Below are 1,153,433 nucleotides of genomic sequence, written 5' to 3'. Positions count from 1 at the left end.
CCCAAAACTCTAATATAATAACAGCCCCAACACTTTAATATAATAATAGCCCCAACACTCTAATATAATAACAGCCCCAACACTTTAATATAATAATAGCCCCAACACTCTAATATAATAACAGCCCCAACACTTTAATATAATAATAGCCCCAACACTTTAATATAATATTAGTCGCAACACTCTAATATAATAACAGCCCCAACACTCTAATATAATAATAGCCCCAACACTCTAATATAATAACAGCCCCAACACTTTAATATAATAATAGCCACAACACTTTAATATAATAATAGCCCCAACACTCTAATATAATAACAGCCCCAACACTCTAATATAATAATAGCCCCAACACTCTAATATAATAACAGCCCCAACACTTTAATATAATAATAGCCCCAACACTTTAATATAATAATAGCCCCAACACACTAATATAATAACAGCCCCAACACTCTAATATAATAATAGCCACAACACTTTAATATAATAATAGCCCCAACTCTCTAATATAATAATAGCCCCAACACTTTAATATAATAATAGCCCCAATACTTCAATATAATAACAGCCACAACACTTTAATATAATAATAGTCCCAACACTCTAATATAATAACATCCCCAACACTCTAATATAATATCAGCCCCAACACTTTAATATAATAATAGCCCCAACACTTTAATATAATAATAGCCCCAACACTCTAATATAATAATAGCCCCAACACTTTAATATAATAATAGCCCCAACACTTTAATATAATAACAGCCCCAACACTTTAATATAATAATAGCCCCAACACTTTAATATAATATTAGCCGCAACACTCTAATATAATAAGAGCCCCAACACTTTAATATAATAATAGCCCCAACACTTTAATATAATATTAGTCCCAACACTCTAATATAATAACAGCCCCAACACTCTAATATACTAATAGCCCCAACAATTTAATAGAATAATAGCCCCAACACTCTAATATAATAACAGCCCCAACACTTTAATATAATAATAGCCCCAACACTCTAATATAATAATAACCCCAACACTCTAATATAATAATAGCCCCAAAACTCTAATATAATAACAGCCCCAACACTTTAATATAATAATAGCCCCAACACTTTAATATAATAACAGCCCCAACACATTAATATAATAATAGCACCAACACTTTAATATAATAATAGACCCAACACTTTAATATAATAATAGCCCCAACATTCTAATATAAAAACAGCCCCAACACTTTAATATAATAATAGCCCCAACACTCTAATATAATAATAGCCACAACACTCTAATATAATAATAGCCCCAACACTCTAATATAATAATAACCCCAACACTCTAATATAATAATAGTCCCAACACTTTAATATAATAATAGCCCCAACACTCTAATATAATAATAGCCCCAACACTCTAATATAATAATAGCCCCAACACTCTAATATAATAATAACCCCAACACTCTAATATAATAATAGTCCCAACACTTTAATATAATAATAGCCCCAACACTCTAATATAATAACAACCCCAACACTTTAATATAATAATAGCCCCAACATTTAATATAATATAGCCCCAACACTTTAATATAATAATAGCCCCAACACTTTAATATAATAACAGCCCCAACACTTTAATATAATAGCCCCAACACTTTAATATAATAACAGCCCCAATACTCTAATATAATAATAGCCCCAACACTCTACTATAATAATAGCCCCAACACTTTAATATAATAACAGCCCCAACACTTTAATATAATAATAGCCACAACACTTTAATATAATTATAGCCCCAACACTCTAATATAATAACAGCCCCAACACTCTAATATAATAATAGCCCCGACACTCTAATATAATAACAGCCCCAACACTTTAATATAATAATAGCCACAACACTTTAATATAATAATAGCCCCAACACTCTAATATAATAACAGCCCCAACACTCTAATATAATAATAGCCACAACACTGTAATATAATAATAGCCCCAACACTCTAATATAATAACAGCCCCAACACTCTAATATAATAATAGCCCCAACACTCTAATATAATATTAGCCGCAACACTCTAATATAATAACAGCCCCAACACTTTAATATAATAATAGCCCCAACACTCTAATATAATAATAGCCCCAACACTTTAATAGAATAATAGCCCCAACACTTTAATATAATAATAGCCCCAACACTCTAAATTAATAATAGCCCCAACACTTTAATATAATAATATCCCCAATACTTCAATATAATAACAGCCACAACATTTTAATATAATAATAGCCCCAACACTTTAATATAATAATAGCCCCAACACTCTAATATAATAACAGCCCCAACACTTTACTATAATAATAGCCCCAACACTTTAATATAATAATAGCACCAACACTCTAATATAATAACAGCCCCAACACTTTAATATAATAATAGCCCCAACACTCTAATATAATAATAGCCCCAACACTTTAATATAATAATAGCCCCAACACTTTAATATAATAATAGCCCCAACACTCTAATATAATAATAGCCCCAACACTTTAATATAATAACAGCCCCAACACTCTAATATAATAATAGCCCCAACACTTTAATATAATAATAGCCCCAACACTTTAATATAATAACAGCCCCAACATTTTAATAGAATAATAGCCCCAACACTCTAATATAATAACAGCCCCAACACTTTAATATAATAATAGCCCCAACACTTTAATATAATAATAGCCCCAACACTCTAATATAATAATAGCACCAACACTCTAATATAATAACAGCCCCAACACTCTAATATAATAACTGCCCCAACACTCTAATATAATAACAGCCCCAACACTCTAATATAATAACTGCCCCAACACTCTAATATAATAACAGCCCCAACTCTTTAATAGAATAATAGCCCCAACACTTTAATATAATAACAGCCCCAACACTTTAATATAATAATAGCCCCAACACTCTAATATAATAACAGCCCCAACACTCTAATATAATAACTGCCCCAACACTCTAATATAATAACAGCCCCAACTCTTTAATAGAATAATAGCCCCAACACTCTAATATAATAATAGCCCCAACACTTTAATATAATAATAGCCCCAACACTTTAATATAATAACAGCCCCAACATTTTAATAGAATAATAGCCCCAACACTCTAATATAATAACAGCCCCAACACTTTAATATAATAATAGCCCCAACACTTTAATATAATAATAGCCCCAACACTCTAATATAATAATAGCCCCAACACTCTAATATAATAACAGCCCCAACACTCTAATATAATAACTGCCCCAACACTCTAATATAATAACAGCCCCAACTCTTTAATAGAATAATAGCCCCAACACTCTAATATAATAATAGCCCCAACACTTTAATATAATAATAGCCCCAACACTTTAATATAATAACAGCCCCAACATTTTAATAGAATAATAGCCCCAACACTCTAATATAATAACAGCCCCAACACTTTAATATAATAATAGCCCCAACACTTTAATATAATAATAGCCCCAACACTCTAATATAATAATAGCACCAACACTCTAATATAATAACAGCCCCAACACTCTAATATAATAACAGCCCCAACACTCTAATATAATAACTGCCCCAACACTCTAATATAATAACAGCCCCAACTCTTTAATAGAATAATAGCCCCAACACTTTAATATAATAACAGCCCCAACACTTTAATATAATAATAGCCCCAACACTCTAATATAATAACAGCCCCAACACTCTAATATAATAATAGCCCCAACACTTTAATATAATAATAGCCCCAACACTTTAATATAATAATAGCCCCAACACTCTAATATAATAATAGCCCCAACACTTTAATATAATAACAGCCCCAACACTCTAATATAATAATAGCCCCAACACTTTAATATAATAATAGCCCCAACACTCTAATATAATAACAGCCCCAACACTTTAATATAATAACAGCCCCAACACTTTAATATAATAATAGCCACAACACTTTAATATAATAATAGCCCCAACACTCTAATATAATAATAACCCCAACACTCTAATATAATAATAGACCCAACACTTTAATATAATAATAGCCATAACACTTTAATATAATAACAGCCCCAACACTTTAATATAATAATAGCCCCAACACTCTAATATAATAATAACCCCAACACTCTAATATAATAATAACCCCAAAACTCTAATATAATAATAGCCCCAACACTCTAATATAATAACAGCCCCAACACTCTAATATAATAATAACCCCAACACTCTAATATAATAACAGCCCCAACACTTTAATATAATAATAGCCCCAACACTCTAATATAATAACAGCCCCAACACTTTAATATAATAATAGCCCCAACACTTTAATATAATAACAGCCCCAACACTTTAATATAATAATAGCCACAACACTTTAATATAATAATAGCCCCAACACTCTAATATAATAATAACCCCAACACTCTAATATAATAATAGACCCAACACTTTAATATAATAATAGCCATAACACTTTAATATAATAACAGCCCCAACACTTTAATATAATAATAGCCCCAACACTCTAATATAATAATAACCCCAACACTCTAATATAATAATAACCCCAAAACTCTAATATAATAATAGCCCCAACACTCTAATATAATAATAACCCCAACACTCTAATATAATAATAGACCCAACACTTTAATATAATAATAGCCATAACACTTTAATATGATAACAGCCCCAACACTTTAATATAATAATAGCCCCAACACTCTAATATAATAATAACCCCAACACTCTAATATAATAATAACCCCAAAACTCTAATATAATAATAGCCCCAACACTCTAATATAATAACAGCCCCAACACTCTAATATAATAATAACCCCAACACTCTAATATAATAACAGCCCCAACACTTTAATATAATAATAGCCACAACACTTTAATATAATAACAGCCCCATCACTCTAATATAATAATAGCCCCAACACTCTAATATAATAATAGCCCCAACACTTTAATATAATAATAGCCCCAACACTCTAATATAATAATAGCCCCAACACTTTAATAGAATAATAGCCCCAACACTTTAATATAATAATAGCCCCAACACTCTAAATTAATAATAGCCCCAACACTTTAATATAATAATATCCCCAATACTTCAATATAATAACAGCCACAACATTTTAATATAATAATAGCCCCAACACTTTACTATAATAATAGCCCCAACACTTTAATATAATAATAGCACCAACACTCTAATATAATAACAGCCCCAACACTTTAATATAATAATAGCCCCAACACTCTAATATAATAATAGCCCCAACACTTTAATATAATAATAGCCCCAACACTTTAATATAATAACAGCCCCAACATTTTAATAGAATAATAGCCCCAACACTCTAATATAATAACAGCCCCAACACTTTAATATAATAATAGCCCCAACACTTTAATATAATAATAGCCCCAACACTCTAATATAATAATAGCACCAACACTCTAATATAATAACAGCCCCAACACTCTAATATAATAACTGCCCCAACACTCTAATATAATAACAGCCCCAACACTCTAATATAATAACTGCCCCAACACTCTAATATAATAACAGCCCCAACTCTTTAATAGAATAATAGCCCCAACACTTTAATATAATAACAGCCCCAACACTTTAATATAATAATAGCCCCAACACTCTAATATAATAACAGCCCCAACACTCTAATATAATAACTGCCCCAACACTCTAATATAATAACAGCCCCAACTCTTTAATAGAATAATAGCCCCAACACTCTAATATAATAATAGCCCCAACACTTTAATATAATAATAGCCCCAACACTTTAATATAATAACAGCCCCAACATTTTAATAGAATAATAGCCCCAACACTCTAATATAATAACAGCCCCAACACTTTAATATAATAATAGCCCCAACACTTTAATATAATAATAGCCCCAACACTCTAATATAATAATAGCACCAACACTCTAATATAATAACAGCCCCAACACTCTAATATAATAACTGCCCCAACACTCTAATATAATAACAGCCCCAACACTCTAATATAATAACTGCCCCAACACTCTAATATAATAACAGCCCCAACTCTTTAATAGAATAATAGCCCCAATACTTTAATATAATAACAGCCCCATCACTCTAATATAATAATAGCCCCAACACTCTAATATAATAATAGCCCCAACACTTTAATATAATAATAGCCCCAACACTCTAATATAATAATAGCCCCAACACTTTAATAGAATAATAGCCCCAACACTTTAATATAATAATAGCCCCAACACTCTAAATTAATAATAGCCCCAACACTTTAATATAATAATATCCCCAATACTTCAATATAATAACAGCCACAACATTTTAATATAATAATAGCCCCAACACTTTAATATAATAATAGCCCCAACACTCTAATATAATAACAGCCCCAACACTTTACTATAATAATAGCCCCAACACTTTAATATAATAATAGCACCAACACTCTAATATAATAACAGCCCCAACACTTTAATATAATAATAGCCCCAACACTCTAATATAATAATAGCCCCAACACTTTAATATAATAATAGCCCCAACACTTTAATATAATAACAGCCCCAACATTTTAATAGAATAATAGCCCCAACACTCTAATATAATAACAGCCCCAACACTTTAATATAATAATAGCCCCAACACTTTAATATAATAATAGCCCCAACACTCTAATATAATAATAGCACCAACACTCTAATATAATAACAGCCCCAACACTCTAATATAATAACTGCCCCAACACTCTAATATAATAACAGCCCCAACACTCTAATATAATAACTGCCCCAACACTCTAATATAATAACAGCCCCAACTCTTTAATATAATAATAGCCCCAACACTCTAATATAATAACAGCCCCAACACTCTAATATAATAACTGCCCCAACACTCTAATATAATAACAGCCCCAACTCTTTAATAGAATAATAGCCCCAACACTCTAATATAATAATAGCACCAACACTCTAATATAATAACAGCCCCAACACTCTAATATAATAACTGCCCCAACACTCTAATATAATAACAGCCCCAACACTCTAATATAATATCTGCCCCAACACTCTAATATAATAACAGCCCCAACACTCTAATATAATAACTGCCCCAACACTTTAATATAATAACAGCCCCAACACTTTAATATAATAATAGCCCCAACACTCTAATATAATAACAGCCCCAACACTCTAATATAATAACTGCCCCAACACTCTAATATAATAACAGCCCCAACTCTTTAATAGAATAATAGCCCCAACACTCTAATATAATAATAGCCCCAACACTTTAATATAATAATAGCCCCAACACTTTAATATAATAACAACCCCAACATTTTAATAGAATAATAGCCCCAACACTCTAATATAATAACAGCCCCAACACTTTAATATAATAATAGCCCCAACACTTTAATATAATAATAGCCCCAACACTCTAATATAATAATAGCACCAACACTCTAATATAATAACAGCCCCAACACTCTAATATAATAACTGCCCCAACACTCTAATATAATAACAGCCCCAACACTCTAATATAATAACTGCCCCAACACTCTAATATAATAACAGCCCCAACTCTTTAATAGAATAATAGCCCCAACACTTTAATATAATAACAGCCCCAACACTTTAATATAATAATAGCCCCAACACTCTAATATAATAACAGCCCCAACACTCTAATATAATAACTGCCCCAACACTCTAATATAATAACAGCCCCAACTCTTTAATAGAATAATAGCCCCAACACTTTAATATAATAACAGCCCCAACACTTTAATATAATAATAGCCCCAACACTCTAATATAATAACAGCCCCAACACTCTAATATAATAATAGCCCCAACACTTTAATATAATAATAGCCCCAACACTTTAATATAATAATAGCCCCAACACTCTAATATAATAATAGCCCCAACACTTTAATATAATAACAGCCCCAACACTCTAATATAATAATAGCCCCAACACTTTAATATAATAATAGCCCCAACACTCTAATATAATAATAGCCCCAACACTTTAATATAATAATAGCCCCAAAACTTCAATATAATAACAGCCACAACACTTTAATATAATAATAGCCCCAACACTCTAATATAATAACAGCCCCAACACTTTAATATAATAATAGCCCCAACACTCTAATATAATAATAGCCCCAATACTTTAATATAATAATAGCCCCAACACTTTAATATAATAATAGCCCCAACACTCTAATATAATAATAGCCCCAACACTTTAATATAATAATAGCCCCAATACTTCAATATAATAACAGCCACAACATTTTAATATAATAATAGCCCCAACACTCTAATATAATAACAGCCCCAACACTTTAATATAATAATAGCCCCAACACTCTAATATAATAATAGCCCCAATACTTTAATATAATAATAGCCCCAACAATTTAATATAATAATAGCCCCAACACTCTAATATAATAATAGCCCCAACACTTTAATATAATAATAGCCCCAATACTTCAATATAATAACAGCCACAACATTTTAATATAATAATAGCCCCAACACTCTAATATAATAACAGCCCCAAAACTTTAATATAATAATAGCCCCAACACTCTAATATAATAATAGCCCCAACACTTTAATATAATAATAGCCCCAACACTCTAATATAATAATAGCCCCAACACTCTAATATAATAATAGCCCCAACACTTTAATATAATAATAGCCCCAACACTCTAATATAATAATAGCCCCAACACTTTAATAGAATAATAGCCCCAACACTTTAATATAATAATAGCCCCAACACTCTAAATTAATAATAGCCCCAACACTTTAATATAATAATATCCCCAATACTTCAATATAATAACAGCCACAACATTTTAATATAATAATAGCCCCAACACTTTAATATAATAATAGCCCCAACACTTTAATATAATAACAGCCCCAACATTTTAATAGAATAATAGCCCCAACACTCTAATATAATAACAGCCCCAACACTTTAATATAATAATAGCCCCAACACTTTAATATAATAATAGCCCCAACACTCTAATATAATAATAGCACCAACACTCTAATATAATAACAGCCCCAACACTCTAATATAATAACTGCCCCAACACTCTAATATAATAACAGCCCCAACACTCTAATATAATAACTGCCCCAACACTCTAATATAATAACAGCCCCAACTCTTTAATAGAATAATAGCCCCAATACTTTAATATAATAACAGCCCCATCACTCTAATATAATAATAGCCCCAACACTCTAATATAATAATAGCCCCAACACTTTAATATAATAATAGCCCCAACACTCTAATATAATAATAGCCCCAACACTTTAATAGAATAATAGCCCCAACACTTTAATATAATAACAGCCCCAACACTTTAATATAATAATAGCCCCAACACTCTAATATAATAACAGCCCCAACACTCTAATATAATAACTGCCCCAACACTCTAATATAATAACAGCCCCAACTCTTTAATAGAATAATAGCCCCAACACTCTAATATAATAATAGCCCCAACACTTTAATATAATAATAGCCCCAACACTTTAATATAATAACAGCCCCAACATTTTAATAGAATAATAGCCCCAACACTCTAATATAATAACAGCCCCAACTCTTTAATAGAATAATAGCCCCAACACTCTAATATAATAATAGCCCCAACACTTTAATATAATAATAGCCCCAACACTTTAATATAATAACAGCCCCAACATTTTAATAGAATAATAGCCCCAACACTCTAATATAATAACAGCCCCAACACTTTAATATAATAATAGCCCCAACACTTTAATATAATAATAGCCCCAACACTCTAATATAATAATAGCACCAACACTCTAATATAATAACAGCCCCAACACTCTAATATAATAACTGCCCCAACACTCTAATATAATAACAGCCCCAACACTCTAATATAATAACTGCCCCAACACTCTAATATAATAACAGCCCCAACTCTTTAATAGAATAATAGCCCCAACACTTTAATATAATAACAGCCCCAACACTTTAATATAATAATAGCCCCAACACTCTAATATAATAACAGCCCCAACACTCTAATATAATAACTGCCCCAACACTCTAATATAATAACAGCCCCAACTCTTTAATAGAATAATAGCCCCAACACTTTAATATAATAACAGCCCCAACACTTTAATATAATAATAGCCCCAACACTCTAATATAATAACAGCCCCAACACTCTAATATAATAATAGCCCCAACACTTTAATATAATAATAGCCCCAACACTTTAATATAATAATAGCCCCAACACTCTAATATAATAATAGCCCCAACACTTTAATATAATAACAGCCCCAACACTCTAATATAATAATAGCCCCAACACTTTAATATAATAATAGCCCCAACACTCTAATATAATAATAGCCCCAACACTTTAATATAATAATAGCCCCAAAACTTCAATATAATAACAGCCACAACACTTTAATATAATAATAGCCCCAACACTCTAATATAATAACAGCCCCAACACTTTAATATAATAATAGCCCCAACACTCTAATATAATAATAGCCCCAATACTTTAATATAATAATAGCCCCAACACTTTAATATAATAATAGCCCCAACACTCTAATATAATAATAGCCCCAACACTTTAATATAATAACAGCCCCAACACTTTAATATAATAATAGCCCCAACACTCTAATATAATAACAGCCCCAACACTCTAATATAATAATAGCCCCAACACTTTAATATAATAATAGCCCCAACACTCTAATATAATAATAGCCCCAACACTTTAATATAATAACAGCCCCAACACTCTAATATAATAATAGCCCCAACACTTTAATATAATAATAGCCCCAACACTCTAATATAATAATAGCCCCAACACTTTAATATAATAATAGCCCCAAAACTTCAATATAATAACAGCCACAACACTTTAATATAATAATAGCCCCAACACTCTAATATAATAACAGCCCCAACACTTTAATATAATAATAGCCCCAACACTCTAATATAATAATAGCCCCAATACTTTAATATAATAATAGCCCCAACACTTTAATATAATAATAGCCCCAACACTCTAATATAATAATAGCCCCAACACTTTAATATAATAATAGCCCCAACACTTTAATATAATAACAGCCCCAACATTTTAATAGAATAATAGCCCCAACACTCTAATATAATAACAGCCCCAACACTTTAATATAATAATAGCCCCAACACTTTAATATAATAATAGCCCCAACACTCTAATATAATAATAGCACCAACACTCTAATATAATAACAGCCCCAACACTCTAATATAATAACTGCCCCAACACTCTAATATAATAACAGCCCCAACACTCTAATATAATAACTGCCCCAACACTCTAATATAATAACAGCCCCAACTCTTTAACAGAATAATAGCCCCAACACTTTAATATAATAACAGCCCCAACACTTTAATATAATAATAGCCCCAACACTCTAATATAATAACAGCCCCAACACTCTAATATAATAACTGCCCCAACACTCTAATATAATAACAGCCCCAACTCTTTAATAGAATAATAGCCCCAACACTTTAATATAATAACAGCCCCAACACTTTAATATAATAATAGCCCCAACACTCTAATATAATAACAGCCCCAACACTCTAATATAATAATAGCCCCAACACTTTAATATAATAATAGCCCCAACACTTTAATATAATAATAGCCCCAACACTCTAATATAATAATAGCCCCAACACTTTAATATAATAACAGCCCCAACACTCTAATATAATAATAGCCCCAACACTTTAATATAATAATAGCCCCAACACTCTAATATAATAATAGCCCCAACACTTTAATATAATAATAGCCCCAAAACTTCAATATAATAACAGCCACAACACTTTAATATAATAATAGCCCCAACACTCTAATATAATAACAGCCCCAACACTTTAATATAATAATAGCCCCAACACTCTAATATAATAATAGCCCCAATACTTTAATATAATAATAGCCCCAACACTTTAATATAATAATAGCCCCAACACTCTAATATAATAATAGCCCCAACACTTTAATATAATAATAGCCCCAATACTTCAATATAATAACAGCCACAACATTTTAATATAATAATAGCCCCAACACTCTAATATAATAACAGCCCCAAAACTTTAATATAATAATAGCCCCAACACTCTAATATAATAATAGCCCCAACACTTTAATATAATAATAGCCCCAACACTCTAATATAATAATAGCCCCAACACTCTAATATAATAATAGCCCCAACACTTTAATATAATAATAGCCCCAACACTCTAATATAATAATAGCCCCAACACTTTAATAGAATAATAGCCCCAACACTTTAATATAATAATAGCCCCAACACTCTAAATTAATAATAGCCCCAACACTTTAATATAATAATATCCCCAATACTTCAATATAATAACAGCCACAACATTTTAATATAATAATAGCCCCAACACTTTAATATAATAATAGCCCCAACACTCTAATATAATAACAGCCCCAACACTTTACTATAATAATAGCCCCAACACTTTAATATAATAATAGCACCAACACTTTAATATAATAACAGCCCCAACACTTTAATATAATAATAGCCCCAACACTCTAATATAATAATAGCCCCAACACTTTAATATAATAATAGCCCCAACACTTTAATATAATAACAGCCCCAACATTTTAATAGAATAATAGCCCCAACACTCTAATATAATAACAGCCCCAACACTTTAATATAATAATAGCCCCAACACTTTAATAGAATAATAGCCCCAACACTCTAATATAATAATAGCCCCAACACTCTAATATAATAACAGCCCCAACACTTTAATATAATAATAGCCCCAACACTCTAATATAATAATAACCCCAACACTCTAATATAATAACAGCCCCAACACTTTAATATAATAATAGCCCCAACACTTTAATATAATAATAGCCCCAACACTCTAATATAATAATAGCACCAACACTCTAATATAATAACAGCCCCAACACTCTAATATAATAACTGCCCCAACACTCTAATATAATAACAGCCCCAACACTCTAATATAATAACTGCCCCAACACTCTAATATAATAACAGCCCCAACTCTTTAATAGAATAATAGCCCCAACACTTTAATATAATAACAGCCCCAACACTTTAATATAATAATAGCCCCAACACTCTAATATAATAACAGCCCCAACACTCTAATATAATAACTGCCCCAACACTCTAATATAATAACAGCCCCAACTCTTTAATAGAATAATAGCCCCAACACTCTAATATAATAATAGCCCCAACACTTTAATATAATAATAGCCCCAACACTTTAATATAATAACAGCCCCAACATTTTAATAGAATAATAGCCCCAACACTCTAATATAATAACAGCCCCAACACTTTAATATAATAATAGCCCCAACACTTTAATATAATAACAGCCCCAACACTTTAATATAATAATAGCCCCAACACTCTAATATAATAACAGCCCCAACACTTTAATATAATAACTGCCCCAACACTCTAATATAATAACAGCCCCAACACTCTAATATAATAACTGCCCCAACACTCTAATATAATAACAGCCCCAACTCTTTAATATAATAATAGACCCAACACTTTAATATAATAATAGCCATAACACTTTAATATAATAACAGCCCCAACACTTTAATATAATAATAGCCCCAACACTCTAATATAATAACAGCCCCAACACTCTAATATAATAATAGCCCCAACACTTTAATATAATAATAGCCCCAACACTCTAATATAATAACAGCCCCAACACTTTAATATAATAATAGCCCCAACACTTTAATATAATAATATCCCCAACATTCTAATATAATAATAGCCCCAACACTTTAATAGAATAATATCCCCAACATTCTAATATAATAATAGCCCCAACACTTTAATAGAATAATAGCCCCAACATTCTAATATAATAACAGCCCCAACACATTAATATAATAATAGCCCCAACTCTTTAATATAATAATAGCCCCAACACTCTAATATAATAATAACCCCAACACTCTAATATAATAATAGCCGCAACACTTTAATATAATAATAGCCCCAACACTCTAATATAATAATAGCCTCAACACTTTAATAGAATAATAGCCCCAACATTCTAATATAATAACAGCCCCAACACATTAATATAATAATAGCCCCAACTCTTTAATATAATAACAGCCCCAACACTCTAATATAATAATAGCCCCAACACTTTAATATAATAATAGCCCCAACACTCTAATATAATAATAGCCCCAACACTTTAATATAATAATAGCCCCAAAACTTCAATATAATAACAGCCACAACACTTTAATATAATAATAGCCCCAACACTCTAATATAATAACAGCCCCAACACTTTAATATAATAATAGCCCCAACACTCTAATATAATAATAGCCCCAATACTTTAATATAATAATAGCCCCAACACTTTAATATAATAATAGCCCCAACACTCTAATATAATAATAGCCCCAACACTTTAATATAATAACAGCCCCAACACTTTAATATAATAATAGCCCCAACACTCTAATATAATAACAGCCCCAACACTCTAATATAATAATAGCCCCAACACTTTAATATAATAATAGCCCCAACACTTTAATATAATAATAGCCCCAACACTCTAATATAATAATAGCCCCAACACTTTAATATAATAACAGCCCCAACACTCTAATATAACAATAGCCACAACACTTTAATATAATAATAGCCCCAACACTCTAATATAATAATAGCCCCAACACTTTAATATAATAATAGCCCCAAAACTTCAATATAATAACAGCCACAACACTTTAATATAATAATAGCCCCAACACTCTAATATAATAACAGCCCCAACACTTTAATATAATAATAGCCCCAACACTCTAATATAATAATAGCCCCAATACTTTAATATAATAATAGCCCCAACACTTTAATATAATAATAGCCCCAACACTCTAATATAATAATAGCCCCAACACTTTAATATAATAATAGCCCCAACACTTTAATATAATAACAGCCCCAACATTTTAATAGAATAATAGCCCCAACACTCTAATATAATAACAGCCCCAACACTTTAATATAATAATAGCCCCAACACTTTAATATAATAATAGCCCCAACACTCTAATATAATAATAGCACCAACACTCTAATATAATAACAGCCCCAACACTCTAATATAATAACTGCCCCAACACTCTAATATAATAACAGCCCCAACACTCTAATATAATAACTGCCCCAACACTCTAATATAATAACAGCCCCAACTCTTTAACAGAATAATAGCCCCAACACTTTAATATAATAACAGCCCCAACACTTTAATATAATAATAGCCCCAACACTCTAATATAATAACAGCCCCAACACTCTAATATAATAACTGCCCCAACACTCTAATATAATAACAGCCCCAACTCTTTAATAGAATAATAGCCCCAACACTTTAATATAATAACAGCCCCAACACTTTAATATAATAATAGCCCCAACACTCTAATATAATAACAGCCCCAACACTCTAATATAATAATAGCCCCAACACTTTAATATAATAATAGCCCCAACACTTTAATATAATAATAGCCCCAACACTCTAATATAATAATAGCCCCAACACTTTAATATAATAACAGCCCCAACACTCTAATATAATAATAGCCCCAACACTTTAATATAATAATAGCCCCAACACTCTAATATAATAATAGCCCCAACACTTTAATATAATAATAGCCCCAAAACTTCAATATAATAACAGCCACAACACTTTAATATAATAATAGCCCCAACACTCTAATATAATAACAGCCCCAACACTTTAATATAATAATAGCCCCAACACTCTAATATAATAATAGCCCCAATACTTTAATATAATAATAGCCCCAACACTTTAATATAATAATAGCCCCAACACTCTAATATAATAATAGCCCCAACACTTTAATATAATAATAGCCCCAATACTTCAATATAATAACAGCCACAACATTTTAATATAATAATAGCCCCAACACTCTAATATAATAACAGCCCCAAAACTTTAATATAATAATAGCCCCAACACTCTAATATAATAATAGCCCCAACACTTTAATATAATAATAGCCCCAACACTCTAATATAATAATAGCCCCAACACTCTAATATAATAATAGCCCCAACACTTTAATATAATAATAGCCCCAACACTCTAATATAATAATAGCCCCAACACTTTAATAGAATAATAGCCCCAACACTTTAATATAATAATAGCCCCAACACTCTAAATTAATAATAGCCCCAACACTTTAATATAATAATATCCCCAATACTTCAATATAATAACAGCCACAACATTTTAATATAATAATAGCCCCAACACTTTAATATAATAATAGCCCCAACACTCTAATATAATAACAGCCCCAACACTTTACTATAATAATAGCCCCAACACTTTAATATAATAATAGCACCAACACTTTAATATAATAACAGCCCCAACACTTTAATATAATAATAGCCCCAACACTCTAATATAATAATAGCCCCAACACTTTAATATAATAATAGCCCCAACACTTTAATATAATAACAGCCCCAACATTTTAATAGAATAATAGCCCCAACACTCTAATATAATAACAGCCCCAACACTTTAATATAATAATAGCCCCAACACTTTAATAGAATAATAGCCCCAACACTCTAATATAATAATAGCCCCAACACTCTAATATAATAACAGCCCCAACACTTTAATATAATAATAGCCCCAACACTCTAATATAATAATAACCCCAACACTCTAATATAATAACAGCCCCAACACTTTAATATAATAATAGCCCCAACACTTTAATATAATAATAGCCCCAACACTCTAATATAATAATAGCACCAACACTCTAATATAATAACAGCCCCAACACTCTAATATAATAACTGCCCCAACACTCTAATATAATAACAGCCCCAACACTCTAATATAATAACTGCCCCAACACTCTAATATAATAACAGCCCCAACTCTTTAATAGAATAATAGCCCCAACACTTTAATATAATAATAGCCCCAACACTTTAATATAATAATATCCCCAACATTCTAATATAATAATAGCCCCAACACTTTAATAGAATAATATCCCCAACATTCTAATATAATAATAGCCCCAACACTTTAATAGAATAATAGCCCCAACATTCTAATATAATAACAGCCCCAACACATTAATATAATAATAGCCCCAACTCTTTAATATAATAATAGCCCCAACACTCTAATATAATAATAACCCCAACACTCTAATATAATAATAGCCGCAACACTTTAATATAATAATAGCCCCAACACTCTAATATAATAATAGCCTCAACACTTTAATAGAATAATAGCCCCAACATTCTAATATAATAACAGCCCCAACACATTAATATAATAATAGCCCCAACTCTTTAATATAATAACAGCCCCAACACTCTAATATAATAATAGCCCCAACACTTTAATATAATAATAGCCCCAACACTCTAATATAATAATAGCCCCAACACTTTAATATAATAATAGCCCCAAAACTTCAATATAATAACAGCCACAACACTTTAATATAATAATAGCCCCAACACTCTAATATAATAACAGCCCCAACACTTTAATATAATAATAGCCCCAACACTCTAATATAATAATAGCCCCAATACTTTAATATAATAATAGCCCCAACACTTTAATATAATAATAGCCCCAACACTCTAATATAATAATAGCCCCAACACTTTAATATAATAACAGCCCCAACACTTTAATATAATAATAGCCCCAACACTCTAATATAATAACAGCCCCAACACTCTAATATAATAATAGCCCCAACACTTTAATATAATAATAGCCCCAACACTTTAATATAATAATAGCACCAACACTCTAATATAATAATAGCCCCAACACTTTAATATAATAACAGCCCCAACACTCTAATATAATAATAGCCCCAACACTTTAATATAATAATAGCCCCAACACTCTAATATAATAATAGCCCCAACACTTTAATATAATAATAGCCCCAAAACTTCAATATAATAACAGCCACAACACTTTAATATAATAATAGCCCCAACACTCTAATATAATAACAGCCCCAACACTTTAATATAATAATAGCCCCAACACTCTAATATAATAATAGCCCCAATACTTTAATATAATAATAGCCCCAACACTTTAATATAATAATAGCCCCAACACTCTAATATAATAATAGCCCCAACACTTTAATATAATAATAGCCCCAACACTTTAATATAATAACAGCCCCAACATTTTAATAGAATAATAGCCCCAACACTCTAATATAATAACAGCCCCAACACTTTAATATAATAATAGCCCCAACACTTTAATATAATAATAGCCCCAACACTCTAATATAATAATAGCACCAACACTCTAATATAATAACAGCCCCAACACTCTAATATAATAACTGCCCCAACACTCTAATATAATAACAGCCCCAACACTCTAATATAATAACTGCCCCAACACTCTAATATAATAACAGCCCCAACTCTTTAACAGAATAATAGCCCCAACACTTTAATATAATAACAGCCCCAACACTTTAATATAATAATAGCCCCAACACTCTAATATAATAACAGCCCCAACACTCTAATATAATAACTGCCCCAACACTCTAATATAATAACAGCCCCAACTCTTTAATAGAATAATAGCCCCAACACTTTAATATAATAACAGCCCCAACACTTTAATATAATAATAGCCCCAACACTCTAATATAATAACAGCCCCAACACTCTAATATAATAATAGCCCCAAAACTTTAATATAATAATAGCCCCAACACTTTAATATAATAATAGCCCCAACACTCTAATATAATAATAGCCCCAACACTTTAATATAATAACAGCCCCAACACTCTAATATAATAATAGCCCCAACACTTTAATATAATAATAGCCCCAACACTCTAATATAATAATAGCCCCAACACTTTAATATAATAATAGCCCCAAAACTTCAATATAATAACAGCCACAACACTTTAATATAATAATAGCCCCAACACTCTAATATAATAACAGCCCCAACACTTTAATATAATAATAGCCCCAACACTCTAATATAATAATAGCCCCAATACTTTAATATAATAATAGCCCCAACACTTTAATATAATAATAGCCCCAACACTCTAATATAATAATAGCCCCAACACTTTAATATAATAATAGCCCCAATACTTCAATATAATAACAGCCACAACATTTTAATATAATAATAGCCCCAACACTCTAATATAATAACAGCCCCAAAACTTTAATATAATAATAGCCCCAACACTCTAATATAATAATAGCCCCAACACTTTAATATAATAATAGCCCCAACACTCTAATATAATAATAGCCCCAACACTCTAATATAATAATAGCCCCAACACTTTAATATAATAATAGCCCCAACACTCTAATATAATAATAGCCCCAACACTTTAATAGAATAATAGCCCCAACACTTTAATATAATAATAGCCCCAACACTCTAAATTAATAATAGCCCCAACACTTTAATATAATAATATCCCCAATACTTCAATATAATAACAGCCACAACATTTTAATATAATAATAGCCCCAACACTTTAATATAATAATAGCCCCAACACTCTAATATAATAACAGCCCCAACACTTTACTATAATAATAGCCCCAACACTTTAATATAATAATAGCACCAACACTTTAATATAATAACAGCCCCAACACTTTAATATAATAATAGCCCCAACACTCTAATATAATAATAGCCCCAACACTTTAATATAATAATAGCCCCAACACTTTAATATAATAACAGCCCCAACATTTTAATAGAATAATAGCCCCAACACTCTAATATAATAACAGCCCCAACACTTTAATATAATAATAGCCCCAACACTTTAATAGAATAATAGCCCCAACACTCTAATATAATAATAGCCCCAACACTCTAATATAATAACAGCCCCAACACTTTAATATAATAATAGCCCCAACACTCTAATATAATAATAACCCCAACACTCTAATATAATAACAGCCCCAACACTTTAATATAATAATAGCCCCAACACTTTAATATAATAATAGCCCCAACACTCTAATATAATAATAGCACCAACACTCTAATATAATAACAGCCCCAACACTCTAATATAATAACTGCCCCAACACTCTAATATAATAACAGCCCCAACACTCTAATATAATAACTGCCCCAACACTCTAATATAATAACAGCCCCAACTCTTTAATAGAATAATAGCCCCAACACTTTAATATAATAACAGCCCCAACACTTTAATATAATAATAGCCCCAACACTCTAATATAATAACAGCCCCAACACTCTAATATAATAACTGCCCCAACACTCTAATATAATAACAGCCCCAACTCTTTAATAGAATAATAGCCCCAACACTCTAATATAATAATAGCCCCAACACTTTAATATAATAATAGCCCCAACACTTTAATATAATAACAGCCCCAACATTTTAATAGAATAATAGCCCCAACACTCTAATATAATAACAGCCCCAACACTTTAATATAATAATAGCCCCAACACTTTAATATAATAACAGCCCCAACACTTTAATATAATAATAGCCCCAACACTCTAATATAATAACAGCCCCAACACTTTAATATAATAACTGCCCCAACACTCTAATATAATAACAGCCCCAACACTCTAATATAATAACTGCCCCAACACTCTAATATAATAACAGCCCCAACTCTTTAATATAATAATAGACCCAACACTTTAATATAATAATAGCCATAACACTTTAATATAATAACAGCCCCAACACTTTAATATAATAATAGCCCCAACACTCTAATATAATAACAGCCCCAACACTCTAATATAATAATAGCCCCAACACTTTAATATAATAATAGCCCCAACACTCTAATATAATAACAGCCCCAACACTTTAATATAATAATAGCCCCAACACTTTAATATAATAATATCCCCAACATTCTAATATAATAATAGCCCCAACACTTTAATAGAATAATATCCCCAACATTCTAATATAATAATAGCCCCAACACTTTAATAGAATAATAGCCCCAACATTCTAATATAATAACAGCCCCAACACATTAATATAATAATAGCCCCAACTCTTTAATATAATAATAGCCCCAACACTCTAATATAATAATAACCCCAACACTCTAATATAATAATAGCCGCAACACTTTAATATAATAATAGCCCCAACACTCTAATATAATAATAGCCTCAACACTTTAATAGAATAATAGCCCCAACATTCTAATATAATAACAGCCCCAACACATTAATATAATAATAGCCCCAACTCTTTAATATAATAATAGCCCCAACACTCTAATATAATAATAACCCCAACACTCTAATATAATAATAGCCGCAACACTTTAATATAATAATAGCCCCAACACTCTAATATAATAATAACCCCAACACTCTAATATAATAATAACCCCAAAACTCTAATATAATAATAGCCCCAACACTCTAATATAATAACAGCCCCAACACTCTAATATAATAATAACCCCAGCACTCTAATATAATAACAGCCCCAACACTTTAATATAATAATAGCCCCAACACTTTAATATAATAACAGCCCCATCACTCTAATATAATAATAGCCCCAACACTCTAATATAATAATAGCCCCAACACTTTAATATAATAATAGCCCCAACACTCTAATATAATAATAGCCCCAACACTTTAATAGAATAATAGCCCCAACACTTTAATATAATAATAGCCCCAACACTCTAAATTAATAATAGCCCCAACACTTTAATATAATAATATCCCCAATACTTCAATATAATAACAGCCACAACATTTTAATATAATAATAGCCCCAACACTTTAATATAATAATAGCCCCAACACTCTAATATAATAACAGCCCCAACACTTTACTATAATAATAGCCCCAACACTTTAATATAATAATAGCACCAACACTCTAATATAATAACAGCCCCAACACTTTAATATAATAATAGCCCCAACACTCTAATATAATAATAGCCCCAACACTTTAATATAATAATAGCCCCAACACTTTAATATAATAACAGCCCCAACATTTTAATAGAATAATAGCCCCAACACTCTAATATAATAACAGCCCCAACACTTTAATATAATAATAGCCCCAACACTTTAATATAATAATAGCCCCAACACTCTAATATAATAATAGCACCAACACTCTAATATAATAACAGCCCCAACACTCTAATATAATAACTGCCCCAACACTCTAATATAATAACAGCCCCAACACTCTAATATAATAACTGCCCCAACACTCTAATATAATAACAGCCCCAACTCTTTAATAGAATAATAGCCCCAACACTTTAATATAATAACAGCCCCAACATTCTAATATAATAATAGCCCCAACACTTTAATAGAATAATATCCCCAACATTCTAATATAATAATAGCCCCAACACTTTAATAGAATAATAGCCCCAACATTCTAATATAATAACAGCCCCAACACATTAATATAATAATAGCCCCAACTCTTTAATATAATAATAGCCCCAACACTCTAATATAATAATAACCCCAACACTCTAATATAATAATAGCCGCAACACTTTAATATAATAATAGCCCCAACACTCTAATATAATAATAGCCCCAACACTTTAATAGAATAATAGCCCCAACATTCTAATATAATAACAGCCCCAACACATTAATATAATAATAGCCCCAACTCTTTAATATAATAATAGCCCCAACACTCTAATATAATAATAACCCCAACACTCTAATATAATAATAGCCGCAACACTTTAATATAATAATAGCCCCAACACTCTAATATAATAATAACCCCAACACTCTAATATAATAATAACCCCAAAACTCTAATATAATAATAGCCCCAACACTCTAATATAATAACAGCCCCAACACTCTAATATAATAATAACCCCAGCACTCTAATATAATAACAGCCCCAACACTTTAATATAATAATAGCCCCAACACTTTAATATAATAACAGCCCCATCACTCTAATATAATAATAGCCCCAACACTCTAATATAATAATAGCCCCAACACTTTAATATAATAATAGCCCCAACACTCTAATATAATAATAGCCCCAACACTTTAATAGAATAATAGCCCCAACACTTTAATATAATAATAGCCCCAACACTCTAAATTAATAATAGCCCCAACACTTTAATATAATAATATCCCCAATACTTCAATATAATAACAGCCACAACATTTTAATATAATAATAGCCCCAACACTTTAATATAATAATAGCCCCAACACTCTAATATAATAACAGCCCCAACACTTTACTATAATAATAGCCCCAACACTTTAATATAATAATAGCACCAACACTCTAATATAATAACAGCCCCAACACTTTAATATAATAATAGCCCCAACACTCTAATATAATAATAGCCCCAACACTTTAATATAATAATAGCCCCAACACTTTAATATAATAACAGCCCCAACATTTTAATAGAATAATAGCCCCAACACTCTAATATAATAACAGCCCCAACACTTTAATATAATAATAGCCCCAACACTTTAATATAATAATAGCCCCAACACTCTAATATAATAACAGCCCCAACACTTTAATATAATAATAGCCCCAACACTTTAATATAATAATATCCCCAACATTCTAATATAATAATAGCCCCAACACTTTAATAGAATAATATCCCCAACATTCTAATATAATAATAGCCCCAACACTTTAATAGAATAATAGCCCCAACATTCTAATATAATAACAGCCCCAACACATTAATATAATAATAGCCCCAACTCTTTAATATAATAATAGCCCCAACACTCTAATATAATAATAACCCCAACACTCTAATATAATAATAGCCGCAACACTTTAATATAATAATAGCCCCAACACTCTAATATAATAATAGCCCCAACACTTTAATATAATAACAGCCACAACACTTTAATAGAATAATAGCCCCAACACTCTAATATAATAACAGCCCCAACACTTTAATATAATAATATCCCCAACACTCTAATATAATAATAGCCCCAACACTTTAATATAGTAATAGCCCCAACACTCTAATCTAATAATAGCCCCAACTCTTTAATAGAATAATAGCCCCAACACTCTAATATAATAACAGCCCCAACACTTTAATATAATAATAGCCCCAACACTCTAATATAATAACAGCCCCAACACTTTAATATAATAATAGCCCCAACACTCTAATATAATAACAGCCCCAACACTTTAATATAATAATAGCCCCAACACTTTAATATAATAATAGCCCCAACACTCTAATATAATAATAGCCCCAACACTTTAATATAATAATAGCCCCGACACTCTAATATAATAATAGCCCCAACACTTTAATAGAATAATAGCCCCAACATTCTAATATAATAACAGCCCCAACACATTAATATAATAATAGCCCCAACTCTTTAATATAATAATAGCCCCAACACTCTAATATAATAATAACCCCAACACTCTAATATAATAATAGCCGCAACACTTTAATATAATAATAGCCCCAACACTCTAATATAATAATAGCCCCAACACTTTAATATAATAACAGCCACAACACTTTAATAGAATAATAGCCCCAACACTCTAATATAATAACAGCCCCAACACTTTAATATAATAATATCCCCAACACTCTAATATAATAATAGCCCCAACACTTTAATATAGTAATAGCCCCAACACTCTAATCTAATAATAGCCCCAACTCTTTAATAGAATAATAGCCCCAACACTCTAATATAATAACAGCCCCAACACTTTAATATAATAATAGCCCCAACACTCTAATATAATAACAGCCCCAACACTTTAATATAATAATAGCCCCAACACTCTAATATAATAACAGCCCCAACACTTTAATATAATAATAGCCCCAACACTTTAATATAATAATAGCCCCAACACTCTAATATAATAATAGCCCCAACACTTTAATATAATAATAGCCCCGACACTCTAATATAATATTAGCCCCAACACTTTAATATAATAATAGCCCCAACACTCTAATATAATAATAGCCCCAACACTTTAATATAATAATAGCCCCAACACTCTAATATAATAATAACCCCAACACTCTAATATAATAATAACCCCAAAACTCTAATATAATAATAGCCCCAACACTCTAATATAATAACAGCCCCAACACTCTAATATAATAATAACCCCAGCACTCTAATATAATAACAGCCCCAACACTTTAATATAATAATAGCCCCAACACTTTAATATAATAACAGCCCCATCACTCTAATATAATAATAGCCCCAACACTCTAATATAATAATAGCCCCAACACTTTAATATAATAATAGCCCCAACACTCTAATATAATAATAGCCCCAACACTTTAATAGAATAATAGCCCCAACACTTTAATATAATAATAGCCCCAACACTCTAAATTAATAATAGCCCCAACACTTTAATATAATAATATCCCCAATACTTCAATATAATAACAGCCACAACATTTTAATATAATAATAGCCCCAACACTTTAATATAATAATAGCCCCAACACTCTAATATAATAACAGCCCCAACACTTTACTATAATAATAGCCCCAACACTTTAATATAATAATAGCACCAACACTCTAATATAATAACAGCCCCAACACTTTAATATAATAATAGCCCCAACACTCTAATATAATAATAGCCCCAACACTTTAATATAATAATAGCCCCAACACTTTAATATAATAACAGCCCCAACATTTTAATAGAATAATAGCCCCAACACTCTAATATAATAACAGCCCCAACACTTTAATATAATAATAGCCCCAACACTTTAATAGAATAATATCCCCAACATTCTAATATAATAATAGCCCCAACACTTTAATAGAATAATAGCCCCAACATTCTAATATAATAACAGCCCCAACACATTAATATAATAATAGCCCCAACTCTTTAATATAATAATAGCCCCAACACTCTAATATAATAATAACCCCAACACTCTAATATAATAATAGCCGCAACACTTTAATATAATAATAGCCCCAACACTCTAATATAATAATAGCCCCAACACTTTAATATAATAACAGCCACAACACTTTAATAGAATAATAGCCCCAACACTCTAATATAATAACAGCCCCAACACTTTAATATAATAATATCCCCAACACTCTAATATAATAATAGCCCCAACACTTTAATATAGTAATAGCCCCAACACTCTAATCTAATAATAGCCCCAACTCTTTAATAGAATAATAGCCCCAACACTCTAATATAATAACAGCCCCAACACTTTAATATAATAATAGCCCCAACACTCTAATATAATAACAGCCCCAACACTTTAATATAATAATAGCCCCAACACTCTAATATAATAACAGCCCCAACACTTTAATATAATAATAGCCCCAACACTTTAATATAATAATAGCCCCAACACTCTAATATAATAATAGCCCCAACACTTTAATATAATAATAGCCCCGACACTCTAATATAATATTAGCCCCAACACTTTAATATAATAATAGCCCCAACACTCTAATATAATAATAGCCCCAACACTTTAATAGAATAATAGCCCCAACACACTAATATAATAACAGCCCCAACACTTTAATATAATAATAGCCCCAACACTTTAATATAATAATAGCCCCAACACTCTAATATAATAACAGCCCCAACACTTTAATATAATAATAGCCCCAACACTTTAATATAATAATAGCCCCAACACTCTAATATAATAATAGCCCCAACACTTTAATATAATAACAGCCCCAACACTCTAATATAATAATAGCCCCAACACTTTAATATAATAATAGCCCCAACACTCTAATATAATAATAGCCCCAACACTTTAATATAATAATAGCCCCAAAACTTCAATATAATAACAGCCACAACACTTTAATATAATAATAGCCCCAACACTCTAATATAATAACAGCCCCAACACTTTAATATAATAATAGCCCCAACACTCTAATATAATAATAGCCCCAATACTTTAATATAATAATAGCCCCAACACTTTAATATAATAATAGCCCCAACACTCTAATATAATAATAGCCCCAACACTCTAATATAATAATAGCCCCAATACTTCAATATAATAACAGCCACAACATTTTAATATAATAATAGCCCCAACACTCTAATATAATAACAGCCCCAAAACTTTAATATAATAATAGCCCCAACACTCTAATATAATAATAGCCCCAACACTTTAATATAATAATAGCCCCAACACTCTAATATAATAATAGCCCCAACACTTTAATATAATAATAGCCCCAACACTCTAATATAATAATAGCCCCAACACTTTAAAATAATAATAACCCCAACACTTTAATATAATAACAGCCCCAACACTTTAATAGAATAATAGCCCCAACACTCTAATATAATAACAGCCCCAACACTTTAATATAATAACAGCCCCAACACTTTAATAGAATAATAGCCCCAACACTCTAATATAATAACAGCCCCAACACTTTAATATAATAATAGCCCCAACACTCTAATATAATAACAGCCCCAACACTCTAATATAATAACTGCCCCAACACTCTAATATAATAACAGCCCCAACTCTTTAATAGAATAATAGCCCCAACACTTTAATATAATAACAGCCCCAACACTTTAATATAATAATAGCCCCAACACTCTAATATAATAACAGCCCCAACACTCTAATATAATAACAGCCCCAACACTTTAATATAATAATAGCCCCAACACTCTAATATAATAACAGCCCCAACACTCTAATATAATAATAGCCCCAACACTCTAATATAATAATAGCCCCAACACTCTAATATAATAACTGCCCCAACACTTTAATATAATAATAGCCACAACACTTTAATATAATAATATCCCCAACATTCTAATATAATAACAGCCCCAACACTTTAATATAATAATAGCCCCAACACTCTAATATAATAACAGCCCCAACACTTTAATATAATAATAGCCCCAACACTTTAATATAATAACAGCCCCAACACTTTAATATAATAATAGCCACAACACTTTAATATAATAATAGCCCCAACACTCTAATATAATAATAACCCCAACACTCTAATATAATAATAGACCCAACACTTTAATATAATAATAGCCATAACACTTTAATATAATAACAGCCCCAACACTTTAATATAATAATAGCCCCAACACTCTAATATAATAATAACCCCAACACTCTAATATAATAATAACCCCAAAACTCTAATATAATAATAGCCCCAACACTCTAATATAATAACAGCCCCAACACTCTAATATAATAATAACCCCAACACTCTAATATAATAACAGCCCCAACACTTTAATATAATAATAGCCACAACACTTTAATATAATAACAGCCCCATCACTCTAATATAATAATAGCCCCAACACTCTAATATAATAATAGCCCCAACACTTTAATATAATAATAGCCCCAACACTCTAATATAATAATAGCCTCAACACTTTAATAGAATAATAGCCCCAACACTTTAATATAATAATAGCCCCAACACTCTAAATTAATAATAGCCCCAACACTTTAATATAATAATATCCCCAATACTTCAATATAATAACAGCCACAACATTTTAATATAATAATAGCCCCAACACTTTAATATAATAATAGCCCCAACACTCTAATATAATAACAGCCCCAACACTCTAATATAATAATAGCCCCAACACTTTAATATAATAATAGCACCAACACTCTAATATAATAACAGCCCCAACACTTTAATATAATAATAGCCCCAACACTCTAATATAATAATAGCCCCAACACTTTAATATAATAATAGCCCCAACACTTTAATATAATAACAGCCCCAACATTTTAATAGAATAATAGCCCCAACACTCTAATATAATAACAGCCCCAACACTTTAATATAATAATAGCCCCAACACTTTAATATAATAATAGCCCCAACACTCTAATATAATAATAGCACCAACACTCTAATATAATAACAGCCCCAACACTCTAATATAATAACTGCCCCAACACTCTAATATAATAACAGCCCCAACACTCTAATATAATAACTGCCCCAACACTCTAATATAATAACAGCCCCAACTCTTTAATAGAATAATAGCCCCAACACTTTAATATAATAACAGCCCCAACACTTTAATATAATAATAGCCCCAACACTCTAATATAATAACAGCCCCAACACTCTAATATAATAACTGCCCCAACACTCTAATATAATAACAGCCCCAACTCTTTAATAGAATAATAGCCCCAACACTTTAATATAATAACAGCCCCAACACTTTAATATAATAATAGCCCCAACACTCTAATATAATAACAGCCCCAACACTCTAATATAATAATAGCCCCAACACTTTAATATAATAATAGCCCCAACACTTTAATATAATAATAGCCCCAACACTCTAATATAATAATAGCCCCAACACTTTAATATAATAACAGCCCCAACACTCTAATATAATAATAGCCCCAACACTTTAATATAATAATAGCCCCAACACTCTAATATAATAATAGCCCCAACACTTTAATATAATAATAGCCCCAAAACTTCAATATAATAACAGCCACAACACTTTAATATAATAATAGCTCCAACACTCTAATATAATAACAGCCCCAACACTTTAATATAATAATAGCCCCAACACTCTAATATAATAATAGCCCCAATACTTTAATATAATAATAGCCCCAACACTTTAATATAATAATAGCCCCAACACTCTAATATAATAATAGCCCCAACACTTTAATATAATAATAGCCCCAATACTTCAATATAATAACAGCCACAACATTTTAATATAATAATAGCCCCAACACTCTAATATAATAACAGCCCCAAAACTTTAATATAATAATAGCCCCAACACTCTAATATAATAATAGCCCCAACACTTTAATATAATAATAGCCCCAACACTCTAATATAATAATAGCCCCAACACTTTAATATAATAATAGCCCCAACACTCTAATATAATAATAGCCCCAACACTTTAATATAATAATAGCCCCAACACTCTAATATAATAATAGCCCCAACACTTTAATATAATAATAGCCCCAATACTTCAATATAATAACAGCCACAACATTTTAATATAATAATAGCCCCAACACTCTAATATAATAACAGCCCCAAAACTTTAATATAATAATAGCACCAACACTCTAATATAATAACAGCCCCAACACTTTAATATAATAATAGCCCCAACACTCTAATATAATAATAGCCCCAACACTTTAATATAATAATAGCCCCAACACTTTAATATAATAACAGCCCCAACATTTTAATAGAATAATAGCCCCAACACTCTAATATAATAACAGCCCCAACACTTTAATATAATAATAGCCCCAACACTTTAATATAATAATAGCCCCAACACTCTAATATAATAATAGCACCAACACTCTAATATAATAACAGCCCCAACACTTTAATATAATAATAGCCCCAACACTTTAATATAATAATAGCCCCAACACTCTAATATAATAACAGCCCCAACACTCTAATATAATAATAACCCCAACACTTTAATATAATAACAGCCCCAACACTTTAATAGAATAATAGCCCCAACACTCTAATATAATAACAGCCCCAACACTTTAATATAATAATAGCCCCAACACTCTAATATAATAACAGCCCCAACACTCTAATATAATAACTGCCCCAACACTCTAATATAATAACAGCCCCAACTCTTTAATAGAATAATAGCCCCAACACTTTAATATAATAACAGCCCCAACACTTTAATATAATAATAGCCCCAACACTCTAATATAATAACAGCCCCAACACTCTAATATAATAATAGCCCCAACACTTTAATATAATAATAGCCCCAACACTCTAATATAATAACAGCCCCAACACTCTAATATAATAATAGCCCCAACACTCTAATATAATAATAGCCCCAACACTCTAATATAATAACTGCCCCAACACTTTAATATAATAATAGCCACAACACTTTAATATAATAATATCCCCAACATTCTAATATAATAATAGCCCCAACACTTTAATAGAATAATAGCCCCAACACTCTAATATAATAACAGCCCCAACACATTAATATAATAATAGCCCCAACACTTTAATATAATAATAGCCCCAACACTCTAATATAATAATAACCCCAACACTCTAATATAATAATAGCCGCAACACTTTAATATAATAATAGCCCCAACACTTTAATATAATAACAGCCCCAACACTTTAATATAATAATAGCCCCAACACTCTAATATAATAATAGCCCCAAAACTTTAATATAATAACAGCCACAACACTTTAATAGAATAATAGCCCCAACACTCTAATATAATAACAGCCCCAACACTTTAATATAATAATAGCCCCAACACTCTAATATAATAATAGCCCCAACACTTTAATATAATAATAGCCCCAACACTCTAGTCGAATAATAGCCCCAACTCTTTAATAGAATAATAGCCCCAACACTCTAATATAATAACAGCCCCAACACTTTAATATAATAATAGCCCCAACACCCTAATATAATAATAGCCCCAACACTTTAATATAATAACATCCCCAACATTTTAATATAATAATAGCCCCAACACTTTAATATAATAACAGCCCCAACACTTTAATATAATAATAGCCCCAACACTTTAATAGAATAATAGCCCCAACACTCTAATGTAATAATAGCCCCAACACTCTAATATAATAATAGCCCCAACACTTTAATATAATAACAGCCCCAACACTTTAATATAATAATAGCCCCAACACTTTAATATAATAATAGCCCCAACACTCTAATATAATAATAACCCCAACACTTTAATATAATAACAGCCCCAACACTTTAATATAATAATAGCCCCAACACTCTAATATAATAACAGCCCCAACACTTTAATATAATAATAGCCCCAACACTCTAATATAATAATAGCCCCAACACTTTAATAAAATAATAGCCCCAACACTTTAATATAATAATAGCCCCAACACTTTAATAGAATAATAGCCCCAACACTCTAATATAATAACAGCCCCAACACTTTAATATAATAATAGCCCCAACACTTTAATATAATAATAGCCCCAACACTCTAATATAATAATAACCCCAACACTCTAATATAATAATAGCCCCAACACTTTAATATAATAATAGCCACAACACTTTAATATAATAACAGCCCCAACACTTTAATATAATAATAGCCCCAACACTCTAATATAATAATAACCCCTACACTCTAATATAATAATAGCCGCAACACTTTAATATAATAATAGCCCCAACACTCTAATATAATAATAGCCCCAACACTTTAATATAATAACAGCCACAACACTTTAATAGAATAATAGCCCCAACACTCTAATATAATAACAGCCCCAACACTTTAATATAATAATATCCCCAACACTCTAATATAATAATAGCCCCAACACTCTAATATAATAATAGCCCCAACACTCTAATCTAATAATAGCCCCAACTCTTTAATAGAATAATAGCCCCAACACTCTAATATAATAACAGCCCCAACACTTTAATATAATAATAGCCCCAACACTCTAATATAATAACAGCCCCAACACTTTAATATAATAATAGCCCCAACACTCTAATATAATAACAGCCCCAACACTTTAATATAATAATAGCCCCAACACTTTAATATAATAATCGCCCCAACACTCTAATATAATAATAGCCCCAACACTTTAATATAATAATAGCCCCGACACTCTAATATAATAATATCCCCAACACTTTAATATAATAATAGCCCCAACACTCTAATATAATAATAGCACCAACACTTTAATAGAATAATAGCCCCAACACTCTAATATAATAACAGCCCCAACACTTTAATATAATAATAGCCCCAACACTTTAATATAATAATAGCCCCAACACTCTAATATAATAACAGCCCCAACACTTTAATATAATAATAGCCCCAACACTTTAATATAATAATAGCCCCAACACTCTAATATAATAATAGCCCCAACACTTTAATATAATAACAGCCCCAACACTCTAATATAATAATAGCCCCAACACTTTAATATAATAATAGCCCCAACACTCTAATATAATAATAGCCCCAACACTTTAATATAATAATAGCCCCAAAACTTCAATATAATAACAGCCACAACACTTTAATATAATAATAGCCCCAACACTCTAATATAATAACAGCCCCAACACTTTAATATAATAATAGCCCCAACACTCTAATATAATAATAGCCCCAATACTTTAATATAATAATAGCCCCAACACTTTAATATAATAATAGCCCCAACACTCTAATATAATAATAGCCCCAACACTTTAATATAATAATAGCCCCAATACTTCAATATAATAACAGCCACAACATTTTAATATAATAATAGCCCCAACACTCTAATATAATAACAGCCCGAAAACTTTAATATAATAATAGCCCCAACACTCTAATATAATAATAGCCCCAACACTTTAATATAATAATAGCCCCAACACTCTAATATAATAATAGCCCCAACACTTTAATATAATAATAGCCCCAACACTCTAATATAATAATAGCCCCAACACTTTAATATAATAATAGCCCCAACACTCTAATATAATAATAGCCCCAACACTTTAATATAATAATAGCCCCAATACTTCAATATAATAACAGCCACAACATTTTAATATAATAATAGCCCCAACACTCTAATATAATAACAGCCCCAAAACTTTAATATAATAATAGCCCCAACACTCTAATATAATAACAGCCCCAACACTTTAATATAATAATAGCCCCAACACTTTAATATAATAATAGCCCCAACACTCTAATATAATAATAGCCCCAACCCTTTAATATAATAATAGCCCCAACACTCTAATATAATAATAGCCCCAACACTTTAATATAATAATAGCCCCAAAACTCTAATATAATAATAGCCCCAACACTTTAATAGAATAATAGCCACAACACTCTAATATAATAACAGCCCCAACACTTTAATATAATAATAGCCCCAACACTTTAATATAATAATAGCCCCAACACTCTAATATAATAACAGCCCCAACACTTTAATATAATAATAGCCCCAACACTTTAATATAATAATAGCACCAACACTCTAATATAATAACAGCCCCAACACTTTAATATAATAATAGCCCCAACACTCTAATATAATAATAGCCCCAACACTTTAATATAATAATAGCCCCAACACTTTAATATAATAACAGCCCCAACATTTTAATAGAATAATTGCCCCAACACTCTAATGTAATAACAGCCCCAACACTTTAATATAATAATAGCCCCAACACTTTAATATAATAATAGCCCCAACACTCTAATATAATAATAGCACCAACACTCTAATATAATAACAGCCCCAACACTCTAATATAATAATAACCCCAACACTTTAATATAATAACAGCCCCAACACTTTAATATAATAATAGCCCCAACACTCTAATATAATAACAGCCCCAACACTCTAATATAATAATAGCCCCAACACTCTAATATAATAATAGCCCCAACACTCTAATATAATAACTGCCCCAACACTTTAATATAATAATAGCCACAACACTTTAATATAATAATATCCCCAACATTCTAATATAATAATAGCCCCAACACTTTAATAGAATAATAGCCCCAACACTCTAATATAATAACAGCCCCAACACATTAATATAATAATAGCCCCAACACTTTAATATAATAATAGCCCCAACACTCTAATATAATAATAACCCCAACATTCTAATATAATAATAGCCGCAACACTTTAATATAATAATAGCCCCAACACTTTAATATAATAACAGCCCCAACACTTTAATATAATAATAGCCCCAACACTCTAATATAATAATAGCCCCAAAACTTTAATATAATAACAGCCACAACACTTTAATAGAATAATAGCCCCAACACTCTAATATAATAACAGCCCCAACACTTTAATATAATAATAGCCCCAACACTCTAATATAATAATAGCCCCAACACTTTAATATAATAATAGCCCCAACACTCTAATCGAATAATAGCCCCAACTCTTTAATAGAATAATAGCCCCAACACTCTAATATAATAACAGCCCCAACACTTTAATATAATAATAGCCCCAACACCCTAATATAATAATAGCCCCAACACTTTAATATAATAACATCCCCAACACTTTAATATAATAATAGCCCCAACACTCTAATATAATAACAGCCCCAACACTTTAATATAATAATAGCCCCAACACTTTAATATAATAATAGCCCCAACACTCTAATATAATAATAGCCCCAACACTTTAATATAATAATAGCCCCAACACTCTAATATAATAATAGCCCCAACACTTTAATATAATAATAGCCCCAAAACTCTAATATAATAATAGCCCCAACACTTTAATAGAATAATAGCCACAACACTCTAATATAATAACAGCCCCAACACTTTAATATAATAATAGCCCCAACACTTTAATATAATAATAGCCCCAACACTCTAATATAATAACAGCCCCAACACTTTAATATAATAATAGCCCCAACACTTTAATATAATAATAGCACCAACACTCTAATATAATAACAGCCCCAACACTTTAATATAATAATAGCCCCAACACTCTAATATAATAATAGCCCCAACACTTTAATATAATAATAGCCCCAACACTTTAATATAATAACAGCCCCAACATTTTAATAGAATAATAGCCCCAACACTCTAATATAATAACAGCCCCAACACTTTAATATAATAATAGCCCCAACACTTTAATATAATAATAGCCCCAACACTCTAATATAATAATAGCACCAACACTCTAATATAATAACAGCCCCAACACTCTAATATAATAATAACCCCAACACTTTAATATAATAACAGCCCCAACACTTTAATAGAATAATAGCCCCAACACTCTAATATAATAACAGCCCCAACACTTTAATATAATAATAGCCCCAACACTCTAATATAATAACAGCCCCAACACTCTAATATAATAACTGCCCCAACACTCTAATATAATAACAGCCCCAACTCTTTAATAGAATAATAGCCCCAACACTTTAATATAATAACAGCCCCAACACTTTAATATAATAATAGCCCCAACACTCTAATATAATAACAGCCCCAACACTCTAATATAATAATAGCCCCAACACTTTAATATAATAATAGCCCCAACACTCTAATATAATAACAGCCCCAACACTCTAATATAATAATAGCCCCAACACTCTAATATAATAATAGCCCCAACACTCTAATATAATAACTGCCCCAACACTTTAATATAATAATAGCCACAACACTTTAATATAATAATATCCCCAACATTCTAATATAATAATAGCCCCAACACTTTAATAGAATAATAGCCCCAACACTCTAATATAATAACAGCCCCAACACATTAATATAATAATAGCCCCAACACTTTAATATAATAATAGCCCCAACACTCTAATATAATAATAACCCCAACACTCTAATATAATAATAGCCGCAACACTTTAATATAATAATAGCCCCAACACTTTAATATAATAACAGCCCCAACACTTTAATATAATAATAGCCCCAACACTCTAATATAATAATAGCCCCAAAACTTTAATATAATAACAGCCACAACACTTTAATAGAATAATAGCCCCAACACTCTAATATAATAACAGCCCCAACACTTTAATATAATAATAGCCCCAACACTCTAATATAATAATAGCCCCAATACTTTAATATAATAATAGCCCCAACACTTTAATATAATAATAGCCCCAACACTCTAATATAATAATAGCCCCAACACTTTAATATAATAATAGCCCCAATACTTCAATATAATAACAGCCACAACATTTTAATATAATAATAGCCCCAACACTCTAATATAATAACAGCCCGAAAACTTTAATATAATAATAGCCCCAACACTCTAATATAATAATAGCCCCAACACTTTAATATAATAATAGCCCCAACACTCTAATATAATAATAGCCCCAACACTTTAATATAATAATAGCCCCAACACTCTAATATAATAATAGCCCCAACACTTTAATATAATAATAGCCCCAACACTCTAATATAATAATAGCCCCAACACTTTAATATAATAATAGCCCCAATACTTCAATATAATAACAGCCACAACATTTTAATATAATAATAGCCCCAACACTCTAATATAATAACAGCCCCAAAACTTTAATATAATAATAGCCCCAACACTCTAATATAATAACAGCCCCAACACTTTAATATAATAATAGCCCCAACACTTTAATATAATAATAGCCCCAACACTCTAATATAATAATAGCCCCAACCCTTTAATATAATAATAGCCCCAACACTCTAATATAATAATAGCCCCAACACTTTAATATAATAATAGCCCCAAAACTCTAATATAATAATAGCCCCAACACTTTAATAGAATAATAGCCACAACACTCTAATATAATAACAGCCCCAACACTTTAATATAATAATAGCCCCAACACTTTAATATAATAATAGCCCCAACACTCTAATATAATAACAGCCCCAACACTTTAATATAATAATAGCCCCAACACTTTAATATAATAATAGCACCAACACTCTAATATAATAACAGCCCCAACACTTTAATATAATAATAGCCCCAACACTCTAATATAATAATAGCCCCAACACTTTAATATAATAATAGCCCCAACACTTTAATATAATAACAGCCCCAACATTTTAATAGAATAATTGCCCCAACACTCTAATGTAATAACAGCCCCAACACTTTAATATAATAATAGCCCCAACACTTTAATATAATAATAGCCCCAACACTCTAATATAATAATAGCACCAACACTCTAATATAATAACAGCCCCAACACTCTAATATAATAATAACCCCAACACTTTAATATAATAACAGCCCCAACACTTTAATATAATAATAGCCCCAACACTCTAATATAATAACAGCCCCAACACTCTAATATAATAATAGCCCCAACACTCTAATATAATAATAGCCCCAACACTCTAATATAATAACTGCCCCAACACTTTAATATAATAATAGCCACAACACTTTAATATAATAATATCCCCAACATTCTAATATAATAATAGCCCCAACACTTTAATAGAATAATAGCCCCAACACTCTAATATAATAACAGCCCCAACACATTAATATAATAATAGCCCCAACACTTTAATATAATAATAGCCCCAACACTCTAATATAATAATAACCCCAACATTCTAATATAATAATAGCCGCAACACTTTAATATAATAATAGCCCCAACACTTTAATATAATAACAGCCCCAACACTTTAATATAATAATAGCCCCAACACTCTAATATAATAATAGCCCCAAAACTTTAATATAATAACAGCCACAACACTTTAATAGAATAATAGCCCCAACACTCTAATATAATAACAGCCCCAACACTTTAATATAATAATAGCCCCAACACTCTAATATAATAATAGCCCCAACACTTTAATATAATAATAGCCCCAACACTCTAATCGAATAATAGCCCCAACTCTTTAATAGAATAATAGCCCCAACACTCTAATATAATAACAGCCCCAACACTTTAATATAATAATAGCCCCAACACCCTAATATAATAATAGCCCCAACACTTTAATATAATAACATCCCCAACACTTTAATATAATAATAGCCCCAACACTCTAATATAATAACAGCCCCAACACTTTAATATAATAATAGCCCCAACACTTTAATATAATAATAGCCCCAACACTCTAATATAATAATAGCCCCAACACTTTAATATAATAATAGCCCCAACACTCTAATATAATAATAGCCCCAACACTTTAATATAATAATAGCCCCAAAACTCTAATATAATAATAGCCCCAACACTTTAATAGAATAATAGCCACAACACTCTAATATAATAACAGCCCCAACACTTTAATATAATAATAGCCCCAACACTTTAATATAATAATAGCCCCAACACTCTAATATAATAACAGCCCCAACACTTTAATATAATAATAGCCCCAACACTTTAATATAATAATAGCACCAACACTCTAATATAATAACAGCCCCAACACTTTAATATAATAATAGCCCCAACACTCTAATATAATAATAGCCCCAACACTTTAATATAATAATAGCCCCAACACTTTAATATAATAACAGCCCCAACATTTTAATAGAATAATAGCCCCAACACTCTAATATAATAACAGCCCCAACACTTTAATATAATAATAGCCCCAACACTTTAATATAATAATAGCCCCAACACTCTAATATAATAATAGCACCAACACTCTAATATAATAACAGCCCCAACACTCTAATATAATAATAACCCCAACACTTTAATATAATAACAGCCCCAACACTTTAATAGAATAATAGCCCCAACACTCTAATATAATAACAGCCCCAACACTTTAATATAATAATAGCCCCAACACTCTAATATAATAACAGCCCCAACACTCTAATATAATAACTGCCCCAACACTCTAATATAATAACAGCCCCAACTCTTTAATAGAATAATAGCCCCAACACTTTAATATAATAACAGCCCCAACACTTTAATATAATAATAGCCCCAACACTCTAATATAATAACAGCCCCAACACTCTAATATAATAATAGCCCCAACACTTTAATATAATAATAGCCCCAACACTCTAATATAATAACAGCCCCAACACTCTAATATAATAATAGCCCCAACACTCTAATATAATAATAGCCCCAACACTCTAATATAATAACTGCCCCAACACTTTAATATAATAATAGCCACAACACTTTAATATAATAATATCCCCAACATTCTAATATAATAATAGCCCCAACACTTTAATAGAATAATAGCCCCAACACTCTAATATAATAACAGCCCCAACACATTAATATAATAATAGCCCCAACACTTTAATATAATAATAGCCCCAACACTCTAATATAATAATAACCCCAACACTCTAATATAATAATAGCCGCAACACTTTAATATAATAATAGCCCCAACACTTTAATATAATAACAGCCCCAACACTTTAATATAATAATAGCCCCAACACTCTAATATAATAATAGCCCCAAAACTTTAATATAATAACAGCCACAACACTTTAATAGAATAATAGCCCCAACACTCTAATATAATAACAGCCCCAACACTTTAATATAATAATAGCCCCAGCACTCTAATATAATAATAGCCCCAACACTTTAATATAATAATAGCCCCAACACTCTAATCGAATAATAGCCCCAACTCTTTAATAGAATAATAGCCCCAACACTCTAATATAATAACAGCCCCAACACTTTAATATAATAATAGCCCCAACACCCTAATATAATAATAGCCCCAACACTTTAATATAATAACATCCCCAACACTTTAATATAATAATAGCCCCAACACTATAATATAATAACAGCCCCAACACTTTAATATAATAATAGCCCCAACACTTTAATAGAATAATAGCCCCAACACTCTAATGTAATAATAGCCCCAACACTCTAATATAATAATAGCCCCAACACTTTAATATAATAATAGCCCCAACACTTTAATATAATAATAGCCCCAACACTCTAATATAATAATAACCCCAACACTTTAATATAATAACAGCCCCAACACTTTAATATAATAATAGCCCCAACACTCTAATATAATAACAGCCCCAACACTTTAATATAATAATAGCCCCAACACTCTAATATAATAATAGCCCCAACACTTTAATAAAATAATAGCCCCAACACTTTAATATAATAATAGCCCCAACACTTTAATAGAATAATAGCCCCAACACTCTAATATAATAACAGCCCCAACACTTTAATATAATAATAGCCCCAACACTTTAATATAATAATAGCCCCAACACTCTAATATAATAATAACCCCAACACTCTAATATAATAATAGCCCCAACACTTTAATATAATAATAGCCACAACACTTTAATATAATAACAGCCCCAACACTTTAATATAATAATAGCCCCAACACTCTAATATAATAATAACCCCTACACTCTAATATAATAATAGCCGCAACACTTTAAGATAATAATAGCCCCAACACTCTAATATAATAATAGCCCCAACACTTTAATATAATAACAGCCACAACACTTTAATAGAATAATAGCCCCAACACTCTAATATAATAACAGCCCCAACACTTTAATATAATAATATCCCCAACACTCTAATATAATAATAGCCCCAACACTTTAATATAATAATAGCCCCAACACTCTAATCTAATAATAGCCCCAACTCTTTAATAGAATAATAGCCCCAACACTCTAATATAATAACAGCCCCAACACTTTAATATAATAATAGCCCCAACACTCTAATATAATAACAGCCCCAACACTTTAATATAATAATAGCCCCAACACTCTAATATAATAACAGCCCCAACACTTTAATATAATAATAGCCCCAACACTTTAATATAATAATCGCCCCAACACTCTAATATAATAATAGCCCCAACACTTTAATATAATAATAGCCCCGACACTCTAATATAATAATAGCCCCAACACTTTAATATAATAATAGCCCCAACACTCTAATATAATAATAGCACCAACACTTTAATAGAATAATAGCCCCAACACTCTAATATAATAACAGCCCCAACACTTTAATATAATAATAGCCCCAACACTTTAATATAATAATAGCCCCAACACTCTAATATAATAACAGCCCCAACACTTTAATATAATAATAGCCCCAACACTTTAATATAATAATAGCCCCAACACTCTAATATAATAATAGCCCCAACACTTTAATATAATAACAGCCCCAACACTCTAATATAATAATAGCCCCAACACTTTAATATAATAATAGCCCCAACACTCTAATATAATAATAGCCCCAACACTTTAATATAATAATAGCCCCAAAACTTCAATATAATAACAGCCACAACACTTTAATATAATAATAGCCCCAACACTCTAATATAATAACAGCCCCAACACTTTAATATAATAATAGCCCCAACACTCTAATATAATAATAGCCCCAATACTTTAATATAATAATAGCCCCAACACTTTAATATAATAATAGCCCCAACACTCTAATATAATAATAGCCCCAACACTTTAATATAATAATAGCCCCAATACTTCAATATAATAACAGCCACAACATTTTAATATAATAATAGCCCCAACACTCTAATATAATAACAGCCCCAAAACTTTAATATAATAATAGCCCCAACACTCTAATATAATAATAGCCCCAACACTTTAATATAATAATAGCCCCAACACTCTAATATAATAATAGCCCCAACACTTTAATATAATAATAGCCCCAACACACTAATATAATAATAGCCCCAACACTTTAATATAATAATAGCCCCAACACTCTAATATAATAATAGCCCCAACACTTTAATATAATAATAGCCCCAATACTTCAATATAATAACAGCCACAACATTTTAATATAATAATAGCCCCAACACTCTAATATAATAACAGCCCCAACACTTTAATATAATAATAGCCCCAACACTCTAATATAATAACAGCCCCAACACTTTAATATAATAATAGCCCCAACACTTTAATATAATAATAGCCCCAACACTCTAATATAATAATAGCCCCAACACTTTAATATAATAATAGCCCCAACACTCTAATATAATAATAGCCCCAACACTTTAATATAATAATAGCCCCAAAACTCTAATATAATAATAGCCCCAACACTTTAATAGAATAATAGCCACAACACTCTAATATAATAACAGCCCCAACACTTTAATATAATAATAGCCCCAACACTTTAATATAATAATAGCCCCAACACTCTAATATAATAACAGCCCCAACACTTTAATATAATAATAGCCCCAACACTTTAATATAATAATAGCACCAACACTCTAATATAATAACAGCCCCAACACTTTAATATAATAATAGCCCCAACACTCTAATATAATAATAGCCCCAACACTTTAATATAATAATAGCCCCAACACTTTAATATAATAACAGCCCCAACATTTTAATAGAATAATAGCCCCAACACTCTAATATAATAACAGCCCCAACACTTTAATATAATAATAGCCCCAACACTTTAATATAATAATAGCCCCAACACTCTAATATAATAATAGCACCAACACTCTAATATAATAACAGCCCCAACACTTTAATATAATAATAGCCCCAACACTTTAATATAATAATAGCCCCAACACTCTAATATAATAACAGCCCCAACACTCTAATATAATAATAACCCCAACACTTTAATATAATAACAGCCCCAACACTTTAATAGAATAATAGCCCCAACACTCTAATATAATAACAGCCCCAACACTTTAATATAATAATAGCCCCAACACTCTAATATAATAACAGCCCCAACACTCTAATATAATAACTGCCCCAACACTCTAATATAATAACAGCCCCAACTCTTTAATAGAATAATAGCCCCAACACTTTAATATAATAACAGCCCCAACACTTTAATATAATAATAGCCCCAACACTCTAATATAATAACAGCCCCAACACTCTAATATAATAATAGCCCCAACACTTTAATATAATAATAGCCCCAACACTCTAATATAATAACAGCCCCAACACTCTAATATAATAATAGCCCCAACACTCTAATATAATAATAGCCCCAACACGCTAATATAATAATAACCCCAACACTCTAATATAATAATAGCCGCAACACTTTAATATAATAATAGCCCCAACACTTTAATATAATAACAGCCCCAACACTTTAATATAATAATAGCCCCAACACTCTAATCTAATAATAGCCCCAACTCTTTAATAGAATAATAGCCCCAACACTCTAAAATAATAACAGCCCCAACACTTTAATATAATAATAGCCCCAACACTCTAATATAATAATAGCCCCAACACTTTAATATAATAACATCCCCAACACTTTAATATAATAATAGCCCCAACACTTTAATATAATAACAGCCCCAACACTTTAATATAATAATAGCCACAACACTTTAATAGAATAATAGCCCCAACACTCTAATGTAATAATAGCCCCAACACTCTAATATAATAATAGCCCCAACACTTTAATATAATAACAGCCCCAACACTTTAATATAATAATAGCCCCAACACTTTAATATAATAATAGCCCCAACACTCTAATATAATAATAACCCCAACACTTTAATATAATAACAGCCCCAACACTTTAATATAATAATAGCCCCAACACTCTAATATAATAACAGCCCCAACACTTTAATATAATAATAGCCCCAACACTCTAATATAATAATAGCCCCAACACTTTAATAAAATAATAGCCCCAACACTTTAATATAATAATAGCCCCAACACTTTAATAGAATAATAGCCCCAACACTCTAATATAATAACAGCCCCAACACTTTAATATAATAATAGCCCCAACACTTTAATATAATAATAGCCCCAACACTCTAATATAATAATAACCCCAACACTCTAATATAATAATAGCCCCAACACTTTAATATAATAATAGCCACAACACTTTAATATAATAACAGCCCCAACACTTTAATATAATAATAGCCCCAACACTCTAATATAATAATAACCCCTACACTCTAATATAATAGCCCCAACACTCTAATATAATAATAGCCCCAACACTTTAATATAATAATAGCCCCAACACTCTAATATAATAATAGCCCCAACACTTTAATATAATAATAGCCCCAACACTCTAATATAATAATAGCCCCAACACTTTAATATAATAACAGCCCCAACACTCTAATATAATAACAGCCCCAACACTTTAATATAATAATAGCCCCAACACTCTAATATAATAACAGCCCCAACACTTTAATATAATAATAGCCACAACACTTTAATATAATAATAACCCCAACACTCTAATATAATAATAACCCCAAAACTCTAATATAATAATAGCCCCAACACTCTAATATAATAACAACCCCAACACTCTAATATAATAATAACCCCAACACTCTAATATAATAACAGCCCCAACACTTTAATATAATAATAGCCCCAACACTTTAATATAATAACAGCCCCATCACTCTAATATAATAATAGCCCCAACACTCTAATATAATAATAGCCCCAACACTTTAATATAATAATAGCCCCAACACTCTAATAGAATAATAGCCCCAACACTTTAATAGAATAATAGCCCCAACACTTTAATATAATAATAGCCCAAACACTCTAATATAATAATAGCCCCAACACTTTAATATAATAATAGCCCCAACACTCTAATATAATAACAGCCCCAACACTTTAATAGAATAATAGCCCCAACACTCTAATATAATAACAGCCCCAACACTTTAATATAATAATAGCCGCAACACTCTAATATAATAATAGCCCCAACACTTTAATATAATAATAGCCCCAACACTCTAATCTAATAATAGCCCCAACTCTTTAATAGAATAATAGCCCCAACACTCTAATATAATAACAGCCCCAACACTTTAATATAATAATAGCCCCAACACTTTAATATAATAATAGCCCCAAGACTCTAATATAATAATAGCCCCATCACTTTAATATAATAACATCACCAACACTCTAATATAATAATAGCCCCAACACTTTAATATAATAACAGCCCCAACACTTTAATATAATAATAGCCCCAACACTCTAATATAATAACAGCCCCAACACTTTAATATAATAATAGCCCCAACACTCTAATATAATAATAGCCCCAACACTTTAATATAATAATAGCCCCAACACTCTAATATAATAACAACCCCAACACTTTAATATAATAATAGCCCCAACACTCTAATATAATAACAGCCCCAACACTTTAATATAATAATAGCCCCAACACTCTAATATAATAATAGCCCCAACACATTAATATTATAATAGACCCAACACTTTAATATTATAATAGCCCCAACACTTTAATATAATAACAGCCCCAGCATTTTAATATAATAATAGCCCCAACACTTTAACATAATAATAGCCCCAACACTCTAATATAATAATAGCCCCAACACTTTAATATAATAACAGCCCCAACACTTTAATATAATAATAGCCCCAACACTTTAATATAATAACAGCCCCAACACTTTAATATTATAATAGACCCAACACTTTAATAGAATAATAGCCCCAACACTCTAATATAATAACAGCCCCAACACTTTAATATAATAATAGCCCCAACACTTTAATATAATAATAGCACCAACACTCTAATATAATAACAGCCCCAACACTTTAATATAATAATAGCCCCAACACTCTAATATAATAATAGCCCCAACACTTTAATATAATAATAGCCCCAACACTTTAATATAATAACAGCCCCAACATTTTAATAGAATAATAGCCCCAACACTCTAATATAATAACAGCCCCAACACTTTAATATAATAATAGCCCCAACACTCTAATATAATAATAGCACCAACACTCTAATATAATAACAGCCCCAACACTTTAATATAATAATAGCCCCAACACTTTAATATAATAATAGCCCCAACACTCTAATATAATAACAGCCCCAACACTCTAATATAATAATAACCCCAACACTTTAATATAATAACAGCCCCAACACTTTAATAGAATAATAGCCCCAACACTCTAATATAATAACAGCCCCAACACTTTAATATAATAATAGCCCCAACACTCTAATATAATAACAGCCCCAACACTCTAATATAATAACTGCCCCAACACTCTAATATAATAACAGCCCCAACTCTTTAATAGAATAATAGCCCCAACACTTTAATATAATAACAGCCCCAACACTTTAATATAATAATAGCCCCAACACTCTAATATAATAACAGCCCCAACACTCTAATATAATAATAGCCCCAACACTTTAATATAATAATAGCCCCAACACTCTAATATAATAACAGCCCCAACACTCTAATATAATAATAGCCCCAACACTCTAATATAATAATAGCCCCAACACTCTAATATAATAACTGCCCCAACACTTTAATATAATAATAGCCACAACACTTTAATATAATAATATCCCCAACATTCTAATATAATAATAGCCCCAACACTTTAATAGAATAATAGCCCCAACACTCTAATATAATAACAGCCCCAACACATTAATATAATAATAGCCCCAACACTTTAATATAATAATAGCCCCAACACTCTAATATAATAATAACCCCAACACTCTAATATAATAATAGCCGCAACACTTTAATATAATAATAGCCCCAACACTTTAATATAATAACAGCCCCAACACTTTAATATAATAATAGCCCCAACACTCTAATATAATAATAGCCCCAAAACTTTAATATAATAACAGCCACAATACTTTAATAGAATAATAGCCCCAACACTCTAATATAATAACAGCCCCAACACTTTAATATAATAATAGCCCCAACACTCTAATATAATAATAGCCCCAACACTTTAATATAATAATAGCCCCAACACTCTAATCTAATAATAGCCCCAACTCTTTAATAGAATAATAGCCCCAACACTCTAATATAATAACAGCCCCAACACTTTAATATAATAATAGCCCCAACACTCTAATATAATAATAGCCCCAATACTTTAATATAATAACATCCCCAACACTTTAATATAATAATAGCCCCAACACTTTAATATAATAACAGCCCCAACACTTTAATATAATAATAGCCCCAACACTTTAATAGAATAATAGCCCCAACACTCTAATGTAATAATAGCCCCAACACTCTAATATAATAATAGCCCCAACACTTTAATATAATAATAGCCCCAACACTCTAATAAAATAATAACCCCAACACTTTAATATAATAACAGCCCCAACACTTTAATATAATAATAGCCCCAACACTCTAATATAATAACAGCCCCAACACTTTAATATAATAATAGCCCCAACACTCTAATATAATAATAGCCCCAACACTTTAATAAAATAATAGCCCCAACACTTTAATATAATAATAGCCCCAACACTTTAATAGAATAATAGCCCCAACACTCTAATATAATAACAGCCCCAACACTTTAATATAATAATAGCCCCAACACTTTAATATAATAATAGCCCCAACACTCTAATATAATAATAACCCCAACACTCTAATATAATAATAGCCCCAACACTTTAATATAATAATAGCCACAACACTTTAATATAATAATAGCCCCAACACTTTAATAGAATAATAGCCCCAACACTCTAATATAATAACAGCCCCAACACTTTAATATAATAATAGCCCCAACACTTTAATATAATAATAGCCCCAACACTCTAATATAATAATAACCCCAACACTCTAATATAATAATAGCCCCAACACTTTAATATAATAATAGCCACAACACTTTAATATAATAACAACCCCAACACTTTAATATAATAATAGCCCCAACACTCTAATATAATAATAGCCCCAAAACTTTAATATAATAACAGCCACAACACTTTAATAGAATAATAGCCCCAACACTCTAATATAATAACAGCCCCAACACTTTAATATAATAATAGCCCCAACACTCTAATATAATAATAGCCCCAACACTTTAATATAATAATAGCCCCAACACTCTAATCTAATAATAGCCCCAACTCTTTAATAGAATAATAGCCCCAACACTCTAATATAATAACAGCCCCAACACTTTAATATAATAATAGCCCCAACACTCTAATATAATAATAGCCCCAACACTTTAATATAATAACATCCCCAACACTTTAATATAATAATAGCCCCAACACTTTAATATAATAACAGCCCCAACACTTTAATATAATAATAGCCCCAACACTTTAATAGAATAATAGCCCCAACACTCTAATGTAATAATAGCCCCAACACTCTAATATAATAATAGCCCCAACACTTTAATATAATAACAGCCCCAACACTTTAATATAATAATAGCCCCAACACTTTAATATAATAATAGCCCCTACACTCTAATATAATAATAACCCCAACACTTTAATATAATAACAGCCCCAACACTTTAATATAATAATAGCCCCAACACTCTAATATAATAACAGCCCCAACACTTTAATATAATAATAGCCCCAACACTCTAATATAATAATAGCCCCAACACTTTAATAAAATAATAGCCCCAACACTTTAATATAATAATAGCCCCAACACTTTAATAGAATAATAGCCCCAACACTCTAATATAATAACAGCCCCAACACTTTAATATAATAATAGCCCCAACACTTTAATATAATAATAGCCCCAACACTCTAATATAATAATAACCCCAACACTCTAATATAATAATAGCCCCAACACTTTAATATAATAATAGCCACAACACTTTAATATAATAACAGCCCCAACACTTTAATATAATAATAGCCCCAACACTCTAATATAATAATAACCCTTACACTCTAATATAATAGCCCCAACACTCTAATATAATAATAGCCCCAACACTTTAATATAATAATAGCCCCAACACTCTAATATAATAATAGCCCCAACACTTTAATATAATAATAGCCCCAACACTCTAATATAATAATAGCCCCAACACTTTAATATAATAACAGCCCCAACACTCTAATATAATAACAGCCCCAACACTTTAATATAATAATAGCCCCAACACTCTAATATAATAACAGCCCCAACACTTTAATATAATAATAGCCACAACACTTTAATATAATAATAACCCCAACACTCTAATATAATAATAACCCCAAAACTCTAATATAATAATAGCCCCAACACTCTAATATAATAACAACCCCAACACTCTAATATAATAATAACCCCAACACTCTAATATAATAACAGCCCCAACACTTTAATATAATAATAGCCCCAACACTTTAATATAATAACAGCCCCATCACTCTAATATAATAATAGCCCCAACACTCTAATATAATAATAGCCCCAACACTTTAATATAATAATAGCCCCAACACTCTAATAGAATAATAGCCCCAACACTTTAATAGAATAATAGCCCCAACACTTTAATATAATAGCCCAAACACTCTAATATAATAATAGCCCCAACACTTTAATATAATAATAGCCCCAACACTCTAATATAATAACAGCCCCAACACTTTAATAGAATAATAGCCCCAACACTCTAATATAATAACAGCCCCAACACTTTAATATAATAATAGCCGCAACACTCTAATATAATAATAGCCCCAACACTTTAATATAATAATAGCCCCAACACTCTAATCTAATAATAGCCCCAACTCTTTAATAGAATAATAGCCCCAACACTCTAATATAATAACAGCCCCAACACTTTAATATAATAATAGCCCCAACACTTTAATATAATAATAGCCCCAAGACTCTAATATAATAATAGCCCCATCACTTTAATATAATAACATCACCAACACTCTAATATAATAATAGCCCCAACACTTTAATATAATAACAGCCCCAACACTTTAATATAATAATAGCCCCAACACTCTAATATAATAACAGCCCCAACACTTTAATATAATAATAGCCCCAACACTCTAATATAATAATAGCCCCAACACTTTAATATAATAATAGCCCCAACACTCTAATATAATAACAGCCCCAACACTTTAATATAATAATAGCCCCAACACTCTAATATAATAACAGCCCCAACACTTTAATATAATAATAGCCCCAACACTCTAATATAATAATAGCCCCAACACATTAATATTATAATAGACCCAACACTTTAATATTATAATAGCCCCAACACTTTAATATAATAACAGCCCCAGCATTTTAATATAATAATAGCCCCAACACTTTAACATAATAATAGCCCCAACACTCTAATATAATAATAGCCCCAACACTTTAATATAATAACAGCCCCAACACTTTAATATAATAATAGCCCCAACACTTTAATATAATAACAGCCCCAACACTTTAATATTATAATAGACCCAACACTTTAATAGAATAATAGCCCCAACACTCTAATATAATAACAGCCCCAACACTTTAATATAATAATAGCCCCAACACTTTAATATAATAATAGCGCCAACACTCTAATATAATAACAGCCCCAACACTTTAATATAATAATAGCCCCAACACTTTAATATAATAATAGCACCAACACTCTAATATAATAACAGCCCCAACACTTTAATATAATAATAGCCCCAACACTCTAATATAATAATAGCCCCAACACTTTAATATAATAATAGCCCCAACACTTTAATATAATAACAGCCCCAACATTTTAATAGAATAATAGCCCCAACACTCTAATATAATAACAGCCCCAACACTTTAATATAATAATAGCCCCAACACTTTAATATAATAATAGCCCCAACACTCTAATATAATAATAGCACCAACACTCTAATATAATAACAGCCCCAACACTTTAATATAATAATAGCCCCAACACTTTAATATAATAATAGCCCCAACACTCTAATATAATAACAGCCCCAACACTCTAATATAATAATAACCCCAACACTTTAATATAATAACAGCCCCAACACTTTAATAGAATAATAGCCCCAACACTCTAATATAATAACAGCCCCAACACTTTAATATAATAATAGCCCCAACACTCTAATATAATAACAGCCCCAACACTCTAATATAATAACTGCCCCAACACTCTAATATAATAACAGCCCCAACTCTTTAATAGAATAATAGCCCCAACACTTTAATATAATAACAGCCCCAACACTTTAATATAATAATAGCCCCAACACTCTAATATAATAACATCCCCAACTCTCTAATATAATAATAGCCCCAACACTTTAATATAATAATAGCCCCAACACTCTAATATAATAACAGCCCCAACACTCTAATATAATAATAGCCCCAACACTCTAATATAATAATAGCCCCAACACTCTAATATAATAACTGCCCCAACACTTTAATATAATAATAGCCACAACACTTTAATATAATAATATCCCCAACATTCTAATATAATAATAGCCCCAACACTTTAATAGAATAATAGCCCCAACACTCTAATATAATAACAGCCCCAACACATTAATATAATAATAGCCCCAACACTTTAATATAATAATAGCCCCAACACTCTAATATAATAATAACCCCAACACTCTAATATAATAATAGCCGCAACACTTTAATATAATAATAGCCCCAACACTTTAATATAATAACAGCCCCAACACTTTAATATAATAATAGCCCCAACACTCTAATATAATAATAGCCCCAAAACTTTAATATAATAACAGCCACAATACTTTAATAGAATAATAGCCCCAACACTCTAATATAATAACAGCCCCAACACTTTAATATAATAATAGCCCCAACACTCTAATATAATAATAGCCCCAACACTTTAATATAATAATAGCCCCAACACTCTAATCTAATAATAGCCCCAACTCTTTAATAGAATAATAGCCCCAACACTCTAATATAATAACAGCCCCAACACTTTAATATAATAATAGCCCCAACACTCTAATATAATAATAGCCCCAACACTTTAATAAAATAATAGCCCCAACACTTTAATATAATAATAGCCCCAACACTTTAATAGAATAATAGCCCCAACACTCTAATATAATAACAGCCCCAACACTTTAATATAATAATAGCCCCAACACTTTAATATAATAATAGCCCCAACACTCTAATATAATAATAACCCCAACACTCTAATATAATAATAGCCCCAACACTTTAATATAATAATAGCCACAACACTTTAATATAATAACAGCCCCAACACTTTAATATAATAATAGCCCCAACACTCTAATATAATAATAACCCTTACACTCTAATATAATAGCCCCAACACTCTAATATAATAATAGCCCCAACACTTTAATATAATAATAGCCCCAACACTCTAATATAATAATAGCCCCAACACTTTAATATAATAATAGCCCCAACACTCTAATATAATAATAGCCCCAACACTTTAATATAATAACAGCCCCAACACTCTAATATAATAACAGCCCCAACACTTTAATATAATAATAGCCCCAACACTCTAATATAATAACAGCCCCAACACTTTAATATAATAATAGCCACAACACTTTAATATAATAATAACCCCAACACTCTAATATAATAATAACCCCAAAACTCTAATATAATAATAGCCCCAACACTCTAATATAATAACAGCCCCAACACTCTAATATAATAATAACCCCAACACTCTAATATAATAACAGCCCCAACACTTTAATATAATAATAGCCCCAACACTTTAATATAATAACAGCCCCATCACTCTAATATAATAATAGCCCCAACACTCTAATATAATAATAGCCCCAACACTTTAATATAATAATAGCCCCAACATTCTAATAGAATAATAGCCCCAACACTTTAATAGAATAATAGCCCCAACACTTTAATATAATAATAGCCCAAACACTCTAATATAATAATAGCCCCAACACTTTAATATAATAATAGCCCCAACACTCTAATATAATAACAGCCCCAACACTTTAATAGAATAATAGCCCCAACACTCTAATATAATAACAGCCCCAACACTTTAATATAATAATAGCCGCAACACTCTAATCTAATAATAGCCCCAACTCTTTAATAGAATAATAGCCCCAACACTCTAATATAATAACAGCCCCAACACTTTAATATAATAATAGCCCCAACACTTTAATATAATAATAGCCCCAAGACTCTAATATAATAATAGCCCCAACACTTTAATATAATAACATCACCAACACTCTAATATAATAATAGCCCCAACACTTTAATATAATAACAGCCCCAACACTTTAATATAATAATAGCCCCAACACTCTAATATAATAGCAGCCCCAACACTTTAATATAATAATAGCCCCAACACTCTAATATAATAATAGCCCCAACACTTTAATATAATAATAGCCCCAACACTCTAATATAATAACAGCCCCAACACTTTAATATAATAATAGCCCCAACACTCTAATATAATAACAGCCCCAACACTTTAATATAATAATAGCCCCAACACTCTAATATAATAATAGCCCCAACACATTAATATTATAATAGACCCAACACTTTAATATTATAATAGCCCCAACACTTTAATATAATAACAGCCCCAGCATTTTAATATAATAATAGCCCCAACACTTTAATATAATAATAGCCCCAACACTCTAATATAATAATAGCCCCAACACTTTAATATAATAACAGCCCCAACACTTTAATATAATAATAGCCCCAACAATTTAATATAATAACAGCCCCAACACTTTAATATTATAATAGACCCAACACTTTAATAGAATAATAGCCCCAACACTCTAATATAATAACAGCCCCAACACTTTAATATAATAATAGCCCCAACACTCTAATATAATAATAGCCCCAACACTTTAATATAATAACAGCCCCAACACTCTAATCTAATAATAGCCCCAACTCTTTAATAGAATAATAGCCCCAACACTCTAATATAATAACAGCCCCAACACTTTAATATAATAATAGCACCAACACTCTAATATAATAATAGCCCCAACACTTTAATATAATAACATCCCCAACACTTTAATATAATAATAGCCCCAACATTTTAATATAATAACAGCCCCAACACTTTAATATAATAATAGCCCCAACACTTTAATAGAATAATAGCCCCAACACTCTAATGTAATAATAGCCCCAACACTCTAATATAATAATAGCCCCAACACTTTAATATAATAACAGCCCCAACACTTTAATATAATAATAGCCCCAACACTTTAATATAATAATAGCCCCAACACTCTAATATAATAATAACCCCAACACTTTAATATAATAACAGCACCAACACTTTAATATAATAATAGCCCCAACACTCTAATATAATAACAGCCCCAACACTTTAATATAATAATAGCCCCAACACTCTAATATAATAATAGCCCCAACACTTTAATATAATAATAGCCCCAACACTTTAATATAATAATAGCCCCAACACTTTAATAGAATAATAGCCCCAACACTCTAATATAATAACAGCCCCAACACTTTAATATAATAATAGCCCCAACACTTTAATATAATAATAGCCCCAACACTCTAATATAATAACAGCCCCAACACTCTAATATAATAATAACCCCAACACTTTAATATAATAACAGCCCCAACACTTTAATAGAATAATAGCCCCAACACTCTAATATAATAACAGCCCCAACACTTTAATATAATAATAGCCCCAACACTCTAATATAATAACAGCCCCAACACTCTAATATAATAACTGCCCCAACACTCTAATATAATAACAGCCCCAACTCTTTAATAGAATAATAGCCCCAACACTTTAATATAATAACAGCCCCAACACTTTAATATAATAATAGCCCCAACACTCTAATATAATAACAGCCCTAACAATCTAATATAATAATAGCCCCAACACTTTAATATAATAATAGCCCCAACACTCTAATATAATAACAGCCCCAACACTCTAATATAATAATAGCCCCAACACTCTAATATAATAATAGCCCCAACACTCTAATATAATAACTGCCCCAACACTTTAATATAATAATAGCCCCAACACTTTAATATAATAATATCCCCAACATTCTAATATAATAATAGCCCCAACACTTTAATAGAATAATAGCCCCAACACTCTAATATAATAACAGCCCCAACACATTAATATAATAATAGCCCCAACACTTTAATATAATAATAGCCCCAACACTCTAATATAATAATAACCCCAACACTCTAATATAATAATACCCCCAACACTTTAATATAATAACAGCCCCAACACTTTAATATAATAATAGCCCCAACACTCTAATATAATAACAGCCCCAACACTTTAATATAATAATAGCCCGAACACTCTAATATAATAATAGCCCCAACACTTTAATATAATAATAGCCCCAACACTCTAATATAATAACAGCCCCAATACTTTAATATAATAATAGCCCCAACACTCTAATATAATAACAGCCCCAACACTTTAATATAATAATAGCCCCAACACTCTAATATAATAATAGCCCCAACACATTAATATTATAATAGACCCAACACTTTAATATTATAATAGCCCCAACACTTTAATATAATAACAGCCCCAGCATTTTAATATAATAATAGCCCCAACACTTTAATATAATAATAGCCCCAACACTCTAATATAATAATAGCCCCAACACTTTAATATAATAACAGCCCCAACACTTTAATATAATAATAGCCCCAACACTTTAATATAATAACAGCCCCAACACTTTAATATTATAATAGACCCAACACTTTAATAGAATAATAGCCCCAACACTCTAATATAATAAGAGCCCCAACACTTTAATATAATAATAGCCCCAACACTCTAATATAATAATAGCCCCAACACTTTAATATAATAACAGCCCCAACACTCTAATCTAATAATAGCCCCAACTCTTTAATAGAATAATAGCCCCAACACTCTAATATAATAACAGCCCCAACACTTTAATATAATAATAGCACCAACACTCTAATATAATAATAGCCCCAACACTTTAATATAATAACATCCCCAACACTTTAATATAATAATAGCCCCAACATTTTAATATAATAACAGCCCCAACACTTTAATATAATAATAGCCCCAACACTTTAATAGAATAATAGCCCCAACACTCTAATGTAATAATAGCCCCAACACTCTAATATAATAATAGCCCCAACACTTTAATATAATAACAGCCCCAACACTTTAATATAATAATAGCCCCAACACTTTAATATAATAATAGCCCCAACACTCTAATATAATAATAACCCCAACACTTTAATATAATAACAGCACCAACACTTTAATATAATAATAGCCCCAACACTCTAATATAATAACAGCCCCAACACTTTAATATAATAATAGCCCCAACACTCTAATATAATAATAGCCCCAACACTTTAATATAATAATAGCCCCAACACTTTAATATAATAATAGCCCCAACACTTTAATAGAATAATAGCCCCAACACTCTAATATAATAACAGCCCCAACACTTTAATATAATAATAGCCCCAACACTTTAATATAATAATAGCCCCAACACTCTAATATAATAACAGCCCCAACACTCTAATATAATAATAACCCCAACACTTTAATATAATAACAGCCCCAACACTTTAATAGAATAATAGCCCCAACACTCTAATATAATAACAGCCCCAACACTTTAATATAATAATAGCCCCAACACTCTAATATAATAACAGCCCCAACACTCTAATATAATAACTGCCCCAACACTCTAATATAATAACAGCCCCAACTCTTTAATAGAATAATAGCCCCAACACTTTAATATAATAACAGCCCCAACACTTTAATATAATAATAGCCCCAACACTCTAATATAATAACAGCCCTAACAATCTAATATAATAATAGCCCCAACACTTTAATATAATAATAGCCCCAACACTCTAATATAATAACAGCCCCAACACTCTAATATAATAATAGCCCCAACACTCTAATATAATAATAGCCCCAACACTCTAATATAATAACTGCCCCAACACTTTAATATAATAATAGCCCCAACACTTTAATATAATAATATCCCCAACATTCTAATATAATAATAGCCCCAACACTTTAATAGAATAATAGCCCCAACACTCTAATATAATAACAGCCCCAACACATTAATATAATAATAGCCCCAACACTTTAATATAATAATAGCCCCAACACTCTAATATAATAATAACCCCAACACTCTAATATAATAATAGCCCCAACACTTTAATATAATAACAGCCCCAACACTTTAATATAATAATAGCCCCAACACTCTAATATAATAACAGCCCCAACACTTTAATATAATAATAGGCCCAACACTCTAATATAATAATAGCCCCAACACTTTAATATAATAATAGCCCCAACACTCTAATATAATAACAGCCCCAATACTTTAATATAATAATAGCCCCAAAACTATAATATAATAACAGCCCCAACACTTTAATATAATAATAGCCCCAACACTCTAATATAATAATAGCCCCAACACATTAATATTATAATAGACCCAACACTTTAATATTATAATAGCCCCAACACTTTAATATAATAACAGCCCCAGCATTTTAATATAATAATAGCCCCAACACTTTAATATAATAATAGCCCCAACACTCTAATATAATAATAGCCACAACACTTTAATATAATAACAGCCCCAACACTTTAATATAATAATAGCCCCAACACTTTAATATAATAACAGCCCCAACACTTTAATATTATAATAGACCCAACACTTTAATAGAATAATAGCCCCAACACTTTAATATAATAATAGCCCCAACACTCTAATATAATAATAGCCCCAACACTTTAATATAATAACAGCCCCAACACTCTAATCTAATAATAGCCCCAACTCTTTAATAGAATAATAGCCCCAACACTCTAATATAATAACAGCCCCAACACTCTAATATAATAACAGCCCCAACACTTTAATATAATAATAGCCCCAACACTCTAATATAATAATAGCCCCAACACTTTAATATAATAACGTCCCCAACACTTTAATATAATAATAGCCCCAACACTTTAATATAATAACAGCCCCAACACTTTAATATAATAATAGCCCCAACACTTTAATAGAATAATAGCCCCAACACTCTAATGTAATAATAGCCCCAACACTCTAATATAATAATAGCCCCAACACTTTAATATAATAACAGCCCCAACACTTTAATATAATAATAGCCCCAACACTTTAATATAATAATAGCCCCAACACTCTAATATAATAATAACCCCAACACTTTAATATAATAACAGCCCCAACACTTTAATATAATAATAGCCCCAACACTCTAATATAATAATAGCCCCAACACTTCAATATAATAATAGCCCCAACACTTTAATAGAATAATAGCCCCAACACTCTAATATAATAACAGCCCCAACACTTTAATATAATAATAGCCCCAACACTTTAATATAATAATAGCCCCAACACTCTAATATAATAACAGCCCCAACACTCTAATATAATAATAACCCCAACACTTTAATATAATAACAGCCCCAACACTTTAATAGAATAATAGCCCCAACACTCTAATATAATAACAGCCCCAACACTTTAATATAATAATAGCCCCAACACTCTAATATAATAACAGCCCCAACTCTTTAATAGAATAATAGCCCCAACACTTTAATATAATAACAGCCCCAACACTTTAATATAATAATTGCCCCAACACTCTAATATAATAACAGCCCCAACACTCTAATTTAATAATAGCCCCAACACTTTAATATAATAATAGCCCCAACACTCTAATATAATAACAGCCCCAACACTCTAATATAATAATAGCCCCAACACTCTAATATAATAATAGCCTCAACACTCTAATATAATAACTGCCCCAACACTTTAATATAATAATAGCCCCAACACTCTAATATAATAATAACCCCAACACTCTAATATAATAATAGCCGCAACACTTTAATATAATAATAGCCCCAACACTTTAATATAATAACAGCCCCAACACTTTAATATAATAATAGCCCCAACACTCTAATATAATAATAGCCCCAACACTTTAATATAATAACAGCCACAACACTTTAATAGAATTATAGCCCCAACACTCTAATATAATAACAGCCCCAACACTTTAATATAATAATAGCCCCAACACTCTAATATAATAATAGCCCCAACACTTTAATATAATAATAGCCCCAACACTCTAATCTAATAATAGCCCCAACTCTTTAATAGAATAATAGCCCCAACACTCTAATATAATAACAGCCCCAACACTTTAATATAATAATAGCCCCAACACTCTAATATAATAATAGCCCCAACACTTTAATATAATAACATCCCCAACACTTTAATATAATAATAGCCCCAACACTTTAATATAATAACAGCCCCAACACTTTAATATAATAATAGCCCCAACACTTTAATAGAATAATAGCCCCAACACTCTAATGTAATAATAGCCCCAACACTCTAATATAATAATAGCCCCAACACTTTAATATAATAACAGCCCCAACACTTTAATATAATAATAGCCCCAACACTTTAATATAATAATAGCCCCAACACTCTAATATAATAATAACCCCAACACTCTAATATAATAACAGCCCCAACACTTTAATATAATAATAGCCCCAACACTTTAATATAATAATAGCCCCAACACTCTAATATAATAATAACCCCAACACTCTAATATAATAATAGCCCCAACACTTTAATATAATAATAGCCACAACACTTTAATATAATAACAGCCCCAACACTTTAATATAATAATAGCCCCAACACTCAAAAAATAATAACCCCTACACTCTAATATAATAGCCCCAACACTCTAATATAATAATAGCCCCAACACTTTAATATAATAATACCCCAACACTCTAATATAATAATAGCCCCAACACTTTAATATAATAATAGCCCCAACACTCTAATATAATAATAGCCCCAACACATTAATATAATAACAGCCCCAACACTCTAATATAATAACAGCCCCAACACTTTAATATAATAATAGCCCCAACACTCTAATATAATAACAGCCCCAACACTTTAATATAATAATAGCCACAACACTTTAATATAATAATAACCCCAACACTCTAATATAATAATAACCCCAAAACTCTAATATAATAATAGCCCCAACACTCTAATATAATAACAGCCCCAACACTCTAATATAATAATAACCCCAACACTCTAATATAATAACAGCCCCAACACTTTAATATAATAATAGCCCCAACACTTTAATATAATAACAGCCCCATCACTCTAATATAATAATAGCCCCAACACTCTAATATAATAATAGCCCCAACACTTTAATATAATAATAGCCCCAACACTCTAATAGAATAATAGCCCCAACACTTTAATAGAATAATAGCCCCAACACTTTAATATAATAATAGCCCAAACACTCTAATATAATAATAGCCCCAACACTTTAATATAATAATAGCCCCAACACTCTAATATAATAACAGCCCCAACACTTTAATAGAATAATAGCCCCAACACTCTAATATAATAACAGCCCCAACACTTTAATATAATAATAGCCCCAACACTCTAATATAATAATAGCCCCAACACTTTAATATAATAATAGCCCCAACACTCTAATCTAATAATAGCCCCAACTCTTTAATAGAATAATAGCCCCAACACTCTAATATAATAACAGCCCCAACACATTAATATAATAATAGCCCCAACACTTTAATATAATAATAGCCCCAACACTCTAATATAATAATAGCCCCAACACTTTAATATAATAACATCACCAACACTCTAATATAATAATAGCCCCAACACTTTAATATAATAACAGCCCCAACACTTTAATATAATAATAGCCCCAACACTTTAATATAATAACAGCCCCAACACTTTAATATAATAATAGCCCCAACACTTTAATATAATAACAGCCTCAACACTTTAATATTATAATAGACCCAACACTTTAATAGAATAATAGCCCCAACACTCTAATATAATAACAGCCCCAACACTTTAATATAATAATAGCCCCAACACTCTAATATATTAATCGCCCCAACACTTTAATATAATAACAGCCCCAACACTCTAATATAATAATAGCCCCAACACTTTAATATAATAATAGCCCCAACACTCTAATATAATAATAGCCCCAACACTTTAATATAATAATAGCCCCAACACTCTAATATAATAATAGCCCCAACACTCTAATATAATAATAGCCCCAACACTTTAATATAATAACAGCCCCAACACTTTAATATAATAATAGCCCCAACACTCTAATATAATAATAGCCCCAACACTTTAATATAATAACAGCCCCAACACTTTAATAGAATAATAGCCCAACACTCTAATATAATAACAGCCCCAACATTTTAATATAATAATAGCCCCAACACTCTAATATAATAATAGCCCCAACACTTTAATATAATAATAGCCCCAACACTCTAATCTAATAATAGCCCCAACTCTTTAATAGAATAATAGCCACAACACTCTAATATAATAACAGCCCCAACACTTTAATATAATAATAGCCCCAACACTCTAATATAATAATAGCCCCAACACTTTAATATAATAACATCCCCAACACTTTAATATAATAACAGCCCCAACACTTTAATATAATAATAGCCCCAACACTCTAATATAATAATAACCCCTACACTCTAATATAATAGCCCCAACACTCTAATATAATAATAGCCCCAACACTTTAATATAATAATAGCCCCAACACTCTAATATAATAATAGCCCCAACACTTTAATATAATAATAGCCCCAACACTCTAATATAATAATAGCCCCAACACTTTAATAGAATAATAGCCCCAACACTTTAATATAATAATAGCCCAAACACTCTAATATAATAATAGCCCCAACACTTTAATATAATAATAGCCCCAACACTCTAATATAATAACAGCCCCAACACTTTAATAGAATAATAGCCCCAACACTCTAATATAATAACAGCCCCAACACTTTAATATAATAATAGCCCCAACACTCTAATATAATAATAGCCCCAACACTTTAATATAATAATAGCCCCAACACTCTAATCTAATAATAGCCCCAACTCTTTAATAGAATAATAGCCCCAACACTCTAATATAATAACAGCCCCAACACTTTAATATAATAATAGCCCCAACACTTTAATATAATAATAGCCCCAACACTCTAATATAATAATAGCCCCAACACTTTAATATAATAACATCACCAACACTCTAATATAATAATAGCCCCAACACTTTAATATAATAACAGCCCCAACACTCTAATATAATAATAGCCCCAACACTTTAATATAATAACAGCCCCAACACTCTAATATAATAATAGCCCCAACACTTTAATATAATTATAGCCCCAACACTCTAATATAATAATAGCCCCAACACTTTAATATAATAATAGCCCCAACACTCTAATATAATAATAGCCCCAATACTTCAATATAATAAAAACAACAACACTTTAATATAATAATAGCCCCAACACTCTAATATAATAACAGCCCCAACACTTTAATATAATAATAGCCCCAACACTCAAATGTAATAACAGCCCCAACACTTTAATATAATAATAGCCCCAACACTCTAATATAATAATAACCCCAACACTCTAATATAATAATAGCCGCTACACTTTAATATAATAATAGCCCCAACACTTTAATATAATAACAGCCCCAACACTTTAATATAATAATAGCCCCAACACTCTAATATAATAATAGCCCCAACACTTTAATATAATAACAGCCCCAACACTTTAATAGAATAATAGCCCAACACTCTAATATAATAACAGCCCCAACACTTTAATATAATAATAGCCCCAACACTCTAATATAATAATAGCCCCAACACTTTAATATAATAATAGCCCCAACACTCTAATCTAATAATAGCCCCAACTCTTTAATAGAATAATAGCCACAACACTCTAATATAATAACAGCCCCAACACTTTAATATAATAATAGCCCCAACACTCTAATATAATAATAGCCCCAACACTTTAATATAATAACATCCCCAACACTTTAATATAATAACAGCCCCAACACTTTAATATAATAATAGCCCCAACACTCTAATATAATAATAACCCCTACACTCTAATATAATAGCCCCAACACTCTAATATAATAATAGCCCCAACACTTTAATATAATAATAGCCCCAACACTCTAATATAATAATAGCCCCAACACTTTAATATAATAATAGCCCCAACACTCTAATATAATAATAGCCCCAACACTTTAATATAATAACAGCCCCAGCACTCTAATATAATGACAGCCCCAACACTTTAATATAATAATAGCCCCAACACTCTAATATAATAACAGCCCCAACACTTTAATATAATAATAGCCACAACACTTTAATATAATAATAACCATCATACTATAATATAATAATAACCACAAAACTCTAATATAATAATAGCCCCAACACTCTAATATAATAACAGCCCCAACACTCTAATATAATAATAACCCCAACACTCTAATATAATAACAGCCCCAACACTTTAATATAACAGTAGCCCCAACACTTTAATATAATAGCAGCCCCATCACTCTAATATAATAATAGCCCCAACACTCTAATATAATAATAGCCCCAACACTTTAATATAATAATAGCCCCAACACTCTAATATAATAATAGCCCCAACACTTTAATAGAATAATAGCCCCAACACTTTAATATAATAATAGCCCCAACACTCTAATATAATAATAGCCCCAACACTTTAATATAATTATAGCCCCAACACTCTAATATAATAACAGCCCCAACACTTTAATAGAATAATATCCCCAACACTCTAATATAATAACAGCCCCAACACTTTAATATAATAATAGACCCAACACTCTAATATAATAATAGCCCCAACACTTTAATATAATAATAGCCCCAACACTTTAATAGAATAATAGCCCCAACACTCTAATATAATAATAGTCCCAACACTCTAATATAATAACAGCCCCAACACTTTAATATAATAATAGCCCCAACACTCTAATATAATAATAACCCCAACACTCTAATATAATAATAGCCGCAACACTTTAATATAATAATAGCCCCAACACTTTAATATAATAACAGCCCCAACACTTTAATATAATGATAGCCCCAACACTCTAATATAATAATAGCCCCAACACTTTAATATAATAACAGCCCCAACACTTTAATAGAATAATAGCCCAACACTCTAATATAATAACAGCCCCAACACTTTAATATAATAATATCCCCAACACTCTAATATAATAATAGCCCCAACACTTTAATATAATAATAGCCCCAACACTCTAATCTAATAATAGCCCCAACTCTTTAATAGAATAATAGCCACAACACTCTAATATAATAACAGCCCCAACACTTTAATATAATAATAGCCCCAACACTCTAATATAATAATAGCCCCAACACTTTAATATAATAACATCCCCAACACTTTAATATAATAACAGCCCCAACACTTTAATATAATAATAGCCCCAACACTCTAATATAATAATAACCCCTACACTCTAATATAATAGCCCCAACACTCTAATATAATAATAGCCCCAACACTTTAATATAATAATAGCCCCAACACTCTAATATAATAATAGCCCCAACACTTTAATATAATAATAGCCCCAACACTCTAATATAATAATAGCCCCAACACTTTAATATAATAACAGCCCCAACAATCTAATATAATGACAGCCCCAACACTTTAATATAATAATAGCCCCAACACTCTAATATAATAACAGCCCCAACACTTTAATATAATAATAGCCACAACACTTTAATATAATAATAACCCCAATACTCTAATATAATAATAACCCCAAAACTCTAATATAATAACAGCCCCAACACTCTAATATAATAATAACCCCAACACTCTAATATAATAACAGCCCCAACACTTTAATATAATAGTAGCCCCAACACTTTAATATAATAGCAGCCCCATCACTCTAATATAATAATAGCCCCAACACTCTAATATAATAATAGCCCCAACACTTTAATATAATAATAACCCCAACACTCTAATATAATAATAGCCCCAACACTTTAATAGAATAATTGCCCCAACACATTAATATAATAATAGCCCCAACACTCTAATATAATAATAGCCACAACACTTTAATAGAATAATATCCCCAACACTCTAATATAATAACAGCCCCAACACTTTAATATAATAATAGCCCCAACACTCTAATATAAAAATAGCCCCAACACTTTAATATAATAATAGCCCCAACACTCTAATCTAATAATAGCCCCAACTCTTTAATAGAATAATAGCCCCAACACTCTAATATAATAACAGCCCCAACACTTCAATATAATAATAGCCCCAACACTTTAATATAATAATAGCCCCAACACTCTAATATAATAACAGCCCCAACACTTTAATATAATAATAGCCCCAACACTCTAATATAATAATAGCCCCAACACATTAATATAATAATAGCCCCAACACTTTAATATAATAATAGCCCCAACACTCTAATCTAATAATAGCCCCAACTCTTTAATAGAATAATAGCCACAACACTCTAATATAATAACAGCCCCAACACTTTAATATAATAATAGCCCCAACACTCTAATATAATAATAGCCCCAACACTTTAATATAATAACATCCCCAACACTTTAATATAATAACAGCCCCAACACTTTAATATAATAATAGCCCCAACACTCTAATATAATAATAACCCCTACACTCTAATATAATAGCCCCAACACTCTAATATAATAATAGCCCCAACACTTTAATATAATAATAGCCCCAACACTCTAATATAATAATAGCCCCAACACTTTAATATAATAATAGCCCCAACACTCTAATATAATAATAGCCCCAACACTTTAATATAATAACAGCCCCAACAATCTAATATAATGACAGCCCCAACACTTTAATATAATAATAGCCCCAACACTCTAATATAATAACAGCCCCAACACTTTAATATAATAATAGCCACAACACTTTAATATAATAATAACCCCAATACTCTAATATAATAATAACCCCAAAACTCTAATATAATAACAGCCCCAACACTCTAATATAATAATAACCCCAACACTCTAATATAATAACAGCCCCAACACTTTAATATAATAGTAGCCCCAACACTTTAATATAATAGCAGCCCCATCACTCTAATATAATAATAGCCCCAACACTCTAATATAATAATAGCCCCAACACTTTAATATAATAATAGCCCCAACACTCTAATATAATAATAGCCCCAACACTTTAATAGAATAATTGCCCCAACACATTAATATAATAATAGCCCCAACACTCTAATATAATAATAGCCACAACACTTTAATAGAATAATATCCCCAACACTCTAATATAATAACAGCCCCAACACTTTAATATAATAATAGCCCCAACACTCTAATATAATAATAGCCCCAACACTTTAATATAATAATAGCCCCAACACTCTAATCTAATAATAGCCCCAACTCTTTAATAGAATAATAGCCCCAACACTCTAATATAATAACAGCCCCAACACTTCAATATAATAATAGCCCCAACACTTTAATATAATAATAGCCCCAACACTCTAATATAATAACAGCCCCAACACTTTAATATAATAATAGCCCCAACACTCTAATATAATAATAGCCCCAACACTTTAATATAATAATAGCCCCAACACTTTAATATAATAATAGCCCCAACACTTTAATAGAATAATAGCCCCAACACTCTAATATAATAACAGCCCCAATACTTTAATATAATAATAGCCCCAACACTTTAATATAATAATAGCCCCAACACTCTAATATAATAACAGCCCCAACACTCTAATATAATAATAACCCCAACACTTTAATATAATAACAGCCCCAACACTTTAATAGAATAATAGCCCCAACACTCTAATATAATAACAGCCCCAACACTTTAATATAATAATAGCCCCAACACTCTAATATAATAACAGCCCCAACACTCTAATATAATAACTGCCCCAACACTCTAATATAATAACAGCCCCAACTCTTTAATAGAATAATAGCCCCAACACTTTAATATAATAACAGCCCCAACACTTTAATATAATAATAGCACCAACACTCTAATATAATAACAGCCCTAACAATCTAATATAATAATAGCCCCAACACTTTAATATAATAATAGCCCCAACACTCTAATATAATAACAGCCCCAACACTCTAATATAATAATAGCCCCAACACTCTAATATAATAATAGCCCCAACACTCTAATATAATAACTGCCCCAACACTTTAATATAATAATAGCCCCAACACTTTAATATAATAATATCCCCAACATTCTAATATAATAATAGCCCCAACACTTTAATAGAATAATAGCCCAAACACTCTAATATAATAACAGCCCCAACACATTAATATAATAATAGCCCCAACACTTTAATATAATAATAGCCCCAACACTCTAATATAATAATAACCCCAACACTCTAATATAATAATAGCCCCAACACTTTAATATAATAACAGCCCCAACACTTTAATATAATAATAGCCCCAACACTCTAATATAATAACAGCCCCAACACTTTAATATAATAATAGCCCCAACACTCTAATATAATAATAGCCCCAACACTTTAATATAATAATAGCCCCAACACTCTAATATAATAACAGCCCCAATACTTTAATATAATAATAGCCCCAACACTCTAATATAATAACAGCCCCAACACTTTAATATAATAATAGCCCCAACACTCTAATATAATAATAGCCCCAACACATTAATATTATAATAGACCCAACACTTTAATATTATAATAGCCCCAACACTTTAATATAATAACAGCCCCAGCATTTTAATATAATAATAGCCCCAACACTTTAATATAATAATAGCCCCAACACTCTAATATCATAATAGCCCCAACACTTTAATATAATAACAGCCCCAACACTTTAATATAATAATAGCCCCAACACTTTAATATAATAACAGCCCCAACACTTTAATATTATAATAGACCCAACACTTTAATAGAATAATAGGCCCAACACTTTAATATAATAATAGCCCCAACACTCTAATATAATAATAGCCCCAACACTTTAATATAATAACAGCCCCAACACTCTAATCTAATAATAGCCCCAACTCTTTAATAGAATAATAGCCCCAACACTCTAATATAATAACAGCCCCAACACTTTAATATAATAATAGCCCCAACACTCTAATATAATAATAGCCCCAACACTTTAATATAATAACGTCCCCAACACTTTAATATAATAATAGCCCCAACACTGTAATATAATAACAGCCCCAACACTTTAATATAATAATAGCCCCAACACTTTAATAGAATAATAGCCCCAACACTCTAATGTAATAATAGCCCCAACACTCTAATATAATAATAGCCCCAACACTTTAATATAATAACAGCCCCAACACTTTAATATAATAATAGCCCCAACACTTTAATATAATAATAGCCCCAACACTCTAATATAATAATAACCCCAACACTTTAATATAATAACAGCCCCAACACTTTAATATAATAATAGCCCCAACACTCTAATATAATAACAGCCCCAACACTTTAATATAATAATAGCCCCAACACTCTAATATAATAATAGCCCCAACACTTTAATATAATAATAGCCCCAACACTTCAATATAATAATAGCCCCAACACTTTAATAGAATAATAGCCCCAACACTCTAATATAATAACAGCCCCAACACTTTAATATAATAATAGCCCCAACACTTTAATATAATAATAGCCCCAACACTCTAATATAATAACAGCCCCAACACTCTAATATAATAATAACCCCAACACTTTAATATAATAACAGCCCCAACACTTTAATAGAATAATAGCCCCAACACTCTAATATAATAACAGTCCCAACACTTTAATATAATAATAGCCCCAACACTCTAATATAATAACAGCCCCAACTCTTTAATAGAATAATAGCCCCAACACTTTAATATAATAACAGCCCCAACACTTTAATATAATAATAGCCCCAACACTCTAATATAATAACAGCCCCAACACTCTAATATAATAATAGCCCCAACACTTTAATATAATAATAGCCCCAACACTCTAATATAATAACAGCCCCAACACTCTAATATAATAATAGCCCCAACACTCTAATATAATAATAGCCCCAACACTCTAATATAATAACTGCCCCAACACTTTAATATAATAATAGCCCCAACACTTTAATATAATAATATCCCCAACATTCTAATATAATAATAGCCCCAACACTTTAATAGAATAATAGCCCCAACACTCTAATATAATAACAGCCCCAACACATTAATATAATAATAGCCCCAACACTTTAATATAATAATAGCCCCAACACTCTAATATAATAATAACCCCAACACTCTAATATAATAATAGCCGCAACACTTTAATATAATAATAGCCCCAACACTTTAATATAATAACAGCCCCAACACTTTAATATAATAATAGCCCCAACACTCTAATATAATAATAGCCCCAACACTTTAATATAATAACAGCCACAACACTTTAATAGAATAATAGCCCCAACACTCTAATATAATAACGGCCCCAACACTTTAATATAATAATAGCCCCAACACTCTAATATAATAATAGCCCCAACACTTTAATATAATAATAGCCCCAACACTCTAATCTAATAATAGCCCCAACTCTTTAATAGAATAATAGCCCCAACACTCTAATATAATAACAGCCCCAACACTTTAATATAATAATAGCCCCAACACTCTAATATAATAATAGCCCCAACACTTTAATATAATAACATCCCCAACACTTTAATATAATAATAGCCCCAACACTTTAATATAATAACAGCCCCAACACTTTAATATAATAATAGCCCCAACACTTTAATAGAATAATAGCCCCAACACTCTAATGTAATAATAGCCCCAACACTCTAATATAATAATAGCCCCAACACTTTAATATAATAACAGCCCCAACACTTTAATATAATAATAGCCCCAACACTTTAATATAATAATAGCCCCAACACTCTAATATAATAATAACCCCAACACTTTAATATAATAACAGCCCCAACACTTTAATATAATAATAGCCCCAACACTCTAATATAATAACAGCCCCTACACTTTAATATAATAATAGCCCCAACACTCTAATATAATAATAGCCCCAACACTTTAATATAATAATAGCCCCAACACTTTAATATAATAATAGCCCCAACACTTTAATAGAATAATAGCCCCAACACTCTAATATAATAACAGCCCCAACACTTTAATATAATAATAGCCCCAACACTTTAATATAATAATAGCCCCAACACTCTAATATAATAATAACCCCAACACTCTAATATAATAATAGCCCCAACACTTTAATATAATAATAGCCACAACACTTTAATATAATAACAGCCCCAACACTTTAATATAATAATAGCCCCAACACTCAAAAAATAATAACCCCTACACTCTAATATAATAGCCCCAACACTCTAATATAATAATAGCCCCAACACTTTAATATAATAATACCCCAACACTCTAATATAATAATAGCCCCAACACTTTAATATAATAATAGCCCCAACACTCTAATATAATAATAGCCCCAACACATTAATATAATAACAGCCCCAACACTCTAATATAATAACAGCCCCAACACTTTAATATAATAATAGCCCCAACACTCTAATATAATAACAGCCCCAACACTTTAATATAATAATAGCCACAACACTTTAATATAATAATAACCCCAACACTCTAATATAATAATAACCCCAAAACTCTAATATAATAATAGCCCCAACACTCTAATATAATAACAGCCCCAACACTCTAATATAATAATAACCCCAACACTCTAATATAATAACAGCCCCAACACTTTAATATAATAATAGCCCCAACACTTTAATATAATAACAGCCCCATCACTCTAATATAATAATAGCCCCAACACTCTAATATAATAATAGCCCCAACACTTTAATATAATAATAGCCCCAACACTCTAATAGAATAATAGCCCCAACACTTTAATAGAATAATAGCCCCAACACTTTAATATAATAATAGCCCAAACACTCTAATATAATAATAGCCCCAACACTTTAATATAATAATTGCCCCAACACTCTAATATAATAACAGCCCCAACACTTTAATAGAATAATAGCCCCAACACTCTAATATAATAACAGCCCCAACACTTTAATATAATAATAGCCCCAACACTCTAATATAATAATAGCCCCAACACTTTAATATAATAATAGCCCCAACACTCTAATCTAATAATAGCCCCAACTCTTTAATAGAATAATAGCCCCAACACTCTAATATAATAACAGCCCCAACACATTAATATAATAATAGCCCCAACACTTTAATATAATAATAGCCCCAACACTCTAATATAATAATAGCCCCAACACTTTAATATAATAACATCACCAACACTCTAATATAATAATAGCCCCAACACTTTAATATAATAACAGCCCCAACACTTTAATATAATAATAGCCCCAACACTTTAATATAATAACAGCCCCAACACTTTAATATAATAATAGCCCCAACACTTTAATATAATAACAGCCTCAACACTTTAATATTATAATAGACCCAACACTTTAATAGAATAATAGCCCCAACACTCTAATATAATAACAGCCCCAACACTTTAATATAATAATAGCCCCAACACTCTAATATATTAATCGCCCCAACACTTTAATATAATAACAGCCCCAACACTCTAATATAATAATAGCCCCAACACTTTAATATAATAATAGCCCCAACACTCTAATATAATAATAGCCCCAACACTTTAATATAATAATAGCCCCAACACTCTAATATAATAATAGCCCCAATACTTCAATATAATAACAGCCACAACACTTTAATATAATAATAGCCCCAACACTCTAATATAATAACAGCCCCAACACTTTAATATAATAATAGCCCCAACACTCAAATATAATAACAGCCCCAACACTTTAATATAATAATAGCCCCAACACTCTAATATAATAATAACCCCAACACTCTAATATAATAATAGCAGCAACACTTTAATATAATAATAGCCCCAACACTTTAATATAATAACAGCCCCAACACTTTAATATAATAATAGCCCCAACACTCTAATATAATAATAGCCCCAACACTTTAATATAATAACAGCCCCAACACTTTAATAGAATAATAGCCCAACACTCTAATATAATATCAACCCCAACACTTTAATATAATAATAGCCCCAACACTCTAATATAATAATAGCCCCAACACTTTAATATAATAATAGCCCCAACACTCTAATCTAATAATAGCCCCAACTCTTTAATAGAATAATAGCCACAACACTCTAATATAATAACAGCCCCAACACTTTAATATAATAATAGCCCCAACACTCTAATATAATAATAGCCCCAACACTTTAATATAATAACATCCCCAACACTTTAATATAATAACAGCCCCAACACTTTAATATAATAATAGCCCCAACACTCTAATATAATAATAACCCCTACACTCTAATATAATAGCCCCAACACTCTAATATAATAATAGCCCCAACACTTTAATATAATAATAGCCCCAACACTCTAATATAATAATAGCCCCAACACTTTAATATAATAATAGCCCCAACACTCTAATATAATAATAGCCCCAACACTTTAATAGAATAATAGCCCCAACACTTTAATATAATAATAGCCCAAACACTCTAATATAATAATAGCCCCAACACTTTAATATAATAATAGCCCCAACACTCTAATATAATAACAGCCCCAACACTTTAATAGAATAATAGCCCCAACACTCTAATATAATAACAGCCCCAACACTTTAATATAATAATAGCCCCAACACTCTAATATAATAATAGCCCCAACACTTTAATATAATAATAGCCCCAACACTCTAATCTAATAATAGCCCCAACTCTTTAATAGAATAATAGCCCCAACACTCTAATATAATAACAGCCCCAGCACTTTAATATAATAATAGCCCCAACACTTTAATATAATAATAGCCCCAACACTCTAATATAATAATAGCCCCAACACTTTAATATAATAACATCACCAACACACTAATATAATAATAGCCCCAACACTTTAATATAATAACAGCCCCAACACTCTAATATAATAATAGCCCCAACACTTTAATATAATAACAGCCCCAACACTCTAATATAATAATAGCCCCAACACTTTAATATAATAATAGCCCCAACACTCTAATATAATAATAGCCCCAACACTTTAATATAATAATAGCCCCAACACTCTAATATAATAATAGCCCCAATACTTCAATATAATAACAGCCACAACACTTTAATATAATAATAGCCCCAACACTCTAATATAATAACAGCCCCAACACTTTAATATAATAATAGCTCCAACACTCAAATGTAATAACAGCCCCAACACTTTAATATAATAATAGCCCCAACACTCTAATATAATAATAACCCCAACACTCTAATATAATAATAGCCGCTACACTTTAATATAATAATAGCCCCAACACTTTAATATAATAACAGCCCCAACACTTTAATATAATAATAGCCCCAACACTCTAATATAATAATAGCCCCAACACTTTAATATAATAACAGCCCCAACACTTTAATAGAATAATAGCCCAACACTCTAATATAATAACAGCCCCAACACTTTAATATAATAATAGCCCCAACACTCTAATATAATAATAGCCCCAACACTTTAATATAATAATAGCCCCAACACTCTAATCTAATAATAGCCCCAACTCTTTAATAGAATAATAGCCACAACACTCTAATATAATAACAGCCCCAACACTTTAATATAATAATAGCCCCAACACTCTAATATAATAATAGCCCCAACACTTTAATATAATAACATCCCCAACACTTTAATATAATAACAGCCCCAACACTTTAATATAATAATAGCCCCAACACTCTAATATAATAATAACCCCTACACTCTAATATAATAGCCCCAACACTCTAATATAATAATAGCCCCAACACTTTAATATAATAATAGCCCCAACACTCTAATATAATAATAGCCCCAACACTTTAATATAATAATAGCCCCAACACTCTAATATAATAATAGCCCCAACACTTTAATATAATAACAGCCCCAACACTCTAATATAATGACAGCCCCAACACTTTAATATAATAATAGCCCCAACACTCTAATATAATAACAGCCCCAACACTTTAATATAATAATAGCCACAACACTTTAATATAATAATAACCCCAATACTCTAATATAATAATAACCACAAAACTCTAATATAATAATAGCCCCAACACTCTAATATAATAACAGCCCCAACACTCTAATATAATAATAACCCCAACACTCTAATATAATAACAGCCCCAACACTTTAATATAACAGTAGCCCCAACACTTTAATATAATAGCAGCCACATCACTCTAATATAATAATAGCCCCAACACTCTAATATAATAATAGCCCCAACACTTTAATATAATAATAGCCCCAACACTCTAATATAATAATAGCCCCAACACTTTAATAGAATAATAGCCCCAACACTTTAATATAATAATAGCCCCAACACTCTAATATAATAATAGCCCCAACACTTTAATATAATTATAGCCCCAACACTCTAATATAATAACAGCCCCAACACTTTAATAGAATAATATCCCCAACACTCTAATATAATAACAGCCCCAACACTTTAATATAATAATAGACCCAACACTCTAATATAATAATAGCCCCAACACTTTAATATAATAATAGCCCCAACACTTTAATAGAATAATAGCCCCAACACTCTAATATAATAATAGCCCCAACACTCTAATATAATAACAGCCCCAACACTTTAATATAATAATAGCCCCAACACTCTAATATAATAATAACCCCAACACTCTAATATAATAATAGCCGCAACACTTTAATATAATAATAGCCCCAACACTTTAATATAATAACAGCCCCAACACTTTAATATAATGATAGCCCCAACACTCTAATATAATAATAGCCCCAACACTTTAATATAATAACAGCCCCAACACTTTAATAGAATAATAGCCCAACACTCTAATATAATAACAGCCCCAACACTTTAATATAATAATATCCCCAACACTCTAATATAATAATAGCCCCAACACTTTAATATAATAATAGCCCCAACACTCTAATCTAATAATAGCCCCAACTCTTTAATAGAATAATAGCCACAACACTCTAATATAATAACACCCCAACACTTTAATATAATAATAGCCCCAACACTCTAATATAATAATAGCCCCAACACTTTAATATAATAACATCCCCAACACTTTAATATAATAACAGCCCCAACACTTTAATATAATAATAGCCCCAACACTCTAATATAATAATAACCCCTACACTCTAATATAATAGCCCCAACACTCTAATATAATAATAGCCCCAACACTTTAATATAATAATAGCCCCAACACTCTAATATAATAATAGCCCCAACACTTTAATATAATAATAGCCCCAACACTCTAATATAATAATAGCCCCAACACTTTAATATAATAACAGACCCAACAATCTAATATAATGACAGCCCCAAAACTTTAATATAATAATAGCCCCAACACTCTAATATAATAACAGCCCCAACACTTTAATATAATAATAGCCACAACACTTTAATATAATAATAACCCCAATACTCTAATATAATAATAACCCCAAAACTCTAATATAATAACAGCCCCAACACTCTAATATAATAATAACCCCAACACTCTAATATAATAACAGCCCCAACACTTTAATATAATAGTAGCCCCAACACTTTAATATAATAGCAGCCCCATCACTCTAATATAATAATAGCCCCAACACTCTAATATAATAATAGCCCCAACACTTTAATATAATAATAGCCCCAACACTCTAATATAATAATAGCCCCAACACTTTAATATAATAATAGCCCCAACACTTTAATATAATAATAGCCCCAACACTTTAATATAATAACAGCCCCAACACTTTAATATAATAATAGCCCCAACACTCTAATATAATAATAGCCCCAACACTTTAATATAATAACAGCCCCAACACTTTAATAGAATAATAGCCCAACACTCTAATATAATAACAACCCCAACACTTTAATATAATAATAGCCCCAACACTCTAATATAATAATAGCCCCAACACTTTAATATAATAATAGCCCCAACACTCTAATCTAATAATAGCCCCAACTCTTTAATAGAATAATAGCCACAACACTCTAATATAATAACAGCCCCAACACTTTAATATAATAATAGCCCCAACACTCTAATATAATAATAGCCCCAACACTTTAATATAATAACATCCCCAACACTTTAATATAATAACAGCCCCAACATTTTAATATAATAATAGCCCCAACACTCTAATATAATAATAACCCCTACACTCTAATATAATAGCCCCAACACTCTAATATAATAATAGCCCCAACACTTTAATATAATAATAGCCCCAACACTCTAATATAATAATAGCCCCAACACTTTAATATAATAATAGCCCCAACACTCTAATATAATAATAGCCCCAACACTTTAATAGAATAATAGCCCCAACACTTTAATATAATAATAGCCCAAACACTCTAATATAATAATAGCCCCAACACTTTAATATAATAATAGCCCCAACACTCTAATATAATAACAGCCCCAACACTTTAATAGAATAATAGCCCCAACACTCTAATATAATAACAGCCCCAACACTTTAATATAATAATAGCCCCAACACTCTAATATAATAATAGCCCCAACACTTTAATATAATAATAGCCCCAACACTCTAATCTAATAATAGCCCCAACTCTTTAATAGAATAATAGCCCCAACACTCTAATATAATAACAGCCCCAACACTTTAATATAATAATAGCCCCAACACTTTAATATAATAATAGCCCCAACACTCTAATATAATAATAGCCCCAACACTTTAATATAATAACATCACCAACACTCTAATATAATAATAGCACCAACACTTTAATATAATAACAGCCCCAACACTCTAATATAATAATAGCCCCAACACTTTAATATAATAACAGCCCCAACACTCTAATATAATAATAGCCCCAACACTTTAATATAATAATAGCCCCAACACTCTAATATAATAATAGCCCCAACACTTTAATATAATAATAGCCCCAACACTCTAATATAATAATAGCCCCAATACTTCAATATAATAACAGCCACAACACTTTAATATAATAATAGCCCCAACACTCTAATATAATAACAGCCCCAACACTTTAATATAATAATAGCCCCAACACTCAAATGTAATAACAGCCCCAACACTTTAATATAATAATAGCCCCAACACTCTAATATAATAATAACCCCAACACTCTAATATAATAATAGCCGCTACACTTTAATATAATAATAGCCCCAACACTTTAATATAATAACAGCCCCAACACTTTAATATAATAATAGCCCCAACACTCTAATATAATAATAGCCCCAACACATTAATATAATAACAGCCCCAACACTTTAATAGAATAATAGCCCAACACTCTAATATAATAACAGCCCCAACACTTTAATATAATAATAGCCCCAACACTCTAATATAATAATAGCCCCAACACTTTAATATAATAATAGCCCCAACACTCTAATCTAATAATAGCCCCAACTCTTTAATAGAATAATAGCCACAACACTCTAATATAATAACAGCCCCAACACTTTAATATAATAATAGCCCCAACACTCTAATATAATAATAGCCCCAACACTTTAATATAATAACATCCCCAACACTTTAATATAATAACAGCCCCAACACTTTAATATAATAATAGCCCCAACACTCTAATATAATAATAACCCCTACACTCTAATATAATAGCCCCAACACTCTAATATAATAATAGCCCCAACACTTTAATATAATAATAGCCCCAACACTCTAATATAATAATAGCCCCAACACTTTAATATAATAATAGCCCCAACACTCTAATATAATAATAGCCCCAACACTTTAATATAATAACAGCCCCAACACTCTAATATAATGACAGCCCCAACACTTTAATATAATAATAGCCCCAACACTCTAATATAATAACAGCCCCAACACTTTAATATAATAATAGCCACAACACTTTAATATAATAATAACCCCAATACTCTAATATAATAATAACCACAAAACTCTAATATAATAATAGCCCCAACACTCTAATATAATAACAGCCCCAACACTCTAATATAATAATAACCCCAACACTCTAATATAATAACAGCCCCAACACTTTAATATAACAGTAGCCCCAACACTTTAATATAATAGCAGCCCCATCACTCTAATATAATAATAGCCCCAACACTCTAATATAATAATAGCCCCAACACTTTAATATAATAATAGCCCCAACACTCTAATATAATAATAGCCCCAACACTTTAATAGAATAATAGCCCCAACACTTTAATATAATAATAGCCCCAACACTCTAATATAATAATAGCCCCAACACTTTAATATAATTATAGCCCCAACACTCTAATATAATAACAGCCCCAACACTTTAATAGAATAATATCCCCAACACTCTAATATAATAACAGCCCCAACACTTTAATATAATAATAGACCCAACACTCTAATATAATAATAGCCCCAACACTTTAATATAATAATAGCCCCAACACTTTAATAGAATAATAGCCCCAACACTCTAATATAATAATAGCCCCAACACTCTAATATAATAACAGCCCCAACACTTTAATATAATAATAGCCCCAACACTCTAATATAATAATAACCCCAACACTCTAATATAATAATAGCCGCAACACTTTAATATAATAATAGCCCCAACACTTTAATATAATAACAGCCCCAACACTTTAATATAATGATAGCCCCAACACTCTAATATAATAATAGCCCCAACACTTTAATATAATAACAGCCCCAACACTTTAATAGAATAATAGCCCAACACTCTAATATAATAACAGCCCCAACACTTTAATATAATAATATCCCCAACACTCTAATATAATAATAGCCCCAACACTTTAATATAATAATAGCCCCAACACTCTAATCTAATAATAGCCCCAACTCTTTAATAGAATAATAGCCACAACACTCTAATATAATAACAGCCCCAACACTTTAATATAATAATAGCCCCAACACTCTAATATAATAATAGCCCCAACACTTTAATATAATAACATCCCCAACACTTTAATATAATAACAGCCCCAACACTTTAATATAATAATAGCCCCAACACTCTAATATAATAATAACCCCTACACTCTAATATAATAGCCCCAACACTCTAATATAATAATAGCCCCAACACTTTAATATAATAATAGCCCCAACACTCTAATATAATAATAGCCCCAACACTTTAATATAATAATAGCCCCAACACTCTAATATAATAATAGCCCCAACACTTTAATATAATAACAGCCCCAACAATCTAATATAATGACAGCCCCAAAACTTTAATATAATAATAGCCCCAACACTCTAATATAATAACAGCCCCAACACTTTAATATAATAATAGCCACAACACTTTAATATAATAATAACCCCAATACTCTAATATAATAATAACCCCAAAACTCTAATATAATAACAGCCCCAACACTCTAATATAATAATAACCCCAACACTCTAATATAATAACAGCCCCAACACTTTAATATAATAGTAGCCCCAACACTTTAATATAATAGCAGCCCCATCACTCTAATATAATAATAGCCCCAACACTCTAATATAATAATAGCCCCAACACTTTAATATAATAATAGCCCCAACACTCTAATATAATAATAGCCCCAACACTTTAATAGAATAATTGCCCCAACACATTAATATAATAATAGCCCCAACACTCTAATATAATAATAGCCACAACACTTTAATAGAATAATATCCCCAACACTCTAATATAATAACAGCCCCAACACTTTAATATAATAATAGCCCCAACACTCTAATATAATAATAGCCCCAACACTTTAATATAATAATAGCCCCAACACTCTAATCTAATAATAGCCCCAACTCTTTAATAGAATAATAGCCCCAACACTCTAATATAATAACAGCCCCAACACTTCAATAGAATAATATCCCCAACACTCTAATATAATAACAGCCCCAACACTTTAATATAATAATAGACCCAACACTCTAATATAATAATAGCCCCAACACTTTAATATAATAATAGCCCCAACACTTTAATAGAATAATAGCCCCAACACTCTAATATAATAATAGCCCCAACACTCTAATATAATAACAGCCCCAACACTTTAATATAATAATAGCCCCAACACTCTAATATAATAATAACCCCAACACTCTAATATAATAATAGCCGCAACACTTTAATATAATAATAGCCCCAACACTTTAATATAATAACAGCCCCAACACTTTAATATAATGATAGCCCCAACACTCTAATATAATAATAGCCCCAACACTTTAATATAATAACAGCCCCAACACTTTAATAGAATAATAGCCCAACACTCTAATATAATAACAGCCCCAACACTTTAATATAATAATAGCCCCAACACTCTAATATATTAATCGCCCCAACACTTTAATATAATAACAGCCCCAACACTCTAATATAATAATAGCCCCAACACTTTAATATAATAATAGCCCCAACACTCTAATATAATAATAGCCCCAACACTTTAATATAATAATAGCCCCAACACTCTAATATAATAATAGCCCCAATACTTCAATATAATAACAGCCACAACACTTTAATATAATAATAGCCCCAACACTCTAATATAATAACAGCCCCAACACTTTAATATAATAATAGCCCCAACACTCAAATATAATAACAGCCCCAACACTTTAATATAATAATAGCCCCAACACTCTAATATAATAATAACCCCAACACTCTAATATAATAATAGCCGCAACACTTTAATATAATAATAGCCCCAACACTTTAATATAATAACAGCCCCAACACTTTAATATAATAATAGCCCCAACACTCTAATATAATAATAGCCCCAACACTTTAATATAATAACAGCCCCAACACTTTAATAGAATAATAGCCCAACACTCTAATATAATATCAACCCCAACACTTTAATATAATAATAGCCCCAACACTCTAATATAATAATAGCCCCAACACTTTAATATAATAATAGCCCCAACACTCTAATCTAATAATAGCCCCAACTCTTTAATAGAATAATAGCCACAACACTCTAATATAATAACAGCCCCAACACTTTAATATAATAATAGCCCCAACACTCTAATATAATAATAGCCCCAACACTTTAATATAATAACATCCCCAACACTTTAATATAATAACAGCCCCAACACTTTAATATAATAATAGCCCCAACACTCTAATATAATAATAACCCCTACACTCTAATATAATAGCCCCAACACTCTAATATAATAATAGCCCCAACACTTTAATATAATAATAGCCCCAACACTCTAATATAATAATAGCCCCAACACTTTAATATAATAATAGCCCCAACACTCTAATATAATAATAGCCCCAACACTTTAATAGAATAATAGCCCCAACACTTTAATATAATAATAGCCCAAACACTCTAATATAATAATAGCCCCAACACTTTAATATAATAATAGCCCCAACACTCTAATATAATAACAGCCCCAACACTTTAATAGAATAATAGCCCCAACACTCTAATATAATAACAGCCCCAACACTTTAATATAATAATAGCCCCAACACTCTAATATAATAATAGCCCCAACACTTTAATATAATAATAGCCCCAACACTCTAATCTAATAATAGCCCCAACTCTTTAATAGAATAATAGCCCCAACACTCTAATATAATAACAGCCCCAACACTTTAATATAATAATAGCCCCAACACTTTAATATAATAATAGCCCCAACACTCTAATATAATAATAGCCCCAACACTTTAATATAATAACATCACCAACACTCTAATATAATAATAGCCCCAACACTTTAATATAATAACAGCCCCAACACTCTAATATAATAATAGCCCCAACACTTTAATATAATAACAGCCCCAACACTCTAATATAATAATAGCCCCAACACTTTAATATAATAATAGCCCCAACACTCTAATATAATAATAGCCCCAACACTTTAATATAATAATAGCCCCAACACTCTAATATAATAATAGCCCCAATACTTCAATATAATAACAGCCACAACACTTTAATATAATAATAGCCCCAACACTCTAATATAATAACAGCCCCAACACTTTAATATAATAATAGCCCCAACACTCAAATGTAATAACAGCCCCAACACTTTAATATAATAATAGCCCCAACACTCTAATATAATAATAACCCCAACACTCTAATATAATAATAGCCGCTACACTTTAATATAATAATAGCCCCAACACTTTAATATAATAACAGCCCCAACACTTTAATATAATAATAGCCCCAACACTCTAATATAATAATAGCCCCAACACTTTAATATAATAACAGCCCCAACACTTTAATAGAATAATAGCCCAACACTCTAATATAATAACAGCCCCAACACTTTAATATAATAATAGCCCCAACACTCTAATATAATAATAGCCCCAACACTTTAATATAATAATAGCCCCAACACTCTAATCTAATAATAGCCCCAACTCTTTAATAGAATAATAGCCACAACACTCTAATATAATAACAGCCCCAACACTTTAATATAATAATAGCCCCAACACTCTAATATAATAATAGCCCCAACACTTTAATATAATAACATCCCCAACACTTTAATATAATAACAGCCCCAACACTTTAATATAATAATAGCCCCAACACTCTAATATAATAATAACCCCTACACTCTAATATAATAGCCCCAACACTCTAATATAATAATAGCCCCAACACTTTAATATAATAATAGCCCCAACACTCTAATATAATAATAGCCCCAACACTTTAATATAATAATAGCCCCAACACTCTAATATAATAATAGCCCCAACACTTTAATATAATAACAGCCCCAACACTCTAATATAATGACAGCCCCAACACTTTAATATAATAATAGCCACAACACTTTAATATAATAATAACCCCAATACTCTAATATAATAATAACCACAAAACTCTAATATAATAATAGCCCCAACACTCTAATATAATAACAGCCCCAACACTCTAATATAATAATAACCCCAACACTCTAATATAATAACAGCCCCAACACTTTAATATAACAGTAGCCCCAACACTTTAATATAATAGCAGCCCCATCACTCTAATATAATAATAGCCCCAACACTCTAATATAATAATAGCCCCAACACTTTAATATAATAATAGCCCCAACACTCTAATATAATAATAGCCCCAACACTTTAATAGAATAATAGCCCCAACACTTTAATATAATAATAGCCCCAACACTCTAATATAATAATAGCCCCAACACTTTAATATAATTATAGCCCCAACACTCTAATATAATAACAGCCCCAACACTTTAATAGAATAATATCCCCAACACTCTAATATAATAACAGCCCCAACACTTTAATATAATAATAGACCCAACACTCTAATATAATAATAGCCCCAACACTTTAATATAATAATAGCCCCAACACTTTAATAGAATAATAGCCCCAACACTCTAATATAATAATAGCCCCAACACTCTAATATAATAACAGCCCCAACACTTTAATATAATAATAGCCCCAACACTCTAATATAATAATAACCCCAACACTCTAATATAATAATAGCCGCAACACTTTAATATAATAATAGCCCCAACACTTTAATATAATAACAGCCCCAACACTTTAATATAATGATAGCCCCAACACTCTAATATAATAATAGCCCCAACACTTTAATATAATAACAGCCCCAACACTTTAATAGAATAATAGCCCAACACTCTAATATAATAACAGCCCCAACACTTTAATATAATAATATCCCCAACACTCTAATATAATAATAGCCCCAACACTTTAATATAAAAATAGCCCCAACACTCTAATCTAATAATAGCCCCAACTCTTTAATAGAATAATAGCCACAACACTCTAATATAATAACACCCCAACACTTTAATATAATAATAGCCCCAACACTCTAATATAATAATAGCCCCAACACTTTAATATAATAACATCCCCAACACTTTAATATAATAACAGCCCCAACACTTTAATATAATAATAGCCCCAACACTCTAATATAATAATAACCCCTACACTCTAATATAATAGCCCCAACACTCTAATATAATAATAGCCCCAACACTTTAATATAATAATAGCCCCAACACTCTAATATAATAATAGCCCCAACACTTTAATATAATAATAGCCCCAACACTCTAATATAATAATAGCCCCAACACTTTAATATAATAACAGACCCAACAATCTAATATAATGACAGCCCCAAAACTTTAATATAATAATAGCCCCAACACTCTAATATAATAACAGCCCCAACACTTTAATATAATAATAGCCACAACACTTTAATATAATAATAACCCCAATACTCTAATATAATAATAACCCCAAAACTCTAATATAATAACAGCCCCAACACTCTAATATAATAATAACCCCAACACTCTAATATAATAACAGCCCCAACACTTTAATATAATAACAGCCCCAACACTTTAATATAATAATAGCCACAACACTTTAATATAATAATAACCCCAATACTCTAATATAATAATAACCCCAAAACTCTAATATAATAACAGCCCCAACACTCTAATATAATAATAACCCCAACACTCTAATATAATAACAGCCCCAACACTTTAATATAATAGTAGCCCCAACACTTTAATATAATAGCAGCCCCATCACTCTAATATAATAATAGCCCCAACACTCTAATATAATAATAGCCCCAACACTTTAATATAATAATAGCCCCAACACTCTAATATAATAATAGCCCCAACACTTTAATATAATAATAGCCCCAACACTTTAATATAATAATAGCCCCAACACTTTAATATAATAACAACCCCAACACTTTAATATAATAATAGCCCCAACACTCTAATATAATAATAGCCCCAACACTTTAATATAATAATAGCCCCAACACTCTAATCTAATAATAGCCCCAACTCTTTAATAGAATAATAGCCACAACACTCTAATATAATAACAGCCCCAACACTTTAATATAATAATAGCCCCAACACTCTAATATAATAATAGCCCCAACACTTTAATATAATAACATCCCCAACACTTTAATATAATAACAGCCCCAACATTTTAATATAATAATAGCCCCAACACTCTAATATAATAATAACCCCTACACTCTAATATAATAGCCCCAACACTCTAATATAATAATAGCCCCAACACTTTAATATAATAATAGCCCCAACACTCTAATATAATAATAGCCCCAACACTTTAATATAATAATAGCCCCAACACTCTAATATAATAATAGCCCCAACACTTTAATAGAATAATAGCCCCAACACTTTAATATAATAATAGCCCAAACACTCTAATATAATAATAGCCCCAACACTTTAATATAATAATAGCCCCAACACTCTAATATAATAACAGCCCCAACACTTTAATAGAATAATAGCCCCAACACTCTAATATAATAACAGCCCCAACACTTTAATATAATAATAGCCCCAACACTCTAATATAATAATAGCCCCAACACTTTAATATAATAATAGCCCCAACACTCTAATCTAATAATAGCCCCAACTCTTTAATAGAATAATAGCCCCAACACTCTAATATAATAACAGCCCCAACACTTTAATATAATAATAGCCCCAACACTTTAATATAATAATAGCCCCAACACTCTAATATAATAATAGCCCCAACACTTTAATATAATAACATCACCAACACTCTAATATAATAATAGCACCAACACTTTAATATAATAACAGCCCCAACACTCTAATATAATAATAGCCCCAACACTTTAATATAATAACAGCCCCAACACTCTAATATAATAATAGCCCCAACACTTTAATATAATAATAGCCCCAACACTCTAATGTAATAATAGCCCCAACACTTTAATATAATAATAGCCCCAACACTCTAATATATTAATAGCCCCAATACTTCAATATAATAACAGCCACAACACTTTAATATAATAATAGCCCCAACACTCTAATATAATAACAGCCCCAACACTTTAATATAATAATAGCCCCAACACTCAAATGTAATAACAGCCCCAACACTTTAATATAATAATAGCCCCAACACTCTAATATAATAATAACCCCAACACTCTAATATAATAATAGCCGCTACACTTTAATATAATAATAGCCCCAACACTTTAATATAATAACAGCCCCAACACTTTAATATAATAATAGCCCCAACACTCTAATATAATAATAGCCCCAACACATTAATATAATAACAGCCCCAACACTTTAATAGAATAATAGCCCAACACTCTAATATAATAACAGCCCCAACACTTTAATATAATAATAGCCCCAACACTCTAATATAATAATAGCCCCAACACTTTAATATAATAATAGCCCCAACACTCTAATCTAATAATAGCCCCAACTCTTTAATAGAATAATAGCCACAACACTCTAATATAATAACAGCCCCAACACTTTAATATAATAATAGCCCCAACACTCTAATATAATAATAGCCCCAACACTTTAATATAATAACATCCCCAACACTTTAATATAATAACAGCCCCAACACTTTAATATAATAATAGCCCCAACACTCTAATATAATAATAACCCCTACACTCTAATATAATAGCCCCAACACTCTAATATAATAATAGCCCCAACACTTTAATATAATAATAGCCCCAACACTCTAATATAATAATAGCCCCAACACTTTAATATAATAATAGCCCCAACACTCTAATATAATAATAGCCCCAACACTTTAATATAATAACAGCCCCAACACTCTAATATAATGACAGCCCCAACACTTTAATATAATAATAGCCCCAACACTCTAATATAATAACAGCCCCAACACTTTAATATAATAATAGCCACAACACTTTAATATAATAATAACCCCAATACTCTAATATAATAATAACCACAAAACTCTAATATAATAATAGCCCCAACACTCTAATATAATAACAGCCCCAACACTCTAATATAATAATAACCCCAACACTCTAATATAATAACAGCCCCAACACTTTAATATAACAGTAGCCCCAACACTTTAATATAATAGCAGCCCCATCACTCTAATATAATAATAGCCCCAACACTCTAATATAATAATAGCCCCAACACTTTAATATAATAATAGCCCCAACACTCTAATATAATAATAGCCCCAACACTTTAATAGAATAATAGCCCCAACACTTTAATATAATAATAGCCCCAACACTCTAATATAATAATAGCCCCAACACTTTAATATAATTATAGCCCCAACACTCTAATATAATAACAGCCCCAACACTTTAATAGAATAATATCCCCAACACTCTAATATAATAACAGCCCCAACACTTTAATATAATAATAGACCCAACACTCTAATATAATAATAGCCCCAACACTTTAATATAATAATAGCCCCAACACTTTAATAGAATAATAGCCCCAACACTCTAATATAATAATAGCCCCAACACTCTAATATAATAACAGCCCCAACACTTTAATATAATAATAGCCCCAACACTCTAATATAATAATAACCCCAACACTCTAATATAATAATAGCCGCAACACTTTAATATAATAATAGCCCCAACACTTTAATATAATAACAGCCCCAACACTTTAATATAATGATAGCCCCAACACTCTAATATAATAATAGCCCCAACACTTTAATATAATAACAGCCCCAACACTTTAATAGAATAATAGCCCAACACTCTAATATAATAACAGCCCCAACACTTTAATATAATAATATCCCCAACACTCTAATATAATAATAGCCCCAACACTTTAATATAATAATAGCCCCAACACTCTAATCTAATAATAGCCCCAACTCTTTAATAGAATAATAGCCACAACACTCTAATATAATAACAGCCCCAACACTTTAATATAATAATAGCCCCAACACTCTAATATAATAATAGCCCCAACACTTTAATATAATAACATCCCCAACACTTTAATATAATAACAGCCCCAACACTTTAATATAATAATAGCCCCAACACTCTAATATAATAATAACCCCTACACTCTAATATAATAGCCCCAACACTCTAATATAATAATAGCCCCAACACTTTAATATAATAATAGCCCCAACACTCTAATCTAATAATAGCCCCAACTCTTTAATAGAATAATAGCCACAACACTCTAATATAATAACAGCCCCAACACTTTAATATAATAATAGCCCCAACACTCTAATATAATAATAGCCCCAACACTTTAATATAATAACATCCCCAACACTTTAATATAATAACAGCCCCAACACTTTAATATAATAATAGCCCCAACACTCTAATATAATAATAACCCCTACACTCTAATATAATAGCCCCAACACTCTAATATAATAATAGCCCCAACACATTAATATAATAATAGCCCCAACACTCTAATATAATAATAGCCCCAACACTTTAATATAATAATAGCCCCAACACTCTAATATAATAATAGCCCCAACACTTTAATATAATAACAGCCCCAACACTCTAATATAATGACAGCCCCAACACTTTAATATAATAATAGCCCCAACACTCTAATATAATAACAGCCCCAACACTTTAATATAATAATAGCCACAACACTTTAATATAATAATAACCCCAATACTCTAATATAATAATAACCACAAAACTCTAATATAATAATAGCCCCAACACTCTAATATAATAACAGCCCCAACACTCTAATATAATAATAACCCCAACACTCTAATATAATAACAGCCCCAACACTTTAATATAACAGTAGCCCCAACACTTTAATATAATAGCAGCCCCATCACTCTAATATAATAATAGCCCCAACACTCTAATATAATAATAGCCCCAACACTTTAATATAATAATAGCCCCAACACTCTAATATAATAATAGCCCCAACACTTTAATAGAATAATAGCCCCAACACTTTAATATAATAATAGCCCCAACACTCTAATATAATAATAGCCCCAACACTTTAATATAATTATAGCCCCAACACTCTAATATAATAACAGCCCCAACACTTTAATAGAATAATATCCCCAACACTCTAATATAATAACAGCCCCAACACTTTAATATAATAATAGACCCAACACTCTAATATAATAATAGCCCCAACACTTTAATATAATAATAGCCCCAACACTTTAATAGAATAATAGCCCCAACACTCTAATATAATAATAGCCCCAACACTCTAATATAATAACAGCCCCAACACTTTAATATAATAATAGCCCCAACACTCTAATATAATAATAACCCCAACACTCTAATATAATAATAGCCGCAACACTTTAATATAATAATAGCCCCAACACTTTAATATAATAACAGCCCCAACACTTTAATATAATGATAGCCCCAACACTCTAATATAATAATAGCCCCAACACTTTAATATAATAACAGCCCCAACACTTTAATAGAATAATAGCCCAACACTCTAATATAATAACAGCCCCAACACTTTAATATAATAATATCCCCAACACTCTAATATAATAATAGCCCCAACACTTTAATATAATAATAGCCCCAACACTCTAATCTAATAATAGCCCCAACTCTTTAATAGAATAATAGCCACAACACTCTAATATAATAACAGCCCCAACACTTTAATATAATAATAGCCCCAACACTCTAATATAATAATAGCCCCAACACTTTAATATAATAACATCCCCAACACTTTAATATAATAACAGCCCCAACACTTTAATATAATAATAGCCCCAACACTCTAATATAATAATATCCCCTACACTCTAATATAATAGCCCCAACACTCTAATATAATAATAGCCCCAACACTTTAATATAATAATAGCCCCAACACTCTAATATAATAATAGCCCCAACACTTTAATATAATAATAGCCCCAACACTCTAATATAATAATAGCCCCAACACTTTAATATAATAACAGCCCCAACAATCTAATATAATGACAGCCCCAAAACTTTAATATAATAATAGCCCCAACACTCTAATATAATAACAGCCCCAACACTTTAATATAATAATAGCCACAACACTTTAATATAATAATAACCCCAATACTCTAATATAATAATAACCCCAAAACTCTAATATAATAACAGCCCCAACACTCTAATATAATAATAACCCCAACACTCTAATATAATAACAGCCCCAACACTTTAATATAATAGTAGCCCCAACACTTTAATATAATAGCAGCCCCATCACTCTAATATAATAATAGCCCCAACACTCTAATATAATAATAGCCCCAACACTTTAATATAATAATAGCCCCAACACTCTAATATAATAATAGCCCCAACACTTTAATAGAATAATTGCCCCAACACATTAATATAATAATAGCCCCAACACTCTAATATAATAATAGCCACAACACTTTAATAGAATAATATCCCCAACACTCTAATATAATAACAGCCCCAACACTTTAATATAATAATAGCCCCAACACTCTAATATAATAATAGCCCCAACACTTTAATATAATAATAGCCCCAACACTCTAATCTAATAATAGCCCCAACTCTTTAATAGAATAATAGCCCCAACACTCTAATATAATAACAGCCCCAACACTTTAATATAATAATAGCCCCAACACTCTAATATAATAATAACCCCAACACTTTAATATAATAATAGCCCCAACACTTTAATAGAATAATAGCCCCAACACTCTAATATAATAATAGCCCCAACACTTTAATATAATAATAGCCCCAACACTTTAATAGAATAATAGCCCCAACACTCTAATATAATAATAGCCCCAACACTCTAATATAATAACAGCCCCAACACTTTAATATAATAATAGCCCCAACACTCTAATATAATAATAACCCCAACACTCTAATATAATAATAGCCGCAACACTTTAATATAATAATAGCCCCAACACTTTAATATAATAACAGCCCCAACACTTTAATATAATGATAGCCCCAACACTCTAATATAATAATAGCCCCAACACTTTAATATAATAACAGCCCCAACACTTTAATAGAATAATAGCCCAACACTCTAATATAATAACAGCCCCAACACTTTAATATAATAATATCCCCAACACTCTAATATAATAATAGCCCCAACACTTTAATATAATAATAGCCCCAACACTCTAATATAATAATAGCCCCAACACTTTAATATAATAACATCCCCAACACTTTAATATAATAACAGCCCCAACACTTTAATATAATAATAGCCCCAACACTCTAATATAATAATAACCCCTACACTCTAATATAATAGCCCCAACACTCTAATATAATAATAGCCCCAACACTTTAATATAATAATAGCCCCAACACTCTAATATAATAATAGCCCCAACACTTTAATATAATAATAGCCCCAACACTCTAATATAATAATAGCCCCAACACTTTAATATAATAACAGCCCCAACAATCTAATATAATGACAGCCCCAAAACTTTAATATAATAATAGCCCCAACACTCTAATATAATAACAGCCCCAACACTTTAATATAATAATAGCCACAACACTTTAATATAATAATAACCCCAATACTCTAATATAATAATAACCCCAAAACTCTAATATAATAACAGCCCCAACACTCTAATATAATAATAACCCCAACACTCTAATATAATAACAGCCCCAACACTTTAATATAATAGTAGCCCCAACACTTTAATATAATAGCAGCCCCATCACTCTAATATAATAATAGCCCCAACACTCTAATATAATAATAGCCCCAACACTTTAATATAATAATAGCCCCAACACTCTAATATAATAATAGCCCCAACACTTTAATAGAATAATTGCCCCAACACATTAATATAATAATAGCCCCAACACTCTAATATAATAATAGCCACAACACTTTAATAGAATAATATCCCCAACACTCTAATATAATAACAGCCCCAACACTTTAATATAATAATAGCCCCAACACTCTAATATAATAATAGCCCCAACACTTTAATATAATAATAGCCCCAACACTCTAATCTAATAATAGCCCCAACTCTTTAATAGAATAATAGCCCCAACACTCTAATATAATAACAGCCCCAACACTTCAATATAATAATAGCCCCAACACGTTAATATAATAATAGCCCCAACACTCTAATATAATAATAGCCCCAACACTTTAATATAATAACATCCCCAACACTTTAATATAATAATAGCCCCAACACTTTAATATAATAACAGCCCCAACACTTTAATATAATAATAGCCCCAACACTTTAATAGAATAATAGCCCCAACACTCTAATATAAAAATAGCCCCAACACTCTAATATAATAATAGCCCCAACACTTTAATATAATAACAGCCCCAACACTTTAATATAATAATAGCCCCAACACTCTAATATAATAACAGCCCCAACACTTTAATATAATAATAGCCCCAACACTCTAATCTAATAATAGCCACAACTCTTTAATAGAATAATAGCCCCAACACTCTAATATAATAACAGCCCCAACACTTTAATATAATAATAGCCCCAACACTCTAATATAATAATAGCCCCAACACTTTAATATAATAACATCCCCAACACTTTAATATAATAATAGCCCCAACACTTTAATATAATAACAGCCCCAACACTTTAATATAATAACAGCCCCAACACTTTAATATAATAATAGCCCCAACACTTTAATAGAATAATAGCCCCAACACTCTAATGTAATAATAGCCCCAACACTCTAATATAATAATAGCCCCAACACTTTAATATAATAACAGCCCCAACACTTTAATATAATAATAGCCCCAACACTTTAATATAATAATAGCCCCAACACTCTAATATAATAATAACCCCAACACTTTAATATAATAATAGCCCCAACACTTTAATATAATAACAGCCCCAACACTTTAATATAATAATAGCCCCAACACTCTAATATAATAACAGCCCCAACACTTTAATATTATAATAGCCCCAACACTCTAATATAATAATAGCCCCAACACTTTAATATAATAATAGCCCCAACACTCTAATCTAATAATAGCCACAACTCTTTAATAGAATAATAGCCCCAACACTCTAATATAATAACAGCCCCAACACTTTAATATAATAATAGCCCCAACACTCTAATATAATAATAGCCCCAACACTTTAATATAATAACATCCCCAACACTTTAATATAATAATAGCCCCAACACTTTAATATAATAACAGCCCCAACACTTTAATATAATAATAGCCCCAACACTTTAATAGAATAATAGCCCCAACACTCTAATGTAATAATAGCCCCAACACTCTAATATAATAATAGCCCCAACACTTTAATATAATAACAGCCCCAACACTTTAATATAATAATAGCCCCAACACTTTAATATAATAATAGCCCCAACACTCTAATATAATAATAACCCCAACACTTTAATATAATAATAGCCCCAACACTTTAATATAATAACAGCCCCAACACTTTAATATAATAATAGCCCCAACACTCTAATATAATAACAGCCCCAACACTTTAATATAATAATAGCCCCAACACTCTAATATAATAATAGCCCCAACACTTTAATATAATAATAGCCCCAACACTTTAATATAATAACAGCCCCAACACTTTAATATAATAATAGCCACAACACTTTAATATAATAATAGCCCCAACACTCTAATATAATAATAACCCCAACACTCTAATATAATAATAGCCCCAACACTTTAATATAATAACAGCCCCAACACTTTAATATAATAATAGCCCCAACACTTTAATATAATAATAGCCCCAACACTCTAATATAATAATAGCCCCAACACTTTAATATAATAATAGCCCCAACACTTTAATATAATAACAGCCCCAACACTTTAATATAATAATAGCCACAACACTTTAATATAATAACAGCCCCAACACTCTAATATAATAATAACCCCAACACTCTAATATAATAATAGCCCCAACACTTTAATATAATAACAGCCCCAACACTTTAATATAATAATAGCCCCAACACTTTAATATAATAATAGCCCCAACACTCTAATATAATAATAGCCCCAACACTTTAATATAATAACATCACCAACACTCTAATATAATAATAGCCCCAACACTTTAATATAATAACAGCCCCAACACTCTAATATAATAATAGCCCCAACACTTTAATATAATAACAGCCCCAACACTCTAATATAATAATAGCCCCAACACTTTAATATAATAATAGCCCCAACACTCTAATATAATAATAGCCCCAACACTTTAATATAATAATAGCCCCAACACTCTAATATAATAATAGCCCCAATACTTCAATATAATAACAGCCACAACACTTTAATATAATAATAGCCCCAACACTCTAATATAATAACAGCCCCAACACTTTAATATAATAATAGCCCCAACACTCAAATGTAATAACAGCCCCAACACTTTAATATAATAATAGCCCCAACACTCTAATATAATAATAACCCCAACACTCTAATATAATAATAGCCGCTACACTTTAATATAATAATAGCCCCAACACTTTAATATAATAACAGCCCCAACACTTTAATATAATAATAGCCCCAACACTCTAATATAATAATAGCCCCAACACTTTAATATAATAACAGCCCCAACACTTTAATAGAATAATAGCCCAACACTCTAATATAATAACAGCCCCAACACTTTAATATAATAATAGCCCCAACACTCTAATATAATAATAGCCCCAACACTTTAATATAATAATAGCCCCAACACTCTAATCTAATAATAGCCCCAACTCTTTAATAGAATAATAGCCACAACACTCTAATATAATAACAGCCCCAACACTTTAATATAATAATAGCCCCAACACTCTAATATAATAATAGCCCCAACACTTTAATATAATAACATCCCCAACACTTTAATATAATAACAGCCCCAACACTTTAATATAATAATAGCCCCAACACTCTAATATAATAATAACCCCTACACTCTAATATAATAGCCCCAACACTCTAATATAATAATAGCCCCAACACTTTAATATAATAATAGCCCCAACACTCTAATATAATAATAGCCCCAACACTTTAATATAATAATAGCCCCAACACTCTAATATAATAATAGCCCCAACACTTTAATATAATAACAGCCCCAACACTCTAATATAATGACAGCCCCAACACTTTAATATAATAATAGCCCCAACACTCTAATATAATAACAGCCCCAACACTTTAATATAATAATAGCCACAACACTCTAATATAATAACAGCCCCAACACTCTAATATAATAATAACCCCAACACTCTAATATAATAACAGCCCCAACACTTTAATATAACAGTAGCCCCAACACTTTAATATAATAGCAGCCCCATCACTCTAATATAATAATAGCCCCAACACTCTAATATAATAATAGCCCCAACACTTTAATATAATAATAGCCCCAACACTCTAATATAATAATAGCCCCAACACTTTAATAGAATAATAGCCCCAACACTTTAATATAATAATAGCCCCAACACTCTAATATAATAATAGCCCCAACACTTTAATATAATTATAGCCCCAACACTCTAATATAATAACAGCCCCAACACTTTAATAGAATAATATCCCCAACACTCTAATATAATAACAGCCCCAACACTTTAATATAATAATAGACCCAACACTCTAATATAATAATAGCCCCAACACTTTAATATAATAATAGCCCCAACACTTTAATAGAATAATAGCCCCAACACTCTAATATAATAATAGCCCCAACACTCTAATATAATAACAGCCCCAACACTTTAATATAATAATAGCCCCAACACTCTAATATAATAATAACCCCAACACTCTAATATAATAATAGCCGCAACACTTTAATATAATAATAGCCCCAACACTTTAATATAATAACAGCCCCAACACTTTAATATAATGATAGCCCCAACACTCTAATATAATAATAGCCCCAACACTTTAATATAATAACAGCCCCAACACTTTAATAGAATAATAGCCCAACACTCTAATATAATAACAGCCCCAACACTTTAATATAATAATATCCCCAACACTCTAATATAATAATAGCCCCAACACTTTAATATAATAATAGCCCCAACACTCTAATCTAATAATAGCCCCAACTCTTTAATAGAATAATAGCCACAACACTCTAATATAATAACAGCCCCAACACTTTAATATAATAATAGCCCCAACACTCTAATATAATAATAGCCCCAACACTTTAATATAATAACATCCCCAACACTTTAATATAATAACAGCCCCAACACTTTAATATAATAATAGCCCCAACACTCTAATATAATAATAACCCCTACACTATAATATAATAGCCCCAACACTCTAATATAATAATAGCCCCAACACTTTAATATAATAATAGCCCCAACACTCTAATATAATAATAGCCCCAACACTTTAATATAATAATAGCCCCAACAATCTAATATAATGACAGCCCCAACACTTTAATATAATAATAGCCCCAACACTCTAATATAATAACAGCCCCAACACTTTAATATAATAATAGCCACAACACTTTAATATAATAATAACCCCAATACTCTAATATAATAATAACCCCAAAACTCTAATATAATAACAGCCCCAACACTCTAATATAATAATAACCCCAACACTCTAATATAATAACAGCCCCAACACTTTAATATAATAGTAGCCCCAACACTTTAATATAATAGCAGCCCCATCACTCTAATATAATAATAGCCCCAACACTCTAATATAATAATAGCCCCAACACTTTAATATAATAATAGCCCCAACACTCTAATATAATAATAGCCCCAACACTTTAATAGAATAATTGCCCCAACACATTAATATAATAATAGCCCCAACACTCTAATATAATAATAGCCACAACACTTTAATAGAATAATATCCCCAACACTCTAATATAATAACAGCCCCAACACTTTAATATAATAATAGCCCCAACACTCTAATATAATAATAGCCCCAACACTTTAATATAATAATAGCCCCAACACTCTAATCTAATAATAGCCCCAACTCTTTAATAGAATAATAGCCCCAACACTCTAATATAATAACAGCCCCAACACTTCAATATAATAATAGCCCCAACACGTTAATATAATAATAGCCCCAACACTCTAATATAATAATAGCCCCAACACTTTAATATAATAACATCCCCAACACTTTAATATAATAATAGCCCCAACACTTTAATATAATAACAGCCCCAACACTTTAATATAATAATAGCCCCAACACTTTAATAGAATAATAGCCCCAACACTCTAATATAATAATAGCCCCAACACTCTAATATAATAATAGCCCCAACACTTGAATATAATAACAGCCCCAACACTTTAATATAATAATAGCCCCAACACTCTAATATAATAACAGCCCCAACACTTTAATATAATAATAGCCCCAACACTCTAATCTAATAATAGCCACAACTCTTTAATAGAATAATAGCCCCAACACTCTAATATAATAACAGCCCCAACACTTTAATATAATAATAGCCCCAACACTCTAATATAATAATAGCCCCAACACTTTAATATAATAACATCCCCAACACTTTAATATAATAATAGCCCCAACACTTTAATATAATAACAGCCCCAACACTTTAAAATAATAATAGCCCCAACACTTTAATAGAATAATAGCCCCAACACTCTAATGTAATAATAGCCCCAACACTCTAATATAATAATAGCCCCAACACTTTAATATAATAACAGCCCCAACACTTTAATATAATAATAGCCCCAACACTTTAATATAATAATAACCCCAACACTCTAATATAATAATAACCCCAACACTTTAATATAATAATAGCCCCAACACTTTAATATAATAACAGCCCCAACACTTTAATATAATAATAGCCCCAACACTCTAATATAATAACAGCCCCAACAGTTTAATATAATAATAGCCCCAACACTCTAATATAATAATAGCCCCAACACTTTAATATAATAATAGCCCCAACACTTTAATATAATAACAGCCCCAACACTTTAATATAATAATAGCCACAACACTTTAATATAATAATAGCCCCAACACTCTAATATAATAATAACCCCAACACTCTAATATAATAATAGCCCCAACACTTTAATATAATAATAGCCACAACACTTTAATATAATAACAGCCCCAACACTTTAATATAATAATAGCCCCAACACTCTAATATAATAATAACCCCTACACTCTAATATAATAGCCCCAACACTCTAATATAATAATAGCCCCAACACTTTAATATAATAATAGCCCCAACACTCTAATATAATAATAGCCCCAACACTTTAATATAATAATAGCCCCAACACTCTAATATAATAATAGCCCCAACACTTTAATATAATAACAGCCCCAACACTCTAATATAATAACAGCCCCAACACTTTAATATAATAATAGCCCCAACACTCTAATATAATAACAGCCCCAACACTTTAATATAATAATAGCCACAACACTTTAATATAATAATAACCCCAACACTCTAATATAATAATAACCCCAAAACTCTAATATAATAATAGCCCCAACACTCTAATATAATAACAGCCCCAACACTCTAATATAATAATAACCCCAACACTCTAATATAATAACAGCCCCAACACTTTAATAGAATAATAGCCCAACACTCTAATATAATAACAGCCCCAACACTTTAATATAATAATAGCCCCAACACTCTAATATAATAATAGCCCCAACACTTTAATATAATAATAGCCCCAACACTCTAATCTAATAATAGCCCCAACTCTTTAATAGAATAATAGCCACAACACTCTAATATAATAACAGCCCCAACACTTTAATATAATAATAGCCCCAACACTCTAATATAATAATAGCCCCAACACTTTAATATAATAACATCCCCAACACTTTAATATAATAACAGCCCCAACACTTTAATATAATAATAGCCCCAACACTCTAATATAATAATAACCCCTACACTCTAATATTATAGCCCCAACACTCTAATATAATAATAGCCCCAACACTTTAATATAATAATAGCCCCAACACTCTAATATAATAATAGCCCCAACACTTTAATATAATAATAGCCCCAACACTCTAATATAATAATAGCCCCAACACTTTAATATAATAACAGCCCCAACACTCTAATATAATGACAGCCCCAACACTTTAATATAATAATAGCCCCAACACTCTAATATAATAACAGCCCCAACACTTTAATATAATAATAGCCACAACACTTTAATATAATAATAACCCCAATACTCTAATATAATAATAACCCCAAAACTCTAATATAATAATAGCCCCAACACTCTAATATAATAACAGCCCCAACACTCTAATATAATAATAACCCCAACACTCTAATATAATAACAGCCCCAACACTTTAATATAATAGTAGCCCCAACACTTTAATATAATAGCAGCCCCATCACTCTAATATAATAATAGCCCCAACACTCTAATATAATAATAGCCCCAACACTTTAATATAATAATAGCCCCAACATTCTAATATAATAATAGCCCCAACACTTTAATAGAATAATAGCCCCAACACTTTAATATAATAATAGCCCCAACACTCTAATATAATAATAGCCCCAACACTTTAATATAATTATAGCCCCAACACTCTAATATAATAACAGCCCCAACACTTTAATAGAATAATATCCCCAACACTCTAATATAATAACAGCCCCAACACTTTAATATAATAATAGCCCCAACACTCTAATCTAATAATAGCCACAACTCTTTAATAGAATAATAGCCCCAACACTCTAATATAATAACAGCCCCAACACTTTAATATAATAATAGCCCCAACACTCTAATATAATAATAGCCCCAACACTTTAATATAATAACATCCCCAACACTTTAATATAATAATAGCCCCAACACTTTAATATAATAACAGCCCCAACACTTTAATATAATAACAGCCCCAACACTTTAATATAATAATAGCCCCAACACTTTAATAGAATAATAGCCCCAACACTCTAATGTAATAATAGCCCCAACACTCTAATATAATAATAGCCCCAACACTTTAATATAATAACAGCCCCAACACTTTAATATAATAATAGCCCCAACACTTTAATATAATAATAGCCCCAACACTCTAATATAATAATAACCCCAACACTTTAATATAATAATAGCCCCAACACTTTAATATAATAACAGCCCCAACACTTTAATATAATAATAGCCCCAACACTCTAATATAATAACAGCCCCAACACTTTAATATTATAATAGCCCCAACACTCTAATATAATAATAGCCCCAACACTTTAATATAATAATAGCCCCAACACTCTAATCTAATAATAGCCACAACTCTTTAATAGAATAATAGCCCCAACACTCTAATATAATAACAGCCCCAACACTTTAATATAATAATAGCCCCAACACTCTAATATAATAATAGCCCCAACACTTTAATATAATAACATCCCCAACACTTTAATATAATAATAGCCCCAACACTTTAATATAATAACAGCCCCAACACTTTAATATAATAATAGCCCCAACACTTTAATAGAATAATAGCCCCAACACTCTAATGTAATAATAGCCCCAACACTCTAATATAATAATAGCCCCAACACTTTAATATAATAACAGCCCCAACACTTTAATATAATAATAGCCCCAACACTTTAATATAATAATAGCCCCAACACTCTAATATAATAATAACCCCAACACTTTAATATAATAATAGCCCCAACACTTTAATATAATAACAGCCCCAACACTTTAATATAATAATAGCCCCAACACTCTAATATAATAACAGCCCCAACACTTTAATATAATAATAGCCCCAACACTCTAATATAATAATAGCCCCAACACTTTAATATAATAATAGCCCCAACACTTTAATATAATAACAGCCCCAACACTTTAATATAATAATAGCCACAACACTTTAATATAATAATAGCCCCAACACTCTAATATAATAATAACCCCAACACTCTAATATAATAATAGCCCCAACACTTTAATATAATAACAGCCCCAACACTTTAATATAATAATAGCCCCAACACTTTAATATAATAATAGCCCCAACACTCTAATATAATAATAGCCCCAACACTTTAATATAATAATAGCCCCAACACTTTAATATAATAACAGCCCCAACACTTTAATATAATAATAGCCACAACACTTTAATATAATAACAGCCCCAACACTCTAATATAATAATAACCCCAACACTCTAATATAATAATAGCCCCAACACTTTAATATAATAACAGCCCCAACACTTTAATATAATAATAGCCCCAACACTTTAATATAATAATAGCCCCAACACTCTAATATAATAATAGCCCCAACACTTTAATATAATAACATCACCAACACTCTAATATAATAATAGCCCCAACACTTTAATATAATAACAGCCCCAACACTCTAATATAATAATAGCCCCAACACTTTAATATAATAACAGCCCCAACACTCTAATATAATAATAGCCCCAACACTTTAATATAATAATAGCCCCAACACTCTAATATAATAATAGCCCCAACACTTTAATATAATAATAGCCCCAACACTCTAATATAATAATAGCCCCAATACTTCAATATAATAACAGCCACAACACTTTAATATAATAATAGCCCCAACACTCTAATATAATAACAGCCCCAACACTTTAATATAATAATAGCCCCAACACTCAAATGTAATAACAGCCCCAACACTTTAATATAATAATAGCCCCAACACTCTAATATAATAATAACCCCAACACTCTAATATAATAATAGCCGCTACACTTTAATATAATAATAGCCCCAACACTTTAATATAATAACAGCCCCAACACTTTAATATAATAATAGCCCCAACACTCTAATATAATAATAGCCCCAACACTTTAATATAATAACAGCCCCAACACTTTAATAGAATAATAGCCCAACACTCTAATATAATAACAGCCCCAACACTTTAATATAATAATAGCCCCAACACTCTAATATAATAATAGCCCCAACACTTTAATATAATAATAGCCCCAACACTCTAATCTAATAATAGCCCCAACTCTTTAATAGAATAATAGCCACAACACTCTAATATAATAACAGCCCCAACACTTTAATATAATAATAGCCCCAACACTCTAATATAATAATAGCCCCAACACTTTAATATAATAACATCCCCAACACTTTAATATAATAACAGCCCCAACACTTTAATATAATAATAGCCCCAACACTCTAATATAATAATAACCCCTACACTCTAATATAATAGCCCCAACACTCTAATATAATAATAGCCCCAACACTTTAATATAATAATAGCCCCAACACTCTAATATAATAATAGCCCCAACACTTTAATATAATAATAGCCCCAACACTCTAATATAATAATAGCCCCAACACTTTAATATAATAACAGCCCCAACACTCTAATATAATGACAGCCCCAACACTTTAATATAATAATAGCCCCAACACTCTAATATAATAACAGCCCCAACACTTTAATATAATAATAGCCACAACACTCTAATATAATAACAGCCCCAACACTCTAATATAATAATAACCCCAACACTCTAATATAATAACAGCCCCAACACTTTAATATAACAGTAGCCCCAACACTTTAATATAATAGCAGCCCCATCACTCTAATATAATAATAGCCCCAACACTCTAATATAATAATAGCCCCAACACTTTAATATAATAATAGCCCCAACACTCTAATATAATAATAGCCCCAACACTTTAATAGAATAATAGCCCCAACACTTTAATATAATAATAGCCCCAACACTCTAATATAATAATAGCCCCAACACTTTAATATAATTATAGCCCCAACACTCTAATATAATAACAGCCCCAACACTTTAATAGAATAATATCCCCAACACTCTAATATAATAACAGCCCCAACACTTTAATATAATAATAGACCCAACACTCTAATATAATAATAGCCCCAACACTTTAATATAATAATAGCCCCAACACTTTAATAGAATAATAGCCCCAACACTCTAATATAATAATAGCCCCAACACTCTAATATAATAACAGCCCCAACACTTTAATATAATAATAGCCCCAACACTCTAATATAATAATAACCCCAACACTCTAATATAATAATAGCCGCAACACTTTAATATAATAATAGCCCCAACACTTTAATATAATAACAGCCCCAACACTTTAATATAATGATAGCCCCAACACTCTAATATAATAATAGCCCCAACACTTTAATATAATAACAGCCCCAACACTTTAATAGAATAATAGCCCAACACTCTAATATAATAACAGCCCCAACACTTTAATATAATAATATCCCCAACACTCTAATATAATAATAGCCCCAACACTTTAATATAATAATAGCCCCAACACTCTAATCTAATAATAGCCCCAACTCTTTAATAGAATAATAGCCACAACACTCTAATATAATAACAGCCCCAACACTTTAATATAATAATAGCCCCAACACTCTAATATAATAATAGCCCCAACACTTTAATATAATAACATCCCCAACACTTTAATATAATAACAGCCCCAACACTTTAATATAATAATAGCCCCAACACTCTAATATAATAATAACCCCTACACTATAATATAATAGCCCCAACACTCTAATATAATAATAGCCCCAACACTTTAATATAATAATAGCCCCAACACTCTAATATAATAATAGCCCCAACACTTTAATATAATAATAGCCCCAACAATCTAATATAATGACAGCCCCAACACTTTAATATAATAATAGCCCCAACACTCTAATATAATAACAGCCCCAACACTTTAATATAATAATAGCCACAACACTTTAATATAATAATAACCCCAATACTCTAATATAATAATAACCCCAAAACTCTAATATAATAACAGCCCCAACACTCTAATATAATAATAACCCCAACACTCTAATATAATAACAGCCCCAACACTTTAATATAATAGTAGCCCCAACACTTTAATATAATAGCAGCCCCATCACTCTAATATAATAATAGCCCCAACACTCTAATATAATAATAGCCCCAACACTTTAATATAATAATAGCCCCAACACTCTAATATAATAATAGCCCCAACACTTTAATAGAATAATTGCCCCAACACATTAATATAATAATAGCCCCAACACTCTAATATAATAATAGCCACAACACTTTAATAGAATAATATCCCCAACACTCTAATATAATAACAGCCCCAACACTTTAATATAATAATAGCCCCAACACTCTAATATAATAATAGCCCCAACACTTTAATATAATAATAGCCCCAACACTCTAATCTAATAATAGCCCCAACTCTTTAATAGAATAATAGCCCCAACACTCTAATATAATAACAGCCCCAACACTTCAATATAATAATAGCCCCAACACGTTAATATAATAATAGCCCCAACACTCTAATATAATAATAGCCCCAACACTTTAATATAATAACATCCCCAACACTTTAATATAATAATAGCCCCAACACTTTAATATAATAACAGCCCCAACACTTTAATATAATAATAGCCCCAACACTTTAATAGAATAATAGCCCCAACACTCTAATATAATAATAGCCCCAACACTCTAATATAATAATAGCCCCAACACTTTAATATAATAACAGCCCCAACACTTTAATATAATAATAGCCCCAACACTCTAATATAATAACAGCCCCAACACTTTAATATAATAATAGCCCCAACACTCTAATCTAATAATAGCCACAACTCTTTAATAGAATAATAGCCCCAACACTCTAATATAATAACAGCCCCAACACTTTAATATAATAATAGCCCCAACACTCTAATATAATAATAGCCCCAACACTTTAATATAATAACATCCCCAACACTTTAATATAATAATAGCCCCAACACTTTAATATAATAACAGCCCCAACACTTTAAAATAATAATAGCCCCAACACTTTAATAGAATAATAGCCCCAACACTCTAATGTAATAATAGCCCCAACACTCTAATATAATAATAGCCCCAACACTTTAATATAATAACAGCCCCAACACTTTAATATAATAATAGCCCCAACACTTTAATATAATAATAACCCCAACACTCTAATATAATAATAACCCCAACACTTTAATATAATAATAGCCCCAACACTTTAATATAATAACAGCCCCAACACTTTAATATAATAATAGCCCCAACACTCTAATATAATAACAGCCCCAACAGTTTAATATAATAATAGCCCCAACACTCTAATATAATAATAGCCCCAACACTTTAATATAATAATAGCCCCAACACTTTAATATAATAACAGCCCCAACACTTTAATATAATAATAGCCACAACACTTTAATATAATAATAGCCCCAACACTCTAATATAATAATAACCCCAACACTCTAATATAATAATAGCCCCAACACTTTAATATAATAATAGCCACAACACTTTAATATAATAACAGCCCCAACACTTTAATATAATAATAGCCCCAACACTCTAATATAATAATAACCCCTACACTCTAATATAATAGCCCCAACACTCTAATATAATAATAGCCCCAACACTTTAATATAATAATAGCCCCAACACTCTAATATAATAATAGCCCCAACACTTTAATATAATAATAGCCCCAACACTCTAATATAATAATAGCCCCAACACTTTAATATAATAACAGCCCCAACACTCTAATATAATAACAGCCCCAACACTTTAATATAATAATAGCCCCAACACTCTAATATAATAACAGCCCCAACACTTTAATATAATAATAGCCACAACACTTTAATATAATAATAACCCCAACACTCTAATATAATAATAACCCCAAAACTCTAATATAATAATAGCCCCAACACTCTAATATAATAACAGCCCCAACACTCTAATATAATAATAACCCCAACACTCTAATATAATAACAGCCCCAACACTTTAATAGAATAATAGCCCAACACTCTAATATAATAACAGCCCCAACACTTTAATATAATAATAGCCCCAACACTCTAATATAATAATAGCCCCAACACTTTAATATAATAATAGCCCCAACACTCTAATCTAATAATAGCCCCAACTCTTTAATAGAATAATAGCCACAACACTCTAATATAATAACAGCCCCAACACTTTAATATAATAATAGCCCCAACACTCTAATATAATAATAGCCCCAACACTTTAATATAATAACATCCCCAACACTTTAATATAATAACAGCCCCAACACTTTAATATAATAATAGCCCCAACACTCTAATATAATAATAACCCCTACACTCTAATATTATAGCCCCAACACTCTAATATAATAATAGCCCCAACACTTTAATATAATAATAGCCCCAACACTCTAATATAATAATAGCCCCAACACTTTAATATAATAATAGCCCCAACACTCTAATATAATAATAGCCCCAACACTTTAATATAATAACAGCCCCAACACTCTAATATAATGACAGCCCCAACACTTTAATATAATAATAGCCCCAACACTCTAATATAATAACAGCCCCAACACTTTAATATAATAATAGCCACAACACTTTAATATAATAATAACCCCAATACTCTAATATAATAATAACCCCAAAACTCTAATATAATAATTGCCCCAACACTCTAATATAATAACAGCCCCAACACTCTAATATAATAATAACCCCAACACTCTAATATAATAACAGCCCCAACACTTTAATATAATAGTAGCCCCAACACTTTAATATAATAGCAGCCCCATCACTCTAATATAATAATAGCCCCAACACTCTAATATAATAATAGCCCCAACACTTTAATATAATAATAGCCCCAACATTCTAATATAATAATAGCCCCAACACTTTAATAGAATAATAGCCCCAACACTTTAATATAATAATAGCCCCAACACTCTAATATAATAATAGCCCCAACACTTTAATATAATTATAGCCCCAACACTCTAATATAATAACAGCCCCAACACTTTAATAGAATAATATCCCCAACACTCTAATATAATAACAGCCCCAACACTTTAATATAATAATAGCCCCAACACTCTAATATAATAATAGCCCCAACACTTTAATATAATAATAGCCCCAACACTCTAATCTAATAATAGCCCCAACTCTTTAATAGAATAATAGCCCCAACACTCTAATATAATAACAGCCCCAACACTTCAATATAATAATAGCCCCAACACTTTAATATAATAATAGCCCCAACACTCTAATATAATAATAGCCCCAACACTTTAATATAATAACATCCCCAACACTTTAATATAATAATAGCCCCAACACTTTAATATAATAACAGCCCCAACACTTTAATATAATAATAGCCCCAACACTTTAATAGAATAATAGCCCCAACACTCTAATATAATAATAGCCCCAACACTCTAATATAATAACAGCCCCAACACTTTAATATAATAATAGCCACAACACTCTAATATAATAATGACCCCAACACTCTAATATAATAATAGCCGCAACACTTTAATATAATAATAGCCCCAACACTTTAATATAATAACAGCCCCAACACTTTAATATAATAATAGCCCCAACACTCTAATATAATAATAGCCCCAACACTTTAATATAATAACAGCCCCAACACTTTAATAGAATAATAGCCCAACACTCTAATATAATAACAGCCCCAACACTTTAATATAATAATAGCCCCAACACTCTAATATAATAATAGCCCCAACACTTTAATATAATAATAGCCCCAACACTCTAATCTAATAATAGCCCCAACTCATTAATAGAATAATAGCCACAACACTCTAATATAATAACAGCCCCAACACTTTAATATAATAATAGCCCCAACACTCTAATATAATAATAGCCCCAACACTTTAATATAATAACATCCCCAACACTTTAATATAATAACAGCCCCAACACTTTAATATAATAATATCCCCAACACTCTAATATAATAATAACCCCTACACTCTAATATAATAGCCCCAACACTCTAATATAATAATAGCCCCAACACTTTAATATAATAATAGCCCCAACACTCTAATATAATAATAGCCCCAACACTTTAATATAATAATAGCCCCAACACTCTAATATAATAATAGCCCCAACACTTTAATATAATAACAGCCCCAACACTCTAATATAATGACAGCCCCAACACTTTAATATAATAATAGCCCCAACACTCTAATATAATAACAGCCCCAACACTTTAATATAATAATAGCCCCAACACTTTAATAGAATAATAGCCCCAACACTCTAATGTAATAATAGCCCCAACACTCTAATATAATAATAGCCCCAACACTTTAATATAATAACAGCCCCAACACTTTAATATAATAATAGCCCCAACACTTTAATATAATAATAGCCCCAACACTCTAATATAATAATAACCCCAACACTTTAATATAATAATAGCCCCAACACTTTAATATAATAACAGCCCCAACACTTTAATATAATAATAGCCCCAACACTCTAATATAATAACAGCCCCAACACTTTAATATAATAATAGCCCCAACACTCTAATATAATAATAGCCCCAACACTTTAATATAATAATAGCCCCAACACTTTAATATAATAACAGCCCCAACACTTTAATATAATAATAGCCACAACACTTTAATATAATAATAGCCCCAACACTCTAATATAATAATAACCCCAACACTCTAATATAATAATAGCCCCAACACTTTAATATAATAATAGCCACAACACTTTAATATAATAACAGCCCCAACACTTTAATATAATAATAGCCCCAACACTCTAATATAATAATAACCCCTACACTCTAATATAATAGCCCCAACACTCTAATATAATAATAGCCCCAACACTTTAATATAATAATAGCCCCAACACTCTAATATAATAATAGCCCCAACACTTTAATATAATAATAGCCCCAACACTCTAATATAATAATAGCCCCAACACTTTAATATAATAACAGCCCCAACACTCTAATATAATAACCGCCCCAACACTTTAATATAATAATAGCCCCAACACTCTAATATAATAACAGCCCCAACACTTTAATATAATAATAGCCACAACACTTTAATATAATAATAACCCCAACACTCTAATATAATAATAACCCCAAAACTCTAATATAATAATAGCCCCAACACTCTAATATAATAACAGCCCCAACACTCTAATATAATAATAACCCCAACACTCTAATATAATAACAGCCCCAACACTTTAATATAATAATAGCCCCAACACTTTAATATAATAACAGCCCCAACACTTTAATAGAATAATAGCCCAACACTCTAATATAATAACAGCCCCAACACTTTAATATAATAATAGCCCCAACACTCTAATATAATAATAGCCCCAACACTTTAATATAATAATAGCCCCAACACTCTAATCTAATAATAGCCCCAACTCTTTAATAGAATAATAGCCACAACACTCTAATATAATAACAGCCCCAACACTTTAATATAATAATAGCCCCAACACTCTAATATAATAATAGCCCCAACACTTTAATATAATAACATCCCCAACACTTTAATATAATAACAGCCCCAACACTTTAATATAATAATAGCCCCAACACTCTAATATAATAATAACCCCTACACTCTAATATTATAGCCCCAACACTCTAATATAATAATAGCCCCAACACTTTAATATAATAATAGCCCCAACACTCTAATATAATAATAGCCCCAACACTTTAATATAATAATAACCCCAACACTCTAATATAATAATAGCCCCAACACTTTAATATAATAACAGCCCCAACACTCTAATATAATGACAGCCCCAACACTTTAATATAATAATAGCCCCAACACTCTAATATAATAACAGCCCCAACACTTTAATATAATAATAGCCACAACACTTTAATATAATAATAACCCCAATACTCTAATATAATAATAACCCCAAAACTCTAATATAATAATAGCCCCAACACTCTAATATAATAACAGCCCCAACACTCTAATATAATAATAACCCCAACACTCTAATATAATAACAGCCCCAACACTTTAATATAATAGTAGCCCCAACACTTTAATATAATAGCAGCCCCATCACTCTAATATAATAATAGCCCCAACACTCTAATATAATAATAGCCCCAACACTTTAATATAATAATAGCCCCAACACTCTAATATAATAATAGCCCCAACACTTTAATAGAATAATAGCCCCAACACTTTAATATAATAATAGCCCCAACACTCTAATATAATAATAGCCCCAACACTTTAATATAATTATAGCCCCAACACTCTAATATAATAACAGCCCCAACTCTTTAATAGAATAATATCCCCAACACTCTAATATAATAACAGCCCCAACACATTAATATAATAATAGCCCCAACACTCTAATATAATAATAGCCCCAACACTTTAATATAATAATAGCCCCAACACTCTAATCTAATAATAGCCCCAACTCTTTAATAGAATAGTAGCCCCAACACTCTAATATAATAACAGCCCCAACACTTCAATATAATAATAGCCCCAACACTTTAATATAATAATAGCCCCAACACTCTAATATAATAATAGCCCCAAAACTTTAATATAATAACATCCCCAACACTTTAATATAATAACAGCCCTAACACTTTAATATAATAATAGCCCCAACACTTTAATAGAATAATAGCCCCAACACTCTAATATAATAATAGCCCCAACACTCTAATATAATAACAGCCCCAACACTTTAATATAATAATAGCCCCAACACTCTAATATAATAATAACCCCAACACTCTAATATAATAATAGCCGCAACACTTTAATATAATAATAGCCCCAACACTTTAATATAATAACAGCCCCAACACTTTAATATAATAATAGCCCCAACACTCTAATATAATAATAGCCCCAACACTTTAATATAATAACAGCCCCAACACTTTAATAGAATAATAGCCCAACACTCTAATATAATAACAGCCCCAACACTTTAATATAATAATAGCCCCAACACTCTAATATAATAATAGCCCCAACACTTTAATATAATAATAGCCCCAACACTCTAATCTAATAATAGCCCCAACTCATTAATAGAATAATAGCCACAACACTCTAATATAATAACAGCCCCAACACTTTAATATAATAATAGCCCCAACACTCTAATATAATAATAGCCCCAACACTTTAAGATAATAACATCCCCAACACTTTAATATAATAACAGCCCCAACACTTTAATATAATAATATCCCCAACACTCTAATATAATAATAACCCCTACACTCTAATATAATAGCCCCAACACTCTAATATAATAATAGCCCCAACACTTTAATATAATAATAGCCCCAACACTCTAATATAATAATAGCCCCAACACTTTAATATAATAATAGCCCCAACACTCTAATATAATAATAGCCCCAACACTTTAATATAATAACAGCCCCAACACTCTAATATAATGACAGCCCCAACACTTTAATATAATAATAGCCCCAACACTCTAATATAATAACAGCCCCAACACTTTAATAGAATAATATCCCCAACACTCTAATATAATAACAGCCCCAACACTTTAATATAATAATAGCCCCAACACTCTAATATAATAATAGCCCCAACACTTTAATATAATAATAGCCCCAACACTCTAATCTAATAATAGCCCCAACTCTTTAATAGAATAATAGCCCCAACACTCTAATATAATAACAGCCCCAACACTTTAATATAATAATAGCCCCAACACTCTAATATAATTATAGCCCCAACACTTTAATATAATAATAGCCCCAACACTCTAATCTAATAATAGCCCCAACTCTTTAATAGAATAATAGCCCCAACACTCTAATATAATAACAGCTCCAACACTTCAATATAATAATAGCCCCAACACTTTAATATAATAATAGCCCCAACACTTTAATATAATAACATCCCCAACACTTTAATATAATAATAGCCCCAACAGTTTAATATAATAACAGCCCCAACACTATAATATAATAATAGCCCCAACACTTTAATAGAATAATAGCCCCAACACTCTAATGTAATAATAGCCCCAACACTCTAATATAATAATAGCCCCAACACTTTAATATAATAACAGCCCCAACACTTTAATATAATAGTAGCCCCAACACTTTAATATAATAGCAGCCCCATCACTCTAATATAATAATAGCCCCAACACTCTAATATAATAATAGCCCCAACACTTTAATATAATAATAGCCCCAACACTCTAATATAATAATAGCCCCAACACTTTAATAGAATAATATCCCCAACACTTTAATATAATAATAGCCCCAACACTCTAATATAATAATAGCCCCAACACTTTAATATAATAATAGCCCCAACACTCTAATATAATAACAGCCCCAACACTTTAATAGAATAATATCCCCAACACTCTAATATAATAACAGCCCCAACACTTTAATATAATAATAGCCCCAACACTTTAATATAATAATAGCCCCAACACTCTAATATAATAACAGCCCCAACACTTTAATATAATAATAGCCCCAACACTCTAATATAATAATAGCCCCAACACTTTAATATAATAATAGCCCCAACACTTTAATATAATAACAGCCCCAACACTTTAATATAATAATAGCCACAACACTTTAATATAATAATAGCCCCAACACTCTAATATAATAATAACCCCAAAACTCTAATATAATAATAGCCCCAACACTTTAATATAATAATAGCCACAACACTTTAATATAATAACAGCCCCAACACTTTAATATAATAATAGCCCCAACACTCTAATATAATAATAACCCCTACACTCTAATATAATAGCCCCAACACTCTAATATAATAATAGCCCCAACACTTTAATATAATAATAGCCCCAACACTCTAATATAATAATAGCCCCAACACTTTAATATAATAATAGCCCCAACACTCTAATATAATAATAGCCCCAACACTTTAATATAATAACAGCCCCAACACTCTAATATAATAACAGCCCCAACACTTTAATATAATAATAGCCCCAACACTCTAATATAATAACAGCCCCAACACTTTAATATAATAATAGCCACAACACTTTAATATAATAATAACCCCAACACTCTAATATAATAATAACCCCAAAACTCTAATATAATAATAGCCCCAACACTCTAATATAATAACAGCCCCAACACTCTAATATAATAATAACCCCAACACTCTAATATAATAACAGCCCCAACACTTTAATATAATAATAGCCCCAACACTTTAATATAATAACAGCCCCAACACTTTAATAGAATAATAGCCCAACACTCTAATATAATAACAGCCCCAACACTTTAATATAATAATAGCCCCAACACTCTACTATAATAATAGCCCCAACACTTTAATATAATAATAGCCCCAACACTCTAATCTAATAATAGACCCAACTCTTTAATAGAATAATAGCCACAACACTCTAATATAATAACAGCCCCAACACTTTAATATAATAATAGCCCCAACACTCTAATATAATAATAGCCCCAACACTTTAATATAATAACATCCCCAACACTTTAATATAATAACAGCCCCAACACTTTAATATAATAATAGCCCCAACACTCTAATATAATAATAACCCCTACACTCTAATATTATAGCCCCAACACTCTAATATAATAATAGCACCAACACTTTAATATAATAATAGCCCCAACACTCTAATATAATAATAGCCCCAACACTTTAATATAATAATAGCCCCAACACTCTAATATAATAATAGCCCCAACACTTTAATATAATAACAGCCCCAACACTCTAATATAATGACAGCCCCAACACTTTAATATAATAATAGCCCCAACACTCTAATATAATAACAGCCCCAACACTTTAATATAATAATAGCCACAACACTTTAATATAATAATAACCCCAATACTCTAATATAATAATAACCCCAAAACTCTAATATAATAATAGCCCCAACACTCTAATATAATAACAGCCCCAACACTCTAATATAATAATAACCCCAACACTCTAATATAATAACAGCCCCAACACTTTAATATAATAGTAGCCCTAACACTTTAATATAATAGCAGCCCCATCACTCTAATATAATGATAGCCCCAACACTCTAATATAATAATAGCCGCAACACTTTAATATAATAATAGCCCCAACACTTTAATATAATAACAGCCCCAACACTTTAATATAATAATAGCCCCAACACTCTAATATAATAATAGCCCCAACACTTTAATATAATAACAGCCCCAACACTTTAATAGAATAATAGCCCAACACTCTAATATAATAACAGCCCCAACACTTTAATATAATAATAGCCCCAACACTCTAATATAATAATAGCCCCAACACTTTAATATAATAATAGCCCCAACACTCTAATCTAATAATAGCCCCAACTCATTAATAGAATAATAGCCACAACACTCTAATATAATAACAGCCCCAACACTTTAATATAATAATAGCCCCAACACTCTAATATAATAATAGCCCCAACACTTTAAGATAATAACATCCCCAACACTTTAATATAATAACAGCCCCAACACTTTAATATAATAATATCCCCAACACTCTAATATAATAATAACCCCTACACTCTAATATAATAGCCCCAACACTCTAATATAATAATAGCCCCAACACTTTAATATAATAATAGCCCCAACACTCTAATATAATAATAGCCCCAACACTTTAATATAATAATAGCCCCAACACTCTAATATAATAATAGCCCCAACACTTTAATATAATAACAGCCCCAACACTCTAATATAATGACAGCCCCAACACTTTAATATAATAATAGCCCCAACACTCTAATATAATAACAGCCCCAACACTTTAATAGAATAATATCCCCAACACTCTAATATAATAACAGCCCCAACACTTTAATATAATAATAGCCCCAACACTCTAATATAATAATAGCCCCAACACTTTAATATAATAATAGCCCCAACACTCTAATCTAATAATAGCCCCAACTCTTTAATAGAATAATAGCCCCAACACTCTAATATAATAACAGCCCCAACACTTTAATATAATAATAGCCTCAACACTCTAATATAATTATAGCCCCAACACTTTAATATAATAATAGCCCCAACACTCTAATCTAATAATAGCCCCAACTCTTTAATAGAATAATAGCCCCAACACTCTAATATAATAACAGCTCCAACACTTCAATATAATAATAGCCCCAACACTTTAATATAATAATAGCCCCAACACTTTAATATAATAACATCCCCAACACTTTAATATAATAATAGCCCCAACAGTTTAATATAATAACAGCCCCAACACTCTAATATAATAATAGCCCCAACACTTTAATATAATAATAGCCCCAACACTCTAATATAATAACAGCCCCAACACTTTAATAGAATAATATCCCCAACACTCTAATATAATAACAGCCCCAACACTTTAATATAATAATAGCCCCAACACTTTAATATAATAATAGCCCCAACACTCTAATATAATAACAGCCCCAACACTTTAATATAATAATAGCCCCAACACTCTAATATAATAATAGCCCCAACACTTTAATATAATAATAGCCCCAACACTTTAATATAATAACAGCCCCAACACTTTAATATAATAATAGCCACAACACTTTAATATAATAATAGCCCCAACACTCTAATATAATAATAACCCCAAAACTCTAATATAATAATAGCCCCAACACTTTAATATAATAATAGCCACAACACTTTAATATAATAACAGCCCCAACACTTTAATATAATAATAGCCCCAACACTCTAATATAATAATAACCCCTACACTCTAATATAATAGCCCCAACACTCTAATATAATAATAGCCCCAACACTTTAATATAATAATAGCCCCAACACTCTAATATAATAATAGCCCCAACACTTTAATATAATAATAGCCCCAACACTCTAATATAATAATAGCCCCAACACTTTAATATAATAACAGCCCCAACACTCTAATATAATAACAGCCCCAACACTTTAATATAATAATAGCCCCAACACTCTAATATAATAACAGCCCCAACACTTTAATATAATAATAGCCACAACACTTTAATATAATAATAACCCCAACACTCTAATATAATAATAACCCCAAAACTCTAATATAATAATAGCCCCAACACTCTAATATAATAACAGCCCCAACACTCTAATATAATAATAACCCCAACACTCTAATATAATAACAGCCCCAACACTTTAATATAATAATAGCCCCAACACTTTAATATAATAACAGCCCCAACACTTTAATAGAATAATAGCCCAACACTCTAATATAATAACAGCCCCAACACTTTAATATAATAATAGCCCCAACACTCTACTATAATAATAGCCCCAACACTTTAATATAATAATAGCCCCAACACTCTAATCTAATAATAGACCCAACTCTTTAATAGAATAATAGCCACAACACTCTAATATAATAACAGCCCCAACACTTTAATATAATAATAGCCCCAACACTCTAATATAATAATAGCCCCAACACTTTAATATAATAACATCCCCAACACTTTAATATAATAACAGCCCCAACACTTTAATATAATAATAGCCCCAACACTCTAATATAATAATAACCCCTACACTCTAATATTATAGCCCCAACACTCTAATATAATAATAGCACCAACACTTTAATATAATAATAGCCCCAACACTCTAATATAATAATAGCCCCAACACTTTAATATAATAATAGCCCCAACACTCTAATATAATAATAGCCCCAACACTTTAATATAATAACAGCCCCAACACTCTAATATAATGACAGCCCCAACACTTTAATATAATAATAGCCCCAACACTCTAATATAATAACAGCCCCAACACTTTAATATAATAATAGCCACAACACTTTAATATAATAATAACCCCAATACTCTAATATAATAATAACCCCAAAACTCTAATATAATAATAGCCCCAACACTCTAATATAATAACAGCCCCAACACTCTAATATAATAATAACCCCAACACTCTAATATAATAACAGCCCCAACACTTTAATATAATAGTAGCCCTAACACTTTAATATAATAGCAGCCCCATCACTCTAATATAATGATAGCCCCAACACTCTAATATAATAATAGCCGCAACACTTTAATATAATAATAGCCCCAACACTTTAATATAATAACAGCCCCAACACTTTAATATAATAATAGCCCCAACACTCTAATATAATAATAGCCCCAACACTTTAATATAATAACAGCCCCAACACTTTAATAGAATAATAGCCCAACACTCTAATATAATAACAGCCCCAACACTTTAATATAATAATAGCCCCAACACTCTAATATAATAATAGCCCCAACACTTTAATATAATAATAGCCCCAACACTCTAATCTAATAATAGCCCCAACTCATTAATAGAATAATAGCCACAACACTCTAATATAATAACAGCCCCAACACTTTAATATAATAATAGCCCCAACACTCTAATATAATAATAGCCCCAACACTTTAAGATAATAACATCCCCAACACTTTAATATAATAACAGCCCCAACACTTTAATATAATAATATCCCCAACACTCTAATATAATAATAACCCCTACACTCTAATATAATAGCCCCAACACTCTAATATAATAATAGCCCCAACACTTTAATATAATAATAGCCCCAACACTCTAATATAATAATAGCCCCAACACTTTAATATAATAATAGCCCCAACACTCTAATATAATAATAGCCCCAACACTTTAATATAATAACAGCCCCAACACTCTAATATAATGACAGCCCCAACACTTTAATATAATAATAGCCCCAACACTCTAATATAATAACAGCCCCAACACTTTAATAGAATAATATCCCCAACACTCTAATATAATAACAGCCCCAACACTTTAATATAATAATAGCCCCAACACTCTAATATAATAATAGCCCCAACACTTTAATATAATAATAGCCCCAACACTCTAATCTAATAATAGCCCCAACTCTTTAATAGAATAATAGCCCCAACACTCTAATATAATAACAGCCCCAACACTTTAATATAATAATAGCCTCAACACTCTAATATAATTATAGCCCCAACACTTTAATATAATAATAGCCCCAACACTCTAATCTAATAATAGCCCCAACTCTTTAATAGAATAATAGCCCCAACACTCTAATATAATAACAGCTCCAACACTTCAATATAATAATAGCCCCAACACTTTAATATAATAATAGCCCCAACACTTTAATATAATAACATCCCCAACACTTTAATATAATAATAGCCCCAACAGTTTAATATAATAACAGCCCCAACACTATAATATAATAATAGCCCCAACACTTTAATAGAATAATAGCCCCAACACTCTAATGTAATAATAGCCCCAACACTCTAATATAATAATAGCCCCAACACTTTAATATAATAACAGCCCCAACACTTTAATATAATAGTAGCCCCAACACTTTAATATAATAGCAGCCCCATCACTCTAATATAATAATAGCCCCAACACTCTAATATAATAATAGCCCCAACACTTTAATATAATAATAGCCCCAACACTCTAATATAATAATAGCCCCAACACTTTAATAGAATAATATCCCCAACACTTTAATATAATAATAGCCCCAACACTCTAATATAATAATAGCCCCAACACTTTAATATAATAATAGCCCCAACACTCTAATATAATAACAGCCCCAACACTTTAATAGAATAATATCCCCAACACTCTAATATAATAACAGCCCCAACACTTTAATATAATAATAGCCCCAACACTTTAATATAATAATAGCCCCAACACTCTAATATAATAACAGCCCCAACACTTTAATATAATAATAGCCCCAACACTCTAATATAATAATAGCCCCAACACTTTAATATAATAATAGCCCCAACACTTTAATATAATAACAGCCCTAACACTTTAATATAATAATAGCCACAACACTTTAATATAATAATAGCCCCAACACTCTAATATAATAATAACCCCAAAACTCTAATATAATAATAGCCCCAACACTTTAATATAATAATAGCCACAACACTTTAATATAATAACAGCCCCAACACTTTAATATAATAATAGCCCCAACACTCTAATATAATAATAACCCCTACACTCTAATATAATAGCCCCAACACTCTAATATAATAATAGCCCCAACACTTTAATATAATAATAGCCCCAACACTCTAATATAATAATAGCCCCAACACTTTAATATAATAATAGCCCCAACACTCTAATATAATAATAGCCCCAACACTTTAATATAATAACAGCCCCAACACTCTAATATAATAACAGCCCCAACACTTTAATATAATAATAGCCCCAACACTCTAATATAATAACAGCCCCAACACTTTAATATAATAATAGCCACAACACTTTAATATAATAATAACCCCAACACTCTAATATAATAATAACCCCAAAACTCTAATATAATAATAGCCCCAACACTCTAATATAATAACAGCCCCAACACTCTAATATAATAATAACCCCAACACTCTAATATAATAACAGCCCCAACACTTTAATATAATAATAGCCCCAACACTTTAATATAATAACAGCCCCAACACTTTAATAGAATAATAGCCCAACACTCTAATATAATAACAGCCCCAACACTTTAATATAATAATAGCCCCAACACTCTAATATAATAATAGCCCCAACACTTTAATATAATAATAGCCCCAACACTCTAATCTAATAATAGACCCAACTCTTTAATAGAATAATAGCCACAACACTCTAATATAATAACAGCCCCAACACTTTAATATAATAATAGCCCCAACACTCTAATATAATAATAGCCCCAACACTTTAATATAATAACATCCCCAACACTTTAATATAATAACAGCCCCAACACTTTAATATAATAATAGCCCCAACACTCTAATATAATAATAACCCCTACACTCTAATATTATAGCCCCAACACTCTAATATAATAATAGCACCAACACTTTAATATAATAATAGCCCCAACACTCTAATATAATAATAGCCCCAACACTTTAATATAATAATAGCCCCAACACTCTAATATAATAATAGCCCCAACACTTTAATATAATAACAGCCCCAACACTCTAATATAATGACAGCCCCAACACTTTAATATAATAATAGCCCCAACACTCTAATATAATAACAGCCCCAACACTTTAATATAATAATAGCCACAACACTTTAATATAATAATAACCCCAATACTCTAATATAATAATAACCCCAAAACTCTAATATAATAATAGCCCCAACACTCTAATATAATAACAGCCCCAACACTCTAATATAATAATAACCCCAACACTCTAATATAATAACAGCCCCAACACTTTAATATAATAGTAGCCCTAACACTTTAATATAATAGCAGCCCCATCACTCTAATATAATAATAGCCCCAACACTCTAATATAATAATAGCCCCAACACTTTAATATAATAATAGCCCCAACACTCTAATATAATAATAGCCCCAACACTTTAATAGAATAATAGCCCCAACACTTTAATATAATAATAGCCCCAACACTCTAATATAATAATAGCCCCAACACTTTAATATAATTATAGCCCCAACACTCTAATATAATAACAGCCCCAACACTTTAATAGAATAATATCCCCAACACTCTAATATAATAACAGCCCCAACACTTTAATATAATAATAGCCCCAACACTCTAATATAATAATAGCCCCAACACTTTAATATAATAATAGCCCCAACACTCTAATCTAATAATAGCCCCAACTCTTTAATAGAATAATAGCCCCAACACTCTAATATAATAACAGCCCCAACACTTCAATATAATAATAGCCCCAACACTTTAATATAATAATAGCCCCAACACTCTAATATAATAATAGCCCCAACACTTTAATATAATAACATCCCCAACACTTTAATATAATAATAGCCCCAACACTTTAATATAATAACAGCCCCAACACTTTAATATAATAATAGCCCCAACACTTTAATAGAATAATAGCCCCAACACTCTAATATAATAATAGCCCCAACACTCTAATATAATAACAGCCCCAACACTTTAATATAATAATAGCCCCAACACTCTAATATAATAATAACCCCAACACTCTAATATAATAATAGCCGCAACACTTTAATATAATAATAGCCCCAACACTTTAATATAATAACAGCCCCAACACTTTAATATAATAATAGCCCCAACACTCTAATATAATAATAGCCCCAACACTTTAATATAATAACAGCCCCAACACTTTAATAGAATAATAGCCCAACACTCTAATATAATAACAGCCCCAACACTTTAATATAATAATAGCCCCAACACTCTAATATAATAATAGCCCCAACACTTTAAAATAATAATAGCCCCAACACTCTAATCTAATAATAGCCCCAACTCATTAATAGAATAATAGCCACAACACTCTAATATAATAACAGCCCCAACACTTTAATATAATAATAGCCCCAACACTCTAATATAATAATAGCCCCAACACTTTAATATAATAACATCCCCAACACTTTAATATAATAACAGCCCCAACACTTTAATATAATAATATCCCCAACACTCTAATATAATAATAACCCCTACACTCTAATATAATAGCCCCAACACTCTAATATAATAATAGCCCCAACACTTTAATATAATAATAGCCCCAACACTCTAATATAATAATAGCCCCAACACTTTAATATAATAATAGCCCCAACACTCTAATATAATAATAGCCCCAACACTTTAATATAATAACAGACCCAACACTCTAATATAATGACAGCCCCAACACTTTAATATAATAATAGCCCCAACACTCTAATATAATAACAGCCCCAACACTTTAATAGAATAATATCCCCAACACTCTAATATAATAACAGCCCCAACACTTTAATATAATAATAGCCCCAACACTCTAATATAATAATAGCCCCAACACTTTAATATAATAATAGCCCCAACACTCTAATCTAATAATAGCCCCAACTCTTTAATAGAATAATAGCCCCAACACTCTAATATAATAACAGCCCCAACACTTTAATATAATAATAGCCCCAACACTCTAATATAATTATAGCCCCAACACTTTAATATAATAATAGCCCCAACACTCTAATCTAATAATAGCCCCAACTCTTTAATAGAATAATAGCCCCAACACTCTAATATAATAACAGCTCCAACACTTCAATATAATAATAGCCCCAACACTTTAATATAATAATAGCCCCAACACTTTAATATAATAACATCCCCAACACTTTAATATAATAATAGCCCCAACAGTTTAATATAATAACAGCCCCAACACTATAATATAATAATAGCCCCAACACTTTAATAGAATAATAGCCCCAACACTCTAATGTAATAATAGCCCCAACACTCTAATATAATAATAGCCCCAACACATTAATATAATAACAGCCCCAACACTTTAATATAATAGTAGCCCCAACACTTTAATATAATAGCAGCCCCATCACTCTAATATAATAATAGCCCCAACACTCTAATATAATAATAGCCCCAACACTTTAATATAATAATAGCCCCAACACTCTAATATAATAATAGCCCCAACACTTTAATAGAATAATATCCCCAACACTTTAATATAATAATAGCCCCAACACTCTAATATAATAATAGCCCCAACACTTTAATATAATAATAGCCCCAACACTCTAATATAATAACAGCCCCAACACTTTAATAGAATAATATCCCCAACACTCTAATATAATAACAGCCCCAACACTTTAATATAATAATAGCCCCAACACTTTAATATAATAATAGCCCCAACACTCTAATATAATAATAGCCCCAACACTTTAATATAATAATAGCCCCAACACTCTAATATAATAATAGCCCCAACACTTTAATATAATAACAGCCCCAACACTCTAATATAATAACAGCCCCAACACTTTAATATAATAATAGCCCCAACACTCTAATATAATAACAGCCCCAACACTTTAATATAATAATAGCCACAACACTTTAATATAATAATAACCCCAACACTCTAATATAATAATAACCCCAAAACTCTAATATAATAATAGCCCCAACACTCTAATATAATAACAGCCCCAACACTCTAATATAATAATAACCCCAACACTCTAATATAATAACAGCCCCAACACTTTAATATAATAATAGCCCCAACACTTTAATATAATAACAGCCCCATCACTCTAATATAATAATAGCCCCAACACTCTAATATAACAATAGCCCCAACACTTTAATATAATAATAGCCCCAACACTCTAATATAATAATAGCCCCAACACTTTAATAGAATAATAGCCCCAACACTTTAATATAATAATTGCCCCAACACTCTAATATAATAATAGCCCCAACACTTTAATATAATAATAGCCCCAACACTCTAATATAATAACAGCCCCAACACTTTAATAGAATAATAGCCCCTACACTCTAATATAATAACAGCCCCAACACTTTAATATAATAACAGCCCCAACACTCTAATATAATAATAGCCCCAACACTTTAATATAATAATAGCCCCAACACTCTAATCTAATAATAGCCCCAACTCTTTAATAGAATAATAGCCCCAACACTCTAATATAATAACAGCCCCAACACTTCAATATAATAATAGCCCCAACACTTTAATATAATAATAGCCCCAACACTCTAATATAATAATAGCCCCAACACTTTAATATAATAACATCCCCAACACTTTAATATAATAATAGCCCCAACACTTTAATATAATAACAGCCCCAACACTTTAATATAATAATAGCCCCAACACTTTAATAGAATAATAGCCCCAACACTCTAATATAATAATAGCCCCAACACTCTAATATAATAATAGCCCCAACACTTTAATATAATAACAGCCCCAACACTTTAATATAATAATAGCCCCAACACTCTAATATAATAACAGCCCCAACACTTTAATATAATAATAGCCCCAACACTCTAATATAATAATAGCCCCAACACTTTAATATAATAATAGCCCCAACACTTTAATATAATAATAGCCCCAACACTCTAATATAATAACAGCCCCAACACTTTAATATAATAATAGCCCCAACACTTTAATATAATAAAAGCCCCAACACTCTAATATAATAATAGCCCCAACACTTTAATATAATAACAGCCCCAACACTTTAATATAATAATAGCCCCAACACTTTAATATAATAACAGCCCCAACACTTTAATATTATAATAGACCCAACACTTTAATAGAATAATAGCCCCAACACTCTAATATAATAACAGCCCCAACACTTTAATATAATAATAGCCCCAACACTTTAATATAATAATAGCCCCAAAACTCTAATATAATAACAGCCCCAACACTTTAATATAATAATAGCCCAACACTTTAATATAATAATAGCCCCAACACTCTAATATAATAATAGCCCCAACACATTAATATTATAATAGACCCAACACTTTAATATTATAATAGCCCCAACACTTTAATATAATAACAGCCCCAGCATTTTAATAGAATAATAGCCCCAACACTCTAACATAATAACAGCCCCAACACTTTACTATAATAATAGCCCCAACACTTTAATATAATAATAGCCCCAACACTCTAATATAATAATAGCACCAACACTCTAATATAATAACAGCCCCAACACTTTAATATAATAATAGCCCCAACACTTTAATATAATAATAGCACCAACACTCTAATATAATAATAGCCCCAACACTTTAATAGAATAATAGCCCCAACACTTTAATATAATAATAGCCCCAACACTCTAATATAATAATAGCCCCAACACTTTAATATAACAATAGCCCCAACACTCTAATATAATAACAGCCCCAACACTTTAATAGAATAATAGCCCCAACACTCTAATATAATAACAGCCCCAACACTTTAATATAATAATAGCCCCAACACTCTAATATAATTATAGCCCTAACACTTTAATATAATAATAGCCCCAACACTCTAATCTAATAATAGCCCCAACTCTTTAATAGAATAATAGCCCCAACACTCTAATATAATAACAGCTCCAACACTTCAATATAATAATAGCCCCAACACTTTAATATAATAATAGCCCCAACACTTTAATATAATAACATCCCCAACACTTTAATATAATAATAGCCCCAACACTTTAATATAATAACAGCCCCAACACTATAATATAATAATAGCCCCAACACTTTAATAGAATAATAGCCCCAACACTCTAATGTAATAATAGCCCCAACACTCTAATATAATAATAGCCCCAACACTTTAATATAATAACAGCCCCAACACTTTAATATAATAGTAGCCCCAACACTTCAATATAATAGCAGCCCCATCACTCTAATATAATAATAGCCCCAACACTCTAATATAATAATAGCCCCAACACTTTAATATAATAATAGCCCCAACACTCTAATATAATAATAGCCCCAACACTTTAATAGAATAATAGCCCCAACACTTTAATATAATAATAGCCCCAACACTCTAATATAATAATAGCCCCAACACTTTAATATAATAATAGCCCCAACACTCTAATATAATAACAGCCCCAACACTTTAATAGAATAATATCCCCAACACTCTAATATAATAACAGCCCCAACACTTTAATATAATAATAGCCCCAACACTTTAATATAATAATAGCCCCAACACTCTAATATAATAATAGCCCCAACACTTTAATATAATAATAGCCCCAACACTCTAATATAATAATAGCCCCAACACTTTAATATAATAACAGCCCCAACACTCTAATATAATAATAGCCCCAACACTCTAATATAATAATAGCCCCAACACTTTAATATAATAATAGCCCCAACACTCTAATATAATAATAGCCCCAACACTTTAATATAATAACAGCCCCAACACTCTAATATAATAACAGCCCCAACACTTTAATATAATAATAGCCCCAACACTCTAATATAATAACAGCCCCAACACTTTAATATAATAATAGCCACAACACTTTAATATAATAATAACCCCAACACTCTAATATAATAATAACCCCAAAACTCTAATATAATAATAGCCCCAACACTCTAATATAATAACAGCCCCAACACTCTAATATAATAATAACCCCAACACTCTAATATAATAACAGCCCCAACACTTTAATATAATAATAGCCCCAACACTTTAATATAATAACAGCCCCATCACTCTAATATAATAATAGCCCCAACACTCTAATATAACAATAGCCCCAACACTTTAATATAATAATAGCCCCAACACTCTAATATAATAATAGCCCCAACACTTTAATAGAATAATAGCCCCAACACTTTAATATAATAATTGCCCCAACACTCTAATATAATAATAGCCCCAACACTTTAATATAATAATAGCCCCAACACTCTAATATAATAACAGCCCCAACACTTTAATAGAATAATAGCCCCTACACTCTAATATAATAACAGCCCCAACACTTTAATATAATAACAGCCCCAACACTCTAATATAATAATAGCCCCAACACTTTAATATAATAATAGCCCCAACACTCTAATCTAATAATAGCCCCAACTCTTTAATAGAATAATAGCCCCAACACTCTAATATAATAACAGCCCGAACACTTCAATATAATAATAGCCCCAACACTTTAATATAATAATAGCCCCAACACTCTAATATAATAATAGCCCCAACACTTTAATATAATAACATCCCCAACACTTTAATATAATAATAGCCCCAACACTTTAATATAATAACAGCCCCAACACTTTAATATAATAATAGCCCCAACACTTTAATAGAATAATAGCCCCAACACTCTAATATAATAATAGCCCCAACACTCTAATATAATAATAGCCCCAACACTTTAATATAATAACAGCCCCAACACTTTAATATAATAATAGCCCCAACACTCTAATATAATAACAGCCCCAACACTTTAATATAATAATAGCCCCAACACTCTAATATAATAATAGCCCCAACACTTTAATATAATAATAGCCCCAACACTTTAATATAATAATAGCCCCAACACTCTAATATAATAACAGCCCCAACACTTTAATATAATAATAGCCCCAACACTTTAATATAATAAAAGCCCCAACACTCTAATATAATAATAGCCCCAACACTTTAATATAATAACAGCCCCAACACTTTAATATAATAATAGCCCCAACACTTTAATATAATAACAGCCCCAACACTTTAATATTATAATAGACCCAACACTTTAATAGAATAATAGCCCCAACACTCTAATATAATAACAGCCCCAACACTTTAATATAATAATAGCCCCAACACTTTAATATAATAATAGCCCCAAAACTCTAATATAATAACAGCCCCAACACTTTAATATAATAATAGCCCAACACTTTAATATAATAATAGCCCCAACACTCTAATATAATAATAGCCCCAACACATTAATATTATAATAGACCCAACACTTTAATATTATAATAGCCCCAACACTTTAATATAATAACAGCCCCAGCATTTTAATAGAATAATAGCCCCAACACTCTAATATAATAACAGCCCCAACACTTTACTATAATAATAGCCCCAACACTTTAATATAATAATAGCCCCAACACTCTAATATAATAATAGCACCAACACTCTAATATAATAACAGCCCCAACACTTTAATATAATAATAGCCCCAACACTTTAATATAATAATAGCACCAACACTCTAATATAATAATAGCCCCAACACTTTAATAGAATAATAGCCCCAACACTTTAATATAATAATAGCCCCAACACTCTAATATAATAATAGCCCCAACACTTTAATATAACAATAGCCCCAACACTCTAATATAATAACAGCCCCAACACTTTAATAGAATAATAGCCCCAACACTCTAATATAATAACAGCCCCAACACTTTAATATAATAATAGCCCCAACACTCTAATATAATTATAGCCCTAACACTTTAATATAATAATAGCCCCAACACTCTAATCTAATAATAGCCCCAACTCTTTAATAGAATAATAGCCCCAACACTCTAATATAATAACAGCTCCAACACTTCAATATAATAATAGCCCCAACACTTTAATATAATAATAGCCCCAACACTTTAATATAATAACATCCCCAACACTTTAATATAATAATAGCCCCAACACTTTAATATAATAACAGCCCCAACACTATAATATAATAATAGCCCCAACACTTTAATAGAATAATAGCCCCAACACTCTAATGTAATAATAGCCCCAACACTCTAATATAATAATAGCCCCAACACTTTAATATAATAACAGCCCCAACACTTTAATATAATAGTAGCCCCAACACTTCAATATAATAGCAGCCCCATCACTCTAATATAATAATAGCCCCAACACTCTAATATAATAATAGCCCCAACACTTTAATATAATAATAGCCCCAACACTCTAATATAATAATAGCCCCAACACTTTAATAGAATAATAGCCCCAACACTTTAATATAATAATAGCCCCAACACTCTAATATAATAATAGCCCCAACACTTTAATATAATAATAGCCCCAACACTCTAATATAATAACAGCCCCAACACTTTAATAGAATAATATCCCCAACACTCTAATATAATAACAGCCCCAACACTTTAATATAATAATAGCCCCAACACTTTAATATAATAATAGCCCCAACACTCTAATATAATAATAGCCCCAACACTTTAATATAATAATAGCCCCAACACTCTAATATAATAATAGCCCCAACACTTTAATATAATAACAGCCCCAACACTCTAATATAATAACAGCCCCAACACTTTAATATAATAATAGCCCCAACACTCTAATATAATAACAGCCCCAACACTTTAATATAATAATAGCCACAACACTTTAATATAATAATAACCCCAACACTCTAATATAATAATAACCCCAAAACTCTAATATAATAATAGCCCCAACACTCTAATATAATAACAGCCCCAACACTCTAATATAATAATAACCCCAACACTCTAATATAATAACAGCCCCAACACTTTAAAATAATAATAGCCCCAACACTTTAATATAATAACAGCCCCATCACTCTAATATAATAATAGCCCCAACACTCTAATATAATAATAGCCCCAACACTTTAATATAATAATAGCCCCAACACTCTAATATAATAATAGCCCCAACACTTTAATAGAATAATAGCCCCAACACTTTAATATAATAATAGCCCCAACACTCTAATATAATAATAGCCCCAACACTTTAATAGAATAATAGCCCCAACACTCTAATATAATAACAGCCCCAACACTTTAATATAATAACAGCCCCAACACTCTAATATAATAATAGCCCCAACACTTTAATATAATAATAGCCCCAACACTCTAATCTAATAATAGCCCCAACTCTTTAATAGAATAATAGCCCCAACACTCTAATATAATAACAGCCCCAACATTTCAATATAATAATAGCCCCAACACTTTAATATAATAATAGCCCCAACACTCTAATATAATAATAGCCCCAACACTTTAATATAATAACATCCCCAACACTTTAATATAATAATAGCCACAACACTTTAATATAATGACAGCCCCAACACTTTAATATAATAATAGCCCCAACACTTTAATAGAATAATAGCCCCAACACTCTAATATAATAATAGCCCCAACACTCTAATATAATAATAGCCCCAACACTTTAATATAATAACAGCCCCAACACTTTAATATAATAATAGCCCCAACACTCTAATATAATAACAGCCCCAACACTTTAATATAATAATAGCCCCAACACTCTAATATAATAATAGCCCCAACACTTTAATATAATAATAGCCCCAACACTTTAATATAATAATAGCCCCAACACTCTAATATAATAACAGCCCCAACACTTTAATATAATAATAGCCCCAACACTTTAATATAATAAAAGCCCCAACACTCTAATATAATAATAGCCCCAACACTTTAATATAATAACAGCCCCAACACTTTAATATAATAATAGCCCCAACACTTTAATATAATAACAGCCCCAACACTTTAATATTATAATAGACCCAACACTTTAATAGAATAATAGCCCCAACACTCTAATATAATAACAGCCCCAACACTTTAATATATTAATAGCCCCAACACTTTAATATAATAATAGCCCCAAAACTCTAATATAATAACAGCCCCAACACTTTAATATAATAATAGCCCAACACTTTAATATAATAATAGCCCCAACACTCTAATATAATAATAGCCCCAACACATTAATATTATAATAGACCCAACACTTTAATATTATAATAGCCCCAACACTTTAATATAATAACAGCCCCAGCATTTTAATAGAATAATAGCCCCAACACTCTAATATAATAACAGCCCCAACACTTTACTATAATAATAGCCCCAACACTTTAATATAATAATAGCCCCAACACTCTAATATAATAATAGCACCAACACTCTAATATAATAACAGCCCCAACACTTTAATATAATAATAGCCCCAACACTTTAATATAATAATAGCCCCAACACTCTAATATAATAACAGCCCCAACACTCTAATATAATAATAACCCCAACACTTTAATATAATAACAGCCCCAACACTTTAATAGAATAATAGCCTCAACACTCTAATATAATAACAGCCCCAACACTTTAATATAATAATAGCCCCAACACTCTAATATAATAACAGCCCCAACACTCTAATATAATAACTGCCCCAACACTCTAATATAATAACAGCCCCAACTCTTTAATAGAATAATAGCCCCAACACTTTAATATAATAACAGCCCCAACACTTTAATATAATAATAGCACCAACACTCTAATATAATAACAGCCCCAACACTTTAATAGAATAATAGCCCCAACACTCTAATATAATAACAGCCCCAATACTTTAATATAATAACAGCCCCAACACTCTAATATAATAATAGCCCCAACACTTTAATATAATAATAGCCCCAACACTCTAATCTAATAATATCCCCAACTCTTTAATAGAATAATAGCCCCAACACTCTAATATAATAACAGCCCCAACACTTCAATATAATAATAGCCCCAACACTTTAATATAATAATAGCCCCAACACTCTAATATAATAATAGCCCCAACACTTTAATATAATAACATCCCCAACACTTTAATATAATAATAGCCCCAACACTTTAATATAATAACAGCCCCAACACTTTAATATAATAATAGCCCCAACACTTTAATAGAATAATAGCCCCAACACTCTAATATAATAATAGCCCCAACACTCTAATATAATAATAGCCCCAACACTTTAATATAATAACAGCCCCAACACTTTAATATAATAATAGCCCCAACACTCTAATATAATAACAGCCCCAACACTTTAATATAATAATAGCCCCAACACTCTAATATAATAATAGCCCCAACACTTTAATATAATAATAGCCCCAACACTTTAATATAATAATAGCCCCAACACTCTAATATAATAACAGCCCCAACACTTTAATATAATAATAGCCCCAACACTTTAATATAATAATAGCCCCAACACTCTAATATAATAATAGCCCCAACACTTTAATATAATAACAGCCCCAACACTTTGATATAATAATAGCCCCAACACTTTAATATAATAACAGCCCCAACACTTTAATATTATAATAGACCCAACACTTTAATAGAATAATAGCCCCAACACTCTAATATAATAACAGCCCCAACACTTTAATATAATAATAGCCCCAACACTTTAATATAATAATAGCCCCAAAACTCTAATATAATAACAGCCCCAACACTTTAATATAATAATAGCCCAACACTTTAATATAATAATAGCCCCAACACTCTAATATAATAATAGCCCCAACACATTAATATTATAATAGACCCAACACTTTAATATTATAATAGCCCCAACACTTTAATATAATAACAGCCCCAGCATTTTAATAGAATAATAGCCCCAACACTCTAATATAATAACAGCCCCAACACTTTACTATAATAATAGCCCCAACACTTTAATATAATAACAGCCCCAACACTTTAATATAATAATAGCCCCAACACTCTAATATAATAATAGCCCCAACACTTTAATATAATAATAGCCCCAACACTCTAATCTAATAATAGCCCCAACTCTTTAATAGAATAATAGCCCCAACACTCTAATATAATAACAGCCCCAACACTTCAATATAATAATAGCCCCAACACTTTAATATAATAATAGCCCCAACACTCTAATATAATAATAGCCCCAACACTTTATTATAATAACATCCCCAACACTTTAATATAATAATAGCCCCAACACTTTAATATAATAACAGCCCCAACACTTTAATATAATAATAGCCCCAACACTTTAATAGAATAATAGCCCCAACACTCTAATATAATAATAGCCCCAACACTTTAATATAATAACAGCCCCAACACTCTAATATAATAATAGCCCCAACACTTTAATATAATAATAGCCCCAACACTCTAATATAATAACAGCCCCAACACTTTAATAGAATAATAGCCCCAACACTCTAATATAATAACAGCCCCAACACTTTAATATAATAACAGCCCCAACACTCTAATATAATAATAGCCCCAACACTTTAATATAATAATAGCCCCAACACTCTAATCTAATAATAGCCCCAACTCTTTAATAGAATAATAGCCCCAACACTCTAATATAATAACAGCCCCAACACTTCAATATAATAATAGCCCCAACACCTTAATATAATAATAGCCCCAACACTCTAATATAATAATAGCCCCAACACTTTAATATAATAACATCCCCAACACTTTAATATAATAATAACCCCAACACTTTAATATAATAACAGCCCCAACACTTTAATATAATAATAGCCCCAACACTTTAATAGAATAATAGCCCCAACACTCTAATATAATAATAGCCCCAACACTTTAATATAATAATAGCCCCAACACTTTAATATAATAACAGCCCCAACACTTTAATATAATAATAGCCCCAACACTTTAATAGAATAATAGCCCCAACACTCTAATATAATAATAGCCCCAACACTCTAATATAATAATAGCCCCAACACTTTAATATAATAACAGCCCCAACACTTTAATATAATAATAGCCCCAACACTCTAATATAATAACAGCCCCAACACTTTAATATAATAATAGCCCCAACACTCTAATATAATAATAGCCCCAACACTTTAATATAATAATAGCCCCAACACTTTAATATAATAATAGCCCCAACACTCTAATATAATAACAGCCCCAACACTTTAATATAATAATAGCCCCAACACTTTAATATAATAATAGCCCCAACACTCTAATATAATAATAGCCCCAACACTTTAATATAATAACAGCCCCAACACTTTGATATAATAATAGCCCCAACACTTTAATATAATAACAGCCCCAACACTTTAATATTATAATAGACCCAACACTTTAATAGAATAATAGCCCCAACACTCTAATATAATAACAGCCCCAACACTTTAATATAATAATAGCCCCAACACTTTAATATAATAATAGCCCCAAAACTCTAATATAATAACAGCCCCAACACTTTAATATAATAATAGCCCAACACTTTAATATAATAATAGCCCCAACACTCTAATATAATAATAGCCCCAACACATTAATATTATAATAGACCCAACACTTTAATATTATAATAGCCCCAACACTTTAATATAATAACAGCCCCAGCATTTTAATAGAATAATAGCCCCAACACTCTAAAATAATAACAGCCCCAACACTTTACTATAATAATAGCCCCAACACTTTAATATAATAACAGCCCCAACACTTTAATATAATAATAGCCCCAACACTCTAATATAATAATAGCCCCAACACTTTAATATAATAATAGCCCCAACACTCTAATCTAATAATAGCCCCAACTCTTTAATAGAATAATAGCCCCAACACTCTAATATAATAACAGCCCCAACACTTCAATATAATAATAGCCCCAACACTTTAATATAATAATAGCCCCAACACTCTAATATAATAATAGCCCCAACACTTTATTATAATAACATCCCCAACACTTTAATATAATAATAGCCCCAACACTTTAATATAATAACAGCCCCAACACTTTAATATAATAATAGCCCCAACACTTTAATAGAATAATAGCCCCAACACTCTAATATAATAATAGCCCCAACACTTTAATATAATAACAGCCCCAACACTCTAATATAATAATAGCCCCAACACTTTAATATAATAATAGCCCCAACACTCTAATATAATAACAGCCCCAACACTTTAATAGAATAATAGCCCCAACACTCTAATATAATAACAGCCCCAACACTTTAATATAATAACAGCCCCAACACTCTAATATAATAATAGCCCCAACACTTTAATATAATAATAGCCCCAACACTCTAATCTAATAATAGCCCCAACTCTTTAATAGAATAATAGCCCCAACACTCTAATATAATAACAGCCCCAACACTTCAATATAATAATAGCCCCAACACTTTAATATAATAATAGCCCCAACACTCTAATATAATAATAGCCCCAACACTTTAATATAATAACATCCCCAACACTTTAATATAATAATAACCCCAACACTTTAATATAATAACAGCCCCAACACTTTAATATAATAATAGCTCCAACAATTTAATAGAATAATAGCCCCAACACTCTAATATAATAATAGCCCCAACACTCTAATATAATAATAGCCCCAACACTTTAATATAATAACAGCCCCAACACTTTAATATAATAATAGCCCCAACACTCTAATATAATAACAGCCCCAACACTTTAATATAATAATAGCCCCAACACTCTAATATAATAATAGCCCCAACACTTTAATATAATAATAGCCCCAACACTCTAATATAATAACAGCCCCAACACTTTAATATAATAATAGCCCCAACACTTTAATATAATAAAAGCCCCAACACTCTAATATAATAATAGCCCCAACACTTTAATATAATAACAGCCCCAACACTTTAATATAATAATAGCCCCAACACTTTAATATAATAACAGCCCAAACACTTTAATATTATAATAGACCCAACACTTTAATAGAATAATAGCCCCCACACTCTAATATAATAACAGCCCCAACACTTTAATATAATAATAGCCCCAACACTTTAATATAATAATAGCCGCAAAACTCTAATATAATAACAGCCCCAACACTTTAATATAATAATAGCCCAACACTTTAATATAATAATAGCCCCAACACTCTAATATAATAATAGCCCCAACACATTAATATTATAATAGACCCAACACTTTAATATTATAATAGCCCCAACACTTTAATATAATAACAGCCCCAGCATTTTAATAGAATAATAGCCCCAACACTCTAATATAATAACAGCCCCAACACTTTACTATAATAATAGCCCCAACACTTTAATATAATAATAGCCCCAACACTCTAATATAATAACTGCCCCAACACTCTAATATAATAACAGCCCCAACTCTTTAATAGAATAGTAGCCCCAACACTTTAATATAATAATAGCCCCAACACTCTAATATAATAATAGCCCCAACACTTTAATAGAATAATAGCCCCAACACTTTAATATAATAATAGCCCCAACACTCTAATATAATAATAGCCCCAACAATTAATATAATAATAGACCCAACACTCTAATATAATAACAGCCCCAACACTTTAATAGAATAATAGCCCCAACACTCTAATATAATAACAGCCCCAACACTTTAATATAATAATAGCCCCAACACTCTAATATAATTATAGCCCCAACACTTTAATATAATAATAGCCCCAACACTCTAATCTAATAATAGCCCCAACTCTTTAATAGAATAATAGCCCCAACACTCTAATATAATAACAGCTCCAACACTTCAATATAATAATAGCCCCAACACTTTAATATAATAATAGCCCCAACACTTTAATATAATAACATCCCCAACACTTTAATATAATAATAGCCCCAACACTTTAATATAATAACAGCCCCAACACTATAATATAATAATAGCCCCAACACTTTAATAGAATAATAGCCCCAACACTCTAATGTAATAATAGCCCCAACACTCTAATATAATAATAGCCCCAACACTTTAATATAATAACAGCCCCAACACTTTAATATAATAGTAGCCCCAACACTTCAATATAATAGCAGCCCCATCACTCTAATATAATAATAGCCCCAACACTCTAATATAATAATAGCCCCAACACTTTAATATAATAATAGCCCCAACACTCTAATATAATAATAGCCCCAACACTTTAATAGAATAATAGCCCCAACACTTTAATATAATAATAGCCCCAACACTCTAATATAATAATAGCCCCAACACTTTAATATAATAATAGCCCCAACACTCTAATATAATAACAGCCCCAACACTTTAATAGAATAATATCCCCAACACTCTAATATAATAACAGCCCCAACACTTTAATATAATAATAGCCCCAACACTTTAATATAATAATAGCCCCAACACTCTAATATAATAATAGCCCCAACACTTTAATATAATAATAGCCCCAACACTCTAATATAATAATAGCCCCAACACTTTAATATAATAACAGCCCCAACACTCTAATATAATAACAGCCCCAACACTTTAATATAATAATAGCCCCAACACTCTAATATAATAACAGCCCCAACACTTTAATATAATAATAGCCACAACACTTTAATATAATAATAACCCCAACACTCTAATATAATAATAACCCCAAAACTCTAATATAATAATAGCCCCAACACTCTAATATAATAACAGCCCCAACACTCTAATATAATAATAGCCCCAACTCTTTAATAGAATAATAGCCCCAACACTCTAATATAATAACAGCCCCAACATTTCAATATAATAATAGCCCCAACACTTTAATATAATAATAGCCCCAACACTCTAATATAATAATAGCCCCAACACTTTAATATAATAACATCCCCAACACTTTAATATAATAATAGCCACAACACTTTAATATAATAACAGCCCCAACACTTTAATATAATAATAGCCCCAACACTTTAATATAATAACAGCCCCAACACTTTAATATAATAATAGCCCCAACACTCTAATATAATAACAGCCCCAACACTTTAATATAATAATAGCCCCAACACTCTAATATAATAATAGCCCCAACACTTTAATATAATAATAGCCCCAACACTTTAATATAATAATAGCCCCAACACTCTAATATAATAACAGCCCCAACACTTTAATATAATAATAGCCCCAACACTTTAATATAATAAAAGCCCCAACACTCTAATATAATAATAGCCCCAACACTTTAATATAATAACAGCCCCAACACTTTAATATAATAATAGCCCCAACACTTTAATATAATAACAGCCCCAACACTTTAATATTATAATAGACCCAACAATTTAATAGAATAATAGACCCAACACTCTAATATAATAACAGCCCCAACACTTTAATATATTAATAGCCCCAACACTTTAATATAATAATAGCCCCAAAACTCTAATATAATAACAGCCCCAACACTTTAATATAATAATAGCCCAACACTTTAATATAATAATAGCCCCAACACTCTAATATAATAATAGCCCCAACACATTAATATTATAATAGACCCAACACTTTAATATTATAATAGCCCCAACACTTTAATATAATAACAGCCCCAGCATTTTAATAGAATAATAGCCCCAACACTCTAATATAATAACAGCCCCAACACTTTACTATAATAATAGCCCCAACACTTTAATATAATAATAGCCCCAACACTCTAATATAATAATAGCACCAACACTCTAATATAATAACAGCCCCAACACTTTAATATAATAATAGCCCCAACACTCTAATATAATAACAGCCCCAACACTCTAATATAATAATAACCCCAACACTTTAATATAATAACAGCCCCAACACTTTAATAGAATAATAGCCTCAACACTCTAATATAATAACAGCCCCAACACTTTAATATAATAATAGCCCCAACACTCTAATATAATAACAGCCCCAACACTCTAATATAATAACTGCCCCAACACTCTAATATAATAACAGCCCCAACACTTCAATATAATAATAGCCCCAACACTTTAATATAATAATAGCCCCAACACTCTAATATAATAATAGCCCCAACACTTTAATATAATAACATCCCCAACACTTTAATATAATAATAGCCCCAACACTTTAATATAATAACAGCCCCAACACTTTAATATAATAATAGCCCCAACACTTTAATAGAATAATAGCCCCAACACTCTAATATAATAATAGCCCCAACACTCTAATATAATAATAGCCCCAACACTTTAATATAATAACAGCCCCAACACTTTAATATAATAATAGCCCCAACACTCTAATATAATAACAGCCCCAACACTTTAATATAATAATAGCCCCAACACTCTAATATAATAATAGCCCCAACACTTTAATATAATAATAGCCCCAACACTTTTATATAATAATAGCCCCAACACTCTAATATAATAACAGCCCCAACACTTTAATATAATAATAGCCCCAACACTTTAATATAATAATAGCCCCAACACTCTAATATAATAATAGCCCCAACACTTTAATATAATAACAGCCCCAACACTTTGATATAATAATAGCCCCAACACTTTAATATAATAACAGCCCCAACACTTTAATATTATAATAGACCCAACACTTTAATAGAATAATAGCCCCAACACTCTAATATAATAACAGCCCCAACACTTTAATATAATAATGGCCCCAACACTTTAATATAATAATAGCCCCAAAACTCTAATATAATAACAGCCCCAACACTTTAATATAATAATAGCCCAACACTTTAATATAATAATAGCCCCAACACTCTAATATAATAATAGCCCCAACACTTTAATATTATAATAGACCCAACACTTTAATATTATAATAGCCCCAACACTTTAATATAATAACAGCCCCAGCATTTTAATAGAATAATAGCCCCAACACTCTAATATAATAACAGCCCCAACACTTTACTATAATAATAGCCCCAACACTTTAATATAATAACAGCCCCAACACTTTAATATAATAATAGCCCCAACACTCTAATATAATAATAGCCCCAACACTTTAATATAATAATAGCCCCAACACTCTAATCTAATAATAGCCCCAACTCTTTAATAGAATAATAGCCCCAACACTCTAATATAATAACAGCCCCAACACTTCAATATAATAATAGCCCCAACACTTTAATATAATAATAGCCCCAACACTCTAATATAATAATAGCCCCAACACTTTATTATAATAACATCCCCAACACTTTAATATAATAATAGCCCCAACACTTTAATATAATAACAGCCCCAACACTTTAATATAATAATAGCCCCAACACTTTAATAGAATAATAGCCCCAACACTCTAATATAATAATAGCCCCAACACTCTAATATAATAATAGCCCCAACACTTTAATATAATAACAGCCCCAACACTTTAATATAATAATAGCCCCAACACTCTAATATAATAACAGCCCCAACACTTTAATATAATAATAGCCCCAACACTCTAATATAATAATAGCCACAACACTTTAATATAATAATAGCCCCAACACTTTAATATAATAATAGCCCCAACACTCTAATATAATAACAGCCCCAACACTTTAATATAATAATAGCCCCAACACTTTAATATAATAATAGCCCCAACACTCTAATATAATAATAGCCCCAACACTTTAATATAATAACAGCCCCAACACTTTAATATAATAATAGCCCCAACACTTTAATATAATAACAGCCCCAACACTTTAATATTATAATAGACCCAACACTTTAATAGAATAATAGCCCCAGCACTCTAATATAATAACAGCCCCAACACTTTAATATAATAAAAGCCCCAACACTTTAATATAATAATAGCCCCAAAACTCTAATATAATAACAGCCCCAACACTTTAATATAATAATAGCCCAACACTTTAATATAATAATAGCCCCAACACTCTAATATAATAATAGCCCCAACACTTTAATATAATAATAGCCCCAACACTCTAATATAATAATAGCCCCAACACTTTAATAGAATAATAGCCCCAACACTTTAATATAATAATAGCCCCAACACTCTAATATAATAATAGCCCCAACACTTTAATATAATAATAGCCCCAACACTCTAATATAATAACAGCCCCAACACTTTAATACAATAATATCCCCAACACTCTAATATAATAACAGCCCCAACACTTTAATATAATAATAGCCCCAACACTTTAATATAATAATAGCCCCAACACTCTAATATAATAATAGCCCCAACACTTTAATATAATAATAGCCCCAACACACTAATATAATAATAGCCCCAACACTTTAATATAATAACAGCCCCAACACTCTAATATAATAACAGCCCCAACACTTTAATATAATAATAGCCCCAACACTCTAATATAATAACAGCCCCAACACTTTAATATAATAATAGCCACAACACTTTAATATAATAATAACCCCAACACTCTAATATAATAATAACCCCAAAACTCTAATATAATAATAGCCCCAACACTCTAATATAATAACAGCCCCAACACTCTAATATAATAATAACCCCAACACTCTAATATAATAACAGCCCCAACACTTTAATATAATAATAGCCCCAACACTTTAATATAATAACAGCCCCATCACTCTAATATAATAAAAGCCCCAACACTCTAATATAATAATAGCCCCAACACTTTAATATAATAATAGCCCCAACACTCTAATATAATAATAGCCCCAACACTTTAATAGAATAATAGCCCCAACACTTTAATATAATAATAGCCCCAACACTCTAATATAATAATAGCCCCAACACTTTAATATAATAATAGCCCCAACACTCTAATATAATAACAGACCCAACACTTTAATAGAATAATAGCCCCAACACTCTAATGTAATAATAGCCCCAACACTCTAATATAATAATAGCCCCAACACTTTAATATAATAACAGCCCCAACACTTTAATATAATAATAGCCCCAACACTTTAATATAATAATAGCCCCAACACTCTAATATAATAATAACCCCAACACTTTAATATAATAATAGCCCCAACACTTTAATATAATAACAGCCCCAACACTTTAATATAATAATAGCCCCAACACTCTAATATAATAACAGCCCCAACACTTTAATATAATAATAGCCCCAACACTCTAATATAATAATAGCCCCAACACTTTAATATAATAATAGCCCCAACACTTTAATATAATAACAGCCCCAACACTTTAATATAATAATAGCCACAACACTTTAATAGAATAATAGCCCCAACACTCTAATGTAATAATAGCCCCAACACTCTAATATAATAATAGCCCCAACACTTTAATATAATAATAGCCCCAACACACTAATATAATAATAGCCCCAACACTTTAATATAATAACAGCCCCAACACTCTAATATAATAACAGCCCCAACACTTTAATATAATAATAGCCCCAACACTCTAATATAATAACAGCCCCAACACTTTAATATAATAATAGCCACAACACTTTAATATAATAATAACCCCAACACTCTAATATAATAATAACCCCAAAACTCTAATATAATAATAGCCCCAACACTCTAATATAATAACAGCCCCAACACTCTAATATAATAATAACCCCAACACTCTAATATAATAACAGCCCCAACACTTTAATATAATAATAGCCCCAACACTTTAATATAATAACAGCCCCATCACTCTAATATAATAAAAGCCCCAACACTCTAATATAATAATAGCCCCAACACTTTAATATAATAATAGCCCCAACACTCTAATATAATAATAGCCCCAACACTTTAATAGAATAATAGCCCCAACACTTTAATATAATAATAGCCCCAACACTCTAATATAATAATAGACCCAACACTTTAATATAATAATAGCCCCAACACTCTAATATAATAACAGACCCAACACTTTAATAGAATAATAGCCCCAACACTCTAATGTAATAATAGCCCCAACACTCTAATATAATAATAGCCCCAACACTTTAATATAATAACAGCCCCAACACTTTAATATAATAATAGCCCCAACACTTTAATATAATAATAGCCCCAACACTCTAATATAATAATAACCCCAACACTTTAATATAATAATAGCCCCAACACTTTAATATAATAACAGCACCAACACTTTAATATAATAATAGCCCCAACACTCTAATATAATAACAGCCCCAACACTTTAATATAATAATAGCCCCAACACTCTAATATAATAATAGCCCCAACACTGTAATATAATAATAGCCCCAACACTTTAATATAATAACAGCCCCAACACTTTAATATAATAATAGCCACAACACTTTAATATAATAATAGCCCCAACACTCTAATATAATAATAACCCCAACACTCTAATATAATAACAGCCCCAACACTTTAATATAATAATAGCCACAACACTTTAATATAATAATAACCCCAACACTCTAATATAATAATAACCCCAAAACTCTAATATAATAATAGCCCCAACACTCTAATATAATAACAGCCCCAACACTCTAATATAATAATAACCCCAACACTCTAATATAATAACAGCCCCAACACTTTAATATAATAATAGCCCCAACACTTTAATATAATAACAGCCCCATCACTCTAATATAATAATAGCCCCAACACTCTAATATAATAATAGCCCCAACACTTTAATATAATAATAGCCCCAACACTCTAATATAATAATAGCCCCAACACTTTAATATAATAATAGCCCCAACACTCTAATATAATAACAGCCCCAACACTTTAATAGAATAATAGCCCCAACACTCTAATATAATAACAGCCCCAACACTTTAATATAATAATAGCCCCAACACTCTAATATAATTATAGCCCCAACACTTTAATATAATAATAGCCCCAACACTCTAATCTAATAATAGCCCCAACTCTTTAATAGAATAATAGCCCCAACACTCTAATATAATAACAGCTCCAACACTTCAATATAATAATAGCCCCAACACTTTAATATAATAATAGCCCCAACACTTTAATATAATAACATCCCCAACACTTTAATATAATAATAGCCCCAACACTTTAATATAATAACAGCCCCAACACTATAATATAATAATAGCCCCAACACTTTAATAGAATAATAGCCCCAACACTCTAATGTAATAATAGCCCCAACACTCTAATATAATAATAGCCCCAACACTTTAATATAATAACAGCCCCAACACTTTAATATAATAGTAGCCCCAACACTTTAATATAATAGCAGCCCCATCACTCTAATATAATAATAGCCCCAACACTCTAATATAATAATAGCCCCAACACTTTAATATAATAATAGCCCCAACACTCTAATATAATAATAGCCCCAACACTTTAATAGAATAATAGCCCCAACACTTTAATATAATAATAGCCCCAACACTCTAATATAATAATAGCCCCAACACTTTAATATAATAATAGCCCCAACACTCTAATATAATAACAGCCCCAACACTTTAATAGAATAATATCCCCAACACTCTAATATAATAACAGCCCCAACACTTTAATATAATAATAGCCCCAACACTTTAATATAATAATAGCCCCAACACTCTAATATAATAATAGACCCAACACTTTAATATAATAATAGCCCCAACACTCTAATATAATAATAGCCCCAACACTTTAATATAATAACAGCCCCAACACTCTAATATAATAACAGCCCCAACACTTTAATATAATAATAGCCCCAACACTCTAATATAATAACAGCCCCAACACTTTAATATAATAATAGCCACAACACTTTAATATAATAATAACCCCAACACTCTAATATAATAATAACCCCAAAACTCTAATATAATAATAGCCCCAACACTCTAATATAATAACAGCCCCAACACTCTAATATAATAATAACCCCAACACTCTAATATAATAACAGCCCCAACACTTTAATATAATAATAGCCCCAACACTTTAATATAATAACAGCCCCATCACTCTAATATAATAATAGCCCCAACACTCTAATATAATAATAGCCCCAACACTTTAATATAATAATAGCCCCAACACTCTAATATAATAATAGCCCCAACACTTTAATAGAATAATAGCCCCAACACTTTAATATAATAATAGCCCCAACACTCTAATATAATAATAGCCCCAACACTTTAATATAATAATAGCCCCAACACTCTAATATAATAACAGCCCCAACACATTAATAGAATAATAGCCCCAACACCCTAATATAATAACAGCCCCAACACTTTAATAAAATAACAGCCCCAACACTCTAATATAATAATAGCCCCAACACTTTAATATAATAATAGCCCCAACACTCTAATCTAATAATAGCCCCAACTCTTTAATAGAATAATAGCCCCAACACTCTAATATAATAACAGCCCCAACACTTCAATATAATAATAGCCCCAACACTCTAATATAATAATAGCCCCAACACATTAATATTATAATAGACCCAACACTTTAATATTATAATAGCCCCAACACTTTAATATAATAACAGCCCCAGCATTTTAATAGAATAATAGCCCCAACACTCTAATATAATAACAGCCCCAACACTTTACTATAATAATAGCCCCAACACTTTAATATAATAACAGCCCCAACACTTTAATATAATAATAGCCCCAACACTCTAATATAATAATAGCCCCAACACTTTAATATAATAATAGCCCCAACACTCTAATCTAATAATAGCCCCAACTCTTTAACAGAATAATAGCCCCAACACTCTAATATAATAACAGCCCCAACACTTCAATATAATAATAGCCCCAACACTTTAATATAATAATAGCCCCAACACTCTAATATAATAATAGCCCCAACACTTTATTATAATAACATCCCCAACACTTTAATATAATAATAGCCCCAACACTTTAATATAATAACAGCCCCAACACTTTAATATAATAATAGCCCCAACACTTTAATAGAATAATAGCCCCAACACTCTAATATAATAATAGCCCCAACACTTTAATATAATAACATCCCCAACACTTTAATATAATAATAGCCCCAACACTTTAATATAATAACAGCCCCAACACTTTAATATAATAATAGCCCCAACACTTTAATAGAATAATAGCCCCAACACTCTAATATAATAATAGCCCCAACACTTTAATATAATAACATCCCCAACACTTTAATATAATAATAGCCCCAACACTTTAATATAATAACAGCCCCAACACTTTAATATAATAATAGCCCCAACACTTTAATAGAATAATAGCCCCAACACTTTAATATAATAATAGCCCCAACACTCTAATATAATAACAGCCCCAACACTTTAATATAATAATAGCCCCAACACTCTAATATAATAATAGCCACAACACTTTAATATAATAATAGCCCCAACACTTTAATATAATAATAGCCCCAACACTTTAATATAATAATAGCCCCAACACTCTAATCTAATAATAGCCCCAACTCTTTAACAGAATAATAGCCCCAACACTCTAATATAATAACAGCCCCAACACTTCAATATAATAATAGCCCCAACACTTTAATATAATAATAGCCCCAACACTCTAATATAATAATAGCCCCAACACTTTATTATAATAACATCCCCAACACTTTAATATAATAATAGCCCCAACACTTTAATATAATAACAGCCCCAACACTTTAATATAATAATAGCCCCAACACTTTAATAGAATAATAGCCCCAACACTCTAATATAATAATAGCCCCAACACTTTAATATAATAACATCCCCAACACTTTAATATAATAATAGCCCCAACACTTTAATATAATAACAGCCCCAACACTTTAATATAATAATAGCCCCAACACTTTAATAGAATAATAGCCCCAACACTCTAATATAATAATAGCCCCAACACTTTAATATAATAACATCCCCAACACTTTAATATAATAATAGCCCCAACACTTTAATATAATAACAGCCCCAACACTTTAATATAATAATAGCCCCAACACTTTAATAGAATAATAGCCCCAACACTTTAATATAATAATAGCCCCAACACTCTAATATAATAACAGCCCCAACACTTTAATATAATAATAGCCCCAACACTCTAATATAATAATAGCCACAACACTTTAATATAATAATAGCCCCAACACTTTAATATAATAATAGCCCCAACACTCTAATATAATAACAGCCCCAACACTTTAATATAATAATAGCCCCAACACTTTAATATAATAATAGCCCCAACACTCTAATATAATAATAGCCCCAACACTTTAATATAATAACAGCCCCAACACTTTAATATAATAATAGCCCCAACACTTTAATATAATAACAGCCCCAACACTTTAATATTATAATAGACCCAACACTTTAATAGAATAATAGCCCCAGCACTCTAATATAATAACAGCCCCAACACTTTAATATAATAATAGCCCCAACACTTTAATATAATAATAGCCCCAAAACTCTAATATAATAACAGCCCCAACACTTTAATATAATAATAGCCCAACACTTTAATATAATAATAGCCCCAACACTCTAATATAATAATAGCCCCAACACTTTAATAGAATAATAGCCCCAACACTTTAATATAATAATAGCCCCAACACTCTAATATAATAACATCCCCAGCATTTTAATGGAATAATAGCCCCAACACTCTAATATAATAACAGCCCCAACACTTTACTGTAATAATAGCCCCAACACTTTAATATAATAACAGCCCCAACACTTTAATATAATAATAGCCCCAACACTCTAATATAATAATAGCCCCAACACTTTAATATAATAATAGCCCCAACACTCTAATCTAATAATAGCCCCAACTCTTTAATAGAATAATAGCCCCAACACTCTAATATAATAACAGCTCCAACACTTCAATATAATAATAGCCCCAACACTTTAATATAATAATAGCCCCAACACTTTAATCTAATAACATCCCCAACACTTTAATATAATAATAGCCCCAACACTTTAATATAATAACAGCCCCAACACTATAATATAATAATAGCCCCAACACTTTAATAGAATAATAGCCCCAACACTCTAATGTAATAATAGCCCCAACACTCTAATATAATAATAGCCCCAACACTTTAATATAATAACAGCCCCAACACTTTAATATAATAGTAGCCCCAACACTTTAATATAATAGCAGCCCCATCACTCTAATATAATAATAGCCACAACACTCTAATATAATAATAGCCCCAACACTTTAATATAATAATAGCCCCAACACTCTAATATAATAATAGCCCCAACACTTTAATAGAATAATAGCCCCAACACTTTAATATAATAATAGCCCCAACACTCTAATATAATAACAGCCCCAACACTTTAATAGAATAATATCCCCAACACTCTAATATAATAACAGCCCCAACACTTTAATATAATAATAGCCCCAACACTTTAATATAATAATAGCCCCAACACTCTAATATAATAATAGCCCCAACACTTTAATATAATAATAGCCCCAACACACTAATATAATAATAGCCCCAACACTTTAATATAATAACAGCCCCAACACTCTAATATAATAACAGCCCCAACACTTTAATATAATAATAGCCCCAACACTCTAATATAATAATAGCCCCAACACTTTAATAGAATAATAGCCCCAACACTTTAATATAATAATAGCCCCAACACTCTAATATAATAACATCCCCAGCATTTTAATAGAATAATAGCCCCAACACTCTAATATAATAACAGCCCCAACACTTTACTATAATAATAGCCCCAACACTTTAATATAATAACAGCCCCAACACTTTAATATAATAATAGCCCCAACACTCTAATATAATAATAGCCCCAACACTTTAATATAATAATAGCCCCAACACTCTAATCTAATAATAGCCCCAACTCTTTAATAGAATAATAGCCCCAACACTCTAATATAATAACAGCTCCAACACTTCAATATAATAATAGCCCCAACACTTTAATATAATAATAGCCCCAACACTTTAATCTAATAACATCCCCAACACTTTAATATAATAATAGCCCCAACACTTTAATATAATAACAGCCCCAACACTATAATATAATAATAGCCCCAACACTTTAATAGAATAATAGCCCCAACACTCTAATGTAATAATAGCCCCAACACTCTAATATAATAATAGCCCCAACACTTTAATATAATAGCAGCCCCATCACTCTAATATAATAATAGCCACAACACTCTAATATAATAATAGCCCCAACACTTTAATATAATAATAGCCCCAACACTCTAATATAATAATAGCCCCAACACTTTAATAGAATAATAGCCCCAACACTTTAATATAATAATAGCCCCAACACTCTAATATAATAACAGCCCCAACACTTTAATAGAATAATATCCCCAACACTCTAATATAATAACAGCCCCAACACTTTAATATAATAATAGCCCCAACACTTTAATATAATAATAGCCCCAACACTCTAATATAATAATAGCCCCAACACTTTAATATAATAATAGCCCCAACACACTAATATAATAATAGCCCCAACACTTTAATATAATAACAGCCCCAACACTCTAATATAATAACAGCCCCAACACTTTAATATAATAATAGCCCCAACACTCTAATATAATAACAGCCCCAACACTTTAATATAATAATAGCCACAACACTTTAATATAATAATAACCCCAACACTCTAATATAATAATAACCCCAAAACTCTAATATAATAATAGCCCCAACACTCTAGTATAATAACAGCCCCAACACTCTAATATAATAATAACCCCAACACTCTAATATAATAACAGCCCCAACACTTTAATATAATAATAGCCCCAACACTTTAATATAATAACAGCCCCATCACTCTAATATAATAAAAGCCCCAACACTCTAATATAATAATAGCCCCAACACTTTAATATAATAATAGCCCCAACACTCTAATATAATAATAGCCCCAACACTTTAATAGAATAATAGCCCCAACACTTTAATATAATAATAGCCCCAACACTCTAATATAATAATAGACCCAACACTTTAATATAATAATAGCCCCAACACTCTAATATAATAACAGACCCAACACTTTAATAGAATAATAGCCCCAACACTCTAATGTAATAATAGCCCCAACACTCTAATATAATAATAGCCCCAACACTTTAATATAATAACAGCCCCAACACTTTAATATAATAATAGCCCCAACACTTTAATATAATAATAGCCCCAACACTCTAATATAATAATAACCCCAACACTTTAATATAATAATAGCCCCAACACTTTAATATAATAACAGCCCCAACACTTTAATATAATAATAGCCCCAACACTCTAATATAATAACAGCCCCAACACTTTAATATAATAATAGCCCCAACACTCTAATATAATAATAGCCCCAACACTTTAATATAATAATAGCCCCAACACTTTAATATAATAACAGCCCCAACACTTTAATATAATAATAGCCACAACACTTTAATATAATAATAGCCCCAACACTCTAATATAATAATAACCCCAACACTCTAATATAATAACAGCCCCAACACTTTAATATAATAATAGCCACAACACTTTAATATAATAATAACCCCAACACTCTAATATAATAATAACCCCAAAACTCTAATATAATAATAGCCCCAACACTCTAATATAATAACAGCCCCAACACTCTAATATAATAATAACCCCAACACTCTAATATAATAACAGCCCCAACACTTTAATATAATAATAGCCCCAACACTTTAATATAATAACAGCCCCATCACTCTAATATAATAATAGCCCCAACACTCTAATATAATAATAGCCCCAACACTTTAATATAATAATAGCCCCAACACTCTAATATAATAATAGCCCCAACACTTTAATAGAATAATAGCCCCAACACTTTAATATAATAATAGCCCCAACACTCTAATATAATAATAGCCCCAACACTTTAATGTAACAATAGCCCCAACACTCTAATATAATAACAGCCCCAACACTTTAATAGAATAATAGCCCCAACACTCTAATATAATAACAGCCCCAACACTTTAATATAATAATAGCCCCAACACTCTAATATAATTATAGCCCCAACACTTTAATATAATAATAGCCCCAACACTCTAAACTAATAATAGCCCCAACTCTTTAATAGAATAATAGCCCCAACACTCTAATATAATAACAGCTCCAACACTTCAATATAATAATAGCCCCAACACTTTAATATAATAATAGCCCCAACACTTTAATATAATAACATCCCCAACACTTTAATATAATAATAGCCCCAACACTTTAATATAATAACAGCCCCAACACTATAATATAATAATAGCCCCAACACTTTAATAGAATAATAGCCCCAACACTCTAATGTAATAATAGCCCCAACACTCTAATATAATAATAGCCCCAACACTTTAATATAATAGTAGCCCCAACACTTTAATATAATAGCAGCCCCATCACTCTAATATAATAATAGCCCCAACACTCTAATATAATAATAGCCCCAACACTTTAATATAATAATAGCCCCAACACTCTAATATAATAATAGCCCCAACACTTTAATAGAATAATAGCCCCAACACTTTAATATAATAATAGCCCCAACACTCTAATATAATAATAGCCCCAACACTTTAATATAATAATAGCCCCAACACTCTAATATAATAACAGCCCCAACACTTTAATATAATAGCAGCCCCATCACTCTAATATAATAATAGCCCCAACACTCTAATATAATAATAGCCCCAACACTTTAATATAATAATAGCCCCAACTCTCTAATATAATAATAGCCCCAACACTTTAATAGAATAATAGCCCCAACACTTTAATATAATAATAGCCCCAACACTCTAATATAATAATAGCCCCAACACTTTAATATAATAATAGCCCCAACACTCTAATATAATAACAGCCCCAACACTTTAATAGAATAATATCCCCAACACTCTAATATAATAACAGCCCCAACACTTTAATATAATAATAGCCCCAACACTTTAATATAATAATAGCCCCAACACTCTAATATAATAATAGACCCAACACTTTAATATAATAATAGCCCCAACACTCTAATATAATAATAGCCCCAACACTTTAATATAATAACAGCCCCAACACTCTAATATAATAACAGCCCCAACACTTTAATATAATAATAGCCCCAACACTCTAATATAATAACAGCCCCAACACTTTAATATAATAATAGCCACAACACTTTAATATAATAATAACCCAAACACTCTAATATAATAATAACCCCAAAACTCTAATATAATAATAGCCCCAACACTCTAATATAATAACAGCCCCAACACTCTAATATAATAATAACCCCAACACTCTAATATAATAACAGCCCCAACACTTTAATATAATAATAGCCCCAACACTTTAATATAATAACAGCCCCATCACTCTAATATAATACTAGCCCCAACACTCTAATATAATAATAGCCCCAACACTTTAATATAATAATAGCCCCAACACTCTAATATAATAATAGCCCCAACACTTTAATAGAATAATAGCCCCAACACTTTAATATAATAATAGCCCCAACACTCTAATATAATAATAGCCCCAACACTTTAATATAATAATAGCCCCAACACTCTAATATAATAACAGCCCCAACACTTTAATAGAATAATAGCCCCAACACCCTAATATAATAACAGCCCCAACACTTTAATAAAATAACAGCCCCAACACTCTAATATAATAATAGCCCCAACACTTTAATATAATAATAGCCCCAACACTCTAATCTAATAATAGCCCCAACTCTTTAATAGAATAATAGCCCCAACACTCTAATATAATAACAGCCCCAACACTTCAATATAATAATAGCCCCAACACTTTAATATAATAATAGCCCCAACACTCTAATATAATAATAGCCCCAACACTTTAATATAATAACATCCCCAACACTTTAATATAATAATAGCCCCAACACTTTAATATAATAACAGCCCCAACACTTTAATATAATAATAGCCCCAACACTTTAATAGAATAATAGCCCCAACACTCTAATATAATAATAGCCCCAACACTCTAATATAATAATAGCCCCAACACTTTAATATAATAACAGCCCCAACACTTTAATATAATAATAGCCCCAACACTCTAATATAATAATAGCCCCAACACTTTAATATAATAATAGCCCCAACACTCTAATATAATAACAGCCCCAACACTTTAATAGAATAATATCCCCAACACTCTAATATAATAACAGCCCCAACACTTTAATATAATAATAGCCCCAACACTTTAATATAATAATAGCCCCAACACTCTAATATAATAATAGCCCCAACACTTTAATATAATAATAGCCCCAACACACTAATATAATAATAGCCCCAACACTTTAATGTAATAACAGCCCCAACACTCTAATATAATAACAGCCCCAACACTTTAATATAATAATAGCCCCAACTCTCTAATATAATAACAGCCCCAACACTTTAATATAATAATAGCCACAACACTTTAATATAATAATAACCCCAACACTCTAATATAATAATAACCCCAAAACTCTAATATAATAATAGCCCCAACACTCTAATATAATAACAGCCCCAACACTCTAATATAATAATAACCCCAACACTCTAATATAATAACAGCCCCAACACTTTAATATAATAATAGCCCCAACACTTTAATATAATAACAGCCCCATCACTCTAATATAATAAAAGCCCCAACACTCTAATATAATAATAGCCCCAACACTTTAATATAATAATAGCCCCAACACTCTAATATAATAATAGCCCCAACACTTTAATAGAATAATAGCCCCAACACTTTAATATAATAATAGCCCCAACACTCTAATATAATAATAGCCCCAACACTTTAATATAATAATAGCCCCAACACTCTAATATAATAACAGCCCCAACACTTTAATAGAATAATAGCCCCAACACTCTAATGTAATAATAGCCCCAACACTCTAATATAATAATAGCCCCAACACTTTAATATAATAACAGCCCCAACACTTTAATATAATAATAGCCCCAACACTTTAATATAATAATAGCCCCAACACTCTAATATAATAATAACCCCAACACTTTAATATAATAATAGCCCCAACACTTTAATATAATAACAGCCCCAACACTTTAATATAATAATAGCCCCAACACTCTAATATAATAACAGCCCCAACACTTTAATATAATAATAGCCCCAACACTCTAATATAATAATAGCCCCAACACTTTAATATAATAATAGCCCCAACACTTTAATATAATAACAGCCCCAACACTTTAATATAATAATAGCCACAACACTTTAATATAATAATAGCCCCAACACTCTAATATAATAATAACCCCAACACTCTAATATAATAATAGCCCCAACACTTTAATATAATAATAGCCACAACACTTTAATATAATAACAGCCCCAACACTTTAATATAATAATAGCCCCAACACTCTAATATAATAATAACCCCTACACTCTAATATAATAGCCCCAACACTCTAATATAATAATAGCCCCAACACTTTAATATAATAATAGCCCCAACACTCTAATATAATAATAGCCCCAACACTTTAATATAATAATAGCCCCAACACTCTAATATAATAATAGCCCCAACACTTTAATATAATAACAGCCCCAACACTCTAATATAATAACAGCCCCAACACTTTAATATAATAATAGCCCCAACACTCTAATATAATAACAGCCCCAACACTTTAATATAATAATAGCCACAACACTTTAATATAATAATAACCCCAACACTCTAATATAATAATAACCCCAAAACTCTAATATAATAATAGCCCCAACACTCTAATATAATAACAGCCCCAACACTCTAATATAATAATAACCCCAACACTCTAATATAATAACAGCCCCAACACTTTAATATAATAATAGCCCCAACACTTTAATATAATAACAGCCCCATCACTCTAATATAATAATAGCCCCAACACTCTAATATAATAATAGCCCCAACACTTTAATATAATAATAGCCCCAACACTCTAATATAATAATAGCCCCAACACTTTAATAGAATAATAGCCCCAACACTTTAATATAATAATAGCCCCAACACTCTAATATAATAATAGCCCCAACACTTTAATATAACAATAGCCCCAACACTCTAATATAATAACAGCCCCAACACTTTAATAGAATAATAGCCCCAACACTCTAATATAATAACAGCCCCAACACTTTAATATAATAATAGCCCCAACACTCTAATATAATTATAGCCCCAACACTTTAATATAATAATAGCCCCAACACTCTAATCTAATAATAGCCCCAACTCTTTAATAGAATAATAGCCCCAACACTCTAATATAATAACAGCTCCAACACTTCAATATAATAATAGCCCCAACACTTTAATATAATAATAGCCCCAACACTTTAATATAATAACATCCCCAACACTTTAATATAATAATAGCCCCAACACTTTAATATAATAACAGCCCCAACTCTATAATATAATAATAGCGCCAACACTTTAATAGAATAATAGCCCCAACACTCTAATGTAATAATAGCCCCAACACTCTAATATAATAATAGCCCCAACACTTTAATATAATAACAGCCCCAACACTTTAATATAATAGTAGCCCCAACAATTTAATATAATAGCAGCCCCATCACTCTAATATAATAATAGCCCCAACACTCTAATATAATAATAGCCCCAACACTTTAATATAATAATAGCCCCAACACTCTAATATAATAATAGCCCCAACACTTTAATAGAATAATAGCCCCAACACTTTAATATAATAATAGCCCCAACACTCTAATATAATAATAGCCCCAACACTTTAATATAATAATAGCCCCAACACTCTAATATAATAACAGCCCCAACACTTTAATAGAATAATATCCCCAACACTCTAATATAATAACAGCCGCAACACTTTAATATAATAATAGCCCCAACACTTTAATATAATAATAGACCCAACACTCTAATATAATAATAGACCCAACACTTTAATATAATAATAGCCCCAACACTCTAATATAATAATAGCCCCAACACTTTAATATAATAACAGCCCCAACACTCTAATATAATAACAGCCCCAACACTTTAATATAATAATAGCCCCAACACTCTAATATAATAACAGCCCCAACACTTTAATATAATAATAGCCACAACACATTAATATAATAATAACCCCAACACTCTAATATAATAATAACCCCAAAACTCTAATATAATAATAGCCCCAAGACTCTAATATAATAACAGCCCCAACACTCTAATATAATAATAACCCCAACACTCTAATATAATAACAGCCCCAACACTTTAATATAATAATAGCCCCAACTCTTTAATATAATAACAGCCCCATCACTCTAATATAATAATAGCCCCAACACTCTAATATAATAATAGCCCCAACACTTTAATATAATAATAGCCCCAACACTCTAATATAATAATAGCCCCAACACTTTAATAGAATAATAGCCCCAACACTTTAATATAATAATAGCCCCAACACTCTAATATAATAATAGCCCCAACACTTTAATATAATAATAGCCCCAACACTCTAATATAATAACAGCCCCAACACTTTAATAGAATAATAGCCCCAACACCCTAATATAATAACAGCCCCAACACTTTAATAAAATAACAGCCCCAACACTCTAATATAATAATAGCCCCAACACTTTAATATAATAATAGCCCCAACACTCTAATCTAATAATAGCCCCAACTCTTTAATAGAATAATAGCCCCAACACTCTAATATAATAACAGCCCCAACACTTCAATATAATAATAGCCCCAACACTTTAATATAATAATAGCCCCAACACTCTAATATAATAATAGCCCCAACACTTTAATATAATAACATCCCCAACACTTTAATATAATAATAGCCCCAACACTTTAATATAATAACAGCCCCAACACTTTAATATAATAATAGCCCCAACACTTTAATAGAATAATAGCCCCAACACTCTAATATAATAATAGCCCCAACACTCTAATATAATAATAGCCCCAACACTTTAATATAATAACAGCCCCAACACTTTAATATAATAATAGCCCCAACACTCTAATATAATAACAGCCCCAACACTTTAATATAATAATAGCCCCAACACTCTAATATAATAATAGCCCCAACACTTTAATATAATAATAGCCCCAACACTTTAATATAATAATAGCCCCAACACTCTAATATAATAACAGCCCCAACACTTTAATATAATAATAGCCCCAACACTTTAATATAATAAAAGCCCCAACACTCTAATATAATAATAGCCCCAACACTTTAATATAATAACAGCCCCAACACTTTAATATAATAATAGCCCCAACACTTTAATATAATAACAGCCCCAAAACTTTAATATTATAATAGACCCAACACTTTAATAGAATAATAGCCCCAACACTCTAATATAATAACAGCCCCAACACTTTAATATAATAATAGCCCCAACACTTTAATATAATAATAGCCCCAAAACTCTAATATAATAACAGCCCCAACACTTTAATATAATAATAGCCCAACACTTTAATATAATAATAGCCCCAACACTCTAATATAATAATAGCCCCAACACATTAATATTATAATAGACCCAAAACTTTAATATTATAATAGCCCCAACACTTTAATATAATAACAGCCCCAGCATTTTAATAGAATAATAGCCCCAACACTCTAATATAATAACAGCCCCAACACTTTACTATAATAATAGCCCCAACACTTTAATATAATAATAGCCCCAACACTCTAATATAATAATAGCACCAACACTCTAATATAATAACAGCCCCAACACTTTAATATAATAATAGCCCCAACACTTTAATATAATAATAGCCCCAACACTCTAATATAATAACAGCCCCAACACTCTAATATAATAATAACCCCAACACTTTAATATAATAACAGCCCCAACACTTTAATAGAATAATAGCCTCAACACTCTAATATAATAACAGCCCCAACACTTTAATATAATAATAGCCCCAACACTCTAATATAATAACAGCCCCAACACTCTAATATAATAACTGCCCCAACACTCTAATATAATAACAGCCCCACTTTAATAGAATAATAGCCCCAACACTTTAATATAATAACAGCCCCAACACTTTAATATAATAATAGCCCCAACACTCTAATATAATAACAGCCCCAACACTTTAATAGAATAATAGCCCCAACACTCTAATATAATAACAGCCCCAACACTTTAATATAATAACAGCCCCAACACTCTAATATAATAATAGCCCCAACACTTTAATATAATAATAGCCCCAACACTCTAATCTAATAATAGCCCCAACTCTTTAATAGAATAATAGCCCCAACACTCTAATATAATAACAGCCCCAACACTTCAATATAATAATAGCCCCAACACTTTAATATAATAATAGTCCCAACACTCTAATATAATAATTGCCCCAACACTTTAATATAATAACATCCCCAACACTTTAATATAATAATAGCCCCAACACTTTAATATAATAACAGCCCCAACACTTTAATATAATAATAGCCCCAACACTTTAATAGAATAATAGCCCCAACACTCTAATATAATAATAGCCCCAACACTCTAATATAATAATAGCCCCAACACTTTAATATAATAACAGCCCCAACACTTTAATATAATAATAGCCCCAACACTCTAATATAATAACAGCCCCAACACTTTAATATAATAATAGCCCCAACACTCTAATATAATTATAGCCCCAACACTTTAATATAATAATAGCCCCAACACTCTAATCTAATAATAGCCCCAACTCTTTAATAGAATAATAGCCCCAACACTCTAATATAATAACAGCTCCAACACTTCAATATAATAATAGCCCCAACACTTTAATATAATAATAGCCCCAACACTTTAATATAATAACATCCCCAACACTTTAATATAATAATAGCCCCAACACTTTAATATAATAACAGCCCCAACACTATAATATAATAATAGCCCCAACACTTTAATAGAATAATAGCCCCAACACTCTAATGTAATAATAGCCCCAACACTCTAATATAATAATAGCCCCAACACTTTAATATAATAACAGCCCCAACACTTTAATATAATAATAGCCCCAACACTCTAATATAATAACAGCCCCAACACTTTAATATAATAATAGCCCCTACACTCTAATATAATTATAGCCCCAACACTTTAATATAATAATAGCCCCAACACTCTAATCTAATAATAGCCCCAACTCTTTAATAGAATAATAGCCCCAACACTCTAATATAATAACAGCTCCAACACTTCAATATAATAATAGCCCCAACACTTTAATATAATAATAGCCCCAACACTTTAATATAATAACATCCCCAACACTTTAATATAATAATAGCCCCAACACTTTAATATAATAACAGCCCCAACACTATAATATAATAATAGCCCCAACACTTTAATAGAATAATAGCCCCAACACTCTAATGTAATAATAGCCCCAACACTCTAATATAATAATAGCCCCAACACTTTAATATAATAACAACCCCAACACTTTAATATAATAGTAGCCCCAACACTTTAATATAATAGCAGCCCCATCACTCTAATATAATAATAGCCCCAACACTCTAATATAATAATAGCCCCAACACTTTAATATAATAATAGCCCCAACACTCTAATATAATAATAGCCCCAACACTTTAATAGAATAATAGCCCCAACACTTTAATATAATAATAGCCCCAACACTCTAATATAATAATAGCCCCAACACTTTAATATAATAATAGCCCCAACACTCTAATATAATAACAGCCCCAACACTTTAATAGAATAATATCCCCAACACTCTAATATAATAACAGCCCCAACACTTTAATATAATAATAGCCCCAACACTTTAATATAATAATAGCCCCAACACTCTAATATAATAATAGACCCAACACTTTAATATAATAATAGCCCCAACACTCTAATATAATAATAGCCCCAACACTTTAATATAATAACAGCCCCAACACTCTAATATAATAACAGCCCCAACACTTTAATATAATAATAGCCCCAACACTCTAATATAATAACAGCCCCAACACTTTAATATAATAATAGCCACAACACTTTAATATAATAATAACCCCAACACTCTAATATAATAATAACCCCAAAACTCTAATATAATAATAGCCCCAACACTCTAATATAATAACAGCCCCAACACTCTAATATAATAATAACCCCAACACTCTAATATAATAACAGCCCCAACACTTTAATATAATAATAGCCCCAACACTTTAATATAATAACAGCCCCATCACTCTAATATAATAATAGCCCCAAGACTCTAATATAATAATAGCCCCAACACTTTAATATAATAATAGCCCCAACACTCTAATATAATAATAGCCCCAACACTTTAATAGAATAATAGCCCCAACACTTTAATATAATAATAGCCCCAACACTCTAATATAATAATAGCCCCAACACTTTAATATAATAATAGCCCCAACACTCTAATATAATAACAGCCCCAACACTTTAATAGAATAATAGCCCCAACACCCTAATATAATAACAGCCCCAACACTTTAATAAAATAACAGCCCCAACACTCTAATATAATAATAGCCCCAACACTTTAATATAATAATAGCCCCAACACTCTAATCTAATAATAGCCCCAACTCTTTAATAGAATAATAGCCCCAACACTCTAATATAATAACAGCCCCAACACTTCAATATAATAATAGCCCCAACACTTTAATATAATAATAGCCCCAACACTCTAATATAATAATAGCCCCAACACTTTAATATAATAACATCCCCAACACTTTAATATAATAATAGCCCCAACACTTTAATATAATAACAGCCCCAACACTTTAATATAATAATAGCCCCAACACTTTAATAGAATAATAGCCCCAACACTCTAATATAATAATAGCCCCAACACTCTAATATAATAATAGCCCCAACACTTTAATATAATAACAGCCCCAACACTTTAATATAATAATAGCCCCAACACTCTAATATAATAACAGCCCCAACACTTTAATATAATAATAGCCCCAACACTCTAATATAATAATAGCCCCAACACTTTAATATAATAATAGCCCCAACACTTTAATATAATAATAGCCCCAACACTCTAATATAATAACAGCCCCAACACTTTAATATAATAATAGCCCCAACACTTTAATATAATAAAAGCCCCAACACTCTAATATAATAATAGCCCCAACACTTTAATATAATAACAGCCCCAACACTTTAATATAATAATAGCCCCAACACTTTAATATAATAACAGCCCCAACACTTTAATATTATAATAGACCCAACACTTTAATAGAATAATAGCCCCAACACTCTAATATAATAACAGCCCCAACACTTTAATATAATAATAGCCCCAACACTTTAATATAATAATAGCCCCAAAACTCTAATATAATAACAGCCCCAACACTTTAATATAATAATAGCCCAACACTTTAATATAATAATAGCCCCAACACTCTAATATAATAATAGCCCCAACACATTAATATTATAATAGACCCAAAACTTTAATATTATAATAGCCCCAACACTTTAATATAATAACAGCCCCAGCATTTTAATAGAATAATAGCCCCAACACTCTAATATAATAACAGCCCCAACACTTTACTATAATAATAGCCCCAACACTTTAATATAATAATAGCCCCAACACTCTAATATAATAATAGCACCAACACTCTAATATAATAACAGCCCCAACACTTTAATATAATAATAGCCCCAACACTTTAATATAATAATAGCCCCAACACTGTAATATAATAACAGCCCCAACACTCTAATATAATAATAACCCCAACACTTTAATATAATAACAGCCCCAACACTTTAATAGAATAATAGCCTCAACACTCTAATATAATAACAGCCCCAAAACTTTAATATAATAATAGCCCCAACACTCTAATATAATAACAGCCCCAACACTCTAATATAATAACTGCCCCAACACTCTAATATAATAACAGCCCCAACACTTTAATAGAATAATAGCCCCAACACTTTAATATAATAACAGCCCCAACACTTTAATATAATAATAGCCCCAACACTCTAATATAATAACAGCCCCAACACTTTAATAGAATAATAGCCCCAACACTCTAATATAATAACAGCCCCAACACTTTAATATAATAACAGCCCCAACACTCTAATATAATAATAGCCCCAACACTTTAATATAATAATAGCCCCAACACTCTAATCTAATAATAGCCCCAACTCTTTAATAGAATAATAGCCCCAACACTCTAATATAATAACAGCCCCAACACTTCAATATAATAATAGCCCCAACACTTTAATATAATAATAGCCCCAACACTCTAATATAATAATAGCCCCAACACTTTAATATAATAACATCCCCAACACTTTAATATAATAATAGCCCCAACACTTTAATATAATAACAGCCCCAACACTTTAATATAATAATAGCCCCAACACTTTAATAGAATAATAGCCCCAACACTCTAATATAATAATAGCCCCAACACTCTAATATAATAATAGCCCCAACACTTTAATATAATAACAGCCCCAACACTTTAATATAATAATAGCCCCAACACTCTAATATAATAACAGCCCCAACACTTTAATATAATAATAGACCCAACACTCTAATATAATAATAGCCCCAACACTTTAATATAATAATAGCCCCAACACTTTAATATAATAATAGCCCCAACACACTAATATAATAACAGCCCCAACACTTTAATATAATAATAGCCCCAACACTTTAATATAATAATAGCCCCAACACTCTAATATAATAATAGCCCCAACACTTTAATATAATTACAGCCCCAACACTTTAATATAATAATAGCCCCAACACTTTAATATAATAACAGCCCCAACACTTTAATATTATAATAGACCCAACACTTTAATAGAATAATAGCCCCAACACTCTAATATAATAACAGCCCCAACACTTTAATATAATAATAGCCCCAACACTCTAATATAATAACAGCCCCAAAACTCTAATATAATAACAGCCCCAACACTTTAATATAATAATAGCCCAACACTTTAATATAATAATAGCCCCAACACTCTAATATAATAATAGCCCCAACACATTAATATTATAATAGACCCAACACTTTAATATTATAATAGCCCCAACACTTTAATATAATAACAGCCCCAGCATTTTAATAGAATAATTGCCCCAACACTCTAATATAATAACAGCCCCAACACTTTACTATAATAATAGCCCCAACACTTTAATATAATAATAGCCCCAACACTCTAATATAATAATAGCACCAACACTCTAATATAATAACAGCCCCAACACTCTAATATAATAACAGACCCAACACTCTAATATAATAATAACCCCAACACTTTAATATAATAACAGCCCCAACACTTTAATAGAATAATAGCCTCAACACTCTAATATAATAACAGCCCCAACACTTTAATATAATAATAGCCCCAACACTCTAATATAATAACAGCCCCAACACTCTAATATAATAACTGCCCCAACACTCTAATATAATAACAGCCCCAACTCTTTAATAGAATAATAGCCCCAACACTTTAATATAATAACAGCCCCAACACTTTAATATAATAATAGCCCCAACACTCTAATATAATAACAGCCCCAACACACTAATATAATAATAGCCCCAACACTTTAATATAATAATAGCCCCAACACTCTAATATAATAACAGCCCCAACACTCTAATATAATAATAGCCCCAACACACTAATATAATAATAGCCCCAACACTCTAATATAATAACTGCCCCAACACTTTAATATAATAATAGCCCCAACACTTTAATATAATAATATCCCCAACATTCTAATATAATAATAGCCCCAACACTTTAATAGAATAATAGCCCCAACACTCTAATATAATAACAGCCCCAACACATTAATATAATAATAGCCCCAACACTTTAATATAATAATAGCCCCAACACTCTAATATAATAATAACCCCAACACTCTAATATAATAATAGCCGCAACACTTTAATATAATAATAGCCCCAACACTTTAATATAATAACAGCCCCAACACTTTAATATAATAATAGCCCCAACACTCTAATATAATAATAGCCCCAACACTTTAATATAATAACAGCCCCAACACTTTAATAGAATAATAGCCCCAACACTCTAATATAATAACAGCCCCAACACTTTAATATAATAATAGCCCCAACACTCTAATATAATAATAGCCCCAACACTTTAATATAATAATAGCCCCAACACTCTAATCTAATATTAGCCCCAACTCTTTAATAGAATAATAGCCCCAACACTCTAATATAATAACAGCCCCAACACTTTAATATAATAATAGCCCCAACACTTTAATATAATAATAGCCTCAACACTCTAATATAATAATAGCCCCAACACTTTAATATAATAACATCCCCAACACTTTAATATAATAATAGCCCCAACACTTTAATATAATAATAACCTCAACACTCTAATATAATAATACCCCCAACACTTTAATATAATAACATCCCCAACACTTTAATATAATAATAGCCCCAACACTTTAATATAATAACAGCCCCAACACTTTAATATAATAATAGCCCCAACACTTTAATAGAATAATAGCCCCAACACTCTAATATAATAATAGCCCCAACACTCTAATATAATAATAGCCCCAACACTTTAATATAATAATAGCCACAACACTTTAATATAATAACAGCCCCAACACTTTAATATAATAATAGCCCCAACACTCTAATATAATAACAGCCCCAACACTCTAATATAATAATAGCCCCAACACACTAATATAATAATAGCCCCAACACTCTAATATAATAACTGCCCCAACACTTTAATATAATAATAGCCCCAACACTTTAATATAATAATATCCCCAACATTCTAATATAATAATAGCCCCAACACTTTAATAGAATAATAGCCCCAACACTCTAATATAATAACAGCCCCAACACATTAATATAATAATAGCCCCAACACTTTAATATAATAATACCCCAACACTCTAATATAATAATAACCCCAACACTCTAATATAATAATAGCCGCAACACTTTAATATAATAATAGCCCCAACACTTTAATATAATAACAGCCCCAACACTTTAATATAATAATAGCCCCAACACTCTAATAAAATAATAGCCCCAACACTTTAATATAATAACAGCCCCAACACTTTAATATAATAATAGCCCCAACACTCTAATATAATAATAGCCCCAACACTTTAATATAATAATAGCCCCAACACTCTAATCTAATATTAGCCCCAACTCTTTAATAGAATAATAGCCCCAACACTCTAATATAATAACAGCCCCAACACTTTAATATAATAATAGCCCCAACACTTTAATATAATAATAGCCTCAACACTCTAATATAATAATAGCCCCAACACTTTAATATAATAACATCCCCAACACTTTAATATAATAATAGCCCCAACACTTTAATATAATAATAACCTCAACACTCTAATATAATAATACCCCCAACACTTTAATATAATAACATCCCCAACACTTTAATATAATAATAGCCCCAACACTTTAATATAATAACAGCCCCAACACTTTAATATAATAATAGCCCCAACACTTTAATAGAATAATAGCCCCAACACTCTAATATAATAATAGCCCCAACACTCTAATATAATAATAGCCCCAACACTTTAATATAATAATAGCCACAACACTTTAATATAATAACAGCCCCAACACTTTAATATAATAATAGCCCCAACACTCTAATATAATAATAACCCCTACACTCTAATATAATAGCCCCAACACTCTAATATAATAATAGCCCCAACACTTTAATATAATAATAGCCCCAACACTCTAATATAATAATAGCCCCAACACTTTAATATAATAACAGCCCCAACACTCTAATATAATAACAGCCCCAACACTTTAATATAATAATAGCCCCAACACTCTAATATAATAACAGCCCCAACACTTTAATATAATAATAGCCACAACACTTTAATATAATAATAACCCCAACACTCTAATATAATAATAAACCCAAAACTCTAATATAATAATAGCCCCAACATTCTAATATAATAACAGCCCCAACACTCTAATATAATAATAACCCCAACACTCTAATATAATAACAGCCCCAACACTTTAATATAATAATAGCCCCAACACTTTAATATAATAACAGCCCCATCACTCTAATATAATAATAGCCCCAACACTCTAATATAATAATAGCCCCAACACTTTAATATAATAATAGCCCCAACACTCTAATATAATAATAGCCCCAACACTTTAATAGAATAATAGCCCCAACACTTTAATATAATAATAGCCCCAACACTCTAATATAATAATAGCCCCAACACTTTAATATAATAATAGCCCCAACACTCTAATATAATAACAGCCCCAACACTTTAATAGAATAATAGCCCCAACACTCTAATATAATAACAGCCCCAACACTTTAATATAATAATAGCCCCAACACTCTAATATAATAATATCCCCAACACTTTAATATAATAATAGCCCCAACACTCTAATCTAATAATAGCCCCAACTCTTTAATAGAATAATAGCCCCAACACTCTAATATAATAACAGCCACAACACTTTAATATAATAATAGCCCCAACACTTTAATATAATAATAGCCCCAACACTCTAATATAATAATAGCCCCAACACTTTAATATAATAACATCCCAAACACTTTAATATAATAATAGCCCCAACACTTTAATATAATAACAGCCCCAACACTTTAATATAATAATAGCCCCAACACTTTAATAGAATAATAGCCCCAACACTCTAATATAATAATAGCCCCAACACTCTAATATAATAATAGCCCCAAAACTTTAATATAATAACAGCCCCAACACTTTAATATAATAATAGCCCCAACACTCTAATATAATAATAACCCCAACACTTTAATATAATAATAGCCCCAACACTTTAATATAATAACAGCCCCAACACTTTAATATAATAATAGCCCCAACACTTTAATATAATAATAGCCCCAACACTCTAATATAATAACAGCCCCAACACTCTAATATAATAATAGCCCCAACACTTTAATATAATAATAGCCCCAACACTCTAATATAATAACAGCCCCAACACTCTAATATAATAATAGCCCCAACACTCTAATATAATAATAGCCCCAAGACTCTAATATAATAACTGCCCCAACACTTTAATAGAATAATAGCCCCAACACTCTAATATAATAACAGCCCCAACACATTAATATAATAATAGCCCCAACACTTTAATATAATAATAGCCCCAACACTCTAATATATTAATAACCCCAACACTCTAATATAATAATAGCCGCAACACTTTAATATAATAATAGTCCCAACACTTTAATATAATAACAGCCCCAACACGTTAATATAATAATAGCCCCAACACTCTAATATAATAATAGCCCCAACACTTTAATATAATAACATCCCCAACACTTTAATATAATAATAGCCCCAACATTTTAATATAATATCAGCCCCAACACTTTAATATAATAATAGCCCCAACACTTTAATAGAATAATAGCCCCAACACTCTAATGTAATAATAGCCCCAACACTCTAATATAATAATAGCCCCAACACTTTAATATAATAACAGCCCCAACACTTTAATATAATAATAGCCCCAACACTTTAATATAATAATAGCCCCAACACTCTAATATAATAATAACCCCAACACTTTAATATAATAATAGCCCCAACACTTTAATATAATAACAGCCCCAACACTTTAATATAATAATAGCCCCAACACTCTAATATAATAACAGCCCCAACACTTTAATATAATAATAGCCCCAACACTCTAATATAATAATAGCCCCAACACTTTAATATAATAATAGCCCCAACACTTTAATATAATAACAGCCCCAACACTTTAATATAATAATAGCCACAACACTTTAATATAATAATAGCCCCAACACTCTAATATAATAATAACCCCAACACTCTAATATAATAATAGCCCCAACACTTTAATATAATAATAGCCACAACACTTTAATATAATAACAGCCCCAACACTTTAATATAATAATAGCCCCAACACTCTAATATAATAATAACCCCTACACTCTAATATAATAGCCCCAACACTCTAATATAATAATAGCCCCAACACTTTAATATAATAATAGCCCCAACACTCTAATATAATAATAGCCCCAACACTTTAATATAATAATAGCCCCAACACTCTAATATAATAATAGCCCCAATACTTTAATATAATAACAGCCCCAACACTCTAATATAATAACAGCCCCAACACTTTAATATAATAATAGCCCCAACACTCTAATATAATAACAGCCCCAACACTTTAATATAATAATAGCCACAACACTTTAATATAATAATAACCCCAACACTCTAATATAATAATAACCCCAAAACTCTAATATAATAATAGCCCCAACACTCTAATATAATAACAGCCCCAACACTCTAATATAATAATAACCCCAACACTCTAATATAATAACAGCCCCAACACTTTAATATAATAATAGCCCCAACACTTTAATATAATAACAGCCCCATCACTCTAATATAATAATAGCCCCAACACTCTAATATAATAATAGCCCCAACACTTTAATATAATAATAGCCCCAACACTCTAATATAATAATAGCCCCAACACTTTAATAGAATAATAGCCCCAACACTTTAATATAATAATAGCCCCAACACTCTAATATAATAATAGCCCCAACACTTTAATATAACAATAGCCCCAACACTCTAATATAATAACAGCCCCAACACTTTAATAGAATAATAGCCCCAACACTCTAATATAATAACAGCCCCAACACTTTAATATAATAATAGCCCCAACACTCTAATATAATAATAGCCCCAACACTTTAATATAATAATAGCCCCAACACTCTAATCTAATAATAGCCCCAACTCTTTAATAGAATAATAGCCCCAACACTCTAATATAATAACAGCTCCAACACTTCAATATAATAATAGCCCCAACACGTTAATATAATAATAGCCCCAACACTTTAATATAATAACATCCCCAACACTTTAATATAATAATAGCCCCAACACTTTAATATAATAACAGCCCCAACACTATAATATAATAATAGCCCCAACACTTTAATAGAATAATAGCCCCAACACTCTAATGTAATAATAGCCCCAACACTCTAATATAATAATAGCCCCAACACTTTAATATAATAACAGCCCCAACACTTTAATATAATAGTAGCCTCAACACTTTAATATAATAGCAGCCCCATCACTCTAATATAATAATAGCCCCAACACTCTAATATAATAATAGCCCCAACACTTTAATATAATAATAGCCGCAACACTCTAATATAATAATAGCCCCAACACTTTAATAGAATAATAGCCCCAACACTTTAATATAATAATAGCCCCAACACTCTAATATAATAATAGCCCCAACACTTTAATATAATAATAGCCCCAACACTCTAATATAATAACAGCCCCAACACTTTAATAGAATAATATCCCCAACACTCTAATATAATAACAGCCCCAACACTTTAATATAATAATAGCCCCAACACTTTAATATAATAAAAGCCCCAACACTCTAATATAATAATAGCCCCAACACTTTAATATAATAATAGCCCCAACACTCTAATATAATAATAGCCCCAACACTTTAATATCATAACAACCCCAACACTCTAATATAATAACAGCCCCAACACTTTAATATAATAATAGCCCCAACACTCTAATATAATAATAGCCCCAACACTTTAATAGAATAATAGCCCCAACACTTTAATATAATAATAGCCCCAACACTCTAATATAATAATAGCCCCAACACTTTAATATAATAATAGCCCCAACACTCTAATATAATAACAGCCCCAACACTTTAATAGAATAATATCCCCAACACTCTAATATAATAACAGCCCCAACACTTTAATATAATAACAGCCCCAACACTCTAATATAATAATAGCCCCAACACTCTAATATAATAATAGCCCCAACACTCTAATATAATAACTGCCCCAACACTTTAATAGAATAATAGCCCCAACACTCTAATATAATAACAGCCCCAACACATTAATATAATAATAGCCCCAACACTTTAATATAATAATAGCCCCAACACTCTAATATAATAATAACCCCAACACTCTAATATAATAATAGCCGCAACACCTTAATATAATAATAGTCCCAACACTTTAATATAATAACAGCCCCAACACTTTAATATAATAATAGCCCCAACACTCTAATATAATAATAGCCCCACACTTTAATATAATAACATCCCCAACACTTTAATATAATAATAGCCCCAACATTTTAATATAATAACAGCCCCAACACTTTAATATAATAATAGCCCCAACACTTTAATAGAATAATAGCCCCAACACTCTAATGTAATAATAGCCCCAACACTCTAATATAATAATAGCCCCAACACTTTAATATAATAACAGCCCCAACACTTTAATATAATAATAGCCCCAACACTTTAATATAATAATAGCCCCAACACTCTAATATAATAATAACCCCAACACTTTAATATAATAATAGCCCCAACACTTTAATATAATAACAGCCCCAACACTTTAATATAATAATAGCCCCAACACTCTAATATAATAACAGCCCCAACACTTTAATATAATAATAGCCCCAACACTCTAATATAATAATAGCCCCAACACTTTAATATAATAATAGCCCCAACACTTTAATATAATAACAGCCCCAACACTTTAATATAATAATAGCCACAACACTTTAATATAATAATAGCCCCAACACTTTAATATAATAATAGCCACAACACTTTAATATAATAACAGCCCAACACTTTAATATAATAATAGCCCCAACACTCTAATATAATAATAACCCCTACACTCTAATATAATAGCCCCAACACTCTAATATAATAATAGCCCCAACACTTTAATATAATAATAGCCCCAACACTCTAATATAATAATAGCCCCAACACTTTAATATAATAATAGCCCCAACACTCTAATATAATAATAGCCCCAATACTTTAATATAATAACAGCCCCAACACTCTAATATAATAACAGCCCCAACACTTTAATATAATAATAGCCCCAACACTCTAATATAATAACAGCCCCAACACTTTAATATAATAATAGCCACAACACTTTAATATAATAATAACCCCAACACTCTAATATAATAATAGCCCCAACACTCTAATATAATAACAGCCCCAACACTCTAATATAATAATAACCCCAACACTCTAATATAATAACAGCCCCAACACTTTAATATAATAATAGCCCCAACACTTTAATATAATAACAGCCCCATCACTCTAATATAATAATAGCCCCAACACTCTAATATAATAATAGCCCCAACACTCTAATATAATAATAGCCCCAACACTTTAATAGAATAATAGCCCCAACACTTTAATATAATAATAGCACCAACACTCTAATATAATAATAGCCCCAACACTTTAATATAACAATAGCCCCAACACTCTAATATAATAACAGCCCCAACACTTTAATAGAATAATAGCCCCAACACTCTAATATAATAACAGCCCCAACACTTTAATATAATAATAGCCCCAACACTCTAATATAATAATAGCCCCAACACTTTAATATAATAATAGCCCCAACACTCTAATCTAATAATAGCCCCAACATTACTCTAATGTAATAATAGCCCCAACACTCTAATATAATAATAGCCCCAACACTTTAATATAATAACAGCCCCAACACTTTAATATAATAGTAGCCCCAACACTTTAATATAATAGCAGCCCCATCACTCTAATATAATAATAGCCCCAACACTCTAATATAATAATAGCCCCAACACTTTAATATAATAATAGCCCCAACACTCTACTATAATAATAGCCCCAACACTTTAATAGAATAATAGCCCCAACACTTTAATATAATAATAGCCCCAACACTCTAATATAATAATAGCCCCAACACTTTAATATAATAATAGCCCCAACACTGTAATATAATAACAGCCCCAACACTTTAATAGAATAATATCCCCAACACTCTAATATAATAACAGCCCCAACAATTTAATATAATAATAGCCCCAACACTTTAATATAATAATAGCCCCAACACTCTAATATAATAATAGCCCCAACACTTTAATATAATAATAGCCCCAACACTCTAATATAATAATAGCCCCAACACTTTAATATCATAACAGCCCCAACACTCTAATATAATAACAGCCCCAACACTTTAATATAATAATAGCCCCAACACTCTAATATAATAACAGCCCCAACACTTTAATATAATAATAGCCACAACACTTTAATATAATAATAACCCCAACACTCTAATATAATAATAACCCCAAAACTCTAATATAATAATAGCCCCAACACTCTAATATAATAACAGCCCCAACACTCTAATATAATAATAACACCAACACTCTAATATAATAACAGCCCCAACACTTTAATATAATAATAGCCCCAACACTTTAATATAATAACAGCCCCATCACTCTAATATAATAATAGCCCCAACACTCTAATATAATAATAGCCCCAACACTTTAATATAATAATAGCCCCAACACTCTAATATAATAATAGCCCCAACACTTTAATAGAATAATAGCCCCAACACTTTAATATAATAATAGCCCCAACACTCTAATATAATAATAGCCCCAACACTTTAATATAATAATAGCCCCAACACTCTAATATAATAACAGCCCCAACACTTTAATAGAATAATAGCCCCAACACTCTAATGTAATAATAGCCCCAACACTCTAATATAATAATAGCCCCAACACTTTAATATAATAACAGCCCCAGCACTTTAATATAATAATAGCCCCAACACTTTAATATAATAATAGCCCCAACACTCTAATATAATAATAACCCCAACACTTTAATATAATAATAGCCCCAACACTTTAATATAATAACAGCCCCAACACTTTAATATAATAATAGCCCCAACACTCTAATATAATAACAGCCCCAACACTTTAATATAATAATAGCCACAACACTTTAATATAATAATAACCCCAACACTCTAATATAATAATAACCCCAAAACTCTAATATAATAATAGCCCCAACACTCTAATATAATAACAGCCCCAACACTCTAATATAATAATAACCCCAACACTCTAATATAATAACAGCCCCAACACTTTAATATAATAATAGCCCCAACACTTTAATATAATAATAGCCCCAACACTTTAATATAATAATAGCCCCAACACTCTAATATAATAATAGCCCCAACACTTTAATATAACAATAGCCCCAACACTCTAATATAATAACAGCCCCAACACTTTAATAGAATAATAGCCCCAACACTCTAATATAATAACAGCCCCAACACTTTAATATAATAATAGCCCCAACACTCTAATATAATAATAGCCCCAACACTTTAATATAATAATAGCCCCAACACTCTAATCTAATAATAGCCCCAACTCTTTAATAGAATAATAGCCCCAACACTCTAATATAATAACAGCTCCAACACTTCAATATAATAATAGCCCCAACACTTTAATATATAATAGCCCCAACACTTTAATATAATAACATCCCCAACACTTTAATATAATAATAGCCCCAACACTTTAATATAATAACAGCCCCAACACTATAATATAATAATAGCCCCAACACTTTAATAGAATAATAGCCCCAACACTCTAATGTAATAATAGCCCCAACACTCTAATATAATAATAGCCCCAACACTTTAATATAATAACAGCCCCAACACTTTAATATAATAGTAGCCCCAACACTTTAATATAATAGCAGCCCCATCACTCTAATATAATAATAGCCCCAACACTCTAATATAATAATAGCCCCAACACTGTAATATAATAATAGCCCCAACACTCTAATATAATAATAGCCCCAACACTTTAATAGAATAATAGCCCCAACACTTTAATATAATAATAGCCCCAACACTCTAATATAATAATAGCCCCAACACTTTAATATAATAATAGCCCCAACACTCTAATATAATAACAGCCCCAACACTTTAATAGAATAATATCCCCAACACTCTAATATAATAACAGCCCCAACACTTTAATATAATAATAGCCCCAACACTTTAATATAATAATAGCCCCAACACTCTAATATAATAATAGCCCCAACACTTTAATATAATAATAGCCCCAACACTCTAATATAATAATAGCCCCAACACTTTAATATAATAACAGCCCCAACACTCTAATATAATAACAGGCCCCAACACTTTAATATAATAACTGCCCCAACACTTTAATATAATAATAGCCACAACACTTTAATATAATAATAACCCCAACACTCTAATATAATAATAACCCCAAAACTCTAATATAATAATAGCCCCAACACTCTAATATAATAACAGCCCCAACACTCTAATATAATAATAACCCCAACACTCTAATATAATAACAGCCCCAGCACTTTAATATAATAATAGCCCCAACACTTTAATATAATAACAGCCCCATCACTCTAATATAATAATAGCCCCAACACTCTAATATAATAATAGCCCCAACACTTTAATATAATAATAGCCCCAACACTCTAATATAATAATAGCCCCAGCACTTTAATAGAATAATAGCCCCAACACTTTAATATAATAATAGCCCCAACACTCTAATATAATAATAGCCCCAACACTTTAATATAATAATAGCCCCAACACTCTAATATAATAACAGCCCCAACACTTTAATAGAATAATAGCCCCAACCCTCTAATGTAATAATAGCCCCAACACTCTAATATAATAATAGCCCCAACACTTTAATATAATAACAGCCCCAACACTTTAATATAATAATAGCCCCAACACTTTAATATAATAATAGCCCCAACACTCTAATATAATAATAACCCCAACACTTTAATATAATAATAGCCCCAACACTTTAATATAATAACAGCCCCAACACTTTAATATAATAATAGCCCCAACACTCTCATATAATAACAGCCCCAACACTCTAATATAATAATAACCCCAACACTCTAATATAATAACAGCCCCAACACTTTAATATAATAATAGCCCCAACACTTTAATATAATAACAGCCCCATCACTCTAATATAATAATAGCCCCAACACTCTAATATAATAATAGCCCCAACACTTTAATATAATAATAGCCCCAACACTCTAATATAATAATAGCCCCAACACTTTAATAGAATAATAGCCCCAACACTTTAATATAATAATAGCCCCAACACTCTAATATAATAATAGCCCCAACACTTTAATATAACAATAGCCCCAACACTCTAATATAATAACAGCCCCAACACTTTAATAGAATAATAGCCCCAACACTCTAATATAATAACAGCCCCAACACTTTAATATAATAATAGCCCCAACACTCTAATATAATAATAGCCCCAACACTTTAATATAATAATAGCCCCAACACTCTAATCTAATAATAGCCCCAACTCTTTAATAGAATAATAGCCCCAACACTCTAATATAATAACAGCTCCAACACTTCAATATAATAATAGCCCCAACACTTTAATATAATAATAGCCCCAACACTTTAATATAATAACATCCCCAACACTTTAATATAATAATAGCCCCAACACTTTAATATAATAACAGCCCCAACACTATAATATAATAATAGCCCCAACACTTTAATAGAATAAGAGCCCCAACACTCTAATGTAATAATAGCCCCAACACTCTAATATAATAATAGCCCCAACACTTTAATAGAATAATAGCCCCAACACTTTAATATAATAATAGCCCCAACACTCTAATATAATAATAGCCCCAACACTTTAATATAATAATAGCCCCAACACTCTAATATAATAACAGCCCCAACACTTTAATAGAATAATATCCCCAACACTCTAATATAATAACAGCCCCAACACTTTAATATAATAATAGCCCCAACACTTTAATATAATAATAGCCCCAACACTCTAATATAATAACAGCCCCAACACTCTAATATAATAATAGCCCCAACACTTTAATATAATAATAGCCCCAACACTCTAATATAATAATAGCCCCAACACTTTAATATAATAACAGCCCCAACACTCTAATATAATAACAGCCCCAACACTTTAATATAATAATAGCCCCAACACTCTAATATAATAACAGCCCCAACACTTTAATATAATAATAGCCACAACACTTTAATATAATAATAACCCCAACACTCTAATATAATAATAACCCCAAAACTCTAATATAATAATAGCCCCAACACTCTAATATAATAACAGCCCCAACACTCTAATATAATAATAACCCCAACACTCTAATATAATAACAGCCCCAACACTTTAATATAATAATAGCCCCAACACTTTAATATAATAACAGCCCCATCACTCTAATATAATAATAGCCCCAACACTCTAATATAATAATAGCCCCAACACTTTAATATAATAATAGCCCCAACACTCTAATATAATAATAGCCCCAACACTTTAATAGAATAATAGCCCCAACACTTTAATATAATAATAGCCCCAACACTCTAATATAATAATAGCCCCAACACTTTAATATAATAATAGCCCCAACACTCTAATATAATAACAGCCCCAACACTTTAATAGAATAATAGCCCCAACACTCTAATATAATAACAGCCCCAACACTTTAATATAATAACAGCCCCAACACTCTAATATAATAATAGCCCCAACACTTTAATATAATAATAGCCCCAACACTCTAATCTAATAATAGCCCCAACTCTTTAATAGAATAATAGCCCCAACACTCTAATATAATAACAGCACCAACACTTCAATATAATAATGGCCCCAACACTTTAATATAATAATAGCCCCAACACTCTAATATAATAATAGCCCCAACACTTTAATATAATAACATCCCCAACACTTTAATATAATAATAGCCCCAACACTTTAATATAATAACAGCCCCAACACTTTAATATAATAATAGCCCCAACACTTTAATAGAATAATAGCCCCAACACTCTAATATAATAATAGCCCCAACACTCTAATATAATAATAGCCCCAACACTTTAATATAATAACAGCCCCAACACTTTAATATAATAATAGCCCCAACACTCTAATATAATAACAGCCCCAACACTTCAATATAATAATAGCCCCAACACTCTAATATAATAATAGCCCCAACACTTTAATATAATAATAGCCCCAACACTTTAATATAATAATAGCCCCAACACTCTAATATAATAACAGCCCCAACACTTTAATATAATAATAGCCCCAACACTTTAATATAATAATAGCCCCAACACTCTAATATAATAATAGCCCCAACACTTTAATATAATAACAGCCTCAACACTTTAATATAATAATAGCCCCAACACTTTAATATAATAACAGCCCCAACACTTTAATATTATAATAGACCCAACACTTTAATAGAATAATAGCCCCAACACTCTAATATAATAACAGCCCCAACACTTTAATATAATAATAGCCCCAACACTTTAATATAATAATAGCCCCAAAACTCTAATATAATAACAGCCCCAACACTTTAATATAATAATAGCCCAACACTTTAATATAATAATAGCCCCAACACTCTAATATAATAACAGCCCCAACACTTTAATATAATAACAGCCCCAACACTCTAATATAATAATAGCCCCAACACTTTAATATAATAATAGCCCCAACACTCTAATCTAATAATAGCCCCAACTCTTTAATAGAATAATAGCCCCAACACTCTAATATAATAACAGCCCCAACACTTTAATATAATAATAGCCACAACACTTTAATATAATAATAACCCCAACACTCTAATATAATAATAACCCCAAAACTCTAATATAATAATAGCCCCAACACTCTAATATAATAACAGCCCCAACACTCTAATATAATAATAACCCCAACACTCTAATATAATAACAGCCCCAACATTTAATATAATAATAGCCCCAACACTTTAATATAATAACAGCCCCATCACTCTAATATAATAATAGCCCCAACACTCTAATATAATAATAGCCCCAACACTTTAATATAATAATAGCCCCAAAACTCTAATATAATAATTGCCCCAACACTTTAATAGAATAATAGCCCCAACACTTTAATATAATAATAGCCCCAACACTCTAATATAATAATAGCCCCAACACTTTAATATAACAATAGCCCCAACACTCTAATATAATAACAGCCCCAACACTTTAATAGAATAATAGCCCCAACACTCTAATATAATAACAGCCCCAACACTTTAATATAATAATAGCCCCAACACTCTAATATAATAATAGCCCCAACACTTTAATATAATAATAGCCCCAACACTCTAATCTAATAATAGCCCCAACTCTTTAATAGAATAATAGCCCCAACACTCTAATATAATAACAGCTCCAACACTTCAATATAATAATAGCCCCAACACGTTAATATAATAATAGCCCCAACACTTTAATATAATAACATCCCCAACACTTTAATATAATAATAGCCCCAACACTTTAATATAATAACAGCCCCAACACTATAATATAATAATAGCCCCAACACTTTAATAGAATAATAGCCCCAACACTCTAATGTAATAATAGCCCCAACACTCTAATATAATAATAGCCCCAACACTTTAATATAATAACAGCCCCAACACTTTAATATAATAGTAGCCTCAACACTTTAATATAATAGCAGCCCCATCACTCTAATATAATAATAGCCCCAACACTCTAATATAATAATAGCCCCAACACTTTAATATAATAATAGCCGCAACACTCTAATATAATAATAGCCCCAACACTTTAATAGAATAATAGCCCCAACACTTTAATATAATAATAGCCCCAACACTCTAATATAATAATAGCCCCAACACTTTAATATAATAATACCCCCAACACTCTAATATAATAACAGCCCCAACACTTTAATAGAATAATATCCCCAACACTCTAATATAATAACAGCCCCAACACTTTAATATAATAATAGCCCCAACACTTTAATATAATAAAAGCCCCAACACTCTAATATAATAATAGCCCCAACACTTTAATATAATAATAGCCCCAACACTCTAATATAATAATAGCCCCAACACTTTAATATCATAACAACCCCAACACTCTAATATAATAACAGCCCCAACACTTTAATATAATAATAGCCCCAACACTCTAATATAATAATAGCCCCAACACTTTAATAGAATAATAGCCCCAACACTTTAATATAATAACAGCCCCAACACTCTAATATAATAATAGCCCCAACACTCTAATATAATAATAGCCCCACACTATAATATAATAACTGCCCCAACACTTTAATAGAATAATAGCCCCAACACTCTAATATAATAACAGCCCCAACACATTAATATAATAATAGCCCCAACACTTTAATATAATAATAGCCCCAACACTCTAATATAATAATAACCCCAACACTCTAATATAATAATAGCCGCAACACCTTAATATAATAATAGTCCCAACACTTTAATATAATAACAGCCCCAACACTTTAATATAATAATAGCCCCAACACTCTAATATAATAATAGCCCCACACTTTAATATAATAACATCCCCAACACTTTAATATAATAATAGCCCCAACATTTTAATATAATAACAGCCCCAACACTTTAATATAATAATAGCCCCAACACTTTAATAGAATAATAGCCCCAACACTCTAATGTAATAATAGCCCCAACACTCTAATATAATAATAGCCCCAACACTTTAATATAATAACAGCCCCAACACTTTAATATAATAATAGCCCCAACACTTTAATATAATAATAGCCCCAACACTCTAATATAATAATAACCCCAACACTTTAATATAATAATAGCCCCAACACTTTAATATAATAACAGCCCCAACACTTTAATATAATAATAGCCCCAACACTCTAATATAATAACAGCCCCAACACTTTAATATAATAATAGCCCCAACACTCTAATATAATAATAGCCCCAACACTTTAATATAATAATAGCCCCAACACTTTAATATAATAACAGCCCCAACACTTTAATATAATAATAGCCACAACACTTTAATATAATAATAGCCCCAACACTCTAATATAATAATAACCCCAACACTCTAATATAATAATAGCCCCAACACTTTAATATAATAATAGCCACAACACTTTAATATAATAACAGCCCCAACACTTTAATATAATAATAGCCCCAACACTCTAATATAATAATAACCCCTACACTCTAATATAATAGCCCCAACACTCTAATATAATAATAGCCCCAACACTTTAATATAATAATAGCCCCAACACTCTAATATAATAATAGCCCCAACACTTTAATATAATAATAGCCCCAACACTCTAATATAATAATAGCCCCAATACTTTAATATAATAACAGCCCCAACACTCTAATATAATAACAGCCCCAACACTTTAATATAATAATAGCCCCAACACTCTAATATAATAACAGCCCCAACACTTTAATATAATAATAGCCACAACACTTTAATATAATAATAACCCCAACACTCTAATATAATAATAACCCCAAAACTCTAATATAATAATAGCCCCAACACTCTAATATAATAACAGCCCCAACACTCTAATATAATAATAACCCCAACACTTTAATATAATAACATCCCCAACACTTTAATATAATAATAGCCCCAACACTTTAATATAATAACAGCCCCAACACTATAATATAATAATAGCCCCAACACTTTAATAGAATAATAGCACCAACACTCTAATGTAATAATAGCCCCAACACTCTAATATAATAATAGCCCCAACACTTTAATATAATAACAGCCCCAACACTTTAATATAATAGTAGCCCCAACACTTTAATATAATAGCAGCCCCATCACTCTAATATAATAATAGCCCCAACACTCTAATATAATAATAGCCCCAACACTTTAATATAATAATAGCCCCAACACTCTACTATAATAATAGCCCCAACACTTTAATAGAATAATAGCCCCAACACTTTAATATAATAATAGCCCCAACACTCTAATATAATAATAGCCCCAACACTTTAATATAATAATAGCCCCAACACTGTAATATAATAACAGCCCCAACACTTTAATAGAATAATATCCCCAACACTCTAATATAATAACAGCCCCAACACTTTAATATAATAATAGCCCCAACACTTTAATATAATAATAGCCCCAACACTCTAATATAATAATAGCCCCAACACTTTAATATAATAATAGCCCCAACACTCTAATATAATAATAGCCCCAACACTTTAATATCATAACAGCCCCAACACTCTAATATAATAACAGCCCCAACACTTTAATATAATAATAGCCCCAACACTCTAATATAATAACAGCCCCAACACTTTAATATAATAATAGCCACAACACTTTAATATAATAATAACCCCAACACTCTAATATAATAATAACCCCAAAACTCTAATATAATAATAGCCCCAACACTCTAATATAATAACAGCCCCAACACTCTAATATAATAATAACACCAACACTCTAATATAATAACAGCCCCAACACTTTAATATAATAATAGCCCCAACACTTTAATATAATAACAGCCCCATCACTCTAATATAATAATAGCCCCAACACTCTAATATAATAATAGCCCCAACACTTTAATATAATAATAGCCCCAACACTCTAATATAATAATAGCCCCAACACTTTAATAGAATAATAGCCCCAACACTTTAATATAATAATAGCCCCAACACTCTAATATAATAATAGCCCCAACACTTTAATATAATAATAGCCCCAACACTCTAATATAATAACAGCCCCAACACTTTAATAGAATAATAGCCCCAACACTCTAATGTAATAATAGCCACAACACTCTAATATAATAATAGCCCCAACACTTTAATATAATAACAGCCCCAACACTTTAATATAATAATAGCCCCAACACTTTAATATAATAATAGCCCCAACACTCTAATATAATAATAACCCCAACACTTTAATATAATAATAGCCCCAACACTTTAATATAATAACAGCCCCAACACTTTAATATAATAATAGCCCCAACACTCTAATATAATAACAGCCCCAACACTTTAATATAATAATAGCCACAACACTTTAATATAATAATAACCCCAACACTCTAATATAATAATAACCCCAAAACTCTAATATAATAATAGCCCCAACACTCTAATATAATAACAGCCCCAACACTCTAATATAATAATAACCCCAACACTCTAATATAATAACAGCCCCATCACTCTAATATAATAATAGCCCCAACACTCTAATATAATAATAGCCCCAACACTTTAATATAATAATAGCCCCAACACTCTAATATAATAATAGCCCCAACACTTTAATAGAATAATAGCCCCAACACTTTAATATAATAATAGCCCCAACACTCTAATATAATAATAGCCCCAACACTTTAATATAACAATAGCCCCAACACTCTAATATAATAACAGCCCCAACACTTTAATAGAATAATAGCCCCAACACTCTAATATAATAACAGCCCCAACACTTTAATATAATAATAGCCCCAACACTCTAATATAATAATAGCCCCAACACTTTAATATAATAATAGCCCCAACACTCTAATCTAATAATAGCCCCAACTCTTTAATAGAATAATAGCCCCAACACTCTAATATAATAACAGCTCCAACACTTCAATATAATAATAGCCCCAACACTTTAATATAATAATAGCCCCAACACTTTAATATAATAACATCCCCAACACTTTAATATAATAATAGCCCCAACACTTTAATATAATAACAGCCCCAACACTATAATATAATAATAGCCCCAACACTTTAATAGAATAATAGCCCCAACACTCTAATGTAATAATAGCCCCAACACTCTAATATAATAATAGCCCCAACACTTTAATATAATAACAGCCCCAACACTTTAATATAATAGTAGCCCCAACACTTTAATATAATAGCAGCCCCATCACTCTAATATAATAATAGCCCCAACACTCTAATATAATAATAGCCCCAACACTGTAATATAATAATAGCCCCAACACTCTAATATAATAATAGCCCCAACACTTTAATAGAATAATAGCCCCAACACTTTAATATAATAATAGCCCCAACACTCTAATATAATAATAGCCCCAACACTTTAATATAATAATAGCCCCAACACTCTAATATAATAACAGCCCCAACACTTTAATAGAATAATATCCCCAACACTCTAATATAATAACAGCCCCAACACTTTAATATAATAATAGCCCCAACACTTTAATATAATAATAGCCCCAACACTCTAATATAATAATAGCCCCAACACTTTAATATAATAACAGCCCCAACACTCTAATATAATAACAGGCCCCAACACTTTAATATAATAACTGCCCCAACACTTTAATATAATAATAGCCACAACACTTTAATATAATAATAACCCCAACACTCTAATATAATAATAACCCCAAAACTCTAATATAATAATAGCCCCAACACTCTAATATAATAACAGCCCCAACACTCTAATATAATAATAACCCCAACACTCTAATATAATAACAGCCCCAGCACTTTAATATAATAATAGCCCCAACACTTTAATATAATAACAGCCCCATCACTCTAATATAATAATAGCCCCAACACTCTAATATAATAATAGCCCCAACACTTTAATATAATAATAGCCCCAACACTCTAATATAATAATAGCCCCAACACTTTAATAGAATAATAGCCCCAACACTTTAATATAATAATAGCCCCAACACTCTAATATAATAATAGCCCCAACACTTTAATATAATAATAGCCCCAACACTCTAATATAATAACAGCCCCAACACTTTAATAGAATAATAGCCCCAACCCTCTAATGTAATAATAGCCCCAACACTCTAATATAATAATAGCCCCAACACTTTAATATAATAACAGCCCCAACACTTTAATATAATAATAGCCCCAACACTTTAATATAATAATAGCCCCAACACTCTAATATAATAATAACCCCAACACTTTAATATAATAATAGCCCCAACACTTTAATATAATAACAGCCCCAACACTTTAATATAATAATAGCCCCAACACTCTCATATAATAACAGCCCCAACACTCTAATATAATAATAACCCCAACACTCTAATATAATAACAGCCCCAACACTTTAATATAATAATAGCCCCAACACTTTAATATAATAACAGCCCCATCACTCTAATATAATAATAGCCCCAACACTCTAATATAATAATAGCCCCAACACTTTAATATAATAATAGCCCCAACACTCTAATATAATAATAGCCCCAACACTTTAATAGAATAATAGCCCCAACACTTTAATATAATAATAGCCCCAACACTCTAATATAATAATAGCCCCAACACTTTAATATAACAATAGCCCCAACACTCTAATATAATAACAGCCCCAACACTTTAATAGAATAATAGCCCCAACACTCTAATATAATAACAGCCCCAACACTTTAATATAATAATAGCCCCAACACTCTAATATAATAATAGCCCCAACACTTTAATATAATAATAGCCCCAACACTCTAATCTAATAATAGCCCCAACTCTTTAATAGAATAATAGCCCCAACACTCTAATATAATAACAGCTCCAACACTTCAATATAATAATAGCCCCAACACTTTAATATAATAATAGCCCCAACACTTTAATATAATAACATCCCCAACACTTTAATATAATAATAGCCCCAACACTTTAATATAATAACAGCCCCAACACTATAATATAATAATAGCCCCAACACTTTAATAGAATAATAGCCCCAACACTCTAATGTAATAATAGCCCCAAAACTCTAATATAATAATAGCCCCAACACTTTAATAGAATAATAGCCCCAACACTTTAATATAATAATAGCCCCAACACTCTAATATAATAATAGCCCCAACACTTTAATATAATAATAGCCCCAACACTCTAATATAATAACAGCCCCAACACTTTAATAGAATAATATCCCCAACACTCTAATATAATAACAGCCCCAACACTTTAATATAATAATAGCCCCAACACTTTAATATAATAATAGCCCCAACACTCTAATATAATAACAGCCCCAACACTCTAATATAATAATAGCCCCAACACTTTAATATAATAATAGCCCCAACACTCTAATATAATAATAGCCCCAACACTTTAATATAATAACAGCCCCAACACTCTAATATAATAACAGCCCCAACACTTTAATATAATAATAGCCCCAACACTCTAATATAATAACAGCCCCAACACTTTAATATAATAATAGCCACAACACTTTAATATAATAATAACCCCAACACTCTAATATAATAATAACCCCAAAACTCTAATATAATAATAGCCCCAACACTCTAATATAATAACAGCCCCAACACTCTAATATAATAATAACCCCAACACTCTAATATAATAACAGCCCCAACACTTTAATATAATAATAGCCCCATCACTCTAATATAATAATAGCCCCAACACTCTAATATAATAATAGCCCCAACACTTTAATATAATAATAGCCCCAACACTCTAATATAATAATAGCCCCAACACTTTAATAGAATAATAGCCCCAACACTTTAATATAATAATAGCCCCAACACTCTAATATAATAATAGCCCCAACACTTTAATATAATAATAGCCCCAACACTCTAATATAATAACAGCCCCAACACTTTAATAGAATAATAGCCCCAACACTCTAATATAATAACAGCCCCAACACTTTAATATAATAACAGCCCCAACACTCTAATATAATAATAGCCCCAACACTTTAATATAATAATAGCCCCAACACTCTAATCTAATAATAGCCCCAACTCTTTAATAGAATAATAGCCCCAACACTCTAATATAATAACAGCACCAACACTTCAATATAATAATGGCCCCAACACTTTAATATAATAATAGCCCCAACACTCTAATATAATAATAGCCCCAACACTTTAATATAATAACATCCCCAACACTTTAATATAATAATAGCCCCAACACTTTAATATAATAACAGCCCCAACACTTTAATATAATAATAGCCCCAACACTTTAATAGAATAATAGCCCCAACACTCTAATATAATAATAGCCCCAACACTCTAATATAATAATAGCCCCAACACTTTAATATAATAACAGCCCCAACACGTTAATATAATAATAGCCCCAACACTCTAATATAATAACAGCCCCAACACTTCAATATAATAATAGCCCCAACACTCTAATATAATAATAGCCCCAACACTTTAATATAATAATAGCCCCAACACTTTAATATAATAATAGCCCCAACACTCTAATATAATAACAGCCCCAACACTTTAATATAATAATAGCCCCAACACTTTAATATAATAATAGCCCCAACACTCTAATATAATAATAGCCCCAACACTTTAATATAATAACAGCCTCAACACTTTAATATAATAATAGCCCCAACACTTTAATATAATAACAGCCCCAACACTTTAATATTATAATAGACCCAACACTTTAATAGAATAATAGCCCCAACACTCTAATATAATAACAGCCCCAACACTTTAATATAATAATAGCCCCAACACTTTAATATAATAATAGCCCCAAAACTCTAATATAATAACAGCCCCAACACTTTAATATAATAATAGCCCAACACTTTAATATAATAATAGCCCCAACACTCTAATATAATAACAGCCCCAACACTTTAATATAATAACAGCCCCAACACTCTAATATAATAATAGCCCCAACACTTTAATATAATAATAGCCCCAACACTCTAATCTAATAATAGCCCCAACTCTTTAATAGAATAATAGCCCCAACACTCTAATATAATAACAGCACCAACACTTCAATATAATAATGGCCCCAACACTTTAATATAATAATAGCCCCAACACTCTAATATAATAATAGCCCCAACACTTTAATATAATAACATCCCCAACACTTTAATATAATAATAGCCCCAACACTTTAATATAATAACAGCCCCAACACTTTAATATAATAATAGCCCCAACACTTTAATAGAATAATAGCCCCAACACTCTAATATAATAATAGCCCCAACACTCTAATATAATAATAGCCCCAACACTTTAATATAATAACAGCCCCAACACTTTAATATAATAATAGCCCCAACACTCTAATATAATAACAGCCCCAACACTTCAATATAATAATAGCCCCAACACTCTAATATAATAATAGCCCCAACACTTTAATATAATAATAGCCCCAACACTTTAATATAATAATAGCCCCAACACTCTAATATAATAACAGCCCCAACACTTTAATATAATAATAGCCCCAACACTTTAATATAATAATAGCCCCAACACTCTAATATAATAATAGCCCCAACACTTTAATATAATAACAGCCTCAACACTTTAATATAATAATAGCCCCAACACTTTAATATAATAACAGCCCCAACACTTTAATATTATAATAGACCCAACACTTTAATAGAATAATAGCCCCAACACTCTAATATAATAACAGCCCCAACACTTTAATATAATAATAGCCCCAACACTTTAATATAATAATAGCCCCAAAACTCTAATATAATAACAGCCCCAACACTTTAATATAATAATAGCCCAACACTTTAATATAATAATAGCCCCAACACTCTAATATAATAATAGCCCCAACACATTAATATTATAATAGACCCAACACTTTAATATTATAATAGCCCCAACACTTTAATATAATAACAGCCCCAGCATTTTAATAGAATAATAGCCCAAACACTCTAATATAATAACAGCCCCAACACTTTACTATAATAATAGCCCCAACACTTTAATATAATAATAGCCCCAACACTCTAATATAATAATAGCACCAACACTCTAATATAATAACAGCCCCAACACTTTAATATAATAATAGCCCCAACACTTTAATATAATAATAGCCCCAACACTCTAAAATAATAACAGCCCCAACACTCTAATATAATAATAACCCCAACACTTTAATATAATAACAGCCCCAACACTTTAATAGAATAATAGCCTCAACACTCTAATATAATAACAGCCCCAACACTTTAATATAATAATAGCCCCAACACTCTAATATAATAACAGCCCCAACACTCTAATATAATAACTGCCCCAACACTCTAATATAATAACAGCCCCAACACTCTAATATAATAATAGCCCCAACACTTTAATATAATAATAGCCCCAACACTCTAATATAATAACAGCCCCAACACTCTAATATAATAATAGCCCCAACACACTAATATAATAATAGCCCCAACACTCTAATATAATAACTGCCCCAACACTTTAATATAATAATAGCCCCAACACTTTAATATAATAATATCCCCAACATTCTAATATAATAATAGCCCCAACACTTTAATAGAATAATAGCCCCAACACTCTAATATAATAACAGCCCCAACACATTAATATAATAATAGCCCCAACACTTTAATATAATAATAGCCCCAACACTCTAATATAATAATAACCCCAACACTCTAATATAATAATAGCCGCAACACTTTAATATAATAATAGCCCCAACACTTTAATATAATAACAGCCCCAACACTTTAATATAATAATAGCCCCAACACTCTAATATAATAATAGCCCCAACACTTTAATATAATAACAGCCCCAACACTTTAATAGAATAATAGCCCCAACACTCTAATATAATAACAGCCCCAACACTTTAATATAATAATAGCCCCAACACTCTAATATAATAATAGCCCCAACACTTTAATATAATAATAGCCCCAACACTCTAATCTAATATTAGCCCCAACTCTTTAATAGAATAATAGCCCCAACACTCTAATATAATAACAGCCCCAACACTTTAATATAATAATAGCCCCAACACTTTAATATAATAATAGCCTCAACACTCTAATATAATAATAGCCCCAACACTTTAATATAATAACATCCCCAACACTTTAATATAATAATAGCCCCAACACTTTAATATAATAATAACCTCAACACTCTAATATAATAATAGCCCCAAAACTTTAATATAATAACATCCCCAACACTTTAATATAATAATAGCCCCAACACTTTAATATAATAACAGCCCCAACACTTTAATATAATAATAGCCCCAACACTTTAATAGAATAATAGCCCCAACACTCTAATATAATAATAGCCCCAACACTCTAATATAATAATAGCCCCAACACTTTAATATAATAATAGCCACAACACTTTAATATAATAACAGCCCCAACACTTTAATATGATAATAGCCCCAACACTCTAATATAATAATAACCCCTACACTCTAATATAATAGCCCCAACACTCTAATATAATAATAGCCCCAACACTTTAATATAATAATAGCCCCAACACTCTAATATAATAATAGCCCCAACACTTTAATATAATAACAGCCCCAACACTCTAATATAATAACAGCCCCAACACTTTAATATAATAATAGCCCCAACACTCTAATATAATAACAGCCCCAACACTTTAATATAATAATAGCCACAACACTTTAATATAATAATAACCCCAACACTCTAATATAATAATAACCCCAAAACTCTAATATAATAATAGCCCCAACACTCTAATATAATAACAGCCCCAACACTCTAATATAATAATAACCCCAACACTCTAATATAATAACAGCCCCAACACTTTAATATAATAATAGCCCCAACACTTTAATATAATAACAGCCCCATCACTCTAATATAATAATAGCCCCAACACTCTAATATAATAATAGCCCCAACACTTTAATATAATAATAGCCCCAACACTCTAATATAATAATAGCCCCAACACTTTAATATAATAATAGCCCCAACACTCTAATATAATAATAGCCCCAACAATTTAATATAATAATAGCCCCAACACTCTAATATAATAACAGCCCCAACACTTTAATAGAATAATAGCCCCAACACTCTAATATAATAACAGCCCCAACACTTTAATATAATAATAGCCCCAACACTCTAATATAATAATAGCCCCAACACTTTAATATAATAATAGCCCCAACACTCTAATCTAATAATAGCCCCAACTCTTTAATAGAATAATAGCCCCAACACTCTAATATAATAACAGCCACAACACTTTAATATAATAATAGCCCCAACACTTTAATATAATAATAGCCCCAACACTCTAATATAATAATAGCCCCAACACTTTAATATAATAACATCCCAAACACTTTAATATAATAATAGCCCCAACACTTTAATATAATAACAGCCCCAACACTTTAATATAATAATAGCCCCAACACTTTAATAGAATAATAGCCCCAACACTCTAATATAATAATAGCCCCAACACTCTAATATAATAATAGCCCCAACACTTTAATATAATAACAGCCCCAACACTTTAATATAATCATAGCCCCAACACTCTAATATAATAATAACCCCAACACTTTAATATAATAATAGCCCCAACACTTTAATATAATAACAGCCCCAACACTTTAATATAATAATAGCCCCAACACTCTAATATAATAACAGCCCCAACACTTTAATATAATAATAGCCCCAACACTCTAATATAATAATAGCCCCAACACTTTAATATAATAATAGCCCCAACACTTTAATATAATAATAGCCCCAACACTCTAATATAATAACAGCCCCAACACTTTAATATAATAATAGCCCCAACACTTTAATATAATAATAGCCCCAACACTCTAATATAATAACAGCCCCAACACTTTAATATAATAATAGCCCCAACACTCTAATATAATAATAACCCCTACACTCTAATATAATAATAGCCCCAACACTTTAATATAATAACAGCCCCAACACTCTAATATAATAACAGCCCCAACACTTTAATATAATAATAGCCCCAACACTCTAATATAATAACAGCCCCAACACTTTAATATAATAATAGCCACAACACTTTAATATAATAATAGCCCCAACACTCTAATATAATAACAGCCCCAACACTTTAATATAATAATAGCCCCAACACTCTAATATAATAATAACCCCTATACTCTAATATAATAATAGCCCCAACACTCTAATATAATAATAGCCCCAACACTCTAATATAATAATAACCCCAACACTTTAATATAATAATAGCCCCAACACTTTAATATAATAATAGCCCCAACACTCTAATATAATAATAGCCCCAACACTTTAATATAATAACAGCCCCAACACTCTACTATAAGAACAGCCCCAACACTTTAATATAATAATAGCCCCAACACTCTAATATAATAACAGCCCCAACACTTTAATATAATAATAGCCACAACACTTTAATATAATAATAACCCCAACACTCTAATATAATAATAACCCCAAAACTCTAATATAATAATAGCCCCAACACTCTAATATAATAACAGCCCCAACACTCTAATATAATAATAACCCCAACACTCTAATATAATAACAGCCCCAACACTTTAATATAATAATAGCCCCAACACTTTAATATAATAACAGCCCCAACACTCTAATATAATAATAGCCCCAACACTCTAATATAATAATAGCCCCAACACTTTAATATAATAATAGCCCCAACACTCTAATATAATAATAGCCCCAACACTTTAATAGAATAATAGCCCCAACACTTTAATATAATAATAGCCCCAACACTCTAATATAATAATAGCCCCAACACTTTAATATAATAATAGCCCCAACACTCTAATATAATAACAGCCCCAACACTTTAATATAATAATATCCCCAACACTTTAATATAATAACAGCCCCAACACTTTAATATAATAATAGCCCCAACACTCTAATATAATAATAACCCCAACACTCTAATATAATAGCCCCAACACTCTAATATAATAATAGCCCCAACCCTTTAATATAATAATAGCCCCAACACTCTAATATAATAATAGCCCCAACACTTTAATATGATAATAGCCCCAACACTCTAATATAATAAGAGCCCCAACACTCTAATATAATAACAGCCCCAACACTTTAATATAATAATAGCCCCAACACTCTAATATAATAACAGCCCCAACACTCCAATATTATAATAACCCCAACACTCTAATATAATAACAGCCCCAACACTTTAATAGAATAATAGCCCCAACACTTTAATATAATAACAGCCCCAACACTCTAATATAATAATAGCCCCAACACTCTAATATAATAATTGCCCCAACACTTTAATATAATAACAGCCCCAACACTTTAATATAATAATAGCCCCAACACTCTAATATAATAATAGCCCCAACACTTTAATATAATAACAGCCCCAACACTCTAATATAATAATAGCCCCAACACTTTAATATAATAATAGCCCCAACACTCTAATATAATAATAGCCCCAACACTTTAATATAATAATAGCCCCAACACTTTAATATAATAATAGCCCCAACACTCTAATATAATAATAACCCCAACACTCTAATATAATAATAGCCCCAACACTTTAATATAATAATAGCCCCAACACTTTAATATAATAATAGCCCCAGCACTCTAATATAATAATAACCCCAACACTCTAATATAATAATAGCCCCAACACTTTAATATAATAATAGCCCCAACACTCTAATATAATAATAACCCCAACACTCTAATATAATAATAGCCCCAACACTTTAATATAATAATAGCCCCAACACTTTAATAGAATAATAGCCCCAACACTTTAATATAATAATAGCCCCAACACTCTAATATAATAATAGCCCCAACACTTTAATATAATAATAGCCCCAACACTTTAATATAATAATAGCCCCAACACTCTAATATAATAATAGCCCCAACACTTTAATATAATAATAGCCCCAACACTTTAATATAATAATAGCCCCAACACTCTAATATAATAATAACCCCAACACTCTAATATAATAATAGCCCCAACACTTTAATATAATAATAGCCCCAACACTTTAATATAATAATAGCCCCAACACTCTAATATAATAATAACCCCAACACTCTAATATAATAATAGCCCCAACACTTTAATATAATAATAGCCCCAACACTTTAATAGAATAATAGCCCCAACACTTTAATATAATAATAGCCCCAGCACTCTAATATAATAATAACCCCAACACTCTAATATAATAATAGCCCCAACACTTTAATATAATAATAGCCCCAACACTCTAATATAATAATAACCCCAACACTCTAATATAATAATAGCCCCAACACTTTAATATAATAATAGCCCCAACACTTTAATAGAATAATAGCCCCAACACTCTAACATAATAATAGCCCCAACACTTTAATATAATAATAGCCCCAACACTTTAATATAATAATAGCCCCAACACTCTAATATAATAATAGCCCCAACACTTTAATATAATAATAGCCCCAACACTTTAATATAATAATAGCCCCAACACTCTAATATAATAATAACCCCAACACTCTAATATAATAATAGCCCCAACACTTTAATATAATAATAGCCCCAACACTTTAATATAATAATAGCCCCAACACTCTAATATAATAATAACCCCAACACTCTAATATAATAATAGCCCCAACACTTTAATATAATAATAGCCCAAACACTTTAATAGAATAATAGCCCCAACACTTTAATATAATAATAGCCCCAGCACTCTAATATAATAATAACCCCAACACTCTAATATAATAATAGCCCCAACACTTTAATATAATAATAGCCCCAACACTTTAATATAATAATAGCCCCAACACTCTAATATAATAATAGCCCCAACACTTTAATATAATAACATCCCCAACACTTTAATATAATAATAGCCCCAACACTTTAATATAATAACAGCCACAACACTTTAATATAATAATAGCCCCAACACTTTAATAGAATAATAGCCCCAACACTCTAATATAATAATAGCCCCAACACTCTAATATAATAATAGCCCCAACACTTTAATATAATAACAGCCCCAACACTTTAATATAATAATAGCCCCAACACTCTAATATAATAACAGCCCCAACACTTTAATATAATAATAGCCCCAACACTCTAATATAATAATAGCCCCAACACTTTAATATAATAATAGCCCCAACACTTTAATATAATAATAGCCCCAACACTCTAATATAATAACAGCCCCAACACTTTAATATAATAATAGCCCCAACACTTTAATATAATAATAGCCCCAACACTCTAATATAATAATAGCCCCAACACTTTAATATAATAACAGCCCCAACACTTTAATATAATAATAGCCCCAACACTTTAATATAATAATAGCCCCAACACTTTAATATAATAACAGCCCCAACACTTTAATATTATAATAGACCCAACACTTTAATAGAATAATAGCCCCAACACTCTAATATAATAACAGCCCCAACACTTTAATATAATAATAGCCCCAACACTTTAATATAATAATAGCCCCAAAACTCTAATATAATAACAGCCCCAACACTTTAATATAATAATAGCCCAACACTTTAATATAATAATAGCCCCAACACTCTAATATAATAATAGCCCCAACACATTAATATTATAATAGACCCAACACTTTAATATTATAATAGCCCCAACACTTTAATATAATAACAGCCCCAGCATTTTAATAGAATAATAGCCCCAACACTCTAATATAATAACAGCCCCAACACTTTACTATAATAATAGCCCCAACACTTTAATATAATAATAGCCCCAACACTCTAATATAATAATAGCACCAACACTCTAATATAATAACAGCCCCAACACTTTAATATAATAATAGCCCCAACACTTTAATATAATAATAGCCCCAACACTCTAATATAATAACAGCCCCAACACTCTAATATAATAATAACCCCAACACTTTAATATAATAACAGCCCCAACACTTTAATAGAATAATAGCCTCAACACTCTAATATAATAACAGCCCCAACACTTTAATATAATAATAGCCCCAACACTCTAATATAATAACAGCCCCAACACTCTAATATAATAACTGCCCCAACACTCTAATATAATAACAGCCCCAACTCTTTAATAGAATAATAGCCCCAACACTTTAATATAATAACAGCCCCAACACTTTAATATAATAATAGCCCCAACACTCTAATATAATAACAGCCCCAACACTCTAATATAATAATAACCCCAAAACTCTAATATAATAATAGCCACAACACTCTAATATAATAATAGCCCCAACACTCTAATAGAATAATAGCCCCAACACTCTAATATAATAACAGCCCCAACACTTTAATATAATAATAGCCCCAACACTTTAATATAATAATAGCCCCAAAACTCTAATATAATAACAGCCCCAACACTTTAATATAATAATAGCCCAACACTTTAATATAATAACAGCCCCAACACTTTAATATAATAATAGCCCAACACTTTAATATAATAATAGCCCCAACACTCTAATATAATAATAGCCCCAACACATTAATATTATAATAGACCCAACACTTTAATATTATAATAGCCCCAACACTTTAATATAATAACAGCCCCAGCATTTTAATAGAATAATAGCCCCAACACTCTAATATAATAACAGCCCCAACACTTTACTATAATAATAGCCCCAACACTTTAATATAATAATAGCCCCAACACTCTAATATAATAATAGCACCAACACTCTAATATAATAACAGCCCCAACACTTTAATATAATAATAGCCCCAACACTTTAATATAATAATAGCCCCAACACTCTAATATAATAACAGCCCCAACACTCTAATATAATAATAACCCCAACACTTTAATATAATAACAGCCCCAACACTTTAATAGAATAATAGCCTCAACACTCTAATATAATAACAGCCCCAACACTTTAATATAATAATAGCCCCAACACTCTAATATAATAACAGCCCCAACACTCTAATATAATAACTGCCCCAACACTCTAATATAATAACAGCCCCAACTCTTTAATAGAATAATAGCCCCAACACTTTAATATAATAACAGCCCCAACACTTTAATATAATAATAGCCCCAACACTCTAATATAATAACAGCCCCAACACTCTAATATAATAATAACCCCAAAACTCTAATATAATAATAGCCCCAACACTCTAATATAATAATAGCCCCAACACTCTAATATAATAATAACCCCTATACTCTAATATAATAATAGCCCCAACACTCTAATATAATAATAGCCCCAACACTCTAATATAATAATAGCCCCAACACTCTAATATAATAATAACCCCAACACTTTAATATAATAATAGCCCCAACACTTTAATATAATAATAGCCCCAACACTCTAATATAATAATAGCCCCAACACTTTAATATAATAACAGCCCCAACACTCTACTATAAGAACAGCCCCAACACTTTAATATAATAATAGCCACAACACTCTAATATAATAATAGCCCCAACACTCTAATATAATAACAGCCCCAACACTTTAATATAATAATAGCCCCAACACTTTAATATAATAATAGCCCCAACACTCTAATATAATAACAGCCCCAACACTTTAATATAATAATAGCCCCAACACTCTAATATAATAATAACCCCTACACTCTAATATAATAATAGCCCCAACACTTTAATATAATAACAGCCCCAACACTCTAATATAATAACAGCCCCAACACTTTAATATAATAATAGCCCCAACACTCTAATATAATAACAGCCCCAACACTTTAATATAATAATAGCCACAACACTTTAATATAATAATAGCCCCAACACTCTAATATAATAACAGCCCCAACACTTTAATATAATAATAGCCCCAACACTCTAATATAATAATAACCCCTATACTCTAATATAATAATAGCCCCAACACTCTAATATAATAATAGCCCCAACACTCTAATATAATAATAACCCCAACACTTTAATATAATAATAGCCCCAACACTTTAATATAATAATAGCCCCAACACTCTAATATAATAATAGCCCCAACACTTTAATATAATAACAGCCCCAACACTCTACTATAAGAACAGCCCCAACACTTTAATATAATAATAGCCCCAACACTCTAATATAATAACAGCCCCAACACTTTAATATAATAATAGCCACAACACTTTAATATAATAATAACCCCAACACTCTAATATAATAATAACCCCAAAACTCTAATATAATAATAGCCCCAACACTCTAATATAATAACAGCCCCAACACTCTAATATAATAATAACCCCAACACTCTAATATAATAACAGCCCCAACACTTTAATATAATAATAGCCCCAACACTTTAATATAATAACAGCCCCAACACTCTAATATAATAATAGCCCCAACACTCTAATATAATAATAGCCCCAACACTTTAATATAATAATAGCCCCAACACTCTAATATAATAATAGCCCCAACACTTTAATAGAATAATAGCCCCAACACTTTAATATAATAATAGCCCCAACACTCTAATATAATAATAGCCCCAACACTTTAATATAATAATAGCCCCAACACTCTAATATAATAACAGCCCCAACACTTTAATATAATAATATCCCCAACACTTTAATATAATAACAGCCCCAACACTTTAATATAATAATAGCCCCAACACTCTAATATAATAATAACCCCAACACTCTAATATAATAGCCCCAACACTCTAATATAATAATAGCCCCAACCCTTTAATATAATAATAGCCCCAACACTCTAATATAATAATAGCCCCAACACTTTAATATGATAATAGCCCCAACACTCTAATATAATAAGAGCCCCAACACTCTAATATAATAACAGCCCCAACACTTTAATATAATAATAGCCCCAACACTCTAATATAATAACAGCCCCAACACTCCAATATTATAATAACCCCAACACTCTAATATAATAACAGCCCCAACACTTTAATAGAATAATAGCCCCAACACTTTAATATAATAACAGCCCCAACACTCTAATATAATAATAGCCCCAACACTCTAATATAATAATTGCCCCAACACTTTAATATAATAACAGCCCCAACACTTTAATATAATAATAGCCCCAACACTCTAATATAATAATAGCCCCAACACTTTAATATAATAACAGCCCCAACACTCTAATATAATAATAGCCCCAACACTTTAATATAATAATAGCCCCAACACTCTAATATAATAATAGCCCCAACACTTTAATATAATAATAGCCCCAACACTTTAATATAATAATAGCCCCAACACTCTAATATAATAATAACCCCAACACTCTAATATAATAATAGCCCCAACACTTTAATATAATAATAGCCCCAACACTTTAATATAATAATAGCCCCAGCACTCTAATATAATAATAACCCCAACACTCTAATATAATAATAGCCCCAACACTTTAATATAATAATAGCCCCAACACTCTAATATAATAATAACCCCAACACTCTAATATAATAATAGCCCCAACACTTTAATATAATAATAGCCCCAACACTTTAATAGAATAATAGCCCCAACACTTTAATATAATAATAGCCCCAACACTCTAATATAATAATAGCCCCAACACTTTAATATAATAATAGCCCCAACACTTTAATATAATAATAGCCCCAACACTCTAATATAATAATAGCCCCAACACTTTAATATAATAATAGCCCCAACACTTTAATATAATAATAGCCCCAACACTCTAATATAATAATAACCCCAACACTCTAATATAATAATAGCCCCAACACTTTAATATAATAATAGCCCCAACACTCTAATATAATAATAACCCCAACACTCTAATATAATAATAGCCCCAACACTTTAATATAATAATAGCCCCAACACTTTAATAGAATAATAGCCCCAACACTTTAATATAATAATAGCCCCAGCACTCTAATATAATAATAACCCCAACACTCTAATATAATAATAGCCCCAACACTTTAATATAATAATAGCCCCAACACTCTAATATAATAATAACCCCAACACTCTAATATAATAATAGCCCCAACACTTTAATATAATAATAGCCCCAACACTTTAATAGAATAATAGCCCCAACACTCTAACATAATAATAGCCCCAACACTTTAATATAATAATAGCCCCAACACTTTAATATAATAATAGCCCCAACACTCTAATATAATAATAGCCCCAACACTTTAATATAATAATAGCCCCAACACTTTAATATAATAATAGCCCCAACACTCTAATATAATAATAACCCCAACACTCTAATATAATAATAGCCCCAACACTTTAATATAATAATAGCCCCAACACTTTAATATAATAATAGCCCCAACACTCTAATATAATAATAACCCCAACACTCTAATATAATAATAGCCCCAACACTTTAATATAATAATAGCCCAAACACTTTAATAGAATAATAGCCCCAACACTTTAATATAATAATAGCCCCAGCACTCTAATATAATAATAACCCCAACACTCTAATATAATAATAGCCCCAACACTTTAATATAATAATAGCCCCAACACTTTAATATAATAATAGCCCCAACACTCTAATATAATAATAGCCCCAACACTTTAATATAATAACATCCCCAACACTTTAATATAATAATAGCCCCAACACTTTAATATAATAACAGCCCCAACACTTTAATATAATAATAGCCCCAACACTTTAATAGAATAATAGCCCCAACACTCTAATATAATAATAGCCCCAACACTCTAATATAATAATAGCCCCAACACTTTAATATAATAACAGCCCCAACACTTTAATATAATAATAGCCCCAACACTCTAATATAATAACAGCCCCAACACTTTAATATAATAATAGCCCCAACACTCTAATATAATAATAGCCCCAACACTTTAATATAATAATAGCCCCAACACTTTAATATAATAATAGCCCCAACACTCTAATATAATAACAGCCCCAACACTTTAATATAATAATAGCCCCAACACTTTAATATAATAATAGCCCCAACACTCTAATATAATAATAGCCCCAACACTTTAATATAATAACAGCCCCAACACTTTAATATAATAATAGCCCCAACACTTTAATATAATAACAGCCCCAACACTTTAATATTATAATAGACCCAACACTTTAATAGAATAATAGCCCCAACACTCTAATATAATAACAGCCCCAACACTTTAATATAATAATAGCCCCAACACTTTAATATAATAATAGCCCCAAAACTCTAATATAATAACAGCCCCAACACTTTAATATAATAATAGCCCAACACTTTAATATAATAACAGCCCCAACACTTTAATATAATAATAGCCCAACACTTTAATATAATAATAGCCCCAACACTCTAATATAATAATAGCCCCAACACATTAATATTATAATAGACCCAACACTTTAATATTATAATAGCCCCAACACTTTAATATAATAACAGCCCCAGCATTTTAATAGAATAATAGCCCCAACACTCTAATATAATAACAGCCCCAACACTTTACTATAATAATAGCCCCAACACTTTAATATAAAAATAGCCCCAACACTCTAATATAATAATAGCACCAACACTCTAATATAATAACAGCCCCAACACTTTAATATAATAATAGCCCCAACACTTTAATATAATAATAGCCCCAACACTCTAATATAATAACAGCCCCAACACTCTAATATAATAATAACCCCAACACTTTAATATAATAACAGCCCCAACACTTTAATAGAATAATAGCCTCAACACTCTAATATAATAACAGCCCCAACACTTTAATATAATAATAGCCCCAACACTCTAATATAATAACAGCCCCAACACTCTAATATAATAACTGCCCCAACACTCTAATATAATAACAGCCCCAACTCTTTAATAGAATAATAGCCCCAACACTTTAATATAATAACAGCCCCAACACTTTAATATAATAATAGCCCCAACACTCTAATATAATAACAGCCCCAACACTCTAATATAATAATAACCCCAAAACTCTAATATAATAATAGCCCCAACACTCTAATATAATAATAGCCCCAACACTCTAATATAATAATAACCCCTATACTCTAATATAATAATAGCCCCAACACTCTAATATAATAATAGCCCCAACACTCTAATATAATAATAGCCCCAACACTCTAATATAATAATAACCCCAACACTTTAATATAATAATAGCCCCAACACTTTAATATAATAATAGCCCCAACACTCTAATATAATAATAGCCCCAACACTTTAATATAATAACAGCCCCAACACTCTACTATAAGAACAGCCCCAACACTTTAATATAATAATAGCCCCAACACTCTAATATAATAACAGCCCCAACACTTTAATATAATAATAGCCACAACACTTTAATATAATAACAGCCCCAACACTTTAATATAATAATAGCCCCAACACTCTAATATAATAATAACCCCAACACTCTAATATAATAGCCCCAACACTCTAATATAATAATAGCCCCAACCCTTTAATATAATAATAGCCCCAACACTCTAATATAATAATAGCCCCAACACTTTAATATAATAACAGCCCCAACACTCTACTATAAGAACAGCCCCAACACTTTAATATAATAATAGCCCCAACACTCTAATATAATAACAGCCCCAACACTTTAATATAATAATAGCCCCAACAATTTAATATAATAACAGCCCCAACACTTTAATATAATAATAGCCCCAACACTCTAATATAATAATAACCCCAACACTCTAATATAATAGCCCCAACACTCTAATATAATAATAGCCCCAACCCTTTAATATAATAATAGCCCCAACACTCTAATATAATAATAGCCCCAACACTTTAATATGATAATAGCCCCAACACTCTAATATAATAAGAGCCCCAACACTCTAATATAATAACAGCCCCAACACTTTAATATAATAATAGCCCCAACACTCTAATATAATAACAGCCCCAACACTCCAATATTATAATAACCCCAACACTCTAATATAATAACAGCCCCAACACTTTAATAGAATAATAGCCCCAACACTTTAATATAATAACAGCCCCAACACTCTAATATAATAATAGCCCCAACACTCTAATATAATAATTGCCCCAACACTTTAATATAATAACAGCCCCAACACTTTAATATAATAATAGCCCCAACACTCTAATATAATAATGGCCCCAACACTTTAATATAATAACAGCCCCAACACTCTAATATAATAATAGCCCCAACACTTTAATATAATAATAGCCCCAACACTCTAATATAATAATAGCCCCAACACTTTAATATAATAATAGCCCCAACACTTTAATATAATAATAGCCCCAACACTCTAATATAATAATAACCCCAACACTCTAATATAATAATAGCCCCAACACTTTAATATAATAATAGCCCCAACACTTTAATATAATAATAGCCCCAGCACTCTAATATAATAATAACCCCAACACTCTAATATAATAATAGCCCCAACACTTTAATATAATAATAGCCCCAACACTCTAATATAATAATAACCCCAACACTCTAATATAATAATAGCCCCAACACTTTAATATAATAATAGCCCCAACACTTTAATAGAATAATAGCCCCAACACTTTAATATAATAATAGCCCCAACACTCTAATATAATAATAGCCCCAACACTTTAATATAATAATAGCCCCAACACTTTAATATAATAATATCCCCAACACTCTAATATAATAATAGCCCCAACACTTTAATATAATAATAGCCCCAACACTTTAATATAATAATAGCCCCAACGCTCTAATATAATAATAACCCCAACACACTAATATAATAATAGCCCCAACACTTTAATATAATAATAGCCCCAACACTTTAATATAATAATAGCCCCAACACTCTAATATAATAATAACCCCAACACTCTAATATAATAATAGCCCCAACATTTTAATATAATAATAGCCCCAACACTTTAATAGAATAATAGCCCCAACACTTTAATATAATAATAGCCCCAGCACTCTAATATAATAATAACCCCAACACTCTAATATAATAATAGCCCCAACACTTTAATATAATAATAGCCCCAACACTCTAATATAATAATAACCCCAACACTCTAATATAATAATAGCCCCAACACTTTAATATAATAATAGCCCCAACACTTTAATAGAATAATAGCCCCAACACTCTAATATAATAATAGCCCCAACACTTTAATATAATAATAGCCCCAACACTCTAATATAAAAATAGCCCCAACACTCTAATATAATAATAGCACCAACACTCTAATATAATAACAGCCCCAACACTTTAATATAATAATAGCCCCAACACTTTAATATAATAATAGCCCCAACACTCTAATATAATAACAGCCCCAACACTCTAATATAATAATAACCCCAACACTTTAATATAATAACAGCCCCAACACTTTAATAGAATAATAGCCTCAACACTCTAATATAATAACAGCCCCAACACTTTAATATAATAATAGCCCCAACACTCTAATATAATAACAGCCCCAACACTCTAATATAATAACTGCCCCAACACTCTAATATAATAACAGCCCCAACTCTTTAATAGAATAATAGCCCCAACACTTTAATATAATAACAGCCCCAACACTTTAATATAATAATAGCCCCAACACTCTAATATAATAACAGCCCCAACACTCTAATATAATAATAACCCCAAAACTCTAATATAATAATAGCCCCAACACTCTAATATAATAATAGCCCCAACACTCTAATATAATAATAACCCCTATACTCTAATATAATAATAGCCCCAACACTCTAATATAATAATAGCCCCAACACTCTAATATAATAATAGCCCCAACACTCTAATATAATAATAACCCCAACACTTTAATATAATAATAGCCCCAACACTTTAATATAATAATAGCCCCAACACTCTAATATAATAATAGCCCCAACACTTTAATATAATAACAGCCCCAACACTCTACTATAAGAACAGCCCCAACACTTTAATATAATAATAGCCCCAACACTCTAATATAATAACAGCCCCAACACTTTAATATAATAATAGCCACAACACTTTAATATAATAACAGCCCCAACACTTTAATATAATAATAGCCCCAACACTCTAATATAATAATAACCCCAACACTCTAATATAATAGCCCCAACACTCTAATATAATAATAGCCCCAACCCTTTAATATAATAATAGCCCCAACACTCTAATATAATAATAGCCCCAACACTTTAATATAATAACAGCCCCAACACTCTACTATAAGAACAGCCCCAACACTTTAATATAATAATAGCCCCAACACTCTAATATAATAACAGCCCCAACACTTTAATATAATAACAGCCCCATCACTCTAATATAATAATAGCCCCAACACTCTAATATAATAATAGCCCCAACACTCTAATATAATAATAGCCCCAACACTTTAATAGAATAATAGCCCCAACACTTTAATATAATAATAGCACCAACACTCTAATATAATAATAGCCCCAACACTTTAATATAACAATAGCCCCAACACTCTAATATAATAACAGCCCCAACACTTTAATAGAATAATAGCCCCAACACTCTAATATAATAACAGCCCCAACACTTTAATATAATAATAGCCCCAACACTCTAATATAATAATAGCCCCAACACTTTAATATAATAATAGCCCCAACACTCTAATCTAATAATAGCCCCAACTCTTTAACAGAATAATAGCCCCAACACTCTAATATAATAACAGCTCCAACACTTCAATATAATAATAGCCCCAACACGTTAATATAATAATAGCCCCAACACTTTAATATAATAACATCCCCAACACTTTAATATAATAATAGCCCCAACACTTTAATATAATAACAGCCCCAACACTATAATATAATAATAGCCCCAACACTTTAATAGAATAATAGCACCAACACTCTAATGTAATAATAGCCCCAACACTCTAATATAATAATAGCCCCAACACTTTAATATAATAACAGCCCCAACACTTTAATATAATAGTAGCCCCAACACTTTAATATAATAGCAGCCCCATCACTCTAATATAATAATAGCCCCAACACTCTAATATAATAATAGCCCCAACACTTTAATATAATAATAGCCCCAACACTCTACTATAATAATAGCCCCAACACTTTAATAGAATAATAGCCCCAACACTTTAATATAATAATAGCCCCAACACTCTAATATAATAATAGCCCCAACACTTTAATATAATAATAGCCCCAACACTGTAATATAATAACAGCCCCAACACTTTAATAGAATAATATCCCCAACACTCTAATATAATAACAGCCCCAACACTTTAATATAATAATAGCCCCAACACTTTAATATAATAATAGCCCCAACACTCTAATATAATAATAGCCCCAACACTTTAATATAATAATAGCCCCAACACTCTAATATAATAATAGCCCCAACACTTTAATATCATAACAGCCCCAACACTCTAATATAATAACAGCCCCAACACTTTAATATAATAATAGCCCCAACACTCTAATATAATAACAGCCCCAACACTTTAATATAATAATAGCCACAACACTTTAATATAATAATAACCCCAACACTCTAATATAATAATAACCCCAAAACTCTAATATAATAATAGCCCCAACACTCTAATATAATAACAGCCCCAACACTCTAATATAATAATAACACCAACACTCTAATATAATAACAGCCCCAACACTTTAATATAATAATAGCCCCAACACTTTAATATAATAACAGCCCCATCACTCTAATATAATAATAGCCCCAACACTCTAATATAATAATAGCCCCAACACTTTAATATAATAATAGCCCCAACACTCTAATATAATAATAGCCCCAACACTTTAATAGAATAATAGCCCCAACACTTTAATATAATAATAGCCCCAACACTCTAATATAATAATAGCCCCAACACTTTAATATAATAATAGCCCCAACACTCTAATATAATAACAGCCCCAACACTTTAATAGAATAATAGCCCCAACACTCTAATGTAATAATAGCCACAACACTCTAATATAATAATAGCCCCAACACTTTAATATAATAACAGCCCCAACACTTTAATATAATAATAGCCCCAACACTTTAATATAATAATAGCCCCAACACTCTAATATAATAATAACCCCAACACTTTAATATAATAATAGCCCCAACACTTTAATATAATAACAGCCCCAACACTTTAATATAATAATAGCCCCAACACTCTAATATAATAACAGCCCCAACACTTTAATATAATAATAGCCACAACACTTTAATATAATAATAACCCCAACACTCTAATATAATAATAACCCCAAAACTCTAATATAATAATAGCCCCAACACTCTAATATAATAACAGCCCCAACACTCTAATATAATAATAACCCCAACACTCTAATATAATAACAGCCCCATCACTCTAATATAATAATAGCCCCAACACTCTAATATAATAATAGCCCCAACACTTTAATATAATAATAGCCCCAACACTCTAATATAATAATAGCCCCAACACTTTAATAGAATAATAGCCCCAACACTTTAATATAATAATAGCCCCAACACTCTAATATAATAATAGCCCCAACACTTTAATATAACAATAGCCCCAACACTCTAATATAATAACAGCCCCAACACTTTAATAGAATAATAGCCCCAACACTCTAATATAATAACAGCCCCAACACTTTAATATAATAATAGCCCCAACACTCTAATATAATAATAGCCCCAACACTTTAATATAATAATAGCCCCAACACTCTAATCTAATAATAGCCCCAACTCTTTAATAGAATAATAGCCCCAACACTCTAATATAATAACAGCTCCAACACTTCAATATAATAATAGCCCCAACACTTTAATATAATAATAGCCCCAACACTTTAATATAATAACATCCCCAACACTTTAATATAATAATAGCCCCAACACTTTAATATAATAACAGCCCCAACACTATAATATAATAATAGCCCCAACACTTTAATAGAATAATAGCCCCAACACTCTAATGTAATAATAGCCCCAACACTCTAATATAATAATAGCCCCAACACTTTAATATAATAACAGCCCCAACACTTTAATATAATAGTAGCCCCAACACTTTAATATAATAGCAGCCCCATCACTCTAATATAATAATAGCCCCAACACTCTAATATAATAATAGCCCCAACACTGTAATATAATAATAGCCCCAACACTCTAATATAATAATAGCCCCAACACTTTAATAGAATAATAGCCCCAACACTTTAATATAATAATAGCCCCAACACTCTAATATAATAATAGCCCCAACACTTTAATATAATAATAGCCCCAACACTCTAATATAATAACAGCCCCAACACTTTAATAGAATAATATCCCCAACACTCTAATATAATAACAGCCCCAACACTTTAATATAATAATAGCCCCAACACTTTAATATAATAATAGCCCCAACACTCTAATATAATAATAGCCCCAACACTTTAATATAATAACAGCCCCAACACTCTAATATAATAACAGGCCCCAACACTTTGATATAATAACTGCCCCAACACTTTAATATAATAATAGCCACAACACTTTAATATAATAATAACCCCAACACTCTAATATAATAATAACCCCAAAACTCTAATATAATAATAGCCCCAACACTCTAATATAATAACAGCCCCAACACTCTAATATAATAATAACCCCAACACTCTAATATAATAACAGCCCCAGCACTTTAATATAATAATAGCCCCAACACTTTAATATAATAACAGCCCCATCACTCTAATATAATAATAGCCCCAACACTCTAATATAATAATAGCCCCAACACTTTAATATAATAATAGCCCCAACACTCTAATATAATAATAGCCCCAACACTTTAATAGAATAATAGCCCCAACACTTTAATATAATAATAGCCCCAACACTCTAATATAATAATAGCCCCAACACTTTAATATAATAATAGCCCCAACACTCTAATATAATAACAGCCCCAACACTTTAATAGAATAATAGCCCCAACCCTCTAATGTAATAATAGCCCCAACACTCTAATATAATAATAGCCCCAACACTTTAATATAATAACAGCCCCAACACTTTAATATAATAATAGCCCCAACACTTTAATATAATAATAGCCCCAACACTCTAATATAATAATAACCCCAACACTTTAATATAATAATAGCCCCAACACTTTAATATAATAACAGCCCCAACACTTTAATATAATAATAGCCCCAACACTCTCATATAATAACAGCCCCAACACTCTAATATAATAATAACCCCAACACTCTAATATAATAACAGCCCCAACACTTTAATATAATAATAGCCCCAACACTTTAATATAATAACAGCCCCATCACTCTAATATAATAATAGCCCCAACACTCTAATATAATAATAGCCCCAACACTTTAATATAATAATAGCCCCAACACTCTAATATAATAATAGCCCCAACACTTTAATAGAATAATAGCCCCAACACTTTAATATAATAATAGCCCCAACACTCTAATATAATAATAGCCCCAACACTTTAATATAACAATAGCCCCAACACTCTAATATAATAACAGCCCCAACACTTTAATAGAATAATAGCCCCAACACTCTAATATAATAACAGCCCCAACACTTTAATATAATAATAGCCCCAACACTCTAATATAATAATAGCCCCAACACTTTAATATAATAATAGCCCCAACACTCTAATCTAATAATAGCCCCAACTCTTTAATAGAATAATAGCCCCAACACTCTAATATAATAACAGCTCCAACACTTCAATATAATAATAGCCCCAACACTTTAATATAATAATAGCCCCAACACTTTAATATAATAACATCCCCAACACTTTAATATAATAATAGCCCCAACACTTTAATATAATAACAGCCCCAACACTATAATATAATAATAGCCCCAACACTTTAATAGAATAATAGCCCCAACACTCTAATGTAATAATAGCCCCAAAACTCTAATATAATAATAGCCCCAACACTTTAATAGAATAATAGCCCCAACACTTTAATATAATAATAGCCCCAACACTCTAATATAATAATAGCCCCAACACTTTAATATAATAATAGCCCCAACACTCTAATATAATAACAGCCCCAACACTTTAATAGAATAATATCCCCAACACTCTAATATAATAACAGCCCCAACACTTTAATATAATAATAGCCCCAACACTTTAATATAATAATAGCCCCAACACTCTAATATAATAACAGCCCCAACACTCTAATATAATAATAGCCCCAACACTTTAATATAATAATAGCCCCAACACTCTAATATAATAATAGCCCCAACACTTTAATATAATAACAGCCCCAACACTCTAATATAATAACAGCCCCAACACTTTAATATAATAATAGCCCCAACACTCTAATATAATAACAGCCCCAACACTTTAATATAATAATAGCCACAACACTTTAATATAATAATAACCCCAACACTCTAATATAATAATAACCCCAAAACTCTAATATAATAATAGCCCCAACACTCTAATATAATAACAGCCCCAACACTCTAATATAATAATAACCCCAACACTCTAATATAATAACAGCCCCAACACTTTAATATAATAATAGCCCCATCACTCTAATATAATAATAGCCCCAACACTCTAATATAATAATAGCCCCAACACTTTAATATAATAATAGCCCCAACACTCTAATATAATAATAGCCCCAACACTTTAATAGAATAATAGCCCCAACACTTTAATATAATAATAGCCCCAACACTCTAATATAATAATAGCCCCAACACTTTAATATAATAATAGCCCCAACACTCTAATATAATAACAGCCCCAACACTTTAATAGAATAATAGCCCCAACACTCTAATATAATAACAGCCCCAACACTTTAATATAATAACAGCCCCAACACTCTAATATAATAATAGCCCCAACACTTTAATATAATAATAGCCCCAACACTCTAATCTAATAATAGCCCCAACTCTTTAATAGAATAATAGCCCCAACACTCTAATATAATAACAGCACCAACACTTCAATATAATAATGGCCCCAACACTTTAATATAATAATAGCCCCAACACTCTAATATAATAATAGCCCCAACACTTTAATATAATAACATCCCCAACACTTTAATATAATAATAGCCCCAACACTTTAATATAATAACAGCCCCAACACTTTAATATAATAATAGCCCCAACACTTTAATAGAATAATAGCCCCAACACTCTAATATAATAATAGCCCCAACACTCTAATATAATAATAGCCCCAACACTTTAATATAATAACAGCCCCAACACGTTAATATAATAATAGCCCCAACACTCTAATATAATAACAGCCCCAACACTTCAATATAATAATAGCCCCAACACTCTAATATAATAATAGCCCCAACACTTTAATATAATAATAGCCCCAACACTTTAATATAATAATAGCCCCAACACTCTAATATAATAACAGCCCCAACACTTTAATATAATAATAGCCCCAACACTTTAATATAATAATAGCCCCAACACTCTAATATAATAATAGCCCCAACACTTTAATATAATAACAGCCTCAACACTTTAATATAATAATAGCCCCAACACTTTAATATAATAACAGCCCCAACACTTTAATATTATAATAGACCCAACACTTTAATAGAATAATAGCCCCAACACTCTAATATAATAACAGCCCCAACACTTTAATATAATAATAGCCCCAACACTTTAATATAATAATAGCCCCAAAACTCTAATATAATAACAGCCCCAACACTTTAATATAATAATAGCCCAACACTTTAATATAATAATAGCCCCAACACTCTAATATAATAACAGCCCCAACACTTTAATATAATAACAGCCCCAACACTCTAATATAATAATAGCCCCAACACTTTAATATAATAATAGCCCCAACACTCTAATCTAATAATAGCCCCAACTCTTTAATAGAATAATAGCCCCAACACTCTAATATAATAACAGCACCAACACTTCAATATAATAATGGCCCCAACACTTTAATATAATAATAGCCCCAACACTCTAATATAATAATAGCCCCAACACTTTAATATAATAACATCCCCAACACTTTAATATAATAATAGCCCCAACACTTTAATATAATAACAGCCCCAACACTTTAATATAATAATAGCCCCAACACTTTAATAGAATAATAGCCCCAACACTCTAATATAATAATAGCCCCAACACTCTAATATAATAATAGCCCCAACACTTTAATATAATAACAGCCCCAACACTTTAATATAATAATAGCCCCAACACTCTAATATAATAACAGCCCCAACACTTCAATATAATAATAGCCCCAACACTCTAATATAATAATAGCCCCAACACTTTAATATAATAATAGCCCCAACACTTTAATATAATAATAGCCCCAACACTCTAATATAATAACAGCCCCAACACTTTAATATAATAATAGCCCCAACACTTTAATATAATAATAGCCCCAACACTCTAATATAATAATAGCCCCAACACTTTAATATAATAACAGCCTCAACACTTTAATATAATAATAGCCCCAACACTTTAATATAATAACAGCCCCAACACTTTAATATTATAATAGACCCAACACTTTAATAGAATAATAGCCCCAACACTCTAATATAATAACAGCCCCAACACTTTAATATAATAATAGCCCCAACACTTTAATATAATAATAGCCCCAAAACTCTAATATAATAACAGCCCCAACACTTTAATATAATAATAGCCCAACACTTTAATATAATAATAGCCCCAACACTCTAATATAATAATAGCCCCAACACATTAATATTATAATAGACCCAACACTTTAATATTATAATAGCCCCAACACTTTAATATAATAACAGCCCCAGCATTTTAATAGAATAATAGCCCAAACACTCTAATATAATAACAGCCCCAACACTTTACTATAATAATAGCCCCAACACTTTAATATAATAATAGCCCCAACACTCTAATATAATAATAGCACCAACACTCTAATATAATAACAGCCCCAACACTTTAATATAATAATAGCCCCAACACTTTAATATAATAATAGCCCCAACACTCTAAAATAATAACAGCCCCAACACTCTAATATAATAATAACCCCAACACTTTAATATAATAACAGCCCCAACACTTTAATAGAATAATAGCCTCAACACTCTAATATAATAACAGCCCCAACACTTTAATATAATAATAGCCCCAACACTCTAATATAATAACAGCCCCAACACTCTAATATAATAACTGCCCCAACACTCTAATATAATAACAGCCCCAACACTCTAATATAATAATAGCCCCAACACTTTAATATAATAATAGCCCCAACACTCTAATATAATAACAGCCCCAACACTCTAATATAATAATAGCCCCAACACACTAATATAATAATAGCCCCAACACTCTAATATAATAACTGCCCCAACACTTTAATATAATAATAGCCCCAACACTTTAATATAATAATATCCCCAACATTCTAATATAATAATAGCCCCAACACTTTAATAGAATAATAGCCCCAACACTCTAATATAATAACAGCCCCAACACATTAATATAATAATAGCCCCAACACTTTAATATAATAATAGCCCCAACACTCTAATATAATAATAACCCCAACACTCTAATATAATAATAGCCGCAACACTTTAATATAATAATAGCCCCAACACTTTAATATAATAACAGCCCCAACACTTTAATATAATAATAGCCCCAACACTCTAATATAATAATAGCCCCAACACTTTAATATAATAACAGCCCCAACACTTTAATAGAATAATAGCCCCAACACTCTAATATAATAACAGCCCCAACACTTTAATATAATAATAGCCCCAACACTCTAATATAATAATAGCCCCAACACTTTAATATAATAATAGCCCCAACACTCTAATCTAATATTAGCCCCAACTCTTTAATAGAATAATAGCCCCAACACTCTAATATAATAACAGCCCCAACACTTTAATATAATAATAGCCCCAACACTTTAATATAATAATAGCCTCAACACTCTAATATAATAATAGCCCCAACACTTTAATATAATAACATCCCCAACACTTTAATATAATAATAGCCCCAACACTTTAATATAATAATAACCTCAACACTCTAATATAATAATAGCCCCAAAACTTTAATATAATAACATCCCCAACACTTTAATATAATAATAGCCCCAACACTTTAATATAATAACAGCCCCAACACTTTAATATAATAATAGCCCCAACACTTTAATAGAATAATAGCCCCAACACTCTAATATAATAATAGCCCCAACACTCTAATATAATAATAGCCCCAACACTTTAATATAATAATAGCCACAACACTTTAATATAATAACAGCCCCAACACTTTAATATGATAATAGCCCCAACACTCTAATATAATAATAACCCCTACACTCTAATATAATAGCCCCAACACTCTAATATAATAATAGCCCCAACACTTTAATATAATAATAGCCCCAACACTCTAATATAATAATAGCCCCAACACTTTAATATAATAACAGCCCCAACACTCTAATATAATAACAGCCCCAACACTTTAATATAATAATAGCCCCAACACTCTAATATAATAACAGCCCCAACACTTTAATATAATAATAGCCACAACACTTTAATATAATAATAACCCCAACACTCTAATATAATAATAACCCCAAAACTCTAATATAATAATAGCCCCAACACTCTAATATAATAACAGCCCCAACACTCTAATATAATAATAACCCCAACACTCTAATATAATAACAGCCCCAACACTTTAATATAATAATAGCCCCAACACTTTAATATAATAACAGCCCCATCACTCTAATATAATAATAGCCCCAACACTCTAATATAATAATAGCCCCAACACTTTAATATAATAATAGCCCCAACACTCTAATATAATAATAGCCCCAACACTTTAATATAATAATAGCCCCAACACTCTAATATAATAATAGCCCCAACAATTTAATATAATAATAGCCCCAACACTCTAATATAATAACAGCCCCAACACTTTAATAGAATAATAGCCCCAACACTCTAATATAATAACAGCCCCAACACTTTAATATAATAATAGCCCCAACACTCTAATATAATAATAGCCCCAACACTTTAATATAATAATAGCCCCAACACTCTAATCTAATAATAGCCCCAACTCTTTAATAGAATAATAGCCCCAACACTCTAATATAATAACAGCCACAACACTTTAATATAATAATAGCCCCAACACTTTAATATAATAATAGCCCCAACACTCTAATATAATAATAGCCCCAACACTTTAATATAATAACATCCCAAACACTTTAATATAATAATAGCCCCAACACTTTAATATAATAACAGCCCCAACACTTTAATATAATAATAGCCCCAACACTTTAATAGAATAATAGCCCCAACACTCTAATATAATAATAGCCCCAACACTCTAATATAATAATAGCCCCAACACTTTAATATAATAACAGCCCCAACACTTTAATATAATCATAGCCCCAACACTCTAATATAATAATAACCCCAACACTTTAATATAATAATAGCCCCAACACTTTAATATAATAACAGCCCCAACACTTTAATATAATAATAGCCCCAACACTCTAATATAATAACAGCCCCAACACTTTAATATAATAATAGCCCCAACACTCTAATATAATAATAGCCCCAACACTTTAATATAATAATAGCCCCAACACTTTAATATAATAATAGCCCCAACACTCTAATATAATAACAGCCCCAACACTTTAATATAATAATAGCCCCAACACTTTAATATAATAATAGCCCCAACACTCTAATATAATAACAGCCCCAACACTTTAATATAATAATAGCCCCAACACTCTAATATAATAATAACCCCTACACTCTAATATAATAATAGCCCCAACACTTTAATATAATAACAGCCCCAACACTCTAATATAATAACAGCCCCAACACTTTAATATAATAATAGCCCCAACACTCTAATATAATAACAGCCCCAACACTTTAATATAATAATAGCCACAACACTTTAATATAATAATAGCCCCAACACTCTAATATAATAACAGCCCCAACACTTTAATATAATAATAGCCCCAACACTCTAATATAATAATAACCCCTATACTCTAATATAATAATAGCCCCAACACTCTAATATAATAATAGCCCCAACACTCTAATATAATAATAACCCCAACACTTTAATATAATAATAGCCCCAACACTTTAATATAATAATAGCCCCAACACTCTAATATAATAATAGCCCCAACACTTTAATATAATAACAGCCCCAACACTCTACTATAAGAACAGCCCCAACACTTTAATATAATAATAGCCCCAACACTCTAATATAATAACAGCCCCAACACTTTAATATAATAATAGCCACAACACTTTAATATAATAATAACCCCAACACTCTAATATAATAATAACCCCAAAACTCTAATATAATAATAGCCCCAACACTCTAATATAATAACAGCCCCAACACTCTAATATAATAATAACCCCAACACTCTAATATAATAACAGCCCCAACACTTTAATATAATAATAGCCCCAACACTTTAATATAATAACAGCCCCAACACTCTAATATAATAATAGCCCCAACACTCTAATATAATAATAGCCCCAACACTTTAATATAATAATAGCCCCAACACTCTAATATAATAATAGCCCCAACACTTTAATAGAATAATAGCCCCAACACTTTAATATAATAATAGCCCCAACACTCTAATATAATAATAGCCCCAACACTTTAATATAATAATAGCCCCAACACTCTAATATAATAACAGCCCCAACACTTTAATATAATAATATCCCCAACACTTTAATATAATAACAGCCCCAACACTTTAATATAATAATAGCCCCAACACTCTAATATAATAATAACCCCAACACTCTAATATAATAGCCCCAACACTCTAATATAATAATAGCCCCAACCCTTTAATATAATAATAGCCCCAACACTCTAATATAATAATAGCCCCAACACTTTAATATGATAATAGCCCCAACACTCTAATATAATAAGAGCCCCAACACTCTAATATAATAACAGCCCCAACACTTTAATATAATAATAGCCCCAACACTCTAATATAATAACAGCCCCAACACTCCAATATTATAATAACCCCAACACTCTAATATAATAACAGCCCCAACACTTTAATAGAATAATAGCCCCAACACTTTAATATAATAACAGCCCCAACACTCTAATATAATAATAGCCCCAACACTCTAATATAATAATTGCCCCAACACTTTAATATAATAACAGCCCCAACACTTTAATATAATAATAGCCCCAACACTCTAATATAATAATAGCCCCAACACTTTAATATAATAACAGCCCCAACACTCTAATATAATAATAGCCCCAACACTTTAATATAATAATAGCCCCAACACTCTAATATAATAATAGCCCCAACACTTTAATATAATAATAGCCCCAACACTTTAATATAATAATAGCCCCAACACTCTAATATAATAATAACCCCAACACTCTAATATAATAATAGCCCCAACACTTTAATATAATAATAGCCCCAACACTTTAATATAATAATAGCCCCAGCACTCTAATATAATAATAACCCCAACACTCTAATATAATAATAGCCCCAACACTTTAATATAATAATAGCCCCAACACTCTAATATAATAATAACCCCAACACTCTAATATAATAATAGCCCCAACACTTTAATATAATAATAGCCCCAACACTTTAATAGAATAATAGCCCCAACACTTTAATATAATAATAGCCCCAACACTCTAATATAATAATAGCCCCAACACTTTAATATAATAATAGCCCCAACACTTTAATATAATAATAGCCCCAACACTCTAATATAATAATAGCCCCAACACTTTAATATAATAATAGCCCCAACACTTTAATATAATAATAGCCCCAACACTCTAATATAATAATAACCCCAACACTCTAATATAATAATAGCCCCAACACTTTAATATAATAATAGCCCCAACACTTTAATATAATAATAGCCCCAACACTCTAATATAATAATAACCCCAACACTCTAATATAATAATAGCCCCAACACTTTAATATAATAATAGCCCCAACACTTTAATAGAATAATAGCCCCAACACTTTAATATAATAATAGCCCCAGCACTCTAATATAATAATAACCCCAACACTCTAATATAATAATAGCCCCAACACTTTAATATAATAATAGCCCCAACACTCTAATATAATAATAACCCCAACACTCTAATATAATAATAGCCCCAACACTTTAATATAATAATAGCCCCAACACTTTAATAGAATAATAGCCCCAACACTCTAACATAATAATAGCCCCAACACTTTAATATAATAATAGCCCCAACACTTTAATATAATAATAGCCCCAACACTCTAATATAATAATAGCCCCAACACTTTAATATAATAATAGCCCCAACACTTTAATATAATAATAGCCCCAACACTCTAATATAATAATAACCCCAACACTCTAATATAATAATAGCCCCAACACTTTAATATAATAATAGCCCCAACACTTTAATATAATAATAGCCCCAACACTCTAATATAATAATAACCCCAACACTCTAATATAATAATAGCCCCAACACTTTAATATAATAATAGCCCAAACACTTTAATAGAATAATAGCCCCAACACTTTAATATAATAATAGCCCCAGCACTCTAATATAATAATAACCCCAACACTCTAATATAATAATAGCCCCAACACTTTAATATAATAATAGCCCCAACACTTTAATATAATAATAGCCCCAACACTCTAATATAATAATAGCCCCAACACTTTAATATAATAACATCCCCAACACTTTAATATAATAATAGCCCCAACACTTTAATATAATAACAGCCCCAACACTTTAATATAATAATAGCCCCAACACTTTAATAGAATAATAGCCCCAACACTCTAATATAATAATAGCCCCAACACTCTAATATAATAATAGCCCCAACACTTTAATATAATAACAGCCCCAACACTTTAATATAATAATAGCCCCAACACTCTAATATAATAACAGCCCCAACACTTTAATATAATAATAGCCCCAACACTCTAATATAATAATAGCCCCAACACTTTAATATAATAATAGCCCCAACACTTTAATATAATAATAGCCCCAACACTCTAATATAATAACAGCCCCAACACTTTAATATAATAATAGCCCCAACACTTTAATATAATAATAGCCCCAACACTCTAATATAATAATAGCCCCAACACTTTAATATAATAACAGCCCCAACACTTTAATATAATAATAGCCCCAACACTTTAATATAATAATAGCCCCAACACTTTAATATAATAACAGCCCCAACACTTTAATATTATAATAGACCCAACACTTTAATAGAATAATAGCCCCAACACTCTAATATAATAACAGCCCCAACACTTTAATATAATAATAGCCCCAACACTTTAATATAATAATAGCCCCAAAACTCTAATATAATAACAGCCCCAACACTTTAATATAATAATAGCCCAACACTTTAATATAATAATAGCCCCAACACTCTAATATAATAATAGCCCCAACACATTAATATTATAATAGACCCAACACTTTAATATTATAATAGCCCCAACACTTTAATATAATAACAGCCCCAGCATTTTAATAGAATAATAGCCCCAACACTCTAATATAATAACAGCCCCAACACTTTACTATAATAATAGCCCCAACACTTTAATATAATAATAGCCCCAACACTCTAATATAATAATAGCACCAACACTCTAATATAATAACAGCCCCAACACTTTAATATAATAATAGCCCCAACACTTTAATATAATAATAGCCCCAACACTCTAATATAATAACAGCCCCAACACTCTAATATAATAATAACCCCAACACTTTAATATAATAACAGCCCCAACACTTTAATAGAATAATAGCCTCAACACTCTAATATAATAACAGCCCCAACACTTTAATATAATAATAGCCCCAACACTCTAATATAATAACAGCCCCAACACTCTAATATAATAACTGCCCCAACACTCTAATATAATAACAGCCCCAACTCTTTAATAGAATAATAGCCCCAACACTTTAATATAATAACAGCCCCAACACTTTAATATAATAATAGCCCCAACACTCTAATATAATAACAGCCCCAACACTCTAATATAATAATAACCCCAAAACTCTAATATAATAATAGCCACAACACTCTAATATAATAATAGCCCCAACACTCTAATAGAATAATAGCCCCAACACTCTAATATAATAACAGCCCCAACACTTTAATATAATAATAGCCCCAACACTTTAATATAATAATAGCCCCAAAACTCTAATATAATAACAGCCCCAACACTTTAATATAATAATAGCCCAACACTTTAATATAATAACAGCCCCAACACTTTAATATAATAATAGCCCAACACTTTAATATAATAATAGCCCCAACACTCTAATATAATAATAGCCCCAACACATTAATATTATAATAGACCCAACACTTTAATATTATAATAGCCCCAACACTTTAATATAATAACAGCCCCAGCATTTTAATAGAATAATAGCCCCAACACTCTAATATAATAACAGCCCCAACACTTTACTATAATAATAGCCCCAACACTTTAATATAATAATAGCCCCAACACTCTAATATAATAATAGCACCAACACTCTAATATAATAACAGCCCCAACACTTTAATATAATAATAGCCCCAACACTTTAATATAATAATAGCCCCAACACTCTAATATAATAACAGCCCCAACACTCTAATATAATAATAACCCCAACACTTTAATATAATAACAGCCCCAACACTTTAATAGAATAATAGCCTCAACACTCTAATATAATAACAGCCCCAACACTTTAATATAATAATAGCCCCAACACTCTAATATAATAACAGCCCCAACACTCTAATATAATAACTGCCCCAACACTCTAATATAATAACAGCCCCAACTCTTTAATAGAATAATAGCCCCAACACTTTAATATAATAACAGCCCCAACACTTTAATATAATAATAGCCCCAACACTCTAATATAATAACAGCCCCAACACTCTAATATAATAATAACCCCAAAACTCTAATATAATAATAGCCCCAACACTCTAATATAATAATAGCCCCAACACTCTAATATAATAATAACCCCTATACTCTAATATAATAATAGCCCCAACACTCTAATATAATAATAGCCCCAACACTCTAATATAATAATAGCCCCAACACTCTAATATAATAATAACCCCAACACTTTAATATAATAATAGCCCCAACACTTTAATATAATAATAGCCCCAACACTCTAATATAATAATAGCCCCAACACTTTAATATAATAACAGCCCCAACACTCTACTATAAGAACAGCCCCAACACTTTAATATAATAATAGCCACAACACTCTAATATAATAATAGCCCCAACACTCTAATATAATAACAGCCCCAACACTTTAATATAATAATAGCCCCAACACTTTAATATAATAATAGCCCCAACACTCTAATATAATAACAGCCCCAACACTTTAATATAATAATAGCCCCAACACTCTAATATAATAATAACCCCTACACTCTAATATAATAATAGCCCCAACACTTTAATATAATAACAGCCCCAACACTCTAATATAATAACAGCCCCAACACTTTAATATAATAATAGCCCCAACACTCTAATATAATAACAGCCCCAACACTTTAATATAATAATAGCCACAACACTTTAATATAATAATAGCCCCAACACTCTAATATAATAACAGCCCCAACACTTTAATATAATAATAGCCCCAACACTCTAATATAATAATAACCCCTATACTCTAATATAATAATAGCCCCAACACTCTAATATAATAATAGCCCCAACACTCTAATATAATAATAACCCCAACACTTTAATATAATAATAGCCCCAACACTTTAATATAATAATAGCCCCAACACTCTAATATAATAATAGCCCCAACACTTTAATATAATAACAGCCCCAACACTCTACTATAAGAACAGCCCCAACACTTTAATATAATAATAGCCCCAACACTCTAATATAATAACAGCCCCAACACTTTAATATAATAATAGCCACAACACTTTAATATAATAATAACCCCAACACTCTAATATAATAATAACCCCAAAACTCTAATATAATAATAGCCCCAACACTCTAATATAATAACAGCCCCAACACTCTAATATAATAATAACCCCAACACTCTAATATAATAACAGCCCCAACACTTTAATATAATAATAGCCCCAACACTTTAATATAATAACAGCCCCAACACTCTAATATAATAATAGCCCCAACACTCTAATATAATAATAGCCCCAACACTTTAATATAATAATAGCCCCAACACTCTAATATAATAATAGCCCCAACACTTTAATAGAATAATAGCCCCAACACTTTAATATAATAATAGCCCCAACACTCTAATATAATAATAGCCCCAACACTTTAATATAATAATAGCCCCAACACTCTAATATAATAACAGCCCCAACACTTTAATATAATAATATCCCCAACACTTTAATATAATAACAGCCCCAACACTTTAATATAATAATAGCCCCAACACTCTAATATAATAATAACCCCAACACTCTAATATAATAGCCCCAACACTCTAATATAATAATAGCCCCAACCCTTTAATATAATAATAGCCCCAACACTCTAATATAATAATAGCCCCAACACTTTAATATGATAATAGCCCCAACACTCTAATATAATAAGAGCCCCAACACTCTAATATAATAACAGCCCCAACACTTTAATATAATAATAGCCCCAACACTCTAATATAATAACAGCCCCAACACTCCAATATTATAATAACCCCAACACTCTAATATAATAACAGCCCCAACACTTTAATAGAATAATAGCCCCAACACTTTAATATAATAACAGCCCCAACACTCTAATATAATAATAGCCCCAACACTCTAATATAATAATTGCCCCAACACTTTAATATAATAACAGCCCCAACACTTTAATATAATAATAGCCCCAACACTCTAATATAATAATAGCCCCAACACTTTAATATAATAACAGCCCCAACACTCTAATATAATAATAGCCCCAACACTTTAATATAATAATAGCCCCAACACTCTAATATAATAATAGCCCCAACACTTTAATATAATAATAGCCCCAACACTTTAATATAATAATAGCCCCAACACTCTAATATAATAATAACCCCAACACTCTAATATAATAATAGCCCCAACACTTTAATATAATAATAGCCCCAACACTTTAATATAATAATAGCCCCAGCACTCTAATATAATAATAACCCCAACACTCTAATATAATAATAGCCCCAACACTTTAATATAATAATAGCCCCAACACTCTAATATAATAATAACCCCAACACTCTAATATAATAATAGCCCCAACACTTTAATATAATAATAGCCCCAACACTTTAATAGAATAATAGCCCCAACACTTTAATATAATAATAGCCCCAACACTCTAATATAATAATAGCCCCAACACTTTAATATAATAATAGCCCCAACACTTTAATATAATAATAGCCCCAACACTCTAATATAATAATAGCCCCAACACTTTAATATAATAATAGCCCCAACACTTTAATATAATAATAGCCCCAACACTCTAATATAATAATAACCCCAACACTCTAATATAATAATAGCCCCAACACTTTAATATAATAATAGCCCCAACACTCTAATATAATAATAACCCCAACACTCTAATATAATAATAGCCCCAACACTTTAATATAATAATAGCCCCAACACTTTAATAGAATAATAGCCCCAACACTTTAATATAATAATAGCCCCAGCACTCTAATATAATAATAACCCCAACACTCTAATATAATAATAGCCCCAACACTTTAATATAATAATAGCCCCAACACTCTAATATAATAATAACCCCAACACTCTAATATAATAATAGCCCCAACACTTTAATATAATAATAGCCCCAACACTTTAATAGAATAATAGCCCCAACACTCTAACATAATAATAGCCCCAACACTTTAATATAATAATAGCCCCAACACTTTAATATAATAATAGCCCCAACACTCTAATATAATAATAGCCCCAACACTTTAATATAATAATAGCCCCAACACTTTAATATAATAATAGCCCCAACACTCTAATATAATAATAACCCCAACACTCTAATATAATAATAGCCCCAACACTTTAATATAATAATAGCCCCAACACTTTAATATAATAATAGCCCCAACACTCTAATATAATAATAACCCCAACACTCTAATATAATAATAGCCCCAACACTTTAATATAATAATAGCCCAAACACTTTAATAGAATAATAGCCCCAACACTTTAATATAATAATAGCCCCAGCACTCTAATATAATAATAACCCCAACACTCTAATATAATAATAGCCCCAACACTTTAATATAATAATAGCCCCAACACTTTAATATAATAATAGCCCCAACACTCTAATATAATAATAGCCCCAACACTTTAATATAATAACATCCCCAACACTTTAATATAATAATAGCCCCAACACTTTAATATAATAACAGCCCCAACACTTTAATATAATAATAGCCCCAACACTTTAATAGAATAATAGCCCCAACACTCTAATATAATAATAGCCCCAACACTCTAATATAATAATAGCCCCAACACTTTAATATAATAACAGCCCCAACACTTTAATATAATAATAGCCCCAACACTCTAATATAATAACAGCCCCAACACTTTAATATAATAATAGCCCCAACACTCTAATATAATAATAGCCCCAACACTTTAATATAATAATAGCCCCAACACTTTAATATAATAATAGCCCCAACACTCTAATATAATAACAGCCCCAACACTTTAATATAATAATAGCCCCAACACTTTAATATAATAATAGCCCCAACACTCTAATATAATAATAGCCCCAACACTTTAATATAATAACAGCCCCAACACTTTAATATAATAATAGCCCCAACACTTTAATATAATAACAGCCCCAACACTTTAATATTATAATAGACCCAACACTTTAATAGAATAATAGCCCCAACACTCTAATATAATAACAGCCCCAACACTTTAATATAATAATAGCCCCAACACTTTAATATAATAATAGCCCCAAAACTCTAATATAATAACAGCCCCAACACTTTAATATAATAATAGCCCAACACTTTAATATAATAACAGCCCCAACACTTTAATATAATAATAGCCCAACACTTTAATATAATAATAGCCCCAACACTCTAATATAATAATAGCCCCAACACATTAATATTATAATAGACCCAACACTTTAATATTATAATAGCCCCAACACTTTAATATAATAACAGCCCCAGCATTTTAATAGAATAATAGCCCCAACACTCTAATATAATAACAGCCCCAACACTTTACTATAATAATAGCCCCAACACTTTAATATAAAAATAGCCCCAACACTCTAATATAATAATAGCACCAACACTCTAATATAATAACAGCCCCAACACTTTAATATAATAATAGCCCCAACACTTTAATATAATAATAGCCCCAACACTCTAATATAATAACAGCCCCAACACTCTAATATAATAATAACCCCAACACTTTAATATAATAACAGCCCCAACACTTTAATAGAATAATAGCCTCAACACTCTAATATAATAACAGCCCCAACACTTTAATATAATAATAGCCCCAACACTCTAATATAATAACAGCCCCAACACTCTAATATAATAACTGCCCCAACACTCTAATATAATAACAGCCCCAACTCTTTAATAGAATAATAGCCCCAACACTTTAATATAATAACAGCCCCAACACTTTAATATAATAATAGCCCCAACACTCTAATATAATAACAGCCCCAACACTCTAATATAATAATAACCCCAAAACTCTAATATAATAATAGCCCCAACACTCTAATATAATAATAGCCCCAACACTCTAATATAATAATAACCCCTATACTCTAATATAATAATAGCCCCAACACTCTAATATAATAATAGCCCCAACACTCTAATATAATAATAGCCCCAACACTCTAATATAATAATAACCCCAACACTTTAATATAATAATAGCCCCAACACTTTAATATAATAATAGCCCCAACACTCTAATATAATAATAGCCCCAACACTTTAATATAATAACAGCCCCAACACTCTACTATAAGAACAGCCCCAACACTTTAATATAATAATAGCCCCAACACTCTAATATAATAACAGCCCCAACACTTTAATATAATAATAGCCACAACACTTTAATATAATAACAGCCCCAACACTTTAATATAATAATAGCCCCAACACTCTAATATAATAATAACCCCAACACTCTAATATAATAGCCCCAACACTCTAATATAATAATAGCCCCAACCCTTTAATATAATAATAGCCCCAACACTCTAATATAATAATAGCCCCAACACTTTAATATAATAACAGCCCCAACACTCTACTATAAGAACAGCCCCAACACTTTAATATAATAATAGCCCCAACACTCTAATATAATAACAGCCCCAACACTTTAATATAATAATAGCCCCAACAATTTAATATAATAACAGCCCCAACACTTTAATATAATAATAGCCCCAACACTCTAATATAATAATAACCCCAACACTCTAATATAATAGCCCCAACACTCTAATATAATAATAGCCCCAACCCTTTAATATAATAATAGCCCCAACACTCTAATATAATAATAGCCCCAACACTTTAATATGATAATAGCCCCAACACTCTAATATAATAAGAGCCCCAACACTCTAATATAATAACAGCCCCAACACTTTAATATAATAATAGCCCCAACACTCTAATATAATAACAGCCCCAACACTCCAATATTATAATAACCCCAACACTCTAATATAATAACAGCCCCAACACTTTAATAGAATAATAGCCCCAACACTTTAATATAATAACAGCCCCAACACTCTAATATAATAATAGCCCCAACACTCTAATATAATAATTGCCCCAACACTTTAATATAATAACAGCCCCAACACTTTAATATAATAATAGCCCCAACACTCTAATATAATAATGGCCCCAACACTTTAATATAATAACAGCCCCAACACTCTAATATAATAATAGCCCCAACACTTTAATATAATAATAGCCCCAACACTCTAATATAATAATAGCCCCAACACTTTAATATAATAATAGCCCCAACACTTTAATATAATAATAGCCCCAACACTCTAATATAATAATAACCCCAACACTCTAATATAATAATAGCCCCAACACTTTAATATAATAATAGCCCCAACACTTTAATATAATAATAGCCCCAGCACTCTAATATAATAATAACCCCAACACTCTAATATAATAATAGCCCCAACACTTTAATATAATAATAGCCCCAACACTCTAATATAATAATAACCCCAACACTCTAATATAATAATAGCCCCAACACTTTAATATAATAATAGCCCCAACACTTTAATAGAATAATAGCCCCAACACTTTAATATAATAATAGCCCCAACACTCTAATATAATAATAGCCCCAACACTTTAATATAATAATAGCCCCAACACTTTAATATAATAATATCCCCAACACTCTAATATAATAATAGCCCCAACACTTTAATATAATAATAGCCCCAACACTTTAATATAATAATAGCCCCAACGCTCTAATATAATAATAACCCCAACACTCTAATATAATAATAGCCCCAACACTTTAATATAATAATAGCCCCAACACTTTAATATAATAATAGCCCCAACACTCTAATATAATAATAACCCCAACACTCTAATATAATAATAGCCCCAACATTTTAATATAATAATAGCCCCAACACTTTAATAGAATAATAGCCCCAACACTTTAATATAATAATAGCCCCAGCACTCTAATATAATAATAACCCCAACACTCTAATATAATAATAGCCCCAACACTTTAATATAATAATAGCCCCAACACTCTAATATAATAATAACCCCAACACTCTAATATAATAATAGCCCCAACACTTTAATATAATAATAGCCCCAACACTTTAATAGAATAATAGCCCCAACACTCTAATATAATAATAGCCCCAACACTTTAATATAATAATAGCCCCAACACTCTAATATAAAAATAGCCCCAACACTCTAATATAATAATAGCACCAACACTCTAATATAATAACAGCCCCAACACTTTAATATAATAATAGCCCCAACACTTTAATATAATAATAGCCCCAACACTCTAATATAATAACAGCCCCAACACTCTAATATAATAATAACCCCAACACTTTAATATAATAACAGCCCCAACACTTTAATAGAATAATAGCCTCAACACTCTAATATAATAACAGCCCCAACACTTTAATATAATAATAGCCCCAACACTCTAATATAATAACAGCCCCAACACTCTAATATAATAACTGCCCCAACACTCTAATATAATAACAGCCCCAACTCTTTAATAGAATAATAGCCCCAACACTTTAATATAATAACAGCCCCAACACTTTAATATAATAATAGCCCCAACACTCTAATATAATAACAGCCCCAACACTCTAATATAATAATAACCCCAAAACTCTAATATAATAATAGCCCCAACACTCTAATATAATAATAGCCCCAACACTCTAATATAATAATAACCCCTATACTCTAATATAATAATAGCCCCAACACTCTAATATAATAATAGCCCCAACACTCTAATATAATAATAGCCCCAACACTCTAATATAATAATAACCCCAACACTTTAATATAATAATAGCCCCAACACTTTAATATAATAATAGCCCCAACACTCTAATATAATAATAGCCCCAACACTTTAATATAATAACAGCCCCAACACTCTACTATAAGAACAGCCCCAACACTTTAATATAATAATAGCCCCAACACTCTAATATAATAACAGCCCCAACACTTTAATATAATAATAGCCACAACACTTTAATATAATAACAGCCCCAACACTTTAATATAATAATAGCCCCAACACTCTAATATAATAATAACCCCAACACTCTAATATAATAGCCCCAACACTCTAATATAATAATAGCCCCAACCCTTTAATATAATAATAGCCCCAACACTCTAATATAATAATAGCCCCAACACTTTAATATAATAACAGCCCCAACACTCTACTATAAGAACAGCCCCAACACTTTAATATAATAATAGCCCCAACACTCTAATATAATAACAGCCCCAACACTTTAATATAATAATAGCCCCAACACTTTAATATAATAACAGCCCCAACACTTTAATATAATAATAGCCCCAACACTCTAATATAATAATAACCCCAACACTCTAATATAATAGCCCCAACACTCTAATATAATAATAGCCCCAACCCTTTAATATAATAATAGCCCCAACACTCTAATATAATAATAGCCCCAACACTTTAATATGATAATAGCCCCAACACTCTAATATAATAAGAGCCCCAACACTCTAATATAATAACAGCCCCAACACTTTAATATAATAATAGCCCCAACACTCTAATATAATAACAGCCCCAACACTCCAATATTATAATAACCCCAACACTCTAATATAATAACAGCCCCAACACTTTAATAGAATAATAGCCCCAACACTTTAATATAATAACAGCCCCAACACTCTAATATAATAATAGCCCCAACACTCTAATATAATAATTGCCCCAACACTTTAATATAATAACAGCCCCAACACTTTAATATAATAATAGCCCCAACACTCTAATATAATAATGGCCCCAACACTTTAATATAATAACAGCCCCAACACTCTAATATAATAATAGCCCCAACACTTTAATATAATAATAGCCCCAACACTCTAATATAATAATAGCCCCAACACTTTAATATAATAATAGCCCCAACACTTTAATATAATAATAGCCCCAACACTCTAATATAATAATAACCCCAACACTCTAATATAATAATAGCCCCAACACTTTAATATAATAATAGCCCCAACACTTTAATATAATAATAGCCCCAGCACTCTAATATAATAATAACCCCAACACTCTAATATAATAATAGCCCCAACACTTTAATATAATAATAGCCCCAACACTCTAATATAATAATAACCCCAACACTCTAATATAATAATAGCCCCAACACTTTAATATAATAATAGCCCCAACACTTTAATAGAATAATAGCCCCAACACTTTAATATAATAATAGCCCCAACACTCTAATATAATAATAGCCCCAACACTTTAATATAATAATAGCCCCAACACTTTAATATAATAATATCCCCAACACTCTAATATAATAATAGCCCCAACACTTTAATATAATAATAGCCCCAACACTTTAATATAATAATAGCCCCAACGCTCTAATATAATAATAACCCCAACACTCTAATATAATAATAGCCCCAACACTTTAATATAATAATAGCCCCAACACTTTAATATAATAATAGCCCCAACACTCTAATATAATAATAACCCCAACACTCTAATATAATAATAGCCCCAACATTTTAATATAATAATAGCCCCAACACTTTAATAGAATAATAGCCCCAACACTTTAATATAATAATAGCCCCAGCACTCTAATATAATAATAACCCCAACACTCTAATATAATAATAGCCCCAACACTTTAATATAATAATAGCCCCAACACTCTAATATAATAATAACCCCAACACTCTAATATAATAATAGCCCCAACACTTTAATATAATAATAGCCCCAACACTTTAATAGAATAATAGCCCCAACACTCTAATATAATAATAGCCCCAACACTTTAATATAATAATAGCCCCAACACTCTAATATAATAATAGCCCCAACACTTTAATATAATAATAGCCCCAACACTTTAATATAATAATAGCCCCAACACTCTAATATAATAATAACCCCAACACTCTAATATAATAATAGCCCCAACACTTTAATATAATAATAGCCCCAACACTTTAATATAATAATAGCCCCAACACTCTAATATAATAATAACCCCAGCACTCTAATATAATAATAGCCCCAACACTTTAATATAATAATAGCCCCAACACTTTAATAGAATAATAGCCCCAACACTTTAATATAATAATAGCCCCAGCACTCTAATATAATAATAACCCCAACACTCTAATATAATAATAGCCCCAACACTTTAATATAATAATAGCCCCAACACTTTAATATAATAATAACCCCAACACTCTAATATAATAATAGCCCCAACACTCTAATATAATAACAGCCCCAACACTTTAATAGAATAATAGCCCCAACACTCTAATATAATAACAGCCCCAACACTTTAATAGAATAATAGCCCCAACACTCTAATATAATAATAGCCCCAACACTTTAATATAATAACAGCCCCAACACTTTAATATAATAATAGCCCCAACACTTTAATATAATAATAACCCCAACACTCTAATATAATAATAGCCCCAACACTCTAATATAATAACAGCCCCAACACTTTAATAGAATAATAGCCCCAACACTCTAATATAATAACAGCCCCAACACTTTAATAGAATAATAGCCCCAACACTCTAATATAATAATAGCCCCAACACTTTAATATAATAACAGCCCCAACACTTTAATATAATATCAGCCCCAACACTCTAATATAATAATAGCCCCAACACTTTAATATAATAATTGCCCCAACACTCTAATATAATAATAGCCCCAACACTTTAATATAATAATAGCCCCAACACTTTAATATAATAATAGCCCCAACACACAAATATAATAATTGCCCCAACACTTTAATAGAATAATAGCCCCAACACTTTAATATAATAATAGCCCCAACACTCTAATATAATAATAACCCCAACACTCTAATATAATAATAGCCCCAACACTCTAATATAATAATAGCCCCAACACTTTAATATAATAATAACCCCAACACTCTAATATAATAATAGCCCCAACACTCTAATATAATAACAGCCCCAACACTTTAATAGAATAATAGCCCCAACACTCTAATATAATAACAGCCCCAACACTCTAATATAATAATAACCCCAACACTCTAATATAATAACAGCCCCAACACTTTAATATAATAATAGCCCCAACACTTTAATATAATAACAGCCCCAACACTCTAATATAATAATAGCCCCAACACTCTAATATAATAATAGCCCCAACACTTTAATATAATAATAGCCCCAACACTCTAATATAATAATAGCCCCAACACTTTAATAGAATAATAGCCCCAACACTTTAATATAATAATAGCCCCAACACTCTAATATAATAATAGCCCCAACACTTTAATATAATAATAGCCCCAACACTCTAATATAATAACAGCCCCAACACTTTAATATAATAATAGCCCCAACACTTTAATATAATAACAGCCCCAACACTTTAATATAATAATAGCCCCAACACTCTAATATAATAATAACCCCACACTCTAATATAATAGCCCCAACACTCTAATATAATAATAGCCCCAACCCTTTAATATAATAATAGCCCCAACACTCTAATATAATAATAGCCCCAACACTTTAATATAATAATAGCCCCAACACTTTAATAGAATAATAGCCCCAACACTTTAATATAATAATAGCCCCAACACTTTAATATAATAATAGCCCCAACACTCTAATATAATAATAGCCCCAACACTTTAATATAATAATAACCCCAACACTTTAATATAATAATAGCCCCAACACTCTAATATAATAATAACCCCAACACTCTAATATAATAATAGCCCCAACACTTTAATATAATAACAGCCCCAACACTCTAATATAATAATAGCCCCAACACTCTAATATAATAATAACCCCAACACTCTAATATAATAATAGCCCCAACACTTTAATATAATAATAGCCCCAACACTTTAATAGAATAATAGCCCCAACACTCTAATATAATAATAGCCCCAACACTTTAATATAATAATAGCCCCAACACTTTAATATAATAATAGCCCCAACACTCTAATATAATAATAACCCCAACACTCTAATATAATAATAGCCCCAACACTTTAATATAATAATAGCCCCAACACTCTAATATAATAATAACCCCAACACTCTAATATAATAATAGCCCCAACACTTTAATATAATAATAGCCCCAACACTTTAATAGAATAATAGCCCCAACACTTTAATATAATAATAGCCCCAGCACTCTAATATAATAATAACCCCAACACTCTAATATAATAATAGCCCCAACACTTTAATATAATAATAGCCCCAACACTTTAATATAATAATAACCCCAACACTCTAATATAATAATAGCCCCAACACTCTAATATAATAACAGCCCCAACACTTTAATAGAATAATAGCCCCAACACTCTAATATAATAACAGCCCCAACACTTTAATAGAATAATAGCCCCAACACTCTAATATAATAATAGCCCCAACACTTTAATATAATAACAGCCCCAACACTTTAATATAATAATAGCCCCAACACTTTAATATAATAATAGCCCCAACACTTTAATAGAATAATAGCCCCAACACTCTAATATAATAATAGCCCCAACACTTTAATATAATAATAGCCCCAACACTCTAATATAATAATAACCCCAACACTCTAATATAATAATAGCCCCAACACTTTAATATAATAATAGCCCCAACACTCTAATATAATAATAACCCCAACACTCTAATATAATAATAGCCCCAACACTTTAATATAATAATAGCCCCAACACTTTAATAGAATAATAGCCCCAACACTTTAATATAATAATAGCCCCAGCACTCTAATATAATAATAACCCCAACACTCTAATATAATAATAGCCCCAACACTTTAATATAATAATAGCCCCAACACTTTAATATAATAATAACCCCAACACTCTAATATAATAATAGCCCCAACACTCTAATATAATAACAGCCCCAACACTTTAATAGAATAATAGCCCCAACACTCTAATATAATAACAGCCCCAACACTTTAATAGAATAATAGCCCCAACACTCTAATATAATAATAGCCCCAACACTTTAATATAATAACAGCCCCAACACTTTAATATAATAATAGCCCCAACACTTTAATATAATAATAACCCCAACACTCTAATATAATAATAGCCCCAACACTCTAATATAATAACAGCCCCAACACTTTCATAGAATAATAGCCCCAACACTCTAATATAATAACAGCCCCAACACTTTAATAGAATAATAGCCCCAACACTCTAATATAATAATAGCCCCAACACTTTAATATAATAACAGCCCCAACACTCTAATATAATAATAGCCCCAACACTTTAATATAATATCAGCCCCAACACTCTAATATAATAATAGCCCCAACACTTTAATATAATAATTGCCCCAACACTCTAATATAATAATAGCCCCAACACTTTAATATAATAATAGCCCCAACACTTTAATATAATAATAGCCCCAACACACAAATATAATAATTGCCCCAACACTTTAATAGAATAATAGCCCCAACACTTTAATATAATAATAGCCCCAACACTCTAATATAATAATAACCCCAACACTCTAATATAATAATAGCCCCAACACTCTAATATAATAATAGCCCCAACACTTTAATATAATAATAACCCCAACACTCTAATATAATAATAGCCCCAACACTCTAATATAATAACAGCCCCAACACTTTAATAGAATAATAGCCCCAACACTCTAATATAATAACAGCCCCAACACTTTAATAGAATAATAGCCCCAACACTCTAATATAATAATAGCCCCAACACTTTAATATAATAACAGCCCCAACATTTTAATATAATATTAGCCCCAACACTTTTATATAATAACAGCCCCAACACTTTAATATAATAACAGCCCCAACACTTTAATATAATAACAGCCCCAACAAAATAATTACAAGGAAAGCCCTGACGCAAGGATAGAACAGAGAGGAATCAAGGAGAGAGCAAAGCGGAAGCGGGAATAAGCGTAATGGACTGGGAACAGGACTAGGTGTGTCAAGGAAGCAAGGGAGGTGGGGAAGAAACAACACTGGACAAGACACAGGCCCTGGATGAGACTAGGATACAGGATCTGGGCTAGGACTAGACTAGGAAAGCGGGACCTGGACGATGAACTAGGAACTTGAAACCTGGACAAGGACTTGGTACTTGAACCTCGGACTCGAGAAAACAGTTCCCAACTCAGGGTAGTGACTGACTGCCGGTCCTACCCTGCGGAAGCGAGGAGAAGAAACACTGAGCCAGGGCTCCTCCTTGGACACAGGACGGAGTCAGGACTCTTTGTGACACAGGGTCAGGACCCTTCTAGGGCACAGAGCCGGGACTCCTTTTCGACACAGAACATGGAGATGGAGACCACACAACAATAGGCAGTTCTTTATCTGGACACAAGTTTGCTCCAAGCAGCGGTGAGCTCTTGACTCAGTCCGGAGGGTTAACTTTCACTCTGGCAAGGGAAGGTGGCTTGCTGACACTTGTTTCGGGAGGAGACTTGGCTGGCTCTGGCAAGATGACTTTGGCTCGCACTAGCTTCGGTGACTTCGTTAACACGCCATGATGCTCTCGAGCCAAACGGACTTATAAACTGCTGGTTCAATCGAGAGTGAATTGCCTTTAATCACCAAACCCGAGGGACACGGGAAAACAGGGAATCAAAGGGAAACAAGGAGTCAATGGTCCCGATTGTAACACAAACGAAGGAAATTTAAAGGGAACCCGATCCGGACCATGACAAAGGCGGGAATTGAATCCAAATCTCTTGTACTGTAAAGGGTTGTGCTAACCACCACACTATCATGTTACACAGTATTAGATTTACAGCATATATACATGAATGCTGAGGCCGAAAACTTCCACTTTAGTCTCATCTGACCACAAGACCTTCCACATCTTAACAGAATCTAATAAATGCGATTTTCGGTTACAAGGATATGATTTTTTTAGCTGTGTGTGTGGCGTAAATTCATTACTGTGCATCAGCCAGGTAATATGATCCCTACGATGGAGATATGATCCCTACGATCCATGCTGTGATTGTTATATGGTTATATGGTTATAGCATCATCTAGCACCATCCCTACTGTAAAGTATGGTGGAGGTAGGATCATGTTGTGGGGTGCTTTTCAGTAGCAGGGATGAGGAATCTGGTCAGGATTGATGGGAAGAGGAACGTTGCTAAATACAGATAAATATCTAGATAAGAACATGCTAGCCTCTGCCCGAAAGCTTAAACTGGAGAGACAGTTGATCTCTCCACAGGACCACACTACCACAACAGCATGCAGTGGCTTCAAATGAAGATAACTGCTGTCTTTGTGTAGCCCAGTCAGAGTCCAGAGTTGAACATCTCTGGCGAGACCTCAAGACTGCTGTCCACTGCCATTTCCCAACTAACCCAGAACAACTTGAGCAATTTTGCAAGAAGGAATGGACAAATCTTACCCCATCACCTTGTGCAAGGCTAATAGAGTCTTATCCAAAAAGACTATTGGCTGTAATAACTGTGAGAGGTGGTACTGAGCAAAGGGGATGAATTTAATTGCCTCCCCAATTTTATGTCACTGAAGGAACTGCTGACATTTCAGGTTTGGAAGTTTTAGTTTTTCATGCTTTACAATTTTCTGGTTTTGGGCTCTACTGTGAAAAAAGGAACATGTGATTCACAAATAAAAATTCTCTGTTAAATTGATCAAAATCCCAGGTTGTAATACTCGCCAATGTGATCAAAGGTTTGGGGCTGAACATTGTATACGGTAACATGCTGTGCCTTGATAAAAGGTTGGACAGACTATTCATTAAAAGTGTAGGGGATTGATTGAAACACAATTTAAGATATAGAGAGGATATTGAAAGCTTCCAGATAAGATGGCGCCGAACTGCAGTCTCTGACTACTGGAAGCTGGATGCCGTGCTGGTATTGGAGGATGGTGTATTTGCATGGTTGGGTAGGTCGGAGGAATGGGCCTTGTTTTGCTGTTGTCTGTCATGCCAAGCACTGCGAGCAGCAACATTGGGGTATGGTAATGTGTAGCAAGTCAGACTGCCCCAGCTCATCCATGGGTGTGTTAGTTGTTGACGCAGACGCAGTGTTTCAATGTACATGTATGTGATCAATAAATCTAAATCTACCTTTTGTGGGAGGATCGAGATGAGGCAGTCACCATTTGAAAACAATGGATTGCTTATTTAACACAGAATAGAGATGAAAGGTATTCTGTCACTGTTTTTCCCCACCTCTGAGATGAAAGTAGAGATTTTTAATGTTTTTTAAAAGACAGATTCTTTTTTAGCAACATGATGAAAAGATATGCCGATATACAGAATCATACAACCAACCTGACAATTAGACCATCCAAATTCTAAGTAAATGGGTGAGTAGGTCTCAGAGACTGAGTGGACTGCTTTCCATAATTATTTTACAAATATGTTCTCTGACTTGTTTAGTATCTCTGACTCAGACTCGAATTTTAACTAATCTACTACGCTGACTGGTGAACTTGACTGGATTGTGCTAGAAAATCATATATGTCAAACTCAAGGCCCGCGGGCCAAATCCGGCCCGCGGTGGAATTATCTTTGGCCCGCGAGATAATATCTAATTACTATTAAAGCTGGCCCCAGTAGTCGAAGCACCTATGGCGTATGATATGGCTCATGCTGAGTTTATTCAGGTACCAGGTTTTCAGGGTTTTTAGTGTTTATTCAGCAGTCTTCTTCATAAGAAATGGAATTTGTAAAGTGAAACACTTTGTAGTTATAGCAGAGACTGAGACACATGAGAGCAGGCTGAAAAAACGGAGGCAACGAAAGCTGCGTTCGCACGCGTCCGACTGATCCGGCCCGCATGAAGCTGCATTTTGCTCAATCCGGCCCGTGACCTAAAATGAGTTTGACACCCCTGTGCTAGATGGACTTATGACCAAAGATAGGCTTTTAAAAAATAACTCATGAGCCAATAACCAATTGTGGTTAAATGCTCAAAAGAGAAATCATCGATATGAAAAGCTTGGTACTGAAGTTTTAGGTATTGGTCTCAAAGTCAGAAAGTAACCTTCACTGTTTGAAACCATTGCCAGAGTCAGAGTCGAGATTATTGTCATATGCATCAGCACAATGAAAAACCTCACCTGCAACAGCATCACAGGTGAGCAGCATTCATGAGAATAGCAAATTAATCAGGTTTAATATCACTGATAAATTGTACAATTTTTTTTACAAGAAAAATTAAAAACAAAAGGTTTAGTACAAAGGGGTCGAAGTGGTCATCGTGTTTTTATACGAGGTTGTGATTAAGATTGTGCAGGCTTTTTTTCAAGAACTGAGTGACTGAAGGGAAATGATTGTTCTTGAACCTGGTGGTATGGGTTAGGGCAGGGGTGGGCAAGCTTAACGGGCCATAGTTTGCCCATGCCTGGGTTAGGGTTAGGACCTGATAGTAGCTGTGAAAAGATGGCACTGCCCAGCCAGATGGAGCCCGTGACATATGGGCTGACTCCATCGCTCATCGCAGCTCCTTACAGTTCTGTGCATTTGAATTGCTGCAGCAGACTGTGATGCAACAAGTCTAACAACACATTTGTAGAAGTTTGTTAGGAGTGTTCAGTGACGAGCTGAATCTCCTTAGCCTCCTAAAAGAGTAAAGATGCTAGCAGCCTTCCTTGCAGTTGCATCTAAGTGCTGGACCCAGCACAGGTCACTTGGTATGTTAAATCCAAGGAATTTAAAGCTGCTGTCTCTCTGACACCTCAAGAATGGTGCACACCGTGGTATATTTGCATTTCCCAAATACTGCATTTAAAAAGTCCCTGAACAAACCACCGATTTATTTCAAATACACAACAGCCTCAGAGAGGAATTAGTTTCAATTGTGCATGACAATTTGTTTTACTATGGGCAGCTGTCAGGTTTGCACAAAAAATAAGTTAACAAAGCTCAGGAACAGCCCCCAGCACATCTCGAATTATGTTGGTCATTGACTCAAATGCAGTAACGTATTTCACAAAGCAAATAGTTCAACATTTCCAATAACCCAAACAGATTCATGCACCCTCTAATCCAAGTTCATGCAATCAGTCTCCACTTTATTAAGTGCACCTGCTCTTATATATCGCAAATATGTAATCGGCCAATCATGTGGCAGCAACTCAATGCATAAAAGCATGTGATCTGAGTGACTTGGGCAGTGTTGAGATGGAGCTCATCTGCAGAAACAGCTTAAATTGCTCTCTTTAATGTTACTTTTTTTCTCTTTTCAAGGTGGTTGAGTTTCTACCAAGAATCTGATCTGCAACAGCACTCATAAGATGTTTGTTTTTTTTTACAGCAGATGACTGCTTGGAGCTTGCTAACCGGCCATTTTCCAGGCACACCTTAGAAGATGGTGCCTTCGGGGTGCGGACCTGCATGACTGATTCCAGGCTGGCGTTGCCAACTGCGGCATTGAAGGAGAAGGAACATTAAGATTTTAATGCGGCGGATCTCTGTAGTTAAGCGATATCATTCTCTCTCCTTCTCTCTCTCTCTCGACTGTGATGAGAGTTTGCTGCCAATTCCCAAGTTGGAGAATCTTGGTGAGGTCAGCTGAGAAGATCATTGGGGTCTCTCTTCCTGCCATCACAGACATTTACACTACACGCTGCATCCGCAAAGGAAACAGTATTATGAAGGACCCCACACACCCCTCATACAAACTCTTCTCCCTTCTGCCGTCTGGGAAAAGGCACCAAAGCATTCGGGTTCTCACAGCCAGACTATGTAACAGTTTCTTCCCCCAAGCTATCAGACTCCTCAATACCCGAAGCCTGGACTGACACCTTGTCCTATTGTCCTGTTTATTATTTATTGTAATGCCTGCACTTTGTGCACTTTATGCAGTCCAGTGTAGGTCTGTAGTCTAGTGTAGCTTTCTGTTTTTTTTATTACGTAGTTCAGTCTAGTTTTTTGTAAACCATGGTCCTGAAAAACATTGTCTCATTTTTACTATGCACTGTACCAACAGTTATGGTCGAAATGACAATAAAAGTTGACTTGACTTGACATGGCAGACTGTAGCACTGTAACAACGACTGTCAGTCTCCCCTTTCACTGTGAAATGGGTGATATCTTTCTGTCTCTTGTTAGTGAGAGAGCCTGTGACATGTCAAACTGTCTGGTAAACAACAGTTTTTCATGACTGCAGATCATAGGTACTTTGCTATTGCGTGGTGGGTGCGGACACATTTTTGCTGAAAATGGTGGGAGGGGCTTTGGGGCTCTGAAGTTTTTCTATCGTTCGTTGTTGGGCTTCTGTTTTTTGTGGATGTCTGAAGATTGAGTATTTCAGGTTGTATACTGTATACATTCTCTGATAATGGAACAATTTGACTGTGAAATTGTTGGTGCTAGATGAGAAAGTTTGAGTATCTCAAATGATCTGGCATTTTCACACACCATAGCTTCTGGAGTTTACAGAGAATGATGTGAATAATAAAAAAAAACACATCTGGGGTGGCAGTTCTGTGGGCAAAAACACTTTGTTAATGAGAGAGGTCAGAGGAGAATGGCCAGACTGGTTCATGCTGACAGCTTGAGTTACTTTGAGGAAATCAAATAATCACACTTTACAACGGTGGTGTGCAGAGAGCACCTCTGAATGCACAACACATCGAACATTGAAGTGAATGAACTACAACAGCACAAAACCAGGAACACATGCTCAGGGGCCACTTTACAGAAGTACCTACAAAAGTGGCCACCACTGAGTGTATAATAATGACTCTACAAACAACTGCATTCGAATCTAAGAAAAAAATCACAACCTGCAAATTTAGTACTTCGTTTATGCAGTGGCTTCCAGCCATTTATCATATAAATCAGGTTATCAAGTGTACCACCTTGATAAAAGCAGAACCCAGTGCATACAAGTTCAAGATACAATTAAAGGTTGAAGTATTTTAACCTAATGGAATTGCTCCTAAACTGTACAAGGGTAAACAAGTTAAGCATTCTTTTTGACATTTCTTATCCTTAGAATCATCAGGAATAAATTCTTCTCACTGTTGTACAATACTCCCTGTCCAGATTGTCCAGTGACAATTTGAGTGATATTAAAGGAGCTGGAAGTGGCAGTTCTAATTCATTTACAACAGTCAATAGCAAGGCTAGCCAGCATCTTTTTGACCATCCAATTCCCATTTCTAAGTACACTTCACTGGTTCTACAACAAAAAAAAAAGCAGTTGAGTGGGTCAAGCAGCATATATGAAGGCAATGGATGGGATGACCACTGTTTTGGGACAAGGACTGGAACAGAGGGAAGATAGCCAGTATAAAGGTGACGGGGAGAGGTGAAGCAGGAACTGGCAAGTGAGAGATGCAACCAGATGAGGAGGAGCTTGATGGACAGCTAGTGTCAGATGGAGGAAAGGAGTGGTGAAGAGAATGGGAGATAACATTCTGGTCAGACCAGGTAGAGGAGAATTCTTCCCTTGAAAAATGTTTAAAATAAGCTTTTAAAAAGTCTAATAAAGTCAAATAAAAAAACTGGCATCAGTAATTTGATGCAATCTCCCCAGCTTTCATTATGGGACTGGAACAGAATCCTACTACAGGTTCAGTACCCCTTATCCAAATGCTCGGGACCTGAAGTCTTTCAGATTTTGGATGATATAAATGCGATAGCTTAGGATCGCCATCAGTTCAATGTGGTAGATCTTTGCTTGTTTCACGATCAGCATATGTTCACCGCCATGCTGATGAATCCATTCTTTCAATACACACTTGTCACTTTATGTAGTGTTTCTTTTCATTAACTTCCATTCATTCAATATATGAGGTCACTTCTCAGAACTGTTGGTGATGCACAGAGACCCATGCATTGCCTGGGAGCCTTCCCAGCATCTTGTGCAATTTTCCACTTGTGACATCATGTCAGTGTTAAAAAAATTTGGATAAGGGGTACTCAATTCCGACATCTGTACTGCTAGTTCATCAATTTCCCTACAGATGTTAATTACTATTCATCTATACAGTCGACACTGTGAATTAGTACACTAAACTGAAGGTAGCAAACACTTCCACTGTCAAAAATAAGTAATACCACTCACATCTCCATCTTAAATCCTGCAAGTTGCTTCAAGTGGGAAGCCAAATCTGATAGACTGCTACATTCTACCCCGTTAAACAACTAATCTTAGCAAAATGAAAACAACGATCCTAGAAATTAGAATAAAGGCAACAGTGTTTACAAGGAAAACTAACTGTTAAGACTCCACAATACCACTCAACCAGGTTTCTTTTTGGAATCACCTATATTTGTTATTTCAATTCTTAAATCAAATCATTTAAAGTGGTGCCCACAATGCAAGTTGAGAAGTTTTCTGTCTTGGCCGGGCATGTTGCTTGTGGGTCGCAGGCATGACTCACAATGGAGTCTTTTTATTGACTCTTCAGTGTTAAGCCTGAAAGCTGTGCTGCTACACCACAACAATGTCCAGCCGTCCAACACCAAGCAGCTATGCAGTACAGATGAAAGATAACTACTGAAATTTGGACATATTGTTGAAACTCATGCAGTACAGCAACTACAACTGAAATGTGGTACAACTGTGGTAATCCGAAGGTAGCAGCTACTAGGAATGCAACTCAGATATACTAAGTACTGTTGTTTCTTTTGCAAATGGGACAGCTATGCTGAAGAATCTCGTTACATTAAAAAGTTTTGGTCACTTTGTAAGCTGTTCACTATAATTTCATATAGCCCAGTTTTATATGAAGAGGAGACATTAACCAATTATAGATCTAACAAAGATATTTTTGCCTGCTCTTCATACAGAACTGGGCTTTATGAAAAGCGATGAACAAAGGTGAACAATTTCAATATTTGAAACAGATGTTTCCCAGAGGAACAAATACCAAGATTAAGAAAGGCATCTTTTTGTTGGTCCACAAATCAAATAGGTCATCAATGAACGGTAATTCAAAGAACTTCTAGTGGGACTGGAGAAAATTCCATTGAAGGGATTAGACCACCAAACTACATGCAGCTGTTTAACATGTTTCGAGCATACAAAACCATTAAGTGCAAGTGTCATTAAGATACATTTCCTGCATTCCATTCTGGATGACTTCTGTGCAAATCTTGGCACTGTGATGAGCATGGTGAAAGGTTTCCCCAGGATATTGTGGTCATAGAGAAACAGTATCAAAGCAAATGGAATCCATCAATCATGGCTGATTATTGCTGGGACCCAAGTGAGAAGACTGACACTGAGTGCAAATGAAAATCATCAACAAAACATTTTTAGTTTAGTTGAACTTTTGCAAACTGTCTGCACTGTTATGCAACAAAACACATTCAATGGAAGTTAATTTCTTGCTTTTCCAATTTCCTACATGATACAAGTAGTCTGAAATTATATTTGTGTTCAGCATCAAGTGGTCTATTATAACTACAAAAAAAACTTTGCTGTCCGGAGCAACACTTGATCTTTCCCAGGTATAGAGTTCTGACTGATATTCATGTCCACGATGTCTAAAGCACCAGCTGGATCCGGACCCAACTATCCCTTGCACAAGGGTTAAATCACATCCTTCACATTACCCTGAAGTTGACTCTTGACAAATCAGGTGGTGAGAAAGAGCAGTCAAACCAAAAGCTCATCTCCCCAGGGCTATCACTCATCTCCCAAATCCTTTCTGATCCCTGATTTTCCCAGTTACAGTACCTTGGTCACAAAAATATTCTCAGCCTGCAAGCTATTTGGTGAAGGATATAGACAGGGTCAATGCATACAATCTTTAAGCAGGGATGGGGAATCAATGACTGGAGGATATAGGTTCTCAGCCCGAAACGTTGACTGTTCATTTCCATGGATGCTGACGGACCTGCTGAGTTCCTCCAGCGTGTTGCTTTGACCCCAGCATCTGGAGAGTACTTTGTGATTACGGTATAGGTTTAATGTGAGAATTTTATTACTAATCTTAAGAGCAATCTTTTCACCCAGTCTAGTCAGTATATGGAAAGAGCATGTACATAACTACTATTTAAAAGATAGTTGGACAAGTACAGAGGATAGTAATCTAAGATTATATAGATTAAAGTTCCTTAAGCACTAGCGTCTTTCTTTACTTTAAAAAACAAGTGGCATTCTCTTAATTTGTCGCAACAAATAAATCTGCAATTGACCTTGCAATTAAAACTAAGTAACTCAACAGCTCTAAAAATTTAAGGGAGACTTTAAACATTGGTAATAGTTCAGATCACATGTTCCAGCCTGGCAACTTTGTTAAAAAGCTCCTAAATTCTTTCCTGAAATCCAAATCCAAACCTCCTCCATGAAGAACAAGAATGAAGCTGATTGTGCTGAGGAATCAATGGCTTCTGCACCTGAAAGCCCTGGAACAATACCAAAGAACCATACAGAAGATTTTGAGGATCAGCAGGAAGGACAGACGCACTAACACCAACTTACTGGAGGAGGCCAACATGAACCATATCTCCACAAGATAGCAATACTAACTCCGATAGACAGGCCATGTCATTCAGATGCCCAACTCATCTCTCTCCCAAACAGGTCCCTTATTGCCAGTTGAAGGAAGGTCAGCAATCCGAATAGGCAAATGAAATGCTTTAAAGATAACGTCAAAATCAGCCTGAAGAAATTCAATGTTACATCTGAAAACTGAAAACATTGCACTCAACACGTGGAGGAAGCTGTTCAAGAGGGAGCTGTGCTACGAGAGTAACCTCTGCAGAGAACAAGCAGCAGCTACAAAAGGAGAGACTGTACAGCCAAAAGACCTGACCACTAACCACAATCACTCTGGCCACTCTGCACAAGAATATGGGGATTCAAGTTTGGCCTCTACAGCCACCAGAGGACCCCATTGTCCTTGAAAAGTCATACTAGATACTACTACCAACTATGATGAGTCAGTCAATTAAGAGCATGCTGCTCTCAGGTACAGTTAGCAATTCTGCTAACCAGTGAACTACACACAATAGACAAAAACATAACATGACCTTGATGATGTAACATTAAAAATATCCAAGGTTGCAAAATATGTACCACCCTGAACTTATTGTTTCCTCCCAGTATATAAGAGTCAATGTGTAGAAGAAATACAAAGCAACAACTGTTATTAAAACAGGAATTTTATTTTACTGTAGACACACTGAAAAGGAACAGTTTGTCTTAGGAAAATGGCTGCTATTCACAGCAACCTCTGAAAGCACTTGCAAAACATTATATCCAGCCTCCACCCGTGTGCTCCCTCCCACTCAAAGACTTTAAACATTTTAATGTACAAAACCATATTTACAAGGAAAGGTTACAGTCTATTCGATGTTGATAAAACTTCATCTGGGTGAGTAGCGAGAGTACTGGCATTACTACTATATCCCGGCATTGTATTGACTACCAGCACCAGTTATTTAACTTTAGAATGCATAACGTGTTCTGATGTCTTCCAGTTTTTTGGAGACCTCAGCTGGTGTTCTGTCCAACTCTTCTGCCACACTCTTTTGTTTAATCGGATCCATAGAGTTAAACTGCTCACAAAGATCACCATCGATTACATTCTGTAAACGCAAACAAAAGTACATTAATCAGGTCAGCTCAAGCAGAGGTATAGAACATAAAAATCTACACACATTACAGGCCCTTCAGCTCACAATGTTGTGCCGAGCATGTAACTTACTCTAGAAACTGCCTACAATTACCCTACTGCATAGCCCTCTTTTTTTTTTTAAGCTCCATGTACCTAATCTAAGAGTCTCTTAAAAGACCTTATTGTATCTGCTGAATAACCGAATAAAGCATGAAACAAGACAGAGGTTTAAGCCTCAAGTTTAAAGTAATGAATCATTTCAAGAGGACGAGAATATAAAAGCAAGGATGTATTGCTGAGGCTAATTTATTGGTGAGACTTGTAGTACTATGAGCAGTTTTGGGCCCCTAATCTAAGGAAGGACGTGTTGACATCAGAGAGGGTCCAGAGGCAGTTCACAAGTAATCCCAGGAATGAAAGGTTAATGTACGAGGAACATTTGATGGCTCTGGAATTTAGAAGAACTCGGGGTGGGGTGGGGGTTATCACATCGAAATCTCTTGAATATTGGGAGGTCTGGATAGAATGGATATGGAGAAAGATAGAGGAGGGGTCTAGGACCAGAGGGTACAGCCCCAGAATTGAGGATATCCATTTAGAACAGAGATAAAGAAAAATTTAGCCAGAGAGTGGTGGATCTGTGGAATTCTTTGCCACAGATGACTGCGTGGGCCATATCACTGGGTATATTTAAAGCAGAGGTTGTTAGGTTCTTGATTGGCAAGGCTGTCAAAGGTTGCTTAGAGAATGCAGGAAAATGGGGTTGAGAGGGATAATAAATTACACATGTGGAAAATAGCAAAGCTGACTTAATGCGCTGAATGGTGTTATCATGCTCCTTTGTCTTATGGACTCAGTAAAGATACACATGGACAACTGAGAATAAAGGTGAACCTCACCTTCCCTATTACTCTCCAGTGTTCTCATTTACAATTACTACTTCCAAGACAAATCCAGAATCTTTTGTGAAACCTAGTTAGCAACTGACTGACTAAGGCAGCTCTGGTTAACAGCAGGGAGTGTAAAGGGGAAGAACCATACCAGCATAGCCAACATTCTTTCAACATAAAAAAAATCAGTCGTTTTTGTAGCAATAAGCATTTTATATATATCTGCAGTACCTGTGCCAAAATATCTACCATAATTGATTTAATTTTTTAATCTGACAATTGTTTGCTTTTGAAAAGAATTTCTCCTTGACACTCAACAGCTGGTAGATGTCAACGATTATACAATACGCCCCCATGGGAAAAAGCCTGTACAAGGAAGCTATTTCTCTTTTTTTTAAAAAAAACCCAAGTATATTTCAAACTTTTTCTAAATGAATTTTCCATCTTTACTCTGACTGGATTAATTCTGTCTGCTTGTGAGCCAGACAGCATATATATGAGGAAACATTAACTGAGAATCCTGCCACCCAGATAGTCAAGGCACATTGATTAGACCGTCTGTGCTGTATATTCAGACTGAAGGGATGGTAGAGGTGTAATTGTGCCCTGCATACCACAGGCAGCATCTCCTGGCCGGGAATTAGGAACATTAATGCCGATGCTCTGTCCCAACGAGCACATGAGGACGGGACAAGGAGAGGGAGAGCATTCCTGCCCCGGGGGGGCGAAGGCCAACTGTCAGTTTGCCTTCACTGTGAAGGCAGAGGGAAAGGAGGGGCAGGATTGAGCAGAGAATCAATTGGAAACTTCAGATTACGCCATTCCCCAAGTTTACTGTAACCTGACTGCTCTGAAGACGTATCAGCTGCCAGATTTGAGTTCTGGGGAAGTGGCAGCTGCTCAGCAAGATAGCCCGGACATCGGTACCATCTGGTCAGCAATTGAAAAGGGAGCCGTGGCTCAGGCAGAGAAGACAAAACATGCGGTGGTGCCTCCATTACTGAGAGAATGGCCCCGGATGAAGTTGCGGAACCAAATCCTACACTGGGTCACATCACCCCTGGACCGACCTTGGCAGTGCCGGCTGGCTCTGCCCGAGAAGTATTGGAGGATTGCATTGAAGTCACTTCATGGTAATTCTGGACATTTTGGGGTTGAAAAGACCTATGCATTGTCCAGAGACCGGTTTTACTGACCCTGAAAGAAGTCGGAGACTGAAGAATACTGCAAGTTGTGCATTTGATACATACGGCAGAAGATGCTGCCTACGCCGGCAGCTCCCTTGTCCCGCTTGCAGAGTGCGGGGCCCCTGGACCTGGTGTGTATGGATTTCCTGTCAATAGAACCCGATGCAGGCAACATGCAAATGTCTCGCTCATCATGGACCACTGTGCCAGATATGCACAGGCTTTTCCTACCAGGGACCAGAGGGCATTCACGGTGGCCAAAGTGGGTATTTCAATTATGGCCTTCCCAAGCAGGTATACAGTGACCAGGGACGGGATTTTGCGAGCAGACTTATCCATAATTTACTGGGTACGCTTTGAGTCGAGAAGTCAAAGACCATGTTCTATCATCTACAGGGTGATCTCCAGCCTGTTTAATCCTGATCTCCAGCCGGTTTAAACCTGATCTCCAGCCTGTTTAAACCTGATCTCCAGCCTGTTTAATCCTGATCTCCAGCCGGTTTAAACCTGATCTCCAGCCGGTTTAAACCTGATCTCCAGCCTGTTTAAACCTGATCTCCAGCCTGTTTAAACCTGATCTCCAGCCTGTTTAAACCTGATCTCCAGCCTGTTTAAACCTGATCTCCAGCCTGTTTAATCCTGATCTCCAGCCTGTTTAATCCTGATCTCCAGCCTGTTTAATCCTGATCTCCAGCCTGTTTAATCCTGATCTCCAGCCTGTTTAATCCTGATCTCCAGCCTGTTTAAACCTGATCTCCAGCCTGTTTAATCCTGATCTCCAGCCTGTTTAAACCTGATCTCCAGCCTGTTTAAACCTGATCTCCAGCCTGTTTAATCCTGATCTCCAGCCTGTTTAAACCTGATCTCCAGCCTGTTTAAACCTGATCTCCAGCCTGTTTAAACCTGATCTCCAGCCTGTTTAAACCTGATCTCCAGCCTGTTTAAACCTGATCTCCAGCCTGTTTAAACCTGATCTCCAGCCTGTTTAAACCTGATCTCCAGCCTGTTTAAACCTGATCTCCAGCCTGTTTAAACCTGATCTCCAGCCTGTTTAAACCTGATCTCCAGCCTGTTTAAACCTGATCTCCAGCCTGTTTAAACCTGATCTCCAGCCGGTTTAATCCTGATCTCCAGCCGGTTTAATCCTGATCTCCAGCCGGTTTAAACCTGATCTCCAGCCGGTTTAAACCTGATCTCCAGCCGGTTTAAACCTGATCTCCAGCCGGTTTAATCCTGATCTCCAGCCTGTTTAATCCTGATCTCCAGCCTGTTTAATCCTGATCTCCAGCCTGTTTAATCCTGATCTCCAGCCTGTTTAATCCTGATCTCCAGCCTGTTTAATCCTGATCTCCAGCCTGTTTAATCCTGATCTCCAGCCTGTTTAATCCTGATCTCCAGCCTGTTTAATCCTGATCTCCAGCCTGTTTAATCCTGATCTCCAGCCTGTTTAAACCTGATCTCCAGCCTGTTTAAACCTGATCTCCAGCCTGTTTAAACCTGATCTCCAGCCTGTTTAAACCTGATCTCCAGCCTGTTTAAACCTGATCTCCAGCCTGTTTAATCCTGATCTCCAGCCTGTTTAATCCTGATCTCCAGCCTGTTTAAACCTGATCTCCAGCCTGTTTAATCCTGATCTCCAGCCTGTTTAATCCTGATCTCCAGCCTGTTTAATCCTGATCTCCAGCCTGTTTAATCCTGATCTCCAGCCTGTTTAATCCTGATCTCCAGCCTGTTTAATCCTGATCTCCAGCCTGTTTAAACCTGATCTCCAGCCTGTTTAATCAGACCTTGCTAGACATGCTCAGGACCCTGGAAATCAGCAAGATCAGGTGGAGTCAACATATTGGGCATCTGCTTCACAGTTACAACAGTACCCAAAATGAAGCTACCGGTTACTCGCCATACTGTTTGACGATGGGCACAAGGCGAGGTTGCCCATTGACCTTTGTTTTGGGGCTGACAAGGATGACTCACCACCAAAGACTTAACTGAAGTATATGTCTGATATGAGAAGAGAGCTGCAAGGGGCTTATGAATTATCTGGGGTCACGGCTGCCAAGCAGAATCAAGGAAATAAGAGATGGTATTCTCAAAAGGTGAGGTTCTCCCAACTCCTGTCAGGAGACCGAGTCCTCATATGGAATTTGTGGCTACCTGGGAAGCATAAGTTGGCTGACCACTGGGCTGCACGCCCGATATAGTGGAGAGTCAGATGCCAGTCCTACCAGTTTTCTGAGCAAAACCAGAGGATGGGAATGGGCCTGTCAAGATTCTCCATCAGAACCACCTACTGCCCCTGGGACAAGAGGTGCAGGTAGACCCAGAGCCTGTCTTGGAGCCTACACCTAGGTAAGAGGACTCTGTGGAAACACACGGAGACTGCAGGGCCCACAGCAGGAGAGATTAAGCTGGCCCCCACCCCTGAGAGGAATACTGATTCAGAGGATGAGGACCCGAATGTGCAGGTTATGCAGCCTTTTGCTAACTCCCCATTGATTGAGGTGGCTGTGGGACAGAGCGGTCCGAGTTACCATGGGCAAGAATGAGAGGCTGGTGGAAGGGCTTGCCAGGCAGACCAGAAGTGTACCCAGTAATGTCGGAGCCTGAAAAGTTAGGTGAGGGGGAACAGAGGTCTGAGAATTAGGAGACCACCAGATAGGCTGGCCAATGTAGCACCAGGGAACAGAATGTGACCCCTACCGTTTTGGGGAGCTATGTTGCTATCTTCTACACCTGGGTTGGACTTTGTATCTTACGATTTGGCGAATTATCTCAACATCATGAGGACATGACTATATTTGGTGGAGGGAGAGTATAATGTGCTGTTAAGGTTTCAATTCACTGCTAATGGAATGGCCTCTCTGTAATGTTTCATTGCTAATGTAATGGTTTCTCTGTAGCAGCAGTGTCTGGGTTGTGAGTAGAGATAACAGGGCTTTGGAATGTGTGTCATCCAACGAGAGGCACGTTGTTTCTTTTCTGTGGATCTGAGAGAGAGAAGGGACTCTTGGTCTTTTGTCAGTGAGAGATGAAAAGAGAAGACACGAATGGAGAGGGCTGATGACTGCTGGACTGAGTGGACCTGGAGCAAGGGCCGGTCACACTCGAAGGAGGTTGATGGGGAACAAATGGGCGGAACTGTGACCTCCAACATTGCGCATTAGACTGTTTCTTGAGAACGGGCCCCTTTCCTTTTTTCTTTACGAAACATATAGTCAAATTATGAATTATAAAGCTCAATTGTTTAATTGCATATTGTGCACTGTTTTGTTATTTTGTGGTACTGATTTGCAACATGGAAACACACAGCATCCATCCAAACAAGATTGCCCTCAAGGAGGATGCCTTTCCCTAGATTAAGCCGCTAGCCGAACCTGAGGGTTACAGTTATACAGATCATCCATACAGCACTGCACACGCCCTCACAGGCCCCACACCCCGGTAATGTATAGCATAAGAATTTGCCATTTGGCCCATCAACTCTGATCTGCTATTCCATCATGGCCAATTTGTTAGCACTCTCAACCCCATTGCTAACTAAGAACCTATCAATCTCAGCTTGAAGTATTCTCAATGATTTATCTCTGGCAATGAATTCTACAGACTCACCACCCTCTAAATTAAAAAAATTTCACCTCACCTCAGTTCTAACAAATTCTGAGGTCATGTTCATTTAAAGAAGGATCAAGCTAAGTGACAGATGAGAAACCCATAAAAACACAATGGTAAATTATTCTTGCTTTTCCTCTTTAACCAGCAAAATACTCCAGAGGCACAGTGCAATTTCTGCCACTGTCTGTAAGAGATTTGTACTTTCTCTGGGTTTCCTTCAGGCGCTTGGGTTTTCTCCCACAGTCACGTACCAGCTAGAAGGTTTATTGGTCACTGCAAACTGTCCCCCGATTAGGCTAGGGTTAAACCGAGGGTTACTGCGCGGTGTGGCTTAAAGGGCCGGAAGGGCCTGTTCTGCACTGTATCTCAGTAACTGAGTAAATAAAGCAGTGGTATCTGTCTCTTCAAACTTCTGCTCAAGGAAACTCCAGCTGTCAAAAATCACAACTCACTGATACAGGATGGTGGAACAAGAACACTTAAACTGCCAATCAAATCAGCCAATCCGTAGCAACTCGGTTCTATTTTCTTTTGTACTTGACTTGAGCTTGCAAAGGACTGCTCTAGAACTGTTGTTCCACGTGTTGATATCAAGTAATCAATGATTTGGAAAATATACAAATGAAAAGGAATATGCAAGCAAAGCCTTAATTACAACTACAGTGGCCAAGTATAGTGAAGAAGACTGTCAAAGTAGAACAAACTGGCAAAGTACAGAAATGGGGACAGCAACTGCAGATGATGCTTAATCCAGGCAAGTGTGAGATGTTGCACTTTGGGAGAACAAATGTAAGGGACGAGTATATAATTAACGGCAGGACGCTTCACAGCAATAATGTACAGGTGGATCTTGGGGTCCAAGTCCATAGCTTCCTGAAAGATCACAATAGAAAGAACGCAAGATAGATTGGTAAATAAGGCACATGGCATATTTGCCATATGGAATGTAGGAGTAAGAAACTGTATTGCAGTATAAAATTTTGTTTAGACCCCACCTTAATGAGTGCTGGAGAATGAGGGGAGCTCTTGTAACAGCACACAAAATTGAGGAACATAAGACAGTGTGAGAATATCAAGACTTTTTCCCTGACAGGTTGGGTGAGAATAGAACTAAAGGTTAAGGGCGAAAGGTAATAAATTTAATGAGAATCCAACGGGAAACTTCATCACTCAGAGGGTGGTGTGAAAACGGGGACCACCTTTGTTTGTTTACTAGTGATGGGAGACCAGCTGGTACGTAAAATTATGAGAGGCATAGATAGGGTAGGCAGGGAGAATCTTTATCCAAGGGGTAGAACTGTCATATACTAGAGGACATGCATTTAAGGTGAGAGGGGGTAATCTTCGAAGGGGATGTGCAGGGCAACCTTTTTTAGAAACACAGAAGTGGCTGCTAAGAGGAGCAGGGGAAGTTGATATAATGGGTGACACCCAAGACTCCTTTAGACAGACATAAACATATAGGGAATGGAGGGACACTGATCAGATTTAGTGTATATGACCTTACAGCACAGTGCAGGTCCTTTGGCCCACAATGTCATGCTGACCTTTCAACCTACACCACCTCCACACAGTCCACCACCATTACTTTATCATTTCTTGTCAGTCACCTTATATACAGACACTCTTGTGCCTAGCGCCACTTTATGGACATATGTAAATAAGCTACCTTATGTATTTATATTTATTGTGCTTTTTAAAATGTGTATCTTATTGTGTTTTTTGTGCTGCATCAGTTCCAGAGTAACGATATTTTGTTCTTCCTTACAGCCTGTTTTGATCTATGAAGCTCGAAGACCCACAGAATAAAAGAGTGATTTTTAAATATCATTAAAGTAAACAAGTTTTTGCAGTAAGTACAGCTAAAATTGGATCTACCTTCACAGGGAAGTAGTAGCAGCGGAAACTCAGATGGTCACGGCCACACAGGGGAGGGTGTTCTGATCTCATGTGCATCTCCAGATGCTGAAAGAAATCATGGTCCTGGGCAACAAATAGATCAAATTTTAGTTTAAAATGGATTGCTGAAGTTGAATGAATTCAAGATTTACACAAAGAATTACTCCTTAATGTCAATGTAACTATTTTTGCATCATTTTGGGGGAAATACACTATCCCAGGAAGGAATGGGAATGAACTAATTTGATCAATGTAAAGAACAATGTTATGGCCATTCTCAACAAATTTAGAGGCATTTACTTCAGCCACTTATACAAGAATGGAGCTCTCTCCATAAAATGCACCTCGAAGCACAATGACATCAAACCAACACATTTCAAAAATCAGATGCATCCAATGTCTTAAAAATATCAAAAGTGAGATAATGGCACATTTTAAGGAATAGTCTCAAAGTCTTTCAACTTGTGATTCAGCCATTTGGGTTTGAACCAAGGGTGCTGGCCTTGCCACAGCCATATTTGAATGTAATAATCAATGACTATGCACCTGTGAGATAGGCAGGGTAGAGATGCACAGTGCTCAGAGTTACTGCTCCAACTGCCAAGTAATCAAATGTTCTAACACAATGTCAGGTTAACAGTCCATTCCTGACATTGTTTATTTTATCTCACATTAAAAACATGCCACTTTCGGAAACATCTGCAACTTATCAACAGAAGTTTACATTTCCATCAAAAGAATTCAAAATAAAAATTGCATCACAACACCAATCAGGAGTTACAGCAACTAAGACTTGAAAGCTAACGTCTTGCAAGTTTACCTCATGTGATGTGAAAGGGACCAAGATCCCAATGCCCCCAGAGAGTGTTGTGTACACAAGAGATTCTGATCCACCAGGGATTAATGTTGTCTTCTGGAGGGAAAGCACCGATTCTCCCACATGATAATTAACAATGATCTCAGCCTGAATGAAGAACAGAATTAAGTTAGAGAACTACACCACGTTAGAGAAGGATAAAATGAATGAGTTAGCCAAACGTAGATCGAGAAGCACAATGCAGGCTAATTCAGAAACAGCTAGAAAACCCTTATGTGATCACATCATCATTCACTACTCTTAAAGGTTTCCCACAATGAAGTAAACTTAGCACATTATTTATGCATTAAACATTTACCTTAACACAAGAAAGCACACTGAACATTCGGTGGGTTCTGAAAGCTGCAATGTAATTTTCAAATTCCAAATGCAGCTCATTTCGGACTTGTCTAACCCCACATTGTCCCATCATCACATCCTCTATGTCAGATTCTAGCAATGTCTCCTTAACTGATGCCCCCCCCCCCCATGTCCCTTCTTTCTTTTTGTGGTTAGGTTTAAACTTGCTACATTCCCATCTTCAAGAATTTTCCACATTTAGACAAGGGTCTCACTGAACATCCATTTCCCTCCAGAGATGCTGCCTGACTGCTGAGCTCCTCCAGCAGGTTTTTAAATTTTCTGGGTATTCTAGATAATTCCCTTGCTGCAGAAAAGACCCCAGCCCCACTTCTGATCCACGTCACTGCATTGTACGATAACTGGACATGATTCTAGATGGGAATTGAGTTTGCATCTCATAACTTAGACAGTTGATTACTATCATTATGAAAATATAAGCATATTTATTGTCAATTATTTAGTGGCCAGAGTCAGGATTGCTAATGCCCATAACTATTATACCAATTCAAATTTTATTACACATGAATAATGCACTCGCAGATATACTAACAAATCACTACTAGAGTGACAACACATGCCAATGCTACACTTTAGGCCTGTGCCCAGAAATGACAACGGAATTGCATCAATAGCAGCAGCATACCTTTTGCGAAGCTCCATTGAGAAGACCTCTATCCCACAATGCCTTATTCCCCGTGGGATCCTCGTCAACATCATCACTTGTGTTTGGTGGCAATCTCACCTGCAATGGTCAAAGTTGTTTCTTAATAAAAATTACTTGTATTTCATGTTGTCTTCTTCCAGTGACGTACATAGCATGCTAAATAAATCATTTTAATGCACTGCAGAGGTGCTTAATCTAAGAAACACAGTAAATAAACTGCCAGTCAAGGAGAACATAATGTATGGCAGAAGTCCTGGCTAAAACATCAACTTCCTCCACTGATGTTGCTTGACTTGCTGAGTTCCTCCAGCATTTTTTGTGTGTTGCTCTGCACTTCCAGCATCTGCAGAATCTCTTGTAACAATGTACGACAGTATTATTTGGGACACTCAATTTGTTTTTGTATTTTTAAAACCACACAATTTGTACGAATGGGACTCTGATAGTTTACAACATAGCTTCAAATCACATAAACTGCATACATATAAAAGGACAGTGACTATGAAGCACAAACTCAGATAAATGACATCTGGCCAATTATCCGTTCGTGATTCTGTAGACTTCACAGGAATTTTGGGCTAAACTAATTGCAATTCCTACAATTGTCCTGTACGAGAGGAATTTTCAAATGTAAGTGTAGGATAGGCAGCTGTACTGCACAGATTGCAATCAGTAAGTAAATTCTGTAATCACAGCCAAGTAATTAGTGATTGAATACTTGACCTTATCAAGGGCAAAGAGGAAAAAAGGGAGATGGAAACCAGCCTGTGTACAGGGTGGATAGTTTATATTACACAATGGGGCCACAACATTCTGAAGCAATTACATCCTTCACTTTTTCCATAATGTGTGTAATAACAGATGAATGGATCTCTTATGGTTGAATAACCTCTGCAACTGCTTCCTATATCAATTCTACTTTGATCGCCGGATCGATCAGGGAACCAAAGGCATCGCCTTCAGATTCAGACACAACTAATCAGCTATTCAGGAGCTACCTAAAACACAGTGCCCCAAAGCTCAAGCTAAGAATCAAATCTCTGCCAACTACTCAGATCCACAGAGATTAAGAAAGTGTAAGATTTCACTTACCACGCTGATGTTGCCAAATTTATCTGCACCAGCCATGGTTTCGTAGTCTAAGAGACAAGCCGTGGTGATCCAGCGGGGTAACGTATCATCAGCAAAGATGATAAGCTGGTTCTCATTTCTTTTATAGCGGATCCAGAAGAAGCTTTCCTGAACATCTGAGACAATCACTCTATGCCCAATGGTGTGGATTGCCACAATGAAATTTGGAATGTGCTGAAATAAATGAAGTTACACATGATGCTTGATTCATAACAAGATTTTTTTTACTTCTGGTTTTCCAGCAATGTTGCCTTCTATACTTTCACCTGAATATGAGTTGCAATGTAATGGCCACAGTAATACCTCCAATGCAAAACAAACATTAGAAGAGGGGAAAAATATCAGCTCCTCTCCTTCCCTGCTGTTTTCCCCTTTCCCTTGTTTCATCAGTGGCAATGTAGCAAGTGTGAATTTTCAATCAGCTCCTCACCATCAGAATCAAAAATAATAGAAGCACCAATGGCAACTTTTTTCAGGAGCAGAGGTTTCACCGATTCTTGTTTGCTTCCCATCAATATCAATCCCATAAGATGCAGATTATTCCTCCACAAAATAATGTCCCATAAACAGGTGAATGAAAGAAGGGTGTCAATAATTGCTGGGTAATAAACTAGAAGGCATCAGTATAACTAATTTTGTGCATTCAGATTAAGAGCCAGTTGCAATGAAAATTACCAAACTGGGAAGTAGACATTTCTGGTTGGTTCACTGGAAAAAGAGTGACCTTGAGAAAATCAAGGAAATAAGGAGAAGTGCGAGAAAGCAGGGGTGAAGTTAAAAGAGCAGCCATGAGCTTTCTGAGCTGTACAGCCCATTCTTGATATTTTATTCTCTTCCACATATATCCAGTTTTAATACATCTTGAGAAGCTGTTAACAAGGTAATGGCTGTGTGAAATCTGTTCTTTTTCTTTAGGTACTTTGATATAGTTTATGGATATCATTTTCAGCAAAATAGGGAGTTTAACAAGTTTGCCTATGAATTAAACAATATCTTTTCATTTCACATACAGTTCTGTGCTAAACACTGCCAGCTTGAGTTGTCAGTGTACAGCTACAAGAATAAGCTTGTGAACCCTTTCCAAATACCTGATATTCTGCATTAATTACCCTTAAAATGTGGACTGATCTTCATCCAAGTCACAATAATAGACAAATACAATCTGCCTAAATTAGTAACACAAAAAATTGTACTTCACATCTTTATTAAACATATTGTTTAATCATTCACAGTCCAGGGTGGAAAAAGTATGTGAACCCTAGTATTTAATAAGTGGTCAAACGTCATTTAGCATCAATAACCTCTGTCAAACGCAGATCAGACTTGCACAATGGCAAAGAGGAAGCTTAGATAATTCCTCCATTTTCATTGCCACAGCATGAATCAGCTGAAGGTCTGGACATGACTCAGTTATTTAAAAGTACTACTTTTCTTCTTTTTAAACCATTCTGTTGATTAATTACTCTCCTCTTTCAAATCACTGTCTTGTTGCATCATCTAACTTATATTAAGCTTCAGGTGACAGACTGCTATGCTACCCTGACATTCTCCTGTAAAATGTCTTGATACAACTTTGAATTCATTGTTCCCTCAACAATTACAAGCTGTCCAAGCCCTGAGGCAGCAAAGCAGCCCCAACCATGATGCTCCTTCCATCATGCTTCACAATTGGGGTGAGGTTTTGGTGTTGGTGTGCAGTGCCCTTTTTCCTCCAAATGTAGCAAAGTGTACTTTTGCCAAAAAGTGTTGTGGGACATCCAGGTGGTCTTTTGCAAACTTGAGATGTGCAGCAATGCTTTTTTTGGAGAGCACTGATGTCCTTCCATGAACATCATTCTTGTTCAGTGTTATTCTTATAGTGGACACATGAAGAGACTTTAGCAAGCTCTGAAGATTTCTTTATGTCTTTTGCTCTTACCCTTGGGTTCTCTTTTTTCCTCCATTTGTTAGACAATTTTTCTTACTGTGGACTGATGAATATTCAGATCTTTGGAAATGGTTTTGTAGCCTTTTCCAGCCTCTTCCTCCAAGGTCCTCTGAAAGTTGTTTTGATTGAGGCATGGTGCACATAAAGAGATCTTTTTTGAGAAGAGCGGACTCTGTCAGTAACCTGACTTGGTGCCTTTTTTAAATTTAGGGCAGGGCACATCTACAACCCACACCTCCAATCTCAGCATTGATTGGAACATCCAACTCCAAATTGCTTTTGTAGAAGGAATTACCAGAGTTTCAGATACTTTTTGAACCTGGACTGTGATTGCTTAATAGGTGTACTCAGTATTGACGAGTACAATTGTTTGTGTGTTATTAGTTTAGGCAGATTGTGGTTGTCTATAATTGTGACTTAGATGATCAGACCACATTTTCTGAGTAATTAATGCACAAAATCAGGTAATTGCAAAGAGTTTAGATTTTTTCTTGCAACAGAACATTGTATTACAAACAATGATGCATTATAAATAATGACTCTGATAGGAAACTGTTTCAAGTGAATGTGCAGTGATCCCAATTCCATTAAAGTTCTAGACATTATTATAAAAAGTTGCTACAAGAGTTGGATGCCTTGTAAGTTACCTGCATTATCAGAGTCCATAGTTGTACTTTACCGTAAAAACTACTTGGATCAAACAATGTCCCATTTTTTGAGTGCAAACATGTCTCACTATCTTTAACACCATAACCCCCCCAATATGTTGTTGCTATTTACCCCCAGTAATTTGCCAGTGACTTTAATAATCTACTCAGCACTGCCACCAACATTGTCCAAGTCAGTCAGTACGCATGAAATCTAGGTTCTTTACCTTGCCAGAATACCTTACTTACTCGCATTCTATCACGATGTGGAAGTTGTGAAGTATTATTGCACTTGGCCTTGCATAATTGGATCACAATTCATGGCTATCAGCTCTAAACAGGTTAGCCACAGAAAACACCCAGAAACCTTTAATAGTTGTACCTTATTTTCACACTTTCTCAGCAGCTTCTTCTTCCCCAGATCATAGATGCGCAACAGCTTTCCCAAACCCACCAGAACACGGCCCTGGAAAGGGGCAATTGCCGTTGGAACGTCTTCAATAGATGTCTGATGCAGGAAGATCGAGGGTAAAGGGAAGAGAATCAGAATCAAGATAAAAATATAAGCATACGTGATTATATCAAGAACTATACAAACTATTACAGTTGTTTAATTGCAAACATCAAATTATATTATATTGGTTGGTACTAAAAGTTACAATTGAAATTCACAAACACCCTGCTTATGATCTTCATATCAAACTAGAATAATGGAAATTAGACTTGGATGCAGCGTAATGAACCAGGGGCCAATGCCAAGTTTTGTGTCACATACACTACTGGAACAGTTAAAGCAGTTCTGAGCACTCTTGAAATTGGGGACTTGTTTCCTAATATTTAACCAAGTGAGGCAGGATAACATCCAACCAAGAAGCCATGCAAGCATAATCAAGTTTGACTGCACAGAGATTCTAAGCCAGTGGAATTACTGGAGAAAAATACAAATAGAAGCAAGCTGGAAAAATTCCACAGAAATAGTTTCAACAGAAAGATCCTGTGTATTATAAGAGTTGGAAACCCGGGAGACATGAGAAAAAAATTAAAATAATCTGCAACGTCTCTTTTATATGCACTGCAGCCTCACCTTGTGCACAAACTCAAGTTTCTCACCACTGTTGATTAGTTTGTATGTGTAAATGAATCCACCTCCAATTGAACGAGGATTGAGGATCAGGTCCTTGCCGACCCCAACTAGAACATACCAATCATCGCCACCATTTGCAAACTTGCAAACAGCAACACTAGAAACACAGAACACTGGTGTTAATATAGGCCAACTCCTCAAAGAACATACCTGACCCTAATCTCAGCACATTCATGGAGAGGAATAAAAGACAATCTAAAATTACTCAAATATCAGTTTACACATTCACTCAGATTTTTGAGAATATGTCTTGCTATTAACGTTCCATGGGCCCTGCACTCTATGATTAATCTAAGGTAGAATCAAAGATATTCAATTTTATGAGATGCCCTTGTAGTAATAATGTGACATCCATTTTATCTTTTAAAAACCCACGTACTCAGAAAGTACCACAGAATTTTAACCAAAACAAGTGGCAATTTAGTAATGATTATATTAAAATAGCTATCTGTTTTGCAAACCTGAATGCTGCCTCATTCTGTTCCAGCTGGATCTGATCATACACATTGCCCTGAATAGGGTTCATTACTCGAACAACTGACGCCCACTGTCCACTGCCTGCCTTGGGGGATCCAAATATGGATTCAGGCAAATTCTCATTCAAGAAAGCAGCCGCCATCTCCGCTGCCAATTCCCGTTCATCTTCTCCAGCTGCTTCTACCATTTCCTTTATAACAGATGATATTTACATTATTTTATTATGACACATCAGGAAAAATAATCTATGTAACTACATTTTATGCTGTTAAACGCAATGAATCAATAACTCAAATATCTACACTGTTGAGAAAATACAACGTTAATTGGGTCATGTGTTATTTGGGACAACACAAAGAACAAAAACAAAATTGAGAAAATAGCCTAGATTCCCTTCATTTATTTGGGACAGGACATTGTTGGCATAAAGTTTCTAAGTAGCATTTGGATAGTGGCGAGACACTACACCATGCTTAGAGCAATCAGCTTTTAAATAGCATCAGCTGTGTGTTTGTGTTCATAAAGCAGTCAGTTTTGTCACTGATAGTTGGCGAGAAACAGGAACTGTTTTGCTCACCAGGGTTTCCAAGCATTCAAGCTTGGAGATGTCAAAAACAGATGGGAACAAAAATAAAACTATTTCACTGCTTTAACAAGTTAGGAATTATGAAAGTATCAACAATCACCTTCAATATTACAATGAAAATTGGAAGGATGCAATATCTATAAAACATCGCACGAAGGTAGTTCACTATCTGTACTAAATGTCTGCGTTGATTTTGAACATGGCAGATATATTCCTCTGTCGATAACTATTAGGAACTAATACAGTTTTATAGTACTGTAGAGGTTTTGGCAGTGTTCGCATTTATTCTGTATTTCATTTAAGAACATAAGTTGTTACTCAAACAGTACTTTGACCTTTCAATACCTCTCAATTAATTGGGACAGCCACTTAATTGGGCCAAAATTTACTGGTCCCAATTCACCGAAATCTATGGTCCACAGTGCAGAAGTCTAGGACCAGAAGGCACAATCTCAAAATACAAGAACGTCCCTTTAGAACAGAGATGAAGAGGATTTACTTTAGACATAGAGTGGCAAATCTGTGGAATTCACCACAGACTGTGGAGGCCAAGTCATTGGGTATATTAAAGCCAGAGGCTAATAGGTTCTGGTTATCGAGGTCTGTTTTGGACCTCTACACCACTGGATGCCCCCAGATTATGAATCTCTCCAAATCCATCACTGACCCCAACGGCTCTGGACAGCTCTGTACCGATGAAACTAATGTCGTCAACGACGATTCCAACAATCTGCAGCAGATTCAAAACCTGGACTCCACCGCTATCAATGCCCGTTCCAAGACCCCAGACACCTTCAAATTGCTAATTGCATGACTGCTAGCTTGAACTCCAGCCCAGACCTTAACCAACAGCAAGGCCAAGACTTTGCTTGATGCCACTGACACCCCAGTCTCTCCTTCCCCCACCACCAATTTGTAATCCCACATCTTTCTAGCCCCACCCCACAGACTTTGGGTCCACAAAGCCTTCCTCTTCCTCCCACCCCACCTTCCCTTAACACCGAACACCCCTCTTTCCTCAGACACGACCAGCCCTCTTCCTTCCACTCTGATCCCAGCTCTAATCCATGCCAGGTCCTCACAATTCACTCTGACCTTCCCCTCTGAGGCAGAACGTCTGTCCTCAGTATCGGCCTCACTCTTGTCCTCGAGCCCTGCCTCAACAATGACGTCAGTGGTTTTGTCAAAGAAGTAAACGTGGAGGGGGAGGTGACAAGGACTCTCCACCCCGGACTAATGACCCCTTCTCCTGTCTGGACACCCTACTCTGGTCTTCTGCCTGTTGTGGGTCTTATCATTGCCAACTGTCAACAATACATCCACTGTCTCAACTTTAACACTCCTCTCTCCAGTTCAAACCTCACTCACTCTGAACGTGCTGCTCTCCACACCATTCCCAACCTCACCACCAAACTCGAAGATAAGGGAGGTGCTATAGCAGACTGGTGGACTGACCTCTTCCTTGCTGAGGCCACCTCCTCATACCTACCCCTTGAACAAGACCCCATTAAGGAGCACCAAAGCATTGCCTCCCACACCATCACTAGCCTTGATTCTGGGGATCTCCCATTCACTGCTACCAACCGCATAGTTCCTTTACACCATTTCTCCTCTTCCTAGCTCCTCCAAGACCCATAAACCTGACTGTCCAAACAAATCACACAAAGTACACTGCAGATGCTGTGGTCAAATAAACACGTACAAACAAGCTGGATGAACTCAGCAGGTCGGGCAGCATTCTTTGAAAGGAGCAGTCAACGTTTCGGGCCGAGACCCTTTATCCTGATGAAGGGTCTTGGCCCGAAACATTGACTGCTCCTTTCAACGGATGCTGCCCAACCTGCTGAGTTCATCCAGCTTGTTTGTCCAAATAGATCCATTATTTTTGCATGCTCCTGCCCACTGAATTTGTGTCTGCACATTTCTACTGTTTTAGCCCCTGGTTCAATCCCATCCTACCTACATCCAGGACACGTCACACGCTCCTGATCTTTTCAATCATTTCAAGTTCTGTGGACCTGGTGGTCTCATTTTCACTGTGGGTTTCCAGTCCCTATACAACTCCATCCACCATCAGGAGGGCCTCAAAGCTCTCCACTTCTTTCTGGACAACAGACCCAACCAGTTCTCCTCCACCACTCCTCTCCTCTGTCTAGTGCAACTGGCCGTCACTCCTAATAATTTCTCCATCGGCTCCCCCCACTTCCTTCAAACCAAAGGTGTAGCCATGGGCAGTCACACGGGTCCCAGCTATGCCTGCCTTTTTGTCAGTTACATGGAACAGTCCACATTCCAAACCTACACCAGCATCGCTCCCCAAACTCTTTCTGCACCCATGCTGAGCTCGTCAACTCCAACTTCCACCCTGCCCTCAAATTACTTAGCCCATTTCCAACATCTCTTCCCCTTTCTCAATCTGTCTCCGTCCGATATCTTTTATGAACTCAATGACTCTCGTAGCTATCCATCTTCCTACCCTTCTCCACCTCCCCTCCTCTCAAGTTTCTCTGTCTCCACTGCATCTGCTCTCAGGAAGAGGCTTGTTATTCCACAAAAGATGCCCTCCTCCTTCAAAGAAAGGGGCTCCACCTTCCTCCATCTGTCCTCACCTGCATCTCTTCTATTTCACGCACATCTGCCCTCTCTCCATCCTCCCACCGCCACACCAGGGATATGATTATTCTTGTCCTCGCATACTAACCCACTAGCCTCCTTGTTCAACACATATTCTCCATAACTTCTGCCATCTCCAATGGGGGATCCCACTTCCAAGCACATCTTCCAGCACTCCTTTCCACTTTCCGCAAGGATTGTTCTCTATGCAACTTCCTTGTCCATGTGTCCCTCCTGGCCGATCTCCCTCCTTGTACTTATCCTTGCAAGCTGAACAAGTACTACACCTGCCCCTACACCAATTCCCTCACTACCATTCAGGGCCACAGTTCTTCCAGGTGAGGCAACACTTCATCTGTGAGTCTATTAGGATCATCTACTGTAACTGGTGCTGCCAGTGTGGCCTACTGTACATCGGTGAGTTCTGACATATATTGGGAGACACCTTCACCAAGCACCTTCCACCACAAAAAGTGTGACTTACAATGGCCACTCATTTCAACTCTACATCCCATTCCCATATGTTGGCCTTCTCTACTACCACGAGGAGGCCACACTCAGGTTGGAGGAGCAAAGCCTTCCTGGGCAGCCTCCAACCTGATGCTGTGAGCATCAATTTCTCTAATTTCTAGTAATTTATCTCCCTCACCATTCCTGCTTCCCTTTCTCACCTACGTCCTTACCTGCCCATCTCTTCCCTCTGGTGCTCCATCCCCTTCGCATTCTTCTATGGTCTTCTGCTCTCTCCTATCAGATTCCCTCTTCTCCAGCCCTTTATCCACCAATCAACTTCCCAGCTCTTTACTTCACTCTCCAGGTTTCACTTATCACCTTGTACTTCTTTCTCCCCTCTCACTTTCTTACTCTGACATCTCCCCTTCCTTTCCAGTCCTGATGAAGGGACTCGGCCTGAAACGTCAACTATGTACTCTTTTCCAAAGATGCTGCCTGATTTGCTAAGTTCCTCCAGTATTTTGTATGTGTTGCTGTGGATTTGCAGCATCTATTCAGATTTTCTTGTGTTTGTTGATAAGTCTTTGATCATTACCAATGACACACTTACGCGTGTCAAAAGTTACAAGGAGGAAGTAAAATAGGGTTTAAGAATAATAAAATCAGCTGTGATGGAATGACAGAACTGACGGATCAAATTGCCTAATTCTGTTCCAATGTCTTATGGTCTAAATATACAAAGAAACACCCTATCCAGTAATTTTTCCCATACCGTTGCATAGTAACTAGTATTTCTGTTATTTTTATTGGATTGAACACAAACTGCAGCAATGATGATCAAGTTACCTCAGCCATTTGCTGTTTGCGTTGGGCTTTGGTGGCCTCAGTGTAAGCATTGTGATCAGTCTCGATGACGATGATATTGTTGCTCTCAGGGTGAATGACAAACTTCCTCGGGGTATACTGCAGAGAAAAGGAAACCTGATTGAATACCGCCCCCAGCTTCTCCAGAGCCAAGATTCTGGAAAAAAGGAAATGGGGGAAAAAGATAAATAAATGGAAACCTTTCAGTTCACAATCCCCTATACCACACACTTGCATTAAAGCATTCTCTTACACCCCCCCCCCCAAGTTAAAATAAATTCAGTTCACAATCCTCTATCCCACACACTTGCATTAAAGCATTCTCTTACACTCCCCTAAGCAAAGTTAAAATAAATTATGGAGTCACAATGAAATAAAGGTGAGAGAAAAAACCTGCATTTGGTCTATTCTCCAGCTGAATGAATAAACATTCCCCAACTTTTCCATCTACAAAATCATTTCATTATTATAGGGAAGAGAAACATACAGTGTCTTGCAAAAGAATTCAACCCCCACAACTACTTTCACATTTTACAACCTAAGTCTCTAAATTTAAAATATATGGAAGTAGGATTTTTTCAGTTAATCAGAAGAAAATTTTCAAAACCTGTCCTCAATTTACTAAAAATTTTTAAAAGAGGCTGAAAAATTATTCATCCTCTTTTTATTACAATGTTAACTTTCTTCAGGTACAATTACCTTACCAACTCACCCAATTTGTTGACGTAGAAAATTAGAGGATCACCTGTCTTCAATGAATTCATAAGGATAAATCACCCCCTTTCTCTGGTTCTAAGGTTCAACAGTACAGTAGATTTTCAACAGACCAAACCAGAATGAAGACAAGAGCATTCAAGACAAGTCAGGGAAATGATAGAAGAGAAGCACAGAAGAAAAAATGTTGAATTTCCCCATGGGGATGAATAAAGTATCTATCTATCTATCTATCTATCAGGGAAAGGGTACAAGACCATCTCATAGGTACTGAACATACCCTGGAGCTCACTGCAGCCCACCATGAAAAGAGGAAAAAATATGAAATCACAGCCATACTGCCTAGGCTAGGCTGCCCCTCTAAACTTAGTCATTGGAGAACAATGGCACTTGATGGAGAGGCTTTTGCGAAGCCAACAGTCACCCTAAGTGAGCCACAGAAGACAGTGGCTGCAACTGGAGATGAAGTTCATGGCTCCACACAAACAAAAGGTATTTATGGAAGAGGGGCAAGCAAGAAGCCGTGGCTAAAAAAACCATTCTTATAACCATATAACAATTACAGCACGGAAACAGGCTGTCTCGGCCCTTCTAGTCCTTGCAGAACGCTTACTCTCACCTAGTCCCACTGGCCCGCACTCAGCCCATAACCTTCCATTCCTTTCCTGTCCATATACCTATCCAATTTTACTTTAAATGACAATACCGTACCTGCCTCTACCACTTCTACTGGAAGCTCATTCCACACAGCTACCACTCTCTGAGTAAAGAAGTTCCCCCTTGTGTTACCCTTAAACTTTTGTCCCCTAACTCTCAACTCATGTCCTCTTGTTTGAATCTCCCCTACTCTCAATGGAAAATGCCTATCCACATCAACTCTATCTACCCCCCTCATAATTTTAAATACCTCTATCAAGTCCCCCCTCAATCTTCTATACTCCAAAGAATAAAGGCCTAACTTGTTCAACCTTTCCCTGTAACTTAGGTGCTGAAACTCAGGTAACATTCTAGTAAATCTTCTCTGTACTCTCTCTTATTTTGTTGACATCTTTCCTATAATTCGGTGACCAGAACTGTATACAATACTCCAAATTCAGCCTTACCAATGCCTTGTACAATTTTAACATTACATCCCAACTCCTATACTCAATGTTCTGATTTATAAAGGCCAGCATACCAAAAGCTTTCTTCACCACCCTATCCACATGAGATTCCACCTTCAGGGAACTATGCACCATTATTCCTAGATCACTCTGTTCTACTGCATTCTTCAATGCCCTACCATTTACCATGTATGTCCTATTTGGATTATCCCTACCAAAATGTAGCACCTCACACTTATCAGCATTAAACTCCATCTGCCATCGTTCAGCCCACTCTTCTAACTGGCCTAAATCTCTCTGCAAGCTTTGAAAACCTACTTCATTATCCACAACGCCACCTACCTTAGTATCATCTGTATACTTACTAATCCAATTTACCACCCTATCATCCAGATCATTAAATGTATATGACAAACAACATCGGACCCAGTACAGATCCCTGAGGCGCACCACTAGTCACTGGCCTCCAACCTGACAAACAGTTATCCACCACTACTCTCTGGCATCTCCCATCCAGCCACTGTTGAATCTATTTTACTACTTCAATATTAATACCTAACGATTGAACCTTCCTAACCTTCCGTGCGGAACCTTGTCAAAGGCCTTACTGAAGTCCATATAGACAAGATCCACTGCTTTACCCTCAACTTCCCTCATAACCTCTTCAAAAAATTCAATAAGGTTTGTCAAACATGACCTTCCATGCACAAATCCATGCTGACTGTTCTTAAGACCCTGTCTATCCAGATAATTATATATACCATCTCCAAGAATATTTTCCATTAATTTACCCAGCACTGATGTCAACCTGACAGGCCTATAATTGCTAGATTTACTCCTAGAACCCTTTTTAAACAATGGAACCACATGAGCAATACGCCAATCCTCCGGCCCCATCCCCGTTTTTAATGACATTCTTGCCCTTAAAGACTTTGCAAAGCATCACTAAAGATATGAAGAAGGCTATGGGATAAGCCTAAGTGGAACTTTTTGGCCTTAACACAAAATGGTATGTGTGGCGTAAAACTAATACTGCGAAAGAGCCAGTTAACAACTTCTATACTGTAAAGTGTGGTGAAATAAACATCACGTCAGGGGAATGCTTTTCAGCAGCAGGGACCAGAAATCTGGTCAGGATTGATGAGAGATGAATGTTGCGAAATACAGCAAAATCGTGGATAAATACCTGCTGGCCAGCCTCTGCCAGAAGCCTTTAACTGGGGAGGAAATTCGTCTTTCAGCAGGACAACAACCAAAACCAGTCCTAACCCGCGAGCAACTTTGCAAGTAGGAATGGGCAAATCTTGTGCAAGGCTAATAGAGACTTATTCAAAAAGACTACTGACTGTAATAGGTGCGAGAGGTGATTAACTAGACAAAAAGAACTACAGTCTACAAATTAATGGATTCAAATGAATCAAGGACAGGGGAAGCAGAGAAAGCAATGGTTTTGTTGGTCCTCCATTCCATTGGCTCAAGGTAGGACAGGTGACCTTGAGCCAATGGGATGGAGATCCATCAGTTCAATTTATTAATAGGGAACACGATAAGAGTCAGGAGCTCCAAATATCTTAAAGCAATGACTGGACAAGAAGTTCACCATCAGGGATGTGAGGTGCCCCGCAGACATGGAGATTTGAAACGGGACAATGAGGAACATTTGGCCAGCAGTACAAACTCCTTTTTAAACTATTATATCTTCTTTTCTTGTTCTTTGACTGTTCATGGATTGTCAGGGAAACTTAGGTGTGATCAGAGATATTTGTGTAATTTCACGTTCTTCCTTTGAGACAATAAAGGTACTTATCAGTATTTACAGATTCTCTCTGTGCCTCCTTGATCATTATTACAAGGGATAATTCTTGTAACAAGACAACATCCACTGCCTTGCCTTTATCCAACTTCCCTCGTAACTTCCTTGAAAAACTCTACCATGCATGAAACTATGCTGACTATTCTTAATCAATGTCTATCCAAATACTCATATCCAGTCCTCTAGAATACCTTCCAATAACTTTCCAACTACTGAGCAAAAGGGGGATGAATGTGATAAATTCTGCAGATGCTAGAAATCCAAAGCAATACACCCAAAATGTTGGAGCAACTCAACAGGTCTGGTAGAATCTATGGAAATGAATAAACAGTCAAAGTTTTGCGCCAATATCCTTCTTCAGGACTGGAAAGAGGGGGAAGACAACAGAACAAAAAGGTGGAGAAAGGGCAAGAAGAATAGCTAAAAGGTGATAGGTGAAGCCAGGAGGGTAGGAAAAGTCAGGAGGGTAGGTAATGTAAAGGACAAGAAAGAAAATAGCTGGAAGGTGATAGGGAAAGCCAGGTAGGTAAGAAATGTTAAGGGCTGGAGAAGAATGAATCTAATATGAGTAGAGTGGACCACATGTGAAAGGAAAAGAGGAGTGGACCCAGGGGGAGTTGATAGATATGCAAGAAGAGATAAGGGGCCAGAATGGGGAATAGAAGAGGGAGAGGAAGATGAAGTGCTGACATTTCAGTTTTTGAATTTTTAGTTTGCATGCTTTACAATATTCCCTGCTTTTTTGGCTCTACTGTGAGGGGTGGGGTGGGGTTAAAAAAGAGAATGGGGTTACAAATAAAAATTCTCAGTTAAATTAATCAAAATCAAAGATTGTAATACTCATTTATGTGAACAAAGGATTGGGGGATGAATACTTTTACAAGGCACACAACCTCTAGATAAGGATATGCACAAAATATTTTAAATGATTTAAATGTACGAAGCAAATCCAGCTAATACTGCTGCATTTTAAATTTCAGAAAACCTTTCAGGTCCCTCATACTAGAGAAGGCAAAGCCAAACTGCATATATAGTTTCAAGAAGAGTTGTGACAAATGTAAATGTAAATTGGCAAGTTACTTTGCCAGGAGTTGCTAGCTAGTCATGGACAAAAAACAGACAATAAATTAAAGGAATAATGTAGCATTTATTAACTGAATAGTGAGCCAACTTTAAAATCAGAAACATTGCAGTAATCACAAGGTGTATCAGGTGAAACACAGACTAAATAGATCATCATTTTTTAAAGTTGACCACTTGGATTCTACACTCTATCTAGAATAAATCCATTTGCTACTGACATTAATTTTTTCAGTTGTTTAACTATACTCATCACATATGATATATTTAATCATTTTCAAACTGTATGATCATTCTTCCAATAATATCATAGCAATCTTTAATGAAAGTGAACTGCAGTAGCAGACTGGGAACAACAGCCCATAAACAGTTCTTAATTCAACTATTTACTAAACTCCTACCAATCTGCGTAAGGAGTAACAGCAATTTGCATTGCAATTTTGATCTCGGTAATCTTTCCCCATACTGATTTTCAACTTCTAAAGCATCTTAGTTGAATGAGGTGTGTTTCTCCCTCGACAGGTGCTCTCTGACCTGCTAGAATACTTCCAGCAATTTTGGTTTTTAATTCAGACTTTTAGCATGTGCCACGTTTTTCAATTAGCTGAAAACTCTTTGGTTTCTTGGTGAATCAGGATTATGCCTTAACCATGGTCATCAGCACAAAACCATGTATATCTTTAACTCTTGTAAGATCAATAGTTAGGCAAGCCATGGCAATATGACTCATGATTAACTGGACAGCCTTTTAGAAATAGGATTATCAGTCTATCAAACAATTCACTGAAAATCAAAACAGTAGATGCTCAAAATATGAAATAGAAACAAAATGATGTGGGCAATCATCAGGTCAGGGAGCATCTTTGGAAAGAAAAAGTTAACATTTCAGGTTGAACACCTTTCATCAGTGCTGGGAGAAGGATAAAACAAGGTAGTATGAAGCTGCGGGAGAATTGCATAGAACAAAGGGGAATATCTCTGATAGAACGAGACCATATCTACCTTGGAATAAACTGTAAATACAGACGTTAATGGGGACATCGAGGGAGGGGGAATAAGGTCTTTTTACCAAGTGCATTACTGCATGCACTAGGTGCTAATAAAGAGAAAAGCCCAGCCCACTGATACAGACAAAGTAAGTCACTGCAACATGCCCAGACAGGCCAAGAATCGTTCTTTTCACTTAAGTTGAGCTACTTAACTGCAGGAGGCCACAAAGAGTTCAGAGAAAGGGTAGTGTTACGAAATAAAGTTGTAGGCACCTGGAAGCTCAAAGTCACCACCAAAATAAACAAAGGTGCTCTAAAAATTACTTTGATGAGAAAGTGGAAGGATAGGTTAGTAAGTCTGCGGATAACACAAAGGTTGGTGGTGTTATGGATAGTAGAGTTGCCAAGACAGACTGTAGGCTGAGCTGGATTGAGAAGTGGCAAATAGAATTCAATCCATAAAGGTATTAAGTGATACACTTTGCAAGGTTGGCTTGAGGGCAGAGTAGAGTTAATGGCAGGATTCCTAGCAGTGTGGATCAACTTTTTGGGGTGTAATTCCATAAATCCCTCAAAGTTGCAAAGGTGGTTAAGAAGATGCATGTTGCGTTGGCCTTCATTAATCAAGGATTAAGTTCAAGAGCCATGAGGTAATATTGCAGCTCTAAGACTGGTTAGGCCACACTTGGAATATTGTGTTCAATTCTGGTCACCTTATTAAAGAAAGCACGTGGAAACTTTAGAGAAGGTGCAGAGGATAGTTATCAGAATGCTGCCTGGATTAGAGAACATGCCTTATGAGGAAATGTTGCGTGAGTAAAGGAGGATAAGAGGCAACTTGATACAGGTGTACAAGATTATGAGAGACATTGTAAATGCCTGCCATTCTATACCTAGACAGCATTTCAGGAAATCTGATCACTTGGCTATACTTATTCTACCTACAGACAGAGGGTAAAGAGCAAGGCTCCAGAGATCAGGACAAAAAGAAGTGGTTATACGAGGAAGAGGAGTGGCTACAGGATTGGTGAAATGGATCACATTCAGAACTGATACACCATGGTTGTCTCAGTATGATGAGTATGTCCCCACAATATTATTGTCTTCTCCAACCAGAAGCCATGGATGAACCACAAGGGCCAGCACAGTGGCATTCAGGTCTGGCGACCAAGTAAGATACAAGAGGTCCAGGTACAATCTCCAGAAAGCTGTTTCACGGGCAGAGTGGCAAAATTCAATCAAACCTGAATCATTGAAGGATGCTCCAACAGCTGCAGCAGGGCTTGAATGCTATCACCTACTACGAACAGAAACCAAGCAACATAGTTGTCAAGAAGGCTTCGCTTCCAGATAAGCTCAATGCCTTTCATGTTTGTTTTGATTGCCAAAACATGGGAGGAAACTTCATGAACTCCCAGAGCCCTGATGACACTGTGATTTCAGTCTTTAAGGCTTTCATGAAAGCATCCTTCATGAGCGTGAACCCATGGAAAGCATCCAGCCCTGACAGGGTACCTAGTTGAGTTTACTATTTATCTGCGCTGATCAACTGGCTGGCATGTTGACCTCTCTTTAACCTCTTGCTTCAGCAATCTGAGGTACCCACCTGCTTCAATCATGCCCAAGAACATGGTAAACTGCCTCAATGACTATCGTCCAGAAGCACTTGCATCACACTGACAAAGTGCTTTGAGAGGTTGATGATGAAACATACCAACTCCTAAGAAGCTAACTGGATGTACAGATGCCATCTCATTGACTCTTCACTCAGCTTACATCAGAACGCTCTTCATTGATTACAACTTGACCTTCAATATTATCATCCCCCTCAAAATTAATCAATGTGTTTCAAAAGCTTGGCCTCAATACCTCCTTGTGAAAATTATCGTCAATTTCCTCACTTGCAGACTCCAGTCAGTTCAGATTGACAACAACATCTCCTCCACAATCTCCATCAGCACAGGTGTACAAGGCTATGTGCTTAGCCCCCAACTGTATGTGCTTTATACTTATGACTGAGAGGCTAAGCACAGCTCCAATGCCATACTTAAATCTGCTGATGAAACCACTGATGTTGGATGAATCACCATGGCGTTGGAAGAAAGGAGATTGAAAATCTTGCTGAGTGATGCTAAAACAACAAACTCTCACACAATGTCAGCAAGACCAAGGAGCTGACTGCTGACTTCAAGAGGAAGAAACCAGAGGTCCATGAGCCAGTTCTCAATGGGGGATCAGAGGTGGTAAAGGTCGGCAACATTAAATTCCTTGGTGTTATCATTTTAGAGCATCTGTCCAGAGTCCAGCACATAGGTATCATTACAAAGAAAGCACCTCTACTTCTTCAGAAGTCTGTGAAGATTTGGCATATCATCCAAAACTCAATTTCTAGATATGTAGAGTATATTGACAGGTTGCATCATAAGATATAGGAGCAGAAGTAGGCCATTCAGCCCATCGAGCCTGCTCCACCATTCAATCATGGGCTGATCCAATTCTTCCAGTCATCCCCACTCCCCTGCTTTCACCCCATAGCCTTTGATGCCCTGGCTAATCAAGAACTACCTATCTCTGCCTTAAATACACACAATGACTTGGCCTCCTCAGCCACTCACGGCAACAAATTCTACAGATTTACCACCCCCTGACTGAAGTAATTTCTCCGCATCTCAGTTCTAAAAGGATGTCCTTCTATACTGAAGTCGTGCCCTCTTGTCCTAGAATCCCCTATTATGGCTGGATATGGAACCATCAATGCCCTCAAACAGAAAAGCTTATAAAAGTGGTGGTTACAGGAAAGGCCTCCCCACCATTGAGCACATCTGGAGAGTGCTTTTTCAGGAAAGCAGCGTCCAACATCAAGGACCTCAACCATCCAGGCCATGTTCTTTTCTCAATTCTCATCAGGAAAGTGGTATTGGAGCTTCAGGACTCTCACCACTTCCTTCAGGAAAAGTTATGAACATGAGTTGAGAGTTAAGGGGCAAAAGTTTAGGAGTAACACAAGGGGAACTTCTTTACTCAGAGAGTGGTGGCTGTGTGGAACGAGCTTCCAGTAGAAGTGGTAGAGGCAGGTTCAATTTTGACATTTGAAAAAAATTGGATAGGTATATGGACAGGAAAGGAATGGAGGGTTATGGGCTGATAGCAGGTCGGTGGGACTAGGTGAGAGTAAGCGTTCAGCACAGAATAGAAGGGCCAAGATGGCCTGTTTCTGTGCTATAGTTGTTATATGGTTATAAGTTATTACCCCCCCCCATAACCATCAGACTCTTGAACTAGAGGGGCTAACTTCACACACCCCACCACTGAACCACTCCCATTACCACACTTTCAAGGACACTTTATCTCAAGTTCTCAATATTGCTCATTTTTTAAAAATTATTTTTGTATTTGCAGTTTGTTGTCTTTTACACATTGATTGTTGAGCACAATCTTTGATTCTATTGTGTTTCTTTTATTTACAGTGAATGGCCAGAAGAAATTGAATCTCAGCATTATAAATAGTGACATATGTACTTTGATACTAAATTTACTTTAAATATATATAAAATACCTTCCACCACCCCCCCCCCCCCAAGGGTGTCAATGTTTAATACCTGACAACATACTTTTAAGATGTGTGGAGAAAAGTTTTGGGGAGATGTCAAGAGGTAGGTTTTTTTTGGAAAAAGAACAGAATGGTGAATGCCTGGAATACACACCTGGGGGCAGCAATAGAAGCTGATTAGAGACTTTTAAGATGAAGAAAATTAGTGGGTTATGAGCGTGTGGAAGGGAAAGATAGATTGCAGAAAGGGTTAAAACAGTATAACACCATAGGCTGAAAGGCCTGTACTGTGTTGTACTGTTCTATGTACTATGTTCAAAACAATCACATAATCTCAGAGTCTTCAACACCGAAGAGATCACATTGTGAACGTGACTCTGTGATAATGAACTTGATGGCAAAGCTGAAGCAGACCCTGTTGTCTTCCCCTTTCAGTCAGTAAAACCAGTACTAATTTCCTGATCAACTTTGGAGAAAGGGTTTCAATTCAGCATTACAATTCCCAGGCATATTGTGGGGTTCTGCATTCAAGTTTCACTAGATTCCCAAACCAAGTGTACTTCCAGAGATATTGTCTAGTAAATTTTTCCTGAAGATTTAGCATTTTTGGTCTCTTAAAACAGAAAATGCTCTCAGATTTTAGATTAATGGGAAGAAATAAAGTACTAATATTCTGCCCTCACTCAAGATTTCCCCCATTTTCTGAAGCTAGGAGATAGGTAAACGCCAGTATGTGCAGTTGTAGTTTGAAGGCAGTTCTATTAATCATCAGCACATTACAGAACACAAGGAGCTGAATAAAAAGACAGTACTTCTTGGTGTTCTCACAAAAGATTCAAATATTGATCAAAATTCCTTCGACTTTGAACAGCGCCTAAATTAAAGGTACAAACAAAATAAAAACAGCCAACTCGATGACTAAGGTTAATGGTTTAACAACACAATAAGTAATCAACAATAGCTGTGAACTGAGAATTAAACAGTGAGATCTAATAATTAGAAATAAAACAAAGTCTAGTAGAACAAAACAACTAACATTCACTCCTGAAGCCTTGTGTTATTCATCTAGCTTCTGCATGTCAAAACTTACCGCAGTGTGTTAGTGGAGATGGCTACAATGCCCTCAGGACACTGTTCAGAGGCAAAGCCAGATGCATATTCTAGAGTTTCATAGGACAGCGGTGTCAGGTGGAAACGAGACTGGTATGAGTAGCTCAGCCATGACCTACTGGACATGGCCAAAACCTGTATTGGAAAGAAATCAAGTAAAGCACAATCAACAGCAAAGAATAATCAAATTAGAAAGCATTGCCTGAGAACTGTAGCAAGCCAACTTTAAATCAGCAATAGTGAGTAATCATGATATCAGGTGAAACACGGACTGAAAGTATCATCATTTTAAAGTTGCTCAGATTTGTGGGTTGGAGGATAATGACTTCACTGGGCTTAAAGCAGCACCAAGATTATATAGCATCACAATAGCCTTCACACTTCTTCCAGTTAAGAGGACTCTAAAATCATGCAATAAAATGCTTCGGGTTTAAAGTGTGGTAAAACTATTAAGGTAAGTTATACAAAGGTATTTCCAAACGAGTATCCATGATATATAACACACTGATCCAAGGGTAATTTAGAGAATTATTTCTGCAGTCTGTATTTGTTAAGCAGCAAGAACCTCAAGACTGTGGTGAGAAACATGATAGGCTTCTTTAGTTATCAACTTCAGGACCAATTCCCTTTAATGCATGACAAGAAGGAAACTATGGGCAGTTAGCAATAGTTCAGAGAAAATATGTAAAAATTCTTATTACTTTTCTGCTTGTAGCAGAGTTCCAATGACATCCAACATTAGATTTTTGACCATTTAGAATAATCTTAAGTAATAAGATTTTGATTCACAGCAATGATGAACCAAGGCAATCTTAAAAATAAAGCAACATAATTTTTATGTCATTATCATCCAACCCTTAGATCATGAAAAGCAGAAATAATAATTGTGTACACTCACCGCTTCTTGACCTTGCATCCTGACCCTGAAAAGTTTAACAGGTCGTGAACCCAGGTATCTGGTTCTTGTGTCAGACAGGTCTCCAGTGACTGGGTCCAACACTGTCCTAAGTAATACACCGTTCTAAAAGAATCGCAGAAAAATATTAGAACATCAATAAACTCCAAATGTGAACAAGGTATACTAGACAATGCTACCCACAAATATTCCTTTGTTCTAGGCTGCAGTGTCCTGATGTGATAGAAGACATACCCTGATACAGGCCTGTTTTAATCTGTGCCACCACAATGTATCAAGGTTAAAACACAGGATATAAAAATGCTAGTGACTCAATTGAGAGTGAGCAAAAGGTGACCAAACAAGTGATCAGAATTAAGATGTGAGTTGTCATTCATATGAGAAGAGCGATAGCAAGTTTCACATTCTTACCACATTCTAAATAAGGGTATTTATCCTAAATGATGAGCTTGCTGGTGACCATATACCTTAGTCTTTCTTTCTGTATATTACACCAAGCTGAAACAACCAGATTATCTTTTCCAGTAAATCCTTTAACTGTTTTAAGAACTTTCAGAATAGGATTCCCTCCCCCCCCCCCCCCCCCCGAGAGAGCCCTAGCTTTTAACGGTTGTGAGGAACAACTTGGGCTTCTTTAGTTTTGAAACTGAGATCTTTATTCAATCCCTGCAGAGTTTAACTTGTCCTAGCTCGTTTACTCACCTGTAAACCAATATTTAGGTACAAGAAGCCAATGGAACCTTTCTCTCCCAGTTCATCTTGTTTCTCCGCACCCCCCATCTCAACTATGCAGAGAGATTCAGGCTGTGCAGGAAGAGCTTGCATACTGAGAGGCTGCAAACAATCCTAAAAATGACAAACAACAAGTCAGTGCAGTTTATTAACTCAGAAAGTTTGAGTGCTACAAAGCAATACATTCCAGAAAGTCTAGTTCAACCCGCTGTACAGTCAATACAAAAATATTTGAGGACAACTGAAAACATTGAAGCATTTCAAAAAAGAAATTTCACCTAAGGTGGACCATAGATACAATTAAATGATGTCATTACACTGAAAGTCAGAGGCAATGATGGGGGTGGCCAACAGATTCTTCACTTAGAATCAGATTAAAAGCTTTCAAGACATCACTTGGCATTTTACTTCTACAATGAGAAACAGCAAAGAGATTTTAAAGGTCGCAACAACAAAACAATAAAATTCAGGGATAGTAATGAAAATATGCCTCGTAAGTTATACAATTCCTTGGACAAGGGTGAAACAACCAGAAGTTCCATTTTCATATACCAAGGGCAACCAAAAGAGGTTGTGATGAATTTTCTCCTAATATATTAGAGCTATAACAGTTGAGAAATAGAGTACAACATGACCAGCAGGATAAAATGCTCATGGGAAAAAAATCTATACAAAAAGTGAGACCTAAACAAACAGGTCAAGATCTGAAAGATAGTGATTTCTTCCCACATGCTGTTGTTTTAATCAAAAATAACTTCTAGAGGAAAAACAAATCTTTCTAAACTAGTTTAATCTATATATTTATGTCATGCTGGCATCTTATGGAAGGAATGCACCAAAGTAACAGTAAACCCTTAACATCAGTAAGTTCCAACCCTTGAAATATTGCTTAACTAGCAGACTAAATCACCAGATACTTTTCTGGCCAACTGCCCCATCTATTGATGAGAAATCAAAACAGCAATCCCACTCCACAGGTAAAGAGACTTAGGTGTATAGAACATTGCCTACACCTAATACATTATGCTCAACAAATTTGTTAAGTTTCTTGAAAAACAAGACTTAGTAAATCCATTCATTTGATAGGACTTATTTTAAACAAGGAAATGGTTGGTATTAGAGACTACTACTTAGTACATCAAAATTAAAAGGTTAAATTCAAAGTACTAAAAGGAAATTGCATAAAACTTACCGAAGGGTCGAGAGAGATAATCCTGACTGTGTTATCCACGAGACCCACAGCCAGAAATCGGGAACGCTGCTCTCCTACAGGAACATTTGCTAAACTCATGCAGACGACATCAGTTGACATCTCTTTACGCTCTGTGTATTCATTCAGTTGTCCAGACTACAACCAAAAGTTTGCAAATACAACACATGAAGCATCTGATGAAATGGACTCTAATAACTTAATCAGAAGACCTATATAACAATAGCTACTGACAAAGAACTGCTTCAAATACAATTTCACCTAACATTTTAATACTGCCATTTAATACATTTTAATACATTTTTACCTGCCATTCCTTTCTCAAAACCCTGTATGCTTCTTCGACTTAACTGACTAGTGTAACACAATCTATGTTTTCTGTGCATCAATTTTGCAGATCATTTCCACTTTGGAAGTGAGAACAATATTCAAACACCAGAACTTTAATTGGAAACCAGATCTAAGTGCTGGACACTCCAAACCCGTCACCTCTGTTGGCTGTATGCATAGAGCAGTGATGCCCAGAAGCAAGTTATGTTAAGGAAGGGGAAACAAATTCTAGCCAGGTGCATGTATATTAGCTGTAAGTTAAAAGCACTGACCTATCAACTAATGCACTTCTACACTGTAGTTTACTCACCGGATCCATCTCAAAGTAAACCAGCTCCCCGCCAGTCAGTGCAATCACCACCTGTCTCTGATTCACTGCACATTTCACAATTGTCTTTTTACCAGGGGTCTTCCACTCATTGACTCTCTTATCGGCACGGATGTGACGGATCCCATCAGGGTACACCTTAAAACCCATCAGAAAGGGAGTTAATGTAGGCTATAGTACAAAGTACACTTTCAACTTCATCTTGTTTGTGTAAGGTTAAATGTAATGCAATCTTTCCATTCAGAATGATAATGCACAATATCACAATCATTAAAAAGGTTAAGATGATCCTCTCATTCCTTCTGCTTATTTCAGCTATCCAATCAAGGTGAGAAACTTGACAAGCTCAGTCTTGGTTATCACAAAATAACACTATGTTTAAGAACTAATTATTCTAATTCATCTTTATTTCGTGTTCCTCCTGCCCAGGTAGATAATGTTCCTTTTAAACTAGTCTCCACTTCAAAACTGTGGAAAAAATGACATATTTTCATCAATTATTACATCCCCAGCAAGCATTCAATTGCATTCCCAGGTGTATTCTTGTTAACACTAGGCCAATTGGCAAGAATTTTCCATCAGTAATAATCCTCTGAGAGCCTTCCATCATGTTGTCCCTCATTCTATTTATAAAAGATTAACAAGTTACCACATGACCAGCAAAACATTAGTGGGCTAGGTAGATTAATCAACAATTATTCCTCAATAATATTACACTAATTTCAGCCATTAAAATTATTTAATTGAACCTCATCCAATCAGTACCTTTTCATTACAATTACCTCTTAATAAGATAACCTCTCAATAAGATAAAGAGGCTCATTTTGCTACTAATATGAACAGAAGTAGGTCAGCTAATCAATTACTCAAATTTATCTCATTGGAATCACATGGCAGTAATTTAACTCCAACTTTTGTTCAGTAATCTTGACCAAATAAAAATTCATTAATCAATTTATGATTTTTTCCCAATATTTCCAGCTGTGGTAGCTCATGGGGAAGAGTTCCAGATTTCCATTACCATCTGTCTGAATATGTAACATCACCAACCCTCAATAGGCGAGCTGTAAAATAAATTATCACAGCTTAACCAACCCAGGTAACGCAATCATACTGAAATTTGACACTTAGGAGAAATAAAATCCTCATTTATTAAGACTGTTTTTGCAATTCAATTCTGGCCCAAAAATTCTGGTGAGTTTGTACCATGCCTGCATCCCATTGCCAATAAATCTTTCCCATGGTGAGACTTCAGAAATTAGTGTCAAGTTTTCAACGGGTCCAACAATAACTCAAATGTAACTTCCAATTTTTGTATTCCTAATTCTGGGATAAAAAACTTTTTTTTTGAAAGTAACAATTTAATTAAAATACAAATTAATTAAATCACACAAGTGAAATAATCACTTGGTCAATGGAAATCTCAGATGTTTTCCAAGATTCAGCATGTCACTGGGACACAAAACTTTTTTCCTCAAGGAGAAAAAGCCATGCACATAGAGATGCTGAATTTCTACTGAGCTGAAAAATTCTGAATGAGGTACTAATGGTCACTGGGCTAGATTTAGGAGGAATAATGTTAATTATGAGACTTCACCTGTAGCTCGTCTTACCACTTAAACAGATTAAACCACTTTTTTAAAAAAATAGGGAAAAGGCTCAAATTCAATGAACTAGATGCTGCATTTCCCCCCCCCAGATTGCATGAGTGAAGCAAGAAGGGTATGCAAAACAGAGTACTCCAACAATCAATGAAATTCTTGGTAACAGCCAGCATAAAACGTTATAGATTCAGCTGAGCCAATGTACAAATCAAATTTTTCCAGAATATGGGCATTGCTGACATATCATTTACTGCTTTTCCTCCTGAATTGCTGTAGTCCATGTGTTTAAAATACTAACACTAAAGGTTCTATGATTTTAAACCAGCAACATTGAAACTCAGCATGTGGTGTGACATGGAGATGATCATTCCCTTATTCTTGTTGCTCAAATTTATATTTGGGTGGTGCTGTTGAAGCTACAGCAGGAAACTGCGCATACTTTGTAGTGCTATATGGGACAGTCAAGTGTGCCATGATCTGTGAAGGTTTTTTTGTATGCAATAATCTGGCACAATATTTGAGTGAAAGAAACTGAAGAAGCCTGTTTAGAAAACAGCAACAGGCTGTAAAATATATCCAGACGTTTATGTCCTGGGCTAAATCCTATAGTCCTACCTGAACCAGTGCATCCTCACCAAGCAAGGAGCAGGAGAGTGTGGGGGTGGTACCCAGAAATCCAGAGTCTGTCACTTCCTCTACGGTCTCACCAATAGACAGTACCAGTGTGGCATTCACGAAAGACACAATGATGTATGCATCATATTCATCTAAACACACACAAAAAGGTGCAAAATACACTTGCAGGTTAACATTCAACACTTTTAATATGTAATACAATTTGCCAATAAGCGTTACCTTGCCTCTAATGGAAATCACTAAGCAGAAATTCCTTATTGCATCTTGTGGGTTTCATTTTTACTGCACAAATAAAGTCCCTCCCAATGTCAAAATGAAGCTGATATTACAATCACCATATGTTCTGCTGAATGCAGTCAGCTGTCCCTTGCAGATTTGGTCCTATTTGTTTTGTGTGCTAGGGGATGACTTGTACAGGACAAAGGGAAAAGGAACACTGTAAAAAAAAAGTGTACCAATTACTGCTACGAGGCTCTGCTTAGAAGTCATTTCTACCTTGTCCTTGACAAAGGCAATACTAGCTATAGGTTCAAGAATGAAATAAGAATAAAGTTCATCATGAAACTTCTAAATGCATAAACTATTTTGGCTGGAGACTGGAATATCTATTAGTAAAGTCAAAAAGGCTATTTACATGTTTTAAAATATTGAGTTTGGCAATCTCTTAGCCACTGTTAGTTAAGGTCTAGAAGGTCAAGCCCTAGAGCAGCTAACAGGTTGATAAACTGCCGGCTGGTAGCAAACCCTGCTTAGGAATTGGTACGATAAAGCTAAGTTCATAAAAACAGCATAATATTAAAATTTATTTGGTGAATGTCAACAATCTAATTTGATTCAAAGATCTATTAAAGATCTTGAAGTACAATAAATCTGATGATTTGGGTGTTCCTAAATTAATCTTGCATTAAGCTAAGTACTGCATCCTTGTCATTTCCAGCCAAATCTGCCAACAATGTACTTTACATTACCAGTATGAACAAAATATTGAATTTACCACCTTCAACTGTAGCTAGAATGAAAACCTGACATAGATATCACAATTATTGCATTAGCTTTTCATAAGATGTCCAAAACAAACAGTTCAGAACCCCCACAATAAAATACAATAAATGTTATTTAGGGATGTTAAGTATAACAGTTCCTACATCCAAATGAAGTTATTATGAAAATACAGTTACTATGAACTTCCAAACCTGAGTCGCGTTTGGAGGGGGAGTTTTGAGTTTCACATTAGGTTAAACTTTTGGTGTTTGAGGAGCTTGCAATCAAAAACTGTGAAGCACTACTTTTGCAGCGCAGTCACTTAGATGCACTTTCCTGCATAAATACCAATGAAGTACATCAGACCTAATGACAACACTGACAATAGTCTTGCTGATTCTCGTAATGGTTCTATTGTTGGGATGGGAAGGTTGGGAACGTTGCAGCTTTCCATTCATGTTTGTCCTAAACCGGAGGCCCTAGCAGCAGGTACGCACCTAGAATGAGTAGCACCTTCCCCGGCCACCTGTGGGAGAGAAACAGAGGCTTGGTATTGGTAGAGATCGAGCCACCATATACCAGCCAGGGTTAGTACTGCTCTTTCACACCCAAAAGAGACAACCAGGGTATAAACTATAAACAGCAAAACAATCACTTAAGCTAGGCAAATATGAACTCTTACCGACCAGACACTGCAGGCAAGATGTCAAATGTCAGTTGCCATTATAAATGAAACTATAAAATGGGAACTAACATAAATCCATCAGCCAGTTTACAAAACTTAATGGTTTTGCCCCAAATTAGAGGATGTTTTAAATGACAAAACAAGTTTATGTTCTTTAAAAATTTATATTAGAGCACTATTTTCCAAGAAGCTCATGTAAAAAGCATCATTCATTTGAAAATAATCAGAAAATAGCCATTTCCATTCCCAACAATTAAAGTGCTGCAGGAATGCCAAATGCTACTCATTCCCAACCAAAACCTAGAAGTAAATTTACTCAATTGACTGAAAGAAAAATGTTTATCCCATGTTTGCTAATGGTTTTGATTGATCTGATTATCATACAATTGCTTGCAAATATTTAAGGACAATCAAAATTTGCTGTACCCAGCCCAAGAGACCAATATTGCAGTTTTCAGTTTTGTACATCATTTACATTAAGACACAATGATAAAAATCACAGCAGGCCTTTCCAGATTAACCCCAATTTACATTCAATAACCTAACCCCAGATTAAGTCATAGTGGAGAAAATTACTGAGTGAAACACACTAGGCTAGGAAGTTCAAGTCCACTCATGATCGCTATTTAATGGAAAGAGAAAAAATACAAGAACACAGGCACACTTCCCTGTGCTGACAATGAAAGACTGCCAATACATTTCCAAATCAGATTAGCGTACAAGGAAAGCAAGTGGGTGATGAAATTCAGCTGGGTTTCTGCCCTTGATAGAAAAAAGGTCAGTTTCCGGGATGGGGCGGGGGGGGGGGGGGGGGGGAGGTTATGGGAGCAACTGCAGACTGTTTTAAAAGATTATATGCTTTATCTCCAGTAGTGGAGAAAATGAACATTTGGAGAGGTTGATGGTGTATCAACTATAATTAAACAGGCTACTTTGGCACAGATAATGTGGAGCTTCTTAGTATTCCTTTAAAGATTGTGGATTGGTTCACAGTGGACATGTTCCACTGGTAGACTGGAAAGGAGGTCAAGTAGGTCAATGCCTTTTGTTAGTTCACTCACCACCTGAAGTGGAACCAAACCGGCAGCCACATCCTTCAGGCCACAACAGTTAAATAAGTGGTGGTTTTACCACGCACCTCTTACGATAGACACTAAAGTCCTTCACCCAAAGTACATTCTGTGCCCTTCTTACTTTCACTGTTTCTTCAAAATGTTATTCAATATGGAACAGTAATGATTAATCAGCAGAGGGAAGATAGTAGCCATTATAGTCTTGGCCAAACTGAGTAGTCTGTCAGTCAATTCAGAGAAAAGCAAACTGCTAGGTGCTGAGTCACACAGGCCAGACCAGATAAGCCGATAGATTTCTTTCCCTGAAGACAATTCAGTAATTTCTGGTCATTATTATCAATGGCTTCTTAAAAATGTATATAAATTACATGGCTACTGTAAACAAATTTTTAACTCAAATCCTTTTATCTTACCACCCTGGTAACACAATTATGTGCACCACAATACCCAGGTTTGCAAATTACCGATAGATATAAATTAGTGTCAAATCAATGCAAGTCATTCTAAATAAGGACTAATCCAATGTACAAAGACCACATTTCAAACATTAGAAATGCAAAACAGATCAATCCTTTTGCTTTCAGTAACTTTAGTTTCAGAACCAGGTTGGCAAGAATAAGGATTTTGGGCTGACATGAAGCCATAACAAGCAGGTATGCCTATTGATGAAATGCCAGTTCCGGTTGCTGTGGAATTCCACTTTACAAAACAATACATGCCGCTTAATAGGAAATCAGAGGGTTTACCCAGTGGGTTAAGCAAGTCAAAATGAAAAAAAGATTACATTTACAACTCAATGTGGAAATATGTTGAGTCAGAACTCTTGCTTCCCTCAATGTATTTTGAATTGTTGTGACTCCAGTGTAATTGCTGGATACTGTCATACGAATAATACTGCATCCTATCCAAGACAAGGGTGTCTTACATTAGTCAGACCATACCTTCCACGTGTCTTCTTACAGTCCACACAGCATTAGGATTACCAGGCAGCTCAGAGACAGCCATTTCTGATACCTGTCAAAAAAAAAAATTGGCAAGTATATTAAACATTTACCTTCTACATTATCCACTTCAAAGGAATTTTTCCTTCACTGTAAATTCAATTCAGCTAGCAATGGAACTGGAGATTATGGACAATTGATATGGGCCAAATACAATGGTTTTGGTCTTCTCAATGTTAAACTGAAATGCTTAGAAAACTAGCAACTTGACAAATGAGTTGCGCAGAGCTATTCTGCTGAATCAGAGAAATAGAATTTTCCCCAAATACTTTTCGGAGAAGAGACATGATTCACATCATTTCAGCAGCAATGCAGGCAGTAACCCAGGCCCTTCCTCACCAAATGTACACACATAAAAAAGGCACAGGAGGTGTTGCCAGCCGAGTCAGAACGAGAGCCTTCACTAATACCTATCTGCCATCATACCTCAGACACAGTGGAAACAAAGCCTGCCGTGACCTCTAACTACAAATATCTAATGAGGCTGTCTAAAGTGGGAATCAGGACCAGCTACCGGATAATTCTATGAACTTTCAGATTACATTCAAATCCTGAAGTGACTAACAGTGAAGCTACTCCTGTCCTTCTATTATCTAAGTAAAAGTCTCGTACCTCAAGACCATGTCTCAAGACTCTCAACGATGACCTTGGCCCTCGCCCACAAGCAACATACAACTGAGGTGTATCTTCATTTGCCAAATCAGCAATCTATCAGTAAAATGAAAACAATGGTTAAACACTTAAGAGCAAACAATCATATGAATACATAAATAGCCAGAACAGATCAGTAAGTAAAACCTGATTTTTTTTTTTAGATTAATTTAGTTTACACTTTTTACAGCAATGACTAATTCTGCCACAGTCAATTCCAAAAGGTTCCTTGATCTTGGCAATCTAATAAACATGAAAAAGATGGAGGATGGAGCTACCTGCAAAGGGAAGGGTTTTGAATGCATTATATACCTGGCATGTCAAAATTGGTGACAGGCTGTCCAGTTCATCCACTAATACCAAGTTTTTGAGAGGTCGTGGTTGAAAGAAAAAGGTATCTCCTTCCTCTAAGGGCATGGCTGAAGAAAATTCTGGTTCATCATCATCATCTCCCAGATGTGCAATCTGATAAAGGTAACTGCAATATGAAAGTTGTGTCTTTATTTTTAAAAAGCACATTACATGAACTATATCTATCAGCACTCAATTGCCAAATCTGTGATCTGGCTGGTAATTTCATCCCTGCAAACCCACATATTACATATTACCCATTTCGAAACAAGTTTAAAAACTAAGGTAACAATTAGTGTTCTAAAAAGTAAAAACAATCTTTTTGAGCCAAGAGCAACTGAACAGTCTGTTCAAAAGATCACCCTATCCCCCCCTTTCCAAAGTACAATATATGATCAGCAGAGACCAATATCTTTAGAAGAAGAAAAGTATCGTAAGTGTGAGTACTGTGATTTCCAGTCAGCACAAAAGGAATAAAGATGCCTTTCCATACTTAGAAGTTGGACACTGCATCAAGAGAAATTTGAGACAGGAGAGTGCGAGATTCACCCTGAAACGCTGAGTCTCCAATATGCAACCTGACCTGCAGATTATCAGCAATTTCTATGTTTCAGATTTCCAGCATCCGTAGCTTTAAGACTACTGATGGGCAGGGTACCAAGACATGAGATTTATAGACAACATAAACATCAAGTAAGAGTAAAATGGAGCAGGTGTTGGGAGAATGTGGAGGAATAGGAATTATAGAAGTGCTGGCTGTTCAGAGCATTGCCCAAGAAGGAGAAACTGATTCAATAGCAGTTTTCAACAGAAAATCAGATATATACACACACACACACACAAAGGAGAAAAATTTCCAAGGCAGTGAAGCAATTGGAAGTTTCTTCAGAGATGATACAGGCATGTCAGGCCATACACCCATACATTAGACCAAGCTGGTCTACTCTACACATCGTAGCAAGTATACACAGGAAAATTCCTTTTTTCCCCAAATACCAAAGCTGATACCAAGCAACATCATAGAAATTGAGAGACCTAATTTCTCTGCTTATTACCTTTTAAATGTACCAACTGGTAATAATTCAGATAGCTGGTAACACAACCAGTTAGGTTAGTGAAATTAGGCAAAGCTCCATGACGTTCACTGAGAAGGCCACAAAAACTTAGAATCCTTCATTTATCACACTGAGGTTTGCCTTCAAAGGATGTCAAACAGTAAACCACTTAGGGGTATTTTTCAATTAGACATATTAACACTCACTCAACCCAGAACAGGAATATAGGAAAAGCTGTTCAAAATGTCCAGCATGAATAATAAAAATGAATACACACTGATTGCCAAACTCTGAGGCAACGAAGAGGAATCCAGTCTTCAGCACACACATAGCAGTGGATACAGGAACAGTGTCAAAATACTTCAGCCTGATTTCAGTCACCTGTAAACATACAATGAACATGGCTTCATGAATTTCACTGACAGCATGAGCAACAGGATGAAGGAAGTGAACAGTGAATGACTACGAAAGAGAAATAAAAAAAATACAAAGTTTAATAGATACCAGAAGTAAAACGGAATTCAGTAATTGCTTTTCACTAAGTCTGTTTCAGGAAAACGGACATTCCATGAGCATTCAAATTGTATCAGCATTGAGTTTTAGCGATTCTTGAGGATGTAAGGGATGCAAAAGTTAGATCTGCTTTTCCCCTTTATTTATGGAATATAGTTCTTCCTGCATTTAAAGCCCATCTTTAACTGCATTAAGTCATCAAGAATTCTGTAATTTTAACCTAACCACAATGAAGAAATGCCAATAAATTTAATTCAGGATGAGAAAATAAGCATTTGGCAGGAAACCAGAAACAAAACAACAAATTTAAGTGAATGCATCACATATTCAAAAAAAAACATGAGAACCCATATTCAGCAGCAAATGATGAATTGTACTTAAATCTTATGGTGTCTCAGCTTCCTCAGCTGTGGTTAAATCCCAAATTAAGACAGTACATACCCAGACTTAAATGGGACAACATAAGGAGGGGCAACAGGATAAGCCCTGCCCTTAAAACTGACAGGCAGTAAAACCACACCTTGAGCTTAACTAGGTGTTAAAAATATTGAATGTTTTTGATTATCAAAAATATTTTAACTCAAACCCACTAAAAAAGCTGTTTAATTTTTTTGATAAACCCAATCAATTAGAAACTAATTTAATATGGTACTCTTTAGAGCCATTCTCTTTCACTGAATTAGCAAGGATTTTACCTAATGTCCCCAAGTCAAACTCAAAGTGTGAAATCTTAAGAGTTTACTTACCATGTCTTCATCTGTTTCAAGTGTGATTTTGAAGATATCACCTTGTTCAGTTTGTGCCAGGAAGAAGAACATGGACTTTGTTTTGTGCGTTGCAGAACAAACAAAGATCATTCCTCTTTCGGGATCATCCAGGTCATTCTGGGAGAAAACAAGTCATATTTTAAATGTCACCTGTGGTACACTTATAGGAGTAATCAATCCTATGCAACTGCGGGTTCAACTTAACAGTATGATTTGCTCTTTTTTGTTATGGACTATGGTTTCTGTCAGTACTTAATAACCTGTTTAATTACATTAAGTTGTCTGAAGTTCTAGATTTTTAACTAAGATAAAACAAGAGCAATCTGCTAAAGTTGAGGTGGGGAACAACCTGGGAGGCACATTACAATGATAAACCCTGTGTTTAAGCTGTGCTTCTAGGTCATAGGCATCAGATATAGGATGCATTGTTGACGAAGTCTAAATTTCTGAAATGCATCCACACAGTGTTGATGATACAGTGGTAATGTTTAGAGCAAGACCCAGACTCAAATAGGTTATTTTGCCTTGGAGTGTCAGCACATCCTATGAATCTGTACTCAAACAAGCAAGTTGACAATAAAACATCATACCCTAAGTTTGTGCCTTATAGGATGCAAAAGACCAGTGATCACCGTCATCATCATGTGCCATGTCATATCATGTGGGCAATCGTGGTCTTTTGACCATAACTGTTCTTGGCAAATTTTTGTACAGAAGTGTTTTGTCATTGCATTCTTCTGTGCAGTGTGTTTACAAGATTGAGGATGCCAGCCATTATCAATACTCTTCAGATTGTCTGCCTGGCACCAGTGGTCACATAACCAGGACTTGTGATATACAACATCTGCTCATATTAACATTCACCACCCGCTCCCATGGCTTCATGTGACCCTAATCGGTGGGGCTATGCAGGTACTACACCTTGCCCAAGGGTGACCTGCAGGAAAGCAGAGGGAAGGAGTGCTTTACAGCTCCTTTGGTATACATATCTCCACCCTGCCACCAGAAAAAAAAACTAGTAAACGCCCTAAAAGATCCCCAGTGCATAGCCAGTCAATGCAAAATTCTGACACTATATATACATTATTAGCAAAAGGGGGGGGGGGGGGGGGGGAGAACAAGGAAGGCAAATGCAGAAATCCAGCTAACATCACTCCCCTACATTGAGAAGATGAAGCTAAAAAAGTCAAAATACAGAGGGGCATTATCTAGCAGGATACCAATAGAAGCTAAATGCGTTCAAACCCAACAAAAACAGGTCACGGGGCCTTCTCAAGCATTCAATGAAGTTATAGGTGATGGGATTATTAAATGTCCTAATTCTATTTCCTATGTGATTATGAGATTAATTCTCAGTTAATTGATGACCGAAGGTACAAATTATTTTTCATGCTTACTTTGACTACATGCATGCTCCACATTGAGCCACTCATTCTCTACCCAAAAGAATCTTTGATTAACACAAAACACATCCAAATCAAATAAACTGCAGAAAAGCTGAATAGCTAATGATGTTTATTACAGACATCAGTATAACTCAGCCAAATAGTTTGCAGAAACCAAGCCTCAGTTGAGGAGCACAATGTAGATAAAGTACAACACTGCTACGAATGCTGCCATGGAGGGGAGACAAAACACTTACCAAATGAAAACCAGAGACCTTCTATCTTTATGGCCAGCAATTTTCCTTACTTTAACATTACAAAACAGATTACCACTGCCACTGATTTCATATTTGGCTGTATATAAATATGCTGTTCAATCCTGCTACAAAATTAACAGCAGCTACAATTAAAGGGCTTTTGAGAAGTTGTGGAACACACCAAAAATGCCAATTACTTCTACAATATTAAACAATTTTCAACATTCAAATTACACACAAACCAAAATTCCTATCTTTGCTGCAAAAATTAAATGTGGGTGATCACAAAATGCAATAAATTTCTTACCCTCCTCCTGGGAATGGGGCATCGGATATCAGGCTGGTCTCCAAAGTTTTTATACGTAATGTAATTTTCAGAGCAGATTAGTACACCACTGGGCCCATCAGAGCCTCCTGGAACTGTAGGGAATAGAAGTTTAATTTTCAACATACTACAACTTTACACCATTTTTCAGTTTTAAGGTAACTGCAGCCTAAGTGAACAATGCAACAATCGGTAGAGCTGTTGCCCCAAAGCTCCAGCATCCCAGGTTCACTCATGTGTGGATTCTGCGCAGAGCAGTACTCTCCCATATAGTCAGCAGTAATACAGGATGCAATCCGGTCCTTCAGCCCAATTTGTTCATGTCAACCTTGTCTATCGTTAACAAGCTAGTCATACAGTATTTTTTCTCCATTTGAACTGTATCCCCTTAAACCCCTCTTATTCACATACTTATCCAAAGACATGAGCGATATCCTTATCAGCAACTATAAATGGCCTCTAGTGTATAGCAGTAGAATTCCGAACTGAGTTTAATGGAATGTGTGTGGGGGGGGAAATCAGATTGATGTAGGATTAAGAGTAAATGCGCACTTAATGGCTAGAGCAGACCCGGTCAGCCAAAGGACCCATTTCATTACTGTATTACTTTCTGACTCGGTGAAATACAAGTTCTGGTAATGCAAAATGTATTTTAGAATCAGAATCAGGTTTACTATCACCGACCTATTTGCTGTGAAATTTGTTTTGCAGTAGGTTGAATTTCAAGTGGAAACCATTTGTCACGGCTTTGTTCCTGCCAGAATCATTGCCCTCAACCTCAATGAATGAGAAAATTCCAAGGCAAGGACCTGCAATTTGTGTTAAGTCTCATTAGCCATCACCTATCCCACTCTTGGTAGGACTATATGTCCTCAGTCCTCTCATGCTACAGAACATATTTTCCCACACCATACTTAACCAGAACTATCCCAACTTTTACCCCAAATTGGAGTCACCCTTCTTCCAAAACTCCACTGCAGATTGTCTATGAGCAGCAGCCTCTCAGTTCAAGGCCATTTTTGTTGGTCAATACTGTGCTTTTGTAAGAACATCAATAACAAGTGTTCTCTAGACTAGTGATCGCCAACCAGTCGAACGTGATCGACCGGTCGATCTTTGAGACTTTCCCAGAAGATCCCAAAGAAAAACACAAATACTGTTGCAATGCGAGCATTATAAAAATAAGTAATACTAATTAGGATAATAGTAATATAGCAATTCTCCTGCTAAGGAAAGCTGTTTGTAAAGAGAGGTTGCTTCCAGTGTTGTGAGGTTTTAGTTCCGTTCTTTCTGCCCAGTGCACATGTGTGTATCGCCCCTCCGCCATGCACCACGGTTTCAGCATAGCTTGTGCTGCATCAAAGTGGCCAATTAGATTAGGTAAGAGTACAGACTGTCACAAACATCAATATGCACTTGCTGGTCATATCCTGCAAGGTAGCTAGCTAGTATGGTGGAGGCTCCACAAAAGGCGAAGACATACAAATTCCATCCGGAATGGGAAGAGGAATTTCTATTTACCTTGGTGAAAGACAATTGTGTATGTCTTAGACAATAGATGCAGGAGAAGGCCATTCGGACCTTCGAGCCAGCGCCACCATTCATTGTGATCATGGCTGATCATCCCTCAATCAGATCATCCTGTTCCTGCCTTCTCCCCATATCCCTTGACTCCGCTATTTTTAAGAGCTCTGTTGTGTTGTGCACTGACTAAAGAGGGAATCTGGAGCGGCACAACATCAACCACCAGAAATTTAAAGACACCTACCCCCCAAAGAGTGCAATCCGTGCCAGTAAGGTTGAGGAGCTGATATCAGAGTTGAAGGCCCAGGAATCGTTTTTCACAAAACATGCTGCTCAAAATAAGGCTGCTATTGAAGCATCATTTTGTGTAAGTCACCTTTTGGCTAAACACAAGAAGCCTTTTACAGATGGCGATTCAAGGAAGCAATGGCCAGTACCACACAGGCTGTTTTTAATGACTTTAAAAACAAAGACAACATCAAAACCGCAATACGTAATATACCGCCTGGCCCTGCAACAAGGACAAGGAGGGTAGAGTCACTGTCAGAGGATGGGGATCGACAAGTGTTAAAGGACTTGTCACTCTGAATATTTTTCACTACAGTTCAATGAGTCCCTGGATGTAATGCAAACAGCTCAGCTTGTCGTATTTGTCACAATGGCTTTCCAGGATTTTACAACAAAGGAGGACTTCCTCACTCTTTTGCACTTAAAGGAGAGAATGAGAGGTGAGGATATTTACAAGTTTAAAAAATGTCATTGAACATGACATCCCCATTCATAAACTTGTGGCAATTACTACTGATGGGGCCCCAGCAATGCGTAGTGTGTGCATTGGTTTTATAGCACTGTGCCTTAATGACCCTGATTTTTCCAACTTCCTGAATTATCACTGTGTGATTCATCAGCAGGCCTTGGCTGGGAAGGTCATGGATTTTTCTCATGTAATGACACTGGAGGTCAAACTGATAAACTTAATTCAAGTAAAAGCTCGTCAGCTCCGCTTATTCCAAGGCATTATTGGATGACTCGATGCCGCTTATGGAGACGTAATTCTTCATGCTGATGTTCAGTGGTTGAGTCGTGGCAAAGTGCTGCAACGATTAGTTGACTTGCTGCCTGAGAAAAAGACTTTTCTGTCGACAAGAAATGAGGAGCACGAGGAACTGTCAGATGATGCGTGGCTACTGCATTTAAGGTGTCTGATAGACCTAATGGCTAAATTAAACACACTTAACAATGAGCTCATGGGAAAAGACCAACACCTGCCCCACATGATAAGCACAGTAAATGCATTTAAGGCCAAGCTCAGTGTCTGGATTACAAATTTAAAGAATGGGAGGCTGACACACTTTCCCAAAGAAAAAAATGCTTTTCGCCCTGAGCAGTAGATCGACATTTTGGGGAGTTAAACGTCATGAAAGATATTGATGCATTTATTTCAAACCCATTTCTGCCCATTGATATAGAACAGATAGCAGCCAAATTTCAGCAAGTGACATCGAAATGGAAATAATTGATTTGCAAAATGACATTGAGCTTAAAGCATGATGAAAGGACAGTGACTTTTGGGGGCTTGTCAGCAGGGAGAAGTTTCCTCATCTCACCACATGTGCACTAAAAGTCAGAGCCTACTCCGGGTCAACTTATCTGTGTGAAATTGCATTTTCACAGATGAAAATTCTTAAATGTAAGTACAGGAGCTGTCTTACTGACAGACACCTCTCAGACTGGCTTCTGTAGTTACGAGCCAAATTTCAGGGAACTAGCAGAAAGTATTCAGCCCCAGTCATCACACTGAGTGCAGGAGTCAATTTTTATTCATTTATTTTTCGTGTTGAAATAAAATTAAATAATGAAACTTAGAATTAAAGGTATGAAGTATTGTAATATCCTTAAAGCAAGATAGCTATGGCCTGTTTGATATGCTAGTTGCAGTGTTTTCTTGATTGAATTAATTTGAGTTTGACAAAAGCATTTTATGTAATTCAAATACAATCAGCCCAGATAAAAGGCCTCAAGTTGGAAGTACAATCTGAGCTGTTTTTCTCTAAATGATTCAGTCAGTCGATCTTGCCTTTCACTAAGGCCGAGGTAGGGGACCTTGGGCTTAAAAAGGTTGGTGACCACTACTCTAGACAGTTACAAAGTAGGTTCAGATGCAAGCCACAGCTGCCATAATCCTGCAGAACATGCATCAACCAGACCTTATGTTGCCAGTCAGATCTTTACCATTAACTTTTATAATTTGCCTTCAAATTTAGTTAACCTTGGTAAAATTAACAAAGACTTTTCTCCCTACCCAGGAAAAGGAAAACCAATTTGAGATTGGTTTTATTTCATCCCAGACTTTCCACAATAAACCAATGACTTCAAGACCTAAAGATAATAGTCTGATACAAACTTACACCAAGAACTAAGATAATAAATTGTTTTTTTAAGTAATCCACCAGCTAAATTCCCATTACTCTAGTGAAGTATCCTTAATCTGAAATGATTATTCAGTTTCTCTTTTCAGATGCCTAGGGTATCCAACCATTCTCATTTTTATTTCAGATTTCCAGCATCTATTCTTTCTTTAAAAAAACACTTTCTTTCCCACTATGAATTCTTATTTCATCATATCAAGGTAAATTGGTGTGTTTCAGCATAGATGACAACATCTGACTCTGAACTTAAGCCAGCTTACCAAGATTCATTTAATCAATTTGCAGTCCACTTGGCCATACCTGTGATCAGGAAGTTGCCATGCTCTTCCAGGGGTTCACTGTATTTCCTCACAACATGGTTTAGGCCCAAGTCCAACTCATAGAATGTCAATGTCTGCTGAGTATTAGCAGCAGCTTCACCTGTAGGATCACTGTCTGCCTCCTACAACAGAGGAAAAGGACACAAACACAAAACTGACTGTTTAACTCACAAATGTTTTTTAAACTTTTCAACAAATGACGACTGAATTATTTTTCATGCATGGCCATTAACCTGAATATCAGGTCAGTATGGAATTTGAACATATTTCATTCCTTTATCCATTGGAAGCTGACCAAGTCACCAGGTTTTCTTAATGCTACACCATCTCACAACTGTCAATGAATAGCAATCAAGAATCCAAATACTCCCAAAGACTTGGCATCATGTTAAATCTATACAGCAAGTTCCTGAACATGCTTTAATGGAAGATCAACATTAACTATATTTTCTTCTGTAAGTGAGTATTTACACCATTATGTTTCTACAAGCACAATCATTTATCAACTGAACCATTATTGCATAATTCAGAGCCTCAGAAGCAGTTGACTTGAAGATAAAGTATCTGATTTTACAGGGATGCATGCAACTGATACTCTATAATGAAACTATAAAGCTGATAATTCATGCAAGGTTTATATTAAAATTTTAAAGCAAAATCTTCCTGTCTAAAAGTGACAAATTACATACTGAACCATGAGTACCAGATGTGATACTCAACTTGGCCCGTGCAGAAATAGCTGATCTCAGTTAGCCGGTGTCCAAGTCTTTCAATCACCAGCCGGTTACCAAAAAATTCACAGTAAAGAACAAATATGACTGTACTTGCCAACATAATCCCCAAAGCTCAAGTGCACATCAACCAGAGTCCAAACTACAAAAATCGTTCTTTAGAAAGAGTCCATACCTTGAAACTATTGCAGAAAGTGAGAAAACTTGAAAAATTATTTTCTCAAAACTGCAATAATTTGGCAATCAATGCCTCAGCAAACAAAAAAAATGTTTTAACACACATTAGTCATACAATCCTCTAAAGCTCAAATACCTCATAGTCCATCTCAAGGCAAGCAAACATAGGATTTTCAAAGCCAACATCGACACCAACAACATGATACACCAGAGTATTTGCTTTATGAGCCTCCAGCGGTGAAGAAATGGTGAGACGAGCAGCAGCATCTCTGTTCAGGATGTAGACCAGCTTTTGCTTCTCAATGGCACCTGGCAAGAAACCAAACCACTTATGTCATGGAACCAGAGGCACAATGTTAACATCTATTTTCTTTTAAAAATATGAATATACTGTAGATCTCTCAAAGCACTATAATAAACAAACAGCTGAATCAAAGCAAAGACATCCACTTTGTTCAGTATGTCACCTTATCAAGGGATAGACAATTACCTTCACCTATCAATCAGTTTCTGACACAAGGGAACATCAAGAGAAATTTTCCAGATTTTCTACTCCTGATTTCCACTCCCTTCCAGAAACTAGGCAAACTGATTTCAGGTGAGACTTCCAATATTCAGTCTCAGATTATTGCTCTCACATGATGTTTTCAAGAACAAGACAATAGTGAGGTAAGTAGGTGGTGCAGCAGATTAGTCAGAATCTAACTGGATGGCAGTCTCACAGTGAATAGCCTGGTTCTTACTTTCTCCTGCCACTTACCTATCATGACAGCACGACCTTTCGGGTCAACTGCCAAGTATTGGCCAGGAACAATGCGTCGGCATCCACTCTTTCCAAAGGTTTCCTGATGAACCTTGTCAAAGATATTCTTGGAAGGCTGGTATTCCAGGATAACAATTCTGCCAGAGTCACTGCCTACTACTATGTAATCTGTGGATAAAATAGAAGCAAGATTTATGATGAAAGCATAGAGGTAAAGACAAAACAATGCATTATCAACGTAGATACAAGCAAAACCCATATCACCAGAACACTTTAGCAATGGGAGTTAACTTCTTTATTGTGCTCTGGGAGTTTCTGTAGTGTTTGCTTGGAAAACATGGCAAATACTCTTACACATCAGGGCAACTTCCTTTCACCTGACAATTGTCAACTAAAATGGTGAAGCAAACTAGCAATATGGCAATGATCACAATGGTCAAGTGTGGACCCACAAATGAATTATGTTTGAGCTCCAGTTCTAAAAATCATCCTACCAGTTGCCAACTTTGATTGCTTTTATCTATAATTCAGATCTTGGGTGTGATGGATGACTGAGATAAAAAATATATGGGTACTCACTAACTGTATTCAGACCCCATTTGACTTCAGGCCACAGAAAGATAAAGACAGGCCTTCTTTTTCAAATGTACATTGAAACATAGAGCAAAATGCATCCTTTGTATTTGTAAGGATTGTGCTGGGCAACCTACAAGTGTTGCCATACTTCCTGCAACGAAACAGCATGACTATGGTGGAATTTTCACCATGTGGGATTGAGGAATGTGTCATAGGACAGAGGCCTCCACGTAGAAATTCACATTTCTCCAGCACTTCATCACAGATGAGACATGCTGGCTTATCAGTCAGGGCATTGCACTGTGTTAGAAGTCATAATACAGCTGTACAAGACGTCGGCAAAGCCACAGCTGGAGTATTACGTACAGTTTTGGTTACCCTGTTGCAGGAGACTAAATTAAGTTGGAAAGAGAGCAAGATTTACAAGCATGCTGCCACAACACGAGGGCCTGAAATCAAGAGTTTGGGCTAGCTAGAACGTCATTCCTTGGAACACAGGAAACCGAAACGTGATATATAAAATAATAACGAGGGCATAAAATCATGAGATGCAGTGTTTGTCTCAGTGAAAGGGAATCAAAAATTAGAGAGCATGCGTTGAAGAGAGGGATAAGATTTAAAAGGGATTTGACAGGAAACTTCTTCACACAGAGGATGGTGTGTCTTTGGAACAAGCTGCCAGAAGTGGTTGAGGCAGTTACAGTAACACTTAAAAGACATTGGTACAATTACATGGATAGGAAAGGTTTAAAGATATGAGCCGAATGAGTCTGGGTACCTTGGTTGGCATGGACGATTTGGGCTGATGGGCCTGCTTCCATGCTTCATTGCTCTAAATTAAAAAAAATTAATCTATATACTACTAAAACTCTCCTGCTGTTTGTGACCTCCAATTAGCGCAAATGGTGCATTACAGTGGCACTATTTTTGGCTAAATCGACCTAAAATGCACTAACTTACAGAATGAATCCAAAGTTCAGGGTTATATATTTTTGGCTAAATCGACCTAAAATGCACTAACTTACAGAATGAATCCAAAGTTCAGGGTTATATATTTGCATTAAAATTGCTCACTTGCCAAAATCAACAGCCCCGCTTTCACCTGAGAGCCGATGTCAGCCATGATGGAAACCGCGACACACCACCACGACGCACGTGCACGGCCAGCCTCAGCAGCGACACCAACCGGAGGAAAAGGGCAGGGCAGCTCTATTTCGAGCGGTCACATTCTGTTCATCACCATCAGAACGTGCAGGATTGGGACAGATCTAACTGCCACCCATCAAGAAGAGATAATTAAATCTTATGGTAATGACATACTTCGAGACACCCATCAAACCCTTTGCTGTAGTCAAAGGACAGCTGTGACTATATTACGCCCATTTAGGAGAGCGGCAATCATATCATCAAGAGTAATCAGCATCCTGGAGGCTTTGGTGTTATGCTTTATATTTTCTATCCAGCATTAGGGTAACAAAAAATATGGTCAGCCTAATTATGCCACGTGGAAAGAGAAAAGGGACATTTGGGTCAGTGGGACTAGGTGAGAGTAAGCATTCGACACGGACTAGAAGGGCCCAGATGGCCTGTTTCCATGCTGTAATTGTTATATGGTTATGTGGCTATTATGGTCAAGAGATGACACCAAACGTCGTCGGGAAGTGGCAAGGAGAGGGAGAGAACAAGAATCGGTTGAGTCCAGGGCCGCACGACTCCAAGATCAAAGAATCAGGACAGAAAATAAGCGACAGAGGAGAGGCATGCATGTCTCCAAAATGACAACTGGCGTAGGAGGAGGAGAGAGGAAGAGACAAAGAAGCTGAGAAATGCACGTCTCCAAGATCAGACACAAAGAACAAACAGCAGAAGAGATGAAGAGACGGTGGATGAAAGGACTGCACGTCTCCAGAATGACGACGAGAGGCAGGTGGCAGTTCAACCAGAAATTAAACAAGGAGCCTTGCTACACATTGTTCTTGGTTAATAAACTGAGGTTTTCTTCTTCAATTTCCAAAGTAAAGCGATACCAATAGCATTCAGGAAAATTTAATGTTCATTCTGGTCACATCAGACTGCACTACCCTTCTTTCAAAGGGTGCTCCAACAGGTCACCTCGTTGTCTACTATCAACTAATAACCATTACCCAGGTATGGTTGATTAGTTAGAGATCTGATTCTTGAATAAATCCTGTATTGGCAATTTAAACGCATTCATTACAGAGCAGAAGTTGAAAGTATCATTATGGCAGCTTAAGTATTTGAATTCAGTTTTGAGCAGTAAGTAAAAAATCAGTATAAGTGACACTTTTATTTGGTTTGTTTCTCAGGTAAGCAGGCAACAAGGCTGCTTTATACGTTACTGTAGCTTCAGATAAATTTAGTGGATTCTTGTCCTCTGTAATGTATTTGAAATGTGAATAAAACCTTTCAACCACCTTCCTAAAGGCAACAAGGGACAAACACATTCCAGGAAAGTACAAAAACAATGAATCTTTCCTTGCCTGCTTCATGAAACTAAATCATGATTTGAACTCCCTAACCTAAGATCAACAGAAAACTCCCAACTGAGCAGTTAATACAAAATCAAATTTCTTGGAAATTAACTATTTGAAAAATGCATTTCTTACATTGCTCTACAATGGTAAAATGGTAGGTAAAAGCTGGGGCTAACAAGAAGTTCAGAATAGCCACTGAAATAAGAGACCACGATTTATTCCAATTCCAATCACCATTACCTTTACAGTATACATACAGCTATACTGATAAGTTTTCAAGCATTTTAGATACTTCCCAATGCTGATCATCTCAGAACCTTTTTCTATGAAGCAACAAAAAAATCAAAATCCAGTCCTGCTAGTGACTTCCTAAGTGGGTTCACACATTTCCAACTGGAACTGTGGCTTACAACTAACCACTTATTAGACATCCTTTCAATCAAATCTCTAAACCAAAATGTTCACGTGAATGAAGTCACTAAGTTCCAGGAATGATCAAATGATACTGGGAATGAAAGGGTTAGTACATGAAGAGCATTTGGTGGCTCTGGGCCTGGACTTAATTTTAGAAGAATAGGCACAGGGAATCTCATTGAAACATCAATTATTGAAGGATCTAGATCAATTAGGTTCTTTACGGTTGTTATAGCCGGGGGAGGTAGTGGGCAAAAGCTTGCACTACCTATTAAATGCTCTCAATGGGGTGTGTCTCAAACAGCCTCTGATAACCAAGTCCAGCTCCTGGCCTTAACTGTTGGCTTAGCTATTAAACCCAGTGGAACCATTTTTACCTTTAAAAGGAGCAGTATCAAGTTACTGGCCCCTTAAAACTAGTCGCTTCAGGCAGATGGGGCTCATCAGCTATGGAAGGCAACTCATTTTCCAACCTCCACTGTTTGCAGCTATACCCACTACGGAGAAGGGTTTGAGAGTAAACTTAGAGGGAAAAATCCAGGGTGGGTCCCTAAAGCAGTCCTACATTGAATTCAACGCTAACTGGCAACTTCTGCAACGCTGCTGGTGCCAAACTGTATTGGTCTCTGCCATTCCTGTTGATTCATCAATTGCAAGAAAGGGAGCCTGATACATGGACAACAGCTTGCTCTCCCTATTGTACTGCACTGGCTTGAATATCACTTAGACAGCTAAGACGCAATGTCTATGGTAGACCCCGACCAACAGAAGGCCTTAGAGTGGATGTGAAGAGAATGTTTCATCTAGTGGGGGAGTGTAGGACCAGAGGGCATAGCCTCAGAATACAAAGGAGGAATTTCTTTAGCCAAAAGATGTTGAGTCTGTGGAACTCATTGCCAGCGACAGTTAAGAGGCTACGTCATTGGGCATAATTAGAAGAAGAGGTTGATAGAGCATCAAAGATTATAGGGAGAAAGGAGGAGAATGGGGTTGAGAGGGATCATAAATCAGCTGTGATGGAATGGTGGAGCAGCTGTTTTATAGTCTTAAAAGGGATCAAATTAAATCTCCCATACCACTGCATGATCTCAAACATCCATTTGGATTAGGAATAATGTAGGACAAGATGGTATTTCTATATATGATTCAGGAAGTTATGATGGAAAATGCCTATATGGAATTGAGAATAAGATGTAGTTCACCACTGATCATCTCCATGCCATTTATGCTTGTCTTTACTGAGAGGAAAGCACTTGGATGAAGCACTAGAAGCCTGTCCAAATGAGATGAGATGACAGATTAATTTAAAATTGCTGAATTTACAAGCAATTTTGTAAGAGGTCAACACATTTAAGATTCCTACCTTTGGTACCTCCAGTTAACCTGAAGGCCATCAAAGAACGAATGATCCCAAAGGCCTCCACTGTCAGCAGGGTATGCACCTTCCCAGTATTTGCATCTGGACGCAGCAACTCCAGGATTTTCCCCCTGGAAACAACGATCTCCTGCATTTTGGTGCCTATATTGAAACATATGAATCAGAAGGACAATTCTGAAACTTCTATACCATAAAGCCCAAAAACTTAGCATTAACAATTCTGCAAAATAATCTCCTGCAGCTAGAATTGCAGATTTTTACATCTTTGCATTGTACTGCTGCAACAAAACATCAAATTTCATGTAACACAAGTCAGTGATAATTCTGGAAAAAAGTCGAACAGGACCCGAATTCAAAACATTCTAAATACAGTGAGATGATTAAGCCAAAGGCAGCGCATAAAAAAAGGAAGCTAGGATCAAGTGTAAGTAAAAGTTGTCTCATTAGGCTTTGGAATTCAAAGAAAGCACCGGAACACATCCTACAGTCCACCAGCAATACTGAGTATTACAGGTGTCACTTGCAGTGTTTCCACTTCTTACAGATGCACCAGCAAACTGATGGCACAATCTATCCCACTAACAGAAGTCAAACCAAACCAGCTTGTCTGCAGATTCTTACCTGAGAAGTTTCCATGAATGGCATGTGATATGCCAGTTGCTCTTTGAAGGGTCAGATTATATAAAAACATGATTCCACAATTTCTTTTATCACTAATAAAGAAAGTTAGATCCCACTTCCAGTGTTTAAGAGATGCTGCAGACAGAATACAAATCGAATCTGTAAATTTTAATTACAAAAACAAAAGAAAATTAACAACACGAAGACACAAGGCAACTGAAAACTGTTCAACATTAACTTTGTTTTTTTTCTATTGATGCTGTCTGACCTCAGCATTTCTAGTTTATATTGCTTCAGGACCACAAGATAACTGGAAAACTTAAATGTTCAAATCTACAGCCCAGATGCCACAACTTTTATTTTCCATGGAGAGAAATGCATGGGAAGCCAGTACTTCATTCCCCCCCCTCCTCCCGTTCTAATTACCTCCCCCTCCCCAGCATCCCGTTCCAATTACCCCCCCCGCGCCCCATTCCAATAACCTCCCCTTCCCCCCACCGCCTCCCGTTCCAATTACCTCCCCCCCCAGCATCCCGTTCCAATTACCTCCCCCCCCCCAAGGCGTCCCGTTCCAATTACCTCCCCCCCCATAGCGTCCCGTTCCAATTACCTCCCCCCCCCATGGCATCCCGTTCCAATTACCTCCCCCCCAGCATCCCGTTCCAATTACCTCCCCCCCCCAGCATCCCGTTCCAATTATCTCCCCCCCCCCCGCCTCCCGTTCCAGTTACCTCCCCCCCCCCCCCCCGGCGTCCCGTTCCACTAAACTCTCCCACCCCCGGAGTCCTATTTTTACCCACTGCCCGCCCGCCTGCAAGACGGGGGACAATGCGCTGCCACCTAGGCCCGAAAACCTAACTCGTCTCTGAACACCTATTGGCGGCCGCCTCCCTGAAATATCGCCAGATTAGGCTGGGCCGCGGTGCCTGGGATCGGCGGCAGCCACCATACCTGCGGAGGGAGGCCAGATGCCGCCGATGCGCGCTCAGACTCGGCTGGACATCCTCCCCTCACCGCGCCATCCTTCCCTCTCCGGCCCAGGGTCCTGTCTGTCTGCACGGCTGGCCCGCGCCCGCCTGACGCGGCCCTTCGGCACAGCCAAGTTCAAAGGCGAATACACCCTTCTGCACACTGCTCCTCGTAGTCAAGTAATTATAAATTATGTCGCAAAGCAACTCTCACACATATGAACACCCTTACGGAGAGTTGTAAAGTATTTTCGTCAGGCAGCTATTCAGACACATCGACAACATGCCCAAGTCCCTTTATCGGGGTACAAGCCTGTAGGCGGTTTCACAGCGTTGTACAGCTCAGACCTTATTATGATAGGCTTATTTAAAATGTAGCTGTTCCTTACTTTAGTTTCGAATTGCAGCATGATTTGCTATGTAACATAATTTATATATAAATTCCTTTTTAAAAGAATTTTTTTTACACTTCTGAATTATGTTAAAAAGCACTATCGAATTGGTCACCCCTCTCTTTATTGTTGATTGGCTGAATTAATTCTATTAAAATGAATATTTTGCCTACATTTTTATATTTATTTCAGGCTGTAGCTGCTTTTATTCCTAAATCGTTTTTTGATTCCCTGGATTCTATTATATCTTACATATGGAAAAATAAAATTTCTTGATTAAATAAAGTTCATCTTCAAAAAGCTAAAAAGAATGGAGGTTTAGCCTTTCCCAATTTTAGGTTTTATTACTGGGCAGTCAATATACGGAATCTTACATTTTGGTTATATTAATCGAGAGGACTGTCTGGTCTGGGTTTCCAGCTAATTCTGTTAATAAATTTTCTATTATTTCTCTTCTTGGATCCTCAATTCCTTTATCTTTAAGTAACAACTGATAATTTTGTAGTTAAACACACTTTGAGGATTTGAGTACAATTTAGAAAATATTTTGGTTTATTGAGTTTTTCACTTTCAAGTCCCTTTTTTTCTAACTATTTTTTCAAACCATCTATGACTGATGTAGTTTTTAAAGAGTGGAATAGATTGAGTACAGGTATTAAATGTTTTCAGGATTTGTTTGTTGGAGATAGTCTCTCTTCATTTGTACAACTGTCAGCTAAATATAGCCTACCCAAAACCCACTTTTTTTCGATATTTACAAATTAGAGACTTTTTGTGTTCTCAAGTACATGCATTTCCTAAAATTCCAGATAAAACTTTACTTGGTAAAATTTTTAATTTGAAACCCTTCCATAATAGATCTATTTCTAATGTTTACGGTATGTTGCTGGGAATGAGAAATATTCCTTTAGACAAAATTAAAAATCTCTGGGAACAAAATTTACAGATTCCAATTTCTGAGGATACTTGGAATGAAATTTTTAAATTGGTTAATACCTCAACATTATGTGCCCGTCATCCCCTTCTACAATTTAAAGTGGTTCATAGGGCCCACATGACTAAAGATAAGCTGTCTCATATTTATTCTGATATATCTCCCTACAGTGATTGATGGAACAATGGAGAAGCTTCACTAATTCATATGTTTTGGACTGGTGCGAGTCTTGAAAAATTGGGAAGGAAGTATTCCAAACTTTTTCGGTGCTTTTTAAAGTAAATTTTAAACCTAATCCTTTGACTGCTTTATTTGGTGTTGTTGGAGGAAATGACATTATTTTGGAGACACATGATTTGCACGTTTTGGCTTTTATTTCTCTTATAGCCAGGAAGGCAGTGTTGCTTAAGTGGAAGGATCCCACTTTGTCTACTCATACTCATTGGTTGCATAACATTATGTCGTTTTTAAATTTAGAGAAGATTCACTGTTCAATTTCTGAACCAAGAAAATATTTTTAACACTGTGGGGACCTTTTTTGAATTATTTTCAAAATCTTTGATTTGCTATTAAGCACAGATGTTGGCTGATAATATGTTTTACATATCATAAGGATTTTTTCCTTTTCTTTTTTATAACCAAACAGCTGGGTTTTTTTTCTGGTAGTGGGTTTAGATTTTTTTTGTATAATAAAATTATCTCTTTTCAATATTATATTTAAATTTAATTTATATGGATATGGGGTAATGAGACTATATTTGTGATTCCAATATATTGTAATCGATATATAATATATCCTACTGTACTCTGTATTCTTTTATGTAAGAAATCAATAAAAATATTGAAAAAGAAAAGTACGCAGATTGTCATTACACAGTGCATTGAGCTAGAATAAGATAAAAGAACAATGCAGAAAAACATGTAAAAGCTACTGAAAAAGTGCAGAGCAAATAAATGATAAATTGTAAGACCATAAGGTAGATTGTGAGAGCAAGAGTACATTTTATCACATAAGAGTGGAATAGAAACTGTTCTTGAACCTGGTATTACATGCTCTCAGGCTCTTGTATCTTCTGCCCAATGGGTGAGAGAATGGCCAGTGTGGGTGGGGACTTTGATTATGCTGGTTGCTTTACTGAGGCAGGGAGAAGCATGGGCATAGAAGAGAGGCTGGTTCCTGTGATGTGCTGAGCTAAGTTGAAAACTCCTGTAGTTTCTTGCAGTCATTTGTCATACAAAGATGGTATGCATCGAAAGAGAATGGTTTCTATGGTTCATGAATAAAAATTGTTAAGAGTTGACAGGGGCATGCTGACTGTCTTTATAGCCTCCTGAAGAAGTAGAGGTGTTGGTGAGCTTTCTTGTCCATGACATCAACATAGTTGAACCAAGACAGGCTTTTGGGAACTTGAAGCTCTCAATCCTCCCAACCTCAGCACCGTTGATACAGACAGGAACACGTGCATCACCCCTGTTTCTAAAGTCAATGACCAGCTCCTTTGTTGATATACAGAGGAAGGTTATTGTCATGACAACATGTCACTAAGGTCTCTATCTCCTTCCTGTACTCTGACTCATCATTATTTGAGATGAAGCCGACTACAGTGGTATCATTGGTATCATCTGCAAACTTGTAGATGGAGTTAGAGAAGAAGCTGGCCACACAGTCATGAGTTTACAGGGAGTAGAGTCAGGAGCTAAGGATGCAGCACTGGTCAGAATAATTGTGTGGGAGTGTTGCTCCCTATTACTGATTGTGGTCTCTTTGTAAGAAAGTCAAGAATCCAGATGCAGAGCGAGGCACTCACTCCCACGAGGGCCAGTAACTCATGCAAGACATGAGTTCAAGGCCTGTCATTGCTATCGACAAGTCCTGGATCAATGCTAAAGATCGAAGGCTGAAGCTCGATCAGAAGCCCGGAAGTTGAGGCCCGATAGCTGGAGCCTTGAGTCTACAAGTCCACTGGGGAAGTCAAGGGCTCAATATCTGTGAATCGTTAAGTCCACTGGAAGCTGGCGACTGCAGACGGCCTGTCCTGGAGTTGAAGGACAGTGTATGGCCATGGGTGGGAGGAATGTTTTACTGTTGTTCTTCTGTTGCTTGCTGTGTTCTGTTTTCTCGTTTTCCATGTTGTTTTGCCAAGCATTTTGGGCATGTTACATTGCTACCGGAACGTATGGCAACACTTACAGGCTGTTCTCAGGTTGTGTTGGTTGTTGATGCAAGTACCACATTTCACTGTATATTTCAATGGGCATGTGATAAGTGAATTTGAATCTGTAGGGGCAGAGAGATGGTGTCTGCTGCAGACATGTTTCAGTGTGTCGAGGTGGACTGGAAAGCTGGAGCTGATGTGTGCCATGACCAGCCTCTCGAGCACTTCTTGATGATGATGATGTTATAGCCAACAAGCAGTCGTCACTAAGGTGCATTTTCTTGCTTTTCTTGGGTATGTGGAAGATAGTGCTCTTCTTAAAGCAGGAGAGGACCACAGCCTGAAGCAGGGAGAGATTAAAAATTTATTCTTCAGAATCATAATTATTATCTCTTGCTTATGCAACATGAAATTTGATGTTTTGCAGCGGCAGTATAGTGTAAAGATATAAAAATCTACAGATAACAAACATAAATAATGTAACGTTCACAGACCATCCAGAAATTTGATGTCAGAGGGGAAGCTGTTGTTCCTATGTCACTGTGTGGGTCTTCAGACTCCTGGACCTCCTCCCTGATGGTAGTTCTAAGGATATCCAAAAGTGCCCCTTGAACTTCCAATCATAGACGATCTAAAATAACCGTGATTAGTCAAAGAGTTGAAGGGTCTTGACCCAAAATGTCATCTGCCCTATTCATAAATACTGCCTGACACACTGAATTCCTCCAGCCATATTGATGTCGTTGCAAAGCTGAGGGTAGGGGTAACTAATGCTTATTTTCTTTCTAGGTGTACATTTATGGTCTTTCCATACAAGGTCATTACCAATATTGTCAAGTCTGTTCCGGCACAGATAACCCACACAGTCCAAACCTGTAAAGTAAACATTAGGAAAATTTCTGACAACGTTGTACCGCTCAGGGACACCAACAACTACATGTGGGACATGTCTGTCAGGCCTGCGCCGGGGAAGATCTTTGATAGGATATTGTATACACTTACAGAGTGCTTGTGCTCTCCAAAATGGAGAGGGAATCAGAAATTGGATACAACTGCTCCACTTAGACATCAGAGGCACGGTCCAAATTAACAGGTGGTTAACAAGAAAGCTTCTCTATCATGTCTGAAGTCAGACAAGATTGCTCACTTTTGTTTTATTACTGTGTTGTACTGTAGAAGCCACCAGGACATAGACATAAGACAGGTGAAAATGCCAGGCAGTGGATGCATTCAGATCAACACTTCCCTGTAGATGGAGATCATCGTCATCTTCTTCTCAAACCCATGGCTAATACAGAGGTTTAAAGTTGTGAGCAGTTTGAATTGGTTTTGTAGTCCAGAGTCAATTGCACCCAAAATGAGGTCATATTCTTTGGCAAATGGCCTGACTAATGCTCTGTTCTCTTTATTATCAAGCCTGTCCATCTGATTCTGTGGGAGATCTGATTCAGACAGTTCAAGGCATGCAACAATTGACCAGAGCAGATAGCAAAGGTAGAACGAAAATTGGGAACATGGCAGGAGTGCTCCCTCTCAATGGCAGGCAAGAACCTGGTCATCAAGTGCAAGATGATCTTGGTGTTACTGTACGTGTCACAGGTGTGGCCCAAACTCCACTCCTGTGCCATGGCAGCCAACCAAATAGCCTTCCAAAATACCCGCAGATCTAAAATGGATAATGTCCACTGAGTTGTGATGTATGGTCTCCAGCGAAAAGGGAGAAAATATACCAAAATGGTCCTCATCCTGATTTTGTTTGTGGGTGCATCGAACTGTGTAGAACAAGAGCACACAAGTAACAAATGTCACTCAGTGCTGAAGTTTGCTGTAGTTGGCCTCATCAGCAAAAATGTTGAGTTGGCATACAGAGAGGAGGTAGAGAAGCTCATGAAATGCCATGAGAACAACCTGAGTCTCAATGTAGACGAGACAAGAGAGAGGATTATAGGCTTCTGAAAGGCACAGTTATAGTCACTGGACAACAAGATTGATGACCTAAGGGGCAGAATTGCTGTAATGGAGGGAAATGAGGAATTGTCACAGTTCATGGGGACATGGCTCACTCCGGACATGCTGGGCACTTTCGTAATACCCAGCTACTTCTCAATACACTAAATGGACAGGACTGCTGATCTAGAGAAGGCAAACAATGGGGTTCTGTGTTTCCTGATAAACTCCTTGTGATGCTCAAAGTTCAAAGTCACAATGTACAACCCTGAGATTCACTTTCATATGGGCATCCTCAGGAAATCCAAGACACATAATGGAATCAATGAAATACTGCACTCAGCAGGATGGACAAGCAATTGGTGTGCAAAATATGGCGCTGGCAAACAATGATTCCCTAGGTGACATCTTCCAGATAGTCAATTATTTCACCATTTCGACTCCTTTACTTATTCTTTTACCTTAGTTGTGTTTTGGAAACTATTGGAGCCTGTCCCTTAACATTTGGCATTCAATCGAGTGATCTAGCACTCTGCTGCTCCCAAGAAAATTCCAGGAAAAGACTATGAGCGCGAGTTGTCCCAAACGGGAGACCAGAGTCAGGAAAACGGGCCCAAGATTAATCGCATTTCTCAGCAATCAAAGCATTGAGGAAGATAGAAACATCGAGGTGAAGACGGAGGAGGCTGGGTCGGCAGTCGCTCTTAATGGGTCGGGCTGGGGTACACTCCCCACGGGAGGCTATGACAAGCTGGAGGTCACTCCCCACAGAAGGCCACATTGGGCTGGAGGTTGGGAGGCCACGTCTCGGCAGATGAAAGCCCCAAGGAAGGGCTGAGTTTGAGCCATTGCTCTCCTTGATGCTGATGGAGGATGTTTTCACAATTACAGAAACATAAAAACATAGAAAACCTACTGCACAATACAGGCCCTTCGGCCCACTAGGTTGTGCCGAACATGTCCCTACCTTAGAAATTACTAGGCTTACCCATAGCCCTCAATTTTTCTAAGCTTTGTGTACCTATCCAAAAGACTCTTAAAAGACCCTATCATATCTGCCTCCACCTCCGTTGCCGGCAGCCCATTCCACGCACTCACCACTCTGCGTAAAAAACATACTCCTGACATCTCCTCTGTATCTACTCACTAGCACCTTAAACCTGTGTCCTCTTGTGGCAACCATTTCAGCCCTGGGAAAAAGCCTCTGACTATCCATATGATCAATGCCGCTCATCATCTTGTACACTTCTATCATGTCATCTCTCATCTTCTGGAGTTCCAAGGAGAGAAGGCCAAGTTCACTCAACCTATTCTCATAAGGCATGCTCCCCAATCCAGGCAACATCATTGTAAATCTCCTCTGCATCCTTTCTATGGCTTCCACATCCTTCCTGTAGTGAGGCAACCAGAAATGAGCACAGTACTCCAAGTGGAGTCTGACCAGGGTCCTATATAGCTGCAACATTACCTCTCGGCTCCTAAATTCAATTCCACGATTGATGAAGGCTAATACACCGTATGCCTTCTTAATCACAGAGTCAACCTGCGTAGCTGCTTTGAGCGTCCTATGGACTCAGACCCCAAGATCCCTCTGATCCTCCACACAGCCGAGAGTCTTACTATAAATACTATATTCTGCCATCATATTTGACCTACCAAAATGAACCACTTCACTCTTATCTGGGTTGAACTCCATCTGCCACTTCTTAGCCCAGTTTTGCATCCTATCAATGACCCCCTGTAACTTCTGACAGCCCTTCACACAATCTATAATAATGATTTGGAGAAAGGGACTAAGTGCAACGTATCGAAGTTTGCTGATGACACAAAGATGGGAGGGAGTGTAATGAGTGCGGAGGACATTGAAACCCTGCAGGGGGACATAGATAGGCTGAGTGATTGGGCAGACATTTGGCAGATGAAATATAATACTGACAAGTGTGAGGTCTTGCACTTTGGCAGGAAAAATAATAGAGCTAGTTATTATCTAAATGGAGAGAAACTGGAAAGTGCTTCTGTGCAAAGGGATTTGGGGGTCCTGGTGCAGGAAACACAAAAAGTTAGTATGCAAGTGCAGCATGTGGTCAAGAAGGCCAATGGAATGCTGGCTTTTATTGCTAGGGGGATGGAGTATAAGAACAGGGAGGTCTTACTGCAGTTGTACCGGGTATTGGTGAGACCACACCTGGAGTACTGCGTGCAGTTCTGGTGTCCATATTTAAGAAAGGACATACTGGCTCTCGAGGCAGTGCAGAGAAGGTTCACTAGGTTAATTCCGGGGATGGGTGGATTGATGTATGACGAGAGGTTGAGTAGATTGGGACTCTACTCATTGGAGTTCCGAAGAATGAGAGGCGATCTTATTGAAACATATAAGATTGTGAAGGGGCTTGATTGGGTGGATGCGGGGAGAATGTTCCCAATGATGGGTGAAACTAGGACTAGGGGGCATAATCTTAAAATAAGGGGATGCCGTTCCAGGTCTGAGATGCGGAGAAATTTCTTCACTCAGAGGGTAGTGGGGCTGTGGAATTTACTGCCCCAGAGAGCTGTGGAAGCTACTACACTCAATAAATTCAAAACGGAGATAGACATTTTCCTGGATAAAAATGGCATTAGGGGATACGGTGAGCAAGCAGGTAAGTGGACATGAGGCTAGGTTTAGATCAGCCATGTGATCTCCTGGACCAGTTTTCGATAGCCTGGATGGGTCGAAGAGGAATTTTCCAGATTTTTTCTCCTCAATTGGCAACTCGGTTTTTTTCCCCCGGGTGATCACATGGGTTTGGGCGGGATGAATAATAAAATAAAATGGGTGGCATGGTGCCCTGTTGGTTGGCACTGTTGCCTTGTGGGATTCGGTGAAAACTAGAGTTAAGATTGGATCAGCCATGATCTTGTTGAATGGCGGAGCAGGCTTGAGGGGCCGATTGGCCTACTCCTGCTCCTATCTCTTATGTTATCTTATGTTATCCACAACACCCCCAACCTTTGTGTTATCAGCAAACTTACTAACCCATCCCTCCACCTCCTCATCCACGTGATTTATAAAAATCACGAAGACTAAGGGTCCCAGAACAGATCCTTGAGGCACTTGACTGGTGATCAACCTCCATGCAGAATATCACCTGTCTACAACCATTCTTTGCCTTCTGTGGGAAAGCCAGTTCTGGATCCACAAAGCAATGTCCCCTTGGATCCCATGCCTCCTTACTTTCTCAATAAGCCTTGCATGGGGTACCTTATCAAATGCCTTGCTGAAATCCATATACACTACATCTACTGCTCTTCCTTCATCGATGTGTCTTCATCTGGTTCCTTCATCACATTCTCAAAAAATTCAATCAGGCTCATAAAGCACCACCTGCCCTTGACAAAGCCATGCCGACTATTCCTAATCATGTTATACCTCTCCAAATGTTCATAAATCCTGCCTCTCAGGATCTTCTCCATCAACTTACCAACCACTGAGGTAAGACTCACTGGTCTATAATTTCCTGGGCTATCTCTACTCCCTTTCTTGAATAAAGGAACAACATTTGCCACCCTCCAATCCTCTGGAACCTATCCCATCCCCATTGATGATGCAAAGATCATCACCAGAGGCTCAGCAATCTCCGCCCTTGCCTCCCACAGTAGCCTGGAGTATATCTCATCCGGTTCCGGTGATTTATCCAACTTGGTACTTTCCAAAAGCTCCAGCACATCCTCTCTCTTGATATCTACATGCTCAAGCTTTTCAGTCCACTCCAAGTCATCACTATAATCACCAAGATCCTTTTCCATAGTGAATACTGAAGCAAAGTATTCATTAAGTACCTCTGTTATTTCCTCCAGTTCCGTACACACTTTCCCACTGTCACACTTGATAGGTCCCATTCTTTCACATCTTATCCTCTTGCTCTTCACATACTCGTAGAATGCCTTGGTGTTATCCTTAATCCTGCCCGCCAAGGCCTTCTCATGGCCCCTTCGGGTTCTCCTAATTTTCTTCTTAAGCTCCTTCCTGTTAGCCTTATAATCTTCTAGATCTCTAACATTACCTAGCTCTCTTAACTTTTTGTAAGCTTTTCTTTTCTTCTTGACTAGATTTATTACAGCCTTTGTACACCATGGTTCCTGTACCCTACCATAACTTCCCTGTCTCATTGGAACGTACCTATGCAGAATTCCACACAAATATTCCCTGAACATTTGTCACATTTCTTCTTTACTTTTCCCTGAGAACATGTTTCCAATTTAAGCTTCCAATTTCCTGCCTGATAGCCTCATAATTTCCCTTACTCCAATTAAATGCTTTTCTAACTTGTCTGTTCCTATCTCTCTCCAATGCTATGGTAAAGGAGATAGAATTATGATCACTATCTCCAAAATGCTCTTCCACTGAGAGATCTGACACCTGACCAGGTACGTTTCCCAATACCAGATCAAGTACAGCCTCTCCTCTTGTAGGTTTATCTACATACTGTGTCAAGAAACCTTCCTGAACACACCTAAGAAACTCTACCCCATCTAAACCCCTTGCTTTAGGGAGATGCCAATCGATATTTGGGAAATTAAAATCTCCCATCACGACAACTCTGTTATTATTACACCCTTCCAGAATCTGTTTCCCTATCTGCTCCTCGATATCCCTGTTATTATTGGGCGGCCTATAAAAAACATCCAGTAAAGTTATTGACCCCTTCCTGTTCCTAACCTCCACCCACAGAGACTCTGTAGACAATCCCACCATGGCATCCCCCTTTTCTGCAGTCATGACACTATCTCTGATCAACAGTGCCACACCCCCACCTCTTTTGCCTCTCTCCCTGTCCTTTCTGAAACATCTAAAACCCGGCACTTGAAGTAACCATTCCTGTCCCTGAGTCATCCAAGTCTCTGTAATGGCCACCACATCATAGCTCCAAGTACTGATCCACACACAAAGCTCATCCGCTTTGTTCACAACACTCTATGCGTTAAAATAGACACATCTCAAACCATTGGTCTGAGCGTGTCCCTTCCCTATCACCTGCCTATCCTCCCTCACACTGTCTACAAGCTTTCTCAATTTGTGAGCCAATCGCCCCTTCCACAGTCTCTTCAGTTTGGTTCCCACCCACCAATTCTGAGACATATGTGATTATCTGTGTGGACTGTAGTTTATATTGGTTTCCTTCAGTTTTTCTGTGTTTACTTTATTGCTGTTGATTGATGGGTGGGCAATATGTTACTTTTGTTGGGTGAGGGAAGGGTTGGGGGTTTGATGTTATTGTTGCTGTTTTTTGGTTGAGGGAGGGGTTGAGGGTTAGGGGTTTGATGCTTTAGCTGTCATGTCTGTGTCTGGGTGAGTAATCTGTTCGGTTTTGTGCGGAGGAGAGGTTGCTGGTTAGAGGTTTGATGTCTGTGTCTGGGTGGGTAATCTGTTCGGTTTTGTGCGGAGGAGAGGTTGCTGGTTAGGGGTTTGATGTCTGTGTCTGGGTGGGTAATCTGTTCGGTTTTGTGCGGAGGAGAGGTTGCTGATTAGAAGTTTGATGTCTGTGTCTGGGTGGGTAATCTGTTCGGTTTTGTGCGGAGGAGAGGTTGCTGGTTAGGGGTTTGATGCTTTAGCTGTCATGTCTGTGTCTGGGTGGGTAATCTGTTCGGTTTTGTGGGGTTTATGGTTTGTGAGTTTTGTTTCTTTTTCTTTTTCATGTGGGGGGGTCCTCAACAATTAGAACCACAGAACATTACAGCACAGAAACAGGCCCTTTGGCTCTTCTTGGCTGTGCCGAACCATTCTTCTGCCTAGTCCCACTGACCTGCACCTGGGCCATATCCCTCTATACACCTCTCATCCATGTACCTGTCCAAGATTTTCTTAAATGTTAAAATTGGGCCCGTATTTACCACTTCATCTGGCAGCTCATTCCATACTCCCACCACTCTCTGTGTGAAGAAGCCCCCCCCAACGTTCCCTTTAAACTTTTCCCCCTTCACCCTTAACCCATGTCTTCTGGTTTTTTTCTCCCCTAGCCTCAGTGGAAAACACCTGCTTGCATTTACTCTATCTATACCCATCATAATTTTATATACCTCTATCAAATCTCCCCGCATTCTTCTACACTCCAGGGAATAAAGTCCTAACCTATTCAACCTTTCTCTGTAACTCAGTTTCTCAAGTCCCAGCAACATCCTTGTAAACCTTCTCTGCACTCTTTCAGCCTTATTAATATCCTTCCTGTAATTCAGTGACCAAAACTGCACACAATATTCCAAATTTGGCCTCATCAATGCCGTATACAACGTCACCATAACATTCCAAGGTTTTTCTGTATTTTATGGATATCTGGAGAAAGCAAATCTCAGAGTTGTATTCTGCGTACCTACTTCGATAATAAAATGAACCCTTGAACCTTTGAAAAGAAAACAAACTGTGCAAATAAAAAAAAGAAATAATAATACATAAATAATGAGAATAATGATAATAATAGAGTGGGAGACCTCATCCCAGAAACAGAAAGATTTCTTGTGGCAGTACAGGACCAGATGGTTAACACAAAAAAAATCAAAAGTACATAATAAAAGGCCAACAAATTTTGAATGTGCTCAGATTAACATTGTCACGACCACGGATTCAGCAGCGCAGCAGATGCGGCAAATGCGCTCGTGAATATGCACGTGTCAGCTAATTATTATTTCATTGTGATTGTATTTAACTCCCTGCTTTGCTGCTCATTTGTATTTGGCCTTGCCTGAGAAACTGAACTGTTGAGTCAACTGATTCTGAAGACTAGCGGTATTCTTTTTATTCCTAGTTGTTCTTTTCAGCCGCAATGTAGGCTTCGTTTTCCATTTGAGAGTTTTAGTTAATGTTAATTAACTAAATTTAGTTAATTTAGTTAATTGTTTTCTTTTCCCTTTAACACCGTTCACATTAAAGTCTGTGAACTATCGACCGGTTTCAGTGTCTCTCACTCCGCACTTAGGCCGTATCCGAAACTAGTGATAGCAAGTCTTGATCACACAAAGATAGACCCTTCAAAGAGAGACCAACTGACCTTGGCCATGAGATTCATTGGTCAGAGTGATTCGTCAAGGCAGCAATGTTCTGTTGGAATTCCTATGTATGAACTCTTGTTTCTGTTTCCAGCGTGACAGAAGGATCTTGCCAACTAATGGACCCAGCAAAGTTTGAACAGTGATGATTTGACATTGGTGGCTTGAGGAGAGGATGCCTTTATTCTCGGTGTGTGTCCTGACTCTTCATTCCGAGCTTCTCGAGTCTACATTGAATTTCTCTGGTATCCATTCTGAACTTTTCAACTCACAAGAACCCAGGTTCCCAGCTTCGTGGTCCCGTGACTCAGGTCTGCGTAACAAATCAGTGCTTCAAGCAAGTTTATCAATTGATTCAACAAATCATCACTAAGTCAATAGTGTAAATTCTGGAAGAGCCCTACTCCAAAAGCTGATCCCTGGCTGGAGTGTGCAAATAGACAAGTAAAGTAACCCTTTCAAGAGTGTTTTTAGCCTCTGATGAAAGTCATGGTACAAACTGGGAAAACTGAACTTTCAAATTAAACAGGTCTACAGAGAACCATCTAGCTTAGCGATGAAAGAAACCTGTCTGTGCTGCCTTGATCTGTAAAACTGGGTATATCCGAATTGCCTCTGGAAAAATTGTGAAAGGTAAAACACTGTGGACAAGATTTGAAAAGGTTCCTTCTCCAGGTTTCAAGCTTCACGTTTTCAAGGTTTCCCAAGGACTTATTTCTATGTTCCCAAGGTTTTTACTTTTCGGATTGTTTCCAAGACATTTGATGTCCTCCCCATCTCGAGGACTCCCAAGCCTCCCTCTTGGCCCCACCCGAGGTTTCCTGGTCTCAGTCTGTTGGGTTTCCCAGGTTTCTCAGGATTCCCAGGTCCCCCAGTCTCTCTGGATCCCCAAGTTTCCCTGCCTCTTGAGTTCCCCATGCCTCTCTCTCAAGTTCCCCAGGTCTCTCGAGTCTTCTCGAGTTATCATTTGTCCTGGGCCATCAGGTGCCAGCTATAGGGAGGGGATCCTGTAGTGACTACCTCAGGCCTGCGCAGGGCATCAGAGAGCATTGGGCTCTGAGGTTTATTTTGAGCACCTGAATTGGTTAATTGTTGCTTTAACAACAGTTATAATGATTTAAGAGTTCCTTGTGTTTTTTACGAGCGACTCGCTCTTTGTCATGCGGTTTCCTGGTGCTTTCTGTTTAAGTTTGTTAATTTTATTTTGATAGACTCAGGCTACATCCACACTAGACCGGATAATTTTGAAAACGCCGGTTTCACGTAAAAACGATAGGCGTCCACATTATGCGTTTTTGAAAATATCTCTATCCACACTGAAACGGCGATTTCGGCGAATCTGCTCCTCCTACCGAAAACAAGCAACGTTTGGTGTCGAATCTCGCCGTAGAAGTGCGGGTTTGTGTAGTTACAGACTAGAAAAACTTAAATGACGGGCAGCTGTTGGCTTTCGTGCAGGAGAACTTAAAACTGAAAAAAAAAACAAATACTGGAGCGTACGGCAGCAACCGACAGGGAGTTCATGGACAGATTGACCCGGCTGACGACAAACATTGAAAAACTTACTAACTCTGTTGTATTAATAAAGCACCTTGTTAAATGATAGATAGATAGATAGATAGATAGATACTTTATTCATCCCCATGGGGAAATTCATAAAATGTATAAAACATGTCTGCATCAGTGTTATCTTGTATTTCCATACAATGTTACATTAGGCTGTTACACATCTATTGTCAGAAAAGTACTTGCATAAATAGGTAAACCACCTTCATACCAGAAAGGACAGAAAACAGGGCAAAGTGAGTACAGTATACTTATTTATTCAGTAAGTTATGGGTCAAAGTATTTGGTGAGTACATTTCTGACTCTTCTGGATTCAGTCCCGTTGCCGTCTGTTCTGAAATTGTTAGGTTGTGTTCAAGAAAACAATGAAATAGCGCGCTGCCGTCTGATAGCGTTTTCAGAAGTCTCCAGTTACTCCGTCCACACTGATCTGCCCGAGCAGCGTTTTCAAAAATATCCACCTTGGAAAGCATTTTTGAAAAGCTCTGGTTTCGGCAGACGAAAACTCTGTTTTAGTGTGGACGGAGGGTAAAAACGAAGAGAAAAAGCTTCGGTTATGGATTTATCTGGCGTAGTGTGGATGTAGCCTTAGGTTCTGTGTTAGTTTTATTCTTGAAGCAGATGTCCAATTAGCTCCTCATTTTGAGAATGATTCATCTTGTGGTCGAGCTACCTCTGTATAAGCTCTTGTTTCTATCTCTACGTGGAAGCCTTTGGCTCCAATATTGGCAATTATCTACCAGCATCACTGAAGGACATCTTGGACAAGTCCCGCATTTGGGACTTCCTGCGGACATGTCTGTGGTGCCTCAGGGGCTGCGCCTAGAGAGGGGTGGGCTCTGTCACAACCACGGATTCGGCAGCGCAGCAGATTCACCAATTACACTCGTGAATATGCACGTGTCAGCTAATTCTTATTTCATTGTGATAATATTTAACCCCATTCATTCCGTCGTAGTATTTTTCGAGACTTGGGCACAGCACAACAACACTTCACTGCCGGTTTGCATTCTGCCTTCCCTGAGAAATTAGACTGTCAAGTCAACTGACCCTGAAGACTAGCAGTATTCGTTTAATGTTTAGTTGTTCTTTTCAGCCGCAGTATAGGCTTCATTTTCCATTTGAGAGTGTCCTGGTTGGCACTACCCAAAAGTTATCCCCTCTGGTTCAAGACCCTGATAATTGAGGGATAGTAACTGTTCCTGAACCCGGTGGTGTGGGTCCTGAGCTTCCTGTAACTTCTTCCTGAATAGACATTAGACAATAGGTGCAGGAGTAGGCCATTCGGCCCTTTGAGTCAGCACCGCCATTCACTGTGATCATGGCTAATCATCTACAATCAGTATCCTGTTCTTGCCTTCCTCCCATATCCCTTGACTCCACTATCTTTAAGAGCTCTATCTAACTCTTTCTTGAAAGCATCCAGAGAATTGGCGTCCACTGCCTTCTGAGGCAGAGCATTCCATAGATCCACAATACTCTGGGTGAAAAAGGTTTTCCTCAGTTCCGTTCTAAATGGCCTACCCCTTATTCTTAAACTGTGGCCTCTGGTTCTGGACTCCCCCAACATCGGGAACATGTTTCCTGCCTCTAGCGTGTCCAATCCCTTAATAATCTTATATGCTTCAATCAAATCCCCTCTCATCCTTCTAAATTCCAGTGTACACAAGCCCAGTCACTCCAATCTTTCAATATATGACAGTCCTGCCATCCCAGGAATTAACCTCGTGAACTTATGCTGCACTCCCTCAATAACAAGAATGTCCTTCCTTAAATTTGGAGATCAAAACTGCACACAATACTCCTGGTGGGGTCTCACCAGGGCCCTGTAAAACTGCAGAAGGACTTCTTTGCTCCTATACTCAACTCCGCTTGTTATGAAGGTCAACATGCCATTAGTTTTCTTCACTGCCTGTTGTACCTGCATGCTTACTTTCAGTGACTGATGAACAAGAACACCTAGATCTCGTTGTACTTCCCCTTTTCCTAACTTGACACCATTCAGATAGTAATCTGCCTTCCTGTTCTCACCACCAAAGTGGATAACCTCACACTTATCCACATTAAACTACATCTGCCATGCATCTGCCCACTCACCCAACCTGTCCAAGTCACCCTGCATTCTCATAACATCCTCCTCACATTTCACACTGCCACCCTGCTTTGTGTCATCTGCAATTTTGCTAATGTTACTTTTAATCCCTTCATCTAAATCATTAACGTATATTTTTAAATAGCTGTGGTCCCAGCATCGAGCCTTGCGGTACCCCACTAGACACTGCCTGCCGTTCTGAAAGGGACCCGTTAATCCCTACTCTTTGTTTCTTGTCTGCCAATCAATTTTCTATCCATGTCAGTACCCTACCCCTAATACCATGTGCTCTGATTCCGCCCACTAATCGCCCATGTGGGACCTTATCAAAGGCTTTCTGAAAGTCCAGGTACACTACATCCACTGGCTCTCCCTTGTCCATTTTCATAGTTACATCCTCAAAAAATTCCAGAAGATTAGTTAAGCATGATTTCCCCTTTGTAAATCCATGCTGACTCGGACCGATCCTGTTACTGCTATCCAAATGTGCCGATATTTCATCTTTTATAATTGACTCCAGCATCTTCCCCACCACTGATGTCAGGCTAACTGGTCTATAATTCCCCGCTTTCTCAAAAAGTGGGATAACATTAGCTACCCTCCAATCCTCAGGAACTGATCCTGAATCTATAGAACATTGGAAAATGATTACCAATGCGTCCACGATTTCTAGAGCCACCTCCTTAAGTACCCCGGGATGTAGACCATCAGGCCCTGGGGATTTATCGGCCTTCAGTCCCATCAGTCTACCCAACATCATTTTCTGCCTAACGTGAATTTCCTTCAGTTCCTCCATTACCCTAGGTCCTCTGGCCACTATTACATCTGGGAGATTGTTTGTGTCTTCCCTAGTGAACTTGTCTGCCATTTCCTTGTTCCCCATAATAAATTCACCCGTTTCTGTCTTCAAGGGCCCAACTTTGGTCTTAACTAAATTTTTCCTCTTCAAGTCAAGTCACTTTTATTGTCATTTCGACCATAACTGCTGGTACAGTACACAGTAAAAATGAGACAACGTTTTTCAGGACCATGGTGTTACATGACACAGTACAAAAATTAGACTGAACTACGTAAAAAAACAACACGGAGAAAGCTACACTAGACTACAGACCTACACAGGACTGCGTAAAGTGCACAAAAACAGTGCAGGCATTACAATAAATAACAAACAGAACAATAGGGCAAGGTGTCAGTCCAGGCTCTGGGTATTGAGGAGGCTGATAGCTTGGGGGAAGAGCCTATTACATAGTCTGGTGGTGAGAGCCCGAATGCTTCGGAGGCTTTTCCCAGACGGCAGGAGGGAGAAGAGATTGTATGAGGGGTGCATGGGGTCCTTCATAATGCTGTTTCCTTTGCAGATGCAGCGTGTAGTGTAAATGCCCGTGATGGCAGGAAGAGAGACCCCGATGACCTTCTCAGCTGACCTCACTATCCGCTGCAGGGTCTTGCGATCCGAGATGGTGCAATTTCCGAACCAGACAGTGATGTAGTTGCTTAGGATGCTCTCAATACAACCCCTGTAGAATGTGGTGAGGATGGGGGGTGGGAGATGGACTTTCCTCAGCCTTTGCAGAAAGTAGAGACACAGCTGGGCTTTCTTTGCTATGGAGCTGGTGTTGAGGGACCAGGTGAGATTCTCCGCCAGGTGAACACAAAGAAATTTGGTGCTCTTAACGATCTCTACTGAGGAGCTTTCGATGTTCAGCGGGGAGTGGTCGCTCCGTGCCCTCCTGAAGTCAACAACCATCTCTTTTGCTTTATTCACATTCAGAGACAGGTTGTTGGCTCTGCACCAGTCCGTTAGCCCCTGCACCTCCTCTCTGTAAGCTGACGCGTCGTTCTTGCTGATGAGACCCACCACGGTCGTGTCATCGGCAAACTTGATGATATGGTTCGAGCTGTGTGTTGCAGCACAGTCGTGGGTCAGCAGAGTGAACAGCAGTGGACTGAGCACGCAATCCTGGGGAGCCCCCATGCTCAGTGTGATGGTGTTGGAGATGCTGCTCCCGATCCGGACTGACTGAGATCTCCCAGTCAGGAAGTCTAGGATCCAGTTGCAGAGGGAGGTGTTCAGGCCCAGTAGGCTCAGCTTTCCAATCAGTTTCTGAGGGATGATTGTGTTGAATGCTGAACTGAAGTCTATGAACAACATCCGAATGTATGTGTCTTTTTTGTCCAGGTGGGTTAGGGCCAGGTGGAGGGTGATGGCAATGGCGTCATCTGTAGAAGCTTTTACTATCCTTTATATTCTTGGCTAGCTTACCTTCTTACCTCATCTTTTCTCCCCATATTGCCTTTTTAGTCATCTTCTGTTGGTCTTTAAAGGTTTCCCAATCCTCTGGCTTCCCGCTCATCTTTGCTATGTTATACTTCTCTTTTATTTTTATACTATCCTTGACTTCCCTTGTCAGCCACAGTCACCCCCTACTCCCCTTACAATCTTTCTTCCTCTTTGGAATGAAATGATCCTGCACCTTCTGTATTATTTCCAGAAATACCTGCCATTGTTGTCCCACTGTCATCCATGCTAGGGTATCCTTCCAGTCAACTTTGGCCAGTTCCTCCTTCATGGCTCCATTGTCCCCTTTGCTCAACTGTAATACTGACACTTCTGATTTTCCCTTCTCCCTCTCAAATTGTAGATTAAAACTTATCATATTATGGTCACCACCTCCTTTACCTTGAGTTCCCTTATCAAATCCAGTTTATTACACAACACTAAATCCAGAATTGCCTTCTCCCTGGTGGGCTCTAGTACAAGCTGCTCTAAGAATCTTGGGGTCCAGCACCAACCTGATTTTCCCAGTCTACCTGCATGTTGAAATCCCCCATAACAATTGTAGCATTACCTTTGCGACATGCCAATTTTAACTCTTGATTCAACTTGCACCCTACATCCAGGCTACTATTTGGGGGCCTGTAGACAACTCCCATCAAACTTCTATCCATACTGACTCTACATCTGATTCTATGTCACCCCTTGTAAGGGACTGAATTTCATTCCTCACCAACAGAGCCACCCCACCCCCTCTGCCCACCTGTCTGTCCTTTCGATAGGACGTATACCTTGAATATTCATTTCCCAGCCCTGGCCCTCTTGCAGCCATGTCTCTGTTATTCCTACAACACCGTACTTGCCAATTTCCAACTGAGCCTCAAGCTCATCCAATTTATTTCTTACACTTAGTGCATTCATATACAGTATAATATTTTTAACCCATTACTCCCCTCACTTCTCACACCAATTACTATTGCACTTGGCCATACTCTCCGATCCCTTACTGAGCTTTCTGCCCCGTTAATTCTGTTGTCTTTCTTAACTTTTCTTATTCTCTCTTTCCCTTTAACTCCATCCTTATATTTCCAGTCGTCTCCTCCCACTTACTTATTAGTTTAAACTCACCCGTATAGCAGTGGCAAACCTGCCTGCCAGAATGCTGGTCTCCCGCCTGTTAAGGTGCAACTCATCCCTTTTGTACAATTCATCCTTACCCCAAAACAGATCCCAGTGGTCTAAGAATCTAAAACCCTGCTTGCCGCACCAGCTCCTCAGCCACACATTGAGATCCCATATCTCCCTGTTCCTGCCCTCTCCAGCTCGAGGAACTGGAAGCAAACCGGAGATAACCACCCTGGAGGTCCTGCTTTTCAGCCTTCTTCCGAGTTCTCTGAAGTCACGCTGCAGAATTTCTTTCCTCTTCTTCCCGACGTCATTTGTGCCGACGTACACTACCACTTCCGACTGTTCACCTTCACCCTTGAGGATGCCCTGCAATCAGTCCGTGACATCCTGGATCCTGGCTCCAGGGAGGCAACACACCATCCTTAAATCCCGCCTGTTGCCGCAGAAACCCCTTTCTGTACCTCTCACTATGGAGTCCCCTACTACCACGGCTCTGCCTGACGCCTGTCTCCTCGGCTCTGCTTCAGCGCCAGTCTTTGACTCGCAGACCTGTCCGCCTCTCAGACTGGCAGTGTCTTCTGTCCCGACAGCTTCCTAGAGGGTGAACCTGTTTTCAAGTGGCACATCCCCCGGGGTCTCCTGTACTTCAAGCATCCATCCCTTCCTCATCGTCGCCCCCGTTCTCTCCTCCGGTTCCTTCGGTGTAACGATCTCGCTGTAGGTCCTGTCCAGAAAACTCTGATTTTCCTGGATGAACCTGAGGTCATGCAGTTGCTTCTCCAGTGCCCCAACACGGTCCTTCAGGGCTGGACCTGGACTCACTTTTCACAGCTGTAGCAGCCAGAGGCACCACCAGTGTCCCTGACCTCCCACATCCAGTCAGAGGAGAGTCTGAAAGAGATCAGGTCAGGTCTGAAAGCAGAAGAGAGAAGAGAACATGGTGAGTGTCCTTGACGATGGATGCTGCTTTCCTATGACAGTGCTCCATGTGGATGTGCACAAAAATAGGGAGGGACTTACCCATGATGGATGACCATGACTTCTTCTGTGCCTAGTTATGCCTTTCCTGGCTGTCGGATGTCACTGTTAATCTCATCCACCAAGTCTGCCAGAGCTGACACTCACGTGCTAGGGCAGGCATGCCCTTATCCAACCAGGGGTATGAGTATGAGGCTCGTTGGCTACCTTCACTCGGTTTAGCCTACCTGTCAAGGTGGTGTACTAGAGTGTGGCTGCTGTCACATGCAAACAATTACTTGGAGTCACGAAAGCTGGGTGTCCAGTAGGGACCAAAGGTGAGTGAGCTGCCCCAGAAAAGAAATGACAAGCCCCTTCACCAGATGTGTTAGCCCTCTGCAGATTTGAAAATAGGAAATCAGTAACCTTCATGTGGATCTGTAGAAGCTTTACTTAGACTTAGAACACATTTGAATCCCAGGCCAGACATAATGAGGACTACTGAACTACTTGTAGTGCCTCGAATGTCTATTCCATCTGTTGCCTAGTTAATGGACCTGCGACATCAGATATTAAATATACAAACATTTGATCAAGTTGAATCTATACATACATTATAAACGAATCTCTGTTCTTCAACAATGTTAATAAGTAACTATTCAATAAAAGGGAGATTAAGTTGATAGATCCCGGCAGATGGACTAGGATCAACCCTTTGATTGGGTATTCAGGTTAGGACTGGATTTATAGGCTTGAGGGTTGGAACATGAAGATCTTGCAGGCTGGGATCTTGTGGGCCAGACTACGCCCTCCTTATTCCCTTTCTCCCATGTTTTCACCTCTTCTCACATGCCTATTACCTCCATCTGGTGTCCCCTCCTCCTTCCCTTTCTCCCATGGTCCACACCTCTCTCCTATGAGATTCCTTCTTCTCCAGTCATTTACCTGTCCCACCCACCTGGCTTCACCTATCACCTTCCAGCAAGCCTCCTTCCTTTTCAGCCCTGAAGATGAGTTTCAACCTGAAACATGACTGTTTATTCATTTTCATAGATACTGTCTGATCTATTGAGTTCCTCCAACATTTTGGGTATGTTGGGTTTGCCTAAGCCTACCCAAAGGGTTGAAATTTTAAAAATGTTCACAATTCCTTGATTCTACAATTCATTGATCCTTAATGATGATTCGCAGGATGTTCTTGTCATGCTAGACAAAACGGTCAGGGGCCATTTTTGTGGCTTCTAACTGTTATACATTGCAGGATGTACAGATTTATGCTTGAGATTAAATGAAGAATATGTTTATTCCGATATGTAGGACCATAGCAATTAAGTTTGCCCCTTTCTGGACACCCCATATGCCTCAATGGAACAAAATTGAATGCATTAAAATACAAATTCATATAAAGGTAATGTTATCCTTTATTTTTATCTATAGTCACACCACCTCTTCTTTCATCTTACTGATTAGTTTTACTTTTGTCACATTTAAATAATTCAGTCAAATGAAATCCTTTTATTGTGATTCAGCAACAGTAATCAAAGTCTTTTCCTTCATTGTCCTTGTGTTCTGTCAACATTTCAAACTTCTCTGAATTATATACTCTTCATTAATCAAGACTGTCCACACCACTCTCTGCAGAATCCTGCGATTGAGGGAAGTACAGTTCCCAAACCAGGCAGTGATGCAGCCAGTTAGGATGCTCTCAATTGTGCCTCTGTAGAAAGTTGTTAGAATTTTGGGGCGGGGGGGGGGGGCATACCAAACTTCTTGAACCGTCTGAGGTGAAAGAGGTGCTGTTGTGCCTTTTTAACCACACAGTCGGTATGTACAGACCATGTGAGATCCTTGGTGATGTGTATGCTGAGGAACTTAAAGCTGTTCACCATCTCAACCCCAGATCCATTGATGTCAACAGGAGTTAACCTGTGTTCCATTCCTCCTGTAGTCCACAATCAGCTCCTTTGTTTTTGCAACGTTGAGGGAGAGGTTGTTTTCTTGACACCACTGTGTCAGGGTGATGACTTCCCCATTAACTAGATAAGGGAGGCATAACAGGCAGTTGGATATTACCACCTATCACCCATTGGCCTCTGTCTCGACACTCCTGTCTCTCCCACTTCACACAACTTGCTGGGGAAACTCAGTAGCTCAAACAGCATCTATCGTGAGAAATGAACAGTCAACGTTTCAGGCCAAGACACTTCATCAGTGCTGGAAAGGAAGAGGGTAGAAACCAAAATGAAAGGTAGAGGGATGGGGAGGATCTACTCACCACCTCCCTCTGGTTCCACAACTCCTTGCCTTTAATCCATGGTCTTCTTGCCTCTCCCATCAGATTCCTTCTTCTTTGGCCCATTACCTCTTCCACCTCTCAGTGCCATCATTCTCTTTCATCCCCCTCCTCCACCCACCTACTTTCCCCTCTCATGTGGTCTTGCCAGCTTGTGTTGCTCCCCCTCCCCAATCCTTTTAATTCTGGCTCCTGCCCTCTTCCTTTCCAGTCTTGATGAAGGTTCTTGGTCTGAAATGTGCATTGATTATCCCCCCAATGGCTGGGAAGGAGGAACAGGGCTTGCTTTGCTGTTGTTACTTTGCCACTTCTTGTGCTGTGCTGTTCTGCTGAGACTGTGGGCACATTATTTTGGCACTGGAATGTGTGGCGACTGGCCTTTCTCAGATTATCAGGCTCACTCCCTTCATTGCAAAGTTCTTCGAGAGACTGGTTCTGTCACATCTGAAATCCTGTCTGCCCTCTACCCTGGACCCCCATCAATTTGCCTATCGCACCAACAGGTCAACAGAGGACACCATCTCCACGGCACTTCACTCTGCCCTGACCCACCTGGACAGCCCCAGCTCTTACATCAGAATGCCGTTCATTGATTTTAGTTCGGCTTTCACTACTATGACCCCCTCCAAGCTGATCACCGAAGTTCACCAGCTTGGTATCAGCTCATCCCTCTACAATTGGACCTTGGACTTTCTGACTAACAGACCCCAATCTGTTAAGTTAGACAACCTCTCCTCCTCCACTCTCACCCTGAACACTGGCGTGCCTCAAGGCTGTGTGCTGAGTCCTCTTCTGTACTCCCTTTTCACCTTTGACTGCGTTCCAGTACATGGTTCTAACTCCATAATCAAGTTCTTGTCATGGTCCGGATCAGTTCCCCTTTAAATTTAGTTAGGTTGCGATCCGGACCATTGATGCCTTGTTCCCTTTTAATTTCATTCTTACGCATCCTTTGAGCTTGGCAATCAAGGTAATCTACCCTCGACCCGAACCACCAGTTTATAAGCCCCTGGCTTTAGCCGTTTGGGGTGAGAGTGTTAAGAAGCCTTCGCAAGTTGCCGCTGCCACGACAAACTAGAGCAGGCATGGGCAAACTACGGCCCGGGGGCCATATGCGGCCCGTTAAGCTTTTTAATCCGGCCCGCAGAACTTGATGAAATTATATTAATAAACCTTGTTAATGTTTTTTCCCCGCAATTCTGGCGTTTTCCCAATAGATGACGCACTCTATATACATTGACCTTTGTTGAGGTGCAGCGTATTATTCCACATTTGCGCTTTACTCTTTGACCTGTCACCCCTTCTGTAAAGATGAGTGGAGCTAAGAAAAGAAAAGTGGATAGAGAATGTTGGGTGTTTAATAAGGAGTGGACAACTAAATATCTTTTTACCGAACACCGATCAACTGCTGTATGCCTGATATGCCAAGAGACTGTGGCGGTTTTTAAAGAATATAATATCAGCCGTCACTTTGCCACAAAACATGCCAACTATGCTAGCAACCAGTCAACGAAAGAACGGGAAGCTAATGCTCAGAGGTTGGCAGCTAATTTACAGGCTCAACAAATTTTTTTCACCGTCAAACTGCCATTCATGAGTCAAGTACCAAGGCGAGTTTTATGCTGTCATTCAAATTAGTAAAGGCTAGCAAGCCTCTGTCTGAAGGCGAGTTTTTAAAAGAACGTATGGTGGAGACAGCAGGTGTATTGTGTCCGGAGAGCAAAGACAAATTTGAAAAAATCAGTTTATCACACAGGACAGTGACTCGCTGTGTGGAACTGATAGATGAAGATATAACCAGCAACTTAAATAAAAAGGCGGAGTCGTTCACATTATATTCATTAGCACTGGATGAAAGCAACGATGTAAAAGACACTGCTCAGCTCCTCATTTTTATCCGAGGAATTAACAATACTTTTGAAATAACGGAGGAGTTTTTGACAATGGAGTCTCTGAAAGGAAAAACACGGGGAGAGGACTTGTATGACCGGGTGTCTGCTGTCATCGAAAATATGAAGCTTCCTTGGAGTAAACTTATCAATGTCACCACAGATGGATCTCCTAATTTGACAGGGAAAAATGTCGGCCTGCTGAGGAGAATACAGAATAAAGTGAAAGATGAAAATCCTGACCAGGATGTTATTTTCCTTCACTGCATCATCCACCAGGAATCTCTATGTAAATCGGTATTACAGCTGAATCATGTTGTGAATCCTGTCGTAAAACTTGTCAACTTTATACGTGCAAGGGGACATCAGCACTGTCAGTTCATCACGGTCCTGGATCACCAGGACCTGCTTTATCACTCCCGTGTCCGCTGGTTAAGTTTGGGCAAAGTGTTTCAAGGAGTATGGGAGCTCAAAGAGGAGATTGGTGCATTTTTGGAGTTACTGAGGAAGGCTGGCGAATTTCCTGAGCTGAGCAACAAGAGCTGGCTTTGTGACTTTGCGTTTGCTGTGGATATATTTTCACACATGAATGAACTGAACGTGAAGCTACAGGGGAAGGATCAGTTTGTGCATGACATGTACACAGACGTGAAAGCCTTTAAATCCAAGCTGGCTTTTTTCTCCAGGCAAATTTTCAATAAGTTATTCACTCATTTTCCCACACTAGCCACGCTGGAAGAGGCCGGCGCAAATGTGAAAAAATACAGCGAGTCACTGGATGCGCTGCACAGAGAATTCTGCCGTCGCTTTTCTGATTTTGAAAAAATTGACAAGTCACTTCAGTTGGTGGCCTGTCCCCTGTCACAAGATCCTGAAACAGCACCAGAGGAGCTACAGCTGGAACTGATCAACCTTCAGTCTGACCCCGTCTTAAAAGAGAAGTTCAACTCTCTTAAACTGAATGACTTTTATGCTTCACTTGGTAAAGAGGTGTTTCCAAACCTCCGGAGGACGGCACAGAAGATGCTGGCATTGTTCGGCTCGACCTATTTGTGTGAACAGGCGTTCAGCGTCATGAACATCAACAAAGCCAGCCACAGATCCAAGTTAACTGACCAACACCTCAGATCCATCCTGAGAATCGCCACAACAAAACTAAATCCAGACTTTGATGCGCTGGCTAAAAAGGGAGACCAACAACACTGTTCCCACTGAAATTAAAAATAAGTTTCTTCGTTGTGTTATGTAAAAAATGCATTTGGAAATATTTTTTTCAATAAGCCTTACATGTTACATGTCATTTCTGTTAAGTGATGGACATGAGTAGTGCGCAGGTGCACGTACGTTCTCAAAATAAAAAATGCGCTCCAGATCAAATAACGCGCTCCGCATACTGGCGCGCTGTCACGGTTCTGTCCTTGTGCTGGTCGTTGTTGAGTTTTGGCACAGGGGACAATTGAATAAGAAGGAGCAGGACAAGTAGACCTGCATCTCCTACCGTTTTTGAAATAAAGACAGTCAGGAGGAGAGTGATGATGATAATATCTTGAAGGATAACAGAATTTTCAGTGCTTTAAAATAATAACTGTTACTATTAAAAAAAGCTGTATTTTATTCATTTAATTTTCAGTGTTTTAAAAGTCATTTCAATAAATAGCTAAATACCATGGACTTCAAAGACAGATATTTTGTTGTAATATTTCATTTTCAATTGAAATTAAAGCACATGTTTTCTACATATCCCATGATATTTTATTTTCTCTTATGAGGTGTATTACCAAAACACTCCGTCCATCTGCTCCTGGTCCAGCCCCCCTGTCAAATTTTAGAACCCTTTGTGACCCACAAGTCAAAAAGTTTGCCCACCCCTGAACTAGAGTGATCCAGCCCGCATTGGAGTACCAGCAATTCACCTTCCATCACCAGAGTGATCCAGCCCGCATCGGAATACCAGCGATTCACCTTCCATCACCAGAGTGATCCAGCCCGCATCGGAGTACCAGCAATTCACCTTCCCTCTCCAGAGTGACCCAGCCCGCATCGGAGTACCAGCAATTCACCTTCCGTCACCAGAGTGATCCAGCCCGCATCGGAGTACCAGCAATTCACCTTCCCTCACCAGAGTGACCCAGCCCGCATCGGAGTACCAGCAATTCACCTTCCCTCACCAGAGTGACCCAGCCCGCATCGGAGTACCAGCAATTCACCTTCCGTCACCAGAGTGATCCAGCCCGCATCGGAGTACCAGCGATTCACCTTCCGTCACCAGAGTGATCCAGCCCGCATCGGAGTACCAGCGATTCACCTTCCCTCATCAGAGTGATCCAGCCCGCAACGGAGTACCAGCAATTCACCTTCCGTCACCAGAGTGATCCAGCCCGCAACGGAGTACCAGCAATTCACCTTCCGTCACCAGAGTGATCCAGCCCGCATCGGAGTACCAGCGATTCACCTTCCCTCATCAGAGTGATCCAGCCCGCAACGGAGTACCAGCAATTCACCTTCCGTCCCCAGAGTGATCCAGCCCGCATCGGAGTACCAGCAATTCACCTTCCATCACCAGAGTGATCCAGCCCGCATCGGAGTACCAGCGATTCACCTTCCCTCATCAGAGTGACCCAGCCCGCATCGGAGTACCAGCGATTCACCTTCCCTCATCAGAGTGATCCAGCCCGCAACGGAGTACCAGCAATTCACCTTCCGTCCCCAGAGTGATCCAGCCCGCTTCGGAGTACCAGCAATTCACCTTCCGTCACCAGAGTGACCCAGCCCGCATCGGAGTACCAGCGATTCACCTTCCGTCTCCAGAGTGATCCAGCCTGCATCGGAGTACCTGCAATTCACCTTCCGTCGCCAGAGTGATCCAGCCCGCATCGGAGTACCAGCGATTCACCTTCCCTCTCCAGAGTGACCCAGCCCGCATCGGAGTACCAGCGATTCACCTTCCATCACCAGAGTGATCCAGCCCGCATCGGAGTACCAGCAATTCACCTTCCCTCTCCAGAGTGACCCAGCCCGCATCGGAGTACCAGCAATTCACCTTCCGTCACCAGAGTGATCCAGCCCGCATCGGAGTACCAGCAATTCACCTTCCCTCACCAGAGTGATCCAGCCCGCATCGGAGTACCAGCAATTCACCTTCCCTCACCAGAGTGACCCAGCCCGCATCGGAGTACCAGCAATTCACCTTCCCTCACCAGAGTGACCCAGCCCGCATCGGAGTACCAGCAATTCACCTTCCGTCACCAGAGTGATCCAGCCCGCATCGGAGTACCAGCGATTCACCTTCCGTCACCAGAGTGATCCAGCCCGCATCGGAGTACCAGCGATTCACCTTCCCTCATCAGAGTGATCCAGCCCGCAACGGAGTACCAGCAATTCACCTTCCGTCACCAGAGTGATCCAGCCCGCATCGGAATACCAGCGATTCACCTTCCATCACCAGAGTGATCCAGCCCGCATCGGAGTACCAGCAATTCACCTTCCCTCTCCAGAGTGACCCAGCCCGCATCGGAGTACCAGCAATTCACCTTCCGTCACCAGAGTGATCCAGCCCGCATCGGAGTACCAGCAATTCACCTTCCCTCACCAGAGTGACCCAGCCCGCATCGGAGTACCAGCAATTCACCTTCCCTCACCAGAGTGACCCAGCCCGCATCGGAGTACCAGCAATTCACCTTCCGTCACCAGAGTGATCCAGCCCGCATCGGAGTACCAGCGATTCACCTTCCGTCACCAGAGTGATCCAGCCCGCATCGGAGTACCAGCGATTCACCTTCCCTCATCAGAGTGATCCAGCCCGCAACGGAGTACCAGCAATTCACCTTCCGTCACCAGAGTGATCCAGCCCGCAACGGAGTACCAGCAATTCACCTTCCGTCACCAGAGTGATCCAGCCCGCATCGGAGTACCAGCGATTCACCTTCCCTCATCAGAGTGACCCAGCCCGCATCGGAGTACCAGCGATTCACCTTCCCTCATCAGAGTGATCCAGCCCGCAACGGAGTACCAGCAATTCACCTTCCGTCCCCAGAGTGATCCAGCCCGCTTCGGAGTACCAGCAATTCACCTTCCGTCACCAGAGTGACCCAGCCCGCATCGGAGTACCAGCGATTCACCTTCCGTCTCCAGAGTGATCCAGCCTGCATCGGAGTACCTGCAATTCACCTTCCGTCGCCAGAGTGATCCAGCCCGCATCGGAGTACCAGCGATTCACCTTCCCTCTCCAGAGTGACCCAGCCCGCATCGGAGTACCAGCGATTCACCTTCCATCACCAGAGTGATCCAGCCCGCATCGGAGTACCAGCGATTCACCTTCCATCACCAGAGTGACCCAGCCCGCATCGGAGTACCAGCAATTCACCTTCCGTCACCAGAGTGACCCAGCCCGCATCGGAGTACCAGCAATTCACCTTCAGTCTCCAGAGTGATCCAGCCCGCATCGGAGTACCAGCGATTCACCTTCCATCACCAGGGCAAGGTCAATCTACCAGGGGTGAGTGGAAGGCGGAGTCCTGACTTGATATTCATGCCCAGTGTCTGTGTCTACCAGCTTAAGAAGAGTCCCGGCTCGGTGCCTGAGTGGAAGACGGATTCCTGACTCGATGTTGCTGCCCGTCGTCCATGTCTACCCTTCGAAGAGTCCCGGCTCGGTGCCTGAGTGGAAGACGGAGTCCTGACTCGATGTTGCTGCCCGTCGTCCATGTCTACCCTTCGAAGAGTCCCGGCTCGGTGCCTGAGTGGAAGACGGAGTCCTGACTCGATGTTGCTGCCCGTCGTCCATGTCTACCCTTCGAAGAGTCCCGGCTCGGTGCCTGAGTGGAAGACGGAGTCCTGACTCGATGTTGCTGCCCGTCGTCCATGTCTACCCTTCGAAGAAGTCCCGGCTCAGTGCCTGAGCTGAAGGTGGAGTCCTGACTCGATGTTCTTTCGTCGGGGAGATCCGGCTGGACTGCCGCTGCCTAGCGGGGTTCTGCCCCTTCCTACCCGTTGCCTTCGTCGGGCAGGTCCGGCCGGACTGCCGCTGCCTGGCAGGAGTTCTCAACTTTCTACCCATTGCTCCCCAAGGGCCGTGGCGGTCCCAGTCCCCAGGGTCCAGGGTCTGCGGCTGTCCATGCTCCCCCTGTCCGAGTCCAGGGTCTGCGGCTGTCCATGCTCCCCCTGTCCGAGTCCAGGGTCTGCGGCTGTCCATGCTCCCCCTGTCCGAGTCCAGGGTCTGCGGCTGTCCATGCTCCCCCTGTCCGAGTCCAGGGTCTGCGGCTGTCCATGCTCCCCCTGTCCGAGTCCAGGGTCTGGGACTGTCCATGCTCCCCCTGTCCGAGTCCAGGGTCTGCGGCTGTCCATGCTCCCCCTGTCCGAGTCCAGGGTCTGCGGCTGTCCATGCTCCCCCTGTCGGAGTCCAGGGTCTGCGGCTGTCCATGCTCCCCCTGTCCGAGTCCAGGGTCTGCGGCTGTCCATGCTCCCCCTGTCCGAGTCCAGGGTCTGGGACTGTCCATGCTCCCCCTGTCCGAGTCCAGGGTCTGCGGCTGTCCATGCTCCCCCTGTCCGAGTCCAGGGTCTGCGGCTGTCCATGCTCCCCCTGTCCGAGTCCAGGGTCTGCGGCTGTCCATGCTCCCCCTGTCGGAGTCCAGGGTCTGCGGCTGTCCATGCTCCCCCTGTCCGAGTCCAGGGTCTGCGGCTGTCCATGCTCCCCCTGTCCGAGTCCAGGGTCTGGGACTGTCCATGCTCCCCCTGTCCGAGTCCAGGGTCTGCGGCTGTCCATGCTCCCCCTGTCCGAGTCCAGGGTCTGCGGCTGTCCATGCTCCCCCTGTCGGAGTCCAGGGTCTGCGGCTGTCCATGCTCCCCCTGTCCGAGTCCAGGGTCTGCGGCTGTCCATGCTCCCCCTGTCCGAGTCCAGGGTCTGCGGCTGTCCATGCTCCCCCTGTCGGAGTCCAGGGTCTGCGGCTGTCCATGCTCCCCCTGTCCGAGTCCAGGGTCTGCGGCTGTCCATGCTCCCCCTGTCCGAGTCCAGGGTCTGCGGCGATCCAAGTCCCTAGTCCCCTAGTCCGAGGTTCATGTTTCTCTTTGTCCTCGATTTCCTGATCTTCTGTGTAGCGAGTAATAAACACTATTTTATTATACCTAAGAAAGACGTGTTTGTGTCCTGCGTGTGGGTCCTCTCCCAGCACCCTTGTCCCCACCTCATCACAGTTCTCGGACAACACCTCGGTGGTTGGCCTGATCAGAGGGGATGACGAGACGGCCTACAGGGACTAGGTCCAGCACCTGGCTGCATGGCGTGCCGACAACAACCTGGCCCTTAACACCCAGAAGACCAAGGAGATCATTGTGGACTTCAGGCATGCTAGGAGCCACACTCACGTCCCCATCTACATCAACGGAGCTGTAGTGGAGCGTGTATCAAGCTTCAAATTCCTTGGTGTCCACATTTCTGATGATCTCATTTGGTCCCTGAACTCCTCCATCCTGATCAAAAAGGCACCAACAGCGCCTTTATTTCCTGCAGAGCATCAAGAAAGCTCACCTCTGTCCCAGGATACTGACGGATTTTACCGCTTTACCATTGAGAGCATACTCACCAACTGCATCTCAGTGTGGTATGGCAATTGTCCCATATCGGACCGCAAAGCACTCCAGCGTGTGGAGAAAACTGCCCAGCGGATTATCAGCACCCTATTACCCAGCATTGAGAACATCTACCATAAACGCTGCCTGGGCAGGGCGCAAAGCATTATCAAGGATGCATCTCACCCTAACCATGGACTTTTTACTCTCCTCCCATCCGGTAGGCTCTACAGGAGCCTCCGCTCCCGCACCAGCAGGCACTGGAAGAGCTTCTTCCCTGAGGCTGTGACCCTGCTGAACCTCACATCACAGCGCTAAGCAGTATTGCACCCATATTGTACTGTCTCAGTACCTTTATATTTGTGTGCTGTAGCACTTTTTATTCAGTTATTTTGTAAATAACACTGTTCTTTGCATTTCTGGTTAGATGCTAACTGCATTTCATTTGGCTTTGTATCTGTACTCGGCACAATGACAATAAAGTTGAATCTAATCTATGTGACTAGAGGATAATCGGACCACAGCTATTAACAATCTTTAACTGCAGTTCAGTTGAGGGGACCAGATGTAATGTTGATGATGGAAAGCTAGCTGAGATTGTGAAGAGGGAGGGAGATGGAAGTAGGTTTAAAGGGATATGGAGAAGATGATAGGTAAGAATATTGTGTATGCAACATAATGTGGAAAAGTATGAAGGCATTCATTCATTTTTGCATGAAAAAACAGAAAAGGAGATTTTTTAAATTGTTTGGAAAATAGAGTTCTAAAGGCAACTAGGCATGCATATACATAAGTCACCGAAAGCCAATGTGAAAGTGTAGCAAGCGATTAGAAAAGTAAATATTATATTAGACCTTATTGATAGAGGTTATTATTTCAGGAGTAAAGCTGTCTTACATTTTCTACAGGGCGTTTGCGAGACTGTAATTGGAATATTGTGTACCATTTTGGTCTCCTCACTCTATAAAAGATATACTTGCCTTAAGGGGAGTGCAGTAAGAATGAAAGGAGTCTCCTTAAAGGGCTTGATAGGTTGGATACAGGCAAGCTGTTCATCTATCTGAAGAGACTAAAACCACTTAGGACTAAGATGAGGATAAACTCCTTCACTCAGAGGGGTGGTGAATCTTTGGAATTCTCTAATTCAGAGGGCTGAGAAGACTCAGCCATTTCATTCAAAACAGCAATTGATAGTTTATTGGATATTAAGGAATATGAGACTACTGGAAAATGACATTTAAACCAATTATCTGACAGGATCTTGTTGATTAGAATAATAGATTCAGAGATAAATAGCCCGCTTGGGCTCCCTTTTCTCCTGTTCTTTTACTGCCTATTTATTGAAATTTATAGAAAACTCCTTGAAGCTAAAGCTGTGAAGAGAAAACCTGGTCCAATCGGTGTAACTGCAGTTTCTAAACACAAATCAAAATGTACAATGGCATATTACTGAGCACTGTCATTCAATGCCATCCAACCTTACGGGAAAGTGAATCAGATAAACTTATTCTGAGCAGATAGTTCTACAGCTAAAATATGGATATATCTGATTCGGCTAGATAATTGCATCACCTATCCAGGTAAGGCTAAATATGAAATACCCACTCACTGCTGTGCCTCCAGCAGTGGACATTGAACAGAACAACCCTAACTGCTCTGTAATGCTTGATTTTATTTTGTTGCTGTGGATGATTAGTTGTAAGCCTGTCCAATTGCTGGGATCTTCTGGAGTCGTTGGAGCACCTCCTGCTTGGGAGAGTTGGGTCAGGCAGTTGCTGGTCAGCCCGAGGAGTGGGGTCCTCGACTGCTCCCGGAAGCGTTGCCGAGCGACGGAGAAGATGGCAGCTGGGTCCACGTCGCCTGCAGGCCGCAGCTCCAGCCTGTCCATGGAGTTTCTGGAGGGACTGACGGAAATCGCGGAGCTGCAGGAAGCCTACAGCAAGCTGTGCAGTGAGGAGGTGGGGGACAGCCTGGCAGGAGAGGGGAGGGACCAGGGACTGCGACTGCCTGTTTATCCGTCAATGCCCACGGGTGCAGATTGTGGGGTCGTGAACAGCCCTGTCAGTGTGTGTACGTCTGTTCGTGCCTGTGTGTTTTCGTCTGTGTCTGAACAGTCATTGGTCCAGTGTTCCTGTCCATGGTCTGTTGAAGGTGTTTCTTTGCAAACCTGCTCAAAGTTAGTCAGGTTTATTATCGAGTACATGTACGGACGGGTGCAGTGCAAACCTGCAGCAGCACCACCACAGGCACATAACATTATGTACACAACACTTTCAAAAAATATATAAAGTATACAAGAAAGAACGCGATTAGAATAAAACAAAAGTCCGTCGCAGTGCAAAGTGGTCCAGAGTATTGCTATTCTGAGGTAGTGATTAAGATTATTCAGTTCTTCAACTAACTTTAATAATTGAAGGGAAGTAATTGTTCCTGAACTTGGTGATGTGGGACTTCAGGCTTCTGTACTTCCTGTCCGATGGCAGTAGTGAGAAGATGGCATGGCCCGGACAGTGAAAGATGTTGCCCTCTTGAGCAGCACCTCATGTAAATACTACAGATGACAGGAAGGGATGTGCCTGATGTATTGGGCTGTGTCTGCTGCTCTGCAGCTTTGTATGTTCCTGCACATTCAAATTGCTGATACTGTACAATCAATCAGGGTACTTTCAACCTATAGAAGTTTGTTCATACACTACATATTCCTGTAGAGACACAACAGAACTCAGTTATTAGAAAGTGGAGCAGCAAATAATCTGGTGGAATTCAGTGGGTCTGGTGATGTTAGTGAGGGGAAAAGAGTTATCAATGTGTCAGGTTGAAACCTTGCACCAGGACTGAAGGGAGATAGCTTTTATAAAGTGGAATTAAAGTTAGAATTAATTTTATTTCTTACATCCATCTCACAACATGAGGGAGTAAAAATCTTTGTTGTGCATCTGTCGCTATGTAGGAGCAATAAGGAAGGGAAATGTGGGAGGATATTGCCCAAACACTAAGATTGTATAGATAATTATTTTGTGTACATGTATGTACATTCAGATATGCAATCAGATCAATATGTATTGATCAATCTGATGGCCTGGTGAAAGAAACTGTCCACATCCTGATGGTCCTGGCCTTAGTACTACAGTACTGTTTGCTAGACGGAAGCAGTTGAAACAGTTTGTGGTTGGGTGACTGGAGCCCCTGATGATCCTCCGGGCAGTTTTTATGCACCTGCTACTGTTAATGGCCTGAACAGAGGAAAGTTCACATCCACTGATGCACTGGGCTGTCTGCACCACTCTCTGCAGTGCCCTGCGATTGAAGGTAGTACGTTTCCCGTACCAGGCAGTGACACAGCAAGTCAGGATGCTCTTGATGGTGCCCTGTAGAAAGTTTTGAGGATTTGGGGACTCATACCAAACTTCTTCAGCTGTCTGAAGTGAAAGAGGTACTGTTGTGCTTTTTTCACTGCACAGCCAGTATGTACGGTCCAGATGAGATCCTCCGTGATGTGTATACTGAGGAACTTGAAACTACTCATCCTCTCAACTGCAGTCCCATTGGTATCAAAAGGGGTTAGTCAGTTTCCTTTCCTTCTGTTATCCATGGTCAACTCTTTTGTTTTTTCAACATTGAGAGAGAGGTTATCCTTTTTGGCACCACTGTGTCAGGGTGTTGACTTCTCTGTAGGTTGTTTCATTGTTGGAATAAAGCCTATTAATGTCGTGTCATCTGCAAATTTGATCAGCAGATTGGAGCTGTGTGTGGTAACACAATTGAGGGTGTTAAGGAGAGCAGGAAGTGCCGAGATAGGGGTACTGTACAGAATGGGAGGGAAGGTTCTGGAAAAATAATGGACAAATTGAGCTAGGTCTGGTGGGGGAGCAAGGGTGGAGTTGAGAGACTTGATAGATGAAGAAGGTTTAAAAAAAAAAGAGTGAGGTATAGCCAGGTGCATGTAGATAGAGCATTTCTATAGTGCTGGTCACTGGGTGCACTTCATATTAGAGAGTGATTGCTGTTTTTAATGTTGGAAATGTGACAGCCCATGTGTGCACAGAAAGATGCCATAGATAATCAGGTTATCTTAAATGTTGATTGAGGATGAAGTGTGGTGGCTGTGGTGTTTGATATAACTTGCCAACTCTTTGAAGAGGGTCATAATCTTTTCAACTGAATATCCTTTCACTTATGCTCTTCTAGGTGGGGATGATCCTGGAGGTTTGCTTGTTAACCTTTCCATTTTTGATTGATGGATAAGTGGGCAGTAGAACTTCCATCTGATTTTTACCTTTAGGTTTAGTTATGTGATGTTTTGAAGTTACTACCTCCTCTGTAAGTGTTATTTCTCATCTAATAGATGTTTTCATATGAAAGGTGCTTATTCAAAAGATTGTTAGAAGGTAATTTGAGTTTATTTCAAGAATGGAAAACAGGTAGAATATTTTTCATGGATCTAAATTGAGAATTACAAAAAGCCAAGGAATACAGTTACAAGAAATAGTTTATGAATCCTTTGCACTTACCTTTTTTTTGTAATTACCACATTCTTTTCATTAGAGGATGCTGTGAACAATACAGGAGCAGGAACCCTTTTTCCCCCCCTCCTGTCTAATCTGAGACAATGAAGTTAATTCTAGAAGCTCAGCTGTACTCTAATTGGAATTAGTACAGAGCTGGGCTCGAACATGGGGCACCTCTGGTTTGCATGGTTTAAATCCCATTGAGAGGGTGTTTACATTCCACCTACACTTCTCACTGCTTCAGTAAAAGCAGCCAACATAATTAAAGATTGTGCCCACCCTGGATATTTTCTCTTTGCCCCTCTCCCATGCAACAGAAGATAGAAAAGTCTGAAAGCACGTGCCACCAGGCATAAAGGCAGCTTCTGTCCTGCCGTAATAAGGCCCACTTGTGCGATAAGATAGACTCTTGACCTCATTATGGTCTTGCACTGTACTGTCTGCCTGCACTGCACTTTCTCTTTATAGTAACACTCCATTTTGCATTCTGTTACTGTTTTCTCTTGTACTAGACCATAAGACATTAGGAGCAGAATCAGGCCATATGTCCCATTGAGTCTCCTGCCATTCCATTGTGGCTGATTATTATCCCTCTCAACCCCATTCTCCTGCATCCTTTGACTAATCAAGGAGCTAGCAACCTCTGCTTTAAAGAAACTCAATGACTTGGCCTCCACAGCCATCTGTGGCAGTGACTTCCACAGATTCACCATCCTGTGGCTAAAGAAATTCCTCCTCACATCAGTTCTAAATGTAAGCTCCTTATTCTGAGGTTGTGTCCTCTGGTCCTAGATTCAACCAATATAGGAAACATCCTCTCCACATCCACTCTGTCTAGGCCTTTCAATATTGGATAGGTTTCAATGAGATTCCCCCTCCTGGTGTTCTTCTAAACTCCAGTGAGTATAGGCCCAGAGCCATCAAATGGTCCTCATATATTAACCCTTTCATTCCTGGAATCATTCTCGTGAACCTCTTCAATGCCAGCATATCATTTCTTAAATTAGAAACCCAAAACAACTCACAATACTCTAAGTAAGGCCTCACCAGTGCCTTATAAAGCCTCAGCATCACATCCTTGCTCTTGTATGCCAGTCCTAGAAACAGAAAACCTACAGCACAGTACAGGCCCTTTGGCCCACAATGCTGTGCTGAACATGCCCTTACTTTAGCAATGTGTAACCTTGGGTTACCCATTGCCCCCTATTTTTCTGAGCTCCATGTACCTAATCAGGAGTCTCTTAAAAGATCCTGTTGTATCTGCTACCACTACCATCACCGGCAGCCTATTCCACACACTCACCACACTCTGCATTTTTAAAAAGAAAACTTACTCCTGACATCTCTGTACCTACTTCCAAGCACCTTAAAACTGTGCTCTGTCATGTTAGCCATTTCAGCCCTGGGGAAAAGCCTCTGACTATCCACACAATCAATGCCTCTTATCATCTTATTCATCCTCTCCAAATGCTAATATTGCAGTTGCCTTCCTTATCATTAACTCAACCTACAAGTTAACTTTTGGGGATCTTGCAGGATGATCCCTTCGCACCTTGGAATTTTGAATTTTCCCTCCATTTGTAAAATAGTCTACACTTTTATTCCTTCTACTAAAGTGCATGACCATACACTTCCCAACACAGTATTCCATCAGCTAGTTCTTTTTCCATTCTTCCAATCTGTCTATGTTCCTCTGCAGACTTCCTACTTCCTCAACACTACCTGCCCTTCACCTATCTTTGTATGTCTGCAAATTGGGCCACAAAGCCTTCAATTCTGTTATCTAAAACGTTGACCCCCCTTAGATGTAGTACTCTTCAGGTAGAAAGTGCAAGTGCCTCAGGACTCACACCACCAGGTTCAAGAACAATTACTACCCCTCAATCATCAAGCTCTTGAACAAAAGGGGATTACTACACTCATTCTGTTTCTGATGCTCCCACAACCGATGGTCTCGCTTTAAGGACTCTCTATCTTGCTCTCATTATTTATTGCTATTTATTTATATTTCTGTTTGCACAGTTTGTTGTTCATTGATCCTGTTTACATTTATAGTTCTATAGATTTGCTAAGTATGCCCGCAGGAATAAGAATCTCGGTTGTATGTGGTGTCGTGGTCACGTGTATATACTCTGATAATAAGTTTTACTTTAAACTTTGACATTAAATGTGAAAAGAAGCGCTCCCAATACTGACACCTGTGGAACACTACTAGTTATTGGTAGCCAACCAGGACAGACCCCTTTTATTCCCACCCTTTGCCTCCTGCATGTCAGCCAATCTCTATCTATACTAGTACCATTCCTATAATACCATGGGGTCTTAACTTGTTAAGAACCTTGTGTGATACCCTCTAAGGCCTTCTGAAAATACAAGTAAACAGCATCTGCTGATAATCCTTTGTCTATCCTGCCTGTTATTTCCTCAAAGAATTCAAACAGATTTTTCAGGCAAGATATCTCCTTAAGGAAACAATGCTGACTTTGGCCTATTTTGTCATGTGCCTCCAAGTACCTTAAAACCTCATCCTTAATAATGGTCTCCAACATCTTCCCAACCACTGAAGTCAGGCTAACTGTCTTATAATTTTCTTTCTTCTCCCTCCCTCGAGGAGTGATATTTGTGATTTTTCAGTCCTCTGGAGCCATTTGAAAATTCAGTGATTCTTCAAAGATCGTTACTAATGCGGCCACAATCTCTTCATATTGTGCTGTTCAATGCACTAAATGTAAAGAAATGATCTGAATGATGGCATGCAAAACAATGTATTTCAGTGTACCTTGATAACAATAAACCAATTTACCAAGGTGTTTAGATACCATAGTCATCTTATATATTTGAGAGACTCTCTATTCAGACTTAATGATGCAGAATACCTTTTTCATTGAAGAATTGGAAATTATAAAGCAAAACCTGATGTGCTTGTGGAAAAAGTATTTTTGTGGACCTACACTAGCAAGGAGCATGGTGAGGTTCTGTGCTATTGGAAATCATACTTTTCCTGAAAAGTTTTTGTGTGGTCTTGTTTGTAAGACCTTTATAAGGATAGCATGTTTGCTATTGGGATCATTTGTAATTTAGTGTATCTGTAAGATGTGTTTATGCAGAGATTTACTGTTGTTTTGAACGAGATAATTGTTTTCTTATGTTCTTAATGCAGAAGGAGGTTGAAGCAGAACTTGAGGCTCTTGTTGGACAGCAGAGCAGCCTGGAGGGTAAAATGACCGCTCTGCATCGGATGGGGTGGGTACCAATTTTAAGACAAAATGAATCAAAAGTTAATGCACAGTAGCTGGGAGAATTTTTTTTTCTGACTGAGTTCACAGTATTACTAATTGTATCTAAACCATAGTGTTGGACAAATTACTTTCCAATTGTATGTCCTGCAATATAGTTTGGATCTTTTAGTGCACTGGTATTAATGCCCTTCAGGAAAATACATTCAATTAAACTTATTTGAAGACATACAGAGTAATTATTTATTTTAAGGATAAATCCCACCTTAGATTTCTTGGGCTTCTCTCATAAGCTTCGTTTCTGCCTCTACACATTAATCTGATAGAGTTGTGCACCTGCTTAATCGGCTGGATCTCATTCTGGATGTGTGGCTGTACTGCACACCAGGAGGAGATCCGTAGTCAATGGTGCATCACCGTATACACACATGTTGGTTTGTCCTTTAAGCCAATATCATAGAATGTGGTACTAAAACACCCAGCTTCATGATAAACCTTGTTTAGTCCATTATTTGCAGATGTTCGTACTATGCATTTGAGTTGCTCAAACTGTGAATTAGGTTATCCGTAGCAGCTTGATTGATACCAATGTTAAAATCATAAAGCACACTAGAGATAGGTGTGAGCTTTCACATTATTGCACTATGTGCCTCTAACCAGAATATTTTTCTTGAATTTGATTGTTAAGATCAAGGTTGCTCTGTTATTGACGTTTCAAGTTTTCATGTTGTATTAGGCTAAGATTACTCTGATGTTTTAGTTGGGGAGGTGTTAGGATGATCTGACAATATGTCAATATTAGTATATTTTACAAATTACAGTGGATTCCAGCTAATTGGGACACGGTAGAAATTAATACACAATTTTTTAGTACTGTATTAGGGCTGGTGGTGTCCTAATTTGTTCTGTATTTCATTTAAATACATGATTTAATACTAGGTTAAATGGTTGTTCATGGAATTATAAGGCATAAAAAAGACAAACAACCATTTAACTGAGTATCAAGTTTTGTTTTGTATTTTATTTAAATACATATCAGGACACCACCTGTTCAAATACAGTACTAAAAGAACTGTGTATTAATTTTTCTGTCAAAACCATTAGGAACTCATCCAGTGTAAGTTGCCTGTATGGGGTGTCCCGGGAGGGGTAGCACCTTTAGTGGGGGGACTTGTCATGTGCATTCTGGGACAGCTCACTCACCTTTGGTCACTTTTAGTCCTGAGGAAGGGTCTTGGCCCGAAACGTCAACAGTGCTTCTTCCAATAGATGCTGCCTGGCCTGCTGCGTTCCACGAGCATTTTGTGTGTGTTGTAGTTTGAATTTCCAGCATCTGTAGATTTCCTTATGTTTGCACCTTTGGTCTTGTTTGTTTAAATAATTAAATACAGGTTGTATGTAAAAATAAGTGAATTGCAATAGTCATGCGCAATACCATGAGATATGTGCATGCCTCGATTAAAGTAAAGAACAAAGTTAGACTCACATTCCCAGCTCTCTTGTTTTCCCTTTGAATTGCTTTAATGTTTTGAAACTACAAAACATTACCGTAGCCACGAGGTATTTTTAAAATCAACCTGAGGCAGCTATTGACCTGTTGAAGTGCAGCAAGACATTGGAGTTTTTAAAAAAAAAGCCCAGTGAGGAATGGCGAGTAAAAGAATGTAGTAGAGTCGGTGCCAGTGATAGTAATCATAAAAAAGGGCATAAATGGCTGACTACATTGAAAAGACAGACAGATTCAATTGAGCAATGGGCTTATGTATACTTGAGCTAATTCAGCAGTATTTTGAAGCTAATGAAATAGCTAATGAGAAACAAGTTCCAGTTTTGCTCAGTGGATTGGGTTTAAAGGCATCCAGTTTGCATACAGTTAACTGCTCCAACCAAACCAGCAGAATTGAACTTTGCTGATGTTATGTAAGTAATACACGAACGCTTGGAACCAAAACCATTGTTGATTACAGAATGTTTTAAGTTTCATAGGTGAAATCAAAAGGAAGGGAAGTCCATTTTGGTGTATGTATCTGAATTGAAGAGATTGCCTGAGCATTGTCAGTTCAGCCATTGACTTAATGATGCACTGAAGAATCATTTAGTTTATGGAATTTTATAAGAAAACATTCAAAAACAGAGCTAACTGAAGCAACACATTTAAAAGAGCAGTTGAAATTGCTGTATCAGTGGAAGCAGCAAAGACAACTGAGTTGTAGTCAGGAATGAAAGTGAGCATTATTACAAGAATCACCCCTTGTAATAATGATCAGGGAGGCACAAAGAAAATCTGTAATTACCAAGACGTTCCTTTATTGTCTCAATGGAAGAACAAGTGAACTTGCACAATGGAATAGGCATCCGTTAGTCCCGTGAGATTATGGATTTGCGCCTTGGAAGGTTTCCAGAGCGCAGGCCTGGGCAGGGTTGTCTGGGAGGCCGGCAGTTGCCCAAGCTGCAAGCCTTCTCCTCTCCACGCCACCGATGTTGTCCAAGGGAAGGGCACTAGGACCCAAGCAGCTTGGCAACCGAATACCTGTTTAGTATATGGCTTACACCAGCAGTGAATGGCAAATTAATTAAAATGGAAGTGAACACTGGCTTGGCTGTTTCAGTCATTCCACAAAATGAATTTGTACAGCATTTCAAAGATAGTAAACCGAAGGCCGCAGATATCCAACTAAGAACGTGTACTGGAGAAAAGATAACTTCTGTGGCAATGAACAGTTAAGGAGTAGAAAATACCAGTTAAAAAGGATTTTCTGCTGCTGGTCACATGTTCCTCATAGTTCTGTTTTAAATCTCCCCGTGTCCGTGTGTGCCTCACATCCATGATAGTGAACCTCCTACCAAGTTATCGCTGTGTTGTATGTGAAAACCTCTGCTTTTATACTCATTTCTTACCAATTCAAATATTGCATTCCATTGTCGTTGGTGGTAGGTCATGTGTCTGACCTTTAACACCTTTTTAGTGGCTCAGCTCCAGGCCAGCATCCATTTATTGCTCTCTTCCCAGCAAGTGACAATTGGTAATCGGCAACCAGTTTGAATCACACAGACCAGACCGAGAACCCAATATTTACAAACCTGCATGTTATATCGAACCAACGAACACCTCACAAATAACTTATTCCTAGTCCAGCAGTAACTTTGTGTTTACTTCAGAACACTGATCAAGCCAAGTAACTTTAGCTCATAAAATGGAGTCTCTTCATAAAATGGAGTCTCTTCATAAAATGGTGGCCACCATCTCCTCCCTCATGGCAAGAACAAAGGTAATTGGTATGTCTGCTTCCTTGATTCATTCAGATTCACTAATTTGTAGACTGTAGTTCTTTGCAACACTGAACAGAATTGCAACATCTAAATAGAAACGGCCTGACCAAACAAATGGTGTTACCAGACCATTCATCATGGTTGTATTTTTAAAATTTGTGAATTGTGTGGGTCATGATGCTATTACATAATACATGACGCCTCATTTAAGTAAAGAACAGAGTTGACTTGCATTCCCAGCTCTCTCGTTTTTCCTTTGAAATAGTTTAATGCTTTGAAGCTACAAAACATAATGCAGGTGAGGGTAGCTAGCTACTCCAGTGAAATAGGAACTTGCTTGTCCTATCAGTTCCAGAGGACTGGGTGAATGAGATCAGCAGTGAGGTCCAATGGCCAAGAAGGCAGCTCTGTAATGTTTGAAAAGGACAGAAGAAATCCTGGTTATCCACTGCAACCAAGGGAGACCCAGGATTGTGATAACTTCTTATACCACTGGACCCAGACTTCTGAGTTTGAGAGAAGGGAACTGTCCTAGTACAATGGCTTTTCCACTTTAAAGACCCTTCTACCCAGGTTTCATGGTCTTCATTGAATATGACAGACAACCAACATGCTGCCATATTCTTTCGATTGACTAAATGAACAGAATCAGTGTGGAGACCTAATGTAGATAATGGACTGCCTTCAAACAATTCTTTAAACAATTGCATTCTCCAAATCTTCATTTTCATTGAAACATTCAAGATGATTGTTGATACCTTCAAATTTTTCATAGTTCCTAACTTGTCAAAGTAGTGAAATAATTTAGTTTTCATTCCTGGATGTTTCTGGCATCTTGAAGCCTGAATTTTTGAAACCGCAGTGAGCAAAACAATTCTAAGTTATCTTACTGTTTGTTCCTCATCAATTATTAGTGACAAAAATTACTGATCTTGAACACAAAAACATACAGCTGATGCTATTTAAAACTACTTGCTCTAAGCCTAATCTTAACCGGTAAATAAATTCATGCAACTAACGCTAGTTAGAAACTGTTCAGCAACAGTCTGCTGTTCCACTTAAGTGGCATAGTGTCCCAAGTAAATGAAGGGAATCCCGGCTAACTTCTCGATTAGTTTTTGTTCTTTAAGATTTGTCCTAAATAAGCGGCTGCTCTGATAGTGCAATTAACTTAAGTCCACTGTAATTTGCTACTCTCGTCTCTGAGTTCAGGACAGATGATTTTGTTGCTTTGGCTACTGGCTGTAATCTTCCATCTATAGATTTCAGGAATTTGGAAAGTTGCAAATGTTACAATTGTTTCAAAAAAAAATCCTTTACGGGCAAACACAGTAACCAGAAATCAATTTCTTAAACTTGCTAAGGGGAATATTTCAGAAACCTGATCATGTTTAAAATCTGGGAGCATACAGAGGAAGTTTACTAGAGTCAGATGAGTAGAGATTTGATAGTGGTGCAGAAAATCATGACGAGTTTAGATTGACTTCAAGAAGCATCTTGGATGACATCTTGGATCTTAAATTCTGCACTGATGTCATGCACAATGTCATGGGCTGAAGGGTTATATATAGTGCAGGACTGTTCTATGTTCTGCTTCCTCAACACTACTTGCTCCTCCACTTATCTTTGTACAAAACCATTAATTCTGCCATTTAGATCATTCATGTAGAAAGTGAAAAGTGGTGGACTCAATACTAACTGCTAAGAAACGCCACTAGTCATCGGCAGCCAACCAGAAAAGGGCCCTTCATTCCTGTTCTTTGCCTTCTGCCAATCAGCTAATCCTTTACCCATAATGCAGTTAGTTGTGCTACCTCACAGTTGTGGGAGCTGGGATTGATTTTGACTTTGGTTGCTATCTGTGTGAAGTTCGCTCATCCTGTGGATGCACGGGTTTCCATCAGGTGTGCTAGTTTCCTCCTGCATTTCAAAGACATGGTGGTAGGTTAAATGGTAATTTTAAACTGCTCCTTAGTGGAAATCAGCAGCAAAACATAAAAGGAGTTGTTGAGCTTGCGAGAAGGAATAAGTTACAGACCATGTGCAATAGGTGTGATGATACGATAAGCTGGCTTGTAAACGGAATAGCCTGTGTCTTGTAGGTAAATAAAGGTTGAGTATCTTAGTTCTTGTGGGAAAATAATTTTTATAGTTCTGTCAAATGATATGCAAGAGGACTTGTCCTTCCTCTTCCCTAATGCTGGCTAATCTTCATTTGTTTCCATATTTTCTGTGAGATGGTCCATTGCTTTTTCATTGTGCATGCACTCAGTAGTGTTGTAATGTTCCTTCCTCTTTGTTCCTGTTCCCTAGTCCAAATTTGCAGCTGATTGAGGATGATGCCAAACAACTTGCAGGGATGATCGTGTTTACTTGCAACCTGGCTGAAAATGTAAGCGGCAAAGTTCGGCAGCTTGACCTAGCCAAGGTACACATTGCTTTTTAATTCCAATGCAACTGCTAGGTAGAATGTTATTGTGGCATCTATAAATCAACAATGGATAATGTCAGTGTCAGGAATGTATGAAAATCTGAATTTCTGAAATAATCAGCTTCGTGTTAATTGTCCTATATTGGCCAGTGGATACATAGCTAAATTATTCAGTTTTATGTCTTCTGCTAAAGGTGTTGGCTTGGGGTAGGAAACTGCATTGTTATCTTTTAATGTAGTTGCTAATTTATCAGAAACCTTATTGGCTTTTACTGTGCATTTATTTAACTATTTTACGAACTTTAGTAAAGGAGACCCCACCACCCCTGCCCCTTCCCACATTATAGCTGTTTGGGGAGCGAAAATTTCCCCTCATAGACTTCACAAAACAAATACCCAAAAAATTGAAATACGGATTAAAATTTGCTTTTAAGAACTTTTATGAAAGAATGTAACTGAATATATATCTCATTTGTTTTTAACTTGTTGATGCATGCACAGATGACATGTCTTTGCCTTATGGAAAATTGTGTTATGATCCAATTTAGGAATGCAAACCTTCCTGTAATGCAGGGATCAGCTGTATATTAATATCTGGGAATACAACTTATGAGATCATTGATTCTCCTGTGATAGATGGAGTTCTCTGGGTGCTGGCACCTGTTTTTAAAGCGGCTATTCTTCATGTTCGAGCTCCGATACTTTTCCTTGCCATAAATTGAGCACTTTAGCTGCTTTCCCATCTCCCCTGCTGTTCCAGCTCTCACCTGCATGAGGTTCACATTCTTAAAATCCATTTTCAGACTTTCTGATCTATGAAACCCAGTGGACCAAGTCAGGTACACAAGCTACTCTGCATTTCAAAAAGAGGATTATTAAAATCTAACATGCACTGAGAGTAAATGCCTGAACTCTTCACTAGTTAGATGAGTTGGTCAAGGCCTTGAGGGTGATACTGTCATCTGCACTTTTGGACAGTGGGATAGTCTGTGATTCTCATGGGGGATGGGAGGTATGAATAGAAAATTATTTTGAAAAGGTTTGTGTGGTAATCATAGTCTTAAATATGTACCATAGAATCGGATTTACCAAGCTATTCAACGCGCAGATGACATCTTGGATCTTAAATTCTGCACTGATGGAGTGCAGACAGCCCTGCGCAATGAGGACTATGAGCAGGCAGCTGCACATATCCATCGCTACCTGTCACTCGACAAGTCTGTAATTGAACTCAGCCGGCAGGGGAAGGAGGGTAAGGATTTTAAAACACTACCTTGTTTAGTCTTCGGTCTTATGACTGTGAAGAGGTGGGCATTTTGCCTATGGAACCCAGGTGAGATGCTTGCATTATTTTTTAGTTTATTGATGTTGGATCTGGTGTTTCCCCAGTAGTCTGGGTGGATTTTAGCTGTACTTTTTCTCCTTTGGATAGTGAGGTTACTTTTACTATTTTCCATTATCTATGGAAAAATCTGTGGAATTTTGGAAGGGCAAAACTGGAGAGTGCATCCTCAACATATCCACTCCTTCCAAAATCTTTGAATACAACTTGTCAGATTCTGGAGATATATTGTCTTTTAAAATCATTTTTCTAATCAATGATAAGTTCTTTTTATTCTGGAATTTTTGGCCTCCATTAAATTTAGGGTTTTCTGTGCCATCTTCTATGAAAACATGAACAACTGCAGATTTTCTCATGTTTGAAGTTTTGATACTGCTGAAGGGTCTTGGCCTGAATTGACGACTGTACTGTTTTCCATTGATGCTGCCTAGTCTGCCGAGTTCCTCCAGCATTGTGTGTGTGTGTGTTGTTTGGATTTCTAGTTTTGCAGATTTTCTCTAGTTTAAGTTTTTGTACAGTTTCTTTGCCATTTCATTTTCTCTGTTGTAAAATCCTTGGTTTCAATCTGTAAGGAGCAACAATGTCATTTTGTCACTCCGTTTCATAAGAACATAAGAAATAGGAGCAGGAGTAGGCCATCTGGCCCATCAAGCCTGCTCTGCCATTTAATAAGATCATGGCTAATCTGACCATGGACTCATCTCCACCTACCTGCCTTTTCCCCCTTCTATGCAAAAATCTATCTAGTCTTGTCTTAACTATATTTACTGAGGTAGCCTCTGCTGCTTCATTGGACAGAGAATTCCACAGATTCACCACCCTCTGGGAAAAGCAGTTCCTCCTCATCTCCATCCTAAATCTACTCCTCTGGATCTTGAGACTATGTCCCCTAGTTCTAGTCTCACCTACCAGTGGAAACAGCATTCCTGCCTCTATCTTATCTATACCTTGCATAATTTTATATGTTTCTATAAGATCACCTCTTGTTGTTCTGAATTCCAGCGAGTACAGTCGCAGGTGACTCAATCTCTCTGCAAAGTCTAACTGCCTCACCTCTGGAATCAACCTGGTGAACCTCCTCTGCACCACCTCCAAAGCCAGTATATCCTTAAGCAAGGAGACCAGAATTGCACACAGTATTCTAGGTGCGCTCTCACCAGTACCCTGTATAGTTGCAGCATAACCTCCTGGCCCTTTAAATTCAATCCCTCTAACGATGAAGGCCAACATTCCATTTGCCTTCTTGATAGCCTGCTTCGCCTGCAAACCAACCTTTCATGATTCATGCACAAGCACTCCCAAGTTCCTCTGCACACCAGCATGCTGCATTCTTCTACCATTTAAATACAGGTAGTCCCCAAGTTACGGACAACTCGTACTTACGAACCGAGGAAGGAGAACGCCGTCCGCCATTTTAAGTCGGATCCCGACGCCGTCCGCTATTTTAAGTTGTTGCCGTTGACACTGTTGTGTGTTTAACTTCGTATTTAGCTTAAAATTTTCTTAGTAAGATTCACCCTGACCCTGCCCCCCCTCTCCCCCCCCCCTCCCATTCCGGTTGGCTGATGGCACAGTGAGATCAACGCCAGGCTGGAGAACAGAGGTTTCTGTGCCGGGTTGATATCGAGCTCGCAACCTGACCTCATTTAAAAAAAAAACACAACAGTGCCACCTCCAGTTTAAATTCCCATGCAGAATATTGTGGATGATCAAATACGCAAACCCAGCACAGCCCCCACTTGTCCCATTCAGCTTGTCTCAGTGTGGTGGACGTTAGGACCCAGTGGACCTCGGGACCCGCTGCTCGCAGTGTTTCTGTTCCATTGCCGGTGTGTGGTGGTCCTTAAGACCCAGCGGACCTCGAGAGCCGGCGGAGCTCGGGACCCGCTGCCCGCAGTGTTTCTATTCCGTTGACAGTGTGCAGTGGTCCTTAAGACCCAGCAGACCTCGAGAGCTGGCAGAGGTCGGGACCTGACGCCTGCAGTGTTTCTGTTCTGTTGACGGGACCCAGTGGACCTCGGGAGCCAACGGAGGTTGGGACCTGACGCCCGCAGTGTTTCTGTTCCATTGACGGGAAGCGATCGCGATTGAAAATAAAGTGGAAATAATAAAGCGTTTGGAAAGAGGTGAAACACCATCGGTCATTAGAAAAGCGTTAGGCTACAGTCGGTCAACGATCAGAACAATTTTAAAGGATAATGGATAAAGTGAGAATAATGGAACATTTGAAAGGCCCTGCCCCGATGAAAGCTACAATTATTACTAAGCAACACAGTGGTTTAATTATTGGAATACATACGTTTCTTAAGTGTTTTATATGCATAGAAAGGTAAAATATATACTATATACTAAGACAAACATTTGACTGAAGCTAAGTAATACCGGATGTACTTGTTCCGACGTACGTACAAATCTGACTTAAGTACAGACTTGGGAACGGAACTCGTACGTAACCTGGGGACTGCCTGTAATAATCTGATCTTCCAGTTTTCCTTCCAAAGTGGATGACCTGGCATTTACCAGCATTGTATTCCATCTGCTAGACCCTTGCCCACTCTGCCCACTCACTTAACTTATCTATATCTCTCTGCAGACTCTGCGTATCTTCTGCACAATTTGCTTTTCCACTCAATTTAGTATCATCAGCAAACTTAGGTACACTACGCCCGTTCCACTTTTCCAGATCATTAATGTATATTATGTACATCATCTTCCTCTTTCCCTTCTGCGCCACGGAACCAGGCTCAGTGCCAATGACCCGATCGCTGTGGTCATCCTCCGTCAGGTCATCTGCCCTCAACCGTATCCAAAATGAGACATAATGTATATCATGTATATCACTTGGTCCCCTCTTCAAGATTGTTAATGTATACCCCTGCAGCACACCGCTCACCACTGATTCTCAACCAGAGTGACACCCATGTATCCCAACTCTCTGCTTTCTATTAGTTAACCAATCCTTTATCCATGTTAATACATCACCCCCACTCTATGCATCCTTATCATATGGATAAGTCTTATGTGGCACCTTATTGTGAATACCTTTTGGAAATCCAAGTAAATAATGTCCATCTGTTTCTCTCTATCCACTGCGCTTGTTATATCCAGTAAGTTTGTCAAACAGGACTTGCCTTTGCTGAATCCATGCTGCGTCTGCCTGATGGATCCAGTTCTTTCCAGATGCCTCACAATTTCTTTAATGATAGCTTCAAGCATTTTCCCCAACTACAGATGTTAAACTAACTGGCCTATAGTTACCTGACTTTTGCCTACATCCTTTTTAGAACAGTGGCATGACATTTTCCATCTTCCAATCCACCATGACCTGCCCAGAGTCCAGAGAATTTTGGCAAATTATCTCTAAAGCCTCTACTATAACTTCTGCCATTTCTTTCAGTATGCTCGGATGTATTTCATCAGGACCAGGGGATTTATCTATCTTCAGGCCTGTAAGTTTGCTCAGTATTACCTCTTTAGTGATAGCTATTGAGGTCCTCACCTCCCATCACATTCATAACATCTGAAGATGTGTCCTCCATTGTGCAGACTGACACAAAGTAGTCCTTCAAAGCCTCAGACATTTCCTCATTACCCAATTTCAATTCCCCTTCTCATCCTCCAAGGGGCCTACATTCACTTCAGCCACCTTTTTCTGTTTTATATAATTATTAAAAACTTTTACTATTTGTTTTTATATTTTGTGCTAGTTTTACATAAACTAGTTTCCCTTTCTTTATTGCTCACTTGAGGTACTTTGTTAATTTTTAAAATTTTCTCAATCTTCCAGTTTCCCAGTACACTTGGTGACTTCGTATGCACAAGTTTTTAGTTTGATGCATTCTTTTATTTCCTTAGTTATCCAAGGCTGGCTCTCCCCACCCTTACTGCCCTTGTTTTTAACTGGAATATACAGTCGGCCCTCCTTATCTGCGGATTCCGCATGCGTGGATTCAACCAACCAGGGTTCGAGAAAACCTGGAAGTTGTCTCCCCAGCACATGTTGTTTGAGCATGTACAGACTTTTCTTTCTTGTCATTATCCCCTAAACTAGTGGTCACCAACCAACCAATCGTGATCGACCAGTCGATCTTTGAGACTTTCCCAGTAGATCCCGAAAAAAAAAGAGAAGAAAAATAAATACACAAATACTGTTGTAATGTGAGCATTATAAAAATAAGTAATACTAATTAGGATAATGGTAATATAGCAATACTCCTGCTATGGAAAGCTGTTTGTAAAGAGTTTGTTTCCAGGGTTGTGGGGTTTTACTTCCGTTCTTTCTGCCCGGTGCATGTGTACATTGTACATTGTCCAAATTGCCTTGGCTGGGAAGGTTGTGGATTTTTCTCATGTATTGACACTGGTGGTCAGACTGATAAACTTGACTTGAGCAAAAGCGCTTCAGCACTGTTTATTCAAGGCGTTATTGGATGACTCGATGCCGCTTACGGAGACGTAATTCTTCATGCTGATGTTCGGTGGTTGAGTCGTGGCAAAGTGCTGCAACGATTTGTTGACTTGCTGCCTGAGAAAAAGACTTTTCTGTCGGCAAGAAACGAGGAGCTCGAGGAACTGTCAGATGATGCATGACTACTAGATTTAGGGTATCTGACAGACCTAATGGCTAAATTAAACGCACTTAACGAGCTCGTGGGAAAAGACTGACACCTGCCCCACATGATAAGTGCAGTAAATGCGTTTAAGGCCAAGCTCGGTGTTTGGATTTCAGATTTAAAGAATGGGAGACTGACACACTTTCCCAACTTGGAGAAAATGTTACAAGCCATCAAGGAAAAAATTGCTTTTCGCCCTGAGCAGTACTGTCTTACCTAGACAAACTGGCAATAGAGTTCGATTGGCGTTTTGGGGAGTTAAACATCATGAAAGATATTGCTGCATTTGTTTCAAACCCATTTCTGCTGATCAATATAGAACAGATAGCAGCCAAATTTCGGCAAGTGATATTGAAATGGAAATAATTGATTTGCAAAATGACATCGAGTTTAAAGCAAAATCAAGGGACGGTGACTTTTGGGGGCTTGTCAGCAGGGAGAAGTTTCCTCATCTCATCACGTGTGCACTGAAAGTCAGTGCCTACTTCGGGTCAACTTATCTGTGTGAAATTGCATTTTCACAGTTGAAAATTATTAAATGTAAGGACAGGAGCTATCTTACTGACAGACACCTCATAGACTGTCTCAGACTGGCTATCTGTAGTTATGAGCCAAATCTCAGGAACTAGCAGAAAGTATTCAGCCCCAGTCATCACACTGAGTGCAAGAGTCAATTTTTATTCATTTATTTTTCGTGTTGAAAGAAAATTAAATAATGAAACTTAGAATTAAGGGTATGAAGTATTGTAATATTCTTAAAGCAAGACAGCTATGGCCTGTTTGATATGCTAGTTAGTGTTTTCTTGGTTGAATTAATTTGAAAGTTTGACAAAAGCATTTTATGTGATTCAAATACAATCAGCCCAGATAAAAGGCCTCAAGTTGGAAGTACAATCTGAGCTGTTGTTTCTCTAAATGATTCAGTCGGTCGATCTTGCCTTTCACTAAGGCTGAGGTAGGGGATCTTGGGCTTAAAAAGGTTGGTGACCACTACCCTAAACAATACAGTATAACAACTATTTACATAGCATTTAGATTGTATTAAGTACTATAAGTAATCTAGCAATGATTTAAAGTACAAGCAGTCTTTAAGTCTGATCTGTATGCAAGTCGGAACAGGTACACCCAGTACGTATTATTTAGCATCAGTTAGTCAAATGTTTGTCTTACTGTATATAGTATATATTTTACCTTTCTATGCGTATAAAACACTTAAGAAACGTATGTATTTCAATAATTAAACCACTGTGTTGCTTAGTAATAATTGTAGCTTTCATCGGGGCAGGACCTTTGACATGCTCAATCATTCTCACTTTATCCTTTAAAATTGTTCTGATCGTTGACCGACTGTAGCCTAGCGCTTTCCCAGTGACTGATGGCGTTTCACCTCTTTCCGATCGCTTTATTATTTCCACTTTATTTTCAATCGCGATAGTTTTCCGTCAACTGAACAGAAGCACTGCGGATTCAGCAGCTGCCATGGGCGGCGGGTTTGGAGCTCCCCCGGGTCCTAAAGTGGGCCGACTGTACTTTTGTTGAGCACTGTGGAAAATCTCTTTGAAAGTCTTCCACTGTTCCTCAACTCTCCTACCAGGTCGAGTGTGTTCCCTGTCTGTACTAGCCAAACCCTCACCTCATTGTAGACTCCATTGTTTAGGCAATTTACATATTCACAGGGACTCTTAGTCTGTTTTTATGCCTCTGGCTAGTTTTCTGTTTGCCCTTTCTGATTTCTTTCTTCCTCTGCGAATTTGAAGTTTTCTCAATCTTCAGCTTACTGTTCTTCAGCCTTTTCCTTTGATCTAAATCTTACTAGAATCTCTTATTTTTTTGGTCCAATTTTCCTGCCTTAAAGCAACAGCTATTTGATGAAACTGGGTATTCTGTAAGCTATTATTTGCACATGCTCATACCTGTTAATGTAGTCTTCCAATCTGCAATAGGCATCTCACATCTTATGCTTCCATAGTTTTCTTTGTATGAGTATAAGATGCTGCTTTCAAATTAAGCCCACTGACCTTTCAACTACTGGGTTATTAATTAATCCTTTCTGATTGTGCAATGGTAGGTCTGAACCTGTATCCTTTCTGGTTTCTCATGTACTGGTAAAGGAAATTGTTTATTCATCCCTTATGTTGGTGACTTGAAAATTGGTTAAAGTGCAGGTTGTGATGAGGATACTTGTGACCCACAATGGGATATAGATGGGTTGACTCACTGGGTTAAAACTTGGAAAATGGAGTTTAATATGGGGAAAATATGAAGTTACACATTTCATTATGAGGAATCAAAACACAGTTTAATCAACTAAATAGAAAAAAAGACAACAAATGAGTAAAAAGATCTTATGTGTTCTTGAGTATGAATTACAAAGAGTTAGCAGTCAAATACAACATCGTTAAGAACACAGAATACTTTTAAAATAAATTTATTATCAAAGTTCATATATGTCACCATATACAACCCTGTAGTGTTCTCGTGCAGTGTGTTGAAACTCTGACTAACACCAAGTTAAACCGTAGCCAATGAGGACAGGATCGCAGTAAGATTAACCATTTACTGTTCACTCTTCCGCATTAACGTATGGTGAAAACTGTTGATAAAACAATACAAAATATATACAGACAACAACAACACACAAAATGCTGGTAGAACACAGCAGGCCAGGCAGCATTGATAGGGAGAAGCGCTGTCGACATTTTGGGCCGAGACCCTTGGAATAGAGAGGAATAGAGATCATGTTGGTAGGGTTAGTATTTTGCTGAAGGAGTCAGATAAATGGGTGACGGTCAGGGAAACGAGACAAAGGGCTCAGATTGTAGAGAGCACCCCTGTGGCCATCCCCCTCAGTAATCATTACCTCATTTTGTATACGGTTGAGCGGGATGACCTGACAGAGGACGACCACAGCAATCGGGTCTCTGGCACTGATCCTGGTTCTGTGGTGCAGAAGGGAAAGAGTAAGATGAAGAATGTGGTAGTCATAAGGGATTCCATAGTAAGGAGAACAGACAGGAGGTTACCTGAGATAATAGAGATACCTGCATGGTGTGTTGCCTCCCAGGTGCCAGGGTGCGGGATGTCTGAGATCGGGTGCAGAGTAGTCTAAAGGGAGAGGGTGACCAGACAGAAGTCTTGGTACACGTTGGTACCAGTGACATAGGTAGAAAAAGGGAGGAGTTCCTGAAGAGAGAATTCAGGAAGTTAGATAGGAAGCTGAAAGGCAGGACCTGTAGGGTAGTAATCTCAGGACTGCTGCCTGTGCCACGTGCTAACGAGTGCAAGAATAGCATGATCAGGTGTATGAATGTGTGGCTGAGAGACTGGTGTAGGGGGCAGGGCTTCAGATTCATGGATCATTAGGGCCTCTTCTGGGGAGGTACGACCTCTACAAAAAGGACGTGTTACACCTGAACCCAAAGGGGTCCCAATTTCCTAGCAGGCACATTTAATAGAGCTGTAAGGGAGGGTTTAAACTAAGATGGCGGGGGGATGGGAACCGGAGTGATAGGGCTGAGGAAGGAGAAAACAGAATTAAATCAAAGGTAGCATGTTACAGAGATTATAGAAAGAACAGGCAGGAAATGAGGCTTAATCAAAGCCAGTGGAATGAATTACAGGGCAATAGAGGCATGGTGCAGTTAAAGCAGAAAGCAACAAACACTGGACTGAGAGTGTTGTATTTGAATGCATGCAGCATAAGGAATAAAATGGATGATCTTAAAATTCAGATACAGATTGGCAAATATGACATTGGCCATCTCTGAAACTTGGCTAAACGATGGCTGCCATTAGGAGCTGAATGTCCAAGGATATACGGTGTATCAGAAAGATAGGTTAGTAGGCAGATGGGTTGGTGTGGTCCTGTGTATAAGAAATAATACTAAATCATTAGAAAGGGATGACATAGGATTGGAAGGTGTAGAGTCTCTATGGGTTGAGTTAAGAAATGGCAAGGGTAAAAGGACCCTAATGGTAGTTGTATACAGGTGTCCAAATGGCAGGCGACACATGGATTACAAATTACAGCAGGAAATAGAAAAGGCGTGTCAGAAGGGCAATGTTTTGATAATCGTTGGGCATTTTAACATGAAGGTGGATTGGGAAAACAAGGCAGGTCAGTATTGGACCTCAAGAGAGAATTTGTAGAATGTCTAAGGGATGGCTTTTTAGAACAGCTTGTTGTGAAGCCCACTAGGGGATTGGTTGTGCCGCACTGGGTTTTGTGCAATGACCCGGAGGTCATAGAGCTTAAGGTTAAGGGACCCTTGGGGAACAGTGATCACAATATGATCAAGTTCACATTGAAATTTGAGAGGGAAAAAAATAAAATCCGATGTGTCAGTATTTCAGTGGAATAAAGGGAATTACAATGGCATGAAAGGGGAACTGACCAAAATTGACTAGAAAGGGACATTTGCAGGAAGGACAGCAGAGCTGGAGTTTCTGTGAAAATTGAGGGAAGTGCAAGACAGATATATTCCAAATAATAAGAAATTTTCAAAGGGAAGAAGGACACTACCGTGGCTGACAAGTGAAGTCAGAGCCAAAGTAAAAGCAAAAGAGGGCATACAAGGAAGCCAGAGCTAGTGGGAAGATAGAGGATTGGGATGCTTTTAAACACTTGCAGGAGGAAGGTCATTCGGAAGGAAAAGATGAATTATGAGAAGAAGCTGGCAGCATCTATAAGCAGAAGCACTGTCGACATTTTGGGCCGAGACCCTTTTTCAGGACTAACTGAAAGGAAAGATAGTAAGAGATTTGAAAGTGGGAGGTGGAGGGGGAAATGTGAAATGATAGGAGAAGACCGGAGGGGGTGGGGTGAAGCTGAGAGCTGGAAAGGTGATTGGCAAAAGGGATACAGAGCTGGAGAAGGGAGAGGATCATGGGACGGGAAGCCTAGGGAGAAAGAGGTCAGGATGAAGGGTCTCAGCCTGAAACGTGTTGTTTGAATTTCCAGCATCTGCAGATTTCCTCGTGTTAACATTATATCAAATATAACAAGCCCCCCTTTTTTTTTACTTTTGTTGTGTATGTGACCGGTTACACAACAAAACTATAAACACTAGAGACTGAAGCTAAGTTAACGGGTTTTCTTTCGGAACCCAAACTGAACCCATACATACAGATCAATAATTGCCTAATAGTGCATGCTCAATAGCATGTTACTACGACATAAAATAATAGTCCCATATTATACAGTAGGCTATATGATACAACTTTTTTTAACTTTTGGTCTAAGACCCATTTATAACTCAAGTCACTGGGGCGGTCTCCTCTGCCTCTCAGATAGCGTCTGACTTGAAATATTTGCTTCGGAGAAGGAGTCTCCACAGGTACTTCAGGTGGGTCCTGAACACTGATAACAAGTTTATCTGTGGAGGAGGCTGAAGTGGTTACAGCTGGAGTGTTTGCTTCTATGTTTGGGGAGTCAGGGCAAGGTGGTGGTGTGTTTTTCAACTGAGCATCCAGGATTTGGTCCACATGCCATCTCCATATGTTCTCTCCCACCTGTATTCTATACATCAGTGGCCCTTCTATGGCAGAAATTAATGTGCTGTACTATTCTATGTTCTGTGTAAAGTGTTTGATTCCATTGTTCTTCACAAAACTTTGGAATTCTTCAGAGACAAATTGTCGTCCATTGTTTGTGCAGATTTGCTCTGGTTTGCCATTCCTGGTGAACATGGCCCTCAGCACTGTAATGGTCTTTTCCAATGTGGTTGTCTTCATTTGATGACCTCTGGCCATTTGGAATGTGCATCAACGGCATTAAAGATAGTCCATGAATAGTCCAGCAAAGTCAATGTGCACTCGCTGCCATGGTGGTGAGGGCCACTCCCACGGATGGAGAGGGGCTTGTGGTGGTGTGTTTTGGATCTCTTGACATACAGAGCAGTTCTTGGTCACGTCCTCAACCTGTTTATTGATTCCTGGCCACCACACATAGGCACGGGCAAGACCTTTCATTTTCACGGTACCCAGGTGCCCCTCATGCAGTTCCTCCAGCATTCTGGTGCGTAGGTTAGGAGGAATCACAACTCGTGAGCCACATATTAGTGTTCCCCAACACACTGACAACTGCTCCTTCCTCGCTGAGAAGGCTGGAAACAGTGTGTTACCCCGTGCTGGCCACCCCTTTACTGTGATGTCATACACTTTTGACAACATAGGGTCATTGCGTGTTTCCCTTTCAATGAGGCTGTAAACCACTGGTAATTGTTCAACTATTATTGTGTGAAGGACCTCTGCTGAATCCATTTGTGTAGTTATCTCGGAAGTCAGCAGTGTAAATGTGACAACCCTTCTGCGTTGCCATGTTGCTTGGTCCCCTTGTGTTCAATGCCATACATGTGACCTCCTAAGAACAGAGACCATCGTTGCAGCTTTTGTGCTTTCATCACTGAAACGCCTTTTCTTGGATTGAAGATTGACGCGAGAGGCTGATGATCAGTCAACAGGGTAAACTTTTGGCCATACAGGTAGTGACTGAGTTTCTTGGTTGAAGTTGGTGTTCATGAGGCAAAGGCTATTGGTCTTTCTGAGCCATCTGGAAACGTGCGATAACACAGCTCCCATCCCATGGGGCGAGGCATCATAAGCTAGTTGGATTGGTAAGGAGGGGTCAAAGTGCGCAAGTACCCCTTTTGAGTCTTCTGGTTTCTTGAAATGCTTTCTCAAAGCTCTCAGTCCATTTCCACTGTGTTCCTGTCTGTAATAGTACATTTAGTGGGTGTAGGACTGTGGATAGAGTAGGCAAGAGCTTGCGGTAATAGTTCACTAGTCCAAGATATGCTCTCAGCTGAGACACATTTTTGGGTGGTGGTGCCTTAAGCACCGCTTCCATCTTGTCTTGAGACGTGTGTAAGGTATCCTTGTTGATCACATGCTCACAGTATGAAATTTCCTTTTTGGAAAATCTCAGATTTCTGTTGATTTAGCTCTGAGCCCATATTCTTGTAACCTGGTGAACACTTGTTCAAGGTTAGAAAGATGTTCGTGATTATCTTTGCTGGTGACAATGATATCATCCAGGTGTAACCCCTGGGTCGCCTCAGGCATCGCTCAAACTCGTTCTAGTCTAGGGGGAGCAGCCTTCGGCCCCGCCAAACTGGGTAATCAGCTGGTGTGGATGCTGTGTGATGTCCCCGCCTCGCCCAAAAAACAGACAGTACACCTTATGCGATTAAATGAGTACAATTTATAAAGATTACTATAACTAAGCGATTACTAACGATACAGTATATATGAAGAAGAAAAAAAAGAAAAGGCGCCAAACTTATCAAAGTCCAAACCACTTCGTGCACAACCGTTGGAGCTCAATTACTGAAGTCTTCTGGCCACCATTCGATCCCCTCGGAACTCCTCGACCCGCCTCCTGGGACCACCCACGGTGGTCGACCAGACGCTCCACACTCCTCTGTCTCCGTCTCCTCTCCTCACCGAAAACCTTGGGCCGGGGACTCCCGCTCGGGGTCCGTTCCGTCGCCCAGCTTCCAGCATCCCATCCTCTCTCTCTCACTCCATCGCGCCGACTCCCCAAAATCCCCACCAACAATCAGTTTACAGTCCCAAACAAGCTTCCAGCACTTATCATAACAAAGACGCCAGCATTCCTACTTTTAACAAAGGCGCCAGCATTCCTACTTTTAACAAAACAAAGACGCCATTTTGATTACATACACAGTAACAAAGAAAAAGAAGAAACCCCCTTTACACTCTCCCCCCACCAAATAAAAGTCATTTCCTCATGACTATTAGATAACTCGTCACCTTTCCTGCCAACACACCATAACCCAAGCACAAGCAGTGACATCTCCTCCCCACACAGTAAACCTCACGCCCTGTTCCTTAGGCGCTATATAGGCCAACTATCTGGGCGTTCCCTAACCCTTCTGAGACCTCCGTACCCCCCTCACCTAAACCCTTAGGCTAGGACACAGCTGGGGATACCTTGGGTCCACTACCAACTCCTCTTTCAACCTCTCACTCATGCCCCACACTGCACACAGCTAACCCTCCCCACTACACCTGACTCAGTGGAAGAATGGCCAAAGGTCTCTTCCTCAATCGAGGGAAAGTCAGCAAAAGGCAGCATGTACCACACATCCAGCACATCAGCCTTTGAATCCGTATTCTTCCTCATTTCTTTGATCGGTAGCTGCTGTTTGATCTTCTCCAAACGGAAACACGTGGCCTGCACTGCTCCTGCAGTCTCTTCAGCCTCCTGCAATTGAGATTATCATCTTCTCTGGCCCCTGGCTCAGCAGTTCTGACTCCCGCATCCCGGCCATCTCAATCTGGAATGCAGTTACTCCAACAGCTTCTTCCACCCCGACCTGAAAAGCAGCAGTTAAAGATTGGTCACCCTCCAGTTCAGTATTCACTGCACTTCTCTCCAGCTTTTTTCTCCTCATGACTTCTTCCAGATCAACCTTCAGGTTTTGCACTTCATTTGAACTATCGATGGTCATCTTCAGGTTCCCTTCAAGCTACCGCTTCCCCCTTCCGAGATTTGTCCACAATTTCTTCACCTCCGCAAACTCCCTTCTCCAGGCTCTCAGTTTGCTGTGGCCCTCAGTCAAACAACTTTCTTCGTTCTCAGCCGCTCCTGCAACGCCCTCACTTCATATTCTCCTGAGGCAAATCCAAATACCAAGAGATCATCCACATACGTCAAAATTCCAAACGCCTCCACACCCCCATGGTCTTCCATATGCCCTGCAGGAAGGTTGCAAGGGCTCCGGAGATACCCTGTGGTATCTTTTCAGACCGGAAGACTCCTAGGGAACTTATAACCGCCGTCTTCTCCTTGTCGGCCTCACTCCTCGGGATCTGGCAACATCCACTCCTCAGATCCAGCACCTTAAACCTCTTCGCACCACTCAGATAGGCCATCGCCTCTACGGCCCAATATAATCCACACACACGCTGCCTACGTCTGCCACGGCTGTAGGGGCCAGTCGCCGCAACCTCTGCCTCACCGAGGTGTCTTCAGCAGTCAACTCCCCTCCCTGGTGGTATTTCGCAGCGTCCACTAAGAGGGTCTCACCCTCAGATACTCCTCCAGGCCATACCACCACCGGCTCTTGTTTGAATTCGGTATCGGCCCAATGCTGCTACACACGTCCGCACAAGCAGCTCGAAACTCTGGGTGCATCGATAATGCCTCCAAACAGCGCTCACCCGCCTCCTCCAGGCAGGCCCCCAAGCACATCAGCAGGGTATTGGTTCTCTCCATAACCGAAACGCTGCCCGTCTCAGCAGTGTCCGGACACATCAGCATTAACGATTCACGAACCTCAGTCACCTCCACATTTGCCTCTAAGAACTCCATTTTTACTGACCAACAACCGTCGTCTTTATAATCACCGGCACTGGTACCCCAAATCTCCAGGACCGTCAATGTCGTCAAGGGTAAAGGCTTCCAAAAACGGTTATAAAACAAACTGTACAGCAACTTAACCGGTGCCCCGGTGCCGAGGATGGCTTTAACTTGACTTCCATCCATCCGTAACAACACCTGAGTGCATGGTCCCTCTAAGCCTTCAGGAATAGGGTCTGTTCCTTGCGGGAGTTCCTTGGTACATTGCTGGGAACGTGCTCCCCCAGAGACCCCAAGCCGTTCCCCCATTGGGCCTCCTCTAAGTTTCCCGACACCTCTCGGATCAACGGAACAACTGATCCCCTTGACAGATCCCCCTGGCTCCGCAAGCAATTTATCTGCCCTCCTAACCAAAAGGGATACCCTAAAAACTTCCCACCAATCTCCTGCCACGGATATGATAGGCCCCCCAGCTGCGGCATTTGACTTCCAGTCGAACCACACGCATTTTCCCACACTTTCCCAGAACTGGCAGCTGTCACTTCGAGGTAATTGCGCCCGACAGTTCTAACCGCTACCAGCCCGCCTACTCAAACTTTCAACCAATCCCTGTCGCATTCCCTCAGCCAAGCACTGCCACTCACCCAACACACATGCAGAGATAACCGGCAATCGCACACCCACAAAGGCACACCAGCTCTTCGCCGCAGACATAATTTAAAGAGGGCGATCACACAGCTTCCACAGAAATCAATCCCGGACGAGCACCCCACAATGTAACCCCTGGGTCGCCTCAGGCATCACTCAAACTCGTTCTAGTCTAGGGGGAGCAGCCTTCGGCCCCGCCAAACTGGGTAATCAGCTGGTGTGGATGCTGTGTGATGTCCCCGCCTCGCCCAAAAAACAGACAGTACACCTTATGCGATTAAATGAGTACAATTTATAAAGATTACTATAACTAAGCGATTACTAACGATACAGTATATATGAAGAAGAAAAAAAAGAAAAGGCGCCAAACTTATCAAAGTCCAAACCACTTCGTGCACAACCGTTGGAGCTCAATTACTGAAGTCTTCTGGCCACCATTCGATCCCCTCGGAACTCCTCGACCCGCCTCCTGGGACCACCCACTCCACACTCCTCTGTCTCCGTCTCAACTCCTTACCGAAAACCTTGGGCCGGGGACCCCCGCTCGGGGTCCGTTCCGTCGCCCAGCTTCCAGCATCCCATCCTCTCTCTCTCACTCCATCGCGCCGACTCCCCAAAATCCCCACCAACAATCAGTTTACAGTCCCAAACAAGCTTCCAGCACTTATCATAACAAAGACGCCAGCATTCCTACTTTTAACAAAGGCGCCAGCATTCCTACTTTTAACAAAACAAAGATGCCATTTTGATTACATACACAGTAACAAAGAAAAAGAAGAAACCCCCTTTACACAGGTAACACTGAGTCCCTGGAATCCCCTGCAGGACCTGGCCCATTGCCCTTTGCTAGATTGCAGGAGCTGATGCTATCCCAAACGCCAACCTGTTGTACTGGTAAAGTCCTTTGTGTGTATTTATTATCAGGTATTTCTTGGATGCTTCATCGATTTCTATTTGAAGATAAGCCTGAGTCAAATTGATTTTTTTGTGAAATGTTTCCCTCCTGACAGGGAAGCAAAGATGTCCTCAATATGAGGGAGCGGATACTATACTGTGCGGAGAACCGGGTTAATAGTCACTTTAAAATCACCACATATGAGCACCTTGCTTCGTTTTCCTGGTTTTGTGCTGGAGGTTTTCTTCATCATTGGAACAATAGTCATGGCCCATTCACTCCAATCCACCTTTGACAGGACCCCAGTCTGCTCCAGATTTTTCAGCTCTGCCTCTGCTCCAGGACGGATTGCATATGGCACTGATCTGGCTTTGTGAAATTTTGAACATTCATTTTCCTCAATCTCAATCCTTGCCTTCATGCCCTGAAGTGTTCCTATTCTTTTCATAAACAGTACAATACTAAAAGCTGTTTTAAGTATATAAAGGGTAAAAGTCCAGGGTAGATACAGGACCAATACAAAATGACACTGGAGATATTGTAATGAGAGATGCAGAGATGGCAGAGGAACTGAATGCGTATTTTGCATCAGTCTTCACAGTGGAAGACGTTTGCAGTACACTGGACTTTCAATAGTTTCAGGGAAGTGAAGTTTGTGCAGTGAAAATTGTGACTGAGAAGGTGCTCAGGAAGGTTAACGGAATGAGAGTGGATAAATCTCCTGGACCTGATGGAATGCACCCTCAGGTTCTGAAGGAAGTAGCTGGAGAGATTGCAGAGGCATTAACGATGATCTTTCAAGAATTGATAGATTCTGGCATTGTACCGGATGACTGGAAAATTGCAAATGTTACTCTGCCATTTAAGAAGGGTGGGAGGCAGCAGAAAGGAAACTATAAACCTGTTAGCCTGACATCAGTGGTTGGGAAGTTGTTGGAACTGATTGTTACGGATGAAATTACTGAGTACCTGGAGGCACATGACAAGATAGGCCAAAACCAGAATGGTTTCCTGAAAGGAAAATCCTGCCTGACAAACCTACTGCAATTCTTTGAGGAAATTACAAGTCGGGTAGACAAAGGAGATGCAGTAGACGTGGTGTACTTGGATTTTCAGAAGGCCTTTGACAAGGTGCCACATGTGAGGCTGCTTAGCAAGTTAAGAGCCCATGGAGTTACAGGGAAAGTACTAACATAGGTGGAGCATTGGCTGGTCAGCAGAAAACAGTGAGAATAAAGGGATTCTATTCTGGCTGGCTGCCAGTTACCAGTGAGTTCCACAGGGGTTGGTGTTGGGACCACTGCTTTTTCCGATCTATGTCAATGATTTGGACAACGGTATTAATGGATTTGTGGCTAAATTTGCTGATGATACAAAGATAGGTGGAGGAGCGGGTAGTGTTGAGGAAATAGAGAGACTTAGATAGTTTAGGGGAATGGGCAAAGAAGTGGCAAATGATTTTCAATATTGGGAAGTGTATGGTCATGCACTTTGGTGGAAGAAATAAATGGACAGGCTGTTATTTAGATGGGGAGAAAATTCAAAATGCAGAGATGCAAAGGGACTTGGGAGTCTTTGTGCAGGACACCCTAAAGGTTAATCTCCAAGTTGAGTCGGTTGTGAAGGAGTCAAATGCAATGTTGGCATTCATTTCTGGAGGTATAGAATATAAGAGCAGGGATGTGATGTTGAAGCTCTAAGGCACTCGTGAGACCACACTGGGAGTATTGTGTGCAGTTTTGGGCTCCTTATTTTAGAAATGGCATTAGCGAGGGTTCAGAGAAGATTCACGAGAATGATTCCAGGAATGAAAGGGTTACTGTATGATGAACATCTGGCAGCTCTTGGGCTGTATTCCCTGGAGTTCAGGAGAATGAGGGGCGATCTCATAGAAACATTCCGACTGTTAAAAGGCCTGATCAGTTTAGACATGGCTAAGTAATTTCCCATGGTAGGGGATTCTAGGACAAGAGAGCATGACTTCAGGATTGAAAGACATTCTTTTAGAACTGAGATGCAGAGAAATTGCTTCAGTCAGAGGTGGTAAATCTGTAGAATTTGTTGCCGGGAGCGGCTGTGGAGGCCAAGTTATTGGGTGTACTTAAGGCAGAGATAGATAGGTTCTTGATTAGCCAGGGCATCAAAGGATATGGGGTGAAGGCGGGGGAGTGGGGATGACTGGAAGAATTGGATCAGCCCATGATTGAATGGCAGAGCAGACTCAATGGGCCGAATGGCCTACTTCTGCTCCTATAATCTTATGGTTTTATGGCCTAACATGAGATGAAGAGTTCTTGAAAGTGAGTCCTTAAGTTGTGAGAGCAGTCATGAGGCAAGTGAAGTTGAGTGCAGTTATCTGCTCTGGTTGAGGGGTAATAACTATTTCTGAACCTGGTGGTGTCAATCCTGAGGCTCCTGTACCACCTCACTGCTGCCATCAGGTAAAAGGGAGCGTGACCTGGGTGGTGGAGGTCTTAAGATAGATGCTGCTTTCCTGTGACAACGCTCCATGTTGATGTGCTCAATGGTGGGGCGGGCTTTACCTGTTGGATCTTTGCAAACTTCTATGTGATTTATTCATAATTGCACTTGCATGCTGGGTCCAGAACAGATCCTCAGAGGAATTTAAATTTGTTAACCTTCTCCACTTCTGATCCCCCAATGAAGATTGGCTCATGGACCTCTGGTTTCCTCCTCCTGAAGTCAGTAATCAGCTCCTTGGTCTTGCTGACATTGAGTAAGAGGTTGTTGTTATGGCACCATTCAGCTAGATTTTCAATCTTCCTCCTCTTTGCTGATTTGTCACCATCTTTGATTGGCTTACAACAGGTGGTGTCATCAGCTGTTAATAAATATTGCATTGGAGCTATGCTTAGCCACATAGTCATAAGTGTAAGGTGAGCAAAGCATGGGACTAAGCACACAGCCTGGTGAAGCACCTGTGCTGATGGAGATTGTGGAGGAGATGTTGCCAACCCGAACTGACTGCAGCCTGCAAGTGAGGAAATAAAGGATCCCATTGCACGAGAAGGTATTGAGGGCAAGGTCTTGAAGCTTATTGGTTAGTTTTGAGGGGATGATGGTATTGAATGCTGAGTTGTATTTGATAAAGAGCATCCTGGTGTATGCATCTTCGCTGTCCAGACGTTCCAGGGTTGAGTGAAGGCCCAATGAGATGGCATCTGCTGTAGACCATTTGTAGCCTTTGTGGTGAAGTAATGAGAGTTTTGAAATAATAAAGCTTTATTACAATTGCTTATTAGGTAGGCCACAACCAGGATGCTGTGCATAGTTTTAATTCCTTTTGTCAATAAATTACTAGTTTTAATAGAAACAGTCCAAAGGAAGTTTTCCAAGCAAATTCCTGGGTTGAGAGGATTGTCTATCAAGAGAGACTAGACAAGTTAGATTTGTATTAATGAAATTTAGGCGAATGAGGGATGATCTTATTGAAACATAAGATCCTGAGGGGACATGTCGAAATGTTTTCACCAGTGGGAGAATCTTAAACAAGGAGGCGTAGTTTCAAGGGGCCTATCATTTAAAACTGAAGTATATGAAATTTCTTGTAGCAGGGGATGGTAAAATGTCTAGAATTCTCTTTCCCAAAGAGTAATGGAAGATAGCTTATTATAAATATTTAAAGTGGAGGTAATACATATTTGAGAGATTGTCATATTTGATACAGAGTAGGGGTTGATATCTGAGTAGATCAGCTAAGGTAGGTAGGTTGAGAACCTTTCTCCTGTTCCTGTTCTCTTGTGTTATGCACATCACTAATATGTCTTCAGTTCTATTGATGACAGTATTAATATGGTTAGTACATGTGTGGATGACACCAAACTTAGTGGCGTAGTGGATGGTGAAGAAGGCTATCTAACATAACAGGATCTAGATGAACTGAGGAAGTGTGCTAAGTTATGGCAGGTGGAATTGTGACGCTACAGCTTGGTTAGTTAAATAAGGGAGTAAGTTGCAGCTAAATGGTGGTGCTCTGGAAGATGGTGTAGAATAGAGAGACCTAGGTTATGGGTACCTAGTGCTCCGAAAGTGATGACACAGGTAGATAAAGCAATGGAGAAGGTGCTTGGCATGCTTGCCTTCATCAGTTCAGGTATTGAGTACAGGAGTTAGACATGTTGCAAATATACAAAGAGGACAGTGTTATGTCAAAAGAACAATGTATGATAGTTGTGGGTGTTATCAACATGCAGGTCAATTGGGAAAATCAGGTTGGAAAGGGATCTCATGAGAGTGAGTTTTGAGATGGCTTTTTAGAGCAATTTGTCGTTGAGCCTACTAGGAGATCAGCTATTGTTGTTATGCAATGAACCGGAGTGGTTAGGGAGTTTAAGGTAAAAAAAAACCCTTAGATGGCAGTGATCACAATATGTTTGAGTTCAACTTGAAATTTAACAGGGAAAAGTAAAATATGATATAGCAGTATTTCAGTGAAGTAAAGGAAATTACCGTGGTATGAGAGAGGAGTTGGCCAAAGTAAATTGAAAGGAGATGCTGGCATGGATGACAGAACAGCAATGGTGTGAGTTTCTGGGAAAAATGAGGAAGGTGCAGGATAGATGTAAATTCCAAAAACAAATGTACAATATTCCAAAAACAAAAGAATACTCAAATGGCAAAATAATGGCTGGCAAGGGTAGTCAAAGCAAAAGTATTACCTCCAATATAAAAGCAAAAGAGAGGGCATACAACAAAACAAAAATTAGTGGGAAGACAGGATTGGGAAGCTTCTAAAACTCTACAGAGAGCAACTAAAAGAATCATTAGGAGGGAAAAGACGAAATACGAAAGGAAGCTAGCAAACAGTACCAAAGTGGATAGTAAAAGCTTTTTCAAGTGTGTTTTTTAAAAAAAAGAGATGAGAGTGGGTATAGGACTGCTAGAAAATGAGGCTGGAGAAATAATGACGGGGTCCAAGGAGATGACAGACGAACTAAATAAGTATTTTGCATCAGTCTTCACTGTAGAAGACACTAACAGTGTGCCTGATATTGAAGGCTGTGAGGGAAGAGAAGTGGCTACAGTTGCTGTTACAAGGGAGAAGGTGTTCAAAAAGCTTAAAGACCTAAGGGTACATGAGTCACCTGGATCAGATGAACTGCAGGCTAGGGTTCTGAAAGAGGCAGTCCTAGAGATTGGAGGCATTAGTAATGATCTTTCAAAAATCATTGGACTCTAGCATGATGCCAGAGGGCTAGAAAATTGCAAACGTCACTCCACTCTTTAAAAAAGGATAGACACGTTGTGGTGAATTTGTGAAATTTATTACCACAGGCAGCTGTGGAGGCGAGGTCATTGGGTGTATTCAAGGAGAAGATTGATAGGTTCTTGATTTGGGCATGGCATTAAAGGTTACAGGGAGAAGGCAGGAAGTGGTGCTGAGGATGGGGGAGAAAAAAGGATCAGCTATGATTGAATGGCAGAGCAGACTCGATGGGCCAAATGGCAGAATTCTACTCCTATGTCTTATGATCTAACTATACAGGTTATTGGTGAGACTACACTTGGAATATTGTGCATGGCTCTGGTCACCAGCTATAGAAAGGCTGCCATAGCTAGAAAAGGTGCAGAAAGATGGCATGGCAAGGTGAGTGGTCTTTTTGCCATTGTAGAGATCTCTAAAATTAGTGGACATAGATTTAAGGTGAGAGGGAAGGATTTATAAGGGACCTGAGAATTAACTTATTCCACACAGAGGGTGGTGAGTATACAGAGTAAATTTTCAGAGGAAGCTCAAGAGGAGAATACAATTACATTCTTCAAAACATGTGGAGAGATGCATGGTGAGGGAAAGGATATGGGCCAAATCCCAACAATGTGACTAGCTCAGATAGATATCTTGGTCAGCATGGACAAGTTGGGTGTAAGTGTGTGTTTTTGTCCTGTATGTCTATGAAATCCATATTGGCTCAAGTGTTGCCTTGGCAGTTTAGAGTTTAAGCTGGTTGGGCACAGGCAACTTCTGTGAGGGAAACCATTCATTGAAGTGTGGCATCAAGGGATCCGGGTAGAGCTAGGAATGAAGCCAATGGTCAGGTGCAGCCTTGATATCAAGAACAATCAGTCCTGTATTGGTCACTACATGAATTACCTGTATGACCAAGGCTACAATGAGGTACGAAATGGAGAGAAGTCCTGCTGAAACCCAGACTGACTGTCAGTGGAGCATAAGTGCCATTGATGTCAGTATCAGTGGTATTGCTGCTGAATGGAATTAGACTAGCATTAATTAAGTAGGTTAGATTGGATGGTCCTTTTTTTGGGACAGGAGGTATTCAGGGATTGTGATGAAGGAGTTTGGTGTGTATTATCTAAAAATACACTCAGTGGCCACTTTATTAGGTTCATTAATGCAAATATCTAATCAGCCAATCATGTAGCAGCAACTCAGTGCATAAACTCATGCAGACATGGTTAGGCGGTTCAGTTGTGTTCAGAGCAACCATCAGAATGGGGAAGAAATGTGGTGTCAGTGACCATAGACTGATTGTTGATGCCAGACAGTTGGTATGAGTATCTCAGAAACTGCTGATCCCCTGAGATTTTCATGCACTGCAGTCACTAGAGTTTAGAGAATGGTGTGAAAAACAAAAGTACATTCATGAGCAGCAGTTTTGTTAACGAGTGTCTTGTTAATGAGAGAGGAAAGAGGAAAATGGCTAGACTGGTTCAAGCTGACAGGAAAACGACTGTAACTCAGATAACCACGCATTACAACAGTGGTATATAGAAGAGATCTCAGAATGCACAACACATCAAACCTTGAAGTGGATGGGCAACAGCAGCAGAAGACCACACCGTGTTCCACTCCTGTACCTAATAAAGTTGTCACTGTGTATGTTGAGCACTAAATCTATATATGGAATAACAGGAGATTGATTATGGAACATGATAATCTAATTATCAGTGGTAGCATGTTTAATTAAACTGAGCATATAGTAGCAGCAAAATTAATAAATAAATTATTCTATAATATTTCCTGAGCTAATTGTAGTTACATTTCCCAACAGCTAATGTCATTGATGCAAGCCTTAACCTTTTGCAAGAGGCAGACCAGCGGCTCAGGGTGATTGTTGCTGAGAAATTTGATGTAGCCATCATGGAAGGTGACCTGCCACAGGTGGAGCGTTTCTTCAAGATCTTCCCATTACTGGGATTGCATGAAGAAGGACTGAGCAAGTTCTCGGAGTACCTTTGTAAACAGGTAAAGGGACAAGGAGAACAGAAGGATGGTCGGCTTCTTTGGATAACTGAGCTGTTCCCCCTTTCATAGAGGGCCCCCTCCTGCTGCTGTGTTGGTGTTTCTGTGATTTAGAGTCCTATGTATTCTAAATCTTCGTGTTGAAATCTTGACTTATCATTTTGTTATGCAACACCAAAGGATTACCACACTGTTGAAGGTACCAACCTTTAGAGTCATAAAGCACTACAGTATAAAATAGGTCCTTTGGTCCATCTAGTCCATTTCAAACTATTATTCTGTCTAATCCCATAGACCTGCACCTGGAACATAGGCCTCCAAACCCCTCTGATCCATGTACTTATCCAAAACATTGAAATCAAACCCACATCTATCATTTACGCTAGCAGCTCATTCCACACTCTTGCCATTCTCTGAATAAAGTTCCTCATGTTCCCCTTAAATAGTTCACCTTTCACCCTTAAGCTATTATATGACCTCTAGTTCTTATCTCATCCAATCTCATTGGAAAAAATCCAGCCTCCATTTACCGAATCTATAGCCCTCATAATTTTGTATACCTCTATTAAATGTCCTCTCATTCTCCTATGCTCTAGGGAATAAATTCTTAACCTATTCAAACTTTACCTGTATCCTAGGTCCTCGTGTCCCAGCAACATCCTTGTAAATTGTATCTGCACTCTTTCAGTCTTATTGATATTTCTCCTATTGGTAGATGACCAGAACTGCACAGAATATTCCAGTTTAGTCTCAATAAGGATAAATTGTGTTTGTCATTGGATCAGCAACACTGAAGGGAGTGGGTTGGATATGTAGATGTATGTTGCTGTTGCAATATCCTTGGCTTGGATGTAAATTGCACTTAAGTCTTTGTACAACCTGGATAATTTCTTTTGCTTTTGAAGATTGCAAAAAAAGCTGAAGAAAACCTTCAGTTGGCACTGAGCATTGAGATGAGTGATCGTAGGGCAGCAGTTACCTATGCTGATACTCTCACACTGCTCTTTGAAGGTAAGAATACCTTTGAATCTAATTAAAGAGCTGCAACCATATTTATAACTCTATAGTTTCAACCCCAATGTAGTAGAAGGACTACAACAATGGTGATAGCCTGATCCTTTCCAATCCTGATTTTTGAGCCCAGTCTGTTCTAAGAGATGGATTCACTCTTTGTTCCACCTCACTGGTGGCAGAAGCACCAACAAGCTCATACACCTTGAATAAAAGGTTAAGTTTTTATACAGTTCATTTAAGAGTATTGTTTAATGTCCCTTCCTGGCTAACCTGTGAAAAGGCTGAGCCAATTGCTAATACCATCAGTGGTGGCTTGATACAATTGCCAAGCTCGTAGTATACTTCTAACAACACAATGCAGAGTCATACAAGGCCATTTGGTACAGTAGCATCAGTTTTGTTTTTGATAGCAATCCTTGTGGTAACTTGCTGATCATGAGGGTCTGATGAACAATGTCTGTATAGCAGTAGATCGGTTTTGTCGATGTTGGCAGAAGTATTCTAATAACACCATTAGTTGGTATTATCTAGTGTAGGGAATAGAGAAAAACTGAAAATGGAGACAGATGATTAAGGTAGAGTAAAGCTAGGTTTACTTTACATCTAACCTGACAAAGTGATGCTGAACCTGGAGGGGTGGTTTTTAATGATGTAGCTGACATGGATGGTTGTGTTAATTTTTCTCATAGGGATCGCTCGAATAGTGGAGACTCATCAGCCTATCGTTGAGACATACTATGGGCCTGGCAGGCTTTACACACTTATAAAGTACCTGCAGGTAGAGTGTGACCGACAGGCTGAAAAGGTGGTGGACAAGTTTAATCAGCAGAGGGATTACCACAGAAAGGCAAGGCAAAATCCTTTTATTTTTTAAATTTTAAAGTAAAATATACTTCTACCTCTTATAATTTTGTAGATTTCCTTTCTTTTCACTGCTGTTCCAATTAAAATACAGAATTGTAAGTTCATAAGACATAGTAGAAGAATCAGGCCATTCAGCCTTTTGAGTCATTGACTTCATCAAGCATAAGATGCTGGAGCAGAATTAGGCCATTTGGCTCATCGAGTGTGCTCTGTCATTTCCCTCTGAACTCCATTCTCCTGCCTTCTTCCCGTAACCTTTAACATTCTGACTAATCAAGAACCTATTAACCTCCGGCTTAAATACACCCAGTGATCTGGCCTGTACAGCCGCTTATGGCAATGAATTCCAAAGATTCACTACCCTCTGGCTAAAGAAATTTCCCCTCACCTCTGTTCTAAATGGATGTCTCTCTATTCTGAGGCTGTGCCCTCTGATTCTAGATTCCCTCACTATGTGAAACATCCTCTCCATATCCCCTTTATCTAGGTTTTTCAGATTCGATAGGGTTCAATGAGATCCCCTTCATTCCTCTAAATTTCAGTGAGTACAGGCCTTCAGAGCCGTCAAACGCTCATCATATAATAACTCTTTCATTCCCAGAATCATTCTTGTGAACCTCTTCTGAACACTCGGCAATGTCAGCACATCCTTTTCTTAGATAAGGGGCCCAAAACTGCTCACTATATTCCAAGTGAAGCCTCACCAGTGCCTTATAAAGCCTCAGCATTACATCCTTGTTTTTATATTCTCGTCCTCTCAAAATGAATGCTAACTTTATTTTTGCTTTCCTCATCACTGATTCAACCTGCAGGTTAATCTTTAGGGAATCCTGCCCAAGTCCCTTTGCACCTAAGATTTTTGAATTTTCTGGCTGTCTAGGAAATTGTCTACACATTTGTTCCTTATACCAAAGTGCATGGCTATTCAATTCCCAATGCTATTCCATTTGCCACTTTGCCCATTCTCCTAATCTGTTTTAGTTCTTGTGTGGCTTCCTTGCTTCCTCAACATTACTGCCCCACTTCATATCATTTACAAACTTGGCCACAAACCCATCAATTCCACCATCCAAATCATTGACATATAACATAAAAAGAAGCTGTCCCAACACAAATCCATGTGTAACCACACTATCATTAGCCAACCAAAAAAAAAATCTCCTTTTATTTCCACTCTTTGCTTCCTGATAATCAGTCTATCCATGCCAGTTTCTTTCCCTGTAATATCATGGGCTCTTATCTTGTTATGCAGCTTCATATGCGGGATGTTGTAAAGCCCTTCTGAAAAACCAAATAGCAACATCCACAGATTCTCCTTGGTCTATCCTGCTTGTTATTTCTTCAAAGAATTCCAATGGATTTGTCAGGCAAGATTTTCCCTTTAAAAAAAACCATGCTGTCTTTGGTTTGATTTATCATGTGCATCTAAGTACCCTGAGACCTCATCTTAACAATTGACTCCCAACATCTTCCAACCACTGAGGTCAGGCTACATGGTGGATAATTTCCTTTCTTTTGCCTTGCTCCCTTGAAGAGCGATGTCATATTTGCAGTTTTCCTGTCCTCCAGAATCTAGTGATTCCTGAAAGAAGACCAATACCTCCATAATTTCCTTAGCCATCTGTTCAATGTAGTCCATCTGTTACAGATGACTTCAGGTCTTTCAGCTTCCTAAGCATCTTCTCCCCTGTAATAGGAATTGCAATCACTTCTGCCCCCAAACACTCTGGAACTTCTGGCATACTGCTGGTGTCTTCCACAATGAAGGCAGATGCAAAATACTTATTAGTTCATCCGCCACTTCTTTGTCTTCTACTCCCCAGCACCTTAAACCGGTGTCCTCTTGTGGCAACCATTTCAGCCTCTAACTATCCACACTATCAACGCCTCTAACACCTTACACACCTCTATCAGGTCACCTCTCATCCTCTGTTGATCCAAAGAGAAAAGGCCAAGTTCACTCAACCTATCCTTATAAGACATGCTCCCCAATCCAGGCAACGTCCTTGTAAATCTCCTCTGCACCCTTTCAATGGCTTCCACATCCTTCCTGTAGTGAGGCAACCAGAACTGAGCACAGTACTCCAAGTGGGTTCTGACCAGGGGCCTATATAGATAGATAGATACTTTATTCATCCCCATGGGGAAATTCAACTTTTTTTCCAATGTCCCATACACTTGTTGTAGCAAAACTAATTACATACAATACTTAACTCAGTAAAAAATATGATATGCATCTAAATCACTATCTCAAAAAGCATTAATAATAGCTTTTAAAAAGTTCTTAAGTCCTGGCGGTTGAATTGTAAAGCCTAATGGCATTGGGGAGTATTGACCTCTTCATCCTGTCTGAGGAGCATTGCATCGATAGTAACCTGTCGCTGAAACTGCTTCTCTGTCTCTGGATGGTGCTATGTAGAGGATGTTCAGAGTTTCCCATAATTGACCGTAGCCTACTCAGCGCCCTTCGCTCAGCTACCGATGTTAAACTCTCCAGTACTTTGCCCACGACAGAGCCCGCCTTCCTTACCAGCTTATTAAGACGTGAGGCGTCCCTCTTCTTAATGCTTCCTCCCCAACACGCCACCACAAAGAAGAGGGCGCTCTCCACAACTGACCTATAGAACATCTTCAGCATCTCACTACAGACATTGAATGACGCCAACCTTCTAAGGAAGTACAGTCGACTCTGTGCCTTCCTGCACAAGGCATCTGTGTTGGCAGTCCAGTCTAGCTTCTCGTCTAACTGTACTCCCAGATACTTGTAGGTCTTAACCTGCTCCACACATTCTCCATTAATGATCACTGGCTCCATATGAGGCCTAGATCTCCTAAAGTCCACCACCATCTCCTTGGTCTTGGTGATATTGAGACGCAGGTAGTTTGAGTTGCACCATATCACAAAGTCCTGTATCAGTTTCCTATACTCCTCCTCCTGTCCATTCCTGACACACCCCACTATGGCCGTGTCATCAGCGAACTTCTGCACATGGCAGGACTCCGAGTTATATTGGAAGTCTGATGTGTACAGGGTGAACAGGACCGGAGAGAGCACGGTCCCCTGCGGCGCTCCTGTACTGCTGACCACCGTGTCAGACCTACAGTCTCCCAACCGCACATACTGAGGTCTATCTGTCAAGTAGTCCACTATCCAATCCACCATGTGAGAGTCTACTCCCATCTCCGTTAGTTTGTGCCTTAAGATCTTGGGCTGGATGGTGTTAAAGGCACTAGAGAAGTCTAGGAATGTAATCCTCACAGCACCACTGACCCCATCTAGGTGAGAGAGGGATTTGTGCAGCAAATACGTGATAGCATCCTCCACTCCCACCTTCTCCTTATACGCAAACTGAAGAGGATCCCGGGCGTGCCTGGTTTGTGGCCTCAGATTCTGTATTATCAGCCGCTCCATGGTCTTCATCACATGCGACGTCAAGGCAACAGGTCTGAAGTCATTCAACTCCTTTGGTTGTGGTTTCTTTGGTACCGGGACAATACAGGATGTTTTCTACTGTCTGGGTACTCTTCTCTGCTCCAGGCTCATGTTGAAGATGCGCTGTAGTGGTTCTCCCAGCTCAGTCGCACAGGCCCTCAGTAATCGTGGGGAAACTCCATCCGGTCCCGCCGCCTTGCTGGTACAGATCTTCCTCAGTTGACCTTCCACCTGTGCAGCCGTAATCCTGGGCGTGGGCAAGGTCTCCTGTGAGTGGCTATTTTCCTGTGAGGGAAGTAAGCCTGGTGTGGAGTTCTGCGGTGAGGATGAGATTGTGCTGTCGAACCTATTGAAGAAGTTGTTCAGCTGGTTCGCTTTCTCCACATCTCCACTTATGTTTGCCCCCCGCTTTGCACCGCATCCGGTGATGATCTTCATCCCATCCCACACCTCCTTCATGCTTTTTTTCTGCAGCTTTTGTTCTAGCTTCCTCCTATACTGCTCCTTTGCCCCCCTTATCTGTACTCTGAGTTCCTTCTGAACTCTTTTAAGCTCCAACCGATCACCATCTTTAAAGGCCCTCTTCTTCTGGTTTAGGAGGCCTTTGATGTGACTAGTGATCCAGGGCTTATTATTGGGATAGCAGCGAACAGTTCTAACAGGGACAACGGCATCCACACAAAAGTTAATATAGTCCGTTGTGCATTCAGTGACCTCCTCAACGCCCCCACAGAGCCCCCCTTGCAGTACATCCCAGTTAGTAGTACCAAAGCAGTCTCTCAGGGCCTGTTCAGCTTCAGGAGTCCACTTCCTAAAAGAGCGTGTGGTAGTGGGATGCCTCATCACAATTGATTTATATCTGGGCTGTAACAAAACCAGGTTGTGATCAGCTTTCCCCAATGAAGGCAGTGGGGATGCACTATATGCCTCCTCTACGTTTGCATACAGTAGGTCAATAGTCTTATTACCCCTGGTGTAGCAATCCACGTACTGGGAGAAAGCAGGTAGTGTCTTGTCCAAAGTCACATGGTTGAAGTCCCCTGTAATTATCACCAGTGCCTCAGGGTGCTGTGTCTGAAGCCTAGCAACAGCGGAGCTGATGACGTCACACGCTACCGTTGTGTTGGCACGCGGCGGGACATACACATTCACCACAATGATGCTTGCGAATTCTCGAGGCAGGTAATATGGCCTCATACTCACGGCGATCAGCTCAATATCTCTTTCACAAACGGAGATCTTTGTACTCACATGCCCGGGGTTACACCATCTTACGTTAATGTAGACAGTGAGTCCCCCTCCTTTCTTCTTCCCACACTTTTTGGCATCTCTGTCAAATCTTACTGTAGTAAAACCAGGTAATTCTACATTTACATCCGGGATGTTAGCCGTCAGCCATGCTTCGGAAAAACACATTAAACTGCATTCCTTGTATGCTTTAACATTCCTTACTAGTGAGGCTAGCTCATCCAATTTATTTGGCAGCGAGTTCACGTTCCCCATAATGACCGAAGGAACAGCGGGTTTATAACGCTTCTTCATCTCCGTCCACTTATCCCTGCGCAGTTTTCCAGCCCTGGAGCCGCGGAACCTCCGTTTAATTTCGTTCGGGATCTGGATCTGATGCGCAACACTGACTTGCGCCTTTCTCAGCGCAAGTAGCTGGTTTCTCGAATACAACTTACTCTCCATCTCAATATTAAATAAATACTAAACATAACACTATGACTTAAAAAAAAAAGAAACAACCTAAAAAAGAATGATCAATTTATCAAATCTCGGGAGCAGCTGGAAAAGGCTGCCGCTCAGGTCGGCGCCGGAAGTAGAAACAACATTACCTCTCGATTCCTAAATTCAATTCCACGATTGATGAAGACAATACACCGTATGCCTTCTTAACCACAGAGTCAACCTGCACAGCTGCTTTGAGTGTCCTATGGACTCGGACCCCAAGATCCCTCTGATCCTCCACACTGCCAAGAGTCTTACCATTAATACTATATTCTGTCATCATATTTGACCTACCAAAATTAACCACCTCACAGTTATCTGGGTTGAACTCCATCTGCCACTTCTCAGCCCATTTTTGCATCCTATCAATGTCTCACTGTAACCTCTGACAGCTCTCCACACTATCCACAACACCTCCAACCTTTGTGTCATCAGTAAACTTACTAACCAATCCCTCTGCTTCCTCATCCAGGTCATTTACAAAAATCATGAACAGTAAGGGTCCCAGAACAGATCCCTGAGGCACACCACTGCTCACTGACCTCCATGCAGAATATGACTCATCTACAACCACTCTTTGCCTTCTGTGGGCAAGCAAGTTCTGCATCCACAAAGCAATGTCCCCTTGGATCCCATGCCTCCTTACTTTCTCAATAACTCAATAAGCCTTGCATGGTGTATCTTACCAAATGCCTTCCTGAAATCCATATACACTACATCTACTGCTCTTCCTTCATCAATGTGTTTAATCATATCCTCAAAAAAATTCAATCAGGCTCGTAAGGCACAACCTGCCCTTGACAAAGCCGTGCTGACTATTCCTCATCATATTATATCTCTCCAAATGTTCATAAATCCTGCCTCTCAGGATCTTCTCCATCAATTTATCAACCACTGAGTTCGGACTCATTGGTCTATAATTTCCTGGTCTATCTCTACTCCTTTTCTTGAATATAGGAACAACATTCGCAACCCTCCAATCCTCTGGAGCCTCTCCCGTCCCTATCATTGCCAGAGGCTCAGCAATCTCCTCTCTCGCCTCCCACAGTAGTGTGGGGTACATCTCATTGAGACCCGGCGACTTATCCTGCTCAATACGGTTCCATACACACTTTCCCACTGTCATGTTTGATAGGTCCTATTCTTTCACGTCTTATCCTCCTGCCCTTCACATACTTGTTGAATGCTTTGGGGTTTTCCTTAATCCTGCCCACCAAGGCCTTCTCATGGCCCCTTCTGTTAGCCTTATCTTCTAGATCTCTAACATTACCTAGCTCTCTGAACCTTTTGTAAGCTTTTCTTTTCTTCTTGACTAGATTTATTACAGCCTTTGTACACCATGGTTTCTGCACCCTACCATAACTTCCCTGTCTCATTGGAACGTACCTATACAGAACTTCACACAAGTATTCCCTGAACATTTGCCACATTTCTTCTGTACTTTTCCTTGAGAACATCTGTTTCCAATTTAAGCTTCTAATTTCCTGCCTGATAGCCTCATAATCCCCCTTACTCCAATTAAATGGTTTTCTAACTTCTCTGTTCCTATCTCTCTCCAATGCTATGGTAAAGGAGATAGAATTATGATCACTATCTCCAAAATGCTCTCCCACTGAGAGATCTGACACCTGACCAGGTACGTTTCCCAATACCAAATCAAGTACAGCCTCTGCTCTTGTAGGCTTATCTACATATTGTGTCAAGAAACCTTCCTGAACACACCTAACAAACTGTACCCCATCTAAACCCCTTGCTCCAGGGAGATGCCAATCAATATTTGGGAATTTAAAATCTCTCATTGCTCACAAATTTCTACAGAAGTACCACAAAAAGCATTCTAATTGGTTGCATCACCACCTGGTTTTGAGGAGCCACTGTGCAGGATCAGGAAAAGCCTGCAGAAAGTAGTAAAGTCGGCCAGCTCCCTCACGGGCACTAGCCTTCCCAGCACCTAGGACACCTTCAAAAGATGCCTCAGAAAAGAGGCATCCATCATTAATGAACATCAGGACAATACTTTCTTTCCATTACGACCATCAAGAAGGTTGACAGTGCTCACATTCAGTGCTTCAGGAACAGCTTCTTCTCCTCTGCCATTAGATTTCTGGATGGACATTGAACCCATGATCACTACCTTCAGTATTTATTCCCCTCTGTTTTTGCACTCATTTATATATATAGTACTGTGCAAAATTCTTAGGCACATGTATATAGTTAGGGTTCCTAAGACTTTTGCCTAGTACTGTATTTGTCAATGTGTAGTGGAGAGCAATTTTGGCTGAGCAGAGGATGTTGGGAATGACGAGTATGGAGTGCCATGGGAGATTGTGGGGTAAGTGGCAGAGAAGGAAAGCCAGGGTCAGTGATGGTGTGGGTTCAGGCAAGGTCATTTGATGCGTGGCACAATTCTTTATCTTTTACCCATTTGATAGAACGTAGTTGCTGTAAGCTTGCACTAGATTGACATGGTGTAACAAGGTATTGTTCCTCTTCAATTTATCTTTCTTCATATAGTACCATATGCCACACACCATCCTCTACAGAAGAGGGCAGGTAGTCATTGGACCTGGCAAAATGTCTCCTGGAGGAATGTGTGTTTGTTTGTCTGTATGTATGTAGCCTGATAAGTATTTTTTAAAAATTTTCAATATATTCCATCCTGTAGACTAAAACTAGAGAGTCTTTTTCCAAACTCTAGTTCTAGAGTTAAATTTTCTGTTTTTCAGTAGTACAAACACTAACCATTCATCTCGTGTCTTTGCAGTTCCAACGTGTGCAGAGCAGCATGAGAAGTTTAACAATGGACAAAATAGAACCCAGGTATGAAAGTTCTCTTGAGTAACTCTGTACCATTGCATTTCATGGTTTACTAGAAAAATCATGATAAAAGTGATGCTTATTAATCACTAATTTTTTTTTATTGGTGTTTTCCCTGAATCCACAGACATCTGAGGTACAAATACTGTCCACGATTTTGTTCTTGAACTATAAGTTAAACAGCAATTATTAACTTAATATTAGGTATCAGAGACACAGTAGGCAACAATCTAGCTTATCTTCCATACACTGGCTCCTTGGCAAAATTATCCAATTCCTATAATTTCCTTCTCTTTTCGTTTCTTTTCCCCTCAGTCAAAGGATTCAAAGTAGATTTACTATCAAAATATGTATGCAGTATACAACTTTGATATTTGTCTTCCCATAGACAACCACAAAACAAAGAAAATCATGGAACCCATACAAAGAAAAACATCAAACCCTACCATGCAAAAAAACCCAAATCATGCAAATGGCAAAAGATAGAGCGAAGAAAAAAATTAGAATCCAGACATATTCAGTTTAGCTCAGTTCAGTTCAACGTAGTATTGTGTCATTTGTCAACTTCTAGCTGCAAATCCAGTCCACCCAATCAAAATCGCACAAATTAGCAATGAAAAAAGGAGTGCCCATAAACCAGAAACTCATCATAACAAGAACTAGTCCACTCCACAAACTGCATTGATTAAACCTTGCCCAGGACTCAAGACTCTGACAATTGCTTGTGGGGGTGGGAGGGGTGGGGGGAGAGAGGGAGGGAGAGGGAGATCGAATGCAGGAACCTTCCATTGGAAGCAACAAGTGAGGGGGAGAAAGTGACCATTCAAACGCATGTAGATGGCGATGAATACCCGTCCACCTTCTGTTCTCATCCTGGATGATTTTCACTCTTCATCAGTGCTTTCATTGGCAAGGAATGGAGTTGATTGGGCTTGCACACTGTCGCCACGCTTCTCAGCTGCACACTTTGTTTGAAGCCTCCCTGAGCTTCCTTGGACTCAGCAAAGTGCCAGATTGCTCAATTGACCTGAATACATGCCACCAAAAGGTAGATCACAGGCTCCAACAATAACACAACCATATGTGAAAGAAAAAAAGATGTGAAAAAAGTGAACAAAGTAGTTTTGTAAACTGTCTGAAGATGTCATTCTTGGTTGTGTTCATTCCTAGCCCGTACTCTTACTTTTACAGTTCTCTTTTGACTGTTGGAGATTGCTTACACTATTGTTTCAAGTGATATATTCCGGGTGACAATTACTCTTTCTACAAAAAATACTTCCCAACTTATCTCTGATTCTTTTGCTAAACTGTTCACCAACCTATCTCTCATGTTTTCTCAGTTTTTTTGGTATCTAAACCTGTAATGATTTTCAGTTTCTTAATTAAATCTCATCTGTTGTAAAGAAACCAATCCCTAGTTTGTTTGTTCGTTCTCCCCCCCCCCATATTTGGTTCTCACTGTGGACTCTCTAGTTAAACAGTGATATCATGGATATTGGCTTCTGCCATTCCATTGCCATGGTTATGTTTTTCTCTTGGTTTCTCCTTCCTTGTAACTCTAAGATGCTATAGTGGGTTATGGAATTGGCTGTTCTTGTCAACAGATGGGGAGTTTTGGAAAGCCACTTGACCTGGAGGCCATCAGAGTGGACCTTAATTTCAACCCTAATTAACTTTGATACCAAAGTAATTTCCAGCTGAAAGCACTGAATACTGACCAAGTTTCAGTGTCTCTCACATAAGTGCTAAAAACAATTAAGTTGGATCAGCTACCTCGTAATTGACTAGTGACCTAACATCTTTGAAACTGAGCAATACTGTATGCATATTTGAGTGTTTTGTTTTGTGGCACAATGTTTCATTATTGCCTTGTAAAATGATCTGTCTATCCTGCCTGTTATTTCCTTTAAGAATTCCAACAGATTGGTCTGGCAAGATTTCCACTTAGGGAAACCATGCTAATTAGGTCTGTTTGATCATATGCCTCCAGGTACATCAAAACCTCATTCTTAAAAATAAACCCCCACATTTTCCCAACCACTGAAACTGGTTTCAGAAGAAATTCCTTTCTTCTGCCTCCCTCTCTTCTTAAAGAATGAAGTGACATTTGCAACTTTCCAGTCCCCTGGAACCATTTCAAAATCTAGTGATTCTTGAAAGATGATTACTAATGCCTCCACAGTCTCTTCAGCCATCTCTTTCAGAACTCTGGGGTGTAGTCCATCTAGTCCAGGTGACTTATTTACTTTCAGATCTTTCAGCTTTCCAAGTACCTTCTCAATAATAATAACAATGACACCCCCTGACACTCTCAAATTTCTGGCGTACTGATAGTGTCTTCTACAATGAAGACTGACACAAAATACTTAAGTTCATCCTCCATTTCTTTGTCCCTCATTATTACCAGTGTCATTTTCCAATGGTCTAATATCCATTTTGGCCTTTCTTTTACTCTATATTTCTGAAGAAAAACTATCTTTTTTGTTTTCTCTCTCCTCATGTTTTTTTTAGTTGGCTTCTGTTGGTTTTTAAAAGCTTCCCAAACCTCTAACTTCTCACTAATTTTTGCTCTATAATATGCCCTCCCTTTTCCATTTATGCTGTCTTTGACTTCCCTTGTCAGCCATGGTTGCATCATACTCCCTTTGAAATACTACTTCAGCTTTGAGATGTAAGTATCCTGCGCCTTCTGAATTGCCCCCAGAAATGTTAAAGATGCATACATAGGCTTTGAAGGGCTGCTTTGAGGTTCCTTAGCAGAATGTGCTTTGTGAATCATATGGGGCGGATATAAACGGACCAACTAATTGCATCACTGGCTCCATCAACTTCTGTGTGGACTCTGTAATATCATCAAGGGTTGTTCACTGCTTCACCAGTGATCTAAAGGCTCTTCTCAACCACAAAAAGTGAGCCTTTAGATTAGAAGATAGGGAGGAATTGAAGCATGTGCAGAGGGAGCTAAAGGAGAAGATCAAGGTGGCTGAAGAGGAATACAGGAGAGAGCTGGAGCACAAGCTTGGGCAGTATAGCACACAGGAGGTATGGAGAGGCATGAAGAACATCATTGGCTTCAATCAGCCTGGCTATAGAACCTTGGAGAGCAGCCATGAATGGACTAATAAGTAAACCAATTCTTCAATAGGTTTGACAATTCCCCTCCTGTTCACACCCCCCTCAGCACACCAGCTCAGTTGCAGGAGCACCCAATCGTCCCTCAGCATCAACACCTCCCCTCCTCCTTCCAACCCACCCCCACCCCCAATTCAACATGTGGATGAACAACACAGGCTACCACTGACTACATCCCTTGCTTGCCCTGCACCTACTATCCTCACCTTCACATACCAACTGATATCGTCCCAATCTTCACCTCCCTCAGCTCCCACCTTCCACCAACTCCCTAGCCATTATGGAGGGAGCAGGTGAGAAGGGCTCTGAGGAAGGGCAAAACATTGGGACCAGATGCTGTGAACCCCAGGTCCTGAAGGAGTGTGCTGAGTGTTACTTCTTCAGTGCATTTTCAGCCTGAATCTCAGCCTGGAAAAGGTCCTGACTGTCTGGGAAAACATCATGTGTAGTCCCAGTGCCCAAGAAGGGCCAACTGAAAGTCTTGAATGACTACTGTCCAGTGGCCCTGACCTCATGCATCATGAAGAGGTTGGTTCTGGTTCACCTCCAACCCCCGGTCAGATCAACCCTTGATCCCCTGCAGTTTGTCTACCAGGAGCACATTGGAGTCGATGATGCTGTCATCTACCTGTTGAACAGAGCCCACTCCAATCTGAATAAGCAGGGCAGTGCAGTAGGGATCATGTTTTTTTGATTTCTCAAGTGCCTTTAATACCATATGGTCCTCATTGCTGGAGGGAAAAGCTCTGTTCAATGTAGATTGGCACTTCCATTGTATCCTCGATAATGGACTATCTGCCTGGCAGATCACAGTTTGTGTGGCTTTAGAGCTGTGTGTCAGGCATGGCTATAAGCAGCACGTGGACATGGAGAGGACCTACAAGTACCTAGAGGTACACCTTAATGCAGACTTCAGTGGAACACCAACACAAAGGCTCTTTACAAGAAGGGCCAAAGTCACCACTACTTTCTGAGGAGACTGAGGTCCTTTGGAGTATGCTGGCCTCTCCTTCACATGTTCTACTGGTCTGTTGTCGCCAGTACAATATTCTGTGCAGTGGTGTGCTGCGGCAATGGCATTAACATTGGTGATGCCAACAGGCTCAATAAACTGATTAAAAGGGCTGGCTCTGTTATAGCAGTCAAACTGGACACACTAGAGGCTGTGGTAGAACAAAGGACCCTATGGAAAATCCTGGCAATTCTCGACAATGTTTCTCACCCTCTGCATGCCACCTTGACTGAACAGAGGAGCACTTTTAGTAATGGACTAAGACAAATGTGCTGTTCCGAAGAGCACTACATCAGGTAATGCTTACCCTTGGCCATTAGGCTCTACAATGAGTCAACCTATGGCCGGGGAAGGGATGACCCCCTCCTGTTTACTGTTTGTGATAATTTATTTTTTATTCTTTCTACTTCTCTTCTAATGTTTATATCTGTGTACTTGTAATGCCACAGTGACACTGTAATTTCCTTTGAGATCAATTAAGTATCTATCTAGCTCCCATCAGGGTCATTTTACCTTTGTAGTTTCTTAACTCACAAGGATTCTACATCTTCGAATCCTATGTCACCTCATTCTAAGGATTTGAATTCATCTTTTACCATCACAACCACCCCACCTCCTCTCCCTTACCTGCCTGTCCTTTTGATACAATGTGTATCCTTGAATGTAAAACTCTCAATTATGATCATCTTTCAGCCACAACTCACTGATGCCCACAACTGTATACCTACCAATCTCTAACTGTGCTACAAGATAATCTACCTTATTCCATTGTTATGATACGGCAACAATGAATATAGAATTGAGACAGGTTTTTATAAACAAAAACATTTATTAAACACTGTTTGATTTTTTTTCTATTATTTTTTATTAGTTTTTCTATACATTTTACAAATTAAAAACCCCAAATCCCAATGAGGAACATTAATACAGTGCAAAATTAAGCATACAATGACTATATGCTACAAAGGAAGAGAATTTGACAAAAAAGCACCTAAATTGAAGACAAGTAAACTTAGTATCCTCCCCAAGCCCCACAACACAAAAAAAAACAACTCCAGACCAACCACAACACAATATAGAGAGTATAAATCAGGACAATCAAACTCCCAGACTGTGAATACACTTAGCAACAGAGGATAATAATGCCTACTACCAGAAAAAAAAGGGAGCTGAAAGCAAGAGACCGAAAAGAAAAAAAAAAGAATCCTAGTCAAGAGGAAGGTTATGAAAGTACTCGATAAAAGGTCCCCAGACCTTATGGAACTTTAGATCTGAATTAAGAACTGAATAATGAATTTTTTCGAGGTCCAAGCAGGCCATAATGTCGTTAAGCCATTGAGCATGAGTGGGCGGGGCAACATCTCTCCATCTAAGGAGGATCAAGCGTCTAGCCAAGAGTGAGGCAAAGGTTAATATTCGGCATTTGGTTGGACTCAGACGACACTGTTTGATTTTGTTTTAAAAAAGAAAAGTAAACAAACGAAGTTAACTGGAAGTTAATGGCTCTGCGGCAACTCGAACAGTTCTTAAAGCAATAAATGCAAACACAGTCCTTAAAGCGATAAATGCAAAAGTCCAAATGGTTTACACCGCCAATTAGGAGAGACTTTCCTGAAGTAACAAATTCCTTGATGACGTGACGTTACTGCTGATCCCAGCTGAAATATGCCTTGCCCAAAGGATTTGCAACGAAGGAAATAAAAATGGTTTAAAAGAACTGACCTTGGTGAATAATGCTGCGTCCAGCCCTTTCTGCTTTCACAATGCAGAGGCTATCTCAGATGCAGGTTACTACCTCCTTGAATGAGGTTTCAATAAGATCGATTCTGTATTACTGCCGACGACACCAACATTACGCGATCCTTCAGGTTTTCCGTACTTTGGTAAATTCTTCATTCTCCGACTGGACTGCAAAGGTAGAAACCAATACTGGCAGCGTTTGGCGAAACTGCTGGCAATAACCTTTGAGACTTGAGATAGAAAGTAAAACTCCACTTTAAAACGAAACTGCGTCATGAGATGAATACGCAGCATAACGGAGTAACTGACAAATTAAACCATGAACTGACTTGCGTTGCAGCAAGGCTTTCCCGGTTTACACCTGTTGAAACAGGCCATCACGTGACCTCTCACTGGTGGGGAAAATTACACCATGTGACCTCACACTGGCAGGAAATTACATCACCCCACCATCACAAGACCATTACATCATGCTCACCGGATACTCAATTACATCATGGTCATAAGACAGTCACAAGATACCCACGGGGTATGTAATACCATATACTGCGTGCATTGAGATATAACATCTTCAGTCCTCAATTAATTACCTTTTTCGATTTTGTCCACATTTTACACTTTAACTCATTACACTGACCAATTTTGCCCTAGCATCTGCCTATCCTTCCTCACAGTCTCACTACACAGTGTATCAACTTGTATACCAGCTTCCCCATCCTCAGCTCTATCATTCCAGTTCCCATCCCCGGCTAATTAGCTTAAACCTCCTCCAACAGCTCTAGCAAACCTGCCCGCAACGATATTGGTCCCCCTTGAGTTCAGGTGTAACCTGCTCTTTTTGTGCAGGTCCTACCTTCCCCAGAAGAGATACAATGAATCAGAACTCTAAACCTTGCCCCCTGCACTGCTTCCTCAGCCATTCATTCATCTCTACAATTATCCCAGTCCTGCTCTAACCAGCACAAGGTTCTGGAGTAATCCAGAGATAACTACCTTGGAGGTCCTGCTCTTCATTCTCTTCCCTAACTCCCTATACTGACTGTGCAGGACCTCTTCCCTCTTTCTACCCATGTCTAACATAGAACAGTACAGCTCAGGAAGAGGTCGTGCCATCCCAATCACAATGCTAAATTAAACTAATCCCATCTGCCTGCACATGATCTACATTCATTAATTCTGTACTTGTTCATGTATCTATCTAAATGCCCTTTGTGATAAACATCACACCAAAACATCAGCTTTCACCGTGGCCCCTGGCAGCATGTTCCAGGTACCTATCAACATGTCTTTAAAAACAAACTTATATGTGTGCTGTAAACTTTCCCATCTCACTTTAAACCCATGTCCTCTAGTATATTGATATTTGCAGTCTGGTCAAAGTCTCTGACAGTCTACCATATTCATGCTTCTTGTAATTCTTGTATGGTTCTTCTTGTATTAAGAAATTTAAGGTCCCTATTTTTTTTTTAACAAGAAACTCACATATGCAAATGTAATAATCTACATTTTTTTAGCCATTGGAATGGACTTTGTTTTCATTCATCTTTTCAGGCCAAATCTAGAGGAGTTTTGATTCTTATAGATAATACTCTTTACTTTGTCCAACATAAAGTAGTGTCTGATACTAATGGACGTTCAGCTATAGTTTCATGAAAGCTAGAATATAAATTAATAGTATTTTCCAATGCGTATGCCCCAAATGTAGATGATCCAGGATTTTTTGAGTTTTTTTTTCTCGTTTTTACCAGATCTGAGTCTTTATTCTTTGGTAATGGGAGGAGATTTTAATTGCTGGCTAGACCCAATTTTAGACCGATCATCTTCTAAATCAGCGCCTCTTAATAAATCAGCTTTGTTTATTCAATCTTTTTTTTATTGAAATGTGGTATTGTTGATGTTTGGCGTTTCTTACGTCCTTCAGATAGGGGGTACTCGTTTTTTTTCCCATGTTCATCATACATATTCCAGGATTGATTATTTTTTTATTGATAGTCAAATGATTTCATCAGTTCGTTCCTGTGAATATAAAGAGATTGCTGTTTCAGATCATGTTCCTGTATTTCTATCTTTAAATCTCCCTGGTCTTCCTCAAACAAACAGAATTTGGCGTTTTAATACAACTTTGTTATCTGATAAGGAATTTTAAAAATTTCTAGAGAGGCATATTATTTTGTTTTTTGAAGAGAATATAAAGGAAGAGACTTCTAATCTTATTATATGGGATACTTCCAAGGCCTACATTAGAGGATAAATTATTTATTTTACTGCGTGTGTTAAGAATAAAGCTAATAAAGAAAGAATTGAATTAGCCAATCATTTGAAACAATTAGATCAAAAATATGCTATAGCTCCAGATCCTATTTTATATAAAAGATGTGTTGAAGTTAAAACTAAATACTATTTTCTATTAACATATCCAATTGAAACTCAACTTCTTAAAGATAAAACTCAATTTTACATTCACGGAGATAAATCAGGCAAAGTATTGGCCAACCAATTAAAAACTTCTGTAGTTAAATGACAAATTAAAGAAATTTGCAAAACTAATGGTGATAGGACAACTGATCACTCTGAAATAAATGATACCTTTAGAGAATTCTGTTCTAAACTTTACAGTTCTGATTCCCCTAAAGATAATACTGTAATGAATCATTTTCTAGATCAATTAAATATCCCTGCACTTTCTGCAGATACTTGTAAACAGGTGGATCAACCCATTTCTTATGAGGAAATTGCCGAGGCTATACGCTCATTACGCTCGGGAAAGGCTCCAGGTCCTGTTGGATTTTCTGGAGAATTTTATAAGGCTTTTTCTTCATTAATTATACCGCAGTTACACTTAGTCTTTTTGGATTCTTTCAAATTGGGTAGCTTGCATCAATGTTTCTATGAAGCCTCTATTTCGCTTATCCTAAAGAAGAACAAGGATCCAACTGAATGCTCTTCATATAGGCCAATTTCATTACTCAATGTTGATACTAAAATCCTTTTTAAATTTCTGGCTCGTAGGATTGAAAATATTCTACCTTCATTATTTCTGATGATCAGACTGGATTTTTAAAAAACCAACATTCCCATTTTAATATACGCCGTGTATTAAATGTTATTTACTCTCCCTTCCAGGAGATATCGGAATGTGTGATATCACAGGTTGAATGGAATTATTTATTTAAACCATTAGTAAAATTTAATTTTGGACCAGATTTTATTCAGTGGATTAAATTACTTTATCTGTCTCCTGCTCGGGTTGTTACTAATTTTCAAAATTCCAAACCATTTAAACTTCATCACGGAACTAGACAAGGCTGTCCGTTGAGCCCTTTTCTCTTTGTTCTAGCTGTAGAACCTCTTGCCATTGCTTTTTGAGAATCTAATGATATCTGTGGTATTTTAAGGAGAGGTATTACTCACAAAATTTTGCTTTACGCTGATGATATATTGCTGTTTATCTCTAATATTGAGACCTCATTACCTTGTGTACTTTCTTTACTCTCCTGTTATAGCCAGTTTTCAGGACATAAATTGAACCTACATAAGAGTGAATTATTTCCTTTAAATAATTTGGTATCAATTAATACTAATCTCCCTTTTAAAGTTGTAAGGAATCAATTTACTTATTTGGGTGTAACAGTCAGTAAGAATTACAAACACCTATTTAAAGAAAACTTTCTTACTTTGAGTCATGTAAAAAGGGTATCATTAAATTGGTCACCTCTTTCAATTTCATTGATTGGACGAATTAATTCTATTAAAATGAATATTCTACCTAAATTTATATATCTTTTTCAGGCTTTACCCATTTTTATTCCTAAATCCTATTCTGACTCTCTTGATTCTATTTTTTCCTCTTACATATGGAAAAATAAATGAAGTTCATTTAAATGAAGTTCATCTTCAAAAATCTAAAAAGTCTAGAGGTTTAGCCTTACCTAATTTTAGGTTTTATTACTGGGCAGTTAATATATGATATCTTACGTTTTGGTTATATTATGTTAATCGTGTAGATTGTCCGGTACTGGTTTCCTTAGAAGCTAACTCTGTTAATAAATTTTCTATTATTTCTCTTCTTGGATCCTCACTTCCTTTATTTGTAAGTAAACTAGCTGATAATTTAATAGTTAAACATACTCTGAGGATCTGGATACAATTTAGAAAACACTTCGGTTTATTGAGGTTTTCTCTTTTCAAGTCCCATTTATTCTAATTATTTTTTTAAACCCTCAATAACTGATTTAGTTTTTAAAGAATGGGACAGGTTGGGTATTAAGTGTTCTCGGAATCTGTTGGAGGAAACCTTTTTTCATTTGAGCAATTGTCAACTAAGCATAGCTTACCCAAAATTCACTTTTTTTTAGATATTTACAAATCAGAGACTTTTTAAGATCTCAATTATGTACATTTCCTATAAGCTCAGATAAGAACTTACTGGACGTAATTTTTAGTTTGACACCTTTTCATAATGGTTCAATATCTAATATTTATGGTATGTTACTGAAGACGAGGAATGTTCCTTTAGACAAAATTAAGATTGGGAACAAGTTTACAGACGTCAAAATCTGAGGAAACTTGGAATGAAATTTTTAAACTGGTCAATACTTCATCGCTATGTGCTCGTCATCCCCTCATACAATTTAAGGTGGTACATAGAGCTCATATGACTAAGGGTAAGCTACCTCGTTTTTATTCGGATATATCTCCCTACTGTGACAGATGGAGAAGCTTCATTAATTCATGTGTTTTGGACTTGTCCGAATCTTGAAAAGTATTGGAAGGAAGCTTTTCAAACTTTTTCCTTACTTTTTAAAGTCAATTTTAAGCCTAACCCTCTGATGGCCCTATTCGGTATTGTTACAGGACAAGATATTAAGCTGAAGGCATCTGATTTACATACTTTGGCCTATAGCTCTCTTATAGCTTGGAGGACACTTTTGTTCAAATGAAAGGTGTTTTTCCTCCTACTCATGCTCAATGGTTATGCGATATTATGTCATGTTTAGACTTAGAGAAGATTCATTGTTCAATTTCTGAATCTTGTCAAGACTTTCAAACATTGTGGGGACCTTTTCTGAATTATTTTCAAAACCTTCATTTTGTTGTTTAAACTCAGATATTGGCTGTTATTAATTTTTTATTATATGAGAAGATATTTTACTTTCTTTTCTCAATGAACAGCTTCAGTCTTGGTAGGGGTTAGACTTTTTTGTAATAAATTAGTATAGTTCAATATGACTATCGATTAACTTATATGAATACAGGGTAATGAGATTGTTGTTATGAACAGATATAATGTAATAGGCAGTTTTTTATCTTTCGACCTTTTATATACACTTTCTTGTATTCTGTATTCTATGTAGAAACTAATAAAAGTATTGGGAAAAGAAAAGATGAATGAATGTATCTGAAAGAGTTTACTTTTGATTTATTTTAGGGAGCTGGACACTATTTTAGCAGAGGTTACTTTAATGAATGCTCGTGCAGAACTATACTTGCGCTTCATGAAAAGAAGGATCACTGCTGATTTTGAGGTTTGTGATGCAGTAGCCTCAGAGGAAGTCAAGCAAGGTACAATCATCTCCTGACTATTAAAATGGTGGGGCTTCTCTTGATCATCACAACTGCTTGTGTGAAAATAGTTTCAAAATAGCTTTTCTTTTGGTGGCTTTTCCTTCTCTTGTCCTATTCTTTCTTGCCTATATACCTTTGAGAAGTAAGGGTGGCCTGTTCTGATTGTAAGCAAAGCATGTTGTTTGTTCCTTTGTGGAGGTGCTAACCAGAACAAGGAAGTGGAATTTGGCCCGTCTTCTGCCTATGCATGATCCTGTGATGTGTTTTTCCTTTATTTCTCCATAATCCTCAATCCTGCAATTCCAAAGTGTTATACTATGATAAGCAAGTAGTTCTTGTCATCAGATGTGAAATTTTGTAAGGCCATTTGACATGAGGTCATTAGAGTCCACATCACATTACAGAAAGTGCTTTCTAGCTGATCCCACTAGATATTGACCAGATCCAATGTACTGAATGGTTTCTGTGTCCTTCACACATCAGTGCTAAAAACAATCAAATCAGATTGCTAAACCAGAAATATGATATCTCTGTCACTCAATACAGTTGTACACCATATTTCTAATGAGGCAGAAAGTCTTCATAACTTTACATAAATTATGTCAAATTTTAGTTTGTGCTGAGATGGAGTGAAAAGCTTTTGTTTGTGTGCCATTCAGACAGATCATTCTATACATAAGTACTTGGAGGTAGTAGAAAGGAAAAGGAAAAGTGTTGCATTTTCTGAGAAGATACTGTGCAGGCAGACAAATAAAATGCAAGGACCACAATGAAATAGATTGGGAGATCAAGAGTTCACCTTTTAGTGTAATAAAATTAAATAAGGATGCTTCCGCTTGCGGGGGTTGGTAAAAATAATTAAATCCAATTCAGGAGAAACCTCCTTTCCTTGAAAATGTGGCACTCACTACCACGTGGTTGAGGTGAATTATGCAGGGACAATTAAAATGAAGCAAGGTAAGTACATGAAGAGGAAAGCAATGTCAATGTAAAGAGGGTGAGAACAACTGGTTCTTGTAGAGATGAGTTGCTTGCTTCACCTCTACAAGATAAAGAAACTGTAAGCATATTCTACGTAAATATTACTATCAATTGCAATATCCTGTACTTCATGTGTCTTGATTCTTCCAGAGCATCAGAAGGCACTGGATAAACTCTGTAACCTATGCTTGCTGAGTCGGAATATGCAGGAACTGATTGGATATTACATCACCATGGAGGAATACTTCATGAGAGAGATGGTCAACAAGGTACTGTATATTGTGGGCGCCATACACTCCCTCTAGTTTTCTATAATCTTGTTGTGGGATATCGGGAGGAAAAATAGGCATGGCTCCTGCTCCACCAATCCTCGCATCGTAGGGTGAGAATGTGTGGGGATGGATCAGTGTTTCCTTCTGTGTAATGTGGTCTCCAGTCATTAACCTTCTCAACTCATACGAGAAAAGCCATTTGGACAGTCCACAAAGAGTTCAGAAGAGGAAGCTGAGGGAGAAAGGCTTCTTGATAGTTACGAAGAAAAGTTATTGATTTGTAGCTTTCTCATTTAATACTGGCATTAGCCCTCCTGTTCAACAAATGAAGGAGGGGGTTAGCAAATCACTTTCTACTTTGTCATTCAGCTTCACCAAATGCTGGCTGTTAAGGAGTGAAGTTAACTTGTTTAAAAAGTTGACAATTGAATGCATACAAGGAATTCTGCACATTCAGTTGGAATTCTAAGCCAAAATGATCTGACTTTCTGTTCAGATGTTAGAAACCAGAAAAAAAGATCTAAGGAATATTAGAATCATAGTGTATTCTCGTGAAGAGTCCCACTCTAAACATAAATTGAGCATCCCTCTTCAGGCTCTGTTCCAACTGATTTTTCTCCAGGATCTGATGTTGGCATACACCGTCATTCCTAATTCTAGTACATAACTGGATATCCAGTCATGCTAGTTTAATCATCTGATGTTCTCCCAAACCCTGAATGCTTATAGTGGTTCCAGTAAAGCAGTTCTGCTCTGAAGTGCTTCCTGATGGCTTCCCCAGCACACATAGTACATGAATCTATTGTAAACTGATTCACTTCATCAGCAAGAGTACAGTAAATCTAGGTTAGAGTTCCAGAGATTTGAGTTAATAGTCAAATAATAAAAGTTAAAAATTTACCATGATCGTTTGAAAATTTAAATAAGTGTTAGCAAAATCTTGCAAATAAAATGCCACTATCAGTAAAAGTTACTTCAAAGCTGCTTGTTGTAAAAAGCGAATCTCCTGCTCTTGTATCCATTGGCCAAAGTTGTGGATTCTTATCCCAGAGTTACAATGTGGATCCAAATATAATGGCTCAAAATCTAACTGATTTGCAAAGTATGATTTTGGAAGAAAATCTGCTCTCCTTAACTAGTTTGCTCTGTATGTGACTTCAGTCAGATACCAGTGAGGTTGTCTCATAGAGCCTCAAGGTTATCACAGAGGAAGCACAATAAATGCTGAGCTTTCCAACAACATGTGCATCCTAAGTATTGTTTTCAACTATACAGATATGGTGGAATAAGACACAGGAACAGAATTAGGCCATCATAAGTCTGTTCCGTCATGCCATCATGGCTGATTAAATTAGTTTGCTCTGTCATTCCATCATGGCTGATTTATTTTCCTGCTCAACCCTATTTTCTGTCTTCTCCCTGTAAGCTGTGACGTCCTTACTAATGTTGGCATACACCGTCATTCCTATGGTTTTAATATATTTAATCTCCACTAATCTAATGACTTGGCTTTCTACAGCTGTCTGTGGCAATGAATTCCATAGATTAACCACCCTCTGGTTACAGAAATTCCTCTTCATCTGTCTTCTAAAGGGACATCCTTGTGTTCTGAGGCTGTGCCCTCTGTTCTAGATTCTTGCACTATAGGAAACAAACACTCTATCATAGCCTTTTAGTATTTGATAGGTTTTAATGAACCCCCCCCCCCCAAACAAATTCCAGTGAGTATAGGCCCAGAGCCATCAAACAACCCTTTCATTGCTGGGATAATTCTCACAAACCTCCTCTGGACCCTCTCCAATGCCAGTACATCTTTTCTTAGATAAGATGCCCAAATGTTTAGGCTAGCAAAGGGGGTTTATCTTTTCCTCACCTTCTGTTTTGTACCATGGGCTCTGCTTATGCAAAGCTTGGACAGGACTGGGTTTGAGGGACCTGGAATGGGTTAAGGTGGGGATGGATAGTGTTTGATTCAGCAGGCGAGTTGAGTAAAATTGAGCAGAATCCTGTAGCATAAAATATTGAACTGGCGCTAAGCAAACCAGGGCAGGAGCAAGGAATCTTAGTGGAAAGACCAGTTGGAACATAATACCGGACAGTCCATGCAGTGGGGCTGAAAGTGTGAAGTGACTAGTTTGGAAACTTACCATCAGATATTTTTGAGATTTGTGCAGTCACTTGCCTTGTTTCAATGCACATTTGTCTTGTATAGTAATCAGGATTCTGGCTGTTTTCACCTTCCCTGTTGTTATATGGTTAAATAATCTAGAAAGCAGTATAACTGATTTTGGTGTCTGGGATCATTCCCTGCAAACTTAGTTTCAAAGGTACATTTAATGTCAGAGAAATGTATGCAATATACTTCCTGAAATACTTTTTCTTTGCAACCATTCATGAAAACAGAGGAGTGCCCCAAAGAATGAACGACAGTTAAATGTTAGAACCCAAAGTCCCCCTCCCCCCCCACCGCCCCAAGCTCCCTTCCCTCTTGCATGTAAGTGGCAGCAAGCAATAATCCCCGGTAAAAAAGAGCATCAGCACCCACCACCGAGCACTCAAGCGTGAGTAAGGTAACAGCAAAGACACAGACTTGCAGTACTCCAAAAACTACATTGTTCACCCGGCATTCCACATACCACAGGCTCTCTTTCTCCGTAATAAGGGAGAAAGAGGTGTCTATGTTTCACAGCAAGAGGGGAAACGTAACAGACAACTCAGTGGTTTATGATGTTAACAGTCCGTTTCATCGCTTTTTCCAAACTCTGTGCCTAAAGATCTCTGGTCTCTGGGCACACAGCCATAGATTTTCCATCTCCCATGACACACCAGTCTTCTGCTTGGACACCGACCTCCAATCCCCCCGTCTCCAGAGCCATGAAAACTCGGTCCTCCGAAGGCAAGCGGCGCTCTTAGGCCTAGCCCTTGGCATGCCAAATAACGGCCAGTTGTGAAAGTCTGACAGTGGGTCCCATTCCCACAAAGAACTGTAGTCAGCGTGTAACTGCAGGTCAGGGTCTTCAAAAGAAACCTGAAAGGGACAATTAGAGATATTAAAGATGGAAATAGCACTGTTTCCGAAGATGCAAGCAAAGGAGTCGCTGTTAGGTGCCATTAGCCCTCCTAAGCTCCGCCTTTTTATATTAGTTTATTATGTAGGTTGATTGGTTGAAGATGACCATGTTTAAAGGAAATTTTCACAGGGGGAGATTAATTAGAAATTGAACTTTGGCTTTCTTGATCAATGTGTAAATTGCCTGGGCACTTCAAGGTTGAAATGTTTAATTGCAGGCTGTTGCAATGGATGTCTTTGAGAGGGGCCAGTTGACATCCAGCATGGTGGATGATGTTTTCTTCATTGTGAAGAAGTGCATTGGTCGTGCTCTGGCAAGCTCCAATATCGACTGCCTGTGTGCAATGATCAACCATGCCACCACTGTACTGGAGTCAGATTTCAGGTAGGATGGATGTGTCTGTGTGCACCACCTGGTGCTAGCTTTTCTTGGTGATTCAGTCCAGCAACTGAAGAAGAGGTTAGATTATTTGTCACATATACAGTACATTAAAACAGACAGTAAAATGTCATTTGTGCCAATGACCAACACAGCCTTAAGATCTGCTAGAGGCAGGCAAGTGTTGACATGCTTCTGGGGGCAACATAGGATCCCCACAACTCACAAATCCTAACCCTTACATCTATTGGAATGTGGGAGGAAATCAGAACATTCATACGATACCCATACTGTTATGGGGAGAATGTACAAACTCCTTACTGACAGCATCAGGAATTGAACCTTCTGATTGCTGGCACTGTAAAGCATTATGCTAAGGGCTATGCCACCAACATGGTCACTGTTCACTGACTGCCACAGTGCACGAAGTGTTACAACTGTCCCTTGCATTGTCTCTCTGCTGACTTCACTTATACTAATAGGTTCGCATGTCAGTCACATCACTGCCAGGTAATCATTCCAGTTTGCTTTGATTCAGTCAGTCATAGAACACTACGGCACAGAAACAGCCCCTTTGGCCTTTCTAGTCTGTGTTGAACTATTATTCTGCCTAGTTCCATTGACCTGCAACCAGACCATAGGCCTCCATACCCCTTGCATCCAAATTTCACGTAAATGTTGGAATTGAACCCAACTCAGTGGCTGAGGCTTCTCGCTTAAGTTAGCATTGATTTATTTAGCATTAAGTTAGTAATCAGCCAGCATTGATAGATTCCAGTTGCCCTGATGTTGTTTCACCATGATCGCAATGTCCTTGTGAAACCTTTTACCATGCTCGTCACTGACTGTGCCAAGATTTGCCGGAAGAAGTCTAAATGAGAATGCAGAAAATTAATCTTTAGTGACATGTTGCACTTGATGGTTTTGTACGCTTTAAGCATGTTGTCAACCTGCTGCACATAGTTTGGTGCTCTGTAGTTGCCAAGAAAAATTTCAACAACGCCCTTGAATGCCTTCCATGCTATTTTCTCCAGTTCCACTAGAAGTTTTTCAAATTGCTTGTCCTTGATGACCTGTTTGATTTGTGGACCAACAAAAATGCCTTCCTTAATCTTGGCATCAGTTATTCTGACTTGAATTATGAATTGAAATAAAAAATATAGGTGATTTCTTTAATAAAATGGTGAATGGTAGTGAAATTTCATGGTAATTTTCGTGATCAGCAGCCCAAAATCCAGGAGGTACACTCAAAAGTATTCAGGAATCAAAATTTTTGTTGTCCAGTGTATTTCAAAGGTTCCAACGTTTCAAAGGTTCATTTATTATCAAAGTATGTATCCGTATACAACTCAGAGATTCGTCTTCTCCAGATAGCCACGAGAAAACATGAAAGTCATTCAGAGAGAAACATCACACCCAACCCCCCCACACGAAAAAGAATGGCATCCCGATCATCAAACCCCCCCCAAAGCCCCCTCCCCCACACAAAACGAAACAAGGGCATCAAACAACCTCTCCCCGTGCACAAAAAAACTAAGAGAACTCAACAAGTATGTCAACTCCCAAACCCCTTCTTGCACGACAAAATGGAAAAGCAACAAACAGAATAAAAAAAACAATATAAAAATTATGTCTGAAAAAGTTTGCAGTCCATAAACACAGAATCACGATACCATCCTCTGCCTTCACTGACATTCATTGAAAGAGAGGGCACCACACAAGGCAGAGGCCTAGCCACCTGGCACAGTGAGTCACACAGTGATAAGCCACCCACTTTGATGTCTCAATCTTCTTTAATGCTTTAATTGGTGAAATGGAGTCAAGCATTGGCTTCTGCCCCGTCTTGAAGTTTCTTTGCATTGAAGCCATCCGAGTAAGCACTTCCTTCCTGGAATCTCTTCGCAGACAGCAAAGTGCTGGATCACTCAATCTCTAAACTGTAAATTGCAGGCTTTAACAATCTCAGAAACACATTTAAGGTGAAAAACAGATGTAAAAGATATGAAATAGACATTTTTGTGGGCTATCTGGAAGATGTCGACTGAGGGAGTGTTGTACGCTGGCACCATCTTGAGTGGAAGTCACCATTTCATCCTTAACCCATGATCTCTGGTTCTAGTTTCACCTAACCTCGGTGGAAAAAGCCTGCTTGCATTTACACTATCTATACTCATAATTTTGTATACTTCGATCGATTCTCCCCTCATTCTACACTCTAGGGAATAAAGTCATAACCTATACAGTCTTTCCCTCTAACTAGGGTTCTCAAGTCCTGGCAATATCCTTGTAAATTTTCTCTGCAGTATTTCAATCTTATTGATATCTTTCCTGTAGGTGGGTGAACTGCATACCATATTCACCTATGTCTAATACAACTTCAACATAATATTGCAACTCTTGTACTCAGTACTTTGATTTATGAAGGCCAATGTGCCAAAAACTTTATTTATGAGGGAAGTATACGGAAGAAATGTGGCAAATATTCAGGGGATATTTGTGTGGAGTTCTGCATAGGTACGTTCCAATGAGACAGGAAAGGATGGTAGGGTACAGGAACCGTGGTGTACAAAGGCTGTAGTAAATCTAGTCAAGAAGAAAAGAAGAGCTTGTGAAAGGTTCAAAAACTGGATAATGATAGAGATCTGGAAGATTATAAGGCTAGCAGGAAGGAGCTTAAGAATGAAATTAGGAAAGCCAGAAGGGGCCATGAGAAGGCCTTGGCGGACAGGATTAAGGAAAACCCCAAGGCATTCTAAAAGTATGTGAAGAGCAAGAGGATAAGACGTGAGAGAATAGGACCAATCAAGTGTGACAGTGGAAAAGTGTGTATGGAACCGGAGAAGATAGCAAGAGTACTTAATGAGTCCTTTGCTTCAGTATTCTCTATGGTAAAGGATCTTGGTGATTGTAGGGATGACTTACAGCGGACTGAAAAGCTTGTGCAAGTAGATATTAAGAAAGAGGATGTGCTGGAGCTTTTGGAAAGCATCAAGTTGGATAAGTCACTGGGACCGGACGAGATGTACCCCAGGCTACTGTGGGAGACGAGGGAGGAGATTGCTGAGCCTCTGGTGATTATCTTTGCATCATCAATGGGGATGGGGAGGTTCCGGAGGATTGGAGGGTTGCGGATGTTCTAATATTCAAAAATGAGAGTAGAGGTAGCCCAGGATTGAGTTTAGGAGCAGAAAAGTAATGTTGCAGCTAGATAGGACCCTGGTCAGACCCCACTTGAGTTGAGTGAATTTGGCCTTTTCTCCTTGGAGCGACAGAGAATGGGAGCTGACCTAATAGAGGTATACAAGATGATGAGAGGCCTTGATCGTGTGGATAGTCAGAGGCATTTTCCCAGAGCTGAAATGACTAGTGCGAGAGGGCACGTTTTAAGATGCTTGGAAGTAGGTACAGAAGAGATGTCAGAGGTAAGTTTTTTTTTTACTCGGAGAGTGGTGAGTGCGTGGAATGGGCTGCCGGTGACAGTGGTGGAGGTGATACGCTAGGGTCTTTTAAGAGACACCTGGACAGGAACATTGGAGCTCCGAAAAGTAGTGGGCTATGGGTAACCATAGGTAATTTCTAAAGGTATGGACATGTTCAGCACAGCTTTGTGGGCTGAAGGGCCTGTATTGTACTGTAGGTTTTCTATGTTTCTGTGTCTCTATCTACCTGTGACACCACTTTCAAGGTATTATGGATCTCTTTTTCCAGATCCTTCTGTTTTTCCTAAATCCTTAGTACCCTACTGCTCATTGTGTAAGTCCTACTCTGGTTTGTCCACACCTCTTACTTATCTGCATTAAAATCCACCTGCCACTTTTCTGCCTATTTCTCCATGTGGTCCAAATACCACTGCAAGCTTTGATAGCCTTTCCTGCTGTCCATTATGCCCCCAATCTTGGTGTCATCCACAAATTTGCTGATCCTGTTTACAACACTATCATCCAGATCATTGATAAAGAATACAAACAACAATGGACCCAGCACCGATCACTGCAGCATACCACCAGTCACAAACCGGCAGTCAGAGAGGCAACCCTCTACTGCCTGTGTCCTGTTCTGATTCCCATGGTGCTGTAGAATTTGAAAAGGTGCCAGGTTGTTTCCCTAGCTTTTGCAGAGTTGTGCATTTTAAGACTTTCAGTGTTTCTGGTGCTAAGGTTACTGTTAGTTCACCTCTGCCAACATAAGCATACAGATAGATGTGTGCCAAGTAAGAATAGGTCTAGGATTAGCTTTCACGTTTGCACTGCTGAAAGGCAACCTTGAAACATTTTGAAGCAGAAGCAGGTAATGGAGAAGCTGACTGAAAGTGGATCATAAATTTTAAACTTAAAATAATTGGGCAGTAGGCATTGGCATTTTCTGGTGGTTTCATTTCATATGTTCAGAACATTCCACACCTTTTATTAGAAGTTCCCTGTCAATTAAAACCTTTTATCTGTGTCACAGTCTTTCCATCTGAGTTGTTGTACTATTCCAGTTTGTTTATGAGGGAGTAAATTTGTCTATAATCTCAGACACGAGGAAGTTTGCAGATGCTGGAAATCCAAGCACACAAAACGCTGGAGAAACTCAGTAGACAGGCAGCATCTATGGAAATAAATAAGCAGCTGATGTTTTGGGCTGAGACCCTTCCTTCATCAGGACGGCCTGAAAGGTCGACTCTTTACTCATTTCCATAGATGCTGCCTGACCTGCTGAGTTCCTCCAGCATTTTGTCTGTAATCTGTTTCCTCCAATATTATAATGCAACTGGAATTTTCTGCTTTAATTAAATATGTGGGAATGTAATGTTACGAAAACCCCGTAACCAGGTAACTTACCAGCAAAGATAGATGGATCAGCTGAGTCGGATGCTACTATTTTCAAACGTTTTATTCAACAAGGGCACAAACGTATGGTTAATACAAAACATTCAGATCATACACGTCGTCAAAACTCAATCTAAAACACCGGTGTAACCATAATCAATCAGAAATAAGCTCTACAATTGTCTAGGGGGTAATACTGAGTCCAACGGAAGTATAAAGAGTCACTCAGAAGTTTGCAGGCTTTTCCTTTCTGGGAACCCGCTGGGGTTTGTTTTACGTTGTAGAGAGAGAGAGAGAGAGACGACTTAGAAAAGATACACACTTGCCCGTCGTCTTGGCAGAGCAAATCCTTGGAACCAGGGGAGCAGACTTCCCCGTTGTTATTTAAAAGCAGTCTTTCGTTGGTTTTAGCCACAGATTCAAATTCAGAATCTAACGCACATGGCTTCCTTCAAAATGGCGTCCCGCTCCCACGGGAATCGATCTCGTGTCTCCTGGGTGCGTCTGAGGGTTTCCCCCCCTCAGACCCGCCTTTATACTTCTTCACGGGATCGCAGGTGTCAATCAAGTTGCAGGTAATGCGATCTCTCTCTCAACCAGCCCACTTTGCCCGAGGGCTTTTCACGTGGTCACAATAGTCAAGGTCACCTTCATTCTGCTTCTTGGGAGAACATGGTCTCTCTCTCTTTTTGGGTCAGTTGACCCCCCCTTAACTAGGGTTCTTGCGATTTTCACAAAGGAGGGGGCCAACGGCATAACACCTCCCCCCATAATGGGTTTTTAACCAGCGGTTAAAAACAGGTTGACACAGGATTTTTTTTTTGAATCTACATGCTACACAAGCTTTTCTCTTCACAGAGTACTACTGTTATACATTCAAGTCAGTATCTAAACAGGTAACAAGTACAGTGCCCCTTTTTCTTTAATACCTTAACCTCACATGCCATGCTAACGCCTGGTAGCATCAAACTTCAGCTCAATAACCACCTTATTTATTTGCTTTCTTCAGCAACATAACTAAGGTGTGATCTTAGCTTACATACATCTACAAAGGTTCATGCAAAAGACAAATTTTTATGTTACTTTCAAACTTAACAGTCAAGCTTCCATGGGTGTTGTCTTTATTATTCACATACTTTGTCAAAATCCCTTAAAACCGGCTTCTGCTATTTTAAAAATCGCGTCCCCATTAACCCTCGCCTCTTTTCCGGTTAATTCCCTCGTGGCGATCTTGGGCACCCTGGCGAAATAGGCTTTCGCCCGCTCCTTTCATAGGAGTTATTTTATCAGCGTGTTCCAAACTTAGACCACCCAATTCCTTAGTTTTAGGCAATTTGTCGTTTTTCTCTTCAGGACCCGTCATGCTATTAGTTTCCACTTTAAGATCCGCAAGCGATCCCGCTTTGATCAGACAGCATTTCAAATTCTGCCTTTTCACACCACACTCTGGAATAACAATAGCGTGTGGGGCCCATTTACCTTCCAACTCAACCTGTAATTGATTCACAGGTTTTGTGGTACCAAGCCATTGTCTCTGTAGCCTGGTTGTTGCTTTTGATATCAGTCCAGCCTTTAAATTTTCTTCATTCAATTTGGGAACTACACATTCCCCTTTCCCTTGAGTTCCGTGACTAGGTTCAGCACCACGTGCATCCCCATCTTGGACACACTCAAACGGGACATTGGCCTCTTCCAGGCTTTCAACACCCGTACCTTTTTCAAATTCTAACGTCCCCCCCTCCTTCCAGTTACTCTCCAGGCAGCCCCCTGTTGGGGAAGGCGCAACCCTGCGAGCTGAAACAACCTCCTCGGCCATGTCAGCTGACTTCTCCACAGCAAGGATACCCTTCTCCTCTAAGACTGCCCTCATTTCACTCTCGGGACCATCGAGAACATCTTTAGAACTCTCAACTTCTCCAAACAATTCTGCCAAACCAGACAGATCAACCACGTCCAACTCTGGACGTTTTAACAGCTTTATCCGTTTCTCATCTTTATTTCCTACCTCTAGGACCTTTCTCTTCACTAAGGGGGGAGCTATCTCCTCACCCGTACCCCCTTTTACTTTACTACCTTCCGTTTTACCACCCTCTGAACCCTCGTGGTGTAGGGTCGGTAAAAACGTCTGGGCCAATTTCAAACTGCGCGCTGTCCCAGCCGCCGCTCTCGACAGGCTGCGAGTGACCGCGCATGCGCGATAGCTCGGGGACTCCATGGGCGGGGCCTCAACTATCAGGGCGGTTCCGATCTTCCCACCCGCTAGGTCATTACCCAACAGGAGGTCCACGCCCTCCCCCGGTAACTCCGGCAGGACTCCTAGCTCCACAGGTCCCGACACCAACTCGCAATCGAGAAAGACCCTATGCAAAGGCACGACCGCGGTCTGGTTCCCGATTCCTCTCAGGGCAACCTCCCCCCGTCCGAGGGCCGAAATTTAACACGTTACGGCTAATTAACGATAGTTCTGCCCCCGTGTCTCTCCAAATTCGTACGGGGATGGGGGGGTCCCCTTCCCTCAAAGACACGGTTCCTTCGGAACTAAATGTCTCCCGCCCCTCCGGTACTCCATCTACCTGGGGCCCTCTTGTCCATTTCCTGATTACCACTGCACGCCCGATAGGGGTCGCTGCTCTCTCCCTCTCTGGCTCCTTTCTCGGAGCAAAGCAGTTTGATGCGATATGACCCACCTTTCCACAATTAAAACAGTTTAAACCAGGAGATCTCCAGGTTTCCTGTCTGTTATCCTCACTGTTTGTGCTAGCTCCCGGTGGAGTTTCTCCCTTAGCCGGCGGACTTTCCCTACCATTCCGACGGTCTCTCGGGTAACTTTTTGGCGAGGAAAACTTTGTCTTGTGGGTTAGGGCATATTCATCTGCGACCCTAGCCATCTCTGAGATGGACTGATTCGTCCTCTCATTTAAATACATTCGGATCTCTTCCGGAACGCAACCTTTAAATTCCTCAATCAAAACTAACTCCCTGAGACGCCCATAATTCTCGGCCACCTTTTCAGCTGTGCACCAACGGTCCAAGAGCACACCCTTCTCATGGGCTAGCTCAGTATACGTTTGATTCCACCCTCTTTTTAAATTTCGGAACCTTTGTCTATACGCCTCAGGTACTAACTCGTAACCTCGGAGAATGGCCTCCTTTACTTGAGCATAATTTCCATCCCTTTCTGGGGGCAGCGCGGCATATACCCGCTGTGCCTTCCCTCGTAACACACTTTGTAACAACGCCACCCACTGCTCTCTGGGCCACTTTTGATTCCTTGCCACCTTCTCAAAAATCAAGAAATAACTATCAACATCCGTCTCCTCGAACGGGGGGACCAACCTCAACGCCCGACTAATATCAAACCCCTCCTGTCTCTCTTCCCCTTGAGTTCTACGCTCTTGCTTTCGCCTGTCCAGCTCCAATTCATGGCTCCTTTGTTTCTCTTCTGCTTCTACTTCTAGCTGCTTTAGCTGGAGCTCGCGATCCCGTTTTATCTCTAATTCCTTTAGTTTGAACACATGCTCTCTTTCCACAGCCCTTTCCTTCGCGGCTCTCTCTGCATCTTTTTCCCTCTCAGCTCTCTCGGCTTCTTTTTCCCTCTCAGCTCTCTCGGCTTCTTTTTCCCTCTCAGCTCTCTCGGCTTCTTTTTCCCTCTCAGCTCTCTCGGCTTCTTTTTCCTTCTCAGCTCTCTCGGCTTCTTTTTCCCTCTCAGCTGCTTCTACTTCTAGCTGCTTTACTTTAAACTCCTGTTCCAGCCTTGCTTTCTCCAACTCTGCCTGATCTGTCCCACTCGCTAATCTCCTTTCGGGAATATTTTCCAAATCCTCAGCTGCAAACACCTTCTTCCCAACGTAATGCTGTTGTATGACCCTTCGCACTTCCTGCTTTTTCATTGCTGGCTTCACCGCTGTGAGGTCTAATGCCTGCGCCAAATTTACCAAGTCTGATTTTGTAGCCTTCCCTAGCGCCTCTACCGTTGGGTTTCTCCTAAATTCCTCCACATCCATCTTTGCTGGTTTCCCGTCTGGCTACCTGCGTAACCAGATTTAAGTTTGGACTTACAGCCCGATTCACTGACCCTCCCGTTTGGTTTCAAATCCCGGACGAGCCCCCACTTGTTACGAAAACCCCGTAACCAGGTAACTTACCAGCAAAGATAGATGGATCAGCTGAGTCGGATGCTACTATTTTCAAACGTTTTATTCAACAAGGGCACAAACGTATGGTTAATACAAAACATTCAGATCATACACGTCGTCAAAACTCAATCTAAAACACCGGTGTAACCATAATCAATCAGAAATAAGCTCTACAATTGTCTAGGGGGTAATACTGAGTCCAACGGAAGTATAAAGAGTCACTCAGAAGTTTGCAGGCTTTTCCTTTCTGGGAACCCGCTGGGGTTTGTTTTACGTTGTAGAGAGAGAGAGAGAGAGAGAGGACTTAGAAAAGATACACACTTGCCCGTCGTCTTGGCAGAGCAAATCCTTGGAACCAGGGGAGCAGACTTCCCCGTTGTTATTTAAAAGCAGTCTTTCGTTGGTTTTAGCCACAGATTCAAATTCGGAATCTAACGCATGTGGCTTCCTTCAAAATGGCATCCCGCTCCCACGGGAATCGATCTTGTGTCTCCTGGGTGCGTCTGAGGGTTTCCCCCCCTCAGACCCGCCTTTATACTTCTTCACGGGATCGCAGGTGTCAATCAAGTTGCAGGTAATGCGATCTCTCTCTCAACCAGCCCACTTTGCCCGAGGGCTTTTCACGTGGTCTCCATGAGACAATAGTCAAGGTCACCTTCATTCTGCTTCTTGGGAGAACATGGTCTCTCTCTCTTTTTGGGTCAGTTGACCCCCCCCTTAACTAGGGTTCTTGCGATTTTCACAAAGGAGGGGGCCAACGGCATAACAGTAATAAAACAGAAAATAAGTCGGGTAGCATCTGTGGATGGAGAAAGAACCTGTTGAGGGATCGTTGACCATCATTCTTGTTTCTCTTTTCATAGATGCTGCTTGACTTGCTGTTTTTCAGATTCCCAGCATCTGCAGATATTTTTTATTCATATCTATAGCTATATATGTGTGACACTATACATTGTTCCTTGCCTTTCTCTATAGACCCTTGAAATAGCTGGCAAATAACTGCATTATCTTCAGTCAACCTATGCCATTCAGCAATGCCAGAAATACAGAATTCTTTGCTTCACACACAAAATGCTGGAGGGACTCAGTAAGAGCAGAGAACATAGATATTTGCAGCACATCACAGGCCCACAATGTTGTGCTGACCATGTTACCTACTCTAGAGACTGCCCAGAATTTCCCTAGTGCATAGCCCTCTATTTTTCTAAGCGCCGTGTACCTATCTAAGAGGCTCTTAAAAGACCCTATTGTATCTGCTTCCACCACCGCCACTAGCAGTGTATTCCACGCACCCACCACTCTCTGTGTGAGAAGCTTACCCCTGACATCCCCTCGGTACCTATTTGCAAGCACCTTAAAACTGTGCCCCCTCGTGTTAGCCATTTCAGCCCTGGGAAAAAGCCTCTGGCTATCCATACAATCAATGCCTTTCATCATGTTGTACACCTCTATCAGGTCACCTCTCAACCTCCGTCGCTCCAAAGAGAAAAGGCCAAGTACACTCAACCTATTCTCATAAGGTAAGCACTCCAATCCAGGCAACAAAGCTAGGCAGCAACTATAGAGAAGAATAAACAGTTGTCGTTTCGGGCCAAGGCTCATCATCAACATTGGAAAGGAAGGGGGCAGAAGCCAGAATAAGAATGGAAGTGGGAGAGGAAGGGATTTAAGATGCCAGGTAAGGGGGAAGGGCAAATGAAGTAAGAAGTTGTGAGGGAATGGGTGGAAGAGGTAAAGGGGCTGATAGGGGAGGTCTGTGGACCATGGAAGAAAAGGAAGAAGGAGGGACACCAGATGGAGGTGATGGGCAGGTGAGGATAAATGAGAGGGGAACTAGAATGAGGAATGGAAAAGGAGTGAAGTGGGATGGGGAGAAATTGCCAGAAATTAGAGAAGTTAATGTTCCTGCCATTAGGTTGGAGGCTTTCCAAACTGAATATGAAATATTGCTCCTTCATTGTGAGTGTGGCATCATTGTAGCAGTAGAGGAGGCCATGAACAGACATGCTGGGATGGGAAGTGAAATTAAAATGAATGAGCATCAGCATATTCTGTCTTTTGCGGTGGAAGGAGCGAAGGTACTTGAAGCAATCTTCCAGTCTGTGTATGTCGAATCTCGCTGATACAGAGGAGGCCTCACTGGGAGATGACCTATCTCCCTATAACCTGCCAACTTGATGCTGCATGAATTGCTGAGTTCCTCTGTCATTTTGTGTATGTTGCTCAAGATTTCCAGCATTCATAAAATCTTCAGTTTTTTTTTAGAATTCTTAGCTTATTGTTTTCTCTCCCTTTAGACGGTTAAACTTTTAAAAATTTAGATGAAGTGTCAAAGATAGTATTCCTAATTTGTTGCATCTTATATTCTCTGAAACCTATTACTGCATTTGTAAGTGATTAAATCTGCTAAATTATTCAGCATAAAAACATTGATCTCGATTTTTCTCTGCATTTCTGGGTCACTCTTGGAGACATCTCACTAGGTTTGGCTTTGTAAGACATCTTTGATATAAAGATACAGCACAGTAACGGACCCTTCTGGCCCAAAGAGACCATGTCGCCCAATTACATCCTTGGGACCAATTAACCTATGAATGTGGGAGAAAACCAGAGGAAGCCCATGTGGTCACGGGGAGAAAGTACGAACACCTTACAGACAGTGGTGAGAAATTAACCCAGATCAATGGCACTGTAAAGTCTTATGCTAACCTCTACGATACTCATGTTTCAATTTCACACAAATCCTTAAATGTTTCTGGAGCTATCACAGCTATCAGGATATGTTCTCAGTTTGTTTTCATTCCGTCACAGTCAATGGGAAGAATATGTTGTCTTGATGGAGCCATTCAGTGTAATGCTTTAATCTGTCAGCATGAGAATTTAACATACAGCAGGGCGAGCAGCACCTGTGGGAGGAAAGGAGGATTGTCAGCACTTCAAGTAGAAATGACCCAAAATTCTTCCCACAAATGCTGCTTGACCAGCAGAATTGTTCCAGCAGATTGTTGCTCCTTATTCAAACAACTGCAGTCTCCTCACCTAAACTGGTTTTGCAATAGCCCAGGTCTTGTGAGTTCATAGCCAGCCTTCACCATTGTTGTACAGTATATTATAAAGTCATACAGCTGCATTATAGCTGGTGATGCTTTGTGATATGTTCCTCTGTTTCTGTTACACAGGGAAGTACTTTATAACAAGCTGCGTATGGGTTTCCCAGCTACAACCCTTCAGGACATACAACGTGGTGTGACCAGTGCAGTGAACATCATGCATTCCAGCCTGCAGCAGGGCAAATTTGACACTAAGGGCATTGAAAGTACAGATGAAGCCAAGCAATCTTTTCTGGTATTTTGTTTTTCATTAATAGGATAATGTGTTGTGGCTTCACCTTTCCTATTATGCCCAGGATTTGTTGGGAAATCAGTATATGGGGAATGATCAGCAGGTCAGATAACATCTAGAGGAGAGAAAAGAGCGAGTTAATGGTATAAACTGGGCCTACATTGTCTGTTTTTGTTTCAGATTTCTAGAACCTGTAGTATTTTGTGGAAAATTATTGGCATAACTTCATATTTAAAGGCTTCCTTGCTCACTGACCAAATTCAACTTTTTTTTTAGTTGTTAATTTATGCTTTGATTAAAGGTGCTAGTGATGAGGAACAAGATGGTGTCCACTTTGCACGTCCAATTCTAGTGATAGATACATTTAAATTTGCCAAGTGTATTGTCACAAACTTTGTAATAATTTTCTATGGCTACCAAACCCCTGAGGGGCCAGGACCCTGTGCTATATTGAACGCATCATTCCTTCAGGTTCTTGTTGCTGTTTACAGGTGCTGGTTGGTGAGAGCTATCCACTCTTTCTCACTCACTCAGTTTCTAATTCAAATGCTTCCAAGTTCATAGAGTTATACAGTGTGGAAACAGGACCAGATGGCCCATCCAGCATAGTCCCATTTGCCAGCATCCTGGCCAATAACCTTTCCAATCCATATACCAGTCCAACTGTCTTTATAAGTTGTTATTGTACCTGTCTCAACCACCTCCTCTGGCAGCTCATTCCATGTACCCACTACCCTTTGTGTTTTTAAAAAAAGAAGTCATTCTTAAGTTAATAAATATTGCCCATCTCAGATTAAACTTGTGCTCTTGATTTCCCCAACCCTGGGATAAAGACTGCCCATCATGATTTTGTACACATCTGTAAGATCACTTCTGAGCCTCCTAAGCTCAAGGAATAATATTCTACTTCCTAATATCAGTCAGGTTCTCGATTCTGGCAATATACTGGTAAACCTTTTCTGCACTCCTTAGCTTGTCAGATGAGGACTAAAGCTCACTTGGCTTGGTGTGTATGAACCATTATTTACCATAATGTCATCATTATCACACTAATATGATGGCCCATGTTAAATTGATGTATTTTCTGTAAGTGTCGCAGAAACCAAGGGCATACTTACAGTGCCTTATTCAGAGTCTCAACCAATCCAAAGTGAACCTTCTCAACCATTAGGGCGATCAGACTCTCACACCTCCGGATGTTCAGTTCTGTGCAGTTGAGCTGTGTGATTTCTTCTCATTTAGGTGACTCTGAACAATGTGGAGCTGTGCAGTGAAAATCTCCTGACCCTGAAAAAGAACCTAGAGGTAAGAGAACTTGTAAAGACACATGTACAATTTCAAAGATTCAAAGTACATTTATTATCAAAGTACGTATGCAGTATACAACCCTGAGATTCGTCTTCCCACAAACAGCCTTGAAAGAAAGAAAACCATGGAACCTGTTCAAAGAAAAACATCAAACCCCCAATGCACAAAGCCCAAATCACACAAATGACACCAAAAATGAGTGAAAAACACAGAAGTCATCGAAACACTCCAGGAATACAATAGCATTGGAGAGAGATAGGAACAGACAAGTTAGAAAAGCATTTAATTGGAGTGAGGGGAATTATGAGGCTATCAGGCAGGAAATTGGAGGCTTAAATTGGAAACATGTTCTCAGGGAAAATTACGGAAGAAATGTGGCAAATATTCAGGGGATATTTGTGTAGAGCTCTGTATAGGTGCGTTCCAGTGAGTCAGGGATGTTATGATAGGGTACAGGAACCGTGGTGTACAAAGGCTGTAATAAATCTAGTCAAGAAGAAAAGAAAAGCTTACAAAAGGTTCAGAGAGCTAGGTAATGTTAGAGATCTAGAAGATTATAAGGCTAACAGGAAGGAGCATAAGAAGGAAATTAGGAGAGCCAGAAGGGGCCATGAGAAGGCCTTGGCAGGCAGAATTAAGGAAAACCCCAAGGCATTCTACTAGTATGTGAATGCTTTGGGGTTTTCCTTAATTCTTAAATTCCTTAAAGTGTGTATGGAACTGGAGGAAATAGCAGAGGTACTTAATGAATATTTTACTTCAATATTCACTATGGAAAAGGATCTTAGTGATTGTAGTGATGACTTGAAGCAGACTGAAGAGCTTGAGCATGTAGATATTAAGAAAGAGGATGTGCTGGAGCTTTTGGAAATCATCAAGTTGGATAAGTTGTCGCGACCGGACGAGATGTACCCCAGGCTACTGTGGGAGGTGAAGGAGAAGATTGCTGAGCCTCTAGCGATTATCTTTGCATCATCAATGGGGACGGGAGAGGTTCCCGAGGATTGGAGGGTTGCGGATATTGTTCCTTTATTCAAGAAAGGGAGTAGAGATAGACCAGGAAATAATAGACCAGTGAGTCTTAGTTCAGTGGTTGGTAAGTTGATGGAGAAGATCCTGAGAGGCAGGATTTATGAAAATTTGGAGAGGTATAATATGAATAGGAATAGTCAGCACGGCCTTGTCAAGGGCAGGTTGTGCCTTACGAGCCTGATTGAATTTTTTGAGGATGTGATTAAACACATTGATGAAGGAAGAGCAGTAGATGTAGTGTGTATGGATTTCAGCAAGGCATTTGATAAGGTACCCCATGCAAGGCTTATTGAGAAAGTAAGGAGGCATGGAATCCAAGGAGACATTGCTTTGTGGATCCAGAATTGGCTTGCCCACAGAAGGCAAAGAGTGGTTGTAGACCGGTCATATTCTGCATGGAGGTCGGTGAGCAGTGGTGTGCCTCAGGGATCTGTTCTGGGACTCTTACCTTCGTGATTTTTGTAAATGACTGGATGAGGAAGCGGAGGGATGCTTTAGTAAGTTTACTGATGACACTAAGGTTGGAGGTGTTGTGGATAGTGTGGAGGCCTGTCAGAGGTTACAGCGAGGCATTGATAGGATGCAAAACTGGGCTGAGAAGTGGCAGATGGAGTTCAACCCAGATAAGTGTGAGGTGGTTCATTTTGGTAGGTCAAATATGATGGCAGAATGTAGTATTAATGGTAAGACTCTTGGCACTGTGGAGGACCAGAGGGATCTTGGGGTCCAAGTCCATTGGAAGCTCAAAGCAGCTGCGCAGTTTGACTGTGGTTCAGAAGGCGTATGGTGTTTTGACCTTCATCAATTGTGGAATTGAATTTAGGAACAGAGGTGATGTTGCAGCTATATAGGACCCTGGTCAGACTCCACTTGGAGTACTGTGCTTAGTTCTGGTTGCCTCACTACAGGAAGGATGTGGAAGCCATAGAAAGGGTGCAGAGGAGATTTACAAGGATGTTGCCTGGATTGGGGAGCATGTCTTATGAGGACACGTTGAGTGAACTCGGTCTTTTCTCCTTGGAGCGACGGAGGATGGGAGCTGACCTGATATAGGTATACAAGATGATGAGAGGCCTTGATTGTGTGGATAGTCAGAGGCTTTTTCCCAGGGCTGAAATGACTAGCACGAGAGGTGCTACATTTTAACTTGCTTGGTAGTAGGTACAGAGGCAACAGTGAGCAAGAATGAGAGAGAGACTGCTCACCCACAGGCAGACAGCGCTGAACACTCACTCGCCTTCTGCTCTCATTGATTTCAATCTTCCTCGACACTTTAATTGACAAGAAATGGAGTCAGTCATGGGCTTGGACCCCATCTTCAGGCTTCTTGGTCTTGAGGCTGCACACTTCACTCAAAACCTCACTGGACTCCCTCGGAGACAGCAAAGAGCCGGATCGCTCAATCAGCTCAACAGCACATAAAAATGTTGATTGCAGGCTCCAATAGTAACAGAATCACATTTGAAAGAAGAAGAAGCAGAAAGAGAAGAGAAAGAAACAGTTCTGTCAATTGTTTGTTGGAAGTTGCTGTTGGTCCCATTGTTCACTGGGGCCATCTCCTTCATGCCACATTAAAAAATAAAAGTTTCCATTTTTTTCCCCCTCTTTGTTTGTAGAAGATACTGCATCCTGTTGGTTACAACATCTGTCCAGATTTCCATTGTCTTCCATTTTCCTTGCCCAGTCAATTAAATTCACTACCATTGAAAACCTACTTCTTGATGGTATTAAAAATGTCTTCTTTTTAAAAAGCATCTATAAAAACAAGCATTTTATTAATATTAATCTCACGGCTAGTTTTATTCCAAATTTTTGACATTTTTAGAGATATTATTGTGAGTGTTTCACAAGGGCTATCTCATCAGTGAAGGCCAGTGTGGTACAATAAAGTTGTATGATCTAAGATCAAAGCTGCACCTATCCCTGTCAGATGAATGTAACAGTTTCCATTAGGATATTAAATGAATCTCCCTGCTTCACACCTCCAGCTAGAGATGGGCCTGTTCGTGGCCTTGCTGTTTTCAATAAAAGTCATTGGATTGAAATTGCTGGGCTGTAACATGGGTGCAGTACTGTTTTTGTGAGATTTCTCCTTCCCTGTGCGGATCTCTTAATGTGAGGGGCAGTTCTGGGGCTGTTGTCAACATTCCACCATCTCTGGGTGTAGTGTAACTACAATAAGTTGAATTCAGAATGTTTCTTCATAGAGTGACTGTACAAAACTGTTGAGCCAAGGACTGGGAGCAGAACTTGCACAAGCAAAGATTGACAGCTGCCTATCAGACCTGGCTGCAGTAACCAACAAATTTAAGGACCTCCTGCAGGTGAGTTGCATGCAGACTATCTGCTCCTGTTCTGTTTCCGCTGTAGCACTTTTGTTAAGTACTGAGGAGCAGATTGGAAAGCAGATTTTGGAAAGATGCAAAAATAACAGGGGTCTTAAACTTACCTAATATTGATTAACACCTCCTTAGTGCAAAAGGTTTTGATGGGGCAGAATTTGTTAGCTGTCTTCAGGAAGGATTTCTGACACAATATGTAGACAGGCCGACCAGAGGAGAGGCCATACTGGACTTAGTACTAGGCAATGAACCTGGTCAGGTGACAATTCACTTGGTGGGGTGAGCATATGGGAGACAATAACCACAACACCATGACCTTGGATAGAGATAAGAGCACATGGTGTGGAAAAGTATTTAATGGAGTGGGGAATTTGGAAGCTATAAGGCAGGAACGGGAGCAGGTGTACTCGGGGAAATGCACAATGGAAATGTGGATGTTGTTAAGAGAGCTCTTGCATGTGGTTCTGGATAGGTTTATCCCATTGAGGAGGGAAAGGATGGTAGAGTGAAGGAACTATGGTTGACAAGAGATGTGGAACATCTAGTCAAGAGGTTTAGGATGCAAAGATCAGACAGGGCTCTTAAGAGTTCTACTTGTGAGATGACATGACAATGGTGGGGCTCATCACTGCCTATAGAGAGGAAATAGAAGAGCTCGAGGTCTGGTGCCAGGCAAAAAGTCCCTTCCTTAGTGTCAGCAAGACAAAGGAGATGGTTGTCAAATTAAGGAGAACTCAAACCACTCCCAGGCAGCATCCACACCAGAACTGGTGGGCTCAAAGACAGTTAGGCTGATCAATACCCCTACCCACTAACCCACCCCACCACCATTACTTTATAATGTCCTGTCAGTCATTTTATGTACAGACCTTCCTGTACCTAGCATTACTTTATGTATTTATATTTACTATGTTTAAAATTTTTGTTTTCTTTATCTTTGTGTGTTTTATTTATATACTGTGTTAGATCTGGAATAATGATTATTTTGTTCTCCTTTATACTTGTGTACTGGAAGTGACATTAAACAATCTTGAATCTTGAATAAAGTATCCAGGAAGGAGCTGAAGAAGGGACTTAGGAGAGCTTGAAGGGGACATGAGAAGGGAAGTAGGAAAATCCCATGGTGTTCTACATGTACGTGAAGAACAGGACAATGACGAGAAGGACTTATCAGGGATCAAAGGGGTAAGAAGCTTGGAGAAGGCAGGAGGAGGAGATTCTTAATGAATACTTCAATAATCACCAGTGAGGGGGACCTTGATAGATATGACGACAGCATGAAACAAGCTTATATGTTTGGAACATGCTGAAGTTAAGAAAGACCCTGGGGCCAGATGGGATATGCTCCAGACTACTACAGGAAGCGAGGGAAGAGATTACTGTACCTTTGGCAATGATCTTTGGATCTTCACTGGCCACTAGAGAAGTACCAGAAGATTAGAGTGTAGCAAATATTATTCCTTTGTTCAAGAAAGTTGATAGGGAATTATAGACCAGTGAGTCTTAAATCAGTGGTGGGGAAACTTTTGGAGAGGATTCTTGGGGACAGGATTTACGATAATTTGGGGAAGCATAGTCTGATTAGGGATAGTTAGCATGGCTTTGGGAAGAGTAGTATGTGCTTTATGAACCTGACTGAATTCCTTGAGGTAGGGACAGAACAAATTAATAAAGGTAGAGCAATGGATGAGGTACGTATGGATTTTAGTAAGGCATTTGACAAGATTTCCCATGGTTGGCTCATTTATAAAGCATGGGAACTAGGGAAACTTGGATTCTGAATTATTTTGCCCACAAAAGGCAGAGGGTGGTACTAGATGGAAACTGATGATTGGGTTAGGGTTCCACAGGGATCTGTTCTAGGACCTCTGTTCTTTGTGATTTTTATAAATGACTTGGATGAGGAAGTGAATTAGTAAGTTTGCAGATGTCATGAAGGTTGGTGGAGTTGTGGGTAGTGTAGAAGGTTGTCGTAGGTTACAATGGGACATTTGCAGGATGCAGAACTGGGCTGAGTTGAAAAATGTGAAATGTGCCACTTTGGAAGGTTGAGCTTAAAGGCAGAGTGCAAAGTTAATGGCAGAATTCTTAGTGGCGGGGAGGAGCAGCAGGATCTTGGGGATTCACATCCAAAGATCTCCTCACAAAGTTGCCAAGCAAGTTGATAGGTTTGTTAAGAAGGCATATGGTGTTTTGACCTTCATTAATCGGGGGATTGAATTCAAGAGCTGTAAGTTAATGTTCAATAAGAGTTCTATAACATTCTGGGTAGACCACATTGTGTTCCGTTCTGGATGCTTCATTATAGAAAGAATGTGGAAGCTTTAGAGCGGGTGCAGAGGAGATTTACCAGAGATAGACTTTTTTTTTAACATAGTGTGTTAAATGCATAGAAAGCACTGCCAGAGGTGTGGGTACATTAGGGAGATTTAAGAGCTTCTTCGATAGGCACACAGATGAAAGGAAAATGGAGGACTATGAGGGAGTGAACCTTTAGATTGATCTTGGGGTAGATTAAAATGTCGGTACAACATTGTGGGCTGATGGCCTGTACTGTGCTGTAATGTTCTATATTCCGTCACTTGCTTCCTGTGGAGAAAGCTCTGGCCAGTGATTTCTACAAATCACCAACACTTTGAACTGGGTTGCAGGAATTCCTATGAGGTCAGAAACTGGGAATCGTGTCATGGTCATTCAGGATGTTAGCTGATGGTTTAAAATCAACTCTTTGCATTTGTCTTCTGCCAAGTGCAAACTGTCAGACAACGGGCCCAACAGCCTATGTGGGTGAAACGTATCACAGCCCAGTCTATTCAAAAATTAAAGTAATCTGAATTTCTACTATCCTTAAACAGTTATGATGGTAGCAAATAGAGCATGTGAGGTCATCCAAGTACTGGCAGCAGTGGCAAATTATAAAATACCTCTGTTACTCTCATAATATTTTTGCCTTGAAGAAAAAAGCAAGTAAAAACCAATTTTAATTATATAAAACATTTTTTATCTCATAAATTTGTAAGTCAAACTAGGGTAGGGTTTGTACAGTGAATGCTGTGGAGCAGAGGGACCTGGGAGTACAGGTACATAGTTCACTGAAAGATGCATCGCGGTAGATGGTGGTGAAGAAGTTGTGGCACACTGGTCTTCATCAATTAGGGTACTAAGTAGTGGAGTTGGGATGTTGTGTTGTAGTTGTATGTGATTTTGCTGCACTTGACAGTTTTGGTTATTTCTGTTACAGGAAATGTGTCATTAAACAAAGTGCATAAGACATTTGTGAGAATATTGCCAGGACTTGACCTGAGTTATAAGGAGAGGTTGAGTAGGCTGAGGACTTTGTATCTTGGAATATTTGAAACTCGGGTGATCTTAGAGATGTATTAAATCATAAGGGCATAGACAAGGTGAACACACAGTCTTTTCCCCAGGGTAAAAAGGAATCAAAAATTAGAAGGCATGGGTTTAAGTGAGAAGGGAAAGAGACCTGATGGGCAACAACTTCACGCAGAGGGTGGTAGGTTTGTTGAATGATCTGCCAGAGAAAGTGATTGAAACAGGTACAATAATAAACATCTAAAAGACATTTAGATAAACATGTGGATAGAAAAGGTTTAGAGGTATATGGGGCCAATGTGAGCATTCGGGACTAGCTTGGTCAGCATGGCCCAATTGAACTAAAGGGCCTGTTTCCTTGCTATATTACTCTTTGACTCTCAGTTTTCTATACTTTTAAATAAAGTGAAAAGTAATAGGCATATTCTTTGCCATAGTATTGTCAGGTTGACCTGTGACATCCAACATGTTCAACAACCAATGAATACCTCTGAAGAATTCCAATGCAATCCTTCAAGTCTTGAGAATGATGAAATAATGAGCTGGTAATCATAATCATCACAGGAATACAGGATAGATGGGGTTTCAACATTTCTTTTGATAAATGGCACCCCTAACAGTGAGGCATTCTTTCAGTACCGGTTTCAGTTTTTGTTATGTGCTGTAAAGAGGGTTTTAAACATGTCTTAACACTTGGCCAAAGCTGATTTAAGCTTCCCCTGTGGCTATTCCCCTCAACAACAAGTACAGTCAGCCCTCCTTATCCATGAGGGATTGGTTCCGGGACCCCTCGTGAATACCAAAATTCGCGGATGCTCAAGTCCCTTATTCAGCCTGTCTCAATGCGCTGGACCTTAGGAGCCAGCAGAACCCAAGACCTTATTTAACCTGTCTCAGTGCGGTGGACATTAGGACCCAGCGCCAGAGATCTGAATCTGTAGTGTTTCTGTTCATGAAAAGAATCACAATAACGATTGAAAATAAAGTGGAAATAATAAAGCGATCGGAAAGAGGTGAAACGCCATCGGTCATTGGAAAAGCGTTAGGCTGCAGTCGGTCAATGATCGGAACAATTTTAAAGGATAAAGTGAGAAAGGCCCTGCCCTGATGAAAGCTACAATTATTACTAAGCAACGCAGTGGTTTAATTATTGGGTTTTGGGGTTTTGGGTTTTTGATCCTCCACATCAACCCGCCCCGGATGGATAGCACACTCGAAAGCGGTCTGTCACTGGCTCGCACTCGGGAACTTCCGTTTCTGAGCCTGGCGCTGAAACATACGTTCTTAAGTGTTTTATATGCATAGAAAGCTAAAATATATACTATATACAAATGCAAATGTTTGACTAACTGACGCTAAATAATACCGGATGTACCTGTTCTGACTTACCGGTACTTAGTAAGAGAACTTCCGATTTTTTTTTTTAAATCCCGATCCACGATAACCCACGCACATCCTCCCATATACTTTAAGTCATCTCTAGATTTCTTATAATACCTAATACAATGTAAATGCTATGTAAAATAGTTATACTGCATTGTTTAGTGAATATTGACAAGAAAAAAAAGTCTGTACATGCTCGAACAGCAAGTGCTGGAAGAGCACTTCCGGATTTTCGCGATTCGCGGTTGGTTGAATTTGCGGATGCGGAATTCGCGTATGAGGGCCGACTGTATACCTATTTGGATACTGTTGGCAGGGGGGATGACTTACCTGGGACAAGCTGTGGCAGCCGGATCTCTGGCACTGAGTCTGGTTCTGCAGTGCAGAAGGGAGGGAGGAAGAAGAGGAGAGCGGTAGTGATAGGGGACTCGATAGTTAGAGGTTCAGACAGGAGGTTCTGTGGTCGTGACAGAGACTCTCGGATGGTTTGTTGCCTCCCAGGTGCCAGGGTCAGGGATGTCTCTGATCGCATGCACAGCATTCTGAAGTGGCAGGGTGAGCAGTCATGGTGCACATCGGTATCAATGACATAGGAAGAAAGAGTGAGGAGGTCTTGAAGAATGAATATAGAGAGCTTGGTAGGAAGTTAAAAAGCAGGACCTTGAGGGTAGTAATCTCAGGATTGCTACCTGTGCCACTTGCCAGTGAGGGTAAGTGTAGGATGCTCTGGAGGATGAACACATGACTGAGGAACTGGTGTTGGGGGCAGGGTTTCAGATTTTTGGATCATCGGAACCTCTTCTGGGGCAGGTGGGACCTGTACAAGAGAGACGGGTTCACCTGAACCACAGGGGACCAATATCTTTGCAGGGAGGTTTGCTAGTGCTGTTGGGGAGGGTTTAAACTAGATTTGCAGGGGCATGGGAACTAGAGTGCCAGAGCAGATAGTGGAGTAGGAGTGAAAATAAATGTTAAAAGTTCATGCAAAGTCACAGATAGAAGGGTTGTGTGTGGTGGTAATAAACTGAGGTGTGTATATTTCAATGCGAGGGGTATTGTGGGGAAGGCAGACGAGCTGAGAGCCTGGATTGACAGATGGAATTATGACATTATAGCCATTAGTGAAACTTGGCTACAGGAGGGGCAGGACTGGCAGCTCAATGTTCCAGGGTTCTGTTGTTTCAGTCATGATAGAGGCAGAGGGATGAAGGGTGGGGGTTGGCATTGCTAGTCAGGGAAAATATTACAGCAGTGCTCAGGCAGGACAGAATAGAGGGCTTGTCTACCAAGGCCATATGGGTGGAGCTGAGAAGCAGGAAAGGTATGACCACATTAATGGGGTTGTAATATAGACCACCCAGTAGTCAGCGAGAATTGGAGGAGCAAATCTGCAGAGAGATAGCAGACAACTGTAGGAAACAAAGTTGTGATAGTAGGGGATTTTAATTTTCCACATATTGATTGGGACTACCATACTGTTAAAGGTCTAGACAGATTAGAGTTTGTAAAATGTGCCCAGGAAAGTTTTCTAAATCAATATATAGAGGTACCTTCTAGAGAGGATGCAATATTAGATCTCCTGTTAGGAAATGAGTTAGGACAAGTGACGGAAGTGTGTGTAGGGGATTTGGGTTTAGTGATCATAGCGCCATTAGTTTCAACTTGGTCATAGATCTGGTCCTTGGGTTGAGGTACTAAACTGGAAAAAGGCCAAATTTGAAGAAATGAGAAAGGATCTAAAAAGCGTGGATTGGGACAGGTTGTTCTCTGGCAAGGATGTGATTGGTAAGTGGGAGGCCTTCAAAGGAGAAATTTTGAGAGTGCATAGTTTGTATGTTCCTGTCAGGATTAAAGGCAAAGTGAATAAAAATAAGGAACCTTGGTTTTTGAGGGATATTGGAAATCTGACAAAGGAGAGAGAGATGTATGACAAGTTTAGGCAATAAGGAGGAAATAAGGTGCTTGAGTATAAAAAGAGCAAGAAAATACTTAAGAAAGAAATTAGGAGGGCTAAAAGAAGACATGAGGTTTCTTTAATCCTAAGAGCTTCTACAGGTATATTAAGAGCAAAAAGATAGTAAGGGATAAAATTGGTCTTCTTAAAGATCAGAGTGGTTGGCTATGTATGGAACCAAAAGAAAAGGGGGAGATCTTAAATGGGTTTTTTGCAACTGTATTTACTAAGGAAACTGGCATGGAATCAATGGAAATGAGGCAAACCAGTAGTGACGTCATGGAACCTATACAGATTAAAGAGGAAGAGGTGCTTGCTGTCTTGCGGCAAATCAAAGTAGATAAATCCCCAGGACCTGACAGAGTATTCCCTCGGACCTTGAAGGAGACTAGTGTTGAAATTGCAGGGGTCCTGACAGATATATTTAAAATGTATCCACGGGTGAGGTGCCGGAGGATTGAAGGATAGCTCATGTTGTTCCATTGTTTGAAAAAGGCTCTAAAAGTAATCCGGGAAATTATAGGCCGGTAAGTTTGAAGTCAGTAGTACATAAATTGTTAGAAGAAGTACTAAGAGATAGGATCTTCAAGTATTTAGATAGACAGGGACTTATTAGGGAGAGTCAACACGGCTTTGTGCGTGGTAGGTCATGTTCAACCAATCTATTAGTTTTTCAAGGAGGTTACCAGGAAAGTGGATGTTGTCTACGTGGACTTCAGTAAGGCCTTTGACAAGGTCCCGCATGGGAGCTTAGTTAGGAAGATTCATTTGCTAGGTATACATGGTGAGGTAGTAAACTGGATTAGACATTGACTCAATGGGAGAAGCCAGAGAGTTGTATTGGAGGATTGTTTCTCTGAGTGGAGGCCTGTGACTAGTGGTGTGCCACAGGGATCAGTGCTGGGTCCATTGTTTGTTATCATCCAGATCATTGACACAGATGACAATGTGGTAAATTGGATCAGCAAATTTGCTGATAATACAAAGATTGGAGGTGTAGTGGACAATGAGGAAGGTTTTCAAAGCTTCCAGAGGGATTTGCAACAGCTGGAAAAATGGGCTGACAAATGGCAGATGAATTTCAATGCAGACAAGTCTGAGGTATTGCACTTTTTGCACTTTGGAAGTACAAACCAAGGTGGAACATACAAGGTAAATGGTAGGACACTGAGGAGTTCAGTAGAACAGAAGGATCTGGGAATACAGATACATAATTCCCTAAAAATGGCGTCACAGGTAGATAGGGTTGTAAAGATAGCTTTTGGCACATTGGCCTTCAGAAATCAAAGTATTGAGTATAAGAGTTTGAATGTTATGGTGAGGTTGTATAAGACATTGGTGAGGCCGAATTTGGAGTATTATCTGCAGTTTTGGTCACTAATTACAGGAAGGATATTAATAAGGTTGAAAGAGTGCAGAGAAGGTTTACAAGGATGTTGCTGGGACTTGAGAAAGTGAGTTACAGAGAAAGGTTGAATAGGTTAGGACTTTATTCCCTGGAGTGTAGAAGAATGAGGGGAGATTTGATAGAGGTGTATAAAATTATGATGGGTATAGATAGTGAATGCAAGCAGGCTTTTTCCACTGAGGCTAGGGGAGAAAAAAACCAGAGGACATGGGTTAAGGGTGAAAATAGAAAAGTTTAAAGGGAACATTAGGGGGAGCTTCTTCACACAGAGTGGCGGGAGTGTGGAATGAGCTGCCAGTTGAAGTGGTGAGTGCAGGCTCACTTTTAACATTTAAGAAAAACTTGGACAGGTATATGGATGAGAGAGGTATGGAGGGATATGGTCTAGGTGCAGGTCAGTGGGACTAGGCAGAAAAATGGTTTGGCTCAGCCAAGAAGGGCCAAAAGGCTTGTTTCTGTGCTGTGATGTTCTATGGTTCTATGTAATCGGGCTTTGCATGATTGGTGAATCTGTGGAATTTGTTGCCACAGGTGGCTGTGGAAGCCAAGTCTTTACGTATATTTAAGGTAGAGGTTGATAGATTTTTGATTGGTCAGGGCATGAAAGGTTATGAGGAGATGGCAAGAGATTGGAGCTGAGAGGAAAATTGGATCAGCCATGATGAAATGGTGGAGCAGACTCCATGGGCCAAATTACCTAATTCTGCTCCCATGTCTTATAGGATATTGAACCATGATCTTGCCCCGGAGAGGTTTGTGACACAGTTGAAATGTCTGGCAAGAATCCGTTTGCTGTTATGATGTTCAGTCTGCGTCAACAGTTTGGATTTTGTCTTTCAGGAAGGCTTAGCAGAGCTCAATGCCACAGCTATCAAACCACAGCTGAAGCCTTGGATAACTGGGTTCCTCTCCATCTCCCATAACATTGAGGAGGTAAGAGCAACTAATCCAAGCATTAACCTGATGTACTCTTCATTGTAGTTATCTCCGAGCAAAGGGATTTGCCTGAGCCCCCCTGTAGTGTAAATACATGCAGTCTCAGAATTAAGGTCAAATCATTTAGTTTGGAGCTGCTAGTTGACTAGTTTGTTCTATAAACCTCTACAACATCATTAAATGCAAAATTTCACTGTCATTTCTCCTAGTGTGTAGAAATGTCATCTTGCCATCTAGAAACACGATATTTTACTGCTCCATGTCTAGCAGTCTATTAATCCCTCACTGCTGGTGTTCTTGTCTCTATCCATTGGAGACCATCACTCCACTCCTTATCACTGAATACTTTTTGATCAAATGTAAAACCAATTCACTTATCATGTATAATTCATAGGACATCCCTCCTATCATTTCTGGATGCTCATATAATCATTGCTATTGAAGCTAAGACAAAATATTAAAATCTTCCTGTCCTAATGTGGAATTATACTGCTTTTATTGCAGTGGGATCTAAATTAGGGTTTCAATAGGTACATTTAATGTTAGAGAAATGCATACAATACACACCCTTAAATTTGTTTTCATGGATTTTTGTGAAGAAAAATGAGGATTGCCTCAAAGAATGAATGAGAGATAAATGTTAGAGCCCCAAAGTACCCCCCCCCCCCCCCCCCAGCAGCAAAAAGTATCGGCACCCCCACCAAGCACTCAAGTGTGCAGCAGAGCAATAATGAAGACAGGCTTGCAGTACCACAAAGACTACTCGTCCACCCAGTAATTCGACATACCACAGGCTCTCTCGCTCCCTGATAAGGGAAAAAGGTGTCCCAATTTCACAGTGAGAGGGGAGACATAACAAAACAACTCGCTGATTTATGGTGTTAAAAGTCTGTTGCGCCACTTTTTCCGACATCTGTGCCCAAAGAATTCAGGTCCCCGGGCACACAGCCAGTAGCCAGCTCGCTGCATTTGATCTTCCGTGTACTCTGCAACATATCAGGTGGCATCACCAGCCTCGAATCAGCCTGTTTCCAGAACCATGAAAATCTGGCACCCTGAAGGCATGCTAGTTTTCCAGGCCACGTTCTTGGCATGTCAAAAAATGGCCAGTTCTGAAGCCCTGAGGGCGGGTCTGATTTCCGCAAAGTACCGAAGTCAGCGTGTAACTCCAGGTCAAAGTCTTTACAAGAACCTTGAAAGGAGAAAAAAAGAAATATCAAAGGTAGAAATAAAGCTGTTTCGAAAGATGCAAGCAAAGGAATCGCTGTTTGCACCATCATCCTCCTAAGCTCCACCCACAAGAGCCACAAATTAAGGAACTCTGTATTGAACAGCACTGTGTGAAAACTCTCACCAAGCTGGGCACAGTGATGCTGCTAGTAGGGCCACGGCCTTGCAATGCCAGAGACCCACATTCAGTCCTGGCCTTGGGGGCTGTTTATGTGGAGTTCGCATGTTCTCTTTGTGACCACTGGGATTGCTTCCCACATTTCCTTTGATGTCCGGGTTGATAGGTTAATTGGCGATCCGATTTCCGAATGGATCGTGAACACATGAATGCTACCTTTTTATATTTCTTGTAAATTACAGGAATTTTTAAATGTATTGCACTGTACTACCACCACAAAACTAACTATTTTATGACGTGTCAGTGATAATAAACCTGATTCAGACTCTGATTCACTATACATTCCCTGGAGTGTGTAGGTGAATGCCAGAATTCTGGCAGTGGGGGGGAGGAGGGTGAAATTGATGAGGAATCAAACGAGTCGTGTTCATTCGGTGACTGATGGTTTACGTGGAGTTGTTTGTCCAAAAGGGTTTGTTTCCATGCCATTTTCTCTCTGAATCTGGACAGAAGCAGTTCAAGAACATGGCTCGCCACCACCGTCAAGGACGTTAATGATGTTTGTTTCCAAATGTTACGTAAATAACATTAGCAGCTACTGCTGCAGCAAATAAAATCTCACGTAATGAACTTAATGCCTCAATTGTCAATGTTTCTTTCACATGCATAACATCCCAGAATACTCTGATAACAATCTGTGGTTTTCTGGATTATGTGAAATGGATCCAGAGTGTTCTTCAAAAGTGATGATGGGCAACCAGGCAAGTGAGCATAAGTCCCTCATGGTTAGTCCTGAAAAATCATTTCAAGAAGAGTCGGTTGCTGGTTTGGGATATTCCAAGCTGCAGTCTTTACACCTACTTACTTTATTTTGTTCCAGGAGGAGTTTAATGATTATGAAGCCAATGATCCTTGGGTCCAACAATTCATTCTCAACCTGGAGCAACTAATGGCAGAATTCAAGGTAAGTGTGCAACATTTTCTTAATGTTCACGGCATGAAAAATGCAGCTTCCCAAACCAATAAAACTAAAATTGATGGACATATTGTACAGCAGTAGTGGGGAATGTCATTGGTATTCTCATGTTTTGTCCCATAGATATTAAAGAGCTTATGACTCTGCCTTGTTCTAATCTTCCTTTTCTCCTTCAGCATTTAGTACTGTAAGATGCAAGGCTCTGAATTTTTGCCCTCATTCACTTGTTTATGTGCTTTATTTCTTTTCACATGGCTACACTAAAGCTCCAGATCTAGACTGAACAAGTTTTAGTTGATAACTGGTCTGCAGTCCAGCGGAATGAAATGAAGTACAGAAACTAGGCTCCCTCCATGGGCAGTGTCTGTACTTCTCGCTGCCTCAGCAAAGTAGACAGAATAATCAAAGACCCACCCACCCATCCTGGACATTTCTCCTTTCTTCCATTGGGCAGTAGAAACAATAGCCCAAACGTGTTGATTGGCATATGTATTTGTCAGGCAAGAGGGAAGTGGGATTGATAGAATTGTTTCCCCATGAGTTGATGTCGATCCAATTGATTAGTGGCCTTTTTGTTTAATAGTAAGGTAGGATGTTGTTTGGCTGGAAGAGAGAAATCAGTCCTATCCATACTTCTATGTTCTGCAGGTTGGATTGTCGCAAGTGATCTACGATCACCTCACCAGTCTGATGACCAGCTTGATCGCAGTTGAACTGGAGAAGGTGGTTCTCAAGTCCGTGTTCAGTCGGGTATGAGCAAAAAAATCCTTGAGTATGTTGCCACTTCGTGAAAATTGTTTTCCTGACAGCTCAGTGAATGAAGCTACCGTCCAGAAGGTAGATGGCTGAAATGGTGGCATGGATTGGGTATTGTCTATGGATTGAGTGGTAGAGTGAAATTAGTTCCACTTTTGATTGGGTCCAGAACAAATGGCAACTTTGCAATTAGATCCTGGAATGGTCTCAGAATAATAAAAGGTGAGGTTCTCCTGGTGGCGCTCATGGAGTGAGATTCAATTTGGCTTCGCTCTTTACTTTTATTCCCTGTAGCCACCCTTATTTGCTCTCTTTTATACTTACACTAAAAGGCTTATGTTATAGACATATTTTTGGACTTTGAATTTTTGTATGATGAGAGGTTGAGTAGATTGGGACTCTACTCATTGGAGTACCGAAGAATGAGAGGCGATCTTATTGAAACATATAAGATTGTGAAGGGGCTTGATCGGGTGGATGCGGGGAGAATGTTCCCAATGATAGGTGAAACTAGGACTAAGGGGCATAATCTTAAAATAAGGGGATGCCGTTCCAGGACTGAGATGCGGAGAAATTTCTTCACTCAGAGGGTAGTAGGGCTGTGGAATTTACTGCCCCAGAGAGCTGTGGAAGCTACTACACTCAATAAATTCAAAACGGAGATAGACATTTTCCTGGATAAAAATGGCATTAGGGGATACGGTGAGCGAGCAGGTAAGTGGACATGAGGCTAGGTTTAGATCAGCCATGTGATCTCCTGGATCAGTTTTCGATAGCCTGGATGGGTCGGAGAGGAACTTCCCAGATTTTTTCTCCTCAATTGGCAACTCGGTTTTTTTTCCCCGGGTGATCACATGGGTTTGGGCGGGATGAATAATAAAATAAAATGGGCGGCATGGTGCCCTGTTGGTTGGCACTGTTGCCTTGTGGGATTCGGTGAAAACTAGAGTTAAGATTGGATCAGCCATGATCTTGTTGAATGGTGGAGCAGGCTTGAGGGGCCGATTGGCCTACTCCTGCTCCTATCTCTTATGTTCATATGTTGACTTTAATTCGCTGGAAATGAATACCAGATCATGAGAAGCAAAAAACGGGAAAGATTCAGATCCTAATGGGAAAAACAGACGGTGATTCTAAACACTCTAAGTAGCCTCCGTTAACTTTTGAAACAATGTGGAAACTTACAGATAAACTTACTCAAAAATTTGCCGTGTTCGAAGGAGTTTTAAGGACAGTCGAGGATAATTTTAGATTGCTTAAACATGAATCTGAACTGCAGCAAGCAACAATTTCAGAACTTGACAAAGGTGCTCAGCAAAGAGACCGAAAGATTGTAACTCTGGAACAAAATTTAGCTTCGATGTCTCAACAGCTGGATCGTTATAAATTTAAAGTTACTGACCTTGAAAATCGATCTCGAAGACAGAATCTATGGATAATCGGACTCCCTGAAGATGTTGAGGAGGGTGATCCTATCAAGTTCTTTTCTCAATTTTTATTCGTTGTGTTTGGCACAGAAGTCCTGGACGACCCTCCATTAATCGACCGTGTTCATTGCTCATTACGTCCAAAATCTAATCGATCACGACCAGTAATTATTCATCTCCATTATGTTCATATCAAGGAATGTCTGATTCAGTTTGCTTGGCGGAAAGGCGTGTTCGAATTTAAAGGTTTCAAATTCAGCTTTGTTGAAGATTTCAGCCCTGAGGTTCTGGTGTTGGAATTTTTCTGAATGGGTCTCAAACCAGCCCTGCTGTTCCCTGCTAGATTGATAATCGTCCTCTCTGATAATTCCCATTGTCTCTTTAAGTCATTAAATGAAGCTCAAAAATTTTTCAACCAGCAAATTTCCTCTGTAACGGCCTAATTTAGGTTCCGTTTGTTTTTGTTTTTACTTAAATTTTTAAGCTATTTACCAACTTACTGATCGGGTCAGTTAGAATGCGAGGGTTCTCTTTTTTGGTTTGTACTGTAGTATTTTTAGTATTTCTAGATTAACTTTTCTGTTCCCTTTTGGGATTCTGCTTTTTTCTTATTTTTTGAAACTAGTAGATGTTTTGGTGTTTGATTTCTTTTTTTTTGAATGGAGATACATTTGTTCTCTTTTATATTTTAAGATGTCGTCCTGCTTTCTTCCTCCCATAAGACCTTATTTTCTTGCTGCGTCATTTTCAATTGTTTATGCATGAAAATAATCAACAATATGAACTGGCGCTTGTTTTCTCTTTTTTCTGAAATACTAGTATCTTAGTACTCTGTTTTATGATTTAAACCTTTTCTGTAAAAAAATTCGTGTTAGTTTTTTTGCTCTTTTTGATAATTTTCATCATTTTTTTGGATTATGGGTAATTTTTCTTTAGAAGCTTTTATCTTTTGGGCTGCCATCAAGAAAGATGGGGGTAGAATTAGCTTTAGCTTATCTCTTGGTCAATCTCTGGCTTTTTTCCGGGTTTTTTTGGGTGGGGAGAGGGGATTTCTCTCTTTTTAGATTAGACATTTTCACCTGGGCTAATTCGAAACTACTAAAATGTCTGATATGTCATAACTTCTGGTTTCTCTTTGAACCTTTTTTCCTCTTCCGAGTTCATGAGTTTGTATTCTGGTTAACTCTTTACATACCTTTACTGCTTTTACTATGATGGATAAGATTATTAATTTTGTTTCGTGGAATACAAACGGTTTAAACCATCCAATTAAACAGAAAAAATTTTTCAAGGTATCCCACAGAATGAATGCCCATATTATTTTTGCACAAGAAACTCATGAGAAAAAAGGATAATCAGTGTTTTTTTAGGTTTTGGAAATATCAACAATACCATTCGAATTCCCAGGCTAAAGTGAAAGGAGTTTCTATTTTAGATTCTTCAATTTCATTTGTTCACTACGAAACAATTTCAGGTCTGAATGGTAGATTTTTGTTAATCACTGGCCTTCTCTGTAATAAAGAAGTGGTTATGGTTAATGTTTATGCTCAGAATATTGACTATCCTGAATTTTTTAAACACTTAAAACACTTAATTTTTTAATCGCATCCATTCCCAATTTAAATGGATATTTGTTGATAATGGGAGGAGATTTTATTTGCTGCTTAAATCCTTCAATGGATAGATCTAAGTCTAATCAGGCACTTCCGAATAAATCGGCTACCTTTATTAATTCCTTTATGCTTGATTTTGGAATTTCAGAAATTTGGAGGTTTTTACATCCAAAGGAAAAAGAGTTTTCATTCTTTTCTCATGTTTATCACAGTTATTCTAGAATTGACTGCTTTTTTATTGACTCTCGTTTAATTCCCTCTGTTACTGACTGCAATTACAATACCATTGCCATCTTAGACCATGCGCCCCTGAAACTCTCTCTTAAGTTAATGGATACACCTTCCAGTTTTGGATAATGGCGATTTAATTCTGTATTACTACAAGACTCAGACTGTGAATTTCATTAAGGAACAGATTGACTTCTTCTTTTCAACAAACTCAACAGAAGAAATTTCCAGTGGGGTTTTATGGGATACTTTTAAAGCATACATCTATGGACAGATTATCTCATACTCTGCTGGATTGAAAAAAGGAATTAATAAAGAGATTTGTATGTTGGTTGATAAGATTAAAGCAATCAACAAGATATACTCTATTGCTCCTGGTCAGGAGCTTTATATAAAAAAAAGGGTTGAACTTCAAGTGGAGCATAATTTACTTTTAACATCCTCGATTGAAAATCAATTAATTAAGTCTAGGAGTCAGTTTTATATACATGGTGATAAATCTGGTAAACTATTGGCTAGTCAATTGAAACCTGCTTTGGTTAAACGTCAGATTAATAAAATTCGATTCTCCACCTTGTAGCACATGGAGTAGGTTGCATTCCTAGCGGCTCTCTCTCTTTTAATATATTTTATATCCCACTAACAGATCCCTTTTAGTTTTGATGATTTACTATTTCTACTGAAGGATTTATTATTTTTACTGAAGGGTTTACCACTTAATTACAATGGCAGAAGAAAGTCGTTCTGGTATTGAACTGAGAAGCAGTAAGACTTTCCCTGAAATGGAGCAAACGGAACAAACCAAGAAAACAGAAGGATCTGTTACACTAGCGGGAATATTTTCTTCAATACAAGACATGAAGTCGGAATTCGGATCGCTTAATATTAAAATTGATAAGCTGGCCGGTTCAAACGGGAAGTTTGAAAAAGCTATTTCTACAATTCAAGACTCTCTGAAAAACTTGGACTCTCAACTTCAAATACTTCAGCAGACTACAACCCGAGTTGAGAGTGAGCATGATCTATTCAAGCAAACTATTAAAGATCAAGGAATGAAGATATCTTCAATGGAAAAGAAAATCAATGAAATTACCTCGTAACTATTTAAAATGAAGAAAAGAATGGTTGATTTAGATAGCAGAGGGCTTCGGAGGAATCTGCGTATTCTGGGACTGCTGGAAAATACTGAAGCTGGTGATCTGTTAAAATTCTTTTCAGATATGTTGTACTCACTTTTCAATGAGACCCTCGAAACTAGCCCCTTAATTGACAGAGCTCACAGAATTCCATTTTCTCGGCGTTCAGCCGAATTACATCCTCGAGCAGTTGTACTTTCTTTGCATTATTATACAACTAAAGAAGCTATTATTCGAGAAGCCGGAAAGAAACGGAAATTATTCTTCAATTCAACACAAATTCATATAGTTGAAGATTATCCACCTGAGATCTTTGCCGAAAGGAAGAAATATCGAGAAGTTATGAGTGAAATGTGTAAATTAGATTTAAATCCCTCCCTTCGCTTTCCAGCAAAGCTGATAATTTTTCCTGAAAAAACTCAATCATTGCGAATCTACTCTCCTCAGGAGGGATGGGAGTATATTAAAAACCTTAAAGTTAAACCTACTGAATAAAATATTAAAGTTACTTCGATTACTCAATAGGCAATTATGAAGTATCTGTTGTATGAGTAGTTTATGGAGCTCTTGAGTTAAGTACATGTTATACCTTTTCATTCTCTGGCATGGGACGTGGTCGATTTAATTTTTTTATCTTAATAATTAGTACATATATAACTGTCTTGTAGGGAACCTTTATAGTATTGTACTTTAGTGGTCCATGTAGGACTTGTTGTGTATTAATCTTTTTATTTCTTTTATTTGCTTCAATACTTATAGTTTTAGGTCTGTTATATATATATTCATTTACTTTTCTTTTTCGAGAGAAAGAATATTGTTTATAACATTATTCGCCTGGATGTATTCCTTCTTTTGAATATATGTTTAAGCTACTTTAGCTGATTCTAAGATGGCCGTTGTTGATTATGTTTTTATTAATGTTAGACATAACATTATAGTAGTTGAATTCTGTTTTTACCTTTTATTATGGCTATTTTACATGGGATTTTTTTCTTTTTTTTTATTATACAGAGCTGCAAGATGGAGAACAGGGTCAAAAGTTATTAGTTAGCATGGGACCAGCCTATCGGTTCCTTCATTTCTATCTATTGCGTGGGGGGAGGGGGGAGGGGTCTATTAGAGTAGGTTCTTATCTTGATTGGGCAGTTTTTTTGATGCATTTCTCTTTCGTAAATGCGTCACTCCTTCTGGTTGTACCCGCGCCTTTTGGTTTAATCTGTACTTGCGTAACATTTCTTTTATATAATATTAAACTCAATTTTAAACATGGATGTTAATAAAATCAATATAATATCTTGGAATTGGAACGGTGTCAATCATCCCATTAAGCATAAAAAGATTTTTACGAAATTAAAAACACTTAATGCTGATATTTTTGCGCAAGAAAATCATATACGAAAACAGGATGAGGACAGGTTTTTCTGCTTTTGGAAAGGGCCTTTATTTCACTCGCTATCAGATAGTAAAATAAGAGGTGTTTCTATATTTCTTAGTCCCAAAATCCCTTTTGTACACCTTAATACTACTAATGATTTGATTGGAAGATATTTAATTGTTACTGGTTTATTATGCGAGCAAAAGGTAGCTCTGGTGTGTATGTATACGCACCTAATGTAGATAATTCTGATATTTTTAAGGAACTTTTTTCTGAGTTACCGAATCTCAATGAATATAAGCTGATCATGGGTGGTGACTTTAATTATTTAAATCCAGTGATTGACAGGTCATCAACCAATCTGTCGCTTCCAAATAAAGCGGCAGCTTGTATTAACTCTTTTTTATTAGAATATGTCCTCATCGATATTTGGAGATATAAACACCCTAATGATAAAGATTTCTCTTTTTTTTCTCACACATCCATCATAAATATTCTGGAATTGATTACTTTTTTTTTAGATACACATCTGTTAAACTCCGTTGTTGAATGTAGGTATGAAATCATTGCACTCTCAGATCATGCGCCTTTAAAGTTAACCCTTAAGCTTTCGGATAGATTTTTGAAAATCTCACAGTGGAGATTGAACCCCGTATTGTTACAGGATCTAGCTTTTGTTAATTTTATTAAGGAGCAAATTTCTGTATTTTTTGAATTTAATACAACTTGAAGGAATGTCAAATCTGGTTATATGGGACACCTTGAAATCTTTTCTTAGGGGACAGATAATCTCGTATTCAGCAGCCTTGAGAAAGAAAACTAAAGCGGAATTGTCAGTGCTTATTAATAAAATTAAACAGATAGATAAAGCGTATTCAGTTAAACCTACTGGACCTATATAAAGAAAGGGTCGAACTTCAATCACAGTATGATTTACTTCTAACCTTTCCCATTGAACAGCAAATTTTTAAATCTAGAAGTTTATTTTATATACATGGGGAAAAATCTGCTAAACTTTTAGCGGGTCAGTTAAAGGCTGGGATGGTCAGAAGACAGATTTAAAAAATTCGCTGACCAGATAGAACAGAAACTTTAGATCCTTATGAAATTAATAAGATATTTATGGACTTTTATTCTAATCTTTATAAATCTGAATTCTCTGATAGTATTATGATTATGAATAAATTTTTGCAAAGGTTAAATATACCCCAAATTTCGATTCAAGATGCCGATATGTTAGATGCACCTATTAAACGAGTAGATAACCAAGGCTATATCCTCTATGCAATTAGGTAAAGCTCAGGGACCTGTTGGTTATACGGTAGAATTTTACAAGACCTTTCATGAAATGCTTATACCACATCTTCATCAAACGTTTACCGACTCTACATCCTCTGGGAACCTTCCTAAAACTTTTTATGAAGCACTAATTTCATTGATTCCAAAAAAAGGAAAAGACCCACTGGAATGTGTATCCTATAGACCTATTTCTTTACTGAATGTAGATTTTAAAATTCTCTCTAAGATTCTGGCAAATAGGCTTGAGACTATCTTGCCTAATGTTATCTCAAACGATCAAACAGGATTTATTAAAAATAGGTATTCACATTTGAATATTCGATTATTAAATATTATTTATTCCCCCTCAGCCAAAGAATCAGAATGTATTGTATCTTTGGATGCAGAGAAAGCCTTTGATAAGGTGGAGTGGCCTTTTCTATTTCAGGTTTTGAAGAGGTTCAATTTTGGTCCAGGATTTATTTCCTGGATTAAATTGATTTATCATGCCCCGGTAGCTGCGGTTCTAACTAATAATGAAAAGTCTCCTTACTTTCGATTATATAGAGGTACCCATCAGGGTTGTCCCCTTAGTCCTTTATTATTTAATTTGGCTTTAGAACCACTTGCTATTGCTCTTAGGGATTCTAATTCTGTGCAGGGTATTAGGAGAGGGGATAAATTACATAAGGTTTCATTATACGCGGATGATTTATTAGTTTACATTTCAAATCCTAAGAAATCTATTCCTTCAATGTTATCTATATTTATGGAATTTGGTACTTTCTCTGGATATAAACTTAATTTACATAAAAGTGAATTATTTCCTATTAATAATTATTCTGATTATTATGATCAAATACCTTTTAATATTGCCAAAAACCATTTTACTTACCTTGGTATCAAAATTACAAAAATTTTTAAAGACCTATATAGGTATAATTTCTTCCCTTTAGTTGAATATACTCAACAGGCGCTTTCTAAATGGTCACCTATGTCGATGTCATTGATAGGTCGAATAAATGCTATAAAAATGGTTGTTCTACTGAAATTTTTATATATATTTCAAGCAGTTCCCTCTTTTGTTCCAAAAACATTTTTTGATAAAATAGATACTTTGATTTTATCTTATGTTTGGAATAATAAAAGCTCTAGAGTGAATAAACTTTTATTGCAAAAATCAAAAAAAGATGGAGGACCGGCTTTACCAAACTTTAGATTTTATTATTGGGCAATTAATATTCGCTATAGTACTTTTTGGATTTATGATATAGACGACCAAGATCGTCCTTCATGGTTACAGTTGGAGGAGAATTCAGTAATGGGGTTTTCTTTAGCTTCTTTATTTGGAGCTCCTCTTCCGTTTTCATTCTCCAGAATAGGTAGACAAGCTCTCAACCCTATTGTTAAACATACTTTAAAAATTTGGTTTCAATTTCATAGATTTTTTGAATTAAATGATTTTTTACTTTCTAGTAATGTTTATTCTAATTTCTTTTTTAAATCATCAACTTTGGATAAGGCTTTTTTAACATGGAAAATTAAGGGAATAAAAACTTTTTTAGATTTGTTTTTACAAGACTGTTTAATGTCTTTTTCACAGTTAATGGATAAATATGATATCTATAATACACATTTTTTCAGGTATTTACAGGTTAGGAATTTTTTACATGATTTTTTACCGAATTACCCCTTGGCCTGCTCTTCAAATTTGTCTTATGTTATTTTTCAGTTTAAACCTTTTCAAAAACGATTAATAGCTATCACTTATAAACAGTTAATGAATGCTCGCATGTCGCCTAATGATAAGGTTCAACGTACCTGGGAAGTAGAGCTTCAACATTTACTTTCAGATAATCAATGGAGTAAAATTTATTATTTAGTCAATAATTCATCTATCTGCGCACACCATATCTTAATTCAGTTTAAGATAGTACATAGATGTCCAAAGATAAATTGGTGCATAATTTTTCTGAATATAAGCCCTACTTGTGACAGATGTAATGCAGAAATAGCTACTCTAACTCATATGTTTTGGTCATGTGTAAGTTTAAATAATTTTTGGAGGGATGTGTTTGGAATATTATCTAAAGTTATAGATATGGATGTTCAACCTAATCCACTTACAGCAATTTTTGGGATTATTCCAGAGGAAGCAAGCAAAGTGTCTGCTTCTGCCCAACATGTGATAGCTTTTTCAACTTTACTGGCTAAAAGAGCTATTTTGCTACATTGGAAAGAATCTAACCCACCTACTGTTTTCTATTGGCTCTCCTCCATTATGTCATGTCTAAGCTTGGAGAAAATTAGAAGCCGGACATTTGATACATCCTTTAATTTTGAACAAGTCTGGCGACCCTTTATTCAATATTTTCACATGATTTAATTTATTTTTCTTTATTCTCTTTGGGGAAAATCCTTATCCATGAAGGTTCGGAGATGACTGGAAGGATGTGTTTTTTTTCTCTTTTTTTCTAATTTTATCCTCAATTGGACTGCCCAATCTTTCTTTTTCTTTCCTTTTTTTCTCAATTTTTTTTGTTTTTTGTTTCAGTTTAGTTAGTAGGTTTTTATCAATAAAATTTCCAATCTTTTTTTTCATGATTGTTATGAGGAGTTGTAGTTTTTTTTTGACCATTGTATATATAACAGCATAATATTTTACTTATTTGATTTTGATATTATATACTTTTTTTTACTATTGCTGTTTTTATGTCTTTTATATTATCTACTTGCTAAACTCCTCTTCCGATTTATATATTCTTTATTTGGAAATCAATAAAAAAAAGATTGAAAAAAAATTAATAAAATTCGTAAAGGAGATGGAACTATGACGGTTGATCATGATGAGATAATCAAATCTTTTCAAGAATTTTACGCCTCCTTATATCAATCAGAATCTCCTGATGACCCCACTATAATGCATGAATTCTTAAGGAAATTGAATGTTCCGAAATGATCATCCAATGAACGTTTAGTGTTAGATGCTCCTATTACGGAACAGGAAATAAAAGATGCTATTTCTTTGATGAATTCAGGTAAAGCTCTTGGCCCAGATGGTTATACAGTAGAATTTTTAAAATCCTTCTCTACTATACTTTCTCCCTAGTTATGTAGAATCTTTAAGGATGCATTATTTATAGGTAAATTACCACAATCTTTTTATGGTGCGTCTATTTCCTTAATTCTTAAAAATGATAAAGATCCCACTGTGAATGAGCATCATATAGGCCTATATCCTTATTGAATGTAGATTCTAAGATCTTTTCGAGAATAGTGGCAACTAGATTGGAGAATGTATTGCCTCGAATTATTTCGGTTGATCAGACCGGATTCATTAAAAACCAGTATTTGTCCTTTAATATTAAGAGATTAATGAATATTGTTTATACTTCCTTATCTAGAACTCCAGAATGTGTCATCTCATTGGATGCCGAGAAAGCGTTCAATAGAGTTGAATGGCCATAGTTACTTAGTAAGCTTGAGAAATTTAATTTTAGCCTGCAGTTTATATCTTGGGTTAAATTGATATATTATGCCCCTACGGCTTCAGTACTTACCAATAATATAAGATCTTTTTTTCAGTTGTTTCGTGGCACTAGCCCATTATTATTTGATATTGCCCTGGAACCTTTAGCTGTTGCTATTCGTGATTCACCTTCTATATTTGGCATTTCCCACGGGAATTCGATACATAAGTTATCATTATACACTGATGATTTGTTATTATATATTTTGAATCCTGAGAAATCCATTCTTGCTGTTATATCCTTGCTTGCTCAGTTTAGTAACTTTTCTGGTTACAAACTGAATCTTAGTAAGAGTGAACTTTTCCCTTTAAATATGCAAGTTCCAATTTATAAATGTTTACCATTTAGATTGGTCACGGATTATCTTACTTATAATATTACTGAAAAATATAAGGATTTATTTAACATAAATTTTTTTACCTTTAATAGACCAGGTTAAACAATCGCTTACTAAATGATACTCTGTCTATATCATTGATTGGTCGAATTAATGCTATTAAAATGCTATTAAAATTTTTATCTTTTCCAAGCAGTACCAATCTTTATTCCTAAATCCTTTTTTGATACTATTGACTCTAAAATTTTGTCTTATATATGGCAGAATAAAAATCCTAGGCTAATTAAAAATATTTGCAGAAATCCAAAAGGAACGGTGGCCTGGCACTGCTGAATTTAAGATTTTATTATTGGGCAATTAATATTTGATATTTAATATTTTGGACACAAGATGTGGATATTATTGTCAGTCCACAATGGGTCAACCTTGAATATAATTCTGCACAAAGATTTTCATTGGTTTCTATCTTAGGGACTTCACTTCCCTTGGTTCTTTCTAAATTGAATAAACAAATGGTTAATCCAATAATTAAACATACATTACAAATATGGTTTCAGTTTCATAAATTTTTTGGCTTGAATAAATTTATCAAGTCCTATTATATAATTTTTTTTCAACCCTCTGTCATGGATCAAGCCTTTCTGGTTTGGAAAACGAAGGGTATAATATGTTTTTGTGATTATTTTTGGATAATTGTTTTATGTCTTTTGAACAATTGTCTAATAAATATGATTTGCCTAGATCCCATTTTTTTTAGATACTTACAGATTAGAGATTTTTTGAATACGATGTTACCTACTTTTCCGATTTCATATCCAACCAATATCATGGAAAAAATTTTAGGCTTAAACCCCTATCAAAAGGGTTTAATAGCAATCATCTATGATATGATTATGAATATACAGTTAGATATATCCGATAAAGTTTAAAATGAATAGAAGGAACTTCAGCTTTCTTTACCTTTAGAGAAATGGGAGAAAAAATTTCAATTAGTTAATTTTTCTTCTATTTGTGCTAAGCATACGTTAATTCAATTTAAAGTGGTACATAGGGCTCATACGTCTAAAGATAAATGAGCTCGTTTTTACTCTCATATAAATCCGATTTGTGATGGATGTCATTCTGAGGTAGCCTCTCTGACTCATATGTTTTGGTCTTGCCCTTTTTTGGAAAAATTTTGGAAAGATATTTTTGATACATTTGCTACAGTTTTTCACATTGATTTACAACCTCACCCTATCACTGCAATTTTTGGCTTACCAATGATTGATTTGCCCTCTGCAGCTCGGTGGATGATTGCATTTGCTACTTTAATGGCTAGAAGATCTATTTTATTGAATTGGAATGAGATGAATCCTCCAACGACATCTCAATGGTTTTCCCAAACCATATCCTGTTTAAACCTAGAAAAAATTATAAGTGGTACCTTTGATCCCTTGGTTAAATTTGAGGAAACTTGGAGGCCTTTTATTCAATACTTTCATAGAATGTAATTTGACCTTTTCCGATTCCTTTATATTATTCATTAATTTAAGTAGAGGAGCTGAGTTGATGACACTAATGATTTTATTTGATATAATAGAATAGCCCAGCATTGTTTAGTTTTGTTTAGTTTATTTTGTTCTTGATTTTTCAATTTGGGGTTTTTTCCATCTTTTTATTTCTTTGTATCTTGTTTACATCAAGGGTTTGGGAGGTCAATTATATTGGTGTTACCTATAGTTTTTACTCGCATGTTAATTGCCAACAATGTAATCCTACTCCCTTTGTACTATTATGACCATTGTAATGTTCTCGCTCGGGTGTAACAGAACACCGAACTAAACATCGAGGTAAACCGTAGTCAATGAAAACAAGGTCGCAGCAAGATTAACCATTTAACTGTTCACTCTTCACATTAACGTATGGTGAAAACTGTTGATAAAACAATACAAGATTGGTACAGTATTTGTTTCCTTCTTGATATCACATTTACATTGTAAATACTTGTAAAAGTAAACTACAACTATATTACATTAAAGTGCAGCATACAGTCAGAATCTACCTACGCCATTGACTGCTTTAAATACACTTCAACACAAACTATCCGCAACTCTTTAACAAAAACATAAACCTTATCGACCGTCGTTACTTTTAACGGAATCAGCGTTAACATTTTAATTCAACATATCGATTATCTCATGACTTACAGCGTTGTTTTCACTGTGATTTCTAATGCATACAGAGACAATTTTCTTGCGCTGGTCTCACACGTGTGAGCGCCCCCACCCTTGCGTTTATCCCAAACCGGTATTTTCCCACGAGACATGGCGAAACTGGATGTGATGTCATTGCATGCTGCGATATATTACAGACAACGAATTTACTTAAACAATCCTAACTTTAACTAAAAAATGCTAACACACGAATTACTAAGCGAAAATATTGTAAACTAAATAACTGCCATAAAGGCAGCACAACCATCATGTATTTGTCTTTGAAAATTTCAATAAAATGATTGAAAAAGAAAGAAAGAATAATAAAAGGTGTAGAAATTTAGATGGGGATCTCTCCAGAGATTAGTCATTCAGCTGTGCTGCAAGTAATTGAGATTGCAATTTTAATTACATGGTTAAGGAATAGGGAAAAAAAGGCAGACAAATTGAGTTAAGAAATGGATCATCTATCTTCATCCCATCTTCTCCCTCCCACCAATTTTATCCAGTGATCCACTGCTTGATGTGGAGCTCAAGCCCTCTACGGATTAGCCATTGGATCTTATAGTGGGAGATTGTGAGGGGCCTGGAACTGGCTTCAGTGTCTCCGGGTCAGTGTAAACAAAATAATCCCTCAGTTCTACTTCTGACTCTAATAGATGCACGAGTGAGAACATGAAGTAAGGATGGGATCTGGTTTCATTGGAACACCTTCCCCACTGCTGGAGGGTCTGGTCATAGTGGGGAAAGGTGAAGGTGATCAGTGCCATGGAAATGTATCCATGTTATAAGGCATTTATTTGTCTGCCTCCATCTCTCATTCATCTGCCACTGTCTCCCAACTTCCCTTCCAGTCTCATTCCTCTTCCCTAGCTGCCTGTCATCTTACATCCCTCAATCTGTCCTTCTCTTTATAGTGGCCACTTCCCTCTCCACTCTACCCTGATGCAGGGTTTTGACCTGAAATATCAACAATTCCTCTCCTCCCTCAGATGTTGTTCAACCCACTGAGTTCTTCCAGCAGATTGTTGCTGTGGATCAACCATGGTTTGAAAGAATGGTCTACTATTCTAAAGTGGGGATTATTCCAGACCTGATTCATGGTCTGTGCAGAATGAACAGATGTTAGTACAGTTAACCTCTGCAGTCCTGGAGGGGAAACTCCCAAGTTTATGGTGACTCCAATCACTTACCTGGGGCACACTGGAGGATAGAGTATGCACATATTGACCAGGGAGGAAGGGTAAAATGAGTGTTTGCAGGTCGGTAAGTTGAACTTCAGTGCCTGGCAAATAATCGCAGTCAATAGATCTAGGAAAAATGTGCTGAATGGCCAGTGTGGTAAATTTGATCATCTAAAGTCAATAGATGAACAAAATCTATGTAAAATAATGCAGTATATTCTGAAGTAAATTCTATTTAAACATTGTCGTCTTGACTTAAATCATATTCTCTGCTATTCTTAGATTGATTTGACACTTCTACCTAAGCAACTTTTCAGAATGCTGCCTTCCACTTTATTTTGCAACCATTTCTTCTGGATACTGGACAGCAGGTGTCCTCCAGTCCATTGCCTTACTCAACTAGTTTCTACTTGTTCTGAGTCTACTTCACCAAACAAAATCTTTTAATTGCCATCTATTTCTTGGAATCATCTAAATATCCTCCTGATTTTGAAACTTAGCTTCGTGTTCTCTTTTTCGGTCTTTCTCAGCTTGGCGGGCTGCAGTTTGACAAGGAACTCCGTTCGCTAGTGGCGTACCTGACATCGGTAATCACTTGGACCATCCGCGATAAGTTTGCTCGTCTCTCTCAGATGGCAACGATACTGAATTTGGAAAGGGTGAGTGTCTTGTACAAGATTCAGTAAGTGGCTTGGGTGAAGGCTCAGAGGGAGTACCTTTCATGTTCTCAGGGATGTTCCCAAGCTGTTGAACTTCTTTTGAAGTGCAGTCACGGAGTTGGGAATAATTCACAGAGAGAAGGGCATAGTTAAAGGGCAGAATGTACAGGCTGGCAGGCTTCCTAGTGGGATCAATAATAATAAGCTCTCTGCTGTTCACAATTTAGATGTTATGTAAAGATTTGTATCCTGTGAAGTTCAAATGGATGAGGAGTAATCTTAGTGAAACATGGGTTCCCTAGGGGGCAACACAGGATAGATGCTAAGCAGTTACCATTAATGGGGGCATAGTTACAGGAATGGTCACCTTGAGCCAGAAATTCAGGCCATTTCTCCTTTTCTCATGCACTGTGACCTTTTTGTTGATGAAAGCTGCATGTCATGTTTCAAAACTGACCTTCTCATTAGAAGGTTTAGTGCCTGTTTTAATATGCTTTTGATTCCAAAGCTCCCTCAGTGTCCCATTGGATAAATGCTTCTCAATGACCAGACGTTCTGAAGTGTGGGATTATCACTTCCAAAATCTTGCAGTCATTCTCCGATACCAGGGATCCTTTCAATTAGAACACATCCATTTCTATCTGTTCTCCCACTTACACTGTCACAATAGCCATCTTTAGTATGGCTATTTTTGCATGGCTATATATAGTATGTTGTGGCAACCTTGTAATCTACTCCATAATCAGGTGTAAACATTCCCTCATACGTAGCTCCTTTTTTTCAATCCATGTGCTTATCTAAGAGTCTTGTAAATGTCCCCAATGTATCAGTCTCTACCACTGCCCCTGGCAGAACATTCCAGACACCTACCATTCTGTGTATTAAAAATCAAACTACCTCAGACATCTCCCCTAAACTTTCCTCCACTCACCTGAAAAGGATGTTTTCTGGTGTTAGCAGTTCTCACCCTGGGAAAAAGATGCTGGCTGTGTGCTTTGTCTATGCTTTTTATAATCTTTTGTACTCACTAATAAGTCACCTCTGATCCTTCTTTGCTCCAAAGAGAGAAGCTCCAGCCCTAACTTGGTTGTAATGTGTTCCAGGCTTTTGGCAAAGTGTGGATTTGCAGTGAATGTCTCTTCTCATTTTCTGTCTCATCAGGTCACTGAGATCTTGGATTACTGGGGCCAAAACTCTGGGCCATTAACCTGGCGTCTCACCCCTGCTGAGGTGCGCCAGGTACTTGCTCTCCGGAATGACTTCCGTAGCGAGGACATCAAGAGGCTCCGCTTGTAGTGTCAGCAGCTAGAAGGACTTCACAGGGTTGGTTGTTCCATATCCTCTTGGAGCAAGATGCAGACCTTCTTATCTCCAGACAGTGAGACCTGAGCTTATCGACACAGTCTGGTATGCACTGAAAATTTCTCCCACACTTTCCTTCCCTTAATAGGATGTTCCTTGAGCATTATTTCAACAGTGTCCTTGAATGTGGCTCAAGATGAGCTCTACGGCCATGCAGTTTCATGCCCTGCTGTGGAGTTAAAGGGAGTTACTCCATGATACTTGCAGTCTGCTCTTGAGGCTTTGCTTTAGGTTGCAGCTGATAGAGTTGGTTTGCTTCCAGAGTATGATTCCTAGGCTTTTCAGAGCAGTCTGTTACTGTGCTCATTCCAGACCAGAAGGAGAGCGATTCCACCCTGTGACGTGCTGTGCTGTCTAGTCTTTCTGGATTAACAGAAGTACTGCATCTAAATTCAACACGTGACCATCGAACTTCTACATGCTGTTCAGTGAATCCTGTTAGAAAATGTGGGCGTGGATTAAATGTCTGTAGGTATGACTGGTCCGGTGGTGTTGGGAGAAGCTGCTGGTACTCACTATGGGGAATGATCTATCTGGTGAAGTGCCGGAGATCGGAATCCAGCTTAGAACAAGTACAGGTCTGGACTGGGATGTGAGCCCACAACCTCAGGAATCAGAGTGGTACTTAGTCAGGATTAACTCACCCAGTCCAATTTATACTAATTGTCACAACGGGCATACTGTTATTTGCAGATTTCACTGACATCGTCAGAACCATATTTGAATGCCAGACACAGGTGAAGCATTCACTTGGCTTACTTAACGAGACGTTAAGGATTTCATTATTTAACATCACGTGTTGAACACTATCACAGTGATCAACATCAAGCAGGTGCATGGTCCGTGGGCACACTATTAAATATAAATGGTGTCAGAATTAACTGGAAACTGACTGCAAAGATTTGGGTTTGGAAAATAATCACAGAGAGGAATCATGTTAATATTTCAGTTTGACATTGGCTCAGTGCTTGTCACCATATCTCCAATAATGTATGTTGTTATGCCCAACTGCTGCAGCAACCCTGCATTGTAAAGTGCACAAGTGAATATGGACATTAAAATCACTTTCTGGAAATGCATCATTCTACCACAAGCTTTGCAGAAATGGTATCTCAGTGGTTAGCTGTTCAAAGAAGTGCTTCAAGCAAAGAGTAAAACAAAACAAAATATTGCAGTTGATCGAGACCTGAAGTGAAAACAGAAATAGTCAGAGAAACTCAAGGCATTGGCTTAAAGCACAAATGCTTCCTCTGCAAACTGACTTTGCATGTTCCACATTTTGTGTTCAGTATGTTGTGATGTGTTACTCAGTGTCAAATTTCCTGCCACTGGAAATAAACTATTATTTGTGTAGCTTTGCTTTATTTTTTCAAATTTGCATTTACAAAAAAGTTGAAATGAATATTTCTTGACTTCATTGAATCTTTTTCAGTGCCTAATTTGACATTAATTTCAACTGCTACTCTTCTAACTCGTTCCCTTATGATCACCTCGGTTAAGGAAATAAGTTATTTGCTCTCTCCACTCATATTCTGCCTCTGCAGTGATCTACTTCAATTTGGCATTCTAACCTTGCATTAGGGTTTACCCTCCTGACAGAGGTGTGATATCTGCAGTATGGGTTAGTTTATATGTCCGCTAGAACTTTCAAACACTGTTATTCTGAAATTTGATAACTAAACATACAAGCACCTAATGTTCTGCGATTCATCTTTTAACAGAATTTATCCAGTAGGCTTATTCTGAGCCACAGTGGTTGGTGTCCTCTGTCAGTGTCTTTGTAACTTAAACAAATATCACACAATTTTAGCTCACTGAATAAATGCCAAGTTCTCTTATACAGAATATCTTGTATTAACGGACAAATTGTTACTGTAGGATTTGAATTTGTGGCATATGTACCATAAATTCCGGTGTATAAGCTGAGGATTTGGCCCTAAATTTTGGTCCTAAAATTAGGGGGTCAGCTTAGACAGAGGGTGCCAACTTTGGAAAAACGAATACAAGGAAGGCAGGTTGGATTTATTGGTTGGTTTTGAGTCAAATTGGTTCCACTGTCGATGCATGAATTCTTTGGTTTGTTTAAACTCACATCTCGTGGCTGGTGCACGGACATCAAATCATTCCTTTAGCAAAATCAACAACCTTCAGCTTGAAGTCAGCATCACATCGCATTTGTTTTAATCTTTTGTACATGGTGGTCACAAACTCAGTACTGAGTACACGTACTGATCCCGCCACCCAATGTTACGAGATTACGATGGGCACTAAATGGTTTCACGGGGGTTACATTTCAGAGGATTCTTTTCCTTTGGAAACCTAATCCAAAATTTCTCTGCCTGATTTATTTATTAAGAATTCACCTATAACGCTCTGCAATGTGTGGGCCTGTTTCCTTAGCAGGTACCGGTTCACAAAATTTCCAGGGTCCAGATCCGGCAAAGCTGAGTACCAGCATGTGAGATCTTGTGATTTTTTTCTGGTTAAATCAAAAACCTCTACAAAAGGGGACGGCTTATACAAAGGCAACATGAAAAAGTCACTTTTTAAACCTTGAAAATGGGGTGTCGGCTTATACTCCAGAATATACGGTATTTCAGCCTTAAGTATAAGTGCCTATAAAAAGTATCCCCCTCCCCCCTCCCCCCGGAAGTTTTCATGTTCTATTGTTTTACAACATTGAATCACAGTGGATTTCTTTTTCTTTTTAAAACTTTTTATTAATATTTAAACATGGGCATAATAATAGTAATACAGAGAGATTGGGAATACATAGTTAATAAACAGTTTATACAAGTATAAGCTATAGATAACACAGATGTACTAAGCCTCCCAAACTCTTGATGTACTTAACATGATAGAAAAAAAAACATACCAAAAAAACCCCCAAATTAGAAATTAAAAAAAATAAACAAAGCTGGGCTATTATCTTACAACTGATACAATCAATAATGTCAATAACTCCACTCCTCTATCCAAATATGTAAGGATAATTAAAAAGGATTCGGAAAAAGTCAAATTACATCATTTGAAAGTTTTGAATAAATGGTCTCCAAGTTCCTTCGAATTTAACTGAAGGGTCAAAAATGACACTTATGATTTTTTTTAGATTTAAACAATATATAGTTGGGAAAACCATTGGAATGTAGTAGGAGGATTAATCTCCAATTCAATAAAATGGATCTTCTGGCCATTAATGGCCATTAATCCGACGAGCTGAAGAGGAAAAATAACTATTTTCCACCATTGGTAAGCCAAAAACTGCAGTAATAGGATGAGGATGTTAATACGCAAAACTGTTGAAATAATATCAAAAATACCTTTCCAATATTTCTCCAAAAAAGGACAAAACCAGAACATATGAGTCAAAGAGGCTACTTCCGAAAGACATCTATCACAGATAGGATTTATATGGGAGTTAAAACGAACGAGCTTGTCTTTAGACATGTGGGCCCTCACAGTGGATTTAATTTGTTTTTTTGACACTGATCAACAGAAAAAGTCTTGTGTCAAAGTGAAAACCGATTTCTACAAAGTGATCCTAAATGTTTTACAAATATAAAACACAAAATTGATTGCATTAAGTATTCACCCCCTTCAAGTCAATATTTAGTAGATGCAACTTTGGCAGTAATTACAGCCTTGACTGTGTGTAGATAGGCCTCTATCAGCTTTGCACATCTGGACACTGCAATTTTTCCCCATTCTTCTTTACAAAATTGCTCAAGCTCTGTTAGATTGTATGGGGATTGTGAGCGAACAACCCTTATCAAGTCTTGCCACAAATTCTCAATTGGATTAAGGTCTAGACTCTGGCTTGGCTCCTGCAGGACATTAACTTTGCTGTTTTTAAGCCATTCCTGTGTAGCTTTGGCTTTATACTTGGGGTCATTGTCTTGCTGGAAAGCAACTCTTCGCTCAAGTCGCAGTTCTCTTGCAAACAACATTAGGTTTTCCTCCAGGATTTCCCTGTATTTTGCTGCATTCATTTTACCCTCTACCTTCACAAGCCTTCCAGGGCCTGCTGCACTAAAGCATCCCCAGAGATGATGCAGCCACCACCATGCTTCACATTAGGGATGGTGTGTTTATGATGATGTGCAGTGTTTGGCTTATGCCAACATAGCGTTTAGTTTGATGGCCAAAAAGCTCAATTTTGGTTTCATCAGACCATAGAACCTTCTTCCAACTGACTTCAGTGTCTCCCTCATGCTTTTTGGCAAACATTTGCCAAGATTTTTTGAGTTTTTTTTCCAACAGTGGCTTTGTCTGCCACTCTCCCATCTCAACCACTGAAGCTTGTAATTCCTCCAGAGTTGTCATAGGTCTCTTGGTGCCCTTCTTCACTAGTCTCCTTCTTGCATGGTCACTCAGTTACTGAGGTAGCCTGCTCTTGGCAGAATTACAGCTGTACCGTATTTTTCCATTCCTTGATGATTGACTTAACAATCATCTCCACCTCCTGACTTGTGCTTTCAACAACCTTTTCGTGGAGTTGCATGGAGTGTTCTTTTGTCTCCATGTTATAGTTTTGCTTGGACCTTCCAGGTACAGGTGTATTTTTACTACAGTCAATATTCAGGGATTCATATTTGAACCTGGATGAGTATGCTGTAGTTGTTACCAACTTCATTAAAACCTGTGTGGATGAGTGTATGCCCACAAAGACTTACAGTACATTCTTGAACTAAAAGCCGTAGATGAACCAGGAGGTACGTCATCTGCTGAAGGCATTCAAGTCTGGCGATCCAGGCCTGCACTAGAAAACCAAATATAATTTGTGAAGGGCTGTTTCAAGAGTGAAGAGACAACTTTTAATGAGGTTGGAGGTGACATTGGATGCACGGCAACTCTGGCAGGGTTTGCAAGACATTACTTCCAGCAAAGTGAAACCCAATAGCATGAATGGCAGCGATGCTTCACTACCAGATGAACTCAATGATTTCTATGCCTGCTTTGAAAGAGAGAACACAACTACAGCTGTGAAGATCCCTGCTGCACCTGATGACCCTGTGATGTCTGTCTCAGAGGCCAATGTTAGATTGTCTTTAAAGAGAGTGAACCCTCGCAAAGTGGAAAGTCCCGATGGAGTACCTGGTAAGGCTCTTAAATCCTGTACTAACAACTAGCAGGAGTATTCAAGGACATTTTCAACCTCTCATGGCTCGGGTGGAAGTTCCCACTTGCTTCAAAAAGGCAATAATTATACCTGTGCCTAAGAAGGAGAATAATGTAGGCTGCCTTAATGACTATCACCCGGTCTCACCAATATATAAAAGGCCACACCGGGAGCACTGGACACAGCATACCATACCAGCCGACTCACAGGTGAAGTGTCGCCTCACCTGGAAGGACTGTCTGGGACCCTGAATGGTGGTGAGGAAGGAAGTGTAAGGGCAGGTGTAGCAGTTGTTCCGTTTACAAGGATAAGTACCAGGAGGGAGATCGGTGGGAAGGGATGGGGGGATGACGAGTGGACTGCATCCGGTGCTCCCGGTGTGGCCTTTTATATATTGGTGAGACCCGACGCAGACTGGGAGACCGTTTCGCTGAACACCTACGCTCGGTCCACCAGAAAAAGCAGGATATCCCAGTGGCCACACATTTTAATTCCACGTCCCATTCCCATTCTGATATGTCTATCCATGGCCTCCTCTATTGTCAAAATGAATCCAAACTCAGGTTGGAGGAACAACACCTTTTCTACTGGCTGGGTAGCCTCCAACCTGATGGCATGAACATTGACTTCTCTAACTTCTGTTAATGCCCCTCTTCCCCTTCTTACCCCATCCCTGACATATTTAGTTGTTTGCCTGTTCTCCATCTCCCTCTGGTGCTCCCCCCCCCCCCCTTCTTTCTCCTGAGGCCTCCCGTCCCATGATCCTTTCCCTTCTCCAGCTCTGTATCACTTTTGCCAATCACCTTTCCAGCTCTTAGCTTCATCCCACCCCCTCCGGTCTTCTCCTATCATTTCGCATTTCCCCCTCCCCCCCACTACTTTCAAATCTCTTACTATCTTTCCTTTCAGTTAGTCCTGATGAAGGGTCTCGGCCCAAAACGTCGACAGTGCTTCTCCCTATAGATGCTGCCTGGCCTGCTGTGTTCCATCAGCATTTTATGCCTGAACTATGAATCAAGATGCAAGCCGCTCAAACTTCATTTACTTCATCCCATCTGAACTGTAGAAAAAATATTTACTTCAGGTTAACTTCTTTTGATGTGTGAGGTAGCTTTGGCAAAGTTCTGATTTATTTGTCATCTCATAATAATTAACTATACAAACCAAAACTAATAATAACAGATGCCTTGAACTGTGATGTAATCAAGTTGTTTTCCTTAATTCATGATGGAAAGTTTTGGTTGGTCAAGTAGAAACAGGTATCTTGGGTAACTGGTGTGGGATATGAGCGTCAATCTGGTCCAGTCATGCGCACGGTGAGTCCTGTCTCATCAACTTGCACCTCGTGGATGCTGAAGTTCCCCAAGCCCTGCAGTGAGGACAAAGTTCAGAGTCATTAGCATCTTTCTTTGACCTTCCCACCAAGTGAGCTTCCTATAGATTTTGAGCTAGGATTCCAACTTGCGTAAGACAGGGAGCCTGGCACATTATGATACAAGATGGTTTTCAATACATTGCCATCAGACACAGGACAGAAGAGGATAGTAAAATATGGATTATTTCATAGAGAAAGATTTTTAATTTTTAGGTTGGATTTTAGTATGAGGACAGAGCAGACCTCACTGGAAATGGAAAGTCAAAAATTGGTGAGTGAGGCTGGGACTTGAAGGGCAAGTTAACAATATAACCATATAACAATTACAGCACGGAAACAGGCCATCTCGGCCCTTCAAGTCCGTGCCGAACGCTTAAACTCTTACCTAGTCCCACCTACCTGCACTCAGCCCATAACCCTCCATTCCTTTCCTGTCCATATACCTATCCAATTTTACTTTAAATGACAATACTGAACTTGCCTCTACCACTTCTACTGGAAGCTCGTTCCACACAGCTACCATTCTCTGAGTAAAGAAATTCCCCCTCGTGTTACCCTTAAACTTTTGCCCCCTAACTCTCAACTTACGTCCTCTTGTTTGAATCTCCCCTACTCTCAATGGAAAAAGCCTATCCACATCAACTCTATCTATCCCCCTCATAATTTTAAATACCTCTATCAAGTTCCCCCTCAACCTTCTACGCTCCAAAGAATAAAGACCTAACTTGTTCAACCTTTCCCTGTAACTTAGTTGCTGAAACCCAGGTAACATTCTAATAAATCTCCTCTGTACTCTCTCTATTTTGTTGACATCTTTCCTATAATTCGGTGACCAGAACTGTACACAATACTCCAAATTTGGCCTCACCAGTGCCTTGTACAATTTTAACATTACATCCCAACTCCTATACTCAATGCTCTGATTTATAAAGGCCAGCATACCAAAAGCTTTCTTCACCACCCTATCCACCTGAGATTCCACCTTCAGGGAGCTATGCACCAATATTCCTAGATCACTCTGTTCTACTGCATTCCTCAATGCCCTACCATTTACCATGTATGTCCTATTTTGATTAGTCCTACCAAAATGTAGCACTTCACACTTATCAGCATTAAACTCCATCTGCCATCTTTCAGCCCACTCCTCTAACTGGCCTAAATCTCTCTGCAAGCTTTGAAAACCTACTTCATTATCCACAATGCCACCTATCTTAGTATCATTACTAAGTTACCTTCTAAAAGATCGACAATTTCTTCTGCTGTCTACACTCAGTTTGCAGGCAGCTCCTGTGAAGTCTGTCAGAACAGAGTTGATCCGTGCAGTGCCCAAAACCTGTTCCATCATCCAATTCTGTTGATTAGCCTTAATCAAATTGCTCTGCCCATAATATCTAATCATTCCACATTTGTAAGCTAGCTTACTCCATGTGTTTCTAATGAAAGGGAATGTAAGTTATGTAAATGCATCCTGTTCTGGTAGTGTGACCTCAGCAGCTTTCTGGTGGAACTGCTTTCTGTCTGCTCTTGCTAAAGATGCTAACTTCATAAGTTTCTGTCAGGATAGAGAGAATTATTCCCAGCTGCTCTGACACCCTCTCGCTGGCTCGCTGAAGAGCGGGACTTCAAGGACATAGCAACAGCTTTCCTGTTACTATGGATAATAAACATTACATGGGAAAATCCAAACAAAACAAAGAACTAAGTGACCACAACAGATTTGGGTGTGGGGGGGGGGGGGGTGGTCAATGGGTGTATCACCATAGAGTCTCACACTGCAGACTTTAAGTTATTTGGCATCAGCTAGGAGACTAGGGTTAGAGGAAAGATCATGTCCCTGGAGATGAAAGGAGGTTGTGTGGAGTGGGAGGGAATGACGTCAGATGAAGAATACCTGGGCCGAGGGAGCTGGATGGAAGACAGAGATAGCAGTGGTGCGGTAAACAATTTATTGGTGGGGGCTGGATGGAGGTTTGGAAAAAAGGTTGAGAGTTGAGAGTGTTGTTTTAAAAGGATCTTTTGTAACAGTTGGGAGGTCAATGGGCATTGGAGAGGGAGTCAAAAATAGGGCTTTGATTCTCTCTGTGAACCTTCCCTTCACCCTTCTACCAGCAAACCTTCATCACTTCAATAATCTCTCTCTGACATCCTTGATCCAATCCTCAGTGCTTCCTCTCCTACCTCCCCTGCAGTGTCAGGACATCATGGAAGAAATTTGACTGAGTGCAACTCATTGTGGGCAGCAGCCTGGGTTATTCAGCAGGTTCTGTCATGACTTAGTGGGTGTTGAATTTGGCTTTCCCTGGTATAGACACTGTTCCACCACTCAATAAAATCAGGGCTGGTCTCTGATGGTAGATCAATGGACATTGAACATAGAACAAAATCAATAATCCCTCCTGCATACCCCTCTGTTTTCCGTTCATTCATCCATGATCCTATCTAAGAGTTTCTTAGGTGCTCCTAATGTATCTGCCTCTACCACCACCCCTGGCAGGGCTCTCCGTAAAAAAAACATACCTCTGCCATCCCCCTGTACTTCAGTCCAATCATCTGAAAATTATGCCCTTTTGTACTTGCCCTTTTTCCCCCCAGGAAAAGGTCACTGGCTATCTACACTATGCCTCTTATCATCTTATACATCTCTATCAAGTCACCTCTCATCTTATATGCTCCAAAGAGAAAAGCCTTAGCTTGCTCAGCGTTTTCTTATAAGATAAACTCTCCCAATCCAGACGTGGATTAGAGATGTGTGGAGCAGCATCATCGTGGTAAATCTCTGCACCCTCTCTGAAACTTTCACCTCTTCCCTATAATTAAGCAACCAGAACCGAATATAATACTCCAGGTGTAGTCTACCAAGAATGTTATAGAACTACAACATTACCTCACAGCTCCTGAACACAATCTGACTATTGAAGGCCTAAACACCATAATGGCTTCTTAACCACCCTATCAACTTGCACAGCAACTTCGAGGGACGTGGATCCCGAAATCCCTCTGTTCCTCCACACTGCTAAGAATCCTGCCATTAACTCTGTACTCTTCCATCAAATTTGACCTTCCAAAGTGTATCACTCCACACTTTTCTGCATCAAACTCCATCTGCCATTTCTCAGCCCAGCTCTGCATCCTATCATATCTCAATGTAACCTACACCACCACCAACCTTTATATCATCTGCAAACTTATTAACCCACCCTTCCACTTCTTTATCCAAGTCATTAATAAAAATCACTAAGAGTTGGGGTCCCAGAACAGATCACCATTGGTCACTGACGTCTGGGTAGAATATATTCCATCTACAACCACCTTCTGTGGTTAAATCAATTCTGAATTCATGCAGCCAAGTTTCACTAGATTCCATACCTCCAGCCTTTCTATATGAGCCTACCATGGTGAACCTTACTAAATCCATGTACTGTACACTACATCCACTTTCAATCAGTTGTTTGTCACTTCATGATCTGCCCCTGCCATGAAGCATGATCTGCCCCTCACAAAGCATGCTGACTAACCTAATCAGTATATAATTCTCCAAATGCTTGTAAATCTTGTCTCTAAAAATTCTCTCCAATAGTCTCCAACCACCACTGATTTAAGACTCACTGGTCTATAATACCCAGGATTATCCCTATTACCTTTCTTGAACAAATGAATAACATTTGCCATACTTCAATTTTCTGGTACTGTACTACTGGAACCAGTGAGGACACAAAACTGATCACCAAAGGTGCAGCAATCACTTCTCTGAAGGATTAACCCTGCTTCCCTCTTCATAGCTTGAGCCAGCAGTGTTGAGTGTTTGAGGCTTCCTGCACCCAACGCCCAATCTCCTTCCCTCAGCAACCTCCATAACCTTTCAGTAACCGAATCTACCAATCTCAAGTTTCACATTAACAAGCCACCACATTCAACTGCAAATTGAGTTCCAAATTTCTACCACCCTTTCTGTGTACATGTAGCTCATATCTTTTACTCCACAAAGCTCTGGCTCTTGGGTCTTCACAAGCAGAGCTTTTCCAGACTAGTGGAAACAGTTTTTTGGAAAATGATAACATTGCTCAAAGGCTGAAAGTAAAAAGGTTTTGCAAAAGACTTAAGAGTCATACTTGTCCATAATGATCAAGGTGCCCACCTGAGCTAGTGCACTTTGTCTGTGTTTGACCCCTATCCCTATAAACCTTTTCTATCAAAGAACTTACTCAAAAGGCTTTTAAATGTTGTAATTCTACTTGATTTATACCTCATAGTTAATAGTTCAATTTCAATTGTCATTCAACTATACATGAATACCCATGAATACAGCCAAACAAAACAGCGTTGCAACACATTGTACCACAGTCACACAGCACATATAGCACACATAAGATATTTGTAAAATATAGTCACACAAAAACAGCTCCTTTCATAAGATTTATGTGGAAAACTTGTCCTTCAGGTGCCCTTTAAATCTATTCCCTCTCACCTTGACTCTATGCCCTCTAGTTTTAGACTCCCTTACCCTGGGGAAAAAGTTTGTGATATCCACCTTATCTACTACTCTCATGATTTTATAAACTTCTGTACGTAACCACTCAGCCTTCTATGCCTCAGTAAAAACAGTCCCTGCCTACCCGGTGTTTCCCTATACCTCAAGCCCTCCAGTCTCAGTAAAATCCTTGTGAAACTTTTCCACATCCTTTCCAGCTTAATGATATCCTTCCTATAGCTAGAATACCAGCACTGCACACAGAACTCCAATTGTGGCCTCACTGACTTTAAACTGGACATCCCAATCCTTGTACATAATGCTCTGACTCGTGTCTTTGTTTTCAGGTCCCTATGTTCTACAACATCCCCAGGGCCCTACCATTTACTCTGTACACCTTGTGTGTTCCTACCTCACTTGCTGTCAGTATCCTCTTGATTGCTTCTTTCTGCCGAGGTTTTCTGGTCAAGAGATAAAGGAAGCCTCCACCTCCTGCCCCAGCCAAGCTCTGCCCGTGTACATGGGGCTGCAGGATTGTCATCATCTCCCGGACTGCCAGTGGCTCACACCCAGGAGCCATGCACTTCTTCTGCTGCCAGTAGGTATTCAAGCACTGTCCGATCCAGGAGAGGTCACCTGTCAAATGCATAAAGTGTACTTTGAAATAGGTCGTTTTTCTCTCTGCTGTTTCCTCCTCTTCCTCTCCTGAACGTGTCGGCTGCAGCTGGATATGAGAGCAAGAGTTGAAATATAGCTTCCCTACCCTCCTCTCCCCTCTCACTCTCAAGATGTCCCAGCAGTTAATGCATGCTTGGCTGCTGTTATAGCATGTAAAGATGAAGAGGAATTTAAAAAATATGTAATTGTTTGAATTCAGCAATATAACTAATGAGGCAAACACTAGGAGCAGAAGTAGGCTACTTGGCTTCTCATGTACGTTCCAACATTCAGCAGAATCTGACTGTAATTTCTGTTCCAGATTCCCATCTCTATCTGTGTCTCTGCATCTCCCTCGCTCATCCAGCATCTATCTACTTGACTTAAGAATATTCACAGTCTCTGCAGTTGGGACAAAAGAGGTGCACACAATATAGGATTCCAAGCAATCCTAGCCTTTACAGCATTTCCTCACAAAAAGTCTATTCCAGCTATCATTTTATTAAAAACACACAAAACATGCTGGAGGAACTCAGCAGGTTAAGCAACATCTGTGGAAATGAATAAACAGCTGATGTTTTGAGCTGAGATCCTTCATCAGGACTGGGAAGGAGGGAGGAAGAAGCCAGGTGTGTGGAGGTGGAGGGATGAAGAAAGAAGCTGGGAGTTGACAAGAGTGGCCAGTGTGGGGAATTGAAGAAGATGAAAAGGGGAGGAGGTAAAATTACCATGCCATCAGGTTGGAGGCTACCCAGACAGAAACTGAGGTGTTTCTCCTCCAGCCTGAAAGGGGCATCATCATGGCAGCAGAGGAGGCTATGGACTGATGTCAGAATGTGAATGGGGATTGGATTTAAAATAGTTGGCCACTGGGAAATCCTGCTTTTTGCAAATGGAACTTGACGAAGTGGTCCCCCAAACCGAGTTGGGTCTCACCAATGTACAGCAGGTCACATTGGGAGAGCCAGATACAATAGTTAATCCCATCAGATTTGCAAGTGAGGTGTTACCTCACCTAGAAGAATTATTTGGGGCCCTGAATGGAGGTGAATAGGCAGGTGTAACAGTTCTTCTGCCTACAGGGATAACTACCAAGAGGGAGATTAGCATGAAGGGACAAATGGACTAAGAAATCACAAAGCGAATGATCCCTGCAAAGTTGGGGGGAGAATGGGGGGGGGGGGGAAATATAAAGATGTGTTTGATGATAGGGTCCTATGGAAGATGGTGGAAGTTACGGATAGTGATGTGCTGGATATAGAGCCTCATGGAGTGGTAGGTAAGGACAGAGGAACTCTATTATTACTAAGGCGGAAGGAAGATGGGGTGAGAGCAGATGTTTGGGAATTGGAGGAGACATGGGTGAAGACAGCATCAATGGTGGAGGAAGTGAAATCCCATTCTTTGAAGGAGGAAGACATCTCTGATGTCCTGGGAGGAAAAGTTTCATCACGGGATGAGATTCCATGATGACGAAGAAACTGGGATAAGGGAAAGACATTTTTACAAGACGGTGGGAGGTGGTATAGTCGAGGTAATCATAGGAATTGGTAGGTTTCTAATAGGTATTTGTTAACAATTTGTCTCCAGAGATGGAGATGCAGAGAATGAGAAAGGGGAGGGAGGTGTCAGAAAAACAGACCAAGTGAACCCCCAATGACCAAGTGTTCTAGATGAGGTCTCCCCAATGAACACAGGGTTTTAGATGAGATCTCCGGAATGCACACAAGGTTCTAGAGTAGTTCTCCCCAATGTGCATGACATTCTAGATTGGCCTCCCCTAATGTACACGCTCTAGATTAGGTCTCCCCCTCCTTCCACACCCACTGTCTCCTGCCTTTCCTCACACAAACCTTCCATCACAGAACTCCATAGGAATTGCCTTTGAAGAAGATCTGTCTGCACCCAAAGAACTGAACTTGAAGCTCAGCTTTCCAGCGAGTTACTTCCCAGACCCGATGCCCAACAGTCCTTCATTGGATGAAGAAGATGATGACTGGAGTGAAACGCACACATGGTGCTAGATTAGCCCCCCCCCCCCAATGTACACAGTGTACTAGATGAGATCTCTCCAATGTACTGTACATGGTGTTCTAGATTAGGTCTCCCCAATGTTTACAGCATTTTCGATGAGGGATCCAAACAACCTAGCGTTCTAGATTAGATCTCCCCAATGCTCTATTTAACTGGAGCAGTTCCTCACTGCTTTTGTATCAATTGTCCAAGCATTAAGCAATAATGTTTTCATAATTACTTGCAGTACCTGAATAACTAGTCTTTTATAAATTATCTACTTGGAACAGATCCCTCTGCTCCTCAGAGCTCTGCAATTTCTCACCTATTGGATAATGCGCTTTTTTCAGTTTTCATAAACAAAATGGACAGTTTGACATTTTCCCACATTATATTCTACTTGCCTGCTCATTAGCCCATTCTCCTTTTGTCCTGATGCAGGATATTGACTTGAAATGTCTACCATCCCTCTGCCTCTATGGATGGCGCTCAACCCACAGGATTCCTCCAGAATCCAGCATCTGCAGATTCTTGGGTCTCTCTTGTTTTTCTTTACATCTTAGCACAGAAAGAACTCCAACTTGAATTAAATTATTCATGCTGACACTGTGCAGAGAAGTGTAGCCAACTCAACCCACAGTTCAGGGTGAATCCAGCGTAGGATGGAGACAACGGCTGGAAGGACAAATTGTTTCAGGATGTTTTGGTAGCACAATAATTAGCGCAATGCTTTACCGCACTGACTGTAAGATCAGGGTTCAGTTCCTGCTGCTGTCTGCCAGGAGTTTGTATGTTCTCCCTGTGACCACGTGGGTTTCCTCTGATGCTCTGGTCTCTTCCCACAGTCGAAAAACGCATGGTTAGGATCAGTAAGCTCTGGGCATACTATGTTGCCTTCAGAGCATGCTGACACTTGTGGGCTGTCCTGCACAATCCTCACTGATTTAATTTGAAGCAAATGACACATTTCACTGTATGTTTCAATAAACGTGACACATAAAGCTAATCTGATCTCTAAACTAGCTTACCTTTGATAAAAGCTTGCGCACATTCCTCTGCATTCCTAACCAGTGCGTCTGTGTTCTGCATGATGCTGGGCAGCCTGGCATACCAATTCCTCAGCACGTCCTGTAAAGCAATCAAAGCCATTGTGGAAACTTCCAAACACTGGCTGTTTCTACCAGCCTTCAACCCAGCCCTTTGGTGGTATCCTCCAATGCCACTCTGTCACTGTACACTAGAAGCTTCTGGTATCCCCGCTCTACTTTGTGCTGTCCAAGAATAGTATTTGGGTACAGGAGAACATTCTGCCTTCATGAGCATAGTCTACTATTTCATTTGATCGTCGTACCCAAATTCCAAATGTTTTAACTGACTGCGGCATCTACTGTGTTTTATGTGGGAGAGAATTCCATTCTAACATTGTACTTTTTGCTCCTGAACATGTTGGCTTTGCTGTGAGATTAGGGAAAAGTCCTTCCAATGACAGGAGTACTTTATTAGGTACACCTACACATTAATGCAAATCTCTAATCCAACAATCATATGCAACAGCTCAATTCATAAAGACATGCAAAAGAAATGGGGGAGATCTTAAATGGGTCTTTTGCACCTGTATTTACTGAGGAAACTGGCATGGAGTCAATGGAAATAAGGCAAACAAGTAGTGAGGTCATGGAACCTATGAAGAGGAAGATTGAAGAGGAGGAGATGCTTGCTATCTTGAGGAAAATCAGAGTAGATAAATCCCCAGCACCTCACGGTATTCCCTCGGACCTTGAAGGAGACTAGTTTTGAAATTGTAGGAGCCCTGGCAGATATATTTAAACTGTTGGTATCTACAAGTGAGGTGCCGGAGGATTGAAGGATAGCTCATGTTGTTCCATTGTTTGAAAAAGGCTCTAAAAGTAATCTGGGAAATTATAGGCCGGTATGTTCGACATTGGTAGTAGGTAAATTATTGGAAGGAGTACTAAGAGATAGGATCTACAAGTATTTAGATAGACAGGGACTTATTAGGGAGAGTCAACACAACTTTGTGCATGGTAGGTCATGTTTAACAAATCTATTAAGAGTTTTTCAAGGAGGCTGCAAGGAAATTGGATGAAGGGAAGGCAGTGAATGTTGTCTACATGGACTTCAGTAAGGCCTTTGACAATGTCCCACATGGGAGGTTAGTTAGGAAGATTCAGTCGCTAGGTATACATGGTAAGGTAGTAAATTGGATTAGACATTGGCTCATTGGGAGAAGTCAGAGAGTGGTAGTGGAGGATTGCTTCTCTGAGTGGAGGCCTGTGACTAGTGGTGTGCCACAGGGATCAGTGCTGGGTCCATTGTTATTTGTCATCTATATCAATGATCTGGATGATAATGTGGTAAATTGGATCAGCAAATTTGCTGATGATACAAAGATTGTGGAGGTCTAGTGGACAGTGAGGAAGGTTTTCAAAGCTTGGAGAGGGATCCGGACCAGCTGGAAAAATGGGCTGAAAATTGGCAGATGGGGTTTAATACAGACAAGTGTGAGGTATTGCACTTTGGAACGAAAAACCAAGGTAGAACATACAAAGTAAATGGTAGGGCACTGAGGAGTGCAGTAGAACAGAGGGATCTAGGAATACAGATACAAAATTCCCTAAAAGTGGCATCACAGGTAGATAGGGTAGTAAAGAGAGCTTTTGGTACATTGGCCTTTATAAATCAAAGTATTGAGTATAAGAGTTGGAATGTTTTGGTGAGGTTGTATAAGGCATTGGTGAGGCCGAATTTGGAGTATTGTGTGCAGTTTTGGTCACCTAATTACGGGAAGGATATTAATAAGGTTGAAAGAGTGCAGAGATGGTTTACAAGGATGTTGCCGGGACTTGAGAAATTGAGTTACCGAGAAAGGTTGAATAGATTAGGACTTTATTCCCTGGAGTGTAGAAGAATGAGGGGAGATTTGATAGAGGTGTATAAAATTATGATGGGTATAGATAGAGTGAATGCAAGCAGGCTTTTTCCACTGAGGCTAGGGGAGAAAAAAACCAGAGGACATGGGTTAAGGGTGAAGGGGAAAAGTTTAAAAGGAACATTAGGGGGAGCTTCTTCACACAGAGAGTGGTGGGAGTGTGGAATGAGCTGCCAGATGAAGTGGTATGAACATTTAAGAAACACTTGGACAGGTACATGGATGAGAGGTTTATGGAGGGATATGGGCCAGGTGCAGGTCAGTGGGACTAGGCAGAAGAATAGTTCAGCACAGCCAAGAAGGGCCAAAAGGCCTGTTTCTGCGCTGTAATGTTCTGTAGTTCTATGCAGCCATAAGGTCATAAGAACAGAATTAGGTCATTCAGCCCATTGAGTCTGCTCTGCCATTTCATCATGGCTGATCCATTCTCCTGCCTTCTCCCTGTAACCTTTCATGCCCTAACTAATCAAGATCCTATTAATCTCTGCCTAAATACACCCAGTGACTTGGCCTCTAAAGCTGCCTGTGGCAACAAATTCCACAGATTCAGCACCCTCTGGATAATGAAATTACTCCTAATTTCTATTCTAAATGGATGCCCTTCTTAGGCTGCATCCTCTGGTCCTAGACTCCCTCACTAAAGGAAAACTCCTCTCCACATCCACTCTAACTACGGTTTTCAACATTCAATATGTTTCAATGAGATCCCATTCATTCTTCTAAATTCTAGCAAATACAGACCCAGAGCCATCAAGTGCTCCTCATAAAATATCATTTCATTCTGGAATCATTCTCTTGAATCTCCTCTGTAGCCTCTGCAATATCAGCACCTCCTTTCTTAGATAAGGGCCCAAAACTGCTCACAACCCTAAGTACCTTATAAAGCCCCAGCATTACATTCTTGCTTCTATATTCTAATCCTCTCAAAATGAGGGCTAACATTGTTTTTGCCTTCCTTACCATTAACTCAATCTGCAAATTAACCTTTAGGGAATCCTACACAAGGACTCCTAAGTCCCTTTGCACCTCATATTTTTGAATTTTCTGCCTATTTTGAAAATAGTCTACGCTTTTGTTCCTACTACCAAAATGCATGACCATACACTTACTGACAATGTATTTCACTTGCCACTTTGCCCATTGTCTTAATCTAAGACCTGCTGCAGCCTCCCTGTTCCTCCACATTACCTGCCCCTCCACCTATCTTTGTATCATTTGCAAACTTGGCCAAAAAGCCATCAATTCCGTTATCTAATTCATTGACACATAACGTAAAGTGGTCCCAACACCGACTACTGAGGAACACTCTAGTCACTGGTAGCCCACTAGAAAAGGCTCCCTTTATTCCTACTCTTTGCCTCCTGCCAATCAGCAAATTCTCTATCCATGCTAGTATCTTTCCTGTAATGCCTTTGCTGAGGTTAGGCTAAGTGGCCTGTAATTTCCTTTCTTCTGCCTCACTCCCTTCTCAATAAACAGAGTGATTTTTGCAGTTTTCCAGTCCTCTGGAATTTTGCCAGAATCTAGTGATTCTTTGAAGATAATTACTAACACCTCCACAATCAGCCCAACCATCTATTTCAGAATGCTGGGGTGTGGTCCAGGTGATTCAGAGCTTTTAACTTCCCAAGCATCTGCTCCTTACTAATGGCAACTTCACTTCTCCCCTCTTGCACTCGCAAACTTCTAGCATACTGCTAGTGTTTTCCACAATGAAGACAGATTCAAAATACTTATTTAGTTTGTCCACCATTTCCTTGTCCCCTATTACAACCTCTCCCATGTCATTTTCCAGTGGTCAGGTATCTACTCTTGCCTCTCATTTACTCTTTATATATCTGAAAAAAAAACTTCCTGTGTCTTCTCTGATATTATTGGCTAGATTATCTTCATCCTTTTTCATTGCCTTCTATTGGTTTTTAAAAGCTTCCCAATCCTCTTAACTTTCCACTAATTTTTGCTCTCTTGCTCTTATATAAGTTTTGACTTTCCTTGCCACGGTTACGTCATCCTGCCTTTAGCATACTTCTTTGGGATGTATTTGTCCTGCACCTTCCGAATTTCTCCCAGAAACTCTGTCCTGCTGTCATCATTGCTAGAGTCCCCTTCCAATCAATTTCAGCCAGCTCCTGTGTCGTGCCTCTTTAAATCCCTTTACTCCACTGTAATATTGATAGATCTGACTTTTAGCTTCTCCCTCTCAAATTGCAATCAGTTAATGGTTTGAATTAATAAGAATATTTGCAGTGATTTAATATTAACAGAAAGCTGACTTTCTGCTTTTAGGTATATTCATTTATGAGAATGTATAAAATAGCAAAATAATGCATTCACAATTTTACAGTAAGTCTTGCAATGGGGCACTGAATGGTAGTGAGGGAGGACAAGTAGGTGCAGGATTGGCACTTGTTCCTCTTACAAGAATAAGTACCTGGAGGGAGATCAGTGGGAAGGTTTGAATGGCGAAGGGGATCGCATAGGGAGCGATTCCTGTGGAAAGCAGGAAGTGGGGAAGAGTGAAAGATGTGCTTGGTGGTGAGATCCCATTGGAGATGGCAGAAGTTACGGAGAATTATCTGCTGGACTCAGAGGCTGGTGGGATGATAGGTGAGGACAAGAGGAACCCCATCCCTGGTGCAGAAGAATGGGGTGAGGGCAGACGTGAGCGAAATGGAAGAGATGTGGCTGAGGGTATCATTGATGGTGGAGGAAGAGAGGCCCCTTTCTTTGAATAGGCAGGGTATCTCATTAGTTCTGGAATGAAAAGCCTCATCCTGAGGGCAGATGCGGCAGAGACGGAGGATTTGAGAGAAGGGGGATGGCGTTTTGCTCCATTGGTCAGGGCACTAAGTGGTCATGTTACAGACTACAAATCGTTGATGAGAACACACTTGGAATACTGTGTGTTCTTCTGCTTGCCCACCTACAGTAAGAGGTTATTAAGCTGAAAAGATCCCTCAGGATGTCACTGGGACTGGGGCTGGGTAATTGAGTCATTAGGAGATAGGCTGGGACTGTTTTCCTGGAGTAAAGGAGGCTGAGGGGTGACTGTATAGAGATAAGGTGGATGTTCACAGACTGTTTCGCAGGGTAAGGGAGTCTAAAACTAGAAGGTATAGGTTTCAGATGAGAGGGAAAAGATTTAAAGCAGCGGTGATGTGGACACAGTTACAACATGTAAAATACATCGCGACAGATACAGGGATATGAAAGGTTTAGAGGGATGTGGACCCAATGCAGGGAGATGGCACTGGCTCAGGTAAGTATTTGGTCAGTGCTGCAGGACTACATTTCCTATCCAGTTGCCTCCCCACTTCATGAAGCACATTCCCAACATTAACCACCCACTGGCTAAAAAACATTTCTTCATTTTTGCTAATCCTTCTGTGTTCCTTACTTATTAACCCTTCCACCAAAGGCAACATTTTGTTCTACTAACTGTCTGTTTCCTTTATGATATAAATGCCTCTATCGAATCTTATCACGTTCTCTGTTCCGAGGAGAAGCATGGTGGCTCTTCCAGACAATCCGCTGAAGTGCCCTTTTCCTGGAATCACCTCAGTAGATCCACACTTCTCCAGGGATTTCACATTGTTCCGAAAGTGTGGCAGGCAGAAGCAAACACAGCAATCCAGCAATCCCGCAATCCCCAGTGTAGATCTGGTCAGCACACTTTGGGAGCAAATCATAACCAGAAGAAAGTCTGCAGATGCTGGGAATCCAAGGCAACACACACAAAATGCTGGAGGAACTCAGCAGGCCAGGCAGCACTTGTGGAACTGAAGAAACAGTCGACGTTTTGGGCCAAGACCCTGCAGGGTGAAGATGCCAGAACAAAAAGGTGGGGGAGTGGAATGATAGCTGGAGAGAAAGGAATTTGATAGTAGAGGAGGTGTGGCACCAGGGGGGAGGGGGAGGGAATTCTTCTTTACCAGAAGGAGAAATTGATATTCATGCCATCAAGTTGGAGGCTACCCAGATGGAATATAAGGTGTTGCACTATGTGAAGATTGTGATTAAGTTAGAGAGGGTGTAGAAAAAAATCACAAGGATGTTCCTGGGTTGGAGGGTTTCAGTTATTAGGAGAAATTGGATATACTGTGTTTCTGGAGTGAGGGAGGCTGGGAAGTGACATAATTGAGGGATTTAAAACTAAGAGAGCCACGTTAATGTTGCAGTCTATAAAAACCTCATTGCACACATTTGGGATATTGTGTTCAGTTCTGGACACCTCACTACAGGAAGGATGTAAAAGCGTTAGAGAGGGTGCAGAGGGGATTTACCAGGATGCTGCCTAGCTGAAAGAGTATGTCTTCTGAGAAGAGGTTCAGTGAGCTAGAACTTTTTTCCGCTGAAGTGAAGGAGGATGAGAGATGACTTGACGTAAGTGTACAAGATGATAAGGGGCACAGTTTGAATGGACAGCCAGTGACCTTTTACCCAGGGAAAACGGCTAATACAAGGGGGCATAATTTTAAGGTGACTGGAGAAAAGTACTTTTTTACACAGTGCTGGTGATAGAGGCAGATACATTAGGGACATTTAAGGAACTCTTAAATATGCAGATGGATGGTTGAAAAATGGAGGGCTATGTAGGAGGGAAGGGTTCGATTGATCTTGGAGTTGGTTAAAAGTTCAGTATAACATTGTAGACTGAAGGATCAGTACTGTACTGAAGAGTTTGATGTTCTATCTTCTCAGAGAGGCATAGTTAGTCTAGAATGCTAGAGTCTGCTTCCCAGCATAGGGGAGTCTAAAACTACAGAGAGGGAGGAAGTTTAAAGGAGATCTGAAATAAATTTTCCCCAGAAAGGGTAGATCGTATCTGGAATGAACCGCCAGAGGAGGTGGTGGAGGCAGGAAATGAACATAGTGTAGAGTGTATGGATTTGTGATGGGTTGAAAGGCCCGTTTCTGTGACTTTATGAGGATGGCTGTTTTGGTGACTATTTTACACTCAAACAACAGGGTGCACCCGACGCCAGCATGACGTGCAGTCCCTGAAGGCGGGCGAGAGAACGGTCGAGAGCTTGGGGCTGCACAGGCTGCGATTCGTGAGGTGCTCACCTGCAGGATATTGCGGGCCAACCGCGTCTTCCCCGTGTACACCAGCAGAAGGTGGTCATTCAGGGTCTGCACGAACTCGCCCGTCACTGGGATTCGTTCAACGTCCACTTGGAGGGGCAGCTGGGGCTTGGAGCAACCGAGCTTGATCCCAGGAACCAGTCCTCCGACCTGATCCTGCCAACCTCCACCTGGAAAGTGACAAAATGTCCTTCACAACTGCCCAATGTTCCCAAGTGCATTAACTGCCAATAATGCATTTCTGAAGCCTAGATGAGGTACAGCGAGGAAAGATGATAACTCTTGGACTGATGGTCTACAATACACCCAGTCTCCTACTGAACTCACACTGAATGCCGTAACAGGCCAATAGTCTCATAAATACACTCAAAATGCTGAAGGAACTCGGTATACTGTCAACGTATCAGGCCCATGACCTTTCATCAGATCTAACTGTTTATTCCCTCCATAGGTGCTACCTGACCTGCTCAGTTCCGGCACATTTTGTGTTTGTTGCTATGGATTTCAGCATCTGCAGAATCTCTTGTTTATCATCAGTTTGTTTAACACCCATTTTAGCCAAGATGAATCTTTACCCCACTGGTTAAGTATCACTGTGGAAACCTGTGAAAATATGCTGTTTGAATCTGCACAGATCTTTGAGACTAGAGCAACTAAAGAGATCTCGGTGTAGAATCAAGATCCTGTAGTACAGAATAACAAGAATAGCAAGACCACAAGACATTGGAGACATTTCTCTCCTTTGGACCATTGAGGCTGCTTCGCCATTCTTTGAAGGAAGACTTATTTCCCCCTTTCAACCCATTCTCAGGCTTTTCTCCTTAATCTTTGAAAAAAGGAACAAAATTTGCACAAGTGTGTTTTGGAAGGCTGCAGAACTGTTGTGGGGTTGGTTAGGAGGGCTTAGAGCCCTGTGCTGTGCAGTTGGTTAGGAGGGCTTGGAGCTCTGTGCTGTGCAGTTGGTTAGGAGGGCTTGGAGCCCTGTGCTGTGGGGTTGGTTAGGAGGGCTTGGAGCCCTGTGCTGTGGGGTTGGTTAGGAGGGCTTGGAGCCCTGTGCTGTGGGGTTGGTTAGGAGGGCTTGGAGCCCTGTGCTGTGGGGTTGGTTAGGAGGGCTTGGAGCCCTGTGCTGTGCGGTTGGTTAGGAGGGCTTGGAGCCCTGTGCTGTGGGGTTGGTTAGGAGGGCTTGGAGCCCTGTGCTGTGGGGTTGGTTAGGAGGGCTTGGAGCCCTGTGCTGTGCAGTTGGTTAGGAGGGCTTGGAGCCCTGTGCTGTGCAGTTGGTTAGGAGGGCTTGGAGCCTTGTGCTGTGCAGTTGGTTAGGAGGGCTTGGAGCCCTGTGCTGTGCAGTTGGTTAAGAGGGCTTGGAGCCCTGTGCTGTGCAGTTGGTTAGGAGGGCTTGGAGCCCTGTGCTGTGGGGTTGGTTAGGAGGGCTTGGAGCCCTGTGCTGTGGGGTTGGTCAGGAGGGCTTGGAGCCCTGTGCTGTGTGGTTGGTCAGGAGGGCTTGGAGCCCTGTGCTGTGGGGTTGGTCAGGAGGGCTTAGAGCCCTGTGCTGTGCAGTTGGTTAGGAGGGCTTGGAGCTCTGTGCTGTGCAGTTGGTTAGGAGGGCTTGGAGCCCTGTGCTGTGGGGTTGGTTAGGAGGGCTTGGAGCCCTGTGCTGTGCAGTTGGTTAGGAGGGCTTGGAGCCCTGTGCTGTGCGGTTGGTTAGGAGGGCTTGGAGCCCTGTGCTGTGGGGTTGGTTAGGAGGGCTTGGAGCCCTGTGCTGTGGGGTTGGTTAGGAGGGCTTGGAGCCCTGTGCTGTGGGGTTGGTTAGGAGGGCTTGGAGCCCTGTGCTGTGCAGTTGGTTAGGAGGGCTTGGAGCCCTGTGCTGTGCGGTTGGTTAGGAGGGCTTGGAGCCCTGTGCTGTGGGGTTGGTTAGGAGGGCTTGGAGCCCTGTGCTGTGCAGTTGGTTAGGAGGGCTTGGAGCCCTGTGCTGTGGGGTTGGTTAGGAGGGCTTGGAGCTCTGTGCTGTGGGGTTGGTTAGGAGGGGCTTGGAGCCCTGTGCTGTGGGGTTGGTTAGGAGGGCTTGGAGCCCTGTGCTGTGGGGTTGGTCAGGAGGGCTTGGAGCCCTGTGCTGTGGGGTTGGTCAGGAGGGCTTGGAGCCCTGTGCTGTGGGGTTGGTCAGGAGGGCTTGGAGCCCTGTGCTGTGCGGTTGGTTAGGAGGGCTTGGAGCTCTGTGCTGTGCAGTTGGTCAGGAGGGCTTGGAGCCCTGTGCTGTGCAGTTGGTTAGGAGGGCTTGGAGCCCTGTGCTGTGCAGTTGGTTAGGAGGGCTTGGAGCCCTGTGCTGTGCAGTTGGTTAGGAGGGGCTTGGAGCTCTGTGCTGTGTAGTTGGTTAGGAGGGCTTGGAGCCCTGTGCTGTGGGGTTGGTTAGGAGGGCTTGGAGCCCTGTGCTGTGGGGTTGGTTAGGAGGGCTTGGAGCCCTGTGCTGTGGGGTTGGTTAGGAGGGCTTGGAGCCCTGTGCTGTGGGGTTGGTTAGGAGGGCTTGGAGCCCTGTGCTGTGCGGTTGGTTAGGAGGGCTTGGAGCCCTGTGCTGTGCGGTTGGTTAGGAGGGCTTGGAGCCCTGTGCTGTGCGGTTGGTTAGGAGGGCTTGGAGCCCTGTGCTGTGCGGTTGGTCAGGAGGGCTTGGAGCCCTGTGCTGTGGGGTTGGTTAGGAGGGCTTGGAGCCCTGTGCTGTGGGGTTGGTTAGGAGGGCTTGGAGCCCTGTGCTGTGGGGTTGGTTAGGAGGGCTTGGAACCCTGTGCTGTGGGGTTGGTTAGGAGGGCTTGGAGCCCTGTGCTGTGGGGTTGGTTAGGAGGGCTTGGAGCCCTGTGCTGTGCGGTTGGTTAGGAGGGCTTGGAGCCCTGTGCTGTGCGGTTGGTTAGGAGGGCTTGGAGCCCTGTGCTGTGCGGTTGGTTAGGAGGGCTTGGAGCCCTGTGCTGTGGGGTTGGTTAGGAGGGCTTGGAGCCCTGTGCTGTGGGGTTGGTCAGGAGGGGCTTGGAGCCCTGTGCTGTGCGGTTGGTCAGGAGGGCTTGGAGGCCTGTGCTGTGGGGTTGGTTAGGAGGGCTTGGAGGCCTGTGCTGTGGGGTTGGTTAGGAGGGCTTGGAGGCCTGTGCTGTGGGGTTGGTGAGGAGGGCTTGGAGGCCTGTGCTGTGGGTTTGGTTAGGAGGGGCTTGGAGGCCTGTGCTGTGGGGTTGGTTAGGAGGGCTTGGAGGCCTGTGCTGTGGGGTTGGTTAGGAGGGCTTGGAGGCCTGTGCTGTGCGGTTGGTTAGGAGGGGCTTGGAGGCCTGTGCTGTGGGGTTGGTTAGGAGGGCTTGGAGGCCTGTGCTGTGGGGTTGGTTAGGAGGGCTTGGAGGCCTGTGCTGTGGGGTTGGTTAGGAGGCTTGGAGGCCTGTGCTGTGGGGTTGGTCAGGAGGGCTTGGAGGCCTGTGCTGTGGGGTTGGTCAGGAGGGCTTGGAGCCCTGTGCTGTGGGGTTGGTCAGGAGGGCTTGGAGCCCTGTGCTGTGGGGTTGGTCAGGAGGGCTTGGAGCTCTGTGCTGTGGGGTTGGTCAGGAGGGCTTGGAGGCCTGTGCTGTGCGGTTGGTCAGGAGGGCTTGGAGCCCTGTGCTGTGCGGTTGGTTAGGAGGGCTTGGAGCCCTGTGCTGTGGGGTTGGTTAGGAGGGGCTTGGAGCTCTGTGCTGTGGGGTTGGTTAGGAGGGGCTTGGAGCTCTGTGCTGTGGGGTTGGTTAGGAGGGCTTGGAGGCCTGTGCTGTGGGGATGGTTAGGAGGGGCTTGGAGCTCTGTGCTGTGGGGTTGGTTAGGAGGGGCTTGGAGCTCTGTGCTGTGGGGTTGGTTAGGAGGGGCTTGGAGCTCTGTGCTGTGGGGTTGGTTAGGAGGGCTTGGAGGCCTGTGCTGTGGGGTTGGTTAGGAGGGGCTTGGAGCCCTGTGCTGTGGGGTTGGTTAGGAGGGGCTTGGAGCCCTGTGCTGTGGGGTTGGTTAGGAGGGGCTTGGAGCTCTGTGCTGTGGGGTTGGTTAGGAGGGCTTGGAGCCCTGTGCTGTGTAGTTGGTTAGGAGGGCTTGGAGCCCTGTGCTGTGGGGTTGGTTAGGAGGGCTTGGAGCCCTGTGCTGTGGGGTTGGTTAGGAGGGCTTGGAGCCCTGTGCTGTGTAGTTGGTTAGGAGGGCTTGGAGCCCTGTGCTGTGGGGTTGGTTAGGAGGGCTTGGAGCCCTGTGCTGTGGGGTTGGTTAGGAGGGCTTGGAGCCCTGTGCTGTGGGGTTGGTTAGGAGGGCTTCGAAGCCTGTGCTGTGGGGTTGGTTAGGAGGGGCTTGGAGCTCTGTGCTGTGGGGTTGGTTAGGAGGGGCTTGGAGCTCTGTGCTGTGGGGTTGGTTAGGAGGGCTTGGAGGCCTGTGCTGTGGGGATGGTTAGGAGGGGCTTGGAGCTCTGTGCTGTGGGGTTGGTTAGGAGGGGCTTGGAGCTCTGTGCTGTGGGGTTGGTTAGGAGGGCTTGGAGCTCTGTGCTGTGGGGTTGGTTAGGAGGGGCTTGGAGGCCTGTGCTGTGGGGTTGGTTAGGAGGGGCTTGGAGCCCTGTGCTGTGGGGTTGGTTAGGAGGGGCTTGGAGCCCTGTGCTGTGGGGTTGGTTAGGAGGGGCTTGGAGCTCTGTGCTGTGGGGTTGGTTAGGAGGGGCTTGGAGCCCTGTGCTGTGTAGTTGGTTAGGAGGGCTTGGAGCCCTGTGCTGTGGGGTTGGTTAGGAGGGCTTGGAGCCCTGTGCTGTGGGGTTGGTTAGGAGGGCTTGGAGCCCTGTGCTGTGTGGTTGGTTAGGAGGGCTTGGAGCCCTGTGCTGTGGGGTTGGTTAGGAGGGCTTGGAGCCCTGTGCTGTGGGGTTGGTTAGGAGGGCTTGGAGCCCTGTGCTGTGGGGTTGGTTAGGAGGGCTTGGAGCCCTGTGCTGTGCAGTTGGTTAGGAGGGCTTGGAGCCCTGTGCTGTGCGGTTGGTTAGGAGGGGCTTGGAGCCCTGTGCTGTGGGGTTGGTTAGGAGGGCTTGGAGCCCTGTGCTGTGGGGTTGGTTAGGAGGACTTGGAGGCCTGTGCTGTGTGGTTGGTTAGGAGGGCTTGGAGGCCTGTGCTGTGCAGTTGGTTAGGAGGGCTTGGAGCCCTGTGCTATGCAGTTGGTTAGGAGGGCTTGGAGCCCTGTGCTGTGCAGTTGGTTCGAAGGGCTTGGAGCCCTGTGCTATGCAGTTGGTTCGAAGGGCTTGGAGCCCTGTGCTATGCAGTTGCTGGTACACAGTATGCCTTTGTTGTAGAAACACAATGCCCATGATCAAGGTTTCCCAATTGTTTTTATGCCATGGACCAAAACCATTAAGCTTCCTGTGCCCATGCTAAGCTTGTCAACTTCATCAACTTTACTTCCAATTTCCCCTCTGCTCTCAAGTTTACTTGGTCCATTTCTGACATCTCCCTCTCATTTCTCGATCTCTCTGTCACCGTCTCTGGACTCATCCTATCCACTGATATCTTTTATAAACCCAATGACTCTCACAGCTATATCTCTTCACACCCTGTCACCTGTAAAAATGCCATCCCCTCTTCTCAGCTCCACCATCTCTGCTGCATCTGCTCTCAGGATGAGGCTTTTTATTCCAGAACTACTGAGATGTTCTCCTTATTCAAAGAGAGGGGCTTCCCTTCCTCCACCATTAACGCTGCCCTCATGCGCATCTCTTCCATTTCACACACAGCTGCCCTCATCCCATCCTTCTACTGCCACGTGGCAATAGGGTTCCTCTTATCCTCACCTACCACCCCCACCAGCCTCTGCATCCAACACCTAACTCTCGGTAATTTCTGTCATCTCCTATGGGATCCCATCTGCATCAGTCTCCGCATCCAACACCTAACTCTCGGTAATTTCTGTCATCTCCTTTGGGATCCCACCCCCACCAGCCTCTGTATCCAACACCTAACTCTCGGTAATTTCTGTCATCTCCTATGGGATCCCACCCCCACCAGCCTCCGTATCCAACACCTAACTCTTGGTGATTTCTGTCATCTCCTATGGGATCCCACCCCCACCAGCCTCCGTATCCAACACCTAACTCTTGGTGATTTCTGTCATCTCCTATGGGATCCCACCCCCACCAGTCTCCGCATCCAACACCTAACTCTCGGTAATTTCTGTCATCTCCTATGGGATCCCACCCCCACCAGCCTCTATATCCAACACCTAACTCTCGGTAATTTCTGTCATCTCCTATGGATCCCACCCCCACCAGCCTCTGTATCCAACACCTAACTCTCGGTAATTTCTGTCATCTCCTATGGGATCCCACCCCCACCAGCCTCCGTATCCAACACCTAACTCTTGGTGATTTCTGTCATCTCCTATGGGATCCCACCCCCACCAGTCTCCGCATCCAACACCTAATTCGGTAATTTCTGCCAAGCCCATAGTTTCCTCCCACCCACTTCCTGCAGGGATTGCTGTTTATGCAACACCCATGTCCACTCATCCCTTCCCATTGATCCCATTCCCGGCTCTTATCATTGCAAGTGGAACAAGTGCTGCACCTGCCCCTACACCTCCTCCCTCACGACCATTCAGGGACCCAAACAGTACTTCCAGGTGAGGTGACACTTCACCTGTGAGTCTGCTGGAGTCATATACTGTGTCCAGTGCTCCCGGTGTGGCCTCCTGCATATCGGTGATACTGTACCTGATGTAGATTGGGAGACCGCTTCGCCAAGCATCTTGGCTCCATTTGCCAGAAAAAGCTGAAATTGACGGTGGCTAACTATTTCAATCCTACTTCCCACTGGCATGGCCATGGCCTCCTCTACTGCTGTGATAAGGCCACACTCAGGTTGGAGGAGAAACACCTTATATTCCATCCGGGTAGCTTCCAACCTGAAGGCATGAACATCGATTTCTTGAACTTCCAGTAACTGCCCCCTCCCCGCTCCCCGTTTGCCATTTCCCATTCCTGTTTCCCTCTCTTATCTCTGGTGCTCCTCCCCTTTCTCCTCCTTCCACAGTTTTCCATCCTCTCCTATCAGATTCCCCCTCCTCCAGCCCTTTATCTCTGTCACCAATCAACTTCTCAGCCCTTACTTCACCCCTGTCCCTCACCCAGTTTCACCTATCACCTACCACCTTGTACTTCCTCCTCCCCTCCCCCACCTTCGTACTCTGACCTCTGCTCTTTCTTTCAAGACGTGATGTCGAATCTCAGCCCGAATCGTTGATAGTTTATTCTTTTCCATGGATACATAAAGTGTAAAAGGGAGATGAGAATGGATATTGGACCACTAGAAAACAATGCTGGAGAGGTAGTAATGTGGGACAAGGAAATGGCGGACGAACTGGATAAGTATTTTGCATCTGTGGAAGACCTAGCAGTAGGATGGAAGCTCCGGGTGTCAAGGGTCATGAAGTGTGTGAAGCTACCATTACTATGGAGACAGATCTGGGAAATGGAAATGTCTGAAGGTAGATAGCCACCTGGACACTCCAGGGTTCTGAAAAAGGTGACTGAAGAGATTATGTAATAATCTTTTCAGATTACTCCACTCAGTAAGAAGGAAGAGGGGCAGAAGAAGGGAAATTATGGGCTAGTTAATCTGACCTCAGTGGTTGGGAAGGTGTTGGAATCAATTGTCAAGGATGAGGTATCAGTGTACTTGGAGGCACATGATAAAATAGGCCGTAGTCAGCATGGGTTCCTCAAGAGAAAATCTTGCCTGACTAATCTCTTGGAATTCTTTGAAAAAATAACAAGCAGAATAGACAATACAGAATAGGTTCATGTTGTGTCCTTGGATTTTCAGAAGGCCTTTGACAAGGTGCCACACGTAAGACATAGGAGCAGAATTAGGCCAGTTAGCCCACTGCGTCTGTTCTGCCATTCAATCATGAGGTTGCTTAACAAGGAAAGCATGGATAAAGCAGTGGCTGATCGGCAGGAGCCAAAGAGTTGCCTACCAGTGAGTAGTGGCGTTTATGTGTTGGGACTGCGTTTTAAGTTATATGTCAATGACTTAGGTGATGGAATTGATGGCTTTGTTGTAAAGTTTGCAGATGATGTGAAGCTAGGTGGAGGGGCAGGTATTTTGAGGAAGTAGAGCGGCTACAGAAGGACTTCGACAGATTGGCAGATGAAATACATTGTTGGGAAGTGTATGGTCATGCACTTTAGTAGAAATAAAAGGGAGTTTTTCGAAATGGAGAGAAAATTCTAAATTGTAAGGCACAAAGGGACGTGCAGGATTTCCTAAACATTAATGTGCAGGTTGAGTCTGTGGTGAGGAAGGCAAATGCAATGTTAACATTCATTTCAAGAGGACTAGAATATAAAATCAAGGATGTAATGATGAGGCTTTATAAAGCACTGGTGAGGCCTCACTTGGAGTATTGTGAGCAGATTTGGGTGCCATATCTTAGAAAGATGTGCTGACACTGGAGAGGGTTCAGATGAGTCCAGAATTGATCAGATTGTCATATGAAGAGCACTTGACGGCTCTGGGCCTGTATTCTCCAGAATTCAGGAGGGGTGACCTCATTGAAACCCATTGAATGGTGAAAAGTCTTGATAGAGTGGATGTAGAGAGGATGTTTCCTATGGTGGGTGAGTCTAGTATGAGAGGATAGCCTCAGAATAGAGGGCTGTCCATTTAGGAGTCCTCGTGCAAGATTCTCAGAAGGTTAATTCACAGGTTGTCTGTGGAACGCTCTGCAACAGACTGCGCTGGAGGCCAAGTCCATGGGTATATTTAAGGTAGAAGTTAATAGTTTCCTGATCGATCTGGGCATCAAAGGAAATGGTGAGAAGGCAGATTTATGGGGTTGCATGGGATCCAGCCATGATGGAATGGTGGAACAGACTTGATAGGCTGAATGGCCTAATTCTGCTATATCTTACAGTCTTATGATATTACCATATCTTTGTGCGCAATACAACAGAATTCATTGAAAGAGAGAAGGTGGTTGGAAAGAGGTGACTTGATGATATTATAGGGTTTGGGATGTTCATCCTCATTGCTCTGCAAACACGGAGGAGTCTTTCAGTGTAGAGAGCTCCAGTGCACACCTGGATACCATGCAGGCCTTGCATCACCAGATTTGCTTTACTTTGAGCTTTGTGCCTTCGTGGCAGGCCAGACACACACTGGCTTCCTGCAACCCACTGTGTGATGGATGTTTAGCAGCTCCATCCAGTTGCAAATACACCCTGTGCAAATACACTGCAGTCTGGCTTCTTACAGAGTTGAAATAGGGGGCTGCTGAGGTCAGCCACTCTCACCCCATGGGCGATACCTTCAGACCCTGTCTCTTCCTCTGCCACAGCCTAATTATCCAATCTTAAAAAACCCTGGTTCCCCTACTCCTTCCCTTTCTCCCATGGTCCACTCTCCTCTCCCACCAGGTTCCTGCTTCTTCAGCCCTTTTATCTCTTCCAACTCCCAGCTTCTTACTTCACCGCCCTCCATCACCTGGTCTCACCTGTCACCTGCCAGCTTGTACTCCTTCCCTCTCCCCTACCACCTCATTCTGACTTCTGTCCCCATGCTTTCCAGTCCTGATAAAGAGTCTAGGCCTGAAACTGATTTTTTTCAAAGTGGTTACTTCGAGTGCCAGGCTTTAGATGTTTCAGAAAGAACAGGGAGGGAGGCAAAAGAGGTGGGGATGTGGCATTGTTGATCAGAGATAGTGTCACGGCTGTAGAAAAGGAAGAAGATATGGAGTAATTGTCTACTGAGACTCTGTGAGTGGAAGTTAGGAACAGGATGGGGTCAACAACTCTACTGGGTGTTTTTTATAGACCACCCAATAGTAACAGGGACATCAAGGAGCAGATAGGGAGACAGATTCTGGAAATGTGTAATAATAACAGGGTTGGCGTGGTGGGAGAGTTTAATTTCCCAAATATCGAACAGCATATCCCTAGAGAGAGAGGTTTAGATGGGATGGAGTTTGTTAGGTGTGTTCAGGAAGGTTTTTTGACACAGTATGTAGATAAGCCTACAACAGGAAAGGCTGTACTTGATCTGGTATTGGGAAATAAACCTGGTCAGGTGTCAGATCTCTCAGTGGGAGAGCATTTTGGAGATAGTGATCACAACTCTATCTCCTTTACCATTGCATTGGAGAGGGATAGGAACAGACAAGTTAGGAAAGCATTTAATTGAAGGCGAAATATGAAGCTGTCAGGCAGGAACTTGGAAACAGATGTTCTCAGGGAAATGTACGGAAGAAATGTGGCAAACGTTCAAAAGATATTTGCGTGGAGTTCTGCATAGGTACATTCCAATGAGACAGGGAAAGGATGGTAGAGCACAGGAACCGTGGTGTACAAAGGCTGTTGTAAATCTAGTGAAGAAGCAAAGTTTACAAACGGTGCAGAGAGCTAGAAGACTATAAGGCTAACAGGAAGGAGCTCAAGAAAGAAATTAGGAGAGCTAGAAGGGGTCATGAAAAGGCCTTGGCGGACAGGATTAAGGAAAGCATTCTACAAGTATGTTAAGAGTAAGAGGATAAGTGGTAAGAGAATAGGACCTATCAAGTGTGACAGTGGAAAAGTGTGAATGAAACTGGAGGAGATAGCACAGGTACTTAATGACTACTTTGCTTCAGTATTCACTACGAAAAAGGATCCTGGCGATTGCAGGTATGACTTACAGCGGACTTGAGAAGCTTGAGCATGTAGATATTAAGAAAGAGGATGTACTGGAGCTTTTGGAAAGCATCAACTTGGATAAGTCACCGGGACCAGACAAGATGTACCCAGGCTACTGTGGGAGGTGAGGGAGGAGATTGCTGAGCCTCTGGTAATGATCTTTGCATCATCAATAGGGACAGAAGAGGTTCCGGAGGATTGGAGGGTTGCAGATGTTGTTCCATTATTCAAGAAAGAGAGTAGAGATTAGCCCAGGAAATTATAGACCAGTGAATCTTACTTCAGTGGTTGGTAAGCTGACAGAGAAAATCCTGAGAGGCAGGATTTATGAACATTTGGAGAGGCATAATATGATTAGGAATAGTCAGCATGGCTTTGTGAAAGGCAGGTTGTGCCTTACGAGTCTGAATGAATTTTTTGAGGATGTGACTAAACACATTGATGAAGGAAGACCAGTAGATGTAGTATATATGGATTTCAGCAAGGCATTTGATAAGATACCCCATGCAAGGCTTATTGAGAAAGTAAGGAAGCATGGGATCCAAGGGGACATTGCTTTGTGGATTCAGAACTGTCTTGCCCACAGAAGGCAAAGAATGGTTGTAGATGGGTCATATTCTGCATGGAGGTCGGTCACCAGTGGAATGCCTCAGGGATCTGTTCTGGGACCCTTACTCTTTGTGATTTTTATAAATTGGCCTGGATTAAGAAGTGAAGGGATGGGTTTGTAAATTTGCTGATGACACAAAGGCTGGGAGTGTTGTGGATAGTGTGGAGGGCTGTCAGAGGTTACAGCGGGACATTGATAGGATGCAAAAATGGGCTGAGAAGTGGCAGATGGAGTTCAACCCAGATAACTGTGAGGTTAATTTTGGTAGGTCAAATATGATGACAGAATATAGTATTAATGGTAAGACTCTTGGCAGTGTGGAGGATCAGAGGGATCTTGGGGTCCGAGTCCATAGGACACTCAAAGCAGCTGCGCAGGTTGACTCTGTGGTTAAGAGGGCATATGGTGTATTGGCCTTCATCAATCGTGGGACTGAGTTTAGGAGCCGAGAGATAATGTTGCAGCTATATAGGACCCTGGTCAGACCCCACTTGGAGTACTGTGCTCACTACAGGAAGGATGTGGAAACCATAGAAAGGGTGCAGAGGAGATTTACAAGATGTTGCCTGGATTGGGGAGCATGAATTATGCAAATAGGTTGAGTGAACTGGGCCTTTTCTCCTTGGAGCAGTGGAGGATGAGAGGTGACTTTATAGAGGTGTACAAGATGATGAGAGGCCTTGATCGTGTGGATAGTCTGAGGCTTTTCCCCAGGGCTGAGATGGCTAGCACAAGAGGGTACAGGTTTAAGGTGCTGGGGAGTAGGTACAGAGGAGATGTCAGGGGTAAGTTTTCAACTCAGAGTGGTGAGTGCGTGGAATGGTCTGCTGGTGGCGGTGGTGGAGGTGGATACGATAGGGACTCCTGGACAGGTATATGGGCTGTGGGTAACCCTAGGTAATTTCTCAGGTAGGGACATGGTCTGCTGGTGGCGGTGGTGGAGGTGGATACGATAGGGACTCCTGGACAGGTATATGGGCTGTGGGTAACCCTAGGTAATTTCTCAGGTAGGGACATGGTCTGCTGGTGGCGGTGGTGGAGGTGGATACGATAGGGACTCCTGGACAGGTATATGGGCTGTGGGTAATTTCTCAGGTAGGGACATGTTTGGCACAGCTTTGTGGACTGAAGGGCTGGTATTGTGCTGTAGGTTTCTATGAGCTGCTGAGTTCCTCCAGCATCTTGTCTGTGTTGCAATGAACAATGTCTATCCTAGACTTGGCCACTTTAAAGGAGTTGCCTGGATCAAGACCCCTGATATTCAGAAAGCCCAGGTGTCCTGCTGGTTACCTGTGGTCAGGATCTGCTCCAGGTGAAGAACAATGTGGATCAGGGAGGCAGTATCACAGGACTTCCCAGCTGCCGAGATCAGGGCTGCCACAACCGCACCTGCCAGGATGCTACTTGTACCTAGGAAAACAAAGAGGAAACAATCCGACAATTACTACAATGAACTCATAAACGTTCATTGTATCATTAATGATCAAGGGTAATCACTACTGATTGTTTGTCAAATCAGAAGAGTAGTGCAGTGGCACAGCTAGTGAGCCGTCACCTTGCACGCCCAGAACCTGGGTTCGACCCTAAACTTGGGCACTGTTCGAGTGGAGTCTGCAGGCTTTCCTCATCACTGCTTTGGGTTTCCTCCAGGAGCTCGAAGGTAACTCTGCAAATCCCAAATACATGCAGGGTGGTGGGCTAACTGTAAATTGCCCCCAACCCACCTGTGTACGGCCCAATATAAGGAGAATAAAATGGGATTAGTATCTACAGGTGGATGAAAGAGTTGTGTAACTGAGGTTGAGCAGACCGGGCCTGTATTCACAGTGTGGTTTAGAAGAATCAGAAATGATCTCAGTGAAGCATTCAAAAAGCTGTGGGACTTGGCTGGGGAGATGTGAGTTGGTGTGTCTTTGACTGGAGTCATATTCTCAGAACAATGGGCTTGACGTTCAGGTCAGATGAGAATCTTTGGAATTCTCTACCCAGGATGGCTGTGGAGGTCTTGTTTTGGATCTCAGTCAGTATAGAGATCAATAGGTTAAGGGGGCACGGGGAAGGGCGTGAATGGTCATGCGCTGCTCCCATTTCTACGCTATGCTCAGCTCACATTGCTGCTGATTTGCTACCCACAGATGCTTGAATGTTTGATGCTAAGCCCCACCTCCAATTTTTACCAGAGGCTTGGAGCCACACATGAAAATTTATGAAATACACTTAATACAATTAATTGGCTTCAATTGATTGGTGATTGAGTAGCTCATCTCCTGAGACTTTTGTGCACAACAGTCAGGAGAGTTTATAGGGAATGGGGTGCAAAGAGACATCCAGTGAGCAGCAATTCTATGGGCGAAAGTGCTTTGCTAATGAGAATGGGCACACTAGTTCAAGCTGACAGAAAGGTGATATAACGCAATAACAGTAGTGTGCAGAAGAGCATCTCTGAATGCACAGAACTTTGAACCTTGAAGTTGATGGGCTTCAGCAGCAGAAGACAGTGAAAATTGCCAAAAGAGCAAGAATGCACATAGGTATAAAAAGGTTTTATATTTTGTTGCTGACCAAACATATTAAATGCTTTCAGTAGAGAATCACTGTGATCAGTTCCAGGCCTCTAGTGTTAGTGGCTGTCTGCTCTGAAACATCACTGTTCTATTATGGAGAGGCCTTTACTCACATGCTGGTATTTTGTCACTCTAGAGCTGATTGCTGTTTATAGGTATTAATACTTTTAAGGTATCTGTGATTATTTAGAGAGGTGTTTTGTGGGGTCTGTGCCTCTTACTACTGGATGACAAGGATTATTTGTAATCAAAGGAGAAGATGTAAGTTACATTCAGTGTGTGGTAGTGACCTTGGCCAGGGCTAAGTAAAACATAGTTGGCTGAGTTCGAGGCAGTGCAGTCAAAAAACATACACTCAGTGGCCACTTTACCAGGGTCATGTTGATGCAAATATCTAATCAGCACATCATATAACAGCAACTGAAAGCATATAGACATGGTTAAGAGGTCCAGTTATTGTTCTGACCAAACATCAGGATTGTCAAGAAATGTGATACAAGTGACTTAGACTGTTACTGATGGTGCCAGATGGGGTGGTTTGAGTATCTCAGAAACTGCTGAACTTCTGGGATTTTCCCATACAACAGTCTGCAGAGTTTACAGAGAATAGTGAAAAAAAACATTCAGTGAGGGGCAGTTCCATAGGTGAAAATGCCTTGTTAATGAGAGAGAGAGGGAGAGAGATCAGAGAACACTAGCCTGACTGGTTCAAGCTGACAGAGGTGACAGTAAGGCTACATCCACACTAGACCGGATAATTTTGAAAACGCCGGTTTTGCATAAAAACAATAGGCATCCACACTATGCATTATTAAAGATATCTCTATCCACATTGAAACGGAGATTTCGTCGAATCTCCTACTGCGCATGCGCAGGACACATCTACCGAAAATAAGCAACATGTTTGGTGTCAAATCGCGCTGTTAAAGACGGTGTGCATTTGTCCAGTTACAGACTAGAAAAACTTAAACGACGGACAGCTGTTGGCTCTCGCGCAGGAAGATTTAAAAGTTTAAAAAAAACAAATACCGGAGCGTATGGAGGCAAACGACAGGAAGTTCATGGACAGTATGACCCAGCTGACGATGAACATTGAAAAATTAACTAACTCTGTTCCATTAATAAAGCACCTTGTTAAATGTGTAAAACATAACTGCATCAGTATTATCTTGTATTTCCATACAATGTTACATTAGGCTGTTAAACATCTATTGTCAGAGAAGTACTTGCATAAATAGGTAAACTACCTTCATACGAGCAAGGACAGAAAACAGGGCAAAGTGAGTATACTTATTTATTCAGTAAGTTATGGGTCAAAGTATTTGGTGAGTACATTTCTAACTCTTCTGGCTTCAGTCTCGTTGCCGTCTGTTCTGAAATTGTTAGGTTGCGTTCAAGAAAACAATGAAATGGCGCGCTGCCGTCTGATAGTGTTTTCAGAAGTCTCCGGTTACCCTGTCCACACTGATCTGCCTGAGCAGCGTTTTCAAAAATACCCACCCTGGAAAGCATTTCTGAAAAGCTGTGGTTTCAGGGGACGAAAATGCCGTTTTCAGTGTGGACGGAGGGTAAAAATGAAGAGAAAAAGCTTCGGTTACGAATTTACCTGACGTAGTGTGGACGTAGCCTCACTCAAATAACCACACATTACAACGGTGGTGTGCAGAAGAGCATCTCCGAATGCACAACACGTTGAACCTTGAAGTGGATGGGCTTCAGCAGCAGCAGATATCTAATAAACAGCCACTGAGTGCAAATCTCAACAAAGGCTCCTCCACACGCGCGGGTTTATAAAGGTCAAGTACTTTAATTGAGTGGCAGAGCTGAAGAATCACAGGCATATACTGAGATATACTGAGTGAGCAGCTGTAGTTAGACTTGTGTTTTAAAAGCTCAATATAACAATGAAGTAAAGAAGATACGGGATGAGACATTTTGAAGAATGAGAGAAAAGCAATGAATCTTGATTATAATACAGGATATATTGAAAACAAATATAAAGTGATAGGTCTATGAAGGTTTTCAGTCATCCAGGTCATTGTATATCAAGCAGTAGCGAATCCATGCAGCTGGATATTTCGCCATTCATCTGAGAGGCTCCTTCAGTTCTGATCCATGGTGGGTAGTTACAAACTGAAGAAGCCTCTCGGGTAAGTGGCGTAACATCTTCTAGACAAACACAGCAAGTCCAGCTGCCTTGATTTACTACTGCTTGATAAAGTGATAGGCAACTGTCTTTTCTTACTGGCTTATCAAATGGAAGTATTTTCCCTTAAATTATGTTTTAATTTATTCAGTATCAGTGTGTTAGAGCATTAGAATTAAAAGTGTGCTGGAGTCCCTGCAGATCAGTAGGACTAAGGGAAGGGAAGGGAAAATGGATTTCTAAGAGAGAAGGAAACCAAGTTTATTTTTGGCGCCAGCAGTAGTTGCGTGTCCCCAGACTGGTCTACGTTACTCACCCATGCCAGATCCGTGTGGCAGACTGGACCAAGTATGAAGCTGAAAGCCTCCGCCAAACCTTGTCATCAGCTGCTCCTGTAGAGATACCCGGGAGGGGTACTGGATGATTTCTGTGCAGATAAAGGCTGCCTTCAACAAAGCTCCTGTCAATAATGGTATATTTATTTAAAAAAAACACATAACTCCAATATCTAAAATGATCAGAGGCATAGGTAGAGAATTTTTCCCACAGTGGTAATGTCAACTGCTAGGGCACATAGCTTTAAGGTGAGGGAGAAAGCTGAAAGGAGAATACTTTATTTTTAAACACAGAGAAGCAGGTGCTGGAATGTGCTGCTAGGTGGAGGGGAGGTGGTAGAAGCAGGAAGGGCAGCAATGCTTAAGAGGCATTTGGACAGACACATGAACAGGCAAGGACCGGGAGGATATGGGCGTGTGCAGGTAGATGGGATTAGTTGAAACTGGCATCATAGGTGACACAGATATTGTGGGACAAATGATCAGTTCTATGTTCAGTTGTTCATTTCCAATAGCTATTCCACAATAGATAATTCACTGGCAGAGGGTTTTCATTTTAGTGATTGTGGCATCAACTTTAAGTCTAAAGGTAAGAACTTGTTATGATTCCCTCTGAATATTCAGTACCTCTCCTCATATCAAGGCTTGTTGTGGACAAATTGATAAGAGCTTGATTAAACTAATTGTTTTCACATCATCAACAGGTTGTATTTACATAGAGTCTTTAATACAGCAAAATATTCCAAGGCCCATTACTGTACCCAGGTCAGATTTAACAATGAGGCACTTTGGGAGATATTAGTGCCAATGTCTTCACAGATTAGGAATGCCTTCCACAGCTCAGCTGTCCGAGATGTGGACACCAATAACTGATAAATTGTTTGGGTGTGAGAATAGAGGAGTATAGCTATCCCATGGGATTGTCGGTGTTGGATTCTGATGTTTTTGCAATCCAATTCTATGGAAGTCAAGAATGAGGCATGAGACTTATTGCTGTGCAATTTTATTAAGTGTTACAAGAATGAATAATGAACAAATAAAGAGGAGCCGAGAGAACATAGAAAAAAAAAGACAAAACGATAGTCGTGGTTGTCTCATATCAGACTAGAGATAACGACATTCCAGTGATAACAAGACACCTATAAAACAGCCAGATTCAAGCGGTGCGGCACCTGCTTCAGAACACTAACAAGTTTCTAGAAAAATACAAAAGCAACTGTACCATATTTACTGAACAATCACATGTGATTATATAAAAATACGAGTGAGCAAAGGAAAATTAAACTGCAAAAGAAATAACAATTCTACACCCCAATCGAACATAGGGCTGGAGGAGATAACAGAGAAAGGATGGCAAGGCTATCAAGTGATTTGAAAGAGAGTTGAGAATTAGAAACTGGGATACCGTTTAACAAACAATGTAAGATAACAAACCCATGATGACATGGTCTGTAAAGGTCTGGGTATATAGATGACATATAGAGTTTAAGCTAGGCGTGCACGCTGTAACACTACATTGCCATAATGCTTTTTCCTTGTACTATCTTGATGCCGTGATTTGTGTGGATGACCCACAAAACAATGTTTTACACTGTACCTCAGCACATGTGACAATAATGAACCAATACAGTAAATTCCAGAACATCCCAGGGAACTCCTTTTTTTCTAATTTCACATGAAAAGGGTGGCTGTATTAAGTCGGGAAATTCAGCAGCCAATCTGTGCACAAACAACAATGTTATAATAGGAGAATAAGCCATGTTTTTGTTTGTAATGTTGAATTCAAGGTATATGTTGGTCAAAACAATAGGTTTAGTTTCAGATTCAAATTTATATATCACATGAAAATCATAACAAACAGCAAAATGTGTCATTTGCATTAATAACCAACACACCTAAGGATGTGCTGGGGGCAGCCCACAAATGTCGCCACACATTCTGGCTCCAAAATAGCATTCCCACAATACTCGGTAGAACAGCACAGAAAAAAAACACAACAAGCAACAAAACAACAAAATAAGTCCCCTTCCATTCTCCCAACCATCTAAACACAAGGACAGTCCTCCAACTCCAGAACAGGGCCCCAGTCCCTGGAGTTCCACTCTTCAGTTTTGGCTATCAACCTTCTGACTAGCCGATGACAGAACCCCATGGCTTGAACTCCCCTTTTTGGGATATTTTGTATTTGATTAGAACAGCGGACAGGGGCTCCGTTTAATGCCCAGTGCATTTCTGACGGTGCAGGATTCCCTCAATGTTACAAAGAAACATCAGTATAGGTCACTGTAGTGGGGATGGAAATTATGTATTTCTGATTTAGTCTTTGCTTGGCCATCAAAGCTGATCTACCACCAATACACCATGGCCTCAGGATGTCCCCTCTACAAAATTCACTGCAGATCAAAAAGCATTTAAAATCTGGGACACAAATCCAAGGACAAGGGCAGAAGATGAAGTGGAGCACCACACTCTTTAGGTTCCTCTGCCAACTCTCTGTAAGATGCACACTGTCTTGGCTTGGAAATATATCACCTATTCTTCTTTGTTGTTGGGACATAGCTTGAAGTTTCATCCTGGGCAACGCTGTGGAAGAAAGACTGCAGAAAGGTTGGAGCAGGCAGCTCCCCACCACCTTTGCAAGGATGATCAACAATGGGCAATAAACACTGGTCTTGCAGCAGTTCCCGTCTAACTGAACCTTTACCCTAATTAGACAAATGAGCACAGAACAGTACAGTGGTTTTCCCTGGGGCTAACATTCAGGATAACCATCAGCAAGGAAATCATGATACCTGGTGCATGGGGTTGGCAGTAGTCCCTCAGGTCATCCAGGCTCTGGCATATTATCTCCAAGGGCATCCCCTGCTCCCTGTCCCCTCGGCTCATGACTAGCTGCAGCTTTGGCTCGGGGGTGCGGCGCACCTTTGCTCCAATTGGCTTCTGCCCATCCACTAGGACAGCAACATCAAGCACCACTCCCCCGTGCTCATACGTGATGGGTGGTGTGTCGCTCCAGCCACCTACGGGAGACAGTTGTAAGCTTTAGAATCTGAACATGCATTTGTGAGGAATTGATAAGGAATTTGATAAGGAATAAGCAAAGTGATTAAAAAAAACTTTAGGAAGCCACTCCCAGGACAGAAATGGCTAATACAAGAGGCACAATTTTAAGGCGATTAGTGGAAAATATGATCAGATGCCAGAGGAAGGTATTTTACCTGTCCATACAGATCCATAATGCCATGAAAGTGGTGTTATAGGTAGACAGGGTCATAAAGAGAGGTTTTGGCACACTGGCCTTCATAAATCAAAGTATAGAGTACAGACGCTGAGATATTTGGTTGAAGTTGAGTAAGAGTTTGGTGAGGCCTAATCTGCAGTTCTGGTCACCTGCCTGCAGGAAAGATATCAATAAGATTGAAAGAATTCAGAGAGTATTTACAAGGATGCTGCCAAGAATGGTTGTTGAGGACCTGAGTTGTAGGGAAAGGATAAAAGGGTCAGGGCTTCCTTCCCTTGAACGTAGAACAGGGGGAGATTTGATAAGATTCAGATCTCCGAGGGGTACAGATAGGGTAAATGCAGGCAGGCTTTCTTCACTAAGGTTGGGTGAGACTGGAACTAGAGGCCGTGGAATAAGGGTGTTCAGTGAAATATTTAAGGGGAACATGAGGGGAAACTTCTTCACTCAGCAAGTGGTGTGAGTGTGGAATGGGCCACCAGCACAAGTGGTGGAGTGAGTTAGCTTTCAACATTTAAGAGAAGTCTGGATGATTACATGGATGGAAGGGGTATGGAGGGCTGTGGTCCATACGTAGGTTGGCAGTATAACAGCTCATCATGGACTAGATGGGCCGAAGGGCCTGGTCCAGTGCTGTTGTGCTTTATGAGAGTGGTGGGTGTGTGGAACGTGCTGTCAGGGGTAGTGGTAGAGGCAGATACATTATGAAATACTGCTCTATGATAGAAACCGGAATGGTTCTGTGGAAGGGAAGAGTTAGATTGATCCTGGGCTAGATTAAAAGGTCAGTACAGCATTGTGAGTGAAGAGCCTGTACTGTGCTGTACCATTCTATGCTCTGAATGATTTGAAATGAACACTTACACCGGCATACTCTCAGCTGCAGCTTCTCAAATCTTTCCTGATGTGGACCACCACTTAGTTTATTTATTTAATCATCCCAACAACTCAAGAATTTAGTGAGAATAAAACCCTGCAGCTGCTGGAAATCTGAAACCAATTGAAGATGCTGGCTATGATCTGCATGTCAGGCAACATTTGTGGAACAAAAACAGAATGAACATTTCAGGCCCAAGTACCTGAAATATTGTTTCTCTTTCACTGCTGAGAATTGCCCATTTCCTTCACACCATCTGGCCCTGTTGAGAGTGCTGGACTTACCTGAGAAATCGATACGAGCTGGGCATTCGGCAACCAGCCAGTGATTCATGGGAGGAAGCTCCGCCTCCCTCATTGAGATGAACTGACGGGCCGTCATGACAGCCTGTCGGATCAGGATTTGCTCCGCCCCCTCGTAGTGACGGGCAGCTCTCACAAGCAGGTCGGGTCTACAGGACGCATACCAAAGACACAGAGGGGAGAAAAGTCAACATGACCCAATATTCTCTGGTGCATTGAATGTTTGTGAGGTCCTCAGATTTTAGTTCTCTGGAACAATACTTTAAATATCCATTTCTGTTTTATTGCTGTAAACCAATACATCCTTCTGTTTCCTTACACAGTAGCACAGTGGTTAGCATAACATTATTACAGCACCAGCTGTAAGGTCTGAGTTCAATCCCTGCCGCTGTCTGTAACGTTCTCCCTGTGACCGCGTGGGTCTTGCACATTTCAAAGACAGATGGTTAGGGTTACTGAGTTGTGCATATGCTATGTTGATGCTGTTAGTGTGGTGACATTTGCAGGCTGCCCACCACAATCCTTGCTGATTTGATTTGACACGTTTTTTATAAAGGACATGTTTTGCTGTACGTTTCGAAGTACATAGAGCATAACATATAACCTTGGGACACAAACTATAATGTTTTCCTTAGAGTAGCTGACAAGCTGCTGGAAGTTTAGATGGCCCCTGAACTTCCCCTGGGTACAGTTCTGTGCACAGTGGCACACATGAAGTGTCTCCCTTAAGAATTCATACTTGTGTGATTCCAGGCAGCAACTGCCAGGACACAGTAGGTGCCAACGTTGTACGGGGCACTGTCGTGTGTACGTGGGTGCATACACCTACTCCGTGGCTTTCTCATTTCTGAATCAGCAGTTGAAGTTTGTTGAGTTGGGGTATATGATTGGTATTTTTCTTGAATTTTCCAATGCTTGCTTGTATTTTTTATATAATCATCCATATACATGCAATTTCAGTCAGTTTTCCAGTAATTATGGACCAGTTGTTCCTATAATTTTCTAGAAACTTATTAGTTTTCAGAAGCAGGTGAAAAGCCACTTGAATCTGGCTATTTTACAGGTTAATTGTTATCATAGGAATTTTATTATCTCTAGTCTGACACGAGTCAACCAAGACTGGTCTTTTCTCAACGCTGCTTCTTGTTCTTTGCTCTTGTAACACTTACTGAAATGGTTGTAGCCACAAGTTTTATGCCTCATTCTTGACTTCCAAAGAACTTTTGTATCAAAAAAAAAATCAGGATTCAATAGCTTCAAAAAACACCTCACCTGTTACAGGGCTGCAGTTGGAGATAGTGTCTTTCAGATGAGATTCTACACTTAAAAGTTCTTATGACAATCTTTTGATAAGAAATTTATTGGCTGAAATTATTCCTCCATCAAGAATACAAATAAACCCAAACCCCTAAGCATTATATCACTAAACCGTTTTGAAATTGGCTGCTTCAGGTCCCACACTGCCGGAGTGACTAAACTTTAAAATGTACTTCAAATAGTGAGCTTGTGAAAGGTGCTATGGAACTGTAACCTTTATACTCCAGAACACCCACACACACAGTTATATGCAAAGGAGCAAAAATACGGGCTGATTTACTCTATTGAACCTGAGATAAAAGGTTCCAAAACACAAGAGACTGCAGATGTTGGAAATCCAGAGCAAGACACACAAAATACTGTTGGAATTCTACAGGTCAGGCAGCGTCATTGGAGGGGAATAAAGAGTTGGCTTTTCAGGCTGAGACCCTTCATCAGGACTGCCTGCCCTCTTACCAGACCAGTCTACACTGAATAAACAAGGAAGGGAAGGATCATTAGTATTGCAAAGGTTTTATTTGTTTAGATGGGGGACTTCTGTGACTGATAACACTTCAATTACCCACTAAGGAGGTACAAGTAGATTTTCAGTAAGCTTGTTCCAACATTTATTCGATTTTACAGGGGAGTAAGCCTTGCTGAGATCTCTTTTCAGAGCTGAATCTTAGACCAGAACCGCACAAGAACAGGCTCCTTAACCTATGTTAAGAATGTGCCAAACTAAATAAATTAGTAATTAAACTACTAAAGATACTGGCTGACTACTCGTCTATGCCTCTCAATAATCTTATGTTGTAAGGGTGAAATGAAAACATGGTCAGAGAATACCTCACCCTCTGGCTGTTGCTTTCTGTAAACCAGACATAAGCATTTCTATCTCCGGGCTTGTGCACCGTAGTGGTAGGACAGAGCCTACATCTGCAGTTCGGACTCTTCTCTTGACTCTGACCATCCCAGGGAATGCTTGTGCTGACCTGGCCCCAGTCAGACAAGAGGCCTGGTGGGGCATGCCCTCCTCTCATTAGTACCAAGAGGCACAAGAGCTAATAGCAGTTCTCTGTCATTCATTTTCTTCTGTTTGTGGATGTCTGCGAAGAGTAAGATTTTCAGGTTGTGTACTGTATAATTCTCTGATATTAAATGGAACCACTGAAAGTGTGGGGGATGTCATAGGTAACATTTTAACAAAGAGAGTGGTGAGCACATGGAACACCCTGCTTGGAGGCAGATACATTTAGGGAATTTAAGAAACTCTTAGATGGGCACGTGGATAACAGAAAAGTGGAGAGCTATGTAGGAGGGAAGGTTACATTAATCTTAGATTAGGTTACAAGGTCAGTGGGCTGAAGGGGCTGTCCTGTGCGGTAATGCTCTACACTCGGTGGCCACTTTATTAGGTACACCTGCTCGTTAATACAAATATCTAAACAGGCAATCATGTGACAGCAACTCAACGCATAAAAGCATGCAGACATGGCCAAAAGGTCTAGTTGTGGTTCAGACCAAACCTCAGAATGGGAAAGAATGTGATCTAAGTGACTTTGATCATGGAAGGATAGTTGGTGGTTTCAGTATCTCAGAATCTGCTGATCTCCTGGGATTTCTACACACAACATTCTGTGGAGTTTGCAGAGAACGGTGTGAAAACAATGAACATCCAGTGAGCGGCAGTTCTGTGGTGAAAACGCCTCGTTAATGAGAGAGGCCGGGCTGGTGTGAGCTGACAGGAAGGTGACAGTAGCTCAAATAACCACGCGTTACCACAGTTGAGTGCCTCTGGTCGCACGACACATCGAACCTCAAGGTGCATGAACAGAACAGATATGTACTGGGTGTATGCTGTTATTGTAATGTAGTAATTGTTTTATACTGTCCTGCTGCCACAAACAACACACTCCATGACATTAGTCATTGATAATAAACTGGACTCTGATCCTCACCTGCTCAGCCATTTGCTGCGCTCCTCTGCCAGCTTCTGCACTCCCAGCGCCAGCTCCCTGCTCTCCAGCAGCCGGAAGGCTTCACACCAGGCCCGGTTGGCGGCGGGTCCACTGCGGAGACCACCTCGTCCTCCGGCCATGCAGCCCAAAACATCTGCCACACAGGCAAGAGTGCGAGCCGCAACTCCTGGGTCGCTGGTGGTGGCAGCCACTGTAAACCAAGATAACAGCCTGCTCAGCGACGGCTTTCCCTGGAGCTGGAGTTCCCAGTCGGGCCAGGCTAGCAAAGCCTGAATGTGTCGCTCCTCCCCACGCAGCCTGACTGGTGGGCTGTTGACCCATTACTGTCAGTACTGTGCCCACTTCTGTCACTGATGTCCAGCCCCTATTCAAAAAGGCTGGCAGGGGTACAGTGGAACAAGGGACTGCTGATGCTGGAGTCTGGAGCAGCACACAGCTGGAGGAACTCAGGGAAAAGGAGAGTCGAGGTTTCAGGTCAAGACTCTTCACCTACACTCTCCATTCTCCTCCATAGATGCTGCTTGACCTTTTGATTTCCACCAGCGTTTGTGTGTGGCAGTCACACAGATCATCACCATGCATTACAGCTGCTCTTGATACAGAAATCTGCTATTATGGAATTCATAGAACACTACCCCAAAATCTAAGATACCAAATAAAATTTGCTCTTATAGAATTCAGGAGGGGTTAAAATAAACACAGAATGCTCAAGGAACAACAGATCTGATTGATTTCTAATCACTTAATACTCTTGGACAGTAAGATTTGGATGTGATGTCACTGTGTCGATAGGGTTGACAGCCACAACTGAGTCCCTCCTTTGTCACATCTTCCCCCATCCTAGGATGTGTGACCCTCACAATATGCTGGAGGATCTCAGTAGGTAAGGCAGTATCAATGGAGAAGAATAAAATACTGCATGAGAGGCAGCTTGAATCTGCTTCAGTTTGCCTACCAGAGCAACAAGTTCACAGCAGATACCATCTCATTGGCTCTTCACACAACCCTGGAAAATCTGGACAGCAAAGATGGTCTTTATTGACTACAGCTCAGCATTTAATACCATCATCCCTTCAAAACTATTCTATAAGCTCTTAAGACCCTGGCCTCAATAACTCCTTGTGAATTGGATCCTGGACTTCCTCACTTCTAGAGCCCAGTTAGTTCAGATTGGCCACAACAACGCCTTCAAAATCTCCATCAGCATTGGTGCACCAAGAGCTCAGTGCTTAGCCCCCTGTTCTACTCGCTTTACACCTGTGACTGCCTGGCTAAGGACACCTCCAATGCCATATTCAAAGTACCAACCCAAATGAGCCAGTGACATCATATCCAAATGCAGGATTCGTTTTGTAGTCTGGTTACACGCATGCATTTAATTACACTGGTCAGTGATTCAAATTTATCTGGCATCCAATATAGTGACGTCTGCGGAGTTTGGTTTTATTTGTTCCCATCTCAGATCTGAAAGGCTGTGGGTTGAAGAGGAGTTGAACTCTAATTAATCAACCAGCAAAGTACTGATGCTGCCTGACACTGTAATTTTGGTGAGGTAGAGTCCTTTGGCCCCTGTCGTCCATGCTAACCTTTTCACACATCTACTTTAATCTCACTTGCCCGCATCAGGAGACTGTATCGCGTACACTGGGTACAGGAGAGGACCCCAGCAGATTTGCAGGTGAAGTGTTGCCTCACCTGGAAGGACTGTTTGGGGTCCTGAACGGAGGTGAGGGCAGGGGAATGGGCTGGTCTTGCATTTCTTCTGCTTTTGGGGGTAAGTGCTAGATAGATGGGGGAGGGGGGGACAAATGGACAAGGGAGTCACAGTGGGGAGCGGAGAGTGGGAGGTTGTTTGGCGGTAAGGTCTCATTGAGGATGGTGGAAGTTGTGGAGAATGATGAGCTGAATGCGGATGCTCATGGGGCGGTAGGTGAAGATGAGAGGAGCTCTATCCCTGTTAAGGCGGAGGATATATACGGTGGATATTTGGGAAATGGAGGAGATGAGGCTGAGGGCAGCATCAATAGTGGAGGAAGGGAAACCCTGTTCTCTGAAAAAAGCCTCATCGTGGGGCAGATGTGGCAGAGATGAAGGAACTGAGGAAAGGGAATGGCATTTTTATAAGGGACAGGGAGGGAAGAAACGGCAAGATAGCCGTGGGAGTCAGTAGGTTTACAAAAGATAATGTAGAGTTTGTCTCCAGAGATGGAGATAGAGAAAGGGGAGGGAGGTGTCAGAAACAGACCAAGTGAGTTTAAGGGCAGGGTGGAAGTTGGAGGCAAAGTTGATGAAACTGACGAGCTCAGCACAGTGCATGATGCGGTACCAACTCAGTCACCAGCACTGCACAGAAAGAGTTGGTGAGTGTTACCCGGGAATGCTTGGAACATGGACTGTTCCACATAGCCAACAACAAGACAGGCTGGTACCCTTGAGTTTGGAGACAGGGGGAGGAGTCTCCACCAACCTGTACATTTCAGAGATGTTTGAGAAATCTGGAGCACCTGGAGGATATATGATCACAGGGAGAACATGCAAACTCTACACAGACAGGACCTGTGAACAGGATTGAATGCTGGAGCCATGAAGGGAGTGTGTGTGTGTGTGTGTGTGTGTGTGTGTGTGTGTGTGTGTGTGTGTGTGTGTGTGTGTGTGTGTGTGTGTGTGTGTGTGTGTGTGTGTGTGTGTGTGTGTGTGTGTGTGTGTGTGTGTGTGTGTGTGTGTGTGTGTGTGTGTTGGTGAGGATGGCCATAATTGAATTGAGCTTTGTACCCTCTGGCCATCTGGGCACATCAACGTAGGATAACCTCTCCACCAGCACCCACCCACTAAGGATTCAGCACCTTCTGCAGATGGATGGGGAAGAAGGTAAGCAAGCATTAGAAAATAAGTTAATTAGACGAACACCCATACATTTCTTAAAAAGTTGTAAATCGGGCTTACATTTATGCATAGCATCTTTCAGAACCCCAGTACAGCCAGTTCAAGAGGAAGCTTGGTTGCAGCAGGTTTTGAGCGTGGCAAGGTACCGTCAATTACGTTGAACGATCAGACCCCCAACTTTTTATTGCCACTACTCTGAGTCTAGCAACTAGCGTGAACTTAATAATGCCTTTCGATCTGACACCACCTCACTGCTTACACTTGCTCTGATATTCAGCTTGATCGTGCCTGAACTTACACCTCACCACCATTTGCTGTTGCAGCTTCACTTCCCTTGATTTCCTTAATACTGAAAATCTATTGATCTCTGCATCTGAGCTTCTGCTCAGGCAGTGACCTCCCAAGATTAGACACTCCCTGGGTCAAGAAATTTCTTCTCAATTCAACATTCCTGTACTGTGACCCCTGGTTCTATACAAATTTCATCAACCACATCTAATTCAATTCAATTCAATTCAATTTCTTCTAATTCAAACCCCCCCTGGAACTTTTGCATTATAATGAGATCATCTCTACTCTTCTGAACTCAACAATCTAGGCCAACATTACAGAATCCCACTTTCAAATACCCTGGAACCACAAGTTCCCTGGAATTAATCTGCTGAACTTCACTGCACTTCCTCTACAGCAACCATATCATTCCCTGGATAGAGAGGACAGAATTGCACACAGTGTTTCAGATGCAGTTTCATCAGAGCCCTCCATTATACAACAGAACAGTCCTATTTTTATATTCACACTGCAGACCCTTCAGCTGATGATGTTGTGCAAACTTTTTAACCTGCTCTAAGATCAGTCTAACCTTTCCCTCCCATATAGCCATCCATTTTTCTATCATCCATCAACTTATCTAAGATTTTCTTAAATGTCCCTGATGTATCTGTCTCCGCCACCACACAGCCACCATTCTGTGTGAAAAAGATCCCACCAACATCCCCTCTATACTTTCCAGTAATCATCCTACAATTACTCCCTCTCGTATTAGCCATTTCTACCCTGGGAAAAGGCTCTGGCTGTCTACTCAATCTACGCGTTTTATCATCTTGTATACCATCATAAGGCAGCTCTCATCCTCCTTTGCTCTAAAGGAAAGCAGCCTAACTCACTGAACCTATCCTCATAAGACATACTTCTCTAATCTAGGCAGCATTCCATTCCGGTGAACCTCTTCTGAACCCTTCAAAGCGTCCACATCCTTCCTCTGATGAGGGGACCAGACTGAACACAATACTGCAAGTGTGGTCACACCATGGTTTTACAGAGCTGTGACATTACCCTTTTGTTCTTAGACTCAATTACCTGACTAATGAAAGCCAACACACCATACTCCTTCTTAATAAACCTATCAACTTGTGCGGCAACTTTGAGGGATATATAGATGTGGACCAAATGATCCCTCTGTTTCTCCACACTGTTAAGAATTCTGCAATTAACCCTGTATTCTGCCTTCACATCAAACTTTCCAAACTGAATGACTTTACACTTTTCCAAGTTGATCTCAATTCTCTTGCAGTAAGACTATTGATGGACGTGGGAGCTTCTCCGCTAATATCACCTGACAGGAAGGACGTGGGAGCGTCTCCGCTAATATCACCTGACAGGAAGGACGTGGGAGTGTCTCTGCTAATATCACCTGACAGGAAGGACGTGGGAGCTTCTCCGCTAATATCACCTGACAGGAAGGACGTGGGAGCTTCTCCGCTAATATCACCTGACAGGAAGGACGTGGGAGCTTCTCCACTAATATAATCTGACAGGAAGGACGTGGGAACTTCTCCGCTAACATAATCTGACAGGATGGATGTGGGAGCTTTAGAGAGGGCACAGAGGAGATTTACCAGGATGCTGCATGGATTAGAGAGCATGTCTCATGAAGATAGGTTGAGTGAGCCAGGGCTTTCTCTTTGGAGTGAATGAGGATGAGACATGAATCGACAGAGGTCTACAGGATTATAAGAGGCATAGATAGAGTTGATAACCAGAATCTTTTTGCTAGGGCCGAAAGGCTAATACAATAATTTAAGGAAATATAGGGTGAATGGCAGAATTAATTTTTTACACAGAGTGGTGGGAGTGTGAACACTAAGCCAGGGATAGTGGTAGAGGCACATAAGATTAAAGGTAAAATTATTCTTAGAGTAGGTTAAAAGGTCAGCACAGCATTGCAGGCTGAAGGGCCTGTACAGTGCTACGTTCTATGAACGGTGACACCCCTGGCAAAATGGTCTCCACGGAAACCCGAGGCCAGAATGGGAGTTTAGCCACTGAGGTGGGACTGCGGCCCTGGAGCCCCTCACACACTGAAATCCCCAGGCCTTTGCTCAGCTTCCTGTTCTACCGACCGCGAGGACGTTGGCTCTCACCTGTATCAAGCGTACGTAGTATTTCTGCCTCATGCCCCTCACAGATGGCTGCCTGAATGAGGGGGCAGAGGCTGCTGTCTCTGCGAGTGCAGAGGATGCTCTGCACGTGGCTCTGGGTTCGGGCGAGGAAGAGCTGCTGCCTCCAGCCGAGCTCAGCTTCCTGGTCCAGGCAGTTCAGAATCTCCCTCACTGACAGGCGCCAGGCAGACTGCCACCTCCTCAGATCCGGCCCGCTCGGCCGTCCGAGCAGACACAACACGTCCTCCATCCCAACAGGCTCGGTCGTGTGCAAGACTGGGAAGAGCTGAGCACTGAGGAGGTTGTTTTCTGTTTGGCTGGGAGCCCACACCTCTTCCTTCCTGTGAAAGACAGGTCTGTCAGGCAGTGGTCGGCACGGAATATCCTGCAGATGCTCTGAACCAGGGACTCTGCATACAATGGAGGTGGTTCCCTGAGAAAACTGTCAAAAATATCTGGCGGAATGCCTCATTGCCACAGCTCACCAATTCTGTTTACCTTATTCGTCAATGATTTACATTGTGGATTGATGGCTTTGTTGCAAAGTTTGCAGAAAATATGAAGATAGGTGCTAACTTCCATTCCAGGACAGTACACATCCCCATTCCAGCATAATACACATCCCTGTTCCAGCACAATACACATCCCCGTTCCAGCACAGTACACATCCCCGTTCCAGCACAGTACACATCCCCGTTCCAGCACAGTACACATCCCCGTTCCAGCACAGTACACATCCCCGTTCCAGCATAATACACATCCCCGTTCCAGCATAATACACATCCCCATTCCAGCACAGTACACATCCCCATTCCAGCACAGTACACAGCCCCGTTCCAGCATAATACACATCCCCGTTCCAGCATAATACACATCCCTGTTCCAGTACAGTACACATCCCCATTCCAGCACAGTACACATCCCCATTCCAGCACAGTACACAGCCCCGTTCCAGCATAATACACATCCCTGTTCCAGTACAGTACACATCCCCGTTCCAGTACAGTACACATCATATTTCCAACACAGTACTCGTCCCTGTTCCAACACAGTACAGTGCTTGTCATAGGCAAATGGCTGGGAAAACGTTAAGGGCCAATTTTTAAGGGGATCCTGCTTCAGTGATAAATCTATCAATGCTATTAAAAATCATACGTACTGTGTCGGAAGTTGTAAAGCGAGAACTGGATGATGACAAAATGCTGGCTGCCAAACCACCCAGTAAAAAGATAGAAAAAGAACCTTTAAAATGAGGGGGAGATAAGAGAGAGAGAGAGAGCGCGAGAGAGAGAGAGCGCGAGAGCGAGAGAGAGAGAGAGAGATGCACACACCACACACACACTGACACACACAGATAAGCACACAGAGAGACAGACACACAAACACACTCACTCACATACAATCACGCATACACAAGCACAGAAACTCAGACACATGCATAGACACACAGATACACACAGGCACACATGCACATGGGCACTCATATATGGATGCACACACACAAAAACATACACACACACACTTAGTCACATGCACACACCGACACAGACACACACATCACACTCATGCACACACACAGACACCGAGAGAGAGAGAGAGAGAGAGAGAGACATACACAGGCACACACTCACACAGACACATCCAATATTCAAAAGAGAAAGGCTACTTGCCTGTAGAGGAAACTGCAGGACAACAGCAGGGAAGTGAACTAATCGGTACGTCCCTCTAAAGGTATGTCTTTTGTACTGGAGGGCACACTGTGCTGTATGAAACTGTAATCCTACCACTTCCACTTCTTTCATTTCTATTTTTTGCACTACCTATTTAATGTAACTATTATATATATTTACTGTAATTCACAGGTTTTTCTCTATTACCATTATACTGCTACCAAGTTAACCACTTACGCAGGTGATGTGGAACCTGATTCTGACTCTATGATACTGCCTCCAAAGAATGATGTAAGCCAGCCTTACTTGATTCCAGTCCTTTCAAAGAAGGTGGACCACGGAACATTCAGGAAGGTTGAGGAGCTACTGCTGAAAGGCACCTATAAGACAGACAACAAGATTGTGTTGTTAAAAACGGTTTGATCTACCACAGGAGTCTCAGAAAGGGCTGGTTTGTACTCAGCATGTTAGATGCTTTCAAGTCCTGAGGTTAAATAAGCGCAAGATTTAAAAAGCAAGCGGGACCTGATTGGATATTTTACGATTGCGTAAGTGATGAGGCACCTGGCAAGCAGTTAGGTTTCAGTGGAATGACATTGTGGGAGTGGTTTGGCTCGAGAGGCTTCGGCAAGAAGGGGGGGGGGGGGGCTAAGATAAACCTGGTAAGTTTCTTTCTTCTTGCACAGTTGGGAATGACAGTGGAGTGCTCCTCTTGTGAGATGCGGGGCCTCCACTGTCCCAGACAACTACTTCTGCAAGAAGTGCATGCTGTGCAGCATCTTACAGACGGTGTTAGGGAACTGGAGCTGGAGCTGGAGCTGGAGCTGGAACTGGAGCTGGAACTGGAGCTGGAGCTGGAACTGGAGCTGGAGCTGGAGCTGGAGCTGGAGCTGGAGCTGGAGCTGGAACTGGAACTGGAGCTGGAGCTGGGTGAGCTCTGGACCATTCGGGAGGCCGAAGCTCTGACTGACAAGAGATACAGAGAGCTAATTACACCCAGGGTGCAGGACACAGGTAACTGGGTGACCATCAGGAGAGGGAAAAGGAATAGGCAGCCTGTGGCCATTCCTCTCAGTAACAACAATATTGTTGTGGATACTACTTTGGAGATGCGCTAGCAGAGGAAAGCCACAGCAATCAAGTCTCTGGCACTGTGACTGGCTCTGTATTTCAGAAGGGAATTGGGGAGAAGAGGCAAGCTGTCGTGAGAGGAGAGTCATTGGTTAGGAGAATAAACAGAAGGTTCCGTGGATGAGAATGAGATTCCCGGATGGTATGTGCTAGGGCCAGAGATATCTTGGACCGAGGGGGAGGTGAGCAGCTGAAGTTTGTGGTCCATGTTGGTACCAAAGACATAGTCAGGAAGGGTGACAAAGTCCTGCAAAGTGAATTTAGGGAGCTGGGTGACAAGTTAAAAGACAGGATCTCTAGGCTGGTGATCTCACGTTTGCTACCTATGCCACCTGCTAGGAAATAGGAAGATAATACAGTTTAACATACGGCTAAGGAAGTGGCGCAGGATGGAGAGCTTCAGATCTTTGGAGCATTAGACTCTCTTCCATGGACAGTAAGACCTATATAATCGGGACAGTTTGCACTTGGACTGGAGGAGGACTGATATCCAAGTGGGAAGGTGTGTTGGCTCTGCTCAGCGGTGGTGGTGTTTAAATAACAGTTCAGGGGATGGAAACAGAGTGCCAGTGAGTAGTGGGGAAAATAGATACACGTACAAAGACAGGACTGAAAGGGTGAGCATGCTGGGATTGCTGTGCCGAGTCACATCTACTTCCATGCAAGGAGTAGTGTAGCTAAGGCAGATGATCTAAGAGCAGGGATCAGCAGGTGACATTGTAACCACTGGAGAGAGTTGTTTGAAGGAGACAGGATGGCCAGCTCAGTATTCTGGGGTTCTGTGGTTTTAGATACAATAGAAGGGGAGGGATTAAATGGGGAGTAGTGGCATTCCTAGACAGAGAAAGTGTCACAGCAGTCTTCAGACAGGTCAGATTGGAGGGCTCGTTTACTAAGGCTATATGGGTGGAACTGAAGAATGATGGGGATAACCATAAACAATATTATATTATTGACCACCCAACAGTTCACAGAATATAGAGGAGTAAATTTGTGGAGACATAGCAGACAATTGCCAAGTAAAATGAGGCTGTGATACCGAGTGATTTTCACTTTCCACATATTGACTAGGACTCCTATATTGTAAAAGAACTGGATGGATAGAGTTTGTCAAATATGTTCAGGGAAGTTTCCTTAATCAATATGCAGAAGTTTCAAGGAGAAAGTGTGATACTGGATGTCCCATTAGGGAATGAGACAGACAGGCAGGTGACAGAAGTGTGTGTAGGGAAACATTTTGGATCCAATGAGCATAATTCCACTAGTTTCAAGATAATTGTGAAGGATGGAATTGGTCTTGGGGTTGAGATTTTACCTTGATGGCATCAGAAAGCAACTAGCAGACGTGTATTGGGACAGGTTGTTTTCTGGCAAAGGCGTGTTGGTGAGTGGAAGGACTGCTAAAGTGAAAATTTAAGAATAGAGTTTGTATGTTCCTGTTAGAATACAAGGCAAGGCAAGGCAAGGCTAACAGGTTTAGGAAACCTTGGTTTTCAATGGATACTGAGGCCCTGGTTAAGAAGAAGAGGAGATGCATAGCAGGTGTTGGCAGCAAGGAACAAACGAAGTGCTGGAGCATAACATACACAAGCAAACACTTAAGAAGGGAATCAGGAGGCCTAAAAGAGGTTGTTCTGGCAGACAACGCGAATGAGAATCCCAAGAGACTCTATAGATATATTTAGAGCAAAAGGACAGCAAGCGACTTGAAGATTAACATGGTCATCTATGCATGGAGCTGAAAGAGATACAGAAGATCTGAAATCTACAGGGGTTGTATTGAGAGCATCCTGAGCAGCTGCATCACTGCCTGGTTTGGAAATTGCACCATCTCGGATCGCAAGACCCTGCAGCGGATAGTGAGGTCAGCTGAGAAGATCATCAGGGTCTCTCTTCCCGCCATCACAGACATTTACACTACATGCTGCATCGCAAAGCAAACAGCATTATGAAGGACCCCACGCACCCGTCATACAAACTCTTGTCCCTCCTGCCGTCTGGGAAAAGGCACTGAAGCATTCGGGCTCTCACGACCAGACTGTGTAACAGTTTCTTCCCCCAAGCTATCAGACTCCTCAATACCCAGAGCCTGGACTGACACCTTACTGCCCTAATGTCCTGTTTATTATTTATTGTAATGCCTGCAGTGTTTTGTGCACTTTATGCGGTTCTGGGTAGGTCTGTAGTCTAGTGTAGTTTTTTTTCTCTGTGTTGTGTTTTACATAGTTCAGTCTAGTTTTTGTACTGTGTCATGTAACACCATGGTCCTGAAAAACGTTATCTCATTTTTACTATGTACTATACCAGCAGTGATGGTCGAAATGACAATAAAAGTGACTTGACTTGGCTTGAAATGGGGTTTTTGCAAATGTATTTACTTGGGAGACAGAGACTGAGACAAAAGAGAAGTGAGGTTATGGATGGTATACAGATTACAAAAGAGGACGTACTTGTTGTTTTGAGGTGAATTAAGGTGGATTGGTCTCCATGGTCTGACAGGGTGTCTCTTTGGATCTTGCGGGAGGCTAAGGCAAAAATTGCAGAGGTATGGCAGAGATATCTAAAATATTCTAATGCACGGGTGAGGTGTCAGAGGACTGCAGGATAGCAATCCGTTGTTCGAGAAAGGCTCTAAGAATAAGCTGCAGCCTAATGTAAATAGTGAGTAAATCACTGGAAAATAATTAGAGGTTTATGGGTAAATTATTGGAAGATCATTGGAAGGGACTGGATATATAAGTACTTGAATAGATAGGAGCTGATTAGCGAAAGCCAACATAGCTTTATGTGTGGTAGGTCGTATCTAACCAATTTTATAAAACCTTTTGAAGAGAATACCAGGAAAGTTGATGAAGGAATGGCAATGGGTGTTGCCTACATGGACGTTAACAAGGTCTTTGACAAAGTCCTGCATGAGGGGCTAGTCCAGAAGGTTATTTATTATAAAGTAGTAAATTGGATTCAATATTGCGTTTTCAGGAGAAGCCAGAGAGTGGTAGTAGGTGGTTGCCTCTCTGACTGGAGGCCTGTGACTAGTGGTGTGCCCTAGGGATCAGTACAGGGTCCGTTATTGTTTGTCATCTTAGAAATGATTTGGAAGATAAATATGGTAAATTGTATCAGCAAATTTGCGGATGCCTCCAAGATGGGGTGCATAGTGGACGGCAAGGAAGGCTTGCAGCATGATCTAGATCAGCTGGAAAAATGGGCTGATAAATGGCAAATGGAATTTAATTCAGACAATGAGGTGTTATCAGGGTAGGACATAAACTCGATGGCCACTTTATTAAGTATCTCCTGTTCCTAATAAAGTGTCCACTGAGTGTATGTTTGTGGTCTCCTGCTGCTATAGCCATCTACTTTAATGTTTGGCATGTTGTGCATAGAGAGATGCTCTTTTGCACACCACTGTTGTAGTGTGTGGTCATTTGCGTTACTGTTGCCTTCCTGTCAGCTTGAAACAGTCCGGCCATTCTCCTCCGACCTCTCACACTTTCAAAGTTCACAGTACCTTTATTATCAAAGTACATATAAATTATGCAACCTTGAAATTCATCTCTTTGCAGGCAGCCACAAAACAAGAAACCCAAGAGAACCCATAAAAAAAGACCGACAAACACCCAATGTACAGGGAGAGACGAAGAATTATGCACACAGTAAAAGCAAGCAATAAGCACTCAGAACGACAGTAAGTCCCAGGACACGAAACTGAGCAGGGGATGGCAGAGGGCAAGAAGCTGTTCCTAAAACATGTCTTTGCTCCTGTACCTCCTCCTTGATGGATGCAATGAGAAAAGGGCTTGCCCTTGTTGAGGGGATCTTTAACAATGGGTGCTGTGTTTTCGAAGATGTCCTCATTGCTGGAGGAGAATGCTCATGATGGAGCTGGCTGAGTTTGCAAATCACTGCAGCTTTTCTCCGATCCTGTGTAATGGCTCTCCTACAGCAGACGGTGATAAAACTCTGGATTAAATATAGCTACTATTGTGCCTTCTTTGTAATTGCATCAATATGTTCATTCCAGGAGATATTGACACCTGGGAGCTTAAAACTGTTCATCTTTTGCACTGCTAATCCCCCAATGAGGACTTCCCTCGACTTCCCCTTTCTGAAGTCCACAATTTCTTGGCCTTACTGATATTGAGTGCGAGGTTGTTGCAACACCACTCGACCAGCTGATCTACCTCAGTGCTGTACGCCTCCTTGTCTCAATCTGAGATTCTGCCAACAGTAGTTCAAAGTAAATTTATTATCAAATATACATATATGTCACCATACACAACTCTGAGATTCATTTTCTTTTGGCCACACTCAATAAATCCATATAACCATAACAAAATCAATGAAAGACTGCACTAACTTGGGCATTCAGCCAGTGTGCAAAAGCTAACATACTGTGCGAATACAAAAAGAAAGAAATAATAATGATAATAAATAAACAATAAGTATTGAGAAGAAGATTCCTTGAAAGAGAGTCTATGGGTTATGTGAACAGTTCACTGATGGGACAAGTGAAGTTGAGTGGTTGATTTAAGAGCCTGATGGTTGAGGGGTAATAACTGTTCCTGAACCAGGGTGTCAGCCCTGAGGCTCTTGTACCTTCTACCTGATGGCAGCAGTGAAAAGAGAGGATGACCTGGGTGGTGGGGGTACCTGATGATGGATTCCGCTTTCCTGTGAGTGTTTTGTGTAGACATGCTCAATGGTGGGGGCAGGGGGGCTTTACCCTTGAAGAACTGGGCCATATCCAATACTTTTTGTAGGATTTTCTATTCAAGGGCATTGGTGTTTCCATACCAGGCTGTGATGCAGCCAGTCAATATACTCTCCACCACACATCTTACAGAATTTTGTCAAAGTTTTGGATGTCATGCTGAATTTTTGAGAGCTTCTGAGGAAGTAGAGGCACTACTGTACTCTCTTCATAATTGCCCTTACAAGCTGGACCTAGGACAGGCCCTCCAAAATGGTAGCTCCAAGGAATTTACTTGTTGACTCTCTCCACACTGAGGACTGGCTCATGAACCTCTAGTTTTCTTCTCCTGAAGTCAATTATCAGCTCCTTGGTCTTGCTGACATCGAGTGAGAGGTTGTTGCTGTGGCACCACTCAGCCAGGTTTTCATTCTCCACCCTATATACTGATTGGTCATCACCTTTGATTCAGCCAACAGCAGTGAAATCATCAACAAACTGCAATATGGTACTGGAGCTGTGCTTAACCTCTCAGTCATAACTGTAAAGAGCAGAACAGAGAGAGGGTGGTGCACCTGTGCTGATGGAGATCATGAAGGAGATGTTCTTGCCAATGTGACCTGACTGGGGTCTGTAAGTGAGGAAATCCAGGATCCAATTGCACAAGGAGGCATTGAGGCCCAGGTCTTGGAGTTTACTGATTAGTTTTGAGGGGATAATGTTGTTAAATGTTGAGCTGTAGCTGATAAAGATCGCCCTGATGCATGCAGTTTTGCTACCCAGTGTTCCAGGGTTGAGTGACCCTGTTGCTCTGGTGGGCAATTGAAGCAGATCCAAGTTGCTCTGAGGCAGGCATTGATATATTTCATCAGTTTGGATGTAAGAGTGAAGGCTCGTGGATTTTTGGAGGTCTGTCACCAAGTAAATTCAATGGACTTCAGGACACCGCAGGAACTGCGTGATGTGGAGTGTGGATGAGGGACAGAATGGTGGAACATGTTGAAATTACTGTAAAATACATATACAAGTGACTACTTCTTATAAAAATCTGATGACACTGTAACCTTTCTGGTCTGAAGAGGGAGATTGATATGCCCTTCATATTTAATGTTAGGACAGCATTGTTAATTATCAGCCCAAATATTTTGAACAAGTTCAGTAAGAAATTGTTGCACAAATCCAGCAAGTTCTCAAAAATAACAGTCAAGGACTAACACAGCTCAGGGGGATGTGCAACTCACGACATCCTCTGTTAAACACTTGCTTTAGGAGTCAGTTCACCCATTAATGGACTGTGAACACACCACTACATTCCCAGCACTGACCAGTCCATTGTGCGTGAGAATAAGCAACAATATTTTGACACGAAGGGAAGTGGGGATCTGTGAGATATGTGCTTCAAAATCAACAAACACAGAATTCAGAACATTACAGCACTGTACAGGTCCTTCAGCCCACGTTCTTGTGTTGACCTTTTAATCTACTCCAAGATTAATCTAATTCTTTCCTCCTACGTAGATCACCATTTTTCAATCATCAATGCACCTATCTGCCTCTACCATCACCCCGACAGGCAGTTCCATGCACTCACCACTCTCTGTGTAAAGAACCTACCTCCTACAACCCCCTATACTACCTTAAATATACCACAGATAAGCTTTGCCCCCTTGCTCTGCCTTCAGCTTCTTTGATCACAACTCATGGCATGGAAAGCCTTCCAAACCTTTGCCACGTGCTTTGGAGGATCGATCTCAGCTGACCTGAAAGGCTCTCAGATTAATGCCAGTCCGGATATTCATGGAGCAAGACAAGCTGGCACTACAGTGATCGCAGGATGGCAGAGGTTAGAGGCCCCACCTTTGCTGCGGCCATGAGTCACATCGTGAGACCGTGGCTAAGCTGGGTTACTGAAAAAAGTAGAGAGCAGTATGGCAGTGTGGCGGTTAGCCAGCAACGGGGGTTCAGTCCCTGCTGTCTGTAAGGAGTTTGTACATTCTCCCCATGACCCTCTGGGTGCTCCGGCTTCTTCCCATACTCCGAAAACATACGTTAATCTGTAATTCGTCACAGGGATGTAACTGTGGGCGCAGTGTCGTGGGTCGGAAGGGACTGTTAACGTGCTATGTATCTAAATAAACAAACAACAATAAAAGTTTACACCTGACCAAGCTACGTTCCGAACTCTGTCTGATGCTGAGTATCGATGGAAAAAGAAGGAGATTATCCACTTGCGCACAATGAAGGTTTCTGCTCAAGGTGATAAAGCTGATAGACAAGGATCATTTACCATACCTGCAGATCATCCAGACGTCCCACAATGGTGAATGTCTTCATTTTCAGGCCCCTCAGTGTAATGTGGTGACCCTGGAGGATGACATCATGGAGCAGGTATCGTTGCAGCACAGGTGATGACAGAAGATCCACCCCTGACAGAAGACAACCGGACCCTAAATGAATGGTCCCCTGGCAAACCAACACAGAGAAACAGGGTTGTCCTTCAGAAATGAAGTCAAGCTCACCATCTCCACATCAGCCTGGTTTTGATGCCCAGCTACCAGTACAAAGGGTTTTAGTGAGTGTGGGAATGCTACATTGGTGCTGGACGCTTGGTGTCACCTGTGGTATGGTACTGGGCTTTTGATCAGGGTCAGTATCTGGTGGTCGGGGGTAAGATTATTAGTTAGTTGGTGAGAAGTTAGTAGGTTTGGTAGTTGGGAATGAGGTTTGGTGATCTGGTAGAATGAATGCTGGTTAATGATGGTATTTGTGGGTGGTGGGAGCATGGGTAAGGGCCACTGACCTGTGTGGAGCACTGGGATAGTTGTGGGGGGAGGGTGAACCTACAAGTACTTTAGCTATCAGCCCAGTACTGAGCTCCTTTTTAATTTCTGACTCTGCTGTTGAGTGAGAATGGTACATATGAATGAACTTTATGGGAAAGACTCTTGTGTGTATTGACACTAGTGAGCACATTAATGGTCCTGCATGTGTTAAAACGGCAGACTCGTGGCGCATACACTCTTGACTCACATAGTGCCTGCAATTAAATTAGCTTCAATTTTTTTCGTCTGTAGATATTGGAATCTGGAGCAAAAAATAAACACAGGAACTGTGCAGGGAAGAGATGACCTTTGGGTTGTCACCCTGCATCTGGTAAAACCTTGTCCTATGTAATGCAATTTCTTAGCATGTGTAAATTTAGTACATCCCCCACTGGGGGACTGGGGAAGAAATAGACTGGAACAATACAGATACCTGGTGTGAGTCCAGGCATTACCTGCAGATGGCAGTGTTGGACAACACTATGTGCTTCCACTCTGATCTCTCCATCTAGGAGGCTGTTGATGATAGAACATTCCTGGTCCAGCAGAGCAGGGTGCTTTAAAACAAAGTTGAGTTAGAAGATAAGCCTCATCTCTTTACTTCGTCTCACAGTGAAACCAACAACTTTAACCTACACAATCAAAAATATATACCATTTGAATTTAGCGGTAAATACGCTTCCATTTATCTAGTGCTGTAAAATTCTCCAAAAGCTTTTGCTGAAGGAGACAGAATTTTACACAGAGCAAAATAAAATGATGAAAGGAAGACCACTGAAAGATCAATTCAGAATTAGAATCAGGTTTGTGAAAGTTGTTAACTTACCAGCGGCTCTACGATACATGATAGAGGCAGGTTTGAAGGAGGAGAGACACGGGAGCTGAATTGAGTCTGTTCTGCCATCCCACGGCTGATCCCAGATCCCACTCAACGTTCTCACCATATCCTCTGATGCCCTGACCGATCAGGAAACGATCAACTTCTGCCTTAAATATATGCACGGACTTGGCCTCCATAGAATGAGGATGAGTTCAGGAGATAATTCCACAATTCAAGGCCTAAACAGGGATGGGTGGAGAATTGTGGTGGCTATTCAAATGTAGAATATCTCAGCCTTTGAGACTTCCCCTCATTTCTAGTAACAATGGCTGATGAGATTTATGAGAGCTTGAGGTTTATAACTTTGAAGTGGCAGGCCACAGGTCATCCATGACTTCCACGAGGATCTGTGTAAACTCTCGAGTTCACTGTAATTGGAAGCTGATGTATCAATCAAAACAAAATCTGATCATCATTTGCTGAGATAATTTTAAGCAGGGAAGGAGGCTGGGTGGCAGAAATAAAATGGGGAACAATTTTGTATTTCAGACCTCTGACTTGTTGACTACTTCCAACCAGTTGTTCTAGATTTCTGACCTCTGGAGTATTTTAAACAATTTTGCTTCCATATCAACAGTACCTAGGCAAGACCTGTACCCCTTGGGATGATCATAAGGCCAATCACTTTAATATCAGCTTGAACCAGTCTGCCCATTCTCCTTGGACCTCTCTCATTAACAAGCCATTTTCACTTACAGAACTGCCGCTCACTGGATGCATTTTGTCTGTTTCTCGCATCATTCTCTATAAAGTCTAGAGACTGTTGCGCGTAAAAATCTCAGGAAATCAGATGTTTCTGAGATACTCAAACCACCCCGTCTGGCACCAACAATCATTCCATTGTCAAAATCACTCAGATCACATTTCTTCCCCATTCTGATGTTTGGTCTGAACAACAACTGAACTCTTGACCGTGACTGCATGCTCTTATGCATTCAGTTGCTGCCAAGTGATTGGCTGGTTAGTTATTTGCACTAACATGCTGGGGTTCAGCTGCACCTAATAAAGTGGCCACTGAGATATAGACAATAAGATATAGGAGCAGAATTAGGCCATTTGGCCCATCAAACCTACTCTGATGATATTCTAGTGCTTTCAAAAGTCATTGTTAATGAGATTTTCAGCTAAAACACCATATTGATGACTTGCATAACTAATTGATTGACATAGGAATACAGGAAATATTCCCTGAGAGGTAGGCTGTTTCTCTCAAGCAACACCTACAGAGTGGTGGAAGAACTCAGCAGGTCAGGCAGCAGCTATGAAAATGAATGAACAGTCAAAGTTTCAGGGGTAGAGCCCTCTTCAAGCAGAGAGGGAAGGGGAAGACAGCTGGATCAAAAAGGTTGGGGGAGGGGAAGGAGGCTAGCTGGAAGGTGGGTGATGCCAGGTGGATGGGAAAGGTCAAGGACTGGAGAGGAAGGAAACTGATAGGACAGGAGTGGACCATAGGAGGTGAGAAGAGGTAATAGGGAATAGTGGAAAAGTGGAGAGGAAGGGATTCTTTTTTACTGGAAAGAGGAAGCGATATTCTTGCCATCGGATTGGTGGCTACCCTGACGGAATATAAGGTGTTGCTCCTCCCCCCCGAGTGTGGCCTCACCTTGGCACAAGAGAAGGCCATGGATTGACACGTCAGAACGGGAATGGGAATGGGAATTAAAATGTATGGTCGCTGGGAAGCTCCACTTTTGGCAGATGGTGCGGAGGTGCTCGACAAAGTGGTCCCCCAACTTATAACGGGTCTCACCAATGTACAGGAAGTCGCTTTGGGAGCACCGGACATAACAGACGCCCCAGCAGATTCACAGCTGAAGCACTGCCTCACTTGGAAGGACTGTTTGGGGCTCTGAATGGTGGAAATGCGGGTGAGGGCAGCATCCATAGTGGAGGGAAGGAAACCCTTTCTTCAAAGAAGAAAGACATCTTCAATGTTCTGGAAAGGAAAGCCACATCCTGGGAACAGATGCAGCACAGGCAAGGAACTGAGAAAAGGGAATGGCATTTTTACAGGTGATAGAGTGGGAAGAGGTACAGTCAAGATAACCACGGGAATCAGTAGGTTTACAAAAGATGTTGGTGGACAGCTTGACTCCAGAGATAGAGATGGAGACCGAGAAAGGGGAGGGAAGTGTCTGTAAGTGAATTTAAAGGCAGGATGAAATTAGGGGCAAAGTTGATGAAATTGAAGAGCTTAGCATGGGTTCATAAAGCAGCAGCGATGCAGTCGTCAACATAGCAGAGGAAGATTTGGGGAGTATTAGCAGAGAAAGCTTAGAACATGGTCTGTTGTACGTAGCCAACGAAGTTGCAGCCATAGCTGTGCCCGTGGCTATCCCTCGAGTCTGGAGAAGGTGAGAGGAGCTGAAGGAAAAATTATCGAGAGTGAGGACCAGTTCTGCTAGATGGAGGCAGGTGGCGATTGAGAAAAATTGGTTGGTTCCTTTGTCAAGAAAGAAGTGGTGTTGCCTTCTTGATATGGGATAGAAGTGTACAGGGACTGAACATCCTCTGAAGGATTAGTATTGAGCTTTCTTCTTTTTAGTTTGGATGTTAATAAAATTGGAGGGAAGAAATAGAGTGTTGTATCCAAATGTGGAAAATGGTGCCAAATTAGGAGACTGACTGAGCTCTGTGCTTGGTAGGAGAAAGATGCACAATCAGCTCAGTTATAACATGCTAAATGTTGTTGTGTATGGAAAAACTTGTGAGGTCATCCACTTTGGATTCAAGATAGAAAAACTGGATTTTAATTAGGAACTATGCGAGACAAGGATGTGGAGAACTAATGGGACTTGGATGCCAATGACTTAAGAGCACTGTGGTCAAAAATACTAATGGAATATTGCTCTCTGATCTCAAGTAAGGTGAAGCATATTCTTGATTGGATCAAATCCCATTTGGAGTTTTGTAATGTGATTTGATTGGCATTAATTACAGAAAATGTATGTTAGCCTTGGAGATGGGAAAATGACCAAAATTACATTCTAAATTATACATGGGTGGTAGTTAAATTGCAAGAATGGCAGCCAGAGATATGAGTTCAAATCCCACCAAGACACTTCAGGAAATGAATCCCAGTAATTCAATAAAAGTGGAAGTTAAAAGCTAAAGACAAGAGATCCTGCAGATAATAGAAATCCAAAGCAACACACATCCCTTATGAGAAAAGTGGAAGTTAAAAACTAGTCTGTAACTTAAGTCATGAAAATACCAGACGGTTGTGAAAATCCCAACTTGTTCACTAACATCTTTCAGAGAAAGTGATCGGTGGTCTTTGTCTATATGTGACCCACCAAAAGTGATTTTCTTTCCACCCAATGTATTAAAAAAACTATCTCTAACATTTCCCTTAACCTCCACTCATATTCTCTATTAGCCATTACTGCCTTGGGAAAAACGTGCTGGCTATCCACTCTAATGGTGCATCTTATTTTATACAACTCTATCAAGTTGTCTCTCATCCTTCTTTGCTCCAAAAAGAAAAACCCTAGCTTGCTCAACTTATCCTCGTAAGACATGCTCTCTAATCCAGGAGGCATCCTGGTAAATCTTTTCTGTGTGCTCTCTAAAGTTTCTCCATCTTTCCTATCATGAAGCAATCAAAACTGTATGCAATACTCCAAGTGTGTGGGCTCACCACCATCTTATAAAACTGTGTCATAACTTCCCAGCTCTTGTACTCGGTGCCTTCTCCACCATCCTGTCTACGTGTGACACCATTTTCAGTGGACAATGCACCTGCAATCCGAGCTTCCTCAGTTCCAGAGCCCAGAACTGTCCAAGTCCCATCAATGAATAAAGAAAGACTGAACTGATTAAATAGTTTGTAGAAACAGTCTGTAATCCTCAAATATGCAAAACTGAAAGATTAAACCACTTTAAATTACCAAGGTCGAGAATCAAGGGTCAGTTTTGTTGGTCACATACGTTTACATGTGCTGGGAATTTGCTGTGGTGTGTTAGCATGAGATGCAACAAAAACAGCATTCATAATGAACAAAGAATTATATAAAAGTACAGATTTAGAATAAACTGTGCATAAATACCAGCATGAACAGTGGCTAAAAGCGCAGTGACAGGTAATGGATAGAGGGGGTCCTGATGGAGGCTAACTGATTGATCGGATTAACTGCCCGTGAAGGGAAGTCTATGTTTTAATAGCCCTATAGTGCTTTCCAGAAGGGAGCAATTGGGAAAGCAGCTTGCTGGGGTACATATAGAGAGGCCTCCTACTCTGATGCAGGTTTTAAACAGGTAGAATAGCACACATGTAACGATTAGGACTAAACAGGAAATACTTTTAATAGATAAGAACACAAGGAAATAGAAAGAAGAGTATGTCATTCAGCCCCTCAAGTTTGCCCTCTCATTTAACATGATCTTGGCTGATCTATGCAGGCCTCTTCTGTGCCAATTCCTCACGATTTTTCAAAGTTTATCCAAATCTACCTTAAATATATCTAATGATCCAATATCCACCACACTAAGGGAGAGAGAAAATCTCACCATCCATTGAGAGAAAATATTCAGTCCACCTCAGTCTAAAGGACAAGCTCCTTACTTTTGACTATGTCCCGCTGTTTGTGATTCTCCCACAAGCAAAAACATCTCAGCGTCTACACTATCAAGTCGCATTAGGGTCACATATAAAGGAGCAGAAGTCGGCCATTCGGTCCATCAAGTCTGCTCCGCCATTTCATCATGAGCTGATCCAATCTCCCCTTTAGTCCCACTCCCCCGCCTTCTCACCATAACCTTTGTTGCCATGGCTACTCAGATACCTATCAATCTCTGCCTTAAATACACCCAATGACTTGACCTCCACTGCCGCCCGTGGCAACAAATTCCATAGATTCACCACCCTCTGGCTAAAAAAATGTTTTTGCATCGCTGTTCTGAATGGGTGCCCTGCAATCCTCAAGTCATGTCCTCTCGTACTAGACTCCCCCACCATGGGAAACAACTTTGCCACATCCACTCTGTCCATGCCTTTCAATATTTGAAATGTTTCTATGAGGTCCCCCTTCATTCTTCTAAACTCCAAGGAGTACAGTCCAAGAGCGGTCAAACGTTCCTCATATGTTAACCCTCTCATTCCCAGAATCATTCCATTGAATCTTCTCTGAAACCTCTCCAATGTCAGCACATCCGTTCTTAAATAAGGAGCCCAAAACTGCACACAGTATTCCAAGTGAGGTCTTACCAGTGCCTGATAGAGCCTCAACATCACATCCCCGCTCCTATACTCTATTCCTCTAGAAATGAATGCCAACATTACATTCGCCTTCTTCACCACCGACTCAACCTGGAGATTAACCTTAAGGGTATCCTGCACGAGGACTCCCAAGTCCCGTTGCAACTCAGAACTTTGAATTCTCTCCCCATTTAAATAATAGTCTGCCCATTTATTTCTTCTACCAAAGTGCATGACCGTACACTTTCCGACGTTGTAATTCATTTGCCACTTCTTTGCCCATTCCCCCAATCTATTCAAGTCTTTCTGCAGACTCTCTGTTTCCTCAGCACTACCGGCCCCTCCACCTATCTTTGTATCATCAGCAAACTTAGCCACAAAGCCATCTATTCCATAATCCAAATTGTTGATACACTACGTAAAAAGAAGTGGCCCCAACACAGGCCCCTGTGGAACACCACTGGTAACCGGCAGCCATCCAGAATGGGATCCCTTTATTCCCACTCTGTTTCCTGCCAATCAGCCAAAGCTCTATCCATGTATGTAACTTTCCCGTAATTCCATGGGCTCTTATCTTGTTTAGCAGCCTCATGTGCGGCACTTTGTCAAAGGCCTTCTGAAAATCCAAATACACAACATCCACTGCATCTCCCTTGTCTAGCCTACTTGTAATTTCCTCAAAAAATTGCAATAGGTTTGTCAGGCAGGATTTTCCTTTAAGGAAACCATGCTGACTTCTGCCTATCTTGTCATATGCCTCCAGGTACTCCGTAACCTCATCCTTGACAATCGACTCCAACAACTTCCCAACCACCGATGTCAAGCTAACAGGTCTATAATTTCCTCTTTGCTTCCTTGCCCCCTTCTTAAATAGCAGAGTGACATTTGCAATCTTCCAATCCTCTGGAACCAGGCCAGAATCTATCAACTTTTGAAAGATCATTGCTAATGCCTCCGCAATCTCCACTGCTACTTCCTTCAGAACACGAGGGTGCATTCCATCTGGTCCAGGAGATTTATCTACCCTTAGACTATTCAGCTTCCTGAGTACTTTCTCTGTCGTAATTGTGACTGCGCATATTTCTCTTCCCTGACACCCTTGAGTGTCCGGTATACTGCTGATGTCTTCCTCAGTGAAGACTGATGCAAAATACTCGTTCGGTTCCTCCGCCATCTCCTTATCTCCCATTACAATTTCTCCAGCATCATTTTCTATCGGTCCTATATCTACTCTCACCTGTCTTTTACTCTTTTTTTGGTTTTTTTTTATTGAAGTTCATCATCAAAAAAACATTTTCATAAGATGTATTTCAGACATTGTACATATAATCATATATATCACAACTCTCCACAAAGTATTTATCCGAGGTATACACTCATAGAAAAGAGTGGAAAGAAAAAACAAGCAGAAGTTAAGAACTATGTACAAGTAGGGAATGATCTTTTTTTTTACAACAGATTCATTGAGTTGTGAGAATAAAATCAGGCCTATGAGGTGTTATGTAGTTAAACCATTTTTCCCAGTATGAATCAAATTGTTCCAGTTTATGATTAAAAGATGCTGTTATCTTCTCCATTTTGTAAATGTCCATTGTAATTTCCATCCATGTATTTAAAGTTGGGCTCTCCTGTGATAACCATTTCCTAGTAGGAGTCTTTTTACCAGCCACCAACAGTATATTCATTAAATATTTATCTCTTTTCAACCATTCTTGAGGTATATATCCAAAATATATGGTCTTACTCTCTAAGGGTATTTCACATTTAAAGATGACTTGTGTATCCCCCTCCAATAGTTTTTGATAACAGGGCAGCCCAAAAAATATGATAATGATTTGCATTTTGATTTCCACAATTTCTCCAGTAAACAGGGAGGTTACTATCATAATGGGATTTCTGAGAGGGTGTAATAAAATATCTTATCAAGTTTTTCCATCCAAACTCCCTCCATTTCTGTGAACTGGTACACTTCCATTGATACCTCCATATTATTGTCCATTCTTCCTCAGATATAATTATCCCTCCTTCCTTCTCCCATTTTGTTTTAATGTATGAAGTCGAATGTGTTTTAAGATCTGACAACCCCTTATACATGCTTGAAATGATTCTACTACCATTATCTGAATTATATGCTTTTCTAAAGAGCTCTATCAAGCATGTACTTGCCTTGGTTACATTTTAAAACGTCTTATTAACATATTGTCGCATCTGTAAATACTGATAAAAGTCTTGTTTTTCTAAGAAGTGTTTCTCTTTAAGCATTTCATAACTGACCAGTGTTCCTTCTTTCATTATGTAGCAAAGAACTGTTATTCCTTTAGCTGTCCAGTCCTTAAATCTAGCATCCAATTTATTTGGTGTAAAATCCAAGTCATATGCTCACCATTTAAAAATTGTAATATCTTCCTCTAGATTATATTATTTTATAGTAGTTTTCCATATTTTAAGAGTCAATTTCACCCATGGGTTATCAATAGTATTTATGTACATTTGCAGGTTGTTATCAGCCAAAATTGCTTGTATGGGGATGGGAAGTACCCGCTCCTCAATGTTTTTCCATTGAGTGTCATATGATGGGTTGCACCAACATATCACAGCTCTCAACTGTGCTGCAAAATAATAATCTCTAAGAGAAGGTAGGCCCCATCCCCCCTTTTCCTTTGCTAATTGCAAAGTTCTGAGACAAACCCTAGGCCTTTTACCCTGCCAAATATACCTTGATAACATCTTGTTCCATTCACTGAATTGATTTTGATTAATCTCTATTGGTAGGGTCTGAAAGAGATATAACAGTCTGGGCAGTATATTCATTTTAATGGACTCAATCCTTGAACTGAGACTGAAAAAAGGAATCAGGCTCCATCTTGCCATATCTTCCTTAGATTTTTTATATAAAGGCTGATAATTACATTCTGATAATTTTGCCAAATCTTTTGGCATAATGATGCTCACATATTTGAAAGACTCTGTTTGCCATGCCCAGGGATATCTACTTTCAATTTCTCTTGGTGGGCTATAGTTATATGAAAGTAATTGGGTTTTATCTATGTTGATCTTGTATCCTGATAATTGACCATATTGTTCAAAGGATTGCATCAATTTAGGTAAAGAGTATGTTGGTTGCCCTAGATAGATCAAAATGTCATCCACGTAACAAGCCAATTTATGCTCTGTCCCTTTAATAGTAACCCCCCTGATATCTTCATTTTGTCTGATGTATTGAGCTAATGGTTCCAGATATAACGCAAAGAGTAGCGGTAACCATGCACAACCCTGTCTCATGCCCCTTTCTAGGGTAAGACTATTTGATAAATATCCATTGATTTTAATCCTAGCAGTAGGATTGTCATATAGTGCCTGTATAGTTTTAATAATTGTGTCTTGGAAACCAAATCTATGTAAAACTCTGTAAAGAAAATTCCAATTAACCGAATCAAATGCCTTTTCAGCATCCACGCTTATCATTATTCCTTCAATTTTATTTTTTTGTATATGATCCATAATGTGAAGTGTCCTTCGTATATTGTCTTGTGTCTGGCGTTGTCGTATAAAACCTGTCTGATCGTTACGTATCAGTATGGGTAGAAACTCCTCTAATCGTTTGGCCATGATGGAGGTAAATAATCCATAATCTACATTAAGAACGGATATTGGTCTAAATGACCCGCATTCCATTTTATCCTTGCCTTCTTTCGGTATAACTGAGATTATCGCTTCCTTCCAACTGGGTGGCATTTGTGCCTTTTTTAGAGCCCAGTTCAGTGTGGGGAGTAAAACAGGAATTAACTCATTTTTAAATTCTTTGTACCACTCTGTCGTAGACCCATCTGATCCTGGTGACTTGCTTAATTTAAGCCTACTAAATGCAGCTTTTAATTAAACTTCAGTTATGTCAGCAGTCATCGTTCTATTTTGTTCTTTGCTTAAAGTGGGTAACTCTAGAGAATTCAAGAAGGTGTCAATTTGGGTTATGCTTCCCCCTGGAACTTTGGAATATAGAGTTTTGTAAAACACTTCAAAAGCTTCTTGAATTTCACTTAGTTTATTTTTTTTTATCATTTTTGTTCTTGGATCCCTCATTCTATGAATTGTATTTTCTGCTATTTTTTTTTCAGTTTCCACGCCATTATTTTCATAGATTTTGATCCACTTTCATAATGTTTCAGAAACATTAAATTTTTCCTGATTTCTTGCGTAGCCAAACTATTAATGTCATTCCTAATTCTTTCAATTTCCCCTAATGTATCCTGTGCCAAATTCAATTTGTGTTTTTTCTCTAGTTCCTTCAGCCTATTTTGTAATTCCTCTAATGTTTTATTCCTTATTTTTTTCTTATATGAAGATATCACTATAATTTTCCCTCTTAAGATAGCCTTCAGAGTATCCTATAAAATGGGAGGTGAAACCTCTCCATTATCATTAAATTCTAAGTAGATGATATTATTTGCTAGCTTCCTTTCATAGTTCATCTTTTCCCTCTTAATGACCTTCTTAGTTTCCTTTTGTAAAGCTTTTAAAAACTTCCCAATCCTCTGTCTTCCCACTAATTTTTGCTTCTTTGTATGCCCTCTGCTTTGCTTTTACTTTGGCTTTGACTTCTCGTCAGCCACGGTTACATCCTTTTTCCATTCAAAAATTTCTTCTTCTTTGGAATATATCTGTCTTGCACCTTCCTCACTTCTCGCATAAACTCCAGCCACTGCTGCTCTGTCGTCCTTCCCGCTAGTGTCCCTTTCCAGTCAACCTTGGCCAGTTCCTCTCTCATGCCACTGTAATTTCCTTTACTCCACTGAAATACCGACACATCGGATTTCAGCTTCTCTTTCTCAAATTTCACAGTGATCTCAATCATGTTGTGATCACTGCCTCCTAAGGGTTCCTTCACTTCTATCTCTCTAATTACCTCTGGTTCATTACAAAATACCCAATCCAGTACAGCCAATCCCCTAGTGGGCTCAACAACAAGCTGTTCTAAAAAGCCATCTCGTAGACATTCTACAAATTCTTTCTCTTGAGATCCAGTGCCGACCTGATTTTCCCAATCCACTCGCATGTTAAAATCCCCTATAATTATCATAACACTGCCCTTCTGGCAAGCCTTTTTTATTTCCTGTTGTAATTTGTAGTCCACATCACTGCAGCTGTTTGGAGGCCTGTAGATAACTGCCATCAGGGTCCTTTTACCCCTGCGATTTCTTAGCTCAACCCATAAAGATTCTGTACCTTCCGATCCTATGTTAACTCTTTCTAATGATTTAATATCATTTCTTACCATTAAAGCCACGCCACCCCCTCTACCTACCTGCCTATCCTTCCAATACACCGTGTATCCTTGGACGTTCAGCTCCCAGAGACATGCATCCTTTAGCCACGTCTCAGTGATGGCCACAATATCATACCTGCCAATCTGTAACTGTACAACAAGATCATCCATCTTATTCCTTATGCTGCGTGCATTTAAGTATAACACCTTAAGTCCAGTATTTGATACTTTTTGCATTGATTGCACTGCAACTCATCCCAATGGCTGCAAATTTGCTCCATCACCTGCCTGTCCTTCCTGACATCCTTACTGCTCACTACCTTAGATCTATTACTGTTTTCCCACTCCTCCGCTCCATCATTCCGGTTCCCACCCCCCTGCCAAATTAGTTTAAACCCTCCCTAACAGCTCTATTAAACCTTCCCGCCAGGATATTGGTCCCCCTAGGATTCAAGTGTAACCCATCCTTTTTGTACAGGTCACACCTGCCCCAAAAGAGGTCCCAATGATCCAGAAATTTGAATCCCTGCCCCCTGATCCAATCCCTCAGCCACGCATTTATCTCCACCTCATTCCATTCCTACTCTCACTGTCGCGTGGCACAGGCAGTAATCCCGAGATGACTACCTATGTGGTCCTTCCTCTCAACTGCCTTCCTAACTCCCTATATTCTCCTTTCAGGACCTCTTCCCTTTTCCTACTTATGTCATTGGTACCTATATGTACCACGACCTCTGGCTCCTCACCTTCCCACTTCAGGATATCTTGGACGCGATCAGAAACATCGTGGACCCTGGCACCAGGGAGGCAAACTACCATCCGGGTCTCCCGATCGTGTCCACAGAATCGCCTATCTGACCCCCTAACTATCGAGTCCCCTATCACTACTGCCTTCCTCTTCCTTTCCCTACCCTTCTGAGCCACAGGGCCAGACTCTGTGCCAGAGGCACGGCCACTGTTGCTTCCCCTAGGTAGGCTGTCCCCCCCAACAGTACTCTAACAGGAGTACTTATTGTCAAGGGGTGCAGCCACTGGGGTACTCTCTAGTACCTGACTCTCCCCCTTCCTCCTTCTAACCATGACCCACCTGTCTGCCTCCCGTGGTCCTGATGTGACCACCTGTCTGTAACTCCTCTCTATCAACTCCTCACTTTCCCTGTCCAGACGAAGGTCATCGAGCTGCAGCTCCAGTTCCCTAACACGGTCCCTTAGGAGCTGCAGCTCGGTGCACCTGGTGCAGATGTGGACGTCCGGGAGGCTAGGAGACTCCAGGACCTCCCACATCCGACATCGAGAACAACAAGCTGCCCTCCCACTCCTACTTCCCCCTTTCCCCAGATAACAGGAAAAACTGAAATAAGAAAATATGTTTGGTTAAACTTCAAGGAATACAGAACTTATCTGTCCAGCATCTCTTCTTTTCCCAGTAATTAGCCTGGTGAACCTTCTTTGGACTGCCTCCAATGTTACATATCAGGCTGTAGGGAATGACTTAAATTTGAGTAATTACATGATGAGGAATTTGAGTAATTACATGATGAGGAATTTGAGTAATTACATGATGAGGAATTTGAGTAATTACATAAAACTACATGTCAACAGGAGGTCTCAGCAAACATAGTCATAAATGGGAAATGCTACCTGAAAATGTTGTTTGTGTTGGATCAACTGAATTTTAACTAAAACCAAAAGATTTTTATTTCTAAGGATCACAACACAGATAAATATAGTTAAGGTATAGATTAAACCAGGACTAGTTAAGTGAAGAAAAACCTGCAGATGTTGAAAATCTAAAATAAAGCAGAAAGTGTTGGAAATACTCAGCAGGTATGGAGAGAGAAACAGCTTTACTGTTTCAGGTCGAGGACCCTTTATCAGAACCGGGAAGGAGAGAAGAGAATCTCCCTGCAGTTTAATGAGCTTCTTCTATCTCCCTTCCAGTTCCAGCAAAGTGTGTTGGAACTAAAACTTTGACTCTATTTCCCTCTTCACAGACGTTGTCTGACCTGCTGAATGTTTCCAGATTTTCTGTTTTTTAATTTTAGGTTTAATTGACTGATACAGCATGAAATATTGTTTGGCCTGAGGTTTAGAGACACATTCCCTCACTGAGTGATCAGGGGAGGTGGCACTGGGTTATGGACCTGGACTACTTACTGCTATAGCAGCATGTAAAGGAGAGGGAGTGATATGGGAAAAGAGGCAGCAATGGGTTACGTACCATCAGCTTAGAGTACACGATGTTACGCTTCACGAAGCAGTCAGACATGCTCCCTCTCTGAGTCAGGTTTTGTATATGATCATCAGGCGACAGGCTCATGTAGTCATAACCACCATCAGTTACAAGGACTGCAAAGTACAACAGACATCATCACCATCGCAAGTCTTGCGTTACCTCCAATCACAACATCACAGATTGAAGTCTCACTTCAGAAATTGTAACCCAGAATGTGTCAATGGAGAACTAGGGAAAGGCGGAATGGTCACAGATGATATCTGTCAAGGAAATATTACATTCATACCTTGTGTGCCCTTAAAAGCTAGAAATGAAAGCATAGTGAGCCATTTTATTATATAGTCTTGGCCAAAGATCCTCTCTCAACAAACACTGAGGTTGAAAAGATGGCCGTGCATGAACTGCCCACAAAATTCCCTACAACAGTAGGGCCTTTGGCCCATCGGCAGTGTGTCAACAATCAAGCACCTATTTATGCTCATCCTATATTCCCAACTTTCCTGCCCCGACACCTGAATTTACTGTCAGTAGGGACAATTTACAGTGGGCAACCCGCACATTTTTGTGGTGCAGGAAGAAGGTAGAACAGCCAGGAGAAATCCAGGCAGTCACAGGAAAGAGCAAACTCCACAGGTACAATACTTGAGATCAGGACAGAACCAGGACAGTGTTGCCGTGAAGCAAATCGACTGTCCAAAACAGTAGAGTTATTCCACATGAACCTCATCAGCAGTAAGTGGGTGCTGTGAGATTGTGAAAGCAAATATAAATACAGTGGCTGGAAATTCCCGCAGCAGATCGATGTCTCAGGTAAGCTTGTACCCTCTGAGGGAGCACAACTCAGAGCAGCGCTCAGCAATGTGGGCAGAACAGACTCAATTGCCACTGACCATTCTTCAATACTTGGAAATAAGTGGGGAGAAGATTACGTTACAGTGGCAGTAATTACATGTAAATGCTGAACATTTTAAAAATATGAAAATAAACTTTATTCATAATATAAAATTATAAGGATAAACTGCGCCGTGCCTTTTCATTCTTACATTCAGATCAATGCATTTAGTAGTGTTCTTTTACATTCTTAAAACCAATAAAAGTCTTGCCACTCATGTGGCTCCCTGGGGTAGCATGCTACTACGATAATTAAGGGGCTTCTTCACCTCCCTCTTCAGCAGCAGAAGGCCCCTATACTGTGGTCATCGCCCCACCAAGCTCTTGTGATCTCTGCACCAAGCTTCAGTCCATCCTGCAGCCCGGAACGTGCCAGCTGGCAGCATTCCTCTACGGACATCTCAGTGTGGAGCACCACAGGCGTGAATCACACTCACCTGCAGTGATGGGAACTCCTCTGAGCTCCTGCCAAAGCACAGCCCTGGCACTGCTCATGGTCGTCACATCCGTGCTGGGGGGAGTGATCTCACTGCTCTGCAGGGTTCTCCTCGCTCCGTCCACAAACACATCCCTGCCAACTCGGCGCGCCATGCAGAGCAGGATGTCGAAGAAGATAGACAGCTGCGGGGGGCAATGGAATATGTTACGCGTGGGACAGGCACAGTTCGAGAACCAAGTTTATTTACATATCACAGGTACATACAGTGAAATGTGTCATTTGTGTAAACAGCCAACACACCCGACGATGTGCTGGGAGCAGCCCGCAAGTGGCCCCCACGCATCCCGGCGCCAACATAACATACCCACAACTCTCAGCAGAACAACACAGAACACAACAAAACAAAACAGGTGACTAAACAGCAACAGCAAAATAGAGCCCGTTCTTCCCCCCTTCCCATGAACAGTCAGAGTCCTCCAACCCCAGGACAGGCCACCTTCACACTCCAGCAGGCTCCGACTTGTAGACATCGGGCCTTCGACTTCCCCAGTGGACTCCCGGGCTGGGACCTCTGGCCATCGGCCTCATCCTCTATTTTTATTTCAGATTCAGTTTATTGTCATTTAGAAACCACAAATGCAATGCAGTTAAAAAATGAGACAACGTTCCTCCAGAATGATATCACAAAAGCATATAACAAAACAGACTACACTAGAAAATCCACATAACATTTGGCAATCCCCAATCCAGAGTCCGGAGAGGCTGCTGCGTATTAATATCGCGCTACCGTCTTAGCGCGTTCCCCGGAAAGGAGCTCCAAATCCACCAGACAAAAACAAGACCAAAAACAAAAGCTACAAGACCTGCACAAAACCACATAGTTACCACATATAGTTACAACAGTGCAAACAATAGCATAATTGATAAAAAACAGACCATGGGCACAGTAAAAATAGTCCAAAGATGTTAAAGGACTATAAGTTCAAAAGAAATCACCACAGTTTCCACAAGTCCCCAGGGTTCCGACAGACTCGCCATCCCACGCCGGTGGCAGAAGGGAAAATCCCCGCTATGGACTTCCACGGCGCCGCCCGACTCAGCCTCGCAGACGCAGCACACACCGAAAGCGACCTGACCGCAGCGGACTCCGAGTCCGTCGAACCTCCGAGCCGACGACCATCCCCTCCGGCACAGCTTCTCTGAGCACCATCTTCTGCCGAGCGTATTAAGACGGCCCCGCCAACGGCCATCGGCAACGCGACCCCGAGGACCGGGGGCCTGTTCATCCCGGCAGAGACCCGGACCTCACAGCAGCAGCAGCAACGAAGAAGGTCTTCCTGGAGATTTCCAGATGTTCCTCCATGCTCCCACGTCCGTTTTATTTATTTATTGAGATACACTGTGGAACAGACCTTTTCGGCTCTTTGAACCACACTGCCCAGCAACCCACTGATTTAACCCTTGCTTAATTTCAAGATAATTTACAACCTACTAACTGGTACGTCTTTGGAATGTGGGAGGAAACCAGCGCACCTGGTGGAAACCATGCACACACGGGAAGGAACATACGAACGTGCTTACAGAGGACACCGGAATTGAACTCTGAACTCTGACGTCTCAAGTACTAATAGCATTGCACTAACCGCTACACCACCGTGGCTCCCAGACATCCAGTTGACCTTTGGTATCCATTCTATTAATAGTTGACCAGGGAACACTGTACGTGTAATTCCATTTTCACTATTCACGTACCTAGGTTATCGTCGTTGCTCCTGGTACTCCAACTCTGGGAGCTGCTGACAACTCACTGACTCCCAGGAGGACCATCAGCTGGCCTGCCAGCCGGACATCTGACCACAGATGTCCCCATCACTGGGTGGAAGCTTGAGCTCTGGCCTGACCTCTATATCCCTGTCTTTAACCCCTAACCTAACCTCTTACTCCTCCATCTATCCCTACAGATGTAAAAGACAAAGCAACTCACACTACATTGGTCCTCTAAGTGTGGCCACTACTTCTTCCGAAGGCATAGACCCACGGGATCTCAGCCAGCTCCATCATGGGTACAAACCTCCCCCCCATCAAGGGCAAAAGGTGATGCCTCAAGATGATGGCATCTATCATTAAAGACTCTCAGCATCCGAGACATGTCCTCTTCTCATCACCACTTCCACACAACGTTTTAGAAACAGCCTCTTCCCGCCCACCATCAGATCTGTGAACTGATGAACACGACCTTGCTGTTCCTCTTCTGCATTATTTTATTGTAATTTACAGCATATTAATTATTTTATGTCTTGCACTTTACTGCTGCTACGAAACAATAAAATCACAACATATAATTATTTATTTAAAGAGACGGCCCCTTCAGACCAACCAGTTTCACACCAATTTACGCCCTAGCCTAACCCTGGGACAATTTACAATGACCAATTCATCTAGTAGCTGGTGTGTCTTTAGCACGTGGGAGGAAACAAGAGGACCCAAAGGAAATCCACAGTGTTCACGGGGAGGGAGTACAAATCCCTTACAGACGTCACAGGAATTGAACTCAGAACTCCGGAGTCCCAAGCCGTGGCCCCCTCCATCAGTGATCCTGACTCTGCCCACTGACCCTCACCTCCCGGTATCTTTCCCTTCTCCCACCCTCTTCATCTGACACACAGCTCCCCTCTCCACCTCCTTCCCTTCATTTCATGCTCCACCATCCATCAAGATCAGATCCCATCTTCTTCAACTCCCAGTCATTTCTCCCAATCACCTCCCAGCTTCTTCGCTCACCTGCCATTCCATCACCATTCCATTCTTGCGCTACCCCTTCCCCCCACCTTTTCATACCAACTACTTCTGCTTTAACTTTCCAGTCCTGATGAAGGGTCTGGACTTGATATATTTACTGTCCATTTTCCTTTAATAGATGCTGCCTGACCTGCTGAGTTTCCCCAGTGTTTTGTGTGCACTTTAGTTGTTTATATGCGTTGTGACATTGGATCTAGCAGCCTTTATTTCCTGACACAACTGTGATGCTAAGCGATCCAAACAATTGGTCTAAGAGATTTCAACGTAAGAGGCATTGATAGTCAACACCTTTTATCCAAGGTAGAAATGGCTATCGCAAAAGGGTATGATTTTAGGGTGAGTGGAGGAAAGTATAGGGGGGATGTAAGAGGTAGGTTTTTTACAGAGAGAATGGTGGGTGCATTGAACATACTGCCAAGGCTGGTGGTAGAAGCATTTGGGTACATTAAGGACATAATATGGACATTTATGAGACTCTAACAGAAGTCCTGAGTCCTGATGAAGTGTCTTGGCCTGAAATGTCTGTTTACTCTTTTTCATAGATGCTGCCTGGCCTGCTGAGTTCCTCCAGAATTTTGTGTGTGGATTTCCAGCATCTGCAGATTTTCTTGTGTTTGTGAAGAACCTATTAACCTCTGCTTTAAATATAACCAAAGACTTGGCCTCCATAGCCGTCTGTGGCAATGAATTCCACAGATTCACCACCCATTGGCTAAAGAAATGCCTCCTCATCTCTGTTGCAAAGGGACTATTCCACGTACAGTACCTGAACAGGAGGAGCCCCTGAGTCCAGACCCATGTAGGTGCAACCATCCAGCGGAGGAATGACATGCATAGCCAGGAGCTTCTCCGCGGTCTTCGATGAGAAGAACACAATACCCGATACCTGGGGAGCAGGAGACAGTAAACAAAGAAGATGAGACTTTTCTGTTCAGAGTGTCGCTGATTATGGACTGGAGAAATAACTACTGACTTCCTGTTGGCTTCACTTACTCTCCTTTCTCAATAGCTTTTTGGCACTAAGCTACTGTACGGATGTTTTCCGATCTGGATTTCGACAACACCATGGCACTCAGACTGTTCTGGTCATTGAAGTGACATCCGCTCAAACTATGATGAGGATCAAATTTTAGTTTTGATTTTACTAGATCTTAGTGCTGCTTTTGACACAGTTGACCATGGCATATTACTGGACAGACCATAAAACTGGGTGGGACTCTGCGGTACAGTTGAAATTGTATTTACAGGACAGGGTCTATTTTGTATGGACTGGTAACTGCATATCTGACCCAACAAAAATGACATGTGGAGAGCCTGGTGCCTCTTCTGTTTAACATATACATGCTCCTTCTAGCTTGAATCATGGTAGACAACAAAATATCTTACCATAATAATGTGGATGACAGATTTATATAACAGCGTCATCGAGTGATCATGGTCCCAAATAATCACTAAAAAACTGTACTGAACAAATCACTGATTGAATGAGCCAAAATCTCCTCCAGTTAAGCAAAGAGAAAACTGAAATAATTCATTTTGGTGCCAAATAAGGACAATTAAAGGTCAGTGCTCACTTAGAATCCCTGTCTTTACAGACCACAAACCAAGGCAGAAACCTTGGTGTTGCGATGGGCCCCGACTTAAATTTTAACTGCCAATTAAAATTGTAATTAAGACAATTACAAAGTTAGCCTCCTACCATCATAACATATAGCAAAATTCTCAGCAAGATTTAGAAAAACTCGTCCATGCATTTATTTTTAGTCAGTTTGACTACTGTAATGGCGTTTTCACAGTCTCTGTAAACAATCCGTCACAGCTGCAGCTCACTCAGAACGCTGCTGCCAGAGACCAAGACAGTAGAACACATCACTCCGGTTCTCAGATCACTACACTGGCTTCCTGTCCACCAGAGGACTGGGTTTAAAATATTACTACTGGTTTATAATGGTCGAGGGCCAAACTACATCCCTGATCTCCTGCTGCACTATGAACCTTCCCGAGCTCTCAGGTCACCTGGGGCTGGTCTGTTTACCATCTCCAGGGTCAAAACTAAACATGGTGAAGCAGCTTTTAGTTACTATGCTCCACATATCTGGAATAACCTTCCAGAGAATCTGAAGTCTGCCCCAACTCTAGACTCTTTTAAAACAAGCCTTGAAACTTTACTTTTTGCTGTAGCTTTTAATTAGAATCTCTTGCACTGTCAGTTTTATTTCTTTATTTTTATGTGTGATTTTATTCTCTTTATATTGGCTTACGGTTTTTAGTAACTTTACTATTCAACATTGTCAATAAATTTTCATCTTGTAAATAGCATTAGTTAAAATCAATTTACAACCTTTATTTAAATTAAATCTAGCGAGCCCCCCTTTAGAAAAATTAAAGCCCATTTTGGTTCCAGCCAATTATTTAACAGAAATTTATTATGTTTGCCTTATGAGTTTTTAAGATTTATGAAAGGAAAAGAAAGGGATTAATTTCAAGAAAGGTAAACTAAGCTTAACTGCCTTCTTTTTCCAAGAAAGGTTAGCTAAATATTTATTCTCTACTCAAAGGAGCACTGACAATTATTTTTGGATTATTATATCGACAATTTACTGATCACGCTTATGTACTGGGAGCGGTAGATTTAATAATTTTTACGCAGGGGTTCCCTGAGACCTTAAAATTATTTCAAGGGTTCGTCCAGGGCAAAAAAGTTGAAAAAAGCTGGTTTAGACTATCACTAGAGGAAACAGGTGACCAAAAGCTTCAGGAACTCCTTCTACATACCAGAGGAACTCTGCCATCCAGTAGTGCACATTCCTTTAACTTCTCTTCTGTCCCTTTGTAGATGATGTCACAGACGTAACCCTAGAAAGAGAAGTGTAATCCATCATTACACGTCCCACCATGTGAACTACCAGCCCTTACTTTCGGATACCTAAAGAGATTGGGTGAATCCATTGCTTACACTTCCAAAATGGGGTCCCCTAACCTGACTTAGATCAGGGATCAACAAGGCTCAAGGATCAAAGATCAACTTTATTCACTATACTGTACACATGCACATGTGTTGGTCAAGCTGTGACATGCAACAAAAAAGAATATTCAACATTCAATATTCAATATTTGAATATTCAATATTCAAAGAATAAAGTAGAAAGTATTATATAAAAGATAAAGTTAAGTTTTGATATGGAATAAAATGAGCATAAATACATAAATACCAGCATGTATTTACAATGTAAACAGCATTATAAAAAGTTTAAGGTGTTTACAGTGCAGTACGTGTAGTATTCAAATATGATGGCAGAATATAGTATTAATAGTAAGACCCTTGGCAGTGTGGAGGATCAGAGGGATCTTGGGGTTCGAGTCCATAGGACACTCAAAGCTGCTGTGCAGGTTGACTCTGTGGTTAAGGAGGCATATGGTGCATTGGCCTTCATCAATCGTGGGATTGAGTTTAGGAGCCGAGAGGTAATGTTGCAGCTACCCTGGTCAGACCCCACTTGGAGTACTGTGCTCAGTTCTGGTTGCCTTACTACAGGAAGGATGTGGAAACTATAGAAAGGGTGCAGAGGAGATTTATGAAGATGTTGCCTGGATTGGGGAGCATGCCTTATGAGAATAGGTTGAGTGAACTCAATCTTTTTTGACTGGAGTGACAGTGGATGAGAGGTGACCTGATAGAGATGTATAAGATGATGAGAGGCATTGATCGTGTGGATAGTCAGAGGCTTTTCCCCAAGGCTGAAATGACTAGCTTGAGGGGTACAGTTTTAAGGTGCTTGGAAGTGGGTACAGAGGACATGTCAGGGGTAAGTTTTTTACTCAGAAAGTGGTGAGTGTGTGCAATGGGCTGGCATCAACGGTGGTGGAGGCGGATATAATAGGGTCTTTTAAGAGACTCCTGGAGCACAGAAAAATAGAGGGCTATGGGTAACCCTCCGTAATTTCTAAAGGTAAAGACATGTTTAGTGCAGCTTTGTGGGCCGAAGGGCCTGTATTGTGCTGTAGGTTTTCTATATTTCTATGTTTCTACATGTCCTACATGGAGTTATCGAAGTGTGGCAGATTTAGAAACCTGGCTCAAACTGGGGCAGGAATGGAAAGACATACCTCTGGCTGTAGAAATGCAAGTGACTGGCACAGGAAAGGAGGGTTATCACACCAAGCAAAAACACTCATGCAGGTGTGGCAATGAGTGAAAGTTCAAAGGTTGGAAAGCAAAGGTATAAACATAGATATCATGGTATAAACATCCACTTCTGAAAGCTGGTATCATTCAACAACATTGCAACTTGTACATTACTGTAACTGTGCTACGAGTTGCTATATATATATATGTATATACACACATAAATACATTAATGCACATGTTTGACTACCTCAGGATCCTCAATTTGTGAGATCCAATAAACCAATAAACCAAAAGAAATATATCCCCCTATAAAACAAGAACAACCTAGCCAATGGTACACTATGGATTAATAAAATATAGAGCCACAGGTAAAATGGAAACAAAATATGGAGGCACTGGCAAGACAGAGATCATACTCTGTGAATGGGCTCATACTATGCCTTGAACTCCAGACCACCTTCTTTTCTTCTGCGCTCTGCTCTCTCAACAGTTCATGTTAATCAAAGTGCAGGAGTGGAAGTTGAATACCCTTCAGGACTTGCTGGGGGGTGGGTGGGGGTTCCTGCCCTTGGTTCAGACTCCCAATACCCATTGATATATACAACAGCAGAGGCAACTGAGAGAGCTGGCGTCAGCAGGGGCAGGAGAATGTGTGGTGGTGGATGGAGAACAGTGAGAGAGAATTGGGAGTGGCAGGACAGATGGACTGGACCTGAGAACTTTAATTGACATCAGTATGCTCTACACACTCTTCACACATGACTGCACCCCCACCTACACCTCCAACTCCATAATTAAATTTGCGGATGATACCACAGTGGTTGGACAATTCTAGGACGAGGATGAAACAGCCTACAGACTCGAGGTGGATCATCTGACAGAGTGGTGTAAGGATAACGACGTGGTCCTTAACACTTCTAAAACAAAAGCGATGATCACTGACTTCAGGAGATCAAAGGACAGAGTATACATCCCCTCCATATACATGGAGTGGTAGTGGGAAGTATGGAAAACCTAAAGTTCCTTGGAGTTATGCTGTCAAAACAGCTGACATGGACCACCAACACCTCGCTGCTTGTAAAAAAAAAGGCACAACAAAGACTCTTCTTCCTCAGAAAGCTGAAACAGGCCAAACTCCCACAAAAGCTGTTACTTAACTTCTACAGAAGCACAATTGAAACCATCCTGACCAACAGCACCACAGTGTGGTATGCAGCTGCACAGCCGCTGAGCGACAAGACCTGCATCGCGTGGTGAAGGTGGCCCAGCGAATTGTCAGGATGGAGCTTCCAGGACTGGACACCATCTATTCCAGCAGACTCAGGAGGAAAGCAATCAGCATAACCAGAGACCACACACCCCGGCCACTCCCTGTTTGACCCGCTGCCATCCAGCAAGAGGTTCAGGACACTAAAAGCCAGAACAAATAGACTGAGGAACAGCTTCTACCCCAGAGCTGTGGCCTCCATCACACCACTCCCACAGAACAATGACTGAAACTGTGAGCACACACATGCACACACAAGGACTCAAATACTTTCACTAACGGCACTTTGTTCATTACTGTGATATTCTGGTGCTGCTGCAACTTATTTTCTGTTACTTATCTGTTTAATACTGTTTCTCTATTACTGTCTTGTTTTTATCTACCGCTTTGTTTGATTGCCTGAGAGGAAACCAAACAGAGTTTCATTGTATCTATGTATAATGACAATAAAGATCATTCATTCATTCATTAAAGTCTCAGTTAACTACTCATAACTACATCAGCCTCCAAGAAAGAGATCAAATGGTCAAAGGATGCTGAGAAGATTCTCCCTTTCAAAGTGTGCCTAAAAGCCATTGAATTCATTGGGAAGTGAAGCATGACTACCACTTCTGCTGTTAGATTTTACCATATAAGGAGTGGATTCCTTGGCAGAGTAAGTCTAGGGAAGACAACCTCTGGCCCCGCCAAACTCAGGAGATTGAGGCGTGCTCGATCCCACCCCAAACCCCTGTTTGTGTGGATGCTGTGTCATTTGCTACCCTGTTACAAATTAATGCCACGAAATGACAGACAGTACACTGGATACAATTAAAGGAATTATATTTATGAATCTTAACTGAAGGGTTAGTAAAGAATAACAGAAAGAAAAGGTCCCATTCTAATTAAACAGTCAAATGTGCCCAAGTCAGAGCTCACCTTGAACTTCTCTGTCACTCATGTGTTGGGCCCTCGGTCAATGTGAAAGCACACACCAGTTTCCGAATGTTGCTTGCAATCCATCTCGAACAAACCCGTCTCCCACCATATGCTACGCCCGGTTCTCCCCAGCGTCTTCTCTCTTCATTTCCTCTTGAACAAAAGCTCCAAGTCCAACCTTGGTGTCCCTCACCAGAGAAACCTCCCCTTAATCCCACCATCCTAATAGGATGGCACACAATTCTCCAATCTCTATCTTCAACAGTAACCCAACAGAAGCTGAAAACATGCAGCTCGCACAGAATAGCACAAAGTGAAAAACATTCAGCAAAACAGTAAAAATATCAACCAGGGTGTTACACAAGTAACTGCATTGCAACCCTGCCATGGCTGCTGGGCATTCAATTGTATCTCTAATTTCACACAGAATTGCCCTTTGCTTTCACAATGGCCTCTCTTATAGAAAGTATCTCTTCCAATTTTTCCCATTTTAGCTATGTTGTCTGATTAATGAGTGCTGAGAGTACTTACCTCCTGGTCAATGAGGTAGACACCATGATTCCTGGCATAACTGACAGTCCCAGGTACAGATATCACTCTAACACCACTGAACCCGTCCCAACAAATATCTGGAAAAAGAATCACAATATTTGTAGATGATCAATGAAACATATCTATGGACAAGCAATCATGATCAAATCCAATACATCTCATCTACTGAAGTTATGTCATACAATCAGGGTATGGCACCATCAAACCATCCTGCAACATAATACCTATAGACCTGCCAAGTGGTGAGTTGGATCAGTTTGGGCAATAGGTGGACCAATTTCCTGCCTTTGTTATGAAAAGGCAGGAAAGAGGGGTGAAGGGGGTACCTCTAGAACAAAATACAAACTGCTGGAAGAACACAGTGGCTTAAGCAGCATTTGTGGAAAAATTTTGGGATCTGAGTTCTTCCAACAGTTTATTTTTTTTTGCTCCAGATTCTGGCATCTGGAGTTACTTGCGTCTATCAAGGGAATACTTCGGTGTGTCGCATAGGATCATAAAGTATTGAAGGAGGCCATTCAGTCCATCTCAGTTTAAGTTCATCTATCTTCTCCCTTTAAGGAGAATTACCTATTACATTACCCTGATAACTAAATCTTGCTGTCACTGATAACTATAGAAGAAGTACCTTTCAGCACCCTCTTCTAGGCCATGAAATTCTCTTTAAATTGGAATTGGATGCTATATTCCAGCTCTATCTTGAAAAAGACGTAGTTTTTGTAATTAACAAGGTATAAATACATCATTGATCACAGGCATTTTGCTTTCAAAGTTCAGTCCAATTCAAGTTAATGTGAATATTAACGTACAGTGGGTGGGAAACAGGTAGAAATGGGCTGATCAATCTCTTCGTTCTCCTCCACCACTTGCTAAAATAATGATTGATCCTCTCTTGGTTCAGCCTACTTTCCCACTCCATCTCTGTGTCAAGCAAATTTACTGTTCTCTGGGAAACTGAATTCCAAAGATTCATCAAGGATCGATTTTATTCACCATATTCATTTACAGATATTAGAATTTTGCTGTGGTGTGTTGGTGAAAAAACAACATTCAACAATTATAGACAAATAGTTACATAAAAATAAAGTTTGAGGTCAAAGTTTGCATATGAAATGAAAGGCATATAAATACATCATTACCAGCAAGTATTTGCAATGCAAACATCTTTATAAAAAGTGGCTTTATGTGCTTTCAGTGCAGTGCAGTGACAGGGTGATTAATCGATAGAGCATGGTGGGTGGATAACTAGACTGGTTGATCATGTTTACTGCCTGGGGGAAAAAACTGTTAAGATGGTGTGAGGTTTTTGTTTTAATAGCCCCGTAGTGCTTTCCTGAAAGGAGATTCTGGAAAAGGCAGCTTGCAGGGTGGGTAGAGCACACTAATAAACATTTCTGCCCACTTTTTGTCCCTGACACAGACGAATCCTGCAGTGGTGGTAGACTGCAGCCAATTAACTTGTCTGCTGACCTGATTGTTCACTGTAGTTTTTGTATATTGTGAGGATGCTGCACCAAACCAGACAGTGATGGCTGATCTGAGGACGCTCTCTATGAAGGCAGTGTAAAATTAAACAAGTGCATTCAGGGGAAGATGGAATTTTACCAATCGATGAAATTCCTCTTCATTGCCATCTTAGACAGGTGAGCCCTTATGAAACATAGGATAATCATTACTGTTCTACCTCTTCTTAAAGATCTGTAAGTTTTATTAACTTATCTTGCCACCTTGAAAGGTTTATGTGCAAACATACTTTTGGTTCTCTGTGACTAGATAGATAGATAGATAGATAGATAGATACTTTATTCATCCCCATGGGGAAATTCAACTTTTTTTCCAATGTCCCATACACTTGTTGTAGCAAAACTAATTACATACAATACTTAACTCAGTAAAAAAAATATGATATGCATCTAAATCACTATCTCAAAAAGCATTAATAATAGCTTTTAAAAAGTTCTTAAGTCCTGGCGGTTGAATTGTAAAGCCTAATGGCATTGGGGAGTATTGACCTCTTCATCCTGTCTGAGGAGCATTGCATCGATAGTAACCTGTCGCTGAAACTGCTTCTCTGTCTCTGGATGGTGCTATGTAGAGGATGTTTAGAGTTTTCCATAATTGACCGTAGCCTGCTCAGCACCCTTCGCTCAGCTACCGATGTTAAACTCTCCAGTACTTTGCCCACGACAGAGCCCGCCTTCCTTACCAGCTTATTAAGACGTGAGGCGTCCCTCTTCTTAATGCTTCCTCCCCAACACGCCACCACAAAGAAGAGGGCGCTCTCCACAACTGACCTATAGAACTATAGACTATAAATTTTTACCCTTCAGGATAGGCTAAGCGTTTTCTGCGACTTTTCCTGTCAAAAGTAATCACATTTATGCTTCTATTCATGCAATACACTGGTGAATTACATCTGCAAAAGTAACTCAGGCTGAAACATACTTCTACAACACACTTAAAATGCATCAAAGTTTAAAGTAAATTTAATACCAAAGCCCTCAGTTTGAACAAGATGGCACCAGTGAACAACACGACCAATGGCGATGTCTTTCAGACAGTTCATGAAACTTCTTCTTTCAAATATGATTCTGTTACTCTTGGAACCTCTGACTTACATTTTGATGGTGTGTTTTTGGGCCGATTGAGTGATCTGGGACTTTGTTGTCTCTGAGGGTGAGGTATCAAGCAGAGATTGTGGCCTCGTGGCCAAGAAGCCTGGAGACGGGGAGGGGGGCAAACCCACGATTGACCTCATTTCTCGCTGATCGCACCCATTAAGGCGTTGAACAAGATTGAAATCAATGAGGATGAGAGTGGAAGGCAAGTGGGGTGTTCAGCATCGTCTGCCTGCGTTTGGTTGGTCTCTCTCCCTCTCACTTGTTGCTGACTGAGGAAGGTCCGTGTGTGTCTCTCTTACTCTCTCCCATCCCCCTCTCTCTCACCCCCCCCCTCACTCTCTCTATCTCTCACCCCCCCCCCCCCCCCCTCACTTGCAGCTGCTGGAGGATGGTGCCAAAGCATTGGTTCTTGGGCAAGGTTTATTTGATGTGATCTGTGGACTGGACTCTATAGTTCATATTATGATGTGTCTCTAGCTTCTGCTTTCTCCTTCCTTTTTGATCGGGGCAGGCCGGTTTTGTGGCCTGCAGTCAAAAAGTGATGCAATGCTAAACTGAACGGAACATTCTGGGACTATTTCAATGACTGTTTAATGTTTCTGTGTTTTTCACTCTTTTTTGCTGTTTGAGTGATTGTTTTTGCTCATTTTTGGGTGTTTGATGTGTTTCTTTGTTTCGTGGCTGTCGGACGATGAATCTCAGGGTTGTATACTGCATACATACTTTGATAATAAATGTACCTTGAACCTTTGAATATGTGTCACTCACATTTACTTTTTGCAGGTATTTACAGTAGAAATAATGAAAAACTACACATAAACAACGACTGACAAACACCTAATGTGCCAAAGAAGACAAACTGTGAAAATACACACATCAATAAACACATACGTATATACTTAAAATTGAGAACGTGATTGTAGAGTTCTTGGTTGTGGAATCAGTGATTGAAGTTATCTCCTCTGGTTCAGGAGCCTGATGGTTGTAGGCTAAAAACTGTTCCTGAACCCAGTGGTGTGGGACCTGAGGCTCTTCTACCTCCTTCCTGATGGCATCAGGGAAATGGGGGCATGCCCTGGATGGCTGGGGTCCCTGATGGTGGATGCTGCTTGTAGATGGGTTCAATGATCAGGAGGGCTTTTTCCTGGTGATGGATTGGGCTGTATCCACCACTTACTGTAGGATTTTTCGTACTTGGGCTTTGATGTCAGGATACACTCCACCATGAGACAATCTATACAAGTTTGTCAAGAGCTTTAGATGCCATGCCTTCTTTGTAATGGTACTTACGGGGTGGCCCCAGCACGGTCCTCTGATATAACAACGGCAAGGATTTTAAAGTTACTAACCCTCTCCACTTCTAATCCCCTAATAAGGACTGGCTCCTGGACCCCAGTCTCTTCCTCCTGTGGACAATAATCAGCTGTTTGGTTTTGATGACATTGATTGAAGGTTGGAGTTGTGGCACCATTCAAACAGATTTTCGATCTCCATCCTATACTCAGAGGCCACTTTATTAGGTATCTCCTGTAACTAAATAAAAAGGACACTCTGCATGCTCATGGTTTTCTGCTGCTGTAACCCATCCACCTCAAGAATCGAAGTGTTGTGTGTTCAGAGATGCTCTTCCGCACCTCACTGTTGTTACCTGAGGCTTTCTGTTAGCTTGAACCAGTCTGGCCATTCTCCTCTGACCTCTAATTAACGAGGCATTTTCACACACAGAACTGCTGCTCACTGGATGTTCTTTTCGTGTTTCACACCATTCTCTGTAAACCCTAAAGACTGTTGTGTGTGAAAATCCCAGGAGATCAGCAGTTTCTACTCCTTATGGCACTAATAATCATTCTACCATCAAAGTCACTTCAATCACATTTCCTTCCAATTGTGATGTTTGGTCTGAACAACAACTGAACCTCTTGGCCGTGTCGGCATGCTTTATGCATTGAGATGCTGCCACATGATTTGCTGATTAGGTATTTGCTTTAATAAGCAGGTGTACAGGTGGTCCTAATAAAGTGGCCACTGAGTGCATAAGTCAAATCATCCCCACCTTTGATTTGGCTAAAAACAGAGATGTTGCCGGCAAATTTAAATATTTCAATGGAGCTTCAGAGTCATAAGTCGGCAGAACTGGGGGCTATGCACACGGCTTTGTGGTGTGCCTGTGCTGATGGAGATTGTGGGGGAGATGTTGTTGCCAATCTGTACTGACTGAAGTCTGCCAGCTAAGAAATTGAGGATCCAGTTGCAAAAGGAGGTTTTGAAGCCTAGATCTTGGAGCTTATTAATTAGATTCAAGGGCATGATTATCCTGAACAGCATCCTACTCATGACTATTCACCTTCACTGTCTTTCCTCAAACATGAACACAATAGGCCCTTCAAGCCTAGTCTGTGATCATGGCTCACGATGCTGGACTCAGCTCCTCTTCTGCACCATTTCTCCCTGTCCCTCCATCTATCAAAATCCTACTTTTCCATTTCTACTATGAGGTAATGTGGCCTCAAATCTATTCACCATCAACATTCTATCCACTGACTGACATTTACTCCAAGCACAGAATGCTAAGATATTAATACTAAGTACTACAGTATTAATATTAAGATTAAGATTCTCATTCAAGTCGTTCTGTAGCACCACGGCTCCCAGTCTCCGTGTAACTCTTAAATCCCTGGTCATACACTAAAAGAGGGATATGATAGTACTGGAGAGGATGCAGAGGAAATTCAATACAGTCGGCCCTCCTTATCCGTAGGGGATTGGTTCCGGGACCCCCTACGGATACCAAAATTTGTGGATGCTCAAGTCCCTTATTTAACATCTATCAGTATGGTGGTCTTTAGGACCCAGCGCAACCCTGGACTTAATTTAACATGTCTCTGTGCGGTGGACATTAGGACCCGGTGGCGCAGCTCTGAATCCGCTGTGTTTCAGTTCACGAAAATAATCTCGATCGCAATTGAAAATAAGGTGGAAGTAATAACGCGATTGGAAAGAGGTGAAACGCCATCGGCCATTGGAAAAGCATTAGGCTACAGTCGGTCAACCATCAGAACAATTTTAATGGAGAATGTGAAAGGCCCTGCCCCGGTGAAAACTACAATTATTACTAAGCAACGCAGTGGTTTAATTATTGAAATACATATGTTTCTTAAATGTTTTATATGCATAGAAAGGTAAAATATGTACTATATACTAAGGAAAACGTTTGACTAACTGACACTAAATAATACCAGATGTACCTGTTCCGACTTCAAATCCGACTTAAAGACGGACTCAGGAATGGAACTCATTCATAACCCGGGGACTGCCTGTACTTTTAAGTCATTTCTAGATTACTTATAATATCTAATACAATGTAAATGCTATGTAAATAGTCATTATACTGTATTGTTTAGGGAATAATGACAAGAAAAAATAGTCTGTACATGCTCAAGCAATGAGTGCTGGAGAGAAAACTTCCGGGTTTTCCCGATCCGCGGATAAGGAGGGCCGACTGTATGTGTGGATTAGGAAGGGGGGTTTCAATGACAAGAAAAGACTGGAGACGCTGGGTCTGTTCTCCCTGGGACAAAGGTGGTGGTGTGGCGGTCCGCACACATGGGGCATGAACTGCCATTGGGGTCTCCAGGCAGATACGCGGCCCACTTGGGGCGGACCTTCCGGGGACGGTCTGACATCATGTCCACCCCACTGGTCGCAGGGACCCATGGGAGGGGGGATTTAAGTGCGCGAGTTTGAATCAGTAAAGCCATTCCGAGTTCAGCTCTCTCTGCCTCTATGTGTTCCTTTCGTAGCGCCTTGCGCGCCACTACATTAGTGACCCAACGTTCCAGACGGCATCTGGAACCAGCGACTCTGCAACCAGCCATGAATCCGAGCAATTCGCACAGCGCGGTCTCTCTGAAGCTCCCGACTTTCTGGCCACTCAGCCCCACGTTTGGTTCGAGCAGCTGAGGCCCGGTTCAATATCAGAGACATTACAGCCGATGCTACACAGTATAACTACGTGGTCAGCACGCTCGACCAGGAGATGGCAGGCCGGATCATCGACTTCCTACGCCAGCCACCAACGGAGGACAGGTACACTTAGTTTATGGCGCTCCTGATCCATACCTTCGGACTCTCCCTCCGCGAATGGGCCGCGTGGCTCCTACACACGGACGGCCTGGGCGACCGTATGCCATGCGAGTTCATGAATGATATGCTGGCACTCATGGACGGCCATAAGCCGTGCCTTTTATTTGAACAGTTGTTCCCCGAGCAAATGCCAGAAGACATCCGCCTCCTCCTCATGAGTGAGGATTTCAGCGACACATGCAGGGTCGCGGCTAAAGCAGACGTCCTTTGGCAGAGCAAGCAACGTGGAGCAGCCTCCATGGGCCTAGCCACAGTCGCGCTTTGGGGCAAAGCCGCCGAGACCCACAACCGAAGCCGCCGAGACCCACAGGGGCACAAGACGAAAGTTCGGAATGATGGTGTTTCTATCACCAAAGATGGGGCTCAGGTGCGTGCCACTGCCATCCACCATGTGCTTTTCTGGGAAATGCCGGGGCCAGCCATCGCTAATGGCTATGACGGCTGGCCACCGAGACAGCCTCCTGTACCTCTGGGACCGACACTCCGAGCAGCGCTTCCTGGTAGACACCGGGGCCGAAGTCAGTGTACTCCCCCCCTCAAACATGGACACTCATAACGCGGTCCCAGGCCCCGAACTCACCATCGCAAATGGCACCAGTATTCGGCCTGCGAACTATCTCACTGCATTTCGGGTCCAGCCGTTTCACTTGGACTTTCACGTTGGCAGCGGTGTCACAGCCACTAATAGGGGCAGATTTCCTACAAGCCAACTGCCTCCTGGTCGACTTGAAAGACCGGCGTTTGGTCCATGCTGAGACGTTCCAGACTTTCCAGCTCGGAGAAGCCAAGCTTCCGGCCCTCCACCTGGATTCCGTGACCCTTTCGGGTAATGAATTCGCCAGGGTGTTGGAGGAATTCCCCTCCATAGTCACCCTGCAGTTCTCCACAGCCAACCCCAAGTGCGGCGTGCAGCACCACATCCCCACGCAAGGACCGCCGCTGCACGCCCGAGCTCGCAGACTCCCACCCGACAAGCTCCACCTCGCCAAGGAGGAGTTCCGTAAGATGGAAGAGATGGGAATCGTACGCCGCTCAGACAGCCCATGGGCATCCCCGCTGCACATGGTGCCCAAGTCCACAGGAGGATGGAGGCCCTGCGGAGACTACAGAAGGCTCAACTACACCACAACCACCGACAGATACCCGGTACCCCCACTTCCAGGACTTCTCGGCGAACTCAGAAAATCTTCTCCAAAATCGACCTGGTCAGGGGATATCATCAGATCCCAGTGTGCCCCGACGACATGCCCAGGACAGCCCTCATCACCCCGTTTGGCTTGTTCCAATTCCTGAGGATGCCTTTCGGTCTCAAGAATGCAGCCCAAACTTTCCAAAGGCTCATGGATTCAGTGGGACGCGGCCTGAATTTTGCTTTCATTTACTTGGACGATATCCTGGTGGCCAGCAGTTCGCACCAGGAGCAGGTGGCACATTTGCACCAGCTCTGCCAATGCCTAAGCAACCACGGACTGGCAATCAATCCGGCAAAGTGCCAGTTTGGGCTGACGGAGATCGACTTCTCCACAGAATCAACCGACATGGCGCAGTTTCCCTACCGGACAAGATCCAGGCCTTCCGCCAGTTGCCCAAGCCCAGCACGGTCAAGGGCCAGGCCTTCCGCCAGTTGCCCAAGCCCAGCATGGTCAAGGGCCAGGCCTTCCGCCAGTTGCCCAAGCCCAGCATGGTCAAGGGGCTGCAGGAGTTTGTAGGGATGGTCAACTTTTATCATCGGTTCGTGCCAGTGGCGGCACGCATCATGAGACCGTTGTTCAGCCTGCTGGCCAGCAAGGCCAAAGAAATGGCATGGGACACGGAGTCCACGGAGGCGTTCGAGCAGGCCAAGGAGGCGCTGGCAAAGGTGACCCTCCTAGTGCACCCGAGAGTCGATGTACCCACGGCACTCACAGTCGACGCTTCCGACACGGCAGTCGGCAGAGTCCTGGAGCAGCTCGTCGAGGACCAGTGGCGACCACTCGCTTTCTTCAGCCGGCACCTACGGCCAACAGAGGTGAAGTACAGCGCTTTCGACAGTGAGTTGCTAGCGCTCTACCTGGCTGTCCGGCATTTCCGATACTTCCTCGAGGGAAGGGAGTTCACCGTGTATACGGACCACAAGCCCCTCACCTTCGCACTGGCCAAGGTATCGGACCCATGGTTGGCTCGGCAGCAGAGGCATCTGTCCTTTATTTCTGAATTCACCACGGACGTCTACCACATCGCAGGGAAGAACAACGTCGTCGCCGACACACAGTCTCGCCCCTGCCTCCACTCAGTAGGCATATCGTCCTCAGGAATAGACTACGCAGCACTGGTGGCAGCACAATGGTCGGACACCGAGATTCCGGCTTACCGCACCGCCGTTTCGGGGCTCCAGTTGGAGAACGTCTCCATCGGCCCGGCAGCAGATCGACTCCTGTGCGATGTGTCTACCGGCAAACCCCGACCCGTGGTACCAGCCGCGTGGAGGCGCCGGGTGTTCGACACACTGCACGACCCGGCCCACCCGTCCATCCGGGTGTTCGACACACTGCACGACCCGGCCCACCCGTCCATCCGGGTGTTCGACACGCTGCACAGCCCGGCCCACCCGTCCGTCCGGGTGTTCAACACGCTGCACAACCTGGCCCACCCGTCCATCCGGGTGCTCGACACGCTGCACTACCCAGCCCACCCGTCCATCTGGGCATCCATCAAACTGGTAGCGGATAGATTCGTCTGGCACGGTTTGCGCAACAGGTCGGACACTGGGCCAGGACCTGTGTACACTGCCAGACCGCCAAAGTCCAGCGACAGGGGAAGGCTCCCCTCCAGCAGTTCCAACCGACGCAAAGGAGGTTCCAGCACATCTACGTGGACATCGTCGGCCCCCTGCCAGTCTCCCGGGGCACCAGGTATATCTTTAGCATGGTAGACAGGTTCACCAGATGGCCAGAAGTCATATCACTGGCAGACACGTCCACTGAGTCCTGCGCCAGGACGCTCATTGCAAACTGGATCGCCAGGTTCGGCCTCCCAATGGATATCACCTCCGACAGAGGGGAGCAGTTCACATCTGGTTTGTGGACAGCACTGGCACAGCTCCTGGGCACCCAGCTGCATCACCCCACAGTGTACCATCCCCAGTCCAATGGTTTGGAAGAGTGATTCCACCGGTATCTCAAGTCAGCCCTGAAGGCGTGCCTCAGTGGCCCCAACTGGACAGATGAGCTTCCCTGGGTCCTACTGGGCATCCGCATGGCCCCCAAGGAGGATCTGGGCACCTCCTTGGCAGAGGTGGTCTATGGCGCCTCCCTGACGGTCCCGGACCACTTCGTACCAGAGGCCCGAGGTTCGGAAGAAACTCCAGCTGCGGTGCTAACGAGGCTGCTGGACAAGGTAGGGACCCTGGCACCGGTCCCAACCTCCAGGCATGGTCCCACGCCATCCTTCACCCCTAAAGACCTCCGAGACTGTGAGTATGTTTATATTTGCAGGGGCATGCACAGGTCACCTCTACAGCGGCCGTACTAGGGACCGTTCAGGGTGATCCGGCACAACGTGTGTCGCGGAGGTGGGTGGCCGGGAAGAGACTTTTACAGTGGACCATCTCAAACCGACGCACTTGAGCATTGAGCAACCAGTGAGGGGGCCTGCACCGTGCCGGTGAGGCCGGCCACCCAGACCGGGGGCTCCACTCCCCCGACGGACGTTTCTGGGGGGTCGGGGGGGGGGGGGGGTGTGGCGGTCCGCACACACGGGGCTCGAACCGCCATCGGGAGCCACAGGCAGACGCGCAGGGCGGACCTTCCGGGGACGGTCTGATGTCACATCCGCCACACTGGTCACAGGGACCCATGGGAGGGGGGATTTAAGTGTGCGAGTTTGAATCAGTAAAGCCATTCTGAGTTCAGCTCTCTCTGCCTCCATGTGTTCCTTTCGTAGCGCCTTGCATGCCACTACAGTGTAACAATTATAATGTACATAGACACAGTAGACTGCAGGAAGCTTTTCCCTTTGTCAGAGGTGAGTAAAACTTAAACAACACCAATATAAGTCGGGGTAACAGTTTCGATGGGACCTTTTCACCCAGAGTGGGAGGACCTGTTTTTACCTGGAAGAGAGGTGGAAGCCGAGTCACAGGCAACATTGGAGAAGTGTCTAGACAAGCACTTGAATCGTCTGGGTTATCGGGCCAAGTGCTGGAAGATGGGATTAATATGAATGGGTGCATATTGGTTAGAATGTTTGCCGGCTGTGTGACTCCTTCTATTCCTGTGCTCTGCCAATACAGCCCGGTTTACTGTCCCTGCATCAGCAGAAGGTGCTGTACCATCAGCTGTCAGAACCCCGACCTCTGCAATTCTCCTCACGCCACTTTCCTCTCTTAAGGTGCTCTTAAAACCTAACTTTTCGAGCGTCTGCCCTAATACTGCTCCACTTCACCAGCTGTCAGGTTTAGTAGCACCTTACTACGTTTTACTAAATATTACTAGAAGAGCTGGTATCCTGGTGCAAACACAAAAACTTGCTGGTGAATGCCCTCAAAACTGTGGAGGTACGTATCGACTTCACGTTCTTGGGCATCATTATTTCCCAAAATCTCATGTGGGAGGGCCACGTCTGCTACATTAACAAAGACACAGTAAGAGCACGTGCTTCTTGCAGCAGCTGGGAAGAGTCCAACTCCCCCAGATCATCCTGGTGCAATTAGCATCTCGACATCAGCCATCACTGTCTGGTTTGCTGCAGCGTCCTCTCACAATGTACAGAAACTACAGTGATCTGTCCGGTCAGCAGGAAAGGTCAGTGGCTGCGGCCCACTGTCACTGCAGGGCTTGTGTGTTTCCAGAACAAAGACACAGGTGGAAAGAAATCACTGCAGGTGGATGCTACCCACCCTGCAAACTGCCTTTTCCAAAACCTTCCTTCTGGAAAGCGTTACACGGTTATTAAAACAAAAACTTTACACCCTCTTCCCCCAGCAGTAAACGTGATCAAGCATTCTAGTTAACCTCCCACCCCTCCCTGTCCATTACTCTCATCACTATACTGCACTGTAAATACTTTAAACCATTGTTATAATGCTGCTTACATAGTAAGTACATCCTGGTGTATTTTACTCCAAATCCAAACTTAATATTTAAAAACATTTAGTTTTTAAATAAATTTTTTATCCTGTATAATTGTAGAATGTTGGATTTTTTTTTGGTTGCATGTTTACCAACACACCACAGCAAATTCCTAATACACACCACAGCAAATTCCTAATACACACCGCAGCAAATTCCTCATACACACCACAGCAAATTCCTAATACACACCACAGCAAATTCCTAATACACACCACAGCAAATTCCTCATACACACCACAGCAAATTCCTAATACACACCACAGCAAATTCCTAATACACACCGCAGCAAATTCCTCATACACACCACAGCAAATTCCTAATACACGTAGATGAAAATGGTGAATAAAGATGATTCTCAAAATTGCACTTGAAATCAAGTGTCTGGAAATAACACTGCACAAAACACAACACAGGGTTAACACAAGCCTTTACCACCACTGCACAAAACACAACACAGGGTTAACACAAGCCTTTACCACCACTGCACAAAACACAACATAGGGTTAACACAAGCCTTTACCACCACTGCACAAAACACAACACAGGGTTAACACAAGCCTTTACCACCACTGCAGTCTAGATGCAAATTTCAGCTGTCAATGCATCAATGCTCATCTTGAACATATTGTGCTGCCTTATCTTTTTAATTCCCAATTCATGTTGCTCAATAGCTCATTGCCAGACAACTACTACACCTTAAGGCCATAAGTTAGAGCAGCAGATTTAGACCATTCGATTCATGGTTGATCTATTTTTCTCAATAGACAATAGACAGTAGGTGCAGGAGTAGGCCATTCGGCCCTTCTAGCCAGCACCGCCATTCACTGTGATCATGGCTGATTATTCACAATCAGTACCCCGTCCCTGCCCTCTCCCCATATCCCTTGACCCTGCTATCTATAAGAGCTCTATCTAACTCTCTTTTGAATGCACCCAGAGACTTGGCCTCCACTGCCTTCTGGGGCAGAGCATTCCACATATCCACCACTCTCTGGGTGAAAAAGTTTTTCCGCATCTCTGTTCTAAATGGCCTACCCCTTATTCTTAAACTGTGGCCTCTAGTTCTGGACTCATCCATCAGCGGGAACATGCTTCCTGCCTCCAGTGTGTCCAATCCCTTAATAATCTTATATGTTTCAATCAGATCCCTTCCCATCCTTCTAAATTCCAGTGTATACAAGCCTAGTCGCTCCAATCTTTCAACATATGACAGTCCTGCCATTCCGGGAATTAACCTTGTGAACCTAAACTGCACTCCCTCAATAGCAAGAATGTCCTTCCTCAAATTTGGAGACCAAAACTGCACACAATACTCCAGGTGGGGTCTCACCAGGGCCCTGTACAGCTGCAGAAGGACCTCTTTACTCCTATACTCAATTCCTCTTGTTATAAAAGCCAGCATGCCATTAGCTTTCTTCACTGCCTGCTGTACCTGCATGCTTGCTTTCATTGACTGATGTACAAGAACACCTAGATCTCCTTGTACTTCCCCTTTTCCTAACTTGACTCCATTTAGATAGTAATCTGCCTTCCTGTTCTTGCCACCAAATTGGATAACCTCACAATTATCCACATTAAACTGCATCTGCCATACATTTGCCCACTCACCCAACCTGTCCAAGTCACCCTGCATTCTCATAACATCCTCCTGACATTTCACACTGCCACCCAGCTTTGTGTCATTGGCAAATTTGCTAATGTTACTTTTAATCCCTTCATTTAAATCATTAATGTATATTGTAAACAGCTGCGGTCCCAGCACCGAACCTTGCGATACCCCACTGGTCACAGCCTGCCATTCCGAAAGGGACCTGTTAATCGCTACTCTTTGTTTCCTGTCAGCCAGCCAATTTTCAATCCATGTCAGTACTCTGCCCCCAATACCATGTGCCCTAATTTTGCCCACTAATCTCCTATGTGGGACTTTATCAAAAGCTTTCTGGAAGTCCAGGTACACTATATCCACTGGCTCTCCCTTGTCCATTTTCATAGTTTTCAATACCAGTCTCTCGCGTTCTCTCTGTTACCCTTACCCCCTTTACCAACCAAGAATTTAGCAATCTCTTCCTTATGTGCACCCAATGACTTGGCCTCCACAGCTCACTGTGGCAACAAATTTTAGATTCACCACCCTCTGGCTATAGAAATTCTTCCTGATCCCAGTTCTAAACAGACATCCTTTTATTCTGAGGCTCTGCCATCATATGCTAGACTCTCCTACTAACGGGCTGTCCACATCCACTCTATTCAGGCCTTTCAGTGTACCGATCCTACACTGACATTAGGCCTCCTGCACTTAATGGGAGCATCTGCATTGAGGCAGCAGTCCAGTGAAACAGGTGCATGGGAGGGAGTGCAAGGGAAGGAGTGTGTCCCAATTTTATATAGACCTTTAGATTATTGGAATAAGGACAAGAGAAAGACACATGTCCTCTATGAGTATGCCCTGAAAAGTAAGGAGGAGGTTACAGGAAGTAGCCGACGAGAAAAAGCACATAATAATGGCCTGCTGACTTCCTCCAGCACTGAGTGTGTGTTGCTTTGGATTTTCTCTTGTTTGTGAGCACATAATAATTGCTTGGTAAGTGAGTTTTCTCGATTTGACACTTAGCCATGTACGGTGTATCATTTAGACTTCTCCTCTGTGTCCTACACACACACACACACACACACACACACACACACACACACACACACACACACACACACACACACACACACACACACACACACACACACACACACACACACACACACACACACACACACACACACACACACACACACCTACCTGGTGGAACACAGCAGGACGAAGGGTCTCGGCCCGAAACGTCGACAGTGCTTCTCCCTATAGATGCTGCCTGGCATGCTATGTTCCACCAGCATTTTGTGTGTGTTGTTTGAATTTCCAGCATCTTCAGATTTCCTCGTGTTTTCTCCTCTGTGTCCTACACCGCCCCCCCCCCCCCCCCCAAAGCCTCACTGGCCTAAGGGATAGAGTCTTTCTCCTTAAGGGGTCACACACAAGCAGTCAGCTCCAGACTAGCTGAGAATGCTACTGAGATAGAGGTTAAGCACGTACCTGTAGGTAACGTGTCTCCTTCCTTCCCCAGTGTCAATAAATGTCCTATATATAGAGAACGGAGCATTCCCTGGCACACCTCCTGAAAGTGCCATACATGTTCTTTTCATTAAGCTTTCCATTGCACTATCTTAAATACCTACATAGCTCTTACCAGACGTGGGAGAAGCATTTCCAGAAGCAAGGGAGGAAGAAGTCATTGCACTGTTGTGCCTCATACCATGCAGAGCCGGCTCATGATACCATCATCACAAGGGTTTGCCCTCTGCGTACAGACACACATGCAGGCTCCAGAGAGACTGAAGGGAAACCAAGTCGATATGTGGGGCTACAGGTAGATTCAGATTCACCTATCATGCTTACATCGAAACACACAGTGAAATGTGTTATTTGCGTTAACAACCAACAGACCCAAGGATGTGCTGGGAACAGCTTGTGAGTGTCAGCACGTTCCCGTTCCAACATAGCAAGCCCACCATGCTCAGCAGAGCATCACAGAACACAACAAGCAACAAGAGCAAAACAAGCCCTATTTCTTCCTTCCACCCAGCAACGTACACGCACAGTCCTTCAACCCCAGGACTTTGGCTTCTAACATACACGGACTTGCAGACGTTGAGCCTTGGACTTCTCCAGCAGACTCTCAGAGATCTTCAGACTAAGGGCTCCAGCCATTCTGCACTTCCGCTAGTTCAGGGTTCATTCTGGACTAACGATTGAACTTTGGGCTTTGAAATGGACTACCGATCACATTTTAGGCTTTGATCTTTGGTACTCGCCGATGATGACGAAAGAGGACCCTGGATAAGAACTCAGACTCTAGGCCTCGAGCTCTGCACTTGCCAATGATGGGATCCTGAAAACAAGCCCTTCAACAAGTCTAGGCTGTGGGACTGGAGCTACAGCACCATAACTGAGGCAGACCGGGTACAATTTAGAGCTTGGGAGCTGTCTGTGTGGAGTTTGCAAGTTCTCTCTGTAACTACTTGGGGCTCCAGCTTTCCTCACACCGCAAAGGCTGGCTGATAAGTTGATTACTGATACATGGCGGGAGAACCAGGGGGCACAGGTTGTAGAGAGATTGTCCTGAGAGCTGGCATAGACTTGATGGGTTGCATGCCCTCTTTGTATGGCACGATATCCCTGCATATGAGGTTTTGCTCTCAGTGATTCAGCTCAGTATTACAATGACACGGCGGAAAGGGAAAGCTGATGTATGTGAAAATCCTCTGTGCAATCACCAGCCAGCTTAAACAGCAGGTCCAAAATGTCAAGGCTCATGGCACAGCTGCTGATAACGTTGCCATTAGCTTCCAGTGACGTGACTGAATATTTCTCAGGTCAATCAAGAGTTCTGTTTGTGGACACATGAGCAAACTGCTATCCTGCAAGAGCAGAGAGATTCCACCTGGGGAGAGATTGCTACCACGCAGGAGCAGACTGCTTTTCCACAAGGACAAAAGACCATAAGATATAGGAGCAGAATTAGGCCATTTGGCCCATCGAGTTGGTTCCACCATTTCATCATGGCTGATCCAATTTTCCTCTCAGTCCCAATCTACTGCCTTCTCCCCGTATCCCCTCATGCCCTGACTAATCAGAATCTATCAATCTCTGTCTTAAATATACATAAAGACCAGGCCTCCACAGCTGCCTGTGGCAACAAATTCTACTGATGCACTATTCTCTGGCTAAAGAAATTCCTCCTAATCTCTGTTCTAAAAGGACGCCCCTCTATTTTGAGACTGTGTCCTCTGATCTTAAACACTCTCACCTTAGGAAACATCCTCTCCACGTCCACTCTGTCAAGGGCTTTCACCGTTCAATGGCTTTCAATGAGGTCAGACCTCATCCTTCTGAATTCCAGTGAATACGGGCTCAGAGCCGTCAAACGCTCTTCATATGTCAAGTCGTTCAATCCTGGAGTCATTTTCATGAAACTCCTTTCAACCCTCTCCAATTTCAGCACATCCCTTCTAAGATACAGGACCCACAACTGCTCACGATACTCCAAGTGAGGCCTCACCAGTGCTTCATACTGTCTCAACATTACATCCTTGCTTTTATATTCTAGTCCTCTTGAAAAGAATGTTAACATCACATTTGCTTTCCTCACCACAGACTCAACTTGTAAGTTAACCTTCAGAGAATCCTGCACAAGGACTCCCATTTCCCTTTGTGCCTCAGATTTTTGTATTTTCAGTCCATTTAGAAAATAGCCAACCCTTCCATTTCTTCTATCAAAGTGTGCGACCATACATTTCCCGACACTGCATTCCATCTGCCACTTCTTTGCCCATTCTCCCAATCTGTCTGTCCTTCTGTGGTCTCTCTTCTTCTTTAAAACTATCTGCCCCTCCACCTATCTTCATATCGTCTGCAACCTTCTCAACAAAGCCATCAATCCCATCATCCAAGTCATTGACATGTAGTGTAAAAATAATTAGTCCCAACACAGACCCCTGTGCAACACCACTAGTTACTGGCAGCCAACCCGAAAAGGCTCCCTTTATTCCCACTCTTTGCCTCCTGCCAATCAGCCACTGCTTTATCCACATTAGTAGCTATCCTGTGATACCCTGGGCTCATAGTTTGTAAAGCAACCTCATGTGTGGCACCTTGTCAAAGGCCTTCTGAAAATCCAAGTACACAACATCAACCAATTCTCCTTTGTCTATCCCGCTTGTTCAAGGAATTCCAACAGGTTTGTCAGAAGGCAAGGAGATGCTATTTGGGAACAGACTGCTTTTCTACAAGGGCAGGGAGATGTCACTTGGGAACAGACTGCTCTTCCATAAGGGCAGGGAGATGCCTTTGGGAACAGATTGCTTTTTGATAAGGACAGGGAGATGTCGCTTGGGAACAAACTGCTTTCCTTCAAGGCAGGGAGATGTCACTTGGGAACAGACTGCTCTTCCATAAGGACAGGGAGATGTCGCTTGGGAACAAACGGCTTTCCTTCAAGGCAGGGAGATACCATGTGAGAACAGCTTGTTTTTCTCAAGAGCAGGGAGCTGACAGCCAGGAGCACAGTGTTGCCCTCGGTGAGAAGATTAGCCTCTTGAGAGAGTTAATTGTTAGTGCCGGTATGGGTCCAGGGTACTAGATGGCACTTGTATAATCTGGGTCACAGCAAGGTCACAAATGTTTTCTAAGAAAGCTCCACTGTCATCAAGGTATTTAAAAGTGCTGTTCTTTCTCAAGGATATCTGTGACATTTTTTTTCACACCAATAACTTTAATGATTGTTTTTATAAGTATCATAGATAAACTACTCTGCGTTGCAACCTCTCATTCACAATCACCCCTTCCAGATCAGGAGGTACTTGTAATTCCTCACTGCAAAGATGTGATAAGACCACCAAAGGTCGAAGGTTATCCCTGAGATGTTCAGTTAATATTGTTTGAGGAGCAGGTCCCTCCAGCATGCTGTGGTATTACAAAAGTCATGGATGATCTTCCCTCTCAACATCATTTTCTTGCTCATATGCCTGGATCTATTAATATTCAAACATCTTGTCATCTCCATCATGAATAAAATCAGTTAATAAAGTCTCCACAGCCTTTGAGTAAGGATTCTGAAGAAATGGGTTTCCAATTAGATCAGCTTCAATTTTTCTTCATTTAGAACACAGAACATGGAACACATCAGCACAATACAGACCATGTGGCCCATGATGTTGTGCCAACCATTTAACCTAATCTAATATCAATCTAACTCTTCCCTCCTACATAGCCCTCCATTTTTCTATCATCCATGTGCTTATCTAAGAGATCTTAAATGCCTCTGAAGTATCTGTCTCTATCACCATCCCTGACAGGGCATTCCACTCACTCACCACACTCTGAGTAAAAACTGACTTCTGACATTCTCCCTTACTCAATGGCTAATTCCCCCTAGTATTAGCCATTTCTGCCTTGGGAGAAGAGGTAGAATAAAAATGGGAGGTAAAAAAAAGTTGTCCTTCAGGTTCCCATTAAATCTCTCCCGTCTTAACTTAAATCTATGCCCTCTAGTTCCTGATTCATTAACTCTGGGAAAGACTGTACATTCACCCTATCTATGTCTCTCATAATTTTATGCAACACTACAAGATCATCTCTCACTCTCCTACATTGTAAGGAAAGAGCTCCAACCTACTCAACTTCTCTCCATAACTCAGTCCCTGGAGAGTCAGCAACATCCTCATAAATCTCATCTGTGCTCTTTCCAACTTCATGCCAACTCTACACCCAGACATGAGACACATTTCTGTTGTAGTCAGCCTGTTAGTTCCACCAAAATTTTGTGCGCTTCACTGTGATCTCCTCTCATTCTTCTAAACACAAGTTAATCAATGCCTAGTAGACTCAATCTTTTCTCATGAACAGACTCAACAGAACCACCAAAATAAATTCATTATCACAGTACGTTACCATAAACTAGCGAGATTCATTTTTCTTGAATGCATTTAAAGGAAAATAACGAAATACAATAGAATTTGTGAAGATAAAGAGCTTTGACCATCCCCCAACCAGACATCGGAAGTTCTGAGAGCAGGGGACTTCAAACAGGTACACTGCCTGGGTACAAAAAGCAGCAGTGTGTTGCTACAGCGACGAAGAGCTTTGACCAGGAATCAATCAGCATTTGGAATTGATTAGCAAGGGCAAATTAAAGGAAGGCGGGGCAAGCACAGTGGTCAGTGTCGGAATGGATAGTCAGAGTGATGATCCGGAGGCATTAGCTCTTTGAGGCTTCACTCAGAGAAAGCAAAGAAAAGAAAAGCTTGAGGTTAAGTTTTTTAAATTCCTTCCCTTCTTTACACCTGCTCAGCTAGGACAGTAGAGATGCCAGACAGGATAGTGGATTGCTCCCCTTTCAGGATGTGGGAAGGCAGGGAGACCTCCAGTGTCCCCGATGACTATAACTGTGAGAAGTGCATCCAGCTGCAGCTTCTAACAAACCACATTAACGAGTTGGGCTGGAACTGGATGGACTCCAGATCGTTCGGGAGGCTGAGCGGGTGATAGATAGGACACAGGAAACTGGATGCATGGTGCAGGACACAGGGTAATAGTCAGGAGGAAGACAAAAGAAAGGAAATTATAGGCCAGTTAGCCTAACCTCAGTGGTTGGGAGAGTATTGGAGTTCATTACTAAGGATGAGATTTGGAGACTAATGATACAGTAAGTCAAAATTAGCATGGTTTCTGTAAAGGGAAATCTTGCCCGATAAATCTATTAAGAGATCTTTGAGGAAGTAACAAGCAAAGTGGACAAAGGAGAAGCAGTGGATGCTATGACTTGGATTTTCAGAAGGCATTTGATAAGGTACATTTAATGTCAGAGAGATGCATACAATATACATCCTGAAATTCTTTTTCTTCACAACCATACATGAAAACAGAGGAGTACCCCAAAGAATGAATGACTGTTAAATGTTAGAACCCCAAAGTCCCCCCAGCTCCCCCTCACACATAAGCAGCAGCAAGCAATGATCCCCACTCCCCCACCAGCAAAAGAAGCATCGACACCCTCCCACTGAGCACTCAAGCGTGCAGCAAAGCATCAATAAAGACACAGACTTGCAGTTCACCCGGTAATTCGATATACCACAGGCTCTCTCTCCCTAATGAGGAAAAAAGAGGTGTTTCTGTTTCACAGCGAGGTGCCACATATGATAGTTGCTTTAACAAGATAAAATCCTATGGCATTACAGGAAAGATACTGGCAGGGATAGAGGAATGGCTGACAGGCAGGAGGCAGTGAATAAAGGGGGACTTTGCTGGTTGGCTGCCAGTGACTAGTCATTAGTGTTGGAACTGCTCAGAGGTTGGTATTGGGGCCGCTACTTTTCACATTGTCAGTGATTTGGATAATGGAATTGATGACTTTGTGGCAAAGTTTGCAGATGATACGAAGATAGGTGGAGGGGTGGATAGTGCTGTGAAAGCAATGTGATTGCAGCAGGACAGATAAATGGGCAGAATGGGCAAAAAAGTGACAGATGGAATGCAGTGTTGGAAAATGTATGATAATGCATTTTGGTAAAAGGAACAGTAGTGTGGACTATCATATAAATGGGGTGAACATTAGAGGTACAAAGGGACTTGGGAGTCCTCGTGCAAGACTGCTAGAAGGTCAATTTACAGGTTGAGTCTATGGTAAAGAAGGCAAGTGCAATGTTGGCATTTATTTCAAGGGGAATGGAATATAAAAGAAAGGAGATAACGCTGAGCCTTTATAAGACACTAGCCAGGCCACACTTCGAGTATTGTCAACAGTTTTGGGCCCCATGTCTCAGAAAGGATGTGTTGTCATTGGAGAAAGTCCAGAGGAGGTTCATGATCTGGGAAAGAAGGAGTTAACATATGAGGAGTGTTTGTCAGCTTCAGGGCTGTACTTGCTGGAATTTGGAAGAATGTGAGGGATCTCATTGAAACCTCCCAAATACTGAAAAAAACTAGATAAGGTGGATGTAGAGAGGATGCTTCCTATGATGGTGATACCTAGAACTGAAGGTTACAGCCTAAAAACTGAGGGGCAATCCTTGACAGCCAGAGAGTGATGAACCTGTGGAATGCTCTGCCACAGATTGAGGTGGAGGCTAAGTTTATGGGTATATTTAAGGGGGAAGTTGATAGTTTCCCGATCAGTCAGGGCATCAAAGGATATGGTGAGAAGGCAGGTGTATGGGGTTGAGTGGGATCCAGGATCAGACATGATGGAATGGCGAAGTGGACTCGATGGGCTGAATGGCCTAATTCTGCTCCTATGTCTTATGATCTAAGGGGAAAGGGGCGAGTGCAGAATACCCCTGTGGCCATGCCCCTCAACAACAGTTATACCACTTTGGACACTCTCAGGGGAGGATGACGTAACAGAGGAAAGTTCCAGCGATTAGGTCTCTGGCACTAAGTCTGCCTCTGCGACTCAGAAGGGAAGGTGGGGAGGGGGAGGGGGAAGAGGTACGCTGTGGTGATAGGGGATTTGTTAGTTAGGGGAATGAACTGAAGTTTATGTGGGCGAGAACAAGGTTCCAGAATGGTACGTCGCCTCCCAGCTGTCCAGGACATCTCAGATTAAGTCCTCAGCATTCTTAAGTGGGAGGGTGGACAGCCAGAAGTCGTGGATCATGTAGGGACCAATGACATGAGTAGCATGAGTGACGAGGTTCTGCACAGGGAGTTCGGGGAGTTAAGTGCTAAGTTATAGGGCAGGACTTCCTGGGTGTGATCTCAGGACTGCTACCATGTGCCAGTGAGGCTAGAACTAGGAAGATTATACTGTTTAACACATGGCTAAGGAGGGCGGAGCAAAGGCAAGATGGCGCTAAACAACGACTCCTTTGTTTGCATCTTCAGAAACAGCTCTATTTCAGTCCTTGGTATCTCTTTTTTTCCTTTTCAAGGTCCTTTTGAAGACCCTGACCTGGAGTTACTCTCTGACTTAGGTTCTTTGCGGGAATGGGTCCCGCTGTCAGGGCCTCACGACCGGCTGCTTTTCGCTATGCCAAGGACACGGCCTGGAAGACTCGCGTGCCCTCAGGGTGCCGTGTTTTCATGGCTCAGGGGGCAGGCGGATTCAAGGCCGGTGCCCCTGAATGAGGCGTTGTGGGAGAACACGGAACATCGGGAGCAGCGGGTTAGCTGCCAGCTGTGGGCCCAGAGACCCGAGCCTTTCCAGGGCCGATTCTCTGGGCGCTGAGCTTGGAAAAAGTGACGCAACAGACTTTTAACATTGTAATCGGTGAGTTGTTTGTATGTCTCCCCTCTCGCTGTGAAACAGGGACCCCACCTGTTCCCTCATTAGGGAGAGCGCCAGCCTGTGGCATTGGGTGAACGAGTAGTCTTCGGGGTACTACTGATGCTTTGCTGCACACTCGAGTGCTTGGTGGGGTGCTGATCCTTTCTTGCTGGTGGGGGGGTATCGTTGCCTTGCTACTGTGTGGGCGTGGGAGGGGGGAGCTGGGGGGTAGGGCTTTGGAGCACTCCTCTGTTACATGGATGTTTGTGAAGAAAAAGAATTTCAGGATGTATATTGAATACATTTCTCTGACATTATTGAACCTTATCGAGGAGTTGGTGTAGGAGGGAGGGCATAAGATTTATGGATCATTGGGCTCTCTTCCAGGGGAAGGTGGGACTGTACAGAAGGGACAGTTTGCATCTGAACTGGAGGGAACTAATATCCTAGTGAGAAGGTTTGTTGATGCTGCGCGGTGGGGTTGCAGGGGGATGGGAACCAGAATACCAGAACGGTTAGTGGGGGGGATGGGAACCAGAACGGTTAGTGGGGAAGTTGTGGAGGCAGGTGTTGGAAAGACCTCAGACAAAGTCAGGAATCAAAAGGTTGAGCGTGGTGTGACTCGTGTCCTGAGCTGTGTACATTTCAATGCAAGAAATCTCATAGGAAAGGTGGATGATGGTGCTGAAGATGAGGTAGGCAGGTTTACAGAGGCAATGTGTAGTGAAGAGAAGCTGTGATAGGGAAAATTGCAGTCAACCGGATGAATTGCAACATAAAAGAGAGACAAAATCGAAAAGTGTGAATACAAGACTGAAGGTGTTATATTTGAATGTGCAGTATACGGAATAAGGTCGGTGAACTTGCAGCACAGTTACAGAATGGCAGGTATGATGTTGTAGGCATCACTGAGTCACGGCTGAAAGATTATAGCTGGGGGATTATTGTCCAAGGATACATGTTGTATCGAAAGGACAGGCAGAAAGACAGAGGGGGTGGTGTTCCTCTTTTGGTAAAAACTGAAATCAGATCATTGGAAAGAGGTGACATAGGGTCAGAAGGTGATGAATCATTGAGGATAGAGCTAAGGAACGGCATGGGTCAAAAGCCTCTGATGGGAGTTGTATACAGACTCACAACAGTCCTAAGGATGTGGTCTACAAATTACAACGGTAGATAAAAAATGCCCGCCAATATGTTCCAAATGCTGGGAGAGTCCAGTACCAGAGGGCATGGTTTGAGAATAAGGGGTAGGTCATTTAGGACAGAGTTAAGGAAAAACTTCTTCTCGCAGAGAGTTGTGGGGGTCTGGAATGCACTGCCTCGGAAGGTAGTGGAGGCCAATTCTCTGGATGCTTTCAAGAAGGAGCTAGATAGGTATCTTATGGATAGGGGAATCAAGGGATATGGGGACAAGGCAGGAACCGGGTGTTGATAGTAGATGGTCTACTTCTGCACCTATTGTCTATTGTCTAATAGGGCAATGTTATAACAGTCATGGGGGATTTCAATAGGAGGTAGATTGGGAAAATGAGATTGGTGCTGGTTCCCAGGAGAGAGTGTTTCTGGAAAGCCTACGAGATGGCTTTTTAGAGCAGCTTGTATCTGAGCCCACGAGGGGATCAGCTATTCTGGGCTGGGTGCTGTGCAATGAACTGGAATAGATTAGAGAGCTTTAGGTAAAAGTAAGCATAATATGATCAAATTCACCTTGAAATTTGAGAATGAGAAGCTGAAGTCAAATGTATAAGTATTTCAGTGGAGTAAAGAGAATTACAGAGGCATATGAGGAGTTGGCCAGAATTGATTGGAAAAGAACACTGCCAGGGATGACAGCAGAGCAGTAATGGTAGGGATTTCTGGAAACAATTCGGAAGACACAGGAAGAAATATTCTAAAGGAAAGATGACACAACTGAGGCTAACAAGAGAAGTCAAACCCAACATAAAAGGAAAAGCCGGGGCATATAATAGAGCAAAAATTAGAGGTAAGTTATGAAGATTGAGAAGCTTTTAAATACCAACAGAAGGCAACCAAAAAGTGATTAAGAAGGTAAAGATGGAACACAAAAGTAAGGTAACAAATAATATTTAAGTGGATACCAAAAGTTTCTTTAGATACATAAAGTGTAAAAGAGAGATGAGAGTAGATATCAGGCCACTGGAAAACTCTGTTGACAGAGGTAGTAATGGGGGACAATGAAATGGCAGATGAACTGAATAAATATTTTGCTTCAGTGTTCCCTACGGAAGACACTAGCAGTGTGGTGAAAGTTCCAGGTGTCACGGGTCATGAAGTGTGTGAAGTTACCATAACTAGAGAGAAGGTTCTTGGGAAACTGAAAGGTCTGAAGGTAGATAAGTCACCTGGACCAGATGATGTACAACCCAGAGTACTGAAGGAAATGGCTGAAGAGACTGTGGAGGCATTAGTAATGATCTTTTAAGAATCACTGGATTCTGGAATGGTTCTAGAAGACTGGAAAATTAAAAATGTCATTCCACTCTTCAGGAAGGGAGAGAGGCAGAAGAAAGGAAACTACAGGCCAGTTAGTCTGACCTCAGTGGTTGGAAAGATGTTGGAGTCGATTATTAAGGATGAGGTCTCAGAGTACTTGGAGGCACATGATAAAATAGGCCAAAGTCAGCATGGTTCCCTCAAGGAAAATCTTGTCTGACACATTTGTTGGACTTCTTCAAAAAAATAACAAGCAGGATAGACAAAGGAGAATTGGTCAATGTTGTATACTTGGATTTTCAGAAGACATTTGAAAAGGTGACACACACGAGCTTGCTTAACAAGCTACCAGCATGGTATTACAGGAGAGATCCTAGCAAGGATAAAGCAGTGGCTGATTGGCAGGAGGCAAAGAATGGAAGTAAAGGGAGCCTTTTCTGGTTGGCTACTGGTGACTAGAGGTGTTCTACAGGGGTCGATTTTTTTATTTTATATGCTAATGATTTGGATGGTGGAATTTCTGACTTTGTTGCAAAGTTTGCAGATGATATGAGGATCGGTGGAGAGGCAATTAGCTTTGAGGAAGTACAAAGGCTACAGAAAGACAGACAGATTGGAAGAATGGGTAAAGAAACGGCCGATGGAATACAGTGTTTGGTGGAAGAAATGAAAGGATTGACTACTTTCAAAATGGAGAAAGATTACAAAAAACGAAGGCATGAAGGAACTTGGGAGTCCTTGTGCAGGATTCCCTAAACAATAATTTTTAGTTTGAGTCTGTGGTGAGGAAGGCGAATTCATTTCAAGAGGACTGGAATAGAAAAGCAAGAATGTAATGATGAGACTTTATAAAGCAATGGTGAGGCCTCACTTGGAGTATTGTAAGCAGTTTTGGGCCCCTTATCTTAGAAAGGAAGTGCTGAAACTGAGAGGGTTCAAAGAACCCTTTATGGTTCTATATTTAAGAAAAACTGGGACAGGTATATGGATGAGAGGTGTATAGAGGGATATGGCCCAGGTGCAGGTCAGTGGGACTAGGCAGAAAAGTGGTTCGGCACAGCCAAGAAGGGCCAAAAGGCCTGTTTCTGTGCTGTAATGTTCTGTGGTTCCAACACTCATGAAAATGATCCCAGGATTGAATGGTTTGTCATATGAAGGGTGTTTGACAGCTCTGGGCCTGTGCTCACTGGAATTCAGAAGAATGAGGGGTGACCTCATTGAAACCTATCAAATGGTGAAAGGCATTGATAGAGTGGATGTGGAGAGGATGTTTCCTATGATGGGAGAGTTTAAGACCAGAGGACACAGCTTCAGGATAGAGGGATGTTCTTTTAAAACAGGGATAAGGAGGAATTTCTTTAGCCTGACAATGGTGAATCTGTGGAACTCTGACACAGGCAGCTGTGGCGGCCAAGTCTTTATGTATATTTAAGACAGAGGATGATAGGTTCTTTATTGGTCAGGGCAGGAAGGGATATGGAGTGAAGGCAGAATGGGTCCGGGAGGAAAATTGGGTCAGCCATGATGAAGTGGCAGAGCAGACACAGTCTTATAGTCTTTATGTTCCTTATAGTCTTCTGGAAATTATGAGAAGCTATAAATAAACAAAGAACGACAAACAACCAATGTGCAAAAGAAGACAATTTGTGCAAATAAAAGCAATAAATAAATAATATATTGAGAATATGTTTGTAGAGTCACTGAAAGTGAGTCTGTAGGTTGTGGAATCAGCTCAGAGTTGTGGTAACTAAAGTTCAGGGGTCTGATGTTTGAAGGGTAATAACCGTTCCTGAACCTACTGGCCTGGGACATAAGGATCCTATACCTCCTGACTGATGGTAGAAGTGAGCATTTCCCTGTATTTTACGAGGTAAGGAAATAAAATCAGTGCACAACACTCCAGGTTGGTGTCACAAAGCCCCTGGCTAAATGAAGTAAGACATGGTCCTGACTCAAGACCTCTTGCAATGAAGGCCAACATACCATTTGTCTTTTTAATTGCATCTCTAGACTTGCTTTCAGTGCCTGGTGTACAAGGACACCCAAATCTTTCTGCGTATTAACATTTCACAATCTATCACAATTTCAGTAACAGCTTTTCTCTATTTCTTAACAAATGGATAATTTCTCATTTAGCCACATTACAGAGCATCTGCCACATTCCTACCTGGGATTCACTCCTTGCATCCTCCTCACAGCTCACAATCCCACCTAGATTTGTACCACAGGCAAACTTAGTCATATGAAGTTTATTCCTCATACCCAAATCACGGATGTCTCGTGTGAATATACACTCAGTGGCCACTTTATTAGGTACAGCAGTACACCAGCTTATTAATGCCAACATCTAATCAGCCAACCATGTGGTAACAACTCAGTGCATAAACGCATGCAGACATGGTCAAGAGGTTCAGACCGAGCATCAGAATGGGGAAGAAGTGTGACCTAAGTGACTTTGACCATGGAATGATTGCTGGTACCAGATGGGGTGGTTTGACAAACTGCTGATCTCCTGGGATTTTCATGCACGACAGTCTCTAGAGCTTACAGAGAATGGTGCGAGAAACAGAAAAAATATCCAGTGAGCAGCAGTTCTGAGGGTGAAAACACCTTGTTGATAAGAGAGGTCAGAGGAAAATGGCCACATTTGCTCAAGCTGACAGAAAGGCAGCAGTAACTCAAATAACCACACATTACAAAATCGTTACTCTCAAATCGTAAAACATGTCGAACCTCGAAGTTGATGGTGGACGAGAAGCACTGCCACAAGAAGGCAGCATCCACCATCAAGGACCTCACCCCCACCTTTGATGAATGGTAATGCATTCTTTTGGGTTGTATTTTATTGTAGGGGTTCCCAGCCTGGGGTCGGTCCACAGACACCTTGCTTAATGGTATTGGTCCATGGCATAAGAAAAAGTTGGGAACCCCTGTTTTATATGGTAATAAATTATATAGTATTTCCTTATTTTCCTGTAAATGCCTGTTGGAAAATGAATCTGAGTTCATTGATAATAAACTCACTCTGACTTGAATAGCTAAGTTCTAGGCACTGATTCCTCGCTGCTCTCAGAAAGGCCCATTTATTCCCACTCGGTTTCCTGTTCCTGGGTCTACCTATCAATTTCAAACCATGACAGTATATTACCCCGAATTCAATGTGACAAAGCAATGGTGTTGTCGATGTAAAATCACACTTAACTAATTTATTGTAATTAATAGAAGTAGCATGTGCAGAGGTATGGGGAGCAAACGGATGCAATAAACTTAGATTTGATAAGATACTATGTTATTGTAATAATTATAGCTCAGGGTGTAGGAGGTAACATATTGTACTAACATAAGGCTGGCTAGCTCTCAAGAAACAGAAAGGGTCTATGTTTGATTTGCAAGTGGTCTGGCACAGTAGTCGGTGCTGGGGCTTCAACTTGAATAAAGGCACTGAAGGCATGGTTACTAAATATGCTCATAACACAAAAATGGACAGGAATATAAATTTTGAAGAGGATATAGAGAGGTTAAATGTGCAGCAGAGTTCTGGCAAAAGCAATATGATGCAGATAAATAGCACATTGAAAATTTTGGCAAGAAACATTTTAAAAAGCACATTATCCAGATGGTGAGAGATTACAGACCCTGGGATTTGAGCAGATGAGCTGTTTTCTGCGGAAAGGCTGGAAACTCTAGGTCTGTCCTGTTGGAGTTTAGAAGAATGAGAGATGAAATGATTGTAACAAGGGGTAAAGGCTTCTCACTCTGAGGGCTGAGTCTTTGGAACTAGAGCAGTGGAAGGTTACCAGAGGTGGGTAAGAATGCAGAGTTCAGATCAGCCGCAGTTGTGCAAGCTCTGGGGCTGAGTGTTTTCTCCTTCTCCTATTTCATATGTTCTAATGTTGGCTTTCAACTCTATGCCTAACTCAGACCTCAGTTTTAAGGCGGGAGGGATGCTAAGCAGAATCAGAAGAAAAGCTGTAATCCTTCATAAGGTGGCACGAAATCGTCTGCACTGAAAAATGGCTCAAATAATTAGCTTTGTGTGGCTTGGTTAGGAAAGTTTAATCCAATTACAATTAGACTGTAATGTTAAATAACTATCTAATCATTTCCTCTAAGTCCACAAACTCCATCCTGTTCATTCAAGTTATTTTGTAAATAAATCATTTAGTAATTTAGTATCATCTTTTGAAGAGGATTTTAATAAGCTCTTGGAGTTTGGGGACAGAATGCACATTGTGCTCCAGAGTGTGGTTTAAGCAAGGTTTTACATAACTTTAATATAACTTCATGGTTCTTTTCCTCAACAAATCAACTTCACCATTCTTTATGGTCTCTTCAACTTGCATTGCTACTTTAAGTGATTTATCCCTGTATCCCCAGAAGTCTCTGTGCCTCTGTCCGATTTAATTTCATCTTACAAGGAATAAATGGATTCCTTATGTCTCCTACCAAAATGAATAAACTGCTTGACTGCTCTGAACTTTATTCACTATTTAGCTACATTGAGTCCAAGATTTTAATCATTTTCCCATGGTCCACGGACATGCTAATTCAGGATCATGACTGCAGGATCCCCAGGAATGTATCTGCTGTCAGCTGACCCTTGTGAGGGCAGGTACATCACCTGTAGATCGCTCACACCCCTGGGGTGCAGTCTTTCTCCCAGGAATCCCTGAGCCTTGGGAGCCTTCTCCCCTTTAAGAACATAAACAGAAAGGGAGGCCATTTGGCCCTTTGCACCTGCTGCTTCATTCAATATGATCACACATGATCTTTCAATTCAATGACACTTACCCTTAGACTCACTTTCCAAGGTTCCTTTGAAATCCAAAAAGGTAATGTTACAACTCTAAAATACCCTGGTTAAAATACACTTGGGATATTGTGTTCAGTTCTGGTCACCTCATTCAGGAAGGATGTTATCTGGATTAAAAGACATGTCTTATGAGGAAAAATTGAGTAAGCTAGGGCTTTTCTTTTTGGAGTGAAGGAGGATGAGAGTGACTTGATAGAGGTGTATAAGATAATAAAAGGCATAGGTTGAGTGGATACTTAGAGACTATTTCCAGGGCGGAAATGACTAGTATGAGGGGGCATACCTTTAAGGTGAGTGGAGAAAAGGGTCCATTTGTTACACAGACAGTGGTGTATAGATGGCTAAGGATGGCAGCAGAAGCAGAAATGTTGGGGACACAAGAAGGTGGATGATAGAAAAATGGAGGTCTGTGTAGGAGGGAAGGGTTAGATTGAATTTAGAGTAGGTTAAAAGGTCGTGGATCGAAGGGTCTGTAGTGTCCTGTAATATTTTTTATGTTGTATTAATGGCTACCTACTAGGCTGAGCCTAATTAGAAGAGAAATTTCATGGATCATAGCCCATGTGTAAAGGAAACAAACACTTCTCCTATGTGTTCTGGAATTTGGGCACCACAGTGACGTAGCAGTTAGCCCAATACGAGTACAGCCTGGGGCATCACAGTTCAGAGTTCAAGAATGTCCCTTTAGATCACAGATGAGGAGGAATTTCACTGGCCGGGGGTCGTGATTCTATGGAATCCATTTGCCACAGATGGCTGTGAAGGCCAAGTCATCGGGCATATTTAACGTGGAGGTTGGTGGGTTCTGAAGTAGTGATGATGTCAAACATTACAGACATAAGGCAGGAGAATGGGGCTGAGAGAGAAAATATCTTAGCTATGATTGAATAGCGGACAAGACTCAATGGGCCGAATAGCCTAATTCCGTTCCTATGTCTTATGGTCTTATTGAATATCTTCTGCAGTGATGTGGGTACAGACTGAAAGAAATTTATGCATTAATCTACAGATTGCAAAGTTATGATTCCTTGGTCTTCCAAAGACACCAAAAGGACAACTACAACTAGGAAAACCCAGCTGACTCAATGTAAAAAAGAAAATAATCATGCAGATGAATACAATGGTGCTCCTGTGCCAGCCTTACAGCAAGCGATGGCCTGGAGGTCAATGGGTTACACCACTCTGCATTATTCTCAACAACACTTGACCCCAGCTGCCCGCTACTGTTCAGTGGCTGTATGCTGACAGTAGGTACTATTCCATACACCAGGGAACAAAGTCCAGTCTGATACCATGGTGCAGTATTGACAGACTGCTGCACTATTAGAGGTGTTGTCTTTTAAATGAGACACGGAAGCAAGACATTATTCAGCTTTTTGGAGTTTTATGTAAAATATTTGCTCAGACTATTCTGGAGAAAGATATCTGTTCTGTGTCTTTCTACTCACTTGTTACTACTGAACAAACACTAAACACACACCCTACACTTACGATGTGGTCATCATCCTCACAGATGATTTCTGGTTGTCTTGCTATATGGTAATATCTGCTGTGTTTCCAATAGAGACTAATCTCACAGGTAATTTGAAAACTGCAAAAGGAGGCGTAAAGGGCACTTAGCCACTTTGGAGAGTGTGAAGAGCAAGAAAAGATGGGTCAAGGAAGAGCTGTGTGGAAACAGCATACAACTTTAATTAATGCTTGCCATTGAGAGAGTTAAAGCCATGTTGTTATAATTGTGATAGCTTCTTGTTCTTGAAGTTCTCTTTAACTCTTACAACACGACAGGCTATTCATCTCACTGTCTATACCTCAGATCACTCTCATCTGTCCCATTCCCCAGTTATTTCCCTAGAACTTATTCTCCCTCACATACAGACTAATTGCACTCTTGATTCTCAGCTACACACAATTACACATTTGCAGGCTGCGGAAGGAAGCAGGACCACCAGGGTCATGGGGAGAAAGTGCTGCCGTAGGGGAAAAATAGAGAGGCCTAGTCGACTAGTAAATAGGGATGCAGATCGTGCTGATGTGGTAACAGGGAACCACAGAGCAACGTAGCGACATGGAACGCAGCAATGACAGCACCTGGCCTTCAGAAACTTCACTACTTGTGTTACAGTGTTAGACTGGTGGATAATCATTCTAGCAGACCTAGTCTGCTACTTAGCTAAGTCTTCCTGTCCACCATTCTGTTATCAAAATGTAGTTTAACTGGTAATCTCATCAATTGAAAAAGTACCAGACTCAGCTTTGGCTGGTCTCCTGGTGCACACCAGTCTTAGTCATTCGTTATCTGCAACACCAATTTTGTGTGATCTGACAGTTTGCTCCACAGAAACAGAACTGCAGGTCGAGACCTAGTAGGCTAGACGGAGATGTGTGGCAGCAACCTCACTTGTCCAACCACTGTTTACCTCAATATTTTGCTGAAACAAATCACAGTTGACCAACCGTGACTTCATACAGTAAGCCTCCAGACTCTCTCTTGCTTCAAAGATCTGAACTGTTGTTCTGAGTCACTTGTGCAAGTAGGCATTGTTGCTGACAAGAACCAATAAGCTTCTTTCCCCGGCCATGGAGCCAAGACTTTGAGGGCCCAGGTGCAGGAGCAGCTGATAATTAAGCAATGCAGCTATATGCGGTTACAGCTATACTCAAGAGGAGAATGAAATTAAATCATTCTGTTCTTATAAACATTGACCTTACCCTAATTTTCCTCTTCATCGGATCACCTCAGTTTAGAACAAACAATACCAATCCTAAGGAGTTTTATATGCACAACTGAGAATTGAACAGAATGGGCATTAGAACAAGAACCAAGCGTTTGCGTGCATATCATCAGATAGCAGATTCTTTCTCCTTTGGGGCCATCAGGTTGTTTTCAAATGCTAAACTGTTATAGTTCTTGTTTTGCCTCTTTAATTTTCATTTACTTCAGAGATATTTTTTAAGCAATGTTTTTTCTAACTTTCTGCTCTCCTGTGGAAAGAACTGGGAAAGTTGGATCTCAGGAAAGGTTAAAAAGTCAGCACAACATCATGGGGAAAAAGGCCTGTATTGTTCTACGTTCTCAATGTAACATTCTCAGTGATTCTCTAAACCTGTATCTGAGCAGTGCACCTTTGTATTTCAAACTGCTGCTGTTTTGCAAAATAAATAGTTGAGCTCCTCTTCTAACTCTCAGACTTATCTCTCAGTTGAAACATTGGCTGAGTTATCAGAAAGTGCAGCAGGCAATAATGAAGGCTGACATGCCTCCTCGTTCTATCCGATGGCGATCAGCCGATCTCCAAGGTGTCAGCCAGACACAATCAGGACTTTTGAGACAAGAGCTCATTGCTCAGCAACACTGATCCAATGTAACCCATCAACCTGATGGAAAGGCAGAGCTGATTAAACAGAGTGCTGTTCCTCCGGAGAATTACACAAAGGATGGACATTGTCAGCATGCTGCCACGGACTGCGGTGCTGCATGTGATTGAAGGCTTTGCATTTAGTCACAGACCCTGACAAATTTAATTAGCATGTTACCATTATCAACGTGTTGCCAGTAGTGGCAGGACTGGTAACATACACAGTTTTAACTGTTCTGTGCCAAAAGTTAGGGTAAGAAGATTGATTGAAGTAAAGATCCAACACCACTTTGAGCCTGAATTTCACTTTGAACTTCAAATTGAAGAACTAAAAGTTTGTGTGAATGTTGATGGAATCAAACAGGTAGCATAAGTACTTGAAAAGTCCCGTTTCAGAAACTTAAACACATAATGCAGGCTAAGTTGTGTGGAGTTATTGAATTTAAATGGTTGAGCACCATCCATCAGATGAGACACTAACCCCTAGGGCTGCGTTTTGAAGAGAAGGAAAGCTCTTGTGATAATCCCATGCAATATGGAGGGAGTGGAGCAGAGGATCTGAAAAAGCTGCAGAGGGTTATAAACCCAGCCAGCTCCATCATGGGCAAAAATAAACACACAGAACTCAGCAGGCCAGACAGCATCTATGGGAGGAGGTAGTGACGACATTTCCGGCTGAAACCCTTCATCAGGAGTGAAATAACATGCGATGGTCGAGGGGGGATAAGAAGTGGGGAGAGGGATGAAGTAGAGAGCTGGGAAGTGATAGGCTGAAGGGAAATGGGCTAGGGGGAAGGTGAGAATTATGGGAAATAAAAGAGAAAGAAAGGTAGGGCTGGGGGGAGATTATAGTGAGGGGGGAGAAAAGAGAGAAAGAGAACCAGACTAAAATAATAGATAGGGATGGGGGTAAGGGGGGGCGGCAAGAGGTATCAACGGAGGTCTGTGAGTTGGATGTTCATGCCGGCAGACAGGAGGCTACCTAGGCGGGAGATAAGGTGTTGCTCCATCGACCTGCGTGTGGCCTCATCTTGACGGTAGAGGAGCCCATGGACAGACATATCAGAGTGGGAGTGGTCTGTGGAATTGAAGTGTGTGGCCACAGGGAGATCCCGCCACTGCTGGAGGACTGAGCACCGGTGTTCGGCGAAACGGTCTCCCAGTCTGCGGCGGGTCTCCCCAATGTAAAAATGGCCACATCGGGAGCACCGGATACAGTATATCACCCCAGTTGACTCGCAGGTGAAGTGGTGCCTCACCTGAAAGGACTGTCTGGGACCTGGGATGGTGGTGAGGGAAGAAGTGTGGGGGCAGGTGTAGCACTTCTTCCGTTTGCAGGGATGAGTGCCTGGAGGGAGGTCGGTGGGGAGGGATGGGGGGGATGAATGGACAAGGGAGTCGCGTAGGGAGTGATCCCTGTGGAAAGCCGATAGTGGGGGGGCGGGGCGGGGAAGATGTGGTTGGTGGTGGGATCACGTAGGAGGTGGCGGAAGTTACGGAGGATTATGCGTTGGATCTGTAGGCTGGTAGGGTGATAGGTGAGGACCAGGGGGACTCTATCCCTGGTGGGCTGGCAGGGGGATGGGGTGAGGGCAGAGGTGCGTGAAATACGGGAGACGCAATGGAGGGCAGAGTTGATAGTGGACGAAGGGAGGCCCCTTTCTTTAAAAAAGGAAGACATTTCCAGGGTACAGGTAATTTAGGCGGAAAGGAGGTGGAGGAGAGGGAGTGGCATTTTTGATTAAGTAGAGTGTCACCGCAGTAGGCTCTTACTACTCTTGGGCAATAGGGCAAGGCGAGTGACTGAGGCAACAGTGGAGGAGCACACTGGGACCACTGACCATCGTTCTATAAGTTTTAAATTAGCTATGGAAATGGACAGAGTTGATCCACAAGTTCAGGTTTTGAATTGGGGCAAGGAGTGGAGTGGTGTCGCAGCAACAACCTTGCACTCAACGTCAGTAAGATGAAAGAGTTGATTGTGGACTTCGGGAAGGGTAAGACAAGGGAACACAAACCAATCCTCATAAAGGGGTCAGAGATGGAGAGAGTGAGCAATTTCAGCTTTCTGGGTGTCAAGATCTCTGTGGATCTCAGCTGGTCCCAACATATCAATGCAGCTATAAAGAAGGCAAGACAGTGGCTATATTTCATTAAGAGTTTGAAGAGATTTGGTTTGTTACATAAAACACTCAAAAACTTCTACAGAGGTACCGTGGAGAGCATTCTGACACCGTCTGGTATGGGGTGGGGCTACTGCACAGAACCGAAAGCAGCTACAGAAAGTTGTAAAGTTAGTCAGCTCCATCTTCTGTACGAGCCTCCATAGTATCCAAGATACCTTCGAGGAGCAGTGCCTCAGAAAGGTGGCGTCCGTTATTAAGGACTCCCATCACCCAGGACATGCCCTTTTCCTAAACGGACATTGAACCCATGAACACTACCTCACTTTTAAAAAATATTATTTCTGCTTTTCACTATTTTTAATCTATTTAATATACATATATACTTACTGTATTTGATTTACTTATTTATATTTTTCTTTCTGTATTACCATGTATTGCACTGAACTGCTGCTGCTAGTTTAACAGATTTCACGACAAATACCGGTAACAATAAACCTGATCCTGATTCTGCCCATTCATCTTTCTCTATCCCACCATCCAGGAACTCAGACAGTCTTTCCAGGTGAATCATCATTCTGTGCGTATTCCTCAAGGTTTCCAAAATTTGCAGAATCTCTTGTGTTGTAATTGCAACTCATTAATTCACTCTATCAGAGAAACGCCTTCCTCTACTTCTGCTCCCGAGACTAACGTATTTCTCTCTTTCCCTTTGTTGTTGGAGCATCCTGGGCCTGGGTCTTTCTAGCATTTTCTGTCCTTATGTCAGAACAGGAAGTCAGTGATCAGAGCGACTGGTTTTAAAAGTGTAGGATGGAAGTAGGTCTTGGAAACAGGATTGTCCCATTGCTGACTGAAACTTGGGATCAACTAGAAACTAGAACTTGCCGACAGAGTGGCACCAGTTTGTACAGCACCCCCACGGGGAACTGACCAAGATCCCCGGGAAGGCAGAGTGATGTGACTGGAGACCCGGCCATACAGATGCTGTAGAACGATCTTCCGCCTTCCGCCCCCCACCCCACCCAAACTCCACCACAGCAAAATGCAAATCTCTAAGTAGTGCAGCCAGTGCGTTTGATTTTAGCAGCAAATGCTCCTGATAAGCCTTGCTTAACAGAAGATGTTGTTCATGTATATCCTATGTATCAATTGCCTCACATGTTCTAGTGCACTCTCATATAGTTTTGGCCTTAAAGTCTATGAGACTCCCTTCTCACAGGAGACCACTGTGTGCAGTTCAGTGGGTTTTGAAGATCACACAGAATGACTTAATTTGCATGAAAGAAGAACAATCATTCATCACTGTCATGCACGCCGATGTGAAACCATTTTTGAGCTTCCGTTGTAAGCAATGCTTCTTTGTTTCCTATGAGTTAGGTGAAGCTGATAGGCTTGGTGGGCTCTCCAAAGTCGTTAAGGCTAGATTTATCTAGCAAGTCCTGCATGTCACATCCAGACAGCAGTGTGATGGACTGTACCATCTATCAATATGCAGTAGATTCTGATCACAGTTAAGGTTTAGGCCTTTGGCCAAGCGTGACAACAGCGTGTGTAAAGCTGTCTACTGGCCATTCTTTATATTTGAGATGAAATGAAACGGTGCAGTTAGTTGTGGCTCTTTGGGCTCATTACCTGGGTAGGTGGGCACAGTCAGGATCATATCTGTGCTGCAGACCCATACACCCGGCGGACTGCCTGGTCCCAGCTGTAATAAACAACAACATCAACGTGTTAGGAAGCATTTGTGCAAATTCTACAGACTTCTGTGTCAGTATGTGGCACCACCTCAGATTCAACTTCCCACCTACTTTCTCTTTAGGATTCACTCAATATTGAACCAATCTACCAGAACCCTCTTCGGTCCAGGCTGATTCACCCCATCAATTTGCTGTTGCTTTATGTAAAATTCTCTTGGATCCAGTGAGGTATACAGTATCTCTGACAGCCCAGCAGTATAAGCAAGCACTAAATCATAAAAAGCACAAGGCCTGTGGTCTGATTGGAAACACGAGAGATTCTGCAGATGCTGGAAATCAAGAGTAAGCCTTCACAACAGGCAGGATTTCCCGATGGCTACTCATTGCAGTTCTGCTTCCCATTCCCATTCCAACATGTCGGTCCGCGGCCTCCACTACTGCCACATTCAGCTTGGAGGAGTAACACCTTATTCTGTCTGGGTAGTCTCTAACTTGATGGTATCAAGTTTTCTAACTTCTGGCATTTTTCTCCCAGTTCCCCTTCTCTCTTTTTCTTTTCCCCATTCTGGCTCCCATCCTACCCCTTTTCTTCTCCTGCCCTATTCATCACTTCCATCTGGTGCCCTTTCTCCCACGGTCCACTCACCTCTCCCATTCTTCTTCAGTCCTATACCTTTCCCCCTATCACCTCCCAGCTTCTGACTTCATCCTTCTCCGCCACAGACCAACCTTACCTTTACCTTTCCCCCTATCACCTCCCAGCTTCTGACTTCATCCCCCTCACCACAGACCAACCTTACCTTTACCTTTCCACCTATCACCTCCCAGCTTCTGACTTCATCCTCCTCACCACAGACCAACCTTACCTTTACCTTTCCACCTATCACCTCCCAGCTTCTGACTTCATCCCCCTCACCACAGACCAACCTTACCTTTACATTTCCCCCTATCACCTCCCAGCTTCTGACTTCATCCCCCTCACCACAGACCAACCTTACCTTTACCTTTCCCCCTATCACCTCCCAGCTTCTGACTTCATCCTTCTCCGCCACAGACCAACCTTACCTTTCACCTGCAGCTTCTTCTCCTCCCTCCCCCACCCCACCTTCTTATTCTGGTTTCTTCCTCCTTCCTGTCCAGTCCTGAAGAAGGGTCTCTGCCCACAATATTGATGGTTTATTCTCTTCTGTAGATGCTGCCTGACCTGTTGACCTCCAGCATTGATCTCACAGGGGGTGGAGGGTTGATTTTACAAATCCTGGCCTACGACAACTGATAACTCCCACGTCCCCTTCTTTAGAGGCTAGATGAGAACTAGGCTTGGTTTGACTTTCAAAGGCCAGTCCAGGTCTCCAAAGGTATTCATAGCTGAAGGGTAGTAGTGGGGACGAGCTCTCACTGCTGAACAAATGCTCTTCATGGTGTGCATTTCAAACAGCCTCTGACAACCAAGTCCAACTCCTGGAGTCAGAGTCCCAAAGGTGGTACCTAGCACCGGCAACTCCTGGAGTCAGAGTCCCGAAGGTGGTACCTAGCACGGCAACTCCTGGAGTCAGAGTCCCGAAGGTGATACCTAGCACCGGCAACACCTGGAGTCAGAGTCCCGAAGGTGGTACCTAGCACCGGCAACACCTGGAGTCAGAGTCCCGAAGGTGGTACCTAGCACCGGCAACTCCTGGAGTCAGAGTCCCGAAGGTGGTACCTAGCACCGGCAACTCCTGGAGTCAGAGTCCCGAAGGTGGTACCTAGCACGGCAACTCCTGGAGTCAGAGTCCCGAAGGTGGTACCTAGCACCGGCAACTCCTGGAGTCAGAGTCCCGAAGGTGGTATCTAGCACCGGCAACTCCTGGAGTCAGAGTCCCGAAGGTGGTACCTAGCACGGCAACTCCTGGAGTCATTGTCCCGAAGGTGGTACCTAGCACCGGCAACTCCTGGAGTCAGAGTCCCGAAGGTGGTACCTAGCACGGCAACTCCTGGAGTCAGAGTCCCGAAGGTGGTACCTAGCACCGGCAACTCCTGGAGTCAGAGTCCCGAAGGTGGTACCTAGCACCGGCAACTCCTGGAGTCAGAGTCCCGAAGGTGGTACCTAGCACCGGCAACTCCTGGAGTCAGAGTCCCGAAGGTGGTACCTAGCACGGCAACTCCTGGAGTCAGAGTCCCGAAGGTGGTACCTAGCACCGGCAACTCCTGGAGTCAGAGTCCCGAAGGTGGTACCTAGCACGGCAACTCCTGGAGTCAGAGTCCCGAAGGTGGTACCTAGCACCGGCAACACCTGGAGTCAGAGTCCCGAAGGTGGTACCTAGCACCGGCAACTCCTGGAGTCAGAGTCCCGAAGGTGGTACCTAGCACCGGCAACACCTGGAGTCAGAGTCCCGAAGGTGGTACCTAGCACCGGCAACTCCTGGAGTCAGAGTCCCGAAGGTGGTACCTAGCACGGCAACTCCTGGAGTCAGAGTCCCGAAGGTGGTACCTAGCACCGGCAACTCCTGGAGTCAGAGTCCCGAAGGTGGTACCTAGCACCGGCAACTCCTGGAGTCAGAGTCCCGAAGGTGGTACCTAGCACCGGCAACTCCTGGAGTCAGAGTCCCGAAGGTGGTACCTAGCACCGGCAACTCCTGGAGTCAGAGTCCCGAAGGTGGTACCTAGCACCGGCAACTCCTGGAGTCAGAGTCCCGAAGGTGGTACCTAGCACCGGCAACTCCTGGAGTCAGAGTCCCGAAGGTGGTACCTAGCACGGCAACTCCTGGAGTCAGAGTCCCGAAGGTGGTACCTAGCACGGCAACTCCTGGAGTCATTGTCCCGAAGGTGGTACCTAGCACGGCAACTCCTGCAGTCAGAGTCCCGAAGGTGGTACCTAGCACCGGCAACTCCTGGAGTCAGAGTCCCGAAGGTGGTACCTAGCACCGGCAACTCCTGAAGTCAGAGTCCCGAAGGTGGTACCTAGCACCGGCAACTCCTGGAGTCAGAGTCCCGAAGGTGGTACCTAGCATGTCAACTCCTGGAGTCAGAGTCCCGAAGGTGGTACCTAGCACGGCAACTCCTGCAGTCAGAGTCCCGAAGGTGGTACCTAGCACGGCAACTCCTGGAGTCAGAGTCCCGAAGGTGGTACCTAGCACCGGCAACTCCTGGAGTTAGAGTCCCGAAGGTGGTACCTAGCACCGGCAACTCCTGGAGTCAGAGTCCCGAAGGTGGTACCTAGCACCGGCAACTCCTGGAGTCAGAGTCCCGAAGGTGGTACCTAGCACCGGCAACTCCTGGAGTCAGAGTCCCGAAGGTGGTACCTAGCACCGGCAACTCCTGGAGTCAGAGTCCCGAAGGTGGTACCTAGCACGGCAACTCCTGGAGTCAGAGTCCCGAAGGTGGTACCTAGCACCGGCAACTCCTGGAGTCAGAGTCCCGAAGGTGGTACCTAGCACGGCAACTCCTGGAGTCAGAGTCCCGAAGGTGGTACCTAGCACCGGCAACACCTGGAGTCAGAGTCCCGAAGGTGGTACCTAGCACCGGCAACTCCTGGAGTCAGAGTCCCGAAGGTGGTACCTAGCACCGGCAACTCCTGGAGTCAGAGTCCCGAAGGTGGTACCTAGCACGGCAACTCCTGGAGTCAGAGTCCCGAAGGTGGTACCTAGCACCGGCAACACCTGGAGTCAGAGTCCCGAAGGTGGTACCTAGCACCGGCAACTCCTGGAGTCAGAGTCCCGAAGGTGGTACCTAGCACCGGCAACTCCTGGAGTCAGAGTCCAGAAGGTGGTACCTAGCACCGGCAACTCCTGGAGTCAGAGTCCCGAAGGTGGTACCTAGCACCGGCAACTCCTGGAGTCAGAGTCCCGAAGGTGGTACCTAGCACGGCAACTCCTGGAGTCAGAGTCCCGAAGGTGGTACCTAGCACGGCAACTCCTGGAGTCATTGTCCCGAAGGTGGTACCTAGCACGGCAACTCCTGCAGTCAGAGTCCCGAAGGTGGTACCTAGCATGTCAACTCCTGGAGTCAGAGTCCCGAAGGTGGTACCTAGCACGGCAACTCCTGCAGTCAGAGTCCCGAAGGTGGTACCTAGCACGGCAACTCCTGGAGTCAGAGTCCCGAAGGTGGTACCTAGCACCGGCAACTCCTGGAGTTAGAGTCCCGAAGGTGGTACCTAGCACCGGCAACTCCTGGAGTCAGAGTCCCGAAGGTGGTACCTAGCACGGCAACTCCTGCAGTCAGAGTCCCGAAGGTGGTACCTAGCACTGGCAACTCCTGGAGTCAGAGTCCCGAAGGTGGTACCTAGCACCGGCAACTCCTGGAGTCAGAGTCCCGAAGGTGGTACCTAGCACCGGCAACTCCTGGAGTCAGAGTCCCGAAGGTGGTACCTAGCACCGGCAACTCCTGGAGTCAGAGTCCCGAAGGTGGTACCTAGCACCGGCAACACCTGGAGTCAGAGTCCCGAAGGTGGTACCTAGCACGGGAACTCCTCGAGTCAGAGTCCCGAAGGTGGTACCTAGCACCGGCAACTCCTGGAGTCAGAGTCCCGAAGGAGGTACCTAGCACGGCAACTCCTGGAGTCAGAGTCCCGAAGGTGGTACCTAGCACCGGCAACACCTGGAGTCAGAGTCCCGAAGGTGGTACCTAGCACGGCAACTCCTGGAGTCAGAGTCCCGAAGGTGGTACCTAGCACCGGCAACTCCTGGAGTCATTGTCCCGAAGGTGGTACCTAGCACTGGCAACACCTGGAGTCAGAGTCCCGAAGGTGGTACCTAGCACCGGCAACTCCTGGAGTCAGAGTCCCGAAGGTGGTACCTAGCACCGGCAACACCTGGAGTCAGAGTCCCGAAGGTGGTACCTAGCACCGGCAACTCCTGGAGTCAGAGTCCCGAAGGTGGTACCTAGCACTGGCAACACCTGGAGTCAGAGTCCCGAAGGTGGTACCTAGCACCGGCAACACCTGGAGTCAGAGTCCCGAAGGTGGTACCTAGCACCGGCAACTCCTGGAGTCAGAGTCCCGAAGGTGGTACCTAGCACCGGCAACACCTGGAGTCAGAGTCCCGAAGGTGGTACCTAGCACCGGCAACTCCTGGAGTCAGAGTCCCGAAGGTGGTACCTAGCACTGGCAACTCCTGGAGTCAGAGTCCCGAAGGTGGTACCTAGCACCGGCAACTCCTGGAGTCAGAGTCCCGAAGGTGGTACCTAGCACCGGCAACTCCTGGAGTCAGAGTCCCGAAGGTGGTACCTAGCACGGCAACTCCTGGAGTCAGAGTCCCGAAGGTGGTACCTAGCACTGGCAACACCTGGAGTCAGAGTCCCGAAGGTGGTACCTAGCACGGCAACACCTGGAGTCAGAGTCCCGAAGGTGGTACCTAGCACGGCAACTCCTGGAGTCAGAGTCCCGAAGGTGGTACCTAGCACCGGCAACACCTGCAGTCAGAGTCCCGAAGGTGGTACCTAGCACCTGCAACTCCTGGAGTCAGAGTCCCGAAGGTGGTACCTAGCACGGCAACTCCTGGAGTCAGAGTCCCGAAGGTGGTACCTAGCACCAGCAACACCTGGAGTCAGAGTCCCGAAGGTGGTACCTAGCACGGCAACTCCTGGAGTCATTGTCCCGAAGGTGGTACCTAGCACCGGCAACTCCTGGAGTCAGAGTCCCGAAGGTGGTACCTAGCACGGCAACTCCTGGAGTCAGAGTCCCGAAGGTGGTACCTAGCACCGGCAACTCCTGGAGTCAGAGTCCCGAAGGTGGTACCTAGCACCTGCAACTCCTGGAGTCAGAGTCCCGAAGGTGGTACCTAGCACGGCAACTCCTGGAGTCAGAGTCCCGAAGGTGGTACCTAGCACCGGCAACACCTGGAGTCAGAGTCCCGAAGGTGGTACCTAGCACCGGCAACTTCTGGAGTCAGAGTCCCGAAGGTGGTACCTAGCACCGGCAACTCCTGGAGTCAGAGTCCCGAAGGTGGTACCTAGCACGGCAACTCCTGGAGTCAGAGTCCCGAAGGTGGTACCTAGCACCGGCAACTCCTGGAGTCAGAGTCCCGAAGGTGGTACCTAGCACCGGCAACACCTGGAGTCAGAGTCCCGAAGGTGGTACCTAGCACCGGCAACTCCTGGAGTCAGAGTCCTGAAGGTGGTACCTAGCACGGCAACTCCTGGAGTCAGAGTCCCGAAGGTGGTACCTAGCACGGCAACTCCTGGAGTCAGAGTCCCGAAGGTGGTACCTAGCACCGGCAACACCTGGAGTCAGAGTCCCGAAGGTGGTACCTAGCACCGGCAACTCCTGGAGTCAGAGTCCTGAAGGTGGTACCTAGCACCGGCAACTCCTGGAGTCAGAGTCCCGAAGGTGGTACCTAGCACCGGCAACTCCTGGAGTCAGAGTCCCGAAGGTGGTACCTAGCACCGGCAACTCCTGGAGTCAGAGTCCCGAAGGTGGTACCTAGCACCGGCAACTCCTGGAGTCAGAGTCCCGAAGGTGGTACCTAGCACCGGCAACTCCTGGAGTCAGAGTCCCGAAGGTGGTACCTAGCATAGCAACTCCTGGAGTCAGAGTCCCGAAGGTGGTACCTAGCACCGGCAACTCCTGGAGTCAGAGTCCCGAAGGTGGTACCTAGCACCGGCAACTCCTGGAGTCAGAGTCCTGAAGGTGGTACCTAGCATAGCAACTCCTGGAGTCAGAGTCCCGAAGGTGGTACCTAGCACCGGCAACTCCTGGAGTCAGAGTCCCGAAGGTGGTACCTAGCACCGGCAACTCCTGGAGTCAGAGTCCTGAAGGTGGTACCTAGCACCGGCAACTCCTGGAGTCAGAGTCCCGAAGGTGGTACCTAGCACGGCAACTCCTGGAGTCAGAGTCCCGAAGGTGGTACCTAGCACGGCAACTCCTGGAGTCAGAGTCCTGAAGGTGGTACCTAGCACCGGCAACTCCTGGAGTCAGAGTCCCGAAGGTGGAACCTAGCACCGGCAACACCTGGAGTCAGAGTCCCGAAGGTGGTACCTAGCACCGGCAACTCCTGGAGTCAGAGTCCCGAAGGTGGTACCTAGCACGGCAACTCCTGGAGTCAGAGTCCCGAAGGTGGTACCTAGCACGGCAACTCCTGGAGTCAGAGTCCCGAAGGTGGTACCTAGCACCGGCAACTCCTGGAGTCAGAGTCCCGAAGGTGGTACCTAGCACGGCAACTCCTGGAGTCAGAGTCCCGAAGGTGGTACCTAGCACGGCAACTCCTGGAGTCAGAGTCCCGAAGGTGGTACCTAGCACGGCAACTCCTGGAGTCAGAGTCCCGAAGGTGGTACCTAGCACGGCATCTCCTGGAGTCAGAGTCCTGAAGGTGGTACCTAGCACCGGCAACTCCTGGAGTCAGAGTCCCGAAGGTGGTACTTAGCACCGGCAACTCCTGGAGTCAGAGTCCCGAAGGTGGTACCTAGCACCGGCAACTCCTGGAGTCAGAGTCCCGAAGGTGGTACCTAGCATGTCAACTCCTGGAGTCAGAGTCCCGAAGGTGGTACCTAGCACGGCAACTCCTGGAGTCAGAGTCCCGAAGGTGGTACCTAGCATGGCAACTCCTGGAGTCAGAGTCCCGAAGGTGGTACCTAGCATGTCAACTCCTGGAGTCAGAGTCCTGAAGGTGGTACCTAGCATGTCAACTCCTGGAGTCAGAGTCCCGAAGGTGGTACCTAGCACCGGCAACACCTGGAGTCAGAGTCCCGAAGGTGGTACCTAGCACCGGCAACTCCTGGAGTCAGAGTCCCGAAGGTGGTACCTAGCACCGGCAACTCCTGGAGTCAGAGTCCCGAAGGTGGTACCTAGCACGGCAACTCCTGGAGTCAGAGTCCCGAAGGTGGTACCTAGCACGGCAACTCCTGGAGTCAGAGTCCCGAAGGTGGTACCTAGCACCGGCAACTCCTGGAGTCAGAGTCCCGAAGGTGGTACCTAGCACGGCAACTCCTGGAGTCAGAGTCCCGAAGGTGGTACCTAGCACCGGCAACACCTGGAGTCAGAGTCCCGAAGGTGGTACCTAGCACCGGCAACTCCTGGAGTCAGAGTCCCGAAGGTGGTACCTAGCACCGGCAACTCCTGGAGTCAGAGTCCAGAAGGTGGTACCTAGCACCGGCAACTCCTGGAGTCAGAGTCCCGAAGGTGGTACCTAGCACCGGCAACTCCTGGAGTCAGAGTCCCGAAGGTGGTACCTAGCACGGCAACTCCTGGAGTCAGAGTCCCGAAGGTGGTACCTAGCACGGCAACTCCTGGAGTCATTGTCCCGAAGGTGGTACCTAGCACGGCAACTCCTGCAGTCAGAGTCCCGAAGGTGGTACCTAGCATGTCAACTCCTGGAGTCAGAGTCCCGAAGGTGGTACCTAGCACGGCAACTCCTGCAGTCAGAGTCCCGAAGGTGGTACCTAGCACGGCAACTCCTGGAGTCAGAGTCCCGAAGGTGGTACCTAGCACCGGCAACTCCTGGAGTTAGAGTCCCGAAGGTGGTACCTAGCACCGGCAACTCCTGGAGTCAGAGTCCCGAAGGTGGTACCTAGCACGGCAACTCCTGCAGTCAGAGTCCCGAAGGTGGTACCTAGCACTGGCAACTCCTGGAGTCAGAGTCCCGAAGGTGGTACCTAGCACCGGCAACTCCTGGAGTCAGAGTCCCGAAGGTGGTACCTAGCACCGGCAACACCTGGAGTCAGAGTCCCGAAGGTGGTACCTAGCACCGGCAACTCCTGGAGTCAGAGTCCCGAAGGTGGTACCTAGCACCGGCAACTCCTGGAGTCAGAGTCCAGAAGGTGGTACCTAGCACCGGCAACTCCTGGAGTCAGAGTCCCGAAGGTGGTACCTAGCACCGGCAACTCCTGGAGTCAGAGTCCCGAAGGTGGTACCTAGCACGGCAACTCCTGGAGTCAGAGTCCCGAAGGTGGTACCTAGCACGGCAACTCCTGGAGTCATTGTCCCGAAGGTGGTACCTAGCACGGCAACTCCTGCAGTCAGAGTCCCGAAGGTGGTACCTAGCATGTCAACTCCTGGAGTCAGAGTCCCGAAGGTGGTACCTAGCACGGCAACTCCTGCAGTCAGAGTCCCGAAGGTGGTACCTAGCACGGCAACTCCTGGAGTCAGAGTCCCGAAGGTGGTACCTAGCACCGGCAACTCCTGGAGTTAGAGTCCCGAAGGTGGTACCTAGCACCGGCAACTCCTGGAGTCAGAGTCCCGAAGGTGGTACCTAGCACGGCAACTCCTGCAGTCAGAGTCCCGAAGGTGGTACCTAGCACTGGCAACTCCTGGAGTCAGAGTCCCGAAGGTGGTACCTAGCACCGGCAACTCCTGGAGTCAGAGTCCCGAAGGTGGTACCTAGCACCGGCAACTCCTGGAGTCAGAGTCCCGAAGGTGGTACCTAGCACCGGCAACTCCTGGAGTCAGAGTCCCGAAGGTGGTACCTAGCACCGGCAACACCTGGAGTCAGAGTCCCGAAGGTGGTACCTAGCACGGGAACTCCTCGAGTCAGAGTCCCGAAGGTGGTACCTAGCACCGGCAACTCCTGGAGTCAGAGTCCCGAAGGAGGTACCTAGCACGGCAACTCCTGGAGTCAGAGTCCCGAAGGTGGTACCTAGCACCGGCAACACCTGGAGTCAGAGTCCCGAAGGTGGTACCTAGCACGGCAACTCCTGGAGTCAGAGTCCCGAAGGTGGTACCTAGCACCGGCAACTCCTGGAGTCATTGTCCCGAAGGTGGTACCTAGCACTGGCAACACCTGGAGTCAGAGTCCCGAAGGTGGTACCTAGCACCGGCAACTCCTGGAGTCAGAGTCCCGAAGGTGGTACCTAGCACCGGCAACACCTGGAGTCAGAGTCCCGAAGGTGGTACCTAGCACCGGCAACTCCTGGAGTCAGAGTCCCGAAGGTGGTACCTAGCACTGGCAACACCTGGAGTCAGAGTCCCGAAGGTGGTACCTAGCACCGGCAACACCTGGAGTCAGAGTCCCGAAGGTGGTACCTAGCACCGGCAACTCCTGGAGTCAGAGTCCCGAAGGTGGTACCTAGCACCGGCAACACCTGGAGTCAGAGTCCCGAAGGTGGTACCTAGCACCGGCAACTCCTGGAGTCAGAGTCCCGAAGGTGGTACCTAGCACTGGCAACTCCTGGAGTCAGAGTCCCGAAGGTGGTACCTAGCACCGGCAACTCCTGGAGTCAGAGTCCCGAAGGTGGTACCTAGCACCGGCAACTCCTGGAGTCAGAGTCCCGAAGGTGGTACCTAGCACGGCAACTCCTGGAGTCAGAGTCCCGAAGGTGGTACCTAGCACTGGCAACACCTGGAGTCAGAGTCCCGAAGGTGGTACCTAGCACGGCAACACCTGGAGTCAGAGTCCCGAAGGTGGTACCTAGCACGGCAACTCCTGGAGTCAGAGTCCCGAAGGTGGTACCTAGCACCGGCAACACCTGCAGTCAGAGTCCCGAAGGTGGTACCTAGCACCTGCAACTCCTGGAGTCAGAGTCCCGAAGGTGGTACCTAGCACGGCAACTCCTGGAGTCAGAGTCCCGAAGGTGGTACCTAGCACCAGCAACACCTGGAGTCAGAGTCCCGAAGGTGGTACCTAGCACGGCAACTCCTGGAGTCATTGTCCCGAAGGTGGTACCTAGCACCGGCAACTCCTGGAGTCAGAGTCCCGAAGGTGGTACCTAGCACGGCAACTCCTGGAGTCAGAGTCCCGAAGGTGGTACCTAGCACCGGCAACTCCTGGAGTCAGAGTCCCGAAGGTGGTACCTAGCACCTGCAACTCCTGGAGTCAGAGTCCCGAAGGTGGTACCTAGCACGGCAACTCCTGGAGTCAGAGTCCCGAAGGTGGTACCTAGCACCGGCAACACCTGGAGTCAGAGTCCCGAAGGTGGTACCTAGCACCGGCAACTCCTGGAGTCAGAGTCCCGAAGGTGGTACCTAGCACCGGCAACTCCTGGAGTCAGAGTCCCGAAGGTGGTACCTAGCACGGCAACTCCTGGAGTCAGAGTCCCGAAGGTGGTACCTAGCACCGGCAACTCCTGGAGTCAGAGTCCCGAAGGTGGTACCTAGCACCGGCAACACCTGGAGTCAGAGTCCCGAAGGTGGTACCTAGCACCGGCAACTCCTGGAGTCAGAGTCCTGAAGGTGGTACCTAGCACGGCAACTCCTGGAGTCAGAGTCCCGAAGGTGGTACCTAGCACGGCAACTCCTGGAGTCAGAGTCCCGAAGGTGGTACCTAGCACCGGCAACACCTGGAGTCAGAGTCCCGAAGGTGGTACCTAGCACCGGCAACTCCTGGAGTCAGAGTCCTGAAGGTGGTACCTAGCACCGGCAACTCCTGGAGTCAGAGTCCCGAAGGTGGTACCTAGCACCGGCAACTCCTGGAGTCAGAGTCCCGAAGGTGGTACCTAGCACCGGCAACTCCTGGAGTCAGAGTCCCGAAGGTGGTACCTAGCACCGGCAACTCCTGGAGTCAGAGTCCCGAAGGTGGTACCTAGCACCGGCAACTCCTGGAGTCAGAGTCCCGAAGGTGGTACCTAGCATAGCAACTCCTGGAGTCAGAGTCCCGAAGGTGGTACCTAGCACCGGCAACTCCTGGAGTCAGAGTCCCGAAGGTGGTACCTAGCACCGGCAACTCCTGGAGTCAGAGTCCTGAAGGTGGTACCTAGCATAGCAACTCCTGGAGTCAGAGTCCCGAAGGTGGTACCTAGCACCGGCAACTCCTGGAGTCAGAGTCCCGAAGGTGGTACCTAGCACCGGCAACTCCTGGAGTCAGAGTCCTGAAGGTGGTACCTAGCACCGGCAACTCCTGGAGTCAGAGTCCCGAAGGTGGTACCTAGCACGGCAACTCCTGGAGTCAGAGTCCCGAAGGTGGTACCTAGCACGGCAACTCCTGGAGTCAGAGTCCTGAAGGTGGTACCTAGCACCGGCAACTCCTGGAGTCAGAGTCCCGAAGGTGGAACCTAGCACCGGCAACACCTGGAGTCAGAGTCCCGAAGGTGGTACCTAGCACCGGCAACTCCTGGAGTCAGAGTCCCGAAGGTGGTACCTAGCACGGCAACTCCTGGAGTCAGAGTCCCGAAGGTGGTACCTAGCACGGCAACTCCTGGAGTCAGAGTCCCGAAGGTGGTACCTAGCACCGGCAACTCCTGGAGTCAGAGTCCCGAAGGTGGTACCTAGCACGGCAACTCCTGGAGTCAGAGTCCCGAAGGTGGTACCTAGCACGGCAACTCCTGGAGTCAGAGTCCCGAAGGTGGTACCTAGCACGGCAACTCCTGGAGTCAGAGTCCCGAAGGTGGTACCTAGCACGGCATCTCCTGGAGTCAGAGTCCTGAAGGTGGTACCTAGCACCGGCAACTCCTGGAGTCAGAGTCCCGAAGGTGGTACTTAGCACCGGCAACTCCTGGAGTCAGAGTCCCGAAGGTGGTACCTAGCACCGGCAACTCCTGGAGTCAGAGTCCCGAAGGTGGTACCTAGCATGTCAACTCCTGGAGTCAGAGTCCCGAAGGTGGTACCTAGCACGGCAACTCCTGGAGTCAGAGTCCCGAAGGTGGTACCTAGCATGGCAACTCCTGGAGTCAGAGTCCCGAAGGTGGTACCTAGCATGTCAACTCCTGGAGTCAGAGTCCTGAAGGTGGTACCTAGCATGTCAACTCCTGGAGTCAGAGTCCTGAAGGTGGTACCTAGCACGGCAACTCCTGGAGTCAGAGTCCCGAAGGTGGTACCTAGCACCGGCAACTCCTGGAGTCAGAGTCCTGAAGGTGGTACCTAGCACCGGCAACTCCTGGAGTCAGAGTCCCGAAGGTGGTACCTAGCACCGGCAACTCCTGGAGTCAGAGTCCCGAAGGTGGTACCTAGCACGGCAACTCCTGGAGTCAGAGTCCCGAAGGTGGTACCTAGCACGGCAACTCCTGGAGTCAGAGTCCCGAAGGTGGTACCTAGCACGGCAACTCCTGGAGTCAGAGTCCCGAAGGTGGTACCTAGCACGGCAACTCCTGGAGTCAGAGTCCCGAAGGTGGTACCTAGCACCGGCAACTCCTGGAGTCAGAGTCCCGAAGGTGGTACCTAGCACGGCAACTCCTGGAGTCAGAGTCCCGAAGGTGGTACCTAGCACCGGCAACTCCTGGAGTCAGAGTCCCGAAGGTGGTACCTAGCACCGGCAACTCCTGGAGTCAGAGTCCCGAAGGTGGTACCTAGCACGGCAACTCCTGGAGTCAGAGTCCCGAAGGTGGTACCTAGCACGGCAACTCCTGGAGTCAGAGTCCCGAAGGTGGTACCTAGCACGGCAACTCCTGGAGTCAGAGTCCCGAAGGTGGTACCTAGCACGGCAACTCCTGGAGTCAGAGTCCCGAAGGTGGTACCTAGCACCGGCAACTCCTGGAGTCAGAGTCCCGAAGGTGGTACCTAGCACGGCAACTCCTGGAGTCAGAGTCCCGAAGGTGGTACCTAGCATGTCAACTCCTGGAGTCAGAGTCCCGAAGGTGGTACCTAGCATGTCAACTCCTGGAGTCAGAGTCCTGAAGGTGGTACCTAGCACCGGCAACACCTGGAGTCAGAGTCCTGAAGGTGGTACCTAGCACCGGCAACTCCTGGAGTCAGAGTCCCGAAGGTGGTACCTAGCACGGCAACTCCTGGAGTCAGAGTCCCGAAGGTGGTACCTAGCACGGCAACTCCTGGAGTCAGAGTCCTGAAGGTGGTACCTAGCACCGGCAACTCCTGGAGTCAGAGTCCCGAAGGTGGAACCTAGCACCGGCAACACCTGGAGTCAGAGTCCCGAAGGTGGTACCTAGCACCGGCAACTCCTGGAGTCAGAGTCCCGAAGGTGGTACCTAGCACGGCAACTCCTGGAGTCAGAGTCCCGAAGGTGGTACCTAGCACGGCAACTCCTGGAGTCAGAGTCCCGAAGGTGGTACCTAGCACCGGCAACTCCTGGAGTCAGAGTCCCGAAGGTGGTACCTAGCACGGCAACTCCTGGAGTCAGAGTCCCGAAGGTGGTACCTAGCACGGCAACTCCTGGAGTCAGAGTCCCGAAGGTGGTACCTAGCACGGCAACTCCTGGAGTCAGAGTCCCGAAGGTGGTACCTAGCACGGCATCTCCTGGAGTCAGAGTCCTGAAGGTGGTACCTAGCACCGGCAACTCCTGGAGTCAGAGTCCCGAAGGTGGTACTTAGCACCGGCAACTCCTGGAGTCAGAGTCCCGAAGGTGGTACCTAGCACCGGCAACTCCTGGAGTCAGAGTCCCGAAGGTGGTACCTAGCATGTCAACTCCTGGAGTCAGAGTCCCGAAGGTGGTACCTAGCACGGCAACTCCTGGAGTCAGAGTCCCGAAGGTGGTACCTAGCATGGCAACTCCTGGAGTCAGAGTCCCGAAGGTGGTACCTAGCATGTCAACTCCTGGAGTCAGAGTCCTGAAGGTGGTACCTAGCATGTCAACTCCTGGAGTCAGAGTCCTGAAGGTGGTACCTAGCACGGCAACTCCTGGAGTCAGAGTCCCGAAGGTGGTACCTAGCACCGGCAACTCCTGGAGTCAGAGTCCTGAAGGTGGTACCTAGCACCGGCAACTCCTGGAGTCAGAGTCCCGAAGGTGGTACCTAGCACCGGCAACTCCTGGAGTCAGAGTCCCGAAGGTGGTACCTAGCACGGCAACTCCTGGAGTCAGAGTCCCGAAGGTGGTACCTAGCACGGCAACTCCTGGAGTCAGAGTCCCGAAGGTGGTACCTAGCACGGCAACTCCTGGAGTCAGAGTCCCGAAGGTGGTACCTAGCACGGCAACTCCTGGAGTCAGAGTCCCGAAGGTGGTACCTAGCACCGGCAACTCCTGGAGTCAGAGTCCCGAAGGTGGTACCTAGCACGGCAACTCCTGGAGTCAGAGTCCCGAAGGTGGTACCTAGCACCGGCAACTCCTGGAGTCAGAGTCCCGAAGGTGGTACCTAGCACCGGCAACTCCTGGAGTCAGAGTCCCGAAGGTGGTACCTAGCACGGCAACTCCTGGAGTCAGAGTCCCGAAGGTGGTACCTAGCACGGCAACTCCTGGAGTCAGAGTCCCGAAGGTGGTACCTAGCACGGCAACTCCTGGAGTCAGAGTCCCGAAGGTGGTACCTAGCACGGCAACTCCTGGAGTCAGAGTCCCGAAGGTGGTACCTAGCACCGGCAACTCCTGGAGTCAGAGTCCCGAAGGTGGTACCTAGCACGGCAACTCCTGGAGTCAGAGTCCCGAAGGTGGTACCTAGCATGTCAACTCCTGGAGTCAGAGTCCCGAAGGTGGTACCTAGCATGTCAACTCCTGGAGTCAGAGTCCTGAAGGTGGTACCTAGCACCGGCAACACCTGGAGTCAGAGTCCCGAAGGTGGTACCTAGCACCGGCAACTCCTGGAGTCAGAGTCCCGAAGGTGGTACCTAGCACCGGCAACTCCTGGAGTCAGAGTCCCGAAGGTGGTACCTAGCACCGGCAACTCCTGGAGTCAAAGTCCCGAAGGTGGTACCTAGCACCGGCAACTCCTGGAGTCAGAGTCCCGAAGGTGGTACCTAGCACGGCAACTCCTGGAGTCAGAGTCCCGAAGGTGGTACCTAGCACGGCAACTCCTGGAGTCAGAGTCCCGAAGGTGGTACCTAGCACCGGCAACTCCTGGAGTCAGAGTCCCGAAGGTGGTACCTAGCACCGGCAACTCCTGGAGTCAGAGTCCCGAAGGTGGTACCTAGCATGTCAACTCCTGGAGTCAGAGTCCCGAAGGTGGTACCTAGCATGTCAACTCCTGGAGTCAGAGTCCCGAAGGTGGTACCTAGCATGTCAACTCCTGGAGTCAGAGTCCCGAAGGTGGTACCTAGCATGTCAACTCCTGGAGTCAGAGTCCCGAAGGTGGTACCTAGCATGTCAACTCCTGGAGTCAGAGTCCCGAAGGTGGTACCTAGCATGTCAACTCCTGGAGTCAGAGTCCCGAAGGTGGTACCTAGCATGTCAACTCCTGGAGTCAGAGTCCCGAAGGTGGTACCTAGCATGTCAACTCCTGGAGTCAGAGTCCCGAAGGTGGTACCTAGCACCGGCAACTCCTGGTGTCAGAGTCCCGAAGGTGGTACCTAGCACCGGCAACTCCTGGAGTCAGAGTCCCGAAGGTGGTACCTAGCATGTCAACTCCTGGAATCAGAGTCCCGAAGGTGGTACCTAGCACCAGCAACACCTGGAGTCAGAGTCCCGAAGGTGGTACCTAGCACGGCAACTCCTGGAGTCATTGTCCCGAAGGTGGTACCTAGCACCGGCAACTCCTGGAGTCAGAGTCCCGAAGGTGGTACCTAGCACCGGCAACTCCTGGAGTCAGAGTCCCGAAGGTGGTACCTAGCACCTGCAACTCCTGGAGTCAGAGTCCCGAAGGTGGTACCTAGCACGGCAACTCCTGGAGTCAGAGTCCCGAAGGTGGTACCTAGCACCGGCAACACCTGGAGTCAGAGTCCCGAAGGTGGTACCTAGCACCGGCAACTCCTGGAGTCAGAGTCCCGAAGGTGGTACCTAGCACGGCAACTCCTGGAGTCAGAGTCCCGAAGGTGGTACCTAGCACCGGCAACTCCTGGAGTCAGAGTCCCGAAGGTGGTACCTAGCACGGCAACTCCTGGAGTCAGAGTCCCGAAGGTGGTACCTAGCACGGCAACTCCTGGAGTCAGAGTCCTGAAGGTGGTACCTAGCACGGCAACTCCTGGAGTCAGAGTCCCGAAGGTGGTACCTAGCACGGCAACTCCTGGAGTCAGAGTCCCGAAGGTGGTACCTAGCACCGGCAACTCCTGGAGTCAGAGTCCTGAAGGTGGTACCTCGCACGGCAACTCCTGGAGTCAGAGTCCCGAAGGTGGTACCTAGCACCGGCAACTCCTGGAGTCAGAGTCCCGAAGGTGGTACCTAGCACGGCAACTCCTGGAGTCAGAGTCCCGAAGGTGGTACCTAGCACCGGCAACTCCTGGAGTCAGAGTCCTGAAGGTGGTACCTAGCACGGCAACTCCTGGAGTCAGAGTCCCGAAGGTGGTACCTAGCACCGGCAACTCCTGGAGTCAGAGTCCCGAAGGTGGTACCTAGCACCGGCAACTCCTGGAGTCAGAGTCCCGAAGGTGGTACCTAGCACGGCAACTCCTGGAGTCAGAGTCCCGAAGGTGGTACCTAGCATGTCAACTCCTGGAGTCATTGTCCCGAAGGTGGTACCTAGCACCGGCAACTCCTGGAGTCAGAGTCCCGAAGGTGGTACCTAGCACGGCAACTCCTGGAGTCAGAGTCCCGAAGGTGGTACCTAGCACGGCAACTCCTGGAGTCAGAGTCCCGAAGGTGGTACCTAGCACGGCAACTCCTGGAGTCAGAGTCCCGAAGGTGGTACCTAGCACCGGCAACTCCTGGAGTCAGAGTCCTGAAGGTGGTACCTAGCACCGGCAACACCTGGAGTCAGAGTCCCGAAGGTGGTACCTAGCACGGCAACTCCTGGAGTCATTGTCCCGAAGGTGGTACCTAGCACCGGCAACTCCTGGAGTCAGAGTCCCGAAGGTGGTACCTAGCACGGCAACTCCTGGAGTCAGAGTCCCGAAGGTGGTACCTAGCACGGCAACTCCTGGAGTCAGAGTCCCGAAGGAGGTACCTAGCACCAGCAACTCCTGGAGTCAGAGTCCCGAAGGTGGTACCTAGCATGTCAACTCCTGGAATCAGAGTCCCGAAGGTGGTACCTAGCACCGGCAACTCCTGGAGTCAGAGTCCCGAAGGTGGTACCTAGCATGTCAACTCCTGGAGTCAGAGTCCCGAAGGTGGTACCTAGCACCGGCAACTCCTGGTGTCAGAGTCCCGAAGGTGGTACCTAGCACCGGCAACTCCTGGAGTCAGAGTCCCGAAGGTGGTACCTAGCACCGGCAACTCCTGGAGTCAGAGTCCCGAAGGTGGTACCTAGCATGTCAACTCCTGGAGTCAGAGTCCCGAAGGTGGTACCTAGCACTGGCAACTCCTGGAGTCAGAGTCCCGAAGGTGGTACCTAGCACCGGCAACTCCTGGAGTCAGAGTCCCGAAGGTGGTACCTAGCACTGGCAACTCCTGGAGTCAGAGTCCCGAAGGTGGTACCTAGCACCGACAACTCCTGGAGTCAGAGTCCCGAAGGTGGTACCTAGCACTGGCAACTCCTGGAGTCAGAGTCCCGAAGGTGGTACCTAGCACCGGCAACTCCTGGAGTCAGAGTCCCGAAGGTGGTACCTAGCATGTCAACTCCTGGAGTCAGAGTCCCGAAGGTGGTACCTAGCACCGGCAACACCTGGAGTCAGAGTCCCGAAGGTGGTACCTAGCACCGGCAACTCCTGGAGTCAGAGTCCCGAAGGTGGTACCTAGCACGGCAACTCCTGGAGTCATTGTCCCGAAGGTGGTACCTAGCACCGGCAACTCCTGGAGTCAGAGTCCCGAAGGTGGTACCTAGCACGGCAACTCCTGGAGTCAGAGTCCCGAAGGTGGTACCTAGCACCGGCAACTCCTGGAGTCAGAGTCCCGAAGGTGGTACCTAGCACCTGCAACTCCTGGAGTCAGAGTCCCGAAGGTGGTACCTAGCACGGCAACTCCTGGAGTCAGAGTCCCGAAGGTGGTACCTAGCACCGGCAACACCTGGAGTCAGAGTCCCGAAGGTGGTACCTAGCACCGGCAACTCCTGGAGTCAGAGTCCCGAAGGTGGTACCTAGCACCGGCAACTCCTGGAGTCAGAGTCCCGAAGGTGGTACCTAGCACCGGCAACTCCTGGAGTCAGAGTCCCGAAGGTGGTACCTAGCACCGACAACTCCTGGAGTCAGAGTCCCGAAGGTGGTACCTAGCACCGACAACTCCTGGAGTCAGAGTCCCGAAGGTGGTACCTAGCATGTCAACTCCTGGAGTCAGAGTCCCGAAGGTGGTACCTAGCACCGGCAACTCCTGGAGTCAGAGTCCCGAAGGTGGTACCTAGCACCGGCAACTCCTGGAGTCAGAGTCCCGAAGGTGGTACCTAGCACCGACAACTCCTGGAGTCAGAGTCCCGAAGGTGGTACCTAGCACCGGCAACTCCTGGAGTCAGAGTCCTGAAGGTGGTACCTAGCACGGTAACTCCTGGAGTCAGAGTCCCGAAGGTGGTACCTAGCACCGACAACTCCTGGAGTCAGAGTCCCGAAGGTGGTACCTAGCACCGACAACTCCTGGAGTCAGAGTCCCGAAGGTGGTACCTAGCACCGGCAACTCCTGGAGTCAGAGTCCCGAAGGTGGTACCTAGCACCGGCAACTCCTGGAGTCAGAGTCCCGAAGGTGGTACCTAGCACCGGCAACTCCTGGAGTCAGAGTCCCGAAGGTGGTACCTAGCATGTCAACTCCTGGAGTCAGAGTCCCGAAGGTGGTACCTAGCACGGCAACTCCTGGAGTCAGAGTCCCGAAGGTGGTACCTAGCATGGCAACTCCTGGAGTCAGAGTCCTGAAGGTGGTACCTAGCACCGGCAACACCTGGAGTCAGAGTCCCGAAGGTGGTACCTAGCACCGGCAACTCCTGGAGTCAGAGTCCCGAAGGTGGTACCTAGCACGGCAACTCCTGGAGTCAGAGTCCCGAAGGTGGTACCTAGCACCGGCAACTCCTGGAGTCAGAGTCCCGAAGGTGGTACCTAGCACCGGCAACTCCTGGAGTCAGAGTCCCGAAGGTGGTACCTAGCACCGGCAACTCCTGGAGTCAGAGTCCCGAAGGTGGTACCTAGCACCGGCAACTCCTGGAGTCAGAGTCCCGAAGGTGGTACCTAGCACCGGCAACTCCTGGAGTCAGAGTCCCGAAGGTGGTACCTAGCACCGGCAACTCCTGGAGTCAGAGTCCCGAAGGTGGTACCTAGCACCGGCAACTCCTGGAGTCAGAGTCCCGAAGGTGGTACCTAGCACGGCAACTCCTGGAGTCAGAGTCCCGAAGGTGGTACCTAGCACCGGCAACTCCTGGAGTCAGAGTCCCGAAGGTGGTACCTAGCACCGGCAACTCCTGGAGTCAGAGTCCCGAAGGTGGTACCTAGCACCGGCAACTCCTGGAGTCAGAGTCCCGAAGGTGGTACCTAGCACCGGCAACTCCTGGAGTCAGAGTCCCGAAGGTGGTACCTAGCACCGGCAACTCCTGGAGTCAGAGTCCCGAAGGTGGTACCTAGCACCGGCAACTCCTGGAGTCAGAGTCCCGAAGGTGGTACCTAGCACCGGCAACTCCTGGAGTCAGAGTCCCGAAGGTGGTACCTAGCACGGCAACTCCTGGAGTCAGAGTCCCGAAGGTGGTACCTAGCACCGGCAACTCCTGGAGTCAGAGTCCCGAAGGTGGAACCTAGCACCGGCAACTCCTGGAGTCAGAGTCCCGAAGGTGGTACCTAGCACCGGCAACTCCTGGAGTCAGAGTCCCGAAGGTGGTACCTAGCACCGGCAACTCCTGGAGTCAGAGTCCCGAAGGTGGTACCTAGCACCGGCAACTCCTGGAGTCAGAGTCCCGAAGGTGGTACCTAGCACCGGCAACTCCTGGAGTCAGAGTCCCGAAGGTGGTACCTAGCACCGGCAACTCCTGGAGTCAGAGTCCCGAAGGTGGTACCTAGCACGGCAACTCCTGGAGTCAGAGTCCCGAAGGTGGTACCTAGCACCGGCAACTCCTGGAGTCAGAGTCCCGAAGGTGGAACCTAGCACCGGCAACTCCTGGAGTCAGAGTCCTGAAGGTGGTACCTAGCACGGCAACTCCTGGAGTCAGAGTCCCGAAGGTGGTACCTAGCACGGCAACTCCTGGAGTCAGAGTCCCGAAGGTGGTACCTAGCACGGCAACACCTGGAGTCAGAGTCCCGAAGGTGGTACCTAGCACGGCAACTCCTGGAGTCATTGTCCCGAAGGTGGTACCTAGCACCGGCAACACCTGGAGTCAGAGTCCCGAAGGTGGTACCTAGCACGGCAACTCCTGGAGTCATTGTCCCGAAGGTGGTACCTAGCACCGGCAACACCTGGAGTCAGAGTCCCGAAGGTGGTACCTAGCACCGGCAACTCCTGGAGTCAGAGTCCCGAAGGTGGTACCTAGCACCGGCAACTCCTGGAGTCAGAGTCCCGAAGGTGGTACCTAGCACCGGCAACTCCTGGAGTCAGAGTCCCGAAGGTGGTACCTAGCACCGGCAACTCCTGGAGTCAGAGTCCCGAAGGTGGTACCTAGCACTGGCAACTCCTGGAGTCAGAGTCCCGAAGGTGGTACCTAGCACCGACAACACCTGCAGTCAGAGTCCCGAAGGTGGTACCTAGCACCGACAACTCCTGGAGTCAGAGTCCCGAAGGTGGTACCTAGCACCGGCAACACCTGGAGTCAGAGTCCCGAAGGTGGTACCTAGCACCGGCAACTCCTGGAGTCAGAGTCCCGAAGGTGGTACCTAGCACCGGCAACACCTGGAGTCAGAGTCCCGAAGGTGGTACCTAGCACGGCAACTCCTGGAGTCAGAGTCCCGAAGGTGGTACCTAGCACCGGCAACTCCTGGAGTCAGAGTCCCGAAGGTGGTACCTAGCACCGGCAACACCTGGAGTCAGAGTCCCGAAGGTGGTACCTAGCACGGCAACACCTGGAGTCAGAGTCCCGAAGGTGGTACCTAGCACTGGCAACTCCTGGAGTCAGAGTCCCGAAGGTGGTACCTAGCACCGGCAACTCCTGGAGTCAGAGTCCCGAAGGTGGTACCTAGCACCGGCAATACCTGGAGTCAGAGTCCCGAAGGTGGTACCTAGCACCGGCAACTCCTGGAGTCAGAGTCCCGAAGGTGGTACCTAGCACGGCAACTCCTGGAGTCAGAGTCCCGAAGGTGGTACCTAGCACCGGCAACTCCTGGAGTCAGAGTCCCGAAGGTGGTACCTAGCACCGGCAACTCCTGGAGTCAGAGTCCCGAAGGTGGTACCTAGCACCGACAACTCCTGGAGTCAGAGTCCCGAAGGTGGTACCTAGCACGGCAACTCCTGGAGTCAGAGTCCCGAAGGTGGTACCTAGCACCGGCAACTCCTGGAGTCAGAGTCCCGAAGGTGGTACCTAGCACCGGCAACTCCTGGAGTCAGAGTCCCGAAGGTGGTACCTAGCACCGGCAACTCCTGCGATGCTGCTGGCACCAAACTGTATCGACTTTTGTCGTTCCTTTGGACCTGTCATCAGCATGGGGGGGGGGGGGGCCCACTGCCTAGGCAACAGACGGATCTCCTTATTAATTCTGCCCTGGCTTGCACCCTGGAGAGGCCACTCCAGCTTCGCTTTATAGCACCGGACAAACACGGGAAGCAGTAGTTACCGGTTATAAGTCATAATGCTTGTTTGGCGTAGGTGCATGGCGCCAGGGGTTGCTTTCGACCGTGGGAGAGACCATCGCGTTTCACTGGACAGCCCCAGCCAATAAAGGTGCCACATTCATGCTTCCTCTTTCTTTTCTTTTTAAATCTTTTTATTAATTTTTTAAACAAACATAAATGAAACATGAATACAAAGTGTTTGAGAGTACATAATTAATAGTTTAAGTAGACATTCAAATATATAATAATCAATATATATAGCCTCCCAAACTCATAGTATTTATGAACAAAAGAAACAAAAAGAAAAAAAAAACCCCAAAAAGAGAAAAAAAAACACTAACCAACATGGGCCATTGCATAATGTTAAGTACATACAGTAGTGCCAATAACTCCGAACCTCCATCCAAATAATTAAGGATAATCAAAGTGAGGTTTAGGAAAAGACAATTTAACTCATATGAAAATGTTGAATAAATGGTCTCCAAGTTTCTTCAAATTTAACTGAAGAATCAAAGACAACACTTCTAATTTTTTCTAAGCTCAAACAAGAGATAGTTTGAGAAAACCACTGAAATATAGTTGGAGGATTAATTTCTTTCCAATTCAATAAAATAGATCTTCTAGCCATTAATGTAACAAATGCAATCATTCGTCGAGATGAAGAGGATAAACGACTATTATCCACCATTGGTAAACCAAAAATTGCAGTAAAAGGATGCGGTTGGAAATTGATATTCAGAACTCTTGAAATAATACTGAAAATATCTTTCCAGTAATTTTGTAAACAAGGGCAAGACCAAAACATATGGGTCAATGAAGCAACATCAGAATGACATCTGTCACAGGTTGGATTAACATGAGAATAAAATCGAGCAAGTTTATCCTTAGACATATGAGCTCTATGTACAACCTTAAATTGTATTAGGGTATGTTTAGCACAAATAGAGGACAAATTGACTAATAGTAAAATTTTCTCCCACTGCTCAGTGGATATAAGACAATGAAGTTCTTCTTCCCATTCCTTCTTAATTTTTTCTAATACTTCTGGCTGTATTTTCATGATCATATTATAAATAACAGCTACTAAACCCTTTTGACAAGGATTCAGAGCTAGAATTCTTTCCGTAATGTCCAATGGACATAGTTTCGGAAAAGACTGTAACTCATTATACAAAAAATTTCTAACTTGCAAATATCTAAAAAAATGGGTTTTAGGTAAATTATATTTATTAGATAGCTGTTCAAAGGACATAACGCTATCATCCAAAAACAAATCACGAAAACATGTTATACCTCTTGTTTTCCATAAAAGAAAAGCTTGATTCATAAGAGAGGGCCGAAAAGAATGGTTAGATATTATAGGGCATGATAAAATAAACTTATTCAAACCAAAAAATTTATGAAATTGAAACCAAATTCGCAATGTATATTTGACTATAGGATTAGTTATTTGTTTATTCAATTTAGATAAAGAAAAAGGAAGTGAAAATCCTAAGATTGAAAACAATGAAAAGTCTTGTACGGATTTACATTCCAAATTTACCCATTGTGGGCAAGCAGCTATAGTCGATTCTTGTGTTCAAAATATTAAATATCGTATATTAACTGCCCAATAGTAAAATCTCAAGTTTGGCAAAGCCAAACTGCCCTCCTTCTTAGACTTCTGTAAATATTTTTTGCCTAGTCTAGGATTTTTATTCTGCCACAGATAAGAAGATATTTTGGAGTCAATAATATCAAAAAAAGATTTAGGAATAAAAATTGGTAATGCTTGAAATAAATATAAGAATTTGGGTAATACCATAATCTTAATAGCATTAATTCTACCAACCAATGACAAAGATAGTGGAGACCACCTGATAGCAAGTTGCTTAATTTGGTCAATTAAGGGTAAAAAGTTAACTTTAAATAAATCTTTATGTTTTTTAGTAATTTTAATACCTAAATAAGTAAAATAATCTGTAACAACTTTAAATGGTAAATGTTTATAAATTGGAACTTGCATATTTAATGGAAATAATTCACTCTTATTAAAATTCAATTTATAACCAGAAAAGTTACTAAACTGAGCAAGCAAGGACGAAATAGCAGGAATAGATCTTTCAGGGTCGGATATGTATAGTAACAAATCATCAGCATATAATGATAACTTATACGTCCCCTCCCCACGAGTAATACCCAAAATATTAGGTGATTCACGAATGGCTATAGCCAAAGGTTCTAAAGCGATGTCAAATAGTAAAGGACTTAAAGGACAACCTTGCCTTGTACCACGGAATAACTGAAAAAAAGGAGATCTTTGATTATTGGTAAAAACCGAAGCCAAGGGTTTATAGTACATTAATTTAATCCATGATATAAATTTTGAACTAAAATTAAAATGCTGCATCGTATTAAATAAATATGGCCATTCAACTCTATCAAATGCTTTTTCAGCATCTAAAGAAATGACACATTCTGGTATTTTGGGTGAAGGAGTATAAATAATATTAATTAATTTTCTAATGTTAAAAGATGAATAGTGATTTTTAATAAATCCAGTTTGATCTTCAGAAATGATTCAAGGTAATATATTTTCTAATCTAGTAGCCAAAATTTTACTAAAAATCTTAAAATCCGTATTCAGCAAGGATATAGGCCGATAGGATGCACATTCAATAGGGTCTTTATCTTTTTTAAGGATTAAAGAAATAGAAGCTTCATAAAAAGACTGTGGCAATTTGCCTATAATTAACGCATCTTTAAAAATTTTACAAAGCCAAGGAGAAAGTATAGAGGAAAAAGATTTTAAAAATTCTGCAGAATAACCATCTGGACCAGAAGCTTTACCAGAATTCATTGAAAAAATAGCCTTTTTTATTTCAGTTTCCGTGATAGGTGTATCTAAGAATACACTATCCTCTACTGTTAATTTTGGAATATTCAATTTCCTTAAAAATTCATCTATTATAGAAGAATCCTCAGCAAATTCTGATTGATATAAGGAATTATAAAAATCTTGAAAGGCTTTATTTATCTCTTTATGGTCGATCGTCAGAGTGCCATCTTGTTTACGAATCCTAGTAATCTGTCGTTTAACCGAAGCAGTTTTCAATTGATTAGCCAATAATTTACCAGACTTATCTCCATATACATAAAACTGGGTTCTAGATTTAATTAAATGATTTTCAATCGAAGAGGATAATAACAAACTATGCTCCATTTGAAGTTCCACTCTTTCTTTATAAAGTTCTTTGCTGGGGGTCACTGAATAAATCTTATCAATTGCTTTGATTTTATCAACCAATGTTAATATTTTAGAATTAGTTCGTTTCCTAACTCCAGCAGAGTATGAAATAATCTGTCCATGAATAAATGCTTTAAAAGTGTCCCATAAAATTCCACTAGAGATCTCTGCTGTAGAATTTGTTGAGAAAAACAAATCAATTTGTTGTTTAATAAAATTAACAAAGTCTAAGTCCTGCAATAAAATAGAGTTGAACCTCCAAGATTTAGCATTAATAGATGAATCCATTATCTTAATAGATAACTTCAAAGGTGCATGATCAGAAATGGTAATAGAGTCATATTTACAATCGATAACATCTGTAAGTAAACGGTGATCAATGAAAAAGTAATCAATTCTTGAATAATTATGATAAACATGAGAAAAGTATGAAAACTCTTTGTCATTGGGGTGTAAAAAACGCCAAATTTCGCAAACTGCTGAATCAGTCATAAAGGAGTTGATAAGAGAGGCCGATTTATTCGGAAGAACTTGTGTGGGCTTGGATCTATCCATCGAAGGGTTTAAACAACAGTTAAAATCCCCACCCATTATCAGTCTGTACTGATTCAAATTGGGAAAGGATGTAAATAGACACTTAAAAAATTCAGGACAATCAGTATTTAGAGCATAAACATTAACTAAAACAACTTTTTGATTAAAAAGTAGACCAGTAATAAGCAAAAATCTACCTTGTGGGTCTGAAATTGTTTCATGATGTATAAAGGAGGTTGAAGAATCTATAAAAATTGAAACGCCTCTTACTTTGGCTTGAGAATTCGAGTGATATTGTTGTCCTTTCCAAAACCTAAAAAAGCGTTGACTATCCACCTTCCTCACATAAGTCTCTTGTACAAAGATAACATTAGCATTCATTCTATGGAATACTTTGAATATTTTTTTCCATTTGATTGGATGATTTAAACCATTAGTATTCCAAGAAACAAAATTAATAACCCTATCCATATTGACAATATTTATTACAATTAACACATAAGGTTAAAAAAAAGATGAACTCATGAATCCGGAAGAGGGAAGTAAGTTCAAGGAGGAACCGGAAGTCACGACACTGCAACCATTTTTGTAGTTTCATATGAGTCCATGAAGTAAAACTAAGCATAAAGCAAGCAAAAAGAAAAGAAAGAAGAAAAATCCCCCTCCCTCCACCCTCAAAACCCCAGGAAAAAAGCCAAAAAGAGGCAAGCAAGCAATCTAACACTAAAATTACCCCCATGTCTCAAGACAGCAACTCAAACAAAATAAAGTTGAATAAAAGATACAAACCACCCATATTATAAGAAAGGGTTGGTATGACAAAAATTAAAATATAAAGTTAGTATTATATATATATAAAACAAAAGGATTTAAAAAAATAAATAAAATGATAAGACCCATAAATGAATAATACTGAATTAGTGTTTTAAAAGAAAGTTTAAAACTTATTCAAACACATCAAAATGGATGTGACGTTCCAAGCACTAAAGCCTTTCGGGAAGAAGAAACGACATTTTATTTTTCAAAAATCTTAATATTTAAACGTTAAAAATATAAAAAAGTGTATACGAACTTAAAAGAAAACCCTAATAAATTACTTTCAAAACTAACAGATTAATAATATGAAAAAATAACAAACTCAGAATAAACCAAAAATGAACTTTTACCATGTATAAAAAATACATGTAAGCCATACATAAAAAAACCCATCATTTTATAAAAGATCCAAATCTATAGACTAATTATTACATTAGTCAACCCGATAAAATGTTATTCTTCCAGAAATCTTTGAGCATCCGCTGGAGATTTGAACAGCCGATAAGTTCCGTCTTCGAGAGTAACTCTCAAATGTGCTGGAAATAACAGCGCTTGCTTGTAGCCTTTCTGATGAATTTCCGACATAACCGATTTAAAAGCCATTCTTGCCCTTAAAACTTCGGGACTGTATTCTTCCAGAATACGGAATTTAAAATCTTGAAAGCTGATCATACCCTTTTTCCGTGCAGCCCGAATCAAACGCTCTTTGGTATGAGGATAATGGATCCGGAGAATTACTTGTCGTGGTTTCAAACTTGAATCTGAATGAAAACGAGAAATGCGATGTGCACGGTCGATTATTACAGGGGAATCCAGTACTTCTGAGCCAAAGACATCCATTAAAAATTTGGAGAAAAAACAGTGAGATCGCCATTCTCAAATTTTTCCGGAATCCCAATTAACCGAAGATTTTGTCTTCGAGAGCGGTTTTCAAGATCAGTGATTTTAGATTTATAACGATCCATCTGTTGAGAAGTCGAAGTTTGCTGTTGTTGCAAAGTTTCAATTATACGATCTCTCTGGCGAGCGGCTTCTTCAAGAACTAAAATACTTGCTTGTTGTTTTTGTGACTCCAGTGTAAGTGCTTGAAGTTTTACATCAAATGTCTTTAAAATTTCATCAAACATAGAAAGCTTTGCGGTTAATTTACTCTCCAGTTTTCCAAGTCTGTCGTCCATAAGATTCGCAATTGCTTCTAAAGTTACCGGTTCTTTCGTCTGTTTCGCTGTTACCTTTGCTTTAGACATTTCAGCGAGTTGAAAATGATTCAAACAGTTGAAAAAAATTTCATATGTTTAAACCCCTTTAGAATGGTATAAAAAGATCAATTAGGGGGTGTTTGTAGGTTAAAAAAAAGTAAGAGGTTTGGAGCAAAGCCTAAAACCGCTTCACTCCATAAGCGCCATCTTGAGACCCCCTTATGCTTCCTCATTGGGTGCATGGGAACAATGGATTATTCCATGAAGAGCTGACTGTAACTATTGCACAAGACAAGAAAGAAAACAAATCAAATAAGACAACTCCCCTCAAGTTGGGATGTTGGAATGTCTGCACTATGATGAATGTACTTGACCTAAACCTCAAGGATATCGGAGATGCACGAACAACAGCGCTCATTAACAATGAGCTACTAAGGCCCAAGGTAGATACAGCTGCCCTACAGGAAACACGTTTGGCGTATTCACTGAAGGAAAGGGACTACTCACTTTTCTGGCAGGGAAAGAACCAAGACAAGCCCTGCGAGCATGGAGTGAGTTTTGCCATTAGGAACTCTTGTTGCAAATGGTGGAGCCACCAGAAAATGGATCAGAACGACTTATGACCCTCCACCTACACACCAGTCATGGCCCAGTAACTCTCGTCAGTGTGTATGCCCCTACTCGAACTCCAATCTCTGAGGCAAAAGACATGTTCTACGACAAATCAGAAGCTGTTGTTAGGAATATTCCCAGTGATGAGCACCTCGTTCTCCTTGATGACTCCAATGCCAGAGTGGCAGCCATTAACGATTCCTGGCCGTCTTGTCTTGGCCACTTTGGAACTGGCAAAATAAATGACAATGGACAACATCTTCTGGAGTTCTGGTCCTATCACAGCCTGTGTGTACTAACTCCTATTTTCAGACGAAGTCCCAGTACAAGGTCTCATGGCGACATCCACAGTCTAAACACTGGCACCAACTAGACATGATCATCGCCAGGCGCTCTTTCATCAACGCAGTACTAATCACCCGCTCATACCACAGTGCAGATTGCTATATGGATCGTGCTTTAGTATGCTGTGAGATCAAACTACGTCCGAAGAAAATCCACCACTCCAAACAAACTGGAAAACCTCGCATCAACACACCAGAGATGAAACGGTCAGAAAAGGTTGACCAGTTTGCCAAGTCAGTACAGGGTGCTATGACTACCTCCTCACAAGGAGATACTGCAACAGAACAATGGTCATACCTTCATGACACCATCCACGAATCAGCACTCTCTGTCTTTGGAAGAAAACCCACAAAGAGAGTGACTGGCTTGAGGCAAAGTCCAACATCGAAACCAAGTGTGCAGCTCTCACAGAGTACAAGCACTCACTATCCTATCAAACACTGCAGGCACTTCGAGCTGCTAGAAGCAAAGTGCACCAGACTGCAAATGAGTACTGGCTCCAGCTCAGTGAGGACATTCAGACAGTAGTTGTGACAGGCAACATCAGATCGATGTATGATGGTATCAAGAAGGCCCTTGGCCCATTGCAGAGCAAGACAGCACCCCTGAAGTCATCCAGCAGTGAAATAATCACCGATAAAAGCAAGCAGATGGAACACTGGGTAGAACAATACTCTGAGCTCTACTTGAGGGAAAATGTGGTTGTTAGCTCAGCCATTGATGCCATCGATTGTCTACCAGTCATGGATGTACTCGACTCCGAACCAACCATTGACAACCTCAGCAAGGCAATTGACGGTCTGGCCCCAGGGAAAGCTCCTGGCATGATGGGATTCCTCCAGACCTGATCAAACACTGCAAGAGCTCACTCCTCCAACCTTTACATGAGGTCCTCTGTCAGTGCTGGAAGGAAGGAGCCTGTACCACAGGACATGCGCAACTCCAAAATCGTCACTTTGTACAAGAACAAGGGTGATGGGAACGAATGCAACAACTACAGGGGTATCTCCCTCCTGAGTATTGCTGGTAGAGTCTTTTGCTTGTGTAACTCTGGCATGTCTACACACTCTGGCAGAACGGGTCTTCCATGAGTCCCAATATGGTTTTCGTGCAAGGAGATCAACTGTCGACATGATTTTCTCACTCTGTCAACTCCAGGAGAAGTGCAGGGAACAACAAAAACCCCCCGTTGTCACTTTCATTGATTTGACCAAGGCATTCGACCTTGTCAGCAGGGATGGGCTCTTACAGATTCTCCTCAAGATCGGCCGTCCCCCGAAACTCCCAAGTATCATCAAGTCATTCCATGACAACATGAGGGCTACTGTTCAGTACGAAGGCAGCTCATCAGAACCCTTCGCTATTCATAGTGGAGTCAAACAAGGATGTGTGTCAGCCCCAACATTATCTTGCATCTTCTTCTTTCTGCTATTGAAGCACGCGTTTGGGACGTCGACAGAAGGCATCTACATGCACTCCAGGTCTGATGGGCGGCTATTCAACCCTGAGCACCTGAAAGCAAGAACAAAGGTGCGAAAGATTTTAATATGTGACATGCTCTTTGCTGATGACACTGCTATAACCTCGCTCACCAAACAGCAACTACTCATGAACCACTTCTCTAAGGCATGCAAGGACTTCAGGCTTACCATCAGCCTAAAGAAAACAAATGTCCTTGCCCAGAACGTAGTGGAGACACTAGTCATTAACATCGACAATTATGATCTAGAAGTGGTCCATGAGTTCACACACTTGGGGTCGACCATTAGCGACACTCTCTAGGCGTATCGGCAAAGCAGCATCGATCCTTGCTCGACTCTTCTCACGAGTCTAAGAGAATTTGAAACTCGCTACAAAGCCCAAGACTGCCTTGTACAATGCGTTATTAGCACCCTCCTGTATGGTAGCGAGACTTGGACCATCTACTCCAAACAGGAGAGGAAACTCAATAGTTTTCACCTGCACAACCTTCGCCGTGTCCTCGGCATCACCTGGAGAGACAAAGTCCCAAACTCTGAGGTCCTCTCCCACGCTGGACTTCCCACAGTGTTCACGCTTTTAAGATAACGCAGACTGTGCTGACTGGGCCACGTCCGTCGTATGAAGGATGGTAGACTGCCAAAGGACATCCTCTACAGGAAACTAGCAAGAGACCCCAGCTTCACTTCAATGACCTCTGCAAGCGCGACATGAAAGCCTTAAAAATCAACACAGAGTGCTGGGAGGATACAGCAGATGACCACAACAAATGGCGAGGTACTCTTCAGCAACACTTAGAGCAAGGTGAAAGAGTGATCTTGAGTCAGTTTGAGGAGTGGAGAGCTAAACGGAGAGCACAGCGGACAGTGGACAACAATTCCATGACGCCCTACACATGCAGCAACTGTGGCAGAGTCTGCCAACGGCCTCAATAGCTACAGTCGACGCTGCTCGTCAAGCCAGTGACTACCAGAGGCGACTGACGGAGGCCACACACACACACACCAAGCCTCCATATGAAGACCGACTCTTTGAGTGGAGTATGTGGTATCGACAAGAGTCCCAGAACATCCAGGATTCTCCCCAGAATCACTGTCGGCATTGCAACGAGCTGAAGGCATTTCTCTATAGATGTGGAAATCCCAGATTTCCTGGCAGATGTTCTCTCAACATCTGAATTCTAGCAGCAGTGTGAATTCCCTATCATTTCCACCCCATACTCCAGGGTAATAGCTCACTATGCAATTAGACCTGGTGTAAGAGCTACATTCATTTCAATGGAGTGAGGAAGGTATTAATGAATTGAGTTCAACATTAAATTTATTTTAAGTAGTTAAACATTTTTCTTTATGTCTTAGATAATTCTTAATTTTCGGTTAATTGCTTGCACAATTCTTTCAAATACACACCCTTTGATATCCCTGAATGCCAGAATTTCATCAACATTTCAGCTTGTTTGAAGTCAGCTACACAATGGGATTTACAGTAAATCCAAAACTATGAGGTTATGCTCAAGTCTAAAGTGGCCTCAGCAGCCAGGTGAGCAGTGGGCAGGATCAGAATCCATATTAACGTTAGGAGTGGCAAAAACTGAGGTGAAATTCAACCACAAACATATCATGAGTTTGCAGACTGCTTAATGCAACAGATGAGATCTTAAGCATTTTACATTTTGCACCTGCCCATTTGGTTAAATGTGTACATAGAATCTCAGTCTCTTTCCCATCCACCGTTCCTGGGTTCTCACCAATGAAAAAAATACTCAGCCAACATACTTGGAGTTAATGTGGATGACTGCATACCTTCTTTTCCCTGGAATCAGTGACAAGTAACTGACCTTGTGTGTCATAACATGCAGCAGAACGTCGATGTTACAGACTAGGGCCTCTGCGTTGCCAGTGGGGTTTTCCATTGGGAAGCAGGTAAATGAACGGCCGCAGTCATCAAAAGGAAAGTCTCGACCCTGCACATGAAAACAGAGAAAAAAGATACTTTATTATCTCAGCCTAAGTTGGAAAACAGAAATTTCTTTAGCTAGAGGTTGCTGAATCTATGGAATTTATTGCCACAGATGGTTGTGGAGGCCAAGTCATTGGGTATATTTAAGCAGAGGTCAATAGGTTCTGATTGGTCAGGGCATCAGGAAAAGGCAGGAGAATAGGATCAAGAGGGATAACCAATCAGCCACGATGGGCCAGATAGCCGAACTTTGCTGCTACATCTTATAGGCTAATGATCCAAGCCTTGTTTTCCTTCTGAAGTCAGCTGTTGCTAGGACATGGTCTCCAAAGAATGTTGCAGTGTTTCCATTTCTTATCTGAGTGGACATCCATATTTGTGAGCTTGAGGTGGAGAGGAGAAGAGCCACAGTTAGGAGCAAGGACACAGAAAGGCAGTAACTGGAGCAGGGCAGAATGGGAACAATATCTGGGAATGGGACAGGGATAAACCTGGGAAGTAGAGGCTGATACAGTCTTTATTTGACTTCATTGTGGAAGGAGGCCATTCAGCCCATTAGTTCTCAGAGCATTCCCCGATAATCACTTTCCTGCAACCTACCCTCTCACATGCCCGTTGACTCCACTCCAATTCTCCCCCTGCTGATCAACATCAGGGCTGATTTACAGCAGCCAGTCACCTACCAACAACCCCTTGGGAGAAATGTGGTCATAGGAAGGATGTACAGACTCCACATTCTTTGGAGTCTGCATTGGAGGTTAGACTTGAACCTGGGGACAGCAGCAGCACTCACAAACACAAATGCAGATGCTGGAAATCCACAGCAGCACACATAAAATGCTGGAGGAACTCAGCAGCTCAGGCAGCATCTGTGGAGAAAAACAGTCCTGATGAAGGGTCTTAGCCCCAAACATTAATTCTTTATTCCTTTCCATTGATGCTGCCTGACCTGCTGAGTTCCTCCAGCATTTTGTGTGCTACCCTGCTGCAGCAGGGTACATTGTGCTATTTGTTACACTCCCCCCACACACATTCTGGCAGGCATTATGGGACTGTAATTCCTGCTGTTTCTCTTTTGTCCTCAATGCCAGTGCACTGAGGTTAACTGTAGCATGTCTGTCAGCATTAACTAGCCCTGCACTGTTAAGGACTGAACCTGCAGCAAGCTGTGCTGGCATCTGTTGCTCAACAGTAATCTCATGCCGCACCTGAGGAAGTAACTGGACCAATGCCATTCTGCAATCTCCCTCTCATCCATTGTTCCTGACTCTCTACTGTACAATGATGCAGAGTATAACACATAGGTTTCTGAACGGTTCATGAACACTAGACCATTATTCCTTTGCATTGCACTATTTATTTTCGTAATTTATAGTTTTTATTTTTCTTTACTCTGCTAATCCTGCAAAACAACAAATTTCACATCATATACGCTCAGTAGCCATTTTGTTAGCTACCTCTTGTACCTAATAAAGTGGCCACTGACTGTATATTCATAATCTTCTGCTGTTGTAGCCAATTCTCTTCAAGGTTTGACGTGTTATGTGTTCAGAGATGCTTCTCTGCCCAGCACTGTTACAATGTGTAGTTATTTGAGTTACTGTCCCCTTCCTGGCAGTCTGAACCAGTCTGGCCATTCTCCTCTGACCTCTCTCATTAACAAGGCGCTCTAGCTCACGGCACTGCTGCTCGCTGGCTGCTTGATGTTGGTTTTCACATCCCATCCTCTGTAAACTCTAGAGAATGTTGTGTGTGGAAAATCCCAGGAAATAAGCAGTTTCTGAGATACTCACACCACCCCATCTGGCACCAAAAATCATTCCCTCATCAAAGTCACTTAGATCACATTTCTTTCCCATTCTGAACCACTGGACCATGCCTACATGCTTTTATGCATTGAGTTGTCGCCACATGACCAGCTGATTAGATATTGCATCAACGAGCAGGTGTACAGGCATAACTTAATAAAGTGGCCACTGAGTGTAAGTCAGTGACAATAAATCTGATTCTGTTGAGAATTCTGTATTAAAGATATGCTGCCTTTCAATGAGACAACAGGTGAATGTTCCTTTTGAGCCAATACTTAACTCGTAGCCAACATCACCAGAACAGATTGTTGCTTGTAGGACGATCCTGAGGGGAAAATTGTGTGACATTCCCTCAGAAAACAATGGGGACTACATTTAATATCAAAATTAATTCATTAGCTGAAAAGTATGACAGGATGTGCTGAATAATACATAAATGCACATTTGTTCAATCCTACTGATTCCTTTAACTACTTTGCTATTGACAGATATCTAATGACTTTAATGGCTTCAAAGTTAAACAACTCCCTAGTCATGCAAAGTGAATTGCCTATCCTGGCGGTTTTGAGTGATTAGCCTTCCTCCAGTTAACAAGACCAATTGCTGACGAGAGCTATTGAGGCAGAGACTGAAGAGCTTGCCGACTCTGACATTTACTTTACAGTCACTTTATTAAACTGGGCAGCTGCCAAACAGCAACAACCGCCCCTCAGCTTTAATGAGACACACAATTCGACATTTACTGCATAGTGTCCAGCATAAAATATAGCCCATTCAATGGAGTTTTATAGGAGGATTTGAAAAGTCTCTTCAGAGGCAGTGAAACCACTATCAATAAGGGGTGCTCATAGTGAGCTGAACTTCTAGGATTTCTCTCAATGTTTTATGGGATAAAAATGGAATGTTTTCGGGGCAGGGATTTATACAGACCTGGCATGGAAACATCATTGCCCAAGTGCGGAAAAGCCCAGACCATCACAGGAAAAGTCCTCCCCACCATTGAAAACATCTACAAGGAACACTGTCTGTCACAAGAAAACTGTGTCATCAAGGATCCCCACCATCAGGCCATGTTCTTTCCTGCAGGAAGGAGGTACAGGAGCCTCAAGTCCCACACCACCAGGTTCAGGAACAGTTATTACCCTATAACCATCAGGCTCCTGAACCAGTGAGGATAACCTCAGCTCTGAACTGATTCCATTAGGAAGGAGGTACAGGAGCCTCAAGTCCCACACCACCAGGTTCAGGAACAGTTAATACCCTATAACCATCAGGCTCCTGAACCAGTGAGGATAACCTCAGCTCTGAACTGATTCCATTAGGAAGGAGGTACAGGAGCCTCAAGTCCCACACCACCAGGTTCAGGAACAGTTATTACCCTATAACCATCAGGCTCTTAAACTGGTATGGATAATTTCACTCACCTCAACTCTGAAATTATTCTATAACCTACAGATTCTCCTTCAAAGACTCTACAACTCACCTAGCTATCTATTATTTGGGATTTTTTGTATTTGCACAGTTTGTCTTTTTTTGCACTTTGGTTTTGTGTAGGCCTTTCTCATGTGTAGTTTCCAGAGTATTTCTTTGTTCTGCAATGCCTGAAGAAAATGAATCACAGGGTAATATATGATGGCATAGACATACTTCGATAGTAAATTTTCTTTGAACTTTGAGACCAAATTAGATCCATGAAGGATCCACAAGAAGGGAGTGGGGAACTCCAGTTGGTCACTGCATTCTTGGATCTGAGGCGAACACAAACCATCTGAGCAACTCTCAATGCCAACCTCCCTCTTACTGCTTAAAGAGAGAAGACTTGTGTGGTTTCACTAGGATGAATAACCATCAACTCCACAAATTGGAAAGCCCAGTAATATATCTTTAAAATGCAATTGGGTACTTACTGGGGAGACAAAAGTATGCAGGGCTAAGGGAAAAGAGTGGGAGAATGAGAATGTTGAGAATGCTTTTCTGGGAGCCACTGTAGCCTTGATGACCCAAATGGCCTTCTTCTGTGCCATAAGATTTCAATGATTTTATAACTGCGCATTTCTTAGAGGTGAATACTGACTGAATTAGGAAATGTCAAGTTGGTGAACTTAATATTAAATCAGTTAAGTACAACAAAACTAAAGGGAGCAGACTGATGGTAAGAAAAAAAGTAGAGAAAAGAAAATTAAGAAAAACAAGTTCATATTTAAAACCTTCAACCATTATTAAAAAATTATCCAAAGCTATGAGACTCCAAACTTGCAGAGTGAGCTTTCAGTACCAGGACAGGTGTTGGTGATAACACTGTACTCACTCTGGAGTTTCCCAGCATCAGCAGGGTTTTTACTGTCACTTCTGAAGGATTCATGGCAAGATCCAGGTATTCAATGTTTGGAACAACATTTGTGAGATATCATTATTGTATAGCTTTTGGAAACACACTGCATCTATGAGGAAATATTACCGATTTGCACATTTAATTGTGTGTTTAAGCTCACTGGAGGCGATAGTCTGATAATGTGGACAATGGAGCCTAAGCTTTGTGGGTCTCACAGTTATTTCTCCTACAAAATTCACTTCAAATGCCAGCTTCTAGCCAGATCATGATTTAAAAGCAAACCCAAAGATCAACATCAAGTTTTACTGAGTGTTCTGGGGAGAGGACAGAGTGGATTCTTTTTGAATATAGCCATTAGAGTTGATGGAATGAATGGCCTTGTTCTGTGATATCACCATTCTGTGACTTAGAATCAGAATCAGATTACATGATCACTGACAGAAGACATGAAATTAGTTTTACCGCAGCAATACAGCAATGACATTAAAGTCGATATATTACAAAATAAACGATTAGTGCAAAAAAAAGGAATAATGAGGCAGTGCTCATAGGTTCAAAATTTGATCGTGTGGGGGTAGAAGCTGTTCTTAAATTGTTGAATGCATGTCTTAAGGCTCCTTCCTGATGGTTGTAGGAGAAGAGGACATGAGTTGGGTGGTCAGGGTCCTTGATGCTGTCTTCTTGAGGCACTGCCTCTTGAAGATGTCCTCAGTGGTGGGGAGGCTGGGTCTGTAACCCTCCGCAGCCTCTTGTGATCCTGTGCATTGAAGGCTCCATTCCAGGCAGTGATGAACCTGTCAGAAAGCTCTCCACTGCACATCTGAAGAAGTTTTATAAGAATCTTTGGTAACATAACAAATCTTTTCAAACTCATAATGAATTAGAGCCACTGACATGCTTTCTTCATGATGTGTTGGGCCCAGGATAGATCCTATGAAATGTTGACACCCAGGAATTTGAAGCTGTTGATCCTCTCTGCCGTTGACCCCTCAATATGGACTGGTGTGTTTCTCCTGACTACCCTCCCAATTCTTTGCTGTTGCTGACATTGAAAGTGAGGTTGTTGCTATGATACCACTCAATAGACAATAGACAATAGGTGCAGAAGTAGACCATTCGGCCCTTCGAGCCTGCACCGCCATTTTGAGATCATGGCTGATCAATTCCTATCAATACCCGGTTCCTGCCTTGTCCCCATATCCCTTGATTCCCCTATCCATGAGATACCTATCTAGCTCCTTCTTGAAAGCATCCAGAGAATTGGCCTCCACTACCTTCCGAGGCAGTGCATTCCAGACCCCCACAACTCTCTGGGAGAAGAAGTTTTTCCTTAACTCTGTCCTAAATGACCTACACCTTATTCTCAAACCATGCCCTCTGGTACTGGACTCTCCCAGCATCTGGAACATATTTCCTGCCTCTATCTTGTCCAATCCCAACCAGCTTATCTATCACACTCCTGTATGACAGTGGCATTATTGGTAAATTTATGGATGCCATTTGAGTTGTGCTTAGCCACAGTTATGAGATAGAGAGTAGAGCAGTGGGCTAAGCACACGCTATTCAGGTGCACCTGTATTCATTGTCAGCAAGGTGGAGATGTTGTTACCAACCCACACTGACTGTGGTCTCCTAGTAAAGACATCAAGAATTCACTTACACAGGGAGGTACAGATGCCCAGGTGTTAATGCTTGGTTATTAGCACTGAGGGAATGATGCTGTACAACTAGAAGTGCTTGTCTGCTAATAGCACAGGAATGACTTCTAAATATTCCTGGATAGAAGGAAATCAGGGAGGATAGGAAGGGAAGAACAGAAGGGCAACACTCAGTAATGACAAAGAAAAGTATTGCAGGGATGGACAGGAACGATGGCTGGAATAAACAAGGACCAAGTCCATTTAGAATTAAGAATCATTATACCTGATATCTCTGAGGTTCACATACTCTATCCTCTATGTTCCTACCAACTGCATGTTGTTGTTTGTTAACATTGGTCGAAAACTAGGCGTATTTCTTTCACGGTGTGCAGTGTAACAGTGTGTGATTGTTTTAGTTGCTTCTCTTGTGTTCGCAAGATGCTGGTAATGTGGGATGCTACACTATGTTACTGGTGAAGAGCGGGGAGCGGGGCCACACCCTGGAGGAGCATGTGTTTCAGTCATAGTAAGGACTAGGTCTTAACGCACAGTGTTGCCTGTTTGCTGCTGCCGAGCAGAGAGATGTCAGAGTCGGTGCGCTCCACCGGAATGGTACAGCGTCCATGCTACAGTTGGTGCTGCTCTCCAGGGTTTGCACAGCAGAAGACAATATGTATCATGTTCGACTGCGGACTACTGCAACATTCGTGCTCTCCGGGACTAGATTTCTTTTTGACTGACTGTAACTTATTGCTGTCTTATACCAGCTATATGTGTCTTGTGCTGTGTTTGACCGTCGGTACTGTGTTTGCACCTTGGCCCCGGAGTAACGCTGTCTCGTTTGGCTATATTCATCGGTATTCATGCATGGTTGAATGACTTTAACTTGAACTCCATCTTGCCAGCATCTCTCTCCGACTTGCCATTGCTCCTGAACTGTCAGATTGCTATTGCAACGTGCACTAGCAGAAATATCCTCCAACTGAGAAGACCAAACTCATTGTATTCAGACCCTGTCATAAACTGTATTCCCTAGCCACCTGGCCCATTCCTCTCATTGGTAAGATCTGAAATTTGAGCTGCAAACAATAAATTATACATGACCTAAACACATTATATGTTTTTTTAGTGACTGCTTTGCACTCTGTTTGCAATGGCTATCTGAGTTCCTAGCTGCATGCCATTTCAACATTTTTCCACATTCCCACACTGACCTGTCCATCCTTGGCGTTCTCCAAAGCCAGGGTGAGGTCAAACACATGGTAGCAGAATAAACCTCATATTCTACCTTGGTCGTCTACAATGTAGGAACATTGAATTATCCCAGTTTCAGGTAACACACATGCTTTGTGTTCCTTTCTCTCTCCCCCTATGATTCTCTCAACTTTTCCAAAAACAACCCCCTCCCTCATCCCATTACAATTTCTTTCTCTCCTTCACTGATTTCATCTGTCCATTATCCCTCCCTTATCTGCTTGCACTGATTGCCTTCCCTTCTCATCAGATGAAAGAATCTGAAGTCCATTATCATCTCCACTTATCTTTTTTTGGCCTCCTCCCCATCTGGTCACACCTGCCTATCAACACCCTCCATTCTTGGTTCCACCTATCACCTGCCAGCTCCTGCCCATCGACCCCCTTGCCTCTTTATACTCGCCATCTCCCCTCTGCACTCTCAGTCCTGACAGGGTGTTGACTGAAATGTTGACTATTTCTCTGCCTGGAACTTGCTAGTCTCCAAGAACCGTGAGATGCCTGTAGGGAATGTTGCCGACTGGCATTCTGGACTGCAAGAGCACATGCTGAAGGAAGTACTGAACCTAAGCTCCTTCTACTAACACACATGAAGGAGCTGAGATGACCGGGAAAGCCCCTCAAGCATTGAAATAGATCACCCCAGGGGGCCACAAGGATGGCTACAGTTTTAAGGCTTTAAAAGAAAAGTTAATTCTACTGAATCTGGGGACTATGAGTATGAAAGTTTTGCACTGTTTTTATTATTTTGTATATTTTTTTATCATGAATAAAGTTTTTTTAAAAATAAATAATCCTCTGTCACCATAGATACAGCCTAACCCACTGAGTTCCTCTAGCAGTTTGTTTTCCTGCTCCAGGTTCTAGCATCTCCAGTCTCTTGTGTTTGCACACATGCTCATGTGAGGAGCCCTCTGGGATATATTCTCTCAAGATTGCAGCTCTGGTCTCCTCAATCATTACTGCAATCCCCCATCCTCTCTCCCTCTATCATCTCTGAGGCTTCTCCATACTGGAGCATTGGGTTGCCAGACATGCCACTCTTTCAATCATTTCTTCATCACCACAACCATGTCATGTTCCCATGTGATCAACAATAAACCCATCTGGTTTAGCACACATTCAAATCTCAGTCTTGCAATGTCCATCTCCTTAACATGCCCATCTCCACTCTGCCTACTGGGATCACCTAATTTTCCTTATATATTTGACTCCTTTCCAACCACATCCTCACTCTGTGCACCATTGCACTCCAAACTGCTGAGCACATCTCCCTGCAAGGACGTTGACCCCAATATGGATCAAGAGCCAACTGTCTTACTTGGACAGATACCAATACTTCCCAAAAAAATCTAAGGCCCTCCCTCCTACACCATTCTTTAGCCACATATTCATCTCATTTACTCCTATTCTCTCTAGCAAATGCCACTGGAAGCAATCCCGATATTACAATCAGAAGTCCTGGTTTCCCTAACTTCTGGTAATTTACCCCCCACCCCTCTCTTTTTCCATTCCCCATTCTGGCTACCCGCTCTCCCCTTTCTTTTCTCATCAGCTCCCTCTGGTGTCCCTCCTTCTTCCCTTTCTTCCATGGTCCACTCTCCTCTCCGATCAGATTCCTCCTCCTTCTTTACCTCTTCCACCTATGACTCCCCAGCTTCTCACTCCATCACACCTGCCCCATCTGGTCTAACCTATCACACTAGCTTGTATTCCCTCTCTCCACCTTCTTATTCAGCCTTCTTTATACTTCGTTTCCAGTCCTGATGAAGCGTCTCAGCCCAAAGTATCAACTGTTCATTCCCCTCCATAGATGCTGCCTGACCTGCTGAGTTCCTCCAGCATTTTGTGTTTTAATCTTTCAGTTTACTTGTGTTATTAGTACCATTGTCAACCAGAACCACCCTGAGGCTGCTCGGAGACATCCCTGACTCTGGCACCAGGGAGGTACATATTATTTGAGACAGGAGAGATTCTGCAGATGCTGGAAATCTTGAGTAACATAAACAAAATGCTGGAGGAGCTCAGCAGGTCAGGCAGCATCTATGGAGGGGAATGAACAGTTGATACTTTGGGCTGAGACGCTTCATCAGGACTGGAAACGAAGTATAAAGAAGGCTGAATAAGAAGGTGGAGAGAGGGAATACAAGCTAGTGTGATAGGTGGAAAATGGAGAGTTGTTGTTTTGGGCTGAGACCCCTTATCAGGACTGGAAAGGAAGAGGGGTGCGAAGCCAGAATGAAAAGGTGGGAGGAGGAGCATATGGGACAGGCGAGTGTAGGTGAAGGGGAAGGTGGGTGGGTGGCTGAAGTGGATGAAAGGGAATAATGTGAGAAGTGAGGAGGTAAAGGGCTAAGGAAGAAATAATCTGATATGTGAGGACAGTAGACCACAGAATATAGGGCAGATGTGTGGGGGGAACATGAGGGGTCTGGTTTGAGATACCTCTAGTCCCCTTACAATCAAGTCCCCTGGTATTTTAGCTGTCATAATCTTCCCCACTCCATCTCTCCTGTTGTTGCTCCTCCCCGCCCCATAACAGCATGCAACGCTGTTGAGCTCTTTGACAAGGGGACTCCTGCACTACCTGCCTGGGCCTAATGTTGGTTAAGGCTGCAACTGGATGCACACACATAGTTGGCTGGGACACTGGACGTGTCTCTGAGTTCCCACATGGTACAAGGGGAGCAAACAGGTTGCTTTCTCCTATCATAGATAACCTTTGAACTATGAAGGGAATAACCAATTTAGCTAGGATACAGAAGGCTGTAAGTTTGATGCAGCATAGAAAGGAGCTCGAGGAACTCAGCGCGTCTGAATGAGAATTAGGTGAGTGGGTTGGGACAGTAGAGGCAGACACGTTAGGGGCATTTAACACTGAGGTCATCTTCCAGCAGAAGCTTCCAAAGTGAAATTTCGATACCCTGTAAACAAATTATCCCTATATCTTTGTAAAACTGTTAACAGTGTGCTTAATGATAAGTTGAATTGTTTTGGCAATTTACAGATGCCCCAGGCCCATTTCCATTATGACTTCTGCAATTAGTATAAGTATTTTCAGCCTGGGTGGATCCCACACTGAGTCCTAGAATGAAGACCTAGTTTTCCAAAGGCACAATAGATTATAATTTTGAAGAATATCGTTCCATAATTTCCACCGAACATTGCAATTACTGTCAATAAAGAATACCAGTGTTAGGAAAGTGGAGTCAAAGACAATCCCAGGACCTCACAACAATAAATGTTTCCAATGTTATATACTGATCTGGATTTTGGAGAGGCAAAAGGGCAGCCTGGATGTGCACCCAGCACAGAGTAGGGTAAAATGGAATCGTCTAACCCAATAGTCGCCAGCACACAGGGGAATGGCAGTCTCTGCAATAGTACTTGAGTCGCTGATCATCAGACTCGCGCAGAAGGGCTGCCTGCTGAACCTCACGTGCTCGTAATTCCACATTCTCCACGCTCTCCGTGCACGGACTTCAATGTGAGTTCATACAAGGGTCACTTGTGTCTATTTTCTGCTCGTTACTGGATCATAAACTTAACCTTCGGTGAGCCTAGAATTATTTTAAGCATGTAGTGTAGCAGTGAGCGCAATGCTTTACAGCATCAGCTGAATAAGTTCAGGGTTCAATTCCCACCACAGTCTGTAAGGAGTTTCTACGTTCTCCCCATGAGTGAGTGGATTTCCACCGGGTGCTCCAGTTTCCTCCCACAGTCCAAAGACATACAGGTTAATAAGCTGTGGGTATACTATGTAGGTGCCAAAGACCAGAAAAAAACTTGTCTTCAGCACTAGATTGAAACAGTAACTATTATCTTCTTTTCTAATCTTTTCTAGGTTGACCTGACAGAGGAAGACCACAGCGAACGGGACTCTGGCACACTGCCCAGTGCCGTGATCAAGAGAGCAAGGAGAAATGCGGTAGTTATAGGGGATTCCATCGTGAGGGGACCAGACAAGAGATTCTGCGAGCCGGACAAGGATACCCGGGTGGTTGTTGCCTTCCTGGTGCCAGGGTACAGGGTGACTCAGATCGGGTCCAGAGTATTCTGAGGAGAGAGGGCAAGCAGCCAGAAGTCTTGGTATATGTTGATACCAATGACATAGACAGAAAAAGAGAGGAGGTCCTGAAGGAAGATTACTGGGAGCCAGGAAGAAAATTGAAAAGCCAGACCTCCAGAGTAATAATCTCAGGATTATTGCCTGAGCTGCGTGCCAATGATGGTAAGAATAGCAGAATTAAGCAGATGAGTGTGTGGCTAAGTAACTGGTGCAGGGGGCAGGGCTTCAAATTCTTAGATCACTGGGATCTATTTTAAGGGAGGCATGACTTATACAAAAATGATGGGTTACACCTGAACTCAAAGGGTACTAATATCCTGGCGGGATTGTTTAATATAGCTGTTAGGGAGGGTTTAAACTAAGTTGGCAGGGGGAAGGAAACCAGGGTGTTAGGGTTGAGGAAGAGGAAAATAGAAATAACTCAAAGATACTGTGCAGCAAAGATGGTAAGAAGGACAGGCAGGTGAATAGACAGGATAATCTGCTGTGTGATAGAAATATAGCAAAATCAGTAGCAGATACTGATCTACATGTACTGTACTTAAATGCACACAGCATTAGAAATAAAGTGGATGACCTTGTTGTACAGCTACAGGTTAAAAGATATGACATTGTGGCCATCACCGAGTCATGGCTAAATGATGGATATGATTGGGAGCTGAATGTCCAAGGATACACAGTGTAAAGGAAAGATAGGAAGGTAGGTAAAGGGGGTGGCGTGGCCCTGATGGTAAGCAATGATATCAAATCACTAGAAAGAAGGGACATAGGATCAGAAGAGGTAGAATCCTTATGGGTCGAGTTAAGAAATGGCAAGGGTAAAAAGATGCTAATAGCAGTTATATACGGACCTCCAAACAGCAGCTGGGATGTGGACTACAAGTTACAGCTGGAAATAGAAAAAATCGTGTCAGAAGGAAAATATCAAGATAATTATGGGGGATTGTAATATGGAAAGTGGATTGGGAAAGTCAGGAAGATACTGGATCTCAGGAGAGGGAGTTTGTAGAATGCCTACGGGATGGCTTTCTGGAGCAGCTTGTCCATAAGCCCACCAGGGGATCAGCTGTTTTGGATTGGGTGCTGTGTAATGAACCTGAGGCGATTAGGGAGCTAAAGGTAATGGAACCCCTTGGAAGTAGTGATCATAATATGATCGAGTTCAGTTTCAAATTTGAAAAGGAGAAGCTGGTATCAGGCGTATCAATTTTTCAGTAGAACAAAGGAAATTACAGTGGTATGAGAGAGGAACTGGCCCAAGTTGATTGGAAAAGTAAGCTAGATGGAGTTAGAACAGATTTGGATGAAATTCCTACAAGAAATAAGGAAAGTGCAGGAAAAATATTTTCCAAGAAAAAAGAAAATCATAAAAGGAAAAATGACACAAATGTGGCTAACGAGAGAGGTTAAGGCCAAAATAAAAGCAAAAGAGATGGCGTACAAGGAAGCAAAAATCAGTGGGAAAACTGAGGACTGGACGAATTTTAAAAATTTACAGAAGGAAACTAAGAAAGTCATTAGGAAAGAAAAGACGAATTATGAAAAGAAATTGGCAATTAACATAAAAAAGGACAGTAAGAGTTTTTTTAATATATGAAGAGTAAAAGAGTGACATGGGTAGATATAGGACCGATTGAAAATGATGCTGGAGAAATTATAATGGGTAACAAAGAGATGGCAAAGGAACTAAACGAGTATTTTGCATCAGTCTTCACAGTGGAAGACATTAGCAACATACCTGATAGCCAGAGGTCTCAGGGAATAGAATTAGGTACAGTCAAGATTACTAGAGAGAAAGTGCTTGGGAAGCTAAACGGACTAAGGATAGATAAGTCTCCCGGACCGGATGAGGTGCACCCATGGGTTCTGAAGGAGATGGCTTTGGAGATTGTGGAGGCATTGAAAATAATCTTCCAGCAATCAATAGACTCTGGCATGGTTCCGGAGGACTGGAAGATCGCAAATGTAGTTCCACTGTTTAAGAAAGGAGGGAGGCAGCGAAAAGAAAATTACAGACCTATTAGTCTGACATCGGTAGTTGGAAAGTTATTGGAGTCGATCCTCAAGGACGAGGTTATGAAATACCTCAAGGTGCATGACAAGATAGGCCCAAGCCAGCATGGTTTCATGAAGGGAAGATCCTGCCTCACCAACCTATTGGAATTTTTTGAGGTAATTTCAAATAAGATTGACAAGGGAGAGGCTATGGATGTTGTGTATATGGATTTTCAAAAGGCCTTCGATAAGGTGCCGCATAAAAGGCTGCTTAATAAGATGAGGGCCCATGGAATTACAGGAAGGATATTGGAAAGGGTGGAGCATTGGCTGATAGGCAGAAAGCAAAGAGTGGGAATACAGGGATCCTATTCTGGTTGGTTGTCGGTTACTAGTGGTGTTCCGCAGGGGTCGATGTTGGGGCCTCTTCTTTTTACATTGTATATCGATGATTTAGATTATGGATTAAATGGTTTTGTGGCCAAGTTTGCGGATGACACCAAGATAGGTGGAGGAGCAGGAAGTGTTGAGGAAACGGAAAGGTTGCAGAGAGACTTGGTCAGTTTAGGAGAGTGGGCAAAGAAATGGCAGATGAGATACAATGTTGAGAAATGTACAGTTGTACATTTTGGAAGAAGAAACAATCCGGTAGATTATTATTTAGATGGGGAGAAAAGTCAAAAATTGGAAATGCAAAGGGACTTGGGGGTCCTTGTGCAGGATACCCTAAAGGTTAACCACCAGGTTGGATCGACAATAAGGAAAGCGAATGCTATGTTGGCATTCATTTCAAGAGGAATAGTGTATAAGAGTAAGGAGGTGTTGATGAGGCTCTATGGGGCACTGGTGAAACCCCATTTGGAATACTGTGTGCAGTTTTGGGCCCCCTATCTTAGAAAGGATGTGCTGATGTTGGAGAGAGTTCAGAGAAGATTCACGAGAATGATTCCTGGAATGCAGGGACTAACATATGAGGAGCGTTTGTCGGCTCTGGGATTGTATTTATTACAGTATAGAAGAATGAGAGGGGATCTCATAGAAACATTTTGAATATTGAAAGGGTTGGACAGAGTAGATGTGGAAAGGCTGATTCCCTTGGTGGGTGAGTCCAGGGCAAGAGGTCACAGTCTTAGAATTAGAGGGTACCCATTTAAAACAGAGATGAGGAGAAATTTTTTTAGCCAGAGGGTCTTGGATTTATTGAATTTGTTGCCATATACAGCTGTGGAGGCCCAATCATTCAGGGTTTTTAAGGAGGAGATTGACAGGTATCTAATTAGTCAGGGTATCAAGGGATATGGGAAAAAAAGCCAGAAATTGGAACTAGACGGGAGAATAGTTTAGCTCATGGTAGAGTGGCGGAGCAGACTCGATGGGCCGAATGGCCTACTTCTGCTCCTTTGTCCTGGGATCTTGTGATCACAGCCTTGCTATATTCACAATGTCACTACTGTCTTAACCAGTGTAAAGTCTAACTTCTGCCTGTAGAACAGATCTGGTCATACTAAGGAAAAGGGAGAAAGTTGGCATTTAAATACTGGGAAAATATAAATGACTCTTTTTCTGCTTCCTATCAGAATGATTTATTATCCAATTTACAATGTCCTCCTAACCACGTCTCCTGTGAAAGCCATTTCCTGAAGATGACATTCATAATACCAAAGACAGGTCACCCTGAAAAGCGTAAGTGGGGTTTCTGCAACTATTCTGCAGTCTGTGTTCTTGACTGCTGATATCCAGTCTGACTGATCTGTGCCACAGACAGTTTTAGAATGCCATGTTATCTGTTTTCCAGTTGCATCCCAGCCTGGGGCAAAAATCAACGAATACACTGTTCATTTTTAGTCAGTTTAAAATTAATTTTTCATTAGGTTCTCACCTTTAGTTGTACGATGTTAAAACTCACTTTGCTCTTGAGGGCGATACAGTGGTGCAGCTGGTAAAGCTACTGCCTCAAAGCATCAGCGAATCCTGACCCCTGGTGCTGCTGTGTGGAGTTTGCACGCTCAGTCTGTGACCACATGAGCTTCCTCCTCCCACATCCCAAAGAAGTGTGGGCTGGTAGGTTAATCAGCCACTGTAAAGTACTCACAGCCTGTATGTGGGTGGTAGAATCTGGGGGAATACAGGGAGAAGAGGTCGTGGGGAAATTTGATTGCCCTGTTAGCTAGCACAGATTCTATGGGTTGAATGGCCTTCTTCTACATCATATGGAACAATGAGCTTGGAAAAAGAAAACCAACAGGATAATTATTTAATTGATGGGGCTCAGACTGACTTTAACAAGTGCTTAGACACAAGTGTATGCACACAAGCTCACCCAAGTACAGGCATTAAGTGTGTCCCCTAACCCACTGTTTATTTTCCTCAATCCAGAAATGCCAAAGTCTAATCCAGTCCTCCCATTGGGACAAGGATTACCTTACACAGTACAAATCATTGATCAAACCAAAAAGCTCTTGCTGCATCAGGCTCAGCATAAGCAAGGCACAAACTGAGCTGTTGTTAGCCGTCTAATTGCAGTGTTGGAGCTAGGGTTTCGAGGTGTCCCTCTGGGCTCACTGGATATCATTTTCCCTCTGAGCCTGATGGTGCTATGTCCAAGTCTCTGACTTGAAGCATGACCCTTAAAGCAAGGCAGTGCTTTTGCACCTTTTGATGTTAAACTATCCACATTTTAGATGGATTTAGATCTTCATGGCATTCCGTGAGAAGTTTATGCCTCATGGAAGAGTGGGTACAAAACGATCTGATGCTTGGTGGGCCAGAGCTGGAGTGATGTGCACGGTTTTGAATGCACCGTGCGGATTATTGAAAGAGATGCTCTGGTTTTCCCCCACATTCCAAAGAAGTTCAGGGAATTGTGGACATGCTGTGTTAGTATGGCAACACTTACAGACTATCCTCAGTATAATCCTCAGTCTGCGTTGGTTACTGATGCAAAACATCACATTTCACTGTACAGTCGGCCCTCCTTATCCCTGGAGGATTGGTTCCGGGGACCCCCCGCAGATACCAAACTTCACAGATGCTCAAGTCCTTTATTTAACATGTATCAGTGCGGTGGTCTTTAGGACCCAGCGCAACCCCGGACTTTATTTAACATGTCTCCGTGCGGTGGACATTAGGACCCGGTGGCGCAGCTCTGAATCCGCAGTGTTTCAGTTCACGAAAATAATCACGATCACGATTGGAAATAAGGTGGAAGTAATAACACGATCGGAAAGAGGTGAAACGCCACCAGTCATTGGAAAAGCATTAGGCTACAGTCGGTCAATGATCGGAACAATTTTAATAGAGCATGTGAAAGGCCCTGCCCCGGTGAAAGCTACAATCATTACTAAGCAACGCAGTGGTTTAATTATTGAAATACATATGTTTCTTAAGTGTTTTATATGCATAGAAAGGTAAAATATATACTATATACTAAGAAAAACGTTTGACTAACTGAAGCTAAATAATACCGGATGTACCTGTTCCAACTTCAAATCCGACTTAAAGACGGACTCAGGAATGGAACTCGTTCATAACCCGGGGACTGCCTGTACTTTTAAGTCATTTCTAGATTACTTATAATACCTAATACAATGTAAATGCTATGTAAATAGTTGTTATACTGTATTGTTTAGGGAATAATGATAAGAAAAAATAGTCTGTGCATGCTCAAACAATGAGTGCTGGAGAGAGAACTGCTGGGTTTTCCTGATCCGCGGTTGGTTGAATCCGCGCATACGGAATCTGCAGATAAGGAGGGCCGACTGTATATTTTGATATACACGTGACATATACAACTAATCTCATCTGGTTGTTATCATGCTGGAACTTGGGAGTGGCTTGCTCCATACAAACTGACAGTCACATTTCATACATTATTCTTTGGAAGTAATTTGCAGGCTAGAATGAGCTGCAAGTCATCTTTACATCATGAAATAGTACAAATGGGTGATCTTTCTTTCTTGATGAAACAGCTTACTGGAGGGAGATGCTACTCTTAATTACTGGAAAGACTCGTGAATGCACTGTGAGAATTCTGTATGAGAGAAAAATGTTCATTCCAAAGGAAAGTAATGAAAAATCATATTTAAAGAATGTTAGCAAGAGCTACATTTGATGCTCATCTGCATTTTGTTCTTTTACTGAGGTCAAGTAAAGCTACCCTTTGTGAACAGCCTCCCTCCTTATGATGATTACAGTGCTGGGCTGCCAAGACCACAATGACCATTACGGTCCTAGGCCTGGTGTTGAGTAATGAGCCTGGCCAGGTGACCAACCCTCCAGTGGGTGAGCAGTAAGGGAACACTGGCCACAACTCCTTAAGTTTTAAGATAGCTTTAGATAAGGATAAGTACGGACCCTGGAGGAGAGCATTACAGTGGAGCAGGGCAAATTAGAAGAGCATTAGGCAGGAACGAGGAAGAGTTAACTGGGAACAGCTGTTTTTGGACAAGTTCACATGCAACATGTGCAGGGTGTTTACAGACCGACTGCACAGAGTACACGGCAGGTATGTTCCTGTCAGAAGGAAGGAGAAGGATGGCAAGGTAAGAGAGCCTTGGAAATCAAGAGAGGTGATGAATTTAGTCAAGAAGAAAAAGGAAAAAGATGTAAAACTTTGGAAGCCAGCATCAAACAAAATCCTTGAGGAATTTAAAGAGACCAGAAAAGAACTCAAGAAGGGAATTAGGAAAGCCAGGAGAGGCCATGAAAAGTCTTTGGCAAGTAGGATTAAAGAGAATCCCAAGGCATTCCATACATACATTGAGAGCAAGAGAATAACTAGGGAGAGGGTAGGACCACTTAAGGATAAAGAAAGGAACATTAGGTTGGATGTGGAGGCTGTAGGTGAGGTCTTTAATAAATACTTCACATCAGTATTTACCAAGGAGAAGGGCGTGGAAGAGAGGGATCAGTGCTGAGTGAATACTAGGGCGTTTTGAGGTAAAGGAAGAGGTATTGCTGGGTCTTTTAAAGAGCATAATGGGGAAGTCCCCAGGGCCTGATGGGATATACCCCAGGTTACTGAGAGTTGAGTCCTCTCCAGCTACAGGCGAAGTCCTGGAGAATTACTGAGTTGTTGTTGCTGCATTATTAAGAAGCAAACCAGGGATAATCCTAGAAACTATAGACTGGTGAGTCTCACATCAGTGGTAGGGAAGTTACCGGAGAGAGATCTTGGGGGATATAGGATTTATGAGCATTTGGAAAACCATGGCCAATTAGGGAGATGCAGCATGGCTTTGTTTCGGACCAGCCATGGCTTACTAACTGATTGTGTTTTTCGACAAGGTGGCAAGGGTGGTTGATGAGAGCAGAGCTGTGGATGTTGTCTACATAGACTTTTAGTAAGGATTTTGACAAGGTCTCAAGGGAAGGTCATCCTGAAGACTAAGGTGCAAGGGATCCATGGGGAATGGGCTGTTTGGATTCAGAAATGGCTTGCCTGTGGAAGAGAGAGATCAGTGGTCATAGGGTCTTATGCTAGCTGGAGGTCTGTGATTAGTAGCGTCCACAGGGATCTGTACTGGGACCACTGCTACACACACCAGTTGCTGTAGGAAGTCAAGGTCAGGCAGCATCTATTGAAATGAATAAGCAGTTGACGTTTTGGGCCGAGACCCTTCTTCAGGACTGGAAAGGAAGGGGGAAGACACCAGAGTAAAAAGGTGGAGGGAGGGGATGTAGGACTAGCTAGAAGGTGATAGGTGAGTGGGAAAGGTAAAGAGCTGGAGAAGAAGGAATCTGATAGGAGAGGTGAGTGGACCACAGGAGAAAGGGAGAAAGGGCTCCAGGGAGCCCTGCGGCCTCTGCTACTCGTGACTTGGATGAAAACGTAGGTGGGTGGGTTAGTAGGTTTACCGATGGTATGAGGACTGTTGGTGTTGTGGATAATATAGAAGAATACAAAGAATACAGTGGGATATAGATCAGTTCCACATATGAATGAGTAAACTGCAGATGGAGTTTAACCTGGCCAAATATGAGGTGTTGTACCTTGGCAGGTCAAATGAAAAGAGACAGTACACTGATAAGGGCAAGACCATTCGATGAGCATAGGGATCTTGGGGTCCCAAATTCATAGCTCCATGAAAGTGGCTAAACAGGTTGATAATAAGGTTAAAAAGCATATGGCAGGCTTGCCTTGATTAGTCAAACCACTGAGTTCAAATGTCAGGAAGTTATTTTGCTAGTAAACAGTTCTGGTAAGATAGTTGAGTGCTTGGTTGTAGCGGCCTCTCCGGATCCAACCAATGGTGTAATTGTTTATCCTTTATGTCTTTCTTACTACTGCAGGTTTGACCCCACTAGCGAGTTACCGGATAAAACTCGGTATGAGCTTGCTGTGTACCACCTACTACAGCCACCCAGGGAAGAATGACATGTCGAAGCCGGTGCACTGTCCAACAGGCAGTGCAAAAATTGTTTTGGGTGTTTTTCTTGATCACAAGACCCAGTTGGTACTGTAAAATAGGGTTAGGGTTGGTAATGTAAAATACTGCAAGTCTGATCACTGGTTCATTCTGTGGTTTTGGTTGATGCACGGTCTAGGCTCTCATGCCTGGTTGCCTGTTGTAGCCGCCCAGAGGAGAGACATTGGAAGTGGTGTGGGAGACTGCAGAGGTGCATCGAGTGTGTTGGAATCCATGCTGGGCTGGGGCCAGCCCCTCACATCTGTGATGTCTTCAGTGAAAGACAAGCTGGATTGCATTCATCTGTGGCCACACTAGCACACGATGAGGAACTGCTGTGTGCTTGTTCTTACAGAAACATGGCTCCAGGACAACATCCCATGCACCATCAATCAACAGGCCATGACATTCAAGGACTTGAGCTATTTTTTTGTGACAGTATGTTTTTCTTCTATAACTATATATGTTATGTGTTGCAAAGAGCGACTGAAGCGAACCCAAGTGCAGGGCACAGGCACGGAGATTGAGTTTGGATGTTTTACACTGGCATAAATGCTGAACAGCACGCAGGAGGGATCTTGACATGGAGCCCTGACACGGAGCTTTGACTCAGAGACCTGACATGGAAACCCGTGACTCAGAGAAACGGAGTCTCGTAGGTAAACCTTGAAACGAGCTAATCTTAGAACAAACGGTTCTAAGCGGTCAGGAAACATAGTTTACTCACAGAAAAATGGACCAACAAACTGGCGACTAGTGCTTGTGACATAGGGGTTCATATACTGAGTCTTTGATGGAAACCAGGAGTGACATCATTAAAGAGAATTGGAAGCAATTAGGGAAATTAACAATCGGGACCATGGCATAATCAAAGAAAATTAGGAGCAAGATAGGGAATTTAACGATCGGGACCATGGCATTATGTGCTGTGTGTGCATGTTGGTACCTTGGCTGTGGAACACTGTATTGTTTGGTGTGTACATGTGTATGGTTGAATAATAATTAAAATTGAAGTTGCACTTGAGCTTTATAAAACTCTAGACAGTTAGACCGTAATTGGAGTATTGTGTACAGTTCTGGTTGCCCTATTGCAGGAAGGATGCTGAGGCTTTGGAAAGGGTGCAGACGTGGTTTACTAGCATGAAGCCTGGTTTAGAGGGTATGTGCTATAACGAGAGGTTGGACAAACCTGGGTCGTTTTCTCTTGAGCAGCGGAGGCTCTAGAGAGATCTGATAGAGGTTTATAAGATTATGTGAGGCATAGATAGACATTTAATGCCCTTTTCCCAGAGTTGTAATGTCTAATACTAGAGGACATGCACTTAAGGTGCATTTAAGGTGGGGGGGTAATTTCAAATGAGATGTGAGGGGAAGTTTTTTTACACAGAGGGTAGTGGGTACCTGGAATGCTCTGCCGGGGGTAGGGGTAGAGGCAGATTTATTCAGCAATTTTAAGAGGCATTTAGATAGACACATGAATGTGAGGAAAATGAAAGGTATGGACATTGTACAGTCAGAAAAGATTAGTTGATTGGTCATTTGATTACTAATTTAACTGGTTAAATTGGTTAATTTAAGGGCCTGTTCCTGTACTGTACTATTCTGTGTTCTATTTTTGGGACCACCTGGTGAAGGAAGCTATTGAAATAAGACTAGAGAATAAGAATTTTAAGAAAGACAATGGTCTCGGTCTAAGTAAGAACTGGAATTTGATTGTAAACAAAAATCGGACAGGAGAAACCAGATTGGTTGAGGACTAACCAATCAGGAGGGACAGACGATGGAGGTATGCCTAAGGATCATCCATGATGAAGATGGTGGAGTCCATCATCGAAACATTGGTTAAAATCAATACTTGTACCTGGCTGGAAGCCCGAGAAGAGTTTATTCGTCCACGTTCTATGTTCTAATAACTCACCATGTGGAGGATTAGTAGTCGTGCTGTCTGCAGTACATCAGAGGTCACAACCTGGAACAAAGAAATGATGCACTGTTAGAACTTTACATTTACATGTATTAGAATCTGCTGTGGTATGTTGGTCAGGGCCCAATCTGCAACAAAACAACATTCAATTATAAAGAATTATCTAAATGATAAACTTAGAAAGTAAAGTGCAGAAATGGAATAAAACATACATAATTACCAGCATGTATTTACAATGTAAACAGCATTATAAGAAGCAGTTTAAAGTGTTTAGAGTGCAGTGATGGGGGCAATAGAATGGTTAATCAGATGAACTGCATGAGGGAAGAGACTTTTAAGATGACATGAAGGTTTTGTTTTAATAGCCCTACAGCATTTTTTAGAAGGGAGCTTTTGGAAAAAGCAGTTTGCAGGGTTGGGAGTGCAGGCAATGATTTTTTCTGCTCGCTGCTTTGCCCTGGAGATATACAAGCCCTGCAGTGATGGTGCACTGCAGCCAAGGACCTTTCCAGCTGACCTGACAGTTCACTGTAGTTTTTGTATATTGTGACAGGATGTTGCACCAGTAATAATTGGGGTGAGGATGTTCTCGATGATGGAATCTATGGTGAAACACTGTTGTTCTTATCGCACATGCTCCCAATCCCTTGAGAAGTTACCACAAACACCAAAGTATTCTTTCAGTGAAACTTGTATGAATTGTCACTCTTGTTATACGAGACAAGATAGGGATTTTTACTACAATCCCTGTGGAAAGCATCACAGTCAACTTAGGGCCTGTATTTGCTTGCGAAGATCATAAGTCCAAAGTTGAGCAGTCACAGGATAATGAGACATTGTGGAATAATTTACCCTCTAATTCATAAATGTGAGTCACTGTGCTTTTAAACTGTCAACAAAACTCACATCAGATTACTAGACAGTTTCAGGTTTAACATTAGGATACTCGTCTCTAATGAGCTCTTACTGTATTCAGTCAGCTCATAGTATCAATTTATTGATAGAATGCAAAACCAAGTTATCAAACAATCTCTCGCATGTGCACAGGCAGCCTCTTGCAACAAAGCTTAAAAGAAACTGCTCTGAAGACACTGTTAGGAACCAAGGAGAAGTATTCCACAAAGCAATTCACTGTACAGGACTGAAGAGTGCTGGGAAGTTCAATGCACGGTGCATTTTCAGACTGCAAAATCCAAACACAATGCAGAATTGAAATACTATTGATCTAAGATCAAACTATTGAGAGAGCTAAAGCCCTCAGGCAAAATCCTCAATAAAAGCAATGGGCAATATATAAAAAAAAATTCAAACTCTGGTTACACCACACTCAGAATAATGTGTTCAGTTTTGGTCACCTCATTATACGAAGGATGTGGAAGGTTTAGAGAGGATGCAGAAGTGATTTACCAGGATGCTGCCTGGAATAGAGGGCATCACTTATGACGATCACTGAGCAAACTTGTACTTTTCTCTTTGGAGCAAAGGAGAAAGAGAGGTGACTTGTTAGAGGTGTACAAGATGACAACAGGCATATGGAGTGAATAACCAAAGGCTTTTTCCCAGGGTGGAGTTGGCTGATACAAGAAGGTGACTGGAGAAAAGTACAGAGGAAAGTTCTTTGCAGAGAGACTGGTGGGTGCATGGAAGGTCCTGCCAGGGTGGGGTGAGATACAGATACAACAGAGGCATTTAAGAAGCTCTTAGATGGCCATATGGATGATAGAAAAATGAAGGGTTACTTTGAGGGTAAAAGGTGAGCATAGCATGGTGGACTGATAGGTCTCTACTGCACTGTGTTCCATGTTATATAAAAAAATAAAATTGAATAAGCAGTACAAAAAGAAAGGAACAAATAGTGAGGTGTGTCCCTGGATTCATTGTCTGCTCAGAAATCTGATGGCAGAGGAGAAGAAGCTGTTCGTGAAATGTCGAGTGTGTGTCTTCAGGCTCTTGTACATCCTCCCTGATGGTAGCAATGAGAAGAGGGCATGTCCTGGGTGATGTCCTTAATGATGGATGCTGCCTTTTTGAGGCATCGCCTTGTCACCATCTGAAATTCTGCCAGCAAATTTATAGAATACCTTTGAGCTGTGCCTAGTTGATGGTGTCGAGAGAGTAGAGCAATGGGCTAAGCACAAATCCTTGAGGTGCGTCTACGTTGATTATCCGTGAGGAGGAGACGTTAACTCCAGTCCGCACAGACTGTGGTCTCCTGGTCAGGAAGTCAAGCATCCAAAATTTTTTTGTGAAAATATCAACAGTTGTTTCCAGATTGACTGATATTTAACCACATAACTGTAAGCAACTTCAGGGTTTCCTCATGAATGTAGAGGGCCTAAAGCTGCTTTTAACAGTTTAACACAATGATGCAGCAAGTCCGCAGTGAATCTGTTCTAGGGGTGGCAAACATTTTCTGAGAGTGTGTGCCCAAATTGGAGATGATCATCTGATAAACCCATGTGCCATGGTAATTCTGGGCAGAGGTTATCACTAATTAGTAACAATAACTACGGACAATTTAGGAAAAATTATGAGTTCTGCAGCTGATTTATGTGGATTCATTGTTATTCATTAATAAAAGTACAACAGAATTATGTAAATTAAAATAAATGAACCAATTTTAGAAGATCTGTTTAAAAATGGATTAATATTAATCAGTTTCTATACAGTAACTCTCAGTATGAACCATTCAGAAATCTTATGACGGCTGGTGGGAAGAGGGGAAAGAAGCTGTTTCTGAAACATTGAGTGTGGCTCTTCAGGTTTCCTGTACTTCTGGTAGTAATGAGAAGAGAACATGGATGGTGAGGCTTCTCAGTGATGGAAGGCGCCTTCTTGAAACACCACCTCTTGACGATGTGCTCGGTGGTAGGAAGGGTTGTGCCTGTAATGGAGGTGGCTCCGCAGCCTCTCTTGTGCACTGAAGCCTCCTTACTAGCCAGTGATGTAACTGTTTAGATCTATCTATTGAATTCCGCTATTTCAATAGCACGTAGTCACATATTGCTCCCTCAGTTTTAGCTTCTCCTTCTCACACACTTCCATTGAAATAGGGCTGGCCCCCGCTTCATCGGCAGTGGCTTGTGCCAGGCCATTGGGTGCTGCCACTGATCCATTTACGAAAACCATGCTTTGAGCTGCTAGACCTATTGTATCTCCTCTAATGGTAATAGTCACAACACAATGGACAATGTCCTGAATATATAAAAAAATAAAAACACAAAATGCTGGCAGAACTCAGCAGGCCAGACTGCATCTATGGGAGGAGGTAGTGACGACGTTTCGGGCCGAAACCATAACCATTCGTCACCATGAGGATTGTGTGATGGTTACTCTGCCAGTTAAACTCAAAAGGACGGTCAGCAGGGACTCATTGGGCTGAAGGGCCTGTGACTTTATCTGAAATAGATTGGAAGGTGAGGTCAAGATCAAGTAGGTTTCTCCCTACACTGGTCACTGCCACCTGTTGTAGAGCTCACTCGCGGGTTATGTTCTTCAGAAGTCAGTCAGAGTGGGGTGATGATATTACTGTGTCATAGTGATGGACACTGATGACCTCAGAGTACATCTGTACCACTGCTTCCTAAGGAAGGTAGCAGTCAGCTCACATTTGGCCGGATAGGTTTCAGAGAATCTGGACTAATGCTGAGGATTCCCAGGGCCATTCTCCCAACCACCACGCTGCTACCTCCAGTGATGTGGCTACTCCGGCAGAATGCAAGTGAAAATACCATCTTTGTGTGTGACAAATTATGAGGTCCTGGGTTGCATCTCCTGTGGATGAGAGAGATCTCATTCTACAGATTGAAGCAGAGCAGTCAAGGACTGCCCAGAATCATGACCAACATGGAGAAACAGTGTGACTGGCCGTTATCCCGTTCCTTTTCTGTCGGATGTTTCATGTGCTCCTTCACACTAGCAAAGCCTCCAGAAACTAGATCAGCATAGCTTAGTTTTATTCGTCACAACAAAGCACACAGTGAAATGTGTTGTTTACATCAAATCAAACCAGTAAGAATCGTGCTGGACATTACGCTTCTGGCATCAACATAGCATGCCCACACTCATTAACCCTTAATGCATTCCTTTAGGGTGTGGGAGGGAACTAGAGCACCCAGACGAAACCCACTTGCTTACAGGGACAACAGATAAATTCATTACAGAAGAACTGCAGGAATCAACACACACAAAGCTCAGCAGGCCGGGCAGCATCTATGGAGAAGAGTACAGTCGACACCGGGCCGAGACCCTTCAGCAGGTCTGGAAAAAAAGGCTGAGGAGTAGATTTAAAAGGTGGGGGGAGGGGAGAGAGGAACACAAGATGACTGGTGAAACTGGGAGCAGGGAGGGCTGAAGTAAAGAGCTGGGAAGTTGATCAGTGAAAGAGACACAGGGCTGGAGAAGGGGGAGTCTAATATAAGAGGACAGAAGGCCATGGAAGAAAGAAAGGGGGGAGGAGCACCAGAGGGAGGTGAGGGGCAGGTAGGGAGATGGAGGGGAAAGAGGATGGGGAATGGAGAAAGGGGAGGGGCATTACCAGGCATTCGAGAAGTCGACCATGCCATCAGGTGCTGAAGAAATCAAGGGGCTTCCCTTCTTCCACCATCAATGCTGCCCTCAACCGCATCTCTTCCATTTTACACACATCTGCTGTCACCCCATCCTCCTGACACCCTACCAGGGATAGGGTTCCTCTTGTCCTCACCTACCACCCCACCAGCCTCCGCGTCCAGCGTGTAATTCTCTTCAACTCTGTCACTTCCAACGGGATCCCACCACGAAGCACACCTCTCCTTCCCTTCACTTACTGCTTTTTGCAGAGATCGCTCTGTGCACGACTCCCTTGTCTATTTGTCCCTCCCCACTGACCTCCCTCCTGGCACTTATACTTGTAAGCGGAACAAGTGCTACACCTGCCCCTATACCTCCTCCCTCATGACTATTCAGAGCCACAAACAGTCCTTCCAGGTGAGGCAACACTTCACCTGTGAGTCTGTTGGGCTCATATACTGTGTCCAGCACTCCTGATGTGGCTTCCTGTGTATCGGAGAGACCCGGTGTAGATTGGGACACCGCTTTGCTGAGCACCTACACTCTGTCCACCAGAAAAAGTGGGATCTCCCAGTGGCCACCCATTTTAATTCCACTTCCCATTCTGATACAGTATGTCTATCCATGGCCTCCTCTACTGTCGCAATGAGGCCAAACTCAGGTTGGAGGAACAACACCTTACATTCCAACTGGGTAGCCTCCAACCTGATGGCATGAACATCGATTTCTCGAATTTCAGGTAATGCCCCTCCTCCTTCACCATTCCCCACTCCCTTTTCTCTCCTCACTTCATCTCCTTGCCTGCCCATCACCTCCCTCTGATGCTCCTCCCCCCTTTTCTTTCTTCCATGTCCTTCTGTCCTCTCCTGTTAGATTCCCCCTTCTCCTGCCCCGTATCTCTTTCACCAATCAGCTTCCCAGCTCTTAACTTCATCCCTCCCCCTCTCAGTTTCACCTATCACCTCATGTTTCTCTCCCCCCTTCCCCACTTTTAAATCTACTCATCTTTTTTTCTCCAGTCCAGCTAAAGGGTCTCGGCCTGAAACATCAACTGTACTCTTTTCCATAGATGCTTCCTGGCTTGCTGAGTTCCTCCAGCATTTTGTGTGTGTTGCTTGGATTTCCAGCATTGTCAGATTTTCTCCTGTTTGTGATTTTAATCAAACCTTCATCCATGATCATTGCTGAGCGACGGCACTGACTGCCAAGCTATCACCCAGTCCAATCCAGGCCAAGTCCTCCCTATCGGTAAGCACATTTACATGAAGGACTGCCACAATGTCCATAATTAAGGACCCCCACCATCCAGGCCATTCTCTCTTCTCACTACTGCTATCAGGTAGGAGATACAGGAGATTTAAGATGCACAGAACCAGTTCTAGAAACAATTTTACCCCTGAACTATTAGGTTCCTGAACTAATGTGGTGTGGCGACCCAATTACTAGCACACTCGAACCGGCTGACAATTAGCCAGAGCCAGAGACAAAGATACATAGCCTCAGGGAGTTTCAGTTACGTGCCTCTCCAAGTTTCGAGTGGGGGGAGACAGGCTTTTAAGCAAGACTGTGTTTGTGAAATAAACTTATTCCGTGGTTGCAGTTTACCGACTCCGTGTCGTAATTTCAGCGCTGCGCGTAGCACATCGCTACATTGGTGACCCCGACAGTCCAACCGTTTTTTTGGACCGGAGATGGCAGACGCTGCGTTTGTTAACGCGGTTTCCTTGAAGCTGCCAAGCTTCTGGACGCTACAACCTCACCTATGGTTTCAGCAAGCAGAAGCCCAATTCCATGTTCGGCAAATAACCTCAGAGGACACCCGTTACTACTACGTGGTGAGCTCCCTCGACCAGGACACAGCGGCCCAGGTCGCAGAGTTCGTACAGTCTCCCCCGGCAGACGGCAAGTACACGGAATTCAAAGCCCTGCTCATAAGGACTTTCGGGCTCTCCCGCCGCGAGCGAGCTGCCCGCTTACTGCACCTGGATGGCTTGGGAGACAGGCCTCCATCGGCTTTGATGAATGAGATGTTGTCTCTGGCCGACGGACACACGCCCTGCCTCATGTTTGAGCAGGCATTCCTGGAGCAGCTGCCCGAGGACATACGCCTGCTGCTGTCCGACGCGGATTTCAGCGACCCCCGGAAGGTGGCAGCCCGGGCGGACGCGCTGTGGAACGCCAAGAAGGTGAGTGGGGCGTCCATCGCACAGATCACCCGGCCACGCTCCCAGCAGCAAACCAGTCCAGGCCCGGCCGCAGAGCCCGCTAAACCCAGAGGCCGGGGTGTGGAGCCCAACGAGCAATGGTGTTTCTACCATCAGCGGTGGGGCGCAGATGCCCGCCGCTGTCGCCCGCCCTGCCAATTCCACGGGAAACGCCAGGGCCAGCCGTCGCTGATGGCTACGACGGCTGGCCTTCGGGATAGCCTCCTGTATGTCTGGGACAAACAGTCGGGACGCCGGTTTTTGGTCGACACCGGTGCCGAGATCAGCGTCTTACCTCCGACGAGTTACGACACCCGCAGCAGGGCGCCGGGTCCCCCCCTGCGGGCCGCGAACGGCAGCACAATAAGGACTTATGGCACCCGTCCGGTGCAGCTACGGCTCGACTCCAGCAAGTTTACGTGGGACTTCACACTGGCCGCCGTAGCCCAACCGCTTCTGGGTGCGGATTTCTTGCGGGCTCACAGCCTACTGGTCGACCTGCCCAGGAAGAGACTGGTTCACGCCGAGACCTTTCAGACATTCCCCCTGGGTGCAGCCCAGTTGCCGGCCCCTCACCTCGGCTCCATCACGCTGTCCGGCAACGACTTCACCAGGGTCCTGGCGGATTTCCCATCGGTTCTGGCACCACAGTTCACGGCAGCCATGCCCCGACACGGTGTACAGCACCACATCCTGACCCAGGGACCACCCCTCCATGCCCGCGCTCGGCGGCTTCCCCCGGACAAGCTCCGACTGGCGAAGGAGGAGTTTACACGGATGGAGGAATTGGGGATCATACGGCGGTCTGACAGCCCATGGGCCTCTCCCCTGCACATGGTGCCCAAGGCGACAGGGGGCTGGAGACCGTGCGGCGACTACCGCAGGCTGAACGAGGCTACAACACCGGACCGCTACCCTGTGCCGCACATTCAGGACTTTGCAGCCAACCTGCACGGCGCGCAGATCTTCTCCAAGGTGGACCTAATCCGCGGATACCATCAAATCCCGATGCATCCAGACGACATCCCCAAAACGGCTCTCATCACCCCGTTCGGCCTTTTCGAGTTCCTCCGCATGCCGTTCGGCCTGAAGAATGCCGCACAGACGTTCCAGCGGTTGATGGACGCGGTGGGACGCGACCTGGACTTCGCATTCATCTATTTGGACGAAATCCTCATAGCCAGCAGCAGTCGTCAGGAGCATCTGTCCCACCTCCGACAGCTCTTTGCCCGGCTGAGTGACTACGGTCTAACGATCAACCTGGCCAAATGCCAGTTCGGGCTCGACACCATTGACTTCCTGGGCCACAGGATTACTAAAGACGGGGCAACCCCTCTGCCCGCTAAGGTGGATGCGGTCCGTCATTTCCCCCGACCCACCACGGTCAAAGGCCTGCAGGAATTCGTAGGTATGGTCAATTTCTACCACCGCTTCCTCCCTTCAGCTGCCCGGATCATGCGCCCCCTGTTCACCTTGCTGTCCGGTCCGGGCAAGGACATTACCTGGGACGAGGTGTCCGCCGCCGCTTTCATTCAAACGAAGGATGCCTTGGCGAATGCCACGATGCTAGTGCACCCCAGAATGGACGTCCCTACCGTCCTCACGGTGGACGCCTCTAACATGGCAGTCGGTGGGGTACTGGAGCAGCTCATCGCGGGCCGCTGGCAACCCCTGGCGTTTTTCAGCAAACACCTGCGGCCACCCGAGCTCAAGTACAGTGCTTTCGACCGGGAGCTGTTGGCGCTATACCTGGCAATCCGGCATTTCAGGTACTTCTTAGAAGGTAGGCCCTTCACCGCGTTCACGGACCACAAGCCGCTTATCTTTACGTTCATGAAGGTGTCCGATCCCTGGTCGTCCCGCCAGCAGCGCCATCTGTCCTACATCTCTGAATACACGACGGACGTCCGGCACGTCTCGGGTAAGGACAATGTCGTGGCGGATGCGCTCTCTCGTCCTAACATTCACGCCCTTTCCCAAGGGGTAGACTTTGAGGCGCTGGCAGAGGCACAGCTGGCAGATAAGGAGATCCCGAGTTACCGGACCGCAGTCTCCGGTTTGCAGCTCCAGGACCTCCCCGTAGGCCCAGGTGAGAGGACCCTACTCTGTGACGTCGCCACCGGCCAGCCCCGTCCCGTCGTCCCGGCACCTTGGCGACGACGCGTGTTCGACTCCATTCATAACTTGGCCCACCCCTCCATCCGCACTACCGTCCGGATGGTCTCCAGCAGGTTCGTTTGGCACGGACTCCGCAAGCAGGTCCGTGACTGGGCCAGAACGTGCCTGCACTGCCAGACGGCCAAGGTGCAGCGACACACCAAGGCCCCGCCGCAGCAGTTCCACCCCACCCACCGGCGTTTCGATCACATTCATGTGGATATCGTGGGCCCCCTGCCTGTGTCACGCGGGGCGCGGCACCTCCTGACTATCGTGGACAGGTTCACAAGATGGCCAGAGGCGGTCCCGCTCGCCGACACCACCTCCGAATCTTGCGCCCGGGCGCTGATCGCCACCTGGGTGTCCCGCTTTGGTGTCCCGGCCCACATTACCTCCGACAGAGGCGCCCAGTTCACCTCCAGCCTCTGGTCAGCGATGGCCAACCTGTTGGGGACTCAGCTGCACCACACCACTGCCTACCACCCACAGTCGAACGGACTGGTGGAGCGTTTCCACCGCCACCTGAAGTCGGCTCTCATGGCCCGCCTGCGAGGAGCTAACTGGGCGGACGAGCTTCCCTGGGTCCTGCTCGGCGTCCGCACGGCGCCCAAAGACGATCTGCACGCTTCGTCGGCCGAGTTGGTGTACGGCGCACCCCTGGTCGTTCCTGGGGAGTTCATACCAGCCCCAAGGGGGCGAGAGGAAGAACCCGCAGCGGTCCTGGGCAGACTACGCGAGAGACTCGGTAACCTGGCCCCCATACCCACTTCGCAGCATGGGCAGCACCCGACCTGCGTACCCAAAGATCTGCAGAACTGTAAGTTTGTGTTTGTACGCCGGGGCGGGCATCGGCCACCGCTGCAACGGCCCTACGAGGGGCCGTTTACGGTGATCAGAAACGACGGGTCCACGTTCGTGCTGGACGTTGGGGGGAGAGAGGAGGTTTTCACGGTGGACCGACTCAAACCGGCCCATGTGGACTTGGCGCAACCGGTCGAGTTTCCGGCACCGCGGCGCAGAGGCCGACCTCCCAAACAGGGCCCGGCCCAGACTGTGGACATTGGGGGGTGTACCGCCGGTTCTGGGGGGGGGGTTATGTGGCGACCCAATTACTAGCACACTCGAACCGGCTGACAATTAGCCAGAGCCAGAGACAAAGATACATAGCCTCAGGGAGTTTCAGTTACGTGCCTCTCCAAGTTTCGAGTGGGGGGAGACAGGCTTTTAAGCAAGACTGTGTTTGTGAAATAAACTTATTCCGTGGTTGCAGTTTACCGACTCCGTGTCGTAATTTCAGCGCTGCGCGTAGCACATCGCTACAGTGGATAACTTCTCACATTTCAATGCTGAACTGGTTCCACAACCTACAGACTCACATTCAAGGACTCTACATACCAGTCATGTTCTCAATGTTATTTATTTACTTTTTTATTATCTGTCTTATTTTGTTCATTGGTTGTTTGTCAATATTTGTTATTTATGGTTTTTCATAAATTCTATTATATTTCTTTATTTTCTTGTAAATGACTAAGAAAATGAATCTCAAGGTGGTATATGGTGACATATTGGTACTTTAATAATGAATTTACCTTCAATTTTGAACCATGCCACCTTATTTGATTACAGTATATAATAACAATAATTTAAGGAAAGCATTCAGGATTACTGTGTATAAAGGCAGAAACACAAGAATAACTCCTGCTAGGACTTCCCTGAACAAATTCAAGGGGCCACATCAGAATAATAAGATCAACACACAGAGATGACCACATTCCCCTGTCTCCCGCGAAGGCACCTGCAACTGGCCCAAGGTCTGCTGGTAACAGAGCAGCGCAGTTCATAATGTTGCTGCCATCAATTCCAAGACAGCTCCCTCCAGCAGTCTCCTGTCAAGAGCCAGATTGACACTACTGACCCAGTTACAGAGCTTTACTTACAGACGCCATACTACAAATCCCGAATAGTGTGACAGGACCGAGCGTGATAACAACCCTGCAGTGCAGTAAACCATCTCAATTGATTTTTGTATTAGGGTGATTTAAACCAGCAGCACAGTGAGAGACTTTGCCCAATATTTTAGAACCCCTCCCCCCACCATAGTTTCAGTGAATGAGATAGGGAGAAGGACTGAAGGACCTTAAGCCCCATGGCCTCTCGCTTTCTGACTACGGTGAAACTCTGATAATCCTGCACCCTCGGGATTTTGTAGAGCCAGACTAGCAGATCTTTCAGACTATTAGCTATCAGTCTAAATAATATCCCAACACACATTTTCCACACTTTGCACAGTAACAAAATAAAATTTCCAGTGAACCCAGTGATTTTAAAGTGAGTAGCACCCCGGTAGATGGAGCTTGTCAGCCTGGGCAGGCAGTCCATCTAAGAGAGGAAAAACTCTGATTTCAAACCTCCGCTGCTTTGCGGCCATACCCACTCATGGGAAAGGCTTCGGGAGTAAACCCCGAGGACAAATCCGGAGCTGGAGTCCCTAAGGCTGCCTTCAAACTTGTTCCAGCAACTCCTGCGACGACACTGGTGCCCTGCTGTATCGGCCCTTGCCCTTCCCTTAGACAATATCGGTGGCGTGGAGAGGGGAGACTTGCAGCATGGACAACTGCTGGTCTTCCATACAACCCTTCCCAGGCCTGTGCCCTGGAGAGGGCACTCCAGTAGTCTTTCCAGGTGCAGATCCATGGTCTCGTGAGACTAACGGATGCCACCACCACCACCACCAGCACCCCTGACCCTAGCTCCGTTCCACATTTCCCCCGATTCTTGACCCTTGGCTCTGACTATCACGTGACCCAAGAGTTGGATCCTCTCGCCCAACCCACATTCCAGTTCCTTTGCTTTGGCTGCCTAACCTGCCCCTTCTCATGATCCTTGGACCACTTTCTGAACTAGTGAGTGAGTCAGGTGCCAGGGTGTCTGTCTGGATTTCTGAACCACTGCACATTGGAGAACCTAAGCAAAAATAACAAGCTGCCGAAGGAAGTCAGTCAGTATTCATGGAGAAAAATGGACAGTCGATGTTTCAGGCCGAGATGTTTCATCTGGGCTGAAAGATGCAGGGGAGATGGCCGGAATGAAGTGATGTGAGGGAGTGGTGGGGCAGGAGGTGGCAGATGTTCCAGGTGATGAGGGGTGATAGGTAGATGTAATCATGGGGGAGACAAGGGTGGAGATAGCAACAAGGCTGGGAGGTGATCGATGGAGGCAACAAGGGGTGCTGATGAAGAGAGGAACCAGATAAGGGAGGGATGGTGGACAGAGGAGAACAGTGGGTAGTGGGTGTTGGGAATAGGGGAGCCAATGGAAAGCAGATGGAATAACTGTGGAACAGGAAAGAAACTGGGTGTTGGGGGCTGGGAAAGGGGGTAGTGGGAGTTGGTTGGTTTATAAAGAAGTGCAGGACTTTATTTTGTCCACCTCTGCATCTCCTTCCAAGTCTTCGATAAATTGTTAGTATTAGGAGGTGAGCATATAAATCCAAGGAAGGTGATGGGCCCAGATGGCATCCTGGGACAGGTTCTCTGGGCATGTGTAAGTGAGCTAGCTGGAGTGTTTGCTGACATCTTCAACTGCTCCCTGCTCCAGTCTAAGATCCTCTTGTGTTTTAAGAAGGCAACGATAATCCCAGTGCTGAAGAAAAGCAAGGTGGCATGCCTGAATGACTATCGACCTGTGGCTCTAACATCAATTGCTATGAAGTGCTTTGAGTGATTGGTTATGGCACACAACAACCATAACCTACCAGTCAACCTCGACGCTTTGCAATTCGCCTACTGGAGCAACAGGTAGATGCCATGTCTCTGGCACTACATTCCTCCTTAGAACACCTGGAGAATAAAAACACATATAAAGGCTCCTTTTCATCGATTACAGCTCTGCCTTTAATACCATCATTCCAAATAAACTGATTCCTAAGCTCCGGAACCTGGGTCTTAGCACTCAGATCTGCAGCTGGATCTTCAACTTCCTCACAGACAGGACCCAGGCTGTAAAAATAGGGAACAAGCTCTCCTCTACAATCACTGAGCACTGGTGCCCCACAAGGCTGTGTACTCAGCCCCTGCCGTACTCACTGTACACCCATGATTGTGTAGCCAAGTTTTCATCGAACTCAATATATAAGTTTGCTGATGACGCCACAATTGTAGGCCGTATCTTGGGTAATGATGAGTCTGAGTACAGAGAGGAAATTAAGAACCTGGTGGCATGGTGCAAAGACAATAACCTATCCCTCAACGTCAGCAAGACGAAGGAATTGGTTGTTGACTTCAGAAGGAGTAGCGGACCGCACAACCTCATCTACATCAGTGGTGCGCAGGTGGAACAGGTCAAAAGCTTTAAGTTCCTCGGGGTGAGTATCACAAATGCCCTGACTTGGTCTAACCAAGCAGAGTCCACTGCCAAGAAGGCCCACTAGTGCCTTTACTTCCTGAGAAAGCTGAAGAAATTTGGCCTGCCCTAAAACCCTCACTAATTTTTATAGATGCACCGTAGAAAGCATTCTTCTAGGGTGCATCACAACCTGGTATGGAAGTTGTCCTGTCCAAGACTGGAAGAAGCTGCAGAAGATCGTGAACATAGCCCAGCGCATCACACAAACCAATCTTCCATCCTTGGACTCACTTTACACCACACGCTGTCGGAGCAGTGCTGTCTGGATAATCAAGGACAAGACCCACCCAGCCAACATACTTTTTGTCCCACTTCCTTCCGGGAGAAGGTTCAGGAGCATGAAGATTCATACGGCCAGATTTGGGAACAGCTTCTTTCCAACTGTGACAAGACTGCTGAACAGATCCTGACCCGGATCTGGGTCGTACCTTCCAAATATCCGGACCTGACTTGCACTACTGTACTTTCCCTTTTCTATTTTCTAATTATGATTTATAATTTGAATTTTTATTATATTTACTTCGATTTATACTTCTGGGAGCGCGAAGCACAGAAACAAACATCACTGTGATGTATGTACGCTCTAGTATCAATTGTTTGATGACAATAAAGTATAATGGTCTAGCCAAAGAAACACAGCCTGTTCTGATACCTCTCCAGAGCCTATCCAATGGCATTGCAAGTGGCTCGGTGGAAGTCTGAACTGTGGCAACCAACACAGCTATCAAAAGATTATTTGAAACACTTTTCCCCACTGCTCCTGAAGGCACTGGCAGGCTGTTAAAGCAGACTAGTTGGTAGCAATCACTCTTTTAAGCTAGAGGGCCATGGATTTGGATGACAATTCAGTGCAGGATATATCCATCAACTAATAATTAAAAGAGATGGCTTGATCTAATGTAATTTCTAGGAACCAATAGTAATTGGCTGACATCTATCTTCTTTTTAAACATAACTGTGCAACATGACGCAGAAATCCAAGAAAGGACAAGACAGGTTTTTCATAAATGTGGAATTTCTGGGAAAGATCACAGTGAGTCAGATCACAAGCTATTTGAAATATGCAAGAATCCCTCAAAATGCATAAACTGTTTGAGAAGGAGGAAGACAGAAGCTAGATCAAGAAATAGAGATGTGGCAGGGAGAAATTTGGAGTGTGTTGTGAGATACTATAACCAATTAAAATGAAATAAAATCTTGCTCTTTAGTATATACATGGTGTAAAACACTCCAGTGTGTAAGGTGAACATGATGAATAATGAATCTAGTAGAGTAACACAGACACCAAAAGCTGCTCACTGTTGATGGCACATTGGAACTTCCTTTATACTAGTTAATCATGGGGATATCCTATCTGCTAATTGAAGTAAACTACACTGTGTTCGATTTGCAGTTGGATAAATAATCACCTACTGATCCACTACAGGTATTTTATACCATTGGTCCACACAGGACAGTGGCCTCAATAGTTCCCATTATAAAACACAGGAAAGCAAACGTGAACCTGTGTTGCCCTGGGCACATCCAGTGGACAGGTTTGCCTCATGTTAAAACACAGCGCGATAGTGTCAGAACAGACAACACATAACTGGCCTAAGAGATGAACTGTCTTAGAAAACTGACCGCACTTCTGAAGTGCTCCTTTGATTTGGTATCCCCCATGAAGACTGCAGTAGGACCCACGACGTTCTTTCTATAAGCAAATCAAATTCCTGGAACTGTGTTGTGCAATCAGCAAAGTACGCTGGCAATAAAGGAAACTTTTCTTTAAAGAGGCCTGGTAATACCATGGGGTCACTTCTGAATTTTTTCTGAACATGATTTATTTACAAGGGTAGATAAATCAAAATTGATGATACTTTTATATCAAAATGAACCAGCAAACTAGTGATAGTTGATTGCTCTGCCAAATTAAATTCAAAGAAAATACAAAGAAGCACTAAAGAATGATTGAAAATCCACCCCCAATTGGATGGACAACAAGTAATGTACAAGACAACAAACTGCGCAAATACAAGAGAAAAAACCATAATAATAATAATAATAAATTAAATAAGCAATAAATGTAAGAACTTGAGTTGTAGAGTCCTCGAAAGTGAGTCAATAGGTTGTGGAATCAGTTCCGTGTTGAGGTGACTGAAGTTGATTGAAGTTATCCCCTTTTGTTCAAGAGTGATGGTTGAGGGGAAATAACTATTCCTAAACCTACAATGGTGAGGCTGAGAGGGGGATCTTGACAACTGAGCATCCTAGGATCTCCATACCTTCTGCCCATGCTCCTGATGATGATCGTCCATTGTCCTCTGAGACAGACAGATGTCAACCAACCACCAACAATTCCAGTGCAGAAGAAAAGTATTGGTAGTTAATAAAATAGATGAGGACCAAGGAACTGATTTTGGACTTCAGGAAGGGAAAGCTGGAAAAACACAGGCCAATCCTCATCCAGTGATCAGCAATGCAAAGGGTGAGTAGCTTCAGTTTCCTGTGTGTCAACATCTCTGAAGATCTATCCCAAACTTAACATATTGATGCAATTCTGAAGAAGCCTCAGCAAATTTCTACAGATGCACCTTGGAGAGCATTCCGATTGATTGGAAGTGCCAATGCACAAGATCGGAGACAGGGATTCCCTGCCTTTTTTATGCCATGGATCCATGGAACCCCAGCTGTAGAAGGTTGTAAATACATGAACTCTAGCCTCCCCACCAGCGAGGACATCTTCAATAGGTGATGCCTCAGAAGAATGGCATCCATCATTAAGGACCCTCACCAAGACCTCTTCACATCACTACCATCAGGGAGGAGGGACAGGAGCCTGAACACACACTCATTGTTTTAGGAACAGCTTCTTCCCCTGCACTCACTTATATTTTTACATTTCTTATTGCAACTTCTTTAATTTTTTGCACTATGTATGTACTGTAGTGCTCCTGGTAAACAACAAATTTCATGACTTATATTGGTGATAACAATCTTGACTTTGATTCTGATTAAGATGAGACTGCAGATGCCGGAACCCGGAGCAAAAGAAAAGCTGCTGCTTGGGAAACTCAACGGGTTCCCAAATAGTCAAAAGGATCATTGACTTTTTGGGTGGAGACCCTACATTAAGTTTGATCTGAAACTTAGACTATCCCTTTGCACGCACAGGTGTTTGTTGGTCTTTTTTATAATGGGTTATTTGTTGTGTGGCTGCCTGTAAGGAGATGACTCTCAAGGCTGTATAACATATAGTGCCTATAAAAAGTATTCACCCTTGAAAGTTTTCATAGAAACATAGAAAGCCTATAGCACAATACAGGCCCTTAGGCCCACAAAACTGTGCCAAACATGTCCTTACCTTAGAAATTGCCTAGGGTTACCCATAGCCCTCTATTTTTCTAAGCTTTTGTTGTTTTACAACATTGAAACACAGTGGATTTAATTTGGTGTTTTTTTGACACTGATCAACCGAAAAAGACTCTTTCATGTCAAAGTGAAAACAGACCTCTACAAAGTGATCTAAATTCATTACAAATACAAAACACAAAATAATCGGTAGCATAAGTATTCACCCCCTTTAATATGACACATCAAATCATCACTGGTGCAGCCAAATGGTTTTAGAAGTCACATAATTAGTTAAATGGAGATCTGTTTTTGGAGACCTGTGTGCAGTCAAGGTGTTTCAATTGATTGTAGTAAAAATACACCTGAATCTGGAAGGTCCAACTGCTGGTGAGTCAGTATCCCGGCAAAAAAAGCACAAGTCAGGAGGTGGATACAGGAAAATTTCCAAGTCACTGAACATCCCTTGGAGTACAGTAAAGTCAATCATCAAGAAATGGGAAGAATATGGCACAGCTGCAAATCTGCCTAGAGCAAGCCGTCCTCAAAAACTGAGTGACCATGCAAGAAGAGGACCAGGAAGGGAGGCCCACCAAGAGACTTACGGCAACTCTGGAGGAGTTACAAGCTTCAGTGGCTGAGATGGGAGAGTCTGTGCATAGAACAACTATTGCTTCACCGATCACAGCTTTATGAGAGAGTGGCAAAGGGAAAGTAACTGTTGAAAAAAACCTCACATGAAATCTCAGCTTGAGTTTGTCAGAAGGTGTGTGGGTGACTCTGAAGTCAGCTGGAAGGAAGTTGTGTGGTCTGATGAAACCAAAATTGAGCTTTTTGGCCATCAAAGTAAATGCCAAGTTTGACATAAGCCAACTCCACACATCATCAAAAAGACACCATCCCTACTGTGAAGCATGGTGGTGGCTGCATCACGCTGTGGGGATGCTTCACTGCAGCAGGCCCTGGAAGGCTTGTGAAGGTAGAGGGCAAAATGAATGCAGCAAAATACAGGGAAATCCTGGAGGAAAACCCGATGCAGTCTGCAAAGAGAACTGCGACTTGTGGGAAAATTTGTTTTCCAGCAAGACAATGATCCGAGCACAAAGTCAAAGCTACACAGGAATGGCTTAACAACAAAGTTAATGCCAAATCAGAGTCCAGGCTTCAATCCAAATGAGAATTTGTGGCTGGATTTAAAAGGGGCTGTTCATTTATTATCCCCGTGTAATCTGACAGAGTTTAGGCAGTTTTGTAAAGAAGAATGGGGAAAAATTGCAGTGTCCAGATGTGCAAAGCTGATAGAGACCTATCCACACAGAGTCAAGGCTGTAATTGCTGCCAAAGGTGCATCTACTAAATACTGACTTGAAGAGGGTGAATACTTTGGTAATAAATGTACTTTGAACTCTTTAACTTTGAGATGCTGCCTGACCCTTTGACTGCCTCCAGCATCAGTAGTTAATACACTGGCACTGAGAATAGTCTTTGAATGAACCCTAATTTCAGGGCACAACTGTCATTGTGATGCACCAATATCTTTTCACCTCATTGCCTTAACTATTTAAATTAGATAGTCTAATTAGAGTGGATTAGCAATAAATTGCTCTCTTTCTGCCAATGGCAGATATGCAATGTATGGAAGCATCAGTTTATCAGCAGTCTCAATTTGTGGTTGATGAAGACCATCTGTTATTTTATGTTGCCTCCCTGAATGCAGCATAAAGGTAGGGTCAACGTTACTGAATTTATCCAGTCAGGTTTTAATGACATCAAAATAATACCTGAAAAAAACATCATCTTTGGCTTCCCGCAGTATAAATAGAAACTTTTAGTATATGGAGCCAAGCTCCTTTTTAAACACCAATGGGCTGTGATTGTTGGGTTCAGCAGGAAAAGCAGCACAGGTTTCTGCTAGCACTTTGCCAGTGACTCAGAAGAGTCTTGCCTTTCTAGTGTGGAGGAACAGAGGGCCCATGTCCATAGATCCCTCAAAGTTACCACTCATATTGATAAGATTGTTAAGAAGGCGTATGTTGTGTTGGCCTTCATTAGTCACGAAACTGAGCTCAGGAGCTGCAAGGTAATGTTGCAACTCTGTTAACCACACTTGGAAAACTATGCTCAGTTCTGGTCACCTCATTATAGAAAGGATGTGGACGCTTTAGCAAGGATGCAGAGGAGATTTGCCAGGCTTTGATTAGAGAACATGTCTTAATGTTGAGTGTGCTAGGGCATTTCCTTTTGGAGTGAAGGAGGATGAGAGGTGACTTGATGGAGGTGTACAAAATGTTAAGAGGCATAGATCAGGAAGATAGCCAGAGACATTTCTCCAGGGAAGAAATGATTAATACAAGGGGGCATAATTTCACAGTAACTGGAGAAAGCTTCAGCTTTGTGGGCCAAAGAGCCTGTATTGTGCTGTAGGTTTTTTTAATGAAAGTATGGGGGGGGGGGTGTTAGAGGCAAGTCCTTTTACATAGAGAGTGGTGGGTGTGTGGAAAAACCAGTCAAGGGTGGTGACATTAGGGTTATTTAAGAAATTCTTGGATGATAGAAAACTGGAGGGCTATGTGGGAGGGAAGTGTTAGATTGATCTTAGAGTAGGTTAAAAGGTCAGCACATCGTGGGCCGAAGGGCCTGTAATGTGCTATAATGTTCTAAGTTCAATATTTTCAAAGTAGTGTAGATGCAGGGAAGAGGCTTCTGGAGATAATTTCTGAGCCTGAAGACACACCCACTAATGATGGGTTGAAGGAAGTGGGGAATATGCAAGCACACAGGACATGAGGTATGCAGAGACCTTGGAGATTGGAGGAAATTACAAAGAATAGAGGAGGCGAGTACAGAAAAACCTCCACAAATGTCAGAGAACTTTAAAGTTTAAATTTCAAAGGTAGAAATATAATGGAGGAATCCATCACACTAAATAGCAAAGATAAAGATAAACTGGACACTCCTCTCAAAATGATGTAACTTTGCATTTAAGTAATTAAGAACAGGCCTAAAGTGTAGATTTGAGTATGATGAAATTGAATAACTGGGAATATAACTTTAAAATATATTCGTGTTGCAAAGTGGGAGAGGTAATTCTTATGAAAATAAACCAGGTAATTGAAAATACTGGTGAGGAACAACAACTTAGCACAACAACTTGAGTCTGAACTTGGATAAGACCAACAAATCGATTGTGGACACAATCCTGTGAGTACAATTTAGGAAGGTGCGACCACTCCTCACTGCACATACACAGCTCCTGCACGGACAGTGTTAGGAGCACCAAGTTTCTCAGAGTGCACATAACGGATGATTTTACCTGGTCCCTCAACACCACCTCTTAGTCAGGAAAGCACAGCAGCATCTCCACTTCCTGAGGAGATTGAAGCAGGCAAGACTCCTCTCCAATCTCACCCCCTTACAGGAGCATCATTGAGAATGTCCTTACCAGCTGTATCATTGTCTGGTATGGGAATTGCAAGGCATCTAGTGTCCAAACTGTGCCACAGGATTGTGTCAGAATTCTTTCACCACAATCCCTAGGTGTGCTCTGAGCTCAACTACCAGAGAAATTCAATCATCACTCTCAGTCAGCCAAAACTGGGTCAGGTAGTGTTTGGACTGCCTCATCCCTCACCAGTCCATTTGTATCAGATACATCTGATAACACTGGTACATTGGTAAGCTGGTTTATTATTGTCACATACACCAAGGTACAATGAAAATGTGTGCTGCATACCATTCATACAGATCAATTCAATAGACACAGTCAGAGGTAAAATAATGAGAATTCAGAATAAAGTGTTACAGAGAAGCTGCAGTATAGGTGGGTAGACAGTGAGGTGCCAGGTCGTAGCGGAGTAGGTGTGAGGTCCAGAGTCAATTTTATCAGACTACAGGACCATGCAATAGTCTTACAACAGTGGTATAGAAGCTGCCCTTGAGCATGGTGGAACATAATTTCAAATGAATAGGTTCTTATTGGGCTTTCAGCTGGGTACAGGTATTGATTTTAACCAATGTTTTGATGACAAAATCTGCCATCTTCATCAGGGATGATGCCCAGGACTAGACATGTCCAGGCATCATTCCTGATGAAGATGGCAGAGTTTGTCATTGAAATGTTGGTTAAAATCAATACCCGTAGCCAGCTGTAGGCCCCAGAAGAGTTTATTTATCATATACACCAGGAAAGCACGAGGAGCTTTCAGATATTTGTATCTTCTGCCAGATGAGAAGTAACCACCAGATTGTCCTTATGGAGACAAGAGTTAGAGTCAATTCATTAGACAGCTCAGAAACAGGCCCTTTATGCTAACTCATCCATGTGTCTATCCGAGCTAGTCCCATTTGCCTCCATTTGACCCAAATCCTTGTAAACCTTTTATAACTGTGTATCTGCCCAGTTGGCTTTTAAACATTATAATTATGTTCACTTCTACAACTTCCTACAGCTTTCTCTGGCAGCTCCGGAACGTTCAGGACCCAAAACGAGGTCACTGTCCATTGTGTCATATGGCACTAATATTGTGCTAGGCTCAGAGCCGATGTGCTGTCGACCATCAGCAAGTATACACTACCAGCACTTGTAATTTCATGGTTCTGCGCATCTCCACTGTATCTCTGCTATCAACCCCCCGCTCAGGGTTCGGCACCAGAGTGGTTCTGCAATGGGAGCATGGTAAACAATAAAAGCAGTGTGAAATGACCTCACAGCCCGTGGATCAGACCAAACCTCTGCACACCTACTAGTGAGCAATTAAATAGCTAACAGGAAGAGAAGGCCCACAAATATCCTCATCCTCAGTGATGCCAGAGCCCAGCATGTCAACAGTAAAGATGAGGCTGCTGCCACAATGCTCTGGCAGTGCCAGGTGGATGATCATCACAGCTTTCTCCCTAGATCGTCGGCATCAGAGAAGCCAGTCTTCAGGCAGTTTGATTCATTTCCTGTGAAATGGCTGTAAACACCGTAGAGCAAAGGCGATGGAACCAGATATCATCTTGGCTGCACTGTCAAAGACTAGCACTCCAGAACTAACTACAACTCTTACCAAACTGTTCTGTGCAGTTGCAATATTGGCATCCATCCAACAGAGTGGAAAATTGCCAAAGTATGTCCTTTTTTAAAATGCAGAATGAACACAATCACAGAAAAATGACACCGACTGTAATATTAGATATCATTTATCAATAAACTGCACGACACACATTTTGCGATTCACCACAATTGCTTCGATCTAGACCTCGTTGTAGGCCCAGTCAAACACAAGCAAAAGAGCCAAATGAGAATGAATGCCATTGACATCAAAGCATCTGACCAAATGTGGCGTGAAGCAGCCATGAAAAAACTGGAATCAGTGGGAAAACACTTCTATCGTCGCAGCCATGCCTTACACCAAGTTCATGGTGATTGGAGGTCAATCATCTCAATCCCAGTATTCACTGCAGTAGTTCCCTTAGACAGTATTCTAGGCCTAACTATCTTCAGCTACCTCATCAATGACCTTCCTGCGTGATACGGTCAGTGATGGGGAAACTCACCGATAGTTACACAAATGTTTCTTTCCCCAGTTGGAACCCTCAAAACATGAAGTGACCCACCCCTACATACAACAAAACTTGGGAAGTGTTCAGGCAATTTGGCAAGTAACTATCCTCTAAAAGTGCCAGATAGTGACCGATTCTCCTGCCACCAAGATCCTGAGAATTGCCACTGACAAGAAACCTGACTGCACCAACCATATCAATATCACAAGGGCTGGTCAGAAGCTGCGTATCTTGCACCTCACCTCTGACACTTCAAAACTCATCACCTACATGGAACAAGTAAAAATGCCGAAGGTGGTGAACCTGTGGAATTCATTGCCACAGATGCTGTAGAGGCCAAGTCACTAGGTATATTTAAAGCAGAGGTTGATAGGTTCTTGATTAATGAGGGCACCAAAGATTATAGGAAGAAGGCAAGAGAATGGGGAAGAAAGGGACAATAAATCAGCCGTGATGGAATGGTGGAACAGACCCGATGGGCCAAATGGCCTAATTCTGCTCCTATGACTTATGGGTAATGGAATACTCCTGTCTGGATGAGTGCACCTTTGGCAACAATGAAGCATTTCAGTACCATTAGGGACTGTAAGGCCATAGATATAGAGGAGCAGAAGTAAGCCATGTGTTGAACTATCAGTCTGCCTAATCCCATTGACCTATGGAGTAAGAGAGCACTCCGTGGATGTATTTTTCCCAACTCCATTTTCCTGCTTTTTAACCCTCTTCCCAATCTTTCCCTCAATATACCCAATGACTTGTCCTCCACAGCCCTTAGTGGCAACAAATTCCAGAAAATCATTCCCAATTGGTCAAAAAAATCTTCCTCATTCTAATTTTAAGGCAACATCCCTTTACTTTGAGCTATGCTCTCAGATCCCAGACCCTCCAACTAACGGAAACATCCTCTCAACATCCACTCTATCCAGGCCTTTCAGTATCCAGTAGGTTTCAATGATCTTCCCTCCTCTTTCTGAACTCCATCCAGTAAAATGCCTAGAGAATTCAAACTCTCTTCATTATTCAAACCTTTTCTTCCTGGGATTACTCTTGTGAATTTTCCTGGATACTCTCCAGGACCAGCACATCTTTCTTTAGATACAGTGCCCAAAATTGCTCACAATCCTCCAAATGTGGTCTGACCTACACTAGGACAAGCTGTTAATCTGAAATGGCACCTCATTCACCCACCAGTCTAAACATTCATTTTTTTCCACAGATTGTCATGGAGTCTAAATTCTGGAATTCTCTACCTTACAGCACTGTGGAAGTACTTTCACCAGAAGGACACAGCAGTTCAAAGCGGCAGTTCCCTACCAACTTTTGAAGGACCATTAGAGTTGATCAATAAACACAAAGTACACTGCAGATGCATGGTCAAATAAACACGTACAAACAAGCTGGATGAACTCAGCAGGTCGGGCAGCAACCGTTGAAATGAGCAGTCAGTGTAGAGTTGATCAATTAAAGCTGGCCACCCTGTGCCATCCACATCCTGAGAAATTAAATAAACGTGGTGGCAGTTGAGATCCTAGATTGGTAAGTATGTGTTCGATTGTTACCTGTCCGCATGTTGCGCTTGAGTACTCAGTGACCACTTTATTAGGTACCTAATAAGTTCATAGTCTTCTGCCACTGTTGCCCATCCACTTTGAGGATCGATGTGTTGTGTGTTGAGAGATGCTCTTCTGCACACCAGTATTGCAATGTGTGGTTATAGGAGTTATTGTCACATTTTTGTCAGCTTTAACCAGTCTGGCCATTCTCCTCTCCAAGAGTTTTTGCCCATAGAACTGCCACTCACTGGATTTTTTTTTTTTTTTGCACCATTCTCTGTAAACTCTAGAAACAGTTGTGCATGAAAATCCCAGGAGATCAGCAGTTTCTGAGATACTCAAACCACCCTGTCTGGCACCAACAGTCAAAGACAATTGGATCTCATTTCTTTCCCATTCTGATGTTTGGTCTGAACAACAGCTGAACCTCTTGACCATGTCTGCATGCTTTCATGATTGGCTGATTAGATAGTTGCATTAACAAGGTGCACAGCTGTACCTAATAAAGTGGCCACTGAGTTCATGTGCTTTCACCTGCCCCAAGTGACCCTTCTCCCCAATTCCTCCAACTTCTCTGCAATCCGTTGTTCTCAACAGTTTTCATACCCTGGTTCTTCAGCTGTGATGGTTATTGACAGCTGCACTTGATTAATTCAACTGGAGCTAAAATTAGCCCAGTATTAAACCTGGTTCTTCATCAGTCTGAACTTCCACATAATTTAGACATTGTTCAGTCTTCATTCATCCCTGATTACCTTTATCCGTACAGCCAATAAAGGTTTTATTACTTTGACATATTGTAGATGATCCTGATACAAACACTTTACACCATTTCCTGATATAATACTTAATGAAAAAATGCTACAAATAATGTTACTTGATAAACAAGATTGATAGGTTGATTTAACTCTACCCTACAATCTAATTAATGATCATATCAGTGCTGTGTGAAGGCTCAGCTTTAATTTCAGATTGCAGATCTTGCAATATATCAGTGAGCTCATTAATTCTTTTTAATTTCAGTAAATGCCTAGTTTTGAAGATTAACATCAAATGAAAGAATAATTATAGCTCAATGAAGGATGATAGAAAATAGCAGTGTTCTGCAAGAAGTAGTTTAAACAAAACTGAAATGCTTTGGTCCTGATGAAGGGTCTCAGCCTGAAACACTGACTGTCTGTGCCTCTCTGTAGATGCTGCCTGACCTGCTGAGTTCCTCCAGTATCTAGTGTGTGTTGCTCTGGATTTCCAGCATCTGCAAAATCTCTTGTGTTTATTTATATAATGTAAATATGTAAGCCTACTTTAAAAGTTTTCCTGATGCTTCCTCAAGGTTTATTATTGTTGCTGTAATAGAACAACTTTATAAGAGATAGTAAAGCAAATTCAACATCAATTAAATTTATCAGGAGAAAGTATCAGTGCAAGAGTAAACAAGGCTGAAATGGTTGCCACAAGGGGGCACGGGTTTAAGGTGCTGGGGAGAAGGGACAGAGGAGATGTCGGGGTAAGTGTTTTACTCAGAGGGGTGAGTGTGTGGAATGGGCTGCTGGCAACGGTGGTGGAGGTGGATACAATAGGGTCTTTTAAGAGACTTTTGGATAGGTACATGGAGCTTAGTAAAATAGAGGGCTATGGGTAAGCCTAGTAATTTCTAAGGTAAGTACACGTCCGACACAACTTTGTGGGCTGAGGGACCTGTATTGTGCTGTAGGTTTTCTATGTTTCTATAAGGATGTTAAATAATGGCTTAACATGCAAAGGACACAGAGATACTAATACATGAAGCATAAAATTTTATTTTTGAAAGGAAGGAGGTAAAATGGAAATTGACTGTTAGAAGATAAGATCAAAGAACCAAACGGGGAGAGAGGGAGGGAGGGGGAGAGAGGGAGGGAGGGAGGGAAAGGGAGAGAGAGAGGGAGGGAGGGAAAGGGAGAGAGAGGGGGAGGGAGAGGGAGTGAGGGAAAGGGAGAGAGAGAGAGGGAGGGAGGGAAAGGGAGAGAGAGGGGGGGAGAGAGAGGGGGGGGGGGAGAGAGAGATGGGGGGGGGGGGGAGAGAGAGAAAGAAAACAAATGACCAGTGGCTTCAGGGGGATATAGTTAGAATCACTCAGAATCAGGTTTAATATCATTGCCATATGTCATAAAATTTGATGTTTTGTGACAGCAGGACAGTACAATACATAATTTTAAAAACTACAAATTACAATAGGAATATATATAAAAATTAAATTAAGTAAGTCATATAAAAAGAGACAAAAAATAGTGGGGTAGTATACAAAGATTATCGACAGATTTTTAAATGTCTTAAAGTGATGCTGCTTATGAAGTGCCCATGGCTGTGACAGGATTTCAGCTGCAGTAGTCCTAAGTGGGAATCATTGATGATTCCCTTTGGAGCTGCACGCAATGAGCTGGCACTTATCAACATCAGGTAAATATATTTGTTTACTTATTTATTTAGAGATAGAACACGGAACAGGCTGTTCCAGCCCAACCAGCCACCCACCTATTTAACCCTAGCCTAATCACAAGACAACTTACAATGAGTAATTAACCTCCTAACTGGTACGTCTTTGGACTGCAGGAGGAAATCAGCAGACCCAGAGGAAACCCAAATGTCCAATGGGAGGACATGCAAACTCCTTACAGAGTATGCAGGTATTGAACTCCAAATTCTGATGCCCCGAGCTGTAAGAGGGTGACGTAACTGCCGTGCTACCATGGTGCCCAACTTCCTACATCTGAAATGAAGATGAAGCAGATGTGAAAAAATGTGGAGTCCTCCTTTCTAGGGGAAAAGAAGGCAAATCAGAGGTTCTTTTTTCAAATTGTGAGAGACTGGAAAGTTTTGGTGAAAAGTACCAGGATACGTACATCACTGAAAGCTAACACAGAGATACAATAGGCTACAGATGCTGGAACTTAAAGCACCAACAATCTGCTGGAGGAGCTCGGTGTGTCGAGCAGCATCTGCAGTGGTGGGTGGCAGGAATCATCAGTCGTTTGGGTTGAGACACTGCAACAGGTCCTGAGATTAGGCAACTGTTGTATGAGAAACATTAAGTTATTTAAAATTCAGAAATATGAGAGGTGGTCTCATTTAAATATACAACATTCTTACAGTACTTGTCAGAGCAGATAATGTTTTCCCTGACTGGACAGTACAGAGGCAGGGTCACAGTTTCAAAATAAGGAGTGCAAAGAAATTTCTTCAACTAAAGTTATTAATTTACCCAAAGGGATTTGGTTTAGAAGGTAAAGTAGAAATCAATTGTGATTTTTTTAAAATGGGAATCATGCAAAGGGTCCAAAAGGTATATTTCTGCTTCTGCTTTTAATGTTTACTCTCTTTTCATTCTTAGTCACCAACATTCTACGTTTCTACGTCTGAACTGAAGATTTAAACACATCATGTTGATAGTAAGCAGGGAGCATAGCAATATTTAGGAAGTGCGTGCTGAGCATGAGGGAGGACAGAAGGTGACGATACCATGAAAGTTTGCATTTCAGAACATGACCTCACGACACAAAGGAACTCACCAGCAGGTAAAGCAGAGCAGCGATCACAGGCTTTTGGTAACGTGTACTGTCTCTGTGGAGAGCAGGTGGAGAGCAGGTGGGGATGGAGTTCAGTGTGCTGTCTCCGTGGAGAGCAGGTGGGGATGGAGTTCAGTGTGCTGTCTCCGTGGAGAGCAGGTGGGGATGGAGTACAGTGTGCTGTCTCCGTGGAGAGCAGGAGGGGATGGAGTACAGTGTGCTGTCTCCGTGGAGAGCAGGTGGGGATGGAGTATATTGTGCTGTCTCCGTGGAGAGCAGGTGGGGATGGAGTACAGTGTGCTGTCTCCGTGGAGAGCAGGTGGGGATGGAGTATACTGTGCTGTCTCCGTGGAGAGCAGGTGGGGATGGAGTACAGTGTGCTGTCTCCGTGGAGAGCAGGTGGGGATGGAGTACAGTGTGCTGTCTCCGTGGAGAGCAGGTGGAGAGCAGGTGGGGATGGAGTACAGTGTGCTGTCTCCGTGGAGAGCAGGTGGGGATGGAGTATAGTGTGCTGTCTCTGTGGAGAGCAGGTGGGGATGGAGTATAGTTTGCTGTCTCCGTGGAGAGCAGGTGGGGATGGAGTATAGTGTGCTGTCTCCGTGGAGAGCAGGTGGGGATGGAGTACAGTGTGCTGTCTCCGTGGAGAGCAGGTGGGGATGGAGTACAATGTGCTGTCTCCGTGGAGAGCAGATGGGGATGGAGTACAGTGTGCTGTCTCCGTGGAGAGCAGGTGGGGATGGAGTATACTGTGCTGTCTCCGTGGAGAGCAGGTGGGGATGGAGTACAGTGTGCTGTCTCCGTGGAGAGCAGGTGGGGATGGAGTACAGTGTGCTGTCTCCGTGGAGAGCAGGTGGGGATGGAGTATAGTGTGCTGTCTCCGTGGAGAGCAGGTGGGGATGGAGTATAGTGTGCTGTCTCCGTGGAGAGCAGGTGGGGATGGAGTATAGTGTGCTGTCTCCGTGGAGAGCAGGTGGGGATGGAGTATTGTGTGCTGTCTCCGTGGAGAGCAGGTGGGGATGGAGTACAGTGTGCTGTCTCCGTGGAGAGCAGGTGGGGATGGAGTACAGTGTGCTGTCTCTGTGGAGAGCAGGTGGGGATGGAGTACAGTGTGCTGTCTCCGTGGAGAGCAGGTGGGGATGGAGTATAGTGTGCTGTCTCTGTGGAGAGCAGGTGGGGATGGAGTATAGTGTGCTGTCTCTGTGGAGAGCAGGTGGGGATGGAGTATAGTGTGCTGTCTCCGTGGAGAGCAGGTGGGGATGGATTACAGTGTGCTGTCTCCGTGGAGAGCAGGTGGGGATGGAGTACAGTGTGCTGTCTCCGTGGAGAGCAGGTGGGGATGGAGTACAGTGTGCTGTCTCCGTGGAGAGCAGGTGGGGATGGAGTATAGTGTGCTGTCTCTGTGGAGAGCAGGTGGGGATGGAGTATAGTTTGCTGTCTCCGTGCAGAGCAGGTGGGGATGGAGTATAGTGTGCTGTCTCCGTGGAGAGCAGGTGGGGATGGAGTACAGTGTGCTGTCTCTGTGGAGAGCAGGTGGGGATGGAGTACAGTGTGCTGTCTCCGTGGAGAGCAGGTGGGGATGGAGTACAGTGTGCTGTCTCCGTGGAGAGCAGGTGGGGATGGAGTACAGTGTGCTGTCTCCGTGGAGAGCAGGTGGAGAGCAGGTGGGGATGGAGTACAGTGTGCTGTCTCCGTGGAGAGCAGGTGGGGATGGAGTACAGTGTGCTGTCTCCGTGGAGAGCAGGTGGGGATGGAGTATAGTGTGATGTCTCTGTGGAGAGCAGGTGGGGATGGAGTATAGTGTGCTGTCTCTGTGGAGAGCAGGTGGGGATGGAGTATAGTGTGCTGTCTCTGTGGAGAGCAGGTGGGGATGGAGTATAGTGTGCTGTCTCTGTGGAGAGCAGGTGGGGATGGAGTATAGTGTGCTGTCTCTGTGGAGAGCAGGTGGGGATGGAGTATAGTGTGCTGTCTCTGTGGAGAGCAGGTGGGGATGGAGTACAGTGTGCTGTCTCCGTGGAGAGCAGGTGGGGATGGAGTACAGTGTGCTGTCTCCATGGAGAGCAGGTGGGGATGGAGTATAGTGTGCTGTCTCCGTGGAGAGCAGGTGGGGATTGAGTATAGTGTGCTGTCTCCGTGGAGAGCAGGTGGGGATGGAGTATAGTGTGCTGTCTCCGTGGAGAGCAGGTGGGGATGGAGTATAGTGTGCTGTCTCCGTGGAGAGCAGGTGGGGATGGAGTATAGTGTGCTGTCTCCGTGGAGAGCAGGTGGGGATGGAGTACAGTGTGCTGTCTCCGTGGAGAGCAGGTGGGGATGGAGTACAGTGTGCTGTCTCCGTGGAGAGCAGGTGGGGATGGAGTACAGTGTGCTGTCTCCGTGGAGAGCAGGTGGGGATGGAGTACAGTGTGCTGTCTCCGTGGAGAGCAGGTGGGGATGGAGTACAGTGTGCTGTCTCCGTGGAGAGCAGGTGGGGATGGAGTACAGTGTGCTGTCTCCGTGGAGAGCAGGTGGGGATGGAGTATAGTGTGCTGTCTCCGTGGAGAGCAGGTGGGGATGGAGTACAGTGTGCTGTCTCCGTGGAGAGCAGGTGGGGATGGAGTATAGTGTGCTGTCTCCGTGGAGAGCAGGTGGGGATTGAGTACTGTGTGCTGTCTCCGTAGAGAGCAGGTGGGGATGGAGTACAGTGTGCTGTCTCCGTGGAGAGCAGGTGGGGATTGAGTATTGTGTGCTGTCTCCGTAGAGAGCAGGTGGGGATGGAGTACAGTGTGCTGTCTCCGTGGAGAGCAGGTGGGGATGGAGTACAGTGTGCTGTCTCTGTGGAGAGCAGGTGGGGATGGAGTACAGTGTGCTGTCTCCGTGGAGAGCAGGTGGGGATGGAGTACAGTGTGCTGTCTCCGTGGAGAGCAGGTGGGGATGGAGTATAGTGTGCTGTCTCTGTGGAGAGCAGGTGGGGATGGAGTACAGTGTGCTGTCTCTGTGGAGAGCAGGTGGGGATGGAGTACAGTGTGCTGTCTCCGTGGAGAGCAGGTGGGGATGGAGTACAGTGTGCTGTCTCCGTGGAGAGCAGGTGGGGATGGAGTACAGTGTGCTGTCTCCGTGGAGAGCAGGTGGAGAGCAGGTGGGGATGGAGTACAGTGTGCTGTCTCCGTGGAGAGCAGGTGGGGATGGAGTACAGTGTGCTGTCTCCGTGGAGAGCAGGTGGGGATGGAGTACAGTGTGCTGTCTCCGTGGAGAGCAGGTGGAGAGCAGGTGGGGATGGAGTACAGTGTGCTGTCTCCGTGGAGAGCAGGTGGGGATGGAGTACAGTGTGCTGTCTCCGTGGAGAGCAGGTGGGGATGGAGTATAGTGTGCTGTCTCTGTGGAGAGCAGGTGGGGATGGAGTATAGTGTGCTGTCTCTGTGGAGAGCAGGTGGGGATGGAGTACAGTGTGCTGTCTCCGTGGAGAGCAGGTGGGGATGGAGTACAGTGTGCTGTCTCCGTGGAGAGCAGGTGGGGATGGAGTATAGTGTGCTGTCTCCGTGGAGAGCAGGTGGGGATTGAGTATAGTGTGCTGTCTCCGTGGAGAGCAGGTGGGGATGGAGTACAGTGTGCTGTCTCCGTGGAGAGCAGGTGGGGATGGAGTACAGTGTGCTGTCTCCGTGGAGAGCAGGTGGGGATGGAGTATAGTGTGCTGTCTCCGTGGAGAGCAGGTGGGGATGGAGTATATTGTGCTGTCTCCGTGGAGAGCAGGTGGGGATGGAGTACAGTGTGCTGTCTCCGTGGAGAGCAGGTGGGGATGGAGTATAGTGTGCTGTCTCTGTGGAGAGCAGGTGGGGATGGAGTATATTGTGCTGTCTCTGTGGAGAGCAGGTGGGGATGGAGTACAGTGTGCTGTCTCCGTGGAGAGCAGGTGGGGATGGAGTATAGTGTGCTGTCTCCGTGGAGAGCAGGTGGGGATGGAGTATAGTGTGCTGTCTCCGTGGAGAGCAGGTGGGGATGGAGTACAGTGTGCTGTCTCCGTGGAGAGCAGGTGGGGATGGAGTACAGTGTGCTGTCTCCGTGGAGAGCAGGTGGGGATGGAGTACAGTGTGCTGTCTCCGTGGAGAGCAGGTGGAGAGCAGGTGGGGATGGAGTATAGTGTGCTGTCTCCGTGGAGAGCAGGTGGAGAGCAGGTGGGGATGGAGTACAGTGTGCTGTCTCCGTGGAGAGCAGGTGGGGATGGAGTATAGTGTGCTGTCTCCGTGGAGAGCAGGTGGAGATGGAGTATATTGTGCTGTCTCCGTGGAGAGCAGGTGGGGATGGAGTACAGTGTGCTGTCTCCGTGGAGAGCAAGTGGGGATGGAGTATAGTGTGCTGTCTCCGTGGAGAGCAGGTGGGGATGGAGTATAGTTTGCTGTCTCCGTGGAGAGCAGGTGGGGATGGAGTACAGTGTGCTGTCTCCGTGGAGAGCAGGTGGGGATGGAGTACAGTGTGCTGTCTCCGTGGAGAGCAGGTGGGGATGGAGTATATTGTGCTGTCTCTGTGGAGAGCAGGTGGGGATGGAGTACAGTGTGTTGTCTCCGTGGAGAGCAGGTGGGGATGGAGTATAGTGTGCTGTCTCCGTGGAGAGCAGGTGGGGATGGAGTACAGTGTGTTGTCTCCGTGGTGAGCAGGTGGGGATAGAGTATAGTGTGCTGTCTCCGTGGAGAGCAGGTGGGGATGGAGTATAGTGTGCTGTCTCCGTGGAGAGCAGGTGGGGATGGAGTACAGTGTGCTGTCTCCGTGGAGAGCAGGTGGGGACGGAGTATAGTGTGCTGTCTCCGTGGAGAGCAGGTGGGGATGGAGTATAGTGTGCTGTCTCCGTGGAGAGCAGGTGGGGATGGAATACCCAGATGGTGGAAGAATCAAGCCAGGAATCTTTGTAAAGGTTAGCACCAACAAGAGGCAGGGAAGGAGTTGAAGTCCTTTGGTCTGAATTTGGGGAATTTGGGATTCAAATTTTGAAAACACTAATCTCTGGAGAGAGGGTGGACAAACTTGGATGTTTTCAGAATGAATGACTGAAGTCTAAAAGATTTTGAGAGGTAAGAGATGATCAGAGTCTTTATCTGCAGAGTAGAAATGCCAAATGCTAGACAACATATACTTAAGGTGAAAGGGGAAAGTTTAAAAGAGATTGAAGAGACAATTATTTTTTATACTGTAAGTGATAGATGCCAGGAATGCACTGCCAGGGGAGGTGGCAGAAGCAGGTATGAAGACGGTGTATAAGAGGCATTTAGAGAGACACGAAAAGATAGGGAATAGGGGGATATTTGCAGGGCGATAGATTTAGTTGGATTGGCATCGTGGTCGAAGCGGACATGCTGGGCCAGAGAGCTGGTTCGTGTGCTGTACTGTTGTACGTTTTATCACCAAAACCAAGCAGATGTGGAAATGAGAAGATGTGACAGTGCGTACTGAAAGAGGGAGGATATCAGAACCATATGGGAGGAAGGACTCATCAAGATGTTCTGCGTGGAGTAAGATCACTGTTTTAATGGCTAAAAAGGTCAAAGCTCACTGCTTTTAACCATGAAATGTGAGTCAATCAAGACCTTTGGAAAGGAATTAGAATTAGAATTTTTTAAAATTTCGTACATCCATCTCAACACGAGGGAGAAAAAATCTTTATGTTGCATCTTCGTGGCTATGCAGAAGCAATAAGGAAGAGAAATTTGGGAGGATATTGCCCCAACACTAAGATTGTATAGATAATTGTTCTGCATGTGGAGTCTGATGAATTCTATAAAGATGAGGGAAAATAGTCTGCATGGCTGCTGAGAAAGAGCAGCAGAATGGGTGGAATGAAATGTTCTGAATTATAAATCCAACACACACAAAATGCTGGGAGTCTCAGCAGGTCATGCAGCATCTATGGTCAATGTTTCCTTCATGAGTGGAAAGGAAGGGGCAAGAAGCCAGAATAAGAAAGGGGGGGGGAAGAAAGACTACACGCTAAACGGTAATAGGTTAAGCTAGGTGAGGGGGATGGCGGGTGTGGGGCAGAGGGATGAAGTAAGGAGCTGTGAGATGATAAGTGAAAAAGAAGTAATCTGATAGGAGAGGAGAGCCTACATGGGAGAAAGGGAAGGAGAGGGTCACCAAGGGCAGATGACAGGCGGATGAAGAGAAGGAAAATGGTCAAATGGGAGCCAGAGTGAGTAACAGTAGAAGGGGGAAGGGGGAAAATAGCAGAAATGAGAGAAATCAATGCATTTTAGGCCAAGACCCTTCATAATGTAATAAAATTGATAAGCTAGCTAGTCTGGGGGACCTAAATGTTTACTGCACCACTGATATAATGTCCTTTGTAAAGTAGAGGCTCATGTTGCTTTCCCAAATGAATTTTTGTAAGATGTTTAAGCTTGCAGCTTAAAACAAATCAACCAGAAAATAAATAAAGATTCAACATAATTAAGTTGGAGGTTCCCTTTTGGTTTTCACATTTTGCATTTTTAACATGCCTGAACAGACAATTAATTTCTCTGTTTACGACTCATTACAGAAACTGTAGACGAATGTTTCTATATTAATACATCAATGAACCTCAAACACAACACTAGCAGCACTTCAAAACTTTAAGAAATGATATCCATTAGCTAAAGTTTCTAAACCTCATTACATAAAAATAAATCAGATTATAACGAATCTTGCTATCTCTGTCAGATTACTAGGAACTACATCAGAAACTCTTTACTGCTCTCTGTTGATGGATATAAACCCCAAAGCATTGGCTTTTGTTTGGAGCCACGTACAAAATGCTGGAGAAACTCATTATCTCAGGCAGCATCTATGGAGAGGAATAAATAAACAATCAACATTTCGGGTTGAGACTGGATTGGAAAGAAAGGGGGAGGAAGGGTCTCAGTCTGAAATACTGACTCTTTATTCATTCCATGATACTGCCTGACCTGCTGATTTCCTCCAGCATTTTGTGTTTGTTGCATCACCTTCAAAAGGCAGCATCCACCAAGGATGTATCATCTCTTGTTGCTGCTATCAAGGAGGAGGTACGTGAGCCTGAAGGCACACACACACACACACACACAGCCTTTCATCAGATTTCTGAATCCACAACCACATCCACACTAACTTTTTCTCCTCTCTTTTTGCACAACAGTGGATTCCAGTTAATTGGGCCATCGGTTAATTGTGGCAGTCACTTACTTGGGACAACTCTTAAAGAACAAAAACAGTTGTTAAATAGCATCACTTACATATTTTTGTTCAAATAGCAGGGATTTTTGTCACTAATAGTTGATGAATAATAAACAGTAAGATAATTCCAACTGCACTGCTCACCGTGGTTTCGAGCATTCTGGCTTGGAGATGCTGGCTACGAGTGAAAATGAAATGATTTCACTACTTCAACAAGTTAGAAAGTATGAAGAATTTTCAAGGTATCAACAATCATCTTGATTGTTTCAATTAAAATGAAGATTTGGAGAATGTAATCCTTGAAAGCACTGTTTGAAGGCAGTCCACTATCTGCACTAAATGTCTGCTCTGATTTTGCATTTACAGAACACAGCAGTGTACACTAAATAAATTTCTCGGTCGATGACTATAGGAACTAATACCCAATTTTACAGTACTGTACTGGTTTTGGATGCATTCTAATTTATTTTGTATTTTATTTAAATATATAATTTGTCACTCAGTTTGTCTTTTTTATACCTTTTTATCTATTTCCATTAAACTTCGGCTAACTGGAGCAGTCACTTAATTGGGCCAAAATCTACTGGTACAGGTGTCCCCCGCTCTACGAATGTTCGCTTTTACAAAAGACCTACATTAGTAACCTGTTTTCACATTACAAAGAGGATTTTTGCTTTTACAAAAATTTCTCCCATATAAATTAATGGTTCTTCGCTTTATGCCATTTTGGCTTAAGAAAGGTTTCATAGGAACGCTCTACCTTTGTAAAGCGGGGGACACCTGTATCCAAATTAACCAGAATTCACTATAGTTACTTAATTTATTTTTTAAATATAAATTTTTATTACAATATAGTTTGTTATTATTATGTATTGCAATGTATTGTTGCCACAGAAGAATAAATTTCACATATACGCCAGTGATATTAAACCCGATTCTGATTCTGATTTCCAGAATGTGCAGAATATCATGTTTATAACTTCTACTTGGATCTACATCAGACCACAATTCTCTCTGAATTGAGGCACTAGTTGTTAGTATGTCTTTTCAATCAACTGATACTCACGTCTGTACTTGTCTCAGCAAGATGGCGGCAGTGCTAAAGCGAGAGACCAGCGGAGGAAGTCTTGCCTTGTTTTAATGTACCGCACACTGTCATTAGCATTATTACGTTGGACCATACCGGTTCAAGGCCCAGTAGACTGGTCCCAGTTTTTGTTCAGACAAACACATTCGATTGATGTATTTAGCGATACAGGATGGAGTCAGCCCTTCTGGCCCTTCGAGCCCCAGCGACCCTAAAACCCCAATGACCCCAAACCTAATCATGGGACAAGTCACAATGACCAATGAACCTAACAGGCACCTTGTTGGACTGTGGGAGGAAACCGGAACACCCAGGGAAAACCCATGCTTTCCTCGAGGAGGACGTTCACAGACTCCTTACAGGACAGCACTGGAATTGAACTCTGAACTCCGGAACACCCCGAGCTGTAATAACGTTGTGTTAACTGCTACGCTACTGTGGCACCCTTCTCTCAATTCTTGGTGTTAATTTTCATCCAGGGTGTTGAGCTGATTTCCTGTCCGCCGTGGAAGAAGTGGTACAATAGGGCAGTATAGTAACAAGCCTTTTGGATATTCAGATTTATACTGCTGCCTCCTCCCCAGACCCTTTCTTTATCTTCCTCATTTACAAGTAGTCATTCAATAATTATTTGACATTATTAGACTCTGTTTTAATAATAACTAACATCAAAACATTAACTATTATATATTTAATAAGCATCTTCTCTTTAAATTCTTGCTGTCTGACTCTCTGACGGTGGTGTCTGAAAAGAGGATGCTGTCCAAGTTGCATGCCATCTTGGACAATGACTCCCATCCACTCCATAATGTACTGGTTAGGCACAGGAGTACATTCAGCCAGAGACTCAATCCACCGAGATGTAACACTGAATGTCATAGGAAGTCATTCCTGCCTATGGCCATCAAACTTTACAACTCCTCCCTCGGAGTGTCAGACACTCTGAGCCAATAGGCTGGTCCTGGACTTATTTCCACTTGGCATAATTTACCTATTATTATTTAATTATTTATGGTTTTATATTGCTATATTTCTACACTATTCTTGGTTGGTGAGACTGCAACGAAACCCAATTTCCCTCGGGATCAATAAAGTATGTCTGTCTGTCTGTGATTCATAGGGAAGGACTCCAAGTAAGTAAACAGGGTTTTCACAAGACTCAGTTCGGCACTTAACCTTGCTGCAAAACACTTTAACAGGATAGGTATAACTTGGTGACAAAATCACTGTTATCTGGACAGTGGTCTGTAACGAAGGGGTGTGGCTTGAAAAGAGAAAGGTGGGGACATCCAGAGGATGGTTCCAGTGGAGCCTCAGCGATCTTGTCTCTCACTCTGTGTTTGGGCAAGGATGAGGCCTGCAGGAAGGAAATGCAAATCGTGCACTGTACCGTGATGCAGGGGACATTCAGGTGGGGGGGTGGGGTACAAGGAAGAAATTTTGCTCTCATAGGAGCATAGCATAGTACATTACAGGAACATTCCCACCGCCCACACCACCACAGGTGGTATCTACAGGAGATAACATCTATCAAACATCCACACCACCTGGACTATGCCACCTTTTCACAGGTACCATTCGGCACGAGGTATCCAAGTCTGAAGTCCCACATCACCAAGTTCAGGAACAGCTACTTCCTTTTAACTATTTAGTTGTTAACCAACAGGCAAAACCGTAATCACTACCACAGCATAGCAACACCATGACCACTTTGTCTACCTTACACTAAAATGAACATTATGTTTTTTGTGTGTTTTCCTGTAAAAATTGGGTATAATTTATAATTATTTTATAGCCACACACACAAAATGCTGGAGGGAGTCAGCAGGTCAGGGAGCATCAAAAGAGGAATAAACAGTCAAGACAAAACCATTCATCAGGACTGGAAAGAGAGGGGGCTGAAGGTAGTGGTGGAGAAGGGAAATGAGTGCAAGCTGCAGCTGACAGGTGACACCAGACAAGGGGCAAAGTGAGGGAGGGCTGAATTAAGAAGCTGGAACCTGATGCTGGAAGAGGTAAAAGGCCAAAGAAGATTGGAGAGTAGAGTGGACCATGGGAGAAAGGGAAGGGGTATCATAGGGTAGGTGAGAAGAGAAGGGGTGAGAGTGGTTTCAGAATGGGGAATGGAAAAAGAGAGATGAAGGGGAATTACCTAAATTGCCTGAAGTTAGAGAAATTGGTGTTCATGCCATAATAAATCACACTATGATTGTGATTATTTTATGTTTTGCTTATATGATGTCATGTGCCTGTAATGCTGCTACAGGTAAGTTTTTTGTTGCACCTATGCACATGGGTATTCTGCATATGACAGTAAACTCAACTTTTGACTCCCAGTGGAAGAATGCATACTGCATGCTGCTCTTTGTAGGAAAGAGAGGAGGTCTCTCAGGTTGTGTGAGCTGCCCATGTCTTTTCTAGACTGGAGAAGTTGGAGTGGGAGATGGAAGATGGGAGTGGGAGCTATGTCAGTCATGGACACCAGTGACGTAGGTAAGATGAGGAAGGAAGGTCTATAGGGACATTATGAGCTATTAGGTGCAAAGTTGAAAAGCCGAGACACAAAAACTGTGTGCAGATTGGTCGATGGGAAATAAGATTAGAGAAGAAATATTTCTGTGTGAAATACGGGTTCTCCAATTCGTGGAACTTTAGCACCAGTATTGGGGAAGAGTTAACTGATCCTTTGATACAGGCTTCATCTGAACAGTGAAGTGGTGAAACTGAACTAGGATTTAAATTAAACTCGTTGGAGGAGGGGGTACAGGGGAGTATCAGTAAGTGTTAGAAGCAAATGAGAGAGCATTGAAACAGGGTGACAGGGTGAAAGAAAATCAGTATGTGACAGGAAGGCACAGATACACATCAGTATTCACTGGAACATCTGGACACCAAAGGTGCATATGTCAGGGTGCTCTTTATCAGCTACAGCTCAGCACCCAGTGCTATAATCCCCTAATCAATAAGCTGAAAGACCTTGGCCTCAATACCTGCTTGTGCAACTGGAACCTCGATTTCTTCACTTGCAGACCCCAGTCAGTTCAGATTGGCAACATCTCCTCCACAATCTTCATCAGCACAAGTACACCACAAGGCTGTGTGCTTAGCCCCCTGCTCTACTTACTTTACACTAATGGCTGTGTGGTTAAGCACAGCTCCAATGCCATATCCAAGTTTGCTGACGATACTGCTGTTGCAGGCTGTGTCAAAGGTGATGATGAATCAACATATTGAGGAAGACTGAAATTCCGGCTAAGTGGTGTCATAACAACAACCTCTCACTCAATGTATGCATGACCAAGGAATTGATTCTAGGAGAAAGAAACCAGAAGGTACAGGCGTCTTGGGACTCACATCACCCGTTTCAGGAACAGTTATATCTCTCAACCATCAGGCACTTGAATCAGAGGGGATAACTTCACTCTACTTCACTTGTTCCATTGTTGAAATGTTCCCACAACCTATAGACCCACTTTCAATGACCCATTTTCTCAATATTTTTGGCTTATTTATTATTGTTATCTTATTCTTTTTGTATTTGCACAGTTGGTTGTCTTTTGCACACTGGTTGAATGACCAAGTTAGTGCGGTCTTTCACTGATTCTGTTATGGTTATTATTTTATGGATTTATTGAGTATGGCTGCAAGACACATCTCCAATCTGCTAATTAAATTTGCCAACAACACTACATTGATTGGCCTTATCTCAAACAATAACGAGGTGGCCTAAAGTGAAGAAGTCATCTCTCTGACACAGTGATGTCAAGAAAACAACCTCTCCCTCAATGTCGCAAAAACAAACGAGCTGGTTGTGGATTACAGGAGGAATGGAGATGGCTGACCCCTATTAGCATCAATGGATCTGAGGTTGAGAGGGTAAATAGCTTCAAGTTCCTCGGCATCCACATCACCAAGGACCTCACGTGGCCTGTACACACCAGCTGTGTGGTGAAAAAGGCACAACAGTCCCTCTTTTACCTCAGATGATTGAAGAAGTTTGATATGGGCCCCCAAATCCTAAGAACTTTCTACAGGAGCACAATTGAGATCATCCTGACTGGCTGCATCATTGCCTGGTATGGGAACTGTACCTTCCTTAATCGCAGGACTTTGCAGAGAGTGGTGCAGACAGCCCAGTACATCTGTAGCTGTGAACTTCCCCTGATTCAGGACATTTACAAGGACAGGGTGTGTAACAAGGGCCCGTAGGATCATTGGGGACCCAAACCATCCCAACCACAATCTATTCTAGCTGCTACCATCTGGAAAACGGTACTGTAGCATAAAAGCCAGGACCAACAGGCTCCGGGACAGCTTCTTCCAACAGGCCATCAGACTGATGAACTCACACTGATTTGAGTGTATTTCTATGTTACATTGACTGTTCTATTTATTATAAATTACTATGATTGCACATTGGACATTTAGATGGAGACCTAACATAAAGATTTTTACTCCTCGTGTATTGAATTGAATTGAATGATCTTTGTTGACGTTATACATAGGTACTATGAAACTCTGTTTGGTTTCCTCTCAGGCAATCAAACAAAGCGGTAGATAAAAACAAGACAGTAATAGAAAAACAGTATTAAACAGATAAGTAGCAGAAAATAAGTTGCAGCAGCACCAGAATATCCCAGTAATGCACAAAGTGCCGTTAGTGCGAGTATTTGAGTCCTTGTGCGTGCTCACGGTTTTAGTCATTGTTCTGTGGGAGTGGTGTGATGGAGGCCACAGCTCTGGGGTAGAAGCTGTTCCTCAGTCTATTTGTTCTGGCTTTTAGTGTCCTGAACCTTTTGCTGGACGGCAGAGGGTCAAACAGGGAGTGGCCGGGGTGTGTGGTGTCTCTGGTTATGCTGATTGCTTTCCTCCTGAGTCTGCTGGGATAGATGGTGTCCAGTCCTGGAAGCTCCATCCTGATAATTCGCTGGGCCACCTTCACCACGCGATGCAGGTCTTGTCGCTCAGCGGCTGTGCAGCTGCATACCACACTGTGGCGCTGTCAGTCAGGATGGTTTCAATTGTGCTTCTGTAGAAGTCAAGCAACAGCTTTTGTGGGAGTTTGGCCTGTTTCAGCTTTCTGAGGAAGAAGAGTCTTTGTAGTGCCTTTTTTTTTACAAGCAGCGAGGTGTTGGTGGTCCATGATGTAAGAAATAAAGTCAATTCAATTCAATCTCAGGGTTGTACATGGTATCATATATGTACTTTGATAATAAATTTACTTTTAATTTTGAAACTGGAACTGGGCCAAGACACGTTTAAGGCCCTTTGTTGAATGCATACAGATGAGCTGACTACACGAATAGAGATAACTAGGGTGAATTTATCAACTACTACAGACATACAGAGCATGGACCAACACTGGGACCTGTTTTTGCTGCAGAGGAGTGTTCATTTACCTGCACTGCACTTGCTCTGTAGTTTCACACTTTATTCTGTACTGTTATTGTTTTACTTTGTTCTACCTCAATACAATGCGTAATGATTTGCTCTTTATGAACAGTGTGCGAGACAAGCTTTTCACTATATCTTGATGGATATCACTATGCTGGCCTTGATGAATGCTAAATCTCTTTCTTTTACCTCCACTGGAATGTACCCTGCCAAGGTATTATAGACAGTTTGCACTTCCATCCTGCAGGCCCCACCCTTGTCCAACCAAGGACAAAGAACTTCATGTATGTTAGACAGCAACCTCTGGATGCCCTGGCCTTCCTCCAGGCAGTACTGTTTACAACATAGTACAATTCCAGGTACAAATGGAGTCAAAGAGTTTGGGTTCAAATCAGAGTCCTCAACTTAAATAAGGCCGACTGCATGAATGAAGAGCTGTTCAGAGTGCACTGGGAAGGCAGGCTGATGGAGAAGTCCACCAGTGAGCAGGGGCAGGTTTTAAACAGTTTAGCGTTTGACACAGCAGTCACTGCTGGAGAATGAGACTGGGAACAAAGAAATGTTAGTCAATTTAAACCAACACTTTGCAATCAGCCTCAATGGTAAGTACATAGCAAACATCTGAAGGATCAGAAGGAAAGAAACATCCTACAGGTTCTGGATCTGTAAAAGCATAAAGAAAAGATACGACAAGATACAACTTTATTTATCCCAAATGAAATTATTGTTGCAAGGTTGTTCAGTCAGAAATATATACTTTAAAATACAAAATGTAAGCATTAAAGTAAGGAAAAATACAAAGTATGCATTAAAAAGTAATAGTGCAAAATACAGATGTGCAATGAAACTATATACTTGTATACTCAAGGAGCAAGAGTTGTGGAGTCTTATAGCCACAGGGAGAAAGGATCTCCCCTGACATTCAGTGGTGCACCTCGATGGAATCAGTCTGTTACTAAAGGTGCTCTTCTGTTTGTCCAGCATTTCATGGAGGGGGTGAGACGGATTGTTCATAATGCTCTGTAGCTTCTGCAGCACCCTCCTCTCAGACACAACCCCCAGAGAATCCGGTTCCACCCCCAGAACAGAACCAGCCTTCCTGACGAGCTTATCCATCTTCTTGGCGTCAGCTGCTCTCACCCTGCTGCCCCGGCAGCCTACAGCGGAGAATAAAATGCCGGCCACCACTCAGTCAGAGAACATCTGCAGCATAGTACTGCAGAAGCTGAATGACCAGGGCCTCCTCAGGAAATACAGTTGGCTCTGTCCCTTCTTGTACACAGCCTCTGTATTTTCTGTCCAGTCTAACTTATTGTCCAGGTGAGTTCCCAGGTATCTGTAGTCGTGGACAACTTCCACATCCATTCCTTTGATGGAGATGGGAATGCAGGGTGCTTTCATCTTCCTGAAGTCCACCACCAATTCCTTGTCTTAGTGACGTTGAGCTACAGATGATTCAGCCCACACCTCTCAACACAGTTGTCCACCACTCTTCTGTACTCAGCCCACAACTGCCGAGGTGTCTGAAAACTTCAGCAGGTGGCAGGAATCCAAGTTCTGTCTGAAGTCCTAGGTGTAGATGGTGAACAGAAAGGGGGAAGAACAGTTCCCTGCGAAGTCTAGAAGTCTATCTAGTTCCTTATTGGATGAAAAGTGCTTTAGAAATTCTATGGTCTGCTGAACAAATTAGAAAATTCCAATGCATTATTTGTTATTGCTGCATGAAAATGAATCTCAGGGTAGTACATAGTGACATATATGGTACTTTGATAATAAATCTACTTTGAACTACGTATTGCTTGCCTCAATGCAGAAAAAAAGAGCAATCACATCACCACCACTTTACTGACAAAGGGTCTCGGCCCGAAACATCGACAGCGCTTCTCCCTATCGATGCTGCCTGGCCTGCTGTGTTCTACCAGCATTTTGTGTGTGTTACCACCACTTTACTGACATTTTCAAATGTAAGAAAAATCAAGACAGTGTAACGAATACACAGAGATCCTAACCATCAATCAGGTTGGAATGCTACTTATGTCTACTGCAGTAAGGTATTGATTTCACCAATTGTAGAGCAGAGATCAGTACAACAAGCTACAATTCGGACAGAATGCTCACAGATCTTTCTTTAGCCCTACTGGAAAGGTTGTATCTTGGGTCTATTAGAAAAGTACACATTTCTTACAGATTTTTATCATTTATAACCACTCATACTGGAGAATTTTTTTTGTCCTATGCTGTTACTGCAAGAATCAATTACATGAAAACAGCTAACTAATCAGTTATTTCATGCAGATTCAACTATTTAATGCAGGGTTTTCCAACCTGGGGACATGGAAACCCTCAGTTAATGGTAAGGCTCCCTGGCATAAAAAAGATTGGGAGCCCCTGGTTTAATGTGTTCCCCCTTCCTTTCTAGTCCTGAAGAAGAATCTCAGCCCCAAACCTCAACTGTTTGTTCATTTCCATGGATGCTCCCTGACTTGCTGAATTCCTCTAGAATTTTGTGTGTGTTGCTTTGGATTTCCAGCATCTGTAGAATCTCTTGTGTTTAGTGCATTATTTAATTGAGTTCTCAACTCTCTGCACTTAGCATTTCAGAATTACTCCAAAGCAAACTGTCTGTTCTTGATATTCTGAGAGTTTACTTCATATCTCATATCTGCTTTAACGGGCTTTTTTTAAACCCCTTAAATGGTTATTAAAAGACTAGGAAATAAGCACTCTCAGCCTCTTAGAAGAAGCTTAATGTTGTGTCATATCTTTTGAAACAAATATTTAATTGTATCCAACATCTGCTGGAGGAACTCAGCAGGGCGAGAGGAAATCCCACAGATACTGCTCGACCCACGGAGTCCCTCCAGCAGATTATTTGTTGCTCAAGATTCCAGTGTCTACAGTCTCTTGTGTCTCCATTTTGCTGCATCCGGCCATTAGCTGCACAAACCAGTTAGACAGTGCACAGGTCTTTTATTTTACAGATAAAGTTATTTATTTATATATGAAAAAATTAACGCAAACATATAGAGCTTTGCAGAGCCTCAGACTGCAGGCAACTACATACTTTTGAAACTCAGGTTGGAGAAGCAACATCTCATATTCATCTGGATAGCCCCCCAACCTGACAGCATGAACAATAAATTTCCAACTTCCGAAAAGTTTTCCCCACTTTCCCTTCTCTTTTTCCATTCCCTATTCTTACTTCCCTTTCACCCCTATCTTCATCTCAACCTGCCTATCCCCTCCCTCTTCCTTTTCTTCCACGGTCCTCTACCATCAGATTCCTTCTTCTAAGGCCCATTACCTCTTCCGCCTATCACCTCCCAGATTCTCATGTCATCCCATCTTCCCCCTCATTTGGCTTTGCCTATCACTTGCCAGCTTGTACTCACACCTTTCTCCCACCTTATTCTGGCTCCTTTCTCCTTTCTTTTCAGTCCTGATGAAAGGTCTTGGCCTGAAATCTTAACTGTTTATTCCGCTACACAGACACTGCCTAACCTGCTGAGCTTCCATAGCACCTTGTGTGTATTGGTTTTGAATTGCATTAATGTTGTAAAGACTGTGGCAATCAACTTGCATGTTGCTAGATCCCACAAACAGTGAGCAGGAATGGCCACAGCTTTTACTTCAGCAACACTGACTGACGGACAGATGGCAGCGAAGTTATGGGAGAAAAATGTTCCCTGCTTTTCTTCAAAACAGCAGGATCTTTCACATTTGCATCCAGAGCCAGAGACCAAAGTGCCTTCAATGCACCACAGGTGACACCATCGGCATGGCTAGCTTGCAGTGATCAATCATTTGTTATAACATCTAACACTGAAGAGCATATTGAAACTAAGACAGCTGGAAGAGAGGCAGATGTCCAACAAATTTTATTCTGCCCTTGACAGAACATTTGCATCTTGAATGAATCCGCGGAGTGCAGATTTCTTTCAGCTTCTTACCATTTTGAAGAATGGTGCCATCATTTGTACCACTTACAGCAACTGTCTACATCGGAGAATTTCCTGCAAGCTCTAAAGAAATACTGCAGGCAAATTGTGGCAATGTCAATATAAGAGGAGATTTTTGCAAAAGGTTGATTTAATTGACCACTCCTGCTTAATATGGGAGCCTTGTTTTTCATTTAGTCTTTTCTCCTGTTGTTCCCCATCTTCTTGTGTTTATTAGTTCTACAAACAGGCTACTGATATTACATATTGGAAGTTATGGCTCATAGTTGTGAATGGAATAAATATGCTTAGATTTTATAGTAGGTCCTTATAAATTGGACATCTCATAAGATCTGCACACTGACATTCCACAGAATAGATCACTATGAATCTAAATCAGACGGAGAAGCAGAATTACCAAAAGGCACAAATTAGCAATACTTCCATTCCACATATGATGCATTGAGAAGGTGATAATGTGTGACAATGTTCGCAGACAGAATGAGTTCGAGTTTGCTAAACTTGCTTACATCCTGCATGCAGAATGCAAAATCCTTAAAATATTATAAAGCTTAAGAGCTTCTGAAACCAATGTGATTGGACGCTTATGATCAAAGTGAAGTGAGGTATTGAGTATTAGGCAGATTGCTCGTGAGCAATTACTCATGCATCCTAATCCCCAGCACCACACAACTCAATCTGTACCAAGATCAAAGGTGTCTTGACTCAATTAATTTGCAAATCAACCTTGCCTGGTTTCCATCCAACATGTTGAACCTTTGTGTGGGGAGGGAACTTTCCATTTAAACTTTTGCTAAATTAATTTTTTAAAACAGTATTAAATAAAAGTACATTATGCCTATTAGTCATATCCTGTGACAACTGATAATGATGAATTATTCCCTTAAACTTCTTAAAGTTCAAAATTCAAAAGTTTGAAGTACATGTATGTCACTATATACAACACTGAGATTTGTTTTCTTGTGGGCATACTCAATAAATCCATAAAATAATATTCATAGTAGCACCAACTTGGTGATCAACCAGTGTGCAAAAGACAACAAACTGTGCAAGTACAAAAAGAAAGGAATAATAATAATGGCTAAGAGTTGGGGACCTCTTCCCAGAATCAGAAAGGTTCCTTGTGGCAATACGGGACCAGGTGGTTGACACAAAAAATGATCAAAAATACATAATAAAGGACCAAAAAATTCAAGATGATAAATGTAGGAAATACCGAGAAAACAGAAGAAATCCAATATATGAACTTGTAGCAGTTCAACACTTCCTGATCTAGTTTTACAGTCAGAATATCACAAATTATATTATGGCCAATCAGTTATTACAGGTAAGACAATCCATAACGACCGAGTGGATATGATAACACAGGATAAACAAGCACGAATAGCTTATTTAATAGATAACTCACACGACTTACAGAAATTGATAAGTGAAAAACACCAGAAATATATTGAAATAAAAGGAATCTGAAAGACTTTGGAACATGAACAAGGTGTACATTGTCCTGATTGTAATATCTACAACCGGTATCATCCCAAAGGCACTACACAATAGCATTAAACAACTAGGACTACACCTTAATAACTATGTAAATCTTCAGAAAGTCGCAATATTAAAATACCACTAAAATAGACAATAGACAGTAGGTGCAGGAGTAGGCCATTCAGCCCTTCTAGCCAGCACCGCTATTCACTGTGATCATGGCTGATCATACACAATCAATACCCTGTTCCTGCCCTTTCCCCGTATCCCTTGACACCGCTATCTATAAGAGCTCTATCTAATTCTCTCTTGAAAGCATCCAGAGACGACCTCCATTGCCTTCTGGGGCAGAGCATTCCACATATCCACCACTCTCTGGGTGAAAAAGTTTTTCTGCATCTCTGTTCTAAATGGCCTATCCCTTATTCTTAAACTGTGGCCTCTAGTTCTGGACTCACCCATCAGCGGGAACATGCTTCCTGCCTCCAGCGTGTCCAATCCCTTAATAATCTTATATGTTTCAATCAGATCCCCTCTCATCCTTCTAAATTCCAGTGTATACAAGCCCAGTCGCTCCAATCTTTCAACAAATGACAGTCCCGCCATTCAGGGAATTAACCTTCTGAACCTACGCTGCACTCCCTCAATAGCAAGAATGTCCTTCCTCAAATTTGGAGACCAAAACTGCACACAATACTCCAGGTGGGGTCGCACCAGGGCCCTGTACAGCTGCAGAAGGACCTCTTTACTCCTATACTCAATTCCTCTTGTTATAAAAGCCAGCATGCCATTAGCTTTCTTCACTGCCTGCTGTACCTGCATGCTTGCTTTCATTGACTGATGTACAAGAACACCTAGATCTCCTTGTACTTCCCCTTTTCCTAACTTGACTCCATTCAGATAGTAATCTGCTTTCCTGTTCTTGCCACCAAATTGGATAACCTCACAATTATCCACATTAAACTGCATCTGCCATACATTTGCCCACTCACCCAACCTGTCCAAGTCACCCTGCATTCTCATAACATCCTCCTGACATTTCACACTGCCACCCAGCTTTGTGTCATCGGCAAATTTGCTAATGTTACTTTTAATCCCTTCATCTAAATCATTAATGTATATTGTAAACAGCTGCGGTCCCAGCACCGAACCTTGCAGTACCCCACTGGTCACAGCCTGCCATTCCAAAAGGGACCCGTTAATCGCTACTCTTTGTTTCCTGTCAGCCAGCCAATTTTCAATCCATGTCAGTACTCTGCCCCCAATACCATGTGCCCTAATTTTGCCCACTATCTCTTATGTGGGTCTTAATCAAAAGCTTTCTGGAAGTCTAGGTACACTACATCCACTATACCTCCCTTGTCCATTTTCATAGTTACATCCTCAAAAAACTCCAGAAGATTAGTCAAGCATGATTTTCCCTTCATAAATCCATGCTGACTCGGACTGATCCTTCTGCTATCCAAATGTGTCGTAATTTCCTCTTTTATAATTGACTCCAGCATCTTTCCCACTACTGACGTCAGGCTAACTGGTCTATAATTCCCTGTTTTCTCTCTCCCTCCTTTCTTGAAAAGTGGGACAATAGTCTGAAAGTTCCTAGCAATTGAGAAATGAGTGAGCTTGGCAATGCCTGTAGCTCTGGTTTTACCAACTTGAGCTGAGAAAAAATAGAATTTATAAGCAAGAAATAGAGAACATGAGATGAATAGTCCTTGAAAGTGAGTCCATAGTTGTGCAAATAAATTTGAGTGAAGTTATCCCATTGGTTCAACATCCTGATGGTACTGTTCCTGAAACTAGTGGTGAGAGTCCTGATGGCAGCAGAGAGAAGGGAGCATGTCCTGTGTGGTAGACATCCCTTTCCTGTGACAACGCTTCATATAGAGGTGCTCAATGGTGGGGAGGGCTTTACCAGTGATGCCCGTATCCACTACTTCCTGTAGAATTTTCTGTTCGATGGCATTGCTGTTTCCATAGGAGACTGTAATGCAGCCCATAAATATACTCTCCACTCATAAAAGTTTGTCAAGGTTTTAGATGTTATGCCAAATCTTTGCTAAGTCCTAAGGAAGTAGAGACACTGCCTTGGTTTCTTTGTGCTGGGCCCAGGATAGGTCCTCCCAAATAATAACACTGAGGAAGTTGGTGATCCTCTCCGATGAGGACTGGCTCATGGATATCTGTTTCTTCCTCCTGAACTCAATCATCAGTTCCTTGGTCTTGCTGGCATTGAGTAAGACATTGTTGTTATGGCACCACTCAGCCACTCTTGATAAAAGGTCCTGATGAAGTGTGTCCAACCAAAATATCAACTGTTTATTTTCTTCTATGGATGCTGTCTGACCTAGTGAGTCCCTCAAGCTTTTTGTGTATGTTCCTCAAGGTTTCCAGCATTTGTAGAATCTCTTGTGGTCTCTCTCTCTTGTTTCTAGTACTCCATCCCTAAGAAAGAGACTATGGACTTTCACAATGACCATGGCCCTCATGACATTGTATAACTATCGGGTCACCCTTCCATTTCCTATGTTCCAGAGAATAAAGTCCTAGTCTATTCAATTAAGTCAAGGCAACATCCTGGTAAATCTTTTCTGACCTCTTCCTAATTTAGTAACATGGTGACTAAACCGTACAAAATACTTTGTGTGCAGGGCACAGGCAGGAGCTAGGGATAAGCACCAGAATGTCAACCTGCATTCACAAATGTCTTTAATATAGAAAAGCATTCTGAGAGCAAGGTGCAAATCTTCTTTATGAAGGCACACATTGATAGCCAAGGGTTGAGTTACCACTACAATCTCTAAAACCAAAAGGGACATATGTAAGCAACACACACAAAATGCTGGAGGAACTCAGCAGGCCAGGCAGCATCTAGAAAAAGAGTACAGTTGACATTTTGGGCCGAGACCTGGGGAAAAAAGATGAGTAGAGTTAAAAGGTGGGGGAGGGGAGAGAGAAACACAAGGTGACAGGTGAAACTAGGAGGGGGAGAGGCGAAGTAAAGAGCTGGGAAGCTGATTGGTGGAAGAGATACAGGGCTGGAGAAGGAGGAATCTGACTGGAGAGGACAGAAGGACATGGAAGAAAGAAAAAGGGGAGGAGCACCAGAGGCAGGTGATGAGCACGTAAGGAGATAACGAGAGAGAGGGAAATGGAAGTGAGGAATGGTGAAGGGGCGGGGCAATACCAGAAATACATATTTAAGGTAAGAAGGGAAAATTCAAAGGAGATCTCTGGAGCAACATTTTTTTAAACACACACATACACAGTGTGCTGGGCATCTGGAATGCGTAGTCTGGTTGGTGATGGAGGCAGATACAATAGAGGCATCTAAGAGGCTCCTAGATAGGTATGTGAATATGCAGAGATCCAAAGCAACACTCAAAATGCTGGAGGAATTCAGCAGGTCTGCAGCATCTGCAGAAATGAATAAGCCATTGACATTTTGGGCCAAGACCCCTTTTCAGGAGTGGGGAAAGGTCTGAGGTGAAGAGAAGAGTTCAGAAGTCGAGATGGTTGATGTCTCGTTGGCAATTCAAGATGAAAAGATCCACGACAGTCAGAGAACCAGAGTGGGGTGTCCAAGAAGAGAAGGAGGATTGGAGACTGCAGAAGGGGTTATCAGTGTGCGGAATGGAATTCTTGCCAAAGGAAAGCTCGAAGACAGAGGCAACAGAAGAAGAGAGTGTCAAGGCAGGTGCAAAACTCAGTGAGGTGAGGATGAAGGAGGACAAAGGAAAGGCCCTTGCTGAGGACAAATTGTTCACTTCAGAGAGGAGAAGGTTGGAGGGAATGGTGAAGACACAGCAAAGATTAGAGCTGGGATTAGAGGGGAGAAGAGATTTGGTGGTGCCAGAGGAGGGAGCGAGGCTGGGGTGCTCAGGGAAGGTGGGATGGGAGGAAGTGGAGGCTCCAAGGACTCAAAAGTTGCCGGTGGAGCCTGTGTTAGGAGAGTGGTAGTGGGGGAAGGGAACATTGGCGCCCACGACAATGAGGAAAGCCTCAGTCTGGAGTCAAGGTCCAGGCAGGAGCCAGGGCTAGAGGGCGTGTAATTTTCAGCCTGAAGGCATCTACGGTCATAGGAACCAGCACTGGCAGCGATGGAATCCAAGGTCTGCATCCACTTGAAACTCAGGTTGGCTACAATCTGGAGGCATCAGAGCCGAGGTTGGAGTCAGCGAGTTCCACTGTCTGGGGGAGGAACTTTCTATCGAATTGAGGTCTGAGCAGGAGGCAGCAGGGACCGTGGTCTGGGGGCACCCAGGGCTGTTGGAACCAGAGCTGGAGACAGCAGGATACGTGGTCCACAGACAGGCGATCTTCCAATCCTTACTGGATGTGAGGAAGAATTGTCAGTTGAAGGCATGGATCCAGCGAAGGATGAAACATCGGAGAGGTCCATGACAGGCAGAGGAGAGAGAGGCCCAGAGCTGTGGCAGAGACCGAGGCAGGGCCACGAGGTGTCTCTATGCAAGCAGAATTCGGAGGGAGAACTGCCAGAAAGGAGTCCATTGAACCTGAGTACCTGGGATCCTCGGTGGGTCCAAACTGAGAGACCTGAAAACAGATCTGGAAGACATGTGGAACAAGATGGTGGTGAAGACAAGTTCCTTGGGAGGATATGTGGCTGTGGTAGCAGGTCTGGGTGAGTACATGGTTGACGAGTCGGAGGGCAGCAGTGGGAGAACTCCCTTTGAACTCCCATCAATGAAAAGATTTAAACTTATTCAGGGTAGGCATCCCTTGAAGAGACTTCGCAGTGGAGCAGTAAATCATAAACACAAGCGATTCCACAGATACTGGAAATCAAAAGTAACACACACAAAATAGTTGACGCTTCGTACCGAAACCTTTCTTCAGGATTCAATTAACTTAAATTTGTTTGGCACAATACCATGCCCAAAGGACCTGTTTTTGTGTTGTACTGTTCAATGTTCTTCAAGACTGTTCCACTATTTTAAATAATCATGGTGGCTGATTATCTCTATATTTGTAACTACTTACTGCCAGCTTTTACCAGCCTCCCCCCCCACCCAGGAATCCTCCAACTGCTGCTTTCCCTTTCTCTCAATTCCCCCATCTCCACCGCATCTGCTCTCAGGATGAGGCTATTCATTCCAGAACGAAGGAGATGTCCTCCTTCTTCAAAGAAAGGGGCTTCCCTTCATCCACCATCAATGCTACACTCAACTGCATTGCTTCCATTTCACACACATCCTCCCGCCACCCTACCAGGGATAGGGTTCCTTTTGTCCTCACCTACCACCCCACCAGCCTGCATGTCCAGCAAATAATTCTCTGAAACTTCCACCATCTTCAACGGGATCCCATCAATAAGCACATCTCCCTCCACCCCCGACTTCCTGCTTTCCACAGGGATCGCTCCCTAGTGACTTCCTTGTCTATTCGCCCCTTCCCATTGATCTCCCTCCTGGCACGGAAGAAATGCTACACCTGTCCCTACACCTCCTCCCTCACCACCATTCAGGGCCCTAAGCAGTCCTTCCAGGTGAGGCGACACTTCACCTGCAAGTCTGTTGGGGTCAAATACTGTGTCCGATGCTCCTAGTGTGGCCTCCTATATAACCGTAAGTTCTGACGTAGATTGGGAGACCACTTTTCCAAGCACCTACGCTCTGTCTGCCAGAAGCGGGATCTCCCAGTGGCCACCCATTTTAATTTCACTTCCCATTCCAACATGTCCGTCCATGGCCTCCTCTACTGTCACGATGAGGCCACATTCAGGTTGGAGGAACAACACCTTACATTCTGTCTGTGAAGCCTCCAACCTGATGGCATGAACATTGATTTCTTGAACTTCTGGTAATGATCACCCCTCACCTTCACCATTCCCTTTTCCCTCTCTCACCTTATCCCCCCTACCTTGTTCAGCCCTGTATCTCTTTTATCAATCAACTTTCCAGCTCTTTACCACCCCTCCCTCCTCACCTATCTCCTTGAGTTTCTTCCTCCCCTCCCCCACCTTTTCACTCCAGTCCTGATGAAGGGACTCAGCCCAAAGCGTTGACTGTTTACTCTTCTTCATAGATGCTACCTGACTCGTTGAGTTCCTCAGTGTGTGTTGTTGGCATCTGAGGAACAAAGATCCACAGACACAAGCTTAACGATCAGGAACCAATTCTATTTGCCATAAACATTTACATATATTAGGAATTTGCTATGGTCTGTTGGTCAGGGCACGACAAGGGACAAAAACAATATTCAAAATTATAAAAATTTAAAAATTATATAAAAAATAAAGCTAGAGGTTAAAGTACAGATACGGAATAAAATGAGCATAAATACCAGCATGCATTTATGATGTACACAGCATTCTAAAATGAGGTTTAAAGTGCTTACAGTATAGTACAGTGACTGAGGGTAATGGATAAAGGGGTAGGAAGGGGCCAACGCCAACTAGAATGATTGATCAGATTAACTGCCTGGGGGAACTGTTCAAGGGGACATGGTTTATGTTTTAATAGCTCTATTGTGCTTTCCAGAAGGGTGCTTTTGGAAAAGGCAGTTTGTAGGATGGGTAGTATCCACAATGATTTCACCTGCCTGTGTCTTTGTTCTGGAAACACACAAGCCCTGCAGTGACGGTGGGCCGCAGCCACTGACCTTTCCTGCTGACCGGACAGATCACTGTAGTTTCTGTACATTGTGAGAGGACGCTGCAGCAAACCAGACAGTGATGGCTGAGGTCAGGATGCTCTCTGTGATGCAGTGTAAAATTATTACAGTGTGTTCTGGGAAAGATGGTGCAAGGAGGAATCCTTTATTTTTAAAGTGAGCCCTGGTTCTTAATTCTCCCACAAGAGGAAACATCTTCGCATCCACCCTCTCAGGATTTGATATTTCAATCAGCCTGCAAGACACTCCAGAAGATATACTGCCAAGCCTTTTCTCATATGGTAATCCTTAAATTAGCAAAGTTAACACCTCACACAGAAACTCTGAATAGTTTGATTCATGTATAATTGTTAGATACTCACTAATCAGTTAAGAACTTATGCTTCCTTTTTCAGTTCTGGTTACTCACAATAAATCTGTGCCCACCTGTGCCTTTGTAAATAGTTTCACTTTAATGCTCCATCCAAAACCCTTCATAGTTTACACATCCCCAATAAGTTGCTCTTTATACTCTGAACAGAAATAACTTCAGCATCCTTAGTGTTAACATCCTGGTAGCAGCACGTTAATGTCATCACAAAGAAGGCACGACAGCACCTCTACTTTCTTAGAAATTTGCATAGCTTTGGCAGTCACCAAAATCTCGACGAACTCTGTAGATGCACAGTGGAGAGTATCCTAACTGGCAGCACCATGGTCTGACATGGAAACGCTATTGGCCAGGAACAGAAAAGGCTACCGAACGGGGTGGATACAGTCCAACTGTCACAGGCAATGTAGATGCGCAGTGGAGAGTTTCCTAACTGGCAGCACCATGGTCTGGCACGGAAACGCTATTGGCCAGGAACAGAAAAGGCTACCAAACGTGGTGGATACAGTCCAACCGTCACAGGCAAAGCCCCCTCCAGCAAGGAGGACATTTATATGAAGTGCCAAGATAAGGAAGCACCGCTCTAGTGGCATGGATAACTTCATTCACCCACTACTTGAAACTGAATCCACAATCTGCAGGCTCACGTTCAAGGACTTCTTACAAACATGTTCTCAGTGTTATTGTTTTTTATTGCAGTTTCTCTTCTTTTGCACATTGGGTGTTTGTCAGTCTGTTTAGATAGATTTCTGTACAGATTTTCATTAAATTCTACTGTATTTCTTTTTCTCTTGTAAATACAAAGAAAAATGCATTTTAATGTAGTACAGTATATGGTAACATATGTACTTTGATAACAAATTTACTTTAAACTTTGAGATTTTCTACACACTTACTCATTCCAGAAACCAAATCTTCAAAGCCTTCAAAATCTTCCAAAAGTATGGTGTCCTAAATAGAAAGACTTCTTCAGCTGAGGATTAATGTGCATTTAACACCATTTTCTTCACTCTGCATCTCCTTATAGAGCATTGGATCCCACATGGTTTATTGATTTGCTGAGCCCTGCTCAGTGAGCTGTTGACCCAAGGGATATGAAGGAAGCGTAGGGAAATGAACCTGGAACATAGATTGGCCACAATCTTTCTGAATATTCTCCTCTTGAGGTAATGCAACCTTGAAGGATTCCCTGAGCTAAACTGAGAAAAAAAAGAAAAATGTCAATTTTTAGCTTAATTTGTCACATGCATTTCAAATCATGCAGTGAAATGCATCATTTGTGTCAATGACTAACACAGTCCAAGGAAAATCACAAGTGTCGTCACGCTTCTGGTGCCAACAAAATACACCCATGACGTACTGACCACGTCATTTTGGAATGGGGGGAAAGCTGTAACACCCGGAGGAAAACTGCGCGGTCATGGGGAAATGTACAAACTTCTTATGGGCAGCAGTGGGAAATGAACGTAACAGTAAAGCATTACGTTACCTGCTACTCTACCGCACCATGCTCTTACACTCCTGCTCTTATGTGCTAGTTATCCTGTTCACTAATAGCTCAAAACCAATCAGGCAGGTAGCCTGGACCCGATTACATGACAGATCCACTGCTGTGAACTTGACCATTATCTGCAGTGGAATCCTGACTCAACCGCAAAGTGAAATGCATGCTATCTGGTTGGATCAACTTTGTGACTGCTTTGAGGCATGGAAGACAAGGCAGCGAATGTAAAGAACTCAGAATTGTTTGAGATAAACTAATAGACAGAAAAGGAATGCTTTGTTGGTCATGGTTTATCATCGGAAGGAGCAAATGGCTTCCCTCACCTGCGCGTTCTTGATGCGACCTTCGAAGGATGGCTCAGTTAATACAGTTTAATTAAGTGTTGTGGCCCGGGAAAAAGTACACACTCGGGACAACAAACCCTTTTTCGGGTTTTAATTCCTTTATCTGTTTTAGATGTTTAAGTGCCAGAAGAGGGTCTTAAAACAAAACAAACGACTTTACAATCAGGTCCCGCCATTACAATCTCCATTTAACATCAATCCACACACTTGTGTCTCGACCAATTGCATATGCAGTATAAAATTACAAATAAAATCGCACAAAACTAATACAGTACTAATACCGTAGTGGCAGTTCTGAAGGAACACAATACTGACAACATTAGAATCCCCCCAACCCTGTACCTTATACATCGCAGCGAAAAATGTAAACGAATACACCTCATCTAAGACGTCTACTCCCTTTTAGTACACACATGCTGAGCCCCCGAACGGAGACTAAACATTCATGTTACGTGGTTACATGCACAATCAGCCATGATACAATAAAGTTAGACAAAAGGTACACTTTGGCACAACTTTTACAAGATATTGCCTGGTAGTTAAATTACAGGAAGACTGACCTACTTGCATGCGTATTGATGTCACCATCTCCACTTAAAGGCACAGACAACTATTCAGGCATTACCCAGATGGATGCCTGAGTACATTTTTTAACGATAATGAACAGCATTCAATGGTCACCCGGTTACATAAGGATTCACACTGGTGCTGGTTATTTGACCTGTTAATTCTCTGCTGGCTCTCAGGACAATCATCACTTCATCCCCCATTTATTTCTGTCACACTAACCCGTCAGCTCCTCCGTCTCCCATTCCCTCATCAGACACTTACACTGGGATTGATTAATGGCAGCAATTAACCTGACATGCATTCATTGCCTCTCCACAACATGTCCCCACTCTGTCCAAACCTTTTCTTTTGTTTAATGGAAATCTTGTAGCACCAGCCCAGAGCTGTGCATGTATTAATTTAGCCCTGCTCAATGGGGGTGGAGGTTACATATTGCCATATGTATAAAGACCATCATGAGAAGACAGGATCCCTTGGAGGAGACTCTCATGTTGGGTAAAACAGAAGGTAAAAGGAGGAGAGGACGGCAGAGTCTATGATGGATAGAGAATATTACTCAAACAATGCATATGACCTTGGGGGATCTTAGAGAGACAGTTTCCAACAAGAAGGCTTGGTGTGCAGGAGTCCATGAGGTCACGAAGAGTCGGACTCGACTTAACGTCTGAACAACAACAACAACATAAAGCCCATGAACACCTTAGCAGAGTTGGCAGCTAGCAGCACACAGATAGGGTGAAAGTCAAGGTAAATTTATTATGAAATTACATGTCACCATATCTTATCTTGAGATTCATTTTCTTGCAGACATTTACAGGAGAATAAAGAAATACAATAGAATTTAATTAAAAGATTATACATAAAGGCAGACAAACAACCAATGTGAAAAAAAAGACAAATTACACAAGTTAAAACATACTGAAAACATGAGTTGTGCAGTCCTTGGAAGTGAGTCTGCAAGTTGCAGAATCAGCTCAGAGTTGTGGTGAGTGAAGTTATCCAGACTGAGTTCTGGAGCTTATTGATCGAAGGGTGATAACTGCTTCTGAACCTGGTGGTGTGTGACTCAAGGTTCCTGTACCTCATGACCTACAGTAGTAGCGAGCATTCTCTGTAAGAACAAAACCAGTGCACGATACTCCACATCGGTCAGGAGCCTGATGGTTGTAGAATAATACTTATTCCTGTATCTGATGGTGTTGGGTCCAAGACTTCCGTACCTCCTTCCCAACAGAGCATGTCCTGGACGGTGGGGTCCTTGATGATGGATGCTGCTTTCTTGTGGCAGCGCTCCTTGTAAAGGTGCTCAATGATAGGGATGGTTTCGCCTACGATGGAACAGGCTGTATCCATCACTTTCTGTAGTTCAAGAATTTACAGCTGGTGTCAAAAAACTAGAATTATCCACGTTCCTCTGAATGAGGAATTAACGCTCACAGAAATAGTGAACGTATGCCCAAGGTAAAAGAAGGTGGTAGATATTTATGGAAAGGCACTCCAGTATATAGAAATCAGTTTTTAAAATAAGTGACTGGCGGTGGAGGGTGGGTGGGGGAGCAAAATAGAATGTGTGGATGGGTGGGATAAGGATGAAGAGAGGCAGTTTTGTTAAAATGAAGCAATACTTGTGTCGGGGAAAATAAACACATGAAGATCAGAGGAGTTCCACCTATGCTATACCGTCACTATGGAGTTCATGAACACAATTCCCATCCTCTCTCAAGTCCTAGGTTGCCTGATTTGCAAGCTTAACTTTCAATTCAATGACTTGAGAACCCAGTTATTTTCAGCACAGCCTGACTGCAAAATGTGAAGCAATTAGACATTTGCAGAGCACTTTGCTTCAGGTTTCTGCACTGTCCCCTTGCTCTGGCAAGAAGGCTGATATCCCATCTGACCACCATTATCATAAGGTGTCAACCTTTGATTGACAGAAAATACAGCTCCTAATTTGCTCAGTGGCTCATGTGGCTGCAGACTAAATCACAACAGTATTCCAGCAGTAATCTTCCGCTTGGACCAATATCAGTCAGTCACTCTGACAGTGCAGGCAGCTATGGTTTGCTGCATTCATTAATATTGTATGTCCCAGGCACTGATCGAAAAAGATGCAGCTCGACACAGTCTGCTGCTGATTTACATTAAAGTGGGTGACCCAGAATAATCAGTTGTTTTAACGCAGCATTGCTGACACAGCAACAGCTTTTCTTTCCTTGCCCATTTTTTCCTCTCACTGTCTGATGTACTTAATGCTGGTACAGTACAGGGTTTACAGTGCCTTGTAAAAAAAAGTATTCTGTCCCCAAACCTTTGTTCACATAAATTCAGCATTACAACCAAGGATTTTGATCAATCGAACTGAGAATTTCTACTTGTGAATCACATGCTCTTTTGTTTCCAAAGCAGAGCCCAAAAAACAGGGAAAATTGAAAAACTAAAAATTTTAGCATGAAAAGCAGTTCAAAAGTATTCATCCCCTTTTGCTCAGTATTTAGTTGAAGCAACCTCTCGCAGCTGGTCTTTTTGGATAAGGCTCTATTAGCTTTGCACAATGTGATGGAGCTAGATTTGCCCAATACTTCTTACAAAATTTACAATCTTGAGGTCTTGCCAGAGATGTCTGATCACGTTAAGATCAGAACTCTGACGAGGCAACTCAAGGGCATGAATTTTCTTCATTTGAAGCCACTTAGAAGATAGTGTAAAGAGGTCGAAGAAGGTCTTGTGTTCAGATGAGACTAAAGTGGAGCTTTTTGGCCTCAGCACTAAGTGGTATGTGTGGCGTAAATCTCGCGCTGCACATCAGCCAGGTAACACTATCTCTACACTAAAGTATGGTGGAGGTAGCATCATGCTGTGGGGGTGCCTTTTAGTAGCAGGGACTGGAAATCTGGCCAAGATTGATGCTAAGAGGGATGTTGCTAAATACAGAGAGATACTGGATCGATGGTTACTCTGGTAGTGTGCTTTCGGTCATTTACCTGATGGAAGATGAACTTCCTCCATGGTTCAAGTTTCTGGCAGAGGCTAGCAACTTCTTATTCAGCATCTCTCTGCATTTAGCAACATTCCCCTTACTAATAATCTTGTCCAGATTTCCAGGTCCCTCCTGTTGAAAAGCATCCCCTTAGCCTGATGCTACCTCCACCATACTTTACAGTAGGGTTGGTGTTACCTGGCTGATGCACAGTATGAAATTTACGCCACACATACCACTTAGTGCTGAGGCCGATAAAGTTCCACTTTAGTCTCATCTGACCAAAAGACCTTCTTCCACCTCTTTACAGTATCTTCTAAGTGACGCTTTGCAAGTCTTTATGGTCAAAGATGTTTTTTTTGTCAGGGCTTCTTCCTTGCCCCTCTTACATAAATACCCTCTTTGTGCAAGGCCTTCGAGATTGTGGAGCCAGGAGCTTCATCTCCAGTTGCAACCACTGACATCACAGTAGCCTCTCTTACAAGTGCCATTCTTCTCTAGTGACAAAGTTTAGAGGGGTGGTCTGACCTAGACAGTGTGATTGTGGTTTCATATTGTTTCTATGTTTTCATGACAGGCTTCACTGAGTTCCGAGACACGTTCAGTACCTATGAGATGGTCTTGTACCTTTCCCCAGATTTGTGCTTCTCTATTATCATTTCCCTGACTTCCTTGAATGCTCTTTCGTCTACTTTTTGGTTTGCTCTGTTGAAGATCTACCATACTGTTGGAACCTACAGAGCAGGAGTAGTTATTTTTATGAATTCATTGAAAACAGATGATCCTTGAATTTTCTACATCAACAAATTGGGTGAGTCGGTAAGGTATATAGTGCATCTGAGGAAAATTAGCATAGTGATTACAAAGGGGACAAATACTTCTTCAGCCTCACAATTTTGTCTCTAAAATTTTAGTAAATCATTGACAGGTTTTGGAATGATATGACATGATGCATAATGTTTTGTAGATTAGCTCAAAAATCGGACTTCAATATATTTTATGTTTAGAAAATGAGCCAGTAAAATGTGGAAGTAGTTGTGGGGGCTGAATATTTGCTCAAGGCACTGTAACTCTCTGTACCTCACCTGCTAACTTTGTCCAAAAGGCATCGGCAATTATACGGAAGAAGCCAATGCAGCACAGGAACAATCAGTGCTGAGGTTTCTCCTCAGAGCTCCACACTGCCTCCTCACCATTGCTTGTTACCCACTCTGAAAGTGGTGGACATGAAATGCTTCAAAATAAAGAAAAGATTAAAGATTAGTTTTACTTGTCACATGTATCTCAAAACATCACAATATACAGTGTCACTTGCAACATTCAGCCCAGTTAAGTTATTCCAAAATAGTCCCCTCAATTGCTGAAAAGAATTTTTATTATTTACTTTCCAAAGCCCATCGTCACTCCCCAGCCCATCTACCTACACATCCTGCTCCAGCTTCTGAGTGCAGAACTTAGAACAGTACAGCACAGGAACAGGTCCTTCAGCCCACAATGTCTGTGTCAAATTAAACTAAATCCCATCTGTTTATCTTTATTTATTTAGAGATATAGTGTGGAACGGGCCCTTCCAGCCAAATGATTTGCGCCACCCAGCAACCCACCCATTTAACCCTGGCCTAATCACAGAACAATTTGCAATGACCAATTAACTTACCAACCAATACATCTCTGGACTGTGGGAGGAAATCAAAGCACCCAGAGGAAACACGTGTGTTCAAGGAGAGAACATACAAACTCCTCACAGGTGGCTCTGGAATTGAACTCTGAACACCCGAAGCTAGTGGTCGCCAACCCATCGATCGCGATCGACTGGTCGATCTTTGAGACTTTTCCAGTAGATCCCAAAAAAAAATGAAAAATAAATACACAAATGCTGTTGAGAGATTGTTTCCGGGTTGCGGGGTTTTAGTTCCGTTCTTTCTGCCCAGTGCGCATGTGTGTAGCCCCCCCCCCCCCCCCCCGCACTACACAGTGTAATTCAGTGGTCCCCAACCACCGGGCCGAGGAAACGATATGAGTCAGCTGCACCTTTCCTCATTCCCTGTCATGCCCACTGTTGAACTTGAACACACGCGAGGTTGTCAGTTGTCTAAACGCAGTGATACCCTCGCGCCAGGGATCACTGGTTGGCCTCGCACAGCCGGTGGGAAGTGCCGTTGCTACCGGCCTGGAGCGCGGACAAATGGGCATCGCTTCTAAACCTGTTTACCACACCAAATGTTCATGGGGAACCCGGTGCTAAAATATTCGCAGATGACCTAATTCGGGCTCAGCATTTCGTAAGTAGCAGAGCCGCTACCTCGCTGCGGTCTACTGAAGCAAACTTTTGTCGGCCGATAGATCCTACAAGGGGTGGGCGCGCTCCCTGTCGCACTCCTCGATCGGTCAGTCGTTCTCTCCGGACTGCGACCAGCGCGGCCCCGGCACGGGGACCTCCAGCCCTGACCTGGTCCTCTCACCCCACCCACGACCAGCCACACCTGGCCAAGGCGTCTGGCGGCGGGCAGGCAGGAGGCTAGAGGCTGGAGTTCAGGCCCGGAGGCTGTCTAATGAGGCAATGAAGCCCTCAAAACTGCTTTGGTACCTTGACTCCAAGCACACTGCACTTAAAGATGAACCCAGTGAGTCTTTTCAGCGGAAAAAAATGTGAGCAGTACGGGACAGAAGCTAAGTGCCGAAAGCTGCGAAAACCAAATTGTGAAATAGACTGGACATAAGGAACCTGCTTCAAGTATCGCTGTATTCCCGTCGTGTTTAACACCACCCCCTCCCCCCCGTCGGCCGGTCCACAAGAATATTGTCAATATTAAACTGGTCCGCGGTGCAAAAACGGGTGGGTACCCCTGGCGTTTGTACATTATTTTCTACTTCCGGTCTTTTGTGCCCTGGTGCGCATGTGTGTAACTAATCGATCTGAGGTCGATCTTGCCTTTCACTAAGGCCGAGGTAGGGGATCTTGGGCTTAAAAAGGTTGGTGACCACTATCCTAAGCTGTAATAGCATCATACTAACTGCTAGGCTATCATGGTGCCCATGATCCATACTCCCTCACTCCCTGCATGGTCATTAGTCTATCTAAAAGCCTCTTAAATGCATCTCTCATATCTGCTGCCACATTATCCCTGGGGAAGACTGTTCCCTGCACCTATCAATCTCTATTAAAAAACTGCCCTTCACAATTCCTTCAAACTTTACCTTTTCATGTTAAATACAATGACAAAACTAATATTTCTTCATGTTACTTAGCTTCCAGGATCAGGTGACACATAACTTCACGAATGAGTTACACTCCATAAGGAAAAGATCAAAACCTTCATGTTTAGTACTAACATCAACTGTACTCTTGCCAATGACTCCATTCCTCAACAATGTGTCATATAAATCACGATGGTTACAACTTCTTCAACTATACTGTATGACTCAAAGTGAATTGCTGTTTTCAAAACATAGATGCTGGAAGGAGAATATACAGTGTGCTGTAGCACTTACTTTTTATTTGCAGTTATTTTGTAAAAACACTATTCTTTGCATTTCTGCTTAGATGCTAACTGCGTTTCATTGGCTTCGTATCTGTACTTGGCACAATGACAATAAAGTTGAATCTAATCTAATACAGTGTCCCTTTTATGTATTTAGATACAAATTCAGATTAATTTATTTATCACATATATTGTGAAAAACATAATTTGCGTTAACAACCAACACAACCTAATGATGTCGGTCCACGAGTATTGCCACACATTCTAGCACCAACGTAGCATGTCCACAAACTTCAGCAGATCAACACAGAACACAACAAGCAACAAAACGACAACAGCAAAACAAGCCCCGTTCCTCCCTCCCAACACACTCCCCCACCCATACAGTCATCCAACCCCAGGAGAGGCCACCTCTGGCCTCCAGCCGATTTCCACTCAGAAACGCCCTCTTCACATCCACGCTGACAAGACCCTTCGTAATCTTATATGCTTCAATCAAGTCCCCTCTTACTTTCCTAATCACCAGTGGAACACTAGCTAATACTGTCCAACCTTTCTTCATAAGACAAGAATAAAACCAGTATCTTTAACTGAACTGTTCCCACTGCAGTACCATCCTTCCTTAAACAAGTGTGCGCAGTAATCCAGCTGAGGTTACAACAACACCCTGTAACCCTGCAGCATCTCCTCCTTTACTCTGTTGATTCTTTTAAACTGTAAAATCTGGAAACCTGAAATAAAAAACAAAAATGTTGGAACACTCAACAGGTCAGGCAGGCTGCATCTCTGGAAAGAAAAAAAGGGCTAATGTTTTAAATCAAAGGCCCCTGTCTGACTTCCTGAGTGCTCATAGCATATTCTGATTTTACTTTCCATTTTCTTCTGTTCTGTTCTCATAATAAATAATAACATTGTCAGCCAGGAAACTAGCACCAGCTTTAGTGATCCTATTTAACCAGTGATTGACTCAAATCAAAAAAGGATTTCATTATCTATCAATGTACTTAATCGGGGTAACAGGGCCAGATGGAGTACCTGGTAGGGCTCTGATCATTGGCAGGGGCGTTCAAAGACATTTTCAATCTCTCACTGCTATCGTTGGAAGCTCCCACCTGTTTCAAAAGGGCAACGGTCATAGTAGTGCCCAAGAAGTCAGGGTGAGCTGTCTCAATGACTATCGTTCAGTAACACTCACATCTATGGTGATGAAGTGCTTTGAGAAGTTGGTTATGGCTAGAATCTACTCCTGCCTCAGCAAGGACCTGGACCACAATAGGTCTACGGCAGATGCATCTCACCCGAAGGCTGCATCAGTCGTCCATCACACGAAGGGTGCATCTCACCCGAAGGCTGCATCCGTCGCCCCTCACACGAAGGGTGCATCTCACCCGAAGGCTGCGTCAGTCGTCCCTCACACGAAGGGTGCATCTCACCCGAAGGCTGCGTCAGTCGTCCCTCACCCGAAGGGCGCGTCCGTCGCCCCTCACCCGAAAGGCGCGTCCGTCGTCCCTTACCCGAAAGGGGCATCTCACCCGAAGGCTGCGTCAGTCGTCCCTCACACGAAGGGTGCATCTCACCTGAAGGGTGCATCAGTCGCCCCTCACACGAAGGGTGCATCTCACCCGAAGGCTGCATCAGTCGCCCCTCACCCGAAGGCTGCATCCGTCGCCCCTCACACGAAGGGTGCATCAGTCGCCCCACACACGAAGGGTGCATCTCACCCGAAGGGCGCATCAGTCGCCCCTCACACGAAGGGTGCATCTCACCCGAAGGGTGCATCAGTCGCCCCTCACCCGAAGGGTGCATCTCACCCGAAGGCTGCATCCGTCGTCCCTCACCCGAAGGGCGCGTCCGTCGCCCCTCACACGAAGGGTGCATCTCACCAGAAGGGCGCATCAGTCGCCCCTCACACGAAGGGTGCATCTCACCCGAAGGGTGCATCAGTCGCCCCTCACACGAAGGGTGCATCTCACCCGAAGGGTGCATCAGTCGTCCCTCACACGAAGGGTGAATCTCACCCGAAGGCTGCGTCAGTCGTCCCTCACCCGAAGGGCGCGTCCGTCGCCCCTCACCCGAAGGGTGCATCTCACCCGAAGGGCGCGTCTGTCGCCCCTCACCCGAAAGGCGCGTCCGTCGTCCCTTACCCGAAAGGTGCATCTCACCCGAAGGCTGCGTCAGTCGTCCCTCACACGAAGGGTGCATCTCACCCGAAGGGTGCATCCGTCGCCCCTCACACGAAGGGTGCATCTCACCCAAAGGCTGCGTCAGTCGTCCCACACACGAAGGGTGCATCTCACCCGAAGGCTGCGTCAGTCGTCCCTCACCCGAAGGGTGCGTCCGTCGCCCCTCACCCGAAAGGTGCATCTCACCCGAAGGCTGCGTCAGTCGTCCCTCACACGAAGGGTGCATCTCACTCGAAGGGTGCATCAGTCGCCCTTCACACGAAGGGTGCATCTCACTCGAAGGGTGCATCAGTCGCCCCTCACCCGAAGGGTGCATCAGTCGCCCCTCACACGAAGGGTGCATCTCACTCGAAGGGTGCATCAGTCGCCCCTCACCCGAAGGGTGCATCAGTCGCACCTCACACGAAGGGTGCATCTCACCCGAAGGCTGCATCAGTCGCCCCTCACACGAAGGGTGCATCAGTCGTCCCTCACACGAAGGGTGCATCTCACACGAAGGCTGCATCAGTCGCCCCTCACACGAAGGGTGCATCTCACTTGAAGGATGCATCAGTCGCCCCTCACCCGAAGGGTGCATCAGTCGCACCTCACACGAAGGGTGCATCTCACCCGAAGGGTGCATCAGTCGTCCCTCACACGAAGGCTGCATCCGTCGCACCTCACACGAAGGGTGCATCTCACCCGAAGGGTGCATCAGTCGCCCCTCACACGAAGGGTGCATCTCACACGAAGGGTGCATCAGTCGTCCCTCACACGAAGGCTGCATCCGTCGCACCTCACACGAAGGGTGCATCTCACCCGAAGGGTGCATCAGTCGCCCCTCACCCGAAGGCTGCATCCGTCGCACCTCACACGAAGGGTGCATCTCACCCGAAGGCTGCATCCGTCGCACCTCACACGAAGGGTGCATCAGTCGCCCCTCACACGAAGGGTGCATCAGTCGCCCCTCACACGAAGGGTGCATCCGTCGTCCCTCACACGAAGGGTGCATCAGTCGTCCCTCACACGAAGGGTGCATCCGTCGTCCCTCACACGAAGGGTGCATCTCACCCGAAGGCTGCATCAGTCGCCCCTCACACGAAGGGTGCATCTCACACGAAGGGTGCATCAGTCGCCCCTCACACGAAGGGTGCATCAGTCGCCCCTCACACGAAGGGTGCATCCGTCGCACCTCACACGAAGGGTGCATCTCACCCGAAGGGTGCATCAGTCGTCCCTCACACGAAGGGTGCATCTCACCCGAAGGCTGCATCCGTCGCACCTCACACGAAGGGTGCATCAGTCGCCCCTCACACGAAGGGTGCATCAGTCGCCCCTCACACGAAGGGTGCATCCGTCGTCCCTCACACGAAGGGTGCATCAGTCGTCCCTCACACGAAGGGTGCATCCGTCGTCCCTCACACGAAGGGTGCATCAGTCGTCCCTCACACGAAGGGTGCATCTCACCCGAAGGCTGCATCAGTCGCCCCTCACACGAAGGGTGCATCTCACACGAAGGCTGCATCAGTCGCCCCTCACACGAAGGGTGCATCTCACTCGAAGGGTGCATCAGTCGCCCCTCACCCGAAGGGTGCATCAGTCGCACCTCACACGAAGGGTGCATCTCACCCGAAGGGTGCATCAGTCGCCCCTCACACGAAGGGTGCATCTCACACGAAGGGTGCATCAGTCGTCCCTCACACGAAGGCTGCATCCGTCGCACCTCACACGAAGGGTGCATCTCACCCGAAGGGTGCATCAGTCGCCCCTCACCCGAAGGCTGCATCCGTCGCACCTCACACGAAGGGTGCATCTCACCCGAAGGGTGCATCAGTCGTCCCTCACACGAAGGGTGCATCTCACCCGAAGGCTGCATCCATCGCACCTCACACGAAGGGTGCATCAGTCGCCCCTCACACGAAGGGTGCATCCGTCGTCCCTCACACGAAGGGTGCATCCGTCGTCCCTCACACGAAGGGTGCATCTCACCCGAAGGCTGCATCAGTCGCCCCTCACACGAAGGGTGCATCTCACACGAAGGGTGCATCAGTCGTCCCTCACACGAAGGCTGCATCCGTCGCACCTCACACGAAGGGTGCATCTCACCCGAAGGGTGCATCAGTCGTCCCTCACACGAAGGGTGCATCTCACCCGAAGGCTGCATCCGTCGCACCTCACACGAAGGGTGCATCAGTCGCCCCTCACACGAAGGGTGCATCAGTCGCCCCTCACACGAAGGGTGCATCCGTCGTCCCTCACACGAAGGGTGCATCAGTCGTCCCTCACACGAAGGGTGCATCCGTCGTCCCTCACACGAAGGGTGCATCAGTCGTCCCTCACACGAAGGGTGCATCTCACCCGAAGGCTGCATCCGTTGCACCTCACACGAAGGGTGCATCCGTCGCCCCTCACACGAAGGGTGCATCAGTCGCACCTCACACGAAGGGTGCATCTCACCCGAAGGCTGCATCAGTCGTCCCTCACACTAAGGGTGCATCTCACCCGAAGGCTGCATCCGTCGTCCCTCACCCGAAGGGTGCATCAGTCGCACCTCACACGAAGGGTGCATCCGTCGTCCCTCACACGAAGGGTGCATCAGTCGCACCTCACACGAAGGGTTCATCCGTCGTCCCTCACACTAAGGGTGCATCCGTCGTCCCTCACACGAAGGGTGCATCAGTCGCACCTCACACGAAGGGTGCATCTCACCCGAAGGCTGCATCCGTCGTCCCTCACCCGAAGGCTGCATCCGTCGCCCCTCACACGAAGGGTGCATCCGTCATCCCTCACACGAAGGGTGCATCCGTCGCCCCTCACACGAAGGGTGCATCAGTCGCACCTCACCCGAAGGCTGCATCAGTCGTCCCTCACACGAAGGGTGCATCCGTCATCCCTCACACGAAGGGTGCATCCGTCGCCCCTCACACGAAGGGTGCATCAGTCGCCCCTCACACGAAGGGTGCATCTCACCCGAAGGGTGCATCAGTCGTCCCTCACCCGAAGGCTGCATCCGTCGCACCTCACACGAAGGGTGCATCTCACCCGAAGGCTGCATCAGTCGCCCCTCACACGAAGGGTGCATCTCACCCGAATGGTGCATCAGTCGTCCCTCACCCGAAGGGTGCATCAGTCGTCCCTCACCCGAAGGGTGCATCAGTCGCACCTCACACGAAGGGTGCATCTCACCCGAAGGCTGCATCAGTCGCCCCTCACACGAAGGGTGCATCAGTCGTCCCTCACCCGAAGGGTGCATCAGTCGCACCTCACACGAAGGGTGAATCAGTCGCCCCTCACATGAAGGGTGCATCTCACCCGAAGGCTGCGTCAGTCGTCCCTCACACGAAGGGTGCATCTCACCCGAAGGCTGCATCAGTCGCCCCTCACACGAAGGGTGCATCTCACCCGAAGGCTGCGTCAGTCGTCCCTCACCCGAAGGGTGCATCAGTCGCCCCTCACCCGAAGGGTGCATCAGTCGCCCCTCACACGAAGGGTGCATCAGTCGTCCCTCACCCGAAGGGTGCATCAGTCGCACCTCACACGAAGGGTGCATCAGTCGTCCCTCACACGAAGGGTGCATCAGTCGTCCCTCACACGAAGGGTGCATCTCACCCGAAGGCTGCATCCGTTGCACCTCACACGAAGGGTGCATCCGTCGCCCCTCACACGAAGGGTGCATCAGTCGCACCTCACACGAAGGGTGCATCTCACCCGAATGGTGCATCAGTCGTCCCTCACCCGAAGGGTGCATCAGTCGTCCCTCACCCGAAGGGTGCATCAGTCGCACCTCACACGAAGGGTGCATCTCACCCGAAGGCTGCATCAGTCGCCCCTCACACGAAGGGTGCATCAGTCGTCCCTCACCCGAAGGGTGCATCAGTCGCACCTCACACGAAGGGTGCATCAGTCGCCCCTCACATGAAGGGTGCATCTCACCCGAAGGCTGCGTCAGTCGTCCCTCACACGAAGGGTGCATCTCACCCGAAGGCTGCATCAGTCGCCCCTCACACGAAGGGTGCATCTCACCCGAAGGCTGCGTCAGTCGTCCCTCACCCGAAGGGTGCATCAGTCGCACCTCACCCAAAGGGTGCATCAGTCGCCCCTCACACGAAGGGTGCATCAGTCGTCCCTCACCCGAAGGGTGCATCAGTCGCACCTCACACGAAGGGTGCATCAGTCGCCCCTCACACGAAGGGTGCATCAGTCGCACCTCACACGAAGGGTGCATCCGTCGCCCCTCACACGAAGGGTGCATCTCACCCGAAGGCTGCATCAGTCGCCCCTCACACGAAGGGTGCATCAGTCGCCCCTCACACGAAGGGTGCATCTCACCCGAAGGGTGCATCAGTCGCCCCTCACCCGAAGGCTGCATCCGTCGCCCCTCACACGAAGGGTGCATCTCACCCGAAGGCTGCATCAGTCGCCCCTCACCCGAAGGGTGCATCTCACACGAAGGGTGCATCAGTCGCCCCTCACCCGAAGGCTGCATCCGTCGCACCTCACACGAAGGGTGCATCAGTCGCCCCTCACCCGAAGCGTGCATCAGTCGCACCTCACACGAAGGGTGCATCAGTCGTCCCTCACACGAAGGGTGAATCTCACCCGAAGGCTGCATCAGTCGCCCCTCACCCGAAGGGTGCATCAGTCGCCCCTCACACGAAGGCTGCATCTCACCCGAAGGCTGCATCAGTCGCCCCTCACCCGAAGGGTGCATCTCACCCGAAGGCTGCATCAGTCGCCCCTCACCCGAAGGGTGCATCAGTCGCCCCTCACACGAAGGGTGCATCCGTCGCCCCTCACATGAAGGGTGCATCCGTCGTCCCTCACACGAAGGGTGCATCAGTCGCACCTCACACGAAGGGTGCATCTCACCCGAAGGCTGCATCAGTCGCCCCTCACCCGAAGGCTGCATCCGTCGCCCCTCACACGAAGGGTGCATCTCACCCGAAGGCTGCATCCGTCCCCCCTCACACGAAGGGTGCACCTCACACGAAGGGTGCATCAGTCGCCCCTCACCCGAAGGCTGCATCAGTCGCCCCTCACACGAAGGGTGCATCTCACCCGAAGGGTGCATCAGTCGCCCCTCACACGAAGGGTGCATCAGTCGCCCCTCACACGAAGGGTGCATCTCACTCGAAGGCTGCATCCGTCCCCCCTCACACGAAGGGTGCACCTCACACGAAGGGTGCATCAGTCGCCCCTCACACGAAGGGTGCATCAGTCGCCCCTCACCCGAAGGGTGCATCTCACCCGAAGGGTGCATCAGTCGCCCCTCACACGAAGGGTGCATCTCACCCGAAGGCTGCATCAGTCGCCCCTCACACGAAGGGTGCATCTCACACGAAGGGTGCATCAGTCGTCCCTCACACGAAGGGTGCATCTCACCCGAAGGGTGCATCAGTCGCCCCTCACCCGAAGGCTGCATCAGTCGCCCCTCACACGAAGGGTGCATCTCACCCGAAGGCTGCATCAGTCGCCCCTCACCCGAAGGGTGCATCTCACCCGAAGGCTGCATCAGTCGCCCCTCACACGAAGGGTGCATCTCACCCGAAGGGTGCATCAGTCGCCCCTCACCCGAAGGGTGCATCTCACCCGAAGGGTGCATCAGTCGCCCCTCACACGAAGGGTGCATCTCACCCGAAGGCTGCATCAGTCGCCCCTCACCCGAAGGCTGCATCAGTCGCCCCTCACACGAAGGGTGCATCTCACACGAAGGGTGCATCAGTCGCCCCTCACCCGAAGGCTGCATCAGTCGCCCCTCACACGAAGGGTGCATCTCACCCGAAGGCTGCATCAGTCGCCCCTCACCCGAAGGGTGCATCAGTCGCCCCTCACACGAAGGGTGCATCAGTCGTCCCTCACCCGAAGGGTGCATCAGTCGCACCTCACACGGTGCATCAGTCGTCCCTCACACGAAGGGTGCATCAGTCGTCCCTCACACGAAGGGTGCATCTCACCCGAAGGCTGCATCAGTCGCCCCTCACACGAAGGGTGCACCTCACACGAAGGCTGCATCAGTCGCCCCTCACACGAAGGGTGCATCTCACTCGAAGGGTGCATCAGTCGCCCCTCACCCGAAGGGTGCATCCGTCGCACCTCACACGAAGGGTGCATCTCACCCGAAGGGTGCATCAGTCGTCCCTCACACGAAGGCTGCATCCGTCGCCCCTCACACGAAGGGTGCATCAGTCGCCCCTCACACGAAGGGTGCATCTCACACGAAGGGTGCATCAGTCGTCCCTCACACGAAGGCTGCATCCGTCGCACCTCACACGAAGGGTGCATCTCACCCGAAGGGTGCATCAGTCGCCCCTCACCCGAAGGCTGCATCCGTCGCACCTCACACGAATGGTGCATCTCACCCGAAGGGTGCATCAGTCGTCCCTCACACGAAGGGTGCATCTCACCCGAAGGCTGCATCCGTCGCACCTCACACGAATGGTGCATCTCACCCGAAGGGTGCATCAGTCGTCCCTCACACGAAGGGTGCATCAGTCGCCCCTCACACGAAGGGTGCATCAGTCGCCCCTCACACGAAGGGTGCATCCGTCGTCCCTCACACGAAGGGTGCATCAGTCGTCCCTCACACGAAGGGTGCATCTCACCCGAAGGCTGCATCCGTTGCACCTCACACGAAGGGTGCATCCGTCGCCCCTCACACGAAGGGTGCATCAGTCGCACCTCACACGAAGGGTGCATCTCACCCGAAGGCTGCATCAGTCGTCCCTCACACTAAGGGTGCATCTCACCCGAAGGCTGCATCCGTCGTCCCTCACCCGAAGGGTGCATCAGTCGCACCTCACACGAAGGGTGCATCCGTCGTCCCTCACACGAAGGGTGCATCAGTCGCACCTCACACGAAGGGTTCATCCGTCGTCCCTCACACTAAGGGTGCATCCGTCGTCCCTCACACGAAGGGTGCATCAGTCGCACCTCACACGAAGGGTGCATCTCACCCGAAGGCTGCATCCGTCGTCCCTCACACGAAGGGTGCATCAGTCGCACCTCACACGAAGGGTGCATCCGTCATCCCTCACACGAAGGGTGCATCCGTCGCACCTCACCCGAAGGCTGCATCCGTCGCCCCTCACACGAAGGGTGCATCAGTCGCCCCTCACACGAAGGGTGCATCTCACCCGAAGGGTGCATCAGTCGTCCCTCACCCGAAGGCTGCATCCGTCGCACCTCACACGAAGGGTGCATCTCACCCGAAGGCTGCATCAGTCGCCCCTCACACGAAGGGTGCATCTCACCCGAATGGTGCATCAGTCGTCCCTCACCCGAAGGGTGCATCAGTCGTCCCTCACCCGAAGGGTGCATCAGTCGCACCTCACACGAAGGGTGCATCTCACCCGAAGGCTGCATCAGTCGCCCCTCACACGAAGGGTGCATCAGTCGTCCCTCACCCGAAGGGTGCATCAGTCGCACCTCACACGAAGGGTGCATCAGTCGCCCCTCACATGAAGGGTGCATCTCACCCGAAGGCTGCGTCAGTCGTCCCTCACACGAAGGGTGCATCTCACCCGAAGGCTGCATCAGTCGCCCCTCACACGAAGGGTGCATCTCACCCGAAGGCTGCGTCAGTCGTCCCTCACCCGAAGGGTGCATCAGTCGCCCCTCACCCGAAGGGTGCATCAGTCGCCCCTCACACGAAGGGTGCATCAGTCGTCCCTCACCCGAAGGGTGCATCAGTCGCACCTCACACGAAGGGTGCATCAGTCGCCCCTCACACGAAGGGTGCATCCGTCGTCCCTCACACGAAGGGTGCATCAGTCGTCCCTCACACGAAGGGTGCATCCGTCGTCCCTCACACGAAGGGTGCATCCGTCGTCCCTCACACGAAGGGTGCATCTCACCCGAAGGCTGCATCCGTTGCACCTCACACGAAGGGTGCATCCGTCGCCCCTCACACGAAGGGTGCATCTCACCCGAAGGCTGCATCAGTCGTCCCTCACACTAAGGGTGCATCTCACCCGAAGGCTGCATCCGTCGTCCCTCACCCGAAGGGTGCATCAGTCGCACCTCACACGAAGGGTGCATCCGTCGTCCCTCACACGAAGGGTGCATCAGTCGCACCTCACACGAAGGGTGCATCCGTCGTCCCTCACACGAAGGGTGCATCAGTCGCACCTCACACGAAGGGTGCATCTCACCCGAAGGCTGCATCCGTCGTCCCTCACACGAAGGGTGCATCAGTCGCACCTCACCCGAAGGCTGCATCAGTCGCCCCTCACACGAAGGGTGCATCTCACCCGAAGGCTGCATCAGTCGCCCCTCACCCGAAGGCTGCATCAGTCGCCCCTCACACGAAGGGTGCATCTCACCCGAAGGGTGCATCAGTCGCCCCTCACCCGAAGGCTGCATCAGTAGCCCCTCACACGAAGGGTGCATCTCACCCGAAGGCTGCATCAGTCGCCCCTCACCCGAAGGGTGCATCAGTCGCCCCTCACACGAAGGGTGCATCAGTCGTCCCTCACCCGAAGGATGCATCAGTCGTCCCTCACCCGAAGGCTGCATCAGTCGCCCCTCACCCGAAGGGTGCATCAGTCGCCCCTCACACGAAGGGTGCATCAGTCGTCCCTCACCCGAAGGGTGCATCAGTCGCACCTCACACGAAGGGTGCATCCGTCCCCCCTCACACGAAGGGTGCATCAGTCGCCCCTCACACGAAGGGTGCATCAGTCGTCCCTCACCCGATGGGTGCATCAGTCGCACCTCACACGAAGGGTGCATCAGTCGCCCCTCACACGAAGGGTGCATCAGTCGTCCCTCACCCGAAGGGTGCATCTCACACGAAGGCTGCATCCGTCCCCCCTCACACGAAGGGTGCATCAGTCGCCCCTCACATGAAGGGTGCATCCGTCGCCCCTCACACGAAGGGTGCATCAGTCGCCCCTCACACGAAGGGTGCATCTCACCCGAAGGCTGCATCCGTCCCCCCTCACACGAAGGGTGCATCAGTCGCCCCTCACACGAAGGGTGCATCAGTCCCCCCTCACACGAAGGGTGCATCAGTCGCCCCTCACACGAAGGGTGCATCAGTCGCCCCTCACACGAAGGGTGCATCAGTCCCCCCTCACACGAAGGGTGCATCAGTCGCCCCTCACACGAAGGGTGCATCAGTCCCCCCTCACACGAAGGGTGCATCAGTCCCCCCTCACACGAAGTGTGCATCAGTCGCCCCTCACACGAAGGGTGCATCTCACACGAAGGCTGCATCCGTCCCCCCTCACACGAAGGGTGCATCAGTCGCCCCTCACACGAAGGGTGCATCTCACCCGAAGGCTGCATCCGTCGCCCCTCACACGAAGGGTGCATCAGTCCCCCCTCACACGAAGGGTGCATCAGTCGCCCCTCACACGAAGGGTGCATCTCACACGAAGGCTGCATCCGTCCCCCCTCACCCGAAGGGTGCATCAGTCGCCCCTCACACGAAGGGTGCATCTCACCCGAAGGCTGCATCAGTCGCCCCTCACACGAAGGGTGCATCAGTCGCCCCTCACATGAAGGGTGCATCAGTCGCCCCTCACACGAAGGGTGCATCTCACCCGAAGGCTGCATCAGTCGCCCCTCACCCGAAGGCTGCATCAGTCGTCCCTCACCCGAAGGGTGCATCAGTCGTCCCTCACACGAAGGGTGCATCAGTCGTCCCTCACACGAAGGGTGCATCTCACCCGAAGGGTGCATCAGTCGCCCCTCACACGAAGGGTGCATCTCACCCGAAGGCTGCATCAGTCGCCCCTCACACGAAGGGTGCATCAGTCGCCCCTCACACGAAGGGTGCATCAGTCGTCCCTCACCCGAAGGGTGCATCAGTCGCACCTCACACGAAGGGTGCATCTCACCCGAAGGCTGCATCAGTCGCCCCTCACACGAAGGGTGCATCAGTCGCCCCTCACACGAAGGGTGCATCAGTCGTCCCTCACCCGAAGGGTGCATCAGTCGCACCTCACACGAAGGGTGCATCTCACCCGAAGGCTGCATCCGTCGCCCCTCACACGAAGGGTGCATCTCACCCGAAGGGTGCATCAGTCGCCCCTCACACGAAGGGTGCATCAGTCGTCCCTCACCCGAAGGGTGCATCAGTCGCCCCTCACCCGAAGGCTGCATCAGTCGCCCCTCACACGAAGGGTGCATCTCACCCGAAGGCTGCATCAGTCGCCCCTCACATGAAGGGTGCATCAGTCGCCCCTCACACGAAGGGTGCATCTCACCCGAAGGCTGCATCAGTCGCCCCTCACACGAAGGGTGCATCTCACCCGAAGGCTGCATCAGTCGCCCCTCACACGAAGGGTGCATCAGTCGCCCCTCACACGAAGGGTGCATCAGTCGTCCCTCACCCGAAGGGTGCATCAGTCGCACCTCACACGAAGGGTGCATCTCACCCGAAGGCTGCATCAGTCGCCCCTCACACGAAGGCTGCATCTCACCCGAAGGCTGCATCCGTCGCCCCTCACCCGAAGGGTGCATCTCACCCGAAGGCTGCATCAGTCGCCCCTCACACGAAGGCTGCATCTCACCCGAAGGCTGCATCCGTCGCCCCTCACCCGAAGGGTGCATCTCACACGAAGGGTGCATCTCACCCGAAGGGTGCATCAGTCGCCCCTCACACGAAGGGTGCATCAGTCGTCCCTCACCCGAAGGGTGCATCAGTCGCCCCTCACCCGAAGGCTGCATCAGTCGCCCCTCACACGAAGGGTGCATCTCACCCGAAGGCTGCATCAGTCGCCCCTCACATGAAGGGTGCATCAGTCGCCCCTCACACGAAGGGTGCATCTCACCCGAAGGCTGCATCAGTCGCCCCTCACCCGAAGGGTGCATCTCACACGAAGGCTGCATCCGTCCCCCCTCACACGAAGGGTGCATCAGTCGCACCTCACACGAAGGGTGCATCAGTCGCCCCTCACATGAAGGGTGCATCCGTCGCCCCTCACATGAAGGGTGCATCCGTCGTCCCTCACCCGAAGGGTGCATCAGTCGTCCCTCACACGAAGGGTGCATCTCACCCGAAGGGTGCATCAGTCGCCCCTCACCCGAAGGGTGCATCAGTCGTCCCTCACACGAAGGGTGCATCTCACCCGAAGGCTGCGTCAGTCGTCCCTCACCCGAAGGGTGCATCAGTCGCACCTCACACGAAGGGTGCATCTCACCCGAAGGCTGCGTCAGTCGTCCCTCACACGAAGGGTGCATCTCACCCGAAGGGTGCATCAGTCGTCCCTCACCCGAAGGGTGCATCAGTCGTCCCTCACACGAAGGGTGCATCTCACCCGAAGGCTGCGTCAGTCGTCCCTCACACGAAGGGTGCATCTCACCCGAAGGGTGCATCAGTCGTCCCTCACCCGAAGGGTGCATCTCACCCGAAGTCTGCGTCAGTCGTCCCTCACACGAAGGGTGCATCTCACCCGAAGGGTGCATCAGTCGTCCCTCACCCGAAGGCTGCATCCGTCGCCCCTCACACGAAGGGTGCATCTCACCCGAAGGCTGCGTCAGTCGTCCCTCACACGAAGGGTGCATCTCACCCGAAGGGTGCATCAGTCGTCCCTCACCCGAAGGCTGCATCCGTCGCCCCTCACCCGAAGGCTGCATCCGTCGCCCCTCACACGAAGGGTGCATCTCACCCGAAGGCTGCGTCAGTCGCCCCTCACACGAAGGGTGCATCTCACCCGAAGGGTGCATCAGTCGTCCCTCACACGAAGGGTGCATCAGTCGTCCCTCACACGAAGGGTGCATCTCACCCGAAGGGTGCATCAGTCGTCCCTCACCCGAAGGCTGCATCCGTCGCCCCTCACACGAAGGGTGCATCTCACCCGAAGGCTGCATCAGTCGTCCCTCACACGAAGGGTGCATCAGTCGTCCCTCACACGAAGGGTGCATCTCACCCGAAGGGTGCATCAGTCGTCCCTCACCCGAAGGGTGCATCTCACCCGAAGGCTGCATCCGTCGCCCCTCACACGAAGGGTGCATCTCACCCGAAGGCTGCGTCAGTCGTCCCTCACACGAAGGGTGCATCAGTCGTCCCTCACACGAAGGGTGCATCTCACCCGAAGGGTGAATCAGTCGTCCCTCACCCGAAGGCTGCATCCGTCGCCCCTCACACGAAGGGTGCATCTCACACGAAGGGTGCATCAGTCGCCCCTCACACGAAGGGTGCATCTCATCCGAAGTGTGCATCAGTCGTCCCTCACACGAAGGGTGCATCTCACCCGAAGGGTGAATCAGTCGTCCCTCACCCGAAGGCTGCATCCGTCGCCCCTCACACGAAGGGTGCATCTCACACGAAGGGTGCATCAGTCGCCCCTCACACGAAGGGTGCATCTCACCCGAAGGGTGAATCAGTCGTCCCTCACCCGAAGGCTGCATCCGTCGCCCCTCACACGAAGGGTGCATCTCACACGAAGGGTGCATCAGTCGCCCCTCACACGAAGGGTGCATCTCATCCGAAGTGTGCATCAGTCGTCCCTCACCTGAAGGGTGCATCTCACCCGAAGGGTGCATCAGTCGTCCCTCACACGAAGGGTGCATCTCACCCGAAGGGTGCATCAGTCGTCCCTCACACGAAGGGTGCATCAGTCGTCCCTCACACGAAGGGTGCATCTCACCCGAAGGGTGCATCAGTCGTCCCTCACCCGAAGGCTGCATCCGTCGCCCCTCACACGAAGGGTGCATCTCACCCGAAGGCTGCATCAGTCGTCCCTCACACGAAGGGTGCATCAGTCGTCCCTCACACGAAGGGTGCATCTCACCCGAAGGGTGCATCAGTCGTCCCTCACCCGAAGGGTGCATCTCACCCGAAGGCTGCATCCGTCGCCCCTCACACGAAGGGTGCATCTCACCCGAAGGCTGCGTCAGTCGTCCCTCACACGAAGGGTGCATCAGTCGTCCCTCACACGAAGGGTGCATCTCACCCGAAGGGTGAATCAGTCGTCCCTCACCCGAAGGCTGCATCCGTCGCCCCTCACACGAAGGGTGCATCTCACACGAAGGGTGCATCAGTCGCCCCTCACACGAAGGGTGCATCTCATCCGAAGTGTGCATCAGTCGTCCCTCACACGAAGGGTGCATCTCACCCGAAGGGTGAATCAGTCGTCCCTCACCCGAAGGCTGCATCCGTCGCCCCTCACACGAAGGGTGCATCTCACACGAAGGGTGCATCAGTCGCCCCTCACACAAAGGGTGCATCTCACCCGAAGGGTGAATCAGTCGTCCCTCACCCGAAGGCTGCATCCGTCGCCCCTCACACGAAGGGTGCATCTCACACGAAGGGTGCATCAGTCGCCCCTCACACGAAGGGTGCATCTCATCCGAAGTGTGCATCAGTCGTCCCTCACCTGAAGGGTGCATCTCACCCGAAGGGTGCATCAGTCGTCCCTCACACGAAGGGTGCATCTCACCCGAAGGGTGCATCAGTCGTTCCTCACCCGAAGGGTGCATCAGTCGCCCCTCACACGAAGGGTGCATCTCAGCCGAAGGGTGCATCAGTCGTTCCTCACCCGAAGGGTGCATCTCACCCGAAGGCTGCATCAGTCGCCCCTCACACGAAGGGTGCATCCGTCGCCCCTCACACGAAGGGTGCATCTCACCCGAAGGGTGCATCAGTCGTCCCTCACACGAAGGGTGCATCTCACCCGAAGGGTGCATCAGTCGTTCCTCACCCGAAGGGTGCATCTCACCCGAAGGCTGCATCAGTCGTTCCTCACACGAAGGGTGCATCTCACCCGAAGGGTGCATCAGTCGTCCCTCACCCGAAGGGTGCATCTCACCCGAAGGGTGCATCAGTCGTTCCTCACCCGAAGGGTGCATCTCACCCGAAGGCTGCATCAGTCGCCCCTCACACGAAGGGTGCATCCGTCGCCCCTCACACGAAGGGTGCATCTCACCCGAAGGGTGCATCAGTCGTCCCTCACACGAAGGGTGCATCAGTCGTCCCTCACCCGAAGGCTGCATCCGTCGCCCCTCACACGAAGGGTGCATCTCACCCGAAGGCTGCATCAGTCGCCCCTCACACGAAGGGTGCATCAGTCGCCCCTCACACGAAGGCTGCATCCGTCGCCCCTCACACGAAGGGTGCATCTCACCCGAAGGCTGCATCAGTCGCCCCTCACCCGAAGGGTGCATCTCACCCGAAGGCTGCATCCGTCGCCCCTCACACGTAGGGTGCATCTCACCCGAAGGCTGCGTCAGTCGTCCCTCACCCGAAGGGTGCATCTCACCCGAAGGGCGCGTCCGTCGCCCCTCACCCGAAAGGCACGTCCGTCGCCCCTCACCCGAAGGGTGCATCTCACCCGAAGGGCGCGTCCGTCGCCCCTCACCCGAAAGGCGCGTCCGTCGTCCCTTACCCGAAAGGTGCATCTCACCCGAAGGCTGCGTCAGTCGTCCCTCACACGAAGGGTGCATCTCACCCGAAGGGCGCGTCCGTCGCCCCTCACCCGAAAGGTGCGTCCGTCGTCCCTTACCCGAAAGGTGCATCTCACCCGAAGGCTGCGTCAGTCGTCCCTCACACGAAAGGTGCATCTCACCCGAAGGCTGCGTCAGTCGTCCCTCACCCGAAGGGTGCATCTCACCCGAAGGCTGCATCCGTCGCCCCTCACACGAAGGGTGCATCTCACCCGAAGGGTGCATCAGTCGCCCCTCACACGAAGGGTGCATCAGTCGTCCCTCACCCGAAGGGTGCATCAGTCGCCCCTCACCCGAAGGCTGCATCAGTCGCCCCTCACACGAAGGGTGCATCTCACCCGAAGGCTGCATCAGTCGCCCCTCACATGAAGGGTGCATCAGTCGCCCCTCACACGAAGGGTGCATCTCACCCGAAGGCTGCATCAGTCGCCCCTCACACGAAGGGTGCATCTCACCCGAAGGCTGCATCAGTCGCCCCTCACACGAAGGGTGCATCAGTCGCCCCTCACACGAAGGGTGCATCAGTCGTCCCTCACCCGAAGGGTGCATCAGTCGCACCTCACACGAAGGGTGCATCTCACCCGAAGGCTGCATCAGTCGCCCCTCACACGAAGGGTGCATCTCACCCGAAGGCTGCATCAGTCGCCCCTCACACGAAGGCTGCATCAGTCGCCCCTCACACGAAGGGTGCATCAGTCGTCCCTCACCCGAAGGGTGCATCAGTCGCACCTCACACGAAGGGTGCATCTCACCCGAAGGCTGCATCAGTCGCCCCTCACACGAAGGGTGCATCTCACCCGAAGGCTGCATCCGTCGCCCCTCACCCGAAGGGTGCATCTCACCCGAAGGCTGCATCAGTCGCCCCTCACCCGAAGGGTGCATCAGTCGCACCTCACACGAAGGCTGCATCTCACCCGAAGGCTGCATCCGTCGCCCCTCACCCGAAGGGTGCATCTCACACGAAGGGTGCATCTCACCCGAAGGGTGCATCAGTCGCCCCTCACACGAAGGGTGCATCAGTCGTCCCTCACCCGAAGGGTGCATCAGTCGCCCCTCACCCGAAGGCTGCATCAGTCGCCCCTCACACGAAGGGTGCATCTCACCCGAAGGCTGCATCAGTCGCCCCTCACATGAAGGGTGCATCAGTCGCCCCTCACACGAAGGGTGCATCTCACCCGAAGGCTGCATCAGTCGCCCCTCACCCGAAGGGTGCATCTCACACGAAGGCTGCATCCGTCCCCCCTCACACGAAGGGTGCATCAGTCGCACCTCACACGAAGGGTGCATCAGTCGCCCCTCACATGAAGGGTGCATCCGTCGCCCCTCACATGAAGGGTGCATCCGTCGTCCCTCACCCGAAGGGTGCATCAGTCGTCCCTCACACGAAGGGTGCATCTCACCCGAAGGGTGCATCAGTCGCCCCTCACCCGAAGGGTGCATCAGTCGTCCCTCACACGAAGGGTGCATCTCACCCGAAGGCTGCGTCAGTCGTCCCTCACCCGAAGGCTGCATCCGTCGCCCCTCACACGAAGGGTGCATCTCACACGAAGGGTGCATCAGTCGCCCCTCACACGAAGGGTGCATCTCATCCGAAGTGTGCATCAGTCGTCCCTCACCTGAAGGGTGCATCTCACCCGAAGGGTGCATCAGTCGTCCCTCACACGAAGGGTGCATCTCACCCGAAGGGTGCATCAGTCGTCCCTCACACGAAGGGTGCATCAGTCGTCCCTCACACGAAGGGTGCATCTCACCCGAAGGGTGCATCAGTCGTCCCTCACCCGAAGGCTGCATCCGTCGCCCCTCACACGAAGGGTGCATCTCACCCGAAGGCTGCATCAGTCGTCCCTCACACGAAGGGTGCATCAGTCGTCCCTCACACGAAGGGTGCATCTCACCCGAAGGGTGCATCAGTCGTCCCTCACCCGAAGGGTGCATCTCACCCGAAGGCTGCATCCGTCGCCCCTCACACGAAGGGTGCATCTCACCCGAAGGCTGCGTCAGTCGTCCCTCACACGAAGGGTGCATCAGTCGTCCCTCACACGAAGGGTGCATCTCACCCGAAGGGTGAATCAGTCGTCCCTCACCCGAAGGCTGCATCCGTCGCCCCTCACACGAAGGGTGCATCTCACACGAAGGGTGCATCAGTCGCCCCTCACACGAAGGGTGCATCTCATCCGAAGTGTGCATCAGTCGTCCCTCACACGAAGGGTGCATCTCACCCGAAGGGTGAATCAGTCGTCCCTCACCCGAAGGCTGCATCCGTCGCCCCTCACACGAAGGGTGCATCTCACACGAAGGGTGCATCAGTCGCCCCTCACACGAAGGGTGCATCTCACCCGAAGGGTGAATCAGTCGTCCCTCACCCGAAGGCTGCATCCGTCGCCCCTCACACGAAGGGTGCATCTCACACGAAGGGTGCATCAGTCGCCCCTCACACGAAGGGTGCATCTCATCCGAAGTGTGCATCAGTCGTCCCTCACCTGAAGGGTGCATCTCACCCGAAGGGTGCATCAGTCGTCCCTCACACGAAGGGTGCATCTCACCCGAAGGGTGCATCAGTCGTTCCTCACCCGAAGGGTGCATCAGTCGCCCCTCACACGAAGGGTGCATCTCAGCCGAAGGGTGCATCAGTCGTTCCTCACCCGAAGGGTGCATCTCACCCGAAGGCTGCATCAGTCGCCCCTCACACGAAGGGTGCATCCGTCGCCCCTCACACGAAGGGTGCATCTCACCCGAAGGGTGCATCAGTCGTCCCTCACACGAAGGGTGCATCTCACCCGAAGGGTGCATCAGTCGTTCCTCACCCGAAGGGTGCATCTCACCCGAAGGCTGCATCAGTCGTTCCTCACACGAAGGGTGCATCTCACCCGAAGGGTGCATCAGTCGTCCCTCACCCGAAGGGTGCATCTCACCCGAAGGGTGCATCAGTCGTTCCTCACCCGAAGGGTGCATCTCACCCGAAGGCTGCATCAGTCGCCCCTCACACGAAGGGTGCATCCGTCGCCCCTCACACGAAGGGTGCATCTCACCCGAAGGGTGCATCAGTCGTCCCTCACACGAAGGGTGCATCAGTCGTCCCTCACCCGAAGGCTGCATCCGTCGCCCCTCACACGAAGGGTGCATCTCACCCGAAGGCTGCATCAGTCGCCCCTCACACGAAGGGTGCATCAGTCGCCCCTCACACGAAGGCTGCATCCGTCGCCCCTCACACGAAGGGTGCATCTCACCCGAAGGCTGCATCAGTCGCCCCTCACCCGAAGGGTGCATCTCACCCGAAGGCTGCATCCGTCGCCCCTCACACGAAGGGTGCATCTCACCCGAAGGCTGCGTCAGTCGTCCCTCACCCGAAGGGTGCATCTCACCCGAAGGGCGCGTCCGTCGCCCCTCACCCGAAAGGCACGTCCGTCGCCCCTCACCCGAAGGGTGCATCTCACCCGAAGGGCGCGTCCGTCGCCCCTCACCCGAAAGGCGCGTCCGTCGTCCCTTACCCGAAAGGTGCATCTCACCCGAAGGCTGCGTCAGTCGTCCCTCACACGAAGGGTGCATCTCACCCGAAGGGCGCGTCCGTCGCCCCTCACCCGAAAGGTGCGTCCGTCGTCCCTTACCCGAAAGGTGCATCTCACCCGAAGGCTGCGTCAGTCGTCCCTCACACGAAAGGTGCATCTCACCCGAAGGCTGCGTCAGTCGTCCCTCACCCGAAGGGTGCATCTCACCCGAAGGCTGCATCCGTCGCCCCTCACACGAAGGGTGCATCTCACCCGAAGGGTGCATCAGTCGCCCCTCACACGAAGGGTGCATCAGTCGTCCCTCACCCGAAGGGTGCATCAGTCGCCCCTCACCCGAAGGCTGCATCAGTCGCCCCTCACACGAAGGGTGCATCTCACCCGAAGGCTGCATCAGTCGCCCCTCACATGAAGGGTGCATCAGTCGCCCCTCACACGAAGGGTGCATCTCACCCGAAGGCTGCATCAGTCGCCCCTCACACGAAGGGTGCATCTCACCCGAAGGCTGCATCAGTCGCCCCTCACACGAAGGGTGCATCAGTCGCCCCTCACACGAAGGGTGCATCAGTCGTCCCTCACCCGAAGGGTGCATCAGTCGCACCTCACACGAAGGGTGCATCTCACCCGAAGGCTGCATCAGTCGCCCCTCACACGAAGGCTGCATCTCACCCGAAGGCTGCATCCGTCGCCCCTCACCCGAAGGGTGCATCTCACCCGAAGGCTGCATCAGTCGCCCCTCACACGAAGGCTGCATCTCACCCGAAGGCTGCATCCGTCGCCCCTCACCCGAAGGGTGCATCTCACACGAAGGGTGCATCTCACCCGAAGGGTGCATCAGTCGCCCCTCACACGAAGGGTGCATCAGTCGTCCCTCACCCGAAGGGTGCATCAGTCGCCCCTCACCCGAAGGATGCATCAGTCGCCCCTCACACGAAGGGTGCATCTCACCCGAAGGCTGCATCAGTCGCCCCTCACATGAAGGGTGCATCAGTCGCCCCTCACACGAAGGATGCATCAGTCGCCCCTCACACGAAGGGTGCATCTCACCCGAAGGCTGCATCAGTCGCCCCTCACCCGAAGGGTGCATCTCACACGAAGGCTGCATCCGTCCCCCCTCACACGAAGGGTGCATCAGTCGCACCTCACACGAAGGGTGCATCAGTCGCCCCTCACATGAAGGGTGCATCCGTCGCCCCTCACATGAAGGGTGCATCAGTCGCCCCTCACCCGAAGGGTGCATCAGTCGTCCCTCACCCGAAGGGTGCATCAGTCGTCCCTCACACGAAGGGTGCATCTCACCCGAAGGGTGCATCAGTCGCCCCTCACCCGAAGGGTGCATCAGTCGTCCCTCACACGAAGGGTGCATCTCACCCGAAGGCTGCGTCAGTCGTCCCTCACCCGAAGGGTGCATCAGTCGCACCTCACACGAAGGGTGCATCTCACCCGAAGGGTGCATCAGTCGTCCCTCACCCGAAGGGTGCATCAGTCGTCCCTCACACGAAGGGTGCATCTCACCCGAAGGCTGCGTCAGTCGTCCCTCACACGAAGGGTGCATCTCACCCGAAGGGTGCATCAGTCGTCCCTCACCCGAAGGGTGCATCTCACCCGAAGTCTGCGTCAGTCGTCCCTCACACGAAGGGTGCATCTCACCCGAAGGGTGCATCAGTCGTCCCTCACCCGAAGGCTGCATCCGTCGCCCCTCACACGAAGGGTGCATCTCACCCGAAGGCTGCGTCAGTCGTCCCTCACACGAAGGGTGCATCTCACCCGAAGGGTGCATCAGTCGTCCCTCACCCGAAGGCTGCATCCGTCGCCCCTCACCCGAAGGCTGCATCCGTCGCCCCTCACACGAAGGGTGCATCTCACCCGAAGGCTGCGTCAGTCGCCCCTCACACGAAGGGTGCATCTCACCCGAAGGGTGCATCAGTCGTCCCTCACATGAAGGGTGCATCAGTCGTCCCTCACACGAAGGGTGCATCTCACCCGAAGGGTGCATCAGTCGTCCCTCACCCGAAGGCTGCATCCGTCGCCCCTCACACGAAGGGTGCATCTCACCCGAAGGCTGCATCAGTCGTCCCTCACACGAAGGGTGCATCAGTCGTCCCTCACACGAAGGGTGCATCTCACCCGAAGGGTGCATCAGTCGTCCCTCACCCGAAGGGTGCATCTCACCCGAAGGCTGCATCCGTCGCCCCTCACACGAAGGGTGCATCTCACCCGAAGGCTGCGTCAGTCGTCCCTCACACGAAGGGTGCATCAGTCGTCCCTCACACGAAGGGTGCATCTCACCCGAAGGGTGAATCAGTCGTCCCTCACCCGAAGGCTGCATCCGTCGCCCCTCACACGAAGGGTGCATCTCACACGAAGGGTGCATCAGTCGCCCCTCACACGAAGGGTGCATCTCATCCGAAGTGTGCATCAGTCGTCCCTCACACGAAGGGTGCATCTCACCCGAAGGGTGAATCAGTCGTCCCTCACCCGAAGGCTGCATCCGTCGCCCCTCACACGAAGGGTGCATCTCACACGAAGGGTGCATCAGTCGCCCCTCACACGAAGGGTGCATCTCACCCGAAGGGTGAATCAGTCGTCCCTCACCCGAAGGCTGCATCCGTCGCCCCTCACACGAAGGGTGCATCTCACACGAAGGGTGCATCAGTCGCCCCTCACACGAAGGGTGCATCTCATCCGAAGTGTGCATCAGTCGTCCCTCACCTGAAGGGTGCATCAGTCGCACCTCACACGAAGGGTGCATCTCACCCGAAGTGTGCATCAGTCGTCCCTCACCTGAAGGGTGCATCAGTCGTCCCTCACCTGAAGGGTGCATCTCACCCGAAGGGTGCATCAGTCGTCCCTCACACGAAGGGTGCATCTCACCCGAAGGGTGCATCAGTCGTTCCTCACCCGAAGGGTGCATCAGTCGCCCCTCACACGAAGGGTGCATCTCAGCCGAAGGGTGCATCAGTCGTTCCTCACCCGAAGGGTGCATCTCACCCGAAGGCTGCATCAGTCGCCCCTCACACGAAGGGTGCATCCGTCGCCCCTCACACGAAGGGTGCATCTCACCCGAAGGGTGCATCAGTCGTCCCTCACACGAAGGGTGCATCTCACCCGAAGGGTGCATCAGTCGTTCCTCACCCGAAGGGTGCATCTCACCCGAAGGCTGCATCAGTCGTTCCTCACACGAAGGGTGCATCTCACCCGAAGGGTGCATCAGTCGTCCCTCACCCGAAGGGTGCATCTCACCCGAAGGGTGCATCAGTCGTTCCTCACCCGAAGGGTGCATCTCACCCGAAGGCTGCATCAGTCGCCCCTCACACGAAGGGTGCATCCGTCGCCCCTCACACGAAGGGTGCATCTCACCCGAAGGGTGCATCAGTCGTCCCTCACACGAAGGGTGCATCAGTCGTCCCTCACCCGAAGGCTGCATCCGTCGCCCCTCACACGAAGGGTGCATCTCACCCGAAGGCTGCATCAGTCGCCCCTCACACGAAGGGTGCATCAGTCGCCCCTCACACGAAGGCTGCATCCGTCGCCCCTCACACGAAGGGTGCATCTCACCCGAAGGCTGCATCAGTCGCCCCTCACCCGAAGGGTGCATCTCACCCGAAGGCTGCATCCGTCGCCCCTCACACGAAGGGTGCATCTCACCCGAAGGCTGCGTCAGTCGTCCCTCACCCGAAGGGTGCATCTCACCCGAAGGGCGCGTCCGTCGCCCCTCACCCGAAAGGCACGTCCGTCGCCCCTCACCCGAAGGGTGCATCTCACCCGAAGGGCGCGTCCGTCGCCCCTCACCCGAAAGGCGCGTCCGTCGTCCCTTACCCGAAAGGTGCATCTCACCCGAAGGCTGCGTCAGTCGTCCCTCACACGAAGGGTGCATCTCACCCGAAGGGCGCGTCCGTCGCCCCTCACCCGAAAGGTGCGTCCGTCGTCCCTTACCCGAAAGGTGCATCTCACCCGAAGGCTGCGTCAGTCGTCCCTCACACGAAAGGTGCATCTCACCCGAAGGCTGCGTCAGTCGTCCCTCACCCGAAGGGTGCATCTCACCCGAAGGGCGTGTCCGTCGCCCCTCACCCAAAAGGCGCGTCCGTCGCCCCCACCCGAAGGGTGCATCTCACCCGAAGGGCGCGTCCGTCGCCCCTCATCCGAAAGGCGCGTCCGTCGTCCCTTACCCGAAAGGTGCATCTCACCCGAAGGCTGCGTCAGTCGTCCCTCACACGAAGGGTGCATCTCACCCGAAGGGCGCGTCCTTTGCCCCTTGCCCGAAGGGTGCATCAGTCGTCCCTCACCCGAAGGGCGCGTCCGTTGCCCCTCGCCCAAAGGGTGCATCAGTCGTGCCATTTAAACTTTGCTTCCATTTGGGGATACCAATGTGCACAAAGAAGATTACAGCAAATTTCTGTGCATTGACCAAGTGAATGTACCAGACAGAGCTACAATGTGTAATCGTTAGTTCTCTCTTTAATAAAAATCCTAGTGGCACTCACTGTCCCTATGTATCACCTATTGCAGGATAATTGGGTTGGATGGTTCATTTTGACCAACAAAACCCAGGGGCACCTTTACAAACTTTCATAGCCCCCAACTGTCCTGTGATTTCAGTTTCTGAGACTGATCGGGGAGCATCCTTCAGGAGGGTGAACTTAAAGCACCTGTCTCAGACAGTGTATGTGGCTGGGCACTGAAGACCTGTGTTAATAAACTGGGTAGACGGTTCACTGAGATTTTTAACCTCTCGCTTTGGCAGACTGAGGTACCCACCTGGTTCGAGCAGGTTTCAATTATACCGGTGCCTTAGAAGAACATGCTAACCTGCCTCAATAATTATCGTCCAGTAGCACTTAAGTCCAATATGATGAAGTGCTTTGACAGGATAGTGACGAAACATATCAACCCCTGCCTGGAGAGCGATGTGGATCTGCTGCAATCTGCCTACTGGCCCAACAGGTCAGCAGCCGATGCCATTCCACTGGCTCTTCACTCAGCCCTGGAACATCTGGATAGTGAAGATGCGTACACCAGGATGCTCTTTATGGCTATAGCTCGGCATTCAAAACTATTGTTCCTTATTTAATATTTCGGTAATAGTTGAGTAATATTGTAAATACTGCATATTGTTTGATTAAGCATTCTTTGATGTTTACATAAATCACCACGGGTTATGTGTAAATGTACATGAACCACATACAGTACTGTGCAAAATTCTTTAGCACATGTAAAAAAATTCTGTAAAGTAAAGATGCTTTCCAAATTAATGAAATAAAAAGTTCCTAAATATCAAACAACTGGCGATAAAGAGCAGTAAACAGTATAAAACTAAATCAAATCACCTGTGCATTTTAAACTGTATCAACTGTAAGTACATTGTTATACAGTTTTATATGAAAATCAGCTGGTAGGTTGTTTCCTGGAGAACTTGCTACAGTTCTTCTGCAGACTTTGGCTGCCTCACTTGCTTTTGTCTCTCCAGGTAATCCCAGACGGCCTCGATGATGTTGAGAACAGGGCTCTGTGGAGGCCGTAACACCTGGTGCAGAACTCCTTGTTCTTCTTTTCCCTGAAGATAATTCTTTATCACCCCGGCCATGTGTTTGTGACCATTGTCCTCTGCAGAATAAAGTTGCCTCCTGGATGGTATTGAGTAATGGATGAGAATCTGCTTGCATTTCTCAGCATTAAAGATTCCATTAATTCTGCCCTGATCACCAACTCCATTTGCAGAAATGCAGCCCAGACCTGCACCCACTCCACCTGGCTGCAGACACTCATCCGTGCAACGCTCTCCGACTCTTCACGGACAAACTGCCTCCTGCTTGAGCCAAAACTTTCAAATTCTGACTCTATCAGTGCAGAGGACTCGCTGTCATCGGTCAGTCCTTGTGTTGTTGTGTGTATGGGAATCTTTCGTTTCCACTCCTGCCTGCTATGAAATTTCTGCTTGAACGAGACCTTGGTGATGGAATATAAAAAAATCCCTTGTAACATTTAATTTTTTTGGAAAATGAATGTTTCTATTGACCCATTAATGCAGAAGACAAAAAACAAACATCAAAAACAACGGACTCACTCCAAAGGCAAGAGAAAAAGATAAAATATCAAAAACACGAGGAAGTCGATGCTGGAAATTCAAAGCAACACGCACAAAATGCTGGAGGAACTCAGCAGGTCCCACAACATCTATGGAAATGAACAGTCAAGTTGGAGGTACACAAAGAACACTAACCTGCATACTTAATTAACTCACTGACTCGGCTGTTTCAGTCATTCCACAAAATGAGTTTGAATGGCATTTCAAAGATACTGAACTGAAGCCTGCAGATATCCAACTTATACTTGAGAAAAGATCGTTCCTGTGGGAATGACTATCCTGCCATTTACTTCGTACTCTGTCTTAGAGTTTGTCCTTCCAAAGTGTACCACCTCACACTTCTCCGGGTTGTGAGGTGGTACACTTTGAAAGGGACTGGATAATGCCACAGCAGTTGCTAGGATGGCAATGGAAAACTCAAACATATCAAGCGTAAAACAGTATTAAACCAAGCTTCATTTACTGTGGTCACACCATTGACGCTCAAGATTTACACAAGTGTGCTGACAAAATTCAAGCAGTGGTGAATGTCCCAAGGCCAAAGGACATGCCACAGTTCTGGTACTTTTTAGGATTTGTCGATGACTATAACAGGTTCCTGCCAAACCTGGCTACTGTGTCCCACCCCTTGAACTCATTACAACCGATCAGGAAGAAATAAGAATGGACAAAGCAGTGTGAGGTGGCTTTCCAAAAGGCAAAGGAAATGGTGACATCAGACACTATGTTCACACTTTGTGATCCGCATTGTCCAGCGAAGCTCGTCTGTGACACCTCGCCTTACGGTATTGGCGCAGTCATGTCACATTTTATAAGTGATGGAAGTGAATACCTTTAGCATTACATTCCCTTACCACTGAAGAGAAAATCCTAGAATGCAATTCTAGAAGGATGATGCAGGACAAACAGCTGAGACAAATTGAGGGCTTCTGAAACAAGGAGGTACAATGTTTCACCCTGGACAAGCAGTCTCGCCGATGGACTACAGAACCAATCAAAAGTGGAAAGATTAAGGACAGAACTGGACCGCTCTCCTACACCGTGGAGATCGTGCCTGATGAAACTTGGAGGCGACTCATCAATCAGTTGTGGAGAGCAGAGTCAATTGTTAGAGAAGACATGTCCAGAGCTGTCAGAACCACTTCTTGCATTCTCAGAGTCTACTCCTACAACCACCATGGTGGTTTTAACCATGAATGATGTCTTGACATGGGTGTGACATACTTTATAACAGGTGATCAACAGGAAAGTGAAGAATGTCCTGTTGCTGATGACACTGCCTTTTCTGACACATGTCTAGCATCTGGGAACATGTCGTGGTAATTATCTGCATTTATTTGAGGGTGATTCTTTAATTAGGGTAGAAAAAATAGTTTTTACAAAAACAAGTACTGCCGTTTTAAAAGTTAGGTATTAGTAACTCTAAACTTTTTTCAGTATGCTTCATAAATAATGTTTTTTTTTAAGTGTGGTAACAACTTGAATGCACCAGAATTCCACTATTTTCGGCTTGTCCCCTACCCAGACCTCGGTCTCAAAGTATTAAATTCACGAGAATTTTAGTTTGTGTTTTCTCACAAGAACTTTAAAAAAATGTCAAATTTATATTGGTTACTTTTTATACAATTTGTAATTTTTTTATGACAAAAGAACTGCTGTCCCTAACACTTCTGTCATTACCAACATGCAACACATTTTAGAGATCAATCAAGTTTTTTCAAACAACTGCTTACGTGGCTGTCATGGAAATGAGATGTGACAGGGGAGCATGTGGCTGTCATGGAAATGAGATGTGACAGGGGAGCATGTGACTGTCATGGAAATGAGATGTGACAGGGGAGCATGTGGCTGTCATGGAAATGAGATGTGACATGGGAGCATGTGACTGTCATGGAAATGAGATGTGACATGGGAGCGTGTGACTGTCATGGAAATGAGATGTGACGGGGGAGCATGTGGCTGTCATGGAAATGAGATGTGACGGGGGAGCATGTGACTGTCATGGAAATGAGATGTGACGGGGGAGCATGTGACTGTCATGGAAATGAGATGTGACGGGGGAGCATGTGACTGTCATGGAAATGAGATGTGACGGGGGAGCATGTGGCTGTCATGGAAATGAGATGTGACAGGGGAGCATGTGACTGTCATGGAAATGAGATGTGACGGGGGAGCATGTGACTGTCATGGAAATGAGATGTGACAGGGGAGCATGTGGCTGTCATGGAAATGAGATGTGACGGGGGAGCATGTGACTGTCATGGAAATGAGATGTGACGGGGGAGCATGTGACTGTCATGGAAATGAGATGTGACGGGGGAGCATGTGGCTGTCATGGAAATGAGATGTGACGGGGGAGCATGTGGCTGTCATGGAAATGAGATGTGACAGGGGAGCATGTGACTGTCATGGAAATGAGATGTGACAGGGGAGCATGTGGCTGTCATGGAAATGAGATGTGACGGGGGAGCATGTGGCTGTCATGGAAATGAGATGTGACGGGGGAGCATGTGACTGTCATGGAAATGAGATGTGACGGGGGAGCATGTGACTGTCATGGAAATGAGATGTGACAGGGGAGCATGTGACTGTCATGGAAATGAGATGTGACAGGGGAGCATGTGGTTGTCATGGAAATGAGATGTGACATGGGAGCATGTGGCTGTCATGGAAATGAGATGTGACGGGGGAGCATGTGACTGTCATGGAAATGAGATGTGACGGGGAGCATGTGACTGTCATGGAAATGAGATGTGACAGGGGAGCATGTGACTGTCATGGCAGAAGACTGACATCCAGAAATGGGAGTAGTTTAAAGATTTATACCTACTGATCTGAGAGTATGTTTTTTATGTGTCATTACCAAATGTGTTACAATTTGAGTGTTTTAACTGAGAAATAAATAACTTTTCTATATATTTAGGTACATTTACAAGCTAGCTATCCAGTCGAGTTAGCAAGTGTGAGATTTAGCCAACTTTTTCTTTAAAAAGTGAGAAATGTCTTTACCATCACACAATTGCAGTGAAGTTGATGGCCCCAAAATCATCAGCAGACACAGTGAAAGAAGATCCAGTGAAATATCAGCAGTAACTTGAAAGAGAAAGGTACAGTAAAAGGGAGACAAGAAAATTTAAGATCTTCTCACAATTACCAAAGCGTGATCAGAGACTGAAACAACAACCGTGGAAAGATAATCAAAGAAAGAAAAGGGGTGTTGGTAAGAAATGACAGGCAGTACAAAGTTTTATAGCGACAATACCCCGCCAGAATCTCCAGCAGGCCAACAACAAGAACAGAATTACCTCCATCTTCCTGAGGCTTCATCCATGCACCAATGGAAACTATAAGAAGGTACAATAAATTTCAATGTTTTTTTTTCAGAATTGCTGAGATTTCTGTGAATGTTTCACTTGCATCATATGCTCTCTATAGTTACCTGATGAGGTAACTGTAGCCTTTGGCTAGGAGCAGCAGTCGTCAGGCAGTGCCCAGCCTTCAGAGTGTTTCGATCCTTAACCACTACACTGGCCAGTTGGTGGCTCAGCACTGGTGACAAAGTCACTGCTCAGCTCCTGACTTCCAGCTCAGCTCTGCTCGCCAGCTCCATATCCAGCAAGAGGCTCTTTCTGCTTCCTCCCCCATCCTGCAAGCTGCCTGGTTCTTGCTCTTTCATCAAGGCCCAGTGCAGACAGCAACCTCCATGCTGTCCTTGCCGGAACCCTCTACAGCCGATGTGCCACGTCTGCCGTCCTTTGTCCGCGCACTCCTGGACTAAGGATTGAAACTTCAGGGCCTTCTTCTCGTGATCCCCTCGCAGTCTTCCTCCCATGGTATGGTGAGCTCCACCACGATGATTTTCTTGTCTTTGGTGGACCACAGTACGATGTCTGGTCAAAGTGTGGCTTGCACCACCTCCAGGAACTGCAGCTTCCTCCCCACAATGACCATCATCTCCCATGATTTGGCAGCTTGCAGCAGACTGGATTTAGGCCTCTTTGATATGACTGGCATGGCCCTCTCCTTGAAGAAAATGACTGCCCTGTTTGCCTCTCTGCCAGATGGTGTCCTTTTATACCTCTCCCGCTTCTGTGTGTCAGCAAGGGACAGCAGGGCCTTGTCGTGGCACCACCCATACTGTTCTTGTATTAAAGCTGTTTTGTATCCTGACAGTACGTGTGCCACTGAATCCCGCTGACCACAAAGCTTGCAGTCAGGGTCCTCCCACAGCCCCCATGTGTGCAGCTGTGAGGGTATAGGGTGAGTGTCATAAATGGACTGCAGGAGGAAAGAAATGTGGTAGGGCTCCAGTCTCCAAAGCTCTGCCTAAGTGATCTTCTGCTTGGGAAATCCCATTTCGTCCAGACACCCTGTGACCCTAACTCCACTGCCTTCGATAACTGCCTTTCATCCTTGCAGTTCCATACCTCTGCTGTGACCATGTCACGCCTGTCCTTTGCACTTGCACTCCCCCGTTGTTGGAAGTGTGCGGAGCCGAGGCCTTGCCGTCCCAGGCATGGGTTGCCGATGATGCCTCTCACTTGCAGGGAGCTCACTGCCTGTTCTATGGCCGAGTTGATAGCCCACTTTCGGCCCAGTGTGATTCCTGCTTGGTTTATTAGCTTGTCATTGGAACCCCTCAGTGTCAACGCAACTCTATACTTTACCGATGACAACGGCAGCTGTAGCTGGGCTGATCTCATGTAGAGCCTCACTGAAGGAAAACGTGGTAGGATTCTCAGCCACCTCCGCAAGTCCTCTGGATGCCTTCTACGGTGGTCATGGGGATCTTGTACACCATGAAAAGCCAGAGCAGTCTTAAATTTACCAGGGAGTCTGGTCTGTCATGTCTTACTGATAAATAAAAGTGTGCAGAGAGCTGACTAAATGTTTAAATGTTTTCTTAGTGTTAAAAAATTGAAAAATAATGATCTCTATAACCTGTTCGAAATTTGAATTGCTGCTTATTCCAGAGCTGGGGAGGGTTAGGCAGACATTTTGTAAGTGTTATTACTTTTTTAACAAAACTAGACAATGCCTAGTTTAGCTGGGCTGCCTATGTTCACGTTTCACGTGGATGTTTTTAACAAGGTTCTCGAGCTGTCGGCCTTAAAAATGGTGACCTCTAATGAAATTTTGATAAATAGTGAACTGTAAGGATGTGTTTTTAATTGTAAGTGTTGCTTCTAACCTAACCTGGTCCCAACATATTGATGCAGTTATAAAGAAGGTAAGACAGCGACCATAATTCATTGGGAGTTTGAAGAGTTTTGGTATGTCAACAAGTACACTCAAAAACTTCCACAGATATACCATGGGGAGCATTCTGACAGGCTGCATCACTGTCTGGTATGGGGGGGTTACTGCACAGGACCAAAAGAAGCTGCAGAAGGTTGTAAATCTAGTCAGCTCCATCTTGGGTACTAGCCTACAAAGTACCCAGGACATCTTCAGGGAGCGGTGTCTCAGAAAGGTAGCGTCCATTATTAAGGACCTCCAACACCCAGGGCATGCCCTTTTCTCACTGTTACCATCAGGTAGGAGGTACAGAAGCCCAAAGACACACACTCAGTGATTCAGGAACAGCTTCTTCCCCTCTGCCATCCGATTACTAAATGGACATTGAACCTTTGAACACTACCTCACTTTTCAAATATATATTATTTCTGTTTTTGCACGATTTTAATCTATTCAATATACGTATACTGTAATTGATTTATTTATTATAATTTTTTCTTCTTCTTCTTCTTTTATATTATGCATTGCATTGAACTGCTGCTGCTAAGTTAACAAATTTCCGACACATGATAATAAACCTGATTCTGATTTTGATTCTGGTTTTAGTTGGATAAATGCTTTGTCAGAGTTAATGTTAAACTAAAACCATTGATTGTCAATGTCAAAAGTACATTGTCATTACCATTACAGTGCATATTTTGATGGGAAATAAAGTCTTGTTTAGTAATATTGGTCCAAACTCATTTGCTGGAGTCAAGTGCTTGATGCCAAAATCAGCATTGTGTCAAAAGTGGTTAAAATTCCAACAGTCTAATTAGTAAACAAATGTTTTGTTGCTTAGCCAAGGAAAATATTGACATGCTTAAGAAAATATGTCTCAAAGATATATTCTGAATGTACTTAAAATGAGTTAAAATACATTTATTAAATGGCATGGTTTTTATTTGCAGGATTGACTTTGAAATTTTTGTCATTTCATTTTAAATTCAGTAGTTTGATGGTGTGATGGTTTTCATCCATGAAAACTCTGCAAGAATACCTCAAAATATAAACGTTCTCTTAAAGTGCCCCTTACACCCTAACACCCTTACACTATCTGCATTGCTGCCAATCTCGTAAGCATCCTTGGATACTTTCTTTTTCTTAGCTCCCAGGTTTTTCTGATTGTTACACCAGTTCCCTGTGCAAGTGTTTCTAAAAGTTTTTTTTTGTTTGATGTTGTAACTTAGCTTTAGTCATTTTTTTTTGGCAAGGTGAATTTTATCCCTTAGGGATAAGAATTGCTTCCATCTCACTAACTGAAAACCAGCTTTACTCAAATCCAGAACTTTATTGTCTATTTCATATTTCTTTCTTTTGAAGACCACACTGTGTTTGACATCCTTTGCAAAACTCTTGACCAGGATTTGCACCTTATCACATAATCAACATGGCCATGAAGGACTCTACAGCAAATTAATTAGTTTTTAAATGCAGTCCATGGTATGAAGTCATTTGTATTTGGTTCTCTATTAAAATTCCTTCTGAAGTGGTGAACATCCACAGCTATGTTTAAGTAGCAAAAGAATAATATCAGGTAGATTACCTGCTATCAACCTAACACTCCCAGCCTAGTCGACCACTTCACAAACAGCTAGGGATTGGTATGCAAATCGAGAGCTGTCTCACTGATGAATCACACAACAGCTCCACACAAAAACAGAATTATACTTTAAACAATCTGCTAGACTTTGCCACCATAGTCCTTGGGTATGTCTGTCCCAGCAAAGTGAGAAACCCACCAGGGACACTGGCACTGTGCTTGGGACGAGAAGAGGATCTGTTGGTGTCCTTAATATTGACTTCAGACCCAATGAAGACTCTTGACATTAGATCCATCATGAACAAGGAAATCCCTCAGATCAGTGCTCCTCCATCTTAAACAACGCTTGGAGGAAAAATTGAAAGTAGCAAGGACACAGAAAATACTCTGGGTGGGAACTTCAACACTCACTAACAAAAGTGGCTTGATTGGACCCCACTGACTAAACTGGGTGAGTCCTGAAGGTGGCTGGTGAGTGAAATAATGAGAGGAATACATACATTTGTCCTATCTGCAGCAATCTACCCACGTCAGAAATATTGATAATAGTGATAATTACCACACAGTCTTCATGACCCAGGTATAATGCTGAGGCTTTATAAGTCAGTGGCCAGACCACACTTAAGAGTACTGTGAGCAGTTTTGGGCACCTTATCTAAGAACGGATGTGCTGGCATTGGGCAGGGTCCAGAGGAGACTCATGAGAATGACCCTAGGAATGTAAGGGTTAACATATAAGAAGAATTTGATGGTTCCGGGACTGTACTCACCGGAGTTTCAATCACCTATTGAATATTGAAAGGCCTAGATAAAGTGGATGTTGCGACTGTGCATGTGGGTTTCCTCAGGGGGCTCAGGTTTCCACCCACAGTCCAAAGACATACTAACTTGGAGGTTAATTGGTCATTGCAAATGGTCCCATCATTAGGCTGGGGTTAAGTGTGTGGGTGGCTGGGCAGCATCGCCTCAAGAGCTGAAAGGGCCTACTTCCCACTGTCTCAACAGATAAATCACATACATTATGGAGGGAGAAGAGAGCAGTAAACTTAAGGAGATGGTATATTGAATAGAGATTGTAAATGAATCTCCAAGGACAAGAGGGGATCTGATATAAAAGGGAATAAAGCAAAACAGTAAAGATAACTTGAGAAATTTTAATTTAGATGGGGAGTAATTCATGAGTATTTCAAATGAGAGTTGAGAGAAGTAGAAAAAATTGAGTTGCTCGAATTAGAAAAAAAATAAAGCAGTAGTGGATGGATTTAAATGTCATTAAGACTGGTAACAGAAAGCTTGGTTAACAGTTATTTTGAAGTAGAAGTTCAAATCACTGATGGGAATTCCAGAGCTGAGGATCTTGGCAGATCCAGTGACAAGGATGCGGAAATCAAGAATGCACAAGAGGCCAGACTAGACATGCACAGAATTTAGTGCTAGGCAGCCGCAAGTGTCAGCTATGCAACAGGAAACAGAAGTAAGGGAAAAAAGGGTTTTTCTGAAGATATATTGCAGACACTTCAGCCTGGCATGGAGGTCCCAATGCACTGGAACAAAAGAGGCTGCAAAGGGTTGCAGACTCAGCCACCTCCATCAAAGGCACAACCTTCCACGTAATTGAGGACATCTTCAAAAGGTTCAAGAAGATGGCGCCCGACACTAAGGACCCTTGCCATCTAGGACATGTCCTCTTCTCATTATCAGCATCAGGGAGGAGGTACAGAACCACACTCAACATTTTAGGAACAGATTCTTCATGTCCACTATCAGATTTCTGAATGGACAATGAACCCACAAACACTAGCTACCTCATTATTCTACTTTTGCACTATTTATTTTTTGTAACTTTTAATAATTTTTAAGTTTATGTTATGCATTGTAATCCTGCACAAATAACAAATTTCACATAATGTCGGTGATAACCCTGATTCTGATTCAACAATCCCAACACTATCAGCACACATAAGTTTTCTACGATACTAAAGTTTGTGAACAACACAGTAAGACACCACCTGCTTATTCTACAACAGAGCTGCTGTCAACCATGGTTGTGCAAAGCACTAACCAATCCAAAATAAGACCTGACTGCTGATATAATCACTTTAAACGAACAAACAAATAGAAAGGCTTCAAAGACCTTCCTCACTTTTATACCAAAATACACATATTCCGTTGATGCCTTTATTCCACACCTCAACCTGCTCTGTTACTTCTCTATTCAATATCTAATGGTTGTTTCACAAGTTTTGAACAATAAATTGTTCACAATATTATTTTTATTTTTCCCAATAAAAATTAGGCAAGCAATTATGTACCCCTCTCAAGGTTCTAGTACTGGAACTACTAATGCCAGCTTAGAGTGAAAGCATTTGATAAGTCCTCATGAAGAGTCTTGACCCAAACCGTTGACTCTTCATTCCTCTCCATAGATGCTTCCTGACCTGCTGAGTTCCTCCAGTACTTTGTGACTGTTACTCTGGATTTCCAGTATCAGCAGAATCTTATGCGTTTATGATTTGTTGAGATCTGATTTTATGACTTACTTATCACTTGACCAATGACATGTTCAACATTTTTTAATAATCACTTAAACAATATATTGTTCTTTCACCTATTTGCTCAACTTCAACAAGACTTTTTTCTTCTATTGAAGGCACTGACTTCTTTTTTTGATGCACAATCTAAAGGCATAGCTAGAACTCAAGTTACTATTTAGTACATACAAGCATCAGTGATATTTCTGCTGGCATGCATGAAGAAAGAGGCCATTGGTATCAAATATGCTGCTCTGTTCACCTCACTTATATGGACTGGAGCATTCCATCTAGGGTCTGGGGTGCCAGCTGCCATTGCCATAGGTAGAAAGATGGCATGGAGAATGGAAAATATTATGATTGCCCTTGCTAATGCAGTATGACCTTTCAAACTAGTGCCCTTGAACAGTGAGCAGAGATTTGAATTACTGCCTCCTCTGAAGGAATGCTGAGGTTAATTTGCAAGTATTGTTACAATATAATCAAGAAATATTCAAATAGGAAAGAAATTAAATTTAAAAAAGTGGAAATCCAGGTCTCAGGAATTCACAAAGAGAAGGAGATGAAACAATTCAAAAAATATGCCACCCAACACTAGGCTCTATTTTCAAGATGATATTTGTGTATTTCAAACAGGAAACTGGAGGTTTTCAGGCCTAGCTGGCGGTTTGGGCACTAAAATATTAATTTACAACACCATCGCCTTCGGGAATCGATTATAATTAAATTGCTCAGACTTTCAGATACAGCACATCATCAACCCTGATTTAATTAATTTGTGTGTGTGTAAGTATGCGCAAGTGGCACTCAATAGTGCTGATGGATACTGCCTTTGCCAAGTACCGCAGGAGGAAAGATGCCTATAAAGTCATATATAAATACTACAGGACAGCTGAGCTACTTTGAGAGGATATAAAAGAAATGGCAATATCTACATGGATTCTTTTCAATTGTGTACAGAAATAAATGCGACTCTGGAACCTAGGTGTGCAAAGCTAGCATGTTGTCCACAGTATTATGAAACTAATTATGAATACAAATCCTCACATCTCTTTAGCACCTTCAGAATATCTCTGAACTACTTCCATACATTATCACGGAAATCAAACTGGACGTACATTCATGATACTGTGAAGAGAATGCCGAATGAGTACACCTCTAAGCAAGTGCAGATGAAGAGTCAATTGAATTGATACCACAAATGTTAATAATCTGACAACAAGTAAATTCTCTGGTACAGCCTAATAGCTCTTACCAAATATCGATCTATATTTTTCAACTGGGACTGCTTGATTACAATTACGTGTATACATCAGCCTTAATTTAATCCAGCATGATAGTCAACACACTCATGACTCTGTTTTAGATTCCTAATACTTACAGGAAAGGAATTTCTGAATCAGGACTGATCCATGATTTCAACCTGAACCGATTACAATTCTACCTCCTAACCTCTACTCCCACTCATCCCGCAGATGCTACTCTACTCAACTGAGTTCCCCGCAGTTGGTTCTTGCTCCAGATACCAGCACGTGCAGTCTCCTACCCATCTTAATGAACGCTGATCCCTCAAAGAAGACTAGTCAATTAACAACAGACCAGAAGCTGAGGCTGAGAAGCAAATACCATGAAAAGCCAGGTAAGTCAAGGGAGGTAGAGGTGCGTTTAACTACTGCTTTGAATTGGTGGATTGGACTACATTCAGCAATTCATCCTCGGATCTGAATAAATACGCCACGGCTATCATTAAGACCAGTATGGATGAGTGTGTGCTTTTGAGAACATACCAAGGCTTCCCAAACCAGAAGCAAGAGATTTGCAATCTGCTAAGAGCTAGATCTGTGACATTCAGGAGCGATGATCCAGAACCCTACCTGAGGTGACATGAGCAAACACGAGGAAATCTGCAGATGCTGGGAATTCAAACAACAACACACACAAATGCTGGTAGAACACAGCAGGCCAGGCAGCATCTATAGGGAGAAGCGCTGTCGATGTTTTGGGCCGAGACCCTTGGTTGGGTAGCAGCTAGTGTAACACTATTACATTACCAGCAACCCAGTTTCAATTCTGCCGGTTTCTGTAAGGAGTTTGCACAAGTCCAGATACAACCTAAAGAAAGCCACTGTGACAGCGAAAAGGCAAATTTCTATCCTATTTTAGGGAATTATGTATCTGTACTCCCAGATCCCTCTGTTCTACTGCACTCCTCAGTGTCCTACCATTTACCTTGTATGTTCTACCTTGGTTTGACCTTCCGAAGTGCAATACCTCACACTTGTCCGCATTAAACTCCATCTGCCATTTTTCTGCCCATTCCTCCAACTGGTCCAAATCCCTCTGCAAGCTTTGAAAACCTTCCTCACTGTCCACTACACCTCCAATCTTTGTATCATCAGCAAATTTGCTGATCCAATTTGCCACATTATCATCCAGATCATTGACATAGATGACAAATAACAATGGACCCAGCACTGATCCCTGTGGCACACCACTAGTCACAGGCCTCCACTCAGAGAAGCAATCCTCCATTACCACTCTCTGACTTCTCCCACTGAGCCAATGTCCAATCCAATTTATTACCTCACCATGTATACCTAGTGACTGAATCTTCCTAACTAACCTCCCACGTGGGAGCTTGTCAAAGGCAAGGCATTCCCACTAAGATCTTTTTATTTAATTAATCTCTTTGGCATTCTCCCTATAATAGAACTTACTTTTGCTCTCCCTTTAATTGTTATTTCAAATTCTTACACAGAATCACAGACTTGAAATGTTATTGAAAATCTAACAAGCACAAATGCTGGAAATCTGAAATAAAAACAAACAATAACTGCTGGTAACACTCTAAAGCAAGAGAAACCAAGTTTCAGAAAGGTGACATGATACAGGCCAGTTCTGATCAATGGTCATTAACCTGAATCTTTCTCTCTTCTTTTTCACAGCATGTTGCCTGACTTGAAACATTAACCGCTTCTCTCTCAGTACATGCTGCCTGCCTACTAAACACACACAGTGTGTTTTAGGTTGTGCGTGGCATGTGTTAACAACGCAATTTCTGAAGCAGGAAATTCAGTAGTTTTACATTCAGTTAAAAACAAGGAATAATGCTGACGTTTAGACCCCGGGACCGTAAGGCACAGGAGCAGCTTTAGGCCGTTAGGCTCTGGCATTTCATCATTGCTGATCCATTTTCCCTCTCAACTCCATTCTCCTGCCTTCTCTCCATAACCTTTAACACCCTGACTAATGAATAACTCTGCCTTAAATATACACAAAGGCAGTCACCTGTGGCAATGAATTCCACAGATTCACTACTCTCTGGCTAAAGAAATTCTGTCTCATCTCCATTCTAAATGGTCAACCCCCCATCCGAGGCTATGCCCTCTGGTCCAAGACTGCCCCACCAAAGGAAACATGCCCTTAACATCCACCCTATCTAGGCCTTTCAATGTTCAATAGGTTTCAATTAGATCCACCCTCAGTCTTCTAAATTCCAGTGAGTACAGGCCCAGAGCCATCAAATGCTCCTCATACAATAACCCTTTCATTCCAGGAATCGTACTCACAAACTCTCTCCAATATCAGTACATTCTTTTTCAGATAAGGATCCTAAAACTACTCACAATACTCCAAGTGAGGCCTCTCCAGTGCCTTATAAAACCTCAGCATTACATCCTTGCTTTTACATTCTAGACCTCTCAAAATAAGTGCTAACATTGCATGTGCTTTCCTCACCACCAACTGAACCTGCAAGTTAACATTTAGGGAGGATTCCCAAGTCCTTTTTCACTTCTGATTTTAATTTCTTTGATCAAAGCGCATGACCATACACATCCTGACACTGTATTCCATTTGCCACATTTTTGCCCATTCCCCTAATCTGTCTAAGTCCCTCTGCAGCCTCTCTGCTTCCTCAATTCTACCTACTCCTCCATTTATCTTAGGAATTGATGACCAAAAAGCCATCAATTCTGTCATCCAAGTTATTGACATATAATGTAAAAAGAAATGGTCCCAATAAAAGCCCATGCAGAACACCACTAGTCACTGGCAGTCAACCAGAAAAAGGTTCCCTTTATTCCCACTCTTTGCTTCCTGCCAATCAACCTATCCTCCATTCATGCTAGTATCATTCCTCCAATACCCTGAAATCCCCATGACTATCATAATATTGGTCTTCTTACATGCCTTTTCTATCTCCCACTGTAATTTGTAGCCTGCATCTTTGCTACTGTTCAGAGGCCTGTACATAACTCCCATCAGGATCTTTTTACCCCTGCAGTTTTTTACCTCTTCCCACAAAGATTTTACATCTTCCATTCCTCTTTCTAAGGATTTGACTTCATTTTTACCAACAAAGCCACGCCACCCCCACTTCCTAACCCACCTGTCCCTTTTGTACACGTCATACCTTCCCCAGAAGAGATCCCAATGATCCAGAAATCTGAAAATCTGCACTAGTTTCTCAGCCATACATTCATCTGCCAAATCATCCTATTTTTACCCTTATGTGCCAAGCTGAGACATCCCTGACCCTGGTACATGGGAGGCAACATACCATCTGGGTTTCTCTCTCACGTCTTCAGAATCTCATCTCTCCTCTGCTAACTATGGAATCTTTTATCACTACGACAGTCCTCTTTTACTCCCTTCCCTTTAGAGCCACAGCACCAGACTCAGTGCTGGAGATCCGGTCTCTGCAGCTCTCTGGGAAGGGAGGTCACCTTCCTCAACAGTATCCAAAGTTGTATACTTATTATTGAGAGGAATAGGCTACTCTGCACTGGCAGCCCATTCCCTTTCCCTCTCCTGACAGTCACCCAGTTACTTGCCTCCTGCAACTTAGGGGTGACTATTTACCTATCTAGCACCTCATTTTCCTGTTATGAGCTGAAGGTCATCGAGCTGCAGCTCCAGTTCCTTAACACATTCACGGAGGAGATGCAGCTCAGTGCAGATGTGGTTATCTGGGAGGCAGGAGGCTTCCCAGAATTCCCACATCACTCACAAAGAACACAACATTCGCACTGCGCTAACTATGCACTAACAGACAAAGAATGAAGAAGAAACTTACCAGAAGTTTACCTTGTCCAAGCCTGTGGAACCAAAGCCTCCCAACTCTAACATTGGTCCACTCCAACAATGGACACTCCGCTTGTCCCTACCTTATTTTTATTTCTCTTGGGCCTCTGGAAAAAGCCAAAAACCCACAAACACTAATTGTTAAATCACTCACCCATACCTGTGTGGAGCCACCTCTGTCAATTTGATTGAGCCACGGGGAAAAATTGTATTTGGAGTATTGAGAGCAGTTTTGGGCTCCTTATCTAAGAAAGTATGTGCTGGCATTGGAGGGGGTCCAGAGAAGGTTCACTAGAATGATTTCAAGAATGAAAGGACCATTTGATCCTTTGGGCCTGTATTCACTGGAGTTTAAAAGAATGAGGATGGGGGGGGGGGGTAAATCTCATTGAAACTTATTGAATATTGAAAGGCTTTGATGGAGCAGGTGTTGAGAGAATGTTTCTAATAGTGGGGGAGTCTATGACCAGAGGGCACAGCCTCAAAATGCAAGGAGGTCCCTTTAGAACAGAGATGAGGAGGAATTGCTTTAGCCGGAGGTGAAGCTGTAGAATTTATTGTAACAGGTGGTAGTGGAATGCAACTCACTGGGTATATTTAAAGTGGAGATTAATAGGCTTTAATTAGTAAGGCCGTCAAAGGTTATTGGAAGAAGGTAGGAGAATGGGGTTGAGAGCGATAGTAATTCAGCCATGATCAAATAGCAGAGTACACTCAATGGGCAGAATGACCCAATTATGTACCTATGCCTTATGGTCTTTTGATCTAAACTTATGTAGGAGCCTGATGAAGTAAGCAAGGAGAAGCCACTTCCACTGAGGGAATGTCTAGTAACCTATAGCAAAATAATCATCAGACAAATGAGAAAAGGTGTGATATTACACATAGTTTAATAATCTGAAATGCACAACTTGAATTTAAAGGACAGCATACTCATCAATAACTTTTGAAAAGGGAATGCAATGAGTATTTGTAAAAGAACAATTTATCAGAGCAATGGAGAAAGAACAAGATCATGAGGTCATTGGTTACCTCCTTTAAAGAGCCAATGCCTGTGGCATTCTGTGATCCTATAAGATGAAACCTTAATTTTCATTCATCCCCACTAAAAGGTCATAAATAAAAGAAATATGGATACTTAATAAACATACCGTATATCCTGCCCTGGCACTGAGGTATTCGGCAGCTACCAACAATGCATTGAGAGTTGCACCTCCACTGCCAACCTGAGTCCCTGGGTCTCCAACAGTAAGCAGGAGCACACCAGGGGCAATGGACCCTTTGCGCTGGCGGACTTCAAGCTCTGGGAAAAAAGAAACAAAAATAAATACATAAGTGAGATTGGACAAGCCATTGCTGGTAGGGCTTACACCGTTGGCTTATATTAATTATCTAGTCAGACATTAGGTACTCTACAACAATCAGGTCATCATCTGGCAGACTTAAACACCTCAATCACCTTCAAGGTACAAGTTAAGTATTTAACATAATGGTAGCCAGTTCCATGGAGAGGTGGAAGGAGCCAAGTTCACATGTTGACATGATCAGCAACCCATTCTCAACATAAACTATAGTCCCCTCCATCTTTGATGCACCATGGCTCTGGTGTGCACCATTTACTGACAGATGGCAGAAATTTGATAAGGCTGTTGCAATAGCTCCTTCCAGACTCATGACTCTCACTTCTAAATCTTCCAAGCTACACATTGAACCTGTCAGCTACTTATCATCTTTGAAAATGAGAAAGACTGCAGCTCCCAGAAATCTGAAACAGAAATGGTAAATGATGGAAACACTCAGCAGGTCAGGCAGCATCTGTGGAGAAGTAAATGATGGAAACACTCAGCAGGTCAGGCAGTATCTGTGGAGAAGTAAATGATGGAAACACTCAGCAGGTCAGGCAGCATCTGTGGAGAAGTAAATGATGGAAACACTCAGCAGGTCAGGCAGTATCTGTGGAGAAGTAAATGATGGAAACACTCAGCAGGTCAGGCAGCATCTGTGGAGAAGTAAATGATGGAAACACTCAGCAGGTCAGGCAGTATCTGTGGAGAAGTAAATGGTTACTACTTCAAGTCTGAGGCCTTTCATCAGAAATTCTGAGTAAACATTTCACACCTGTTTAAACTGCAGTTGCAGCAGTGTAGGAACTGACACTCCAGAACAGATAGTGGCGCATTTGTAGACAAAGATGTTGTTCAGCCTACATACAAGGTCAAGAATCAAAAGATTGAACATAGTGGGTATAATGTTCTGAGCTGCACATATTTCAATGCAATGTATATTATAGGAAAGGCAAATGAGCTTAGGGCATGCATCAGCATGTGGAATTATGACACTGTTGCCATTAGAGAGACTTGGCTGTTGGAGGGGCAGGACTAACAGCTCAGTGCTCTGGGGTTCCCTTGTTTTAGAAATGAGAGAGCAGAAGGGATTAAAGGAGGAGGGGTGGCGATAACAATCATGGCAGTACTCCGTCAGGACAGACTGGAGGGCTCGCTCAGGGATAAAACTGAGAAATAAAAAAGGTGTGACCACATTAATGAGATTATATTATAGACCACCCAGCAGTCAGGAGGTCTAGAAGAGCAAATTTGTAGAGAGATTGCAGACCATTGCAAGAAACATAAGGTTGTGATATTAGGTGATTTTAACTTTCCACATATTGACGGCAACTCCTATACTACAAAAGGATTGGATGGGAAAGGGTTTGTGAAGTGCGTTCAGTAAAGTTTATTTTATCTGTATATAGAAGTCTCAACGAGGGAGAGTGTGATACTAGAACTCCTATTAGGAAATGAGATGGAAGTTTGTGTAGGAAAACTCTTTGCATCTGGTGACCGTGGTGACATTAGTTTCAAAATAATTATGGAAAAGCATAATTCTGGCCCTTGGGTTGAGATTTTAAATTAGAGGAAGGCCATTCTTTATGTTATCAGAAAGGATCTGGCAAGTGTAGATTGGGACGAGCTGTCTTCTGGCAAAGGTGTACTTGGTAAGTGGGAGGCCTTCAGAACTGAGAGTGCAGAGTTTGTACGTGCCTGTCAGAATAAAAGGCCAGGATAACAGATTTATGGAGCCTGTTTTGTATTGTAGTTCTCTATGACTCTATGACCTGAAACATTTACTGCTTTCTTTCTACAGATGCTGACTGACCTGCTGAGTATTTCCAACATTCACTGTTTTTATTTGTCACCCTTCCTTTATCACTGGATGAAAATCCTGCAAGTCTCTCTCCAATAGCATTGATCCTATTATTGTTACTATTCTAAAGATTTGCTGAGTTTGCCCATAATAAGATGGATCTCAGGGTCGTATATGATGACATATATGTACTTCGATAATAAAATTTATTTTGAACTTTGAGTAGCACCCTTGAGCAGCTTCATCACATTGGTTGCAATAGCTCAAGATTGTCTCCCTCAAAGGCAAAAGGTGCCTGCATTACCTTTGACACTCAAGTTACACCAATAAAAGAACCTTTTTTTACCTGAAAACAATCTACAACAGCAAAGTAACAGACTGCTCTCAGTCAAACTTATGGATCTCCAACTCATTTCATGTACTGCTGTCAAAAGGTTTAATTAGTTATGGCACAAATGGATTATGAAGTGTGCAATCAAGGAAAGATAGATCTTTTTTTTATGCAGCATAGTGTCAAACACGCAGCAACTTCATTGAAGAAGTTTTCTTTTACTAGATTCAAACAGTAGGGATTTCTCTAGGGATCTGGCAGGCTGCTGCTTTGTCCAAGATGCAATCTTTCTTCAACAGAGTTGAGAGTTCTGGTGAAATTTTTACTGCAGAGAACTGTGAATGCTCACATATTCAATGCTGAGACAGAATTTCATTCTGCAGGGGAAAGAAAGCATACTGGTGATCAGGGAGGGAAATGAAGCAAGAGACAATGATTGGATCAGACACAATCTTGGTGAAACAGAAGCCATTGGTTGAATTGAACACAATCTTAATGAAGACTGCTTGGGTTGTCGGTGGTGGTGGGGGGGGGGGGGGTGACGGGTGCGGGAGTTGCAATATGAGCTACTCCTGCTCTTATTTCTTATCTTCTAAGGTCACTGTCCCTCCCATCTCATTTCTCTGGATTTCCTCTTATTAGAAGTTGCCTGAGAGGGTGTGGCTTATTGTTATTGTCGAAAATCGTTTCTGTCGAGATTGGTTAGTTTAGACACTGCAGCTGCTTTTCCCATTGATTAGCTGTTTGGTGTCTGGTTTCAGATATACTGGGTATATACAGGGCACGTGTTGGAGATTCTTTCTCTCTTCCTTTGTTTAAGGCAAGCAGTGCACATAGCCATTGGGAAGGAATGCTCTGTGCACACTTTTAGCTAAATACATTTACTGGATATTCAGCTTTGTAGTTTTTGTAACTTGGGGAACATGAATGTTTTGTCGAATTTTTACTGTTTGTAAATAAGTGACTAATATACTTACACGCAGTCAGTGTTTTCTGTCTCACCAACCCGAACCTGATTCAACATTACACTTTGGGCAGCAGTGAGCAGGGAATGGCTTTTTGAGCAGAAATGCATTTCATACAGTGGACCCTCTGTAAGAGAGATGCAGAGCTCCAGGTTGTACTGTGGGGTTTGGAAGTCTTGCTAATTCACCAGTGGGTTATGGAATGCCAGTAGATTGGTCAGACCAGTTAGATGTCACCAGAGTTGAAATGGGGCATCACATTGTCTCCATACTTAAATCGCTGGGTTTTCCCAGGAGAAGAGAGAGCCAGCTGAATGATTTCTGGCTGTTTGCAGTGATTGTAAGGCATCAGTATGAAACAATTGCGAGTCTTAAGAATACGTGATCTCAATTGCACTGTATTATTCTGAGAGAATCACTATTGATGGCTCAGAGTGGGGCGACAAAGTTGGAGGACAAGAATATAAAGATAGCTTATCAGCTAATGAAGCTACAGCACTTGGACGCTGTGCGCCAAGCTGGTTGGCAGCCCGACCCTGTTAAGGTTTGGGCCACAATGAGGTGAGGTGACGTGTGGGTGGGGTGGGGGATGGGGATGTCTAGTTGGATATTGAAAATGAGGGAGAGAGAGTAACGTGGACTCCTCAGTTTATCCATCGATATGATTGCCCTCCTCCCTGTGTACTCGAAACAGTATGTGCCAGGCCAGTGATCATGCAACAAATTTATCAATCAGTCACTATGACCACCAAACCACTTATACAGAGTTTTTGGCTAAAGAATTTCAACACAAATACAGGATTCCAGTATATTCGAACATCAGAGGCCCAATGAGGTAAGGATGTGAGATTTTACTTCCTATAGGAATGTTCGGTCCTGTTCCAGTATTTACATACCCACACTTCCCTGTGATTAACACATTGGTGTAAATATAGAAAAATAAACATTTTGTGGTTATATATCAGAAATCCAACTCAAAAAGACTTGATAGACAGTTCATGGAGTCTGGAAATTTTTTTTTTCATTGTCTCACTCACATACAGATGTATAAATAAGAAAATCATCTTTTCCATCAATAGATGGGGTGGCACAGCATGAGCCAGAGTAACGGTTAACAATGCCAGCAATCAGAGTTCAATTCCACTGCTGTCTGTATGGAGCCCTGGGATGGTCTGGATTTCCTCCCACATTCCAAAGATGTATGGCTTAGAATGTTGTTGGCATGCAAAGATTGCACTGGAAGCACAGTGACACTTTCAGGCTGCCCCAGCACATCCTTGGACATTGTTGTTCACTAACACAATGACACATTTCACTCTATGTTTCAATATTCATGTAACAAATAAAGCTAATTTTTATTTTTATATGTTTTGGTTAGGTAAGAGTATTATGGAAACAGGCCACGGCAAGCAAATACAGCTGACGTTATACTTCAGTTCTGTTTTAATCAAATGATGGAATAGGGTAGAGGAGATAGAACATAGAACAGAGAAAATCTACCGCACATTACAGGCCCTTCGGCCCACAGTGTTGTGCCAACTATGTAACCTACTCTAGAAGCTGCCTAGAATTTCCCTACCGCATAGCCCTGTATCTTTCTAAGCTCCATGTACCTATCTAAGAGTCTCTTAAAAGACCCTAAGGATGGCTTTTTCCGGTTCCTATGTAACACAGGAGTTACCCAATCACTGGCTCTCTCTTTCAGTTGTCACACTCCTGAATTATGCAAAATAAATTCCAAAGCTACAGTTAGCCCTGCAATACCTCATCCAAGTAGCTTTTCTTCTGGTTTCAGCCTGGGCAGTTCATCCCAGCTGCTATCTACACACGAGCTCTTCTAATAAAGGGCATTAGAATACTGAAAATACCCCTGCCCGAGCCATTCAACCATGACCACATTGAAATGATATTGAAAGTGAAGAAACAGGTGGGTGGCGAAGGAGGAGAACAAGTTACAACTAAAGTGGTCTCTACTTTAATGGAGAAATGCAAAGCCCAGTTCACATATCCTACTCCAGCTACCTTCATACAAACAAAAGTCAAAAGCTACAACTTGGGAAGCTGAATTGCGATGCTCATGAAGCATCTACGTCAGAAGGCAGGCAAAGGACATACAGAACAGGAAATATAAAAAGCAACATCTGCACATTTTCTTTGTTTTGCCATATAGAAAATCATAAGGCTGAGGCCAAATCAATTTTTAAAGTAGTAATTGAAGCTTCTGTCTCTACACTACATGGATCTGTAACAGACATGGCAGGAAAATATGCTGAATAATCAGGTTAAACATTGCTCACATTGCCACTTCAAGTGCCAGCCAACGCATTCTCCCTAGAATTACTTTTCCAAATACAGGATAAACCATTATAGCTTTAGAGAGAATGTGGTTCTCTGATAAGTAACTTGAATCATTTAAGCCAAAAAGAATCATTAGTGGAATAGGATTAGCTTGCTCAGGGTCTCACAATATAAGTATGCTGCATCAGAATATACTGGAAAAACCAGTTAACCTTAGGAACCATTTGGTTTCTACTTTTAATGCATTTCCTTCTCAGACACTTCAAACGAGTATAACAATGTTGCTTTCAAGATTTATATCAAGCACGAAGTTTTCTATAGGTAAGTTATGTCATCTGCATCAAATAAATAGAGAAATGCCATGGTGCAAAGCTGAACACATTATGAGGGCGCTACAATAGCAAGGAATGAAACCTTAGATTATAGACAAAGAACACATTCAAATAAGGAATATATTATTGTAACAATAATTACACCTGCTGCTTGTCTTTTCTTTCTTAAATTAATTATTTATAAACTAGGTCTTTACAGCTCATTGCAGGTCATGAATGAATATGAAGTGTCTTCTCCATAGTCCATAAGATGAAGGTGTTCACTTGCTCCAAATATAGGTACAGATAGGATCTGGTATCTCAGCAAAGAATCCTTCTTCACATGCAAGTCCAAGCAAGTGAATATTGGCAAGTATTTGATCATGGTGGCATGATAACATCTATGCGATCTGCAGCTGATAACACCCTGACAAGCCCTAATAGTGTTATCATATACTATTGAAGAGCATAAACTCAAAAATATTTTCAGAGATTAGCTTCATTGGTCACAAGCACATTGAAACATGCAGTGAAATGGGAGGAGGAGAAAATGGCGGCGTGACGCAGCACTCTCTGGGGATGGATATCTGTTTCTTGTTAAGTAGGGATCCGTGCACAATCCTGATTTGATGGAGACAGACGTGACAGCGTGGAGGAACATCTGGAGAAACTTTTGAAATGCTCACTTCGCTGCCGCTGCTACTGTGCGGTCCGGAATCTCCGGAGGGGAAGGCCTCCGAGACCTCGGCTTTGCTTGTTTCGGTGGCCAGGACAAAGTCGAAGGCGCTCAGGAGGCTGTATCGGAGGGGCTGGTCGGAGGCTCGAAGTTTTCAGACGGACTCAGAGTCTGCTGTCGTCAGGTGCTTCCAAAGGCATTAGTTGTCAGTGCCTGGAAGTTTATGGCAGGGAGAGTTCTCCCTTTTGCTGCCTGATATCGTGACTATTGGAGTCGATCGGGACTTGAGATTGTTTTTAAACCGTGCCCATGGTCTGCTTTCATCAAATTATGGTATTGCTTTGCACTGCTGTAACTATATGCTATAATTACGTGGTTTTGTCAGTGTGAGTCTTTGGTTTGTCCTTTTTTTTATTTTGTGATATCACTCTGGAGGAACATTGTATCATTTCTTAATGCATGCATGCTTTTCTAAATGACAATAAACGAGGACTGAGTGTCCTCATAATCTCAAAAGTGCACAATTTTGCATCAAATCAAATCAGCAAAGATAGTGAAGGGCAGCCTGTAACAGTTTTGCCATGCTTCTGGCACCAACACAGCATGCCTGCAACTCACTCACCATAACCCTTCGGTCTCTGGAATGTGGGAAGAAACCAGAGCACTGGGAGAAAATCCCACACAGTCTTGCAGTGAATGTACAACTGTGGGAATTAAACCCCTATCATACAGTCGGTGCTGTAAAGTGTTTCACTAACCGTTTCTTCCTTATGAGTGAAGATTCTTAACTCAACAAAAACTGGTGTTAGAATCTCGGGCACTCAATATGTATTGTATCATATACAAAACACTTACCAACTAAAGTGTAGGTGAAGGTTGAAAGCATTTTTGGAGAAGCTTTAAAATAAATTACAGTTGTGCTACAATGCCATCTTTTTAAAAAATTGTTCTTAGCTACATCACTTCAGAACCACACAAATGCACGAGCTACTTAATTCTCCTCAGACTTGTTAAGTCCATAAGTGCAAACTCTAAGCCATTTATTTTTTTACTATTCCCTGATCAAGTTCTTTCAATATAATTTCTAATTCAGTATTAAATTTGGTTAAAATCAATGATACCTTCTGACTGTGACTGTACTATTCCCCCATTCTATTTGATAACACTGCAACTTCCAGCAATGGTTATTCACCTCTTCTCAGCATCCATTGTCATTGCATCTCACTACATGAATTGGACATCACCTCTCTTCCAGCAATCATACAGGCACCCCAAAATTGCTGCAAGGGGCGATACGGTAACATAGTGGTTAGAACATTGCTTTGCAGCGTCAGCTGTTCAATTCGGGTTGCTGTCTGTGGGGAGTTTATTCGTTCTCCCCATGACTGTGGAGGTTTCTTCTGGGTACTCTAGTTACCTTCCAGTTTCCAAAAAGGCGTATGGTCAGGGTTAGTGAGTCTTGGTTATTTTCTGCTATACATTTTCCAATAGCTTAGTTATGAGCTAATCTGAAAACATGCCAAGTTTCTTCTTTTGAAGACTGATAGAGCATGAAATATTTTCCCTTCCAAACAACAGATTTGTCAACTACACAGTCCAATATCATTTGGGAAGTTATCTGTGGGATTACTCTTTCTGTTACCCATATCTACAAATCCTTTGGTTACTACTTCTAACTTTTACATTACTTTTAAAACATCTTTCCAAGATTAATATATTGGTTTGCACCACTTTATTGCTCATTCCAGGATATGAACATTCCTAATTCACCCCATCTGCCCAACTTCCCCTTCCATCCCATACCATTTACGTCAGAACAGTCTGGACTTTTGAACCAGAGAAGATTTACATCAAGTCAGTGGCCTCATGATCACCATTATCAAGGCTAACTTTTTAAAAATTCTAGATATAACTAAAAGAATTTAAATTCCTCAAATGTCATGATGAAATTCAAATTACTTTGTCAAGAGTATTGATCTAAAGGAAATTTGACCAGCGTGCAATCCAGACATTGGGAGTTTTGAAAGGAGCGGACTTCAATTAGGTACACAACTGAGTTCAAAAAGCAGCAGTGGGTCGCTACAATGAAAAACAGCTTTGATCAGCGGCCAATCGCCGTTTTGGATCGATTAGTAAGAGCAAATTAGAGGAAGGCAAGGTAAGTGCAGAGGCCGTCATCTGAGCGGACAGACAGAGTGATGAGCTTGAAGCTTTAGGTCTTCAAGGCTTCAGCCAGAGAAAGCAAAGAAAAGTAAAGATCTAGATTCAGTTTTTTCCTCCTTCCCATCTTTATATCCACTCAGCTAGGACAGTAGAGATGCCAGGCAGGAGAGTGGAAAGCTCCCCTTGTGGGATGTGGGAAGACAGAAAGACGTCCAGTTTCCCTGACCACAGCTGCAGTCTCCAACAAACCTCGTTAAGGTATTGGAATGGAACTGGATGAACTCCAGATTATTCGGAAGACTGAAGGGGTGACAGAACATATAGAGAGGTATTTACACCCGAGGTGCAGGACACAGGAAACTGGGTGACAGTCAGGAAGGGGAAAAGGGTTAAGGAACCAGTACAGAGTACCCCTGTGGCCATTCCCCGCAACAAAAGATATATCACTTTGGATACTGTCGGGCAGAGGTGAGGGGAATGACCTAACAGAGGAAAGTCATGGTGGTCGGGTCTCTGGCACTGAGTTTGCCTTTGTGACTCAGAAGGGAAGGAGGGGGGGAAGAAGAGGATTAGGGGATTTGTTAGTTAGAGGAACGGACAGGAAGTTCTGTGGGCAAGAACGACATTCCCAGATGGTATGTTGCCTCCTAAGTGCCAAGGTCTGGAATATCTCAGATAGAGTCCTCAGCATTCTTAAAACAGCCAGAAGTCTCATCAGCAAGAACAACGAGTCACCTTACAGAGAGGAGGTGCAGCGGCTAACGGACTGGTGCGGAGCCAACAACCTGTCTCTGAATGTGAACAAAACAAAAGAGATGGTTGTTGACTACAGGAGGTCATAGAACGACCACTCCCCGCTGAACATTGACGGCTCCTCGGTAGAGATCATTAAGAGCACCAAATTTCTTGGTGTTCACCTGGCGGAGAATCTCACCTGGTCCCTCAAGACCTGCTCCATAGGAAAAAAAGCCCAGCAGCGTCTCTACTTTCTGCGAAGTCTGAGTAAAGTCCATCTCCCACCCCCCCATCCTCACCACATTCTACAGGGGTTGTACTGAGAGCATCCTGAGCAGCTGCATCACTACCTGGTTCGGAAATTGCACCATCTCGGATCGCAAGACCCTACAGCGGATAGTGAGGTCAGCTGAGAAGATCATCGGGGTCTCTCTTCCTGCCATCATGGACATTTACACTACACACTGCATCTGCAAAGGAAACAGCATTATGAAGGACCCCACGCACCCGTCATACAAACTCTTCTCCCTCCTGCCATCAGGGAAAAAGTACCGTAGCATTCGGGCTCTCACGACCAGACTATGTAACAGTTTCTTCCCCCAAGCTATCAGACTCCTCAATACCCAGAGCCTGGACTGACACCTTATGGCCCTATTGTCCTGTTTATTATTTATTGTAATGCCTGCACTGTCTTGTGCACTTTATGCAGTCCTGGGTAGGTCTGTAGTCTAGTGTAGTTTTTTTCTGTGTTGTTTTTTACGTAGTTCAGTCTAGTTTTTGTACCGTGTCATGTAACACCATGGTCCTGAAAAACATTGTCTCATTTTTACTATGTACTGTACACAGCGGTTATGGTCAAAATGACAATAAAAGTGACTTGACTTGAAGACATGGTCCATGTAGGTACCAATAACGTGGATAGGACCAGTGATGAGGTTCTGCATATGGAGTTCTGGGAGTTAGGTGCTAAGTTAAAGGGTTGTGATCTCAGGATTGCTACCTATGCCACATGCCAGTGAGGCAAGAACCAGGAAGATTATATAGTTTAAGAAGTTGGTGTAGAAGGGAAGGCATTATATTTTTGGATCATTGGGCTCTCTTTGAGGGAAGATGAGACCTGTACAGAAAGGACAGCTTGCATTTGAACTGGAGGGAGACTAATATCCTAGTGGGATGGTTTGTTAATGCTGCATGGTGGGGTTTAAACTAGAGGTGCAGCAGAATGGGAACCAGAGAATAAGAACAGTTAGTGGAAAGGTTGTGTAGGCCGATGTTGGTAAGACCTCAGATAAAATTAGGAATCGAAAGGTTGAGCACGTTGCAACTTGTGTCTTGAACTGCATATATTCCAATGTAAGAAGCATTGTAAGAAAGGCAGATGATAATAATGAAGATGAGGTCGCTGGCTTACAAACAGAGACAGTGTGTAGTGAGGAGAGGCTGCTGATAGGGCAAAACTGCAGTCAACAGGATGAGTTGCAATGTCAAAGGTGGATAAAATCGAAAAGGGTGAATACAGGACTGAAGGTATTATCTTCAAATGCATGCATTATCCGGAATAAGGTAGATGAACTTGCAGCACAGGTGCAGAATGGCAGGTATGATGTTGTAGGCATCACTGAATCATAGTTGGAAGAAGATTATAGCCGGGAGATTAATGTCCAAGAATACACATTGTATTGAAAGGACAGGCAGGAAGGCAGAGAGGGTGGCGTTGCTCTGTTGTTAAAGATGAAAGCAAATCATTGGAAAGAGGTGACACAGGATTGGAAGGTGTTGAATCATTGTGGACAGAGCTAAGGAACTGCGAGGGTAAAAGGACCCTGATGGGAGTTGTAACAGTAGTAAGAACGTGGTCTACAAAATACAACGGGAGATAGATAATAATGCATGACAAAAGGCAATGTTACAATACTGCACAGAGTCTTGCCATCTTCAGAAGTTTTCTGATGTCTCTGCCATAGTTGGATGCATCAGCAAGGGAGATGAGGCTGAGTACAGAGCTACGGTGGGAAACTTTGTCACATGGTGCGAGCAGAATCATCTGCAGCTTAATGTGAAAAAGACTAAGGAGCTGGTGGTGGACCTGAGGAGGGCTAAGGTACTGGTGACCCCTTTTTCCATCCAAGGGGTCAGTGTGGACATGGTGGAGGATTCCAAATACCTGGGGATATGAATTGACAATAAACTGGACTGGTCAAAGAACACTGAGGCTGTCTACAAAAAGGGTCAGAGCCATCTCTATTTCCTGAGGAGACTGAGGTCCTTTAACATCTGCCGGATTATGCTGAGGATGTTCTACAAGTCTGTGGTGGCCAGTGCTATCATGTTTGCTGTTGTGTGCTGGGGCAGCAGGCTGACGGTAGCAGACACCAACAGAATCAACAAACTCGTTCGTAAGGCCAGTGATGTTGTGGGAGTGGAACTGGACTCTCTGATGGTGGTGTCTGAAAAGACGATGCTGTCCAAGTTGCATGCCATCTTGGACAATGTCTTCCATCCACTCCATAACGTACCGGTTAGGCACAGGAGTACATTCAGCCAGAGACTCATTCCACCGAGATGTAACACTGAGCGTCATAGGAAGTCATTCCTGCCTGTGGCCATCAAACTTTACAACTCCTCCTTCGGAGTGTCAGACACCCTGAGCCAATAGGCTGGTCCTGGACTTATTTCCACTTGGCATGATTAACTTATTATTATTTAATTATTTATGGGTTTATATTGCTATGTTTCTACACTATTCTTGGTTGGTGCGACCGTAACGAAACCCAATTTCCCTCGGGATCAATAAAGTATGTCTGTCTGTCAATAATCATGAGGGACTTCAATATGCAGGTAGATTAGGAAGATCATGTTGGTGCTGGATTCCAAGAGGGGGAATTTCTAGAGCGCCTACAAGATGGTTTTTAGAGCAGCTCATGGCTGAGCCCACCAGGGATCAGCTATTCTAGATTAGGTTTTGTGCAATGAACTAGAATTGATTGGAGAGCTTAAGGTAAAATAACCCTTAAGGGAAGTGATCATAATATGACAGGATTCACCCTGAAATCTGAGAAGGAGAAGCTGAAGTTAGATGTATCAGTATTACACTAGAGTAAAGGAAATTACAGAAGCACGAGAGAGGAGTTGACCAGAATTGGTTGGGAAAGAACACTGGGAAGGACAACAGCAGAGCAGCAATGGCTGGAATTTCTGGAAGCAATTCGGAAGGCACAGGATATATACATCCCAAAATGGAAGGATTTAAGGGAAAGATGACACAACCATGGCTAACAAGAGAAGTCAAAGCCAACATAAAAGCCAGAGAGAGGGCATACAATCCAGCAAAAGTTAGTGGGAGATTAGAGGCTTGGTAAGCTATCAAATACCAACAGAAGGCAACTAAAAATTGTTTAAAGAAGTAAAGATGGAATATGAAAGTAAGCTAGGCAATAATATTAAAGAGGATGCCACAAGTTTCTTCAGATACATTAAGTATAAAAAAGAGGCAAGAGTGGATATCGGAGGAAAACTGTGCTGAAGGTGTAGTAATGGGGACAAGGAAGTAGCAACAAACTGAGTAAGTATTTTGCATAAATCTTCACTGTGGAGGACAGTAGCAGTATGGTGGAAGTTCCAGATATTACATTTCTCCATTTTCCCAAAGCATGGCATTTTAATTCTCCATTGACTCCCACTCAGACCTCTCTGTCTTCAGCACTTCATATTACCCCTGTATGCTTGAGGAACATCACCTTTCTTACCACGTGGGAACACAACAGCCCTCCAAACTACTTAAATAACCATTTCATGGTACCACCAAATTATTTTTTCTCACATATCTGGCTTTATCTCTTAGTTTCTTTAATTTACTGCCAGATTTTAAGGTAATTATTTCTTCCGCAGTTTTGATCTGGACGCCATAACAGACAGTCCCTTTGTTCTCTGCAGTTTCCAAATTAAACACATTTTTTTCCAGCTCTGATAGAGGTTCCCTGACCTGAAACATCAGTTCTTTTTGTTTCCCCACCACTGCTGTCTGATCGGCTGAGTATTTCCACTGTCCTGTGTTTTTGTGCCATCTAAACATCCACCCACAGCAAACCATCTCCAAGCAATGCAGTTAATTCTGTGGTTTCCTCTCCTTCTAATAGGTCTTTTATTCTTTAAAAAGATGTGCAAAGGAGAAAAATCTTGAATTAAAAAGAATTGTAGAGTATCTAGCATTGAGGAATGTTGATCTTGATTTCATTTGCATGAAAACTCAGGCACTGATAGCAAGAGGACAGAAATTTAAACTATTCTTTAAACTGTTTAAAGTGACTGGAGGAAATTTAGGGGAGATATCAGAGATAGGTAGAACATCCATTTAAGGGGATTTAAAGCTTAGGGGAGATGTTAGAGGTAGTTTTTTTAAAGGGGGAGTAGTGGGTGGAGCAGACCTCTCAGTTGTTAGATGAGTGGCAGTGCTCTGATGATGAAAAGTGACAGATTGGTTTAAAGTTAAGAATGGACCAGATAGCCAGGGGCGCCCAGTCCCATGACCTGATTGCTTGGAATCTCCAACAGTCTCGTAAGACGCACCACCCTCCATCTTTTGTTGAGCTGATCAGTGAGGTATGGGAAGAGGAGAACACGGCAGAGGCGCAGGAGGCTCCGTCAACAGGATACAGTCCTCGGTAGTGGTCCCCTGTGGTGAAGTGACCACAGATAGCCTACCCCAGAGAACAGTAGAGGAGATTGTGGGAGAGTTGAGAACTGAGATACGTCGGCTGTTATCGGCGGGTGTGACACACACCCCTATATGATGGAGCTGATGGGGGGGGGGGGGGGGGCGAATTCTCCAAGGGGACGGACAATGAAGGGGGCTGCTGGCAGCAGGTGTCACACCAGAAGGAGAGGGAGCCCCCGGGTACCTCAGCAGGGAGAGTCACCGGAAAACCTAGAGGAGACCAAGTGAGGGAACTGCCTGGGGCCTCTGGGGGAACACATTCCCAGCAATGTACCAAGGAAACCCCAAAAGCAAAAGGTCCATGCTCCAGTGTGTTGCTATGAATAGAGGGTATTTATGCTAAAGCTGTACTCGACACTGGGTCACAGGTCAAGTTGTTGTACCGTTCGTTTTATAACCTGGATCTGAAGCATTTACCATTGTCACCATTCAGCGCACTGGAGACCTGGGGGTTAGTGGATCTGGAGCTAGTGATTATCCATACGACGGTTATTCGTCAGTGAAGTTGGAGTTCTCAGAGGCTGATGTGGGAGTGTCTGAGGTCCTCGATACATTGGTGCTGGTTTGTCTGGACCCTGTTGAGAAGGGCGGTGTTTCAATTCCGGTGGGGACCAACACCACTCTTGTGAGGAGGCTCATGGGGGCCTGCAAGGAGAAGGCTGGCGAGAGCTTTCTGGGAACATTGTCCGTGCACCCGGGGTTTCGAGCTGCTTTTGAGGAAGTGTGTGGCAGCATTGGGCCAGATACCGAATTTAAACGAGGGACTGTGTGATTCACCCAGTCGAAGTCAATGGTGGTACGGCCCGGGGGAAGTAACGAGAGTGATGGTGACCCCCAAATTTCCCGGACTGCCCGGGGGCGAGGTCCTCTTAGTGGACACTTCAGAAGACCACGAGGGGGAGTCGGGATTTTCTGCTGGGAAACTGGTAGGGCCTGAATTGCAGAAGCCCTCAGTTTTACAGGAATGCAGGATGGCAGTGATTGTCAGGAACACTATGAAGAGGGAGGTCACCTTCAAGTGGGGGATGCCCCTGGTGCATTTGTTCCCAGTGACAATAATGTCTAGTGTCCCCTGTGAGACACACTGGGGAAAAACTATTGGGAAAGGGGGGGAAAGTTGACCGCTGAGTCATTCAACTTTGGGGACTCCCCGGTTCCTGTGGGTTGGAAAAGGAGGCTGGTAGAGAAGATGTTGAAGCTGGAAGGTGCGTTTTCCACTGGCGAGTTTGATGTGGGTTGCTCCAAGAGAACGCGTCACACTATCCGGATGACCAAGGACACCCCGATCAGAGAAAGGTCGCAGCAACTGGCCCCTGCAGAGGTGGAGGACGTTCGGCAGCATTTGTGTAGGTTGAAGGAAGCTGGGATCATCACTGAGTCCTGAAGTCCCTATGTGTCCCCAATAGTGGTGGCCAGGAAGAAGAATGGGAAGGTACGGATGTGTGTGGACTATCGGACTCTGAACAGGCGCACCGTCCCTGACCAGTATACTGTCCGAGGATGGAAAATGCGCTGGCCGGCCTGAATGGTGTGAAGTGGGTCAGTGTGCTGGACTTGAGGAATGGGTATTACCAGATCCCCATGAGCGAGGCTGAACAGGCGCACCGTCCCTGACCAGTATACTGTCCGGAGGATTGAAGACCGGCCGGCCTGAGTGGTGTGAAGTGGGTCAGTGTGCTGGACTTGAGGAGTGGGTATTACCAGATCCCCATGAGCGAGGCTGACAAAGAGGTCGCAGCATTTATATGTCCCCAGGGATTTTTCCAGTTCAAAAGGATGCCCCAAGGCATCTCAGGAGATCCTGCAACCTTCCAGCAGGTCATGGAGAAGACGGTGGGGAATATGAACTTGCTTGAGGTATTTGGATCCACCTTGAGAGAACGTGAAGTGAGGCTGCTGAAGGTGCTGGGCCACCTGAAAGCTGAAGGGTTAAAACCGCCCTGGACAAGTGGCAGTTCTGCAAAATGTCTGTTTGCTATGTTGGGCACATAGTCTCACGGGATAGAGTAGCTACAGACCTGGCTAAGATCGAGGCGGTCACCACTTGGCCAAGACCCCAGACCGTGAGTGCCCTGCCCTGCGCTTCCCTTGGGGAAGAAAGGGAGGGTGAAAAAGGAAAGGAGAGTGGAGAGTATCTTAGCCCGTCGGAGCCCTTTGGACTGAGGTAGGATGTAAAATATGAGGAGGCCTTTCAGTCATTGAAGGAGCAGCTGACCCAGGCACCACTTTTACAGACCCCCAATTACCATATGTACTGCACACAGATGCCAGCCGAGAGGGTTTAGGGGGTGTCCTGTATCAGCATCAGGGCTCCGGGTTGAGGCCCATTGCGTTTTTCAGCCGGAGTCTGTCGCCCTCCGAGAAAAACTATCCCAAGCAAAAGTTGGAGTTCCTGGCGTTGAAATGGGCGGTGGTGGATAAGCTGAGTGACTATCTCTACGAGGCCAAGTTTGAGGTGAGGACGGACAACAACCCTCTAACTTATATCCTGACCTTGACGAAACTGGATGCCACAGGCCATCAGTGGTTGGTGACGTTATCTGCTTATGATTTCAGCCTGAAGTACAGGCCGGAAAGCAGGAACATTGATGCTGATGCTTTGTCCCAATGGGCGAATGAGGGACTTGACAGGGACGAGGCGTGGGAGAGCGTTCCTGCCCCGGGAGTGAAGGCCGTGTGTCAGTTTGCCTAGTGAAGGCCGAGGAAAAGGAGGGGCAGGAGCGAGCAGTGGACCAATTGGGGGCTTCTGTTGACGTCATCCCCCAAGTTTACTGTAACCTGACTGCTCTGAAGACAAATCAGCTGCCGGAATTGAGTTCTGGGGAAGTGGCAGCTGCTCAGCGAGATGATCTGGGCATCGGTACTATTTGGTTAGCAGTCGAAAAGGGAAACACGGCTCAGACGGAGAAGGTGAAACACGTGTTGGTATCTCCATTACTACGAGAATGGCCTCGGTTGGAGTTGAAGAACCAGATCTTTTACCGGGTCACGTCACCCCCAGGACTGCCAGCTAGTTCTGCCCGAAGTATCAGAGGATGGCGTTAAAATCGCCTCATGACGACTCTGGACATTTGGGGGTGGAAAAGACCGATGGATTGCTCAGAGACCCGTTTTACTGAATGAAGTCGGAGTTCGAAGAGTACTGCAAGTCATGCATTCGATGCATACGGCGGAAGACACTGCCTACGATGGCCGCTCCCTTGTCCCACCTGCAGAGTGCGGGGCCCCTGGACCTGGTGTGTGTGGATTTCCCGTCCATAGAGCCGGATGCCAGCAACATGGCGAATGTCTTAGTCATCACGGACCACTACACCAGATATGCTCAGGTTTTCCCTACCAAGGACCAGAGGGCGTCTACGGTGGCAGAGGTGTCATGGGAGAAGTATTTCATTTATTATGGCATGCCAAGGTGAATACATAGTGATCAGAGATGGGATTTCGAAAGCAGACTTATCCATGAGTTACTGGGCACGCTTGGAGTCGAGAAGTCGAAGACCACACCTTATCACCCGCAGGGTGATCCCCAGCCAGAGAGGTTAAACCGAACCCTGCTAGACATGCTCGGGACCCCGGAGATCAGCAAGAACTCAACATATTGGGCATCTGGTTCATTGTTATAATTGTACGTAAAATGAAGCTATTGGGTACTCGCCATATTATCTGATGTTTGGGTGCGAGGCGAGGTTGCCCATTGACCTTTGTTTTGCGACTGACGAAGGTGACTTACCACTGAAGACTTATCTGAAGTATGTGTCTGATATGAGAAGAGAGTTGAAAAAGGTACGAGTTAGTGGGGTCGCGACTGCCCAGCAAAATCAAGGGAATAAGAGAAGGTATGATCTAAAGCTGAGGTTCTCCCAACTCCTGCCGGGAGACCGAGTCCTCATAAGGAATTTGGGGCTACCTGGAAAGCACAAGTTGGCTGAGTGCTGGGCAGCTACGCCCTATGTGGTGGAGAGTCAGATGCCAAACCTGCCAGTTTTCCAGGTGAAACCAGAGGATGGGAATGGGCCTGTCAAGATTCTCCACCAGAACCACCTGTTGTCCCGGGGACAAGAGCTGCAGGTAGACCCAGAGCCCGACTTGGAGCCTACACCACGTAAGAGGACTCTGCAAAAATGTGGGGTGGCTACCGAGCCCCCAACAGGCAAGGTTAGGCCGGTCCCCACCCTGAGAGGGATACTGAGTCGGAGGATGAGGACCTGAACGTGTGGTATATGCTGCCTTTCGCTAACTCCCCAGAGACTGAGGAAGAGACGCCCGGCCCTTCTCCCATTGAGACAGGTGAAGGGGGGGGGGGGGGGTGGCTATCTGTGGGCAGCCTGGATTGCAGCGGGACTCTGCAGGGGAGGAAGCGGGGTTTGATCATGGGACAGAGGCATGAGTGATAGATCGGGGGAGGCCTCGCTAGGTAGACCAGAAGTATCCCCAGTAGTGTCTGAACCTGAAGAGTTAGGTGAGGGGGTGCGAAGGTCTCAGAGAATTAGGAGACCACCTGATAGGTTGGCCTACATAGCACCAGGGGAACAGAGTGTGACCCCTACTGTGTTGGGGAGCTATGTCACTGCCTTTTGTACCTGCATTGGACTTTGTCATTTGCAGGAAGGGTTGGCGAATTATCATGAGGACATGACCAAATTTGGTGGGGGGGGGGGGGGGGGGAGAGTGAAACACGATGTAGGGTTTCATCGCAGTGTAACACACTGTAGGGTTTCACCGCAGTGTAACACGCCGCGGGGTTTCACCACCATGTAACACACTGTAGGGTTTCACTGCTGTGTAACACACTGTAGGGTTTCACCACCGTGTAACACACTGTAGGGTTTCACTGCTGTGTAGCACGCCGCGGGGTTTCAGCGCCGTGTAACACACTGTAGGGTTTCACCGCTGTGTAACACACTGTAGGGTTTCACTGCTGTGTAACACACTGTAGGGTTTCACTGCAGTGTAACACGCCGCGGGGTTTCACCGCCGTGTAACACACTGTAGGGTTTCACTGCTGTGTAGCCCGCCGCGGGGTTTCACCGCCGTGTAACACACTGTAGGGTTTCACTGCAGTGTAACACGCCGCGGGGTTTCACCGCCGTGTAACACACTGTAGGGTTTCACCGCAATGTAACACGCCTCGGGGTTTCACCGCCGTGTAACACACTGTAGGGTTTCACTGCTGTGTAGCCCGCCGCGGGGTTTCACCGCCGTGTAACACACTGTAGGGTTTCACTGCAGTGTAACACGCCGCGGGGTTTCACCGCGTGTAACACACTGTAGGGTTTCACTGCTGTGTAGCCCGCCGCGGGGTTTCATCACCGTGTAACACACTGTAGGGTTTCACTGCAGTGTAACACGCCGCGGGGTTTCACCGCCGTGTAACACACTGTAGGATTTCACCGCCGTGTAGCCCGCCGCGGGGTTTCACCGCCGTGTAACACACTGTAGGGTTTCACCGCCGTGTAGCACGCCGCGGGGTTTCACCGCCGTGTAGCACGCCGCGGGGTTTCACCGCCGTGTAACACGCCGCGGGGTTTCACCGCCGTGTAACACACGGTAGGGTTTCACCGCCGTGTAACACACTGTAGGGTTTCACTGCTGTGTAACACGCCGCGGGGTTTCACCGCCGTGTAACACACTGTAGGGTTTCACCGCAGTGTAACACGCCGCGGGGTTTCACCGCCGTGTAACACACTGTAGGGTTTCACTGCTGTGTAACACGCCGCGGGGTTTCACCGCCGTGTAACACACTGTAGGGTTTCACTGCTGTGTAGCACGCCGCGGGGTTTCACCGCCGTGTAACACACTGTAGGGTTTCACCGCCGTGTAGCCCGCCGCGGGGTTTCACCACCGTGTAACACACTGTAGGGTTTCACTGCTGTGTAGCACGCCGCGATGTTTCACCGCCGTATAACACACTGTAGGGTTTCACCGCCGTGTAACACACTGTAGGGTTTCACCGCAGTGTAACACGCCGCGGGGTTTCACCGCCGTGTAACACACTGTAGGGTTTCACCGCAGTGTAACACGCCGCGGGGTTTCACCGCAGTGAAACACACTGTAGGGTTTCACTGCTGTGTAACACACTGTAGGGTTTCACTGCTGTGTAGCACGCCGCGGGGTTTCACCACCATGTAACACACTGTAGGGTTTCACCGCCGTGTAACACACTGTAGGGTTTCACCACCGTGTAACACACTGTAGGGTTTCACTGCTGTGTAGCACGCCGCGGGGTTTCACCGCCGTGTAACACACTGTAGGGTTTCACCGCTGTGTAACACACTGTAGGGTTTCACTGCTGTGTAACACACTGTAGGGTTTCACTGCTGTGTAGCACGCCGCGGGGTTTCACCGCCATGTAACACACTGTAGGGTTTCACCGCAGTGTAACACGCCGCGGGGTTTCACCGCCGTGTAACACACTGTAGGGTTTCACCGCATTGTAACACGCCACGGGGTTTCACCGCCGTGTAACACACTGTAGGGTTTCACCGCAGTGTAACACGCCACGGGGTTTCACCGCCGTGTAACACACTGTAGGGTTTCACTGCTGTGTAACACGCCGCGGGGTTTCACCGCCGTGTAACACACTGTAGGGTTTCACCGCCGTGTAGCCCGCCGCGGGGTTTCACCACCGTGTAACACACTGTAGGGTTTCTCCGCCGTGTAGCCCGCCGCGGGGTTTCACCGCTGTGTAGCACACTGTAGGGTTTCAGCGCCGTGTAACACACTGTAGGGTTTCACTGCTGTGTAACACACTGTAGGGTTTCACCGCCGTGTAGCACACTGTAGGGTTTCACTGCTGTGTAACACACTGTAGGGTTTCACTGCTGTGTAGCACGCCGCGGGGTTTCACTGCTGTGTAACACACTGTAGGGTTTCACCGCCGTGTAACACACTGTAGGGTTTCACCGCCGTGTAACACACTGTAGGGTTTCACCGCCGTGTAACACACTGTAGGGTTTCACTGCTGTGTAACACACTGTAGGGTTTCACTGCTGTGTAGCACGCCGCGGGGTTTCACTGCTGTGTAACACACTGTAGGGTTTCACCGCCGTGTAACACACTGTAGGGTTTCACTGCTGTGTAACACATTGTAGGGTTTCACCACCGTGTAACACACTGTAGGGTTTCACTGCTGTGTAACACACTGTAGGGTTTCACCACCGTGTAACACACTGTAGGGTTTCACTGCTGTGTAGCACGCCGCGGGGTTTCACTGCTGTGTAACACACTGTAGGGTTTCACCGCCGTGTAACACACTGTAGGGTTTCACTGCTGTGTAACACACTGTAGGGTTTCACCGCCGTGTAACACACTGTAGGGTTTCACTGCTGTGTAACACACTGTAGGGTTTCACTGCTGTGTAACACACTGTAGGGTTTCACTGCTGTGTAGCACGCCGCGGGGTTTCACCGCCGTGTAACACATATAGGGTTTCACTGCTGTGTAACACACTGTAGGGTTTCACCGCCGTGTAACACACTGTAGGGTTTCACTGCTGTGTAACACACTGTAGGGTTTCACTGCTGTGTAACACGCCGCGGGGTTTCACCGCCGTGTAACACACTGTAGGGTTTCACTGCTGTGTAACACACTGTAGGGTTTCTCCGCCGTGTAGCCCGCCGCGGGGTTTCACTGCTGTGTAACACACTGTAGGGTTTCACCGCCGTGTAACACACTGTAGGGTTTCACTGCCGTGTAACACACTGTAGGGTTTCACTGCTGTGTAACACACTGTAGGGTTTCACCGCCGTGTAACACACTGTAGGGTTTCACTGCTGTGTAGCACGCCGCGGGGTTTCACCGCCGTGTAACACATATAGGGTTTCACTGCTGTGTAACACACTGTAGGGTTTCACCGCCGTGTAACACACTGTAGGGTTTCACCGCCGTGTAACACACTGTAGGGTTTCACTGCTGTGTAGCACGCCGCGGGGTTTCACCGCCGTGTAACACATATAGGGTTTCACTGCTGTGTAACACACTGTAGGGTTTCACTGCAGTGTAACACGCCGCGGGGTTTCACCGCCGTGTAACACGCAGCGGGGTTTCACCGCCGTGTAACACACTGTAGGGTTTCACCGCCGTGTAACACACTGTAGGGTTTCACTGCTGTGTAACACGCCGCGGGGTTTCACCGCCGTGTAACACGCGGTGGGGTTTCACCGCCGTGTAACACACTGTAGGGTTTCACTGTTGTGTAGCACGCCGCGGGGTTTCACCGCCGTGTAACACACTGTAGGGTTTCACTGCTGTGTAACACGCTGTAGGGTTTCACTGATAATGTAATGGTTTCTCTGTAGCAGCAATGTTTGCATTATGACGAGAGATAACGGGGTTTGGAATGCTGTTGTTTTTTCTTGTGAGTCTGGAAGAGAGATTTTTGCAGTTTTTTTGCCGGGGAGAGATGAGGTGAGAAGACGTGAATGGACAGAGTTGGTAGACTGCCGGATGGGGTGGACTTGGAGTGAGAGTCCGAAGGGCAGCGACAATCGGAGGAGGTCAATGGTGGACGAATGGCCGTATTTGTGAGCTCCAACATTGTGCAACAGACTGTTTAATAAGATTGTGCCCTTTTTTTTCTTTCTTCGTTGCTTTACTAACCATATATTCAAAGTAAGCATCATAAAGTTTAATCGCATATTATGCATTGTTTGTTATTTCAGGGTATTGATTTGTAACAAGGGACACATTGCATAGCATCCACCCAAACGAAATTTCTTCAGTTTGGCCGGGCCAGGGACTATCACTCCCTATATTAAGCCACTAGCCGAAGCGAAAGTTACATAGGCCAGCATTGTGGGCTGAAGAGCACATAAAGTGATCTCCGTTATTCTATGAGCAGATAATAAACATCAGTGGCATCTACATCTTGAAACCAATCAGATGCAACTAATAGAGGAAGGGATTAGAAATTAATGGAGTGCATTGAAAATAAAGGAGAAACAAGCAAAGGTACAGAGAATGGGCCAGGATGAACTGAACAGGCTTTTAAATAAACTGGGACAGCAGAGATACTATAATACCCTAACATATCAAACATCATACATATTTAATAATTTGTTGTAAAATGATGTGGTGTCAGGTAAGTGGCAGCAGCTCATATTACACTAAGCAGGGAGAGAGGACATACCTAGGCAACTATGAATCAGTCAGCTTAACTGTGGGGAAAGGAAAAATTACAGAATCACAACAAAAGGGATCTGCAATCAAAAAGGAGAGGCAGCAACACTTTCTATTGATTATTCTGAATACTGATGCTCCACAAGTGTTTCTTTCCTCGGTTCCCTACCCTACTCCGTGCACACTTGTGACTGCGTGGCCAGATTCTGCTCGAACTCCACCATAGTGGAGTTACCAACATGGAGATACCAACATAGTGGGCTGGATCTCAAATAACGACGAGTCAAAGTACAGGAAAAGGAGAACTTACTGACATGGTGTCATGACAACGACCTTTCCCTCAATGTCAACAAGTGGCTGGTCATTGACTTCAGAATGGTGCCAATACACATACTCCTGCCCTCATCGGTGGTACTAAGGTCATGAGGATTGAGAGCTTCAAGTTCCTAGATGTGAATAGTAACACTAGCCTGTCTTGGACCAACCACGTAGTTGTCCTGACCAAGAAAACCCACCAATGCTTCTACTTCCTTGAGAGGGTAAAGAAATTTGGCACTTCCCTGTTGATCTTTACCAATGTTTATTGATGTATCATAAAAATCATTCTGTGTGAATGCACAAGCTGGTGTGGCAACTTCTCTGCATGTAACTGCAAGAAACTCACTCCCTCCTTGCAACGGCAGAAGATACAAATGCCTGAAAGTATGTACCATCAGGCTCAAGGATGGACCTTTTGTACAATAAGATGGACTCTTGACTTCACAATCTACCTCGTTATGATCTTGCATTTTATTGGATATCTGCACTGCATTTTCTTGGCAGCATTTACAGTTTATTCTGCATTATTGTTGTTCACCTTTTTCTACTTCAATGCACTGTGTAATGATTTAATCTGTATGAGCAGTGTGCAGGACGAGCTTTTCATTGTATCTTAGTTCACGTAGCAATAACAAACCAATACCAATCAATAGAGAAATGTCTATATAATAATCAATGATCAGTATAAATTTCAGCAGCTAAATTTTTATATGGCAAATCTCACCAAATGCCTTAAAGAAGAAAGAAAGTAGTCAAAAATAATTTTCTCAGCTTTCCTGATGTCTGTCATACAGTGTCGGCCAAGAGGCCTACAAATAAATCCAGAGCAAGTGGAATAGAAAGCAAGTGCACTTCTGTAAGAAAAAGAGGCACAACTAAATGCATGATATTTGGAGTAACAGAAAGTGGAACATGCTGAGAACACTTCCTCACAATTTATAAAAATACTGGAATCAAAAGTGTAACTACTAAATGGAGACAGAGAAAGTCTACAGATGCTGGAAATCTGGAACAATACACAAAATTTGCTGGAAAAACTCAGCAAGTCAGGCAGCATCTCTGGAGGGAAATGAACAGTCAAAAGTTTGGACTGAGAACCTTCCTTAGGACTGGAAAGAAGGAAAAGGCCTGAATACAACATGAGGAGTGGGGGAAGAGCACAAGCTGGCAAGTGATAGGAAAATCTAGGTGAGAGGGGAACCTACCTCCTGATGCTCACTACCCCACTAGGTTGCCCCTTTTATTCTGGCTTCTACCCTCTTTCTGACAATCCTAATGAAGAATCTCAGCCCAACACATCAACTGTTCATTTCACTCCATAGATGCTGCCTGACCTGCTAAGTTCCTCCAGCATTTTGGTGTGATCCTTGACCGTTAAATTCTCGAATCATCCCAACACTATGGAGGCATTAATACACTTCCAGGATGGGAAAATCATTGATGTATGGAAGCTTGCCTTCACATGCCAAGGCACATAAGAGTGTTGGGATATCATGTTGCTGCTACAGAAAACATTGGTTGGACTGCACTCTGAGGGCTGTATACAGCTCTGGTTGCTCCACTAAAGAAAAATGTGGTAGCACTAGAGGGAGTGCAGAAGAGATTCATAATGATGTTGCCTGGATTGGAGGGCTGTTATTACAAGGAGACATCCAAAAGGCTGGAATTATTCTCACCGGAATGGGGGAGGCTGGGGAATGATCTGGGTTGAGGTTTATAAAATTATAAGGGACAATGATCAGGGTCTACTTTCCCATAGCATGCGAGTCTAGGAGTACAGGGTACAGGTTTAAGGTTCGAGGGGAAACATTTAAAGAAAATTTGCACAGTAGGTTTTCTCGCACAGAGGGTGGTGGTTATCTTGAGGATACAGATGCAATGTCAACATTTAAAAGGCATTTTGACAGGTACTTGGACACACTAAGCACCGAGGGGGTTCAGGCCTAATGTTGGCAAATGGGATTAGTGTGGTGAGGCATCCTACGTATTTTGCATCAGTTTTCTGCAGTATACCAGACATTCAAGAGTTCCAGAGAAGTGAAGTTTGTGCAGTGAAAACTACGACCGAGAAAGTACTCAGGAAGCTTAATGGTCTCCTGGACCTGATGGAATGCACCTTCAGGTTCTAAAGGAAGTAGCTGGAGAGATTGCGGAGGCATTAACGATGATCTTTCAAGAATCAATAGATTCTGGCATTGTACTGGATGACTGGTAAATTGCAAATGTTACTCCACTAATTAAGAAGGGAGGGACACAGCAGAAAGGCAACTATAGACCAGTTAGCCTTACATCACTGGTTGGGAAGTTGGAATCGATTGTTCGGGATGAGATTACGGAATATCTAGAGGTACATAACAAGATAGGCCAAAGCCAGCATGGTTTCCTGAAAGGAAAACCCTGCCTGACTAACCTACTGCAGTTTTTGAGGAATTGACAAGCAGGGTAGACAAAGGAGATGCAGTAGATGTGGTGTACTTGGATTTTTAGAAGGTCTTCGACAAGATGCCGCACATGAGACTGCTTAGCAAGATAAGAGCCCGTGGAATTACAGGGAAGTTACTAGTATGGGTGGAGCATTGGCTGGTCAGTAGAAAGCAGAGAGTGGGAATAAAGGGATCTTATTCTGGCTGGCTGCTGGTTACCAGTGGAGTTCCACAGGGGTCAGTGTTGGGACCACTGCTTTTTACGATATATGTCAATGATTTGGACTATGGGATTAATGGATCTGTGGCTAAATTTGCCGATAATACAAAGATAGGTGGAGGAGCAGGTAGTGTTGAGGAAACAGAGAGCCTGTAGAGAGACTTAGATAGTTTAAGAGAATGGGCAAAAAGTGGCAAATGAAATACAATGTTGGAAAGTGTATGGTCATGCAATTTGGTGAAAGAAATAAATGGGCAGACTATTATTTAGATGGGGAGAGAATTCAAAATGCAGAGCTGCAAAGGGACTTGGGAGTCCTTGGACAAGATACCCTAGAGGTTAACTTCTAAATTGAGTCGGTGGTGAAGAAGGTGAATGCAATGTTGGGATTCATTTCTGGAGGTATAGAATATAAGAACAGGGATGTGATGCTGAGGCTCTATAAGGCACTTGTGAGACCACATTTGGAGTATTGTGTGCAGTTTTGGGCTCCTTATTTTAGAAAGGATATACTGACATTGGAGAGGTTTCAGAGAAGATTCACGAGAATAATTCCAGGAATGAAAGGGTTACCGTATGAGGAATGTCTGACAGCTCTTGGGCTGTATTCCCTGGAGTTCAGGAGAATGAGGGATGATCTCATAGAAACATACTGAATGTTAAAAGGCCTAAACAGATTAGGTATGGCAAAGTTATTTCCCATGGTAGAGGATTCTAGGACGAGAGGGCACAACTTCAGGATTGAAGGCCGTCCTTTTAGAACTGAGATGCTTAGTCAAAGGGTGGTAAATCTGTGGAATTTGTTGCCACAATTGGCTGTGGAGGCCAAGTCATTGTCTGTATTTAAGGCAGAGATAGATAGGGTCTTGATTAGCCATGGCATCAAAGGGTATGGGGTGATGGTAGGGAATGGGGATGACTGGAAGAATTGGATCAGCCCATGATTGAATGGTGGAGCAGTCTCGATGGGCAGAATGGCTTACTTCTGCTCCTATATCCTATGGTTTTATGGTCAGCATGGAAGAGACAGGCTGAAAGAACCTGTCTCTGTGCTGAACAATTGTATTATTCCTATGTGTCCTCCCAACGCACTCAGGTGTCCACTTGGCACAGAATCTCACCTGGGTCCTCAACACCAACTCCATAGCCAAGAAAGCCCAGCAGCGTCTCTACTTTCTGCAAACGCTGAGGAAAGTTCATCTCCCACTCCCCATCCTCATCACATTCTACAGGGGTTGTATCGAGAGCATCCTGAGCAGCTGCATCACTGCCTGGTTCGGAAATTGCACCATCTCGGATCGTAAGACCCTACAGCGGATAGTGAGGTCAGCTGAGAAGATCATCGGGGTCTCTCTTCACGACATTACTGACACTTACACCACACCCTGTACCCGAAAAGCTAACAGCATTGTGAAGGACCACACGCACCCCTCACACAAACTCTTCTCCCTCCTGCCATCTGGCAAAAGGTACCAAAGCCTTCGGGCTCTCACGACCAGACTGTGCAAAAGTTTCTTCCCCCAAGCCATCAGACTCCTTAATACTCAGAGTCTAGACTGACATCTACATCATTTATTATTATATTGTAATTTGTCCTCTACTGTGCCTATTGTCTTGTTTATTAATTATTGTACTGCCCTGCACTGTTTTGTGCACTTTATACAATCCTGTGCACGTCTGTAGTCTAGTGCAGTTTAGTCGAGTGTAGCCTTGTGCTGTCTCACATAATCTAGTGTAGTTTTGTGTTGTTTCATGTAGTGCCAGGGTCGTGAAGGAACATTGTTTTGTTTTTACTGTGTACTGCACCAGCAGTTTATGGTCAAAATGACAATAAAAGCAACGAACTCGAACTTGAAATTCAAGTGTTACCAAGAATTTCCCAGAGACTCTTGACAGGGGTGAGAAAATTAACACCTCCTCTTGGAAATGCACCTTTGCTGGAAGTTGTGCACAAAGACATGTCTGTAGCTGTCACAGTTCATCCCCAATAACATATGCACTTACTGTATGTTCCTTGACACACACACTAAGGCAAGGTCAATCAGCATTAGAAGGCAGCTAAGTCAAGTCTTGTGGTCTACCCAAATTCTGGTGTTGTCCCAGTGAAAGGAAGTAGCCATGACCGAGCATTGCTGACCTTCACATTGCAAGATTCGGAAGTACAAACTGAATGAATGGAAATACTCAGCAGGTCAAGCTGCACACGTGGGAAGATAAGCAGAGTGAATATGCCAGATCATCAAGCCTTCATCAGAAATAGGAGACAAATCAAGCTGCAGAGAGATTGGGGGCAGAGAACGTCTCTGGCAGAGTAAATCCAGAGGGACCAATGGGAAAGGCCGCAATCTAGTCAGTAAATAAACGGAAGCAGTGAGAAAACACATAAAAGGTTCAAACACAAAGTACTCTGCAGATGCCGTGGTCAGATCAACACGTACAAACAAGCTGACGAAGGGTCTCGGCCCGAAACGTTGACTGCTCATTTCCACGGATGCTGCCCGACCTGCCTGCTGAGTTCCTCCAGCTTGTTTGTACGTGTTGGGTTTCAGGAGCAGTTGCTGGGGGAGCAACCTATACAAAAGACAAATGGAAGAAGATTGCAATGCAAACTCTCCCTTCCAAACCTCCTCTATACCCACTGGAGTTGGCCTATCTGGTGTGTTTTAAGAATGAAATGACTGCATGTACAGCATACACTTAAGGGCATGGCACATTGCTTCATTTTGCAGGAACATGTGTGTTTTATTTTGGTGCGGCACAGTAGTGCCACAGTGGCACAAAAATTAATGTTGCTTCAACATGGTTCCGGTGACCTGGGTATTATCAATGTAGAGTTTCCTCCTATCACTGTGCTCCAGTTTTCTCTCTCAACCCATGGTTGGTAGGCTAATTGCTCCTTGTGTGGATAGCTGGCAGAAGGATCGAGGGCAATTGTTGGGGTGTGGAACAGAGAGCAAGTTGCAGAGAAACAAGTAGGTGAATGGCCTTGATGTGGTTGTTCCAAGAGTAGCAGAGACCTTTTCAGCCAAATAGCCTTCGGTGTCATAAGAATATGTATTGAAATAACAGAAAATTTCTCATATTTATGTGAGTCTGTTTTCACTTGAAAAGGTTGTGGGGCTTTGATGAAAAGAACTTCATTTGTTAGGAAGGCATAAAATTTGTGACCATTAATAGAAGAGAGTCCGGAAGAAATACAGAATTCAGAAGAAATGTCCCTATCAAGAGAACACTTACTTGCGCTCAGATACTCGTGCAAATAGTCTGAGTATATTTAAAGGGAAGTCTGATACACATATAACAATGTAAGGAGTAAAGGCTTTTGCTGACACAAGCTTAGAGTCCTACACTGATACAGGTATGTTTTTACCTTTTTCCTTAGGATTGAAATGATGCAGCAGCTCTTTTTACTCTCTGTGTTTGTGTTCAGTATGGTTTGATTCTTTCCAGTTCATTGGGGAAGGTGAGAGGGATGCTCCAAGCACGGTTGCCGAACGCACTGACACAGCTGACAGTTGGCATGTTTTTCTTTTTTTATTGTTGGTTTAGTTTAGGGTTTTTTTTTTCTTTTCTTAGCACTTGGCCAAGTCAGTTAATTTCAGTTCCTAAAAAAAACTCCAGTCAAATTTCAGCCTTTATAAGAAAACTGTTGCAACGTGTTGAGAATTTTCCAATCAGGGTGTGAATTGTAGACATGCACCATTTCCACATTAGCCACTCCAAAGGTACAGCTGACCTGTGCAAGAGGGACAGAGAGGGACTAATATCCTGGCAGGGTTACACAGCAGGGTTCAAATTAGACTGGTGGGGAGGGGGAGGGTGTGGGACTCCACTCAGTTCAAGTGCATTTATTTCAATGCTCTAAGTTTAAAAATTTAGAAACACGAAAGGGATAGTTTCTATAGTGGGAGTGTATTTTGAACCCCCACAATAGGAACTTGAGGAGTAGGTGCACAGAGAAGTTGCTCACAGTTGTAAGAATGATAGGGTTGTATTAGTGGGAGATTTTAATTTTCTCCAGTATTAACTGAAGGACTGGATGGGGTGGAATTTGTGAAACAAGTCCATAAAGATTACTGAGACAACATATAGAGGAACCTACTCTGTACGGTGCAATGCTGGACCTTCTTGAGGCAGGTTAAGTAAGCGAAGTGGAGGTTAGGGAGCACTTCAGATCTAGTGACCATATTCTATTAACTTTGAGATAGGTCCACAGGTTAGGTTCCTAAACTGGAGCAAGGCTAATTCTGGGGGAATTAGACAGGGTCTGGTGAAGGTCAATTGAGTGAGCCTGTTTGAAAGGAAAGTAACAAATGGCAAGTAGGAGGCTTTGGAGAGTGACACCAAGTGTCCAGGTGCAGTATGCTTCTGTTAGATTCAAAGACTTATGACAGATATTGAGGCTCTGGTGAAGAAAGGACAGAAACGTACATTGGGTTTAGGAGATCGCAGAACAATGAGATGGATCTGGCAGGTTAAGAAACATCCCATGAGGTTCTATAGCTACATTAAGAGCAAAGGGTGGTTAGGGAAAGAGCAGGTCTTTTTATTGATCGGCAGAGCCAACTATGTCTCCAGCCGTAAGCGATGGGTGGGGTTTTTAACAAATATTTCTCCTCAGTGTTTACTGAGGAGAAAGTCATGGTTGCTCAAGAGATAAGGGAAACAAGTGGAAAAGTAGTGGAGGACATTCACATTATAAGGAAACAGGTATTTTCACCCTTACAGTGCATTAAGGTAGATAAATCCCCAGGGCCTGACTAGGTGGAAGAACAGAGAAGAAATTGTGGAAGTCCTTGCAGAGATATTTGCTTCATAGTTAGCCACTGAAGCCAAGGAACTATACAGGCTGCTCAGCCTGACATCAGCAGTGGGGAAGTTACTGGAGGAAATTCTCAGGGATAGTATCTAGCAGCATTCGCATACAGAGTCTGATTAAAAGTAGTCGATGTGGTTTGGAAGGTTAAATGTCATAGAATCCAGGGAGAGCTACTCAGATGAATTCAAAATTGGCTCAGAGGGTGGTGGTTGAAAGTTGTTTCTTGAAATGGAGGCCAGTGACTAGTGGTGTGCCGTTAGGATCGGTGTCAGGACCTTTCTCAGTCATTATTTATATAAATGATTCGGATCCAATTGCACAAGGCTTTATCAGTAAGTTTGTGCATGACTCAACATTGGAAGTTTGTTGATAGTGAAGATTACCACAAAGTACAAGGGGATCCTGAATAATTAGGGAAGTGGGCCAAGGAGAGGCAAAGGAATGTCAATATAGACAAATGTGAGGTGACGCACTTTGGAAAGACAATTTATATTAGGAATGGTAGGGCACCAGGGAGTGCAATGGAACAGAGGGACTTAGAGGTGCAAATGCATAGTTAGCTGGAAGTGGCAACATATCGTAGGTAGACAGGGTGGTGAAATAGCAGTTTAACATGCCAGCCTTCATCAGTCAGGCCATTAAGTATAGGAGATGAAACATTTTGTTGCAGTTGTATATGTCAATGGTGAAGCCACAGTTTTGGTCACCCTGTTTTAGGAAAGATATGGTTAAACTGAAAAGATTTATAAGGGACGTTGCGAGGACTAGAATGCTTGACTTGGCCAGACTCATGGAATCATAGCAGAATTAGGGGTAACATTATAGAAATGTCTAAAATTATGAGAGACATAGATAAGGTAGATGGTCACAGTCTCTCCCCCAAGGTAGGGGAGACCAAAACTAGGGGGCACAGATCTAAGATGCAAGGGGAAAAGTTTACATAAATCCTGAGAGGCAATTTCATGCAGTGGGTGGTAAGTACATGGAATGAACAGATAGAGTAAGTGCTTGAGGCAGATACAATAGTATTATTTAAATTGTACTTAGACAGATACAGGACAGGTCAGCAGTTCAAGGTTCAAATGAAATTTATTGTCAAAGCACAGAAAAATTACCACATACGCAACGGTAGCGTGTGACGTCATCAGCTCCGCTGTTGCTAGGCTTCAGACACAGCACCCTGAGGCACTGGTGATAATTACAGGGGACTTCAACCATGTGACTTTGGACAAGACACTACCTGCTTTCTCCCAGTACGTGGATTGCTACACCAGGGGTAATAGGACTATTGACCTACTGTATGCAAACGTAGAGGAGGCATATAGTGCATCCCCACTGCCTTCATTGGGGAAAGCTGATCACAGCCTGGTTTTGTTACAGCCCAGATATAAATCAATTGTGATGAGGCATCCCACTACCACACGCTCTTTTAGGAAGTGGACTCCTGAAGCTGAACAGGCCCTGAGAGAATGCTTTGGTACTACTAACTGGGATGTACTGCAAGGGGGGCTCTGTGGGGGCGTTGAGGAGGTCACTGAATGCACAACGGACTATATTAACTTTTGTGTGGATGCCGTTGTCCCTGTTAGAACTGTTCGCTGCTATCCCAATAATAAGCCCTGTATCACTAGTAACATCAAAGGCCTCCTAAACCAGAAGAAGAGGGCCTTTAAAGATGGTGATCGGTTGGAGCTTAAAAGAGTTCAGAAGGAACTCAGAGTACAGATAAGGGGGGCAAAGGAGCAGTATAGGAGGAAGCTAGAACAAAAGCTGCAGAAAAAAAGCATGAAGGAGGTGTGGGATGGGATGAAGATCATCACCGGATGTGGTGCAAAGCGGGGGGCGAACATAAGTGGAGATGTGGAGAAAGCGAACCAGCTGAACAACTTCTTCAATAGGTTCGACAGCTCAATCTCATCCTCACCGCAGAAATCCACACCAGGCTTACTTCCCTCACAGGAAAATAGCCACTCACAGGAGACCTTGCCCACGCCCAGGATTACGGCGGCACAGGTGGAAGGTCAACTGAGGAAGATCTGTACCAGCAAGGCGGCTGGACCGGATGGAGTTTCCCCACGATTACTGAGGGCCTGTGCGACTGAGCTGGGAGAACCACTACAGCGTATCTTCAACATGAGCCTGGAGCAGAGAAGAGTACCCAGACAGTGGAAAACATCCTGTATTGTCCCGGTACCGAAGAAACCACAACCAAAGGAGTTGAATGACTTCAGACCTGTTGCCTTGACGTCGCACGTGATGAAGACCATGGAGCGGCTGATAATACAGAATCTGAGGCCACAAACCAGGAACGCCCAGGATCCTCTTCAGTTTGCATATAAGGAGAAGGTGGGAGTGGAGGATGCTATCACGTATTTGCTGCACAAATCACTCTCTCACCTAGATGGGGTCAGTTGTGCTGTGAGGATTACATTCCTTGACTTCTCTAGTGCCTTTAACACCATCCAGCCCAAGATCTTAAGGCACAAACTAACGGAGATGGGAGTAGACTCTCACATGGTGGATTGGATAGTGGACTACTTGACAGATAGACCTCAGTATGTGCGGTTGGGAGACTGTAGGTCTGACACGGTGGTCAGCAGCACAGGAGCGCCGCAGGGAACCGTACTCTCTCCGGTCCTGTTCACCCTGTACACATCAGACTTCCAATATAACTCGGAGTCCTGCCATGTGCAGAAGTTCGCTGATGACACAGCCATAGTGGGGTGTGTCAGGAATGGACAGGAGGAGGAGTATAGGAAACTGATACAGGACTTTGTGATATGGTGCAACTCAAACTACCTGCGTCTCAATATCACCAAGACCAAGGAGATGGTGGTGAACTTTAGGAGATCTAGGCCTCATATGGAGCCAGTGATTATTAATGGAGAATGTGTGGAGCAGGTTAAGACCTACAAGTATCTGGGAGTACAGTTAGACAAGAAGCTAGACTGGACTGCCAACACAGATGCCTTGTGCAGGAAGGCACAGAGTCGACTGTACTTCCTTAGAAGGTTGGCGTCATTCAATGTCTGTAGTGAGATGCTGAAGATGTTCTATAGGTCAGTTGTGGAGAGCGCCCTCTTCTTTGTGGTGGCGTGTTGGGGAGGAAGCATTAAGAAGAGGGACGCCTCACGTCTTAATAAGCTGGTAAGGAAGGCGGGCTCTGTCGTGGGCAAAGTACTGGAGAGTTTAACATCGGTAGCTGAGCGAAGGGCGCTGAGTAGGCTACGGTCAATTATGGAAAACTCTGAAAACATCCTCTACATAGCACCATCCAGAGACAGAGAAGCAGTTTCAGCGACAGGTTACTATCGATGCAATGCTCCTCAGACAGGATGAAGAGGTCAATACTCCCCAATGCCATTAGGCTTTACAATTCTACCGCCAGGACTTAAGAACTTTTTAAAAGCTATTATTAATGCTTTTTGAGATAGTGATTTAGATGCATATCATATTTTTTACTGAGTTAAGTACTGTATGTAATTAGTTTTGCTACAACAAGTGTATGGGACATTGGAAAAAAGTTGAATTTCCCCATGGGGATGAATAAAGTATCTATCTATCTACTACATTGAGATTCATTTTCTTGCAGACATTTACAGGAAAAACAGAAATACAATTGAATTTTACAAAGAAAATAAATAAACAGACTAAATCTGACAAACAACCAATGTGCAAAAGAAATGAATAGTACTGAGAATATGAGTCATTGAAAGTGAGTTTATACGTCATAGAATCAGTTCAGATGAGTGGTAAGTGAAGTTATCCAGACAGTTCAGGAGCCTGATGGTAGTAGGGTAATAAATGTTCCTGAACCTGGTTGTGTAGGACTTAACCACATTTTTCCTCTACCTCCTAGTAGTAGCGAGAAGAGAGCATGGCCTTAAAAGCTTCCCAATCCCCTAACTTCCCAATAATTTTTGCACTATTATGTGCCCTCTCTTTGGCTTTTATGTTGGCTTTGACTTCTCTTATTAGCTACAGTTGTGTCATCTTGCCTTGAGAATACTGCTACCTTTTAGGGATGTATATACCCTGTGCCTTCTGAATTGTTTCCAGAAACTCCAGCCATCCTTGACAGTGTTCATTTCCAATCAATTCTGGCCTCTGTAAACACGAGGAAATCTGCAGATGCTGGAAATTCAAGCAACACACACAAAATGCTGGTGGAACGCAACAGGCCAGACAGCATCTACAGGAAGGAGTACAGTAGAAAACCTTTCGTACCGAGAACCTCCGTCAGAACCTCTGGGCTCTGTAATTTCCTTTACTCCACTGTGGTACTGAGACTGATTTTAGCTTCTCTTTATAAAATTTAAGGGTGAATTTAATCATATTATGATCACTTACCACTAAGGGTTCTTTTACCGTAAGCCAGGGATGGCCAACCTGTGGCGCATTGGATGATTAGAAGTAGCGCATTGCACCCCAGTGATAATGGTAAAACAGTAAGCCTACTCATGCAAAAAGTATTAACCAAAAACCGATTTGTAGAAAAAAATCTACAACAAGAATTCAAGTAGCTTAGAGCTAGAAATGGGTTTTACTGAGAATAAATCTAAAACTTAGCAATAATTTTTAGCGATTTTATTATTTCGTGCACGTTTTGGCGAATGTTGTCTTCTTTCACATTAATCTGTTTTCAATTTAAAAGCACATGTACTGTATCTGCTCTAAATGCTGTGCTGCTTTGTAAAGTAAGAATAAATAAAAATTTGAATTACAAAATAAAAGTTCATTAAGTCAAACTAGGAAAGAAGGACTTTTGTTCTGCAGTCGTTCCATAACTGTTCAATACACGTTTGATACTTGTTTGATCCTGAGGTGCCAGGCATCTGCACCAGCGGTGCGTCGCAGGTTTTTGCCAGTCAGTTTACAATTGACACTTGTGCGCTACGGAGTTCTGCTTTGTTTGTCCTTTGTGAACATTTGGAGCTTTGTACTTTTTCGAAAAGTAGGCCTTGTTTTTACATTCAGTTACCCATCACAGTGCAAAAGAAAAAGAGCAAAAGAAAAGCAGAAAGTGATGGTAAGCGTGAATTCAATGAACAGTGGGAAAATTAGTTCTTATTTACAGTGGGTCCGTCAGGAAAACCATTGTGTGTTGTTTGTGATAACACTTTCTCATATAATAGAAGACATGTTCTAATAGACACTATAAAACACAATATCAGACTGAAATAGAAGGAAAACTGACGCTAGTGCTTGGGTCTGAGTTACAGAAAGAATATGTGATAAAAAAAGGAAGAAATCAAAAGAAGACAAAATATATTTGTTAAAAGTCTCATTAAGGTAAGTAATGTTTATCTTATGTTAATATTAAATCAATATATCATGTAAAAATGCTAAATATGTCTATATTAACATATTTTCACAAGAATTGAACGGGGGTACAAGAGTTGTATGGCGCATCTGAATTTGTGCGTGAAAAAATTGACACATGGAATGTAAAAGATTGGTCACCCCTGCCTTAAGCTCTCTAATCAATTCCAGTTCATTACACAATGAATGATGCTTTCTTATGGTAGTGTTCCTTGCAAATGAGCTCAAAGGTGGGGAGGGATTTGTCTGTGATAGAGACAAATTTTGTCTTTCCAAAATGCATCACTTCACACTTGTAAGCCTGTGTGGGCCAGAGAGGGTGCTTCCATGCTCTACAATTCTGTAAATTTCCCCCTATCACCTTTCCTAGCACCACAGAATATATACACATGAATATTTTTTAAATTATTGGTAAGTTGGTGTATTATTGTCATGCATATCGAGGTACAGTGAAAAATTGTTTTGCATATCATCCAGACAGATCATTTGACTACATCAGCACATTGGGTACTACCGGTAAAACACAATAACATATGCAGAATGAGATGTTACAGTTAAAGAGAATATGCAGTGCAGACAGGCAATAAGGTGGAAATCCATAACAAAGTAGATTTTGAAGTCAAGAGTTCATATTATTCCACCAGGGGACCATTCGATATCTTAGAGCAGCAGGGTGGAAACTTTCCTTGAGCCCAATGTGAGCCTGGTGCTCTCACATCCAAAGAGAGAATGAGAGATGAGTTATTAAATACAGACAAGGCAAGGAGGGAGGATGATGCAGTATTGTTTGATATGTCATTTCATTGAGAATGGATCAATGCAGATCACTTGGTTAATATGGCTTTCAAAATGGCGTCAACAGCCAAGTAAAAGTTCACAATACTGGAATGAAGCTAGGCATCAATTCTAAAAGACCATCTAAGAAGTCATTCAAGACAGAGGTAGATAGTTTTTTTTTAACTATAAAGCACGGGTTCCTAATCTTTTTCATTCCTTGGACCATTATCATTAAGCAAGGGGGTCCACGGATCCCAGCTGGGAATCCCTGATCTAAAGGAATCAAGAGATACAGGAATCAGGTAGAAAAGTGAAATGGGTACTAAATCTAACGCAATGCGAGATTCAGTCATGACCTTACAAGATGGTGGAAGATGTGCAGGTATTGTGCTTAATATGATGTAGCATACCAGTGTGCCAGAGACAGTGGGAAATTACAGCATCTCCAGTTCAGGATGGTAAATGAACACATGTATGCTTTCACTCCATTGAGCACACTTGGGTGTTGTGTTGTTAATAGTTCCCACCTTGGGTATTAATTCAGCTTTCTATTCCAGGTACTAATTTCCAGCAATTCAGCTGTCAAAAGCTTCTTCCTTAATTGCATTACTTCTCAATATTTATATTGCACTTTGAAAACATTACAAATTGTGCATTCTCTTCCCAGTTTGAGGAAAAAATATGACTGGCTGATCAGCCATCTTGATCACATCCCTACTAATGGATGGCCGGCAAGCTGCTGAACTGACACCTGGCAGCAGTCTATGGCAGAAAAGGTTAAGTCCACACGACAAAAAGTGATGGATCTTTAAGGTCAGCTTCCATCAAAAACAGCGATATTTTGTTACTCCCTGCTGACAGGGTGCAGACAACAGTAAACGCAGAGCTCGCGGTCTGGATTTTGGGTCCTCATTGACTGTCCTAGGTCACTGCTGAGGATCGAAGCCCAGGACTCAGCCAAATCGGTCTGCTGTCCAAATTGAGACCCAACGGTTAACTGGAGTCCAGAAGTTGAGGCCCGATGCCAGGTACCCCGAGTCTGCGAATCTTTGTGAGTCCCACTGGGAAGTTAAAGGTGAGTCTGTGATCCATAAGTCCACTGAACGCCAAAGAAGACAGCTCATCCTGGGGATGGAAGACTGCGTATGTGCATGGGAGGATGGAAGGGAAGGAGCAATTGGTCCTGTTTTACTGTTGTAAACTACATAAAAGAAAGATTTTCTTTTCTCTCTAGCAGATCTGCATTTACAATAATGTACTGACCAAACTGGCACATGTGTCCTTCAAATCTATAGACCATTTGGTAAATTTTATTTTATTTTAGCAGTTCTGGAACCAAAGAAAATAACTAAATTATAATTCGATCAAACTGATAGTACCCTCCCTTAAATGACAGAAAAATAATCATGTTACGAAGGGTGACATGGTAGTGTAGCAGTTAGCATAAGACTTCACAGCACCAGTGATTAGGGTTCAATTCCTGCTGCCATCTATAAGGAGTCTGCACATTCTCCTCGTGACCATGTAGGTTTCATCTGGGTGCTCCACTTACCTCCCACATTCCAAACACGTATGGGTTCAGGTTAAAAATTTAAAGGCATGCTATGTTGGCACTGGAAGAATGGCACCGCTTGCAGGCTGCCCCCAGCACTTTCTTGGACTGTGTTGGTCAGTGACTCAAACAATGCATTTCACTACATGGTCTGATGCACATATGACAAATAAAACTACCGGTAATCTATCTAAGATTAGAGTTCCCAAGATGGTGCTGGTGAATCACAGCAATGTGTTTCCAGTTGCTTACCGAACTTCCAAATATATCTCTTCTGAATTACACTCACGGCAATCAGCAGCCTGGAATTTCCATTTAAACAACATACTTTTGAACTGTCTTAATGAATCAGTGACCTGGAACATCTAACAATTAGGTACCCACCATTCTACTCACCAAGAGAGTTCCCCTCCGTGACCCTGACCCCTGTTTTCATACCGTCAAAACCTGACATTAATCAGGCACTTGAGTATTGAATGCTGCCATCAGCAAACAAGAAACTGCCCACCCCAATGTATTTCAAATCACAGCGGTGACTTCAATCAGGCTTGTTTGAGGAAGTCTCTGCCTAATTATCATCAACATATAACCCGTAGCACCAGGGGTCCAAGACACTAGATCACTTAGAAATGCCACCCTTTCCATTCCTATATTGCAGTTTGGAAATTTGATCACATGTACTACCTCCTTAGAGGGAGAGGCTAAAGAGTAAAGCTCCAGAGATAAGGACAATGAAGAGGTGGTCAGGGGGGGGTTGCAGGTGAGCAGATACAGGATTGCTTCAAGTTGGGGCCTAGGCCATGTTCAAGGACTCATCAGAGGATCTGAATGAATACACCACGGTCATCACAGACTTCATTAAACAGTCGTGGATGATAGCTTCCCAACAAAATCATTCAGAGTGTTCTCCGATCAGAAGCACTGGATGAACAAAGAGATCCACAATGTGCCGAAGCTAGATGAATAACATCCAGGTCTGACGACTAAGTAAGATACAAGAGGTCCAGATACAATCTCCAGAAAGCCATCTCACGTGCAAAATGGCAATTCTGGACCAAACTTTAATCAAGGATGCTTGACAGCTGTGGCAGGGCTTGAACGCTATTCTCTTACAAAGTGAAACCAAGTGACATAGGTGACAACAAGGTTTCGCTCCCAGATGAGCGCAATGCCTTCCATGCTCATGTTGACCATCAAAACAGGGAGGAACATTCATGAATTCCCACAGCCCTGATGACCTTATGATTTTGGTCTCTGAGGCCGACACGAGAGCATCCTTCAATACGGTGAATCCATGGAAAGCATCCGGCCCAGATGGGTTACCTGGCGGAGTACTAAAGACCTGTGCTGATCAAATGGCTGGAGTGTTCACCCATACCTTTATCATTAACTTCTGACTTTGGCTTTCTGAGGTACCCACCTGCTTCAAGCAGGCTTCAATTATACCGGTGCCTAAGAAGAACGTGGTAACCTGCCTCAATACATATTGTCCCATAGCACTTACATCCACTGTGATGAAGTGCTTTGAGAGGTTGGTGAAGAAACATATCAACTCCTGCCTGAGAAGTGTCTTGGATCAACTCCAATTTGTCTACCAGCACAACAGTTCCAAGCAGATACCGTTTTATTGGTTCTTCACTCAACCCTGGAACAACTTGACAGCAAAGATGAATAAACCAGGTTGTTCTTTATCGATTGTAGCTCGGTATTCAATACCATCATCCCCTCAAAACTAATCAATAAGTTCCAAGACCTTGGCCACAATACCTCTCTGTGGAATTGGATTCTCAATTTCCTCACTTACAGACCACAGTCAGTGTTGGTGTAATAAGGAGTTATATCAATTAATATGAGTAATGAGAAATCTGGCATCAAAGTCCCAAAGTCAGTGGATTAGCCAAGTTTTATTATTTTTTATTCACAGTGAAATGCTTTAAGATGTCCTTGGGATACTAAGTGTAGGCACAAATTATAAATACAGGTTTCCCCCGCTATTCGAAGGTAGAGCGTTCCTATGAAACGGTTCATAAGCCGGAATGTCGTAAAGTGAAGAAGCAATTACCACTTATTTATATGGGGAAAATTTGTAAGCGTTTGCAGACCCAAAACATAACCTACCAAATCATGCCAAATAACACATAAAACCTAAAATAACAGTAACATGCAGTAAAAGCAGGAATGATCTGATAAATACACAGCCTATATAATGCAGGAATACTTTTCTACAATTATTGCAATTCTGTCCACCGCAGCGAAAATCTCACGCAAGTGCTCTCAGCAGCACTCGCGGCAGAAACACACGGCGCAAGCGCTCCCGGCAGAAACACTTTTTCCAGTAACCTTTAAACTATGAAGCTACTGAATAACACATAAAAATACACAGCCTATATAAAGTAGAAATAACGTACGCCCAGCATAGTTTCACTTACTGGAATCGGGAAGACAGTAAGGACACTGATGATGGTGTGATTGGCTGAGTCGTTAGAGGGTGGGGTGGTGGGAGGTACAGGAGACTGGGGTGTTATCTCATCGTCGTCTGGTTCCATCAGGGCAGGCAGGTCACCTTCTTCTATGTCTGCCTGCCTCAATGTCGAAGGTCGAGTTTTGTCGTCTGTTGTGGCTGATGTGGAAGGCTTGAAAAACGTCAATATGCTTGACTGTTTAGCCTCGCGCATTTTTCTATCATACAGTTCTTTGTAAGCACTCAAACCGTCCTGCAAATATGCCCTAAACCTACGTACCCTTTCAAAGTTAAAGTCGTACTTTTCTGCAATCATTGCAGCATTGTCAATCGCAGCGAAAATCTCACACAATTGCTTCCTGTTCAGTTCCTGGACGTCTTCACTTTCGCTACTGCGTTCGGTTTCAATTGTTATCCTTTCCTATTCATCAGCTCTTCATCTGTCAGTTTTTGGTCATGGGATGCCAAAACCTCTTCAACGTCATCTTCGTCAACTTCCACAAACCCTTAGCCAAACTCACTATGTCCTTATTTCATTCACCATGATCAAAATGCTTAATTATGTCTAGTTTTACGCTAAATGTAACGCCCTTACACGCTCTTTTAGGCTTTTCCGATTCCTTAAAACTCATCTTGCTAATGGATGCACAAAATAAATCGACATAAAGCACAGATGCTCACAGGCACGTGTTTAAGCAATGCCGGCTAGAATGCAGTTCCGGGGGAGGAGATCGGCTGCTGGGCGCGCGCTGCCTTTTTTCGTAATAGTGAAAACACCTTCTGTTAGCGAAAACAGGTCACTAATGTAGGTCTTTCGTAACAGTGTATCGACGTAAAGCGAACGTTCCAAAAGTGGGTGGCACATGTATGGACTTGAATATGTGACATGGCCAGAATGCCTAACATGGTGCGTGCCAGCTGTTTCATGTATAGTTACATTCATGGCATTGACACAATAGACAAACACTTGCTGACTCTGCCAAGCTTCTAATGAGCTTCGGCAGGTGCTTGTTTCCTTAGTGAGTTGTGCACTTCACCGATCGCTTGGGCATACACTGCACAGTATAAAATGCACACCACACTTCTTCCCTCACCACCACTCCTGGTTCACTCAAGATGGAACCTTAAGGTGCCTTTCTTTCTTAAGGTCACTATTGTAGTACTGCAATCATTTGAGTTGAAAATGGTCTTCAAAGTGATTGTCCAATAGTGGGTCCCCAGATGCCTGTAGAGGCCGATCCGGGATCCACATATTCTGGTGTAGTGTGGACAAGAGCAAGTGGTAGCCCTCAAGGTTGCCGTTTGTTCTCTGCGGCACAGTGGGGGTCGCTCTCATGTAGCACAACTCCCTCTTAAATAGATTTCCTCCAGCTTTTAGATGTAATGTTTAATTTCTTCCAGCTGATTTTGAAGCATTTCCTTTGCTCACCTTCCTTCAACTGGGAACTGTCCGAGAAGACGCGTGTTAGCCATCTGAATGTCATGACCTGTCCGTCAGAGTTGGTGTGGCTTTATCGTGGTGAAGATGCTGTTCATGTTGGACTGCTCCAGTACACAGGTGTTCATACGTCCATCCTTCCAGCTGATCCTCAATCTTTCACAAAGCTCTTTGGTGGTTTTGTTCGAGGGCTTTCGGGTGTCTACTGTAGGTTCAGTTCTGTACAGTAATGTGAGACAGACAACTGCTCTATAGACCAAAAGTTGTTGTTTGGACCTGTAGGGCACCGTCTTCGAGGACTCTTTTCCTTAATCTTACACAAGCTCCAGTAGTACCTCTCAGGTGGCGATTGATCTCCGAGCTGATGTCTATATTTGAGAAGAGATTGCTGCCAGGGTAGGAAAAGTAGTCTCCATTTTCAAGGGTGATATTGTCAACTTTGATGGAGAGCTGGATAAGAAGCTGGTTGGGCAGGATCTGGGTCATTTTTATATACCCAGGGCTCTATGTGCTTTGGCGAAGGCATTCAGGATGCATTGGAGGTCTTCTTCAGAGCGTGGTGCGGTGGCATTGTCATCCGCATGTTGAAGCTCCACCATAGTGGTGGTACTGACCTTGTTCTTGGCCTTGAACTAGTTGAGGTTGAGAAGCCTGCTGTCCATTCTATACATGACTTCACGATCACTATATTAATCAAGGTCACATTATATTTATGAAGAGCCAGAATAATGTTCAATTTCCAATATCACAGTTCAGATACTGAGGATTAATGTTACTTGTTTTCCACGCTTCTTAGGGGAACAATGTTTTAAAAGCTGTTTATGAACAACAACAGACTTGTGACATTGCAAGGTTGCATAACCATAACACTGTGTTAAAAGTCTGTTGTTTCTCAGAATTTCACTACAGCGAAACAGAAGAATAAAAAGAACTCGCATCTTCCTACCAAATTTTAAAGTAAAATGTATAGTACATTATTTTTATGTAAACTAATTTAAAAAGTAGATAACTCCGAAGATACTGGGAATATTGGCTGTCTGTATGCTTTGCTTTGAAGAGTTCAGATGAAGAGAGTAGTGCTAACAAACAAAAGGAGAAAGCAGGACCATTCACATGGATAACCTATCTACTATTCCATGCATCATCGAAGCCCACAACCAACACTGATTACCCCCAAATTTTCCCCTAATTTGTTAGCAGTGTAACGCGCTGTAAAGTTTCACTGCTAATGTAATGGCATCCTTGCAACATTCACTGCTGAAGTAACGGTTTCTCTGTAGCAGCAATGTTCAGGTTATGGCTGGAGATAACAGTACTGTGGGATGCATGTTAGCCAGTCAGAATTTTGTTGCCCTGTCTTGAATCTGGAAGCAGGAGAGAGAGGGAGAGAGGGGGGGGGAGAGAGAGGGAGGGGGGGGAGAGAGAGGGAGAGAGAGAGGGGGAGGGAGAGGGAGAGGGGGGAGAGAGAAAGAGAGGGAGAGGGAGAGGGGGGGAGAGAGAGGGAGGGAGAGAGAGAGAGAGAAAGAGAGAGAAGATGCAAATGGAGAGATTTGGTAGACCGCTGGATGGGGTGGACTCGCAGCGACGACCAGAGGTGGTCGATGGGGACTGATCAGCCTATGAGTGAGCTCCAAATTTGCGCATAGACTGTTAATAAGATTCGGCCCTTCTTTCCCCTTTTATTTTGTTTCCATATAATCAAAGTAAGAGTTATAAAGCTTAATCATTTAATTGCATATTGTGTACTGTTTGTTATTTCAGGGCACTGATTTGTAACAAGGGACACGTCGCGCAGCATCCACTCAAACGAGATTTCCTAAGTTATTAAGCTGCTAGGCGAAGCGAGAGTTACAGCCGTTTTTGTTTAATGCTGGTGGTGAATGTCTGCAAGAAAATGGATCTCGGCGTAGTATATGGTGACATAAAAATACAGAGATAATAAATTTACTGTGAACTTTAGAGTCATTAGATTTGGTTTCACATCAGTGGAAACGTTACATTTACCTGATCAAACTTTCAGAATCTAAAAGATCTTGCTTTAATCATCCTTAACCTTCATGTTAATCATACCATTTAGAAAATGAAGATTAAATCATTGCAGTCAGAATGGATTTATTTAGGGGAAATTGGTGTTAAAGGAACAATTGTATTATTTAAGGAGATAACAAGAAGGACCAATAAGGACACTGCATTTGAATTAGCTTACATGCTTATTAACAAAGCACTTGACAAGGTCCCAAATATAGAGAGGTCGCAACAATATGAGCCCGTGAGAAACAAGGGAAGATGTCAAACTGAACCCAAGTGCAGGAAGTGATGGATATTTTTGTGCCTGGAGACAGAGATATATGGTTCTTATTGTTGTAAAGTTAGTTAATGATTTAGAAGGGGTTGGATAAGTAGGAGTTCCCATTACTTGAGCAAAAAAATGAAGCATTGAATAAAAGCTAATGTTGAAAGATTAGAAGAGAAATCCAGAAAAGAAATTTAGCCTGTGGTGTGACAGCGGTCTTAAACTCACTGCCCAAAATGAGTGGGGGGGGGGGGGGTTGGGAAATAGAAACTTAAATGTCTTTTAAACAGTACTTCAAAGTTCAAAGTAAATTTAATATCAAGGTACATACAGTACTGTGCAAGACTCTAAGCCATATATTTACAGCTAGGGTGCCTAAGACTTCCACACAGTACTGTATTTGCCTATGTGGAGTGGAAAGTGAGTTTGTAAATCTGGTGCGAGCAAAGGACTGGGAATGGTGAGAGTGGAGCACAACGGGGGAAGTATGGGAGACATGGCAGAGAAGGAGTGCCAGTGAGAAAGGGTGGCACAACCAGCCCAAGGAGGCCTAAGGTGAACACAGCAACTTGCTTTAGTCCAGTTGCATTTACATCCACTGTGATGAAGTTGTTTGAGAGGTTGGTGAAGAAATATATCAACCTCTGCCTGAGAAACTACTTGAATCCGCTCCAATTTTCGGTCACAACAGATCAAGAGTAGGTGTCATTTCATTGACACTTCACTCAACCCTGGAATATCTGGGTAGCAAGGATGCATAAATCAGGATGCTCTTCATTGACTATAGCTCCGCACTCAATACTATCATCCCCACAAAACCAATACTATCAATACTCCGCACTCAATACTATCATCCCCACAAAACCAATACTATCAATACTCCGCACTCAATACTATCATCCCCACAAAACCAATCAATAAGCTTCAAGACCTTGTGCAACTGGATTCCCGATTTCCAGTCAGTTTGGAATGGCAACAACATTCAAAGATTCAAAGCACACTTATTATCAAAGAATCCATAAATTATATACCTTGAAATTTGTCTGTTTAGATAGATAGATACTTTATTCATCCCCATGGGGAAATTCAACTTTTTTCCAATGTCCCATACACTTGTTGTAGCAAAACTAATTACATACAATACTTAACTCAGTAAAAAATATGATATGCATCTAAATCACTATCTCAAAAAGCATTAATAATAGCTTTTAAAAAGTTCTTAAGTCCTGGCGGTAGAATTGTAAAGCCTAATGGCATTGGGGAGTATTGACCTCTTCATCCTGTCTGAGGAGCATTGCATCGATAGTAATCTGTCGCTGAAACTGCTTCTCTGTCTCTGGATGGTGCTATGTAGAGGATGTTCAGAGTTTTCCATAATTGACCGTAGCCTACTCAGCGCCCTTCGCTCAGCTACCGATGTTAAACTCTCCAGTACTTTGCCCACGACAGAGCCCGCCTTCCTTACCAGCTTATTAAGACGTGAGGCGTCCCTCTTCTTAATGCTTCCTCCCCAACGCGCTCTCCACAACTGACCTATAGAACATCTTCAGCATCTCACTACAGACATTGAATGACGCCAACCTTCTAAGGAAGTAAAGTTGACTCTGTGCCTTCCTGCACAAGGCATCTGTGTTGGCAGTCCAGTCTAGCTTCTCGTCTAACTGTACTCCCAGATACTTGTAGGTCTTAACCTGCTCCACACATTCTCCATTAATGATCACTGGCTCCATATTTATTTATATTTATAGGCAGCCATAAAGCAAGAAAATCAAATAACCCAATTTAAAAGGTAACCAAAAACCATTATGCAGAGAAAGAGAGAGAGAGAAAAAAAAATCATGCAAATAATAGAAGCAAGCCACCAACATCCCAGATCTACATCCACAGTGGCCGGAGTAGGCCCAAGCCAAGCCTCGGTCCCCAGCGGGGCAGGAACACACTGCAGCTGGCTCAGTTCACTGCCTTGGCGCCGTGGAGTAAGGAATGAATAGTCATGGGTGAGTGAGAAGGGAGAAGGGCAGCAACTTGAAATTCCTCAGTGTTATCATTTCAGAGGATCTGTCCTGGGTCCAGCATGTAACTGACATTATGAAGGAAGCACGACAGTAGCTCTACTTTCTTAGAAGTTTGCAAAGATTCAACATCTAAAACTTTGACAAACTTCTATAGATGTGTGGTGAAGAACATATAGACTGATTACATCATGCCCTGGTATGGAAACACCAATGACTTTGAACAGAAAAGCCTACTAGAAGTAGTGTGAACAGCCAAGTGCATCAGAGATAAAGCCTTCCCCACTACTGCACACATCTACACGAAGCGTTGTCACAGGAAAGCAGAATCCATCATCAAAGATCCCCACCATCCAGGCCACACACCATCAGGTTTGGGAATAATTATTGCCCTTCTACCATCAACCTTTTGAACCACATATAATAACTTCACTTGCCCCATCACTGAACTGTTCCCCCAATCTATAGACTCATTTTCAAGAACTCTTCATGTCACAATGTCAATATCTATTGGTTATTCAATTCATATTGTTATTATATCTTTTTATTCTTTTGTTGTTTTTCGTTTATTGTCTTTTGCACATTAGTTGTCTGACAGACCTGTTGGGTGTGGTATTTCATTGAATCTGTTGTGTTTCTTAGATTTACTATGAATGACTGCAAAAAAATCTCAGGTTTTATATGGTGACATACAGTATATGTACTTTGATAATAAATTTACGTTGACTCTTTTGACTTTTGATGAGCCTGGCCAGGTGACCAACCTTTCAGTGGGTGAGCAGTCAGGGAACACTGACCACAACTCTTTAAGTTTTAAGATAGTTATAGATAAGGATAAATATGGACCTTGTTGAATATTAACTGGAGCAGGGAAAATTATGAGAGCATTCGGCTTCAACTAGGGAGAGTTAATTAGGAACAGCTTTTCTGGACAAGTCCACATTTGGCACGTGGAGGGTGCTTACAGACCAATTGCACAGAGTACAGGACACGTATGTTCCAGTCAGAAGGAAGGAGAAGGATGGTAAGGGAAGAAAACCTGGGATGTCGACAGAGGTGATGAATTTAGTCAACAAGAAAAGGAAAAACATTAAAGCTTAAGAAGCTAGAATCAGACAGAACTCTGGAGAATTATAAAGAAGCCAGAAAAGAACTCAATAAGCAAATTAGGAAAACCAGGAGGAGCCGTGTGAAGTCCTTGGCAAGTAGGGTTAAAGAGAATCCCAAGGCATTTCATTGTGCTTAACGTTTGTGTTCTACAATGGGTTATAATTTTTTTTCACTCTCCACGGAAATCTTTTTTTTATTAAACAAAATATACTTTATTCAAAAATAAATTATATACAATACACCATTCAATGACTTTCCATCCTTTACAACTGTTTCCATTGTTGTCTTTACATTTTCACACTTTTCACCACCCACGTGGCACTCTGTTATTCCATATTTACATACACTTGTTTAGGGGTATACACCCTGCCCCCTCCCACTCCTCAACTCCCACGGGAGAAGAACCCTAGACTGTGGTCCTTCCCCACTGGGCCCTTGCGGTGGCTGCACCAAGTTTGATTGCATTCCTCAGCATGTACTCCTGCAGCTGAGAATGTGCCAGTCGGCAGCATTCCCCCACGGACATCTCCGTGTGCTGGTAGACCATCAAGTTTCGGGCCGCCCAAAGAGAATCTTTGACCGAGTTGATGATCTGCCAGCCGCACCGGATGTTGGTCTCCGTGTGCGTTCCCGGGAACAGCCTGTAGATCAGAGAGCCCTCTGTCACGCAGCTGCTGGGGATGAACCTCAACACTGCCCCTTCCATCCTCTTCCACACCTTCTCGGCGAACCCACAATGTGCAAAGAGGTGGGTTATAATGCCTCCACTCTGCATAGTTGCCAGCTTTGTAATTTTTTTAAAATACTGTTTACTGATAGAATGCAGAACAGGCCACCCAGCAACCCACCTATTTAACCCTAGTCTAATCACAGGACAATTTACAACAACCAATTGACCTACTAACTGGCATGTCTTTGAACTATGTGAGGAAACCAGAGCACCTGGAGGAAACACATGAGGCCACCAGGAGAATGTACAAACTCCTTACAGATAGTGCAGGAATTGAAGTCTGAACTCTGAGGCCCCTAGCTGCAATAAGGTGATGCTAACCACTAAGCTAGCATAGTGCCCCATGGTAATGGAGAATTACCCATAAGTCCTGCCCACATAAATGACAAACCTAATCCAACAAATACTTCTTTGTCAGTCTATTTTCAAACAGGAAAATGATAGAAGATGTCATCAATGCTGCTATCAAGTGATTCCTTATATCTTAATCCTCTCATTCCCGGATTCATTCTAGTGATTCTTCTCTGAACCCTCTCCAATGTCAGCACATCCCTTCTTAAATAAGGAGCCCAAAACTGCACACAGTACTCCAAGTGAGGTCTTACCAGTGCCTTATAGAGCCTCAACATCACATCCCTGCTCCTATACTCTATTCCTCTAGAAATAAACGCCAACATAGCATTCGCCTTCTTCACCACCGACTCAACCTGGAGGTTAACCTTAAGGGTATCCTGCACGAGGACTCCCAAGTCCCGTTGCAACTCAGAACTTTGAATTCTCTCCCCATTTAAATAATAGTCTGCCCATTTATTTCTTCTACCAAAGTGCATGACCATACACTTATTGACATTGTAATTCATTTGCCACTTCTTTGCCCATTCCCCCAATCTATCCAAGTCTCTCTGCAGACTCTCTGTTTCCTCAGCACTACCGGCCCCTCCACCTATCTTTGTATCATCAGCAAACTTAGCCACAAAGCCATCTATTCCATAATCCAAATCATTGATACACAACGTGAAAAGAAGCGGCCCCAACACGGACCCCTGTGGAACACCACTGGTAACCGGCAGCCAACCAGAATGGGATCCCTTTATTCCCACTCTCTGTTTCCTGCCAATCAACCAACGCTCTATCCACGTGTGTAACTTTCCCGTAATTCCATGGGCTCTTATCTAGTTTAGCAGCCTCATGTGCGGCACCTTGTCAAAGGCCTTCTGAAAATCCAAATACACAACATCCACTGCATCTCCCTTGTCTAACCTACTTGTAATTTCCTCAAAAAACTGCACTAGGTTTGTCAGACAGGATTTTCCTTTAAGGAAACCATGCTGAGTTCTGCCTATCTTGTCATATGCCTCCAGGTACTCCGTAACCTCAATCTTGACAATCGACTCCAACAACTTCCCAACCACCAATGTCAAGCTAATGGGTCTATAATTTCCTCTTTGCTTCCTTGCCCCCTTCTTAAATAGCAGAGTGACATTTGCAATCTTCCAGTCCTCTGGAACCAGGCCAGAATCTATCAACTTTTGAAAGATCATTGCTAATGCCTCCGCAATCTCCACAGCTACTTCCTTCAGAACACGAGGGTGCATTCCATCTGGTCCAGGAGATTTATCTACCCTTAGACTATTCAGCTTCCTGAGTACTTTCTCTGTCGTAATTGTGACTGTGCATATTTCTCTTCCCTGACACCCTTGAGTGTCCGGTATACTGCTGATGTCTTCCTCAGTGAAGACTGATGCAAAATACTCATTCAGTTCCTCCGCCATCTCCTTATCTCCCATTACAACTTCTCCAGCATCATTTTCTATCTGTCCTATATCTACTCTCACCTGTCTTTTACTCTTTATATTCTTGAGAAAGCTTTTAGTATCTTCTTTGATATTATTTGCTAGCTTCCTTTCATAGTTCATCTTTTACCTCTTAATAATCTTTTTTAGTTTCTTTTTGTAAGCTTTTAAAAACTTCCCAATCCTCTGTCTTCCCTCTAATTTTTGCTTCCTTGTATGCCCTCTCCTTTGCTTTGACTACTCTTGTCAGCCACGGTTGCATCCTTTTTCCATTTGAAAATTCCTTTTTTGGAATATATCTATCTTGCACCTTCCTCACTTCTCGTATAAACTCCAGCTACTGCTGCTCTGACGTCCTTCCCGCTAGTGTCCCTTTCCAGTCAACCTTGGCCAATTCCTCTCTCATACCACTGTAATTTCCTTTACTCCACTGAAATTCTGACACATCGGATTGTGGCTTCTTTTTCTCAAATTTCACAGTGAACTCAATCATGTTATGATCACTGCCTCCTAAGGGTTCCTTCACCTCAATCTCTCTAATCACCTCTGGTTCATTACACAATACCCAATCCAGTACAGCCGATCCCCTAGTGGGCTCAACGACAAGCTGTTCTAAAAAGCCATCTCGTAGACATTCTACAAATTCTCTCTGCTGAGATCCAGTGCCAACCTGATATTCCCAATCCACTCACATGTTAAAACCCCCCACAATTATCATAACACTGCCCTTCTGGCAAGCCTTTTCTATTTCCTGTTGTAAATTGTAGTCCACATCACTGCAGCTGTTAGGAGGCCTGTATATAACTGCCATCAGGGTCCTTTTACCCCTGCGATTTCTTAGCTCAACCCATAAAGATTCTGCACCATCCGATCCTATGTCAGCTCTTTCTAATGATTTAACATCATTTCTTACCAATAAAGCTAAACCACCCCCTCTGCCTACCTGCCTATCCTTCCGATACACGGTGTATATACAGGTATGAAACATATATAACCATATAATGTATAAAGAGATGAGATGTTTCTTTGAACCAGGGTGTAAAGCACAGTAGGACACATAACACACGATAACTTATGAAGGTAAGGATAAAATCTACAGACAAATCACACATAAATAACAAACTAAAGTGCGTTAATATTAAATATTATAAGGTACTGAACAGATTAACCAGTGACACTTTGAATGCGATACAGCAGGGTGTTCAGAAGCCTAACGGCCTGGGGGAAGAATGGTCATCCTGACCATTCTTGTCTTTATGCATCGTAGTCTCCTGCCTGATGGTAGAAAGTCAAAGAGGATGCTGAATGGATGGGTGGATCCTTAATCATACTAAGGGCCCTGCATACACAGCACTGATAAATGTCCCTGATGGATGGTAGGGAGGCACCTATGATCCTCTCAGCTGCTCTCACAGTCCTTTGTAGGGATTTCAGGTCCAATGCTTGATTGCTCCCTTTCCAGATGGAGATGCAGGACGCTCTCAATGATGCTTCTGTAAAACATAGTTAAGATGTAGTGTGGGGGTGAGCCTTGCTTGCCTCAACCTTCTGGGGAAGTGAGGCGCTGCTGTGCCTTCTTGTTCCAGGTCAGGTCACCTGTGAAGTGAACCCCCAGGAACTCTCCCTACGGAATAGCCATGTATTCGCAGGGGGAATGGTTCGCCTGCACCTTCCTGAAATCCACAATGATTTCCTTTGCCTTCTCCACATTCAGGCTCAGGTTGCTCTCCTCACACCAGTCCATCAGCCGCTCCACTTCCTCCCTATATTCATCTTGCCATCGTTCTTGATATGGCCGACCACTGTTGTGTCATCTGCAAACTTGATGACACAGTTTGAGCTGGGTCTTACAACACAGTCATCATCAGCAGTGTGAACAAATGGGCTGAGCACACAGCCTTAGAGAGTATCAGTGCTCAGTGTAATGGGACAAGAGACATTGCTGCCCACATGGACTGACTGTGGCATTACTGTTAAGAAGTCTAGTTTCCAATTACAGAGGGAGGTGTTGAGACCCAGCGAGGACAGTTTCCCTACCAGTTTCTGGGGTATGATGGTGTTGAAGTCTATAAACAGCAGTCTGGCGTATGAGACCCCATTTTCCAGAATGGAGGGCAGAAGCTATTGCATCATCAGTGGATCGATTTGAGCGATAAGCAAACTGGAAAGGGTCCGATGTAGACAGGAAGAGGCTTTAATGTGCTTCATGACCTGTCACTCAAAGCATTTCACAATGGTTAATGTTAATGCCAACTGACATGCAGGTTACTGTCTTCTTCAACACTGAAATGATGGTTGCCAAGGGGACAATGGATTGTTCCAGAGAGATGTTGAATAGATCCATCAGCACGTCTATCAGCTGGGCTGCACAGACTTTCAAACCCCACCCGGTGTATTATTGGGCACCACAGCTCTGTGTGGGTTGACTCTGGCAAGGGTCTTCCTCACCTCAGCTTCAGCCAGATGGAGTGTCTGCTCCCCTGGGGGGAGGGGGTGCCTTCCTCACCAGCACTTTGTTCTGCATATCAAACCGTGCTAGAAGACATCCGGCCTCTCAGGGAGTGAAGCATCCTGGTCACTGACACGCGGGGTAGACTTGTAGTCTGTAATCCTCTGAATTCCCTGCCACATACGTCTCATGTCTCTGGATCGCAGAAGTGGCTGTAAATTCTCTGAGAATATTCCCATATTTGCCTTCCTGATGGAGGGGGAAAGCACAGTTCTTTCTTCCTTGAGAGCTGTTGCATCCTCCAATCTAAAGGTAGCATCACAATCGCTCAGACCTCTGCAGTAAGCCAAGGCTTCTGACTTGCCTTCACCCAGATGTTTCATGATGGTAACATCCTCAATACACTTCTCTACATAGCTGGTCACAGAATCTACACAGAATTGTTGTGGAGGAAAAACATCTTTAATGCCAACTTCATAAGAAAATGAAAGATAAACGCAGAAGCAACTTTTTAAGATGCTACCTCTGCATAAAGCCAATTAACATATCAATTGCATGTTCCTTATCTGCATTAAATTATTTAGTGTCTTAACTTCAACACTAGTTGTTTCCCCAGTGCAAAATATTTTATCCAATTAAAGATCAAACAGGGAACACTCAATGTCTCTGCCTTCACTCCATGTCAGTACATTAAATCTCTATCTCATTTAGTTAGTTAGTGATGGGTTCTCTTTGATCCATTTGGATGACCCAATTAACTTTTCACCAACTGTAGTTTTGAGAAATCCCACAAATGGCAGTAATTCCCCAGTGGCTAACCACTTCAATTTTACTTCCCATTCCGAGAGGAGCAACAGCTCATATTCCGCCTAGATAACTTTCAATCTGATGGCAGTGATGACACTGATTCCTCATTCTGACTCCCCTCTTAATCCTTCTCTTCTCCTCACCTGCCTATCACCTCCCACTTCCTCTCCTATCAGATTCCTCCTATCACCTCCCCACTTCTCACTTTGCCCCCATTCCCCACCCACCTCACTTACCAGCTTGTACTTCTTCCCCTCTCCCCACCTCCTTATTCTGGCTTCTTCCTAGTTCCTTTCCTGATGAAGGGTCTCAGCCTGAAACATTGACTGTTTATTCTCCCCACAGGTACTGCCTGACCTGGGGAGCTCCTCCAGCATTTTGCGTATGCTGCCAAATAGTTTGGAGAAGGCCCGGTGACCAAGGTAATGGGCTGCAAATGGGGCTTTAATGAATAAATAACAGGAACCAGTGGAGTGTTGCAATGAAAGGTTAAAAGAAAAGGTCATTGCCATATGGCAAAATAGTAATTTATGGAATATGACGGGACAGATCAGAGTTTAACAATAACCCAGAAAATACTGTTACTTTTCTTCTTTTCGTTTCTCTCTCTGTTAGGAGCGAGAGATCATGAAGTGTGTGGAGGCAGTTTCTTGTAGACTTTACGTGTCCATTCTAAAAACCAAGCAGTGCTTGTCAGGACTTGTCTGTGAAGCAAAAGATTGCTTGGCTCAATTGTGACTTAGGTGCCAATAAAAAGAAGCCAGGTATGAGCACACGGCCATTGTTGAAGCGGTCATTGTATGAGTGGACTGTATTAGATGCTTGGATTTCCAGCATCTGCAGATCTTAAGAGTGGTCAGGCTTTGGCAAGAATGAATGCCGGCTGGAACTTAAGCTTGAGAAGTTACAAGGATAGCAAGTATAGACAGGATAGTAGTTCAGGCAGTAGAATGCTTCTCCTGTGAGATGTGGGATTTCACGGTCTTCTTGGTGACTTATCTGCAGGACGTGAACCTAACTTCAACTCCTGACAAGGTCAGGAACTGGAGTTAGAGCTGGATGCACTTAGGACCAACTGTGATGTTAAAAACTTCATAGATGAAACTTTTACTGAGGTCGACACACCCAGAGTGCAGGCTTCAGATAGTAGATGGGTGACCACTAGGAAAAGTAAGGGGAATAAGGAGTCAGTACAGAGTTGCCCTATGGCCGTTCATCTCTCAGTAAGTATATTCCTTTGGATAGTGCGGGGAAGGGGAGAATCACCATAGCAGCAGCGGTTGGGTCAGTGGCACTGTGGCCAGCCTTGATGCTCTGCAGGGAAGGGAAAAGTCAGGCAGGGAGATAGTGATAGAGGCTTTATAGCTTGGGGACAGACAGCAAGATGGTATTTTGCCTCCCAGGTGCTAAGGTCCAGGATGTCTCAGAGCGGCTGATGAAGATTCTCAAGAGGGAGGATAAGCAGCCAGAGGTTGTGGTGTACATTGACACCAATTAAATAGGTAGAAAGAGGGAAAAGGTCCTGTGCAGAGGGGTTAGGGAGTTAGGGAAGAAGCTGAAGAGCAGGACCTCCAAAGATGATAGAACAGATTGTAATGAGTGACTGAGAGAGTGGTGCAGGGGCCAGGGTTTTAGATTTCAGGACTATTAGTATCTCTTCTGGGGCAAGTATAACCTGTACAAAAAGAATGGGTTACACCTGAACTCGAGGGGGACCAATATCCTTGTGGGCAGATTTGCTAGAGCTGTTGCGGAGGGCTTAAACTACGTGGCAGGGAATGATAATTGGAGTAAAAGGGCTAAATATGGGGCAGCTGGTATACATTAATTCGATGTGGGAGGAAGGACAGGCAGATGATAGAGTAAAATTGCAGTCAATGGGATCAGTTAAAGTATAACATGAGAGCAAAAATCAAAAAGGCTGATGAATATTGAACTGAAGCAGTTATCTTTCAATGAATGTAGTATACAGAATTAGAATTTTGTGTAGCACAATTAGAGATTGGCACGTATGACTATGTGAGCATCACTGAATCATCCTTGAATAGGTTATCATTGGGAGAGTAACATTCAAGGATACACCTTGGTTTGAAAGGACAGGCTGATAGGCAGAGGGGTTGGGGTGACTCTGTCGGTAAAAAATCCTTAGAAAAAGGTGACATAGGATCAGAAGATGTAGAATCTTTGTTAGCAGAGTTAAGAAACTGCAAGCGTACAAAGACCCTGATAGGAGTTATATACAGGCCCCTGATCAGTAGCCAGGATGTGGGAAATGAATTTCAACAGGAAATAGAAAAGGCATGTAATAAGGACAACAATCATGGGGGAGTTCAAGTTGCCGGTAGACTGGAAAATCAGCTTAGTGTTCAATCCCAAAAGAGTGAATTTGCAGAATGCTTTATACAGCAACTTGTGGTTGAGCCCATTCGGGAAAAAACAATTCTGGATTGAGTGTTGTGTAATGAACCAGATTTGATTAGGGAGCTTAAGGTAAAGAAGCCCTTATGAGGCAGTGATTTCAATATGATAGAATTCACCCAATAATTTTGCAAGGGAGAAGGTGAAGTTAGACGTATCAGTATTAAAATACAGTGAAAGGAATTAAAGAGTCAGGATAGGAGCTGGCCAAAATTGATTGGAAGGGGACACTAGCAGGGATGATGACAGAGTAGCAATGGCTGGAGTTTCTGGGGTCAATTCAGAAGGTGCAGGATAGATACATCCCAAAGATGAAGAAGTACTCTAAATGGAGGATGAGGCATTCATGGCTGGCAAGAGAAGCATGAAAGGAAAAGAGGAGGCATATAATGTAGCAAAAATTAGTGGGAAGTTAGAGGATTGGGAAGCTTTTAAAAACCTACAGAAGGCAACTAAAAAAACCATAAGGAGAGAAAAGGTGAATCTGAAGATAAGTCAAATGTAAAAGAGGATACCAAAAGTTTTTCAGATATATAAAAGAGTGGAAAAGAAGAGACAGTGTATATTGGACCATTGGAAAATGATGCTGGAGAGGTAGTAACAGTGGACAAAAAAAATGGCAGACGAGCTTAAAAAGTATTTTGTATTAGTCTTCACTAAGCAAGACACTAGCAGTATGCCAAAAATTCAAGTGTGTCAGGGTAGAAGAGAGTATCATTGTTATTACTATTATTACTTAACAATAATAATAATATTGTTATTACTTGTGAAGCTGAAGTCTGAAGGTAGATAATTCAGTTGGACTAGGCCTCTGAAAGCTGAAGAAATTGTGGAGGCATTAGTAATGGTCTTTCAAAAATCACTAGAATTGTTCCTGCAGACTGGAAGATTGCAAACATCACTCCTGTCATGGGAGGGAAGCACAAGAAAGGAAATTATAGGCCAGTTGGCCTGTATTCTGTGATTGGAAAGATGGTGACATCCATTATTAATGATGAGGTTTCAGGGTACTTAGAGGCACAGGATAAAATAGGCCAAAGTCAGCATGGTTTCCTTAAAGGGAAAGTTTGCCTGACAAGTATGTTAAAATTCTTTGAGGAAATAACAAGTAGGATAGACAAAGGAAAGTCAATGGATGTTGTTTACTTGGATTTTCAGTAGGTCTTTAACAAGGTACTGCACATGAAGCTGCTTTACAAGATAAGAGCTCATGGTATTACAGGAAAGATAGATAGAAGACTGGCTGACTGGCAGAAGGCAAAGAGTTGAAACAAAACGGGCTTATTCTGGCTGGCTGCTGGTGACTAGTGGTGTTCCACAGGGACCAGTGCTCATCCACTTCTTTTCATGTTATATGTCAACAATTTGGATAATATGATTGATGGCTTTGTAGACAAGTTTTCAGAAGATACACAGATAGGTGAAAGGACAGGCAGTGTTGCGAAGCTTCGAGTCTGCAGAATGACTGGGAGAGATTGGGAGAATGGGCAAAGAAGTGACAGAAGGAATATTGTGTTAGGAAGTGTATGGTCATGCACTTTGGTAGAGGCAAAAAGGTGTAGCCTATTTTCTAAAAGGGGAAAAGATTCAAAATTAAGAGGTTCAAAGGGACTTGGGAGTTCTTATTCAGAATTCCCTAAAGGTTAACTTGCAGGTTGAGTCAGCATTAAGGAAGGAAAATGCATTCATTTTGAGAGAACTAGAATGTAAGAGCAAGGATGTGATGCTGAGGTTTTATAAAGCATTTGATTGGGAATTTTGAGCAGTTTTGGGCCCCTTAAGTAAGAAAAGAGGTGTTTGCATTGGAGATTGTCCAGATGAAATTCTGGGAATGAAACGGTTAGTGCATGAGGAGCATATGATGCTTCTGGGTCTGTATGTGCTCAAGTTCAGAAGAATGTGGGGGGGGGGGGGGCGTCTGATCTCAAAAATTGAAAGGCCTAGATAGAGCGGATGTGAAGAGTATGTTTCCTAAATTGGGTGAATCTAGGACCAGAGAGCACAGCCTCAGAGTAAAGAATTAATTTTTTTAGCCAGAGGGTGGTGAATCTGTGGAATTTATTGCCGCAGACAACTGTGGAGGCCAGGCTATTGAGTATGTGTAACAGTGGAGGTTGATGAGTTCTTGATTCAAAGGTTATGGGGAGGAGCCAGGGTTTGAGAGTGATAATAAATCAGCCTTGATGAAATGGCGGAGCAGTCTTGATTGGCCGAATGGCTTAATTCTGCTCTTGGCTTATGGTCTTCTGATTTCTCTAACTATATTCATCTGAAGGAAAAAGCATCTGAAAGGTTCTTGTAAAATGTATTCCATTAATTCAGTACTTCCTCTCATACATCTCTAATGCTTCAGGGATTTTCCACACAGAATGAATCATTCAGTGCAATGACAGTTAGTAAAAGTATTCAAGTGTGAAAGGCATTTTTCCACCCAACAAACCCCACAAACATCTAGTTAACATGTTGATTCTGAAAAAAAGATCCAACACAATACTAGGAACACTCAGTTTGGGCATTAACATGGGATCTGTAACATCCACAGGAATTATCAGGGTATGTAGATAAGTGCTTGCTCGACACATCACAGAAGTGAAGGCAGCTGTAACATTGCTTCAATACTATTATAAGAGATTACTGTATTAATTTAAATTGTCAGCTTATATTTTTAGATAACCAATTCTCTCACACGTTGGCAGCAACTGAGCCAAGCCAAGAGCAAAAATCCCAAGTGTGCTTTTGCTCCAGTGCCATATTGGATACCATGAAGGGCTGGATAGGCATTTCAAGTATAATTACAGCAACAATCACAAGGTTTGAACAGTCATCTATACTCACAAGGGACCAATCAGCAACATTAATCTCGAAAAAATCCTTTCACCCCAGGGAACACCAGAAATAGGCCAGTCCCCTCTCATGATTAATCACAACAATCCTATTAAATAAGGATGTTTTCTGCATGGTCTCACTGACAGTACATGAAGAAGGAATGGCAGCAAGCCAAATTTCCATAGCAACTGGCTGGTCTTCTGAGGTTAAAGTTTCTGCTTTAAATAATCTTTTCCAACTCTCAGGTTCATTACACTATGCAATTATTGTTAACACAGAGGTGCCTAGAGGGCCAAGTGAAGTACAATACCGACCTGACCGGTAATCTACTTTGCAAAATACCAACAGCACATGATTTAATAATGAATACAGATCATGTTAAATTGGGAATCATAACTTTGGATAATACTCTTATCGGGTACCTTGTGTAAACAATGGGGTCTGCTGAATTGTTGATTTAAAAGGTAAATGTTAGATCATTTGAATGAATACTCCATGGTTGTCACCATGGTCATAACAAGTGTGTCCTCACAAACTCATTCCAACTCTTCCCAAACAGAAGCCCTGGAAGAACCTGGTGATGGCCAGGACAGAGGTACTCAAGTCTAGCAACCAAGAAAGTTACAAGAGGTCCGGGTATGATCTCCGGAAAGCCATCCTACAGGTGAAGTGGCAATTGCGGACTAAACTTGAATCAATAAGGGATGCTCAACAGCTGTGGCAGTGCTTGAATGCTATCACCTCTTACAAAGGGAAATCAAGACAACAGGACATCACCTCCAGATGAGCTCAGTGCCTTCTATGCTCACTTCAGACCAAAGAGCTGATTAAGGACTTCAGGAGGAGGAAACCAGAGCTCCATGTGCCAGTCCTTATCAGGGGATCAGAGGTGGAGGGACGTCAGCAACTTTAAATTCCTCACTGTTATCATTTCAGAGGGCCTGTTCTGGGCGCAGCACGCAAGTTAAATTATGAAGAAAGCATCTCTACCTCCTTAGGAGTTTGTAAACATTCCACATGACATCTAAAACTCTGACCAACTTCTATAGATATGTGGTGGAAAGTATACTGATTGGCTGCATTACAGCCTGGTATGGGAACACCATTGCCCTCGAATGGAAAATCCTACAAAAAGTAGTGGATACGGTCCAGTCCATCACAGGCAAAGCCCTCTCCACTATTGAGCACATCAACCCGGAGCGTTGTTGCAGGAACGCAGCATCCATCACCCAGGTCATGTTTTCTTCTCTTATCAGGAAGAAGGAACAAGAGCCATAGGACACTCACCACCAGGTTCAGGAACAGTTATTATCCCTCAACTATCAGGTTCTTGAACCAGAGGGGATGACTTCACTTGCCACATCAGTGAACTGTTCCCACAACCTATGTACAGATGGCCCTCCTTATCCGCGAGTCACGCATGCACGAATTCAACCAACCGCAAATCCAGAAAACCCGGAAGTGCTCTTCCAGCACTTGTTGTTCGAGCATGAACAGACTTTTTTCTTATCATTATTCCCTAAACAATTCAGTATAATAACTATTTTACATAGCATTTACATTGTATTAGGTATTATAAGTAACGTAGAGATGATTTAAAGTATACGGGAGGATGTGCGTAGGTTATCATGGATCGGGATCGGAAAAAAACGGAAGTTCTCTTACTAAGTAAGTCAAAACAGGTACATCCGGTATTATTTAACATCAGTTAGTCAAACGTTTGTCTTAGTATGTAGTATATATTTTACCTTTCTATGCATATAAACCACTTAAGAAACATATGTATTTCAATAATTAAACCACTGTGTTGCTTAGTAATAATTTTAGCTTTCATCAGGGCAGGGCCTTTCTCACTTTATCCTTTAAAATTGTTCCGATCATTGACCAACTGTAGCCTAACGCTTTTCCAATGACTGATGGCGTTTCACCTCTTTCCGATCGCTTTATTATTTCCACTTTATTTTCAATCATGATCATTTTTGTGAACAGAAACACTGTGGATTCAGAGCTCCACCAGGTCCTAAAGACCACCGCACCGCAGGTTAAATAAGGGACTTGAGCATCCGTGTTTTTTGGTATCCGCGAGGGGTCCCAGAACCAATCCCTCGCGGATAAGGAGGGCCAACTGTACTCATTTTCAAAGACGCTTCATGTCATGTTTTCGATGTTTTTTTTCCCTTTTTTTTTGTACTTGCACAGTTTGTTGTCTTTTGCACCCTTGTCGTCTGTCCTGTCGGCGCGGTCTTTCATTAATTCTATTATAAGTTATTGGATTTCTTAAGTATACCCGCAACAAAATAAATCTCAGAGTTGTATATGGTGATATCTTTGAACTTTGATAACAAATTTACTTTGAACTTTGAGTGGGAAAACTCTCCTGCCAATGTCCATCAGAGGGAAATCTGACTAAATTCCACTAATTACTACTTCTACTCAGTGTGGATTTTTAACATTCAAAAACGTCCACATGAAACGTGTAGACTGGAAACATGGGGAGTTCACAACAAAGTGTGCCCTCTTTGTCCAAAGTTTCCTCACAAACTGAGAAACTGAGATGGTAAACATTTTTTTATGTATTAGTTATTTCGTTCAGCACATTCAATTTGGATTAAATAAACCTTATTTTTATACACCTCATTCAAAAATGGCATTGCTTTTCTATCTCACTGGTTAAAAAGGTTTATTACAAACATTTGACAGCTGTGATATCTTTGGGCCTAGAGACTCAAAGAATGAAGCTTAAGGAACAGTGTTACAGTGGTGTGGAGAAAGGGCTGCCCAGGGACCTGAGAAAATAAAACTTTGTCAGCCATTTCCAGGCCATCCCATAGCACCAAGGTGGGTGGCAGTACTATCCAAGTACTGTTCTGTCCCAAGTACTGGTTTGAAAAATAAAGTGAAACACTCTTTTTATCCAAACCCAATTCATACGTTACAAGTTAATACATCTAGCAATGCCTGATGTGGACAAATTCTGTGAATTGCTGACTCATATTCAAAGACCCTCCCTACTTCATGATTACAAACACACACAAGATGCTGGAGGAACTCAGCAGGCCAGGCAGCATCTATGGAAAAAAGCACAGTCAACGTTTCAGGCCGAAACCCTATGGCAGGGCTGGGGGGAAAAGCCGAGGAGTAGATTTGAAAGGTGGGGGAGGGGAGAGAGAAGCGCCAGGTGAGAGGTGAAACTTGGAGGCGGAGGGATGAAGCAAACAGCTAGAAAGATTGGTGAAAGAGATATAAGGCAATGGAAAAAAGAATGAGGGGAGGGGGGAAGCTATGGATGGGCAAAGAGATAACACGAGAGGGATAGGGGAGGGGAAATGGTGAAGTGGGGGTGGAGGTATTACTGGAAGTTTGAGAAATTGATGTTCACGCCATAATGTTGGAGGCTACCCAAACAGAATTCAAGGTGTTGTTCCTCCAACCCAAGTGTGGCCTTATCGCGACAGTGGAGGAGGCCATGGATGGACATATCGGAAAGGGAAAGGGATCTCCCTCCTGGCACTTATCCTTGCAAGTGGAACAAGTAGATGCTTGCCCCTTCACCGCCAAGCATCTACGCTCCGTCCACCAAAACAAATGGGATCAACAGTGGCCACCCATTTTAATTCCACTTCCCGTTCCGATATGTCCATCCATGGCCTCCTCCACTGTCAGGATAAGGCCATACTTAGGTTGGCGGAACAACACCTTATATTCTGTTTGGGTTGCCTCCAATCTGATGGAATGAACATCAATTTCACAAACTACAGTAATGCCTCCAACCCACACTCCCCCACCATTTCCCATCCCCTTGTCTCTCTCTCATGTTATCTCCTAGCCTGCCCATTGCCTCCCTCTGGTGCTCCTCGCCTCCCCCTTTCTTCCATGGCCTTCTGTCCCTTTCACCAATCGACTTCCTAGCTCTTCGCTTCATCCCTCCCCCTCCAAGTTTCACCTATCGCCTGGTGTTTCTCTCTCCCCTTCCCCCACCCATCAAAACTACTCCTCAGCTTTTTTGTCCTCCAGTCCTGCCTGAAACGTCAACTGTACTTTTTACTGCCTGGCCTGCACAGCTCCTCCAGCACTTTGTGTGTGTTGTTACAATTTTGAGCATCTGCAGATTTTCTCTTGTTTGTTTCATGATTAGAAATACTTGTGTAAATTATCACATAATATTCAGTTTTTTTAAAATTATGTCCTTGAGACTTCCCAGAGAAGAAGGAAAATGAAAAAAACAAAAGTATTGTACACACTTGATGCAGAAATTTCAGAGAATCATTTTATAATTCTCTTCTTCGTCCAGCAAAGTTTCAATTAAGCAAAATCATAAAACATTTGGATTCTCACTCATGATCTCCCCGTCTCTCTAGTTTACCCCAATTTAAATGTCGTCCCCACAGTACCCTTGGCTCCTCTGCTAGAATGCAAAACTGAGACCAAATGAGAATCAACAGCATTCTTCGCTTTACTGTCCAGTTTGCCTTTCAACTAATGGGCTAACTGCCACATTACGAAATACCTAATGTGTTTATGCTGGTCGCCTAATATCAGCATCAATCTGTCAAAGAAGACAAGCCTGAAAGTGGAACACGGGCAGCTGAGCAAAGTCACAAAATCTGAGAGAAACACCAAAGTAAATGGCAATTGACTCTTGAAAGACATTCAATGCAAAATTTTGCTCTACATCCAGACAGCATGTGAAAATCAACTTTGCTTCCATGTAAGCAGCAGCAAGTAGTAACCGTAGTAGAAGTAGCAATACTAGTAAGTAGTGGTAGTAATTAGTAGTAGTTTTTTAAGGTTGTCACAGCCAGGGGAGGTAATGGGGATAAACTCCCACAACCTATTAAATGCTCCCAATGGCATGCGCCGCAAATAGCCTCTGATAAGCAACTCCAACTCCTTGCCTCCATGTGTGGCCTAGCTACCAAGCCTGGCAGCACTGTTTCTACTGACAGTAGAAAGAGCAAAGTGGGTTACAGGTGCCTTAAAACTAGAGCTTTGGGCTCGTCAGCCATGGCTGGCATCTCACCTAGGAGGAAAACTCTGATTTCACATCTCTGCTTCCTTGCGGCAATACACACTCATGGGAAAGGCTTCAGGAGTAAACACTGAGGAATCCAGACAAGAGAAAAATCTGCAGATGCTGGAAATCCAATAAACACACACAAAATGCTGGAGAAACTCTGCAGGCCAGGCAGCGTCTAAGGAAAATGGTACAGCCAACGTTTTGGGCCGAGAACCTTCATCAGGACGGGAGGAAAAAAAGATGAGGAGTCAGGGAAAGAAGGTGGAGGGAGGGGAGGAAGGAACACAAGGTGGGAGGTGAAACCAGGAGGGGGGGCAGTAAAGGGCTGGGAAGGTGGTTGGTGAAAGAGATACAGGGCTGGAGAGGACAGGAGGCCATGGAGAGGAGCTCCAGAGGGAAGTGATGGGCAGGCAAGGAGATAAGGTGAGAGAGAGAAAAGGGGATAGAGGATGGTGAAGGAGAGTGAGGAGGGCTGGGCACTTACTAGAACTTTGAGAAATCAACGTTCATGCCCATCAAGTCGGAGGCTACCCAGAAGGAATTCAAGTTGTTGCTCCTCTAGTCGAGTGTAGCCTATTGCGACAGTAGATGAGCCATGGACCGACGTATCGGAATGGGAATCCAAAGTGGAATTTAAATGGGCAGCCACTGGGAGATCCCGCTTCTTCTGGTGGATGGAGCACAGGTTCTTGGTGAAGCAGTCTCCCATTGTACATCGGGTCCCACCAATATACAGGAGGCCACACCCGGAGGACAGGACACAGTATTCGACCCCAATATGTCGCCTCACCAGGAAGGACTGTTTTTGGCCCTGAATGGTAGTGAGGGAGGAGGTGTAGGGGCAGGTGTAGCACTTGTTCTGCTTGCAAGGATAAGTGCCAGGAGGGAGATCAGTGGGGAGAGGCGAGTGGACAAGGGAGTTGTGTAGGGAGCGACCCCTTTGGAAGGCAGAAAGTGGGGAGAGGGGAATAATAATAATAATAAAGAACTTTATTAAGTACTTTATTAGTAATTAAGTGGGAAATTGTTGCATTCCATTTGTAAGGAAAGATTTTCTAGAATGGTCTTTGTGACAGCAGAGCTGAATGAGTCTGTTCAAAAAGATGCTCCACTGCTTATTCAGTAGATCATGAAGAGGATGTGCCAGATTGTCCATCACAGATAACAGATTGTTTAGTGACCTCCTCTACACCACTAACTCAAAAGAGTCCTGGTTATAGCCGAGGAAAGATGTGCTTGGTGGTGGAATCCCATTGGAGATGGCAGAAGTTACGGAGAATTATGTGCTGGACACAGAGGCTGGTGGGGTGGTAGGCAAGGACAAGAGGAACCCTATTGCTGGTAAGGTGGCAAGAGGATGGGGTGAGAATAGGGTTGCATGAAATGGAAGAGATGGGGTTGAGGACAGTGTTGATGGTGGAGGAAGGGAAACCCCTTTCTTTGAAGGAGGATGACTTTGCTTTAGTTCTGGAATGAAAAGCCTCATCCTGAGTGCAGATACAGTGGAGACAGAGGAATTGAGAGAAGGGGATGGCATTTTTACAAGTAAAAGGGTGGGAAGAGGTACAGTCCAGGTAGCTGTGAGTGTCAGTGGGTCTATAATAGACATCAGTAAATAATCTGTCTCCAGAGATAGAGAAAGATTGAGAAAGGCAAAGGAGATGTCGGAAATGGTCCAGGCAAATTTGAGGGCAAGGTGGAAGTTGGAAGCAAAGACCGATGAGCTTCACATGGGTGCAGGAATCCATACCCGGAGTCCCTAAGGCAATCCTACATTGAGTTCAATGCTGACTGGCAACTCCTGTGACGCTGCTGGTGCCAAACTGTATGGGTCGCTGCCGTTCCTTTGGGTTCATCAGCTGCATGGAGAGGGGAGAGCCTGCCACATGGGCAACAGATTGCTCTCCATATCATACTGCCCTTGCTTGCCAATTACGTAAACAGCTAGCATGCAATATCCATGGTCGACTCCAACTAACAGAGGGCAAGAACGAAGAGGAGGAGGAGAAGGAGGATCACTGATGTTGATTATTGATTTGTCCTCAGGTAGCTGTAGAGGCCAATCCAGAATCCACATACCTGGGATGTTAGGGTGGATCCCCTGTATAGAAAACACCTGTGCATGACTGTGTAACATGGAGAGGCTGATGCACAGACAGCCACCACACAGATCTTCAGATGGCTGTAGTGGTCACCAACCAGTCGACTGCGATCGACCAGTCGATCTTTGAGACTTTCCCAGTAGATCCCAAAAAAAAGAAAAATAAATACACAAATACATTATGGTGATAAACCTTTTGAGCAAATATGTGTAGTAACTTCTACTTTGAAAAAGGACCACTCAACAACTTCATGCACAAAAGGAACAACTTTATCTAGGACGGTAAAACAATATTTATTCCCAACAAAGGTTTTCACTAAACCGTGCAGCATGGTACACACATGTGCACCAGGCAGAAAAGGATGGAAGTAAAACCCTGCAACCTCAGAAACAATCTCTCTTTACAAACAGCTTTCCATAGCAGGAATATTGCTATAGTACCATTACCCTAATTGCTATTAATTTATCTTTATAATGCTCACATTGTAACACTTCTCCCACTTTAAATTCTAACATTCCCCAAATGTACAAGAACTGGGAAACAAAAACAGTGGTGTCATTAGCTTAGCTCTCCTCCGTCTAGCGGAATTAGTTCTTACTCTCAATAATTTCTCCTTTGGCTCCTCCCACTGCCTCCAAACCAAGGGTGTAGCTATGGGCACCCGTATGGGTCCCAGTTATGCCTGCCTTTTTGTTGGCTTTGTGGAACAGTCCATGTTCCAAGTCTATACGGGTATCCATCCCCCTCTTTTCCTTCGCTACATCGACGACTGCATTGGCGCTGCCTCCTGCACGCACGCTGAGCTCGTTGACTTCATTATCTTTGCCTCCAACTTTCACCCTGCCCTCAAATTTATCTGGTCTATTTCTGACACCTCCTTCCCCTTTCTTGATCTTTCTGTCTCCATCTGTGGAGACGGCCTATCCACTGATATCTACTATAAGCCTACACACTCTCACAGCTACCTGAACTATTCCTCTTCCCACCCTGTCTCTTGCAAAAAGGCTATCCCCTTCTCACAATTCCTCCATCTCCGCCGCATCTGCTCTCAGGATGAGGCTTTTCATTCCAGGATGAAGGAGATGTCTTCCTTTTTTAAACAAAGGGGTTTCCCTTCGTCCACCATCAACTCTGCTCTCAAATGCATCTCTCCCATTTCCCGCACATCTGCCCTCACCCCTTCCACCCGCCACCCCACTCGGGATAGGGTTCCCCTTGTCCTTACCTACCACTCCACCAGCCTCCAGGTCCAACATATAAATCTCCGTAACTTCCGCCACCTCCAATGGGATCCCACTACCAAGCACATCTTTCTCTCCCCCCCCTTTCTGCTTTTCCCAGGGATCGCTCCCTATGCAACTCCCTTGTCCACTCGTCCCCCCCATCCCTTCCCACCAATCTCCCTCCTGGCACTTATCCTTGTAAACGGAACAAGTGTTACACCTGCCCTTACACTTCCTCCCTCACCACCATTCAGGGCCCCTGACATTCCTTCCAGGTGAGGCGATACTACATCTGTGAGTCGGCTGGTGTGGTATACTGTGCCCGGTGCTCCCGGTGTGGCCTTTTATATATTGGTAAGACCCGACGCAGACTGGGAGACCGTTTCGCTGAACAGCTACGCTCGGTCCACCAGAAAAAGCAGGATATCCCAGTGGCCACACATTTTAATTCCACATCCCATTCCCATTCTGATATGTCTATCCATGGCCTCCTCTACTGTCAAAATGAGTCCAAACTCAGGTTGGAGGAACAACACCTTATATACCGGATGGGTAGCCTCCAACCTGATGGCATGAACATTGACTTCTCTAACTTCCGTTAATGACCCTCCTCCCCTTCTTATCCCATCCCTGACATATTTAGTTGTTTGCCTGTTCTCCATCTCCCTCTGGTGCTTCCCCCCCCCCTTTCTTTCTCCTGAGGCTTCCCGTCCCATGATCCTTTCCCTTCTCCAGCTCTGTATCACTTTCGCCAATCACCTTTCCAGCTCTTAGCTTCATCCAGCCCCTCCGGTCTTCTCCTATCATTTCGCATTTCCCCCTCCCCCCACTACTTTCAAATCTCTTACTATCTTTCCTATCGGTTAGTCCTGACGAAGGGTCTCGGCCCGAAACGTCGACAGTGCTTCTCCTATAGATGCTGCCTGGCCTGCTGTGTTCCACTAGCATTTTGTGTGTGTTGTTGTGAGGATACTTACAATGAGTTTTAAAAAAATGTCCGTGAAAATGACACCCCCATTCATAAACTGGTGGCAATTATTACTGATGGGGCCCCAGCAATGCGCGGTGTGCACGTTGGTTTTATAGCACTGTGCCGTAATGACCCTGATTTTCCCGACTCCCTGGATTATCACTGTGTGATTCATCAGCAGGCCTTGGCTGGGAAGGTCGTGGACTTTTCTCATGTAATGACACTGGTGGTAAAACTGATAAACTTGATTCGAGCAAAAGCGCTTCAGCACCGCTTATCCAAGGTGTTATTGGATGAGCTCAATGCCACTCTGGCCTGTTTGATATGCTAGTTGCAGTGTTTTCTTGGTTGAATTAATTTGAAAAAGTTTGACAAAAGCATTTTTTGTAATTCAAATACAATCAGCCCAAACAAAAGGCCTCAAGTTGGAAGTACAATCTGAGCCGTTTTTTTCTAAATGATTTAGTCGGTCGATCTTGCCTTTCACTAAGGCTGAGGTAGGGGATCTTGGGCTTAAAAAGGTTGGTGACCTTATCTGGCACCTACATATCCGGAATGTTTGGGTGGATTCAACGTGTGACTTTGTTTAACGTATGGAGGCTGATGCAAAGACAGTCACCATGTGGTCCTGGACAGATCGGGATCAGGGCCCAGTGACACGGAATGAAAGATGACTGGAGATCCTTCACTGGTGCAGCTTTCCTCCTGTAGGTTTTCGCAAATAAAATGGAGGCGTTTTATGTTTCAGAAAAGCTGTAGCAGCTCATTTATTGAGCACCAAAAACTGAAAGCAAAGCACACCAAAAACCCTTCATGTAATTACATGATCACATCAGACCAGCCTCTTAAAGTGAACCCCAACTCAATGTCAGGGGTTGTGAATTATGTACATTTCCACCAATTACATGACCCTACACAGGTATCCCTGGAATTGACTAAAACCAGCTCAGACAAGCCACCCATCTTGGGTCCTGTGTTCCAGGGGTGGAGGAACCACGGGTACCTCTTGTTCATCCAGATGTGCATTGACATGCTCATGGTCAAGTCGCCATAGCAGGGGCATGATAGCGAATCCTCCAGATCTTGGTGGGCTGGTTTAAGGTGACCCACCGAATACATCCAGATTTACCCCTCTTATCTATGAAAGAAGTCTTTTCTCCCGGTTCCAAAGCACGAATCAGGTCATCATTGGTTGGTGTGCATCATAGCAGATGAAAAGAAATGAGGCAGAATGTAGGTCAAAGGGAACCCCAGAGTGCTGTACATCATAATGGGAGGTAGGAGGAGGTGCAAAGGAATTGAATTTATTGAGGAGGTTGGAACACTGTTGAAAGGCCGACAGGCGGTCAAGGCGTCAGGAATGAAATCACGGGGTACCCGTATAGCAACTCAGACAAGTGCAGGTCCTCTTTAGGAGCAGTTCTGAGCCCCAGCAGGACCCACGGGAGATAATCATGCCAACACACATCAGTCAGAGAAGCTCTCAGAGCAACCTTTAAGGAGCAGTGAAACCGCTCGCAAAGGCCATTGACTGCAGGTGATACGCCCTGGTGTGATGTAGCCTAACACTGAGGTTCCGGGTCATCGCAGCCCAGAGGTCTGATATAAATGCGGGGCCGCGGTCAGAGGAAATATCAGATGGGGTGCCAAACCGAGCAGCCCAGGTGCTGATGAGTAACCAAGCCATCGTCGATGCGAGGGGGATGATCTCTGGCCACCTGGTGGTATGGTCCACCGTGGTAAGGAGGTGTGTGAAACCGCCAGGGGGGATGCAAAAGGGACCAACAAGGTCCACACCGACATGGTCAAACTCACTCAGAGACCTCAAAAGGTGCCAATGGCGCCTGAACATGATGGATAATTTTTCTCCTGCAGGCACTCCACACAATCTGCAGTCCAATCAGGCATGTCCTTCCAAAGGCCATGCAACCAGTTTTGGTGAGGCCTTCCAGCCCGGATGCGAGAGGCCACGTAAGGGCTCTTAAACTGTCCACCTCCAGTTTGTGGGCATGACAAGCAACCAGTTGAGACTTCGCACAGAAGAGAAACTCCAGCTTCCCTGAACTTAATGTCAGCCAACTGCAGGCCCATGACTGCCGTTCTGCAAACCTAGACCTCTGGATCAGTAGCTTGGTTGGCTGCCAGCCACCATAGTCAACCACTTTGTGCAGAGTCTCAATGGCTGGCCATGACAGGCAATCAGCCACAGTATTATTTTTCCCTTTGATATGTTGTATATCAGTTGTGAACTCGGATATGCAGCCCGGGCAGCATTGCTGCCACGCAGACCAGGGGTCTGATATTCAGGCCATTGTGTGCACGAAGTGTTTGCAGTTAAAGAACACTGTGAAATGGTGACCTTCTAGAAGAAAATGAAAATGGCGGATAGCCAACCAGAGACCAAGAAGCTCACAGTCAAACATGCTGTACTTCCTTTCAGGGGGAGACGGAGCTGGCGGCTGACGGAGGTGAGCGGCTACCTCGCGGCTCTGCTCTGAAGCATCAGTCGTTATAGCTTATGGGTGTGCTGGGGAGCAGGTGCACCAGCAGGGTCGCATTGGAAAAAGATTGTTTGGTATCATCAAATGCCCTGGTCATGTCCGCTGACCAGTCAAGCACTTGATTTGGGGTATTGTCGTTAGCCACATTAAACAGGGGAAGCACAAGTTCAGCAGCTCATGAAATGAAACAGTGATAGAGATTCACCACGCCTAGAAACTCCTGTAGTTTTTTAGTAGTGCAGGACGGCATAAATTGGCCATAAATTGGCTACTTTTGATGGGAGGGGTTTAACACCTTCTGCAGAGATCCGATGGTCAAGAAGGTCCATGGTTGACAACTCAGTTTGGCAGTTAGCAGGATTAATAATCAACCCGTGTGGGCTTAAGCACTGGAAAAATGTACGCAGATGTGATATGTACGCAGATTTGGATGTACCAGCCACAAGTACACAAGTACAACAGAAAGATAATCAAGGTCTTTTAATGCAGAATTGGTAATCACCATACGGGCGGCAACCACCAACAGACTTGGAGACCATGTGGAGGGGTGAAGTCCAGGTCTATTTGACCGGCATATAATACCACCTTTTTCCATGTTGGCAAACTCAGCCTTCACAGCCGCCAGCTTTTCTGGGTCCAGTCTATGTACACAGGCATGGACTGGCAGGCCAGTTGTGGAAATAGGGTGTCAACCCAATCTCTTATGATTGTAGTGAAGAATATGGGCTTGGTGAGGTTTGGGAATTCGCCCAGCATTCAAGTAAACTCACATCTGATGGTGCACGTGCTTGACAGTCATTGTGGGGAAATTACTAGAAGAGCAGGGTAACGACCAAAAGTCTTAGACATCCACCAGCCAGCGGTTCTTAAGATTGACCAACAGTCCCTGGGCACACAGGAGATCTGCACTGAACAGAGGACTAGCCACATTAGTCAGGATGAAGTCCCACGTGTAACATCGTCCACTAAAGCAGAGCATTACCCATTGTGTCCCGCACCTCTGGATCTTGCTGTTGACGGACTCCAGCGAGGTTTTGACACTCTCTGTCTTCTCATCAGTAAGCAATGCTGGCAGTACACTCACTTGAGCACCCTCAACACACAAGAAGCATCATCCTGAAAGGGCGTCCATAAAGAAAAATAGATGACCCTGGCAGCTGGAACCAATGGTGTTCACAGACCTCTGATGTCCCAATGTGCTGGCACTGCTGAAGCTGCAAGGCGGTCAGCACGTCCCAGCGTTCGTAGCAAAGCAAGCACAGTAAAAACACAGGCCCGCGTTGTTTCTTTCACATCTGCAGGCATCCTTATGTTGGCTGGGCTTATTGAGGTAGAGAAAGGAGGAGGAATCATGCATCGCTGCTTGGCTGAGTGTAGCCTATCAGCTATCATAGCAATCTCCCTACAGTCTTTCATAGGTGCATTAGTGAGGGCTATGCAAACTTGATCAGGCATTTGCTCCAAGAAAAATTCTTTAAAAATAAAATAAGGATGGTGATTTCCCAGGAGAGACAGCATGTGGTCCATTAGCTCCAAAGGTCTACCATTGCCAAGGCCAGGCAAGAAGAGTAACTATTAGGCACGTTCAGACTCCTAGAGTCCAATAGTCTGTAAAAGGTGAAGTTTCAGTGATCAGTATTTATCGTGTTCAGGTGGGTGTTCTAGTAGACTCAACACTCTTGCAGCCATGGAGTTACTGAGCGACACTACCACACAGAAATATTTGGTGTTGTTGGCGGAGATTTCTCGAAGCCCGAATTGGGCCTCGGCTTGTACAAACTAAGTGAAAGCATTTTGCTCCCAAAACTGCAGGAGTTTCAAAGCGAACGCCTTGGCTGACATGTTCAATAACTCCAGAGCATCAGTCACCAATGTAGATTTTTACAAATTAAACAGCAGAGACATTTCATGTTTCAGAAAAGCTGTAGCAACTCGTTTATTGAGCACCAAAATACTGAACACAAAGGCCACTAGAAACCCTCCACGTCATCATGTCAGACCAGCCTCTTAAAGTGAACACCAACCCAACATCGGTAATTGTGAATTATGTACATTTCCACCAGTTACATTACTCTACACTCTGCCTTCACTATTTCTGTGATATGTCATCACCTTCTGCCACATCCACCATTGAGGTCCTGCTTGGATTTATGATTGGTTCTGTGTTAGTACTCTCACCTAATTTACAAAATTGCAGGTTATACGTCGAAATGTCTAGACTTGTGTTTTAATCTAGGTTGATATTCAGTGCAGGACTATGCCCCCTTTGGAGAAAAGCAAGTGAGTTCTCCCACTACCCTGTCTAACAGGGCAGCACAGTAATGTAGTCAATAGCGCAACAATTCACAGCACAAGCTGCAAGATCAGGGTTCAATTCTCACCACTATTTCTCCCCATGAGAGCACAGGTTTCCTCTCTGTGGTCCAGCTTTATAGCAATTCCAAAGATATACAGGACATGATTAGTAAAGGTCATGTTATATTGGCGTCAGAAGTGTGATGATACTTACGGGCTGCCCCTCTGACTGCATTGGGTGGCGACGCAAACAACATATTCCACACGGTAATTTGGATGTACATGTGACAAATAAAACTGATCTTTGCCTTTTATATATCACATTGTTCAGCTTATCACTTTGTAAAACCATGCTGAACATATCTCCCCATTTTTCAAGTGAGATGACCAACCAGTTAAGGCACACAGTCAGTAAATCACATGCACAATTTTTTTGGACAAATACACGTTTCCCCCGCTATTCGAAGGTAGAGCATTCCAATGAAATGATTCGCAAGCCGGAATGTTGTAAAGTGAAGAATCAATTACCATTTATTTATATGGGAAAAATCTGTGAGCGTTCGCAGACCCAAAAGATAACCTACCAAATCATGCCAAGTAACACATAAAACTTAAAATAACAGTAACATAGTAAAAGCAGGAATGATCTGATAAACACACAGCCTATATAAAGTAGGAATACTTTTCTGCAATTATTGCAGCACAGTCCACCGCAGCGAAAATCTCACGCAAGTGAAGCACTCTCAGCGGAAACACTCCTGGCAGAAAGACTCGGCGCAAGTGCTCTCTGCAGGAGCACTCTTTCCAGTAACTTTTAAGCTATGAAGCTGCCAAATCATACCAAATAACACAAAAAAATATAGTCTATATAAAGTAGAAAAAATTTATGCACAGTGTAGTTCCAGTTACCGGAATCGGGAAGACAGTGAGCACACTGATGATGGTGTGTTAGGCTGAGTCCATAAGACCATAAGACAAAGGAGCAGAAGCCGGACATTCGGCCCATCGAGTCTGCTCCACCACTTCATCATGAGCTGATCCAATCTCCCCTTTAGTCCCACTCCCCCGCCTTCTCACCATAACCTTTGTTGCCATGGCTACTCAGATACCTATCAATCTCTGCCTTAAATACACCCAATGACTTGGCCTCCACTGCCACCCGTGGCAACAAATTCCATAGATTCACCACCCTCTGGCTAAAAAAAATGTTTTTGCATCGCTGTTCTGAATTGGCGCCCTGCAATCCTCAAGTCATGTCCTCTCGTTCTAGACTCCCCCACCATGGGAAACAACTTTGCCACATCCACTCTGTCCATGCCTTTCAACATTCAAAATGTTTCTATGAGGCTCCCCCCCTCATTCTTCTAAACTTCCAAGGAGTACAGTCCAAGAAAGGTCAAACGTTCTCCAATGTCAGCACATCCTTTCTTAAATAAGGAGCCCAAAACTGCACACAGTCGTCAGAGGTTGGGGTGGTGGGCCAGTGGGGTATCATCTCATCGTCGTCAGTTTCCATCAGGGCAGGCAGGTCACCTTCTTCTTCGTCTTCCTGCCTCAATGTCGAAGGTCGAGTTTCGTCGTCTGCTGTGGCTGATGTGGAAGGCTTGAAAAACAACAGTATGCTTGACTGCTTAGCCTCACGCATTTTTCTATCATACAGTTCTTTGTAAGCACTCAAACCATCCTGCAAATATGCCCTAAACCTACGTACCCTTTCAAAATTAAAGTCATACTTTTCTGTAATCATTGCAGCATTATCAATCGTAGCAAAAATCTCATGCAATTGCTTCCCGTTCAGTTCCTGAATGACTTCACTTTCTACTACTGCATTCGATTTCAATTGTTATCCTTTCCACTTCATCAGCTCTTCATCTGTCAGTTTTTGGTCATGGGATGCCAAAACCTCTTCAACATCATCTTCGTCAACTTCCACAAACTCTTAGCCAAACTCACTATATCCTTACCTTGTTCACCATGATTGAAATGCTTAATTATGTCTAGTTTTATGCTGAATGTAACACCCTTGCATGCTATTTTAGGCTTTTCCGATACCTTAGAACTCATCTTGCTAACGGATGCACAAAATAAATTGACATAAAGCACAGATGCTTACAGTCACATGTTTAAGCAATGCCGGCTAGAATACAGTTCCGGGGGAGGAGATCAGCTGCTCGGCGCGCGCTGCCTTTTATCATAACAGTGAAAACACCTTCTGTTAGTGAAAACAAGTAACTAATGTAGGTCTTTCATAACAGTGAGGTGTCATAAAGCGAACGTTCGAAAAACAGGGGACACCTGTACTATCAGGTCTCTTGAAGTCAGCCAAGTGGGGCAGAAGTGTGTATGTAAATTGTAGTATAAAAGTTGGTTGCCTTCAGTGTATTATCACAGGATGCACAACTGTGATGCAGAGAGTGTGTAGAAAGCAGATATTTCTGCCCTACAAGGGGTAACTGAGTTTCCAGAGCTGACTGGTGAACTGCAATGACCCCAGTAATATCCCCCAGAGTCTATGAACAATGTTCTGAAACTCCCATTATATGTATAAGCATACTGAGCTTCTTGTTTTAGATGGCGCTGGTGAATCTCAGCGACTTCTGGCAGTCGGTCAATGAAACAAGTAATGGAATGGAATGGAATTTACTATTTACATCCTTCATATACATGAGGAGTAAAAATCTTTATCTTACGTCTCGTCTAAATGTGCAATGTGCAATTCATAGCAATTTATAATAGATGGTATTTTCAACAGGATAGTCAATATAACATAGAGATACAATTGCGTCAGCGTTAATTAATCAGTTTGATGGCCTGGTGGAAGAAGCTGTCCCAGAGCCTGCTGGTCCTGGCTTTTACGCTGCCGTACCATTTCCCAGATGGTAGCAGCTGGAAAAGTTTGTAGTCGAGGGTATTTGGGTCCCTAACGATCCTTTCAGCCCTTTTCACACACCTGTCTTTGTAAATGTGCTGAATAGTGGGAAGTTCACATCTACTGATGCACTGGGCTGTCCGCACCACTCCTGCGATTGAGGGAAGTACAATTCGCATACCGGGCAGTAATGCAGCCAGTCAGGATGCTCTCAATTGTGCCCCTATATAAAGTTCTTAAGATTTGGGGGCCCACACCAAACTTCTTCAACCACCTAAGGTGAAAGAGGTGCTGTTGTGCCTTTTTCACCACACAGCCAGTATGTACATACTACGTGAGATCCTCAGTGATATTTATGCCGAGGAACTTAAAGCTGTTCACCCTCTCAACCCCAGATCCATTGATGTCAATAGGGGTTTGACTGTCTCCATTCCTCCTGTAGCCACAGCCAGCTCCTTTGTTTTTGCAACATTGAGGGAGAGGTTGTTTTCTTGACACCAGTCTCAGGTTGATGACTTCTCTGTAGGCTGCCTCATTATTTGAGATTAGGCCAATCAGTGTAGTGTTAGCAAATTTAATTAGCAGATTGGAGCTGTTGGTGGCGACACAGTCATGGGTATACAGAGAGCAAAGGAGGGGACTTGAGACACAGCCCTGAGGGGCACCTGTGTTGAGGGTCAAAGGGGCAGAGGTGAGGGAGCCTACTCTTACCACCTGCCAGAGATCTGACAGGATGTCCAGGATCCAGCTACACAAGTCAGGGTGAAGGCCGAGGTCTCTGCGCTTCTTGTCAGGCCTGGAGGGAATTATGTGTTGAATTATGGTGTTCATCAACAGCATGCAGATTAGTGCTCTTCTGGAAACAGCAGCTTGACCTTTGATCTTTTTCTGTTCCCCTTGCAGTCCATTTTTTTTATCTCTATGTCTCCCACATGTTGCATTTTCTACAAGTTTTGTCTTTAAACCTACAACCGTTTGGTGTACCTGAGTCCTTGTCACAATGGTAACACAATATGTTGGGCCAAGCGGGTTTCTGTTTAGATGGTGCCATTTTGTTTGTGCTCACTTTCATTCCTGACTGCAACTCATTTGTGTCTCTGCCTGCTGTCTCCATTGATACAGTGATTTCAACTGCTCTTTTAAATGTGAGCTGTGCTTCAGCTAGGAGCTGTTTCTGAATGCTTTCTTGTAAGTTTCCACGAACTAAACGATTTCTCTGTGCATCATTAAGCCCAACACTGAACTGAAATGTTTGGACTATTACTTCAGTTCAACCACATTAAGCTGAAATGGATTCGCTTTCTTTTTGATTCCGCTTATGAAACCTAAAGATTTTCTTTAATCAACAATGGTTTTGGGTTCTGAGTGTTCTGCATTACCTTGCTTCATTAAATTAGCAAAGCTAATTTTGGCTGATTTATTTGGAGCAGTTAACCTTCTAAGCAAGCTGTACGCTCTTTCACCTATCACACTCGGCAACACTAACACTCACTTCTCATTGGCTATCTCATTTGCTTCAAAATACTGCCCAGTTTGTTCAGTATGCATCATCCAGTTTGCTGTTGAGCAATCGAACGTGTCTTCCTTTCTGATGTAGGCAGCCATTTCTGCTTATTTATTTATTATTATCACACAGTATTCACTGTTTATGAACCTTTGAATTTCATCTGTTTTCTATCCTTTTTTTTAAACTGAGCCATATCTCAACTCTTCTGAAGAAAGGCATGCCATGCTTTTTTTCAACTCAAATGTCTCTCTCCCACTTTGGAAGAAAAAACATGCTGTGCTTCAACAGGTAGGCAGTCGCCTCGGGTTTGCTTTAAAACTTCCTTGTCACTCTGTAACTTTGTAACTCTGGAAATTAAAAAGCACAGGAGCCTGGATGCACATCTACGTAGTTTCTTTTCTTCAGTGAGGCAAGCATATATGAAGTGGTGGTGTGATGGCTTCTTACATATAACCCATAATGAATTATGTAAACAAAAAGAGATTAATCAAACGATATATTTACAGTACTACTCAAAAATTACTGAAATATTAAATACCCTAAAGCTTCAAGTTCCTAGTTGTAAATATTATCCACAATTTATCCAGGTCCTGCCATGTGGACGCTACAGTCAAAAAAGCAGCACCTCCTCAGCAGGCTAAGGAAATTTGTCTCGTCCCTGATCACTCTTACAAAAGATGCACCATAGGATGATGCTTTCTATGCATTTTATCCGGATGCATCAAAGCTTCACATGGCAACTGCTCTGCCCAAGACCACAAAAAAATCAGAGTTGTGAATGAAGCTCAGTCCATGACACAAATCAGCTTCCACTCCACTGACTCCAATTACACTCTGGGAAAGCAGCCAAGGATCTCTTCACCCTCTTCTCCCCTCTCCCATCAGGCAGAAGGTACAAAACCCTGAAAGCACGTCCCACCAGCCTCAAGGACAGTTTCTATCCCACTTTAACGGACCTCTTGTATGACAAGTATGAATTCTTGATCTCCCGTTCTCTTGCTTCAGTCTTTGCACTTTATTTGTCTTCCTGTACTGTACTGTTCTTGTAACTGCAATGCTATAGTTTTCATTCTGGTTTTTTTTTGCTGCCTTGATGTACTTTTGTACAGCATGGTCTGTCTTGGGAGTAGCTTTTACTGTATCTTGTAACAGAGTCAGAGGGGCAGAGTTGAGGGAGCCCACTCTTACCACCAGCCGGCGATCTGACAGAAAGTCCAGGATCCGAGAGATCTCCTGGTGGCGCTCACAGAGTGACGTCTAATCTGGCTTCACTCCGTTCCCTTTACTTTTATTACCTGTAGCCACCCTTATTTACTCTCTTTTATACCTACACCAAAAGGTCTATGTTATAGATGTACTTTTGGACCTTGACTTTAATTCGCTGGAAATGAATACCAGATCACGAGAAGCAAAAAATGGGAAAAATTCAGATCCTAATGGAAAAAGAGATGGTGATTCTAAACAATCTAAGCAGGCTCCATTAACTGTTGAAGCAATGTGAAAACTTATAGATGATAAACTTACTCAAAAATCTGCCATTTTTGAAGGAATTTTAAAATTGATCGAGGATAATTTTAGATTGCTTAAACGTGAAGTTGAACTGCAGCAAGCAACAATTTCAGAACTTGATGAATTCAGGTAAAGCTCCTGGCCCAGATAGTTATACAGTAGAATTTTTTAAATCCTTCTCTACTATACTTTCTCCGTGGCTATGTAAAATCTTTAAGGATGCATTATTTATAGGTAAATTACCACAATCTTTTTATGGTGCCTCTATTTCTTTAATTCTTAAAAAAGATAAAGATCCTACTAAATGTGCATCATATAGGCCTATCCATATTAAATGTAGATTCTAAGATTTTTTTGAAAATAGTGGCAACTAGATTGGAGAATTATTTCAATTGATCAGACTGGATTTATTAAAAACCGTTATTCGTCTTTTAATATTAGGAGATTAATGAATATAGTGTATACCCCTCAGTTAGAACTCCAGAATGTGTTATCTCATTGGATGCTGAGAAAGCTTTCGATAGAGTTGAATGTACATACTTATTTAGTACACTTGAGAAATTTAATTTTAGCCCACAATTTATATCTTGGGTTAAATTAAATTGATATATTATATATATTATGCCCCTACAGCTTCGGTACTTACTTAGGAGAGTCAAGATCTCCTTTTTGCAGCTGTTTCGTGGCACTAGGCAAGGTTGCCCTCTTAGCCCATTGCTATTTGATATTGCCCTGGAACCATTAGCTATTGCTATTCGTGACTCGCCTTCTATATTTGGCATTTCCCGCAGAAAAGCGATACACACGTTATCATTATATGCAGATGATTTGTTACTATATATTTTGAATCCTGAGAAATCCATTCCTGCTATCATATCTTTGCTCGCTCAGTTTAGCAACTTTACTGGTTATAAACTGAATCTTAATAAGAGTGAACTTTTTCCTTTAAATATGCAAGTTCCAATTTATAGACTCCTACCATTTAGATTGGTTACGGATTATTTTACGAAAAACATAAGGATTTATTTAACGTCAATTTTTTATCTTTAATAGACCAGGTTAATCAATCACTTATTAAATGGTCCTTACTGTCTATATCATTGATTGGTCGAATCAATGCTATTAAAATTATTATCTTACCTAAATTTTTATATCTTTTCCAAGCGGTACCAATCTTTATTCCTAAATCCTTTTTTGATATTATTGATTCTAAAATTTCATCATACATATGGCAAAATAAAAATCCTAGGCTAAGTAAAAAATACTTGCAGAAATTTTAAAAAAACGGTGGCCTGGCACCGCTGAATTTAAGATTTTATTATTGGGCAATTAATATTCGATACTTACTATTTTGGACACAAGATGTGGATATTAATGTCAGTCCACAATGGGTTAATTTTGAATGTAATTCTGTACAAGGATTTTCATTGACTTCCATTTTAGGGACTTTGCTTCCATTGGTTTTTTCTAAATTGAATAAACAAATGGTTAATCCAATAATTAAACATACATTTCGGTTTCAGTTTCGTAAATTTTTGGCTTGAATAAATTTATTTTATCAAATCCTATTATATCTAATTTTTTCTTTCAACACTCTGTCATGGATCAAGCCTTTCTGGTTTGGAAAATGAAGGGTATAATATGTTTTCGTGATTTATTTTTGGATAATTGTTTTATGTCTTTTGAACAATTGTCTAATAAATATAATTTGCCCAGATCCCATTTTTCAGATGCTTACAGATCAGAGATTTTTTGAATACGATGTTACCTACTTTTCCGATTTCATATCCAACTGATATCATGGAAAAAATTTTAGGCTTAGACCCCTATCAAAAGGGTTTAATTGCAATCATCTATGATATGATTATGAATATATAGCCAGATATATCCAATAAAATTTAAAATGAATGGGAGAAGAATCTTCAACTTTCTTTAACTTTAGAGAATTGGGAAAAAAAATTTCAATTAGTTTATTTTTCTTCTATGTGTGCTAGACATAACGTTGATTCAATTTAAAGTGGTACATAGGGCTCATATGTCTAAAGATAAATTAGCTCGTTTTTACTCTCATATAAATCTGATTTGTGATACATGTCATTCTGAGGTAGCCTCTCTGACTCATATGTTTTGGTCTTGCCCTTTTTTGGAAAAATTTTAGAAAGATATTTTTGATACATTCTCTACAGTTTTGCATATTGATTTACAACCTCACCCTGTTACTGCAATTTTTAGCTTACCAATGATTGATCTGCTCTCTTCAGCTTGGTGGATGATTGCATTTGCTACTTTAATGGCTAGAAGATCTATTTTATTAAATTAGAAAGAGATAAATCCTCCAACTACATCTCAATGGCTTCCTCAAACCATATTCTGTTTAAACCTAGAAAAAATTATAAGTGGTACCTTTGATCCCTTGGTTAAATTTGAGGAAACTTGGAGGCCTTTTATTCAATACTTTCATAGAATGTAATTTGACCTTTTCCGATTCCTTTATATTATTCATTAATTTGAGTAGAGGAGCGGAGTTGACGACACTAATATTTTTTTTGATATAATAGAATAGCCCAGCTTGCTTTTTTTTAAGTTTAGGCTTAGTTGTGTTTAGTTTAGTATATTTTGTTTTTGTTTTTTCAATTTGGGGATTTTTTTCCATATTTTTATTTTTTTTCTGGTATCCTGTTTATATTTAGGGTTTGGGAGGTCTATTATATGCTGTTACCTATAGTTTTTATTCATATGTTAACTGTCAGCAATGTAATCTCACTCCCTTTGTACTATTATGACTGTTATGTATCTGTTTTTGAAAAATTTAATAAAAAGATTGAAAAATAAAGGAAGTCCAGGATCCAGCTACAGAAGGCAAGGTGAAGGCCGAGGTCTTTGAGCTTCTTGTCAAGCCTAGAGGGAATTATGGTGTTGAATGCCGAACTGTAGTCCAAGAACAGCATCCTTCTTCTCCAGATGTGTAAGGACTCTTTTTCTGGAAATGATCATCACAAACAATAGCCTGTAATTTCCCTTTGGACTTGGAGGTAATTCGATACGGCAGAATCGGTTTTAAGAGCAAGGCGATTTAAGCTCCAGGTTGAATTGGAAAGGTTGGGTAAAGGCCGAATCAAGTTGACGGGATCCAGGCCCAAGAACACACCGAAGAGACTGAACCCAATGTTTGGACTATGATTTAAGTTCCATGATGAATCAGAAAAGTTGGGTACAGGCAGAATCGAGGTGGTGGGGTCCAGACACCAGAGCGTAACAAAGCAACTAAACCCGATATTTGGATGACAATTTAGGCGCCAAGCCAGACCGAAAAGGGTATTGGGACTCAAGGTGAGAGATAGGCCCGTTCAGCTCACTGCTCTGCTCTGTGCTGAATTAAGGGTCTGTGGACTAAGGCTCTCTTTGTGGAGCTTAATTAAAAATGCTATTTGCTTACATTTGTTTTTTTTTCCTCTGCACATTGGGTGTTTGATGGGTTCTACTTTTTTTTAAATGGGTTCTTTTAGGTTTCTTTGTTTTGTAGCTGCCTGTTAGAAGGTGACTCTCAAGGTTGAATAATGTATACATCATGTTGTTGCTGTTGTAGAGTGCCATCGACCCCGTAGATAGTGTGGAGCTTTTCATGGCAAGATACGGAAGTAGATTGCTAGGTCTTTTGTCCGCACGTATATTGCTGCTGCCCAGGTTGGGACCTGGCCAGATTTGAGCTCAGGACCATCACCTCAAAGTCCAGTGCTGTTGCCACTACACCAGCAGCTGGACCAATGTGTACGTACTTTGATATTAAATGCACTTTGAATTTTGAACATTAACATGATCAACATAGTAATTAAGTAGCAATAAAAGCTCTGGAACGATAGCCAGGCATTGCACATTTAAAAGGTACAGTTAGTTTTCTATGGAGGAAGTGATATAAGTAATTGGGAGTTGGGTTCCAGGAGAAAATACACCTTTCTTAGTTTTAAAGAGCAAGGAGACCATACTATAAATACGGACAGTTCAGATTAGTGCTACAAAATAATTTTAACTATTGAAAGTTAATCTTGCAACTGATTTGAGAAGATGTGTTGTAAAGTCGTCCCTTTATTCATTGACCATCAATGTTAAACAAACATTGAAAATATCCAGATCAGTGTAGATATTGAGCCCACAGGAAATAGCAGTACAGAACGTAGAAAACCTACAGCACAATACAGGCCCTTCAGCCCACAAAGATGTACCTTGGAAATTACCCAGGGTTACCCATAGCCCTCTATTTTTCTAAGCTCCATGTACCTATCCAGGAGGATCTTAAAAGACCCTATTGTATCTGCCTGCACCACCGTCGCCGGCAGCCCATTCCACGCACTCACCACTCTCCGAGTAAAAAAAACTTACCCCGACATCTCCTCTGTACCTACTTCCAAGCACCTTAAAACTGTGCTCTCTCATGCTAGCCATTTCAGCCCTGGGGAAAAGCCTCTGACTATCCACACGATCAATGCCTCTCATCTTCTTATACACCTCTATCAGCTCACCTCTCATCCTCCATCACTTCAAGGAGAAAAGGTGAAGTTCACTCAACCTGTTCTCATAAGCCATGCCCCCCAATCCAGGCAACATCCTTGTAAATCTCCTCTGCACCCTTCCTATGGTTTCCACATCCTTCCTGTAGTGAGGCAACCAGAACTGAGCACAGTACTCCAAGTGGGGTCAGACCAGGGTCCTATATAGCTGCAACATTACCTCTCGGCTCCTAAAATCAATCCCACAATTGATGAAGGCCAATGCACTGTATGCTTTCTTAACCACAGAGTCAACCTGCACAGCAACTTAGAGTGTCCTATGGACTTGGGCCCTAAGATCCCTCTGATCCTCCACACTGCCAAGAGCCTTACCATTAATACTGTATTCTGCCATCATATTTGACCTTCCAAAATGAACCACCTCACACTTATCTGGGTTGAACTCCATCTGTCATTACTCAGCGCAATTTTGCATCCTATCAACGTCCTGTTTTAGCCTCTGACAGCCCTCCACACTATCCACAACACCCCCAACCTTTCTGTCATCAGCAAATTTACTAACTCATCCCTCCACTTCAAGAGAAGGGGTCCCAGAACAGAACAGATCCCTGAGGCACACCACTGGTTACCAACCTCCATGCAGAATATGACCCATCTACAACCACTCTTTGCCAGTTCTGGATCCACAAAGCAATGTCCCCTGTTGAAGATCACTTTGTGTGATCATCCCATGCAGCAACAGAAACAGGAGTCTAAAAAGGCTACTGTAGATAGGAACTGCAATGGCCACTACTGACTGTTATATGATGGGCTTCACTATAAACTTCCTCTGTGTGACTGACCAGGAAGTACCCATAGAATTGTTGACCGTGTCCTAAATCATGGTCTGCCCATGCATTAGGCTGGTCAAAAAGTGCAGCCTAATATGACATGTTCATATGTGACACCAATTATTTGGACATTCAAGAATGAGAATCGGTAAGACACCCATTGCAAATTTACACCTGTATGTTATGTAACTGAGTTTGACACTCATGTATAAAATAGTACAGTTTTCCCTCTACAAATAATGTGTTACGGTAAATGTACTCTATGGAAATATACTTGTGTTTTCACAGAAAAAAAAGAAAACCTCCAGCTGTTCAATGCTGGACAAGGGACAGCAATTGTTCAGATGGTGCTAGAGAACAATGGCATACGCTTGTGTGGAATACAGACAGCTGTAATCAAAGACTGTACCATCTTCTCAAGTATTCGTACGGTCAGTATATTGACAATTAATAGGGTGTTGAAACTCCATCACATGGAAATGAAGCAGTGACAGGGTTAAAGAACTAGGGTACAGACAAATCGTCAACATTATACATGTAGGTTTTACAAAGAAATACTGTATTCCTTTTCATACACTTTTTCATGTTTCAATTTGTCTTTATTGTGATTAGAGGGTAATGGAGCTGGAGTCCAATGTGATACCACAAATTCATCCACATTGATGAAGCTGGCTTCAATATGTCTAAGACACGAAGACGAGGGAGGGATGTAGGGCAAAAGCTAACAGTCATGGTACCATGCAAGAGAGGTTCAAACATTACCATGTGTGCAGCCATATCAGACACTGGTGTTCTGGCATACTTCACAATGATTGGGCCATATAACAGTCTATACCTTATCATAGTCCTTGATGAGCTTTACAGACAACTCTTAGTGTCCAAGGAGAAATAAGATGCCAGGATTAATGGCCTACACTATGTCATCATAATGACAGAGAGGCAGCGACAATCCACATTTCAGGCCGAGACCCATCATCACTGTACTCCAGTGAGTATAGGTCCAGAGCCATCAAACACTTATACGTAACCCTTTCAATCCTGGAATCACTCTCATGAACCTCCTTTGATCCCTGTCCAATGTTAGCACATCTTTTCTTAGATACTTAGCCTAAAACTGCTTACAATACTCCAAGGCAGTCTGGCCAATGCCTCATAAAGCCTCAGCATTACGTTCTTGCTCTTATATTCTAGTCCTCTCAAAATGAATGTTAACATTGCATTTGCTTTCCTGACCACCAACTCAACCTGCAAGCTAACCTTTAGGGAACCCTGCACGAGGATGCCCACGTCCCTTAGCATCTCTGATTTCTGAATGTTCTTCCTGTTTGGAGACCAAAGTGCAAGACCATACACTTCCCTAAAATATATTCCATCTGCCACTTCTTTGCCCATTCTCACAATCTGTCTAATCCTTCTGCAGACTCCTTGCTTCCTGAACACTACCTACTTCTCCACCTACCTTTGTATCATCCACAAAGTTGGCCACAAAACCATCAACTCCATCATCCAAATCATTAACACATAACATGGAAAAATGTGATCCCAACACAGACCCCTGCGGAACACCAGCAGTCACCAGCAGCCAACCAGAAAAAGCCCTCTTTATTTCAACTCCTTGCTTCCTGCCAGTTAGCCAATCTGCTACCCATGCTGATATCTTTCCTGTAATCCATGGGTTCACAACTTGCTCAGCAGCTTATATACGGCTGTTGACAAAAGCCTTCTGAAAATCCAAGTAAACAACATCCACTGACTCTCCTTTGTTTATCCTGCCTGAATTCAAAGAGATTTGCCAGGCAAGATCTCCCTTTAAGGAAACCATACTGACTTTGGCATATTTTATAAAGTGCCTCCAAGTTCCCTAAAACCTTATCCTTAGCAATGAAGCTTTAAACTAAGTTTTGTTATATTATATGCCCTCCCTTTTCCTTTAATGCTATCTTTGACCTCCCTTGTCATCCAGAGTTACCTCATCCTCCTTTTAGAATAACTCATCTATCCTGCTGATGAAGTTTTTGAGGATATTGGGGATGCAGGGGTTTGTGCTCTGTCAGCATTAATTGCATCCAACACACACAAAATGCTGGTGGAACGCAGCAGCCCAGGCAGCATCTCTAGGGAGAAGCACTGTTGACGTTTTGGGCCGAGACCCTTCGTCAGGACTAACTGAAAGGAAAGATAGTAAGAGATTTGAAAGTAGGAGGGGGAGGGGGAAATGTGAAATGATAGGAGAAGACCACAGGGGGTGGGGTGAAGCTGAGAGCCAGAAAGGTGATTGGCAAAAGGGATACAGAGCTAGAGAAGGGAAAGGATCATGGGACAGGAGGCCTAGGGAGAAAGAAAGGGGGAGGGGAGCACCAGAGGGAGATGGAGAACAGGCAGAGAGAGGGCAGAGAGATGGGCAGAAAGAGAGAAAAAAAAGGAGGACGGGGTAAAAAACTAAATATGTCAGAGATGGGGTAAGAAGGGGAGGGCATTAATGGAAGTTAGAGAAGTCAGTATTCATGCCATCAGGTTGGAGGCTACCCAGCCAGTATATAAGGTGTTGTTCCTCCAACCTGAGTGTGGCTTCATCTTGACAGTAGAGGAGGCCAGGATAGACATATCAGAATGGGAATGAGATGTGAAATTAAAATGTATGGCCACTGGGAGATCCTGCTTTCTCTGGCGGACAGAGCGTAGGTGTTCAGTGAAACGGTCTCCCAGTCTGCTTTGGGTCTCACCAATATATAAAAGGCCACACCGGGAGCACCGGACACAGTATACCACACCAGCCGACTCACAGGTGAAGAGTCGCCTCACCTGGAAGGACTGTCTGGGGCCCTGAATGGCGGTGAGGGAGGAAGTGTAAGGGCAGGTGTAGCACTTGTTCCACTTACAAGGATAAGTGCCGGGAGGGAGATCGGTGGGAAGGGATGGGGGGGACGAGTGGACAAGGGAGTCGCGTAGGGAGCGATCCGTCATTTTTTGCTTTGCATGATTAATTGTACTTCTGCACTGTAAGGTTGTAAAATCGCTAAACTACTTCTCTGTTTTAATCAAGGACAGAACTGATTCTGTAAAGTGACATATGTGTGCGTGTCTGATAAAAACTGATCACTCCTTTCCCTGACCCTCTGTACCTTGTAGTTCCACAGGCTTTGTACTAAGAACCGGAAAACAATTCTATATATGAATAATGATGGTCTCTTTGAACTGTATAAATGTTGCTGTATGTAATCTGCTGACATAGGTCCAATACGAGCCTTCAAGGGGAGAGGAACTCTGTCACTCTGGTGTTTAGCTCTGTGCCTCTCGCTGGCGGAGTTTGAACAAATAAACTGGTGAACAGGATAAATAAAGAACTGTTTGTGGTGTGGTTATTGGTCTGGCGAATTTAAGTTTACACTGCTCCTTGTGAATTTCCTCCAGAAACTCCAGTCAATGCTGTTCTGCCATTATCCTGATAGTGTCCCCTTCTAATCAACTTTGGCCAGCTCCTTCCTCATGACTTTGTAATTCCCTTTACACCACTGTAATACTGATACATCTGACTTTAGCTTCGCCCTCTCAAGCTTCAGGGTGAATTCTATCATTTTATGATCACTGCCTCCTAAGGGTTTCTTTACTTTAAGCTCCCTAATCAAATTTGGTTCATTACACAACATCCAATCCAGAAATGCCTTTCCCCTAGTGAGCTCAACCATAACCTGCTCTATAAAGCCAGCTTATAGGCATTTTACTAATTCCCTTTCTTGGGATCCAGCAGCAATCTGATTTGCCCAACCTGCATATTGAAATCCCATATTTTCCCTTTTTCCAATTGTAATTTGTATCCATTTCCTGCTACTGTTCGGAGGCCTGCATATAATTTCCATCAGAGTCTTTTCACCCTTGTAGTTTCTTAATTCTATCCACAAGGATTCTACATCTTCTGATCCTATGTCACCTCTTTCTATGGATTTAAATTCACTTTTTGACCCAACCATCCCCCCCCCCGCCATACTGCCTGTCTTTTTAATACAAATGCTGTAATCTTGATGAAAACATGTGGCCCATCAAAGGTGGCTGTTAATTGTCCTGTATTTCTGTTAGCAGAGATATATTTATTTTTTTCCTAAAGGAGTGAGCAATTTTGTATTTGACCTTCATGTAACAACAGATAGTAAACTACTGAGATTATAGTGAAGATTGTGTGTTTTCATGCTGACATCCCATTCTGTTGCTCTTTCAATGTATTTTTATTGTATTTACAATAATGGACTAAATGTCCTGATTTCTGGCATTATACACGGTAAGCAACAAGCAGCACACTGTATGACTGACTACACTGTTATGTGAGGAGAATGGGCAGTATTTTGCCGGTGATTATCCTGTCACTGCTTATACGTGTTCATGATGTAATGCTGTGTGCTACTGTTTTAATTGGATTATTCACTTTTGCTGCAAGTATTTATTGCTTTAATGGGCTGAGTGTGTTTTGCAGAATGTGTTAGGGTTTTGCTGCTGTGTTGACTGAGAATGTCGATGCTGTTTTGACTTGCGTGGTTAAGAGATTGAGAACAACTGTGAGACATGCAGTCAGGAGGCCACCTCAGCATTTTTGACAGTTACTATTAGAACACTTAAAATGAACCAAGTGTGTGTACTGACTGCAGTGTAAAAAGGCAGTTACAGTTAGTGCAATAGCATAAGCAGTACAATTGCAATGCAGCAAGGAAAGTGTGTGCAGAAAGCAGATATTTCTGCCTCACAAAGGGCAAGTGAGACTGGTGAACTGCATAGACCCCAGAGTCTATGAACAATGTTCTGAAACTCCAGTTATGTATTTAAGCATGCTGAACATTAACATGATCAGTTTGGTATTCCAGTCTAAACGGATACTCTGAAACAATAACCAGGTACTGCACGTTGAAAGGCAAAGTTAGTTTCCGATGCAAGCAGTGATGCAATGGGATTTTGGAAATGGATCCCAGCAGAGAATACTGCATTCTCAGTTCTAAAGGACAAGTAGCTTTAATGAGACAATACTACAAATACAAAATGTTAAGATAACTGCTACCACATAATTGTAACTAATGGAAGTGGATCTTGCAACTGATTTTTCAAGATGCTTTGATGGTCAACGAATAAGGGACTATTTTACCATGTTAATCAAACACTGAAAATACCCAAGTCAGTGAAGCTTCCTCACCCACAACTTACTACTCTAAGCACCCATCTTTCAAGGGACCTATTCCACATCAAATAAAATTAGAATACCTCACATATTCGCAAGTTCCGCTATTTAAAATTATTTGCACAACTATCCCATCCCTCATCAACCTCTTGTAGTTGCTAACACCTTAATTACAGCAACAATGTATTTCCAAGGCATTTTGTCAAACATCTTCTGAGATCCAAGAGCAAAAATCAAATTAAATTTTCCAGTAATTGCATAATTTCTACGCAACTACAGAAAAACAGAATCCAACTCACAGCGGACAATTTGCTGTTATAGTGACTGCAAGAACATTTTCTCTGCTACAAAATGAATAGTTCCCAGTTAACAGCTTGCAATCAATGTTTAGACAGTTTACTCTTGCACGGGTTCTGCAGAACATACCTCGCTGGAAGGCATGTAGACTGTCTTTGTACTGGCATGTGAGGATGATGATAGTCCAGTCCACTTTTCTGGCTTGGGCACCGAAGTTTGGCTCTCCTGATACCAATGGCGCTCTGCCTACATTCGCCATTCTTACCAGTTTCTTCACCTCATGCCATCCAATTGCTTTTCAGATACATCACATGAGCAGGACACTTCCTGGAAATAATGCAAAATAATTATTCCATGGCAAATGATGGCAACTGCACAGATAAATACAAAATGGGACACTTAAAATCAAGGTGAAGGCAATGGATAACAAGAAAAGAACAAGCCCATGTAATCCATTTGGTTTCACACAGTAAAACTCAGTATATGTGGCTTTCCCAGGACTTTGATGGTGCTGGACTGATAGATTTTCCATTCTATTAAGTATTATTCCTATTTATACTCCAAAACAGTTAATTCACTTTTTTTTGGCATGCCGAACAGTAGTACAATAAATATATCAATGCAAGCTCAGGGCTCTGGTGTGACACAGGAGAGTGTGGGAACTGGGACCCCCAGTGTGTTAGGACAAGGGAAGGGTGTATTGCCTTGGAGTCATACAGGAAGCACTGGCACTGAGCCTCCAGTGCATCAGAGGCAACATGGGAATTAGCACCTGGATGTCTGATCATTTCAATAGCAGATTATTCAAGTTTTACTATACTCTGTTGCTGTTTAATTGTACAGTAATAAATAAATGGATGCATAGATAGATAGATATATAATCTGGTTTAAGATGGCATTACTGAAAGGGAGCTTCAGCTTACCGGTAGTTCAAAAGGCAAGAAATTCAACTAAAAACATTATTAATAACACTTATTCTGAAGTAAAATTGTGGTAATCTATCACAATAATGAAGAGGCGAACGAAGGCGAAGCAAATCCAAGAGCTGAGCCATGCTGGTGTACTGTAAAATCGATGCAGATAGAGTTGGAGTGAGTGATTCTTAGAGGAGAAATCGAGGCAGGGAGTTTCAATGCCCATCCAACCAACCCGATGTGAGGTTGGGTCGCTCTAAGCACCGAGCCAGTTTGGAGAGGTTGAGAACAGCTTTGGGCTGGGTTCTGAAGCACAGTGAATTGCTAGGCGGTAAGGTCTAGGCCTGGAGCCCTTCGCAGAAGAAGGGCCTGGGTCCTAATGCGAGGCATGATCTGCTGTTTAGACAATTTAAACATTGGCCAGATAGATGGGAAAAGCATAGTGTTGGGATCAAAGGAGTGACTCGAGCCTATTTTACTCGCTTTTTGGCGATGTTCATTCCTCTCTCTGTGACAGAGGCTGTCAGACTGCCCCAGCTGCTGTGCTTTGTGTCTATGAGCTTCACGGCGATTTGCCCCGTTAATACGATGAACTGAGGCTTTGGGCCTACTCAGGCTGCTCCTGTGATTCAAATCTTCAGGCACAATTTGGCTCGGAATGCTGTCGCTCACTCGTATTGTTCATACGATTTGTGTATTTTACTCTCTGCACTTTGGGTGTTGGTCTTTTTATTACATTGGCTTCTTTTGGGTTGCTCACTTTGTGGCTGTCCGTAAGTAGATAAATCTCAAGGTTGCATAATTTATATACTCTTTGATAATAAATGTTCTTTGAATCTTTGAATAACATGTACAAAGGACATTTATAATACGAACTGCCATACAGACCATTAATTCTTTCTGCCACTCCAGCACACCAACTGGAGCAGCAATACAAGTAAAGTTTTCAGAGGTAGCTTCATTACGAGTGTAAAAATAAAAATAGAAAAGATCCACAGGAAGAGCTCACTGGACAGAGAGAATGTAACCTCCAAGTGAAGTGAGGTTAGAGCCCAGGGATGAAGATTGGAGCAGGCAATCTACAATCTAATTGCATAAAATGAAGCTGAGAAATGTGCAGGCTGCAAAGTAATAATTCTGAAAGTCATTATCAAATGCTTCCTGTTCATACTTTTCTACCAAAGGAAAAAGACCTCTGATAAATCCAGAAGTATGCTCAGGTATGAAATGAAACCAGACTTCACTGTGAACTCAACACAACCCAGCCAGGTAGACAGGCTCTGCAGTGAAGTCATACATGGTAGTTCCTGCCCTGCTGGCACTTTCCCAGCTTGCTGTGAGCAATCACATCTACTACTAGTGTGCCATGTAGAGCTGGGGCCGCCAGGCTCCAGAAAACCTGGTTTAATCCAGACCACTGATGTGTGAAGTTCTCCCCATCTCCTCCCATGTGTAGATTGCTCCCGCAATAGTTTTATGGGAGAAGAATCAGGAAGGATAGTGATAGAGAATAGGATATAGAGAAAATAATTGAAGGCATGTCATTATGAAATTCTTTTGAGAGTCAGCATAGACGATGGGCCAAATTATTTCCTTCAATGTTGTAAGGAAATATGAATCCCAAACCACAGTACTGACCCTAATTCATTTATAGAAAAAACTATACTGGCAAGCTTATGGCTTCGGTAGTACCCACAAGCAGATTTTCCAGACTAGTGGATACCGCTCTTACTCCAATTCTCTTAATACACTTCTTATAAGATTTTACACAGCAGTATAATAAATTTTCCTGTGAACCAGGCAAGTCTAAAGGGAATTTGGGAAATGGGGCCCAAACAAAGTTAGGGGTAGAAATAGAAATCAGGGTTCCAGTAAGTTTAAAAAGACAGTGGGAAACAAAACCAGGAGGGCCAGATGCTAAAGCATCAGGATTTCTGAAAAATCAAAAAGCAGATCATAATATATTTCTAAAGATCTACTGAAATCCAAGTCAATCTCAACATCAGAATTAATATTTTCTTTTTAATACTTTATCCAACTCCGAAATGTACAGTCTGGCCCTACCGGACTTGGGTTTGGTGGGCTGTAACTTAAACATTCTGCATATACGGAAAGTAAAGTGAGTTTAGCTACTGACATTTTAAAAACAGAGCTATACTAATAAAAAAAGAGGAAATCACAAGACCATAAGACATAAGAGCAGAATTAAGCCATTCAGCATATTGAGTATTCTCTGTCATTCCATCATGACTGATTGATAATAAATCATGTCTTGTTCATTTTTCTTCTCAACCCCATTCTTCTCCCGATAACCTTTTGATGTCTTTATTAATCAAGAACCTATCGATGTCCACTTTAAATTTACCTAATGAATTGGCCTCCACAGCCGCCTGTGACAATGAATTCCACAGAAGTGTTGTCAGAGCTGTATTATTCCTCCACATAGCATGCAAGTGTAGTCCTAACAAAGATGCCCTTTATTCAAATGAATGCAACAGCATAAACCTGCTTATTTACTCCCTAGTGTTTGCATACCGAAGCAGCAGGTCCAGCAGATGGCTCCTGACGAAGGGTCTCGGCCCAAAACGTTGACTGCTCGTTTCCACGGATGCTGCCCGACCTGCTGAGTTCCTCCAGCTTGTTGTACGTGTTGCTTTGACCCCAGCATCTGCTGTGTACTTTGTATTTGCTATCTCATTGGCTCTTCAGACAACCCTGGAACATTTGGCATACATCAGCATGCTCTCTATCGATTGCAGCTCAGCATTTAATACCATTACCTCCTCAAAACTAATCAGGAAACTTTAAGATTTGGGCCTTAATGCTCCTTTGTGCAACTGAACCCTGGATTTCCTCACTTGCAGACTGCAGTCAGTTTGCATTGGCAAAAATATTGCGAATCACTGATAAATAAACTTCATGATTCTGAAATCTCATTCCCTTAGAAACTGAAATAATTATATAAAAAACAATTCAGTCCATTTGTCTCTGCTGGAAAAATACACCTGCACCTATTGATATCACCTATTTTTCAAAATCTAATTCAGTTTCTGTATATCTCATTTAAAGCTCTGCCTTATACTTGCTGGTTTGGGCTTTACTCTTCTCAGTCAGAAATGCTAAGTTGTCTCAATCTGCTAAACAGCATCTTTCCCCGGGTGTCACCACAAGTTCTGTAGTGCCACTATAGAATAGATGCACATTTCTACTCACCAAGTCTTTCATGGAAGGCAATGAAAGAGACAAAGACCAAGCAGCAGTACTTCTTTGCAAAAAGGGGAATATCCAGAGAAACTGAACGACCTAACAGACATTTCTAGCACATTTTGATTTTATTTCAAAATGCCAGTCTCAATAATATTTGTTATTTTTCAATTTAACAAAAAAAGATATGCAAGTAGAGGATATACTGAATGAGGATATATTTTCTTTCCCCACAAGTTAACAGAAATACCACATTCAAAGTGAATTACCACAGGCATATATACGCAGAATATAAATGGCATGAAAATTGGTTTTTTGCAACTGTACTCTTTTCCATAGACACTGCCTGACCTGCTGAGTTCCTCCAGCATTTTGTGTGAGTTACTCTGTCCATAGACACTGCCTGACCTGCTGAGTTCCTCCAGCATTTTGTGTGAGTTGCTCTGTCCATAGACACTGCCCGGCCTGCTGAGTTCCTCCAGCATTTTGTGTGAGTTGCTCTGTCCATAGACACTGCCCGGCCTGCTGAGTTCCTCCAGCATTTTGTGTGCATTGCTTGGATTTCCAGCATTTGTAGATTTTCTCTTGTTTGTGAAGTGGCTGGTGTGTTCATTATTTTTATGGTATTACATGAAGGTAAATTATAGTGATTAAACTAAGAAATTAGAACATAACAATTACTCTTTACTGTGGAATAAGTAGCTTAGCAATTCGAACCATGCCTTGCACCACCTAAATGTTAATATTGTTCGCAGTCAGAGAGATTGATGAAGTATGTGCGCAAACAGGCACAGATAGTTAATTCAAATCATGAGAGAATTCTCTTGTTATGCACTCAAACACAGCAGTGTAGAAGTAAATATCGGCAGCATGAATTAATTCCCATAAAAGGAAGAAGCTCAAGTTTCACAAGAAGGGCAGATGAAAATGAAGCCAAAAGTCACTCTTTGTGCTAAATTCACAACATAAAATTAGATCCTGTAGTTGTAAAGATGCCCAAATGTCCCATAATAATAGCTATTGTTACCCTCAGTCCCGCAGGAATAAAACAAAATGAGCGATGCCTACGTAGGATTTCTCCTAATGTTGGTTGCACACTGCCTGGTTCAAATGGCAAGGAGCTACAAGACAGCTAGAGACCAAGCTCACAGATTTCACTCACGCACAAATATACATACCCTTCCTACACATTCTTCCAGAGCAGCATCACCTACTTCCCCTTTCTTAACCCTTTCCTCTCACTAAGCCAATTGCACAAATGAATCAGTGCTAATAACAGCCCCCTTCAGCTACCAGCTTTATGAAGATACATACAAGATCATCAGTCGGGAAGAGAAAAACCTGAACGAAATGCAAGCATATTGTCCGACATCAGACCGATCAGCAGTATTATGATTGCATATCACTCAGGTGAAGGAACAACACCTTATGTTCCGTCTGGGTAGCCTCCAACCCGATGGCATGAACATTGATTTCTCTAACTTCTGGTAATGGCCCCCCAATCCCCTCAACATTCCCCATTCCCTTTTCCCTCTCTCACCTCATCTCCTTACCTGCCCATCACCTCCCTTTGCTGCTCCTCCCCCATTTTCTTTCTTCCACAGCCTTCTGTCCTCTCCTATTAGATTCCCCCTTCTCCAGCCCTTTATCTCTTTCACCAATCACCTTCCCAGCTCTTTACTTCACTCCTCCCCTCCCAGTTTCACCTATCACCTTGTGTTTCTCCCTCTCCTCCCTCCACCTTTAACTCTACTCATCTTTTTTTCTCCAGTTCTACCATAGGGTTTCGGCCTGAAATGTCAACTGTACTCTTTTCCATAGCTGCTGCCTGTCCTGCTGAGTTCCTCCAACATTTTATGTGTGTTGCTCTGGATTTCCAGCATCTGCAGATTTTCTCGTTTGTGATTCGAATTGTGGCTAGTGTCGTTCACACAGAACACGGGTAAAGCGATACAGCCGGCTACTCCAGGAATGAACTCTGGTTTAACTGGAATAGGCCCTTTTATTTTTCGTTCCCTTTTCTTTTAACTGCTTGTTGAAGTTGAAATATTGGAAAATATATATTTTGTAATTTTATGCTGGTGCACGAACTGTTATTTTTCTGGCAAATGATAACTTTGCATGGGACGGTACTCACACAGCATTCACTGTTACTGCCTGGAACATCCCAACTTTCCTGTTCAGTCGAACCCAAATCATACCAACCCTAGACGTGCGTTGATCATGGAAGGTGGACTTCTCGCTGCTGAGTCACGTGGCTGTTAGCAGAGTTAATAGAGGCCCGGTGAGGGGTTTGCTTCAATATCTGTAACTAATGAGCCAATTCTGCATAAAACGGTGTGGGTCATGGTGTGCTCCTTGTACAGAAGTGAAAAAGAGAGTATGCTTGAGTCACAAAAGGATGTGTGTTCTGAGCCCAGTTATTTTATTTTATTTTCAGCACCCTTTCATTTGTATTTTAAATGTCTTCTTCATTAAGCAAAATGGAAACAAGTAAATATCAGAACAGAACTCAACCTTTATGCATGCATTACTGCTTTAGTTACTTTCCTCACATTTCATTCCCTACTGCTCTGGCTCGTTTTCCTCAGTCATAATTGTGCCATTCAGCTTGCTACATGTCAACAGTTGATTGACAATAAACTGGAACTTGATTATTCTGTCGAATAAACTCTTCTCCAGCCTTCAGCATATCTGCTGGATGAGGAAGACTAAGGGGATATAAATGCCACCAGATTAGACATGCCCCAGCATCAAGATAGCAGAGTTTCTCACTGAAACATTGGTTATAATCAATACCGGTACACGGCTGGAAGCCCGAGAAGATACACTGGGAGAGCACTAGACCCTTCTTGATTATTTTGCGTGTAACCCCCTCACCAGACTCAAATGGAAACCTGGCTTGCTGCCGGCCCCGCTAACGGCTACGGGACTGAGCACTGAGAAGGCCAACTTTCATTAACAATAGACATCTATGGTCGGCATGATTTGGGATTTAACCAAACAGGAACATAGTGATGTTCCAATTAAACTAACTTCCATCTGAGCAAATAGTGCAGAAATACTCCCCATACACAACTGTCGGTCAGCAAGAAATAACAAATCGTACGCCGCATAAAATTATGAAGAAAGTATATTTACAAAGTTCAGCTTTATGGAACAGTTAGTAGTAAAAACAAAAGGGAAAAAAATAAAAGGGCCCATTTCAGTTAACCCACTCCAAACGTTCACAGTTGGAGCTCATCCTGGAGTTGTCTTCTCACTCCTGGGCTGGACCCATGGTCTGCTCAAAAACACATTCCAAAAGTCGCTCAAAATCCATCTTGAACAAACAGGCTGTTCCATGGGAGTATTGGTCCTTCTCCTTGGAGCCATTCATCTGCACAAAGCACCTTAGGCAACAGGTAGAGCATCCTCAGCCATCTTCCCTCCTGTCCTCTCACAGCCCCCACCAAAAACACCCCCTGAGCCTTCAGAAAACTCTTCTCCACAATCCTGATTGGCTGACTCATATTCCTGAGTTGGACAACATGTTACCTTATCTTAGCCGAAGCCACAGCACGCTTTCCAGTATGGCACACTGCCTTTACAGAAAACTACCTCACAGCATAGCAGTAAAAATCTTAACCAAGGCATTACACATGTTTCAGAGCATCCCCTTCAGCAGATGTGCTTTCGATCTTCAGACCAGAATATCTTCAATGATTGTTCTCAGAGATATATTTAGTTGAAAAGAACAAAAACAGTTATTTTCACACATCTAAATAGCATTAAGACCCTGATTCTTGTTTCATTCCTTCCAGTTTAAGCTTTTAAGTTGTTTGTGTGGTCAGTATTTCTGACAATGAACTTAGGGTTAGCAATTTCATGTTCATCTGCCCTTTCCAATCACTGGACAATTAATCCATGAAATTCATAGCTGACAGCTCATTGGAAGACAAAGCTTCAGCTGAATAACAACACAGTGGCATCATAACTATCACTGCAAATATGTGCATAAAAATAACTGATTTTTATCAGAGTTAAAAATCATTTTGATAACTGAGTGATCAAATGTGCCAAACATAGAATTTGGGGTTTTTCAGAATCAGAATCATATCACCGACGTGTGATGTGAAATTTGTTAACTTCGCAGCAGCTGTTCAATGCAATACATAATCTAACAAAGAGAGACAAAAACAAAATAAAAATAATAACAATAAATAAACAAGTAAATCAATTACGTATGTTGAATAGATTTTTTTTTAAGTGCATAAACAGAAATATTGTATATTTTTTAAAAACTGAGGTAGTATCCAAAGATTCAATGTGCATTTAGGAATCCGATGGCAGAGGGGAAGAAGTTGTTCCTGAATCGCTGAGTGTGTGGATACACTCTACAACCCTCTGCAGCTTCTTTCGGTCCTGTGCAGTAACCCCCCCCATACCAGACAGTGATGCAGCCTGTCAGAATGCTCTCCACGGTACAACTATAGAAGTTTTTGAGTGTATTTGTTGACATGCCAAATCTCTTCAAACTCCTAATAAAGTACAGTATAGCCACTGTCTTGCCTTCTTCATAACTACATTGATATGTCGGGACCAGATTAGATCCTGTTATGAAACCAGTAACTGGTTTCACTTACCAGCAAAGATAGATATGTCAGTTGAAGTCCAATGGTACTATTTTCAAAAGTTTTATTAATAAAGGGGCACAAAAATTAAGGTTAATACAAACATTCAGATAACATGCGTCAATACTCAATCTAAAACGCAGGTACATTAATAATCACTCAGAAATAAGCTCTTTCGTTGTCTAGGGTATAATACTGAGTCCAATTGGAAATATAAAGAGTCACTCTGAAGTCTGCAGGCTTTTGGTTTCACGTGTTGGAGAGAGAGAGATTAACGGAAAAACTTGCCCAAAACATCCGTGGAATCAGGGGAGCGATCTTCCCCGTTGTTAGTTAAAAGCGATCTTCCGTTGGTTCCAGCCACAAACCCCGCATTTGGAATTTAACGCACGTGGCTTCGTTCAAAATGGCTTCCCGTTCCCACGGGAAGCGGTATCGTGCTTCTTGGTGTTTCTTCTTGGTGCGTCTGAGGGTCGTCCTCTTTCAGACCCTTCTTTATACTGCCTCACGGGATCTCAGGTGTCAATCAGGTTGCAGGTGATGCAATCTCTCTCTCAACCAGCCCACTTTGCCCGAGGGCTTTACAATGTCCCTGCGAGTTGGCACGTCTGCAGTTCCCAGGTGTCTCCTGAGAACAATGCCACAGTCGCCAGCTTTTGTCCCAGTGGAATGCGGTATCCAGCACGTTGCTGTCTTTCCATTTCCTGTGTCCATTCAGCCTGTCTCTCTCTCTCTCTCTTGCTCTCTCTCTCTCGGGTCATTGACCCCCCTTTCACTAGGGCTCTTGCAATTCTCACAAAGGAGGGGGCTGGTATCATAACACCTCCCCTCTTAAAGGTTTTTTACCAGCGGTAAAAAAACACAGGGTGGTACAGAGTCTTACAGAAATTTTGAATCTAACACAATACAGAAGCTTTTCTTTTCACTACAGAGTAATACAGTTATACATTCAAGTCAGCATCTAAACAGTTAACAAATACAGTGTCCCTTTAATTAATATCTTAACATTGCGTACCGTACTAAAGTCTTGTAACATCAGACTTCAATTCAATAACCACCTATTTATTTATTGTTTTCAGCAACAAAACTGCGGAGGTGTGATCTTAGCTTAGGTGCATCTACAAAAGTTTATGCGAATACTAATCGTTTCGGTCGGTTTACTTCGCCGGCAGGTCTCCAAAGGTCTGTCTTTATTATTCACAGGCTTTGGCGCAACCCGTAAAACCTGCTTTGCTGTTTAAAAAAAATGGCATCCCCATTAACCGTCACCTCTTTTCTGGCGAGTCCCCCCGTTGGGACTTTGAGTAATTTGGCGTGGTGAACTCCCGCCCGCCTCGTTCATCGGGGCTATTTTTTCAACACCATGCCCCAAACTGTCAAGACCCTTCAGGCTATTTGTTTTTAATTCCAACTCCTCTTTCAGGTAGCATTTCGAATGCAACCTCTTCACACCCCACCCTGGCGTAACAATAGAGTGGGGGGCCCCGCTATTTCCCGACTCACTCTGTGAGCGATCTGCCAGGTTTAAAATTTCTTCCTTCGACTTGGGAACTACAGACTTTCCGTTTCCTTCAATAACAATCCTCATTCCCCCCTTAAATTCGGCATTAACCTTGGCCCCACTCTCGAATACAAACACCGTGGAACTCACACTTCCCACGGTTACCAAGGTTAACCCTTTTCCTACTGAACCAACCCTATCTGATCCACAAAGACGGCCGCCCCGTCCCCCTGAATCAAACACCTCAGACTTCCCCTGAGCTCTGTTACCAGGTTCAGCACCACGTGCGCCCCCATCTTGGACACACTCAAACGGGACATTGGCCCCTTCCAGGCTTTCAATACCCGTACCTTTTTCAAATTCTAACGTCCCCCGATCCTTCCAGCTACTCTCTAGGCAGCCCCCCGTTGGGGAAGGCGCAACCCTGCGAGCTGAAACAACCTCCTCGGCCATTTCAGCTGACTTCTCCACAGCAAGGATACCCTTCCTCTCTAAGACTGCCCTCATTTCACTCTCGGGACCATCGAGAACACCTTTAGAACTCTGAACTTCTTCAAACAATTCTGCCAAACCAGACAGATTAACCATGTCCAACTCTGGACATTTTAACAACTTTATCCGTTTCTCAACTTTAGTTCCTACCTCTAGGACCTTTCTCTTCACTAAGGGCAGGGCTATTTCCTCTCCCTTACCCCCTTTTACTTTACTGCTTTCTGTTTTACCACCCTCGGAACCCTCATGGTACAGGGTCGGTAAAAACATCTTGGCCAGATTACTGCTGCGCGCGGTCCCAGTCGCCGCTCTCGACAGGCTGCGAGTGACCGCGCATGCGCGATAGCTCGGGGACTCCATGGGCGGGGCCTCAACTATCAGGGCGGTTCCCATCTTCCCACCCGCGAGGTCATTACCCAACAGGAGGTCCACGCCCTCCCCCGGTAACTCCGGCAGGACTCCTAGCTCCACAGGTCCCGACACCAACTCGCAATCGAGAAAGACCCTATGCAAAGGCACGACCGTGATCTGGTTCCCGATTCCTCTCAGGGCAACCTCCCCCGTCCGAGGGCCGAAATTTAACACATTACGGCTAATTAACGATAGTTCCGCCCCCGTGTCTCTCCAAATTCGTACAGGGATGGGGGGGTCCCCTTCCCTCAAAGACACGGTTCCTTCGGAACTAAATGTCTCCCGCCCCTCCGGTACTCCATCTACCTGGGGCCCTCTTGTCAACTTCCTGATTACCACTGCACGCCCGATAGGGATCGCTGCTCTCTCCCTCTCTGGCTCCTTTCTCAGAGCAAAGCACTTTGATGCAATATGTCCCACCTTTCCACAATTAAAACAGTTTAAACCAGGAGATCTCCAGGTTTCCTGTCTGTTATCCTCACTTTTTGTGCTAGCTCCCGGTGGAGTTTCTCCCTTAGCCGGCGGACTGTCCCTACCGTTCCGACGGTCTCTCGGGTAACTTTTTGGCGAGGAAAACTTTGTCTTGTGGGTTAGGGCATATTCATCTGCGAGCCTAGCCATCTCTGAGATGGACTGATTCGTCCTCTCATTTAAATACATTCGGATCTCTTCCGGAACGCAACTTTTAAATTCCTCAATCAAAACTAGCTCCCTGAGACGCCCATAGTCCTCGGCCACCTTTTCAGCTGTGCACCAACGATTCAAGAGCACACCCTTCTCATGGGCTAGCTCGGTATACGTTTGATTCCACCCTCTTTTTAAATTTCGGAACCTTTGTCTATACGCCTCAGGTACTAACTCGTAACCTCGGAGAATGGCCTCCTTTACTTGATCATAATTCCCGTCCCTTTCTGTGGGCAGCGCGGCATATACCCGCTGTGCTTTTCCTCGTAACACACTTTGTAACAACGCCACCCATTGCTCTCTGGGCCACTGCTGATTCTCTGCCACCTTTTCAAAGAGCAAGAAATAACTATCAACATCCGTCTCCTCGAACCAACCTCAACGCCCGACTAATATCAAACCCCTCTTTCTCTCCCCCTTGAGTTCTTCGCTCTTGTTTCCGCCTGTCCAGCTCCAATTCATAGTTCCTCTGTTTCTCTCTCTCTTCTGCTTCTAGCTGCTTTAGTTTGAACACCTGCTCTCTTTCCCTCTCGGCTTCTCTTGCCCTCTCGGCTTCTCTTGCCCTCTCGGCTCTCTCGGCTTCTCTCTCTGCAGCCTTCTGAGCTGCGTCTATTTCTAGCTGCTTTATTTTAAACTCATGTTCCAGCCTTGCTTTCTCCAACTCTGCCTGATTTGTCCCACTCACTAATCTCCTTTCGGGAATATTTTCCAAATCCTCAGCTGTAAACACCTTCTTCCCAACGTAATGCTGTTGTATGACCCTTAGCACTTCCTGCTTTTTCATTGCTGGCTTCACCGCTGTGAGGTCTAAGGCCTGCGCCAAACTTACTAAGTCTGATTTTGTAGCCTTCCCTAGCGCCTCTACCGTCGGGTTTCTCCTAAATTCCGACACATCCATCTTTGCTGGTTTCCCGTCTGACTACCTGCGTAACCAGATTTAAGTTTGGACTTACAGCCCGATTCACTGACCCTCCCGTTTGGTTTCAAATCCGGGACGAGAACCCCACTTGTTACGAAAACCCCGTAACCAGGTAACTTACCAGCAAAGATAGATGGATCAGCTGAGTCGGATGCTACTATTTTCAAAAGTTTTATTAATAAAGGGGCACAAAAATTAAGGTTAATACAAACATTCAGATAACATGCGTCAATACTCAATCTAAAACGCAGGTACATTAATAATCACTCAGAAATAAGCTCTTTCGTTGTCTAGGGTATAATACTGAGTCCTATTGGAAATATAAAGAGTCACTCTGAAGTCTGCAGGCTTTTGGTTTCACGTGTTGGAGAGAGAGAGATTAACGGAAAAACTTGCCCAAAACATCCGTGGAATCAGGGGAGCGATCTTCCCCGTTGTTAGTTAAAAGCGATCTTCCGTTGGTTCCAGCCACAAACCCCACATTCGGAATTTAACGCACGTGGCTTCGTTCAAAATGGCTTCCCGTTCCCACGGGAAGCGGTATCGTGCTTCTTGGTGTTTCTTCTTGGTGCGTCTGAGGGTCGTCCTCTTTCAGACCCTTCTTTATACTGCCTCACGGGATCTCAGGTGTCAATCAGGTTGCAGGTGATGCAATCTCTCTCTCAACCAGCCCACTTTGCCCGAGGGCTTTACAATGTCCCTGCGAGTTGGCACGTCTGCAGTTCCCAGGTGTCTCCTGAGAACAATGCCACAGTCGCCAGCTTTTGTCCCAGTGGAATGCGGTATCCAGCACGTTGCTGTCTTTCCATTTCCTGTGTCCATTCAGCCTGTCTCTCTCTCTCTCTCTTGCTCTCTCTCTCTCGGGTCATTGACCCCCCTTTCACTAGGGCTCTTGCAATTCTCACAAAGGAGGGGGCTGGTATCATAACAATCCTCAGAGATCTTGACACCCAGTAATTTGAATCTGCTCACTCTCTCCACTTCTGATCCCTCTATGAGGATTGGGATTGGTATGTGTTCCTTCGTCTTACCCTTCCTAGTCCACAATCAGCTCTTTCGTCTTACTGATGTCTTAACAGAATGTTGCCTGGATTGGAGAAAAAGTCATATGAAGCAAGGTGAGCAGAGCTGGGACTTTTCTCTTTGGGGTGTAGAAGAATGAGAGGGGACTTGATAGAGGTCTACAAGATTATGAGAGGCATAGATAGGGTGGATAGTCAGTACCTGTTTCCCAGGGCACCAATAGCAAACACCAGAAGGGCATATGTACAAAATTAAGGGAGGGAAGTTTAGGGGAGACATCAGGGATAAGTTGTTGTTGTTTTTTTTACACAGAAGGTTGTGAGTGCCTGGAATGACTTGCCAGGATGGTGATGGAGGCTAAAACATTAGGGGTATTTAACAGCCTCTTGGACAGGCACATGGATGAAAGAAAAATGGAGGGTAGTGTGGGTTTAGTACTTTTTTTAAGGATTATATGGGTAGGCACAACATGGAGGGCTGAAGGGCCTGTACTGTGCTGTAGTGTTCTATGTTGAGTACCAGGTTGTTGCTGCGGCACCATTCCGCTAGTTGGCATATCTCACTCCTGTATGCCCTCTCGTCACCACCTGAGATTCTACCAACAATGATTGTATCGTCAGCAAATTTATAGATGGTATTTGAGCTAAGCCTAGCCACACAGCTAGGGGTATACCTATATAGAGTAGAGCAGTGGGCTAAGCACACACCCCCGAGGTGCGCCAGTGTTGATCATCAGCGAGGATATGTTATCACCAATCCACACAGACTGTGGTCTTCTGGTTAGGAAGTCGAGGATCCAGTTGCAGAGGGAGTTACAGAGGCCCAGGCTCTGCAACTTCTCAATCAGGATTGTGGGAATGATGGTATTAAATGCTAAGCTATAGTCGATGAACAGCCTCCTGACATGCGTTTGTATTGTCCGGGTGGTCAAAAGCTGCGTGGAGAGCCACTGAAATTGCGTCTGCCGTTGGCCTATTGTGGTGACAGGCAAGTTGAAGTGGGTCTGGGTCCTTGCTAAGGCAGGAGTTCAGTCTAGTCATGACCAACCTCTCAAAGCATTTCATCACTGTCGATGTGAGTGCTACTGGGCGATAGTAATTAAGGCAGCCCACAATATTCTTCTTAGGCACTGGTATAATTGTTGCCTTTTTGAAGCAAGTGGGAACTTCCGCCTATAGCAGGAAGAGATTGAAAATGTCCTTGAATATTCCCACGAGTTGGTTGGCTCAGGTTTTGAGAGCCTTACCAGGTACTTCATCGGGACCTTCCGCCTTGCAGGGGTTCACATCTTTAAAGACAGCCTAACATCGGCCTCTGAGACAGAGATCACAGGGTCATCAGGTGCAGCAGGGATCTTCACAGCTGTAGTTGTGTTCTCCCTTTCAACAGACAGACAGACATACTTTATTGATCCCGAGGGAAACTGGATTTCGTTACGGCCACACCAACCGAGAATAGTGTAGAAATATAGCAATATAAAACCATAAATAATTAAATAATAAGTTAATCATGCCAAGTGGAAATAAGTCCAGGCAATAAGCCTATTGGCTCAGGGTGTCTGACACTCCAAGGGAGGAGTTGTAAAGTTTGATGGCCACAGGCAGGAATGACTTCCTATGACACTCAGTGTTGCATCTCGGTGGAATGAGTCTCTGGCTGAATGTACCCCTGTGCCTAACCAGTACATTATGGAGTGGATGGGAGTCATTGTCCAAGATGGCATGCAACTTGGACAAAGCAGGCATAGAACGCGTTGAGTTCATCTGGTAGTGAAGCATCACTGCCGTTCATGCTATCGGAATTTGCTTTGTAGGAAGTAATGTCTTACAAATCCTGCCAGAGTTGCTGTGCATCCGATGTCACCTCCAACCTCATTCGAAATTGTCTCTTCGTCCTTGAAATAGCCCTCTGCAAATCATACTTGGTTTTCTGGTACAGGCCTGGGTTGCCAGACTTGAATGCCACAGATCTAGCCTTCAGGGGACAACGTACCTCGTGGTTCATCCACGGCTTTTGGTTTGGGAATGTACAGCAAGTCTTTGTAGGCACACACTCATCCACACAGGTTTTAATGAAGTCAGTAACAGCTGCAGCATACTCATCCAGATTCAAAGATGAATCCCTGAATACAGTCCAGTCCACCGATTCAAAGCAGTCCTGTAGGTGCTCCTGTGCTTCCATTGTACAGACCTTCTTGGTCCTCACTCCTGGTGCTGCAGTCTTCAGTCTCTGCCTGTACTCAGGGAGTAGAAGTACAGCCAGGTGATCAGACTTCCCGAAGTGAGGGTGTGGAATAACACAGTAGGCATTCTTGATGGTGGTGTAGCAATGGTCCAGTGTGTTGTTTCCTCTAGCATCACAAGTGATCCATTGATGGTAGTTACTAAGTGACTTTTTTCCAGACTGGTCTGTTTAAAATCTCCCAAAATGATGGTGAAGGCGTTAGGGTGCACTGTTTTGAGCATGTTGACCCATTGCTCAGATCATCTAAAGTCTCACTGACGTTGGCCTGAGGTGGAATGTAAATTGCTACCAAAATGACCCCGGAGGACTCCCATGGTAGGTAAAAAGGACGGCACTTAACTGCTAGATATTCCAGGTCTGGGAAGCAGAATTCGGGCAGCACTGATATATTTGTGCACCAAGAAGAGTTGATCATGAGGCATACTCCTCCACCTCTGCTTTTGAGAGGCTCTACAGATCTATCCTGACGGTATATAGTAAACCCGTCGATCTGGATCGTTGCATCCAGTATGGAAGGGGTTAACCAGGATTCCATGAAACAAAGGACACACACGGTCCTAGTTTTATACTGATTACATTTGCAGTTTCATTTTTTTCCAGGCCAACAGATGGCCTGATAGAGATATAGGTAGTATTGATAGTTAAAATCTGTTTCTCATGCAAAGATATCAAAAACAAGAGGGCACAAGTTTGAGGTGAAAGGAATGAATTTTCAAGGTGATTTGACATATTTTTATTCTTCCAGAGAGTGGCTGATGTGAAGCTCACTACCAGAAGAGGTGGTGGAATGAGCCAATGAAATAGGTCAGATATAGAAGAAGCAACACAAGAAAAAACACAGGAGACACTCAGATCAGGAAGCGTTAGGAATTGAATGGTCCAGATGAAGGTTCTCAATCCAAAAGTGAACTGTTAAATTTCCCTTCCATAAATGCTGCCTGCCGAATTCCTGTGTTGCTCCGGATTCAAGTGTCTGCAGTCTCAGGTCTCCAAGGTGTAGTATGGGCATGGCTACGGCAAGTCAGTAGGCAGTTTCCTCGCAATCTAGGTAGCGTTCTTAGGAATGGAATCATCAAAAGCTGTCCTTTTCAAATAAATGAGCATTACATCAGTAATAATGTGATCTTAAAGGCTACTGAAATTCGAATGCTTCCAGTGCTTACATTATAAGAGAATATTTATCCCCATTACTGCTGTGAACTAATGAAAGGAAATTTGGGAGTAGTATTACAAAATAAAATAGTATTTTTCAACACTTCTCTCATAATATTAAAAGTTCAAGGTAAATGTTATTATCAGAGTACATACGTCACCACATACAATCCTGAGATTCTTTTTCTTGCAGCCATATTCAGCAAATCTATAGAATAGTAACTGTAAACAGGAGGGGATGACTTCACTCAACCCAATACCGAACTGATCCCACAACCTATGCACTGACTTTCATGAGCTCTTCAACTCATGTTCTCAATATTTATTGCCTGTTTATTTATTACTATTTTGTTTTCTTTTTTGAATATGCAGAGTTTGTTGTTTTTTGCACATTGGCTGTTTGGCCATCTTTGTGCTGAGCAGTGTTTTAGGATTCAAGATTGTTTAATGTCATTTCCAGTATACAAGTGTAAAGGAGAACAAAATAATTGTTATTCCAGATCTGGCACAGCACCCAGTAAGATTTAAAAACAGTGATATAATGAACATAATAATAAAACACAATAAATATAAATACCCAAGATAACTTATATAAGATACATTGTATGTCCATGAAGTAGTGCTCGGCACATAAGTGTCTGTACATACGACGGTGGTACATTCAGATGCAGCAGCTTCTCGTGGGCCAAGCAAAAGTGTTTTTTACTTTGTTAATTTTTTTTTAACCATAGCAATACAACGCTAGATTCCAAGATAAGGTAAGGTGCCACAGGACTATTTCCCTTGTTTGGTGATGGCAGGGCAGCTGCACGGCTTCGGTTTTCGTGAGGCCTCTAGCTGTGGACTTGTCTGCTGCTGCAGTCCTGGAGAGGGGACGCTAGAGGCGGTGTAGCGTGGCATCCATGCTTGGCTGAGGGCAGTACTCTCCCGTCACTGCTGCCCTCCTGTGTTCAATCATTGGAATGACGGGCTGTATTGCATGCTGGGATCTGTACCATCAATTACCGTGTGGACGTCGTCACTCAGGAGGCTAGCGAAATTCAACATTCACCCTCACCACAGAAAGTTCTTTGTCCATATCCATTATGACTTGGCCTGCCAGCTGTTCAGCCCAAAACCAGTAAAAACTAAAAACTTGTGGGCACATCCCCTCCACAAATTCGTTTTCTACACTTGTTGGTAAAGCAACCAACGTAATCCTTCAGCATTTTGTGCATGCTGCTCTAGACTTCCAGTACTTGACGAACCTTATGTGTATGACATCATCAAAGACGCAGTCACCCATCCCAAATATTCTCTCTTCTCCCCTCACAACAGGCAGATTTTTAAAAAGCCTGAAAGCACATATCACCATGCCGGCTCTAACCTGCTATTATGAAACTAAGAATGGATTCCGGACCTCAGACTACCAGGTTATAGCCTTGCAACTTACTGTCTGCTATTGTTTTTCCTTAGGCTATCTTAATGTTTTGATGTAATGGAATGATCAGGAAGGGTGGTATCAAAACAAAATTTCTCATGTACCTCAGAGTATGGGATAATAAAGCAATTTACCAACCTGCACTTCTTCCAGTTTAGTGCAGTGCACCTACTGATCACAATGTGGACTCCTCTGCATTGGGAGAACTGGACAGCAGATAGACATGCAAAATGCATCCATTCAGTCCACCAGGTTGACATAGCTTTAAGTGAAAAGTTGCTTTAGATTACTTTAACCTGTCTCCAGCTCACCGTGTTGTTCCAGCAAAGAACTGTACCTCATTCCCTGATGTGGCACAGTTGGTCTCTGGACACGTCACATCCGAGTCCTGATGACTGGCCTGGTGTGTTTCCAGCATTTTCTAATTTTATGTATTTTAGATTTCAAACGTCTAGTTTGATTGATTTCCATCAAATTCGATAATATTAAACTTTACTACTTCAGGTGGAAATCTCAATGTTTCTACCTTTCCCCAGTTCTGGTGAACAGCTAATTCACATGAAATATTAATTTTGTTTTTGGTTTTGGGGAGTACTACACAACTAATCAAAAACGCTGACGTCCAGCATCTGCAATAATTTTTTTTGCCTCCCTTAACTGCTTCTTTGAACGTGTTGTTTACTGGCATTTTAAAAAATTAACTACCACAACTGAATACAAAAAGAAAACATAGAGAATGGAAATCTGAAACATAAACAGAATATGCTGTAAACAGTCACCAAGTCAGGCATCTAGGGAAAGAGAAACAAAATACCATTTCAAATCAAAAACGTGTTCAGGCGAAAGGTGGTACAGTATGTGAACCAAAACATTCATTCCACTTCTCTTTCCACAGATGCTGCCCAACCTGCTGAATATTTTGTGTCTATTATTAAACCTACTAGTGGAGGATTTCTCCTAAGCTGAACAGTACTTTAAGAGCAACACACATAAAACGCTGGAGGAAGGGTCTCAGCCCGAAACGTTGAATGTTCATTTCTATAGATGCTGCCTGACCTGCTGAGTTCCTCCAGCAGTTTTGTGTGAGTTGGATTACCAGCACCTGCAGATGTTCTTGTGTTTTTATCTTAAGACATTGATCAAAGTAAAACCACTGCATTGCTATGAAAATGAAGGAGATAGTTTAAACATTCTGAACTTACCTGTCCCATATTTTAATACAAACACTTCAGCCCTTTCACCTAATCATCACCGTGTTGACCTTTACCCTTCCCGGTTGTTTGCGTCATCACGGCGGCACGGAGGAAGTTGTAGTCCGCGCCGAAAGCAGCCCGAAGACGCATGCGCAGATGTATTCCGCGACGGCGATGCTGCCTGGCGAAGGATGTTGGTTTTGTCGCTGTTAGCCGATTTCTGTGACATCGAATCCCCACCCTTCACTCACATTTAAAGGGTAGTTTATTCCCTTCTTTAAACTCAGATCCAATTTAGCTCCCCCCCCCCAAGAAACGCGGCATCTTTAGAGTATGGTATCTGAGGTGCATATGTTTACCTATGTCTACTTCGAAACGGCCACAAAAAGAGAGCTTTTACGTGCCCCCATAAAAAAGGCAACGCGGAGAATGCTGTTAAATGGATGGAGACGTCGTCGTACAAACGCATCCGCTTGGCACTTTGGGAAATGTAGTTCCTTTTGCCCGCCGTTTTATTAAAATGAATGGACAAACTTGTAGAGTAAACTACAACTCCCAGAACTCTGGGACATTCAAACTGATATGTGGATGTCTCTAGTTGCCCTCATGCACTGCTGATGCTGACAGGGATTGTGGTTCACGGAAGGGTGGGGGGTGGTAGGAGGTATAAATCATTGGAAGAAAGAGGGATTCAATCTTCGCAGCCTACTCTCTGCAGGAAGATTAGTGAAAGAGCGAGAGAGCCACTCCCCTAACTCCCCCCACCCTTCAGAATGGAGCCAGATTATCTTCACCAGCACCACTATTTACAGCTATGATTAGAGAGCCGAGCGCCAGAATCGCAGAGACCAGCTGCAAACACCATTATCTTCCAATTCAGTCATATACTGTACACTGTCTTTGTTACTGGAACACGCCAGAGCGGTGAGTATTATGCACGGACTCCGTATTTCCAGTACCGGGCAGTGAGATTTTGCTGCATTCGATGAACCGGTGTCTCTTCATGAAGTAACCGTTTTATTAATAGTTTCTCCCATTCACAGCCCCACTCAGGGATTAAGATTTACAAATGGAATCTGGATTTCTTGATTTAATTTTTGTGTGTACGCGACACGCTCAAAGTCTCCAACTTTGTTGTAGTTTGTATTCCCGTTAAAATAGCGAAAATGTAGACTCCCAGTAGTTTCACCTTCTTCACCCCACCCCCTTCATCTAAAATTAAGGCAAGCCAACTAACCGATCACAGCTGTGCTCGGATTTGTTGTACTAGTCTTATCTGTCGAGCAAAAAACGATGTGTTTCTTTGGGTACGTATGATATTTTTATTGCCTTCAGTACCATTAGATAAAACAACGGAATGCTTAATATTTTAATCATTAAATTATATTGTCTAAAGTTACAATTGCAACATTTGGCCACTTAGTAGATCTTTTTCGCAGCGCGTTTCATTTTATTATTTGAATCTATCAACTTTACAGAGGAGATCCGTAATAATTAAGACTTAAAACGAATTGAAATTTGTCTTTCATACTATATTAACTGTACTTGAGGGGAGTATTTGTAAGTATTTGTTGAGACGAACACATTTTCTAGTGTTGAAATGCGCGTGGCAAACTGTTGTTTTCTAATTAGTGTAGTGGATTCTTTTTCGAACGAAAGCTCTTGTAAGTGGATATTCTGTTAAGAGACACGAAACAATAAATGTAAAACTTTCCAGTCCATTTCATACAAGTATTGCGTAGTGCAGAGCAGCTGAGAGCTGACATGTTCCAATCGACACAGCATATAAAATACCAACTGTAGTCAGAACAATGGAGTTCAGGAATCACTTCGGTTTAGTTTAACACGGAGGAAACACTGAAGAAAACTAGCACAATAAATACGCACACGGAGTCACTGTAGGACGGAGACGGGTTCAAGATAACTTTTAGAATTCAACCAGTATTTATAATGGATTTCCAATTTGACTATTAGATACAAAACAATTTTATAAAACTCCAGGTCTGTCCAAAATAAGTATGTGCCCTAAGGAGAGAATTGTGTTGCTCTCAATTGGTAATTGCGGTAGTTCTGTTTCCGTTTTTAGGTGGTGCAACAAGAAACTCAGGTAGAATATAGTGTGAATAACCGATAACTATATAAGGTGCAAGGCTCATGACGAGGGAAATTGTTAGATCAGACATTCCCTAACCTGCAAGAGGTCTGTTTAAGAGTCCTTCTAAATATGGGATGGAAAATCTTCTTGAGCCTGATGTTACATAACCATATAACAAATCACAGCACGGAAACAGGCCATTCCGGCCCTCCTAGTCCGTGCTGAACTCTTAATCTCACCTAGTCCCACCTACCCGCACTCAGTCCACTCCTTTCCTGTCCATATACCTATCCAATTTTACCTTAAATGACACAACTGAACTGGCCTCTACTACTTCTACAGGAAGCTCATTCCACACAGCTATCACTCTCTGAGTAAAGAAATACCCCCTCGTGTTTCCCTTAAACTTTTGCCCCCTAACTCTCAAATCATGTCCTCTCGTTTGAAACTCCCCTACTCTCAATGGAAACAGCCTATTCACGTCAACTCTATCTATCCCTCTCAAAATTTTAAATACCTCGATCAAATCCCCCCTCAACCTTCTACGCTCCAATGAATAGAGACCTAACTTGTTCAACCTTTCTCTGTAACTGAAACCCAGGTAACATCCTAGTAAATCGTCTCATGTTCTCAAGGTTTTGTTTCTTCTGTGCTATGCAAGGCGGGAAGAAGTGAGAATCGGGTTTATTATCACCATCATGTTAACGGAGAATTTGTTAACTTCGCAGCAGCAGTACAGTCCAATACATGATAATACAGAAAAATATCAATCAATTACAGTGAATGTATATATAGATTAAAAACTGTGCCAAATATGGTTTTTTTTTAAAGTGAGAAAGTATTCATGGGTCCAGTGCCCATTTGGCAGAGGGGAAGAAACTGTTCCTGAATTGCTGAGTGTGTGCCTTCAGGTCTTTGTATCTCCATCTTGATGGTAACAATGAGAAGAGGGCATGTCCTGGGTGAAGAGGGTCCTTAATGATGGACACTGCTCTTTGAAGATGTATAGTATGTAGGCTAGTACCCAAGATGGAGCTGACTAATTTCACAACTTTCTGTAACTTCTTTCGGTCCTGTGCAGTAGCCCCATCTCATACCAGACAATGATGTAGACTGTCGAATGCTCTCCACTGTACATCTATAGAAGTTTTTGAATGTATTAGGTGACAAACCAAATCTCTTCAAACTGTTAATGAAATACAGACACTGTCTTGCCTTCTTTATAATTGCATCAGTATGTTGGGACCAGGTTAGATGCTCAGAGATCTTGACACCCAGGAAGTTGTAACTGCTCACTCTCTCCACTTCTGATCCCTCTATGAGGATTGTTTTGTGTTCCTTTGTCTTACCCTTCCTGAAGTCCACAATCAGCTCTTTCGTCTTACTAACGTTGAGTGCCAGGTTGTTGTTGCGACACCACTCCACTAGTTGGCATAACTCGCTCCTGTATGCCCTCTCATCTCTATCTGAGATTTGACCATAAGACAAAGGAGCAGAAGTTGGCAATTCAGCTAATCGAGTCTGCTCTGCCATTTTATCATGAGCTGATCCATTCGCCCATTTAGGCCCACTCCCCCGCCTTCTCACCATAACCTTTGATGCCCTGGCTACTCAGATACCTATCAATCTCTGCCTTAAATACACAACAGATACAGATTCTACCAACTGTGGTTATATCACCAGCAAATTTATAGATAGCATTTGAGCAATACCTAGCCACACAGTTCTGGATATAGAGGGAGCAGAGCAGTGGGCTAAGCACACACCCTGAGGTGCGTCAATGTTGATTGTCAGCAAGCAAGTCAAGTCAAGTTTTATTGTCATTTCGACCATAACTGCTGGTACAGAGCATAGTAAAAATGAGACAATGTTTTTCAGGACCACGGTTCACATGACACTAACTAGACATGACAAAAACTAGACTGAACTACGTAATTAAAAAAAAACACAGAGAAAGCTATACTTTACTACAGACCTACACTGGACTGCATAAAGTGTACAAAAACAGTACCAGCATTACAATAAATAATAAACAGGACAGTAGGGCAAGGTGTCAGTCCAGTCTTCGGGTATTGAGGAGTCTGATAGCTAGGGGGAAGAAACTGTTATATGGTCTGGTCGTAAGAGTCCGAATGCTTCGGAGCCTTTTCCCAGATGGCAGGAGAGAGAAGAGATTGTATGACAGGTACATGGGGTCCTTCATAATGCTGTTTCCTTTGCGGATGCAGCGTGTAGTGTAAATGTCCGTGATGGCGGGAAGAGAGACCCCGATGATCTTCTCAGCTGACCTCACTATCTGCTGCAGGGTTTTGCGATCCGAGATGGTGCAATTTTCAAACCAGGCAGTGATGCAGTTGCTCAGGATGCTCTCAATACAACCCCTGTAGAATGTGATGAGATGGGAGATGGACTTTTCTCAGCCTTCGCAAAAAGTAGAGACGCTGCTGGGCTTTCTTTGCTATGGAGCTGATGTTGAGGGACCAGGTGAGATTCTCCGTCAGGTGAACACCAAGAAATTTGGTGCTCTTTACAATCTCTACCGAGGAGCCGTCGATGTTCAGCGGGGAGTGGTCGCTCCATGCCCTCCTGAAGTCAACAACCATCTCTTTTGTTTTGTTCACATTAAGAGACAGGTTGTTGGCTCTGCACCAGTCTGTTAGCTGCTGCACCTCCTCTCTGTAAGCTGACTCATCATTCTTGCTGATGAGACCCACCATGGTGGTGTCAACGGTGAACTTGATGATATGGTTCGAGCTGTGTGTTGCAGCACAGTCATGGGTCAGCAGAGTGAACAGCAGTGGACTGAGCACACAACCCTGGGGAGCCCCCATGCTCAGTGTGATGGTGTTGGAGATGCTGCTCCCGATCCGGACTGACTGAGATCTCCCAGTCAGGAAGTCTAGGATCCAGTTGCAGAGGGAGGTGTTCAGGCCCAATAGACTCAACTTTCCAATCAGTTTCTGAGGGATGATTGTGTTGAATGCTGAACTAAAGTCTATAGGAGATATTATCAGCAATCTGCACGGTTTGTGGTTTCCCGGTTAAGTAGTCAGGGATCCAATTGCAGAGGGAGGTGCGGAGGTCCGGATTCTGTAGCTTATCAATTGGGACTGAGAGTGATGCTGATAAATGCTGAGCTATTGTCAACGACCAGCTTCCTGACATAGGTATTTGTATTGTCCAGGTGATCTAAGGTCATGTGAAGAGCCATTGAGATTGCATCTGCTATAGACCTATTGTGGAAAAAGGCAAATTGTAATCAGTCCAGGTCCTTGTTGTGGCAGGAGTTCACTCCAGCCACAGCCAACCTTTCAAAGCATTTCATCACGCTAGATGTGAGTACTACTGGATGATGGTCATTAAGGCAGCTCACACTATTCTTAGGCACTGGTATAATTGTTGCCTTTTTTGAGGCAGGTTGGAACTTCGGACCATAGCAGTGAGAAGTTGAAAATATCCTTGAATGCTCCTGCCATTTGGTTGGCACAATTTTTCAGAGCCTTATCAGTTACTTCATTGAGGCCTGCCACTTTGCAAGGGTTCACCCTTCTGAAAGACAGCCTAACTTCAGTCTCCGAGGCGGAGATCAAGGGTCACCAACTGATTGCAGCAGGGATCTTCACAGCTGTAGTTATATTCTCTCTTTCAAAGTGAGTATAGGAGGCATTGAGCTTGTCTGGTAGTGAAGTATCGCTGCCATTCATGCTGTTGGGTTTTGCTTTGCAGGACGTAATGTCTTGCATATCCTGCCGGAGTTATTGTGCATTTGATATTGCCTCCAGCCTTGCTCGGAATTTTACTTTGCTCTTGAAATGGCCACCTGCAAATCTTACCTGGTTTTCTTGTACAGATTTGGGTCGCCAGACTTAATGCCACAGATCTAGTCCTCAACAGATAACGAACATCCTGGTTCATCCATGGTTTTTGGTTGGGAATGTACAGCAAGTTTTTGTAGGCATGCAGTTATCCACACAGGTTTTAATTAAATTGGTAACAACTGCAGCATACTCATCCAGGTTCGAAGATGGATGCCTGAATACAGTCCACTGCACCGATTCAAAGCAGTCTTGTAGGCACTCCTTGTCCAGACCTTCTTGGTCCTCGCTGCTGGTGCTGCAGTCTTCAGCCTCTGCCTACTCAGGGTGAAGAAGTACCGTCAAGCAATCAGACTTCTCGAAGTGGAATAGCACGGTAGGCACTCTTGATGCTGGTGTAACAGTGCTTCAGTGTGTTGTTTCCTCTGGTTCTACAAGTGATTTGTTGATAATTATTTCGTGACTTTTTCAAGGTGACCTGTTAAAAATTCCCCAAAATAATGGTGAAGGTGTGTTGTTTGGTGCATGTTGATCACATTACTCAGATCTTCTAGAGCCTGTTTGACATTGGCCTGAGGTGAAATGTACACAGCTACCAAAATGATCACTTAAATCTCCAGCAGCAGGTAAAATGGACGATACTGAATTGCGAGATATTCCAGGTCTGGTGAGCAGAATTGAGACATCACTGATACATTTGTGCACCAAGGGGAGTTGAATATGAGGCGTATACCTCTACTTCCGCTCGACAGTCCTATCCTGATGGTGTACAGTGAACCCCTCAATCTGAATCCAGTATGGAAGGGATTAATTGGGATTCCGTGAAACAAAGGATGCAAGCAATCCAAATGTCTCCCTGATACAGCACCCTACCTCTGAGATCTTGTACAGATGGGTTTACTAGCAGGATGGTCGATATTGGGAGTTGAAAACCCTGTTGTGTTTTTTAAAGCACTGGTATCCCTGATTAGCAGCCATGTTTCCTTTGAGGAGTCTAACAGGAAGTACAGCTACACTATAGTTGACTATACCAAGCCCAACATAACTTCATCCTGATAGAATGTTGCCTGTGGTCCATCTACAAAAATAAATTAAGATCATTTGGGACATGCCAAATTTCTTTAGACTTCTGAAGAAGTAGAGATGCGGGTATGCTTTCTCAGCCATATTGCGTGTATGGTCGGACCAGCAAATTTATTGGTCCATCTCCACCTCAGCATCTTTGATCCAGACAGGTGTATACTCTGTCCCATATCCTGAAGTCAAGGACTGTTTATTTTTGTTTCCCTAACGTTGAAAGAGAGAGAGAGGTTGTAGTCTTGGCACCATATCATCAAGTTCTTTATCTCCTTTCTATACTCCAACGTGTTGATGTTTCACCTCATAGCTTCACTCCACATAGCAAACTTACCTCAATGTAGTTTCAAAGAGAAGTGCAGTCAAGGGACAGTATATTTCCTTTAAATCTCTTTCCTTCTTTTTTTTCCAAGGAGAACAATACCACATTCCAGACACACATGCAGACATAGAAAGCAGCGGAAGAGGCAAATCGGTACTAATAGCCTGTTGATTTGAATACAGGACCTTGGTGAGACCACAGCTGGAGAACTGTGTGTAGATTTGGTCTCCTTACCTAGAAACGTTTCTATAGTGGGAGTGCAAAAACTATTCACCAAACCTATTCTAGGAATGGCTTGGCTCCCTAATAAGATTAGGTTAACCAAGTCAGTGTTCATTTAGAGGGATCAGTTGGAGTTAAATGGATTGGAATGCAGAAAACGGGTTACTCCATTCTGGTATCCTGTATTGTTTTTCCCTTTTTTGGAAAAGGGGGTCATTAAATCAAAATCTTATTTTGGGATAAACTAATCTCATTGCACCATTCTAAGAAAAGGAGGGTCTTCCTTTTGCCTTGGATAATATTAAGCACCAATAAACACCTTGCTGTGTGCAAATTGGCTTTAGTGTTACTTGTGTTAAAATAGTTATAGTATTGAAAGCACAGAAACAGGCCTTTTGATGTATCATGTCTATAGTGACCATCATGCCTGTCTATACTGATCCCATTTAACTTAATTGATTCTGTATCTTCTAATATGCCTTCTTTGTTCAAGTAGCTGTCAAGATTGCTCCTAAATATTCAAAGTAAGTTTATTAAAGTATCACAAACAAGAGAAAACCTGCAGATGCTGGAAATCCAAGTAACACATGCAAAATGCTGGAGGAACTCAGCAAGCCAGGCAGCACCTATGGAAAAGCGTAAAGTCGACGTCTCGGCCCAAAGTGTCGACTGTACTCTTTTCCATAGATGCTGCCTGGCCTGCTGAGTTCCTCCAGCATTTGTGTGTGCTACTATTTATTAAAGTATCATTTACATTAGCATAACATCCTGAGATTTATTTTCTTGCAGGCATTTACAAGGAAAATACAATTGAATTTTATGAAAATCAATACATGAACAAAGACTGGCATCACCAGTATGCAAAAGAAGACTAACAGCAAATGAAAATAATATTGAGAACATGAGTTGTACAAATTCATTGAAAGTGAGTCTGTAGATGTGGTGAATGAAGTTATCCGTGCCAATTGTTATGGCTCCTGCCTGTACCATCTCAAATGGCAGCTAAATCTTGTTGCCAATTGCTATTTCTGTGAAAAGTTTGCCCCTCAAGTGCCCTAAAAATTGTCCCCCTCACTACAATGGGGAAGAAGCGACTGGCTATCTATACTATTTATGCCTCTCGTATTTCAAAGTACAAACTAAATTTATTGTCAAAGTACATATATGTCACCATATACAATCTTGAGATTCATTTTCTTGTGGGCGTTCACAGTATATACAAGAAGCACAACAGAATCAATGAAAGACCACACCTATAAGGATGGGCAGCAAACAATGTGAAAAAGACAAGACACTGCAAATACAAAAACAGGGAAGATAAATAAGCAATAAATATCAGAAACATGAGATGAAGAGTCTTTTAATCTTATATAACAATTGCAAGAAAAAGTTTGAAAACCCTTTGCAATTACCTGGTTTTCTGCATTAATCACTCAAAATGTGGTTATCAGAATAATAGACAAACACAATCTGCCTAAATTATAACACACAAACAATTGTACTACTACTTGTCAATACTAGGCATGTCATCAAAACAATCAAAGTCTAGGTTCAAAAAGGTTTGTGAAATTCTGGGGTAATGCCCTCTGAAATAGCTATTTGGAGTCAGGTGTTCCAATCAACGGGATGAGATTGGAGGTGTGGGTTTTAGAAGTGCCCTGTCCTATAAGAAGGACACCTGAGGACACACAAAGGTTACTGACAAAGCCTGCTCTTCTCAAGAAAGATCTGTTTAGCTGCACCATGCCTTGATCAAAACAATTTTCAGAGGACCTTAGAAGAAGAATTGTAGAGATGCATGAAGCTGGGAAAGGCTACAAGAACATTTCTAAAGACCTGGGTGCTCATCAGTCCACAGTAAGAGAAATTGTCTACAAATGGAGAAAACTCAGTATTGTTGCTACTCTCCCTAAGAAGTGGGCATCCTGCAAAGATCACACCAAGAGCACAACATGCAATTCTGAAGGAGGTGAAAAAGAACCAATGGGTAACAGGCAAAAACTTGCAGAAATCTCTGGAACTTGCCTCTGTTCATGTGTCCACTGTAGGAAAAACACAATGAGAATGTTGTTCATGGAAGGACACCATGGAGGAAACCAGTGTTCTCCAAAAAAATCATTGCTGCACATCTCAAGTTTACAAAAAACCACCTGGAGGTTCCACAGAGCTTCTGGGACAATGTTCCCTGGACAAATGAGACAAAAATTGAAATTTTTGGCGGAAATGCACACCACTATGTTTGGAGGGGAAAGGGCAGTGCATACCAACACTAAAATCTCATTTCATCTGTGAAGATCAGTGAAAGGAGCATCATCGTTTGGAGCTGCTTTGCTGCCTCAGGGCCTGAACAGCTTGCAATCATAGAGGGAACAATTGATTCAAAATTGTATCAAGTCACTTTGTAGGAGAATGTCAGGGTAGAGTTCTGTCACTTGAAGCTTTATTAAAGTTAGGTGATGCAACAAGTCAATGTTCCAAAAGACAAGAGTAAATCAAAATCAGATTGGTTTAAAAAGAAGAAAATTTGTGTTTTGGAATGACGAAGTCAGAGTCCAGACCTTAACCCAATTGATATGTTGTGGCAAAACCTGAAGAGGGCTGTTGATGCGAGGTATCTTAGAAATATTGATGAACTGATACAGTTTTGTATGTAGGTCTAAACACCTCCTCGCCACTATGGAAGTCTGATCAGCAGCTACAGGAAGGGTTTGGTGGAGGATATTGCTGCTAAAGGAGGTTCTACCAATTATTAAATACAAGGGTTCACATACTTCCAGTCTGGACTGTGAATGATTAGACAATGTGCTCAATAAAGATATGAAAAGTACAATTGTTTGTGTTTGTCTATTATTGTAACTTAGATAAAGAACAGACCACATTTTATATGTAACTAATGCAGAAAACCAGTTAGTAGTAATTGTATACTGCTGGATTAACCTTTCTGGATTACATGTATAAATATGTTAATTGCATACATCTGCATGCTACCATGTGACACATGCACACCTCACTTAAAATTAACTCAAATTAGACCCACATTTTTGGGCTCCCTGTGTTGTCTTTGAATTAATTTAATGCTTTGAAGTTACAAAACATAACATTAGCAATGATGTATTTTGAAAACGAACCCAACATGGCTACTGATCTGCTAAAGTGCAGCAAGATGTTCAAGATAAAATGAGATTCAATGAGAGCTATGTTGAAACACGATCGGGTTTTTTTAAAATTAGTCTGTAAGTAGAAGAATTCAGGGTACATAAAAATGAGTACCAGGTGATAGTAATTATTTTTAAAAATCAAAAATGGCTGTCTACATTGTAAAGATTGAGTTTGATCACACAATGGGTAATTGGTTCATGTATACTTAACTATTGGAACAGTAGCATGAAGCAAATGAAATAGCCAATGAGAAGTGAGTAACAACTTGGCTATGTACATTGGGTTTAAAGGCATATAGTTTGCTTCTACATTTGGCTGCTCCACCCAAACTATCAGAAATGCGCTTTGCTGCTTTTGTAAAAGTGATGCAGGAACACCTCGAACCGAAGCCATTGTTGATTGCAGGCCATTTTAGGTTTCATAAGCACAATCAAAAAGAAGGGGAGTCCATTTCAGCATACACGACTAAATTAAGGAGATTGCCTGAGCATTGTCATTTTGGTCATGGGCTTTCTTTCTCTTTTCAAATCTTTATTATTATTCAAAAATAGCACAAGTACATCAAAGTAACAACACTTACAATGCCTCAAAAAAGAAATTAAGGATTGAAAATTTTTGTGAATTTAAAAAAACCCTACTAAGTAAGAAAAGTGAGGGGGAAAAAACCCATTGGAGCTACAACCCTGAAGCCATGCGTCATACAAAAAGCTTCTTAAAATAGACATCAAACCGCCAACAAGAAAAAAAGATGTATCAAAAAAAATTTACATTTAGATCGTGGAGGAAATCTTATCAGTTAACTGAAATGATAATAACGAGCAAATGAGTCCCATCTCTTCTCAAAGTCAAATAAAGGTTCAAAGGTTCGACTTCTAATTTTCTCCAAGCTAAGACACAGCATCTCTTGAGAGAACCATTGTGACAAAGTAGGAGCTGATATATCCTTCCATTTCAACAAGATGGCCCTCCTAGCTATCAGTGTAACAAGCGCAATAGCATGTTGGTCAGACACAGAAATACCATGGATATTTTGAGGAATTATTCCAAAAAGCACAGTCAATTTATTAGGTTGTAAATTGATTCTGAGTGCTTTAGAAATTGTTGAAAAGACTGACTTCCAAAACTGTTTTAATATAGAACATGACCAGAACATATGTGTCAGTGTAGCTATCTCAGTTTTACATCTATGACAATACTTGTCAACACTGGGAAATATTTTAGTAAGTCTCTCCTTCATCAAATGGTAACGATGTACAATTTTAAATTGAATCAGTGAATGACTGGTAGAGATCGAAGAAGAGTTAACCAGCTTCAGAATCCGCGTCCAATCCTCCCATATAAAAGTCAAATTGAGTTCTTTCTCCCTATCCTGCTTAATCTTAAGTTAAGGATGCTTATCCCAATGTAATAATAAATTATAAAATCTTCCAATAGAACCTTTCAACTAGGGGTTCATATTCATAATAGTATCTAACAAGTCAGCCTCCAATATGTAAGGAAAATTACTTGAAATATTTTTGAAAACAATGTCTAACTTGAAGATATTGTAAAAAGTCTGAATATGAGAGAGAGTACTTATTGACTAATTGTTCAAAAGACACCAATCTGCCTTCTTTAAATAAATCCAAATAAGAATTTAATACCTTTATTTTTCCAAAGTAAAAAAATTGGATCACTCCAAGAAAGTTTAAAAAAGTAATTACGATAAATTATACTACAAAGTTTAAATTTTTTAAGATTAAAAAAATTGCGGAACTGGAGCCAAATTTGTAAAGAGTGCTTAACCACAGGATATAGGTTTAAATTAGCAACTTTAGCTAATTGTATAGGTAGAGCAACTCCTAATAACAAAGTTAAATAAAACTGCTTCACAGCTGTCAGTTCCAGGTCTACCCAAATTGGCCGATCATTCCTATCACCCCAATATAACCAAAAGGACATATACCACAAATAACCCTAACAGCCCAATAATACATTCTTAGATTAGGCAAAGCGAGACCTCCATCCTTTTTCAACTTTTGTAAATGACATTTACCAATGCTTGGTCTTTTATTATCCCAAATAAAAGATAGAATAATAGAATCAATCTGATCAAAAAAACTTATTAGTTAAAATAAACAGGAATATTCTGAAATAAATATAAAAATTTTGGTAAAATCATCATTTTAACTACATGAATACGACCAACAAGTGAAAATATAAGTGGGCTCCATCTACTAAGTGAATACTTCATAGAGTGCACTAAAGGAGGAAAATTGGCTTTATAAAGATCCTTATAATCTTTCAGTAATTATAACACCTAAATATCTAAAAGAATCCATAACTTTAAAAAGAATATTATCATATATGGAGACAGATTCATTTAAAGGAAGTAATTCACTTTTACTAAAATTTATTTTATATCCTGAAAAGTCTCCAAATTTGTCAAATAATTTTAGCAAAGCAGGAATAGATTCTTCAGGCTTAGATATATAAACCAATAAATCATCAGCGTAAAGAGAGATCTTGTGCATGGTCTCATTCACAAAAATCCTATGAATATTTTTGGCTTCACGAAGAGCAATAGCAAGGGGTTTTAATATTAGGTTAAGTAACAAAAGACTTAATGGACAACCTTGTCTTGTCTCCCATGATAACTGAAAAAAAAAGAGACCTACAGTTATTAGTGACAACAGTAGCAATAGGAGCTTTATATATCATTTTAATCCAATTATTAAAATTAATACCAAAACCAAATTTTTCTAAAACATTAAATAAATATTTCCATTCGACTCAATCAAATGCTTTTTCAGCATCCAAAGATACACATTGTGGAGTTTTAGAAGAAGGTGAATATATAATGTTAAATAATCACCGAACATCTGAAAAAGTATAACGACTCTTTATAAAGCCTGTTTGATCTTTAAAAATGATTTCACTCAAAATACTCTCCAACTGATTGGCCATTATCTTTGAGAGAATCTTACCATCAACATTCAATAATGAAATAGGTCTGTATGAGGCACAATCAGTAGGATCTTTATCCTTTTTGAGAATTAGAGAAATAGAAGCTTCATAAAAAGTAGAGGGTTAATCACTTTTCACAAAAGAATCTTTAAACATCTCCAACATATATGGCGAAAGCAATTTTCCAAATTTTTTATAAAATTATACAGGATAACCATCAAGTCCCGGGCCCTTACCAAGTTGCATTGAAAAAAATAGCTTTATGAATTTTGGATTCAGTAATTTAGGCATCAAGAGTTTTTTGATCCTTAGCAGAAATTTTAGGAAAAGCAATCTTTCATAAAAGCATTCATTTCAGAAGAGTCTACTGGACATGGAGATTTATAAAGTTCAGTATAAAAATCTTGAAAAATCTTAATAATTTCTTCATATTCCCGAGCCAGCGTACCATCTTTTCTACGAATTTTCAAAATTTGCCTCTTGGCTCCAGCCAATTTTAATTGAGATGCAAGTAGTTTATTATTTTTATCTCCAAACATATAAAATTGGCTCTTTAAACTAAGTAGATAACCTTCAATCAGATGAGTTAATAATAGGTTATATTGTGATTGAAGTTCCACCCTTTTTTAAAATAAGTCAATATTAGGGGAAGTCGCATAGATATTATCTAAAACTTTAATTTGTTTTGAAATTTTATCTAATTCTGCTTTAGTCTGTTTTTTAAGTTTAGCTGAATAAGAAATAATCTGGCCACATAAAAATGCTTTGAATGTATCCCATATAATTATTTTAGATATACCTCCTATATCATTAAAAAGAAAAAATTCTTTTATCTGGCTTTTGATAAAACTGATAAAATCAGAGTTTTGCAATAAAGTCTGAGACGGGCAAAAATGACATCATCAAATTCAAAGGACAAACTCAAAGGCACATGATCAGATATAGCAATAGCGTCATATTCACAGTTTTTAACATTAGGCAAAAGGCGGGGATCAATTATAATATAATCAATCCTTGAAAAATTTTTATAAACATGTGAAAAAAAGGAATATTCTCTTATCAGGGTGTAAATGCCTCCATAATTTGATCAACCCAAAATAAGTCAAAAAGGAGTTAATAACTGACGAGAGCGATTTGGAAGTCGCTGATTAGTTGAGTTCTTGTCAATCATAGGATTTAAACAACAGTTAAAATCTTTATCAACATATACTCATTTAAATCTGGCAGTAAAGCAAATATTTTTTTTAAAAAGAAGGATCATCTAAATTAGGACCATACAAATTAACCAAAACAACCTTTCTATTACAAATCACTCCTTTAACAATTAAAAATCTGCCATTAGAATCTGATTCGATATCCTCGAGTAAATATATTAGATTTAATAAAGACAGACACGCCCTTAGTTTTGCTCTGAGAAGTAGCATGGAGCTGTATCCCATTCCACCAGCGAAAAAAACTATTTTGATCTCCTGCCCTGATATGCGTCTCCTGAGCAAAAATTATATCAGGTTGGAATCTATTAATAATTTTAAAAGTCTTTTCTCGTTTAATAGGATGATTCCAACCACGTACATTCTAACTTATTACATTAATCTGTTTAGCTGCCATACTATAATTTTATTCCAACTTACTTTATACATGCGCAGAACACATACCAATACGGGATTATCAAAGATGGCGGTGATGAAGAATACAACCATATAGAAAACACGCATGCTCCGGAACCACCCAATGGGAAAAAACTCCTAACTCTAAACCCACCCACACTCCCAAAAGCCCGAAAGAAAGGCAAGCGAACTAAGATAGATGCGAAGCCATGGGCCACTCTGTCAGTCTCGTCTCTCCCTCCCCCCAGCCAGTACACAAAAAGTATTAAATGACCTTGCAAGAAAGACAGTAATGTCTTGACAAAGGAGAGTGCTACATTCCATCATGTATTAAGCAGAAAAAGAACCAAAATAATATAATCTCTTAGAGAGAAAACCAGCACCATTTTAAGTTTAGCTTTAAATCCCTAAGAAAACTTTAAATTTGGTTTTAGGGCACTATAATAAAACAGATTAAAAAAAAAGGTTAATAGTATATTTAACCAAACTAAATTTACAAAAATATTAATTAGTAATATCATAGTAACTAAACCCTCCCAGATATATATATATATATATAAAGAAACCCTATTGGTAGAAAAAAAAACTACCAGTTAGTAAGTTAAGAAACAACAAAAAAAAATCAAACCAAATATTAGATAAAAGGAACAAATCTTTTTATCCTCTTTTCTCAGTCAAATATGTAATTAACCATTTAAAGAGTCAAACTTGAACTGTAAATCTTCTTTCCAAAAAAAAATCCAATAGGATGTAATGATGAGCAGGTTTTCTTATCTTCTTTTATTAATCTGTCAATGAAATATCCAAATAGCCTTCATATATCTTCATATACTTTTCAAAATGTGAGTAATAGACAGATAATCAAACAGCTTTTCAAATAGTTCATACGGTAGTAACATCAGTGGCGGTGACAGGTATAGCCTGGACAAAATCCAGCGTGACTTTTGGGTCAAAGAAAGTACGTGGGGAAGAATTAGGAGAAAAAACTTTCATTTTTGTCAGGTAACTCAAAGAGGGAAATAGTTTCTTATCATATGCTTGTTTCATTACCAAAGCAAATCTTGCTCTTTGTTCCATTACTTCTTTCGGATAATCTTCATAAAAATGGAGCTCAGACTCACTGAATCTGAAAACTCGCTGTTTTCTTGCCTGTCGCATTATTTGATCTTTAATTTCAAAGTGATGAAAACAAACCAAAATATATCTTGGTCTGGTTGAGTCTTTAAATTTCAAAGTGGACAGCCTGTGCACTCTTTCAATAGCAGGCGGCTGTGATAAAATAGTCAGAAATAGATCATGAAAGAGCTTACCAAAGTAAACCGTTAAATCTCTATTTTCAGCTCCTTCTTGCAATCCAATGATTTGTATGTTGTTTCGGCAAGACCTAGTTTCCAAATCAATAATCTTATTACGATTTTTTTCCAAATGGGTTGTAATTTCAGACAGTTTTTGCTTGACTTCAATTTCTCTTCATATTTAGTAACTTGAGTTTCCACATCTTAAGTTTTCCCAGAAATAACTTCATTTCATTATTATTCTTTTCCAGTTGACCTTTAATTGCCTTATTCTGACCTTGAATTGATTTCAGTGTCCGAATGATATCTTCAGCCCATGCTGGCATTTCATCAGATCTTTCCTTCGGCATCTTTCCTTTTCCATTACCTTTGTCAGTAGGTTCATGCGGATTCTTCCCACTTCTCGTAGACATAGACATATTACTCCCCTTCAAGAATCAGCAATTACGAATTTTTAATTCAAAATTTAAGCTGGGGGAAGGGAGAGAAAACTAAGAGCAGCACAGAATTAGTGTTACTCCATCGACAGACAGAGGCAGTCCCTTGGTCATGGGCTTAATGATGCACTAAGAGATCGTTTAGCTTGTGGAATCTTAAAAGAAAACATTCAAAAAGGTCTCCTAACTGAAGCATAACTTGCATTCAAATGAGCAATTGAAATTGGTGTTTCAATGGAAACTGCAGACAGAGATGCAATTGAATTACAGTCAGGAATGGAAGTGGGTGTAAATATTGCAGCATCTAAATAGAAACTTTTCTAGCCAAACAAATAATGTTACCATTGTGGCAAGGGCTTGATTACAGTAAATGCAGGTTTAAAGGTGAATCTGGCAGAAAATACAACAAAGTAGGCCACATATAAAGAGCATGTTGGGCAGACATACATAGACTGCACAGTATGAAAATTAATAATAGACAAATGATATGGCTTACAGCAGAAATGAACAGCAAATTAATTAAAATGGAATTGTACTCTAGCTCAATGGTTTGAGTCACTTCACAAAATGAGTTTGAACGGCATTTCAAAGATACCAAACTGAAGCCTGCAGATATCCAACCTCGAACTTATACTGGAGAAAAGACAACTCCTGTGGGAATGACATTAGCAACAGAAAAATGACGACCAACGAGTCACTGAGCTTGTATGTGGGGCAAAAACAGAAGGACCAGAAGGGCATGTTTGGCTGAGACAACTACAACTTGCTTGGAGATCCATCCACCATTTGTATGCCACATTCTCTGCAATGAAGCCAGCTAAATGATGCCAAAACTGTCCCCATGCTATACACCATGAAGTTTTCCCCAACAGAGGACAAACAGTCACACGTACAAACAAGCTGGAGGAACTCAGCAGGTCGGGCAGCTTCCGTGGAAACGAGCAGTCAACGTTTCGGGCCGAGACCCTTCGTCAGGACTGAAGAAGGAGGGGACAGGGGGCCTATAAAGAAGGTTGGGGGAGGGTGGGAAGAAGGCTGGTAGGTGCCAGGTGAAAAACCAGTAAGAGGAAAGATCAAGGGGAGGGGAAGCAGGGAGGGGATAGGCAGGAAAGGTGAAGGAGGAATGTAAGGGGGAAGCACTGTGTAGTAGAAGAAGGCAGAGTCATGAGAGAGGTGATAGGCAGCTGGAGGAGGAGGCAGAGTTGCAGAGGACCAACAATGTTGGGGTCAACCTCTGTGCCTCTGGTTGGAAAGCATATTGGACCGAGGAAGGACTTATGTTGCTCAGGGGATTCGTGAAAATGATATAGGCAACACACCTGAGAAAGCTTTTGATATGTTAATAAGGCAGTTACTTGCAAAGTGTGACTTGGTTTGAAACTGATTTGGAAGAGAGTTCAACGACCTTCAGGAAAGTTGCGAGCATTTGACTCAACTCAACGTGCATTAAGATTATTGCATAAACTTCAAGTGGGAGACAAAAAGCTGCTTGCAAAAGTAGTGGCAAAGTCCAAAGCCTTGCTGGCTAAAATGAAAGGAGTCAATAGAAATACGAAAACAGAAGATTCATCAGATGATGATGTGGATGAGGAAACCAAGAGGAGTGATGAGATTTTAAAGGGAGTAGTAGAAGTATTAATAAGAGAATTCTCCAGTGAATCAAATGCTGCTCCCAAGATCAAGATGCACAAACTAGAAGGAGAAAAAGAAGAAGAAAGTTGGTTACTGCTATCAGAACCACATCTTGCAGCCTCCGAGTCAACTCCTATAGCCGACATGGAGGAGGTCCCAGAACCCAAGATTGTTTCACCGTTGTTTCACAGCCACAAGTCTCACCTGTCAAAAAGAGTGACTTTCATTATCATGAAAGGTGTTATCCCACAAGAGTAAGAAATCCTTCACAGCAATTAAATCTTCAGGCCTGAATGCAACAATTTAAAATTTACTCTGCTGTGGATGTCTGTATATTGTAGTAATATTATATGGGATAATATAATGTGTACATAGTTGTGATGCATTGTCTTACTGCGTTAGAGTTTGTAGCTAATCAGGGAAGAGTGTGGTGTATTTAATATTTGAGCAAACTTATGTATATGTATGTGGTCTTTTATACACATTGTGTATATGATGTGATATATCACACACACACACACTCACACTCACACTCATACTCACTCACTCTTCTTTAGGTAGCACCTACACTCTCAAATCTTTTTGCTCCCCAGACCTGGAGTTCTTTATGCTGCTATGAATACACGGAGGTGGTCACAAGCTTTATTTGGAAGTACATTGAAGACATTGTTCCCCAAAATTCAGTCCGGGTCTACCCAAACCAGAAGCCTTGGATAAATAGTTCAGTATATGTTGCTCTCAGCGCAAGGGATAAAGCCTTTACCTCCACAGACCAACAGGAGCTCAAGTGATGCCACTATGATTTACGTAGAGCCATCTAGGTGGCAAAACGCTAACACGGACAAAATCCAGTCACAACTCTGCAACAGTAACACACGCAGTGCATGGCAAGAACTGTACACCATCGCAGACTTTGAGGAAATGCAGCAGTACAGCCAGCATTACTGCTTTGCTCCCAGGTGAGCTAACTGGTTTCTTTTAAGCTCAATTCGAGGTTGATAGGACTGAACCCCCCGAGGAGAGCTGCTGATGAAACCTGCACCTTGGTCATCTCTGAGGGTGAGGTACGCAGAACATTCCAACATGGCAAGGCAGCAGGGCTGGATGGTATCCCGGGGCATGTCCTCAACGTGTGTGCTGAACAGCTCCTGGTGTGTTTACAGACACTTTTAATCTCTCCCTCTCCCAGTGTGTGATACCCTCCTGTTTCAAATCGTTCATTATTGTCCCTGTACCTAAGAGAACCAAGGTAGCATACCTGCACGATAGGCACCCTGTCACACTCACCTCAATTACAGGCAAATGCTTTGAGTGGCTGGTTAAAGACTACGTCTGTAGCATGCTACCACCCACACTGGACCCCCTACAATTCGCCGACCGACAGAACCGGTCTACCAATGACGCCATAGCCACAGCACTACACACTGTCCTCTCTCACCTGGAGAAGAGGGATGCATACGTTCAAATGCTGTTCCTGGACTACAGTTCAGCATTCAACACCATAATTCCCTCCAGACTCGACAGGAAGCTCAGAGACCTCGGCCTGCATCCCCCTTGTGCAGCTGGATCCTAGACTTCCTATCGGATCACTGACAGGTGGTAAGGATGGGCTCCCTCACCTCTGCCCCTCTGACCCTGAACACAGGTGCCCCCAGGGTTGTGTTCTGAGTCCCCTCTACTCCCTTTACACCCACCACTGTACTGCCACACACAGCTCCTACCTGATGATCAAATTCACAGATGACATGACTTTAATCGGCCTTATTTCTCGAAGTAATGAGACAGCCTACAGACGAGAGGTTGACACCCTGACACAGTGGTGCCAGGATAACAACCTCTCCCTCAATGTCCAAAAAACAAAAGAGCTGATTGTGGATTACAGGAGGAATGGAGACAGGCTCGACCCGAACAACATCAATGGGTCTGCAGCTGTGAGGGTGAGTAGTGTCTAGCTTCTCAGTGTACACACCACCAATGATCTCACCTGGACTGTACACACCGGCTTTGTGGCAAAAGAAGCACAACAGCATCTCTTCCACCTCAGCCGACTGCAGAAGCTCGGCAAGCGTCCCCAAATCCTCAAGACTTTCTACAGGGTCACCGTTGAGAGCATCCTGACTGGCTGTATCACCATCTGGTACAGGAACTGCACCAACCTTGATCGCTGGGCACTGCAGAGAATGGTACAGACAGGCCAACGTATCTGTGGATGTGAACTTCCCTCGATAGAGGACATTTATAGCAGCAGGTGCAGAAAGGAGGCCTGGAAGATCATCGGGGACACCAGTCACCCCAAACATAAACTGTTTCAGCTGCTTCTGTCTGGCAAACGGTATTAAAGCCAAGACCAACGGGCTACAGGACTGCTTCTTTCTACAAGCCATCAGACTTTTAAATTCATATGTCTGTACATGGCGACAACGCAAAGATTTTTGCTCCCTCACATTGTGGGATGAATGTAAGATTTAAATAAATTCTAAATAAAATAATCAATTACACATTATATGTATAAATATGTTAATTCCATAAGTCATCATGTCACCACGTATTGCTTGCCTCACTTAAAGACGAAATTAGACCTGCTTTTTGGACTCCATGCCTTTCTTCGAATTAGCTTAATGTTTTAAAGTTATAAAACAAGCACAGTAGGCCAAATGGAGCAGATCCAACTTGCTTCTCAGGCAGGTGTTATAATGTTTCATCATCAACCTCTCAAAGCACTTCATCACAGAGAGTGAATAATTTCAATTTCCTGTGTGTCAAAATCTGTGGGTCTAAGCTGGTCCCAGCATATCGATGCAGCTATAAAGAATGCTAGACAGTGGCTATGTACCATTCGGATTTTGAAGAGATTTGGTTTGTCACATAAAACCCTCAAACGTCTACGGATGTACCATGGGGAGCTTTCTGACAGGCTGGTATGGGGGGAAGGGCTACTGCACAGCATCATATGAAGCTACAGAAGGTTACAGAAATGAGTTATTTCCACCTTGGGTAGTAGGCTCCGTAGTATCCAAGATATCTTGAAGGTGGCTATTATAAAGGACCACCATACCCAGGATATGCCCTCTTCTCATTATTAATTTCAGGAAGGAGGTACAGAAGCCTGAAGACGCACAGTCAGCAATTTTGGAACAGCTTCTTCCCCTCTGCCATCCGATTCCTAAATAGACATTGAACCCATGAACAGCAGCTCCCTTTTTTAATATATTTTCTGTTTTTGCACTATTTTCGGTTTAACTATTTAATACATATATACTTTAATTGATTTACTTATTTTCTATATTATCATGTATTGAATTATACTGCTGCTGCTAAGTTAGCAAATTTCACGACATGTGCCAGAGATAGTAAATTTGATTCTGATCACTATGGATGTAAGTGCAACTGGGTAATAGTTATTGAAGTAGGTTACCCACATTCTTCTTGGGCAACTGAAGCCTGCTTGAAGCTGGTGGATACCTCAGGCTGCTGAAGCGAGGGGTGAAAGATATTAGTGTACACTCCAGCCAGATGATCAGCACAGGACTTAAGTGTTCGGCCAGGTACACCATCTAAGCTGGATGCTTTCTGTGGGTTTGGTCTCGTGTCAGTCTCAGAGTCCGAAATCACAGGGTCATTGGTCGCTGTGAGAGTTCACGAAGGTTTCTGCTTATTGAGCTCATCTGGGTGGTGAAACTTTGTTGTGACCTTTATCGCTTTGTTTCACTTTGTAAGAGGTTTTACTTCGTGTACCTCTATCATGTCACCTTGACCCTTTTCACTCCATAGAACACAGACCTAGCCTAACTAATCGCTCCAATTCAAACCCTCCAATTCAGGCAAAATATTTCATTTCATTTTTTTTTATTCTTCCAGTCATCTCCGAACCTTCACGGATAAGGATTTTCCGAAAAGAGTAAAGAAAAATAAATAAATAAAAAATAAATTAAATCATGTGAAAATATTGAATAAAGGGTCGCCAGACTTGTCCAAAATTAAAGGATGTACCAAATGTCCGGCTTCTAATTTTCTCCAAGCTTAGACATGACATAATGGAGGAGAGCCAATAAAAAACAGTAGGTGGGTTAGATTCTTTCCAGTGTAGCAAAATAGCTCTCCTAGCCAGTAAAGTTGAAAAGGCTATCATATGTTGAGTGGAAGCAGACATTTTGCTTGCTTCCTCTGGAATAATCCCAAAAATTGCTGTAAGTGGATTAGGTTGAACATCTACATCTATAACTTTAGATAATATTCCAAACACATCCCTCCAAAAATTGCTTAAGCTTACACATGACCAAAACATATGAGTTAGAGTAGCCACTTCTGTGTTACATCTGTCACAAATAGGGCTTATAAAAAAGAGAAATCTTTATCATGGGGTGTTTATATCTCCAAATATCGACAAGGCCATATTCTAATAAAAAAGAGTTAATACAAGCTGCCGCTTTATTAGGAAGCGACAGATTGGTTGATGACCTGTCAATCGCCAGATTTAAACAATTAAAGTCACCACCCATGATCAGCTTATATTAATTGAGATTCAGTAACTCAGAAAAAAGTTCCTTAAAAAAATCAGAATTATCTACATTAGGTGCGTATACACACACCAGAGCTACCTTTTGCTCGCATAATAAACCAGTAACAATTAAATACCTTCCAATCAAATCATTAGTAGTATTAAGGTGTACAAAAGGGATTTGGGGGCTAAGAAATATAGAAACGCCTCTTATTTTACTATCCGACAGCGAGTGAAACAGAAGCTCTTTCCAGAAACGGAAAAACCTCTCCTCATCCTGTTTTCGTATATGATTTTCTTGCGCAAAAATAATATCTGCATTAAGTGTTTTTAATTTCTTAAAAATCTTTTTACGCTTAATGGGGTGATTCACACCGTTCTAATTCCAAGATATATTGATTTTATTAACATCCATGTTTAAAATTGAATTTAATATTATATAAGAGAAATGTTACGCAAGTACAGATTAAACCTAAATGCGCGGGTACAACCAGAAGGAGTGATGCATTTACGAAAGAGAAATCCATCAAAAGAACTGCCCAATCAAGAAAAATACCTACTCTAATAGACCCCTCCCCCCTCCCGCCTCCCAAAAGGTAAGAATTAAGGAACCAATAGGCTGGTCCCATGCTAACTAATAACCCTTAACCCTGTTCTCCATCTTGCAGCTCCGTATATTAAAATAAAGCAAAGATCCCATGGAAAATAGCCATAATAAAAGACACAAGCAGAATTCAACTACTATAATGTTATGTCTAACATTAATAAAAACATAATCAACAACGGCCATCTTAGAATCAGCTAAAGTAGCTTAAACACATATTCAAAAAAAGAGAATAAATCCAAGCAAATAATATTACAAACAATATTCTTTCTCTCGAAAAAGAAAAGTAAATGAGTATATATATATATATATATAACAGACCTAAAACTATAAGTATTGAGACAAATAAAAAAAATGAAAAGATTAATACACAACAGGTCCTACACGGACCATTAAAGTACAATACTATAAAGGTTCCCTACAAAACAGTTATATATGTACTAATTATTAATAAGGTAAAAAAAATTAAATCAGCCACATCCCATACCAAAGAATGAAAAGGTATAACATGTACTTAACTCAGAAGATCCATAAACAACTCATACAGCAAACACTTCAAAATTGCCTATTGAGTAATCGGAATAACTTTAATATTTTATTCAATAGGCTTAACTTTAAGATTTTTAATATACTCCCATCCCTCCTGGGGAGAGTAGATTCTCAGTGACTGAGATTTTTCAGGAAAAATTATCAGCTTTGCTGGAAAGCGAAGGGAGGGGTTTAAATCTAATTTATACATTTCACTCATAACTTCTCGATATTTCTTTCTTTCGGCAAAAATTTCAGGAGGATAGTCTTCGACTATACGAATCTGTGTTGAATTAAAGATTAATTTCTGCTTCTTTCTGGCTTCTCGAAGAATAGCTTCTTTAGTCGTATAATAATGCAAAGAAAGTACAACTGGTCGAGGACGTAATTTGGATGAACGCCGAGAAAATGGAGTTCTGTGAGCTCTGTCAATTAAGGGGCTAGTTTCGAGGGTCTCATTGAAAAGTGAGTACAGCATATCTGAGAAGAATTTTAACAGATCGCCAGCGTCAGTATTTTCAGGCAGTCCCAGAATACGCAGATTCCTCCGACACCCTCTGCTATCTAAATCAACCATTCTTTTCTTCGTTTTAAATAGTTCCGAAGTAATTTCATTGATTTTCTTTTCCATTGAAGATATCTTCAAGACTCTGAAAAACTTGGACTCTCAACTTCAAACACTTCAGCAGACTACAACCCGAACTGAGAATGAGCATGATCTATTCAAGCAAAGTTTTTCAGAGTCTTGAATTGTAGAAATAGCTTTTTCAAGCTTCCCATTTGAACCAGCCAGCGTATCAATTTTAATATTAAGCGATCCGAATTCCGATTTCATGTCTTGTATTGAAGAAAATATTCCTGCTCATGTAACTGATTCCTCCGTTTTCTTGGTTTGTTCCGTTTGCTCTGTTTCAGGAAAAGTCTTGCGGCTTCTCAGTTCAATACCAGAACGACTTTTTTCAGCCATTGTAATTAAGTGGTAAACCCTTCAGTAGAAATAATAAATCCTTCAGTAGAAGTAATAAATCAACAAAGCTAAAAGGGATCTGTCAGTGGGATATAAAATATATTAAAAGAGAGAGCCGCTAGGAATGCGACTTACTCCATATGCTACAAAATGGAGAATCTAAGGCAAAATATTTTGAGTCTTTCAAACCATCTCCAGATTAATTATTTATCCTGTAGTGTGGCTACCAAAGCTGTCTGTTATATTTTATGTGCAGCCAAATCAATGTTTTGTATAATGACATCCCAACTCATGTACCAACGAAGGCAAGTTAGCCATCCATGTTCCTTCTTCACAAACCACTTTGCTCATTTCAGGGAACTATCTACTTGTACCCTTAGTTGTCTCTGTTTGACAGTACTCCACAGGACCCTTCCAGTTGGTAACTACATGGTGAGTACGTTTCAAAAATACTTGCCTTACTGATATCCTAAGATAATGGATGATATTATCCAAATGCAAGACATTGTTTTTAATTGCATACCTTCAAATTCACTTTGGGTCCCCAATATAATCTTCTGATGCCAAACATACCATGAGAGGGATCAGAAGTGCAGAGAGTGAGCAGTTTCAAGTTCCTGGGTGTCAAAATCTCTGAGGATTTAACCTGGTTGCAACATTTCGATGTAGTTATAAAGAAGGCAAATCAGTGGCTATACTTCATTAGGAGTTTGAAGAGATTTGGTAGTCAGCAAATACACTCAAAAACTTTTATAGTTGTACTGTGGACAGTATAACTATACAACTATAGTTGTATAGTTGTAGCATTTTGACAGGCTACATCACTGTCTGGTATGGAGGGGCTACTGCACAGGACTGAACAGCTTCTTCCCCTTTGCCATCCAATTCCTCAATGGATGTTGAATCCTTGGACACTACCTCAATTTTTTTAATATTCAGTATTTCTGTTTTTGGCAGGTTTTTAAAAATCTATTCAATATATGTATACTATAATTGATTTACTTTATTATTTATTTTTTTATCTGCTAGATTATGTATTGCATTGAACTGCTGCTGCTAAGTTAACACATTTCACGTCACATGCCGGTGATAATAAATCTGATTCTAATTGAGTGTGAAACAGCTAGGCAATGTCTTTACTTTGATGCAGCTACACCAGTGTTGACACAGTGACCTCAATAGAGGCTCACATAATAGAGGCGGGAGTTCAGAAGGGAAACATCAGCAAAAGTTCTCTGTTTGCTTGCAGTAATTCCAATTGGAAATATCTGGAAATCAGCTAAATCTAGCTTGATAAAGATGTTCCAATAATCAGGCATCTAGTTTGCCTTCATTTAAATAATTAGCAGCACAGAAATGTCTTTTCCTTTGAGCATGTATCTGAAGAAGCAATTAGTAGCTTTTGGTAAAAAAGAGAATTTCCCTCAACATTGACTCTCCACTTGCCCTCCAGCTTCAGTATTTCTTTATTGCTGTAATACAAAGAGGTGGTAACCACATACTTATGCATGGAACTGTATTCATAAACATCTGGTGACTCAAGAACACTGGACAACAACTTTTTTTGAAAGTGTTGCTTCCTCAGAATTTTTTTTGTTTGTGATAGACCACTTGAAGCTGAACACAAATAGAATTTCAGACTACTTGTATCACTTAGGAATTGGAGAAACAAGAAATTAATTTTTAATGGCTATAATGTGTTTAATTGCAGAATGGTGCTGACGCTTTGCAAAGGTCAACTAAGCTAAAAACTTTTTGATGATTTTGATTTGTACTCGGTGTCTGAGGCTTCTTGCTTAAGTGTCCACAATAATCAGCCAGCACTGATGGATTCCAGTTGTCCTGACACCGTTTTTCCACAATCACAATGTTCTGGTGAAACCCTTCACCATGCTCGTCACTGACAGCGCCAAGATTTGCAGGGAAGAAGTCTAAATGGAAATGCAGAAAAAGAATTGTTATGGTTTTGTACGTTTGAAGCATGTTGTCAACCTGCTGCACGTAGTTTGGTGCTCTGTAGTTGCAAAGAAAATTTTCAAAGTCCTTGAATGCCTTGCATGTGATTTTCTCTGGTCCCACTAGAAGTTCTTCAAATTACCTGTCATTGATGACCTGTTTGATTTTGTGGACCAACAAAAATGCCCGCCTTGATCTTGGCATCAGTTATTCTGACTTGATTTATGAACTGAAATAACAAATATAGCCAATTTAAAAATAAATAGTGTGTAATAGGGAAATTTCATGGCAATTTTTGTTATCAGCAGTTCAAAATCCATAAGATACACCCAGAAGTATTCAGAAAGCAAAATCTTTGTTGTCTAGTGTAATTATACAAAAATATTAAGGGAGAATGATTGTGCTTAAGCAGACAACATTCTGAAGTTATCAAGTAGGCAGAATCTACATGTTACTTAAAATGGTACTTAAGAACTTGTTTAAACAGTTAATGTGTTCTGCTCAGTCTTTATTGAATAGCATATTTCTGATATTTTGACCTTTAACCTTGATTGACCAAAAGGGATAATCAAAATTTTTATTTTCATTTTGCTGATGGCTTCATTTTATCATGGAAAAAGTCATTCGACTTGCTTCTAGCAGAACAATCCCATCAGTCCCAGTTCCCCTCTCCTCATTTTCCTATGGCCCTGCAACTACTTTCAGAATGGCAAGGTAAGTGACTATTTGCAAGCTAACCTCGGCAGATCCACCCATCCCATTTATTCTCGACACTATGTGCTGATATTCTTTTAACTACCTGGATGTACTTGTGTATTGCTTGATCTTTCTGAATGGCATGTAACCAAAAGCTTCTAACCGTATCTTGGTGCAAGCGACAATTATAAAACAATACAATGTCTGACATACCCATCAGCTCCCTTTGATTCTGTGAATGACTTGCAGTACCCAACTTACATGCCAGCGTGCCTTTGAGAAATGGGAGTAAACGAGAACATCCACTGGAAACACACGTGGTCATCAGGAGGACATGCGGACTCATTGCACACAGTGCCTGTGATCTGGCCAAACCTGTGTCCTTGGAGCTGTGAGGGTCAGTTGTTGTCTGCTACACAGCTATGTCCTTCATCAAGTGATACCACTGGACACAATTCATTTGATCGTAAGACCAGCTGGGGTGTTGTCGATATGGTCAGGTTCCTTGGAAAAATAATAGCACCTTGGATTGCGTATCTTTCTCCTGCCTTCTGTTCAGTTATGATAAGGAGTCAGTAAATTTGATTATAGGAACTGTGGCAAATAATTGATTGGAAAACACATTTGCTAATTCTCTTAAACTTCTGTTAAGATTTTGTTTTAATTCCTGAGGTAGCAGTCATCCATTTGTATTTCCACAACCCCTTTCCTAATAAAATATTAAAGTTAACTATTTGGACCAAAAGACATACAAGCAAAAATAGGCCATTGTCAACCTGTGAGTTAACTTTTAGGGAATCCCAAGTCCCATTGCACCTCTTATTTCTGAATTTTCTGCCCATTTATTTATGGTTCAAATTTCTTAATTTGTCACTGTTTTTAAAGTCAGGTAAATGGCTCCACCTTTGGTTTTGCTAATTAAGGCATTAAGACTAATAATATGAAAATTAGGGTCCTGAGGAACACATGAACTGCGCCTTGTCAGCCAATCTTGAGGGTATTTTAATCATCTACTGTAATTTCCATTTGAGGAGCGAGGGTTAGAAACATTTAGATTCCCCCTAAATTTAGTGACTCTTCATAGAAGCGGATTTGGCTACAAATGTTAGTTGTTAACACTTTAGAAGTGAACCTGTTTATGAATGGTTGGGATGAAATTGGAATCAGCTCTACTGTATCACTAGAAATGACAAATTCAACTTCTGACTTTTGATCCCAAACGAGTGCTTTGCTGGTTAGCACAAATGAGCTCACTGCAGACCTATTTTTGAATGGGTTTTAACCATTCGATGAATTGTACATAAAAAGTGCTTACCAAACAGATCTATGTTGAATATCGCAATTGTTGAACTGTGCAAAGAAATTAATCTGTCTTGTCCCTTGGATATAAATATTTAGTGACTGCATCCATTCACTTTGGATCATAGGGTGATAATTGCTAAAGGTAATTTACATTATGGCTTGAATTGGACTGAAACAGATAGACTGATTTCTGGAGACCGCAGTTATAAAATGGTTTCTTTCTGTCAATGGACTGTCAGGAGAACTTGGAGCATGTGTAATCTGATTGGGACAAGTGATTACTTTTGTTCTTGCTTCAAGTTATGTGTGCATTTCCAAATTCTGAAAAAAGTGGAAGTATTTTTTGCAACGGGGTGGTGCCAATGAGCATCTCTTTCAAAGAAGCAACTTAATCAGTCAGCTTTATTTTTACTGAGTTGTCAGTATTTAATCTGCTTATCATGCTTTCAGTGCTGTTTCAGTGCATGAAATAAAGGATAAAAACCATAATGTAAGGTTTAATTGCAATATTGTACAGATAATTTTGTGTAATATTCCCCTTTTGTGACCGTTGGTGTGACCCTTGAGATAATTAGTATGTGATGAATGTGACAAATGTAAATAACTTCCTCAGCAGTCTGAACCAATATCCTTCACCAAACATTTCAGAGGAAATGGGTTAATTGCTCAGGTTCTTTTATTCATTGGATGTGAATACTGCTGGCATTTTATTGTCCATCTCTGATTGCCCATGTAACTCAGAAGACAGCATTAGCTTTGATAGATTTGCAATTGTATTCGGGCCAGACCAGGTAAGGATGATGAATTTCCTTCCTGATGAATGGATTTCTATGACGATCTGTAACTTTATGATTACTGTTATTGAACCAAGCTATGTTTTGACACTCCAGATTTATTTCATTACCTGAGTTGAAACTCCTCAGTGTGGGTAGGTTCTGAACTTGTGTGTGACCTGAACTTGTCTTGGGATCAATGGCTAAGATTGTTGTATGTGAACCTAGTAACTTAATCACCAGCCTTTGAGAATTATAGTGTTGTCATTCAAATTGCATATGTCAGTAAATATATTTCAAAAGTGTTTCATGGTTTGCAATATGCTTTGGGACACCATCCATTCTATTTACATATTTTTTTGCCTCAAAAAGAAAATTGTAGTTTTTATTTTTATTGTGTATGGCATGTAAAATAATTTGATTTCTTAGTTTTCATGTGCCCCTCATTTCACCGAACTCTTATAATTTTGCCTGCTGAAGGATGGGGTAAGTAATGTAGAACTATTGAGTGTGTGATCTGGAAACTGTAACAATAAGGCCCAAGGGAATTCATGAATTTATTTAAAATGTTTATGCTCAGGGACTGTGGTTCTTTCCAGAGGAAGGAAATTGTATAGATACATTTTTAGGGGAAAATAGATGAGGTATAGGGTAATGGTGATGGAGTAGACGAAGATGGATACAGTAGTTTTAAAAGGAGAACAAACTGTGTCTGATGGACTGGCTTTTCTGCCTTGTCCCATCTACCTGCTCCCAGACCAGGGCCCTCCAAACCCCTCTATCCATGTACCTATCTAAACTTCTTAGATGTCACAATTGAACCCACATACACCATTTCTGCTTGCAGCTCCTACCACCCTTTGAGCTCAGAGTCCCCTTAAATATTTCACCTGTGACCTCCAGATGTGACCCAACGTGAGGGGGAGAAAGACAATGTGTTTGCCCTGTCTATATCTATCATAACTTGTATACCGCTATCAGATCTACCCTTACTCTCCTTTGCTCTAGGGAATAAAGTCCTAACCTATTCAACCTTTAACTTGGGTCCCAAGGCCCAACAACATCCTTGTAAATTTTCTCTGTACTCTTTCAATCTTATAGATGGGTCACCAGTACTGCATACAATATTCAAAATTCCGCCTTCACAACATCTTATTCAACTTCAACATAACACTGCAACTCCTGTACTCTATATTCTGATCTACAAAGGTCAATGCACCAGAAACTCCCTTTATGCCCCTATCTACTTGTGACAGGGAATTAACCCCTGGAGTGCATGTTGGTTTTTGGTAACACAAGGCCTTCAGTTCAATTCACCCATCTCCTTTCCCCATAGCTCTGCGAATTATTTTTTCTCAAATCTAATAGGGAAAACAGGTTGGCATGGACTAGATGGGACAAAGGGCTGTTTCTGTGCTGTCATACTCTACGGCTAAGTCAATTGGTCTGTTTCTGTTCGGTTTGTTTTCAGTGCCTATTCTTTCTACTACGTGTCAATTTCATGCATACTCAGCATTTGTAATGAAGTTTCCGTATACTCCATTCATAAGTTCATTATTTAAACTTGAATTTATCACGCAAGTTATAAATCAGAATTTTCATGTTGACCTTTTAAAGAGAGAATTAAAATTTGAATATTTAAATTGAAGAAGTCCTACTATTGCGTAATTACTCAGAATGGCAGTCGAAAAGTAGAAAACTTAAATCATATAGTTTTACATTTTGTGAGGTTATTTATAGTTACAGCAGGTGTTATTTACACAATTCTGCAATTGAATTTATTTGATACTCATAGCTCTGGACAGTCCTCTTCTTCATTCTTAAGCATGCATTTTTTCTGTAGGTGAGCCAAGCTCTTACAGGTTTTTTTTGGATGGTGGTGGGAGCATGGTTAATCCCTGCATAAACCAAATTATTTACATAAGAACATAAGAAATAGGAGCAGGAATAGGCCTACTGGCCTGTTGAGCCTGCTCTGCCATTCAATAAGATCATAGCTGATCTGGCCATGAACTTATCTCCACCTACCTGCCAGTTCCCCATAACCCTTAATTATGCAAAAATCTATCCAACCTTGTCTTAGATATATTTACTGAGGTAGCCTCCACTGCTTCATTGGACAGAGAATTCCACAGATTCTCCACTCTCTGGGAAAAGCAGTTCCTCCTCATCTCCATCCAAAATGTACTCCCCTGAATCTTGAGACTATGAATCCTAGTTGTAGTCTCATCTACCAACTTTCCTGCCTCTTTCTTATCTACCCCTTTCATAATTTTGTGTGTTTCAATAAGATTTCATATCATTCTTCTGAATTCCAGCGAGTACAGTCCCAGGCAACTCAATCTCTCCTTTTAGTCTAACCGCTCATCTCTGGAATCAACCTGATGAATCTCCTCTGCACCGCGTCCAAAGCCAGTACATCCTTCGTCAAGTAAGGAGACCAGAACTGTATACAGTACTCCAGGTGCATCCTCACCGGTACCCTGTACAGTTGCAGCATAACCTCCCTACCCTTAATTCCATTGCTTTAGCAATGAAGGCCAACATTCCATTTGCCTTCTTGATAGCCTGCTTCACCTGCAAATCAATCTTTTGCGGTTCATGCACAAGCACTCCCAAGTCCCTCTGCACAGCAGGAGGCTGCAATTTTTTTTAACCATTTAAATAATAATACACTCTTCCATCTGCCAAACCCTTGCCCACTCACTGAACCTATCTATATCTCTCTGCAGACTTTTTGTACCTTCTGCTCAATTTGCTTTTCCACTCAATTTAGTATCATCAGCAAACTTAGATACACTACACACAGTCCACTCTTCCAGATTGTTAATGTATATCATGAACAGTTGTGGGCCAGCACCAACCCCGGTCCGGCTCACCACTGATTGCCAACCAGTGTAGCACCCATGTATCCCAACTCACTGCTTTCTATTAGTTAACCAATCCTCTGTCCATGCTAATACATCACCCCCACTCTATGCGTCTTATCTGATGGATAAGTCTTTTATGCGGCACCTTATCAAACACCTTCTGGAAATCCAAGTAAATAACATCCATCTGCTCCCCTCTATCTTCTGCGCATGTTATATCCTCAAAGAAATCCAGTAAGTTTGTCAAACAGGACCTGCCTGTGCTGAATCCATGCTGTGTCTAACTGATGGATCCATTTCTTTCCGGATACCTCACTTTTTCCACTTTAATGATAGCTTCAAGCATTTTTCCAACTACAGATATTAAACTAACTGGCTTATAATTACCTACTTTTTGCCTTCATCATTTTTTGAACAGTGGCGTGACTTTTGCTGTGTTCCAATCCACCCGGACCTGCCCAGAGTCCAGAGAATTTTGGTAAATTATCACCAAAACCTCTACTGTAACTTGTGCCATTTCTTTCAGTGCCCTGGGATGCATTCCATCAGGACCAGGGGACTTGTTTATCTTCAGGCCCACAAGTTTGTTCAGCACTTCCTCTTTAGTGATAGCTATTGTATTGAGGTCCTCACCTCCCATCACATCCATTACATCTCTCTTTGGCTTGTTAGACGTGTCCTCCGTGAAGACCAACACAAAATAGTCATTCAAAGCCTCCACCATTTCCTCATTACGCAATATCAATTCCCCCTTCTCGTCCTCCAAGGGACCAACATTCACTTTAGCCACCCTTTTCCAATTTATATACTTATAAAACCTTTTTATATTTGTGCTAGTTTACTTCCACAATCTAGCTTCCCTTTCTTTATTGCTTGCTTATTGGTTCTTTGTTGCTTTTTAAAGTTTTCAGTTTCCCATTACTTTTGGAGACTTTGTATTCACAAGCTTTTAGTTTGATGCCTTCTTTTATTTCCTTAGTTATCCAAGGCTGGCTCTCCCCACCCTTTCATGTTCTGCTGTCTCCGGGTTGGAAGCACATTCAGCTGAGCTATAAAATTCCAGATTTGGGTATTAAATTCCAGGATGATACTTGTCCAGAAGAACAAAAGAGTGGTAGACTATTATGTATACCGGAATTCGTGTATAACATTTAATCAACAGCCACTCTTCTTACACCTAAGCTGTAGTTCCCATGGTATTATCTCGAAAAGAAATAGCGAAATTATTCTTGTTTCCCCTGGAAAAACTGGAAGGCGTACGCAAACTGTGTAGGATCACAAACAATTAAACTGTGTGTTCACTTTCAAAGCTTTTGTTAATGTTGGTTAACCTTGTGGGTCAAGAAATAGCAAAGTCTTGCCTGCATTGATGGCAAAGTCTGAAGTGAGTACCCAAGGCTATATAGTGTATTCACTTTAATTTTGTTTTTATTGCTGTCATTCATTATAGATTGACCTCCAATCCATGACATGGTGGGGCATATTATTCTTATTTCGTAAGCCTAGAAGAGAAAGAAGTAGAATTAGGCCATTCAGCCATTGAGTCTGCTTTGCTGTTTAGTCATGGCTGTTCTTTATTTTCCAAACCCATTCTCCCACCTTCTCCATGTAACTCTTAACTCCTTTACCAATCAAGAATCTATCAGTCTCTGCCTTAAATACACCCAGTGACCTAGTCTCCACGGCTCTTAATGGCAATGAATTCTGAACTCCATTAAGTGTAGGCCCAGAACATTAAGTACTCCTCTTAAGTCTTCCATTCATTCTTTTGAATCTCCTCTGGTCCCTCTCCAGGGCCAGTAGATATGGAGACGTGGCCCAAAGTTACTCAATGTATCAAATGCAGCCTGAGCTTCAGCAGCATATCCTGCTCTATATTCCCGTCCTTTCAAAATTACATTCACCTTCTTCACTACCTAGTCAACCTGCAAGTTAATGTCAAAGTCCCTCTGATCTCTAATTTTTGAATTTACTCAGTTTAGAAAATATTATACACCTTTATTATTTCTACACGCTGCATAAGCCCATGCTTCCCTGTGCTGTATTCCAGATGTTACCTCTTTTCCCACTCTCAACTTGTCAAGTCTTTCTCCAGACTCCCTGCTTCCGTGACACTGCAGCCCTGGTATTAACTGCAGATTTAGCTACAATTCCTGTGTGATTAGAACAACTAATTACATTTGTGTTATGAATAATTCATATTGCTACAAAATAGGACCCATCTATTGCATACTTGTTTCTTGCACGTGTTATTTTCCCTTGTATTAATTTCTATTTACTTGGTTTATCAGTCTTTTAAATACTTGAAATTAAAATCAACCTTTTTATAGAGACCAAGTAATGAATCGACATTGATCATTTAGGATTTAGATGGAATTTTAACAGTGTTCCTTTTGTCAAGCCTATAACATAAATATAATCAATTTTGTTTGTACAAATCAATTTGCATCATGTCTCCCAGGTTTACATACTGTACCTGAGTTCAACAGCAGTAAAAACTCTTAATTTTCCTCATTCTATTGCATCCCAAGCAACTAGAGGAGATTGAAGAAATCTTAGAATGTGATAGTTGGGCAAGAAGGAAGTGGCCTTCATACGTACTACTTATAAGAATGGAAGTTCTTTGTTAAGTAAAAAATATTACTCCAAATTCAGGTAAATAACTGAATGGAATAATCAGTCTAATTGAAGTGGGTGTTTTTTTAGCAATATCTATGGTGCAAAGAGATAAAAAACTTGAGAGTTTTATCCCTGAATAAAATGTTAGGACTAGTTGTAATCCTCTACGATGTCTTACATGAAACTTTGAAACCACTAGACTGCAGGAAGACTTGTTTTTAATGTAAAGCCCTCTTATGAATGTTTTCACTTAATTTACCTGTAATTGTTCTTAGTATTTCTTATTGCAATATTTGAAAGATCTAGGTATATGCAAATTCAGGGGTAATATTTATCCAGATTTGCAGTGTTAGAAAAAAGAGGCAAATATTTTATTCATTTAAGAAATATCAGAAAATTATGAATTATGTAATTGGTCTCTACAAAACATGATGCAAACTTCCATTTTCCATTTTTAGCCGTCGGCACCCACATGGGCCCCAGCTATGCTTGCCTTTTTGTCACCTACACGGGGCAGTCCGTGTAACAGGCGTACACTGGTATTGCACCCCGACTCTTTTTGCTGTATTGATGATTGCATGGTGCTGCTTCCTGCACCCATGCTGAGCTCATCAATTTCACCAACTTTGCCTCCAGCTTCCACCCTGACCTCCAATTTACTTGGTCCATTTCTGAACTCTGGATCGACCCCCAACTCCCTCCACCCCCCCCAACTTCCTCTCCCCCCCCAACTCCCTCCACCTGCACTCCCTCACCCCCCCCCCCCCCCGGAGACAGACTATCTGCTGATGTCCTTTACATGCCTGCTGACTCTCAGTTATCTTGACTGTAGCTCCTCCTGCCCTGTCACTTCTGAAGATGTTGTTGCCTTTTCTCAGTCCATTTGTTTCTGCCACATCTGTTGTCAGGATGAGGCTTTCCATTCTAGAACATTTGAGTTGTCCTTTTTCCATTCCACCACCCCCACCACAAATACTGCCCTCATGCGCACCTCTATTTTCACACATCTGCCCCCATCCCATCTTCCTACCTCCATAACAGGGCAAGTGTTCCCCTTGTCCTTGCCTACCTCCCCATGACCCTCTGTATCTAGCCTGTCATTCTTCCTAACTTCTAACATCTACAATGGGATCCTACCACTAAACAATTCTTTCCCGCTCACACATTCTCAGCTTTATGTAGGGATTGCTCTCCACTGACTCCCTTGTCCACTCGTTTCTTCTCACTAAAGTACCCCATGATATTTAATCCCTGCAAGTGTGACAAGTGCTCCACATGCCCCTACACCGCCTCCATCATCATCATTCAGGGCCACAAACAGTCCTTCCAGGGGAGGTGAGAACTGCGATTTTTGTGGGGGCCATCTCCTGTATCCGGTACTCCTGGAGCAGCCTCCTCTACGTCACTGAGACCCGATGTAGACTGGGAGGATGCTTTGCTGCGCATCTTTACTCCATCTACCACAGAAGCTCGGATTTTCAGGTAGCCACACATTTCAGCTCAACTTCCCATTCCCATTCGAGTATGTTGGTCCCTGGCCATATTTACTGCCACTCAGTTTGATGGAGCAATACCTTATTCAGTCTGGGTAGCCTCCAACTTGATGGCATAAACATGAATTTCTTTCATTCTGGTAATTTCTCCCCTCTCCCTCCTTCTCTCCTTTTCTATTCCCCATTCTTGTTTTCCTTCATTCTCATCTGCCCATCTCTGATGCTCATTCTTCTTCCCTTTCTCATGGTCCATTATCCTCTCCTATAAGATTCCTTGTTCTTCAGCCCTTTACTGCTTCCACCTATTATCTCCCAGCTTCTGACTTCCTCCCCCCACCCACCCATCCACCTTCCTTCCTCATATGGTTTCCCCTAACACCTGCCAGCTTGTACTCCTTCCCCTCCTCCACCTTAATCTACCTTCTTCCTTTCTAGTCCTGATGAAGAGTCTCGGCCTGAAACGTTGACTGGTTATTCCCTTTCATAGATGCTGCCTTACCTGCTGAGTTCCTCCAGCATTTTGTATGTGCTCCTTCCATTTTTACTTCTGTTTTAAAATTTTTGCTAATTTATACTGATTGAGCAGACACTTGATCAATATCTATCATGAAATATAGAAATAGGTTTGGAAAATAACTCCCTGATTAATTTGTATGGTCAGATTCAGCTCATGTTAATGAGAAAAACTTTGAAGTAAATTTATTATCAAAGGTACATATCTGTCACAATATACGACCCTGAGATTCATTTTCTTGCAGGCATTCCCAGTAAATACAAAGAAACACAATAGAATCAATGAAAAACCGCACACAACAAACAACCAGTGTACAAAAGACAACAAACTGCAAATACAGTACAAAAAGAAAAAAATAATAACTGAGCAATGAATCTTGAGAACATGAGTTGTAGAGTCATTGAAAGTGAGTCCATAGGTTGTGGAATCAGTTCAGTGTTTTGTGGTGAGTGAAGTTATCCTGAGAGCTTGATGATTGAGGGGTATTAACCATTCCTGAACCTGGTGGTGTGGAACCCGAGGTTCCTGTACCCCATTCTTGATGATTGAGGGGTATTAACCATTCAAGACCCTGCTGGTGTGGGACCCTCCTTCCTGATGGCAGTAGCTAGAAGAGAAGATGCCTTGGATGGTGAGGGTCCTCGATAATAGGTGCTGCTTTGCTGTGACAGCGCTCTGTGTAGATGTGCTCAGCGGTGACAATGGCTTTGCCTGTGATGGACTGAGCCGTATCCAATACAATTTGTAGGCCTTTCCATTCAAGCACATTGGTGGTTCCGTGTCAGACCATGATGTAACCAGTCAGTGTGCTCTGCACCGTACATCTATAGCAGTTTGTCAGAGTTGTAGATTTTCAAAAACTTCTGAGAAAGTAGGGGCACTGCTATGCCTTCTTTGTAAAGGCAGTTATGTGCTCCGTCCAGGACAAATCCTCTGAAATGATGATGCCAAGAAATTTAAAAGTTGCTCACCCTTTTCACCTCTGATCCCCTGATGAGGAGTGACTCATGGACACCCAGTTTCCTCTTCCTATAATCAATAATCACCTCTTCGGTTTTGCAGGATTTGAGTGATAGGTGGTTGTTGTGGTACCATTCAGCCAGGTTTCCACTTTCCTTTTTTATGCTAAATCCTCATCAGCTTTGATTTGGCCTCAATAATGCTGTCATCAGCAAACCTAAATATGGGATTGGTCATGTACTTAGCCTTGCAGTCGTGAGTAAAAGCAAGTCGAGCAGGCGGCTCAGGCACACAGCCTTGTGCTGCACCTGTGCTGCTGATGATTGTGGAGGAAATGTTGACAATCCAAACTAACTGGAGTCTGCAAGTGAGGAAATCAAGGCTCCAGTTGAACAAGAAGGTATTGAAGCCTAGGTCTTTCAGCTTGTTGATTAGTTTTGAGGAGATAATGGCGTTTATATGTAGAGCTGTAGTCAATGAAGAGCATCCTGATGTAGGCATCTTCATTGTCCAGACATTGCAGGGTTAAATGAAGATCTAGTGAAATGGCATCTGCTGTAGATCTGTAGATTTGTAGGCAAATTGGAAGGAATCCATGTTTCGGGCTGGGGTTGATGCGCTTCATCACCGACCTCTCGAAGCACTGCATCACTCACCATGGATCTCAGGCTACTAGACTAGTTCTTCTTAGGCATCAGTATAATTGAAGCCTACTTGAAACTACTTGCTACCAAGAGAAATACAATGAGTTTTGCTGGTTTGTAAAAGGATCATAAAACATGGAGTTTAAAGAATATTACTGAGTTTGACTTTGTACTAAAGTACAACACTGAATCATAACAACAGATCAGAACAATGAGGGGAAAAATAAGAGGAAACTAAAATTTTTGACCTTTGATGGGGAAAATGCACAAAATGAGACAGACAGACATACTTTATTGATCCCGAGGGAAATTGGGTTTCATTACAGCTGCACCAACCAAGAATAGTGAAGAAATATAGCAATATAAAACCATAAAAATTATATAATAATGTTAATCATGCCAAGTGGAAATAAGTCCAGGACCAGCCTATTGGCTCAGGGTGTCTGACACTCCGAGGAAGGAGTTGTAAAGGAGAAACTACAGTACAAGAGTAGAGCAAGGATGGAAATTGTCAGAGTGGCAAAAGGAGATTCTCTGACGTCAGCAAGTTCTGCACAAAATGTAAAGATTAGAATAGACTTCCAGTCACAGAAGAATTTTCTCAAATCAAGATTCTGCAGTGGGCTTCTGGAAGTAGTTTTGTATGAGTGAACTAAAATTGCTGTGAAACAGATTTGCCAAACATAAATTTGGTGTGGCAACACATTAATTCAAACTTCTAAATATAATGATTCTGCTGCTCTAAATGAACAGAATCAACATGTTTAACAACTCAGCTGGCCTGAAATGAAATTATTGATCCAGTTTTTAAAAGGACAAAACAATTTAATGTAACCAGTGAAACAGGGTTTTTAGGTTTCAAAAACCACAACTTGCTTATCATAGAACAAGAAGTATTCTGGAAATTAAAAGGTCACTTTAGATCAAAATGAAGATGAAATTATTATATTTTAATGTAAGTTGCTTGAGTTGAAGAAATTCATTAACAAGTATGAAAGTAATAGAATTTCTGAAAGCAAGTCCCAGACACTTGGCATTGTACATTCTTGATTTTGTTAAACCTGCTAATAAACAATTTATCTTGACTGGAATCTGCAGCAATGTATGATCTCTGGTCATATGGGACATCATGAGTTTAGGATAAGAACATCTTTTCCCATTGTGCATAATGATTTGGAATACTGAAATAACTTTCCTATTTATGCTCAAAATTACTGTATAAGAAATTATGTAGTGCATAAAGCATCTACTAAAAGGCCATTTTGTCAGGGATCCATGGCTGCCACTGAATACCAGTTCTGCTACCACTGAAGGAGCATTTTATTCTATGCACCTGGTTCATCTGTGTGTGGGTTTTGAAATAAAGTTACATGTTTTTTTTATATTAGAATACATTCTGAATGAATCATGGAAGCATGAATTGATCAACCAGCAGTTATAACAAAAGGAGTCCAGCTATTCAGCCTATCAGGTCTGCGCTGATTGGAACAGTTATCTAACTTAATCTTACTATTCAGCACTAAATCATCGGCCCTGCAGTTTTCTATCCTTTGAATGACTGTTCCAAGAAATGTCAGATAGAATTAGGAAGATGAGGGTGCCTCCTTCATCTGTTCAAGCAATGAGTTTCACACCACTGTAACCCTCCAACTATGATACGGTATTTTCTCATTTCCTCAAAACTTCCTACAAATAGTTCAATTATGTGCCTATTTTTGTTTTACTCTTCTGCCATGAAAATGAGTTCCTTTCTCTTTTTAAACATCTCATAATTTTAATCAATTCAATTACATCATTGCTCATATTTCTCAATTCCAAAGAAAATAGCTCTAGTTTACCCAATTCTTTAATCATATGTAAATTTTGCCAGTCCCAGCAACATCCTTACTCGACCTTGGACAATCCCATCTTCCTTGTTATGTAACAGTAGAGCTGTATGTAATACTAAAACTATGCCCCCAACTTAGTGTTGTATATGGTTTTTGCCATCCTATTTCTGTATTCTACTCATTAGCTTCTGTAGGAAAGCTTCTCTGAATGCCAAGTGTAGGTGAATATCAACCAGCCTTAACTGACTCCACATCACTGCAAAGAAACATTGCACAACCCATCATAATGACTGCACAGAAATTGACAAACTTACAGCAGTAGGTAGGCAGATTCCAAGATAACCTTGACATCATGGTAGAAAGCCCACCTATTAATGCACTCAGATGAAGCAGCATTGGAAGGACTGCCAAGTGACAGCAAAATGCTGGAGGAACTCAGTAGGTCAGGCAGCATTTATAGAAAGGAATAAAGAGTCAACATTTCAGGCTGAGACCCTTCATTAGGACTGGAAAGGAAGGAGGAAGAAAGTGACAGCAGTATCAGGAGTGAGAAGCTACTGCAAAAATAGTGTTTAATAAACTTCATCATCTAGTTATTGGTAGAGAGAGTTGCAGATTCCATCTGACAACACGTGCTGTGCTATGTTCTCTCACCTGGTACTGCTCCAATGCGCTCTTCAACATCATACATATCATTAGCAGCCATTTTCATTCATGCACTTGGTTGAACATACACTCACTAAATGTTCTTCCCTACCTTTTGCAGAAAGTTTGCTTACAGTGAATGCCTGCAAAGCAAACCTTGGTAGGGGTCATGGGAATCTTTATGGTTCTCACAGCTCACTCTTCATAATATGGGTGCTTTTGCCGGTTACCACTGAGGAATCAGAAACCATGGTGGTGACTGGATGCTCATAACTGAGCAGTCCTGCCCCTCAAGCCACTTACTCTTCTTCAAAATCTTTTGCCAAACATTTCCTATGGACTGCTTTCCCCCATTGCCTTCTTTCATGATGACTACACACTTCTGCCTTCCTCACCAGATTTTCAGCACATCCCACCTGTACAAGCCCTTTCTGTACTCGGAAGACAAATACACCAATACTGCATCTGTCTTCCCTCCCAGCATCTCACAGGATCTGAAGTCTAGTTTAGAGGCATCACCTTCAAGTGGTGTGTTGCAGGCTTGGTGGACTGGAAAGGGTATTTTGTGTGTACCATTCCATAAAGCACGCATACTTTGTCCTGCTCAAAAGAACTCTGCTCTCAGCCTCCCCACCCATCATGTTTCTGTGCTGCAGTGGGACCTTCAGTTACTGTCAGTTGAGCTTCCTTACTGCAATCATTCCCAGAGCCTTCAGGTTGTGATGGCAGTTTTCTGGTACATCCTCCAGCAGATTGCAAAATTATTAGATGCCGGGATCAGGAGAGAAAGTATGAGCTCTGTGGAGCGGGAGGAATTCCAATGCAGATACTCCAATCAATATCCTGCAAGAAGCCTCTCAGCTTGCTAGTTTGGATTCCATCACTCTTGGTAAGATGGAGTATCCTACTGGCCAACCAGACCATCTGTTACTCCCCATACAGGCAGTTACATGCAACAGCCACGGATGGAGTATTGTATAGAAGAAATGAGTCAAGCAAAGAAATTGGAAATGGGCACGTGCAGTATTCATAAGGCTGATGATGGAGGTCATGCATTAACTATCAACTCATTGCACTGCAGCATCCAGTGCGTCAGTGAAAATTTTCAAATGACATGTTTTGCACTATTTGACTTCATCTTTTAGTGGCAAACAATGTTGCCCAGTGAATTGAACACAAAAAACAACCAATATGGATTTCCTTCCCCAGTGGGTTTCTGTTACTGCACACACTGAAAATTTGAGAGTGTTAATGTACATTGATGCTTATGTTAGAGATCTAAAATAAGTTAATGCACTGCAAAAGCACCTATTATCAGAACTAATTTGTGTCTTGTGCAAGATCTGATATTGATGAGCACATGAGCAATAAAATTACATAATTCTATAGCCACCAACATTTTGTGGTTCACCACTTAATTTAAATGATAGGATATGGCTTAGAAACTGAGCTGTAGGTGATTTTATTACTTGCTGATTGATAAGCTGTTGTAAAATTTGGGCTTTAAGTATGACCAAGTAAGATGGAACCAAGAGGTACTGATTCTGAAGTGAATGAAAATAGGCTACTGATATCAATAACCCATTGTCATGTGGGCAGTATTAAGTGTGGCTGGCAATTGGAATGAGACAGAACAAATTTGAGAAGAACTTGCAGATAAATCAACTTTATAATAGTAATGAAGCACAATGGATATTTTCAATGCTGTAGATTTTCTTTTATTGTTCATATTGACAGTTAAGTGGAGTTGAGTGATAAATTGAAGAACCAGAAACTGATTGCCTACTACACATACAGTTGCAAGAAAAAGTTTGTGAACCCTTTGCTATTACCTGGTTTTCTGCATTAATTTCTCATAAAATGTGGTCTGGACACAAACACATTCTGCCTGAACTAATAACACAAACAATTGTACTTCTCGTCAATACTGGCTACACCATTTAAACAATCACAGTTTAGATTCAAATAAGTATGTGAGCCTCTGGGGCAATATCTTCTACAAAAGCTAATTGGAGTCTGATGTTCCAATCAATGAGGTGAGATTGGAGGTGTGGGCTGCAGAGCTACCCTGCCCTATAAAAAGGATACACAAGGCCAGATTACTGACAGAGCCTGCTCTTCTCAAGAAAGATCTGTTTATGTGCACCATGCCTTGATCAAAACAATTTTCAGAAGACCTTAGAAGAAGAAGAATAGTAGAGATGCAAGAAGCTGGAATAGGCTACAAAAGAATGTCTAAAGACCTGGGTGTTCATCAATTGACAGGAAGAGAAACTGTCTACAAATGGAAGGGATTCAGTACTGTTGCTGCTCTCCCTAAGAGTGGGCGTCCTGCCGAGGTCATACCAAGAGCAGAATGTGCAATGCTGAAGGAGGTGAAAAAGAACCCAACACTAACAGCAAGCAACCTGCTACAGAAATCACTAGAACTTGCTAAAGTCTCTGTTCACGTGTCCACTGTAAGAAATACACTGAACAGGAATGGTGTTCACGCAAGGACACCACAGAGGAAACCACTGCTCTCTGAAAAACAGATCATTGCTACACATCTCAAAATTGTGAAAGACTCCCTGGATGTTCCACAGCATTTCTGGGACAATATTCTGTGGACAAATGTGACAACAGTTAACTTTGTGGTAGAAATGCACATTGCTATGTAATGCACACAAACACCGAAACCACATACTAAATGTGAAGCATGGTGGAAGAAGCATCATGGTTTGGGGCTGCTTTGCTGCCTCAGGGCCTGGACAGCTTGAAATCATTGAGGGAACAATTAATTCAAAATCGTATCAAGGGATTTTACAGGAGAATGTCAGTGTAGCAGTTCGTCACCTGCAGCTTAATAGAAGTTGGTCGATGCAACAAGACAATGACCCAAAACACGAGAGTAAATCAACACCCGAATGGGTTAAAAAGAAGAGTTTGTGTTTAGGAATGGCCAAGTCAGAGTCCAAACCTTACCCCCATTGAGATGACCTGAAGTGGGCTGTTCATGCAAGCTATCCCTGAAATGTTGATGAACTGAAATAGTTTTGTATGTAGGAATGGTCTAAAATTCCTCCTCACCATTGTGGAAGTCTGATCAGCAACTACAAGAAGCGTTTAATTGAGTTTATTACTGCTAAAGAACATTCTACCAGTTATTAAATACAAGGATTCACATACTTTTTCCAGCCTGGACTGTGAATGATTAAACAATAAAGGCATGGAAAGTACAATTTTTTGTGTGTTATTAGTTTAGGCAGATTATGTTTATTATTGTGACTTGGGTGAAGATCAAACCACATTATATGAGTAATTAATGCAGAAAACCAGGTAATTGCAAAGGTTTCTCAAACTTTTTCTTGCAACTGTAGGTATTGCAAAATGAGTGTTGTTCACCAAAGAGAATTGGACAGAAAAGCCTACAAAAAGTGGTGGATATGTTACAGGAAAAGCCTTCCCCGTCACCAAGCACAGTTACAAGGAGCACTGCCACAAGAAAGCAGCAGCTTTCATCAAGGACCCCACTATCTAGGCCACGCTGTCTTCTCATTGCTGTCATCAGACAAGAGATACAAGTGCCATTTTGGCCCAATTAAGCGCCTGTCCCAATTAGCTGAAGCTACATGGAAATCATTGCTGTTCCTCTCTGCGCCTTGTGGTGCATTGCCTGGCAACCTTGCTGTTTCTTTAGCGTTTGTCTGTTGTTTTTTTTACAAGGCCAAGTTGCTAGCTCAATGCTCAAAATGGAAAGCATGCAAGGAGCCAGCCAGATTCAACCCAGGATCACTCTCCTCATAATCCGGTGCTGATGAAACTACACCACCAGCCGACTATGGAAATAGTTAAAAATGTATTTAAAAAAAAAGACAAACTGCTGTTTAACTGAGTAACAAATTATATATGAGAAAATGCAGAGCAAATTAGAACACTATCAAGCAACACACACGAAATGCTGGTGGAACACAGCAGGCCAGGCAGCATCTATAGGAAGAAGCACCCTCCATCCTGGCAAAGGGTCTCGGCCCTAAACGTCGACAGCGCTTCTTCCTATAGATGCGGCCTGGCCTGCTGTGTTCCACCAGCATTTTGTGTGTGTTGTTTGAATTTCCGGCATTGCAGATTTCCTCGTGTTTGTAGAACACTATCAATACTATTATAGTACTGTAAAACTATGCATTTGTTCCTGATAGTTATTGAGAGAGACATTCATCCAGTGTATGATGGTGTATTCTTTTGATTGACTATAAATGAACAAAATCAGTGAAGGCATCTACTGCAGATAACGGACTCTCTTCAGCCATTGATAACAGCGATTGCATCCTCCAGATCTTCATTATTCAAAATCTTTCATTGATTCTATTGTGTTTCTTGGATTTACTATGTCTGCCCGCAAGAAAATGTATCTTAGGATTGTATATGGTGACATACATGTAATTTGATAATAAATCTACTTTGAACTTTTTTTGATTGTTGATACCTTTAACTTATTTGTAGTTCCCAACTGCCTGAAGTAGTGAAATCATTTCATTTTCACTCCCAGCCATTTCTGATATCTCCAAGCCTGAATGCTTGAAACCCTAATGAGCAAAACAATTGTGAAGTATCTTGCTACTTATTTTCCAACTATCTGGAAGAAAAATTACTGCTTTTTGAATACAAAAATGTAGAATTGAATCTATTTTTAAAAAGTGTTTTCTCTGTGTACTGTCATGCAAGTGCACGTGACTGAGACTACGTAGTTAGAAAATATTCCGCAACAGCCTGCTGCCCTAATTAATTTTTGTTCTTTAAGAGTTGCCCCAAATAAGCATGTGTATATTTATGTGTTTTTATGTACATAGCTAGTAGCATGTATGTATGTACATATATACAGTACTGTACAAAAGTCTTAAACTTATGTAAAGCGAAAGTGCTTTCAAAAATAATTGTAATGCCCTACTTAAGAACATGTTTTGTTGTATTCCTAATGTTATGCTGTTAGGTATTTTCTTTTCTGCAGCTTCCTGTAAAACAGTGTTTTGTTAATTAAGTTTCATAGTCTAGTATTTAGGTTTCTTCCAAGATAAGGAGTTGTTTACTCATTTTAGGAATGTTGTGTCAGCCAATTTTTTTTGCCTTGATGACATTCTGACCATTGGGATGTCATGAAATATTCAAGAGAGCTGGGCAGCATCAGATTTCAAAGGGACAGCAGGTTGGTTTTGGATCTTTTGTTGGCAGGTGTTGGAAGGGGGAGGAGGTGCGGAAAAGAGCAGAAGGGAAGAGGTTCGCGGAACCTCGCCTGGAGGAGAGACGCTGTTGTCAGAAGTGCTGTGTGCAGACAAATGGTTCCAAGGAGGAAGTGCCAATATTTCCGAGTTAGCCAGTTCATTTGTAATAGTTGAGAAGTGGAGAGAGTGAGCAGCTTCGAGTTCCTGGGTGTCAAGATCTCTGAGGATCTAACTGGTCCCAACGTATCGATGCAGTTATAAAGAAGGCAAGACAGTGACTATACTTCATTAGGAGTTTGAAGAGATTTGGCATGTCAACAAATGCACTCAAAAAACTTCTATTGTTGTACTGTGGAGAGCATTCTGACAGGCTGCATCACTGTCTGGTATGGAGGGGCTACTGCACAGGACTGAAAGAAGCTGCAGAAGGTTGTAAATCTAGTCAGCTCCATCTTGGGTACTAGCCTACAAAGTACCCAGGTTATCTTTAGGGAGCGGTGTCTCAGAAAGGCAGCATCTGTTATTAAGGACCTCCAACACCCAGGGCATGCCTTTTTCTCACTGTTACCATCAGGTAGGAGACACAGAAGCCTGAAGGCATACACTCAGCAATTCAGAAACAGTTTCTTCCCCTCTGACATCTGTTATGACCCCAGCCCCCTCCTTTGTGAGATTCGCAAGAGCCCTAGTCAAGGGGGGGTCAAATGACCCAAGAGAGAGAGGGAGACGTGCTGAAGACCACGTTCCCCAGGGAAGCAGAATAAAGCGACTCTGACTATTGTCTCATGAAAACCACGTGTAAAGCCCTCGGGCAAAGTGGGCTGGTCGCTCAACAAGACAAAAGCCTCGGACATAACCATTGTCTTGGGAGACACCTTTGTGGGATAAGGAATTGGCCTATGTGCAAAATCTCAGGGCAATGCGAGATGGGTGAAAGGGGAAGGATTGCCTCGCCCCCCTACCCTGATGGACATCTACAACCCTGCCAGTCCAGAAAAAAGGTGGGCTGCCGAGGCGGGGCGGCAGACGCACCAAGGAGACACACGAAGAAGACACGATAGCGCTTCCCGTCGGAGCGGGACGCCATTCTGAAGGAAGCCACGTGCGTTAGACTCCGGATCGGGAGTCTGTGGATGGAATCACGGACAATCGCTTTTAACTAACAACCGGGAAGCCTGCTCTTCTGATTCCACGGCGGTGCTCCGTAGGGACCCGGGCAGGTGAAGCTGTTTAATGACATCTCTCTCTCTCTCTCTTTCTAACAAAAGTGCACCAACGCGACACCACAACCGACGGCGGCTGGTGGAACTGCAGTGACCGCAAAAAGACTTTTAGATATCCAGTGAACAATATATATCTACATTACCCCTAGACAACTGTAGAGCTTATTTCTGATTGATTATTACTATACCTGTGCTTTAGATTGAGTTGTGACGACGTATATGATCCGATTCCGAAATGGACATTAAAGGTTTGGATGCTACCTCACTTTTTTTAATATACGGTGTATCTGTTATTGCACATTTTTAAAAATCTATTCAATATACGTAATTGCTTGACTTGTGTGATAACCTCAGCCCTGAAGGTAGTATTGCCTTGAAGATGAGGTGTTAATCTATGTTTAATATGTGCACTGAATGAGATATCACTTGTACATTTCAGAGAGTACAGTATCTACTTGAGTATGCAATAAACTTGTATTGCTTTTACTCTGAATCTTTTTGAAAGTGAAATGGCTGACTCTTTAGTTATCAATTCACATGTATTGATCCTTCTGGGATTTCACGCAAATGGCCATTTGTTAACTGAGTTGTAAAGCAAGTGCCAGGTATATTGATTATTTTGGTGTAAAGCATCATTGGTCCCTTCAGTCCTTCATTCCTTGCACAATACTTGAACATTAGTGATGTTTACATTGATGTGATGCTGTGCCAGCACTGTCAATATTTGATGCATGAACCTTGCCCTAATGTAAATGCTAGTTAAGCCTGATGATCAGGAGAGCTCAATTTATAAAACAAAAGCAAGCTGATTCAAGCATACTGCCTAACCTAAGGGACACAGTGCATTTGGGTCAGGTTTGCTTTGAAAAAAATATCTTAAGTTCTTAGGCTGCTCAGCCTTGAATAGTTCTTCATAAATGAATGTACTTAATGCTTGAGGCTTAATAAATAAATGCACTATTTTATTTACAGTAATACTGTATTTATGAGGGTCACAGAGGAGATCTGCAGTATTGAGTTGAGTAGGCACAGCTGTGTCTGGCATTCTAAACGTGGATGGTCAGGTCAAGTATGAAATAAATATACTGTATCTACTTAGTTTCAGATACGGTTCGAATTGACCAGCGTAGGGTTAGATTTACTCTGTTAGATGCATGGTTAATCTAGCATACTGTCTGAACAAGTTTTCCTAACTGTGCTTGACTACAGACAAACACAAACTAATGCATCATTCTGCATATAGAGTTTAAGTACATAAAGACAATTACTAAATTTATATCTTGTCCATTGTAACACCTCAGCACTCTCAGTCCTCCTGCATTTTTTAATTGTTGTTTTCTCTCTCTTTGTCGGAGGAATTGCAACACAAAGCCATATATTTCAATAAGCTGAGTTATTCATTACTTTCCTTAAAAAAATCAGCCTGGAATTTGTGCTGGTAAATCGGTAAGCCTGTCAGTACTCGCCATTATATCTGTAAAATTGATAGCAACTTCTGATGTTTACACAGAAATTAAAAGTTGCTGAAATAAGCTCCTTGATCCTGAAAAACATCTTCTGAAAATAGTCATTTTAAAGCAGTCCTAATATTCACAATTTTTCCTTAAATCTACTGTATATACGTTTTCAAATCTTTATTGCACATTCAGTACAGTGGTGCTGCAACACAAGACGTAGAGACACGATTGTTCATTGTTAAAGCAGCCATTGAAAATGAGAAACTCTTTGCTGATGGCCCTCTGAGGCTTAAGTGTCAAGCTCGTGTGAGGTCAGAGGGAAGCACTTTTTACAGACTATCTTGTTTCTAGTGGTTGAGCAACACAGGACAATTTCCTGTGTGGAAGTGGTTTCAAGTGTAATTAAAACTGATTTTCTACCACTGCTAGATTTAAATGATGTTGAAATAATGCTACTATATTTAAATTACAAAGAATTTAAAGCAAGAGAAAAGCTGTTAGACTTTACAGTTCCTTGCCCAGGTCTCTTATGGCCTTTATTTACTCTTTAAGGTAGATAAGCAATATGCTTTATTTCCAGTACAATTTTTATTTCAGAATTCATTACTGGATTTATTAATTGCTTAAGTCTGGGTGCAGAATTTCTTATGCTATTTTGGATGATAGACTTCATCAGTGGTAATACCTTCTCTACCTTCAGACCCATTAAAAAATAACTTAGATATCATCTACCCTCCTTTGTTGTGGATTTTCAACACAATCTTTCAAATAAACTTTCTACCTTTTTTTTTAAAAAAAACTAAACCTTTCTTTTTCGAGCTTGCCTGGCGGTTTAATGATTCAAGATACTAAATCTTGTTGAAGGGACTTTCTTTCACCTTTGTTAAACTCCAGTTATTGCTTTCTACTCTGCCTAAGAGGTGTATAACATCAAATCTGTGTTACGTTGGCCAAAAGTAATATATTGTCCAAAATGAACATGTTTTTGCTTCAGTTTTTATACTCTTTAGTTAACATAAAATTTGTATTGAATCATATGTGTATGTGGAGTTATTTGGTAACTGTGGAAAAAGTAAGGCCTATTTATATTCAGAAAAGTAAGCTCTGTGAGAATGTACAGGGTGTGGATGAAGGTTCTCAAGGAATACTGAATGACTTCCTTCATAAAGGTGGGAACGATGCCAGTGTATAGTTAAGGTGAAATATTAGATAGGATTATTAAGGGTGTTAATAATGAAGAGTTTAGTATCTTTCAAAATTGATAAATTATCAAACCTGGATTAAATATGCCTTCAGCTGTAAAAAGAAGCAAGGGAGGAGACAACGGAGTTTCCTATTACCATTATTCAGTACTCTCTGGGGATGATTGAATGTCTATCACCATTTTGCTTTTTTTAAAAAGGGAGGAAGGGATAAGACAAATTATACAATTCAGTAAATTTAATTTCTGGTGAATGATTGCAATCAATTGTTGAAGCACAGTATAAGCCCTCTTTATGAATCAGATGAGCCAATAGGGATTTGTTAAGAGAAGGCAGTGTAAGATTTAGTGGATTGAATTCTTTTGAGGAGGTAAGTGGAGGGTTGAGGCTGTTGTAGTTGTATGGATTGTAGTAAGATTTCTGACAATTTTCCACTTGGAAGGGGCTTGAGGGAGAGGTAGAGACAAAGAGTCATTGTTGATGAGTGTTTTCATTAGTGGATGGTTATTACCACTGGTTTCACTGAGTTCAGTATTCAGTGTTTTGCATTTTGCCATACATACAATTTAGAGCAGGGGTTCTCAACCCTTCTTTATGCCATGGAGCCTTACCATTAACTGAGAGGTCCATGGACCCCAGGTTGGAAACCTCTGATTTTGATTTTTACATAGGGTGCATGACAAAGACACTTGCATATGATCCAAAATTGGTGATGAGATTTATAGTGAGGAGCAAAGCTTCAGACTGCAGAAATTAGTTGGTTAGCCAGAAAAGTAATAAGTGGAGTGCATCTCAGGTAAATGGGAAGTATTGCTTCATATTCCTGACTTGTGCTTTATGTTTGGTGGAAAGTGTAGAATCCAAATGAGTTTCATAGCCATTGTCCTGTAAGTTCCTTAATGGGACAAGTGGAGGGTAGTGTTATGTTTTGTAACTCCAAAACATAAAAGCTAATTGAAGGGAAAACAAGGAAGATGTGCTGGAGCTTTTGGAAAGCATCAAGTTGGATAAGTCTCCGGGACTGGATGAGATACACCCCAGGGTACTGTGGGAGGCGAGGGAGGAGATTGCTGAGTCTCTGGCAATGATCTTTGCATCATTAATGGGGACGGGAGAGATTCTGGAGGATTGGAGGTTTGTGGATGCTGTTCCATTCTTCAAGAAAGAGTGTAGAGATAGCCCAGGAAATTATAAACCAGTGAGTCTTACTTCAGTGGTTGGTAAGTTGATGGAGAAGATCCTGAGAGGCTGGATTTATGAACATTTGGAGAGGCATAATACGATTAGGAATAGTCAGCAATGGCTTTGTCAAAGGCAGGTCGTGCCTTACAATCCTGATTGAATTTTTTGAGGATGTGACTAAACACATTGATGAAGGAAGATCAGTAGATGTAGTGTATATGGATTTCAGTAAAGCATTTGATAAGCTACCCCTTGCAAGGCTTATTGAGTAAGTAAGGAGGCATGGGATCCAAGGGTTCATTGCTTTGTGGATCCAGAATTGGCTTGCACACAGAAGGCAGAGTGGTTGTAGACGGGTCATATTCTGCATGGGGGTTGGTGACCAGTGGAGTGCCTCAGGGATCTGTTCTAGGACCTCTTCTCTTCGTGATTTTTATAAATGACCTGGATGAGGAAGTGGAGGGTTGGGTTAGTAAATTTGCTGATGACACAAAGGTTGGGAGTGTTGTGGATAGTGTGGAGGGCTGTCAGAGGTTACAGAGGGCCATTGATAAGATGCAAAACTGGGCTGAGAAGTGGCAGATGGAGTTCAACCCAGATAATTGTGAGGTGGTTCATTTTGGTATGTCAAATATGAAGGCAGAATATAGTATTAATGGTAAGACTCTTGGCAGTGTGGAAGATCAGAGAGATCTTGGGGTCCGACTCCATAGGAAACTCAAAGCTGCTGCGCAGGTTGACTGTGTGGTTAAGAAGGCATATAGTGTATTGGCCTTCATCAACTGTAGGATTGAGTTCAAGAGCCGAGAGGTAATGTTACACCCTTATCAGGACCCTGATCAGACCCGACTTAGAGCACAGTGCTCAGTTCTGGTTGCCTCACTACAGGAAGGATGCGGAAAATATAGAAATGGTGCAAAGGAGATTTACAAGGATGTTGCCTGGATTGGGGAGCATGTCTTATGAGAATAGATTGAGTGAACTTGGCCTTTTCTCATTGGAGCAACAGAGGATGAGAGGTGACCTGATAGAGGTGTATAAGATGATGAGAGGCATTGATCACGTGGATAGTCAGAGGCTTTTTCCAGGGCTGAAATGGCTAACACAAGAGGGCACAGTTTTAAGGTGCTTGGAAGTAGGTACAGAGGAGATGTCAGGAGTAAGTTTTTTACGCAGAGAGTGGTGAGTGCGTGGAATGGGCTGCCAGCAACAGTGGTGGAGTTGGATACAAGAGTCTTTTAAGAGACATGGAGCTTAGAAAAATAGAGGGCTATGGGTAAACCTGAGTAATTTCTAAGGTAAGGACATGTTCAGCACAGCTTTGTGGGCTGAAGGGCCTGTATTGTGCTGTAGGTTTTCTATGTTTCTAAGGCTGAACATATGCTCATTGCAGAATGGCAGAAGGAGTTCCCCTCTTTATAGAATAACCTCTATGGGGTCATCCACTAAGACCAAGATAAGGATGAATTTCCAAACTGAGGATGATGAATTTTTGCAATTTTCTACTCAAGGGAACTGTCGTGACCTCTGGTCAAGATGGAGCTGAGCTCCGGTCTCCGTCAAGGTCATGGCTCAGGCCTAGATGTTTTTTAGGTTCGTAGGGATGGCTTGGGGGACAGGGAGGTTGGAGTTCAGCTCTAGGTTTAGGGACGGAGATGTGGGGAACTTAGAGGTCATATCAGAACCTAGGCCTCTGCTCTGTATTCAAATACCATGATGTGAACGTTGAACAAAGGACATCCATGAATGGAGGTCAGGCTGACAGACGAGCGAGGGCGAGGGCCTCCCTCCAAGCCAGGTGACCCACAACATGGAGGGACTCTCATGAACTCCCACAGCCTCCGATGACCCTATGCCTTCAGTTTCATGAGAGGGTGAGCCCACAGAAGGCATCTGGACTAGACTATGTACCTGGCTGAGTACTGAAAACCTGTGCTAATCAGCTGACTGAAGTGTTCACTGACATCCTTAACCTTTTGCTTTGGCAGTCTGAGGTACCCCACTGCTTAAAGCAGGCTTCATTCATACTAGTGCCCAAGAAGAACGTGATAACTTGCCTCAGTGACTATTGTCCAGTCGCACTTACATCCACTGTGATGGAAGTGCTTTAGGAAGTTGGTCGTGAAGCAGATCAGTTCCTGCCTGAGGTATGAATTGGATTCACAAGACCATGTGTTTCTCCCCCCTGCTCTATTTGCTTTATACTTGTGACTGTGAGGCTAAGTACAGCTCCAATGCCATATTTAAGGTTGCTGACGAACCACTGTTGTTGGCTGGATCAAAGGTGGTGACAAATGGCATATAGGAGGGAGATTAAAAATCTGGTTGAATGGTGCCAGAACAACAACCTCTGCTCATTGTCTGATGTTTTTTTTTGAAGAGATGACTGAGAGAATTGATGAAGGATCTTCTGAAGCATATGGATTTTAGCAAAGCCTTTGACATGGTCCCACAAGGCAGGCTGGTCAGTAAGGTTAGAATACAGAGGAATAAGAGTGAGGATCTAGGATCTCTGGTTTCAAGTGGAGATTGGATAGGATATGTCTGTTTGCCCTGCAGTGAAGGAGGCTGAGAGGCAATCATGGGGTAGAGAAGCAGTGTTTGTTTCCCATGGCGGAGGTGTCTAAAACCAAAGGGCTTTGCTTAACATGAGAGAGAGGAAGTTTAGAGGTGATGTGGCAGGTAAATTTTTCACACGAATAATAATTAGTTTTATAATGAGTTGCTGGGAGATGTATTGGAGGCAGAAGTATTAACAGCAATTAGGAGGCATCTGGTCAGGCACTTAAATAATTCGGGCATTGAAGAATCTGGAATTAATGGAGGCAAGTGGGATTAATGAGATGAATCTCAAGGTTGTATGCAGTGTACATACTTCAGTAATAAATGTACTGCAAACTTTGAACTAGCTGTTGCCATACCAAACTGTGATGTATCCAGATACAGGTTAGAGGAGCAAAATCTCATTTCACTTGGATAGCCTCCAACTGATGGCATGAACATTGATTACTCTAACTTCTCTAAATTCCCCACTCTGGCCCCCCTTTTAGACCATAAGACATAGGAGCAGATTTAGGCCATCAGGCCCATCAGTCATGGCCTATGTTCACTCTAAGCTGTGCGCGTGTGCGCGCGCACGTTTTTCAACCAGCGCACAGGAAATTAATGTGCGCACAAAGGTTAGTTACCTAAAATAATGTAGTAATTAATAATTATACTTATTGAAAATAATCTTTTAGCTAAATGTTTCTGTTAACTAGGTAGTCGATTTTTCAAATGCACGTCACTAATTTACGTCACCTCACCTTTCCTGTTCCCGTTTGTACAGCTGCATCACGGCGGCAGCCATCTTTGGTGGACAGCATTCATATTGTAAAGTTTACAAATATCTGTTTCAAATCTTGCAGATAGCTTACTAAGTTTTTATTGAAAAAAAATTGATTTACTATGTAGAATTCAAAAGAAGCGAAGGGCGTGAAGCGCAAAAGAACTGCAAATTTGTTTAAAGTTGAATGGCTTAACAAAATAGTAGAAACTGCTACATCAAAAGCTCATGAGGTCATGAATGTTCAGCTACAAGAAATATTTATGTATGATTCGGAAACTGGAATTATCTGTTTCTCATGATGGGAAAGTTGCTGGAGAATTTGCTAGCGGAAAGAAGAGGGATGATATTTGGAAACGACTTTTTGAAGCATAATTTGGCAAGGAAATCGCATTTGGATGGTGTACAAAAGCTCAGGCAACAGGACCCGTCATTACATGTTACAGGACTGCTATGCATGTTACGGTTGAGTGCAGATGAGCGAGAGGAAAAACGATCAAACCCAGAGGAGATCAAACTTCTTATCGACAGTGTGTTGTTAGCTGTTAAAATGAATAACTCTTTACATTTAGTTCAACACATTAAGATAAGAAAGCAGTACCTGGGAGATAATATTTTGTGGAATGACGAAGTTAAAGTTTTGCTAAGCCAACAACGTGAAGAAAACGTCACAGTAGATACAAGTTCGCTGTTGACTTTTATAAATAGTCTTTGTGTTCATATAGAAGAAAGGTTTCCTGAAGATGAGGTACAAGATTGGTCAGCTTTTGATTTCTCTGCAGTTGCAGATTGTGACTTCACATTTGGCGATGAACAAGTTAATGCCTTATGTCTAATATATCATGATTTTCTAGCTGAAAATACTGTAATAGTCAGACAGTTTAATGATTTCAAATTTTCTTTGCAAGAAAAAATTAAATCCAAATTGATTTCAAACTTTGCTCAAATGGTGGCATTTGTACTTCAAAATGAACAGTTTTGCAACCTTGCACAGTTGATGGACATTGGGGGATCCTTTCTTGCGTCTAGTGCGGACTGTGAGCGAGGTTTTAGCGTAATGAATCAACTCAAAAACAGGCTGAGAAACCGTTCAGGTGAATGTCGTTTGGATATTTTAATGAGAATCAAAAGCTATCAATTGGATGGAAGTTCTATTAGTCTAAATAGAGGTTACAAAGAATGGGTAAATGCCAGACAGGAGAGAGAAAAAATAACTGAGTGACTTAAAGATGTATGTTATTTTGTTGTTATTCTGTGCAGTTTTATGTCAAATATTTTGTAAACCTACATAAACTGTGCCATGTGCGCATTCAGTGCGTACATACTTGTGTCACAGGACAAAAATTTGCACAACATATTTTTGCGCACACTGAATACTAAAAATTAGAGGGAGCATTGGTCATGGCTGATCCTATTTTTTCTAATCTCCTCCTCAACCCCAGTTCCCGGCCTTCTCCAGTAACCTTTGATGCCATGTCCAATCAAAAACCTATCAATCTGTGCCTTAAATACACCAATGACCTGGCCTCCACAGCTTCATGCAGCAACAAATTCCACAAATTCACCACCCTTTGGCAAAAGAAATTTCTCCGCATCTTTGTTTGAAAGGGCGCCCTTCTATCCTGAGGCAGTGCCCTCTTGTCCTTGACTCTTCCACCATGGGTAACATCCTTTCCACATCTACTCTGTCTAGGCCTTTCAACATTTGAAAGGTTTCAATGAGAACCATCCCCCCACCCATCCTTCTGAACTGCAGCCAGTACAGACCCAGAGACATCAAACATTCCTCGTATGATAACCCTTTCATTTCTGGAAGTCATCCTTATGAACCTCCTCTGGATCCTCTCCAATGCCAGCATATCTTTTCTAAAACTGTTCACAATACACAAAGTGAGGCCTCACCAGCGCCTTATAAAGTCTCAGCATCACATCCTTGCTCTTCTATCCTTGACCTCTTGAAATGAATGCTAACATGGCATTTGCCTTCCTCACCACTAACTCAACCTGCAAGTTAACTTTCAGGGTGTTCTGCACAAGGACTCTCAAGTCCCCCTGCATCTCAGATTCCTGGATTTTCTCTCTGTTTAGAAAATAGTTCACAAATTCATTTCTACTACCGAAGTGCATGACCATGCATTTTCTATTGTATTTCATTTGCCAGTTTCTTGACCATTCTCCTAATCTGTCTAACTCCTACAACCTGCCTGTTTCCTCAACACTACCTGCCCTTCCACTAATTTTTGTATCATCTGTAAACTTGGCAACAAAGTCACCTATTCCATCATCTAGATCACTGATATACGGCATAAAAAGCAGTCTCAACACCGACCCCTGTGGAATGCTATTATTTACTAGCTGCCAACCTGAAAAGGACCATTTTTATTTCCACTCTCTGCCTCCTAGCTATCAGCTAATGCTCTAAACATGCCAGTAACTTTCCTGTAATGCTATGGGCTCTTAACTTGGTAAGCAGCCTTATTGCGTGGCACATTGTCAAAGGCATTCTGAAAGTCCAAATATACACCATCCACTGCATCCCCTTTGTCTCTCAAAAGTCCAGTCTCTTCAAAGAACTCAACCAGGTTCGTCATGCAAGATTTACCCTTAGGGAAATCATGCTGACTTTGTCCTATCTTGTCCTGTGTCACCAAGTACTCCATAACCTCATCCTTAACAATTGATTCTAACATCTTCCCAATCACTGAGGTCAGGCTAACTGGTCTATAATTTCCTTTCTGCTGCCTTCCTCCTTTCATAAAGTGTAGAGTAACGTTTGCAATTTTCCAGTCCTCTGGCACCATGCCAGAGACCAATGATTTTTGAAGGATCATTTTTAATGCTACCTCTTTGAGAACCCTAGGGTGCAGTTCCTCTGGTACGGGTGACTTATGTACCTTTAGGTCTTTCAGCTTTTTGAGCACCTTCTCTCTTGTCACAGTAACTGCACCCACTCCACTTCCTTCACACACTACAGCATCAGGCATTCTGCTAGTGTCTTCCACAGTGAAGACTGATGCAAAATACTCATTTAGTTCATCAGCCATCTCTTTGTCCCCGTTATTATTTCTCCTGCCTCATTTTCTAGCAGTTCTATATCCACACTCATCTCTATTATTTTTAACATACTATCCACTTTGATGTTATTTGCTAACTTGCTTTCATATTTCATCTTTTCACTTTAATGATTTTTTTAGTTGCTCTCTGTGGGTTTTTAAAAACTTCTCAATCTGCTATCTTCCCAGTTATTTTTGCTTTGTATGCCCTTTATTTTGCTTTTACAATAGCTTTGGTTATTATTAGCTTATGGTTGTACTATTTTACCATTTGAGTATTTCTTCATTTTTGGAATACACGTGTCCTGCACCTCCCTCATTTTCCCCAGAAACACACGCCATTGCTGCTCTGCTGACATCCCTGCCAGTAGCTCCTTCCAATTTACTTTGGCCAACTCCTCTCTCATACCACTGTAATTTCCTTACTCCACTGAAAAACTGCTACATCAGACTTTACTTTCGGAGAAATCAAATTTCAAGTTGAACACGATCATGTTGTGATCACAGGTTCCTAAGGGTTCTTTTACCTTAAGCTCCCTAATCAGCTCCGGTTCATTATGTAACACCCAATCCAGTATAGCTGATCCCCTAGCAGGCTCAACGACAAACTGCTCTAAAAAGCCATCTCATAGGCATTCAACAAACTCACTCTCTTGAGATCCATTACGAACCTGATTTTCCCAATCGACTTGCATGTTAAAATCTTCCGTGACTACTATTACTTTGCCCTTTTGACACTCCTTTTCTATTTCTTGTTGTAATCTCTGGTCCACCTCGCAGCCACTGTTGGGAGGCCTGTATATAACTGCCATCAATGTCCTTTTACCCTTGCGGTTTCTTAACTCAACCCACAAGGATTCAACATCTTCTGATCCTATGTCACATCTTTTTACTTATTTGATGCCATTCTTTACAGGTAGAGCCACACCACTCCCTCTGCCTATCTTCCTATCCCTCTGATATAATGTGTACCCTTGGACATTCAGTTCCCAAGGATACTACTTCTCCTCATCTGCCTATCACCTCCTCCTGGTGCCCCTTTTCCTTCCCTTTCTCCTATAGTCCACTCTCCTCTCCTATCTGATTCCTCGTTCTTCAGCCCTTTACCTATCATACTCTGATTTCTCACTTCATCCCCTTCCCTCCCCAACCCTCCTCCTCTCCGTCATTGCCCCCTCAACCCTCCTCCTCTCCATCATTGCCCCCCCCCAACCCTCCTCCTCTCCGTCATTGCCCATCCCCTTTCCCTCTCCCACCTTGCCTGCCATCGCCTCTCCCTGGTGCTCCTGCTCCCTTTTCTTTCTTCCACGGCCTTCTAATTCTTTCACCAATCAACTTCCCAGCTTCTTACCTCATCCCTCCCCCTCCAGGTTTCATCTATCACCTTGTGTTTCTCTCTACCCTCCCCCCACCTTTTAAATCTACTCCTTAGTTTTTTCCCCCAGTCCTACCGAAGGGCGTCGGCCCAAAACATCGATGATGCTTTTTTGCATAGATGCTGCCTGGCCTGCTAAGTTCCTCCAGCATTTTGTGTGTGTTGCTTGGATTTCCAGCATCTGCAGATTTTCTCTTGTTTGTGGAAGAATCCCCATTGATTCCATTTTGTTCTGGAATCTCCATTTCGCCCATGAGATGGCTTTCCGGAGACCATACCTGCACTTCTTGTAGTATTCTTGATTTCCAGACTTGAATGCCTCCTATCTGGCTCCTAGCAAATTTTGGATCTCATGGCTCATCCAGAGCTTCTGATTGGGGAGGACTGAACGATGTAGTGGGGGTACACTCATCTTCAGCTGTTTGAATAAAGTCTGTTACAGCCCTGGTGTATTCATTCAAATCCACAGATGACTGCTTGAACACGGCCCATTCCACTGATTCAAAGCAATCGTGTAATCATTTTTCTGCCTCCCGTGGCCACCTCTTAGTTGTCCTAACTGCGGAGCCTTGCTTTTTAGGCTCTGCCTGTATGCAGAAAGGAGGAGGACAGCTAAGTGATCCGATTTATCAAAATGCAGTCGAGGCAAGGTACAGTAGGTATTCTTTATCTTAGTGTAGCAGTGGCCCAGTGTGTTGGGACTTCTGGTGCTACAGGTTATGTGTTGGTGATAATTGGGCAGAATTTTCTTCAGACAGGCCAGGTTGAAGTCTCCATCTATAATTTGAAATGCGTCGGGGTGAGATGTTTCCTGTCTGCAGATAACATCATGCAGTGTCGTGATGTTATCGTTAGCCACTGGTGGTATATAAACTGTGGTCAGGATTACAAATGAGAACTCCTGAGGCAAATCGAATGGTCTACGTTAGATCGAAAGGTGTTCCAAGTGAGAATTCCTGAGGCAAATCGAATGGTCTATGTTTGATTGAAAGGTGTTCCAAGTGAGAACTCCTGAGGCAAATCGAATGGTGTCCATTTGATAGAAAGGTGTTCCAAGTGAGAACTCCTGAGGCAAATCGAATGGTCTACGTTAGATCGAAAGGTGTTCCAAGTGAGAATTCCCAAGGCAAATCAAATGGTCTACGTTTGATCGAAAGGTGTTCCAAGTGAGAACTCCTGAGGCAAATCGAATGATGTCTGTTTGATAGAAAGGTGTTCCAAGTGAGAACTCCTGAGGCAAATCGAATGGTCTACGTTTGATCGAAAGGTGTTCCAAGTGAGAACTAGAGTTCAACGTAATCACTAGGTCGAAGCACCAGTGAGAATTGACCATAAAATACATGCCACCTCCCTTTGCCTTACCAGTGTCCACAGTTTGGTCCATTCTGGAAATTGTAAATCCTTCTGGTCTACTGAAGTGTCCAGCACATTCGTAGTTATCCAAGCCTCGATACAGCAAACAATTGAGATCTGTCTCATCTGCCTTGGATATAGCAGTCTTGTCCTCAGATTGTCAGTTTTAATTCTCCCGCACTTTCACATTTGCCAACAAGATTTTGGGTAGAGGTGGCCTCATCCCTTACGTTTTAGCCTGGCTTGGATTCCCCCTCTCCTGCCACACTTTCAGCTCTAGGGATGAGCCTTAAAAACTGATCCACGTTCTTTGGTTGATCGTGAGATCTAAAGATTAATGATGTGATTTAGAAGTCCATTGTTAAGAGGAAATTTACACACTGCAGATTGTAGCAAAAGTAATTCAAAAAAAGTTCTGGTCAGAATAAAAGGTAAAGTAACGGGTGTTCAAGAATTATTGGTTTTCAAGAAATTTTGAGGCCCTTGTTAAGGAAAAAAGGGAGGAGCATTGCATATATAGGCAGGTAGGAACAATTGAGGTACTTTTGGAAGAGGACACTTAAGAAAGAGATCAGGAGGGCTAAAAGAAGGCATGAGGTTGCCTTAGCAGACAAGATGAAGGAAAATCCTAAGGGATTCTACAGATCTGTTAAAAGCAAGGGACAAAATTGTACCTCTGAAAGATCAGAACGGTAATCTATCCATGGAGCCAAAAGAGAATGCATTTTTTAAAATCTTTATTTACTCAGGAGATGGACACAGTGCCTATAGAAGTCAGGCAAAATGGTATCAACTTCATGGACCTTATATAGAGGAGGAAGTGTTTGCTATCTTGAGGCAAATTAGAGTGGATAAATTGCCAGGGCTTGACAAGGTGTTCCCTCAGACCCTGTGGGAGGCAAGCACGGAACTCTTCCTTAGGGTAGGTGAGGTGCTAGAGAATTGGAGGGTAGTCAATGTTGTTCTGCTGTTTAAGAAAGACTCTAAAAGTAAAGCAGGAAATTATAGGCTGGTGAGCCCAACATCAATCAGTAGCAGGGAAGTTATTGGAAGCTATTCTGAGGGACCAGATAAATAAGTATTTCTATAGATATGGACAGATTAAGGATAAAATAGCATAATTTTGTGCATGGTGTGTCTAACCAATCTTACAGTTTTTTAAGGAAATTACCGGGAAAGTTGGTTAAGGCAAGATAGTGGATATTGACCACATTGGACTTCAGCAAGGCATTTGACAAGGTCTCACATGGCAGGTTAATCAAGAAAAATCAGTTGCTTGACATTCAAGATGGTGTAGTAAATTGGATTAGATATTCACTCTGTGGGAGAAGCCAGAGAGTGGTGATAGAGGGCGTGTGACTAACGGAGTGCTACCGCAATTGGAGCTGAGTCTGTCATCTATATCAACGATCTGAATGATAACGTGGTTAACTGGATCAGCATATTTGTGGATGACACCAAGATTAGGGACAGTCAGGAAGACTACTGTGGCTTACAACAGGATCTGGACCAGCTGGAATAGTGGCAGGTGGAATTTAATGCAGACAAGTGCAAGTTGTACAACCAGGGTAGGTCTTACACAGTGAGTATAGGATACTGAGCAGCGTGGTAGAACAAAGGGATGTGGGAATACAGATCCATAGTTCATTGAAAGTGATCACAGATTGATATGGTCATAAAGAAAACTTTTGGCACATCAGTCTTCATAAATCAAAGTATTGAGTACAGGGGATTGGATTTATGTTAGAGTTGTATAAGATATTGGGCAGGCCAAATTTGAAGTATTGTGTGCAGTTTTGGTTACCCGCAAACAGGAAAGGTGCAAATAAGGTTGAAAAAGTGTAGAGAAATCTTACAAGGATGTTACCAGGACCGAGAACCTGAGTTATATGGAAAGATTGAATAGGTTAGGACTTTATTCCTTGGAACATAGAAGATTGAGAGGAGATTCGATTAGAGGTGTACAAAATTATGAGGGGTATAGATGGGTAAATGCAAATAGGCCTTTTTCACTGAGGTTGGTTAGGACTACAAGAGGTCATGGGTTAAGGGTGAAGGATGAAAAGTTTAAGGGGATCATAAGGGGAAACTTCTTCACTCAGAGGGCCATGAGTGTGTGGAATGAGTTGCCAGCACAAGTGCTGCAGCGAGCTTGATTTCAATGTTTAAGAGAAGTTTCAATAGGTATGTGGATGGTAGTGGTGGGTACGGTTATGGTCCCGGCTCAGGTTGATTGGAGCAGGCAGTTTAAATGGCTTGGTATGGGAAAGATGGGCTGAAGGTCCTGTTTCTGTGACTCTATGACTCTATTTCCTTCTGATGATATTGCTGTTTATGTTGTAGTAGTGTTGCATGCACAGCATAAGTCAGCGTTACCATCAATGGATCTCCAACATACTGTCAACAAATATCATAGAAAACAGAACCTAATTTGCTCAAATCAGATGCTCCAATACAAATAAATGTATCATTGTGCAATTTGCAGATGTTTTTCTAATATACACATTGCATGGCAATGGAGCATTCCAAATCACTTCACAACCTGTTACGTAAAGAGACAATGGAAAATTTGTATACAAGCTCCAATGAGCAACAGATAGCCAAGCAATCTGTTGTTACCTTTGCTGTTTTTACTTGCATCTATAAGAAACTCTCTGAACATGTACTTAAAGGGTATAAGAAAATCAGTTCTTGCCACAGACTATTTGGTCTTTGATCTAATGGGTATAGTATCCATGTTGAATTTTTGATGGAAGGTAAGCACCAGGACATCGATGGCAAGTGACTTTATGATGGTAAAGGTATTAAATGACAATGGCAGGTGATTGGTAGCCCTTTTGGTGGAGTTGATCTTTCCCTTGCACTTTTGTGACACAATTATACTTGCTGCTTATTGGCTTAATGTTTCCTCCATCGTGTAGTTTGTTGGCATGGACTGCTTCATTTGCTGATGAGTTACAATTAGAATTGAGCATTGTACAATGCTCAGTGAAGATCCCCACTTCTGACCTTAGAAGTAAGATGGGTTAGTAATGAACAGCTGAAGGTGTTTGGGACTTGAAGAACTCTGACTGTGCCTTTAAAAGAGAGAGAGACAGAGAAACTGGTTATAGTACTGCTGCCTGGCTCTGGGTTGCTATGGTGAGAGAAGTGGAGTTATGTGATGGACAAGTTTGATGTTTACACAAGCTCGCAGTGTGTTTCTATAAGCAAGGTCAGATGACTCTTTCACAGAGACACAGTGGAACACCGGTTAAGGCAAGCGGTGAACAAAAGGAGAGCAGTGACAGAAGAGTCACTGGGTGGAACTTCCGAGTGCCCACAAGGGTGGGTTGAGGATCGATCAGGAGAATTGATCAGTAGCTATCACGGTGTGTCTACCCTTGCTGGGGTGGTAGTTTTCCCTTGAAGACGGTACCCTTTGTGATTAGCTACGTTTGGTTAACTCGAGAGTAGATTCGAAGTCCAACGACGGAAGACCAAAGACACCTGTTTATTCATTCTTCTCCTATTGTGGATTTCACCTCAGCTTACAGACACCTCTCCAGCCCCCACCAACTCCATGCATTGAACTGAACTTTCTTACATTACCATCGTAAGACTTTAAACCTTGCCACCCAAGCTTAAACGAGTTTGGGAATTATATTTACACACATACATATGCATAACACTGCTAAGTCTTGATTTACCTGGTTTAAGTTATTATGTTAAGTAGTTACTATTGAATCAAAACCAGACTCTAGACATGATCTACTGCTGCTGGTTCATTTAAACCGTTGTGACACTGACATATGCATAACACTGACAATAATTACCTCTCAAAACTGTGTGGGCATTTTCTGCTATTAACTCCATTTACAGGTTTACAGATGACACCACTGTATTGGGCCAGATCTCCAACACTGATGAGTTGGAGTACAGGAAGGAGAGAGTCTTGTGGTAAGGTGTCAAGGTGTGCTGTCTTAGATCTGGTCCTGTGCAATGAGACAGGTAAAATTAGTGCTCTTGTAGTTAAGGATTCTCTTGGAAAGAGTGATCACAGTATGATTAAGTTTCTCATGCAAATGGAGGGTGCAATAGTTTGTTCTAAAGCCAGTGTATTATGCCTAAACAATAGAGATTACAGTGGGATGAGGGATTTGGCTAGTGTAGACTGGGAACATAGGCTAAATGGTGGGACGGTTGAAGAACAGTGGAAGACTTTCAAAGAGATTTTTCACAGTGGAAGATTTTTCTACTTTCTACAAAAGTAGATTCCAGTTAAAGGCAAGGACAGTAAGAGTGGGGAGAGCCGGCCTGGGTTAACTAAGGAGATAAAGGAAGCATCTCACTAAAAGCTTGTGCATACAAAGTCACCAAGAGTAGTGGGAAACTGAAAACTTTAAAAAGCAACAAAGAACCACTAAGTGAACAATAAAGAAAGGGAAGCTACATTATGGAAATAAACTAGCACAAAATATATAATGTGCAATTTATAGTAATTTATAATAAATAATATGTACAACAGGATAGTCAAAATAACATAGAAATACAGTTGTGTCAGCATGAATTAACCAGTCTGATGGCCTGTTGGAAGAAACTAGCCCGAAGCCTGTTGGTCCTGGCTTTTATGCTGTGGTACTGTTTCCCGGATGGTAGCAGCTGGAACGGTTTGTGGTTGGGGTGACTCGGGTCTCCAGTGATCCTTCAGACTCTTTTTACACACCTGTCTTGAATGTCTAAATGTCCTGAATAGTGGGAAGTTCACATCTACAGATCCGTTGTGCTGTCCACACCACCCCTGCGATTGAGGGAAGTATAGTTCCCATACCGGGCAGTAATGCAGCCAGTCAAAATGGTCTCAATTGTGCCCCTGTAGAAAGTTCTTAGGATTTGGGAGCCCACACCATGAGATCCTCAGTGATATTTATGCCGAGGAACTTAAAGCTATTCACTCTCTCAACCCCAGATCTATTGATGTCAATAGGGGTTAGCCAGTCTCCATTCCTTCTGTAGTCCACAAACAGCTCCTTTGTTTTTGCGACATTGAGGGAGAGGTTGTTTTCTTGACATTGGAAAAAAAGTTGAATTTTCCCCATGGGGATGAATAAAGTATCTATCTATCTATCTATCTATCTATCAGTGTCAGGGTGATGACTTCTCGGTAGGCTGCCTCATTATTTGAGATTAGGCCAATTAATGTAGTATCATCAGCAAATTTAATTAGCAGATTGGAGCTGTGGGTGGCGACACAGTCATGGGTATACAGAGAGCAAAGGAGGGGACTTGGGACACAGCCCTGAGGGGCACCTGTGTTGAGGGTCAAAGGGGCAGAGGTGAGGGAGCCTACTCTTACCACCTGCCAGAGATCTGACAGCAAGTCCAGGATCCAGCTACACAAGTCAGGGTGAAGGCCGAGGTCTCTGAGCTTCTTGTCAGGCCTGGAGGGAATTATGTGTTGAATTATGGTGTTCATCAACAGCATGCAGATTAGTGCTCTTCTGGAAACAGCAGCTTGACCTTTGATCTTTTTCTGTTCCCCTTGCAGTCCATTTTTTTTTTATCTCTATGTATCCCACATGTTGCATTTTCTACAAGTTTTGCCTTTAAACCTACAACCGTTTGGTGTACCTGAGTCCTTGTCACAATGGTAACACAATATGTTGGGCCAAGCGGGTTTCTGTTTAGATGGTGCCATTTTGTTTGTGCTCACTTTCATTCCTGACTGCAACTCATTTGTGTCTCTGCCTGCTGTCTCCATTGATACAGTGATTTCAACTGCTCTTTTAAATGTGAGCTGTGCTTCAGCTAGGAGCTGTTTCTGAATGCTTTCTTGTAAGTTTCCACGAACTAAACGATTTCTCTGTGCATCATTAAGCCCAACACTGAACTGAAATGTTTGGACTATTTCTTCAGTTCAACCACATTAAGCTGAAATGGATTCACTTTCCTTTTGATTCCGCTTATGAAACCTAAAGGTTTTCTTCAATCAACAATGGTGGGTCTCATCAGCAAGAACAACGAGTCAGCTTACAGAGAGGAGGTGCAGCGGCTAACGGACTGGTGCAGAGCCAACAACCTGTCTCTTAATGTGAACAAAACAAAAGAGATGGTTGTTGACTTCAGGAGGGCACGGAGCAACCACTTCCCGCTGAACATCGACGGCTCCTCAGTAGAGATCGTAAAGAGCACCAAATTTCTTGGAGTTCACTTGATGGAGAATCTCACCTGGTCCCTCAACACCAGCTCTATAACAAAGAAAGCCCAGCAGCATCTCTACTTTCTGCGAAGGCTGAGGAAAGTCCATCTCCCACCCCCCCATCCTCACCACATTCTACAGGGGTTGTATTGAGAGCATCCTGAGCAACTGCATAACTGCCTGGTTCGGAAATTGCACCATCTCGGATCGCAAGACCCTGCAGCGGATAGTGAGGTCAGCTGAGAAGATCATCGGGGTCTCTCTTCCCGCCATTACAGACATTTACACTACACGCTGCGTCCGCAAAAGAAACAGCATTATGAAGGACCCCATGCACCCCTCACACTATCTGTTCTCCCTCCTGCCGTCTGGGAAAAGGCTCCAAAGCATTTGGGCTCTCATGACCAGACTATATAACAGTTTCTTCCCCCAAGCTATCAGACTCCTCAATACCCGAAGCCTGGACTGACACCTTGCCCTAATGTCCTGTTTATTATGTATTGTAATGCCTGCACTGTTTTTGTGCACTTTATGCGATCCAGTATAGCAGTCTGCAGTCTATATGCGGTCTGTGGTCTAGTATAGCTTTCTCTGTTTTTTTTTTAATTACGTAGTTCAATCTAGTTTTTTGTACTGTGTCATGTAAACCATGGTCTTGAAAAACGTTGTCTCATTTTTACTATGTACTGTACCAGCAGTTATGGTCGAAATGACAATAAAAGTTGACTTGTCTTGGTTTTGGGTTCTGAGTGTTCTGCATTACATTCCTTCATTAAATTAGCAAAACTAATTTTGGCTAATTTATTTGGAGCAGTTAACCTTCTAAGCAAGCTGTACGCTCTTTCACCTATCACACTCGGCAACACTAACACTCACTTCTCATTGGCTATCTCATTTGCTTCAAAATACTGCCCAGTTTGTTCAGTATGCATCATCCAGTTTGCTGTTGAGCAATCAAACGTGTCTTCCTTTCTGATGTAGGCAGCCATTTCTGCTTATTTATTTATTATTATCACACAGTCTTCACTGTTTATGAACCTTTGAATTTCATCTGTTTTCTATCCTTTTTTTTAAACTGAGCCATATCTCAACTCTTCTGAAGAAAGGCATGCCATGCTTTTTTTCAACTCAAATGTCTCTCTCCCACTTTGGAAAAAAAACATGCTGTGCTTCAACAGGTAGGCAGTCGCCTCAGGTTTGCTTTAAAACTTCCTTGTCACTCTGTAACTTTGTAACTCTGGAAATTAAAAAGCACAGGAGCCTGGATGCACATCTACGTAGTTTCTTTTCTTCAGTGAGGCAAGCATATATGAAGTGGTGGTGTGATGGCTTCTTACATATAACCCATAATGAATTATGTAAACAAAAAGAGTTTAATCAAACGATATATTTACAGTACTACTCAAAAATTACTGAAATATTAAATACCCTAAAGCTTCAAGTTCCTAGTTGTAAATATTATCCACAGTTTATCCAGGTCCTGCCACGTGGACGCTACAGTCAAAAAAGCAGCACCTCCTCAGCAGGCTAAGGAAATTTGTCCCGTCCCTGATCACTCTTACAAAAGATGCACCATAGGATGATGCTTTCTATGCATTTTATCCGGATGCATCAAAGCTTCACATGGCAACTGCTCTGCCCAAGACCACAAAAAAATCAGAGTTGTGAATGAAGCTCAGTCCATGACACAAATCAGCTTCCACTCCACTGACTCCAATTACACTCTGGGAAAGCAGCCAAGGATCTCTTCACCCTCTTCTCCCCTCTCCCATCAGGCAGAAGGTACAAAACCCTGAAAGCACGTCCCACCAGCCTCAAGGACAGTTTCTATCCCACTTTAACGGACCTCTTGTATGACAAGTATGAATTCTTGATCTCCCGTTCTCTTGCTTCAGCCTTTGCACTTTATTTGTCTTCCTGCACTGTACTGTTCTTGTAACTGCAATGCTATAGTTTTCATTCTGTTTTTTTTTGCTGCCTTGATGTACTTTTGTACAGCATGATCTGTCTTGGGAGTAGCTTTTACTGTATCTTGCTATAAGTGATATTAATGAACCTGTACCAGTGAAAAGCTGTGGGCTCATGGGGAGAAATGCAAACTCCATAGAGACAACACCTGGGGTGAGTGTGAAACTTGGGTTCTTGGAACTGTGGGATAGTGGTGAGAAATATAGTCAATTTACTTGTAGAGAAATAGAGATTTAATGCAGTCTTTGAAACAGATATGTTTTGATGGAGCTAGCTGAATTTTTCATGATCATCATGACAGCTGTCAGCAAAAGGGTTCTCAGTTCTTAGGAAGTGTCTTTGACCTGAAATGTTAGTTCTGTTTCTGTTTCTACAGATGCTGTGTTTCCAGTGCTCTCTGTTTTAACGCCACACTTGGTGTTTACTTCAGCCAATTGTATTTAGTATGGTCAGTAATTTCTTCATCTTACTAATCACTTTTTCCAGTTGTTGTAACTCACAGGAAAGAAGCCATAAAGCTATTCAGACACAAAGTGATTTGCATTTTTAAAGGGTGTCAATCATTTCTAAGCTTCTACTTACAAAATTTTGTCTGGAATTGCACTAGCTAGAAGCAAGGGGTGGGGTGTGAACACCAGCACCCATCTGTTTATACTTGTGCTGACATCATTTTGGTTTCGATGTTGATGATTTAGTACAAAACTGATGGATTTTCTCTGTTTTTCCAATGAATTTGAAATGATCCATACATTTCAATCAATATTGCAAGAAAAATAAGGTTTCATTATACTGATGAGATTTTCAGAAAAAAGCTTTATGAGAATCACTTCGAGGAATTGTGTAAGGCTAATGATAATTGCACAAGCAAAAAGTAAGACAGTGTTGACGGAATATAACTGTCTTTGGTCATGGAATATCATCTTTCATTTTCAAAGCTGGGGCTGTTTTGTTATTTTCATGTGATTTTGCAAATGTTTGGAAGTCTAACAGCTGATTCAAATATTTTTCCAGTGATCTGAGCATTCTATATCGTTTCTTCTCAGTTATACAAAGTTTGTATAGCTACTCTGTTTATCGTGCCTATGAAACTTTTTTGAAAAGTCATTAAAAATAACAAAATAAATATCTGATCTTCAGACAGAGCAGATAATTACCTTCAGACCAAAAATAAGTCAAGTCAAGTCAACTTTTATTGTCATTTCGACCATAACTGCTGGTACAGTGCATAGTAAAAATGAGACAACATTTTTCAGGACCATGGTTTACATGACACAGTACAAAAAACTAGACTGAACTACGTAATTAAAAAAAACACAGAGTAAGCTATACTAGACTACAGACCTACACTGGACTGCATAAAGTGCACAAAAACAGTACCGGCATTACAATAAATAATAAACAGGACAGTAGGTCAAGGTGTCAGTCCAGGCTCTGGGTATTGAGGAGTCTGATAGCTTCAGGGAAGAAACTTATATAGTCTGGTCGTAAGAGCCCGAATGCTTCGGAGCCTTTTCCCAGACGACAGGAGGGAGAAGAGATTGTATGACAGGTGCATGGGGTCCTTCATAATGCTGTTTGCTTTGCGGATGCAGCGTGTAGTGTAAATGTCCGTGATGGCGGGAAGAGAGACCCCGATGATCTTCTCAGCTGACCTCACTATCCGCTGCAGGGTATAATAAGCAAATAACACGAGAAAATCAAAAGTCTGATTTTCACCATGTTAATGTTTCCATATAATTATTTAAAGAAAAAACTACTTATGAGGTTAAAATGTTGATTTGTTGTAGAACTGTTATTGCGAACATCTCATATATTCCCAGTCCAATTTCTCTCAATGATTGCAAGAAGTGTAAAGGCTTTGTTTCACTTTAACACTGAATAGTAACAGACCTCCATAGTGTCACCATGTTACTAGTGTTACAAATTTATACTTTGATGTTACTAATTATACATGTCATTCCATTTCTACACTTTTTATGATTAAATCACTGAGCTTCCTTTTAAACAGAGATCTGCATGACCTTTGTTGCCAAAGGCAGGCTGTACTCAATTAAAAACCCTGTATAGTCCTTTCCAGGTTACTGCAGGGTTCCTTTTCTGAAATATGTTCATAACCTGAACAGTTGACAAGTCAGAAGTACAGGCAGTTCCCAGGTTATGAACGAGTTCCATTCCCGAGTCCGTCTTTAAGTCGGATTTGTACGTAAGTCGGAACAGGTACATCCGGTATTATTTAGCATCAGTTAGTCAAACGTTTATCTTAGTATATAGTATATATTTTACCTTTCTATGCATATAAAACACTTAAGAAACGTATGTATTTCAATAATTAAACCACTATGTTGCTTAGTAATAATTAATTGTAGCTTTCATCGGGGCAGGGCCCTTCACATGCTCCATTATTCTCACTTTATCCTTTACCTGTATCCTTTAAAGTTGTTCCGATCGTTGACCGACTGTAGCCTAAAGCTTTCCAGTGACCAATGGCGTCTCAGCTCTTTCCAATCCCTTTATTATTTCCACTTTATTTTCAATCACGATCGTTTTCCGTCAACAGAAGAGAAAACTGCGGATTTTATGTTGTATCGCTGAGCAGCAGTGAACCGTCTGATTAGCCTATCAGAGTTCTCTTTAGGAAGTAGTTGACTTGACCAACATTTCTGATCTGGCTATTGTTCAAGATCACACTTAATAAAAAATATACAGCAGCAGCCGCAGGTGGCAGGTCTTGTGCTGCTCCAGGTCCTAAAGTCCACCTGCACTGAGACACGTTAAATGCAACTAGTGGGGGCGGTGCTGACTGGAAAAGGAGGAAGGTCAGGGTGAATCTTGCTAAGAAATATTTAAGCTAAATACAAAGTTACACACTCAACACAGTGTCAATGGCAATGACTTAAAATGGCGGACGGCGCCGTGATCCAACTTAAACTGGTGGACGGCGTTCTTCTTCCTCCGTTTGTAAATACGAGTTGTCTGTAAGTCGGATGTTCGTAATTCGGGGACTGCCTGTATAGCATTGAATAGAATTCCCACACAGACGAAAGAGCTGGCAAATCTATCCCTAACTCTCGCCTGTATTAACGGGGTTTATGTAAGTCAAGTGTTGGTAAGCTCAGGAGAATCTGTAAAAGAGTTCTGACTTTGGTTGTCTCTTTCTCCTGTTTCTGTAGCCCTGTGTTATCATTTTCATAACAAACCACTGTTCTGCATACCCAAATAAGACATACTGGGATCATTTCTTCCAGGTGCCACCAGCAGCATTGGAAGTCTGTTCATTCTTATAATATTCATAGTTTATCCCCAGTCAATTAAGGGATGGGCCTGACCTTATCTTAAAATACCAATCAGCTGGTACCATGCTCTCTGATCTGTCTTTTGTCAGATGGGCAGTGGTATGCATGGACTGTCCAGGAAACCCTGCAGGAGGAGGAGACATTGCCCTGAGCAAACCGTAAAAGTCATTTGGCATCATGCCCCAATGTCAGAACACTCACAAGGTTATTAGCTAGAATGGAGAACTTGTAATAAGCTGGATAGGCTGGGATTGTTTTCCTTGGAACATAGGATGTTGACAAGTGAATTTTCAGGATGGCTTGTCGCAGTCTTTTCCCAGGGTAGTGAGCCTAAAACTAGAAAGCAGAGGTTTTAAGGTGAGAAGGGAAAGATTTAAAAGGGACCTGAGGCAAACCTTTCACCTGGGGGGTGGTGGGTATATGAAATGAGCTGTAGAGCAAGGTACTGTTACAATGTTTAAAAGAGAATTGAACAGCTATGTGGATGGATAATAGAGGAATGTGAGAAGAGCCTCCCTCAACAGATCTCTCAAGCACAGCTAGAGCTTCATACCCTCTGCACATTGTCCATGATGCGGATGAGACAGTCACTCATCTCCTTATGGCCTGTGTATTTGCCAAGCTCAAAAAAAGAGTTCAGTGGTCTTTTGTTGAGATTCATCCCAAACAGCTGCAGACCACAGTCTACATGCTGCTCCCATTAAAAAGTAATTAAGACATACAACAGCTGCTTCTGGAGGATCATCTACTCAGTTTGCCTGAACTTTGGTTTCTCGGTGCAAAAAATCCACATGCTACAGACTGGCAAGTGGCAAAGTGCAGGAGCACATGGATGCCTGATGTAATTGCTGTAAAAGTTTTGTGTGGAAAACCAAGGTGTAGGGTCCTCTTATCACTGGACATTGAGGGGCTTAACTTCCCTTATGGAATGTTTGTGAGTTGTGTGTAGGGAGCGATCCCTGCAGAAAGTGGGGGTTAGGGTGAGGAAGATGTGCTTTGTGGTGGGATCCCTTTGGAGATGGTGGAAGTTATGGAGAATTACGTGCTGGACGCGGAGGCTGGTGGGGACAAAAAGAACCCTATCCCTGGTAGGGTGGAATGAGGGCAGACGTCAAGTCAAGTCAACTTATTGTCATTTCGACCATAACTGCTGGTACAGTACATAGTAAAAATGAGACAACGTTTTTCAGGACCATGGTGTTACATGACACAGTACAAAAAACTAGACTGAACTACGTAATAAAAAAAACAACACAGAGAAAGCTACACTAGACCACAGACCTACACAGGACTGCGTAAAGTGCACAAAAACAGTGCAGGCATTACAATGAATAATAAACAGGACAGTAAGGCAGATTGTCAGTACAGGCTTCGGGTATTGAGGAGTCTGATAGTTTGGGGGAAGAAACTGTTACGTAATCTGGTCGTGAGAGCCCGAATGCTTCGGAGCCTTTTCCCAGACGGCAGGAGAGAGAAGAGATTGTATGGGGGTGCATGGGGTCCTTCATAATGCTGTTTCCTTTGCAGATGCAGCGTGTAGTGTAAATGTCTGTGATGGCGGGAAGAGAGACCCCAATGATGATCTCAGCTAACTTCACTATCCGCTGCAGGGTCTTGCGATCCGAGATGGTGCAATTTCCGAACCAGGCAGTGATGCAGCTGCTCAGAATGCTCTCAATACAACCTCTGTAGAATGTGATGAGGATGGCGGGTGGGAGATGAACTTTCCTCAGCCTTCGCAAAAAGTAGAGACGCTGCTGGGCTGACTTTGCTATGGAGCTGGTGTTGAGGGACCAGGTGAGATTCTCCGCCAGGTGAACACCAAGAAATTTGGTGCTCTTAACGATCTCTACCGAGGAGCCGTCGATGTTCAGTGGAGAGTGGTCACTACGTGCCCTCCTGAAGTCAACAACCATCTCTTTTGTTCACATTCAGAGACAGGTTGTTGGCTCTGCACCAGTCCGTTAGCCGCTGCACCTCCTCTCTGTAAGCTGACTCGTGTGAAATGGAAGAGATGCAGTTGAGGGCAGTGTTGATGGTGGAGGAAGGGAAGCACCTTTCTTTGAAAAAGGACATCTCCTTCATTCTGCTTTCTGTAGGAATTGCTCCCTATGCAACTCACTTATCTATTCATTCCTCCCCACTGATCTCCTGGCACTTACTTTGCAAGCAGAACAAGGGCTACACCTGCCTCTACATCTCCTCTCTCACGACCACCATTCAGGGCCCCAAACAGTCCTTCCAGGTGAGGTGACACTTCACCTGTGGGTCTGATGGGTTCATATATTGTGTCCGGTTCTCCCGATGTGGCCTCCTGTATACAGGGGCATATCCATGGAAAATAGCGCCTACGTCAAGTACTGAAGTTGCGCCCCTGTCCAAACATCTGACACCCATCTTTTAGATAACTTTACCATAATATCAGCTCAAAATACAAGTCAAGCTCGTTAATCTTTTAATTAACAAATTATGGCACTGCATGAAAATGATAAATGTACCTTCCTTGCTTTCATTAATGTGAATTGGTCTATGATGTGATCAAAGTCAGTTTTTTCAGTTTCTTCTCTTTCTACACTCAGCAGAGCAAGATCACAGAGTCTGCCTTGACCCATGGAGATTCTCAAATACGAAAGTATTGGTTTTAACTTGCTGAATGATCTCTCACAGCTGGCGATGGAAACTGTGATGGTTAGCATTATCTGAATAGCAATGCAAAGATTGGGGAAGATGCTCTCATCTCCATACTGAACAATAAATTCAAGAAGCTCTTCAGGTCTTGATACTTTCATGTTGACCCACCTTGTTAGCAACATTCTGCAATCCAAAGTTTCTTCATATAGCTGCTGCCCATCAACATCAGAGCTGTACAATTCGCCCAAATTTTCACACTTTTTTTTAGGTCGTTGCTGTAACACAGTCCCTTGACATCAAAGAAGGAACCCAAACTTGGCGTCAGTGTCGTGCAAATTGGTGAACCTTTCATCCATTTTTCTGTGAAGATGGTTGAGTGTTCCCTTCATGACTCTTTCCATTTCCTCCTTAGCTGTTAACCCAGCGTCTCTCGAGTTCTTATCAGCCATTCATTTCTTTCGTCTCTGACGTCTTTCAACTTCAATATTCCACTCTTGACAGAAACCGACTCCTTCTTCGAGTGACTCACTGACCAACACTTCTCTTTCATCATAAAAATGATCTTGGAGGGCTTTCAGATCCAGGGCAGCATCATGGAAGTTCATGCTAGGATCCTGCAGCCTCTTTTGAATACGGTCAATGCGAATGAGTACATTGTTCCAAAATCCTAGCAAAAGCAGCAAATCGTAACTCAACATGTAGTTGTACAGCTGCCTTGTGTCACTGCTTGTTTCACTGCTCTCAATTTCATTTTCTCTCATGTCCTGGAAACTTGAAGTATCTCCTCAAGGTATTTGTTGACGGGTTTCACTGCTTCTGTCCTTGCACTCCACCTGGTTTCGGACTCTGACTTAATAGCCATAGGCACGGCGTTTTTGAGTTTTTCCCAACACTGTTGAATGAGAGGAAAAACACGTTGAGAGTTTCGATGGTTCCAAATAAACGTGACCATCATTGTATCCTGCTTGGCTGCATGTACACCCACCAAGTTGAGTGAGTGATTGTCGCAATTCACAAACACTGCCAGGTTGTTTTTCTCACTTATTCTTTGATGAGCACCACTTCTATGTCCAGCCATCACAGCAGCATTGTCGTAGCACTGTGACCGACAATCTTGTAGCTTCATTTCATCCTTCTCTAGCTGTTTCAAGATGTCTTCAACCAAACTCTCAGCATCCTTCTGGCTTATCTGGATAATACCAAGGAACACAGACTGTTTTCCTCTCAAAATCAACTTCCACATACCTCACTACTTCTGACATCTACTCACGGTGTGCCTGATCAGGAGTTGAGTCGAACATGAGACCATAGTACTTGGCTTTACGAATGCTTCTCAGTAAACTCTGGCGAACAGTGGATGTCATCATGTGGATTAATTTGTTCAGAACACCTGGTGAATGACAAACGTGGATCCAGGATGACTTTCCAAATGAGAGGTGTTTTTTTATGACAGGGTCAAAGATGGCCAGTAGTTCCAGTAAGCCAAGGAAATTTCCCACATTGGAGTCATCATCTAGCTGTGACCTCGCAAAGCCAGGTTCTGAGTCGCAAGTAAGTTTATGCAGTGAAGGATTCTTGTCAAGATATCACGCCACTTCTGCTTTTCCTTCTCAATCTGTGACTGAAATACCGCGTCAATAACTCCTCTGTTTCCAACTAAATTTCTTCCCATTTCTTTCCACTGTGTGAAGCATTCCCGATGATTCTTGGCATTTTCATGAACACTAATCCTTTCAGGTTCTTTCCACTGGTTGAATCCACTTTCCTGCTCCATTGAGGATTGATGGTCTGACCGGGAATAGAGAAGACAACAGATACAAAATGCAGACTTTTTAGAAGGGGAATAGACCAGCCATGAGCGAGTCACTTCCTCACCATGACCATTTCCCAATTCCTCTTGAACCAAGTTTTATTCATTGAGCAGTTATTTGTTGGTAGGAAAGGCCCCTCACTGTTCTGGAAATACTTTGAACCTAGCTTTATTATTTCTGTTCTCAATGCGGAAGGCAGAATTGCTTTTCCAGTGTCCTTGTCAAACTTCAGATGTCCAGTGCCATGCTGTTCAATCACTTCTGGTAAGACAGTTCGAGGCTCTTTTTTTTTGACACCATCCAGTTCACTAGGTTCAGTGTCGTCAGGTTCAATCTCGTCAATAAACTCAACATACCACCACCACCATCGTCTCCCCCTCTTGTCACGTCCACGTTCTCTGTGGCAGCCTCACTCTTAATCTCGTCATACTCGGATTTATCTGACTTGACTTTCTCTTCGGCTTGTGACGCTTTTGTGCTTGATCCACCTTCAGATTCTAACAAACTTGTAGCAGGTGCAGGCGACTCCATGCAACGTGTCGAACTACTTGTCCCGGGCTTTTCAAAGAAGGGCATAAAGAACTTGCTCGACTTCTTGGCTTCCTCCGCCTTCAACTTTTGTCTCTTCCGTTCTTCAGTTCCACTTTCCTCCTTCTTTGTGAAGAAACGTTTCATGGTCTTCCTACACAATGCTCTGAAATAAGGCCATCCTAGTGCTTCTCACCCATGATAATCAAAGACAGCTCATACATCTGAGAAAAATTCTTTTTTCACTATCCGAGGATGGCTTGTCTGACTTTAATAGAAACTGTTCAGTGGCGCCCCCCCCCCTTCAAGTAGCGCCCAGGGCACGTGCCATACCTGCCATTCCTTAGATATGCCACTGCCTATATATCAGTGAGACCCAGCATAGATTGGGAGACCACTTTGCTGAGCACCTCGCTCCGTCTGTCAGAAAGTGGGATTACCCAGTGGACACCCATTTTAATTCCATTTCCCATTCCCAATTCCAATATGTCAATCCATGGCCTCCTCTACTGTCACAAAGAGGCCACACTTGGGTTGAAGGTATAGGAAATTGTGTTCCATCTGGGTAACCTCCAACCTGATGGCATGAACTCGATTTCTCGAACTTCTGCTAATGGCCTCCACTCTCCTTCACCATTGCTCATCCCTTTTTCTCCCTTTCACCTTATCTCCTTGCCTACCCATCACCTCCCTCTGGTGCTCCTCTCCTTCCCCCCCCCCACCTTGTCTTTCTTCCTTTTCAAATCTTTTTATTAGTTTTTTTAAAAAAAACAGAAGAAAAATATTGTTACAAGACATTTGAGAGTACATAATAGATTGATAAACATTCAAATATATATTGATCCATACATAGAATCTCTCAAACTCATATAATAATATAAATGATTAAGAGAAACCCCCCCCAAAAAAAAAAAAAACAACAACTAAATAGAAAAAAACTAACCAACATGGGCAATCGCATAATGTTATATATATACAGTAGTGCCTATGACTCCCAACCTCCATCCACACAATTCAGGATAGTGACAATAAGGTTCAGGATCAGACCGTTTAATTCATATGAAAATGCTGAATAAATGGTCTCCAAGTTTCCTCAAATTTAACTGAAGAATCGAAAACCACACTTCTAATTTTTTCTAAACTTAAACAGGAAATAGTTTGGGAAAACCACTGAAATACTGTTGGAGGATTGGCTTCTTTCCAATTCAGTAAAATGGATCTTCTAGCCATTAGTGTAATAAATGCAATCATTCGTTGGAATTTGGAGATTGCATCTGGTGCTCCTCTCCTTCCCCCCCCCCCACCTTGTCTTTCTTCCTCTTCTATCAGATTCCCACTTCTCCAGCCCTGTATCTCTTCCACCAATCAACTTCCCAGCTCTTTATTTCACTCCTCCCCTCCCGGTTTCAACTATCACCTTGTGTTTTTCTCTTTCTCCTCACCTTCCTTTTAAATCTACTCATCTTTTTCTTCCTCCAGGGTCTCAGCCTGAAAGTGTACTTTTTTCCATAGGTGTTGCTTGTCCTGCTGAGTTCATCCAGCATGTTGTATGTGTTGCTTGAATTTCTCTGTTTCAGCATAGAATTAAGGTGAGAGGGGAAAGAATTAATTGGAAATTGAGGGGCAACTTTTTTTTAAACCAAAGGATAGTATCCATATGGAACGAGCTGCATGAGGAAGTGATTGAGGCAGCAAAATAATGATATTCAGAAAGCAGTCGGACACGGATTGGAAATGGAATTTGGTTGAATTGAGCACCTTGGGATTGAATAACTCCCAACTGTAGCCCCGCTGGAAAACTGTGACTCAAAGGAGCAAAGTAAAGATGCCTGTTTGAAAAGTGTATTCATTCATGATTCGCCTTGTTTTTCATGTGCAAATTACACACAAAGGAACTTAAATTAGGTAGTGTCCTCATTAATAGGTGAAATCATGCCTAACAAGCAATAGGGCTTGGTGGCTCTGTGCATTAGGGTTCGGTGTCAGATCTTTTTCTGTTGTCAAATGGATATTTTCTGACATTGCAATTCTCACAGTGGCTATTCCTGCCCTTGCCAATACTAATTGGCGTTGCTCGGTACATCCTGGATTATGATAAACAGTGCAGCTAGAACCACATTTTTCTTCTTTGTTGCAAGTAGATTGATGAAGGGGACACTGCTGACACCAGCAGTGAACTTCACCTCTCCAAAGTCCAGGTACTCTAGCCCCACTGAGACTGTTCTTTGAGTTCATTTTCAGTGAGGAATAGATGACATCCTGGGCACTGGGATTCATAATTTTTGACTTCCCATGAGTGCAGGGCTTCCCTTAACAACCCTGCATTTCACCATACAGGTGTTGCAATTCTTAAAGCTGCTCATGGTTGTCAATTAGCAAAAGACTTTCATGATGGTCAATACGCAGTCCTGTCTCTTTCAATCTCCAGCTGGCATGCCCTAGACAAGGGGCAGTGTAGAGCAGAAATATTACCTTGGCCTGTAATCTTCCTCAGATGTTTCTATTTATCTGAGGGAATCACTCTGCTTGTGTTGTTCTGGCTAACCATTATAAGAACACACGGAAAATAATCACGTGAATAGCAGAATTTGGGAGCTTCATTATTGGTTCCAATAGTTTGCATTAGGTGTTAAGATTTTTAAGAGAAAACATTATTCAGTGTGGCAGACACAATCATGGTTTAGCCTCTGAGTGTTTACCTGACAAGATATTAATGGTCTTTTTAGTTGAAACGTGGTAGGTAGCAGCAGTCACACCTGTGTGATTTAGTTTGGCACTATTCAGCATCTTATTGGCACAAAATATGAAAGTTTACTGCAAGTCTTTTAGATAAGCTTAGGTATAGAGAAGGGAATATATACAGCTGCATTCAGATACGTGACTTGTTACTGGAAACACTGCAAATGTAAAGTAGACACAGTGTATCACAGTCTTTTTACATAGCTCCAAAGCACATCAAGAGTTGTTCTGAGCTGTAATAACATCAGTCTGTTAAACATGGCAGAATATCATTTACCAAGCTCAGTGCATAACTTTTTATATTGGTTTGCATCTTCTGTGCGGTTTACATGATATATAAACTGCAGATAACTGAAGGCACCAGTGCCTGTTTCTGAACCACCCCGCTGATTCCAACTTCAAAATGATTTCTTTATTCCTACTCTGTTTCTTAACTGTGTATTAATTCTCAATCCAGGACAGTATAATCAATTTTTTATTTAAAAAGCCCCTGTGAAGCATTTTGTACAAATTTTTTTCAAAATCAAATTCACTCAGTGGCCACTTTATTAGGTGTATTTGTTAATGCAAATATCTGATTAGCCAATCAAGTGGCAGAAACTTTTTAAAAATTATTTATTCATTTCTGGGATGTGAGATTGCCAACTAAACCAGCATTTTTTTTGCTCATCCCTAGTTGCCCTTGAGAAGGTGGTGTTAAGGTGCCTTCTTGAACCGCTGTAGTCCGTGAGGTGTACTGTTAGGGAGGGAATTTCATGGTTTTGACCCAGCAACAATGAAGGAATGGTGAGTGACTTGGAGGGGGATTTCCAAGTGGTGGTGTTCCCAGGTATCTGTTGTTCTTGTCCTTCTAGATGGTAATGGTCATGGGTCTGGTCACATGAGGTTTTATTGATGTTCAGACCAAACATCAGAATGGGGAAGAAGTGACTGTCTGTGGAATGATTGTTGGTGCCAGATGGGCTGGTTTTTATTCACTGGCAGACCTTAGTCATTATCGATTGGCAATGTCCTGCACCATTCAACTCAGCACAGGTGAGTTGTGTGCTTAACTCAATGCTTTACTCACTTTATATCTATGGCTAAGTACAGCTCCAATGCCATATTCAAGTTCGCTGATAACACCACTGAATCAAAGGTGGTGACAAATCAGCAAGAGGGAGATTGAGTAGTACTATAATAACAACTTCTCAATCAACAACAGCAAAACCAAAGAGGTGATTATAGACTACAGGAGGAAGAAGCTGGAGGGCCAGAGGTCAGCTGCCATTAGGGGTTGGAGGTGGAGAGGGTCAGTAATTTTAAATTCCTTGGCATTATCAAAGCAGAGGGACCAGAATACAAGCGTCATCTCAAAGAAAGCACAACAGCACCTCTACTCTTAGAATTTTACATAAATTTGCGTGTTACCAAATTTCGAAAGATGCACAGTGCAGAATATCCTAACTGGTTGCATCACAGGAATAGAAATACCAATGCTCAGGACTGGGAAAATTACAGAAAATGGTGGATACAGCCTGTCCATCACAGGAATGGTCCTCCCTGCTATTAAGTACATTTACAAAGAGCGCTGCCTCAAGAAAACAGCATCCATTATCAAGGACCCCACTGTCCAGGCCGTGCTCTCTTTCTCACTACCACAATTGGTCCCACACCATCAGGTGCAGGAATAGTGATTATCCTTATAACCCACAGGCTCCCGAACCAACATGGATAATTTCACTCACCACAACTCAGAACTGATTCCACAACCTATAGATGCACTTTCAAGGTCTCTACAACTCATGTTTTCGGTATTATTTATTTTATTTAAAAGTTCAAAGTAAATTTATTATCAAAAGTACATGTATGTCACCATATACAGCCCTGAGATCCACTTTTTTATGGCCATACTCAATAAATCTATAGAATAATAACCCTGACAGAATCAGTGAAAGAGTGCACCAACTTGGACATTCAACCGGGGTGCAAATGACAACAAGCTGTGCAAATACAAAAAGAGAGAAATAAAAGTAATAACTAAGCAATAAATATCGAAAATATGAGATGAGCAATCCTTGAAAGTGAGTTCATAGGTTGTGGGAACATTTCCATGATGGGGCAAGTGAAGTTGAGTAAAGTTATCCCCTTTGGTTCAAGAGCCTGATAGTTGAGGGGTAATAACTGTTCTTGAGCCTGGTGGTGTGAGTCCTGAGGCCCGTATACCTTCTTCCAAATGGCATCAGTGAGAAGAGAGCATGTCCTGGGTGGTGGTGGATCTATGTTGATGGATACTGCTTTCCTACAACAGCATCTTGTGTGGGAGGGAGGGCTTTATCTGTGGTGGAATGGGCTGTATTCACTACTTTTTCTAGGATTTTCCGTTCAAGGGCACTGGTGTTTCCATACTAGGCTGTAATATAATCTAAGGCTATTGGGGAGAGTTTGAACTAATGTTTGTAGAATCACTGGGGAGTGTGAATTGAACTGAAGAGATGGAGGGAAGGGGTGGTTGGCTCACAAATCAAGAAAGCTTGTAGACAGTGTGAGAGGGAGGATAGGCAGGTGATAGAGAGGGGATATGCTTAGACTGATGGTTTGAGATGCAAGGAGTATCACAAACAAAGCAGATGAACTTAGAGCGTGGAACAGTACTTGGAGCTATGACATTGTTGCCATTACAGAGACTATGATGGCTCAGGGGCAGGATTGGCTACTTAGATTGCCAGGCTTTAGATGTTTCAGAAAGGACAGGGAGGGAGGCAAAAGAGGTGGGGGGGGGTGGCACTGCTGATCAGAGGTAGTTTCATGGCTGCAGAAAAGGAGGAAGTCATGGAGGGATTGTCTACTGAGTCTCTGTGGGTGGAAGTTAGAAACAGGAAGGGGTCAATAACTCTACTGGGTGTTTTTTATAGACCACCCCATAGTAACAGGGACATCAAGGAGCAGTTAGGGAAACAGATTCTGAAAACATGCAATAATAACAGGGTTGTCATGGTGGGAGATTTTAATTTCCGCAATATTGATTGGCATTTCACGAGAGCGAGGGGTTTAGATGGGGTGGAGTTTGTTAGGTGTGTTCAGGAAAGTTTCCTGACACAATAAGCCTACAAGGGGAGAGGCTGTACTTGATCTGGTATTGGGAAATTGGTCAGGTGTCGGATCTCTCAGTGGGGAGCATTTTGGAGATAGAGATCACAACTCTATCTCCTTTACCGTAGCATTGGAGAGGAATAGGAACAGACAAGTTAGGAAAATGTTTAATTGGAGTAAGGGGAAATAAAGCTATCAGGCAGGAACTTGGAAGCATAAATTGGGAACAGATGTTCTCGGAGAAATGTACAGTGGAAATGTGGCAAATGTTCAGGGATATTTGTGTGGTGTTCTGCAGAGGTACATTCCAATGAGACAGGGAAAGGATGGTAGGGTACAGGAACCATGGTGTGCAATGGTTATTGAAAATCTAGTCAAGAAGAAAAGGCACCGGTATAATTGAAGCCTGTTTGAAGCAGATGGGTACCTCAGACTGCCGAAGCGAGAGGTTAAAGATCTCAGTGAACACTCCAGCCAGTTGATCAGCACAGGTCTATAGTACTAGGCCAGGTAACTTGTAGCCCTCCTGAAGGTTGTTAGTACGTCAGCCTCAGAGACTGAAATCACGCAATCCTATGGGGCTGTGGGAGTTTGTGATGTTACCCTGTCTGACGGTCAAAGCGAATGTAGAAGGCATTGAGCTCACCTGGATGTGAAGCCCTGCTGTCGCCTATGTTGCTTGAATTAACTTTATAGCAGATGATAGTATTCGAGCCCCATTGACCATCCTATGTTGATTCAATCCAGAATTGCCATTCACCCATTAGGTGGCTTTCCCGAGATTGTACCTAGACCTCTTGTAATTTTTTTTTTGGTCACTAGACTTGAATGCCTCTGATCTGGTCCTCAGCACATTTCAAAGTTGCACATGACAGAGTTTGCACTCACTCAGTCAGGTGTACTCTTCCTATCGCACTCTCAAGTGAACTTTAATGGCTGTACCTCATGCAACATTTTTCAAACTCAGAGCACTCACACTTTATTATCTGGGGGGATGTGATTGCAGGGCGGATGAATACCTCCTTACGGTGGTGGGATGGGAAGGCACCACTCACCGCTGAACCCCTATCGCTGCTGAAGATGTGCCAGAACCTATTGCAGAGCCTCTAGTGAGGGATATAGGGAACCCTGAGTGGAATGTGAGGAATCCTGCGTAGGAGAGGAGCTCTTATCTGGGGAGGGCTTGGAGAATGAGCCTTTTCCTTTAGCAGCCTCCTTGCCTCTCTCCCCTGACAGTGCAAAGCAAACAGCATTATGAAGGCCCCCACGCACCCCTCATACAAACTCTTCTCCCTCCTGTCATCTGGGAAAAGACACCAGAGCATTCGGGCTGTCACGACCAGACTGTGTAACAGTTTCTTCCCCCAAACCGTCAGACTCCTCAATACCCAGAGCCTGGACTGACACCAACTTACTGCCCTCTACTGTGCCTATTGTCTTGTTTATTATTTATTGTAATGCCTGCACTGTTTTGTGCACTTTATGCAGTCCTGGGTAGGTCTGCAGTCTAGGTTTTTTTTCTGTGTTGTTTTACATAGGTCAGTGTAGTTTTTGTACTGTTTCATGTAGCACCATAGTCCTGAAAAACATCTTGTTTTTACTGTGTACTGTACCAGCAGTTGTGGTCAAAATGACAATAAAAGGTGACTTGACTTGAGTGCTCCCAGCATTCCCCCCCCCCCCACACGGTATATAGGTGGGGGTGGGAACCCCATGTACTTGCTCCCTCAGGACCCCAGCTCTCAGCAACACAAAAACAGTTCCTTATGGGTCACGCGAGGCTCTCCATCCCCACATTGCATGCCTAATTTGCCCCACCTGAATACGGGGATGTTTCCCTGCATACTCTAATCCCTTCAATAATCTGATGGCAGTGTTTATGGTACCCCTATCGCTGGCTCCAATAAGGGCAACACCATTCCCTTTACATAGAGAGCTGCTGCCTTAACTAAATATCCCTCCATGGTTGAGGTTAAGTCTGTTGGGTTTTCACTGTTGACAAATCCCTGTGATCAGAGTCCGCTGGTGAAGGCCTCTGGTCTCTTCCGCCCCTGTGCTTCACAGGGATACCTGAACTTAACCACCACTATCACTGCCCCATAGCAGCTCCTCACCTCATGGGAAGTGAGTGGCACTCGCAGGGTGTGTGGATGACAGCACTCCCAAGCACGCAGATCCTCAGCAGCTATGTGTGCAGAGGCCCCCTTGGCTTCTGCCTGTATCTGCTGTATCCCAACTGTTCGTTAGCGGAGATCTCTCTGATGGTTGTCACCTTGGTGAGACACATAGTGTTATCCTCCCCAGGACATTCTCCCCCTGCTGTTCCTCTCCCTCAGCCTGATTTTCTTCCCTCACCCTGTTTCATGGAGGCTGGAGGGGCTATGAGCTGGTGGCCCTTACCAGGTCTGACTCCCAAGGGCTACTGGTCTGGCCTATTCTGATATTTAATTTGACTTTTTTGACAGGGATCAACCCCCTTTAATATGACACACCAAATCATCACTTGTGTAGCCAATTGGTTTTACAAGTCACATAATTAGTTAAAATGGAGATTGCCTGTTTGCAGTCAAGGTGTTTCAATTGACTGTAGTAAAAATACACCTGAATCTGGAAGATCCAACTGCTGCCGAGTCAGTATCCTGGCAAAAACTACACCATGAAGACAAAATAACACTCTGAGCAACTCAGCAAAAAGGTTATTGAAAAACACAACACACACAAAATGCTGCTGGAACGCAGCAGGCCGGGCAGTATCTATAGGAAGAAGTACAGTCGACGTTTTGGGCTGAGACCCTTCGTCAGGTCCTGTGTGTTGTTTGAATTTCCAGCATCTGCAGATTTCCTCGTATTTGCGATCGAAAAACACAAGTCAGGAAAAGGATATACGAAAATGTCCGAGTCATGGAATATCCATTGGAGTACAGTTAAGTTAATCATCAAGAAGTGGAAAGAATATGACACAGCTGTAAATATGAATAGAGCAGGACGTCCTCAAAAACTGAATTGACTTTGCAAGAAGGGGAAGAGTGAGGGAGGCCACCAAGAGACCTATGGCATCTGTGGGGGAGTCACAGCTTCAGTGGCTGAGATGAGAGAGACTGCGTATATACCATCTGTTGCCCAGGTATTTCACCAGTTGCAGCTTTATTGGAGAGTGGCAAAGAGAAAGCCACTGTTGAAAAAAACTCACATGAAATCTCGGCTAGAGTTTGCTAGAAGACATGTGGGAGACTCTGATATGTTCTGATAAAAACCAAAATTGAGCTTTTTGGCCATCGGACTAAATGCATCGTCAGAAATACACCATCCCGATTATGAAGCATCGCGGTGGCTTCATTGTGCTGTGGGGATGCTTCACTGCAGCAGGCACTGGATAGCTTGTGACGGTAGAGCATAAAATGAATGCAGCAAAATACAGGGAAATCCTAGAGGAAAACCTGATGCAGTCTGCAAGAGAACTGTGCCTTGGGAGAAGATTTGTTTTCCAGAAAGACAATGACCCCAAGTATAAAGCCAAAGCTACACAAGAATGGCTTAAAAACAACAAAGTTAATGTCCTGGAGTGGCCAAGTCAGAATCCAGACCTCAATCCAATTGAGAATTTGTGGCTGGACTTGAAAAGAGCTGTTCACTCATGCAAACTGGCAGAGTTTGAGCAGTTTTGTAAAGGAGAATGGGGAAACATTACAGTGTCCTGATGTGCAAAGCTGATAGAGACCTATCCACACAGAATCAAGGTGGATCTACCAAATACTGACTTGAAGTGGGGGAATACTTATACAATCAATTATTTTGTGTTTTTCATTTGTAATTAATTTAGATCACTTTGTAGAGATCTGTTTTCATTTTGACACAAAAAGCGTCTTTTTCTGTTGATCAGTGTCAAAAAAGCCAAATTAAATCCACTGTGATTCAATGTTGTAAAATGATAAAACAAGTAAACTTCCAAGGGAGTGAATACTTTTTATAGGCACTGTGCATCTTTCTCCCAAGTGACTTTTGCAGCCATCTATCCAGATAAAGTCAGTGCATTATGGAGAAAACTACAGAGGAAGGATTTGAATTTGGTATAACACAGAAAAATGTATGCTGCTGGAAGCGCACAAGACAGGAATAATCAGAGCACAGCCTAAGAATTTGTTGGCTTTTTAACAAGAGAAAATCTGCAGATCCTCGAAATCCAAGCAACACACCCTAAGTCCCTCCACCTTCTTACACTGACTTCCCATTTTTTTCCTCCACTCCTGATGAAGGGTTTCGGCCCAAAACGTCAGTTGTTTACTCTGTTCCATAGCTGCCTGGCCTGCTGAATTCCTCCAGCATTTTGTGTGTATTGTTGGCTTTTTAACAAGGTCTGTGGGCCAAGCCACACAAAAAAAATTGTAGGTGTGCACAGCATGTTGGGAAACATGCCAGAATTCATGAGGTCAGTATTATAGAGTGCAGAGGTATCCAGTACTGCTTGGTGCAGAGCATTCAGAGAGTTTAGAAACCTTGCTTTCCAGCCTTGGATTTGGCACCCTAATCCATCAACAAATTTGTGATATCGTGCATAATGCAGTTTCTAATGGCTGGCAGCTTGGCTTCTTTTCTAGCAGGAGCCATCAGCACGGATTGCTGCTTAGCACCGCACAGTTCAAAGCAACTTTCAGAATGTTGTAGGAGTTCAGCAATCCGTCCGAAAAGTGTTCCTGGTATCGCTAGGGTGTTGCCCTAGGGAAATGTTAGAGGCAGTATGAAGCGATGAACTTATGTCCTCTGAATGATAAAACCCATACTCCCACCGCTGTTTCTGCTGTTGCCAACAGCCTGCTGCTAATCATACCTACTAAAGAAGCTGCATTCCGAATCTATTTAGGAAATATAGATGGCCAAGTTCAAATGTCAATTGAAGTACATTCTGGAGACAGTGACCACAATTCAAGTTTCAAGGTAGATACAGAAAGGATGGACTGGAAATTAAGGTCCTTAAAAGGGAAAGGGAAAACACAGATATCAATATTATAACTCAGGATTGGGCAAAACTAGACTTCATCTTATTAGATGCAGAATTATAATACCATAAGACATAGGAGCAAAATTAGGCCAAATGACCTGCAAGAATTTGTTCCAAATTACTTCAAAAGTACAAAAGTAAAATAATGGGAGGACCAGTATGTTTGTATGAACCTTAAAGAAGGACAGCAAACTGAAGGAACTTTGGATATCTGGGGACGTTAAGAAAATAAAATGAAGCATGTGGCAGGTATAGAGAACCGGGGATGGGGAATGTTCTTAAAACAAAATTAGGAAGAGAAAAATGATTCATGAAAAATCATCCTCAAACAAAGTTAGGGCAAATCCAAAACAACTTATGTATTTTAAGTGCTATGGGTAACCAGGGAAAGATTTGGGTCCAAAGGAAAACAAAAAAAAAGTAATCTATGCATGGAGCCAGAAAACCTAGGTGAAGTTTTGCATTAATAGTTGTCATTGTTAATGTAGCAAAGGGGTGAGAAAATCTGGGAATGTACGCACCTCTCTGCTCTACACAGATGCCGTGCAACCTCTCAGCTGCATTGGAGGTCCTTCAGATACGGTTGTGGGAATTCCCGTGGCATACTGGGGAGCGCTAGATTGTTGTGTTGAGGTGTGGTCACCCTGCCATTCAGATCAAATAGGTGAATTTCAGAACATTTAAAAAAGAGGTATATGATGACTCAGTAAGTGGATTAATCCCAAGGCCTGCTGAGGTGTTCCCTAGACAATGATCTGATACTGACCAGTGAGAAAATTAGTTTATGTGATATTGGTGTGAGATAAATGCTAGATTTGGTTAATCATCTGCTCTTCAAAATATTGCTGTGGTGTCTAATCTACCAAACAAGAAAGGCTGAGGAATTTCATCTATAAGGAACCACTTAGAACAACATAGAACTGCACTGAAGTATTATCCTACTAGACTTTTTTAATGTTCAGTTCTCTGGAATGGAACTTGAATGTAAAACTGTCGTGTTCCCATCTGACTAATAATGCTGTCCAACCCTAGGAACCTGCACAGTAACACTGAACTGCTCAAAACTTATAAAAGCACCTTCAAATGTGGTATTCTATAAATTGTTACAACAGTCTCAGTTACATGACAGTATTTTTATTTTATTACCCCCCACCTCTGGTGTGGAACTTAAACCTAGAGTTTAGGCTCTAAAATTAGCAACCTGCTACTGCAGCCAGGTGCAAAATACAATACTCACTGTCATACACAGCACTTGGTTATGATAGTATATTCTGTACAGTTACAAAATAACATTAGCACAAGTCATAGTGTCATGGCCTGAAGATTGGTGGTGCATGTGATGTTGTCCTGGAGCCACATTTCTGCAAGAACAAGCACGCAGCAGTTGCTCACTCAGGCTGGGTCAGCTACAGACAAAGGCAATGCAGTTCGTCTTCCAGTACTGACTGGTTATACCTAATATGAAGAATTGTCAGGTATGTCCTGCTCAAAAAAGCAGGACAAACGAACACACGATTTACCATTCGATTAGTGTTTATGCTGAAAGGTAAAGCATCATGACAGTGCTGTTCAATGGCAATTACAAAAGTTCTTCACGACTCTTTTGGGCTTTGCGAGTTTCAGTCAGCTCCAGAACCTGTATCAATCTTGGTCTAACCAAGACAAAAGAGCTGATTACTAGAGATGAAATGAGGCTCTTCAAATCAAACATTTAAGAAATTGTGGCATAGGGTGTCCTGGTGAAAACTAAAGGCTATGGGTATATAGAAAGAAACACTGAAGGACAGAGCCACACAAAGAAAAATGCCTGTGGTTGTTGGAGGTCAATCATTTGAGCTCCAGGTCCATGCTGCAGTTGTCCCTCTGACCAGTCTCCTAGCAGCATAACCATCTTCATCTGCTTCACGGAGACCTTGTTATAGAGTCAGAAGAGGGGGATATTCACTAATGATTACATGGTGCTGCATTTCTTTGGTAGCTCCTCAAATAGTGACATGGACTTGAATATACTAAGTGTATTTCTAGACAACATGAGCTGATAGGTAGCAAGCCAGTGGCTTTCTCCAACAAGATAGTCTAACCACCTATCATTGATACTCAAAGGCAATAGCATTTCTAAATCCTCTACTGTCAACCTCCTAGGGATCACCCTTGACCAGATAATCAACTGTTTGAGCCATACAAGTCATAGTTTTAGAGCACTACAGCATTGAAATAGGCCCTACGGCCCATCTAATTCATGCCAGACTATTATTCTGTCTAGTCCCATCGACCTGGACCATAGTCCTCCATACTCCTATCTTGCAAATACTTATCCAAATTACTTCTAAATATTGAAATCAATCCACATCACCACTTGTGCTGACAGCTCATTCCACGCTCTCATCACTCTCTGAATGAAGAAGATCCCTCTCATGTTCCCTTTAAATATTCAGCTTTCACCCTTAACCCATGACCTCTAGTTCTAATCTCATCCAGTCTCAGTGGAAATTCCTTGCTTGTATTTTCCGTATCCATACCTCTCTTACTTTGGCTATAGCAGTAGCTTAGAGGCTGGAATTCCTGTGATAAGTCAGACGCCTCCCGATACAAGTCGAGAGCATAATAGTGATGTGGCTTGTGCTTTACAGGATGGTGGGATTGGGAGGAAGCATATAATTGCATCAAGAGAGTGTTCAGATGATGAGTGGGGGTGAGGATGGAATCAAGATACTTGATCATTTGAATGGTTGATGGAGGAGTTGGGGAAGAACTGGAAGACCAGCAAGGGGGAATTCAAAGGAATTGAAGCACTGAGTATGAGATCAGGGATTAGACAGTCAGTATAGGGTAGTAGCAGAAGCCCAACATGATAATAAGTTATAGACTTACCTTCCAGGTGTCCCAAACCAGTATTTTACAGTATATCCGCATTCTTCCAGTGATGGTTGCACCCAGTGCAATCTGCAGTCCTTCAAGAGTTGTACTAAAGTGATATTGTCCCATCCAAAACTGATGTGCAGCTTCCAAAGATCGCTTGTGCCTAGAACTGACCAGTCAAATTTGCAGAATGAAATGACACAACCTGAAAATGAGGTGGAAAAATTGATGAATCAAGTAGCATTATATAGTTGAATTATAGGCATTCAGGTAAATTGATACATTACCTTCTATACTCCAATGGAAATGGTCCAAAATATTCTTATTAAAATTTTTTCCCCAAACGTATACACATTACTAACAATATTTTTGGACCCTACTGTTTATATATTCTTATCTCAATATCTCTGCTCATTAATGAAGTCTGAACTACAGTATGCCTTTTAATGATTTCATCTATATATGAGCTTTCAATGCTGCACAATCCTATTGCACTAGAAAGGCCTAAAGTGCTGGGCACTGTGGAGTTCCTTTGTTCTCTCTTCCATCACAGTAGAATTTGATTTTGCAGTTAAAAGAAATCTAGGCATCTGTCAGGACAGAGTTCATTGTTTGATGGGGGAATCAGGAGTTTGTTGCACAGAAGGCTGTGGAGGCTGAATCATTCAAAACTGAAATTAATAGATTTTGGATATTGAGTGAGAAAATATTCATTCAGTAAATTGGCCTAAAACAGTTTACAAAAGAAAAATCCAAATATTTAGCTGATCCTTAATCTATTTCTCAGCAGGGCATTTAGAGTGTAATTGGTATACTGTAGATCTAATAAAGATGCTTTAACAAAAACAAACCTCATCTGAGGCACTCTGTATGATAAACTGTTGACAGTATTCCATTATAAAGATGCCATGCTGGGCAAGAGCTGCTGCTTCTCCCATTACAACGCAGTATAAATGTGACACTATATTGTCAATGAATTTGATACCAGCAATAATGTTAATATGGTTTGAGGCTATTTCTTTTACAATCCTTATTCTCTTGACTACCTGTAACAAAAGCAGAGAAGGCTTTCTCATGTCCTCTCATTAATGAGCAACTGGTTCGTGGGAAAGCCTTGAAATCGACAATTGCCGCATCTCTCTGCAGACCTTTTGTTATTTGAAACAACTCATAGAAAGCATCATGATTGCAAAATTCTTCTCACATCTGAAGAGTTAACAAGCAATTAACCCATCACACCTGAACACTGAAAATAGAAGCTGGTGTTGTCCAAATGATCCTGAAGCCTGGTGCACTATTCAATATTATCATGGCTGCTCATCAGTCTCAATATCATATGCCTGCTTTCTCCAAATATCCTCTGCCTTTCGTCATGATGCCTTTGTCTAGAAATTTAGCTATCTCTATTCCAAAAATCTCAAACTCATTCCCTTGTTTAAAAAAGGTAATAGGGAGAAACTTGGGAACTATAGACCGGTGAGTATTATGTCGATGGTATGCAAACTACTGGAAAGGATTCTTAAGGATAGGATCTACAAGCATTTAGAGAAATATAGTCTACTCATGGATAGTCAATATGGCTTTGTGAAGGGAAGATCGTGCCTCACGAGCCTGATTGAGCTTTTTGAAGAGGTAACAAAAGAAATTGATGAGGGTAGGGCAGTGGATATGTTCTACATGGACTTTAGCAAAGCATTTGACAAGGTCCTTCATGAGAGACTCATCCAGAAAGTCATGAGGCATGGGATAAGTGGAACCTTGGCTGTTTAGATAAAAAAATTTGCTTAAAGGAAGAAAGCAGAGGGTAGTCGTGGAAGGAAAGTACTCTGCCTGGAGGTCGGTGACTAGTGGAGTGCCACAGGGATCTGTCCTGAGACCACTGCTATCTGTGATTTTTATAAATGTCCTGGATGTAGAGGCGGAAGGATGGGTGAGAAAGTTCGTGGATGACACGAAGATTGGAGGAGTTGTGGATGGAGCTGTAGGTTGTCGAAGGTTACAAGAGGATATAGACAGGCTGCAGAGTTGGGCAGAAAAATGGCAAATGGAGTTCAATGCAGACAAGTGTGAGGTGATGCATTTTGATGCATTTTGGAAGGACAAACCAGAAGACTGAGTACAGGATTAATGGTCAGTTACTTAAGAGTGTGGATGAACAAAGGGACCTTGGGGTTTAAATCCATACATCCCTCAAGGTCGCTGCGCAGGTTGGTAGGGTAGTTAAGAAGGCTTATGGGATGCTAGGCTTCATTAACAGGGGGATTGAGTTCAAGAGTAGAGAGTTCATGTTGCAACTCTACAAATCTCTGGTGAGACTGCACTTAGAGTATTGTGTTCAATTCTGGTCACCTCATTATAGGAAGGATGTGGAAGCTATGGAGAGGGTGCAGAGGACATTTACCAGGATGTTGCCTGGTTTGGAGAACAAGTCATATGAAGCAAGGTTAGCAGAGCTGGGACTTTTCTCTTTGGAGCGTAGAAGAATGAGAGGGGGACTTGATAGAGGTCTACAAGATTATGAGAGGCATAGATAGGGTGGATAGTCAGTACCTGTTTCCCAGGGCACCAATAGCAAACACCAGAGGGGATATGTACAAAATTAAGGGAGGGAAGTTTAAGGGAGACATCAGGGGTAAGATTTTTACACAGAGGGTTGTGAGTGCCTGGAATGACTTGCCAGGGATGGTGGTGGAGGCTAAAACATTAGGGGTATTTAAGAGCCTCTTGGACAGGCACATGGATGAAAGAAAAATAGAGGGTTATGGGGTAGTGTGGGTTTAGTACTTTTTTTTTAAGGATTATACGGGTCTGCACAACATGGAGGGCTGAAGGGCCTGTACTGTGCCGTAGTGTAGTGTTCTATGGTTCATCCTGAATATATCAAGCAACATGTGCTCTGTGGCATTTAATTTTCCAAGCATCATTTTCCCTAACAAAAGATCATCCGGTGAAATGATTGGCAGATTTTGCTAGTTTAGAATCTCCCCAAATATGGAGTCACTGGCCATGAGAAGCATTCTCCTATATATACCTAGATTTCGATGGCTAAACTCACTGGTCTTCTGCATGGCTCAGAGGCTGCAGGCTGATGGGCCGAACAGTGAGAAGTTCCTGGCCTTGAAGTATTCCTGATTTCTTTGATAACTGGCAAAGCTTGAAGCAGAACCTCTGCCAGTTTCTGCAATATTTTTACTTTTGTTTGATATTTTTTCTCTTGACCGTGTTAATTTTTGTTTGACAACATTGCTGTGATTCACTTAAGCTATTTTGTCCTATTATAGATACTCTTCTCAATCCAAGTTGTTATTAGGTTCATACATGCTGAGATCTGAGAAAAATAATGATAAGTGAGCAGTGAATTTTGTTTTAATACTGTAATTTGAAGGATTTTAACCATAACATTGGAGAATAACTTGTACTTTTGTTAGTTGCCTGAACAATTAAGATGTTTGATTACACTGTAATTGTTTCCAAAATGTAGCAAGCATCTCTAACAATGTAATGTTTCCATAATAATGCACTGATAATGCCGTATTTATTGCATACTCAAATCCAAGGTTCAGGCAGAATGATGTGCTGTTTCAAAGCCAACAATAAAAAATAATTTTAAAATTTTCCACTTATCAAGATATAAATGACTTCTGAGCAATTGGCTCATTTATAACTCTGTTATAGTATTGAGCTCACTTGTGTGTCAAGTGGGCTGCCTTTCATGCTCAGCAGGAGCCTTTTGTCAAGTGAAGGTTGTTGTCATGGTTATACAGCAAATTGCTCAACAGGGTGCTGGGTAAAGGGAAACCTGTCTACTGGCTGGAGTCTTGCTATGCAAGGATATTATATTGCTATATTTCTTCACTATTCTTGGTTGGTGCAGCTGTAACGAAACCCAATTTCCCTTGGGATCAATAAAGTATGTCTGTCTGTCATTATGTTTTAATTTAGTTATTATTTTTTTCTCTCTCTCTGCTAGATTATCTATTGCATTAACCTGCTGCTGCTAAGTTAACAAATTTCACGTCACATGCCAGTGATAATAAACCTGATTCTGATTCTGATAAAGAGTCAGCTCAGTTAGTAGCTGAATTCACCACCCCAATCATTCATTCGTTTCACCATCAGCGTGAGTGCAATTTTTATAATTTAAAATACACCTGCAAGTTGCCAAATCAACACATACATCCTCATCCTTTAACAAGGACAACCATGCACAGGAAAGAAGTTTGGAAGAAAGAGCATTTTAAACATGGCACGAAAAAGCTGTGCCTATAAACCTGACTCTGTATTTCTTTGGGTGAGGTAGTGCCACATCCAGTGTCAGATGATTGCTGATATTGATCACATGCAGTTTGATGACCTATGATGCAATTGGAATTACAGCAGGGGTGAACTCTGAAACAAGCGCAGACGGGGATGACACCTGGCCTTTGCAGTTCAGAAAACATGACTTGTAAAGTAAATGAATTCGTGCTGAGCAGAAATGTGTGGGCTTGACTGAAATTGAACTGAGAGAAAGCACTGTGCATAGAGGCGGAAGAGGCTTGTAATGGAAACACTTCTGAACTTTGCCATCCCTAGTTAAAATTAGGTACCGGTATTTATATTAATAATTACTGTATCACATTTAATTCAGTATATATTCTGTTAAACCACCGCTACATTTAAAGGTATATATTTGAGCGTTCATTCACCAGTCCTAATGAAAGGTCTCAGCCCATAACGTTAGCTGTTTCTTTCTCTCCAGAGACTCTGCCTAAGCTGCTGAGTCCCTCTAGCATTTTGTATGCACAACCTCTTGTATTCATGTCCAACTGTTTTGTTGCGCAGCTTCCTGCTTTAATCCATCCTACCCCACTCTGCTGCTATTAATTCATCCTCCGGATCTCAACATTAGGGCCTAACGGTGCAGTGAGAATGGCCCCAGCAGCAGCACTCTGACCTGTGCGTGAGATGTGGGAAGTCAAGGAGATTCCAGTCTCCCAGATAAACACCTCTGCACCAGGTGCACCAAGCTGCAATTTCTGAGAGAACGTATTAAGGAACTGGAGCTGCAGCTCGATGAGAATGAAGAGGTGATAGATAAGGAGCTCAGGGAGGTAGTCACCCCAAGATTGCAGGAGACAGGTAAGTGGGTGACTGTCAAGGAGAAGGAAAGGAAATGTAGAGCCAGTGCTGAGTACACCTGTGGCCATTCCCCTCAATAATAAGTATCTAACTTTAGATACTGTTGAGGGGGACAACCTACCGTGAGGAGCCAGTGACAGGGTCTCTGGCACTGCGTCTGGTGCCGTGACTCAAAAGAGCAGAGAGGTGAAGGGGACTGCAATTTATTAGGCAATTCCATAGTCAGAGGAACAGAGACAAGTATCTGTGGGTGCAATAGAGATACCCAGGTCCATGGCATTCTCAAGGGCGAAGGTGACCAGTTAGAAGTCTTGGGGCATATTGGCACCAATGACATAGATAGAGAAGGTGAGGCAGTCCTGAAAAGAGATTTTAGGGAGCTAGGTAGAAAGCTGAAAAACAGGACTTCCAGGCTGGTAATTTCGGGACGGCTGCCTGTGCCACATTCCAGTGAGGGTAAGAATAGGATGATTTGGCAGGTGAATGTGTGGCTGAGGAAGTGTTGCAGGGGGCAGGGGTACAGATCATTGGGATCTCTTTTGGGGAAAAGGTACAATCTGTACAAAAGGGACAGTTTGCACCTGAACCTCAGAGGGTCCAATATCCTGCAGGCAGGTTTGCTAGAGTTGCTAAGGAGGGTTTAAAATAATTTGGCAGGGGGAATGGGAACCAGCATGATAGTGCTGAGGATGAGGTAGTTAATTTACAAACAAAGGCTACATGCAGTGAGACTCCCAGCAAGAAGAGGCTGATAATAGGGCAATCAACAGGATGAGTTACAATTAAAAGGCGGAAAAGATCGAAAAGGGTGAATACAGGACTGAAGGTGTTATATTTGAACGTGTGCAGTATACAGAATAAGGTAGATGAACTTGTAGCATGGCTACAGGTTGGCATGTATGAGTTTGTAGGCATCACTGAATCATGGCTGAAAGAGCTTAACGTCCAAGGATACACGCTGTATTGAAAGGAGAGGCAGGTAGGCAGAGGGGGGTTGGTAGAAAATGAAATCAAAACATTAGGAAGAGGTGATGTAGGGTTAGAAGGTGTTGAATCATTGTGAGTAGAGCTAAGGAACTGCAAGGGTAAAAACACCCAGTGAGAGTTACAGCAGGAAGGATGTAGTCTACAAATTACAATGGGAGATAGAAAATACTTGCCCAAGGGGCAATGGTTACAATAGTCATGGGGGATTTCAATACACAGGTGGATTGGGAAAATCCGGTGGATCCCATGAAGGGGGAATTTCTAGAATGACTACTAGATGATTTTTTAGAGCAACTCATGGTTGAGCTCATTAGGGGATCAGCTGTTCTGTATTGGTTGTTGTGCAATGAATAGGAATTGATTAGAGTGCTTAAGGTAAAAGAACCCTTGGAGACAATTGATCATAATGTGATCGAATTCACCCTGAAATTTGAGAAGGAGAAACTAAAATCAAATGTATCAGCTTACAGTGGAGTACAGGGAAATGCAGAAGCATGAGAGAGGAGTTGGCCAAAATTTATGTATACATTTCGAAGAGCAAGAAGCATTCTAAAGGCAAGATGATACAACAGTGGCTAACGAGAGAAGTCAAAGCCAACATAAAAGCCAAAGAGAGGGCACATAACAGAGCAAAAATAAGCAAAAAGTTGGAGGATTGGGAAGGTTTTAAAAACCAACAGCAGACAACTTTAAAAGTCATTAAGAAGGAAAAGGTGGATTATGAAAGTAAGCTAGCCAATAATATTAAACAGTTTGTTCAGGTACATAAAGTGTAAAAGAGAGGTGAGAGGGGATATGGGCTGTTGGAAAATTATGCTGGAGGGGTAGTAATGGGGGACAAGGAAATGACGAACGAACCAAATAAGAACTTAGCATCAGCATTCACTATGGCAGACATTAGCAGTATGGTGGAAGTTCCAGCGTGTCAGGGGTCAGAAGTGTGTGAAGTACTAAGGAGAAGGCTCTGGGAAAACTGAAAGGTCTGAACGTAGATAAGTCACCTGGACCAGATGGTGTACAACCCAGGGTTCTGAAAGAGGTGACTGAAGAGATTGTAGTGGCATTAGTAATGATCATTTAAGGATCACTAGGTTCTGAAATGGTTCCTGAAGACTGGAAGATTGCAAATATCAGTCGACTCATGGGAGGCAGGCAGAAGAAAGGAAATTATAGGTAAGTTAGCCTGACTTCTATTATTGGGAAGATGTGGGAATCGATCGTTAACAATGTGGTTTTGGGGTACATGGAGGCACATGATAAAACATACCAAAGTCAGCATTGTTTCTTCAAGGGAAAATCTTGCCTGACAAATCTGTTGGAATTCTTTGAAGAACTAACAAGCAGGATAGACAAAGGATAATTAGTTGATGTTGTGTTTACTTGAATTTTCAGAAGGCTTTTGAAAAGGTGCCACGCATGATGCTGCTTAACAAGTATTACAGGAAAGATACAAATGTGGATTGGCAGGGGGCAAAGAGTGGGAATAAAGGGAGCCTTTTTCTGGTTGGTTGGTGGTGACTAGTGGTGTGTCACAGGGGTCTTTGTTGCAAGGTTTGCAGATGGTATGAAGGTAGGTGGGGGGCAGGTAGTTTTGAGGAAGTAGAGTAGCTACAGAAAGACTTGAACAGATTAGGAGAATGAGCAAGAAGTGGCAGATGGAATACAGTGTCGGGAAGTATATAGCCATGCACTTTGATAGAAGAAATAAAAGGATAGATTATCTAAATGGAGAGAAAGTTCAAAAATCTGAGGTGTAGAGGGACTTGGGAGTTCTCGTGCAGGATTCCCTGAAAGTTAATTTGCAGGTTGAGTCGGTGGTGAGGAAGGCAAATGCATTCATTTCAAGAGGACTAAAATATGAAAGCAAGGATGTAATATTGAAGCTTTATAAAGCACTGGTGAGGCCTCACTTGGAGTATTGTGAGCAGATTTGGGCCCCTTATATTAGAAAGGATGTGCTGACATTAGAAAGGGTTCAAAGGAATTTCACAAAAAGGATTCCAAGATTGAACAGTTTGTCATATGAAGAGCATTTGATGGCTCTGGGCCTGTTTGCATTAGAATTCAGAAGAATGAGGGGTGACCTCATTGAAACCTATTAAATGTTGAAAGGCCTTGATAGAGTGGATGTGGAGAGGATGTTTCCTATGGTGGGAGAGTCTAGAACCAGAAGCTACAGCCTCAGAATAGACGGGCTATCTTTTGGAATGGAGATGAGGAGGAACTTCTTTAGCCAGAAAGTGGTGAGTCTGTGGAATTTGTTGCCGCAGGTAGCTGTGGAGGCCAAGTCTTTATGTATATTTAAGGCAGAGGTTGATAAATTCTTGATTGAACAAGGCATGAAGGGATACAGGGAGAAGGCAGGAGATTGGGGCTAAGAAGAATAATGAATCAGCCATGATGAAGAGCAGACTTGGTAGGCAAAGTGACCTAATTCTGCTCCAATATCTTATGGTCTCATGGTCTTACTAAGAGACGTATATACTTGTGCCTTGCCAATGATTTCTAATGTACGTTATTCAATGTTACTTAATTTTCTTGCTCTGCAGGATTTCTATAACTAACAGTGAAAAATTCGACAGCATGTAACACTTCCTTTGTTTTTATTCATCCTGGGTTTGTTTCCAACAATTTCTTGAGATTAATCTCCATTTTCTCAAAACTGCTGAACATTTATGGAGGAATATTAACCCAGGTTGCAATACATATGTTCAATATTTACACTCCTTTCCCTTTGGTCGAGGGATTCCCACGGACCATTAATTGAAGGGGTCGGTGGACCCCAGGTTGGGAACCCCTGCTTCGACCCATTGGTATTGACATGGTATTTGTTTATTACTGTCACAAATGCCATGATAAAGTGGAAAAACTGCTGTTTATATTCCAAGTCATGCTGTACAGAAGTATATCAAAGTAGTAAAAAGAAAAGAGAATGCAGAATATTGGTCATCCTTTTTCCTCTTTTCCTTGCTATTTTCTGTTTTTCTGTATGGTTCTTGGCAGCAATCCTAGTATGTGGCTATTATGTAGAAAGTGCGGGTATCTTTACAACTACAACAAAATTTGGATCATATTTTCAAAGAATGTCAACTAATGTACATTTCAGACTCTGATAAGGATTGAGAATTCTGGCTGAATTCTGTGTGACACCCAGATAGTTCTGTGTAGTTCTCCAGCTGCTATACTGATGGAGACATTAAGTCCTTGTGGATGGGAAATTCATCTTTGGGCCATGGAGTATAACTTGTTGAATGAACACATATTGTATGGGACTAGAAATAATATTTTGATACAATTACAAGAAGTATGATATTCTTTGCCATCAGATTTCACTTTCTCCAGGTCAAGTAAAATTGCTGCAAAAGTCACATCAAAAATTACAAGTGTTGAACAAAATATGGCTGAAAGATCAAACTATTGTCCAGTAAAAATTGTTCAGAATAGACCAGCATTCAATAACATTTTGAATTTTGAACTGTCTTGGACAATTGCCCGTGAGAATGATGCTTAACTTTTCCACTCACTGACTATGTGTTGTGAACTATATTCAGATATAAATACTCGAGGCTCTGTAGGTGCTGGAAATCCAGTTTAACACACAGAGAATGGAGGAGGAATTCAGTAGGTCAGGTATCATCTACGGAGAGGAAAAAAGATTCAACTTTTCAGGTCGAGATCCTTATCAGGACTGGAAAGGTAAAGGGAAGAAACCAGAATAAGAAGCTGGGGTAGGAAGGAGTACAAACTGGAAGATGATGGATGAAAGCAGCTGAGGGGTAAGTAGGTGGGTGGGTGGGGGAAGGGTGAAGTGAGAAGCTTGGAGGTGATAGGTGGAAGAAGTAAAGGACTGAAGAAGAAGGAATCTGATAGGAGAGGAGAGTGGACCATGGAAGAAAGAGGAGGAGGAAGGACCAGAGGAAGATGATAGGCACGTGAGCAGAAGAGAAATGAGTAAGAGGTGTGCCAGAATGGAGAATGGAAAAGGAGACAAGGAGAAGGGGGAGAAATTACCAGAAGTTAGAGAAATTGATGTTCATGTTGTTAGATTGGAAGTGACTCAGATCAAATCTGAGGTTTTGCTACTCCAACTGAGGTCTGTCCATGGCCTTGATGGGCCACGATGAGGCCATGCTCAGGTTGGATAAGGGAGCATTTTCCTACCTCATCTAGTTATTAGAATTAACCAAATATGAAAATTTCATTTAACCTGGCTGAGGAAAGAATTCCCAAAAGTTTAACATTTGTAGTATTATAAATGCTTAACATCCTTGTGTAAATAATAATGTGACAACATTGTTGGTGGTAACTGATAATTCAACAGCATACTAGGATTCTCATGTCAGTCTCTTATTCTAGATAATCAATACTTTCAAGATGGATCTTGGGAAGTACAAATTTAATATTACATGTATCACTGGTTGTATTGCAAATCACACTATTAAAATACCCCCTTGAGAACCAAGGCCAGATTTGGGTTGTGAGGGTGAAAAGGAACTTGGTATCCATTGGGCTTGGCCTGAGATGGTTTCAACCATAGGAGGACTGGAGTCTGGTTTGTGGTTCATTGTCAGATAATGAGGCCTATTAAATGGGGTTCATCCATCAGCCTGGGGCCTAGAAATTGGTTTTCATCTACTAGAGGATTGAAGCCAAGGTGTGTGGGATAGTGAGATTTATCCATCAAATGTTTGGTATCTGTGGTGGAATACATCCATCAGTGCGTACAAACAAGCTGGATGAACTTAGCATCTGCAGTGTACTTTGTGTTTACATCCATCAATGGACTGGATTGTAAGGGTGGGGTTCATTTATTCCTTGGGGTGTAGGGAATGGGATTCATCCACTAAAAGACTTAGCTATTGGAGGATTGAGTGTTAAGGTCATCTAGCCAGTAAAAAAGGGAGGTCAGGGTGTCTCTGACTGTTCAAATCAGATGTGGTGGTAGGGTGTGTGATGCTAAGATCATGGGAAGTGACAACACTGACCCCCCCTTTTTTATTGGCTAAAACCTCAGCACTCAATTCTCCAATGGCTAAGTCCTTCAGTGGTCTCCATCCTGGGAGGCATTCAGGAGACTACTGCAGTCACACAGCAAGAAATTCCATGACGTATGTCAGGAATAAATCTGGCTCTGATGTAGGATCAGGGAGATGGGGGTGAGGAAAGGCTGACACCAGATCAATCAGCAATTGAAGAGTTGGAATCTTAGGAGAAACAGAGGAATACTGCAAAATTATTAATCTCAAAAGAGCATTCATGTTCCTAGCAGTTCATCAACTTCTTTTATCTGCAGTTGCTGACTGATCCGAGTGTTTCTCACAATTCCTGAGATTATTTCGATCTGCAGTTTTCTACTTTTCATTCAAAAACAAAAGAGGCAGTGTTTGAAGAAAATTGTTTACCTGTACTTATTCAGGGAAAGCTCCTGCTGTGTGATGTTTGTATTTGTGTTTTGAACCTTATAGTTTTTTACTTTAAAATTCCATTTGGGGTTTTCTTGAAGTTTAAAATTAAACAGGCGTATGACAAATTGTTTTCTTTGGAAATGTTAATTTAGTTGAAAATCTGTAGTTTTCAATTAAAGTTTGAATAGGCTTGAAAATTGGTGAAAGGAATTCTTGATGTTTTTAATGCTAAGTTAAGGTCTTGTCTCTGTTAATGTTAGTCTGTGAATATTGTGATCACATTTGGCTACAGAAATATGTTCACTCTTTCTATTTGTAAATGTATAAACTACCACAAACAAAACAATTCAATATGCATTGACCTTGCTTTAAAACGTGGCATTCTGTTCAGGGACCCACCCGATTGCTTTTGTATTTGATAACCTGAAACTAACATTTTATTATATGGCTGAGTACTGAAGACCCGTGCTAATCAATTGGCTGGATCGTTCATAGTACAGAATCTTTAATCTCCCACTTCAGCAGTGCGTGGTATCCACCTGCTTCAAGCAAGCTTCAATTATACTGGTGCGCAAATAGAATGTGGTAACCTGCCTCAATGACTGTTGTCCAATAGTATTTACATCCATGCCGATGAAGTGCTTTGAGAGGCCGGCCATGACATTTATCATCTCCTGCCTGAGAAGCAACTTGGATCTGCTCCAATTTCCCTACTGACACAACAGGTCTACAGCAGATATCATTTCATTGCCTCTTCACTCAACCTTGGAATATCTGGAGAGTGAAGGTACTCACATCAGGATGCTCTTCATTGACTACAGCTCGGTACTCAACACTATCATCCCCTCAAAGCTAATTAATAAGCTCCAAGACCTAGGCCTTAATACCCCCTTGTGCAACTAGATCCTCTATTTCCTCACTTACAGACCCAGTCAGTTTGGATTAGCAACAACATTTCCACAATCTCCATCAGTGGAGGCTGTGAGGCTAAGTTCAGGTCCAATGCCATATTAAGGTGGTGATGAATCAGCATACAAGAAAGAGCTGAAAATCTGGCTGAATGTGAGACGAACAGTCCATGAGAAGGGAGGATGGGATCCTTCATAACTTCACTGGCACCTTTCTGTATATGATGGCAGGTAGGCTGGTACTGGTGATGCATTGCTCAGTTTTGACTACCTGCTGTTTAGCTTTCCTGTCTGCTGTAGTGCAGTTTCTGTATCATTCTGTGACGCAGCAAGTTAGGATGCTCTCTACTGTGCATTTGTAGAAGGACATGAGTTCAGATGTACACAGTCCTGCTCTTTTCAGAGTATTCAGAAAATCGAGGTGTTAGTGAGATTTCCAGATGGTGTGGAAAGTGTTTTGGGTCCATGAGAGGCTGTGTGAGATGTGCGCTCCCAGGAGCTTGCAACACTCACAGTTTCTATTGCTGTGCCACTGATGTAAGAAGGATGAGGGGGATATAAATTCTGAAGTTGATAACCAGGTTATTTTCCTGGTACCAGGCCTCGAGCTCCTCAACCTCCTTCATCGGTTGGTAATGAATGTGACTGTCGTGTCATTGGTGAAGTTGACAATTCGGGTGTTTGGCCATGCAGCCACGTGTGAACAGAGTGTACAGCGTCAGGCTCAGCACACAGCCTGTGGGGACACCTGATTTGAGGACGATGATGAGGGAGAAGCATGTTGCATGTCCTGACTATCTGAAACCTGTTGATTAGGAAATTGCACAGTGGAGTATTTAGAATGAGGAGTAGGAGTTTGTTCGCCAAAGTCTCAGAGACTATAGTGTTGAATGCAGAACTGAAATCTAGAAACAGCATTCTGATGTAAGTGTTCTTGCTTTCTAGGTGCCAGGTGTATGGGAGACGCTGTGGCATCTGTGTTAGAGCAGTTTTGTCGATAAGCATCTTGGTGAGTGTCCATTACCAACCAATCAAAGTACTTCATGATGATTGGTGTCAGTGCTGCTGGCTAGTCGATAATCGTTTAGTTCTGATTTGAAGCATGTTGGGACAGCAGCCTGGACGAGTGAAGTTTTGAAGTTGTCCATGAAGATGTCAGTGGGCTTTTGGTGGAACTATACTGGTGGATGGTTGCTGGATTTGCAGTGGATGAGGATGAACGGTGAGCATGTGCAGTGTTGAGCCGGGATGACCAACAGTAAAACTTATCATACTGCTTGGGTTGGTGTCCCTGCACATTAACAGTGAGTCACAGCCACCTTGATGAACTGGCTGAAAGAAAAACTTGAGGACTGTATGTGAATAACAGTGCTGGAAAATAATTGCTTTCATCCAAATATAGGACACATCCTTATATAATGAAAGACTGCCACCATTCTCCCAGGAAGGGTGATCAGCAAGCTGAGTAATTCATTGATGGGAGGATTACTGGAAGTACTGTGACACCCTCAAGTAAATTTGACCTCTAGAATTCATAATATTGATGGCAGCAGTTTGAAGTCACAGGGTAGCAAGCTCTTCTTGCTTGACAGAAGGGAAAATTTCCATTTCAGAACTAAGGATTTAGTTGACAGGATTCTATTGCTTGTAGCATTGAAAGCTGAGACATTTGTCATTAGAGCATAACAATGGTTAGACCCAAGTGTTAGTTCCCCATTCTGACTCTTCCCTTACCCCTTCTCTTCCCCTCACCTGTCTATCACCTCCCTCTGATGCCACTTCACCTTCCCTTTCTCCTGTGGTCCATTCTGCTCTTCTATCAGATCCTTCCTTCAGACTTTTACTTTTCCCACCTATCAACCCAGCTTCTCATTTCACCACCCTGCCAGCTTTGACTCCTGAAATATCGGCTCTTTATTACTCTCCATAGATGCCTAACTTGTTGAGTTCCTCCAACATTTTGTGTGTGTGTTGATCTGAATTTCCAGAATCTGCAAAATCTCTTGCATTAGTTCCACGTGCATTATCATGGGAATAGCCAGAATGATTAGATTTCAAACCCATGAAGTTGTAAGCAATGCTGGAGACTCACTTTGTTATCCTCTTACACCTCTTCACTGGCTTTTACGCAGATTGACCTTACCAAAAGCATCTCCAATGTGCATACTTATCAGCCCTTGTCTCCAGAATGTGCACTGAAGTTCTCGTCTGCCACCTCCATTGTGTGAAATCTCGTTCTCCAGGGTAGTCCCACATCTGATATGATTCTCTGCAAGCCTGATAGCAGGCTGACTTATCTATGGCACTCATCATACACCTCTAAACTATCTCCCCCACCTCTGCCCACTATACACAAAACACCAAGTTCTCAGGCGGTGAATGTGAGTGTCTGATGCAATAATGTATTCTCACTACAAGAGACTACAATGAATGGATAACTAATGTTGACCACCATCTAATGTAAAACCTTTGTTTAATTACTGGGAAGGGATCTTAAGCGTGCTTCTCCTGATGCTCACCTCCCCAGCAACCTCCTCTCAATGTGGCTTCACCTCTTGTACCTATCAACTTCATTCCCCCTCCCCCCACCTTCTTAATCTGGCTTCTGTCCCCTTCCTTTTCAGTCCTGGTGAAAGGTCTTAGCCTGAAACGTTGGCAGTTTATTGCCTTCCATAGATGCTGCCTGACTTAACGAGTTCCTCCATCATTTTGTATGTACCCTATATTTTCCCCTTGCATTTGACCTCCCAAAGTGCAACATCTCACGCTTGCCTGGATTAAACTCATCTGTCATTTCTCTATCCATATCTGCAGCAGATCATTATCCTGCTGTATCCTTTGATAACCCTTTCCATTATCTGCAATTCCACCAATTTTTGTGTCATCTGAAAACTTGCTAATCAGTTCATCTACCTTTTTGTCCAAGTTGACGTTTTGGTTCGAGACCCTTCATCAGAACTGACGTGCTGAGTTCCACCAAACTGCAGATCCTTCAGTCCCACTGCTGTTCAAAACTGGGGTTTTTAAAAAAACTTAGAAGGCTGCCGGGGAGGGCGAGGAAAACTCTTACTGAGAAGTACAAATTATTGGTAATTTATTATTGTTACATCCATTGAGATTTAGTGAAAAGCTTTTGTTTCCATGCCATACAAGCAGATCATTCCATACATAAGTACATAAAGATTCTTAAAAAAGGGAAAATTGCAGTATATAGTAATAACGTGTAAGGGCCATGACAAAGTAAATTGAAATATCCTGATTTCATTTTTAACCTAGAAGGCATCCATTCAAGAATACTATAACAATGGGATAGAAGCTGCCCTTGATCTTGTTGGGATGTGTTCTCAAGGTTTCATATCTTCTGTCCAATAGAAGGAGTGCAAAGAGAGAATAACAGGGATAGGAATGGTGAAATTGTAGGCTGTTATCATGAGGCAGTGAAAAGTTGTAGACAGTTGGAAGGCTGATTTACGTGATATTCACAACTCTTGTGGCCTTGGTCACCAACCCATGTTGCATCTGAGAATGTGAAGAGGGTAAGGGGTACTTGTAGAAGGGGGGACGAGGGTAAGTGTAGCAAAGTATGCGTACAGGTCTGGAGACAGTATGTAATTGGGGAAGCGTAGGAGGACGGGGAACATGTAACTAAAATAGAGTACCAAACGGACATGGCAACCACAAGGAAAGAGGAACCTTGCCACCTCAAGACAATGTGTCTGGCAAAGTATCTGAGCTATATACCTATTTCGAGTGTTTTGCTTGTGTCCATACTATTCCAAGTATTTCACTTGTGTCTATACTTATTCCGAGTATTTCACGTGCTTAGCTATGCAATAGCCAATCAATTGATGAATTTGAATCGGTAACCATATTTGCGAATGTAGTACCCTGCTTTTGGGTATAAGTATGACCTTTGTAAACCGACAAATTGGGAGTTGGCTACCTTACGCCCGAAGTGCGTGGGGCTGCAAACTCCTCTCTGAATAAAAACCGCTTCAGAGGTAATTTCGTGTCTCTGGTGTTTTTCCTCAACTGAGCAGGTTAATAATTTCAATTGAACACATCTGGTTAGGGTGCTGTCACCTGCAGAGATTCATTGATTGCAAAATCCTAATAGCAGTCTATCAAAGGTAAGACACCTTTTTAAACTGGAAACGTTCAAAAATCAAAGATGATTTAGAGAATTATAAATGTGACCTTTTAAAGATAAAAACACCAAATCACAAGAAAGTAACAGCAGCTTTTTTCCTTCAATCTTCATTTGCATATCGATGCCACCTTTGCAAAGTTCCGTGGTTCAATTTTATATAATTTGTGTAAGAAATTCTTTTCAGATGTAATTTGCTGTGGGTGAATTCATTTTCATCAGAGGCATCAAATGGGTTATAGTCACTAGGCATAAGGCAAAATAAACTGCCAGCTCATTTACCACCTCTGACAAAGACTAATTTCACTTTCAATAAAACCATTGAAGAAGTTAGAATGTCGTTTTCTTAAGAAGTAAATGGGTCAAATAATTAGTATCAATTTCTCTGTCACATTTTCATAACTTATTTTGGAACAGAGTAAAGGAAGACGCAGAATCAGGTTTATTATCACTAGATGTCTTGAAATGTGTTGTTTTGTGGCAAAACTACAGTGCGATGCTATAAATGTGCTATAAATTACAACAAGAATTACATATTTAAAAATATAAGTCATGCAAAAAGAGAGCACAGATAGTGAGTGAATGTTCATGGGTTCATTGTCGTTCAGAAATTTGATGACAGAGGAGAAGTTGTTCCTCAAACATTGTGTGTGTTCACACATGTACACATACACGTATGTTTGAATGCTGTTCATAGACTTCAGTTCAGCATTCAACACAATCATCCCTCAGAAACTGATTGGAAAGCTGAGCCTACTGGGCCTGAACACCTCCCTCTGCAACTGGATCCTAGACTTCCTGACTAGGAGACCTCAGTCAGTCTGGATCGGGAACAGCAACTCCAACACCACCACACTGAGCACGGGGGCTCCCCAGGGCTGTGTGCTCAGTCCACTGCTGTTCACTCTGCTGACCCATGACTGTGCTGCAACACACAGCTCGAACCACATCATCAAGTTCACCAATGACACAACCGTGGTGGGTCTCATCAGCACGAACGATGAGTCAGCATACAGAGAGGAGGCGCAGCAGCTAACGGACTGGTGCAGAGCCAACAACCTGTCTCTTAATGTGAACAAAACAAAAGAGATGGTTGTTGACTTCAGGAGGGCACGGAGTGACCACTCTCCGCTGAACATCGACAGCTCCTCGGTAGAGATCGTAAAGAGCACCAAATTTCTTGGTGTTCACCTGGCAGAGAATCTCACCTGGTCCCTCAACACCAGCTTGGAAAGTCCATCTCCCACGCCCCCATCCTCATCACATCCTACAGGGGTTGTATTGAGAGCATCCTGAGCAGCTGCATCACTGCCTGGTTCAGAAATTGCAGCATTTCGGATCGCAACACCCTGCGGCAGATAGTGAGGTCAGCTGAGAAGATCAGCGGGGTCTCTCTTCCCGCCATTACAGACATTTACACTACATGCTGCATCCACAAAGCAAGCAGCATTATGAAGGACCACACGTACCCCTCAAACAAATTCTTCTCCCTCCTGCCATCTGGGAAAAGGCACCGAAGCATTTGAGCTCTCACGACCAGACTATGTAACAGTTTCTTCCCCCAAGCCATCAGACTCCTCAATACCCAGAGACTGGACTGACACCAACTTACTGCCCTCTACTGTGCCTATTGTCGTCTATTATTTATTGTAATGCTGGCACTGTTTTGTGCACTTTATGCAGTCCTGGGTAGGTCTGTAGTCAAGTGTAGTTTTTTCTGTGTTGTTTTTACGTAGTTCAGTGTAGTTTTTGTACTGTTTCATGTAGCACCATGGTCCTGAAAAACATTGTCTCGTTTTTACTGTGTACTGTACCAGCAGTTATGGCCAAAATGATAATAAAAAGTGACTTGACTTGCCTTGACTTGACTTCAGGTTTCTGTATTTCTTCTCTGAAAGTAGCATGAGAACAGGGTGGTGAGGGACCTTAATGATGGATATCACCTTTTTGAAGATGTCCTTGATAGTGGGGAGGCTAGTCCCCATGATGGACTGCCCACAGCAGCTTGAGCAAAAATTGTTACTGCCTTTAGTTGCATTTTTAACAAAAGAGATCTTGTTTGTCGGTACATCTTTGGAAGTACTGATGTAGTCAGGATTATCAATTTAGTTATGTGAGGGGGAGAAAAGATTAATTTTGATCTACTCTATACTACCATTAAGCCTGCTTCTGATATTCCTACAAATATTTAACCAATTTTGTTTTGTATTTAACATTCAAAATACAAAATAGTTTTGTTAAAAGTAATTAGTGGAATGATGTTCATTATATATTGGTCTAAAAATATATCTATATTACTTCAAGCTTTTCCCTCATGCTCCATTTAGAGTATAATTAACATCTTACTTTGTCTGAAAGGTTTGAAGCATTGTGATGCAGCAACAGAAAGGAAGCACTTAATTTAGTGCATCACTTTGCCCAGGAATGTGCTACAAAGATCATAAAATTCTGAGGTTCTTCTTTGAAATGTCTCAATTACTGTCAGGGGACATGCAGTTGGTTTCAGCCTATTTGGGAAGAGAATGGTCACTATTGTCCATCCTTTTCCAGATCCCGGCAGAAAAGGAATTGTGAATAGCAGAGGCCCACAGCATCAATTCCTGCAACAGCTTGAAAACTAACCCTGTATTTCTAATCTATTTTCAGTCTGCAAATCCATCTTAAGTCTACACCTGTATATTACCAACACCTTATGTTCTAATTTTGTTTGATTAACTCTTGTGTGGCACCTTATCAAAATCTTAATATATTAGCCACTTTCTCTCTCGATGTGGTTACATCATCAAGGATAAATCCATGTGTCCTATTACCACTTCCTTAATAATAAATTTGAGCATTATTGATGATAGGCTGTTGTCATGCTAACTGTCCAAGATGGAAAGTATGAGGGATTCAGAGGCAAAAGAGGTGAGCATGCAAAACAATTGTCTTAAAAGCAACTGAAGAATTATAGGGATGGTTGGAAATCTGGAATGAAAAAGATGGAACACTAACTATTTGAAAATATTGAACTTATTGTTGAGTCAGGCTATATGCACAACCAAGTGCCCATGTTCAGTTCCTAGAAGGAAGCTAAGAAAACATGTCAGAGTAGGAGAAAAATAAAATTAAAGTTAGGTACAACTGGGTGCTTGGAGTTATGCTTGCAGACTGAACAGAGGTCTTCTAAACTATTGAATAAAAAGTCAGTAGTTGCATCACAGGAATTGAATTTTGGACCCTAGGCCATAGGATGAAGGGAGGTTAAAGGCCAGGTGTGAGGTATCATATAATCACAAGTGAAGTTGACATTGGAAGGGACAAGGGAATGGGTAATTGTGGGGTGTAAGAGGGAACCACAGCATGACTGAGGGAATGGTACCTTTTCAACATTGAAAGGGGAGGTGGTGCCATCATGTTGGAGGTGTCAGCAGTAATTGGAACATAGTACTGACCCTTTGGTCCACAACGTTGTGCTGACCTTTTAACCTAATAAGATCAGTGGAATTAGATATAGATGTTGTGGAGTAGAGCAGAGCACATGAAATGATTGAGGGATAACATCTCACCTAATGATTGGGTGGCTTTACAGATATTTGCACTTAATCTGAGTTAACAGTTTCAAGTAGTCAGTTTCATTTCACAGCACATGACTTGCCTCCAAAAAAAGAGATTCAATGATATCAATGTTGGTGAATCTACTAGGAACAGCTGGCCTGCCGCTTGGAGGTTTCACTCAATGTTTCGATGTATGTGTGACAGGTCAGTAAGTTTCAGTAGGTACATTTAATGTCAGAGAAATGTATTCAATATACATCCTGAAATGCTTTTTCTTCGCAAACATCCATGAAAACAGAGGAGAGCCCCAAGGAATGAATGACAGTTAAATGTTAGACCCCCAAAGCCCCCCCCCCAGCTGCCCCCCCCACATATAAGCAGCAGCAAAGCAACAATACCCTCTCCCCACCAGCAAAAAAGCATCAGCACCCCCTCAAACAAGCAGCAGAGCATCAATAAAGACACAGACTTGCAGTACCCCAAAGACTACTCGTTCACCCATTATTTGACATACCACAGACTCTCTCTCTCCCTAACAAGGGAGAAAGAGGTGTCTCTGTTTCACAGCGAGAGGGGAGACATAACAAACAACTCGCTGATTTATGGTGTTAAAAGTCTGTTGCATCTTTTCTTCTGAGCTCTGTGCCCAAAAAACTCGGGTCTCTGGGCACACAGCCAGCAGCCAGCTCGCTGTTTTCAGTCTTCTGTCTCCCACGACACACCCGTTTTCTGCAGCGGCACCAACCGCAAGTCAGCCCACCTCCAGAGCCATGAAATCCCGGAACCCTGAAGGAATGCCAGTCTTCTAGGCCGTGTCCTTGGCATATCGAATAGCGGCCAGTCTTGAGACCCCGAGAGCGGGGCCCATATCTGCAAAGAATCAAAGTCAGCGTGTAACTCCAGATCAGGGTCTTCAAAAGAACCCTGGAAAGGAAACATAGAGATATTAAAGATGGAAATAGAGCTGTTTCCAAAGATGCAAACAAAGGAATTGCTGTTAGGTGCCATCGTCCTCCTAAGCTCCACCCTAAAGTTCTTCTTATTTTATAGATCGTTGGAACTGTACCCACATCCTTGCCTTTTGTTCAGAAATTTATTTAAAGCAACCAAGAAGTTGGAGAGTATTTCATCATTCTCTTAAATAGTGCCTTTTGGACAATGGAAAGACTTTGTAGAGTCTGGTGGGGACTCACATTGCAGGAAACACAGCCTCTGACCTGCTCTACTAATCACTTTATTACTGTAACTGGGACTCCTGAGTTTCTGGACACGGTGATCCCGATTTATTAATGTAACTGGGACTCCTGAGTTTCTGGTCACGGTGATCCCGATTTATTAATGTAACTGGGACTCCTGAGTTTCTGGTCACGGTGATCCCGATTTATTAATGTAACTGGGACTCCTGAGTTTCTGGTCACGGTGATCCCGGTTTATTAATGTAACTGGGACTCCTGAGTTTCTGGTCACGGTGATCCCGGTTTATTAATGTAACTGGGACTCCTGAGTTTCTGGTCACGGTGATCCCGGTTTATTAACGTAACTGGGACTCCTGAGTTTCTGGTCATGGTGATCCCGGGATGTTGAAGCCGGGTCATTTGGAGATGGAATTCTATTGAATATCACGAATAAGTGATTATCCTTTGTGCTGGTTTAAAAGCTAATTTTATAACTGTACTGGCACAGTGAAGCCTTTGGCATAACTCTTTAGTACTGTAGGTGGATATCATCTGCTCCCATTGTCTTTGCTGTATCCAGAGTTCTCAGCCAGGTGGTTTTGTGATGCACACATTTACTTCATTTACTGATGTGTTCTGAATGGTATTGAGCATCAGACATTACCACCTCCAGCCTTACGATAGAACAAAGACCATTGACCAAGCAGCTAAAGGTAGTTAGGTAAACTGGGATTTCTAACTTCTAACAATCACTATAAATTTTCATAGTATATCATTGGAATATTTTCCACGATGCACATTAATTGTAGTTTTATCAGGGTTTCTTGGTGTCTCTTTTGGTAAAATGCTGCTTGGTTTCAAGGGGAGTGACGTTTAGCTCAGTTCTGCAATTTAGTTTTCTGGTCCTGATTTGGTATAAGGTCATGATCAAGTATAGAACTGAATAATCCTGAAGAAGCCCACATTGACTGTCAGTGAGTGGGTAATTGCAGAGCTATCAATCACTTGATAGCACCGGTGATGATACCTTTCATCACTTTGATGATATAGACTGATTGAATAGCAATTAGCTGGATTGGAATTATCTTGGTTCATGTGAAAAGTGCACACTTGGGCAGTTTTCCACATTATCCGGTATCCTTTATTTCCTTTTCCTTTAATATTCCAGATACAGACTATCAAGCCCTGGCTACTTGTTGGTTTTCAGTCCCATTAATTTCTCCCGCTCTTTAAATCCTATTTGTAATGAGACTCATGGCTCATAGAAACATAGAAAACCTACAGCACAGTACAGGCCCTTCAGCCCTCCATGCTGTGCCAGACATGCACTTACTTTAGAAATTACCTAGGGTTACTTATAGCCCTCTATTTTTCTAAGCTCCATGTACCTATCCAGGAGTCTCTTAAAAGACCTTATCGTAACCGCCTCTGCTGCTGTTGCCGGCAGCCCATTCCACACACTCACCACTCTCTGAGTAAAAAACTTACCCTGACATCTCCTTTGTACCTACTTCCAAGCATCTTAAAACTGTGCCCTTTCACTCCCTGAGCATTTCCATGATATTATTCGTTTCTTGGTCAGAAACACTCTGCCAGTTCCCCACACTCAGTTCTGACTGTAAGGGACCTAAATTTCATATACAGAAACTTTTACATTTCAATTTTATGCTCCTTGTAAGATTACCCTCATACTTAATTTTGCTCCATAAATCAAACTCTTAGTTCTGTTTTAGAGTCATAGGATCATAGAGTGCTACAGCTCAGAAAGAGATCACTAGGCCCACCTCATCCATGTTGAACAATTACTCTATCTAGTTCCTTTAACCCGCACTCATCATAGCCCTCCATACCCGCTCCCACCCATGTACACATCCAAACTTCTCTTAAATGTTGCAATCAAACCCACACCCACTGCTTCTGCTAGCAGCTCATTCCACACTCTGAGTGAAGGAGTTCCCCCTCTCCTGTTCCTCTTAAACATTTCATTTTTCACCCTTAACCCATGATCCTTAGTTCTAGTCTCACCAACCTCTGTGGAAATGCCTGGTTGTATTAACCCTACCTATGTCCCTCGTAATTTTGTATGCCTCTATCAAATCTCCCCTCATTCTCCTGTGCACCAGGGAGTTCTAATCTATTCAACATTTCCCTACTTGAGGGCCTGTAAGCTGTAGATGAGTTTGCACTAGTATTGAGAAATGGTTTTTTTCTGTCCCACATCCTTGACTTTTATTCAGAAATTTATTAAAAGCAGACAGTGTTTATGTTGAGGATTTGCCAAGTTCTGTGGGTGTAAACGGAGTCTTTCATTGTCAGGAATGAGCAAACAAAGAGCACGAGAGCAATCCAGCTTGTGATCATTTGGCAAATTCAGCAGGCACATATTATACAGAATCGTTTGTCATACATCACCTGTTTTTATTACATTTCATTCCTTTAGTTCAAAGGTTTCAAAGGGACATTTAATGTCAGAGAAATGTGTACAATATACATCCTGAAATGCTTTTTCTTTGCAACCATCTGCAAAAACAGAGGAGTGCCCCAAAAAATGAATGGCAGTTAAATGTTAGAACCCCAAAACTCCCCCCCAGCTCCCCACCCTCCCAAGCGTAAGCAGCCCCAAGCAACGATCCCCCCTCCCTCCGTGGGCAAAAAAAAGCATCGGCACCCGCCATCGAGCACTCGAGCGTGAGCAAAGCAATAGCAGAGATTGACTTGCAGTACTCCAAAGACTACATTGTTCACCCGGCATTCGACATACCACAGGCTCTCCCTCCCCTAATAAGGGATAAGTGGTTTCTCCGTTACACAGCGAGAGGGGAGACATAACCAACAAGTTGCTGGTTTACATTTAAAAGTCCATTGCGTTGCTTTTTTCAAGCTCTGTGCCCAAAGATCTCAGGTCTGTGGGCACACAGCCAGAGATGTTCCAGCTCCCATGACACACCAGTCCGGGACGCCGACCTTCGACACACCCATGACACACCCGTCTCCAGAGCCCCGAGATCCTAAGCCTCCAAAGGCGGGCCAGGCCCTTGGACCGAGCCCTTGGCGTGCTGAACAACGGCCAGTTGTGAAACCCCAAGAGCAGTTCCCATTCCCACAAAGAACCGTAGTCAGCAGGTGAAATGAGGAAATGTCATCGTAGTTCAAACCCATTTAAATTGCATCCATTATTTTTGTCTATAATCTCTTACATGATTTATGTGTCTTGGGAAATCTTATGCTGAAGCCACGTGTATCAGTTGTATTTTAGTGATCTAGAGAATATTTATGATTGGTATCAAATAAAAATCTATGGTTTAAGCACGTCACCATCTCTCATGAGTTTAAAAAAAACTTTTAATAAGCCATTCAGTAAACAGATGTTAGCATGTTGAGTCATTCAATGGAAGCAGATTGTTCATTCTGTGATAGTGGAGCATTCATCTTCCTTGGACATGAATGGTGTAGCAACATTCTCAATTGTTCATCATGTATATCCATGGGGGATGTCTTCAGATGCAGCAGGTTTATATTCCATCGCAATCTGTAATCTGACAAGGTGAATTATTGTCCAAGGATATCCTCTTCATTTAAAGCAGAGCAAAGCAAATTACAACAGCAGCCTAGTTTCAATATCTACTAGTGTTATTATGCATCAATTCAACATGGCCCAAGGCCCAAAATATCAGATGTGCTACACCATTAAAGCTAGAGAAAGGGAAGTACTAGTTACATCCATTGGCCTATGTGAGGAGAAGGGTTTGAGAAGAGTGAACTGCTGTTTGGCATTTGGATTGAGGCCACATTTGGAGGTAAGGTCGGGGGTCCTTTTCAATCCTTCATCCAGAGGCTCAAGACATGGGAGTGATCCGATGTCATGAGAGGAGGGAGCATTTGGAGAGTTGAATTGGGATCAAGGTCAACTGTGTTTGGGTCATGGAAAAGAGATGATATTGTTGATATCCATTAGAGAGATAGGAGGACATTTTTAGAATTTAGAAGAAAGTACAATGTTACTTGGGATCTTTTGTGTGTGTTGCTCGGATTTCCAGCATTTGCAGATTTTCTCTTGTATGTTACTTGGGATGGTCATTTGTATTTGATCAGGGACAACTAGGTCAGATAACTTGCTGACTTCAGAATTCAAGCAGCAGACATAAGCACTTTCCAACCTTGCCTTTGTTCCCCTTGCGATAAATGGTAGCAAACCATTTGCCTCTCTAGTTGTTCATTATACCCATAGATCTCTTTTTATACTTAATAAACCTCTTGAGCAAGAAGCAGTAAACACTGGTAAAGAAGAATTGTAGTTTTTTGTCCTTCCTACCAAAGCACATAACTTCATATTTTTCAATGTGTTTCTTTGAGTTCCCCTTCGACACTTTCAGATTTAATATTGAATTGTTACAACTATGGATAACTTTTTTTCTCTGTTTGTATCAGAATTGGACACTTTTAATGTGAGTTATCCACCTGCAAAATTGACTCAGATTTTCTCACTTCACCAACATGGCCTGACATGCTGGGGAGACCCGCCACAGACTGGGGGACCGTTTCGCCGAACACCGGCACTCAGTCCTCCAGCATCTGCAGTTTCACTCGTGTTGCCTGACATGCCAGGTATTTCCTACAGCCCCTCCCCCCATCCAATTTCCCTCATCTCACAATCACTTCTCATTTCATTGTTAATACTCTTTCTGTCTCTTAACTATTCTCATTAACATGTCAACCAGCTAATTCGTCTATAGCATATGAAATTTAACTCAGACAACTACAAGGTGTTGTATTTTGGCCAGTTAAAGCATGTCAGCTTAAGCAGTAAATGCTGAGGCCCTGTAGAATATTATAGAACAGAGACCCAGGTGGACTCAATTCCCTCAAAGTGGCTGCACAAGTAGACAGGGTAGTGAAGAAGGCATTTGGCATACTTGCCTGACATATGTTATGATATTTGTTGTTTTATGGTAGTAGTACAGTGCAGTACAAAAATATATCTACAGTGAATTCCTGTTAATTGAGCCATCGGTTAATTGGGACAACTGTTAAAGAACAAAAATAAGTTGAGAAAATAATCGGGATTCTCTTTATTTATTTGGTACACTATGCCATTTAACTGAGACAGGAGATTGTTGCTGAACAGTTTCTAACTAGCGTCAGTCAGTCATGTGCTCTTTTGTGGCTGTACCGTGCTTAGAGTAAACAGTTCTTAAATAGCACCAGTTGCATGCAGTTGTATTATGTCATCCATCTGGACCAATGGACACTGATCCAAAAAGTAGTGATTTTTGATTAATTTTGTGTTTTATTGATTAAAAAAATTCAGACCCTTGCCAATATGCCACAAAAAGATCTGATACTTGCCAAAAAAATTACCCTACTAGACCAAATTAAAATCCATCTGCCTAACAGTATTCCTCCATCAATAACTATCAGGAAGTAATACACAGTTTTATAGTACTGTAGTATACCTTTTAAACTATCGCCATGAAACTTCGGCTAATTGGGGCAACAGCTGAAGTGGAATTTTGTGTGTGTGAGTGTGTGTGTGTGTGTGAGAGTGTGTGTGTGTGTGTGTGAGTGTGTGTGTGTCCTGTGTGTGTGTGAGTGTGAGTGTGTGTGTCCTGTGTGTGTGTGTGTGTGTGTGTCCTGTGTGTGTGTGTGTGTGTGTGTGTTTGTGTGTGAGTGTGTGTGTGTGTGTATAGATCCTCAGATGTTGACACCCAGGAACTTTAAATTACTCAACCTTTTCACTTTAGATCCCTCTATGAGGACTGGTGTGCGTTCCGTCAACTTACTCTTTCTGAACCTCACAATCAATTCTTTGGTCCTACTGACGTTGAGTGCAAGGTTGTAGCTGCAACATCACTCAACTAGCTGATGTATCTTGCTCCTGTATGCCTTCTCATCATCATCTGAAATTCTGCCAGCATCAGCAAATTTATTGGTGGCGTTTAAGCTGTGCTTAGACACACAGTCATGTGTGTTGAGAGAGTAGAGTAGTAGAGCACACAGCCTTGAGTTGTGCCAGTGTTGATTAGTGTTGACAAGGTGGAGTTATTATTTCTGATATGCACAGAGGCTGGTCAGTTACAGAGAAAGGTACAGAGGCCCAGGTTTTGAGGCATTTTGAGCAGTCCTGTAGGAATGATTGTGCTAAATGCTGAGACGTCGTCAATAAACAGCAGTCTGACTTAAGTATTGGTATTGTCCAGGTGACCCAAGGCCACTAGAAGAGCTGTAAACCTATTGTGGCGAAAGGCAATTGCAGTTGGTACTTGCTAAGGCAGGAGTTGATTCTAGCCGTAACCAACCTCTGAAAGCACTTAATCATGGTAGGTATGACTGGGTGATAGCCATGAAGGCAACTCACCCGCTGTTCTTGGGCACTGGTATGATTTTTTCCATTTTGAAGTAGGTGGGAACTTCTAACTGTAGCAACGAGAGATTGAAAAACTCTTTGAACACACCCGCCAATTGGTTGGCACAGGTTTCAGAGCCCTACCAGGTACACCACCAGGGTCTGTCACCTTGTGAGGATTCACCCTCTTGAAAGACGTTCTGACATCAGTCTCTGAGGTAGAGATCATAGTGTTACAGGGATCCTCACAGCTGTAGTTTTATTCTCCCTTTCAAAGTGTGCATCAAGGGCATTGAGCTCATCTTGGAGTGAAGTATCACTGCCATTCATGATGGCCTGCAAACTCTGCCAGAGTCGACGTGCATCCAATTCTGCCTCTAACCTCAATCAGAATTGTTCTTTTGCTCTTGGGATAGACCACCATAAGTTGTGTCTGGCCTTGTATAGTCCTATAACACCAGACTTGAATGCCACAGATCTAGCTATGAGTGGACTACGAAACTTCTGGTTCATCTACGGCTTTTCATTCAGGTATAAGCAGCATGTTCTCATTGGCATGCAGGTTTCAGTGAAATCAATGACAACTGTGGTGCATTCATTCAGACTCAGAGATGAATCTCTGAATCCAGTCCACTAACAAGTCAAGTTTATTGTCATTTCAACCATAAACTGCTGGTACAGTACACAGTAAAAACAAAACAATGTTCCTTCACGACCCTGGCACTACATGAAACAACACAAAACTACACTAGACTATGTGAGACAGCACAAGGCTACACTAGACTACGTAAAACAACATAAAAACTGCACTAGACTACAGACCTGCACAGGCCTACATAAAGTGCACAAAACAGTGCAGAGCAGTGCAATAATTAATAAACAAGACAATAGGCACAGTAGAGGACAAATTACAATATAATAAATTATGTAGATGTCAGTCTAGACTCTGAGTATTGAGGAGTCCAATGGTTTGGGGGCAGAAACTGTTGCACAGTCTGTTACCGAAGGCTTTGGTACCTTTTGCCAGAAGGCAGGAGGGAGAAGAGTTTGTATGAGGGGTGTGTGGGGTCCTTCACAATGCTGTTAGCTTTGCGGGTGCAGCGTGTGGTGTAAATATCTGTAATGGCGGGAAGAGAGACCCTGATGATCTTCTCAGCTGACCTCACTATCCGCTGCAGGGTCTTGCGATCCGAGACGGTGCAATTCCCAAACCAGGCAGTGATGCAGCTGCTCAGGATGCTCTCGATACATCCTCTGTAGAATGTGGTGAGGATGGGGGGTGGGAGATGGACTTTCCTCAGCCTTCGCAGAAAGTAGGGATGCTGCTGGGCTTTCTTGGCTATGGAGCTAGTGTTGAGGGACCAGGTGAGATTCTCCACCAGGTGAACACCAAGAAATTTGGTGCTCTTAACGATCTCAACAGAGGAGCCATCAATGTTGAGTGGAGAGTGGTCGCTCCGTGCCCTTCTGAAGTCAACAACCATCTCTTTTGTTCACATTCAGAGACAAGTTATTGGCTCTGCACCAGTCTGTTAGCTGCTGCACCTCCTCTCTGTAAGCTGACTCGTTGTTCTTGCTGATGAGACCCACCACGGTCGTGTCATCAGCGAACTCAATGATGTGATTCGAACTGTGTATTGCTGCACAGTCGTGGGTCAACAGAGTGAACATCTGTGGACTGAGCACACAGCCCTGGGGAGCCCCCGTGCTCAGTGTTATAGTGTTGGAGATTCTGCTCCTGATCCGGACTGACTGAGGTCTCCCAGTCAGGAAGTCTAGGATCCAGTTGCAGAGGGAGGTGTTCAGGCCCAGTAGGCTCAGCTTTCCAATCAGGTGCTGAGGGATGATTGTGTTGAATGCTGAACTGGAGTCTATGAACAGCATTCGAACGTGCGTGTCTTTTTTGTTCGGTGGGTTAGGGCCAGGTGGAGGGTGATGGCAATGGCATCGTCTGTTGAGCGGTTGGGACAATAAGCAAACTACAGGGGGTCAGTAAGGGGGGCAGCAGGGTCTTGATGTGCCTCATGACGAGCCTCTCGAAACACTTCATGATGATGGATGTGAGAGCAATGGGACGGTAGTCATTCAGGCAGGACACTGAAGACTTCTTCGGCACGGGGACAATGGTGGCGGCCTGGAAGCACATTGGAACGGTGGCACTGCTCAGGGAGATGTTGAAGATGTCAGTGAAAACATCTGCTCGCTGGTCTGCACATCCTCTGAGCACTCTACCACGGATGTTGTCTAGTCCAGCAGCCTTCCGTGGGTTGACCCTGCACAGGGTGCTCCTCACATCGGCCACGGTGAGACACAGCACCTGGTCATTTGGAGGAGGGGTGGACTTCCTCGCCGCCACGTCATTTTCCACCTCAAAACAGGCGTAGAAGTTATTCAGCGCATCTGGGAGGGAGGCATCGCCAGCACAGTCAGGTGATGTTGTCCTGTAGTTGGTGATGGCCTGGATGCCCTTCTACATGCGCCACATGTCGCCGCTGTCCTGGAAGTAACTGTGGATTAGCTGGGCGTGTGCACGCTTTGCCCTTCTGATGGGCTGGGACAGTTTGGCCCTTGCTGTTGTTAGGGCTGTCTCGTCGCCTGCTCTGAAGGCGGAGTCACGGGTCCTCAGCAGCGCCAGCACCTCCGTGGTCATCCATGGCTTCTGGTTAGCGTGTGTAGTGATGGTCTTGGACACAGTGATGTCATCGATGCACTTGCTGATGGAGCTAGTCACTGATGCCGTGTACTCCTCTAAGTTGGTAGGGTTGCCATCGATTGCAGCCTCCCTGAACATGTGCCAGTCAGTGTGCTCAAAGCAGTCTTGAAGAGCAGAGATGGCTCCTGCTGGCCAGGTTTTCACTTGCTTCTGGACTGGTCTGGAGCGCCTGACGAGCGGTCTGTATGCTGGGATTAGCATAACAGAGATGTGGTCTGAGTAACCGAGGTGGGGGCGGGGCTCTACCTGGTACGCGTCAGGGATGTTTGTGTAAACAAGGTCCAACGCGCTCGCCCCTCTCATTGCAAAGTCCACATGCTGATGGAATTTGGGGAGCACTGACCTGAGGTTCGCATGGGTAAAATCTCCGGCGACAGTAAACAGTCCATGAGGGTGTGCAGTCTGCAGTTTGCTAATAGCTCCGTACAGTTCACAGAGCGCTTCCTTAGCATTAGCGCTGGGGGGAATGTACAACACCAACCATAAGGACAGTGGTGAATTCCCGTAATAAATAACATAAGCTGTCTTGCAAGCACTCCTCCGCCTCCTTTGTCCATACCTTTTTGGTCCTCTCTACTGGTGCTGCAGAGTAGAAGTACAGCCAGGTGATCACACTTTCCAAAGTGTGGGTGTGGGATGGCACAGTAAGGGTGCTTGAAGCTAGTATAACAGTGGTCCAGTGTGTTGGTCCCTCTGGTTCCACAAGTGATATATTGGTGATAATTATTTCGAGACTTTTTCAAGATTTACTCTTGTGTACTGGAAATGAGATCAAATAATCTTGAATCTTGAATCTCATTCTTTACGTGGAGCATTGGATTAACAAATGAAGCCAATATGGGTATGACCTGATTTCCAGGAATGGCAGAGAAACATTGACAATTATAATAAAGGAAAGCAGGAGTGCTGAAACATCTTGAAAATGTAATCTTGGAAGGTGGCAGGCATGTCAACTTGATTGATGCACCTTCCGTTATTGAGTTGTAAAGGTTATTATGCAGTTCAGGATGTGAGGCTCCATGTCATGTAAGAATGGCACAAATGGCATTCTGGCATGGAATGATTTATGTGGATTGCTACCTTTGAATTTTTGGAAAAAGACTACCTAACTGTGTATCAGAGATTTTACAAAGGCAAAGGGAACATACATTTGTATAGAGCCTTTTACAGGACATCTCAGAATGCAGAAAAGCCAGTTGTGTGGTTTCTGATGGGATAACGATCAAATAGTCTCTCCCCTTCATGCATCAGCCTGAGAGAACAGATGGAATCTTCTGATTTCTCATCCAAAGCATTTCCTGCTGTGCGGCATTCCTTCACTTCAGCACAGATTTTTGTGCACAGGTCTCTGAATTGGGATTGCCACAGCAGATTTAAATGATGAAGGCAGTGCTCCAACTATTTTCACCCATATCAGGAGACTCTCATGTATATTTTCCAGTTGGGTTACGCAGAATTAACTTCCCCCATTATGAGCTTCTTTAAATTTCTCAATCCGTAGAGCCACATGGTCATCTTTTAACAGTGCCTCCAAATATTCTCAGAGTACTTTGGATATCTCAATAGTTCAACCTTTCTTTTGACAACATGAATTTCAGGACCTTATTTTACTTCCTGTAATTCTCTTTGGAATGCTGGGAGTCTGGAATGGATGAATTTTATAAATTGACTTTGTAGCTGCTATCCAATTACATTTTGTGCCTTAATCAAGTCCACCTGAAACAAATTTTGTTGCATTATATTTTAAATTAATTAAGTTCTATAAATCGAAGACAGTTGCCATGGAAATCCAAGTATATCTGGGCAAGTGTTCATATTGCAGGCATGACTGTGCCTGTTGACAGTTGCCTCTTGATAAGCACTCTTTATAATAAATTACCTTTATGTAAATGTGAACTCTGTCTTTATACTCCCTGTAATTGAAGTGATTGGAAGAAAAGGTAATTATTTTGTCAGACATAATGCTCCTATGAAGCAGTCATTCTGCCACTATCAGCACCAACAGGATTTAGATTATTTTATGTAATGTATTATGCTACTCCAAAGACTCATGGACGTAACCATGTCTCTACGTAACTATGTCCGCTCTATGTGGCCATCTTAAGAAACTAAAGCTCATCACCAGGGCAATTTTCCTTGCTGCATAGTCGAAGTCCTAAAGCAGTATATTTTAGAGTCATAAAGAGTAATATAGTATGGAAATCCCTTCAGCCCTACTTGTCAATGCCGACTATAATGCCGTGCCCACCAAGCTAGTTCTGTTTGGCAGTCTTTGGCCTATTTCTCTTTAAAGCTGTACTCATCCAAATGCATTTTAAATGTTCAAACACCATCCATAAATTTGTTGATGATAGAATCTTCGATGGCAACAGGGGGTGGGGTAGCATACAGGAGCAAGATGAATCAGCTGGTTGACTGATGTCCCAGCAACAACCTTACACTTAACATCAGTGAGACCAAGGAACTTATTTTGGATTTCAGGAAGGGAAATTTGGAGAACACACAATAGTCCTTTAGGAGGTCCTGGGTGTCAGTGTCTCAGAGGATCTCTCCTAGGCCCAACACATTGATGCAACCATGCAGAAGGCATGCCAACAGTTCTACTTCATTATGAGTTTGAGGAGATTTAGTATGTCATCCAAAACTTACAAATTTCTGTAATTGCATGGTGGAGAGCATTCAAACTGGTGGCATCACAGCTGCTGCAGAGCCTCCAATGCACAGGATTGTAAGAGGCTGCAGAGGGTTATAGCCAACACCATCTTGCCCACCATTGAGGACCTCTTCAAGAAGGTGGCATTCCTCATTAAGGACCCTCTGCCCTGTTCTCATTGTTACTATCAAGGAGGAGGGATCAGGGCCTGAAGACCCAAACACAACAATTTGTGAACAGCTTCCTCCCTTCCATCAGATTTTTTTCACAGTCCATGAACTCATGAATACTATCATGTTTTTTTTTTGCTTGCACTGTTTTAACATTTTTAAAATAGGTTTTATGTCTGTGCGTGGTACTGACACCTCAAAATAATAAATGTCACATCATATGTCAGTGATAATAAGTTTGATTCTGATATTGTATTTGTCTCAACCAATTCCTCTGGCAGTTCATTCCATTCACACACCACCCTCAGGTCTTTTCAAACGTTTCACCTTAAATGATTCCTCTAGTTTTTAAGTCCCCTTTCCTGGGAAAAAGACTGTTTTCACCCCATCTGTGCCTCAGTATTTTATACATCTCAATAGGTCACCCATAAATCTTCTACATTCCAAGGAATAAAATCCTAGCCTGTCGAACCTTGCCCTGGCAGAATCCCGATAAATCTTTTCTGCAGTCTTCCCAGTTTAATAATGTCATTTCTATAGCAATACTCACAAGTGCCAGACTCACTAACATTTTGTGCAGTGACAACATATCGTCCCAGATACTGTACTCAATACCCTGAAAGAAGGCCAGCGTCCCAAACACTGTCTAACTGTGACGCCATTTTCAGCAAACCATGTTGCTTGTACTGCTAGTCCCTCTGTCCCCTCCAGGGCCCAACCATTCACTGTGCAAGTCCTACCCTGGTTTGTCTTCCCAAAATACAACTCAGCACTTATTTGAATTGAAAGTCATTTACCAGTCTATGGTCACTTGCCCAACTGATCCAGATTCCCCACCCCCCCGTAATTTGTTTCACTGGCTATGGTACAACCTATTTTAGTATCAAACTTACTAGCCACACCTTGTACATTCTCTTCCAAGTTGTTTATTTAATCAGCATCTAAGGTCCCAGCACTGACCAATAATCACAGACTCTAATGAAAAGAACCGTTCGGCAGCCGATCTAATTAGCTGTTTCTCCCTGGATTCCATGCAATGTAACTTCCAGATTAGACATGTGGGACCATATCAAAGATCTTGTGAAAGACTCTATTGACAATGTCCCAATGCACTGCCCTTGTCAGTCCACAGTTTCCCACACACAAAGCAATGCTGACAATCCCAAATTGGACTTGCCTTTCCAAATGTTGAAAGATCCTATCTCTTAGAATCCCGTCCAGTAACATACCTACTACTGACATCAAACTCACCAGCCTGTAGATTCCTTTGCTGTGCTTCTTAAAACAATTTTACAACATTAGTCACCCTCCAGTCTGGAACATTGGCTAAAAATGTAACCAATATCTCTGCAAGGCCCTCTGCAGTTTCTTTGCCAGCTTCCCACTCGGTCTGGGTCTGGGAATTTATCCACCTTAATGCGCTTCAAGGCCACCAGCACCTCCTCTGGTAACTTATATGTGGCCCAAGGCGTTTTTCTCATTTACATTTTAGCCATCATTTTTCTCCATAGTAAAAACTATTCACTAAAAACATCCTGATACTGCACACCATGCTAATCCTAAGCCACCATTTACTTTTGACGTGCCTATGGAATCTCTTAAGATTTTCCTTTACTATGACTGCCAGATCTGTATCATACCCCTTGTGCACCTACCCCCTCCCCCCTCCCGATTTCCTTCTTAATTGTATTCCTACACTTATGGTCATCAAGGGATTTGCTTGTTCCCAGTTGCCTAAACTCAGTGTATGTCTCCTTTAATCTGGCTAAAGCCTCAATTTTTCTCGTCAAGCAAGTTTACTTAAACTTGCCAGCTTTGCCCTGCACCCTGGCAGGAACATGCTACCCTGCATTCCTGATATCATACTTTAAAAAAACTCACACTTGCTAGTCTTTTTTTTTACCAGTAAAGAGTCTCTGAAAGATCCCGTCTAGTGCCTCCAAAATTGGTCGTACCCAAGTTTAGGGCCTAACCTGTACACTTGACTTAACTATCACATTAACAATATTAAAACTAGTAGAATTATGGTCACTGGACACAAAGTGTTCCTGAACAAACACTTCAATCACTTGCCCTACTTCATTTCTTAAGAGGAGGTCCAGTGTTGCAATCTCAAACGAGAGAATCTGCAGATGCTGGAAATCCGAGCAACACACACAAAACACTGGAGGAACTCAGCAGGCCAGGCAGCATCTATGGAAAAGTGTGCAGTCGAATTTTTGTAGAATTTTCTATTCAAAGGAATTGGTGTTTCCATATCAGGCTGTAATGCAGCCAGTCAATGTATTCTCCACAACACATCTATAGAAGTTTGTCAAAGTCTTAGATATAATAATGAATCTTAACGAACTCCAAAGGAAGTAGAAGCATTGCTGTGCTTTCTTCGTTATTTCACTTGTGTGCTGGGCCCTGGACAGGTCCTCCAAAATGATAACACTGAGGAATTTAAAGTTGCTGACCCTCCCCACCTCTGATCCCCCAATGAAGATTGGCTCATGGACCTCTGGTTTCCTCCTCCTGAAGTCAATAATCAGCTCCTTGGTCTTGCTGACATTGTGTAAGTGGTGGTCGGTGTGGCACCACTCAACCATATTTTCAATCTCCCTCCTATGTGGTGATTTGTCACCACCTTTGATTCAGCCAACAACAGTGCTGTCATCAACAAACTTAAATATCACATTGGAGCTGTCATTAGCCTTGCAGTCATAAGTGTAAAGTGGGTAGAGCAGGGGGCTAAGCACACTGCCGTATGGTGCACCTGTGCTGATGGAAACTGTGGAGGAGATGTTGCTGCCAATCCAAACTGATTGGGTCTGCAAGCGAGGAAATTGATGATCCAATTGCACAAGGAGGTACTGAAGTTTATTAATTAATGTTGAGGGGATGATGATATTGAATGCTGAGCTGTATTTGATACAGATCATACTGAAATTTGTACCTTTGCTGTCCAGATGTTCCAAGTTGAATGAAGAGCCAATGAGATGGCAACCTTTTTTATGCCATGAACCCCTACTATTAACCTAGTGGTTCCTGGATGCCAGGTTGGGAACCACTGTGCTAGAGGATGTGGTTGAGGTGGATACAATAACAACTTTTAAAAGACATTTGGGTGGGTACAAGGATAAGAGAGTTTTAGAAGGATATACAAATAGGACTAGCTTGGATGGGCATCTTGGTTGGCATGCGTGTTTTTGGTTGAAAGGCCTACTTCCATGCTGGCTAACTCTTTGACAAATGTGGCAAATGACCTACTATCTTGATAGAGCATAGTTGGGCAGGGAACGTTAATGGAAAGATTTTGGTCTACCACTAAACTGTGCAGTTCTGAAAATCCCAGGTTTAATCCTTGTCATTGCTGGGAACTGGTTTCGGATATGGTTCCTGTGATTTCAGCACTGGGTTAGAGAGTTTGAAGGGCAGTTTTGAGTCTGAACAGCTCTTTGCTGGAGACCAGGTTTGTATTTTCTATTGGTGCCTTCCACAGATGAATGGTTTATTTTACAAAATGATTCCCAATGGAGGAGGAAGGATAATTGAAGGCAAGTATTATTTTGGTACAATGACTGCAGTGATAGAGAGAGAATGGTACTCTGTGATATTAATTAAATGCCATTTATATCATTTATATGCTATAGTACTTGTAGTTTGTATAGATTTGTTCCTTTCCTATTGTAGTTCTTTGAATGAATTGAATCACCTGAAAAAGACCATGGCTCTTCTGTTTTATATACAGAGAATGTCAACTGAATTCATATTTTTCTGCTTTTGTTCTAGTGTCTGTCAATTGCCTGCCTAAGAAAGTCCTGAGCAACTTGCTAACAGCAAAATCCAGAAGAAAACCTGGCACAGCTTTAGAAAAGTAGAGTGCTCCCATCTAATTAGCTCTGCTCTTCATGGAGGGCAACAATTATGGTTCTGTACTGAAGTGATCTTTCACCTGATAGTGGATTAAGGCATCTGAATGGCAACAATGAACATACAGAGGACTTGTGAGGCAGTACGAAGAGACCTTGCACTCATCTGCACACTTTGACTTGCCTCTTTTTTAAAATAGATATTGTCACCTTGGCAACAGCTCTCTCACAGACATACCTCGTATGAACAGAAGATACATACAAAGCATACTATGAAATTTCTGAAGCTGTGAACTGGGCTCCAGTTAAGGGAAAGAGAGACTTTTGAGGAGATCTGGATTGTGCCTCGTAGTCTTAAAATAAATCGAATGGCTGGTTGGATGAATTAATCCCAGCTCCCGACCCACAGGATCAAACCACTTGCTTCATCTCTCAGAGGCTCAAGAAGTTAATGAGTGGTCTATTTGTTGTCACAAGGAGATTAATTCCATTTCACATGTTCCAAAGAATGATTGTGTTTTCTAATGGTCACAAGGTCTGAGCCAAAGTTAACAGAACCTTCAGCCCCGTTTACAAAGGGGGAAGAGAGAAATAAAAGAAGTCTGAGTGTCTGACTGAAAGAGGACCAGTCTGGGTAGGGGTCTTTAACTCCTGGAACTGCTGGAATTTCATCTGAGAGTCACCAGTTAAAACCACAAAGCTACAATGAATTAGACGGGCTTCATAGGTGGACTTGAGTTCTGGAACTCCTCCTCTGCTCTGCTTGCTGAAGTTCCTTAACAGCTGCAAGGATCTCCCATCACCGTAAAAAGACCACACTTCAGAGAAACAATGAAGTGCTCGCTTCGCGTCTGCATCCTTTTCCTCGGACTGCTCATTGTCTTTCTGACTTCTGTGTTTTTCACTTACACACTGACGGGTGTGACAAGTACAGCCTACCTGGAGAGCCAAGCTCTGGAGAGCGTTCACCAGGTCAAGCTGGTACCTAACTACTCGGGTATTCCGAAGCTAACCAAGGACCTTGCAAGTCAGAGGACATGTGCTTGCAGTCATTGTGTGGGTGATCCTGGTGTGTCACAGTGGTTCGATGAGAAGTTTGATCAGGACATTCTGCCACTCTGGACAAAAACAAATATGATTTTGGAGCGCAGTGTGTACAGCTGGTGGGTGGTAAGTATACTCAAACTGACCAGTTTGATCTGAAAATGAATGTATTTTGCATTTGGTCACAATCTTCTGAAGACATTAACACCTCTATAGATGTTGTCCCAGTGCAGTACTCCATCCAAATGACTTGATCGTGTGTGAGCTCATGCAATTAGTGTTGCAAGATATTAAAGTATTAATCTTAAACAGCAATGATTTTGTTCTTACCTGGCATCCATTTTATAATTTAAAAGTTACTTGCATACTGAACAAGAGTGACAAACTTATCTGATTTTATCAGCCCTTCTACCATTCCCTCTCTCCCTAAAGCCCTATCCCCATTCTTTCTCTCCTTTCCACTAAGGTTGGCTAAGACTAGAATTAGGGGTCATGGGTTAAAGGTGAAAGGTGAAACATTTAAGGGGAACGTAGGTGGGAACTTCAGTCCGAGGGTGGTGAGGGTATGGAATGAGATGCCAGCAGAAATGAAGTGGTGGATGTTTGGGTTTGGTTTTAACATTGAAGAAAAATTTAAATGTACATAGATGGGAGGGGATACGCAGGGCTATGGCCTGGGTGCAGGTCAATGGGGCTAGGTCAATTAATAGTTTGGCACAGAATAGATGGGCTGAATGGCCCGTTTGTGCACTGTACTGTTCTATGACACAAACACTGAAACTAAATGTGGACCAGTATTACTGTGCTTGCTGAAATATGCACAGTGCCTATAAAAAATATTCTACCCCCCCTCCAAAGTTTTCATGTTTTATTGTTTTACTACATTGAATCACGGTGGATTTGGCTTTTTTTGGACACTGATCAACATAAAAAAACTCTTTCATATCAAAGTGAAAATTAATCTCTACAAAGTGATCTAAATTAATTACAAATGTAAAACACAATAATTGATAAATATTCATCCCCCTTAATATGACACACCAAATCATTGGTTTTAGAAATTACATAACTAGTTACGTAACTTCTGGTCCAGCTGCTGGTGAGTAAGAATCCTGGCAAAAACTACACCATGAAGACAAAGGAACACTCCAAGCAACTCTGCGATAAGGTTATTGGAAAGCACAAGTCAAGTGATGGATATAAGAACATTTCCAAATCACTTAATATTCCTTGGAATACAGTTACATCAATCATCAAGAAATGGAAAGAATATGGCAGAGTTGTAAATATGCCTAGAGCTGGCTGTCCTCAAAAACTGAGTGACCGTGCATGAAGGGGTCTAGTGAAGGAGGCCACCAAGAGACCTGTGACAACTTGGAGGATTTACAAGCCTCAGTGGCTGACATGAAAGAGACTGCACATACAACTGTTGCCTGGGTGCTTCACCAGTTGCAGCTTTATGGGAGAGTGACAAAGAGAAAGGCACTGTTAGAAAAAAACTCATTTGAAATCTCAGCTAGATTTGGCCAGAAGGCATGTGGGAGACTAAAGTCAGCTGGAAGGAAGTTCTAAGGTCCGATGAAACCAAAATTGAGCTTTTGGCAATCAGGCTAAACACTATGTTTGGCGTACGTTATCATCAAAACCACACTACCCCTACTATGAAGGATGGTGATGGCTGCATCATGCTGTGGTAATGCTTCACTGCAGCAGGCCTGGAAGGCTTGTGAAGGTAGAGGGTAAAATGAATGCAGCAAAATACAGGGAAATCCTCGAGGAAAACCTGATGCAGTCTGCAAGGGAACTGCAGCATGAGAGAAGATTTGTTTTCCACCAAATGTAAAGCCAAAGCTATGAAGGAATAGCCTAAAACAAGTAAATTAATGTCTTAGAGTGGCCAAGTCAGAGTCCAGATCTCGATCCAACTGAGAATTTGTGACTGGACTTGAAAAGGGCTGTTCACTCACAATCCCCATGCCATCTGGCAGAGTTTGAGCAGTTTTATAAAGAAGAATGGGGGAAAATTGCAATGTCCAGATGTGCAGATCTGGTAGAGGCCCATCCTCACAGAGTCAAGAATTTAATTGCTGCCAAAGGTGCATCTACTGAATACTGAATTGAATTGACCACACAATCATAATAATTTACAATAAATAGAACAGTCAATGTAATATAAAGTACACTCAAATCAGTGTGAGTTCATCAGTCTGATGGCCTGGTGGAAGAAGCTGTCCTGGAGCCTGTTGGTCCTGGCTTTTATGCTGCAGTAGTGTTTCCCAGATGGTAGCAGCTGGAATAGATTGTGGTTGGGGTGACTCGGGTCTCCAATGATTCTTTGGGCCCTTTTTTCACACCTGTCTTTGTAAATGTCCTGAATCATGGGAAGTTCACAACTACAGATGTGCTGAGCTGTCCGCACCACTCTCTGCAGAATCCTGCGATTAAGGGAGGTACTATTCCCATACGAGGCAGTCAGTCAGGATGCTCTCAATTGTGCTCCTGTAGAAAGTTTTTAGCATTTAGGAGCCCATATCAAACTTCCTCACCATCTGAGGTGAAAGAGGAGCTGTTGTGCCTTTTTCACCACACAGCTGGTGTGTACAGACCATGTGAGGTCCTCAGTGATGTGAAGGATGAGTAATTATGCTATCAATTATTTTGTGTTGAAGGCAAGTTGTGCCTTATGAGCCTGAATGAAATTTTTGAGGATGTGACTAAACACATTGATGAAGGAAGAGCAGTAGATGTAGTGTATATGGATTTCAGCAAGTCCATTTTATAAGGTACCCCTTGCAAGGCTTATTGAGAAAGTAAGGAGGCATGGGATCCAAGGGGACATTGCTTTGTGGATCCAGAACTGGCTTGCCCACAGAAGGCAAAGAGTGGTTGTAGATGGGTCATATTCTGCATAGAGGTCAGTCACCAGTGGAGTGCCTCAGGGACCCCTTCTCTTTGTGATTTTTATAAATGACCTGGATGAGGAAGTGGAGGGATGGGTTAGTAAATTTGCTGATGACACAAAGGTTGGGGGTGTTGTGGATAGTGTGGAGGGCTGTCAGAGGTTACAACAGGACATTGATAGGATGCAAAACTGGGCTGAGAAGTGGGCAGATGGAATTCAACCCTAATAAGTGTGAGGTGGTTCATTTTGGTAGGTCAAATATGATGGCAGAATATAGCACTAATGGTAAGACTCTTGGCAGTGTGGAGGATCAGAGGGATCTGGGGGTTTGAGTCCATAGGACACTCAAAGCTGCTGCGCAGGTTGACTCTGTGGTTAAGAAAGCATACAGTGCATTGGCCTTCATCAATCGTGGGATTGAGTTTAAGAGCCAACGGAGGTAATGTTGCAGCTGTATAGGACCCTGGTCAGACCCCACTTGGAGTACTGTGCTCAGTTCTGGTCGCCTCACTACAGGAAGGACGTGGAAACCATAGGAAGGGTGCAGAGGAGATTTACAAGGATGTTAAAACACAAACACAAGGAAATCTGCTGATGCTGGAAATTCAAGCAACACACACAAAATGCTGATGGAATGCAGCAGGCCAGGCAGCATCTATGGGGAGAAGTACAGTTGACATTTTGGGCTGAGACCCTTCGTCATGACTAACTGAAAGAAAAGATAGTAAAGAGATCTGAAGGTGGGAGGGGGAGGGGGAAATCTGAAATGATAGGCGAAGACAGGAGGGGGAGGGGTGAAGCTAAGAGCTGTAAAGGTGATTGGCAAAAGGGATACAGAGCTGGAGAAGGGAAAGGATCATGGGACGGGAGGCCAAGGGAGAGGGGAGCACCAGAGGGAGATGGAGAGCAGGCAAGGAGTGATTGTGAGAGGGGCAGAGAGAGAAAAAAAAGGAAAAAAAGGGAAATAAATAAATAAAAGATGGGGTAAGAAGGGGAGGAGGGGCATTAACGGAAGTTAGAGAAATCAATGTTCATGCCATCAGGTTGGAGGCTACGCAGACGGAATATCAGGTGTTGTTCCTCCATTGTGTGTGTGTTTACAAGGATGTTGCCTGGATTGGGGAGCATGCCTTATGAGAATAGGTTGAGTGAACTCAGCCTGTTTCCCTTGGAGCAACGGAGGATGAGAGGTGACCTGATAGAGGTGTGCAAGATATGAGAGGCATTGAACGTGTGGATCGTCAGAGACTTTTCCCCAGGGCTGAAATGGCTAGCATGAGGGGGCACAGTTTTAAGGTGCTTGGAAGCAGGTACAGGGGAGACGTCAGGGGTAAGTTTTTTACGCAGAGTGTGGTGAGTGCGTGGAATGGGCTGCCGGCGGCAGCGGTGGAGGCGGAAGTGATAGGGTCTTTTAAGGGGCTCGTGGATAGATATATGGAGCTTAGAAAAATAGAGCCAATGAGTAAGCCCAGGTAGTTCTGAGGTAAGGACATGTTTGGCACAGCTTTGTGGGCCAAAGGGCCTGTATTGTGCTGTAGGGTTTCTATGTTTCTATAATTTTAATAAATTTAGACCAAATTGTAGAAATTTGTTTTCACTTTGAAACAAAGGAGTCTTTTCTGTTGACCAGTGTCAAAAAAGCCAAATTAAATTAACTTTGATTCAGTGTTGTAAAATAATAAAACATGAAAACCTCCGGGGGGGGGGGGTGAATACTTCCTTTAGGCATTGTATACTAATTAATAAAATTAGTAAACTTGGAGTGGTGGTGAAAGAGAGAGACTAGAACGTTACGAGTTGAAGTTGCTGTTCTAAGGTTTATTCTACATCCAAACATGCAAAATAGGATCAAAGAACCTGAAACAGCGAAGGATGCTGTTCACTCTGTGCCAGCTCTCATTCCAACAGCACCACAGGTTTTTTCCTTTTCATGTGTGTATTCATTTCAAAAAGTAAAGTTTCTGCTTATTGGCTTCAACCACCCTTTCAAGCAGAATATACCAAATCAGCACAGTTCAGTATTTCAAAACTATCCGTCTTCCGTTTCAAACATGAGAAATTCTGCAGCAGATGCTGGAAATGCTGTGTGTGTTGATTTCACCTTCCATTTCATTCTTTTGTTGTTTATCTTCAATTTGAGTCCTTAGGTTACCAAATTGAACTTAGATTACCTTAGGTTGCTAAAGACATCTTTTTGTTTTTTCTCAATCTAACCCTTCATAATTTTGAACTACTTCAAAGATTACGTGTATCAGCTTCTTCAGATTTCAAATAACTAAAAGCATTGATCCCTAATGAATCTTCTCAAAGGTTGTTCCAAGGAAAATGCAGTGTTGTACAGCATAAAAACATGCTCTTCAGCCCTCCACATCTATGCGGACTATCGTACCTATCTATACTAATCCTACTTGTTTGCATTAATCCCATATCCCATATTCCCTTGAGCAACAAAAAAGATGCAGCACATCTGCAGTCTCTCCTGTCCCCCTCTTTGCCTTCATCATTCAAGTATCTGTCCAGATGCCTCTTGAATGGTGTTACTGTTCCTGCCTCCACCACCTTCCTGCTCATTCCAGCTACTGAGTACTCTTTGTATGAAAACTTTCCCTTTAAGCGCTGTCCCTCTCATCTTAAACATATTCTTCATCATCATCATCATCATCATCATGTGCCGTGTCATATGACATGGGCGTTCATGGTCTTCCATCCATCCCTAATTTGCGAGGGATTGCTCTGGGCCTAGACCATGCTGCCCAGCCCGAAGCCATTCTTGATCTCTCTAAGTTGGCTTGGCGCTTAGAGTGACTCAACCTCGCACCCAGGTTAGTTGGATGGGCATTGAAACTCCCCTGCCTCAGCGACCTCTCTCCAAATCACTCACTCCAACTGGAACTGCACCGATTTTGCAATACACCAGCATGGCTCATCCCTTGAATTTGCTTGGCCTTAGTTCACCTCTTCATTGTTTGTGGTAGTAGTTTACCACGATTTTATCGTGGCTGATCCATTTCCCACTCAGCCCCAACTTCCTGCCTTCTGCCTGCATCCGTTCATGCTCTGACTAGTTTAAAATCTATCAAACTCTGCCTTAAATGTACCCAATGTCTTGGCACAGTACAAGAGCCATCTTTAAATGTAAGGCATTGTGCAGAGCAATTTGAGCTCAGAATTTCAGCTCCTTGTCTTGTGAGTGGAGTCTTTATTGTATGCTCTGTTTGGATGTGGAACATGAAGTGTAGTTGTTTTCACATAAATTAAATATTAGCATCAGCACCCACTGTCACTATTCACATGTGAATAGAAATTACATGGTTAAATATAAGTGTGTCTTCTGTGTTCTAAGAAACCTACAAATTATGTTTTTATAGAGGTAGGCCATTCAGCCCCTCATGAATATGGCAGCTCTTAGATTAATCCCATTCCGTCTCTTACTTTCCTGTAACTTGCACTATGTCACATGCTCACCCATGTTCTATTATTACCTACCTACTGGGGCTAAAAGACAATAGAGGGTCAATATGCCTGTTCCATTTTTGTTCTTTTTTCTGTGTGGGGTGGGGGGATTTGGGGGTTGATGATTGTGCTGGCTTTCTTTTCTTTCTTGGTTTCATTGCTACCTGGAGAAGATTTTCAGAGTTGTGTTCTTTGATGATAAATGAACCTTTGAACTAATTAATCCACCAACTGAGGGAATGAATGGTGTTAGAAATGATATGGAAGTGGGGTCCATATTTTGTACCACAGTGATTTTTGACTCTGAGATTATGGACATTCTGGAGGAGCTTCAGACAATTGCCCAAGACTGAGATGGAGCTGGTGGCTGGGAACAAGACTGTGATGTAGGCCAGTGAGAAGGGTTGCTGTCTCCCCATAATTTAGCTGGAGATAAATGATTTAAAATTATTATCAAAGATCCAAATTGATTGCCATTGACAATGTTGGTGACAAAAGTTAAAAAGGAGATTTTACCGTGTAATGCATGGATCCCGAATTCAGCACGTGTGGTATTAAACTCTCAAAATAGATTCAAGAGAAAATGCACACAGCACATCATAAAAATATGTCTGATTTTGTATACAATGTAGTAAAATTATAGTTTCAGTGTTCAAATGTAATTTTTTTAAAAAGCTGAGGCCATTTCTGGACAGCTTTGTCCAGTTTTGGCTATCTCACAGGAAAGTTACTGAGGCAGTGTGGTGGAGCTGCTTCACAGCTGCAAGCACCTAGGTTTGTGTGTGGAGTTTGCACGTCCTCCTCTTGACTGTCAGATGCTCCAGTTTACTCCTAAACCCCAAAGGTATTTGTAAATTGCCCCATCGCATAGATAAGTATCAAAAGAGATAGAGAAAGCTGGTAAATTAAACTGGTCAGTTGGTTCACCGGTTTAGTTTAAAACTTGTCTTGCATACTGCGCGTAGAGTATAGCAGTACGGAGAGATGCAGTGCAGGTGAACGGTAAAGTGCAAGGTCTCAGGCTGTGAAGTCAAGAGTCCATCTTATTGTACCATGGAAACGTTCTAGAGTCTTATAACAGCACGATAGGGGCTGCCCTTGAACCTCGATGGCTAGGGTGAGCAGAAAGGATGCCCAGGGTGGGTGGGGTAATTGATTATACTGGCTTCTTCACTGAGGACAGATGGACAGAGTCCCTGGTGAACACTGAGCTGTACCCATTACTCTGCAGATTCTTGCACTCTGTGGAGAAAGGTTGTCATACTAAGCAGTGCTGCATCCACACAGGATGGTGTATCAGTGAAATCCACAGGGCCATGCCTAATTTCTTGAGTCTCCTGAGGAAGTAAATGTGTTGGTAGGCCTCCTTGGCCATTGCATCAACATGGTTGAACCAGGACAGGCTATTAGTGATTTTCACATCTGGGAACTTGAAGCTTTTAATCCTAGGAACTTGACGTCAGCACTATCAAAGTTAACAAAAGCATGTGCACCACCCCCTCCCCTCTTGAAGTCAAATAACAACACTTTTGTTTTGCTGACATTGAGGGAAAGGTTATCAAGACACCATGTCACGAAGCTCTCTTATTTCCTTCCTGTAGCCAAATCATCATTATTTGAGATATGGCCCACTATAATCTTATCGTGCAAACTTGTAGATGGAAGTAGAGCAGAAGCTGTCAATCTTTTTAAATTCTTTTTAAGAGACTGGTTGTAGGGAGTTTGTGAGGAAGTATAAGCAGATGATAGAACAAAGATGCACTCATCCAGATGGCCTGAGATGTGATTATTTTAATGCAAGAAGTATCATAAACAAGACGGTTGAACTTAGAGCATGGATCATTATGTAGAACTATGACATGGTGGCCATTACAGAGACTTGGATGTCTCAGGAGCAGGAATGGCTGCTGACAGTGCCAGGCTTTAGATGTATCAAGAAGGACAGGGAGGGAGGCAAAAGAGGTGGGGCATGGCTTTGCTAATCAGGGATAGTATCATGGCTGCAGAAAAGGAGGAAGTCATGGAGGGATTGTCCACTGAGTCAGTGTGGGTGGAAGTCAGAAACAGGATGGGGCAATAACTCTAAAGTGTGTTTTTTATAGACCTCCCCCCCCCCCCCAATAGTAGCAGCCATCGAAGAGCAGATAGGGAGGGAGATTCTGAAATGGTGCAATAATAAGAGGGGTGTTGTGATGGGTGATTTTAAGTTTCCTGGCATTGACTGGCATCTCCTTAGAGCAGGGGGTTTGGATGGGGTGGAGCTTGTTAGGTACGTTCAGGAAGGTTTCCTGACAGAAAAGCCAACTAGAGGAGAGGCTGTACATGATCTGGTACAGGTTTCCCCCGCTATCCGAAGGTAGAGCGTTCCTGTGAAACCGTCTGTAAGCCGAAATGTTGTGACGTGAAGAAGCAATTACCATTAATTTATATGGGAAAAATTTTTGAGCATTTCCAGACCCAAAAAATAACCTACCAAATCAAACCAAATAGCACATAAAACCTAAAATAACACAAACATATAGTAAAAGCAGGAATTATATGATAGAGTCTATATAAAGTAGAAATATTGTATGTACGGTGTAGTTTCACTTATTAAAATCGGAAAGACAGCAAGCCAAAATCAATTTGGAGGAAAGAAAATCGACGGTACACGCGTGCGCACATGACTGCCCACACAAGGCTTCACAGTCATGGTAGTCTTTCTAGGGGTAAACACACGAATTAAGTGGGTGTCTTTTTTTCGTAAAAGCGAAAATCCTCTTTGTTTAGTGAAAACAGTAACTAATGTAGGTCTTTTGTAACAGTGAGCTGTCGTAAAGCGAACGTTTGAAAAACGGGGGCCACCTGTATTGGGAAATGAACCTGGTCAGGTGTCAGATTTCTTGCTGGGAGTGCATTTTGGAGGTACATGGAGCTTAGAAAAATAGAGGGCTATGCAGTAGATCCACGCTAGCTCTTGGCAGAGCAGTCCCATCAGCATAATTCCTTCTCATTTCCCCGCCGATCCACTCTTTCTCGGATGTCCATTCAGTCCCCATTTTCATTCATTTGCCGTTCACCTCCACTAAGAATAATTTCACATTCCAGACTAAAAGACATCTAAAGCAGTTGCTATCTCTCTGGTCCTACAGCCATCTCTGGAGCATCTGGACAGTAAGGACACTGACATCAGACAATGTTTTATTCACTATAGTTCAGCCTTTAATGCTACTGTTCCAAGCACCCTCATCATGAGAACGCCAGGCTCTAGGAGGTAATGCAACTGGATCTGTAACAGATCACAATCAGTGAGGAGAAGCATCAAACCCACGTTGACCATTGCACATTTATGTATTTATTTAGAGAGGCAGTGCGGAATAGGCCCACAGCTCAGCAACCCCCAACACCTCAATTTAACCCTAACATAATGACCAGGTAACCTACCAAGTACGTCTTTGCACTGTGGGAGGGAAGTGGAAGACCCAGAGAAAACCCACACATTCCCCTCTTCCATAAGGAAGAATATACAAAACCTGAAAATATGTACCATCAGAAATAGGAGCAGAATTAGACCATCTGGTCCATCAAGTGTGCTTCACCATTTCATCATGGCTGATCCATTTTCTCTCTCAGCCCCAATCTTCTGCCGTCTCTCCCTATCCCTTCATACCCTGACTAATCAAGAACTTATCAACCTCTGCTCAAAATATACCCAATAACTTGGCCTCCAGAGCTGTCTGTGGCAACAAATTCCACAGATTCACCACTCTCTGGCAAAAGAAATTCCTCATCTCTGTTCTAAAAGGACGTTTCTCAATTCTGAGGCTTTGTCCTCTGGTCTTGGAGCAGGCTCAAGGATAGATTTTCAGTGGATCTGTTGTATGATAAAATGGGCTCAGGGCCTGACAGTCTACCTCGTTATGATCTTGCACTGAGCATTTACCTGCACATCTTTAATAGCTTTCACGAAGTTATTCAAAGTTAAAAGTCAAAGTAAATGTATTATCAAAATACACATATGTCACCACAAGCTGCCTTGGGATTCATTTTCTTGCAGGCAAATAAAGAAATACAAAAATTTATGAAAAACTATCCATGAAGACTGTCAGACAATACGTGAAAGGAAATAAATTGTGCAAATAAATAAATAATACTGAGAATATGAGTTACTGAGTCCTTGAAAGTGACGCTGTAGCTTGTGCAGTCAGTGCAGAGTTGAGGTGAGTGAACTTATCCACATCAGTACAGGAGCCTGGTGATTATCGGATAATAACTATTCCTGAGCCTACCTCTTACCCGAGGAAACAGCAAAACGACAGTGAAGGTCCTTGATGATGGATGCTGCTTTCTTGTGGTGACACACCTTGTAAGTTTGCTCAGTGGTGGTGAGGGCTTTTCCTGTGATTGACTGGGCCGTACCCACCACTTCCTGCAGACTTTTCCATTCTTGGACATTGTGTTTCCATACCAGGCTGTGGTGCAACAGTTAGGATGCTCTTCACTATGCTTCTATATACAGTAAGTCGTCAAAGTTTTAAATTACATGATGAATCTACACAAACTTCTTAGAAACTAGCAGTGGTGCAGTGCCTTCTTTGTGGTGACACTTACATACTGGCCCCAGAACAGATCTTCTCCCAAGAAATTCAAAGCTACTGACCCCCCAACCTCTGATCCCCAAAGGGGTCTGACTCACGAATGCCCGGCTTCTTCCTCCTGCAGTCGACAATCAGCTCTTTGGCTTTGCTGATGCTGAGTTGTTCTGGCACCATTCAAGCTGATTTTCAATCTCCCTCCTGTTCTGCTTTGTTATTGTTTTATAGTATTCAAGCTCAATGCACTGTGTAATGATTTGATCTTATAAACAATATGCAAGACAAGCTTTTCACTGTATATTGGTACATGTGACAACAGTAAACCAATACCAATATTATTTCCCATTTAGGGGTAAACTACCAGCACACCTTTGGGATATGTGAGAAATCCAGGGGACCCAGCAAGACATTATGTAGCAACAAGGAAAATGTGCAAACTCGTGTTACGTACCCCGTAACTGGGTCACTTACCAGCAAAGATAGAGAGGTCCGTTGAAGTCTGATGGTACTATTTGTAACGGTATTTATTGATAAAAATACACAAAAATAATATCAATGCAAACATACATATAATATACGTCGTCAATACTAAATCTAAAAGCGCGGGTATAATAATAATCAATAAGAAATAGCTCTATCGTTGTCTAGGGGATAATGTATTGTCCGATGGAAATATAAAAGTCACTCAAGTTCATTCAAGCTGCAGCTTTTTGGTTGGAGAGAGAGACGGAGGTTTAACTTGCCCATTCCTTTTATGATGTCAATCCTTCGAGAGTCGTTGGGGGCTGATTTTCCCTTTGTGGTTAGCTAAAGCCGGGCTTCCGTGGTAAGGCCCACCAATTCCGAGGCAAATGGAAAAGGACGCACGTGGGCTTTTCCACCGGCTTTCGCTATTACGCTGTTACAGGAGTTCTAGCATTTCTTCTGGTGCGTCTGAGGGGCTGTTCCCACAGACCCTCTTTTATCCTGACTCACAGGGTCTCTGATGTCAATCAGGTTGAGATGATGCATTCCCTCCACCAACCCCCCTCGGTTCATTGCCTGGGGGGGCTTCGATGAATCGTACAGTATTCAATACACAATTCCGTCTCCAAAAGACACTGACCTGTTCCGTGGCTTTGTATCTCGGAGGCCCAGGACACATTCCAAACATTGAGGAATCTGCGTGTCTCTCTCTCTCATTTCCTGGGTCTCCTGACTCGAATCAATAGCGATCCTGAGATTCTCAAAAAGGAGGGGGCCACAGGCATAACACTCAACACAGACAGTACCAGAGCTTAGGACAGTACCAGAGCTTAGGTTCGCTGGAGATGTGAAGGTGCTGAACTAGGGGTGGCATGGCATAGAGTAGCACCTCAAAGTGCCAGCGTTCAGGGTTCAATTCACACTACTGTCTGTAAACAGTTTGTACTTTCTTCTTGTGATTGTGTGGGTTTCCTATGGGTGCTTCAGTTGCCCCTCACATTCCAGAAATGTACAGATTAAGGTTAGTAAGCTGTGCGCGTGCTGTGTTCACATTGGAATCGAGGAGACACCTCTGGGCTGCCCCCAGCACATTCCTGATGCAAACGATGCATTTCACTGGAAGCTATGGAAACTATAGCACTGCCTGGTTACTGCACACACCACACCATTTCCAATGTCTGCTGCATAGGAAATGCTAGGATCATATAATGAATTACTGGTGGATACTCCTAGGGTATGCCAGCTCAACATTTGTACAAAAAAGAGCAGGCTAAATTCTGCCTTTTATAAACAAGCTGAAGAAAATCCCAGAGGCATAACATACTTGGTTTCCTTTTTAGCTAGAATTACTTTAGGCAAAATAGCAAAACAAACCATGAAATGTCAGACTACATTGTTAATGAGGGGGCGTATTTGTGCAAAAGATTGCCCAATGGAGATTTTTTATGCAGCAAAATGTCTGGAAGAATATTGTCAATTGTAAGCTTGACTCTGAACCTAAAGAAGGATATGAGAAATACTGTGGGAGGTGGCCAGGGGGAGCATTCCAGTTCATACATTAAGATTTGGTCAGCATGGAAATTATTTGATAAATGCTTCGAAATAGATCTCAAACTGAAGTATAGTTTAACTTTAAAAGCTAGTAAGAACTTTGTTACCATCAGTTGTTACAATGGACTCATTCAGCTCATAAATGGCAGTTTGCAGTTGTCATTATGTATCTCGACAGGGAGTAATTAGGAAGCTAAGACATTCTTGCAACTGCTTGCTGAGAGATTTTTCTTCAGTTTATCCAGTTGGAAATCAGATTTTTTTTCCCCAAGAGTGAAATGCAGCAACAAGCTATCTCCAGGTCACTTCCATCACCCTCTGGAAGTTTGACCAGGATTTTTTAAACAAGACTGGGATGTGTGATCATCCCAGTCTAAGAATTCCAGTTCGTCCTAAAGGCTACTGTAGATGGACTGGGATAATCACACAAAATGAGTGTTTCCTAAATGTAGTGGGAGGTTGTAAGAGAGGAAGGTGAAAGGGGCAATGGGTGGCTCCACTTGCTTCAGTGATGTAATGGTTTACATAAATGTACATCACAGACTACATTTTTCTCTGGTCTTTTTGTACACTACAATTGAAATGCTCATTGTCAAGCATGAAAGCATTTGTAACAATAGAAAAGTTTGTGTGAGATCGACATGCGCTATATGCTGGTTGCTACAGATTTCCAGCATCGGCAGTCTCTCATGTGTCTCAGATTTGTGTGAAAATTGCAAAATACAGAAATTCCTCATCATCCACATCACCAAGGACCTCACGTGGTCTGTGCACACCAGCTGTGTGGTGGAAAAAGGCACAACAGCACCTATTTCACCTCAGACGGTTGGGGAAGTTTGGTATGGGCCCCCAAATCCTAAGAACTTTCTACAGGGACACAATTGAGAGCATCCTGACTGGCTGCATCACTGCCTGGTATGGGAACTGTACCTCCCTCAATTGCAGGTCTCTGAAGAGAGTGGTGCGGACAGCCCAGCATATGTGTAGTTGTGAACTTCCCATGATTCGGGACACTTACAAGATCAGGTGTGTAGAAAGGGCCTATAGGGTCATTGGGGATCCAAGTCACCACAACCACAATCTATTCCAGCTGCTACCATCCAGGAAATGGTACTGCAGCATAAAAGCCAGGATCAACAGGCTCCGGGACAGCTTCTTCCAACAGGCCATCAGACTGATGAACTCACGTTGATTTGAGTGTACTCTATATTACATTGTCTGTTCTATTTATTATAAATAATTATAGGTTACTATGATTGCACGTTGCACACTTAAACGAAGACGTAACGTAAAGATTTTTACTTTTCATGAAGAATGTAAGAAATAAAGTCAATTCAGTTCAAACAGTACAGAGTGAGACTGTCACAAACGAACAGATCTGAAGTTTATGTCTTCATCTCAAATCTTTGAATCTTTGTAGGTCAGAGTTGTTATTGAGAACAAGTATGAACCCTTCAAACACATAAAGGAAGGGTAAGGTTATCTAGGTAGTTTACTCCAGAATTTAAACACATCTCAGGGGTGTTACAGAGTTGGAACAGGTTTTACAGCTACTGATGGGTAAAGAGAAAGAAAAGTATGGAGAATAAAAATTTGATCAATTCAGACTGTGTAGGGTACCTGCTACCTGTCTGGCTAAAGAGACAGATTGTTTAGTTGGCAAAAATACTGTGCAAAGTACATTGAAGCAGAAGTTGTCCCAAAGGGGGTGGAGGAGGTGACTATAATGCCATGATTAGAAGTATCCTTTCCATGAAGAGTTGAGGGTTCCATAGAGTATAGTGCCTACTCAGTTTCGGGGAAGGAACATCTTCAAAAAGTGAATCTCTAATCATTTGAAGCCTGTTGAGAACAAAAATATAGAAAGAATTAGACAAGATTTCCTGTTTGATGTGTACTAGATACTACTTAAGAAACCAAACCGCAAAGATTAAATCTCTGGGTTAATACCTGAGCTATTTGGAAAATTGGCATTGGGATAAAACTGTTAGGGAAGTTAGTAAGTAATGAGAGTTCATTTTATTGGACACTTCCATCATTTCAAGGACAGAGGGAATTGTAATGGGGATGAGTGCCGGAGGAAAGAATGAATGAGCTACACATAGACTTTAAATGCATGTTAATAGGTTTGGAGCTGGAGGAGTGGAGAATAGAGTTATGATCAGGGGGAAAAGCTACTATGAATAAAAATTCTGTACTAAATGAATTAGTACACTGTTGGTCAGCAACGGTGCTTCCGGCTTCACAAACAAAGGGAAATATTAAGGTTGCAAAGTGAGTAAAACGTGAAATATGAGACAAAACTCGTGATGGTGGATTGGTAGAATGTGTGTCTCAAACAAACGGTCATTATACGAATACCATAAAGTATAAAAAATAAATTGAATAATGTTAGACACAAACACGAGGAAATCCCTTTCCCATTCTGATATGTCTATCCATGGCCTCCTCTATTGTCAAAATGAATCCAAACTCAGGTTGGAGGAACAACACCTTATATACCGGCTGGGTAGCCTCCAACCTGATGGCATGAACATTGACTTCTCTAACTTCTGTTAATGCCCCTCCTCCCCTTCTTACCCCATCCCTGATATATTCAGTTTTTCCCCCTCCTCCTTTTTCTCTCTCTCTGCCCATCACTCTGCCTATTCTCCATCTCCCTCTGGTGCTCCCCTCCCCCTTTCTTTCTCCTGAGGCCTCCTGTCCCATGATCCTTTCCCTTCTCCAGCTCTTTATCACTTTTGCCAATCACCTTTCCAGCTCTCAGCTTCACCCCACCCCCTCCGGTCTTCTCCTATCATTTCGCATCTCCCCCTCCCCCCACTACTTACTATCTTTCCTTTCAGTTAGTCCTGACGAAGGGTCTCGGCCCGAAACGTCGACAGCGCTTCTCCCTATAATTGCTGCCTGGCCTGCTGCGTTCCACCAGCATTTTGTGAATGTTAGGATTCCAGTAAGCTGTTTTGAATACCATGACTAATGAAGGATGCATTCGCCTTGAAGAATTGAGCTGATATCTAGACTTCCTCTTAAACCATTAAGAGAGAACTAGGGTGTATGTATTGGAAATCAGGATGTTATTTATAGTAGGAACTGATAGAGTAAACCATGATAGACTAGTTCTTGTTGTTTTGGTTAATAGGATTTTGAGACACATTCAGGTTTGGCATTTTAAGATTAAATTGAGGAAAAAAAACCTGAAAGCAGTTCTACAATTGATGTTGTGTACTTTAGTTTTAAATTAAGATTGAATTTGGATTCATCATGAAGGGTTGCAGTCGAAAATGCCGACTCTTTATTCCCTTCCATAGATGCTGCCTGACTTGCTGAGGTCCTCCAGCATTTTGTGTATGCTGCTCTGGATTTCCAGCAACTGCAGAATCATGCAATATCAGAAGATATAGGAGCAGAGTTAGACTATTTGGCCAGTCGAGCCTGCTCTGCCACTTCATCATGGCTGATGTAAATTTCCTCTCAGTCCCATTCTCCATATCCCTTCATGCCCTGACCAATCAAGAATCTATCAACTTCTGCCTTAAATATGCATAAAGACTTGACCTCCACAGCTACCTGTGGCAAAGAATTCCACAGATTCACCACTCTCTGGCTAAAGAAATTCCTCCTCATCGCCTTCCTAAGAGGATGCCCCTCAATTCTGAGGCTGTGTCTTCTGGTCTTAGACTCTCCCATTATACAAAACATCCCTTCTACATCCATTCGATAGAATTCAATGAAATCACCCCTCATTCTTCTGAATTCTAATGAATACAGGCCCAGAGCCATCAAATGCTCTTCATACAACAAGCCATTCAGTCCTGGAATCATCTTCATGAATCTCATTTGAACCCTCTTCAGTTTCAGCGCATCCTTTCTAAGATACAGAACCCAAAACTGCTCACGATACTCCAAGTGAGGCCTCATCAGTGCTTTACAAAGTTTCAATATTACATCCTTGCTTTTATATGCTAGCCCTCTTGATATGGATGCTACATTGCATTTGCCTTCCTCACCACAGACTGAACTTTTAGGGAATCCTGCACAAGGTTTCCAAAGTCCCTTTGCAGCTCAGTTTTTTTAATATTTTCTCTCCTTTTAGGAAGTAGTCAACCCTTTCATTTCTTCTACTAAACTACATGACCATAATCTTCCTGAGACAGTATTCCATCTGCCGTTTTGTTGCCCATTCTCCTAATCTGTCTAGGTCCTTCGGTAGCCCCTCTACTTCCTCAAAACTACCTGCCCCTCCTCTTATCTTCATATTGTCTGGTAACCTTTCAACAAAGCCATCAATTTCATCATCCAAATCATTGGCATATAGTGTAAGAAGAATCCCAACACAGACCCCTGTGGAACACCACTAGTCACCCACAGCCTACCAAAAGATACTCCCTTTATCCCCACTCTTTGCCTCCTGCCAATCAGCCACAGCTTTATCCATGCTACAATCTATCCTGTAATACCATGGGCTTGTAGCTTGCTAAGCAGCTTTCCATGTGGCAGCTTGTCAGAGGCCTTCTGAAAATCCAAGTACACAACATCAACCAATTCTCCTTTGTCTATCCTGCTTGTTATTTCTTCAAAGTATTCCAACAGATTTGTCAGGCAAGATTTTCCCTTGAGGAAACCATGCTGACTATAGCCTACAAGTATGCTGAGATCTTATCCTTAATAATTGACTCCAGCATCTTCCCAACCATCAAGGTCAGATTAACTGGTCTATAGTTTCTTTTCTTCTGCTTTTTCTCCCTTCTTGAAGAATGGAGTGACATTTGCAATTTTCGAGTCTTCTGAAACCATTACAGAATCTAGTGATTCTTGAAAGATTATTACTAATGCCTCCACGATCTCTTCAGCCACTTCTTTCAGAACCCTGGGTGTACATCATCTGGTCCAGGTGACTTATCTACCTTCAGACCTTTCAGTTTCCCAAGAACCTTCTCCCTAGTTATGGTAATTTCACACTTTTCATGACCCCTGACACCTGTAACTTTCAAAATACTGCTCATGTCTTCCACAGTGAAGACTGATGCAAAATACTTATTCATTTCATCCATCGTTTCGTTGTCCCCTATTACTTGGGGATTGTTTTACAGCATATCCACTCTCTTTTACACCTTATATATCTGAAGAACCTTTTGGAATCCTCTCTGATATTATTAGCTAGCTTACTTTCGTATTCCATCTTTACCTTCTTAAAGACTTTTTAGTTGCCTTCTGTTGGTATTTGCAGGCTTCCCAATCCTCTAACCCGGCTGATTTTTGCTCTACTATATGCCCTCTCTTTGGTTTTTACATTGACTTTGACTTCTCTAGTTCACCACGATTGTGTCATCTTTCCTTTAGAATACTTCTTCCTCTTTGGGATGTATGTATCCTGGCCTTCCGAATTACTTCCAAAATTTCCAGCCATTTCTGCTTTTCCATCATCCCTGCTAGTGTTCTTTTCCAATGAATTCTGGCCAACTCTTCTCTCATGCCTCTGTAATTCCCATTACTCCGGTGTAATACTGATACATCTGACTTTAGCTTCTCTTCTCAAATTTTAAGGTGAATTTGATCATACTATGATCACTTTCCCCTAAGAGTTATTTTACCTTAAGCTCTCTGATCAATTCTGGTTCATTGCACAACACCCAATCCAGAACAGCTGATCCTTTAACTGGCTCAACCACGAGCTGCTCTAAGAAAACCGTCTTGTAGGCACTCCAGAAATTTTTCCTCCTGTAACCCAGAACTAACCTAATCTTCCCAATCTCCCTGCATATTGAAGTCCCCCATGACTATTGTAACATTGCCTTTTTGGCATGCGTTTTTTATCTCCATTATCATTTTTAGCCTACATCCTTATCAGTATTTGGGGGGGGAGGGGTGTCTGTATACAACTCCCATCAGGGTCTTTTTACCCTTGCAGTTCTTTTGTTCTATCCACAATGATCCAACACCTTTCGACCCTTATTACCCCTTTCTAATGATTTGATTTCATTTTTTGAACAACAGAGCAACGCTGCCTCCTCTGCCTTCCTGCTTATCCTTTCAATACAATGTGTATACTTGGACATTAAGCTCCCAGCTGTAATCTTCTTTCAGCCATGATTCAGTGATGCGCACAGCATCATATATACCAATCTGTAACTGTGCTGCAAGTTCATCTACCTTATTCAATATACTGCACACATTCAGATACAACATCTTCAGTCCTGTATTCACCCTTTTCAATTTTGTCCACCTTTTGTCCTCCTGTTGACTACAATTTTGCCATATCAACAGCTTCTCTTCACTACACGTTGCCTGTTTGTAAACCAACTAACTCATCTGTAGCACTATTATCCGCCTTTCCTACGATACTTCTTGCATTGAAGTATAGGCATGTCAGGACACTGGCTGCATCACTGCCTGCCTTAGGAACTGTACCTCCCTTAATCACAGGATTCTGCAGAGAGTGGTGCGGACAGCCCAGCGCATCTGTAGTTGTGAGCTTCCCATGATTCAGGACATTTACAAAGACAGGTGTGAAGAAAGGGCCCGAAGGATCATTAGGCATCCAAGTCACCCCAACACAATCTATTCCAGCTTCTACCATCCGGGAAATGGTACCACATCATAAAAGCCAAGACCAACTGGCTCCAGGACAGCTTCTTCCAACAGGCCATCAGACTGATGAACTCACACTGATTTGAGTGTATTTCTATGTTACATAGACTGTTCTGTTTATTATAAATTACTATGATTGCACATTTAGACAGAGACATAACGTAAAGATTTTTACACCTCATATATGTGAAGGATGTAAGAAATAAAGTCAGTTCATTCATGTCAGGACATTAGTTACACCATGTTCAACCTTTTGATTCCTAACTTGTCTGAGGTTTTACCAATATCTGCCTCCACAACCTCTCCACTGACTATTCTGGCCCTCTGGTTTCTGTCCCCCTGCAACTCTAGTTTAAAATCTACTGTGTATCATTAACAAACCATCCCACTAGGATATTAGTTGCCCTCCAGTTCAGGTGCAAACTGTCCCTTATGACGGGTCCTACCTTCCCCGGAAGAATCCGAATGATCCAAAAATCTTTTGTGTTTATCACCTGATCTGTCTCAACAATCACCCTACCGTCTTTTGTCTTTTACTCACTCCTCTCCTCATATCTGCTGTGAAAATTATACCCCTTTTTCCCTCCAGTTCTGAGGAAGGGTCCCTGATTTGAAAGATTAACTAGATTCTCTTTACATAAATGCTGCTTGACTGACTGAACTTCCTCCAGTATTTCTATTTTTTGTGATAGAGGGTTGATAAAGTAAATGTGGTTGATGTAGAACAGTTTTGATAAGGTCCTATATAAGGGAATTGTTATCTAGGTTGAAGACCCTGCAATAAAATCGTCTTTTAGCAGTAGTAAGAAAATTGCTAAGTAGCAAAGTGTAGTGGTATTCTGAATTACAAAGAGGGCAGTGATAGAGGCCAGTGGGGTATTCTGAACTACAAAGAGGGCAGTGATAGAGGCCAGTGGGGTATTCTGAACTACAAAGAGGGCAGTGATAGAGGCCAGTGGGGTATTCTGAACTACAAAGAGGGCAGTGATAGAGGCCAGTGGAATAGGCTGCACCATAGCAGATGACAATCAATGTGGAGAAGTGAAAGGAGTGATGCACTTTGGTAGGAAAAATGTACCGAGGCAATATAGAATAAAGGAACAACAGACGCAAAATGCTTGAGGAACTCATCAAGTCAGGCAGCATCTATGGAGAGGAATAAACAGTCAATATTTCTGACTGAGACCCTTCCTCGGGGTAAAGGATATTGTTCTAAAAAGGATGCAGGAGCAAGGTGATCTTGCACAGATCATTGAAAGTAACAGAAGACTGACAAAGCAGTTAATAAGATGAGTACAGTTCTGGTCTATATTAACCCAGGTAATGGAAGTCATGTTGAATCTTTATAGAACACTTGTCTGGGCTCAGCTGTAGTGTTGAATTCAGTTTCATTCACCATGGTATATGAATGAAAACAATAGAAACAGTCGATAAAAGGTTTATGAGAATACTTCCCATGGTGGGGGAATGTGATGGGAAGAGCAATATAAAGCGGAGGGACACAATTCTAAATAAGATCATAAGACATCAGAGCAGAATTAGGCCATTCAGCCTATTGACTCTGCTCCGTCATTCCATCATGGCTGATCCCTGATCCCACTCAACCCCATACACCTGTCTTCTCGCCAGATCCTTTGCTGCCCTGACCAATCAGGAAATGATCAACTTCTGCCTTAAATATACTTGGCCTCCATCGCAGTCTGTGGCAGAGCATTCCACAGCTCTGGCTATAAAATTCCTCCTGAACTCTGTTCTAAAGGGTCACCCCTCAATTTTGAGGCTTTCCCTCTAGTTCTGGATACCCCCACCATAGGAAACATCCTCACACATCCACCTTATTTACTGCTTTCAACATTTAGAAGGTTTCGATGAGATTCCCCCCCCACCCCCATACAAGAATGGGGTAGAAGAACAGAGAGATCAGGGGTATATCTGCTTAGTTCGCTGAAAGCGGCATGAAATCATGAGAAAGTGGCCACTTTGTTAGGTACAGGAGCTACTTAGTGGGCACTGAGTGTACATGTTTTGACCAGAGAATATGGGGCTTAAAACAGAAGAATTTATGTGAAGCTTTGAAAGAGACATTTAAAATCATGAAGACAACATCAATCTAAAAGAATCTGTTCCTATTGAAGATCAAGTTCAAAGTAAATTTGTTATCACAATACATACGTGTCACCATATACAACCCAAAGATTCATTTTCTTTTGGGCTTTCATATTAAATCCAAGGAACACAGGAAACGCAAGAGAATTAATGAAAGTCCACACACAAGATGGACAAACAACCAATGTGCAAAACACAGCAAACTGTGTAAATACAAACATAACATAATAATAGTAATCATATATAAGCAATAAATATTGAGAACACATGGGATGAAGAATCCATGAAAGTGAGTCAATAGTTCAGTGTTGGGGTGACTGAAGTCATCCCCTCTGGTTTAAAAGCCTGATGATTGAGGAATACTAACTGTTCCTGAATCTGGTGGTGCGGGACCTCCTTCTTGATGGCAGCTGCTCGAAGAGAGCTTGACTTGCATGATGGGTGCTGCTTTCCTGCGACAGCTGCCCATATAGATGTGCTCATTGGAGGGGAGAACTTTACCTATGATGGACTGGGCTGTATCCACTACGTTTTGTAGGCTTTTCTGTTCAAGGGCATTGGTGTTTCCATACTAGGCTACAATACACCCAGTCGATATATTCTCCACAATACATCTATCGTCAAAATTTTAAATGACATGCTGACATTATGCAAACTTCTAAGAAAGTAGAGATGCTGCCAAGCTATCTTTGTACGAACTCAGGACTCTAATGAATAACCCTCGCAACAGGTCATGAGCACTTGCTCGAGACTGCCTTGATGCTGGGAGTGGCACAGGGTTGACACACAGGGATTTTCAAGTGGACACCTTCCTTCCTTGATGTTTCATCGATTAGCCCACTACATCTCCAGAGGGCTCAACAATGACTTCTGGTGTTCCAGAGTCACCCTCCGTTGTGTCTTCCCACTCTCTTGACGCTACCTTGGAGCCCAGGAGGGGTCTTTTTGCTTGATCCAAAGCCAGTGACAGCTTCTTTCTGCGGCCTCTGATGGTTTGCCATATTGTCGGACCATGGATCCCTAGCTCCTTCAGCAATTTGATTGTGGATGGTAGAAAAAGATGTTCAGACAGACAGGCAGACGTACTTTATTGATCCCGAAGGAAATTGGGTTTCGTTACAGTCGCACCAACCAAGAATAATGTAGAAATATAGCAATATAAAACCATAAATAATTAAATAATAAGAAGTAAATTATGCCAAGTAAAATAAGTCCAGGACCAGCCTGTTGGCTCAGGGTGTCTGACACTCGGAGGAAGGATTTGTAAAGTTTGATGGCCACAGGTAGGAATGACTTCCTGTGACGCCTAGTGTTGCATCTCGGTGGAATGAGTCTCTGGCTGAATGTACTACTGTGCCTAACCAGTACATTATGGGGTGGATGGAAGACATTGTCCAAGATGGCAATGCAACTTGGACAGCATCCTCTTTTCAGACACCACCGTCAGAGAGTCCAGTTCCACCCCCACAACATCACTGGCCTTACAAATGAGTTTGTTGATTCTGTTGTTCCGATAAAATAAATAGTGATACATAGGAAAATGTTTTTAATGCAGGGAGTATCTGGGCTGTTGTGTAGTGCATAGCTGGGATTAACAGTATAGGAAGAATCTATTGCAAAAAGAGCTGGAAAAATAAGCTGAGGAAAAAAATATCTGAGGGATCATCCATCCCAGGTGACTATTTCCATATTGCAGCATCATTTGATTGTACTTTAAGCAATTGCCTCACAAAAAAGCTTCTTTAAAAAAATCCTGTTTAATGACAAGCACAACTAATAAGAGTCAGTGTTTACTGCAGTAAAGTTTTGTATATAGCAACAAGTAAGCAAAGTGTTGGGCACAAGGAAACACCTCATTTGTAATGCTGTCTTTTCCCACCAACCACATTACATTTTATGTCCATGAAGTCAAACTGATTTTCCCCATAACAGGGATCTGGATCAACTACAACTGCTGTAAAATCAGGCTGATGGTGGATAGCATAGGGATTTAGTGTGTTTCAGTTTGTACAGTAATGCTGCAGTCTTTGGAAACCACATGACTGAATAAACAATCTTCAGTTCATTAGGCAAAAGGTTGTTCCATGCAGCAGTAGGGAAGAATAATACCATCTGTTTTCATTTATCCTTTATAACTAAATCACATTAATACAAATTAATAATATCACGAGCAGCTCAAGTCATTCTTCTTGTCCAAGAACAACAAGTCGTAATTATAATCCTATTACAGGACTATGTGCAGTTTTCACTATGGAAAATCCTCACTATGGAAGACAGTACGAGAATGCCAGAAATCAGGGGACAGGAGTAAGTGTTGTTAATAGCTTGGGAAGATGAAAGGTCTGGAGATAGATACATCACCTGGACCCCATGGTACTGAAAGAGGTAGCTGAAGAGATTATGGAAACATAAGTAATGATCTTTCAAGAATACTAGAAGCTGGAATGGTTCCAGATGAGTGGAAAATTGCAAATGTCACTCCACTCTTTAAGAAGGGAGGGAGGCATAAGAAAGGAAATTATAGGCAGTTAGCCTGGCATCAGTGGTTGGGAAGATGCTGGAGCTGATTATTCAGGATGCAGCTTTGGGGTACTCGGAGGCACATGATAATGCATGGTTTTCTTAAGGGGAAATCCTACCTGACAAATCTGTTGGAATTCTTTGAGGAAGTAAGAGGTAAGATAGACAAAGGAGAGTCAGTGGATGGTGTTTACTTTGATTTTCTGAAGGCCTTTGACAAGGTACAGGACGTGAAACAGTGTAACAAGATAAGAGTCCTAAAGAAGGGTCTCGGCCCAAAGCTTTGGCTGTTTATTAATTTCCGTAGATGCTGACTGACTTGCTGAGTTACCCCAGCATTTTGTTTGTGTGCATCTGCAGACTTTCTCATGTTAATAACAGGAAAAGAGCCCATGAAATTACAGGAAAGATACTAGTATGGTTAGAAAATTGGCTGACTGGTAGGATGCAAAGATTGGGAATAAATGGGGCCTTTTCTGGTTGGCTGCCGCTGACTAGTGGTGTTCTGCAGGGGCTGGCTTTGGGACCACTACTTTTCTCATTATATATCAGTGATTTGGATGATGGAATTGATAGCTTTGTGGTCAGGTTTGCAGATGATAAGATAGGTAGCGGGGCAAGTAGTGATGAGGAAGAAGGGAGACTGCAGAAAGACTGAGGCAGATGAGGAGAATGGGCAAAGAAGTGTAGGAGTGTAAGCTCATGCACTTTGGTAGAAAGAATAAAGGCGTAGACTATTTTCGAAATGAGGAGAATCTTTTAAAATCAGAGGTGCGAAGGGACTTGGGAGTCCTTATGCAGAATTCCCTAAAGATTAACTTGCAGATTGAATCAGTGGTGAGGAAGGCAAATGTAATGTTAGTAATCATTTTGAAGGGACTAGAATATAAGAGCAAGGATGTCATGCTGAGGGTTTACAAGGTATTGGTTAGACCGCACATGGAGTATTACGATCACTTTTGGGCCCCTTATCTAAGAACGGATAAAGACATGGAAAATTACAACACAGAAACAGGCCCTTTGGCCTATCCAGTCTGTGCCAAACCATTTAAACTGCCGAGTCCTATTAACCTGCATCCAGGCCATAGTCTTCCATACCCCAACTATCCATGTATCTTCTCTTAAACTGTGAAACCGAGCTCGTATGCACCACTTGCACTGGCAGCTCATTCCACACTCTCACGGCCCTCTTGGTGAAGAATTTCCCCTCATGTTCCCCTTAAACTTTTCACCTTTCACCCTTAACTCATGATCTCCATTTGTAGTCCCACGCAATTTCAGTGGAAAAAGACTGCTTTCATTTATCCTATCTATATTCCTCATAATTTTGTATACCTCTATCAAATCTCCCCTCAGTCTTCTACATTCCACGGAATAAAGTTCTAACGATACAATCTTTCCTTATAGCTCATGTCCTCCAGTCCTGGCAACATCTATGTAAGTAAACTCTGTACTCTCTCAACCTTGTTTACATCTTTCTTGCAGGTAGGTGACCAAAACTGCATACATACTCCAAATTAGGTCTCACTAATGTCGTATACAACTTCAACATAATATCTCATCTCATGTACTCAGTACTTTAATTTATGAAGGCCAATGTGCCAAAAGTCTTTATGATCTGATCTACCTGTGCTGCCACCTTCAAGGAATTATGGATCTGAATTCCCAGATCCCTTTGTTCAGCTGCACTCCTCAATGCCCTACTGTTCACAGTGTAAGACCTACGTTGGCTGGTCCTACCGAAATGCAACACCTTGCACTTGTCTGCATTAAATTCCATTTTCCAGCTGGTCCAGATCCCACTGCAGGCTCTGATAGTCTTCCTTGCTGTTCACAACATGCCAATCTTGGTGTCATCCACAAGTTTGCTGATCCAGTTAACCACATTATTATCCAGATCCTTGATATAGATAACAAACAACAAAGAACCAGTACAAACACTGCAGCAGTCCGCCAGTCACAGGCCTTCAGTCAGAGACGTACTACTACTCTCTGGTTTCTCCCACAAAGCCGATGTCTAATCCAATTTGCTACCTCATTGTGAATGCCATATGAATGAACCTTCTTGACCGACCACCCATGCAGAACCTTGTCAAATGCTTCAGTAAAGTCCACATAGACAATATCCACTGCCTGGACTTAATCAACTTTCCTAGCAACTTCCTCGAAAAACTCTATAAGATTGATTGGACACAATCTACATGCATGTAGCCATACTGACTAGCCCTAATCAATCCATGTTTATTCAGAAGGTCATATATGTGGTCCCTTAAAAAAACCATCCAATAACTTTCCCACTACTAATGTCAGGCTCACCCACCTACAATTTCCTGGTTTATGTTTAGAACCTTTCTTAATCAGTGCAACAACACTGACTTATCTCCAATCCTCCAGTACCTCATGTGTTGCTAAGGATGATTTAAGTATCTCTGCTAGGGGACCAATTTTGTCCTTTGTTGTCCATTAGCTCTTAGTATACCATACGTAGAGCCCACTCAGATTCTCCTTCATCTTGTCTGCTAGAACAACCTCATGTCTTTTTTGAGCCCTCCTGCTTTCCTTTTTCAGTGTTCTCTTGCATTTCTTATACTTAAGTACCATGACACTTTCCCGGACTAGTAATGCCTCCCCTCCACCTTTAATCCCTCCTGCTCTGTCGTTTGTGTGCTGTTTGTGATAAATACTGTGTCAGGGCAATATGGTTTCATTTGGTTTGATATAATGTAGTCAGATGGCAATAAACTTAAACTTGATTATATGCTAATGAGTATATCTTTACTAAACTAAGAACATCTCAGGTCAGTCTTTGTCCCTCTGTAAACAACTTAACGCTTAATGAGTACACATATCAATCATTAAGCAGCCAACTTCCCATATTGTGGGAAAATAGGCACAGCTCACACACATACTTTCTCCTCTCTCTTCAGGTGGCACTGACACATGTACAGAAAATTGGAGTCCAGTTCAATCATAATAACTAAAAGACAGAGCTGGCTCACCTTCCAATGTGAAACCAGCACTCAGTCAACAGACCAATTAAAAGCGCCACATAAAAAATGCTGGAGTAACTCAACAGGCCAGGCAGCTTCTATGGAAAAGAGTAAACAGTTGATGTTTTGGGCGGAGACCCTTCATCAGGACCATAAAGAAAGAGAACTCACAAAAGCGCACTGGTTTTCTAACAGTTTCTTGAATTCGTTGTCTCAGTTAAACAGGCTCCATTTATTAATCAGTAAAAAAAATCCAAGATGAAATGAGAAAACCATGCACCATTTTTGTATGTTAATATTGCATAATAGTAGGCTGCAGTTCCAATGAATCAGAATGAAAAGTCTAAGGAGGTTTTTGTTCGCAAAAGAAGAGCAGCATTATTAATTCAAGCTCTCGTGATGGTGGGGAAAAGAGACAGTTTTGCAAATTCAATTTGGCATCATGAGCTTAAATTAGCATGAAAATTCTCTTTCGAACAGAGCAGAGGTCAATGGGTGTAATGGAAAATGTACTCTTAAATTGTGTGCTTCACTGTTGAATAGAGCTGAACCGTTTACAGGCAATGAAAAACTGCTTATTTAGTTATTAAACATCAAACCATCTGTGATCAATTTCTAAATAACTAGTACCTGCAATTGCCGACAATTATGCTGTCATTCCATAATTTCTAAAAACATAAAGTAAATATGGAAATAAAGGCCATTAGAGGGTTTTTGTTCTCTCAGGAGTCTTTCTCATCTTGTATTTGTTGGCACTCCACTGAATGAATGGGGTCCATCTGTGGGTCTTGCAATGAACAGATGTGTCACTGTGAAAGTTCTTTTTCGAATGCTAATGGGGAAGGAAAGGAAAAGATTTATTTGATGATGGCATCAGACTGGAAGTATCAGAAGTACATCGATGTTCCCGTAATTGCATAAGCTAATGTGGTATAAAGTGAGATAAGGAGAATGTCATGATTCTGGAAGAGGAGGAGAGTAGAAGGCTGAAGTGCTGAACGTTGGTGGATAAAGGCTCTGTCAACTATTACGGAAAGAAATTCATGGTGGATGGAAAAGGAATACATAGTCATATGGAAGTTGACATCATCAGCTCAGAAGTAACAGGGTGGTAAAAAATGAGCTGTAGAATGGAATCCTTGAAGGACATAAGGTAGGAGGAAGTGCAATCAACGAAGACTGGTTACTCATGTAACATCTAAAAATGGTGATGGAGACATTGAGAATGAGATGGTGAAGAAAAGGTGGAATGTGCTAGCAAATTTGATCACTTTTTTATTTTGGACAGGAAATGACAGCAATGCAGTCATTAATATATCAGTAAATGAAGAAAGGGAGCTGATAGAGATACTGAATAGAGGCAGTTATGATGCACAGCCATGCTATATTTTCCCACCAATTTAGATAATGCCAGCTCTACCTAGATGGGATATTTATTTCATATGCAAACTCTCAGACTTTTCAAATACTGTTCTTTTAAACATTCTGTTTCTTATCTATTAGGTCACTGATAACTGAACATTGATTCATCTTGATCAGAGCACAAAAGGAGCAACTGTAGGCCACTCGGCCCCTCAAGTCTGCTCCACCATTTAGTTCCATCATGCTTGATCTTTGCTGGCCTCAGTTCCTCTTCTGTGCAAGCTCCCCATACTGCTCACAATCTCTTGATCTTTCAAACATTTATCAATCTCCACCTTAAATATATCCAATGATCTGACCTCGACCATTCTCAGGGGCAGAGAATTCCAAAGATTCCCCACCCTCTTGAGAGAAGAAATTACTATACACCTCAGTTTTATATAACCAGCCTCTTATTTTGCTGCCTATGACTCTCCCACTAGTCAAAAACAGTACTCTTAGAATACTGTATGCTTTAATAAGATCACCCCTCATTCTTCTGAACTCCAAGGAATGCACACCAAAACTGTCTAGCCTCTCTTGATAGGAAGGCCTTCTGAAGCCAGTAATTAGCCTGGTGAATCTTCTTTGCACTGCCTCAAATAATAATATGTGCTATTTTAGGTAAGGAGACCTATGATGCGCTCAGTATTCCAAGTGGGGCTCCTGTACTGATTAATGAACTTCAAAGCTTGTACCGACCTCTGCAACAGCATCGGCACACCCAGTGCTTAGCCCACTGCTTTACTCTCTACCGTCCTGAATATGTGGTAGCCATAGCTCTAATGGCATCTATACATTCACCAATGACATAATTATTGTTGGATGAATCTCTGACGAGGAGTGAGATAGATTGGCTGGTTGAGTGGTGTTGCAACAATAACCTTGCACTCAACTTCAGCAAGACCAAGGAATTGATTGTGAACTTAAAGAAGAGAAAGTCAGGAGAACACACATCAGTCCTCATTGAGGGGTTAGCAGTGAAGAAGGCTACATTATATTAGGAGATTTGATACGTTACCAAAGACTCTAGCAAATTTCTACAGATGTACCATGGAGAGCATTCTGTGTAGTCACATCACCTTCTGGTATGTAGGGGCTACTGCACAGGATCAGAAAAGGTTGCAGAAGGTTATAAACTCAGCCAGCTCCATCATGGGCACTGGCCTCTCTACCAGAGAGGACATTTTCAAAAAGCCATATGTCAGGAAGGTGGCATTCATCATTCAGGACACTCGCCATCAATGACGTGTGAGGTACAGGTACTTGAAAAAAAACACTCAACATTTTAGCTTCTTTCTTTTCACCATCAGATTTCTGAACAGTCCATCAATGCATGAATACTACCTCACAATGTTCCTATGTTTTGGCACTACTTACTTATTTCTTATTTTTTTAATTGTAACTTATAGTCATTTTTTATGTGTTGCACTGTCCAGTCGCAAAACAATACATTTCACAACATACGTCAATAATTTTAAGTCTGATTCTGATTCAATGCCTGTACAATTGGAACAAAACTTTCCCATTCTTACATTCCAACACCTCTGCTTTAAACAGCCACTTGTCAGATTTGCCTGCTAGCTTTTTGTGGTTCATGCACTTGAACACCTAGATCCCTCTGAACATTCACAAACAAGAGAAAATCTGCAGATGCTGGAAATCCAAGCAGCACACACAAAATGCTGGAGGAACTCAACAGGCCAGGCAGCATCCAAGGAAAAGGGTACAGTCAACACTTTGGGCCAAGACCCTTCATCAGGACTGGAGAAAAAAAGTTGAGGAGTCGGAGTTAGAAGGTAGGGCAAGGAGAGGAAGAAACATAGGTGATAGGTGAAACCGGGAGGGGGGGAAGGCCAAAGTAAAGAGCTGGGAGTTAATTGGTGAAAGAGATACGGGGCTGGAGACGGGGGAATCTGATAAAGGATAGAAGGCCATAGAAGAAGGAAAAAGAGGGAGGAACGCCAGTGGGAGGCAAGGAAATAGGTGAGAGAAGGAAGAGGGGATGGGGAATAGGGGAGTTGGGGGGGCATTACTGCAAGTTTGAGAAATCGATAGATCCATGACCTCCTTTACTGTTGTAAGAAATGGGATCTCCCAGTGGCCACCCATTTTACTTCCACTCCATTCCCATTATGACATGTCCATCCATGGCCTCCCCTACTGTTGCGATGAGGCCACACTGGAGCAACACCTTATATTCTGTCTGGGTAGCCTCCAAACTGATGTCATGAACATAAATTTCACAAACTTCCAGTAATGGCACCCCTTCCCCTCCCAACCCCACCTTCTCTATTCCCCATCCCCTTTTCCCTCTCTCACCTTTTTTCTTTGCCTGCCCATCACCTCCCTTTGGCACTCCTACTCCTTTTTCTTTCTTCTATAGCCTTCTGTCCTCTCCTATTAGATTCCCCCTTCTCCAGTCCTGTATCTCTTTCACCAATCAACTTCCCAGCTCTTTACTTCACTCCTCCCCTCCCAGTTTCACCAATCACCTTGAGCTTCTTCCTCCCTTCCCCCACCTTCTAACTGTGACTCCTCATCTTTTCTTCTCCATTCCTGATGTAGGCTCTCGGCCCGAAATGTTGACTGTATTCTTTTCCATAGTTGCTGAGTTCCTCCAGCATTTTGAGTGTGTTTTATTGAGATAGTAATCCTCCTTATGATTCTTCTTACCTAGGTGCATGTCCTCACACTCCCCCTCTGCATTGGCTAGGTTTTTGCTCAGCACTGAACCTCACAGCATGCTCTACCACCTACAGTATTTTCATATATTTGGTAAACATGGATGCCTTACATTTTCTTCAAAATTCAAATGTAACCTTAATAATTTTTATTGATTAGGTTTGATTACACTCAGCTTCCCTCAATGATTACACATTTACTTTTTAATTATTGACTCTCACATCTTGCCCTGTGAGTTTCTCAATCACTTCATCCTGTGTAATTGTGATTTTATACAAATTCTTCCTTTTTACTTGAAATTAGCCCATTGATTATTTTAGGGATATTTGCAGTGTATCCCATGGTTAAGCAAAGACAAGACAAAAATAAATTATCAAAGCTGCTAGTTTTTTTTCTTTCAACTGCATTGTTATCTAGAGTTTCCACACCCCTCTTAGCCTTCTTCTTCCTATGTATTTTCCATAGAAACTCTTACTGTTTGTTTCAACATTACATTTCAAGTTTTCCCTCAATATCTCTCCCCTCTGATAAGCTTTTTAGTTTTTTATTGCTTTACTCTCAAACTTCCCATTAATCTGGCTTAACACCAACTCTTATTACTTTGTGTGTATACTTTCAAATAATACTACCATTTTAACTTCTTAAACTACAGATTGTGCTTCTTTCTCATGGAATCTCTCTTTCTAGTTGGGATAGATTTGTGCTAAGTGATATGAACAGCCGTTTGAATATGTGTCACTGTTCATCTGCCCATCAGCCTGTCTCTTAGTTTATTTTCCCAGTCTTCCTTAGATGACTTCATCTTCATATCATTGATATTGTACTTACTTAAGTTGAAGCAGTGGTTTATGGTCCTGCCAGGTTCACCCTCAAACTGTCTGGAATTCTATCATTCTGTGGTCACTACCTCCTGAGGGATCTTTTACAATATGTTTTATTAACCCTACCTCACTCCCTATTAAATTTCTAAAATAGCCTATTCCCATATTAATCTAATATACTGTTCGAAGAAGTAATCTGACGTGCACCACAAATTCTTCTTTTACAGTACCTTAGCCAGTTTAGTTTGTCCTATCAATATGTAGATTAAAATCTTCCATGAAAATTGCAATTTCCTTCAAACATTCCTTGGATATTTACCCATTTATGTTCTGCCCTCTCGAGAGGTCATATTTTGCTGGTCCATAGAATGCTTCTATCTGTGTCTACTTTCACCATGCCATTCATGATATCAACCCAAACCAAATTTACATTACTATCCGCTGTCTCTATATCACGATTCATCATCACTCTGATACATTACCTTATCCCCTCCACTGATGCTGCCTGACTTGTTGAATTCCTTCAGCACTTCTGAGTGTGTTGCTCTAGATTTCCAGCACCTTCGGAATCTCTTGTTTTTTCCTTGTCTCTTTCGCCTTTTGGCCTGGTCCTCTGGAACAACAACAATATGCTGAGTACCTGGGACAGGTTACCCATGCAGCTATGTCCACATGATAGATCAAAGTAGCTTTGATTGGGTGGTCATTTTATACTCTGCTACCATATTAATGTAGATTTTATTCCACATCATTATGAAAGTGAAGCCATACTTTTTTTAATATCGCTAAAACTCATTACTAGTAGCAAGTAAAGAAAGAGCCCTAATCATACCCAAAAATAGAACATTTAATTACAATCTCTGAAAGATCTTCTGTGGACATACTCCACAACACAGGTGGAACTAGAACTAGAAAACTACCAAAGAACCATGGTCTTTTTAAGGAAGCTTTACTTTCCTGATATTTATGATATATGCCTATTAGTATAGCTGTTGGTATAAATCCAATGTCCGTAGAAGTGCAGTAGGAATTCCATGATCATATTGCACACCAATCGCAAAGCATGTAAAATTACATTTACTATGTGATTGAATTTCTTACCCAATAAGCCAGAGCTTACACGAGGAAATCTGCAGATGCTGGAAATTCAAACAACAACACACACAAAATGCTGGTGGAACACAGCAGGCCAGGCAGCACCTATAGGGAGAAGCGCCAGAGCTTATGGTCATTCTCATTTATCTCCTTTGTCATAATATTCTAGTCTCCATTTTACCGTTTATTTAGCCCTCCCTGATTCTTTGTCTGAGTTATGTAAAAGAATAAGTACCTCATGTTCTCTTGAAGTAAATAGTGGTTAAAATATATTAATGATCTTTGTACAATAAATGAACAATAAATTTTTGTTTCCATTCCATCATCACATACAAAGGTTCAGAAAATTAGATGCATTACCATATGTCTAAAGAATAGCATTAAATAATAAATGCAAATGGTTCTGCAGATGCTTCTCCGTCACCTGGTTTCGCCTATCACCTGCCAGCTTGTACTTCTTCCCCTCCTCCTACATCTTTATTCTGGCTTCTTCCCCCTTCCTTTCCAATCCTGATGAAGGTTCTCAGCCGAAACATCAGTTGGTTATTCCCCTCCATAGATGCTCCCTGACTCGCTGAGTTCCTCCAGCGTTTTGTGTGTGCCATGTATGTCTAAGCTAGCAGATTTGCTCATGTAAATTAAAAGGCAACGTACATGGAAGATGCGAAGGTATTGTATATCAGAGAGTTGTGGTATGCAGTGGATGGCTTTCTAAGGTCAAGTGTGCATTTTTGACCCAAGGTAGATGGAACATTTTTGATTCTGTTCTTGGGACCACTGCAGCCAGTTGATATCTAAAACAAGGTCTTTCATCCTGATGCAGATAAAGATATGCTACAAAGTTGAGAGTAGGCGCAAAAGCAGGAGTATGCATCCAGTTAGATGGTGGAGGTTGCTCTGATTCTGAATGAGCTGGGGGGGAGGGAGAGGTCTGGGTGTGACGGGATTGTAGAATGCTTAACGACTGAAGCTTTCTCTTTGTTCTCCTGACTAGGTGAAGATAAAAAACACTTTCTCAAACTTATATTAGCACAGTGTTTTTCAAATTTGATGTATTACTTATTATACAATCATAACAGTGTAGCAGATTTGTTGGGTTCGATGCACAGAATTATAGAAAAGCAAAGTACCATTCTTAATGAAGGTGCAGGTGTTGTTGTGATACCGATCTGTGTTGCCACAGAGCCATCCAGTGCATCATGCCCGTTCTGTGTTGTCAACTAAGTGTTGACAAACTGATCATTGGAAGCATTGTAGTCATTCCAGCTCCTGACATCATCTGTTCCACAAGGAGCCTTCTCCACCAGAGGCTGCTGCTTAGCAACTACTGTAAGTAGTGGCCAGTTAGCTCTGCACCCAATTCCAACGCACAGTTGTTCTTTATATTTCACATCTCAGTGACTATTATTTGGTTTTGCTCAGCATTTTCTGTTGGTCTCATAAGATTTATCCATGGAAAATTAAATCTGGTACAATTGTATAGAGGCTTTCCGTGTCCTTGGAAGCTGACTGCAATATTGTAGATATGAGGTGCAGGCAGAAGGCACTGTTATTTCACCACCCATAGTCTGGAGTTCTAACTCTCTGTACAGTGTGTGGGAGTGGCCAGCCAGTACTATCAGTTTCTACATGACAACTGAAGAGACTTGGGAAGAATTATTTTGTTTCCAAGATGGCCAAAAAAGGGTCTGATTTCCCAACAATGGAGAAAGAAAATCAGATTCAAAGTCAAAATCAGAATCAGGTTTAATATCACCAGCAAATGTTGTGAAATTTGTTACAGCAGCAGTACAATGCAATGCAGGCAGACCCCAGGTTACGTACGAGTTCTGTTCCTGAGTCCGTCTTTAAGTCGGATTTGTACGCAAATCTCCAGTATTATTTAGCATCAGTTAGTCAAACGTTTGTCTTAGTATATAGTATATATTTTACCTTCCTATGCATATAAAACACTTAAGAAACGTATGTATTCTAATAATTAAACCACTGTGTTGCTTAGTAATAATTGTAGCTTTCATCGGAGCAGGGCCTTTCACATGCTCCATTATTCTCACTTTATCCATTATCCTTTAAAATTGTTTCGATCATTGACCGACTGTAGCCTAACGCTTTTCCAATGATCGATGGCATTTCACCTCTTTCCAAACGCTTTTTTATTTTCAATTGCGACCGCTTCCAGTCAATGGAACAGAAACACTGCGGGTGGCGGGTCCGAACTCCGCTGGGTCCTAAGGACCACCGCACTGAGACAGGCTAAATGGGACAAGTGGGGGCTGTGCTGGGTTTGGGTATTTGATCCTCCTCAATATACTGCGTGGGAATTTAAACTGGAGGTGGCAGTGTTTTTTTTTTACGAAGTCGAGTTGCGAGCTCGACATCAACCCGCCACGAATGGTACAGGAGTCACTGGATCGACATCAACCCGGCACAGGAGCGGTCTATCACTGGATCAAACTCGGAAACCTCCATTCTCGAGCCCGGCGCTGATCTCACTGTGCCACCAGCCGACTGGAACAGGCAGGGTCAGGGTGAATCTTGCTAAGAAAAATTTAAGCCAAATACAAAGTTAAACACTCAACGCAGTGTCAACAACAACGACTTAAAATGGCAGACGGCATTCTCCTTCCTTGGTTCGTAAGTACGAGTTGTCCGTAAGTCGGACGTTCATAACTCGGGGACTACCTGTACATGATAAATATATTTTAAAAACCTGGATTACGTCAACAGTTTCTCTTAGTGTGGACTGATGAACATTAAGGTCTTGAGAAATGCTTTTGTAGCCTTTTCCAGCTTCATGCATCTCTATAATTCTTCTTCTAAGGTGTCTGAAAGTTGTTTTCATTGAGGCATGGTGCACAAAAACAAATCTTTCTCAAGAAGTGCAAGCTCTTTCAGTAACCTGACTTTGTATGTCTTTCTTATAGGACAGGACACCTCTACAACCTACACCTAAAATCTGATCTTATTGACTAGAACACTTGACTCTAAATAGCTTTTGTAGAAGGCATTACCCCAGAGGTTACATTCTTTTTTGAACCCAGACTGTGATTGTTTAAATGGTGAACTCAGTATTGATGAGAAGGACAATTGTTTGTGTGTTATTTGTTTAGGCTGATAATGTTTGTCTATTTTTGTGACTTAGATGAAGATCAGACCACATGTTATGAGTTATTAATGAGGAAACCAGGTAAAAGCAAAGGGTTCACAATGTTTTCTTGCAACTGTATGTATATTAAATAGTTAAGTAAGTAGTACAAAAACAGAAATAAAATCTAGTGAGTAAGTATTCATGGATTTGGTGTCCATTTAGAAATTGGATAGCCGAGGGGAGAAAGCTGTTTCTGAATCGCTGAGTGTGTGCCTTCAGGCATCTGTATGTAACGGGGGTTTTTTTCTTTTTCTTTGTTACTGTGTACGTAATCAAAATGGTGTCTTTGTTTTGTTAAAAGTAGGAATGCTGGCGCCTGTGTTAATAGTAGGAATGCTAGCGTCTTTGTTATGATAAGTGCTGGAAGCTTGTTTGGGACTGTAAACTGATTGTTGGCGGGATTTTGGGGAGTCGGGGCGATGGAGTGAGAGAGAGAGGACGGGATGCTGGAAGCTGGGCGACGGTCCCCGGCCCAAGGTTTTCGGTGATGAGAGGAGACGGAGACAGAGGAGTGTGGAGCGACTGGTCGACCACCGTGGGGGTCCCAGGAGGCGGGTCGAGGAAGTCGGAGGGGATCGAATGGTGGCCAGAAGACTTCAGTAATTGAGCTCCAACGGTTGTGCACGAAGTGGTTTGGACTTTGATAAGTTTGGCGCCTTTTCTTTTTTTTTCTCTTATTCATATATACTGTATCGTTAGTAATCGCTTAGTTATAGTAATCTTTATAAATTGTACTCATTTAATCGCATAAGGTGTACTGTCTGTTTTTTGAGCGAGGCGGGGACATCACACAGCATCCACACCAGCTGATTACCCAGTTTGGCGGGGCCGAAGGCTGCTCCCCCTAGACTAGAACGAGTTTGAGCGATGCCTGAGGCGACCCAGGGGTTACATGTACTTCCTCTCTGATGGTAACAATGGGAAGAGGGAATGTTCTGGGTGGTGGGGGGGTCCTTAAGCTTCCTGAAGATGTCTTGGATACTACGGAGGTTAGTACCCATGACGGAGCGGACTTATTTTACAACTTTCTGCAACTTATTTTACTCTTGTGCAGTAGCCCCTCCCCCCACCATTCCAGATGGTGATGCAGTCAGTCAGAATGTTCTCCATGGTATATCTGTACAAGTTTTTGAGTGTTTTAGATGAGAAACCAAATCTCCTCAAATACAAATAGCAAACACCAGAGGGCATATGTGCAAAGTTAAGGGAGGGAAGACATCAGGGGTAAGTTTTTTACACAGAGGGTTGTGAGTGCCTGGAATGACTTGCCAGGGATGGTGGTGGAAGCTAAAACATCAGGGGTATTTAAGAGCCTCTTGGACAAGCATATGGATGAAAGAAAAATAGAGGGTTACGGGGTAGTGTGGGTTTAGTACTTTTTTAAAGGAATATATGGGTCGGCACAACATGGAGGGCTGAAGGGCCTGTACTGTGCTGTAGTGTTCTAGTGTTCCTAATGAAATATAGCCGCTGTCTTGCCTTTTTTACAGCTGCATCAATGTGTTGCGACCAGGTTAGATCATCAGAGATATTGACACCCAGGAACTTGTATTTGCTCACTCTCTCCGTTTCTGATCCCGCTATGAGGATTGGTGTTATGTTCCCTCGTCCTACCCTTCCTGGAGTCCACAATCAGCTCTTTGGTCTTGCTGACATGAGTGCAAGGTTGTTGCTGTGACACCACTCAGCTAGCTCGTATATCTTGCTCCTGTACAGCCTGCCTTCGCCAACAATGGCTGTATCATCAAGTTTATTGATGGCATTTGAGCAATGCCCAGCCACACAGTCATGGGTGTAGAGAGAATAGAGCAATGGGCTAAGAGCACACACTGTGGTGCACCAGTGAGGTAGAGAAGTTTAGCAATCCGCACAGATTGTGATCTACTGGTTAGAAAGTCAGGGATCTGGTTGCAGAGGGAGGTTCAAAAGCTCAGGTTCTGTAGCTTATAGATCAGGACTGTAGGAATGATGGTGTTAAACACTGAACTGTAGTCAATAAACCGTATTCAGTCCTAGGTATTTGTATTGTCCAGGTGATCCAAGGCCGTGTGGAGAGCCTTTGAGATCGCATCTGCCATAAACCTATCGTGGTGATAGGAAAATTGCAGTGGGTCCAGGTCCTTACAGAGAACAGTGTTGATTCCAGCCATGGCCAACCTCTCAAAGCACTTCATCACCGTAGCTACAAGTGCTACTGGACGACAGTCATTGAGGCAGCTCACACTGCTCTTCTGGGCAGTGGTATAATTGTTGCCCTTTTGAAGCAGGTGGGAGCTTCCAGCTGTAGCAACAAGAGGTTGAAGATGTCTTTGAATACTCCCGCCAGTTGGTTGGCACAGAGCCTTACCAGTTCTCTATCAGGGCCTGTCACCTTATGAGGGAGCACCCTCCTAAAAGACAGCCTGATGTCAGCCTGTGAGGCAGATATCACTCGGTCACCGCGGTGATGCTGCAGGGATTCTCGTTGTTGTAGTCTAATTCTCCCTTGCAAAGTGAACATAAAAGGCATGATTAAGTTGCTGAAGGATTGTGTCCCCGGCTGTGCATGTGAGCTGTGGACAGCTGTTTGCATTGAAGTCTCAGGATTACAGGTCTACTGTGGTATCACTAATTACTTGGGCTTTCAGGATGTGAATAACTAGTCTCTGGACTCTGGTTTGTTTTTTTGTTTGCTTCTGTGAGGGAAAGCATCTGACATTCTCTGATCTATTAGCGTAACCTAAAAGGAAACTACACTGAGTAAAACAACAGTCCTCACACATAGCACAGGAGATACAACATTTTTAAGAATTAATTTAAAGTATGATATTTTGACTTGCCTCTTAAACCTTACTGCAGTCTTCCAACATTAAACTATAAAATAATTGGAAGTCTCTTGCCTCAAGTCCCATTAGCATTCTAAACACAATCTGTCTTGTTACCCAGGGAAGCATGAATCCTTAATGTTGTCAACAGTTTGTATCAGTATTGTTATCACTGTGCCGCATCTTTGCCTTTTATTGATGAACTGCTATGACTAACACCTCATTTATAACATGAAATGAAGGTCCGATTTAGCTTTCTGTTGACTCCATTGCTACTTGTCAACTCGATAAATTACAAGAGGTGATGTTCAATGATCAGAGCCAGGAGCCACTAACTTGCTTTGGTTCTCTGATTGGAGACAATTTGAACCTGACTATAATTTCTGAAAAGGTGTTTTTTACCCCTTTCTTAGTGTTATCCATGGAGGCCATAGACCTGGGGCAGCATGGTAGCACTGTGGTTAGCATGCGCTTTATAGTACCTGTGACCCGGGTTTAATTCCCGCTGCTGCCTGTAAGGAGTTTGTACATTCTCCCTGTGACCACGTGTGTTTCTTCCAGGTGGTCAAAGCTGGAAAGGCCTATTCTGCACTGTATGTCAGTAAATAAATGCGAAGCAAGGCAGAACCTCATTAGACCAGAAAACTAGCAAAGAACCTTGGCTTTTACATTGTAATAACAAAGGATCAAATGCATTTGAGACCCACGCAGTAACAGGAATGGAACAAGTTGCATTTATTTCAAGGCAATCTTTTCGTTTTATATGAGATTATGTAAACCTTAATGAAAAGTTAATGACATGACTTTCATCTATTTTCATGAGTCTTTTTATTTGATGCCCAGCTTGGCCAAACTTATGAAATGAAAGCTATGAGAAATGCTCACAGAATCTAGAATGTTATCTATTAGGATTGCTCCAACTCATCAGAAGGGACAGGTTGGAAACAAATGAGGTATATCTATTGTTGCTCATTAATATCAGTTTATATTGTTCAGTATTGAAGATTCTACCCAATACCAATTTTAGATCTATTGCCCCCATGGATCACATTGAAAATAGGTGAAGTTCAAATGTAGAATGATCCTTTATCAATAAGGTGTGTATCTAACTAAAGTTCAGGTCCTACCATTGCAGCTCTAGAAACAAATGTAGTAAATAATTTGGAAATAATTAAAACAAACTAATCATTAGTAATACTAACCACAAAGCTGCTGGATTAAGTATGAGAGTCCACCTAATTCACTGATGTTCTTGAATAGAGGAAGTGGTAAGAACTGTATGGCCAATTCTTGCTCCTATTTTCTATACTCTAAACCATATAATTCCCCTATTAGATATCCTGATGGTTATTCTATCTGTAAAACATTCAACCCACTTCATTGTGTTATGAATGAAGACTGGATCTGGCCTCTGCTGTGACAGAGTTCTCTCTATATTAGCACAAATATAGACATAAGTCCCGATCAGAAGGGTTTAATGGCCATCATTTATAATATGATCATGAAAATACAGCAAGGAATATCAGATAAAATTACGAATGAATGGGAAAAAGAACTTCAATTTCCCTTACCGACAGAGCAATGAGAGAAAATTTTACAGACAGACAGACATACTTTATTGATCCCGAGGGAAATTGGGTTTCATTACAGTCGCACCAACCAAGAATAGTGTAGAAATATAGCAATATAAAACCATAAACAAATAAATAAATAATAGGTAAATTATGCCAAGTGGAAATAACAGTTAGTTAACTCCTCTTCTATATGTGCCAAACACACCCTAATACAATTCAAGGTGGTACATAGGGCCCATATGTCTAAGGACAAACTTGCTCGATTTTATTCCCATGTTAATCCAATCTGTGATAGATGTCACTCTGAAGCAGCTTCTTTGACCCACATGTTTTGGTCTTGCCTTTGCTTGCAAAAGTGCTTGAAAGATATTTTTGGTATCATTTCAACAGTTTTGAGTATTAATTTGCAACCTCATCCTATTTCTGCAATTTTTGGCTTAGCAATGATGGATAACAGTTATTTATCCCCTTCAGCTCGGCGGATGATTGCATTTGTTACATGAATGGCTAGAAGATCCATTCTATTGAACTGGAAAGAAATTAATGCCCCAACTACATTTCAATGGTTTTCCCAAACTATATCTTGTCTGAGTTTAGAAAAATCAGAAGTGTCATTTTTGACCCTTCGGTCAAATTTGAAGAAACCTGGAGACCATTTATTCAACATTTTCGTATGAGTTAGACTGACCTTCCCCGAACCTTTTTCTTATCCCCTTTAGTTATTTGGGTAGAGGTGTGGAGTTATTGACACTACTGTGTATACCTGATATAATACAATAGCCCATGTCGGTTAGGTTAGCTGTTGTTGTTAGTGTTTTTTTGGGGGGGTTGTTTTTGTAAATACAGTATGAGTTTGGGAGGTTATTATATCTGTGTTATTAACTGTTTGTACTTGCATTCTGGCCTTATTAATTATGTACTCTCAGGCTCTCCGTATTTGTTGTTTTTTTATGTTTTGTTTGAAAATTAATAAAAAGATTTAAAAGAAATATAGACATAAGTTTGAAGTATCATCTAGTTCCTACCAATCCCTATTTTCTAAAAATGTTAATTTGTGTTTGATTTGGGGGAACTGGTACTCATCTTAGAAACATAGAAACATAGAAAATAGGTGCAGGAGTAGGCCATTCGGCCCTTCGAGCCTGCACCGCCATTCAGTATGATCATGGCTGATCATCCAACTCAGAACCCTGTACCTGCTTTCTCTCCATACCCTCTGATCCCTTTAGCCACAAGGGCCATATCTAACATATCTAACTATTTCTTGCAGCTTCTTGGCTAGAAGTTTGATTACAAGTTTCCTATTTTTAACACCTCTTGGGTTGGAAGTTTGGTCACAAGTTTCCTGCTTTTGCAATGAAAATTACTCTGTCTGAAAAAGAGATAACAAATTGTTAAAGAACATAATGAAAGAAGTGACATTGAACAATGAATTGTATTTGGATGAGTCCATCAAATAGAATGATATTTGTTTCTCTTACAAAAGAACTTTAGGCTAGGGTTTCATGCAGAAATTTCTTCATTTAAAATTCTGCTGTGTCTTTTTCATCCTTTGATGTTTCCCAGATGCTTCAGCCTCAATTCAAGCCACAAGACCTGAAGGACATTTTAACCAAACTCTTCCTCATTGTGCCTGGAGAAAACCCTTATGGCTCATGGAACCGTTCTCGATGTCGGCGTTGTGCAGTAGTGGGTAATTCTGGAAACTTGCACCAATCTCGTTATGGAGAGGACATCAATGCACATGAATTCATCATGAGGTAAATTCAAAACTGCTCAACTACAAAGTGTGTGTAACACATGCAAAATTCCGGAGGAACTCAGTAGGTCACGCGGCATCTCTGGAGGGGAACAAATTCCATAGCTTCTGCCATCTACAATAAGATCTTGCTACAGACCATATCTTTTCCTTACCCCTCTCCCACTTTTCACTTCCCATTTTCAATGGGGATTGCTCTCTAAGTAACTCCATTGTCCACTCCTCCTTTCACACAGATCTCCCTCTTGGCACTTATCGCTGCAAGTAGGGAAGTGCTACTCCTGCCCCTACACGTCCTCCCTCAACACAATTCAGGGCCCCAAGCAATACTTCCAGGTGAGGCCTGTCAGGGTCATTTACTGTGTCTGATTCTCCCATTGTGACCCATCACAGATTAAGGGACCACTTCATTAAGCAGTTTCGCCCCATCTGCCACAGATGGGTGAGATTTCCCAGTAGCTACCCATTTCAATTTGACTTCCCATTCCTATTCCAAAATGTCAGTCCATGGCCTCCTCCAGTGCCGCAGTGAGATTACACTCAGGTTGGAGGATGAACACCTCAGAGTAGTCTAAAACTTGATGCCAAGAACATCGATTTCTCTAACTTACAGTGATTTCTTCAACTCTCCTTTTCTCTTTTCCATTCTAGATCCCCCCTCACAACTTCTCTTCCCCTCACCAGCCTATCACATCACTATACAGTGTCCCTTCTCCTTTCTTTTCTCCAATGATCCACTCTCCTATCAGATTCCTTCTTCTTCAGCCCTTTACTTCTTCCACCTATCACCTCTCAATTTCTTATTTCATCCTCCCTCACCAAGTTTTTCCTATCAACTTCCATCTTGTACTCCTTTCCCTCTTTCTCCTTATTTTAGCTTCTTCCCCCTTCCTTTTCATTCAGTGAGGTGGACCTCACTGTATATAGTTTATGATTATTTGCACTATTGTTTTTGTTTGCTTTTAATTCTGTACAGAGAGAGCTCAGGGAAACCGGCATCAAATTCCCTGTATGTGTCCTCATGCTTGGCGGTAATAAAGGATTCTGATTCGGATTCTGAATTTCCAGTCCTGATTAAGACTCTAGCCCTGAAATGTTGACTGTTTATTGCTCTCCATAAATGCTGTCTGACCTGATGGGTTCCTCCACCACTTTGTATCTGTTGCTCAAGATTTCTACCACCTGCAGAATCCTTTGTGTTTGTGTGTAGGTGCACACCGCACAAGCAAATATGTTTGCAAATTTGTTCTATGCATGTCTGCATGTATGTATTGTGTGCACACATATGTGCACAACCGTGTATGGGCATCCATTATTGAATTGACTTTGTCTTATATCCTTCACATACATGAGGAGTAAAAATCTTTACGTTATGTCTCTATCTGAATGTGCAATGTGCAACCATAGTAATTTATAATAAATAGAACAGTCAATGTAATATGGAGTACACTCAAATCAGTGTGAGTTCATCACTCTGATGGCGATACAATTTTCTGCCAGTATCTCACCAAGGAGTCCATTACTCAGACTGGTCCCTTGCTCACCAAAATATTTTGTTAGATTTCACTGGAGTGATGAATCCAACATGTATCAGAACTGTGAGGTTATTTGTGGGGTGAATACAATGTCAAATCAGATATGTATTCAAGAAACAAAGGAAGATTAGATTGGTAAAAAAAAGGTCAGAAATAAGAGTTTAAAAGTAATACTAAAAGCCACACACTTCTTAATCATTTAATTTCTGTATCAGGGGGGTTGACTTTAAACCGTTCCAACATTTAATTATTACATTTGGCAAGTTAATGTACAGTTACACCTCATTGAACATTACAAGAAAGTTAACCACAAGATTCCATTTTCCTGAAGTCCAGCTATAGAACACAGCACGTTGCCCAGCACCATGCCACGGACCAGTGGTGAATTTATATGTTAACAATATTGTGGTCTATCTGGTTTGGAATGCTGCTGTTGGTAGCCCAGCTCTTAGAAGCATATGGGAGGGCAGAGATCACTGATACCTAGTACAACAAGTGTTTTATGTCGTGACTGAGGTCAAGATGCACCACAGCTTGTTACGTTCCCCATAACTGGGTGACTTACCAGCAAAGATAGAGAGGTCCGCTGAAGTCTGATGCTACTATTTTCAAACGTTTTTATTTATAAAGGGGCACAAACGTATGGTTAATACAAAACATTCAGAACATATATGTTGTCAATACTCAATTTAAAGCACAGGTATAGTAATAATCAATCGGAAATAAGCTCTATAGTTGTCTAGGGGATAATACTGAGTCCAATGGAAATATAAAAGTCACTCATAAATCTGCAGGCTTTTCCGTTTGGGAACCGCTGGCATTTCACGTGTTGAAGAGAGAGATTGGTGAGAGAAAGGAACACTTGCCCGTTGTCTTTGCGAAGCAAATCCCTGTTGTTAGTTAAAAACGGTTTTTCCTTTGGTTTCAGCCACAGACTCCCGAACCGGAATCTAACGCACGTGGCTTCCTTCAAAATGGCTTCCCGCTCCGACGGGAAGCGCTATCGTGTCTTCTTAGTGTGTCTCCTTGGTGCGTCTGAGGGGCCGCCTCGGCAGCCCACCTTTTATCGGGACTTGCAGGGTTGTAGCTGTCAATCAGGGTGGGGTGAGGCAATCTCTCCTCATCTCCCAGCCCACGTTGCCCTGAGGGTTTGCACGTAACCCAGTCCCCATTCCACAAAGGTGTCTCCAAGAGACAATGGCCATTTCCGTGGCTTTTGTCTGGCTGAGAGGCCAGACCACATTCCAAAACCTGGAGGCCTCTCCCTCACTCTCCTGAGTCCAATTCAGCACGTCGCTCTCTCTCTTGGGTCATTGACCCCCCCCTTCACTAGGCTCTTGCGATTCTCACAAAGGAGGGGGCTGGGGTCATAACAAGCTCAATATGGCGACTCTGCCCAGGACTGCAAGAAATTGCAGAGTTATGAACACAACCCAGTTCAAAATACCAGACAGCCTCCCTTTAATTGATTCTGTCTACATTTCCCACTGTCTTGGGAAAGCAGAAGACTTAATCAAGGACCCCTCCTGCCTGATCATTGTCTTTTCTACAATGCCCACCCCCCACCAATCAGGTGGAAGTTACAAAAACTAGAGAACACATGCCAACAGGCTCAAGGACAGCTTCCATCAACATAAGACTGGGGAACAGATCTCGTATGATGAAGATTAACCTTAGATCTCTCAGTCTACCGTGTCGTGGCCTTCGCACTTTATTTGTCTACCTCCATTGCATTTTCTCTGTAACACCATATTCTGCATTCTATTTTTTCCTTTTGTACTGTTTCAAAGTTGTTATAGATGGAACAGACAGAAGGTTCTATCAGCCCGATAGAGATACCCGCATGGTGTGTTACAATCCCAGGTGCCAGGGTACGGGATGTCTCGGATCGGGTGCAGAGTATTCTGAAGGGAGAGGGCGAACAGCCAGAAATCTTGGTACACGTTGGTACCAGTGACATAGGTAGAAAATGGGAGGAGGTCCTGAAGAGAGAATTCAAGGAGTTAGATAGGAGGCTGAAAAGCAGGATCTCTAGGGTAGTAATCTTGGGATTGCTACCTGTGTCACATGCTAATGAGCGCAAGAATAGCATGATCAGGCATATTAATGGGTGGCTGAGAGACTGGTGTAGGGGGCAGGGCTTCAGATTCCTGGATCACTGGGGCATCTTCTGGGGGAGGTGCAACCTGTACAAAAAGGATAGGTTACACCGGAACCCAAAGGGGTCCAATATCCTAACAGGCAGGTTTAATAGAGCTGTTTGGGAGGGTTTAAACTAATTTGGTGGGGGATGGGAACCGGAGTGATAGGACTGACTGAGGAAGAGGAAAACAGAAATAAATCAAAGGTAGTGTACAACAGAGATTATAGAAACAACAGGTAGGAGATGAGGCTTAATCACAGCCAGTGGGATGAGTTACAGGGTAATAGAGGTGTGGTGCAGTTAAAACTGAAAGCAATAAATACTGGACTGAAAGTGTTACATTTGAATGCAGGTAGCATAAGAAATAAAATGGATGATCTTGAAATTCAGCTACAGATTGGCAAGTATGATGTTGTGGTCATCTCTGAAACTTGGCTAAAGAATGGCTGCCCTTGGGAGCTGAATGTCCAAGGACATACGGTGTATTGGAAAGATAGGTTAGTAGGCAGAGGGGGTGGGGTGGCCCTATGTAGAAGAAATGATATTAAATCATTAGAAAGGGATGACATAGGATCAGAAGATGTAGAGTCTGTATGGGTTGAGTTAAGAAATGGCAGGGGTAAAAGGACCCTAATGGCAGTTGTATACAGGCCTCCAAACAGCAGCCAGGATGAGGAATACAAATTACAGCAGGAGACAGAAAAGGCATGTCAGAAGGACAATGTCATGATAATCGTTGGGGTTTTTAACGCGAAAGTGGATTGGGAAAACCAGGCCGGTACTGGACCTCAAGAGAGAATTTGTAGAATATCTAAGGGTTGGCTTTTTAGAACAGCTTGTTGCTGAGCCCACTAGGGGATTGGTTGTGCTGGATTGGGTGTGTGCAATGATCTGGAGGTGATAAGAGAGCTTAAGGCTAAGGAACCCTTAGGGAACAGTGATCACAATATGATCATGTTCACTTTGAAATTTGAGAAGGAGAAACTAAATTCCAATGTATTGGTATTTCAATGGAATAAGGGAAATTACAGTGGCATGAGAGAGGTACTGGCCAAAGTTGACTGGAAAGGGACACTAGCAGGAAGGACAGCAGAGCAGCAGTGGCTGGCGTTTCTGTGAAAAATAAGGGAAGTGCAAGATAGATATATTCCAAATAAGAAAAAAATTTCAAATGGAAGAAGGACACTAACGTGGCTGACAAGTGAAGTCAGAGCCAAAGTAAAAGCAAAAGAGAGGGCATACAAGGAAGCCAGAGCTAGTGGGAAGATAGAGGATAGGGAAGCTTTTAAAAACTTGCAGAAGGAAACTAAGAAGGTCATTAGGAAGGAAAAGATGAATTATGAAAGGAAGATGATGACTAATATCAAAGAAGATATTAAAAGCTTTTTTAAGTATATAAAGGGTAAAAGAGAATTGAAGATAGATATTGGACTAATAGAAAATGATACTGGAGATACTGTAGTGAGAGACTCAGAGATGGCAAAGGAACTGAATGCATATTTTCCATCAGTCTTCACAGTGGAAGACATCTGCAGTATACTGGACATTCAAGAGTGTCAGGGAAGTGAGGTTTGTGCAGTGAAAATTACGACTGAGAAGGTGCTCAGGAAGCCTAATGGTCTGAGGGTGGATAAATCTCCTGGACCTGATGGAATGCACCCTTGGGTTCTGAAGGAAGTAGCTGGAGAGATTTTGGAGGCATTACCGATGATCTTTCAAAAATCAATAGATTCTGGCATTGTACCGGATGACTGGAAAATTGCAAATGTTACTTAGCTATTTAAGAAGGGTGTGAGGCAGCAGAAAGGAAACTATAGAACTGCTAGCCTGACATCAGTGGTTGGGAAGTTGTTGGAATCAGTTGTTAGGGATGAGATTACGGAGTACCTGGAGGCACATAACAAGATAGGCCAAAGCCAGCATGGTTTCCTGAAAGGAAAATCCTGACTGACTAACCTACTGCAATATTTTAAGGAAATTATAAGCAGGGTAGACAAAGGAGATGCAGTAGATGTGGTGTACTTGGATTTTTAGAAGGCCTTTGACAAGGTGCAGCATATGAAACTGCCTAGCAAGATAAGAGCCCATGGAATTACAAGGAAGTTACTAGTATGGGTGGAGCATTGGCTGATCGACAGAAAACAGTGAGAATAAAGGGATCTTATTCTAGCTGGCTGCCGGTTACCAGTGGAGTTCCACAGGGGTCGGTGTTGGGACCATTGCTTTTTACGATGTATGTCAATGATTTGGACTATGGAATTAATGGATTTGTGGCTAAATTTGCTGATGAGATCGGTGGTGGAGCGGGTAGCGTTGAGGAAACAGAGAGCCTGCAGAGAGATAGTTTAGGGGAATGGGCAAAGAAGTAGCAAATGAAATACAACGTTGGAAAGTGTATGGTCATGCACTTTGATGGAAGAAATAAACAGGCAGACTATTATTTAGATAGGAAGAGAATTCAAAATGCAAAGATGCAAAAGGATTTGGGAGTCCTTGTGCAGGATACCCTAAAGGTTAACCTCCAAGTTGAGTCAGTGGTGAAAAAGACAAATGCAATGTTGGCATTCATATCTAGAGGTATAGAATATAAGAGCAGGGATGTGATGTTGAGGCTCTTTTAGGCATGTCACATCATTCACATAGCTAATTCCTGACCCATGAATATACTCAGTCAACACCTGTATTGGAAGAGAGGTAAATAGAGGAAAAGATCAAAGGATTTCGAAGATTGAAAGCTTGCTTGAAAAATCCAGATGCCTGGGAATCAGCCACATATTGTTCCTCTGTACTTGTCTTCACCATAGTCTTGTTTCATGTGGCTTCTGGCTTCATTTCCAGGGATCTCAGTTCAGCCCCAGCCAAGATCTTAGTTGCTCCAGCTTCCAACGTTTGCACTATCTTGTGTCTCTTGGGAATTATTGGTGCATGACCACTAAAAATGGAGAGGGCATATTTGGGATGGTACTGAGAACTTTGAACCCATGCATCAGGAGCTTGCAAAAACTCAGCATAAACCATGGAAAGAGCACAACATCTTACAACATACCCACCAGCCCATGCCCATCTGTAGAAGAGTTTTCACTTTATCAACCACCTCAGAACCCACAACAAAAGTAGAAGCAGCTATTCTTGAAGGATTATTCCCAATGTTGGTCTTTTGTTTCTCCAGACTTGCAATTAATTTGTCTTGAACAATTCATCTTTATTCTGTTTCTGCTGTTTTCCACAAAAAGATGGACATACCTCCACCAGAGTTTCTAAATATTTTCTTACTGCATGCCCATTCTTAAATTTACAGGCTTTCCCAATACCCTGACCATGAAGTATAAATGAAAAGTGCAAGATGATTGCAGAGTGGTAGTCAGAAGTTGGCCTCACCAGCTGGAAAAATGCCAGCCAGGAAATGCCACCCAGGAAGCCTGAGCAGGCTAGGAGGCAGAGGAAGCCAAGGAGCCAAACAAAGCATTTAGGTTAGGCAAGTGGTACAGCGACCAGATGTAGGTAAAGCTGTGCATCTGGGGGCAGTGCTGTATGATTGTGGTAGGGATAGATGTGCCAGTCATTAGGAGCCCTTCCAATATATCACCTGTACCTTGCACTCTACAAAGTGGCTGCCTCTTGTCTGGTCTCAGAGACCAACTTGAGATGGAATATGTCTTTTTCGATTATGACAGAACTTTTTAACCCTTTTTAATATTGTTCTTTGCACAAATGCTGACTGACCTGCTGAGTCTTTCCAACATTTTCATTTTCCAATGTTGGCAGTTCTTGTTTGATTTCCCCTTGATCTGAACCCTATAGAGGAACAGCTTACTGTGATATATGATTTCCAGTCACAGACTAGACTGTAAATTGATGTCAGGGTTTCCTGCTGGGATATTGTGATGTGGCATAAAGGCTAAACTGGTTGTAAGCAGTTTCAGGAATGGTGCTGCATGCTTTTTTTATATTCCTTAGAAGATTCACAAGCTTAGCCTGTGTATTGTGCTGATCAAGGAGATTTACTGAACTGAATAGATTTCATCACCAATAAACTGTGATGTTATATATCTGGCAGTAAAAGACACTTTCAGAGAGATTGTTTTAAAGAAAACCCATCTTTGCTGTAACCTCAGATTGCCTGAAAGCAGATGTCACAGCCAATTGTGAAGCATGTCTACTATTGAAATGAAGGAAGTGCCACTGCTAATTTGTGCACAGACCACAATGAGACATTGACCAGAAAATTCACTTTAATGTGTTCCTTCAGTGGAGAGATACATGTTGACCAGAATGCAGAGAGATTTTCCCCGCTCTTTGAAATAGAGTCATGTGATCTACAAAACATTGATCCTATTTCTGGCGTCACTTGCATGCCAGGTAAATGTACCTTGAATATACATAAAATTTCTTAGTAATTGCACTTCCGAGCTTAAAAAATAAACATTTTAATCTGCTTCAATTCTGTTGAAGTGGTAAGAGGCAGACTGGGAGTATTTTGAGGGGATTTGTTTTAAACCAGCCCAAGGTTATAAATAATTTAACAACAATTTTTTTTATAATGTTCACTTTAGAAGTTGATTGAGTCAAAGGCCAGTTTAAGATTACAATCCAAGGTGCTGTTGAGCTAGTGATTGTTTGGTTTAGATCAAAGGCAATCAAGCCATCGTTCTGTTTATGAAAATAATTGGCCCAGACTGAGCTGCTAAACAAAGGCCAGATTTAGCATTCTGGTGGGATTAGATTAGATCTGGTAATCTGCTGCAATTGGAGTACACATGAAAGTACCTCAGAAAGATCTGTTTTCAGATAGGCTGAATAGGTTCAGGTTCATGACTATGTCGAATTCAAACATCAGCCTTCCAACCTCAGTTTAGAGTGGATAAAAGTCAGTCAATACTTAAGGTTTTGACTGACAATAAGGATCTGTAGCTGGGAATTGTATGAATAGTGATGTAGTTGCCCTGCTGGCCAATCTCTAACACCCTCTGTCATTTGCTTTTCTGCACTCAGTAGTGGTGAATTGCCATTTGAGTGACAGCCGGTACCTGCAGAAGGAGAAAGAGCAGAAGAATGACAGTGAGAGAAATGCACCCAGTGGCACTGCATTGGCTATCTCCTGTACACCTGATATTAATGCACCCAGTGGCACTGCATTGGCTATCTCCTGTACACCTGATATTAATGCACCCAGTGGCACTGCATTGGCTATCTCCTGTACACCTGATATTAATGCACCCAGTGGCACTGCATTGGCTATCTCCTGTACACCTGATATTAATGCACCCAGTGGCACTGCATTGGCTATCTCCTGTACACCTGATATTAATGCACCCAGTGGCACTGCATTGGCTATCTCCTGTACACCTGATATTAATGCACCCAGTGGCACTGCATTGGCTATCTCCTGTACACCTGATATTAATGCACCCAGTGGCACTGCATTGGCTATCTCCTGTACACCTGATATGAATGCACCCAGTGGCACTGCATTGGCTATCTCCTGTACACCTGATATTAATGCACCCAGTGGCACTGCATTGGGTATCTCCTGTACACCTGATATTAATGCACCCAGTGGCACTGCATTGGCTATCTCCTGTACACCTGATATTAATGCACCCAGTGGCACTGCATTGGCTATCTCCTGTACACCTGATATTAATGCACCCAGTGGCACTGCATTGGCTATCTCCTGTACACCTGATATTAATGCACCCAGTGGCACTGCATTGGCTATCTCCTGTACACCTGATATTAATGCACCCAGTGGCACTGCATTGGCTATCTCCTGTACACCTGATATTAATGCACCCAGTGGCACTGCATTGGCTATCTCCTGTACACCTGATATGAATGCACCCAGTGGCACTGCATTGGCTATCTCCTGTACACCTGATATGAATGCACCCAGTGGCACTGCATTGGCTATCTCCTGTACACCTGATATTAATGCACCCATTGGCACTGCATTGGCTATCTCCTGTACACCTGATATGAATGCACCCAGTGGCACTGCATTGGGTATCTCCTGTACACCTGATATTAATGCACCCAGTGGCACTGCATTGGCTATCTCCTGTACACCTGATATTAATGCACCCAGTGGCACTGCATTGGCTATCTCCTGTACACCTGATATTAATGCACCCAGTGGCACTGCATTGGCTATCTCCTGTACACCTGATATTAATGCACCCAGTGGCACTGCATTGGCTATCTCCTGTACACCTGATATTAATGCACCCAGTGGCACTGCATTGGCTATCTCCTGTACACCTGATATTAATGCACCCAGTGGCACTGCATTGGCTATCTCCTGTACACCTGATATTAATGCACCCAGTGGCACTGCATTGGGTATCTCCTGTACACCTGATATTAATGCACCCAGTGGCACTGCATTGGCTATCTCCTGTACACCTGATATTAATGCACCCAGTGGCACTGCATTGGGTATCTCCTGTACACCTGATATTAATGCACCCAGTGGCACGGCATTGGGTATCTCCTGTACACCTGATATTAATGCACCCAGTGGCACTGCATTGGGTATCTCCTGTACACCTGATATTAATGCACCCAGTGGCACTGCATTGGGTATCTCCTGTACACCTGATATTAATGCACCCAGTGGCACTGCATTGGCTATCTCCTGTACACCTGATATGAATGCACCCAGTGGCACTGCATTGGCTATCTCCTGTACACCTGATATGAATGCACCCAGTGGCACTGCATTGGCTATCTCCTGTACACCTGATATGAATGCACCCAGTGGCACTGCATTGGCTATCTCCTGTACACCTGATATGAATGCACCCAGTGGCACTGCATTGGGTATCTCCTGTACACCTGATATTAATGCACCCAGTGGCACTGCATTGGCTATCTCCTGTACACCTGATATGAATGCACCCAGTGGCACTGCATTGGGTATCTCCTGTACACCTGATATTAATGCACCCAGTGGCACTGCATTGGCTATCTCCTGTACACCTGATATTAATGCACCCAGTGGCACTGCATTGGGTATCTCCTGTACACCTGATATTAATGCACCCAGTGGCACTGCATTGGCTATCTCCTGTACACCTGATATGAATGCACCCAGTGGCACTGCATTGGGTATCTCCTGTACACCTGATATTAATGCACCCAGTGGCACTGCATTGGGTATCTCCTGTACACCTGATATGAATGCACCCAGTGGCACTGCATTGGGTATCTCCTGTACACCTGATATTAATGCACCCAGTGGCACTGCATTGGGTATCTCCTGTACACCTGATATGAATGCACCCAGTGGCACTGCATTGGCTATCTCCTGTACACCTGATATTAATGCACCCAGTGGCACTGCATTGGGTATCTCCTGTACACCTGATATTAATGCACCCAGTGGCACTGCATTGGCTATCTCCTGTACACCTGATATGAGTGCACCCAGTGGCACTGCATTGGGTATCTCCTGTACACCTGATATTAATGCACCCAGTGGCACTGCATTGGCTATCTCCTGTACACCTGATATGAGTGCACCCAGTGGCACTGCATTGGCTATCTCCTGTACACCTGATATGAGTGCACCCAGTGGCACTGCATTGGCTATCTCCTGTACACCTGATATTAATGCACCCAGTGGCACTGCATTGGCTATCTCCTGTACACCTGATATGAGTGCACCCAGTGGCACTGCATTGGCTATCTCCTGTACACCTGATATTAATGCACCCAGTGGCACTGCATTGGCTATCTCCTGTACACCTGATATTAATGCACCCAGTGGCACTGCATTGGCTATCTCCTGTACACCTGATATTAATGCACCCAGTGGCACTGCATTGGCTATCTCCTGTACACCTGATATTAATGCACCCAGTGGCACTGCATTGGGTATCTCCTGTACACCTGATATTAATGCACCCAGTGGCACTGCATTGGCTATCTCCTGTACACCTGATATTAATGCACCCAGTGGCACTGCATTGGCTATCTCCTGTACACCTGATATTAATGCACCCAGTGGCACTGCATTGGCTATCTCCTGTACACCTGATATTAATGCACCCAGTGGCACTGCATTGGCTATCTCCTGTACACCTGATATGAATGCACCCAGTGGCACTGCATTGGCTATCTCCTGTACACCTGATATTAATGCACCCAGTGGCACTGCATTGGGTATCTCCTGTACACCTGATATTAATGCACCCAGTGGCACTGCATTGGGTATCTCCTGTACACCTGATATTAATGCACCCAGTGGCACTGCATTGGGTATCTCCTGTACACCTGATATTAATGCACCCAGTGGCACTGCATTGGCTATCTCCTGTACACCTGATATTAATGCACCCAGTGGCACTGCATTGGCTATCTCCTGTACACCTGATATGAATGCACCCAGTGGCACTGCATTGGCTATCTCCTGTACACCTGATATGAATGCACCCAGTGGCACTGCATTGGGTATCTCCTGTACACCTGATATTAATGCACCCAGTGGCACTGCATTGGCTATCTCCTGTACACCTGATATGAATGCACCCAGTGGCACTGCATTGGCTATCTCCTGTACACCTGATATGAATGCACCCAGTGGCACTGCATTGGCTATCTCCTGTACACCTGATATGAATGCACCCAGTGGCACTGCATTGGCTATCTCCTGTACACCTGATATTAATGCACCCAGTGGCACTGCATTGGCTATCTCCTGTACACCTGATATTAATGCACCCAGTGGCACTGCATTGGCTATCTCCTGTACACCTGATATTAATGCACCCAGTGGCACTGCATTGGCTATCTCCTGTACACCTGATATTAATGCACCCAGTGGCACTGCATTGGGTATCTCCTGTACACCTGATATTAATGCACCCAGTGGCACTGCATTGGCTATCTCCTGTACACCTGATATTAATGCACCCAGTGGCACTGCATTGGGTATCTCCTGTACACCTGATATTAATGCACCCAGTGGCACTGCATTGGGTATCTCCTGTACACCTGATATTAATGCACCCAGTGGCACTGCATTGGGTATCTCCTGTACACCTGATATTAATGCACCCAGTGGCACTGCATTGGGTATCTCCTGTACACCTGATATGAGTGCACCCAGTGGCACTGCATTGGCTATCTCCTGTACACCTGATATTAATGCACCCAGTGGCACTGCATTGGCTATCTCCTGTACACCTGATATTAATGCACCCAGTGGCACTGCATTGGGTATCTCCTGTACACCTGATATTAATGCACCCAGTGGCACTGCATTGGGTATCTCCTGTACACCTGATATTAATGCACCCAGTGGCACTGCATTGGCTATCTCCTGTACACCTGATATTAATGCACCCAGTGGCACTGCATTGGGTATCTCCTGTACACCTGATATGAATGCACCCAGTGGCACTGCATTGGGTATCTCCTGTACACCTGATATTAATGCACCCAGTGGCACTGCATTGGCTATCTCCTGTACACCTGATATTAATGCACCCAGTGGCACTGCATTGGGTATCTCCTGTACACCTGATATTAATGCACCCAGTGGCACTGCATTGGCTATCTCCTGTACACCTGATATTAATGCACCCAGTGGCACTGCATTGGCTATCTCCTGTACACCTGATATTAATGCACCCAGTGGCACTGCATTGGCTATCTCCTGTACACCTGATATTAATGCACCCAGTGGCACTGCATTGGGTATCTCCTGTACACCTGATATTAATGCACCCAGTGGCACTGCATTGGCTATCTCCTGTACACCTGATATGAATGCACCCAGTGGCACTGCATTGGGTATCTCCTGTACACCTGATATTAATGCACCCAGTGGCACTGCATTGGCTATCTCCTGTACACCTGATATGAATGCACCCAGTGGCACTGCATTGGCTATCTCCTGTACACCTGATATTAATGCACCCAGTGGCACTGCATTGGCTATCTCCTGTACACCTGATATGAATGCACCCAGTGGCACTGCATTGGCTATCTCCTGTACACCTGATATTAATGCACCCAGTGGCACTGCATTGGCTATCTCCTGTACACCTGATATGAATGCACCCAGTGGCACTGCATTGGCTATCTCCTGTACACCTGATATTAATGCACCCAGTGGCACTGCATTGGCTATCTCCTGTACACCTGATATTAATGCACCCAGTGGCACTGCATTGGCTATCTCCTGTACACCTGATATTAATGCACCCAGTGGCACTGCATTGGCTATCTCCTGTACACCTGATATTAATGCACCCAGTGGCACTGCATTGGGTATCTCCTGTACACCTGATATTAATGCACCCAGTGGCACTGCATTGGGTATCTCCTGTACACCTGATATTAATGCACCCAGTGGCACTGCATTGGGTATCTCCTGTACACCTGATATTAATGCACCCAGTGGCACTGCATTGGGTATCTCCTGTACACCTGATATTAATGCACCCAGTGGCACTGCATTGGGTATCTCCTGTACACCTGATATTAATGCACCCAGTGGCACTGCATTGGGTATCTCCTGTACACCTGATATGAGTGCACCCAGTGGCACTGCATTGGCTATCTCCTGTACACCTGATATTAATGCACCCAGTGGCACTGCATTGGCTATCTCCTGTACACCTGATATTAATGCACCCAGTGGCACTGCATTGGGTATCTCCTGTACACCTGATATGAATGCACCCAGTGGCACTGCATTGGGTATCTCCTGTACACCTGATATTAATGCACCCAGTGGCACTGCATTGGCTATCTCCTGTACACCTGATATTAATGCACCCAGTGGCACTGCATTGGGTATCTCCTGTACACCTGATATGAATGCACCCAGTGGCACTGCATTGGCTATCTCCTGTACACCTGATATTAATGCACCCAGTGGCACTGCATTGGCTATCTCCTGTACACCTGATATGAATGCACCCAGTGGCACTGCATTGGGTATCTCCTGTACACCTGATATGAGTGCACCCAGTGGCACTGCATTGGGTATCTCCTGTACACCTGATATGAATGCACCCAGTGGCACTGCATTGGCTATCTCCTGTACACCTGATATGAGTGCACCCAGTGGCACTGCATTGGCTATCTCCTGTACACCTGATATGAATGCACCCAGTGGCACTGCATTGGCTATCTCCTGTACACCTGATATGAGTGCACCCAGTGGCACTGCATTGGCTATCTCCTGTACACCTGATATGAATGCACCCAGTGGCACTGCATTGGGTATCTCCTGTACACCTGATATTAATGCACCCAGTGGCACTGCATTGGGTATCTCCTGTACACCTGATATTAATGCACCCAGTGGCACTGCATTGGGTATCTCCTGTACACCTGATATTAATGCACCCAGTGGCACTGCATTGGGTATCTCCTGTACACCTGATATTAATGCACCCAGTGGCACTGCATTGGGTATCTCCTGTACACCTGATATTAATGCACCCAGTGGCACTGCATTGGCTATCTCCTGTACACCTGATATTAATGCACCCAGTGGCACTGCATTGGGTATCTCCTGTACACCTGATATTAATGCACCCAGTGGCACTGCATTGGCTATCTCCTGTACACCTGATATTAATGCACCCAGTGGCACTGCATTGGGTATCTCCTGTACACCTGATATTAATGCACCCAGTGGCACGGCATTGGGTATCTCCTGTACACCTGATATTAATGCACCCAGTGGCACTGCATTGGGTATCTCCTGTACACCTGATATTAATGCACCCAGTGGCACTGCATTGGGTATCTCCTGTACACCTGATATTAATGCACCCAGTGGCACTGCATTGGGTATCTCCTGTACACCTGATATTAATGCACCCAGTGGCACTGCATTGGCTATCTCCTGTACACCTGATATTAATGCACCCAGTGGCACTGCATTGGGTATCTCCTGTACACCTGATATTAATGCACCCAGTGGCACTGCATTGGCTATCTCCTGTACACCTGATATTAATGCACCCAGTGGCACTGCATTGGGTATCTCCTGTACACCTGATATTAATGCACCCAGTGGCACTGCATTGGCTATCTCCTGTACACCTGATATTAATGCACCCAGTGGCACTGCATTGGGTATCTCCTGTACACCTGATATTAATGCACCCAGTGGCACTGCATTGGCTATCTCCTGTACACCTGATATTAATGCACCCAGTGGCACTGCATTGGGTATCTCCTGTACACCTGATATTAATGCACCCAGTGGCACTGCATTGGCTATCTCCTGTACACCTGATATTAATGCACCCAGTGGCACTGCATTGGGTATCTCCTGTACACCTGATATTAATGCACCCAGTGGCACTGCATTGGCTATCTCCTGTACACCTGATATTAATGCACCCAGTGGCACTGCATTGGCTATCTCCTGTACACCTGATATTAATGCACCCAGTGGCACTGCATTGGGTATCTCCTGTACACCTGATATTAATGCACCCAGTGGCACTGCATTGGCTATCTCCTGTACACCTGATATTAATGCACCCAGTGGCACTGCATTGGGTATCTCCTGTACACCTGATATTAATGCACCCAGTGGCACTGCATTGGCTATCTCCTGTACACCTGATATGAGTGCACCCAGTGGCACTGCATTGGGTATCTCCTGTACACCTGATATTAATGCACCCAGTGGCACTGCATTGGCTATCTCCTGTACACCTGATATGAGTGCACCCAGTGGCACTGCATTGGCTATCTCCTGTACACCTGATATGAGTGCACCCAGTGGCACTGCATTGGCTATCTCCTGTACACCTGATATTAATGCACCCAGTGGCACTGCATTGGCTATCTCCTGTACACCTGATATGAGTGCACCCAGTGGCACTGCATTGGCTATCTCCTGTACACCTGATATTAATGCACCCAGTGGCACTGCATTGGCTATCTCCTGTACACCTGATATTAATGCACCCAGTGGCACTGCATTGGCTATCTCCTGTACACCTGATATTAATGCACCCAGTGGCACTGCATTGGCTATCTCCTGTACACCTGATATTAATGCACCCAGTGGCACTGCATTGGGTATCTCCTGTACACCTGATATTAATGCACCCAGTGGCACTGCATTGGCTATCTCCTGTACACCTGATATTAATGCACCCAGTGGCACTGCATTGGCTATCTCCTGTACACCTGATATTAATGCACCCAGTGGCACTGCATTGGCTATCTCCTGTACACCTGATATTAATGCACCCAGTGGCACTGCATTGGCTATCTCCTGTACACCTGATATGAATGCACCCAGTGGCACTGCATTGGCTATCTCCTGTACACCTGATATTAATGCACCCAGTGGCACTGCATTGGGTATCTCCTGTACACCTGATATTAATGCACCCAGTGGCACTGCATTGGGTATCTCCTGTACACCTGATATTAATGCACCCAGTGGCACTGCATTGGGTATCTCCTGTACACCTGATATTAATGCACCCAGTGGCACTGCATTGGCTATCTCCTGTACACCTGATATTAATGCACCCAGTGGCACTGCATTGGCTATCTCCTGTACACCTGATATGAATGCACCCAGTGGCACTGCATTGGCTATCTCCTGTACACCTGATATGAATGCACCCAGTGGCACTGCATTGGGTATCTCCTGTACACCTGATATTAATGCACCCAGTGGCACTGCATTGGCTATCTCCTGTACACCTGATATGAATGCACCCAGTGGCACTGCATTGGGTATCTCCTGTACACCTGATATTAATGCACCCAGTGGCACTGCATTGGGTATCTCCTGTACACCTGATATGAATGCACCCAGTGGCACTGCATTGGGTATCTCCTGTACACCTGATATTAATGCACCCAGTGGCACTGCATTGGGTATCTCCTGTACACCTGATATGAATGCACCCAGTGGCACTGCATTGGGTATCTCCTGTACACCTGATATTAATGCACCCAGTGGCACTGCATTGGGTATCTCCTGTACACCTGATATGAATGCACCCAGTGGCACTGCATTGGGTATCTCCTGTACACCTGATATTAATGCACCCAGTGGCACTGCATTGGGTATCTCCTGTACACCTGATATTAATGCACCCAGTGGCACTGCATTGGGTATCTCCTGTACACCTGATATGAATGCACCCAGTGGCACTGCATTGGGTATCTCCTGTACACCTGATATTAATGCACCCAGTGGCACTGCATTGGGTATCTCCTGTACACCTGATATGAATGCACCCAGTGGCACTGCATTGGGTATCTCCTGTACACCTGATATTAATGCACCCAGTGGCACTGCATTGGCTATCTCCTGTACACCTGATATGAATGCACCCAGTGGCACTGCATTGGGTATCTCCTGTACACCTGATATGAATGCACCCAGTGGCACTGCATTGGCTATCTCCTGTACACCTGATATGAATGCACCCAGTGGCACTGCATTGGGTATCTCCTGTACACCTGATATGAATGCACCCAGTGGCACTGCATTGGCTATCTCCTGTACACCTGATATGAATGCACCCAGTGGCACTGCATTGGCTATCTCCTGTACACCTGATATGAATGCACCCAGTGGCACTGCATTGGGTATCTCCTGTACACCTGATATTAATGCACCCAGTGGCACTGCATTGGCTATCTCCTGTACACCTGATATGAATGCACCCAGTGGCACTGCATTGGCTATCTCCTGTACACCTGATATTAATGCACCCAGTGGCACTGCATTGGGTATCTCCTGTACACCTGATATGAATGCACCCAGTGGCACTGCATTGGCTATCTCCTGTACACCTGATATTAATGCACCCAGTGGCACTGCATTGGGTATCTCCTGTACACCTGATATGAATGCACCCAGTGGCACTGCATTGGCTATCTCCTGTACACCTGATATTAATGCACCCAGTGGCACTGCATTGGGTATCTCCTGTACACCTGATATGAATGCACCCAGTGGCACTGCATTGGGTATCTCCTGTACACCTGATATTAATGCACCCAGTGGCACTGCATTGGGTATCTCCTGTACACCTGATATTAATGCACCCAGTGGCACTGCATTGGGTATCTCCTGTACACCTGATATTAATGCACCCAGTGGCACTGCATTGGCTATCTCCTGTACACCTGATATTAATGCACCCAGTGGCACTGCATTGGCTATCTCCTGTACACCTGATATTAATGCACCCAGTGGCACTGCATTGGCTATCTCCTGTACACCTGATATTAATGCACCCAGTGGCACTGCATTGGCTATCTCCTGTACACCTGATATTAATGCAGTTGTCTAATCAGCCAATCATACGACAGCAACTCAATGAATTAAAAACATTGACATGGTCTAGAGGCTCAGTCGTTTTCAAACCATACATCATAGTGGTCTAAGTGACTTTGTGGAATGATTATTGGTGCCAGACAAGGTGGTTTGAGTATCTCAGAAACTGCTGATCACCTGGAATGTTCACTCACAACAGTCTGTAGAGTTTACAGAGAATGATGCAAAAAACAGAAATGACCAGACAGGTTCAAGCTGACAGGAAGGTAACATGGTTAAAACAATGGTGTGAAGAAGAACATCTCTGAATGCACAACATGTCGAACCGTGACATGGATCAGCTATAGTAGCAAAAGGCCACAAACATACTCAGGGGCTTCTTTATTAGGTACAAGAGGCAGCCAATTGGCAACTGGTAAATAGTTTATTATTTTCACATATACCAAGATATAGTGAAAAGCCTTTATTTGTAGATCATTCCATACATATGTACATTGAGGCAGTACACAAGGGGAAAAAAAAGTCTGAATGCAGAATATGGTGTTACAGAGAAGGTGTAGTGTTGGCAGAAAAATAAAGTGCAAGGGCTGTGATGAGATAGGTGAAAGATCAAGTGTTCACCTTTATCATATCAGAGGTCCGTTCAAGTAAGATGGATTCTGTCCTTGAGCCTGATATTCCATGCTCTCAAGCTTTTACACTCTCTGTCAGTGGGAGGTAGGAAATGAAAAGAATGACTGGGGTGGGAGGGGACCTCGATTATACTGGCTGCTTTCTGAAGGCAGCAGGAGGTATAGGCAGAATCAGTGCAGGAAAGTCTAATTTTCATGATAGACTGGGTTATGTTCGCAACTCATGGGAATTTTGTTTTGTCTTAGCCATACCAAGTTGTGAAGCATTTGAATGAGATGTTTTCCATGCTGTATCTGTAAAAAAAATTGTGAGGGTCATGGGAATATGCCAAATTTCCCTACACTTCTTGGGAAGTAGAGGTGCTGCTGAATCTTCTTGGCCATAGCATGCACGTGGCTGGACCACGTCATTTTGGGGCTATTTCTACTAAATAACTGGAAGCTCTCAGCCATCTCCATCAGCACCATTTCCTCTTACCCTGCTTCCTAAGGTCAAAGACCAGCTCTTTTGTTTTGCTGACATCGAGGGAAAGGTTGACATGACACCATGCAATTTAGACTCTTTATAATCTGTACCTAATATATCTGATACAGCCCCCATCAAACTTCTGTTTTTCTTTACTGGCAAAGTCCTCAGACAGCCTTGTCTCACATTTTAGATCTCTTTTCTAAACCATTGCCGTTTTCTAGTTCTCTCTTGTTCTTCACAAAACCTACCATTGGCATATCTTCAGTCTCCTCCTCAACCTTCCTTTGAAGCTTAGTTGTTCTGTCTGCTTTGTGAAGCACTTAGGGGCATTTTTGGGAGATTCTACATTTGTATGCCTGTCTCAGACTCACGAAGACTGCTGTGTCATCAGGGGCACTGCGAAGTATATACATTTTGAAAGAACCCAATGTGAAGGTTCCCTGTTGACCAGTAACCTGTCTTTAAGGGCCTTGCCCTTTTCAAATGACTTGCTCTTTGTCTACCCAAGAATAGGATTCTCAGGGTGAGTAAGTATTTCAAGTGTAGTGGAAAGTATTCGGGGTGAGTGAGTAATGAAGACTTTCATGGGATCGGAAATAACTCAGGAAGTGCAGGAACATTGACTGGCTACATTGCGGTCCTCGAATGGAAAACCCTACAAAAAGTAGTGGATCCAGCCCAGTCCTTCAAGGGTAAAGTCCTCCCCAGCATTGAGTGCACTGATACAAAACACTGTTCCAGGGATGCTCACCACCCAGGACATGCTCTCTGCTCACTGCTGCCATCAGGAAGAAGGTACAGGAGCTTCAGGATTCACACCACCAGGTTCAGGAACAGTTATTACCCCTCAACCAAAGGGGTTAACTTCACTTAACTTCACTTGCCCCATCGCTGAATGTTTTCGCAACCAATGGACTCACTTTCAAGGACTCAAGTTAAGTCAAATTTATTGTCGTTTAACTGTATACATGTATATGTCATAATATATGACTGGACTTGACTAGAATGTATATAATCATATAATCTACATAGAAATGAGATGTTTCTCCGAACCAGGGTGTAAAGCACAGTAGTGTGCATAACATACATAACACATGATAACTTGTGAAGGTAAGGATAAAATCTACAGATAAATCGCACATAAATGACAAACTAATGTGCGTAAATAATAAATATTGTAGGGTACAGAACAGATTAACCAGTGACACTTTGAATACGATGCGGCAAGGAGTTCAGAAGCCTAACGGCCTGGAGGAAGTAACTGTTTCTCATCCTGACTGTTCTTGTTTTATGCATCAAAGTCTCCTGCCTGACAGTAGAAAGTCAAAGAGGATGCTGGATGGATGGATGGGATCCTTAAGGGTCTCTTCATCTCGTGTTCTCAATATTTATTACTTATTTATTAGTATTATTTCTTTTGTACTTGCAGTTTGTTGTCTTTTGCACACTGGTTGAACACCCATGGTAATGTGGTCTTTCATTGATTCTGTTATGGTTATTATTTTATGGATGTATTGAGTATGCTCACAAGAAAATGAATTTCAGGGTTGTATACGATGATGTATGTACTTTGATAATAAATTTACTTTGAACTTTGAGTTTTGAAAAGGTATGGGGGCAGGAGGGTTCAAGGATGTACAGAAGGGTAGCAGAAATAGTTTAGAGATGGATTAAGTATTTTAGGAGTGAGGAGTAATGCTTGTTCAACACTACCTTATTGAAAATTCACAGGATTAGTACTGCACCTGATTCATTATCACAGAGAATCCATTCATCCCATTGGGTCTGTGCTAACTCCCAGCAAAGTAATCCCATCAATTCTATTCCTTGTCAAATGCCCATCAACTCTACACTTGCCTATATTAAGGGGGCTTTACAACAGTCAAATAATCTACCAGCGCTCTTTGGGGATCTGTGGAAAGCCACAGAGTCACAGGGAAAAGATGTAAACTCCGCAGATTCAGAGTCAGGGATCGGAGTTAAACCCGAGGCCTGGAGCTGTGGGGCAGCAGCACCACTCCTGTGGGGATTACAATCTTTTCTAGAAGGATTAAAGATGAGTTAAGAAGATTTATGAAAATTGTCTCGTCAGCCTGAGAGACTGAATAATCTGTCTCTTTATAAAATAGGTTTTAATAAAACATGAATGTTGTTTTATCAAGTAATTATAAAATGGTATGAATATATATAAGAGGGCTGTGTGTTTACAGGCTCACCAGAGACAGAGGCTGAAAGAAATGTATTTATTTACTTCTCTTTCACTGTGAGAGTGAATTTTATTCCATAAATGAAATCTGTAGTTAGTGGTTTATGACTTCTGTGAGGGTGAATTTCCATGACCCAAACAGCAGTAATGTGAGGGGTCACCTGTAGTTTGAGATAAACATTTAGCAGAGCCAATAGGTTGTCCTTTTCTCTGCCCCACGTCTGGGCTACAGAGCAAGATGACGCTTGGCTCCTAGAATGCAGCAGTTCCAGAAGTTCTGGTGGTGGGACCTTTCTCAACTGCACTGCATTATGGAAAAGCGAGAGCAACTTCTCATTGACTGTATAATGGTGCCCATCTCACAAACATGACAGCTCTTGCAATTGAATTGGTCCAGGTTCCATGTTGGAATTTTATACAGTTAAAATGACTAGCATTTGCAAAACCATTTTTATGTAAGTTACATGAGGTAATTTTGTACAGTTAAAATGGCTGATGTTGTAATATTGTGGCCATTTTGGAGAAAATACCTTGCCCATCACTGAAGTTTCTTGTGATTAACTGATTGATCACCATGAAGCACACAGTAGTTGGATATAGAAACATAGAAACATTGAAAATAGGTGCAGGAGTAGGACATTCGGCCCTTCGAGCCTGCACCGCCATTCAGTATGATCATGGCTGATCATCCAACTCAGAACCCTGTACCTGCTTTCTCTCCATACCCCCTGATCCCTTTAGCCACAATGGCCATATCTAACTTCCTCTTAAATATAGCCAATGAACCAGCCTCAACTGTTTCCTGTGGCAGAGAATTCCACAGATTCACCACTCTCTGTGTGAAGAAGTTTTTCCTCATCTCGGTCCTAAAAGGCTTCCCCTTTATCCTTAAACTGTGACCCCCTCATTCTGGACTTCCCCAACATCAGAAACAATCTTCCTGCATCTAGCCTGTCCAATCCCTTTAGAATTTTATACGTTTCAATAAGATCCCCCCCAATCTTCTAAATTCCAGTGAGTATAAGCCTAGTCGATCCAGTCTTTCTTCATATGAAAGTCCTGCCATCCCAGGAATCAATCTGGTGAACCTTCTCTGTACTCCCTCTATGGCAAGAATGTCTTTCCTCAGATTAGGGGACCAAAACTGCACACAATATTCTAGGTGCGGTCTCACCAAGGCCTTGTAAAACTGCAGTAGAACCTCCCTGCTCCTGTACTCAAATCCTTTTGCTATGAATGCCAACATACCATTTGCCTTTTTCACTGCCTGCTGTACCTGCATGCCCACTTTCAATGACTGGTGTACAATGACACCCAGGTCTCGTTGCATCTCCCCTTTTCCTAATTGGCCACCGTTCAGATAATAATCTGTTTTCCTGTTCTTGCAACCAAAGTGGATAACCTCACATTTATCCACATTAAATTGCATCTGCCATGAATTTGCCCACTCACCTAGCCTATCCAAGTCACCCTGCATCCTCTTAGCATCCTCCTCACAGCTAACATTGCCGCCCAGCTTCATGTCATCTGCAAACTTGGAGATGCTGCATTTAATTCCCTCATCTAAATCATTAATATATATTGTAAACAACTGGGTTCCCAGCACTGAGCCTTGCGGTACCCCACTAGTCACTGCCTGCCATTCTGAAAAGGTCCCGTTTACTCCCACTCTGTGCTTCCTGTCTGCCAACCAATTCTCTATCCACATCAATACCATACCATATGGTTCAGAATACAATGCCTCACAGAAATTTGAAGATTCAATAGTAACCATCAGCTTGATAAATAATTGGAGGAGAAAGATTGCAGGGCTCCAGGAAAGAGAAGTGCACAAAGATAACTGAATTGCCTTTCATAAAGATCACTGAGATTCAATCAGCTACACCATTTTGCATCCAAATAGCACCTCTAGTGTGGCACTGTGCTCCTTGCCCTCCTTTGTGTTCCTGAAAATCTACCAGTATTGCATTATTAGCTCTAACATTTCTTTGTTTATTGATTTAGAAACGGTTTGCAGGGCCTTCCAGCCCCTCAAGCTGCACCACGCCCAGCAACCTCTGATTTCAGCCTAGCCTAATCATATGATAACTTACAATGATCAATTACGCAAGTACCCAATACATCTTTGGACTTTGCAACAGAAACAGCCAGAGGAAACCCACCCATCCCACAGTCAGTGCAGACAGAGTACAAACTCCTTACGAGGATGCCGGCATTGAACAAATGCTCTTGACACTCCAATCTGTAATAGCATCGTGCTAAGTGACGCACAGTGGCAAATTTTGCTTTATAATGTTTCATTGAAGAGCCTTAGAACATTTTGCTGCATAACTTTGGAACTGAAATAGAGATGAAGAAATTAAGAGAGCTTAAGCCAAGGTTGCCAGTGGTGATACAGCTAACTATGGGTACAATCTTAGGTTAAATCATGATCAAAGGCATCATGATTAGCACAGATAAGGGCCTGTGCATAGAACTGAAGGAGTGCAGATATCTTAGGTGTTGTTGGAGTTACCTTAGATGAAAGTTGGTCACAGAAAAGCAATCTGCTTTGTTAACAGGCAGCTATTTAACAATTGCATTCTCAAAGATGGGGTCTATAACAGTGATAATGTACCTGATGGTTAGTTACCTTGGTCATATTATCAAAAGGAGGCAGAATTTAGACGAAGGAGAAAATTATTTAGGTCTGTACAATAGCCAGTGGCCTCCATGCTGTCAAACTCAGAAAGTTCTACACTTTTCAGTAAGTTTTCCTTCCATTTTAATGGTTTAAGTAGTTAATGTCTTTATTTGGTACTTCTTCCTGAAATGTTCCTGGGTGAAAGTTCCCTGCTTGGTAACTGAAATGCTGTCTCTGTGTTTCTGTTCAGTGGCATTAATAAGCAACCCAGGATCAGGTAGAGTATGGGATGGGCCTGCTGTAAACTTATTCTTCACAAACCAAGTTCTAATTGTCTGCAATATTGAAAAATCAGCACTCACAATATTACATCTCCAAATTCTACAAAATCAAACCTAGAAACAACCATGCTGTGTACAAAATAGATGACAAATTGAGTCACAATACAGTTCAGATGACTGGCTCTAGAGATCTTGGCTTCTGAAGTAAATTAGTATCAATATTTCCTGTTTTAATTTATATCCTGCGACTGGAAATAGCATGTTTGTGAACATTGAGATGATGTGTTTGGCATTGAAACAGCCTGCTGACATTGGGATTTAGATTTTGGCCTAACACTTTAGACTGCAGTCCACACAGAAGTAAAGAAAACTGGCAAAAGAAGTTTCAGCATCCTCCAATTCGCCATCGTTCATGTTTATCTTATTTATAGACAATAGACAGTAGGTGCAGGAGTAGGCCATTCGGCCCTTCTAGCCAGCACCGCCATTCTCTGTGATCATTGCTGATCATACACAATCAGTACCCCGTTCCTGCCCTCTCCCCACATCCCTTGACCCCGCTATCTATAAGAGCTCTATCTAACTCTCTCTTGAATGCATCCAGAGACTTGGCCTCCACTGCCTTCTGGGGCAGAACATTCCACATGTCCACCACTCTCTGGGTGAAAATGAAAGAATGAAAGAAAACTGCTGCATTATTTGAATCTGTATTCTGTTTGGGACATATTTATGTTGTTACCAGTTGCTTGTAGTGATTTAGAGATGTTTCTTGTAATCTAGCTGAGTTAGTTACTTTAGTTTTGTGAAATCCTTGCTTGGAAACTATGAGTGAGGTTTAATTTTTAATACATACAACGCTAGAATGCAGTTGATTTCAAGACTGCACAATTGAAAGTGTATTTACAAGAAGTAATGGTCTTTCCTAATTCATTTCATGTCACTTCTGAAATTAGATTGGGCACTGTTTGGTATGAGATATCACAGGCATGTCTCTTGTGTGCAGAGCAGAGCAGAACAGAATGAAAGCACTGCAGAGTGAAATTAGTCTTGGAAATGGCTATTGTTGGGCACTGACTCATTTTCTTTATCTCATTCTCTCAGTAAGATACCAGATTTTAAACCAACAAATTGGTCGTTTTCGCCAGTAATTTAAACCAACAAATTGTTTTATTAAACAAAAGAACTTACAGCAGCATTTTCACTATGTGCTGGCAAGTAAACTAATCCTGCCCATTCTAACACTGAAATGTTTGTAAACAACAGAAATCAGTTGGTCACATAGTTTAATTCCTAAAGGGGTACACACTAAAATTACAAAATTCACATACGTATGCGGCAAGCAACGCAAGGAGAGTCGCTAATGTAGTTCATTTTTTCAATAGTTTAGTGAGGGGGAAATCAGGTCTCACTAATTTGATTGATATTTTGAGGATGTAATAAAGGTGAGTTATGAAGGTGAACTGGGAGATGTGCATTCAGACTTTTTTTTGCAACATTTGACAAGGTCCCACATGGCAGGTGGGCCAGAAGATTAAAGCATCTGGAATCCAAAACTAGTTGGCTAATTGGGTTCAAGATTGGCTTGGTGATAGGACTGAGAGTCGTGGTGGAAGGGTACTTTTCTCATTGGAAGTCTGTGATCAGTGGTGTGCCACAGGGATTAGTGCTGGGATCTTCACTGTTTCTAATATGTATTAACCACTTAGACGTGAACGTACACATCTAAGTTTGCTGATGACACATAGGTTGGTGGTGTTGTATTTTAAAGAAGGTTGTCCAAGTTCTGCAGCAGGATATAGAACATAGTACAACACAGGACCAGGCCATTCGGCCCACAATATTGTGCTGAACCAGCTAAAAAGCAAATCAAAAACACCCAAACACTAATCCCTCCATCTTTCTTACATCCATGACCCTTTCTAAACATCTCTTAAAAGCCTCTGCCACCATACCAGGCAGCGCATTCCAGGCATCGACCACTCTGGAAAAAAAACTTACCCCTCACACCAGTCATTGAAGGTGGGCATGCAGGTACAGCAGGCGGTGAAAAAGGCAAATGGTATGTTGGCATTCATAGCAAAAGGATTTGAGTACAGGAGCAGGGAGGTTCTACTGCAGTTGTACAAGGCCTTGGTGAGATTGCACCTAGAATATTGTGTGCAGTTTTGGTCCCCTAATCTGAGGAAAGACATTCTTGCCATAGAGGGAGTACAGAGAAGGTTTTTATGAGATCTTTATGCACTTGATACAAACAAAAGCCTCTTCTGCTTTTATGCATTTATCTATGTCCTAAATTCCTCCTATTGGCCAAATTTCATTTCCCAATTTTTTATTTAGACATGCCGAGAGACGTCTGAACTGTTCCTCATCTTTGGGATTTTCCCGACATAACCAACACAGAGGGGTTCCGACACCCGACTTATCCAACGTCTGTCCCTTCTTAGAGTCACAACTTCTTAACTTATCTCTATATACTAGTCCAGTGTCTTTGCTCTTCACACCCACTTCAGGGTGCTGACCTTCGCGTGGGGGATTTCCCCTCTTTACAACCGGTCTAAGGCAGGGTGGTTGAGACAGACACTGTATTTATCCTTTATCTTATGCACTTTGTTCCAGGCCCTCGAACCCCACTACCGGAAGACTCTAAGATCCGAAAACTCACTGTTCTGAACACTCTAACTTCCGAACTCCCTGAGACGAACCCGTCGGCGTACAAGTGCATAAGTTATCTCAGGGGTTCCGTCAATACAGAGGCCTTGGGGACAAGGGGTTGACTGAATGATAGGTTAATGAGAGAGATCAAGGTAAAGCTTACCTTGTGGGCCCATCTGTCTCACATCACCGTCACACAGCCAATCACTTATTCAGTCTACCTAGGAGCTCCATATGTGTTGGCCTCGCCAGTTGTCGTTTTCGTTTTTATGAGATCCTTATGCACTTGATGCAAACACAATACGCCGACTTCTGTGAATGATCACAGTTCTTTATTCAGGCGAGTACAAGCTTTTGGAGGATCACTTAACAAACTTCGCTGTGCTTGTGGAGCCCTGTCAAGCGATGCTCTCTGAATAAGGGAACGGTCCTCCCTTTTATAGGGTTTTACACCACAGTCAGTCACATATGTAAGATACCATTTTTTAGCTACCCCCACAGTCACATGCCTAGCAACAGTGATAGTACGAGACTAAGACCACTTAATCATCTAAAGGCAGAAGAAAGGGTTAGTCCCCGAGAACAATGGGTGTGATTAGATAGTTCCTTATCTTTCAACTGTAGTTTCTTATCTTTAGCCTTAGTTCAGCATTTCAGAGAACAGAGTATAATTAGATTGACAAGGAAGTCCATGGCGTAGTTTAACATCTAATGTCTTACATGTCTGCAGGACAAATTAATCCTTTAACCCTTGAACATCTCATTCCATGATAACCAACTAAATGGGGGCTGAGAAGGGTGCTGCCAGCTTATTCATAAGAATCTTACAGCCAATATTTAAGCAAGTTATTAATACACAACATATACAATGATTATAGCGACAAGAATAACTAGCCCATGCAGTAGATAGGATCCCCAGGATCCTCCCAGTAGCCACCCTAGCCAGCCATCTCCTTCCTCAGGACCCTACCTGAAATCATCCAGTTGTTTCTTAATAGACTGGATGGCGTGGGTTATGTTGTATGATTTGTCTGTAACATGGGTGATACATTTACCTCCTACTATAGTGGACACCTCCCCCTATTGGGCCAATTAATAGTCTACTGCATATCTAGTCTGTTGTGCATAGAGCCTTAACTCTGCCAATTCCTGATTAACAGCTTCTAGTCCCCTCACTGTACTGTTTCCCAGGATAGTTAACCCACAAATCTTCGCTGCTACTACCCCCGCCAATCCTCTGAGGGTCAGAGCCCCCAGGAACCCGTAGCCAAGGAAAGATCCCGGAGTTACTGGGTCCTTCCAATCCGCACAAAATTCCTCACTAACGGCTTAGGTAACTATTCTGCAACGGGTATGTGCTTTCTGTGGGCAGTGGTCCTATTGTCCCTACAGCGAATAGGACGGGGAGAATTGGGGTTTCTGTGGTAAAGGTCCATTAAGGAGAAACTCAAATCCTTTCTTCACTCTGTAGCACTTGACTGCCTTGTGGTTGGAACTCGCAAATTGCTTCAAATACCAATTCCTGATGAGGCTGGAATTATCACCTGATCCAAACCCCTTGGTTTGGTAAGAGTTAAAGGGAATTGGAACTAACATGCATTCCGTTGCAATATCCACACGTGAATTGTACTGCAGCAGTAACATTCAAGCATCTTTCTTCGTCGAAGGGACAGGCGAACAGCCCATTGTGTATTTGGCAGTGTCTACAGCACATTGTTTCTGGATGCAAGAGGAATTTGTGGGGACCAATGCATATGTGCACCCCAACCCTTTCCTGTGAAACAGAAAGGGTAGCTCCTTGGATCAGATCAAATAGTACCACTTCCTCCTTGCATTCCTGTAGAGTTAAGGGACTGAGACTGATCTGAATTTATCAGCTCTACGCACCATCCTGTCGTTCCTCTCCTAAACCTCCCTGTTAGACCCTCACAAGGGGCATTTGAAATATGCGGTATACAAAGGATGTGGCTGCCACCCAGGGGTGGCCACAAATAACGCCTTTACTGACTGGGCAAGTGGGTAACACACAGTTTGATTACCATACAAATGTATGAGTTTTATAAAACAAATAGTCCTCCAGGCCTAATACCACAAAGGCGGCCACAATACCGTAGATTGCAAGAGTAGTCTTTAAGCTTTAAGTGGAGCCCATCGTTTACAGTCACTCAGATGGATCCAGCGACTCTGTCCTTGAACTTTGACTGCAGTTGGTGTCTGAAGGAGTACCTGGAATGGCCCTTTCCAACTGGGTCTGAGCTTGGGGCGATCCCATTTCTTGATCAGCACGAGGTCTCCCGTTTGCAGTCTGGGGGGTTCATACTGGTCGTCTGAATCTTGATCTGTCGCTTGTGGTGGTCCAAAGGCGTTCTTCACCTGTGAATGGAGAAACTTTAGAGACGAGGTTAGCTGCTGAAAGTATCTTTGCATTTCCTCTCCCATAATATTTAAGTCTACTTGGGCATGTGGGTCTGTGTCGGCGTCCCAAGGGGTCCTACTGGCTCGGCCATAAATTATTTCTGCGGCCGACAGTCCAGTGGTTGAGTGTGGGGTAATTCTCATGATACAGGGCTAAAGGCAAGGCTTTCAACCAGTTGAGGCCTGTTTCAGACATTAACTTAGTTAATTTGGTCTTAAGGATCCCGTTCGCCCTTTCCACTATTCCTGCCGCCTGAGGATGGTAAGCACAATGGAATTGCTGCTGGATATGCAGCACCTCACATAGCTCTTCCCTACAAAGTGGGGGCTATTGTCTGACCTAATCTGTCGAGCACTCCAAACCTTGGTATGATTTCTCAGTAGTAACTTTACCACCGTTGAGGCTTTATTATTAGTGGTTGCAAAGGCTTCGATCCATCTGCTAAATACATCAGTAATAACAAGACAATACTTATTGCAGTGTACACACAGCAATTCAATAAAATCAAGCTGAATACACTCAAATGGATCACTTGGCAAGGGTGTTTTCCCTGTTACACACCGCACTCCTTGACCAGAATTATTTTGCTGGCATGTTAGGCATGATCTGACACGGATTTGAGCTGCCTCAGCCAGTCGGGGGTGTTACCAGATACGTTACATGATATTATTCATTCCCTCCTTGCTGAGGTGGGTATCAGTATGAAGGCAGTCAATAAGCATTGGTAGCAAAGCATCAGGTATACACACTTAGCCAACTGGAGTGATCCAGAGGCCTTTTGACGCAGAGTGCGAACACCCATGTGTCTTCCATATTTGTTTTTCTGAGTCGGGGTGTCCCCCTGTAAGCGCTGCGCAGTCTGGTATGCCTGTTGTTTACGAGGCAGGTGAACGATTTAGTGCCAGCCGGTTCGTAAAGACACAATAGAATTGCGAGCCGTTGCAGTGTCTTTTGCAGCTTGATCATCTCTGCCACTACTGACGTCCGTGTTGTCCATTACATGGGCAGCACATTTGATTATGGCCAATTGCTTGGGGAGGAGGGTGGCTTTGAGGAGATTTTGGGCATATAGTATCGGCAGGCCAGACATGTCAGGAGGTACCTCCATTTTATTCCCGTATGATAATGCGGATTGGCATTTCAACCCATTGTCTCTCTTTTCTCAACCTTTCCTATTTTTCTTTATTGACATCATAATCCTCACACTGCTGCTTCAACAACTCCCATGTCTTAGGGTTTCCCTCATGATCACATGAATTAATCCCTCTCCGACACATGTTATCCTCCCAGCTGTCCTGTTTAGATTTATTCGTTATTTCCTCAGCAGTCTTCCTCCACGTGGATATTAAAGTTTTCCATTTAGTCCCCACATAATGTTTACCAATTGCCTCTTCTGCTTTTATGCATTTATCTATGTCCTAAATTCCTCCTATTGGCCAAATTTCATTTCCCAATTTTTTATTTAGACATGCCGAGAGACGTCTGAACTGTTCCTCATCTTTGGGATTTTCCCGACATAACCAACACAGAGGGGTTTCGACACCCGACTTATCCAACGTCTGTCCCTTCTTAGAGTCACAACTTCTTAACTTATCTCTATATACTAGTCCAGTGTCTTTGCTCTTCACACCCCCTTCAGGGTGCTGACCTTCGCGTGGGGGATTTCCCCTCTTTACAACCGGTCTAAGGCAGGGTGGTTGAGACAGACACTGTATTTATCCTTTATCTTATGCACTTTGTTCCAGGCCCTCGAACCCCACTACCGGAAGACTCTAAGATCCGAAAACTCACTGTTCTGAACACTCTAACTTCCGAACTCCCTGAGACGAACCCGTCGGCGTACAAGTGCATAAGTTATCTCAGGGGTTCCGTCAATACAGAGACCTTGGGGACAAGGGGTTGACTGAGTGATAGGTTAATGAGAGAGATCAAGGTAAAGCTTACCTTGTGGGCCCATCCGTCTCACATCACCGTCACACAGCCAATCACTTATTCAGTCTACCTAGGAGCTCCATATGTGTTGGCCTCGCCAGTTGTCGTTTTCGTTTTTATGAGATCCTTATGCACTTGATGCAAACACAATACGCCGGCTTCTGTGAATGATCACAGTTCTTTATTCAGGCGAGTACAAGCTTTTGGAGGATCACTTAACAAACTTCGCTGTGCTTGTGGAGCCCTGTCAAGCGATGCTCTCTGAATAAGGGAACGGTCCTCCCTTTTATAGGGTTTTACACCACAGTCAGTCACAAATGTAAGATACCATTTTTAGCTACCCCCACAGTCACATGCCTAGCAACAGTGATAGTACGAGACTAAGACCACTTAATCACCTAAAGGCAGAAGGAAGGGTTAGTCCCCGAGAACAATGGGTGTGATTAGATAGTTCCTTATTTTTCAACTGTAGTTTCTTATCTTTAGCCTTAGTTCAACATTTTCAGAGAACAGAGTATAATTAGATTGACAAGGAAGCCCCTGGTTTAGCTTAGCGTCTAATTTCTTACATGTCTGCAGGACAAATGAATCCTTTAACCCTTTAACATCTCACCGCTACCTGAATCAGTCATCTCCTTCCAATATTTTATTTCTACCAGGTCAAAAGAAACTCCACCAGGCTGATCCCCTTGACTCCAACCATTCAAATCACTAGAAAGTGTGATAGAGTACCTGTTGTTCCCCGCTTTCCCAATCAAACCTTATCAGTGGGAGATCCGGGGAATCAGCAGGTCACACAGCAATTTCTTTGTCTTCCTGCACGTTTCAGTTTTCTTCATTGTGGTGTTGTTCACTGGTATTTTCGTTTTAGGATCACTCAGGCGTTGCTCGTGAGGCGCTGTTCTCATCGGTTTACCTTGAGACAGGGCTGCCAACCTACCCAGATGGTTATCCATCTTTTTCAGACTTAAATCTTACTTAACGGATGTTAATATATTCCCACGTACCAGTTATCCCCTTGTATAATCAGCTGATTATGATAGCGAACATCTGAGTCCCAAAAAGGATCAGTTTTCTTTTAATGCAATTTTAAATGTCAAGGTTCCCTGTCTCTTCTCCCAGTTTCCATCTTGTTCTTACCCGAACACCAGCTGGTAAGGGACAACCTTGTCTGATACAGTCCCGGTCCCCGGCCCTGAATCCCGTCTTTCAGGGCAACCTTGTCTGACACAGACCTGGTTCCCGGTCGTGAATCCCATCTCTCAGGGCAGCCTTGGCTGGCACAGTCCAGGTCCTAAATCCCGTCTTTCAGGTCAATCTCACAGGCGAACTCTTTCCCTTCCAAGGGGCCAATTTCTCGGTCAGGGGTTTGCTATATCCCATTTAAAGGGATCCCATCCTTATCGCCAATATTGTCAGGGCAAATCAAATAACATTCGGACTCAAATATTGATATTGTCGGGAATTCAAAACAACACTCAGACCCAGATATTTGATTGTCTTTTATTTCCGTGGCCATGTGAGAATCACCTCTCAGAGAGCAGCGATTCTCAATTATACAGTCCATAACACTCCCTTTTCAGACAGACTTCAAGTCTGATAGATAATCAGATGTAACAATCTAAGCATTTGTGAGACTGGATAAAAGTAGCTTCCCACAACAAGCCTTGCAGCTGGGGGAAGGTGGTTAGCAATTACCCCAGCATCTTGCTGGAATATTTTAATAATGCTTGGTTTTCCACATTCCCTTTTATCTTATCGACATTTCAGTTCCCGAATTCTACTAGAACATTCAGCAGTTGCACATTATCATTACGCACAACACGCTGGAGGAACTCAGCAGGTCAGGCAGCATCCGTGGAAACGAATATCATTAACCCTTTAAATTCCCTCACACATGGGTACTGGGAGTTGGCAAGATGGCACTGGTGATGTTTTGCAGGCAGCTCACAAAACTACTAGAATGCTAATCTTATTTCCACTCATGAAGGCATTGATCCTGACTAATAGGGCATTGAATTTGTTTCTTCCCAAGCTGTCATCCCTTGGATGGGTGTGGGTCTAAAGAGCATTCAGGCCTTTAACTCCGTTAACATCGATGGCTATTGTTACTTATGACTTGCAGCAAATAACTGAATTCTTTTTTTTACATTTCAATGTAAGAACTTTATTTAATATCACACATTTCAAAATCAAAATCGGTGATCAGCACAATTAACTGCAAGAATCTTTAGAACAAATTTTCACTTGTTCTAATTTTCACTTATTCATAGACTTCAATAATGACTGATGTATAGCTTGTCTTGCTAGTACTTTAAATTGTTCAGGTAATCTTGTGGATACAGTTTAAAATACAATTTGTAAGCAAATTTCATTTTAAACAGACTCTGCTGCTTTCAGTTAGAACAGACAACCAAGTTTATAGTTACACATTTAAAAACTGGTGTAAACTAGATCAGATCAAAACTGTGGACTTTCGAATAATAGACCAAAATTCAAGTAAATAACAAGACAGTCACTTAAGGCACATGTATTCTAAATGGAGTACTATGTGGTCAGTGAAAGTACTGGTTGAACAGACATTAGGCAGCAAAACCATGAAATATTAAAGACCTAATGCCAAGCCTGCTAAATGCAAAGATTAAATATTAAACCATTTGCCACTATTGTACCACAGCCATTCAGCATTGCCAACAATATTCAGTTTAGTGCTTACATTATAATCTCTGCTAAATTTCCATATTAAACATAAACAGTATCCCCTTAATCTTTGGTTTTCCAAGATCATTTTTGAGCAAACTGGTTGTGCTCAATGTTAGAGGCCAGAGCCCTTTTGCTCAATCTTAAACCAGGAGGCTTTCATTCCTTTGAACTACCAGACCCAAAAAATTCGCATGAAGAGAAAAATAAAATGATTGAAGTTTCATTGCATACCTTAAACATAATAGGTCATTAACATTGGGTGGTGAAGCACATACATTCTTTGGCTTTAACAGTAATGGTAGTGCACCAATAAGTATAAATTTAACAAAACCAATTTCAAGAACGTAATGCATCTACCCACGTGCCACTGTCCTGATATTTCTTTTTAAAGACTGGGACAGATTTTTACTGAGTGTTTGTTATACATTCAAAAAAAATTTCAGTACAATGAGAACAAGTTCAAACACTGACTTGCATATTAAATATGCTCAATTCTGTCTTTCAAACAGATTAACAAATCACAACATGTTTTGTAGCTGAACATGTAGAAATACATTGCCATGAATATTAGCATTTCATGTAACCTGCATTTTAAAAAAAAGCTCATGTTTAATTGCTGTTTGACAAATGCCACACAGGCTGAGTGCAATTTCCATTTTTACCTTCCCCTTTATCAAACAAAATGTGAATGTTGGCACCTAGTATGTAAAACGCATTCCTTGTGAATATCCAAGTTTGTCCAAGTTGGGGTTGCATGCAAATTGAATCATGGGAGGTGGGCCACACATGAGAATCAATACGTCATCAGCAGGTTCTGGAAGGTGTTCTTTAATCATATCAGAACTCACAAAACCTTCACTATAATCCCAGCCTTCAGGAGCTTTATCTACAGTATACCACAGCCTAAAGCGATCTGGATACAGAGCTTTAAGTTCCTCCAAATCATCACGTAGCAGAATGTCTTTTTTGGTTTGATTTGCAAAGAGCAAGTAGCACACAGTTGGGTCTTCACGATCCTTCATGATAGCACGTATTAACTGCAGCATTGGAGTAATACCAGATCCACCTGCAATCATGCCAAGTTTTCTTGCAAACTTGTCCTCAGGGGGTGATTTCTTGTCAGGTTGGATGCCAAACTTGCCTTTTTCATTATAAATGAGTAATCCACCTGGGCCTCTGAAATTGATAGTGTCCCCAGTCTTCAGATCTTCCAGGTACTGAGTCATTTTTCCACCCTCAGGGAATTTAGGATGTACTCTGTAGTGTTCTCGCACAGGTGTAAAAGAACTCTGAACTAAACACCAAGCATAAACCAGTCAATGAGGCAGTCCCAGTAAGATTAACCATTTACTGTTCACTCTTCCACATTAACATATGGTGAAAACTGTTAATAAAACAATACAAATTATATACAGTATTTGTTTCCTTCTTGACATCACATTTACATCATAAATACTTGCAAAAGTAAAACTACAACAACTATATTACATTAAAGTGCAACATACAGTCAGAATCTACCTACGCCATCGACTGGCTTTAAATACACTTCAACACAAACTATCCGCAACTCTTTAAATAACAAAAAACATAAACTTTATCAACCGTCATTACTTTTAACAGAATCAACGTTAACATTTTTAAATCAACATATCGATTATCTCATGAAATTACGGCGTTGCTTCTCTAATGTTTCTAGTGCGTAGAAAGAAAACTTTTCTCACGCTGATCCTGCACACATAAGCCCCCTCCTTCCCGTTTCTCCAAACCGGTATTTTCCCACAAGACGCGGCAAAACCGGGTGTGATGTCATCGCATGCCGTGATATATCACAGACAATGAATTTACTTTAAACAACCTTAACTTTAACTAGAAAACGATAACAAACGAATTACTAAAATGAAAATATAATAAACTAAACAAATGCCTTAAAGGCAACACACTCCCTGCCTGACCTTCGTAAGGTCACAATGAACATAATACAAAACTTCAGTCTCTAAATCAGTCATTTGATAGAAGTAGAATGACTTCTGCAACTGGCCTTTGGTAAAGTTTCACATCACCTTGGTCAGAAGTTTTCAACTCAACCTTCCTGACATGTCCATCCCTACTAGGGAATGTGGCAGTGTTTCTGGCCATTGGCTAGCAGTTGCGGGCGATTTGCTTGTCCCTGAGCAGGACTAAATCTCCAACTTGAAGATTCCTGCAGGATTCTGTCCACTTTTGTCTGTGTTGCAACAAAGGTAGATATTCATGTCTCCAATGAGACCAGAGCCGATTTGCCAAAGCCTGGACCTGTCTCCATTGCTTTTTGTACAAATCCTTATCAGAGAAGTCCCCAGGTGGAGGGGGAGCTCCTGCCTTCTGCGTAAGGAGCATTGATGGCGAGAGTATGAAGGGGCTTTCCGGGTCGGAAGACACAGGTAGGAGTGGTTGTGCATTTATAATGGCTGTGACCTCTGCCATTAGTGTGCACAGTACCCTGTGGGTCAGTCGGGTGCGTTGCTGCAGAAACATTGAATGAAGAATTCTTCTGGCGATACCAATCATCCGCTCCCATGCGCCTCCCATGTGAGAGGCGTGTGGTGTGTTAAACTCCCAGTTGCATCCCTGCTGACTGAGGTACCTTTGCACCATTTTGTCCATCCCCAGCTCCTTAGACGCTCCAACAAAGTTTGCGCCGCAATCAGACCTTAACTGTTTTGCAGGGCCTCTTAGCGCAAAGAAGCGCCTGAGAGCGTTAATGCAGCTGGATGTATCCAAAGATTTGATTACCTCAATGTGTACCGCTCTTGAACTCATGCAGCTGAACATGATAGCCCACCGCTTGCTCTCTGCTTGTCCTCCTCTGGTGCGTCTAGTAGTGATAGTCCAGGGACCAAATACATCGAGCCCCACATATGTAAAAGGAGGGCAGGCTTTGAGGCGTTCTGGTGGGAGGTCCGCCATACGTTGAGCTTCCAACTTGCCTCACAGTTTCCTGCAGGTTACACATTTGTGAAGTACTGAATTGATCAGTGTTTTACCTCCCAAGATCCACAGTCCCGCTGCCCTTATTGCTCCTTCCGTCAGGTGACGGCCCTGATGCCTTACCTGTTCATGGTGATGGCGAGTGAGCAGTAAGGACACATGGCTGTCTTTGGGCAGGATTATTGGACTCTTTTCTGCAGCTGGAAGTTGGGAGTGTATTAACCGGCCTCCAATGCAAATGATATTGTTCTTCAGGATTGGGTTGAATTTCCTCAAAGGGCTGTCCTTTGGTATTGGTTTATTAGCTTGGAGAGCCGAAAACTCCCTTGCAAAAGCTGCTCTTCGAGTTGCTTTAAAGATGACGTCCTTTGCCTGGGCCAATTCGTCCGCAGTGCGAGGTAAGTTACATTTGTGCCATAAGAAACGGAGGAAATTGTGATGGTCCTCCTGTACTAAGAGGCAATGGAACATCTGCTGGATGTCCGCTAAGATTGCGACCGTCTCTTTCCGGAAGCGCAGCAGGACCCCGAGAAGGGTACTGTTGAGGTCGGGGCCTGTGAGGAGCACGTCATTAAGGGAGATACCAGCGCACTGAGCACTGGAGTCAAAGACCACCCTGATTTGATTGGGCTTTTGTGGGTGGTAAACCCCAAACGTCGGGAGGTACCAGCACTCCTCGCCTTCCCTCAGTGGCGGTGCTACTTCAGCATGTCCATTAGCGAAGATCTTCTCCATAAATGCTACGTATTGTTGCTGCATCTCAGGTTTCCTTTTCAGGGTTTTTTGCAAGGACGTGAACCGCTTGACTGCCTGCTCGTTGTTGTTTGGCAAGCACTGGCGTGGTTCTCTGAAAGGTAGTGGGGCGACCCAATTATTTGCTTTGTCTCTGAAGACCTTGGTGTCCATTATTTTTAAGAAAATGGCGTCTTGTGCTGATGGAGCAAGTTTATTATCATGCTCAGTTTGAGCGAAGGCTGACTGTCCCAGCGTCTTGTCGGTTACTTTACATTTGTTAAAGCCTTGTCGTGCTTCCTTAATACACATGAAACTTGTGCAGGGTTGAAAAATTGAATGGCGGCCACTCTCTAGCACATTGGTCTTGAGTGTGTTGACTGTCGGTTTGTGTACTTTGCCAGGGCACACCTCTCCTATCACCACCCAGCCCAGATCCAGGCGTTGCGCAAAGGGGGCGTCGTGCGGTCCATTGACCTGCTGCCAAACCTTGTGCACCTGGAGAACATCTCTTCCTAATAGCAGGAATATTTCTGCTTTTGGATCCAGTTCTGGGATGTGCTTGGCAATGTGGTGGAGATGTGGCTGGTGTAGCACTGCACCTGGCGTCGGGATCTCAGTGCGGTTATTCAAAATTTCATTGCACTCTAAGAGTGGAGGGAGACAGGTAACAACTTTACCATCCAGGGACTCGAGCTGGAAGCCTTCTGCCTTCCTTCCATAAGTTTCCACGCTGCCTGAGCAAGTTCTAAGGTAGTATGGGAACTGATTACTCTCAATGTTGAACAAGTCAAAGAACTCTGGTCTGACTAGTGAGCGATTGCTCTGATCATCCAGAATTACATAGGCTTTGATGGCCTTGTCTTTGGCTCCCTTAGGGTACACCTTAGTGAGGCAGATCTTTGAACAAGAACGGCTTGACTGAGCTTGACTGCAAACTTCTGTGCAGCTCGAGCTGACAACGGTTCTCCTGGAGTGAGCCTCTCACTCCCCGCCGTCCTGTTGTGAGGGTGAAGGAGCTTTGTCGGTTTGCAGTAACGGGCCGGGATGCATAGCCCCATCGTGATTAGTGCTATTACATTCCGGGCACTTCACGGAGATCGTACACTCTCTAGCAAGGTGAGAGGTCGAGGAACAGCATTTAAAACATTTTTTTCTCCTTGAGAAGGACCATTCTCTCTTCAAGGGGTTTTTTCCTAAACGTTCTGCATTTTTTGAGGGGGTGGGGTTTGTTGTGCAATGGACAATTCTTGCTAGGGTCATTGTTAGTTGTAAAGGCTTCAGTTTTATTCACTGAGACAGGTTTATTAATGTTGAAATTATTCAAAGTGGATTTAACTGGCTTGGTGTAAATTGTACTGCTACCTGGACTCATGAAGCTAGGGTCGTTTCGCTTCTTCGCCTCCTTGCACACAAACCTAGTGAAATACTCAAAGGGAGGAAATCGACCATCGTTCTCTTCCTTGTACTCTGAGCCAGCAGACACCCACCTTTCCTGCAGCCCAAATGGAAGTTTGTCCACGATTTGTCTAATCCCGTATGAAGTATCTAGGTATGATAGACCAGTTAAATAGCCATCTTCTTTGGTGCCTTGAATCTCCATGAGTAGATCTCTGAGCTCTCTTAACTTAGTGTGGTCCTTGGCTGACACCTTAGGAAAATTTTCCAGACGTTGAAATAGTGCCATTTCAATAATTTCAGGGGCCGCATAGCACTCCCGAAGTCCCTCCCATGCTTTGCGTAAGGCTAGCTTGGGGTTGTTGATGTACACTGAACGTATGCGTCTCACCTGTTCACATGATTCTTTTCCCAGCCATTTCGTCATAAGATCCAACTCTTGGGTTGCTCCGAGCTGGACTCCGTGGATAGCGTTGGCGAATGAGGAGTACCATGCACGGTAATTTTCAGGTTTATCGTCAAACTGATATAGTCCTGAAGTGACGAGATCTCATCGTGCTAAATACTGTGCCATGGGTTCAACTGTAAGTGGCATGCGGGCTGGGGGAATATGTCGGCGGTTATATGACTGAGGGTGTACATTTGTTATGGAATTTGCTGTTCTGAATTCAGCCTTTGCCTCTCCTCTCACCAAATCTGGTAAGTTTGGTGTCGAGAAGTATTTGTCATCAGTCCTTTCATTCTTGAATTCGTTGCGGAGTTGCAAGGGTAAATTGTCTTCCTCGGATGGATGTGATGCAATTGGGCCTCTCTGAGACTCCTCATGAGGTGGGATGTTAGCATATAAGTATGGAGAGGAAGAACGAATCTTCAAGTCCATTTGAGATCGGACATAGTCGCTTGTGCGTTCCAATCTGGTCTTTTCTGAAGTAGATTTTACGTCATCCAGAACATGCATTTCTTCAGCATTTTCTAATATCTCCGCTTCCACCCTGGCAGCTTCGGCTTCTCGGTGTAGCGTCAGCACTTCTAACTCTGACTCTATCCTTACCCTTTCCAACTGGTTTTCAGCTTCTCTGGCAGCCGCTTCCTTTTGGTTTTCGGCTTCTCTGGCAGCCGCTTCCTTTTTCAATTTTGCTTCTTGTTCGGCGTACAACGCTCGCACCTTGGCGGCTTCTGCCTTAGCTCTTGCATGGGCAGCCTTACTTGTTGATGCCCCACTGCCCCTGGCGCTGGATGGCAACGACTTGATGCTGGATCGTGATGCCATCGTAGCACTTGAAACACCTGATAATGCCGCCTTTTCACTGTAGTGTTCTCGCACAGGCGTAAAAACTCTGAACTAAACACCAAGCATAAACCAGTCACTGAGGCGGTCCCAGTAAGATTAACCGTTTACTGTCCACTCTTCCACATTAACGTATGGTGAAAACTGTTAATAAAACAATACAAAATATATACAGTATTTGTTTCCTTCTTGACATCACATTTACATCATAAATACTTGCAAAAGTAAAACTACAACAACTATATTACATTAAAGTGCAACATAGTCAGAATCTACCTACGCCATCGACTGGCTTTAAATACACTTCAACACAAACTATCCGCAACTCTTTAAATAACAAAAAACATAAACTTTATCAACCGTCATTACTTTTAACAGAATCAACGTTAACATTTTTAATTCAACATATCGATTATCTCATGAAGTTACGACGTTGCTTCTCTAATGTTTCTAGTGCGTAGAAAGAAAACTTTTCTCACGCTGATCTTGCACACATAAGCCCCCTCCTTCCCGTTTCTCCAAACCAGTATTTACCCACAAGACACGGCGAAACCGAGTGTGACGTCATCACATGCCGCGATATATCACAGACAACGAATTACTAAAGCGAAAATATAATAAACTAAACGCCTTAAAGGCAACACATACTCCTTTAAAATATATCTTCACAACAAGATCAACATAATCCTTTTCATCATCACTGGTAACTGGAGTATATGGTCGCACAACAAGATTCCATCAATTCTGGCAGAAAGGTACACATGTTTTCCCACAGGCAAACCAAGAATGTGACTCGCTGAAGGAAGAGCAAAGCGAAACTTCCTAGTGTCATGGCTCACAATCTCTTTATCTATTAGTGGCAGAGGGTACTTCTCATTGGGATCTTCCAACGTAACCTTAGGTTTCTTTTTTTTGGACAATACGAAATGGCCAACAACAACAACAACCGTTGTTAAGAAAATGGCGCCAAATGCAATGAGCACTCCTGAGGTCAGCGAGTACGCCATGACCGGACCGCCGAGTCGAGCTGCACCACACTCACCCGGCGTCACCCCTCCCTCCCCCTCCCGTAAACCGTGTCTAAATAACTGAATTCTTGTATTGATCTCCTAGAATTGGATTCAGTAACTTTCCACAGGGCTCAGTGTCAAAACATTACCATTCCTGGAAATGGGGACCAGTTAATGTTGCCTTTTCCATTAGGTTAAGTTCAAAGGCCAGGCACGTATGACATGAGAGGAAGAACAATGGGAGGAAGGTGATGATAGCAAAGCTGGAGGTTCAGAACTGGTCATGTACACTTAAACATATAATGTCTTTAGTAGTTGATCTGAAGGTGTTATTTGGTGCTAATGAAGACCACATTTAATTTTGAAATATTCATTCCCATAATGACTATCTAATAATAGAAACTGGATAAGTAGTATTCTGAAAGGAGGATGAGGCAAACGTGGCTGACAAGTGATGTCAAAAGACATCATTAAAGCAAAAGCAAGTGCATAAATTATAGCAAAAGTGAGTGGGATGTTAAAGGATTGGGAGGCTTTTAAAAACTAGCAGAAGGCAATTAAAAAGTTAAAAGGAGAGAAAAGATGAAATTTGAAGGATGAAAGATGAAATATAAAGCCAATAACACAAGTGACCATCAGATGTGGAAAATACCAGAGTGATGCACTATCCCACAGTTGTTCTGCAGAGGGTTGAACCTCCTCAGCCAGATCATCTCAAAGAGTGGATATGGGTACAGGTTCAAAAGTGGAGTGATCATCAATCATGGATAACATCAAGCTGCATGCCAGAAATGGAAGAGACATTGACTCACTAATCCACCTGATAAGGGAGTACAGCAGAGACATCGGGATGTCATTTGGACTGGAAGAGTGCAGCCGGATGGTAGTGAAAAGAGGCAAACTCATGAAAACTGAAGGAGTTGAGTTACCTGAAGGCCACATATCAGATGTACGGGACAGCTGCAAATACCTGGGGATCCTGCAGGTGCATGGAAGCCACGATGAGGACACAACATCCAAGTATCTCCAAAGAGTGGGACAGGTCATAAAAAGCCAGCAGAATGGGAAGTACAAGATTAGAGTCATCAACACATTTGTCCTACTAGTCATCAGATACCCAGCCGCTACAGTGTGCAGGCCAAGGAACGAATTAGAAGCTGCTGACATCAAGACCCAGAAACTGCCAACAATACATGGAGGGTTCTATCCAAAGTCCAACGTCGAGTGGCTGTACACCCACCGGAATAAAGGAGGACCGGAACTTGGAAATGTCAAAGCCACAGTTCTGGAAGAAATGCAAAACATCCATGAGTTTGTCAGGAAGATAGCCCCCAAGATGACATGCTAGGAGAATACCTCAGACAGCAGGCAGGGACATGGAAATGGAAGAGGGTGAAGCAGAGCCAGAGGACCAGAGGCTATGGCAAGACAAGCCGCTGCACGAGATGTACCATCGACAGATATCAGAGATGGCTGACATAAGAAAGTCCTACCAATGGCAGGGCTGAGGAACAGCACAGAGGCACTGCTCATGGCTGCACAACAGGCGCAGAGCACAAGAGCAATAGAAGCAGGGTTCTATCACACCAGACAAGTCCCAAGATGCAGACTGCGCAAGAAATCCACTGAAACCATCTAACATGTAGTAGCAGGGTGCAAGATGCAGGCAGGGACAACGTACACTGAACGGCACAGCCAGGTTGCATGAATTGTGTACAGGAATATCTGTGCTGAGTATGGATTGGACACTCCCAAGTCCAAATGGGAAATACCTGAGAAGGTAGAGGAGAATGACAGAGCTAAGATCCTGTGGAACTTCTAAATACAGGCTGATAAGCAGGTACTGGCCAGCCAGCCAGACATAGTAATACAAAACTGGACAAGGAACTGAAGAAAGCAGTAGTAATAGTTTTGGCAATCTCGAATGACAGTAACATCAGGAAGAAAGAATATGAGAAGCTGGAGAAATACCAGGGCTTGAAAGAGCAGATAGAAACAATGTGGAAGGTTAAAGCCAGAGGTAATCCCCGCCCTTGAGCAGAATTTTCTAAAAGTTAACTTGCAGGTTGAGTTGGTGATAAGGAAGGCAAATGCAATGTTAGCATCCATTTCGAGAGGATTAGAATATAAAAGCAAGGATGTATTGCTGAGGCTGTAACAGGCAGTGGTATGACTGCCATTTGGAGTACTGGAAGCAGTTTTGTGCCCCTTATCTAAGAAAAGATGTGCTGGGATTGGAGAGGATTCAGAGGAGGTTTGCAAGAATGATTCCAGGAATAAAAGGGTGTATGTATGAGGAGTGTCTGATGGCTCTGGGCCCGTACTCTCTGGAATTCAGAAGAATAATGAAGGATTTCATTGAAACTTATCAAATATTGAAAGGCCTAGATAGAGTGGATATAGAGAAGATGTCTCCTATAGTAATTGAGTCTAGGACCAGAGGCCACTGCCTCAGAATCGAGAAATGTCCATTTAGAACAGAGATGAAGAGGAATTTCTTTAGCCAGAAGGTGATGAATCTGTGGAACACAGATGGCTGTAAAAACCAAGTCATTGGGTATATTTAAACTGGAGGTTGATAGGTTCTTGATTAGTCAGAGCATCAAACTTTACAGGGAGAAGATGGGAGAATGGGTTAAGAGGGACAATGAATCAGTTATGATGGAATGGTGAAGCAGAATTAATGGGCCAAATGTCTTAATTCTGCTCCTATGCATTATGGTGTAATGGTCTTTAAGGGCTAACACCAGAAAGACAGGAGGAGTCTCAAGTGAACCATAAAGACCGGCATCAACCACTTGGGCTGAATAGGCTTCTTCCATGCTGCATACCTTGTGTAACCCTTTGTAATTGTGCAGTGTGTTCCATCTAGTTACAAATGCACTTTGAGGAGATTTCTGCTATACACAAAGCTGTCAGCTGAGCTCAGACACAGTCAGCTGGGTCCAGGAGGCTTCAGGCATGAAATCAATGGATGGAAAATTACAGACAGAGTGTGTATGATTGCTGCCAACCCTGCCTGCTTTGTGTGATTCCCTTCTGGCAAGGGCCTGCAAGATCCACTCTTAGTTGTCTTAGCTTATCACATCAAATCAGTTTAATATTCATCAGTGTGAATTGAGACTTACATGCCAGCACAAGATTGTTTACTGCAATGAACAAGCAGGATATTCCTCTGCCATGCAATGTTACAGTGAATAGATCACAATAAAAGTCACAAGTAGCACAGTCCACTTGAAGGAGCTGTTGTGAAAGTGCTGACACTGAATAATGTAACAACTCATTAAAGTGGGACTCCAAATACAGAGAAACCTGCACTGACATCTTTGCTGTTAAAGGAGAGTTCAAATTCAAAGTAAATTTATTACCAAATTACATATATGTCAGCATATACAACCCTGACATTTGTCTGATTGCGGGCAGACTCAGTAACTCCAAGAACCATAATAGAATCAATGAAAGACCACACCCAACAGGGTGGACAAACAACCAATGTGCAAATACAAAACAGAAATGTAAAAAATAAATCAGCAATAAATATTGAGAACACGAGATGAAGAGGCCTTGAAAGTGAGTGCATAGTTTGTGGGAACAGTTCTGTTATTGGGCAAGTAAAGTTGAATGAAGTTATCCTCACTGGTTCAAGAGCCTTTTGGGTGAGGGTAGTAACTGTTCCTGAACCTGGTAGCATGAGTCCTGAGGCTCTTGTACCTTCTTCCTGATGGCAGCAGCCAGAAGGGCACATGACCTGGGTGGTGGGGTCCTTGATGAGGGATGCGGCTTTCCTGTGACAGCACTCCATGTAGATGTGCTCAATGGAGGGGTGGGCTTTACCTGTGATGTAACCAGTCAATATACTCTCCACCACACATCTATAGAAATTTGTCAAAGTTTTAGAGGTCATGTCGAATCTTCTGTGACAATGAGTGCAGGTTGTTGCTGTGGCACCAAATCAGGCAGGGTTTAAATCTCCCTCCTATATGTTGATTCGTCACCACCTTTGAATTGGCCTATGGCAGTGATGTCGTCAGCAAACTTGAATGTGACTTTGGAACTGTGTTTAGCCACACAGTCATAAAGTGTAAATCAGGGTACTAAGCACACATCCTTGTGGTGCACCTGAAAGTTGTCTTGATCGAGGCATGGTGAACATAAATAGATGTTTCTTGAGAAGAACAGGCTCTGTCAGTAACCTGACTTTTGTGTCTTTTTTATAGGGCAGGGCACTTCGACAACCCTCACCTCCAATCTCATCTCAATGACTCCGAATAGCTTTTGTAGAAGGCATTACCCCAGAGGTTCACAAACTTTTTTGAACCCAGACTGCGACTGTATAAATGCTGGACTAAGTATTGATGAGATAAAGTACGATTGTTTGTGTGTTAGTTGTTTAGGCAGATTGTGTTTGTCTATTATTGTCACTTAGATGAAGATCAGACAACATTTTATGAGTAATTAATGCAGAAAAGCAGGTAATTGCAAAGGGTTCGCAAACTTTTTCTTGCAGCTGTCTCTCTCTAACCATTAGACTCAGAATCATGCAAAACTCATTAGTTAACAAATTTCACATCACATGCCAGTGATAATAAACCTGATTCTGACTCTGAATGTGATAGTTCTGTGAAAACTGGTGAAAGCCCTAGGGACTGGAAATGGGTAACAGTGTCCCAATATTGACCGCACTGACCCTGATAAATATAGACCAGTGAGTTTAACGTGTATCATAGGTAAGATAATGGAAACATTAACAAAGAATGAGATGGAAAAGCAGCTAATAAGAATAGGCGTGCTAGCAGAGAGCCAGCATGGGTTCAGAAAGGGGAAATTGTAGCGGTGTGCTACACGCAGCGCTAAAATAACGACACGGAGTCGGTAAACTGCAGTTAAAGAAGATTTTATTCGAACTTCACAGCCTCGCTTTAAAGCCTCCCTGATCCCGCCCTCCCCGGGCGCAGATGCTGTAAGGGGCACGTTCTCACAAACCCCCGCAGGCTTTCCCTTTGTTGGTGAAGCAGACCTGGCCTTTGTGCCAGCGCGCTGGCTATTTGTGAGCCGGTTCGAGTGCGCTAGGAAGTGGGTCGCCACATAACCCCCCCCAGAACCGGCGATACACCCCCCAATGTCCACAGTCTGGGCCGGACCCTGTTTGGGAGGTCGGCCTCCTCTGCGCCGCGGTGCCGGAAACTCGACCGGTTGTGCCAAGTCCACATGGGCCGGTTTGAGTCGGTCCACCGTGAAAACCTCCTCTCTCCCCCCAATGTCCAGCACAAACATGGACCCGTTGTTCCTGAGCACCATAAACGGCCCCTCGTAGGGCCGTTGCAGTGGTGGCTGATGCCCGCCCCTTCGTACAAACACAAACTTACAGTTCTGCAGGTCTTTGGGTACGCAGGTCGGGTTCTGCCCATGCTGCGAAGTGGGTATGGGGGCCAGGTTGCCGAGCCTCTTGCGTAGTCTGCCCAGGACTGCTGCGGGTTCTTCCTCTCGCCCCCTTGGGGCTGGTATGAACTCCCCGGGGACGACCAGGGGTGCGCTGTACACCAACTCGGCCGACGAGGCGTGCAGATCGTCTTTGGGCACCGTGCGGATGCCGAGTAGGACCCAGGGAAGCTCGTCCACCCAGTTAGCTCCTCGCAGGCGGGCCATGAGAGCCGACTTTAGGTGACGGTGGAAACGCTCTACCAGGCCATTCGACTGTGGGTGGTAGGCAGTTGTGTGGTGCAGCTGAGTCCCCAACAAGCTGGCCATCGCTGACCACAGGCTGGAGGTGAACTGGGCGCCTCTGTTGGAGGTAATGTGGGCCGGTACACCAAAGCGGGACACCCAGGTGGCGATCAGTGCCTGGGCGCAAGATTCGGAGGTGGTGTCCGTGAGCGGGATCACCTCTGGCCATTTTGTGAACCGGTCCATGATAGTCAGGAGGTGCCGCGCTCTGCGCGACAGTGACAGGAGCCCACGATATCCACATGAATGTGGTCGAAACGCCGGCGGTTGGGGTGGAACTGCTGCGGCAGAGCTTTGGTGTGCCACTGCACCTTGGCCGTTTGGCAGTGCATGCACGTTCTGGCCCATTCACTGACTTGCTTGCGGAGTCCGTGCCAAACGAACTTGCTGGAGACCATCCGGAGGGTAGTCCGGATGGAGGGGTGCGCTAAGTTATGAATGGAGTCGAAAACACGTCACCGCCAGGCTGCCGGGACAATGGGGCGGGGTTGACCGGTGGTGACATCACAGAGTAGGGTCCTCTCACCTGGGCCTACGTGGAGGTCCTGGAGCTGCAAACCGGAGACTGCGGTCCTGTAACTCGGGATCTCCTCGTCTGCCTGCTGCGTCTCCGCCAGCGCCTCAAAGTCTACCCCTTGGGAAAAGGCATGAATGTTAGGGCGAGAGAGCGCGTCCGCCACAACATTGTCCTTACCCGAGACGTGCCGGACATCCATCGTGTATTCAGAGATGTAGGACAGATGGCGCTGCTGGCGGGACGACCAGGGATTGGACACCTTCATGAACGTAAAGATAAGCGGCTTGTGGTCCGTGAACGCGGTGAAGGGCCTACCTTCTAAGAAGTACCTGAAATGCCGGATTGCCAGGTATAGTGCCAGCAGTTCCCAGTCGAAAGCACTGTATTTGAGCTCGGGTGGTCGTAGGTGTTTGCTGAAAAATGCCAGGGGTTGCCAGCGACCCGCGATGAGTTGCTCCAGTACCCCACCGACTGCCGTGTTAGTTGCATCCACTGTGAGGGCGGTAGGGACGTCCATTCTGGGGTGCACTAGCATCGGGGCGTTTGCTAAGGCTTCTTTCGTTTTAATGAAAGCGGCGGCGGACTCCTCGTCCCAGGTAACATCCTTGCCCGGACCCGACATCAGGGCGAACAGGGGGCACATGATTCGGGCTGCTGAGGGGAGGAAGCGGTGGTAGAAATTTACCATACCCACGAATTCCTGAAGGCCTTTGATTGTGGTGGGTCAGGGGAAATGGCGGACTGCGTCTACCTTAGCGGGCAGAGGGGTTGCCCCGTCTGTAGTGATCCTGTGGCCCAGGAAGTCGATGGTGTCGAGCCCGAACTGGCATTTGGCCGGGTTGATTGTTAGACTGTACTCACTCAGTCGGGCGTAGAGTTGAAGGAGGTGGGACACATGCTCCTGACGACTGCTGCTTGCTATGAGGATGTCGTCCAAATAGATGAAAGCAAAGTCCAGGTCGCGTCCCACCGCGTCCATTAACCGCTGGAACGTCTGTGCGGCATTCTTCAGGCCGAACGGCATGCGGAGGAACTCGAAAAGGCCGAACGGGGTGATGAGTGCCGTTTTGGGGACGTCGTCCGGATGCATCGGGATTTGATGGTATCCCCGGACGAGGTCTACCTTGGAGAAGATCCGTGCGCCATGCAGGTTTGCTGCAAAATCCTGAATGTGCGGCACAGGGTAGCGGTCCGGTGTTGTAGCCTCGTTCAGCCTGCGGTAGTCGCCGCACGGTCTCCAGCCCTCTGTCACTTTGGGCACCATGTGCAGGGGGGAGGCCCATGGGCTGTCAGACCGCCGTATGATCCCCAATTCCTCCATCCTCTTGAACTCCTCCTTCGCCAGTCGGAGCTTGTCCGGGGGAAGCCTTCGAGCACGGGCGTGGAGGGGTGGTCCCTGGGTCGGGATGTGGTGCTGTACGCCGTGTCAGGGCATGGCTGCCGCGAACTGTGGTGCCAGAACCGATGGGAAATCCGCCAGGACCCTGGTGAAGTCGTTGTCGGACAGTGTGATGGAGTCTAGGTGTGGGGCCAGCAACTGGGCTTCACCCAGGGAGAACGTTTGAAAGGTCTCGGCGTGGACCAGCCTCTGCCTCGGCAGGTCAACCAGCAGGCTGTGAGCCCGCAAAAAATCCGCACCCAGAAGCGGTTGGGCTACGGCGGCCAGTGTGAAGTCCCACGTGAACCGGCTGGAGCCGAACTGTAGCTGCACCGTACGGGTGCCATAGGTCCTTACTGTGCTGCCGTTCGCGGCCCTCAGGGTGGGACCCGGTGCCCTGTTGCGGGTGTCGTAACTCGTCGGAGGTAAGACGCTGATCTCGGCACCGATGTCGACCAAAAAACGGCGTCCCGACCTCTTGTCCCACACATACAGGAGGCTATCCCGATGGCCAGCCGCCGTAGCCATCAGCAGCGGCTGGCCCTGGCGTTTCCCGGGAACTTGCAGGGCGGGCGACAGCGGCGGGCTTCTGCGCCCCACCGCTGGTGGTAGAAGCACCATTGTTCGTTGGTCTCCTCACCCCTGCCTCCGGGATTAGCGGGCTCTGCGGCCTGGCCTGGTCTGGTTTGCTGCTGGGAGCGTGGCCTGGTGATCTGTGCGACGGACGCCCCACTCACCTTCTTGGCGTTCCACAGCAAGTCCGCCCGGGTTGCCACCTTCCGGGGGTCACTGAAATCCGCGTCGGACAGCAGCAGGCGTATGTCCTCGGGCAGCTGCTCCAGGAATGCCTGCTCAAACATGAGGGAGGGCTTGTGTCCTCCGACCAGAGACAATATCTCATTCATTAAAGCCGATGGAGGTCTGTCCCCCAAACCATCCAGGTGCAGTAAGCGGGCAGCTCGCGCCGTGAGAGTCCGAAAGTCCTTATGAGTAGGGCTTTGAAGTCCGTGTATTTGCCGTCCTCCGGGGGCGATTGTATGAACTCCTCAACCTGGGCGGCTGTCTCCTGGTTGAGGGAGCTCACCACGTAATAGTAACGTGTGTCCTCTGAGGTTATCTGCCGAACGTGGAATTGGGCTTCTGCTTGCTGAAACCACAGGTGAGGTCGCAGCGTCCAGAAGCTTGGCAGTTTCAACGAAACCGCATGAACAGATGCGGCGTCGTTCATCTCCGGTCCAAATACCGTTTGGACCGTCGGGGTCACCAATTGTAGCGGTGTGCTACACGCAGCGCTAAAATAACGACACGGAGTCGGTAAACTGCAGTTAAAGAAGATTTTATTCAAACTTCACAGCCTCGCTTTAAAGCCTTCCTGATCCCGCCCTCCCCGGGCGCGGATGCTGTAGGGGGCACGTACTCACAGTCCTGTCCCGTGACTTTTCCCTTTGTTGGTGAAGCAGATCTGGCGCCCTTTTGGGACTGGCCTTTGTACCGGCGCGCTGGCTATTTGTGAGCCGGTTCAAGTGCGCTAGGAAGTGGGTCGCCACAAAATCATGTTTTACTAATATGCTGGGATTCTATGAAGAGGCAACTTAAAATTTATGATAACGATAGAGCAGTTGATTTTATTTATTTGGACTTTCAGAAGGCTTTTGACAAGGTACCCCACAAGAGGTTAATAATCAAATTACAGGAGATAGGGTTTCAGGGTAAGATGTGCGAATGGGTGCAGACTTGGCTCAAAAACAGAAAACAATGAGTTTCGGTGAGAGGATCATTTTCACACCAAGATGATGTTCAAGGTGCAGTTCCACAGGGATCAGTTTTGGGCTGCTGCTGTTTTTAATTTACATTAATTATTTTAATTTACATTATGTGCTTTACATTAAGCACATAACAAATAAACTAGTAAAGTTTGCGGATGGCCAAAATTAGGGGACAGGCAGATAACATTCAGGCAGCAGAATCAGTAGTTAGATCGAAACAAAATCCAAATGTGGGTAGATAACTGGCAGGTGAAATTTAATGTAAAATATTACATATTGTAAGTAGAAATATCAGATATAAATATACAATGGGGGGTCCTGAGTTAGAATGTGAACTATATGAGAAGGATTTGGGCATCCTGGTAGACTCATCACCATCAACATCTAGTCAATGCACCAAAGTGATTAGGAAGGCTAATAGAATGTTGGGCAATATAATGCTCACAGTGGAGTTCAAGTCTAGAGATGTTCTCTTTAAGCAATATATGCGCTTGTGAGGCCGCACCTTGAGTACTGTGTACAATTTTGGTCTTCATATTTTGTGAGGGATGTAAGGGCACTGGAGAGAGTTCAGAGAAGGGTGACGAGACTCATTCCACATCTGCAGGGTATGAGCTCAGAAGAAAGATTGAAAAAATTACATCTTTTTAACCTAAGTAGACTTATAATGAGAGGAGACATGATCGAAGTATTCAAAATCATTAAAGCCGTAAGTAAGGCGGATGCCAGCTGCTGCTTCAGAATTAATCCATCAGTGAGGACACAGGCCACAGGTGGAGACTGGATAAAGGGAGATTTCAGACTAACAACAGGAAGCATTTCTTTACACAATGAGTTGTGGACACATGGAACAAACTACCTAGTTGTGTAGTTGAGAGTAGGACCTTAGAGTTTCAGATCTAAACTTGTTAGTTATTTCAACACAATATGTGAATAAGAATTTGGCAAGCTTTGTTGGGATGAATAGCCTGTTGTGGTCAAGAACTTACTAATGTTCTAAAAAATCCACAAAGAAGGGTGCGTGGCAATGAACCAAAGGTTGTACTAGCTTTAGACATTCATAGAGGTATGGGCCCGAACTTTTACTGTTCCTAGTTTTGCTTTTGGGCATGTGCAAGTTTTCAATCAGGTAGCATTTTTTTAAAAAGCAAGCCTTGCGTTGTGGAATTTTTCAGCCAATATTCTACAAGCTCCTTTAGTAGAAAACAAATAAACCAGACTTGCATCTTGATCAGATGTAGCTTGAATCTCTGGTTGATGTTCCCATCTATTGCTCTTCTAAATATCTCCATTAATTTTCAGCTGGAGATTCATTCCTTCATATCGTTCACTTCATATATTTAATACTTTAACACCATATTTTATAGTGATTTACAACCTCAAGAATATTAAAATATGAGAACAGAGCAATTAGATTGAAGGAAACGTGACAATAGCTTATGTTCCCTTGACAATAAAAATAAACAGGGAAAAAGAAAAAGTGATGTCCATTTGTGGAATTCTTTGCCACAGGGAGTGTGGAGGCCAAGTCTTTAAGTATATTTAAGGCAGAGGTTAATAGAATCCTGATTAGTCAGGGCGTGAAGGGATATGGGAAGAAGCAGAAGATTGGAACTGAGAAGAAAATGGGATCAGCCATGATAAATTGCAGGGCAGACTCAATGGGCCAAATGGCCTAATTCTACACCTATATCTTTTTTTTGTAATTTATTTTCTAATGAAGTTCATCATCAAACAAACATTTCCATAAGATGTATTTCAGACATTGTACATATATATCATACAGTCATATATGCCACAAATCTCCACATAGTATTTATCTGAGGTATACACTTACAGAAAAGAGAGGAAAGAAAGAACAAGTGAAAGGAGAGAACTATGTACAAGTAGGGAGTGACTTTTTTTTTACAACATGTTCATTGATTTGTGAGAATAAAATCAGGCCAATGAGGCATTATGTAGTTAAACCACTTTTCCCACTATGAATCAAATTGTTCCAGCTTATGATTGACAGATGCTGTTATCTTCTCCATTTTGTAAATGTCCATTGTAATTTCCATCCATGTATTTAAAGTTGGGCTCTCCTGTGATAACCATTTCCTAGTAAGAGTCTTTTTACCAGCCACCAACAGTATATTCATTAAATATTTATCTCTTTTCAACCATTCTTGAGGCATATACCCAAAATATATGGTCTTACTTTCTTTCTTTCTTTTTCAATCTCTTTATTATTATTAATAATATTATGAACAAAATATAATTGATATATTAATAAAGGGATTACAAACATACAAATTCCCATTACACATGAAAGAATACATAAGCAATGATTACAGTATAAATGAATTTTCCCAAAACATGGACCATACAGTATATGTATGAACAAGGTAAATCTAGGTATTTCATAATATATGATATAAAAAAAAGAAAAAAGAAAAAAAATGATTGCAAAATTGACTAAACTACTAATCTAATAACTAATGAAGAAGAAAAAAGAAGCAAAAAAAGAAAAAAAAAGAAAAACTAAAAAGGAAAAAAAAGGGCTGTTTATAATATCTCACAAGAATACATAATCATCAGTGTCGTCAACTCCAATCCTCTCAACATAATTAAGATTAAAGCTGGAAAATCCAATAAGCTTGGAACAGGGTCGTATTACATCATATGAAAATATTGAATAAATGGTCTCCATATCTCTTCAAATTTAATAGAGGTATCGAATACACCACTTCTAATTTTTTCTAAATTTAAACATAACATAGTTTGAGAAAGCCAATGAAATACAGTGGGAGGATTAATTTCCTTCCAATTCAACAAAATTGATCTTCTAGCCATCAAAGTGAGAAATGCAATCATTCGACAGGTGGAAGAAGATAAATGAAGTGAGTCCATCATTGGTAAAACAAAAATTGCGGTAATAGGATGGGGTTGTAAATCGATGTTCAATACCGCAGAGATAATATCAAAAATATCTTTCCAATATTTTTTCAAAAGCGGACATGACCAAAACATATGAGCTAAAGACGCGATTTCAAATTGACAACTATCACAAATAGGGTTTATATAAGAATAAAAATGAGCTAATTTATCCTTGGACATATGGGCCCTATGTACGACCTTAAATTGTATTAATGAATGTTTGGCACATATAGATGATGTATTAACTAATTGAAGAATTCTATCCCAATTCTCAATAGGAATAATAAGATTAAGCTCTCTTTCCCAATCATTTTTTGTTTTATGAAGGGGCTCTGAACGTATCTTCATAATTATATTATAAAGTTTTGATATAAGCCCTTTTTGAAAAGGGTTTAATTTGAACAAACTCTCCAAAATATCTGAAGAGACAAAATTTGGAAACGTAGGAAGTACCGTACTTAAAAAATGCCTAACCTGTAAATATCTAAAAAAAATGAAATCTAGGCAAATTATATTTAATAGATAATTGCTCAAAAGACATAAAACAATTGTCCGAAAATAAATCAGAAAATCTTAGTTTTCCCTTAGTTTTCCAAGCCAAAAAAGCTTGATCTATAATTGAAGGGTGGAAAAAACAATTAGATACAATAGGAATACTTAAAACGAATTGAGTCAACCCGAAAAATTTCCGAAATTGAAACCATATATGTAAGGAATATTTAACTATCGGGTTGTCAATTCGTTTCGGCAATTTAGAAAGAGCAAAAGGGAGAGAAGTCCCTAAAATAGAACCCAGAGCATAACCTGGTACTGATTTAATTTCCAAACTCACCCAATGAGGGCCAAAAGAACCATCCCAGTCTTTCAACCAACATAACAAATATCTAATATTAACTACCCAATAATAAAATCTGAAATTAGGTAATGCCAACCCACCTTTCTTCTTTGTCTTCTGTAAGTATATTTTACCTAACCTGGGATTTTTATTCTGCCATATATATGAGGAAATTTTTGAATCAACATTAGTAAAAAAAGATTTCGGAATAAAAATTGGTACCGCTTGAAAAATATATAAAAACTTAGGTAAAATAACCATCTTAATAGCATTAATCCGACCTATCAGAGATAAAGATAATGGTGACCACTTAGTAAACAAGCCTTTAATCTGATCAATTAAGGGTAAAAAATTAAACCTAAATAATTCTTTATGGTTTTTTGTGATTTTAATCCCTAAGTAAGTAAAAGAGTCATTAACTAATTTAAAAGGTAAATTTCCATAACTTGGGACCTGTCTATTCAAAGGAAACAATTGACTCTTATTAAGATTTAACTTATACCCAGAAAACTCACTAAATTGAGCCAACAATGATAGAACTGCTGGAATAGATTTTTCAGGGTTAGAAATGAATAATAATAAATCATCTGCATACAAAGATACCTTATGAATATCTGTCCCACGATTAATACCCAAAATATCCTGTGATTCTCTGATAGCAATTGCCAAAGGTTCTAAAGCAATGTTAAATAGTAAAGGGCTAAGAGGACAACCTTGTCTAGTGCCCCGAAATAAATGAAAAAAGGGAGATCTTTGATTATTAGTAAACACCGAGGCTACTGGAGTGTGATAAATCAGTTTAATCCAAGAAATGAATGTCTGACTAAAATTAAACTTCTCCAACACATAAAATAAGTAAGGTCATTCAACTCTATCAAATGCTTTCTCTGCATCTAATGAAATAACACATTCTGAAGTGCTATGTGAAGGAGTATAAACAATATTCAGTAATCTCCTAACATTGAAAAAAGAATAGCGATTTTTAATAAAACCGGTTTGATCTTCCGAAATAATTTGGGGTAATACCTTCTCCAGCCTGGAAGCCAGTAACTTGGAAAAGATCTTGGAGTCCACATTCAATAAAGATATTGGTCTATAGGATGCACAGTCAGTAGGGTCTTTATCTTTCTTCAGTATTAAAGAAATGGAAGCTCTATAAAAAGATTGTGGCAAATTCCCCAATCTAATTGCTTCTTCAAAAACCCTGCATAACCAAGGAGAAAGAGTAGCGGAAAAACATTTAAAAAATTCTACTGTATACCCATCTGGACCTGGTGCTTTCCTAGAATTCATTGAGGAAATAACCCCTTTAATTTCTGCATCCGTAATCGAAGTATCTAATATTGAAAGATCATCGGATGATAATTTTGGAAAATTCAATTTCCCAAGGAAATCCCACATGGTATTATGATCCTGAGGGAATTCCGATTGATACAGGGAGGTATAAAAGTCTTGAAATGACTTATTTATCTCATCATGGTTAACTGTCAAATCCCCATTCTGCTGACGAATCATAGTGATTTGACGTTTAACCAAAACATTATTCAACTGACTAGCTAACAGTTTACCCGATTTATCACTATGTATATAAAAATCAGATCTGGTTTTCATTAATTGATTTTCAATCGGAGATGTAAGTAATAAACTATGTTCCATTTGAAGTTCAACCCTTTGTTTGTAAAGCTCCTTACTAGGAGTGATCGAATATTTCTTGTCAATCTCTTTAATTTTATCAACCAATAAAAGAGTTTCCTTCTTAATGCGTTTTCTCAGACCAACAGAGTAAGAGATAATCTATCCACGTATATACGCTTTAAAAGTGTCCCAAAGTGTTCCGCAAGAAATATCATCTGTGGAATTAGTTGAAAAGAAATCGATCTGCTCCTTCATAAATTTAATAAAGTCCGGATCTTGCAATAAGGTAGAGTCAAATCACCATTGTCTAACATTAGAAGCTGTATCCATAAATTTAATAGAAAGTTTTAATGGAGCATGGTCAGAGATAGCTATAATATCATAATTACAACCAATTACCGAAGGAATAAAACAAGAGTCAATAAAAAAATAATCAATTCTCGAATAGGAATGATAAACATGTGAGAAAAAAGAAAACTCTTTGTCGTTAGGATGCCGAAATCTCCAAATATCAAAAATTCCATTATCAGTCAAAAAGGAGTTAATACAAGTGGCCGACTTATTGGGTAAAGTCTGAATAGATATAGATTTGTCCATCAAAACAATTAAAGTCACCACCCATTATTAACTTATATTCATTTAGATTAGGTAAAGAAGTAAATAAGGACTTAAAAAAATCAGGACAATCCACATTTGGAGCATAAACATTAATCATAGCAACCTTTTTATTACAAAGTAAACCCGTAATTAACAAAAATCTACCATTCGGATCCGAAAGGATATTGTGTTGAACAAATGCAATAGAGGAGTCAATAAAAATTGAAACTCCCTTAACTTTGGCATTCGAATTCGAATGATACTGTTGACCCCGCCAAGACCTAAAAAAGCAATATTTGTCCTCCTTCCTCACATGAGTTTCTTGTACAAAAATTATATGAGCATTAAGTCTTTGGAATACTTTGAAAATCTTCTTTCATTTAATCGGATGGTTTAAACCATTAATATTCCAAGACACAAAATTAATGGTCTGAGCCATGCTTCTAAAGTCAACCCTTTGGTATAGAAAAGGTTAACCAAATTATAAACTCATGCACCCGGAAGAGGAACAAAAATAAAGAGCGGACCCGGAAGTGACGCCATCGTAGACATATTTGTAGAAACAGCCCAAATAAAAAAACTAAAACAAACTGGTAAAAGAAAAATAAAATTAGAAAACAGACCGTCCCCCACCCCCACAAGAAAAAGAAAAAAAGCCAAAATATGGCTAGAAAAAGGAAAAAATGAGACTAATTCTACCCCCATATCAGCGGAAGACCACTCCGTATATAAAGGATATATATTTTAAAAAACCACCCCGACTTTAAAATTATAATCACTAAACTAAAAACCACGCTTCTTAATATACTTAGTAGTAAAAAAAAGAATATAATCACTAAAAGCTTATAAATCGGGTTATAACCCAAACAAATCAAGAAATATTTAAACTATGATAAGCGATGCATTATAGGAAGAAGACGAGAAAAGAAAAAATAACGCCATCTTAAACAAAACCAAGAATATTTTTCCAAAAAACCACCATCTTAATAAAAAAGAATTTCCCTTCGAAAGGTTAAAAATATACCTTCGAGGGAACAAAAATAATAGTCAAAAATATAGTATAATGGTTAAAGTGTATAAAACAGAGCGATTAATATAACGAAAACACACTTTAACTTAAATATAAAGTATAGGATAAACCTACACCAATAACCAGAGACTAACTCTGGTTTAAGGAATCGAAAACCATCTTACATGATCAGAATCACTCATTTATTAGGGATTAGTGTCTATGGCTGTAGGGAAGTTCTCCTCCAGATACTTTCTCGCTTCAGATGTAGAAAGGAAAACCTGGCGTGGAGCATTCGACGGAGATATTCTAAGCTTCGCAGGGTATAAGAGCGCAGGTTTTAGATTTTTCTCATAACATTCAGACATCAGAGGTTTAAAAAGAAGCCTTTTCTTCATAACTTCAGGACTAAAATCTTCAACCAAATGGAAGTGGTACTCTTGAAATTTAACCATTCCAACCCGCCGAGCCACACGAATAAGTTGTTCTTTGTCGTGTACATAATGAAACCGGACAATTACAACCGAAGGTTTAGCTGGAGCACTCGATGATCGACGCCAAATTCTATGTGCGCGGTCAAGTAACAGGGGATTCTCTGGGAAAACCGACGGGAACGCATCTTTTAAAAGTTGAGCAAAATATTTCAAAGGATCGCCTTTTTCTATGCCGTCTGGGAGACCAAGTATACGTAGGTTCTGTCTTCTGGACCGATTCTCAAAGTCAACACTCTTGGCTTTAAGTGTTTCCACCAGTTTAATGGTCGAAATTAAATCCTGTTGCAATTTTTCAATTGTCAAATCTCGTTTCCGAGCTTCTTCTTGCAGAGACGCAATAAGAACTTGCTGCTGGTTAATTACTGAATCCGTCTTAACCATATAATCTTGAAAGGCCTTTATATCTTGTTTAAAAACTTGTTGTAGTTCATCGAATTTTTTATCCAAAACCTCCATAAACATTTCATAAGTTAATTCAGTGCGTTGCGGTTGAGCTTGCTTCTTTCCATTACCGTTCGGGTTACGCCCCGGTTCTCGTCCTTTGGATCTAAGAGCCATTTCTGTTTGCATATCTTCAAAAATTCACAATAAACTCTTAACGATAAGCCCAAGAAAATAGCAAGAATCTTTTGGTGTAGGTAAAAATAAGTTGGATAAGGGTGATCAAAGGTTAAAAAAAGTAAAGGTTATGGAGCAAATCTAAAACAGTACTCACTCCATGAGCGTCTCCCGCTGAATCTGATGGTCTTACTTTCTAAAGGTATTTCACATTTAAAGATGTCTTGTAGGGCATTGTGATTCCCACTCCAATAGTCTTTGATAGTAGGGCATTCCCAGAAAATATGATAATGGTTTGCATTTTAATTTCCACAATTTCTCCAGCAAGCAAGGAGGTTACTATCATAATGGGATTTGTGAGAGGGTGTAATAAAATATATTATCAGGTTTTTCCATCTGAACTCCCTCCATTTTTGTGAACTGGTACACTTCCATTGATACCTCCATATTGTCCATTCTTCCTCAGATATAATTATCCCTCCTTTCTTTTCCCATTTTGTTTTAATGTATGAAGTTGAATGTGTTTTAAGATTTGACAAACTCTTACACATGCTTGAAATGATTCTACTACCATTATCTGAATTAAATGCTTTTCTATATAGCTCTATCAAACATGTTCTTGCCTTGGTTACATTTTTAACCATCCTGTTAACATATTGTCGCATCTGTAAATACCGATAAAAGTCTTGTTTTTCTAATAAGTGTTTCTCTTTAAGCATTTCAAAACTGAACAGTGTTCCTTCTTTCATTATATTGCAAAGAACTGTTATTCCTTTAGCTGTCCAGTCCTTAAATCTAGCATCCAGTTTATTCGGCGTAAAATCTGAGTCACATGCACACCATTTAAGAATTGCAATATCTCCCTCTAGTTTATATTCTTTTATAATAGTTTTCCATATTTTAAAAGTCCATTTCACCCATGGGTTATCAGTAGTTTTATGTATCTTTGCAGGTTGTTATCAGCCAAAATTGCTTGTATGGGGATGGGAAGTACCCGCTCCTCAATGTTTTTCCATTGAGCGTCATATGATGGGTTGCACCAACATATCACAGCTCTCAACTGTGCTGCAAAATAATAATCTCTAAGAGAAGGTAGGCCCCATCCCCCCTTTTCCTTGGCTAATTGCAAAGTTTTGAGATGAACTCTAGGTCTTTTACCTTGCCAAATATATCTTGATAACATCTTGTTCCATTCATTGAATTGATTTTGATTAATCTCTATTGGTAGGGTCTGAAAGAGATATAATAGTCTGGGCAGTATATTCATTTTAATAGATTCAATCCTTGAACTGAGACTAAAAAATGGAATTAGGTTCCATCTTGTTATATCTTCCTTTATTTTTTTATATAGGCTGATAATTACATTCTGATAGCTTTGCCAAATCTTTTGGCATGATGATGCTCAAATATTTGAAAGACTCTGTGTGCCATGCCCAGGGTTATCTACTTTCAATTTCTCTTGGTGGGCTATAGTTATATGAAAGTAATTGGGTTTTATCTATGTTGATCTTGTATCCTGATAATTGACCATATTGTTCAAAGGATTGCATCAATTTAGGTAAAGAGTATGTTGGTTGCCCTAGATAGATCAAAATGTCATCCGCGTAACAGGCCAATTTATGCTCTGTCCCTTTAATAGTAATTCCCCTGATATCTTCATTTTGTCTGATGTATTGAGCTAATGGTTCCAGATATAACGTGAAGAGTAGCGGTGACCATGCACAACCCTGTCTTGTGCCCCTTTCTAGGGTAAAACTATTTGATAAATATCCATTGATTTTAATCTTAGCAGTAAGGTTGTTACTTATATAGTTATATATATAGTTATATATATGTTATATAGTGCCTGTATAGTTTTAATAATTGTGTCATGGAAACCAAATCTATGTAAAACTCTGTAAAGAAAATTCCAATTAACCAAATCAAATGCCTTTTCAGCGTCCACACTTATCACTATTGCTTCAATTTTATTTTTTTGTATATGATCCATAATGTGAAGTGTCCTTCGTATATTGTCTTGTGTCTGGCGTTGTTGTATAAAACCTGTCTGATCGTTACGTATCAGTATGGGTAGAAACTCCTCTAATCGTTTGGCCATGATGGAGGTAAATAATCCATAATCTACATTAAGAACGGATATTGGTCTAAATGACCCGCATTCCATTTTATCCTTGCCTTCTTTCGGTATAGCTGAGATTATCGCTTCCTTCCAACTGGGTGGCATTTGTGCCTTTTTTAGAGTCCAGTTCAGTGTGGGGAGTAAGACAGGAATTAACTCATTTTTAAATTCTTTGTACCACTCTGCTATATACCCATCTGATCCTGGTGACTTGCTTAATTTAAGCCTACTGATTGCAGCTTTTAATTCAACTTCAGTTATGCCAGCAGTCATCGTTCTATTTTGTTCTTCGCTTAAAGTGGGTAACTCTAGAGAATTCAGGAAGGTGTCAATTTGGGTTATGCTTCCCCCTGGAACTTTGCAATATAGAGTTTTGTAAAACACTTCAAAAGCTTCTTGAATTTCACTTTTATTTTTTTTTAATCATTTTTGTTCTTGGATCCCTAATTCTATGTATTATATTTTCTGCTATCTTTTTTTTCAGTTTCCGCGCCAGTATCTTCATAGACTTAGATCCACTTTCATAGTGTCTCAGTTTCAGAAACATTAAATTTTTCCTGATTTTTTGCATAGCCGAACTATTAATTTCATTCCTAATTTTAAAATTTTCCTCTAATGTATTCTGTGCCAAATTCAATTTGTGCTTCTTTTCTAGTTCCTTCAGCCTATTTTGTAATTCCTCTAATGTTTTATTCCTTATTTTTTTCTTGTATGAAGATATCGCTATAATTTTCTCTCTTAAAACAGCCTTCAGAGTATCCTATAAAATTGGGAGGTGAAACCTCTCCGTTATCATTGAATTCTAAATAAAGACCAATTTCTTTTTTAATTTGTTCCTTAAAGTAGGGATCATTGAGTAGACTTGAATTTAGTTTCTAAATAGTATTCTTTGGTTGTAGATCAAAATCAACAGATAAATATATAGGTGCATGGTCACTTACATCTATTGTCCCAATTCCACAGGTGTTTATTTTGTCTTTGTCTTTTCCAAATGTTATGAAATAGTCTATTCTTGTATATGCAGAATGGGGGGGCAGAAAAATGAGTGTAATCCTTCCATTGGGGAAAAGGTCCTTCCATATATCAATTAGACCAACATCCTCAAAAAGTGTATTAACTTTCTTATATACGGATTTTGTTTCATAGGTTTTTCTATTGGAAGAGTCTAACTTTGGTTGTAATTGTAAATTTAAGTCTCCCCCACATATCAGGAGACCTTCTGTTTCCATACCATAATATTAGTAATTCCCTGAAAGAAACTAATATCACTTCCTGGGGTGTATATATATTCAATAGAGTAACTGAATTTCCATCTATATTCCCCCTTACCAGAATATATCTGCCCTCCTTATCTCCCATTTTGAATACTTTTTCAAAATTTAGCTTGCTTGAGATAAGAATAGCAACTCCTCTCCTATGTCCTGATTTATATGAGGAGAAAAACAAATTAGTGAAGCCCATTCTTTTTAGTTTTCCATGCTCATTATCACTTAAGTGAGTTTCCTGTAAATATACTACATGGGCTTGTTCTTTTTTCATTTTTGATAGAATTTTAATGTGTTTGATTGGATTTAACAGCCCATTGACATTAAAAGAAATTAATTTTACTTTGTCCTTAGCCATGTGTATTTATCTGTCAATATATCATTGAAGTTAGCAGAATAAAACTTAATCAATCTACTCCCTGAACAAATAAAAACCAAGAAATGCAAATAATTTTTTAAAAAGACAATGAAGGTGTGATTCCAAGGCTGACGTCTCTGGTAGATGACCCTGCGTTGAGCTAGAGGAAATGTCTAGCTGTGGGGGATAGCCCCTCCTACCTGTGAGTTGAGGGCCCTCATTGCAGTATTCATAAAAGTAAGTAAACAAATCTATATCCATTACACAGAAAAGATTTCCCTGTATATTCCTCCCATATATTCATTCTCATTTAGCTGGAGAAAAAGGAGTGAATGAATGAATAAAAAAGAATAATTGAGTAATATAAAATCCACATTATAATAAGTATTTCTTAAGATAGGTATAGCACTGTCTATTTTTGCTTCCATTTAGCTTATCAACACTTTTAAACAACACACAAAAATGCTGGAGGAACTCAGCAGGCCAGGCAGCATCTATAAGGAGAAGCGCTGTTGACGTTTCGGGCCGAGACCCTTCGTCAGGACTAACTGAAAGGAAAGATAGTAAGAGATTAGAAAGTAGGAGGGGGAGGGGAAAATGCGAAATGATAGGAGAAGACTGAAGGGGGTGGGATGAAGCTGAGAGCCAGAAAGGTGATTGACAAAAAGGATACAGAGCTGGAGAGGGGAAAGGATCATGGGACGGAAGGCCTAGGGAGAAAGAAAGGGGGAGGGAAGCACAAGAGGGAGTTGGAGAACAAGCAGAGTGATGGGCAGAAAGAGAGAGAGAAAAAAGGAGGGGGTAAAAAACTAAATATATCAGGGATGGGGTAAGAAGGGGAGAAGGGGCATTAACAGAAGTTAGAGAAGTCAATGTTCATGACATCAGGTTGGAGGCTACCCAGCCGGTATACAAGGTGTTGTTCCTCTAACCTGAGTGTGGCTTCATCTTGACAATAGAGGAGGCCATGGATAGACATATCAGAATGGGATTGGGACGTGGAATTAAAATGTATGGCCACTGGGAGATCCTGCTTTCTCTGGCGGACAGAGCGTAGGTGTTCAGTGAAACGGTCTCCCACTCTGCGTCGGGTCTCACCAATATATAAAAGGCCACACCGGGAGCACCGGGCACAGTATACCACACCAGCCGACTCACAGGTGAAGTGTCGCCTCACCTGGAAGGACTGTCTGGGGCCCTGAATGGTGGTGAGGGAGGAAGTGTAAGGGCAGGTGTAGCACTTGTTCCACTTACAAGGATAAGTGCCAGGAGGGAGATCGGTGGGAAGTTGAGGGAGGGGATGAATGGACAAGGGAGTCGCGTAGGGAGCGATCCCTGGGAAAAGCAGAAACGGGGGGGGAGGGAAAGATGTGCTTGGTAGTGAGATCCCTTTGGAGGTGGCAGAAGTTACAGAGAATTATACGTTGGACCTGGAGGCTGGTGGGGTGGTAGGTGAGGACAAGGGGAACCCTATCCCGAGTGGGGTGGCAGGCAGATGGGGTGAGGGCAGATGTGCAGGAAATGGGAGAGATGCATTTGAGAGCAGAGTTGATGGTGGAAGAAGGGAAGCCCCTTTGTTTAAAAAAGAAAGACATCTCCTTCATCCTGGAATGAAAAACCTCATCCTGAGAGCAGATGCGGTGGAGACAGAGGAATTGCAAGAAGGGGATGGCATTTTTGCAAGAGACAGGGTGGGAAGAGGAATAGTCCAGGTAGCTGTGAGAGTCTGTAGGCTTATAGTAGATATCAGTAGATAAGCCGTCTCCAGAGATGGAGACAGAAAGATCAAGAAAGGGGAGGGAGGTGTCAGAAATGGACCAGGTAAATTTGAGGGCAGGGTGAAAGTTAGAGGCAAAGTTAATGAAGTCAACGAGCTCAGCATGCGTGCAGGAGGCAGCACCAATGCAGTCGTCGATGTAGCGAAGGAAAAGGGGGATGGATACCCATATAGGCTTGGAACATGGACTGTTCCACAAAGCCAACAAAAAGGCAGGCATAACTGGGACCCATGCAGGTGCCATGGCTACACCTTTGGTTTGGAGGAAGTGAGAGGAGCCAAAGGAGAAATTATTGAAAGTAAGAACTAATTTCGCTAGACGGAGGAGAGTGGTGGTAGAGGGGAACTGGTTAGGTCTGGAATCCAAAAAGAAGCGGAGAGCTTTGAGACCTTCTTGGTGGGGGATGGAGGTACATAGGGACTGGACATCCATGATGAAAATAACACTTTTAAAGTTAGCCAAACCCTATGGCTCTTCTGGGGGGGGGGGGGGGGTGAGGCTGTCTTCGGAAAACTCAGTCTCTTCCTGATATACTTCTGTCGTCCTCCTCCCATCCCCTGCTTTCTCGATTCTCTCACTATTTCCCAAGCAGATCGGGATAACTGCTCAGCCAGGCTTTTCCTTAGTTTGATCACGCTAATGGGCAACCCTCTGACCTTCATGTCTGTAGTCGCCTCTTCCACTGTCTGATACAGTTGGATCCCATCTTCATAAAACACTCGCAGTTTAGCAGGGTACGGAGTTTAGAATCTAATCTTTCCTTGCTTTAATATTCGCTTTACTTCAGAGTATTCTTTACGTTTCTGCAGGACCACCGGGGGGGGGGGGGTAATCTTGATCGAAATATATTAATTTCCCGTCCAAAAACACCCTCTTCTTTCCCCAGGCCCTTCGTAGAATCTCCACCTTGGTATTGTATCGAAGGAATCTAATTACTATTAAGCATGGCTTATCTCCTCTGTCTCCAGTAGACCTCGGGACGAGCTCACGATGCACCCTCTCAATTTACAGCTCCATAGTTGAGGGAATCTCCAGCACGTCCTGCAGCAACTTTCCTACAAACTCAGTCATAGAGAAACCCTCCGCTCCTTCAGGAACATTGTATATCCTGATATTTTTCCACAGTGATCTTCCCTCCTGGTCAAGCAGTTTACTTTCTTGTTGATTTAATATTTTTATCATCTTACTTAGTATCCGTTCCACATTTTGTACGCGATCTTCCACCTTCTCAATTCGTGGTGGTATTTTTTTGATTGACATTGGTGAGCTCTGACATGATATCATTTAGTTGCTGTTTTATATCTTTTTGGAACTCCCGTATCTCTTCCAGAATTTTTATGATATTTGTCGCTTCGCCTGAATGAGTCCCATCGTCAGCCTCGCTACCACGCATTCGGGTAGGAGAGCCGCTCACTGCACCCCTCTCGTCCACAGGCTCCACGGTGATGCTTTTTTAAATCTCCATTCTTTTCCCCTGTTCTCGACCCCCTTATCAATTCAGATATTTTCAAAAGATCTTATATTTGATGGATTAATGGGGCAAAATGTGTGTTTTTCCGGAGGAGCTATTGACTTAAGCTGCCATTCTGGACGATGACGTCACTGGAACCTCCTGCTCCTATAGGGATGTGGTCTTTCGGAGTCAGGGGAATGTAAGCTCAGTATGAATAGGAATGAATGCACCATCTGCCAAATCTTCATCCCATTGGGAACCTCCTGTCCTACACATGGACCAGCCTGGCCTCATCACTCAGCTCAGAATCTCCTGAAGGAAGTCTTCCTCAATCCCATTTGTATGAGTATGAGAAGACAAGCCACAGAGACACATTCCTAACAACTTAAAATTTCTATATAATTTGTAAAGCACTCAATTTTGAAATTGTTAGAGTGTATAATGAGGAATGAATTAGTTTGGTCAGATGTGCAAGTGAACTGGATTACTAAACACAACAGCTCAAACATTAAACTGCTCTTTTCAGAAGTTGGCAGACTTGCTCTGTTTTATTTTTATAATACTTTGAAATTACATTGCATAATATTATAATTTCAAACCTGTTAATATACTCACAAAGTATTTGCCAGATAGTTTAATACATTAAGGCTTAACTGATTTTGATTGTGATGTCTCCAAATCTCTAAGACTCGATCTGTGCGACCTAGGGCTGAGGCAGTTCTGTATTCAGCTGCCCAGAATCCAAAACCAGCCCCTACAGCTCCACTAGAATTGCCCGATTGTCCTAGATTTGTTCTGTGCCAGTTGAAAATACTAAGCCCTTAAGCTGCCCATTAGGCTACTTGGCCAAAGCAAACAGTCAATGTACATTCTTCTGGCCAATAACATTCCTGAGCTAAAGAAAGCAAAAAGAAGTCATTAAGCTCTCCATGAACTGGAACATGGACAGGCAGGAATAATTAGCTGGGAACATACAAATTAGGAGTGGGGAGACCACACACCCCTTGAGCCTAATTCGATATTTTGTAAAATCATGCCCAACCTGATTGTTTTTAGTCTACCCATGATAACCTTTCTCTTTTTTTAAAATCAAGAATCTGTCCACTGGTTCAAAAATGTTCAAAATCTCTCTTTATTAAAGGACATTGGAACCAATTATTTCTACCTCATCTCTAAAACAGGCAACTCTTTTTTCTAAAGTTGTGACTACCAGTTCCAGATACATTCACAAAAGAAAATAATCCTCTTTAAATCCATCCTGTCAAGACTCCTTGGGATCTCTTACGTTTCAATCGGGTCACCTCTCTGTCTTATAAAATTCTGCAGATACTAACCTAACTTGTCCAATCTTCCTTCTTAAGACTTCCAGTAAACCAGGGGTTCCCAGTCTTTTCATACTATTGCCCAATACCATTAAGCAAGGGGTCCATGGAAACCCCTACAGTAAACCATTAGTTAAGTAACCCTTCTGTTTCTAACACATTTACACCCTTCCTTAAACAATGAGACCAATTCTGTATTCAGTACTTGAGATATGGTCTCACCAACACCCGAAATATCCAAAGCACAATTTCTCTACTTCAGCATTAAATTCTCCCCATCATAAACACTAACATTCTGATAGTTTTATTAATTACTTGCTGTACCTGCATACTAGCCCTTTGTAAATCAAACACTAGGGCACCAAGATCCCCCTGCACCTCTGAGCTGTGTAATTTCTCACCATTTGGAGAAATCTCTTGCTTTGTATTTTCCTGTCAAAATGGACAATTTTACAAGATCCAATGTTATATTCTATCTGGCAGATTTAAATTTGAGTGCACTGATTAAACATTTTGGGTCAAATGTTATTTACTGCTCTTGGATTGGGGTGTAGTAATTGTTCAACGAATTTGCCAGTAATTAACGTACAGTAGCTTCTGTATTTTTTCTAGAAGCTTCTTAGTAGCAGGTATTACGCCACTTGTATGTTTATTTGTTATCATGGGAATTTTTGTTGTTTTCTGAACTGAATATGAAATGATCACAACTGCTTTTCCTTTGTCTTTGTTCTCTCAGTTCTCTCATTTGTTTTCTGTTCTTGTAACATTTATCAAAATGGCCATAAGGAAAACAGTCTGATACCTCATTCTTGACTCTTCGCAAGACCTTTGGATTGCAAAAGCATCTGGATAAGAATCAGAATCAAGTCTAATATCACTGACATATGTCATGAATTTTTTATTTTGCAGCAACAATACAGAGCAATAGGTAATTTTAAAACTATAAATTACAATAAGATATATATATATATGTAAATTGAATAAGTAGTTTAAAAAGGAAGCAAACAAGAATAATGAGGCAGTGTTCATGGCTCATTGTCCATTGAGAGACCTGATGGAGGAGGGGCAGAAGCTGTTCCTGGCACGTTGAGTGTGAGTATTGTCAACAGTTTTGGGCCCTGGATGTGATGTCACTGGAGAGAGCCCAGAGGAGGATCACAAGGTTGATTCTGGGAATGAAGGGGCTCACATATGACAAGTGTTTGGCAGCAGTGAATACAGGCCCAAAGCTGCCAAACGCTCCTCATATGTTAACCCCTTCATTGAAACTGACCGAATGTTGAAAGGACTAGATAAGGTACCTGTGGCGAGGATGTTTCCAGTGGTGGGGGTATCCAGAACTAGAGATCACAGCCTCAAAATTGAGGGACAACCTTTTAGAACAGAGGTAAGGAGGAATTTTGTTTTAGCCAGAGAGTAGTGAATCTGTGGAATGTTCTACCACAGTCTGTGGGTATATTTAAAGTGGAAGTTGATTGCTTCCTGATTGGTCAGGGCATCAAAGGATAAGGCAAGAAGGCAGGTTGAGTGGGATCCGGGATCAGCCATGATAGAATGGCAGAACAGACTCAATGGGCCGAATGGCCTAATTCTGCTCCTTTGTCTTATGGTCTTCAGGCTCCTGAGTCTCCTCTTTGGTGCTCTCCACAATACACCTGTAGAACTTTGTGAGATAGTTTTTTTGGTGACATAGCAAGTCTCCTCAAACTCCTAATGGAATATAGCCACTGTCATGCCTTCTTTGTAATTGCATCAATCTGTTGGACCCAGGATAGATCTTCAGAGATTTTGACACAGCAGGAACTTGAAACCGCTTACCCTTTCTACTGCTGATCTCTCAATGAGGACTGGTGTGTGTTCCCTTGGCTTCCCTTTCCTGCAGATCAGATCATTTCCTTGGTCTTACTGACACTGAGTGCAAGGTTGTCTGTTGTCAACCAGCTGATGTATCTCGTCATATATGCCTCATCACCATCTGAAATTCTGCCATCAATAGTTGTGTCATTGGCAAATTTGTAGATAGCATTTGAGTTGTGCCTGGCCACACAATCATGGGTGTACAGGGAGTAGAGCAGTGGGCTAAGTATGCATCCTTGAGGTGCATCACTGTTGATGGTCAACGAGGAGATGTTATTTCTAAGATGTATTCACTATGGTCTTTCAATGAGGAAGTCAAGGATCCAGTTGTAGAGGGAGGTACAGAGGCCCAGGTTTCGGAGCTTGTCGATTAGAACTGAGGATATGATTGTGTTAAATGCTGAGCTGTAATCAATTATCAGAAGCCTGATATAGATATTGCTATTGGTCAGGTGGAGGGCCAGTGAGATCCAGTCTGCTATAGATCTATTGTGGTGATAGGGCAAATCGCAGTGGGTCCAGGTCCTTGCTTAAGCAGTAGTCCATTCTAGCCATGACCAATCTCGCAAAGCACCTCATCACAGTAGATGTGAGTGCAACTGGGCGATGGCCATTGAGGCAGCTCTTCCTGGATGCTGGTATAGATGTCAGGCTTTTGAAGTAGGTGAGAACGTCTGGCTGCAGGAGTGAGAGATTGAAGATGAACTTGAACACTCCTGCCAGTTGGTTGGCACAGTCTTTAATGCCCTACCAGGTACACCATCAGATCCAAACCCAATACCACCCAGATATACTGGCACCTTGGAGCGTAGCCCCGTACTCCTGAGATAGGTCAATAGTTGTACACTACTTTAGGTCTCCCAAGAGAATTACCTAAATTGGAACCCAGCTGCAGCAATGCAGAGCCAAGCTAGGCAGATTGAAATTCATCTGAAACTGTCAGAGGTGAATTAAGACCTATTTCTGTTCAGGAGGGGGTTGCCCAATACATAAACAATGATTATTCCACTTTTGTGAGCATGTACAGTTCACAAGTATGGAGTGTGAACACAAACAGAGTTCCCACCCAGCAGAAGATGATTATAACCCTGCAGCAGCTAGCAAATCCATCCCATCAGTCTCACAAATGCTTGGTTGGATGTACATTAATTGGGTGCTTGTAAGCCGGGGGGTGGGGGGGGGGGGCTGGAATCTGCATAGCTGCAAGTTTCAATTTCCTGTGTATGTTATGTTAGATACCTAACACACTTCCTGTACATATTTTAATAAAAGGGTGCACTGTTCATAATTTTCCATAAATTTATCTTCCTTATAATCCTTGACAATATGTTCTTAGATAAGGCCAAACTCTGTATTCTATCTGGGTAGCCTCCAACCTGATGGCATGAACATCAATGTCTCTATCTTTTAGAAATTTCTCCCTCTCCCCTTCTCTGTTTTTCCATTCCTCATTCTGGTTCTCCTTTCACCTCTTCTGTTCTCCTCACCCTGCCAATCACTTGCGATTGGCTCACCTTCTCCTTCCATTTATTCCAGTGTCCACTCTCCTCTCCTATAAGATTCATCTTTTCTTAGCTCTTTACCACTTCCACCTATCACCTTCTAGATTCTTACTTCATCTCTCCTTCTCCCTCCTTCTTATTCTGGCAGCCGTCTCCTACCTTTCCAGTCCTGGTGAAGGGTTGGGCCCAAAACTTTGACTGTTTATTCCCCTCCATAGATGCTGTCCTACTTGCTGAGCACTTTTGGTGTGTCCTCAATTTAGAAGTTTAAAAAAACTGAAATTTCTCTTCAGTTAGAATGATAATGAATAAATCTTCTCCAATGTGAGATGCTATAAGAAACAAAGCAAGAGACAGAGATACATTGCACGAGTATTGGAATGCCAAGTGCTGTCCTTTAACATTATCACAGCATATGTATTACATTGGTTCTAAGATATAGGGCAAGTGATGAACAATGGTAAGTATTCTAATCTCCCACCATGAATAGACTGGGTGATGAGAGAGGAATGTGGTATGCTTGCTGTCACTGGCCAAGACATCATATAAGAGTTGGGATATCATGTTACAAAAGTGAAGGTTAGGCCAGACATGGTGTACATTGTCCTGTTCAGGTTGTCACACTACAGGAAGGATGTAATTAAGCCAGAGAGGGTGTAAAAAGGATTCACAAGGACATTGTCTTGGTATGCTTGAATTACGAGGAGAGATTGGAAAGGCTGGGTCTGTTTTCAGTGGAGTGAAGGAGGCTGAGATGATGTGATAGGAATATATAAAATTACCAGAAGCAGAGATAGGATAGATAACCAGTGTCTGTTTCCCAAGGTAAGGGTGTCTAAACTAGAGGCCATAGGCTTTAAGAGGGAGGAAGTTTAAACAGGATTGGAAGGGTAAATGTTTCATACAAAGAGTAGTGGGTATTTGGAATGAGTTGTCAGAGGAGATGGTGGAGCAGGAATAGTACAACATCAGAGGCAACTGGACAGATACAAAAATGATCAAGGCATGGTAGCAATGATGTGATGAGTCTGTTTCTGTGCTGTTCCTACGCTGATGGTTTTATGGCTCTGTGACTGTAGTTCCAACATGCACAAGAAGAACATGGTAACCTGCTTCAATGGCTATGATCCAGTAGCAGTCACATCCACTGTGATGAAGTGCTATCAGAGGCTGGTCATAAAGCATATTGAACTCCTGCCTGATGAGTGATTTTTAATCCGCTCAAGCTTGCCTACCATCACAACAGGTCAACACCAGATGTCATTTCCTTAGCTCATCACTCAACCCTAGAACATCTGGGCAGTGAAGATGCACACATCAGGATGCTCTTCATTGACTGCAGCTCAGCATTCAAAACTAGTAGCCCTTCAGAACTAATTAATAAGTCCAAGACTTGAGTCTCGATAACTCCTTGTGCCTTTGGATTCCCAATTTCCTCACTTGAAGACCCTATTCGGTTTGGATTAGCACCAACATCTCCTCCGCAATCACCAACAGTTGAGATGCACTAAACGCTGTGTGCATAGTCCCGTGCTCTACACACTTTGTACTTTAGACTGTGAGGCTAAGTACAGCTCTGATGACATATTTAAGTTTGCTGACAACACTACTGTTGGCCAAATGTAGTGACAAACCAACATATAGGAGGAAGATTGAAAATCTGGTTGAATGTGCCACAACAACCTCTCACTCAGCACCAGCAAAAGAGCTGATTGTTGATACAGGAGGAAGGAACTAGAGGTCCATGAGCCAGTCCCCTTAGAGATTGGAGGTGGAGAGGGTCAGTGACTTTATTTCAGAGGATCTGTCCTGGGACCAGCACATAAGTGCCATCATAAAGAAGGCACAACAGTGCCTATTCTTTCTTAGTAGTATGCACAGATTCAGCATATCATCTAAAACTTTGTCAAACTTCTATAGATGCGCAGTGCAGTCCTGACTGGTTACATCATGCCCTCGTTTGTAAACACCAGTGAACAAGAATGGAAAAGCCTACAAAAAGTGCTGGGTACTGCCCAAACCATCACAGGGAAAGCATTTCCCAGCATTGAGCATACCCGTCACAAGCACTACCACAAGAAAGCAGCATCTTTAATCAAAGGCACCCACTATCCAGGCCATGCTCTCTTGTTGCTGCTGCCAATGGAAAGGGGGTACAGAAGCTTCAAGTCCCACACCACCAGGTTCTGGAGCAGTTATTACCTTTGAACTATCAGGCTCCTGAACTAATGTGGATAACTTCACTCACCTCAAATGTGAACTTATTCTACAACGTATAGACACGCTTTCAACTCTCTATAACTCATGTTCTAAGTATTGTATTTATTTATTATTTTCTTTGTATGTGCTCAGATTGTTTTCTTTTGACATTGGGTGTTTGTCAGTCTTTGTGTGTAGGTGTTAATTGATTCTTTTGTATTTCTTGTTCTCCGGTGAATGTCTGCAAGAAAATGACTTTCGGGGTAATATATGGTGACATATATGTACTTTGATGATAATTGTACTTTGAGCTCCTACTTTTTCACATGCAGTCCCTCAGAGGTTCTGAGAGTAATGATTCGTAGATTCTGCAGGGGTAGTAGTGCAACTGGGATCTTTATCGTACTTACTGAGTGCTCATAGCCACTTTGTGCTCCCATTATAGCACATTGCTGTCTCCGTTTTCAGCAGCTATAATCAAGGTTTCCATGAGCTGGAGAGAATATTAACAGTTTCCAAGGAGACCTCCCCTCCCCCCAGCAGCAGTACAGAGAGAGGAAAAAATAATAAATAAAATAAAAAATAATAATAAACAAGTAAATCAATTACATATATTGAATAGATTTTTTTAAATGTGCAAAAGCAGAAATACTGTGTATTAAAAAAAGAGAGGTAGTGTTCAAACCTTCAATGTCCATTTAGGAATCGGATGGCAGAGGGGAAGAAGCTGTTCCTGAATTGCTGACTGTGTGCCTTCAAGCTTCTGTGTCTCCTCCCTGATGATAACAGTGAGAAAAGAGCATGCTCTGGGTGCTGGAGGTCCTTAATAATGGACGCTGCCTTTCTGAGACACCGCTCCCTAAAGATGTCCTGAGTGCTTTGTAGGCTCGTGCCCAATATGGAGCTGACTAGATTTACAACCTTCTGCAGCTTCTTTCGGTCCTGTGCAGTAGCCCCTCCATACCAGACAGTGATGCAGCCTGTCAGAATGCTCTCCACAGTACAACTATAGAAGTTTTTGAGTGTATTTGTTGACATGTCAAAACTCTTCAAACTCCTAATAAAGTATAGCTTTTGTTTTGCCTTCTTTATAACTGCATCGATATGTTGGGACCAGGTTAGATCCTCAGAGATCTTGACACCAAGGAACTTGAAGCTGCTCACTCTCTCCACTTCTGATCCCTCTATGAGGATTGGTATGTGTTCCTTCATCTTACCCTTCCTGAAGTCCACAATCAGCTCTTTTGTCTTACTGACGTTGAGTGCCAGGTTGTTGCTGTGACACCACTCCACTAGTTGGCATATCTCACTCCTGTACGCCCTCTCGTCACCACCTGAGATTCTACCAACAATGGTTGTATCATCAGCAAATTTATAGGTGGTATTTTAGCTATGCCTGGCCACACAGCCATGTGTATACAGAGAGTAGAGCATTGGGCTAAGCACACACCCCTGAGGTGCGCCAGTGTTGATCATCAGCGAGGAGATATGTTATCACCAATCTGCACAGACTGAGGTCTTCCTGTTAGGAAGTCAAGGATCCAGTTGTAGAGGGAGATACAGAGGACCAGGTTCTGCAACTTCACAATCAGGATTGTGGGAATGATGGTATTAAATGCTGGTTAAATGTTATTGCTGGACACCCAATCATTGGTACGAGCTTTAAACGTTGTCCTGTTGTATAGAACCTCATTATTTAAGTTGGTAGTCAACCACTTCTGCCTTTCTTGAGAAGTCTGTTCAATTCCAGTTCTGTGGTTTGCAACATCTACAGTGAAGAAACAACATAAAGTTGACTCTTGGAGACTATAGAACCACATTTTTAGATAATGTGTTTTTAATATAACACCATTGATAGTTCAGTGTTGGTCTCACAGGACATATTACACAACCAGAATAAGAAGATGGGGGTAAGGGGGTGATAGGTGAGGCTGGGTGAGGAAGAACGTGGGTACCTAACCTGCTGAGTCCCTGTAGCATTGTGAGTGTGTGTGTGTGTGAGAGAGAGAGAGAGAGAGACTCAACACTTTCAGCATCCCTTGTGAATCACTCAAAACAGACTTAAGATTCAACCAAATGCCACACCTAACCATGTTGGTTACTGATGCATGGGAATAGCAAATGGAAATACCAAGCCTCTCTGCCTTCTGCTTTGCCTGATCAGTGCCTGCTGCTGGAGCCAATGGGTGGTGGGTAACTTGAGGCTGATAGTCTTTCCATATACTGTAGTACCTGAGTAAAGTCATAGCCCTTTTGTATAATTTCACCTGGAGCAGGAGGAGACTCTCTTCAGCCTGGTCAGTATAAATGTGAAGGTACAGTAAAATTGGAAATAAGGATTGGGAAAGCTTTGGAAAAATTGGAGAGCTAAAAGATTTGCTACTTTGCTTTGTGTTATGTGCATTATGAAAAGTGTTTGAACTCAGACTCATTAAGGACCAATGTTTGCAAAATAAGTTCTATGACGATGGAACCCAATAATAAAGCACTGTAACCTTCTGTGCTTAGATTGCTAAATACACACGTACCAGGAACTCAACCTGGGAGGTGATATAGCCTAATATCCCTTAACATGCTTGTAGACAGTTACTAACCTTGCTGCTAAAGTAAACTTGGCAGTAAAAATATTTCATAATGTGTAATGCTAACTTCATATGTTAGCTACTCTGTATAATTCTAGCTCCACCTTTACTCTCCCTCATCTATATTCAGAGCGGTTTGAGATCACCATTCTTCCTAATTTAAATAAACTCGACATGCCCATCACCTCTGTACCTCCCTGTGTAACTGGACCCTTGTTTACTTCACTGGCAGACCCCGTCAGTACGGATAGCCAATAACATCTCCATTAGCATAGATGCACCACAAGGCTGTGTGCTTAGCCCCCTGCTCTACTCACTTTATATCTATGACTGCGCGGCTCAGTACAGATCCAGCACCATAGTTAAGTTTTCTGATGACACCATTGTTGTTTCCTGAATCAAATGTGGTGACAATCAGCATATAAGATGGAGTTTAAAAATCTGGTTAAGTGGTGCCACAACAACAACCTCTCACTCAATAACAGCAAACCCAAAGAGCTGATTATCAACTACAGGAGGTCCAGGAGCCAGTCCTCATTAGGGGATCGGAGGTTGAGCGGGTCAGTAGCTTTAAATTCCTTGGCGTTATCATATCAGAGGATTTGTCATTATGTGCCATCATAAAGGAGCCTCTCTTAGATGTATGTGTAGATTTGGTATGTCACCAAAAGCTTTGATAAACTTCCATAAATGCACAGTAGAGAGTATCCTTACTGGTTGCATCATGGCCAGATATGAAAACATCAATGTCCAGGAATAGAAAAGACTACAGAAAGTGGTGGATACTGCCCGTCCATCACAGGCAAAGCCCTCCCCACCAACGAGCACATTTACATGGAACACTACCACTAGAAACCAGCACCCATCATCACAGACCCCCACCATCCGGACCATGTTCTCCTCACTACTACCATCAGGCAGGAGGTACAGAAGCCTTAAGTCTCACACCACCAGTTTCAGAAATAGTTATTACCCTACAACCATCAGGCTCCTGAACTAGCCCAGAAAACATCACTCACCACAACTCTGAACTGATTCTATAACCTATAGACTCACTTTCAAGGACTCTTTACAACCCGTGTTCTTCTTTTGCACATTGGTTGTTTGTCAGACTTCGTTGATGTATAGTTTTTCAAAAATCGTATTGTACTTCTTTTATTTTCCTGTAAATGCCTACAAGAAATATATCAGGTTTATATATAGTGACATATGTATTTACTTTGATAATAAATATGACTTTGAACATCTGTTATAGAATGAACCAAGCTCCAACTGTTGGCTTTGAAGCAGACGTGGGCAGCCGTACAACTCATCACTTCATGTACCCAGAAAGTGCAAAAAATCTCCCAGCAAATGTCAGCTTTGTCCTGGTTCCCTTTAAGATGTTGGATCTGCTTTGGATTACCAGTGCTTTGTCAACAGGCAAGATCAGATTGTAAGTATTACCCTTGGGTTTCAGATTTGTTTTTCATAGTATGTATTTGTACATGTTGCTGCCAAGTCTACTTGGTCTCCTGGTGCTAAAGTTCTATAATAAGCCATTACCACGATTATTTACTACTGTAGACTGTTCTTGCCTGCCCTCCACTTGGGGGTGTCACTCGAGGATGTGGTATCCCAGGATTCATTTGAATTGGAGATTAAAGATTGTCATTATTCAGTGCACGAGTGTAAAGGAGAACGAAATGATGGTTATTCTGCATCTGATGCAGCATTTAAAAAAAACACAATAATGATAAAGAGCCCAGCAAAACTAATCATTCACAGTCCAGCCTGGAAAAAGTACGTAGACCCTTGTATTTAGTAACTGATAGAATATTCCTTAGCAGCAATAACCTCCACCAAACATTTCCTGTAGTTGCTGAACAGACTTTCACAATGGCGAGGAGGAATTTTAAACCATTCCTCCATACAAAACTGTTTGAGATCATTAATATTTCTGGGATAGCTTGCATGCCACAGCATCTCAATTGGATTAAGGTCTGGCTTCTGACTTGGCCATTTCAAAACATGAATTTTATTCTTTTTAAACCATTCTGTTGTTGATTTACTCTTGCCTTTCAGAACATTATCTTGGTGCATCATCCAACTTCTGTTAAGCTTCAGGTGACAGACTGACATTCTCCTGTAAAATGTCTTGATGCAATTTTGAATTCATTGTTCCCTCAACGATTACAAGCTGTCCAGGTCCTGAGGCAGCAAAGCAGCCCAAACCATGATGCTCCTTCCATCATGCTTCACAGTTGGGGTGAGGTTTTGGTGTTGGTGTGCAGTGCCCTTTTTCCTCCAAACATATGCATTTCTACCAAAAAGTTCAATTTTGTTCATCTGTCCATAGAACATTGTTCCAGAAGCATTGTGGAACATCCAGGTGGTGGAGCAAACTCGATGGGCCGAATGGCCTACTTCTGCTCCTATAACTTATGGTCTTATGGATACCAATTCCTAGGGAGAGTAGCCACAGTAATGAACTTCCTCCATTTGTAGATAGTTTCTCTTACTGTGGTCTGATGATTCTGCATGATTGTGGAATTGTAATCAATTTTGAAAAACATGATGATGCCAAATGGAATCCAGCCAAATCTTCCCAAGGAACCAATTTCCAGCCAGAGAGATTCAAACCAGGATTACCTGGACACAAGAGAGCAGAACTCCTAGTCTAGGAGTTAATCATCTACTTGTTTGTGGGTGTTAAAAAGCTTTGTGTGGTGTATTAACACTACTAATAATTTGCTATAAACATCATGTCCTTCTTGAATTGGAAGTTATACAAGACAGGTTTGTGAGGCTTATCAAAGTTTCCAGATGCATCAACATAATATATTACTTCTGAAATGAGCTAATTGATGATCTTATTATAAGTTAACAACACAAAGCTTTGCAATCGTGGAAGAGGCTTCAAAGCCCGATGCTCAATGTGAAGTTCAGAAGTCGAGCCTCAGTGCCTGAAGGCTAGAGAATGAAGACTAGAGACCTGTCCTAAGTTGGTGGACCATCCATATGTGCATAATTGAGAGGGAAAATGGGGCTTGTTTTGGTGCTCGTTACATTCTACTTTAGTGTTCTCTGTGTTGTTCTGCTGAGCAGCCCCTTGTGCAAACAGGAATGGCCTAGGAGACATGCACCTTCGGGGAGCCAGTTCCTCGCCAATTTCACCGAATGAAGCATCATGGGAGACTGACATATTGTGACAACAAGTTGCTGGTGTCCCTCAATGGAGAGAGTGAGCCTATCAGAGATACCAGAGTGCTGGGTTATGGACTGTAGTTTTTGATGGACTCGAGATCGAGGTCTCTTTAGAGGACTTTTGCTTGCATGGTGGGGAGGGGTCGCTGCTTCTGCGAGGAGGGAGGGGGGCTTTGGGGTTCTGATGTTTGTATCATTCACTCTTTGGGGTTTCTTGTTTTGTGGGCGTCTGTGAGGAGAGAGTAAGAATTGCAGGTTGTATACTGTGTACATTCTCTGATATTAAATCGAACCATTTGAATTAGATCCTCAATTTCCTCATTTGCATATCTCAGTCAGTTCAGATTGGCAACATCTCCTCCACAATCTCCATCCACACAGATGACCAGGAGGCTGTGTGCTTATACTCTGCTCTATTTGCTTTACACTTATGATTGAGTAGCTAAGCTCAACTCCAATGCCATTTTCAAGTTTGCTGACGACACCAGGGTCATAGGCCAAATAAAAGATGGTGACGAATCAATCTATAGGAGGGAGATTGAAAATCTGTATGAGCGGGGCAACACCAACCACCTCTCACTCAGTGTTAGCAAGACCAAGGAGATGATTACTGACCTCAGGAGGAGGAAACCAGAGGTCCATGAACAAGTCTTGATCGGAGGATTAAACATGGAGAGGGTCAGCAACTTCAAGTTCGCCGGTGTTATCATTTTGGAGGGCCTGTCCTGGGCCCAGCATGTAAGCGCAATTAACAAAGAAAGCATGGCAGCACCTCTACTTCCCTAGGAGTTTGCGAAGATTCGGCATGACATCTCAAATTTTGACAAATGTCTATAGATGTATAGTGGAGAGTATATTGACTGGCTACATCACAGCCTGGTATGGAAACACCAATGCCCTTGAACAGAAAATCCTACAAAAAGTAAAGGATACAGCCTAGTCCATCACACGTAAAGCCCTCCCAACCACTGAGCACATCTAAACAGCGCAATGTTGCAGGAAAGCAGCATCGATCATCAGGGACCCCAACCATCTAGACCATGCCCTCTTCTTGCTGCTGCCATCAGGAAGAAGCTACAGGAGCCTCTGGACTCACATCACCATGTTTAGGAACAGTCATTATCCCTCAACCATCAGGCTCTTGAATCAGAGGGGATAACTTTATTCGACTTCACTTGCCCCATCACTGAAATGTTCCCACAACCTATGGACTCACTTTCAAGGACTCTTCATCTCATGTTCTCAATATGTATTGCTTATTTGTTTATTATTATTTTTCCTTCTTTTTGTGTTTGCAAATTGCTGTGTTTTGCACACTGGTTGAATGCTCAGCTGGTGTGATCTTTCTTCAATTCTATTATGATTATTCTTCTATTACAGATTTATTGGGTATGCCCACAAGAAATGAATCTCGGGGTTGTACGTGGTGGCATATATACACTTTGAGCTTTGCTTGTTAACATGCTATGTTGGCACTGGTATGTTTGGTGACACTAGCGGGATGCTCCCAATACATAGGCGAGTGTTTTGGTTATTAACACAAATGACAGATTTTGTTCCATGTTTCAATGTACATCTGAAAAGCTGAGGGGAGAGAATGTTCCCAGAGAGGGGCCTAAAGAGGCAAAAGGGGAACACCCAGATAAGTGTGAGGTGGTTCATTTTGGTAGGTCAAATATGATGGCAGAATATAGTATTAAGGGTAAGACTCTTGGCAGTGTGAAGAATCAGAGAGATATTGGGGTCCAAGTCCATAGGACACTCAAAGCAGCTGCATAGGTTGACTCTGTGGTTAAGAAGGCATACGGTGCATTGGCCTTCATCAATCGTGGGATTGAGTTTAAGAGCCAAGAGGTAATGTTGAAGCTCTACAGGACTCCACTTGGAGTAATGTGCTCAGTACTGGTCGCCTCACTAGAGGAAGGACGTGGAAACCATAGAAAGGGTGCAGAGGAGATTTACAAGGATGTTGCCTGGATTGGGGAGCATGCCTTATGAGAATAGGTTGAGTGAACTTGGCCTTTTCTCCTTGGAGCAACGGAGGATGAGAGGTAACCTGATAGAGGTGTACAAGATAATGAGAGGCATTGATCGTGTGGATAGTCAGAGGCTTTTCTCCAGGGCTGAAATGGCTAGCGCGAGAGAGCACAATTTTAAGATGCTTGGAAGTAGGTACAGAGGAGATGTCAGGGGTAAGTTTTTTTACACAGAGATTGGTGAGTGTGTGGAATGGGCTGCTGGTGATGGTGGTGAAGGTGGGAAAGATAGGGTCTTTTAAGAGACTCCTGGATGGCTATATGGAGCTTAGAAAAATAGAGGGCTATGGGTAAGCCTAGGTAGTTCTAAGGTAGGGACATGTTCAGCACAGCTTTGTGGGCCGAAGGACCTGTATTGTGCTGTATGTTTTCTATGTTTCTATTATCCAGAGGTGTATGGTGGTAAGTTGTACGAGGGAGCCATGGGATCCTTTAATGCCACAACCAAATGCCACAACCAAGTCATCATGATATCTGTGATGCATAATGCTGTATGATCATGGTCAACACAACATTGCAGCCATTCAGCCCATTGAGTCATGGTGGATTCACTATACATCAAATTATTCAATCCGTTACTTCCACTCTATACCCACAGCCCCACAAGGATTAATGAAGGGAACACAGTGGATAGTGACTATATGAAGACCTATCAAAATACCTCATAGAAGGTTGCTTAACAAAATTGAGACCCATGAAATTGGTGCAGATAAGAAACTGCAGATGCCGGAATCTGGAGCAACTCACGTTCTGCTGGAGGAAGTTAATGAGTCCGGCAGCATCAGTGAGAGGAAAGAAATTGGCGTTTCAGTTTTAGGGCTGAGAGTGAAGAGATGAGAACAAAGGTATAGAGAGGAGAAGAGGAATGGTGAGGAAGGACAATTAGTGGACTAAGGAGGGTTGTAAGATGACCTGCAGGTAGTGCCAGATAGGGATGGTGAGCAGGATTAGAGTTGGAAGACTTTGTTAGGTGAATGAAAGATAGGGGCAAACAGAGAGAGAGGAAAAAGATAAGAACAAGATGGGGGCAGGGAGTGCAAAGATGGGAGGCAGCTGCTGGAGGGAGAGAAGCAGGAACACCATTGCCAGATTCTGGTAAATAAAGAATGGAACATTGAATATTTATTCCCTCCCAATGATGCTGCTTGACCAACTGAGTTCCTCCACCAGATTGTATGTTGCTCCATTGGAGGTTTTGTTAGCAGAAATGTTGAAATTCTCTTTTATATGTAGTGGCAGTATGTAGAATGAAGTTATGGACTTCTTAGAAGTCTGGGAAAGAATGCAGATTGAGTGTCAACTTTCTAATTAGCATCATATCAAGAGAATTGGTATTAACAAGTTGTAGTTCTGTAAGTCAATAGAAACTAATTTCTCACTAGAGTGAAGTTAAAAAATCGCAGCTAAAACCAAACACAGTGCTATCTTGGGGAGTTTTACACTAGCACCATCTTCCTAGTAGTGACAAAACTACCAAATGACAGGAGAGCATCACACACAAAATGCTGGAGGAACTGAACAAGTCAGGCAGTGCCTGTAGAGGGAAGTAAACAGTCAAAGTTTCAGGCTGAGACGCTCCACGAGGACTGGAAAGGAAAGGAAAAGAAGGCAGAATAAAAGACCCTCTTTCACTGCTCCCCATTGGTGACATTTGTGTTTTCTCTTCGCCAGGAGAATTGAAATGGATCCATTTTTTGTTCTGATTCAAGTTAAACCCATTTTCAACTGCACAGCACTATCTTTTAGCCCTTATACCATGAGGATTGATCAAGATGAGATTGAATACTAGTTTTAAGGAGTACAAGATCAGAGGTACTTGAGAATGTGTGATTTAACCAACTGATAACTGCAGAGAAGTCAGATTGAAAAGTAGACCATAGACTTTCTTTAACACATACTTACATTACCTGAATAAATTACTCGCAACTGCTTCAGCAACAAGTTTGAACAGGAAACGTAACAGCTGTTGTTAGAAATTGGTGCTCAGTATGAGCTCACAGAGACAATTACAAACACTAATGTTTGCATTATCCATTGGAGCTTTGATGCCTGTGAGAGAGTGAAGCTAGCTCTGAGCCACTGAACCATGAAGTATTGCAACAGTCAGCAGCCACTAGTGCAACATCATCAAGACTAAAATGTGACTTTGGGTGCTCATACTTTTATGATCTTTTCTTTTATATCCGCAGCTATTATAATTGATAGATTCTGCAATTGACTGATTTTGTTAATAGCTGTGAGACTAGGGCTGCAGCAGGTAGTGAGTGATAACCCACCACCTCATCTTCCTACCGGTTCTCTTTCGTTGGCACTTCCTTCAGAATGGGGATAACCCCCTGTCCAGTTCTGTCAGTTCAGACAAGGCCAGTGTAGCAACTGCAGACTCTTCTGAAGAGGGGAGGTGGGGAGGGTACTTTGTGAGATGGTCTAATTTGTCCATGCGACTACTTGTGCTCCTGTGCATGGCCCCACGGTTCTCAATGTCATCTCAAATGCTCTTCTCATCCTCGCTAATCTACTATCTGTCCATAACAGAATTAGGAGAAATGACCATCTTATAGTCCTTGTAGGTACAGTTACAGCATCATTTGCAGTGTTGTGCTATCACATCCTGATAAATGGGATTAATTCAGAACAGATCTTGCATCTGAAAACTGGATAAGATACTATGGACATTGACTAGCAGTGGGAATATATTCCACTACAATCTGTAAATTATGATTGACATGTGCGTCATTCTACTATTACCATCAAGCTAAGAGACCACTGATTGAATGGCGAATGTGGAAGGGCATGAAGAGAACAGTACTTGTCATGATACAATATGTGGTCCTGTCCTAACACAGCAACATGCAAATTGAACAGAAAAAGCTATCATCATCCTGTACTGGGCAATTAAATAGCTAACTGCCAGAGAAGGCTCGAAGAACATGCCTATTGTCAGTTATGGCTGAGCCCAGGACAAGTGACAAAAACTAGCAGTAAAGTTCATATGGAAGTGCTTTGTGGATGACCCATGAAGCCAGTCATTAGGCTGCTTAGCTCCTCTTGTAAAGGCGGCTAAAGTCTGAGTCCAGAGGCCTGCTGTTTGGGTCCTCATTCATCATCAGCAGCAATTCAGAGATCAAAGCCCAAAGATCGATCACAAGTCCAGAAGTTGAGGCCCGATGGACGGAACCTCGAGTCTGTGAACTCATGAGTCCAAGTCTACTGGAGGCCGGAGGCAGCCTGTCTCGGGTTAGGGACTGTGTGTGTGTGGGTGGGGTGCAGGATTGGGCCGTGTTTTGTTGCTTGGTATGTTCTGCTTTGTGTGCTCTATGTTGTCCTGCTGAGCACTGTAGGAATGCCATGCTGGATCTGTAATGCACGGTGACATTTATGGGTTGCCCCAGCACACCTGTCAGGTGTGTTGTTAATGTAAATGATACATTTTGCTGTACATTTGTTAATAAATCTGCATCTGAATCTAAACACCTAAGAGCAAGGCTTCAGTATAGGTTTAGGAACGAACTATAGCAGATAAAGTGCTCTGTAACTGTCCACACTTAAGGCCGAACTGTTCCTCTGCAGTTTTAATCCCAACATCCACCTGATATGTCCCGTCACAAAGTAAAAATAAAGATTAACTTTATTTGTCACATGTACATTGAAGCATAGAGTGAAATGCATCATTTGCATCAGATCAAATTAGGAGAAATCTGATCTAGCTAATGACGACTCCCATCAGTACACTTACAATCATCAGCAACATGTCATCAGACCTACTAAGCAGCACCTACTCATTAATAACCTGCTCACCAGTGTCTTGTTTGGATTTCACCTGAACCACCTTTCTCCAGGCTTCATAGTATCAGTTTAGCATTCAACACCATAACTCCCTCTAGGCTCAACAAGAAGATCAGAGACCTCGGCCTTCACCCTGCCTTCTCTAGCTGGATCCTGGACTTCCTGTCAGATCACCAGCAGGTGGTAAGAGTGGGCTCCCTCACCTCTGCCCCTCTGACCCTCAACACTTAATGTTGCAAAAACAAAGGAGCTGATTGCGGATTACAGGAGGAATGGCGGCAGGTTGACCCCTATTGACATCAATGGGGTTGGGGTTGAACGGGTGAACAGCTTTAAGTTCCTCGGCATAAACATCTCCGAGGATCTCACGTGGTCTGTACATACCAGCTGTGTGGTGACAAAGGCACAACAGTGCCTCTTTCACCTCAGACAGTTGATGAAGTTTGGTAAGGGCCCAAAATCCCAAGAACTTTCTACGGGGGCACAATTGAGAGCATCCTGGCTGGCTGCATCACTGCCTGGTATGGGAACTGTACTTCCCTCAATCGCAGAACTCTGCAGAGAGTGGTGTGGACACCCAGCGCATCTGTAGATGTGAACTTCCTACTATTTAGGACATTTACAAAGACAGCTATGTGAAAAGGATCATTGGGGACCCAAGTCACCCCAACCACAAACTGTTCCAGCTGCTACCGTCCGGGAAACGGTACCGCAGCATAAAAGCCAGGACCAACAGGCTCCGGGACAGCTTCTTCCATCAGGCCATCAGACTGATTAATTCATGCTGATACAATTGTATTTCTATGTTATATTGAGTGTCCTGTTGTACATACTATTTATTACAAATTACTATAAATTGCACATTAAACATTTAGACGGAGACATAACCTAAAGATTTTAGTCAGTTCAATTCAATACAATTCCAAACATGAACAGCAGAGCTGACTGCTCACATTGAGGTGAGAGTGACTAGCTTACCATCAGAAAGCTTTAATACACGTGACATCACGGAAACATGATCTAAATGAAATCAAAGGAAAACTCTCTGCAGGATGGTGCCATACCTGATGAAATGATCAACAGTTCTGGGTGTTGGATTTCAGTCACCAGCTCCAGGGCACTGTGGCTGGAATTTCCCAAAGGAGCATACTCACCTTCCATCCACTGAATAATTAGTCAGAGCAACAGTAATTAAAATAACCCTTGCTGTATGCAATAAAAACAAAGGAACATTAAGGCCTGGGTGTCAAGTAGCATGAAACACTTGTGATGCAGAAACACCAGAGAGTGTTAATCTACAACAAATCCGTTTGACACCTACTGCCGTTGCCATCTCAAGACTGCAGTCCATGAGGATCGGCAGCAAAGCCTCCACCACAATTATTCTCTACGCTGGTGCTCCATAAGGTTGCTTCCTCAGTCCCCTACTCTACTCCCTGTACAGTCATAACCGTGTGGCCAAATTCTGCTCCAATTCCATCTACACATTTGCAGACGATACACTGTAGTGGGCCATATCTCAAATAACGATGGGCCAGAGTGCTGGAAAGAGTTGGAGAGTTTAACAACATGGTGCCATGACGCCAACCTTTCTGTCAAAACAAAAGAGCTGGTCAATCACTGATTTCAGAAAGGGGGACACACTCCTGCTACATCAATTAATGCTGAGGCTGAAAGCTTCCAGTTCCAGGAGTGAACACAACCAATAAATTTGGCATGTACCCATCAATCTTTATCAGTCCTGTTGAGATGCATCATATTTGGTATGACAATTGCTCTGGTCATGACTGCATAAAACTCGAGAGGGTTGTGGACACAGTTCAACACATGGAAACCAGCTTGCCCTCCTTGAACTGTCTATGCTTCTTGCTGTCTCAGTAAAACAGTCAGCATAAGCAAAGACCCACCCACCCCAGACATGCTCTCTTCCCTTTTCTGTCAGGCAGAAGATGCACACGCCTGAAAGCACACACTATCAAGCTCAAGAACAGCATCTACACGACTGTTACAAGACTATTTGTTATCAGATTATTGAATGATTCCCTAGCACAGTAAGATGCGTGACCACATTATGATCATACCTCATTGTGATTGATTGTTGGCCTGCATTGCACGTTTTCTTTAGCTGTTATACTTTATTCTACATTCTATTATTGTTTTATGGTGTTCTGCCCCAATGCACTGTGTAATGATTTGATCTGTATGAATGGTATGCAAGACAAACATTTCATTATACCTCAGTACAAGTGACAATAATAAACCAATTCCAATTCCAATTCCACCATCCTAACAGCTATGACCTTTAAGAGGAATTTAACTGAGCCTTCTGCAAAATCAATGTGGCTGCAGAAAACAAACAAAGGCTAGGTGTTATGTAGCAAGTTCTGGCTTCCTAAGCATTTCCACTATCCACATGATATGGCAAGACTGTTACAGAATATTGTCTGATTTCCAGAATAAATATGCAGTGGCATGTAAAAGTTTGGCCAGCCCAGTCAAAATTTCTGTTACTGTGAATAGTTAAACGAGTAAAAGATGACCTGATTTCCAAAAGGCATAGAGTTAAAGATGACACATTTCTTTAATATTTTAAGCAAGATTACTTTTTTATTTCTATCTTTTATAGTTTCAAAATAACAAAAAAGGAAAAGGGCCCAAAGCAAAAGTTTGGGCACCCTGCATGGTCAGTACTTAGTAACACCCCCTTTGGCAAGTATCACAGCTTGTAAATACTTTCTGTAGCCAGCTAAGAGTCCTTCAATTCTTGTTTGGGTGACTTTTGCCCATTCTTCCTTACAAAAGACTTCTAGTTCTGTGAAATTCTTGGGCCGTCTTGCATGCACTGCTCTTTTGAGGTCTAAACACAGATTTTTGATGATGTTTAGGTCAAGGGACTGTGAGGGCCATGGCAAAACCTTCAGCTTGTGCCTCTTGAGGTAGTCCATTGTGGATTTTGAGATGTGTTTAGGATCATTATCCTGTTGTACAAGCCATCCTCTTTGCATCTTCAGCTTTTTTTTTACAGACGGTGTGATATTTGCTTCCAGAATTCACTGATATTTCATTGAATTCGTTCTTCCCTCTACCAGTGAAATGCTCCCCGTGCCACTGGCTGCAACACAAGCCCAAAGCATGATCAATCCACCCCCGTGCTTAACAGTTGGAGAAATGTTCTTTTCATGAAATTCTGCACCCTTTTTCTCCAAACATACCTTTGCTCATCGCGGCCAAAAAGTTCTATTTTAACTTCATCAGTCCAAAGGACTTGTTTCCAAAATGCATCAGGCTTGTTTGGATGTTCCTTTGCAAACTTCTGACGCTGAATTTTGTGGTGAGGACACAGGAAAGGTTTTCTTCTGATGACTCTTCCATGAAGGTCATATTTGTGCAGGTGCCACTGCACAGTAGAACAGTGCACCACCACTCCAGAGTCTGCTAAATCTTCCTGAAGGTTTTTTTGCAGTCAAATGGGGGTTTTGATTTTCCTTTCTAGCAATCCTACGAGCAGTTCTCTCAGAAAGTTTTCTTGGTTTTCCAGACCTCAACTTGACCTCCACCATTCCAGTTAACTGCCATTTCTTAATTACATTACGAACTGAGGAAACGGCTACCTGAAAATGCTTTGCTATCTTCTTATAACCTTCTCCTGTTTTGTGGGCATCATTTATTTTAATTTTCAGAGTGCTAGGCAGCTACTTAGAGGAGCCCATAGCTGCTGATTGTTGGGTCAAGGTTTGAGGAGTCAGGGTATTTATAAAGCTTTGAAATTTGCATCACCTGGCCTTTCCTAACGATGACTGTGAATAAGCCATAGCCCTAACAAGCTAATTAAGGTCTGAGACCTTGGTAAAAGTTATCTGACAGCTCAAATCTCTTGGGGTGCCCAAACTTTTGCATGGTGCTCCTTTACTTTTTTTTCACTCTAAAATTGTACAAAACAAAAATAATACACTAATCTTGCTTAAAATGTTGAAAAGAATATGTCATCTTTAACTTTGTGATTTTTGGAGATCAATTCATCTCCTACTCACTTAACTACTCATAGTGACAGAAATTTTGACCAGGGGTGCCCAAACTTTTGCATGCCGCTGTAGCTCCAACAACACTTGAAACTTAACAGTGTCCAGGTGAAAGGCGTTGCTTACTGGCTTTTCATCAACTACCCTTGACCTGCTTCACCACTGTGTGAAAAATGTAATGTGGAGTATTTGACTTTTATTCTTTTGGTTTTAGGGGTGGCACAGCAGTACCTAGTGTAACAGCAACCTGGGTTTAAACAGTTTGTAAGGAGTTTTGTATGTTCTCCCTGTGACCATGTGCGTTTACTCCCACATTCTAAAGGCATATGGCTTAGGAGGCTAATCGGGCATAAGGCTGTAATTGGGCAGAATGGGCTCATTAGGCTGGAAGGGCCTGTTCCCATGCTGTATCTCTAAATAAAAACTGGAAAAAATAATAAAACTCATTGACATCTCCTCCTAAAATTCTTCATCTCTGCTTTTCCTTCTTCGTCTTTGAGTCTACTTCCTCCGCAAGTGCACTGGGAATATATTTTGACTCAAGGACTAAAGGTAGCTTCAAAGGTACATTTAATGTCAGAGAAATGTATACAGTATACATCCTGAAATTCCTTTTCTCTGCAACCATCCACAAAAACAGTGTCCCAAAGAATGAACGACAGTTAAATGTTAGAACCCCAAAGCCCCCCAACTCCCCCCCCACATGTAAACAGCAGCAAAAGGAACGTTCCCCTCCCCCCCCCCCCCCCACTGAGCACTCAAGCGTGCAGCAAAGCAACAATAAAAACACAGACTTGCAGTAGATCAAAGGCTATTCGTTCACCGGTAATTCGACATACCCGGAAAGGAAAAATGGAGATATTAAAGATAGAAACAGGGCTTGCCATCACTTTTACAAGGACAGCTAGCAGTGGGCATGCTGAAGTGAATAAAGTGAACAGACTTTTACCTCTTCAACTATAGATTTTTACCATCGTTTAGTTGACCCATCATCCACATCCTCCAGCACTGATATTCCCACTTATCACCCTCCATCTGCCCATCATCATTCACCCATCCTCAAACCACCTTTCACCTGCAGGCCCCTGTCCCTACTTCCCCCTCCCCTTTATATTGACTATGTATCGTCTCCACCCTCAGTCCTGATGCAAGCTTTTCATCCAAAACATCAACTCCTACAGATACTGCTCACCCACTGAGTTCATCCAGCATCTGTGTCACTTTGGAAATGTACTACCATTCCCTCATCATTGCTGGATCTAAATTTTGGAACTGTCTTCCCATTAGCTCGCTGGGAATTTAGCTTCACCAGCAATAGCTCTTAAAGTGAACCTCAACACCAGCTTCTCAAGGTTAATTAGGGATGGACAAGAAGTGCTGCTCTTGCTGATGATACTATGCTCTTGAAAATTAATTTTACATAAAAATATATTCTGTTGGATCCTTCTGTGTCACTTGAAGACCTCTATTGATCCCTTTTAAATGTTCTGGGCCTAGTTTGTGAAATCTGTTCCCCTAAGCTAATACAGTACTTGTAAGTTAACCTGTGCTGGATCCCTTCCAAAATCAATAAATCCTTCCTGTGTTTGATGTCAAGAACTGAAGGCAATATTCCAGATATGCTTTGACTAAAGCAGTATTCAATTGCAACGTAACTTATTTCCCTTTGCATTTCATTTCCTGGGGACAACAGCTATCATTCTATCATTGCTTTTTTGAAATTATCCACATGCATCTGCAATTGTCTACATAATGTTACGAACTGTAACAATTTAGAAACGAACCAGCAGCAACAGAGTTCACACTTGGAGTCTGGTTTTAATGTTAAAACCATTATCTTTATTAGTACAGGCAGTCCCCAGGTTACGTACGAGTTCCGTTCCTGAGTCCGACTTTAAGTCGAATTTGTACATAAGTCGGAACAAGTACATCCAGTATTATTTAGCGTCAGTTAGTCAAACATTTGTCTTAGTATACAGTATATATTTTACCTTTCTATGCATATAAAACACTTAAGAAACGTATGTATTCCAATAATTAAACCACTGTGTTGCTTAGTAATAATTGTAGCTTTCATCGGGGCAGGGCCTTTCACATGCTCCATTATTCTCACTTTATCCGTTATCCTTTAAAATTGTTCCAATCGTTGACCGACTGTAGCCTAATGCTTTTCCAATGACCGATGGCATTTTGCCTCTTTCCAAACGCTTTATTATTTCCACTTTATTTTCAATATCGATCGCTTCCCATCAACGGAACAGAAACACTGCGGGCGGCGGGTCCCGAGGTCCGCTGGGTCCTAAGGACCACCACACTGAATTCCCCGGGTCCTAAACTCCACCGCACTGAGACAGGTTAAATGGGACAAGTGCTGGGTTTGGGTACTGTATTTGATCCTCTACAATATTCTGCATGGGAATTTAAACTGGAGATGGTAGTGTTTTTTTTTACGAGGTCGAGTTGTGAGCTCGACATCAACCCGGCATAGATGGTACAGGAGTCACTGAATCGACATCAACCCGGCACGGGAGCGGACTGTCACTGGATCGAACACGGAAACCTTCGTTCTCGAGCCCGGCACTGATCTCACTGCGCCACCAACCGACCGGAATGGGTGGGGGGGGGGGGAGCGGGGTCAGGGTGAATCTTGTTAAGAAAAATTTAAGCCAATTACAAAGTTATACACTCAACACAGTGTCAACGACAACGACTTAAAATGGCAGACGGCATCACGATCTGACTTACAATGGCGGATGGCTTTCTCCTTCCTCGGTTTGTAATTACGAGTTGTCCATAAGTCGGACGTTCGTAACTCAGGGACTACCTGTATCTACTTATAATATAGCAACTTAACCAAGATACACAAAAGTTAACAGTGTTATGTGTATGTGTGTGTGAACTATTGAGCTTGGGGGAACAAGGCTTAGTCCTGAGATGGTAAAGCCTGAAAGTTCAGTTCATTCACGGAATAAATGATGGGAGAGAGATATTTGTAATCCAAGGTAAAACGTAGAGAGAAGGCAATTACGTCAAATTCCACAGGTTCCACGATGGTAATTAATAAATATCAGTTGTCGAAGATCCTCTGTCAAGCCGTTCTAAATCCACACACAAATTACCACCAAAGTGATCTGTCACAGGAGTGTCGTCTTCAAGGGGTTACCACATAACATACCCAGGCAAGGGTTAACTTCGAGTGGTCCCACAGGACATTCCTTAATCCACTCCTATGGATTATACGAAGTGACAGCCACACATTTGATGTGCACTGGATGGATAATCACCCCACCCTTGTGGGTATGGCAGAGTTCCAAATCCCCAGCTCCGACAAGCTGGAGCTGCTACCTTTTCCAGGTTTCTGACTTCTGACTGTGACTGTCTGCGTCCTTGTTTTAAAGGTAAACAAGCTGTGAGCAGCATCACAGCCCTGCCTCACTGACAATCCACAGTAAACAAAACTTGCGGGTTCATAACAATGATATCCCTTAACGCAGGGGTGTCAAACTCATTTTAGGTCACGGGCCGGATTGAGCAAAATGCAGCTTCATGTGGGCCGGATCAGTCGGACGCGTGCGAACGCAGCTTTCGTTGCCTCCGTTTTTTCAGCCTGCTCTCACGTGTCTCAGTCTCTGCTATAACTACAAAGTGTTTCACTTTACAAATTCCGTTTCTTATGAAGAAGACTGCCGAGCAAGACTGCCAAATAAACACTAAAAACCCTGAAAACCTGGTACCTGAATAAACTCAGCATTAGCCATATCATACGCCATAGGCGCTTCGATTACTGGGGCCAGCTTTAATAGTAATTAGATATTATCTCGTGGGCCAAAGATAATTCCACCGCGGGCCGGATTTGGCCCGCGGGCCTTGAGTTTGACATATATGCCTTAACGCATAATAATTCCTAGTTTCTCATTCATTACAATAACCAAATTTGTCTATCTTGTTTGAAAAGAGGGTAATCTCACATTTTCTCAGGTTTCAACTCCCCAGTGTTTTCATTAACTTATTAGAATCAAAATCAGATTTATTATTACCAGCATGTGTTTTCAAATTTGTTAACAGCAGCATTTCAATACAATACATAATATAGAAGAGAAAAACAAAATAAAATAATAATAAATAAGTAAATCAATTACAGTATACATATATTGAATAGATTAAAAATTGTGCAAAAAATCAGAAGAAATGAGTTAGTGTCCAAGGGTTCAATGTCCATTTAGGAATCAGATGGCAGAGGGGAAGAAGCTGTTCCTGAATCACTGAGTGTGTGCCTTCAGGCTTCTGTACCTCCTACCCGATGGTAACAGTGAGAAAAGGGCATGCCCTGGGTGCTGGATGTCCTTAATAATGGACAATGTCTTTCTGAGACACCACTCCCTGAAGATGTCCTGGGTACTTTGTAGGCTAGAACCCAAGATGGAGCTGACTAAATTTACCACTCTTTGCAGCTTCCTTCAGTCCTGTGTAGTAGCCTCCCACCCCCTCCCCCCATACCAGACAGTACTGCAGCCTGTCAGAATGCTCTCCATGGTACATCCATAGAAGTTTTTGAGTGTATTTGTTGACATACCAAATCTCTTCAGACTCCTAATGAAGTATAGCCGCTGTCTTGCCTTCTTTATAACTGCATTGATATGTTGGGACCACGTTAGATCCTCAGAGATCTCGACACCCAAGAACTTGAATCTGCTCACTTTCTCCACTTCTGATCCCTTTATGAGGATTGGTATGTGTTCCTTCGTCTTACCCTTCCTGAAGTCCACAATCAGCTCTTTTGTCTTACTTACATTGAGTGCCAGGTTGTTGCTGTGGCACCACTCCACTGGTTGGCATATCTCGCTCCTGTACACCCTCTTGTCACCACCTGAAATTCTACCAACAATGGTTGTATCGTCAGCAAATTTGTAGATGGTATTTGAGCCATGGCTAGCCACGCAGTCATAGATGTTATTACCAATCTGCGCAGATTGTTGTTTTCCGGTTAGGAAGTCGAGGATCCAATTGCAGAGGGAGGTACAGAGGCCCAGGTTCTGCAACTTCTCAATCAGGATTGTGGGAATGATGATATTAAATGCTGAGCTATGTTCGATGAACAGCATCCTGACGTAGGTGTTTGTGTTGGTGAAGAGCCGTTTAGATTGCATCTGCCATTCACCTATTGTGGCAGTAGGCAAATTGCAGTGGGGCCTAAATATCTCATAGAACATAAAACAGTACAGCAAAGGAACATGCCCTTCAGCCCACAATGTCTATGTTGACTTTGGTACTAATCCTATTTAATCTCACCTGTTTGCACCTTTGTCTATATCCTCCCATTTTAAGACTGTTCATGTGGCTGTCTAAATGCGTCTTAAACACCACTATCATATTTGCTTCCACCACTATCCCTGGCAGCGCGTTCCAGTCACCCATCTGTCTTTGTATAATAATAAAGCTTGCCTCATAGATCTTCAGTATTTTTACTATGCCTTTAGTATTTGACATTTCTACCATGGGGAAAATTACTCTGACCATCTACGCCTCATAATTTTATATATTTTTGTATATAAAATATACTTTTATATACTTATATACTTTTGTATATACTTTTACTCCAAAGAGGTGACCTGACAAATGCTCTGAAGAAAATGATGCAGATTTATTCTGCCTTTCCGTATAGATTATACCCTCCAATCTAGGCAACAACTCAGTGAATCTCTTCTGCACCTTCATCAAAGCATTCACGTTCTTCCTGTAAAACAGTCCTTTGAGATGTCAGGAGAATGAGGAAAGTGTTATTTAAATGCAAATTTTCTTCCTAATGACACCACCTTAGGCAGAAAGATGTTTTCTGAAAGATGGTCAATAGACTGATCTCTAATAAGTCTAGCTAAATTCTTCAATTTATATTATGGTGTTGAACATGTCTGCTGTTTGTTGCATTCAGATTTACAAACTTAACAGCTTTTCCCTTTATATCCTACTTCCCTGGAAAGTTAGTTTTCATATCAGATGCTAAACGGAATGAATTGTACAGTTTGCAGGAAATGTCCCAAAAAAAATTGTCTGCCTATTATTTCATGGCTGGCAGTTTCCACTTGCATTGGAACGGTGATGAAATATTGAAAAGCTTCTTGCAAGAGTTTAAAGAAAATCTATATCTGCCAACCACATTCCTCTGAAGTATTGCTCAGCATAGAACAAAGAACATTAAAGACTCAACTCAGTTGCCTGAGTTCATTGTTCACTGCCAGGCAACAGGCTAAGAATTTTTTATATAAACACAGGAGATTCTGCAGATGCTGGAAATCCAGAGAAACACACATACAGGAACAACCCAGCAGGTCTGGCAGCATCTATGGAGATGAATAAACAGAAAACATTTAGGGGCAAGACCCTTCATCAGGACTCTTTTCTTAACATTTTCTTTTTGGCAGAGAAGTAATATCGACCCAGTGTGACTGAAGTGTCTGAAAGTTGGCATACTGCACAGTGGGAGACAATCATTTGGCCAAAACAGGTCCATGTTGGCTGCCAGCAGAGCACCGCCATCAGTATCATTCCTCCTTCTCTTCAGTTCCCTGTAGCACTGCGACTTCAAACGTATCTATCAATTTCAAACAGATCCATCAACTTTTCTTTAATGATTCTATTAATTTGTAATAAGGGATAGTTTACAGTAGACTCATCTTCATCAACTGTCTTCAGGATGTTTGAGGGAACTGGAGATCCCAGTGGAAATCCTTGTGGTCACGGAAAATTTGCAAACACCACTAGAAAGCACCCAAGATGAAGTTCAAACCTTGTGAGGCAGTAGCCGTGCTATCACACCAGCCCTCCACAATTTAATTATCATTTTTTCTTTATTTAATCATATGGGGTTCTAAATAGTGAAAATGGTAATGAATTTATACAATGAAAATATCTTCTCGTAGCTTCTTTAACGAGCGCTTTATATTTTGTAACATTGTAAAGTTACTTATTCATTACAGAAATTAATCTAAGTATTCCTCAAAAAACAATAACTACTTTAGGAGTGTGGCAATCAGTCACCATTTCATGTTGCATTGAAGCATAGTTTATTGTCTCTCTACTAAAAGTTGGAATGAATGATACATTTAGCTAACTGAGCCGAGTCATGGAGCTCCCAGAACTGAGTGCGTAGAAATTACAATACGGTATAGTTTCATTAATATGCTCACCTTGTAAAGGGCCAATTCTCTAGTTGCAGAATTTCATTTCCCCGGTTAAAAACTCCGTCTCTCATGGAAATTGTTAGAAGAAACAACTTCACTAAATATTGACAAATTTCTTCGATCCTGTTTTTTTCCAGAGAAACTTTTTCAAAGAAATAGACTGAATAAGCCACAAGTATATAAACCATTATTTTTCAAAGACTTCCAATTTAGGAATTTTCTCTAATATTGGAAGACTACAAATGTAATTCTACTGATGTAAGGGATAAGAGAAACTAGGAGATGATAGAACTGTTGCTTTAACATCAAATAAATATTTGAAATCTCAAGGACAGAGTGTAAGAACCTGTAGAGAAAATTGAGATTATTAATGAGAAAGATTGTAAGTTTCACTACAAATGTGTGTAATCCTCTACTTAAGGAATCGAGTGTACAGTTTGATCATCAGAACTAAAGAAATTCTCTCAAAGGGATGCAGTCTAAATTCATCAGAACTGTTTCACATCTCCCAAGCATTATAATACAAGGCAAGATTACATAAACTGAGCTTGAACTTCTGATAACAATGGGCTAATTTTGAGCAATGTACACAAAATACTGGAAGAGGCCAGCATTTCAGGCAGCATCTATGGAGAGGAATAAGCAGTCGGCATTTCAGGCCAGGGCCGTATATCAGGACTGGTGTTGACTTGGACCTGGGCTAACTTTGAGTTCAGGTCTTAAAGTTTTGATAGAATACATAAAGAGAACCATGTCCTGTCGGTAGGGGAGTTTATAAGAGAGGGGCGTAATCTTAAAATTTGAACCAAATTATTGATGTGAGGTTAGGAAACACTATATACAAAGTATGATAGATCTCTCCCCTATAAGAAGTAATTAATCGTGGCTGAGTAGCAACTGTGAGATAATTAGATCTTTAATAACTAAGTGCATTAAGTGCAATAAGGACCAGAGGCAGGTGTGTGGTTAAAATACTACTTGGTCATTGTCTCAGAACAAAAGTGAGAAGATAAATAACTTACTTCGCCAAACAGGAAACCTATGTTTATAAAACACCTTTAACAGCCCAAGACCTCCTGCAGGAACAATATCAAATAAAATTTGATATTGAGCTATGTAAAGAAACAGTAGGACCTGTGAGAGATTCATTTACTTGTCACATGTATATTGAAATATACAGTGAAATCTGTCATGTGCATTAAGAACCAACACAGCATGTACTGGGGGTACAAGAGTCACCACTCATTCTGGAGGCAACATAGCATGCCCACTATGCTCAGCAGAACAACACAGAACACAAGAGCAAGACAAGCTCATTTCTTCCCTCCTACCCACCCATGCACACAGAGAATCCTCCAACACCAGGACAAGCCTCCAGCCTCTAAGTTTCAGCCTTCGGGTTTCAACTTCCAGACTCTCAATTGCCTTTGGGCTTCAATCTTCAGTATCAATGTTGGACTAACAAATGACAGGACTTCGAGCTTCAGACTCATACTCCGGGTTTGCCAACTCACTGGCCTTCGTGCCTCCTGCTCACATGTGAAACACTCCGGTTCCATCAGCTATGTAAGTCTAGGGAAGACAATCTCTGGTCCCGCCAAATAAGGAGGATTGAAGCACAAGCCCATCAGAACCCCTGTTTGTGTGGATGCTGCATGATTCGTTACCCTGTTACAAATAAAGACCACGAAATAACAGACAGTACACCACATATAATTAAACGATTTAGCTTTATAATTCTTAATTTGACTAAAGGCTTAGTAAAGAAAAAGCGAAAAAAGAAAAGGGCCTATTTTAATGAAACAGTCTAACATGTACAAGTTGGATCTCATGGTTTCCCCTTCGCCGATCCTCCTTCGATCTCCCGGGGCTTCATTGGGTCATGGCCCCGCTCTGGGTCAAGTCCTGCGATCTCTTCTCTCCGGCGTCTTCTCCATTCGTCTCCCACCGAACAAAAGACACAGCTCACTCCGGTGTCAGGCACACAACACGAAAAAAACATTCCCTTCATTGGACAGCTCACATTACAAAGCACCCGTTATCTCTAACCATAACCCAAACACTGCTTCTACAGAGAGACCATTACGTTAGCAGTGACACCTCGTCTAACCGTAGCCCAGACACTGCTCCTACAGAGAGACCATTACGTTAGCAGTGACACCTCCTCTAACCGTAACCCAGACACTGCTCCTACAGAGAGACCGTTACGTTAGCAGTGACACCTCCTCTAACCGTAACCCAGACACTGCTCCTACAGAGAGACCGTTGCGTTAGCAGTGACACCTCGTCTAACCATAACCCAAACACTGCTTCTACAGAGAGACCATTACGTTAGCAGTGACACCTCCTCTAACCGTAACCCAGACACTACTCCTACAGAGAGACCATTACGTTAGCAGTGACACCTCCTCTAACCGTAACCCAAACACTGCTTCTACAGAGAGACCATTACGTTAGCAGTGACACCTCCTCTAACCGTAACCCAGACACTACTCCTACAGAGAGACCATTACGTTAGCAGTGACACCTCCTCTAACCGTAACCCAGACACTGCTCCTACAGAGAGACCATTACGTTAGCAGTGACACCTCCTCTAACCGTAACCCAGACACTGCTCCTACAGAGAGACCGTTACGTTAGCAGTGACACCTCGTCTAACAGTAACCCAGACACTGCTCCTACAGAGAGACCGTTACGTTAGCAGTGAGACCTCGTCTAACCGTAACCCAGACACTGCTCCTACAGAGAGACCATTACGTTAGCAGTGACACCTCCTCTAACCGTAACCCAGACACTGCTCCTACAGAGAGACCATTACGTTAGCAGTGACACCTCCTCTAACCGTAACCCAGACACTGCTCCTACAGAGAGAACGTTACGTTAGCAGTGACACCTCGTCTAACAGTAACCCAGACACTGCTCCTACAGAGAGACCGTTACGTTAGCAGTGAGACCTCGTCTAACCGTAACCCAGACACTGCTCCTACAGAGAGACCATTACGTTAGCAGTGACACCTCCTCTAACCGTAACCCAGACACTGCTCCTACAGAGAGACCATTACGTTAGCAGTGACACCTCCTCTAACCGTAACCCAGACACTGCTCCTACAGAGAGAACGTTACGTTAGCAGTGACACCTCCTCTAACCGTAACCCAGACACTGCTCCTACAGAGAGACCATTACGTTAGCAGTGACACCTCCTCTAACCGTAACCCAGACACTGCTCCTACAGAGAGACCATTACGTTAGCAGTGACACCTCCTCTAACCGTAACCCAGACACTGCTCCTACAGAGAGACCATTACGTTAGCAGTGACACCTCGTCTAACAGTAACCCAGACACTGCTCCTACAGAGAGACCGTTACGTTAGCAGTGACACCTCCTCTAACCGTAACCCAGACACTGCTCCTACAGAGAGACCATTACGTTAGCAGTGACACCTCCTCTAACCGTAACCCAGACACTGCTCCTACAGAGAGAACGTTACGTTAGCAGTGACACCTCCTCTAACCGTAACCCAGACACTGCTCCTACAGAGAGACCATTACGTTAGCAGTGACACCTCCTCTAACCGTAACCCAGACACTGCTGCTACAGAGAGACCGTTACGTTAGCAGTGACACCTCCTCTAACCGTAACCCAGACACTGCTCCTACAGAGAGACCATTACGTTAGCAGTGACACCCCCTCTAACCGTAACCCAGACACTGCTCCTACAGAGAGACCATTACGTTAGCAGTGAGACCTCGTCTAACCGTAACCCAGACACTGCTCCTACAGAGAGACCATTACGTTAGCAGTGACACCTCCTCTAACCGTAACCCAGACACTGCTCCTACAGAGAGAACGTTACGTTAGCAGTGACACCTCCTCTAACCGTAACCCAGACACTGCTCCTACAGAGAGACCATTACGTTAGCAGTGACACCTTTCCCAGGGTGTTACACTCTCCCCCACAAACTTAGTCATGTCCTCATGACATTGAGATAATATGCCAATCCTTCATGCAAAGTGCAAAGTCCAACCCAGGTGTAAAAGGCAGTGACATAGCTCCCCACAGCGGTAGGGGCCACACTCTCTTCCCCCGGTGCTACATAGGCCAGCCTATCTGGTGGTCTCCTGATTCTTTGAGACCTCCTTACCCTGTCATCTACTTCTCCGGGTTCAGACATTCCTTGGGATATTTCTGGTCTACATGGCGAGGCCTCCCCCGGTCGATCCCTCGTGCCCACCTGCCACTCGGCTGGGCCCTGCTTCATCCCCTCCATGGTCCCGCTGAAACCCAGGCTGTCTACAGACAGTCCCCCCGATTTCACCCAACTCAGCATGAGAAGGGTTGGGAGTCTCTTCCTCAGTCAGTGGGGAGTTAGCAAAAGGCAGCATGTACCACACTCCATTTCCTCATCATCTGAGTCCGAATCCCATTCAAGAGCGGGGCTGGTCTAATCTTTCCTGCTGTTGGTTCTTCAGTCGCTCCGTGTCACCACAGACTCCTCTTTCTAGGTGTAGGCCCCAGGTCGGGCTCTGGGTCAACTGCACCTCTTGTTCCAGAAGCAGAAGTTGGTTCCGATGGGAAATCTTGACAGGCCCATTCCCATCCTCTGGTTTCACCCAGAAAACTGGTACATTTGGCATCTGACTCTCCACTACGTAGGACATAGCCACCCAGTGGTCAAGCACCTTGTGCTTCCCAGGTAGCCCCAAATTCCTTCTGAGGACTTGCTCTCCCGGCATGAGTTGGGAGAACCTCATCTTTTGATCAGACCTCCTGTTATCTCCTTGATTTTGCTTGGCAGCCGTGACCTCAGCTGATTTATAAGCCCTTTTCAGCTCCCTTCTCATATCAGCCCATATGTCTTCAGTGATAGGTCTTCCTCGCCCATCCCAAACCAAAGGTGGATGCCAACCTCGCCTTGTGCCCAAACATCAGAATTTGGTATAAGAGGGAGGGCTTGAAGCAACAGTTATTGGGTGAGGGGTTGGGAAACTGGATTAATATTGATGGTGAAATGAGGGTTACAATGATGTTGTGGGATGAAGTAAGGGAGCTCGTGTGGAGCTGATATGTTGACTGGCTTGGCCAAGTTCTGTGCTGCAGTTTTCTATGCAATTCTGTGTATGTAGTTACTAAACTGAAATTACTCTTGCCTGAGAGCAAGTGTTTCATGAACATGTTATTCATGTTGTGTATGACAGTTTTGCTTAGTTTAGTTTCCCCACATTTAACATTAACTACCAATGCTGCTATTGCCAGGGGAAGATTGCTATAATAGTGATGAGGACAAAGTAACTTCTTTCAGTTTAAAACTTTAGTGTATTCTCTCTGGGTGGATGCATTTTCCAGTGTGCTGCTACACTACACTTCTTGACTTAGTTATCTTGACTTGAACGATGAATGAGTTGCTGCAGGAGGGAGAATTGAGTCAGTCTGGGTTTCTGTTCATTATTGGGGACGTCTTTACAGAGAGTGCATACCGTATTATGAACCTCATACAAATGCAACTGGACTGTGATGGCCCGTAATCAAACAGCCTGCAAAAATGCACCGGCTGTGATTATATAAATTTATAATCAGGTAGGTAAACCACTTGAGGGTTTATAACTCACCTAGATTCAGTGCTTTGTGAAGAGGTTACAAAATGGAGAGAGTTTTCTTAGAGCTCACAATATAATTAGTATTAAAATATTTCATTGCAAATTCAATATTTGTTCATTCAGGTTCAAGTTCAGTTTATTGTCATTCAGATGTACGCTGCCAAACAAACACTGTTCCTCTGGACCAAAGTGCACAACAGAATAGATAAAACTCACTCACGTAAAGTGATATAACTACAAATAAAGTTAACAATTAATAACGTGCATATACGACACAAGTTAAAAAGTAGACAGTGTGGCACTTCATACTAAGTGGTGGCAGGGAGTTCAGTAGTCTCGTGGCCTGGGGGAAGAAGCTGTTTCCCATCCTAACAGTTCTTGTCTAATGCTAAGGTACCTTCTGCCTAATGGATCAAAGAGATTGTTTGACGGATGGGAGGGATCATTGATTATGCTAAGGGCACTGCATAGGAAGCGCTACTTATAAATATCTCTGATGGATGGAAGAGGGACCCTGATGATCCTCTCGACGGTCATCACAATCCTTTGTAGGGTTGCATTTGGTGCCAAAATCCCTTTACCTTGTCCTTCCTATGTTAACAGTGAGCAGAGAAAGATGGTATGCCTGGGTTTGATGGGAATATGTAAATCAGGCTCACTGGTCCATGGTTTGGGGATTGGAGCAAGGACTGGCATTGCAGAAACATTTAATTATCTGTGCTCACAGAAGAGGAATGGCATTTTCTGGAGGGCTGATGTCATCCTTGGAACAGTTTCATGCAAGAGTCAGCGACTGGAATGGAAAAATCACAAAGAAGCAAGTCATTATGTCTTACCCTCCTAATGTCTAACCCTAGATAGCTGAGGAAGCATTTTGCAAATGGCATTCTTCTAACTAGACACAACAAGACTACAGGAGGACCTTTACATTAACTCAGTATCTAGACTGACTAAAATGGTGAACATATCAAGGACCTTTAGCACACTAAAGCACACTAAAAGCACACTAAAGTTATTATATACCCATTTGTTCTAGACCCAGGCTAATTTTCTCAGGCTGCCTGTCCAATTGGAGTGGCCAGCCTTCCATTCTATGATCAATAATATTGGAGTTAGTTGAGTGTCTTCTTACAGTGTGTTTGTGGATAAAGCCATGAGAATTCCAGATAAGAAGTCCCAGTTTCCATTCCTGGTGCATGCTAAAGCCCCAGTGTAGGAAAACATAACTGACATGAAATCAAGACTTGACTCTACCATCTATAGTGGAATATCCCTGCTGGCCATTGTCCTGACCAACAGAGTCCTTACATGAGGGAGATAATTCTGCAGGTAGAGATGGCAATGAGGTCAGAATCCAAGACTTATAACAAAGACTTGAATTAATAAACCTTCACTTCAGAGATTCAGGATTCAGCTTCTCTTGACTTGCCCATATCTCTTTTATTTACAGCACCTATGCGCCTGTCAAACAATTTCTACGGGTGGATAAAGAAAAGGTGAGTCAGGGTCTGCTGACGGTCTTTTATATTGGATGGTATGGAACAGATAGAGGCATCTCTTAGCAGGGCTTAAAACTCCAATGCTCTCTGAATGGTTGGCAGCAACAGAAAAGGCTTGGAACAATTTAAACCAGATTTCCTCCAATTTGATTTGTGCTTTGGCAATACTCTTCAGATTTTACAAGTTTGTTTCAAGATTATTTATTGTTTGATCTCATTCTTACTACAGAAGTGTAAAAGAGAATGAAATATTTTGTTACTCTGGATCCAGTACAGCATTAGAAAAAACACAACAAAAACACTATAAATATAAAAGCAATTCTCTAAACCACGATGTGCAAGTAACTGTTATATGGATATACTGATTGTATGTACATACGGTGATGCTAGGTAATGTGGATGTAGTGGTGGGGTGGGTTGATGGGTGGCAGCTTAGGGGGGAAACAGCAGTTTTTGAGACTAGTGGTCCTGGCAAGAATGCTGTGGAGCTTTATATTTCAACCGAAATAAATAATTATTTGAGTTCTTGTGTTAAGAATTGTAGGCATCAATATTTTGGAAGACATTCTGCATTTACATAGGTGAAGAAGCAAATAATGGAATATAGAGATTTATAAAAACGTTTGATTGTTGTTCGGTATGCAGCTTAGCATAAGGTCCATGTAATAGTTTAATGCGAGGTATGGACCTTCTGTTCAGGACCAGCAGGGCTCCCAGACAGAATTTCATTGTCTTCCTCTAACAGAGTCAAAAGGACAGTAGCTTGTCCTAGTGCCCCACCCAGTGCCCTGTTTCCAGCGGCTGCTTGCTCTGAATCAGTAACAGCTTAACGTCAGTAGTTGTGGGTTTTACACCACCAGAAAATGCTTTGCCGATTTCTGGGACAGAATTTCAGGGCAACAGGAAGAATATTTGGGCTTTCAGGAACCTAGGCAGAAACTAAACAATGGCAATGGGGCTGACAGCTGGTTAATGCTGCCTCAGTCTTTGAAAGAGTGAGACAGGCTCCTGAACGTGAAGGGAATCATTCTGCAAGCAGAGGGAGATCCACTCCTGAGCTTGTCACTACATGCCTGTGGCAGGTTAAAACTCATCAGTACGTTTAATTTTCACTTTAATACCTGGACATTAAATTGATCAAAACACAATGTTAGTCTCAATGAGTTGGCAAGGTGAAATTCAGCCCTTGCTCTTAACCCCAGGCTCTTGCATTTCCCCACTTCCTCACACATCAAATTTTTGTCAATCCCTCTAAAATAGTTTTCTACTATTCCCGAATGAATATGAAACATGTTTGTCTGTGTTAGTGATTTTAGTAAACCCAAAATATAAATACTTGGGCTGTTGATATTTGTTCCAAATGTCATAGCAGAGAGCTACTTAGTTGGCACAGTGCAATAGTTCATAAAGCCACTGCTGCACAATTCCCAAGGCTTTGGGATGTGGCTAGAAATCAGGAACCTGAAGAACTCTCATGCAGTTGTAGGAAGAATGTGCAAACACCACACAGACAGCACCAAAGGTCAGGATTTAACCAAAGACATACAGGTTGGTGGGGTAATTGACCAGTGTAAAATGCCTCTGGTAGAATCTGGAGAGGATTTAGTGGGGAGAATAAACCGGGCACAATGGGCTTGGTAGGCTGAAAAGCCTCTTTCTAGGCTGATTGATTACATTGTGAAGCTCAGCGGGTGATGGTTAATACTGTGGTGGTGTGCGCAGGACCTAAAAAGCAGACGGCTCTTGCAGCTGAACCAGTAATCCTGCTGGAAAGCATGGAGAATGACTATTGATGAAAAGCCAGCACATGAAGGGAGTTTACAGTGGCCCATTAATCTACCAGCATGTCCATCTTTGGGATATGGGAGAAAACTGGAGCATCCGGGGTAAACCCACCTGATCACTTGCAGAACATTCACCTTCAGATTGAACCCAGGTCGCTGGAACTGTGAGGTAGCAGATCTATGCGCTGTACACGGCACATCCTTCGTGCTGCTCCAGGGAGCTCTGTGCTATGATAGGTGGAGCATTTGTCAACAGCCCAAATACTTTAGATTCAGACCTTGCTGAAATTACTAACAGACAAGAAATGTATGAGGGAGGCAATTGAAGGGAAATGTGTGGAGTATGTTTTTAACACAGAGTGTGATGGATGCCTGGAATATGCCTGCCAGGGGTGGTGCTGGTAGCATGGGAGCGCTCCTTTTCATGTTATACGTCTGTGACTTGGGTAATAGAAGTGATGGCTTTCTGGTTAAGTTTACAGATGATACAAAGATAGGTGGAGGGGCAGGGAGAAAGCAGGGAATCTGCAGAAGGATTCAGACAGATCAGTAGGGAAGTGACAAATGGAACACAGTGTAAGGATGTGTATGGTCATGCACTTTGGTAGAAGGAATAAAGGTGACATTATTTTCTAAATGGCGAGCAAATTCAGAAATCAGAGGTGCAAATGGACTTGTGCAGGATTCCCTAAAGGTTAACTTGCAGGTTGAGGTGTGGTGAGGAAGGCAAATGCAATGTTAACAGTCTTTCCAAGAGGACTAGAATATAAAAACAAGAATGTTATGCTGAGGCTTTACAAGGCGTTGGTCAGACCACACTTGGAGTATTCTGAGTAGTTTGGCTCCTTATCTAAGAAGGATGGGCTGGCATTGGAGAGGGTCCAGAGGAAGTTCACAAGGATGATCCCGGAAATGAAGGGGTTAATGAAGCGTTTGATGGCTCTGGGCCTGTACTCGCTGGAGCTTAGAAGAATATTGGAGGGGGGAAATCTCACTGAAACCTATCAAATATTGAATGGCCTAGATAGAGTGGATGTGGAAAGGATGTTTCCTATAATGGGAAAATGTAGGCCAGAGGACACAACCTCAGAATACAAGTGTGTCCCTTTAGAATGGAGATGAGGAGGAATTTCTCTAGCCAGAGGGTGGTGAATCTGTGGAATCTGTTGCCACGAACAGATGCGGTGGATTTATTTAAAGCGGAGGTTGACAGGTTCTTGATTAATAAGGATGTCAAAGGTTATGGGAAGAAGGCAGGAGAATGGGGTTGAGAGAGATAATAATTCAGCCAAAATGGAATGGGTGAGCAGACTCGTTTGGTTGAATGTTCTAATTTTTATAGTCTTATGGCATCTAAGAGATTCTTAGACACATGTTTGTGCAGAGAGTGGTGGATGTAGGCCAAATGGAGGCAGAAGCTGTTAGTGGAATTAGGCATTGTTAGCTTATTTAATTCAGCACAATGTCATGGGCCAAGCGGCCTATTCCTGTGATGTACTGTCCTGTGTTCTATTTATTGGGCAATAGCAGCACAAGGAATTAACCAGACAAAGTGTGGCCATTTGAGCAATGTCTTAGTCAACCGATAGCACCTGAAGAACTATTACTGCAACAGAACTCAGGTCCTGTCAGAGGCAGTGAGGAAAGTTGACAAGTAATTCGTCCTTCGCTACTAATGCTGTTTATAGTCTAACCCGCTGATCTTCACTCAGGTGCAGATCTACAACCCAGCATTCTTCAAGTATATCCATGACAAGTGGACAGAGCATCATGGGAGATATCCGTCCACTGGAATGCTGGTCCTGTTCTTTGCTCTCCATATCTGTGATGAGGTAAGTGCCTCACATGTGGAGCAGAGATTGTTTGCAACTCTTGAAGGGACCAGGGCTGAAGTGTCCTATGCACCGATCTGAAAGCAGTGGTGAAATGGCACTGAGCCTGAAGCAGGTGTGAAAAGGGGCCCCGCCAAGCACATCTGCGAAAGGATGAAACTAAGACTGAGATAATTGTTTATATTGATATAAAGGTTCAAAGGTTCATTTATTATCAAACTATACAACTCTGAGATTCTGTAGTTCTCTGGGTAGCCATTAAATCAAGAAAGAGAAGAAAGGTAACATGATCATCAACCTCCTAATTCCACCTCTCCGCAAAAGGAAAACAAAAATGGATCAGGCACATCAACCCCCAAATTCCTCCTCCCACACCAAAAAATCAACACAACGGATTAACCCCCCCCCCCCAAATTCCCCTCCCTGCACAAAAAAACAAGATTGGGCAAAAAAACACAGAATATAAAAACTATAAGACTGAAGAAGAATGTATAGCCCAATGTCCATCTCAAAAATGCATAAAAACACTCCAGGCCCAGAGGCATACTTGCCCCTCTCCGGTACAGAGTGATCAAATGACAGGCAGCTGGCACTCGCTTTGATGCTTATATCTCCCTCGTCACTTTAATCGGCAAACTGGAGCCAAACATCGGCTTGCACTCCATCCTGCAAACTGCCCACCACGAGGTTTGTGTACGCTGTCTCTGCCTCTCGGAGACTGGAGAGCACTGGGACACCCAAATGATCCCCAGACTTCCACACTCACCGTGATGTTTCAGTTTCCCTCATCGCTTTAATCGGTGAAATGGAGTCAAACATTGGCTTACACTCCATCCTGCAGCCTTCTCACCACGAGGTTCACACGTTGCTTCTGCCTCCCAGAATCCTCTCAGAGACTGGAGAGTGCTGAAGCAACCAAAAAGTCTCCAAGCAGCAAAACGCAGGCTCCAACAGTTCCATAATCACATCGAAGACGAGAAACAAACATGAGATACATAAAAGAAGTGAAAAAGATGGTTTCATGATCTATCTAGAAACCAAAGGGGCGTTGTGCGCAGGCGCCATCTTAACCAGTAGGCAGAGCACATAAAACGTTGTGTCTGAAACCAAGGAGGAAAGCCCATTGAAGCACTGTGCAGCGTTGGAAAAATAGAGGAAGGAGGAAGGAAAAAATGCCTTGAGAAATTAGAGCAGGGATGACCTGGCAGCCAACATATATTTTCAGAAAAATACCAAAAGAATTTTCCCAGATATTGAAGCTGTTTTCAATTCCACAAGAGGCTTAGCATAAGATGTTCAGAGAGGCTACAGCACAGCTGTTAATAGACTGCTCATAGACCCGTACATTTGTATTGTTGGTGCAGAATAAAGAGGAACTGTTCCCTTCACCTCAATGTAAGAGATTATTAACCTAGCTGTAGTAATCTCCTCCATGTACACTCAGTGACCTCTTTATCCGGTGGAGGAGTGGAACTTGGTGCGCTCCTCTGCTGTTGAGGCCCATCACTTCAAGGCTCAACATATTGCGCATTCAGGGATGCTCTTCAGCACACTACTGTTTTAACACCTGGCTCTTTGAGTTGCTGTCACCTTCCTGTCAGCCTGAACCAGTGTGACCATTCTCCTCTGACCCCTCTCATTTTCACCCACAGAACTGTCACTCGCTGGATGGTATTTTTTGTTTTTCACACCGTTCTCTGGAGACTGTAGGGACTGTTGTGCCGCTTCTTTGCCCATTCTCCTAACTGTCTAGTTCCTTCTGCAGCCTCCCTACTTCAACAACACTACCTCCCCCTCCACCTACCTCTGCAATCTTGGCCACACAGCCATCAATTCCGTCATCCAAATCATTGACATATGGTCTCAACACAGACCCCTGTGGAACACCAGTCGTCACCGGCAGCCAACTAGAAAAGGCTTCTTTTATTCCTACTTTTTGCCTCCTGCCAGTTAGCAAATTCTCTACCCATGCCAGTATCTTTCCTGTAATACCATGGGCTCTTAACTTGTTAAGCAGCCTCATGTGCAGCATCTTGTCAAAGGCCTTCTGAAAATCGAAGGACAGAATTTCACCTATTTTCCTTTGTCTATCTTGCTAGTTATTTCTTCAAAGAATTCCAACAGATTTTTCAGGCAACTTTTTCCCTTATGGAAACCATGCTGACTTCAATTTATTTTATCAGGTGCCTCTAAGTACCCCCAAATCACATCATTAACAATCAATTGCAACCTCTTCCCAACCACTAAGGTCAGATTTACTGGCCTGTATTTTTTTTCTTCTGGCTCTCTCCCTTCTTGGAAGAGTGGACTGACATTTGCAATTTTCCTATCCTTCAGACCATGCTAGAATCAGTCTACTGATTCTTGAAAGAAAATTACTAATGCCTCCATATAATCTCTTCAGCCATCTCTTTCAGAACTCTGGGATGTACACCATCTGGTCCAGGTGAATTATCTACCTTTAGGCCTTTTGGTTTCCCAAGCACCCACACCTCCAGCATACTGCTTACAGCATACTGCATAGTGCCTTCCACAGTGAGGACTGATGCAAACTACTTTTTTCAGGGGTCTGATATCCACTCTCACCTCTCTTTTACTCTTGATATATCTGAAGAAACTTTTGGTATCATCTTTAATATTATTAGCTAGCTTATTTCAACTTTTCCCTCTTTATGACTTTTTAGTTGCCTTCCTTTGGTTTTAAAAGCCTTATAGTTCTCCAACTTCCCACTAATTTTTGCTCTTTTATTTACCTGTTTTTGGCTTTTATGTTGGGCTTGACTTCATCCTGCCTTTAGAATACTTCTTCTGCTTTGGGATGTATCTATCCTGCGCCTTCCGAATTGCTCCCAGAAACTCCAGCCATTGCTGCTCGGACATCATCCCTGCTAGTGCCTCCTTCCAATCAACTTTGGTCAGCTTCTCTCTCATGCCTCTGTAATTCCCTTAACTCCACTGTAATACTGATACATCTGACTTTAGCTTCTCCCTCTCTATTGTATTATGATCACTGTCCCCTGAGTGTTCCTTTACCTTCAGGTCTCTAATCAATTCCAGTTCATTGCACAACACTCAATCTAGAATAGCTGATCCTCCAGGAGGCTCAACCACGAACTGCTCTATAAAGCCATCTTGTAGGAATTCTACAAATTACCTCTTGTAGGGTCTATCACCAAATTGATTTTCCCAATCTACCTGCATATTGGAAACCTCCCCATGACTATGGGACATAAATATCTTTTAAATTTTAGTATTCCACACACTTCAATCTTCATGAACCCAGCGGTTTACTTTAGAGCATTGAGCTTCTTGGGCTTATGAGCACCTGAATTTACTAGTCAAGGTCTTGATTGGAGTGGCTAATCTGGTCAAGTTGATTGAGGTGGTCATAGGTTTCTGACGTTCTTTGATGACTTAAAGAGGACTCCCAGTCAGTGCCTGAGGTTGGTCATTATGTCCTTCGGGGCTCTGCTGGTATTCTCACTGTGTCGGAGAGGATGATTTACCTTGTGGTGTCACGCAGTCATTCCTCTGATTCCCTGATTCCGACCTTTAACCTCTTGTTTCTGTCTCTTCCTGGGGATCCTGCTATTCCTCCGCACCTGAGTCCAGTCCTTCATGAGTGCACCATGACACAACCGGTTTCCCTGGCAGCTTGTTGCATACATGCACCATCCTGTGTGTGAAGAAGTTGTCCTTTGGGTCCCCTTTAAATCTGTGCCCTCTCTCCCTCTAGTTTTTGACTCCCTTTCCCTGGGAAAAAGACTGCGTGCATTCACCTTGTTATATTATATTTTACACATTGTATTAATACAGAAAACTCGTGGTTAATGGCTAATGTCTGTCATCCAGATCAGGGAATCAGGTTCATATCACACAGGTTCTATCCTGTCTGTAGTTCTTCAATGATTCACAGGGAGTTAGGGTCTCTTTATATAAAGATGATGCCAACACTAGGCAAGTGAGCCCTTTCTCATCATCAGCTACATGACCAAATACAAAAGGAAGAGGTCTCGGGCCTCAATGGCAGATTTGATAGTTGGAAGGCCATTTTGTATTTGGAAGGTAATTGACTTGACATTGACTCCCAGGTCAGAGGAGCAGCGAGCAGTCATTCCAGCCTTAAATTTGCAGCATCTACTGGATTATCAATGTTAATACCAGATTTTGGAACATAATGGCTCTATTCATTGCCAGGAAATGCAAGCAGTTTTGAGCAGGGAGGGCCCAGATTAAATGCCCTCTCTCAACAAGTGCAAGGCAGTAAGTGGGTTGTTGTATTTTGTAGACGGTTTTTACTGATGTGGAATTGCACAATTTCAACAATACAGTTGCGTGTGTAGCTTGTCTGACTGACAGAAAGTTGACACAGGATGGCAGTGATAAAAATGCAAGAATAAAATGGCATCTCAACCACCACAAACTCGTAGTTTCTGGATTCATGAAGGTCGCGAGTTCTATGCGACAACATAGCTTCGAGAGAGAAGTCTTTGGTGTAGGCACAGGGAAAGCTGCTGTGAGGAGAAGGGAAGGGGTAAGAGGGGAGCCAGAATGGGAAATTGAAAAAGAGAGAAGAGGGAGGGGAGAACAGTTACTGAAGGTTAAAGAAATCTTTGTTCATCCTGTCAGATTGGAGGCTATGGAGGAATGTGAGGTGTCGCTTTTCTAACCAAAGAGTGGTTCATCATGGCAAAAGAGAAGGCCATAGGCTACCAGGTCAGAATGGGAACTAGAATTGAAATGGATGGTCACTGAGAAATCCCACCTGTTGTGGCAAAACAGAGCGAAGGTGCTTAATGAAGTGGTCCACCAGTCTACGCTGGTTGTAGAAGAGACTGCACCAGGAGAACTGGATACCACAGTTGACCCCAACAGATGCTGGCGAAGTGTTGCCTCACTTACCCATGTCTACCCTCTGGAGCTCCTCCTCCTATCAGATTCCCTCTTCTTACCCCTTCCCCAACCAATCACCTTCCCCCTCACCTGGTATCACATATCACCTGCAACCTTGTACTCCTCCCCTCTCCTACCTCCTTATCCTGGCCTTTTCACCCTTCCTTTCTAGTCCCGCCCGAAACATGATACTGCCTAACTTGCTGAGTCCCTCCACCATTCTGTGTGTGGCTCTGGATTTCCAGCATCCGCAGAATCTCTTCTATTTATGAGACAATAGACAGTAGGTGCAGAAGTAGACCATTTGGCCCTTCGAGCCTGCACCGCCATTCTGAGATCATGGCTGATCAACTACTATCAATACCCGGTTCCTGCCTTGTCCCCATATCCCTTGATTCCCCTATCCATAAGATACCTATCTAGCTCCTTCTTGAAAGCATCCAGAGAATTGGCTTCCACTACCTTCCGAGGCAGTGCATTCCAGACCCCCACAACTCTCTGGGAGAAGAAGTTTTTCCTTAACTCTGTCCTAAATGACCTACCCCTTATTCTCAAACCATGCCCTCTGGTACTGGACTCTCCCAGCATCTGGAACATATTTCCTGCCTCTATCTTGTCCAATCCCTTAATAATCTTATATGTTTCAATCAGATCCCCTCTCAATCTCCTTAATTCCAGCGTGTACAAGCCCAGTCTCTCTAACCTCTCTGCGTAAGACAGTCCAGACATCCCAGGAATTAACCTCGTGAATCTACGCTGCACTTCCTCTACAGCCAGGATGTCCTTCCTTAACCCTGGAGACCAAAACTGTACACAATACTCCAGGTGTGGTCTCACCAGGGCTCTGTACAAATGCAAGAGAATTTCCTTGCTCTTGTACTCAATTCCCTTTGTTATAAAGGCCAACATTCCATTAGCCTTCTTCACTGCCTGCTGCACTTGCTCATTCACCTTCAGTGACTGATGAACAAGGACTCCTAGATCTCTTTGTATTTCTCCCTTACCTAACTCTACACCATTCAGATAATAATCTGCCTTCCTGTTCTTACTCCCAAAGTGGATAACCTCACACTTATTCACATTAAACGCCATCTGCCAAGTATCTGCCCACTCACCCAGCCTATCCAAGTCACCCTGAATTCTCCTAACATCCTCATCACATGTCACACTGTCGCCCAGCTTAGTATCATCAGCAAACTTGCTGATGTTATTTTCAATGCCTTCATCCAAATCATTGACGTACATTGTAAACAGCTGTGGTCCCAATACCGAGCCCTGTGGCACCCCACTAGTCACCACCTGCCATTCCGAGAAACACCCATTCACCGCTACCCTTTGCTTTCTATCTGCCAACCAGTTTTCTATCCATGTCAATGTCTTCCCCCCAATGCCCTGAGCTTTGATTTTACCCACCAATCTCCTATGTGGGACCTTATCAAATGCCTTCTGAAAATCGAGGTACACTACATCCACTGGATCTCCCCCGTCTAACTTCCTGGTTACATCCTCGAAAAACTCCAACAGATTAGTCAAACGTGATTTACCCTTGGTAAATCCATGCTGGCTCGGCCCAATCCTATCACTGCTATCCAGATATGCCACTATTTCATCCTTAATAATGGACTCTAGCACCTTCCCCACCACCGATGTCAGGCTGACAGGTCGATAGTTCTCTGTTTTCTCCCTCCCTCCTTTCTTAAAAAGTGGGATAACATTAGCCATTCTCCAATCCTCAGGAACTGATCCTGAATCTAAGGAACATTGGAAAATGATTACCAATGCATCCGCAATTTCCAGGGCCACCTCCTTTAGTACCCTAGGATGCAGACCATCTAGACCTGGGGATTTGTCAGCCTTCAGTCCCATCAGTCTACTCATCACCGTTTCCTTCCTAATGTCAATCTGTTTCATTTCCTCTGTTACCCTATGTCCTTGGCCCATCCATAATTCTGGGAGATTGCTTGTGTCTTCCTTAGTGAAAACAGATCTAAAGTACTCATTAAATTCTTCTGCCATTTCTCTGTTTCCCATAACAATTTCACCCAATTCATTCTTCAAGGGCCCAACATTGTTCCTAACTATCTTCTTTCTCTTCACATACCTAAAAAAGCTTTTGCTATCTTCCTTTATATTCCTGGCTAGCTTGCGTTCGTACCTCTTTTTTTTCCCCGTATTGTCTTTTTAGTTAAGTTCTGTTGTTCCTTAAAAACTTCCCAATCATCCGTCCTCCCACTCACCTTAGCTCTGTCATACTTCCTTTTTTTTTAATGCTATGCAATCTCTGACTTCCTTTGTCAACCACTGTGGCCCCTTTCCCCCCTTTGAATCCTTCCTTCTCTGGGGGATGAACTGATTTTGCACCTTGTGCATTATTCCCAAGAATACCTGCCATTGCTGTTCCACTGTCTTTTCTGCTAGGCTATCCATCCAGTCAACTTTGGCCAGCTCCTCCCTCATGGCTCCATAGTTTCCCCTGTTCAACTGCAATACTGACACCTCCGAGCTGCCCTTATCCTTCTCAAATTGCAGATAGAAACTTATCATATTATGATCACTACCTCCTAATGGCTCCTTTACTGCAAGATCGCTTATCAAATGCTGTTCATTACATAACACTAAATCCAGAATAGTCTTGTCCCTGGTCGGCTCTCGTACAAGCTGTTCCAAGAATTCATCCCGTAGGCACTCTACAAACTCCCTATCCTGGGGTCCAGCACCAACCTGATTCTCCCAGTTCACCTGCATGTTGAAATCCCCCATAACTACTGCGACATTACCTTTGCCACATGCCAATGTTAACTCCCTATTCAACTTCCACCCAATATCCATGCTACAGTTTGGTGGCCTGTAGACAACACCCATTTGGGTTCTTTTGCCTTTACTGTTCCTCAGTTCTATCCACACAGACTCTACTTCTCCTGACCCTATGTCCCCCCTTACAAAGGACTGAATCTCATTCCTCACCAACAGGGCCGCCCCACCCCCTCTGCCCACATTTCTGTCCCTACGATAGCACATATACCCTTGTACATTCATTTCCCAGGTCTGATCTCCCTGCAGCCATGTCTCCGTTATCCCAACAACATCATAGTTACCCATTCGCACCTGGGCTTCAAGCTCATCCGCCTTATTTCTGACACCGTGCATTCAGATATAGAATTTTTAGCCCATTTCTCCTCTCTCTGTTTGAATCACTGCCTATTGTGCTTAACCCAGCTCCCCGAACTCCCATCGGGCTATACGCCCCTAGAATTTTGTTGTCCTTCTTAGATTTACTTATTCTTTCAACACATTTAACTTCATGTTCCGTCAGACCATCCCTCTGTACATGTGTCCTCCTTATCACTTGTTCCGCCTCTCCTTTCTCTACTACACACTTAATATTCCGGAACCGTGTAGTCCCCACCTGTCCTTTATTCTTCCTCTCGCTATCCTCTCTCACATTCTGGATCCCCACCCCCTGCAAATTTAGTTTAAACCCCCCCCCCCCCCCAAGAAGCACCAGCAAACTTCCCTGCAAGAATGTTAGTACCGCTCCAGTTCAGGTGTAAACCGTCCCTTTGGAACAGATCCCACCTTCCCTGGAACAAAGCCCCATTATCTACAAACCTGAAGCCCTCCCTCCTGCACCATCCTCTCAGCCAGGACACAACGCTATGGAGCAGAGTTTCTCAACCTTCGTAATGCCATGGGTCAAGGGACCCAAGCTGGGAATTCAATTGAAGTCCATGCGGAAGTTTACAACACAACTTTGCATTCCTGTGTGTCCTGTGTAAAATTGACAGAGTAGATTCTGCTAGCAGGAAGCCACAAAGGAATTATTGCAAATTGTGAAAAGCTAGATCCAGCACTCTGAATGATGCTTGCACCCATATAAACATGTCACTGATGCCATTAACTTTATATGTGCCTCAGGGAACACTGCGATCTAGAATGAGCAAGTTAACATTCATACAAATGATGTTTCCAATAGTGGGAGTATCGAGGACCAAAGAGCACAGATTCAAAATAAAATTCAAAATTCATTTAGAACAGAGATGAGGAGAAATTTCTTTAGCCAGAGGATAATGAATATGTGGAATTCATTGCCACAGACAGCGGCAGAGGTCAAATTATTGAATATGTTTAAAGTGTAGGTTGATAGGATCTTGATTAGCAAGGGCATCAAAAGTTACGGGGAGAAGGCAGGGGAATAGGGTTGAATGGGAAAGTAAGCCAGCCAGGATCAAATGGCGGAGAAACCAGATGGGCTGAAAGCACAAATTCTGCTCCTATGGCTTATGGTCTGATCCAGAATCAGCATAGCACAGAGCCAGATTGTTGGAATAATTGTACTTCTGTAACATGACATCAGTGATCCCTAGTGGTGGTACTGCACCACAAGCCAGGAGAGTGCAAAGTCTGTCTGAACACAAGGTCTCCCGTTTTCAAACGAAAGAGACCACTTTACCCATAGGTAATCAAGTGATAGAACATGTGGTTGAAAGAAACTGGCAGATAGATGAGACACGTTGCGCCTCATTGAGCAGTGTTTTGGAGAGGTGCTTCCACCGTCTTATCGAATGTTCTTTGCCTCCTCAGGTCAACGTGTATGGATTTGGCGCTGATAGCAGAGGAAACTGGCATCACTACTGGGAGAACAACCGGTACGCTGGAGAGTTCCGGAAAACTGGAGTTCACGATGCAGACTTTGAAGCAAAAATAATAAATATGTTGGCTGATATTGGTAAAATCAAAGTTTTCCGAGGAAACTGAAAGGAAGTGGATAATTATGCATTTGATCTTCTGAGACCACAACGTTCACCAAATGGATATGAGACTGATTACTCCATAATCATATATATTAAACATTTTTTAATCATGTTTGAAAATCCATGCAGAGCTCTGGAACAAGGAAAACAGAGCAGCTGCTAGTTTATTAATATTTTTGAAGGTTAGCCCGCAGAAATGGCATTATTTTGTGGATCAATTTTAAGATGGCTGTTTGGTAACCTGGTGGGCACAAGATAACTCAATGTGCAATTTATTGTCAGATAATCTAGGAGTTACTAAGAAACAATTTTAATATTTGAGTTGCAAGATCAAATCAGGCTGAAACCAGCTGGAATCTGAGCCACAGGTGATGAGAGGGAGGGGCAGGGAGGTCCTCCCTTTAGGGTAACTGTGTGTTTTTGGTTGGCCTCTAGTCCACTTTCTTTGGACAGTTGCTGATTTGTCACTTTCTAAAGTGACAAGTGGGTAACAAGGAGACTGAAGGAGTTTTAACTTTGCATCGTAGGAGAAAAAAGCAACACAGGCCTTTCAGACGTGCCAGTTTTGCAAGTGCAGCCAGCAGTGAAACTATTATCCCACAGCAACAAAGATATGGATTTTCATGGCTCTCACAAGTCTATGTTCGAGAAAGAAGAGCAGACATGCAGGATCCTCCTTTGGAGTGAATGGATTTACGTCTCTGGCTTTTATTGCAAATACTGGGTGCGTGAGAGACCTGGTTTACAGAAATAGTAGGAACACACTTTAAATTTGCTTCTCCGAGTTATGTACACCATCTGATGTCAATTCCTTATAGCCTCTAAGCATAAGCAGAAATGTAAAATTCGTTATGATCTCCTCACTGTGGTGTCCGCAGCCCTACATCATGGTTTGCACATGGGCATAAGAGCTTGGATTGCTGACTCTGGAGGATTCACAACATATGCCCTACCATCACAATGAATCTTACTGGGGAGGGAGGGAGGGAGGGAGGGAGGGAGACAGGAGTTTAAGCAAGGATCTCAAGTACTTCTGACTACTGTTTGCCACCAAGGGCTGGAAAGTCAGTGGGTACCTCAAGAAGCAGTTCATGAGATATCTAGAAGGTCCTTGGGTCATGTCAACTCCTGAGTGCAGTGCCCTGTATCAATGTCCACAGTTTCACTGGAACTAAATTAAGTTTAAAGACTTACAAAATCCCCCGTCTCGACACTGTAACAACATTAGGCCATGCCCCCTCTGGGTACAAACTTTACAATGAATCAGAATCAGGTTTATTATCACCGCCAATGTGTCATTAAATTTGTTAAATTAGCAGCACAGCTTAATGCAATACATAATATAGAAGAAAAAATAATAAATACATCAATCAATGACTATACATATATTTAATAAGTAGGTTAAAAATTATGCAAAAAAACAGAAATAATTATATATTTAAAAAGTGAGGTAGTGTTCAAGAGTTCAATGTGCATTTAGGAATCAGATGGTAGAGGGGAAGAGGCTGTTCCTGAATCACTGAGTGTGTTCCTTCAGGTTTCTGTACCTCCTACCTGATGGTAACAGTGAGAAAAGGGCATGCCCTGGGTGCTGGACGCTGCCTTTCTGAGACACCGTTCCCTGAAGATGTCCTGGGTACTTTGTAGGCTGGTACCTTAGATGGAGCTGACTAGATTTACAGCCCTCTGCAGCTTCTTTCGGTCCTGTGCAGTGGCCCCTCCGTACAGACGGTGATCTGGAGAGTCCTCTGGCAACTTAAATAGGCAGAAAAACACAAACCATTGAATCTTCTCTCTCATTTTTCACAGCAGCACATAGTGTAACTGCAGCACCACAGATGGACAAGAGAGGCCATAGGTTCTGTATGAATTACTGAAGGCAACATTGGCTCCAGGCCAATAGGCAGCTACATGATACTTGTCTGTCCCTGATGTAAACTTGCAAGAACCACAACATCGCCATCAAGGCATGGTTAACAGTATTGTATGACTTTTGTTTATTAGAAGTAATACATATTAAAGAAATTGTTAGGAATTACATTGAGGTTTTTATATTTGTTATCTGCATTCCTTTCCCATTAAAGAAAATAAAAAGGAATCCATTCCTCCGCAGCTGGCATTTTGAAGGAGGAAATGGTCTTCAAAAGTAAAGTGTCTTTTGCTTCTCTTGTTACTTTTTGCTCCATGTCCTGATAAGCACAGCGAGAACCCCGAATCCAAACCACTGATACAATCTAGCACAGACTATTCTCAAACTCTTTCCAGAGATGGCGAGCCACCCTCTTCCCTCTGAGCATCAGATTCCAGAAAGATCTTCTACAGCTGCTGAATATTTAGTATTTGCTCTTGTAGTTTAATGAGCAAGACAGGTAACTGCTTGGATTTAGGTTAGCTACCGGATAAATGTCAGTGCTGATCAAGGCAGCTGTTGGAATCACTTTCTACACGGCAGCACAGACAGTTGGCAGCCCTTCTGCAATGTTAGTTCAGAGGTGAAACCATTCATTATATATATCACCATATAAAACCCTGAGATTAATCTTTGCAGGCATTTACATAAAAATAACAGAATTTATGAAAAACTATAAATAGCGAAGACTAACAATGTGCAAAAGACAAAGTCAAGTCAACTTTTATTGTCATTTCGACCATAACTGCTGGTACAGTACATAGTAAAAATGAGACAACGTTTTTCAGGACCATGGTTTACATGACACAGTGTGGCGACCCACTTTCTGCGCAGGCGAACCGGCTCACAAATAGCCAGCGCGCGGGTGGAGACTTTGGTAATGCACCTCTGACATTATTTCTGCCCGGAGAGGGTGGGCGCTAGGGATTAAATGCCAGCGCTGCGAAGTTTGAATAAACTAGTCTCGAAACGACTTACCGACTGCGTGTCGTTGTCTCTAGCTCTGTATGTAGTACATCGCTACATTGGTGACCCCGACGGTCCGAATGGGATTTGGACCAAAGATGACCGACTCTTCATCTGTTCACGCAGTTTCGCTAGAACTGCCGACTTTCTGGACGCTGCGACCATGCGTGTGGTTTAGCCAAGCAGAAGCCCGGTTCCAGATTCGGTAGATATCCTCTGATTCCACGCGTTACTACCATGTGGTGAGCGCCCTTGACCAGGAGACGGCCGCCCAGGTTGCGGATTTCATACAGACGCCCCCAGAAGAACGCAAATATGAAGCATTCAAAGCACTGCTCATTTGGACCTTTGGCCTCTCACGGGGTGAGCGGGGTGCCCGCCTGCTTCACCTGGACGGTTTGGGAGACAGACTACCGTCAGCATTGATAAATGAGATGCTGTCCCTGGCTGACGGACACAAGCCCTGCCTCATGTTTGAGCAAGCGTTCCTAGAGCGACTGCCCGAGGACATACATCTGCTGCTGGCCAACACAGATTTCAGCGACCCCCGGAAGGTGGCGGCCCGGGCAGACGTGCTGTGGAAAGCCAAGAGGGAGAGCATGGCATCCGTCGGTCAGATTACCAGGCCACGCACCCAACAGCAGACCAGACCAGGCCCGGCAAGGGAGCGTACACAACACAGAGGCAGGAGTGAGGAGGCCAGTGAACAGTGGTGTTTCTACCACCAGCAGTGGGGCACAAAAGCCTGCCGTTGTCGCCCGCCCTGCAAGGGCCAGCTGCCGCTAATGACTATGGAGACTGGCCACCAGGACAGCCTCTTGTACGTCTGGGACAAACAGTCGGGACGCCACTTCTTGGTCCACACCGGAGCGGAAATCAGTGTCTTGCCCCTGACGGGGTACGACACTCGCAACAGGAAGCCAGGACCCACCCTGAGGGCCACAAACTGCAGCACGATATGGACCTACGGCACCCGCACAGTGCAGCTGCAGTTTGGTGCCAGCTGGTTCACATGGGACTTCACACTGGCCGTGGTGGCCCAACCACTCCTGGGGGCGGACTTCTTGCGAGCTCACAGCCTGCTGGTGGACTTGCAAGGAAAAAGACTGGCACATGCCGAGACTTTCCAGACGTTCTCCCTGGGTGAAGCCAAGTTGCCAGCCCCACACCTGGACTCCATCATGCTGTCGGACAACGAATTCACCAGAATCCTGGCGGACTTTCCATCGATTCTGGCACCACAGTTCATGGCAGCCATGCCCAGACACGGGGTACAGGACCACATTCCGACCCAGGGACTACCCCTCCACGCCCGCGCACGAAGGCTCCCCCCGGAAAAGTTCCGCCTGGCGAAGGAGGAGTTCAAGAGGATGGAGGAATTGGGGATCGTACGGAGGTCCGACAGCCCATGGGCCTCCACCCTGCACATGGTGCCCAAAGCAGCTGGGTGTTGGAGACCATGCGGTGACTACCGCAGACTGAACGAGGCTACAACACCAGACCGCTACCTCGTGCCGCACATACAGGACTTTGCAGCAAACCTGCATGGGGCAAGAATCTTTTCCAAAGTAGACTTCGTCCGGGGATACCATCAAATCCCGGTGCACCCTGAAGACATCCCCAAAACAGCACTTATCACCCCGTTCGGCCTGTTCGAGTTCCTCCGAATGCCGTTCGGCCTGAAGAATGCCACACAGACGTTCCAGCGGCTAATGGATGCGGTGGGACGCGACCTGGACTTTGTGTTCATCTATTTGGACGACATCCTTATAGCCAGCAGTGGTCACCAGGAGCATCTGTCCCACCTCCGCCAGCTCTACTCCCGCCTGAGTGATTTTGTCCTCACGATCAACCCGGCCAAATGCCAGTTCGGTCTCGATACCATCGACTTCCTGGGCCACAGGATTACCAAAGACGGGGCAACACCTCTGCCCGCCAACGTAGACGCGATCCGCCACTTTGCCCGGCCCAACACGGTCAAAGGTCTGCAGGAGTTTGTTGGTATGGTGAACTTCTACCACCGTTTCCTCCCCTCAGCAGCCCGTATCATGCACCCTTTGTACACCCTGATGTCAGGTAAAGGCAAGGACATTACTTGAGATGAGGAGGCCGCGGCCGCTTTCATTAAAGCCAAGGAAGCCTTGGCAGATGCCGCGATGCTGGTGCACCCCAGAACGGACGTTCCGACCGCCCTCACGGTGGACGCATCCGACACAGCAGTCAGTGGGGTGCTGGAGCAGCTCATCGAGGGGCGCTGGCAACCTCTGGCGTTCTTCAGCAAGCACCTACGACCACCCAAACTCAAGTACGGTGCTTTCGACCGGGAGCTGTTGGCACTGTATCTGGCAATCCGGCATTTCAGGTACTTCTTAGAAGGCAGGCCATTCACCGCGTTCACGGACCACAAACCGTTGACCTTCGCGTTCACGAAGGTGTCTGATTCCTGGTCGGCTCGCCAGTAGCGACATCTGTCCTACATCTCCGAGTACACGACGGACATCCAGCATGTCTCAGGAAAGGACTATGTCGTGGCGGACGCACTCTCCAGACCATCTGTCCAGGCCCTGTCCCTGGGGGTGGACTATGCAGCACTGGCAGAGGCGCAGCAGGCAGACGATGAGATGCCCAGCTACAGGACCGCAGTCTCGGGTTTGCAGCTGCAGGACTTACTCGTGGGCCCAGGTGAGAGGACCCTCCTGTGCAACGTGGCTACCGGCCAACCTCGCCCCATCGTCCTGGCAGCCTGGAGGCGACGAGTTTTCGACTCCATACACAGTTTGGCGCACCCATCTATCAGGACAACCATCCAGCTAGTCTCCAGCAAGTTTGCGTGGCACGGACTTCGCAAGCAGGTCAGTGAATGTGCCAGAACATGCGCGCAGTGCCAAACAGCCAAGGTGCAGCGGCACACTAAAGCCCTGCCGCAGCAGTTTGAACCCACCCACCGGAGGTTCGACCACATTCATGTGGATATCGTGGGCCCCCTACCAGTGTCCCGAGGAGTGCAGTACCTCCTAACTATGGTAGACCGGTTCACAAGGTGGCCAGAGGCGGTCCCGCTCACCGACCCATCTGCCGATTCCTGCGCTCGAGCACTGATCGCAACCTGGGTAGCAGCTTCAGGGTACCGGCCCACATTACCTCCAACAGAGGCGCCCAGTTCACCTCCAGCCTGTTGGGAACGCAGCTACACCACACAACTGCCTACCACCCGCAGTCGAACGGACTAGTGGAATGCTTCCACCGTCACTTGAAGTCGGCTCTCATGGCCCGCCTGAGAGGACCTAACTGGGTGGACGAGCTTCTCTGGGTCCTGCTTGGAATTCGTACAGCGCCCAAAGAGGATCTGCACGCCTTGTCGGCTGAGTTGGTGTATGGCGTGCCCCTGGCCGTCCCGGGAGAGTTCATACCAGCCCCAAGGGGGCAAGAGGAAGAACCTGCAGCAGTCCTGGACAGACTACGCGAATGGCTCGGCAACCTGGCCCCCGTATCGACTTCACAGCACAGACAGACCCCGACCCATGTACCCAAAGACCTGCAGAACTGTAAGTTTGTGTTTGTACGAAGGGGCGGACACCAGGCACCGCTACAGCGGCCGTACGAGGGACCATTCAAGGTGATCAACAACAACGGGTCCACATACGTTCTGGACATTGGGGGGGAAGAGGAGGTTTTTACGGTGGACCGACTCAAACCAGCCCATGTGGACTTGGCGTAGCCGGTCGAGGTTCAGGCACCGCGGCGCAGAGGCAGACCTCCCAAACAGAGGCTGATCCAGACTGTGGACATTGGGGGGAGTGTATCGCCAGTTCTGGGGGGGGGGGGATTATGTGGCGACCCACTTTCTGTGCAGGCAAACCAGCTCACAAATAGCCAGCGCATGGGGAGAGACTTTGGTAATGCACCTCTGACGTCATTTCCGCCCAGAGAGGGCGGGCGCTAGGGATTAAATACCAGCGCCGCGAAGTTTGAATAAACTAGTCTAGAGTCAACTTACTGACTGTGTGTCGTTATTTCAGCGCTGTGTGTAGTACATCGCTACAACAGTACAAAAAGCTAGACTGAACTATGTAATTAAAAAAACACAGAGAAAGCTAACTAGACTACAGACCTACACTGGACTGCGTAATGTGCACAAAAACAGTGCAGGCATTACAATAAATAATAAACAGGACAGTAGGGCAAGGTGTCAGTCCAGGCTTCGGGTATTGAGGAGTCTGATAGCCTGGGGGAAGAAACTGTTACATAGTCTGGTCGTGAGAGCCCGAATGCTTCGGAGGCTTTTCCCAGACGGCAGGAGGGAGAAGAGTTTGTATGAGGGGTGCATGGGGTCCCTCATAATGCTGTTTCCTTTGCGGATGCAGCGTGTAGTGTAAATGTCCGTGATGGCGGGAAGAGAGACCCTGATGATCTCAGCTGACCTCACTATCCGCTGCAGGGTCTTGGGATCCGAGATGGTGCAATTTCCGAACCAGGCAGTGATGCAGCTGCTCGGGATGCTCTTAATACAACCCCTGTAGAATGTGATGAGGATGGGGGGTGGGAGATGGACTTTCCTCAGCCTTCGCAGAAAGTAGAGATGCTGCTGGGCTTTCTTTGCTGTGGAGCTGGTGTTGAGGGACCAGGTGAGATTCTCCGTCAGGTGAACACCAAGAAATTTGGTGCTCTTTACGATCTCTACCGAGGAGCCGTCGATGTTCAGCGGGGAGTTGTCGCTCCGTGCCCTCCTGAAGTCAACAACCATCTCTTTTGTTTTGTTCACATTCAGAGACAGGTTGTTGGCTCTGCACCAGTCTGTTAGCTGCTGCGCCTCCTCTCTGTAAGCTGACTCATCATTCTTGCTGATGAGACCCACCACGGTCGTGTCATCGGCGAACTTGATGATGTGGTTCGAGCTGTGTGTTGCAGCACAGTCGTGGGTCAGCAGAGTGAACAGCAGTGGACTGAGCACACAACCCTGGGGAGCCCCCGTGCTCAGTGTGATGGTGTTGGAGATGCTGCTCCCGATCCGGACTGACTGAGATCTCCCAGTCAGGAAGTCTAGGATCCAGTTGCAGAGGGAGGTGTTCAGGCCCAGTAGGCTCAGCTTTCCAGTCAGTTTCTGAGGGATGATTGTGTTGAATGCTGAACTGGAGTCTATGAACAGCATCTGAATGTATGTGTCTTTTTTGTCCAGGTGGGTTAGGGCCAGGTGGAAGGTGGTGGCAATGGCGTCATGCAAATGATAAAAAAGTTAATAACTAATTCTGAGTTGCAGAAGTTTTGAAAGTGAATCTGTATGTTGTGGAATTATTTTAGCCTTTAGGTGGGTGAAGTTATCTACGCTGGTTCATGAGCCTGATGGTGGTAGGGTAATAGCTGTTCCTGAACCTTAGTCTCCTATACCCGTCTGGTATGGTATGGTCCTGAACGAAGGTTCCTGCATTTCCTGAGTGATGGTAGTAGCATGACCTGAATGGTGGGGTTACTAAAAGATGGGTGCTGCTTTCTTATTTCAGTGCTCTTTGTAACTTGAGCTCAAAAGTAGAGAGGGCTTTGGCTGTAGTTGACCAGTGGACTTGAATACTGCAGTAGTAAGTTAAATTAAATCAACATCATCATGCTCCTGAGTTGATGAGGGTTTAAATTTGATTGTCAATTCATGACTCCACAACTTGGGAAGAAGATGGCTTCTATTCCCTGAAGAACTAATTCACTAAAGCCCTGTGGCTCTAGCTCTAGGGAATGTACAAATCCATAACAATCAAACTTTTAGCAGGGTAAAATGCTTAGGCTGTTACTCCACTCAGTAACATAATGTGAAGTTGAACCCTTTGCAGTTACCTGGTTTTCTGCATTAATTACTCATAAAATGGGGTCTGATCTTCATCAAAGTCACAATAATAGACAAACACAATCTACCTAAACCAATAACACACAAACAATTGGACTTCTCATCAATACTGAGTACACCATTTAAACAATCACAGTCTGGGTTCAAAAAAGTATGTGAACCTCTGGGCTAATGTCTTCTGCAAAAGCTGTTTGTAGTCAGGTGTTCCATGAGACTGGAGGTGTGGGTTGTCGAAGTGCTCTGCCCTATAAAAAAGACACACAAAGTCAGGTTACTGACAGAGCCTCCTCTTCTTAAGAAAACTCAATCAAGACAACTTGCAGAGGACCTTAGAAGAAGTATTGTAGAGATGCATAAAGCTGGGAAAGGCTACAAAAGCATTTCTAAACACCTGAGTGCTCATCAGTCCACAGTAAGAGAAATCATCTCCAAATGGAGGAAATATATTACAGTGGCTACTCTCCCTAGGAGTGGACATCCCGTAAAAGTCACACCAAAAGCACAATGTGCAATGCTGAAGGAAGCGAAAAAGAACCCAAGGGTAACAGCAGAAGACCTGCAGGAATCCCTAGAACTTGCTAAAGTCTCTGATCATGTGCCCGCTATAAGAAAAATACTGAACAAGAGTGGTGTTCATGCAAGGACACCACAGAGGAAACCACTACTCTCCAAAAAAAAATTGCTGCACATCTCTGGTTTGCAAAAGACTACTTAGATGTTCCACAACGCTTATGGGACAATGTTCTTTGGAAAGATGAGACAAAAATTTAAACTTTTCAGTAGAAATGTACATTGCTACATTTGGAGGAAAAAGGGCATTGCACACCAACACCAAAACCTCACCCCAATTGTGAAGCATGATGGAAGGAGCATCATGGTTTGGGCTCAGGGCCTGGACAGCTTGTAACCTCTGAAGGAACAATGAATTCAAAATTGCATCAAGACATCTACCAGGAGAATGTCAGGGTAGCAGTCCGTCACCTGAAGCTTAATAGAAGTTGAATAATACAAGACAATGATCTGAAAGGCAAGAGTAAATCAAAAGAATGGTTTCAAAAGAAGAAAATATTTGTTTTGAAATGGTCAAGTCAGAGTGCAGACCGTAACCCAATTGAATTGAACTGAGTGATCCGATTTTCCAATGGAGGGTGGAGGAGCGCTTTGTAAGCATTGCAGAAGAGAGAGTAGCAGTGGGCGAGTATGCTGTCTCCCCGTGTTCACCTTGGATGTGCTGGCAAAACTTTAGTCAGCGACACTATTAAAATCACTGGTGATGTTGAAGGCAGCCTCTGGGTGTGCAATCTCCACTGTGCAGATGGTCTTGTACAGTTCCTTGAGAGCCATGTCAGTATCAGCCTGCGGCAGAATATACCAGCTGTGATAATAACTGGCGTGAACTCCCTAGAGAGGTCTACACAGCGGCATAAAGTACTCCAGATCCCGGGAACAAAAGCACTTTCTGGGGGTCACACCAAGCATTATTGACCAGGAAGCATACCCCCACCTCCTTTACTCTTCCCAGAGAGGATTTTTGACCTGTCTGCCTGGAACAGGGAGAACCCAGAGGGCTCAATGGCGTGACCCGTCACATCAGTCAGCCAGGTCTCTGTGAAACACAAACTGTTACATTCCTTTGTTTCTGTGTTGTTGTGGCATGACCTGAAGAGGGCTGTTCATGCAAGGTATCCCAGTAATATCAATGAGCTGAAGGTTTTGTATGGAGGAATGGTCTAAAATTCCTCCTTGCCATTGTGCAAGTCTGATCAGCAGCTACAGGAAACGTTTGGTGGAGGTTATTGCTGCTAAAGGAGGTTCTACCAGCTATTAAATACAAGTGTTCACATACTTTTTCCAGGCTGGACTGTGAATGATTTAACAATGTGTTCAATAAAGACATGTCTGTGTGTAATTAGTTTAGGCAGAATGTGTGTCTATTGTGACTTAGATGAAGATCAGACCACATTTTATGTGTAATTAATTTAGAGAACCAGGCAATTGCAAAGCGTTCACAAACTTTTTCTTGCAATTAATATTTTTCAGCAAGATCATGAAATTCATCATCTTTAGCTGCTTTGAAGGTCTTTTTCTCTTTCTTTTAAATGAGCAAATCTGGTTTGAGAACATTGGCTGGTAATCCTGCCGACTGGTCTCTGAAACTTGTATAGGAAGCTTGCTTGTGCAAATTGTTGAGTCACAGTTACACATCAGAGGAGGCTGAAAGAAAATGTTAATAGATGTTTATACGCTAATAGATCTTCTTGACCTCCTAATCAGATATAGCCACTGTCATGCCTCTTTGTAATTGCATCAATATATTGGGTCTAGGATAGATCCTCAGGGTTGTTGACATCCTGGAACTTGAAACTGCTCACCCTCAATAAGGACTGCTGTGTGTTCCCTCAATTTCCCCTTCCTGAAATCCAAATTAGTTCCTTGGTCTTACTGACATTGAATGCAAATCTGTTGCTTTCTTTGACCCTTCAAAACATGGAGGCACCTTCATCAACTCCCAAAGCCCCAAATGAGTTTTCATTCTCTGATCATCCTTCAGGAGGGTGAACCCATGGGAAGTATCCAGCCCAGATGGGGTACCTGGCCAGGTACTAAAGGCTTGTGCTGATAAACTGGCTGGAGTGTTCACCAATATCATTAACTTCCTGCTTCAACAAACTGAGGTACCCACCTGCTTTGAGCAGGCTTCAATCATACCAATGCTAAGAAGAAAGTGGTAACCTGAGTATCAACTCTGTCCGATGAAGTGCTTTGAGAGATTGGTGATGAAACATATCAAAGCCTGCCTGAGAAACAACTTGCATCAGCTCCAATTTGCCTACTGTCATAACATGTCAACAGCAGACGCCATTTTATTTGCTCTTCACTCAACCCAGAAACATCTGAACAGCGAAGATGCATACATTAGGATGCTCCTCATTGACAACAGCTTAGCATTTGATACTATTATCCCCTCAAAACTAACCAAAAAGCTGCGACACCCAGGCCTTAATAACACTTTGTGCAACTGGATCCTTGATTTCCTCACCTGCAGGTGCCAGTTTGGATTGGCCTTGTACCTCTTTCACCAATCAACTTCCCAAACCTCCCCCTCCTGGCTTCACCTATCACTTGATGTTTCTCTCTCTCCTCCCCTCCCCCCACCTTTTAACTCTGCTCCTCATCTTTTTTCTCCAGTCCTGCTGAAGGATCTCAACATGAAACATCGATTCTACACTTTTCCACAGATGCTGGCCTGCTCAGTTCCTCCAGTATTTTGTGTGTGTTTCTCAGAATTCCAACATCTGCAGATTTTCTCGTTTCCTCCTCAGCTCTATTCTAAATGGACATCCTTCTATTCTGAGTCTGTGTCCTCTGGTCTTAGATTTCCACACCACAGGAAACCACCTCTCCACATCCACTCTATTGAGGCCTTTCACCATCAGCAGGTTTCAATGAGATGCCCCTCACCTCCCCCCATGCCCGTACCATAAAACAGTCCTCATGTGATGAGCCTTTTCGTGACCCTCCATTGACTCCCCTCCAATGTCAGCATATCCTTTCTTAGATAGAGGGCCCAAAACTGCTCACAGTCCCCCATATGAGACCTCCTCACCAATGCCATATAAAATCTCAACATTAAATCTTTGCTTTTATATTCTAGTCCTCTTGAAATCAATGTTAACATTGCTATTGCCATCACAAAGAAAAGAAGGTCTGTAGATGCTGGAAATCCGAGCAACACACACAAAATGCTGGAGGGACTCAGCAGGCCAGGCAGCATCTATGGAAAAGAGTACAGTCAATGTTTCGGGCCAAAACCCTTTTTGCAATTACCATCCTCACCACCGACTCGACCCACAAGTTAACCTTTAGAGAATCCTGCATGAGGGCTCCCAAGTCCCTTTGCACCTCAGATTTGTAAATTTTCTCTCCATGTAAAAAGCGTTTATTTCTCCTATCAAAATGCATGACTATACACTTCCCAACACCGTATTCCATCTGCCATTTCTTTGCCCATTCTGCTAACCTGTCTAAGTCCTTCTGTAGCCTCTCTACTTCCTCAACACCACCTGCCTCTCCACCTATCTTCGTATTATCTGCAAACTTTGTGACATAGTCATCAATTCTATCATCTAAGTCAATGACATATAATGTAAAAAGTGCTAGTGTTATTGGAGACGGTTTAAACTAGATTTGCAGGGGGATGGGAACCAGAGTGCCAGAGTAGATAGTGGAACGGGGGTAAAAATAAATGATGTTAGTAGTTCATGCAGAGTCACAAATAGTAAGGTTGTGTGTGGTGATAACAATCTTCTGTGGTGTGTATATTTCAATGCGAAGAGTCTTGTGGGAAAGGCAGACGAGCTGAGGGCCTGGATTGACACGTGGAATTATGACATCATAGCCGTTACTGAAACTTGGCTACAGGAGGGGCAGGACTGGCAGCTCAATGTTCTAGGGTTCCGATGTTTCAGACGTGATAGAGGCAGAGGGATGAAGGGTTGGGGTGTGACTTTAATAGTCAGGGAAAATATTACAGCAGTGCTTCGGCAGGAAAGATTAGAGGGCTTGTCTACTGAGGGCATATGGGTGGAGCTGAGAAACAGGAAAGGTATGACCACATTAATAGGGTTGTATTATAGACCACCCAATAGTCAGCGAGAATTGGAGGAGCAAATCTGCAGAGAGATAGCAGACAACTGCAGGAGACAGAAAGTTGTGATTGTAGGGGATTTTAATTTTCCACACATTGATTGGGACTCCCATACTGTTAAAGGTCTAGATGGGTTAGAGTTTGTGAAATGTGTTCAGGAAAGTTTTCTAAATCAATATATAGATGTACCAACTAGGGAGGATTAGATCTCCTATTAGGAAATAAGTTAGGGCAGGTGACGGAACTGTGTGTAGGGGAACACTTTGGTTCCAGTGATCATAACATCATTAGTTTCAACTTGATCATGGATAAAGATAGATCTGGTCCTCGGGTTGAAGTTCTAAACTGGAAAAAGACCAAATTTGGAGAAATGAGAAAGGATCTAAAAAGTGTAGATTGGGACAGGTTGTCCTCTGGCAAGGGTGTGATAGGTAAGTGGGAGGCATTCAAAGGAGAAATTTTGAGAGTGCAGAGTCTGTATGTTCCTGTCAGGGCTAAAGGCAAAACAAATAAGAATAAGGAATCTTGGTTCTCGAGGGATATTGGAACTCTGATAAAGAAGAAGAGAGAGATGTATAACATGTATAGGCAACAGGGAGGAAATAAGATGCTTGAGGAGTATAAAAAGAGTAAGAAAATACTTAAGAAATAAATCAGGAGGGCTAAAAGAAGACATGAGGTTGCTTTGGCAGTCAGGGTGAAGGATAATCCTAAGAGCTTCTACAGGTATGTTAAGAGCAAAAGGATAGTAAGGGATAAAATTGGTCCTCTTGAAGATCAAAGTGGTCGGCTATGTATGGAACCAAAGGAAATGGGAGAGATATTAAATGGGTTTTTTGCATCTGTACTTACTAAGGAAACTGGAATGGAGTCTATGGAAACAAGGCAAACAAGTAGGGAGGTCTTGAAACTTATACAGATTAAAGAGGAGGAGGTGCTTGCTGTCTTGAGGCAAATCAGAGTAGATAAATCCCCAGGACCCGACAGGGTATTCCCTCGGACCTTGAGGGAAACTAGTGTTGAAATTTCAGGGGCCCTGGCAGAAATATTTAAAATGTCGATATGTCGAAATGTTGAAATGTCGATCAGGTGCCGGAGGATTGGAGGATAGCTCATGTAGTTCCGTTGTTTAAAAAAGGCTCAAAAAGTAAGTCGGGAAATTATAGGCTGGTAAGTTTGACGTCGGTAGTAGGTAAATTATTGGAAGGAATACTAAGAGATAGGATCTACAAGTATTTAGATAGACAGGGACTTATTAGAAACAGTCAGCATGGCTTTGTGAATGGTAGGTCATGTTTAACCAATCTATTAGAGTTTTTCGAGGAAGTTACCAGGAAAGTGGATGAAGGGAAGGCAGTGGATGTTGTATACATGGACTTCAGTAAGGCCTTTGACAAGGTCCCGTATGGGAGGTTAGTTAGGGAGATTCAGTCGCTAGGTATACATGGAGAGGTAGTAAATTGGATTAGACATTAGTCAATGGAAGAAGCCAGAGAGTGGTAGTGGAAGATTGCTTCTCTGAGTGGAGGCCTGTGACTGGTCATGTGCCACAGGGATCAGTGCTGGGTCCATTGTTAATTGTCATCTATATCAATGATCTGGATGATAATGTGGTAAATTGGATCAGCAAGTTTGCTGATGATACAAAGATTGGAGGTGTAGTGGACAGTGAGGAAGGTTTTCAAAGCTTGCAAAGGGATTTGGACCAGTTGGAGGAATGGGCAGAAAAATGGCAGATGGAGTTTAATGCGGACAAGTGTGAGGTATTGCACTTCGGAAGGTCAAACCAAGGTAGAACATACAATGTAAATGGTAGGACCCTGAGGAGTACAGTAAAACAGAGGGATCTGGGAGTACAGATACATAATTCCCTAAAAGTGGCGTCACAGGTAGATAGGCTAGTAAAGAGAGCTTTTGGTACATTGGCCTTTATAAATCAAAGTATTGAGTATAAGAGTTGGAATGTTATGGTGAGGTTGTATAAGACATTGGTGAGGCCGAATTTGGAGTATTGTGTGCAGTTTTGGTCACCTAATTACGGGAAGGATATTAATAAGGTTGAAAGAGTGCAGAGAAGGTTTACAAGGATGTTGCCGGGACTTGAGAAACTGAGTTACAGAGAAAGGTTGAATAGGTTAGGACTTTATTCCCTGGAGTGTAGGAGAATGAGGGGGGATTTGATAGAGGTGTATAAAATTATGATGGGTATAGATAGAGTGAATGCAAGCAGGCTTTTTCCACTGAGGCCGGGGAGAAAAAAACCAGAGGTCATGGGTTAAGGGTGAAGGGGGAAAAGTTTAAAGGGAACATTAGGGGGGGCTTCTTCACGCAGAGAGTGGTGGGAGTGTGGAATGAGCTGCCAGATGAAGTGGTGAATGCGGGCTCACTTTTGACATTTAAGAAAAACTTGGACAGGTACATGGATGAGAGGAATTTGGAGGGATATGACCCAGGTGCAGGTCAGTGGGACTAGGCAGAAAAATGGTCCAGCACAGCCAAGAAGGGCCAAAAGGCCTGTTTCTGTGCTGTAATATTCTATTGTTCCAAAGCACCCAACACAGACCCCTGTGGAACACTGCTAGTCACCGGCAGCCAACTAGAAAAGGCTTCCTTTATTCCCACTCTTAGCCTCCTGCCAATCAGCCAATGCTCTTTCCTGTGATACCATGGGCTCTTAACTTGTTAAACAGCTTCATGTGCAGCACCTTGTTAAAGGCCTTCTGAAAATCCAAGTACACAACATCCACTGATTCTCATTTGTTTATTCTGCTTGATATTTCTTCAACGAATTCCAACAGATTTGTCAAGGAAGATTTTCCCTTAAGGAACCCATGCTGAGTTCAGCCTGTTTTATCATGTGCCTCCAAGTATCCTGAAACCACATCCTTAGCAATCAACTCCAATATCTTCCCAGCCACTAAGGTCAGACTAACTGGCCTAAAATTTCCTTCCATCACCCTCTCTTCTTGAAAAATAGAGTGACATTTGCAATTTTCCAATCCTCTAGAACCATGCCACTTTCTATTTATTCTTGAATAAATGATTACCACTTAACACACCTGAATCCAGGTAAGGGTTAACAACAGCGGTCGCCACAGGACACTCCAACAAAATCCACGTATGGATCATACGAAGTGACAGTCACACATCCAAAGTGCACGGTGTGCCGTTAGTCAACCCAAACCTTTGGCCATGGGAAAGTATCAGACTTTACCCATTTTTTTACAGCAAGCCCCTGATGACAGCTTGTGGTCCAAAACTTCCACTGCCCCTCTCTCTTTCTTCTCTACTGAAAGTCCCAGCGGTCTGTCGCAGCTTGTTATACTGATGTCGTAATCTTGCCTCATCCAGGCGTTTTAAAGTGACACTCACAGTAAATGGAACCGTGGTCACGTAACACCTCCCCCCAAAAAAGGGAAAATTTTAACTGCAAACTACAATATGTGAGACAATACATTTACGGTTACCATACAGCATACTACAGACTAATATAACTTATTGCAGAAGCGTATACAAATAGTAAATCCGACTCCACTATTAAAGGTACATCATAAACTTAACATCTGGAAAGACAATCAGCAATTATATTATCCTTGCCTTTAATGTGAGTTATCATGAGAGCATACTCCTGCAAAACTATTTTTGTTTTTCGCCTTTCTCAAGAACACTAACAGATATGGTCTGTATAAACCACAAGTGGTTTCTGAGCCGGGCAAACATACACATCAAAATGCTGCAAAGCCAAAATAAGTGACAATAATTCCTTCTCGATGGTGGAATAATTTCTTTGATGCTCATTGAATTTCTTTGAAAAGTAAGCCACAGGATGGTCGTCCCTTTGTAGTAACACTGCTCCTGCAGCTTCATCACTGGCATCCACAGCTATGGAAAATGGCTTTGCAAAGTCAGGTGACCTGAGCACAGGCTGGTGACATAAGATGGCCTTCAATTTAACAAATGCCTCCTGACAAGGCTCTGCCCAAACAAACTTTTCATCTTTCTTCGGGAGGTTAGTCAATGGGAGAGCAACATCATCAAAGTTCTTAAAGAACTTGTGATAATATCCGACCATTCCCAGGAATCTTCTAAGAGCCTTTTTACCAATTGGAATGGGAACCTCAGAAACTGCCTGAACAGGAGCCAGCCTGCCCTGACCTACAACATAACCAAGACAGGGCACAGTGGTATGGCCAAATTCACTCTTAGCTAAGATTGACCTTTGAGAGTCTGTCAAACAGCTTTTCCACTGCAGAGATATAGGCTTCCCTGTTCTAACCCTTGAATGACAGAATTAATGAATTAAATTTCATTAAATTAAATGTCATGATCAACTGCTTCATTTGTTGCCACTGCTGTGGCTGTAAATGAGCCAATTTCTCATCAAGATTTTCTAAAACAGTCGAATTTGTCAATCTGGCTGAAATAATGTTGGATTTAAAATAGGCCTCAGATGGATCAGCTGGTACATTCCCAGAGAGTTCAGACTCATTGTTATTGACAACAATGGTCACAGCTGCTGTTTGTTTCTCATAATAGAGCTTAAGCATGTTTACGTGACAAAGCTGGGTTGTCTGTCGTCTGTCTGGTGTTTTGACTACATAATCCACATCACAATTTTGTAGGGACCATGAAACTTAGCTTGCAAAGGGTTTGTTTGCATGGGAAACAAAACAAGTACCTATCTCCCGGCTTGAATGACCTCATTCTGGCTTCCTTATCGTACCAAGTTTTCATTCTTTCCTGGGCTGATTTTAAATTTTCCCTTGCTAAGTTGCAAGCCCTTTGCAATCTGTCCTTGAATTTTAAAACATAGTCCAACAAATTAATATGCAGGTTATTGTTAATCCACTGCTCTTTTAATAATGCCAAAGGTCCTCGGACCTGGTGCCCAAACACAAGTTCAAAGGAGCTAAAGCCTAGGGACTCTTGCACTGACTCCCTTACTGCAAATAGAAGCAAGCGAACTCCTTCATCCCGGCCCTTCTCATTTTCAATACAGAATGTCCTAATCATGGTTTTGAGGGTAGAATGGAATCTTTCTAAGGCCCCTTGGGTTTCTGGATGATACGCAGATGATGTAATTTGTTTGGCTCCCAGTTTGTAAACTATCTGCTGGAATAGTCCTGACATACAATTACTTCCTTGATCAGACTGGATTTCTTTAGGCAAACCAAACGGGGTGCAAAACTTTATGAGAGGCTTCAACACAGTTTCAGCTTTTATATTCATGAGGGTTATTGCTTCTGGAAATCTAGATGCTGTACACATGATGGTTAGCAAATACTGATGGCCAGCTCTAGTCTTGGGCAATGGGCCAACACAATCCACAATAACTTTTGCAAAGGGTTCGCGAAATGCAGGAATAGGCTGCAGTGGGGCCACTGGGGTGACCTGATTAGGTTTACCCACAACCTGACAAGTGTGACAAGTTCAGCAAAATGTCACATCTTTCCTCAAACCAGGCCAGAATAATTGTTTAAAAATCTTGTCCACAGTTTTATTCACACCCAAGAACATACTATGGGCCAAAGTTAAAATCTCATTCCTATAGACTTTATGAACTACAACCTACAACTGGTAAACAATTGCCCATTCCTCACTTGCAGGAATATCAGGTAGTCTCTACTTCCTCATTAACACTCCATCCTTGAAATAATACCCAATTGGCACTTTCTCAATCTCATCACCTGGGAGAGCTTTTTCTCTCAAGGCTACAATCTCAGGGTCTCTGCTCTGTTCTGCTATAAACTCTTTCTTGGACAGAAACAAATCTTTATAGTCAACCCTACTACAAGGATCCTGTTCCAATGATGAAGGAAGAAAAGTCACTGACAAGTCATCAAGATCTGAGTCCTGATTTAGGCTATCATGGGTAGCAGAACCATCCGCATTGGCAAGTTTCTTGGCCGTAGCTCGAGTTACTGCGCAGGATGGATACACGTCAGAATCCGTCTTTAGATCATCAGTGATTGGCTTAGTCATCAGCTGCACTGCAGAAACAACTTTGCCACCTGCTTTGTCATTCCCTAACAACAAAGAAACACCTTTCACCAGTAAACTGGGTTGTAGTCCTATCTTTACAGGTCCTGAAACTAACTCTGACTTCAAAATTACCCTGTGCAGAGGCACAGAAACAATGTCGCCTCCAATGCCTTTAATAAGGTTTACCTCACCAGTGGCAGTCTCATCACTAAACTCTGGAACATTGTCTAACAAGAGTGACTGAGAAGCCCCAGTATCTCGAAGAATTTTCACTGGTACTGGGGTTGACCCGGTACTGACACAAACCCATCTGACATAAAAGGAAGGAATTCTTTCCCGACCGGGTCAGATGTCTCAGCCTTTGACAGAGCTTCATCAGAACGTCCGGAACCCTGTGGGTTCACAGATGTTTCAAAGCGCTGAATACAGGCATCTGGAACTGCCTCCTTTTCCTCCTCCTTCTTCTTCAGGAGGAAACAGTTGGCCATAACATGACCAGGTTTCCTACAATAGTGACAAGTAGGACCAGAGTGTTTCTCCTTTAATTGCTTCCCTTCATCCTTACTTTTGTCACTAGTCCCAGATTTAATTTCTGGTTTACCCTGACTATCCATGCTACTCTTTTGGAAGGTCTTACTTGGGGTAAACTTAAACTTATGGGTTAAGGCAAAATCATCTGCTAATTTAGCAGATTCTTGTAAAGTGGCAGCATCCTTCTCACCTAAATTGTCTTTATGTCATTATTAACACACCTTTTAAATTCTTCAATTAAACCAACTCTTTCAGTTTCTCTGAATCACCATCCACATTTTTAGATGTGCACCATCGTTCAAAACACACAGACTTCTCGTAGGCAAATTCCACATGAGTCTGGTTCACAGCTTTCCTCAAATTTCTAAACCGTTGCCTATAGGCCTCCAGAATCAGCTCATATGCTTTCAGCACAGCCTGTTTTACTGTCACATAATCAGCTGCATCGTCAACTGACAGGGCAGAATACCCCTGCTGAGTTTTACCCTTAATTACACTCTGTAACAGGAGAGGCCAACCGTCTCTTGGCCACCAAAGGCTCTGAGTAACTTTCTCAAAATGCTGAAGTATTTACCACCCTTATCCTCATCAAATGGAGGGACCAATTTAACTTCCCGACTGGCAAAAAACCTATCACTAGAGTCAAACATTGGACCTCCTTGCTGTAGCTTCTCTAACCTCTCTAGATCAAACTTACTTTTTTGTCTGCTTCTGCAGATTCAAACTGCCTTTGTCTTTCTCTGTCCTCTAACTTAAGTCTCTCGAACTTTATTTGTTCCAGCCGTAACTGATGCTCAGCTGGTTTCCTTTCAGAAACATTTCTAACACCTCCCCTTCAAATTCCTCCGTCGATACATAGTACTCAGCCACTCTCCTCTGAATCTTTGCCTTTCTCATCGCTGATTTTACCATAACAACTCCCAGCTTCTTAGCAATGGCCAACAAGTCGTCTTTTGTGGCGTTCCCTAATGCCTCAGGGGTTGGTGATGTCAGAAATGCATCAATATTCATTGCTGCTGGTTTCCACACTCAAGTCAATCAAAAGGGCAGTAACCAATCAGATCGATAATCAATCAATCAATAAGCTCCAATTTTGAGGGTTTTCCGGTGACGTCATCGTCGAGAATGGCAGCTTAAGTCACTAGCTCCTCCGGAGAAACACATATTAAGCCCCGTTAACCCATCAAATATAATATTCTTTGAAAAATATTTGAACTGAAAAGAGGGGCAAGAATGGGGAGAAGAAATGGAAATAAAAAAAGCAACACTGCGGAGCCTGCATCCGACAGGAGTGCAGCGAGTGGCTCTCCTACCCGACCGTGTGCTAGCGAGGCGGACACTGAACCTCGTTCAGGTGAAGCGGTGAATATGATCGAAATCCTGAAAGAGATAAGGGAGTTCCGGAAAGAAATAGAGCAGCAGTTCCATGATATTAAGTCAGAGCTCGCCAGCGTCAATCAAAAAATAGCGGTGGCAGAGACTCGAATTGAGAAGGTGGAAGATCGCGTTCAAAACGTGGAACGGATACTGAGTAAGACAATAAAAATATTAAATCACCAAGAAGGTAAACTGCTTGACCTGGAGGGAAGATCACGGCGGAAAAATATCAGAATCTACAATATTCCCGAAGGAGCGGAGGGCTTGTCTATGACGGAGTTTGTCGGAAAGTTACTGTGGGTACGCGTTGGATCTCCCCCTGGCTATGGAGCTGGAAGTCGAAAGAGCCCACCGCGCATTAGTACCAAAACCTACCCAGGATAGAAAGCCACGCTCAATAATAATTAAATTCCTTTGGTACAGCACCAAGGCGGAGATTCTACAAAGGGCCTGGGGTAAGAAGACAGTGTTTTTTGACAATAAATTAATATATTTCGACCAAGATTACCCCCCCCCCACAGTCCTGCAGAAACGCAAACAATACTCTAAAGTAAAGTGAGTACTAAAGCAAAAAAAGATTAGATTTCAAACTCCGTACCCTGCTAAACTTAGAGTGTTTTAAGACAACGGGACGCGGTTGTACCAGACATTGGAAGAGGCAACTACAGACACAAAGGCCAGAGGGTTGCCCGTCAGCATGACCAAAACGAGGGAAATCCTGGCTGAGGAATTATCCCGCTCCGCTTGGGAAATAGTGCGAGAAATGAGAAGGCAGGAGACGGGAGGAGGCCGAGAGAAATATATCAGGAAGAAACCGGGAGTTTCCCAAAGACAGTCCTCACCCCCTTCAGAAGAGCCATAAGGTTTGGCTAACTTTAAAAATGTTGAAAAGCCAAACAGAAGCAAAAGTAGACGGTGATATACCTATCTCGAGAAATACTTATTATAATGTGGATTTTATATTACTTAGTTGTTATTCTTTATTCGCTCACTTACTCCTTTTTCCCCACCAAAATGAGAATATATATATGTGTGCATTTATGTGTATGTATGTAATGTGTGTGTGTGTGTGTGTGTATATATATATATATATATATATATATATAGGAGGAGTACACAGGGAAATCTTTTCTGCGTAATGGATTTGTTCACTGACTTTTATGAATACTGCAACGGGGGCCCTCAACTCACAAGTAGGAGGGGTTATACCCCACAGCTAGACATTTCCTCTAGCTCAATGCAGGGTCATCTACTACAGACCTCAGCCTTGGAATCACACGTTCGTTGCCATTTTTGTTATTATTTGCGTTTCTTGGTTCTTATTTGTTTAGGGAGTAGATCGATTAAGTTTTATTCTAAGTTCAATGATACATTGACAGATAAATACAGATGGCTAAGGACAAGGTAAAATTAATTTCTTTTAATGTCATTGGGCTATTAAATCCAATCAAGCGTAAGAGAATTTTATCCAAAATGAAAAAAGAACAAGCCCATGTCGTATATTTACAGGAAACTCATTTAAGTGATAATGAGCATAAAAAGCTAAAGAGAATGGGCTTCACTAATCTATTTTTCTCCTCATATAAACCAGGACATAGGAGAGGAGTTGCTATTCTTATCTCAAGTAAGCTAAATTTTGAAAAAGTATTCAAAATGGGAGATAAAGAGGGCAGATATATTCTGGTAAGGGGGAATATAGACGGAAATTCAGTTACTCTATTGAATATATACGCACCCCCGGGAAGTGATATTGGTTTCTTTCAGAAGATTACTGATATTATGGTAACTGAAACAGAAGGTCTCCTGATATGTGGGGGAGACTTAAATTTACAATTACAACCAAACTTATACACTTCCAATAGAAAAACCTATGAAACAAAATCTTTACATAAGAAAGTTAATACATTTTTTGAGGATGTTGGTTTAATTGATATATGGAGGGACCTTTTCCCTGACAGAAGCATTATTCTGCTCCACATTCTGTATATACAAGAATAGACTATTTCATAACATTTGGAAGAGACAAAGACAAAATAAACACCTGTGGAATTGGGACAATAGATGTAAGTGACCATGCACCTATATATTTATCTGTTGATTTTGACATACAACCAAAGAATACTATTTGGAAACTAAATTCAAGTCTACTCAATGATCCATACTTTAAGGAACAAATTAAAAAAGAAATTGGTCTGTACTTAGATTTTAATGATAATGGAGAGATTTCACCTCCCAATTTTATGGGATACTCTGAAGGCGGTCTTAAGAGGGAAAATTATAGCGATATCTTCATAAAAGAAAAAAATAAGGAATAAAACATTAGAGGAATTACAAAATAGGCTGAAGGAACTAGAGAAAAAACACAAATTGAATTTGGCACAGAATACATTAGGGGAAATTAAAAGAATTAGGAATGAAATAAATAGTTTGGCTACGTAAGAAATCAGGAAAAACTTAATGTTTCTGAAACAGAGATATTATGAAAGTGGATTGAAATCTATGAAAATACTGGAGTGGAAACTGAAAAAAAGATAGCAGAAAATACAATTCATAGAATTAGGGACCCAAGAACGAAAATGATAAAAAAAATAAGCTAAGTGAAATTCAAGAAGCTTTTGAAGTGTTTTACAAAACTCTATATTCCAAAGTTCCAGGGGGAAGCATAACCCAAATTGACACCTTCTTGAATTCTCTAGAGTTACCCACTTTAAGCAAAGAACAAAATAGAACGATGACTGCTGGCATAACTGAAGTTGAATTAAAAGCTGCAATTAGTAGGCTTAAATTAAGCAAGTCACCAGGATCAGATGGGTATACGGCAGAGTGGTACAAGGAATTTAAAAATGAGTTAATTCCTGTTTTATTCCCCACACTGAACTGGGCTCTAAAAAAGGCACAAATGCCACCCAGTTGGAAGGAAGCGATAATCTCAGCTATACCAAAAGAAGGTCAGGATAAAATGGAATGCGGGTCATTTAGACCAATATCCGTTCTTAATGTAGATTATAGATTATTTACCTCCATCATGGCCAAACGATTAGAGGAGTTTCTACCCATACTGATACGTAACGATCAGACAGGTTTTATACGACAACGCCAAACACAAGACAATATATGAAGGACACTTCACATTATGGATCATATACAAAAAAATAAAATCGAAGCAATAGTGATAAGCGTGGACGCTGAAAAGGCATTTGATTCAGTTAATTGGAATTTTCTTTACAGAGTTTTACATAGATTTGGTTTCCAAGACACAATTATTAAAACTTTACAGACACTGTATGACAATCCTACTGCTAAGATTAAAATCAATGGATATTTATCAAATAGTCTTACCCTAGAAAGGGGCACGAGACAGGGTTGTGCATGGTCACCGCTACTCCGCATTATATCTGGAACCATTAGCTCAATACATCAGACAAAATGAAGATATCAGGGGAATTACTATTAAAGGGACAGAGCATAAATTAGCTTGTTATGCAGATGACATTTTGATCTATCTAGGGCAACCAACATACTCTTTACCTAAATTGATGCAATCCTTTGAACAATATGGTCAATTATCAGGATACAAGATCAACATCGATAAAACCCAATTACTTTCATATAACTATAGCCCACCAAGAGAAATTGAAAGTAGATATCCCTGGGCATGGCAAACAGAGTCTTTCAAATATTTGGGCATCATTATGCCAAAAGATTTGGCAAAATTATCAGAATGTAATTATCAGCCTTTATATAAAAAAATTAAAGAAGATGCGGCAAAATGGAACCTGATTCCTTTTTTCAGTCTCAGTTCAAGGATTGAGTCCATTAAAATGAATATACTGCCCAGACTGTTATATTTCTTTCAGACCCTACCAATAGAGATTAATCAAAATCAATTCAATGAATGGAACAAGATGTTATCAAGGTATATTTGGCAGGGTAAAAGGCCTAGAATTCATCTCAAAACTTTGCAATTAGCAAAAGAAAAGGGGGGATGGGGCCTACTTTCTCTTAGAGATTATTATTTTGCAGCACATTTGAGAGCTGTGATATGTTGGTGCAACCCATCATATGACGCTCAATGGAAAAACATTGAGGAGCGGGTACTTCCCGTCCCCATACAAGCAATTTTGGCTGATAACAACCTGCAAAGGTACATAAATACTATTGATAACCCATGGGTGAAATTGACTCTTAAAATATGGAAAACTACTATAAAAAATACAATCTAGAGGGAGATATTGCAATTCTTAAATGGTGAGCATATGACTCGGATTTTACACCAAATAAATTGGATGCTAGATTTAAGGACTGGACAGCTAAAGGAATAACAGTTCTTTGCAACATAATGAAAGAAGGAACACTGTTCAGTTTTGAAATGCTTAGAGAAAAACACATTAGAAAAACAAGATTTTTAATCGGTATTTACAGATGTGACAATATGTTATTAAGACGCTTAAAAATGTAACCAAGGCAAGTACATGCTTGATAGAGCTATTTAGAAAAGCATATAATTTAGATAATGGTAGAAGAATCATTTCAAGCATGTATAAGGGGTTGTCAAATCTTAAAACACATTCGACTTCATACATTAAAACAAAATGGGAGAAGGAAGGAGGGATAATTATATCTGAGGAAGAATGGACAACAATATGGAGATATCAATGGAAGTGTAGCACTTCACAGAAATGGAGGGAGTTTAGATGGAAAAACTTGATAAGATATTTTATTACGCCCTCTCAGAAATCCCATTATGATAGTAACCTCCCTGTTTGCTGGAGAAATTGTGGAAATCAAAATGCAAATCATTATCATATTTTTTGGGACTGCCCTGTTATCAAAAACTATTGGAGGGGGATACACAAGACATCTTTAAATGTGAAATACCCTTAGAGAGTAAGACCATATATTTTGGATATATACCTCAAGAATGGTTGAAAAGAGATAAATATTTAATGAATATACTGTTGGTGGCTGGTAAGAAGACTCTTACTAGGAAATGGTTATCACAGGAGAGCCCAACTTTAAATACATGGATAGGAATTACAATGGACATTTACAAAATGGAGAAGATAACAGCATCTGTTAATCATAAGCTGGAACAATTTGATTCATACTGGGAAAAATGGTTTAACTGCATAATGCCTCATAGGCCTGATTTTATTCTCACAAATCAATGAATCTGTTGTAAAAAAAAAGATCACTCCCTACTTGTACATAGCTCCTTCCTTTTGCTTGTTTTTTCTTTCCACTCTTTTCTATAAGTGTATACCTCAGATAAATACTTTGTGGAGATTTGTGATATATATGACTATATGGTATATATGTACAATATCTGAAATACATCTAATGGAAATGTTTGTTTGATGATGAACTTCAATTTAAAAAAATTACCAAAAAAATAAGCTCCAATTTTGTTCAAATCCCAGACGAGCCTCTAATTTATGTTACGTACCAGCAGCAATAGATCACAAATTGAGTCAGGCTTTGATAAAACCACTATATTTATTAGAATCTACTTAAAATATAAGAGATTAAATGAAATAAACAAAAGTTAACAGTGTTATGCATGTGTGGCTCCCAAACTATCAAGCTTAGGAACAGTTCTTAAAGTCTTAAGATGGTAAACTAAAAAGGTCCAGTAATCCACGGAATAAATGAGGGAAGAAATTTGTAAATCCACATTAAAGTGTAGTGAGGAGGCGATTACGAAAAATTCCACTGGTTCCACACTGGGAAATTGAAGTAACAGTCACCAATGATCCTATCCGTCGAGTCGTTCCGAAATCCACGTAGAAATATCCCAAAGGTGATGGTCACGGAATATCCCTTTGCACAAATGATTACCACTTAACACACCTGAATCCAGGTAAGGGTTAACAACAGCGGTCGCCACAGGACACTCCAACAAAATCCACGTATGGATCATACGAAGTGACAGTCACACATCCAAAGTGCACGGTGTGCCGTTAGTCAACCCAAACCTTTGGCCATGGGAAAGTATCAGACTTTACCCATTTTTTTACAGCAAGCCCCTGATGACAGCTTGTGGTCCAAAACTTCCACTGCCCCTCTCTCTTTCTTCTCTACTGAAAGTCCCAGCGGTCTGTCGCAGCTTGTTATACTGATGTCGTAATCTTGCCTCATCCAGGCGTTTTAAAGCGACACCCACAGTAAACGAAACCGTGGTCACGTAACATTAGTCAAGAAGAAAAAGGAAAATGATGTAAAGCTTCAGAAGTTAGGATCAAATGAGGCACATGGAGAGTGTAAAGAAGCCAGAACGGAAGTGAATTAGGAAAGCCAGGAGGGACCATGAAAAACCCTTGGCAAGTAGGATTAAGGTGAATCTAAAGCCGTTCTAAACATACATCGAGAGCCAGAGGATAACGAGGGAGAGGGTAAAACCACTCAAGGATAAGAAGGGAATATTTGCTTGGATGTGGAGAATGTGAGTGAGGTCCTTAATGAGTATTTTACTTCAGTATTTATCAAAGAGAAGAACATAGAGGACCAGGAGATCAGTGCTGAGTCATAAATATGTTATGGCATTTAGAGATCAAGGAAGATCTCAAGCATATTAAGGTGGATAAGTCCCCAGGGCCTGATGAGATTTACCCCAGGTTATTGAAGGAGGCAAGAGACAAGATTGCTGGGGCTTTGACTAGTATCTTCATGTCCTATCTAGGCAAAGGTGAGGTCCCGGAGGACTGGCAAGTGGCTAGTGTCGTACCTCTATTTCAGAAGGGAACAAGGGAAGATTCTGGGAACTGTAGACCAGTGAGTCTCATGTCAGTTCCAGGGAAATTGCTGGAGAAAATTCTTAGGGATTGGGTATATGAGCATTTGGAAACCCATGGCATAATTAGGGAGAGTCAGCACGGCTTTGTGCGTGGCAGGTCATGTCTTACCAACTTGATTGAGTTTTTTAACCAGGTGACGAAAGAAATTGATGAGTAGGGCAGTGGATGTTATCTACATGGGTTTAAGTAAGGCACTTGACAAAATCCCTCATGAGAGGCTAATCCAGAAGATTAAGATGCATGGGGTCTGCGGCAAACTGGCCGTTTGGATTCAGAGCTGCTCCGCCCATAGAAGACAAAGGGTAATGGTTGAAGGGACTTGTTTGAGCTGGAGGTCTGTTATTTGTGGAGCTCTGCAGGGATCTGTGTTGGGACCTCTGCTGTTTGGAGATGTATATAAATGACCTGGATGAAAATGCAGATGGATGGGTTAGTAAGTTTGCGGATGATACCAAGATTAGTGGAGTTGAGGATAGAAAACTGGCAAAGAAAACAGCGCGATAGAGACCAGTTGCAGATAAATGTGAGGTGTTGCATCTCGGTAGGGCAACTGTAAAGACACAGCACACTGTTAAGGGAAAGATCCTTCACAGTGTTGCTGAGCAAGAGAGCTCTTGGGGTCCAAGTTCACAGCTCCTTGAAAGTGGCTACACAGATTTAGAAGGCTTTTAGATTGTTTGCTTTATTATTCGAAGCATTGAGTTCAAAGTCAAGAGGCTATGTTGCAACTTTATAAAACTCTGGTTAGGCCACATCTGTAAACTGTGAACAGTTCTGGTCACCCCACAATAGAAAGGATGTTGAGGCTTTGGAGAGGGTGCAAGTTGCTAGGAAGAAAGTTATAGACTGTGTTGAAATATCAATGGATAGGTGATGTGGGAAAAAACATAACAAAGGGATTCTTCTCCGGAGAAAGACACAGTCATGTATTTGAAGAGTGCAAGGGAAAGCTCAATAAATGTTTGGCCACTGGGAACTAAAGTGCAGATCCCTGAAGAAACCAGGAAAGGTGATACTGTGATTCAATAGACAATAGACTATAGGTGCAGAAGTAGGCCATTCGGCCCTTTGAACCAGCACCGCCATTCATTGTGATCATGGCTGATCATCCACAATCAGTACCCAGTTCCTGCCTTCTCCCCATATCCCTTGACTCCGCTATCTTTAAGAGCTCTGTCTAACTCTTTTTTGAAAGCATCCAGAGAATTGGCCTCCACTGCCTTCTGAGGCAGAGCATTCCATAGATCCACAACTCTTTGGGTGAAAAAGTTTTTCCTCAACTCCATTCTAAATGGCCTACCCCTTATTCTTAAACTATGGCCTCTGGTTCTGGACTCCCCCAACATCGGGAACATGTTTCCTGCCTCTAGTGTGTCCAATCCCTTAATAATCTTATATGTTTCAATTAGATCCCCTCTCATCCTTCTAAATTCCAGTGTATACAAGCCCAGCCGCTCCAATCTTTCAACATATGACAGTCCCGCCATCCTGGGAATTAACCTTGTGAACCTACGCTGCACTCCCTCAGTAGCAAGAATGTCCTTCCTCAATTTGGAGACCAAAACTGAACACAGTACTCCAGGTGTGGTCTCACCAGGGCCTTGTACAACTGCAGAAGGACCTCTTTGCTCCTATGCTCAACTCCCCTTGTTATGAAGGCCATTAGCTTTCTTCACTGCCTGCTGTACCTGCATGCTTACTTTCAGTGACTGATGAACAAGGACACCTAGCTCTCATTGTACTTCCCCTTTTCCTAACTTGACACCATTCAGATAGTAATCTGCCTTCCTGGTCTTGCCACCAAAGTGGATAACCTCACAGTTATCCTCATTAAACTGTATCTGCCATGCATCTGCCCACCCATCCAACCTGTCCAAGTCACCCTGCATTCTCCTAACATCCTCCTCACATTTCACACTGCCACCCAGCTTTGTGTCATCTGCAAATTTGCAAATGATACTTTTAATCCCTTCATCTAAATCATGAATGTATATTGTAAATAGCTGCGGTCCCAGCACCAAGACTTGCGGTACCCCACTAGTAACTGCCTGCCATTCTGAAAGGGACCCGTTAATCCCTACACTTTGTTTCCTGTCTGCCAACCAATTTTCTATCCATGTTAGTACCCTACCCTCAATACCATGTGCTCTAATTTTGCCCACTAATCTCCTATGTGGGACCTTATCAAAGGCTTTCTGAAAGTCCAGGTACACTACGTCCACTGGCTGTCTCTTCTCCATTTTCATAGTTACATTCTCAAAAAAT

The 1,153,433-nt window shown here is 41.1% G+C and overlaps 4 protein-coding genes and 2 pseudogenes across 10 annotated transcripts; 3 read left to right on the top strand and 3 right to left on the bottom strand.

Moving 5' to 3' along the window:
* Nucleotides 1-247,137: 247,137 nt before the first annotated feature.
* sf3b3 (splicing factor 3b, subunit 3) lies at nucleotides 247,138-304,608 on the bottom strand. The gene is made up of 27 exons (XM_073069679.1): nucleotides 304,462-304,608; nucleotides 303,511-303,669; nucleotides 302,875-303,030; nucleotides 298,024-298,194; nucleotides 297,400-297,572; nucleotides 296,336-296,477; nucleotides 292,065-292,177; nucleotides 290,095-290,232; nucleotides 289,113-289,216; nucleotides 287,742-287,907; nucleotides 287,391-287,486; nucleotides 286,719-286,791; nucleotides 283,018-283,169; nucleotides 280,781-280,936; nucleotides 280,123-280,278; nucleotides 278,901-279,044; nucleotides 278,181-278,303; nucleotides 277,263-277,417; nucleotides 266,906-267,080; nucleotides 262,392-262,597; nucleotides 261,871-262,027; nucleotides 261,169-261,294; nucleotides 258,174-258,386; nucleotides 257,061-257,159; nucleotides 256,019-256,162; nucleotides 255,178-255,282; nucleotides 247,138-247,581 (listed from the first exon to the last, which is right to left on the bottom strand). The coding sequence occupies exons 2-27, from the start codon at nucleotides 303,578-303,580 to the stop codon at nucleotides 247,441-247,443; spliced, it is 3,654 nt and encodes a 1,217-aa protein (XP_072925780.1). The 5' UTR covers nucleotides 303,581-303,669; nucleotides 304,462-304,608; the 3' UTR covers nucleotides 247,138-247,440.
* Nucleotides 304,609-337,492: 32,884 nt separating this feature from the next.
* cog4 (component of oligomeric golgi complex 4) lies at nucleotides 337,493-445,933 on the top strand. Its single transcript, XM_073069678.1, has 19 exons — nucleotides 337,493-337,649; nucleotides 343,360-343,442; nucleotides 349,019-349,133; nucleotides 350,214-350,388; nucleotides 372,991-373,184; nucleotides 374,087-374,192; nucleotides 374,885-375,042; nucleotides 382,988-383,043; nucleotides 394,353-394,486; nucleotides 395,621-395,739; nucleotides 399,031-399,197; nucleotides 411,318-411,483; nucleotides 412,723-412,785; nucleotides 416,028-416,144; nucleotides 425,081-425,173; nucleotides 427,405-427,488; nucleotides 428,149-428,250; nucleotides 443,090-443,218; nucleotides 444,380-445,933. Exons 1-19 carry the CDS (start codon nucleotides 337,530-337,532, stop codon nucleotides 444,512-444,514), a joined length of 2,316 nt encoding a protein of 771 aa, XP_072925779.1. The 5' UTR covers nucleotides 337,493-337,529; the 3' UTR covers nucleotides 444,515-445,933.
* Nucleotides 445,934-447,319: 1,386 nt separating this feature from the next.
* On the bottom strand, nucleotides 447,320-835,307 carry fcsk (fucose kinase). Of its 4 annotated transcripts, XR_012101869.1 has the most exons (25): nucleotides 834,990-835,307; nucleotides 815,340-815,537; nucleotides 725,360-725,511; nucleotides 621,384-621,434; nucleotides 599,839-599,964; nucleotides 567,536-567,608; nucleotides 530,442-530,539; nucleotides 526,372-526,452; nucleotides 524,363-524,482; nucleotides 520,796-520,979; nucleotides 519,453-519,580; nucleotides 506,347-506,448; nucleotides 505,362-505,532; nucleotides 497,552-497,625; nucleotides 495,558-495,916; nucleotides 490,231-490,441; nucleotides 486,956-487,122; nucleotides 485,346-485,573; nucleotides 482,535-482,678; nucleotides 478,799-478,918; nucleotides 466,230-466,417; nucleotides 459,241-459,340; nucleotides 455,955-456,178; nucleotides 450,864-451,068; nucleotides 447,320-449,339 (listed from the first exon to the last, which is right to left on the bottom strand). XR_012101869.1 is itself a non-coding variant. In XM_073069669.1 (24 exons), exons 2-24 carry the CDS (start codon nucleotides 815,467-815,469, stop codon nucleotides 450,991-450,993), a joined length of 3,309 nt encoding a protein of 1,102 aa, XP_072925770.1. In that variant the 5' UTR covers nucleotides 815,470-815,537; nucleotides 834,990-835,307; the 3' UTR covers nucleotides 450,519-450,990. The 4 variants fall into 4 exon arrangements, 3 of the variants coding, with proteins under 3 accessions (XP_072925770.1, XP_072925772.1, XP_072925771.1); XM_073069669.1 differs by lacking the exon at nucleotides 447,320-449,339 and having other exon boundaries at nucleotides 450,519-451,068; XM_073069671.1 differs by lacking the exon at nucleotides 447,320-449,339 and having other exon boundaries at nucleotides 450,519-451,068; nucleotides 482,535-482,645.
* A 204-nt stretch (nucleotides 835,308-835,511) lies between these two features.
* st3gal2 (ST3 beta-galactoside alpha-2,3-sialyltransferase 2) lies at nucleotides 835,512-1,124,104 on the top strand. Of its 4 annotated transcripts, XM_073069673.1 has the most exons (8): nucleotides 835,515-835,904; nucleotides 939,295-939,358; nucleotides 962,862-964,111; nucleotides 1,006,232-1,006,425; nucleotides 1,083,823-1,084,002; nucleotides 1,109,820-1,109,865; nucleotides 1,113,365-1,113,484; nucleotides 1,122,959-1,124,104. In XM_073069673.1, the coding sequence occupies exons 3-8, from the start codon at nucleotides 963,773-963,775 to the stop codon at nucleotides 1,123,130-1,123,132; spliced, it is 1,053 nt and encodes a 350-aa protein (XP_072925774.1). In that variant the 5' UTR covers nucleotides 835,515-835,904; nucleotides 939,295-939,358; nucleotides 962,862-963,772; the 3' UTR covers nucleotides 1,123,133-1,124,104. The 4 variants fall into 4 exon arrangements, with proteins under 4 accessions (XP_072925776.1, XP_072925774.1, XP_072925773.1 ...); XM_073069672.1 differs by lacking the exon at nucleotides 939,295-939,358; XM_073069674.1 differs by lacking the exons at nucleotides 835,515-835,904; nucleotides 939,295-939,358 and adding an exon at nucleotides 835,928-836,287.
* Nucleotides 878,687-940,577, top strand: LOC140740969 (uncharacterized; annotated as a pseudogene).
* LOC140740494 (NADH-cytochrome b5 reductase 1-like) lies at nucleotides 1,041,932-1,048,704 on the bottom strand (annotated as a pseudogene).
* Nucleotides 1,124,105-1,153,433: the final 29,329 nt, after the last annotated feature.

Source organism: Hemitrygon akajei, chromosome 17 (genome assembly GCF_048418815.1).
Source record: "Hemitrygon akajei chromosome 17, sHemAka1.3, whole genome shotgun sequence".
NCBI lineage: Eukaryota > Metazoa > Chordata > Chondrichthyes > Myliobatiformes > Dasyatidae > Hemitrygon > Hemitrygon akajei.
Note: the sequence above shows the minus strand (reverse complement) of the source record. Positions and strands in the feature narration are given on the sequence as shown.

Excerpts from the sequence above, each read along its gene's own strand:
- sf3b3 (XM_073069679.1), bottom strand. The coding sequence starts at position 303,580 with ATGTTTTTATATAATCTGACCCTTCAAAGAGCAACTGGCATATCACAT. Across the intron at positions 298,195-302,874 it reads GTTAACTGGAGGTACCAAAG|ATTACATAGTAGTAGGCAGT; the intron begins GTAGGAATCTTA and ends TTTTATCCACAG. Across the intron at positions 279,045-280,122 it reads TTATCTCTCTCGACCCTTCG|GATTGTTTGCAGCCTCTCAG; the intron begins GTAAGTTTTATG and ends TGTCATTTTTAG.
- fcsk (XM_073069669.1), bottom strand. The coding sequence starts at position 815,469 with ATGGCGAATGTAGGCAGAGCGCCATTGGTATCAGGAGAGCCAAACTTC. Across the intron at positions 526,453-530,441 it reads TCTACCTCATTGACCAGGAG|GGTTACGTCTGTGACATCAT; the intron begins GTAAGTACTCTC and ends TTCTCTTTCTAG. Across the intron at positions 495,917-497,551 it reads TTTGAAAGGACTGGAATCAA|GAAGGAAGAGGTGTGGGCTC; the intron begins GTAAGGCTGGCT and ends TGTCTTTCACAG.
- st3gal2 (XM_073069672.1), top strand. The coding sequence starts at position 963,773 with ATGAAGTGCTCGCTTCGCGTCTGCATCCTTTTCCTCGGACTGCTCATT. Across the intron at positions 1,006,426-1,083,822 it reads GCACATGAATTCATCATGAG|AATGAACCAAGCTCCAACTG; the intron begins GTAAATTCAAAA and ends CATCTGTTATAG. Across the intron at positions 1,113,485-1,122,958 it reads CTCTCCATATCTGTGATGAG|GTCAACGTGTATGGATTTGG; the intron begins GTAAGTGCCTCA and ends TTGCCTCCTCAG.
- cog4 (XM_073069678.1), top strand. The coding sequence starts at position 337,530 with ATGGCAGCTGGGTCCACGTCGCCTGCAGGCCGCAGCTCCAGCCTGTCC. Across the intron at positions 399,198-411,317 it reads GTACTGGAGTCAGATTTCAG|GGAAGTACTTTATAACAAGC; the intron begins GTAGGATGGATG and ends TCTGTTACACAG. Across the intron at positions 411,484-412,722 it reads AAGCCAAGCAATCTTTTCTG|GTGACTCTGAACAATGTGGA; the intron begins GTATTTTGTTTT and ends CTTCTCATTTAG.